At 47.7% G+C, this 908,236-nt stretch overlaps 6 protein-coding genes, 6 long non-coding RNA genes and 1 pseudogene across 55 annotated transcripts; 4 read left to right on the top strand and 9 right to left on the bottom strand.

Moving 5' to 3' along the window:
- Window positions 1-26,820: 26,820 nt before the first annotated feature.
- Window positions 26,821-78,914, bottom strand: DCP1B (decapping mRNA 1B). 2 transcript variants are annotated; one of them, XM_014854158.3, is made up of 9 exons: window positions 78,648-78,914; window positions 73,016-73,056; window positions 68,915-69,042; window positions 44,311-44,377; window positions 41,995-42,130; window positions 34,292-34,420; window positions 31,922-32,785; window positions 29,428-29,673; window positions 26,821-27,041 (listed from the first exon to the last, which is right to left on the bottom strand). In XM_014854158.3, exons 1-9 carry the CDS (start codon window positions 78,795-78,797, stop codon window positions 26,961-26,963), a joined length of 1,842 nt encoding a protein of 613 aa, XP_014709644.3. In that variant the 5' UTR covers window positions 78,798-78,914; the 3' UTR covers window positions 26,821-26,960. The 2 variants fall into 2 exon arrangements, with proteins under 2 accessions (XP_014709644.3, XP_044611663.2); XM_044755728.2 differs by lacking the exon at window positions 68,915-69,042 and having other exon boundaries at window positions 78,648-78,843.
- Window positions 47,216-730,317, top strand: CACNA1C (calcium voltage-gated channel subunit alpha1 C). 20 transcript variants are annotated; one of them, XM_070495032.1, is made up of 49 exons: window positions 47,216-47,355; window positions 184,963-185,285; window positions 189,875-189,979; window positions 495,539-495,678; window positions 502,223-502,362; window positions 529,839-529,997; window positions 536,481-536,677; window positions 547,819-547,922; window positions 555,429-555,601; window positions 587,966-588,056; window positions 595,657-595,683; window positions 603,730-603,890; window positions 604,848-605,073; window positions 617,388-617,595; window positions 618,537-618,657; window positions 620,324-620,438; window positions 621,226-621,346; window positions 621,700-621,769; window positions 630,296-630,428; window positions 633,069-633,198; window positions 634,444-634,503; window positions 634,644-634,703; window positions 639,119-639,225; window positions 642,584-642,671; window positions 643,249-643,356; window positions 644,248-644,300; window positions 644,611-644,757; window positions 646,154-646,355; window positions 647,755-647,913; window positions 648,533-648,643; window positions 668,388-668,471; window positions 669,069-669,152; window positions 682,906-682,938; window positions 686,348-686,476; window positions 688,736-688,801; window positions 690,367-690,458; window positions 698,700-698,865; window positions 699,468-699,595; window positions 700,906-701,002; window positions 702,839-702,941; window positions 708,478-708,579; window positions 711,014-711,141; window positions 711,599-711,733; window positions 713,302-713,654; window positions 716,659-716,787; window positions 718,422-718,528; window positions 718,858-718,961; window positions 720,789-721,112; window positions 722,989-730,317. In XM_070495032.1, the coding sequence occupies exons 1-49, from the start codon at window positions 47,217-47,219 to the stop codon at window positions 723,289-723,291; spliced, it is 6,645 nt and encodes a 2,214-aa protein (XP_070351133.1). In that variant the 5' UTR covers window position 47,216; the 3' UTR covers window positions 723,292-730,317. The 20 variants fall into 20 exon arrangements, with proteins under 20 accessions (XP_070351133.1, XP_070351119.1, XP_070351118.1 ...); XM_070495018.1 differs by lacking the exons at window positions 634,644-634,703; window positions 668,388-668,471 and adding an exon at window positions 585,358-585,432 and having other exon boundaries at window positions 536,493-536,677; XM_070495017.1 differs by lacking the exons at window positions 634,644-634,703; window positions 668,388-668,471 and adding an exon at window positions 585,358-585,432 and having other exon boundaries at window positions 536,490-536,677.
- LOC139041583 (small ribosomal subunit protein eS12 pseudogene) lies at window positions 201,233-226,024 on the bottom strand (annotated as a pseudogene).
- LOC139041584 (uncharacterized) lies at window positions 365,280-383,391 on the bottom strand. 4 transcript variants are annotated; one of them, XR_011497029.1, is made up of 4 exons: window positions 376,685-383,391; window positions 375,908-375,985; window positions 373,126-373,339; window positions 365,280-372,989 (listed from the first exon to the last, which is right to left on the bottom strand). It is a non-coding gene; the product is annotated as an uncharacterized lncRNA (long non-coding RNA). The 4 variants fall into 4 exon arrangements; XR_011497027.1 differs by having other exon boundaries at window positions 373,126-375,985; window positions 376,685-376,834; window positions 377,407-383,391; XR_011497026.1 differs by having other exon boundaries at window positions 373,126-375,985.
- On the bottom strand, window positions 538,531-547,395 carry LOC139041634 (uncharacterized). Of its 2 annotated transcripts, none has more exons than XR_011497143.1 (3): window positions 544,569-547,395; window positions 543,934-544,116; window positions 538,531-543,265 (listed from the first exon to the last, which is right to left on the bottom strand). It is a non-coding gene; the product is annotated as an uncharacterized lncRNA (long non-coding RNA). The 2 variants fall into 2 exon arrangements; XR_011497142.1 differs by having other exon boundaries at window positions 545,838-547,395.
- On the bottom strand, window positions 643,288-659,120 carry LOC123279829 (uncharacterized). Of its 9 annotated transcripts, none has more exons than XR_011497135.1 (8): window positions 653,511-659,120; window positions 652,752-652,899; window positions 649,347-649,547; window positions 649,102-649,258; window positions 647,866-648,720; window positions 647,481-647,581; window positions 644,874-646,363; window positions 643,288-643,423 (listed from the first exon to the last, which is right to left on the bottom strand). It is a non-coding gene; the product is annotated as an uncharacterized lncRNA (long non-coding RNA). The 9 variants fall into 9 exon arrangements; XR_011497137.1 differs by having other exon boundaries at window positions 649,418-649,547; XR_011497136.1 differs by having other exon boundaries at window positions 649,102-649,547; window positions 653,511-653,615; window positions 656,465-659,120.
- A 40,853-nt stretch (window positions 730,318-771,170) lies between the features above and the next one.
- On the top strand, window positions 771,171-794,055 carry IL17RA (interleukin 17 receptor A). Of its 3 annotated transcripts, XM_014854194.3 has the most exons (13): window positions 771,171-771,635; window positions 780,825-780,849; window positions 781,790-781,936; window positions 782,746-782,858; window positions 784,067-784,193; window positions 785,808-785,855; window positions 785,963-786,126; window positions 786,831-786,914; window positions 787,281-787,365; window positions 788,173-788,184; window positions 788,438-788,539; window positions 790,454-790,495; window positions 791,100-794,055. In XM_014854194.3, the coding sequence occupies exons 1-13, from the start codon at window positions 771,186-771,188 to the stop codon at window positions 792,596-792,598; spliced, it is 2,898 nt and encodes a 965-aa protein (XP_014709680.2). In that variant the 5' UTR covers window positions 771,171-771,185; the 3' UTR covers window positions 792,599-794,055. The 3 variants fall into 3 exon arrangements, with proteins under 3 accessions (XP_014709680.2, XP_070350333.1, XP_070350334.1); XM_070494232.1 differs by lacking the exon at window positions 788,173-788,184; XM_070494233.1 differs by lacking the exons at window positions 771,171-771,635; window positions 780,825-780,849 and adding an exon at window positions 780,858-781,105.
- Window positions 794,056-804,848: 10,793 nt separating this feature from the next.
- TMEM121B (transmembrane protein 121B) lies at window positions 804,849-810,729 on the bottom strand. The gene has a single exon (XM_044755846.2). It carries the CDS (start codon window positions 809,454-809,456, stop codon window positions 807,702-807,704), a length of 1,755 nt encoding a protein of 584 aa, XP_044611781.2. The 5' UTR covers window positions 809,457-810,729; the 3' UTR covers window positions 804,849-807,701.
- Window positions 810,730-826,046: 15,317 nt separating this feature from the next.
- Window positions 826,047-829,832, bottom strand: LOC139041512 (uncharacterized). Its single transcript, XR_011496796.1, has 3 exons — window positions 828,371-829,832; window positions 827,525-827,845; window positions 826,047-826,678 (listed from the first exon to the last, which is right to left on the bottom strand). It is a non-coding gene; the product is annotated as an uncharacterized lncRNA (long non-coding RNA).
- Window positions 829,833-831,125: 1,293 nt separating this feature from the next.
- On the bottom strand, window positions 831,126-846,709 carry HDHD5 (haloacid dehalogenase like hydrolase domain containing 5). Of its 3 annotated transcripts, none has more exons than XM_044755725.2 (8): window positions 846,132-846,708; window positions 840,420-840,623; window positions 839,187-839,299; window positions 837,543-837,636; window positions 836,153-836,186; window positions 834,264-834,438; window positions 832,160-832,348; window positions 831,126-831,986 (listed from the first exon to the last, which is right to left on the bottom strand). In XM_044755725.2, the coding sequence occupies exons 1-8, from the start codon at window positions 846,570-846,572 to the stop codon at window positions 831,653-831,655; spliced, it is 1,584 nt and encodes a 527-aa protein (XP_044611660.2). In that variant the 5' UTR covers window positions 846,573-846,708; the 3' UTR covers window positions 831,126-831,652. The 3 variants fall into 3 exon arrangements, with proteins under 3 accessions (XP_044611660.2, XP_014709647.2, XP_044611661.2); XM_014854161.3 differs by lacking the exon at window positions 846,132-846,708 and adding an exon at window positions 845,589-846,129; XM_044755726.2 differs by lacking the exon at window positions 832,160-832,348 and having other exon boundaries at window positions 846,132-846,709.
- On the top strand, window positions 846,628-860,876 carry LOC123279799 (uncharacterized). 2 transcript variants are annotated; one of them, XR_011496795.1, is made up of 4 exons: window positions 846,628-846,762; window positions 851,932-852,114; window positions 856,080-856,273; window positions 860,388-860,816. It is a non-coding gene; the product is annotated as an uncharacterized lncRNA (long non-coding RNA). The 2 variants fall into 2 exon arrangements; XR_011496794.1 differs by having other exon boundaries at window positions 846,644-846,762; window positions 851,773-852,114; window positions 860,388-860,876.
- Window positions 860,877-867,413: 6,537 nt separating this feature from the next.
- Window positions 867,414-896,219, bottom strand: ADA2 (adenosine deaminase 2). Of its 3 annotated transcripts, none has more exons than XM_044755967.2 (10): window positions 895,816-896,219; window positions 891,580-891,909; window positions 889,998-890,223; window positions 888,553-888,763; window positions 875,963-876,090; window positions 873,961-874,051; window positions 872,210-872,318; window positions 869,906-870,063; window positions 869,087-869,289; window positions 867,414-868,846 (listed from the first exon to the last, which is right to left on the bottom strand). In XM_044755967.2, the coding sequence occupies exons 1-10, from the start codon at window positions 896,069-896,071 to the stop codon at window positions 868,747-868,749; spliced, it is 1,812 nt and encodes a 603-aa protein (XP_044611902.2). In that variant the 5' UTR covers window positions 896,072-896,219; the 3' UTR covers window positions 867,414-868,746. The 3 variants fall into 3 exon arrangements, with proteins under 3 accessions (XP_044611902.2, XP_014709648.3, XP_070350226.1); XM_014854162.3 differs by lacking the exon at window positions 895,816-896,219 and adding an exon at window positions 894,270-894,383; XM_070494125.1 differs by lacking the exons at window positions 869,906-870,063; window positions 872,210-872,318 and having other exon boundaries at window positions 867,419-868,846.
- Window positions 882,667-907,979, top strand: LOC106839436 (uncharacterized). 5 transcript variants are annotated; one of them, XR_011496823.1, is made up of 7 exons: window positions 882,667-882,802; window positions 888,128-888,306; window positions 894,060-894,191; window positions 894,682-894,830; window positions 899,758-899,995; window positions 900,614-900,795; window positions 900,931-901,057. It is a non-coding gene; the product is annotated as an uncharacterized lncRNA (long non-coding RNA). The 5 variants fall into 5 exon arrangements; XR_011496822.1 differs by lacking the exons at window positions 882,667-882,802; window positions 888,128-888,306; window positions 894,060-894,191; window positions 900,614-900,795; window positions 900,931-901,057 and adding exons at window positions 894,392-894,457; window positions 904,221-904,349; window positions 904,576-904,677; window positions 907,840-907,979; XR_011496819.1 differs by lacking the exons at window positions 882,667-882,802; window positions 888,128-888,306; window positions 894,060-894,191 and adding an exon at window positions 894,378-894,457.
- Window positions 907,980-908,236: the final 257 nt, after the last annotated feature.

Here is a 908,236-nt window from a genome sequence, read left to right as displayed (position 1 = left end):
GGCTCTCTCTGTTCCAGCTTCTTCTGTCCCATCTCCCCTGGCTGGGTGATGTTTGAGTGGCTGTGGGCATTTGGAGGATCCAGCTAAGGGGAAGCTGAGGGGGGTAAGCATTTAATGTGGGCTCAGTGGGATAATTTCCACAGCTCACCGTCGCTTCCTTGCATGGACAAGTCATCTCCAGCCATCCTGGTGTGGGACTGGTTTCCGGGAACCCGCATCACCCAGTGCGAGTCGCCCGCATCAGGAGCCCAGGGGCAGCACCTGGCCTTGACCCAAGTGAGGGTCCTGCAGCGCCTTAGCTGGGAGCATGTGGGAGGGGAGGGCAAAGGAAAGTCTGGAAGACAGAGCCAGAAGCTCGTCCGCAGACCTGCCGGCAGGGTGCTGGGTTCCCACGATGGCCTGGCCCGGACGGGGCTCTCCCGTGGGGGAAGGAGTCCATGTCCAGTGTGCGGCTTAACTCGCCACGCACGGGCCTCCCTGCTGACAGGAATTATGAAAAACAGAATTCGATAAAAATTCTTGTGTTTGTGGGCCCAAAGTGGTAATAGTACCACCTGAGCACTGGGGGTGACGTCACAGTTTCCACCCCAGCCAGGGTGCTGCTCCGAGTGCCCGATGCACTGCGGCCTGACGCAACCTGCTGGTTCCAGCAAAATGGCAAGCAGAATGGCCACCTGCACAGAGAAATGCCTGGAGAGGCAAGTGTTCTAGTGGCAAACTCCCCCCCACACTCTTCAGTAAGTCAACGTTGTAGCATCAGAGGAATCTGGTTACACAATTATGTGGCTCAATACAACGTGGCAGGGATTTTTTTTTTCCTGAGGAAGATTCACCCTGAACTAACATCTGCTGCCAATCTTCCTCTTTTTGTATGTGAGCCACCATCACAGCATGGCCACTGACAGACGAGTGGTGTAAGTCCCCACCTGGGAACCGAACCCAGGCTGCTGAAGCAGAGCACGCCAAACTTAACCACGAGGCCAGCAGGGCTGGCCCGGCAGTGATTTTTAAAGGCGTCTGAATTGTTCCTGTGCCTGCGTTAATTTCAGGTAAATTTTTGAGGATTACAAATCATACCAAATTTAGAAAAAGTACTACAGAGGTGTGTGGGGCAATTAATAAATAAAAAGAATATGTAATTTTTCTAGATTTTGTGATGTGTGTGGTGTTCATCAACTTTTTAAAATTTGCAATTTGGAGTGATTTTTTTCATCCTAAATAAATTTTCACTTTTACATCTATTTTTGTATTTGTAGTTTGTATTCTTTTCCTAGTAGGGATGACCACCCCCAATGACACAAGCTCCTGAGCCCCAGACCCGCTCCTGCCATTCAGCGCCTGCTCCCGGCAGGCCTGACTCCTCCTGGGTGTTGGGCACGGGCGCCGCTCAGAAAGCTCTGTCCGTGCCCATTTTGCGCATGTCACTGACACCGTGGTGGCCGGGTCCCCCCAGCCCCGTAGACCTGCTGAGGAAGCCTTCCAAGTGCTTGGAATGACAAATACTGATGTTAGAATGGTGGGTAAAGTAATAGCCTGTCTTTTTGCAGACCTACCGAGGCACCGCACCCCACACGTGCCCTCACCAGCTGTTCTGAGAAAACACCTTTTCAACAACTCAGAATCGAGTTTGCTATGTCCGCGTCGTTGCCTGGCCAGCTCTGGCATCTGCGGACCGCGGCCCCTCTGACCGGGGTCCACCATGAAGCACTGGGGCTTGTGGAAGGAGCCGGGGGAGGAGGGCAGGGCAGAGGACTTCAGAGAAGGGATTTCTTCGCAGGAATAGAGTGAAACGTGGGAGCAGAGCCTAAAGCTAAGGAATTTTCAGTCCTTAAGAGAGACCTTGGAAACTCAGAACCTTCAGGGGCGCCCCCCTCCGCTGCAGGCCAGGGAGGCTGTCGCTCCCGCTGGGTGGGAGGGAAGCTGCGTGGTCTGTCAGGGCTTTGAGGGGAGGAGGACTCCGGCTGTCTCTGGGTCAGTCTTTCATCTCAAACGCCTGACGATTTAATCCAACCTAACCCACTTCCCTGGGGCATCTGCTTGGGGTGAGCCCCTCACCAGGCCCTGGGGGCGAGGTGCCTGGAGCTAGCATGGTGGGGAAGAGAGCAAGGTCCTGGGGCTGGCCGAGCTCTCCACCCCACACCGCCGGGCCTCTTCGGGGGCCCCGGCTCCACTCTCCCTGTAGTGCTCAGGGCTCTACAGAGAAACAGAACCAACAGGACACGTGGAGAGAGAGAAAGAGCTTTATTATACGGCATTGGCTCACACAATTAAGGAGGCTGACGCACCGGAAGCTCTGCAGTGGGCAAGCTGGAGACCCAGGAGAGTGGGTGGGGTGGTTCCAGGCCAGAGGCTGGCAGGCTTGAGACCCAGGGAAAACTGTCATGTTTCAATTTGGTGCAAAGGAAGGAAAACACCAACATCCCAGCTCAAAGGCTGTCAGGTAGGAGGAATTCTTCCTTACTCATAGCAGAGGTCAACCTGTGTTCTTTTCAGGCCCTGAACTGATTGGATGAGGCCCCCCCACATTAAGGAGGGCAGTGTACTTTACTCAAGTCTGTTGATCTAAATGTAAATCTCATCCAGAAACACCCTCACAGACACAGCCTCACAGCTCCAGCAGTGACCACTTCTCTCCTGTGACCTGAAAGGAGGTGACAACTCGGCTGCCCCTAAGCCCTGGGTGACCCTAGTGTTTTCTCTACATCCACACCTTTGAAAAGAAATTTCCTCCCATCATCCCACTGTGAGCCTCCCGCCCAGCTCCTGCTGGGCCTCTGTCCGACGACTAGCCTCCTTGCCTCTGCTCTCCCCTTCCAGTCTGTTCCTAACACGGCAACCAAGGGCTCTTTCTAGAGCGTAATCAGACCACATCACTTCTGTGCTTGGAGGCCTGCAGTGCCTGCCCATCCTACCTAGAGTAAAGGCCAAATTTCCACCACAGCCACAAGGTTCTCCGTGAGCTGGAGCTGGCTGCCTTCCAGGCCTGTCTCCTCTGCCTGCCCTTACTCATGGCCCCCCGACAGTGGCATCTTGCTATTCCTTGAGCATGGCAGGGCTGCGCCCAGCTCAGGGCCTTTGAGTTTCCAGCACGCCCCTGCCCCCCTGCCCCGGCTCTGCTTGCGCTGCTGCCCGCTGGGGGCGAGCTCTTTCTTTTCCACCAGGTCTCTGTCAGTCAGGGGCCCTGGCATGAAGAGACGGCATGCTTATATTGGGTGACTTGAAAAGAGTTTAATAAAGGGACTATTTACAGAGGTCTGGACAGAGTATATGGAGGAAGACACAGGGACACTGGGGTATCCTGCGCTGCAATGAGCAGGGACCCAATCCCTGGGCCTGACAGGACGAGGGGGAGGGAAAGTCGCTGGAACTCGGAAAGAGAGTGAGCTGCGTGGAGACAGTGGTTCTAGGGGGACAGCAGCCTCAGGATGCAGCCAGCCCGTGGTGGTCCCACTCCTGCCCCCACCCAGAGGGGGCTGCAGAGGGGGCTGCAGGAGTAAAGGCCCCAGCCCCTCTCCCCCTCCCGCTGACCCCCTGTGGGGGCTCCCGGCTGTTAGAGTGGACCGAAGGCTGAGGGAAGGAGCCTCAATGCGCTCCAGCCCAGTCCTCCTCCCAGGGCCAGGGGCGGGCAGGTAGACGGAGGAGCAGATGGAAGACATCCAGCGTAAGATCTTTACTCAAAAAGTCACCTTTTATGGTGAAAATGTTCTGCAATTAGATAGTGGTGGCGATGCACGACTTTGTGAATACACTGAAAACCAATGAATTGTACACTTTAATGTGCAGTTGTATGGCATGTGGATTTTATGGTACGTGAATTACATTTCTATTTTTCAAATGCATTTCTACGTTTGTATTTTTTAAGTCAACTTTTCAGTGAGGGAAGCCTTCCCTGGCCACAGGATCTAAATTTTACCTGCCCCTGACATTTCACATCCCTCTTCCCAGCACCTTCTTTTCCTTATTCGTTGCCATAAACACACCCTCAACAGGATTTGCCCTCTGTCTTGGGTTCATCTTCTTTCCCCTCCGCTCAAGTGTAAGCTCTGTGAGGGCAGGGCCTGTGGTCCGTTCTGGGCCCTGAAACAGCGCCCAGCACAAGGAGGTGACTATGTGTGGAATGAATACGCTGTGGAAGTGGAGTTGCTCTGATCGGAGGTGAGGTGAGGACTCAGGCCAAGTCCTACCTCTTGCTCCGTGGTGCCCCCCCCCCCCCCCAACCAGGGCCTTTGAACAGGTTCCCCAGGGCTCTGTGCTGAGTCTGGGAACTGCCACGGTGCCATGCAAAGGCATTTCTTTTCTCCTTCATTTTGCAAATGTGTCATGGGTGGCTCATTTCGTCTTCAAATGACAAGACATTACAAAGGGCACCTACAGTACTAATACACCCATGTTCACAGCAGCACTATTCACAATAACCAAAAGGTGGAAGCAACCCAATGTTCACGGAAGAATGAATGGATAAGCAAAACGTGGTATTATCCATGCAATGGAATATTATCCAGCCCCAAAAGGAAGGAGATTCTGCCACAAGCTACAACATGGATGCACCTTGAGGACGTCAAGCTAAGTGAAATAAACCAGTCACAAAAAGATAAAGCTATATGATTCCATTTCTATTAGGTACCTAGAGCAGTCAAATTCATCGAGAGAAAGTAGAAAGGCAGTTGCTGGGCCAGGGGTGGGGAACGAGGAGTTGCTGTCTAACGGGTACTGTGGAGCGTTTCAGTGTTGCAAGAGCTCTGGAGACTGGTCACAAGATAATGTGAATGTACTTAACACTGCCAAACTATACACTGGAAATGGTTAGGATGGTAGATTTCATGTTATGTGATTCTTTCTTTTTTACCAATATTAAAAAAAAAGTGGGGGGGGGTGGGTCAGCCCCGTGGCCGAGTGGTTAAGTTCGCGTGCTCTGCTTCGGCGGCCCAGGGTTTCACCGGTTCGGATCCTGGATGCGGACATGGCACCGCTCGTCAGGCCATGCTGAGGTGGCGTCCCACATGCCACAACGAGAAGGACCCACAACTAAAAAAATATATAACTGCGTACTGGGGGGGTTTGGGGAGAAAAAGCAGGAAAAAAAAAGATTGGCAACAGTTGTTAGCTCACGTGCCAATCTTTAAAATAATAATAAAAAAAAAAAGTGGGGGGGGGGAAGAGGAGGCAGCTATAGCTGCCCTGGGCATAGCCAGGAGTCTGGACCCCTGCTCTGTATCCCAGGGGCTCCTTCCCATTTTTAAAACATCCATTGCTGCAAAATACTAGTTCTGGCTGGATTCTAGAGCTTTGAAAAGGAGAATAAGTGTTCCTAATGCCTTTAATCATGGCTCAGCCAATTTTTACTCTTAACAAGGGAAGAGGAAGGGAGAAATAAGGCCATTAAGCAAAATGCTATGGTGTAATTCACACATATCTCCTCCAACCTCACACACACACCAGCCCCACTGACCACAAAGAAACACAGCTTGGACGTAGGTGACAACGTGAGCATCAGCCTGGCATCAACCTGATGCAGTCACCTGAGGGACGTCAGGCTCCAATTTGTCCCTTCTGCCAGGAGAGACGGAGGCAGAGCAAAGTCCCAGGGCAGAGGGCACTGGGCTAATTAGAGCTGGCTGCCCAGAGAGGGCCCCTTGGGGACCCGTTGGGTCTATAAACACCTTGAAGGTAGCTTGTTAGAGGAAGGGTGTGTGAGCGTGTGCTCGCGTGTGTTGTGTGTGTGTGCGCGCGTGTGTGTGTCTGGGGGGGAGGGGTACTGAGGCAGGAGGAACCTGGAAGAGGAGCTGAGGGACTTGAAGCGCTGGGCGAGGACTCGATGGTAAAGCACTTGGTGAATTTCCACCGCTCTCCGCATCCCCCCCACGTGACAGCCCCAGCAGGAGTGCGGAGAGGCCTCAAGAGCAGAGTCAAGCTTCAAGGAACAGGCTTTGAGAGGGAAGACGCGAGGAAGTGCTTGCTGAGAGGCGGCAGCCACAAGCCAGGAATTCCCTCATGTAACCACTAAGTAAGGGCTTGCAATGAGCCAGGATGGTGTACTCCCAGCTCTGACACGTCATGGTGGGCCCCAGGACCCCCATATATAAACAGGGAAATGCGGGGCCGGTCCGGTGGTGTAGTGGTCGACTTTGTGCGCAGCCCTTCGGCAGCCCAGGGTTCACCGGTTCGGATCCCGGGCACCAACCTACATACCACTCACCAAGCCATGCTGTGGTAGGCGTCCCACGTATAAAGTAGAGGAAGATGGGCACAGATGTTAGCTCAGGGCCAGTCTTCCTCAAAAATAAATAAGTAAATAAACAGGGAAATGAGAGCAATGTGGCAATGTGACCCTGCCCACGCAGAAAGCAGCCAGCACACCCACGGACTGCAGCTTCACTGCGGGGACGTGGACGGGGAGCACAAAGCTCTCTTCTCAAACTAGGTCCAAGTCTTGACCGAGTAGCATGAGGACAGGGCTCTGGAAACGGCTGGTGGTGGGGGTGGAAAGAGTGCCCACCTGGGGAGGGAGGCCTGGCGCCTTGTCTCGGTTCTGCCCTGAACTGGGCATGTCTTTGGGCAAAGGGCTCCCCTCTCTGGGCCTCAGCTTCCTCGTTGCAGGCTGCAGGGGCTTGACTAGCCCGGGTGCTGGAGTCCTCCAGAGGTGGCCCTCACCTTCAGCCCCACTGCAGATGGCCTGTGTCTGAAGAGGGTTTGCATTTGCTCAGCCCTGCTAAGGCCCACGTCTTCTCCTGAGGGCTTATACAGGTGACCGTGGCCGGGGAGAGGACTCCAGCACTGTCTGTAATTAACCTGTAATTGTCCCTTTAAATAGGATAAACGTTCTCCTTGCAATCTCACTTATACTAGTAATTTGCTTAACAAGCTCTACAGGCAATGAGAGAGCTCAGGCTCTGGTGTCTGAGGGTCTGGCTTTGAACTCTAGGCCTGTTTCTTTCATATTCTGTGGTCCCAGGCATCTCGTTTTCTTCTCTGTGAAATAGGAATGACACAACCTATCTGTGTCAGCTGCAGGTACCAGGAAACCCAGCTCTCAATGACTCAGCCGGAAGCCTGGAGCGGGCAGTTGCTGGTCTCGGTTCGGGAGCTCTGAGGTGCTCACGGAGGTCCAAGTGCTCCTCCTTTCCACCCTTTCCTCCTTAGCATGCTGCATTCATTTTCAGACTTGTCACCTCATTGTCACAGATGGCTGCTGCCATTCTAAACATCATGTCTGAGTTCAAGGTAGGGGAAAAGAGAAGGGCCTTGCCAGATGCTTCTGATCTTTCTTAGCATGAAGGCAAAAATTTTCCCCAGAACCTCACTACCCCCTCCACCAGCAAACTTATATTTCTGGCCCATCAGCCAAAAGCGGCCCACACAGTTACCATGAGCTGTAAGGTAGGCTGGAAAGATGTGAAAAGTATCGTCCCACCTGGTCTAACGAATCACGATGTCTTGCCAGGGTTGGGCATTGTTATCAAGGAAGAACAGGAGAATGGGTATTGTGTGGGCAACTTGTCTGCCTCACTCCCTGAAGTAGTAAATGAGATTCTGCAGGTAAGCCAGAATCAGGATCTGGCACTCAAAAACATTCTCTATTATTACTTGCACACAAATTCGCTTCCTATACAAGGATTGACTTACTCCCAGGACACTTCAAGGGGAGCTGGCAAGGAGTGTACCCCCTCTTCTTCAGAGGAGAAAACGAGGGTACATGAGGGCGGAGGCTGGAGGAGGACTCCGCTGCGGGGTGCGAGGCCGTGATGTCTGGGAGCATTTTCCCGGCTTTCCTTCCTAGTTGGTGCCCGGGAAGGAGCCGCACCTCCTGGGATCGGAAGACCTGGCTTCTAGTCTCCACCTGGTACTAATCACCCGCCACCCTAAGCCTTTATCCTTGATTTTGTCATCTACTTACAATAATGTATATGGTGCTTATCGGAGGGGATCATACGAGATAGTGGATGTGAGAACGTGAGGTTCCATGCAAACGCAAGACATTCAAATCCTCGTGGGAAGAAGCAAGGTGCCAACCTCAGGGAGCACAGTGGGCTTCGTGGTTGGGAGACAGTAAGTGCAAACACACACACATGCCCGCATAGCGCAAAGTCCCAATTCAAGCACATCGTATGCGGCACATACAGATGAATGGAAATTCCACACAATAAAACACACGCACATGGTCTGCCAAGATGGTCCCAGGCGATACCCAGTGTAAAAGGGCTTGTCAGAGGAGAGGGCGAAGATGATGGACAGGTGGCCCTGAGGTCAGCTTGGCGATTCCCGTCCTGTCAGGCCAACGGGCTGTGTCCAGGGCTCTCTCTCCATGTGGAGAAGTATAAGCTATGTCAGTTCCCCTTGGAAACTGCCCCGTTGTCCTCCACAGGAGACTCGCTCAGTAGGATCCCATCACTAGAAAGACTAGCCTCTGAGTCACTTCCATTGATAGTGTTTCAACCCTTTCAGGGCAGGCGGGAGGCCAGGCTGAGGAGGAGAAGGGGGGAAGCTGAGGGGCCGGGCAGCACCCCAGGGAGAGACCTCTGGGTGCCCCGGCAGGTCAGAGTGGAGGAGAAAGGAGTCCTGGGAGAGTCCCTAGAGATCAGCTGTCCTCTTCACCTTAAACATGCTCCTCTGCAGCCACGAAAGGGCAGAGCCCTGAGGAGGGGCATGTGTGGTGTCCACCGCAGGAATGTCAGGACGAGCACCTGGCCCCACAGCCAAGACTGGAGCGGAAGCCAGTCCCGCAGGCCACACCACTGCTTGTGTCTGAAAAATTCCACGAGCTTAAATTTAGAATCGGTCAGCTGTATCCTGGCAATGTGGTTCTCAAAACCTGGCCCCGCCACGAAGAATAACTGGGGCCCATGCCAGCTGGAGCAAGGTGTTGGCAGAAGGTGCTGGAACACGGGCGTGCTCAGCTGGCAGCACCGGTGCAGAGCCCCATAGGCCACGGCGGGCTGAAGGAGTGGAAGGGAAAGCAATTGGGGCGTGGAGAGGCTGGCCCTGGCAGGGAGCGGAAGGTTTTCTCGAGAGCTGGGCCACGTTCTGTGATGCGGACCTGGTCCACGCTGGAAGCTTGCTCAGAAATTGTGACTCTGAGCTTCCCAGGGACAGCATTCCGGGCCAGAAGGGCCTGTCAAGTCCCACTTGGGGCTGACATCCAGGGTCCGCATTATCCAGGACAAAATGCAGCGAGGAGACCCAGCAGGAGCTGGGTCCTCTGTGCAGGGCTTGCTTTCTTTTTTATTTTTTAAAATTTTTTTCCAGTTTTATTGAGAAATAATTGACGTACATCAATATATAAGTTTAAGGTATACAGCATGATGGTTTGACTTACCTATATTGTGAAATGATGACCACAATAGGTTTAGTTAACATCCATCATCTCATACAGAGAGAATAAAAAGAAAAGAAAAAAATGTTCTCCTTGTGATGAGAACTCTTAGGATCTACTCTCTCAACAACTTCCCTGTGTGTTGTACAGCAGTATCAGCTACAGTCATCATGCTGCACAGCACAACCCTACTGCTTACTTATCTTATAACTGGAAGTTTCTATCTTTTTTTTTTTCCTGAGGAAGATTGGCCCTAAGCTAACATCTGTTGCCAATCTTCCTCCACATTTTGTATGTGGGTTGCCACCACAGCATGGCCTGTGAGTAGTGCAGGTCCATGACTGGGATCCAAACTCATGAACCAAGGTTGCCTAAGCAGAGTGCGCCAAACCCAACCACTACACCACTGAGCCGGACCTGAAGTTTGTACCTTTTGACTACCTTCCTCCAATTCCCCCTCTCCCACAACCTCTGTTAACCACATATCTGATCTCTTTTTCTTGAGTTTTCTGGTTGGTTTGTTTTTTAGATTCCACAGATAAGTGAGATCACATAATATTTGTCTTTCCAACTTATTTCACTTAGCATAATGCCTTTAAGATCCACCTGTGTTGTCACAAATGGTAGGATTTCCTCATTTTTATGGCTGAATATTATTCCATTGTATATACATATACCACAACTTCTTTATCCATTCATCCATCAGTGGACACTTGGGTTGTTTCCCTGACTTGGCTGTTGTGAATAATCCTGCCGTGAACGTCAGGGTGCAGATATATTTCTGAGTTAGTGTTTTCATTTCCTTCAGGATAAATACCTAGAAGTGGAATTGCTGGATCACATGGTAGTTCTATTTAATGTTTTCCACACTGTTTTCCATAGTGGCTGCACCAATTTACATTCCCACCAACTGTGCAAAGGGCTCCCTTTCCTCCACATCCTCACCAGCATTTGTCATCTCTTGTCTTTTTGATGATGGTTATTCTAACAGGCATGAGGTGATATCTCCTTGTGGTTTTAACTTGAATTTCCCTAATGACTAATGATGTTGAGCATCTTTTCATGTACCTGTTGGCTATTGTACATCTTCTTTGGAAGAATATCCATTCAGATCCTCTGCCCATTTTAAATTGGATTACTTACTTTTTTGCTATTCAGTTGTATGAATTCTTTATATATTTTGGATAGTAACCCTTATCAGATATATGCAGGGCTTTCTTGAAGCAATCTGTAAGAAAAATACTGCCTTACCAACTGCACTGATGTGAGATTAAAATGAACCCCACTGACCTGAGGAAGTTCTCACCTACTTCATCCTGAGCAGGGAGAATACATGAGTAGCACAAAGCTTTGTCAATTTACTCCGGTAAAGAAACCAAATCAGGTCTCCACATTGCGTGACAAGCACCTGCCCTGGTTAGTGGACTCTCATTCCATTGACCAGCAGTCCTCCAGTGGGACAGTTCAAGTTCTTGCCTTGGTCGGGCTAAAGTTTCAATTCACAATGCACTTGAGTACACCTCAGACGACTGGGGAACAGGCTCCCGTCTCTACCTTGGGGAACAAAGTCACAGAAGGTCAAGTGGCAAATGAGAGTTGGAGTCATTGTTTTTGACTTTCAATTTCCTCAACAGAACGAAGAGCCGTGGCACCTGCCCTGCAGGTGCTGGGTGTGAGAGGATGCAGGTGACCCTGCTTCACACTGCCCAGCACACAGCAAGCACTCACTCCCTACATGCTATGGTCATCCCTGTCATTGTCCTCGTCATCCCGCCTGGGCTCCGCGACACAGGCAGCCCGTCTCACTGGGAAGACTGCAGCAGCAGACCTGGAGGAGGGGTGGGTGACATCTGCGCAGCCTTTCCTCTGCTTGCGTCAGCAACTATTCTGGAGCAGCAGAATGAGTGGCGGAGGGGAGGAAACAAAGGCATTACTGGTTCTGGTGAATCCCCAGAGCATTTTGGGAACCACAGCTAGAACTACTCTCAGCTAGAGGGTCATCCTCCTAAGCCGAAGCTGTGTCCTCATTTCCCGAGAGAGAGAGAGAGAGAGAGAGAGAGAGAGAGAGAGAGAGACGAGAAGACAATGAGAGCGAGCCAGCCAGAGGGGGAGGGAGAGAGGAGGCGGGTGAGGAGGCGGAGAGGAGGGGGGAGGGGACCAGATGAGCAAGCAGACAGTGAGGTGTTTGCTCAGGCTCGCTTAGCCGTGACACTGGCTTCTGGGTCCCTTGGGTCTCCATCCTGCTGTTTCACAGCCTTGGCTTCTCGCTTCAAGAGGCCTCCACTGTCCCCATGAGCAAGCCACACTCTATAAGCTTTCTCTGCACACCCTCCTCTGGAAGCCCCGCTTCATTCTCCCGCTCCCTAACCCTGCTCGCTCTGCTAGCCCCTCCTTGCTCCTGCTCCTGCTCTCCTCTTCTCTTGCTTCTCAATTGCTCTCCATCTCGGGCCACCGCTCAGCAAACCTTTGTCGAGCACCTCCTCTGCACCTGGCACTGTGCCGGGCCCCCGAGGGCTCACCGCCACTGAGGTGATAGTCATCTTGCTCGTAGGCTGCTGAGGAGGCAGACGCAAAAGAAAATCTCGACTCAAGAGCTGAGCATGGGGACCCAGGGCGGGAGCAGCCCTTTGCCCTTTGCCCCACATACTGTGCTCTGCGCTGTTGTGAAGACAGATTAAGTCTGACAGTAAGCCCAAGGGTCTCCCAAACACCCAGTGGTCCTCTAGGTCCTAAGAGTAGAGAGTAGACTCTGCCTAGCCACCGTCTTCAGGGAGCTGTCAGAAGAGTGTCCTAAATATGCTGAGAGTGTGGGAGTGGAGCAATCATGTAGTGCTTTTGGCTGAAAGTAACAGAAAACTCCTACTCAAGTGACTTCAATAATGACAATTTAATATCTCACATAAGAAGTCTAGATGGTTCCAGCATTGATTAATGCAGCAGCTCAATGATGTCGCCAAAGACCCAAGTTACTTTCATCTTTCTTCCCTCTCATCCTCAATATTTTGGACTGTCCTTAAGCTAGCTCCCCTCATGGTCACAGGATGGCTGCTGTTGCGGCAGGCATTACAATCAGACATAACAATACCTTGAAGGAGAAGAGGGACTAGATTTTGCCTGTGCATCTCTTATCAGTGAGGAACATTTACTCCTGAAATCACCCAGCAGACTTCCTTTTTTTTTTCAATGGTCAGGCTGCGTTCTCTGCCCACGCCTGAAGGAGTCATGGGCAATGGGATGGGGACTGCCACAACTAGCTTAAACCAATCAGGAGTCCCTTCTGGGCTGGGGCCTATGTCCCCAAAAGAATGTGGCCACAGAAAGGATACTTGAAAACTTGAGGTCTGATAGAATGGAGGAAGGAGAGAGGTGGACAGTGGTTGCATGATCAACCAGCATGGTCTTGGGTGGCTGGGGCGTGGGCAGTAGGGCCTGTCTCCAGCTAGTGGGTGTCCTCTTCACAGGTTTCAGGAATATCTGGGCATAGCAAATGATGCTCCAGCTGTAACTGACACGTGAGAGGCAGTGAAAAGTTAAAGAGCAAAGGAGCAGCAGCTGAGTCCTCTGCTCTTGCCCCAGATTCCCACGTGGCTAGCTCCGGAAGCTCCTTCAGGTCTTTCTTCAATTGTTTCCTCCTTGGGGAGACCTTCCCTGTGACCCTATCAAAAAGTGCAATCCTTTTGCAACAAAAAAGAATAAAATATCTAGGAATAAACTTAACCAAAGAGGTGAAAGACCTGTACACTGAAAACTATAAGACATTATTGAAAGAAATTGAAGACACAAAGAAATGGAAAGATATTCCATGCTCATGGGTCAGAAGAATAAACATAGTTAAAATGTCCATACTACCTAAGGCAATCTACAGATTCAATGCAATCCCAATCAGAATCTCAATGACATTCTTCGCAGAAATAGAACAAAGAATCCTAAAATTTATATGGAACAACAAAAGACCCTGAATAGCCAAAGCAATCCTGAGAAAAAAGAACAAAGCTGGAGGCATCACAATCCCTGACTTCAAAATATACTACAAAGCTATAGTAATCAAAACAGCATGGTACTGGTACAAAAACAGACACACAGATCAATGGAACAGAAGTGAAAGCCCAGAAATAAAACCAGAGCCAAGAACATAAAATGGAGAAAGGAAATTCTCTTCAATAAACGGTGTTGGGAAAACTGGACAGCCACATGCAAAAGAATGAAAGTAGACCATTATCTTGCACCACACACAAAAATTAACTCAAAATGGTTAAAGACTTGAATATAAGACCGGAAACCATAAAAGTCCTAGAAGAAAATATAGGTAGTACACTCTTTGACACTGATCTTAGCAGCATCTTTTCAAATACCATGTCTATTCAGGCAAGGGAAACAAAAGAAAAAGTTAATAAATGGGACTACATCAGACTAAAAAGCTTCTGCAAAGCAAAGGAAACCATGGACAAAACGAAAAAACAACCCAACAGCTGGGAGAAAATATTTGTAAATCATTTATCTGACAAGGGGTTGATGTCCAGAATATATAAAGAACTCATATGACTTGACAACAACAAAGCAAACCACCCAATCGAAAAATGGGCAGAGGATCTGAACAGATATTTCTCCAAAGAAGATATACTGATGGCCAATAGGCAGATGAAACGATGTTCAACATCACTAACTATTGAGGAAATGTAATCAAAACTACAATGAAATATCACCTTACACCCATCAGAATGGCTATAATTACCGAGACAAAGAACAACAAATGTTGGAGAGGATGTGGAGAAAAGGGAACCCTCATACACTGCTGGTGGGAATGCAATCTGGTACAGCCACTATGGAAAACAGTACGGAAATTTCTCAAAAAATTAAAAATAGAAATACCCTATGACCCAGCCATCCCACTACTGGGTATGTATCCAATGAACATGATATTAGCAATTCAAAGAGACCCATGTACCCCTGTGTTCACTGCAGCATTTTCACAACAGCCAAGACATAGAAGCAACCTAAGCGCCCACAGACTCATGACTGGATAAAGAAGATACAGTATATTTATACAATGGAATACTACTCAGCCATAAAAATGACAAAATCGTCCCATTTGCAACAACATGGATGGACCTCAAGGGTATTATGTTAAGCAAGGTAAGCCAGACAGAGAAAGACAAATATGGCATGATTCCACTTATATGTGGAAGATAAACAAACACATGGACAAAGAGGACAGATTAATGGTTACCAGAGGAGAAGGAGGTTAGAGGGGGTGGGTGGGTGGGGGGGGGTCTATGAGAAATGTAGGTTCCTAGGCCTCACCCCAGACCTGCTAAACCAAATCTCTGAGGTGTGAGGTCCCTGCCTCCTCAGGGGACCCCACTGTGCTGGCCGGTATTTGGGAGCCATTCCTTCCGGCTTTCCTGCATAGATACAAGCAGGTTCAGCTTTGATACAGAGATACTCAGACACAAAGGAGTGAGGTTAACACATCCTGGAGTCAGTGAAGTGTTGGCACACTGAGATTCCGGACGATCATTTGCATGTTATCACGTTTAAGAACAAAGTTTCCTGGGTTGAGCGCCTTGCCGTCCCTGCAGTGGGACCCACTGTGACACAGGAGTGAACGCACAAGGAACGGGTCAAGAACGGCGGCCGTGTGGACAAAGTGCAGGTGCACACAGCGGGGTATCATGCAGCGACGAGAAGCAGTGCATTAGACGTGCAGATGGAGACCAGGATGGAAAATAAAAATAGCACTTAGGAGGAAAAAATGAGATTTATACTACAATACCACTGACATAAATCAAAAATAGATGCCCAGGGCTAGGCAAAGATTTCTTAAAACACAAAAAGCACTAATTGTCAGAGGAAAAAGTACTAACTTAGACTTCGTTGAAATTAAGAACATGTGTAATTGTATCAAAAGACACCATTAAAAGAGTGATAGGCCAGTAACAGACTGGAAAAAGGTTTTTCTCTCCATATCCAATAAATGGCTCAGATGAGAACAGAAAAAGAAATAAGACAAATCAATATGGAAAACAAATAGCCCAATTAAAAAATGGGCATGAAACTTGGTCAGGTACTTGACAGAAGACCACATATGACTAACCAACATCCACATATACAGCATCTGTGCTCAGCACCCTTAGTTATCTGGGAAATGCAGACTAAAACCACAATGAGACTGGGGCCGGCCCAGTGGCGTAGCAGTTAAGTTCGTGTGCTCCACTTTGGTGGCCTGGGGTTGGCAGGTTCAGATCCTGGGTGCGGACCTAGCACCGCTCAACAAGCCGCATTGTGGCAGCGTCCCAAATAAAACGGAGGAAGACTGGCACAGATGTTAGCTCAGCGACAATCTTCCTCAAGCAAATAGTGGAAGAATTGGTGATGGATGTTAGCTTAGGGCCAGTCTTCCTCACACACACACACACAAAAACCCAACAATGAGACACCACCATCCCCACCAAAATGGCTAAAAACAAAAAAGCAACAATATGTCAAGTTTGCAAGAAAGGGCATGCGTTAGAACTCGCATGTTTTGCTGGAGGAAGTGTCAAATGGCACAACCTGTAGCACGTTAGAGAGGGAGAGCGCTGCCGCCCTCCGCCCCACAGTCCTCGTGGGAACATCCCTGAAACAAGGTCAGATGTTCACCAGGAGACATGCACAAACATGTTTATAGTAACTACTCAGAAGAGCCCCAAACCTGGAAACAGTCGAAGGTCCTTCTAAAGGTCCAATAATTCAAAGGTTCACACAACTGGGTATACACAGCGACAAAAAAGGGAACATAATGATGAATGAAAGAAGCCGGATAACAAAGACCGTGAAGACTAAGCTGTATAACTCCGTTTAGGTGAAATTCAAGACAGGGATCTATGACGATAGGAGTCAGAACCATGGGAGCTCTGGGGGGTTAGTTTTGACTGAGAAGGGGCGTGACAGACCTTCTGGGTGCTGGAAATGTTCTGTGTCTTCATTTGGGTGGTGGGTTAACACACATGCCCAGACACACGTATATAGTTACTTCTAATATTCACTGAGTTGCACACTTACGAGACTGCATTCTCGATCTCCACGTTATACCTCAATAAAAATGAAAATAAATTCATGCACACAAAACAAGACACGTGTTGTGAGAGCACACACAAACATAAGGGCCGTCAGACTCGACGGCACAGCTGCGGGGAGTTGCTGGGGAAGAAGGGAACGGGAGTGTGGTTTGCACATAAAAGGGAAGAAATGAGGACAATTAAAAAGAGTTCCAGTCCAAACTAATAATGAAAGTTTATATAATCTAAAGAGTACAGTTAACTCAATTTTTTTGCGAGCCCAAGGTGGAGAGAGAGACAGAGATTGAGAGAGAGAAACAGTGAAAACCAAAGAGCAGCTGCAGCAGCAGAGCGGGGGCAGGAGCAAGGCAGAAAGCACCAGGGGGAGGAACTCGACCAAACGCACAGAGAGAGCTGCAGGGCACCAGCAGGCAGCACAGCACCGCCTCTTCCTGGGCCCAGTGCCCAGAGCAGTCCACCCGGGTCTGATCCACCTCAAGAACAGAATCCAAGAAGTGACAAAAGCAAATAAGACAGAGTTCCTGACTCTGGTCACTCAGGGTTAGAGCTCCCCACACCTAGCGAGGAACCCGCAGTGAGACCAGACTACTCAGCATTCTGCACAGCCCCGCCAGGCCAGCTCGGAAGACACTCATCCACAGCTAATTTACAGCACGCTTGGCTCTCCAGGTAGAAACTCCAGCCACTGGTCAGTGGGTCACAATCTTGGTGTCTGAATAGAAGCATTCCTCATGTACGTCACTCAAGCCATCAGTGACAGACTAATTCATCTAGCAGGGACCCCTGATTCATGGAATTTCAGTAAAATAGTTGTTTTGCATTGAATTGTGTACCCCGCCCCCCAATCCATATGTTGAAGTCCTAACCCCCAGTACCTCAGAATGGGACCGTATTTGGAAATAGGGTCATTACAGAGATAATTAGCTAAGATGAGGTCATACTGGATTAGGGTGGGCCCCTAATCTAATCTGCCTGGTATCCTTATGGAAAGAGGAAATTTGGAAACAGACACATTCACAGGGAGAACACTACGTGAAGATGAAGGCAGAGACTGGCGTGATGCTTCTACATGCCAAGGAACGCCAAAGATCGCAGCAAAGCCCCGGAGGATGAGCAAGAGGCACGGAACAGATTCTTGCTCACGGCCGTCAGAGGGAGCCAACCCTGTTGACACACCTCGACCTCAGACTTCTGGCTTCCAGAACTGGGAGACAGTAAATTCCTGCTGTTCCAGCCCCAGTCTGGGGTGCTTTGTTACGGCAGCCCCAGGAGCTTGATACGGCGGTCTGCCGCGGACACTGACGCACCTTTCTTCTTGGTCCTGGCCTTCTCCTATGAACCGTTCCCACCTTAATGGGAGACAAAATAAAAGATTATTTCTCCACAGTGTGGAAGATGATTTGAGCTGAAGTGTGCAGAGCATTCACGAGTGAATCTTTGGAAGAGGAGGGGTGTGGGATGAGGGTTGTATGAGGTGAGGGAAGAGGCCCCGTCCACCTCTGTCTGACTGTGGAGCATCCAGTGGGCACTGCTGGTTGGGGTCAGTCTACAGGGGACTAGACTCAGGGATGCATGGGGTGGAGTTAGACAGGCTTGTTATGAAGGATGCCAGAAGGCTGCCGGAAATGGCCTCAGGGGTTGTGTGTGTGTATACGTGTGTGTGTGTGTTTGCAGGAGACTAAGAAATTAAAGAAAAAACAGAGAGGCACCCAGCAGGGAAAACAGGTCCTTTAAAGGATCTCCCCCAAACTCTTCCTTCTTTCCCTCCTGGGCTTGCTGTGAACCTTCCTTAATTAATGCCTGCAAAACGCTTTCAGATGCTGAAAGGAGAAGCTGCAGCTTTATAAATAAACACAGACTTGTAAAGGTTGACTAATGCCTGAGTCCCTTAGGGGAGGAGAGAGCTGTGCTGTGTTGTGGGAAGGGACAGCTGAAGTCAAAGAAGGCAGCTGCCATGGAGAAGCCAAGGTTTTGGTCCTGGTTCCACCACTGACTAGTTGCATATCCTTGGGTAGGTCAACACTCCACTCTGGGCCTGTGTTTTCATCAGTAAAATGAAAGAGTTGGATCATGATCTCACAAGATCCATTTTCATGCTCACATTTTGTAATCTGTGCTTTTGGCCAAGATCACAGAGTGGTCCCAAGCTAAGCAGCAAAAGGCAATTCAGAGAAGCAGGAGGGGGCCACATAACTGGCCAGGCCCACTCGCAGGCTGGTATGCAAGACCAGCGCTGGACTCTCTAAGAGAGGCTCAGGTATGGGACCTGCCCAGTGCCTCAGATCAGGTCAATGGCAGAGCCAAAATGGGACTGCAAAGCCTTCCCACCATAATTCCAAGCACCCCTGTCCTGGGCATGGAGGGGCCTATATCCAGGGGGCAGCGGAAACAAAGACAGTAGTGGCCATTTTACACTCATGACCTTTGACAGTGACCTCCCCTGAAGTTCCATCTTAACCAAAAAGGAAGGACCCAAAAGGAGAAAGGAAGCTGCATGTTGAGGCCGGAAGAAACCACATTTAGTTAAAACCCTTCGTTTGACAGAGGCAGCTGTGGCTAAGAGTGTTTACATAACCTGGCTTTATTACACACAACAAACTAATGACCGAGCCAGGCCCAGAACTTGGCCCCCCGACTTTACGGGTAGCTGCTTGCCTGCAGTATGATTTCTTTTAGGCTTAGTCTAAGACTGGTGCTAAATGCATGGCTGAACTGGGGTATCTCCGGTGCTGGATGTTTGCGGGGTGCATACAGTGAAATATATGGTGACCATTTGTCCCCGTTTGCCCAAGATGCTCCAAGTTTATGTCTACTGTCTGGTGTAATTATTAATAATTCAAGCTCAGAAGTATCCTAGTTTGGATGATAGATTATGTGGTCACCCTACTGATGGACAACTGGGTGGCACTAAAGAAGAAAAACTTGAATCTGCAGAATTGGTGGTCTTTAGAACTGAAAGGGCAAAATCCATCCAAAAGGGTCTGCAGGCTTCAGCTGAAGTCGTGCTGTGGAGGATGTCATTCTTGCCTGTCCCCACCGGAGCGGGGTGTGAGGAATAAAGGGAAGCCCTCCAGCATCTGTGTTAGTGGGGGTTCCCTGAAATGCCCCCAGTCAGCGCCAGTCCCCACTGGCTAACAGCCGTCTCGGGGCCTCACACATGAAGTGGTCACAGTAATACCCGGGTCACAGAGTTGCTGAGTCTGGAACTGCAGATATGAGGCATTATTTTTGTTATCAAGTCCAACCATCTCATTTTATAGATAGAGAAACTGACGTCCAGAGAGGGGGAAAAAGCCATGCAGCAGGTTAACAGCAAAGTATGAACTGGAACCCAGGCCTCCTGGCCTTGCTCTTCCCTTTGCAGGAGGCTGCCTCTACATGCCCTGGCTGCTGGCATTCACACAGGGCAGGGCGCCCTACTGGCAGCCAGGCCTGGGCAGTGGGGAGAAAAGGGGAGCAGTCCTGGCTCCCAGCCCTTCCCCTTGCCACCCCATTTCAATCCATTAAGCCAGGTGAGTATCTGCAGGCCCCAGCACAGAGTGGATGCTGCTTCCCTCAGAGAACCCGAGGGGGTGCCAGCTGAAGTGGTGGAGAGGCTCCCAGGGCTCGCTGAGGGGCCTGCCTGGAGACCCTGGCAGAGACAAGCCCCCCTGCCAAGGGAGGTGGGGACGCTTTCCGGAGAGACTCTGCTGGGAGCCACAGACTGTGTGGGGCTGTGGGGCCCTTTGTGGATACCTAGGGAAATGGTCTCCACACTCACAGAATGTCAGGATCAGACCCTGGGACCCAGAGCCCCCAATTCCTGTGGTGGGCCATGAGTGCTGTCGTCAGCTCCAGGGGAAATCTCGGGGAAGCACACGCTGCAGGCTCTCCTTCCCCAAGTCTAGGCTGGCCTGCAACACGGCCTGCTGCCTCCTGCTCCCCATCCCGTGTTCAGCTCAGGCCGATGGGAAAGAACAGCTCTGCCTCTGATGGACTGAGTGAAATGGTACAATTAAGAAGAAATGAACTTTGAATTTCAGGCTCCTCAGCCACAAAATAGGGGACATCCTGCAAGGTTTCAGTGAGGAACAAATGACATAATGTACTAAGTGCCAAGAATACTGCCTGGTACATACGAAGAACTTAATAGGTGCTATCTGCTATTATTATTACTAACTCTAGCCAGTATTTCCTCATTAACCTCATTATCATCAACCTAGTCAACCAAACTAGAAACTGGGGGTCATCCTTGACTTCTTCTTTACTATCCACAGATGATCAATAATTGTGTCTTATCAATTTCGCTTCGTAAATATTTCTTAAATCTGTCTCTTCTTTTAAAAAAAATCTCAACTCCCATTGCCTTGGATCAGGCCGCCATCCTTTCTCACCTGGACCACGGCCACAACCTCCCAACAGTGTATCCAGTTCATATCTTATCTTTCCTGGATTCCCTCCTCCACTCAGCTGCCAGTAATGGGCGAAAACTGAAGATCTGGCCACGGCCCTTCCTGCTTGAATTGTTGACGACTCTCCATTGTCTACAGAGTCTGGCCTGTGCTTTCTCCCGCCACCCTCCATCTCTTCGTTTAAGTTCCAGCAATACTGAGCGGCTTGTACTCTGCCTCCCCTCTTCCCACCTAACTATGCACACACACACACACACACACACACGATTGCTCCTTGCCTTCATATCTTATGCCACCTTTTTTTGCCTTGAACACCTGCCTGCCCCCATTTCCCCAACTCTTCACCATCCTTTACGAACCAGCTTAGGCACCCTCTTCCTGAAAGCCTTCTCTAAACCTCCTATTTGCTTTAGGCGTGCCATAATATCCCACATATATCAGTGACTGACCTTATCATGTTGTCTCCCTCCAACCTGTACTGTGAGATCTTGGGGGCAGGGACCAGGTCTTATTCACCCTTGTGTCTCCACACACAGACAGCTGAATACATCTTTACTGAGTGAATGAATGAATGGATGAATGATGCATGCACGCATGCATGAATGAAGTGGCCCCAAACTTGGCATGTGGTGAAGAGTTTGCGGAAGAGCAGCTCATTTCCAATGGACGGGAAAGACACACATACTTTCTGGATATATGAACCTGAATGAGCACATTCCTCTGATATCTCCCAGGGAAAGAAGGCTAAGAGGGAAGGAAGAGCACTGAGAAGGATGAAAATTTTCTAGGAATCCAAAGTTAGGAGTGCCTATCTTTTTAGCTGACATTACTGAGTTTGGCCTAAGGAAGACAGGGACATCTGATGGGTCATGGACATTCACACACAGGCTAGGCACTTCACCGCAGAACGGAGCCCCTTCATCCCATCAGGGTCTGTTATTTACGGATTTTCTGTCAAGCCACAGTTTCTTAGCCTCTGGGCATGCTGAGCCAACTACTATGCGCACAGAAGAGAATAAAACTGAAGGAAATCATAACCCTGGAGAAGTGCTATGGGCAGAAAATATAAAAGCATCACGAAGAATTCCAGACAGATTTACGACAGAGCCATAAATGGCACAGAGAGAGGCTGATATACACCTAAACTTTAAGGCTGAGGGGAGTGAGGAGCAAGCTCCGTCCATGGCACAGTCTGCGGGGCCGCTCTCCAACAGAAAATGCCACTGCTGAGCATGGCTGCCTCTGACTCTAAGGGACAACTGCTACATTCCTGTGAGAAGCACACAGAAAATCATGTCTTCCCCTATTCCTCTCTTGGTTGAGGAAAGAGGCAGGAGGTGGTGGAATTAAAATCCAGATCTCTTTTGACTCTAAGACCATGTTCTTTGCACTTTATCATATCGGATAAGGAGCTCACGGCAGCCTAGATGTTGGGACTGCCATCTTGGTGAGCCCTTAAATTGATTGTGTAGGCTCTCACTGTGCTGAGGAAAGACATGGTTGGCAGTACCTATCAGCCAGGTGATAGGAAGAGAGAAATCTCTCGGAGCTGGAACTTCCTTCCACTAGGCACATCTTCCACAGAAGTGCATGTGGACGGGACTTGCAGCTTCCACCACGGGCCCACTGAGCATATTGCCTTCTAGACCAGTGGCCTTGTTGCTTGGCATTGCTGAATGGGGCACTCCTTCCACGTCTCTGGAGCGTCTGCTTCAGGGCCTGCCAGCCTCTGTGGGATGCTCCACCTTGACGTTCACCTCGGTAGTTAGTGCCTTTTGTCTTGCTCCTCCGACTTTTAGGGAAATTCTTAGATTTTGGCTTACAACTCTCACCCTTTCCCTTGCCTATTTAGAACATTCTTTACTTCATTCTTGCCGAGCCCTTGGTGACCTTGTCCGAGAAACCCAGGCCGCACAGTTTGGGCTGTGCTAGCGGCTCCGCGACAGGCCTGTCTGCACCGCCCCGCCCTGAAGAACAGCACCCCGCCGTGCTCTGCTTCCAACTTCCCAGGGACCCCGACGTCTTAAGACCACAGTCTGCACAGGTAGTTCTTGTCATGTACTATTCTCAAGGCTCTAAACTGCTGGAAGGCATTACTCACAACCCAATTTGGTGAAAACCTATCTAGATACTCAGGTTGAGTTAAATATACCAGGTGTTTGTAACTGCCTCTCTCCCTCCCCTAACTGTAAGAGGGAGGGGGATGCCGAGCACTTGAAACCTGGAAATCAAACACTCAGCAAAATGCTGGGGAGACCCACCAATCTGTGCAGCCAGGCAACTTTACATGATGAAGTGTTGCTACAACCTACTGGCTGCAAATGACAAATTTAGCCTTAAAGATGGCTTGATGTTCCAAAGCCTGGGAAGCAAGCTGATTTCTTTGACGAGGGAGGAGGCACACATCTGGACAGGCCAGGCACTGTGGCAAAAAAGGCTTCTCTATGGCTGGGAGGAGTGAGCAGCCAATTTGTCAGAGTCTGGAGACATCATTCCTAATACTGCACCCTATACCTCCACCCTCCTCCAGCCTTGCAGAATAAAGAACTGTCCTTTACAGTTCAGTTCTGAGCTTATCTCCTTCCTGGCATCTGTACTGACATGTGGTTGAACCCAAGAGAAGCCTGGTGTTCAGGGGCCTGGTCTTTGATGTGACACTCCCATCCTTCATGCCCAGGGACATAACCTTAACACATGTCAACAGTTAGTTTTCTCTTTAACATCCAAGAGAACTGAAGAGAGCTAATGTTATCCAACAGTTGGAATTTCTTCAGGAGGAAAGGCACTTCTTCTCTCATCTGCACCCTTCTCATTCAAGAGGAAGAAAGCACAGTCCTGTCTGTCCAGGGACACGAGAAACACAGGCGGGCTAAGTGTCTGAGAGAAGAATGAACTTAGCAGATGCAAACAATGTATGCCTTCAGGGGTCATCTTTCAGTCTGGGATGTTTTTGCCCTGGGCCTACCTTTTGAAAAGGCTGGAAGAAGCCAGCTGTGGGTATCAGCAGGGCTGGCTACAAACACCAGGAGTCATGAAGATGCTGACAAAGGTGTCTATCGCTTTGCAATTACCACCATGCTGGGCCTTCGAAATGGGGAGAGGGAGCAATGTGCATCTTTTCAGAAGCTCAGAGACTGTAAATGCTATTAACATCACTCCCTCCTCTGTCTTTGCAGTTAAATGGGGCTTTACCCATCAATGCAGGGGTAGTAACAACAATACTATCTTGGGTTACACTGACATTCTTGTCTTAAAGAGCTCATGGCACTTCCTTTGGAAGGAAGGAGTAAGCGTTATTGTTTTCATTTTATTGATAGAGAAATAAAGGGGAGAAGAGGGTATAGCAAAGTGACCACAGATACATAAGCATCCATATCAGACTTAACACTTAGGTCACAGCCGACGGCAAATAAAGCCCACGGCCGCAGCTGCAGGCCTTACCCTGAGGGTCAGAGAACGGGGCGCAACAAATACTGCGGAGCAGGTAGGAAGGAACTCGTACTTCTAGAGCACATGGCACAGAGGAGCCATTTTACCTATGTTGCTCCTATTTTCCTCATAAGGACCCTTTGAGGTGGGTATTACATTAGTTTTACAAATGAAAAACAGCATCTCAGAGAAGTTCACTTGTCCAGGAATTGAAGTTAACTCTGTTCGACAAAAGCAATGTGTTCTTTTGGCAGAACTGACTTCCTTCATTTCTACATGGTTGAATCCACTGTATTGGATAATACTGCCTTTAGGAACAAATATCTCAGGGTTCCATTAAAAATTCAGTTAGCTTAAAACTGCTTCCTGGGAGCCAATGACACCTAGGATGGCATCCATCGTGATGGTCTCAGAATTTGGGGTGAGAATGGGAAAAAGAAAAGATAATTTATATATGAAATCTAATTTTGGGTGCCTTAGATAACCCTTTCAATCTATTTCTTGGACTCTCTGGAGACAGCTCTTTGTACAAAGAAGCTCTCATCTGCTTTGCCATAGAGAAGAAATAAGCACTCCATCACCAAGTGTCCTTTCAAAGGGTGACTTTAGTCTTTGGTCTAAATGAGTTGTGCCTGTCACTTTTAAAGTGATTCATTCCAGTAAAGGACAGAGAATTTATTATTTTTCAAAACAGATCACTGTGGTGTTGACCTAAAAAGGCCCGAGTGAAGCCTGCAGTGTAGGTCTGACCATGCTGGGCTTGGGTTCATTCCTCCACCACATCAGTACATATGCATCTTTTCACATTAGGTGCTGCAACTCATATTTCTAATTATATTTATTCAATATTGAAAAGTAAATATTTTGGAAATTAGCCATTTGCTACTGCAAATACATTAGAAATATTTAAAATAGAATTCCTGGGGCTGGCCCAGTGGCCAAGTGGTTAAGTTCTTGTGCTCCACTTCGGCAGCCCAGGGTTTCACTGCTTCGGATCCTGGGCACAGACATGGCACCACTCATCAGGCCATGCTGAGGCAGGGTCCCACAGAGAACAACCAGAGGCACTCACAACTAGAATCTACACCTATGTACTGGGGGGCTTTGAGGAGAAGAATTAAAAAAAAAAAAGATTGGCAACAGTTGCTAGCTCAGACGCTAGTCTTTAAAATGGAATTCCTTTCTCCCTAGCTAGAGAAGTAACTTTAAACATGTAATTAAGATCAGACTTTCTTTTAAAAAAAGTTGGCCATCAGTTAAGTACATAGTTGATTTTGTTCCAATTTTAGTACACGTGTTGCCGAAGTGAGCACAATCATTGATTTTGGGATAATAGATCCATGTGTATCTTTCTCCTTGCCCCATTCTCCTTATAAGAATATTGAGATATTATACATGCAATTATTAATTTCAAGTATCTTGTTAGAACATCACATGGGTTTATCACTGTGTTAGATGCTGTCGGAGATATCACAGAAACAAAAGAAATCACCCCTTCCTAAACGCAGGAGACTAACAGTGGGCGCCTCAGTCTAAGGAGGGCACGTGACAAGGACCGGGAGAGAGCTGACTCCTTTTCCACCCACCTCTCCCCTCAGAGGAGAAAGTGCACGGGGGAGGGGGCGGAGGCGGCATCTGATGAACATCGCCTGATGGAGCGCCTGCACTGAGCTCCAAGGCGCTAACCAAGTCGAGGCAGCAGAAGCTGTGAGGAAACCGACTTCCCTGTGCCTCCTTTTACAGCCTATGAAATGAGAGTAAAGGCTGTCTTCTGTGCAGTCATCTAGAGATCTTTTTACGATCCGAGAATAAAAAGGGCTATAGAAATGCAAAGCTTTATTTATTACTAATACTGAGCAGGGACTAATTCCCATGTGGACTCTTTCGGGCCCTAACAACTTGGCAAGAGCTCTAAGGCTCCTTCCAAGATGAAGCTCCTCATCTCTGTGAACATAAAAATCAATCTGCTACACAGCTTGAAGAATCCTTATCACCAGGGTCCTGAACAATCCACAAGCTATCCTTAGAGCCTAAGAAAAGGCTGTAAAGTCTTCTGTGACCTTCCTCTCAGCACGTTTGGCTAAAAATGACAAACTGTTCATTTGGAAGCAGAGGCAGGCATATTCTGCTGGTTGGGTCCAAAGGAAACAACATGAACCGGGATAAATGAAGTGTTACTGGAAATCTGGGCCATTTGTGGACTCCTGGAACAACTATCCTCTAGAAACTAGCTATAAATACCTTTAGAAATAATTTCCCTTCAAAGGCCTGGGGAAAACAAGCCAATTGTAAAGGTTTAGTTTGATAAAAGCAAAGTCCCAAGTCCACCAGGTTAGTCTGTGGGGTGACACTGCCCCCTGGTGGTGGGCCTGCACTGTGGCACAGGGAGCTCAGCAACAGGGAAATTTGCACTCTGCGTTCAAACAAAGACTGAAGCTTTTAACAGACAAGAAACCAAGTTCCCACAACAGCCCTTCCTACAGAGAGGCTAAGTCTTCTAGAAATGACCCCATACATGTAAGACAAAAGTAGTTTAAGTTTGGCATTTACTGTGTGATATGAGCAAAGGACTTTTTCTACCCACTCAATTCTTAGCACCAGGTGTAGGGAAGGATGTGATGAAAAATACAGCTTGACTGAAAAAAGTCGGAAACATTTACTTCATATTACACATACTTTTTAAAAAGGCAGAAACATTTAGGGTGACACCACTTGACAGGAAAGAACCTTGCGCTGGAGGACCTTGAAAATCAGTCTCAACATGTTTTGCTTTCACAGAGTCTTTTTCATGGCTGCTTGTGTCATGCTGAAGAGATAAGCTTCATAGATGATATTTAAGAAGTTGTCGTCGTTCTGGAAAACAAAATCAAAAGACCCAAGGGAATACGATTTGGTTGGCAGAAACAAAAGGTTGCCCTGTCTCGGAGCTGAACTAGCATTTTGATCCTAAGAGGCCCCTCTCTACCTGTCCGCTCTAACAGCTGGCGGTTTTTATTTGCATCTGTGAACGCTAAGTGGGGCTGAAGGCAAGGCAGGTTTCCGGTGGTATGTGAAGTAGCAGGTGCTCATCACCTACAGCACAGATGGGCAGCCCGGCCATGTGGAGGATGGACGAGGTCTAGTCTGAGGAGCCTGGTAGGCTGCGCGAAAGGACGCAGGGGCCCAACAGCAGGCTGGACCGGGAGGAAACGGTCCAGGTGAGCGGCTCCTGGAGGTTAGTTAGGAGACTGCTGTGGTTCTCAAATCTCCTCCAAGTCTCTTACGGTGTGCATACTTATTTGGGGCATTAGTTAAGGCTTTATTTGCAATATGCTTCACTGGTGCCTCATCAAAGCCAGTATAGTTCTCCCATTAGTCATGGAAAGTTTTTGGTCTTGGAAACGGGTAGCAGTTAGACCGGTGTCTCTGGGCTCTTTTGCCTGGCTAAGGGCTGAGGGAGAATCTTGGGTTTCATCAGTGGTTTTCTTTGTTTTTAATTCTAGAGACTTCTCCCTCCCACGCGAATCCTTTAAAGCTTTAGCAATTCACCCACATTTACACTCCCTCTTCATTCCTTCTTGGCACCCCACACACAGAGTTAGCATTATTCTCACGGAATGAAAGGAACGCTGTTATCCCTGTACTTCCTACCAAGTAGCCACAAAGTCCCTACGAATAAGACTGTGTCTTCCCGACAGGCGAAGACTAAAAGCAGGCTGCCCGCAGGACTGCTACCAGCTCCACAGAAGATGCTGTCCAAAACACGGGCGAAGCGAAACGTCCAGCAGAGCGCGGAGGAAACGGAGTGGGAATTATACAAATACCATTCCTAACCGGCAATGTACAGGGACTTCTCCAGACTTTCAGAGTCTTGGCACCTGCACAGAGATCTTTGGAACAATGTGGTTTAAATGGAATGAGCCAGAAAAAAATGAAAGTTTAAAATTCCAGTTTGGGTTTTTTCTTGATTGCTCACAGAAAGGAAGTTTACAGCTGTCCTATGTGAGTCCTCATGAAATTATCCTGAGTGACTTAGAGAGGTGAGCAATACTTCTACCCTGACGTTCTGGTTGGGACGGCCCAAGCGCCCGCTGAGGTCTTCAGCAGACTGTGCTGCTGCTTCCACTCAGACGCTGATTTCCAGCCTCCAGTCCTTTGCTTCTCTCTAAAATACACTACTCTTAGGAAATGTTTTCACTAATAGAGACCACTGTCTTTTCCAGTAGCATGGGACAGCTGCAGAAGCACCAGCCTGCTCTCTAACAGCCATCTGAAGCGTAAGCAAAGGACCACAAACATTTCCTTAAAGACTCTCTATCAGACTGAGGCGTCTGAAGGCAGTCTAGATACAAGCATTCTGCTTTCAAGGCCTGTCGTTTATTTTTTGGGTGTGCTCTGCAGGTGAACTGCTGAAAGAGCTCCCAAGGCGATCTTCACAACATCCTTGCTCCTACTGCGGCCCCCAAGCCAGTGTGGTGGGAAGGAGCGCCTGAAACCAGATGGAGCTGAGTCCTGCTCCACTAGTTACTAGTGCTGTGAAGTTGGGCCAGTCAGTTAGCGTCAGTTTCCTTGTCTCTAACAGAGGAAAAATAATAGAGTCGTTGTGTAAGGACTAAGTGCAGTCATGCGTGTAAAGCACTTAAAGACGAGCCTGGCACAGAGCTCCAGGTACGTATTAGTGGTTACTGTCATTATTATTCAGAGAGGCCAGGGAGACACATGGCTGACAAGAAGTGCCCTCCTTCCAGCCTGTCTTACTAGCAGGTTTCAGAATTATTTGTAAAATATGCCCTCGGAAGCCAGAGCTGTTACTTGCTTCCTGACCCGTTTCCTCCTCCTCCTTGTTCAACAGTCTGAACAGGCAGCTTGAACTTTCCACTAAGTGCTGCCGCTTGCTCAAGATGGCTCTTGCATCTATTTCCCACTGGGGAGCTCTTGGTGTGGGCACCCTGCAGCACCTAGAACCCTCTCGGTGGGTGTTTAATTATATGGTAAGTGCTTCCTTCTTCTCTGACAGGCCGCTGCTCGGAGGACTTAGTCAACCCTCCGAATTACAAACTTCTTGAGGAAGTGAGCCTCCCAAAGCCACAGGTAGTATTCTGAATTTCAGCCAGCTAACTGAGCACAGAAGCCATCGGGGTTTAGGAACAGTATTCTGGGGGCGTACTAAGTAGGATAACTGAGTCTTTATATCACAGTGGCAACCAATAGGTCAGCAGGATCGGTAAGGGTAAGAAGAGAGACGACGCGGCTCTCCCACCTGAACGAGGTACAGCAGTGCTTCCTGAAGTTGGAGCTTGGTGAGCGGGCTGCTGGTGATCACAGAGGGCTCTGGGCTCTGCAGAGGCAGGAGGCTGGTGGAGGCAGCAGCTGGTTCTTGTTTTCCCAGGGGCAAAAGCCCACTCTCCCTCTCCTTTGTTGGGACATAGGTGGGTTGTGTGAACACCATGGGGGACATGAGCAGAGAAGGAGCCACCGTAGCAGGGATGCGTTGAGGTGAGATGACCTGCGCACAGCAAATACAGACACAGAGGGCAGGAGTAAGTAGCAACTCAATGAAACGAACAGTATAAAGAGTCCCTTTGCTTGCAAGAGTGCATATAAACGAGTTTAAATACTAACTGCTCACAGCTCCACTGGGTGGGAAAAGCTTACAGGAGAACAGACTCCCGTTCACTTCTCTCTCTTTTCCTCTGTCGTTACTAAGCAGCTCCCGTACAGCCTGCGGTGGTGATTATTGCTGTCATCACATACAAAGCTTGGCCTCTGAGTAATACTTTACTTTCCTGGTTTACTATCATCACCTGGCACACACACTCAGGACTGCTGGCCTCTTCCTCAGGGCTAGTTGTCCACTACTCTGACCTAAAGGCCCAACAACCCACGTGAGCTGTTGTGCTAGTCGGGGGCACCCCCCCCGCCCCACTCCTGACTTCACGTGGAGGAAGCGCTGTGAGAGCAACACTCCGGGCTCACTCTGCCTCCCACTCACCCCTCACCAGGGGCAGGTGTGACTATCGGGTCCTTTCCTGATAGGCTCTGCCTGCTTGCAGAGAGCACACACTGTCTCCTTCTCCATGCTGCAGTTTTGGGGGCACCCCCCTGGGGTTGGTATTGCCCAGTACCACCAGTGACTTGTATTTCTGGGCAAGTGTGTCTACCTCAGTTGGCAAACAGACTTAAAATCAAGTTTTCCAATAGCTTTTCCAGTTATGCCAGTGACATCTGACTGGCTCCTACAGCTCTCTCTCATTTGTTTCTAACTTGGTGAGAAAAAAGAACGTTATTCATCAGCCTCCTAATGCCCCCACAGAACCCACGAGAAGAGGGGCATAAAGACCAGCAATCTAGAAGCTGCTGTAATTTTGCAATCACTCCCTCAGTATCTTTTTGGGCAGAAACTATCCTAGAGGAAGGTAGGTTGTTTGTTTCTTTTAACTGTCCCTATTTGCTATTTTGAGGGCAGATGCTCCCTGAAGGAGGATTCCCAGCACCGTTAAGAGCACAGTGTGGGCTGACAAAACGTGCACCTTCTTACTCGGCTCTCCACGCTTGCGAGCACCAAAAAGAAAAGAGAATTGTGCATGCAGAAGTTTATGTCAAACTATTAACCCAATTTTCCTAGTGTCCAATCTAAATCATCAAAGAGAAAAAAAGCAGATACAAAAAAAGGGGACATACTACATTGAAATATTACATTGAAATAACAATGCGGGTGAGTGACAAGCATTGTTTCTACAGCAGTGGTACTTAATTTGAGAGTTTAATGAATAGCAAACAAGAACACTTTGCCTCAGGGTCTCACATACACAAAGGCTTATACTACACGCCTATGATCTTTGTTTTCAAAAAAGTGAAAGATATTTGAGGAACCCTTATGAGCTACTTGCCAAAAAATGACAAAGGGACCAATGATGATATATGTGATAAGTTGGGACAGGGTCCTAATTTTCAAATGAAATTCATTTTCAATGAATTTGTACCAATCCAGATGGAAAAACGCCAGTCAGGTCTGCAGGTGTTCCTACAGGCGATGGGAGAGCGTGTGGTGCTCTCACTGCTGCACGCTCCTGATGAATAGAGGACCATCTTCCTCGAAGGACAGAATATTTCTAAAAATGACAATATTTTCCTCTCTCTGGCTACTTGTTTAAATGGCATACTTATCCCTCTCTTGATCTTTATTAAGCTAGACTGGCAATGTCAACAAGAATAGGCTGCCCCTTTAAGGAGTTATGATAAGTTTTTTCTGTTGACTTCAGGCACCCACACAATGTGGGCTCTGTAAAGGTGGGGAGTCTCTCTCTTCAGCACTAGTCACCCTCGTGTAGCACAATGCCTGGCACGCAGTAAGTGCTCAGAAACAGTCACTGAATACATGAATGCGCGATAATTTACCGTGGACTGAAATAACAAGAGAGGTCAGATGTCTGGTGTCCCAGAGCGGTTTCAGAGAGACCATAAGTTTCCGCAGTCAAAGATAAGGGTTTCTCATGTTCACGTCCATGTCTTCAGACCTTCTAACACTGTGAAGATTAGATCTACAAATAAAGTATCTCTAAAAGGAGGGAAGCTCCCAGACGGCTAAGCAAGGAGTCTCTCCCAGGCAGAAAGTTAAGGTGACAGTGAGATGCACAGACATGGCTTCTGGCACCCCGTTCTAAACAGAAATGCCCCTAGAGCACAGAAGCTGATTCTCAATCTCATGCACGATAACCAGACCCTCCCCTCGCCCACCCCTGGGAGGTATTTACCTGAAAGAGAGGAGCCTGCCTCTCTGTGTTGGATGTCTTGTCGGTCCAGGACGCCAAGGGCTTCCCTGCTCCAGAGCTCTGAGTGACCACAGGGAACTTCGCTGCCAAGGCTGGTCGGGGAGCCGCGTGCAGGTGCTGCTCCTGCTGCACAATCTGAAGCTTTCTCAGTAACTCTTGAGGGGAGATCACTCCAGAGCTGCTAGGCTGATTGTCAGGGATGGGGAGCGTTTGCGCTGGGAGTGTGGACCGTTCTTTTCCATGAGCCTGGTGTCCTAGCGTCTGAGGTGGAAGGGAGCCATTGAAATACACCAGCTGTGGCTGAGCCAGCCCCTGTGGTGGAGCTGCAGGGGTGGCAGCAGTGACAGTTCTGCTGGAGTTCGGGGCAGCTGAGCTAGCAGGTACTGGTGTCCTAGCACTGTACTTGTTCACTGCCCCTGGGGCACTCTGAAGCTTCTCTAACAGGTTCTGAGTTCTGGAAGCACTCTGTAGAGAATGAGAAGTGCCAATGCTATGGGGGGACCCCGGCTGGACAGAGCCAGTAAAAACTTCCCCAACAGAAGAGGTACTGCCATTTTTGTGGGGCCGGTTTTCAGGCAGCTCTGACAATGGATGGAGGTCGACACTCCTGACCATGAGTTTCTGAATGGCCGGACACAGCTGCTTCTCGATGGGAGGCGAGTGTCTTCTGGGTTCCTCATAGGACAGGGAGCGTACAACTCCCTGCCGAATTGGAAACTTCTCTTGCTGTGGCTGCTGCTGCTGGTGGAGGGACTGTGGGAGCCCCACAGCTTCCTGACATGTAGCTTTGTCTTGCTTTCCAAAGAGAGCTGTCAAGGACAAGTGTTGGGGTTCAGAGTCTAAGGTCTGGAAAAAATAAAAATACCTGAAAATGGGTCTACATACAACTTGGTTATATAGAAGGCTATAAAACATAACGTACCTAACCAAGAATTTCTTCTACTTACAAAGATCAATTAGAGAGGATGAAACACTTAATTATGATGAACTTTACAAAAATGAGACCTCCTTTTTAATGTCAAAAATCTTCACAGCATTCCCCACTACTGCTCCCAAGACAGCTGTTATATTTTGGTGTCTGCTGATTGACAAAATAGGCATATGATCCTTGATGGACCTGCAGTTCACAGATTGGAGGCCACTATGTCCAAACTGTATACACTAAAAGGTAAATAACCTCTTCAACAGGAAGTCTATCTCATCCTGCAAAGTACAAGGAGACACGGAGAATACACAGGAATGTGAGAAGTTCAGAATACCCAGTAGCCTTTCGAAGACTTACAGAAATTTAGGGCTGGAAAGAAATGTAAGTCATTTAGTCTAACTTGAACCTTTCAACTATATACCAGTAGCTTTAAAAAAATTGCCAAATACATGAACTCCACCTTGGCCGGGCCAGTTACAAAAGCTCTTTCCTTTCTGCTCTACAGCACCTCTTCCTCTTTCTGAGGCTTTCTCTATTGTCGGGCTAAGAAAACATGGAGCTTCATTCTAAAGCCTAAAGCTGGCTTCTGTATGAAAATAAAAAATTCCCATGGAAAGCAAACAATAAAAGCTAAAAGATAATTAGAAAAGACTTATTTTTTTAAAAATTCAATACAAGACTTTCATTAGTCAGTCTTTATGTCTTTTGGCTCCATGTTCATTTTCAAAATTGATTTAAACTAATTCCTTAAAAAAAAAACCTTTAATGAGAAATAACCATAAAAAATGGAAACAGACCCATTATGTTTACAATCAATAATGGCACTCACAGATTAGCAATTTTGTTAATGCTGTACTACTCTGAAAAATACATACTCATACAAAAACTGCTATTATATTTATATTTTAGATGCAAGCACAATGACAAATCGTTGGGTCTAAAGGGGAATTTTATACCACTCCTTAGAATAGGAATCCCCTTCTCTGTACAGAGTGCCTAGCATTGTACCTGGTACAAAGGAGGTGCTCAGAAATGTTACACTGAATTTTGTTGCCTTGGTTGTCATTCTCTCAGTGGCCTTGGGAAACCAACTATCTACCTCAGAAGAATATGGGCCTGATGGGTGATATTCCTGTCAGCTCTATGTTATTAGTTTGTCATTTTTTTAAAAATACACTATCCTCAAAGGATTCAAGTCCAGAAGAGATTAGCACAGAGTATGGTAAATGCCAAAAGAAAAAATTTTAACCCCTTTCTAGGAAAAGTAAATTATTTATAATGAAAAAATCTAATTTGACATCTCTTTCTTGGATTTACCTTAAGGTATCCTTGAAGAATACCAGGCCCTCCCTTGACTATGCTCTGGGTAGAAATTCTTTAAGAGTCCTATAGAGACACCACAAAGGAAAAGCAGAGGACGTCGTTACCTGGCTGGGCCGAGGGATGCGCTGTTGCTGGTTTTCACTGGGCTTCACTGGAATTGGTTTGATGAGATTGGGGTTGTCATAGATGGCAGATGAACTGGTTATCTTTTTTGGCTCAGAGCAGGTTTTGCACTGGAATGGAAAAAAGAACTCAATTCTGGTGTAAAAGGAGGTTTAATCTTCTTAAAAGAACATACCTTCTCGCTCTTTATTTTATCTAATTAGTAGCTATTTTTTTGATGGATTTTCATGTACCAAGAAAAATCCCTTAATTTCCTCGGATATGAGCTATACTTGAGTATAAATCGAATTCAAATTTAATTTTTCTTAGTTGCACAATTCAGTGCCTTAAAATATTACCAACAACATCAGCCTTTGACTGACAGGCTCTTAGATACTTGGATACTTGGAAGGCTAGAGATACGTGCAAGAAGGACTAGTTTAAAAATACAGAGTCTAATGCTTTTCAGTAACAAACAATGACAGAAACTACTCCTGAAATAACACGTCTAGACTGCAGCAGGGTTTTATTTCCTGATTAGCAGTTGACTTAAAACTAGAGAGATGTATCCTCAAAGCAAGGAAACCTTTTTGGTCTACAAACCAAAACCACTGATTTAAAAATTACTAACATCATCTTTACTTAATAAATGACTTCTTGCATAAACAGAATAATTCAAATCTGAGTGTTCTGAGCCACTCACTACAAATTAGAATTTCACAGAGAAAGAGACAAGAGACAAGCCTCCTCATTTCAAATACTGAATCATTATCATACATTAATCTAACCAACCATGCAATTGCTAACACAGTAGCATCCATAACAAAAAGAGCACAGCAATGATATCAGTGTCTACCTTGTTAACACTGAATAAAACTGAATAGAAAAATGCCACCTTCTGTATTATAGACTCTCTACAGCACCGTTAGTTTCAGCTGTACAGTCAAGGCCTTGGGCCAGAAAATATTTCACACTGTCTCTCACACGGAATGAGCCATAAACACAATCTGGTCCCTCAGGAACCCAAGGTTCACAACGTTTTTTACAGTGATTGGGATGTATTTTCTAATTCAAGGACATAAGGACATGGGGTCTCCTACCACTCGTATTCACGTACGTTTATAAAGTTAAAGCACAAAAGACTAATTATCTTCTGAAAGAAAACACACTCTAAGTATTAAAAGTAGACTTCTCTGGGTTACAGGATTATGGGTAATTTTTATTTTCTTTTTTATACTTTTTTGAATTTTCTCATTGAACATCAAAAGACAATAATTTCTTCAATTTCATAAATAAGTCACAGCTTTATCTAGAAAAGAACTATGAATTCTTGCCTTAAACCACAAAACACAAAATAATCTTAAAACACAGAATAGTCACTTCTGAATACTGAGAACCTAACCATGCAACCTACAGACCATTTCTGGCCCTGGCTCTTTCTTACTGAGGTTTTGCTATTTTATTGTTCACTTGCCTCTCAATTAGAAGGGAAGAAGTGAAAGGAGATGAAGCTCAAGTTAACAGCATTGCTACTTTACAGCAGATTCACAGAAAATTGTTTCTTGGGGGAGAAAACACAAAATATTGGCCCAAATAAGATTTTCAAATTATTTTATTATCTTCAGGTAAAAAGTTATATCTGGTGTCACTAGGCTTCACTTTTACCAATATCGTATACCTTCAGCTCAAAATGTTTCCTCCTCTTACTTTTTGGGATTTTCATAAATTTAAGAATTTTAGAGTTGGAAAGGATCTCAGAAGTCATTTAGTGTAATACTTATCCAGAGAAGTGAAATTCTTTTATAATATCTCCAGTATGTAATCAGTCTCTTCTTGAATACTTCCAATAATAGGAAATTCACTTCCTCACAACAAGAATTCTGAGGAAAAATTTTGTTTTCTTTCTCTTTTGTCCTCTTTCCATTTCCTCCCTCTCCTGTACCTAAGAACCATTTTATTCATGATCTCCACATTTTCTGAAATGTCTGAGGGTAGGGGGAAGGGGAGATACACAAACGTAAGGCAAATACAGGAAGGGTTTATACAACGCAATGGAAGTTTACAGTGGGACATACACATCTGGTTGATCCTGAAATCACACGGCGGACAAAGAACGTTTGAAACGGGCATTGAAAGGCTGATCATTTGTTGATGCTAAAGAAGGAAAACAGAGGGCATGGGAAAAGGCATGAAGGCACTTTCAGGAAGAAAAACTGTTCTTGGGTTTAGTAGGAGTTTCAACTATCTGTAGGGGCAGTGGGAGGAAGGCAGTGGGGTCAGAAGAAGATCTGGGGCCATGCTATGGAACGCTGATGAGTCTAAGGGTTCACAGACTAGGCAATGAGAAACCAGGGAGGAGTCAGAGCAGAGAAGTAACGTGATCATGTAGGTGCTTCGAAAGGTCACATTACGTCATGTGGCTGTCACGGCAGAAGGAATAATTCCTTATGTTATTTAACTCACAGGTGGAGCAATTAACATCATGCATATAGCATGTACTTGATTTTATAGAAAAACAATCTATACACTGATCAAACATCTGCACTTCATGTCAACACTGTAACAACCAATCTGCGGGGAAATAACGATGACAGAGCATTGTTTTGACCTCAACAAGTTAATAGTGTAGTGGGAAAAGTTGACTTAAACATAGTAAATAAGGAAGAATAAAATAAGTTCTAAATAGTAATAGACTGGTGAGTTCAGTGGAGAGAATAATTAATTTGAATGAAGAGATCTGAGAAAACTCCATGTAAAAAGTGGCATTTTAACTAGGCCTGAAAAGATATGTAGATTCTGAACAGCAAAAAAAATGAGAGGAAAAATATTCCAAGTTGTAGGAATAGTATAAAATGATGGCCCAAATTAAGCCTCCAAAACCACGTATGAATGTCTCTGAGTGTGTGTGTGTTCTGTGTTCTTTTACGAGGCAGTCAGTCAGCTGTGGGTACAGGAGGAGACACTGGGGAGGCTCAGGAAATACAGTTCACTATATTCACAGGTCCTGGAGACAGGGGCACAGCACCCTACACAGGGCCACCTGGCAAAGCCTTACGGTGGTCAGGAGGCAGAAAGCAGGAGCGAAGGGAAAATTGAGGTTAGAGTCTTTACTGGGTTTCTGCACTTTAGGATTGGCTAGTTTGAATAATTCCAGTGGGCTCTAAACTGTAGGAGTGGTCCCTAGTTGCCTGACCTGGCCCTGAGAGGGTTAAGACAGAGGAAGCTGGCCTCCTGGGGTGCATGGGACAGACAGGGGAGGGAAGGCCTGAGCTGGTTAGTTTGCATCAAAGGCACGCTCCTGGCTGGGCCCTGTGCTGTCTCTAAGAGCTGGTAAGCCAAGGGAGGGGCAGTCTCTCCCTAACCAGAAGATTTTAAGATGTCAAAATACCATAAAATATAAACAACACAACATGTGTGTGTGTGCTGAGAGGAGGCAGGGAGAAGAAAGGGAATAATTTTTGTTCAATATTTACATTTATTATTTATTGGTCACTGTTATGCTGTCTTCACAAAACCCAAGTCCTAGATTTAAGATTAATCTTTAGTGTGCCTAACATAGTACAATTAGTAAAGTATAATTGACTAGTTGCCAAGTCATTAGGATATCTTTTAATAACTGTTGAAGAAGTAAACAAAATTAAAAAACTCATACAGTCATGTATCACTCAACGATGGGGACATGTTCTGAGAAATGCTTGTTAGGTGATTACATCATTGTGCAAACATCATAGTGTGTACTGAAGGGAAACAAAATTTGCCACCCCAGAATGTGTCTCTCTCACATGAGGATTATTTTAGGCTGATTATCTTTACAAAACAAAAGACTCCGAAAGTTTTTTTGTTACCTCCCCCTTAACTGCCTAAAAGAATTCAGATTAAAAAAAACTGTTTCGGGTCCGGCCTGGTGGCGCAGCGGTTAAGTGTGCATGTTCCCCTTCTCAGCGGCCTGGGGTTCGCTGGTTCGGATCCCGGTGTGGACATGGCACCGCTTGGCAAAAGCCATGCTGTAGTAGATATCCCACGTATAAAGTGGAGGAAGATGGGCATGGATGTTAGCTCAGGGCCAGTCTTCCTCAGCAAAAAGAGGAGGATTGGAAGTAGTTAGCTCAGGACTAATCTTTCTCAAAAAAAAAAAAAAAACCTGTTTCAGGAAGCGAGCTATCACCTTGGCATCACATGAACTAGGTGGTAGGGAGAGAGGAACCTAGAAAAGCTTGTTTGTTGGGCTCCCTTCTGTGTTCTTCTGTTTCTGTGTGGCCAAACACTTGTTTTCCAAACATTTGCTCCTTTTCACTTACCTGTGAATTGCTTTCCTTCCCTTTGAAGTCCCTGACTCTCCCCATCCCCAACATCCTCTCTTGTCTTTAGCTGAGGGTGGTATTTAAGGAGAGAACTTCAGTCATTTTGGTGAGTTACTTGGTTTTCCTGGGTTTCTCCCAGGTATACATGCTATTAAATTTTTGTTTGTTTTTCTCCTATCTGTCTCATGTCAATTTAATTCTTGGACCAGCCAGAAGAACCTAGAAGGACAGAGGAAAATGTCTTCCTCTCGTACAGTACTTACACAAACCTAGATGGTATAGCCTACCACGCACCTAGGGTATATGGTACTAATCTTACGGGACCACTGTCATAACCTGTGGTCCATCATTGACCAAAATGTTGTTATACAGCACGTGACTATACAAAAACGGTTGTTAATGACAGAAACTGGGATTAAAGCATCTCTGTCCAGGCTCCATGACAGGATAATGAAACTGCGGTTTATTCATCTTCATATTCATATTCATATGCACTGATTCATTCGACAACCATTTATTTAGCACTTATGTGCCAGGAACTTTGAAGAAGACGAGGGATATAAAGATGAATAAGGGATGTTCTTTGTACTCAAGGAGCTCACAGTCAATCAAGGATGAATCAACAACAAATTTAAAGGCATACTGAAGAAACTTGGTCAATTGTCCTCTAGTACGTCTCACTTTGTTCAAGATTTTTCTGATTGCTTCCTTGTGGGGTCATTTAATTTGTTTTTCTACCTGCCCTTCTAACCTCCTCCCTTTCATTTTCTGTAAACTAGAAAGTTAGCACTTAAGACTGAGATCAGGATCAACTCTTCTGGCAAGAATTATTTCAAGGTGGTGCTATATATTTCACACTATATCGCATTAGGAGGCACACAATGTCTGGTTGTTCAACTTTTAATGATGCTGATCAGTGGGTTCAGGTGGTGGCAGCCTGATCCTTCCTTGGTCAAGTTTCCATCAACCTATCTTCATAAGATAAACATTACTGATGATCATTACCTGACTCAGTTATTTCACCAGGGTCTTTTTAAGTTCTATCTACATTTAACAGCTAGAATTCTTTGGTAGAGAAGAACTTTCCCTCATCAACCAGGATTATCTGGTTATTCTGAAATATGGTCCATACTGGCCAGGCAAGATAAACCCTTAATTCTTAATACCAATTTTCAGAGGAAGGAGTTGGTGTCCTACTACCTCCAAGGATAGCTACTAATTATTTTTTATTTTGTTTCTTATTTTCAATCTGCTTGCTCTCTCTCATCACTACAAACTCATAGGTTTTATATATTCAACATGTTTCAATCCACTGAAGTCATTCTTATTGATGTTAGAATTTGACGCTTTGGTCAGTGGTTCCTTCAAGCTGACTATTGTACCCCTTTCACATGACCCTATTTGTTTGACTTTCCTGTCCCAGACCTGTAGTCAGGAATTTCCTTAAAGAGCCCTGATACCTTCTAGGAGAGAAGAATATTTGGAAAGAATAATCTGGTGGTTATTGCTTCTGGGTTGTCACTCATTTCTAAGTCTTTTCAAGAAAAGAGTTAGGAACTACATATTTAAGAAACAAAATATGAACTAATTCTGAGAGTTCCACTTAAAATTTAACATTATACAGTTTGAACTTTACTTTTTTCTCTTACACTGAAGGTTTTGTTCTGACCACATAAATACTTATTATATCCCCTGAGAGTTGAAAAATTACAATGGCAATATTACTACTAATAATAAAACCATGGAAGAAAGTTTATAATTTCTTTGGAGTAATTTTTGTTCTTAAAATATATTACCCTAAAGGTGTTCAGCTCAAATACTGGGTTCTGAAGCCACTCTCATTTCTTTTCAAAGGAATTATGTCATAATATGATATTCAGTTATATACATTTAATTCAGCTAGTTTCTCAATTCTAGGATTTTTCTTTTCTTTTTTCTTAATGTTATTTTTTGCCCACGTTTCTAGAGAGTGTTAATCTTTTACCTCTCAATTTTCATGGAAGCACTTTATAAAGTAGGGAAATTGACCTTCTTCCTGTTATTTAGGTGTAAATATTTCTTCTCAGGTTCTCTTTTTTTTTTGAGGACGATTAGCCCTGAGCTAACATCTGCTGCCAATCCTCCTCTTTTTGCTGAGGAAGACTGGCCCTGAGCTAACACCCGTGCCCATCTTCCTCTACTTTATACGTGGGATGCCTACCACAGCATGGCTTGCCAAGCCATGCCATGTCCGCACCTGGGATACGAACCGGCAAACCCTGGGCCGCCCAGAAGCGGAACGTGCGAACTTAACCACTGCGCCACCAGGCCAGCCACTCTTCTCAGTTTTTATATCTTTTTACTTTGCTTTTTCTTTTTAAACCATGTAAAAAAATTAGTTTTTACTTTTACGTAGTTGAATTAATTGCTTTTGGGTTTTGAAGTATAGTTAGGAAGATTTCTCCTTTTCCAAATTACAAAGAAACCCATAGAAGTTTCTTCTGGTACTTGAATGGTCGTACTTTTACATTTAAATTTCTAATACATTTGGAATTTCTCCTGGTATATGGTATGAGGTACAGACCCAATTTTGTATTTTTCCAAATTTGGAAAAATCCATTCTACATCATTTATTTAAAAATCCATTCAAATAACTGATTTGAGATTTTCATCTTTATCATATCCTAAATTTCATATACCTTAGGGTCTCACTTTGGACTTTTTCATCTGTCCCATTGGGCTGTGTGGCTATCTGTGCGTCGATACCATCAACACGATCCTGTTTTAAGTATTTAGGCTTTAATGTCTTACTATCACTGGTGGGGCTTGCTCCCCTCTTCTCTCCCACCCAAGACTGCTCTTCTTTCCCAAGGTTTCCCAGCTATTCTTCCCTGTTTACTTCTCCATGTTAACCTTATAATCAACTTGTCTGGATCCAGAAAAGAAGAAAAGAAACCACTTTGTATTTGTTTAGGAATCATCTTAAATTTATAGATTAATTTAAGAAGAAGTGAGAGCTTTCAGTTTTATCTTCTAATCCAAGATTAGGATAGATACTTCCATTTGTTCAAGCCTATTTTCACACCTTTCAGGAGTGTTTAAAAGTTTTCTTCCTATAAGTTTTGCTCATTTCTTATTAACTTTATTCCAAAGAATTTTATAATAATTTGTTGCTACTGTAAATGGGATCTTCTAGTAAATCTTCTGATTGGATACCATTTGTACGTATGAAGGCTCCTGATTTCTCAGGCTATGTTTTAATCCACTTAAAAGCAAACAGTTTTCTTTAGCCCACTAAAAGCAAATAATGATTTTATTTTTCATACAATTTTGTTTGGTAGAATTAATAGCACTAAGTCTTTCCCAAAGAGTACGTTCCCACTGTGGAATTTAAGTGTGGATCATAAAGGAGGACAAAAACTCACCTTTGTGTATTCATCTTTGGCCTTGGTGAGCATTCGTAAGATATCGACTTCCTTGCCCTCTCCTGAATTGAGGATCATTGGGGAGATTCCTGCTCCAGCTCCTTGATGGGCTTTCAACTGTTCATATTGAGTTAGGCTAGAAAAATAGAGGGGGAAATCCACAAAGAAAAACCACTTCAACAGAAATGGTTTGTAAAACCATCCAATTCTCACCAGTTGTTTTTATCCTGTTATAATCATATTAGAAATAAGATTGCTTAGGAATTGAAAGAAGAAAAATGAGAGGGGAGGTCCTGAGTACACTGACTACAGATATGGTCTGGAGAAGGGCTGGGCAAATACCACCTGAAGGCCAAATCTGGCCCACCACCTGTTTTTGTAAAGAAGGTTACAAACACAGCAAGCTCATTTGTTTACGTATCGTTTATTGTTGCTTTCTCACACGAACGGCAGAGTTGAGTAGTTGTGACAGAGTCCACATGGCCTTGCAAAGCCTAAAATATTCACTATCTGGTCTTTTTCAGAAAAAGTCTGCCAACTTATTTAGAACATTTGAAATGACTCATTAATTACTGAAGAAACCCAATTTAGAGTTCTCAAACCCCAAGCAAACTGCATGGCAAATTGAGATTTCCCGCCTCGTTCCACAGTGCCTTGAAGTCAAAGCAAGGTTGACTCCAGAAACTCAAGGCCTGGAGTTCTCTGGCGGTTTAGAAACACAGTGAAGATTCCAGTCTAGAAGAGGGGGCATTAAAAACAGAGCAATAAAGAGTGTCATCTGCTTTCCTGCAAACAGGACTGAAGGGAGACCAGCTGCTCCTATACGCTGTGAGATGACACTGAGAAAAAGATTCTTCCTTTTGTGTGCTTTAACTTCAAGCTCAGATTCTTTCATAAATGCCACGAAGTTTATGGCAGAAGAGATCTGAGAATTCACTGAGAGACTGAATTCTAACTGAGGAAGGGCTCAGAGTCCACACAAATCCGGTGCTCACTGCCAGTCAGCAATCATGCCCCGCCCCAGCTGTTAAGAAATCCCTGCAGAACGCTCACGAGTTTAACACGGCCTCTTGGCTGAGCTACAGGGTATTTTTTAACCTATATGAAATCCTGCTATTATTTTCCATCGCACAGTTCACAATAACACAAAGGTTCTAGGAACTGGTTGTTATGGTGGTAAATACCAGTTTGAACACACTTAATCACCACCTGCAACTTGAGCTAGTAGCCTAAAATTAGCTATCACACACTAGATTTTCAGACATCAATCTTTATTTATAAAAAAGTGCTCCCCACATTTCATTTTTGGGGGTCACTTTTTAGTCATTTCCTTGCCCCAGGATTTAAAATAGGAAAAAGCGTTTTTTGCAGATGGAGCTGCTTTGTCAAATCTGTGTGGGCAGCAGCCATACTATGTGCTCAGCTGAGTCCAGTCACTGGCTGAGTACAGCACGGGCAGGAAACTCACCTCATTCTGAGGTTCTAAACCAGCCCCACAAACAGCAGGGAAATACCTGCCTCACAGGGAGCAGCCATGGGGCTCAAGAACTCATCAGAGAGTTGACCAACCGCTGAGGAGACAGCATGTTTATCCGCGCCCTCCTCTCAGGGCAATCAGGGAAGCCAAGAGTGGGAAAGTCACAGGAGTTTGTTTCCCAAAACGCAGAATGGGACAAATCACAAGATATCATGAGATTACAAGAAAGAGAAACTACAAGAAACAGTAACAAAAAAGAGAGAAGAGACTGTCTACTGATCACTAAACTAATATTAACTCAGCTATCTCCAAGGAGATTGAAAAGAAAGACTAAGTACTCACAGCCTTTGAGACACAGGAGGAAATTCTGTGTGCCTACGACCATGAATGGGTACGCAGTTAAAGGAAAGTGTTTAGGGTAGGAAGGAAATGAATGATCTTAGGGAATCTGGAGCAGCCTTTTAGAATGGCTCTGAAGGTTCTTTTTACTGATAGACATACTGATAACTTTTCAAAGAAAAGAAGTGCTAATTTACAAATGAGGAAGATACTAAGGAAAACTGCCCTCTGGAACAACTCTTATTACCGATATTTCATACATGCAGACAGAAAACGAGGTGAACCACTCTACATGATAAATCGTACCTACAATTTGTGAAAATGTAAAAAGTTGTTATTGGTGTCTATTTCTCATTTATAAAGCAAGAGTAATGCTTTCCCAACCTCTGCAAAGGGATTGCCGTAAGAGACACACTCTGTTACAACCGGAGTGCAGTCACACACGCAGGAGTATGAACAGAGGCACCAGGTCCTGAGAAGACTTAGCCTTCAGCACTTACTTTTTCATAAGCTCTGCAATTCTTTGGCATTCCTCCTTATCATAGAACCAAATTCCATAAATGGACACTGCAAAAAACACATCAAATTATGAGAATCTTCAGAACTACAAAATGGAAAGAAATTTCCTTACCATCTTGAAGGAAAATACATACTTGTTGAATAAATGAGGCCAATTACTGAAGGTAAAGCTTGAAAACCCAGCACTGGAATTCTTTCAGCCCAAACAGAACTCTGCAGTGTCTAATGCACACACACACATCCAATAAAGTACAGAACTCTGCAGTGTCTAATGCACACACACACATCCAATAAAGTACAGAACTCTGCAGTGTCTAATGCACACACACACATCCAATAAAGTACGTTGTCCTTAAAAACACAGCACCTGAACATAACAGGCACTTGGTAAACGCTTCTTAAACAAATAAATATAGATCGAAAACGAAGTCAGAATTTCTAAATTCCTTGCTTTGAAACGTCATTGTTTTTATACTTCACTTGTACATTTCATACATGTTTCATCTTTATTTTTAAGTATTAAGAAACCTGATGCACAAATTAGGCCTAGAAACCTCTCTACCTTCTCCTTCTCCCAGGAATATGTTAATTAAAAATTGGCTTTTTAAGCTGCAAGTTAGGATAAGGTGCAAGAAAAAATAAAATTCCATAATAAATCTCTGACTTCAAAATGTTTGTACAGAAAACTTAGAACCGCTGAAAGATTAGGTATCACTATGATTTAATCATTTAGTAATAAAAGAAAAATGTGGTATAATATACTGCTATTGATTCATTTAACAATTTTGAAATAAATTATATACTTTAGTGTGTGCCTATCTACATCATTTCTATAGCAAAGCCTAAGCGGTTCCAAAATACACTTATCAATACCTAGGTGAGGATCCAGTGGTATTAATCATGTAAGTAATGCATTAACTACATACACATTTTTAAAATCTTCATTGAAAATAGCAGCAATGTTATCACAGGGCAATGAAAACCAACAAAATATATTTTTAAAAGGAAAACTTTTTCAATTTAAAATTTCAAAACATTTAATTATATGAATATTATTTGGTCATTAAAACAGCTGTGATATTTTAACTACAATTTTTTTTCCCACTCACCTGACCAATGCCTCAGTGTAGAATTTCTGCTTCTTGTCAGTAATGATTCAGATACCAAAAAGTACAAGAAATGGCTTTTTAGTGCTATTTTAAGTAGATATCTTAAAAAGGAACCCTAAAAATCTGAACTACTAACATGGCAAAGGGTGGCAGTGGGGTTTTCAACTTTTTGTACAATGAGTATACCAGGAATCTTTATCTGACCTGCCTACACGTGAAGGGGAAAAAGTGGAAAAAACCTTCTCTCTTACTCTTGAACAGGACTACTTCATCCTCTTAGAAACACACATATTCTCCTCTACTACATTGACAATCTTTTGAAAAAAAGAACTGAAGCCTATGTGCTGTGACAGCCTTTATATCAAAAAGAAATCCTTTCATCTCAAGATCATTAAATGTGTATTGGCAACCTTCATTCGAGGTTGTTTTCGGTCCGTCAACATTAACTGCCTACTCTGACTGCCCCCCGAGATTCCTACACACTCACATGCGCCCAGCCTCATGTTCTCCTAAGTCAAAGTGGACTGGGTCACTGACGTTCGACGACTTAATAAATCCGAATACCTTTATGTGCTTTGGTGGCTTTAATCTTAGTTACAAAACTAGGAGCCTGGTCTATTTTTTAATTACAGTGAAAACTTCCTTTCCTTGGAGACTAAGTTTTCCAAAACTATCAAAGGAGAAATCTGAGGCCCAATGGCAGAGGGAAAACCAGCTGTTTGTGTCTCATCAGCAGAACATATTAGTAGAAATGTTTTGGGTGTCATTTTTTTTGATGTTACACATTTGTGGCATTTGACATAAGGAACTAGGTTTTCATAAGGATAGGATGCCAAGGAAACTGCTGATACAAATAGAAAAGCAGTCTGACAATGTCATTACTGTGAGATTACTCAAATGCAGATTGAGGGAGGGAAAATACTATGAAAACATCTTTCAGACGTCAAAGCAGAATGAAGGAAAGACTGGGTTTGTAGTGATTATTTAAAACATTGTGGAGATTTCTTTAAGGCGACCATTTATCTCTAAAGCAACATGACTTTAAGATTAAAATGGATCATTTTGAAATAGCTCTTTTCATCCCACTTAATTTTTAGTTTGCATATAAAATTTAAATAGCCAAGGGGGGAAAAACAGATTTCCCAACAGACCTGGTTACTGAAATGTAGCACCAAGATAAAATGTAGAACCAGGCCTAATCTTTTTCTCCCTAAAATAGTTTTGCAACTTGAGCTGCATTCCACCAGGAAAGGCGCCGTGCACAACATTAAAGTGCACATTCCAACTGAAGTTTTCTGCGCCTCTTAGGCCCAAGGCCTACCAACCCCTGGACAAACCTATCACTCTTCTCCACAAGAGGGGATATCAGAGCAGCTTGTGGTGATGTATAAAAACCAGAGACCATCATGCCTCAGGGAGGTGATGAGCTGACAGGCTGACAGAAACCATTCACTTCACATTTCAATCTCAGCTTTCCTGTAAAGGCATTGGGTGAGAGGCCCATCTTTACGCAGGCTGTGAGCGCAGAAGGGAAGAAAGAACAAGACAAGGCTGAAAAGAACCAAGAAAGAGGGTGTAATTTTCAGGATTCTAAGACAAAGTACTTATTGTAACCTAAATTTGCAGCGAGGTGATATGGCCACGTAAACTTGTGTAGCACTGAAACATTCCTGTGGGAATGATTTCTAGGTTTTAAAAAATTACAGGGAGAGAAGCTCACAAGCAGGATATTTACTTATTTTTAAAAATCGACCTATTAACACATCTGGAAATTCACCATGTTCCGAGCCTTTGTCCAGCACACTACGCCTGCATATCGGCCGCTTCACAGCCACCCGTCTGCCGAAACAGAGGTGAAGTTTAAGGGCACTTTGGTGCATGAAGCTCAGCTCAACTGTTTCTACATCTCTCCTGGAGGTAAGAAACCTAAAAATGGATAAAGAATAGGAAGAGCATGTTGAAATTTACTCTAAAATATTCTAGTGACACCTAGAATGTGTGGCTGCCCCACTGGAAGGATACATCTCTTTGGCAATCCTCTTTGTATTTAAGGCAGGACCTCCAACAACACAGGTGTCAAATTTTGCCTAAAACTGCACTGTCCAGGTTTATGTCATACTGTGGAAATTCTCAACTGAAAAACAGCAATGTTTGAGGCAAGAGGCAATGCAATGTTGCCCTTCCATATCTACTAAAACACCGATCTTCTACGCTCCTTTTAATTCTACAAGAAAGATTAAGGAAAGCAAAATTTCCATATTAGATTTCAGGCCTCAATATCGTAGGTATACATTGACAAGAAAGAGAGCAAGCTGCTTATATTCGATAATGATATTTTTTCTCTTTTAATTTCTTCCACAGAAAAATCTAAAACTGATCAAAATTTAAGATGCTAGTTAAGAGGTCATTAGAGGCAATATCAAACGTCCTTAAATGCACATGTATCTGGAAGCCTCTGATCCTCATTAGCATGATACACTAGCTCATTCTGGACATTCTTCGGGATCCACCTCATCCTGTTTATGTTCCTAATGAATGTGTCTATACAATCTGTTCTTTCAAGACATTTATCATTTGGTCCATATTTTACCCAAAATACCTGTCAACTCCAAATCATGAATGGTAGCTTGTATCATTAACAAGGATGCATGCTAATATTTGTGCAACTTTAAAATATAAGGTATAGTTCCATACAGTAAGCAGAAAATACATAAATACATAAGTGAAGTTTAAATAGACAGGATAAGGATATCTGATTTGGTAATGCTCTCTTTCTTTCTTTTTAAAAAAATAATTTCACTCAAAAGGATAGAGAAATATGTTTTTCTTAGTATGCAGCAAAAAAGGCATTGAAGTTTTCTCCTTTTACTAGGAAAGCTGTGAATACGTGGCAGTATAAATTATACAAATCTCTTCTCAGCCCTTAAAGATAAACCAAAATTTTAAAAACTCCTTCAAACCCCATTCCTTTCATGAAGTCTTTCTCAAATAAGTGGAAAAATAATCCAATGTAAGGACCAAGAACATCTAATCATATATTTGGTATAAACACTTGTTTTTGAGACTTTGCTCGAATGCAGTATTTCTTGATTTATTGTACCATTTATCTAGTTCAAGTTTTTATAAATTTGATCCCACTGATGATGACTCATTACTGGCATTTGGTAATAAGCATGCACACACAGCTATTACCTTTCTGAAAGATCACAAGATAGTTTAAAAATTAGAAAGTTAGAACCATGAAGTTTTAGAGCTGGAAGTCAGCTAAAAAGTGTGCAGTTTAATAACCTGTTTCACTAATGAGGAATGTACGGTCTAACAGGTTAAATGACTTAGGCAAAGTCATTTTTTTTGGTTCAATCTGTTTTCTCTAAAATATACCCCTCTCCCAGCTTTACAAATGAAATAAAGCAATCAAACAATTTTTATGTTTGACTGATTTGTAGGCTTGATTATAAGAGATGGGAATTAGTCTTTTTTAAACCAAGGTTCATGTGGACTCTCAAAAGGAAAAAAAGGAAAAATGCAGAGAAGGGAGGGAGGAATTGAGTGTGGAAGGAAAGAAAGGAGAGAAGGAAGAAAGAAAGAGGAAGGGAACAATGGAACCCGAGATGTCTCGTATTGGTCCTAGCTTATGGCAGTGAATGCTAGAGCAGCAATCACGTTGCCCATGGACTGCATCCAGAGACGGCAAACAGCCTGTGTTTTGCTACTCAATTGTTTTGCCCAGTCTGTACTTCCACCCTGTATGGAATGCTTTGCACTAAAAATGCTTTCTTCGTCATGTTCTTTAATGCCTTTAATGTTCTTTCATTTACCTTCTGCCTGAGCTTTACTGACCAAACACAGACACAATCTTTTAAAAACAAAATCTTCACTGGCCACTAAGAATCTACATAGCACTGTTATCTTTGGCCCCTGCTCTGGTTCTTTTCATACGACATAGTTTTACAGCACCTCACAAATCAGTGATCCCATGATCATGAAATATTGGAAGGTTCACGGTAGACGAGAAGCAGTTTCTATTTTACGGGTGACTAATACTCATGAATATTTTGGGGGTAACAGAAAACCTAAACGTGAAGTAAAAATAACCTTCCTTTTCTAAATGAACTCCATTAGAAAGTTAATGCTATTAATAACAACAAAAACAACCTCTCAACTAAAGCATTATACTAATTTGGATTAAATTAATATGTATCTCCAACTACATATGAGAATTTATCTCCAAAGAAAAAGACAGATTTACCTTTTAAAAAGTTCTCATTTACAACACACACATGTTATGTCATTAGACCTTCCTAATCTCCAGAGGTCATTATTCTCCCAAAATGAGGACCTTAGGGCCTTCTACTATCCTCAGTTTCGTAAAAGGTCAGATGGAATCTTCTTCATTACACAGTACTAACTTCCTAATTTTATTTATTTCTGGGGAAAATTCCTTTAATCTAAGAGATTTAACAGAGTAAATGAACATTTTTTAAAAATTACGAAGAGAAAAAGCCGTAGGTAATAATAAATATAAGACAGAACAACGTATTCTGCTTTGTTAGCCATTTAAATTTATATTTTCATTTTGTTCATAATCTTGCTGATTAATTTCAAAATATACTAGACTATAATTAACAAACAGGAGTTCCCTAAACTGTCTTCTCCCCTATCTAAGCTCCTACTTATCCCCGAAGACTCAGTCTTTCTCCTTCTTCTAGGCATATACAGTCTTGACTTTTTCTTTGCTCCTGTAGTTTTTTGTACATCCTTGAACTAAAAAAAGATAAAGCACATGTCATAATTATTTACACAATGGTTCCCTCCACTAGACTACGAGCTCCTGGAGGGTAGGCCTCTGAATTGAAATCTAAGACCTGAAGATCTTATATCATCAATACTCCTTGTAATTACTAAAATTAATAGTTATCATTATTGTGGCTTAATTAAACTTTGCAGACTAGATGTGCTAGATCCTCTGTATCGATTGATTACACCTTCTACCAGGGATTACAGCACGGGGATTCGCGTACATTGCCCCTTTTATTCTCCTGACTTCACTCAGAGTTTCTTTTGCTTCAAACATTTGGTAATCTTAGACATAAGTAATGTTGATGGAATTTTGTCACTAGGGTATGAGCTCCCTAGGATTGTATGTTTCTATCGATCCTGGACTGTGTAGGCACTAATGTACTCATGTGCGTTAGTATTACAACAACTCTACCACACGTCAGTGTTCCTAATTGACTACCTGTCAGGCACTGACAACTAAGTGCTCAAAAAATGCAATTAATCTGCAAAATCACATGCATTTCTCTTCAGAGTATCACAGTACTTTGATCTAGCAGAAAAAATAAGATAATTATATTCTAGTCATGTCTGATAATAGTAATCCGAAGCTTACATACACAGGTACCTAAAATGCTTTAAAAACACATGATTTATATGCAATGTCAATTATTCCAGCAACACACTGAAAATGCATTATCTTAAGTGAATCCCAATGTAGCAAAATAAGTCTAGTCTCATATAATTGTAGTTTATGAGAAATATATATTTAAGTTAAACATAAAACAGTACTTCTACAGGACAAAAATTTGTTCTAATGAAAAACAGACCTCCTATTTGAATCAGATTATTTAATCAAGTTTTTAATGATTATAGGAATAGGTTTGCTGAAAATACCCTAACTATACAATATATTATCACTGAAACATTTCTAAGATTTTATATAGCAGTAGTCTAGCAAAAGGAGCCTAATGCTACTTCTTGATTGAAGAAAGGCGAGGCAGAGTTTCCGTACTTTCTGCGTTTTGACCTTCATCTCTAATTACGGATACAGCAGATACCACGTTTCCCAAAGCCCTTTACGTTATAAACAGTTAAATCATGTTTTGATTCTATTAAATAAGAGCTCTCTAATACCAGTTCTTGGCTAAAACTGTTTTCTTTCTCTCAAACCCATAAGAACATGAAAAGACTATAATTTTTCCTTCTGTGTATTCAGAAGTAAATTCGCCGAACAGTTTCAAATTGATTATCTGGAACTATTTTCTAAGTGATTTTTGGACAAAAATCAAGTAATATAAAAAACAGACTCTAAAAGAATAGACACGAACACTCCATGTAGCCGCGATGAGCACTTGCTACACACAACACACCGTGATCGGCTAGAAAACTAACTGAAAGACGCTGCACTCACCAAGCATTTCAGGAAACGCTGAGGAATCCAGTTTCCCTCTGCTAAGATTTAGACTTCTACCATGCCAAACTGGGCTCTCAAAACAAAATCTAAGAGACAGCCCCTCTCCGAGCAACAAATGGAGGATAGAAATCCAAACAGCATTACCATGCACATGTCTCCTTGGTCAAGCTGAGGATCTTAAAAGCTTTTACGGTTTAGGATAAAATAAAAGTGACTTCACTTTAATTTTACTCTCACATAGCATCTGTGTATCACCATATAAGACTTTGCCACATGGGTTCTTCCTCCTCTAAGCATGCCAGATTGCAACAGTAAATAAGTTTAGAGATGCATATACATTTCCCCATGAAATTCATGTGAAGATCCCATATGCAAGGAGTCTAACTGTAGATAATAATAGAGGCTGTGTAAATTGGGTGGCCAGAGAGAAGAGGAGTACTTTTTACCCATATTGTATGTACGTTTACGTGTGTGTGTTTCAAGGAGCTATCAGGTATCACAACTCAACACAAGGAAAAACAAAAACATGAAACCCAGAGATAGCACAGGGCTCAAAAGTGAAGTTTTGCTTTACATGAGGCTTTTCAGAGCCATTTCAATTGACAGAATGCCAGTTCTTTACATAGTCTTCTTTAGAGTTCAGATCTCTTTTTTTCAGCATGAGCTGAGCACTGACAGAGAGAACAAAAAAAAAGGTAATTCTGGGTTTAAGGTCAGAGTGACAAATTTCATCACTCAGGTTGCAGGAGATGTGTAACCCTTAATCAGATATGAAAACACATTAGCTCTCCAAGCAATGATGCATAGTGAACAGATCAATTTTTTGGTTAGCATGGCAAAGGAGGCTGAGAGAGACAAAGTAAGATTCAGTGACCACATTACAGCTTTTTAATTTCAGTGGCCTCCTTTCTTTCTCACAAAGCAGCGCAGACTGAGCTGGTGGAGAGCCCCTGAAGGTTATCTAGTGCAACCGACGACTCCTCTCACACACACTAAAAAGCCTTAAGATTGTGTAGATTACCTACTCTGATCGGATAAGAAGTGTCAAATTCCTTGTCTCCCATTCTACACTGCACATAATTTGAATGAGTTTACTTTATGGATCTTATATCGCTGGGTAGATAGTGAATAGGATATTCTACTGTTATTCCTGCAAATACGAAGATTTCGCCCAGTAAGAATGTCAAGTATTTTATCCATATAATTAATTTTAAGATATTTCTTGACTCTAGAGGGCTTCAGTTCAACAAGATCCCTAAAACTGTATGCCAAATGGCATTTAGCTATGCAAATAGACGTTTTTTGAGGTGCAGAAGTACAAAGCACAGAGCCCTAGAACAATGCCTGGCACACGGTAGGCAATCAAAAAATATGTGAGGACGTGGGGAAGGGAGGCAGGCAGGAAGTTCATCAGATTCTCGAAGGGATTTGTGACCCAAAGAAGGTTAAGAAGTACTATTTGAGTTTTTCAATATACAGTAAATATCTTTGAATGGAATAATAAACTCTCAATTATCTGTGGGCTGATAACGTGGTTTTCATTTTCTTAGTTACAGAGGGTTCACTTTTAACATTTCAAATTGCTTTTGTAATAATTGCCTGAACTGATTCTGGTTAAGAAAACAGATGATAAAGTCTCAAGGTTTAGAATACGTTAAGTTGGAAGACCTTTTATTCCTTTGTGTAGCCTGTGGTCTCGGAGAGGGCTTAAAAAGCACAGACTTCTTGGCACCCTCAGCCACAGAAGGGTGAATCACACAGTTCAGCTTTTTCGCATTAGCTTGAAAGGTGGGATTTTCTATCTCTACCAGGAAGTGGAGAATAGGGGGTATTTTGGAAAGCTGGGCAACTTTGTGGCTCTTTCTCAATCACCCCAACCAGAGCATCTTCAAAGCTGGACAAAAACATCAGACATGTATCCACATATAACAACTTTAGAATTAATAGAAATGATTTGGGAATTACTTTAAGTACATTGTACATGTCTACTCCTTAACCAGATCTGTTCATTTTCTGTGTTTGTTCAGTACCACAGACTACAAACAAAACACAAGAAATGGTCTCTGCGCTCAGGGGCCTGTAATTTATTACTCACGCCACTGCTTTCTCAATAGCCTAGATAATCAATAACCAACTAATGGTAGCACAACGGCACAGCAAACATTTCACACAATGTATTCTAAGGACAGTAAGTAATGCTGCTTCCAAATTATGAGCTGTCTTTGTTTGCAAATTTGACTTTCTTACTGCTATTATTTAGTATGGGTATATAGTTACATTTCAACTGGAGCTTTGGAAGAAGTTAGAGCTCATGCCTCATAATATGGCTATTATAGGACATATTATGAGGTGTAAGCTTTGTCTTATCATGTCCTAACATGTCCTATAACAGCCATCAAGAAAAGACCTATGATTATATTTTAAAATCCTATTAATTGTTTCCTACACATTTTGTCCCAGGGAAAGACTGCAGAATAGATGCTAAGGTTTCTCTCTGCTAGAAAATTGACTTTTTAAGAAAATTGACTCTTAAGAGGGAAGTGGAAAGTTAATTTCTTCTACTCAAGAAAAAGATCACTGTACAGGTTTTCATATTCTCAGCAAAAAGAACCCTTTCTTCCCTGCCCATGTGGAGAAAGCAGATGTTTCAAGCCAGAGGAAAGGGGCACAGCATTTCTAACCACCTGGAAACTAGACACACAAATTAAACTATTTCCATCACCTCAAATTACTTAAAACTCTCAGTTGAGGTCAAGTTACATGAAAGACTTTGGTGTCATGTTGGTTTAAAGTCTTGAAGATGTTTTGCAGAATAAGGATGGTTGTGTTTCCAGGTTGAGGAAGCCAAGATACAAATCTGAGAAGAGTTAGTGTACCATTCTAGTCAACTGAGAAGAAGAATCCAGGTTAGATGAAGCAATGGTTAATAAACGCCAGGAGGCAAAAGCAAAGTAACAAATTGTACTTCAGTACTCATTTCTTTAAAGTCTTCTTTTATAAGGTAAAATTATTTCTACTTTTTAAAATTGAGAAATAATTTATATACAACAAAATGCACAGAATTTAAAGCGCTCAGTTTGATGAGTTTTGACAATAATACACTCCTAATGTAATCAACCACCCAAGACATAAAACATTTTCCAGTCAACAACTACACCACTTTCACCATCAACCCCAGCAGAGACGACAATTTCCTGACTTCTGTCACCATGTTAGTTTTGCCTGTTCTGAGACTTCACATAAACGGGATTATATGGTACATGCTCTTTTGTGGATGGCTTCTTTTGCTCAGGATGTTTTTGAGATTCCTCACGTTGTTGAATATATCAGTAGTTCATCCTTTTTATTGCTGGGTAGTATTCCATTATATGGATATACCAAATTTGTTTACCCATTTTCTTATTGAAGAATGGACAACTGGGTTATTTCCAGCTTTTTTTTTCTATTTTGCTATTATTAATAAAATTTTTAAAAAGATTTCTGTAAAGTCTTTGCACGGACATATGTTTTCATTCCTCTTAAGTAAATACCTGACAGGAACTTGCTGAATCATATGATAATTATATGCTTAAGTTTATAAGAAATTGCCAAACAATTCTCCAAAGTGGTTGCCCCATATTACCCTCCCTCCAGCAATGCTGCAGTTGCTCCACATCTTCACTTAGTAATGTCAGTTTTTAAAGATTTTAGCCATTCTAGTAAGTTACGTGCTATTCTCATGCTGGTTTTAATTTGCATATCCATCCAGTGTACAATAAACTTACAAAAAGTGTTCAACGTAATTAGCTATGGAAAAATGCAAATTAAAACCACAATGAGATATCACTTCAGAACTCCCAGAATAGCTCCAATTAAAAGGAACAATATCAAGTGTTGACAAGGATATGGAGCAACTGGAACTCTCATACATTACTGGAGAGAGAATAAACAGGGACACACCTTTACAAAACTGTTCAGCAGTATCTACTAAAGCTAAATAAACCCCTATACTATATATTAAGGGGTTGTTATAAACCTCCAAAAAATAAGTGCATATACCCTCCTAAAAAACATGAACCAGAATGTTCATGGCAAATTTATTTACAATAGTTCAAAACTAGAAATAGGGGCTGGCCCCGTGGCTGAGTGGTTAAGTTCTCGCACTCCGTGGCAGGTGGCCCAGTGTTTCGTTGGTTCGAATCCTGGGCGCGGACATGGCACTGCTCATCAAACCACGCTGAGGCAGCGTCCCACATGCCACGACTAGAAGGACCCACAATGAAGAATACACAACTATGTACCAGGGGGCTTTGGGGAGAAAAAGGAAAAGAAATAAAATCTTAAAAAAAAAAAAAAACTAGAAATAACTTAGATACCCATCAACAGGAGAACAGATTGATAGATTGCAATATACTGATGCTATAGAATATGATGCAGCAATAAAAAGGCATAAACTATTGCCACACACAATAACTCAGAAGTCTCTGATGATTAATGTTGAGCAACTCTTTATTTGCTATTTGTATATCTTCTTTTGTATAGTGTCTGTTAAATATTTTGACAATTTTTAAATTGGTTTACCTTCCTATTATTGAGTTCTAAGAGTTATTTAAAGGCATAGCTCATTTTGTTGTGCTTTGCTTTATTGTGCTTCACAGATATTGTGTTTTTTACCAGACCCTCTACTAGCAAAAAGATTTTGACTTGGTGAAGGCTCAGATAATGGTTAGCATTTTTTAGCACTAAAATATTTTTTAATTAAGCTATGTACATTGTTCTTTTAGACATAATGCTATTGCACACTTAAGACTACAGTATAGTGTAAACATAATTTTTATATGCAATGGGAAACCCAAAAATTTATATGACTCACTTTATTGCAATATCTGCTTTATGGCAGTGGTCTGGAACTGAACCCACAGTATCTCTGAGGTATGCCGATAATATTCTGGATATAAGTACTCTGTCAGATATACATAGTGTGAGTATTTTTTCCCAGTCTGTGGCTTGCCTTTTTACTTTCCAAAAGGTATCTTCAGAAGAACAGAAGTTTTTAATTTAATGAAATATTTACTTTTGATGGGGCAGAATTTATCATTATTTCTTTTACAGTAAATGCCCACAAGATTCCATTTAAACCTAGTGCTGGTAATAACTATCTGTTTTAAACCATCTCTAATAAAAAGTTATGGATTTGGTTGCTTCTACAAAAATGGAAAAAAGGATTTCTTATTTAATTCTCAGATAAAATATCTATAGCATAAGACCTACTATTAAAATCATACGGCCATGGATTAAAAAGGTTATTGGAAAACAGGGACATAACCTGTTTTCATGTATCATAATTAAAATATCAACTTTGTAGTAGTGAATAAACTTCTTAAATATCAAATCAGAGTATCTCAATAAAATAATTTGAAGGAAACATCCCATAAAATGTTTTATGGAACTTAAAGAAAGTTTTTTTTAAAAAATACAGTCACTTAGTGAGATGGTTACTCCATTTTTTTTCTTCCTTCCCAAAGCCCCAGTGCATGGTTGTATATTCTAGTTGTAGGTCCTTCTGCTTCTTCCATGTGAGCTGCCACCACAGCATGGCAACTTACAGATGGGTGGTGTGGTTCTGTGACTGGGAAGTGAACCCAGGCCGCTGAAGTGGTGAGAGCACCGAACTTAAACCACTAGGCCATCAGGGCTGGCTCTAGAAAGTTTTTTAAAGAACATTCACAGAGATGAAATTAAAATTTTCCCTCATTTTATGTCTCTTCCTAGAACTATTTAATTTCTCAAGATGAGGATGTACGGTATTCTCACAACTTGCAATTATTTCTAGGAACCTTTAGGTAAATGTTACTCTTATCTATACAAAATGAACCTTGAGGAGCAGAGCAGTTTCTCTGTAAGGTGGTGAAATTATTTAATATTTTCAGTTTTTACCCAGGAACCACACACTGTTTAAGGTTTTCTTTATTGTTTGTTGGCTAATGCCCCAAAAGAAAAAGATGACAACAAATAGTTGTAAAAATTTTGGTTAAGCTTTACTGGCTGCCTTAATAAAGAAATGTAATAAAAACAACTCAGTACTCACTGTAAATATTTAATTGTACACACTTAATGCAAGGAATTAAGTGCTGAAGGGGAGTAGAAAGATGCCTTGCCCAGAAAGTGCTTGCACTCTAATCGAGAAATTAGGACATATATTACATATACGGTAAAATACAAATACTAGGAAGTGGCCGTTGTATATTTCTAGTTCGGCATTTAGGATATTATTTTGAACATACAGTCATATGCCACATAACAACATTTCAATCAACAATGGACCACACATATAACAGTAGTCCCATAAGATTAGTACCATATAGCCTAGATGTGTAGTAGGCTATACCATCTAGGCTTGTTTAAGTGCACGCTATGATGTTTGCACAGCGATGAGATCGCCTAACGATGCACTTCTCAGAACGTATCCCCAACATTAAGTGACATATGAGTGTATGTTTGTCTTTTGTGCTAGCAGAGTAAAGAAAGAAGGGATGCGTCTTACTCATTACTGAACTCCCAAAACCTAGCATAGAATCAAAATCGGTAGGCAAGTGCTCAACAACACTCAGGAAAATGAACACGAGAGGTCTATGTTGCACCCAGAAATCACAGCTAGATAGAAGGATTACAAAAACATCAGAGAGGGATCAAGTTTTGGTTGGGTTTTGAAATATGAGTAGAATTTATCTCGTTGAGATTGGTCAAGGTGAGGGAGAGAATTCAAGAAGAAAAAAGAAGAAATATGTTTAAAAGCATAGAGACAAGAAATTAAACAGTATTCTGGGCAAGGATATAGTTGAATTTGGTTAGAACAGAAGGCAAGTGTACAAGAGTAATGGTGGACTTGGCCAGACAAGTAAACCGGGACATGCCTATAGCAAGCTTAAAACGTCAGCTTAAAACTTACTTGGTAGGCATGTAAGATTTTGAGCAGGAAAATGACTTGATCAGACTTGTGCTTTAGGAAGATAAGTCTAGCAGCGGTTTTGTCCGGAAAGGATAAGTCAGATGCAAATTGTAAGACTAATGATACATCATCCTCATTATGTGTTCCTGAGTTCAATTTGCTGGGGTTTTTTAATGATGAAATACAAATAACACAAAGTTTATCATTTTAACTATTTTTAAGAGCACAGTTGAGTGGCATTAAGTACATTCGCAATGCTGTGCAACCATCAGTGCCGTTTGTCTCCACAACTTTTTCTTCTTAAGATTTTACTTTTCCTTTTTCTCCCCAAAGCCCCCTGGTCCATAGTTGTGTCTTCTTAGTTGTGGGTCCTCCTAGTTGTGACATGTGGGACGCCGCCTCAGCATGGCTTGATGAGCGGTGCCATGTCCTCACCCAGGATCCGAACCAGCTAACCCTGGGTTGCCAAAGCGGAGTGCACAAACTTAACCACTCGGCCACAGGGCCGACCCTTCCCCAACTTTTTAATCATCCCAAACTAAAACTCTGCACAACCGTCAGCACCACCTGTCTCTAGAACTTCTACATCATCCCAAACTAAACTCTGCACCCATTAAACAGGAACTCTTTCTGACTTCCTCCTGCAAACCTCTGGCAACCACTATTCTTTCTGTCTCTACGAATTCACTATTCTAGGTTCCTCGTATAAGTGGAACCACACAGTATTTGTCTTTTTGTGTCCGCCTTATTTCACTTAGCATAATGTCTTAAAGGTTCGTCCATGTGGTGTCATGTATGAGAATTTCATTCCTTTTTAAAGTTGAACAATATTGCAATGTGTGTATATACAACACTTTGTTTATCCAGTCATCTGCCAATGAACATGTGAGTTGTTTCCACCTTTTCGCTATTGTGCGTAACGCCGCTATGAACATTACTTTGTGGTATTTTTGTTGAGGATTTTTTATATTTATATTTCTGAGGGTTTGGGTCTATAATTTTCCTGTAATGTCTGTCTTGTTTTGGTATCAGGATAACATTGCTCTCCTAAAATGATCTGGGAAGTATTCCCCCCTCTTCTATTTTCTGGAAGAGATTGAGTAGAAATGGCATTATTTCTTCCTTAAATGTTTGGTAGAATTCACCAGCGAAACTATCTGAGCTGGACTTTTCTTTGTTAGAAGGTTTTCAACTACAAATTCAATTTCTTCAATACATATGGAACTATTCAGGTTATCTAGTTCTTGAGCACATTTTGACTTGTGCTTTTCAAGGAATTAGTCCATTTCATCTGGTTATTGAATCTATGGGCATGGAGTAATTCATGGTATTTCTCTTATTACCATTTTAATGTCTATAGAGATCCCTTCTTTCATTCCTGATACTACTACTTTGTGTCCTCTCTCCCTCTTTTTTTTCCTTGATCAGTCTGGCCCAGGGTGTTTTCAGTTTTATGACTCTTTTCAAAGAACGAGGTTTTGAGGGCCAGCCTGGTGGCCCAGCGGTTAAGTTCGCACATTCTGCTTCAGTGGCCCAGGTTTCACCGGTTCAGATCCGGGTACAGACCTACGCACTGCTTGTCAAGCCATGTTGTGGCAGACGTCCCACATATAAAGTAGAGGAAGACAGGCACAGATCTTAGCTCAGGGCCAATCTTCCTCAGCAAAAAGAGGAGTGTTGGTGGCAGATGTTAGCTCAGGGCTAATCTTTCTCAAAAAGAAAAAAAAGAACCAGCTTTTGGTTTCACTGATTTTCTCTACTGTTTTTCTATTTACTATTTCACTGATTTCTGCTCTTATTTTTATTATTTCTTTCCTTCTGCTTGCTTTGGGTTTAATTTGCTCTTCTCTTTCTAATTTCTTAAGGTGGAAGCTTGAATTATTCATTTGAGACCTTTCTTCTTTTCTAATATAAGTATTTGATGCTATACATTTCCCTCTAAGACAAACTTCAGTTGCATCTGACATGTTGTATTTTCATTTCCATTCAGCTCAAATATTTTCTAATTTTCCTCTCTCTTTGACAGATGGGTTATTTAGAAGTCTATTTGTTTATAAATATTTGGGGATGTTCCAGATATCTTTGTGTTACTGATTTCTATTCAATTCCTTTGTGGTCAGAGCATACTTTGTATGATTTCGATTTCTTTAAAAATTTTAAGACAAAGTTTATCTTGGGGAATGGTCCATGAGCACTTGAGAAGAATGTGCATTCTACTCTTGTTGGATGGAGTGTTATATAAACGTCAATTATCTCAAGTTAGTTGAAGTGTTGCTCAATTCTCCTATATCCTTGCTGTTTTCTATTTGTCCTATCAATTATAGGAAGTGGAGTATTGAAGTCTCCAAGAATAACTGCAGATTTTAAAATTTCTCCTTTCAGTTCTATCACTTTTTGCTTCACATATTTTGAAGCTCTGTTGTTAGGTACATATACATTAACTATTGTTATATATTTGGGGTGAACTGATCCTTTTATCATTATAGAATGTCCCTCTTTTTCTCTGGCAATTTTCTTCGTTCTAATGTCTGCTTTGTCTGAAATTAATATAGACGCTCCAGCTTTCTTTTAATTAGTATTTGCATGGTACGTCTTTCTCTATCCTTTTACCTTTACCCTAGCTATATCATTACATTTAAAGTGGGTTTCTTGTAAACAGCATGTATTTGGGTCATGATTTTTAATCCAATCTAAAATCTCTTTTTTTTTTTTGAGGAAGATTAGCCCTGAGCTAACATCTGCTGCCAATCCTCTTCTTTCTGCTGAGGAAGACTGGCCCTGAGCTCACAACCGTGCCCACCTTCCTCTACTTTATATGTGGGACGCCTACCACAGCATGGCCTGCTAAGCAGTGCCATGTCCACACCCAGGATCTGAACCAGCGAACCCCGGGCCACCGAAGCAGAACGTGCAAACTTAACCACTGTGCCACCAGGCTGGCCCCTGAAATCTCTGTCTTTTAATTGGTATGCTTAGACCATTTACATTTAATGTAACTACTGACATAGTTGGATTTGGATCTACCATTTTATCTTTTATTTTTGTCTCCCCTCTTTTTCGCTCTGTCATTACCTCCTTTCTTTCCTTCTTTTGGGTTATTTAAAAATGTTTTAGGGGCCAGCCCCAGAGCCAAGTGGTTAAGTTCATGTGCTCCACTTCAGTGGTCCAGGGTTTCACCAGTTCAGCTCCTGGGTGCGGACATGGCACCACTCATCAGGCCATGCTGAGGCGGCATCCCATATAGCACAACCAGAAGGACCTACAACTAGAATATACAACTATGTACTGGGGGGATTTAGGGAGAAGAAAAAGAAAAAAAAGAAGAAGATTGGCAACAGATGTTAGCTCAGGTGCCAAGCTTAAAAAAAAAATTTTGGGGGGGGAGGCTGGCCTGGTGGCAGAGTGTTTGCACGCTCCAGTTTGGATCCCCGGCACGGACCAAGCACCACTCATCAAGCCACACTGTGGCGGCATCCCACACACAAGAGAGGAGGATTGGCACTGATGTTAGCTTGGTGACAATCTTCCTCAAGCAAAAGATGAAGATTGGTAATAGATGTTAGCTCAGGGCTAGTCTCCCTCACCATAAATTAATTAATTAATTAATAATTTTAGTATTCTATTTTAATTTATCCATTGGTTATATCTCTGTATTTTTCTTTTAGTGGTTGCTCAAGGAATCGTAATATACATACCTAGCTTTTCATAGTCTATTACAGTTTTTATTTTACCACTTCAAGCAAAATATAAAGACTTTATGACTATATATGTCCCTTTCCCCTCCCCTTTTCATTGTAGTTGTCACATATATCACATCTATGTACACTGAACCCCCTCCTGACAATGTTTTAACTTAGCTTTCAATAATCATTATGTATTTTAAAGAACTTGAGAGGAGGAAAACATAAGCATATTCTATTTACTCACATACTTATTCCTATTGCTCTTCCTTCATCCTGCAGTTCCAACTTTCTCTTTGGTATCATTTCCCTTCAGCCTGAACAATTTCTTTTAGCATTTATTTTAGAGCAGGTTTGCTGACAAAAAATTCTTTTAATTTTCCTTCATCTGTCTTTATTTCACTTTCATTCTTGAGGGATATTTTCACTGGAGATAGAATTCTAATTTGACTGTTCTTTTATTTCTGCACTTTAAAATGTTGCTCCCCTGTTGTCCAGACTCTATGATTTCTGAAGAGTAATCTGTACTCATTCAAAACAGTGTTCCTCTATAAGTAATGTATCATTTTCCTCTGGTTCTTTACAAGATTTTTTTTTAAACCTATTTTTTAGCAGTTTAATTGTGACGTTTATGGGCATGGTTTTCTTTGGGTTTATCCTGTTTGGGGTTCACTGAGTTTCTTGAATCCATCTATTTGTGCCTCACCAAATTTGGAAAGTTTTTTAGCCATTATTTCTTCAAATATGTTTTCTACACCACTCTTGTTCTTTTATGGGACTCCAATGACACAAATTCAGACCTTCTGATATTGTCCCATAGGTTTCTGAGACCCTGTTTGTTTGGTTTTTTAATCTTTTTCTTCTATATTCTTTGGTTTGGATAATTTCTATTGATCTCTCTTTAAGTTCACTGACTCCTCTTTCCTCTGTCATTTGCATTCGCTATTAAGACCATCCAATGAATACTGTATTGTTCCATTCGGTTCTTTTTTATACTTATTTCCCTGCTGAGAATTTCTACCTTTCCATTCATTTCAAGAAATTCTGTTTTACCTCATGGAGCATAGTAACAACAATTGTCTTAAAGCCACTGGCTTATAATTCTAACATCTAGATCATCTCAGGGTGGCCATCTGTTGATTGACTTTTCCCTTGAGAGTTGGTCAGATTTTTCTGGGTCTCTGAATGATCAGTAATTTTCGATTGTATCTTGGACATTTTGATTACGTTGCAAGACTCTAAGTCCTCCTAACACCCTCCAGAGAAAGTTGATTTTGTTTGACAAGGCAATTAATACAGTTAGGGTTATACAGGAAGTTCTGTCTTGCCTTTTGTGGGCAATGGTTCCCAAGTCAGCTCCATTTTCAAAGCTGTTTGTGCCTGCCCCATATATATACAACTTGGGTGTTAGTCTGGGACTTGGATGGAGGTTTACATTGTAGGTTAGTTCTCAAAGCCTTTGCTATGTTTCTTTAGCTCTGTTGCATGTAGAAGCACAGGGCTGAAACCAGGACTTGTGTCAGTTCACATAGAGAATTAGGGGATCTCCTTACCCAGCTCTCTCCTCTAGAATCTCCCCTACTCTCCAGGTCTCAGGGGCCCTTTTTCCCACTCCTCAGGCTGAAAAGTGAGGGTTTCTCTCAGAGTTTTAGCTTCTCACACTGTCAGGCAGTTCTTATAGCTTGAGCTGCCCATAGGATGAAGCAAAAGAAAGATAAAATATATAATAGGCTTTTCTTCAGTCTTCAGACTACAGGGGCCCTTGTTTCCCTTTCCTATGGCACTGACAGGCTGTTTCTCAGGATCTTTAGGTGCCTGTGCCACCACCATCACTGCCACAGTGGCAGTTCAGCTTTGCACTGCAACTGGCTTCAGGGTAGGGCTAGGAGAGAAAAAAAGGAGGGAAGGGAGAGATTCTCTTCATACTTGGTAGCTCACAGGAGTCCATCTCTAGTCTCCAGACTAGAAAAGGGGTTTCTCTCTTTTTTGTTGTTCTCATCCACAGTTCTGTGACTTGGCCCACTCTTGAGTTAAAGCCAACAGATAAAGAATTAAAGAATAAAATCATGACACTCATTGCCATTCTGGTTCTTCCAGTTCTTACTTCCTTCCCCAATATGCCTGTTACTGCTTACTTTCAGAATACTCAACTAGTTTTTTTTCTGTATTCTGTCCAGAACTTTTTGTTGTAACCAGTGGGAGAGATACGTTGTAGTGAACTTACTCTGTTTTGGCTAGTATTGGAAGCTTAATCTCTTTTTATTATATGGAGTTATGAAATACCAGTAACAGGTAACAAGACCCTGAATTGGAATGGATGTGGGAATGGAAAGGTGGAGAGAGTTTCAGAACCTCTACAAAACTAAGACTTAGCAACTGGCTATAAGGGCTTCAAAGTTTACTCTACTATTACCATATGCTAAAATACAATTTATAGATTCCTAGCCTACCAATGATCTGTTAAGATAAATGGGCACCGGAAGTCCTCTGCCCTGCTGCTAAGGAAGTTACACTCTCAGAATCTACACAAGTTCTACTCTTGAATTAATTTTCCTGTAGAAATCAGGCTATACATGCTAGTGTAATACTTCACATGTACATCACTACAATGTCAGTGTGCTATGCTTCAGTAGGTACACTAAAAAAGCTCTTGTGAGTTGACTTAGAAACCTAACCACCAACTAAAATATTGTTTTTGTGAATGTATTCTGATATCCAAACCCTTGTAGGTTTACGCCTTTTTTAATTCCTTTGCTATCATTTCAAGAGTTTCAGGAATGTTTTCAATCTGCCATATTTAACCAAAAGTCCACCAACCAATCTTTAAAAGGAGACTTCTAGGACATGGCCCATCTGAAAGATGAGGACTGTCTGTAATTATTTCCATTCAGTGTACCATTTTCCATTATTTATAGCCGTTTTTCCCAGATGCTACAAATATCAATAAAGGATTTAAACTGCATTTCTTTTTGAATACAAAACTACTCAACATGATAAATTCGCTTTAAAACTGAGGAGAGTTTTCTAAGACATTTTGATCCTAAATATCTTGATTTTGCCGTTTCTGATTTGCTCTAAGCTCCAGGCCTACGTCTGCAGTAAAATCAAGCAACTCAAAAGAATTTCATCCTAATCCTGTAACCATAGACAATGATATATTCAACATGTTGATCTAGCTCTGAAATCTATCTGTCACTGCTGTCTGTAATTTATCTTAAATATTATGATATCTTTGGGAAAATACACTTCTAAAATATACCTCCATACATCAAAATCTTACTTGTGAAATGAAAAACACAGCAAATGGTTACTAAAGGGGAATAATATAAAAGAAACAGTCAAATTCAGCTTTTCATTACATTCGTTTTTATTTGATATAACTGCAACACAATAGGTTCCCAACTTTAAAAAAAACAAACAAACTTGCTTTTTAAACTTTAGAGTATACACTAAAAAGATTAAGTATTTCTTAAAAGGTAAATCTTACTCAAATGCATCATACACATGTTAGCACTTTCACCGCTTGAGCGTGGGCTTTTAAAGCAGGCTTTCTCAGTTCAAATGCTGTCTCTGTCTCAAAACAGTCCTGGACCGTGGTAAATTACTTAATCCCTTTAACCTCAGTCTCCTCAGAAACAGGAATAACAGCATTTTGAAGAAAAGTTGTGAGAATAACCTATATAAAGCCTTAACATAGTGCTGGTAGACAGCAAATGTTCAATAAATGTTTGTTGGATAAATGAAATTTTCGTCCTAACTTTAACAGCCATCTTATTTACTTTTAAAGCTCATATAGGTCAAATCCTACTATAACAAACTTCAAAAACTATTAAATCCTTTATTGTAATAAAACTATATATTTTGTGTTTGGTCAAAATTCAAAGTTATTTATTAAACATCTGTTTTTATTATTATAATTAAATGAAGAGAGTTTGAGACTTTCACTTCTTTATTTTACTCTTCTAAATTCATCCAATTCAAGAGAGGGATAGTTATCTCCTTAGGTATACTAATTTTTTTAACCTACTGAATCTAAAAAAAACTCCATGAGAAAACACCACAAACATCTATCAACTCTACCTCTTGCAATGTCTAAATATGGTCTATGGCACACAGAGGCCAAAGATCTTCACTATACAGATCTTGAGGGGTACAGAGTCTTAAAAACAAGTCCTGAGTGAACCTGGGTTCATTGTCCAAAGGATGATGAGTGAATCTATATTCATTTACATACTATTTTCTTTAGAGAATATGTAAACCATATGCAATTAGGATATAAAGTATTTAAATTATTTAACAACACTTGAGAGGTACCTGTGATCCTGAAAGCACCCGGGGTAAGCCCTGCTGTGAACTTTTGATGACAGAGATTGAAAAGGCTTTTAGGGATAAACTAAAACCAAATGACTATGGCTGCAAAGGCAATCAGTACCAGATATTAAGGAGAAAAACAAAAGCAAAACAAACCCAGAAAGGTAAATAGATCCCTTCTCTTCCATTCTTTGTTGTTAAACCGATTTCATTTTTCTTTCTTATAGAAATTCATTAGAAACACTTTAATATGCATGCCAAAGGCTGCCTTCAATTTGCACTCATGTTTAATAGTGGAGAGAGCAGTACAGGTGGCGTAGAAAAAGCAATGGAACTGAAATCAGAATTTATGAGTTTCTGTCAGATCTGTCACCTCACTGAGCCTTAGTTTTCTCATCTGCAAAACGGCAGGGAAAATGTCTGCTTAAGTTGTGATTATAAACTATGGTAAAATAAATGAAAATGCCTAGAACTGTGCCATTCAGTAGAAATATAAGGTGAACCACAAATGTGAGCCACATATGTAATTTTACATTAAAAAAATAAAAAAGCAGGTGAAATTAATTTTAATAATATATTTTATTTAACTCATATTCAAAGTATTAACAGGTAGAACAAATAGAAAATTATTGAGTTTTTTTTTTACATCCCTTGTTTTGTACTAAGTCTTTGAAAAATCAGTGTGTATTTTACACTCATAGCACAGCTCAATTCAGACTAGCCACATTTCAAGCACTCAACAGCCACATGCAGCTAGCGACTGCCATATTGTAAGACAGCACAGGCCTAGAAGCAAGGTGAGGCTTCACATGTCCATTAGATCCAAATAGTATTTCCTATCACATAAACCCTGTGGGACTTAGGAAAGTTATTTTTAAAATCAACCACATTAAAGAGAGTTTGTATTTTTATATTTTTGGTATAGTACTATGTGATTTAAAATCTAATATGTACTACTGTAATAAGCACTTAAAATATTATCTATACTGATTAGACCAAGCATTTACCAAAACAAGAGCAACCAAAAGTGATTATTATAAGTCACTAACATTCATTTATTTTATATTTATTTTTGTGGTTATTTTATTAGGATTTGAATTATATATTAATTTGACATAGAATCTAATAACCTCAAAAAAGAAAAGAAAACCTGCTATTACCGTAAGCGCACAAACAATTCAAACTATAAGCTACAATTAGGTTAAATTACATCTTCCAGCAAAGAAATAGGAATAGAAAACAAAGTATTTCTCTAATTACTAAATTTTTCACTTCACAGGATCTACCATTAGTAAGTCATGTTACAGTTTTATGAGCTTTCATTTTTTTCTCATAAAAACTTAACTGTATTCTCTAAATAATAGGAATGACCACCTATCATGACAATTAATTATATGTGAATATAATTATAAGTAAATATAGCATCATTTTAATGCAATTCACTGGAGTTAAACATTAAATGTTGCTTGTATTACATTCATTATTAAGATTACACTGAATAGTATACCGTAGGCAAATTCTTGTATCTTGAGCTCAAAGAGTAGGGTAGGAAATGTATGGAAAATATTTCTTAACTGCAAGGTCTTTTCAAATGTCATCCACGAAGCACAGAACATGTGCGTGCACACACGTTTACATACTTATTACTGTGCTCTCTGTTTCTCTGTGTGGAGATGCTCCTGCAGTTTATATATTTTCCATCCCTTTTTCTCTAGGCTCCCCAATAGTCCAACACAAGTGGTCAGATAAGACACAAGAGCAAAATGGAGACAGAAATATTAGATAGGTGATTGCTACCTCATTTCAAATTTGACAAGGACCAGTTAGCCACCTAATACAACTTCAACATTACAGAGTGTTATGAAATTCTTAATGAACAAAACTCTTTGGACTTTGATTTTTCATTTGTTATGCAAAGGATGGCACTTCTGGAATACGGGCCCCTTCTGTCAAACATATTATCACGGAGACTCAGTCAGAAGTGATACACAAGGAAAGTGCCACTAGATGAATCATTAATTCTATGTTCTACAGCACCATCTATTGTCCTTCTGTGGTCTCCTGACCAAGAATTCCTCCCCCAGCCCTGCTCAGGCTTAAAATCTCTGATGGGTTCACAATGCAGAGCGGTCTAGCTGCAGAAAACAGGGTTTAAATATTTACGTCATCATATTCACATTGTTTTCATTTAAACCTTCCCAAGGAAGAAGCTATTCCCTCAACTAGGCATGCATTTCCCAAGCTAACCAGTGCTGACCCCTAAGTCACTGACACTAAACACAAACACACTGTACAACTGTACAATTTTAAATACTTGGCCAAACTAGAGAAATAAAACTACCCAATGAATTCAGAAAGACTCACATCTGGCATTTCTGTAGAGAAGGAAAGGGTCCTGGAGCTGGAAATCCAGGTCTTTTGTAATGGGTTCTGTCCTATTTTCCATGCTCAGCCTATTCATAATGGTGAACCCATGCTTTGGAGAGGCAGATCTAAAAATCACGAGGGGTGGGGAGGATATGAAAAGACAAGGCGTTCAGTACAGCACACTTCAGAAGACCTACATTCCCATGTGTCCCTCAACCTTTTTGTATGGATACATGGCTCTGTGCAAGCAGACTGTACACATATAAAGCAATGATTCTTTACTATTGGCTAATAAGACTAATTTATGTACCAATTCATATGTAACACACACACGATTATCATCACCATTCCATTGGTAAAATCAAGTCCTACTTATTTAACTACGTGAATATATGTGTATGCATGTGTGTGTGTGTGTCTATCTATCTCTTGTTTCCCTACCTAGGCTGTAAATTCCTTTAAGGCAGGGATGGTAACCACTTTTTAAAAAATTACTGAGAGATATTTTTAAAGAATCTCGATAGTTCATACAGAGTGTACATCACAATTATACAAAGAAATTCTTCACAGAAAATGTGAGTGTTGGTTTGAAATTGAAAGCTGCAAAATTTCTTACAGAAATGATGCAACTCTGGTGAATGAACTTGTGATAAGATACAGCATAATTAAAAGATTATATAATTTAATGCAAAGAGCAATTTTGTTTTCTTCAATTTAAAGCAAACAGCTTCACAGATTAACAATTATAAAAGTTTTTCTCCATAAAAATATGGCATTTAGTGACTGTTTAATTTTCATTTCATTTAATAAACCTTCAGTGCCTCCTCTCTGTCAGGAAGAAAGAACCCAAATTATACAGAGTATAAACCCTAACAACTACACATCCATTTGTCTACCCTTGGGTGACAGCGATGTAGTATTTCAACTGTGCAACTTCTGGTGACAAATGAAACACCACATGCTTACACACTGAAAATGAAACGAGCAGAGTTCATTTATTTACTTCAATCTAGGGCACCGGGGTAACAAACCCACAGAAATGTTATGAACAACAGGAAGAAAAAGTATTTATATGTTAGTTTTATTTCACCTCTAATCATCTGATGCTGACAAAGAAGTACAATACAGCTACCTTACCACTTACAGAATTTTCTTTTGAGATCTCCAATTTAAAAATTGATGGAAGGCAATCTTTGCCTAACTTATTTTACAAAGAGGTAAAGTGGTGGTAGGCAAATAACCAATACTAGAAATAATCACAATAATCATTTCAACTTAAATTCTGAGCAAGAACGAAAATTGACTTCCAAAGATCTCTGACAGAGGGTCCTCTGGAAGTGTCAAGTTCAGAAATCACCAGTGGGTGTCTCTATGAACTCTCTATTACAGAAAGGAAGACATGGGAGGAAATAAAGGAAAGAAAGAAATTTTAAAATGGGATTAGGTGCTTTTCTACAGAATCAGAACTTGATGCTTCAATTATTTCATTACCACAACAGGATCTTACCTCTCTAATAGCATGGGTACTATACCATGTCATAATTTATAAAATAGGTTCGGGGATGAACATGCCAATCGCTCTAAAGCACTATCTATAAGAGAAGTCAAAATATATTACTGGCAGCTCCATTACCTGTACCCAAAACTCCCTTTTGATTTTTATGAGTTTTCTGTCATTCTCTACTGAGGAACGACCTCAACATAGTAGAATCTGGCATCTGGCAGTGGGGGGGGGGAGGGAGCACTCTGGTTCTTGAGAAGTTAGATTTGGGGAAGAGATTAACAAGTAAGGAAGGATTTGTTTCTCAATTTAATGGTTTGTTTAATTGACAGCTCCATTAAGAACTCAGAATATATTAAGAAGTACTTGAAAATACAAACCGACATTTGGTTTGGGAACAAAAGAGAAAACACTTGTATAATCTGCCACTATTCTGTACTCAAAAAAAGAAAAACCCTACTAAAAATCCTTAAAATAAATCATTAATGCATATTAATATATCTTTTCTTTCACATCTCAAAAGAATAATACTTGTGAGAAATGAATGAGAACGCATATTGTGTGCTTAGCTCACAGTAGACTTCAATCGTTTGGTTTTCTTTCCACATTTCAGAATTCTTAAGAGCAGTCTATACTGAATAAACTCACTTGGTGGTGTGCTCTGGTGCTTTTGGAATATTTTGGAACATAATGTAAACTAACACAGCCAATGGCTCTTGGGCACTACCAACACTTTTCTGAAACAGTGAATAAACTGACCTCCTCATTACCTACTCTGACGGCCTCACTCATCCCCTCTTTTCTTTCCACTCCTACTGCTGTTTCCCCCTCCAGCTACGCACATAGACTTCCACCATTCTTGCACTGTGCCCGCAACTGGCCTCTTTGTAGTGTTTTAGTTCTGCTTGTATCTTTATGGCTGACTCTTTTCTGTATCCTTGCTGGCCTGAAAATGCAATCATCAGCCCTCATCAGTTTCCTCTCCTTCAGAGAACACTTTTTCTCTCACGGTTTCAATGAACAAATTAAGGAAGATGACCCCAACTCTCTACCTCCAGCCCTGACCCTTTCTATCCTGAGCAGCTGAGCATCTCTATTTGAATGCCCTGCTATCACTCCAAAATCATTATTTCAAAATAAAATTAAAACTTATCCTCAGACAAGATTCTTCACCTCCTATCTTTCCATTCACGAATGATTTTCTCATTCTCTCAGTCTATTTCAAAATCTTAATGTTATTTTTAAAATTTCACACTTCCCCTTATACATGCATTCTTTCAATAAATCCTTTTCATTTCAACTTCTATCATTCCAGTCCATCTTTTATCATCTCATATCTACTGCCCTGCAATCATCTTCTTAACGTCCTCCCTAACTCCAGTTTCTTCTAGAACCAATGCATCCTTATAATGCTAATACACTGACCTCCCCCATACATTTTGTCATAATTCTATTACTTCTCTGTTCATAAACCTTCAATGACTCCCTACTGCTAAGAAAATAAATTTCAAAATCCTTAGTCTAACACATTCCAAGCCAGCAAAATCTCTTCACCTTTATTGTCAACTTCTAAATAATATAAACCAATACGAGCCCTCTGCACCAGAGTCATTTTACTTACTGTCCCTTTAACACACTAGGTTCTACAGCTCTACTTATCCCACTCTTCCTACTCAGACTGCCCTTCCCTCTCCTCAATGCAGGCTGAGTTTTACCTTACTCCTGAGGCCTGCTCAAGACTCACCCATTCTGTAAAGCCTTCCACAATCACAGCAGACCATTCACTGCTTATAACCTACCAACTATCTATATTATGTTTTATCTTTAAACATGAAATGTTATGTGTAAAAAACATATACTTGTGCGTGTGTGGGGGCACGTGTGCATTTTCTGTCTCCCCAATCACACTGTGAGCCCTAGAAGGGGTTGTACGAAGCCTTTGCATTTTATCTTTGCACTCTCACTGATGGTGACAGACTTTAGCTATGACATTTTATGTAAATCTCCTTAAGCTAGTTTAGGTATTAAGACAATATAAATACTATACATCTCTGTGTGCATGTGATATTAATATCTGATAAAAATTACTAATAACATGAATTTATTAGATCTATCCTGAAATATATCCTATTATCTAGACAATTAAGGTCTCAAAGACATCTTTAGTTTTGGATCACGCTTCTTGAGAGTGAAGGGTCGGGGCAGGGGAGGTGACCAATTATACTATTTTCCAAATATTGATTAAACAATCTAATAGTCTTAATAGTGTACTTCTAGTTCCTAGCCAATGCATTATATCAAGAACTTTGCACCATTCATTTGAATTAAAGAGTAAATATTTAATACTATTTTAAAAAGAACACAAAGATTTAAGTTCATCTACATTGAAGTTTAAATTATATTCTGAAATTAGTATTCATCACACTCCACCAGGTGACATTATTCAGTAATCCCTCCCTTACATCAACGAATAACTTCAAACTAAGATTCAGTTCTTTACTTCTCTTTGAAATAAAACAACACTCAAAGAAGAGTGACACAATTGAGCTAAAATATTATTTCAAAGATTGCCAGTTATGAAAGTAAAATACTCTTACCTTGTGTAAACAAATAAGGTTCCTTCCACATCAGTCTTCTCCTAAAACATAAAAACAAAACACACAGCAAAATATGAAGTACATTCTCTTCATTACAGTAACCATTCACAGAAGTTAGAGAACATAAACTTATAGAATAGGAACTTTATCCAGTTTCAAGTACGGCCAAATCCACACAGCATGCAACATGAGGGCTTCTTCTCAGGGAAGGGAGGAAAGAGGTTCTCTGCCTGACTGGTTCTGCTATTAAGCAGCAGGAAGCAGTCATTCTCCTTTTGTCATTTACGAAATAAACCATCATTATCTCTCTTTACCAAAAACAGGAATAGCAACACACCTCTGGCTGAAACAGTAAGAAAATACATGTGCTCCATGGATTTCATTAGAAAGAAGAGATTATAGTAAGTGTGCTGCCTTTTCCTCTATCCTCCAAACTGGGGATATGGCAAGCTGCAGAAAGCACTGGCATCTGCATTTCGTTATCCTTCTCTTTATTTTCTGGGTTCATTTTCTCTTGCCATATCCTGTCACCTAGGAGAGCAGATGATCTGCCAATACCTACTTTGACTACTACATAGAACGATGCTGTACTTTTCAGACAAATTAGTCACTACTTGGTGCGGAATGTTTAGAGTCAAATTCTGAACTTTGAAATAAAGTTGGACAGAAACACAACCAAGCTTGGACTCAAAAAATCTGCCTGAGAAAAACTAGGCGAAGCGGTAAAATTAAAATGATAAACCACCATTTCAGTTCATTTGGAAAAGCTCTTTTCCACCTTTCCAAAGGCAAGAGCCCAGGCCCTGATGAAAATGTTCATCAGTATAATACATATGAAAAAAACACTTAAGTATCTATTTCTTTGATTAACTAGTAATCAGACTGTTAGAATTCAGAATTTAAAATGTACTTTCGCTACTTACATGGTTTAATTTCAGCATTCTATTTAACCTCCCCAAATTTATTAATAATATCCATTAGCAAAATCGCTCGAAAATTTACTCCATAATTTTGGTGAAAAATACACTAAGAACAAAGGTGTAATATTAAGATGGTAATTTTTAAGAGGCACACCAAAAATTGGAAGTATGATCCTGTCACATGCTCAAGTAATTGCAGCAGTTTTCTTGGTCACCTTAGTTTAGTGGGTCTCAAAGTGGGGTTCCCACACATCTGGGAACTTGTTAGAAATGTACACTCTTGGGCCTCTCCCCAGACCTAGTGAATCAGAAACTCGGGGGTGGAGGGGGCAGGCAGCAACCTCTTTTTTATTAAGACATCCAGGTGATTCTGCTATGTGAGAACTCCTGCCCTGGTTCAATAACCTATGCTCTTCCCCAGAGAACTACGTTAGGAGTCGTGGACACAAAATCCACTAAGCCCCAAATTAAATTAAACATCACCAAATACTGTTTTTTAGAAGCAAATAGCTATTAAGAGTAAATTAGTAACAAGATTTTTTAATCCTCATATTATACAATATGTAATTAGAAATAAAGAATTTATCAGTTAAGACAATTTTAGCCAGTCTTTTCTCTAATATATAACATTGCTAAGAAAGTTAGAGTTCATCCTTAAACTGGATACACTATGAAGTTTGTATAAATCAGTTCAATGTACTATGAAAAGCATCCTTATTTCTCAAATGTGGCCCATTTGCCACTGTGCTTTGAAAAATACCCTGAATCAAAGCGCAAAAACTATACAGAAACATCTTTCTTTGTAAACAAACAGCGTCAATTCCTATCTGCTGAGAAATCTGTATCGTGGGTGCACTTTAAACACTAAGAATTACTTAAACCATCACAATCTTAATCATTGAGAAAATGGCCACTACAGTACAATAAACGCTACCCAAACAGTCTAAGAATTTGTAGGCATCCCTAAAGTCTAACTGGTACAGTTGCCAAGTGTATACTAGCCCATAGAGCCTTTAAGTATAAACTTGCACAAATTAAATATTTGGTATTATCTATTACATTGATAGGAAACTGAAGCCAAGATACAGGTGATGGAACTAGGTCTTAGAACCTAAATGCACTGTCGGATCACTTGCTACAAACCCACAACACTTTCCTGTCTTCCAGTATCTGACCTTGGACTGTTTCAACTTAAAGATTCAAATCGGGATGTTTACTTCTAGCAGCACACGTAAAACTAATAGCTTTTGACTGTTTCCTTTCTTCCTTGATGAAGTAGTAACAGAAATCACCTTTTCTTTAAGGAAAAAAAAAGACTTTGCCCATTTCAGTTTTGAAAAACCCAGAATCAGAAATGCAAAAAGCATGCTTCTCCTTAGTCTCTAACTCATAACAAACAATTCTTAAAACTGAGATTTTTATATAGCATTACACACAAAAATCATGAGTTTGTTCACGGAACGGAGTTATATTTCAGCGATTCCAACATTGGACCTGGAGCGGGATTCTTGCCAGGTCATCCTGGGCTAGTTTATTACTCTACATCTCAGCTTCTCCCCTGAAGAGAGAGAACCAGCCTACACCACTCAGATCTTTTGATGACAAACATTTTTAAGTGCTCTATGACACCTGGATAAAAGGGGCTTTGGAAATGTAAATTTCGGGTCCATTACGGCTGTGTTTCAGACATAACAGACCAGAAATTTGAGCTGTTTGCTCAAATTCATGCATTTTCCTGGTCCCTCCACAGTTATCCAAGGGTAACTCAATTTTTTTTTACTTCTGGGCAAAGCCCAGGGTTAGGGGAATGGGAATTAGCTAAAACAAGATTTTATTAGGTCCTCCAAGTAAGGACTTTTCTCAGTTCTAGGGGATTTTAGCTTAAATTTTAAAAGTATAATTTAATGATTTAATGTTATCCTCTTACGAAATAGAACAAGTGCTAAAAAATTTAGCTCAAAATTAAAATAAAGTAGAATATAAAATAGTGCTAGTTTGCAAATTATTGGGACTCAGCACACAATTTGACACTTTTGAAACAACTCAAAGCAATTTATATCTCACTGATTATTCTATGTTAACATAACAAAAAAACCAGGTCGTTTATCCTTCGAAATCTCTCAGTCATGCATGTGGCATCTGAGTCGCTTATGAAGCTTTCAAGAAACATCAGATGCCTGCGCCTCATATCCAGAGATTTTTATTTTGGTGGGTCACACTTTTTAAAACTCCAAGTGATTCTGATGCACAGAAAACTACTAGCTAGGAACAACAGGACACTTGTTACTCTAAGGCAAGGTTTCTCAAGCTCAGCATCTTCAACATTTGGGGCTGGATAACTCTTTGTCATAGAGGTCTGCCCTGTGCATTGTAGGACATTCGGCATGCCCAGCCTCCACCATCCAGGTGTCAGGAACAAGCTCCCTCTCTGTGTGACAACCAAAAATTTTCTCGATACTGCCAAATGTTGCAAAATCAACTCCAGTTAAGAACCACTGCTGTAAGGACTGAGAGGTGAAACCACCACCACGGTATATTCTCTAATTGACACATAGTTACTTTGGGGGCAGTGTCTCTCCTGGTAACGGGAAACAGGTCTAGCTCTAAAATTCCTATCCCCGTCATGAGGCAATACTCCTCAATCCTTTCTTAAAGTAGCTCATTTTCTACCCCCCTTCATTCCTAACTCCTCCTGCTCTGATGCCTGAAGTCATTCTTCATCTATTTGCAGCGTAATAAGAATTCTTTACAGCCCTAATGCCTTTACATCCCACGCACCTTCTTGCAAATACTTTCTCCTCCACTCTCCAGACTGTTCTTTACACTTTTATTAGGTTTACGTTCAAAAGGCTCCTCAAAGGCCCTGAGTGATGGCATGTGGAGTTGGTGGTGACAATTTGTTTACCTCCAGCAACTGCAACTAGGTCTCTCTCTCTTTTCTGGATACCAAAGCCTTGAAGACTAGTACTTTGAAAGAATGACCGTTTAGTGCATGAATGATGCCCTGTCTGAAGGCAACAAGTCCAGGAAGCAGGAAAACATAACTCCTGTAAACAATGCATTGTGGCACTTCTGTCTTTTGATGAGGCTTTGGTGGAAGGGCTTCACTGGGTATCTAATAAACCTTGGTAACTATTTTAACATGTATCTATCACACGCTTCCTGTCAAAAGCCTATGGGAAGCAACTGTTATTCAAGAGGAATGCTCTCCTCTACATGTTAACAATTTCTCAGGATTCTCCAGACTCTAATCCTACTGTCATCAGTTTACAGAACTACACATTCCTGATCCTTATCTACTACAGAATTACCTTGACAGAATTATGACATCATGCCTTTGGCATTTTTCTATAGAGCAGTATAAGAGCCATATGTAGAATACCTTTGTATTTTTCCTAAATTGCCAGTGAAAATTGTCCACTATATTGCTCAATGTCGTTCATAAAGACTCAGGTGACAAACTCCCCTGAAAACCAGGGGGAAATAACCTCTTTCCTTATCAACAGGTATACTTCCTATTACAGAACAACGAACATTAAAGAGCCCCCTCCTTCCCTTTCTTGCTTGGCCACAGGAGAGCAGACTGGAATTCCTCACCCCTTTTCAGTAAATTTCCTCAGTTAAGAACTTAGAGCAAAACTGTTCTCTCCCCCTTTTTAGGACCTATTTCTTTATTTTTTTATTTTTGCTAAAGATTTTCAGGTGAATTTTTAATTACAAATTGCTTAAGATCTATACGGGGGATAAGCAGACCATATAATTGAATGTAGGTGTTAAAAAATATATAAATTTGTTCAATATGGATGTTTTCCTTGCTTAAATTTTGATGTTTGTGACTATTTGGGAGAATACACTAAAAAATAATCTTAAATCCATTCATTCAGGCTCAGTTCTTTATACTGTTTTGTAACTCATTAAAAAATAACGGATAAATGTTTACACAAAAGATAGATTAATATTATCTGGGGCAAAAATCACTACGAGGAAAAGAGAAAAAAATTACATCTCTCTACATTCAAGTGGGAGGGTCACAAAATCGCAAGTAGCAATTCCTGCAATAGGACTCTAGCGTCTTAATGCTCCTAGCCGATTCTAACTGTGAGGAAAATTAAATTTCATTCCACTGCTATTTATTGGCCTTCTGCTTTGAGAGGAGCACTAAAATAACTCGGCTCCCAAATGGACTCAAATATCAAACTTATTTTGGTCTCGGTGGGCTGCGGTGTAATCATCTTTCCAAAGAGCGTCAGGCTTCTTCTAAGCGTGAGACCCAGGGTTTCCTTTCCCGACGTTTGCTCTTTCTTGGTGTGTCCCTGAGCTCAAACTCCAGCTTCCCCTCTTTCGAGGGCGGCTGTCCCTCCGTCCCGTCTAGGACTGACGCTGCAGAGCAGAACTGCCGTCCTCCGGCCGCCCCGCCGAGCCCGTCAGCGCCGCGGCCCCGCTCCCCGCGTCCCGCCCCGATCGGGCCGCTCTCCCAACGCGGGGCTCTTGAATATTTAAGTCTTTCCCCAACTTCAGGCGGGTTCCCAGGTCGGCCTCCCTCTCCCCCAAACCTCGGCCCCGGGGTCCAATTCCGCAACTCGGCCTCCGTCCGCCGCCAGGCCGCCGGCGCCCTCTCCCCTGGCCGGGCTCTCCAGGCCCGAGTCGGACGACCCCCGCCCCGCCCCGCCCCGCCCGGCGCCGCCTGCGCGGCCCGTCGCATCCGCACGCACCCACTCGTTAGCCCGATGGCCGAAAGTGTACAGAGCCACCTGGCTGGCCACGTCCACGATGCGGTTGATATAGGGGTCGTGGCGCTGCAGGGCCGCTAGGCTGATGTCGCGCCCCTTCCCCACCAGGCCGCCCGCCGCCACGGCCGCCATCTTCCCTCCCTCCCCGACAGCAACACAGGGCGCTCGGCAGCCACTCTCAATTGATCGCAGAACGAGCGAGCCCCCTCGCAGCCGGAGAACAGTCGCGGGACGCCCTACTCCAGCCCTGCCCCGCCCTCTCGTCCCGCGGCGGGCGCAAGACAGTACTAATCGGTGGCCGCGCTCCCTCCAGCCGACGATCGTTGCCACTGGCAACCAAAAGCCCAGGCTTGCGGTCCGCATCCCTTTTCCCCCAGGAGCTTCTGTCTTCCCGTGTGAGCGTTTGAGCTGCACGTGCGATTGGATGTATTCTACGCCTTGGCACGTCTTTGTTTTGGAGCTCCGTGATCAAACCCGTAATAATAATTAAGCCTCAAACATTAATAACTGAAGAGAGAGAACTGTTATTTCTGTATGCACTAACGCCCAGTGGTTCTCAAAGTGTGGTGCTCGAACCCCTGGGGGTTCCTGAGACCCTTTCAGGGGGTCTGCCAGGTCAAAACCATTTTCGTGACGATGCTGAGATTTATTTGCCTCTTTCACTGTGTCGACCTTTGCACCAATAATGCAAAAACAGTGGTGGAGTAAAAGCGTAGGTGTTTCAGCATGAACCAAGGCAGGGGCCAGCGTCACTTGAGAGTATTCATGATAAAGCAGTAACAATTAATTAATTTTGTTAAAGTTCAACCCTCGGCACACTTTCAAAATTCTGTGTGAAAAAACAGAGAGCATGCGTAAAGCATGCGTGCTAAATACCTAAATGCCATATTTGTCTCCAGGAAAACCCTTCCGTGCTTGGGTTGCTAGCCGAACTAGGGTTTTTATTTTTATTTTCATGGAACACTGTTTTTACTTGAAGGAAGATGGACAAACTATAGTTATTTAGACAGCTATTTGACAGACATTTTTCCGAAAATAATGTGTACCTATTACTTCCAGGAAAACAAAGGACAATTATTGTTGCCAATGATAAATTGTGAGATTTCAGACGGGAATTAGAAGTTTAGAAAACATATATCCATCCACTGCCATGAGTTTGACAGCTTCTCAATACTTAGTCTTTTCTGATGAGATCAATTGTAATATTAATGAGTATGATTTTTAAAAAATAATTGCATAATGAAAAGTGTCAACATTTGAAAGATCTGCTTAATCAGTGACCCAATAGTTTCCAAATGACCAATTTCTGATGTTACGTAATCATGCATGGGCAAAGATTCATTCAAGGACTAATGGATTTTAACGTAGCAGAATATGAAAAGTTAAGGGACAGGGTTTCAGATAGCACATTGCAACTAACCTTTGAGAAACTACTTCTTATCAAGTTTTGATGTATTATCAAAGAAGAATATCCACAACTATCTGAAAAAACTATTAAAATATCCATCCCTTTTCCATCTACATATCTTTTGAGGCCAGAGTTTCTTCATAAAATTCAAACAAAACAAATGTAGCGATAGATTATAGTTATGAGAATCTAGTTGTCTTCTACTAAGCCAGACACTAAAAAGTGATTTGCAAAAATGTAAACTAATGCCAATTTCTCACTAAATTTTTTTGTTTTGGAAAAAATATATTTTACATAAAATATGTTATTTATATTTACATTGAATTGCTTTATGTTGTTATTTTTAAATGAATGAATATTCTTTAAAGTTATCAGTTTTAGTCTCCAGTATGGTGAATATAGATAGATAAAACTCAAATAACGGCTCTTTTAGGGAGTCCTCAAGAATCTTTCATGGTGTAAAAGGGTCTTGAAATGAAAAAGTTGAGAACCATTGACCCAAACCATTTTTTTTATTGAATATTAGGACAATTGTGCAGAAATACTTACCCACATTCATGAACTCTTACCATATTAGATATAGAAATATCATAGATATGGCACAGGTAGCCTCTCAAAGCAGTTACCTAAATAAATTGCAATAGAATCTTTGTAGTCAGTTTTAATTTTTTTTACACTGCTTGGTTAAGCTCCATTTTGGATGTTCAGTCCCATTGACACCAAGCCTGACTTCCCAGTGGGGGAGAGTACAGCAGTGGCTTTCAAATTTTTTTGACTGGGGCTGCGGCTCACTTGCAATCTGGCCCAGAAGATACATTATATATTTATATCGGATATTAACTAGAACAAAAGTTTCATGAAAACTTAATATTAATTAAGTGATATTAAGTGATATAGATAGACAGATACATATATATTTACATATGTCATTTAAAAAACACTGATTGTGACTTCTTAGTTGATTTCGTGACCATCTAACAGATTGTGACTTGCAGTTTGAAAATCATAGGACTACAGCAGCTAAGCAACCACGTAAAGCCGACTAGACAGATGCCCATGTTAGTCCACCAGCTTGTCTCCAGTATTACTGCACTCTCCTTCCTCTTGATCACATAGTACTAAAAACAAGCTTAATTTGTCATATGGGCAAGGAGAATTTTGTGATGAGCTAGTGTGAGATAATAGAAAAAAATATATATATGTATATAGGTCTCTGCCCCCGGTTCCTAGCACAAAGCTCCTAAACCCCTTTAAGTTCCTAAGTGATAAGAACAGTAGGAGCATCTCTTGTTCTAATGTTTGTCTCTGACCTGTCTCTGACACAGGGCCCCTAAAACCCTTGTAAATTCTTTAGTGATAAGAGCACTGGGAGCATCTTTTGTTCTAATGAGGCACTCTGGGTGGGCTCCTGGATGACTTCTGGATGCGAGCTGGTCACCAAAAGACCAAGCCATGATTAGAAGCTTGGCATTTTCAGTTCCATCCCCTCATCCTCCAGAGAGGGGAGAGGGGCTGGAAATGGAGTTAACAATTGATCATGCCTATGTGAGGAAGCCTGCATAAAATCCCGATAGTATGGGGTTTGGGAAGCTTCCAGGCTGGTGAACACATCCACACACCAGGAGGGTGGAGCACACCTACTCCACGAGACAGGGTCTCCTGGTGTGGGACCCTCCCAGACCTCGCTCTGTGTATCTCTTCATCTGGCTGTTCATCTGTATCCTTTACTGTATCCTTTGATAAACTAGTAAGTCTAAGTGAGTGTTTCCCCAAGTTCCATGAGCTGCTCCAGCAAATTAATCGAACCCAGGGAAGGGGTCTTTGGAACTTCTGATATACAGCCTGTTGGTGAGGAGCACAAGTGATAACCTGGGCTTGTGACCGGTGTCTGAAGTGTGTGTGTGTTGGGGGGCGGGGGCAGTCTGTGGGACTGAGCCCTTAACCTGTGGGATCTGATGCTATCTCCTGTACATAGTGTCAGAATTGAGTTGAACTGTAGGACAGCTGGTGTCACAGAGAACTGCTTGTTGTGGGGAAAAACCTCCACATATTTGGTGACCAGAAGTGTCAGAAATGAAGTGTTCTGTGTGAGTAGTAAAGGAGACACATGGGGAAGAAACTCGTAATAGGGAAGAACTGGGTTTTTCCCTACACAGGTGGAAAAACTATAGATTTTCCTTTATAACGAGTCTGGCACTCTCACTTGATTAGCTCTGCTAATTTTGATTATTCGGCATGAACCCACAGAGTCTGCTTTGCATTTGCCTTGCACGTATGATGAGACATTTCTTTCCTTTTCTCCAGCTCTGCCTTTAAGTTCTGTAATCCTTACACAAGATCATTTTCCTCTTAATTTTTCAATTTTTCCACCTTTAAGGTGTAAAGGGTAAATCCTGGCCCCCAAATTACTTTCAGCTCAATAGACAAAGCAGGCAATACAAGGGCCATTATGGTGTCTTAAATATTCATACAGCAAAAATGCCCGATAGCCTGAGTGACCTATACGACCACAATCATAAAGTATTTATTTAGTGTCCACTGAATGAAATTCGTTCATTCATTCTTCACCATTTATTGTTGTTTGTTGTGTCTGTGCTGAGATTACAGGATCACGTCATCCCAAGTCGCTGATCTCATGAATGAGTAAGATGAACATACTATTATCTTGCTTATTGGTAGATTCACACACGTGGACAACACACCATTATGATTCTTAGTAAAGAAGGATCTGTTTGTTTTCAAGAATTAATGGAGAAAAATGACCCATGTCCTGTTTCCACCTTCCTGTAACTGAACTGTTTTCTTCCAAATATCCGACACATTCCCCTCTCTATTCCTTTGCCCATTTGTCCCCCGAGCCTGGAATGACCTTTTCCCAGAAAGCTCACCTCCTGCCTCCCTCTCCAGAATCCTTCCTTCCCAGGACCTCTCGGTGCACCCTTGCTGTTTTTCTCGTCATACTTTAACTCACTTTATCTCAAATTATAGCCATTTATTTAATTATTTAGTTGGTTATATATAGTTTTCCCACTTCTAAAAAGGACAAAAAATTAGTCACTGTATTAGAAGAGAATTATTACAGAAAATCTGGGCTGAAAACAGTTATTGCAATTGACAACAAAGTTAGCTTTGAGTTTCTTGACAGATAAGCAAAAAAGGGGAAATAGTAAGTTTCATAATGGTTTATTTTTTTATATACTTGCTTTTCACCTGGTTGTCTCCTTAGGGCTTCGATGCCTTGTGCTGAGTAGAGATTTAGTAGTAAGTGCTTATTCTACTGGACTAAACCCTGAGTTAGTTGAATTTACTCACTAAATGTCTTTTTTCTGAGAGCCCTTGATTCACAGCATACTGAAATACAAGTTGAGGTAAAAGAGTATACAGTCCCAAGTCCTGATCTTTCAGAGTTTGCATCCAAAGGCAGACAGGAAAACATGGAAAGGCGGTTCTTTAACTTCCCTATTGTAGAGAGAACAAAAAAAGAAAGAAAAAGGGAAAAAACATTGAAGATGAGAAATCACGCACAAAAAAAAGGTAGACAATGTTGTAATGACTTCAGCATTGCCATTTTGTTCATCTCCTTGGTCCACAGAGTTGTTCTCTTTTTTAAATTCTGTTTTCCCCAATTTTTAAAGCTCTGTCCTTCTAGGATGAAGCCAGACTTCTGCCTACTTTCTACCTGAGCAGTCTGTGTTTGTAAAACCAGGTCATTATCACTTGTCCAAATATACTAAGTTGCAGGCTCTATATATGTAAAAGATCGTTTTAAACAGGCAGATTCTTTTTTAATCCATATAACTTCAACTTCCATCGGGTTCCACAGTGCTGGTATACTCCCATGTGTTTTCAGAAGCCTCAAATATTGGTGACTTGGGTTTCATGATTATTTTATAATTGTCATTATGAGATTAAATACGTGCTAACACTTGGTGTTATAAAGTTGTATACCACAATTTAAAACAAATTTTAGTATGATAAAAATAACGTCTGGGTCTGGGATTTTTCTAACATTGCAATGACTCAGATAAAATTCATCACCTAATCAATCAAGGTAATTGTAAGAACATAGGATGTTTAAATTTTTTGAAAATAGGGCTATAACTGAAAAATGTTTGGTTTTGTAGCCATATATGGATGTTTGTATACAAATATAAACCAACTTTTTATGGCGTAATAATCCAGAAACATAAATACACAGTTCATTAGTGGTCTTGTCTTTATTGTGTAAATAACCTCAAAATTTGCACTCAACCTGGAGCAGAATGTATTGGAATGGAGGGGAAAAAGGAGCTTCCAGGATGCCCCCTAAGAGGCTGTGACTCTAAAACGACCTAAACAGCCTCTGATGCGCTGCTCATGCTGCCTGTATGAATTGCCCTTTTTGCTAGGAATTTTGTACTAAGGGATGACAGAGTGAAAAATTAATGCCCTCTTTCTCCCAGTGGAGGAAAACAGTTTGAAGCCATGTGTTATCAGTTGTTTTCAATGCATGGTTCATTTCTTTTTTAAGCAACAGAGCACAGTGGAAAGGGCACCCTTTGGAAAGGGAAACTAGTTTAACCTTCTTTTATCTATGTGACCTTCAATGAGTGACCTCATTTGTAACTTGGTGATCATAATATTTGCCCTACCAATATCATGGGAAAAATGAGATCAAGTGAGAAAATGTACCTGAAAAAGATTTGCAATCTGTAAAATGTTCTGCAAATGGAAAAAGCTATCATTATAATTATCATCATTATTATTATTTCTAATAGAAACCCAGAAGGGATCATTCTTGTCCAGTTATCTAGCCGATGCTCAGATCGTGTCAACAAAGTTCTGCATAAGTGACAAGGAACACAGTAATTCCCAAGGCAGTTTGTTCCCAAGATTCTTATAAGATAGAGAATGCGAGCTAAAACATATGTATCAGAGACTTCACAGACAGAGGAAGAAATAATATAGGAGATATAGCTCTGTGTTCCCCAAGATTGCAAAGGGGTTAAGATTTGAAACAATCTGGGGCCAGCCCCATGGCCCAGTGGTTAAGTTCGCGCGCTCCACTTCGGTGGCCCAGGGTTTCGCTGGTTCGGATCCTGGGTGCGGACTCGGCACCGCTCGTCAGGCCATGCTGTGGCGGTGTCCCAAATGCCACAACTGGAAGGACCCACAGCTAAAAATACGCAACTGTGTACTCGGGGGCTTTGGGGAAGAGAAGGAAAAACAAAAATAAAATCTTAAAAAAATAATAAAATAAAATCTTAAGATTTGAAACAATTGTCAGAGAGACTTGTAACCAAATGAGAAGGGACAGACGTGGGAAGGAAGAGGCCTGTTAGAGAGGCCTGTTAGGGGGGCCTTGGCTAGAGCTCATAAAAAGGGTCAGGACTTCTCCAGTCTGGGCCCAGCAGCTGCCTAGACTAACCCTCAGCTAACCTGATCTGGAGAGGGCCTGGGGTCATCAGAGCTCTTTGGAATGGGAGACCATCCATACACATTCTCTTTTTTGTTTTGTTTCGTTTTGTTTTTTGAGGAAGATTAGTCCTGAACTAACATCTGCCATCAATCCTCCTCTTTTTGCTGAGGAAGCCTGGCCCTGAGCTAACATCCGTGCCCATCTTCCTCCACTTTATATGTGGGACGCACAGCATGGCTTGCCAAGCGGTGCTGTGTCCGCACCTGGGATCCGAACCGCTGAACCCCGGGCCACTGAAGGGGCACGTGTGAACTTAACCGCTGCCCCACCGGGCCGGCCCCTGCGCCTTCTCTTTTGATCTCTCTTTGCCTCTCTCTGCCAGTCCCATAAAATCTACTCATTTTACTGTCATTGTCGGGGGTCAGGTGAAAGATCAGTAGGCCTAGAGGACCCCTTCAGTTACATCTTTTCAGTTGCTTCCCAATGCCCAGAACACGCTGAGACAGGAGGAAGAGCCTTTCATGTCACGTGAAGAGGTAGTAAGCTTACAATGCAAATACCTGACTGTGTAACTAATGCTCATACCTCTTGGCCAGAGCCGTCAGCACCTGATTACTAAGAGGGAGAGCAAGATGGGGAAAGGGCAAGTTGAGACGGCAGAATACAAATCTCCCTTTTCACGAGTGCACCATGGGAGGGGCAATGCAAGTTGTGTAGACACCATAGACACCGTCTGCCTTATCTCTGAAAACACAGGCAGCTCTGCGTCCTGTAACTGAAGAAGTGGTTATCTAATGTGGCTAATTTCACAGAAAGGAGTTTGTCCCGGGGCAGAGCAGGGGTGTGGGGGGGTTGTTAGTGGCTTGTCTCTTGGAACTGTGAATCTGAGCTGCCTCTCACATTAACTGCTGTGTGCGGTCCTAGCTGGTTCATCATAGTAGCGCTTAGGTCATGGAGGGATGGCCTTATGATTATTTGATTTGAGTAGAGAGTCCGCAGTTCTAGGCAAGTCACTTCACTTCTCTGTGGAATAAAGAGGTTGAATTAGAAGGGTGCTTCCCAACTTTAAATTCTGTGGTTCTCTATTAAACCACCTCTGTTCATGTCAAATGTGGCTCACTTTACAAACAGGTAGACAAGCCCAGAAACAGTAATGAATAATCTGTTTAATGCACATTGAAATTAGGTCAAGATAGCAGCCCGTTAAGAACTTTCCAATGTTATATCAAAACTGAGCGCTGAATGCCTTGATCAGGAAAGAGAAAGGTTTTTCTTCTTTCATTTGTTGAGTTTTCTTGTTCTTGAAAGTCGCTTTGGGAGGAAGGAATGTTTATCCTTGCCATCCTTTATGTGACCTCCTACCAAGGATGATCAGCTCTCTCTGCAGATTTTTAATGCAGATAGAATGCATACTTCAAATCGTCTGTGATGATTTACATGGCAGTCCATAAGAAGCAGTGTGGAAAAAGCACCAGCGACTTCTGCGTGGAATGCATTTGAAGAATTTTCTAATTACTTCTTATTTTTACAACTTACCATGTCAGCTCTTCACTTCGTGAGTTTTTTTCCTTCCCTTTGTGATTTTTTAAAAATTTATTCTTAGTTTTTTGGTGAGGAAGATTGGCTCTCAAGTCAAGAAATAACTTATATTGAAGACCTTCTACATGCTCAGTAGGCACCCAGTTTGTGTACATTGTAAGCACACAATAGATTGGAAAGGATGACAAAGTATGAAGCCTAGTTTCTATTCTCAAGGAATTTAAAATTTAGTCGAGGAGATGATTAGCATACATGAAAAATGGTGAACAACAAAAGATAATCTATAAATAAGGGTTGAATTGTGATGTATAGGCAAGTACCAGAATCTGCAGAAAGGGAGGGAGGCTCAGTGAGTCCTCTGGTAGTTGGAGAAGGCAATGTTGAATATAATAAGTTCCAGGACACAGGGAGAGCTTCGATGCTCCCTTGAGATCCACTGTAATTGGATTTGACCTGTACTTCTCTAGCGTCATTTAAGTCACTGGTGTCTTTAGCCTAGTGCTTAGGGAACACCTCAATGATTAGAAATATTTCTGAGTAACTTTAGCTGACTGATTTTCCTGGGATTTGGGATTCCTTCAATTTCCCTAAACTAAAGAGAATTTAATCTAGTCATAGTGGTGTAATGCCTTTCTTAGGGGGGACAATATAGTGTAATGATTAAGAGCATGAGCTTTGGAGGCAGAGACCTGGGTGTAAGCCTTGGCCCCATCTCCCCAGCTGTGCAGTCTTTGGCGATTCTGTAAAGCTCTCCATCTATGAAATAAGGGCAATAATAATGCCGACCTCTTAAGATTGTTGTGAGAACTAAATAATATAATGCACGTGAAGTGCTTAGAACGGAAAGTGCCTGGAACAAAGATAGGATTCTATGAATGTTTACTCATTGACCATTGCTCTTGATAACAGCGAGATTTATATCCTGGACAAGAGAGTCACATTTACTTCCAAAACAAAAATTAGTACTTTATCATTTATAAAGGCACTTTGTATACAATAAAAAATATACTGATGCAAGTACAGAATTACTGCTCCCCATGTTTTAGTTTACTAACGGTTGTGATTCTTAATTTCTCACATTATCGCCATTGCCAGGCCCCTGATTTATTTCTGTGATGTCCTTGGGAATCTTGGGACAGGGAGCATGATGCAACAAACACAAATACAAATCTACGCTCTCATGTGCTGCAGGAGCCCCGGGTGTCCTCAGGGTCTGTTTTGACTGCCCTTGCAGGTGAGGCAGGCTGGCCGTGGGACTAGCCTTCACATTGCGGGGCAGCATCCTTGGGTTTTCATCCATTTCTGGATTGCGATTATAGAAGAAATCATGTAGAAACCAGAGCAGTTTTCCTTATCTATAATAAGGGGATAATAACATTTACTTTTGTGACTGCAGTGAGTATTGCTGAAAGAGCTCTTTGAAATACTTAAGTGTTTTGATGTAATCATAAAATATGAGGACTTGAAATCAGGGTCTCAGTGTCCGAAGAAGGCTCTGCTTCCGATGTGGATACAGCCTGCTGACAGCGTTGCATTCTGTTTTCCTTGAGGTAATTTGAAGATTAAAGGGCACGGTGTTTCCTCCATTTCCTGTCGGTGATGGCAGCCGTCTCCAGAGCTTCGCCCTGCACTGCTGTCCGGATTCTCCCAGGAGCAGCGGTCTCCCGTGGACGCAGGGCTGCTGCTCGGAAGGCCTTTAGTGTTAATACGTTTTTGAAGAACCCCAAACACTGAAGCTGTTGTTTGGTTTTGTTCACTCTTATTAAGAATTATATGGGCTTTATAAGAAAACAAGAAACTGTCAGGAAAGCAAACATCTTTATTTAACCCAAATAAGTCATGATTAGTCTAAGCTGGCAGAGCTCTGATGACAAGTAGAGCAGCTCCTGTCTCACCACTTCGCCGTGAAGTAGGCAGCAAGTATTGCTGCGTGTGTTTGTCAGATAACCCTTACGTTTAATCATTGGTTTACTCAATGAATATTTATTAAGCTCTTGTAATGGGACAGGCCCTGGGCCAGGAGCTGAGAACGCTGCAGTGAACAAGACAGGCATGCCATGCCCTCCTGGAGTTTAGAGTCTAACTGGGGAACCAGACACGTGAACGGGGAAATAGAATGAAGCGGGGGCGGTGCTGTGTGAAAAGTCAGGGATGCTGTGGGAGCACATGGCAGAGGCCCAGGAGAGGCTTCTGCTTCTTTAGATGAATTGCCAAGTATAACAAAATGAAGGCATTGTACATCTTTGTGCCCAGACAGGGTGGAATGGCCCTAAGAGTTAGAGGCTGGGCCCTGGTCATTCTTAGGCCATAAGACTTTTCTTGGGTAGTTTGATCTTTTGGCCTTAGAGAGGAGCTAGAGTCTTGTCTGAATAGTGCCATAGGCATTATCCTAAAACCACCGTGATCCTCTCTGGCCTCGGGGCACAGCAGACTAAGTAAGACCCTCCCAAGGGCAATCCCTTCCTCCTTGGAGGCCACCAGGTCTTGGCCCAGGTATTCACCTATGTGAATAGTGCGTACTTGAACTACCAGTCATCACCTGCTCAGCCCGCTGTTGTCCCCTCCTTGGGGTTTCCCTTTCAAGGAGGGCAGCCTGGATTCTCTGCGTCTCCCCACTTGTCAGCTCTGAGGCAGAGACCGTGTCGGTCTATGAAAGGGCTAGTTCACCAGTCAGTGGACATTCCTGTACTCTCTGTCCCTTCCCCCGGTGCGGCGAGATCATCCTCAAGTAGGCTAACAAGGTGGACTGAGGGGCTGTGTTTCTTCCTTCTTATTCTTCCCAGAGAGCTATACAGCTTTTATTTCCTTCACTGCATCTCACAAAGTAAGTTATTGTGTTAACTTATCACAGCCAAAATTTCTCTTTAGTGGGGGCTGAAAAATCAAAGAGAATGCCAGAGTCCACATATGGAGATTCCAGGAGACCCCTCTTTGACTAGGTCTGAGGTTAGGGGTGGATGAGGGGCAGGGATAATTCCTAGGCATTAAAGCTCGAATTATCGCCGAGGTAGGTGGTTTCAGCTCCTCTTTGTGTAGAAAAAACCGAAGATAAAGGAGTCCTTTTGTGAGGCCACATCAGCTTAGGGTAGAGAGAGCCTAGAGCAGAAGTTCTGAACCCTGGCTACACATTAGAATTGTTGGAAGGCATTGAAAAAGAAGTACCAATGACCAGGGCTCCCCCAGACTGGTTAATCAAACTCTGAGATTGGGCCCTAGTAAATCTCCTCAGAGTGATTCTAAGCACAGCCAGGACGGAGAACCACGGGACAGCCTGGTTGGCAGCCTCTGTACGAAGGCTGAGCTTCCTGGATTTGAATCTGGCTCAGCTAGTGTGGGAACTTGGGCACCTTACTTATCCTATATAAACCTCACTTTCCTTCTCTATGAAATGGGGTTACTAATGATACCTACTTTGTAGGATTGTTGTTGAGGATTAAACAAGAAAATATGAGTAAAGCACCTGAAACATATCAAACACTTAATAAGAGCACTTAACAAATTACCGATGTCATCGTTTGATAATGGCAGAACAGGACTAGACCTGGGATCTCCAGAGTTCCAGGCAATGCTCTCTCTACCATGATCATTTATCAAGGCCTACAGTGATCAATTCAGTGGAAATTGGGGTGCTCTATCCTTTAAAATGATTCCCTTTATTAAAAAAAAAGACATGTATGGTCTTGTTTCTTAAATAAGGAAGAGTATTTCTTATTTTTCTGGTGAGGAAGATTGGCCCTGAGCTAACATCTGTTGCCAATCTTCCTCATTTTTTCCCCCCAAAGCCCCAGTACGTAGTTGTATATCCTAGTTGTAGGTCATTCTAGTTTTTCTATGTGGGATGCTGCCACAGCATGATTTGATGAGCAGTGTGTAGGTCTGTGCCCAGGATCTGAACTGGTGAACCCTGGGTCGCCAAAGCGGAGTGCACGAAATTAAACACTTGGCCATGAGGCCGGCCCCAGATATTTCTTATTTTTAAATCCTCTTAATCTTCACTCTGGTTTAGGCTTCTGCTTGACATACTTCATTTATTTATTTGTTTATTCATTTGTTCTTTGAATTGACAAACATATGTTGGGTGTCTATTAGGCTCCAAGTACTATCTAGACATCAATATAACAAAAAAATTAAATGCAGATCCTGCCTTCCAGGAGCCTAAAGTTTAATGGAGGATATGTACTGAAGTGAATTATTGTACAATGGATTTATTATGAAAGTATGTTTGTAAACAAAAAAGTTCTCAGAACAGTTTTTAGTCCCCTTAGGCAATCTGGGTAGCCAAAATATGACTATAGTTTTGGTATTATCTAAGGTGCCAGATGCTGGCTTCACCCCGAGGCATTCTGATTTAACTGATATGGGATGTGACCTGGGCATCAGGATTTTTAAAAGCTCCCACATGATTTTAATGTATGTCAAAGCGTGGGAACCGCTGAAGCTTCCTGCTCATTAAGGATGTAACTCTGGAAAGATAAACTGGAGCTGGATGCTTGGGAGGCTTCCGGACCTGGCTTAGACTTTGGGATTTGGAGCTTATTCTCTAGGCAATGGGTACAATTGAAGATTTTCAAAGAGAGAAGAGACATCTGAGTTTCAGAAAGACAGTTCTGGCTGCAATGTAGAAAATGGGTAGGGCTAGAGACGGGCAATCCGTGAGGGGGAGGAGATGATGCCGCCAGCTTCGATTAGACTGAGATGGTGGGTGTCTGATGCCAGGTATCAGCCTGGGCACAAAGGGACAAGGACAGGAGTCAGCGCAACTACAATGTTTTGCTTCTGCTGGTTTTCAGCTTTGAAACCTAATGGCTGCCTTCTTGGTAAACATCTGAAGAATTCGGTTGATGCTTACTAGGTTGGTCTTTAAATGAGGGCAGCTCCTTCAAGAACTCTCAAGCCTTTATGGATTTCCAAATGATACAGAGATGAGTTATCACCCTTAAAAAATAAAAGAACACAGTTAGATTTTGTAATTACCCAGTTAATTTTGGCAAAGTAGACCATTAATCTTCCAAATAGACTTTTCAGAGGGAGTGCAGAGAAGGGATGGTCTGGCTACTTACATGGATCCAATTACCTGGATAATGGTCAAATATCCACTTAGCATTGTGATGTAGGTTTGGTTTTTTTTCTCTTATCTAATGCTTCTAGTAATCAAAACATATTTTTATTGTTGTTGGGTCTGTGGAGCTAATATGACTCTGGTGGTGAGATGATTGGATTCATTTGCCTGTGCTCCATCAAATTCAGTTGTCAGCTGAGTCCTAAGGGCAGACTCATCATTCTTGGTAAGGAGGTAGAAGGCAGCAAGAAGACCCTGGCTGGAGGCGCACGTCTTAGTGGGAAGGCAGAGCACAACAAATTAGAAAACCATTGGTTGCTTCTAAACTGACACAATGCAGTATTAATGTCTCTACCAACGTGACGTTCTGAATACTTTTCACAACACTCCAAATATAAAACCCATTCTTAGCTCAAGGCTCATGCTAAAACAAGCCACTGGCCAGAGTTTGCAGACCCCTGGTCTGAACAAGTAACAGGACCTATCACTGGCCGATGGGTAGCACTTGCTGATTTCCCTGCTGTAAATACTCTCGCTATGACTTGATTTCAAAGAGCAACATGAACATCGTGGAATGTGGAGCAGGGAAGAGATGTGCAGTGGCGCATCACTGTATGGCATTTCCAGCGCACAGATACAGGAGACATAAATGACTCTGAGAACAAAGATAATGGTAAAATAGTTAGGAAGCGATGGGTTCTTGAGTGTTTCTTCCCTTTGTTTTTAATGTAATTTATTTAATTGTAAGTTTACATAATTTAATTTTAATACTGGCTATGTTTAATGAGCAGCTCACAAAGTTTTGGAAAATTTTACAGTCTTCTCTCATAAGCTGGTACAAGCTGGCCCTGCACCACTACTAGGAGAGGGGAATTAGAGTGTTGAGAGGCAGTGGGGTAAAAGCAAAGGAGTGAGGAAGAGCCAAGTTCACAGCTGTGGACACACCCGTTCCGTCAGCTGAGATGGAGCCGAGCATCTGCTGCACAAGACGACAGCTGACGTGGCAGAGCTGATTCAGCCCCTCTGTCTTAACAAGCACGACTCAACTAACCTGGCGGGAAACTCGGTTCAGTTTCACCAATACCTGGGAGGGACAGATAACTGGCCTTAATATCCGCAAATCTGATTTTAAAACACTATACTCAAATTTAAATGTGAGCAAAACTCTCACATTTAATCTGGATACAACAAAAGATAGAGCTTTTTCCTTACAATGATGTTGGGTTTTCTTTCCTAACCTAGCTCTCTTAGAAACACGGAAATAAACCAAAACCAGCTAAAGCAGTGGTCCCAAGTCCCTAATTTAAAGAAATATGTAACCCTCCCTCCCTTAAACATTGCTAAATTTATCAATCTCCACTGAGATACGAGATTCCAGATTTCTGTGGATGCTATTGAAGGGAAAAAGTAGAAGCCAAACTGAGGTGAACCCTGAGTCATTGCTTTGATTCTAAATTGTGAGTCTCTTTTTTTTTTTTCTGCTGAGGAAGATTCACCTTGAGCTAGCATCCACTGTCAATCTTCCTCTTTTTGGATGTGAGCTGCTGCTACAGCGTGGCCACTGACAGATGAGTGGTATAGGTCTGCACCTTGGAACTGAATCTGGACCACTGAAGAGAAGCATGCCAAACTTAACCACCAGGCCACCAGGGCTGAGCATAAGCTGTGTGAGTCTTTAAGTGCCTGGAATGATGCAGAATGGAAGGTTTGGTAGGAAGGAAGGAGGAAGGGAAAAAGCAGAGGTTGAGATGCTTGAGGATGGAAAACAGAGTTCGGATGCCTCTAATGTAACAAGTTACTTTTGTGAGAGGATACTGTCAACTACAGTACTATTGGATTTTCTCACAGATTGACTAAGCTTTTAGTGCCCATTATATGTTAAATATTATTTAATATGAAATATGTACCTATATGTATTTAATATTTACTACTTACTAGTATCCTTAGGATATCAATGGTAGGTGGTTTTATGTTTCTATTTGTTTCTCATATGTTTCTGACTTTCTGTAGGGGGGGATCATTTGTTAAATTTCTTTTTGTATTTCTTTTTATTTTTTGAGGAAGATTAGCCCTGAGCTAACATCTGCTGCCAATCATCCTCTTTTTGCTGAGGAAGATTGGCCCTGAGCTAACATCCATGCCCATCCTCCTCCACCTTATACGTGGGACGCCTACCACAGCATGGCGTGCCAAGCGAGCCATGTCTGCACCCAGGATCTGAACAGGCGAAGCCCGCGCCGCCAAAGTGGAACGTGCGAACTTAACCGCTGCGCCACCGGGCTGGCCCCTCTTTTTGTGTTTCTTGCTATACAGCATTGTGCCATGAACATGGTGGGAAATCTTTAAAATAGCGTTAAAGGTATACAATTCTTTCAGAGAGCTTCTCTCTCCCTGTCTCCTTTTCTCTCTCTCCCTGTCTCTGTTTCTCTCTCTCTCTCTCTCTTTCTCTCTCTCACACACACACACACACACAAACACACACACACTTCTCTTGGAAGCTGAAGGAAAAGCAGGAACAGGCTCCCATCAGCAAACACCCTTTCATGGACGTCAATAAAAATAATTGCTAACTTTCATTGAGATAACATGCTAAGCAATTTGCATGTATTATGTCATTTAAATCTCGGAATAACTCTATGAATCGGGTACTAATACTATCCAGATTTTTCAGGTAAAATAATGAGGGTCAGGAAGATTAAATAAGTTGCCAGGGTTACTCATAGTAGGTGGGAGAGCGGTATCGGTGCCTAGGGCTGTCTGTCTCCAAACCTGAGCTCTGCGCCGTTACGTTCTGGCACCTCCCTTCCCGAGTCCTTTAATCTGGATACATCTCCTGAAGTAGTCTACATGAAGTCAACTTCAGAATGAAGGACTAAAAATAGCGGGTGCTGGGGAATGGGAGAAGGTAGACTACTTAAGGCAATAGCGGACGCAGTAGAAAAGGAGAAGAAAAACTCTAGGTGCTTTAAAGCTTCTCAAGTCTCTAAGTACGCTTGGCTAGAATGAAATGGTTGAACAGGAAAGAAGGGAAGACAGAAGGGCTGATTTGGTGGAAGTCCATGCAGGGAGTAAAATTAGATGTTGTAGTTACAGAATAGAAACACTGAATCTACAGCATCTCAGTAATGGTAGAGAACTTGAATGCCATCTGCCTAATACCTAAATTTGCTCTGCATCTTGACAAGATGGTTGTTCAGCCTCCTTGAATGCCCTTGAAGATGGAGAACTCATTAGACTGTCTCAACAGATGGTGTATTAGAAATTTTTTCCTTGTGTGAAACCCATCTTTGCCTACCAGTAACTTCTACTCAGTGGCCAGGAACTGACTTCTTGGGGCTGTACACAAGTCTTTCAGAGAATAGTTCCCAGGGTAAATATAGAAATATCCACACATTGACCGTTCTTCCCCAGTAGTAAAATTATCCGTAGATACTGAGTCCACAAATCCTCCCTAACCATTGATTATCATTTGGTACATTTCTTAATCAACTGGCATCCTACTAAGGAATAGGAATAATAATACTAGTTGATAATAGCTGATTGGGCATTTATTCTATGCCAGGAGCTTTGCATCTCCCATCACCTATCTTGTCAGGTCTATCTTCCAGCTGAGGAAGCTGAGGCTCAGAGAGCTTAAATAGTGTGCTCAGGGCCACCCAGGTTGTAGGCAGAGGAGTTGGGATTTGTGTGCAGGCAGCTTGGATCCAGAGCTAGAGTACCTAACAAATACACCATTCTACTTGGTATAAAAAGAGAATGGTATGGAAGGTAGAGTCACCCAGGGCTGGTGTCGTGGACATGCAACTCGACAGTCCCCCACTTAGAAGGGTTCCAGCTTGATTTAATACTACGCTGTGCCTGTCTTGAAATTCTTGATAAGTTTTGAACAGCAAGCCCTGCATTTTCATTTTGTGCTGAGCCCCCAAAATTATTCACTTGGTCCATTTATTCTTGGTCTACCACTGAAAGCAATCAAGCTGACAAATAAACCTCCCTCTTTTGGTGGTGTGGCGCATCTCATGTTCTGTAGTTCTGGAGGTTAATATGTTTTGGAGTAACCATAGAACTCACTCCCCATTCTGTGCTCCTCATCTCCCCACCCAGGAAAGCCCCCGAGGCCGGTGCAGTGGTCAGGGTGCCAGGGGTGGGGGTGGTTTCCTTCCTGGTGTCTTCAATGCCGTGCACAGTGGACAGGCTGAGTTCTGGCAGGGATGTTTTCACATCTTTGGTTTTTGTTACTTTCTACTCCTTTGACACCATGTTTTCTGTCAAATGAAATTTATGGGCACATTATGGTAGTTGACAGGAACAATGCGCCTCCAGGATTTCCCCTGGAGAAACTTCCACCTGCTTGGTGGGAGCTTCCTCCTTTTGGCTAACACAGGCACTCTTGGCTCTCCTTCTTACTTCCTCAGCCTGTTGTAAAGGCCAGGAATGCAGACTTCACAAGAGCAGGCAGAGGTGCAATGTGGAATGCCGCTGGATCTTTTAGTATCTGTTCCAGGAATAGTCAGCTGGTAGAGGCCATGGCGGCGCTTTGCCGATGTCTGCTTTCAGTTGTCTAAGTAAATCCGGCTTAACAAAAATGTGCCTTTCTAATTAAATGTGGCTCAGTCCATAGCTGCCAATTAAGAGAAAGGACAGATTACATATAATAACACACATCCACCCAACACTTTCTTTATAACAGCATTGCACTGTTTTTTTTTTTTTTTTTTTTGAGGAAGATTAGCCCTGAGCTAACTACTGCCAATCCTCCTCTTTTTGCTGAGGAAGACTGGCCCTGAGCTAACATCCATGCCCATCTTCCTCTACTTTATGCGTGGGATGCCTACCACAGCATGGCTTGACAAGCGGTGCCATGTCTGCACTGGGGATCCAAACTGACAACCCTAGGCCGCTGAGAAGCAGAACGTGCAAACTTAACCGCAGCGCCACCGGGCCGGGCCCCGCACTGCTTATTAATCTTCATTTAGACGGTGAATTCCTTCAAAGTGGCGGTAAGGTATCTTGGAAAGAGCATTGCACTGAGAGTTAGGAAAGCTGGGTTTCCAACTAGCTTTATCTTTCCTGAGAAGGTTGAAGTAAGCAGTTGCCAAGTCTTGCTTCGAATCTAGACCAGGAGTTTTACAAGGCTTCATATTTTGAGAAAGGACAGATTTTGAGCTTGAGTTTCCTTCTCTTGGCTCAAAGTACATAAGCTTTCAATCAATGAAGAGATCTTTTCTGAGGTCTTGTATTTACTGCACTGTGAGCACCGCGTCAGAGTGATATGTGGCCTGCCCAGGCAAACAGGAGACTCCTTATGAGAAAATTCCATAAGGGGTTGCTTTCCCAACTTTCCGCTTCGGGCCATGGAATCTTGGCTCTGACATCAGGCAGGATCCACCTGGGCCATGTGTTTGCATATGACATCCTTAGACAGGGATACAGATTCAGCTGCTACGAAGGAAACCCCAAATAACAGTGAATCCAATGGAAGCAGACATTTAATTCTCTTTCAAGCAACTGGGATCTCCCAGTGTCAGACACACAGGTCCCTTCTAGCTTGTTGCTCCTCCACCCCTAGACTGTTGCCTTCACCTGCAAGGCCCCAGATGGCTCCCTACCATGTTCACAGTCCAGGCAACAGGATGAAGGAAGGAGGGCTGAAGGTAAGCTGCACTCATCACTTTCCCTCCCAGCCCAACAAACAGACATTAGTCTATTGGAAGAGAGGAAATGTAAGCTTTATTTGGGCAGCCACGCGGGATGGGTGCCAATGGATATTGGCAGAGAACCAGCAGTCTCTGACACGTGGTTTTTATCTTGGGATTTGACTAAGATGAACAAAAGGTCTGTTGGGAGCATCTACACTCCTGACCTGTCAGGAGATCTCTGTGTACTTTAGGATATGAATTTACAAGCAGTGAATTGTGAGGACTAAAGCAGGTCATGGCACCAACCATCCATTCCTCCTCTGCGGAGTTGGTGCAAACCCTTAGCCAAGGTGGCCATGGATGTGGTCTCTGTGCTGGCCCAGGCTGGGTCTGCCCTGAACATCCAGCAGGGTTCTCGTTCGGACTGCTCTGGAATGCCAACGTCTTTCTTTACAGTGCATCTTACTAGGTCGTAGACTTCATTTGTGTCCTTGCCAAAGTGTAGTCTGTAAGCACTGATTTCTATGGAAGGCAGGCTTAGCTTCCTTCTAATATCCTCTACAAAATGCTGCAGCTTCCACTTTCTCTGACCGGATTCTCTTCATCACTTTGTGAGATTCATGTTTCAGTGACTATAGTGAAGGAAAGGGGGCCCTCTTGGTGGGAAGAGTTACTTCCTACTTAGAGTCAGAGCAGAAAAATGATCTCCAGCTGTACGGAAACATGTTGTGTGGTTCCATGTCCCATGTAACATCTGTAAGAGCTGATTCCAGGCAGTGATGTCTTAGCGGAGCTGGGGCAGGTCTGTGTGATCACCCCCAAGGCCAACATATGGTAGGCAAGTGACAGGGGGCCTTGTGGGGTACATTAGGTACTCTATAAGTGAATATGGCAGTACGCTTTTCCCATCCTAGCTCTGCACTTTCTGCCGAATGGAGGGGCAGGCATTTTCTTGTTGAGGACTAGTTTATTCCAAGCCTCCAGAAATGGTTCTAGGGCTGTTTTATTTTTAGCCACCAAACACAGCTCGAACCTTTCTGTTTTCCTTGTTTCTCTCCCATTCTGGCCTCCTGGAACACAGTTTTGTCTTCTGTGTTCTGATTCAAATCCTCTTAGCCACTGAAGACTCAAACACCTCCTCGTGGAGAAGCCCTCCCCCAAAATACCAGCCTCTGAATTTTTGTGACACTTGTTGATTCTCCCTCGTATTTTCCTTACTGGTTGAGATGAACTATTATTGATCTCTATTGTTAAGTATTTACTTCACATAGTTTTGTCTTATTTTCTCAGTTAGGTTGTAAACACCTGAATTCTTTTATTCATGCATTTCTCAGTCATTTACCACTCCTTTACCTAGTCATTCACTAGGGCCTGCTCTGTGCTGGGACTGGGCGAGGCACAGGGCATAGAAAGATGATGATTCCCTCCCGACCACCTCCCTAAGACGGCAGAGGAGGAAAGGCAGTTAGTGGAAACAATAGAACAATGATTGCTCTGCTAGCCGAGGGATGTGCAAATGCTTTGAAAGACCAGAAGAAAACTGACTGCCTGGCACTGTTGGAAAGTTCCCTGAAGGAGCTGTCCTTTTTAATGGCCTGGAAGATGGAAGAGAAGGGTGGAAACAGGTGCTGGCTGAGGGAAACAAAGGTGTGAATGTCTGTGTTCAGTGGTTGGGGGAGGTGAGAGCTGGAGGCCTAAGCATGTTCAGGCGGGAGGAAAAGAGGAAGATGAGCAAGAGATGAGGCTAAAAAGGTGAGGTGGGCAAGACGGCGAAGCACTGACAGGCTCTGCTAAAGCTCTTGGATTCTTCTGCAGTTAAGGGGAACCTGGAAAGTTCTTAAGGAGGGAGGTACATGATCACATCTGTGTTTTAGAGTGATGATGTTGCATTCAGCATGAAAACTAGATTGATTCGGGTTGGGGAGTGAGACTGGAGACAGACAGACCAGTTAGACATAAACTCCTGTAAGATGATGACACCAGCAAGATGAGGTGAGGAGAGGGCCTGAACTCTGGCAGGAGCAGTGGTTACAAGCAAATGACGGGAGCACATCTGAGAGATGCTGAGGATGACCGACTACAGGTGGAAGGAGCCGCAGATGTCGGAAGCCTGCACTGCTCTACACAAGGCCGTGTCCTGCCTCGTGTCTGACAAATGTCAGCTAATTTTTGAACACTGTGTACAAATGATGTATACTTTTGCGAACACAATTTTCTTTTTTAAAGATTTTATTTTTTTCCTTTTTCTCCCCAAAGCCCCCCGGTACATAGTTGTATATTCTTCGTTGTGGGTCCTTCTAGTTGTGGCATGTGGGACGCTGCCTCAGCGTGGTTTGATGAGCAGTGCCATGTCTGCGCCCAGGATTCGAACCAACAAAACACTGGGCCGCCTGCAGCGGAGCGTGCGAACTTAACCACTCGGCCACGGGGCCAGCCCCGCGAACATTTAATTTTTGACGTGAAGTCCTAGGAGTTAAACAATGTTGATATTATTATTTTTTAAAGTTGATTATAAACAATTTCATGTGAGAATTTACTGTGTGAGTACAAGATTTTGCCATGTTGATGATCAGCCTATTCGGTGGCCAGACCATTTTCTTAAGTTCTATTTGTGACATTTTGGGGAGTGCACGGGATACACTCTGGGAGCACACAATCAAAACGTGTTCCCTGCTATGTTTTAGAAAAACGAAAGTGCAACGTGACTCATTCACTTCAGGTTTTATGGGTTTAAAAAGAGGTGGAGAAAAGCTTTCTCATTCTTTCTTGCCATTCCACTAAGAAAGGTGCTGTGATGTTATACTAAATTCAAACTATGGGTTTCTTTGTTTGTTTACTGCCGTCAGGCCAGCAAGCCGAACAATGATGTAGGGGCGAGAAGGGGTCAAGAAAAGCAAAGTGTTTCCTGGGTGATCTCTCTTCTAGTATGAAAAAGAGGGTGGCCCCTTGGGTGGTACCTGCACCCAAATGACAGAGCCAGGGGCTTTAGGAGAGTGTCTTTGCCTTTTCGTCTGGCGGGCCAGTCACCACATCGTTGTTTTTAAGTGAATTGGTGCAGGTGCTACATTGTTTCCAAAGGAGATCCATCTTTCTTCTCTCCGTCTCTCTCCTGCCTTTTTTCCTATTTGTTAAGCTCCTTCGCTTTAATGCCTACATGCTTAACAGTCAATCTGCTGATCCCCTCAGCTCCCAGATACTGAAAATAAATTATCTTTATGTTATGGCTGCTATTAATATATTCCTGTTTGTCTTGGCCTCTGAGTTATGGGAGGCCGTCTGCCTTGAACATTGCATCATGACAGCTGCATAACCTCTTCCAAGCGCTGCAGCAAACTGGAATTTATAAGTGCCTGTGGAGGGAGAGGAGAAGAGGGGGTTGACTTGAGCTTGGACGTATAAGACAGAAGTTCCCTGCCCTGGAGACCGCTGTCAGTTGATCTTTCCAGGATGGGTATGAGAGACTCATACTCTCCCTGACATTTCTTGTCCAATTATCCATTGACCAAGCTTAATTACAGGGATCCAGTAAGATGGCAGTATCAAGTTTTATGATGAAAGAAGTGGTGCTACCTTGATTGATGTAAAACTCTAATAAATGATCCAGCTTAATAATTTTAGAACTGTTTAGAAAAAACACACAGACTCAGAATTGAACAGCTTGTCTCACAGGAGGTGTTCGTTGGGCTGGTAACTCACAGCAGTCAGTGAAGAGGGTGCTGAGTGTCTTGCCGGGCTTAGGTTTTGAACATCCTCATGTCGATTCTTGTCGTGTTGGAGGGATAACACTTGCACGTCTTACGTGAGACCCTCACCAGCTCTGCACAAAGCCATGGATCCAAACAAATACCTTCGAGCAAAATGATTGGAAGGTTCTAAGTCATCCCACAGTGTTAAAGAATGCCTAAGGATGCAGTACTTGAAATTAGGTTTTTAGGTTCTATTTGCAAAAGAACTTTATGAATATCTATTCAAGTGGTTTTCAAACTGTGTTTCACAGAGGCACAGGGTTCTAAGAAAGCGTCTCAGGAACTGCTTGGGGTATGGAGAGAGGTTCTGCACCCTCCCTCCTCCACCGTATGCCGGAACAGCTCCACACATCTATCAGTTTTATATATTGGGCTTCTAAAGTTTAATTTTGAGACTGAGTTCCACAGCTTAAATAATTGAAAAACTGTTGATGTAGTCCAACCCCTCATTTTCACAGAAGAGGATACTGAGGACCAGAGAAGTTTTATACTCTGTCCAGAGTCACAATACCAATGACCAAGATGGATCCAGAACAACAATCTCTTGTCCACCAGTCCATTGCTCCTTACTTTTCCTGGTGACTGTTGGATTCCCAGTGTAGCCAGGACCAGCCTGGGCCTATTAGCACCAACCTTAGAACTAAAACAGAACCTAAAAGAAAATGAACCCATTCTATGGAGAGGTGTAGAGTACAGAGGTTAAATATGCTGGCTCTGGACTTGACTGCCCGGACTTAGATCTCTTCTCCACCCTTACCAGCGGTATGACCTTGTGTGAGCTGCGTCACCCTCCCAGTGCTCTGCTCCCTCACCTGTAAAGTGGCTGTTATGATGAAATAGTGCATACATAAGCACTGCCAACACTGTTTGGCAAGTAGTAAATACTCAATAAACACTAGATTTTATTTAAAAGTTTGCATCGTCAGGCTTTCTGGATCCTGGCTTTCTCTGACTTTCCCTTGGTTGCATCGCAGCCTGTCAATCCTACTAGATTTGGTGCCGAGCATGATCTCGTCTGTGGGTGTGTGTCCCCTCATGTCTGTTGAAGCCATTAGCATGTGGTAGGAGGAGTGATGGGGTCACAGGCTGTTTGAACTGGAAGCTTGTCTTATCTACAGTTGACTGAGTGAGGGCGGAGGCCCCATGCTTGGAAACGACTTGCTAGTCTTATGGATTTTGCAGATGGAGGGCAGGGAAGAAGAAATACCTCACACAATCCTAGGGAGCCTGCCGTCTATGCTAAAACCACCTCTCATTCGTTGGACCAGCATGTTTACGTTGTGTTTTTAAAAATCCATTCTTTTAAAGTTGAGGCAAAATTCACTTAACATAAAATTAACCAGTTTAGAGTGCATAACTCAGTAACATCAAGTACATTCACAACATTGCGCAACCTTCACTTCTATCTCGATCCAACACGTTTTCACCACTCCCAAAGGACACCCTGTACCCACTAAGCAGTCACTCTCCGTTCCCCCACCCCCAGCCCCTGCCAACCACTCACCTGTTTTCAGTCTTTATAGATTTACCTATTCGGGATTTTTCATACAAATGGAATCATACAATATGTGTGACTGTATCTGCCTTACTTCACTTAGCATGTGTTCAAGATTCACTCCATTTTTCCCCTTTGTCTCCCAGCACTCCCTGAAGTGAGGCTGATTGGCTGTACTACAGTTTCTGTTTTACTGTTTCTCTCTGCCGTTCTGTCCAACCCTCAGTCATTGATAAGGGGCTACACTATGGTTCCATTTCTTTTTTCTTTTTTTTGAGGAAGATTAGCCCTGAGCTAACATCTGCACCAATCCTCCTGTTGTTGCTGAGGAGGACAGGCCCTGAGCTAACATCTGTGCCCATCTTCCTCTACTTTATATGTGGGACGCCTGCCACAGCGTGGCTTATCAAGCGGTGCCATGTCCGCACCTGGGATCCAAACCGGTGAACCCTGGGCTGCCGAGAAGCAGAATGTGTGAACTTAATCACTGCGCCATCAGGCTGGCCCCTGTTCCATTTCTTACTACAAACCTGTCCCTAGTTTCTCAGTACAGGAGACCAAGGGCAGAGAGGGCTCAGCTGCCGGCCATTCTCGTGGAGCCTGTCCCGTTAGGACGCTTGCTTGCCGCTTAGACGTGCTCGTGGCCCAGGTATTTGTGAACTTGGGGGCCTGGGCTGACACTGCAGCATGAAGAAGGAAGGGACTTCAAAGGCTGGACACTTTAGCCCCTGGATGGTACCCTGGTTTTGTACAGAACCCACCTGGTGGTGGAGAGGCTCTCTCTTTATCAGTGCCACCTCTGCCAGCTGGTTGTCACACACCCCCAGTCTGAACGGGCAGCTACGCTGACATGTGGGTCCACTGAGTCTTAATAACAGTATCATAACGCAGACTACTGGAGCATTGGCAGTGTCATTTCACGATGTTGAGATGTTCCATTTGTTAATGGGGTGAGTCTCTTGTCTGTAAGGATGAACATCTGAACTGTAGAGGAGCGACTGAAAAAATAACATCGCCATACTAATCAGGCCCAATAATTCCTATTTTAAGCTTGGATCTGATGCTGAGGAATCTCGGGCATCCTTCCTTGGAATCAATTACCGTCAACTTCTTCACATTTTGCATCAGTTAAAGGAAGATTGTCAACATAAAATCTTACCCAACATAGATTTTGTTTGTTTGTTTTAATTCCTTACTCTCATAAACCAAGAACTTCATAGATTATTTTGCCAAAACCATATTTTTAGAGCCAGACTTTCCAGGCTCAGTCTCTCTGTGCACTGTGGTGGGGCAGCAGCCTCCTCCCCCTGAGCCGCCTGTGTCAGCAGCCCACTTTGGCCCTTCTCCACGAGCCTCAGGTGAGCCCTGAGGTCTGCCTTTTGTCCACACGCAGGGGCCTGTATCCGGGGTCCTGAGGGGCTTGGGAAGCTGTGTCTGTCTTGTTGATGGGGTTGTTCGTGCTCATCTTTCCAGAGCCCAGGCAGGGGCCACAGTGGGCAGAGCTGCCTGGAAGGGGTCAGGCAGGTAGCCAGCGGTCTGATGGGCAGCTGACCACAAGCTAGCAGGAGGCCGTGTTCCACTGGTCTGAAGATGTAGCTCCAGGCACCATGGGCTCGAACTCAGACAAGTTGAACTCAGAGTAGCTGAGGCAGAAAGGATTGAATGTGAACTTTTGTATCGGAGGTAAGGTAGGTAGCAGCTGGAGAGCCAGTAAGAGGACCACCAGTGGGTTAGGGACACCGCGCATGCGTTTAGGTCCTAAGGCAGAGGCAAGCTTTGTCCTGACCTCTTTGGCCTTCCCTTTTGTTTCCTATGTGGGGCAAGAACCGACAGGTGTGTGTTTGCAGCTGGGAGAGAGGGCAAGTCTCCACAGGTGCAACTTGCCCCTAATTAAAGATGGACAGAGGCCTAGAGGCCTAGACCTTTTCAGAGGTTAACTAACATGAGCTGCCAACAAGAGATTTTGTTCTTTTGTAACAAAGGCACCTAGAAATCTGCTGCTTAACTGCCGGTGGCTGTCCTTGGTCCTCCCCGACAGGTGGGCCCTCTCCTCATCATCGAAATTGGAATATCCAAAGGGTCAGACACCTCTTCACTCCCCTATGGCTCCAACCTGGATTTTGTCTTTCTCATTATTACGGTCTTGCGGTGGGGAAACCCAAGAGCTTGTCCTTGCTTCCTCTTCCCTGAGCCCCCTGGTGTCCAGCTGTCTGAGCTGGCTAAATGGTGGGCCAGGCTCCTTGGTACACAGGAGGGCAACATGGTGAGTAGGGGGTTGAGCTGAGTTCTCCAGGCTAAAGCACACAGAAGACAATGCTTTCCTGTCTCCTCTCCTTCCATGTCTCACGTCTTTTGTTTGGGCAGAAGATGATTTAAGAATAAGTTTCTTATTTTCCATCCTTAGTCTCTATGTTTCAAATCAGCTTACTAGAGCAAAGCTTCTGAATGCAGAATAGAATCATTGGGGAGACTTAAAATTCCTGATGCCCAGGCTGCACTCCTAACCCATTAAGTCAGCATCTCTGGGCTGGTCCCAGGCAAACGTTGTTTGAGCTCCTCCAGCGTGCAGCCGCAGTTGGGAACCACTACCTAGTGAAACTTAACAGTAGACTAGCCAGGACGGTCTGGCAAATCCAGGGCATCGCTCTGCTTTTGCTTTCTGGAAGGAATCACCAGGAAGGCCAGCCTTCGCTCCAGGTTCAGTTCTGTATCTGAGACAGCGCAACAGGTAAGAGTTTGGCTTCTAGCCCCAGATTGACCCACTTGAAATCCTGACTCTGTCATTTCCTGCACTCAGTTTCCCCATCTACAACATGGGGCTAGTAGCCTTGTAGGGTGGTTATGAGGACCCTTTGAGTTATTGTACAAAGACGATTTCAAGGAGCAACCAGCCCTAGCAGTATCAAATAAGTATTGTCATCTGTTACAGAATGATTTGGTTTCATGAAACTTTTTTTTGGACATATACTTCAGCTCTTGGTGGTTTCTCTTTTGTCTTAGTGTCAATTTCCTCATCAAAGACAAAGAGCCCCCCTCACCCTTCTCCCTCTCCTATGTTCTGTTAGTTCCAGAGTATTTAGAAGTTCATTCCATCTCTGTGATAAGCACCAACTTTAATATCTCCTTGGATTTTCTTATACAGAAAGAAGAACTTTGGTACCATTTGGAATATAGATGGCCCAGTGGCTTTCCTTTGGTGCCTTTTTTTTTAAGTTTCCGTGAAGAGTTCTCCAAGTCCTACCCAATCCTTCCTGAGATGCCCTGAGAATGTTGGCCCCCTAAACAATGGCAGGTCCAGGAGAAAGAAGGCACTTCAGTTTAATTTTACCATAAATATATAATAGTCGTGTTTGTTTGCTATTTCTCCACCCTGGAGACAAAGGGTCGCTCTTTCTATGTGTGCATGTGTTTGGGGGGTAAGAAGGGTGTCTGCAAGCTCCCATCTGGAACTCTCCATGCTGCAAGGTCTGTGCAGGTTTGACACAGACACAAGTGTGGGCCTGCTGGAGTCCTGGGAACCGGAGACAGAGAGCATGTTCTGGGCACAACTTGGGGAAATTCCTGTGGTCCTAAACACCCATCCATCTCTGCTTGAGTTCTTTCCCAGTTTTAGGTTTTAGCTGAGTGTTTATATCATGACTCTCTTCATCCTCAGTGTCACATGAGCATCAACCTGTCACCTGCCATGTTTTGGGTATCCTCCAGCCAGGAGACTCAAATGCAGGCTTATGGATGGCACATATTGAGAATGGACTCTGTTGTTCTTGAAAAGGATTCTTTTTTTAAAAAGAAAATTGGAGTTAGCATCTTGGTTTTTCTTCTTTTACTTACTAAACCTACTAATGCATCTTTACCTGACGTCAAAGTTAGGATAGTTGATGTTTCATGATAATTGACAAGCAAGAAAACCTGTGGGAAATAGCAATGTTATGAGGCCACTGTGTTTGTGGGTGTTCAGATGTGAATTAAACCAATCCATTACACTTGTTTGGTGCTCACTGGGGCTGTAATATTTTTATTTAGAACCCATGAAAGGAGACACAGTTCGGTGGTGTTTATTAGTGACCTTGTCTTGTCCTCTGAATTATAAACAGGAGGCTCAGAACATCAGGTCTTGCAAATAGTCGTGCAGTGTTTTCTGCGTATTCTGTGTCTCTGAGATGCTGCTGCCATCTCGGGCTTGGTTTTTGAAGTAGAGAAAGTGAATGTGGCTTTTTAAATCACAAGTATTTATAGAACTAGGTTCTGATTTAACAATCACTGCAGCCCTTGTGCTGGATATAATAACACAAATCAGTAAAGAGAGTTTCTCTCCCCATAACCCGCCCACCCCCACACTCACACACGATGTTTGCTATTCGGGACCTTCTTTGTGAAAAATCAAGGGTTTGCCAATCTGATCAAAAGGGTTTTAACTGAAGTTGGGGGTGGTGGAGGAAAATGCCTAGAGAATCCTACAGCATTGACAGGAGCATTGAGTTTGGTGCAGTGACGTAGCTGAAACCATCACTGGGGGGTGTCCCGCTGGCCTAGAGCACCTCTAGAGAGGGGGTGCATGGGATCCCTAGTCCCTGACTTACAAGGAACCTGGGGAATGTGTGGGCAGCACCTCCCATATCAAGGGGAGCCCAATCTCTGTCCAGTTGGCTCCTCTGTCGGGCTCCTGACACAGGTGCTCAGAGGTCCTCAGCCTCTTCACCTGTCTAGGCTGCAAACCTATCCTGGAATGCTGAGTGAGGGCTCAGCTGTCTGACACCTTTGGAACATCGTACATTGATCCTCTTTTCCCTCCAAACCCAGACTACTTTTATACATTCAAAACACAAAAGTCTGACTTTACCTTCCTCCATGGAAAATTGAGCTTCAGCCCCATTCTCCTATGCTAAATGTCTCTGTCACTGTCCTCGTGGGGTCAGGGGAACTATCTTCAAGGCCTCAAATATGGCTCATACTATAGTCCTAAGGGAAAAGATTTTCTGGCAATCTCATGCTAAAACAGATCAGAACAACAATAACAAAATCCCAGCTCTCATCGAATCACCCCCCAAGTCAAATCTCCAGCAATCATCTTACTGCAGAGATGAGATAACATGGACAAAGTGCCCAGGAACCACAGAAGACGCAGCTTCCTATAAAGCTAATGTAACCTTAGACATTACCAACAGAAGTATAACATCCAAAACGAAGGCAGTGATGGTTTGTATTGTCCTAGTCACACCACTCTGGAAGACAGCTCCATTCTGGTAGCATGTTTTGAGAGGAACACTGATAAAGAGAGATGAGGATGGCAGAGGATGTGAAAACAGCTCATGTTTTGGCCTGGAGAAGAAAATATTCATGGAGAGGGGAGGAAGATTTTATATATATTATTTTAATATATTATCTATATTATAACATTTATTAGTAATAATGGCAATCACATTTTGAATATCTGCTATGTCTTAGACGTTAGGAACACATTAACATATTTCAGTCTTCACAACACCCGCATTGGGTGGGTATTATTTTTCTCATTATACAGATGATGAACTGAAGCTTGGAGAGGTTAAGTGACTTGCCCAAACTCACACACTTAGTAAGTGGCAAAGCTAAGATTCACATCCAAGTCCTTCTAGACCCAAAAGCCATGTTCCTTCTTCCATGTCTCCCTGATATAGGGAACATGCCAGAGAAATGAATGAGAACTACAAGGAAGACATCAGAGAAAGAACAGAGATTCAACTCAACATAATGAAGAACTTTCTCGTAGTCTGTTGTCCAGAGATGGAACAAATAACCCTAGCGAGACTCGAGTTTCTATTCCCTCAGAGGTCTTCAGGCCGAGGCTGAGGGGCTAATGTGGAGAGTACAATGGGGGTTATTTCCTATTATAAGAAGGAGTCACCAGATGACCCCTAGTGATAGTTACTGCTTTTCCATGCAAAGTAAACCCCCAAACACAAAATTCCAAAATAAAGGTCAGGGTAATATGCTGGGCCAATATCCAATTACTTTGAAATAATTCAAGGGCTAATTGTGCCATCTAGTGTCATTATAGCTCATAGGTTCTCACTCACTCATTCATTCATTCATTCAACAAGTATTTTTCTGAGTGCCTACTATGTGCCAGGCCCTGCAGATGGAGTGGTGAATAATACATGGCCCCCTTCCTCAAGGAGTCTAGAGACCAGACAGGCAGAGAAATGTGTACACGGGTGATTTTTGTTCTATGTATAAATGTAATTAAGAAAGCACAGGATGGCAAGGGATACCTAATACAGCTTTGCTAGCATGGAGAAGGGATGAAGAGGAGAAAGAGGTCTAGGCAGAGGAAAGGGCCCCGTGAAAGCCCTGGAGGCCGGAGAAGCCATGGCCCAGACCAGAAACTGCAAGCAGCCCAGTCGTGCACTGCAGGTGCGAGCGCCCCCTGCTGGTGCAGGAAGAGCTCAGTTTCCCTGCAGGTTGGGGTCTCCCCTGGGCCACCAGCATTGTGAAGCCCTCTGAGAGGATGCCTATGTCTCTTCCAAGACAACGTCTCCTGAGGCTCCAGAACTTCCAGTCAATGTCCTGAAAGGGGGCCGTTTACCCTGAAATTTTCACTAGGCCAAAGCCATTTTGAATTTTTTAAAAAAGAAATGGGGAGACCATTCTTTCTTCCACTGAGGGTTATGCTTTGTCCCTTGGAAAAAGGCAGTGTTGCTTGTGTCTCTGTGTTTCTTGGAGTCCCTTGGTTCTGCTGGCATCAGCTGCAGTCCATTAGACTCACATGGCAGGGAGCGGGTAGGGTGTTGTTACGGGGGTCTCGAGCCCAGCGGATGGGGTGGTCCTGGGAAGTGGACCTCTCTGTTTCTTCCAACTCCCTTCTTTCCCCAGAAACCCCAGCACAAACCTCTTCTGTGTAGATACCTTCCCACCTCATCCACACAGAGCACTGGAGGCCTCCCACGCTCTCAACAGCTTGGACCATCTGAATCCCACTGGGGGCACAACCCAGGTTCAACCTGGGGTCCCCATAATGCATCTACCTCCAAGAGTGATTTTAGAATGTGACAGGTGAGGGGATCATCTCATTATTTTTCTACCTTCAAGGCAGGACTGTACTTAAACTGTCTCAGACAGATGGTTAACTGTCCTATTTTAACAGATCTCCGGGGAGGATGGTTTCACAATTCCCTGTGGCTGTCTGTTCTAGTATTTAATCATCTTCAGTACCAGTGAGTTCTTCTTTATGCGCATCTAAATCTCTTTGATTGTGATTTAAGTCTCGTTCCTTGAGGGCAGATGCTGTGGATCTCCTGCTTCAGGGGAGGGGAGGATTCTGGTCCTAATTTTGTGGCCTCGGGAATCTCCTATTTTAACACCCTTCTTTGGGGTTTATTTCCTTTATTGGTAAACACAGGGCTTGAGTTAGGGATGATTCCCAAGGACTCGTCCAGCTCTCCAGGCTGTGACTTCTCAAATTAAAAGTGCTGTAGAGGTATCTTGTGCAATTCAGTGCTCCATGGAAATAATAATCCTTTGTTGCATGAAAAGCTTGTAGCTGAAATTTGAAGTGACGCCACATAGACCTGGTCCAGAAAGCCATCTTTCCCTTAGTGACGTAGAGTTTGTAGGAAGGACCGAACAGCTGAGGAGCTGTAGCCACTCAAAGGTGGACTTTTCAGAGTCACTGCAGAGTAGGCACAGGCCATGGATAGTCAGGTTTTGTGGGTGCTGTCCCAGCCTCTAGCTCCTGACTGCTAAGAAAGTGAACACCCAGAGGAGGGCAGTTATATTGCAGGCTCGAGTTTTACCCTCTCCACCCCTTCCTATCTTTAAAAAGCCAATGCCCTAAGAAAGGAAATATCTTATGCAATTATCATATAACTCTTCAGTGACCTGAGAAAGGAGCCATCATGTCGTCTATAGACCTGAGGGGTTAGTATGGGGGGATTCAGCATGCCTGAGGTCAGAGGTTTGCCAAGCACAGGGACAAAGGCTCCACAGAAGAAGCAAGAGGATGCTGAAGACAAAGTTTACTTATTTTCCTTTTTTTTAAAAAAAACATTCTTGTCTGCTATCTTTGGCACACACGTTCTGAGCACCCAGCTTGCTCCAGGCTGGCATTAGTTACCTCACTCTAGGGGAGCATTGTCAGGTGGGATTTGTCCTAGGCAGAGTTCCCCCAGCTTAGCTCGCTGAGCATCCGCCTCACCTGTACATAGGAGTGAACACGGCTTCAGCCAATGGGCGGATCACATCATGAGACAGATTAACCTACCCCTCACTTGTATGCTCTTACCTCTTCCAGCTCTTTAAAAGGAGACAAATAAAGAATTCGTTGTTGGGTAGGCACGCAAGGAATTTTGATCTTCTGCACATGTAAATGTGAGATTGTAGAATTTCTCTTGCTTTATTACTGGTATTTATTACTGCACTGGGCTTGTGTCTGCTGACAGCAATTCTTGTGTTATTATCTCAGAGTTAGCTGGGAGTTAAAGTGTTTTAAGGACCCAAGTCAGTCCTGACATTGATTGTTAAAAGTTGTAGGGTACTGGGAAGGCTACATATTGTACGATTCCAACTATATGACATTCCGGAAAAGGCAAAACTATGGAGACAATAAAAGGATCGGTGGTTGACAATGGGGAGATAAATAGGTGGAGCAGAAGGATTTTTAAGGCAGTGACAATACTCTGTGTGATACTGTTTGTTGTTAGTACCATTGAGTTGATTCTGACTTCCAGCGCCCTGTGACAGCAAAGTGGAACCCTGCCCGGCCATCCTCGCACCTTCTGACGCTCTGTCAGCCAATGCTCCATCACTATTCATAGGGTTTTCATGGACAGTTTTGTTCGGAAGTAGGTGACCAGGACCTCCTTCCTAGTCTGTCTAGTCTGGAAGCTCCACTGAAAACTGTCCACCGTGGGTGACCCTGCTGGTATTTGAAATCCTGGTGGCAGAGCTTTCAGCATCACAGCAACACACGGTCACCACAGTATGACAACTGACAGACTGACAGGTGGTGTGGGTCCCTCACGGAGAAAGGAACCTGGGCTGGGCCGTGGTGGTAAGAGTGCCACATCTAACCACTAGACCCCCAGGGATGGCTGTGTGATACTATAACGATAGATATATGTTGTTATACGTTTGCCTAAACCCATTGAATGTACAACACTGAGAATGAACTCTTAGGTAAACTATGGACTTTGGTAATTATTGTGTGTCAACATAGGTTCATCCTTGGTAAGAAATGTACCACTCTAGTGGGCGATGTTGATAATGGGGGAGTTTATACTTGCTTTTATAGGAAATCTATGGGTCTATGGGAAATCTCTGTACCTTCTACTCAATTCTATCATAAACTAAAACTGCTCTAACAAAAATTGTCTTAAAAAACACACAATAGGGAGCCATCCTGTGGCTGAGTGGTTAAGTTCGCGCACTCCACTTTGGCAGCCCAAGGTTTCGCCAGTTTGAGTCCTGGGCGCTGACAGGGCACTGCTCATCCAGCCATGCTGAGGTGGTGTCCCACATAGCACAGCCAGAGGCATTTACAACCAGAATATACAAATATGTTCTGGGGGGGCTTTGGAGAGAAGAATAAGAAGGAGAAGCAGGAGGAGGAAGAAGAAGAAAAAAGATTGGCAACAGATGTTAGCTCAGGTGCCAATCTTAAAAAAAAACAAAAGCCAAAAACACAAAATAAAACAAAGCAAAACAAAACAACAACGACAAAAGTCGTTGGGTACACCTCTGCAGGGGCGAGAAGGGGCAGAATGGGCCACCTGGATTTGAGTCTCCTGGGAACGGACAGTGCTCCCCACTTTGTGCAGCATCGGCAGGCACACTGCAGAACTACTGCTTACCTTTGTGTCAGTCGCGGAAGGATTTAAATTAGCTAAGGATTCTAATTGTGCCTCACCTGATGAATAGAGCAACATTTTGAAGATCCTTGAGCCTTCTACACAGCCCCCCCACTTCTCCAAGTCTGGAGGCCAGCAGCACCCGTCTCATCTGGGAGCTTGTAAGAGAAATGCAGGATCTCAGGCTCCACCCAGACTTATAGAGTCAGAATGTGGAGTTTAGCAAGATCCCAGGTGATTTGTGTGCACACTAAAGTGTGAGGAGCGCTGGGCTTGCCCACTGGAAAACGGGGCCAAGCAAGGTGGATTCTGAATGCACAGTCCTAGGCAAAACTGTGGAGGCGGAGGGTTTTCTTTGGGACCACCAACTCCACTTTTGTATATTCTTCTTTCTCATTCAAGCATCTTTCTCCCTCCATTCCCTTCCACTCTTATCCCCTTCCTCCCACCCCCACCCCCTGAGAAAAATCCCCAGACAGACAGATAAGAACAAAGACTGTATACTCAGTCTGGCTCAGGTCCCTTGCATACTAGAGAAAAGAGACTTGAGACAAGAATTCATATTAAATTGTTAGAGACTTAGGATCTTGAAGCGTTCTTTCTCTTGGGGATGTTGTATTCTAAAATAGGGTACTTGAATCACTGTTTAACCTAAAGCTTACTCTTCTGCTGGTGGAGATTGAGTCACTCGGCACTTTGATGGAGACTGTAGATATCTAGGGTTAGGGTGGCTTTCTTAATCACTGATATGTCTTGATGTGGGCGAACAGCTTAATCTGCCTCCATAACAGATTGGCCCTTACTGACTCCTGAACTTCTCGGCCCCAAGAGTCCTCATTATTGCTCACAGACACTAAACTCTTACTGCTGCATCTCAGATATTTCTTTCTTATCTATATTATTTCGATATACTTGGCCACTTAAGATACAAAGTCCGGTTTTAAAAATAAGCAATGGACTTTAGGAGGGTTTTTGATAAGCCAAAGAAACATTAAAAGAAGAGAATTGTTGAGATATGACTCAGGAGCTATTCCTGGACATAGCTGGACCCATGCTTCATAGGTGCTAGGGTTTTGCCAGGCAGCTTTGACATGCGATGACTGCTACTACGTCTTCAAGGATCCATTTTCTTTCCAGTTATTGTAGGAACAGAACTAGCTTGTACGGGTTTGTCCTTTTCATTGCTTGATCTGATTTTGCTCTTATTCCAGTTACTACCCAAAGACCCAAACCAACATCGCAGTAACTTCCTGACTGTCTTGGGCTCAGGTGTTCTCAGAGGTGAAATCCCTAAACATGAATTTTGTTAATAAACACTTGTAAAACACAGATGTTGGGAAAAAGAAATGGATAAATCCAGGTGTTACAGATGGGACATTCGCAAATGCAAGCATTGCAAATGTCACGTAAGAAAACACAGCTTTTATAGGCAGGAAATTGCAAAAGACAGATGCTGTGAGTGATGGTCTGTGGGGCCAAGAGTCAACCCCTTGAACATAACAGGGGCCTCTGACCAGAAAAATAAGAGCCAAAACTTCACACAGAGTCCCAGCCCCCTAGCAGAGGGTCTTTTTAGCTAGGTGGCCCACTACATAATGATAAGAGGACAAGTAAAGCAAACTACCTTTAAAATAATCTCTCTGGGTAACCTACCAAGAAGCTTTTTCAGGAACATTAGCTACCAGCTCAAGTCTAGCCTTTCATGTACACACTTTTGTAAAACGATTGAGGGAAGTAGGGCAGGTCTCCTGGTCCCAAAATAACTCCTCTACCAGCCTGCAACATGTCTGAAATTGTACCATTAGCAGTATATTCCTTTTGATTAACTCCCTGCCACCTCCGGGAGTGATAGAACAATCATTCATTCATTTATCAAATGTTTCTTAAGCACTTACTATGAGCCAAACTCTATTCTTGGGAAAGGAAATTTAAAGCTAAGTAGAACATGATTCTTGCCCTTGAGATCCTCAAAGTCTAGCCAAAGAGAGAGGAGGTAAACATACAACCAAATAAACAAATAATAATAAGCAATATAACTGGTGCCCTGATACAGATAACTACAAGGCTCTGTGGGGGACAGAGAAAGGGGAATCTCATCCGTGTGTACAGGCCTGGGGAAGCTTCAGGATACAACTCTTGAGCTGAGTCTTACAGGATGCAAAGGATGTCAGACAAATGCAAAGGACGGAGGTTGGCAACTTCAATGTGGGAGAGAAGAATAAGGGATGATTTTGGACTATAGGCCATATGGGGGAACATCTCTGTGCCTGGGAGGGGACTACAGACCTTGAGTTCCCATGGAACATCACATAGATGTTGGATGCCTATGTGCGTCCAGAGAGTGGTCTGGAGATGCGGGGGCAGGATTTATGCAAAGAGATGGAGGACGGCAGGGACCAATTTGTCTACTTGGCCACTTGATTGAAAGCACAACAGCACCAGATTTTTCTTTCAAGTCATCCCCCTTCATTCAACTTTTTGCCACCCAGGTGTTGCCTTCCTATCCAGTGGAGGCTCACCCCATGACTTCAACAATCAGAGGGTTAACCAGCAGATTTTGAGTTTGGACTGTAAACGTTATTTGTTGTTGTTGTTGTTGTTTTTTAACATTCATAATTTGGGCATTTAAGAAACTACTGAAGATGGCTTTGTATGATGGGAAATGTTTTAGCCCCGTGCTTACAAACTTCTGTAACATTGATCAGTCCCAGGAAATGGAGCTTGCTCTGCCCTCTTCAGGACAATCTATCTTGATGGGGCCTCAGCTAAACACATAGACTTGACAGCAAATAATCTAACTATTACCCCTCCAGGATTTGCTTTCAGAGTTTTAAGGGAAATTTTCAAGCAGAAAATGGTTACTTGGATAAAATTGTTGAAATTTAATTTCTTTCATGAGAAATTTGGCAGATTTTGGTTATCAAAGTCTAAGTGTAGGCTGGGTAATGCAGAGATGTTAAATACTCTTGACTTCCACTTATGAAGAATTGGTTTCAAATATCTTCTCTTTAAATAGATAATGGACTCTTATATAAGAGACAGTGACCAACTGTTCTCTTTTTCCAAAGAGGGAAAAAAGACAAAAAGAAAAGTGTTGGAATTGTGGTTAATGATCTTTGGGGTGGACCAGAAATGAATACTGGGTGCTACTACAGATTGCCAAAGATGATATAAAATTCCATCCTCCTGGTAATAAATATCCTGCTATTTCTGTACTTTTACTTACCATGTGTTTTCAAACTAATATTTTATTTTATACTCAGAATCCTCTCCTTGGGGGTTTCCCCATTTACGGTTGAGGGAACAGATACTCAAAGAACATAAGAGATTTGACTGAAGTTACAGCCAGGTAGGAATAGACACAAGCTTTGAACTCAGAGTCCAGTCTAATACCGCACCATTTTGGCTCCTAGACTGTAAATGAAAATACAACAGATTCAGATCTGTCCAATAAATCCTGACTGAAGGCCAGACTGAGGGCATTTCTTCTGAGGCTGAGAAAATTCCATCTCAAGTCATGGAAACACTAGATGCAGGTAGTGAAGTTCCAGTGTCTCTCTGTTGAGACTTTCTAGATTAAAAACATACTTACAAATTGAATGACTCTATCATGGAATGAAAGACAAATAATCTGGGGTCAAAAAGACTCCTCAGGAGTATTTGGATTGCCATGCTCCTAAGGATGCTCTCTGTACCCTTTGGGATAACGTGACCACATGACACTTTGCATTTCTTTCTCTAAGGATCTCAAGATTAAAAACCTTGCGAAGGGAGGCAAATTCTTCAAGATCATGTTGGATATAGAAGACAGAGCGAGAATGAGAAAGCAGAGATGTTCCTTTGTTTCACAAACATGTACTCGCATGCCAAGCGCCTGCTTTCAGTAGCCCACCCTTCTTTCTGAAGAGCAGCAGCCTGCATGAGTGCTCAGAGACAGGGCTGGCCCATCGACTGGGCTGCCCACTTTGGGCCTCTCAGGCCTCAGCCTATGTTGAACCAGAAGTCTCCACACCCTTTGCTTGCGTATCCCCTCAAAAGAGTTTTGAAAAAATATGTGCCTCATCATACATTTTCAAGTTGGCATCCAAAAATTTTTATGATAAGTTTAAATGGTTGTAAATGATGCAATTTCTAGTGCTTTGTAGATCTCGATAGTTTAAAACAAAATAAAACTGTTGTATCACTCTTTAAAAAGTTTCCAATGAAATATAAACACCAGAGCTATTTGAAACCTTCTATTATCCATTCGAAGTATCGAAAAGTTCTTTTTTTAAACAAAGATTTTGCATCATTTCTTTTTCTCCTTGGAAACATATTTCTGTTCCATTTCCTCCATAAAATTTTATCCTAATATATTTTTATGCTTGAAAGTCTTTCATTGATCACACTATCATACTAGTCTGCAATAAAAAGAGGCACATAAATTGAAATTAAAATTTAAAAAAGATCCTGTGACTATAAGGGTTAGTGCTACGAATTTCTTCTGGGTTGAATTATCATTACAAATATTATTAATGTACAATTGAGCAAAACAACATAACTATATTATGAGCTTTTAAAGTAATTATTAGTATAAAATTTTAATACTATATCTCTTAAAAAGATGGATGCTTGGAGGGGTGTGGTGTCTGATGAAAGGAGGCTTTCTAGACACCAGTTTTTCAAATGTCTCTTTGTCTGGACACTAGCATTTCAAATATATCCTTCTTTGGTGCCCTGGAGGTGCTCACCCCACAAGGAATTAGACATGGAAGGATGGGGGTGTGTGTGTGAAAGGCATACCTCTTTTCTATAGTGTGGGAGTAGGATGGCTGTGGAAAGTCAGAAAAGAAAGGAAAAGTGGCAGGTGGACTCCAGCCTCTGTTCCAGGTTGTCCTCCAACCAGTGTTAAGATTGAGTACATATGAAAATTGAGGATCTGGAAACCGATTCCATTAAAACCATCCATGTACCATGAGGGTTACTCATACACCGGTTTGAAGATGCCATAAACTACTCCAAACACTTTCCAAACCCACTTGGGAAATTGTTAACATATTCTTGATTCATCCACACAAGAGTAGTTTGCATAAACTATTCAATATAAATAGAGGCACAAATATACTTTTACTTTCAGTATATTTTAAGAGGGAAATGTGTTTTGGGATATTTGATCTGTAGAATCAGTTGAAACAGATACTGTCATTGATTTATCTAGAACAAATAAAAACGATTCTATGCTGCACAAATTGTAAATGCTCTCAATATAACTCCATCGCAAGATCATTATGGTTACAATCTGCCTTCTTACGAATTAGAATCATTGACTGATTTTAAGCTGATTGGAATGGAAACCAATTCAACTAATCAGAATCTGGCAAATTCCTAATCACACAGGGGCCACAGATTCAGAGTTGTTGATTTTCATCAGCCTGTTCGCCAGGATAGGCAGTGTTATACTGTTGGTGATAACTTCCAAATTCTCGAGGCTTAATACAACGAAAATTTATTTCTTGCTCCTACTACATGTCCAGAGGGGGTCAGTGGTTCTGCTTCACAAAGTCACTCAGGGATCTAGGCTGACAGATGTTTTTCCATCTTGTAGCTGCGCCATCTGGATTATGTGGCAGAAGAGAGAAACAGGAACATCATAATGGGCCTTTCATCACCTCAACCTGAAAGTGACACGTGTCACTTCTACTTAAATTTCATTAGTCAGAACTAGTCCAATAATGTGTCCAAATACAGAGTGGTTGAGAAGTGCACTCTTCTACGTGCCCAGAAGGGGAGGAAAACAGATATTCTTGGAACTAAAGTGCAGTAGATGTTGATATAGGTGTCACTTTACAAGCAGCATTAGTCAACTTGGGAAAAAATGATTACCAAGGGCTGGTGATTAATAATAAAACAGTGAGGTTATATTTATTGCAAAAAAGATTATAGAAGCAGGACTGAACATGAAAAGGGCAGGAAATTTGAATCTGATATGGAAAAAGGCAAAACCGGTAAACTTTGAGAGAATGAAACTTGTCTTGAAGTATGACATTGACCTAAGACCTCTCTAGTATGTCGAGCTAGTTCTGCAGAATCACAGGAAGAAATGAAAGTTGGAAGTGTCCTGCCACACTTGAAAACTCTGACAAGTTCTTGGTTTCACCAGGCTCCACCTGGCTGCTGAATGGAGGTTAACATAAGCTCCTTGACTTTGCTTTGTTTAAGTTGTTATCCAGACATATTATGGGGTATTGACCTCATTGTGACTGTGGTGATGTTTAGCTGTAACTTCTCCACTCCCTGGGACTTGGAAATTTGCCTTTCAACAACTTAGAAGATAGAGTGACTAAGCCAGATCTAGTATCAAGTGTAGTTACAGGGCATTTGGGTTTACTTTCTGAGAATGTAAATATTTGAATTATTCCTATCTGTGTAGCCTATATTAGAATTCTTTTAGATTGGATACAGGGATGGGACTGCTGCGGGTCGACCCAAGAGTATCTCTAGAAAAGATTTCTATAATCTACAATCAGAACAGAGGATCTCTTTAAAAAAGAGGTCTTAGGGAACAAATATCCCTTTTTGTCTATTAAGGTGCACTTGCCCCAGATGTTAGGCACAGGGTTACCTTACCTATGCCAGACTAGGAACCATAAATTTTCAAGGTTACAAGAACTCTAGTCTAACATCATTTCTGATATTGTAGGAAAGCAAGCTATAAATTAATGTTCTGGAATTCTAAGAGGGATACAAGCAAAGTGACCATTAAGGAAAGAATAATCCCGAGCACAAATATGAACTGAGCCATCATACATAGAAGACAAAGAAGAACCAGGGGTCAGAGAGAGAAGACATCACAGATTCAATGCCTGCTGAAATATCAAAGGATATTAGTAGGAGGGCTGTCAGGTGGACAGGAGAGTTGATAGCTGATTTCTGAAGACCAGAGAAAGGTGTTTACTCTCAGGACTATGTTTGGAAGATAACGGAGAACTTAGACCACATTCAAAGAAGGGTAGAAGGAGAGGAAACAACGTTCATAAAGCTGGTTAGAAGAGGAAGGTTCTGGAAGGCATACTGAGGAGAACATTTTCCAGTTTACTTTGAGAACACCTTTTCTAACTATCCATCTACTTTGGGAATTGGCCTGGAACAGTTAAGAAGGTAAAGGGGTGGGGAGGCTGGGTAGCAGAATGAGCTTTGGAGTTTAGTCAGGTCCATTCCTACCCACCTGAGTTGGTGTAGCGAAGTTAACTTCTCCAAGAGTTCAATGTATCTAATTTAAAAACTGGAGATAATGTCTAACCCATAGAGTTGTTATCTCATATGTGTGAGATTGAATACAGTCACGTGCCACTTAACAATGGGGATACATTCCAAGAAATGCAGGATAGGCGATTTCATCATTGTGCAAACATCATGAAGCGTACTTACACAAACCCAGATGGTACAGCCTACTAGACACATAGGCTATATGATACCAATCTTATTGGACCACTCTCGTACATGCGGTTCATCATCGACCAGAACATCATGATGCGGCACATGACTGTCTTGAGGGAAAGGAGCACCTTCTATAGTCCAGCAACTATGCTGGATTTATTTATCACTCATTTAAGTCTTAACATATGCCCCAAATTTCCATTTTACAGATGAAGAAACTCAGCCTCAGAGAGAGAGATTGCCAAAGTTTCAGTAACTAGTAAATGTTGGACTTGAGATTCCAATGAGAATGGGTAAAGGGATGTTAGTGTAAGTTCGGGTAGTGTGGTGGGTTGAATGGCAGCCCTTCAAAATTTATGGCCATGTCCTAATTCCCAGAACCTGTGAATGTTACCTTATTTGGAAAAATGGTCTTTGTTGATGTAATTAACTTAAGGATCTTGCGATGAAGACATTATCTTGGATTATCCAGTGAGCCCTAAATCCAATGACAAGTGTCCTTATAAGGGTGAGACAGAGGGAGATTTGGCAGCCAGGAGAAGAGGTGGCAGTGTGACCACAGAGATTGGAGTGATGTGGCCACAAGTCAAGGAATGCCAACAGCTACCAGAAGCTGGAAGACGCCAAGAATGGACTCTCCCCTAGAGCCCCAGAAGGGAGCACAACCCCACCAAGGGATTTTGGACCTGTAGCCTCCAAAACCGTGAGAGAATAAATTTATGCTGTTTTAAGCCACCCAGTTAGTGGTAATTTTTTATGGCAGCCCTAGGACTCTAGTACATGCGGGAATGGCTTCCACTCTGTGATGGCCTTTGCAAAAATGGACACAATATTGCACTAGGTCTGAGCTGGGACTGAGGGGTTCTGGGAGTCAGCAGGTCACTCAAAGGTAGCTAACTTTCTCAGAGCCCTGACAAGTAATTAAGAAAATCATTTTAATGATTTAGCTCTTCTTTAGGTATCAGCTTTTCTTTGCAAAGAGCATGGGTGATGTGGCCATGTGACCCCATTTTGCAGATGAGCACGCAGGGGTACAGGCTGCTTATGTAACTTAGCCTGGACTGTTGACTGTGGAAGGAGAGTGCCATAATTTGACCTCACACGTGGTTTATGAATTCTCCAACCAGGAGAGCCAATCCCCAGGATGAGGCTGTTCACCATCTTGCTGCTTTCTATCTTTGGCGGTTAAGTACTGCTGAAAATCACAAGGGTAGGCATGTTACCACACTGTTGTTAACCCTGCAATTTGAGGTTGCAATCGAATGAAGATTGAATTCCCCTCACACTCCAAACACTCTGGCCTCCCCTTGGGACTGAAATTGGGACTGAGCTGCCAGGAGAGTTCTCCTTAAATGCAACACTTAAAGACAACCCAGTGGGTTTGCAGGGATCTGGGCTGTACCATGGCTTCTGGACAAGTAGGTGAGGAGGAGAGATCGCAACGTGACGTAGGAAAGAACACTGCCAGCAAGGTTCTTAAATACTGACACGGGTCATGAAAGCATCAGTGTTACCGTGGATCTTTCAAAAGAGGGAGAGGGGTCACTCTGCAAACTCTCCAGCTCTGCTCTCCGAATTGTGAGTTGGGGGAATTTTCTGGAACCCTTCCTCTCCCCTGAATTTTTGTTCTATTACCTGAAATGTCTTGTGTGGTAGAGTGGACTGTGCACAGCCTCTGCATTTGCAAGACTTGGGTTCAAATCCCAATTCTATCACTTACTGACCAAGCTATCTTGGGCAACAAAGTTAGCCTCTTAGCTACTGTTTTATACCTGTAAAATGGGGCGGTAAATCTCTTTGGCAGGGCTGTGGTGAAGTCAAGGCACATAGTGACACTTGACAAACCCTTCTTATGGGAGTGAAGGATGGTAACAGCTAACATGAAATGAGCACATTCCACATGCTTCACTTGGATTACTTAATTCAATTTGCAGAACCACCCAAGGGAGGGAGGTACCACTGTTAGCTGCATTTTGTAGAAACTGGCCATTAGGAGGTAAAGTCAGGTGTCCAGGTTCCCACAGCTCATAGCAGGGAGAACCTGGTTGTATGCCTGACCTGTCTCCAAATACCAGGCTCTTAACTGCAGTTAAAGTGCCTGCCATAGTCCCTGACACTCACTAGGTGTTATTAAATGGTGGCAATTAGTATGAATTCAACAGATAAATATTGAGGGCACCTGTGTACTGGGCACTTACTATGTACTCATGGAAGCATCTAAGCAAGTCACCCTGTGAAGGTGAGAATACTGACTGACACATCCGTTAGGCTTGATCAAGGAAGAAGCACCACCATGGGTGACAGGGAGTAAGAGATTGATGGGAGGGCTAGACCTTACCCAGTTCTGGGAGCTGGTGATGAGTTGGTGGAGGGCTGTTGTCTCCGTGTCTGATGATGGGTCTGAAGTTGCTATCTATCAGCACGGCCAGAAGTCCAGAAGAAAAGCTGGATGTGATGTGGGAGAGAGTGAGGCCAAAGTGGAACCCCTAAAGACAAATGGAACTCCTAATTGCCTCCTGCCACTGCCAACCTTGACTATGAAATATAAAGCTGGGACTCTTGACCGCAGACCTGGACATACGCTTTGCCCAGAGTAGCTGGAGGAGAAGAACTGGCAGGAGCTGGAGGAGCTGGGGGCCCACCCGAACAGGGAAAGCCAGCAGATGGGTGACAACGTGCACACATTGAAGCAGCCCCCATAGCTGTGCACTGACCTTCATAGCGTGGAAGCTGCTGCTTTACTTTCACCTTCCAAATGCTCCACAAATATCTGTTTGGACAGCCCGACCCTGGAACCACACAGGGAAGGTAATTCTGGGAAATCTAGTTCCAGCTTGGTTAAGTTGACCCAATACAAAACCACTGCACTGATACTCCAATCTCTGGCCTCTGGGAAGTAATGGTCCTTTCGGGCCTGACACTGAGGTAAAGAGAGTCACCTCTTGGAAGGCACACTGAAGCAGGGCCTTCTGACTCACTTCTTCCTACTTTGGTTTGCCATAGGGTTTGCCTGCCACTTTCACCTGGTCTGAAATGTCTACCCATATGTATATATACACACGCAGAGTCAATCCTATGGGTTAGAATGAAACAGTCCCAGAAGGTCACTGCTAGAATTTACCCATTACCTCGGTGCTCCTGGCTCTCCACCATCAGCACAGAATGGCTGACACTTTAAGCAGGCACCTTGGTATGCAATGAGGAAACCTGAGCATTTGGGCTTAAGACACTGGACAGACAATTTTTGCAGGTGCTGAGTGACTGGGGGTGGGGTGGGCAGAGGGAGAGAAAGGGAAGGGACGCCTTGGGGCTCTGACGGGAGAGTTATTCCAGTGATTCATTAGAGGTGTGTTCCTGGCTAGGCCACGAGGAGAGGGCTCTTGCCCGAGGTGCAGGTGCCCAGGGAAGAGAAGAGCCTGCCTGGCAATGTGCCTTTTGAAGCCTTGGGCCAGACAGGAAAAAGAAGAAGAAAAATTTACCTGTAGTCCCACCTCCCAAAGAAAGCTATGGTCAACGTTTTAGTGTGAACCCTTGTAAGTCTTTTTCCTACCTTGAATATACACCTGTTTGTAGGAGAAAACTGGAATCATAGCATATATATTTTATAACCTGTTTTCCTTTTAGTGTAGATAGTCTTTTTCCCTGTCACTGATCTTATTCCTTAATATTGTTTACAGCTGTGTAGGATTACATCGTATGAATGTACCCTTGTTTATCTGTGAAGTGGTTAACAGCACACACTCTGAAGATAGACTCCTGGGGTTCAAATTCCAGGTCTTCCAACATTTACTAACGGTGAAAACCTGGGGTAGTGAGTTGACCCTTCTGTGCCTTAGTTTCCTTACCTGCAAAGCAGGGATAATAGTACTCCTCTTACAGAGGGTTGTTCTGAGGAGCAAATGATATATGTGGATATATATGTGGATAATCTCTCAATGTCATTATTTAACCAAAATTTTTGTTGGATATTTAGATTGTTTCCAAGTTCTTCACTCTCACAAATGCACTGTAATTAGCAAATTCAGTGGACTCTTAATTGCTTCCAAAGGAAATATTTGTGGTCACATTAAGGAATCTTTTCCAGAGTGAATCATTGCTCAGCATACATTGAGTGTCCATATATACAAAGCATTATGCTACGCACAAAGAAAAACGAACACAGTTCTCTTCCTTGAGACATTTAAAACGTAGTGGGCGGTGGAGAAAAGGCACATTCACATACAAACACAATTTGTTGTCACACGCCGTCAAGTGGGCTCCGACTGCCGGCGACCCTATGAATGAGTGATGTGCACAGTGTCCTGTCCTCAGCAGCCCCACTCAGCTCCTGTAGACTCAGGCCTGCGGCTTGCTTTATGGAGTCAAGCCATCTCATGCTGGGTCTTCCTCTTTTCCTGCTGCCTCTACTTCTCCTAGCATTATTGTCTTTTCCAAAGAATCTGCCTTCTCACGATGCGCCCAAAGCAGGGCAGCCTCAGTTTTATCATTTTATCTCCAGTGATAGGTCAGGCTTAATTTGCTCTAGGACCCACTTGTGCATCTTTCTGGCAGTCCAGGGCGTTCGTAGAGCTCTCCTCCAACACCACATTTCAGATGAATCCATGTTTTCCTGTCAGCCTTCTTCACTGTCCAGCTTTTGCACCTGTACACAGTGACTGGGAATACGAGGGTGTGGACAACCTTGGCCTTGGTCTCTAACGACACTTCCTTACACTCGATGATCCTTCATAATTCTTTCTTTGCTGCCCTTCCGAGTCTCAGTCTTCTCTTGATTTCTTGGCTGCAGTCTCCATTTGAAATGATGACTGAGCCAAGGTAAACAAAGTCTTTAACAATTTCCATGTCTTCCTCGTCTACGTTAAGCTGTGTAGTTCTTCTGTGGTCATGATCTTTGTCTTCTTGATGTTCAAATGCAGCCTTCTTTGGCTCTTTCTTCTTTCACTTTCGTCAGAAGTCATTTCAAGTCATTGCTGCTTTCTGCCAGTAAGATGGTGTCATTGCCTATTTTAGATTGTTGATATTTCTTCCACCAATTTTCACTCCTCCTTCATCTGAGACTATCCCAGTTTTTCATATGCTATGTTCTGCATACAGATTAAACAGATGGGGGATAAAATGCACCCTTGTCTGACACTTTTGCCTGTAGGAAACCATTCTGTCTCTCCATAGCCTGTCCGGACAGTGGCTTCTTGTCCGCAATACAGGTTATGTATCAGGACAGTCAAATGCTGAGACACACCCCTTCCTTTCAGGGCAGCCAAGAGCTTTTCATGATCCATGCAGTCAAAGGCTTTCCTGTCATCTATTAAACAAAGACTAACGTTCTTCTGAAATTCTTTGGAGCGCTCTAGTAGCCAAGGAATAATTGCGATCGGATCTCGTGTGCCTCTCCCTTGTTGAAATCCAGCTTGGACAAAAGGCATCTCTTGCTCCATATGAGGTCACAGCCTTTGCTGCAGCACCTCGAGCATCACTTTACTTGCACGGGAAGTCAGAGCGATGGTCCCACGGTTTTTGCACTCCTTCGTATCTCCTTTCCTGGGGGTTGGGATGTATATTGAGCGTTTCCAGTCTGTAGGCTATTGTTTCATTTTCCATATTTGTTGGCATATTCTTTTTAGGATTTTGACAGATTCAGTCTCTGTGACTTGTAACAATTCTATCGACATCCCCTCTACCCTGGTGACTTATTTCTTCCCAGTGCTTTCAGGGCAGCTTTCCCTTTACTTTCTAGAATTACGGGTTCTTCCTCACAGGAATCTTCTTCAAAGGCATCTGTCATCCTTTCTTCTCTTCTGTATAGATCTTCGTATTCTGTCTCTCCCTTCCCTTATCTTCTTCTGATCAGATAGTGTGCTTCCCTGCTGGTTGTTTGGCATTCCTAATCCAGATTTAAATTTCCCTCTGATTTCTTGAATCTTCTGGAAGAGGCCTCTTGTTCTTTGTTTTTGTTGTTTTCCTCCATCTCTTTGCACTGGCCATTACAGTGGTTTCCTTGATCTCTGCATGACAGTCGCTGGAAAACTGTGTTCAGGATTCTCACCCTGCTTTTGTCACCTTTTACTTTTGCTTCTTGCCTGTCCTTAACAATTCTTCGTGTTTCTTCCATCATACGTCTTGATTTTTTTTTCTTTTTACTTCAGGCATTGTCTTTTCACGTCTTCCTTAATAATAACTCTGGTTCCAGTCCATAGTTTTTATGGTTCTCAGTCAAATACAAGATATGTAGAAATACAACACTACGTAGATGGAGGGGCACAGAGGAAGAACTGTGGGAGAGGAGAGAACGGAGAACACCTTTAGCTGGAGAATCAAATCATGAAATGAAAGAGAAAGAAAGGCTCCTTCAGAGGCTCCCACCACCTCCGAAATCCCAGAATCAGAATTCAGGATGGTTTCCGTTTGTCATGTTGAGAATTTGTTACCTGGAAAGACAGCACCAAGGGCTGTGTTCCAAAGTTAGAAGCTGAGATATGGGTGTACATTGCAAGACCAAATATTTAGGAAATACCTTTTTCTGGAAAGGAAAGAACACATTTCACAGCTGAGAAGAGAAGTGAAAGATGAAACTAAAGAAGCATGAAGGTAATATTTACTTACTGGATTTATACAGTGCCTACCTTTAGAAAAGCCTGGGTATAAATCCAGCATGTGCCCCCCTAACACACACACGCTCTGTTCTCAGTTCTCTGTCTCTTTGCGAATTCTCTGAGGCAAAACTTGCAATCATTTTACTGTTGTTTTCAACTGTTCATTCCCCTCTCTCACCCCAGCTGACCCTCAGTCATCTGCTCCGAGAGTAGGATCACGTACGAACATGAGTTTGGAGTTAGACACTCCTGGGCTAAGTGCAGGCTCCACAGTTTACTGGCTGGGTGACCCTGGACATGTAACTTAAGTCTCTAATTCTCAGTTTCCACATCTGTAAAATGGGGATAATAATAACAACAATAACACCTACCTGATCCTTGCAATGAGGATTAAATGAGATAATGCCTGTGAAGCAGCTACACAGTACAGAGCACTCAATAGTCTCAGCTGTTATTATTAGTCCTGTACTATAGTGTGTGAAGGGCGTGCAAACCAGTTTTAATATTAGTATCAACAAATAATCAGGTACTTGGCCTATAATGTATCCTAAAGCTAAATGGAAGAGATATTTGGATTTGTGTCACTTCTAATTTTCTCTATTAGCTTGAAAATTGAGTATGAACACACCAGAATAGTAAAGAAGTCCGATTTCTCTTGTGACCAAAAATCTAAACTACTGTCCACAGTTGAATGAAGAAGACTGATAAAGCTTAAGCCCTTTCCCAGGGGCATTTTCATTTTAAACTGGGGCCCAAACCTTTAGCCAAGGGAATGAAGCTGGTGTGGTGAGGAGTCAGACAGCAACCAAGGGACAGAGGGAGGCATTTTGATACAGGAACTGTAGCACTCCTGAAACCATCTCAGGTACTCATTCATTCCTTCATTCAACAATATTTATTAAGTAACTACTGTCTGCCAGACATTGTTCCATGCACTCGGGATATACTGGTGAACAAAAGGGGCACAGATCCCTGACCTCATGGGGTTTACATTTTAGTGAAGGATACAGACAAGGAACAATACAATTAATGAATAAGTAGGCTACTGTATATAGTACGTTAGGGGTTAAATACCATGTAAAACGTACAGAGCGGGGGAGATTGGAAATGCTGGGTGCGGGGAGTCGGGCAGACTGTAGTCCTAAATATGGTGGTGAAGGGAGCCTCAGTGAGAAAGTGAGATTTGAGCAAAGGCTGGAAGGTGCCCCAGGTGGACGTCTGAGGAAAGAGTGTTCCAGGTAGTGGGGACAGCCAGAACAGAGGGCTCAAGGAGTGCGTGTGTGAGGGAGAGACAGAGAGAGAGGGAGCATTTCTGGAATGTTTGGGGAACAGCAAGGAGGTCAGTGTGGCCAGAGCAAGTGGGAGAGCGGTAGGTGAGGTCATAAGAGAAGCTGTCCGTGGCTGTTCGTGGGCATCCCTGTAGGCCACTCTAGGGACCTTGGCTGTCACTAAGTGACTCGGGAGCCTTTGGAGGGTTTGGAGCAGGAGTGCTGTGATTGACATCGTAAAGGGCTACTCTGACTACTGTATTGAGAATGCACCAAAGGAGGGGTGGGGGAGAACAGGCCAGGGAGACCAGCCTCTGCAGAAACCCAGGTGACTCAGACCTGGGGGGCAGCAGGGAGGAACTGAAAAATGGTCACATTTGGGATTTTTCTGAAGGTAGAGCCAACGGGATTTCCTGAAGGACTGGATGTGGGAGGATGAGAGAAAAGAGTGAAGAATGACTCCAGGGTTTTGGCCCCATCAACTGAGACGCGGGGGGCCAACGAGGAACACATTTTCCACAGAAAATAAGGAATTCAGTGTTTGGATATGTTAGGTTTGAGATGTCTATTAGCCACCCAAGTGGAGACTGAGGTTGCCTGTCTGGCCTGGCATTCAGGAAGACAGATTTGGGCTTGAGGTACAAATTTGATATAGGCAGTTGCTTAAAGCTGTTGAGATGGAATGAATGTGGACGCGGAGGTGAGGCGGTCTGAGGAGAAGACGGTAGAGGTTTCCAAGAGGAAGTTGAGGGCTCCCCGGCCAGGGCTCAGGAAGCCCCACTCTAGAAGAGCCTGGCCTGCAGGGGGTGTCGTGGAACTTGTTTGGGGTGCGCTGAGGGACGGAGGGAAACCTTTGCTCCTCCGGGAAGGAGAGGCGCTCAAGAGATTCCTGCCGGGGTGGCAGCAATAATTAAGAGAAGTAGGTAAGGATGTCCTAGTAGAACACGTGCTCGGCCGCCTCCAAGGAATTAGAAAACCCGGGTCTATTAATCTGTTCAGACATCTGGGCACCACAGCCTTGCCTACGAGGCTCCGCCTCTCAGGCCTTTCTCTCTCTCCCCTCCCCTCTTCCCATCCTCGCCTCTATATGTCACTTCTACAACCGCTCTGATTGTAATTCATCAAACAGAATCACCGAATCACGGCTCATTTTGCTGTTTTGTTCGGTGGCCCGATCCGCAGAGACCCTGGTGGCTGGGCAGGCTGTAGTGCCCCTCTTGGAATTCGCGCGGAGGCCTTCCCGTCGTGGTCGGCCGCGCGGGGCCGCCGAGGGGAATGAGGCGGGGGCCGCAGACGGCGGGGGGTGTCTGCGCGGCGGCCCGCCCTCCCCGCGGCTCCCCGCGCAGCCCCCCGCCGCGCCCCTCGCCGGCCGCGGCCTCGCCTCGCGCCCCTTGACGTCATGCGGGCCGAAGGGCCGGCTCGGGCGGCGCGGCCGGGGCCGCGCGGGGGCTCAACTTCGGGCTCCAGTCCGCGCCGTGCGCCCCGCGCGCCGCCGCCGCCGCCACATCTGGAAGCGTTCAGCGCGTCTGCCTCCAGCGCGCCGGCGGGGAGGGCGCGGGCGCGGCGGCGGGAGGGGGCGAGCGCGCTGCTCTCGCGCGCCCGCCCGCCCGGTGTCTCCCTCTCGCTGCCTCTGCAGAAACAGCTCCTGCCAGAACGGCGCGCGGCGCGGCGCGGCCCGGAGCGGCGGCGCCTCTGCTGCTCCGCGCCTCCCGAGTTGCTGGAGCTTCTTGACAGAAGCGGCCGAGGAGGGCCTCGGGCGGCACTGGCCAGCGGCGGCAGAGACGGTTCAGCCCCCTGCTGGCGCGGGCGGACCCCTCCCCCGGCTTGGGGTCCGTCGCGCCCCCGTCCCCTCCTCTCCTCGCTCCAGCCTCTCTCGATTGATTTTTTTCAAACGGTGTGGCCGCCAGAGGTGCGGGGCTAAATTCTTGGAAGGGGCCCGGATGTACCGAGGATGCATTACAATTCCACTCAAGGAGGCAGTAGTGGAAAGGATCAGTTTTTGGTGTTTGATGCAATAACGGGAATCAGGTAATCATCGGAAGGGAAGAGGAAATACTGCGGATCCCCGGCTTCCTTGAATTTTGCACGAAAGCCGCCGCCTCGGAGGAGGGATTAATCCAGACCCGCTTGGGGGTGTTTTGACATTTCTTCCTCTTTGTGGCTTTTTCTTCTTTTAAAACAATTTTTGGTCAATGGTCAATGAAAACACGAGGATGTACATTCCAGAGGAAAACCACCAAGGTAAGGCGGACCCCGCCGCCGCGCCGGGGCTCCAGCCCGGGTCCCGCCGGCTCCACCCCTCTCCGGCTCGCCCCGCTCGCCCCGGGCCCCGGCCGCTCCCTGCGGAGTTGCGGGGCCGCGTCCGCCAGGGGCTCCGGGCGGGGGGCGCCGAAGCCTCGCCCGAGAGGCCGGAGCCGGCGGGACCCGGGCCCGAACCGCCGGCGAGACGGAGCGGAAAATCCCCGCCCCTCCCCCTCCCGTGCCCGGCCGCTCCAGCGCATGTGTTTCCTATGAAATTCCAGGCGAGGGGGAAAAGTTCCCCGAGCGCCTGCTCCGGCCTCGCCCGCTCGCCTTCGCGGGAGAGCCCGGCGGCGCGGCCCGCGGGCCCGGGTCCCTCGCCACCCTCGAGGCGCGACTGGAGCGCGCGCGCGCACCCTGCCCTGCCGGGCGTCCCACTCGCGCCCAGGCGCCCCTTCCCCGGGCAGCGCGCTCCAGGCGCGGGTGGAGGCCGGGGGCGCAGATGGGAGTCTCGGCGCCTCTCTGCCCCCTCTCCTCTCTCTCTCCCTCTCCCTTTCGCCCCCAGCTCACCTATACCCACCCACCTCTCTACTGCCTCTGACCTCAAGTGCGCCCACGCCCCGTGTGTTCCTGTTCGCACCCACATGTGGGCTAGCACCTGAGGATGGAAGCGGTTAGAATTCGGGCGGCGTGTAGGCTTTGCTTTTTCATGTTTTAGGGAAATAATAAAAGGGTGTGCCGAGCTCACGCGGCTCCACACTATTGCCCAGTGTTTTCCCAGCATCTCCATCCTTGGCATCAAGTGTCACCAGCTCCCTCTGTGAGGGGGAAAGGCTTTCAGGTAACTCCCCACTTCCTGGAAACTTTCTCCCCCTCACGTATTAACAAGTTATTATTTTTTGGCATTGCTCAGCAATTAAGGTTATAATGGAGTCTGGAGGGATGGTCTTGCTGGAGTGTGGCAGCGGCCAGGTTCCCGTCTGTCTGTCCTCCACGGCTTTCGCTGTCTCTCTGGGTGTAGCCTCTCCCACTTTCCCAAGTCTTCCTGTTTACTCTCTTCCTTCAGTCTCTTCCTCCTGAATACCTGTGGCTGTTGGTCCTCCTGCTTCCTGGAGTACTTCAGGTGCTCCTCTGAAGACCAGCCTGGTGCGGGGGTTGTCTTCATGTCTCTTCTTTCCAGCTCCTCCTTCTTTTTGCTGTCATCTCCACCATTTGCGGACAGAACCCCTACTCTTTAAAGCCAGAGGCTGCCATCCTCAAACTGATTTTGGGGGATTGTCCAGCTTTCAGCTTGAGTAGCAGTGTGGGGATTTTGGCCTCTTTTGGTAGAAAGAATTATGTCAGGGGTCAGGGATTCCAGGGTGAGCCTAGGCTTTGGGGTCACAAGGGCAGCTTCTGTCGCTGGATGTCTCTATCCCATGACCCCATCCCTCACCTGTTTTCCTGTCCCCTTCCCAGCTGATGGAGTAGTGGATGGATTAGGAGGGAGAGAATGAGAGACACAAAGGAGAGGGTGACATTTGTGAAGAGTGGGGATGGATTTCTCCCCTCCAGGTTCTCAGCTCAGTCCAAGGAGCCTTGAAGAGGAGAGCTCAATAGTATTGTCCTTACTATCACCGATAATGGCAGCATTGTGGCAATAATTATCATTCATGCAATGATCATCTTAAATAGTTTATAAGGCCTCCTCTTAGTGCAGGATAAACCCCTTCTTAGCCCTCTTCCTTCTTTTGCACCTTTGTACCCAAGCATCTCCCCTCCCCACATGCACAGATGAAGGGAGCAGACACTAAAAGTAGGAGCACCAACCCTCGAGAGGTTTGCAAGAAAGATGGAGGGAAGGGGACTGAGTGAGCAGTGGCCTGGAGCTCTGCCTTTCCAGCAACATGCCAGTAAACACTATGGCAACCTGAATTCCAGTTTTCTCCCTTGAAGCTGCAGTGATTATATAATTCCCAGGAGCAGTTTTGCCTCCATTCCTAGATGCAGTTCTCAGGTGAAAGAGCACCAGGCTCCCTGTCTTCCCTCCATTTCCCATCCCTTCTTCCTTGGTCATAGGCATTGCCCAGGCTTTTTTGCAGGGGGGAGGAGTGGAGCAGGGTGACGGAGGTGGGGAGGGCAGACCTGGAAGAGCATGACTATTTACAAGGAAGGGGTTGTTATGGCTTAATAACTAAAGGAGCAATGAAACATAAGTGATGGTTAGAGTTTCAGGGGACAGAGAGAGAAGAGAAGCCAAATGATTACCTCAGAGCAGTGATGGTGATGAACCAAAGAGTGGAGAACCAAAACAAAGTTGCCAGTGGCTGGGCTTACATTCTTCCCTTCCTGGTGGACTTGAAGGCACTAATGCATCAGCCCTTCCTCCCCCGACTTTTCAGCAGGGAGGGAGGGTGTGTGTGTGTTGAGGGTTGGGGTGTGGGGACCGGTGGTCCGTGCCTCAGAACAGCCTGGAGGGCCACTGAACATCTGCCTCCTGACCTTGGGTTTCAGGCTGGGAGGGGCTCGTGTGAGCCTCACCTCACCTCTAGTGCCCTATCTGTTCTGGTCCCAGGCCAGCCTCCCACTTTTCTGGGCTGATTTTCCATTGCAAGCTCCAGCTAGCAAATGAGTTTCTTAATAGTCAACCGTTTAATAAATAAAACATCAGAATGTCCCTTATCTACTGGAGACAAGGCAGAGGGAAGAAACATGGGTTCTGGGAGTTGAAGGCACACTGTGCTTTTCTTGTAACTACTGAGTATTACAGCAGAATGGTAATCATCATAATAAAGTAATAATAATAACGATCACAGTTAACTCTCTTTACAAAGGGTCGAAGAACAATGTTGCTCGCACCTCGGCTTGTGCAGGTTAAAGAAAGCGTGACATTAGCTTCTCTTTCTCTGGATCCTGCATGGAGGAAACTGGAGAAAAAGGACTACTGAGGTTCAAAATATTGTTCATAGTATAGCTCAGATACTTTTGCAGTGTATCAGAATAGTACGTAATAGAATATATTATGAGAATCAATTATTTCCATAGAGCACAGGCCAGCAATATTTAAATGTGTGCTTGTATACACACACACACACACACACACTCAATAAGGAAAAGATATTTTAAATAGATTACACAAGAGCCTGATGGACTTTGGGGACCCCATGTGTTGCGGAGAGGAATGTTGGCAATGCAGTCCCCTAAGACTGTTTGGACATTTCTACCTCGTATTAAGTGGAGAATTGTTCTCTACAGGTAGATGCTACAGGTATAGTGCTTTGCAATGAAATGGTGAGCAACAGCCCCTGGAGCCATCTCTCAGAGTCCTGGTGATGACTTAGGACTCTTCAGTTTTCTCTTTAACCTAAAACTGCCTGAGGTGGGTTCTTCTGTGTATATGACCTCTACTAAAGGAGTCCAAGGGGATCTTGAGGCCCTGCTGGTGTTTGTATCCCTGCTTCCTAGTACAGGCCCCAGCGCCTCATTCCAGGGCCTTAATGACTGAATGAATGCATGCCTGCAGGAACGAATAAATGCAGATCCAGCAAGACCGCCGGTGGATGTGGCTTCTGCCTCTCCCAGTAGGTGGCGCTCCAGGGCTGAGGAGTCAGGGGAGGGGCGCAGCCTGTTTGGTGAGGACAGATGTTGGGAGAGAATTTCCTGTCTGCTCTGCCCCTTTCATCATGCCCACAGCTGCCCTGGTGCAGAGAACCACAGAGACCAGTGTGTGTCCTCATGCCACCACACGCATCAGAGGCCTCCCCGGTGTGACTGAGTCCCTCAGTGACCTTGCTACCCTTGGTAATGGAAACCCACTTTGGGTTTCTCGCACACTTGCACACTCTCACCTCAGACTTCTCTTTAGCTCCATACAGACAGCAGCTGACAGAGCCTCGAGGGAGCCTTCTGGGCGATTAGCTAAACTTGTTACAGCCACGTATTAATTTCCCCCGATTTACTCTGGATGGTTTAGTGACTGGAGGGGCCGGTGGTTCCCAAGCCCGGTAGAACAAGAGGTGACCTGAAATTTGGGATCTGTAACCCTGACTTGCAGGGTTACAGAGCTTGTCAGCTCAAAGGTGGGAAGACATTTTCCTAACTTCATTAGGGACAAAACACAAAAAATGCCTGGGTACACTTCCCAGCTGATTTCTGTTGAGTCTGGCCGGTCTGCCGGGTAATGGCAGAAAAGCCCCCAAGACCGAGGTTAGGAAGAAAGGGAGATTTGTTCTAATTTTCAGTGATGTTTTCCAACTCCTGGTGTTTTCTTTTCTGCCCCTTCCTTCACTTGGCTTTCTTAGTTGCTGTGGTGAGCTCTGCAGGGTCTGAGAAACCGTGGTCCGCGGGGTAGGAGGGGGTGAGTGAGTGGCTGACAGCACTCTTCCTTTTACAGGAACTGCTCCTGTCTGGTGTCTGGGGTCCCACCGTTTGCTATGTGGTAGCTTCACGTCAGCCAACGTCATCCCAGCTGTGCCTTGCCTGAACTCTGAAAGCAGTGCTCAGCATTCAGAATCAGGAGACAATTTTATTTTCCACTATGGACTAAAGAAAGCTGATAGATTATTTGGGAAACACCTGGAGGCTTAGTAAGACTATTAGCGGAATAATCACACTGATTTAGCCCTTTTCTAGATTCGGTCCTCGCTGTTGCCTAAGTTAGCGTTGGGCACCGTCGAGGAGAGCAGGAGACTGATGAAAAGAGGCGTGGGCAACTGTTCTGCCAGATACCAGGTGCTAAATGTTTAGCGACATGAGTGCTAAACATTCTGATAATGAAACGGCCCTCCGAACCATGCTGTCATTATTAAAATAATTTAGTAAACACCTGTTTCCGTGTACCTCAGGCGTAGGCATGGCATAAGACAAGGACAGCGGCAGGAGGCCTCTGGGACAAGGGAGCGCTTTTCAGGGGTGTCTCAGAGCTGCACGGCCCTCGCGCAAACTCACGGCGCCCAGAGCGAAACGGAGGGCGCGGCGGTGAGGGCAGCTGTTCGAGCCCAGACCTAGTGTTGCAGAGGCGCTTCCGTGCCTTCGTCCTGGAGGAGTGCTGCTTTGTGCAGGAGCATGCCTTCCTCACCAGGGCGGACTGTGCCCGGTGCCCAGGAGCCCGGGCCCCGGTAGCCTTGCTGCAATCCGGGGCGGGTAGTCCTGCAGTCTGGCCGTGGCTCCTGCGCTCGGGCCGGGGGTCCTGCGCTTGGGCTGGGGGTCCTGCAGTCTGGCCATGTCTCCTGCGGTCTGGCTAGGGGTCCTGCGCTCCAACCGGGTATCCTTCAGTCCGGCCTTGGCTCCTGCGCCTTGGCCGGGAGTCCTGCAGTTCGGCCTTGGCTCTGGCGGTCCTGCCGGGGGTCCTGCAGTCCGGCCGGCGGTTCTGCGCTCTGGCCGTGGTTCCTGCAGTCCAGCCGTGGCTCCTGCGGTCCGGCCGGGGGTTCTGCGCTGTGGCCGTGGTTCCTGCAGTCCGGCCGTGGCTCCTGCGGTCCGGCCGGGGGTTCTGCGCTCTGGCCGTGGTTCCTGCGGTCCGGCCGGGGGTTCTGCGCTGTGGCCGTGGTTCCTGCAGTCCGGCCGTGGCTCCTGCGGTCCGGCCGGGGGTTCTGCGCTCTGGCCGTGGTTCCTGCAGTCCGGCCGTGGCTCCTGCGGTCCGGCCGGGGGTTCTGCGCTGTGGCCGTGGTTCCTGCAGTCCGGCCGTGGCTCCTGCGGTCCGGCCGGGGGTTCTGCGCTCTGGCCGTGGTTCCTGCAGTCCGGCCGTGGCTCCTGCGGTCCGGCCGGGGGTTCTGCGCTCTGGCCGTGGTTCCTGCAGTCCGGCCGTGGCTCCTGCGGTCCGGCCGGGGGTTCTGCGCTCTGGCCGTGGTTCCTGCAGTCCAGCCGTGGCTCCTGCGTGGGCGCGGCCGGGAGGGCCTCCGAGACCCGGGGCTGTGACATGGCTGCAGCTCAGGGAGCCGGCGGCGGGAGACGGAGAAGACAGGGAGAGGCCCTGCTGACAGGTGTCTGGGAGGAAGTCGGGGAGCACGGTTCCCACGTGTGGAACCAAGTAAAATTTAAGTGGGGATTTACGGGACCTAAGAACAGTTTGGGCCTGGAGCATAGGAGTCAAATATAGGTTGAAAATGCCCCAGAGACCAAAAGAACTAGAGGACTAGTTAATCTGGCTTTGAACAGGCGACGAGGAAAGGGAGGTTAGCTGGCAAGAAGCCACACCCCTCAGGCGGTCCCCTCCCTGGAAGCCCACCAAACCTTCCTTTACCTAACAGGTTCACTTTAAAACAGGTTTCTTGTGCTGGACTGTGGAGGGGGCACCGGGAGGGGGTGGTTCTAGACTCAGGTTCTTTGAAGGGTTTGTCACACAGACAGAATAAAGGTAATGTCTCTTTGGGAATTCACATTCTGGGATCAGAACATTTTATGGGTAGAAGGAGCCTTAGGGACAAGCTCTGTCTCCAGTGAGAAAGGCTCCTGAAGAGTCAGTCACTCAGGCAGGAATGTGACAGAAAACGAGATCCTCAGTCTCTCTATCCTCCTGCTTTCTCTTGACCGCACTTGGTATGTGTTAAACCCTCCAGGAGAGTATCGCTTATTGTTTCTGGTTAGATTTTGCTTCATAAACCTCCCAACCTCTCCCTAGTCTTCTTTCCCCAAACCTGCATTTGTTCTGCCTTAAAATCATTCCTGGGATGTTAGATGTGGAAACAGAGTGGGGAGGAGGTGGTGGTGGTAATCTATCATTAGAAAGGTTTAAAAATAATTTCTTAGACTCCATGGTAAAAGTTCATATGTGTCCACAAGAAACTCCTACAAAATTCAGATCATTATTGTTTGTCTGCAAATGGATATGCCTCCAAGCCTTTTCTATTTGCTTTTTGCCTTTCTGCCCCAATCTAGGCTTGTTTCATCCCCTTAGGGAGAGTGGGGTGACGCGAGGCCAGGCTGTGCTGTAGGACTTTCCTCGGTGAGCTGTTGGGGCGTTCCAGTGGACTGGCAGGTCCTGCTCTTGGCCGAGGCAGGTGACACAGATTAACTGCAGAGTAGAACCAAGGGGACATTGAGGTTGCAGCTGGCCGGAGGACAGGCTGCCATGGACTCTACCTGAGTTGGGAGAACAGAGGCCCAGCTTCCTTGTCAGGGTTGGTCCCTTAGGAACCCCTACCTCTTCCCAGGAGACATTTAAATAAAGAGTGGTGGTTTAAATTCGGCACGCAGAGGGGATTCGTCTAGGAGCTGTCTCTGACATTCCCGTCCTCCTCGAAGCACTCACTGGCTGGCTTGTTTGATACTCATACAGGTCATTCCGGAGCACCTGGATGGCCTTTGAGGTTGACTTGGTTTCTAGCTTTAAGACAGAGGTATGAACCAGACTCAGGCTTAGAGACGTGGCCTTTGAGCTCCCTGGAGAAAGTCACCATTTCAGAACACAGTGTTGCAATAATTTCATGAAATATTCAAGCTGCCAATTTGCCAACAGGGGTTTCTTTTAATACACTCGGCTACACTTGGTGTTGCCCGCTTGAACCTAGCTAAAAGGTAAATAAAATAATCTTGTCTCCTGTCCTTCAGAGAACCAAGCCAAAATCTGGACAGTAAATGAATGTTCTTCTCCCTATTGCCTGTGGGCAGAAATGTTGACTTGATTACTCAATTAAGCTCTATTTACTTTGTAACCATTGTGTCATGTTCAGTCGTTTATATTGTTTTTTTCTTTCTAAAATAATCCATGTAGGGCTAAAACCTTTCAAAGATGTTAGCAAAAATAAAAAAATAAGTAAATAAAAATAAATAAAGTTACAGCTAGGAAAATGACTTGGGTCACATTCTTTGACTGGACCTCTTTCTCTGAGAGTTTTGAAGGAATCCAGTTTCCTGCTTTTCATCTGTAAAATGGAGATAATGATCCTCAGCCATGTGAATGACTTCACAGGGCAGCTCTGAGGCTCCAAGTGGGAGAATGAGTGTGAATCTCTGTGCAAATATGTTATTCTTCTCAGAGAGCAGAGCACTAGAGTTTGGAAAAGCAGCGCCATAAACAACTTTCAAAGCATTTCAAACAACTGTGTAGATGTTGTTGGATGGCTGACATTATTCAAAATTTCAAGGATGGAAATGTAAAACAGAGAAATAGAATCTGAGGTGGTCTGGCTGATTCCAGAAAAACCAAGGAAGAAGTGAAAAATGAGTCAAGATAGGCCTGGTATTTTGGTTTGCTTGACAATTTCAACCCACCTGAGGCCAGTAGGATCCCAGCACTGTGGGACCATCTGGACTGCTGTTTCTAACCAGCGGGTCAGGACCCGGAATGCAGGTTTTCCTTATGCCCAGCAGCTGTCCACCTGCCACGCTGTCATCTTCTCTCAACCATGGCACATGGCTCCCTGCCTTCAGCCTCGGGTCTAAAGCCAAACTGGCCAGAAGTCCTTGAGGGTCCGAATATCTGGAAATGGGGCCATCGAGAGCAGGAAGGACAGCACCTGGGCGAACAGACGTCTCCTCACTTTCCAGCATGAGTTCGCCGAACCTAAACAGAGCTCCGCAGGGCAGAAGGACAGACTGCCTGGAAAATAAAACTTTGCTTCAAATGTAAACCTTGGCTTTGGAAAATAAACAATTTGTTTTATATAGCAAAAGTGCTGGAGCTTTGTAGGTAAAGAGAGGGAACAGTTCCATACAGCATCTTGAGACATTTATCAAGATAGGAAAGGGCTTTAATTCACATCTTAAATGACAGATTAGCCTTTAGTTTCCCAAAACAAAAATAATCTTGCCATCACAAAGTGTGCTGGGAAACTTAAGTTTGCGCCTTGCTCCCCTGACCCACCAACCCCGGCCTCTAGTCCTGTGATCTGCAGAGCTGTCCATTTTCATTTTTATTTTAAAAAATAAACTACATTGAAGTATAACACCTGCTTTTTTGTATTTTTAGAATGAGGCAGGAGTAATAACCACCACGTATGAATGCCTCACGTGGCTCCGACTCTGTTCTTGGTGCTTCATGCACTCAATATCATTTCATCAATCCCATGAGGCGGGTGTTAATGATGTTTTTCAGATGAGGAAACTGAGGACCAAAGATCTTAAATAATGTGGCCAAGGTCACCCAGACAATATTGGAGCTGGGACTTAAACCCAGGCCTGTTAGAATTTCAAAGCATTTGTTCTCTCTATTATTTCTCCACATGGGAAAGAGGAGAAAGAGGAACCCACTCCCCACCCATCTTGGAACAGGCTTCCTTGAGCTGGCCTTGTGGAACGGTGCTTGGATTTGCTCTAGAATCTCTGGCTTCTGCTGGTCATGTATAGTGGATACACGGCTGAACACGTGTTCTTACTTGATGGCGCTATGTGGTTACTCTACATGCCTCTTCTTGGAGTTCCATTCTCTAGCTATTCATTTATTCCCGTGGTGTCTGCTTGCACCCTCCTTGCTTCTGCAGATCCCTCTGTAGGCCTTAAGGAAGACCTCGGTCAGTAAGCCTTGGCTTTGAAATGACCTCTTCGTGGCATGGCCTTGCTTCACAACCCGTTCTTGGAATGTCTTCTCTGTAATTCCCTCCTGGAAAATATACACTCTCCATTTTCAAGCAAGATTCTGATGAGTTCGGGGGACCATCCTTGTAAGCTGAGCTCCCCAGACTTCTCAGTTTATTTGTTTATTATTATTTAATAGCTTTGTTGAGAGATAATTCACATACGATAAAATTCACATTTTTTTTTTTTTTTTTTGGTGAGGAAGATCCTCCCTGAGCTAACATCTGTGCCAGTCTTCCTCTACTTTATACATGGGATGCTGCCACAGCATAGCTGACGAGTGGTGTAGGTCTGTGCCTGGGATCTGAACCCATGAACCTGGGCCACTGAAGCAGAGTGTGCCGAACTTTTAACCACCGGGCCATGGGGATGCCCCCCAAATTCACCCTTTAAAGTGTCCAATTCAGTGGCTTTTAGTGTTTTTACAGAGTTGTGCAACCATGACTACCGTCTAATTTCTGCAAATTTTTATCATCCCCAAAACAAACCCCGTCCCCAAAGGCAGTCACTCTCTATTCTGCCCCCCCTCCAGCCCACAGCAGCCATGAATTTACTTCGTCCTGTGGATCTGCGCATGTAATTGACAACAATCATAATGCTACAGGGGGCTCACTTGTGCCGTGCGCTGCCAGCAGCACTCCTCACGCACTTCAGATCTAGGAATGTCATGACAATCCATATGACAGGTGATGGAGTTAAAAGGAAGTGTGTGAGGTTAGTTAGGGATCTGGGTGTCATTTGGAGGCAAGATTAAGCACTTTCAGTTACACAAAAAAGTGGTTGTAAGACCTTTTTTCCTTTAAGTGTCTCAGTAAGGCTAAGTCTGTAAGTCACATCTACTGATATTTGAAGATGTGATTTATGACCTTTAAAAAATTTTTTGTGGTAAAATATATATAACAAAATTTCCCATTTTAACTATTTTTAAGTGTACAATCCAGTGCCATTAATTATATTCACAATGTTATACAACCATCACCACTCTGTATTTCCAAAACTTTTTCTTCACTCTAAACATGACTCTGTAGCCATTAGCAATGACTCCCCATCCCTTCCTTCCTTCCGTTCCTGGTAACATCTAGTCTACTTTCCATCTCTATGAATTTGCTTATTCTAGATATTTCATATAAGTGGAACCATACAATACTTGTCCTTTTGCGTATGGCTTATTTCACTTAGCATAATGTTTTCAATGTTTATCCGTGGTGTTGGATGTGTCAGAACTTCACTCCTTTTAATGGCTGAATAATACTCCATTGTAGGGATATGCCACATTTTGTTTATCCATTCATCAGCTGATGAACACTTGAGTTGTTTCACTTTCTGGCTATTGTGAATAGTGCTACAGTGAACATTAGTATACAAGTATAGTCTGTTTGAATCCTTGTTTTCAATTCTTTTGGGTATATACCTCGGAGTGGAATTGTTGGGTCTGAATTATGACTTTTTAGTTATAAGAGCCCATTTCCTTGTGTGGCTCCCCAAGTTTGAATCTCATGCAGATGAGAATACCACATTAGGGATTTCCATTTTGTCTGTAACGAGGGTCTAGTACTTCCTTTGTGCTCTCAGGGCCTGTAGGGGGACTTTGCCTGTAATTAGGGGTTTAACAATCCAGCAGCTGCCCTTTGATGAGGAGTGACCGATGCAGCCTCCATTCCAAAAACAACGAGGGTCTCTAGACCCGGGTCAGCATTCACCTCTGTGCCAACAGGGCTTTGTGACTTGGCAGGAACTGAGTGTTTGGCAATACAAAACTATTAGTCTGTCTGTCTGTCTCTCTGTCTGCCTGTCTGTGTAGTCCAGGAGCAGCCACACCTGTGGACAGAGGTGTCCAGTCTGGCTGTTGTGAGGACCCTGGGAGAGGATGGCTTCCCACACCTGTGGTTGGGCTGCTGCGTGTCTTCGCTGGTGGAGGGGTGGCCCAGGTGATGAGGGGTCTCTGTCTCCCAGCCTTGGAGCTGCCTCGGGGGAAAGCTGTGGCCCAGGGCTCTCACCCACTCTTCACACATCTAAAGTCCGGGCAAGGGAAGAAAAAGAAACAGTCTGGGAAAGAATCAGGAAAAGAGGAAGGAGAGGGTGAGGGGAGCAGGGGGTGAATGAGCAGGGAAGTAGCAACACTTGGTGGGCCCTGTGCTGGTGGTTGTGGCCCGATTACTGACTCTGGGAACTCCTTTCCAGTCTTGGGGTGGCTACTTTTTATTGCTAATTGTTTTACTGAAAGGTGATGAACATCACCTCACACTTTGATTGTTCTAAAATACCTTTTAAATCCTTTTCATACCTATTGTTCTTCAAAAAAAAAAAAATCCAATGAAGTAGTGGGACAAGTTTTATTATTCCTGTTGTTTCAGATAAGGTAAACTGGGCTTAGAGAATTTGAACAACTTGCCTGGTTAGAGAAGGAAAAACAACTATTCAGGTTCTTTTTTGAGTGAATATTGCATGTTAGACTTTATCTTTTGTTTATTTTTGGTGAGCTTATATAGATTATTTTATTTATTCCTTACAAGATCCCTATTACAAGACAGCTTTTTGGCGGCAGAATTGGCCAGCAGCCCCACCCCCTGACTTTTGCTCAGTGCTCCTTTTGCAGCCTGGCTGTGTCGTCTGTTAGGGCACCGTGTTCGGACTTAGGCACAGATCTTAAAGCCCTGTGTCTGCTGAGCTTCACACCCCCTTGAGCCTGTGCATCTTTTCTCCTCATACAGCTCTCTGATTGGTGGGTTCAGCTAGGGCATAAATGTGTGCAGTGAGTGTGTTTCTTTCGCAGATTAGCAGAGTTCAGCATGCTGAGACAGAAATGCAGGTCAGGCACTTTGAAGGCCGATACACTTAGTTTAATCCAACTATTAGTAAATTCCTCTCTTGTGGGCTTTGCTTTCACATCCCCTCCCTGGTCCTGCTCATAGGTGGCTCTTGGCCGCTGTCCAGAGCTGAAATGTGCCACAGGGTTTCTCCAAGGTCAAAGCCTCTGTTGCCATATCTGGCTGCCCAAGACATCCTGGGGACCGGAGCTCCACACTTGAGGGGTTACAGTGGCTCCAGAGCTCAGATTTGCTCTGCAGTGGATAGGATCTTGTGGCTCTGTTTTTCAATTATTTAAAAGGCAAAAATTTTGACCTATACCCAACTGTCTGAAAAACTAGGAGATAAGAAGACTTTTCCCAGGGTAAACTGACTGTGAAATGTCCCTGAAAACAGGGTATCTCATGACAATTGTGATGAAACCAACCCTAAATTGTTTTTTCCCTTCCCAGAATTGGGATGGTTAGTCATTCACAAAAAGTTATTGAGCATCTGCTGTCTGTATGCCAGTTTGCTCACAGGATCTCTGGATTCAAGGGGACCTTCAAGTTACAGTTCCTCCATTATCCCTTCCTTTGGGGACTGTGTAGTCTAGTAGGAGGTAAGATGCATAACCACACACACAGGCACACAGACACCCCCAACTATACTAAAAGGCAGAATATGCTTGATGTTACAAGGAGGTAAAGATGAAAGACTCACAGGTTTAAAGGATGGTGATATAGTCAGATGGAATAAATGGAGAAAGCATATATGAAGGTGGTCACATAGCTGAACCTTGAAGCGTGGACAGAAATGGGGTAGAGAGGAGGGGTGGACATTCCCAACACAAAGAATGGTATAGTCAATAATGTGTCGATAGTCATATGCATTGAACTGTAAAGAAACAGTGAGTTAGGTTTGATTAGTGCAGAGGTTATGTGGGGGAGAAGTGGCAGAGGAGGTTGAGATGGTAGGAAAGGAATAACGTGGAGAGACCCTTGTAGCAGGCTGAAGAGTTTGCATCCCATCTGTTAGGCGATGGAGGGCCATTTAAAGTGTTCGACCAGTGGAATGGTGTGATCAGAGCTGCTCTTCCAGAAGACTAGTCTGGCAGCAGGGTGGAGGATGAGGCAGAGTAGGTGGAGGCCTGTAGGTGGAGGACAGTTCTGTGGCTTTTGACATAGTCCAGGCAAGAAAGGGAAGAAGGGATTTTCTCAACAAAAGCCAGAGGGCAAGGGAGCCGTTTGCTGTTATTTAGATGGTAAGGGTAGAGGTGGATTTGGAGGGCAAAGGGAAGATATCTGGCGTACGTGCAGGATTAGAGTTCTTTTAAAGGTGGTATTTGAATGTGTGGAAATGAGTGAAATTATTAGGGAGAGAGAGGGAGATGATGAAAGGGCTGAAGACAGAGCCCTATGTTTAAGGGACAAGAAGGGGACAAAATGGAGGAGACAGAGTCAGAGTGATCAGGGAGGTGGGAGGAGAGCCTTGCTACTGTGGGGCCACGGAGGGCAAGGAGACCACTGCTGTCCGTTCCCTGGTGGATTTGATGATCTGGTATCATCAGTGCACTTTGAGAGTGGGTTCAGGGTGATTGCTGTGCAGTCAGACTGTACAATGCTGAGGCATGTGGGTGAAATGGGGGGCACACACGGACCACTCTTTCAAGAATTTTGTGAATGAAAAAAAAGAGGATGGATTTGTTGACATAGGAGATTTGGAAATGGAAGAGAGGGTGGCTATCGATGAAGCAGATCTGGGAGAAGGCAGTAGGCAGTGGGGTCAGGGGCAGGAGTGGGTTTAACCCTAGCCAAGGAGTGGAGTTCTGTCTCCAGAAATAGACATGAGGTTATTGGAGGATGAGAAAATGTACAGTGTTATGGGGTGGCTGAAAGAGGAGATATTAGGGGTCTCAGGGAGGGGAGTGCTGGGTCCTGAGAGAGATAAGGGCAGCTGGCGTAGAGTCTGAGCTTCAAGAGACAAGAGGTAACAGTCAGTGGAAAACACTGTGGGACATCCCAAAGAAATCACTGTGGGCTCCCAAGTCTCAGAGGGAACCTGGCTGAGGTCAGGAAGCATGAGTCATGGGCCAGCAGTGGTCAACAATGATCTATTCCTAGAGAAAGGTTCCCCAGAACTGGGTTTGCAAAGTGAGACAGGCACTAACTAGGTCAAGGGGGCAGAGGGCTCTAGTTCTGTAAGCGGAAAAGCGAAGTGAGGGTTGGTGTGGGAGAATCAAGGTGGTTGCCTAGGACCATCTGGGAGGCTGGCGCGAGTGGAGGTCCCAGGACACATAATTTTAGTAGGATTCAGGAGTCTGAATTCTCCAGCTTGCCTCTGTTCACATAGTTCGTTCATCAGAAGAGCTGGTTGGCTGCTTGAGCTCTGAGTGGCTGTACGAAGGGGCAAGCGGACTCTCTTTTGGGAGTATGAGAACAGGAAGAAGATGGCAAGCTTGGGTGGTGGGGATGATGGCAGTGTGGGGAGGGTAGCATAGGGTGTTGGAGTAGGATGCATGTGTGTGTGTGTGTATGTTTATGGAAGGGTAGGCACATGGAGACAAATGTTACTGGAGGCTTCACAATTTGGCCTCCGGAGAGTTTTCTGGGCACTGACACCAAAGCAGAGAGCCTGTGGTCCAGAGATCTGGTTCAAGTCATGGTTGGAAGGAAGCAGATGACTTCGGGACTGGTGTAGAGGTGGACATCAAATGTCGGGCTGTCACAGACCGTCTGGGCTATCATGGACAAGGAGCTTGCACTGCTGGCTTCAGTCATGGCTCAACAGAGAGAGGAGTGTTCTGGGGAATTCAGACTACAAGTGGCAGCCCAAGGGTGGTTACTTGGCGAATGGCATGCCCCCACATAGTTCCCACCCCTATCTCCCCACGCCGCCCATCCACGCCAGCCGAGCTTCCCAGACTATGATACTGGCTTTCTGGAGATCTGGTTAGCCTTTGTGGAGTGTTAAGCCCTGTGATTTTATATCCTCATGTCAGAATGTCAAATTCCTGAGACGTGAACTTTTTATTATTATTTTTCTTTATCACCTCTCCCTTATAACCCCACAACAAAAATGTTACACACCACTGAAAAAAGCTCAGGTTGGATCCCATTTGAACTTTGCAATGCCTAGATTTCTCTGTAATCAAGAAAAATATATCCTGAATGTTTAATGGAAGGATGTGAATTTTTGGTGCCAAGGACAATAACATGCCGTGGGAGTATGCTCTGCTGAGTGGCGCTGAGTTTGCTCTTGGTCCAGGAAGGAGTTACTGACCAGGAGGCACCCTTAGACTCTGGTCCGGTCCTTGTCACACGCACAGGGGATCTGGCTGTGAGAGGTCTGGCAGGCAGTGTCAGTGGACTGGAAGGCCTTTCCCAGAGGCAGTGGAAGGGACAGTGACTGCAAAGGCCTGGTGTCTCCGAGGTGGGAAGGCTAGCTGTCTGCACTCCACTCACGTTCTCTGCAATGACCTTCATGGTAAATTGCATACACAGTCCGCTGGCCCCAAGTCTTGCCTTTTTCTTCTTGTTCTCTGTACCCACCCCCCACCTCTTCCATTCAGATGGACTTGACCATAGGGTGAGTAACCCCAGGGAGAGGGGTGAGGCCTTGACCTGGAAGCACATTCTCTCTGCCTTTCTCAGCCAGCGAAGTAGCACCAGTTGCCTGTCTGCCTGCCCGGAAACAATGTGTTATGACAACCCTCTGGGACTGGTATGGTCAGCCCTGTGGCCACCATTTCACGCTGTCTGGCCTCATCTGGAAAGCCTACTTGCAAAGTTTGACCTTATTCTGGTGAACCTCAAAGGCAGCGCTGACTCCAACTCGATCTCTTGCTGGGTCTGGGCAGCAGAAGGCTTTGGGGTTTTCCCTTTTTGCACTCCAGTGAAATGGGCAGAACGTACTGTTTTCCTCCTGGGGCGTTGGTTGTGGAAGGAGCTCTGAGTCTGGATGGACAGGTTTCCTCTGCCTGCTGCGGTCACTCTCCATACGTACAACTGGTCCTAGGCATTTCTGTGGAGTTTGGCTTGGTTATCATAGAACGAAGGAGGAGAAAAGAAAATCCTGAAGAAGAAAATGACCCTAAGAAAAATGTTCTTGAGTTGGATGGAGCAACAGAATGCCTGGTGTCCCTGAGAGCTGGATACAGCTCTTCTTTGAGACATCACAGCTATCGCAGTGTGTAGTCCTGTTCGTGCACACTGGCCTATGGACAGGCACAGGTCGGTGCCTCCTACGTGGTTACACTTGGGTTGTTGTCTGTTTGAAAGGGAGAGGATAAAATGGTAATCAAGGCGTCTAGCCTGTGTTTTTCGGGCCCAGAAGTAAATGAAGAGAAATTCTAAGCCCAAGACTCTTAGGGAAAGGTTCCTCTAACACTTGTGGGCCAAATGCTTACAAGTTCTCTGACAGGGATGTGCACGTGGTGTGTGCATGTGTGAGAGAGAGCAGCAGCAGAGAGGACGAGAGAGCAGTGCGCCTTAGCCCGAAACCCCCGGAGACGGCCTGTCATCACAAGGTGCAGGCGTATCTGGGTACAAGCAGTCCAGGGTTTCAACGCATCTCTACCTCTGGCTTTCGTGTTTTGGTCAAATCATTGAACTCTGCTATGTCTGAGGCTTTGCATCTTCTACCTCCCCCGACCCCCAGTTAATAATCTGTTTGTTATTTTACCCCTATTTATGACTATTCCTTGAGTATTGCAAAGAGGTTATTTGGAATACAGCAGGAGAAAACTTTGTGTGCTGGCCCTTTATGTCCTACCAGCTGCATGGGGAAATGGTAGTGTAGGCTGAAATGCTTAAAGATGATTATATCTGAGCTGTTTTCTTTGAGAAAGAACGTCTTTCTTTCTTAAAGAGTGGGGCTGAAGCATGTAAAAACCCTGCTCCATGACTTCAAAAATAGTACCAGAGAAAAAGGGCTTTGGGTTTTAAAGGCAAATCCTGTGCTTCCTTGTCCTTGTGTGTGAAACTATTGCGAGGGGTCCTGACCCGGGGATGCCTTATCTTACGTGCAGCAGATGTGGCTAAGGAGCCACTCCAGTTCCCAGGGAAGTCTTTGTGAGGAGGCCTCATCCTATCTTGCATTCTTTTCCTTCCTTCTGGGTTTCTGTCCTTCAGCCTGAAGCACGTGCTTTCCAGTTCCTTCAGCAACAGCCTCTACTGGTAAACTTCTTCAGTCTTAGTTTGAAGTTGTCTTTTTTTGTGTGCTCTTGAATGACAGTTCTGTCAGGTACAGAATTCTGTGTTAGCAGTTGTCTCCTCCAGCACTTTGAAGATAGTCCCTTATCTCCTGGACTCTTGCTGCTGATGAGAAGTCTGCTGTGAGTCCAAATCACTATTCTGATTTTTAAAAAGATATTCTCTTTGTCTTTAGTTGTGCAGCTTTACAATGTTATGTTAATACATCGATTGTTTTTTTTAATCTTGCTTGAGACTTGATGAGATACTTCAATCTAAAGATTCATGTTGTTCACCAGTTCTGGAAAATTCTCAGTCATCTTCAAATACTGATTCTCTCCCAATCTATTTTTTTCTTTTGACACTATTAGTAAATGTATATTGATCTTTTTCATTTTACCCTTTCTCTTAAATGCTCTTTCATATCCTTTATTTCATTCTCTTTCTTTGCTACATTCTGGATAATTTCTTTAGCTCTATCTTCCAATTCATCCTTTTTTTCTTCACTTGTATCTAATCTGCTGTTTAACCTTTAAATGCATTTTTATTTTCAATGACTATTTTATTTCTAAAAGTTCTATTTATTTCTTTTTCAAATCTTTTGGGTTTTTTTTTATAGTGTATTTCTTACCTTTATGGTTTCTATTCCATATTTAGATTGTTAACCATTTTAAACAGACACACACACACATGATATTTGTAGTCTATTTGAAATTGTTTTATCTATTTTAGCGCTTGGGGAATGGTTATCCTGTTTCTTGAATCTGCTGACTTTCACCGATGGTGGATCATTTCTTTCTGTGGCATATAAATTTTGATTGTGAGGCCATCTTTGTGAATTTTTCTCCCATGAGGTTCTCAGCACCCTGAATTATGGAGGTGCTGCTGTCTTTTGCATCTCCCTCCAGTGGGCAACCTTAGTAGTTTCACTTCTCTAGAAACAGTTTTTAATGTTGGCTTCTCAGCTTGGAGTGCCCACAGCATAGTGGTGTGTAATTTGTTCTGAGAAAAAATTTTCCCACCCGGAATCTCAGTCAGAGACAAGTGGACACGTATATAGAGTGGACTGAGCTATACAAACAGGAGAGATTTTTATTTTTCTACCATTGCTGTGTTGGATTTCCCTCTCCTGTTCTTTCGTATCATCTTAGGCCTATCTTAGCTTTCCACTCACATTCAGTTATTAGAACAGTCTTGTTTCAATAGTTAGGACTCATGTTACGAGATTAAAAAGTCCATGGACTACTCCAGGCCTCACCTATGGCTTTCAGGTTTGTATGGAGGAAGAGAGTCATGACTTACTTGTTTTCCCTCTTTTAGTCCCGCCGCTCCTCTACTTCTGGGCTTCTTGGATTAGGGCAGAGGAGAGGGACTTTGAGGAAACAGGGCTAAAGTCTTTGTCCTTGGTGCTGCTTTTGCCTAAGATTGGCTGTCATGCTCTCTACTATGGTAGCCCTCTCAATACTGGCACTTTCTTAGGGCACCCTTGTGGGTTCTTGGAAGGTCCCCATGGGGTCCTTTATACCACTCAGTTCCCTTATGTGGGTGATGTGGTAAATCTCCCGGCCTCTCTTCTGTTGAGGCAACCCTCTCGGGTGGAATACTTTACATGGCTTGAATCCAGCCACCTTATATGTAATCAACTCAGCCCAGTAGAGGCTGCTGTATTGTTAAAAGTTGGAGTTGCAGGCTGCTTCCCATTGTTGCCCTGTCAGCACAGCTGCCCGAATTCTCCCGGAGAATTCTCCAGGCAGGAAGCAGGCACCATCCCTTGGTTTGTGTGCACCCTCCAGACTCCAAAAGACACGGACCGAGGCTTTCCCGGGAATAGTGCTCTGCTCTGGTACTCCAGGCTGGGTGTATAGGTCTTGTCACTTAATGGGCAACCGGTTAGGGGGTGAGAGGCTGGTCTCTCTTTATTGCAGGCTCTCTGGTCTCTAGAGATGCTCCCCATCGTGCCCACCTCACTTAGCTTGGGAGGAGGGTGAGGGAAGCACACTGTGCCCCAGCCCACACCTTACTGCCTCCAGGATGCCTGTATTCCTAGTCCTCTGTTCATATAGGCTGGATAGGATGGTGGACGGAGGATCCAGGGACCTGTTTGGCTCCTCTTAGTCCTGCAACAAGGTATCTATCAAGTGCCTCTGTTGTCTAAGAGACGCTTCTCACTGATTGTTCTTAGGTTTGAGGCTTCAGCTGGAATTCCAAGACAACAGGAAAAGCCCCCATCAGCGTCTAGTGACCCACATTTCCTTATCTCTTCATTGGGCTGGTGGGCAGCGGTTTTAGACCCCTTTTTACTAGGGAGCAGTTGTTCCAGTTTCTTGGCTTTATGCCAGGGCCTCACTTCCACCGCTTGGCCTTGTGCGGTACCTTAGCTCTGACTCGTAGATGCCAGAGCCGCAGCCCTGGCCCTCTAGCCAGCCCCATATCCCCCAGGGCCACCACAGCTGTAGTGCCTCTGAGCTCATTACTCAGCTCTGAGTTCTCTCTTCCCTCCTGGGGCGGAGGAGTTCCCTTTCTTTGTGGTCAGCTTATATTGCTTAACGTTTCTCTGCATCATAAGAAGAATGAATTCTCCATTTCTTAGTGGTCTAAGTTTGTCTGCCATATTGCCAGAATTGGAAATTTGCATCTATGTTTAATAGACCATTAGTAGTACTTCCACTTCCATCATAAGGATGTTGTGAGGACGAATGAGATCGTGGATGTGGACATGCTTTGAAAGTATTGACTCATTTATGAGGAAGGGATTATTATAAATATACCTTTCCCTGGCTTGTTAAATCATTCTCCCTTGAACTGGTCATTTAGTAAAACTGTATTTATAAGGGGAAACTCTCAGAAACCAATGCGACATGATGATATTTAATGGTTTACCTCCTTTAACTATCACCTCCCATTTATGGCACCTAATGATTTCCAGTCTGTCCGTTAGGACTTACTCATTTAGAGTATTTTAAACTTCCAGGATGTTAGTCCCTTATTGCTTCTTTTTAATATTGTTGGGCATAAGACCTATGTATAAGGTAAATGTTAAAATATCTATTTGGTATGTCAGGTATCTATTAGGTAAATTAGGTATATTAGGTATATGCCAGGAATATCAGGCTGGCTCATTCTGCTGTCTTCACTTAGAGAACTAAAGACAGGACAGACTATCAATCATCAATCAATCAATCAATAAACTAACGTTAACTGAGGGGTTACCGTGAGTTTGGCACTGTAATAGCCACTTGGCAGAGGGCATAAACAGGCATAACCAATTTTGACAGCCGTGTATTAAGTGTCTACTAGACACCACACAGACACAGTGCTAGATGCATTGATGAATAAAACAGATAGGCATCTGCCCTCTTCAGCGCTTACAATGGAACCACTGGCTGAATTATATTAGAATTTCTCAGTGGTGGCAACATGATACAATGATACAAACACACTTGCTTGAGAAGTGCGTGAATCCTCCAGACTCTGGAAGTCTTTCTCAGCTCTTAAAGGAGCTTCAGTGTACCGACTGATACCCTGATCCCATCAAGGACAAAGGTTTTTAAAAAAACCTAGTCCAGGAGTTGAGCAGCTTTTGGTATAAGGGGGTCAAACAGCATGCAAGGAGATTTGTTGTGGGGTTGAGTTGCTATTTCTGTTTATCTCTGGTTGTCATCTTCCCTTTCTGTGCCCTTTGCATTGCTGTGGAACTTCCTCGTGTCACCTCAGGGATCCAGAGCTCTCTACTTTTACCTCTCCTTTCCTCTGTCAAAACCTTCTTACAGAAAACAGGCTCTGATCCCCGATGGAGCCGTGCAGCACTGTCCCTGCTCACCCTGGCCATAGGGACGTGTCTTGGGTGAGCTCTACTGGAGGCAGGCTTCATCAGGAGGGTGGGAGGAGAGCGGTTCCTTCAAAGATGCGGTAAGTCCTCCTCCAGGAGGAGCGGGGCCACCTGGACCCTGCTCAGAGGGAGGCTGGATCAACTAGTTACATTTTTGTATTAATTTAAGTCATTTTATCTTCTCTCTGAAGTATTTGCAAATTCAGCCTTTTGTCTAATTGTGAAATGAAAGACTTCGTCTCTTTTCCAGGAATTCCAGGCATCAGCAAATAAGTTCAGGAGGAATTATTAAGACTAAAATCATTCTGTGGGTGATTGTACTGAGCCTGTGGTTTCAAATTAAATCAGGCAAAGGATGTACCTAAGACGACAAATAGATTTTAGGTCCTGTGCCAGTATAGGACTGGTTATGGCTGCCTCCAGTGCTGCGTGTTGAAAGGGTTCTGAACTGTTGCCTGAGCTCAGGGGAGAGAGTGCAGTGATTGATTGGTGATGTCTGCCAAAGACTTAGGATGGAGGTAGGGCATGCAACACGCCTACTATTTTGGCTATTCCTGGTAGAGATGGATAGATGCTTAGGTTGTAATTTAAACAGCAAGCTGATTCAGTCACTTCTGTCACACAAATAACCAATTCACTGAAAAGAAAATCAGTTGAGATATGTGTTTGGTATAATATTGGTAAAAAATAAAGAATATCCATGTTATAAATTCTGTTTTTCACTTTTTATTCAGCTAGGTTGGTAAATCATAGACATATTTTTAAAAGTGAATTAAATCTGAACACTTCTAATTTCTGGTCTAACTTTCCTGAAGCAGTCACTAGATAGTACTTTATGGTTTTATTATACTGGCTTTGTAAATATTTTTCAAAACATTTCACACATATTACCTCATTTTATTCTCACTTGATCCTTGTGACAGATTTGTTTCTAGAGCATAGGTGGAGAAACTGATGCCCAGAGGTGCTCTGACTTGCCAAAGGTGGTCATGAGCAGGTGAGGTGTTGGCCCTGATCTCTAGCCTTCTTCCTTTGTACCGTGAACTTTCTGTGACTCCCCTGGGCTCTTTGAGGAAATTTCCATCCTGTTGATTATTGTTGATGTACTCTCTCAGGGGCAGGAGACTGTATCTTGGTGTAGTGACTCAAAATCGTGTCTATTCTCTTTCAGCGTCAGGCTGATGAATTAGACCCCACTGCTTTGGTAAAATACTTCGGGTTTATAGGATGGAAAATTTTGTTTGGAAATGAAAATAGCCCATAGTCATTTGTACCCTGAGGTTGTCAGCTGATGCCGTCTGAGTCGCCCCTCACCATCTTCTGGCACCCACAGGACGCCTCCCTGTGGTCCACCTAGAGTGGTCTGAGCTTGGCCATATTTGGCTTTCTAGAGCTTGTTGGCTTTAGAAGTGCCTTTCAACCTGCCAACACCCAAGTGGAGACCCAGATCAAGCTGTGCATTTAAATGGCTAGGCTGTGGAGAGAGCTCAAGTGGAGACATCCAAGGGCTGTGGGGCCATTTACTTAACATAAATCAACTCTCTGAGCATGAGCGTCTTAAAGCATTCCTTCAGTTATAAACAGTTTAGTGTCATGACAGCCAACATCTTCTCACCCTCGCTTTCCTCAGCCCAGACCTCCCTTTGGATTTGTTTCTACAACCAGAGACTTTGATGATTGCAAGGGATGGTAAGGAGGCCCTTCTGGGGAATAATAAGCTGTTGTTTGCGAGCCCTTCCTCCTGGAGTGTTCGTGCTCCACGGGTGCAGGCAGACTCCCTCTGTCCTTGATCATTGCTCCAGTGGGTACTTTGCTAAGTGCATCACATATACTATCTCATTTAATCCTTACCTCCAATTTATGAGATAGGAACTGCTATTATCCTCATTTTACAGAAAGGAAAATTGAGGTTCAAAGAGCTTAAGTAATTTGCCTAAGGACACACAGCTAATAAATAATGGAGCTGGAATTTGAACCTAGGCAGCTGGTTTTCTGAGCCCTTGCTCTTAAAAATCGCTGCCATGATTATATTGTTTTTCTTTTAATTTGGATAGTTTATTGTTGGGCTTTTGAGATTTTTATTGGTAGCTTAAATAGAAGCCCATATACTGGCAGGACAAGCCTGTGGATCTGGGCAGACCTCCCCTAGCAGGAGGAGGTTTGGGTTAGGAATGTGTGTCATCATGGACACGGTGTCAGCAGGCTGGCCTCGCCCAAACCTCGAGTTGAGAACAGTGAAAGGCAGGGCCCCAGGGGCCTGGTTTGTGCTCAGGTTTCTCCTGGGAGCGAGTGTGCCGGGGCTTGTGCCTGCACCCGTGGGGTGCTAACAGGCAGGGACTCCATTCTGGTATAAACAGGGGTTGGTATATTTAGAATAATCCCTAGAGACTGGCATTTGTGTTTATCTGCATGCTCAGAGATAAAAGTCAGGGAGGTGGGTCACTAAGAAAATGCTTGGGTTGACATCCAGTTGACACAATGGCTCTTTCCCAGGGATACAAGGCAGCCTGTTACATAGGGCCTATTTTAAGGTCTTTATCAGTTTGGAATGGTCACTTTCTACACTGCAGTAAAACAAGACTAGCCTGGATCTGCCTTTCCTGACTTGAAATAACATCATCACACGGGCTTGCCTTAGATTTGGTCTTTCCCCAACACGCTTACGTGTTGTGGGACTCTGTTTTCTCCCCCAACCCACCTGCAGATGGAACCTTCTGATTCACTGTCTAATTTAGGGCAGAAACTTGCAGAGCAGTGTCAATGACAAGAGGGGCTGTTTTCACTTCTGGGTATTATGCATGCTTTCCAAGAGGGTACGATAGATAAAGGACACATCTTTATAGATAGATAATGCACACATCTATTTCAGCCCCAGCATGGCTCACGTGCCACCTGCTGCTTTTGGGGATAATTCATTTTTCCTTCTCCCCTTCCCTCCCCTCCCTCCTTCTTTCCTTCCAATATATGTTTTCCTTCATTCCATAAAACATTTTTCCAAGGGGTAGGAAAGGGCAACAGAGATTACATGTGTAGCACCATATATTTTGCAGTCATAAAATTATTTGCCTCTCTGGCTTTTCTTCAGAGTTTGATTCCTATTTATTCTAGAGTTAAATACACTGGTATTGGGACCGTTGCTGATTTCTATAACGAACTCCTGCTCTATGTAGTGGGACTTCTTAAGTGGGCCACCTGTTAGGAAGGCCCAGGAAGCCTCCTGCTCTTGGTACATGTAGTGGCTGTGCTTGAAGGACACGGGGCTCTGCACTACAGTGTTTTCCACTGAAAGGGAAATCAAGAAATGGAGTGTAGACCAACTACCCGTGAAATCCGGGAGGGGGACAGAAGTACTGGCTGGAGCAAGACAAACCGTCATGATCTGGAGCAGACTCTAAGCTGGGTTTGTGTGTGCTGGAGAACTAGCTGAAGTTTAAAGTTTGGCAATGAGACTGACTAGTGTTCACTACAACCTGAGCGTGTTGCCCACTCGAGGGATGACTTAAGATGTGTTTCTTTTATGGTCAATTGGGAAATTTAATTTAGGTACAGCTAATAGCTGTGAATGTGAGGGTATGTGTGTCTGTGTGTGTGGTAGATTGCTGAGAGTTTTGTGTATTTTGTTTAAATGCGAACATTAGCTAATCTAGGCAATGTTTCATATTGGGAATATCTTGTATATAAAAATGATATTAGGGTTCAGACTTTGCAGTTGATTGCAGCTCTCTGTTTCATCTCACCTTTTCTTCTCCAGTCTTTTTCATGAGAAAGGGGAGATACTGATGTATGGGTGGTTCAAGGTACATAATGTTCTATATTATAGCTTTTTAATTTTTATAACTTTATTTTTAAGAGGAAAGGGAGTGGTTTTGGCTAGACTAGGCTGAGTTGGGGTTTCGAAATAAAAATAGCCACAATTCACTGAATATCTAGTGTATACTAGGCCTTGCATCAGGAACTTCATGTGAATTGTGTAAAGTCTCAGAACAGTTCTGTGTTGTAGATATGTGCATGTTAACTGTACAAAAGAGAGACTAGGTTCAAAATAGCTAATGCCATGGTGGTCCATAGACGTTTGGATCTGGATACAGGGCACAGGGGGTGGGGGGGAGATGACAGTTGTGGCGTCAGGCGTGTGAGATTTGGGGGAGCTGGCATGGAGCCCCTGCATGAAGCTCAGAACCTTAAAGAGCTTCCTGTTTACAAAAGGGAGAGGAGGGAAATGCTTATTGCTCTGGATAACAGCAAGGAAGCCCACTGACTGTCCTGGGCTTTGCTGTACCACCTGTGAGAAAAGGAGACTCTATGCCTGTACCACTAACAGGTATGAAGTCTGAATTTATGCTACTTACAAATTACAGGAATTTTAGGATAAAAAGTTAACATAAAAACTACATCTCGGACATCAGTGGATGAATGGATTAAGAAAATGTGGTGTATACATACTGCTAGGGATTAAATTGTGTCTCCCGAAAACTCATGTGTTGAAGTGCTAACCCTGAAGTGATGGTGTTTAGAGAGAGGTCTTTGGGAGATAATGAGGTTTAGATGACGTCATGAGGGTGGAGCCCTTCCAATGGGATTAGTGCCCTTAGAAGAAGAGACACGGGAGAGCTTGTTCTTGTTCTCTGCCATGTGAGGATACGGTGAGAAGGTGGCTATATACCAGCCAGGAAGAGGGCCCTCACCAGAGGCCCATCAGGCTGGTACCTTGATCTTAGGCTTCTGGCCTCCAGACCTGTGAGAAAATACATTTCTGTTGTTTAAGGCACCCAGTCTATTGTAGTTTTTCATGACAGCCCAAACTGACTGAGGCACTGTAATGGAATATTATTCAGCCTTAAAAAAGAAGGATATCCTGTCATAAATTATAACATGGATGAACCTTGAGGACGTTATGCTGAGTGAAATAAACCAGACACAAAGAGACAAGTACTGCATACTTATATGTGGTATCTAAAGTAGTCAAACTCTTAGAAGCAGAAAGTAGAATGGCAGTGGCTAGGGTCTGGGGGGAGGGGAAAAGGAGAGTTGTTGTTCAGTGGGTATGGAATTTCAGTTTTGCAAGAGTTGCGAAAAGTTCTAGAGATCTGTTGCACAACAATGTGCACATAGTTAACACCACTATACCATACACTTAAAAATGGTTAAGATGGTAAATTTTATGTATGTGTTATTTACCACAATGAAAACTAGATCTAAGATAATTGATACCCATATGGCCCTTGAAAAATAAACACAAACAGCCCTGCAGCACACTTCTACAGCTCAGGGCCCCCAACAGTTTCATAAAATAAGCAGTGCTGGTTGAAGATGCACTAATGATAGAAACATCAACCTCATGACAAAATAGCCTGTCACGAGGAAGACCTAGCAGATACGATAAGCAGGAGAATTAGTGCCCCAAGAGCTGCAGTAACAGGACAATTTCAGGAGACTAGAAAATAAGTGTTTTTAAAACAATTAAAGAGACAAAAGAAGAAACAGAAAAACTAACAAAAGAATAGTACTCTATGAAAAAGGGAAGGTTTGAAGAAAGAGCCCAATAGTACTTATAGAACTGACAAATCAGTCATTGAAGTAAAGAACTTGACGAATGGGTGAAACATCAAGTTAGACACAGCAGAAGATAAAATCTGTGATTGGAAGTCAGACTTGAAGAAGTTGCCCAGAATCCAGCACTGAGAGATAAAGTATTAAATCTAAGAAAGATCAATTTAAAGAATTGGAAGATAGAAGGATAGACAGGTTCAATATATGTCTAAATGGAGTTCTGGGAGGCAATAGAGAGAATAGTGGAAAGACATTATTTTAGAAGATAATGCCAAGAACATTCCAAAATTTAAGAAAGATAATGATGTTTAGATTGTTGTAGCACAGTGAGTCTTGAGTAGGCTAATTAAAGATATGTCTACATATAGACACTCAACGTAGAAAACTGCTAGAATGTGAAAGAAAATGAGAAAATCTTAAAAGGACAGAAAAGACAGATTATCCTATCTACAAACAACAGACTTCATCAGGCGCAATAGAGGCCCTGGAGACAATGAAATAATATCTTCAAAGTGCTCGACAAATAACAAACTAAATTCTGTATAAAGCTAGATTATCATTCAAAAGTTAGGATGAAAAGACATTTTTCGTATAAACCAAGACTGAGAGCATTTACCTCTAAGATCCTTGCTGAAAGAACTACCAAGTGACACATATAATAAAGAAGCATTAATTATTTTTTTTCTTTTTGAGACGACTAAGATTTAGGGTGATTTGAAAATAAGATAGTTTTAAACACTGAACAACTGTAAGGTGGAAGGTTAGTGATAGGTGGGGTGGGTGCAAAGATCAGAATTTAATGCATTCTAAGTACTTGGAATTTTTCAGAGGAATAATGAACTATTATTTAAAATATTTTGTAATTCAAAACAAAAAAGAGAAATATCCAGACGCTGACCTTTGGACACCCATTCTTATCACTAGAATAACGACTAACGTATACTGAATTCTTATTATGTGCCAAGATCTATCATTTCTGTTGCTTCATTTAATCTCACAGCAACCATATGAAAAACATAACGTTCCCATTTTGAGAGGTGAGCAAATAGAGGGCATGTTTACTTTTGTACTCTCGTCACTCAGAACGATGTACGGAATAGTATGTGTTCAGTAAATGTGGGTGAGCCGAATGAGCTGAGGTTGAAATGCAGTCAGCTGTTTGCCCACATTACAGCATTAGAAAAGTGATAAAACCATCGTTCTAACTCTGATCTGTCTGACTTCACGGTCTGTGGTCCTCTGCGGTGCTCTGCCCCTCGTTATTTCCTTCTCTGGGTCAGTGACTTTCTGGAACAGTCAGGCATTGGCTCTGTACTTCCTGTGAATCGATGCCCCACTTATTCCCCGCTCACACATTCTTTGGTCTCCTATGTGACATGTCCCATTCAGACCTGATGCCTGGCTGTGTTTCTGCCGTGTGTCACACAGACCAGCAGAATCTCCTTGATCTTTGTTTTGATTTCACAAGCCTGGGCTAGCTGTCTCTCCCGTTTCTGTGTGGTACTCAGACAGCATCACCAGCACTGTGTTGCTAGGAAATGCAATAATGATGATAGCATTTACAGCACGTGCCCTTCCTCCCGTACACACCTGCCTTTACCATCTGTTCAGGACGCCCACTACTGCTGCTTTAGTACCTTGACCCTGCCCGATTGAGATGCTCTGCTACATTCTAGACTGTGGATCTTAGAGCTTGGATTTCTTTAACCAAGGAATTACCAGTGAGAAAAACAGAGCCTGGGGTTGCTAAGCTACAGTGGACCCTGTTCTAGTCACACACTGGAGAAAAGGTGCTGAGATGTCCTCCATTCAGGGTTCTTCATTCAGTTTCCTATATTTTTATTTTATTTTTTTTAATTTTTCCTTCTCCCCAAAGTCCCCCAGTACATAGTTGTGTATTCTAGTTGTAGGTCCCTCGAGTTGTGGCATGTGGGACGCTGCCTCACTGTGGCCTGATGAGTGATGCTATATCACACCCAGGATCCCCCGGGCTGAGGCCGCTGAAGCAGAGCACGCGAGCTTAACCACTCGGCCGCAGGGTTGGTCCCTCCTGTATTTTTAATAAAAGGGCTGTATCTTCTCAAGTCTACTTGGGAATCTCTCTTTCTCTCTCTCTCTCTCTATTTATGCCAAATTAACTGTTAAGTCTGTGAAAATATTTTGTTGTTGTTTGTTTTCTTGCCCCTTTGGCTTCTTTAGCTGTGGACTGTACTGCTTGGTTTCCTGAATCGCCAGTTTGTTTCAGGCTGACACAGTTAGTCGGGTAGTCCCACACGACCTGGCTTTCATATAGAATGGAAGGGAGCCCTGAATGTCTTTAGGTTCCCAGTACTGGCTTCTCACACACTGGCATCATCCTTTTGAAGGTTTTTTTGGGTGCATGTGAGTAGACCTGAGATCAAATCCATCTGAGGGGTTTACACTGCCAGTGTTTGCAGGCCTAGTGGACAGGTGGCGTCCTGAAGGCAAACAGAGGCTCTTGGCTTGCTGCTGATGGAAGCTGTGGGCTCCTGCAGTCTCTCTGCTTTCCCCCCAGAGGCCCTGGCTGTAGATCCCAGCAGTACCAGGGCAGCCTGTGGTGTCGAGGCCAACATCCTGTGGTTCTGTGGTTAAGACAAGCATTTCAGTATCCCCAGGCTGGCCAGAGGCTCAGGTTATACCTGTCTGAGGGAGCTAGCTTGGGACAGGTGGGAACAGCATCCACTTTGCAGTTGGAGGAGCTGGGTTCATGTTCTGACTCAACCGTCTTGGATATGGCCTTCGGAAAGCCTTCAAGCCTCAGTTTCTCCAGCTGTAAATAGGGCTGTTAATCTCCATGTTGCAAAGAGAATTGAGTGAGATAATAACATGAGAAAATGCTTTGTAAACGTTAAAACACAATACAAATATAAGGCATTGTTACTCTCAGTGCTCGGAGAATGGATTGTGGGAAGTTAATGGCCCTTGCTGACCATATTTCAGTGCCAGGAACAACGAGAGCTGTCAATAAATATTGATTAATGATGAGGTAGAGCAGCTGTTTGACTCAGTGTGGAAGCCAGGGCTTTATATATTGAATGCATGTATTCATTCAGTCATTCATTGAGCCGATATTTATTGAGTGCCTACTAAATGCCACGCGCTGGGGATACAAGTGAAAGGGACAAGTGGAATCATGACGAACGTTGTCTCTGGCCCTCACAAAGGCAGAAAAATAAGGTGTTTTTTAGAAAGTTAAGTTTATTCAGTATAAAGGATTGTCCTTTATGTTGATAATATATCTGCCCTGCTTTTTGGTGTTAAATGTCTTTTCTTTTATGAAATGATGGTGATCGTAGATGGTAGCTGATTTTTGAAAAATTTCTCATGTAGCAAATTAAAAAGAGATGTTACAGGTCCTCGAAACCCAGAGCTTAGGAGCCACTGATCCAGCCCAACCTCCCCCCCAATGCAGAAGTCTCCTTAGCATCCCTAACAGGTGGTCATCCCAGTTCTACTTTGATAATTCCAGAGAAGGGGGCCTTACTAACCTCACAAAGCAGCCATTCTGGTTTTGAATAGCCTTTATCTTTTGAAACAAGATAAAGTCAAAATCTGTCATCCTCTAACTTCTGCCCATTCATCTCCCTTCTTCTATCTGTAGCAAACAAAATGCTTTTACTCTGTATTTAGCCCTCCAGATTTTCCAAGCAAGCTACCGTGTTCCTTCTAAGCATGCTCCCAGGGGCTTGCACCACTTTCTTTACCCAGTTCTCTTATGGCTTCGTTCTTCACCCTTCACCTCTTCTGGTCACCCTCCACTTTGCTAGTGTCCCTCCTGGAGGGACACAGGCTTCAGCTGTGGCTACTTCCCTTATTCTGGGTCTGAATGCAAATTAAAGAAGTAAAGATTACATTGACCTTTTTGGCAGCTGGGCTGTACGGCTGACTCATGTTGAGTTGCAGTTTGCTAAAACCCCTAGGGTCTTTGTCCTGTAAATTGCTGATAAGCCAGGGCTCCTCCTACTTTGTGTTTAGGCAGTGATGTTCTTTCCTCTAAGTGCAGTACCTTACATTCCTGCATGTTGTATTTCATCTTTTCAGTTTGGACCATAGTTGCAGCATATTGAGGTCATTTGAATCCTGATTCAACCTTCCAACTTACTAGCTATTCCTCCCAGATTTGTGTCCACAGCACATTTGACAAATTTGTCTTTATCCGAATTTTTGGTTCAGTGTTTAAAAAGCTAGAGCCAAAGGTAGAGCCCTGGGTCACATCAGTAGAGACCTTCCAAGTTTAAATGCATCTGTGCATCAATGCACTCAACATCTGTGCATAGAATCAGTGCATCTATGAATGCCTCAATCATCAATGCATCTCTGTATCACATCAGCTAACTACAGGTCCGCCTAAATGTATTATCCATACTGGTGATGTGAATTCTGCTTCTGACTCTTCCATTTGCCTTTGTCTAGGCAATGTCAACCATGCCCATTATTGAACCCACCGTTGGTATGATTATGACTTTCAAATTTACTTTTTTAGCCCACTTATCTGTCTCAAGTTCACATTCTTTATTTTTTCCTGGACGTCTCCAGAATGTTTCGAGTGTTTCAAAATCAATTAATTGTCTCTCTTCCCTCTAAAACCTTCTTTTCCTTCTGTGATGACTATTTCAGTGATGGCACCATCAAATTGGTTAATCAGATACCTGGGAGCCATTCTCAATGTTGTTGTTTTCTTCTCACTGCACAGCTAGTGCAGTTAGCTGGTCTTAATTCTGCTTCCTTAATGTTTTATAATCCACCCCTCGGACTCTGATCTGTCTTGACTATAGGATTGTAAGAAAATTCTGACTAGATTCTTTATTCCTGGTCTTACTCCTTCTAGTTCATCCTCTGCTATGTTACCAGACAGCAAAAGCGTGAATCAGATTCTGTCATCATTCTGCTTTGAGCTCTTTGCTGGCTCCCTGTTGACTGGAAATGGTGGCTGGTCCTCATAGTCTGGGCTTTACTTGTCTGACCAGTCTCATCTCTTCCTGTGCCCCTTTCCCAGCGCTGCACTTCAGATGTGCTGTCTCTGTTGGCTCCCACGTGCAGAACGGCACGCTCACTTGTACTTTGCACATGCTCTTCCCCTACCACGAGTGCCTTTTCACCCTTCTCGTTAGCTAACTTCTACTCCTTCTTCAGAACGCAGATCAGCATCCCCTCCTTTGGGTTCCTTCCCTGGCGGCTGCAGACTGAGGTAGGAGTCCCTTCTCTGAGCTGTAGTAACACTCACGGCATGGCGTTAGAGACCTTGTCACGGGAGAGTAAAGGCCTGCCTCCCTCTCCCACCTGGCTGGGACCCTTTGGGCAGTGACTGTGCTCTTGTCGTCGTTGTGGCCACAACTGCTAGCACAGGGCCTGGCACGGGACAGGAGGCACACAGGGTTTGTTGAACAAGTGGGTGAGGGGATGGCTTGAGGAATCGTTTCCAATTTACCCTGGACTGAGTGATTATTAATTTCCCTGTTCAGCAATACTCCTTGGTTCTGTGTCTGTGGCACCTGTCTGATTTACTGGCCTTGTAATCCATTAAAAAAGTAAAAGAGGTTCTTTGACATCGATTAGGATTTTTCTCCACAGGTTGTTCCAAATCGTCTGATTTCTAATCCACTCTTTAAAGTGTTAAACTCCACTTTTGCTGCTTAGTTATGTGCTGCTTACTTATTAGTTACGTATATACTTAGTTATGTTTGTTTCTCTGAGCCTGTATTATTAAGAGAAGGCTACCAACCGTAGCAAGCAGCCCCCAAATCTCACAGGCCTGACACAGTAAAAGCTTACTTTTCAGTTACGTCACAATGCAGGTGTTCCTTGTCGAGTGGCCATACACAGGTAACTCAGTGACCCAGGTCTCTTTCGTCACAGTCCTCCCCATTCAGCTGATGTGTGAGGACAGAGAGAGGCTTGCAGACGGGAAAACAGAGCGACTGCGTGTGGGAGGTTCTCCCAGACCAGGACTGGACGTTACACTGAGCACTCTGGTCACATTGGCCGGATCTTAGTCATAAGGCCATGTCTGACTGCCAGGGAGGCTGGAAACTGTAGGCTAGCTGTGACCCAAGGAGGAAAAGGGAGCACAGATATTAGTGAGCATTCAGTTTCGGCCATTGCTCTCAGCCTTAGGTCTGACCTCGTGGGCCCCAGGCTTCCTTCCAGAGCCCTTCTTACCCAGGGCTTTTCTGTGCTCCAAGCTCTTTGATCTTCCATCTCCAAACCTGGGTTTTTGCTCCTTGCTCTTTGCCTTCCCGTTCTCTCAGACCCCCTGGTCAGTTGTTCCCTAACTCCTGTTTGCTTGCTGATTTGGCTGGACTTGACTCTCCATCTCTCCAGTTTCCTAGCAACCCTCCTTCCCTCGCTCACGTGTCTGGGACTGGACCATCTGATCCTCAGTACCTGCCTGCCATCGCCATGTGTGTCTCTTGGAGGAGAGCCGGCCTTAGTGCAAGTCCTAGCATGATAGAGGAGAATCCTTTCAATGTGTCCAGTGCTTTGAAGTCCTTCCTATGAGTGCCGGGTATGAATTGGAACTCTATTTTTAGAGACAATTAGAGAATGTAAAGTGTTGCAGTAAGAGCCATGAAATAAGTAACACGTTGGAAGATATGGCTTTGGGAAGCCAAAAGAATCAGTGCTGTGTATCTTGAAGGAGGCAAGCCTGAAGGGAAGAGCCAATCTTTCTATAGATGTAAAATGTTGGTTTAAACTTGTTTTAAAGGGATGGGGCTAGAGTAGATGTTCTTTTGTTACTCTGAAAAAGAAGAAAGTATCTCATGTTTAGTGTGGAATTTATAGGTAAGAGACGAAGGAAGAATTCATGAATTCCAGACTTTTGGGATCTGGGGATGGGCACCTGAGAGAGGTAAGCCATGTGTTTTCCTGGGAAACACCAGGAGTGGGAAGGCCTGGCTTGGTGCCTCGGAAGTGCCCTGCTGGGTGGCAGGAGATAGATGAGCAGCTCAAAATCTCCTGTTCTGTGATTCTAAACCAAAAAAAAGCTGGGTGTTCTGCCTTTGGCTCATACCTCTTTTGAGAGATGCTCCTAGTTAAAGTATTTGTCTTTGGGTAATATTTCCCAATGATTTCATAAGTGGAAGGGATATCGTCTTGTAAGTTTTCGAGAACTGTGGTACCTAAATTCCGTTACCTGTTTTATCACCCACTCACTCTGCAGGTCGCCCACTTGGGCAGATCACTTCTGCATTCTTTGAATGGTTGCTTATCTATCAAGTGGGGATGGGACGGGGTGAATTTTCAGAAGGTTGGGGTGAGAAGGAATTCATGTTTCAACATGCTGTGGGATGCCTAAGCAGAGCCCCTACACCGTCGCACTTCTATTGGGTGCATTTCTCTGCATCTTGGTTCTTTGGTTCTTGCCTTGAGACATGTGTGGTTATTTGCAAATACTATTTCTTCGAAATAGCACCTTAAACTGGCATGCGTCTCCTAGGGTGGCCTGAATGGTGCCCTCTCCTGGGTTACGGGCCTGGGAGGAGGGAGAGAAAGCCGGAAGCTAACACCAGGAACGAGGCTATGGTTAAAAGCACATGTTCGGCAGCTGGGCTGCTTGGTTTGAACTGGTGGCTTTGCACAAATAGTTAGTTCCTCTGTGCCTCAGTCTTCTCTTCTGTGAAGTGGGCATAACAGTAATGCTTACCTATGGGAATATTCAGAGGATTAAATAAATTAATATATGTAAAATTGTGAGAACAGGCTCTGGCCCATAGTTATTTCTGAGCAAGAATTTCAGAAAGGTACCTCTGTCTCTCTTTCTCCTTTGTTACTTCCTGAACAGCCCCCGCCCGTACATTTCTTTCTGCTTACAAACAAGAGAAGGACCTTTCTACAGCTCTCAGGCTGGCTCAGGTTATGTCAGGAGTGGACCGCCAATACCTGGAGGAGCTAGTTTTTCAGTTTGTAGAATTTAGTTGAAGTGGTTATATATGTAATTGCAGCATTGAGGGGATGTCAGAGGATCCAGGATCCGGGAGCTTGCACGCTGTTGACACTCTTAAATGAATCAAGGGAGATGCTAAATTGGTAGGGGAGGGCTTCCAGATCTATATTATTAGTTCTGATAGGGTCTGTGGGGCTCTAAGACTTTGCGCTTCATAGTCTAACCAAATTGAAGCTGTTCCCCAATTCCAGTGAATCATTCTGCTTTGACCTCTGATTCTGTGTTCTCAAGATATAACGTGTTTCATGCCATATAAGGAAGGCTGAGGCAGGGCTAGAGAAGTGATAGTAAGTGAGCATAAAGAGAATAACAATACTGTATTTTCTCACGGTCTGAGCCTCTTCCATAAGCCCTGATCCCTCCCTCCCTGTCTCCTTGGTGCTGGCCCTAACGCCCCTGACCCTGGGATAAGCCAGGGATGGGGGTGGGCAGTGGGCGCTAGAATAAGCACCACTTTGGAAGTGTAGGATTAATTTGCAGGAGGCTAAGTGCACAAGTTCACACTCTTTTTTTTTTTTTAAAGATTTTATTTTTTTCCTTTTTCTCCCAAAGCCCCCCGGTACATAGTTGTATATTCTTCGTTGTGGGTCCTTCTAGTTGTGGCATGTGGGACGCTGCCTCAGCGTGGTTTGATGAGCAGTGCCATGTCCGCACCCAGGATTCGAACCAACAAAACACTGGGCCACCTGCAGCGGAGTGCGCGAACTTAACCACTCGGCCATGGGGCCAGCCCCAAGTTCACACTCTTTTGAAAAATTAAATTCAGTGAATGTTCATTGAGCATGTCTTATGTGTAAAGCACCATGCTGGGGACTGTGTGAGGCCCTTGGAGTGATAAGACTTGACTCCTGTCCTCAGCGAGCTCGTGATCTCCTGGGGGATACAAAGACGTAAATAAGACAGGTATGGTGAGCGTGGGAATAAAGGCACAAGTAATGGGGACTTTCACACTTCCTGTGCTGCAGGAGTCCTTGGGGCCCCACCGGCTCATTCGGTGCATGTTATACACTCAGAGACCCTTATTTTTTTAATTTTTTTATTGTGGTAAAAAACACATAAAATTTACCATCTTAACCACTTTTAAGTGAAGATTTGAGTAGAGTTAAGCATATTCACATTGTTGTGAAATAGATCCCCAGAATTCTTTCATCTTGGAAAATGGAAACTCTACACATTAAACAACTTCCCTCTTCCCATCCTTCCAGCGCCTGGTAGCCATCATCCTATTTTGTCTCTGAATTTGATTACTTTAGATACCTCATATAGGTGGAATCATACAGTATTTGTCTTTTTGTGACTGGCCTGTTCCTCTTAGCATAATGTCCTCAAGGTTCATCCATGTTGTAGCTTGTGACAGGATTTCCTTCCTTTTTATGGATGAATAATATTCCATTGTATGTATATACCACATTCTGCTTATCCATTCATTTCGGTTGCTTTTATCTCTTGGCTGTTGTGAGTAATGCTGCTGTGAACATGGTGTACCAATATCTCTTTCAGACCCTGCTTTCGATTCTTTTGGGTGTAGACTCAGAAGTGGGACTGCTGGATCAGATGGTAGTTCTATTTTTAGTTTTTTGAGGAACCGCCATACTGTTTTTCATTATCACCAACAGAGCACAAGGGTTACAATTTCTCCACATCCTCATCAACACCTGTTATTTTCTGTTTTTTTGACCGTGGCCGTCCTAATGGATGTGAGGAGGTATCTCATTGTGGTTTTGATTTGCATTTCTCTGGTGCTTAGTGATGTTGAGCATCTTTTCACGTGCTTATTGGCCATTTGTATGTCATCTTTGGAGAGATGTCTGTTTAAACCCCTTGCCCAGTTTTTAATTGACAGCTAGAGACTTTGTTTTTATTCTGCCCATGCCCCCAGCCACCTGGCGTTGGACTGCTGCTGTGGAGCTGGCCAGGCCAAGTCTGCACCTGCAGCAGCTGAGGGCAGTGGGGACTTCTCCTGGAGAAGCCCCAGATGCACAGGTCACTCATCTCGGTTGGCCAAATAACCGAGACCCCTTAACTCTGCCCTCTTCCTGCTGCTTTCGACTTGTGATGATTTTACAGAGATGAGTCGCTGCCTGTATTAGTTTCCTATTGCTGCTGGAACAAATTATGACAAATTTAGCGGCTTAAAAAAACATACAGTTCTGAAGGTTACAGGTCTAAAATGGGTCCACAGGGCTGCATTCCTTGTGGAGGCTCTAGAGGAAGATTCTGTTTCCTTGCCTTTTCCAATTTCTAGGATCCTCCTACATTCCTTGGCTGGTGGCCCCTTCCTCCATCTGCAAAGCCAGCCTGTAGCATCTTCTCCCCTGCTCCCCTGGCTCTCTTTTATAAGGACCCTGTGATTACATCAGACCCACCTGGATAATCCAGGCAAGTCTACCCATCTCAGAAGCCTTAACTTAATCATACCTGCAAAGTTTCTTTTACCTTGTAATGTATTCGCAGGTTCCAGGGACGAGAACATGGACATCTTGGGGGGGGGGAGGTCATTATTCAGCCTGCCCCACTGGGCCTCTGCTGTGTTTTGGCAGTTTCTATAGGCCTGTTTCTCATTCTGCACCTTCCAGCTTCAGACTTTAACCTGGGTTAGTAGAGACAGCATGCAGGAATCTGGAGGCTTGGCCTTGAGCTGGCTGTGGCACTCAGGGAATGTGACTCGCTTTCTCTGAGCCTGAGTGTCCTTACCTCTGAGAAGAGATGCTTGGGCCAGGTGGTCTTGAGGGCCCTTCCGGCTCTGCCATGGCTGAGCCTGTTCCTCTTCCTCACCCAGCTCTCATTTCTCCTTCCTTTCCTCACGCTGCTTTCTCCCATCAGCTCATAGAGGGACAGAGACTTCCCTGAAGGAGGAGAAGAGGACAGGTATGTGAGACTTTGCGAAAATGGCTCCCGGCACCAGTTAATGAAAGGAGGACTGGGACTGCAGAGATGAAGGGCACAGGACAGGGCTTTCTTGCCTGCCTCCTTTCTCCAGCCCCCACATAAAGTGTCCTTGAAACAAGCAAATGAAAATGGGACATGCCCTGTAAGCCTAATTGGGTCATATATAACTTGCACAGTGATTTCATATGAATCTTCAATTGTCCTTCTTTTCCAATTCAAGCCTGATAAGGTCAAATATTTGTAGATTGCCAGCCAGATGGAAGCTGTGTCTCCCAGTGGCTCAGATGTCATGTAACCCCATCTGTGTGGTGGCTGGTCTGGGCTGTTGTATTCAAGGAGGTGAGAGAGTCTTGCCAATTCTGCATTGGCACTGAGGGGCAAGACATCATTAGGTGTTCTCTTTGGGACGGGGGGTGCAACTGTGCTCTGGAGTGGGCTGGGAGAAGCTCCCAGAGGATGGTTGGCATCCTGTGGTGACTGCGAAAGGAGGGTATAACTCCTTGTGTCTCATATCATGTTTTATCATTGCCAACTCAAGAGGAAGTGTTGCCTTGAAATAACCTTTAGTAAGCATGCATTGGTATTAATGAATCCTATTTATCCTTATAATATTATATTATTCCCATTTTACTGATAAGCAAGCTGAGGATCAAAGGAGTTAACTTAGCGAAGATCACACAGCTAAAAAGGGGTGAGTTAAGACTCAGACTGAAATCTGTCTAATTTCCAAACTCCTCTTTTTCTGCCAAGGCACTTTGTGTCTCCCAGGCTTTTCCCTTCACCTAAAACCGTTGCCTGTGGGAATGGAGTGTGGGAGCCATGGGTGACGGGGAGGGAGGAGCGTCTCAGTCACCGAAGGATTGAGCCACAGTCTGGAGAGGGTGACAGCCCAAAACCGCATGCTCCAGCAGAGGCAAGCCAAGTGCTTTAGAAAGCTAGGCTGCCTGGAGCTAACCTTTGCGCCAGTTTCGTATTGGCTGCTGTGGTTTTAGGTCCAAATTTAGTTACAAACTCTGAAAGAGCAAGATACCTGGCTGGACCAACGTTACTGGAGAGTGGGTGCGGGTGGGTGTCCGTGTGGCTGAGTGTACAGCTGTGGCCTCTCCTTCCCCAGGAGGCTGGTGGCTTGTGGAGGCAGTGAGGGTCTCTTACACATCTGTGTCTTCCTTGGCTCCTGCACCCGTGGAGCCCATGCTAGGCACACACGCAGACATCCTCGACCGCTTAGCCTGTGCTGGGCACCGTGGGAGCTCAGAGAGAAGTAAGACGGGCTCCGCACTCAGGGTTACGTCTCGGCAGGGGAGCAGCCAGGTACATCCTTAATGTACATATAAGGGAGACAACGGCAGAGGCCTGAGCAGCACAGACAGAGGTGACGGTGCTCTGTGCCTCCAGGTCACACATTGGGGACACACGCGTGTTTGTATGTGCACATCTGTACACATGTGCGTGTCTGAGTGTGTGTATGTACTCGAGGGTGACTGTGTGGTCATGTGAGGAACTTGCTTTCCTGAACCCCGTTTCCTAAGCAGGCGACAGCTGCTTTCCCTTCCCCCATCACCGCTCCCTTCACACAATTGTGTGATCACTGATGAGTTGGGCTTGGTGGGTGGGGGCTTCATAACTCCTTGGCTCAGCTAGTAAGTTGGACCAGGCATTTGCCATTCTGAGCAGGAGTCGGTAGCCCATAGTTTTATAAAGAAAACTCCCTTTCTTTCATGATGCTCAGCAAACAGTGTCTGCAGTGGCAGGCTGCCAGGGGCCCACCCAGTAATAACTCTATGTTTAGTCCATCTATGTTTTATATTGAAAGGACACTTTTCTTCACTGGAATACTGAGTGCATAGAGCAGACCAAAGCAAATGCCCTATTTGCCCCAATAACCTTCTCTACATGTGTGAAAATGAGGTAACTCTCACCTTTAGAAAGATGCTCCAGGTCACCCCAGAGATTCCACATCTAAGCTCTTATCCCTCCTTAGCTAGTTGTGATTAGCCCTGTTTCACAGATTGGGAAAACCAAACATAGGAAGGCTGACAAACTAGCCAGACGTTCAGGGGGAGCTAATGAGCAGGTACTGGTCCCAGTGGCACCCTGCTGCAAATCTTGAGTGCCTCAGAGAGGGCCAGGAAGAGCGGTGAATAAGTCAGCAGGTGTTTTAGAAGCTGGACCATGTGGGGTGCAAACGTGGCGTATCCTACTCTCAAGGGGTCATGGCCACCCCAGTCCATTAGCCACGTTTGCTGAGGCTGCGGAGCGTCACCCTATTTAAGTGGCTGTGTGTTAGGCAGGTGCTTTTCAGATTCAACTATTGATTAGCATTAAAGGAGGGAGTTCAAGTGGGGGGGCCGGGTGGCTGAGGATTCATCTGGGAAGCCTGCTTCTTTTGCCAGTGTGTTCCAAATCATAAGCTCTTCCTCTACCCCGTGCGAATTCTGGAATCAGTGAGGGCCATGTAGGTGTTTAGGACCTTAGAGGTCATTTAGTGAACTGCCTCATTTTGCAGACCCAGTGACTGAAGCACAGACAGGGAGATGCTTGTCCAGTGTCACCTGGCTCCTTAGTCAGGGAGGGTGGGGGTCTGAGACCCATGTATCCAGCCCCACTACAGCTTATCCTTGGTCTTCTTGACTCAAGAGAGGGGGAGTCAAACAGAAAGTGAGGGTGGCTGGAGCTGTCTGTACTGCAGTGGAGGTGTGGAGGGTTGTGAATTGCTGACACTGTGGGCAGGGTCTGTGTTGGGGTGCCCTTAAAGGCCTTCCTGCTGCTCAGCCCAAGGAGCCTCCTCAGCCCAGGGCCCTCCCCCTGCCTCTCCTTCTTTGCTGCAGGCCCCAGGGACCCAGCTCACTTTAACAACATCAACAATAAAAACGATACCAATTAATGACTGCTGTTCACCAAGAACATCATATAGGGCTGCGCCACGCTAAGTGCTTTAATGTTTTAGAATCCTTGAAATAGCTCAGCGGTACCTAAGTCTCAGAGATGTTAAATCACTTGTCCAGCCTCCCAGGGCCCCTTGGCCATACAGAGTATGAACTTTGGTCTCATGTGACTCCTTCTCTGTGCTCTTAACCACTAGGCTCTCCTGCTTTCTCTTCTGGCTGCCGTCATTCACTCGATTCCCTTGCAGTCTGTCTCTGACACTCGTTATTTCCAGATCCCATGCTCTGCTTTCCCGCTCTTGCCCTGCTGTTTTCAAAGAGCAGCACCACATCCAGTTTGTCTTAGAGGTTCTAACACTCCTAACTGCTGTGGGGACATAGTCAGAGGAGGGTAACATAAGCAAGGCGACAGAGTTACAGAGATTGTAGCGTTTTACAGCACTTTTACAGCCCTAGTTTCTGCTCCTTGAATTATAACTCCATTCTGAGATGAAAATGCAAGTGCCGTTGACCTCTGCCTTCTACTTTTGGGCTCTTAAAGGTGGACTTCCCCATCTCTCCCTTTTCACTCCCTTCTGGCCCAGCCTTTAGACGCACTTGAGGCTTGGGGGAGAATCTGGGCAGCGCCAGAGGTGCCCTTGGCCCAAGTTGGGAACTTAGATCTCCAAGGGTCCTCAGCCGTTCTCCTGAGTCTGCCCCACAAGGAGGACCCTCATCAGACGTTTTCTCAGTCCCCCAGGGAGAAAAAGATGTTGGAGTAGAGGGGCACCGAGGGGTCTGGTACTACTGCTCTAGAAGGTGTCAGAAAAACCCAAACAGAAAGAAAAGAAAAGGCAGCTTGGGGCTCAAGAAGGATGGGAAACAAACACATGTGGAAGGAGAGATCTGGCTGCAAGAGTCTCTGAGGAAAGAGCATGGATCTAAGAGGTCAGAGAAATTGGAGGGCTCGGGGCTAGATAAGCCAGTCCTAGCCTGGGTGTCGTTGAATGGGGGCCATGTGCTTCTCTCTGCCTTGGTTTCATCATTGGCAATGGGAATAACGTCATTTGTCTCCTCACTTAAAATTTATCAGGATACTGAGTAGAAATCGCATTCCTTCGGCAAACACTTCTTGTACCTCATGTGTGTCAGGCGCTGGGCTAGGCACCAGAGCTACAGAGATGTGCAAGTCATGGTCTGCCCTGGAGCTGCTCCAGGTATCTGAGGAGAGCCTTTGGACAAGACTGAAACTGAAAAGGCCAGGCATTGATCTAATGTTCTGATCACCCATCTCCCCCAGCCAAAGGTCTGATGCCTGATATTGAATGGAACTTGAGAAAACTGTGGACATATTTGGACGTGAGTCTGGTTTCACTCATTGTGAAGGCATGTTTGTGTATCTGCATGCGTGATTTATTTGATATTTGAGAACAACTTATGACCAGAGTTCTCTGCATCCTTCTCTGGGCCCTGAGTCACATGCTGAGGGCATGCGCAGAAGCCTGTCCAGGGCAGCACTGGTGTCCGTGTGGGCTTGTCCTGCCACATGCTCCCCTCGGCCTGGTCTGACTCACTCCTCCCAGCCTCTTCCTGAAGGACCATTTGAGTAGGGTACATTCCAGATGTCCTCACTTTCTAGCTCCTTTTCCTGAGGATGCCTCCTTCTCTTCCCAGATTTCCTTCCTCTGGGAGTGTTCTTTCAGGTGCTCTAAGTCCAACACTCATCCCTCTCTGGATTTTTTAAAAAAATTAAATTAAATTTTTTCATTTTGGTAAAATTTACATAACAAAATTTAGCATCTTAACCTTTTTGAAGTATACAATTCAGTGGCATTACATGCATCGACACTGATGTGCTACCGTCACCACCATCCATCTCTCAAGGCTTTTCCTCTTTCCAAGTGAAACCCCATACCTACTAAACAGTAGCTCCCTATCCCTCCTCCCAGCCTTGGGCAACCACCATCCTGCTGTCTGTCTCCACAGATGGGACCGCTCTAGGAACTGCGTATACGCGGAACCGTACAGTGTTTGTTTTATGAACTGGCTTCTTTCACTTAGCATAGTGTTTTCAAGGTTCATCCATGTTGTAGCATGTGTCAGAACTCCTTTCCTTTTTAAGACTGAATAATAGTCCATCGTATGTACATACCACATTTTGTTTATTCATTCGTCTGGCCATGCACACTTGTTTCCACCTTTTGACTATTGTGAATAATGCTGCTGTGAACATGGGTGACAACATCTGTTCAAGTCCCTGCTTTCAGTTCTTTTGGATACATACCCAGAAGTGGAATTACTAGATCATACGGTAATTCTCTGTTTAATTTTTTGAGGCACCACCACACTGTTTCCGACAATAGTTGCACCATTTTACATTCGCAACCAGCAACACACATGGTTCCAATTTCTCCGCATCCTTGCCAACACTTGTTATTTTCTGACCTTTTGATAATACTGTCCTAGAGGTTCTCAAGTGCTCTCTCTGGCTTTGAGGGCTTCCATGTAAATTGTGTTGAGCCCCTGCAGGTCCCAGGAAGACCCTGGGATATTAAACCAGAAAAGAGATGAGCGCTGGAGGGTCACAGTCTCTGTGTGGCCCTTCCGTGCTGAGTAACCCCTTCGGTTGAACTTGCCCTGGAGGCATTTGCAGACTGGAGGCAGCTGCTCAGGAGAGCTGAGCGCCCACTCTCTCAGGCGGCCTCTCTGGGCAGCCCAGCCAGTGAGCAGAGAGAGGGGGTGGGGCTGCACTTTGTCAGCCCGTGTCTTTGAGTCAATGGGGAGGACATCCAGGCAGCGAGGAACTGGGTAGGTTTACACTTGTTGGGGAGGGATGACCAGAGCGGTAAGATACGTGGGTCAAAGATTTCTGGGAGCTGAGTATCTGAGCTAGAAGGAACTCTCATGGTGTCTGGTTGAGCCTCCTCCTTCTAAAGAGGAGGAAATTGAGAACCAAAGAAGGAAAGTGGTTTGCCTGAGCACACAGAGCAAATGGTGATGAAGCTGCTGCTGGAATCCCGCTCTCTTCACTTCTGGCCTGCTTCTTCTCACTCCAAACTTGGGAAAGAGTCGAGATGGCTTCATATCTATTTGAAGATTAATATTTACCCAGGAACGCCGGCCTCGGGGAGACTTGCTTATTGTTTCGTTGCCTTCTACCTTCTTGTCTGCCTGCTGTCTGGCAGAGGTTTTTTGGGGATCAATGAGATAAATGGCTTTGACTTTTCTAAATGAAAGAGGCATTGTACTTCATACAAAGCGTCGTTCTTAAATGGCCCGTGAGTGTAGAGGAACAGGCTGATGTGTTTCTTTTGTCCCACCATGATGAGAATTGGAGGCATCCAGGAGGAGGACACACAGGCCGTGGACGCATGTATTTGTAGGTGTGTTGTTTTTAGTGTGCAAATATGTGCAGTGCCCCCTCCCCCCAGGGCAATCCCACTGATAACGCAGGATTTCCGAGCCTTTCACTGATCGAGGATCCTTGGAGAATGGAGCACTGTTTCCAAGGATCTCTGGAATTGTCTTTTTTCTGAATTCTCTGGTGAGATTTCCTTTTCCCAAGTTGACACTAATAATATTTGTGTGTGAGATGAGGTGGTTGCTTAACATGGAGGATGTGCTTCTGGGAAAAGGATTTTTTTAAATAAGATAGCTCTCGTGTTTTATTTCACTTCACTGAAAAGGAGGTACTCTGCTTTCGTGCCCTGAGGCTTCATATGTGGGCATCTGTGGAATGATTCTTCTTAAGTCGTACTTTGTATTTGGGTAGTACTTTCATAGACATGATGTCATTTAGACTTGACAGTTGTCCTGTGAGGAATGTATTATTATCTCTGTTCTACCGGTGAGTAAACTGAGGCCCAGAGAAGTGTACATTGCTTGGCACTTAGCAGTGTGGCTGGTGGTGTGAGTGACCGTCCCAGGTCAGGGGCCTGGGTTCCGACACTGCGAGGCTGTGCGGTTGGAGGAAAGCCGCTGTCTTCCTCTGATGTCCAGTTCTGCTCCAACTTCTTCGAAGGGCTTGTGGTTACATGAATGGCACGTCTCAGACCTGGGGCCTGAGCCCAGGTGTGCTGACTCCGAGTCCTGGTGCCTTTCCCTACGGGTGCACATGCCTGTTCATGCCTCATGGAGCCAAGTTGATAGTAAATGGAATTCTTGTTAAAAATCAAGATGACAAGGAAAAGGAAAGGATCTTGCCCATGTTTCTTGGCTCGCTTTCAAATCACCCGTTTCACTTTACCCTCACCCTAGATACCTTTGTCTGCAGAGAGCCATAGCTGAAGGCACGGGTACGAGCATCCTGTGTCCAGAGCTTCACTTCCAGGCAGCGGAGGGCTGCGCAGAAGGGTGTGCTGAGTTTCCATGGGACTTCTTAACTTTCTGCGGCTGCAGGCAGATGCTTGTCTTCTGTGGTGCTGGGGTTAAGAGGACCAGCCTCCAGGCAGGCCAGGAAGGTGGGGCCTGTGTGCACGCCCTCCCCCACCCCCACCGCCACCAATGGGTGGTCAGCAGCTGGACAAGAATCTGATACTGGTTTGGCCACAGTAATTTTGGAACTATACTTAAACAATAAAGCAAAACCATAACTTTTTTCTCTCTGATTACCAAAGAATCATTTATTGTGCTGAATTTGGAAAATATAATAGAAAAAGTAGCTGGTACTTACGAGGTTCTTGCTGTCAGCACTATTCTGAGAGCTTTACATTTATTAACAATTTGGTCATCACAACAGTGCTGTTTGATAGACACCATTATTATCTCTATTTTACAAATGAGGAATTTTGGGGACAGAGAGGTTATGTGACTCTTCCAGTCACACACAGTAACTGGCAGGGCCAGAATTAGCATCCAGGCTGCCTGATTTCCAAGTGCGTGGCCCCGTGCTAGGCTGATCTGAAATGTTACTCGCCACCTGAGATAACTATTAGTAATATTTTTATGGGTTTCCTTTTAGTCTTCCTTCTTTCAAAAAAATGTCTTTTATAAAGTTGGGGTCCTACTGTATATACTTTTTTGGACCCTGTTTCTGTAGCTTAATATTATGTTGTAAAATGTTTTTCTATATTATTTTTCAAAAATATAATTTCATGGCTTCCTACAGTTCTGTCACATGGACATGCATTGATTTGTCTAACCAGTCCTGCAGTGGAGGTCATTGAGGTGATTTCCAGTTTGGCATTGCTATGATTTACACCCTGGTGAGCCCTAGGTACGTTGCTGGAGTCTCTGATTAGTCCTGTAGGATGGCTTCTGAGAAGGGTAGTTGAGTGTTTGAGTTTTTAAAGACTCTTGTTAGGAGTGCTAAATTGCCTTCCTGGCAGGGTTTATCAGCTTGCTCCCCTCTGGCAAAGTGGAGGGGCCTGGGGCTGGGTTCTGAGGTTCAGCCTCTCCTGCCCTCGCGGGGCTGCAGAAGCTCCGGCAGTCAGACCTTCTCTCCCCAGAACAGTGCCGCTGCAGGAATGGCTCTGCCATTCCACTAAGTCAGACGCCTGGCCATGTGGCTGGGCAGTCACAGGACGAAATGGAGTTAGGGTGTGACTGCCGGTTCCCATAGGTGCCCTGCCCACCTCAGTGGGTGATGGAGGCGGGCAGGGTAAGTATTAGCCAGGCGAGCCTTCCCGTCACCCGTCCTTCCAGACGGCTGGAAGGAAGGCGGTTGGGGCCTCCGAATGTGCTAAGAACTATCCTTGCAAGATAGCACTGCCTCATGTGTTCAGTTCTGGTGATTGGGAAAGTGCGGTCACTCCCTGTCTGTTTCCTACCAAGAAAATGGGGCCAAAGCAGCCAAAGTCTCAGTATTGTGGGGCCTGAAGTGTGAGTCATTAATTTCATGAGAAAAAAAACACATCACGGGACAATTACATTTTGAGGTGTTCACTCACTCATTCATTCAGCACACTTTTATTGAGCGCACACTGCCTCCGGGCTGTTCTGGGCTCTGGGGAATGCGGCGCTGAATGAGATAGCTGGAGGCATCTGCTTCTTGGGCGTCCCTTCTGATGGGGCGTCAGGAACAAATGTTCACTTGCCATATGAAATAAACACATGTAACATGTGGCACACATACTAACCTAAAATAATTGAGTACTAGCATCTCTAAACTTCTGCCTGGAAATCTGTGAGGGCTAATAAAGCTTCTGCGGAAGAAGTTCTGTGCAGCGGATGTGTTTTGAGCACCTACTGGGTGACGACCACCGTGCTTAGGTTTCTGAGGCCACAAAGCTGGTTCCTAGTCTCAAGGAGCTTATGAATTATTGGGAGACTAGAGAAGGACCCGATATCGGGGTGTAACTCCTCCCAGCTCCTCTCCTTCCCGGCTGAAGCAAAGGAAAGGATGCGTTGGTGTTGGGGCCCTAGCAGTGTTGTGCCAGGCTCCTGTAGCCCTCTTTCCCACTTTCTGCGCCCCCTGCTTGTCCACAGACATCGGCAACCTGAAGGAGTCCCCATGTTTCTAGCTGGGTATCTGACCTCAGTCAGGGCCAGGTCTGTTTTTCACTACGAAGACTACTCTTCGGTGACAGTCAAAAAGCTGAAATGCTGGCTTTCCATAACTTGAACTGATCCTCAAGAGTAGGTCCTGTCATTTGGGTTTGCCGTGACCGGGTGGTGACAGGTGCCTTAGCTCAAATAGCAAGACGTTGCAATTTCCCTTCTCTCTCTGCTTGCACGCTCAGAAGACCCTTTGGGTGCTTGCTCTGGGGTGAGGGCTTCCGTCTCACCTGGGATGTCCTGGGCCTCTCTTAGGCACAAGTTAGTTTGGGGGAAAATGTCAGCTTCCCCATCTGCCCTTTGGGAAAATTAGTTTCTCATTCATTTGTCAAGAGTATTAGCCACTGAAAAACGACTTTTGGTTTTGTTGGGTCTTAGAATCTCTTATGCTTTGAAAACATGTCTTTTTGCATAGGGTGGTTGTTTCCTGATCTGAAAATCCACCCACCCAACAGCATCTGAATCAGTTCTCGATTGCTTTTTTTTTTAAAATTCATTCACAGATTAGAATTAAGAGCGCTGTTAGTATTCTTTCCCATTTCTCACACTTTATTCCTTATCATGCTCTTTCTGTTATGACTTCCTCTTGGTATAGACCTATGCTGTCCAATATGGTAACCACTAGCCACGTGTGGCTATTTAAATGGAAATTAATTGAAATGAAATAAAATTTAAAATGTAGTTCCTCAGTTGTACTAGCTACACTTCAAGTGCTTGATGGCCACAATGACTGGTGGCTACCGTATTGGACATCCCATAATTATAGAACATTTTCATCATTGTAGACAATCTGTTGGACAGTGAGGCTGTAGACCTTATGAATCAGTCAAGTTCAGACCTACAACAGACACTGTTGTAGCCATTTTAAGAGGAAGGATAATTAATACAGGAATTTAAGGGCTTACAAAGCAATTGGAAGGGTTGGGCCCTAGGCTGGACCTTCAGGAATGACTCCCAGAACAACACTGTAGAACTCTCCTGCTAAGAGGACTAGGACTCTGGTATAATTAGGAAGCTGGAAAGTCTGGAAGTCACTGTGCCAAGAGCTGGCTCCAGGATCACACCACCTTATCCATGTTCTGGGGATCAGGAAGCCGTTGCCAGAGGCTTGCCAGCCTGTGAAATAGATATCCTCCCCACCAGACTTAGTTTTAATTCACTTCTTGAGTTGGCCAACTCCGTAGTCACATCAGGAAGTCCAGCGACGTGGGAAATTGGAAATTGTAGTTTTTAGCTCTCTGGCCTCTGCAGGACAGTAGGGTACAGCAGACGGAGGTTGGGAGAGCTGTTGAGTTAGCCAGTACACCAGTCTGCCACATTTGCCACATGGTGCTAAGACAGACCTGATCCTTCTCTGGAGGAGCACCACTGGGTTTGAGATGGACAGGACCGCAGGTTATCTTCTAAGACCAAGAGACAGTATCTTCCCTGTTGACATTTCCTGGCTATCTTTGTAACACACTAGATGGGGAAGATTAATGGCCTCTTGCTTTCTAGTCGTTTGGTCATTAATGGGCAGAGAAAGCATGGTTTCTGTCTCAGGTTGGCTGCTATTCTCTTAAAGGGAGTGTAGGCCCCTTGTCACTACAGTGAGATGACAGACGGTAAGGGCCAAATGGGCTTCTGCAAAGATCTTGAGTGACAACTCAGCTTGAGAGAAAGCACCTCCTTTGCGCTGTAGATATTGCTAAGTGAGAGGACGGTTAGGACTTTAGGAGAAAATGCTTTTACAGCTCTCTGCTTTCTAGGTGTGAGCTGCTGCTTCTTGCTCTCCATAGATCAATCTGGGTTGTAGTTGTGGGTACAAAGGCTGGTCATTAGTAGTGGCCTCCTTTGAGTGTGGCTGAAGTGCATAACTAAGGTTAAAGAGGGAGGTCGTGCTGTCAAAGCAGGTCTGCAGCCCTGTACCTTTTTCTGCCCTCGTGGCTAAACGGGGAATCCCTTTATGGTGCCTGGGATTTGGGCATCTCTATTCAAGGATAGTATGGAGGCAAGGAGATCAGCAGCACACTGGTAATCTTGGAGCTCTGCTTATTTAGATTGGGGGACCAGGGTTGGGAGTTTTGAGAAGGAATCGTTTAAGCCCAAACCTGAAGTATGAGGAGTCACCAAGCAAAGAGCAGAGGGAATAACATTCTAAGTACGTACAAAGGTACTGTGGCAGACAAGAACTGAGCATTTCTGAGGAATGAAATGAGGCCAGTATGTCCGGAGTGCATTAGACCAGGCTGAGAGAGGAGTGAGATGAGCTCAGAGAAGTGGGCAAGCACCAGCCTATGCAGGGTTCATAAGTCATGACAAAGAGTCTGGATTTTGAAGGGCTTTAACTAGGAGGATGACAGGGCCTGATTTCTGATTTATATGTCTGAAAGGTCACTCTGGCTGCTGTGAGAGTGGATCAGGGACAGGCAAGAGAAGTGAGAGGAGTGTCAGGGGGCTACTGCCGCATTCTTGCAAGGAGTGGATGGTGGCCTGGACGAGAGGTGCTGTGGAGATGGAAATCATTGCTTCCAGCCTCTTCCCTCAGCAATTCTCCCCCACTACCACATCCAGGAAGTAAGCAGAAGAGCCTGAATAAGCCATCCTTTAGGGCATAGATGGGCTGACTCCAGCAGTTTCTGAGGTTTACCTGTTGTCTGCCTTCAGATTTATCACGACATCATCGTCATTACAGTCAATAGCAAATAGATATTGAGTATCTTCTGGCATATGGCCCTGGATCCGGTGCATGGATGGAGATGGATTAAAGAAAAAAATCGACCTTCTCATCACTGAACACTTTTCGTGTCCCCAGCACCAGGCCTCACTCACAGGGGTCCCAGGGAAGCATAAGCCACTGCCTCCTGACTGGGACTCTTCGCTTGGACCTTGCAGAGCAGAATGACATGCGGCTGACCAGTTCATGCCGGTGTCCTGCCCTTGTCCTGCTCCCTTGGAGAAGCAGCAGCTCTTGTGTGCAGGAGGAGGGAGCTGCTGCTGTCACTTGACAAATGGGAGTCATTTTCTTATGTACGAGGAAGAGATCACCGCTGTGGGCACCCACCTGTTTGTGTGTGGCCTGATGTGCTAAGCTGTTGCTCGGAGGCTTGTGCAGGGTCGAGAGCATCAGTGGAAATAGTCTAGGAAGGCAGGAGCCAGAGCACACTTAAACAGTGGCATCTTTTCAGCTGGCAACCAGGAGACAGAGCTTTGAATCAGCTTTGTAATTTGAAAATTGGTCTCTTTGTGTTGGGTAGTTATTTCGTGCTGACGAAAGCCATCGGGGACACAATGCTGCTTGCCTTCCTCCATGGCACCACTCTGGATTCAAAAATGTTGAGTCTGAGATGAAGCTTTTCCATTCCTGGGATTCTTGGATAGTTGTGGCTCCTTGTCATGGGGGACCTAGAGGTGCTCAGGTCTGCATGGGGAATCATCCCAGTGGGTGGGGGAAAATTGCTTGGAGAAGGAGAGGCTGAGCTGGGCCTTGAAGGCCAGCTCTAGTGGAGTCCAGCCCCGAAGGGCCACACCTGTCTCACCTGTGTGTGGCTCTGTGTTGACAGTGGCAGTGACCTTAGTCATGTCACAGGGCTGCAGCAACGCTCAGAGCTGCCAGGACCAAAACACTGAAGGTTGTTTTCTTGTCCTCTGGCTAGGGAGAGGTTGACATTCCATTTTTACCCATGGGCTTATTTGTGTGTGCTTTCTCCAGACGGTGTGCTCCAGAGAGGTCCTTGTGCTCTAATAAGGTCACCTGTGGTATGGGGTGGCTCAGACATCAGCCTACCAAGACGTGGCTTTCAGAACCACCTCTTGGCTCCGTGGAGCCACAGCCGCCTCCCTCTAGGAAGCCCTGGTCTTGACACCTTGGGGTCCACAGGATGCACCCCACACAGCCCTTCTGAGGCTGTGGGTCTGTTCTCATGCTGGTGCTTCCTGCCTTCTTCCCGAGTGTTTTCTGAAAACTCCTGGGTTTCTGGAGCTAGCAAGTGGTAGGAGAGAGGGGGATTAAGACAATGCTTAGGGGTGAGCACAAAGGTTAGAGTTTGAAGACGGTAAGCTGCAGGAAGGGTGAAGTGTAGAGGGCTTGTCGTGAGAGGAGAATCGGGGTCTGGAAAGGCTGACGGTGGAGACAGGGCTGCTTTTACGTTTGTGAGGGAAGAGGAGAACTTAGTCCAGGAAATAAAATAGAGTCTATTAGCCGTTGACAATGCCAAGCCAGGAGTCTAGGAAGGAAAAATTAGATACTGCAGGTCCAATGGACACAGAGTTCCAGCCTCTCTGGTGAACCCAATAAGACATGAGACGGGACTCCGTCACTCCTGGCGCAACAAACAAACAGGGACGCTTTCCACCTTCATTTGTCCCAGAGGTGCCTGAGGGTTCCTCACAGGCTGTTTCTGTGGGGGATGCCATCCTGTGCAGTGACGGTCATATTAAACACAAAGGATGTTCTCGGGGTCAGAAATGCAGCCTTTTCAAAGTCAAGGCCCCGAAGCCCAGTGGGAGGTGTGAGCTTGGCTTGTGGCCATGTTTGTGAGCACACACGTGTGCATGCATGTGGGGTGGGTGTGTGGGATGGAGGAGGCGGAGGAGAGTCCAGCAGTTAGCTGTGAGCCCTGTGCCTGCAGCGGGAATCTTCCGTTATCTCGCTTCGTGACCTTTGATGAGTCAGACGCTCCTTTGTCTTCTTGTGTGTTAAATGGAGACGCTTGTGCTGGCCAGTTATTAAAGCAGCTCGTGTGCTTCAGGTGCCTTTATTAGTCCAAATCCTCTCTTTCGGTTTGTCCCTGGGCCCCTATAAGAAAGGTAAAGGCCCAGCCTTGTTGGGATCTTCCTTGCTCTAGCTTAGGACCCCCACAGTGAGTGCAGGAAGGACAGGGGCGAGGCATGGGAGAGCAGACCTCTCAGTGGACGTCTTGGGTCCTCCAGGATCCTGACATTCTGCTTACCGTCCTTTACTCCTGGGGGGCGGCAGCTGCCTGGAGCAGCTGGGGCAGAGGAAAGGAGAAGGGTGAAGGGAATATGTGGTGAGACGGGAGTCCGTGTCATGTTGAGAACATAGCTATGAATAAAGTATAGAACAGAGGGCATTTTCCAGCCCCCAGGGAGGGGGTCTGGGGCTCTAATGCTCCAGGGACCAGATGGCAATAGTGCAGGAGGCAACTCTCAGGGGACAAGAAGGCAGTCGACCAGCTGGTACTAAAGAGGACCTGGTGTGCTCATCTTGGTATCATACAGGGGTGGTAAACATGGGGCATCTGTGATACTGTCCCCTACCCTTTGCGCCCATGGCGGACATCACTAATCTATCATGATCTCCTTTCCTGTTGTACTCAGAAAAGTCTCAGAATCCTTTAGGTACAGCATTTTGGACAGGGATGCCAATCAATTGGCGTAAGAGTGGAAACTTATTGTCTGTCACTGGTGTGATGATGGAATGGATGTAGACTTTGGAATCCAGCAGAATGACAGCCCAGCCAGGTACAAGCCTTGTGACACTGAGCAGGTGTGTTAGTTAGGTCTTTTTTGGTTGCGAGGGACAGAAACCCAATTCAAATTAGCTTAAGCTAAGTTACTTAAGTAATGAAACTCAAAAGCTCGGAGTAAGGCGAGCATCAGGCATGGCTGGATGCAGGAGCCCACTGAGGTTGTCGAGTCTGTCTCTAGGACCGACTCTTTCTGGGTGAAAATGTTCTGACTGGCTAAGCCGGGTCAGGTGCTCATCTCTGAACTGGTCCCATGGGGGACATGGCTGGTGGTGGGGGTGATAGGGTCACAGAAGCTCACACTGGGAGCAACAGTTATCTTAAAGTCAAATGTAGAAGGATCAGTCTGAGATAAGAGTTGGGGAGAGGTGGCTGGGTGCCGTGCCAGGTGTTCCTGTGGGTGCTAGTGAGCTGCAGTGAGGAGAGGAAGGGGTTCCACTGGGCCATTGTTTCTGGGAGCAGCAGCTTCCTGGAGGAACCTGTGTACACCAAGCAGAGAAGAGGGTCCTTGTTGGGGGACTCGGAACTGACAGACGTGCAACTAGGCTCTCTGCTCAGGCCACCGTCTCCTGGGTGACTGACATGGCGTCCAGATGCCAGGCTCTCTGCCCACAGTATTACCCCATTCTCTATGGCTTCTCTGATCCTGCCGCACCTGGCCAGTGGACAAGTCTCAAGGTCATGCATCTGTTCTGGAGTGTTCAGGGTTAGGCCCAGGCTGGGCTGATCACTAGGCAGATTTTGTACGACTCTAGGGTGAGGCATCTGGCCCACCAGACTGAGGAGTGCCCTCCAAGTATGTGTGGTATCTTAGGGACAGTCTTGAGGGCTGCCATTGCCTTTAAGCCAGAGCACTGCAGATACCCCTACTCTGGATTTCACTGGTTCCTACTCAGGTTTCCTTCCTGACTGAGTCCCTCTACCCCCACCCTGTCAACCCCTGCCACCACAGCTCCCTTTCCCAGGTGTCAAGTGTTATATAACAAATCACCCCGAAACAAAGTGGCTTGCGGTGAACACCTTGCTATCTCCCACGTTTCTGTGGATCAGGAATTCAGGAAGGGCTTGGCTGGGCGGTCTGGTCTCTCTCGTGAGGTTGCGGTCAGATGGTGACTGGAGCAGCTGAGAGCTGCCTGGGAAGCTTTCTCTGTGGGTGGTCTCTCCCTGTCGGCCACCTGGGCTTCCTCACCGCATGGCGGCCTCAGGGCTGTCAGGCTGCCTCATGGGGTGACTGGCTTACCCCAGAGAACAGGTGGATGCCACGTTGCCTTTTTTTGTCCTCGCCTTGGAAATCGCATGCAATCATACCTACTGTACTTTATTGGTCAAAACAGTCACCAAGAGCCAACCCCATTTCAAGAGGAGGGGGCGTAGATCCCATTTCTCATTGGGAGGGATGTCAAAGGATTTGCTGATATGATGTGAAGCCCTCACAGCCCCCTAGCCCCTCCTGTCCAGCCAACACTCAGTGCCCAGACGGGTTGAGGTCCTCAGATGTAGCCTTGCTTTGGTCCAATCCCCTTATTTTATTGTACTTAGTTTTATGTTTTGGGACTCAGGTGCAGAGATTTGAGCGAATCCTACTCTTCAATTTATTGTGCCTCTGTCCTCATTGGTTCAGGCACTGGAACTCTTACTCACTCACTCATTTGTTCATTCATTCATTTGTCTTTTTTATCGCCATATCCTACTCCCATTTTCCTCCTTACCTTCCTTAAACAACCACTCTGTTCTACTTAATGAATATCCTTTTATTTGTGTGTTATTATATAAATGTATTTAATTTACACATATTGCATTGTGTATTTAGGTTTTTCTGCATTCTGCCTTTCTCACTAGCACCGTGTTTCTAAGGTTCATACATGTTGTAATGCATACATCTCATGCCTTATTTGCCTAAAATGAGGCAATGAGACCAGAGAGGGAGAGTGACATATCCAAGGTCACACGGCTGAACTAGGCTGAGTTAGGACCAGAACAGATTTCCTGACTCTTCTCAGCATCACACACAAATGTTCCCATGTGCCACCTCCAGGCTCCTGCAACAGTTTGAAACAAGATTTTTAAGGAATTGTGAGTCTGGGCTTCAGAGCGTATCACCAGGTCTCTTGTTTTCTCCCTGGTAACTGTTGTTCTCTCCTTCTGCAGGTTCCAACTATGGGAGCCCACGCTCAGCTCATGCCAACATGAATGCCAATGCAGCTGCAGGGCTCGCCCCCGAGCACATCCCCACCCCGGGGGCAGCCCTGTCCTGGCAGGCAGCCATCGATGCGGCCCGGCAAGCCAAGCTGATGGGCAGTGCTGGCAATGCAACCATCTCCACGGTCAGCTCCACGCAGCGGAAGCGGCAGCAGTATGGGAAACCCAAGAAGCAAGGCAGCACGACCGCCACGCGCCCGCCCCGCGCCCTGCTCTGCCTGACTCTGAAGAACCCCATCCGGAGGGCGTGCATAAGCATCGTCGAATGGAAATATCCTTTGTGCTCTGGGCTGGGCAGGGTGTCCTTGGCAGCCCTGTGGCGCCAGCCCCCCACGGCCTACCAGCCAGTGGGCTGTTGTATGAGCTGAGCCTATAAGGTGGCTCTCAGATCTATTGCATCTGCATCATTGGGGTGCTGTTCAAATGTAGAATTCTGGTCCTGCTCCAGACTTGGTGAATCACAATCTCTGGGGACAGGGCCTAGGAATCGGCTTGTATGGCAAGCTCCCCAGGTGGTTTTTTTTTTTCATATAATAAGCACCATTTGAGAAAATGAGCATTAGAGGTTATGAAATACCATCTTACCTAGCTGAGTTTGCCCAGGGAGCCACTGGTGTGTTGGGTGCATAGTGGTGACATGCTGCTGCTCCATAGCCTTCTTTCCCTCCATGATGTGGTGCTGGCATAGTTTCGTGACCTCCCCTCTCTCTAGGATGAAGAGCCCAGGAGATGCATGAGGGTAGTGGTTAATGGCTCCGCTCTTGATTCAAGGCCTAGGAGCAGTGGTTCTCAATCTTGGCTGCACACTGGTGTCACCTGAAAAGTTACAGCAAAATACAGGTGCCTGAGCTCCACCCAGGCATATTTTAAAATTCTCCGGGTGATTCTAATATGCAGCTAAAGTGGTGGACACTGGCCTGGAGTTTTAAATACAGATCTGCTTTGTATGTATATAAACCAGTGAGTGGGTCCTTCAGAGAAAATGACTTTGAAGGGTCAGGCTCTCCCCATGAAATTACAGGCCCTTTAACATCATAGGGATTGTGGGTTGTGGAGATGGAAAGGACCTTAGAGATCAGTAGGTCCACCCCTGACTTTCTCCAGTGGTGACATTGAGCCCCGCCGGAGTGACTCTCCAGGGTCACACAGTCAGTGGCAGACAGGACTAGAACCCTGGTACTTGGTGCTGCATTTTTATAGTATGAGTTCATTCAGTCAGGGCTGCCGTGTCTCCCACGGTTTGGGATGGGAGTGTTAGGTTTCATTAATGAGTTTCCATGGAAAGATTTAAAAGTCTCGGTCGTGGTTGAAAGGTAAAAGAAGATGACTCGAGAGAGAAGAAAGTTTCTCTTCAGCAGGAAATGTTAGCTCTATAAATGTTTGAACCCTGCAACTCAAACTTGAAGAGAATGCGGTTCAAGCCAAGTGGCAGCCCCAGAAGAGGTCCGTCTGTCCTGAGTGGCCAGGCGTGGTTCCGCTTCCTGATGACTGGGTCAGAGGCTCAGCTTTGGGCGGCCCCAGAGGCTGCTGTCATCGCTGCTCACAGCACGATCGTGGAGTGGGAGGGGCCAAGCGGGTCAGGCTTCCCCAGAGAGGGGGACACTGAGGCCTGGAAAACCTGAAGAACTTGCCCAAATCACACAGCTGGCAACTGACAGAGCCGGGTTTCAAATCCAGGTCCGCCTAACCCCAAATCCATGACTTCCCGCCCCACGCGCCTGTGGATACTAGGGTGGACATTTAGGGGATACCCGTCAGCCCCACTGGGACACAGTGGGACCTGGGTCTGCGGCCTGGACATCTACCCTGTTGTGGCCCTGCCGCCTGTGTTCTGAGAGGTCACAGGCCACCCAAACCCCAGAGCTTGTTTCCCCGTCTCTAACAGCAATAACTGCAGTCGCCTCCTAAGGTATTAGCAAGGGCTACAAAGCCCACGTGTGTGCGAGCACCGGCACGCTCAGGCAGTGTGTCGGGGAGTGCGGTTAACTTCCAGTCCGCCTTCCCCTTCTGGGATGGGTAGCGCCCTGACAGGAGTACTGAGCACAGAATGAAGTCCTGGGTGATGTAAAAACCTGGGAAGAAAGGTAGAGAGGGTGGAGCAGTAATTTGCAGGGCAGGTGGAAGCAAGAAGAGTGGAGGAGTGCCGGCTCCCTAGTGGAAGGGCAGGACGAGCTGTCCACAGACGCCAGCCAGGCCCCAGGAGGCTGGAGTCAGGGACTTGTGAAAAGACCCTTCACTGAATCAGCAGCGTGCCCACTGTGGGCCTCCGCCGCCTCACACCCCTGCCTTAGGCAGAGGGGTGCTGCACCCACCCTTCCTGGGGGAGTGTGCCCTCCCTTGCAGGAGAGGAAGTGGACCAGCCTAGGCAGCACGAGTTGGGGTGCGTTTTCAGATTGCCTTGGAAGGGTAGCTGGGTGGGTGAGGAGATGGCGTGGTGAGCCGGCCAGTCAGTGCTCCTGGGAAGAGTGGACTCTGACAGCGTCATTAAGGAGAGAAGGCAGTTTAAATACTGCTCTGGTCTTCACAGGTGACACAGAATGCTTCCAGGGCTCACCTGGGTTCCCCTGAGCTTTGCAGCAGAGGCCTTTCCTTATCTGCCTGATTGGCTTCTTTACACATGGCCTTCCCCAGCATTAGCTGGGACTTTTAGCATAAGATGATGGATGGAGACCCTGAATAGGGGGAGGAGGCGGAACTGACAGCACAGGAAACACCCCGAGCTTAGCCGTCACCCACTTTGGAGGGAGGAGGAGCTGACGTTTGAGGCCTGGAGACATGAGGTCTGGCTCAGCTGAACTGATGTGCCCTTGCCCTGGTAGGGGGAGCACAGGAGACAGAGGGTGGGAATGAAACTGACCAGCCTCTGGGCTGAATGTCACTTTCCTGACGTTCAGGAAAAGGGCTAGGAGGGAAGAGGTGATATGGTAGGAGGCCTAAAGGAACTAACTTCCTAAAAGTGCTTTAGGGTGGCTTTAGGATAGGTCCCTACAAACTCACACTCTGGAGACAGACTTCCTCGGTTTGAATCCCATCCTACCACTGGCTGTGTGATCTTGAGCAAGTTAATGTAACCTCTCTGTGCCTCAGTTTTCCTTATTTAGAAATGGGAATAATTGTACATTCCACTCAGGGTGTTTGTGTAGAGCAGTTAGAACAGCTCCTGGCGCAGAGTCAGCTCTCAGGAAATGTTAGCCACTGTCCTTCCCCTTGCCATCATTGTCATCAGCAGCAGCATCACCATCATCATCATTTGTTCCCTGGCCAGCGCCAGGGGCGACACTGGGTGTTGGAAAAGATGAGTCAGGGGGTCTGGTCCTGGCCCTGCTGTTCGCCAGCTTGGGATCTGGGAGAGATTGTTTTATTTTCTGCATCTGTCGAGTTGGGTGGTTGGACAGGTCCACTGCATACCATCTTCTTGACATCGAGGCACATGGAAAATGACTGGGCAAATAGACCCTGAGCTATACCCATGGGGCCAAGGGGATCAATAACAGCACCTGGGTTAGAAAGCCCTGGCCTAGATAACCAGTAGGATTCCTTCTAGGCCCAGAGGTGCCCCGTTAACACCAGTGAGAGGCCATCCATGGCAGGGGAGTGAATGCTGGACTCCATGGTCGGGGAATCTGGGTTCTAGACCTGGCTGGTCAGTACCTGCTGGAGTCTTGGGCAAGTTTTTCAGGCTTTCTGGGCCTCAGAGGTTTGGACTAGATTATCTCTAAGGTCTCTTCCTGCTTCAAGACTCGTTAACTTTGTGAGTTCAGGTTTCCGTGGGAGATGAAGTTGTTCCCTTCTTCCAGGAATTGCCATCCTCTTTCTCTTCCTCCTCCTGGTAGGCTCCATGGACCAGGCTGGGAACTTGGCAGTGTTGGGAGGTGGAGGAGATGGGGCTGGAAGAGCACCACGGGGCCCTTCCTCTGGAGCTCCCTGCTTCTGGCCTCAGTTGTGGGTGCAGAGTGGGAGGGGTGTGAGCACGTGTGCTCATTCTTCTCTTGAGAGTGTGCTCTGCCCTGATGTTTTGATGAAGAAGTCTGGCATAGGTGCCTCCCTCAGTGCACTGCTGTGGGAGAGTGGGCCATGGCTTATCCCTCTAGACCTGGCACAGACCATTGGTTGGGGAAAGAGGGCCTTGAACGTGAGCCTTGCCCACTGGAGACGGGGCCTCCACAGACTGAAGAGGTTTTAGGTGTTCTGCATGGAGCTGTGCCTTAGAAGGTGGCTGCCCTACCCTGATCACACCGTACACATGCCGCCATGCTCTTGGGGGTCCAGGCCCCTGGCCCTTCCGATTCTCTGGAAGCTGTCAGAGAATAAGGGAGAAGGAAAAAACCACTCTAAACTTCAAATTAAGATATGAAAACTAAAATCTCCAAATTTCAGTGAAAAATCTTGAAGTCAAATCTCTGCCTTCTGTCCCACTGCGTCCCACCTCTCCCATCCCAAGCTTGTTTGAGTCCCTTGTGGTCAGCATGTGAGCCACGGGGACAGGGGTACCTGGGGACGTGAGTCCTGACTGGGGTGAGCCCTGCTCTTTAAAAGCAATCCCAAGCACACATGAGGGAAAATGAAGTTCAATGCAATCTAAATAAATAAAAGACGGGGAAAAAGTTTTTAGAAATCTGTGTTTACTCTGGCACGCGACTGGCCTCCACTGCTTTTGACATATTAGGAAAAATTTTGGCGGGGACCCATTAGAAGCACTTAAAAAGGCATATGTTTCTTTTCAGAATACAAGGGTCTTGGAATGTATTGTTTAAACAAAATTCTTATGAATCTTTGATTCATTTTTAAAATATATACCTATATGAATGTTTGTTTCACTTTGCTTTCTGTGGCATTAACTTCCTTAACTCCCTTCCTCAGACCATTTGAAATAATTATTTTACTGACTATTTTTGCCAATTGTGTGGCCTTAGCCATCTATATTCCCTTTCCAGAAGATGACTCCAATGCCACCAACTCCAACCTGGTAAGTCCACACTGCAGTCTCTGCGTTTCTTTCTTGGTGGAGGACTGAGCTCGGGTCCCAGGGATTCAAGCTGGGATGTGGGAGGGAAGCGCGAGGTGTGTTTACATGTGCCAGAGCACCGCCGTGTCGGATCTTCAGTGCTGTTTTGCTCTTAATTCAAATCAGCGCCTGTCTTATCACAGCCTGTTTTCAGAAAGAATATTCCAGTTAGTTGGTCGTGAGCTCTGATTGTGTGCTTGTGTTTTGAGTGGCCACGAGGCGTGCTGCAGGAGCGGCAGGGCGGTGTCTGCGGGAGTGAGCTTCCTCCTCGGATCGCTTGTGCTTATTCTCAGTGCCTTCGTGCCGTTGGCAGGGTCTGCTCAGGTGATCTGTGGTATTATTGCACGATAAATAATTTCTAGGAAGCTTTTAGGAAAGTTGCTTTGCAGCCAAGATGTATTATTTAGTTGCAAAGGTTTTATTTTCTTGGGAAAGGCGGCTTTCCATTTGGATGGTTGGGAGGCCAGCTCTGGCAATTTGAGGTTAGAATCTGTCCATGGAAAAAGTGCAGAGTGTGTTTACTTTTGGCTGAGCATGAAGTCATTACAAAGGCCTTTGCTCCGTCTGGGCATGGGAGGAAAAGAGCTCTGGAATGCACTTGGCAAAATCGGGGCACTCTGGGATGCCTCTGCTACAGGCCCGTAGGAAAATCCTGTCTCTCTCCCCCTGCCCTGCAAAGACACCGTAACTTTTCATGTGATTCCCACAAAGCACATCTTTCCCCTGTCGTCAGCACCTTCCTCTCGTTAGTGAGACTGGACTGCCTGATGAGGTGCTTTCTAAAGGAAGCAGGAGGGTTGAAAGATTCTCCTTTCCATTGGTGCTGGCTGCTGCTGCTATCATGGGTGTAATTCTTTTGCTTTTTAACCTTTGACATTTTCTTTGGCTCCTTCAGCAAATAAATCTGATGTGTGTTTTAAACTTCTCTGCCATTTTCCCATTTTTCACAGTTAGCCCCAGCTCCATGTTGAGTACGGTGTTGGGTACGAGCCAGGGTGCTGCATCTTATGGCTTGCCTTGGGGCTGCGTGTTGGGGATAGGTTCCAGAGCTGGCCAGCGAGTGCCGAGTGATGACATGGCCAGGGTTGGCCGGCAGAGCATTAGTCGCAGTCCACTCAGGCTTCTGAGGTGTGACCCTGTCTCTTAATAGGCAAGAAATCTTTACTGTGTCGAAATAAACACAAGCAAAGTGTCTCCCAAATGACCCCTGGAAAAACAGGAGCATCTCCCATTGGTTACGCTTCCTCTGTGTCCACCTCCCTCCCCGACCTGGGGCCTCCCTGAAGCCCCTGCAGCTTAACACTTAATGTGCATCTTAAGAAAAAAAAAGAATTGCGTCTTGTTCTGAAGCCCATGAAGCTTTGGGTCTGCTCTAGGACAAAGCAGTGGTGAAGTGGGGAAAGGAGTTTGCTTTATCGTAGGCCCCAGAGGTGGCCCCACAGCAGTCCCTCACCCCAGAGGGCCCAGGACCATTAGCAGGGCACCTGGGGAGCTGCTCGAGAGGGAAGCCTGGGCTGGCGGGGGTCCCTTCCGGGAGGTGGGGAGAAGTCCCACCACAGAGTGATGCAGGTGTTCTAGAACTAGATGGTGGTGATGGTTGCACAGTTGTGTAACTCGACTAAAAATCGTTGTCGTATACTTACAATGGGTGAATTTTATGGTATGTAAATTATACCTCAATAAAGCTGTTTTTTTAAAAAAGAACACCAGCATGCAAGACCATGCCTCTCAAGGCCTCCCGGAGTCAGGCTGCTGTTGCCTGTTGCTCCTCTGTTCCTTCCAGATGAAGGGTGAAGTTAGATAGGTGGAGGGAGAGAGGTGGGGGACAGCCAGTGAACTTAGTGATGTTACACTAGGAGTTTGGGGGTACAGAAGAGAGTGCGGGAGTTTGAACAGGGGCTTCTAGTTGCTAAGGCAACGCCTACCTCTGTCAAGCCACGAGTCAGGCAGAGACTTACTAAGTTAAGGGAGCATTGTCAGGTTTCCTCCATCCTAAATATGCACACACACACGTATGCATACATGCAGATATACACACACACATGAGCATACACATGTGCACACACACAGATACACAGACACACCTCCCTAATTCTAGTAGCTCTCTCTCTGAACTTTCTTGGATGGAGAGGGATATATATGTATAATTTTCTGATGTTTTTTTGAGGAAGAGTCTATATTTGCCACCTCTGCCAGTTCCTTTTTGCTCTCTCCTCAGCTCCTTGCTCTCTGTCTTCCATCCCATCTCTGGAATGTAACAGATAGAGATCTCAGCTGGCAAACTCAGGAGGGAAAGAAATGTGGCTTGTTTTTGCTTTCCTGTAACTGAACATAATGTCCTCTTGGAGACTCCCTGTGGCCTGGTGGCATAAACTTCATCTTTGTAAATGCAGGGCTCTCAGCCCCCTCCCTGGAGGTGTAGCTTAGTCCTGGGCCCTTCTCTATGGCCACTGCTGTATGAGGCTGAGGGGATAGCCACAGGTCCCCTTGGCGTTGTTGATCCACACTGTTGAAATGACCTCGTCTCTTCTGGAAGGGCCTTGGTCTTTGATCCCTGTGGGCGGTATGGTCTCTTGTTCCCCAGCGTGGGGTCTCTTCAGCTCTACATCCCTCTTGGCCACTTCTGGGGCTGTGGAAATGGGGCCATGGTGAAGATTTCAAGGGCCCCTTCTCAAGGGCAGAGCCCAGGGTCTCACTCATTTTTGTTTCCTCACTACTGCTCCCATATTCACCATCTTGGGATCTTTGTTTGGACGGCGTTGCCCAATAGACCCCTCCTGTGGTCTTCCAGACTTTCGTCAATGCCCTGACCTATGCTCTCTGAACCCAGAAGCCTCGATCTCTGCATTCCACTGTGTCATACTTTCCCTGGGCGGTGAAGGCCACTGACTTAATGTAGGGGGCACAGTGTTCGAGGGGTGTTAGAAAACTCCTAAAACAACCAACCAAGCAAAACCCACATCAGCTTGTAGATCAGGATATTATTCTACCCCATGGACATAATCAACACGAGTGTAATGATCTGGGCCCTCCTCTTCCTCCTTCTCTCTTCAGCATCTTACATTGTCAAATGCCCCTTTGCAAAACCCTTTTACCCCTTGGCTTTGGGGCATAATTGCTGTTAAGTCTCTTATCTCTCATACCATTTTCTTCCTGCTTCTGGAACTTTCTCCAGGGTGCTGTCCTAGTCCTCTTATTTTCTTTTTCTGTACTCTCCCTTGGTGAGCTCAGCTACTTCCACAATTTACCTTCCCTTTCTGTGTAAATTGTTCCTAGACTTATGTATTCAGCTCTAAGCTCTTTCCAAAGGTCTGGACCCATATTTTCTACATTAGAGAGGCCTGTGGACCAGTGCGATGACTCTTGAAACCAGCTTGATTATTACAACCACCTGGAAAGCTTAAACCATACAGATTCCATGCTTTGGTAGATCTGATCAAATTTGGTAGTTCTGGGGCATGGCCTCGGAATATGCATTTAAAAAATTCCTCACTGGGGCAGGAGCCTAATGATCAGTTGGGTTTGGGAGCTCCTGACCTCTTGGATAGAGCAAACTTTGAGTTGGGCAGACCTGGGTTCAAATCTTGGCTTTGCTGCTTGGTACGTCTGAGTCTTAATCTGAAGGTCTTTGTTCTTTCTGAACCTCAGTTCCCGGGCCTATAAGACGGAGGGGACGTTCCCTCACAGGGTTCTGGGGAAGGGTGAGGCACACGATGACCACGAAGGGCCCCTGAGGTCTTGGCACACGGTCACGTGTGCCGCGATGTTTTGCTGATGCCTCAGTCAAACAAGCCCAGACAGAACTCAGTCTCTCTCCCATCACACAGCCAGTCCCCAAAGGGAAGACAAAAGAGCCCCTGTGTGAACGCCCTTGGCCTGGGCCGTGGCGTTGCTGACCTTCCTGTCGCGAGGAGTCGTCTTGAACGCCTTCTTCCCCTCACTGTGCTCAGCTGAGCAGGCCAGGTATGGAAATTTTTTTGGCAGTAGATCACATTTATCCTCCTTTCTATTTCCAAAGTCATTTGTTCACACTTTCTGGGCCTTAGTTCTCTCCTCTGTGAATTGGGAATAGCAGTAATAAGAGGCTGTACTCCTAGGCTGCTGTGAGGATTAAATGAGACAAGGTCTGTGAGAGGGCTGTGGTCAGGGCCCAGTGTTAGGGATCTTGTTGCTGTTAGCATCCTGCCATCTCCATCATCCCAGCCCAGGCCCTTTGCCTGTTGCCTGACTATTACGGTGCCCTCTTTCCTGGTATTGCACCTCTAGTGTCTCTTTCCCTGTGCCTGGCTTATGCGTCTTCAGTCATTTGGCGAACACCCATACCAAGAGCCAGGCAGTGTGTTTGGGATACTTCAAGAGGCAGACCCCATGTCTAGCAGGGAAGATAAACATGTAAACAGATGTTTGAAAATAGTGAAAGGCCTTCCAGGGGTTAGGGTGTGAAGGAGGAAGGACTGACTCATTTTGCTTTTGGGAGAGGAATTAGGAAAGGCTTCACATGGGAGGACATATTTGAGTTGGATCTCCCAATAAGGGTTGATTTCCAAGGCAAGAGAGGCATTTCAGGCTGAGGTACACACATGTGCAAAGGCCCTGTGGTCATGCCCTTTATGACTAGGCAACAGGGTGCCGATTTCAAGTGAATGAGAATAGCCAGGTGATGAGGGGCTTCATAGCTCATGCCAGCAGTTGAACTTAACTGCAGGTGATGAGGAGACCCTGAAGATTTTCAGAGCAGGAGAGTGCTGAGTCCAGAGGTGTATTTTAGAAAGGATGCTCTTGCAGCATGAGGAAGATGGCTCAGAGGGAGGCCTCACTGTTTGTGAAGAGAAAAGGAAACTGCCCAAGTCCAGACGATAGTGACAGTAGGGGTAGAGAGGAGGGGATGGATTTAGGGGTGAATCGGACTTGTGACCAGCTGGGTACTGTGGATGAAGGAGAGAGCTGACTCCTGGGACGGTGTTGTGGGTAACTAGGTGCCATGAGCCAGGAGAAGGACTTCAGAGAAACGTCTCATTTAAGGGGGAGGGAGTGAGGGCTACACTTTGGGATTTGTTAAGTGAGGAGCCGGAGGAACATGCAGATGGAGATGTCCAACAGTCAATCGATTGGGGTCAGGAGCTCAGGGGAGAGGTCATGCTGAGGAGAGAGCCTGGGGGAGTAGGAGGGTGGGTGGGAGGGGCAGCCCGGGCCTGGCTCAGAGCCCCTGCGGCGGGATGGAGGGCGAGAGGAGCTGAGCACCAAGGCCGGGGCACGTGCCTTGCCGAGTGAGAGGAGGAGGACGAGCCAAGGAGGGGCCTGAGGAAGCTTGGCCTGAGAGGTAGGAGGGAAACTGGAGAGAGTGCAGCCAGAAGCTAAGAGAACAGGAAGTGTACAAAGATGAAAGAGGGACTGGGTGCTCGTTCACACTTGTCTTTATGACAACTCTAGGCCGCTAACAAGAGGACCCGCCCGAGTGTCGGGAGAGCCGAGCTGAGGGCTCCGTGTGGCAGGAGTGGACGTTGATTGGGTTCGTGCCCTGACTGAGGTCCTGAGATAGTAGGTGCACAACTACCATTTACTGGGCTTCGTTGACTGAAACATTCCCCTTGTCATGCCAGAACATGGTCCCCAAATTATTTAAGTACCCCTAATATGAAGGTTGAGAATTTCCCTGTTGCTTTCATAGCTTTTTTAAAAATAAAGAACTGCTATTTCAGGGTCCTGCTCTGAGAAATACAAAGGAGAGATGATGATGCACCTACAGCAGTGGTTCTCAAACCTCAGTGGCATAAGAATCATATGGAGAACTGATTAAAATGCAGACTCCCAGGTCCTGCCCCCAGAGAGTCTTGGTCTGTGGGTCTGGCCTGGGCCCGGGAGTCTGCCCTTTAGCAGGCGCCCCTGGTGGTTCCGATGCCGGGATCGTGGACTGCCCTTTGAGAAGAAGGACCTGGAGTGTTCGCCGTGGTGTGAGTGGGTCCCCTTCAGCTCCGTCTCCCCAGTCTGCTGCTGTCTACCCACAAGATCTCTTAAAGATCTAAACAGAAAGATGAGATGCAGCAACTGCTGAGAGGTCTCCCACTCTGTTGGGTTCAAGAATAATCTATTTAGCAAAGCACACTCACTTTGGCAGAGAATTAGAAAAGAGTCTTCTTTTTGGACACACTTGCAATTCACATCTGCGCTTGCTCCTGCTTGCGAATTTGTCAGCTTCCATCCACTCTCTCGCAGACCTTTCCTTTCTCCCACCTGCTTAATATAATCTCCATTTATTTTTCTAGCATTTTGCTTTCTTCTCTTTCCAAGAGATGAACAGTATTCCAGTATAGAATTTTTTTAGATCTTTCCCTCATTATTTAAATATGAGTCTGTTTGTTTTATGCTCCAACGTACACTTTTGTACCCAAATCCATCATTTTTGTTATCTTTTCCTCATGCTAGTGAAGCATAATGAAACCTGAACTCGCACGTGACGTGACATTTCTTTCTTTTTATTCACAGTCTTGTTATTGGCAGTGCTGCCTACTTTGCAGTGCATCATTTATAATATAGCAACTGTAAACCCATTCTACCAATAGCTGTTACCCAGTCGGGAAATTGTATGATGTCTGTGGAGCAAGCTCTGCCAGCTGAACAAGCTCATTGTGTGCGGAAACTCCCAGTTCTTTGCAAACCCTGAGGTCCACAAAGACTTGGCTTGAGCTGAAATATTAAGAGAGTATATTTGGCATTTGACCTTGTGCAAAGAACAGTCTTGTGTACTTTCTGGAGTAAGAGCCAGGCGTTAAGTGGAGGTAGAGAGGAGAAGGGAAGAGGCCAGAAAAGGAATGGTTTGGGGGCTCGGGGAGGAGAGAGCGCGAGGGGAGTGGGTTCATCAGGGGGACATGAGCTAGAACAGGAGGAAGGTTGGGATGTCCGATTTTCCCATTGATTGCTGTGAAATTGGGCCATAATGAGAGTGACATCATAGGCTGGTGGTGAAGATGAAATGTGTTAACGTGGGTCAAGCCTTAGAGCCGCGCCTGGCTCAGGCAAATGTGTTGTCCTTCCGAATTCACAACCAGAGGCTGAGAGCCATCCTCTCCGCCTGGCCCTGGGGGCAAGTCAGGGTCAGTGGCACTGCAGGCCAGCTTTTGCCTCAAAAAGGGGAGAGAGGAGACCAAAAAACTCTTGTTTCTGGCAACCCTGATCCAGCAAGATTGGTGTGCGTCTGTGCACGCCTCAGCCTCGTCGTCTCACTACACAGGGAGGGCAGCAGAGAGGCTCACGGCAAGAGGAGAGCCCACAGGGGAGGCCTGGGCTGCCTGCCGCTGGGGCTTCCGTCTCCGCCTGCACAGGTGTTCTGTGCCTGGCACAACCCTGTGTTCACCTCGCAGGGAGGCAGGGTGTGCCTGAGCGCTGTGAAGCTGAGCTTTCCCCCTGCCCACGCAGGGCCCAGCTGAAGACACCCGCACAGGCTCCTGCGTCCAGACCACCACGATTCTGAGAGGAGTCTGAAGCCTGCCCACCAGCCTCTGAGAGGGGCGTGCGGCCCCAAGTCAGAGGCTTCTGTTTGAGGAGTAAAGATGCCAGTTAGAGTGTCGCTGATCTTCCTGCAATGAGCTGTGGTTTCTTTTATCGTCCAGTTTGCCTGAGAGCGAGACATCTTTGTGAGGCTCTCACGCGTCAATGTGATGATCAGTACAAAGTGAGATGTGTTATTGCCATCTTGTAGGTGTCATCCTAATGCACCAGACACACACACTTTGCAGAAATACTAGGGTTGTGATGTATACTAATAGATAATCACAGGTAACAAGCAACATAGCTGCTGCATCGTGGGCTAACCCTCCCTGTGCTGTGAGGGGAGAGGGGCAGTGGCACGGGGGAGGCGGCAGTGTAGAGTCTGTCTTTAGATGAGAGAATAGCCTGACACGGTGTGGCAGGCAAGTGCCTCACTGGGTAAGATCTCCTCTCCGAGGTTCTGACTGAACTGGTCTGAATGGGACCTGGGCGGGTATGTCGCAAAAGCTATTCTGGAGCCAGAGTTGTGGGCACCGACCTAGAAATTGAGATCTGGACTGTGTGGCCTTAGGTCAGTTGCTTAACCTTTCTGTTTGTCACTCTTCTGGTGAGTGGGAGTAATAAAACCTGTTTAGTCATAATAATTACCTTTACTGAGTGACCGGCAGGTGCCCGTGCTTTGCACGCGCTATTTCTGATCCCCGTAACAGTACATTATAAGGAGTAGAGAATTTGTCCCTCTTGCTCACCACTCTGTCCCCAGTGCCTTGAGCAGTAACTGGCATGTTTCAGACTCTTGATAAATGTTTGCTGAGTGAATGAATGAACTCTGTTAGGTAGTGTCGCTTTATTTCAGATGAGGGAATAGAATCTCAGAGACACAAAGTGACTTGGTGAGCAGGCAGCAGAACCGCAATTTGAACTCAGGACGGTGTGAAACCATCACCTAGACTGTTCTCTGGAATATGTAGGGTTGCTGTGAGCGTGGAGAGAGGTAGATGGGAAATGTTTCAAAGATTAAGTATGGCAGTCTTAACAGATATTTAAAAAAATAAGCTTGGTTCTCTTGTAAAATAAATCTGGTAAATGCTGAGATAACCAAAGTTAAACCTATTACTTTATTGTAAGACTTCTCAGAGTCTTTAACTCAATCACAATAGGTGCTATTTACAAGTTTGTTCCGTGTGCAGACTCTGTCGTAAGTGTTTTATGTGTATTAAAGCATTTAAGCATCCTGTAACCCTATGAAATGGATACTGTTACTATCCCATTTTGTAGATGAGGACACTGAAGCTCAGAGTTGCAATAATTTGCCCTGAGAAACATAGCTGTGAAGGGAAGACTCTGTTGTGTAGACACAGGCAGTTATCTCCAGGTGTGTGTGTTTAACGATCATGTGACAATCCTGTGCCCAGGACTCTGTGGACCAGGCAGGGCAGGCATATCCTTTCCAGCCCTCACCGTCCCAGACGCTTGAGGAGCGGTATTCCTTGGAACACATGTGGTAAATGTGCCATAGAGATGTGACGGTTTAAAACCACACACACAGGAGAAAACTCTTGCCCTAAGGACCGAGGCCATTAGGAGAAAGGACAGAGCTGTCCTTGGACATGTTGCAAGGCCAGTGCAGCAGAGAAGGCCAGCAGAGCGCACCAGGTCGGCCGTGTGAGGACCTTGGCAAGCTCCCTGATAGAGTGGTGCCTCGTGTGGTGGTCACAAGCCCTCATGAGCCCAGGGCAGCTGTTTGACTCAGTGTCCCTCACTAAGTATTTCAGGGGAGAGGGTGCTGTCTGTGCTGTGCTTGCCAGCGGACTGGCTCGGAGGAGATGATGCTTTGAGTCTAAGTGTGGTGACACCTCTCGTTCCCTTTTTATCCCTCTGTATTCATTTTGGGGGAAGATGTTCCATATATATTCACACTCTGTGTAATGGGACCACTTTCATGCACCAAGCTCCTTTTAATTTGAGTATATTTGAAGAAAGTCTTTCCAGAATATAAAATACAAATCCCTGAATCCTCAAAAGAAAAATTCTGAACATATTTCATCCTTTTTCTGGGACGGCACAATCATTAAAAATCTCAGTTATTGAAGCTGCTCTGATAAAGTGAAGCCGTCGGGAGAGTGAAGGAAGCTCCGAGTGGTCCCGAACACTGTGATCCAGAGGGGTCTGGGCCTGGCTTCCGCACCCCGCCCTGTTGGGGTGTCTGCCTGCTCCTGGACCCACCCTTTTAACTTGCTGCTCCGCTCTCCTGTGGGCGTGGACTAGATGACCAAATCCATTATAGTTACGTGCAAGTAAGATTAAGTGGACTCTGAACGAGGAGGCTCACTTATGAATAAAGCACATTAGCTTCAGTTTATGGATTTTATAACAGTGATTTTGGCTTCTCGGAAGCCTTTTTTTCCCCTTTATTCCCGTTGTTCTCACTGATTTCTGTAGGACTGAAGTTGTTGGATTAGTGCCTTCCAGCTAGTAATAACAGCGACGTCCACACCCATGTAGCCCACACATACACTGCTGGCACTGTTCTAAGTGTGGTACAGTGTTAACGCATTTAGTCCTCTCAACGACCCCATGAGACCTCTATTATTATTATAATCATCCCATTTTAAAGATGAGGAAAAAGAGGCACAGAGAAATGAACTACCTTCCTCCAGGTGCACAGCTGTGAAGCTATGGAGCTGCGTGTCCCGCCCAGGCGTGTGGCTCCTAAGTCCATGCCCTTAACTGCTACGCTCTGTGGCCTTCCTGAGGGGTACAGGGAGGGCTGTTGCTTAGAATATGGCCCTTTAATTTTTGGGGACGCAGCTAGCGTGTTTGTGACATATGTGATGATCTCTTTACCAAGGGGCACCAAAGGAAGAGTGACAGTGAGTGCAGGGCATGCAGCTGGGCCGTGTGGAGTCCGGGAAAGGATTAGGGGCCTGGCCCGGGAGCCCTGAGTTGCTGCCGTTTGGACAATGTGGGGGGGGCGAGGAAGAGACTTATCTCCATCCACTGCTGCCTGAGCAGGGGACTTTGGTTTGAAGCCTTGTTCTCCCAAGGCCAGTGATTCGTATTAGCCGAGATCCTTGACCACACAGCCCCCAGGCTTCCTCCTAAATAGATGACAACCTCTGGCTGGGGAAGGGGACCAGATCAGCCTGACTTTGAGACAAGCTTAAACTCTGAATTAGCTTTCGTGGCTGAGTTCCTGGGAGCTCCCTGGGCCACATTTGAACTCAAGGCTCTGTTGGGAGCCAGTCAGTATGGTCTAGTGTCAGGGCCCGGAGAGTCGAATGTCGGGGACCTCCATAGCACCCAGCCCCGGCGAGAGCTGTGTCCCGTTTGTGATTAGGGCTTCGTGGGATGTGCCTGAGCCCACCAGGTTCTGACACTGCAGAGCTGCAGCCTAAACCACAGGGACGTGTGGTGGCTATGGAAGAGCGCCAAGCTGGGAGTCCTGGGTTCTGGCTCCATTTTGGCCACTGACCAGTGGCATGGCCTTGTCACTTTACTTCCCTAGACTTGAGATTTCTCAGCCATGAAATAAAGGTAATAACTTCTGCCTCACAGCATCATGCCAAGGCTCAAATGAGAGGATGTGTGAAAATGCCCTGAAAATGTAAGTGCCGTATAGACGTCGCCATGCTATCGCAATGACCATCACTACTCTTATTAGAACTAGACAGAGATAGTCTGTCTCTGATATGGTCACCCCTTTTTTTCTGGCACATTCCTCTTGGACCTTTTCCATCAGCCTCCTTTCAAGATAACTTAGAGATGCAAAAGAACTAAAAGCCAAGTTCCAAATTTAGTTCCTGACCTTTCCAAGATGGATGGTGAGTGGTGTGGCCATGACTTGCTTGCAGCTGAGAGCTCGGCCGGGCTGCCGGAGCCTGGGAAAGCCAGGCAAGGGGCCAGCTGTGGAGGCCTGGGGTGGACTGTGCCCTCGCACGGGAGCCTGTTGCTGGGTCGCTCGTTTCATGCTCTTCCCAGTTTCTCCTCGGGTCTGGTTCAGCTCTGGCACGGCCGAGCGTGGCTGTTGAGTCGTTTCTTTAGCGCTGTCCTGCAGCTTGCAAAGCCTTCCTCAATACGCGGCAGCGATGGTGCCAAAGCGCTGGGCTTCCTCTCTGTGCTGTGGGGCACACAGTCAGAAACGTGGCCTGGGAGAGGCTCTCCCTCCAGAGCCTGTGAGTCCTTAGGAACATGGTGAGACACTGAGAATAAGGAGGGTGGGCGTGTCCAGGAGAGGCCCTCACGAGCTGTCCGGGGGCTTATGCAGGTCTGACCACGAGGGCCGGGGGCCTCACGCTGGGTTAGGCCTTCCCGGGCCCGGGAGCGTGGCCCTCAGAGCGGCCCAGCTTGCAGAGGGTTCTGGGAGAGGCAGGGGTGGCTGTCACGCTCGAGGGCTGGCCGTGTTCGGTTCAGAATGCGTTGTGTTTGAATTGCGACAGTTAGACACGGTTCATGGGGACAGGCCTTGTGGAGAAAGGTGTGAGGGCCGAGACGTGGCCCCAAGCCCCACCTCTGCCAAGCTGATGAGAGAATGGGCAGGAGAATGGAGAGGCCGTTGCCACCGGCAGGCTGGGGTTATGCTCACGTTCCCAGCCCGTGAGCACTGGGAGGGGTGAGCGCAGCTGGCCTCTCCTCCCCTCGCCAGCTTCCACCTCACGGCTACACAGCAGTGTGACGGCAGGGTCTCCCGTGAGTGCGGAGGGGAGGCGTGTCTGAGCTGGGCTGCTTGAGCCCCCAGGAGCTGCAGGCCTGGGAGAGGTTCTTAGGTGGCGACCGAGGAGGAATAAAGGCAGAAGTAGATGCCAGAGGGGGAGGGCACGGGGAGTGGGTGGCCTTGGGCTGCAGACCGCTGCTGCCACCCCTTTTGGTGGGGGTTCGACTGTGAGAGGACCCCCAGGGACCTGCCCCCTTGCACAGTCCTCTCCCTTGAGGGTGGGCCTGTCCTGTGAGCATGGTGGGTTAGCACTCCTACAATTAGGTTGTGGGGTATGGCACAGTGACTTTAAGAAAGGACAAAAAGAAGGGGGAGGGCTATCTCAGCCACGGGACCCCCCACAAGGAACTGGGCTCTTGCTGGTGAAAGTTTCCAATTGCGGGGGCATGTAGGGCTGGTGCCCTTCTCTGTCACTGGTTTTGAAGATGGAAGGGCCCTTAGCCAAGATCTGAGGCCGACCCCCAGGAGCTGAAAGTGACTCCTGGCTGCCGGCCAGCAGAGAGCTGAATTCTGCTGACAACCTGAGTGACCTTGAAAGAGGCTCCAAGCCCAGGTCAGAAGGCAGCCGCCGCCCGACTATGTCCTTGGGGTGCCTGAGTGGAGGGCCTGGCTGCCCTGCTTGGCCTTCCGACCTGCAGCGCTGTGAGCTAACCAGGGGGTTTTGTTTCACACTGCTGACTCTATGGTAATTTGTCACGCCGCAGTAGAAAACCAGTCCTGCTCTCCAGTGCCCTCCGGAACCGCTGGACGCGAGCAGGTCTCTGCCCCTTTGCTTTGGGGCTTCTGCTCATGCTGTTTCCTTCTGGGTCACTGTTCCTCCACTTTGCCCGGCTTATGCAACTGGTCCTTGGGGTCTCAGCCTAGACGTGGCTTTCACTGGAAGCTTTCCACGACCCCCAGAAAGCAGCTTTATGTGTTCATTTCTCTGGCTGACCGGTGTTCCTCCTCAAACCTCAGAGGTGAAGTGTCTTCTTGTGGAAGCCTTCTCTGGTCTTCCACGTTTCCATGGCATTCTAGATATCTAAGTACTTCTAATCTCTCCTTTACTTGTGTCTGTCTCTCAACAGTATTCGTTTGGTTGGTTGTCTTAAATTACTACAAATTTAGTGGCTTAAAACCACAGAAATTTTTTTCTCTCACAATTCTGGAGGCCAGAAGTCCAAAATCCAGGTGTCGGCACAGTTGGTGCCTCTGGGCTCTGAGGGAGGGTCTGTTCGGGCCTCCCTTCCGGCTTCTGGGGCTGCTGGCAGTGCTCGGCATTTGATGGCTATTAGACACATCGCTGTACTGTCTGCCTCCACCTTCACATGGCCTTCTCTCCTGGGGTCTGTCTCTGTGTAAATTTCCCTCCTTTTGTAAGGGCACCGGTTGTTGGATTGGGGCCCACCCTAATCCACTTTAACCTCACCTTAACCCTATTTCCATTAAAGTCACGTTCACGGGTACTGGGGGCGAGGACTTGAACATACGTTTCTGGGACACACAGTTCAACCCGCAACAGTCACTAGCAGTGTGTGTGTGTGAGCAGGGATGGTGTGCATGCAGTCTCCCCACAGCACCTGGAAGGCCGCAGGAGCTCCATACCTGTGTGCTGAGTGCCTGGTTGGGCTGCCACAGGCCATGCCTCTTAGAGAATGATGTGCCTCAGTGAGGGCACAGGTACCGACAGGGCGGGCTCCTGGTGCCCCTGTTACAGCAGAGCTGCCTGGTGGACAGGTCCCTTCTACCCCGAAGGTCTGAGATCCTAGCCCAGTCCTGCAGCTCAGGACTGTCCCTCTTGCCTCCTGTGCCCGCTGGCCTCAGACACGTCATGCCCCAGAGGAAGGGAAAATGCAGTCAGAAGTGAGGCCCACCGGCAGGGCAGCTCTCCAGGTCACAGCAGGCCTAGTCCTGCTGGCTCCTCAGTCCCTCCTGGCTCTCAGGGAGTGGGGGAGGAGGCCTCCCTTGGGGCCACAGAAAGGAGCCCTGGCTTCCCCTCCAGTCACCGTGACTGGCCAGGGAAGGCCGGGGCTCGTCCCGTCTCCTCTCCCCTGGCGCTCAGGGCCGTGGGAAGCAGGCTTGGCAGAGGCCTCAGTGGTGACTTATCTTTGCCAAGGTTCAATCCAAACAGCAAGAGGAGCTTTCAGCTGACACGTGGCGACTCAGCCAGCTTGTTCCACACCCTTCGGAGTGGTGTCCCTCCCTCGGGACCTCTGGCTCCTCTTCTGCGACCGCGTGTCCTTGTCACCTTTCTGGCAGAGCATCTGCCCTGTAACTGGGGAATCTGTGTCCTGGGACAGGACAGGCCCCAGTTCACTCTGGGAACAGTCATGGAGGACGCATGATTTGTGGAACGATCCTGGAGAGCCCAGCACGAGGATCCGATCACTGCCACCGGCGATCTCTTTGGGATTGTAGACGAGGGGCTCCCAGCACCCTTGCTTTGAATTCTGTTCCTACCACAGTTCCTGAAAGAGAATGCACTCAATAAATATTTGCTGAATAAATAGCTGAGTGAATATGTGAATAAGAGAACTTGTTCAGGGACTAGGGCTTCTAGAGAGGCGTAGCGTGACTGAGTGAGCACCAGACAAGGAGTCAGGAGCCTTGCGTTCCAGACCTTTCTCTGCTCCTCACTAGCTGGGTCACCTTCAGTAAGTGTCTTTGCCTCTCTGACCTCTGTGTGTTCATTTCTCATCATCCAGGAGAGGATTATGTTCAGATAATCCTTTTATATTTTGCACGTCTGTGGCTCTTTGCCTGATCAATAGATCATTTGACTTGTTATTAGTATAGTCATTCATACATTCATTTGATAAATATTTATTTATTTATTTTGATGAGAAAGATTCACCCTAAGCTAACATCCATTGCCAATCCTTCTCTTTTTTTTGCTTGAGGAAGATTATCCCTGAGCTAACATCTGTGCCAGTCTTCCTCTATTTTGTATGTGGGATGTCTCATGCACGGCTGGTGAGTGGAGCAGGTCTGCGCCGGGGATCTGAACCCGCGGACCCGGGCCACTGAAGCAGAGTGCGTGGAACTTTAACCCCTTGGCCACAGGGCCAGGCCCAGTAAATATTTATTGAATGCCTGCTGTATCCCAGGCTGGGTGCTGGAAATACAGAATGTGCAGAAACAGACAAGGTCTCTGCCTTCATGAAGCTTATGTTCTGTAATGCCAGTCAGTAAACAACTCGGCAAGTTGGTAAACAAGATAATTCCAGAGCATTATCAATACTATGAAGAAGAAAGTAAGAGGCTAATGAGAGGAGAGTTGTGGGCAGGCAGCAGATGGGGAAGGTCTCTGTGAGGAGGCGGTACCTGAGTGGAGATGTGGTGCGAGAAGGGGCCGGCCTGCGGGAGCAAGCGGGGGCCCAGACTCAGGTGTGGCCAGAGCACACTGAGGAAGATGAGGAGGGGCGTGAGGGGTCAGAGAGGTGGGCAGGGCTGGCTCACATAGGCCGTGGTGAGGAGTTGGAGTTTTGTTCTGAGTGTGGTGTTGGCAGGTCCTGTTAGCTTGCAAAGGCCTCCACAGCAGTAGGAAGTATCCTGAGGAGCGTTAGGAGGCCAACGAGAAAGGTGAGGGCTACTGCCTTTACTTCAGCATCCTAAGAGTGATGTTTGTGTTGCCCGTGGGCCTGGGTCCATCTCACCAAGAGAAGAAAGCCCTGGGACATGTGAGTCACAGAAACATGTCAAAGGGACCTGGCAGAATGCTTCAGGGGCATGGAGGCGGGCTTCTCCGGAGGCAGTTTTCCTGACTCTTCTATACACTCTGGTCTTTGTGATCAGCCTTAGTTATCTGGCAACTTCTCTGCATCCAGATCCACAAGGGCAACCTTTCTGGCCATTCCATAAGGGCGGTATGCACACTCCCCTGGCCCGTGGGAGCTGGAGAGGTTTCAGGGCGTCTGCCCACTCAGCAGGCTGCGTCCCCGGCCTGTCTGGCCTTTGCAGCCTCTCAGAGCACAAGGAGTGTGGAGACAGCACTCTGAACGTCTGGATTTCTGTATATCTGGAATGCCCTTGGTCCCCATCCATCTGGAGGGAGGGTGAGGGCAGCCTACATTCTCCAGCTCAGCCCTTTCCTTTTATGGCAGCCCAGGGGCAGAGGTCAGTCTCCTGTAAGCCATAATAACCCAGTCCACGTGAGGATACCATGAGCTAGAAGCCTGTCCAAGTCTTTGGAGGGTAATGTTAGAGGGGTAACCACTCCTTCCCATTATTCCCTTATTTGGGGGTTACTGCCAGGTTGGCACAAGACTTGGGTATGGGGAGTGAGCACTGAGCTGGGTAGTCCCTGGTCTGGTCCTAGTACAGCCCCTACCTGGCCAGGGGCCCCTGGTGATGATACCTGGCATTTATGAGTGCTTCTAGTGCCACAGCTCCGTGCCTTGCATGCCTCACCTCATTCGGTCCACTAACAAACGTAGGAGGTGGAGCTACTGTGATTCCCTGTGCCAGAGAAGGAAACAGGCTAGAAAAGTGGGCGACTTGTCTGGGCAATGGCGCCTGGCAGTGAGAACCCAGAGTCCATGCTCTTGGACTCTCCTGTACTGCTTTGGCAAGTAGCCTCAGTGCCTGGGCCTTGGTTTCCTGATCTGTCAGATGGGGGTGGTGGATTGATCCAAAGTCTCTTCTGATGCTAATGTTATATGGATTCCTTCCATGAACCCCAACAGACTACAAACCATTGACAGCACTGAGGTCCACATTCCAAAGGTTTCCAAAGGAAACGAGGGCAAAATCAGTGCATAAAAGTTATTTTTAGGAATCAATCAAAAAGAGTGCAAATCAAAAGAATACTTGGTATTCCCTCATGCTCCCTCTCAAATTGTATATTTGGGGGGAACGTTAAAGGACTTTGTTGAAAAGACTATTCATGTGGGATTTCCTGGCCTTTGTGGTTGTGGTAGGGGTCTAGTTATGATACTTGTCCTGAGCCTTGCTCTGACTTTCCTCCCCACTCCGACCCCAACACCCAGTGAGACATACTGTTTGTGTGTTGTAAGTTGTATCTCTGGTTTACTTTAAAGTTGCTTAAAGATATTTGACTATAAATCTATAATCACCGGCATTAGCAGTGTTTGAAGAAAATAACTGTGTTAGGCTAGTCAGTTGGTTCATCCAGGCAAAGATGAACTGAGCCCTGCTGTCGCCTGTGGTCAGCACCATGCGGGCAGAAGAGTCAGAAGCCCCCTGCATGAGCCCTGAGAAAGCAGGACCAGGACGTGGGGACACTAGGAGCTGAGCTGGAGGATTCTGACTGTAAGACGATGAGCAGAAGGCCAAAAAGGGAGGCGATCCGTGTGAACTGGAGTGGCAGAAGAGGTGTTCCTGGAAGAAGCTGGGGTTGAGTGAAGCCTGGAAGTTTGTGGAGGAGTTGGCTAGACTCTTGGTAGGAGTGAAGGGATGCCGGGTAAGAAAAGTTGGAGGTACAATTCCGTGCAAAAGGTACGATTTTGACGTATAAACCTGGAGTTCTCAAAGTACAGTCTAAGAACATTCTTGGGGTGATCTGCGTTCGTTCCTCAACACTTCTTTATTCAACACCTGCTTGTGCGGAAGGCCCAGCAGTGCTTACGGCACATGTACAGTTCCTGCCTGCACGGCTCATCACTCTAGCTCAGGAAGACGAGGATTCAGCATCTAATGAAATCGCTGATTCTTGGGGGCCGGCCCCGTGGCTGACTGGTTAAGTTCGCATGCCCCCCCTTGGTGGCCTGGGATTCATGGGTTCAGGTCTTGGGCGCAGACCTACTCACCGCTCATCGAGTCATGCTGTGGCGCTGTCCCACGTGGACGAACTAGAATGGCCTACAACTAGGATATACGACTGTGCACTGCGGCTTTGGGAGAAAAAAAAGAAAAGAGGAAGATTGGCAGCAGATGTTGGCTCAGGGCCAATCTTCTTCACCAAAAAAACCCATTAAAAAAACCCCCCAAAACTCCCTAATTCTTCAGTTATGGTTGGCCTCTAAAATATTTATGTTTATATTTGGATGTGACCGTATTCATTTTAAATCAATATTTTGCTTACGCTACTGAAAAACCAAACCTGGAACTAATGATCACTTTATTGCATAGAATATATCCTAAAGGTGACATTTCTCCTAAATTATGATTAAAAAATATCATAATTATATATCATAATTAAAAATAGATATCTTACAAATATATTCACATATATCATAGTTAAAAGTATATCATAAAGGCGACTTTTCCCCTAAATTATGATTAAAAAAGTGTTTTAGGGTGGATTGTGGAATTTTTAGTCCTTCTAAGTTGATGCCTAGATCATAAAACTTGAGACTTGTAAAGAGATGGAGAAGAAGGAGGAAACAGAAATCGCTAAGGATTGCTGGCAGTAAGTAAGTACCTGTTCCAAGGTACGAGGAGAGGACTCCGGAAGGACAGAAAGCCTACCCCAGAGGGGAGCGGGCAGCTCTGCCACGTCAGAGGCAGGACGGCAGCACCCGCTGGAAGCTTGGTGAGTGTGCAGACAAGGCTCCTCCGCGTCAGAAGCATGTTTCCCCTGTCGGGGATGCTGCACCTCCATGGCTGCCTGCTGCCATTTCTTACAGATCAGGAGGGTTTGAAATTCTGGGTTGCCAAAATAATTTTTTTTTCTCCCTGTATCCAGCCATTTCTAGTAAAGCTTGTTTATTTTTGTAAAAAAATTTTTTGTTGTAGTCATTTTATCCTTTTGGAATCAGGAGAGTTTTCAGCTTGAATAATTTTTTTTTTTTCCCTTTTCTGCAATGTAGGATTCTTGGGTTTGGCCTTTGGGAGGTAAATAATACAACTCTCTGTTTACTCTGGTGGGCCTTAGCTTATCTCAGAGCTGTTTTACCTCAAACATTGGTGATTCTGTAAATTGAAATCAGCTTTTCTTAAACTTGTAGATTCCTTAGATTTGAAACCTATGTTTGGTTACATTTATAGCAACAACATACCTCTCATTGAAGGTTTATTCATTTGTTTGCTTGTTAATTTATTTTTTTATCTTTTGCTCATTCAACTACCGTTTATGGAGGGCCTGCTTTGCAGTAGGCCCTGGGCAAGAGCGTTCCCTTAGAGAAGACATTGTGGGGAAACACTGGGTGAATCTCTGTTACTGTCCATGTCAACTGTTGCTAAGTGTGGGGTTTGGTGGAAGGTATGGATTTTTCTGGCGTTTGCCTTTCTTGACTGAATTCTGATAGTCACTTCGGTGCCTGGCATTTCAAGAGTCTGGAGAGACCCTGCATCATAGAGAAAGTGCTGACCTGGGACCAGAAATGCTAACCTGGCTCTCTGCCCTTGGGCAAGTCACTTCACCTTTCTGAGCCTCAGTTTCCATCTGTTACTTAGCACTAATTACACCTACTTAACTCACAGGTTTTTTGTGAGGAGCATTATCTCATTAGAGATAATGTTTCTAAAAGCTCTTTGAAAATTGTGCAGCATTATTCAAATGGAAATATTATTTTTATTATTGAGTGCCTACCAATTCCACACAAGGAGCCGTGACGAAAGGAGAGAGGGCGTTATTGTCCCCACTCTGCTCCATCACGGCGCTGGGTATCATGGGCGTGTTTGGATTGTGGATGTGCGGCACAAGAAAAGACCAGAGCATGGTTCCTGCCCTTGAGGAGTCTAGGATCAGATTTGGGTGACAAGAACCAGCTAGAGAATCGTGTAATAGTTGAGAGAAGGGAGAGAGGGCTTGAGGATCTCTTCGTGCCTTTCTTGCTCCTAAATTCTAGTCTTGGTCAGGAAAGGCTTCACTTTGGGAAGTGGCACTTGAGCTTGGCTAGCATCAGCATCATCATCAGAGCCATCTTCTTGCTATCATCGTTAATAAAATGAATATTTATTGAGTATCAGTATGTGGCAAGGGACATACAGTTTGGTTGGGGAGTCTGAGTGCTTGCCTGAAAAAAAGATAACTAAGGGACCTAGTTCCTTACACTGGGGCCCGAATGAGGGAGGTGCCCAGTGCTGTGGGGAACCAGAGGAGAGGGCAGCTCTAGGTTTGGGGTCGTTGGGAAAGGCGACTGAGAAGTGGTGGACCCTGACCTGAAGGAAAAGCAGGATTTGGACAAAAGCAGAATCATCTGGAAAGGCATTCCATGTTTCTGCTTATTGATAGCATTTAATTTTCCATTTTCCCAATAAGCATGAACAGATTGCTTTCTACTCTCAATACCTCATTTTGTTTACCTGCCCTGTGGGAAGAGCATTTATGAAACCCAACTCAGGGAAGCTCTTCACCATTTTCTCTCTTTTTTGCAGAAGGATTTTGTAGTGATCTGCCTATGCCTTTTCAGGCCTGAGTCATTCAAGGTAAATGTCTAAGGTTAGTATGACCCGAGTAGGGCTAGGTGTCAGGGAGGAGGACAGAGGGAGCAAAGGCCGGAAGAGATGGGAGAAGGGCAGCCTGAGTTCACCCAGAAGTGGGCACATGAGAGAGAGGACAGACAGGGCCCCCTGAGAATGCTTCAACCCCTCCAATTCTCAAAGCAAATTCATTTCACTGAAGACGTATCTCTGTCCCTGGCTCTGTCTTTATCCGGATCTCTAGAGCTATAAAATTCAGGGCTTCTAGGACCAGGATGGCATCTAGGGAAATTAAAACAAACAAATCACTGAGACAGGGTGGCACCCCCCAAAATGTTGCGATTTGCCTGTTGAGTGTTTCAGAAGCTTCAAAGGAATTGAGCAATTTAGGTTAAATTTTAAGAAATGGGGCTGACCAGAGCAAAAGGAGAGTTTGAAACTGTGCTGCAGACATTGAAGGTGGAGGTACATTCTGCCCTTGGAGCCAGGCCGGTCTCCGCTCTGGACAGCGCCCTTCTGTGTGATGTGGTACAACGGAGGATTACCCACAACCGCCTTAACAACCTTGGGGAGTGGAACGCCAAATACGGGCAGAGCAGACAGTTAGCTCTATTGGTATTGGGGCTTCACCCAAATTATCTACTATGAATACTTCCTAGGGACCTCTTGCCTCTTTAGGACAAGTGTTAGATAATTTCCATTAACTCAGTTATTGGTAGGGGAGGCGGTGAGAGAGAAAAGATCAACTGTGGCTCAGAGTTACCTGGAGGAATAGAGAGCTGAAGAGAGAAGTGGAGAAGGCGTGCATCCTAGGATGCTGACATGTAGAAGGAAATCATGAAAACACTCCCACCAGATTGGAAGGAGAGGAAATGTAGATTATAAAGCAAAAGGAGACTTGTCTCTACTTTCTCAAACCTTTTTGGGGACTTCTTCTGGTAATTAAATAGGCAGCAGGTTTTCTCCTAGATGAATCATTTTGAAAAATTCATCCCTTAACACTTGGGTTTCCTGTTCTTGATCCATAGTCCTCACATTACTGCTGTTGGCGGTGTGGGGTCCCATTGGAAAGCAGTGCGCCGTCCGTTCATCTGGTGATAGGGGGACGCTGGGAATGGGGAATATATTTATGCAACTTCTAGGGCTTTTTTATTATTTGCAGGTTCACATGCATACACACACACACACACACACACACACACACCTCTGCACTTATATAAAACCTGTCAAATCTTTCAAAAAGTTTTGAAGGAATTAGCATTACAAAGTCATAAAGAAATCTCTGAGGGGACTTTAGAGTAGAGAAAGAGGAGGGGAAAAGCCTAAATATATCACTCTGCAGCAAACCAATCATCCACACAACCGCAGAAAACTCTGATAAATCTCTTGTGAGATAAACTCCCTCCTGCCTGACAGTTCTCTTTGGAAACGTTGACTCTGCATTTCATATTAAAATATTGCCTTGAAAAGACCTGCCATGGAGCTATTGATCCCACTTATGGGCAAGGAGGCATCTGGACTTGTCTTCCAGCCGCTGCTCAAAGATTCCACATGTTAACCTCTGCTGTTCGCATTTGTGTATTTAACCAAACTCTTTCATGGCCAGTCCAGGGCTCCTGATTATCAGGACTGCATTACAGTCCAAGAGTTCTGCGTCGCGTCTTCCATTTAGCTGCTGTTTACCTTTAAGCATACTAATAACGATTAGTACTATTACAATTCTAGAGCATGTATCATGTGCCAGGAACTTTAATCTTTATAACAGCTCTGTAGCTCTAGAGTTTTCAAACAAGGAAGCAGACTTAGAGACAAGGTAACCTAGCTAGGGTCACACCGCTGGGAAATGGGGGAGCTAGGATTTGAACCAAGTTCTGTGTGACTCTAAGTGCTTGTTCTTTCCTGTTTACCAAATGTTTGCAGCCATGTCTACCTCAGATGTGTTGTCGAAGGAGTCTGAGGAGAGGGGAGAGGGGTCTGGTGTCTGAGACCATAGGAGTCAGCAAGTGGAGGCTCCCTTCCTCGGAGTTGGAGGGTATGCTCTGGGACTTGTGCTCCCTCAGCCCTGTGCACTACTAGAAGCCACCGACAGGCCAGTGGGTGTCCATGGGACTCATCGCTTTGCATCCTGTTGGTCCAACCCTGACATTTTGTTTTTTGGCCTTTCCAGTGGAGACTCCAAATAGGATTTGATTTTTTCCAGGGTCATCTGGGAAATGATGTCTCAAATCTGGGAAGATGTGGTCTTGGGGGTCACCTGAGCAGCAGAAGAAATCTTGGAAGATGACATTTGGGACTTATGTGGATTTAACTCAGAAAGTAATGAGTTTGCTGGACTTGAGCGTTCACAGAGGGCATGCGAATGTCTGAGGCTGAGGAAGAAAGGGCAGCTCTGACCCATCTTGGGGTTTTGTGCTTTGTTCTCGTGACCCTTTGGAAATACTTGGATAAACACACATGTCTAGACTCATGCTAGGCCAGTGTGAAGAAGCAAGCTGGGTATGCATCCGTTCTGGGCTCAAAGCCAAATGAAAGAGAGACAGGCCTGGCAAAATATCATGGGAAGTGTCATAGTCCTTTCTTCTAGACTCACTTAAAAAACCCAGGACCCCTTTAATATTTCAGTTGTAAGAATTATCTCTATTGATGGTGTCTTGGAAAACAAGAGACTAGGAAAACCCCAGCCATAGGAAATCTAACAATAGTAGAGAGCAGGCTACTGTCTTTTCTGGTTTTCCACAGTATCTTAATTTTCCTGACTTTATTAACTGTATATCATACCAGAAAGATTCTTGGATCAGGACTGCCCTTGAGTAGAGACAGTAGCCTGCAATGCAGTGGGATAGTTTGTGTCAGCTGAGGTAAGCAGGTGGGACCTGGACTTATGAGAACCAATGCCCAGATAAGGAAGACCAACTCCTAGAAGGCATGTGTGGGTCCAGGCTGGGGCAAACCCCAAAGTAAGGCTGCTGGGGAAGATGGGAGACTGAGCCTGGGCACAGGCTGAGGGGAGTGTCAGCAAAGTCAGTGGCTTGAGAATCTGGATAGCAGACAGTGTTTAAGGAACCGGACTGGCTTCATGAATCAAAACTGGACAGTTGGCAAGAAGCAAGGATAAGGATCCAGGTTGTGACAACTGGTGTTGGGGTACCAGGCACAGAGCACATAGCAGGTCATAGAAATCAGGGATCCAGGAAGGAGAATGGGCAGCAGAGAGCCATGGCATGGTGATGGAATCTGGGCTGCAAGAGTAGCAGCCCCCAGAACCGGGCTGGCACTCTCACATCAGCCCAGGGGTTTTCCAGGTTGCTAAGAAGCTGGCACTCAGTCCAGATTTTGCTGACCTGGAGCTTGCAGGTTGAGATGAGTCAGGGTCTGGCTAGAATGTGAATGATGCAGCAAAATTGGACAGGTCTTGGCCTTGGTCCCTAGAGACATCACTGCATGGAAGAAGGCATGGTTCATTAATTGACTGACCAACAGAACTGAAGGGGAATAAGAGTCTCCTCTTTGACCCCCTAATCTCCCACCATCCACTGGGGAACAGAGCAGGGGGAAGACAAAGCAGAGGGCCTTCCAGAGTGAATGAGGAATGCCCGCCGAGGAGGAAGAAGAGCCTGTTCACGTCATGATATCCTGCCCTCTGAATTTCCATACGTGGCTCCCAGGCTACAAAGCAGCTGTGATAATAGCAATGCATTCTCTCTCCTCTAGAAAGTTAGGTGACTTTAAAATAGGTAAGGCTAATGTCATTCCTTCTGTGAATTCTGATTGAAGGGCGTTTGGTGAAAAACCTGTGTGGGCTGGCATGCAACGAATATTTATTTACACTGCTGTTTTAAAGACAATGACACAAAATCAAAATTTAACCCGCAAGTTTGAGTTTTCAGTTTCCTTCTGTTTCTCTCCTTCCTTGAGAAGGGAAGATGGGGAACTGTCTCTGTCTCTCTTGTTTTCTTGCTCTAATAGCAATCCCTGTCAAAGCACTTTGGGTATGCCTCTTGGTAGGATGACAGAGGAAAGGCAGTGATAAATGTTACATCTGGCAGGTGCCAAGGGCCTGAGGTAGCCTGTGTCTTTGTGGCTTGCATGTTTTCCTTTGTGTTGGTTGGCTCTTATGGCTGGGTTCACTGTCAGTCTGTCTTTGACAATTATGGAGAGGTGTGACTAACAGACACAGATTTCATTGAGTTCCACTGAACTCACCTGTGTTGTTCACAACAGACTCTAAAAGTAGTATGGGATTCCTGTGGGCACAACTAAACTCAACTTGGTAGGAATCAGGGTTTATGGATCACTGGAACTAACAGAAAATTTGAAGATCATGTAGTCTAATTCGCTGGCTTTGCAAGAGGAGGAAGTTGGGGATAAGTAAGGTTTTGCTCAGGTCTAAATAAAATTGAAGTCACCTGTACCGTAGTCAGTGTTCTTTGTATATGCCACTGGCTGACTGGTGGTAGCTAGAAAATGGGGTTTGGGATGGCAGGGAGGGGTGTCTGACAGAGGAGCTGTTTCTAAAGACTGAAGCCTCTGCTCATCATTCATAAGGCATTTACATAAGTTTAGAGTAGCAGAACCAAAAATAGTCTTTCCTTTCTCAGGAGCAACGCTGCATAAAAGACTCCCTGGCTTTGGGTTCTGTCCTTATCACATCTCTTTCAGTAGCCAGGCCAAGGGATCTGGCCAGGAGGCTGGGTAGATCCCAGCCAGAGAACGAATGTTTGTTGTAGAGCAAGTCGTGAAGCTGGGCGCAGAGCCAGGTTTGCAGAAATGGCTTTGTATTGATGCAGAAGGGAGATTTGTACCTTGTCTTGGCCTACATCATGATGAGAGTGCTACGGAAAAGTAGGGGTGACACCAGGCCACTCTGGGAGACATATGAAGCTTGTTTTCCTCTATCCCAAATATATAGGCCAGTGGACCCTCAGGAACCCATTCTCTTACATGAGTGGATGAGCCAAAGATTGGGCAGAGGCTCATTTCAATAGCTTATTACCTGCCAGTAGATCCTGAACCTGTGCTTCTCCAGGGACATAGTATGCCTCCGAGGGACCTGAGCCAAGAGTGATGTGGCAACCGATGGATGGCCTATGGTCAGCCCAGCTGGGCAGATTCCAAAGGCCCATGTTTCTAGTGCCTTGATTAGTCTGAGGACTTGGAACTCAATCTCTCATTGCAGATTGTGGTATTGGCCAGTTAGTTTGAGGAAACATCAGATGTGCTGTTCCCTAGTTAGCCACATCACACCTGACCACGTTAAAGTGGGGGTTGTTCATACAAAAGAGGGCACAGACTCCACTAGTGACAGAAATTACTCATTCTCACCCAATATCTATTCTTTCCACCTTTCTTAGTAACAGAATTTGCAGCTGGGCACGTGACTGCTTGAAATAAACTACAGTTCCCAGCCTCCGGTTAGTGAGGTTGTGTGACTAAGTTCTAGCTAATAGGATATCAGCAGAAGTGATGTGTGCAGCTTCCAGGTTTTGCTCTTAAAGGGAAAGGTATGCCCCCCTTTTCCCTTTCTTCTTTCTTCTTGGCATGAATGTAGTCTGGTGATGAGCCATTTTGGATCATGCCGACCAAATCACTACCCTAGGGACGGTGGAGCAGCGATACAGAAGGTGTCTGCACCGCTGACAGCTGCTAGAGGAGAGCTGTCATGCCAACCTGGACTTGCACGCAAGAGAGTTAATAAACTCTCCTGTGTAAACCCGTTATTTTGGTCTCTGTCGACTACAACTCAGTTTATAACTTAAGTTATGCCTTACTTGTTGGGAACTTTGATTCTGAGTAAAACAAAAGATTGCAGTTAGATAAGAAGGCCAAGCTTAAGCAGCATGAAAAAGGCAGGACACCAGAACAAGAACGTGGAAGCATGTCATTTCTATTCCTTCCCCCTCCTGGTTCCCATCTCACCTCTAGGACTGCTGTGCTCTGTAGGGAATATTGGTAAATCCCACTGGTACTGGGTGTCCTACAACCCTTTGTATGGGTAGTACTAGGGTTATTATCCAATTACGGATTCTCCTAGTGATTGGAAGTAGTGGCAGACAAACTGAAATTGGAAGGTAGATGAAGGCTCAAGGAGTTAGTTCTAGAAAAAACAGTTTGGGGCATCCAGCTGCCATCGTGGTTAGCATGGCGCAGACTAGCAGAATGAAGAGCTAGGAGAGATTCATTTCTGATCTGACTTTAATAATAAATTGTAGTGTCCATTGAGTCAATAGAGTAGTTGGTTCCCCTTTTGTTTCTTTCTTGTGTCTGTTCGTCCTAAAACGGCCTATCGTAATTTGCCTAAGGAGCTGGCCCTTAATCTTGAGATTAGTGAAAGATAGCATTCATTTTACAGAAACATTCTACTTACCTAACTCTTTCTCCATTTTAGGATGGAGACTCCTTTTTTTCAATTGTGGTGAAATATACATACCATAAAATTTACCATTTTAATCATTTTAAAGTGTACATGTGGCTCAGTAGCATTCAGTACATTCACATTGTTGTACAACCCTCGCCACCATCCGTTCCAGGATGTTTCCATCATCCCAAATCGAGACTTTGTAACCAACAACACTAAATCCCCAGCCCCTGCTCCCCTTAGGCCCCAGGACCACCGCTCTACTTTCTGTCTCTGAATTTGACTACTCTAGGTCCCTCACAGAAGGGGAATTGGACAGTATTTGTCCTTCTGTGACTGGAGACCACTTCTGACGAAGGTGAGGAGAGGTGGATGGATTCCTTGCTCATGGGAGGGAGCCGGGACGGTGCTCACTAGGAGTAGAAAGTGTCCAAACCGTAATTCTGCTGTTTCTTCCAGTGTAGGACGTGGCAGCCCTGGCTGAAATGTTGTCCTTCATTTCATCTTTTAATTTTCTTTACTGGGAGGTGAAGAGAATGGTGTCTGCCGTCTTCATTTGGAAGCACATAAGCGTGGATCATGAATAAGGCAGTGGGAATGTACTTGGCAAAATATTAAATATTAACTCTCCCAGAAAAGCTAAATAATCACAGAGCCCACCGAGCTCTGCCCCTGTGATAGTGCTTTCAGCCATTCTCAGACATTTCTTTCCCTTGCCCCTACTCTGCTTCCTCCCAAAGTGCTAGGCAGAAGTTCTTTTAAATTCAAGAAGAAAGTAGGACTTCTTTTTCGCTCTCAGTGACACTCCTGAGGGCTCTTCTCTGACCGGGGAAATTCAACAATGGGCCTTCCCAGAGGATTTTTTCCCTTTAGATTCCGCCTTTAAAAATCTTGGGTTCTTTTTGACTACAGGAGGCTTAGCCGTCGCCCGCAGTGACAGGCCCTGCTTAAAGGACAAACAGCCAAGAGGGTCTGCGTGCCGGTGCTGCTGAGGCTGGCGGGGCAGTGAGGGAGGGATGGCACCCTTGGAAGGCAGTGCTGACACGCGGCATTCTCTGACAGGGAGACGGAGGTGGGCGATCAGGAGACCAAATCTCCAGGTTACATAAAAACCGCACCTCAGAGGGGCAGAGCTACTTCCTTCCTGTGAACGTGGAGCCTTCCTGCTCCCTGCCCAGTTCGTGGCGGTCGGGGCTGGCTGTGCCCACGTGCTGGGCCCACTTGGCAAGGAAGGACAATGAGGTGATAGAGGAGGGGGCTTCTCACCCAGGCCAGTGTGGGCCAGGGAGGGACTCAGGATTAGGACTCAGGTTTCCCCGCTGGAGTCCCGTGTGACTTTGGAGTCTATCGTGTTTCCAGCTGCAGCTCCAACGCCTTGGGATTTGCCGAGGAGAGAATCCAGGGCTGCAGGGCGGGAAGCACCGAGGGTTCACCAGGCAGGTTTTCACGCGGGATGAACCTGAAGCCCAGAAGACCCCCTTCTCTGATGACTCCAGCCCAGCTCCTCTTTCCTTCTCCCAACTCCAAAGGCACCGAATGTCTCATCAGACAGTTGAGCACACTGCTTCATACCCTTTTCCCGCAGTGGCATGAATCTGCCTGGGCTTGCCAATGAGAAGAAGCTCCCTCAGGACAGAGGGAAGGTGCTTCACGATTGCTGTATTGATGTTGACAAAGCTCCTCGAAGTGGGGTATTCTCCTAGACTTGTTTCCTGAGGCAGCTCTGTGTTCTTGGAGGGCCTCATCCTGCCTTCCTGGGGTGTAGGGACGATCTCCCTCTGTTTAGTTAGTTCTCAGAAGATGAATGGTGGTATCTCCACTTGGTGAATCCTGTGGCACTGTGGGAAGACTCTTCTGTGCAGACATAATTCTCTTTGCTTGCTGACACACGCGCATGCATGGTCACACCCTGATGCATGGTGGGCCTTGTTTTGCATGGAGAACACCATCGTGAAGATACGTTTTCTCTGGTGGCTCTTCCCTTGGTGCAGGACTGGTGTGCCTGGAGACAACAGGAGTCAGAACGCCAGCTCTTCAGGCTCGTGGAGACCGTGGAGTGTAACACCCGCTCTCCAGAGATGATGAGCTGTGGCCTAGAGAGCTTCAAAGGCCAGTGAGCTTTGGGACTTAGACAAATAATTCTACCTCACTTGGGCTTCAATTTCCTTATCTGAAAAAAAAAAAAATAGGATTACCCTAGAAGGATCTTTAAGGATGTTTCAGAATTCTATACTAAGTGAGTTTTAATTGCCATTTTCTTACCATTCTTTGGCCTTCTTAGAACTGACTGGAGTAACTAGGTGGTTCATTAAGGAATTTCTGACTTCACTCTATTTTTCTCCTATAAAGAATTAATCAGCCGTGGAGATTCATGTCTCTTGGGGCTATGGCTGACTTAAAAGTGCTATAAGAATATATTGGATTGCTGAGAGAAGATACTGCCCACTTCTTAGAAGACATCACCACTTCAAAACTGGGGCATCTCCTCTGAAAAAATGGGCACTTAGACTAGTTTAGACCTGCCTAGAGGTGGGAGGATGAGCCAGACATCCCTGGAAAGCCATTTTGCGGGAGCTTTTTACCTGCTTTGAAAAGTCTAATAATGTTCCACACATAAGAGAGAAATATTTCTGAATCTGAGGATGTTCTCTCTTAAACTTTGAGCAAATTATTTAACTTCTTTTTCTTTACATGTCACCTCCATAGCTCCCTGATACCTCTCATTTTTATTATTGCTTTTGTAAAGTGTTTTTCATTAAAGGGTAAAGATGCAGAAAAAATCAATAGCTTAGATACAACAACAAGAATGGATCTGACAAAATAAGATTGAGTGAAAGATGCAAGACAAAAGAACACGTGCAGGAGGATTCCATTCAGATACACCTAAAGACAGGCAGAGCTAAAGTGTCTCTTAAGGTACACATGCATAGGGTGTAAGACCATAACGAAAGTCAGGAAACGCTGATAGCAAAAGTCAAGGTAGTGGTGTTGACTGGGAGGAGGGATGGGGCAGGACTGGGGGCTCATAGGGGATGGGGCTTCTGGGGGGCCTTGCAGTGCCATGTTTCTTGATCTGGATGGTAGTTACATGAGAGTTCGCTTTATAATTATTCATTAATCTGTAAAAATATGTTTTATGCACTTTTCTGAAAGTATGCTATATTTTATACAAATAGAATAAAGTGATATGGAAATCAGAAAAAAACCCCACAGTAGTTTAGAAAGTGCAGATAAATGTGGCAGATTGAATGCCCTCTTCCAAAACCACACTAACGTGGTGGTAAAGGAATTTTAAAAAATGTGTAAACCACAAAGACAAAATGAGTGGAAAAGAAGACAACAGCAAGCACATGCACAACACACAACACACACATGCACACACATATTTGAGGGCTAGGCTTTTATTTGTTCATTTTTTGTATTTGAAATGTGTTTCTTTGTGTGTGTGTGTAAGGAAGGTTGTCCCTGAGCTAACATCTATTGCCAACCTTCCTTTTTTTGCTTGAGGAAGATTGTTGCTGAGCTAACATCTGTGCCCATCTTCTTCTATTTTATGTGGGACGATGCCACAGCATGGCTTGACAAGCAGTGCTAGGTCCATGCCCAGGATCCGAACCTGTGAACCCTGGGCTGCTGAAGTGGAGCATGTGAACTTAACCACTATGCCACCGGGCCAGCCCCCGAAATGTTTTTTGATCACATGCTTGGCCTGAGATGCTTTACCATGATCCTTAACAACCACACAACTACAACCAACTGCTCTATAGGGCTTTGCTTCTCTGGTGATTTTGCAGAGGCCTACCCATTCCTTTAGTTTCTCATTATGACCGGCCTCAATTAAGTTGATTTGGTGTTCAGTGCACAGTTCCTCTACCAGGTTTTTCTATATAGATTCATCATGTTTGGATGTGAGCACACATGGATTCCATAACCTAGGTCATGATGGGTGAGGGCATTCTTCAGCACCTCTTTTAAAGCAGTGTTATTGTCCATTTCATGCCCAGAATCAATGCCTTCCTTGGCCATGGTGGTGGGTTAAGGTTGGAGCTGAGTCCTGGACTCACCAGAGAGGCCCTGCTCCATGCCACCCAGAAGCAGGGAGAGACAGCAACAGTATTTTGGAAGTTGGAAAGTAGATGGAAAAGCAGTGACTGACTTTGCACTTATGAGATAGCCGAATCCTAAGCTGCACTGGGGAAAATTGAGACAATTAAACCTGTAGCTCACAACTCCCAAAAGGTTTGAGAATTAGTGATATCAGGTGTCTTTGGAAGTGGTGGTAGAAATGGGGCTTAAAACTGGAGAATTGATTCAAAGTCTGTTTAAGAAGTAATTAGAGTCCAGATCCCCACTCCCATTCTGGCAGTCAATACTCTTCCCCACTTCCGCTGAAGGCTGGAGGGTGGTTCTCTATTGAGGGTGAAGGACAAGCTCTCTGGACTGGGGCACGGCTGGCACAACTAAGGGCAGTGCACTAAGGTGAAAACAGGGCTGAGACTTCTGAGCTGTCTCCCCCCTTGGCTCTCACAGTGCCAGCCCCTAGGCCTATAGTCTCGAGACAGGAGATTTGAACATCCTTCTGGCATCCTTCAGGCTGGCAGAGTAGAGTAGCCTAGAGAAGAAAGCCCTAAAGATACATTAGGGTCTACCCACTGGAGCAATTCAGCTGCAGCCTGCTCTAGTGCAGCCTGGCTGACAGGTGCGACTTCCCCTTTGGAGTGTCCTGTCAGTTTTTTGTTGTTTCACTCTTAAATATGATCAGTCAATAAAGAATATCTGAATATTTGAGGAAGTCTCATAAAGTGAAAATAGAAACCAAAGCAAACAAGCAAAGGATGCATATTTAAAATAATATACAAGAAGAAGAAAGCTTAAAAAACACCAACATTCTTTACTGTCTTTAGAGAGATAAGAGAAGATATTACATTGCTGAAACAGAAACTGATTTCTGTGTGAAAGGAGCATTCAAGAAACAAAAAGGAACTCTTGGAAATTAAAAATGTGGTAGCTGAGGGCTACAAATGGTTGGAAAACAAAACTGATGAATCCCCAAAAAAGTAGAGCAAAAAATAAGAGATGGAAATTAGGAGAAAAAAATATGACAATTAGATGACCATTCCGAGAAGTCCAACACCTGAACACTAGGAGTTCCAGAAAGAGAGAACTGAAGAAACCGCAGGGAGGAATCTTCAGGGAGACAATCTAATACATTTCCTAGAACTAAATGGCAGTTTCCTGATTGAAAGGGCTCATTAAGTGCACACACAAATGGATGAAATAGGCCTGTATCAAGGGTACATCACTGTGAAATTTCAGAAAAGTGGGGACAGTTGGATGATCTTACAAGTTTCTAGAGAGAAAAGAATATTACAAAGGATCAGGAATCAGCCTGTTTTGGGGTGTTTAACATGGGAGGTTAGGAGACAATGGAGCAGTGCCCTCAAAATTCTGAAGGAACATGATTTCCAGGTGAGAATTTTATATCCAGACAAACTATCACTCAAGCAACAAGATAGAACAAAGACATTTTCAGGTAGGTGAAAAGCTCAACAACAAAAACAAAAACAACCAAAACAAACCCCAAACCAAAAACAGCTTGGCTCCCATGCACCTTCTTCAGGAGGCTACTAGAAGAAGTTCTTCACCATAGGAGGGAGTGAACCAAGGGAAGCGAGGGGTTCAGGAGACAGGGACCTGACACAGGAGAGAGACACACACAGCGTGTTCTGCCTCACAGCAAAGGAGATTCTTCCCAGTCGTGGTGATGCAGACGCAGGATCCTGGACTCGATTAGGTTATGACACAGCTACGGAGGAGGACAGTGGAGAGCTTGAAGAGAGCCCAGTCCTCACTTTCCATGGTGGGAAAAAAGGTAAAATTAGTAAGAAGCTAACTAAGCATATTATTTAAAAATAGGGAATTAACTACCAAAAGAAACAGCTAAGTAGTTGAAAGTGGTTGTTGTTAGGGAGGGGGAAATGGGCAGTAAGGAAGAGAACTGTGGATTTTTTTTTTAATAATGATCCTTTTAGAACCATTTGGCTCTTTAAATTATGTGGATGGGTAACAGATAAAAATAGAAACTGGAAAAATTTAGTAGCTTATTGCTAATAGGTGGCTATCTCCTATGGAATTATTTCACATTAAAAGAAAATGAGAGTCCTGTGTTGTTCATTCATTTATCCAACAAATCTCTTTTTGATCATTTGTTTTGCTCTAGGCCTTGAGGCGATTTCTTTTCTCGGTGTTCGCCCCTCTTTTCATTGCTCCTATTTGGACCTTCCTCCTGAGACCCTAAGTTCAAGGGTCTGGTGACCACCTGTTCCGTACCCCTCTCTCCCTAGATTTCTGCTGGGGATGGCTGTGGCTCTGATGTGGTGTCAGGAAAATCTTAGTTATGCTTCTTTCGTGCTCTTGTATAGTAGGTTGTCAGGGGTGATACATTTGCTTTTTCTTCTAAGGGAAAGAAGCGTGTCCTAGCCAACCATTCTGAGAGGGCACAGTGTATGTTTTATTTGTGAGCACAGTGCCCAACACGTAGTAGGCACTCTCCGGATGAAGGACACAGTAGTCCTGACATGGGCCTGTTTCTTCTGCCTCTTGTCCTCCAGGTAGACCAATGTGCACCTGCCTGCAGCCCCAGAAGTCCCCTTAGCCCAGGCAGAGTGTGGCCACGGGGGAGGCCTGCCATAGCCTCCTGACCCCCGCTATCTGCACCTTTGCTACCTGAGATCTAATGATTTGAGATTCAGTAATTTGAATCTTGAAGGGTATTTGGAGTTTAATGAAAGTAGAAATTCCCTAAGAGGAAAAATACTGTGAACCATCATCATGGTAATTTCCAACTTGTTCTTACACTCCAGTGTCGCATAAAGGGCATAATGGTGGCCAGAGAGCTCTCTTTAATATTGCAAAACACCTAATGGAAAGTACCCATTTGTTCAAGATAAGGCTCTAAAGAGTAACTAAAATGTCGAGGCCCTTTGCTCTTAGCTGAGAGTCTCTGTCAGCTGGTGCGGTCACTCTGGTTATTCTGTGCTGATTAGATGCTCTGCTTTATGGCCGTATATCTTTGATAAACGTAGGAATGGGAGGGGGAGATAATAATTCTCAGTACAGTGTATTTGGTTGACAAAACCTTGCCAAAGGCGGTGTTGGTGGGGTGGAATATGACAGGGGTCTTTGGGAGTGAAGAGATGAGGGCACTGCGTGCTAGCTCATCGTTCCTGGGGACTTGTTGGCAGCCAGGCTGAGGGCGGGGTGGTGGTCAGGTGGCTGGTGCAGGGGGCAGTGTGAGGGTACCAAAGATCTGCTTCGTTGACCTGCTGCATCACTTTGCTGAGGGCTGGCCTGAGGTGCTGGTGTTGCTGTAAAAGGGGCCCAGCTTGTTGACTTTCCTGAAATTCAAACCCCAACACACAGCCACATGGCCACAGAGATAAATTGCTCCAATGAGGCAAGTGAATCCAGGGAGAACAGAAGCCCCAGGTCATGAAAAATGATGGCAACCACGGCCTACTTTCCTGCCTTGGTAAAGTCACAGCCCATGTGCTGGTGCAGCAGAACGGAGATGTGAATGGAGATGCTGGAGAATGCCATCTGGCAAACAAAGGGTGCAATACGGCCTCCAGCCATCCTGGCTTTTGAACCCACACCAAAGGAAGCCAAGCTGGAGACAATATATAAAAGTTTGCTAGCCCATTTATCCTTTGGTGACTCAGGGGGTGGAAATGGCTTTGGGGATTTTTGTTTTTGTTTTGTTTTGTTTTGAAGGAGTGATGTTTGGAAGCAGAGGCACTCAGGAAATACATCCTGACCTTCTGGGGTACTTAGAACTGTGACCACAGACTCTGGTACTTAGTTGTTCTCCGTTTGTTCTGACGTTTTTTAATTTTGTGTTTCCAACCAGATTGGAAGGTTGCTGACATCCGTTATTTACCAGTAAGCCTCAGTTTTCTCTTTTGTGAAATGAGGATAGTAAGGCCTATTTCGCAACTTTGCTGTGAGTGTGACGGGCTTAGGGGTTCAGTTTTGGTTTTGAATCCTGCCATTCACCCTTTTCCTCTCCCAGGGCTCTCTCAGAAAGGACCTTACTTCTAAAGAACAGTATCCAAATGAGAGAGATGACCATGTTGCTGAGGGGCTTGGCCAGCCCCTGGTAACTGCCCGTCCCATTTGAGGACTCCCTGTTTCCTCCCATTGAGTCCAGACCAACTGGCTCTGAGGAGCAGATCGTGAGCCCGTTTGTCCAGCTGGGATGAGGATGCTGCTTTTACCTCCATAGACAGACAAGCCCCGCAATTTGCTTTCCTCCTGGGGGCTTGGAGCACAAGAGAAAGTTGGAGGAAATAAACAGGAAAAATTCAGAGAGGGATATGGTCCATTCTTTCTTATGATCCACAAAACAAAAATAAAAAAAGAAGCAGGACATGCCTTTGAGGTACCATGGCCCTGCCCATTTAACATTCCTGGGTGTAGCTAATTAGCATAGCTACTCGTCCTATAGGGAGACCTACAAATGGGATGAAAAGAGGGATGGAAGTGCCCTCCATTAATAGCAGAGGAGTAAACAAGAGGACCGGAGGCGGAGAAATTGCCTTCCTAACAGGGAGAGTTAGAGATGACGAGCACAGAACCCCTAGCACACTGCCCAGCCCATAGGAGGGCTTCCCAAAGGGTAACTGTTATTATTAGTAGTGGCTTTGCAGTTCCCAGAGTGGATATCCATGCTGTAAACACAGAACTTTGCTGAGATGAAATTTCCTCGTCAGTGTGATTTTTTGACCACTTTACTGAGAAGTAACGCAAAGCAAATGGTCTTCGGAGCATCTTCATTAAAACTAGAATAATTTGCATTGCTCATTTGCCCATGCGTCTGGAAGACCCATGGATATGTCTTCTCTATAAATATGACCACTGAAATTTATGTAATGCTTTAAAATTTACAGTGAATTTCCTCACGTCATTTGAGCCTCATAACAGCCTTGTAACTCATAGGTGATATGAGTATCCTCACTTTAAAAATAAGGAAACTGATGCTGAGATAGCGCAATCACCATGTCAGGTTCATACAGTAGGTAAATGTCTGAGGCAGGACATAAGTCTTTAGACTCCACATCCATGCTCCTTTTTTTTTTTTAAGGAAGATTAGCCCTGAGCTGAGTGCTGCTGCCAATCCTCCTCTTTTTTTTGCTGAGGAAGACTGGCCCTGAGGTAACATCCATGCTCACCTTCCTCTACTTTATATGTGGGATGCCTACCACAGCATGGCTTGCCGAGTGGTGCCATGTCTGCACCTGGGATCCGAACTGGTGAACCCCCGGCTGCTGAAGCAGACCGTGCACACTTAACAGCTGTGCCACCGGGCCAGCACCTCTTATCACCTCTTGATGGGAGATATCATGTGGAGCCTTTTGTTTTCCAAGGGGGTAAGGAAAATGGCGTTCAGCTTGTGGTGAAGATTTACAGAAAAATGGGATCCAGAAATGTCTTTGAGCCTGGTCGAGGTGCCAGAAGAGTTTGGCAAATGAGTTTAACGTTGCCAAGACGGACCCTTCTCCCCCGCTCCCCCTGGATTTTGGATTGATGTTGCAATGACTCTGGCGGCTCCGTGCATTTCCCTTGGCCTCTAAGGCATTCCAGTGATGATGATGGCTTGTCAGGGTCATGGCCCTAGTACAAAGCAAGGCTGTTTGTGGTTGATCTAAAACATAACTGTAGCCACCTGCGTGTGAGGCTGGTTTCTCAGACTCTGGGGCCTGTAAGCAGCTGCAGCAAAATGTTCCTATCACTATGTGAAGCAGATATCAAAAGTAACGTCTATTTCTTTAGGTTTCCCGAGTAATTGGGAAACCAAGTTGTGTACTACCCTGCCATGTTTGACCAAGTTACTCAGTCTCCCATTCCGTCCCCTGGCCTAGAATGTCCTTCTTCCCTCTTGTTGTCTACCTAAATTCTATTTGCCTGCGAGACCCCACTTTCTCCGTGGAGTCTTCATTCCAGAATCACATGACCCTGTTGGTTGTCACCCAAGTTGGTGCTTTATTAAATATCCCCATGCACTGTTTTTTGATGGCTTCATGTGCAGTTATTCTGACTCTGCATTTTTTGGGGCCAGACACTGGGTCTGCTTTGTCTTTTCTCTATCTCACTGTGCATGGATGTGCTGGGCACAAGTGAATGCTGACAAATTCATTTGATGAAATGTAGTGGAAGGTTATAGAAAAAGTGGAGCTGTGGGAACCCAGAGATCTGGTTTTTCACCCAGGGCAGATCCTGTCACCTCCCTGGGTTTCAGTCCTTGTCTGTAAAATGAAAGAGTTGAACTGGATGATCTCTAAGGTCCATGCCAAATCTGAATTCTAGGGCTAATTATAGCTTAATCTATAAGATCTATAGCTTAATCTATTAAGAGGGATTCTCATTGTGTTGCCTGTCCATATGCACTCCCCATATCGCAAACTGTTAAGCTGTCTTTGTCTTTTCCCTGCACCTATGATTTGGCTGCATGTAACTTAAAAAAAAATTATCTTCGTGTCTCAGAGGCAGCTCACAGGGAGCATGAGGGAATGCTGAGTAGTGTTTAGAAGCAGAGACTTAGAGTCAGACAAACTGGGGTTTAAATCCTCGTTCCACCACTGCCTGGTTGTGTGATCTGGGCAAGTCACCTCATTAAACATCACTCTTCTCAGAAATATAGAGTCATTAATAACAGTTTCTCCGGGTGATGGAGGGTAGGTGAGGTGAAGCATGTGTGGTGCGTACACAGCTCGATAAAGTGGTGGCAGTGATGATTGCTGTGATTGGGAAGCAGAGGATGTGTCTTCTAAGCCTTCGGTGAGCATTTTCTGATTTGTAAACTATTGGTTGTGTTTTAAGACAATGCCTTTATCATTTTAATAAGCAGTGTAATGATTTGAGGAGAAAATCATTTCAGTTCTAAAAAGAACACTGGCAGTACTAATTATGTACATGATAGCGTTTTAATAGAGTTCCATAATTTATGGAATTGGGAGAGACTTACAAAAACAGATTAACTCTCTCAAGTCTCAGATTTCTGGTGAGTGATTCAAACAGACTACTCTTCCTTCCTGCCAGTGCAGATAAATCAAGTATAAACCTTTACTTTTTAACCAAATTGTGAAAAATGGAACAAACTCAATGATAAGAAACTGTTTTAATGAGACACTTCCTTCTTGAGGTCATTTGCTAAGGAGAGACTTTCCAAGTTGTCCCTGAACTACCAGAAGCAACAGACCCACTACTGTATTTCCTCTTTCTTTCTTTCTTTTCCTTTTTTTCTAGCCGCACTGGGTTTAAGTAACTGAAGCTTCTCAAATCTTAAAGTTGGAGTGTGGCTCAGTGATCTAAGCAATGGAGATTAAAAAAAGACTTTGAGTCTGGATCAAAATTTTCTAACTGCCTTGCTCTGAGAATCCAGGAAAGTCGCTTATAAACCTTGGATATCTCAGTCTTACCAACTGAAAAAATGGCATAATGAGCATAACCTGACTTTAGAGAGTATTAGTGAGGAAACAAAACATCAGATGATCCTTTTCGGTTTAAGTGAAAAATTGTATGTTGAGTGAATGTTACCTTTCAAGTAACTTTGGACAGAGTCCAGGGTGTGTCTGTGTGTGTGTATGAAGTTCAAGTATTTGTAAAGGTTTCCAGCACACAATGTCTTTAAGAAACAGAGAAAAGGGTTTGATCAAAATAATGTCTTTTCATCAATGGTAGGTAAGTTAGACTTAGGACTTCCAGATCTTCCATATTTTATCTTGACAATATGTTTAACTGAGTTTCAGCATTGACTCTCAGAGTCAGAAAGAATTCCACAAGATAAAGGAGAACCAGAAAGCCGAATTTTAATAAATACTCAGAGCGAAAGAAGTAATGGAAATGGCATACATTGCAGAGGGCATGTGGCTAGTGAAAAAATAGCTTTGAATAAAACAGGACAGGGTGAAACTTCGAAGTGTCTTCTACCCATTAGTCCCATTAGTGCTCTGGGGATTTCTCAGAGATTCTCTCTGGGAAACTGTGTTATATCAGCCCTCAAACCATTTTCCCAATCCCATCAGGCTCAGCAGACGCTCTATAGTGTTGGGATGATGGGCTTTTATGCCCTATTTACCCATATTCCTCCAGCTTGTCCCCCCTCCTCACCAGCCCCAGTCAGGAGCAGAGAGATGGCTCCACTCTTAGTAGTTAGTCTTTGGGATTCCCACTCACACCCCTTTGGAAGGCAAGAGAAACTCAAACAGAATAGAGAGGCACCATGTGCTCAGGTTATCTTTAGGTCAGCTGAGCAATTCTTCATATGGCTTTTAGTTTTCATTTAGGATTTTCATGGTAGGTAGACACACTGTCCCCATCCAAAAATGCCTCTTTAAATTAGAAGTGAGGTATCTAAGGAGTGTCAAAAATGAGAGGAGAAATTGCTTCTCTTTCTTTGTCTAGTATAGTGGATGATGGAGTTTGCCAGTTGGTAATCTTATAAATAACCTTCTCAACTTCTCAGTGTTGTCATATGTAAAATGGCAATAATAATAATAATAATAATAATAATAATAATAATGCCTCCCTCATAGGGTTATTAGGAGAATTAAATGGGTCGGTATTTGGTAAATGCTTAGCTCCATGCTTGCCTGGCATTATAGAAGGCACTCAATAAAAGTTAGCTAAAATTATGTTAAGTATTCTAAGGGAAAGTGTTAGTAGGCATGTTGGGAATTGATATTAAGAAGGAATAAGACCCACACTGGGAAAAGTGGGGATCAGTGAGAAGAGTAGTCAGCAGGTTTCTGTTTGTGGGAATATACAAGATGTGAGCATGTCTCTGTACTTAAGTGTCCACATCCTCCTTGCCACAGAGATAACATACATCAGACACAGTAAGAGAAAAAAGACCCATGCAGTTTCAAGGCTGTGTGAGCATGGTACAAAGGGGCTACCCATGAGTCAATAATACTCAGCTTTTACTATCACTCTCAGTTACTTTATTCATGCTTCATTCATTTAGTATGCATTTATCATTGAACCTGTGCTGCACGTTGATGTTACAGATAAAAATGATCCACCACCTACCTCAAGAAAGCTGAATGAGGAGGCAGGCAAGTAACCAGACAATAGACAATAAGCTCCTGAGTGATGAAGAGGAATGAGGTACATGGGGGAAGGCTTCCTGGAGGGGCTGACACTTGAGATTAGATGAGTAAAAGTTAGCTAGCCGGAGGAGAAGGGCGTTCCAGGAAGAAGTTGCAGCATATGCAAAGGCATATATGACAGAGCACTGTGGATGACAAGTTCTTGTCTGCTAATTCCAACATCCAAGTCATCTCAGGGTTGGTTTCCATTGATTACCTGTTCTTGTAAGTATGGGCCATATTTTCATAGAAATTTTGGATTGCATTTTGGACATCGTGAATGATATATTGTAGAGTCTGTGGATTCTATTATGTTCTTCTAAAGAGTGTTAATTTTTTATTTTATTTTAGCAGACATTTTGACTGAACTTGAACAGCAAACTCCATCCTCTCCACGGTGGGAAGAAGCTGAAATCTCTAATCAGTTCTGTTAATCTTAGCTGGGTTGCTTGGAATCTGTTCCACGCTTGTGTAGTTTAGGAGTCAGCTAGAGATTTGGATGGAGTTTATGTGCAGAATTTGGAGCTCTCTCTGAGGTTCTCTCCTTTTTTGGGATTTTTCCTCTCGTTTTCCAGCTGCCCCAAACTCTTGTCTTCTGATTCTGCAAGTTTCTATCTGGTTTGTAGCCACTCCACAGGGTGCTGATTGGGGCCTGCTCTCAAGCAGAAAGTTGCAAAACTCATAAAACTCAGTCAGTGCTCACTTCTCCCACTTTCTGCCTGCTTTGGTTGCTCTCTAGTGCACACAAATAGTTATTTTTTAATTTTTTGTTGAGTAATAGTTATGCATTGGTCCAGTGTAAGCTACTCTAAGACATTGAAAGCAAACCATCCAGAATGGATATTTCAAGAACTTCAAGCAGTTCAGTATGGTTGGAGGGGAGTGTGTATGTATGTGTGTGTGTGTACATGTGTGTGTGTGTTGCAGGGGACCAGAAGGTACACAGCTTAGAGAAAGGCAGAGGTCAGATCATCATGAGCCTTGTGTGTTAGTTACACTAAGGAATTTGAGCTTTCTCCTGAGGGCTGTAATGGAGAGCTTTAATCAGAAGAGTAAAATGATCAGAATGTCCCAGAAACATTGCTTGGCATCTGTAGGAAGGATGAACCAGAAGGGGTAGGAAGATAGTTAGGAGGCTAATGGGAAAACAGAGTTCAATTTTCTCCTCTGTAAGATGAGGGGTTGGACTAGCTGATTATTAATGTCTTCTGTAGCTCCACTATTCTGATCTTCCCGTTAATACCCTCACCTGGCCTTGCTGGAGTTGCAGGTTCCTGCAAGGCTCTGTTTTGTGGAGCACTATACACAGCCCTTTGAGGCCGTGCTTTAAACGATGATGCCATTAGGGAAAAATGGTGATGTTCTATGGTTTATGAGTAGATCAGGGAAATGGGGGTACAAAGCAACACACATGAATGCACCAAAGATGGCTAATAGCCTTTGAATCTCTCTGGCCCTCCCTCAGACCTCCTGTGTCACAACAGGTATTTGGTTATTCCATGTGAATACGCGGCTGCTATTAATCTGGCTTTGATTTTTATCAGTCCTCAAAGAGAAGGAGTTGGGCCTAGTAGGAACTCAATGATACGAACCCATTGTAGAAGGGATATCCAAATTGAGAAGGGTGGGAAGGTACTCTACTACAGTCCCATAGAGCCTCAGGAGATGCTGATGGCAGTGTGATGGCAGTGGGCATGTTGATTTCATCCTTTCCAGGTTCTGAATGAATAGGAGAGTGAGGCTTCCCTGAGCCTCACGATGCCCTGCATCTTCTAAGGCTTCCTAGAGAGCAAAGAGTGCCTTTCTGTCAGAGACTGAATGATATGCTGAAAAGCAGTATCTGTCCTTGCTGAGGAAGGTAGTCCAGAGTCCAGTATTTTACCTTCAGCATGATGCATTTTCATGCTTTGCCTCAGTTGGAGCTCAGGCCTTTTAGTGCTTAAAGCTAGCTGAGTGTACTGCCCTTGGTAAATTAATCCTACGTTCAGTTCGTGAAACATGAAGTTTTAGGAGTTAGAGAGGCAGCAACATAATTCTCGCATGCTGTTGCTTGCATGCAACTGTAAACAAGGCTTTAGTCCTAGGACTGCGAGGCCTGGTGTGGTGGTTGCTGAATTACCTTCCTGTTTTTTTGCTTTGATGAATGTTATCGTACTCAGAGTTGACTAGATCATATTGTCTTATATGGCTCTAAAATTTTTGTCTGATCTGTTCTCAGCCTGGAGTGTATGAGTACATCACTTCACATATTTACTAGGCACCTAGGCTTGGCCTGGGACATTCCAGTGATTAAGATACAGTCCTTGTCCTCAGGGAGGCCCTGGTCTAAGTACTTGTTCATGGCCCCTCTTTGGATGCTTGGCTTTCTGCTCTGCACACTGAGCTTGGAAATGTGGCATACCTTTCCATAGCGGTCCTCCGTCTTCTCTAACACTGTGGTCACTGAATTGGATTTGGTGAAAATAACAGGAAGTGGGAGAATGTGCTTGTGGCATGGGATCTTCAAGCTAGGCCACACGTGGCATTCTGCCAGCTTCTCTTTTAGTACCTCTAGTGTAAGCGGGTCAGTGCGTGAACTCTTGTGCTAGCATTTGAGGGTGCGAGGGTGCCTGTTCCAGGTTTGTCTCCCTCCTCCTTGCTTCTGTGCCTGCAATTTCTGCTGTTGATGTGATCCATAGCACCAGCACGGATTATCCCATGGGTTATCATGGGCTATCTCAAGGGTTATCAGGAGTTAAGACATTGCTTCCAGAATTCTCCTATTTCTCAAGGCCCATTGTATTGGAAGAAGTTGATTAAGGAAGTACACTGACTCATTTACGATGTTCCATCTGGGAACTGTGGACAGCAGAAATGGGGAGGGGGTTTCAGGGCCTGAGAGAGAGTGATGCAAAAGAGCATGGACTGGGAAGAAGCAGGCAGTCTCCCCTGGTGGAGCTTTGGCAGGCTCTGTGCCTGTTTTTTTCTCTCTTTTATCCCCAGCGCTTAGCCCAGTGTTTGGCACATAGTAGATGCTAAGGAAATGAAAATCCCAGGTCCAACCTTGGCTGGCACTTACATCTGTGAATCCCAGCCCTGATTTAAGCCTGGCCAGGGCTGAGTCATTAAAGGATTCTTTGCATTTTTGGATAGTGGAACTTTTGCTCAGTCTCCTTTTTTTTTTGATGTGGTTTCAGCATGACCAGGACTTTAGGAAAGTAGTGTCCTTCGCAATCTGGGGATGAGCCCTCTGCTCTGATTGACCTGCTGGCGTTTAGGTCAGACATCCATTTTTAGAGGGAAACGTCCATTTTGGAACAAGAGAGCAAGGGGAACTGGAGCATGGCTGAAGAAAGGAGAGGGCCTGAGCTGTCTGACCCTTTATGTGTGGTGGACTCACCAGGTTAACTGAAGGACTGGGTCTGGGCCCAAGGTGAAGAGTATCCACGAAGGAGGCAAGTGGCTTTAGGAAGCTTAAAATCGTTAGTCAGTTTCACTGCTATACTGAGTCACCATCTCAAAGACATTATGGTCCAACTTAAGAGTTAGGGAGCTGAGGCAGAAGATGCCTAGTTCTCTTCCCTGGGGAATGCGAAGTGTGTCTGAGAAGCCTGAGAGCTGGTGGAGAATGGAAGGGGACTCAGTTCCTTTCTGCTGCCTTACTTTTGCTTTCTCCCTCCTGTCTTCAGCAAGAAGGCATGTGAGAGCAGCAGGGCCTTCGAGCTTGTGTGTGTGTGGGCAGGGGGGTGGTGGGGGGAGGTTGAAATGGACCTGTTGGAGGCAGATGAGTGGCCCGGCAGAGAGGAATGGAGCTCGCACTGCTTACCAGGCCCCTGGAGTCTACAGAGCTCGCCAGGCCTGCAGGGGTTTTGGAGTGGGTATTTGGTGGGCATGGCTTTCCAGATGGGAGTAGGACCAGCCCCTACTGTCTGAGAGGGGTAAGTGATCCCCGTGGAGGCAGGGAGAAGGGCCGATGGTCTCTGCATCTTGAACTCTCCCATCTTTGTGATCCACGCAGCCTGCAGAATGTCCCGTGGCAGGCAGAGCCGGACTCGCACCCTGTGGCTGGGTTGCTGAGAACGTCTTTTCCCTGAGGTATCCCCAGATAGGGGAGGTGCACCAGGGTCTGGAAAGCTAATGGACAGATTCTCTGAAAGCCAGGGCAGGAGCAGCATGACCTGTCAGGGTAATAAGTTCTGTAGCTGTTTGGCCAGAGTCAGAGGTGTGTCTGACGGAACAGAAATTTCCCTGGAATGGAGCAAGTTGGCCCCCCTTAGAGACTGAGCCCTGACCTTTGTTCTCATGACTCCGCTCCACTCCACCCCAGCCAACTTGCAAATGGGAGGCTGAGAAGAGAGAGGGTGCGGTTTACCGCACAGCATCACCACCGAGGGAGGAACAGGTCAAAATTCATGCTTTCCTCCCTGTGGGGTGTAGTGATGAGCCCCCCACGTACGAGTGTGTCAGGAAGAGCCTGTAGTAGAAAAGCTCAGACAGAGGGCGCTCTGTTCAGCTTCTGCCACTTCCTGGATAAGTGACTTTCCGGACGTCACTTAAACTCTTTGAACTTTCTTTCTGCCCATCCTTCTCTCCTTTTCTTTTCTCTACAAATATTTTTTGAGTGCCTCTCAGGGGTTGTAAGTGCTAAAAATCCAATGGAAAATAGTATATACAGGGCTGACATTCTAGTAGGAGGAGAGCGATAGAAATGAAGTAAACAACTAAATAAATAAGACTAATTCAAATATTGGTAAGGGCTTTGAAGAAAATCAAGTAATGAGATGAAGACTGGGGAATGTGGCTATTTTTGAGGGAGCAGCAGGGAAATGCCTCCCTGACGCAGTGCTGTTTGGGCTGTGACGCGTGGCAGAGAGGCCCTCATCGCAGGTCTGGGAGAACACTCATTATAAACAGAGGGGACAGCGAAGGCAGTGCCCTGCGGGGGGAAGACCAGTGTGCACATGGCCACCATGCCCTAAGCGGGGACAGAGCCTGGTCTCTGAATCCCTGTGTGGAGGAATTCTTATCCAGAATTGTTTATGCTTTGGACTGTGAGCAAGAAATACACTTCTGTTGTGTTAAACCACCTAAATGTTGGTATTTGTTACGGCAGTTAGCGCCACCCTAACTAATACCACGTAAATTATCTCATCTGCCACATGGAGGACCTGATGCAAAGGTGGAACTTGAGCACGGAAAGGAAAGCCAGTCATCACCTCAGCACCAGGAGTTGTTGAAGAGTCAAAGGGATGCTCATCTCTACTCTTGCTGGAGTCCGAGCCAGGGCTCTGGCCTGTTCTAATGTCAACTCAAAAGGCAGCACCTCCTGACTCTTGTCACGTCACCAGCAGCTCTTGGTCCTCTAATTAAGCAATAATGTGCTTGCCTAATATGTACCATATAGTTGCAATGAATCAAGACCGAATTATCTTAGCTTTAAAAATTAATATTATTAATGATGGTAATAAAATCTCACATTTTTATGTTATGCTTTTCTTCTGAAGAGCCCAAAATGCAAGTATAAAAATATACGTCCAAATATCCTACCAACTGTGCCTTAGAAAGAAATGAAGACCCACAGATATGTTGGGAAAATGACTTCAGACTTTAAGATAAGGCTCAAATCTTTCCGCTATCTTTATGTCTGACCTCATAAAGACAGCTAATCTTTCCTAGCAATAAGCCAGAATAGTCTGATGGAATTAGGGAAATGGGATTATCTTAATGTCACATTAAGGACATGAAACACAAATAAGGGAGTGGAGTTAATTAGATACTATAAAATGCCAAGATTGGAGAAAACCAGAATAGACTTGCCTGATGAACCTTGTCTATGGAGAGAGGCTAGGGGCTTGGGGGGAATGAGGAAGAGGAACTGGCCAGCTTTGGCGGGTGCCTCACTGGCCTGGAAATGGCAGGTGACTACAGAGTTGATGAGGAGCAAGAGAAGGATTCATCAGGAGATATTGAGTTCTGAGTGGCAGGGATGGTTGAGGACAGGAGACTGGAATCTTATCTAAGAGAGAGGAAGGCTGAACATGAGGGAGGTCAATGGTGGACTGACAGTGTGCCCAGAGATGTCTCTTCAGAGTGACGAAAGATAAGTTCAAGAGTTTCCATGTTTGGCTCTGACCCAGATCCACTTCTTCATTGAACCCAGAGATGCTGTGGGATAACCCAGGGGAGTCAGGGTGAGTGGGCGTTTTCATCTGAGGGGAATAGTTAGGAAAGGGTTATGAGTTACAGAACTCAAAAGAGTTGCCAAGGAAACTGCAGAGACCATTACATGGTCATTTCTCCATTTCCAAGAAGGTCCATCACCATAAAAAAAAATTCGTTAACCTTTCATTCAATAGGTATCAATTAATTGCCTATTATGTGCATACCCCGGAGGAGCTTATAATTAAGGTGACCACATAATTTATCATCCAAACGAGGACACATTTGAGAAAGAACTGGGGGCACTATTAATAATTATATGAAGACAACAGGCATGCACAAAGACTGGCCCGGGCAAACTGGGACATTTGGTGACCTTACTTATGAGACTCCATTCATACTAGATGCAGTGGGATGTATGCTGTATGTGCAGTGTGTGTTCCCACCCTGTGTCCCCATCTTCTGCCAAGAGCAGGTCCTACCACCCACCTACCCCACCATCACTCTAGCCACTGACTAGGTTTGTGACCTTGGGCAAGTTTTAACTTTTCCGTGCCTCAGTTTCCTGATCAGTAAAATGGGCATAACAGTAGTACCCGCCTTGCAGGGTCGTATTGAGAATGAAATGAGTTAATATAGACTTACGCTAGGACAGTGCCTGACAAAAAGTAAGCACCATGGATGTCCTGGCTCTTGTTATGATTCGCTTTGTGACATCTGGTATCTCACCCGATCTCTCCGCACTTTAGTTTCCTCATCTGGGAAACAGGGACAATAATACCTACCTTTTATGGGCCTGGAATTCATTAAAAGTTAGCCCCCCTTCCTCCTTAGCATCAACAGCAGACATCAAAGGGTGAGTTTTAATACTTTCCACGCAAGTTCACAGATTTATTACATAATATATTTAGATGTGGTTAAAGAACATCTCACTGAAGGGACCGGGGAGTTCCCAAGGGGCAGGAAGCAGACAAGGAGAGGGATGTGTGGCCTTACATGGAAAAGGGAAGCAGGAACCCATATAAATGTATGGCCAGTCTTCTCAGCATTCTGAGGCAAGAGAGAAGACTCTCGAAGTCACGAGACTGTCTGTCCTTTGTCTCAGGATAAAAAACAGAGGGGCTTTCTGTAAACTGGGGAGGCGCAGCATGTGGGTACATCTGTAGTCAGAAAGCAGCCAGCTCTTTTGCTTCTGGTATTTGACCTGTATCTAGAGCTGCATCCGGGATAAGACAGAGCTATTCTAGGTACTTTGATTTTTTTTTACTTTATTAAGTTCACCTACAAAACAGGAAGTTACATTTTTAAAAATCGTTTTATAATGAGAAGTTTCAAACATAATCAAAGTAAAGAGACTTGTATAATGAGTTCCTATGTACCCATCTCCCAACTCCAGCTTCAACAATTATCAACACTTGCCAATTTAGTTTTTTCTATTTCTCTCAAGACTTTTTTTCCTGAGATGTTTGAAAGCAAATTTCAGTTATTATATAATTTTACCTGTAAATACTTCAGGATGCATTTCTTACAGACAAGGACCTTTAAAAAAAATATAACTAAATGTCTGTATTGCCCCAGACAACAATAACAACAAAACCCAGTAAATTCTTCATATCGTCTAATACTCAGTTCATATTTAAATTTCCCTTATTATCCTAAATTATCTTTTGACAGCTGGTTGGTTTGAATCAGGATCTTAATAAGGTCCAGACATTACATTTACTTGTATGTCTCCTAAGTCTCTTTTTATCTGCACCTGCCCCCCTCCCGTTTTGAATGTCATTTGTTTGTTGAAGAATCTGGGTCACTTGTCCTTTGGAATGTCCCACATTTTGATTTGGCTGACTACTTTCTCATGTTGCCATTTAATTTGTTTCTTTATCTTCCTTATTTTCTGTAACCTAGAAGCTGGAGTGAGGCTCCGGTTATGGGGAGCGTCAAGGGTGTTCTGGCTGGGGCTGCTCACTTCCTGTTGTAGAACATCGAAGCCCTGAAGTGTTGCTGAGACTGGGGGCCAGGCTCATGGGTTCTCAGCTGGATCCCTCTGATATAGAGGGCCCCGTCAGCCTTTCACCTCGCAATTTCACCATCCATCGTGGGTTCTGATATAGAGGGGCCTATCAGCCTTTCACCTCGCGATTTCACCATCCATTGATGACTGCTGCCCACATCCATTCTTTCATCTGGACTCGCGAAATGCCCACTTTTGGTTCCGTCATTCCTTTTACATTTAGTAGCTGGAAGTCTTCTGTAAAGAGGAACGGTCCCTCATCAGCTATTTGGTTATCCTGAAATACAGTTTGACAGAAAAAGCATGACAAAAGCTTTCCTATCATTTATCAATTTTCAGAATAATGAGTTGGTGCCCTAGCACAGGAGGATAGATCTTTAATTAATTAAACAAATGTTATTGAGTTCCTACTATATTGTTGGGCATTGTTCTACATCCTGATGGTTCAACAGCGAACAAAACAGATACAAATCGCTGCTTTCTTGGAACTTCCATTCTACTTGGGGAAGACAGACAAGAAACCAACCTGTTTATATGTTGTGTTAGCTGATGACAAGGTCTGTGGAGAAAAATAAAGCAGAACGGGGTATAGGAGTGCTGGAGGGAGTGGGAACTGGGTTTGTAATTTTAAATAGGATCAGGAAGGCTCATGAGGAGGTGACATTTCAGCAAAAACCTGAAGAAGGTTTAGAGCAATATACGTGTAGGAGAGGAGCATCCCAGGCAGAGGGTCTTGCGGGAGCATGCCTGGAGCATTTGAGGAATAGCGAAGAGGCCAGGGTGGCTGCTGTGGACTGAGGGAAAGGGAAGGTAGTAGGAGATGAGGTCAGAGAGGTGGGGCTGGGGGCAGACCAAGAAGGGCCTTGTAGATCATTTTTAGGATGTTGATTTTTCCCCTGAATGAGATGGGCAGCCATTGAAGGATTTTGACCAGATGTATGATATGATCTGACTTATGATGGAGAAGTCAGGTAAGGGCAGAAGTGAGTTTAGATCTGAAAGCAGGAAACTTCCCATCTTGTCAGATGGTGCCTGGCGAGGGGGGCTGAAGGTGCTTCATCTGTTTGAAGGGGAACTCTCTGTGTCCGACTAGTAGTTAGCCTACAGGAAATGCTTCCTTCTTAATCCATCCTTTACAGCTCCTAGGTCTGGCATTCTCCTTGGCACTGTTGAGTGCTTCATAACATAACTTCTTCCCCCAGATTCCAGACAAAATGACTACATGTCCGTCATCCCAGAGAAATGGAATTCCATCCCCTACTAAAAGTGTGATGCGTGGGGAAAATGCCATCAGTTGACTAATCTCCTTTAATGCTTGGTAATGAGTCTGTCACAACATTTTCACCATCACTAAAACATTGGTTTTGGCCAACCAGGTATACCCAGTGGAGATTTCTGATGATTCTGGAGCTAGGTCAGCATTTGTGGTGGCATAGGCCACCCATCTATCCAGAGTCACAACTTTAATCATGGCAAGGATTGACTTAACTCAGGACAATATAAGGTGCAGATCAGCTGGGGACCTTTTTCCTTTCCATCTGGACTTTCCCAGTCAGCTTGGAGCATACCTTTTCATCCATGTTGCCTTCTCAGCATCCAGAGAGCCTTTTTGTGGATGAGCATCTGTCTTTGCCTGTAACTCCTGCCTATCATAGGCTGCTTATGAATTTCTGGGTGCTTAGCAACCAGGAGAGGATACAATACAAGCAGCCTGTATGCCTGTCGAGTAGCTGTTGCCCTCTCTCATCTTCTCCTCTGGGTTTGTATATGCAATGAAAGCAGCCGGAGAGACACTCAATCTCAACTTAAACAGTGCGTTTTTAAATTTAAAAAAAAAAAAGACCCTGAATCTAGTTCAATCGGGTCTTGCTTCAAAGAAAGCTTGCAAACATCGCTTTTTATCAGGCCCTGTCATGATCTCAGGTGCTTCTCTGTAACCTTCTGAGACTCTTTCCTACAGACCTTGCCTGAAGATGAGATGCACTAGGAGAAGTGGGGGAGGTAGGAAGAGGTCAGGCATCTCCTCCACACTGCAAGGGTTTTCTCAAACTGTAGATTCTGCAAAGAAAAACGAGGACATAGTGAGTTAGGAAGCAGATTCTCCAAAGGAGGGACCTCATGACTTAGAAATGAGCTTTCTGCCTCTTATTGGAAGGAAAGTTGCTTGTTGAGGGAGGGGCAAAACATTTCAAATGGATGATAGTCCTAGGTAGCTGCCAATATCCATCAATGTAGCAGGACAGGAAATGGAGCCTTTATACCAGGAGGCTTCTTGAGGAGCCAGGGATTGGTGGGAGGGGAAGGGAATGCTACAGCATTTACTGATTGTCTGCAAGGGGTCATGCACTGTTAGCTGTTTTTCTTAAAAATAACTGTAGGAGGTATGAACCTTGCTTTTTGCACGGGATGAACCTAACTCAGAATTGATGCTGCATGTGAGATTATGTTCTACAGACAATCCAGGTCCGTGGAAGTCTTGATAAAGGATCTGAGTTGGAATCTAAGCAGTTGTCTTATGGTGTCAAAACATCCGTATCTGGGGAGCTGGATGCTAAGACCTGGAGTTTGGGCCCCTTCCAGGGTTCTCACAAAAGGCTGTGAACATCTCTCAGCTCCTGGAAAATACCCTCCTTTCCTGGCCCCTGGGCAGATCTGCAACTTCCTTCATGACCTGGTGCCTACCAGGGAGCCTTTGGAGCTGTTTGAGTACCAGATTCTTAGAAGGACCCATGGGTGTACTTTTTTTTCAGATGAATTCTGTAGGCTCCGAGAGGAAAACAAAAAGATAGAAGCAATGGGGTCTTTTCTGTGGATAGAACAACCTAATACTTGTTTAGCAGATTAAGCAGGCATTAAAAAAGTGTTTGAAGACTTGGAATCCATAATCGGAGTGTTCTCCTGCACTCATGCCCATCACAGGCGTCCTGTCCGCTGGAGCTGGGGTACAGCACAGAAGTCAGGGAGTGTGGCACTGCCAGAGGCTTACAAAGACTCCCTGGGCCTGCTGCTGGTGGGTTAGTGAACTGATGGTTTTGGCCAGATTCTTGATCAAGTGAGCTGTCTGATGAAGGGAAAAAATATAAACCTGAAGGGAAAAAATATAGCACCTGAGACCCATAGACTGTTTAAGATTAAAAGGACCTTTGAGGTCATCCCGCCCGTTGCCCCATTGAATGCTTGATGAATAGTTGACTCTGGCTCTGCATTCTGAATGTTGACCCAGGCCCATATTATTGGTATAGAATATTATTGCAGTTAGTGGAATGCTGCTAGAATATTGGCTCCAGACATAAATCCACAAATTGGAAGATATTCAGAAACAAGGACATCCAGAGGGAGCAACAGACATTAGTAAAGTTAGAAAGTAGACTCAATGAGCAAAGAATAAGTCAGTAGGTTCCAAAGGAACACTCAGTGTTTCATAATAATGATCACAAATGGGTATATGGTAGTTAAATGAAAAGTGTCCTTGTTCCACACTCATTTAATGTGAGCCTTCTTTCAGGAAGATCTCTTGCTGTCTTGCCTTTGGTCTCTTCACCCTCCAAACCATTGTGTGTACCACTGCTGGACTATCTCCTGGATTTGGCTTCTTCCATGTTCCTTTTCTGCAGTGAATGAAACTTTCTTGGTTTCTTTGTCTAACTGGAGAAAGTTAGAGCTTGTTACGCTTGGGCTTCAAGGCCCTACCTTTCTTTCTTCATCCTTTGCTATAAGCTTTTGGTTTGGTCAGGTTGGCCCACCCGCTGCCTCCTGATCAGACCTTACTGAGTCTTTGCTCTTGCTTGCTAGAATGGGGAGCGTGTCTTCTAGTTCTCTGTAACCTCCATTAATATCTATTCTAAGCTTGAGTACGTGGTAAAGGAATGGATGAATGAAGCCTCCATTCTGAGTAAACAGACATACGCATATAGGCACACACCTTACGTCTGCACACACAGAAACAGCACACACACCTGAGTATGGATGGAGAGAAAGACCCCTTCTCTCTTCCTTGGTACCTCGGCAAAGGGCGAAGGGCCCAGAGAAGTATAAACACCAACCTGAGGGTATAGCTGGCAGGGAAAACATTAGGATACAGAAGCCCCAGTTCTTGTTTCTCCGTGGAGCCAGCATCTGCTAGGAAGCCCAGAAAGCTGAGCCCTGGCAAGCCTGGCATGGAGCCCTTCTCCTCTCAGAGGAAGCGAATGTCCCGGCAGCATGAGTCAGTGGGAGAATGGAACCAGAGAGTGAGTCACTTGGGAGGGGAAGCTAAAGCATCTTCTCTGCTCAAAGATATTTTAGGTCTTGCTAGGTTTTCACATTTCTCTTGTTTAGATGTAGGTTTGGGGCATGTGACTGCAGCGGCTAGCTCTCAGATGGAAGGAGAAAGCTTCCCTGACTGACCAGAGTGCTGTGTTCTAGAACATTTCTGCTGTTAGGGAGGCAGTAAAGTGAGGAGTTAAGAGCGCTGGCTTTGGAGCCAGGCAAACTGGGTTCCAATCACAACTTCCCCAAACCAGCTGGGGACCTTGAGTGAGTCGTTTAATCTTTTAAAGCCTAGTTTTTATCATTTTCAGAATGAGGATTTTGTGTCGAAGGAGTTCACATATTCGTTTATCCTACAAGTTTTATTGAGCATGTACAGTGTGTCTGGCACAGTGCTGGGTGCAGAGTACGCAGTGGTAAACCCTGCAGACGCTGAGTCTGCCCTCTAAGAGGTCACAGTGGGGAGAGCCATGTGCACAGGGCCCGTCTCCAGGAAGTGCTCAGCCGTGATGGCGATTACAGTAATCATTACCACTTCTACCATTTCCTGTAAGCCAGCTCGTCTCTTTGCACCTCAGTTTCTTCATCTGTAAAATGTGGAGCTGAGTCAAAATTGTCTCAAAGGGGAAGTCCCTGAGCCTCTGGTCTTGGGCTGAAGGTTTTGAGCTTATGTGTGGGTTATTTAGAGAACCTCTGAATACAAATGGAGGGACAGCTGGAAGGGGCAGCACCCAGGCCTTCAGCGTGGGGACAGAATTTAGATCAACATGGTCACACCAGACCAAGTCTGATGTTTAGGTTCCCATACTCAGTTGCCCAAACGCACAATGGGGGAGAGCAGATTTGAGGGCAGTTCACGTGAGAAAAACCCAGGTGTTTTATTCTTGTGTGACTGGGACACAAGATATCATATGACACAATCCAAAGTTGCCTCGTAGGTGATAGTGAACAATGTTAGGCTAGGGAAAGAGAAATGAGACCAATAATAGCTAATAATTTGGAGTTGTAGGCCTAGAGACCCACATACATAATATCATTTAATTACAGCTTATTTATTCCCCACAGTAACCCCATGGGGTCGATGTTATTATTGCCATTTTATAGATGACAATGCTGCATCTTAAGGTAAGTAATAGATTGTGAAAGATGCTTGCCCGTGGCCCATAATAAACAGCTGTAGGACCCATGCAAGAAGATGTATTTTAGAGCGGTCATATAGAGTGGGGGTAAACTGATTGTGGGTTAGGTGTTACTGTAGAACTCAGACAGTGGGTGGATGCCGTGGGTTCAAGAAGGAGCTGTTTAGAAATAGAACCCGTCGAGAGGTCATGAGTTGTCCAGTCCTGAAAGTGTTCAAGCAGAGGCCAGAGGACTGTTAGATGGTGGAGTGGGAGTTTTGGCACTGGGGGGGAAATGGCCAGATGCCGTGTGAGTGTCTGTCTGCAAAAAAGTAATGATGGTACCTGCCTTTAACCCATGTAATCTTCTTGAATAGCATCCCCAATAAGAACAACAATAAAGCTGTGTGAGCAAATGAGATAATTTTGGTGAAGCAAAACACAAGGCTTGGTGTTGTGTGAGTGGGAACGGTGTGGTGACAGGATCCGCACACCCGTGAGTGGCGGTTCTCATGGGTCTCGTTTGCTTCTGCTTCTACTGGTCCCTTCCCGCAATGCCTTTCGCATGTCTTTCTCCTCACAGGACTTTTTTTTCTTTGCTCCTATACCACCTTAAAGTGAAATCCACTCATATTTGTAGAGGTTACCCAGTCTCTTTGCCTATTAGGAGCCAGGTGGAGGTCATTGCTATCTTATAATATTGAGGTCACAAGATCTAAAGTCGTTCTGGTGAAATGGTTTCTCTCCTGAAGCTTTTAGACAGAAGTGGACAGCTTGACTCCACGCAACCTCCCTTCCTTTGTCTAATTTATCCAGGAAGTATTTGTCCAGTGCTCACTCTGGAGCTTTGCTGAAGGTGACTAAGGTGTGTCCTTGTGTGTCCCTCAGTGTAGGGGGACAGGGCAGTAGGCAGGCAGTGATGACACAGTGGATGTGTTGGGATAAAGGTGCACATGGGGCCCTGTAGCAGCCTGGGGGAGGGGGCTTAGACAGATGTCACAGGCCAGGTTTTGCTGGTGTTGTCCTTGTAAAGAGAGGACTTTGGAATTGGGCAGGTCTTGGTTTCAGTCTTCAACCCACTACATGCCGTGTAATCATGGGCAAGTTCCTTAATCTTTTGGAGCCTCTGGTTCTCTACCTATTAAATGGGGATAGTATTACTTCCATCACACAATTTCTGTAAAAATCAAGTTAAATGAGTTAATTTGGGGAAACCACTTAGTACAGTGCCTGGCTCAGCAAGGGAGCGTTCTCTTTCCTTCCTGACCTTTGGGGGAAATGCTGAACCCAAGGCAGTGGTCCCCAAACTCCTGGTCACAGATTGGTGCCCAGCTGGGTATTGTAATCACCAGGAATGGTTTCTTCATTTGAACTTTGGGGCACTTCCTCTAGAGAGTTTATTTATTGAGTGTAAGAAGGGATCTGAGAAGTTCCCTAAGTGATTCTGAAGCATAGCTAGGTTTGGAGACCTGCTGAAAAGATATACAAAAAAGTGCATGTGTGCATTTTTCAAAAGAATGGCTTTCTGGTTTTCGTCAGATACTCAAAGTGCTTCATGATCCCACAAAAATTAGGAAGCGCTCTTGTGTACTATGTGCTAGCAGGCAGAGAAAGTGGGTCTGGAGAATAGGAGCATAGGACGTGAAATGGCCCTGCGGCTAGCACTGCTGGCTCTCCTCCACCGCCCCTCACTCCAGGAGGTTCCCAGGGAAGTAGGAACAGGTGGTTGGTCACCTGACTCTCTGGCAGGTAGGTAAGCAGTTGGGGCTGTCCTCAGTTCTGTCTCTAGAGGTTCTTAAGGCGCTTAGTTGTAACCAGCCTGAGAAGTTGACATGGAAAATGTTTTGGTCTGGTTGCTGTAAACGTAAAATCTGTTACGAATTACAGCCATCTGAGTGGAAGAGAGAGACAGAGAGATTTGGCGTGTGTGCAGGAGAGCCAGCCTCTGCAAGGTCTGAAAGCTTGTGCAATTTTCCTGGTTGTCCCAGTCCTTTTCTGTAACAAATCTCTTCTCTTGTCTCCATCCCTTCCCCCACTGCCTGTAGCTTCTGATTTCCCGGCAAGGCAAACAGGCACCAGAGCCGGGCTGTTATTCTGAAGGATTTTCAGGTGTGTGATGGTAAAAGCAGGCAGGAAGGGAATGTTGGCTGTGGTTTGGCAGCTGAGGGAACTTGTTTTTCAACATGCCTTCTGAGGTCAGGAGACTTGGACTTTTTTCTTGTTTTCTGTATTCTTGCTAAGTCTCCTGAGATGCTCCGTGAACTGTGGGAGGAACTCTCACTTCCCCTGCAATGCCCTCAAGTTTACCACTGAAGGGACAGAAGTTCACAGCTGCTTCCGGTCACTGTGGGTGACCCGATCACCTGGTAATTTGAACTAAGTTCATGTTAGTTTGTAGTCTCTGGTGTCAACTTCAGGGTACACGTTCCTCTGTTGTCTCCAGCAGAGCTGATCGCAGACCACGGCGACCTGAGAAGGTGATTGCCTGCCACGGAGCCCTACCGCCCCCCGTGAGCCTCCATCTAGAACAGGAAACAGCTGACGAGGGCCGCAGGGGTCTTTCTATCCAGCTCTCCATTTGTCCATTCATTCCTCCAACAAATAGTTCGTGCCTGTCTACCACGTGCCGGGCACAGCCGCAGGTGCTGGAAGGCTAGTGAGGACCCAGGCAAGTCCAGATGCCTTCTGGGCCTTACATTCTAGTGAGGAAGACAGCATGATGAAGCAGCCGAAGACTCTTGCTTTCTAAGCTTCTTCCTTTGGCCCAGTGGCTTCATCTTCTCACTTCCTCTACCCCAAGTGTACTCATCGCACTAGGATCTAAGTGACGGATAATAAATAATTTAGAATGCTTCCTTTCCCATGGGTATTTGCTTTTAAACTGGGGTTAAAGTCTTTATAAAGGGATATCGAGCTAACTTTTTTTGGGGGGTGGGCCCACTGGAAGGCCTGGGGTCTCCCTCTGAAGTGGCTAGTTCTGCCCTGCTGGCTGCAGACCATTCCTCGTGCCCGGTGCTAAGCCGTATGAAGGTGCAGACGTCTCCACTGCCACCTCCAGTTGTCTCTCTCGTGGGTTTCTCCCTCTCCTATTTGTTACTCTCATTTTACCCGTGGCCCCAATTCCTCTCTGTTTCAGCGTGTGGCTGGCAGGTGAGATTGGGAGACAGAGAGAGGCGAAGTCATGCGGCAGGGGGGCAGGCTGTTCGTCCTCCCATGCAGCCCGCCCCACTCTCTGCTCCCCATGCCTTCTGAAGGGCCTCGCCCAGCCCCTCGCGGCTGGCATGCGGGCCTGTCTATAGGGGCCATCTCTTGGCTAACTCCTCTGGCGCTTACCTCCTGCTCTGCTCGTGTGGCCCTGGGCAGAAACTGCTCTGCTCCTCGGTGACCTTTCCCCATGTACCATGTCTTCTTCGTCCTGTCCTTGAGACCAGCCTAGACTTCCTGCAACATCTTAGGCGTCTTCCTGGCCCTCACGTGAAGAGTGCCCAACAAGCACTTTCCCACCCAGGCTCCCAGTTGTTTGCCGGCCAGCCTGGCTCCTCTTTTGAGTGCCTTCCCCCATCCCCTACTCTGAGGAGGCAGCGGCCAGATTCACGTCAGCAGCTGCTCCCACTATGGGCTGTGGTTTTTGGTGAGCTGCTTTTCAGGCCTCTCATCGTTATGGGGAACCTGTCCAGCCCAGGACTGATTAAAAGTGGATGGTTGCTGTAAAGGTTTCTCTTCCCTACAGTGTGGCTTTGCACGGCTGAAGTGGGCCACACGCGATGGCAGGTTTCCTTCCCGGGCTCCTGGTCACTGTCTTCAGCTGTGTGGCGGGTCCTCTCAGCTCACATTGCCCAGACAGGACTGACATCAGGCTCTTGCTGTGTCAGGGCCTGGGTGACTGGGGACAGTTAGGCGCCCACTCCTGCCCTTCACCCCCTTTTGGAAAGGGGCGTCTGCTGGAAGCCACATGACTGTGTGCAGTGGGTCCTGAAGTGACAGCAGGCCATGGGGAGGATGGCCACTGGGGAGTGAGGGCTCCATTCAGTGAGAAAAGTATCTGCTGCCCAAAGAGAACTTGGACTTAATTTTTTTTTATGGAATGAAGGAGAAAAAAAAGAAACTAAGAACTCCAGAGGTCAGAATCTGAGACAGAGTGACTGAGTTGGAGACAAAAAGAGAATGAGAGAAAAAACATACACAGAGGTGCAGAAAGACAGGGAGAGGCAGGAAGACAGCAGGGTAAAAGATAGCTGGAGAGAAGGACTGAGAGAGACAGACGAAGGGGAGAACAAGAGGAAGGGAGGAGGAGCCTGCAAGAGGCAGTGGTGGCATTGCTTATCGATTTATTGATCCCTGACTTGGTTACAACCTATGCCTGGATCTAGTGCTTACAAATCTCTGAAGTATAGTTTTAATGTGGATATCCGTTTAGGGAATAGGATTTCTTGAGTGACTACTATATTTCAAGTACTGTGCTAAGTCATTTATAAATGTGACCTCCTTTAGTCCTTGTGACAGTCCTATGAGGGGGCTATCATTATCCCCATTTTGTACAAGAGTAAACAGATGCTCAGAGTAGGGCATGTAGCTACCAAGGAAAAGGACTGGGACTCTGAACTGAAGAGTGTCTGAGCCCAGAGCTTATAATTTTAAACATACATGAACCTCTTTCTTCTTTTGAGGCTGCAACATCCATTTTATCCCATCAAGTCCTCTTTCCCCCAAGCTGGCTGTGAGCACATCCCACCCTGGCTCATCCCCCACCTCTGCCATCACTCTGTGCTTTTCCTGTTGCCAGCAGAGTCAAGCACAGAGACGGCTGTAAAAGTGTGTCTTACGTTTGAGTACCTTTATGTTCCTGAGCCTTTCCCAGGCAGTCATTCGGTGAGTGGATGTTATTTTCTGCATCCTTTAGAAGGGGAAACTGAGGCTCAGTGAGATTAAATGATTGCCTAGGGTTGCACTGCACAGCTTTTATGTGGTGGAGCTAGGATGCAAATCCTCAGTGGCAGAGTTCAAACCCAGCACTCTCCAGCGCCTGGCTGGCCCTCTCTCTGAGGAGCTGTCTTCTCCATAGCAGCCACTCCATCTTGAACCAAAGGAGTGGCCAGGAAATCGGGAATCGATTTGCATTTGGGATTGAGATGGGCGTGGCAGTGAGTAGAGAGATGTTGAGGCAGTAAGGGACTGAGCTGGCACCTAGACACTTGCCCCTGGATGCTGGAGCCCCCGCCAAGGCTGAGCCACTGAGTAATGGCTTAGTTTGTTCATTCCTGGGCATGCCTGGAAAGTCTCCCTCGAACAAAGTAAAATGGTGGTTCTCCAGGCAAGTGTGAGGAGAACCATAGTCCAGAGGGCGTGTGTTAGTGACCGACAGGCCAGAGGACAGGCAACACGGAGAGAACCACGCATGGCCAAAAGGTCCGGGAGCAACGTCCACAGTGGGCTGGATGCCTGCATTGTAGTGTGGTACCCCTCGGTAAAGAGAAATAACCAAGAAGCAAAAGCAGATTTCCCTCTGGTGGCCCCTCCTGGGGCTACATTCTTTGAGACCAGAGGCTGAGGGCGCTGCTGTGCTGTCCTGATCTCAGCGGGTCTGCTGACCTCCAGAGGGACTGAGCGCCCCCCGTCTTCACAGTGGGGAGGGGGACGCTTGGGAGGCACTGGGCCCTGGTGCAGTGGCCTGTCCTTGAAACCCTGGCCCAGGCCTCAGCCAAGAGTTGCCGTCAGAGGGATGCAAACGCCCAGACAGAACAAGTGGCTGCCTAAGAGTCTTTTCATTCAGAATTCAAAGAAAAAACAGAAATCAAAAAAAGTTATCATCAACAAGATACATAGGGGCCACACGGTGTAGTAACTGCCATCTTCCCTGGGGCTGTAGGAGACCTTCTGAGGCCTGAGACCCTTGGATATCCGCTAACTCTGCCCTTCGGCTTACTGAACCTCTTCAAGTGTATCCACAAACCCACAGCAGACAGGATATTTTTGCTGTAACGAAATTAGAAAGAATGGTTGTATTTTTTATAATGTTGAGTTTTATTAAGAATAAATTATTCATTTTGGTCTTGTGTCATAAACTCATAATATTATGTTAACGTAACTCCGTGTTGAGCTGCATTTGACTGGTTGACATAATGTTAAGTTTTATAGACATTGAGTTAAATGTTCATTTTGATTTTGCAATTTCTTTTTATATTTTGGACCCAATCTATAGTTTTGTTTTTGCTTTTAATTTTTAAGTGTTTTGTAGGGCAGTGCAAAGCTCGTAGGGTGTAGACATTGAGCCTCTTGGGCCTAATGGGTGAAATCTCTTCTGTCCCGCCCCACCCCCATCCCCAGAGAGAGAAAGGGAGAGACTATCTCAGCAAAAGGATTTTCAGTTTCTAGGCTGAAATGGGTTCTCAGGTTCTCTAGTCTCCTCTTCGGTGTTGTTTCTATAGCTATAAAATGTAAGAAGTTTTCTCTGAGAAATGTGGAAAGTTTTGAATTATCCCAAACAGATGATACTAAATCAGTTACCTCAAATCCTTTGGCAGAAGAGAGGATGCAGGTTCGAAACATGATTGTATCTGATTTTCAGGAGTGGAAATTAAAGACGTGAGGAGGGCTGGTTCTTCCTGAGTCTCCGACTAGCACCTTTGTGTGGTTCTGGCATAATGTAGACACTGGATTTCTCCCCCTGCCCCCAAAAAGAGCCTGCAATGGATGTGGTGATGACAGAGGTGCCTTGCAGGCTACACGTGCAAATGGTGAGCACTGAGGGGCTGCCAGAGGAACAGAGAGAAGAAATGACGTGGGTAATAAGAGCTGAGTAGGGAGAGGAAGGCTGAGAAAGCTCCTCCAGTTCAAGGACCCGGCTCCCCGACATGCGGGAAAGGTCCAGTGCCCGGAAACTGGAAGACCGTCTGCGTGTGTGGGCAGAATGGCTTCCCACTCGAGGACTGCCGCTGGGCGCTGGCCAGCTGCCTAAGACAAGGGGGCCAGGTCAGCTCCCAAAGGGCATCTTCAGTGAGAAGGCTGGTCGTCAGCTGGGAAACTCCATCAGCGAGTTGAGTGGGAACCTGCCGGGGAGAGGGAGAGGAAGGAAGGTCCTCAACCACAGGGGTTTACCTGACACAAGAAAAACTAAAATGGTGCTCAAGAAATCGTGACAGGCCCATTAAAGTGACGTACTCATTAAGAGCTCTGGTAACTAGTGATATTTAAAGAAGAGGAAAAGAAAAACTCACAAAAAGACCCAAGGAGATTTACTCCAGAAAGAGAGATCACTGATAGGAGAGAACAAAGGAGGTCCTGAAGCAGCTGCTTTGCTGGAGGTGAGAACCGGATCTGCAAGGATGTGCCGCAGTACATCCAGAACGCGGAGAAGCCTCTTTTGGGTCAGGCCTGGTGTTTCTCCATTAAGCCGGTAGCACACTCGACCAGAACTTGCTCTTTGTTCACGGCATGGAATCCCCTTTCTACACTAAAAAATGAGCTTATGTGAAATCCTTTATATTTATTTGAAAGAGGGAGGGCTTTTTTGTGCATGATGTATTACCATAAAATGACTGTCTTACTCCTTATTGCCTAATTAGTAATATTGTACTTCTGTGTGAAATGGTGTGTTTAAACATTACCAATCGATTTAAACAAAAGATTTCAAAATACTGTAGGATGGAGCACAGTGCAAAATTCCTGCCAGGCAGCATTCTCCTGGGGTAAGCTTTTTGTCGTTAGGGTGTGCCTGCGCCGTGGGAACCCAGCAGAGGAGGGATGGCCTTCTTCACCGCGTGGTTTCCCAATCCGTGCCATGTTTTCTGAGCCTTCCATTCCCTTCAGTCCAGGGCTTTGCTGGTCCTGGAGCTGAGTTTCTTTTTGTTTTTTTAACAATTAAATTTTTTAGGGTATTGTAGACTATGTTGGGCTCAGCTGGGACCTATCATTCATTCATGTATTCATTACATACAACGAGGACATACGTAAACTCTGTGTTCTAGGTATTAAGGACATAGATTGAGTATAATACAGTTCTTTTCCTTGAGGAGGCCAGCCCAGTGGGAAAACAGATGTTTTTGTAGAAAATGAAATCTACCCTGGTAGGCAAGGAGGATGGTAGAGAGAGGAACAAATCGTCATGGCAGCCTTGAGAAAGAGTGTGTTCGTCAGTCGCCTGTCTGCTGTAACAAATAACCCCCGACTCTTGGGGGCTTAACAGGATCGAGGTTTACCCCTTCCTCCTATCACAGTCCAACTTGGATTGGCAGGATGGCAATGGGGGTTCTTTAGGGACCCAGGCTGCTTCTGTTTAGAGGCTGTGCCATCCCCTTGGGCCTGGAGATTTTCCACTGGATCTCCGGAATCTAGCTGACAGATAAGGGATAAGAAAAAGGGCATGGAGGATTGCACCCACAGTTTTAGGGCCCAGGCCCAGAAGTGGTGCTCATCATGTCCTGCAAGTTGTACTGGCTAGAATGCAATTCGAGGCCCTTCCTCCTGGCTGGGAGACTGGGAAATGCTGGCCAGCTGTGTGCTCAGGTGGAAGAGAAACAGGTTTGGTGAACATTAGTGGGGTCTCCATTACAAGGAGCAGCTACAGTAGAGGTGAGTGAGGGTGGGCAGAGTCAGGTCGGGGGAGAGCAGGGGGGTGAGGAGCATTTTGAGTAAAGGAGGTAGATAGAGCTTGGATGTGTCTTCAGATAGAACTGGATTTAAGTATTGGCCCACAACTACCAATGATATGACCTTGGGCCTGGCCCGCATGTGTCCCAGGTGTTAACTTCAGCCCTTCATCCCATGCCTTCTCTAAGATGAGGGCATTACCGGGGGACTTGCCTTCCACTGTCACCACTGGCTCCAATCTCACCAAGAATCACTGTCTCTGACTCTCCGCTTCTCTGTGCTCTGGACAAACCCTGACATGGACTTGATCCCCTTTCAGTGATTTACACACATGCACACTCCCTCCACTCTCACACAGGTTCTTGTGAATGTATCAGTCTGTACTCAAGTTTTGGGAAGACAGAGGGAGTTCGCATCACTGTAAGGTAAATAGTGAATGTTTGAAATTTCTGTGCTTAAAAACTCCCTCAGGCATTTTTGCCAACCTGGGCTTTGATGTTTTAATCTATCTCTTGCCCTCTCCACTTGTCCCCGTTTGCTGCCCCCCAAACCTCTCAAACAGGCCTCCTCATCTTTATTATGCAGAGCAGTTCAGCTGTTTCTAATCCCTACCCCTGCGCTCAGCTCGGAGCCTGCTGCTGCATGTCCACTAATGTGCCGCCCCATAGGGTGGGCCATTTAATGGGGTCTGACCCCATCTCCTTCAACAAGGGAGAAGGGGCAGTAGAGAGATTCATTTCTCCATTGCTTTGAAGGCAGAAGCAGATGAGGTCAATTTTTCTTGTAAGTCATGTTTCCTTTCTTTTATGTGTAATTTCTCTAAGGTTCATATGGGAATGTTGCCACCAAAATTGCAGAGTTATTGTGAGAGTTAAATAAGATAGTAGATGAAAGTGTGTAGCACGGTGCCTGGCATGTGGTAGGTCCTCAATTAAAAGGCAGCTCTCACCTCTCTCTCTGCCCCGCCTGCCCTCAGGGTCACAGGACTTTAGAAGGCTCCGTGCTGTGTGGTCAGTGATGCTGTGACTCGGGTAGAACGTGTGACAGGGGATGGGGAGAGATGGAGCTGGAGACAGAGTGGACCCAAATAGCTTCATGCTGTGTATGTTTCCAAGGAGCTTGGCCTTTATCCTCTGCATTCAGAAGTCAGAACAGAGCATGTCAGATACAAATGGGAGAACCGTTTTAAATAGCTGTCTATTTCAGCAGAAATGTTTTACTCAGATTCACGATATGGCTCCAGGTGGGTTTGAGTTTGCAGAGCACACCCAGGAGAGGCTGGGTCCTTGCCCTAAGATTCCGCGCCTGCAATTAGGGTGGCACACGGAGGTTTCCTCCCGGGTGTGCTGCCGCTTGTGACCCTGCCTGCAAGATCAGGTTGAAACTTGTCGCCCCAAGGAACTGGTTTACACAAGGGGCCCTGCAGGGCAGTGGCTGACAGAGCGGGAGGGTTCCGGTGTACTCCTCCTGGAGGCAGCTGGTTTGGGGAACCCCCACCTTTACTTCTCTTGAAGAGGTGGAGGAAGAGAACCCAGACAAAACGTGAGCAGGTGTCCAAATGAGGCCTGGGCCACTGGGGCTGAAATCCTTCTCTCTCCTGCCATTTCATGGTGCCCCAGCGCCTCCTCCTCTCCCCCTCCCTCCTTCCCCTCCTCTTCCTCCTCCTCTTCTCTCCCTCCTCCTCCCCACTTCCTCCTCCTTCTCCTCTTCTCTTCTTCCTCTCTTCTTTCTCCTCCTCCTCTACTCCCCTCCTCCTCCTCCTTCCATGTGACATTGTTTACTTGTGTTATAGTTTCAGGCAACTGGAATTCCTCAGTCCTCTTTCCTATGTGCTGACGGTCGTCCTGGTTCCCCGTTTCTGTCCTGGGCAGTCCTTCTCTTGGAGATCCCCTACTAGCTGCTCTCATTGACAAACTTTACCCGTCTTTGAGTCCCCTTGCCTGTTTCCTTTCCCTGCCACTTCTGCTCTGTGACAGTCTCGTTTTCTTTCCCATTGTGAATGCAGTGTTTCAGTGATTGGAGGAGTTTGGGGCCTCACCTGTTCCATGAGCCTCTTTCCCTGAGAACACCTACCTTCCCTCCAGTGGCACTTCATTTTCCCACGCAGGAGCATGTGTCCTCTAAGTCCTGACCCTGCCGTTGAACACCTGAGGGGAGGTGTCACTGGGTGTCTTGCCCTCATAGGTGCACGGTGCGCATCAGGATTTACCCTGCATCCCACAACGGAATATCTGAAAATTCCCTCACTGTAGGAAATAGGAATGCTTTCCAAACTGAGGGCCTGTGAGGACACTGGGGACACTTTATTCCCAAAAGCAAACACTGACTAGGGTGTCTTTTGGCTGTGATGGGGTCTGGTAGAAAAGTTTTGAGTTACCAAAATAGAGAATATGTTCTAATGTTGTCTTGCAGAAGAACCAAATACACTTCCCTCCGTGGAAGAAGAGACGTGTGTTTTTAAATTCACTGATGATAAGAGCAGTGATGACAGTGACAGTCATCATGCGCCAGGCACTGTGCTCTGCACACCTTTGTCATCTAATCCATATGGCAAGTCCTGAGTTGTGTTCATATCTCAAAGCATCAGGGAGGTGATCAAACCTGCCCTCACCACACGGCTGGAGAGCAGAGACCAGGGCTGGACCCCACAGGCATCGCATGCCACCTCCCTGTGGAAGCAGGGTACACAGTCCTGAAGTCTTGTTTTCCCACAGATGGGGCAGTAGGAAGGGAAGTGCCTGGGTTCGTGGTTGTGCCGCTGCTGCTGCCACTTGGGTGAGAGCTGGGCGTCAGTTTCTCCTGTGGTAAAGGTGGGATTGGATTAGGTGTGCTTAAAGCGTGCTGTACGGTTCTATGATTTGACATCTCTATTATTTCAGAGATAGGTTCCTTTGGAAGACATTGTTGTCACAAGAAAAAAAATTTCGCCCCCACTAGAAGGACCCACAACTAATAAAACATACACAACTATGTGCTGGGGGGGATTTGGGGAGAAAAAAAAAGAAAAAAATTGCCTTCTATCAAAATGTCTTCTGCTCTTGGACAAAGTGAATGAGGTTCGTGCCAGAGAGAGGAAACCATTTTTCCAGGAATCAGGGGTGGGAATGAGGGTGTGGGGACAGACGGGCTAGCATCCTAAACTGAATAGGGAAATAACTTTCAAGGAGCACAGGATTGGGCATCTCTGACCTGCACCCTGCAATTTGAGCCAGCTAGAGATAGCGAATGTCCAGCCGATAAGGGTCTTCTCTGGCCTCAAGCTCAGAATTTGTATGTCAGATCCGGGTAGGGACTCCAGGAACCATGTAGTCCACCCCTTCATTTTAAGTCAGCGTGATTGGACTTCCAACCCTTGGAAGAAAGAGACCTCCAAGGCCCTGTGGTCCAAGCTCCCAGAGGATCTCTGACAGAGAGATTTTAGATGAGAGGGGCCGCCTGGCCATGTGCCCCCAGTGTTCCCTCCCTGACGAGTGTATCTTCAAGAGCGGACCTTGGTAGAGCAGGGCTTACTGTATGTGGAGCTTATAAGGTGCTTTCAGCCTCCTTTCCCATAGCTTCTGCTTTAGAGGTTGTGAGGAACCAGGAAAACTTTCTTGAGACTTCCTTATGTGCTCACGATGGGTGGGGCAGAAATCCCTCTTCCGGGCTGGGTCGATGCAGTGTGCCTGGGACAAGGAGTCTGCAGCACTCCCCGTTTGAAAGTGCCTGCCCATCCAACCTGAACACCTGTGATTTGCCAGCTCAGCTCACTCTACAGTTAGCCACCTTCTTAGGGGGAACTAATGAATCCAGGATTCTTTGCCACTTCTCAGGTGGTAAATTATGATACGTACAGTGAAGATTTCCTAGCTTAGATGTAGTGAAAGCCTGAATGAGGTCCTGTTGGTAGGATATTTTGAGTTTTTCACATAAAATAATTTATAGATGATCCCCACTTTTGATCTGCTCTTTTATTCATTGTTAAATTGGTGTTTCAAATTTAGAAAACTATAAATAGCATTTAGACTTCGACACTGGCCTGTTTAACCTGTAACACAGCTGAAGCACTATATAGTTGCCGTGCATCATAATGGGAGATAATATTTTTGCAAGTGAGTAACAGAGAATTGCAGTCTGCAGACTCCTTCTGTCTTGAACCCCTTTTGGAAGGAAGGGTCAGCAGTTCCAGCCAGAACATAAACACATTTGCACTGAAGGGTGAAAGAAGGATGTTTCTGATTAGCCGTTACTCTGGTGAGAGGGAGCGCCCTCGAGCAGGAGCAGGGGTGCCTGGGTGCCGTGTGCAGCACAGTCCCGGAGGCGGCAGGAGAGCTGCAGGATTGAGTTCTCACGGCCATGTTCTGCTCAGCCCTTACGGTCACCTGTAAACTTTTCTTCTGGGGTACTTCAAATAGCACTCAGACCAGCTGGTCCAAAGCTGAAGGGAATACGCTAGGGCTGGGAGAGTTCTGGGCGGGACAGAATCTGTTAGCAACTTACTTTCTGGCTCAGAATAGACGGGCTGGAGCTGCCCAGCAAAACATATTCCGACCCTTTCTAGGTCAGCGGCCCAGACCCAGTGCCACATCCAGAGCCAGCTTTCCACCAGGTACAGGCTGGCTCAGAGCACCCCTCCTCCAGGAGCACCCGCTCTTCTAAGGTGGGAGCTAAGCCGTCAGAAGAGGGGGTGTGCTGCGGTCCTTCCCTGCAGCCCAGCCTGCCCACGCGGTACCCTTAGGGAATTGAATCCCACCACTCTCTTGGCCGATTTTCTCTATCAACCTTGTGAATTGAGATTCCAAACTTGAGTATTAATTTGTTCCTCCTGGGTAGATCTCTGCTCCCTCTCTATCTTCCTCCCTCCTGGCTCCCTCTCCCGCCCCCTCCCCTCCAGCTTCTCTATATCTTGCATCCACAGAAGCCGCTCACTGACCATTGAAAATGCCCAATTAAATCCTGAGTGCTGTGTAACTTAAATTCAAATTGTACCCCAGGAAATCTGACACAGTCTGTGTTTCCCATTGATTTAAAAAATTAAGACTCAGTGATATAATGTAATTCATTATTATGTAATAAAAGCCTATTATGGATTGTAATTTTTCAGTGACTAACTTAATTTTACTTATTAGTGTTCATTTAAATCTTAGCTTATTGTATGTTCAATACTACAAATACTAGAACCATTTTTCTTCAGAAATCAGCCATTTGGAATTTTTTCATCAATTTAGACAAGACTTTCCTCCCAGCTTTTCTTCCAAAAACATTCAGATAAGTGAGGTTTTCCTACATTTGCATCAATGATTGAATTGGACCAAACTGGAGGATAATTAATTTTTGGACCAGAAGCACCAAACTGAAAGGAATTTAATTAATTTCAAAATCTGACATTTGAGGACCCTTTAACAGAACCAGGGCCTTTGTCCATAACTGGCCAGTGAATCAGTGTGGAAATGAGCCCCTGTCTTGAAACGCAGCATTACGGTCATTTCCAAACCAAGCTGCAGTTTCGTTAGGAATGTGCCCCTGATTTACATTTTCTGGGTTTAATAAATTCAATTCAAATTTATTTCCTCCTAAATGAATTTTCACTACCGGAAGGCCCTTATATGGAAACGACCTTCTTTCCTATGTGCTTTGCCTGCCTCAGAGGGTGAGATGGCCTTGAAATTAGAGTGCTGGCCCTGGCGTGGAGAAGACTGTGGCGGTGCCATTCAAGGCTGCGAGTATGGCTGAGATGGGAGCGAGGACGTCCTCAGGAAGGGGGCTCCTCATGTCTGTGCCTTTATCCTTTGAGCCAAAATACCCAGGTCTGGCATTCAGGGTTTCTGAGGGCATCAGAAGGCAGCTCTGAGTCCCTGGGGAGCTGCAGGCCCAGCGTTCTCCCAGCTAGGCCCCCTGTCTGCCTCTGCCTCTCTCCAGAGAAGTGGCTTCTGAGGAGGCTGCTGAGGTGTGTGGCCAAGAGAACTCCTGGCCTCTGTTTAGCTAGAGGCCTCCCTTTGGGGGCCGTTTAGACGTGTTCCTTGGGCATAGGATGGCTCACATTTCACAGCTCGTTACAGCTCCGTGCACGGTGGGCCCTGCACGTGTGTGGGGGTGGAATCTTGGTGGTGTGCAATGTTAACGAGCTTCTCCACATCACCAAATTGTGAAGACTTTAGGGTTAAAAAACAGAAATTGAACAAAGTTTGGAGGAAAAGGTGAGTTCCTACAGTGTATTTGGTAGAAAATCTTGTCATTTTCTACCTTGTGGCTCTCTGGTTGCAGCAGGGTGAGGCAGACGGGAGTGGGAGGGGAGGGTCAGGCGGGGGTCCTGGCATGAAGGGAAAAGGGGGAGGATCCGGCTCACTGAGCGTGGCTACCCAGGGCTGCTGTGGCAGCGTCCATTTTGGCAGGGCCATCAAGAGGTGGCACGCAGAGCGACGTATTTGTGATTTGTGACTTTTAGTGTGAAGGTGAGGGATGCATTGTGATGGACTCTTAGTTGTTCTTAATCATATATTGTGGTCTATAATCCAAAGATTTTTTTCTAAACTTTTCCTGAGGCAAATATTTCAGCCTTGCAAGTTAAGTCTTGGCTGCATGAAGTCATCTCTCCTGACACTTGTGATTTTGTCCCTCTTGACCTTCAATGAGTGGCTCCAGGTTGTTCTGTCACTCAGTCGTGCCCGTCAGGTCCTGACAGACTTTGAGGTACGAATCCTCCTGATCTCTTTGTGCCCTGCCACCTTCACTGTGGCAGCTCTGTCCTCAGAGAGCTCCCCTTGAGGTCACAAGATGGCTGGAGCCATTTCAGACATCACAGGCAGAAGCAGCAACATCCAGGGTTAAGGAGGGAGCCTTTCCCTGAGTGTCTCTTAAGGGAGGAAACTTGCCCGAAGCATCCAGCAGACTCCTGCTGCGTTTCACTGCCCAGAAGTTGGTCACATGTCCCTTTAGCACAGAGAATGGGATTGTCTGGATCACTTTAGATGAGTTAGAATTTACCTCCATCACTGGGGGAGAGGTGGACCCCACAGAAATTCTGGCCCTACAGTAAGGGAGGAGGAGCAATTGCTTCTGGGTAAGTGACAATTCCAACTTTATCGTTAGTCTTCCAGGCAAGGACTTGGAGAATACTGACTATTTATATTTTTCCAATCCTTTGTCATGCACAAAAATATGTGCTTTTTTCTTTTTAAGCTATAATGATTAGAGAAATGCTAACTTGATAACCTTGGACCTCTGTTCCTCCTTGCCTGAGCTGGACCTGGGCAACGCACAGACATTGCTTTTGATAAATTGGGTTGACTTACAGGATTTCAGAATTGGAAGACCTTAAAGAATGTCCAGCTCAATCTTTTTTTTTTTTTTTTTTGGTGAGGAAGATTGTTGCTGAGCTAACGTCTGTGCCAATCTTCCTCTATTTTATATATGAGACATCCCATAGCGTGGCTTGATGAATGGTGTGCAGGTCTTTTCCTGGGGTCTGAACCTGTGAACCCCCGACCGCTGAAGCAGAGCACACGAACTTAACCACTACACCACCGGGTCTGCCCCTCAATCTTTTCATTTTCATAACAAATAGGGAAACTGAGGCTCCAACTGCTGAGGGCCCTGAAGAGCCACATCAAAGAAGTGAAAGGGACCTTGCTTCACAGGGGAAAAAGCATCCTACTGACACCATCCTTGGACCCTTAAGTTAATTTAAAATGTTTTGTGAGTAAATTCTGAGCTCTGTTGTCTTCTCCTCTGTGAGCAGCAGGTGAGATGAGGCTCATAATGAACCCTGAGAATGCTCCAGGCCCCAAGATGAAGGTGTCTGTCTGACAAAGTCCCCCATGTCTCCAATCCAAGATAGACTTCTCTTTTCCTTAAAAAGATGCTTTGTTTCTGGAAGTCTAAGTGCATGATCATAGAAACCTAGGAAGTGGCTATTTGTACTCCAAAAGTTTTCTTTTTTTCTATGCAAATGGAAGGGGGATCTTATTAAAGTTCCCTGGAGTATTTAGAAAGTGACTTGGTTTCCACACTGAGGGTTGTTTAAAGTGAAAGATGGGTAGTCTTCCCCATAAAGGGACGTACCTCTGAAGCACTCAGACCATTAGGTGAGAGAAGTGACAGGCTAGTACCACGAGGATGGTGGGGGGTTATGTCTCCTGTCCTGTCCCTCTGCCGTCCTCCTCCAGCACCATTGTATGCAGCAGCTGCAGACGTGTCTTCTTCCTCTTGTAGGAGCTCTCATGTGCATGCTATGGCATTTTGGCTGGGACCATTCTGTGTTAGGGCCTGTCTCACCCAGTGCAGGCGGTTTAAAACCCTTGGCTTCACCCTACTCAATTCCCCACCCAAGTGTGGTGACAGCCAGGAGTTCCCCCTCACTCTCACAGCCGTCTAGGGGGATCCACCGCTCCTGGTTGAGAATGTCTGTTTGATGCAGACTAATTGAGAGTTAGGATTCTGGAGCCTGACGTGGTCGTACGTCTAAGCTGTCCCTTTACTTCTTCTGTTTTTCTGGCATTTTTTGAACCTAGAGAAGGTGGACGCTTCTCTGTGTTCACCTGGCTGCTGACACACATGGCTTCTGTCAGCATATAAATGAAATGAGCGTTATTCATCTCCCCCGACTTCTCTCTCCCTCGCACCCTGGGCCTTTTGCTCATGCATCCTGGGTACATTTTCACACTAGAGAGATTGCTAAAGAGCCCGAGGGGCCAGTGCAGGGGTTGTGGCCTGGAAGATCTTCACAGCAGGTCTGCTTCTTGCCAGATTTCAGGCCCAGGCTCTGTGCTCCAGTGCACAGGCCACATGTGACGTCCGCACAGCCACCACTTCAAAGGGAGACGCAGGTTGGGAGGCTTGGCTGTTTCCTGGACATCCAGCAGTGCTTGCAAAACAGTAATTTGATGCATTATGAATGAATCAGAACCAGACGAGTTACATTTCTCTCAGAATACATATTTAGAACTTCTTAGTGCCCCCCTCCCCCAAGAACGTTCATCTCTCCCCAGGGGATGGCAGTCTGGCCCGCAGGTGTTGGAGGGTTTGTGAAGCCCGCAGGCTTTTCCAACCCACAACACGCCCGACTTCTCGTTCTTCTCTTCTTCTAGCCACTGACCTTCCTAGAAGGAGGTAACCCATTTGGGCCCTTTGGAAAGGCTGGGTGGAGCTGAGTGACAGGCTCCTGCATGTTAAGCTGAGAAAGCTGTGTGTGTGGGAGCCAGGTCCCCTCCCGGCCCTGCCTTGGAGGCTGGGCTCTCATGTGTCCCCTGTGCAGACAGGCTGGTGGGGCGGGGGTGACAGGCAGGAGGGCCTCGCTCCTAATTTGCCTTTCTCTTTCTTGTTCTTCTCTTCAGGTCTCAGTAAATGTCACTTCATCCAAAAACTCTGCCCTCAGCTCCAGCTCTCAATCCTCTTCCCTGTTGGAACCTTTGTCTTGCCCTCTCACGCTCTTGTCTCTTAGGCAACTTACAGCAGTTTGTAATTGTGCTTCAATACAGCACAATTGTAATTCAGCTGTGTGATTGTCTGTTACCCCAGTAGATTGCAAGCTGCGTGCAGTAGAGAACCTAGTCTGCTTTGCCCCATGGTACCCCCACTACTAGCCCAATGCTGGCGCATAAGAAGTAGTTGTAGGGTGAGGAAGCGGTGATGGTAGACGCCTCCTGGGTTGATGTTAGAGGTCAGAAGTAGGCAGAGGGTTTGGGATACTTGGGCTGTGTTGTGGATTAGCCTTGATTTGGGAGTTGTTTAGGGAGGCAGGAGGAGAGCTGGACAAACCTGGGGCTGCGCCCTGTAAACAGAGCCAGCCGCCTCCTGGTAGCCTGGCTGAGACCGGCTCTTTGAGCTCTTCTCCAGGAGCTCCCTGAGATGTGCAGTCCAGGCCTCGGCATGAGATCCAGGGAGGAGGCCGGTGATGACTTAGACAATGTAGCGTAGTGTTTGCAGAAGCGTAGAGTAGAGTAGTATTTTCAAAAATAAGATGGGTCTCTGAGGATTGGGAGAGTGGCTGAGGGTGGGAGCTGAGGCTGCTTCTGCCCTGGAGGAGGCACCACGAGGCAAGGAGGAGCTCTGGCTTTGTAGTTAAGCCTGCATCTGATTCTAGATTTCACCACTGACTAGTTGTGTAGCTCTTGGCCAAGCTGTTTATCCAGTCTGAGACTCAGTATTTTAACCTGTAAAATGGGGCTAGCAATAGCTCCCTCCTTGAGTTGTTGTGAATATCAGACGAGGTGAGGTGTGTATCTACCTGCCAATACCTCCCTCTCTGAAACCCAGAGAGTGAATATTAAGTGGGATGATGACCGTGCTTACTCTCTACCACAAGGCCTGCCTCCTACTGAGTGTTCAGTGAGTGCTGGTTCTTAGTTCCTTCTCTCTTGAATAGCCAACATGGTCAATTTAAGATTTCTCCTGCTCTTCAACCTAGCCTAATCTCATTTATTCAGTCAACCGACAGATAAACTAACCACTCAGTGCATAGGTACACACTGTGCATGTGTAATGGACCCATCGTTGTGTTAGGCTGGTAAAGGTTCAGAAGAAATGCAGGGTTATCCTGAAGAACGTCTCCCATGGTAACATATTCCTGGGAGAATACATCTTGGTTTTTAATACCCTTGTTTCATTGTTTTATACACAGCTCTGAAGAAAATGATTTTCAGTTGATATTTATACAGGAAAAGTTTATATTAACATGCTCCAAACTTAATATAATATTTAAAGCAAAATCTTGAGTTACATTTCAAATACAGTTGAGAGTCATTTGTAGGTGATTTGTAAACCCCTGAGTGTCAAAAAAGGAGGTGTGCTTGGGATGTTCCTGGGCTAAGAGAGGCCACGTGGTGACGCTGAAGGACTTCCCAAGGGGAGCAGTCTGGACCACATGTGTCAGAGGGTTTGCGAAGCCTGCAGGCTTTTCCAACCCACAACACACCTGAGTTCTCGTTCTTAGCTTCTTCTGGCCACCGACCTTCCCAGAAGGAGGTCACCCATTTGGGCCCTTTGGAAAGGCTGGGTGGAACCGGGTGACAGGCTGGGTTAGTGTTGCTCATGGAACGTCTGACTTTGAGGAACGGATTACTGACGTGGGCTTTTTTACACGTGGTCCCTATCTTCAAGACATGTGTAGTCTAGTTGGGGTGATAAGACAAACAACAAAAATTGAACTTTTACATAAGAAATATAACATCGCAAGATGGTATGCAGTCCAATTAGGTGTTGGGGGTGGAGTATGTTCTGTGGATTCTGTGGGGATTAGAAAAAACAAAATCGCTGTGGAGAGGGAGAGTCCAGAGGGGTTCCCTGGAAGGGACAGGCCCTGTGGGGCCTTTAAGAATGACAAAGCCTAGATAGGATACCAATCAACGTATAGGTCGTGGCTGTTTGAATTTCAGGCTTTAGAAGTTTCTTCCAATGAACATTCTTTAAATACCTATAATGCACCAGGTACCATGTTAGGTACAAAGTGATAAGGAAAGAAACATAAAACATTGTATGATGCCTGCCCCAAATCTCTTGAAGTCTAAGAGGAATGAGAAGACATATACTTTAAACAAAACAAAACAACAAAATCCCACACAAGATAATTCAAGGTGGAGAAGTTACAGTGTGCTGAAAGAGAGGGACAGCTAGGTGAAGCCCTGTGCAGAAGAGGGGAGGTTGTGTGTGTATCTGAGAGGGTGCCGTGGCTTTCCTGGATAGTTGTCTCAGCTGAGATGGTCTTAAGGCAAGATCTTGACTAGGGCTGCGCACATTATTGACAGTGGTCCTGCATACTCGTCAGAATGGATGCCCCTAGCCAGGAGAGCTGGGCACAGTTCTGGAGCCCTCTGCCCTGCCAGGCATAAACCCTCTGTTTACTGGACTCGAGGGAGAATCCAGGGGGCCTGGGTGGTGGGGGAACTCAGGGCAGTGGCTATTTACCAAGCAATACAGAAGGGTCTCAATATTTTATGATCAGTATGTACTTATCATACCCAGCAGCTGAAGTTCAGCCCAAAATAGAACCCCTGGGGTGGATAAGCCAACGAAGCCAGGGCTACAGGTTACCCACCCTCCTCACTCCATCCCGGAAAGTGTGTGTCACTTCAGAACAAATACTTCATTTTCTCTGAGGTTGTTCCACCTGCTTAACCTGAGAGTCTAACTTAGGGCCTGAGTGCCCCACGTAGAAAGAACGGAGAAACCTGTCCCGTTTTCTCACTGCTCTAAGCATTCTAGTTACTCTAACCCAAGTGGCCCTACCACCTTGGCCCCCTCCCCAGACCCCTGGTCTTCCCTTACCTCCTGTAAATAGAAGACCTGTGCCCAGTAGAGCAGAGAGCTTGAGAGCCTGGGCCGGCTCTCCTGGCTGGTGTGTCCATTCTGACGGGTGGGCAATTCTAAACATCAGCCCTGGGCCCCATGCCTTCCTGTGAGAAGCAGCCATCAAACTGTACCTCACTGAAGTCGTGGTGTGGGATGAGGTATATTATTATTAGGGTCGTTTTCATAAAAACAATCAAATGCCTTTAAAAAAATTTGTAAGCATCCACTCTATGTATCAGTACAGTTCAAAAGAAAACCAAAGGAAAACAAACACCAACAATCCTCGTGAGAAAATGAACAAACAAAACAGCAGAAGTGTGTTGGTTGTAATAAAAAGAAATTCACCGGGAGGAGTCATCATGTGCCTGAAACTTGATGGCAAGTGGTGTTGCCTCTGTGTGTGTCCGTGCATGCGAGAGAAAGAGAGACACAGGCAGACACAGGGAGAGGGTGCCATGCTGCTCCGTAGATGGGGTACTTGTCTTGAGGTTCCCCGCTGGCTTGCGCCACCATGCACACAGTGCCCTGTTAGCATTTTAGAAATACAATTTAAGGAGCGGATGTTTAAAATAGCAGTCTTGAGCTTCAGCAAACTCATCTCTGGAAACCATCCATGAAAGGATATTTGTACTTCCCAAGGGGTCTGGGGCTGCAAAAAGCAAGTCAGATTTCTCTCCAATTCAGTCAGTGGCCTCCTGAAGAGTTACTCATGCATTTCTTTAAAGCAGTAATTGCCTTGTTTCTCAAGAGCCAAGTCCCGTCTAGTCCCCCAATCAAATTTTCAACTAAAATCAAAAGGTTTAAAATCCAGTTATTTTAAGTGCCGCGTACTCAGAAACGTGTGTCTGGTTATGTGTGTCTAATCAGCTTGTAGCAGAGATGCGCCAGTCAAGCTCTACAAAGTTTAGTAACTGGTGGGGAGAGGGGACGGAGAGAGAGGAGAGAGACTGCTGTCCTCTTCTCCAGGAGAGGCTTGCCTTTTACTTTCAACCTGTTTCTAAAAATGGCAAATGCAAAGCGAGAAAACAGGTTTATCTTTTGCAGGAAGGAAGGACGGGTGGGGAGAGGAGTCCAATCTTCAGCTTGCCGTGATTTTATTTTTAGCTGACTGCTGTTGCAATAGAACATCTGGGGGGCTGGTGCAAAGCTGGGGGTCTGCCTGTGTTTCAGCAGCTTCATTAGGGATTTATCTCACAGGACCCTGATGGAAAATACGACCCTTACAAAGTTGGGAGTTGAGGATCAGGTAGGATGAAGTGGTGACATATGAAATAGTGTATCAAGTAGAGTGGTGACGATAGTGCTAACAGCAGCTTTAGGATTGATGTCATCTTTCATTGAGGGCATTCAGGTCGCTTGCCTTGTTTCCCTTTCCTATGAGGAAGCCTGGGATTGGTGGTACCACCATTCTGAAGTCTGGGAATATGATGGAGAGTTAGATGACTAAAGGTTAGAGGTGGATTTCAACCCAGTTCTCACGGGGCTGACATTGACATCTGGCGCTAGTGTGTATGATTTCAAAGTCAGAAATAAGGCAAACGTGATCAACTTTAGACTGGTGGAGTCTCAGAGAACTGGGTCTAAGTTCCTAAGTTTGGAAGCATCCTATTAATTAAAGTGTATTAGAGAAAAAAGCGTTAAGTTAATTTTTTCATTCATTCATTCATTCGCTCATTCAACATGTATTTCTTGGTTACCTGTTAGGTGCCCAGCACAGTGCTAGAGGCTTTCCTTGGGGTAGACTGAAGCCAGCTGCAGTGTCATCTCCTCCTCCCTAGGATCTCCTTTCCATTGGGATCTGCAGCTATTACTGGGTGTTTTGTGCCATAGAGAAGGAAGAAAGTATATGGATGGGTAATGAGGACAAGCTGGGATTTGATGTATCAAGATGGTTGTATGGTAAGGGGAAGAGCTGTCGCTGGGGGCACGTTTTGGCAGAAAGGAACATAAAGCTTTCAGAAGAGCCCCATTTTCCAGTCTGTGTCAGGACTGACTTTTCTGATGGTTCTGTGTTCAAGTGAAAGCTCTGCTGAAAACCCAGGGGTTCAGGAGGGCGCTGGCACACCGGTGTCCCAGCTTCAGATCTGGCTGAATTAGGAGGCCTCCCAAGGCCGTTGGGGTCAGGGCCATATATAACTTGGGATTCCGTAGTCTACAGGGTGTCCTCCCTTTCCTTACACTGGAGTGACCACGTTCCCGTCACATTGTTGGATTGGTCCAGGGTCTGCTTGGCCACAAGGACATCAGGGGTAGTGAACACATGGCCCCTCCAGTAGAAATCTGGGCTGTCTGGCTGTGGTGGTGAAGGAATGTGTCCATGAACTTTAACTTCTCTAGAGACAGTGCTAAAAGCAGATTTGATGGCTATTGTTGCTGTATTTTGTAAAAATATGAACCTCTGTGGAGTCTTGTTGAAATATAGCAGTCATGTATTTCTCTCTTATTCTCTATGACTTATTCAGTAGGACCCCACCTGCTGCTTCTCATTGTCTCAAGAGCGTAAATTAATTGCTACAGCTTTGGTCTTGCTTGGAGGTTGGGATTTGGAGGGATGATCAACAGGGCTTCCTCTGAAATCCCCAGTCCTTCTGCTCCTTCTTTCACTTGTCATTCTCTCTGTGCTACTTTTGGTTATTTGTACAAGCTTGGGGGACCAGAGGCAGGAGCTGGCATTTGGATTAATGGCTGTATAATCCAGAAGAGTGGAAGAACCAAGAAATAATTTGTGTTTTGTTCAGGGTTATATATTTTTATGGGGTGATGGTGAGAGAAATAATGACTTTAGTTTCTTAAGTATGTACTACTTGCACTGATATTAAAATTAGCTACTATGTGCATCTGCTGAGCACACATTAACCACAATAGGGAGAGAGAACTCCGGGCTGAATGTGGTGGCAAGAGAAGAAGCCAGGAATTCCACTTGTTGCTGCTGGCTTCACTCAAAGTATAGATCCAGATTATCACAACTCTCTGAATTAAACAAATTATAATTGAAAGAAATTAGGCAGGTCTACATTTGAGGAAATCTTATGATTATTTGTCAAGGAAATTATTGCCAACAAAATTCTGGATTTTAATTTATCTGATCTGCTTACAGCATGATACACCTGTATACATGAGAAATCATTTTTTGAGAATAGAGACCTGGATACGGAGTGGGGTTTAGTTCTTAGAAATGCAGAGCTTAGAATTTTAGAAGAAGAGGCATTTTCTCTAGGTCGGGTATTATTACTGTTAATATCTCTGCCGTTTACCCAGAACGTTGTGTATGTTTGAGTCAGTCGCTCGTCCTCGCTACCCTCCCTCCCTCTCTTCTTCAGTGTGTCTGCAGTGACAGCAGATGCTGAGGTTATGGGGGTGAACAGTCAGACAGGATTCCTGCCTTCGAGGACCTTAGAGTCTGGTGGGAGAGACGGACACAGGAAGATAGGAATTGGACCCTATGCTTTTTCTCCTCTGATGTCAGAACCAAGCTGGAAGACCGTGAAAATAATTGCACTGCCTGCCCTTGGAGACATGTACAGCTTGCTCAATGATTTTATTGTTAGGCTGTCTTCCTTTTTGGAATTAGTATTATGATGGCTCTTCTGGTGCTATCACTGATAAAATCACCGCGAAGCTCTCCTGCCACCTGGGCCGGGCTCCTGACTCCCACAGCCTCCTTTGGGTGGGGGCCTGGTGGAGTAGTTTCCAAGAGAAAAGTGGTCAGTTGGGAGAGGGCACTGGCCGCTTCCCATTCTTGCAGGGCCAAGGGGTTGGGCAGGTGGCTGACAGCCTACAGTGGCATGCTCCCTTCTGGAGTCGGGGCTGGCCCTTGAGGTCAGCACTTCCTCAGGGAGGGGCAAGTGCCCCTGGTCTCCGCACGGCGGCCTTCCCTGCTGCTGCTTGTCGGGTGGCCTTCTGAGCGTAGTCCTTGCCTCCCTCTATAGAGGTGCCCTGTCCACGCCACCTCGGGGAGCAGAGCCTCGCCCTCCGCGCATGGGGCCGCCGGCTCGTGCCAGGGCTGCCTGGGAGGAGGGCTGGGGTGAGGAGGAGGCGAGATTGTTGCTGTTACGCATGGACATCTAGACGGGGGAAGAAACATAACGGCTTTATTTTTAGGCTTTGCTAATTCTCACTCTTCTCCTAGTTCCCTGCTACCTGGCAACAGCTTATTGTCATGGCAACGCCAATGTTAATGAGTGAAGCTCTCAGTGTGCCTGTTCTACCCGGTGCTCTGTGACAGACGCTCTGTGTGGAGCTGTCTTTGTGGCCATCAGAGGCTGAACGCTAGACTCCCTTCTCCTCCCAAGGCCTCCCAGGCCCTGGCGGCAAAGGGAAGGAATGGAGGCAGCTGGCGAGGGATTTATAGCTTTGCTTACACATTCCGAGTTTCTTCTCTACTCACGGCTGGGCCTGCCGGCTTCACGCACTGCCCCCGTCCCCAGGCCACCCCCTTTACATTCTTCAGTGTCAGCCGCAGGCCGTTGGACAATAACCAGTTGTCTCATGTTCCGGGCACCCTGGGATTTGTGCAGGTTTTTATGGCACCTTTTCTGCAGTTGGTTGGCAAGGCTGAATCCTGAGTCCTGAAGAGAGGGGAGGTTTGCTGCTGGTCTTGGAGGGGACTGGGGCTCACCTGGGAAATGACAGCCTGCACCCCGGCCTCAGGCCGAGAAGCGGAAATTCCACAGGCCTTCTTGTCTTGCTTTCCTGACATCTGTTGCTAGAGGTTGCCATCCGTGGCCTCACAATAATATGTGGGAAAGAGCAGGCGGAGTCCGCTGCAGCCTCTTTGTGCCTCAATTTCTCCATCTCTGAGGCAGCACGACTCTGAAATCTCGATGTCCCCACCTCAGTTGGCTGAGGAGCGACGAGTCTGATGTGCTCTGGGCTCCTGCACAATGGTTCCACCATGTGGGCGCCTTCCTGGACCTCTCTGTGCCTCAGTTTCCTCACTTATAAATTAAGGATGATAATCAGATGTATGTGTCAAGTGCTTAAAGCAGTTTCTGGCATAAAATAATGGTTCAGTAAATATTAGTTTTTATTCTGTCTGGTCATTATTTAATCTTCCCACTAATCTTGTAAAATAAGTACTGCTATTATTTTCAAATTGCAAAGATGGAAGCTGAGGCATAAAGAGGTGGAGCCACCACCCTGGGCTGCCGGCGGGGGTGGGCTCAGGTGGAAGCCTTGGTGCGGGTGAGCCTGCGGGCAGGTCCCAGCCTCACAGCTGCAGAGAGCTGCTCCCTCTCCTGGGTGGCTTTGGGGCCTCGTGAATGTGCATGAGCACCGTACACTCCCTGTATAGAAGGTGCTGTGTGAGCCAGTGTTATAATCGTTATTAAGCGTCACGTCCAGGAAGGTGCGTCTTGGCTGTTCCGGCTCGTTTTGAGGATGGCACTACCAGGCCCTGTGATGGGTGATGGAGCCAGCACTCCTTGCAGCCACCTCTGCGTGGCCATGGACTGTGCTCAGGGTGGGGTCTCAGGACAGGGTCCCCAGCAACAACCTCTCCTTTGGGCTAAGAAAGCACATCACCACTTACTTACTCTCACTAGCTCGTTCAGAGTTTATAGCTCCTGTAACAGCTTTACTTTTCTTTGCCTCACAGTAGAAGTTCTTTTAAGTAAATTATTCTATTTATTTTTTAAAAGATAGCATAGTCACATGGTACAAATTCAAAACTACACAGAAGGGTGTGTGGCGAGTCTCCATGCTTCCCCTGCCCCAGCCTCCCAGTGCCTCTCCCGCCAGGAGACCTCGACATTGGGGAGCGTACACATACATATAGACTTTTTGTCACCCCTGATGGGAGCACTTATACATTCCATCCTGCATTATGGGTTTTTTTTTTCACTTTAAAAGTGTATCTGGGAGGGACCGTCTGGTGGTGTAACGGTAAGTTCTCATGCTCTGCTCTGGCGGCTGGGGGTTCGCGGGTTCGGATCCTGGGTGCGGATCTACACATCACTTATCAAGCCATTGCTATGGCAGGAGTCCCCCGTATAAAGTAGAGGAAGATGGGCACAGATGTTAGCTCAGGGCCAGTCCTCCTCAAAAAAATAAAAAAGTGTATCTGGGATACTGCTCCATATCGATACACAACCAGTAAGAGCAACCTCAATCATTTTCAACAGACAACTCAAAAGTTTTGAGTTTTTGCTCCAGGTAAATGAGGGCAAGCTTGTGAATAATTGTGATATCAGCTTAAGAAAGTCTAACTACTTATTAATAAGTTAATAGTGATAGTGACCTATTATTATTTTCACCAGCATAGTAATACCAGGATTCTTTTTAATCTCTAAGCCAGTTTTTTATCACCTGTTGTAAAGCCGAAATCCAAAGTCACAGAGCTAAAAATGTTGCTGAGCTGGGGTTTGAACGTAGGTCTGTCTGCATTCACATCCCTATGCCCCTTGAGTCACACTGTGCTCATCTCTCATGTAAACATGCTCACAAATGGATCTCAACCACAGGCATGAGCCGCAGGACTTCACTCCCTAGAGTAGCCATCATAGTGTAACTTAGTGGTGGCATCGCTCGGTAGTCTTCACTGCCCCAGGCTCTCCTTCCTCTCTTCCCTGCAGGGCCAGTGTTAGTTCAGGGGCAGACAATTCTGGTTAGCAAACATACTCTATTGATATGTGAGGTTCATTTGAACTCCATCCCTTCCATTCTATGCTTCTGTTTCTTTACCTATAAAATGTGCAGAACCGTCTCACCCCCACCTAAAAGAGCTACTAAGAACAGATGAAAATAACGTTCAGTGTCTCCTCTCTCCTCTCCCTCTGGTGGAGGAGGGGTGCCCTCTGGGTCTAGGCCTGAGCACCTTGTGGGTGGGAAGTCAGGGGAAGGTGCCATAAAAACCGGGAGGCAATTTGGTAGTACGTAATTGCTGATGCCGAGTCGGTGCGCTGTAGGATTTGCTGCAGGAGATGGAGAGACACGTCCATGTGTGGCCGCGTGTCGTGGGTTCCCTCTTCAGACAGAGGCCAGAGGCATGCTGGTCCGGTCCCCTGCCTTGGCCTTAGTCTTTTGCTGTTTGTAGATGGGCTGTTACATCGTTTGGGACTTCCGTCTTCATCATCCTTATCCCTCACACTTGCTCTGCCTTCTCTTTCCATGAGCTTCCCACTTATTAGGATAGACTCTGGTCGCCTGTTGTGGCACCGAGTGCCCTGTTACCCTGATGGCTCATGGCTTTGTGGGGCCAGCATGCCTGAGAGGGTGGCAGAAGAGTTCAGAGCTGCGCTTTCTCATCCCTGCCACCCCCAGGCAAGTCCTGTCCCCTGGGCGGAATGCCCTCTCCCTTCCTCCTAGGCCCGGCTACCTCATCCCCATCCATCTCTCCCTCCACCGGGGCCAGCCCACGCCGGCCTGCTCTCTGCAGCCCGCTCTGGCTCCTCCAGCTCCCTCTCTTTCTCTCCTCTGAACTCCGGCCGCTGGTCCTGTCTCCGGCACATCTGGCACACTGTTACATTAGCATTTCGCATGGACAGTGAGCCAGCCCCTGGGAGCAGAGCTGACCTGCCTGTTAAGTTCTGGGCATGTCCCAGGTCCTTAGATGCAGGGTCCAGGGCAGGCCTGGCAGACGGAAGGGCATATTCCCAGGTCACGAATAGGCCACTCCTTGGGAACTTGGAGCCGCTGCTGTGGCTGTGGCATGAATTGCTTCCAATGTCTTGTTTGGAGGGCTCTGCCCAGAGGCGGGAGAGCCCCCAGGTGAAGTGCAGGGCCTTGGAGCCCCAGGTCTGCTCCATGGTGGAGCCGCAGAGAGAATGTCTGTGTCCCAGGACATGTCCTGCTGCTGCCTCTGTCATGTCTACTTTTGTTGTGAAGTTTCTGACAAAGATGTTTAGGACTCATCCTGTTGGTGAAGTCACAATGCTCCCCTTTTACCGCCACCCTCTGTTGTTGAGGACTCAGTAATCAGAGAGCTCGGCAGTACAGAGGGAAAATGAGCAAATATAGAACTAGACAGAGCCATGCCAGATGTCTCCAGGACACACCAAATTAAGTACCTGGGAGTCTTCGGTGAGAGTGAGGGGGGCCAGGGTCCAGGGCATTTTAAGGTTGGAGGAACGCGAGGGACCCCCAGGTCCTCTGTCTCCTCCAGCCAGCGTTGGGACTGGCCCCTGCAGCAGCCTTCTTCTGGCCCTGGAGACAGCCTGGACCACATCTTCCGGCCCCCTTCCTACCCCTGATGCCATAAAAGGACTGGATTATAATTACCTTAAGGACTGAGTAGGCCTAGAAATACTTCCCTACCTGCTTACTCATATCAACATTCTTTCCAAGAAAGAAACATGCTCTTATTGCACAATTAGAGATAAAAGGCTTCAACTGGAGGAGGGGAGGTCCTGCTATGGAGTGAATGTTTCTCAGCTGAAATATAATCAGTCAAACAACCAGGGTAATGGATTGGTTGTCAAACTCTTTTTCGCTTTTTTTTTTTTCCTGCTTTATCTCCCCAAATCCCCCTGGCACATAGTTGTATATCTTAGTGTAGGTCCTTCTAGTTGTAGCTCTTTTCCCTTTTGATGGGACGAAAGGAGAGAAGTTATTCACAGGGCAGAGATTTTGTAAATAAAGAGAAGGGCCCCAAAAGAAGAGAGTTTAGAGCAGTGACTCTCACTCCTGCAGCATAATCTTGGGGGGGTGGGGCTTTTAAAAAATATTCAATTCCTCTGCCTCAACCCAGAGATTGGGATTTAGAGGTCTTCAGTGGGGCCTGGACATCCTTATTTTTTAAAGCCACCCCTCGGTGATTCTAATGTACAGCCAGTGTTGAAAACCACTGGTTTAACTGTGTTTAAAGACAAAGATGAAATGTGCAGACCCCAGCCTAGAATTTGCTCTGTTTTCAAGGCTGAGACCAGTAGAAGACACATCCTGATTTTAATCTACAGTGGCAAATTCTGAAAATATACTGCAGGATTTAAGAAGTTTAGGTGCTTTAAAAATAATTATTTATACAGTCATGTTCATAGCAGCATTATTCACAATAGCCAAAGTGGAAGCAACCCTGGTGACCATCGGCAGTTGAATGGATAAACAAAATGTGGTACAGTCATGAGTCAATTAATGATGGGGATACATTCTGAGAAATGCGTCATTACTCGATTTCGTCCTTATGTGGACATCTAGAGTGTCGTTACACAAACCTAGATGGTATGGCCTACTACACGCCTAGGCTGTATGGTCCTAATCTTATGGGACTGCTGTCATATATGTGGCGTATTGTTGACTGAAACCTTGTCGTGTGGCACGTGACTGTATGTGCACGCAACGGAATGGGATTCAGCCTTAAGACGGAAGGAGATTCTGACACATGCTACAACATGGAGGAAATTTGAGGATATTATACTAAGTGAAATAAGCTTAGGACAAATACTGTATGAGTCCACTTATATGAGGTACCTAGAGGAGGCAAATTCAGAGATAGGAAGTCAAATGGTGGTTTCCAGGGACTGTGGGGAGGGGGAATAGGGAATTCTTGTTTAATGGGTACAGAGTTTCTGATTTTCAAGATGAAAAGTGTTCTGGGGATGGGTGGTGATGGTTGCGTAATAATGTGAATATATGGGGCCAGCCCAGTGGCGCAGGGGTTAAGTGCGCACGTTCCGCTTCAGCGGCCCACGGTTCGCTGGTTCAGATCCCGGGTGTGGACATGGTACTGCTTGGCAAGCCATGCTGTGGCAGGCGTCCCATATATAACGTAGAGGAAGATGGGCATGAATGTTAGCTCAGGGCCAGTCTTCCTCAGCAAAAAGAGGAGGATTGGCAGCAGTTAGCTCAGGGCTAATCTTCCTTCAAAAAAAAAAAAATAGAAAATAAAAAAAAATGTGAATACTTAGTGCCTCTGAACTGTACACGTGAAAATGGTTAAGATGGTAAATTTTATGTATGTGTGTTTTACCTCAGTTTAAAACATTTAATTTCAGATTAATAAGAATCATCCAGATATTTTAATATTTTGGAAAACCAGAAATTTATAAGGAAGAAATTTAAAAATCAGCACTTATTATTTAAACATGTTCTTTTTTCTGCATGTATGTAAATGCACAAGTACACACACATACACTTTGGATATTACTTTATATATGACTTTGCGACCTGGGTTTTCATTTGGACTTGCTGTGGCTTATATTTGTTTCATAGACATGGCTCCATTTCGGGGGAGGGCAAAGGCCAATGGCATGTTTCCCTAGGTGACACAGCACAATCAGATTTGGGATCAGACACAAACTGGGTTCAAATTGAAGCTATGACATTCAGGATCTGGTGACCTTGGGCCTGATTCTGAGCTCAAGTTTCCTCATTTCAGGGTTGTTTTGGAAATTAAAGAGAAGAGATCAGGAAATGGTAGCTGTTCTTGGGGAATCACTGTAGGCCTCCACTGACACCACGTACTTCTCAGAGGCGTCTCTTTGTCTAAACTTACGGGAGAAGGCCATGGAAAAGCCCTGATCTGAGATTTAGAAGTTGCCACTGCCGTTGGGTACTATCGCCCTGGGAACACCATTGTCCTTTCCGGGTCTCAGTTGCTGTATCTATGAAGTGAGCACATTAGACTTTTGAGTCTGAACTTCCCGGTCCCACCTGCTCTGACCTCCTTTGCTTCCTGCAACCCCTCATTCCTGAGATGATGCAGAGCCCTCCGTATGGGGTCCAGTAATGCGTTTGTCCACGGTGAGATTCGCAATCTGCTTGGCTTTCCCGCGGTTTGCCAGGTTAAACTCTGAAAACATCCAGCACCCTGCAACCTGCAGCAACATACCAGAAAGGAACCACTCCCTCTGTGGAGGACAAGCTGCTCTGCGGCCAACGCACTTGCCTTTTCTAGGAAGTTAGATTTCCAGTGGTGCAGCGCCATGTTCACAAGCCGCTTGGCCTGGCTCTGCTGGGAGGAGAGGGGCATTTTTCCCTAGAGACTGTGCATGGGGCAGAGGGGCAAACTACCCCTTTATGACTCCTGAAGTGCTGGAACTGGGCCAGAGGAAGCAGATGGATCCTCAAGAGCATGGGAAGAAGTTCTGAGTCCATCCCAGAGCTGAGCACATCTTTTAGCTGCCAAGTGGAAGGTTTGTGTGTGGCAATGCTGGGAGGGAAAATCGAGTTAGGCTGGCTTGCTCCTAATAAAATGCTATATTTAATTTCACTCTGGGAAGCATTTGATGTCCAGGCTACTGCAATACGTGAAATATATTTAAGAAGATCTATTTTGTTAGAACAACAGAAAAAAATGGGAGGAAGAACCTCTTCATATTGGCTGTAGGTTGCACATAGGAACTTGATCATTTCAATTTGGTTTTTGATCACGGGGCAGCTGATAACCATGGGTTGACTAGTCAGTGTCCAGGAGCCTGGATGTCACTGTATGAGTTGTATATGTCTCAATATTTCAGTCTCTGAAATGCCTTTCGAGTAAAACAAGACACTCGCACAGGAATGGGAAGCTGTTGGGTTTAAAGTTTGTGATGTGCGTGTGTGCTTGACATGCGGGAGGAAGGGTTGGGTCTAAACCTGTCCCAAATTAGATCCAGCAAATCGTCTGAATACACGATTTAAAAGTCAGCCTGGGGAGTCTCGTTTCCAAGGTCGCTGTGCCCTTGTGGCCACCTTGAGCACGGTGGTTGCTGGACGCCTCCCCCTGTGAAGGACCTGCCCTTGGGCCTTTCGGGGCTGCAGGGGTTCGGGGAAGGAGCCCCCAGAACTGTGTTACTTTTCACTTTTCATTGTCCCTACCCCTAAGGCTTCCATGTGTTTCCATCCTGACTGTTATTTTTAGTGTGATGTCTTCTCTCCCGCCTCGTTTTGTCTGCTGTTTGGAGGGCCCGGCTGAAGCAGAGAGACTGACAAATAGGGCTGCTTCCTCAACCCAGGAATCTCGCTTCTTACCATTTACCTGGCCAACTAGAAACTAAGAGTCTTATTTCTTGTTATTGTTGTTCATTTATTTTAAAAAATACAGAGTCAAGTATTTTTGAGGGTTGTGTGAGTCTCTTGGATTGTAAATAGAGATGGCTAAATCTGTCTGGTGTCCAGCACTTCCTGAGACTTCCAGCGGGAGAGCTCCAGCCTGCTCCCCAGAGCTGGGGTGGCTGTATCCCTTCGTGATGATGCAAATTAGAGAGAGGAGCTAATCTTTTAAAGTGACTGTGAAGATTTCTCTTTGGATCACCTGGAACCCTGGAAACCTTTTCTTTCACACACGCCGTGGGCTTTGTTGTGTCTGAGCAGGATTTCAGAGGCTGTCTCAGGCCCTGGGAGAGTGAGGGAGTGCACTGTGTGGCCTGCTGACCCAGGGCCATGGGAGCCCGGGAGAGTGGCTGTCCTTGAAGAGGATTCTAACGCTGCATTAACTCCACGCATTGCCACTGATAGGCGAGCCACATGGGAAAAGCTGTCCTCGGCTAGAGAGAAGATTCTCTGCTCTTCAGAGGCCGAGGGAAGTGGTTCTCTGCCACTCGCATCTAGAACCAGCATGAGATAGTGGGAATAGTGGGGGACTGGGAAGCTGGGCACCTCGTTCTCAGACTGACTGCCGTGGGTGACCCGGGCCATTGTGCAAGAAGCAGACACTTGGAGTCTGGCAGATGTGTGTTGGAATCCAGGTGCAAGTCCTTTGTTCTGTGATCTTGGGTGAACTCCTTAGCCTGTGGGGCCCGGTCTCCTGCTCTGCGGGAGCAAGGACAGCGGTGCCTCAAAGAGTGGTTGGGAGGCTTGTACGTGGTGCGTGCCAAGTGCCAGGGCGAGCGCCAGCCCCCAAAGGCGGCTCAGGGCTACTGGCAGTTGGTCCGCGCTGGCCCCGCCTGGGGGTGAAGGAGGGCTGGCGCACCTGAGGGGCCCCTGCGTGTGCACTGCTCTCTCTGGGATCTAGACAGCAGATATATAGGTTTCCATATTTTTGTTTTTATTAATATATTAGATCTTGAAATCCTGAAAAACAACTGTAATACCCTCTCTGTATCTTGTGGAACTAGATAATTTAAACACTTCTAATATGAAAACACCTGAGATTACACTCTTTGGTGTTTTCCTTAATGTTGTCATTGCTTATGGTAAATTTTCTTTTCTTTTTGAGGAGCTTTCTAAAGGATGCAGCTTTTTGTTTTCCAGAGCAAAAGGATCTGCGTCCGAGGCCTGGTTAGATTCCGCTGGGTCTGTCTGACACAGGTGAGGCTCGGCCTGAGTGTTGGGGTCTCCAGTTCCCACCAGTCCTGACTCACCATTGTTTGTGGTGTCTCTTGTCCTTTTTCCTTGTTTCTAGAAGGCAGCAGGTGACATGTTTTACATTAGATTTAGCTCTAATATTATGCTTAGTTAGGGCGGTACTAAAATTACTCTTTCCTCTGCGTTCATTTACTCAACAAGTATTTCCTGAGAGCACACTGTGTGCCAGGCGCTCTGAAAGGCACTGGCGGTGCTGTGGTGAGCAAGAGTGTACGCTCTCTGTGCGTGTCGGGGGGAGAATGGTGAAGGGGAGACAGAAAACATAGAAGTAAGCAAATCAGCAAATAAGATCTTTGTAGTGTGGTAGGTGCTGTGAAAAGAGGATCTAAGAGAAACAAAGCAAAGTGATGGCATAGCGTGACCCTAGGGAGGGAGTTACTTTAAGTTGGTGGCCAGGGAAGACCCCTCTGTGATCTAGATGACAAGAAAGAGCTAGGCTTGCAGAGACAGAGGGGAAGAGCCTTCCGAAAGAGAACAGCAAGTACAAAGACCCTGAGGAAGGACAAGCTTGGTGTGTGTCAGAAACAGAAGGCAAAGTTGGCACACGGTGAATGATCAGGGAGGTGGCAGGCGAGGGGGTCAGAGGGGTAGGCAGGGGCTGGATCGTGACTAGTGGGGAGGGTGACAGGTGTTTTATTTTTGAAAGGTCATTCTGCCTGTGGATTAGAAAATGGGCTTGGGAGCGAGTGAGAGACCACTTGGGAGGCCAGTCGGCAGGAGAGCTGGAGGCTGGGCCCTGGTACCGGCAGTGGAGGGGAGACGAACGCGTGTGATTTGTCCCCTGGGAGGACTGGGACATGCTTTGGAGGCGGAGGTTCTAGGGCTTGCCGAGCTGCTGGGAAGTGTAAATGGTTACACTCACTTTGGAGGGTAGTTTGGGAAAATGTTCAAAATCCTTAAAAATGTTTGTTCCCTTGGTCCAAGAATTCCATAGGATTTTATCCTATGGAAATAATCAGAAATACACAAAGACTATTTACAATATTTCATTGTAGTCCTATTCATAATAGAGTCAAACTTGAAATAATTTCTCTCCCCTACTCTTCAGTCTTTAGGGGATTGGTGGAATAAGTTAGGATGCATCCATATGATGGAACACCATGTAGCCATTCAAGTGATGATGTGGAAGGATCTTTGATGGTATGGGAAGATGTTGAACTGGATAGCTAAATGGAAAAATATATTATAGAATGTTATCCATAATGTGATCCCAGTTTTATAAAACATATGAACTCTATTTACATCTCATATAGGTATAGATAGGATGTACTATATCCTGGAAGGTCTGATAGGGTGTACATCAGAGTGTTAACAACAAGCCATTTCAGGAAATGAAATTACAAATTATTTATTTTGTTCTCCGAATATTTATGATTCTTCCAAGTTTTCTGATAAACATTTTGAGAAATCAAAAGGAAAAAGGAAAAAAGTGTTATTTTTAGAACCTAGCGATAGGCGGTCTCACCGTGCCTGCATATAAAGCGGAATAGTGAATAATCAGGGAGCGAATGGCCTTTTCAGACACCTTGCTGAACATAGGGCACGTCTGTATTCAGAAAGTTTGCATTGAGAGAAGCATTGGATTTGAGTCAGAAAATTGGAGTCAAAGTCCCAGTTCTGCCATTTCCTGGCTTTGGATCTTGGACACTACATTTTACCTCTAATACACAGATCCTTGGCTTCTCCAGTTTGCACGTGGGAATGAATGATGGTAACAATGAGAATGGTAATGTGTTCATGGAGTTGTTGTGAGGATTGAATGATAGGGAGTGAGAAAGATCTTGTAGGAGGAAAAACAGTGTAAATATTAATATTCCACAGCCCAAGTCTTCACACACAGACTTGACTATAGGCACAAATATATTTTGGGGTGAAGTATTTGTGATGTACCATAGTGCGCATCTCATGCAATAAAGGGCCACACTTTGACTAAGTGTTCAGCCAGCTCACTTTTGATCCTGTGCCCTGAAACAAGCCAACAATCCGAACTTAAGGTACAATTAGCTTGTCCTGAGTGTCAGGCAGCTCTCAAATGCGGAGTGCCTTCTCATTCACTGGAAAGCTGTACATGAAATGCCTTCTCAGCAGCAGCCACACCCAGAGCCCCTTTGATATATCACTCAGCTGTTCCGTTACATAAACCTATTGGAAATGAACTTGCAAAGGAGTTGAACAGAAGGAGCTTCCAGTCAGAATAAGGATGAAGGAGAAGTGTTTAAAGGAGACATTTGTTTTTTAATGGACCCTGGGCACTGGGATCTGAAATGCCATGGTCCTTACTTATTGGAATGGACATGCAAAGAAACAATGATGAACAGCTAACAGGTGCTTGAATTTTAAGTTCTTGAATTGTTCAAGGCCAGGGACATCCTACCTGCCTCTACAAGCCTCATAGTGTACCGGATGGTGTTGTCTACGTTAGGAAGTCTTAATGGAGAGTTACCCCTCCAAAGAGAAGCTGTATAGAGAACAGGTGTAGGGCTATAGCATAAAGGTGTGAGCCCCTGTTTTCAGCTGAGAATTTCTGGGAAGAGGGAGATGAAGCAGCCAAGCCTGACCAATCTCTGAGGTTTATTTCTTTGGGGACTCCTAGCCTGACTGAGGTGTGGAAAATACAGCAGACACCAGTTACCAACAAGGATAATCACTACTGGGTTGAACTGCCATGTTGGAAAGAAAACTGGTACCCAGCACTGCCTTCTGACCCTAGAAAGCAAACCCTAACCCTGCCATTTTGAGCAAGTACCCTGGGAGCTGCCAATTAGGAGTTCCAGTCGTGCAGTTCCTTTTGACATAACATTCATTGTCCTTCCTGTAGTAGATGACCCTACTGACCCACTTGTTAAGCTGGATAAGAAGGACAATGACAACAGTAACAACTACTGTTGATGGGCATTTACTCTGCGCTGCACACTATGCAAGTGCTTGACATGCATTATCTCGTTTAATCTTTGCATTAACTCTGCGAGGTAGGTGTTGCTGTCCTCATTTCACAGAGAAGGAAACTGAGGTTAGGTAACTTGCCCAAGGTAACAAAGCTAGAAAGTTACTAACCTGGGGTTTGAACCCAGGTCTCTGACTCTAAAGTTCACGCTCTGAACTCCTCTATTATCTTGCCTCTTACTGAGTTGTTTTTCCAGCACTGGTGAAGGTTTTGAATTCAATTTTATCCCACATATATTACAAGGGCCTGCTCTGTACTAGGTGCTGATCAGGCAGAAAAATGAATCGATTGTGGTCCCATCCTTCAAGAAACTTACATATATTATTATTTTTAAGAGTTTAAAGTCTATAGCAAGAACTCAATAATTATTGAATAAACAATAATCTTTAAGTACATTCTAGGTTAGTTTACAGATATCTATGACCCCAGTCAGATTAGGATGCATCCCATAAAGATGCACATGTAAAATCCTTTGGGAGTTTAAAGAAGGGAGAGAACACCTCTGTTTGGAGAAATCAGAAAAAAAGCAAATTGAATGTAATATCTGAGATGGGCCTTAAAGAATGAGAGGGACTTTGACAGGTAGAGATGGTGAGAATTAGTTGCCAGCTGACATTGCCTTTTTGATTACAAGCTGAACCTAAGCCTGCTGGTTGATTCTTGCAACTGACCCTGTGCCCTTGGTTCATTTCTGTTTGTAATTCCACTTCTCAATGACATTCACAAGTGAGAACTCAGAAATGGAGTTTTTATTATAATAAACAGGGTTTGTCTCAAGATACCTTTATGAAAAGTATGATTTCTAATCTCCTCCTCACTATCACGTATATGAAGGGGTCACACATCTCTATCTTTATTCTAGAATTCTAACACTTCTAATTTACCTGGCTGAGCATCTAACCTTCGTTATATAAGCCTTCTCTCAGACTGAAGTCTAAAACAGAGTGCATTACCTTCCCCATTCTCCCTTCCACATGAGCTCCCAACTTCCTCGTCAGCTGTTCTGCTTGACGCCTCATAATGGTAGCAAGGATCGTCAGTTACATTGTATTTTAATATTAAGGAAAGGATGGGGTGATTGGTCTAGAGTCTTGTGTTAAAAGGTGGCTTTGGCGATCAAGGCCTTTTGTTGGCTTACTTTTGCATCTTGGGGAGTGGCATAATTTACCATCAACTTCCTGATGAAGAAAAGGCATCTTGGCTTCCTTTGTATAAGCAAACAGATTAGTGTTGGAGATAATTAAATTATGACGTACCTTGGGGCCCAAAGATGGGAGGTCTCATGTAAATACTGCTGTGCCATGGCTGTTATTGTCATGAGGGGATGATAATGTCACAAGGGGATTATATTTGCTTGCAAAGTGGTTTTCTGATGTTTGTTGAAAGAGACAATATGTATCTGAGCCAACTGTTAGGGCTATTTTTCTTCTAGCACAATTTATAAAGTGCTTTTTGTCACACCCAAGTTTTGCAGGACCAGAGAACTTGGGTGATTAAGGTCGTGGCTTTTTAGAATGAATGAATAAACAATACCACTCTAAACTGAAGAATGTGAAGATTGTCAAGCCTCCATTTCTGATTTGCTTTCTGTTCTCATGCAAGTCACTTCACCTCTCTGCTTGTTTGTTTCTCCATCTGTGAGACATTGCTCACTTTGCCAGGATATCCTCAATATAAAAAATAATATGTGGAACCCTTTCAGCTGCTGCATCATTAAAAAGCATTTATTCAGCACTTATGTAGTGTTGCACAAAGAAAATTATAAAGACTAGATCTCTGCCTTGCCTGCTAGATTATAGTATCTTCTTAAAAAGGCAGAAACTAGGCAGCTAAGGAGAGCAATAATTCAAATGTTCTCTTTGTGTTATGGGATACAAGCAACAGTAGCATAAATAATTAACAAGAACTGATACAGAAAGAAATCTGGTCATCAAGATGAAGCTCACATCAAAAATACGTAGATGGTAAGATTGGAAAGTTCTCACTTATCTGGAACAAAGTCCTACAGGAACCTTGTTTTTTGTAAATGAAATTGCCAGACATTGACCAGTGGGACTTGAGCAAGAAGGAGACCCCAGTGGAGGAAGGAGGGAAGGGAATGTCGTCTAGAGAGTTTTGTTAGGGATTCTGGTATTTACGTCACTGTCACTGTCTCTTCTTCCCCAGTGCTACTAAGCCTCAAACAATGAGGCTTAAGATCCCCGAGGAAGAAAGGCCTGTGCTTTCGAGAGTGTGCTCTAGGGTAGTAGGCAACCACCATTCCACTTCTGGACATTGTGGCCATCGCATTGTGGGTCTTCTTGAGAATGGGCTCCAAATCAAGCTGGACATGGATGAAGCCGTGGAGAGCCAGGCAGCCATACAAGAGCAATCACCAAATCATCCGTGTATGAATCATCCTGAGGACCTTTCACAAGTCAGTGTACATCTGACTTCCCCATCAGTTAAATGCTTTGAAAGGTTAGCCCCAGAGAGAAGAATGCCATTTGCTTCCCCAGTGCTGGGAGAAGGAGGTGATGATATCTGAGTTACCAAATTATTCCTTGCTTCTCCTTAGAGAAGCGAAATCCCCAAGGTATGCTGCTTACACACATACACACACATGGTTTTCTTCATAGATGGGTAGTAAATCTGTCAGGAAATTAATTAGCTATTACTTGTGCTTCTCTTCATAGTTTACAGCATCCTTTCACTGGTTTGATCTCATTTGACCAATACTAGTTCTCAAGGTAGGCAAGACTATTGTTGATGCTTGCCATTGTACACGTGAGGAAATCAAGACTCAGAGGTCACATGACAAGGCCAAGGTCACACATCAGTGTAAATCTAAGCTGAGACCAGGTCTTTGAACTCTATATTCACCCTAACACCTTCTCTTTCTCTCTGGAATATCGTCAGCATTCTAAAGCCACCTATATTTAAAAACCACCTATCAAATGACAGATTTTCCATACAAAGATTTCAAGTCCCATCTAGATATCTGGATCTCCTCTCAATAGCTCGTGTTTTAAAATTATTATTATTTATCACCATAGCACACAGTATGATAAAAACCTGACTTGCTGCTATTAATAATTACAGTGTCATTGTTTCCTCCAAGGAGACTCCAAATGGAAGCTAGCAAGCCTGGAACTTGTCCTTCACCTGCTTGGGTCTTAAGCAGCTGTTAAATACATGGAGCTTGACTCCTATCTTCGTCTAGTTCTCAAGCTCTCTCCCTGTTGTTTTTCAGCAAGAGTTTCAAGTATTCTGTTGGCATTAGGAGAGCTCTTGAAAAACGGCCTAAATTGTAGTGCAGATTCTTCTCTAATGAATGCGTTGTGTAAGCAGTAAATCTGAACAAGCTGCATCTGGATCCCTGTCGGGGTGGAAGATGCTAAACCTGCCTAAGGCTTAAAAATATACCTGTCCTGGGCCCAAGTGCATATACTGCCGTTGCTGCTGACACCGTGGCCCCCTGCATGCGGGAGGTGGTCCTGGCGAAGTGTTCGCTCCAGAACTGCAGAGTGGGCCAGCATGTTTTTCTCTGTGCCCTGGCCTCCTCTTTTTAGCTAATCACCCTCCTCTCTGAAATTCCCTTTCCCCGACTTTTCCCAGGACCTCCTTCAGCTCTGTTTCTCCCTCTCACTAAGACCAACTTTCTGGAAAAATGATTCTTGCACTTCAGTGTCAGTTTTTCCCAAGGATGTTAGCGTTTCCAACTTTTCGAGCTAGTTGGGGAATCTCTCCAGCTGAAGGGCTTTCTCAGCTAGTGGTGATATCGTCTAGTGATTTGCATCGTGGACTTTGTTGTAGTCAGACAGACCTGAGTTGGAATCCCAGCCCTGCTTTTTACTAACCTTTGGCAAGTACTTAACCTTTCTGAATCTGTAACATGAAGATAATGATACTGTCCTGTTGTAAGGGTTCTATAAGATCATGTGAGGTGCCTGGATGTGCTCAGCTTGTGGAGGGTCACTACATCTCAGCAACATTTTTCTCTTTCCCTCCTAAAGGACTCCCAAGGCGGTTTGGTCCAGCTTTCCGTTTCAGGTCTTCAGACTGTACTGACTGGGCAGGAGAAACCAAGGTCATCTTACCATCAGATGTCACCGCCACCTGATGATAAACATCGTGTCAGTTTGATTTTGGTTTGATATCCTATTTTTTTGATTCATTTGATTCTAAGACATCCATTTGCCCCCCCCAATTTTAATTCCTCTAAAACTGGGTTGCATTTTATAATAGATAGCGTGTTACAATTTAGTTGGCAGCATTTTTTCTTTCTCATTGGTAGGTAAAATCATGGATATGCCTTACAATCTGTGACTTCTTTGACTTGATGAAATACAGTAGTTATTTTTAAAGTTTAAGTTTAAGTTTGGTTGAGTTTAAGTTCTCTCAACTCGTGTCAAACATCTGGCAATGCTGGATGCAGTCTCTTCTTGACTCCTTGTTCTGGGTCACCTGTCCCGTGCCCCATGTGGCAGCTTGCCATCTGAGTAAAGAAGCAGCAGAGGAGTTTCCGGGCTCCTGGGACCCTCTGAATGGGGTAGAGACGGCACTTCGGATTGCACCCCGCGTCAGCTCAGGAGGCTGGCTGCAGCTCTGGATCTGTCTGGCCCCAGCACCTTTCCAACACCGTACAGAGGGAGCTCCCTTCTGTGTTATTGAGCTCAGGCTTTTTCCAAACACTTAGTGAGTGCTTACTGTGTATCAGGTGCTGTGTTAAGTACTTGGCATATATAAACTCTTTTCATTAAAACAGTACCTCTATAAAGTACATACTGCTCTATCTTTATCTGACAGGTGAGGAGACAGAGGCTTAGGAATTAAATCACTTGCCTGGGTCTTGCACTCAGGTCCACCCACCTCCAAAGTCGATGGTACACACTGCTCTGCCGTACTCCTCTCTCCTGGCCCGAGCTGGCTCAGTGGTCCTTGCGTCCTCCAGACTCTGCCTTAGCTGGTGGTAATGATCAATAGCAGAGGAGTTAAACGTGAGCTTGAGTTTACCCAGAATCAGTTGACATGCCACGTGCTAAAGACGTAGAGGGGTAGATTATGGATTTTGGAGGTGAGGGAGAATGGAAAGGAGGAAAACAGTCCAGATTTTGAGCCTTTCCAGGGGGATTTCAGCCCCTGTCCTCTGGCCACGCTCCTTCCGTCTTTCCACCTCTCTTGCTGGTCTGTGTGGCCCCTGGGCTGGGGCACCTGCTTGGCCTGAGCAGCACTGCACTTTGCCCAGCTGTGGTTCTTTCTCCTTCCTGAGGATGAAGCAGCAGGGTGCTTCTCCACCTTCCGCCTGGAGTCAGATGCGCCCTACCTGCCAGGGAAGGAGGTGCTTGATGATCTGTCAACTGAAGTGGAAGGGAAATTAGCATTTCCAGCAGTGAGTAATTGAGACTGACTGTACCGGGAACTGTACTCTATCTATGGGTCCTGGAAAAACAGAGACGGGAGGACACTGCCATGGCCTCCAGGGGCACCCACCAGAGGAGGAGACAGCGGTTTGTGGGCCAGTTGTCATTAATAGACAAGAGTTATAAGGGCATGAGAACCAAGAGACCTTGTGGACTGGTGGAAAGAATGTGGGATTGGCAGTTCTGAAGGGTGCATCCTGCTTTGTCTTTTCCTTGCTGCCTCACTTGTGCAAGTGCAGTTTCCCCATCTTTCTAATGTGGATAAGGATATTTTCCTTGCAGGCTCATTGAAAGGATTACTCAACACTCATGTAAAGTGCAGGGCTTCCTGCAGTTCTCCCCCGGTGCCTGGGATGTAGCTGGTGCTCAGTTAGTCATAGCTATAATATGCAGATATAGAGAGATGTGCAAACGTGTTTGTATATGTGTATATGGAGTTTAAAATTCCTCCCTTCATTCATTCAACAAATATATATTGAGAACCTGTTCTAGGTGCCAGGGATTTAGCAATAACAAAACAGCCCCAAATGCCTGCCTGTGGGGAGCTTATGTTTTAGTGGAGAGAGACAAGAAATAAATAGGTAAACACATAGCTTGTTGGATGGTGGTAAATGCCATGGAGAAAAGTGAAGCAGGGAAAGTGGGCATGGCTGTGGGTAGAGGTTTACATTCTAAATAAAATGATGAGGGAAGGCTTCCCAGGGCATGTAGGAGGGAACCAGCCAGGTGGATATCAGGAGAAAAGCATTCCAGCAGAGGGAACCGCAACTGCCAGTGTTCAGAGGTGAGGGCAGCCTGGTGTTCCCTGGGAGCAACAGGAGGCCAGCACATCTAGAGTGGCTGGAGCAAGGGGGAGCACTAGTTTAAGGTGAGGACAGAGGGCTAAGCCGATGCCAGATGGAGAAGGCCCTTGTAGACCACGGTAAGGATGTTAGCTTGGAATGAGACAGGAGCCATTGGAAATTTTGAGCTAAGGAGTGGCATGGTCTGCAATATAACAGGATGACTGTTATGACAGTGGCTGCTGTGTAGGGAAGTCACATTTGCAGGGGAGAGAATACCGTGGGGGTGTGTGTGAGTGTGAGCAGTAGTTCAGAGATCCTTGACGTAAACGGAGAATGTGTTTACTTTGGGTTAGAAGGCCCAATGAGAACGGACCGTAGAGGAGGAGGGCAGGAGAAATATGGTTCGCATTGTGGGTTTGGCCCTTCTTTGCTTTTTGTCTGAGTAGTTTCCCATCACTGTGGGCTTGGAACGCTGCAGCAGGAAGCGAGGGGCTGTTGGCCTCTCCTCCAGTCCAGGGTCGGGCCTTGAACATGTCCAGATTGTGGTTGAATGGGCTGGAGAAAGGCACATTGCACTGGTGTGTGTCAGAAACCAGAGTGCGGCGGAGCCCCGGGTGTGTGCTGAGAGCAAGGCAGGACCATCTCAGTGGCTTCACCACTGGGCATGCCGAGGAGGAGTTCTCAGCAGAGGTTACGGGTGAGAGCCTGGAAGCACAATGGCTGAGAAGCAAGAAATTACCAAGGTGTGTACGTGGATTGCCCCTATCCCCCAAGGAGAATCTGAGAATGTGGAAGCTGAGAGTATGACCTGAAGTGTCCAGAAGGCTGAGAGGACAGCAGGTGGGGTATGAGTGAGGTTACACAGCGCCCACTCCCGTAGTTGTCAGCCTCAGGAACGGGCTAGTCCAGGCACTGCGGACTTGTCCTCTTTCTCTCCTGATTGCACTTCTCTGGAGCAAAGAGGCCTTTGATTTTGGTTTTTTTTTTTTCCACTGTCAGTCACAAAGCCATAAATATATTTCCCCCAGGCAAGAAGAAAGTAACAGCAACAACTAACTCTTATGTAGTGCTTATTTTGTGCTAAGTACCTGTCTGAGTACTTGATTTGTATTAACTCCTTTAATCTTCAGAACAATCTGCAAGGTGGGTAGTATTGTTATCCTCATTTTGCAGAGGGAGAAACTGAGGTTAAGGACCTTGCCCAAAGACCCACAGTTGATATGTGCTGGGGCCGTTACTTGAACTCATACTTCTGACTCCAGAAGCCTTATTTTGTTTCCCTTTATCAATCTTGTAATTATTTCTTATTCATACATGGAATTTTGTGAGGGAGTTTTTGGAAATAATTTGTACAAATATACACAAAGGAACTGTGTGGCCACAAAGGGAAAAAGAAACTGGCTTAAGTCCCTTTTTCTTTCCCATATTTATGTGGGTACCTGCCTGGCAGCTGGCAATTTCCACTTTTTGTTTCATGTTGTAATTTATTGACATATATGTCATCCCCCTCCCTGAGGCTGGAAACTCATTGAGGTCAGACTCCGTATGGCATTCATTTCTATATTTACGGTAGCATCTAAGCCAATGCATTAAACATAGCAGGTGCTCAGTAAATATGATACACAGTCATGTGTCACTTAATGACAGGGACGCTTTCTGAGAAATGCGCTGTTAGGCGATTTTGTCATTGTGTGAACATCATAGAGTGTACTTACCCAAACCTAGATGGGAGAGCCTACTACACACCTAGGCTATAAGGTACTAATTTCATGGGACCACTGTCATATATGCAGTCCGTTGTTGACTGCAACGCCTTTATATGGTGCGTGACTATACTTTCTAAAGTTGAATTGGTGCATTTGCTAACCAGTTCTCGCTGAAGCCATTCATTTCTGAGAACAATGAAAAGGACAGCATTTAAATATGTGAATCAAAGACAGGGTTACAGTTGAATAATGCTTTTATGATTTTCAAAACACTTCTTCACAGTTTATCTCATTTTGTCCTCCTGCCAACCCTTGTCAGGGTGGTAGGGCACATATTATTTTCCCAATGCATGAGAAAACCGAGGTGATCTAGCCAAGGTCACCAACAGGGTTATTTGATTTTGTCTTTAAAATCAGAGCGGAGATCAGAACCATCATCTCCTGATTTCCTATTTTGTGAGCAATGGCAGTACACATACCTATTGGGTACAGAGCTTGAACACAGGACTATTGATACTCATTAGGCATGAACAGAAGGGTGTTTTGATTTATTAATTTCTGGTAAGTTGCAAACAAGTCTAGCACAGTGCTACTCAAGATGCAGTCCCCAACCGGTAGACCAGTTACCAGCTACTAATCCATGGCAAGATCATGAGCTTGTGACAGAATGTAAGTCAACTTCATCTAGAAACACTGCTTAGTTTACTTGACTTTTCTCTTCTTTTTTATATTTTGTTTTAAAGTAATTTTAGGCTTACATAAAAGTTGAAAAACAGTACATAGAGTCCCCATAGACCCCTCACCCCGCTTCCTCTAATATTAATCTTGCATAACCATAGTATAATATTCAAAACTAAGAAATTACCATTGGCCCAATACTTTAATTAAATTTCAGACTTCATTTTGACTTCACCAGATTTTCCACTTGCATCCTTTTTCTGGTCCAGGACCTACTCCAGGACCCCATACTGCATTTAGTCATCATCTCCTTAGTCTCCCTAGATCTGTGCTAGCCCCTCAGTCTTTCCTTGGTTTTCGTGACTTTGATACTTTTGAAGAGTACAGGTCAGTTATCTGGTAGAATGCCCCTTAATTTGGGTTTGTCTCGTGTTTCCTGATGATTAGATTGAGGTTATGCATTTTTGCATGCTGAATACATACATCCATTCTGAATATCACAGAAGTTATGTACCCTTTGCGATCTACTATATTGAGGATAGATGCTGCTGCCATGTCTTTTGACTGGTGCTGTTAATCTTCATCACTTGGTGAAGGTGGTGTCTGTTGAGTTTCTTCAGTGTTAGGCTGCTATTTCCTCATTTCTAATTAAAAAATATTCTGGGGGGTAGGCATTTTGAGAGTATGCAAATATCCTGGGGCCGGCCTGGTGGTGCAGCAGTTAAGTTTGCACATTCCGCTTTGGCAGCCCGGGGTTCACCGGTTCGGATCCTGGGGGCAGACATGGCACCGCTTGGCATGCCATGCTGTGGAAGGCATCCCACATATAAAGTAGAGGAAGATGGGCACGGATGTTAGCTCAGGGCCAGTCTTCCTCAGCAAAAGCAGGAGGATTGGCAGCAGTTAGCTCAGGGCTAATCTTCCTAAAAAAACAAAAACAAAACAAAACAAAACAAGAAAACTAAGCAAATATCCTGTTTCTTCCCAAACTTTGGCTCATAATTTTAGCATACATCGTGGATCCTGCTTGCAACAATTATTACTGTGGTGTTCGCCTTAGGATGATTTTTCTGTTGTCCTCTTTCCTTCTACATCTATTCATTGGAATTCTTCTGTTAGGAAGAGCTATCCCTTCTTCCCTGTTTCTCTTTATTCAACTATTAGTTTATATCACTCTGATGTTTATTGTATTCTGTGGGTTGTAATCCAGTATTACTGTTATTTATATTGTTACTCACATGCTCTAGCTCTGGCCATTGGGAGCTCTTTCAGGTTGGCTGCTGTCCTTCAACATGCCCTCTCCTTTCTCAAGCGTTTTCCTGCCTTTGGACCACAGGATGCTTCAGGATCATCTTGAACCTTTCCCTCCCTGGCCCTGGAATCAAACGCTTTTCCAGGGAGCCCTGGTTCCTTTTATTGGAGAATGGTATTTAAAAACCGAGACCTGGGCACTAGGTGTCTCATTGCTAGCAACTTTTTTTTTATATGTCACTCCTTCCTTGATGAAGAAAGCAGTGTGTTGATTCACATTCAAAGTGTGAATTGTTCACATTTTGAACGTGAATCACCTAGCTCCTTATCTTGTCATGGGCCAGTAATAAATTGTGACCCTGCCACTTTGAGTCTCAGTGGTCTTAACGATCTGTTCTGTCACTGTGTACCTGTGACCCATCTGGTGGGAATTTTAAATCCCACTGAATTAGAGTCATGAATGACTGTCATTCTTTGACTTATGCGTTAAGCAGATATGTGTTGAGCACACACTGTGGGCAAGCTTTGCCGTAGGTGCTGGGTTTACAGTGGTGAGAAAGTTCTGCTCCTAAGGAACTTATAATATCTTCTGCTAAACCCAGGAGACGGTACTCCTTTTTTTTGGTTGCTGCATATGATGAGAACTCATTTTAGATTCTTCAGCATTCTACAACCTTGCAAGTTCAGCTTGGGGGATTTTTGATTTTTATTTTAGATTCAGAAGTTGTTAGAATATGAAGAGGCTGATCCCGAGCACAGTATCTCTTGGTGCCGTCGAAAACCTTTGCCCATGACTTGATTCTGACACAGAGGTGGTTGCTCTTTTAGGCCTCATACAAGGACGCTGGATGCACACTTGGCTTGAAAAGATCTTTGGAATCTAACTGCTCACTCTAACCACCATGGGAAAGACCGTCTGCTGGCAGGAAGGAGAAGAAGCGGGCTCCATCTTCAGTGCTCCTCTCTCCCGTGGGGCTGGCAGATGGCACACGAGTACTCTTCCTCAAACTGCTCTCAGACCCCCAAAAGAATCCCTTCAGCAAAAGTGTGTTTTCAAAGCTTCTGTTGCTGACTTCAATCTGCTCCACCTGCACATCAAATTGGGTCTGGGTTCTGACTGAAGGAGATTAACAGTGATGTCAGTTGGACAAGCATTAGCCTCACTCCCACTACTTATATTTCCCATCTGAGTTAATACAATCTGGCATTATTCCAATGCTTCTCACTTTGGCTAGTTATTAGTATTTCCTTTAACTTTTCGAGCATAAATGGACTAAGAATCACTTTCACAGCCCAGAAAGATGTCCCCTACAAAGAGGATTCTGCTGTCAAAGAGGTTGGACAATGCAACCCTTTCAAACAAGTCAATTGTCTGGAAACATCTGTTGGTCTCCTTTACTTTTGGAAAAGATGAGAATGCTAAAAACTCATGCTAAGGCTTGTTCTCTCTTCCTGTTGGTCTTTTCTGGCACCTATTAATTATGAGTCTTTTGTGTCACTGAACAAATGTGTGTTCTCAGCATGCAAAGTATACACACAGTGGCTGACTTATTGCCTGTTCTCAGGAGGAAGGAACTGTCGAGCTGTGGTCAAGTTGATTTCCATGCACTCTGGTCGGAAATGTGAGGACAATAGGGAGCACCTGCATTTTGTCTTGAAAAGTAACATACAGTCCAGGCATCTGAGCATCCATTTGCCAGATTTGCCAAAGATGGGCAACTGGATACATGCTCCTCCGCGTATAGAGCCACTCATGTAAGGTGGCCAGTCCTCCAGCCTTGAGCCTGGTGGATGACCAGGGGCTGGATTATGGACATGAATCTTTAGGGCCTGGCTCAGTTTTTTATATTGGTGCTTTTCACAGAAATTTTCTGTGTATATTTTAATACATGAAATCCAACTTAGAGAACAGCTTTGTATGCCCCATCCTGCTTGTAATGCAGTGGTCTGCCCTTGAGAATTTTAAATGAGCTGACCTACATAGCTTAACTATTTCAATTAAAAGTAGCAGAGAGTGTAGATTGGCAAGAGGTGGAGGACAGGGAGGGGAAGATCGCTCCCAGGAGCTTTGGTTCAAGCAAAACAATAAAATTGACAAGAGATTCTGACTGGGAACCGTAACTGATAGCGGTCACGGACACTTTGACACCCTGCCATGGCTGAAGTCCTTGTGACGGTGGCTTCTTGATATCCCTTGGTGTGGACTCACAGTCTTCATGGGATTGGCAGGCTAACTCTCTTCTGGCGAAGGATTATGGCAAGAGTATTCCTTAATTTTCCACACCTCCTTCTTGCATTTTCAGATGGGCAGTGTTCTCCCCGCCTCTCCAGCCTGGTCCCCAGGGGAGGTATGGAGAGGAAATGCTGTTCATTGTACAGGGTAGCCATTCTTGCCTTCTTATTTTCCGTTTTTCCCCTAGCACTCAAAATTCTGATTCCACAGAAATTCCTAATTTAACTCAGTTGCTCTGCAATGACAAGCTAACATCTGGAGCTACCAAGTCAGGAAAGCCATTTGGCCTGGATTCAGCACAGACTTTCTCCCCTTTGCACCCAGCTTAGCAGCTGGGCACTGCACCAGTCCTGGCATTGCAGGAGGAGGATGCCAAGGGCTGGAGCAACTCAGGGCTAATTGTTTCACCCATAAAATCATGGGTTAGATATTTTTAAATTGCTGGCTTATTTTGAAGCTCTTTTTTCTGGTAGGAGATCAGGAGATCGTGCAATCACCGGAGGGACCGTCTCTCCCACGTGCTGCCTGTACAATGCTCCTATGCTTAGACCATCTCAGGGTGATGGGACTTTCCTTAGGGGGCCAGCTGAGGTGTACTCTTCCGGTTCTGTCTATGGCTCTTTGGGGGTCAGGTACAAAGCAGGGCCATGTCAGATGGGAGTGGGGAGGGGACAAAGGAATGAATGACTAACAAAGTATTGTCTCTGTCAGGCTGGATGGAGGCAGTTAAGTGCACAGGAGATGTGGAAACCACTTCTGTGTTCCATTCTTCAGTTCCAGTTCACACCCATCCTACCATTGATCTGCTCACCGTATATAGTGCTTGGCACTGCGTGACTGGCACTGTTCTGAGGGCTTTCCATAAACTGACTCATTTGGTGCTCACAGGACCTTACAAGGTAGCTATTACTATTATCCTTGTTTTACAAATGAGAACTCTGAGGCATTGAGAGGTTAATAAATTTGTTGACGAACATTTGCTTCTGGAGCTGAGGTTTGAGATCAGGCAATTTGGCCTCAGAGTCTGACCTGATATCCCAAAGTCACACTGTCAGTAGCATAGTTCCACCTGATCCCAGTCCCCAGGGTTTTCAGAGAAGGAGAATTGAGTGTCCCTCAGGACAGGGCTTCTCAAACTTGACTTTGCATATGAATCAGCTGAGGATCTTGGTAAACTGTAGATTCTGATTCAGCAGGTCTGGGGTGGGGCTTCAGATTCTTGTTTCCAACAAGCTCCCAGGTGATGTCACTGTGGCTGATCCATTATCCACACATCCAGTAGCAAAGCCTAGTGGACTGTTCTCTGTTTTTCACTGTCAGATTGTACTTAACTGGCTGTGGTAGAAACCCTTGCATTTAAATAGAGGGCTCATTCAGCAATAGAGTAGCACCAATATGAATTTAATGAGTGTTCCATTGAAAAAGAAAAGAACTGTAGTGGCAGAAAGTAATCAATGTTTGTTTAAAAACTAATTTTCCTAGGACTTTAATAGAAAGATTATGTCCTTCGTTTCTGTGTCTTCGCCAAGGGTCTTTTCTTTTGTTCTTGGACTTAACTCAGCACTTCTGGACTAGTTTCATCCTAATTTTTTTTTTTTGAGTCACCACTATATACAATTCTCCCAACCAAACCCCAGCAAGGGGGTCAGACACAAAGATTCCATCACAAAAGCAGAGTCACCATGGTAACCACATCCTTTGATTCTTGAGTGTGCCCAGCAACCTGAGCAGAGCTGATAGTTAAAGAGAACCAAGTCCTTCTCCCAAGAAATGGAGGGGAGTGGTGCCCTGCCCACACTAGGCTGCTGTATCTTCACCCCTACAGAGAGGGGCTTCCGTTTGCTCTGAAGATTCTGGACATCAGAACCTCCTCCCATCCCTGGAATCTTGAAGTGAGCCTCCAGGGTGTTTTCTGATTCTAACTGTCCGACACGATGAGAATACTGCAATGCCTTGGGATACTCTTTTTCTTCTGGTTTGAATTTTGGTGGATAACCACATCCGAGTCTTGCTGTGTTAATGTGTCAATATTTTGGTTTATCTGCTTACTGGTGGTATGGGGCATATGGCAAATCCAGTAGTGATGGGCCAGGGCAGACCATACCCACCACATGGTGGCCTCATGGGGAATTTTAATTCCAATATATATAATCAGTAAAAGTGGCTTTCTGGATCAGGTTTTTATTTTATATCTTAAGGCACAAGGCTACCTTCTATCATTTGGAACAATCTTTTCTTCTTCTCTTGCCTTTTTGCCTCTCTCCATGGCCTCCATTGCTCAGGGGATGATAGTGTGGGTTCACTTTGTCCATCTCACTTGGATGACATCGTCAGAGAAGCACTTTGTACCTCTCCATTGAGACCCATGAGATGACCTAATGTTTGATGGAGCTGAGACAAAAGAAACCAAAATGACCCGATGGAACATAGATGCTGATAGAAAGGAGCTAAGTTGCATTGGGTTGGCCATATGATTTCCTAAAGGCATCTTTCAGATATGGAAATACTTCAGAGGGTTGGATTGAGTCTCTAAGAAGATATTGAGCACTTGACTCCCAGTGGTCAATGGTTGACCTCTTTTGAGACATTTCCAACTAGGAAGGAAAGATAGGCCTTCCTGCCTCCTTGGAACCTCATTTTTAATGACGTTGCTTTAGAAGATGTGACCTGAAGAAGAACTGGGTGCAGATAATTGTTTTAATCTCACTCATTTTACTCTTCATTTTTATATCCAAGCTTCAAGAAACCAGTGTTAGTTAACAGCACTGTCTTTGCTGCTAAGCACGTCTTCAGGAAGGATCATCCTTTGATAGAACGTTAATTAACAAACTTGCTGTCAGTCTGCATTAAGACCTACACTGCTTCTCTCTGCCCTCCCAAACTTTACTCATATATTTACCCTAAGTCATTTTAAGGTCTACAAAAGTGACAGTGATTGGTTTTAATATTGAAAACCTAAAATCAATAAATGCAGTTTTGACTGCTGCTCCTGTTTGTCTGTTCTTTTATGTAAGTTTATTTAGGAACCAAACAGTACTGCTGCCTCCAAAGATTCTTTGTTCTAGTCTTTGTCATCAAAGCCGACAGAATCAGGTTTGGGAGCAAGGCTATACACATGCAAGTGGAAAACTATTATATAGGAGAAGCATTTTTTCCACATGGTAACCAATATAGATCGTAAGCATAATGTGTATATAAACCAAGAAGTATTTCCTCTGAAGGAGTAACTAGATAACTAGCTGATTTTGACACAAACTTCCCATAGAAATGGTGGTGCTGAACCAAAAATATACTTTTACCGAATATAGAGAGAACTGGAGCATGGCCAACGAGTGTATCTCCTCACCCTTGCCTTGCATCGGATTTCTGGGCTGCAGACCTGGAAGTGTCTCATAATCCTTCTTCTGGCTGTCATGGTGATGAGGGTGAAACGTTGGGAAATGGCAAGCTGCTGTAGGAATTCCACCAAAATCACTTTGAATCTTACAGAAAATTTGGAAAGGAATCAGTCAGTCTGACTCCCTTGTGAGTCAGAATCAATAGGTAACTCTGATGGGACCTTGAAAGGTCAAGTTAATGTGGCATGGGCTTGGGAGTGGATCTGTGAAGTGCCTGGGGAGAGGGAGGGACTGGCAGTGGGCGGAGATGGGAGGGGATCTGGATTGCTTTGTCCTTTGGGTGGAAGGTCACTATGTCCAAAGGGAGTCTTTGAAGAGATGTTGCCCGTTGTCCTTTACTTTGAGAAGCAGAATGTTACGGTTGTACTTGCAGGAAGTGGAGAAGAAGAGGTGGAGTTAGGCTGTGGCTGCAATGTCGGAATTGGGGATCCAGAGAGATTCTGTAACCCCTAACACTGGTTGTAGAGGTCAGGGTTTTTCATTTTGACTAGCTTAGCTCCTCAGCTTATTAAACATCTTTGATCAAATTGCTTACCCACCCTAAACATTAGTTTCCTCACCTGTAAAGTGGGGATAATGCTTCTTCCAGAATCATACGTGAAATGATATATGTGAGTCATTTAGCTAGTGTCGTGCCTGTCACATAGTAGCTCTTGAAATTTTCGAAGGTATCGTTACTACTTCTAGTTCTATTAGGATAGGCTGGCTGGGGAAGTATAACTGGGGCAAGGAGAAGGAGCTGTGGAGACAGTCGGAAGTCGACCTCAGAGTTGGTACAGGAATGGCAGTGGAACTCTTGGGGGGAAGTTGCCTACAGAGCACGCCAGTTTCGTTCCATCCACCAGGGCTCACTGGACACCGTGTGGTATATGAGTCCCCTAGATGACAGCAAGGGTAAGGACAACACCACGTCTCCCAGCCCTGAGGCTTTCCTTCCTCACATGCTTTTCTTCTCCACATGGATTTCATCCTGGACAAGGCCCTTGGTGGGAGCCACAGCTGGAGCGCTGTGGGAGGGTGTGGGCTTGGAAATAGCATCAGCATGAGCTCCGGGGAGCCTGAGGAGGGATCAGCTGCCTCAGATGCGCCACCCTTTTGCCCAGTCCCTGGGATCACGAGGCTGTCTGTTGCCAGGGTTCTCTCACCAGCCGAAGGGTTTTAGCTCCTTTTCTGGGAAGCCCAGTTTTTAACTGGTAAGAGATTTTATGCCAACAGTCAGTTTTAGTTCCCTTATCTGTTTTTGATTGTCCCTCTTGTGTCCCACCAGCCTCCCACTCTGCCCCCTACACACTCTGCCTCATTTCCAATTTTAGCGGTGTTACCAGGGCAGGTTTTCAGAAAGCCTGCTTCACTGGTTCTCGCCTGGGCTGTTTCCACAGCGGCTGTGTGCTGGGTACCAGTTACCGAGGCTCAGCAATTGTGCCCCATCTGTTCCTCTGGCTGGAGCCACCGAGCATCTGCAGGGGGTGGTGAAGGCTGAAGATGCCCAGACAAGGGGCACTGAGGACCTGGCAGCGTGATGACCAGTGCAGCAGGGGTGCCCAGTGGGAGACTCAGAGCAAAGGATCCTTGTGACCCCAGTGATGGGGAAGAAAATGGGAAATCGAAATCAAGTTAAAATTAAGATGTTTTAAAAAGTACTTTGTGAAGAATTAAACAAATGTCTTTCAAAATGCTTTATTACTCACAGGAATTGTATCAATCAACAGTGAGGGGTAAATTGCTAGATCAGTCAGAAAAGATTGTTGCTGCTGAAGGATCAATGCTAATTGAATCATTAGGGCATTATTACAAGAAACACAAGTAGCTGGGGATGGATGATAAGTCTTTGCTCCATTTGATCTGTCATCTTCAAAGGAGCACTGTCGGGTCCACTGGCGGGCCCCTCCTTTACTGGCTTTCTTGCTGGAGTTAAAGGTGAGTGGTTGCTATGCAAATTTCCCCCAATTAAAAAAAAAAGAACATAGTCCTTTTTGAAGTCGGTGATTTGAGTAATCCTGACAAGCAGGGAGGTAGAGGAAGAATTTGGGTTGCGTTTTGGAGGTCTTCTAGTAGGGTCCATCATGTGTGAGGACGTGTCTGCAGCTTCACTGAAGAAGGCAAAATCCAAAAAAACCTGCTGACTTGACTCAGAATACATGGCAGACCTGCCTCCTAGACCCCCAGCTCTGAGCCCCGGCTGGGCTGGGGGGCACAGCTCCCGAAGGGGCAGGGCATTTTGTGAGGTCTGGGAGACTAGTCTCAGTCAGGTTCCTTCTCCGTCCCCCAGAGCACCTGGTATTGACCTTTCTGCATGACAGATACTGATGGATATTGATCAAAGGAATGCCATGCTTTCTTCACCGCTGTCTGGTCCTGAGCAAATGGTCAAGTAGGCCACGTTGGCCTTGTCATTCCCTCCTCTTCTACCCCTCTTTTGGCCACTTCCTTGTTCCAACCCCCGCCCTCTGTAGCCCAGAGGCCCCCTCGGTAGCACTCACCCAGGCTGCCTATCTCAGTCAGTGGCTCCTGTTCTGAAATTCCCCTCCCAGTTACTACCCTTTGTGAGAATGCCTCGTGGGGCCCAGATTTCCACCATCTTAGTGGGTACTTTGGCCAATGTGGGATCCCTCCCAGGGATTACATTTGCATTTTAACGAGAGGTTACTGGGAAAGTATGTCGTAACCCAAATGGAATTATCGTTGAGGGGATTTCAAGTCTTTCTTCAAGAATGCCAGAGAGAGGTATCATTCACATAACCGGTCTTGGTTGTGTCCCTTCTAACAGTGTGAGGGGACAGGGTGGGGAGAGGAGAGGCATTTCCTGAACGTTCCCAGCAGCTTTATTTCTGACTTGCAAGTGGATGAAGAAGCCTCGCTACACTGTGGGTTGGGGTGCAAAGGAGCAGAGGGGAGGACAGCGTTTATTGCAGACCCAGCGTGTCGTGGTGGTGGGCTGGCTGTGTGCTCACTTAGAGATTGTGCTCATTTAACCCTCAGAAAAACTCTCTGAGGTAGATATTACTACCTCATTTTTGAGTATGAGAACACAGAAACCTAGAATTAAGCAACTAAGAATTAACCAAGGTCATGGAGAGGAGCTAGAGGTCAAATCCAAGTTCTCACAATTCCAGGCCTTTCCATTATACCACATTGTTTTTTGCCTCTTCCCTTGCCCGTGACCTGACCCCACACACACAGACACACGTACATGCACACATACGCCCGCCTGCTCTCGGCTGGCTCCCAGTGTGCCTGCTGTCGCCTGTCCTGCAAGTCACTTCCCTGCTTGTTCACCTGCAGGACCTCCTCCTCCTCCCATATCCTGCCCCCCGTCTTCTCCAAGCTTCTCTCTTCTTCAGCCCCTCCTCCGTCAGGCTGCCACCTTAGATGTTCTGGCCCTTGGCCACCTCTCTCCACTCTGTGCGTCACCCCAGTAGTCCTGGTGGCCAGACAGAGCCGGGCACATAGTAAAGATTTATGGGATGCGTTCACCTGTCATGCCTTCATGTCTTCTCCCCTCGCTCCGTCTGCTCAACTCATGTGCCCTTCCTCCACATCGCCAGCTCGCACCAACTGCCTCTTCCCTCCCTGCCCTTCTCAGCGCTGCAGGGACTCCCAGAAGCTGGTGAGCAAAGCAAGTCGGGAGCATTTGGTCAAGAGAGAGCCCGTTGTGGACAGAGATGGCGGATGTGGACTTATGGGCAGAAATTTTATGAACATTGCTCCTCTCTACAGTTCCCTTGGCCGCTCTTCAGTGGAAGAAAGCTTTTATCACACTTCTACTTTACATGGAAATCTTCAGTCATGTTTCCTCGTTTGCCCCAATAATTACTTTTTCTCTCTCCTCCACCAGTGGAACTGAAAGAATTGTCATGAAGTGCCATGAGGGGTGCTGTGTGTTTCCCCCTCTTCCAAAATGCAGAGTTCTCCTTACAGGAGATTATCTTGTTGTCAAAGTGACCCTTCCTGAAAAAGCTTAAAGGTGGGGGGAGGGGTGTGTGTGTGTGTGTGTGTGCGCACACGCATGCACCGACAAGCTAGAGAGCAAGTGAGCAGAAAAGAGCACTTGTGTGAAGGAATATATATGTGATCAATCACACGATGTGAGAAGCCTGGAAAAATAGGTCAAAGGAATGACAGGACCCGCTGCCTATGCTGTAATTCTGAAGTTCGTCCAAGGTCTTGGAAGATTAATGAGCGGGGTTTGAGTTGCTTTGTGCTTTCATGGGCTGAGCAGTGGCGGGTAGATTACTTTTAACGCTACCTTACCATCCTCTCTCCCTGTTCAACAGTCCTCTGTGGGCAACCATCAACTCTGCCAGTTGTCCTCTTTTGCTCCAAGATGATCCAGGCTCTTGGCTAATGGAGCAGAATCATTAACGGGGATTTTGTGGAAAGACGCCTCCCAGCTTGGCTGTATTCGCCATGAAAGCAGGACTTTTGTCTTGTTTTATCCCCTGTTGTATTCCCAGGGCCTGGGACACAGTGGGTGCTTAATAACATGTTGTTCAATGAATGAGTTTGCCAATTATTTCTCCTAGCTCTCAGCCACCAGCATCTCCATTTCCTCTGTGCCCCAAGGCAGTATTATGATGCCCTGTCCCCTGCTGTCATCATCATCACTCAAGACCCTCCCTCCATAATGTTGCCTCATTTCTTGATCTAAGCTTCTTCCCAGTCCTCCAGCTGTCCCTGTCCCCATCCTCACACTTCCTCCTTCCAGTCTGGCTGCTGCTTCGTGGTCTCCACACTGCCAGGCCATCTTCCCAGCCTCACTTTGCTCTGGCTGCAATCCTGCCTCCCCTCCTTCTGGGATTCTCTTTGTCCTTCAGGTCAGAGGTTGCAAACTCAAATGCCTACCAGAGCCAGACGAGAAAGGTACATAAGTGAAGCAGGCCGGGTACAGGAGAAGGGTTCACTTTCCATAGAAATATGCTCATTCCCATTGTTACGTGAAAACAAAAATGCAAGAATAATGACAAATAGCTACTGACGCTTGGCCTCCATGTTGGAGAAACAGTAGGGATGAGGGGTCCGTGACACACTGAGGAACACCTTCTCTAAAGGTGCAGCTACAGCAAATTATCACCTTGAGGGAATGTCTACCCATTGTTATAATCCCTTCTTTTTCAAGATAGGGAATCTGGATTTTATGTGAAATCTACTGCTTCTTAAATGTTGGCTCAAAAAACTTTTTTTTAAACAGCTATGCCAGCCAAGTAAAACACATCTGCAGGTTACGTTGGCCTGCTGGCCTCTGGTGTGTGACCTCTGCTTCAGAGAGTCTCCCCACATCACTGAGGCCCAACTAGATGGTTCCCTTCCCAAGTGCTCCCGGCACTTAGAGAAGCAGCATCATGCGGTGGAAAGACCACCGCTGAGGAGTCTGAAGACCTATGCTGTAGTCCTAGTTCTGCTACTGGTCTCGGTTTCCTCCATTGTAAATAGGAACAACAGTATGTGACCTGTCCAATAATATGCTATTGTACAGTTGCTTGGCTTATAATCTCAAAGTGCTTTCATGTGTATGATTTCATTTGACCCTCAAAGAACCCTGTGTGGTAGGCATGAAAAGTGTTACTATTCTTAATTTAATAGGAAAGAACTGAAGCTCAGAGGGGGTAAGTGTCTTACCCAAGATCACACAGCTTGTAAGTGATAGAGCTGGCTCCAGCCTTTGGGTCTTTTCTCTTCTTTGTGGTTTGGTGTTTTATTTTGTTTTTTAAACTTTTGGAGAGAATAAGATCCTCTACCTTGGTAAGCTTTTAAGTACTATGTGGGTACTTAGGAAGGAATAAGGAGCTTATTGCTATATGGGTTATTACTAGGAAGGCATATGCTATACATTACCGCACAGTTTAGCACTTACCTATACACCATGGTAATTGGTCTCAGAGTATTAGATGTGTGACAATCGTACCCGATCGTGAATACCCAGAGGCAGGGATGCAGTCTAGTGCAGAGACGCCTGTAGAGGTGTTTGGTAAGTGATTACTGATTTGCTGAATCAAAGGAGAGTGGTGATGCCACCTGAAAGAGGACCTTAACTCAAAACCCAAACCGGGCTGTGCCTGAGGATAGTCAGGGCCTGGTGACTGCAGTTGTAAACCCTGTGGCCATATTCTGCTCTAGGAGTCCTTGGTCAAATGTGCAGTATAGCTCGTGTGGCAGCTGCCATGAAGATGGTCACCATCCACTATCACCAAATTGGGAGATGGGAAGTACTGAAATGACATGGTGGCATTTTGGAATCAGATCTGGGTTTGACTACTTCCTGGCTGTGGGCAGTTTAACTGCTGAGCCTCAGTTTCTTCACTGCAAAATGAAGATAATGCGTACCTCATGGAGTTGTCGGGAAGGCTAGTAAATGGTATGCATTAGGACATCTGCACAGTGCCTGGCAGACTGGGCGCTAGTTGCAACACACAGCACAGTCAGAAATTTCTTGGTTCGAAAAATACTCAGAAGGGCACTGTTTGTCTGGTTTTGCCAACACTGGGCACTGAATTCCTCTCTGCAGGTGTCGGATGAGAGTCCCTCAATCCAAATATTCCTTTATAACAGTACCTGGAGGAGCCTTTTAACTTGAGATTTTTTTGAAGATAATAAAAATAGGCAGAAAATGACTAGGTTTACATAATGGAAGGAGAGCTATTTTCAGTTTACTTAAACTTAAGGCCAGCTATACACAACTGTGGATATATGGCTGAATTGTGATGAAATTCCAGTTCCTCTTTACTAAGGAACTGGTTAAAACCTCAGCCAGAGTGACTAAGAGAATGGTTTCTGAGGGCCCTGCGAGGTTTCACCCACCCTCTGGACCCATCCCTGTGGCTCTTTGCTAGGTTCCCCTCTTCACTTTCAAGCCTTCAGCCTCCTCGGTGTGTGTTGGGCATGGCTCCAAGATTCTTTCAGCTGTGACCTTCCTCAGTTACACTGTGAAAGGGCCTTGGCTACCCTATTATGCTTTGCAGAACATTAGCTGCCTGCCTTGCTCTTTCCCACTAGCCTAGGGATGGGTGTTGACTCTGGCTGCGGCTCTCCTCTCAAACAGAAGCTCTTGGGGCCCCAAGCCTGTGTTCTCCACCAGGCAGAGAGGGGTACATGCTTAGCGGGAGTCGCAGGTGAGGACAGACCTCATCCTTCCATCCTTTAGCATGGGCACAGCTGCCATGATGCTCTTGTGCAAACCAATGAATAGCTAGCTCTGGCTGGAACTGCCCCCAGGTCCCAGCAGTTCAGGATTGTCTTGTCAACTGCTTTGTGATCACTGTCATTTAGTCAGTACACACTTCCCACTCTGCTTAGGAGTTGGCAGAAGGGTATGCAGAATTCTGGCGTGTGGGCTCCTGAAGGGTAAGGCCATGGGCGACCTGTGAGTGCCTCCCTCCCTCTGAGGGCAGAGCCTCTGCTGGCTTGGGTGGGTCGGGTGGGTCGCTGGCTCTTGCTGAGCAGTTCGGAGCCTTACATTGGACTCTCCTGCAGGAATGCGTGGGGATTACTGGTTAATGCCGGTAAAGCACTTGGGCTGTAAATGTCAAGTTTAATGTTAATAAACAGGGGGATTAGCTTCATTTATGCAGAAAGAAACTCTCTTCATAACGGACATTGGGAAGAAGACTACTTTTATCAACAAAAACAAACAGAGTAAACTGTAAACCCAGATTTGTGGAGCCCAAGGCCTTTATCTCGCCTCCTCGCCCTGATGGCCCACTGGACCTCTCTCACGGACGTGAGCTCCGTCCCACAGCGGGGGCCACTGCCAGTTGTGTTTGCCTGTTTGATGTCTTTCGAAGTGAAAGTGTCTTAGGAAAGTGTGGAAAGAAGAGCAGACAAGGCAGAGATTGTATGGCCGAGAGGGGCGGCCCCTGCTGTTTATGGTATCAAATGCTGTAGGTATTGTTACTTGGAGTTTTGCATACTTTAAAGGAAGTGGTTCAATTAATGGTGTTCTACTCTTCCTATTTTGTGTACAGCGAAACTGAAGCATAAGGATTTGCTCTGAGTCCAATCCCCCTCAAAGCTTCTGAGATGAGCCCTTCTCAGCTCCGTTCCCCTGAGAGAATCCTGCAGCACGTGTGTCCTCAGCTGCCCGGCGTGCAAGTTTTTGCTGACGGGATAGGAAAGCGAAGGAGCTAACACTGACAGAATCCTTGACCAGGAGGTGCCCGGGGCTTGGCAAACCTCTCCTTGTCAGGCCTGTGTCACCACATTTCACAGACGAGGCTCAGAGGGGGTGGTCTGTGACGTGTCCGAGCTTAGGCTCTTTTCACTGTGCCTCCTAAAGGCAGCAGTTATAGTGTCTAATTCTTTTTCTTTTTAATTTTTATTTTTTGTTCTGTCTCCATAGCACCTAGTATTGATCCACAGCTCTTTCTCTGTAATTCTGAAATCCAAAAATCTCTGAAAAACAAAGTTCAGGTATTATCCACTTGGCAACAAAACTTGACCAAACTCATGTCGGGGCAAAGTGGACCTAAACTGACGTGAGGGTAATCATAGTCTTTACTTAACCTTGTTAACTGGAATAGCGCCACCATTCAAATGATTCACTGCAGAGATATGTTGGCTTGTGGGGTTGTTCACCCCGCTGTGGCGTTGTATACAACGTATGCACAAATTACCTTTCAAGAACCTGAAACATTCCAAATTCTGAAATACGCTTGGCTCCAAGAGTTTGCGATACGGGACTGTAGCCCTCTGTAAAGCTCTGCACACAGTGAGCACCGACTGCTCACTTTGTTAGCAGGAGACGTCAGCACCTGGACTTTCTTCTGCTGTGCACCTGTAGCGAGGTGGTCATAGGAGCCAGGCATCCTGTCCAGTCTTCATTAGGCACCTGATGCCTAATATGGTGGTGAGAGGAAGGCCCAGCAAAGAAAGAAGGGAAGACGGTGTCTGGTGTGGACAATGACAGTCCAGGGCAGTATGTGGTGACAGCAACAGTGAAGAGTATCCATGTCAGTGCTGCAGGAGGTGGGCCTTGGGGCTGGTTAGGGCTCTTCACCAGCAGGGGGGCCCTAAAGAAGGGGACCATAGGCAAGAGGAGAAAGCGGGGGTTGGGCATCCCCGGCAGGAGGAAGCTCGGGGGTTCAGAAGCTGGGACGAGCATGGGACATCCAGGGCCCATGAGGGAAGGAAGCCTCCGTACCATGAAACCGTGGGGAGCAGCACCAGGCAGGGAGGGCGGATTCTGGAGGCCTTGAGAGCCCGGCAGAGGAGTCTGGACCCACTTCTGTAGACAGGGAGGCCAAGGCAGAATTTGGGGCAGAGAAGTCACCGGCTGAATATAGGGCTTTGCTGAGACTTTTTGGATGATGGCTACCAGAATGAACAGTTCCTGAATCCCAGGCTGCCCTTGTCCTTGTGAGCCATGTTTCCTTTCCTGAAACATGTTTGGGTAATGACAGCTAATGCGTATATAGTACTTCCTATGGAATTGGCACTATTCTTAATGCTTTAGCTATTTAACCCAGGCAACTCTGTGACATAGATACTATCATTATCCCCATTTTCTAGATGAGGGAACTGAGGCACAGGGAAGTTAGGAAGTTAGGTCAGTTGCCTTGGGTCCCATGCGTGCTGAGTGTAGGGGTTGCAGTGAGAATCAGCCAGCATGGCTCCCATGTCTGTACTTTTCATTGCTACCCTCTGCCTTAACCTATTCTTCCACACGTCCCAGAAATGAAGTGCTTTTCTCTCATCAACACTGCATCCTGGGTCTGGAGTTACCCATTAGCTTTAATGATTTCAGTGAGCGCTCTGTTCTTCCCCTGGAAAGTGTGATGGTGGTGGAAGGGGTGGGGTAGGACAGGTGGTGACCAAGGCACCTTAGACAAGAGTCGGGGAGAGGGTGATGGCCTGAAGTTTATGAGCCAATCAATAAAAAATGTAATTTGATATCTTCAGGAGACCCGTTCTCTTGGCTGACAGCTTCATGCATAGAAGCTACATCCCTGCTGCCCCCTCTTGCATCCACTCCCAGCCAGGCTTCCCCGATGCCCTCACTCGCGGCTTCTATACTGTGTGCCTTGGAAGAACTCCTGAGAGGCAGAACTAAAATTCTTCCAAAAGTAAGAGAAACTAAGACTGGAAAGAGCGGCTACATCAGTTTCTTTCCTCCAATCCTTTGACTCAAAAAATCTGTAGCTTCCTTTGGTTCATTCTGAGTTTGTCTTTTCCAGTTTTCATCCTGATTATTCCAGAAATAAATCTGTCTTTTCTTTAAAATATGCTGGGTGGTAGGGGTGGCCTTTTGTAAACTTGCTCTCTTTACATGGCCGCGGTTATTTCATGGAAGTTGGGAGCACCCGTTCATTTCCCCGGGAGGTCACTCTTGGATTCCCTGCGCCTCGTCTGCGCAGTCAGCGCCATAGGGTCTGTTTTTCCTCTACGTCTGATCCTCTCTTGTCCTTGGAGTCCATCTTCCAGGTGGGCTTTAATTAGCTAAATTTGCATGTGCCAAAATAGGATATAACCTTTGTTGGTAAATTCCTCAGGGATTTCTGGGTTGGGAGAAATCACAACCGTGCCATATTATGATGGAGTGTCCCAGTTAACATGGCAGTGTGACTGCAGACTTCATCCTTCTGGCGGGCACTCTATCCCTGTGGCTGAGCTCCAGGTTTCCTGATCTTCCTGGTGAGCAACCAAAATGGGATCCAGATTTCCTGGTTCTTCCTCAGTTTCCTGTGGACTGTGATGGCAAGATTTTGTGAAGGGACAAAAGAAATCTTTGCTGAAACTTTTTAAGTCTTTAATCACTCCTTCTTTTTACTTCTTAAGTTTCAAATTCTTGCCGAGCCTCTTTGTCCTTCCGCCTTTGATTCTCTATCACTTCCAGTTACCCTCCTTCTTACCTGCTGCCCTTTCTCTTTGTTCCCCAAGGAGGGGGAAGACAACTTGGATTTTAAGAACAAACTGAAAAATGACACAGAGAAAAGAGAAAAAGTGCTGTGACTACTGCAGAAGGTGGACAGATGGTTGAGAACCTTTGGAGACCAGGAAAAAAACTCTTCTTTCCTCTCCCAATCTCTAAAAAAGTTAGTTCTTTCTTTCTTTTTTTTTTAAAGATTGGCACCTGGGCTAACAACTGTTGCCAATCTTTTTTTCTTTTCTGCTTTATCTCCCCAAACCCCTCCGTACACAGTTGTATCTCTTACTTGCATGTCCTTCTAGTTGTGGGATGTGGGACCCCGCCTCAACGTAGCCTGACGAGCGGTGCCATGTCCGCGCCCAGGATCCGAACCCTGGGCCGCTGCAGTGGAGCGTGCGAACTTAACCACCCGGCCATGAAGCCGGCCCCGGAAAAGTTAGTTATTACTAAAACTGAGATGGATTATTGGGTATCTTTGTCCACGTACAACTTTTTTTAAACTCAAAAGTTTAAACTCTGTGTTTGTATGTGTGCGTGTGTGTGTGCGTGTGTGTCTTTTTCTTGAGGGAAAAGTAACACCACAACTTAGGTAACCTGGGAAGGCTTAGCTCAAATTTCCCTTGTAAAGTAATTAAGAAGCAATTCCTTTATGCTCTGTTTATACTGTACATTCTCTTAATGTCATAGCCAGTTTGGTCTGTTATAACAAAATACTATAGACTGGATTGCTTAAACAGCAGACATTTACTTCTCACCATTCTGGAGGCCAAGAGCCAAGATCCAGGTGTCTTACAGATGTGGGTCCTGGTGAGGGCCATATTCCTGGCTTGTAGATAGCCTCCTTCTCGCTGTGTGCTCACATGGCCTTTCCTCGGTGTGTGTGGTACGCATACGTGGAGAGAGAGAAAGCTCTGGTGTCTCTTCTTCTTCTTCTAAGGTCACTAATCCCACCATTGAGGCTTTACCCTCATGTCCTCATCTAAACCTAATTACCTCTCAAAGCCCCACCTCCAAATACCATCATGTTGGGGATTAGGACTTCAACATGTGAGTTTGGGTGGGAGACAAACATTCAGTCCATAATACTTTCACTTCTTGGCCAATGGGCTCTTTACAAATACAACCAGTGAGCAGTGTCTCTTCCTGCTCAACTCCTGACCAGCTAAGGAGAGGAGCAGATGAGTCTGGAAGCTAGAATTGGAATGCTAGGAATCTCCATGATGTCCTTCCAAGGAACATTCCTCTACGGCTGGGCCAAGGACCTGACGGAACATCCGTTTCCATTGTGCAGGAGCTGGCCCATCCTGTGCTCCATTTTCTGGTATTTTTAGTTAGGAGTCTACAAGTGAGATGTTAAGCCCATGGTGCCATAGAAACTGACAGATGATGTGTTGCTACGTGACATCCAGGACAAGCAAGAGATGATGCTGGAGAGGGAATGACTGCAACTGGGGAACAAAAGTCAGTCCTCCTTTCTTTCTGGGGCTTAGGCTGGGATGACTACCCCCAAGTCAGTACAGAGGTGCTCACTTGTCCAAAGGCTCCGTGGGCATAAACTCTCGAAGAGAATAATGTCCAACTCCGCTTTCATGAGGAGCTTAGAGAGAAGTGAAACAAGGAGGGCGCAGATGCAGCCTCCCAGCTGTACTGCCTCACAGGGGAGAGGCGGAAGGGGCTGGCCTTGGAATCAGGCAGACCTAGGGTCAATTAGGGCTCTGATGTTTACTCACTCTAGGACCTTGAACAAGTTATGTCAACTCTCAACCTCTACAGTTTCTCCATCTATGAAACGAAGGTCACAATAGCACTGATCCCATGGGGCTGCTGTGAGGATGGTAAGTGAGAAGTGCCCGGTGTATGATAGGCCTTCTCTGTCTGGCTGTTATCCTTGTCACATTTGATTGGCATCTCGGTTTTATTTAGTGGTTGCTATACTCTATTGCTCGTGTGCTGAAGAGGCTGTCTGCAGAGAGGTAAAGAGCACAGACTCTGGAACAGACTGCCTTTGTGAATCCCAGCTCTCTCACTTACCAGCTGTACAACCTTGAGCAAGTGAACTGACATCTCTGGGCCTCACTTCTCATCTGCAAACTGAGTATAAAGTGATAGATACTTCACAGATGTATGAATGAATTAGGTAGCTGCGTGAATGTAGGTAAAGCAGGAGTTGGCAAACTGTGGCCAACAGGCTGGAACACCACCTGTTTTTGAAAATAAGGTTTTGGTGGCGTAGAGCCACACTCATTCATTTACATATTACCTGTGGCTGCTACAACAGCAGAGATGAGTAGCTGTGACAGAGACCATCTAGGCCTGCAAATCCTAAAATATTTACTACTGGCTCTTTACAGAAAAAGTTTGCTGACCACTGATTGTAAAAGGTTTACACAGTGCCTGGCGCAGAGTAAATGCTAGATCAGGGTTTGCTGCTGTTACTGCTGTTACCCGTTTACAGACCCTCACATTAGTCTTGTGAAGTAAATACACATAGGTTATGACCATTCTCTTCTTACAGGTAAAGGATCTAGGATTGGAAGAACCCAAGGGGGTGCCGGGCCTAAATCTAGTTCAGGGCTCACTCTGGTGGTGGCCCTGCCATCAGAGACGTGTGCCTTGCCTTCCCTATGGATTCCTCGAGGACGGGGCCGTGACTCTCCATCTCTGTATCTGCCCGTCTCCCCGAGGCACTGATGGTGGCTTACACAGAGCCTGGCCTTAGAGCTGCTTGCTGAATGCGTGTCCCCGTGCCCACCTGGCAAGCCCCCAGCACTGAGCTCTCCATGTAGAGACACCTCCAGCTCTGGATTGTTCACCTCCCTGGCTGCTGAAATTGAGAGGGCTTGGCTTATTACCATGGCAGAAACTCCTCTGGTTATACATGCAACATGGAATTGGGAAGGCACAGGCCAAGACCCTCTCTCCATCCCCAGACTTTTAGGCAGGCCCGTGGGTGTAGTTGATGAAGCTGAGCTCTGTGTAGCGCTTCGTGGCTCACCGAGCACCTTTATATCCATTATCTCATTTGATCCCGTCACCAGCCACTTAGGGAGGACAAGGTGGCTCATGTTGTGCCCGTTAGCTAAAGCCAAGAGACATTGAACGCCTCACCCATGGTCATGTGTTAAATCAATGGCTGAGCCAGAAATGGAGTCCTGGTCTTCCGGCTCAATATAGCTCTTCCCTCTCCCCATACCCCTACCCCAAGCTGGCCCTCCTGACTTGATCATTGTGGTGATGCCAACCCCATACCCCTCCGTCACTCATTCCATTCCCTCCATTCCATTCCATTGGACCCTCATTGTCCAATTCTTCTTTTTGGCTGTAACAGAAATTCTATGTACTTTATGAGTTTATTTTGCAATCAGTGGAGATAAAGAGAAGCTACCCAGAATAATAACTCTATTTTTCAGTCTTTGGCCTTGAAGTTGTTCTCTGTCCAACTGATCCAGACTGGCATTTGTGTCCTTGGCGGTTTGTTGGAAGAGAGACCAGCCCACCCACCATAGTGACTTCTACCATATCCTGCACTTAGAGAACTTCCAGCATAAAGCAGAAGGAGGGACAGTGTGTTCTGAGTCAGCTCAGCGCTCTGTAGAATAGTCATGTCACTTTGGAAAGCCCTGAGTTTGATGTGTGTGTGTGTGTGTGTGTGTGTGTGTGTGTGTGTGTCTGTGTGTGAATACTCCATGACCATTTCTATCTCATCAGTATCTGGGGAGTGGAAAATCACTCCTGGAATCTTCTGAAGAGCATACGGAAAAATGGAACACGTTTATAATCATCACAAGGTCATGAGGGTGAAGGGCAAAGGGAAGTTGAGTTACCGGTGGAGAATGTGGTTCATCTGACCTGTCACCTGGGACTGCTGTTCAGCGCAGGGCTGGACAGTCAATGGCTAGTCAGAGCAACATCCACCCTTCTACTACAAGGATATGAAAGGACTCAGCTGAACCACGTTGAAACCCCCTTTATAATGAAAAGCAGATGCCGTAAGTGGAGAACTCACTCTCGTGAGATTTCCAGCAGAGGTTTCCAAAGCAAGGGCATATTGAGGTAGTTCAATGAGGCCACCAGGACACAGCCAGACGTCCTGGTGTTTACCCATGTGGACCTGCCATAGCCCTTGACTTTCTCCATGACTCACCTTCCTGATTCAGTGGAATCCTTCTGCACATTGTCATTGCAGTGTAACCAAACCTAGCCTTACTCCCATGTGAATGAATACACATAACTTCCAGTGAGTAGAACAAGAAATTGCTTTATGACCAAAATACTCTTTTGGTTATAGGTCTCTCTTGGACAAGTAATCAGAAACAGCTGCCCTGCAGGTCTCCAGAGAATGGAGCCTTTCTAGGCTCCATGAAGCGAAAACACTTCAGAAATCAGAGCAGAATAAGAGCTGGAGTGAGAGGTGGGGTTTAGAATGGACTTCTGGCACCACCACTGACTGACCCTGAATCGTTTCCTTTCTCTGGCCTTCGGTTTCTGCATCTGTTAAAGGGGGCTAATGAGACTTGTTTCTTACTGCAACTCCACACTATGAAAATTTATTCTCACATCTGCAGGAGGCTTAGGCAAAGTGGCCGGCCACATAAACAGCTTGAATCCTTGAGCATGGGCCATGGAGGTTGTTTAATGAGTGAAGCCCTGTAACCTAGTCTATGTCTGTCCTTCCATTAGCATTTTTATTGTTATTTGTGAAGTATCCACTGGAGTTCAGAAGAAGCCTGAACACGCTAAATTGAGTCAGCTCAGCTTCTGTTGCAGTTAAAATGAGTGCTCTAACCCAAACTAATAATGATTTTTTTTTTTTTCCCACCAGAGATGGCTGCTAGCCTGAATATATGATCTGCTAGGAGCTCTTGTGGGGCTGCTCCCAGTGTGTAAATACTTGGTCCTCCTAAAAAAGAAAGCCCAAAAAAGGGCTGGATTATTCAGAGTGGCCTCTGTGATCTGGCCACAGTCAAGGGCCTCTTCAAATCATCAGCTCTGAAATTACACCCAAATGTTTGGGTCTCCAGGATAATCTGGAAGGAGGATGCAAGAGGGGGGGCCAAGTGCTGAGTCTGGGGGTGGGAGGGGACGGCAAAGAGGAAACCAGACAGAGAGCTGAGAGTCTGGGAAGTGAGGACGCAGGGTTGAAGGCTTCTGCCATGATTTCTGGCTTGTCCTTATGTTCAGCCTTTACTGTGTATCAAGAAGCAAGGACAATTGTGATGAGCTTTGAATGTCAAGGTTGTCTCTGCAGGTGGGAGAGGCCTGCTTTGTCCAGAGATTATTCAGATTCTCTGTAGAGCAAATGCCAGATGGTATCAAGGCGTTTGTACACGGACAGCTGTATGTTTTATATTATAGACCTGTAGAGTCAAGCCCCTTGTTTCTTCTTTCTAAGCTCACCTTCCTCACTTATTTTTTACTTCCAAGACTTTCTTGGGTCCTTCCAAGGCTTCCTGTGTCATCTGTTAGGGGATATCTCTTTGCTTGGTCCATGGATCACACTAGTTTTTACCTTCCCTATACATTCAAGCTAGCTTGGAAACTTTGGTGATCCCTGCCACCTCCCAGAGGAGTACCGCGTATTCTCTACTCCTTGTGTTACCATGGGTGGGGAGGAGGGAATTCCCACGCCACATCCCACTTCTCCCTGTCTCTTCATACCCTTGACCCCAAGGGAGGAGAAATGACTTAACTGATTGGTGAGTTTGGCTTAGCCCCTTCTAGGACTCTCTTTTGAACCTACTTGTGCTCAAGAAAGGGTTCACCAAGTTACTGGGGCTGGCGCTGGCCCTGCGGGGAAAGCCTATCATGGTCCTGCTGCTGGCTGGGTGAGTAGGTTTAATTCTGGGTGAAATATTAGGCAGCACTTTGTAACTACACATCTAAGCCACATCCTCCAATTTTGAATTTGTTCATAATAAAATTTAGTTTGATTTCAATCTGTATGCCTTCTGTGTGTTATTCTTAATTGGTTCTGAACTTGTAGGGGTAAGAAAAGACTATTATTTTTTTGGCCATCACCCAAAACCCCAGAACTCCTCCTTGATCATTGATTAATGCATATAGAAGGCTCTCTGAGCAGCTGTGGGTATAATGGAGACAAGGTAACATCAGTGGACCCTTTTCTCCCCCCAGAGTACTACTTGGAATTCATCAGAACCTAAGTCTATAGGCTCCTGCTTTTAGGAGCATCTGCTATAGAAATGTTATTATTTTCCTCTTTTTTCAGCTCTGAAATAATGATACTTTCCCGCCAGGAGGGCGTTGAGGATTAAATGAAATAACACACATTCGCACGTAGTAGTTCATCAATGAATGCCTGCCTCTCCCATCCCTTGGTTGCCTATGTCATGGCAGAGTGCGCTTGCTGTCAGAAAATTTATTCTGATGTCTAAAACATTCTTATCGCAACTGAAGGCCATTTGTTTTATGTCATTGAGAGCAGTTTATAAGCTTAATATATAATGAAAAAGCCTCATATCCTATATACCTGATTTATAGGACCGTTTGAAAGAGAAAACTTCAAAACCAATAGAGAGAAGTGAGGGATGTGTGCTGAGTGGGAGAAGAAACAGCAAGGGGATCCAGAGAAGGTAGGATGAGTCCAAAGGGCTTAGTTATTAATATCATTAAATATGCAGTGATAAGCCTTGGGGTATCCATTGGTCGACCTCATCAGGCATCCTGAGTTTGGCTGTGCCTTATTCCAAGCAAAGATTTACAAGGTCCGGAAAAAGGTGCTGGAGATATCCTATGTTAATGTATAGTTTTCTCTCCCACAACTTGGAATGCAAAATCAGCTCGTTTTCCTGGAACTTTACTGTGAGTGTCCAGCACTTGCTCACCACTGTGGAACCTCTAGACGGGTACCCACACTCCCACTGCTTGCAGGCTGATAGGAAGAGAATATCAGTACAGAAGAGAGTCTTAAAGCAGCAGAACCCTATCAGTCAGCAAGCTTCTTGAGGCTGTGGCCCGAGTCGTCTTTATCCTTGTACCCCTGATGGTCTGGAATGGCCCCTCCACGTCATTTCTTTCTTATACACGTTTCATTCCTTTTTTAGCTCTGGATGTGAACTCTGGGGCCATGTATTTTCTGGTTGTCTCTCAGTACAGGATCGGAGGTGAGGGTCTGAGACGGCCAGCTTGAAGGATTGTCTGTTCCCCCATTGCTCTTGTGTCTTTTCCATCTGTGCTGTGGTAGGTCGAGTCAGGAGTACCTCGGCTCTCACCCCGTGCTCTCGATCGTCTGGGCTCAGGGCTTCTCCCGCTGCATATCTTTTGTCCATTTGACTGTTAACGCCTACCCCAGAGGATGAGCGATAAGGGAAAATCCATCACAGCGCTCCATTTTGTTATTTGTTTATGGAGTCAGAGTTGAAGTCAGTTCCATCGACTCCTCAGAATCTCTGGAGAGGAGAGAAGATGTGTGTTGAAAAACTTCCTCAGGTGCTTCTGCTATGGCCACTGCCTGCCCTCTCACCTTGCAACCTCTGCTTTCATTTCCACCATCAAGAGAAAGATCTTGCGTTATCCCTCTCTCCTCTCTTCCTCTTGAATGGCAATTGAGGAATGGTCTCTCTGAAAGATGCTCGTTCCAAAGGTCTTCTAAATGCGGGGAGACAAAGCATAGCTTGGTATTTCTTTTCTCAAGAACATATGCTCTGATGCAAAACTGAGGAGCGGCAGCCTTGAGTTAGAGCACCGTGACTCCCATAAACCTGAAGGCGCTTTGGCTCTGGGAACGCAGAGGGTTCGGATGCCCTCCCTTTCTTCTTGACTGACCTTCTCTGTGACCTTGGGCAAGTCAGATCTCCTCTCTGTTTGCTATCTGCAAAATGCGCATAAAGACGCTTGCTACCTACTGGTTTTACTGAGAGAGCAAGTGAGACGATGGAAGGGAGCGCTCGGAGTTCTGCCACAGAAACAAACCTGGTTATTGGGAAAGCATCGTCCCCAGTGCAGGGAGTTCTGAGGATCTGTGCAGCGTTTGTGAACTATCCTGGGGTCAGTCCAGGGTGTGAAAGGTAGGCTCTTACTCCAGATCCAGCTCTATTTACCAGTGCCCTTGTCTGTCTCCAGCAGAGAGGAAGGGATGTCTCAGCTGTCAGGAGGTGGTGGGTACAGATGGTCTCTGGCAGAACGAGAGGGAAGTGCCAATCAAAGGAGGTCGGCCTCCTCAATTAGAACTTGGAGCAGATGGGTCTGAGGCAGCCAGGAGGGGCACCTTCCAGTTTACTAAGTGTGTGACAGTGAGCTGGTGGCCTTTAGAGAAGCGGAGGAGTCACCTGGTTCATTTCCTTTCTTCGAGGAAGGGCAGCATTTAGCATGAGTCTAGCAGATGAGTGTCCTCATTCAACAGATGGTTCCTAAGCTTTACTGTGAGCTGGGCAGTGTGCGAGGCCCTGTGGGTGTAATAGTGAACAAGACAGACCTGGTCCTGCCCTCACCTCATGGATGTACAATCACTCCCACCATTTCTTGCCACTTGCATACGAGTTGTGGATGGGCTGGGGGGAAGAAGGTCATAATGCAGATTCCTGGGTCCCGCCCCAGAACTACTAGATGAGAAGACTGGGGGATTGAACCGGGGAATCTACATTTTAAATAAACTTCATAGTTCATTCTTGTGCACAGTAAAGTTTGAGAACTAGTCACCTCTCCATCAAAGCAGAGAGTGATCAGTCACTTCCTTGAGCACACGAGTGTCTTAAAAATGAATTATACATACACTGGCATGGTTTTACTGAGTCTAGCCTCCCATGTCTAGGTTGCTAGAAAAGCCCATTTCCCCCCTTATTCTGGTCGTATGGAAAATAACTGCTCAAATCAAGTGAATTAAAGTGTTGATTGAGATTTATTACCTGCCTAGCTTCATGCTGTTCAGAAAAGAAATATAAAAGCTATAATCTTGGCCCCTCATGAGCTAACAGGGTTATCGGGTTGATGAACACCATTCAACCAGCTAGACATGAGGAGAAGATGGTGTAAGATTAAGGACCAACATGTGGAACAGTGGAGTTCCCAGGCATACAGAAATAAAGACATTGTAGGGGCAGGGTTGCAGCCACATCCTTTCCAGCCATCCTTTGATTCCAATCTGATGAGAAGTTAAAAACAATATCCTGGGAAAATTCAAGAGACCCAGTGTGGGGTGTAGGGGAATCTGTACTGGTTAAAAAGCTCCCCTGGTGACCCTGCTGAGTTACCGGGTTTGGGAACCAGCGCGCCATACTTTTGAACAGTGAGCAGCATTTCTCCTCCGCTTGGTTCAGTTCTCTCTTCTTGGGGCATTGAAACAGCAGTTCCTTTATCCGTTCCTCTGTTACATCAGCTGTGTAACAGCTGAACTCTGAAATCCACGTGGCTTGATACGGCAGAAGTTTATTTATCATTCATGTAAGTCCAATCAGGGGCTTGGGGTGGCTCTGCTCCTTATTTATTGAGGGACCATGTCATTTTCGACACGTGGCTTCCAAGGTCTCCCTGGGTGTTGACATCCAGCAGCCAGCCAGCCAGAGGAATGAGCAGGAGGATAATGGTGGCTCTTATGGGTCAGGCCTGGAAACGGTGACTGTCACTTTCACTAACATTCCATTGGCCAGAGGTCAGTCGTGTGGCTACACCTGTCTGCAAAGGAGGCTGGGAAATGTAGTCCCCCTGAGTACCTGGGGGAAAGGTAACTGGCTATGGTGAACAGCCAGCTGTACTCTACCATGTTCCCTGCACGGTTCCTCCCTCCACGACTCTTTAATCATTTTCGTTGATCTCTTCTCCTCCAGATTCTCAAGCAGTGAGAGTCACAACTAGTTACACCTCTCCAGTCTTTAGACTTCTTTTATACTTATCAGAACTGCAAAGGCGGCCTTGAAATGGTGTGTTCTTCACACCTGTCCCCTTCCGCCCCCTCGTTTCCCCTCTTCCTCCGCTTCATTTGGTCTCCTTCTTAGGCTAACCCATATGAAATTGCTGATGTTTGAAATATTTTTTGCCCTACAGAGATGGCATTTTCATATGGTTCGGTTGAACGTTATCCTCTCAACTCTCACCTGAGTGAGCCCCAGAACTGCCTTCAGGCAGTGCGTTCCCAGCCCACAGTAGGCAGAGATTCCTTTGAGAATCAAGCTAAAGGAGAGAGAAGAAATAGGCAGGGTTTCTTTGCACTAAAGCCTCTGACCTGATGTGTTGGGTCTGCCCTATCCCACCACAGGAGTGAGCTCAGACCTCACCTCTTCCTTGAACCTTAGTCATGACATCTTATTTCTGGTTATTCACTAAAAGCTTTCACATGCATTATCTCATTTAATTGCCTGGAGGAATCGGTTTGTTTCTGCCTCTCAATAAGATAACGAGAGTTATAAAATCATTTCCTTCGTCAGCGTAACTGCCAGGACACTTAGGCTGGCATTTGCGATTAGTCAGGAGAATTGTACTATGCTTTTAGTTGGTATATTTGTAGATTAAAAAATATATTTTACTTACTAATTTTTGACCATTCTCATTTTTGGCTCAAGGATTTTTTTTTTTTAAAGATGTGAGATTTAAAAAACTCAAGTCCTTTTCAAAAAATGATATGGGATAAAACAAATTTAATTGTATCATAACAGTCTTTTGAGGAAGACTTTATTATCTCCATCATACATATGTGGAAACTGAAGTCCATGGGGATGGAGAGGTTTTTTCCAAGCCTACGTTGCTTCTCAGCGTGGTGGCTGGCCTGGCGTGGTCCAGGCCTGCTCCGGGGCTGCTCCTGCTCCTCATGCTGCCTTTCTGGGTGGCCCATCACCGCTTTAATCTCTTCCCTCTCCATTCACATGACTTGTATTTTGTGACAGCTGAATGTTTTCTGTCTTATTTATTATTATAGATGCTTAAAATGAAGTCACTGTAGGGGCTGGCCCCGTGGCCGAGTGGTTAAGTTCGCGCGCTCCGCCGCAGGCGGCCCAGTGTTTCGTTGGTTCGAATCCTGGGCGCGGACATGGCACTGCTCATCAGACCACGCTGAAGCAGCGTCTCACATGCCACAACTAGAAGGACCCACAACGAAGAATATACAACTATGTACCGGGGGGCTTTGGGGAGAAAAAGGAAAAAAAAAAAAAATCTTAAAAAAAAAAAAATGAAGTCACTGTATATTTCTGATCAAACGCTGGTTAGTTTTGTTCCATTAAAATGCATTTTTAAGTTTTCAGAAAAGTGGGAAAGAGGCAAAAAGCCCTTTTAAAAAGGAGATTTGAGAGCTGGATTAGTAGAGTAATGTTATGATTTCAATATAAATTAACTTGTATACCCTTTTAAATTCCAAAAGTCGGTGAGAGAGATGGAATTACACTAATGAGGGAGCATGGTTGCCAGCAATGGCTTTTCCTAACTGGAGGTGTTTTACGTGGGCCTGGGGAAAATTGGATAGCTCAATATTTCCTTTACTTTCTCATTTTTTTCTTTTCCATTTGAAGGAAAAAAAAAATCAGGGGCCATAAAGATGCCAGGAAAGGGAGCTTAAAACAGTGGTCCTCAAAATGTGGTCTTGAACCAGCAACATCAAAAATCTCCTGGGAGCCTATTAAAGATGCAGATTCCCTGGCCCTGCCCAGCTCCACAGCACCAGCACCCCACCGGGCTGCGACACACAGTTTGTGTGCTAGCAAGCCAACTAGGTTTCTCTAATGCACATTAATGTTTGTGATCATCTGGCTTAAAACCACCTCTGAGATCAGCTGGAAGCCACTTCATTTGGATAGGAACTGGTAGTTAAAATATCTCTGAATGGATTAAAAATGGTAGTGAGGAAATTTAATGCCTTTGTCCTAAAAAGACAAAAAAAAACAAAAAACAAAAAAACAAACTTCAGAAGTTAATGGTTAAAAATCAGAAGTATGTTGCCTGTAAAGAAAGTATTTTTTAAGAAGCAGAATTTCTCTGAAGTGTTGGAGTGCGAGCTAAGAGCAGGACACAGTTTCTGGCATCTCTTGGTGGGAGGAGGGTGGGGGGAAGCCTGTTTTCTGTGGCCAGGAGCCTGGGAAGTGTTGGGTTAAACATCATATCGGGTCCAGGTGTTTAACTTTCTTCATATACTTTAGAGCAAGAGTTGTACCTTTTAAAAATTTTACCCTTAAAAATTAGTCAATTTGTGCTTTATAAATGTGTTTTAGTAGAAAAAGCATTAGTAACAGTGTTGCAAGTTAAATTCCTGCTTTTTTGGGTGTTCTCATGGATACTTAGAGAACTCCTCTTTCCTGGCTGGCATCCTCCACATGGCACACTAGTGCCCAGGAGGAAGGAGCAGCCTCAGAAGCATTGGTCCAGCAATCCCAACTAGCCCAGAGGAAAGCAGGAATCTTGCTCCTCCATGAGATCATTAACTCCCGCTGTGCTGGGCACATTTGCCTGATGTAGACACTTGGCTGACACAACCTGGGGGACAAAGGAGTGCAGATGGCTTAACTCCACAAAATCAAGGACCCACTTCTGCCCATCTTGGAGTCAGTGTAGCATAATGGTCAAGAGCATGGACTTGGGATCCACATAGAACTTGACCCAAGTTGTGTTTCAACCACTTGTCAGCTGTGTGGTCTTAGACCAAGCCATTGCCTCTGTCAGCCTCAACGTTGTCTTTCCTAAAATGGGGGTAAAAACAGTACATATCTTGTAGGAATATTTTGAGAATTAAATGAGTTAATGCAGTAGTTCTCAGCCCTTTTGGTCTCAGGACCGCTTTATACTTGCAACAATTATTGAGGACCCCAAAGAGTTTTTATTTATGAGGGTTATAGCTACCAATGTTTACTGTATTAGAAATTAAAAATTCGTTAAAAAAAACACCCTTACATGTTAACATAGATAACATCTGTTTAATGAAAAATAATTGTTTTCCAAAAAATAAAATAAAATTTAGTGAGAAGAGTGACATTGCTTTATAGTTAAAAAAATTTCTTTAATGTCTGGCTTAGTAGATAATGGTTGGATTATAATATCTGCTTTGTCACTCAGTATATTGCAATATCACATGTAATGTAGTCGTTTAATCTCTGGGAAACTGTTGTGAGAGCATTAAAGTGAAAAAGAGAAATAGAATTATTATGAAAATAGTTTTGAGCTCACAGACACACTGAAAGAATTGTAGGGGCTCTTCTAGGGTTCCCTGGGACACACTTTGAGAACCAATGAGTTTAAAAAATCATGACAAGAGTTTAGTATACTGCTTTCCACATAGTAAGCTCTAAATAGTAAATTATGATTATAAACACCACCATTAGCTAGGAGACGGCATCAGAAGCAGTTTCTACACATATACCAGGCAGAGCTCTAGAAGAAAATGAGGCTCAGCTTCCTGGAGGGTCCCTGCACAAGCCCCACCCCCACAGATGCCTCTGCCGCTGCTGCAGAGCAGTCCCATGACGCCTCATCTGGCCAGTGAGAGCCCTGACAGCTGGATGCGTTTCAGGCTGCAGTGCTAGGATGTGTGCACACGTACTAATATGGGCATGATGTTAAGTGGGCGTCACAAAGATGCCTTTCCTCCTAAGAGGCTAAGCATTTGCCTCTTCATCATCTTGTTTGTCTCCTCTGTGTCTCCATGGGGAGTCAGTCTGGTCCCAAGGTGAGTCTGTGCCAGGGCCAGGACTTGAACCTGGCTGGTGACTTAGAGCAGAGTCCAGGTAAGGAGGGAATAGGCAGAATGAGCAGAGGCCTCCCAGGGCACGGGGCAGTGCTGTCAGGACTCAAAGTTGCTGGAAGCAGAACTTGTCAGCTCAACCCAGTGGATGTTCAGTCGCCCTGGAGATGTGGGCCAGAGCCCATGATTTTGTCCTCCTGTCAGGAGACCTGCCCCCTGTGTGACAATCAGCTGGCACTCCCAACCACCTTTCCCTTGGCCTTTCTTTGAGTCCAAAAGCCATAATGCAAGCAGTGGGCTGAGTGCTGTAGCGAGCTGCTGTGATGGCATATAATTTGGAAACCCTTTTCACTTAGCCATCTAGTAAACACCTGGTGTGTTTTGAGTCCCCAATCTGCTTCCTCCCTTGTCTCCCACCAGAGGATGAAATGAAGGAACACTGACCAAGCAGAGTAAAGGTGCAGACTTGCAGTGGCAATGGCACAGGCTTTCTTGTGGCCAACACCTGCATCTCTGGCACCAGCCGTGGGTGTGTGCAGCCATAGGTTGAGGATAAAGGTCAGGGTGCCGAGACTAGGAATCTGAGCTGCACCAATGCCCATCATGAGAGCAGATCAGCATCTGTGGATGGCAAGCCAGAGACTGGTGATGGAGAAGGCCAGCTGGCTGGGACCAGACTGATGCTTCACAGGACTGGAGTAGGGGAAAGGATGCTTAAAATGTGGTGCAAGTTGTACAAGTCCAGAAAGTTAGTGGGGGCAGGAAAGAGTGACAGCAAGTGGAAGGTCAGAAACACATGGCAGAACTGGGAAGTGACTCTGGCCTCAGGGCTCTTTCTAAGTGTTCTCTGGGAGCCTAGAGGGTAGGAGCTACTATTCATTCAACAAATATTTACTGAGTGCTGATGATGATGTGTCACGCACTGCTGTAGAAACATCAGTTATTACATTCGTGAACAAAACAGACAAAAATCCCTCCCTTGAAGAGCTTACACTTTCATGGGAGAAAGAAAATAAAGGAAAGGAGAAAATAAAGGAAAAAATAGTAAAACGTAGTATATTGGATACAGAGAAGGAATAAATGCAGAAAAGGAGATGGGGTGCTTCAGGATGAGGTTGTCATTTTAAATAGAGGGTCAGAGAAGGTCTCATTGAGAAAATGACATTTGAACAAAGACCTGTAGGAGGTGAGGAAGTAAGCCACTAATAGTAGATATCTGGGGAAAGGGCATTCAAGAGCAGAGGGAACAGCAGGTGCAAAGACCCTGAGGTGGGAGCATGTTTGAGGAACAGGGAGGAGGCAGGTGTGGCTGGGACATGTGAGTCCTTTGAGATGAGGTCAATGAGGAATAAGGGAAGAGTGGCTAGGCCTTGTCGGTCACTGTGACGGCTACGGCTTTTACTCCTAGAGAAGTGTGACGCTAATGGAGGATTTTAAGCAAAGGGGTAACGTGATCTGATGATGTTTTTAAAGGGCATAGAAGGGGAAGGGGCCTGGGGCTGGTAGAAGCAGGAAGATCAGTCAGGGGGCTAGATCAACAGTCCAGGAGGCAGATGTTAGTAGCCTGGGCTGGGGTGATAACAGTGGAGGTGGAGGGAAGTTGCTGGATTCTTGATACATTTTAGAAGTGCAGCTGAAATGATTTGCTAATATATTGGACATTAGGTGTGGGAGAAAGAGGCATAAGGATTGACTCTAAGTTTGTTGGCCTGAGCAAGTGAAAGGCTGGAGATAGCCATTATCCAAGGTGGGCAGGGGAGGGAGGGGAGTTGTGGGGATATTCAGGCATTGGGATTCGGACCTGTGAAGTCTGAGATATCCAAGTGGAGACATCAAGGAGATGACTGGAGAGATCCAGGCTGGAGCAAGGGGAAACAGGGAAGTGACCTGAGAACTGCGAGGGAGAAAGAGAAACAACAACAGTGGATCTTGTGAAGCCAAGGCCTACCCTGGGATCACATGATAAGTGAAAGGACATCTCAGAGCCCTCGCCAAACCTTAGGTCTAAACCCAAAGAGCAGCGAGCAGTTGGGGGCATCCCCTGCTGCTTCTCCCTGATGATGGTCCCCAGTGGGCAGCAGAAGACAGTGCTGCAAGCCTTATTTCCAACAGGGCTGACTGCCAAGGAATGGGCAAGAGGACAAGGTCCTGCTTGGATCGAATGGACACACCCTGTCATGGTGTCTCCTAAGCTGGGGGCTGCCTCTCCAGGGGCTCCCTGGGCGCCTTCTGAAGAGGATCCAGGATCGGCTTTTCTCAGACCGGTCCTCTGGCACGCCTCGGCCTGTCTTCAGCTGCCTGCAGTTATCCAGGGAGATAGCATGGGCAGATCAGGAGTCCTTGATTAGACCTGCAGAATGTCAGAATTGACAGAGAGCATCCTGTCCAACCTTCTCATCTCACAGGGGCAGGATCTGAGCTCCAGAGAGATCACAAGACTCATCCAAGTTAGGAGCTTCATGACCTGGGGCGGGTCACTTAACCCTTGCAGCCACGCCAGGGAGAGAGCGTTTTCCCAAATGTCCTCGCTTAGAGATGGCTGTGTGCTCCTAGTTCCTCCTGTCCCCCTGACCCTCCTCCACATGGGCTTTTTGCTGCCACATCAGACTTTAGAGATTGGTTGACTGCTCCTGAGGTCACCCAGCCCTTTTGGCAATCCAGCCACCCCGCTGGATGGGACATGGGTTCCTTGGCAGCTAGTACTTCCTCAGGAAATATCTTTCTTCAGATTGATGGTGCCCCTTTGGGTTTGCTATTCCCCGTGTCCTCAGTGGGGCAGAGTTAGCTATGTAGCACGGTGTTCCTCTCCATCTGCCAGAGTCTATCCCCTCCTCCATCCCAGAGCTGTTTTCTCTGGCCTGCCCAATCCCACATTGGCCCCTTTTGTTCTCTGCAAATCCATCTGTCCTTCCAATTGTCTGAGCTGCCTTTTTCTTGACTACTTCTTAAGCCTCTGGATTTCTCCTTAAATATCAGCTTCTGCCTGATGAGCTGAGGTCATTCCTACCCTCAAGTGACCTAGTGAATTAAGCAACAATACCAGGGATTCCAGGACAGTGAGTTTGGAGATCAGCATCTTTGCTGGCCTGGTGGGAGGCCCTGAGCTCTTCTGGAAGTGGGCAGAGGGACTGACCTCCCCTCCACACAGGCTTTGGGAGGGAACTGCTGATCTCCATGGGCGTCTGCCTCTCTAGGTGAAGGGCTCCCCACCCTCTGCTCCCAGCCAGTGCTTGGGAACTCACAGAGCTGGAACCAGCAAACTGAGGCATTTATTCTATTCCTGTTTCATGCGAAAATCCTAGACCTGGGCCTCTCTTAACCCAAAGGTGCTTGATGCTTCATTCCAAGGCAAAGAGGGAAGATGCCCCTCAGTCTTGTCTCATGTCTTCCTCAGCTTCCACCTTGCTGGACAGTGGGACAGGTGGAATGTCAGGAAGGATCAGGGACTCCTGAATCCCTACCTCATCCTCCTCCCACACCTGGTCCCCTCTTTACAGCTATTCAACCCTTATCCATTCTGTGGTTGCTGAATGGCATCCTGTGGGGACCATCTTGCCTGCAAATACGAGGTGGGGTGGTGCTTCTCTACCATCACTTTTTCTCTGTTGGAGATTCCAGAGCTCAAGCCTATAGTGCAATGGGATGAGCCTGGAAATGAGAAGGAAGATGCCTAGGTGCTTGTATACTCTACCTGTCCCTCTCAGTGTTCACCTGACAAGTTCTTTCTCTCCCCTCAGCCTCATCCCCTATAGAAAGGCAGTGCTGAGTGTGCAAGCAATTCCTGGGGGCCCTTCTGGCTCGGACATTCTGTGGTTCACTCTCATCTTCTTGTTCCCGGTGTATTTTTAAAGGATCCTGTGTTATTTATCTCAGTACCTCTGCTCCCCTCCGCTGCACATTGCTATCCATGCAGTAATGACATCAAAACACCCACACTGTATCTCAACAATCTGATGAGATAAATGCCTCATCCTTGGGCTCTGTGGACACAGAGTAGCAATTCTCCTCTCCCGCTAGCAAAGAGCTCAGAAAACACAGGCTGCCAAGGAGGAATAGGCAGCCACGCGGATTGCCACGTGCATGTCATTAGGCAAAAGCACATTCTCTCTTCCCCAAAGCCCCTGTTTTCCACAAAGCCACCTCACTTTTTCCCTTCCTCTACCCCCAGAATAATACCTCTGAGCTTGTTGGCTTCTGAGAATGTGTTGGGAGGGCTGGCATTAGGAGCGTATGGCCTTGTTATCCGGTGTGGAGCTCCAAGTTGGATGCACCAGCAACTGGCCAGCTCTTGAAAGTAATTAAGCTGTGTATGTTGATCCTAGGTGGCGTGGTGGCCTCCAACACCTGCTCCATGCTCCTTCTGCAGTGTCCCTCCTGTGCTTGGGGCTCACCTGTTTGATGGCCTGTGGGACTTTCGAGGTTGGCGCTGCCAGGGCTGGCAACAATGTGTTTGTGCCCCTTCCCCCTTTATGGACCCAGGACCTGAGAAGGAACATTGGGGTCCCAAAGCGGCAGGAGCTGGTGTGGTCCTGTAGTGAAAATAGACCTGGCTCTGACATGCTGAGTGAATGACCTTGGGCCTCAGTTTCCCCGTAAGCAGAAAGGAGATAATAAGGAGGTCTTCCACTTCCAGGAATGCTACAAGGATCTGGTGGGGTCATGTGAAAGGACACAGGGAGCTCAGAGGGGGTTTGCACATCAAACCATGTCCCTCATGAAGGCCCTGGGACAGAGGGGTGGGCAAGGGCTCTGGAGCCAGGCAGGCCTGGGTTTGAGTTCTGGGCTTCCCTGTGTGACCTAGGGAAATGTACTTAACTATTCTGAGTTTCTCTTTACTCATCTGTAAACTGAAGAGTAAAAAAACTACATTGACTGGTTTCCGATGATAATAACTAGAGCATTTCTTATTTATTGAAGGCTTCTTCTGTGCCACAACCCTCCTTCCTTTTCTTCCTGAAACCTCCATAGAATGTAGCAGGATTTGCAGTCACATATTGCTTCATGTGGAGCTTTATTGGTTTGTGCACTGTCTCCCTGAGGAGATAGTCAGTGGTGTGAGACTGAGCTTCTGTCGGGTGTTGTCTACCCTTGGGCTCCTGGAGCCCACCTCAGCACCCGGCCCAGTGCAGGTGCTGAAGGAACGCTCATCAAGTGAAGGGAGACTCTACTTTAATCCCACAACAAACCCCTTAGCTACATAGTTATTACCCCCACTTTATTTTATTTTAGTTTTTTACTTTTAAAATTTATTTTCTTTTCTTTTGTGTCAGTGCTACTTTATTATTTTTCCAATTATTTTATTGAAATCATAAAGGTTTACAACATTGTACAGTTTCAGGTGTACATTATCATATATCAGTTTCTGTACAGATTGCATCATGCTCATCACCAACAGTCTAGTTTTTGTCCGTCCCCCTACTTATGGGGCCATTTACCCCTTTCGCCCCTCCCCAGTCCCCCTCCCCTCTGGTAACCACTAATCTGTCCTCTTCATCCATGTGTTCGTTTATCTTCCACATATGAGTGAAATCACGTGGTGTTTGTCTTTTCTCTATCTGGCTTCTCTCACTTAACATAATACCCTCAAGCTCCATCCATGTTGTTGCAAATGGGGCAATTTTGTCTTTTTTTAGTGGCTGAGTAGTATTCCATTGTATATATATGCCTCATCTTCTTTATCCATTCCTCAGTCGATGGGCACCTGGGTTGCTTCCACATCTTGGCTATCCCCATTTTATTTTATTTATTTATTTATTTTTTGCTGAAGAACATTCACCCTGAGCTAGTATCTGCTGCCAATCTTCTTCTTTTTGTGTGTGAGATGCCACCACAGCATGGCCGCTGACAGACAAATGGCGTAGGTCCGTGCTAGGGAACCAAACCTGGTCCACTGTAGGGGAGCATGCCAAACTTAACCACTAGACCACTGGGGCTGGCCCTTGGCTATCCCCACTTTAAATATGAGTAAAATGAGGCCCAGAGAGGTAAGCGGTGTGCCCGAGGTCTAAGAATTGGTGCGAGAAGCCCCGCTGTGCTGTCGTTGTTAACCCTCCTAGGAAGTTTGGGAAGAGGGTGTGGGCAGGACTGGGCAGAAAGGGAACAAGTGAACACCCACTGGATGCAGCATATCCTACCCGCAGAAATATACCATCTATCCCTCCCAACAGCAACAAAATAGGTATTATAATGCCCATTTTACAAATGAGAGACTGAGGCTTGGAGAGAGAGAGAACTGAAGGACGGCTCAGTTCTGACTTGAAAGAGTCTAAGGGAAGGAAACCAAGCTCCCCTGAATTGCTCTTTCATCCCAGAGTAGGGTGCTCCGCCCCGCCTGGCCACCTGCGCTGTGGTCCTTCCCTCTTGGAGGAGGGGGCACAGGAATGTCTGACGGCTGAGGGCAGTGAGCAGGGGCCAGGCCGGGCTGGGATTCCTTCCGTGTGGCACCTCTGGGAGGGGCATTCCCCCTCTGTGATTCTTGGGGAATCTTGGCATCTGGCTGCTCTTGCCAGCCGTCTTTCTGACCGTTCTTTTGGTCTCGGAGCACCCGCCAAGCATCTGACACTATTCAGGATCGATTGCACGTAAAATGAAGAGTGGGTATTTAAAAACAGGTTTTTCTATTTTTTGTTTTTTCTTCCCTGTCATTGTCATCTGAGAAACAGGTTTTTAGGGTCTTTGATTCTCTCCCAGAATAACAACCATATGGGGCCTCCACTTACACTAAATAGCCTGTGCTTTTTGCAAGGAACCGGTTTGTTTTCATTTGTTGTTGAACCTTGACTTGTTCAAAAAATTTTAACCAGGTGGCTTCTGAAAGAGAGAGAGATGGGGGAAGAGGATGACTCGGTCCTTCTGAAGAGAGGTTAGCTTTCAAGGGTACGGCAGCAGTGGGGCTGAGAGATGGAGAGGTGAGGTTTTGAGAAGCCGAGGGTCATTGGCAGGATCCAGGGAGAGCCATGCTCAGTGGCTGGAACAAAGAACACTTTAACCATGCGGTGTTCTGGCGTGTTTGTTGATAGACTTATCCCGGGCCTGGGCCAGCTGCTTTTGTTCCAGAGGATTTTATGGATTAACTCCCTGGGCTTTGGAAAATTGTTTCTTTTGAAGAAAGGGAAGTTTAGAGATGGCTGCAGAGGAAATGCTCCTGGGCAGGCTGGGGGGCTGTGGGGAGTGTTAGAGGGGGTGGGAGGTCACTTATGCATTGGTGGGATGGCCAGGGGCTCCCAGGGAGGGAATGATCAGACTTGTGGTGTCCACGGTCTTGTTAGGGCTCCTCCAAGGACTTCTTCCAGTAAATGCTGTGTCTGGTGGAAGGAAGAGTCTGGATGCCTGGGGCTGAGAGTACCCTGGGCATTAGGCTGGACCACAGCAAGGACTTCTCAGTGCTGAAGGTTGCTAGGCGCTGGGGTAGGTTGCCCAGGGAGACCGTGGCTAGGAATACCATCTGCCAAAGATGATTTAGTTCCGGAAGAGGCAAGGGAAAGAACGAGATGGTCCTTTCTGTCCTAGTTAATCTTGGTTCCATTTACTCAGGCTGAGCATTCTTTTCCCGAAGTAGAAGTGAAGGCAAATGGTCCTGGGCAAACTGTGTGTCTCATAAAAGAGAGGGCCCCTCCTCCTCAGCTCGCCCCACCCCTGCCCGGGGCTGTCTGCTCCCTGCCCACTGTCCTGCCCTGGCAACAGGTACCACAAACCCACGTGTTGCTGGGAGTGGGGGGATGTAATGGACGTGTGATTAAATACACTTTGTCAAAACACCGACAGTCACGATATGCCTCCACGTCTACTCGGGAGGGTGAGCAATGAGCACAATGACTTCAACATGCAAAAGGCATTCCCTGGAGGCCCGGAGGCGGTGTGAATCCAAGAGCCTGGAGGAGCACCAGGATCAGTGCTCGACTCGTAGGCTGGCGGAGAGAAGTCAACTAGGCTAACGCAGCCGAAGCCCACCCTCCACTGGTGAGAGGAGGCCCTGTGTGGTTGGAATACCGGCTCCTCTCTGTTGACGTGAGGCTCAGGAATTCTGAGCCTGGGTTTTGGATTCACAGTCACAGGCAGCCCTCTGGATGTAGACATCCGTGTCTGTGGAGGATTGTGACTGCCTACTTAGGGCAGGTTCCCATCCAGCCACTCCTGCAAGCGAGGACTTACCCTCTGAACATGAGGCCTTGTGTTTTCTCAATGCACCGCCTTCGATTCATTTCAAAGAGTGGGCATCACGTGTTCAGCTGACATTGCATGGGGAATGGTTCAACTGAAGAGATCTTGTTACTGAAGGTGTGTTTACAGAGGGCGAGGGAGCCAGCAGTAGAGGCGAGCAGTTACCACCCCAGAGTCTAGGGGCAGAAAACCATGATACTGGAGCCCAGTGGAGCTGGATCTGGGGTCAGGGCATGAACTGGAAACTGTGGTCATGCAAGGACGTGGCCACCACCAGGATGATGGTGTCAGTCAAGTGGCCCTGGGAAGAAAACGTCCTGACTTCTCTTTCCCCCTGTGCGCTAGGGTGTGGTTGGTGCTTCTCATTGGCCAAACCAGCCTTAAACCAGAGAGCGAGGGTGGGGAGAAGGCCTCAGCCTTCAGGGGCGCAGAGTAGGGATGAGGAAGGACGGGAGTGGATCCAGGGGACCAGCTGAGAGTAACAGCTTATTTGTAAGATTAGCTTAGTTTAGCCAACTCTGGAAAGTTCTTCCTGAGAAGGGGAATTTATAAAGAGGCTACCCACTTTCGCATCATTCTATCCCCAAGGCCAACATGTCTGCCTTGCAGAACATGTTGAACAAACTGTAATGGGAGTCTGGAGTGCCCACGCGCCTCCTTTCTCCATGGAGCCTTAGCTTCCTGAGGCAGGGACTGCGCCTTCTCTGGCCAGTTATTTGCAGTGACTTTCACAGCGCCCACCTGTGTACTGGCCTTACACTTCACAGGACACAGTAACTCAGTGAATCCTTGTAACACTTTGGGGCTGACAAAGTGGTGACAAGGCAGCCATCTTGCCAAGTGGCTTGAGTTCTTCAGCGAGAGAAGACGAGCAGGCCTGACTCAGTGAGACCATAAGCACTCTAAAGGTGACAGTAAGCCCTCCTTGGTGAAAGGCCACAGGGGCCATGGCAGCAGAGGGCAGGAACCAAGAGGACGAGGTGGGAGACCACTGGACTGTCCTTCTGGCTTCAGGCTGGCCATGAGTATGTCTCAGGTAGGCTTCCCGGTCCCTGAATATCTCCACTGCCCTGAGGACATGATGTCTGTATTGCCACTGTTGAGATTGTTCTTTTGGGTGAAGTCTTAGTCCCCAAGGGGAGGGTGCATGAAGTCATTAGCGTATCCAGGTGGAACAGGTGGTCACTCCCCTCCCTGGCCATGTGGAAGGCCTGGGTCCACACAGGGACTGTGTGTTCCTGGTGGGGGTGGGGGCACAGGCGAGGTGAGGATGAAAGGGGAGATGAAGGCACCAGGCACCCCCTTTGCCAAGGGGTGGTGGCCTGAGGCTTGCCCTCCAAAACAGCGGGGACTGTTTGGGATAGTGGGAGGCACTGTTCTTTCTCATGCAGCTGTCTCTTGCCCTCCGGGATCTCGCTGTTCCTCTGTGGTGTCCTGGGCAGGTGGGCTTTGTCATCCACAGCTTTTATGAGGTGGCCAGCAGCCACCGCTCAGGCCAGGCTGGAAGGGGCGGGGCAGGGTGGAGTGTGGAATCTAAGTTCATGGTTTCCAATGCCCATTTGGGTGAAATACAGATTTCCTTCCACTCTGTGTTTCTCTTTCCCTGTTCTGTCCTGAATGGAAAAAAAATTTCTGTAGATTTACATCCAAGGTGCAGCCCTGGAGCTGGTATTTTCCCTTTTGAAAATAACAGAAAACAGAGGCAGCCCTGAGCCTAGGAGAAGCACTCAGAGAGCAGCCCCCCTCTGAGGCAGTGTCGCTTATGGGTCATGAGTTCAAGGCCTGTTGTTACCACTTAGTAGAGAGACGTAAGTTATTTAACGCCTGAGTTCCTTGGTTTCCTGATCTTTAAGGGGATAATCATTGTAGGGATACTGATAAGAGCACCGAAGGATTTAAAGCGTGTAAAGTGCAGCAAAGAGTGCTTAGTGCATAATCCTTGCCACGTAAACGTTTGCTGTAGCCATCACGAGGCATACTCTTTGGAGCAGGGCATCCTCCTGGGCCCTGGGGAGATGCGCCTCTGTGAGGCCACTGAGGGGCAGATCTCCTCCAAGCATCTCTCTCATCAAGAGACCTTTGGCGAGTCTGCTTGCTTGAAGATAGGGGCTGGATTCTCTCCACAATCTGCCTTCCACCCTTACCTATTCCTTCTACAAACCCTCAGCTTCACCAGGGATCTGTTAGTGCCCCTCGCCCCCTCCAGGTTTACTTTTACTTGTGGATTTCCTTCTATGTTTTTAACACTTTCTTAAGAGCACAGAGAACGGAGCCTCTTTGTGGTGGTTATTCCCTGGGCCTGGCGTTCAGGGGACTTCACGGTGGGTTTTGTAGGGTGCATCTGCTCTGAGGTGGCTGGCTTCTTTCTTAGTTCTCTGATGCATCATTACTGTAGCGTGGACACAACTGCATCTTAGATACCTGCCCAGTGGCAGGAAAAGGGCTGAGGCTGCTGCCTCTGACTGTCTTTCCCGGAACAGAGGTGGTCCGCATGTAGCTAGTGCTGCAGTGTGTTCGTCTGCTCCGCTGAATACGTGTTCACGGGCCCAGGAGCGGACTAAAGGAGGTCCGCAGCTAAAAGAGATCAGTTTATAGGCAAATAAGACTCTGATGTGGGCCCTGAAGAAGAAATTGCTTGTATTATGTGTTGTACTTTAATTTTGTCCCTGTTAGAAGTAGAACATCTCAATGATACCTTTGCTGATTAACTATAGCTTAATTGTTAAGGGTTATTTGCCCAGATGACTTTTTGACCACCTCAAATACACATATCAGTTGCTCAAGGTGGGGACTCAGGGGCCCAGGCCCGTGACAGTAGGAGAAGAAATAGAACTGGCGGAGAAGAAACTAGGGCCCTGAAAGCTGACTCCCTTCTTTCCGCAGCCCAGGGAGCTCCTCTGGGTGCTGGGTCAGGACCAACAGGGCAGCTGGTACGCTGGTGATGGGCTGTTTTTTCAGAGCTGGGGAGAAGGCCTTGATCTTTTCTGGGAATCAGATCAAAGTGAAACCAGAAGAAGAATCTAGACTTCTCGGAGTAACTTGGCAAAGAAAGCCCAGACAGACAGAGGGGTGTTGAAAGAACTCTGCAAGATGTCCTCTGGGCTGGGAGGAAGATGCCTGTAAATACGATGGGCACCATAGGAGTGTGCTGCAGAGAAGGGAGAGTCCCACACGCTCTGGAGGGACAGGGGAGCTGGGCTGCCTCCTGAGAGCAGCGCAGCATGGCCTCCGCATGGCCGGCCTCCCGGGGAAGCTGCCTGCACCACTTTCCAGTCGTGTGACGGGAAAGTTCCTCTGCTGTCTGCCCAGTTTGCTCATCTGTCAGATGGGGATGACAGCGTACCCACCTCAGGGTGTTGTGTGAGAGCACGTGAGTTGAGGCGTGCTATATGCTTAGAATAGAACCTGGCATATACAAAGTACCCAAGAAGTTTTAATAATACTAATTCTCGTTATTATTAAAAATTGTTATTATATTAACGATTATTATTATTATTGTCATTATTCAGGGATAATTGAAGAAAGGTTCTCCCTTCTAATGCCTTATGGTGAGTCCAGAGTCTCCTTTTTACTTTGCTCCTCAGCTAGGCTTACGGGCACAGATGCTTGGACTTGTCCTATGGCCTGCAGATTTTGTAAGCATTATTTCGCAGCCCCGTGAGGGATACACAGGTGATGACCAATAAGCCCATCTCTGGCTTAGGCAGACATGGTGCTTGGTGGAGGTGCTCGGTGGAGGTGCTGGGTGGAGGTGCTCAGCGGAGCACACACCCCCACAATCCATCTGAGAGTCACCAGCAGGAACACGGCTGGGTTCTGAGTGAGCAGAAGACACTTGCTTTGATGTTTTCAGGACTCAAGTTCTTCGTGGCGGTAACCAGCACAGGCAGAAGGTGGGGACTAATGGGGCGTGGGACGTCCTGTTTGAAATGGGCCACATCCAGAAACAGGTGGGGAGCTGCACTTGTGTTAGGGATGCTTCCAGGTGCTCCTTTGAGCCAGGCCTGAAAAAGGAAATGGGCTCTCATACCTAAAGGGTTGGGTCGGGTCAGGTCAGGTCAGGGTAGAGAATAAAAGCGTGGCCAGGAGACTCTGCTTCCCTCGATACCAATGCCTGGACGTCCCTTGCATGCAGGCTCTGTCCTTAACCCTAGTGAGCACTTGGTAGGCAGCTATTGATCCACCGTGCAGTGCAAGGGACATGGGTTTTACATGGCAGCTTCTGGCAGGCAGGGCTTGCTTATCTGAGTTCTCAGCGGGAATTGTCTGGGCCCTGGTTTTAGGGAGCGACATAAGATCACACTCAGCTGCTTGATTGAGCATATGTTGCTTCCTGCGTGGCTTCCTCCCTTACAGCAGCAAGTCCTCATTCTGTCTGTCCCATTTCTAACCTGGACACCCAGCAGCCATCTCAAAAAGTGCTGAGGAGCCCAGGTATCCACCGGATGTTAACACTCCCGAGTAGTTTTAAGAAGAAAAGCCCCTGTTTGCTTCATTCCTTCAGCTGTGAAGTATCTGTTGATGCGTCTGAGCTCTGAGCGTTCCCTTTAAGTAATAAACAGGAGGCTTGCCCTGGAAAAGGGGACGTTTACCTTTCCCCCTTTGAGAGAGGTCTTGAGACACTCCCAACTGCTAGGGAGCCTCCCGCGTCCTCACCGGGTTGCAGTCCAAGGGTTCACAGAGCAGTTGGAGACTGCTCAGTTCAGACCTGAGAAGGATATCATAGTAGTCATGATGAACACGGCAACCTTAGCAGAGCACGCTGGGTGGGGGGTGTCTTACCTGCGTGATTGCTAATTCTCACAACAGCTGCATAAGGTAGGCATTCATATGTCCTATTTTCAAATGGGGAAACTGAGGCCTGTAGAGCTCAAGTGCCTTTCCCGAGGCCACCTGACTGGGAGTGGGTGGAGCTGGAATTCAACTCCGGGTCTGTCTCATTCTGAGGCTGTGCTCTTTCGGTGGCACAGTGCAAGGGTGCAGTCTGGAGCGAGAGGCGATGGGGTTTGCTTTAAAGGAGCACAGATGATGGAGGGGTGCCAGAGCTGGCTGTCACAGTGGCTCCTGGCTGGGATGGGAAGTCAGCTCTCCCAGTGCTCAAGTGTCACGTGTGGGACTAATGTCTCTGTCAGTAGACATTGGTCCCCAGGCGGCCAGCCATGCTGGCAGCACTCCCGGCCCCGGCATGCACTGCGTGATTCCTTCAGCATGCATGGGCCCCTTGACAGGGAGTGACAGCTGTGATTCAATGCCTGCACCGGTGGCAGGAGAAATGTGGGTGAAACAGGGGAAAGGACTGTAATTACCTCTTAACACGTTTCCACATTTCTCTGCTGTCAGATTGGTTTTGTTTTCTGATTTATTTTGATCTGCTTGAAAATTACCTGCTGTAGTGAATTTGGTATGTGATCGTTGTCCTGCCAGCTAGCAGTCGTCATCGGCCATGTAAGCCTGGCAAACGTGATTCTTCTCTCGTTTCCCCATTTGTGTCAGTTTCTGTGTGTGTCGATGAGTGTGTGTCTGCCCTAATGCCTCACCACGACCGTAAGAGGGGCAGTCTTGCAGGGTGTGTCTTCCCAGAAGGTTCCTGCCCCCGTGGATTGTCCAGTAAACCTACCACCTGAACTCGTTTGCCCTGGCTCTCTCCCCATCCTCCTGCCCCAGCCTTCTCTCTGTTCCTCACGCTCCCCTCACCACACAGGCACATGCCTTGCATCACACGTGCGGCTCTCCTCCAGCCCATCCCAGCTCACAGCCCCTACACTGCCCTGGTTCCTGCCCTTGACCTGCCCCCTCTGTCTGCTTTCAGTTGCCTGCATGTACTCATGGGGCTTCTATCCATGAAACCTGATGTCCCTCAGGCCGCAGCACCACCAGATCTTTGCACTACTGTCCGTGGGAAGGTGGCCAGTCTTAGTCAAACTGCCTTTTCCATCCTGGTCAGGCCAGGATGAGATGGGAGCCACCACATTGCCATGGAAGCTTACGTGGGGGAGAAGGGAGCCAGCACTGTAGAATGGCGAGATGCTCGGTGCCTTCCCGGGACGGTGTTCATCAGCAGGCCACTCAGGAGAGAGTCACTGATGAACACTCCAGAAGCAAGAGTTTTAGAGCCAGAAGGAATCTCTGAGGTCATTGAGCCCAGTGACTTCATTATTCTGAGGCCTAAAGGCAGGGCAGGGATGTGCCCGAGACACACAGCTGTTGGTAGTGGGTGTAGGTCTTGGACGGAACCTGGGTCTCTTGCATTCTGTCCCAGAGAGGCTGGCACATTTCTTGGCGGATGCTGGGCTTTGGGGGATGTGCCTTTTCCTCCTTGTGATTCCTACTTTCATCCCTGCCAGCTGGGGTAGGTCAGGGGTCAACAAACGTTTTCTAAGCTGAGAACACTTTCTTCCCACAAAACCTGGTATAGAAAAGAGAAGAGCAGGGATGTTTCAGTTCAAGTGCGTGAGGAGTAATGGGTGACCCAGAGCCCACCGTTCAGCCTCCCCTGACTCTCCACGGAGGCCCCCTAGGCATATCTCTGAATGTTTAGTGCCCCATGGAGCATAGCGAGGAAGCATTTAAGGCCCCTGTCTCCAGGGCAGGGGAATAGACAAGGATATTCACAGCTTCTGCTCGTTAGCATGAGTATGATTGTGAGAGTCATTGAGAGCAGAGAGCAAAGAACAGGTTGCCATCAGTGTAGTTTTTGGTTGAGGGGAGATTGAAGAGAGAAGGGAATGTTTGCAGCATGGGAAAGGCAGGTTCAGCTGGGGTGCTGTTGAGGGTGGAGGAGGTCAAGAAACGGGGCAGTCTGGAAGCTGGGTGCCTTAATCTTGGGGTGCAGGGACCAGAGAAGGTCTCCAACATGAGTTCTAGCCGTTCAGTGAAATAACCTGGAGTATGCAAACCCTGATAGCTCTGCCACGGTCTTGGGTCTTTTCAGCACATCACAAGGGCTGCAGAGTCACTGAGGAGAACCAGCGCATCAGCTTCCCTCTCAGAGACCATGCCCTCAGCTGATAATGAGAACTTACATCTGCACAGCACTTCACACTTCACAAGAGCCTCCCTTATTAGGGGACACTCCCAATACCACACGAGGTGGCTGTTATCATCATCCCCATTTTACAGACGTAGAAACACAGGGTCAGGGGGCCCCTAGCCATTATTTGGAAACGGCGTCATTAACCATCACTTCTAACAGTTAATTTACCAACTCATGTCCTAGAAACATTTAGTTTAACTTGTCTCTCTCTCCTTTTAGTAGACAGGCGGGCAGACAGATGCACACACCTCTCTTTCTTGCTCTGAGGGTTGGTCAGGAAAAGGACCTTGCTCCTTGCTTCTCAACAGCAGTTTCTCTATCTTTGCTCTTTACTAAAAAAACAACCCCTTTGGGAACCCCTGGCTCTGCTCGGAAGTCTAAGGAGGCTTCAGGCAGCAGCAGTGGGGCCCTACCCCTACTATGGGCTCCTATGAAGAACTCCAAGAGGATGCCCCCAACACCCTTCCTCTCAGGGATCCAGAGCATGGGCGGTACCCCAGGCAGTGAGGGAGCCTTCTCTCTTCCGTCTCTTCTACCCAGCAGAGGTGGCTGCTGTCCTGTCCGTCTCCCTCCCACACCACTCCTCACCACAAATGAGTTTGTTTTCTCTGATGCTTCTTTATTGCATGTTAACACTTAATTCCTGGACTTGATTCCATTACATCTGCACCAACAGAGAGCAGAGCAGAGGGGCCCTCAGATATTGCATTAGATGGAGAAACCACCTGTAATCTGATCACACTGAAATGGTTACGTATCGTCAACTCTCTTAGTAAGACTGAGGCTGGCCAGGCACTGATTCCTGGCATGCCTCGAGGCCACAGCAAGGAGCCACCCTCACTCTCTGCCTCAGCATGCCGGGGGAATGGATGCTAGAACTTCGTCTTTGCTGCTGGGATCATCCACACAGGGCACAGAAATGTACCTGATTTTTTTTTTTTTTTTTGCAGGGAACCAGTTGCCCTGAGCAAACATCTGTTGCCAATCTTCCTCTTTTCTTTTTCCTCCCAAAGCTCCAGTGCATGGTTGTATATCCTAGTTGTAAGTCCCTCTAGTTTTTCTATGTGAGCCGCTGCCACAGCATGGCAACTGACAGACGGGTGGTGTGGTTCTGTGACTGGGAAACGAAGCTGGGCTGCGCAAGCAGAGCGCGCCAAACTTTAACCCCTAGGCCATCAGGCTCACTGATTGTAAATTCTACAGGAACAGACCGGTGGGGGGAGTCACCAGACACCCTGGTGTTTTCTCCTGGTTCTATATCTGCCACTTATTTTTAAAGACGGTTCTGTTTACCTCAGTGTAATTTTCATACAATAAAATTCTCTTGTTTTAGGTCTACAATTCTATGAATTTTAAAAAATGGCTCTATTGAGGTATAATCCACAAACAACAAACTGCACATATTTCAAGCATGTGCCTTGAAAAGTTTTTATATATGTGTACACCCGTGAAACTGTCACCCCAATCAAGTCAGTGAGCATGTCTGTCACCCCCAAAAGTCTCCTCTTGCTAATCCGTCTAGCTCATCTTCCCCGCCCTCCTCTATTTCTTTTCTGTCATCGATTCATTTATATTGTCTCTGGTTTGCTATAAAGGGAATCTTTCATGTAGGTACTCTTTTCTGACTGACTTCTTTCATTCAGCATAATTATTTTGAGGTTCATTCGTGTCGTTGGATGTATTGATAGTTCATTGCTTTTTATTGCTGAGTGATGTTCCATTGTGTGGCTATACCACAATTTTTTCCCCTGTCGGTGGACATTTGGGTTGTTTTCAGTTAGTAGCTATTTAAGTAAAGTCCCTAGGAACGTTTGTGTACAAATGTGTGTGGGTATATGCTTTCTTTCCTCTTGGGTAAACACCTAGGAATGGAGTAGTTTTGTCATATGGTCGTGTATGTGTAACTTTTTGAGAAGTTGCCAAACTGCTTTCCAAAGTGGTTGCACCATTTTACACTTGCATCAGCACTGATGACAGTTCCAATCCCTCTACATCCTCGCCAACGCTTGGTATGTCAGTATTTTTAATTTCAGCTGTTATTATAGGTATACAGTGATATCTCATTGTATTTTCTATTTGCATTTTCCTAATGACTAATGATATTGAGCATCTTTCATATGCTTATCTGCTACCCATCTGTCTTCTTTGGTGAAGTGTCTGTTCATATCTTTTGCCCATTTTATAATTGGATTGTTTTCTCATAATTGCATTTTGAGAGTTCTTTACATATTTTGGATACTAGTTCTTTGTTAGATGTGTGCTTTGTAAATATTTTCCCTCAGTCTGTGGCTTGTCTTTTCTCTCCCATCTTTGTTGGAAGTCAGGTTCCATATATGTGTGGATCTACTTTTAATGTTTTCTCTTTATTACTGGTTTTGAGCAATTTGATTATGACGTGCCTTGGTGTGTAATTTCTTTTCATGTTTCTTGTGCTTGGAATTTGTTAAACTTATTGAATCTGTTTATATTTTTTAAATTAAATTTGGTGAAGTTTTGGCTATTATTTCTACAAATTTTTTTTCTGTCTGTCCTCCCCCATTCCTGTGAGAATTCTGATTATACGTGTATTAGGCTGCTTGAAGTTGTCACACAGCTCACTAATTTTTTTTTCATTTTATTTAATTGGTTTTGTTCTTTGTCTTTTATTTTGGATAGTTTCTATTACTATGTCTTCAAGTTTACTAATCTCTTTTTTTGGCCATGCATAATCTGATGTTAATCCTAGCCAGTGTATTTTTTATCTCAGACATTGAAGTTTTCATCTCTAGAAAGAGTATTTGGATCTTTTTAATATTTTTCATGTCTCAACTTTTTGACCATATGGAATACAATTATGATTACAATTTTAATATCCTTATCTGATAATTCTGATATTTGTGTCATTCGGGGTCAATTTAGATTGATTTTCCTCCTCATCGTGGGTTGCATTTTTTGCTTCTTTGCTTTGCATGATGTTGTAAATTTTACCTTGGATAATTTTGAATTCTTATAAATTCAATTAATTCAAGTAGTTTTATAAATATTCTTGAACTTTATTCTGGGACTCAGTTACGCTACTTGGAAACAATTTGATCCTTTTTTGCCTTGCTTTTGAGACTTGTTAGGCACAGTCATTGCAGCCTTTAGTCTGGGCAGACATACTCCCTGCTACTGAGGCAAGATTCTTGTAAGTACTCTACCCAGTGCCCTGTGAAACAAGAGGAGCAGCCGTTATCTCAGCTCTGTGTGAGGACTGGGCACTGTTCTCTTTGATCCTCTTGGACGGTCCTGTGGCATAAAAACTCTAAGGTGACCCTCAGTGATTCCTGCCTCTTCTTCTTCGTGCCTTTGTATAAGCCCCTCTCCTTGAGTATAGGTAGGTCCTGTGACTTGTTCCTAGCCAATGAAATATGACAAAGGTAATGGGATGCCATATTTGTGACCAGGTTTTGTTATATGGAAAAGGTGATGGAATGTCACTTGCATGATTGTATTGTATTATGTAAGACTCTGCTTTAGCTAACTGGAGCTAGAGCATCCTTGTGGGCTTGGTGAAGTGAGTTGTCATGTTGGAGAACCCCACGTGGCAAGGAACTGCAGGCAGCCTCTAGGACCCGAGATTGCCATACAGCCACAAGGCCATGAATTCCACCATCAATCCGAATGAGTCTGGAAATGGATTCTTCTCCAGGTAAGCCTCCAGATGGTGTTACACCCAGACCAACACCTGGATTATAGGCTTGTGGGACCGAACAGAGGACCTGACTAATCCAGGCCCATAATTTTGACCCACAGAAACCATGAGATAATAAATATGTGGGGTTTTAAGCCAGTAAGTTTGTGCTAATTTATTACCCAGTAATAAAAAACCAATACAGTTCCTTCCTCGGCTCAGGTAGTTTCCTCACACACACCTGCGTCCGTCGGGCCTCTGCTGAGTCAGGGGAGCTTCTGCAGACCTCTGGAGGGCTCTGCAGCTCCCCTTTCAGTTCCCCGTCCTGTGAAGTCTAGCCACCGTGGTCTCCTCAGACGCTCACTCCGTCTCAACTGTCTACAAGGCTTCACCTGGGGTCCCCCTGCTTATGCCCAGGCCTGAAAACTCGAGCGAGGCAGTCGGGCGGGGCCGTCAAGGGTTCCCCAGGTTTGTTCCCAGGCCTTACGGATCTCAGGGATGTCCTTTGTTGCTTAACGTCCAGGGTCTTGAAAACTGTTGTCTTAAATGTTATTTTTCCTATTTTGTTTTTGGTTGTTGCAGGCAAGAGTGTAAATCTGGTCCCTGTTATCCATCTTGGCCAGAAGCAGAACTCTCTAGTTCTATGAATTTTGTCAAATTTATGTAATCATATAACCACTATCACAATCAAGATAGAAAACTTGCCCTTCATCCCAAAAAGCATCCTCTGCCTCTTTATAGTTACTCTTTTTCCCCAGTGCCTGGCTTTTCCCAGAATATCATATCAAATGGGATCAGTTAGTATGCAGCCTTTTGAGTTTGGCTTCTTTCAACTTAGCAAAATGCTTTTGCAAGTCATCCGTGTTATGACATGTATTTGTTGTCCATTCCTTTCTATTGCTGAGTAGTATTCCATTGTAGGGATGTATCACAGTCCTTTCAATGATTTGGGAATAGTTAGTCTAAAGAGCTATCGATATTAGGGGAGAAGATCAAATTCCATGTACCAAGCCTGAGACTTTCTGCTTTCCTTGCTTCTTTCCTCTGTGCCTTTCCACTTTCTCACCCACCCTCCCACCTCCCCGCCTTCCTTCCTTTAGAAGAACCTAGGTAGATTTACCTAATAATTTGATAATGATTATTATTTCAAAAACAACCCAGAGCTTTTTATCCTGTGCTGCACAGGCTGAGACATGCCCCTCTATCTGCAAAACCAGACTACGGGTTGGAGATTCTGGAAGGAGGACATCCAAAGATGACATTTCTGGAATTTGGTGGACTTTGCATGACATCACATTTTGGAGGCAGGATTGGGATGCATCCAGTTTCTCCCCCTTCCTCCTTCTCCTTCTTTCCTATCCCCAAAGTAAGGACAGTCCTGTGAGCCAAAAGGCACCAGACAGCCTGAATGCATTCCTGGCTTGCAGACTTTTCTTCCCAACAGGAGAGCCTGAGAAGCGTGTCTGAGGGGTGAGGCTGACTGGCAGCTTTGGGGAAGCTGAGTGTCAAGTAAACACCTGGGAGAACACTCAGGTGCCCCTGCAGGCCCTGAAAGCCCTGCTTGGGCAGTGACTTTAGGAGGAGATCATCATGACCCCTTTTTCCCCACAGCCACCGCGGAGCGGGGAACAGTGGCCCGTGCAGGAACTGAGGAGGAGAAGGAACAAGTGTGCTCTGTAGCTGTGTGCACACAGTGTTGGAGCCAACTGTGCCCATGGACGGTGCTGTCAGAACAGGTGGGGCTCACCCAGCTCCTACCAGAGAGAAGCGGCTGGAGTCGAGGGCCTGCAGTCTGGCTTCAGGGGGTCTCTCTAGGAGACTGAGCTTTCTCGAGGCTTGGCCAGTTCCTTTAAGACCGTTCCTCAGGGGGCCAGCCGAGTGGTGCAGTGGTTAAGTTCACATGTTCCACTTCGGCAGCCCAGGGTTCACCAGTTTGGATCCTGGGTGCGGACATGGCAGCACTTGGCAGGCCATGCTGTGGTTGGCGTCCCACATATAAAGTAGAGGAAGATGGGCATGGATGTTAGCTCACGGCCAGTCTTCCTCAGCAAAAAGAGGAGGATTGGCGGCAGATGTTAGCTCAGGGCTAATCTTCCAAAAAAAAAGAAAAAGACCCTTCCTCATGCTCAGAGACTTAGAGTACATGTGAATTAGCAATGTTTTCAGCTTCAAGTAATAGGATACTTAAGTCTGGGGGTGGCCTCAGGATTGGTCCAGCAGCTCATGATGCCACTTAGGACCAAGGCTCTTTATCTCTTCCCACTTCTTCATTCTAAGCCTGTTCACACTCAAGCTTGTTTTCTCATTCTTGCAAGATGGTTGCTGCAACACCAGGCATCACACCCACAATCAAGGCAGGGAGAGCAAGGATGGCATGTACCAGCAACACTCCATCCCTTTTCACAGAAAACAGTGGCCTCCCCAGAAGCCCCTTTGGATAGTACTTTTTGAATTAGTATGCATAAGTATTACCTGGGGACCTTGTTAAAACACAGATTTGGATACTGTAGCTGTGGAGTGGATCCTGAAATTCTACATTTTGACTGAGTTCCCAGGGTATGTCAGTGCTTCTTGAAACTGCATGTTGAGTAGCCAGGTACTAGGCTACTTTCCCTTCATCTTTTTGCCAGAATTCAGTCAGATGGTTACAACTAGCTGCAAGAGAGGCTGACAAAGTAGCTTACCTTTGTCCGTGTTTATAGTGGAAGAGGGCCAAAGAGAAGAGAGAAGGAGAGTTTGGGTAGCAAACCATGAGCTGGGTTCTGCTGAAAATGCAAGCTGTGGAAGCTTCTGAAGCCACAAGGTTGCCTTGGGATGAGTTAGAATTTCTGCCTCCACGAGGGAAGACCACAGACCCGCTTGCACCATGTCCATACCCAGTCCATGGGGACAGCGCATCATGCCGTGGGCCGGGCAGTCCTGTGTGCTAGGCAGTGAGTGAGCTCGCGGGAGCATGGATTCCACCTACAGAACTTCATCGCTTCACACCCAGCACAGGGCCCCACACAGCAGGTACCCAATAAATATCTGTGAAACTGAAATATCACCAACACATTTCTTTATTACAGTGCTGCTCAAACTTTAATGTGTGTACAGTTTGTCTAGTTGAACAATGGGGACCTTGTTAAAGTGCAGATTCTGATTCAGTACATCCAGGATGGGGATCCAGGATGCTGCACTTCGAGTAAGCTCCCAGGTGATGCTGCTGCTGATCCTGAGCTCCAGTTTGAATAGAAAGGGTCTAGAACACACCAAGTCCAGCCCTTCCTGACTTACCAGCAGTTGCTTGTTATTTGTTCACACAGGGCAAGCAGCTGTTTGTAAGATGGTAGCAGATAGCACATACAGACCCGGGGGGACCCTAGCTGTGCTGTTTCCAAGGTAGGGGCCTGGGTGCCTGCAGAGCTCATCCTTTGCTTCCTCGGGCCCCTGCCTGCCGAAAACAAAAATGAGCAGCATACGCGCGTGAGAAGAGAGACCAGCCAAGCAGATCTTTCAACAGCTCTTAACTTGCTTGGCTCCAGCAATGGAACAGGAACACGCTGCCCCCTTCTCAGCCCTGGCCCTCCGGAAGGGCCGGGACTGTGCCGGCTGCGGGAGGGGCTGGCACCTTTCAGATGTTTGAGCCTCCCTGGCACAGAACGGGCTTCAGCCGGGAGAGGGGGCAGCTGGGGGAGGGAAGGAGAAGTACGTTTTCTTGGAATGTTTGTGCCCAGGGAAAAAGCCAAATTCTCTAGAGCAGAACTCTTCATGCTTTTTTTTTTTTTAAGTAGCGGGAACCAAGTTACTGGAATTTCTTCTGAATTAAAAGCCAAACAAAAGTTTCTTGTGGTTTCAGTTACACAAGAGGCTGCTGCCAGGATGGAATGAATGAGACGAGCTGCTGAAAGGCAAAGACAGTGAGGGGCTGGAGTGCGCGGGTGAGCAGGACAGAACTGAGGGCCCGTCACACAACAGTTCCCTTGGTGGGGGCATGCTGCCCACTTCCATGCTGTCACCTTTTAGGGAAAGAACTGACTGTATGGGTCTTTCTCCCAAGATCAAAATGAAAAAAAAAGGAGGGGGAGGGTATGTGAAAGTGATGTGTACACAGCAAGACACATCCACATGTTACTGATTATTGGGTCTTTGTAATTTACCATAATTCAGGGCCTCGCACTCCATGGGGTCATGCTTTGTTCGGTTTCCTAACTGATTGGCAGTCAGACCAGACAGCCCTCCCGCCCCTAAGCTATGAGGCTCTCGATTCAGCCTTGTTCCAGTACGAGGCTGCAGCCAATGCCTGCTGCTCCAAGGGCCGGGGATAATTAACTTCGACTGGTAATCCCCAAACTTCATTTTCTCAGTGCTTCGCGCCTCCCTGCCCCCCTTCCTGGTAGCCACAGAATGGGCCTGACCAGAGTGGTGTCTCCTTCCCTTCTCCAGCCTGCCCTCTGGTGGGAGCACTCCTCGCGTGAAAGGAGAGCCCGGGAGGACAGGTCTGCAGGGTGCTGTGTCGGCCTCCTGTGGTGCACCGCTTCTTCCCTGGGGGAGCAAGGGGCCACTAAGTGCTGACAGCAGCTCGCCTCTCAGACCTCGTTCCCTCTCTAGAATCACTCCATGTCCCTCCATTCCATCCCTACATGTTTGCCTAACAGGAATTTCCCCTTCCTTGGATGAGGTGGGATGGAAGAGCTCACGAGAGCTGACGGAACTCCTCTCTCTGAACTCTGCATTCAGTGTCATCAAATGGACAGCTTGAAATGGCCAGTGGTAGGAGTATTTACACCACGGAAATCAGCAAATGCTACAAACCAGCGCTTCCCTGCCGCTGTCCCCCGGGGAGGCTGCTTATCAAACACCAGCACACTGCTGGTTATAAGCACTTGTGTGGAGGGGGAGATGGGGGAGGGCCCAGGCGACGCAGGGAGTCACACTTCCTTCCCTGTGGCCTGTGCTGGCCACCACTGAGCAGCCCGTTGCAGCTTAGGAGCTCTGCTCTGGAACTCTTTCTGGATACCTCCTTACTCCAAAGGAGTTGATCCAGTTCTTCTATTCGAGGACCCTGCCCTGGAACAGAGCTGGAGCTACTCCAAGCTGAGTTGTAGACAAGGCTCATTTTCTATGTTCCTAGTCTCCCGTCCATCCCTTCTACCGTTCCCCATTATCTGAACCCTGTCTTTGTATCTGACATTATTTCGACTCTTTTTTTCCTCAACCTGCTGCCGGTGTGCTCTTTCAAAGAGAGACTGATGCATTCCTACCCAGGGACTCTTTTTTGGGGGAGGGGCGTGTTATTAGAGATTAAAGTTCTAATGATCGTGGAGTTCAGTGGTTTTCTGCTGGAGGTAGGGAAGGCCTTTTGAAACTGCACAGCTGTTCGGACTTTGTAGTATTTCAGTCATCACCTGTCAGGGTTGGAAGTCACCCTAGAGATCCTTTAGTCCAGCCCTCACTTTACAGGCAAGAAGGCTGAGACCCAGAGATCTTTCCCAGGGGCTGAACTCTGACAAAAATTAAGGCCTCCCAGCCCCTCAGCCTGCTTTCTCACTGGCTGTTGAGAGAGCTCCCCCCCCGCCGTGGACTCTGGATGATGCTGGCGGCGCTGGAATGGACAGACAGTTACCAGGAGCTAAGTATGCATCATTTGCATCTGGCCATTTCTGTTGTTACTTGTCCTTTTTCTTTGCAAAGAACTTTGAAACCAGACTAGCCTGTCTGACTTTCCATTTAGAGTTTATCTTAAAGCTACTGAAGTTTGAGAGACAGCTTTGGTTGTTTACATGAAAAGGGAATAGGAAACGAGAACCTTGATCTTCCCAGGATCTCACCCCTTCTTTAATAAAGGAAAGGAGGAAATGTCCTAGAGGCTGGTATTGCTAGAACAGAAATCTTTTGAGATGGAGCAAGCAGATGAAAATGTTTCTTAGGCGGCTGCCAGATTTTAATGGCCAGTGTCTACAGTATATACCCCCAAGGACCAGCTGGAGGCCCCTGTGCGGAAGGACACCATGGGTAATAGAGCCTGGTGACCCAGGGATCCGCTGCTTGGTGATGGTGTGGCTTCAGGGTTCCTCTAACTGGTTGAAAATCAGGTTCATGAGGTTCATTCAACACTCATATTGATTGAGCATGGATGATGTGCCAGGCATTGGCATGGTTGTAGTGAGGAGGATGGCACAGCCCGTACCCTGGAGAGCTCACTGGCTGGGGGGGGACAAACTGAGAAGCAAAGAAAGGTGTAACTTGGGTGTCTGCGCTCCCGGGAGCAGCTCTCTTCTGGACAGAGGAAAAGGAGTCAGGGGAATCCTTCTTACAGTTTTGTTGTTTTTCTTACTGAGTGATACTCATCAGGATAACGGAATTCTCCACTGTCCCAAAGGAATGTGTCTCAGGTGCTGACATTTGCCAGGACAATAATTGGTAGCAGCTCTCCCTGCTCCAAGCACATTGGAACTCCATGGAATTTTAAGCAGATTTTTTAATAGTTTTTGGAAGATAAAATCTGAAGTCCAGGGGTAGGGGCTTGTGTAAGAAATTTGGACTTTGTGTGCCTTGTCTGGCTAACTGATCTCAATTACCCTCATGTACTGGGGGTCCCAGGGCCCAGATGTGGGAGGTTCCCACAGGAGCCTGCCCCCAACTGGCAGAGGGTCTGTTGGCCATTTAGACTCCCTCTGGGTTCCTCACACTGCAGCCTTGCCCCGCCCCTCTAGGGTCTCCTGGTATTTTTAACCCCTTCTTTCCCTTTTTCCCAAGGAATGTTCTAGAGAGGAGGGTTTCTGGGAATGGGTGCCCTTCTCACTTGACCTCCCCAAAGGGAAGGATAGGAGCAAGTATTGAATCGCCCCTGATCATCTGATAGTGGTCCAGACACATGCTCTCATGGAACATCGCTGGATAAATGACCAATGTCCCTGAGGCAGAGCTGCTCACAGTGCAATTCTAGAGAGATGAGGGGAGGAAAGTGAAGGTGGCTCATGTGTTCAGCGGCTGTTCAGGAAGGTTGAGTCGGATGAGACCAGTGCCCTGAAGAGTGGTTTCAGCCTGCATGATCCAGAAGTGGTGTTGTCTGGTGATGCGCTGTCTCCAGTTCTGTGATTCTGAGTAAAGGAGGTCATGTGCCGTTGGGAGTGACTGTGTGCTTTTTTAATAATTCTCAGTTGGGCCACACATTAAAATCACCCGGGATTAGCAAAAACGATGCCTAGATCCTACAGTCTAATTGAGACCCTTGGTACTCCAAAATTAATGGACGTCAGAATCACCTAGAGAACGTATGCAATCACAGATTCCTGGGCCCCAGCCCAGGATTTCACTGGCTCTGGGATGGGCCTGAGACTCTGCATTTCTAACAAGCTCCCAATGACGCTGATGCTGCTGATCTGGGACCATGCTTGGAGAATCACTAGCATGAGCAATTCAGTGGCAGCTCAGGATCTCTGCTGGTGCAACCGGGGCATCAGAATTTTTTCAGACTCCCCAGGTGATTCTAAGGTATGGACATGGCTAAGGGCTATTTCAAATCATTGGTTTGTTGCATCAACTGATAAGTATTCACTGGTCAGATTGTGGGCCAGGTACCGTGTTGAAGTGCAGGGACCTTCAGGAGTTCCACTGATCACTGAACCATCAAAGGGCGCACAGCCCTGCCCGAGGACCCCGGTGGCTGTCTCTGTCCTTTTGAGAAGTGAAGTTAGACCTCCGTCTCCCCCGCCCCTTTCCCTGGAGCATGAAGCGTGGGAGCTGCTGATAGCAATGTCCTTTGCCCCAAGCCTCCTTACCCTCTTCAGCCAGCTTCTCTCTGAGTCACAGTTTCTTGCCAAACACCTGGGGATGGGCTGTTGACCTCACTCTGGAGGTGTGAGACTCTTTTGCAGATGCTGCCCCCTTGGGCAGTTCAGGAACCAATCAACCTGCTGGCCTTGGCAACCTGGAAAACACAGTCAGTTGCTCTGGAATAGGTTGATTGCACCCGAAAAGTGCCCTTCCACTTCTCCCCGTCAAGTGTGTTTGCAGTTCCATTTTCCTCTTTGAGTCGGCTCTTCCGTTACTGGTTTTGTGTTCCTTCATGGGGTCCGCATTTTCCAAGGCCTTCAGGAGTGGCTCTTTCTGCCTAGTTTGGGTACTATGCTGAGAGCTGGCCCTTGTGTCCTGTGTTTTGTGTCCTTGGCAGGTCTGCACCTTCCTGGTCTGGCCACTCACTGCCCGATGCTTGTATCTACAAGAAATAGGAGGAAGCGCATGCAGCTGAGTCCACATGCTGCAGGGGCCCGTGCCCAGGGTTCTGGCAGGATTCTGTGGTGTAGCCTTCGTCCACAGGGCTACCACTGCCAGCAGTCAACGAGTAGCACAAATATGCATGTGTGACCTGAAAATTACAATGTAAACGGTGGGGCAACACATGTATAGGAAGGCAAATTTTAATTAAAAGTCTGTTCTCCAACTCAGCCTGCCTGTAAGGATACAGAAACGCCAAGTTGGCAGGCTGCCAGTCAGGTTAAAGGGTGCCCTCATGCAAAATGGACCAAATGAAAGAACCAGGGCTTCATTGAAATCGGATGCCTTTGATTAATTATGCACCAAATATATCCCATATGGGGAAGATGTGCCCCAGGCAGCTAGCAGAGCTGGCAGGAGCCGAAGCTTCCTGAGGAACACGGGGTCTCCTCTCGTGCCGTGTGAGGGGATGCAGGCAATACAGAGGGAGGGTGTGAGTCGAGGCCTTTGTGTGGAAAAGTGGAGTATGTCAGAGAGAAGGGCACATGGCCCAACAGCCAACTGCGTATCTTCCACTGGATGTGGTGTCAAGGCACTGAGCCCAAGAGTCATCCCCAGTTTGCTGGAGTGGGCTGGAGGAGGGAACCAGCCGTCTCCAGAGGCAACCCTGTGGGACAGAGCTCACTGTTAGGATGATTTCCTATGAAATCTCCAGGGAAGGGATGGAGAAGAGCCACAGAGTTTATGAAGTGTGTGCTTGCTGCCTGGGCTCTGGTATGTTCAGGAAGTCAGATCTGTACAATGGAAATTCATTCATGCAACAAATACTTGTCAAATGCCTGCAATGTGCTTGCGTGGTGCTGGGCACCGGGGACACAGCAGTGGGTGAGACAAACACAGTCCTCCCTGAGATTCGGGACCGTTGGAGGATGGAACATGAGCAGGGCGTTGCATGATAAACATATCAGGGCCATGCATGCAATGGTCCCCATGTGCCTTGTAGTGCATTCTGGGGACACATAGATCTGAAATGACTTTTTAGGGTCCTAAGTGTTCAAACCCGGATATTCTATTTTATTTTTTACTTACCAAAAAACAACTTTTCTATTTTGCCATTTACATGCTCACACTCACTTAGCTTAAGCTCCTTTTCTAATAAGAGGAGTGGTGTAAAGTCACATAGAATTTGAGTATCTGCATTTGGAGGACCGCCTAGTCCAACCCTCCCGCTGTAAACATCAGAACACTGAAGCCAGGGACGCCAAAGGCTTGTCCAAAGTTGTGCAGCTAGTTAGCGATAAAGTTGGGTGGAAATCTGCTTTTCTGACTCCCAGCTTAGTATTCCTTTGACTTTACCTCGTTATGTCACCTTTGCAAAAGTGGAGCCAATTCAGGGCAAGTTCTTGGGCACTTATGGCCAACTGCTGTCACTCTGAAGAGTTAATGTTCTAATTGGCACAGCAGAGCTGAAGTCCGCAGGTGGGTAAGTGTGGACAGGTGGAGAATCAGCGTCCAAAGAGAGCCTTCTGGCCAGCGCCTGACTCCCTCAGCAGATCTCGTGGCAACTGGGGACTGAGGCATCAGGAAAGGGATGATGTGGGACACTGTCTTCTGGCCCCTCTGGGCTCACCAGGGCAGGTGTGCGTTTCCAGAGAGGGGTGGTGCTGATGCCCCTGGGAAGCCGTGCAGGGTGGCAGCCCCAGGAGTGAAACAGTGGAGCGGGCACCTTGGAGGATGGGTCTAAGAATGAGAGAGAAAATGCTGGTTGAAGGCAGAGAAAATGCCCTCTTTGGAGGAAAGAAATTATCTGTATCAAGAAACTTCCTTTCCCAACCATGCAGATCTGGGCAAGATGACCAGAGGCTGGGTGGGAAGACTGCAGTGGGAACATGATTCATTGTACTGTTCATGAAAAGGGATCAGAGGAGCTCCCCTCGGGCTTTATTACGGGAACATGCTCAGGGCTACTGCACCCAGGACCTGACCTGCTAGATGCAGGGCTGTTCCGCTCTGCGTCATGGGGAGAGAGAAGTCAAACCTATGCTTAGAAAAGGAGTCAAGGACTCACTCCAGAGTGAAAGGGTAGCTTTGTCTCGAGAGGGGGTACTTTCCACAGGGATCCGAGATGTGTGTGAAGAGAATGATGTTCCAGGAATGAAGTCCCGGTATTGCCAGCGCTGGCTACCAGGTATTTATGGCGTAGGGATGCCTTCCTGACTGCTCTCACATGGCGTGTCCTTGGCCTTCTCAAGTGGGTTTCCGAATCGGCCAACTGACTGCGGGAAAATGGTGGTTTACAGCATGGATTTTGGCCTTATGTAGAATGGATTGAAATCCTCAGTTCTACCAACTGCGAACCATGTGGGCAGGTGCCTTAAACTTTCTGAGCCCTAGATCCTTTGTAATGTCAGATAATAATTAAGACATCGTTGCCTTGTTGCAAAGGTTACTAGTATCTAAAGCACCTAGTAGTGTGTCTGGCTCGTAGGAGGCACTTAAATGGTAACCCTTATTAAACAAAACAATAAAAGTTCCTTCCTTTGAAGCCAAAAAAGGTTATTTGGAAATAGAGCAGTCTTTTAGTAAGGAGGCTCAAAATCCAGAAAGACCAGCCAAAACAATCAAAATGGAACCCAGATGGGTGTTTGTCCCGGGCCCTTTGCTGACCTGCCCCCCCCTCTGCCTGCCCTGGAGCCAAAGGGAGAATTTGCCTGCACCACCTGCTGGTTGTTTGTGGAAACTACAGACTCCTGGATTGGGCTCCACGGTGAGTAGGACACAGGGAGGGGGTGAGGAAAGGAAGGTAACTAGTAGTTTTACAACTGTTTTGATTATTTCAAATTGAGGTGTTTGTAAACAAGATGTTAGAGACTGGAGATTTTGTTGGGTCTTGTGTTCGGCGTAAATATAGTTTTATTAAAACGTGTTGCAGCAGCATCCTGCAGTGGAGAACGCAAGATTTAGCTGTGACAGGAGCTAGGGGCGACTTCCGAATGGCAGCATTTGGAAGTGCTTTCTCCGAGTAGCACATCCAGGCTGCTTTGGGTTTGCTGTTTGTTCCTTCCAAGAAGCAGGAAAGGAAAATGCAACCAACCCACTGAAGTCGGTCCATTTGCTTTTAACGGTACCTCTGTTTACTACGTGGGAAAAGTGATGCACATACAGGAAGAGGACCTTTTCCAGAAATCCTCAGTGAGCCAGAAGGAGATCCAAACGAGGGAGCCGGGTTGCATTTTGTTTTGAGCTTTGGTTTAGAAGCGTTTTTCCACCCAATAAGGCAAGAAAGGGCTGCTTCAGCTTCTTGCTGCTCAGTTGAGTTTAATGCGGGGCCCAGGTCTGGGGCTGCTCTGAGCCTGTCAGTAAGACCAGCAGGGGGGCATCACTAGGATTGGAAATAAGGGAAAATCAACTGACAGACATCCATTAAGCACTGCTAATGGATGCTACTAGTGCCAGGCTGTGTGCTGGTTCCTGGGGAGGCAAAGAGGCATAGGACCTGACCTTATCCTTAAGAAGATGATGGTTCAGGAAGTGAGACGAGCTTAGGCTAAATAAGTGTATGGTGGTGAAGCAAATGATGAGTCCCATAAGACAGGTCCATCGCTTTTTTGGAATACTAGAGAAGGATGCATGCATGTGTTTAGTTAGATGTGGTCGCTGACCTGTAGGATGATGATTCAATTCCACATACATTTACGGTGTCTTTCTCTGTATAGAGAGCATTGTTGCAGATGCTCTGAGATGTTTGGAGAAGGATAAGATTGGGTTCTCTTTCTCACCCTCCATGCCCTCCTACTCACATATTGTACAGCACAGTGGTCAGGAGCACTAAATCAGCCCGTGTTTGAACCCTCCAGCACTCATCAGCTTTGTGACCTTGACCAAGTTGTTGAAACTCTCTACAGCCTTACAGCCGTATGCATTCAATCAACGGACATGTATCGAGTATCTGCTGTGAGGGCACTGGGGTGTTATGATGGCCAAAGCAGACAGGCTCAAGGGATTGAGGTGGCCTGGAGGCATAAAGGATGTGCAGAAGTAGGAGAGAAGGGTGGGATGGGCAGGTAGCAGATCTAAACAAAGCCGCCTTCTCTGAGTGGCCTGGGATCTTCTCATTCTCAGCCAAATCTCTGCCCCAGATGGGCAGACTCTGGTGAAGGGCCAAGTGGGAGGGTGTTTCAGTGTCCCTTCCTGCCTTTCTTCTCCTTCCATTTCATCTGTGCTCGGCAACACCAGACCCACACTAGGGTGCTGGTGGGAACCTGTGCGCCTGGTCACAGGGGCACTGCCAAGGAGCTTTCTATAATTGCTTCCTTTCTTTTATTTTCTGGCCTGTTTCTTGGTTTGAAAAGCCCTTGGCAACTCAGGAAATTCCACTTCTCTCTGCAGCTCATTTTTACCTTCCTTGGTCTATGCCCAGGCACAAATATTTATCCTATTATTTGTTTTTTCATGGGAACTCTCGTGAACTCCAAGACCCTGCTGGGTGCATTGCAGGCTCGGGGGTGGGAGAGGGAGGAGTGATGGGGAGAAGGGAAGGAGGCATCTGGACACTCAGGTCTCGAGGAATCAGAGGTTAGCGTGTCGCTTTGACCAGTCATCTCGATTCTTCTCCATGTCTGAACGTCTGTCCCCTAACAGTGGAAGGCCAGAAGGTGCTTAAGTGACAGTCTTCATGCCTGTGAAGGCCTCTTGCAAGGAAATAGTAATACTTTTTATATCTCCTCTGAAGACCAAAAGTGAAAGAAATGAGCTCAGGCTATAGCATAGGTGAGCTGGAATGGACACGAATGCTTTCTTCCCCGTGGAGGGAAATGCCCTTCCGCTTGTTCACAATAAGCTTTTGTAAATATGAGCAATTCTCATCTGATTGTGACATGATGCCATAAGTGTGGTCCTATCTGTAGGCAGTGGGATAAACTAAATGCCTAGTTCACTTAATAAGCATTAGTATAATATTTTTCAACCCTGTGACTCAATGAATGCCTCTAAACCTAGAGTCTTCCACAATTTGATCGTTAGAATAGTTTGCTTTGGCTTAGTATTTATTTTATAGACATATATAAAATTATATATATATATATATAATTTTCCAAACCAGATTATACATTTATCATTTTTATTCATATCTCTACTAGAGCCTAGAATGGGCTTGACTGTCGTAAACAAGCAGGGTTTGATGAATGACCAATAGATTACAGCCACTTCCAAATTCTGCCAGTGCCTATACTATACTATAATTCATCCTTTTTCTTGAGGTGACAGGGAACTCTTGTAGCAACTCTAATATCAAGACCTATTTTGTACTAATATATAATTTAACCATTTATTAACTGTCTAATAATATGGACCAGCCATTGTTAGGTGACAATAATCCAAGACACACTCCTGGCCCTGAGAGGTGTTCACCATCTACCTGAGGAGATGGACATTCAAACTGATATAAAGACACAGTCTTTATATAGTTTAAAATGATATATCAATTAATAATATATTAATACAAAGTATGTATTAATACTTTAAAATGGAGGGAGTGCTTTTTGCCTCATGTAAAAGGAGAGAGTTCTGTAGAGGATATATTTGATCCAGATCTTGAAGATAAGTAGGAGTTAGTCAGAGAAATAGTTGTTGGTGGTGGGTAGAGACAGAAGAAAGAATTTTCTAGGCAAAGTGAAGAGTGTAGCCCATGGCATATGGCTGACATGGTGGAGAAACTATAACTGGGGAGCCTGGGGAGGGAGATGAAGCTGGCGATGCAGCTGGGGCCACACGTGAGCCTCCACATCCTGGGAAGGAACGGGAGCTGCTCCAGGAGGCAGTTGGAAGGGCCCTGATGAGACTTGGGGAGGCCTGTCTGGTGGGGGGGGAGTGGGTGGGAGGAGGGAGAGTGGAGAGGGAGGCTGCTCAGGAAGCAATTGTCGGGGGTCAGAGAGGTCAAGAGCGCCTGTCTTGCAGTGGTGGGAGTGGGAATCAAGATGGAAAGTGGGTCCAAAAAGAAATGGCTCTGTGGGCGGGGAGGACTCTGTATGCTGTTGGAGCACATGCTAGAGCTTGAAGAATGCCAACAGGGCCAAGAAAGGGAGAAGACGGTCAATGAGAGTGGAGCTCATGCCATCCTAGCTGGACAAGTCCAAGTAGAGCTGCTGGTTAAAGTGGCTTTGTTAGTTAATATATAATATGTCACCGCAATAGAGAGCATCTCTGGTGGGTGCTGGGACTGCAGGCGCATTGTCGGTCACAGTGACCCAGACGAGTAGTCAAGGCAACTTTGACCATCAATCAAGCAGAAAACCCAGCTATAGGTGGGCCGGACAGTCCCTGTCCACGTGTGCACTTGGCGGGCCGTGGGTCACGTCTGCCCCAGTCATGGGTCTCCACGGTCAGCTAAGCAATGACGGGGCACCAGTGCTGTGACATACTTTTCACAGGGAAGGGGTTTGTTTGACGTTTGTCTCCCATCTTCCCCTCCTTGCTGTCTCCTCTTCTACCATGTCTTCTGGGGCCTGGATGATTGCAGTAGTCCTCCAGCTGGCTCCCTGCATATAGCCTGCCACTACCCAGCCCTTCATGCATGCCTTCGCTAGTCTTCTTCCTAAACCCTCTTTTGCTCTTTAATCTCTCCTTAAAAAAGCTTCTTTGGCTCCTAGAAGCCTAGACAATAAATACCGTTAATCTGACAAGTGGCCCCTAGCAACCCCCTTGAACCTATTCCCCATTAGGAATCCGCCAATATGGCCAAGCTGATTAATTCCGTACATATTATGCATATCGTGCCCCGTCGTACCTCTGTGACCCCCATCTAAAATGCCTCTCCCTTTCTGTCTTTCAAGGTTCAGTTCAATCCAAACCCCCTTTAGTGGAGCAGCCCTCCCCTGATGTCTTGCAGCCCTCACATATACATCACACATCAGGCACATGGCAGGTGTGCCCCTGTGTCCCTATTTCTTTTCCAGGGCAGAGAATTTTCTTATATCTCCTTGTATTCCCAGTACCTAGTAGAATTCTCTAAAAACAACACTCTTCAACAAATATGTGTTGATAATGGTGATTCTAACTCAGCTGAGGGGGCCAAATAGATATTAAATGGTTTTAAGAGTGGTAAGGGTTTAAAAATAATAATATCTACCACTTTTGCATTGCAATAGGTCAGGCTCAGTGCTAGGCCCATCATCATATGATTCCACTGTCATAACCACCCGGTGGGTTGGCATTACCTCCGTTTTGCAGGTAAGTGAGCTGAGACTATGAAAGCCCAAGGTCACACAGCACATAAATGGCAGACGTGGAAGTGGAACGGTTGTCTGATTCTCAGCCCACACTCCTAACCTCTTGATGTGTGTCCCCTGTCTCTCATAGCGCAGATTGCATGGGGTTTTTCATTGTTCTGTTTTTGTGAACTCGTTGCTTCCTTATCCCTGTGAATGGGTCTTGCCCTCCTCTCTAATATGGGAGCAGCCTTGGTAAGAAGCAAGTAGAATGGCAGGGGTGTCACATGCCAGAGTGGTCAGAGAAATGAGGTTGCTCCGCAGGTGTCATGAGAATGGATGACTTGTGCCCTGTGCCTTAGAGTAAAGATGGAAAATGAAAAGGGAGTAGGGAAAGAGAGCTGTTGACAAATGATGGGTGAGCACAAATGTTTATCCATGCTAATGGAGTGGAGACGTGATAGCCACTCTGCTCTAATGGTTATGAGGAACAGCTCTTGGCTGCAGAATGAGGAGGCTCAGAGAAGCCTCACTCTAGAGACAGAGGAAACTAAAGGGCCTGGCTGCAAACAGTGGCTGAAGCATTTCTGTAATGGTCCAGCCTCACAGAACAAACGACAGGTCATAGGCAACAAAGACATTGGATATTTAGGGAAAACTTAACCCTGACGCTGGTTTGGACTCTTCACCCTCTGGACCCTCGGGAGTCCAAGCACATTTACGGCCCTGCAGTGGGACAGGGAGGAGGCAGGAGGAAGGCCCCTGGGGTCAGAAGGGCTGCAGACCCAGTTTTTCTTTCCTTTCCACTGTCAAGCCAAAGAAATATTTGGTGCTGCTTTCAGAATATCTGCAACCTGGGCCACCGCTGCCCACCACCACCTACAAGTGCTGGCAGGCTATTTGTCCCCACCCTCCTGCTGTGAGCTTTCCCACATCAAACTGCAGGGAGGGGAAGCAGGAGTATAAGGAACACAAGACAGAATAAAGTGCCCCAGCTGGTCTGTGGTCCCATAGTAGGGAAGCGTCCACCTGCACAGGTGGAAATGCCCCTCCTTGTGATTGCCCCCTGCCCCAAATCCCACCACTGTAGCTCTGCTTTGCTTCCATCATTCCAGAGCCCTCCACGGAAAGAGAAAACTGCTAACACCCTTATCAGAACCACCTAGTTCCTCACAGAGCGGATAAATCCGACACACAGAACTGACTGAGGAAATGGAGAAGGGCTTAGAGCACCACCTTTGTCTCCATCACCATTTGCTTGGGTCCTGCCTTGGGAGTGCAGCTCTCTGTGAGTTCATGGCAGAAAAGTGCTCATGATAAGAGGAAGGATGTCACATGCAGGACAGGGAAGCAAGCAACTCAATAATAAAACCCGCTCCAACTAGGTTTGCAAGCTTCCTAAGTGTTACTCCCTCAGCCTGCTCTCCGAATCTCTGTTGTCAATTACTCTCTAGAGACAGGAAGCAGAGGAGATGTGGGCGCTGCCATGTGGGGAGCTGCCTCATGACACGAGCGCTTCTAGAGGCATTGGAAGGCCGATTGTCCCATCCTCGACGTTGGCTAGGCTTTGAGAGAGGTGCTGTACACCAGGAGGACTGACAGACAGGACCTGTGGGCAGAGGCAGAGGCGTCGTCAGTGCATAGGAGCCCCGGCCTGATCACTGGCCGCTGTGCTGGTGGTTCTTTTTACTTCCTCAGGACAGTGGGTTGTAAGGAAATGGGCTGTTGCCTCGGTCTCACAGGAGGAAAGGCAAAGGGGAGAGGGCCACTAGGAGTCATCTCTGTAGAATTCAGACCCCGATGCTGGGGCTCCCCACCATCACCGAGCCTCACACGTGCTCGTGACTTTTGTGAGTGGTATTTTGACGTCAGAATCATTTGGGTTGTGTCTCTCACGTGGGCCCTCTCCTTCCACTCGGTCTGAATATATATATAATATGTGTGTGAAGATATACATGTATGGACATGTAACACGTCATAGGTGTGTGTAACAGGTGTATATCCATATGTTTTGTGTGAGTGTGTCTGCACCCCCTGTGGATACACATGTATATAGCCTGTGCATACCTGTGCCTCTTTTTTCTTTTTTTTAGATTGGCACCTGAGCTAACAACTGTGGCCAATCTTTTTTTTTTTTTACCTGCTTTATCTCCCTGAATCCCCCCTGGTACATAGTTGTATATCTTAGTCGCACGTCCTTCTAGTTGTGGCATGTGGGACGCCACCTCAACGTGACCTGATGAGCGGTGCCATGTCCGCGCCCAGGATCTGAACCAGCGAAACCCTGGGCCGCCGCAGCAGAGTGCGCGAACTTAACCAGTCGGCCACGGGGCCGGCCCCTGTGCCTCTTTTTAACACGGGGTGTACAGAGATGTGTTGCAGCACTCCAACCCTTGCCAAAAAAAAAACCAAAAACGAAAGCCCCACGCACACTTAAAGATGGAGGTGGACGAGGGCGAGGAGGAAGGAAAGGAAGGGGGCCAGCCGTCCTGCTGTTCCAGGCCCTCACCTGCTGTTCCAGGCTGTGCCTCGTCTCGCACCCGCGGGTCTGAAGGCGCAGCGTCACAGAGTTCCAGCCGAGGGCTTCGGAGCCCGGCGGCCTGGTTCCAGCCTTCCTGAGTGCTGTTGGGACTCTGGCCCAGGACCTCACCCTTTGGACGCTCAGCTGCCCGGCCGGGGAGGGGGAGGCCGCCGCCGCCCCAGGGCTGGAGCACTGAGTGCTGGAACATCCGGTGGGCTGCGCCTACCTCCCTGCGACGCCGGTGGGCTCGCTTGCTTCTCTCACAAGCAAGACCATTCGCGCCAGCCTTACGGTGCAAGTGCCCGCCGCTGACCGAGTCTGAAGTGCACGTGGAGGCTTCAGTGACTGTCTCTTCATTTCTGCCCCAGCCTTTGGAAAGCGAAAAGTAGAGTCTGGAAGCCTCTCAGCTAACTGCTGGGGGCCCTCAGCGCCACCGGTGCCACAGAGTTGGGCTCTGGCTGGATGTTGCCACTAGGTCTAGATGGGTCACTTCCCCTCATGGGCCACAGTGTGCCCATCGAGGGGCTTTCTGACGTCCCTCCCAGGCCTGGCCTTTTGTGCCCGGGAACTCCAATTGCACAAGGCAATGTGCTGAAAACTGATTTAAAGAATGACACGGGGCCAACCCTGGTCGCCTAGTGGTTGAGTTCGGCGGGCTCTGCTTCAGCAGCCTGGGTTCAGTTCCCAGGCATGACCACTCATCTGTTAGTGGTGACACTGTGACAACAGCTCACATACAAAAAGAGGAAGATTGGCAACAGATGTTAGCTCAGGGCAAATCTTCCTCAGCCAAAAAAAAAAAAAAAATGATGATGTGGATGAGCCAGCCCTGATGGCCTAGTGGTTAAAGTTCAGCACTCTCACCGCTTGGGATGCCTAGGTTCACTTCTGGGTTGTGGAACCACACCACCCATCTGTCAGTTGCCATGCTGTGGCAGCAGCTCACATGGAAGAAGTAGAAGGACCTACAACTAGGATATACGACCGTGCACTGGGGCTTTGAGGAGTGGAAAAAAGAAAAAGAGGAAGATTGGCAACAGGTGTTTGCTCAGATCCAATCTTTCCCAGCAAAAAAAAAAAAAAAGAATGACACAGATGTGGTCACCGTCTCCCAGGGACTTGACTTTCTAAGTCTGAATGTGTGTGTGTGTAATATGTTCTATTTTATTTACTCTTCCTCATGAGGCTGAGCTGAGCTAGTGAGGTATTAAAGCATTTTAGCGTTGTTAGTTTTAAAATTAGCTGGAGCCATTAAGGAGCGTCCCTGCTCACTTTGTTTATGTGAGAAAGGAGCTTTCAAAGGCCAAGGTTGAATGGCCAGAGTCTTTCATCCTAAAAAAGACAAGTGGCTGAGCTACAAGTTAGAATCACCAGGGAAGCTTGAAAAGTCCCGATGCAGGGTGCTCTGGGCTCTTCCTCCGTCTTTGCTCTCCCTGCTTTCCAGACAGCCGTGTTTTTTTAAAGTTCTCTGGGTAATTCTGACACGTAGGGCGATTGACGCCCACTGGGCTAAACTAAATACATTTTCTAGTGTATGAGGGGAGGGAAACAGTGGGGGGGGGGGCTTGCCATGCCAACCAGCTGCTTCCCATTTCCCACTCACTCAGTGACCAGTACGTGTTCCACAGAGGTCTCTCACCAACGCCTGGCTGGTTTCGTTCAGGTGCTGTGGACAGAAGGGCACAGACGAGATCATGCTTCTCAGGCCTGGGTGATCGTCAGAATCATCCAGTGATCGCTGAGAAAATACAAATTCCCAGGCCCCGCTCAGATTTGCTGAAATGAATCTTTGAGGGTAGGAATGAGGAAACATTATGATTATTACCATCATCATCATCATCATCATTATTATTATATGATTTTGATATCCTATAATTCAGATCCAGATTCAGAAACCACTGGAGGCAAAGACTCAATCCTTGTTTTCCAGGAAAGAAGATTTTACGTCTTTCCTTGTGGTAGACCCCATCTGGTGACTCTGGGGTCTACTAGATAGACTGCTTGTGAGCTGTGGGACACAGACAAGATACTCAGCCTCTCTGAGCCTCGTTTTATCATCTGTAAAATGGGAACCGTAATGGTGTCCACTTCACGAATATGTTGGGAAGATTCAATGAGTTAATGCTCGTGAAGTACTTGGCACATCATAAATATTCAATAAGTGTTAACTAGCTGCCGCCATCATCATCATCATCATCAATATCAGTGTCATCGTTTTGTAATTCAAACAGAAGCTGCAGGCTAAAAGAGAAATTTGTAAGATTTAAAGAGCATGAAGTACAAAATTCTGGCCCTGAAGCCTGTGGGGCTTTAGGGACTAAGTGGGTTTTGAACTTGTCTCGGAACCAAGAACTTCTCTGGGGCAGGTTGGAGCAAGATTCTACATGTCACACTAGAGACCTATTTGTAAAGGGCAAAAGCCATTGCTGGGAAGACAGTGAGGCCCCCGATTACCAGCAGAATGAATGAAGGAAGGAAGCGTCACCTCCTGAGTGCCTTCGTCTGCTCAGGCTTGTACTTGGTAGCATCACGTGAAAAAGGACAGTGTTCCCTTCCTTTAGGGCATTTGCAGTCTGGTCTGGGAGCACAGTCAGCACCCTTTGAAGAACAGGAGCAGGATGAGAGGATGTGTAATTAAGTGCTAAACTGTGTCATTGGGACTCTCCAGGGCTAAAGGACTCAGGGAGCCCTGCAGATGGTTACAGAAGGCCTCTGAAGAGACTGGGGAGGGGGCCTGAGTCAGGAAACGGCCTGCAAATCCAAAGACAGGAAAGGAGAGGCCTCCAGGAAGCAGCCTGGGACACGAGTGACACAGCCAAGATCAGGGATGAGGAGCAGCTGGCCCACTTGGGAGCCCTGAGCCACATGGCCCTTCCTAGTCAGGCTCAGTTCACTCTGTGGCCTCCGGACAGCTCCCAGTGCTCTGTGGGCATGCATTCCACTTCCTGTCATGAGCAGGGCCTCAGGGCTGGGTCTGCCAGGAAGCTGTGGGCACAGCCTGGCATGCCCCAAGGGCACTCTCTGGGGAGGCACTCAGCTCCAGGGCTGGGCTGACTCAGGGCAGAGGGCAGGTGGTTTCCTTCTTCTGTGCCACCATTTAGGGGACATTGTAGAACCCTTTGTTCCAGAAGGCCAATCCCATATCTTGCTTTCCTGTCTGTGGGTCTTAAAAGCTTTCCAATCTTGTAAAACTTTTTTTAAACGGTTAAATTTTATACTTTATGTTAGAAATGCTGCAGCCTTAATTCTGCTTCTGGAGAATGACAGAAGTGCTCCTTAGCATTTTCAAGGTCCAAGGAAGTCTTGCAGTAAAGAACGGGGGTCACCTCCAAACTTTCTTGACCATAGAATCCTTCCTACATAGCACCTATGACCATTCTGAGAAACTAGCATCCTAGGCTAACCTACTTTGGGAAAACTGGAATAATAAGGAGCCTTACAGATATCATCTGTCCTTTCATTTTCCAAGTGAGGTCCACGGAGGCCCTCGACGCGGATGAGATTTTCCCATGACTCCCCAGCCTGGCCATGGCAGTGGTCAGGAGCCCCAGGTCCTACTCTGGGCTTAACGTTCCTTAGTTGTTAACCAGCTGGAAATAAGAATGAGAGGAGACTGGAGATGGGCTTTGCAACTGAATGAACTATCAGTGTGGTTGGGAGGTTATTTTGAAGATATTTTAGACTTGTTTCTGGATCAGTAATTTTATAAAAGAAGTGTGATCCAACTGATTTATTATGAAAAAATTTTGTAAACTTTGGTTCACTTACAATAAGAAGCATTTGGGTTTCTGAAAAGGATACTGCTTTTGAGGCTGGATGATTTTCATGACCCACAAGTGTTTACGAACTGAAATCTGGCTGCCTCTGCTACTTGGTGTGCACGGAGAATTCCTACCCTGAGGCCTCATCTGTAGCTATTTAACCATATTCGCCATCTTTGGCCCTTAGCTGGGGGTCTCTACCACTACTGGGACATTAGGATGGAGAGGGCCTGGCACGTATCTTGGTGGGAGTGGAGAAAGATGTTAGGAGCATAAGGCAATATTGTGTGGTTGACCTCCCTCCTGCTCCTGCCCGCTAAGGCCTGGCTGCTGGCCCGAGTGCCGAGAAACAAGTGTCAGGCTCACCTTCCAGAGGAGGCAGGAGGGTAGCTGCACAGGCCCTCACCTCAGACATACTCACCATGCCCTTCCAGTGTGAGCTGCTGGAAGTCACCAATTCCTGGAATTTCCTTCCCTTACGTCTCTGCCCTCCTGGAAGCCTGAGGGTTTTTCTGCTCTTCTGGGTGGAGCTTTCCTACCTGTACCAGCGGCCTCTCCCTTCTGATGGTCCACAGGGAGCCAGGGTTGGGGGGTAGGGTTGCATGTGGATAAGAAGTGGCCACTTACCCTCTCTCACATATACGCTCTTTCTTTAGAAGAGTTAAATACATCAATAGCTTATTCACCAAAATATATCCAGACCTATTTTTAGTGCTCTGAACATGTTGACTCTTACATAAAATTCATTCAGTATATATAAACTATTCAGTAAATATTCCCTCATGAGAAGAATGGTATTTTGGTCTGTTTTGTTTCTCTGCCCTTCATGTTCTAATTTAGGACTGGGGAACATGTCGGCTCCCTCTCCGTGCTGCTTGCCTTAGGACTGAGTGCTCTGGCTGGATCGCGCTGCCTTCGTGTTGACGAGGGGCCTGTGCAGGGCCTGGGAGGCATCACAGAGCGAGTGGGGGAGGAGGGAGGGAGAGGCAGCGCTGGCTCTTCCTGCTGTGAGGAGATGATGACTGGTGCTGTGGGCTCCACTGTGCGGGGAACGCGGCTCTGGACCTCTTTCCTCCTTTGACTTGCCTGCTTCTGCAGCTCCTGCTTTAGCCAAGGGTGGAGGCGGGCATCAGGCTGTGGAAGCTTCGGGCATTAACTGGTGGGGCCACGGTTGAGTGTTGGAGCCAACCTTCTGTTGGCTCGTGAGCATGGCTTCCAGCCGTGCCAATGTCTTACAGAGTGGAGAATGGGTGAAGGGTCTGTGTGAGTTTGCTCTGGCTGCTTAACAAAGTACCACAGAGTGGGTGACTCCAACAACAGATGTTTACTTTCGCACAGTTCTGGAGGCCAGAAGTCTGAGATCAAGGTGTCGGCAGAGTTGGTGTCACTCTGAGGCCTCTCTCCTTGGCTTGTAGATGGCCGCCTTCTCGCCAAGCTTCCCAGCACCTTCCCTCTGTACATGACTGTGTCTGTACATGACTGTGTGCAAACCTCCCCTCTTGTCAGGACACCGGTCATCTTGGATTGGCGTTCATCCTCATGGCCTCACTTTAACTTAATTGCCTGTGTGAAAGCCCTGTCTTGAGAGGTGGTCACATGCTGAGGTATTGGGCATTCACACTTCAGCCTGTGAATTTGGGGGACATGTTCAGCTGTAAGAGACTCCGTCAGTGGATTTGTCTAAATGGGCAAGACTGCTATGGAAGGCTATGCAGAGGGTGACCACCTTTGCCTGAGTCCACTGAGGGTGCCCCATGGGCGGTGGTGGCCCCGAAAACCAGTGCGTTTGGGCAAATGAGCTGCTTCAGGGTAGAGACAGGTATTGGTGGGCTTTTATCCCAGTTCCCACCTGCATGCAGCAAGTGCACAAGGCCTGTGAGCCGGTGGACGGAGACCGAGACTGGAGGGAATGCTCACGGTGGCTCTGCTGCTGCCCTGGCCGGCGTGGTCCCTTCTCAGGAAGAACGCAGAGTGTGCCTGGGTGAATGGCTCAGTCTCCCTTGCCTGCTGACTGCGGGTGGGCAGGAGGCAGTGTATGTCACTGCTCCTGTCAGGGCACTGAGGGTTCAGCTGAGGACGGCTGAGAGGGTGTCTGTCAAGGGCTCTGAACTCTGGAGGAAAGTGAAGCATCAGAGGGGGCTTCTGGCGAGTTACAGATCTGTCAGCCAGAAACAGTACAGACGCAGTGTGAGTGTGTGTGTGCACGAGTGTGTGCATGTGCCTGTGTGTGCGTGTGAAGGGACGCAGGGGATCTGAGGTGGTATAAGGCCCGAGAAGAAATCGTAGCTCTTTTCCTCCTCTCTGAGTCGGGCCTCACCGAGTGCGCAGTAGCAGCAAAAGGAAGCACAGTTGATAGACTAACCCTGGGCTCTAGGAAGCTGCCTGGTGCCAGGCTTCTCTGAACACACGTAATCGCCTCCACTGTGATGCATTCTGTCCGCCTGTATTGTTGCTGTTCCACCCCACGAGCAGGGCCAGAGGAGCTCCGTAAAGCTGAAGGGTGGTGCCAGCTCGTGGGAGCGAGGCCCAGGGGAGGCCAGCCCTGCCCCCTCCTCCATGGGTGCAGAGAGCAGACTTCTTTACAGGCCGCTGAAAACCCTCAGGGGGCTCGGCGTCCAGGCCTCCTCGTGATTGGGCGCTCTTGGCACCGTGCAGGCACACGGGTTTTGCTACAATAGCCAATCGCTTTTAAATTCAAAAGATGCTCTTTGCCTCCAAACACCGAGCTAAGGTGAGGTTTGCTCAGCATCCACACCTGGGTAGAAAGAAGGGGTCTCGGGGAAAAAGAGGTGCAGGACAGGGTGAACCGAGGGGTGGGTGGAAGAGCAGCTGCACTGGGGGTTCACGTTTCTACAGAGCTTCATCTTGAACATGACATTAGACTCTCCCCTCTCTGACCACGGCTCTAAGTAGCTGGATGGCAGCTGTGCGGGTGTGTTTTCAGGACCCTCTCCGACTTGGCATCAGCACCATCCTGAGCCACTCAGAGGACCGCTGGGCAGAGACTCCTTGGCCAGGGCTGAGGGAGGCACCTGAACATCCATCTTCCCTGAGCTCCTGTCCCGCACCACACTGATGCACAGATGCACACACCGCAGGGGTAGCTCTTTACTGCATCTTGCTCTTTCTGTGACCCCCTCATCCAACCCCAGCCCTTCCTGTGTCAGGATCTGGGCCTAGGACCATGAATTTTAAAAGCCAGGAGAGACTCTGACATCACTTAATTCAGCCCCATCATTTCCTTGGGAGGTAGCCGGGGCTCAGAGGGGCTAAGAGACTTGTCCCCATCGCAAAGCAGAGTTCACGGTGAATCTCAAGTGGAGGCCAGCCCTCCTGGCTCCCATTCTGGTGCTCCTCCCCTGTACGACCACGTGTTTGTCTCCTCTTGCATGCTGTCCCCATCACCAGGCCTTTCCTTCAGCTGGGCCTGTTTGTAGAGGGTCAGAAACAACTCAGGTGGGCTCATATCCTGCCTACCACCCGAAACACAGTTTGCTAGTAAGGCTGAATTGTGATATAATGGTAATAACAGCAGACACCTTTCTGGTGCTTACTATGTGCTAGGCACCATTTTAAGTATATTACTTATGTTAACTCATTTAATTTCATTATTGACATTCTCTATTTTACAGATGAAGAAACTGAGGCACCGATAGGTTAAGGAACTTGCCAGCAGTTATGTAGCTGTAGGTGGTGGAACCAGCATTCGAACCCAGATGGTCTCGCTCTGGATCCCATGTTCTTAACCATACCTGTCTTACCTGAAAAGGAAGACCCACTGTGCCACACATCCTCTTGGGTGACAGGCTGCCCAGATGTGAAAGGGACTTTGAAAACTTCCAGAAGCTGTGGTTTGGCTGTGCAGGTTGAGGCTTCCCAGGTTCTGGTCCAGGGTGGGAAGGGTGGAATGAGCAGATGTAACACACCTCCAGCTTGTGCAGTCTGCGATCTTACACACTCTAGGGCTCAATGTAGGGCCAGCACACACGGCTTTCAAGGAGAGAGCGACACATGGCGCTGACAGCCCTAATCAGGTCCGCTGTCTGATCCTGAGATTCCGTCAGAGAGTAGGCAAACTCAAGCGGCCCTAGAGACTCCTCACAAATAGCTGGTTTGGGTCCTAGGACTTAAGGAGTCATAAAGTTAAGTCCATTGGTCGTTTGTCCCATAGAATATAATTTTTTTTTTTTATTTTAAAGATTGGCACCTGAGCTGCAACTGTTGCCAATCTTTTTTTTTTTCCCTTCTTCTCCCCCCAAAGCCCCCCGGTACATAGTTGTGTATTGTGGTTGTGGGTCCTTCTAGTTGTGGCATGGGGGACGCCGCCCCAGCATGGCCTGATGAGCGGTGCCATGTCTGCACCCAGGATCCAAACTGGCGAAACCCCAGGCCGCCAAAGTGGAGCGCGTGAACCCAACCACTCAACCATGGGGCCAGCCCCCAGAATATAAATTTAAAGGAGAAAAAAATCCCTAGAAATAATTCCTTTGCCTCTCCCCACCTCTAAATCCTCGGAATGTCAGTCTTTTCCCAAAACCCACACTCAAGTACTTCTGAAACTATACCTCTGTGTGTATCACAAACTGTCTTCCAAAGGATGTTGAATAAATTTTACTTGTAAAGAGGGTCTGTCAGTCAAAAAAGTTTGAGACATGCTGGCTTAAAAACGTGCTAAACAGGCTGATTTGCCACAGGACTTACCATGGGATCTCTAATATGCAAATACACTCTGGAGGAAGAGCTAAGACACATCCATCTCATACAAATGAAGAAGTGTCTCCCAGGCCTGCTTGCTAGGAGCGGCTCCTGCAATGGCCGCGATGAGAGACTACATGGTGTCCCTTTGCTGTCAGGGGAATGAGGCTGTCGGGGCTTCCACAGCCCCAGGGACTAGACTTGGGCAGCAGCTGGACCTCCCTTGCCAAACCACTGCTTGCTACCCAGAGCCCACTCTTAGCCGCCTGTGGGGCCCCAGCTGAGACTGTGAGACAGCTCTGCCAGCAGCTGCTCACATCTGCTTCCCTCCGTCTCTTCCTGGGGCGGAGCCTGGGGCTACATGAAGCTGCAGGTCTGGCCTGGACTTAGATCCTCTGGCCGGAGGACTCAGAGCTGTGCTCTGCACTCGAGGAGCCTGCCAGGGAGCCTCTGGGGCTGCTGCACGTGCTGCTGGCTGCTGCGCTTTCGGCTGTTTTCTGTATCTGGGTACTGGATAAGTTTCTTTGGCAGAAACAATTTCATTGCCAAAACAAAATCTGAAAGCTACCGATTAGTTTGACTCCCTTTATTTAATAGTTGAGACAAATTAAGGCTCCAAGATGCTCAGGGACCTCTGCAGGATCACACAGCCCCTTGGAGGCAGCAGAGCCAGGTCTAGAACCCAGCTTCCCCCCTCCCAGGGGTTCAGGGTCTTCCTGCTGCGTGGCTATGCTGCGGGCGCCTAGGGGCGTGGCCTTGAACTGTGGTTTTCAAAGTGCGGCACAGCCACCCAGGGCACTTTCTGAAAATTATAGAGCCGTCCATCTTGAAAGGCCAGGACCATGCAGGATGAACCCAGGGACGTCGCCTAGGAAAGATGCTTCATCTTTTGAGGCTCTGAATGGGGCGTTCTTTCCACGCTGCTGATCCTGGAGCACTGAGAGGCTTCGCCTGCTCTCTGGTGCCTCTGAATTTGCACGGCCTCTCGATGGGGCAGGAGGTGCAGATACCTCTGTCTTAGGCCCGCTCATGTAACCAACTGGTCACACCTTCTGAAAGGCCAGTGCAGCTGCCCACTGTTGCAGGGTAAGGGTCAAAAGAGAAGCTCCCAGAGCCATAGACACTGTGGCAGGTGGGCTGATTTAAAGGGAAGAGCCCTGGCTTTTTCCCCAGAGATCATGATTCCAGAGGTCTGGGGTGGAGGCTGGGAATCTGTGTGTGTACCCAGCACGCCCTCTTCCCCACCCCTTGTGGTTTTGCTGCTGTTCATTCTGGGACTACTCTTGGAGAAATGCTGACATGCGTAGTAAGGACCCCAAACTGCTTGAGTCTAGGAATCATTCAAACACCCACATGCTAGGATATGAGGCTAAAACTGCAGTCCATGATTGTCCAAGTGGGTTAGAGAAAGAATCAAGGCATTTTGGTTTTTAACGTGGGTTACATGTAACATAATGGAGTCATCTTGATGGTCTTTTAAAAAAGGATTTGCTAAGCATTGCTTTGCAGGTGGCATTGCAAGCTCTGTACATAGCACCCAGTGGTCTACATAGATGTGGACCCTGCCTTCTGGAGACTTACCATCCAGGAAGGAAGGAATGAGGAAGTGGGGCAGGACTGGCAGTGACATACCAGATAGCTAAGACAGTGCACAGGAGACAGCTGGCAACACAGACCAGCCAGGGTGCTTTAGGAATTTCTGGGGTTTCCCAGGGGTCTGTATAATATCTCTCTCCAGAGTTTCCAGGAGGGAGCAATCTGGGTATACCTTAGTACCCTCTGCAGTGAGAGACATGGAGGCCTGGGAGCCTCAGATCTACATTTGAATCTCACTGCACGCTCCCCAGAGCCACTCAGCTCACTGGAGGGCCACCACGTTTGGAGCACTTAGTAGACAAAGTCCCTTACAGCTCTGAGCTCATTTAACCCTTAACACCCCTATCAGAGAAGCTGTAGTGTTATCTCCACTTTCCACACAAGGCAACTGAGGCTCAGAGAGGCTAGATAAGTTCACCCAATCAGGGGCCTCGATGCAGGTCTGGGTGACTCCAGGGCCTACTTCTATTCCCTTCGGTTCCTGCAGCTGGAGCAATATCCTGTCCCCTGCCGCCCGGTTAGAGAGAATAGGAGAATTCTCGAAGTGTATCACCAACAAATCTAGCTTGGCTTTTGAATGAGTGGGAGGCAAAATGACATTGACAAATAATAGGATTTACATGAAGTTTTGATTTGTTTAGAGAGATACTGTAAACTCTTTAGCATTGTTGACTCATTTGGAAATTTGACTTCCAAAGGAGCAAATGCAAAGTATTTTTCATAACCCAGTCTTCCTTTCTTAGATCTGAGGAGGGAAGTGATGTGGTAGGCAACTGAAAGTGTAGAGTGGATTATATTTAGCTCTCCTAAAGGCAGGGGGATGGACTAGGTGGAATTTGCAAGGGCCTTCTCACAGGATTCTTTCATCCAGTGGGTTCCAGTTCTCAGGTGTAAGAGGTGCCAAGGACCCAGTGTTTTGGAGACAGCATGCGGCCAACCCTAATGCTCTCAAGCACAACATCTGAAAAACCCTTCTTCATGCAAATGGAGTTTTCTATGAATCTTGGGCAAGGAGTGGGAAAAGGAAGACAACCCCCAATTTTAGCAAACCCAGAGCTGGTGTCTGTAACAATAGGAAATAATTTCTAGAAATCTAATCCTGGTCATCGGTGTAACATCTTTCCCCAGGCTCTCGTCCAGGCTTCCTTTCGTGCTGATGGCAGCAAATGGTGGGGCTTTTCTCCCTCTGCTCAGAATCTGTAGGACATCAGTCTTACTCTGGTGCTAGCCTTATGTCAGCAGCTTAGGGGAAAGCCAGTGTCACCTCATCTCTCTCTTGAAGTACGTCTAACTTTCCCAAATAGCAAACTCTGTCTCTTTTAGCAAATGACTTCCAGACGCTGGAGGCAGCGGCCAGTGGAATTTTATTGCCCCCAAACTGTGGTTCTTGGCTACGTACTTCTGACTTGAAGGTAATTTGGAATGTAAACATTGCAAGACGTGTGCTGGAATTAATTAAAGCTACCCTGTATGCCGCCAGGCCTGCAAGCCTGCAATTAACTGTTTACATTAACACCAAGCTGGGCAGATCAACTGGAGTGTGCATGAACCCTTGATTACCACTTTCTCCCTTTACCTTCAGCAAAGAGTGAAATTGGACCCAAGCTGACCCATTTCCCCAGGGGTGGTCATCAGTCCCAACATAAGAAGGGGCTTCTTGAGCCATCCTCTGTACCAAAGCAAACAAGGCAGACTGTGAGTGGGGAGCATAGTTGGGCATCACATGTTCACCTGGAACCGATGACAGGCACAAACCTCTTTACTTGCCATGTCAGGCAGCAGAAGCTTCTTTAACTAGGAAGGCAGGTATGCACATAGACAGGGCTGACCACGTCCATGGTGGGCCTGCAGAGAGAGCCATGGTATCTAGTACATGACTGATAAAACTAGAAACAGCTTTTGGGAATAATTTGTTTGACTTCATGATGGCATTGAAAAGTAGGATGAAAGTTCTGGAGACAGATGGTGGTGATGATTGCTTAACAATGTGAATGCACTTGATGCTTCTTAACTGTACACTTAAAAATGGTTAAGATGGTAACTTTTATGTTTGTGTGTAGTTTACCCCTCAAATAAAAAAGCAGGATGCTCAAGCCTTAAAGGCTCTTTGGGATTATGTAAACTATGAGAGTCCCTGGAATATTCCTCACTCCCCCCAACATAATACAAGAGGGTGACATTGTGGCTGTCTGGGAACAGTCCCACACAAATGCCAGGGTGTTTCCAGGGTGTAAAAGGAAAATACCAGGAAGTCACCCCCCTGGGGCCGGTCAGTCCTTCCACTGCCCACCTTCAGAGTGTCTTCAGAGTGCTGACTCATGGCAAGGAGCATCAGGAAGAGCTAAATAAGTGGTCACCTGCATTCATCGACTGTAGCCATTGAAAGAAATTCTGGAGGTCATCTAGGTTAGCCTAACTCCTAACAGAGGAAAGGGCCTTAAAATTCTTTGTGTGGTGGTGGGTCAGCTGTGGGTGTGGGGGCACACACTAGCCATTCTGCCGTCCCAGTTCTCTAACTGTTGGAAATTCCTCCCTGTACTAAGAAAAAAAATCCCTATAACATATTCATCGACCCCCATTCTACCCTCTCATGCTACACAGAATAAAGTGCCAATTCCTCTTCCAAGAGTACTTTAAGAATTTGAAAAAGATCTTTCTGTTCCTGCCTGAACCTCCTCTGATTGTCCTCAGTTCCTTCAAGTGCTCCTCATGTGACAAGGCTTCCCGAGCCCTCACTGTCTTGGCATCTTCCTTTGGGCTCACAGTAGTTTTTCAGAGTGATGCCTGGAACTAAACACAGAGCTAATAGAGGGGTGCCAGAGTTTTATTATCTGTTCTGTTTTGACCTCCATATGTCCAACGCTGTAGCCCAATGTTCCATTTTAACCATCATATCATATTCCTGCCTTAAAAAACACTTATGGTCACCTAAGGCCTCCAGATGTGTTTTCATATGAATGTCTGTTGAGCAAGGGCTCTCCAGTCTTGAAATTAGGTAAGTGTATTTAACCTAAACCCAGAAATTTATCATAAATCTTATTAGAATTCATTCTGTTGAATCAGTCCATTTGATGTTGAGATATTGAATCCCGAGTCCCTCACCCGCTCTCCTTGCCTATCTGCGAGTGTGTCTACACCTGCGTCTGAGTTATGATTCTATAGATCATAGTTGGATAGAAATGTTGCACGGGGTTAGGCCAGGGAGCGCAGAGACCACCTTTTCAGTTTATGGTGAACGGTCACTCAAGGCTCTGTGGGTGTGGAGAGCAGCTCTGAACCACTCGGCCCCTCATCCAGCTCGTTTCTCCACCCTCTCCCCAAGGATTGATGGAGCCTCTGCTCCACGACTGGTTACAGCAGAAGCTCGCTGTCAGGCAGGGCAAGCTGCAAGGAGGCGTGGGACTTGGCACGTGGTGGGCGTCCAGTACATTCTGTGGGGTCAGTTAATCAGAGCAGATACGGGCCATCCCCAAACCACATTGTAGGTGATAATTCAGACCTTGCTTCCTCCCCACCCAAAAATACTTTCTTCAAAAGCGCTCACAAAGTGAAGTGAGGGTTTTGCGTTTAATTTCTCCTGGCGCCTACTGGTAGGATACCAATCAGCAGACACTAGCTCAGAGGTCTCTGGAAGGAGAAGTAACCCAAGATTAAGGGCCTAGAAAATCCCCAAGGGAAAAAGATCATCTCTGTAATCAGCGAGGATAAACTAAAGGACAGTTTGAGACAACATTTGGTTTCCTTGGTTCACATAGAACATTGATTCAGAGATTTGGGGAGTGGGTTTTCCTGACCTAAAAGACGTGGAAGCCTGGCTCTCCGAGGTGAACACGTGCTCGCTGGCTCCCTGCCTCAGGGAACGGGTCTGTCAGGTGAGAGGTAGGAGGACCCAGGAGGGCCCTTCAGGGGAAGCGCGTTAGCAGGTGGGTGGAGACTGAAGCAGACAGGGCCAAGAAAGCCAGGCTTTCAGCTGAAAAAGCTTTTATTGTTCTTTATTTATGGACACTTTTTCAATTACGGAGTCTCCCTTGAGATCATCTATTGCCTCCCTGTCTGAGCAGGAAATAATTACCATCAAAGCAACTCCATCACAGCCCACCCGTTAGGGAGGCCGAGGAGGAGGTCAGCAGTCTTGCGTGGCTCTAGGGCACAGGGCCACTCGGGATGGGGGATGCGTCTGTGCTGGAGGGCTCAGCCCTTGCTGTGCTTCCCTCCCCCTTCTTGGTCTCTGTTGGGCTGGCCACAATGTTTTCACACTGTTAGGAACCCTGCCCTCTGGGGAGGTGGGGATCCTGCTCCTCTCATCCTCCCGCGAGCAGCGTGCTCATGTATTCAGATGCCCAGGAACATGATCCCACAGGGCTCCCTCAGGATCAAATTTTTCTCTTACTGAGGCTTTTTTTTTGGAGAATTGAAAATTCCCCATGTCCAGGATCTGATATTTTTAAATAAATACTTTAAATATAAATGTAACATGCATATGAGAAAATGCAGAAACTGTAGGTGTCCAGTAGAGCATGATGGATTTTCACTGAGTGAACACCACTGTGTGGCCAGCGCCCAGATCAAGAAAAAGAACACTGTTTACACCCGTGTCCCTTTCTAGTCACTACATTGCCTCCCCTGCAACCACCATCCTGACCTCTGACTATGTGTCTCAGCTTTGCCTTTTTGTACTTTATATAAATGGAATCATACAGTAGGTGTTTGGGGTCGAGCTTTTCTTCAGTCACAACTGTGTTGTGAGATTCATCCGTGCTGCTGTCTGTGTTGCTGTGCGTTCACATCCACTGGTGTGTAGTCTTCCATCGTGTGACTAAGCCACAGCACACAGCGTTTCCATCCGCTCTGCTGTCGATGGATACTTCTCCGGTTGTTTGAAGTAGGACGCGCGTGCGTGGGCTTCAGTGAAGGTAGGTCCTGGGACTGGAGTTAGAGTCCTCGGGTCTGCAGTGCTCAGCTTTGTTTTGCCAGCTTCACCAAGCGGTTGGAGCACTGTGAACTGTTTTCAGCGTAGAATGACGTGAGAACCGTTCTCCACGCCCCCCACCCCCAAGCACCATTCTGCTTTTATAAAAGGAAACACAGAGGTGTGGCTTGTCCAAAGTCAGAAGGGTTGGATCTTTTGACCCCCACCCCCTTGATACGCTTTCCATTAGCCTGTGCAGGACTCTTCCTTTTGATGGAAATGAGGGAAAAGGGTGCATCCTCCTTATCTCCCTCAAACATTCCTCCGACGCATTGTTTTGCATTGATAGTTTTTCATAGAGTGCATTATTGGAACTCCAGATGTTTAAACTCGGATGAGGGGCCAGCCTGGTAGCGCAGCAGTTAGGTGTGCATGTTCCGCTTCAGTGGCCTCGGGTTCTCCGGTTCGGATCCCAGGTGCGGACATGGCACCGCCTGACATGCCATGCTGTGGTAGGGGTCCCACATATAAAGTAGAGGAAGATGGGCACGGATGTTAGCTCAGGGCCAGTCTTCCTCAGCAAAAAGAGGAGGATTGGCAGCAGATGTTAGCTCAGGGCTAATCTTCCTCAAAAAAACAAAAACAAAATAAAACGCAGATGAGCACCACAGGAGTGGTCATCTTTTCTTTACTTATCGGAGGATTTGGACAAGCATTAATCCCTGCCCCAACCTTGGCGGATGTCATCTGCGACTGTCCGCTTTCCTTTTGTGCCAATAATCTGGGAATGAGAGAAAAATGAGTGTTTGCTTAAGACTGAATTTATGACCACATGGGAGCAGCCTCCATCAGCTAGACTGATGAGTGCCTGGGTGAGCATGCCACATATTTGCAGCTTTTTCCTTCCAGCTACCCACCTTTCTCAATCAGGAGGCTGCACTGTCCAGGTGTCTGACTTACGACGGGAAGAATGGGCTCTCGCGGCCCCTTATGCTGCTGGCAGTTTTCATCAGAGGAAGAGATGAAGGCTGAGCTTCACGGTGCCCGTGCCTAGCGCAGAGCTGCAGGTGTGCTGCTTCCTCCAGCCTCCTCCCAGGAAAGTTTGGGGGAGGGGTTCAAAGAGAGAAAACTCTATTGAGCAAAGATTACGTTCTGGGCATTATTTTAGGCATGCGGATTCAGTTGACTGAGCAGATAAGTGAATGCCTGATTACTTTTAAAACACAATTAAAAGAGCTTCTGCTCGCTTCCGCAGAACAGAAATCTGTGATTTTACTTACGTCTAGCAGTAAGAGTGCTCTAAGAATACATGGTTTTGGGGGCAAAGTCTCTTAATGTTCCCTAAGCTGGGGACCTGTTCTCATCAGGCAGAAGACCACGTCAACAGGAAGGTCAGTGTTACAGGTCTCTGTGTAGAAGACTCTCCTGGCCTCTCTGGAGCCAGCTCTGAAGGTGAGAATAATCACAAGCTGTTGTCAGAGGACAGGGCCTTTGTAGACAGAGAGCAGGTGAGTGGGGGCTCTGTGCCGTGACCCAAGAGGCCACAAGTTCCACTGACAGAACCATGTCTGGGCCTGTTCAACTTCCACTAACTTGGAGCAGGCCCCCAAAGCTGGACACATCCAGGGAGACAGCAGGTCAGAGCAGTTAAGAGCATGGGCTCTGGTGCCAAATCCCCACTTTGCTATCTCTTAGTTGTGCGACCTTGAGAAAGTGCCTGTGTTCCTCTGAGACCTGTTTCTTCATCTGGAAAATGGGGATAATGATACCTACCTCATTGGGTTGTTATGAGGACTAAATCAGTCAGTGTATGTAATGTGGGACCATGGGGTAAACAGTCAAAAGTGTCAGCTATTATTATTGTTGTTGTTGTTGGAGAAAATATTTGTCAAGCACCAACCATAGGATGCACCTTTTGGGTATCTGTTTTCCGCATAAGCTGTGATGGTGCTGACACATAGTGCTCAGCTAGGACTGGCTGTTGTCAAGAGTTTGCCTTAGCTGGTGAGGAAAGCTGTTGGTTGTTCTGTGTAAAGTGCTGGGCAGGCATGGGCTCAGCACGGCTAGAGTAGCATCTATATGGTCACTGAGTTCCAGATCCCTGGAGATCCCAGTGGCCAAAAAGAGATACCCCCAACTACTTGTTGAGGAACCACCATTGATTGACTCATTGGTTCATTAATAGCAAGTGACCAAGTATCTAAGTCAGGGCCACGCTGGACCTACATGACTTGCGTGTGTGCGTTCCGTGAAGAGAACCAGTTTGCCAGTGGAGAGAAATGCAACACCTAAAAAGATGTCCCGTGACACAGGGAAGAAAGTGGACACCACCAACTGAGTGTCGGTGTGATTTTGTGTATTAAATGAGATTATACGCAAGCACTCAGCATAGTACCTGAAACAGGAAAGGAAGTCATTACCTCACACCCCCCAGGATCGCTACTATCAAAACAAAACAAACAAACAGAAAACAAGTGTTGGCGAGGACGTGGAGAAATGGAATCCTGGTGCACTGTTGGTGGGAATGTGAAATGGTGCAGCCACTGTGGAAAACAGTATGGGAGTTCCTCAGAAATGCAAAACAGAACTACCACGTGATCTAGCAATTCCACTTCTGGATATGTATTGAAAAGAATTGAAAGCAGGGTCTCCAAGAGATATTGGTTCACCCATGTTCATAGAGCCACTATTCACCAGTAGCCAAAATGTGGAAACAACCCAAGTATCCACTGATGGATGAATGGATAAATCAAATGAGGTATATACATCCACAGGAATACCATTCAGCCTTAGAAAGGAAGGAAATTCTGACACAAGCTACAACATGGGTGAACCTTGAGGACATTATGCTAAATGAAATAAGCCAGTCACAAAAAGTCACATACTGTATGATTCCACTTATATAAGGTGTCTGGGTTGGTCAGAGTCATAGAGACAGAAAGTAAATGATGGTTAGGACGGCCTGGGGGAGGGAGGGGCATTTGTTGTTTAATGGAGACAGTTTCTATTTCACAAGATGAAAAGAATTCTGGAGGTTGGTTGCACAGCAATGTGAATATACTTATATATGTAGTTATACTTCTGCTAATGAACTGTGCACTTAAAATGGTTAAGATGGTAAATTTGATGCTTGTGTATTTTAGCACTGTTTTAAAAAATTTTAAAAAAACGCATAAAAGAAACTCAATAAATAGATACTGTGTCTGAATCCAGCTAGAGAGAAGAAATGTCTTGGAGGGAATGATCTCTGTGGTCCAGGGCAGTCGGGAGGGTCTTGCTGGTGACTAGATTTGGGGACAGACAGGGGAGAGGCAGGTTCCGGAGGGGATGGCTGCTCCTCCTCTGGTCCCTTTGCTGCCTCCATCTAGGTGGAGAGGAGATTTCAGGGGAGCGAGAAGAAGCACGTGATGGATCTTTGTTTCATGATCAAACTGAAACCAGCTGTGGGAGAAGAGGTAACACACAGCTGAAACGCCTTCTAAGGAGTACATAACTGACAGCACATTTTAATCAGCGGGAGGGGCCGGGGGCCTGAGGAACCGTGCCATCCTGCAGTGCTGTGGAGGCGGGAGGTAGACAGCAATGGGTGCGGGGTCCCAAGATACATTCAAAGGTTGGCTGGGGGTTGGGAGGGTGCTGGGCAAGAAGGCCTTCATTACAATCGGCCAGTGGTCGGTTGTTCTAGCCTCACTGACCTACCTGATTCAGATTCACGAGGTGTTTAAAGAATTAGCTGAAGGGCTCTCACTTGAGTCTTTCTCCTTCTGGAGCTGGAACCTGCACAATCAGAAGACGTTTGGTTAGAACTATGCGGTGTAATTACAGACCTGACAAGTGACTGCAAGTCAGAGGAGACATCTCACTCTGCAGGCACTTAAACAATGATTGTCAGCAAGGTGACAGTGGGGAATTCTCCAAATGTGTCAGCGGGCCCTGTCGAGCCACGGCCCATCACCAAATCCTCAGGCAAAATCACTTTCAATGGCCAGTGACTTCCTTCCTGGATGAAGATCAAGGGCAGACAGATCCAATGAATTTGGCATAAGTCGGTCTTTATTCTCAGACTTGCCACACAGGCCAAAGAGAGTCATCAGCCAGCCGTCCTTGCACCAGCCAGCCGGCATTCTTCAAGTGCTTCTCTGTGGCAGCCACTGTGCTGGGCGCTGGGCCACCCAGGCTATAAGTACATGGCTCCTCCCCTCAAGGGGCCCATCGTCTAGAGAATTAGAGTTCTGAGGGTCCCAGAACGGAGGAGTCTAGGTGGCTGCTCGGACACAGGGGGGGACACGTGGCTTGGATGAGTTTGCAGATCTCATGTGGCAGGTGGGCACTCATGCAGCAGCACCTAGAACAGAGCCTGGCAGGAATAAGGGCCAAAAGGAAGAGAGATGGAAAGAAGGAGTCAGGGAAGGAGGGAGGGGTGGGGAGGAGAGAGGGAGGGAGGGAGAGAGGAGGACTTAGTCCCCTGAGTCCTACTCTGGAACGAGGACGGAGGAAGCCAGCGCGAGCTCCTTTTCTGACAGCGGTGCTGTCTCTCGAGGACTACTCCTCCACCTCCAGAGGGGTGCTCCTAAGTCTCCAACACCAGCTGGGTCCTGAGAATGTTAGGTCCACAGGCTCCCCTCCCTGAGAAAAGAGGTGGTGATCAACAGCTCTGTAACCTGTCCTGGCAGGGGCCACCGTGATCACGAAAGCCCCATGGACCGCTGTCTGCACCCCACCCACCCCCCCGCCCCGCACAGCAACCTGTGTGATGCGCAGCTGCCAGGAACCTTGCAGGAATGGGTCGCTTCCCCACACGGCGGTCCAGGGAGCAGATGGGCTGTCGGTGGTGCCCCTGTCCTGACACCCCTTGCTCCCTGGGGGCGTGGCTCTGCTCACATCCCCGAGTCTCAACCTGGCCCTGTACTCCTCTCCACTGTCAGATGCTCTTTAGACATTTCTTTTACTCGTTGGTTTGCTCTTGCTATGGATTTTAATGGGATCTGACGTGTCTTCAAATGTTGGGGGTTCACAGGGGATGCGCGGGACTGGGGAGAGTAGAGCATCCCCCGAGAAGGGAGGTGGCAGGAGGGCTTGGTGGGAAGGGGCCAGACCCTGAGAAGAGCCAGCGAGGCACCTCTCACATGGGAGGGCCCGGCCAGACGTTTCAATTCCTTCTGCTTGAGTCATCTGAACATCTCAGGGAAAATACATACCGCTTCCCAGGCTGAGGCGGCCCCGGAGCTCTTCTGGTCTCGACCCAGCTCTCCATTCCTCTACAGCGCCAGTGCCCTGGGGCTTTGCCGTGGGACGGCCTTGTACCTCTGCCATCACTGTGCCCTTTCCCTCCTCGGACAGCCAGCCCCTCACCGCTGCCCCTCGGGGGTTCTACTTCTAACTGGCCCAGTGCCCAGGCCACGTGGTATGTCCTGTGCCTGAGGACAAGCCACATTGTTACTACCGCTGGGCCCCTGGCTCCAAACTGAGCAGAAGAGTTGGATTTCCAGTGGCTAGGCAGAGCCTGCACTCAAATCCTTGACCCCAGGTCTTGTGGGATCCGCCTTCCTCATCCCTGCCTCTCAGGAAGCCGGAGCAGCCTGTGGCTCTGTCCTCTGTGCCTGTCTGTTGGCCTTGCTTTCATTTATTTCCCATGCATTTGTTGAATATATGTTTTTTAGTAAAAAAGAAAAACACCCCAAATACCAACATGCCCTTATTCCATTGTGCGCTGCGTATGCACTCTCAGTTCTAGAAACGTACACAAAGCGTTACGTAGCAACTACTGCAATTAATGTGGTCAGTCACCCTTGGGCCCCCACTCCTCCGTCACCAGGCCTGCGGCATTGATGGATACTGTGAGGGGCGCAAGGGAGGGAGAAAGGGGACCTGCTTCCCCTGGGCTTTCTTCCTTCCTCGAGGGGGATGCACCTCTCTCTTTCTGGGTTCCCAACTCCTCCCTCTGAGGCTGCCTTTCTCTGTGACCCACCTTTAGGACATACTCCCCTGCAGAGAAGCACTATGTTAAATAAGCAGCTCTCTGAGGTTTGCAGCCTAGGTCAGGCATGTAGGCCGAAGCAGCCAGGGCCAGGCGCAGAAGACCTTGGCCTGTCTGCAGCCCCCAAGCCCTCCCCAGCCCTGCCCCCCCCCCACACACACTAATGGCTTAGGGACAGTTATGGGTCCTGGGTGACAGCGACCTGCTAGATCCCAGCAGCCCTGGGATCAGAGGAGGGGTTTCAGTGGCCGTGTCTGTGGAGCAGCAGCTGTGTAAGGCTAAGGCTGGCAGAGGCTGCAGCCCACACTCACGCATTTACAGTGGCCGCATTACTGAAAATTAAAGGGGTGTGAGGCACAGCCTCGTCCTCCAGCCAACAGAGGCCTGTCCACTTGGGCTCAGCTCAGGCTGCCAGTGTCATCGCAGCCAGCACCAGCTGCCCGCTGGAGCCTCGTTGGCTCTTCACATGTCACAGCTTTGCCGAGGGACCTCCTTCTGGCTTCCAGGGGTGTGGTGGGAAGAAGGAGTGGTGCCTGTTCTGACCTCGGCCCCTTCTTTGTCTCCTGCGTATGACAGGACGGATTCCCCCTCTGTCCCCTGGTTTAAGGCAGTATAGCCATGGCATCCCATTACCAGCAAGTTACATTAACCTTTGGTTCTTCGTCTGCAAAATGGAGACTTCTGTTCATTTCACAGGATGGATGGGACACTGCTTCCCCTGTGTTGATGTTAATTAATTAGCTAATTAATTCTGATAATTTAATAAATACTGAGCACACCTGCTTGGTGTCAGGCATGAACTACTTAAGGTCTGGGGATAAAGCATGAATAAGACAGCTCACTTTTAGTGGTCCTTGTGAGTGTGGGGGGTGGTAGAGAGAACAGACGAGTAAACAAGTAAATACAACTAAGATAGTAATCTGTGCTATGAAGAAAGTACAATAACGTGGGGTGGGAACTGATGGCTCTCTGAGAAGGTGACATTTGAACCAAGACTTGAATGAGGATAAAGAACCAGCCTTGTCACCATCTGGAGGGGCATTCTAGGCAGAGGAAACAGCTAATGCAAAGGCCCTCAGGCAGGACTGAGCAAAATCTCAATATGTTGGGATAATAGCTGGTTCTTGCTTCAAAGGAATAGTGCAGATACATGTGCGTTAACTCCTGGGGCCACCTGGGTGTGTACGTCCCGAGAATCCTCCACTGTGAGTGATGGGCTGCCTTCCTGGTGGCGTCCCAGATTGGCCAGGGCTATCAGCAGTAAATGCAGCTGCCGAGGCTCATTATCCTGTTCAGTAGCCTAAACTCACTTGTTTATAGGGTATCGTTGAGAAACGGATTTAATCTGTACTTCTGGTTACTGAGTTGCCCTACACGTGTGCGCGCCTGCTCTGGGGAGGAACGAGGAGTGCAGGAGAACCTGGGAAGGTCCCTCTTGCTCATGAGAGGAAGCCCTGGGTGAGTCACAGCTGGTTCTGGAGGCAGCCCGGATTAAGGTGTCTATTTTTAATTAAAATAGTAACGTTTTCCTTAATGCAGGAGCTAGAGGACTGACCAAGGGCCAAGTGGGGCAGCACAGCAACTCCAGGGACTATGTGTTCCTGCCACCATGAGGTGCGCCATGGCCCTGGCGGCCCGAGTGCCCATGTGCGTCTGGGGCTGTGCCGTCTTGAATCACCTCCACCTGCACCATCTCATTGGCGTTCAGACCAAGCCTGTGAGGAGGCAAGACAGGCTCCTCATCTCCATTTGTAGATGAGAAAAGTGAGATCAGAGACCTCAGCTGACTCTCCAGGGTGGAGACAGGACTGCGTTCAGACATGCCTCCCCCTGCTCCCTTCTTTCCTTCTGTTCATCCGAAGTCCTTTCTGGAGCACCTGGTACCATGCATTGTTGCAGAGTGGTTAGGAGAGGGGTTGGCGCCCGCTCGCTTGCCTGGGCTCCAGCCTCAGCTCTGTCATCCAGCCGTTTGCTTATGGTGAGGACTGGAGGAGCTGACACGGGTAACGTGCTTAGGGCAGTGCTGGTCCACAGCAGGTGCTGCGTCTGTGTCAGCTGCCGTCTCCCTGTGTGCCAGGCAGCCTCGACCTGCACCCTGCTGTCCTCCACAAGTCTGATGGTCCTGATGCCCCCCACTTTGGTCCAGCCCTGGTTTCTTGAGTCTTTTTGGATTCTCTCCACTTATCTACCTCTTCTCTGTGACTGTCCCTAAGTCCTCTGCTTTTCTCCATCTTCCTCCCACCTCCCTTCCCTCTTTCTCTCCTCTTCTCTGCACACATGCAAAAGACAGCCAGACATTTACAGCTGCAGCTCTTTTTCTGGCAGAACTTGCTCGTTTTTTTCAATCTGGTAAATCACATCTCTAAGTAAATTTGAAGTTTAGAAGTTGTTCTTTAAGCTCACAATCCAGAAAATTTAAAAAAACATCCAAGCAGCCTTCTCTGGCACCCAAGTTGTTGGGCTCTGCTCTCCCAGGAGAGAATTAAACCGGGGCCAGGCAGCTTTGTGCTCACCTCCTGCAGCTCCGTCTTGGTGAAGGCAGGGGGAGAAGGAGTCGAGGCTTCACTTTGTGGAGCAGGAAAGTAATGACAGAATCGGGTGGGGCGCGATTGGGTGCGTGGGTGGGCTGGAGAGTGGAGGCGTCCAGAACAGATTAGACTGAAACTACCTGGAGAAGGCTCGTAGGCTGGCCCTGCCCGGCCACCCCCACCCCGAGGCTTGCCCTACCTGTTCCCTACGTGCTGAATCTTCTGCCCCGAACCTGCTCCAACCCTTCTAAGACCAGACTCTTGGCTAAGTGATAACCAGCTCACCTCACAAGTTATTTTCCAGCAGCTCCTTGTGCCTCCCTTTCCTCGGTTGTATCTTAGCAACAGGCTCTGGGAAAGTGCATTAACTCAAGGGTGACGCTAACAGAGGTCATGGAAGAGGTCGTGGCAATCAGTGCAGGGAGTCAGCTTCTGGCAAGTTTCTGGAGGCATCTTCAGACCATCTCTGGGGGCTGGGGGGATGGGACGAGGACCTTCTGTCTTTATTTGGGACCAGAACCTCCCTATTTCCAGCAGACCCTAGATGGATGAGAGGTTGGGGTGGGGTAGTGACATGAAGAAAGGGTCTCCTCCTAGCGAATGACATCCGAGACCTTCCCACCCCGCCCCAGCGCAGCAGCCTTCCCACTTCTCTGGTGATTCTGGGTGTACATTCCGTCTGGACCTTCCGTTTGGGAACAAGCCAGCTGGCTCTATATATAACCCAGATGTCCAGAGAATTGTCAGTTTTTCCCTTCAAGTCTAAAAATATGAGTGCAGGTCCCAGCTCTGATGTGCCTCCCTCTAGCCTCAGTTTCCCTCAGAAGAACAGATGATGGGCTGACATTCCAGGACCTCCATGGGCCTCTCGTGGACGTAAAAACACCTCACAGGGCACAGGACACCTGGAGGAGCTGGACGAGTATGCATTTCTTTATTCATTTGGCTTTTGGGAGGTTTTTTCATTTTTTATGTTCTCATTTCTCTGGGCCAAAAAGGGACTGGCTGCGACCTTACTGCCCAGCATTGCTGCCCAGTGGCCCCTGAGCTTGTGCTCAGATGACCTGCTGGATTTGCCCCAAACAATTTCATCTGTGCACGAAGAGGACAAGCCTGCCCCCGTCCTGCCACTCAGCACGAGCTCCTGCCTGCCCATGAGGAAGGCTCCCTTCGCCGTACCTGTTGGAGAAGGAGCGTGGCCAGGGTCCTGATGCTCTCAGCTGCTTTTCTGCTCTGCTCTTCTGCGTGAGGCAGGAAATAGGGCAGACTTACTGTTGTACTCCAAAGGTCACTAAAAATATGAAAGGGAAATAAGCAGGCCTCCAGAAATCACCTCCTTGACGGGCCTGCGTGGCAGGTGATGGGGGAGGTGGTGCGCTGGGCCTGGGGAGCTGCACGGGGCTGCGTGGTCTGCCTCTCTATCTTGCTCGCCGTCCCATGAACCCAGCGAGCAGGCACTGCCTGGGCTCCTGCTCCTCATCATCAGTTGTCTCATCTTCGCCACAACCCTGTGAGGAGGGAGCCATCATCTCCATTTTCACGGATGAGCACAGTGAGGTCTCAGAGGTTCTGGGACTGACCCAGGGTCCGGGACTGACCCCAGGCCTGCTGCCACAGCACTCCCTGGGCACGGACTCTTCCCCAAGGTGTCTGCTCTCTGAGAGCCCTCTGCAGGCTGAGGGTGGATGGCATGTGCCCTGCTCCAGCTCCTTTCTCCCTCCTCTGTGCCACCTGGCATCCAGAGGCACCCACCCTCTCTGCAGAGCCCTTCCCAAGCACCCTCTGCCACCACCAACACTATCACAACCTCTGTCCACTTCCAGCTCGGTCTAGTCTCCAGAACCGTTCCCTCTGAGCTCCTCTCACACTGGAACATTGTCCACTAGACTCCCTGAAACAGTCGGAATATTTGGTCCTGAATGTAGATTAGTTCACTAGCGGGGCACCACTTTAGGCAACATTTGTTTTAACAGAGGACTTTTGGAGACAGTCCCTAACAAGTAACTGTCTAATGGCTGAATTTTTTTTTCTTCTTTGGCCCATGGCTTATGGTTTATTGGAAGAATTATAGGCTCTGGAGTCAGACAGATTTCAAATCCTGACCCTCACTTACTTGTTGTGTGTCTTTGGATGCATTACGCAGACTCTCTGGGCTCCCACTGTGTCATTTGTGACACAGGGATTCAGTGAAGTTAGGCACACAAAGCACGTGGCCTGGAGCCTGGCACCCAAAGGGACCCTCAGGAAATGTTAGTTTCGCTTGTGTCCCTCTTGAGGGCAAGCAAAGTTTTTCCTGCTTTCCTTCACATCATAATAGCTGCCAGTTCCACTTACTGTCAGCCCGGTCCTGGCCATGTGGACGGGGGTGGAGAGGCGGGGGCGTTGCCCTCAAGCTTTTACTGGGGGACACTCAGGCCAGCAGCTCTATGGATGACAGGGGGTTTCCCTAGGCCAGGGAGGAGGGGGGGGACTGCGGTAGGATCTCCTCAGACAGCGAAGACGAGGATGCTGGTGAGGACGAGGACGCCGGCCCCACTGCCTCTGCTGCAGGTTTCCCCAGGGGTCCTTCTCCCCCATTCACAGCAGCTAGCCAGCCTGCTGCACCCTCTGCTGGTCACCGTGGGGGAAGGACACTGAGGGATGCATAGAGGCTCTGGGTCAGCCTGTCAGGCCCCACCCATGATTCAGGGGGAATTTTTTCATTCTTCATTGTTAATTTTTTCATTCTTCATTGTTAATTTTTTCAGAATGGATTTCAAGACAAAGAGTAAAAGAGGCAGGGAGAGAAGGATGGGTAACGAAGGAGGAGAGGGAGACGAGAAGTGGGGCTTAGTTGGGAGGTCAAGGCGGTCCTGGGTGCCAGCTGGCCTTCCTTCAGAGGGAGCCCTGGTCTCATGTTCACTCAATACCACCTGGGAATCTTGTGAAAACTGCAACTTTTTAAAAAATGTAATGCATATTCTAGAATTTTAATCTGATTAAAGAAGTCTGAACTGGGCCCTGGAACTGCGTTTTGACAAGTTCTAGCAATTCTGGGGCAGAGGTTTGGGGACCAGCCTTTGAGAAGCACTGAACTGTCAGCCAGCCTCTAAGGCGCGGGATTGTCAGGGCACCGCAGGCCCCTTTCCCTGGGAAAGGCGGGTTCTTGGTTTCCTTGCAGGCTGCCTGGGCGCCAGCTCCTGAGAGGGGCTGCCGCATGGCCTGAGGCCACAGGGACTGCTGACACCAGTTCCTCAGGCACACCTGCCTCTAGTGATCCTCGTGCTTGTCTCTAATACCCCTGCAGCTCTCAGCACTGGTCTTGGCCTTCAGGGCCAGTGCATCTTCCATCCGCTTCTCAAGGCCTGTTAACGTTGATCAGCCCACCGGACTGACTGCCGGAAACACAGCTTCGTGTGACACTTCACTGTTCTCTGCTCATTTTGTGTCTCTCAGCATGGCTCCCGGCTGGAAGTTACCTGAGAGATGATCTAGTCTAATCGTCCTTAAGCAGGAGTGTGCATCAACAACTTTTCAGGAAGCTGTCTAAAAATATAGAAGGCCAAGCTCCAGGAGGCTCATGATTTGGTGAACATTCTCTCTATAGTACTTGGCAGATATATTAGTTACCCTCTAATATCCCTTCTTGGTCTTCCTCCATCCTTTGTCCCTTTATCCATCCTCTGCCAGGAATGTAGATGTGATAGCTGGAGCTCTAGCTACCATGTTGGACCATGAATAGGAGGTAAACACCCTGGAGATGATTGAATGGTGAGCTGGAAGCATCTGGTGTCTATAAATTGTATAGAGTGACTGTTTACCTCCGGATTTTTACATAAGAGAGAAGAAATAAAATTCTATTTTGTTTAATTCACAAAAAAGGAAGCCCAGACCTCCCCTTCAAGATTCAAATCCTGGATGTTGGATGCCTGTTCCTCTTGCTTTTTCAGAAACTTTATAAATTCTTTCCAGCAGTAACAGCTGTGCCTATACTGCCTTTGAAAATCTCGGAAAGTGAAACACACTATCAGGTGTATGTAATGAACCAGCAAATACTGAGTTGATTGAGCAATTGACTGGTTAGGTTGCCTCTCCTGTTTCTGCAGAAAGAAGATGGTCACTGGGGGAGTCCGGAGTTCTGAGATTTAGTTCTGTCAGTAACTAGCTCTGTGGCCTTGGAGCTAATTGTGGGCTATTATAGACAGACAGTTTTTGACCAGACAACCTCCACACTTCATCCACTTCTAACATGCCCTGAGGATGACCTTAGTCCTGCAAGCTATTGTGCAAAGGAGCTTAGAATGGCTGAACCTGATTGGTTAAGCTCACCTGTGACACTGCTGGTTGGAGCATGACTAGGAAAGAGAATTGGGGGACAATGCAATAGTTTAATTGGAGGAAAGATAGTGACCTTGGAGGACTGCCTTGTCTACGGCAAGATGAAAGTTCAGTTGCCTCGTTATACATACTCATAAAGGATAACAGTCAGAAGACAAAGAAAACCATCAGCTTGACTAGACTCGGTGGAGTGAAAGCACTGGGAAGCAGGGCAGTGCCTGCAAACTGGCGCCTTGGCGGAAATCCCTCAGATGGTTCCCTTCCCCCACCTTCTTCCCTCACCTGGAGACTGTCACCCTGAGTATCTAATTCAAAAGCTGAGATCACGTAGTTACCCCTTAGGAGAACACGTCTTCCAGATGCCCTAGATAGGGGACCAGTTCTTTGCGGAGGAGAATTTTGATGGCACCTCAGCCAAAGGAGCAATCTCATTGGCTCCATCAGTGAGGCAGGGCTGCTTGCTCCTTTTTCCTCCGCGCACGGAGAGTAGAGAGCGTGCTGGGTGTGATGTCCGTTGCACCTCAAGTGGTCCCTGAGCTTTGAAGGTTCATACAAGCAGCCTGGATTTCTCAAGATGATCTTCTCAGTTCTTGCTTCTTGCTACCTGGGCATCAGAATGTCCCTGTGGATGTTTAGCTTCCCTTCTTGGGCAGCGTCTGCCCAATGGGGCTTTGTGCCTGGGCCTATCAGACATTCTCAGGATGTTATCATACCAGTAAAGTCACCATGATTCTAGCATTTTTATCCCTTTTTAAAATTCGTCCAAAGTTGTCACTTCGTTCTGTCCCAAGAATGGGTACTGAAATCAGCTGAAGGTGGGATGGATGGGGTAGTCAAACCACGCTCCAAACGCAGCCTGGATTGTCAGGTGTCTGCCCTTGTTCATTCGCCCTGGGAAAGGATTAGGAACCCAGGTGAACGTTGGCAGATTAGCAGCCTTCGAAGCAGTGTGAGCAGCAGCAGCCTGGAAAGCGTGGATGGGCACATAGCCTGGACACACAGGTTTGGTGGGAGTTGGGAACTGAGTGAATGAACACCACTTGGTCTGTTCTCAGTCAGGTGTTTGCCATCTTGGTGCAATTAGACAATGGCGACCAGATGGGGGCTTTTACTGTGTCAGCCCAGTTAGAAAGTCATTTTTAGTTATCATTAATGCATTGTCCTTTTTGTGCCATTCATCAACTGCAACCCGCGCTTTGACAGCCTAAGTAGGCAAGGCCGCCCGGTGCAGCCTCCGCAGGATGCAGCAGGGCAGCGCAGCATCTCTCTGTGACCCAGTCTGTGTACGAGCCAGGTGAAATCAAGTCCTGTGTGTTATCACCTCTGTTCTATGTTTACCTCTCAGGGTGATCTGTTCAGGAGAAAAACGGGGTGGGTATTAATGGAGTTTGCTGTGAGCGCCTCCAGGCTGTGTGACAGAGAACTAAGGACAGCGCCTGGTAGTGGAGTCGGCACATCCAGGCCCCCTGGCCCCTTGGGTCAGCCCTGGCCACAGGGAATGTGCAAACACTGCACAGAGGTTCCACTCCGCTCATGCCTGTGCTTCAGCCTTGACCTGTTGTCTCTACCGGAATCATGTCCTTTTCCTGGGCATAATTCTGGGATGGTTTTGCTTTGTGGAATAATACTATCAACATTTTCTACTGTTTCATTATTATAATTTTTCAAACGCATGGAACTCCATAGTATATTAGCCAAATTGCTCTACCTTGCTAGTATAATGGCTCTTCGCCACACTTAAGCCCGGTATGGAAGCTTGCTCATAAGGAAGGGCTCACTCCATCTGCACTGGTGGTGTCCCTGCCGGTGCCCAGCCACCAGTCGAGGCAGTGAGCCACCAGTGTGCCCACCCTCATTGATAGACACAGTGCCTTCTGGCCTGGCATCAAGTTAGTGGTCCTATTCTGCACGTGCCACTTAATCCACTCTGACTTGTCACCTTAGACTCTTTATTCTACGAAGTAAAATCTGTTTTTAGCATTTTGACAAAAGGAAAACATTTTTGTTCACCAGCTATGGATGCTGCGTGGTTGTGTGAAAATGGGGTCGTGGTGAGACGTTTTAAGTGTGGGAAAGACGTAGTCCACACGCACGTTGTGAAGTTTACTTTGGAGAACAGAATTGGAGAGGGGCAAGACCTAATACAAAAAAAGTCCCAGTTCAGTGGCTTTGACATTACTTTCGTGGTCTTTGTAGTGAGTAAAAACTCCACTAAAAGTCCTATGGGAAAGTGCCGGGTCGCAGAATGGCATCGCCTTCTCAGTAAGGCATGGCTGCTGGGTTTTGCTCCATACGGATTAGAAGTCTGTTGCTGGGGCAGGTGAGCCCCAGATGGAAATACAGTAACTTTTGCAGTTAGGGGCCGTGCTGTTTGAGGAAATACATATCTTTAAGCGCTGGCAGCCCATCTCATGTGGTGAGTTGCTGTCTCTTTCAAAGGTTCAGAGGAGCCAAGAGATGCTAGGTGAGCAGCAGGGTGGTGTGCAGAGGGTGGGGCAGGTGGTTTGAATTGCACTCTCCCCTCTCCCTCCCCCACCCTTCTCCCTCTCTCATGGTAGAATCTGCATCACTTCAAAGCCCAGGTGATGGGAGCCAGCTACCCAGGAGGCAGGAGATGCAGAAAGGACCTGGCTTCCTTGTGGGAGAGGCGCCAGTGTGGGAAGACTGGATGTGTGACCTGGGGAAAGTCATTGCACGTTTCTGGCCCTCTGCTTCCCTTATCTGAGAAATAAAGGGGCTAACATAAAAAAGAACAAAACAGTTATAAAAATAATGAATAACATTTATTGAGCTCTTTCATGAGCTAAGTACTGTTTTAAGTACTTTAAGTGTTTTGACTCATTTAATCCTCATAATAACCTATGAGGTGGGTATGATTATTGTCTCCATTTTAGCGGTGGACCTGGGTTCGAATCCAGCAGCCCGGCTTGAGTGCAGACACCAAGTGCTTAACCAGCATGGTCTTTTTCCAAGATTCTAACTTATATGAGATTAGGAGAGAAAAACAGTTTACCCTGCAACCTTCATAAAGACCATTTGGCCAGATGGAGATACAAAGAAGCAATTTCTAAAAACAGCAATGATAAATCAGTGATGAAGGGGGGGCTTATATAGCAAATGGTGCTGGGACAATTGCTTAGCTACTTGGAAAAAACATCAAAACAGTTTAGATCCTCATCTCATACAGTTTGCCGCAATATATTCCAAGTTGATTAAATATTTAATGGAAAAAGAAGAAGGAAATAGAAGTATCAACTCTCTGACTGGGAGAGAACTTCAATGGCTCAAAACAATGGAAGGAATTACAAAAGTTGATAATAGTTCTAACTTCAAAAAAGTAGAAATCTCTACATCAGAAATAAAAAGTCAAAGAAGTTGAGAAAGTACTTACCATGAATGTAATATTTTGCCTAATATCTGTATTTAAGTATACATCTAAAGCAATAAGAAATCAAAGACTCTGATAGATAAATGGGCAAAGGAGCCACACAATGCCCTAATAAACATTTGGAAAACTGTTAGACTTAATAATTAAAAAATTCAAATTTATAAAGAAATGCCATATTAATATCATTATATATGTGTATACATATTAAATATACATATATAGTATGTGATTTTATACACACACACACATATATTTCCTAGTTCTATAGCTGCTGAAAGGACTTCGAAGTGACACTCTGGTAGCAATGAGCAAACCTAGCATCCAGATCTTGGTCTCTAAATATTATCCTCCACTAAAAAGAATCAAAGGCAACGTGGGCACTGGAGAAGCCTGTGAGATCCGGGGCCAGAGAGCAGTGCTCACAGAATGACAAGGGTGTGTCAAAGGGATAGGAGCCAATTCAAAGGGACCACCACTGGCTAAATCTGAGATAACTGGAGCTTCAAAATACATGACATTAACAGATTAAATAAAATAATCCATGCCTCTATACTGATATAAGTAAATAAATGGGGGAGAATGAGGACACTTTTTCCTGGCAACAAAATGCTAACTAACAAACATGGAAGGAATGAAGGTGTTAGAAAGTCACCACTTAGCTGTCCATCGCATTGCTTCAAACAAGCATCATGTAGGCTAAAACTAGTAGGTGAACCTTTAATGAAGAACAGGATATTTGCATAGTCTCAAAGTATCTCCCCATAAATTACTTATTAGTTAAATAGTAACCTTACAGTGGAGAAACCTGGACACCGCCTTAACCTTAAGGGATCAAGGTTAAGCTCACCACTAATGGGACCAGCCAACATCATGTGCCCCCTGATATGATACGCTGAGATGGATACCACGTCACTTCTGTGTATTCAGGCCCAAAATACATAACCTTATCTAATTATGAGGAAATATCAGACAAACCCAAATTGAAGGACAGTCTACAAATATCCTGACTTGTCCTTTTCAAAAAATGTCACGGCCATGAAAGACAAAGAAAGATTGAGAGAATTGTTCCATATTAAAGCGGACTAAAGAAAGATGAGAACTAAATGTAACGCGTGATCTTGGATTGAATCCTGGACTAGACTTTTTTTTTTTTTTGCTATAAAATACATTGGGTGAAATTTAAGTTCTTCACATTAGATACGGTTTTATCAATGTAAATTTTCTGATTTTGCTAGTCATAGTATGTGAGAATGACTTTGCTCTCATGGAATTACATGTTGAAGTCTTTAGATATAAAGGGCCTTACTTTGTTACTTAGTCTCAGAGGACTCAGAAAAAAATTATATATGTTTTTATGTATGTGTGTATATGTTACATATGTGTAACTCTGTATCTAGTGAGAGAGGATGATAAAGTGAATATGGCAAAACATTAACGATTGGGTTGTCTCCACGAAGCACCTTATATTATTCTTTCCATTTTTCTATAAGTTTGAAATGACTTCAAAATAAAAAATAAACAATAACAAGTAACCATATAACCATATTTTGGCTTTAGAACTGACAAGGGGAAGGGATGAGAGGAGCAGGATGTGAGGGCGAAGCAGAAACCCCTGAGGTCTGTTGGCAGGAACGGCTTTGCCCAGCTTTTCTGGAATGCAACTTGGCAATTTGTATTGAGAACTTTAAAAATATTCATAACTTTTAATGCCAGTTTTACTCAAAGAAAATATACAGATATGCAAAGATTTATGCATAAATATCTTATTGCAGCATTACTTTCAAAAGTAAAAAGTTAGAGAGCGCTTAAATCTTCAACAGTGGAGACTGGTCTGACCCTGCTGTGGAGTCTCATGTGCCCAGTAAATGATGTCTTGGAAGAGTTTTCAACAGGATGGCCAGATGCTTATTTATAATGTCCTGTGAAATATCAGAATACAATGCACAGAATACAATTACATTCAAAATACGCATTAAAAATCTGAATGAAAATAAGCCGAAATCTTAAGAGTATACCCCTCCTGTAGCATTTTCCCTTATTTTATACTACTTTTCAATAAAGTCACATTTTTTATTGTGAGCAAATTTTCTAAAGTCAGGAAACAGCAGCAGCAACACACAACGGAGTGCCGAGAGCCTGGGCCTTTCCATGCCCACGTGCAGGAGGCCCAGCGTGTGCAGGGCCCTCCCCTGGCAGCAGTGAGGCAGCCCCAGGGCACTTGCCCCAGTCCCAGTTCTTGAGGACGGGAAGGGACGGGAGGAAGACTGAGAGAAAAGAGGATGGGTTGCTGATGTCAGAGTGACAGTGTGGAGGGTGGCCCTCCTATGGGTCATGGTGGACACTACAGAATTTCACTTAATCTCCCAGTGGATAAGGAAACTGAATCATGGAGAGAGTAAGTGATTACCCAAGGTCAACACTTAGTAAGAGGTGAGGCTGGAGTTGAGAGTGAGGTCCAGCGACTCCAAAACCTCGGCCGGCTCCTGCCTCCATCTCTGCCTGCGCGGGGCCAGGCCAGTGGTGGGTGAACTCAGCCTGCTGGTCCTTGCGTTCCCATCCTGACTAGTCAGCTTGTTTGCTTCCTCCTGTCCGCCTTGGTTTCCTCAAGCTTATTATTATAAACAAGCATCCTTCTCTTTCTTCTTTTTCCCCCGGAATTCTCGTCCCACAGTGGCCTGAGGGAAAGGCACAATGTTTGCTTAAGAGTTGGAAGCATTAACATATCACCCAGTCCACTTCCAAAGGTGGGTCACTAAGCCTGGGAGGAGCAAGGCCCGTGTTGGGATGCGCCACCCCGCGCCCACCCTCGCCTCCGAAGGCATAACTGCGGGCCCCCGCAGGAGAGCTGGGCTCTGGCCTCCAGAAGACCTTCTAACAGTAAGAGTGAAGAAACAGGATGGGTTACACAGAGACGCCATTCACTCTCTCCCAGAGGCCTGGGGAGAAAACGCCTCGCACCCGCCTGGCTGTCTTTGTGGTCAGCGTGCTATCGCACGTGGCCCCTCGCGAGCTGCTTCCAAGAACGTCCTGAGAAAGACGGCAGGAATGTCACCCTTAGAGGAGGAGACTGCAGCTCAGAGAGGTTCACTTGCCTCTGGTCATCGGTGATTAGGTCAGTCTTCTGACTTCCAGACCCTTCTTCCTTTAGCCCTTGGGGCTCCTTGTCACCCCACCCCAGGGCAGAGAGATGAGCGAGATCATTTCCGGTGCTGTTTCCCACCCTGGCAGCTTCGTTCCCCTCAGACAGTGGGCTCTCCTGCGTATAAACTTCTCCTTCAGGTTATCCCCCGCCAGTGAAAAATGTTCAACGCAAGGCAGAAAGCCGTGGAAGCCCCAGGTGGCCCGTGTGAATGCAACCCACTCCCCAGGAGACGGCCCTGAAACGAAGCCCCCCTCTGTGCGCCTGCGCAGGCATCCATCCTCGCTCTGCCGGCTGACCCCGCCGGCTGGAGGGGGACTGGGGGACTGGGGGGCTGGGAGGCGGGGCGAGGGGAAGGAGCCGGGGCTCCGAAGGACGGACGGGCGTGGTTGCTTAGGTTAGTTCAGCCTCCCCCAGGCAGACTGGGCACAGTTCTTAAAAGAGAGGAATTGTGCTGTCATGAGACAAAAGTGGGCTTTGAAGTCTGACGAGCCAGCGTGCAAATGCTGACTTCCCCTCTTAGTCGTGTGACTTCCAGCATATTCTTTAACCTCATTGAGTCTTAGTTTCCTCAGCTGTAAAATAAAGATAATAAACGATGTGATTGCAGGGATTAATGAGATGGCAAATACCAAAGGCAGGCCACAATCAACCTGCGACCATTTTATTTTACTCCTAAATTAAGTGGAAGTGTCATATTTTAGGGTTTAGGGGTTTCCATTGTGTGTTCGAGAAAGACAAGCCTGTAATTCAGTTCTAAAATGTCCTAAGCTGCATTTCCAGGGCCTCTCACTTCTTTCTTGAAGCTGCCCCCCACAGATCCATAAGCAAGCCTCAAAGAAGGTGGCTTCCAGGAGTCCCCTTGCAGGGCTCTACACGTGCTTCCGAGCTGGTGGTGGCCACTCACGGGCCCTGCCGGATCTGGAGGTGATCTAGAGGTTGACAGTCACAGGATTTCCCCACCATGGGCCAGAGTGTGACTGTGACCACCCATCATCTCCCGCACTCACCCAGGAGCCTCCTCTTGCTGCTGGAGTTTCAGTCTGGGTTCCACAAGTGGTCCCGATGATGTATGCCGGATAACCCAGTGTGCTATGCCCACAGGCCTGCAGCCTCCACCTACTGGAAGTCATTGGGAATTAAAGACACTAGTGAAAACAACAGCTACAATTTATGTCAGGAGCTGTTTCCTTCCTCTTGGCAGACAGTCTCCAGAGGTGACTTGCTTTAGGTCACCTATACTGTGTTGAGCATCTTACCTAAAAAATGACCTGAAATGTGGAAAGACGTGCAGGCATAGAAGAGGGAAAGGCACTTTTCCGTGGTTAGCAGCCTATTAGACAGAGCGAGGTGCCCACACGTGGGCTCCCTCCTGTCCCTCGAAAGCAGGCCTGCTCTGTTCTCTTCTTCCAAATGCTTCTCCACGTGCATGTGTGCACAAGGGGGTCCTGGCTTAGAGGCCCAGCGCTGCCACTTGCCTGCTGGGTGGCCTGCTCCCTCTGAGCGTTTGTTTCTCCAGCATCAGAGTCTCGTCTGTAGAGCAGGAGTGATAGCATCTGCTGGACCTCATTCCAGGCTGTTGTGGGGTCGCATGAGTCAAACGAAAGCCCGTGGAGTAGAGATTCAGAACGAAGTAAGTTGCCACAACTTTTGCCAAAAAGAATACATGACAGTGGTGTAAATGTCTTTCCCCCACAAAACTAAGGCTGAATAAAAACAAGGCTGGTCCTGAGGCCATTCAAGTACAAATAGTTTGTAAGTAGTGGAAAAAGCTATCAGACTTTAACATAGGGAGGCCTCAGAAGCCTTGAAAGGAAGTATAAAGCCAGTCCAAAAAACCCCCTAAGCATCCTCTTTGTTTCTCAGTGACAATTTCCCAAACTATTTTAAGCCACGTTGATTCTCAAGGGAGAAACCGCCACCAAAGCATGGATGGAGAACATCATCTCCCTGCCGCTGCTGTGAAAACACCCCTGTGCTAATTTAAAGATCTAGAACATTCTAATAAAAACACCCAGAATGTTAGGCATAATTATTCCAGCTCTGCCCATCTGTCTTTCTGTCTGTTGTATCTGTCCACCTAGCCTGCTGGTTTTCAAAGGCTCCGAGGTGGCTTTATTAAATGTAAGACTATATGAAAGAGGACAATTATAGCCCCTGCTGGATTGTTATGTTACAGATAGGGCAGCAGGTTTTAAAGAGCCATGTTCGTCTCTGTCCTATTTTGGGGCCCAGGTACGTGGCTCCTATTTTTAGCAGCTCTATGGTATTGTGAATCTGAGATTTCAACAGCCAGTGAGTCAGAAGGTCTGGCTGCCCAGAGATACATGACTCAGAGGGGCAAGAATAGTCTGTTCATCAGGAGATGCAGGTTTAAAGGGGAGCTTTTGTGCTGAGTGAAAACGTAAATGAAAATATTATGTTTAAGTAGAAACCTGTTACCTTTCTGGAGGGTTCTTTCCCCTCATCCCTGAAAGTTCTCATCCCACACCCAGGAAGGAGCCAGTGCCAACTCATTAGCCGCTTCCTCCTCTTTAGGAACCCTCCACGTCCTGGAGAAGAGGTTTCTGGGTCACATCAGCCTTCAGCGTTAACACAACAGCCTCCTCAGAGGCGGAAATGGTGGAAGAAGGAAGCGGATGGGTGCAGGTCTTGGGGCAGGTGAAGGTCACAGGAGGAGATTTTTCTCTTTCATGAGTAAGAAACTAGAAGAAAAAGCTGGCTTCCTCGGAAAGACTGGAAACACCAGACTGGTATTTTCTTGATTAGAGATTGGATCAGAAATGCCATAGACTTTATTTATCCATTCTCCATCCATCCATCCATCCTTCCATCCTTCCATGCTTCCATCCTTCCATCCTTCCATCCTTCCATCCTTCCATGCTTCTTCGCAGCCAGCCAGCCATCCTTCCATCCAAGCATCCAATGATACAAGCATCCAATATATAATTGAAAGCTACTATGTACTCAGCCCTTTGCTCGATCCTAGGGGGATGATACAGACTGGTGGAAGATAGCCTTGGAAGGGATCTTGTAGCAAGATTGTCTAAGGTTTTGTGATTCCAGGTCATCAGGAACTTTGGCACTTCAAATGCTCTCTACATGTAGAGGCTCTGCTCCTGCAGAGGTAGATGCGCACCTGGGGTAAATCGCCAGATAAACGAACCCAGAGAAAGCCAGGGTCATTGGTTTTGGCCATGTGAGAGCTCTCTCCCCAGACCCAGACCCCTTTAGGAGCCAAGCACTGCAGGGTGTAGGCCCTCTTTGGGTGTGGGCCTGAAGGTCCCAGTGATCAGAAGCCTCCAGCCCCACCTGGGTGAAGATGCTTATCATGGAAGCTGGAATAGTTGTGTTTTTAGTTGCTATTTAGATTTTCCAGTGTTCCATGAAAGCTCCTGAATCTCTTCCCTAAATAACAAAGTCCTGTTTGGTATTTGGTGAAATGTTTGGAGCGCAGTATTCAACTGAGCAGAACTAAGCTGCTGACAAAATACTGTCTCAGCCATTTAATAATAATAGCTAACATTTATATAGCACTCTACAGTTTACCAAAGCTGTTCAAAGCAGCTCTGTGAGACCCATCTGAGGGCAGGGTTATCATGTGCATTTCACCCATGGAAAATGGGCTGCCCAGAGGAGCTGGTAAGGCCAGATGCGGGACTTGTGAGTCCTGAGCCAGAATCTTGGGCTTTTTCTGCCCCCTCTGAAAACTTCAGTGACCACTCCTTCTCCTGTTACCCCGGTTTGGTCTCTGCCTCAGGTTTCAGTGCCCTGCGATATGATGCCACAAGCCACCACCAGTTAAATCTTCCCCAAACTCTCCTTAATTGTGTCCTTTTTCTGCTTCAGCACCTAGACGAACTCTCCCAGGATTAAGTCCAAGCTCTCGGTACTCGAATCCCCTGTGCCTGGTCCTGTCTCACTGTCCCGCCTGCCCCTCCCTACCACCAACTTGCATTCTCTGTAGCCAGGCTGACTTTCCTCCACCACTGGAGCACGCCAAGGTCAACTTTACGTCCCAGTGTCGGGCACATGTAAGGTGGGAGAGGGGAAACTTTCGTCTTTTTAATATTTTAGTCTCTTTGGTGTCCAGCAAGGGGCTAGTTAATGAGCACCACACCTCTTCTGAATCAGTAAGTCAGAGAATCTGCATGAAATGGGCATTTGTGTGGGGATAGCAGCATCACCACAGAGTCAAGAGCAATATGATGCTCCAGGATAGGCACCTTGTGGGCAAGGGACTGCCTGAAATAGATGCCAAGGGGCAAAAGGAATGTTTGTTCAAGACCTGTACTGTCAGCAGGACTGGGTATGTTGCTCCGGATGTCTTGGAGTCAAAAGTGGCCTGCAAGCCAGAGATGCCCCCATTTCACCAGTGGAAGTTGGTGTGCCTGGTGCCACAGCCACCCTCCAGTCAGTTGCAGGGACCACAGATGGCTCATTTGGCTGTTGTCAGGGCAGAAGCCGTTCTTTTACTCCCCAGTGACTGGGTGAGGCCTGAAGGGGTGGGGTTTTGGTTGGGAAGGGGAGTTTGAAGTAACTTAGGAGCAGAGAGGGACTTGGAGAGAGGGTCTCCGTGGGTGATCCAGTGTTTGGGAAGCCTGAGAATATCAGATGCCATGGAGAGGGTGCCCTTGAAAGCGGAATAGTCTTAGGCTCAAGGAAATGGGAGAACTCCCCTCCTCTGTGTCCCTTCTCCCACCGAGTCTATTCCCATCCCCCCACACACTCCCAAGTGGAGCTATTATATGGATCACTCTAAACTGGATGACTAACACTATTATTTTATAGGAAACATGCATCCCCCCCCCACTTTTTTCAGATTTCAGTAATAGCCTTTGTTTTAATTTAAAGAATAATTTTAAAATTATAATTACACAAGTAATACATAATCATTATAGAAATTAAAAGACAGATCTAAAAAGTAAACAAAATCCATTCAAAATCTCAGACCCCAGGGGCACTACTGTCTCTTATATGTATATCCTTCCAGCTTTAATCATAAAAATGCAGCAGTACATAATTTAAAAAAAGATAACCATAGTAGATTCTTTTGTGTAGAGGATATTCATGGTAATTATATATGGCATTAAATATGAAGCTACAGTATCATTTTAATATTTACCTAATATTGAATTACATGAAGGTACTGTAATGTATTTAATCAAGTCTGTTTGGAGAGCATTGGGGTTGTTTTCACTGTTGTCAACAGCACTGTGAAGAATAACTTTATTATTCTATGTAGGCCTTTACAAGGAGCTATTCACATGTATATAATAACTCTTCTATATACATATCTTTTTGCATTTTTTTTCCTGATGATGAATTCTAATAGAGGGATTTATGGTGAAAGGTTATGCCTCCTGCCAAAAGACCCTTAAGAAAGCTTGTCTGAATCCAGATTCTCCACAGCAGAGTGTGAGGGTTCCTGGGTCCTCATGCCCAGACCCGTGGGCTGCAGATCGTCTCTACTAATCTGAAAGGAAAAGGGGAATAATGTGGAGTAGCCTGGAAAACATTGTCTGAACCTACCCTCGTGCTTTTACAATACAACCCAAGAGCCACCTGTAAAACCTCTAACAAAATATGGCCAGACCCCAGCCAGGGGCCGCCTTATTTCTACGATAGTTAAGACAAAATTCTGGTGCAACAAAGGGATTTGGATAGTTCCCAGAAATGTAGTGCGATGGGATTGATTTGATCCATATCTGAAATTTCCTTGAAAAAAAGAGACCATAATAAATGTTCAACAGTCTAATTTATGCCGTGGGGCCTTTGTTTCCCAACCTGCTTTGGACTTAGAATGAAATGCCAGCATAGGCACCTCAAGACCTGTCAGGAGTGGCAAATGTGAAGCAGGGTGCCCTGGCCTGGCCTAGCCTGGCTGTGCGCCATACCTATAACCTGGATGGGCCCTCCCGTCCTCCCCTGCGGAGGTTGGGAGCAGCAAGGAAGGAGCTTGGGCACTGGTCCGACAGTCCTGAGTCCCTCATCCACAAGCTAGGCGTGTGACTCTGGGCAAGTGACCTGCAAAACCAAAGTTTTGGAATTGTTGTGAGGATTAAATCACGTGTTCAGAGCTTGGCACACAACAGTCATTTTTCTTTTGCCCTTTTGCTTTATCTTCTGTTCAAATGAGGGATTAAATTATCTGATCTCTCAGAGCCCCTTTAGATCTTATTTCCTTAGGGTTTCAAGTCAGCACAAGTGAGATCCTGCCTTTTGAAGCAGAAATTTTGGAGCAGCAGTAGAATCCTAGCTCAGGGAGGTGACGCTTTTGCTGGCCTTGCATTTGCATAGGTAGCCAGGAGCCTTAGCAGGCACACGAGGCATTCTCCTGCACAGCCCTGCTTTACTATCATCCTGTCCCTGTGCTTCTATAGCAGATGTTTGTGCTTATCTTCTTGCCTTCATGGGTTTGGTCATCCAGTTTAGAAAATGAATTTCCTGAGGACAAGCCCATGCCTGTCATCTCCTTTGACAAGCCACCTGCCCACTGCCTCATCTCATGTGCACCTGCATGATGGACCACGTTCAGGCACAAAACTGGTTGATAGGGAGTTTGACTGGCAGGGAATTTATTTCAATGGGCAGCATTACTGGTCCTGGCTGTGATGTCCTATTCACTGCAGCTTAATACCGGTCTATTTCAGCCATCTGCACAACCCCCAGATCCCCATTGAGCTCGTAGCGCCATGTAACTCTCACAGGTGTCCTTCCAGGGTGAATCTTGTGCTGTTCAGGCAGATCTCCACCTGCCCTGATGGGTTAGAGCAATGAGAGTGATGAGGGGGCCCAGCCATTTATTAGGAAAATAAAAAACAGACTATTTCCAAATATTAGAGAAGTAGGATGACTCATTAAATAGTAACCACTTAAGTCTTATCTTTAGCAATGTCGTCCCTTTGGCCCCCCCAGCAGTCTAATCTGGCGGATTACAGTATGCATGTAATGGCTGGGGGATGTTTATTTCTTTCTCTGTCAATGTGTCTCTTTGTGATAAGCATCTTATATTTTTTTAGCGTTTTTCGTATGCATTATTTTATTTTGTCCTTACATCAGGTAGATAGGATCATCTCCAATTGTTGATTAAAGAGAAAATAACATAAACCCTGAAGCGTTTAAGAGTTAAGCAATGTGCCACAGACCACATGGATAGAAAGGGGAACAGTGGCCTTCGGGTTCTAAGCCTGGAGCTCTTTCCAGGCGGCGTCCTGCCTCCCTTTAGCAACTCCTTACCTTCTCCCCAGTGTGCCGGTCGGTAACCTGCCCCAAACCTTGTGAAAATTAGGTGTAAAATGACGGGGTGAAGGTTTAAGAGGCTCTCCTTCGAAGAGACTGCAATTTAGCACACGGGCTCTGTGACCTGACCTCTCTGTATTGGCTTCCACAGACCTTTTCCTTCTTTTTCTCTGATATATAAGCAAAGAAGATGGGTAGCAGAGTTGCCAGATTTAGCAAAAACAAAGCAAACAAAGGACAAACAAAACGTAAGATGCCCACTTAGAGTTTCAGTTAAACAGCAATTATTTCAGTATATATATTTCTCATGTAATATTTGGAACATGTGAAAAAAGAACTACTTTTTGCTTATCTTAAATTCATGCCTAGCTAGGAGTCCAGTATTTTATCAGCCTACAGCAGAGCTCTGCTGCGTGAGGGTCCGGGGACAGCAAAGACAGAAGTACCTGGGGTGATAGTGGGGCTGGGAAAATGAACGGGGAGTTGCAGACTCTATAGTGTTAATTAGATAAAGCTGCCTGGAAAAGATGGATCTGAGCTGTGTTTACACGGCAGTAGGGAAATGGTTTGGCAGCTAGCTGGAGAAGGAGCTATTCACATGAAAAAGAACAGCAAACTGGGAAAGGATGAGGCTCAGAGACATACGCACAAACCAAACAAGGGTCAGTTTACTTTGACTAAAAGTAAATTACTTTTTGACTATAACAGTGTTTCGTCCCCTGCTAATGTAATGATCAGTCTGGTTCCTGTCCTGGAAATAGAGAAAACGGTGCCACCTTTCCGGCACACTCAAGTCAATCTGACAGTGATTGTTTGAAAATCTTTGGTTCCCGCAGGCAGTAAATTTAAGGAGCAACCTGCCTTGAAAATGGAATTAGGTTGCTAAAGACATCTTCTAGGAAGTTGAGAATTTCTTGAAATCTAGGATATCGCTTTTTCCCAATAATGTCTTGAGATCTCACAGGTCCTGTTTTTAAGGCTGATTGTTACCCGCTATTAAGGCATTTGCCTGTGAAGATCCAGGTAGAGGAAGTTTACCGGTTAAGTTGAAAATTGCCAGCCTGTTAAATGGATGCTGTGCAAAGGCATGACACACTTACTGAGCGCCGCCTCTGCGTGTGCGGGTGTTTCACACGTGGCGTTTTCACGCCTTTGTGAAGGGGGTTCTGGGGAGCTCAGCCTTTGTCTTAGTCTCTCCCCTCTCTCCTTTCTTTGTAGGGTGGTTTACATTAAAGATTCAAAGACCAAGCAACTCCCTTTTTAAATTTATATTTGACTAATTTTTCTTGAAGGTTTATCCTACACCAGGGGAGCATGAAGACGCACAGTCCGAACCTCCTCCCTCAGCAGGGGGTTGAGTGCCGACTCTGCGCCCAGCCCCACGCTGGGGCTTTTACCTCTCTTTGTTCCTACGGCACCCCACTCCCACCGGGAACGTGGACGCCGAGCTGAGGGCCGCAGGGATTTGCCCCATGCCCCACAGCTAATGAGCAGCAGAGTTGAGGTTCAAACTCGTGTCTTCTGACTCTAACGTCATACCTTCTACCTGCCTCACCATCAGTTAAGACAGTGATTACAAACCAGGAGAGGGTGCATGGTGTGCAGTGGTGGTGGGACCACATGGATCAAACTCCTATTTCTTTAAGAAATATTTACTTTGACGAGCTTATGCTGTGGCCCCAAGAGACTAGGCTTGGGGTTTTCCTAGCTTCACAGAAGTGTGGACATTGATTCCAGCTTTTCCCAAATATCTGGAAAGGAAGCTGGGCGTCACGCAAGGTCAAGCACTATGGCTGTGAGCCCCTGGTCTCCAGTTTGAACAACCTGGAGAGGACTCACATGCTGAGAATCAGGAGAAAGCTGAGCAGGTGCCCTCCTCGCCAGTGGAGTGCGGGAAGAGCTGAGGCCCACTGGGTGGCTCGGTCCCCCTGAGAGCGCCATGAGGGGCGTTGCAGGTACTTGCAGAGCAGTAGAAGCAGAGGGGAAGTTTGCAAGAGGCTGTGGAGCAGGGGTGGCGTGCAAGATATGGGCCATGCTAGGCACAGTATCACCTCACACAGATGCTGCCCTCTCTGCTCCCTCTGTCTGCATGCCTGGTGTTAACTCCTTAGTAGCTGCATCATGGGAAGGTCCTGGGGCCCCAAGGAAGGGCTGGGGTAGGGGATTTGGGGGGTCTTAGGGCAGTGGCTATTAACCAACCAGTTCTGAAGTATTTTAATGGTTTAAATACTTAGCTAAATCCTAAGTACTTTATTACATGAATTAACTTAGGTAACCTTCACAAACAACTCTAGGAGTTAGAGTCTGTTAGCATTGCCATTTCACAGATGCTGAAACTGAGACACAGAGCCATTAAGTAACTTCCCTAAGATCCCACAGCTGGAAAGTAGTGGAGGTGGACTTGAACTCCTCTGCTTAATTTTGAAGACTCTGCTCGTGTGACTTTTGTGTCCTTATGCAGGTTGCCTGCTACTGTCCGTGGTTTCTGCTCTAGCTGGCCACCAGCAACCGTCCATTTCAGAACAGTGACATGGAGGTGACTGGACAGGTTGGGTCTTGTGTGCTCTCTCTCTGGGGTCCTAAAAAGGAATTAGGTATGATATTTAGGAACTTCCTAGAGTTCCCCTTTCTTCTCCTTTCTTCCCGGCCAAATTCAAAGGTCCAGGACGTGGAGAAAGGAAGGGAGAAACTAGCCCACACCCTCAGGGCCCTGCCCAGCACAGGAGCCCACTAACCGCCTCTGACACCAGCTAAGCGTGTGAAGGAACTGGGGCCACATGGCAGCGATCAGGTTCAAAGGAGTATTGACGGTGCACAGCCTGCCTCTGTTTTCCCTCCAAACCACTGAAGGCCTCAGGAGTCTCGGGGAGCCACCCTCTGGAAACCCCCCCAGATCTGGCTCCCTGTAGAGTGATGGCCATGGCTTGGCTGTCTGTGGGTGGGGCTGTGCGTGTGTGTGTGCACGCGTTGGTGTGTGCACGACAGTGCACCCACATCCAGATGTACTCCACCCCCTCCCCATGCCTGGGACAAGCGCACATTTCATAGGTCTTAGAGGAAATGTTTTCATCGTCCCAGTGCTTTAAGGCTTGCTATTTTTAAAATTTGAGGGCCCAGGAAGAGATGTTATCATTGTGTGGGGATGGCTGTTGCTCAGCCCACTACTTCCCCAGTTTCTCTGAATGCCCCACTCATGTCCCAGAACCTGCTACAGGGCGTGCCCTGGCACAGTCAGGGACCTTTGAGGCCTTGAGAGTGACTCCTTTCATCTTCCAACACAACAAGGTGCAGGTTTTGCTGGGTCTCAGCAGGGGGTAATGGGAAGGCCTTACAAAGTAACATTTAGAAATAAATAAGCCATGCTGTGACAGCATCCCGCATACAAAATAGAGGAGGATTGGCAACAGATGTTAGCTCAGGGCCAATCTTCCTCACCAAAAAAAAAAAAAGCTTATTTCTGGTAAACCTTGATTTCGTATCCACTTCATGATGAGAATATATGTGTATATAAACAAGTACACACAAAGCAGTGTGTATGTGATAGTCATCTCAGTTTCTCCTTCACTCAAAGGCTCTCTTAGGGCCGGCCCATGATTTGAATAATCTCCCCTCAAGATTTTTGCCCATGCCACCCCTCTTCTCAGAATGCTAGTCCCCTGTGTTGCCTTCTTCCTCTGGCCAGTGCCACAGGCCTGTAGGACTCGGGTCATCTGACCCCCTTCCAGGGAGCAGGTCCCCCTTGGGTGGTAACACGCCCTTGTTAGCCTGTCTCCCACTCTGGTCTAATTCTTCACTCCCTAAGGTCTTCCAGGGCAGAGACCATGCCTTACTCCTAGTTCTCTCTCCAAGGGTCTGTGCGCCGCCACATGTGCAAATGAGTGAACACACGCCCCCTCGTCCCCTCTCCGCAGACTCTGCACTTCCCCCCTTTCATCAGTGAGGATGAACTGCACGAGATCTGCCAGCACCCCTGGTTGGTCATCTTCCAGATCATTTCTTTTTCCCTTCCACTCTGGCCAACATCTGGGGGCTGTGTGCTAGGCACACACACAGGACGTTTCATCCTGAAGACAACTCTGTGAGGCATCAACCAGCAGCATAAGCTTAGACATTCTGGAGGTGATGGGGGACAGGGAAGGGGGCCAGGCACCCTTGTGAGTCCAGTAAAAGCTTCAGGAGAGGTCCTGCGTGCAGCCAGCTGGGAGCCACCCATGCTAGCAGGCTCTGGGCCTGACGCCTGTGTGCTGGTGGTGCAGGGGTTCCTCTGGCCTGGTCAGCAGGAGTGCCCTTCCAAGGAGCAAAGAATCTCAGAGGACAGGAACCCAGGAGCCGTCAGGACCAACCTCACAACTCCTGCCTTCAGGGATCCTGACCCCTGTGCCCCACCCAGGCACGTTCTCTCTGCCTGAGCCATGCCTGAGCTGCACACACTGAGCTAGATGTGCTCAGTGATGTCTCTGATCAGCTTCTACCAGAGGTCAAGCTCCCTCAGCCCCTTCCCACCTTGGAGCAGGTCTCAGACCCAGGTCCCACCGTCCTCCCTCCCTGCCTGCTTCAGGGGCTGTGTGTATGGAGGGGTGCACATCTCAGGCCTCATACAAGATCCAGAGGAGCGGTCTGGGACACCCAGAGGAGGGTCGGGGAGTGAGAGGGTGTTGCCTTGGGGTGTTCTCTCGGGGCCATTGGAAACAGCCCTTGGAGTGTGCTGAGAGAGCCAGTGCCCGCAGGGACTCCTGTGAGGTCTCTGGGAGAGAAGCTTGTCCTAGAAACAGCAGTGAGGTGACTCTGCAGCCTGCCTGCTCTCAACTGTGAACCAGGCCCCCTCACCGCCCGGCAGTGCAAGTGGGAGGGGGGACGGGCTGGCTGCCAGGCTGGCTGCCAGCAGAGGGACAGATGCGCCCTAGGTGGAGAGGGGCCGGGCCAGCCCCAACTTCCTGGGCCTGCTGGCCAGGTGGAATGCAGGTCTGCAGACCCACCTCCTTCCTCGGGACGAGGGCGGGCAATCCCAACCCTGGCAATAAGGAGCTAGACTTTTCGGACTCAGCGTGCAAGGGACTTCCAGTGGTTTCCTGTCCACAGCTGAGTCACACAGCTTCTCAGCAACTTAGTCAGACAGCCCAAACATGGAGGGGATGGGCATATTTAAGAGCCCCCTTTCCTGTTGGCGTTTGTGGTGTCTTCTCACTGAGCCACAACACCTGGTGAGCGGCTGCAAATAGTCTCCCGAGGGAACGGGGCTCACACGCCGGTGGGCACGGATTTCAGGCAAGGCGTCGCTCAAGAAGAGGCGCTATGTTAAGGCCTGGTTATGTTTAGAAGTCATCTCGAGAATGCTTGGCATGCTGAATATAAACTCGTGCTTCCGTCTGCCTGCCATACTTTAAGATTTCTCCCAGAGGGACCCAGAACGCCGGGCGCCCTGGAGGAGGAGCTGGGGATGTCTCTGGGGAAAGCTTCCTTTCTCAGGAACTGGGGGACCCTGAGAAAGGAATTCCTGAGCTTGCTCCTCACCTGGGCTTCCCAGATGTAAGATGGGGATGTGGATGGATGTGACCCAGGAATGTCAGCATTCAGATTCCAGCAGGAAAAGGCCTGCTTTGAAGTCTCCTCGATCCCTCGATGCCTCTCAGAGATGGGTGTCAACTGTGAGGATGGTGCTGTGGGCTCAGCTGGCCCAGAACAGAGAAGAGGAGGGCTGTGCCCTGATCCACATTGAATTGAAGGGGGTGGCCTCAGAAAGGACTGCGGGGTATCTTATCCAGTCCTCTCATTTGATAGATGGGGAAACTGAGGCCCAAAGACAGGATGGTGACCTGCTCCAGGTCACACAGACTTCCAGCAGCTGACCAAGGCTCTATGCCGCAGGATTGGCTTGCTCTCAGATTGTAAAAACATCGCTAGGGTGGAAAATGAAAACGCCCTTAGGATTGAGCTGTCACCAGAATGAAGCTCTGTAGTCCTGTGTGAGCTGAAACTTGGTTTGGGAAGTGGCTCTTAGCAGCTTTAGGATAAGGAAGCAATTTGGGCTGGATTTTAACCATCTATGAAATTTCAGTAGAATATCAGGGAGAGTCTCCAGGACTGTCTCAATTGGATTTATGTTTTTTAAAAGTAAAGGAGAAAAATGGAAGGGCTCATGTGGGAGCAGTGTTTCATAGGCACATGCCTGACTCTGCCAGGCAGGGGCGTCTTTAGTGGGGCACAACACGCCACGGAGGAAGAGCCCCTCGCCCCTGCCGCCTTCCTCCTCACGGAGCTTTCAGCCGCGGGCTTGGCGTGGTCGTGGACAGGAGACGTGGCCTGAGACTGGGAGGGAGGGCCTGTGGGCGGGCGGAGAGCTCTGCACCCACACTCACTGGTCTGCCCTGAAAGCCCAGCTCTGCCTTCAGTCGTTCATAGAGACTTGAGCTATTTCGGTTCCTGAGCCTCTGCCTCCTCCACAGAATGGGGACAGGATTGTGTGTGCACGATGCCTGGCACATAGTGTCCTCTGCAAAGGGTTCTGCATACAGTAGGCGCTCAAGAAACACTGCTGTCTAGGAAATTTGCCATTTGCTTAGTCTTGGGAAGGGGAGAAGAGTAATTTTCCGTGAATGAGGGTGTGTAGATAGAGTGGTTGCAGAGAAGATCCGAGAAAGAAATGGAGCTGGCCCCACCGTTCACAAAAGGTTTCAGAGTTTTTTGGGGTCTCTGGCTATGACGTTCATCTCATGTGATTCAGGAATCATGTCTGCAAAACTCTAGTGAGTGTCTAGGGAAACTCTAGTGACCCTTTCCTTCTAGTAACATCCTTTTTTGGCTTGTGAGGAATTCCTTCTTGCTGCCTATGCCTTCTCTCACTGTTCAGTGAGACCACAGACCCTACCTCACCTCTATCAGTTGAGACCCGTGGCTGAGAGAAGTCCCTGACTGGATCTTCCCCAGGGTAGTTGTGATAATATTAATACTAATTGACACTGACTAAGTGGTCATCACAGGCCAGCCACTGTGTTGGACACTTTACTTCACAGCAACCTTAGGAGGTAGGACACTGTTATTGTCCCATTTTACAGTGAGGAAGTTAAGGCATTGAGTTGCTCAGTCACATGAATAGTCAGTGGCAGTGCTGGGGTTTGAACCCAAGTAATCTGGCTCTAGAGTCTGTGCCCCAACCACTATGCAATACTGCCTTTCAAGTAGTAGACAAAGAAATCAAGGGGAGAGAATGGGGCTGAATAGCCCACGATGATAGGAAACAGAAGAGGAAGTGCCCTGGGCCGGGTGGCCAGTTATTTCAGAGGAGTGACTAGCCCAAAGGACTTCTTGAATGGCTGGACACCCCCTAAAATGGGCAACACACACTCCCCACAGGCTCGGCTCTTGCTAGCCTGAATTTTCCTCCAACCCTCCTCCACTGAACAGTGGCTAAGCTCTGCCCGCTTCACCAGGCACTGCCCCCCAACACCAGCCCAATCATCCTCTCCCCGCCCCATTGTTGTTGTCACACGCCGTCGAGTGGGCTCCGACTGCCAGTGACCCTATGAATGAGTGATGTGCACAGTGTCCTGTCCTCAGCAGCCCCACTCAGCTCCTGTAGACTCAGGCCTGCGGCTTGCTTTATGGAGTCAAGCCATCTCATGCTGGGTCTTCCTCTTTTCCTGCTGCCTCTACTTCTCCCAGCATTATTGTCTTTTCCAAAGAATCTGCCTTCTCACGATGCGCCCAAAGCAGGGCAGCCTCAGTTTTACCATTTTTGCCTCCAGCGATAGTCGAGGCTTAAATTTGCTCTGAGACCCACTTGTTCATCTTTCTGGCAGTCCAGGGTGTCTGTGGAGCTCTCCACCAACACCACATTTCAAATGGAAACATTGTTTTCCTGTCAGCCTTCTTCACTGTCCAGCTTTCTCACCCATACACAGTGACTGGGAATACGAGGGTGTGGACAACCTTGGCCTTGGTCTCTAATGACCCTTCCTTTCCCTCGGTGATCTTTCCTAATTCTTCCATTGCTGCGCTTCCGAGTCTCAGTGTTGATTTCTTGGCTGCGGTCTCCATTTAAACTGATGACTGAACCAAGATGAACGGTTTCCACATCTTCCTTGTCTACGTTAAAGTTACGTGGTCCTTCTGTAGTCATGATTTTTGTCTTCTTGATGTTCAAATGCAGTTCTGACCCATAGCCCAGCCCCACAGCCTTCTAATTATTGGACACCAGACTCTCCTGAGTTTGAGAAGACTCTGGAGGTCACCCGTTCATTCTCCCTCAGAACTCAGGAGGCCCTCTGCACTCTTCTTGGCAGGACTGTGGAACCGGCCAAGGACGACAGAGGCTCCTTCAAACACCTGTCCAATTGTTAGAATGCTCTTGTTCATGAACTCAAGCAAAGGCTGCCTCTTAGTGGCTCCAACTGCTAGCCCCAGCCAGGCCCTCTGCTCTGCTCCCTCGGGGCCTTTCTGAAGGCAGTTGCTGAAGGACCTATTTCAGATACTCTAATTCAAGCTTTCTCAATCTTGGCCCTGCTGACATCTGGGGACAGATAACTCTTTGTTGTCAGGAGTTGCTCTGTGCATTGTAGGATGTTTAGCATCCCAGGCCTCCATCCATTAGATGCCAGTAGCAGCCCCTTCAACTCAGTTGTGACAACCAATAATGTCTCCAGAAACTGCCAAATGCCCCGGGGGTAAGGAGGACAAAACTGCCCTGGGTGAGAGTCACTGCTCTCATTGCACCTTGCCAGCTGCTCAGGGGCTCCCACCAGCCCCTATTGTCCATTGGCTAAAGAGAAACGCCTTCCTCCACCTTGCCTCTCAAGAGTTGTGTCCTGGGGCCAGAGTGAACAGCCAGCAGTCCTCCGGGCGGCTTCCTGGCCCTGAGGCGGCCTGGTTCCCTCAGCTGCCCTGTCAGGAGTTGGAGTGATGGGTGAGCCGCTCACCCCCTGGGCCTTGTTCCTTTCCTCCTCAAGGGTGGCAGTGCAGCCTAATGAGTGGCGACTTTTGCAAGAGTTGAGTGAGTGAGTTTGAGAGCGAGGCCAGTCGTGGAGGGACTGGTTGCTTCTAAGGCTTTCTTTCCCGTTTATCCTTTTTCAAGAACTTTTCTGCAGCAGCCATCTCATGTGGTTCAGTGTCTTCCATGCTGCAGAATGGAAAATGTCATGAGCATTTCCGCCTGGGCTTGGTTTCCAGAGAAGGCATTTTTTGCTGAAGGATCTGCAGTTCGACAGTCCCTGGGAGTGTCTCTCTCCCCCACCCCATCCCCTGATGCTCACCCTCCACCTTCCACACACCCTGGGCCTCAGGGTTATCCAACAGGGAAACCGGGGCAAGAAAGAGACAGGCCCCATCTCCAGAAAGGCCAGAGCGGAGAAGCAGGATTCCTGCCTCATCAGGTGTCCTGTGCACCCAGCGCAGGAGGCCTGAGCAACAGGCCCTGTTCAGTGTGGCCCGACTCAGGAATGTGTTGGCTGAAATGCCTGGCTTCCACCCCAAACATAACACAATCGCCCATGTCCCCAGGGTCACAAAGTTCCCTTACTGTGCTTCCAGTTTGCTCGGTGAGAAGATGGGCAGAGGGGCATCATCAGGTTGGACGCTCACCTGGTGTGCCAGAGCCTGCACTGTGAGCCTTGGGCAAGAGCCCTGCTGGAGATCGCCACCCCATGTGGCTCTGTCATCGTCTCCCAGTTCCCTGCTCACTAATGAGGTCTCCTAGGCCGCCTGAGGTTGTCAGAAGGCCTGTGTGGTGAGACCTCAATTGACAGGCCCTCCGGGAATACAGTTCCTCTGTAATTAAATTCTTATGTTAAAAAAAAAAGTCTTCATCAATCATACAAAACAAGCTGCCTGCATTTGATGTGTGTGGGTTGTGGGAAGATTCGGGAAGAAGTGGAAGGGGGCGGGCCTTCACAGAGGTGCTGCGGACCTCCCTGTCTCCTGCGGGTTTCCCCGCCTTGGCCAGTGAGAGCCTCGTGCCCCATCCTGGACGGGGTGCTTGCTGCCCACAAGGTCCAGTGAATGAGCACGAGGTTATTTGCTGGGAGAGATGGGTCCCCTGCACGAGGCGTGTCTGGGAAAGGGCTGGCCCGGTCCTAGTGCTGACCTGACCCTCGGCTGGCCGGGCTCTGAACAGGCGGCTTGCGAGCCAGAGCGACGTTGCCACGGGGGTCCCCGCAAGGCCACGCCGTTGCCCCCGTGACGCGCGCACACGCGGGGAGGAGGGGCGTGGCTGCGCAGGGCAGCTGGAGGCCTACTGTGTGCGGCGGTGCGCTGGGGCGCGGACGCGGTGGGGTCTGCGGGTGGGGCCGGTGAGCGGGTGGGCCAGATCGTCCCGAGGGGTGTCGTCGTAGGGAAGGGGCCTCAGCCGAGCGCTGGGCAACCGGGGCGACCTCCGGAGGGACGGGTGGGCTGCGAGGCCCGATTCAGCCTGGCGAGCGGCCCCTGGTTTGGGGAAGTCTGACGCCCGCGGGCCTTGTGACAGGGCGGGCCCGTGTCTCCGTGGCTCTGCCCTGGCCTCCCAGCTGTCCCTGCTGGAGGGCTTCTCCACGGTAGCCTTCCATCACCCTCCCGGGCCGCGGTCCTGCCGTGCTCAGCACCGGGCCTCCGGAGCGCCCGTGGAGAGCTCTCTGCCCAGCTCTCAGGAGCCCAGGGGCTCCCGAGTAGGACTCATTATGGGAGGAGGTGGAGAGGGAAGGGACCGCGAGGGTCTGCTTCAAGCAAGGCAGCCTCCAAAGGGTCCGGTGCAGGAGGCAGTGGCACAGGCTGCCCTTGGATGTGCCGAGCGCTCCCTGGTGGTGCTGAAGGTCAGGGAGCGCATTCTGTTCTGGAGGGCTTCCTGGAGGAAGCAGAGCATGAACCGAGCCTCAACTGTGGACAGGAATTGATGGAGAGGAGGCTCAGAGCTGGGAGATGAGTTACAGGCGTGGGGCTGGGGATGAACAAGGCCTGTCTTGGGGATTATGATTAGATACGCCTGGCTGAAGCAGAGCTGTGTGGAAAGAAGCAGGGGGCAAGGCCAGCATGGTGGGGGAACCACAACCGCCTGGCTCCTGAGTGCCTGATTATGGCGTCTCAATGTTGCACTGTAGGCAGTGGGGTCTTTTTGAGTGTGGTGGAAAAGGTGATAGAAAATGATGCTAGTCGTGTTTTTGCATGATTAATCTGGCACCTGTGTTCACAGGGATTAGAGGAAAGAGAATCTGGAGACAGATACCCTTTCAGGCAACCTTTGCAATGGTCCAGGAGCCCAGTGAAGATGATGCAATTGAGGGTTTGCTTCCAAAATGCAGCTGGGGAGGGAGTAGGGGGTTGTTGGGAAGGAATGGATGGAATCTCTTTTCCAGAAACTCCTAAACCAGTGGAAGCCCCACCTTCCACATCTGCTGTGCACAGTTAAGCTGCCAGACCTGTCCGTCCCCCGGGGTCCTCCCTCAGGTCTGCAGCGCCCCCCTCAAATCACTGCCCCCTTTGCCTGAGCCTGTCACAGGAGTCCGTGCAAAGCAGGAAATGGAGGGCAGAAGACCAAGCAAATGGCTTTGTGTTTCCTCCAGTGTCTCTGGGTTGTTCTCCAGCCACCTGCTTAGAGTTTTGATAAGCTAGATGTTTCTTTAGAAGAGCAAGCAAACCAGCCAGCCAGGGACACTGCATAGTGCAGTCATTACTCAAACACTGGTAGGACCGGAGGTCGTTTTTAAAAAGGACAGAGTCAGCAGCTGATCTGAATCTCCTTTTTGAGAACCAGAGACCAAGAGGGGGAAAATGTCTCCTTGACTGTGTTTGGGGTCGTAAGAAGTGTGTGTCCTGGTCCATGGGGATGCTCCACTATTGGTACAGTGGCCTGTGGTGTGGAAGGGACCAGAGATGGGATCCATTCCTTCTTCCCACCTGGCTGGCAGAACCAAGGCACTCCTGCTTGCAGGGTGGATTATAATTCAGTTTTTCTGAGCACAGCAAGAGAATGCCGAATTGCAGCCTTTCCTGAGACCACTTGTGATCCTCTCTAGTCACAAGGTTGGCCTTGACTCATGGTTCATTAGGACTTCCCTGGTCCTCTCCATCTTTCAGCTTCAACCCAAATACTCATTTCAGAGCTGGAGGGTTCTCTCCTGCTTTAGCGTCTGTTATGGTGAGGAACTCCAGGTAACCCACGTCTGCACCGTAGGCAGGCTAAGGAGCCAGAAGGAAATGAAGCCCACACTGGGTGCTATGGAGGGGGACGAGGGGGAGAGCTGGCCGAGGAGCTGTAACACTTTGTAAAGTTGGATATTAAACCTGTAGCAGCAAAACCAGCTTTGTTCCCTGCCCCCCCGCCATATTTACGGTACTTACCTTCTGTTGGGTGTGCCATCCACATGAACTACTGAATTGGAAAGGAATTTTTAAACATTGTCAGGCCAAACCTGCTTTAGCTGTCGTTTAAGACCCAGAGTGGGGTCAGCTTTGGATCCGTCCTCCTCCAGAGAGGGAAAGGCAGGCTGGACCCAGCCGATTGCGCCAGCATTGCCACATCGGTTGTTAAAACACTGAAAAACTTCAGCTGCCCTGAGCCCCCCAAAGGCCCTGTGCCCCTCTAGGACCCTCCCAGCCCCCCACATTCCAGCAGCTCACAGTTAATGCTGGAGCAGGACTCTGCTCCCGCCCGCTCCCAGGGCCCACTCCCAGCAGTGGGGCCGCACTGGCTGCTAACGTTTGAGCAGCTCTCTGTAGCCTGTGGGTTACGCCAAGTCCCTTGACGCTGGGTCTTAGCATTTCCTGCTGCTTTATTTTTCCCTTATTAAGATAGAAATTGTACTTGTCAAAACCCCACTCACTCTCTTAGGCCAAGCCCAAAGGTCACTTTGTCTCTGAAGTCTGTCCTGGTGAGAATGGGTCAGTACCTCTTTGCCCACATCGACACTGGTTTATACTTCTGTTACGGACCTGGTGCTATCTAACCTCACCTTACAGCAGTGGTGCATGGCCCGGGCGATTTTGCCTCCAGCAGACATTTGGCAATGTCTGGAGACATTTTGGTTGCCACAGCTAGAGGCAGGTCCTCCTGCCATCCAGTGGGTATGAGGCCAGGGATGTTGATGAACATCCTACAATGCACAGGACGGCCCCCACAACAAAGAAGGATCCGGCTCAACACGTCAACTGAGCCAAGGTCCAGAAACCCTGTATCAGAGAGACCTACGTGTCTCCAGGTCTGTCCAGCTCCTGTCTGTGAGTTCCTTGAGGGCAGGACACTGCGATTTGTCCTCCTTGCCCCCACCCCCCAGGAACCACGGTGATCCTTTGCATTTAGTTGGACACTCAATCAATGCACTGAATTGAATTCGTTTAGTTAAATTGAATCAAATTGCATTGAACCTCAGCTCTCCCACTCACAGGCACGTATGCCGGGCACGCTGTGCCTTAGCTTAAGCTGTCTTTTGCTTCAAAAGCAGAAAGTGAAGACGGCACCGCCCATGCCCACTTGGTGGCCTAGACCAGGCCCCCGAGAAGGTGGATGCAGGGGCTTGGGGACAAAGGTGAGCATTGTAAGGCCTGTGAACTGAGTGAGTAGTTTGAGCTCCTGATTCATTGTGCATCTCAGGGTCACCAGGAGTAGCTCTCTGCCCTTCTAGTCACCCCGAAGACGGGACTGAGCAGGCTGCCACAGGGATCTGGGCAGTTGTAGGCAGAGCGAAAGTGCAGGGCCATCCGAAACGTGGGCCAAGGGGCATGTGGTGCACAGCGGGCAGCAGTCTTGCCTTGGAGCCTACCACACGAGGGAAATGTTTCTTCCCTCTACACCAGGACTACAAAGTCTGCCCTTGACCTGTGGGCTTAGTCCCTCAGTTGTAAATGGGAATAATAAATTCTCACCTGCTCAGAGGCAGGGCTGGACTGGTTATCTCGTGGGCCTCCCTGCAACAGGCTAAGTGTTCTATGTGTATTACTTCATTTACCCCTCTGTTCCACAGAGGAGGCCACAGAAGCACAGAGATGGCGTTCCTTTCCCAGGGTTACATAGCTAGAAGGCGGTAGAGCCCGGTTCCAAACCCAGAGGCCACCCCTTGCCCACTCTGGAACACTGCCTTTTCCTTTCCTTCCATCTCTCCGCTCGCTGCGTCTACCCATCCTTGCACCCTCTTTGTGGGTCTTGAAAGCATGAGGCCGCTTTGCCTGGTGTTGTGAGCCGTCCTTGGAGTACACCCAGTGATCTCTGGGCTTTCACTCGCTGACTAGAAGCAAAACTGGACAGGATTAAACCTGGAGCTTTCCTTCGCTTCAAGGTTAGGTCTTCTGTTCCATCCAGAATAGCCTGCTGCCCCCAGCTGTTTCTCATGGTTTCAAGTGGATCTAAAGTAACAAGGGAACTATCTTGCCCGGTGGCAGCTGGTATTTCTGTGTCCTGAAGAAAGTGGATACTCGAGAGTGGAGCTACCCAGAAACGAGGGGCAGCACGCTGGCCGGCCAGGAGGCAAAGGAAGCTCCGCGTCGTTTCCCGGCCTCTCAAGGGTGTATCTGATTTGGGCGCATTTGGTTTGGTTCGTCTCATATCCAGAGAGGTTCTTCTTTTCTCCCTAAGTGACATCTCTCTTGAGCACACAATTCCCTCTTTTCAAGGTGAGTAATCCCGTCTCTGGCTGTTCATAATTATTAATTAGTGAACAGAGAGGCGACCAAACGAAATTAGCTATTGGGCCAGTTTGGGATGGAACCAAAGGGAGGGGAAAGGCCTCAGTTTGCTTTTTCTCCTAAAAAAAGGAGACACTTCAAAACGTACCACACTTTCCAAGGGTCATTTATGATAGTCCCTCTGAAATGTCTGTCCCCAGCATCTTCGCTCTCTGTGAGGAAAGATTACAGGTGGCTCTCTGGTCAGCAGTGGGGGTCCCACAGGGTTCTCCAGAGAGCACGCCGGCTTCGTCATTGACTGGGAGAGCACGAGCCACCGTTCTCTGGGGGGCGGAGGGATGGTGCCCCTCAACCCCATCTGCTTGTCCATGCAGGCCCAGGACAAGTAGCCCCCTCCCCTCTGTCTCTCTTTCTTTCTGTCTTTCTCGTCTTCACTATACCCAGAGCAGAGAGACAGACATTGATATTCAACTGAGCTTTCTTGCCATATAATTACGTCTTCTCTTTTAAGGCTCGTTACAACCCTCTCCATTGATTGGACCCAGAGACTGAGGCTAAGATCTGCAGACTTCCTCAGGGCCACACCTAGTGAGGAGCAGTATCAGGCACTGACTGCGCTCTCCACATTCAGTGCCCATGGTCTTAGGGGCTTATAACTAATAAATGCCTACTTTGCCAGGAAGACCAAAATAGCACATGAGAAAGGCTTTGAAAGGAGAGAAGTGCTAAATGAGGAGACACCGAGCGCTCGGCTTTCTGGAAGCCTGCCGTCCAGGTTAACCACAGAGCGGTGGGCGGGCTGTGGGAGAGAGAGCCAAACACACGCACCTGCTCGCTGCTCTGAGCCCACCTCCCAGGAGGGACTTAGAACCTGATGCCACCTCCTGGCTTCCTCAGCAATGCGCCACAGGCAGTCACCCTCCTCCCTGGTGGTGTGGTAATTGCTCTCCCAGGCTGCGGAGGCAAATTCCTTCCCTGTTGCCTGCCTCTTCTGCTGCCCTGCCTTCCCTCTGCTCTCCTCTCCCTTTCTTTCTGCTCTTTGGAGACGACAGGTCTGCCTCACCCACTGAACTCTGTCCCTCTGTGCATTCTACGCTCTGTCTGGCTTCCCTTCCTCCTCCTGCCTCTGCCTGGTTGATTTTCCTATCGGACCCTTGAGGACGTGTTGCATCCTTTTTTCCCCCTCTTCTTCTCCAAAGTGAATTTGTGCTTATGATGAACAGATGTCATTGTCACAGAGTTACTGATGACCCACCCCACCTCTCACACCCTTCCCTCCGCTCTCCCACATTCCGTTCTGTTTTCTGCCACTGGCTCTGCTGCTGAACCCCAGCCTGCCCTGAGTTTCGTCACTCGGATCGACTAGAAAGCTAAGCAGCCCCTCCCGGCTTTCCGCCGGCCGTCAAGTGGTCCTTCGGCCCCACCTCGCTTCTTTAGGCACCCAGAAAACTTTCGGGTGGGTTGCCGTGGAGACAATGGAGTCTTCCTGTGGCCCCTTCTTCCACTCGCTTATGCAACCTGCCCTCTTTCCGGATTGCTGTGATGTGCAGGGAGGTTTCTTAAATTAATCCTGTCAAAATAGCCTTCGAATTCTTTTGGAGCAGGGATTTTTTTTTTTTTTTATCTCACAAGACACAAACTGTTCAAGGGAAGAACTGGGAACAAAGACAACTTGGGAGGAATGGAGGGAGCTTGGAGAGCATTTAGAGGAAAGCGTGGAAATGATTGATGGGCTGGAAAATGGGACCCCAGATGCGAGGTGAGAGGAAGGGGGATTATTTAACTGGGAAGACGAGGCTGACAGGTGACCTCGTAACAGGCTGCAAGTTTGCGAGGGTTGGGATGTGGAGGCTGGCGATCAGCTGGCTCCTCCTCACCACCGGAGAAGGAAAGATGCTACAGTGGGAGATAGGGAGCGTGAAGCCGCGGGAGGAACTTCTTCCACAGCGTGTGGCCGATACAGCGAGGGGCGGGGCATGGGATCTTCCGCCAGGCCGTCTCCTTAATGGGATGGGCCCTGCAATGTCGAGGGACCTCGTCCACCGATCTCCTAGCGCAGACGCTCCCAATCGCTTATCCTCAGATTAGTGCCTCCATGGCAGCATAGGTATCTGCTGGGCACGTGTTAAAAATACAGTTTCCTGGGCCCCACGCAGAGCTCTTGGTTCCGAACTTCTGGGAGGGAAGTCCAGGAGTCCGTTTTTACAAATTCCCCCGGAGGAGTCATATGCTTAGGTCGCTGAGAACCAAGGGCTGGCATGTGGAGAAAGAGCAAAAACCTCCCCAGATTTTTCTGTTGTCCCATTCAGTGTCCAGGAAGCTCTTTCGCCATCCACGAGCCTTCCCAGGGCCCAGGCCACAGCTGCCTGCGTTCTCCATCCGGTGTGCATACTGCCTTCCTTGCGCTGGGCCCCGTGATCGGCGCTGCCCACGGCCCTGAGGCCCTGGGCCTCTCCTCGGGCGTGGGCTCCACGGTGCGGGGAAAGACGCCCGCCCACGTCCTTGCTCTTGTTGCACTGGCAGCCTCTGAAGTCTTAGGTGGCAGCTGTGTGGAGGTTTCCAGTACGGAGAAGTCCCTCAGAGCTCACGCCGCCCCGCAGGGAAAGAGCCCGGGGGCGTCAGAGGGCGGCGCCTCTCCTGCTCCTGCGCAGGTCTTTCCGCTGCTCCTGGCGGCAGCTCCTTTCTCTCGACGTGGGGGAGGCTGAGCCAGATCAGCTCCACAGTCCTTCCAGCTCTTCCTGTCTGTCTCTGCTGGCCGTTTGAAGAATTGCAATGCTTGAAGATCTTGAAGAGTATACAATCTTAGATTCAGGGCAGGATTTCCTAGTGGAATGTTTTAGGCTCAGTGATTTTCTTCTGTTTGTGTCGTTTGTCTTGGGAAAGCTGGGATCGCAAGGAAGAATGCACTCACACGCGCCTCTCCTGTTAACTCAGCCCATGGGCGAGGCTGCTGCTCACCACGGCGTGGACGGACGCTCCTTTCACTTGGTGGCAGCATGCCAAACTACAGACGCGGTTCTTTGTCCTTGAACACCTTTTGTATGTTATAAGTGTGGAGTCTGTAATCAGAGAGCCCCGTTCATGGGGAGAATGGCCATGCTGGGGAGGGACCATTATTTCAAGGCCTTACTTGCTTTATCCCTGCTGAGTTCCAAACTGCAGTGGTATTTTTAAAAAAAGGAGCAGCTCCAATGGAGAGTCTTAACTTTGCTTCTGAGGTGTGGGAAACAAACCACACCCTGGTATTTAAAAAAACGTAAACTTACGTATAAGAAAAGTTGCTAGTTGTCTACCCCAGCATCTGACCTAGGCTTCCTCTTTAGTAACTTAACCCTGATTTTCAGCTTGGCACATTACTACCTAGACTAAAAAGACTAGATTTTCCAGTCTCCTGTGAGACTTGGTGACAATTTCTGGCCAATGAGAGATATAAACTAAGTACTGTATGCTATAATTTAATAGCCTGAAAGCTGGGGGTGGGGGGGAATGAGCCCTTTTTTTCCCTTCCTTCCCCCTTCCTGCTTCCTGGAATGCAGTTGTAATGGCTGGAGTTTTAGCAGCCACATTAGACCATAAGATGGAAGCCAAGCATTGAGAATGGCAAAGCAGAAAGATGAGAGCCTGAGTCTCAGTGACCATGAACCGCCATCTCAGACATCTCCCTTTAAACAGCTTTATTTGAGAGAAAAAGCCACTATCACTTTTTGTTTCATTTATGCAGCTGAGCCAAATTCAAATTGTTACATATGGGTTTCAGGTGAACCAGCTTAGACAGTACGCTTGAAGCTCAAAGACAAAGGATGTCCTTGGCAGCGGATGCCACAGGTGAACTGTTCTGAGCGGCAGACTTCTGATGTAACGCAGCAAGGAAAGGACAGACTGTGAAGTCAGGCTAGGTGTGACATGCGCCTCTGCCTCTGATAACCATGACCTTGACCAGGTTATACTCTTGAGTCTCAATTTGTAAATTAGGATAATAATCTCTACCTCACAGGCTATTCATAAGTATTAGGTGGCATATTCATAAGATGTCTTACGTACGTAAAAGTGGTGGCCGTGTGTGTCCACCTGGCCCCAGGTGTCCCACTGTGCTCTGGAGCTATACAGATGAATACAGGACCCCTGCTCCCACACGCAGGCTGCTGGGGGGCATCTTAGCGTCATGGCTGGGGGCCAAGCATTAAGCGTGTGTGTGTGTCTCCCTGGGCCATGATGCAGACTCGGGAGATCTTCCTGTGTGCACCAGAGATTGAAGGGTGCTGTCTCAGGGCGGGGCTCTTGGCCTTTGCTCCCTGGGGCCTGCTGCTTGGGGTGTCCTCCTCTCTCCTTTACTCCTCTGAATCCTACCTGTTTTTAGGTAGGATAGATGAAAGGCCCATTGACGTCCTTTCTCTTCCTTGATGGCATCCAAGCTATTCCAGTCATTCCTTGACATTTTACTGAGTTTATTTCAAAACCACACAGTTCAGGGCTTAACTTCTTCTCCTGCTGGGGTGTATGCGTGTCCATCCTCTCCAGCTGAACTATATCTTCTTGAAGGCAGAGAGCTGGTCTTAGAATTCTTTCTATGTGGAATATATAGTAAGGGCTCAGTGTTGTTAGTGACAAAGCAGTTTTCCAGGTGAAGAATTCTTTTTCTGTGAGAACTGTGATCGGGCCTGTGGTCCTTTTCTGTCTGCTGTGGCTGCCGATGGCGGAATGAGGCAGAAAGGGAAAGAGTGAGCAGGAGTGAGCAGGGCGAGGCACAGGCATCGGCTGGCCAGGACTCTGGGCCCAGCACAGGGCAGTGTGGCCAGGCGGACATGGAGAGCCTGCCTCCCTCCTCCCCAGGTGTGAACTGAATGACAAGAGACAGTTTCTCACCTAAGCAAACCTCCACGTTAAAGAAATTCCCTCATCAAAGCCCTCCCAGTGGCTGTAACGGGCTGCCAGCCATCCCGGGGTGAGGACTGTCTCCTCCCAGGAGCGAGTTCTTGCAATCCCACAGACTCAGTCTCAGCTCTCAGAGGGACCACAGCCTCACCCAGGAGCCACCCCTGACTCTCCTCGCCCTATCACGCGCTCCCCTTGGCTGACTCATAGCACTGTCTGTCCTCAGGAGTTAGCTGTGAGGATCAGGAGACAAGCCTCCTTGGAGGGCTTCCAGTTTTCCTAGAAATCCACCTCAGCTGATCCAATAATACACTGGGAATATCTTGGAAAACACTAGAATGATCCTTTTTTCCTTCTGTATCATTTCTATAGTCCTATTTTTATAAAGCCCACATTATTTTGACCTGGATCAACTAATACCATAGTCCAAATAACTTACCACCCTGTACTAACCTAACCAGTTAGAGCTGCCAGAGGCCATGCGGGCCTCCGCTCTGTCTCCCTTCGCAGGGGGTTCCCTCCCAGTCTGCTCGGGCGCTCGGTGGAGGAGCAGTTACAAGGGCCCCGTGTATGCTCGTCACCGGAGTCTTCTCCCCACCCTCCCCATCTTCCTGTTTTCCAGCCTTGTCTGTCTGTCTGCCTTCTGGAGGCGATCTGTGTGTGAGAACAGACATGATGTGCATGTGGGAGGTTGGGGAAGATAACCTGGGAGTTCTCTTTCAGCCTGAGTCCTCCTCTTGCTGAGCATCTTGGTGACAGTGAAGGTTGTGAGGGCTGGATAAAGAAGGCAGAGCATGTCAACTGCCAGTGAAGTCCCGTGGAGAGGGGGAAGGCGAGGGAGGTTCAAATAGCAGTCGGGCCCGCCTTAGCAGCAGCTGCAGGTGTGGTACCAAACTCAGCAGCAGGCCCAGAAGCCAGGAGGCCGGTGCCATCACCCGCTCCATGTCTGGCCGCCACCACAACGCCACGCTTTGGGAGCTGGGTTACAGAGAGCACGATGAGTCCTTGGCCTCTCCGAGGGCAGCCCTAATGTCAGTCAGCTGGCCCAGCCCCGCCACCGCTGGTGTGAGTCCTTGGACCTCGATGAGAGGGGAGATCAGAGTGAAGGCTGATGCCCCTTTTTAGCTCTTTTTCTTCCATAATTGGTGTGGTATTGAAGGTCTCTGGGTGAATGTGTATAAGAATAAAAGAAGATTAACTAGAAATGTTAGCGCAAAAGGGGAAATGCAATTTTTACAGACATCTCTGATAGTTTGTGACTCAAGACTGGGCAGTGACAATCAAGGGACACGCCTCGTTCTCAAGGTGCCACTCCAGTGGAAGAGGCTGGGAGTGACCTCACGTCAGTGAGGCCTGCACTGTTATATAAACCCCTAATCCTGAGTGTGCCAGCCGAGTGCAGACTTAGCAAGGATCAGAAGAGGAGAGGACTGAAGTTATGTGGTGGAAATGTACCACAGACTGCTGTAGAAACAAAGATATGGGTAATGGTTTCTTAGGACAGTTCGTGAAAGAGGGGCAAAGGCACAGTAGTCTGTCTTCTGCTAGAAGCCTCATCGGGCCCAAAGCAGCACCTCGAGCTCTGCTCCGCCACGGAGGCCTGGGAGATCCTGCTGGGAGGAGGAAAGGGAGCCGCCGCAGAGACAGCGTGCTGGGCTCAGCTCTGAGCAGAGAAGAAGAGCTGGTCGGAGTGAGGACAGCATGGAGGAGAGTGGCCAGACATTCTAGGGTCCCTGCTCAGAAAAAGAGAGACTATTAGAACAAAACAGCCCGCAGACAGTGGGAAAGGATGTTTCAGAAAGCACAGAGAAGAGAATGGTCTTGTGAACTGTGCAAGTCTCTGAAAGGGAAGGCAGCTCAAGAAGCGTAGAAAGCGCAGACACGGCTCCGGCCACGAGCCAGGCCACAAGGAGTGTGAGGACGACCTGCAGGCGGGAAACAGTACGAGTAAGGTTACAGAGGCACTGAGCAAATGCATGTACAGTATCTACCTGTCCTAATGGCTTAAAGTCTGTCTCAACCAATTTTATCTTAAATGGTGAAGGGCCTCCTGATATTTTCTTAGAGCTTCTGACAGTGATCTATGGAGTGCCTATGGGGGCCAGAGAAAGCAAACATTTTGATTTTCTAAAGTCCAGAGGCGCAGAAGAGGAAGCGTGGTGGTGCTCCCTGGCAGACTCTTAGAATGGATTCCCTAAACATGCCATGTGTGTGCTCTAGAAAGAAATCAGTAATTTCAGGAGCACATCAAATTAACTGGATTTTCTTTTGTTCTGTGGTTACTAGGCTTAGATCAAAAGAATACTTAAGATAGTGTTGATTTCAGTAAGGCATTTAGAAACATGTATCATGGGTTTTTTTGGTGAAAAATAGGTTTGTAATTAATTGGCCAACTCTGATCAAAGAATATGGATTAACAGACTGATGTCAGTCTGGAAAGGGTCTCCAGTTCAATGCCATGGGGCTCTGGCCTGGTCAACGTGTCTGCCGTTGAAAAGGCAAAAAGGAAACATCGAATTTGTTGAAGACACGAAGTTGGGAGAGATGACTAATACCATGAGTAGAAAAAAAATATTTACAAGATCTATACTGGCTTCTTACTTAACGTGGCAGGAGACCAAACATGCTTGATATGCTTCCTAAGAACTTCCACATAAAATACCATAAATATGCAACAAGTTTAAAGCTGACAGTCACATTATAAACTATGGAGCAGTAAGGGGCACACGTCAAAGCATGAGCGGAATTCTCACCAGTGTGAATGATGGGTTGAGAGGCACCTTCCTGGCCCGCATTCCACGCATCTACCTGCTGACAGCCCCCAAAGAACTGGATTGTTAAATAAGATGTAATTCAGATAGAAAGATATTATGAAGACACATTAAGATAGTGAAGGGCTCAGAAAGTAAACCATTCACGTCTTCCTCCTGAGACTGATCAGTTAATTCTTAATGTTCCAGGGACTGAAATGAATGGCAATCAAGGACTCTGGGATAGAATAAAATGGACCAATGGTGAACTTGAAACCAATCAGATGGAGCCAGGGCATAATAATTAAGAGCCCAGGCCCTGGATCAGAGAGACCAGCAAATGAATCCCAGCCTGGCCACTTACTCACTGTGGGACCACGGGGGCTTGTGTGACATTTCTGAACCTCACGGAAAGGGGGTTTCTGTAGGGGAAGTGCTTGATGCAGCTCCTGGCACATAGCAAGTGCCCGGGAAGTTACAGCTCTTATCAGTCCTATTTATATCCAATAATAAAAATAACTGTGTTAACTGTGGTATAAAATAGAAATTGGAATTAATTTATAAAAACACTATTTTGAGAAATAATTGTATGATGAGAAACCAAATCTATAAAACAAGATTAAATTCATAACAAGGAAATAATGCTGGAAGAAAGCAGGTATTACATATATTTAAAATATATTAAATATATTTGTCTTAATGAAGGGAACCATGAGTTATAGGTTTGTTTTGGACTTCTTAAATTATAGAAGCTTCTGCTGACTATGTATATAATAAATATAAAGGTTAAAAATCAGGTTTTCTACTTTCAAAAACACCAAGGGCTAAAATAAGTTATAGTCTATGAAACAAAAAATGAGAAAATAAATGTATACAAAAATATCTAGAAGCATGAAACAAAATGGCAAAAGTACGATCAAATATATCAACTATGGTAAAATATGTAAGTGGGTTAAATTCTCTTATTATTAAAAGTCTAATACTGTCAGGTTTAGGTTAAAAAATAAAACCCAACCATTTCTATACAAGGGACACTAAAAATAAAGTGATGCAGAAAGACTAAATGTAAAATTAATTAATGATTTAGGAAATGGTATGAGAGTAGATTTGATAAGTATATCAAGGATCTAGTGCTATAAAGTAAAGAGTGAAGTGACCTCTGGAAAGTTTAGAAATAAAAAAGGAAAAATAAGATTAATAAGGAAACATAACGTATACAAAAGAGATTTTAAGGTTAAGAGAATGAATGGTAGTCATAGTTTTATGCTAAGAAATTTGAAAATCTCAATTTCAACTTTCTGGAAAAATATAAATTTCACCTTTAGATAATTTATTCCAAAACACAGAAAAAGATTAAAGTTAAAAATTCATTCAGTAAAAGTAGCATTACCCTGACCAGGATGTCACACACACATGCAAAAACTTACAGCAATCTCACATATGTACACAGATGGAGAAAAATTGAATCCAATGGATTCACAATTGAGTAAGCTGTACCCAATGAGCTCAAGGAGTATTTGACATTGGGAAATGTATTAATATAATATATCACATCAGTAAATCAACTAAAAAAATAATGCAGCAGGCAATCAAATCCAGTATCCATTTTAAATAAAATTCTTAGTATAATACTAGAAATGGAATGATACCTAATGTGATAAAGATTATCTGATCAAAACCAACAGCAAACTTTAAGTGATGAAGCCCTGGCGGCCTTTCCTTTAAATCAAGAAAAAGGAGTGCATGCGCACTAGAACTGCTGCTGGTTAGCATTGTAAAATGTCTAAAGGATGCAGCCAAGCAGAAAGTGCAAAGGAGGAGACAAAAAGGTCACTGTTTGCAAACAATATGATTATAGGCCTAGAAAATCTAGCTAAAAATGGTTAGGATTAATAAAAGCCCTCAAAAAAGTGATCGGATAGGACATAAAACTTTAACAAATCAGTGGCTTTTCTGTGTATCAAAAATGAAATACATGAGACCATATGATAAAATTAAATTTACATGAAAGTCATAGAACAGCGTGAATAAATGGAAACATGGAAAGAATGAACATTATGAAGATGCCAAATTTTTCCAAGTTAATTTATAACTTTCGATCAACAGCCCAGAGTGTTTTTTGGGGGAGAGGGAACTTAGTGGCAAGAAGGCGAGTACTTGACAAAAATAATTCTAGAGTTTGTCTGAGGGAATAAACAGTCAGAATTTACCAAGGACACGCACATCAAGAATGCTGGTGAGGAGAAGACGCCGTCTGTGTGAGAAAGCCTGTGGCTGTGGGTGAACAGAGCGGTGCGGGTCAAGGAATCCACAGGCGGGGCAGTGATGCAAAACAGCTAGGAAACAAATTCTAGTGATGACATTTGCTGGTGTATAGAGTGAAATTTTTGAAAAGAAATGTGTCCCAAATAACCCAGTGTGCAACAGTACCATTTTGAAAGTGGAAGGCCAGAGCCCTAAAGTAACGTTCCCACTCAAAGGCGGAAGGAAATTCGCATCATCCCGTTGCATCTCTAATGTAGCATATACTGTATACTAGAAAATAAAACCTGTTTTTCCTTAAAAAATCTGTTTAAAAATAACCTCTAATTCATGTTCGGTAAAAAGAACTTTAGGGACCTGGCCCGTGGCCGAGTGGTTAAGTTCACATGTTCTGCTGTGGTGGCCCGGGGTTTTGCTGGTTCGGATCCTGGGCGCAGACATGGCACCGCTCATCAGGCCACGTTGAGGCGGCATCCCACATGCCACAACTAGAAGGACCTGCAACTAAGATATACAACTATGTATGGGGGCGGATTGGGGAGATAAAGCATAAAAGAAAAAAAAAAGAAGATTGGCAACCATTGTTAGCTCAGGTGCCAATCTTTAAGAAAAAAAAAAGAACTTTAAAATGTTTCTCAAGAAAATGAAATTAGCGTGCAACTTACTTAGGTGCAAATATGGCCCTTGAGAACTCATAATAAGATAAAGGAAGCAATGAAGTCCAGTGGAAGATGGGGAGGTAAAGGGCCTGGATTCCTAGGTATTTGGAAACAAAATCACTATGTATCTACCTTATACATTTAGCCAAAACAAATTACAGATGGATTAAAGAGTTATGTGTAAGATGATAAACCATAACAATTGGGGAAAATGAACATTTAACTGCTCTCAGAATTAGGAATTTTTAAACATAAAAGTCATAGAAGAAAATACAAAGGGAAAGATTAAGAGATTCAACTCATAAAAATATGAAACTTTTTATACACAGAAAAATTACAGAAAACTTTAGAAGGCAAACAAACTGGGAAAATATTTTTTAAAATGCCAGATGCAGGGTCAATATTTCTGTTGAATAAGATCTTAGAGAAGTATTCACACCCTCATGAGAAAATCGGGCAAAGAACATCAACATATTTATTCACAAAAGGTAAACTACACATTGGTCAATGCATATATTTTTTTAAGTCAGCTTCACTAGTAAAAGAGAAATGCAAACTAAAACAAGATGCCATTTTTCACTTATTAAATTGACAAAGATTTATTTAAAAAATGATATATTAGCAAAAGCTTTGGTGAAATGGGCTCTCACATACTATGGTAGAAATAGAAAAATTCATAACCTTTCTGGAAACAATTTAGTAATATATCAAGGTCTTTGAAATGTTCCTACCCTTTTACCAATAATTTTCCTTCTGGGAATCTAGGCTAAGAAAATAATTAGGCAAAGATTTATATTTATGTACAATGATGTTCATTGCAGCATTACATATAACATAGCAAAGCAGAGCAAATAAAAGAAACACTTTGGAGATAAAATAATAAATTAACATCAAAGGAGAATGTATAAATAAATCATGTTATAATTCATGTGATGAGATAAAAATTATGTTTTGGAAGCTTACAAGTCAAAATGCTCATTTTTCATTGATAGTAGAATATAAAACATACGGACAGCATAATAACAAAGTTTAAAAGTAAATATGCATAATATCGCATTTTCTGTACAACATAAAAATAAATTCAATAGTCTATGAATACAAGTTCTGGATGGAAACTAATGAGATAAATTTATTATTAGAAATGTAAAGTTTTGCCCTCAGGCTCAAAAAGTAGAAATGTGAAGAGGACTGACTTAACTGTTGCATCTTTGAGAAACACCAGGAGGCTGTCGTTGCCCACGGGCTGGGGCATGAGATTGTACCCAGAGCAGTCCTGGGTTGCCTCGATGGTGGTCTGCGGTGCCCAGGTAGGGAGGCGGCTGTCTCTTGTGCTTCGTACAGGTCAGAGCACATCTTGGCCATTGCTCTCCGTGTTTCCAGGGGCTCAAGGAGATTCCTCATCTCATCTTGGTCACAGCCAGTGAGGGAGGCCAGGGGAGCCACCGGAAACCCTGTTAGGTAAGGACCTGTAGCAGGATCTAGGGACCTGTCACCTGGCGAGGAGAATATTTAGGGGCAATATAATAGCCGCTTTCAGTTACATGAAGGGCTGTCACAAGAAAAATGAGGCTAATTCTGAGAGTATTACTTTAATGTCTTCATCAGATTAAGGTGTGGTTTGGAGGGTCGGTTTCTGTTTCTGCCCTTTTCAAGACCAGTCCACCCGTCAGTATGCCATGCCTCTACTCCTGTCCAGCAGGCCTGACAAGCTGTGGGGAGAAAGCCCGCCAGCCAGGGAGACCCACGCCATGGGTCGTGTTGTGGTGGCAGCTCTGAGCAGGCCTCAAAGAGCCTGCCTTTTCTGCAGGAAGCTTCACTCCAGAGGCTCGTCAGCAGCGCTAACAACTTGGCAGGGGAACGGCCGCAACAGAGGCCAGCAAGTCCAGTTTAAGACCCTCCTGACTCGTCCTCCAAAGAAATGACGTGTAGTCAGCCAGTCTATGTTTTAAGTGGGGAGCTGGCCCGTGGCTCTGGGGCACAGTCACCACTGGACTTGTGGAAGCCTACGTGGCACGTTAACCTAGATCGTTCCTGACAGGACAGAATCCCACTGGTTTTTAAAGACCTTCAAGGAAGGAGAGTCCATGATTTCCTCAACCATTCGAGTGTCTTACAGTTTTCCTGGTGGAAAACATTCACACATTTTTCTACTTACATTGCTTACGTATCACCATTCATTCATTCAGCAGATGTTTACTGAGCTTCTACGTGCCAGGCTCTGTTCTAGCCCCTGAAATACAGCTTTGAACAGTACAAATAAGTTTCTCCTCTCCTGACACCTACATTCTGATGGGGGAGATAGACAGTAAACAAAGAAAGGAAAATATCAGAGATGTGAAAAGGGCTGTTATGGACTTAAACTAGTATGATGTGCTAGGGAGTAACGGGCGACTGCAAGTTGAGTGGTTGACATTGAGACCTGATTGCAAACAGGAACCCACATAGGACAAGCTGGAGGCAGAGGGGACAGGCGGCAGTGCAGGCCAGTGTTGAGGAGCGGGCCACAGTGGGGGCAAGCGGGGGGCGAGGCGGGGGGAGTGGAACCAAGGGCCATATTGGTAGGCTTTGTTGGCCGTGGGAAGAGATTGCGTTTTTTTTTTTATTGAATTATAATTGACATAAACATTGTATTAGTCTCAGGTGTACAACATGATTCAATATTTGTATGTATCGCAAAATGATCACCACAAAAAGTCTTGTTAACATCCCTCAGCATGCATAGTTAGAAAATTGTTTTTCTTGTGATGAAACCTTTTAAGATCTACTCTTAACAACTTTCCTATATGCAATACAGTACTATTAACTATAGTCATCATGCTGTACATTACATTCCCAGGACTTATTTATTACTCGAAAATTGTACCTTCTGATTCCCTTGACCCATTTCATTTACCTCCTAACCCCACCTCTGGCAGCTACCAATCTGTTCTCTGTATCTATGAGCTTGGTTTTTCTTTTTTTGATTCCACATGTAAGTGAGATCATATAGTATTTATCTTTCTATGTCTGACTTATTTCACTTAGCGTAATGCTCTCAAGTTCCATCCATATTATCACAAATGGCAAGATCTCATTCTTTTTCATGGCTGAATAATATTCCATTGTATATATATACATATATATATGTGTGTGTATATATATGTACACACACACACCACATTTTCTTTATCCATGCATCTATTGATGGGCACTTATGTTGTTTCCATATCTTGGCTATTGTAAATAACACTGCAATGAATATGGGGTGCATATATCTTTTCAAATAAGTGTTTTTATTTTCTTCAGATAAATACCTAGAAGTAGGGTAGCTGGATTGTAAGGTAGTTTTATTTTTACTTTTTTGAGAACCTTCCGTACTGTTTTCTATAGTGGCTATACCAGTTTACATTCCCACTGACACTGCATAAGGGTTCCCTTTTCTCCACATCCTCACCAACATTTATTATTTCTTGTCTTTTTGATAAAAACCGAGGTGTACAGTGATATCTCATTGTGGTTTTGATTTGCATTTCCCCGATGATTAGTGACATTGAGCATCTTTTCACATACCTGTTGGCCATCTGTATGTCTTCTTTGGAGAAATGTCTATCCTCTGCCCATTTTTTTAATCGAATTGATTGGTTTCTTGCTACTGAGTTGTATGAGCTCCTTATGTACTTTGGATGTTAACCCCTTCTCAGATACATGGTTCGCAAATATCTTCTCCTTCTCAGTAGGCTGCTTTTTCATTGTGTTGACGTTTCTTTTGCTGAGCAGAAGCCTTTTGGTTTGACATAGTCCCACTTGTTTATTTTGGCTTTTGTTGCCTTTGGTTTTAGTGTCAAATCCAAAAAAATCATCAATGATGCCAAGACTGATGTCAAGGAGCTTACAGCTTACATTTTCTTCTAGGAGTTTTTTGGTTTCAGATCTTGTGTTCAAGCCTTCAATCCATGTTGAGTTAATCTTTGTGTGGTGAGAGAGTGGGTTTTCAATGATAGATATGGAGCCACGGACAGGATTTGAGCAGGGGAGCAACAGAATCAGATTTACATTTTCAAAATCACTGCAGCTGCCGCTTAACACTCTGGGAGTCTGTTTTCCTTTGCTTTTCCATTGGTGGTGATGAAGAAAAGCCATTTGCCACCCTTCAAAGGCTTGAAGATGATTTATAAGTCACACCCACCCTTTTATTTCAGGCTCAACAATTCAGTCCCATCTTTCCTCTGTTATGCGTGGTGAACTTTGTTAGGCCAGCCTTCAAAGGACGTTCCAAATTCCTTTGTCACTGAATTCTGGAGCCAACAGGGGCCTTGGAGACTACCAGATCCGATCTGTATTTTACAGTGAGGAACCTCAGTCACCAGAGGGGTGAAGTGACCTGGCCAACATCACAGAGCTGGTTAGGGCTGAGCCTCTGGTCACATAGCCCTTCTCACGTGCATTTTACTCATCAGCATGCGTTTTTATTTTCTCCTCCTTTTCTGGTTGGTCTTGTCTGTCTTTCTCCGGGTCCTGCTGTTCCTCCCTGGTGTGCTAGAATTTTCTAGCATTGAAATGTTGATTGCAATAGGTGGGAGAATCAGCCATCATTTTGGGTTATACTGAGGTTTTACTGTGGTGGTAATCGTCGTTTTTACTCTTTTCTGCTTTCATTTTATTTGTTGCTCCTGGTGGAGCCTTCCTAAATTCCACGCCTCCCTAAGCCCTGCTTCTTTTCCTGTGACTGGGAACTGGGTGTTACTGTTGGTTCAGTGACAGCTCTGTGTGACAGCCTGATGTGCTGGGGAGTCAGCCAGAACCTGGCCTCCCAGGCCACCACCCCTCCGCCTCTCACTGCAGTGCGTGACAGCCCACACCATGCTGCCCTGCCGGGGGCAGGCTGGAGGGTGGGAATTCAGCTGGAGGTGGTTTCACTTCTGGGCTCTGACAGAACGGTCAGGGCTCCCCTCCAGCTTCCACTCACTTATAGGCTCCCGCCTCCATGGTTTGCCCGCTCTCCTCCTCTGTCCACTCCAGAGCAGGAGGATACTAATCGTAGGTAATCACCGCGGCTTTAGGAATGACACATTAGCATTAGTGGCGAACCATCTCCCATCAGCATTAGCCCTGCTGCATCCAACGAGCATCCTCACGAAAGCAGACAGCAAGGTTGAAGTCATTCCCTCAGCCTCCAATCATACACCCTGTAGGGGCTGGACTTGGAGTGCTGGGGGTTCCACATTGGGATCTGTGGCAGGAGAGCCTCAGAGGTTGACAGTGTTGTCTGGGAATCAGGCAATAACAATAATAAAGTGCTTTCAAGGACAATGTCTGCTTTAGACTTTACAAAAACTTTTGGAGATATAGTTATTATCCCACTTTTCAGATGGAAAAACTGAAACTGAGGGAGGATCAGTGATTAATCCAAAGCCACCAGCTAAGGGAAAGTCAGAGCTGGAGCTCAAACCCAGGTCCCAGGCTCACTGTCACATCTGCCCTGCTCTCCGGGCTGCAGGTGTGCAGGTGTGAGGACGAAGCACAGCTGAGCCGTGTAGAAGGAGGGACAGTGTCTTCCCCGTGCCACCTCAGCAGGCGGGGTCAGATAGAGATGTGCTGGCCAAAGGCCCGGCTCAGCTTGGGGAATTCCAAAAGCAAATGGCGCCCCATGTCATGGCTCGGCGGGGTACGCCTGGCTTGGGGTCTGGCCCCACCTGCAGCCCCTGTGGGAACTTAAGCAAGGCATCTGCCGTAAGCAGACCGAGTCTTAGCTTGCTCCCTACAAAGGGAAAGAGCTGGACTAGGAGTCCTTAAGGTCATGTGCACTGATATTCTGTGATTTAAAAAACCCTTCGCTGATGATCAGATTTTTCCTTTTTGAGGTGTTCCTATCTTCCCGTTTATAGTCAATGGTGAATTGTCGCCTGTGGGTTTTCTAGGCCCCAGGTGTCTCTCTGCTCCATATGGATGCTTATTACTATTATTATTGTTGTTGCTATTAAATTGAGTCCTTGCCTTAGTATTTTTTCGATATATTAAGCTAGGGACAGTGGCTTTCTGACAGTGGGGACCTGGTCCCTGCGGGGCCTTTGGCCCTCCTGATACTCCTCGAGCTCGTTGGTAACTCACCAGCTACTGCACTTCCAAGTGGGAGAAGCTGGCCCAGGCCGTGTGGACTGAGAGGTATCCTCTCTTCTAGGGATGAACTCAGTAGGACCTCCTCATGTGGGAGGATTGGAAACGATTAAACCAACCGAGAAACTGTCAGAGAAGAACCAAACCACCAAGCAAGCAAAGGAGGAAGGGTGGGAAGTGGCCCAAGCAGGGCCGCATGCAGCTCTCCCTGGCCCGGTGCCTGCTCAGCACCCGACACCAGCAGGCGATCCACAGATAAGGGTGAATTGTGATGGCTCAGGGAGGAGGAGCGGCTGAGCTCCAGGCCAGAGTTCCCTGGACGTCTCAGCCTTGGGGAAGTGGTACTCTTACCATTAGAAAGCTTCCTGCCCCCGGAGGACACTGGATAAGAAGTCCAGGTTGGAGTCCCAGCTCTGGACCTGCTGTGTGACTTTGGGCAAGTCATTGAACTCTGAGCCTTGGTTTGTGAGCACAAGCACCCCTTCTTCTCAGACTTGTTGCAAAGTCCTTACAAAATGCACCTGAGCTTGGGGAGGGGAGGGGAAGAGAGCAGGGGTAAGGTCTTCCCACCTTCATATCCCCATCACACAGCACAGTGCTGGCTCTTAGCAGGTTCTCAACAGAAAATGGATGGATGCATTGATGGGGGCCCAGGTGGACAAATAAATGAATCAGGAATGTTCTGGGAGCTGTGGAAGATATACTTCCCTTCCTTCAAAAGGGCTGTCCTGCCCTTCTATAAAGGCCAGGGGCAATGCCCTGTTGTCTCTTTCTGCCCAGAGGCACACTCTCCCTTGGGGAGGTGTGTGGAGGGCTAGACCCACCCAGAAACACCCAGGCATGAAGCTTTAGCTGGGAATTGGCTGTCCTGGGCCATGTGATCCTCCCTTCATTGCTGGAAGAGTGTGTTCCAGGCGCACCTTTCTGCACAGCAACCCCCAGCCCCCAGCCTGCTCAACAGAGGGGGTGGAAGGCAGCGGCACCCGAGAGTGCAGAGCGCCAGAGCCAGCACCGAGCATGCTCTGCTCTCTGCCTGCCTGGCTGGAGATGGATGACAGTAATCACAGAGCCCATAATCTGGCCTTTTCTGCCAGGCCCACCTGCTGCTGCTGTTGTCATGTTCTGCGCTCTGCTGCCATCCTCCGCAGCGGTGGAGCCTGCATCTTGGCAGCCCCGGGGTAATAATTAGGGGTGGGACAGCTCCCCAGCTGGTGTGATATTTGAGGAGGGGCCTGGGGAAGAAGGGATGGCTGGGACCCAGCCAACAAAAGGAGAAATTAAATGGGCTGTCCTGGGAACCCACGGTTAGCATTTAAACTCCAGCAGGAGCCTTGGGCTTCACCCGAGAAGCACGGCTTTGCTGAGGCTTCGGTGCCCACCGCGCCTGCCCCCCACCCGCCCCCTACTTCTATTTGCGAGCACCGTTGATTCTGGCGAGGTTGCGAGGACTCTGGACAGAGTCCCTGAGGTCTGATGCTCGCAGACCCAAGGCTTGGGGAGCCAGGCCTGGGGCTTTCAAGGCGTCCCATGCAGTGCGAGGACAAACACTGTGACAGAAAACAAATGAGCCTGGCTCTACCACCCACTCACAGCCCCCGCTGCGGCCCAGCCCTCGAGGAGCTCAGCGCTAGCACGGCAGTGCCAAGTGCCCTCTGCCCACACTCCGCAGGCCATCAACGTGAGTGGTAGGCCCCAAATTCAGAGGGAATTAGGGTTTTCTTTCATTTACTATCAGGATTGTTCAAACTGCCCTTTTGGTTGTGGAGAGACAGCCGGGAAATACTAAAACAATTGCCCCCTCACCTCCTTCACCACAACACACGCTACGCTCTTTCTCTCGAGTAGTCCGCACCACACGCTGAAGATGCAGCGTGACCCTCCACAAACTTGCCACGCTGGCCCAGGTTCACACAGTTACTGTGGAGCAGAAAGGAGGCAAACCCGGCGTGCCGACTCCTGGCCCTCTTTCTGTGTCTCTATGCTGACCTCCAGGACGCGGCCCAAGGCCTCCCTCGAGAGTACTGCAGAATTTCACCTGCTCCCCCATGTGGGAAAATCCAGTGAAAGAAGGTACTCCTGAGGCCTCCAAATGGGCTTCTGAGCTCAGGAGCTGAGGCCTTGGACTCACCAGGGAATCTGGTGGTCTGGGGCAGAGAGGAGGTGGGCCCGGTGAGTGTTGTCCTCGCAGAGATGGGCGGGAACTTCCAGTCAGCCAGGAGCTTGTCAAAATCACTTGTCCTTTTTTGGGCCTTAGTTTCTTCCAGCAATGATGAGGACGATAGAAATAGGACAATTAATGGTCACAAGTGGCTTAACAACTTGGGAATGAATGAAGGGTCTTGAGAATGGATTCCAGAGGTTGAAACGGCCTCTGAAACACAAGCTGGGAAAATAGAAACCAGCTTGAAGGAGGGGCCTGGGTGTCCCAAGGGAAGGGTTTGAATGCACTGTGCCCAGGTGGACAGACCGATTCAGAGGCCTCCATGGCCTCTCCAACATGTGGTCTTTTAAAGTCATTTTTCCATCAGAACATCCCAGGGCTGGACCCTGCCTCCCAGAAATCTACCATCTCCACTCCCTGGGACCCCTCAAGGCGTCAAACCTCAGCACATCTGCGCTGACCACTGTGTCCGGGGCCACACTGAGGCGGGCATGGGAGCCTGTGCCCTGCACGGGCAGTGAGGGGCCGTCCTCCATGGAGGATTTAGAACAATATTAAAACTGACAAGCCGTTGGTCTGCTTTTTACTGCCATCCTGCCCTGGTTATGTTAAGTAAGGTCAACGATAAAATGCTCCTCCCCTGGGCAGGGTGCTCCCTCACGCCACCACCACCAGCAGGCGACAGAATCTACATTCCCCTGTCAGTTGTTTGGTTGGTGGTTCTTGGGTTTTGTTTGGTTGGTTGGTGTCATTTTTAGCCAAAAGGACGCCACAATCAGTTTCATTTGTCTGCCTGGTCCATCCCACGTTTACTACACAAATTTAGTTTTTTTGTGGTTGTATTTAGGCAGCTACCTTGAGAACGGTAAGCGCCAGGAGGGGAGGAGAACACGCAAGGAAAATACTGTTTTCCTCTTTTTGTTACTTATAAATGTCACAGAAATATTTCTATTTATTTTGAGTTTTTGCAAAGTGCTTTTTTTAACTGAGGCCCAAATCCAGGGCCTCTCTTGGCAGTGTCCCTTTAAGCAGAACTGAGGGAGGGACCGCATGGCAGGGCCGCGTGGAGCTGCGGAGGTGCTGCTACTGTACAATTTTCTGGGTCCTGACTGATAAATTATCATGCGTCTTCCGTGTGCGCTGACATGCAATACAATTTGTCCATGTAGCAGTGATGATAGGCTGTCCTGGGCTAATAAGCAAGAACCCTTTATTTAGCTCCTTCAGCCTTCTAGAGAAATCTTAAGTAACTGTTCGCATCCCTTTATCGGTTTTCTCTTCCACATTTCAGCATAAGTGGAAAAAGCTTTTAACCTTGAGAATTTCACTCACAGGGGGCTGGGGGTGAGGAAGAAGACTCTTGTTAAAAGTGTAAAGGAAGTGGGAGGATCTTGACACCCAGGCTAGGTGGCTTTTTCTTGGCCTGCCTCAGAGGAGAGTGAGATTGTCTGGGTCCTAGAGATCGTCCCATCCACCCTTCATCTTACCAGTAAGGAAAGCAGACCCTGAGAGGTAAATGACCTGCCCAAGGTCCCATGGCAGAGCTATGGCAGATCCATCTGGAGGTGAGGCTGAGCCTGCTCCCCGCCAGGGTGGCCTCCGCTGTGCTACCATGCTTGCCTTGGGCTTTGGGCCCCTGCTACCCTCCCCGCCAAGTGATGCTTAAGTTGATTTAAGCAAATGTTCAATACTCTGTCCAAATGTTTGGGCGTCCCTTGCACACTTTTCTATGTCAGAGTGACTGGTAGACTGTGTACTCGTGGAGACAGATGTATAAATGGCCCTGTGTCACACCTGTGTGGTCTAAGCCTACCTGGTGCAAAACAGGCTTTGGTACTTGTGCGTCACTGTTTGGACTTGGTTCTGCAAGCCAAAGCCTGAGGCTGCCTGTTTCTTAAAGGGACGATGCTTGCAGTTTGGGGAACTGAAAAGCAGTAGCTGGACAATCGTCTCATAATCAAATATAGTTTCTAAAAGATGGGGCCAACAGGGAGAGGGCATGCAAGCATTTAATCTGTGCATTCTGATAGTAACAGTGATGATGGGCATTCACTAGTTGTTCTCTGTCTGGTGATACTCAACTGAGTTTTTCACTCCTCTTGGAGCCTTCAACTAACCTTTTCTAATAAACTGGGCCCCTAAATAGGTTGGTTAGATTCCAGATGTTTCCCCATCTCCCCTTCATCTCTGGAATACAAACACACAAGCCATTTGGGGCCGCTTCCAACATGTCCCCCTGTTCCGATGAGGCACCTGGAGCGTCCGTGTCTGCAGCCATGTCATTCTAGCTGTGACCAAGTGCCTCGGGGAGAGTGGGGGTCTCCATGATGAGGAACTCTTCCACACAACAGCCCTGCCTGCTACTCTTCAGCCCAAGGAAAGACACTACCCCATTTCTGCACAAGAAAAGCCCTTGTTGCAGAGGGATTTGTCCAAGTGGGTATCACAAAGGTTTGTTCTGAGCTGAAAGCTGGCACAAAAGGGCTCTGCCAGGGAACAACACTAGAATTAAAAACATAATAATACTAATTAACTTTCCCATGCCCATGCTCTCTGCATTTATTATTTGTATAGAGATAAAGCCTTAAACAACAGGGCTGGCCTCTTTGGGAGCCCCGCTTTGGGGGGAGGAAGGCAATGTCCTCATTACAGCAAGTGAGGCGGATGGGGGTCTGTGACTGTCTCTCATCCCCCAAGGACGACCTAGAGAAGGTGCAGCCTCCTTCAGAGCCAGGCCTGTGTCCCAGGGTGTGCCCTTTCTCCGGCAGATTGTGGGGAGGGGGCAGGGCTGAGGCACGTGAAAGACGAGAAGCAATTTCCAGTGACTTGACTGCCTGCCTTCCTGGGCCGACTGCGAACCATGCAGCCCGGCCCTCAGCCTGGCTGCCTGTGGCTGTGGGAAGGTCCCTCGCTTCTCCTACCTCAGTTTTGTCATCTATGAATGGGGAAATGTGGGGGTTAGGTCAAAAACTGTTAACCCGGACAGGCTTCAAAGAGTCCTTGAAGTTCGTGAAACGACGCAGAATGTGAATGTGCTTCTGGGCGTTTTTCAGGGATTAAAAGTCCATTGCTTGCCTCTGATTCTCAAAGAGGTCTCTAACCCAGAGGTTAAGGACCACTGAATAAGATGTTCCCAAGGGACCCCTCTTGCGCTTCCAGTTGGTGATTTTAGAGCTGCCAGGCCTAATGCGTGGGGGTTGTAGAGGCAGACAATGGATGCTTGGTTTGAAATGCCCTATAAACTAACTGCTTTAAAACAATTGGCCTAGTGGCCTCCCAGTGGGGTGGCTCTGGGATCCCCACTTCATCAACAACAGCTCTGGGAAGCTGGCTCTCTCCCCAGGTTATCCTCCATGTAAGACCCCCAGGACCTTATATCAGTTCTGGCCTAACCCCAAAGACCATTCCTACCGTTGGACAGCTTACTGGTTCCCTTGTGTTACAGAGCTAAGCCCCACTCCCCAAGCCTGCTGCCTCTATCTAACTCCCTCTCCATTTCTAGAGTCCGCGTCCTGTGGCTTCCATTCAGATCAATTGATCTGCAGAGCAATCAATAGCATGTCTCATTTGAAGTCTTACTGATAAATGAGTAAGAACGAGTTTGGGAATGCTTAAGAAAATCTCCCAGAGTACTTGGAGGTATCCTGGGAGAAAAATAGAAACGGCTTTGTTGGAGAATTGCAGATTCTGGGAGATACCGCCCAAGGACTGCCCAAGCGTCAGAGGGCCCTCTTTTATGTAACTTTGCCTCCAGCCACATGCAAACAGGTCCTCTTCTCTTGTTTTCCCAAACACCGCCCCTTTCTCTAATCACATTATTTACCTGGGGTTCAAGGGTCTGTAGAGAGAATTCCAGGGGAAGTTGGATGGGAAATAATTGGATCGTTATTTTCATAGACTTCTTCCTGAAATGTATCGTGTTGTTCCTTTATGAGTACAGGCAACAAACTAGTGGTCCTCTAGATTTTGTTACTTAATACATTAACGAAGTACATACATTTTTATATTGCAATTTGTCTTTTAAATATTTTTGATATCTGTATTTCAACATAATTGCTTTTCTTTGCAATACTCTATTTCCATTTAGAAATGTTAGTTTGAGAAGGGACCCACAGGCATCACCAGAACTGCCAGGGGTGCCCAGAGCCCCAGAAAGGCCACACACCCTGCTGCACGCCCACGTGCGCTCTCAGGCCTGTGCCGCTTGTGTCTGGTTCATGTCGTGGGTGGAACTCTGAGCTTACGTGAGTGTCGGGGTGGGAGAGGCAGTGTGTGGAGGCTGGAGACGCAGGAGCCAGCCTCGTGTGTGCTGCGAGTTGGAACCAACCACACACCCTACAAGGAAAGTTCCAAACTTGGCTAACCCCAGACTGAGTTTGCCCTGGGCACTCTTTTACATCCTTGTTAAATAAGAAAATAACCCAGGAGTGTTGCAAAAGAACTTGCATTAGTGTGGACCTGACGCACTTAGAAGAGAACTCATCATGCATCTGGAGATCAGTCTGTTGACTTAGTCCCCTTTCAGCTGTTCCCAGGGGAGGGAGGGAGGAGCCTTTGGTATTAATCTTCTGGATCAGAGCTAGGAAGCCGCTGAGCTCTGAGCTAATCAAGGCTTGCCCTTGCCCCAAGGCCTCCAGCAGATGTGGGGGGACAGTATACCTAGTGGTTAGATCATGAACTCTGGAGTCAGCTAGAACTAGCTTCCAATTTTGGGTTCAAGTCCCAGCACTGTCGCTACCTACCTCTGTGACCTAGACATGTTGTTTAATCTCTTTGTGCCTCAGCTTTTCCACCATAAGATGGGTTCTGTGCAGTTTGGGCAGCCTGGCTTGTCATGAGCACTAAACAAGTGTGCTATCACCATGGCTGCAGGAAGACAGCCCCACCGCGTCTGGAAGCCTCGAGGAAAGAGGGGTGGATGGGCAGCCTGGAGACTGAAGAGGGGAGGCTTGTGGCAACATTCAGTCTGGGGGCCTGGGGCTGTCCTTTTCTCCGATCCTACTGACGTGTGCATCATCATGGCTCATGGGTAATGAGGCTGCAATGTGGCTGCAGCTCTCTTGGTGGAAGAAATGTGCCCTTTCTACTCAGTTTCTAAGTAATGGTGTCTTCATATCCGGTTGAGGGAGGGGTCGGCTGCAACTCTGGCATAAACTGTGCATTTATAAATAGACGGTATACGTTCCCAGACAGAGAGGAGGGGTCAGTGAGACACAGAATAAGTTGGGAATCGTCACTGCCTCATTGTAAGGATGTTGTTAATAGCAATAATCACTGTCATAAGAAAGGAGTTTGTATCAGAGCCAGGGTCCGGAAAAGAGCCTTTTTCCCATGCCTTCCTGGGGAGAGCTAGACACTCAAACCACGTCAGAACAGAAGGAACCAAAAATACAGCGAAATGCCCTTTGCTCCACTGGCCTTCACAGAGAAACCAGAACAAGAGGGCCCGCTGCAGAATGGGCCTGGGGGCACAAGAAGAGAGGGAGCCCAGGCCTGAATTTATCTGTTGGTTTGAACTTCTGCCTTTAATCACTGTTGAGGGCTGTTAATGAGCAGGCAATCTAATTGACTAGCATTTCACCTCTGCTTCCCTTTCTGCCAAAGGTGCTAAAGAGCAGGCAGACCACAGGGCCTTCGTGCAAGGTCCTCAGGAAGTCATTCGATTGGCATGCCTCCCTGCAGGACCTCAGCTGAACCCCAGCAAACTGATAAGGATCACTCTGATTTTTAAAGCCCTCCAGATGAGCTAATTCTCCTGCCTCTTTTGGTCACACGCCACACAAGTTAGCAGCGCCACCACCAGGAACACCTCCCTCCACCCAGCCCAAGTCCTCGTGCCTGCCACCCATCTGCCTGCTCTGTTGATAGGGAATTGCTGCTCGGGGTCTTCCGTCAGAGTTCTTCATACGCTCGAATATGCTCATTCAATCTTACTTCTACTGTCTTTTCTCCGGGCTGCACAATTGTGCATCCTTCACCCTGTCTGTGCAAGTTGTTCTTTGTGACCCTAACCACCTTGGTACGTTGTGTTAATCTCTCTCCCAGTTCTCCTCCTCCTGTTCTCTTGGTGGATCCCAGAACTAGACATGGACTCTATTAAAGGTTTTAGCAGAGCTGGGTGCAGTTAGAGGAAGTCTCCCAGCGCTGGCCACTCCCTTTTTTCTAACAAAAGCAGGATGGTTATCCTCTCCAATAAAACAGCTCTTTGTCAGCCTCAGTCCCCATTTCTTCTGTGTGTGCATGCTGTATTTTTCTTGGTAGACAGTCCTGCCCTTTTCCTTATCTGAGCAGCAAGAGTGGTGGGGAAGGGAAGGGAAGGAAAAGTAAGCAGCAGGGCCGATCTGAACCTGGGTTAGCGGCCTCTTGAAGACTTAATCCTCACCCTGGCATCTTCCAGTGCCAATGAGGGGCGCTGCAGGAGACAGATACACTCTGGAGCAGAAGCGTTTCAGAGGCCTGCAGAGAAATTCCCTTGCAATCTGAACAAAGCCCACTCCTCATCTTAGCAAATACTTTTTACTTCACGGTCCTCTGGAACTTACTGCCAGAGCAGTTGTTCAAAGGGCATGTCTGTGTCCCATTGGACTTTATAGTCCCTGCTTGATGCCATCTGGAGAGGGGTCAGGGAATGGTCAGCTTCCAGCATGGGAGCCAGACGACTGGAGAAAGAGAATAAGATGAAGAAAGAGACAAGCCAGAGCTCATTCCTTGGGGCTGAAGACTTACAAAGATGCAATCTGGATTCCCAGAGCACATGAGTCTTCATACCCATAACAGGTTGTAATTTGAGTCATAGAGGAAGTTAAGAGAGTGAAAACACAAGCAAATGCCAGTGCGATAGAATCATAGTCTCCAGGCTGGAAAGGGATCTTTCCTTCGGAGGGATCTGCTCACGCTCCCTCATCCTGGGGGTGGGAAAGCCATCCTCTTCAGGCTCACACGGCTAGTTACTGCGGGACAAGGACCAGAACTGTTAGCCCTGAGTCTTCTGTCCTTCTGCCTCCCTCTCTCAGCAAATGAACCTCATTGCTGATTTCAGGTACTAAAAAAAAAAAGGATAGCAGAAAACAACTTCCACCACTTTCTCGGTAGCCACAAACAGGTAAATTTCTTCCCATGCCCACCCTTACCTTGTCCACCCGAGGCCCACTAGGACATACGGCTGGCTTCTGTGGTCTCCCTCATACTGTCGCTCCCTCTCCACCCTCCCTCTGTAGCCTTAGTTAAATCTGCGCCATCTTTTGCCTAGAAAATTGCAACAAACTCTTGTCCAGTCTCCCTGCCTCCCTGCAGTCTTAGTCCAGCTGCCACTCAGTAGCTAGAGTTACCTGTCTAAAAGTCCTAATAAAATCAGTTTTCTGTTTAAATGTATTAAAATCCTTCAATGGCCCCACTTTCCCCATAGGATAACTGTCAAACTCCTTAACATGGCTCACAGACTAGTGGTTGGCACCCCTTGGTACACGTTAGAATCCCTCGGAGATGGTTTAAAACTCACCACTGCCCCAGCGTGGCTCCTAGGGACTCCTAGGACACAGAATCGGTGTGGGTGGGCCAGTGGCATGCTGTAGCTGGAGCCTCTCCGACTGGCTCAGGCGAGCCAATCATTAAATTGTCAGGAATTATGCAGTTGGGTTGTTAAACATAGCCATTATTAAAAACTAAATTTATAAATATACAATTAAATAAATTATATTAAAAGCAAAGTTCACAAATGCTCAAAATTCATCACTTCCTAATGATTTACCACGTTTTCTTACTAACTGTGCTCTTGAGGTTCTTTGTATCGATTGTGTCTGTGTGGTGGAAGCATCACATAACAGTGTGCCACTGTGCCTCCCTTCCAACTCTGCACTCAGTGACGTCTCACTGGTAGCTTGGAATTGGCCATGATGGGAGTGTCCACACCACGAACACTGAAAAATGCTACAAATCAGGCCCCTAACTCGGTCACTGAATATTTATCTCATTGAGTGGGGCTCAGGGATTGACACAATTTTTTAAAGACTCCCCCAGTTGATTCCACTGAACAGCCAGAGTTGAGAGCCCCCAGCCAGGATCTGGCTCCTCACTGCCTCTCTAGCCTCATCTCTTGGAAAACTTCTCCCCTACCCCAAGCTTCCTTCAGTCCAGCCTCACAGAACCATCTGCAGTGGCCAAGGATGTCCTGTTATTGCTTCTTTCTGTGTTTTACTCCTCTACACACTGTTCTCCTAACTGGAACGCACATTGCTTCCTTGTCTGCATGGCAGGCACCTGTCCATTTGTCAGACCTCAGCTCAGCATCTTGTCCTGTAAGAAGCCCTCCCCAGTGCCCCGCTCCCCTAAGCCCACCTTCTGCCTCTGTGACCTGTACCTATTCCCATCATGGCGTGTATAGGATTTTATGGCACTGTCTGATTACATTTCTCTCTGCTCCTCCACCATTAGACAGTGAGCACCTTGAGGACAGGTGCTTACTAGTACCTGGCATGAGGCAGCCTAAAGTAGTAGATGCTCGGTGCACGTCGAGTGGATAAATGAGTGAGTGAAACCAGGTCTCCTGACCCCCAGTGTGGTGCTCCACCCACCCCACCATACCACCTGACCCAGCCTCCCTAAATTTCAGAAGAGTTGATTGCTTCCGAGCCTGTAACTGGATTATGTTCTGTGCCTGCTGCTGGTGCACACAGTATGAAGATGGTTCCCACATTTCTTTTAATTATAAGACTTTTATTTTATTGAGTTCCGTTTTCTCAGGTTTGGAATTCTCTCCATGCATTGTTCATTCAATAATACCAACATTATTCTAGGCCTTGGGATGCAGCGAGGGGCTTGCCCTCACCAAAAGTTCAGTTGTAGGTGACTCAGCTGAGGAAACAAGCAGCTACTATCAAGTGTGACAAATGCTATGGCATGGAAGCACCTGGCCCCAGGCTCACCTCCTAGTCTTTGGGGTTTCATGAAGGCTTCCCAGAGTAGGTAAAGTCTGGGTCTGATGCCTGAGGCAAAGAGGAAGGTGGAAAGGTGTTCCATGAAACTGGAATATCCTGTGTGAGGGCTCCAGGACCAGAGAGAGCTCAGTGGGTTTAAAGAACTGAAAGAAGTTGGCTTATAGCACGTAAGGGAGTGAGTAGTAGCAGCTGAGGCTTGCAAACCAGTCAGGGGCCAGGACAGGAGGGGTCTTGGAAGCCCTGGATTCTGGATTCTATCCTAGAAATGGTGGGAAACCACTGAAAGCATAAAGCAAGGGAGCCCCACTATCAGATCTGTATTTACGAGAAATCACTCACAGTAGTGGTCCAGGAGACACAAAACAGGACAGGAGACCATGCCTAAGGTAGGGAAGAGGCTGTTGGGATGGGTAGAAGAGAATGGACTCAAGAAGCAGAATCTTGGAGGATGATGACCAGATTTGGTGAAGTTGAGTGAGGTCTGAGGGATCTGGTTAGAGAGGTTGGGAGAGCTGCTCAATTCTTGGGTTCATCTTTGGGTTTGTGGAGTTGGCGGTATCTATGACTTAGCCAAGTGCAGTAATCTTAGAGGTGGTTAGACTTTCAGATCTGAAACTTGGAGGAGAGGTAGGGGAGAGGAACATGGACTGAGGGTCATCCGTTTGTAGATGGTAACTGAAACCACAGAAGCCAAGGCCACTCCTTGTCCGGGGAGAGTGGATAGTGTAGAGGAGATTAGGACTTCATAGGACATCAGCATGTAAGAAATGGCCGGAGTAAGAAGAGCTGGTGAATGAGGTGAGACCAAGTGGCCAGAGAGGATAGAGAAGAGCAGCGTGGCGTTGTGGAAGCCAAGGAAGGCATGTTTGGAGGAGTGAGTGGTCAACAGAGTCCCATGTCCCACATTCTTGCTGATAGGAGAAGCCAAGTAAGATATGGACTGAGGCATGACCATTGGATTCGGAACATGATGCTCACTGGTAAGCTTGGCAAGAGTGTGGGCAGAGTGATGAGTGGAGGCCAGGACACACTGCATTGAGTAGGTGGGAGGTGAGATGATGGGGACAAACTCCTTTGGGACATTTGCCTAGGAAAGAGAGGAGTGAGAGGCAGTATAGGGAGGGGAATTTTGTGGAATTAAGGAAGGTTTTCTGGTTTTGTTGTTTGTTTTTAAGTAGGCGAGGCAACCTGGCTAAATTTAGAGTGAAAAGGAAGATTGTGAGCCTGTTCTCTCAATGAAAGAGAATGGACCTTTTAATATGATCAATGCCTTATGTCATTCTGAACCCCTGTGTCTACCTCACAGACATTTAGAATTGTCAAAGACACTCCTTGCTTAGCCTCATTTCATTGATAACTGCTTCTGCAGATTCTCCATTGCCTTCTAATTGTCCACACTTGGGCCTTCATTTTTCTTTTCCTTGACAGATTTTTCAAATAGGCCTTCTGTCACCAGCCTTTTGGGGACATCATTAATTCCATGTGTTCGTGCTCTGTTCTTGCTCCTGCTCGGCTCTGGCTCACTCTTTCTGGGCAATTTCCAGCTGGTTAGAATGTATGCATGTACTTCCTGCCTCTCTTATTTCTCATTCATCAGAGTTTACAGAAAACTGCTTAAGATGCCTCCTATTCCCAGGGTGAGGAAATTAAAGTGGCTGAATCTTTAAGGCAGCATCTCTCAAAACTGCTTGTAGAAATCACAGAATCCTAGAACCTTCTTGTTGGAGTAGAAGTGGAGCAGCCAGCTAACCCATCCCCTTGCTTCCAGGCAGTTCAATTTCTAAACTCTCTCTAAATGGATCTTCTTTAAGATTTCTAAATAAGAGATCACAACCCAGGCCTTACGATTAGGGTGACCATATAATTTAGCATTCATACAGGGGTACTTGCAAGAATGAAAGGGATCCCTAACCAAATGAGACATCAGGACAACTGAGGTAAATTGGGACAGTCCTGGGCTAGCCAGGACATTTTTTGGCAAATGTTTAACATTAGGAGATAGTCCCTGAGCATTTACTATAGGACAGACACTGTTCTAGATATTGGAACCAAAGACGAATAAGGTACAATCCTTGCCTTAAAATATTGTTGGGGAAGAGACACAAATACAATTTGCCATAATTCAGTTTGATGAGTTTTTATTTCTGTTTTGGTAAGGAATAGCTTTATGAACAAAGTGGTTTGGGAACACAACAAAAGAAGTGATTAGATTGGAGGAGTTCAAGAATCAGAGGAGGTGACGCGAGAACAAGGCTTTGAAGAACGATCAGGATTACTCTGGGAGTAGGGTTTGTAGAGAGAGGGGGAAATGTGAAGACATGAAGAGAGAGTGTGACCAGAGCAGGAAATAAAGGTGAGAAATGGGTTGGGGCCCCACTAAGGAGCTTTCACCTCTTGGAGGCATCGTTAATTCCATGTGTTTGTGATCTCTTGCACAAGTGCAGGCCTGTGGCATGCTCAAGTTTAGTAGACACATCTGATGAAGGTGTGGCCAGAGTAGGGAATGATTGGGGGTGGGGACGCCAGCTCGAAGACTATCCGCACAGGGTTGGGGATGGGGTGGCCCTGAACTAAGGCAGTCAAGGAGAAAACAGAGGAGGATAATTTGGCAGTAGAGATGTTGGGACTTAGTGCCTGACATGCAAGGTGAGGAACATGAAAGTGCCATGATCTGAGGAGTCTGCTTTGGAGGACCAAGAAGATGGGCTTCCATCCCCCGAGATGCGGAGTCCTGAAGGGGCTGGGTCTGACCCTGCTGAATGCATCTGCGCATATGTTCAGGGGCTTGTGGTACAGCCACTTGGAGACACCCATTACATCTCTGGGTCTGGGGCCAAGGGGACAGCTCATGCTGGAGATATTGATTCCTCCGGGGATTGATTGAAGACATCATGGTAGATGAGATTAGTCAGGGAACAGGTGTGGAACTGAGAGGACTTGGGAACCCAGGGTTGATCTTTGGGAGGCGTGTAACCGCAAAGGAAGGGGAAGTATGCAAGGATGTTCAGAAGGAACCCTTAGCAATCTCTCTTAGGGAGAGAACCTAGAGGAGGACCAGCAAGGAAGCCAGGAGAGAAGGACTCTCAATGACACCTGTGGTGACCAAGGAGAGGCCACTGGGTCTCAGAACTAGGTGGTCATTTGGGTATCTTTAAAAGAGCAGTTTTAATAAAGCGATTGGGCAGGAGCCATGGCTGGAGTGGGGTGGGAGAAGGAGAGAGGAACAGCCAAGTGTGGCCTTTTCCGTTAACATTTGGAATTGAGGCAAAGGAAAAAGTTCACAGTTTGAGGGTGAGTTAGGGCTTAACGAAAAGTATTTCTGTTCAGGTTAGTGGAGTCTTAAGGAAGTCCCTTTTTACAGTGAATCCTTCAAGAATGCCCACTCTGGGCTCTTTAGTATAATAAAGACCTGACTCTGCCCTGGAGACCTGTGGTGTCTGACACAGCAGCCACTGGGCAAACATAGCTCTTTATGTTTAAATTAGATAAAATGAGGGGGCCGGCTTCGTGGCCGAGTGGTTAAGTTTGCGCGCTCCGCTGCAGTGGCCCAGGGTTCGGATCCTGGGCACGGACATGGCACCACTCGTCAGGCCACGTTGAGGTGGCGTCCCACATCCCACAGCTAGAAGGACATGCAACTAAGATATACAACTGTGTACAGGGGTGGGGGTTGGGGAGATAAAGCAGAAAAAAAAAAGATTGGCAACAGTTGATAGCCCAGGTGCCAATCCTTAAAAAAAAAAAAGGAAGATTGGCAACAGTTGTTAGCCCATGTGCCAATCTTTAAAAAAAAAATAAAATAAAATAAATTAGATAAAATGAAACACACAGATCTTGAGTCCTACTAGCCACATAGCCAGTGCTCAGGAGCCCCCTGGCCGCCGTAGTGGACAGCACAGATAGAGGGCATTTCCATCGCCACGGAGGTCCTGGACAGTGTGGCTAAAGACTTCCCCACATTTGGTTATCTCCCAGGCCTGCTGTTTAGACTTTAGCGTGCTATCACTATTAACTGGTTTCCAAACCCAATTCTAAAAGGAAGAAAGCCAGATGAGATTTTTATCAGATATGCTGAAGAATTCTTATAATTTTAAAATCAACATTTCCCCCAGACATCAACCTATAATAAATTGTTCCATTATGTTAAACAAAAGAGAGAGGGAGAGAAATGTGAATGAGTGGGTTATTTTTGACAAACCATCTATTTACAGTCTTTTCATAGTTACCATCAAACTATTTCCATTTGATAATTAGCCTTTGTGCATCCACAGTAACTTAATTTTTCCGATTTTTTTAAAGTTATGTGCTCACTAGAAATAGTTGGCAAGAGCAGCCTCTTCTTTCAGGGAGCTCCAGGAGCCCCGCTAGCTTTCCTCCTGTCTGGGTACCTTCGAGCAGACCTTGTCAGCTGGTGGGCAGAGAAAGCATCCAGTTTGCTGGCTCCTTGGATGTATCTGTCGGGGTGGTGGAACTCTGAGGAAGCATTGTGTCTGGGCACAGGCCCAGAGCATACTTCTCACTTCTCCCTAAGCTACTTTCCCCTTCATCCTGCAGCGGGAATTTGTCTTCGGGTGATTTTACGTCTCTAAGATGCTTGTGTCTAAAAAGGTCTTTCCAGTGTTGTCTGTGGGGTGGCTTGAACACTAGAGAAGTGTCGCAGGTGCCCAGGTGGGAGGCTGAGGGTTGTACCTGAGGAGTCACTCAGTGACCTTTACCTAGGAGAGGCGAGCACATCAACTGGAGGTTCTCAGGGTTGGTTCCCCCCACATGGACGTGTCGATGGGCACATTCATTAGAAATGTGGCAACTAGAGAGCTTTTCTTTATGTGCATCTGGCCTTCACTAGTTTGCTTAACCTCCTAGGGCAATCCTAACATCTAATAAGAACCCTGCATCATTGGTGGACCAGTGACTAGTGTTAACCCTCTAAAGTTAGTATAAACAGCAAAGTACTGGCCGCACTTCAAGTCCCCACACACATGCCCCTGAGCCAAACCTCATCCTGGGAGCCACTCCTGGAGTCAACAGCCTTATAGCCTGAAGTGAAGGCTGCAACTTCATCTTCTACAGAAATCCCGGCTCACTAGGAGAGGCAAGGCCCCCAGCCAGAGCGTGCATCACAATAGCGGCTGCCTAACAGCAGTGGAACACGCAGCCTGGGCTGAGCAGGCCTCCTCAAGTGCTAACTCGCTGAGCAGAGGGGGCCAAGCAGTGTGAGCGACCTCCATCTCTAGACCTGGACAATGGGCTCATCCCCAGCTGGCCTGGGCCTCCGACACCTGCTCAGCCAGGGAAGGCCATGGCATCCAGTGCTGGGGCCAGAATACAGGCTTCCAACTGCTGGAATCCTTCTCATTTTCTAGCTCTATCATCAGCTAGCTGCGTGGCCTTGGGCAAGTGGAGAGAGATTCGCAGCCTGACAGCACAAATCTCACCTCCACCACCTGCTAGCAGTATGGCTTGGGGCAAACCACTGAACCTCTCTAAGCCTCCGTTTCTAGTCTGTGAAAGATGGTAGGAATACTTACTTTGCAGGCTAGTAGTGGAGATGAAATGATGTATAGCAAATGTCTAAAATAGATGTTCAGTAAATGTTAGTTTCCCTTCTTCTCTTAGGTTTAAATCCTTGTTGGATCTAAAATTCCATCATTGCAACAATCCTTCAAGCTAGGGTCTAATCTCTGAATTAAACTGAAAAGGGAGACTGGGAAAGAAGCTGCCCAGTTTGCTCAAGGACCCAGGGTGAGCCGAGCATGGGCCAGGCCTGTGCGATGAGCGCTGTCCTCTTCCTGCTCCTGCTGTGGCCTCTCTCTGCTGTGAACACCAGGGCTTTCCCCGTCTCAGGGCAAACCTGGACACAACTGTGGTAAATGCATGCTTCAGAATTGCAGGGCTTGAAACAGCGTGTGACTAATAAAAGAAGAATTTTTTCATTCTTTGATGCTTGATTTTCAAGGGAAAGGGTAGAATAAATCTGCACCCCTCTGCTAAGTACACATTTAAATATTAAACCTTTCACTTAATTGTAAGATAAGCAGATACCCGGCTGCCTGGAGAAAATGGCTGTCTTCTCTCCTTGGTGGGGGTGGTGTCATCTCACTTACTGTGTGTGTAAACATGCAGAGTTTTCAATACTGGCAAACCCTGGGTGGCGTTCTGGAAGGCCTCTCCCCTGGGCCCACCGAGACAGTCTTCAGAGGTGCAGTGGGGAAGGGCTGGGCTGAGCAGAGGCCTACAGGAGTGGAGGGATGGGGAATGGGCCCTTACAGGAATGGTCTTCTTACACAGGGCTGTCAGGATCAGGACCTGAGCCCACCCCAGAGAAAACCCATCAAGTAGTGCCAGCCCCGTCCGTCCCGGGTTAGAAGTTTGAATGGTCTGTTTTCCCGTCAACTTGTCTAATTTCATAGGTTTGTATTTTGTATTTGTTTTCTTCTTTCTTAGTTTCCTAGTAAAATTTTCATATGAAAATTACCAGCTGTATTTTAGCTGAATAAAGGGAAAAGGGTTTCTTCTATGACTCGTAAGACAGAGGGAACCAGTGCGCCCCTACCGGCCCGAGGTGGGAGTTACAGGGAAAGTGCGCCCAGCGCACCTCCGAGTTCCGTGAGGAGCAGTTTCTGCTGGGACTGTCCCGCGGACAGCAGAGTTTCCAGGCTGGAGCTGTGTCTTTCTTCCTGTCTGAGGTTTCCCAAATGCACACTACAAGGCAGGACCTCTGTGCGCATCAGTAGCCCTGTGATTTGGGAAAAATAGGCAGTGGACAGGGACCTGACTTTCTCTTTTGCGTTTGTATCAGCTCAGATCTGAGCCACATGAGCAGTTACTCATATCATATCTGCCTTTTATTGAGAGGTTAGAATGTTCTAGACACTGACATACATTATCTTATTTAATCCTTGTAGGCCAGGATCAAGTATTAGGGTGCCCGGTTTTCAAATGGAGAAACTGAGGCTCAGAGAGATTCATTTGTCAAGATCACATAGGTTCTAGACACTGGATGGCTCACGGGAGCCTGGGCGCCCAGCCCGAGGTTTCCTCTCCCCACGCTGAACTTGAGCAGCATGGCCTTGACCAGCTGAAGGGGTTCGGCTGACGTGGGAAGTGCGGGTGAATGGCATGTTTTCTACAGTCCGGGCCACTGAGTCCAAACCCTGGTTGAAGATGTAGAGCTTCTAGAAAATAAGATCCTTCTTAGGGTGCTGAGTTACTCCCTGAGGTTCTGCCTGGGCCAAGTTGTGTATGTTTCAGTGACATGCATCTGCTCTCCAAGCCTTCTGAGATGGGGGACAACAGAAAGAGGTGGAGAGAGGGAGCCCACTGGGAGAGCTAGAGATAGCTGCATCTTGATTCCTGCGTGTATCACTAGCAGGGCTGTTCCTGCTCCCTTTCCAGGGTTGAGGACATAAAAGTGTATCCAGGAAGAGGGGTATTTTTTTCCTCTTTCTCTGTTTGGGAGGCAGAAAGGCAATCCAGCTGAGCCAGTGGCTTGGGGCAGGCCTGATGGGGTCTGTGGCCTGGGGAATTTGCTGAGCTGTGATTCAGCTGAGCAGCAGCTTGGCTGCCCAGGCCTGTGGTCCTCCAAGACACCAGCCAAGGATCCCGAAACCTCAGGCCCCTGTGAACATGGTGAGGAGTTGTCACCAGGAGTTGCCCTGTCACCACCTATTAAGTTTCCAGGGGACCCAGCAGCCCCCAGCCTGTGGCCACACAGCAGCCTCCTCCTGGCCAACAGCTCTGGCACGAAGCTAGGCCTCTCCAACTATTCAGTGTGTCATTAGTAGTTTTCCAAAGGCCTGGGTCCAAGCTTGGCTGGGCCATGCCATTTGGAAGTACATGAACACTTAATAAAACCAAACTATTGAAGGATCCCAAACCCAGGAATCTGGTCACTTGGAAGTCCAGGCTGGAGGCCCAGAGAAGGCTGCCACACTTCTCAGCTCCTTCCTCGTCTGGGTACTTCTGGGCCATACATCTGTCTCTCTTGAGTTATCTAGCCTGTTAGTGGTTCTGAACTATTTGGAGTTTGCTAACCTCTTTTCGTATGTGATGAAAGCTTTGGAATCTCTCCCCAGAAAAGTGTACCTATGCACATGCATACTACATATTGCTTAGAATTGCCCGAGGTTCACAAGCCACCCTCCAACGATGGATCCTGTTGAGAAGCCCTGTGCTAAACAACAGTTGTTCCAGCCTTAGACGTGGGGGACTGTGGAGCGTTATCTCACCAAGAGGAAGAGTTAACAGATTTTTGGTTTTTGTTTTTGAAATGCCAGAAGTCCTTGAGTTGCAGAGTAGGACCCAAACCATGATAATCACTGCAGACTTCACAGGCAGGAGTTCATTCAGGAGAGTGACAGGTCCATCCAGGCACAGAGTCTCTCTGGGGCAATTATTCAGAGCCCCCAGGGGCTTTAGGGGTCTAGAGACTAGTCAAGTACAGGGCAGCATGGGACATTTAAGCTTCTGCTAATGGCAGGGTGCTAAGGGAAACACAGAAACTTTGAAGGGAGCACACCCGCATTCGGGTGCTGACTGCTGTTGACTGTGTGGCCCTGGGCAAGTCCAGAGCCTATGGCCCTGTAAATGATAGTGAAGCTTGTGGTGGCAGGGGAATTAGGTGTGCAAAGTGTCTGGCACACAGTAGGGGCTCTGTAAACTGAACGGGGCTGATGGTTGAGATAGTGGAGTAGCAAGACTCGAGAAGACTGAGACACACCCCATTACAGCTAAGTGGTGTTAGTGTGTACACAGGGCGTCCTGTTGGTTCCTCAAGCCAGGAACCCTTTGAGAAATCTTATGTGCTTCCCTCCTTCCTCACCCTCCACCCAGGCCCCAACCTGCGCCCATCAGGGCTTCTGATTTGGGGGAGGCGAGGACAGCGAGGAGGAAGCGTAGGTAGGTGCTGGGCAGCTGACTGTGTCAGGTGGCATGATTTGTGCCCCAGATGAGCTGCAGCAGTGCCCTTGGGGGACAGGAGGGGCTCTGAAGTGTGAGCGCCCCCAGGGCTGGTCCAAGAGACCTCCTGCCCCAGACCTGGGCCTGCCATTCCTGGATCTCCACCACCGGTTCAAGGACAGGCTTGGGTCGGGATAAACTCAGGCCAGGCTGGAGAGACACTTAGGAGAAAGAGGCTGTTTGGATTCTTCCCAAGGGTGGGGAGGGCTTCTTACTTCTGTGCTCTCAAGATTAATGCGCTCTTTGAGTCATTATTTGCATCTTCTGAGTTCTGTTGCCCTCAGGCAAACCCCAGTAGCGGAGCCTACTTAGCACTCTGGGGGCCCTCTCCGCCCATCTGCCCTCCCCAGGAGAATCCCTAACTGAGTCTCCTGGCCAGGAAACTGTATCAAGCTTTACTTTATGAAGTTTGTGTTATAAAAGTAACAGGTATTTATTCATCTTTACATAAAAAGTTATCACATCGAATAAGCTTTTCTAAACCACATGCCCATGTTTGGGTAGATGCCCCTGAAAGAATGTGTCACTCCCCTTTGAGCATCCTGAGGTGCTTGGCTCTAAACAGCCTGCCTGGGAGGAAAGGTGTGGCTGGGCCTCAGGGGAGTGAGTGTGGGGACCTGACTGTGTTTGGTTGTGGGGAGACAGCCTTTCATTTCTGTCCCACCTTGTCCCCTGGCCCCAGGTGATGTCCCAGGTGAGCAGGAATGGCCCATGGCTGTCTGTGTGAGTGCCGTCGCCGCTTCTGCCAGCCTCCTCCGACCATCAGATACTCACAAATATTTTGGCATGTTGTCTGACCGTTACTGATGTTTTCTAAACAGATAGTCTTGGCCTTGGTGGAAGAAAAGGACAGTGAGGTTGGGTGAGGCTGAATCGGGGCAGAGCTCCTGTCTGAGAGTCGGGAGACCTGCCACTTAGGAGCCAGAGGGCTTCTGGGAGCCACGTCTCCTGACCTGCAAGTTGGGTGGCTTGAGTCCTCCCACCTTCCATGGAGTTGTTATGGGTTGAGCTTCTGTCTAGGGAAACACTGAAATGGGCCGCTCCAGAGTTCCGCATCTGAAGAGAGTTTCCTACGTTGCTTAAAGCTGCAGAAAGACCTGCAGATGGCAGGGTCCGCAGAGACAGCTGGTGGCGTCTGCAGCTGCGCCATGTGGTCCCGGTCAGCGGGCTCCACGGCCAGCAGAGACCCAGCAGGTCAGGAAATGGGAGCAGCAACAAGGCTAGACATGTTCTCATGTGGAGACTTAAGAACAGAGAGGCTTCTTCAAATGTGGTGGTCCCAAAGGCAGGGAAGGGGAAGGAGCTCCCCGAGGTAGGCTGGACAGCTCTGGCGCCTATGAGTCAGTGATTGTGGCCGATCATCCTCTGCCCAGCTCATGGGATCCTGTTTCTTAAAACACGACTTTGATCATGCACCATCCCTTTAAGAAACCTTCACTGGCTCCCATGGCCCAAGGAGCAAGTCGGGGCTCCTGAGCGCAGAATCCAAGGCCCCTCCGAGCACTGGCCCACTCACCTAGCTCTTCCCCACACGCAGCACCTTGCAGCCATTCAAAATACCGTCATTTCCCGAACTCTCCCCCAAGCTCGTGGCACATTCTGTTTGCTTTGCCTAGAATGCCCTTCACATTGTCCTTGAAGGAGCAACTCAGATGTCACTTCATCAATGAAGCCTTTCCTGACCCCCCTTCCCTCCGCAGATAGGTCTGTCTGTCATCATGAACTCACAGATCAGTGCTCTTCCCCCTGTGTCCTGGCTCCCCTTGACAGACAGTGCCTCAGCAGGTCCACGTCTGGTCCACCATTCTTCACGAGCACGGCGCCTGGCTCACAGGAAGTGCTGGGGAAATGCAGACTGACCGGCTGACTCTGGCCTAGTACCCCTTACCATGATCTCATGCTCTGGGCTGATTCTATGACTCACTTCTGTCCCCAAATCTCCACTCCTCTGAGGCCAAATGGCCATTTCTTCCATGACCTCGTAGGAGCCTTCAGTGTCTGAGTGAGTGGGTGGGGCAGACCCATAGCCCGAGGCCCTGGACACTGCACGAGTGGCCTGGCTTGTCAAGGTGGGCCCAGCAACACACATCTTGGAGGCTGAGCAGTGCGTAAGGTACGGGGATGTGTAAGTGAAGGATCCAGAGAGCTGGAAGGAGCCTGGGGCTACTGTCTCGGGCCGAAGGGGAGAAGAGGCCCCTAACCCACGCTGTGAACAGCTTCTTCCTGCCCCTGCCTCCCGCGGCCCCGTCATCACCGCGGGCTCGCCTCTATCCTGGTAAACAGTTACCTGGCATTAATTTCTAATTGCCAGCTCCGTGTCCCATTCAGCCCTGCTGACATCCTCAGGAAGAGTGAGAGGACAGCTGGTTGGAACCAGCTCCCCAGGAGGACCCCAGCTGTCCCCTGAGAGCCGCACACTCAGAACCCAGCAGCCGCACTAGGCGCAGGCTGTTTATGTCTCAGCACAGCTTCTCTCCGTGCGAAGCCGTAATGGTTAGACCTGGACCCGTAGAGTGGGGAGAACTTGCACAGTGGGCCTGAGCAGACGGGGGAAGCAGTGGGAAGATTTGTTTTGTTTTATAGGGAGCCAAAGAGGAGAGTGATTTAGCTCTGGGATCTGTCAAAGAGCAGAACAGGAAAATAAGGGAAACAGACTAGGGACAGGATGCTCGCGTGAAAATGTCTGGGGGAAGCGGGAGGACCGAGGTGTGTTGAGCCAGTTTTGTCACACTAAGCAGGATTGTTATTAGTCATATTGAACGCATTATGCCAGCACCCAGAGGGAGGAGAGTTCTGTCCCCGTTGAAGCTGATCAGATTGGGAATTAATCATGGAGTTGGCAGCAGGCCCTGACAGATATGCCTGGAGCAGAGTGATGGGCATCAGGGCCTGTGGCCACAGGTTGGGGGCGCCTTGGGCTTCAAGGGACAAGTCCCTTGAAGACAGAAGCCCAGTTTCTGGGCTCAGAGACTGCCTAGGGAAGCACGATCCCTCAGCCTGGAGCCCCAGTGGGTTCACAGCACGCATCCAACAGTACACCAGCTGTGTGAGCTTGAGCAAGCCGCTTGCCCTCTCTGACCTGCAAGGATCTTTTCCTGAAGAGGAAACGGCAGTGCAGAGGGGGTGGAAATTCCTCCCAGCGTGGTTGAGAAGACAGGGGATGAGTGGTGTGCTCTGTGGAAAGAAGCCAGTAGGAGGCCCCACAAGTCCTTAAAGAGTGCTGGGGGTGGGGGCTCCTGCAGGGGTTCTTATGAGAGCCTCTGACCCGAGCTCCTCAGAGTGCCTTCCTGACCCAGGGCCAGAGTGGACAGAGCCCTCGTCATCAGGTGATTCATTCCTTTCTGTCTTAAAAGTAGCAGGGCCTCCTAGAACCTTCCATTTGGCCCCAGAAGCAATCTATTATGAACTGACATCTCAGAGTTGGCAACTCAGAAGTGGAGAGAAGTGTCCCAGGAGAGGTATGAGGTTGCCCCAGCCCCAGCCGGCTCCAGCAGCTCCTCCTGAGACCCTGCCACTGCAGGTTTTCCAGGATCCACTCTGAACTTCCCTGCTCTTCTTGTCACCAGGGCACAGCTTCTCGAGCATCTTAATTCAACCAGGACAGTTGGGGGCAGCATGGAGGGCCCAAGTGGGCAAACGCCCTGGGGTCTGGGGGGCCAGTGTTCTTCAGGCTCCGAAACACCACAGCAATGACCCTGAGATACCAGCTTGAGTACCCTGGGCCACAGACCACAGAAAAACGGAGCTTTTTGCACAGTTTGAGCCCTGCCCTCTCCCAACACGGCTTACTCTCCTTTTGTCATAGAGCTCCTCGCAGTGGCCTCAGATCATTAGTAACTCAGAATAGGCTCATTGTTCAGAGTCTGAGCCCTGGCTTTCCTGTCTCTTGGCTTTTTGGAAACGTTAATGCAAAAGCATCTGCCTTGAAGCGTCAAGGGTTTGATCCCCCTTGCAGAGCATTTAGGAGATGTAGACAATGCGTCTTACAGCAGCAGTGGCCCGTTTTCTAAAGTTTCTCTTCCTAGAGGTGAAAGCAAAGGGGCGGGTTCCTGATGCTGCACCGTCAAGCATGGGGTCAGGGCCTGGCATTTGCACCATCTGATTTACTCCTCATGACAACGCTGTGCGGTGGGCCATGTGCAACCCATTTCACAGAAGGCAGCACTGAGGCTTGGTGATGTTAAATAACTTGCCCATACAATGGATCGCTGGTAGACCGGGATTCAAACGCAACCTCGTTCAACTCTAGGAACCAGGTCATGCCTGTGCTTCCCCTTGCCTTCACCCAAAGGCTGGCCTAGAAGGCGTCAGCCATGAGGACTGACGCACTGAGGGGCAGACTTCAGGTGGCGTCAGGAGCCAGTGCTGGTGTGGGCCATCCTGACACCGTCACCACCAGGTCATCGTCAGTGTTAAAAACGTGCAATTTGGAGTCAGAGGGACCTGGGTTCCAGGGCCTGCCCGACCGTCCACTTGCTATTTGTGTGACCTTGGCCTCCCCGAGCCTCAGTGTCCCCCTCTTGACATGTTAACCCTCAGAGGGCTGCTCCAAATATTGCACAGAACAATGCAAATCAAGCGCTCAGGACGGCGTCTTCTCTGCCCAGCCAGATTACTTCAGGTCCCCATTACATGGCCCACCTACTCTCTGCCCTCACTTGAAGCGCCCTTCCCTCCTGTCTGCCGCCCTGCAAGCTACCTAAGACCCAGCGCCCGTCTGGCCCCTCGCTGCCTCGTCCTCAGCCAGACACCTGCTGGCATGGTGACTCTTTGATGGCTGACTGTTAGCTGCGACTCTCATCGCTGCTGCTTCCCTCTGCTCCTGAACCCCGCCCTCTGCTTTAGCCTGCGCCCTCGCTCCTGCCCTGCGCCCCGTGTGCCCCTCCCTCCTCTGAGCCTTTTCTCCCAGGTTTCCTGCCTCCCCACTGTCCCCCTCCTGCCCCTGCTGCCTCCCTCCCTGCCTGCCCTTCCTTCCTTAAGTCTCTCCCAGCGACTTCCCCAGGACCTTCTCAGAATAACTGGGGTGCTCCTGGTGACACCTCAGGGTTTGGTGCAGGACGAGGTTCTTCTCTTACCACTGCATGCATGCTTTTGACCTTTCAGCCCTTTTGGATCTGCTGGGCCCCTGGGTGGGGTTAGGGTGTGGGACCGTGTACCCCCGCCTCCACCAGCAGGCCCGGTGCCAGGCTGAGCTCGCAGCAACTCTCGGGAGCACTGAGTCTGGATGGTGAGTAAGGGTGCTCACAGTTCAGTTTTAAGGCATGTTATGTGGGTGTGGGTGATCCACCTTTTGGCTTTTTCCTTGCTTTTTAGAAGCTTCATGATCAAGTTTGGAAAAGTAGTTAAACTGCTTTTGAAGGAAGGGCTACAGTTTGCCTTTTTATTTCTCTTGCTCCATCATCATCCAGCCATGCATCCCAGAACATTTATTTGGCACTTATGTACACATTGTCCTCTAGTAGGCACTGAATCAAGTGAGACTCACGAACCTGTTGACTAGCCTCAAATTTTAGACCCCAAACCAGACCCAGCAATGAGGACTTAAGCTGCATCTTGAAAGATGAGTGACATAAAATTTCTTATACTCGTAGTCCATAGCACTTTGTGCAACAGACACATTTTCATGTTTGTGAGCTCATCTGATCATCATAACCAGCCTATGAGGTCAGTAAGTAGGACAGGTCTCCCCTTTGAACATATGGAGAAACTGAGGCATGGAGTGTAAGGAAATAAAGCTGGCAGACAGGAGGCGACCCAGAGCCCCTGCCCTGATCACTGGCTGTGGGGAGCATCCGTGCTGGGAAAGGACAAGCTGCAGCCAGACCAGCCGGGTACGAATCCCAGCTCCTCCACTCGTTTGGCTGTGTTTCTTTGGCAAGTTACTTAACCTCACTGTGCCTCGGTTTTCTTGTCTTTAAAATGGGTATAATAGTACTTATGGGATCATTATGAGGATTAAGTGAGTTAATATCCACAAAGCAAGTATTAACTTATTTTGTGTCTGGCATGTGGTAAGCATTGAATGTTTGCTCAATAAAAATACTAACCTAGATGCACACATGGGGTTCTTGATACAATGCCCTCTCCTCTTGTGTACCTCTGAACATCTCCATAGTAAAAAGGAGGGAATGGAGTATCACCTGGTCTTCTGTTAATTAAAGAAGGCTCCAGACACAGAATGAGCCTCGTGAGGGTGGGGCCCCATGGTTTGAAACCCTGGCCTGGAACGTCATGGATGTCTTCTGTGCATGCATGCTGCGTGTCCGTGCCTCTGGCAGAGATCAAGACCGCGAGCTGCCTTACAGTGTCTCCATACTAAGAGGGCAGTGTTAATTGCAAGTGCTGGAACACCCTGCTTGAGACAAGCTTGATTTCCCGCTTGGCTCTATGACTTCACCAAAGCTGGGCACGTAGCCAAGCGGCACCTGCACTTTCTGCCTGTTGACCTTATTGGCTGGCAGTGCTCCAGGCCTGTGTGCTAAGCCTCTCCTCTTGTTCCTGGCGCTTTAAGGATAATGGTGAAGAGAGGGGAGAGTGCTGTGTGCAACACGGATGGCTAGGAGCCTCAGCAGAAGAGCGCAGTTTAAAAAGGCAATGCCACGTGCTTCTAGGGGCCAGAGCCAGGCCCCATGTGGAGCTTGGAGGACAGGAGCCAACCAGCTGGAAGAGGATGGTGGGAAGTTCCATCGTAGGCAGTATGGATGTGGAAAATAAAGGGCTTAGTTTCCCACCCCTCACTCTGCCACGTAATGCTGTGGGACCTTAAGCAAGGCACTTAACCTCTCTGAGTCTCAGTGGTCCTATCTGGGAAATGGGGATATTAATACTGGCTTTGACTACTTCACATATGAAATCAATTGATAAATCCCACTGCACTGAGGTCATTATAAACTAAAGATGATCAGTGGTATGCCAGCAATGACTTTCCATCACCAACCAGCCTGTGGGTCCCAGTGTCAGTGGGAGTCTCAGGGGGCTGCTCTCAGGGGACAGGAAGGTTCCGCTGCACCACGACTGTCACCAGAACATTGCTGCCTTCAAGGGTTCTTCTTTGGGTCATGATTTAAGTCATTATCAATGATTATACCTTGTAAGTTCATTCGATGTTTTTTCCCATTCATTTGACCCCCTCTAGGAGTAAGTTGTTTTGTTTGTTTTGTTTTGTCAGAGGGGCGGCAGTTGAAAGGGACAGCTGGATCAGGAGGGCCTTGGAGTTAGGGGAATTAGAAGGCCCTAGGGGGCAGGGGAGAGGGGCTCAGATATCTAGGTGGCAGCACAGGGACACGGAGCTGGATGGAGGACCACTGATAAGGGACAAACTACAGCCTCCCCAGTTTCCTAGAGGTCAGCCTGTGTTTATGCCCTTAATCCCTCTGACCAGGGTCTCATCCCCCCATTAAACTGAAGCAGATACAGCTCCAGGTCAAAGATATATCCTGTGTTATTGAGCCTGTGGTCTTGCCCCGCCTCGAGGGAGCGGGTGGGCTGCAGAGTGCAGGTGCTGGAGGCAGGAGGGAGCGTGGTGTTCTGAGGACCTGGAGGAGGTGGGTGTGGAGGAGTTGGTGAAGAAAGGGCAGGCACCGGCGTTACATCTCGGACAACTCTGCAAGGTTGAGCTGCTCCAAGGCTGCTTTGCCTTTCTCTTCCTTCCTTGTTTTCCATTAATTAATTTAAACTTTTTTGCTTAAATGACAGCTTTCATCACCCCTGGCAGCTGCTGAGAGACAAGATGATTTCTAGATGCATTGACGTTATATGATTAGGACAAGTACAGTAAATAACAGATGAGAAGGTGACGCTCAGCAACCTCAAGGCCCTCCCATCTCCAAGGGAGTCCCAGGCAGATGTTGCCGCCGCCACTCGGGGCTGCATGAGGTGCGGGATGCCTTTCCCCAGTGCAGGACAGTGAAGGTGATGGCGTGTACAAGACCACGTTGTCCTGTGAACCGCAGCCCTGCCCCGAGGCCCCAGAGGCTTTCTCGGAGCGGCCCATTTCTGCCTGGGGAAACGCCTACTTCTGCCTCTGGAAAGCTGCCTTAGGAGTCCTGCAGGCAGAACTTCCTTGCTGGTTACTGGGGCACACCCGTGGGATCAGTCCAGCCAGGCAGGGCCTAGGCACAGGGTCCCCCGGGCAGATCACTTCTGGCTGACCATGAGCACGTCATCATCTCTCTCTGGATTCCATGAGAATATTATCGTTTTCTCTGTGACCCTCACTGTGGAAGAGCTTGAAAATCAATGCTAGCCCACTCCAGTGCCTCTAGCAAGGATAGTAATTAAACCACCCCAGGGAATGTAGGCGTCTGTCCTCAGCTCAATAGGAGCACCCCTACCCAAGTCACAGAGTTATGAGGTATGTGGGGGTTGTGTGCCCTGTGTATTTATAATTAGTATTTACTAGGAAGATTAAATCAGGACACTCAGCCATATAGAATCCAGAACAATCAGATGTTGAGTTCGAAGGTGAGATCCTATTTCACCTCAGAGGTCCAGCTTGCTCTGCATGCCTCCCCCAATGTGGACTCTTCTCACATGGGTGGGAGGGAAGAGCCAAGCGTCCAACCTGATGTGTGAGGTACCCTGGCTTCCAGAAGACTTAAGTGGACAAATGCACATTAAGATAAATGATGTGTCTCGTCAGCTTCTGGGGGATTGCTTCTAATGTGGGAAGAAACGAAACAATTGAAATTCCCATTGAACGATTACACAGCTTGTGTAATCTTTTGTTTTTTTTGTGACTGTTCTTTGTGAAGGGCCAAGCATGTAAGACAGAGAGAGCCCAGAAAAAGACAAGCTTTGGGATTATAAGGAGGGATCCATGTCATACTTCTTCCTAGTTTCCCCTCAATTGCCTAGCCTAGCACAGTGCTTAGGACACAATACGTGTTCCCATCAAAACATTGCTAAACTTCACGAGGGAACTTATTTTGTTGGGGGAAGGAGGTGCCTCCTGCCTCAGTTTCCCAACCTGACAACCAAGGCTTGCTGGTTTGGATTCCTGGGAAGAAGACTAAGCTGCTCCCTGAGGGAAAACGGGAAAACTTGAGGGAGGGGACATGGATATGTTCTACATTGATCCAAGTCACTTTATTTTTTTTTAATTTTGAATTTTTAAAAACTTACAGAGTCATAGGATTTTTCAAAGATAGTACAGAGAAGCCTGCTTTGCCCCACTGGTTAAATCCTACATAACTATGGTACAATATCAAAACCAGGCACGGCCAGTGGTACACCGTGTGCAGTAGCTCTGTAAGTACCACCACCATCAGCTCACAGGACTTCCGTCACCACCGAGATCTTCCCAGTGCTGCCCTTTACTGCCACCCGTGCCACCTTCCTCCCCGCCATCCCTAACACCTGGCAGCCACGAATTTGTAACCATGGTCCATCTCTATAATTTTGTTATTTTAAGAATGTTACATAAATGACTTCTCACCTTTTTGGGGATTACTTAAATGTTTTTTTAGAACTCCATTGTTATTTCTCTCTAGTGTTTTGAGTGTATCTCTTTTAGTGGTTGCTCTCAGTATTACATTATATATACACAATTTTCAGTCTACTGGTATTCCATTTTACCAGTTCAAATGAAGTGTAGATACTTTATCTACTCTTACCCTCCCTGTTTATAATATAATTGCCTTAGATATTTCCTCCACATACATGAGAAACACGTGAGTGTTATAACTTTTGCTTTAACCATCAAACATAATTTAGAAAACTCAAAAGGAGAGAGGAAGTCTTTTGTACTTACCCATACTTTTGCTCTCTGTTCTTTCTTTCTTCCTGATGATTTAATATTTCTTTCTTTTTTAAAAATCATTTCCTCTCTGCTTAGAGAACCTCCTTTAGCCATTCTAAAGGTAGGTCTGCTGGTGACACATTCTCTTAGTTTTCCTTCATCTTTGAAAATGCATTTTTTCCCCTTCATTCATGAAGGATATTTCCACTGGATACAGAATTTGGGTTGATCGTTTTTTTCATTTCGCACATGAAAAATGTTATACCCCTTCCTTCTGACGTCCATTGTTTCTGATAGGAAATCTGCTGTCATTAGAATTGTTTTCCCCTTCTGGGTAATGTGTCACTCATTTCTCTCTACTTTCAAGATTTTTTCTTTGACTTTAGTTTTCAGGGGTTTGACTATGATATGTCTTGTTGTGGATTTCTTTGGATTTATCCTGTTTAATATTCATTTACCTTCTTGAATCTGTAGGTTTATATCTTTTGCCAAATTTGGCAAATTTCAGCCATTATTTCTTTGAATAAATATTATTTATTTTACTTCTTTTTCAGCCCCACCCTCTTTCTCTTCTCCTTCTGGGACTCCAATGACATGAATCTTAGATCTTTGGTATAGTCCTGCAGGTCTCTGAGATTGTTCACTTTTTTCAGACTATTTTCTGTCTGTTGTTCACCTTGGGTAACTTCTATTGTTCTGTCTTCAAATTCACTGATTCTTTCTCTGTTGTCTCCATTCTGCTATTGAGCCTGTCCACTGAGGTTTTTTTTAAGTTCATTTGTTGTATTTTTCAGTTCTAAAATTTCCATTTAGTTCTTCTTTGTATCTTCTATTTCTTTGCTGAGATTTTCTGTTTCTTTCCTGAGACTTTCTATTTTTTAATTGTTTCAAGTATGTTTGTAATTGCTCATTGAAGCATTTAATAGTTGCTGCTTTAAAATCCTCATCAGATAATTCTAACATTGGGTCATCTCAGTGTGGGTATATGTTGGTTGTCTTTTCTCATTCAAGTTGACATTTTCCTGGTTCTTGGTATGATGAGTGGTTTTGGTTGAAACCTGGACATTCTGGGTATTACGTTATGAGACTCTGGATATTATTTAAAACTGTCTGTTACAGCTGGTTTCCTTTGATACTGACCCAGCAGGGAAGAGGAATGCTACTCATTACCTCCAGGTAGGGGTGGAAGTGCAGGTTCCTCCCTGGGCCTCCACTGACACTCACTAGGGCAGGGTCTCCTCATTACTGCTGGTGGTGGTCCAGGCTCCCCTCTAGAACTCTGCTCATACCACCCTGACTGGGGCATCTTAGTAGGGAGAGGCCTCCTTATGACTGGGCAGTGTGAAAGTCCTGACTCTCTAGTCAGCCTCCTCTGACACCACCTCAGAAGGGAGAAGGAGGTGTGCCTTATTGCTGCCAAGTCAGAGTGGATTTCAGTTTTCCCACGTGGCCTCTGCTGGCACCATGGGGGTGCTTGGGAACCCCATTATGACCCAGTGGGGAAGAATGTCCTGGCTTCCCACTCAGCCTTGCCTGACACCAGCCCAGTAGGGATTTTTGGGTGCCTCATTACAGCCTGGCAAGGGTGGAAGTCTAGGCTCCCCACTCAGTCTTTGCTGGGGGAGGTGGGGGTGGAGCAATAATTTTTCCTGTGGTGTTTGGCTGGAGTAGAATGATTATTCTCTAAAGTTTTCTGCCTTGACTTAAAAATGGATAAAGAATTTAAATAGATATTTCTCCAAAGAAGATATACAAATGGCCAATTAGCACATGAAAAAATGCTCATCATCACTGGTCATTAGGGAAATGCAAGTCAAAACCACAATAAGATACCACTTTACACCCATTAGAATGAGTATTATCAAAAGAACAGAAAATAACAAGTGTTGGCAAGGATGTGCAGGAATTGGCACCCCTGTGCACTGTTGGTGGACTGTAAAATGATGCACCTGCTATGCTCTGTTCATACCATGAAGAGGACGACAGTGCCTCAGAAAGATTGGACATAGAATTACCACGTGCCCCAGCAATTCCACTTCCGAGTGTATACCCAAAAGAACTGAAAGCACAGACTCCAGATGTTTGTATACCCATGTTCACAGCAGCAATGTTCACAGTAGCCAAAAGGGAGAAACAACCGTGTCTAACAATGGATGAATGGGTAAACAAAATGTGGTCTATACATACAATGGAATAGTATTCAGCCTTAAAAAGGAACGAAATTCTGACACGTGCTACAACATGGATGAACCTTGAAAACCGAAGTAAAATAAGCCAGACACAAAAGGACAAATATTGTATGATTCCACTTACAGGAGGTACCTAGAGGAGTCAATTCGTAGAGACAGAGAGTACACTAGTGGTTACTGGGGCTGGGGGAGGGTGTGTGGGGAGTTCATGTTTAATGGATAGAGTGTCAGCTTGGGATGACGAAAGGTTCGTGAGATGCCTGGTGGCGATGGTTGCACATAACATGAAGAATACGAAATTTAAAAGGGTAAATTTTACGTTATGTATATACTACAATTTGGAAAAAGTTTCTGTCTTGCAAGGCTGCCACTTTCCCGGGCCTTTGGCTAAAGAGAGCAAACTTCAACTGGGTGTTTGTTTGTTTATACCAATTGGCATTTCCGGGATTCCCAGAAACCCAGGGCACTCATCCCTGTGTTGTTTCTCAGCTCCTGAGGTTCCTAGCCAGTCTGACTTCTTCTCTCCATCTTTTTATGTTTCTTTTATACATCGTGTCTGTGCATTTTAGTTGAACTTTGTGGGGAGGAATAGAGAAAAGTACGTCTGCTCCATCTTTCCAAAAGCAGAAGTCTCCAAGCCACTTTATTTCATGGAAAGAGTTCTGTCAATGTTTCTTTTCTTTTTGCTAGCTAGTTGTCTCATTCATTTCAATTTAGTATAAAAAACTACGGCTGAAGAAATCTTTCATTTTCATAGACTAGGGCTCCTCCTTCTGAAATCTTATGTTAATATTTCTAAACATTTCCAGAGCAGGAGCATAACAGATAAGTGGCGTGTTGTCATTCATAATAACATTTCATTCCCCAACACCTCTTTGGCCGCATGTTTCAGTCATGCCAATGCCAGGTCTGTTTGACTAGTGCCCATTCACAATCATAAAATTCATTTATTCTACTTGTGCAGACAGGACACTTCTCTTCTTGTCCTAATTGTTAGTTTCTTCAACTCATGCCTGCCATCCACTTCACTCTTTTGTTAGCATATGTGGTCAAATATGCTTATGTTGGATTTGTCCTTTTGTTCTCATTGTAACTGCTAGTTTTTAAAACACTCCTTGGATGAAACATCCTGGTGTGGTGGTGAACGCAATGGGCTTTGAATTAGGATATCTGGGTTCTAGTCCTGATTTTGCCACTAACCAGCTGATCAGTTCATTCCCCTGAGCTTCAGAGTCCTCATCATTAACATGAGGGAAGAAGTAAATCGGCCCCATGGACTCTTCTTGTTGGAACCAGCTTTATGCGCAGGCTGCTCACCCCTAATAAAGTCAAAGGCATTCTCAGACAACGGGGTGGGAAACAAAGGTGTCATCACAGGCCTGGGCTTCTTGAAGCTTATCTGCTGATGGGTGGGAAGCAGCAGTGGATGGACAGTATGTGTAGAATTTCCATCAAGACTTCTATTTGGGGTTTGTCACCATAAGTTTTTATTCTGACAATTGCACTTGGAACAATACTCAAATTATTAAAAGAGATTTTGTCCCCTCTTCCCCTTGAAGTTAGGTGCCTTAATCACAGGTCTTCTTTCTCTTCTGTCTCTTCCTCTCCATCTCCCTTCAACCCCCTTCCATGCTGTCCTTCCTGGAGCTGAAGTGCTCACCTTAGCAAAGTCAGTCACCTGAGCTCCCTCAACACCTCCCATGGCTCTTGTACCAAATACAAGAAAGAAGAGCTGACCCAGGGCCTGCTGTCCACCAGCGGAGGCAGAAGCAACCCCGCTGTGATGCACAGAGTCCTTGTCAGGGCAGGGAAGAGGAAGAAACAAGGCAAGGAAGAAAACGGGGCAGGAGGGGAAGGAAGGGCATGCTGGAGAACGAAGAGAACGGGGAGATGGATGAGCAGGATGGCTCAGGGAGACAGGAATGCAAACAGAGGAGACTTCTCTATGGGAGTGGGATGAATCATCCTCACCTGTCAGCCGCCGGGCTACAGCAAGCTGGCAGTGTCTTGCCCTCACAGTTTCCAGGTTGTTTGTAGCTGCCAGCCTCGGATGGTGGGATTATGCATCCTGCTTCTGTGAACGTCAGGCAGAGGGACAGGGTCATTTCTCCAGGGCAGCGTGGCTTGGCCAGTCACAATGCCCATGCTGATTGCAGAATCTACGTTAACTTAGCTCCTGGCAGAGCACCATTTTAGCGGCCCCATCACCCATTTTCTGGAAACAAGACCCTGGCTTCTCATTGTCCACAGCATGAAAGGGCATAAAGAACCAGCCCCCACTCCCAACCCAAATCACTGAGGCACCTTGCTTTAAGAGATTTTCAAGAAATGGACCCCTGCAAGGAACTTGGTGCATGATATAGTTATTTCCAAGGGACCATGATTTCCATGGATGACTGTGCAAAAGAAGCCAAAACAAACATTTAAAGTAAATGAGAAAAAAACATAGAGTAAAAGGCATCTGGCTCCTGTATGAGTGTGTGTGTGTGCACGTGCGTACTCTCAGCACACATATGTTTTCCAGGAGATGGCGCTAGCTATGAGGATGGCCCCCCGTCCTCTCTTTCTCCTTGCTGCCTTCTACTGCAACGTGGATTTTTCTCTCATCTTTCTCCCTACACTCCCTCGCAGGACAAGAGCCCCCGCGCCTTCCATGTGCCTGCCAGGCTCTGTCACTCTCCAGAGAGGCCGGTTCTAGCCCATCCCACCATCAGGATGCCCTCGAACCTCCCCTGGTGGACGTGTTCGATGTTTCCAACTTTCCCCAGCAGAGCCCACCTCCTCTCAACCTCCTCAACTCAACGGAGGGGGTTTCCACCACCCAAGAGGAGTGAAGAAGGAAAGAGCAGACTTCCCGCCCCAGGACCCCCCTCCCCAAAACTGTTAGCAAGATGGCAGGCCCAGTCTGAGAAAATTAGTAGAGACCTAAGAACCCAGTGCAGCCTACAGGAAAGTACTGACACCTCCTGTGTGTGGGTCTGCGACTCAGCCCCTGACCGGGGCCCCAAGGGGCGTTTGGGTGTTGGGATGTTTGGCCCACCCCCACCCACGTCAGCCTCCGCAGTTACTGACGAATCCAAGCACACACCTACTCCAGCAGACAGCCTGGGTGGTACCCCGCAAAGCCTGCACCAGTCGTGGCCTTGAGCAGGAGAGGGGCAGGGACCAGGAGGCAGAGGACTGGCTCTCGTCCCGTTCTGTGGCTAACTTCCGGAGTCTCCTCGGGCAGGCCACAAACCTCCCGGGAACCTTTTTCTTCATTTGGAGTGACAGTCACCCGCATTCATTGAGCACTCATCAGACTCGATTTTTTATCCGTTCAGGTAGTGATAAATAGATAACAACAAGAAGGGAGCACTCACTGACCAATCAGAACAAATTAACAGACTAAACAACCTGTGGACTTACGCTGGGGTGTCCCAGATGAAAGTCAATGTGGGGTCTCATTTAAACCCCACAACCACGAAACATAACATCATCATTGTCTTATCATGATTATTATCCCCATTTTACAAATTACGAAACGGAGGCTCAGAGAGATTAAGTACCTTGCCCAAGGTCACACAGCTAGAAGAGATACCAGGGAAGGTCAGAGTGTGGTAAAGATGCCCTGTGGAAAGGTTCGCCATCTTCTCTGGTCTACAGCTGCAAAACCACAATGCTGTCCTGGACAGGAGACTGGGCGTGACACAGCCACCCTCACCCCCCGTCCTCATCAGGTCGGGATGTCTGTCTCAGGACACGGTCAGAGCCCAGATTTGTTCAGCTCACCCCTTCCTATGGTTCCCCCACAAGGCAGCTCAGCAGCTGGGCAGGCTTCATGTGCAAGAAGAGCTCTGGGCCAGGCGGGATGTCTGAACCAGCCAGAGCAGCCAGGGCCCGGTTAACTTCCCAGCACCATCTCTGCCCCGCCCCAGCGGACCCAGTCCAAAGGAACACTGGGGGTCCTGCCAGATCAGCCTTGGGGGCCTAAACCAGAAGAAAGAGAAGGTGCTGGCTGCTGACTGAGTGCTGAGGTGCTCTCACACCGCTCTCCATCAGAGCCTGGCATCCTGGGGACAGGCACACCGCATCTGCTGGCGTCTGTCCTTGGATGCTTACGTGACATTTCTTACCTATAGGATCCCCTGGTGTACCCTGGACTCCAGGGGACGTGTCTTGGTGACAGGGTTCTCCCAGCCTGGTTCTTGGCCTCAGTGTTGGAGAGAAGGGCCCAGAGGAGAAGCCCTGAGTGAAGGTGATGTGTGCTCAGTGGCAAGTGCTTGGGCAGCGAAGCCTGCAGAGATGGCTCCCCACCTGGCTCAGGAGCTGTTACAGCGGCTCAGGGACACTGTGGTGGCAGCGAGTTTTATGATGAGGGGCTGCATTAAGGACCTTTCAGGCCTTCCCTCTATCTTTTGAGATCTTGGGAACAAGGGCAATGGCCAGAAGACCTGGCTGCTTAAACCAGGCCCCCATGATGTAAGAGGCAGGGAGAGACCAGGGGCGTGGTTGTGCGACAAGCCCACTGACTGGGCCCCAGGAGGCTTTGACTGTCTGCATTTTGCTTCATGGCTTGAAAGAAAGAGCACTGAGCTGCACGGAAGGAGACGTGAGCTCTGGTCCCGTCTCCTCCATTAATTCAATTTAATTCCACTGTCTCCAGTCCAGGACAAGTGCTCAAGAGATCATCTCTCTTTTGTTGATTTATTTTTTTTGGTGAGGAAGATTATCCCTGAGCTAACATCTGTGCCCGTCTTCCTCTGTTTTGTGTGTGGGATGCCTCCACAGCATGGCTTGATGAGTGGTGCGTAGGTCCGTGCTTAGGATCTGAACCCACAAATCCCGGGCCACCAAAGCGGAGTGCGCCAGACTTAACCACTACGCCCCTGGGCCGGCCCTCATCTCACTTTTCTTGAACCAGGGAATAAATAAATATCTTGATCAATATGTAAATAAATAGATATTTAACAGATGCCTGTAAACGGATTTAACACATTTTCAAACTATTGAAGTCAGAAAGAGGGGCTATGCTGGAGGGAAAGACAGTGTCTAAAGCTCGCTTTCTCTGATTTGTTGAATGCGTACCAACATACCTATTCCAGATAACAAGGCTGCAGAGCGGTAAGACGAGGCATCGCTAAGAAAAGTCTTTCAAAAACATGTCGTTCTGTCCAAATCTAGCAAATAAAATATAGGTGCAATTTATAATACAAGCTAAGAGGCTGGGAGGAAGAGACAGTCATAAAGTCAGTCAGCTGTTGAGCCACCCAGTGGTCTTTTGGTGAATGAATGAATGAAGAAATGAAAGCAATTTGATATACTGTAAATGACTCTCCCACTCTTCTTCCCTCCTCCTGCCCTCCTGCCCCCTTGCTCTTTGCTGCTTAAATTGCCATATGAATTTATTGCTCCTGCCAAATGAAGTCAGCTGAGATGGAAATGTTAATTTATTGGACCAGACATGTGTCAACACGGCTCTGATAAAATGCCCTACGTGCCACTCCAAAGCCCGCTGTCTCAAAACCACTTACTGTAGCTCTGCAAAGCTGCTGTGTTCGAGGTTTCACGGCTGCTTCTGGCTAGATCTGGCCCCCATCCCACCATCTCTCGCAAGGCCCACTGCCCCTTCACCAACCTCATACGAGCCACACCGGTCCCCGAAGCCACCCTGTCCTCCTCCACCTCTGTGACTTTGCTCACAATGTTCCTTCCACCGAAAAGGCTCTCATTGCTACTTAGACCATGAGGACCCTACCCATCCTTTAAAGGCCAGCTCAAATGCCAGCCCCCACGCAGCCTTCCCTCCCGTGAGCTGGAGATGCGCCCTCTTTCCTCCTTCCTAGGCACTTCCCACATTGCCTTGTTCTGTCATTATTTGAATATACGATTTTCCTCTCCTTCTAGGCTGTAAACTCCGCATTAGCTGACACTATCTGATGAGTGTTTAAGTCACCCCCACACACCCCCACACTCCACACAGTGCCTTGCATAGGGAGATGCAACGTGGTGTGGTGCAAAGAGAATGGGATTCAGAGTAAGGCAGGTGCACGTTCAAATCCTGGCTCCATCCTTTGCCAGCTGTGGGATCTTGGACAAGTTGCTTAACTTCTCTGAGCTTCAGTTTCCTTATCTGAAAGATGGGGCTAACACTCTCTCCCACTGGTGAGAATTAATTGATTTGCTGTGTCCACACATAAGAGTCACTCAAGTTGCTTCCTTCTTTTTATTCTCTTCACCTCACTGGGCTCCATCATTTTCAATATTTCTTTTAAAAGGACTAACACCTATGTAACACGACCCTCCAGTTCCTTTGTGATTCCGCACTTGGGGATGGGAGCTTACTGAGACCATCAAAGGATTAAGTCGTATGTGAGTTATGGGAAGACACCAGCTTCTGAATTACACGTGCCGAGCAGGAAGCATGGGTGTAGATGATGGAAGGGAAGGGAGGGACCTCAGAGGTCTCCTCTAAGGAGGGTAGACTTAACCCAGTTCAGCTGGTGTCCTCGTACCTCGATCAGGGTTCCCACCCACCTGTCTCAGAGGAAAGCCAGTGTCCTTCAAGATGTTAATAGCTGTTCTGAGATACCAGAAAACAAAGGGGTTCTGTGGTCCAGCGAGTGTCAGGTCTGGAGCCGGACTCAAGACTGAGGGTGAAATGCCCTCTGTGCCTTGTTAGGGGAAGGGACCCCGAGCCTCCTGGGTAGAATCCATCCTCGGCGTACACCCTGTCATGTGGAAATGGCCTGGCTCCCCATCTGGACCCATCTGCAGGCTTCTGCTCCTCACGGCAGGGGCCCTGCCGTCCCACCTGTGGTGCCTGTGCCCAGCAGGGCCTGGACGTGGTAGGCTTAGTGAACATTCGTTGGAGTGACTGAAGCTTGGCTCCCATGAGGCCTGGGCATGTGATGGACTGCAGTCTGTTTCACACTGGCCAGATACATGGAGTCCATTTCCACAGACTCTGGAGTTGTGAGTCTAGGCGTCAGAGAGGGCAGGAGTGGTCGGAGTACCAGGAGGCGGGCGTTTGCCCTGGAGTAGAGGCTGCTGTTCACTGACCTTACTCTTCCTAAGTTCCCATGGTCGGTCAAAGCAGAGGCTGGACACACAGCCAGGTCTCCTGGTTCCACATCCAGTGTTTGTCTCATTCCTTATGCTACTGGGCTTCCCATGAAAGACACTCTTTCAACATTAGTGATTGCATCTCCCCGTTCTGAAAACTCTTATTCCACACATGGCATGAGCATGTTTGTAACTGCCTAAATATGGGGTTTGGTCATTTGTATAAAATGTTGAGAATCGGGCTTCAGGCAAGGATGTGACATTGGCCCAATGGTGACATCAGGTTCAGCTCATGCCTTTCCGCTGCAAAAGGCCTTTTCCCGAAAATGGAGCCCTCCGTGACCCGAGGCTCCATGTACTGGACGCTGTGATGCGTGTTGTGTCGGCTGGTCCTATGCAGAGGTTTCCTGGGATGAGCAGCTTCAAAACACTGTGACCCACTTGCTGTCACTTGCCTCAAGGCCCCTACGTGGCGGGGCTCCAGATACCTATGACTGGCCAGTGGGTCTCTGCTCTGGCTGACTTTACAGTCCTGTGGGGCACTTTGAAAATGCTCATCATGCCTGGGGCCCCTCCCGGTCCCAATTAACTTCATCTCTGGGGATGGGGGCTGGCACTTTTTTTGAGGTTCTCCAAGAGGCAAGTACTGATGGCCTCTGCCCAGCCTTTCAGAACCAGAAGCCCCAGATTTGTGTCCCCTCTGTCTTCTGGTGGCGTGTGACTTGGCTGCGAGGGGGTCAGGCAGAAGGGAGAGCTAATGATGCTGTTAATCAGAGACACTAATCCGTGCTAATATATCATCCCTCCCAGGTAGCAGAACGTTCTGATTCCGTTAAAAATGACATCTCCTTGAAAAGGCCCTTGAGAAGTGAGTGATGTGAACGCCAAGAATTTTAGGAAACTGGCTGGAGAGTTATTTTGGGCAGGAGACTTTCGCTGTGCCCCAGTTCCCCTGTAAGCGTCCCCTCTGCAGCCTGTGGCAAAGATGGGCGCAGGGACGGCCGGGGAGGCCTTCCGGGCGGACTTCCTTCCAGCCGCGGGCTCCCCGGCACCCCGGGCCCCGCGCAGGCGCCGGCCTTGCGGGTGGGCTCCGTCGGGAACGCTAACCCGGCGCCCTTCCTGCGCGCGGTGGGCTGGCCTAGAGTGGAGGAAACCATGTCTCCTGAGTGGTTATTCCCGTAAGTGTGGAGTGAGGCGCTGCTCCTCCCCTGACTCTGGGTCCCTGCTGTAACCTAAGTGGGTCACCCTGCTTGGCCCCCAGACAGAGGTCCGTACTAAGGTGAGGCGTTTCTCAGACCCCTGGTGAGCTGCGGACGGGCTCCCCCTCCCCCGCAGAGGCCTGACGCCCCTTCCCTGCGGTCGGCCCGGATGTGTAGGGTCTTTCAGAGGGACGGGACGGCACAGTGTGGGGGCACGGAGAGGGGCTCTGGGATGAACTTTGCAGTCAGGCGCAGCGACTCACGTCCAGTCCTTGCGGGAGCAGGCGGGCGTAGCGGGAGAGCCGCCCGAGGCGCGGGCCGCAGGGCCGTCCACGCGCGGGGCGGGCGGAGGCCGGGACCAGGGCGACGGGAGAGGGGACCGCGCGGCGGGAGGAGAAGACGGGCTCCTGCGTGGTGGCCCAGTGACCCGCCCGCAGACAGGAGCAGCCCAGGAGGGGCGCAGGGTCTCTCCTCCAGCCGGTGGGACGAGCAGGCCGCCTGATGCACCAGGCCGCTCCCGGGAGGCCCGCAAGTGGGCTTCTGCACCCGCGCTGGCCGGCTAAGCCGGGTGAACGCGGGTCGCCCCGCCCCCCCCACTGCAGGGAGACTCCGAGACCACCTACCTGAGGGACTCATCACCTACCGGGGGCCCCGGGCCTCTCATGGTCTGTCGGAGCTGAGGGCCCTATGGAAACGCGCCTGTGAACACTGCACCGAACACTGCGTGATTGCACGCGGCCTGTGGGTGCGGGCCTTCCTCCTGCAGGTTAGAACCCGAGGCCCAAGGAGACAACGCCCTCCGCCCCTGGCCGCCCACCATCCAGGTATCACTTAGCACATCTAACTAATATTTTAGGGCACAAACGGGCCACACAGCCTAGAATTTTTCAAAGCAGTCCAAGTGTCACATCCTTTGGCTCCATAAATAAATTCAGATACGTTGGTCCATGTGTCCTGATTTGGGGGTTCAGAGAATGGTCCCTCCAGACAGGGCTGTAAACCTCTCCTGCAGGGCACACAGTGAGCCTTAGTTAATAGCGGTTCTGATGTTAAGGATGAGAATAGAATTCTCAGGGGTGCACATTACATCTCCTCTTAAGAGATTTTTACTCTGAATCCCAACTTCAGCCAGAGTAGAGAGAGGGCAGCTGGTGTTGCAGCTGAGCTGGGACATCAGAGATGTGTCATAGTGGGTGCCGGGGCACAGAGACTGCCTGTGCAATGGCTTCTCCTGCCGTCTCTGTCTCCCACTTGCCTGGTCTGCAGAGAACTTAGCCTTGCCCTCGGCACTGCCAAGCTTTTCCTCATGGGGTTGCTTTGGCCGTAGCCCTGTCTCTGTATGCCAGGATGACGCAGCTGGACGTGGTAACCAATGTCAAGCAAAATGGTGTGTGAGTGACCATTTTTGGGGGGAGGGGGCGGCAGTTAAGAGAGAGAATGAGTGCCAAACAGGACATGGAACCCCTCCCACTAATTATACCCCCTTCTGTTCCCCCTCCCCTGCTTTTCTGCCCTCCACCCTGGGAAATTGCTTTCCTTCCAGCTGCCACTGTTAATTCGTGTGAGAGACTGTCCAGGGAGATGCTACGAGGCTCTCATCCCGGCTGTAATGATGGAGGCGGTGGGAGGGCTCGCACGGTTGATTGAGGCCACCTTCATTAGACAGAGCTGCATCTGGCAGCTGGTTCTCTCCTCTGGAGCCATCGTTAGTTGTCTCGGTCTTGAAGCAGGTGTGTGTTGGGCCAAAGTGAGCAGAGTGTTACTGTTGGGACCCGAATTGCCCAGTCCCTGCAAGTGTATCCTGTAAAAGAGGAACAAAAATGATTTTTCATTTGCTCACAGTGTCTCTTTAAGCAAGGTTTCTGGAACATCCTGGTGAACTTTGAAACACTGGAGTGTGGGTTAGAGATGGGCCGACACAACCTGTTCAACGTTGCACCTCTGCCTGGGATACTAGACAGAGCCAGGTCGTGGGTAGAAATCAGAGCGAGACTCACATCCTGGCTCCACCCAGTCGCTTGACCTCTCTGAGCCCAGTTTCCTTATCTGGGCAAAATACACCCACTTCTTAGGGTCGTTGTGAGAATTAATGAGGTTTTGTGTGTGAAGCTCTTTCTGTAGTTCTGGATCTGGGTAGGTGCTGGTGGGGACCCTGAAACCTTAGACCCTTCCTCTCACTGAATTGTGGGGAACACACTCTATTTCAGCCAGATTCTGTGAATTAAATGTAAAATGGCTTAATTTTCATAAGTGTAAACTGAATCTGGTGACTGACAGAGCTGGAGTGCCAAGAAGACAATTTTGTTTGCCTTTAAATAAAATTCTCAGATTTTTCTCATACACCCAACCCAAAGGGTGAGAAATTTAAAGCTTAGCAAATCCTTTACAGAGAATGTATAAATACTTATAAAACATGCGATTGTAATATTTTCTGTATTAACTGGCTTTGTAACCATTTTTATGGGATAATCTGCTCAACCTAATAATTTGATAACTTTTGAAAACTTTGCTTCATAAGTGAGAAAACATAAGGCAAAGAATAAATACTTATTTGATGTTATAAAGCAAATTAGAGGCCTCACCTGGTTAGAACCTTCCTGATTAAATCTCTTAGCCACAGTTCCTTTTTTGAAGGACAAATGGGGTTCACCATAGGAAACAAAGTTATGTGAGAGGAACTTTCAAGGTTTGGGAAGGAAGAAGTCCGTGCCACCCAACTGGAGCAGTCCAGTGGTTGAATTCTCTCTTGTTACAAAGTAAGTTTTTTCTCTCCACCGAGCTCCATAACTTCCTTTCCTCTCTCCTGGCTGATCTTTAATATAATTTCGTTCTCTACCCCCTGTTACAGCCATGGTGAGACACAGTGAACTTGGCAATGAATGAAAAACCTTTCTTTGTTTCTCTACTTGGGCAAATCCTTCAATAATTAGACTTTAATTTTTCAATTTTGCCATCTAGAAAGAAAATGCCCATAAATCTCCCCAAACAGAGATCAAATGTAGCCTCTTTAATTACCAACAAATAAACAGAGATTCTTCATCTGTCAGATGCCCAAGCATATTCATAATTGGCGAGTTAAACTATCAGAGAAATGATTATTCAGGGTAAAGAGGAGAAAGAGAAGAGAAGGAGGAAGCAATGGGAGCGCTAGCAGACGCACGTTGCTTTTGGCGGGAAGGCAATGTGCTGTTACAGGCCAGTGGAAGGGAGAGAGGGTCACGCGAGAGTGGAAGACAACCCAGTGGTGGTGGTGTCACTCTACAGACAAGTCTGTGAACCAAAGGCGGGCCTTCATCCTTTCTTACCAAAAGAAGATCTTTTCTTCCCCTCCACACGCCCCACCACCATCCTGTAGGAAGATGCTCCCCTTCTAGTCCATTGCATAGCAGTTTTACTCTACAAGGAGTTAGGGGCATCTTGGAGGTGTTGGGAGACTCATTGAGGTATAAAAAAGGTGACCATAGATTCTAATTTACCTGAGATAATCCCAGTTTACACTTGTGTCCCTATAGAATTATTGATAGTGCCCTCTTTCACTCTCAAAAATGCCCTTGTTTGAATGATAACTTATATGGTCACCCTGTGTATCATGCAGGGAGGGTAAAAGAGTGTCATCTTGTAAGTCAACAATGATAGGTTGATAGTAATTGCCTGGAGTACTGTGTTGAGAAGGATGCTGGGGCCATGTTGTGGCTCAGCAAGTAAAGCCTTGGTGATAGCAAAGCAGTGTCTGCCAGCGGGGCAAGTAAGGGGAGAGGCAGCCCTCCCTGCTGTGAGGGGATGAACACTGGATGGACAGAGATCAGGAGGCCTGAGTTTATGCCCAACTCTGCTCCTAGTTTCCTATGTCATCCCAGGTCACTTCTATCCAAGGTTGGAACCAGGTTACTTGCAAGGTCTCTTTCAAGTTCGTGAATCAGTCTAATCTTGTGTCCAGTGGGAAATTGTGCTAGATGACATCTGAGCTCCCTCCCTACCCTAAAATGATGTGATCCTATGATAGTTTCAAGAGAAGGTTCTCTCTGCCTTGGCGAGGAAGCTACACTTTGGGACTGATGCCACTAGTATTTCCATTGCGCACTTTACAGTTTACAGAGCACTTTTATGTATGTAACCACAATTCCAGGACACAGGCTTTATTTTCGTCGTCCTTGTTTTATAGGTGAAAATATTAAAGCTAAGGATGGGTAAGTAATGGCGCTCTGCACTCAGACTGCCTGAGTGCAGACACTTGCCGTCACACCCACACTCCGTGTGGTCTGGGCAAGTTGACTTCATCTTTCAGTGTCTCAGTTTCCTTGTCCCTAGGGGAGGGATAGTACACTTACATCGTGATGTTGTGTGAGGATCAAAGGAAATAGTTCATGCGAGACGCTTGGGGCAGTGGGTGGGATTTCGAGCACACACAGTAAAAGTTGTTGGTGGAAGTGGTAGGTGGTTGAGGTAGTAGTAATCATAGTAGCAGTGGTGGTAACCAGCTAGTAAGTGGCATGACTGGGACTATTCCCAGGTACTGTGGCCCCAGGGCCTGTAGATGACCCCAGACTTCATTGTCCCTTGTCTACCTTAAGATTTATAGCCACAAGTCAGAAGCTGCAAGCATACTAATAATAGCAAGGAAGGCAATGTTTAAGGAGACAGTTTACCTGTTAGTACTGAGAGAGTGTTAGCTGAGGAGCTAAAACTCCTCCTTCCTTCATCTCAGATCGTTCCAGCAAAGGAAGCGAGCAGCGTGGTGAGCATTGCTCTTGAGGCCGTCGTTGTCTTGTGGGCTCCCAGTGGTCAGTGAGTGCACCAAGCTTGCCAACTAGCGCTTGCCCACGCACTCTCTCTCTCTCTCTCTCTGCTCCCCACCCCCCACCCCCCCACCAGGCAAGGCTACATAAGATGTCAGTGTTTCTTTAGTAACCCTGCTCATTATGTGGCTCCACATTGGTCAGGAAATTTTCCCTCAATCCATACCTAGCAAGATCTGGTCTTTCATTAATGGCATCTTCAGTATCATAAGCTGATGCTCACAGCTCTGTGTTTTTCCATTTCCAGTGGGTTAGCACACAGTTTAAGCAGTTTGCAAGAAATATCTCAATTAGCTGAACTCCTGTATGACTCAGTGAGAACTGAATGTGCACAGCTGCCCATCCCTCAGGTGGAGAAGAGAAAAACTGAGAGGGATAAAGAAGGGAACAGAAGGATTAGGTGGGAAAAAGAAAAAGGAACTAGAGAGGCAGAGGGAAGAGGAGAGGTAAAGGAGAGACAGGGACAAGAGCCTAGAAGCAGAGAGAGCAAAGCAGAGCTAGAGGCCTGCGCCTGAGGACAGGAAAGGGGGACGGGGCTATTTTCACCCAGCATGAGACGGATTCGCGGCATCTTTCTTGGCTGTTTGGCAACTTGGCTAATAATAAGTCAACAGAATGAAGTCTTAGGGACAGGGACATGGAAAGGAATGTGACACTTTGCAGAAAGCTCAGGCTTGGAGCTATGCTCACGTGGAGGTGGGGGGTGAAATCCTGTGCTTTGCTGAGACCCCAGCCCACCTGGAAGCCAAAGCCACAGTCCTGGGAGAATTGTGTGTTCTCGTGATTGGAAAATCTCACTTTTTATAGCAGCCTCTTTGTAAAAGGAGAAAGGGACTCCCTGCTTGGATGGAGTCTTCCTGATACCCCTGCGAGAAAAGTATTCCAAGGAAAGAGTGTGGGGTGAGCAGGGTGCAGCCGCACAGCCTGTGCAGCATGGAATTTCACTTCTCCAGGAGGCCGAGGACCTCCAGGGCCCCTCTGCCTGCCTCCCCCCTCCCACCGCATTGTGGAGCATCAGGGTCTGGCTGCGGCCCACCTTCTGGGGGAGGGGGAGAGGATGATGAAGGAACCTTCCTTGGGAGTCACAGCTGGCAGAGGCCCTGGGCATGGAGGCTGCCCGAGGGCCAAGAAGGTGGGGAGGGTGCTCACACCAGGAAAAGGCCGGGTCCCTTGCCAGTGGTGTCCCAGGATGGATGAGGAGGAGCTGCGGGCACAGGTGTGCTGAGATGGGAGCATAATGTAGTGGAAAGAGCGCCGCATGTGGAATGTTTGGCTATGATTCTGGTCCCAGGTCTGCTGCCTCTAACTAGTCATGAGACTCTGGACAAGTCATTCCCTCTATCTTACCCTCATTTTCCTAATCTGTGAAATGGGGGATCTGAGTAGATGCTCCCTAAGACCCTCTCCAGCAGTAATGTTTGATCGTTTTTAGTGGTGCGGGAGCCCTGGCATTAAAGCCCTACAGGCCTGCCTGCTGAGGGTCCCCCACGCCTCCCCTGCAGGCCAGCGGTAGCTCCTCTGTGCCAGAGGATGCAGGGCCCCTAGACTCAGCTGGGCAGTCCGCTCCGTGGGAGGGAAGGAGGAGCATCCAGGGTCAGGGAGGAAGACAGCATACAGCAACCGAGGGGCTAAAGCGGGCTGCTGGCCATCCACCTCCACAAAGAGGGACGGGCTCCGAATCCATGTCGGTGGGGTGCAGTAGAAGCTGGAAGCAGCCAAAACAGAGAACTGGGGGAATATAGTGCGCCTCTCCCTGCTGTCAGAATGTTATGAGCTCGTTGAACATGATATTGGAGACAAAACTGAATGATGTATGAGATGTTTCAAACTTATTGTTAAGCAAAAATAAAGGAGGTTATAAAATAACGTGAACAGTATGATGACAATTTTGGAAAGAAAAATACACACAAAGGGGAAATAGGACATTGTTCATTTTTATTTTCCTTTTTTCACTTCAGAGTTTCCTTAAATCTCTAACATGAACTTTGTTATCTTTGCTGTTAGAAAATAAAGTCATCGAGATTATAACAAAGGACGGGACTCAGCTGAGGGAACTGCGTGGGGCTCAGAATATGAGCTCAGAGCAGGCGGGTCTGACGGCAGGGAGAGGGGATAGCAAGACGCAGTTGCTGACTTCATGACCGGCGGGTGTGAGAAAGGAAGCAGAGGATTAAACTGGACGCAGGAAACCTTGGCCTGCACCCTTGCCGTTTGGCCTTGAGCAGCCAGTCTTCAGAGCTCTTGCTTTTTCAATGCACTTACCTCATTTCCAGCCTGTGCTTAACGTTCTCTTCATTTGCAGTGTTAAGCTTTTTATCTATTTTTCCCTCAAAGCTTTGTAGTTCACTTTAAAGACCTTAGTGAAGGCTGAAAGGCACCGGAAGCCCAGAGCATCCAATGCCAGTGCCTGGGACAAACGTAAGGTCGCAGGAATGAGACGGGAAAGTTTCCAGACAGTTCCAGAAAGTCCCAAGAGACTTCGGAAGTCAAGTAATAATTCAGCAGGAGGGGTTTTACTTGCTTTGCTTTGGGTCTGCCTTTCTGACTTTCCATGGCGTGAGTGTAGGGGGAACAGATGACCACTCCCCGTGTTCTAGAAAGCATTTGTGATGGGACTGAAAAATGAGCTCAGATCCCATGGAAAAACATGAGAATCTAGGGTACAGCACAGAGCGGGGTGGAAGGCACATTGCTGAGAACTGACCCAGCACAGTTATTTTCAGATACTCATTACATTTCCAAGTCTCATCAATCAATGAGCAATAAATATCCCTATCCTGTGCAAGATATTAGGCTGAGTCTGAATATAAGACAAGCCTTTGTCCGTGAAGGACTGGCAATTGAATTGAGAAGGCAATGTGTAGTAAACCCACCCACGTCAAGTTAGCATTATCAGAAATAAGTGACAACAGTATGCAAGACGTGCCACAAGGTGATCAGCATGTGAGTAAGGGCCAGCGGAGTCGCAGAGTCGCACAGGGAGTGGTCCCGTTCTGAGGGGTATTTAAAGAAGAGGCAATTGACCTGAATCTTTAAGAATGGGTACAATCCGAGGAGAAAGGAAGCAGATATTTCAGGCCTGGGGGGAATAACTTAGGCGGATTCATAGCAGTAGGAGGGCCCGAGTTGTGTTCAAAGGCAGTGGAGGTGTAGAGGCCCCTGTGAACTGTGGCTGGAAGGCAGTGCTTCAGTTAGCTTGTGTTGCGTGACAAGCACCTCGATGCTTAGTGGCTCGCAGCAGCAGCCATTTATCCAGCTCACGTTTCTGCAGGTTAGTGATTGGAATTGGGCCCAGTTGGGTGGTTCTTCGGGGCCTGGCAGGGCTCAGCTGATCTTAATTAGGCTTGCTCAGTGTCTGCATTCAGCTGGGGGCGCTAGAGCTGGCCTGTTCCTAATGGCCTTGGCCAGCATGGCTGGTTGGCCAGGTGCCTCCTTCCACGTGGTCCCTCACTCTCTCGCAGGCTGTCCTGGGCTCATTCCTGTGGTGGGAGACAGGCTCCCAGGGTGAGAGGAGAAGCTGCGAGGCCTCAGCTTACATGTTGCACAGTGTCACTTCCACAGGAGTCTGTTGGTGGAAGCGAGTGACAGAGTCAGCAGAGATTCGAGAGGTGGGCAGATAGACTGGTTCTTGGTGGGAAGAGCTGTAAGATATTGTGGCCATTCTTGCCATCTTCCACAGATTGGTTGGCTGGAGCCAAATCCCCGAGGGCCAGAGCACAGACGCCCTGGTAGGAAGGGCAGAGCGAGTGTGCAGCAAGCTCAAGAGCAAGAAGGGCCTCAGCGGCCCACATGCCGTGGGGCTTGCCAACCATTCTTTATCCCAGGATTGTTCCTCCTTCCTTTTATGGAACAGAGTGGATAATAAATGGTCATTGTTTTGTGTGTGCGTGTGTGAGGAAGATTTGCCCTGAGCTAACATCTATGCCAGTCTGTCTCTACTTTGTATGTGGGACGCCTCCAGTATGGCTGATGAATGGAGTAGGTCCATACCCAGGATCTGATCCTGTGAACCTGGCCTGCCAAAGTGGAGAGCACAGAACTTTAACCACTTGACCACGGGGCCAGCCCCTCATTGTTATTTTTAATATTTCTACTTGGCAGAATAAAAAGTTGGCAGCCCTGTATCTATCACTAACATTTCTTTTGCAATTTTACCTATCCATGAAATCTTTTTTTTTCCCTTGGAATGGCAGTATATTTTTTTTTGGTGAGGAAGATTGGCCCCAAGCTAATATCTGTTGCCAATCTTCCTCTCTCTTTTTTCCCCCTCCCCAAAGCCCTAGTACATAGTTGTATATCCTAGTTGTAACTCCTTCTAGTTCTTCTATGTGGGACGCTACCACAGCATGGCTTGATGAGTGGTGTGTGGGTCCACACCCAGGGTCCGAACCAGCAAACCACAGGCTGCTGAAGCAGAGCGCGAACTTAACCACTAGGCCACGAGGCGGCCCCCTATCCATGAAATCTTGACAAGAGCCTGGGATCATTGGAGAGATGATTAAGATGAAGAATTCACAGAAGGGAAAGATGGCTCTCTGCTGACCCGCACAACCAAGGAAGGCTCCCCGGTGGAGGCGGGTCTCAACTGGGCCTAGAATGGCTAGCATTTTGCGAGGCAGGTTTTTAAAAGCAAATAATGTCCTCTTTGGAATGTTTCTATCAGTGACTCCTTATCAGGTCGAACACTCAGCCCTTCCCTTTAGAGCTTCAGGCCAAGAAGCGCTCGGTGAGGACAGGCTGCCTGTATTACTTGTTGAAATTGAAGAGCTGCTCTAGTCCCACCTGGCAAGTGCTCTCTGAGATTTACTCGTGCCTTATTGGTTCAACACTGCCTGCAGAATAGAGCCAAGTTCCTTCTACTGACATTCGAAGCCATCCCTGACCAGGCCCCGTCCTGCTTGTCCAGCCTCTGCCCCTCCCTCCCCCACGAAGCCCTGCTTTAGCTGGGATCATGCTGCGACTGCTGGAACGGGCTGTCCCCGACCTTGGACCCTCCCAGGCCGTCCAGCTGTCTGTTCCATCCTTCCCCAGTGCTCAGTTCAAAGGCTGCCTTCTCCAGGAAGCTGGCAGATTCAGCCGGCTGTGGCCTTGGCTGTCTTGTGTCACTCACTTGGTGTTTCATTCTCTGTTGTTCGGGTATTAATCCTACCAACCTAGACTGCCCCCTCCCTGAGGGGGAAGATCTTGTCTTCCCAGTCTCCATGTGCCCCACAATGTGCAGCGCCTGGAAGACACTCAGTGGAGGTTTAAGGGCCACAGCTGGTAGCTGGTGAGATAGGCCTGGGGTAGGTAGATTGGTAGGACGATGGAGCTGGTTCAGAGAGGAGCTTTGCTCTCCTTGATAGGGACCAACACAGCAGGAGCCCCCAGACTGTGGGGCCAAACATGTACATTTGTGCTGTCCACGTCTGTGTGCTCTGACACCTCTGGTCCCACTGACCTTGCAGCCCAATGGGATGCCCCCTGAGCAGGTGGACATTTCATTGACAGCACAGCTGAAGAAGCAGAGCTCGCTGAAGGCAGAGATGCCTTCTGCTTGCACTGGGTGGTCCCTTCTCAGGGGGAGGCAGCAGCTGACAGGGCTGAAGTTTATCCTGTGTCCGTGCCTTATCACCCCGATTCCGTGTGACGAGAGGATGTGGGGTGCGTCACAGGCAGTGGCTGCTCTAACGAAGTAGCACAAACAGGGTGGCTGTGGCTTAATGCAACAGGAATTCATTCACAGAGTTCAGGAGGCCAGAAGTCCAAAGTCAAGGTGCCGTCAGGGCCGCTCTCTCCGGGAGCGTCTGTTCCACATCTCTTTTAGTCTGGCGCTGCCGTTCCTCTGTGTGATTCCTTGGCCGGTAGATGCATCTCTTGACTCTGCCTCTGTCATCGCGTGGCCTTCTGTGTGTGTCTCCGTTGTCTCTTCTCGCAAGGACACCAGCATATTGGATTAGGGGCCCACGTGACTCCAACGCGACCTCATCGTAACTAATTGCATCTGCAGCACCCCTGTTTCCAAATAAGGTCACATTCTGGGGTTCTGAGAAGGACATGAATTTGAGGGTAGGGGACACACATCAACCCAGTACAGGCCTGGCTTCTAACCGAGTGAATTCTGGGAGCCAGTATTTACTCCGTAGGTACCGCCCAGGATGATTTAGGGGAAAGCACTTGCTTTGGAGTCAGAAAACTTGGGTTTAAGCCCTCTCCACCGTATACCAGCCGAGTGACCTTTGGTTTCTTCATCTGTTACATGGGGGCAACAGCAGCCTCTCCTCCCTCCTGAGGTTAAGGCTAAGAAAATCCAATAGCACACACGAAGGCACTGTGTCACCTGCGGGCAGCGTGCACATGTGCTGATACTGGGTTTCCTGTTGTCCAGGAGGTGGCTTTGTGTGTCAAGTTCAGAAATTTGCGAGAAGTGCTGGGAGCTGTTTGATAGATATCAGTTCCTCCACTCGCCTCGCAGGAACGTCATAGGGTTCCTGCACCAGGAGCCCGGCTGAGCCCATCGTAGGTAACGGAGAAAGGTGGTTTCCACAGGCCTGTGTGTCCAGGCCACCTGGTGAGGGGGAAGTGTGCGGAGTGTGAGGGGAGGTCATGCATCACAAGCCCGGGATTTCAGCACTGGTCCTCCCTCCCTAGACCTGCTGTGTTGTGTTTCATCCCATGAGTGAGCAGGACAGGTCTTCTTATTTCTGACTGAAATCCAGAGATGCTAGGTGTGTTACCTGAGCACTTGCAAATGGTTCACGGCATCGTGGCCCAGACGCCTTGAGTCACAGTCCAGGATCGTCTCCCACCAGCTCCCAGGACCATTTGCAGGAATCCATAGGCCTGGTCCCCCTCACACTTGCCTTGGGTTTGCTTCCCCGGCCTGGAACGCCTCCCCCACCCACTCATTCCCTCCCCAGCCCAGAGGGGTCGCCTGTGACTCTTGGAGCCTATGAGACCCAATGCCAGCACATAGTAGGTGGTCAGGAAACAACACTTCCTTTCCCTTTCCCCCCTTTAAATGCATGCTGCCCTACTCTCTGTCCTTCAGTTGCCATCCACTGTGCGCGCCTTCCTGGGTGTGGTGGTGATCTGCATGTGCAGGCCTCATTCCCCCAGTACAGAACGTTTCTCCTGGGTATCCCCACAGCCCTTCCACAGAGCCGGGCACAGGCTGACGCATAGAGCAGGCCAACCGCCCTGCTCGCACTCAGCTCCCTTTGCTCCTGAGCCTCAGGCCCTGGAGACACGCCCGGTGCTCCCTCTCCGTCACCCCAGCGCCGTGCCTGGCCTCAGCTGTCTCTGCAGAGGCCACCCATCATGCCTCTGTGGGCAGCTTCAGGCAAAGCCACTGCCTCTCCTCACCCCTGCACCTCCCGTCAGGCGCGGCAGGCCCAGGGTGTTCCCCACAGAGCACCTCTGCTCCCAGGAGGCAGGGGTCTGTCTGAGAATCCTGTAGCTGAAAGGAGCCCCGGGGGCCATTGAGGCCTGCAGTCCCCAACCTAGGTGCTCTTCAGGGGCTGTGGGGCCTGTTAGCAATCTCAGGTCCCAGGCCCTCCCCAGAATATTCTGACTCAGCAGCTCTGGGATGGGGGCCCAGGCGTACATTTCTAGTAGCCATCAGAGAACCAAAGTTTGGGATCCGTTGGTGCAGGCCATCCTCTTCATTTTGCGGGTGAGGGAAATCAGGTTTGCAGAGGCTGTGTGGCCTACTAAGGCCACCCAACTTGATAGCCACAAAACTAAGATTAGAACCCAGGGTTTCTGACTCACGGGCTGGTGCTCTTACTGCCGCAGCTCATCGTTGCCCTCGCTGTGTTTCTAGAGGAAGAATAAACAGTAAGAGGCAGTATGGATCCCAGGGATCCCCAGGGTTGTGAGATACTCTCTGTAAGGTACTATGCCCCTAAATCCTGGGGACGACACACTCATATGAAAAACACACTCTATCCTGTCACTCAAGACCTGCTTTAACTTAAACCCTACCTGTCTGTCTGGCTTTGTCTCCCACAATGCAAACTCTCTAGCAGAAATGGCCTGCTCCTCTGTCTCTGTGGGAACTTGTATTTCCCCTATGGAAAGTACCTCACTGCACCCAGGCTCACCCCACAGTCTCCCCTAACCCTCAGTCCTGACCTCAGCCCCCTGGCAATCCAGCTTTTCTCCAAATTCTTAAACCGCTCACTACCTGCAGCGCTCATTTGACAAGTAGCACACGTGACCCTGTGTTGTACTCCTCTCATCAGGCACAGCCTCCCGACCCGCTGCCTGGCTGCACCTCTGGAGGGCGGGGCGGCATCTTACACCCTTTGTAATCACAGTCGCCCCTCAAGGTGGGCTGCTCACCACATGGCCTCCATGGTGACACGGCTGCGTGCTCTGGTGGGTGCTCCTTGGGGCAACAGAGGGAAAAGGGTGCTGAGAAGGCCGTCCTTAACTGGGCCCCCTGGAGTCCCACACCGAGTGCGGGCTGACAGGCACCTGCTGACCCACAGGGCTGGCTGGGAAGCAGATGAGAGGAACAAGCGGTGAAAGCACGCTGTAAACCATGAAGTGTGGGCATGCGAGAGAGGCTGAGGCTGGGAGCCGACCTCCATGGCCTCCAGGTGTCCTTCCAGCTCCACACTGGAGGGTTCTGTGAGCCTCCAGGTCCAGCCTTGTACAAGGCACTGTGGGGGCCAGAGGGAAACGTGGCATAGTTCCTTCCCTAGGAGCACTCACACTCCTGATGGGGGAAGAGGCATCTAGGACACTTGCCACAATCTGAGAATGTATAAAACGTGCCCTAATGCCATATAGAAAAATCCCAAATGAGCAGCACAGACAGGCTGGCCATAAGGCTATAGGGCCCACAGAGAGGCGTGACTGAGAGCCCTGGAAAAGTGAAAGCAACCCTCTACTGGGAGGGGAATCCAGCTTGTCCTGGAGGAAGTAAGGACATGCCAGGCAAGGCGGCCACAGAGGCTGAATGGCACTAGGTAGGCCGGGAGGTGGCTCTTGACTTGAGGGGTAGGTGTTGGGAGAAGACGAGGCACAGAGGTGGGAAGGGAAAGATTCAAGCAGAGAAGTGGAGGCCTGGTGAGCTGGGAATAGGGAATCCTATAAGTTCCTGAGGGGGAGGTAGCATGAGGAAAATGAGATTCTGGAAAATTTCTTGCTCAGAAATGCTTTCATCCTCTGAGGGTAAGAAAAAAACCCACCCTAGGGAAAGAAGTGCCAGGTTTGCGTCCATGTCCTCCATCTCCAAGCCTCTGATACTGGGATATGGGAGAGGCTCCTCCCTGCTTCCCTACCCAGCCTCTTGCAGGGCTGTAGAGCGACTGCCGCGTGCAGCTGCAGCCTTTGTCTCGACAGCCCTGTTGCTGTAACAAGAGGCTAAGCACAGTTACACGGCTGCCCTCAGATGGGGCTTTGGGCTGATCTCTCTAGATCTGGTCTGAGACGGTAATCTGAAATAAGCATCTCACACACAGGCTGAGAGCTAAACTGGGAGACAGAGGAGCATTTGTCTTACAGTGTTTACTATAAGTTCCTGCCATTCCTGGCTGGGCGAGACCAAGCTTGGCTTTAATGTGCCCAGATGGCTGAGAAGGGGGGAAGCACTGAGCAGCAGTGGGCTAGGGAGGCGAGGAGGAAGAAGGAGTGGCATGTAGAGGGAGAAAATAGAGCTATTGATAAGGGTGCTTTCTGATGTGAGCGTTGGAAAACTCACCTCGAAATGGTTTCTACAGTAAGGAAATTTTCTTTCACGTAAAAGAAGCCCTGGGACCGGCCCCGTGGCTGAGTGGTTAAGTCCGTGCACTCCACTTCTGCGGCCCAGGGTTTCGCCGGTTGGGATCCTGGGCACCAACATGGCACAGCTCATCAGGCCATGCATCCCACATGCCACAACTAGAAGGACCCACAACTAAGATATACAACTGTCTACTGGGGGGATTTGGGGAGAAAAAGGAGAAAAGGGAAAAGAAAATATTAGCTAACAGTTGTTAGCTCTGGTGCCAATCTTTAAAAGAAAAAGAAGCCCCAAATTAGGATGGCACCAAAGTTGGTTAAGTTAATTCATTGGTTCAACAGCTGTACCCAGGAGCTCAGTTCTTTCCACCTTTCCTCTCTGCCACCCTCAGCATGTTACTCTTGTCCTCACCCAGTTGTTCTCATGGTCCTCAGATGGCTACCACAGTTCCAGGCTTCAGATACACACATGAGCATGTCCAGCTGAAGAAGAGACTGTAGTTCCTTCAGGCTTGTATGCTTCTCTGTTTTAATCAATGAGGAATCTTTTCCAGGGGCATCCCAGAAAATTTCCCTTCATGCCACACTGGCCAGGGTTGGGTCACATGACCCTTTTGAAGCCAATGGCTGGAGGAGAGGAATGGGCTAACCCATTCCTCCAGGAGTTGGGTTAGACTAGTGTTTGGTTTACCACACTAGTGCCACAGTGCTCCTCACAGGTGGTGACCAGGTTTGATTAGGAGTGAGAGGGGAGTGCGGGGGTCGTCCTGCAGCCACGTGTTTCCACATTGTCAGTGGGAATGCAGAGTGCCCCGGGTCAGGTGGGCTCTGTGTGTCAAGCACTTGCTTAACACTGCTGGATTTCAACGAAAATCAGACATTCGGTGTAGCTCCAACAAAGCCTGTGCACTTCCTATTCTGACAGAAGTGCCAGGTATAGGGACTCTGGGGTCGTTGAGAGGTGAGCTGGTGGGGTCCACCTATCTCTGTAGCCACAAACAGTGGAAAAAAATATTAAACTTATTAGAGGTCGGCTCTATTGGATCCTAGCTGCAGGGCTTTGCAGAAGATTACCTAACCTCTTTGTCAGCTTCCTCATATATATAACAGAGATAATATTTTTTATTCATTATGCAGAGTTACTGTTAAGATTAGAACTAAAGCGTCCAGGCTCAGACTCAGTTGTTAATGGCAGCTGAGGTGGAGGAGGCAGTGGAGGTGATGGTGGTGGAGGTGATTGTGGTGGTAGTAACAGTGGTGGTGGTGGTAGTAGTGGTGGAGGAGGTGGTGGACGTGATGGTGGTGGGGGAGGTGATGGTGGTGGTGGTGGTGATGGTGATGATGGAGGTAGTGGTGATGTTTGTGATGATGATAATGATATAGTGGTGGTGATGGTGATGGTGGTGATGTGAGGAAGAAAAGAAAGTGGGAGTAAGAGAATAGTACCTACCCCTCCTGCTTCACAGAGTGGTCACGAGACTCAACATAAAAATGTACAGGAAAGTGCTTTGTAAACTATAAAGTACAAGCTCAATGAGTTATCACTGTGGTGATAATCACATGGTTAGCATCGTCCTTCACTCTCATCCACCATGGCTGAAATGTTACTTCAAGAGGCAAAAGATTGGTCAGTCCCAGAGAGGCACAGGGAAAATGCTCGCAGCTACAGAGCTGGGGGTTTCCTAAGCCAGAATGGAACCTATTGCTGTAGATCTAAGGGCTGAGGGGGGAGGTGAAGCAAGAACATTTAGAACACGTGGAACTCAACAAACAGGATGCAGAGTTTTGTTTTCAAATTGCTTTGACGATAGAAAGTAGATGTGAAGCCTCAAGTCTGCGGTTTTTGTTGAAGTCAAAAGGACAGTGAGTTGTGCCTCCTGCTTAGAGGCCAGAGAGCGGATGTGGCCAGGGTAGGCGAGGAGTCTGGGAGAGGCAGCAGGGCTGGTGCTGCTCACCGCTCCAGCTCCCAGCAGGGACGCTGCGGGAACAGGCAGAGCGGGGACCTCTGAGGAGGACACGCAAAGCCATCTGGGGCAGAGATGTGAGTGGAACACCTGCTGTGACAGGAGCTGGGGCTACAGCTACCAGCTGAGGGACAACTCTGTGTGATTTCTAATTCTCAAAATCACCTGAGTCGGCATAGCTCTTCCCGCTTTCCTGGTGAAGGAACCAAGTTTGGGAAGATTGTGTAGCGTGTTGTAGGAAAACAATTTGATCCCAGGTGTGTCTGACCCCAGAGCCCTGTTTCCTCAATCACTTTGCCTTTTGTGTAAAGACACCTCTTAACCAAAGGTGACAAAGACACTTGCTTCTGCCCTGCAGGTGCTCTGTCCCTGGATGGGAGAAGCACACAGAAAACACACACATTGTAATAAGTCCTATAATTGTCGTCTGAAGAAAGAATGCCTCAACTGGGAGGAGGCGCTAACTCATTCTACCACTTTTGGAGCCAGGGAGGCAGGAGACAGTTGAGGAATCCAGACAGGAATGACAAGGGAGCTGTCCTGGAGTCTGAGAGTGAGTTTGCCAGAAAGAGGAAGGGGCAGGGATGGGCAGGGCAGGAAGAAGAGAGTTGCACGAAACAGCCTGTCTGGTTTGAGTGTGGTGAGCTGTTGGTATGGTTGGAGCACAGGGTGGTGGTGGCCGAGGATGAGGCCAGAGGGACAGTTGGGGTCGGATTGTGATAGACCTTGGAGCCAGGCTGAGGAGGCAGGATTCCATTTTAAGGCAGAGGGAAGCCATTGAAGGTTTTTATAGTAAAATAACTTAGATGTCAATGAAATCAGTTAGGAAGCCGCTTTAATATCCAAACAAGCAATGATGGGGGCCTGGTTGGGGATGGGCTGTGGGGATGGGGCAGAAAAGAGAGGGTCTGTTTCCCTGGGCCAGGTATTGGTCTAACTCCTCAAAAGAAGGTGGGCGTTTACTAGAGAGTTTTGAGGCCACTGCTACACCCTCCATTCACTTGGGAAATTACATACTAGCCCACAGGTCATTAAGCAAATGCCCCGTTGTCCCCAGGAATAATTCAGCCCTGACTGGTAATATCTGTCTCCCTCTCCACTCCATTACCCCCAAGGAAGATGTAATATCCGTGAACTCCTTGGAGAGGAAGGGGCTGTGGCCATTCTGTGACAGCCAGAGCTGCCCAGTGTCAGGACAGGTAGCCTTATAAGGAAATGACAGCCCTGAGATGGAGGAGGTCAAGTGGAGGGAGCAGGAGGCTGGCCTGTGTGACATTTGGGCTTCCTTTCAACTCCAAGAGGGTGATGCAGGCAGCATGTGACAGAAGTTGATTGTTTCCTCTGTACTATTCACATGCGGGACACCATGCAATCAAACAGGCCAGTCTCTACCCTAGGGGGTGAACAGTTGAGAAACACAGCCCAGGAAGGGGCCCCAGGGATGGAGAGAGACCCTGTCTCGCGGTCAGGGGCCATGAAGGGCCCAGGAGGAGCAGGCAGGCAGTACCCAGACATCTGGGGCAGCCTACTTGGCGCTCCTCGGATCTGAGGCCAGTGCCAACAGGCTGGGGCAGCTGAGGCAGGCAGGCCTCAGGAGAAGACCTGAATGCAAGCAATTAAGGCGTGGCTAAGTCACTTCGACTTAGCCTCATGGACAAGCATAGAGAAACAGCCCAGTTAGAGGAGAGTTTTTGGTATTTTTTTAAACTGAGCTACTGTAAAACCAATGAAACTAGTATATTTGTCAACTCACTCAGCCTCAATTGCTACTTGCCCTCGATAAACAGGTGCATGTTCTTTCCAAGCTGCTTTACTCTTAGGCTACTACATGGTTTGTCCTGTCCCTTCCTCCTTTAGCAGAAGTCCTGAGTCTCAAGGCCAGACCATCTGGACCACCAGGCACCTTCTAAAGAAGCCTTCTATATAAGGCCCTTGGGAAGGACCTGTCCTCAAAAAGTTGTGCAGCAGAAGCAATTGTCTTCAGTGGCCTCCACCTCCCTACCCAGCTGCCCCCTCCTTCACAATCCAGGTGCCCCAGGCATCTGTCCAGGCTCCCACCACGAAAGGCTGTGCTGTCAACTGTCTGATGAATTAGTCCCTGTTAAGGTGGCAGCTGATACAGGTTTAAACATGACCTCAGGCAATTTAGATGGAGACCCTTAAACATTAGAAAACTATTAAGATCCAAAGGAATGCTTCTTTTGTTTTCATTATGGTAAAATTTATGTAACATAAAATTTTCCATTCCAACCATTTTTCAGTGCACAATTCAGTGGCATTGATTACACTTACGATGTTGTGCAACCGTCACCACTATCTATTTCTAAAGTTTTATCATTCCCCAAGATAGTTCCTCCCTCCCTACAGCCCCTGGTAACCTCTAATCTACTTTCTGTCTCTATGAATTTGCCTATTCTAGATATTTCATATAAATGGAATCATATAATTTTTGTCCTTTTGTGACTGGCTTCTTTCACTTGGTGTAACGTGTTCAAGGTTCATCCATGTTGTAGCACGTGTCAGAACGTCATTCCTTTTTATGGCTAATATTTCACCATGTGTTTATACACCACACTTTGTTTATCCGTTCAGCCATCGATGGCAGAAAGGCTTCTTAATGGCTGGATTTCAGCCACCAGTAGAGACTCCAGGAGGGAGGAGGATTTGGGGATCCCTGCTGCCCACCCATCCAGCCACATCCTGTAGGTGGCCCTTTACTGCCCAGTGTCCCCTGTGAGCGCAATAATCCAGGGTTTCAGTCAGTCCACAGACAGAGACAGCTGTGCTGTAGCAGAAGGAGCACCAAGCCAGCCATTAGGTGACCCAGGTGCTCATCACATGGGGTAGACGTGTGGCCTTGGACAGCTCCCCTTACTTCTGCATAATGAGGAGCTTGGAATGTGTGTCCTTATTGAAAATCTTTCTGACTTCTTACAATTTACAAGTCCATCAGTGTCCTAAGAGGGCAAGGAGGTAAGTGGCGGAGAGCAGAGCAGACCCCTAGGAAATGTTTGTGACCTACTGAATGAATAAACAAGAGAAGAACTGGAGAGTGAAGAACTCAGATATTCCAGTCTCTTTGTCTCCCTTCTTTAGGGATAGGCCAGAGTCTGTGTTTAGAGGTCAGGTTGAATGGCACTCAAGTTATGAAACAATCGAATGCGAGATGCTGCTTGAAGCATTGTTATTGTGTTTATTGTCTTTGCTCCTTATACTGAGGTGGAATTGTATGACTGGGCCTCTTGGCAATTCTGTTTGGTGTAGAATTCTTGGCAGCTTCAATAAATACACTTGCATACATTTAAATGGGTCCATAGGCTCTCTTGGTAGGAATTCTCACACCCTGGTCTGTTACATGGCAGATGTAAGCTGTACAGTGCTCGACACACATGGTGGGCATCGCCCAGCTGTTCCATGCTTGTGTATATGTGCAGAAACGTGCATACATGAATAGGCATGGCAGGCTCTCGCGTTTGTCCTTGTCCTAGGAGCTCTACCCTGGCATGGCTTCTACTCACAAGGCGTCGGTGTTTTCCTAAAGCACAAATATTAATAATCTCTTTTATGAAGGATTTTTTCTTATAAAGTCTGTTTGTATTGATGATGATCCTCAGAAAAACAAGGAGAGGAACTCTTTGTTCCTTTCCACCTCTTGGAATCTGACTGTGCCTTAGGCAGACCTGCACACAGACCAGGGCTCGGTGTCCACACTTGCCACAGAATTCTGGAGAGACTTTGGAAGCCATCCACATCTTTGGAAGTGGTGTTCAAAGTTCCAGGGAAAACTAAAAAGAAGCAGTGATTCATCTTCTCAAATAAAGTCTCATGTGGAACCCAGCATATGAAGCCTTCCAGGCTGGTCAGGAGAACGTGCTGCTTTCTTTTGTGTGTATGTTCTCTATCCACACCCCATCATATTGGCTCCGTGGACTCTATGCAACTGTGTTAGGACCCTGGGACAACTTAGCATGTGGGTTAAAATGGCGCTGCTCTGGTTCACAGGGGTGAGGGGGAAAGCCCCACTTTCCCAGCCTCCCCTAACCGATAACTGCTTCCAAAGCAGTGCTGTGGAAACCCGGAGCTCTCTGCAGCGCTGCATATATTTTCTAAATACTTAACTAGTTCTTGTGCGGATGAGGAAATAGACCCAGAGAAGCAAAGTGACTTGCCCAAGGACATGCAGAGTCAGTTGGTAGCAGAATCAAGATGATTACCATCAAAGATCATTGAGTTTCTGTCCTCTAGAAACTTATAATGTAGTTGAAAGGCAGGATATGTGTACATGAAAACATGAATGAAGCTACGATTGCCTGTGCTCATCAGTGTCTCATAAGCTTCACAAGTGTTTAGAAGACATCATGATTCCTGGGAGCGGAGGCTGTCTCTCCTGAATTCTTCTACATATTTCAGACGTGGCTGTGCCATGGGCCCCCAGTTGCCAGTGGTAGCCCTAAGAAATGAGCAGGAAGAGAGGGAAGAAAGGGAGAAGATAGAAATGGAGAGGAGGCAATAATAGGAAAAATAGCATGTGTTCACAGGACCAAGGCACCGAGACATCAGCGTGGCAAGACAATAGTCTTTGACAAACTTTGCTCTTCTCCTCTCCATTCATAGTTGCCCTTAGATGTTTCTATGGCAATACAACACAGGTTTTGAAAGGATCAGCCAAATTGTTTCACTTATGTAAGTTTTTTCGTTTGTTTTTTGGCTTAGGAGGTTTTTCTGGAATTAATTCTGTAAGGCCATTCATGTCCCTAAGGTCAGAGTGAGTGCAATGCTTTTTGCACAGCTGTCAGCACACTCGCGCAAACGCGCGCACACACACACACACACACACACACACGCTGCACAGATGACTGTGATCCAGACTGGGCAACAGTCACAGGCCACTTCTCTGGATTCTCGTCCAGACCCTTTTTACTGACTCCCTGGTCCCTTTCCAATTCTATCTCAGATCCTTAAACAATTTCGCATGAGTCTGACCCAGTTGTGTCTTTGGGAATAAGCAGGCACCAGTTCACCTGGTGCCCAGGGAGGTAAAATGAGATGAACGGACCTTTGGACTGAGGGTCAGGAAATCTGATTTCCTGTGTTTGCCTGTCCCTCCCTGCCTCGGTATCTATCAGTATCAAGTGGAGGTTAATTAGATAACTTCTAAGGCTCCTATCTCTCAGATTCCATGGCTCTAAGCAGGATCCTGTAACTTCTGCCTAGGAGATAAATTCCCATAATGTGAAAGCGCTTTCTTGGGGATGAGGTTGTCCCTTACAGAGTTGGATTCTAGCCTCAGTTTTTCTTTCTTTGGTCTGCACTCTCTCCAGGCCAACTCATTCAGCCCTCCCCTGCCAGCTGACCTCCCCGCTGAGCCCCACCTTACCAATACCTCCATGTCCCTTTCTGTCCCTTAAATTCAGCAAGTCCAGAAGGGATGTCTCTCCCCTCATCCTCTTCCTCAAGTTCCCTACCGTAGTGAGAGACATCACTATCCAGAGGCACCCAAATTAGAAACCTCAGGGAGGCAGGCAGTGCAACTCTCTCACTGCCTCTTCCCCCAACCCCTGCGTGCAACCAGAAACCAAACTGCATCCCTTATCTCTCTCAAATCCACCTCCTTCTCACCAATCCCACTGTCTCTACCTTGGTTCAAGCCTCCATGGCCTCTGCATGGGTCACTCCCCCATTTACTCCAGCCCCATCACCACCATCATTCCCCATGCCAGTGCCAGGCTGCAGTGCACATCTGACCTAGTCATCCACCGTCTCCTCAGAGTGGAATCCAAGCATCCAGGCATGGCCACATAGCCCCTGGTCATCTTGCTTCTACCCTCCTCTCCAGCCCCGTTCCCTCACAGCCTTCACTCCAGCCACATCAAATCTTTATGTTTCCTAAAGCTCTGCATGCTTCCCATCTGCTTGGTTCTCCCTCCACCCGGAATACCTGACTCCTGACCCCCACCTGTCTTCACCTGGACAACTCTTCATCCTTCAAGCTTCATGTCAGAGATCCTTACCTTTGGGAAGTCCATCCATAGCAAACTGTGCTTGCCTCCCGAACACCCCATACCCATTGTACTGGAATCATCTGTCCATTTATTTCCCCTTGTACCAAGAGATCCTTGAGGTCAGTTTCTGAGTCCTTTTTCTCATACCTCCAGCACACAGCATCTAAACATGTTGGTGAATTTTTGAGTGAATGACTCACTGTCATGTCAGATGGGTCCTTCTGGGTCTTTGTGTGTTATGTACCAGGATGTGAGACAAATGTCACATTGTGTAGATTAAGGAATAGGCTTTATTGGGAAAATGTAAAAGGATTCAGAGGTCAACCAGAGAAGTCACAGATGCCCCCAGTGTGCCATCTCACAAAGAGGTGTGTCAGGTTCACAGTGCTGCTGGGTCTGCAGTGCAGCGGAGGGACCTGGGACTCCTCCTCACTCATGGCTTTCTCTTTTTATAGGAAATCAAGTAAAGGAAAGCAGCTTTGTAGAAGAGGGAATAAACACACAGCTTGGTGCCAGGCAGTCTGTGTTGGGAATGCCAGTTGTTTACAGAAGTTGTCTGGGAATGCCCGCTTCCCAGCACGTAAGACCCTTGGAGCCTTTGGGATGTTGCTGTTCTCTCTGCCTTGGGGAGGAGATACTCTGAGCTTGGGTGCTAGCACTCCCAGAAAGCTCATCGTCTGCACAACCCAGAGGGAGCTCCAGGGCCACTTTCCAATAATTCAACTGGTTGTACCACACCGGTAATGAATGACTGGATGGATAGATGGATGGGTGGATGAATGGACAGACAGATAAAAGCAATTAGCACAATGAAAGCACCTGACATCTAGTAGGCCCCAACTTGTGTTTGTTTCTCTTTCCTCGTCTTCCCTTCTCGTCCTAGCTCTAATTTTGTGAATTTCCACTGAGGTTTCTAGGGGTACAGAGGACCCTGTCATTTGGTGCTAAACATGAAAGCTCTGAACCATCATGGGGATGGGGGCTGAGTGGCTGTTTGATAACCCCCCTCCCACCTTCCACAGGCTTCCTTAGGTTGCATTGGGCCCCTCAGTAACATGCTTTCTCTTTCAACACTGTCCCGATGTACATTTTAACCCAACATCACCTAATTTTAAAAGACCAGAGGTTCCCACACACTGTGATATCTTCCTGGGTCACAGCCCCCACCAGGCAGCCACATCCCCAGACCAACACTCTCATGCTATAATGGGCAGGAAGTCACAGACAAGCCTGCCTCTGAGATGCTGATTAAATCCCACCTCTCCGTTCCCTACCCGAGTTCCTGCCTCATCTGAGCCTTCAGCAGCACGTGAGCAGGGTTCTTAAACTTCACAAGGCCTCTGAAACGCCTGGAAATGGCCTGTAATGCACACTTCCAGGCTCCGTAGCCAGGAGATCTACTTCAGTAGGTCTGGGTGAGGCCCAGAATTCTCCATTCTTAACTTTGCATCCTCAAACTGCTTTGCCCAGAGCTGGACACAGTGAGGCCAGCACTCACTAAATGTCTAGGGGAACAGGAAGGAATGAATGGGAGCACAGGCACGCGTTTGGGCAGAGCTATGCCTGCAGAGCTATCCAGCAGACTCCTGACGCCCCAGTCCCGGAGCACCCTCACAGCAGGCAGGCCAGAAGAGGTGTGCCTTCCAGGGCAATGCCCCCTCTCCACAATGGGGGTGGGATCTGGACCTCTTCAGTGAGCGCCCCCTGACCCAGCGGAGGACAGGAAAATCAGTGTGGGGTTCTGAGCTAAGTGCCCCCGGAGGCCTTGGACAGACCTGCCCTGCTTGGAGGACCTGCGGCTGAATGCCACGTGGGCTGGTTTTGTGGCTCCAGCGAGAGACAGGCTGAGGCTGAGGCTCCTGCAGAGACAAGCAGCAGAGCATGAAGGCATCCAGGCGGCCTGCAGCTGGTGGGAGCCGTTCGGGCTCTGCACTGGGGATGCGGTTGTAGGAAACAGCAATTAGCGGGGAGGGAAGCTGGTGAATCAGCACCGAGTTGGCTCGCTCTAGTTGAGCCAACGAGCTCGTCCTGTTGGCATGGGCTCCGGGGCACAGGAGCTGTATCCTCACAGCCTCCAGAGGGAAGATTCCCTCCCACCCCTGAGAAAGAGCCGGCCTTTTCATTCACTGCCCCGCCCCCAGTGCCCGCCTTTGTGCGGAAATGCTGATTTTCCCCGCTGACCTGGTCTGCTCTTTGGACAGAGTTTTATTTTCTCAAGAAGGAGCAAGATTTCAAATTTCGGAGTCTGTCTCTGTGAGCAGGTTGCCTCTGTTTCAGCTGCCGTTACGAGACTCAGTGTCGCGACCTCTTTGCAGCTGTGTTTTCGCTCTGTAGTTGTGGAGCACTCAGCTGGTACGCTCCCCAAGGCCCCGTCTGTTATCTTCGGGGTTTGTCACCTCAAGATTGTGGCATGTTTTTCCTCCAGTTCTGTCTCACCCTTTCTCAGCACCCTTCTCTTCCCTCCTGGCTTTGTTTCCCTTTAGATCAAGACATTATGAGTTCTCTCCTGAGAAGGTTCAATGAAATGTTCACTTATTAACTAAGTAAGATGTCTTCAAAAAATGAAAGTTTTCCACCACTCTGATATTTGCATTTTAACAGGGGACATTTGAAGACTAAGAAAAAGCGTTAATGCCTAGTGCATTGGAGCTCCAATGGTGGAACGGACTGTGGAGGTGGGAGTTCGGTTTGGGCCTCCCACAAAGTGTCCCCTAGATCCTCCCACGGAGGAGGCAGCGTTCCCTCCACTGTGAGATCTGCCGGTTCAGAACTTTCCAGATCCCTGATCTAACGGCTATATTTTCCTCTCTCTTCTGTTTTTGTTTTCTAGGAACGAGTGGAATATCTCTTTCTCATAATTTTTACTGTGGAAGCATTTTTAAAAGTAATAGCCTATGGACTTCTCTTTCACCCCAACGCTTACCTCCGCAATGGTTGGAATTTACTAGACTTTATAATTGTGGTTGTAGGGTAAGTATAACTACCTTTCTCTATTCCCTCACTTACCCCTACCTTCAACCAAGACACACCTCTTTTTCGTTCTGTATTTATCTCTCTTTTTTATTTGGTCACAGTGGCACTGGGCTTCAGCAAAATGAGAAGATCTATGAAAAATCACCTTGAATTCAGACTTTCTCCAAGGAGAGAGGAGCTGTTAACTAGGCGCAGCCCCTCACCACTGCTCGCACATGCGCGCCTGTGCTCACATGCTGGCACACACACCGTTGAATCTGGGTGCCTTTAATGGAGCCCAGGGTCCTCTCTGCAGCTGAGGAGACTCCTCTGCTGGAGCTCTTTTATTCCATCTCCAAACACATCTGGCCCAACAGCTCTGCTGACGATCCCCTGCTGGATCAGTGAGCAGGTTTGCTTCAGCTTGCCTGCGAGCCTGCGGCCCATGGGCGTGGAGGTGGGGCTGGCAAACAAGGGCTGTGGACGCTCCTCCTCACCTCACAGTGGCCACCGTCACTGTGGGCCTTGTTCTGTGGCCCCGAGAAACCAAGCTGCTCAAAGAAAGAAAACAGGAAACTCTGAGGGGCCAAGGTGATGGGTGACCAAACGGGGCCAAACACACCTTCCCCCAACACCCCACTCCACTGTCGTGCAAGATGAGGCAAAGTCGGTATATGCTATAAAAAAAAAATTTTTTTAAAGCAATGTAAGGAATCTTAAATAAAATTCAGAAGTGAGGATCTCCTTATCAGGGAAGTAGTAACTTCACAAAAAGATTCTCTGTGGACTATTTGTGTGTAAACAGGCGTGTGCTGCGTGGAATGTAATTTATAAGACGCAGTTGATGAAGTCCCAACGACTCATCTGTTCTGTAGCGGGAGGGTACCTTCACAGCAGAGTCTACTTCTAGAACAAGCTGACTGCTTTGAGCTGATCCCGTTACTCTGAGCCCAGAGAGTGGCTAAGTGGCGGCCACCTTGCGTTTTCACTCCCTTGGAGTCCCGGCAGGCTTCAGTGTCAAGGTCAATATGTCATTAGGCTCTTATCCCAGGAAGCTGTTTTGGGTGAGTCCTCCTGTGCCGTCCCAGTGAAGGTGCGGGCCCTGGTAGACTTCTCTGGCACTCGCTGCTCATTATCTCACGGGAGTGTCTGGTTGTTCCTGCGGGAAATGACACAGGAGCAAATCAAGAGCATTTAGAAGTTATTTCCTTGTCTCTGGCCATCTGGATGGCTTATTAGGGTTGTTTGGAACTATTTTAGGACTTTTTCTTTGCTGTCTTCTTTTGCCTAGCCAGTGAATGACACACTTTGGCCACATGAACATCAGGGATATTTGGGTGACGTGAGGAGCACTAAAGTTTTTAGAGTATTTCCATGTATACATCTGGCTCCAGAGGACTTAGGGTGAGGATGCAGCCAAATGAGAGATTTTTCTGCTTCTGTTCATGCCAGGATAAACAAACAGGGACTGAACAAGTGCCCTGAATTGAGTCAGTAAAACCACAGCAGAAGTCTTCAGGGTGGGTTGTTCCAAATGCCCTGAAATCCTTTTGAAATTCAGCCTCTTTCTTAAGGCCCAAGTCTCCTGGAAGCCTTTCACACATGCATAGAGAAGAGCCCCAGGAAGGAGAGCGATGCTTCCAGGACCGACAGGGATGAGCTTGCGTTGCAGGAGCTGCTGCTGTTTAGGCAGAGAAGCTAATCTTCTTCTCATGTTTGTGGGGTGATCTGGAATTGACGTTATATAATGCTCAGCCCATTCATGGCCTTAACTGCAGCATGGGTGGTGGAAACAAGCAGCAGGGCAGACCTCACACTGGAGCCCTGGGAGCGAGGGAGCAGCGCCTTGCCATACAGCTGCACACTTGGCCAACTTTCTTGTCTCCAGCTTGTTTGGGCTTTGCTTCATCTCTTGGACTGCTGCTCCTCCCCACAACCACAGAGGCAGACTTTCCATGGGGTGAGCCCAGAGTCTAGTCACACCTCGCTGGGGTCTGGACCGTGAGGCTGTTGAAGAGCGGGAGGCATCCAGATTTGGCACTCTTAGAAAAGATGCCTCTGGTTGACTGTTTAAGCCACAGAGGTTGTGATGCTAGCACTTGCTCAGCTTGTGGTTCACCATGACTCTTTGGGCTTTTTTCCCCATTGATCTCACACTTGGCCATATTTGCCACCTAGTTTCTCTTCTCCAACAGTATTGGTCCTGCAGGCTCTCCATCTAGTCTAAATCTCAGCCCATCCTTCTCACTCAGAAAATGACACATACAGCCTGCACAGAGGGTGCAGCCCACCGCGCCTCCTGGGCCACGCCTCCTTTCCCTGCCCCTTGGCAGCATTACTGCCTGCCCTTTGCTTTCCTTTGTCCGCTAGGAAATAACTGCTCTACTCGGCCCCTCCTCTGCTTCTAGTGAGGGAAGCTCTCTTCTAGCCTCCTACAAATTGGAGGGGAGTCTGCCTCCGCTGGGGAAGGGGGCCTGCCTACCTGCTGCCTCAGTGTCAGGCTGAGCGCCGCTCCACCATCTCTGCATTGCCATTCTGGCAACAAGAGGCATTTACGTCCCCCCACAAACCTGTCACATTTCCTTCCTAAAGTGGAGGAGTCTCCTTGGTACAAAGAGGAGGTGGGACTGCTCAATGAATGTGGAGGGAACTTCAGAGGCCTGTGTGAGCCATCTCCCCACACCCAAACCCAGGAACCTGGGAATCCTCAGTAGACCCACCTGCTCCAGACATTCTACTCCAGCCACAAGGGCTTTGGCTATATGCCTATCTCCCTCCCAATATGGCAGCCCTGCCCTGCTGACTCGCTGGGCCCTTTGGAGCCTCATTGTCCTCTTTTAAAAAGCTCTAATATCTGGCTAAGGAACTGCCAGACACATCTCCTGGAGAAGTCCTCCCCACCCCCTGAGCGTCCACATCTGAACCCAGCCCTTAGGGACAGGTAGGCACAAAGCAGTGGTTTCACCTTTACGATGTCTAAGCGAAGAGAAACACACCAGCCCCTACAAGTCAAGAACACCTCATAGACCCATTCTGAATTTCCTACCCCTTCAAAATTAAAAGCGACACTTAATAGAGTCTACGTTGAGTTGGGGCAGGGGTTAAAAGAGGAGAATGTTGTCCAATGTCTGTTCCCTTCACTGAGTGGTGTTTTATGAACATCTTGTACTCCAATGAGCATATTGCTTTCTTCCAGGAAATACTAGGAACCAAATCTGGTTTGCATTTGGAATGTTGTTCCACAAACTTGCAAACTGGTCTTCATTTCCTAAGGTTTCAGTGATCTAGATTTCAGTGGAAAGAACATTTCTCTGCGGAGAAAAGAGCCCGCTCTCCCCATCCTGGCAACCTCTGCCTGGGAGTCAAGGTGTCGCCAACTAACACATGAAACTGTCACACTGCCACACTGAGGTGAAAGAACCCCAGAGCTGAGGGAGTCTGTAGATGTGGTCTGGCCAGGTTATCAAACTTCTTTTAGCTGCAGAACCCATTGTTCCAACAAAGCCATGCTCAGTGCGTGAAGCACTCTGTTCCATCTAGGGTAAAGGAGCCAGAACCCCAGTCACTCATCTCTGGCCTCACTGACCAAGAAGTCCTGAGGGGTCCCATGGAGCACAGTTTGAAAATCGTTAATCTAGACCAACCCCCTCATTGCTGGGCCCTGCCTGGATCTGGGCGTCTGCAAAGCAAAGCCCCCAGCTGCAGCCTCCCTGTTTCCAGATCCAGTTCCCTGGGGCATGAGTGATTTAAGAGCTCGAGCCTGTTCCTCAAGAACAAAGTTGCACTGGTACCGAGTTCAGGTCTGACATGGGGACCCTGGTCTGATGCCTGGGCTTCCTCCTTGACCCCAGGCCACGACGCAGCACACATTCTGCTGATGGTGAATCAGCAGAGTCTTCTCTGGCTACAAAGGACAGAAATTGCCCCTGCATGCCCTTTCCCTGTTTTTGTTGGTTAGCACAAAAATCCCAAGATTCTAGACTCCCATTCCCATATGATCTCTACAGCCTCTGATCCCTTTGCCCTCACCACCCCACTCCTAAAACCTTTCCACAGTGCCCTCTGTTCCCCACAGTCCATTCAGGGGTCAACAAACATTTTCTGTAAAAGGCCAGATACTGATTTTCAGCTTTGCCAGCCATGTAGTCTTTGTCCCAACTACTCAACTCTGTAGTGAGAAAACAGCACTATGTAAACAATGGGTGTTGCTAAATTCCAATAAAACTTTATTTACAGAACAAGTGGCCCAAGTGCTGCCCTAAATCCCCAGCTTCGTTTCTGGTCACTCCCTTCACGTTCTGGCTCTCACCTGAGGGTCCTGCTTCCACTGCAGTCCCTCGAGAGATGGCTACCTCTCTCCCAAATGCCTTGTTGCATGGCCTAGAAGTCAGGAGAAAGGCCCTGCCTTCCTTTTATTCCTTCTTTTGCACCACTGCCCCTCCTCCCTAAAAACCTCCAATTCTAATGTTTGTGTCATTGGACCCTTCTACCCCCTACTTCTCCTTATTGCAGTCCTCTGAAGACATCTGAGTCACTCCTCACTCCTGGAGGACATGAGCTCTTGGCTCGCTCCCACTCTCTCCAACACTCACAGCTCCTGCCATCACCCTCCAGTAGCTTCTTGGTTCCTTGATACCTTTTTACCCAGGGATCCTGACTCCGTCCTATCTCAGCTGCCCACTCCCATGGCTATAGCCAGTGTCCCTGCCATAATTAATAACTACCCCACCCCCCATAGTCTCAAAGCAAACATCCCACTCTGAACAATGCCGCCCTCTTTCCAGCTGACTCCCTCTAGCACTCAACTCCAACCGCCCATTCATCCTGCCACATTCTCTGTGTTCCTCCTCTCATCATGTCCACTGCTCCTTCCAACCAGCCTAGATTGATGCCCCATCACTATCATCTCTCACTTGCATTTACACTCAACTTTCTTATTACTCTCTTCATTTACCTTGCTCACTTGGAAAAAGATCGACCCTGATCAATCCAACTAGATGGAGATCTATTTGGTACCTGAAGCTGTGCCATTGAAAGGGGTAGAGAGGTACACAAGGCTGAGCTGAGGGGTCTTCCTTTATAGTCATGACACCAGCCTCAAACAGGCCCTTGATGACACGTGGCAATCCTATGTGTCCCTGCTTCATTCACTCTGCCACTTTTGTCGGTGACTCTTTCATACCTTTGCCTCGCCCTTTAAACTTCCAATGTCCCCTCCCCTTTCACGTTTTCAGTGGATGAGCTTGTTGCCTGTTCCCCTGAGAAAACAGATGCAATCAGAAGAGAGCTCTCACACGTTCCCACAGCCACTTCTATACCTGCCATGTGCCTTCCTACCGGAACCATCCTTGTGCCTACCTGCGGCCAGCGCCCCTCGAAGGGCCTTAGCTCCCCTTCCTGCCCACTGGAGACGTTAATCCTCCCAGTAGCTGTTCCCTCCCACTCCACATCCTCAAACTGTCTCTGTTAGATGACTCCCATCACATTTAAAATGCTGCCATATCTCCCATTTAAAAACAAACAAAACTCTCATGATTCCACACCCTCTTCTGGCAACCACCTTTCTTCTACCACCTCTTACAGCAAAATTCCTCAGAAGAGCTGTCTGTGCTGCAGCCACCCAGCCACATGTGGCTATTCACTAGCAATGTGACTGGTCTGAGATGAGATACGCTATACGTGTAAATACCCAGCAGATTTGAAAGATCTAGTACAAAACAGAAAGTGACAAATATCTCATTAAAAATTCCTTATATTTATTACAGTTGAAATGACAGTATTTTGGTTATGTTGGGTTAAATAAAATATATCATCGCAGTTAAGGTTACCTATTTCTTTTTTACTTTTCTAAGGTGGCTGCTAGAAAATTTAAATTACATGTTTGGCTCATAGTTGTGGCTTGCATTATATTTCGATTGTGCAGAACTGTCTCGAACTTCTCCTCCTATCCTCTGTTGAACCCATACCTATTAGGCTTTGTCTCCATCACTCCACCAAAACAGATGTTTTCAAGGTCTCAATAGTCTTCATTGCTAAGACAGGTGGTCAGTTTCCCATCCTGTATCTGCAGCACAAAGTAGGTTCCTCTGGGATCATTTATTTGTGCCCAGGTACAAATCAGAGAGGAAGGAGGTGGGTGGGGAGGAGAGAAAATGTGATTCTTGGCCATGTGAGGGCGAGAGCTAGGATACCATGGAGGGCAGAGGGCACCGCAAAGCCACGGGGCACTGGCAGCAAGCGTCACCTGCTTCACACTTCTGTCCAGGGCTGCCCAACTCACAAAGCCAGATGTGTTCCTGCAAAGCGTTGTGACAGCAGAGGGCCTGCCTGTCACCTGGTTCAGACCTCTCTGGGCAGTGGGTACACCCTTGCATGGTGATACCCACGCGAAGGGGATGTCACCTTACGATGGTCACAGACCCTCCCTCACGGTCACAGACACCTCAGCCCTGTTCTTGGGCTGGAGATGCCTGCAAACTCTGCTGCCCCAGCTCCCTTCAGAGAATTCAGAGCCAGCCGAGCAGAGAAAACATCCTGACGGCTCCTCTCCTCTCTCTTCCAGGCTTTTCAGTGCAATTTTAGAACAAGCCACCAAAGCCGAAGGGGCCAACGCTCTGGGCGGGAAGGGGGCTGGATTCGACGTGAAGGCGCTGCGGGCCTTCCGCGTGCTGCGCCCCTTGCGGCTGGTGTCCGGAGTCCCAAGTAAGTAGAGCCGTCCTCCCTGTGTACAGTGCTGTCCTCCCACCGCCCTCTGCTGCCCTTCGCTGAATTGCCAAGAGCACTTTGCAGAGGAGCCTGATTTCACATACATGGAGGGTTTTTTCTTAAATGAAGTCCTTTGCTTCTAAGAACTCAACTCCAATGTGAATCCATTAAAACACTGTGGGCCCCGCTCCCGTAAACACCTGGAAAAAATCATAGCAGTTGCACAGCCAGAGGAGGATGGCCTGCACAGAGAAAGCAATCCCATGGCTGTCTGAGCAGTCCCTCGGGCCCTGGGCTGGGAGTTTAACACACTTATAGCAGGAGAGCCAGTTGAGCAGAGACAGCTCACCCCCAGGGTCGCAGGGTGTTTCAGCCAGTGGGATTGTCTCTACTTTCTGTATTTTTCCAAAGAACAATCAGAAAAGCTTCAGAGGATGTACAAAAAGTTCTTTTTCCATTTCTCCCAGCCCTCTCCTCCTTTCATGTCAAATGGGGCAGTTCCGGCCTCAGAAGCCCTATTTATGGGCACGCTGCCTGTCATTGGGAGAACTGGTTTTGCCTGAGGGTTGCAGGGTGTTCAACTCTCTGAATCAGGCAGAAGGGCATTGGAGAGGTAATGTCTATCGAGATATCAGTCCTGGGGACAGCGCCTCTTCCACCCCTCCTCCAGAAGCCTGTCCCATCGTGGGTGAGCCCCAGTGCAGAACACAGCAGCTTTGGGCACCCAGCATCAGCTCCAGCAAACCCCGGCGCGAGCTGCTCCTGGGGGCTAAGGCAGCTTTCGGAGGGCTTCTCCTTCCAGTCCTCCTTGTTCAAGTGGTGATATCCAGCATAATTCTGGACTTGTGTGCTGAGATTTTTCACTCTCAAGTCATTGCTCCTTCAGAGAGCTCTATGACTGGGCTGAAACCAGAGTAGCTTGGACATGGGGGCAGGGGACAGCAAAACAAAGAGGTCCTCTGAATACCCAGCCTTTGACACCAGTACCAAGCACATATTACAATGCTTGGTGATATCTCTTAGAGTCATAAAAGCATAGAAGTGTGAGTGACCTTCTATTAGCCTGCTCAATGCCTTTCGTACATTCACAGAATGGTGGGGTGCTCTTCCCAAAGGAACTTAATTAATCAGCAGCAGAGCAGTGCTAGAACCAGGTCTCCTGACTTACAGACCCTCTCTTTCCTACCATGCCACACACCCTCTTGTAAGGAAGTAAGTGGTATACAGCTCGTGTGTTAGACTTTCACATAAATGTCTTGTCTCTTCCATCACAGTATAAAGCCCCTTGATGCCGAGAACTATGCCTTAGATTGTCTCTGATTCCTGCACAAAGCCTAGAGACCTCTCCACACAGTAGGGTAATTTACTGGATAAATGAAGATAAGAGTTGGGCTGTTCTCTGTGCAGTGGGGCCCCCTGGGCAAAGCTCGTGTTCTGTCTTAAGCTCAGAAGTGAACAGAGAGCAAAGACACACAAACACGTTTAAACAGATCCTCTCTATTTGGCCTTGACCAATTTTGGGCACGTAGGAGTAGAAGAAGTGCATATAATGGCCAAGGCCCAATTCCCCTTTTGTGAAGCCTAAATTATTTGAGTTTCTTGGTAAATTAGCCATAATTCAATAGACCAAAATCAAGGAATGAGAAGGCAGGCTGAGAGTGACTTTAAACATGTCTTTAAGGAGCTTACTATGATGTGTCATGAAACGAACTACAATTTGATTCCAAACTTCAGCCAACAAAGCTACAATGGGCATAATGAATCTTACCCCGTTATGGGGGCCCACAGTTTCAGAGCACTGTGCCGGGTATGACGACGTACCATAAAGAATGAATATGCTCCTTTCACCTGAGGAATTTGACAGTCTAATAAAAGAGTGTGTCAGTCAGCTTTTGCTACAGGAACAAATAATCCCAAACCTCAGTGACTTAAAACCAGAAACGTTTATGCCTGGCTCATGTTACCTGAGGATGTTGGCCAGCTGCAGCTCTTCTGGGCTCAGCTGGGCTCTGGGCTGGTTCTGTGTGTCACCTTCTTCCAGAGCCCAAGTTGAAGAAGCATCCAGTATGTAGGCCAGGTTGTTCTCATGGCAGAGGGCAGATGCTCACAAAGAGGGCACAGAGCTAAACCACACAAGCATATTTTAGACTTTTGCTCAAATATGGCTTCTATCATAACTGCTTACATTCCAGTGGCCAAAGCAAGTCACATGCCATCTTTGTCCCAAAGATAATGGGACAAAGAAGTATACTGTACCTCCAGAGAAGCGTGGGTGGGGATAATTGTACAAACAGTGCAATCGATCACAGAGAGATTAAGGAGATTGTTATTAATAGAAATAGCTACCATCATTACTCTGATACAGAGATTCTTAATTAGAGACACATATGGTTGAGAATCACTCATGCTTCAGTGCATGAAAAGGGAGACTGGATCAGATGGAGTAGCTAGAGTTCCATTGTAGAAGAAACTTCCTAAAGGTGTCTTGTCTGCACCCGCATTTAAATACTGGTGGAGCTGCACTGTGGTGGTCGGGAAGAGGTGACACACCTTGGGATTCTCTCCTCAAGAAGGTGAAGACCTGATATAGCACCTTGAATAGAAGGCCCTGATGTTACTTTCCACGCAGCTCAGGAGGATATCTTGTCATTAAAGATGATGGCACTGAGATGGTTTTGCTATTGTGGGCAGCCCTGCAGGTAGCTTCATGCTCCTGCGTAGGGCTAACAACTCTGCCTTGTTTCCTGTGGGTCACCGATGGAAAGAGAGTAGCCCTTTGGGGAACTTAAAGAAAGGGCTAATCCAGCCTTTCTGTCTTTCTCACTGGAATAGTGTCTGTGACTTTTTCGATAGTAAAGTGTGTAGACAGGTGGGCAAGTGCCTGTACCAGTTTGGCTGATGTAGTCCAGGAGAGCATCGGCAATATCTCCTCCAACTGCAGATCTAGACAAATGCCTGCTGCCTCCGGTTTTCCTAGCTTTTGGCTGCCTCCTTTTATATTTCAGCAAAACTCCTCAAAAGAGTTGCCTCTATTTGTTACCTCCAATTCTTGCCTTCTCATTTTTCTCTTGAATCTATTCCAGTCAGAGTTTTTCCCCTATTGCACTAAACTTCTCTTGTTAAGACCACCAATGATTTCCACGTTACTGAATCCATTGGTCATTTCTCTCCGGTGCCATTTGACTTGCTCTGTCACAGCACTGGATACAGCTGGTCACCCCCTGTCTTTGAACCAGATTAGCATCACTTGGCTCCTGGGACACGGTTCTTTCTTAGTTCTGTCCTTACTTCACTTGTTTTCCATCGTCAGAATCCTTTGCTGATTTCCCCCTCATCTTCTTATCCTCTTAACATCGGAGAGCTCCACCCTCAATCCTTGGACCTCCCCTCTATCTACACTCAGTCCTTGGTTATCGTGTCCGTCTTGTGGCATTAAATATCAACTATATATCTTCTAATAACTACAAACTGGATGTCACCAGCTCAGACTGCTCCTCTAAGCTGCAGACTTGTATACCTTCTTACATCAGATATCTAGTAAGCATCTCGAGCTTACCACATCCGTAACAGAACTCCCAATCTTCCCAGAGTCTTTCCCATCTTGGTAAACATCAGCCTCATCCTTCCAGTTACTCAGGCCAAAACCTTTGACCTATTTCTTTCTCTCACCCTTTGTGTCCAGTCCATCAGAAAATCCTATCAGCCATACCTTCAAAATATATCAAGAATCACACTGCTTCTTACCACGTCCACCTCCACTCCAGGGCCAGCCACTGTCACCTCTGACCTGGATTATCACAGTATCCTGACAAGATTCTCCACTTTCACCCTTGCCCTTTGTCACAGCCTCGTCTTAACACAGCAGCCAAAATGGTCCTCTTAAAATACGTGTCACTGCTGTGCTTAGAACCCTCCTAGGCTTCCCAAACTCACCATGTGAGACCCAGAGTCCCACAGGACCCTCTGTGACCCCCCGCTCCTCTCTGGCCTTATCTCCTAGCACCTTCCCTTCTCTCCTCCTCTCCAGCCTCAGTGACCTCCTTGCTGGGCCTCCAACAGTGCAAACCCCCTCCCACGGGAGCACTTCACCCCTGCTGCCCCTCCTGTCTGAGATGCCCTTTCCTCAGCGATCCACACACTGGCCTGCTCTCCTCCTTCAGTCTCCACGGAAATGTCATCTCACCAGAGAGGCCTCTCTCCCCACCCATCTCAGCCATCCTCATGTTTCCTGTGCCCATTCCCTGCTTCATTTTTCGCACATCACTTTTCGCCATCTGTCATCCTATATGTTTGCTTGTTTATTTATTTATTACCCTTGCCTTGCAAGAATATAACTTCCATGAGGACAACAATTTTTGATTGTTTTGTTCACTGCTATGTCCTCGCCATCTATGATACCAGATAAATCTTTGTAGAATGAGTGGCCGTTGTCACACAGCCCCTCATGGCTCAGTGGCAGTGCTGTACACAGCAGGCACTAAGAACTAGCCAGCTCACTACAACGATGCTCATGCTAGACTTTCCATTTCTTTACGCCCTCTTTAGCATTTCCAAGGATTTTACTTCTTCTATCTTTTTTTTTTTTTTTTTTTGCTGAGGAAGATTAGCCCTGACCTAACATCTGTTGCCAATCCTCTTGTCTTTTTTTACTTGAGGAAGATTAGCCCTGAGGTAACATCTGTGCCAATCTTCCTCCATTTTACATGTGGGATGCCTCCACAGCATGGCTGATGAGTGGTGTGGGTTCTCTGCCCAGGATCCAACCCCCAAACCCAGGCCGCCGAAGTGGAGTGTGGTGCCAACCCCTATTTCTTCTGTCTTATTTGATCTTAATGGCAATCATGTGACATGTAGCATACACACAGGTGATATGTAGATAAGCTGTTATTTCTTGTAACAAATAGCCTAATTGAGTAGTTTGTGGGATCTGTAACTCTGAACCCAAAAAGTTGCCATTATGTTTTACATGTCTGTGTGTGCATTAAACGCCATTGAAATCTCGAGATCACAGGTTGTGGAGGGAGAGAGATGAGTGAGAGGGTACAAGTCTGTGAGTCATTCATTAATTTGTGCAGCGAAACCTCCTGAGTGCCTACTTTGTGTAAGATCTTGCTAGTCATCACAGCAGACACAGAAGTGAGTCAGAGGCCGCATGTCTTCCAGAGAACCCGAAGTGTAGAACAAATGTTCATAGAAACGATGGCATAGAACAAAAATTGGAGAGTGCCAAAAAAAGCCACAAAGCTTGAGTAAGATGTGATGAGTTCTGTGGCAAGGACACTTTTGGGACACCATATTTTTGGGAGTGGAGATAGAGGATCTGGGAAGGCTTCTTGGGGGAGGTGCCATTTGGGATGGATCTGGAAGGATAAGCAAGGAGGGGCACTCTAGGAAACTGTGGAAAGGAAGGAGGATGACGTGGCCTAGGGTTACACACAGGACGCAGTAAGCTTGGGGTGATTTCATTGTGGACGTAAAAATCCGATGACTCTTTCAGTGAAGTTCTGTGTCACTGAAGGATCTGTCCATTTTGCTTCTTCAAGACTCTTCCACAGTGAAGGAGATCTGCCTCGCTGCTTGCGGGGCTCCGCTCTCCAACAGCAGAAGTGCTGGAAGCAGCACGTCGTGCCAAAAATAAGCCATATGGACGTGAACATGGACAGTAAACGTGGAAGGCTGCGGTTGAATATTTGCCACGCCTATGAAAGGAGTGCATGTGTTTGTGGCGCTCCAACAGGGGGTCATGTCCTCCTTTCCATATACCCCTGTGTGCCCTCCTGGAGAAGAACTCTCAGGAGTGGATTGAAAAGGGAGCAGACAGATGGAATGAGGAAGCGTCTTTTAGATTTGTGTGGTCTTTGACAAACGCTCACAGCAGCCCAGCCTTGACCTGACGATGAAGGAGATTGAACGGTCACCTCCAGGCAGGACCAGCACCAGCCTTGGGAAGCACCATCCATTCACTGCGAACATTTATTGAGCACTTTCTGTGAGCCAAGCAGTAAGCAAGGCATTAGGGACACAGAGATAAGTAGGATACTGTCCCCATCTGGCAAGATGCTTGAATGCCTTAAAGACTTTTCATGGGATACGTTTTTCCTATGATATGAATTTTTATAAGATTAGCTCTTTCTCAGTTTAAAGTGTTATTTCTGGAAACCCACAGAGTAGAAAATAGCCTGTTATTAATTGAGAAATGAGAAGGAGCAGTGAGGACCATGTGTGGAGGGGAGCCAAACTCTTTCTTCCTCTTTCTCCTTGCTCAGATTAGAGCTGTTTCCCAAAAAATAATCAGCATTAATCAGTGAACAAATACCTGTTGAGTGGGTACCATATAGAAGACGCCAGGGAGACTTAAGGCGCAGTGGTTTTGAGCAAGAGCTCTTGAATCAGACTGTCTAGCTTCTGCCACTGACGTACTCGGTGACCTAGGGAAGTTACTAAGCCTCTCTGTGCCTTAGTTTCCTCATCTGTAAAATGGGAGTAATAATAGAACAAATTCACATGTTGTTAGAAAAACTAACTGAGTGAATGCATGCGAAGCACTTTAACAGTGCCTTGCTTATAGTAAGTATTCAGTTAAATGGTAGCTGTCACATTACGTTAGGCATGTAAAATAGAAATATATGACAAGATCACTATCAAGACAAAACGTATACTTTAAAAGATAAAGAATATTCAAAAGTTAACTAGCAACCCGAGACCAAAAATCTACCAGAGAGGCATGTGTCTGATTATTTGACTTGCATCATACAGATCATGAAATGGATTCACAGGGTGAGTTCCCAGGGAGTGTGGCAGTCCGGAACAGTTTTGTGAAGGAGGCAGTATTTGAGATGAGCCTTGAGGTTTGTGTAGAAGAGATAGGGATGGAGATGAAAGGACACTGGGGGTGAAAACCTCATTTGTTTGGGTCACCAATGCAGGCCAGCCAAGCATGGACCAATGCACTAGAGAGCAGGAAGCAGTGAGGACCAGGCGAGAAAAGTCCTCAGGGAGAAGACGGTGGTGGGTCCTGGATGCCACACCCATAAGGCAGTTTTCTAAACAGCATCTGCTCTTTCTTCTCCATGAGAAATGTTCAAAAGACCGCACTGCAGAGAGACAGCTAAATGTCTGGGAAGTCTCCTAAAGAGTTCAGAACGGATGGTGGATCTTGAATCCCAGGGCTATTCATTAACCCACCCTGGACATGGCCAGCTGAGGGCAGAGCTGGGGTCAGAACCAGGCCAGAGCAGCCCCTGCTCTCCCGCCCTGCACGGCCTCCCTTCCGGAGGCCAAGTCAGGGCATCCTGCTCTCTTTGAGGACTCTGCCAGAAACCCTACACTCCCAGACACCCAACACTCTTTTTTTTTTTTTTTAAATCATTATTGATGGAGGGGATTCTTGACTTTAAATTTCCTGCTTCAAAAGTTATAGACTCCCCCTAGTGCCCAAGTGCCCAGGTGAACCATACGTGTCCTGAGATGGGGTTTCCCCCCAGAATAGGTTCTCCCTTCCTGGGGACTAGTAACTGTGAAACTGGCCACAATGGTTAGCAAACACTATGGCTAATCAGACCCACTGAGGGCACATTAGAGCTGCTAAAACAACTGTTCTGAGTGTTTTCACCTTGGATGGTTCAAAAGCAGCCCTGCCACCCTGCATGAAATCTGCTCTTTGGGAAGTTGGGCCACAGTGCATTTGCACTCACCATTCCTGCTCCCAGGACAGTGCTCCGTGGCCCAGGGGAATGCCCGCACTGTCCTAGACAGAAGGAGGGCTTGGGCACCAGAGATCGTCCCGGCACACAGCTCGTTACCCTCACTTGTAGCTAAGGACATCTCACCATTCCAGCCCTGGGGGTCTAGTGGTTAAGATTCGGCACTCTCACCACCGCGGCCCAGCCCGGCTTCCTTTCCTGGTCAGGGAACCAAACCACCTGTCTGTGGGTTGTCATACTGTGGTGGCTGCGTGTTGCTGTGATGCTGAAAGCTATGCCACCAGGATTTCAAATACCAGCAGGGTCACCCATGGTGGAAAGGTTTCAGAGGAGCTTCCAGACTAATGCAGACTCGAAAGAAGGACCCCGCCACACACTTCCCAAAAAATGGCCATGATAACACTATGAATAACAGCAGAGCATTGTCTCAATCACCAGAAGGTGAGAGGACGGCACCAAAAGACCGGGCAGGGTTCTGCTGTCCACAGGGTCACTAGGAGTCAGACTCAGTGGCACTAACAACACCGTCATTCCCCATTTGAGGAAAGTATGTCTAGAGCTGATAATTGCAATCAAGTAACTCAGCCCCTGAAACTTACAGATTTTGGAAACTGAGTCCCAGAGAAGACCCCTGAGTCAGAGCAGAGACTCAAATCTGCATTGCTGCCCTCCCCACCTGCACCCCGCCCTTTCTCCGACCTGGTGTGGGTGGTGCAGTAGTGCACAAGCCTGAAGTGGGCAGGGGATGGCAACTCCACCCCGACCTTCACCCAGAACTGGCCCCGTGACCCTGGGAAGGACAGTTCTGCCTCTAGTCCTCTGTCCCACCTATAACTTGAAGGGCCTGGACTGGCTGCCCGCTGCGTCTCCTTCCTCCCTCACTGTCTCATCCTCTCTGCGCCAGCCCATCGCCCCTGCCTTCTACCAGCCTCCTTGCCTCTCTACCCTCTACCCCTTCTCCCCGTTCATTTCCTTGGACTTGGCCCCTTCTTCCTCTCACTTTCTGTTTTGCTTCTTCTGCCTTTTCATCCCTTTTGTCCTAAAGGAGTCTTAAATGTCATAGGACCTTAAACCAAAACGAGGGGACACTTACAAGGCTGCTACTTACAAGACTGGGCCATGTGCCCAGGATAACCCATAAGTGCATCCCTCTCTGTACTTCTCTTGGGGCCAGAGGCTGCCCAGTCCACCGCCCTCCCCATTCAGAAATCCTCTAGACCCCCTTACCTACCAGTCCTTTCACTGAAACAGGAAGTCAGAAAACACTGTTCCCTCCATTCATCTCATGGTGCCTTTCCTGAATCCGAATGTCTGAGTGGGAAAGGACTTCAGATATCTGGTCCAACCAAGTTTCCATTCTACAGATAGCACACTGCAACAAGACCAGTTAAATGGCTTTCTCAAGGTCACGCAGCTAGCCGGCGGCAGGCAGCCAGGACTCTTGATTCCTACACCATCTGTAAGGAGACTCATGGCAGTCATGAGGGGACCCTCTGGTTTTGTATAGTCTTGGAACCCACAGAGCTCCCTCGCACACGTCAGTTCACAGCCATCCCAAGAGGGAGCAAGACTGAGGGGTGTCGGTGCTCCCTCCACCCTCCCGCCCCAGGCAGAGCAGGCTTGCATTCGCTGGCCGAGCAGACCCTTTGGAGGTCAGCTGTAAACAGCGTGGCCTCTTAACATCCCAGACAGATTGGCTGGTGCTCTTTGCTGTGAGGAGTCTGCAGTCAGCTTCCTGGTGTTGGCATGCCTTGCCTCTCAGAAACAGGACAGAATTTAGAATAGGGTCCCACCCACCCTGCCCCAGCCCCCCCATACCTTTCATGGGTGCAGCGGCTTGGAATTGATGCTTGCCCTCTCCCACATTGCCCGGCGCGACTCCTGATGGTCCACTGCCCTCCCTCTCCCCTCCAATTCATCAGCTCTTGTCCCTGTGCCTTCCAGGTGCCTCTGAAGGGGCCCTGGACTAGGAGGTCAGGGACGCAGGTACCATCCTAGCTCTGCCGCTGGCTTCTCTGTTCCCTGCTTTCTGCTTTGCCTCAGTTTCTCTACCTACAAGGTGAGACCAATGATGGCTACTACATGGAAGGGATGACAATTTTCCTGTAAAGCCCATGAACATCTACCAACAAAGACTCTTTTAAATCCACCTCTTGGAGAGAGACTCTGTGGACACCATGAGCCACAGCGTCAGGTGATAAGGAGAGAAAGTCGACCCAAATCCAGCAAAGCAGGGTAATTTAAACAACGCACGCATTCGAAAGTGCCAGTCCCTGCTGCCACGGAGTTTTACTGAAAGCTTGTTGACTATCAATAACAGTATGTGACTAAACTGGGAAATCTCTGTTAGTCGGTGTTCTACATATAGCAGCTTAAAAAATAATAATGACAAAGAATGTGTCCAATCATACCACAACTTCTCGTGTTTACTAAAGTGCACAGACATTCCCCCAGTGACGAAAGTGTCCTCTTTCGATTTGAGAACAAACTGTGGGTGGTGCTAAACGTTAGGGTCACCACCAACTCAGAGCAATACTCGGCATCCGTGCGAGGCTGTCAGACTCCAGCAGCTGCCTAATCGGCCCAGTGGTCCGGGACGGCAGGGACATTATCCCTAATTGATAGAGAGGCAAACACAGTCCCAAGTGCTCCTCTCAGAGTAGCGAGCAGAGCCGGGGCCAGACTGCCTTCCACGCGGGCAAGAGTCCCTGCAGGGTCGGGTCCCTGCCGTTTGGAGGCGAGCACAGCTGTCGCAGCAGGGTGCCCTGCTGGCTTTTGAGATTGAGGACAGCTGATAGTTCAGGGGTTGGTTTGGTTACGTTGTCATGGTTCGTGAACCCCTTTGGCCACAGGGGCTGATGAGAAATGATGTCATTGCCACCTGAGGGACTTGTGATGAAGGAGGCGGCACTCTGGGCCTGCGGGTGAGGAGCCCAGGGATCTAAGTCTGGCCGGTGACAGGACCTTATCATTTAACCTCTGACCCTCAGTTTCCTCATCTGGGAAATGTAAGGGTTAAACTATATTAGCCCTAAAATTGGTCTGATCAGTATCATTCTGTGCTTCAATGATCGAGAACAGCAATGACCTGAGAATTTCTTTTTTAATCACTAATTCTAGACCAACAAGGATGTGACCTTTGGCAAATCCCTTCACTCTTTCAGCTCCCAATACAGTAGCAATCAGTCCAGAAGATATCATAGAGTAAGTCAACAATATTTATTCGCGCTGATCACGTGCCCAGGACCGTGGCAGGTGGTGTAACTCGAAACAAGAGAGGGGTCTTAAACTCAAGAAAGCCCAGGATTGATTTTCTTTGTGCTTGCCCTTTCGTGGAGATCCCCAAACGTGAAATAACAGCCAGCAGCAAGGTGACTGGAACCTAATTTAAAATAATGGCAATAATAAAGGCTTACAAGTGACCCATACTTTGTAAATGCTGGAGAGAAAAATGAAGGGAGAGGAAATGAAGATCCAGTGAGGTCAGTGTCCCATGAAGTGATCAATTTGCAGAACATGAGCCCTGTCACTCTTGGTTCTTTCCCTCTCACTGACTCATGACAATTAGTGGTTGAGGACACAGACAGTGGAGTCCCACTACCTGGGTTTAAATTCCCAGAGCCACTTATTAGCTATGTGCCTCGGTTTCCTGATCTATAAATTGGGGGTTCCGATTGCACTTACCCCTCGGAGTTGTTGTGGGGACTAAAAAAAGTAAGTGCTTCTAAAGCATTTAGAATTGTGCTCAACACATGAGAAGCATCCTGCAGATATTAGCTCTTAGTATTCCTGTGGTTCCTACTCCCTGTCTTCCTACCTCAGGCTCCAAGTTGGTCTGATGAAAGTGGAACTTCTACACTTAATTTTTAAAAATCAACTTTATTGGAGTATAATTTCTATTCAATAAAATTCACACATTTTAAGTGTACGTCACAAACATAATAGGCTTGCAGTAAAATTGTATCATGTCATTTACCCGACCCCCTGTCCTGTGTGATTGCCACACATCTTTTACTTCTGCTTACTTACGCGTATATTATAAACACTACCCAAAGTGTTAATAATTTTTGCTTTAAACAGTCAGTAGTCTTTTAAGTAAATTATGAGAAAAAATTAAAACATAGTCTTTTATATTTACCCACTTATTTACCATTTCAGGTATTTACCATTTCAGGTACCTTTCTGTAGATCCAAGTTTCCTCATGGTGTCATTTCCACTCATCCTGAAGGACATCCCCTAGCATTTCTGTAACCCAGATCCACTGCTGATGAATTATCTCATCTTTTATTTATCTTAAAATGTCTTCATCCCATCCTCTTTTGAAGAATGTTTTTGCTGGGTATAGAATTCTTGATACACAGGGTTTTTTAATCTTTCAGAACTTTAAGGTGTTGTTCCATTTTCTCCTGGCCTCCATTGTCTCTGATGAGAAGTCACTGATGTTCTTATCATGGTTCCCCTGTGTACAAAGTTTCTTTCCCCTTTTTTGGCTGCTTACTGGGTTGTCTATCTTTGTTTTCAGCAGTTGACTATGATGTGTCTTGTTGTGGTTTTCATTATATTTGTCCTGGTTGGGGTTTGCTGAGCTTCTCAGATTCATTCATAAATTGGTTTTCATCGAGTTTGGGAAGTTTTATTGCCTTTATTTCTTCAAATATTTTTTCTGCCCTGATCTCCTCTTCTCTTTCTGGGACTCTAGTTGCACTTGCATTTGGCGGCTTTGTGTTACCTCATTGGTTCCTGGCCCTTTGTTCAGTTTTCTGCAGTCTTTTTTTCCTCTGTGTCCCACAGATTGAATAATTCTTATCAATTGTTCTTTGAGGTAACTCACTTTTTCCTGGGCTGTCTCCATCTTTATTAAGCCTATTCAATGAATCTTTCATTCTAGTTACTTTTTAGCTATAGAATCTCCATTTGGTTTCTTTTTACAGTTTCCATTTATCTGTGAAATTCCGTTTCCTCTTTAAGACCATATACTCCTTTAATTCTTTTAATATATTTTCTTTAATTCTTTAAACGTTCTTTAAGCTGTTTTAAAATCCTGTCTGCTAAATCCAACATCTGACTAATCTCGTTTTCAGTTCCCTATTGACTATTTTTTCTTGACTATGTGTCAGCTTTTTCCCATTTCTTTATAGATCCAGTGATTTTTTTGTAAACGCCAGAATCATGAATCATATGTTGTAGAAACCTGGATTCTATCATCTTTCTAAGAGTGTTGATTCCTCAGCAGGCAGTTCAGTTACTGGCTGAGAAGCGGGAACTTGTGTGGGCTCGGTTTTTGCTTCTTGGTGCAGAGCAATTGAAAGCCCAAACCCCTCAACCTCCAAACTCCATTTCCCCTTCAAATCTGGTCAAAGCTTGGTTTTGGGCTTTGTCAGGATGGGTCTAGCATAGGCCTTACTCCAGGGTAAGGTCTTTACTCCTAAGGTGTATCCTTTCCAGTGTCTCAGTCAGTTGCCCAGGGTATTAATGAGATGGTAACTAAATCTCTCCACTGGGGCAGAGCCAGACCCCAACCTACTGACACTGCTCTTTCCCCAGCACTGCTTAACCTACAGGATCTCTTTTGTGCTTTTGATCCTGTAGCAGCTGCTATCTGACAGGCCTCAGAGGTTTCACCCTACACACATATAAGTCAGCCCTAAGCCATGGACACACAAAGGACCCCTACACTAACTCCAGGGGCCCCTTATCTACCTAGCTGCCTCCTCTCTGATGTCCCACCCCAGCCACTACAGCCGCCCAGATTCTCATCTGACCTCTGCCTCTCGGATCAGTAGGATGGCAGTGGTCTGTCAGTTTGGGCTCTAGCTCTTTGTGCTGCTGTGAGGACATTGTTCCTAGTTAGAGAACAGGCGCATAATCACCCCGTGACTTTCCATTCTCTTAGGGATTGCAACCCTGTGCTGCTTTATGTCCTCTTTATGAAAACATTAGCCTCTTATGTTTTTGTCCAGATTTTTAATGTGTGGTGAAAGCGCTCGTATGGTACCAGTTCCTCCAAAGTAGCTGGAAATGGAAGTGTGCTTGAAATCAATGACTGATGTGTTAGCAGATGTGAGGTATTCCCCAAATGTTAAATGAGTTATAGATGATATTATTCCTTATACATCATATAATATAATGCTGTCTTATATTGTATGTTACATATTAATTTATTTGTCACACATTTATTGAGAACTTATCATGTATAAGGTGTAGTAGTAGTTGGAAGAAGGAAAAGTACTAGAATTTAAGATATTTGGAAAATAACAATCCAGCAAATTGTAGAGCCACAGTGGGCTTTCTCATCCAATATTCTCATTTAAAAGATGTTGAAACCTAGACCCAAAAAGGTGACATGACTGCCAAGGTCACACAGCTATTAGTGGCAGAAGAAGAAACGGTCTGGCATTTTTTCCAGTAAGTCCAAAATCTCTTGAAAAAAATAAGCATAATGTATGGAGATTTTTCCCTCTATAGAAAAGTTTGATCAGTGCCAAATTCCCTATTGATGATTTAGTTATTTGAGCCCGAGTAAGGACATAAGTAAGGCTGGAATCCTGAGAAGACTTTGAGTTGCACAGAGATGTTAATTTATGGTATACGGAGTCACCATAGTTGGCAGCAATAAGCAAACGAGGTTCTTTGTTAAACTCCTTCTCAAGAACAGCCAGGGAAGAGAAACCTGTGAGTTGCCTAGGTATGATGGTATTTGATGGAAAAATAGTGAGAAAGAATCAGGCCTAGCCTCGTAGCTCATCTGACCTGACAGCTCTCTGGTGAGTGTATCTCTTTTGCCACCAGGACCATGGAGACATTTTTCAGTTTTTCTAAAAGCTGCACCCTTTGTACATTTCTGAAATAAGGAGTGAGAATCAGCAGTGACTGTACCCAAACCACCACTCCCTCCTGTTTAATCGTATTATCAGGTGTGTCATTGTGCATTCAGCCCGTCCCCAGGAACTCCACTCTAAGACGCTCTGTCCAGGGTCTGGCACAAGAGAATGTGGCAGAGATTTTCCAACCCTTTAGAATATATCCATGTATTCAAAGATAGTTACCTGGTTCTAGGGGTGGAAGCAGTAGGAAAAACTATAATGAGGGGACTTCCCTAGGTAGTTTCATCCTTAAGAGGTACAAGCTGGGGGGTTGGCCTGGGGGCGTAGTAGTTAAGTTCATGTGCTCCGCTTCAGTGGCACAAGGTTTGCAGGTTCATATCCCGGGTATGGACCTACCTACAGCTCATCAAGCCATGCTGTGGTGGCATCCCACATCCAAAGTATAGGAAAATTGGCACAGATGTTAGCTCAGTGACAATCTTCCTCAAGCAAAAATAGGGGGAAGGATTGGCAACAGATGTTAGCTTAGGGCCAATCTTCCTCAAAAAGAAAAAAAAGTAAATGAGTATAAGTTGCTTTTGCTTTCTGAAATGGCAGATGAGGTAATTTGGATCAACTGCCCTGCTGAGGGCAATTAGAAATGCTGAACAAAATATTCTAAATCTTCTCTTTTCTGAAACTTGGAAAAGATCCATAATAAAAACAAATATGAATCTTATCTGGAGAAAGATAACATCATCAAAGTTCTCAAATTATTTTGAAAAACACTTTAGCAAAAATAAGGACTAACCCACAATACAAAATAGCAATAGAAATAGACCTACAGGGGATACAGAGATTGGAATTATCAGATAGAGACTTGAAAAATCACTGCATTTACTATATTCAAAGATATCAAAGACAAGATCGATAATTTTCCAGAGAACAAGGAGATATGGAAAAGAACCAAATATAAATTTTAGAAATGAAGAATACAATAGCGAATATGAAAAGTGCAATCAATGGATTTAAAAGAAGATTTGGCATAGCTGAAAATGAAATTACTGTAGAGAGGTCAGGGAAGAATGCTGAGAATCAAGCGCAGAGAATCAGACTGGGAAGTTCAGAAAAGAATGTAAAAGATTGTGGAATAATGAATTTTATGAAATGATTTCTTCTCTATTTATTGATAGACTCATGCTTTTTATTAATGTGGTGAATTCTGTTTTAACTTGTTATTGAAGTATAATCTAGTGGCTCTCTTGAGGTAGGCGGGCGCATAGGTGGGGCTTCTGTGGATCTGATGTCCTAGTTCTCAGCCTAAGTGACAGGTACACAGCTGTTTGTTTTGTGATAAATTATGCACTATAACATCTTTCTTTTTTGCACTTTTCTGTATGTATATCTCACAAATCTTTATCAAAAATATTTTTAAAAGAAGGAAAAGTGCAGGCCTAAGCATCTACATGATCAGCAGGTGCCAAAGGAGGTCTGCATCCTCTTCTGGCCGTAGCTGAAAGGTAACCTTTGTCACCAACAGGGAAGCGGCATTCAGGGATCCAGTCACTTCCAATAGATTAGAGTGGTCAGGAGAGACACTCGGTTGAGAAGGGTTGTGAAGCCCCATCTGGGATGAGAGGGAAGGAGGCCCTTCAACACGATCAACAGGAACTTCTGCCGTGGCAAAGGGTCAGGGAGTAGTGTAGTCATGTGCCAGTTTTGCCTGAATAGTGGCTAAGATTGCAGGTTTTAAAGTAAAGTTAGCTTGCCTTTTAACTCCAGCTCCAGCATTTATCAGGTCTGTAATCTTGGGCAGGTTATCTGTCTTACCTAAGCCTCAGCTCATTTATCTTTATTAAGATAGTTGGAGAATTCAATGAAATGACATATGTAAAGCGTTTCACACAGGGCCCAGCCCATGCTGAGTCCTCAAGAAATGGTAGCTGATACTATCATTGTTGTTGCTCGCTTAGGATCATCTTATCTCCATTTGGCCATATTTATTTTCTTCCAATATCAGGATTTCTTTTATATTTTTTCTCTGAGCTTCTCTTTATAACTTAGGTTGCTGATACAAAAAAAATTTAATTCAACATGAAGGTTGATATTTTAATTACTCTTAAAGTTTTTAATTTATTAGGCAAGAGTGTTCACCATCCCTTCCCTGAGACAACCACCTTCCTTTAATGTTCATCAGACCACTAGTGGGATGCAGATAGTTATTAATATGGAAAGGTTCAATTGAAAATAAATGAAAGCCTCTAATTAGTAAGGACAATTTAATAAGAACACAAGAAAAATAATAAAACTTGACGCTGTAGGAAAGCTATCCAGGCAAGAGTTCTTCCTCCCTTAATATGAAAACTCTTCTCCAGGAAGAAATGCATCAAGCACCCTTGACCCTCAAAGTGACAAACTTACTCCTTAACCCAAGAGAGAACTACATGCCTTCCTTGTTCTAGACCTATTTTCTTTTGAAAGCCATTAAGCCTGTGAGACCATTAAAAGTGTCCTTTGTTCCATTAGCCAAATGAAGGCACAAAACATGATCTGTGGGATTCATCACACCTCCAATTTCTAGCCAGTCCAAACTGGTTCATGTAGATCGGAAGTAAGCCGATAGTCACTATCCGATGATGATGATAAGGATGATCATGATGATAAAGATGCTGGTGATGATAAAGATGATTATAGTCACAACCACATGCTGATGGGAATATTCATTTCTAGACTCTAGTCAGGTATGACTTTGGAAGATGAGAACCCAGAGTAGACTAGTGAGTCAGAGTCAGAAGACATTTATCTGATCACCCTCTGTAGGAGGGGACTTCTTGGCTCATAAAACTCAGAACCCTACAAATAGGGTAACTCTCCTGGTTTAATGGAGTGGTGATGGTGGCACATAGAAAGCCAAAGATACTTTGCCAACTACCCAAGTGTTCTGTCTGTCCCACATTGTTACATTTGTCCCAACTACATCTACTCTCCAACCTTCTCCATTCTGCTCGCTGGCCTGGGGACCATATGGACTACATCAAAAGGCCGCCTTGCCCTCCGGCTTCCAGTTGGTTTCAATCAATGGGGAGCAGAGCAGGAGCTCAACAGGAGGGATGAGTCGGAGGTTAGGGTCTTATGTCCCCACATCATTCGCTGCAGGTCATCTTGGGCTGGCATAACCACAGCTCTCCTCAAGATGGCCCTCTCCACAGACTACTCTCCTTCCCACTCTGGGTAACACCTATTTCTTGCTGGAACCTACTATTCTGACATTTGTAACCTGGTTTCATTCTTTCTGCAAATAAATTTTGAGTACCTACTATGTGCAGATCATGTAGAGGGGGATTTGGAGCCTACCCTCTATTGTGGAACCACTGCAGGTTTCTGAGCAGGGCAATTTTAGGATGAGTACATGGGGCAGTGGTGCAGAATGAGTTGGGCTGGGAGGGAACTGGAGTCAGGAAGCCCAGCCTACCAATCCAGGCAGGAGATAGCAAGGACAGCACTGGCTGCAGTGGGAAAAGTAGCTGTGATGGATGCTATGGATGAAAGTTTGTCTGCATTTGGTGAAGAAGTAAGCAAGAGTGACTGCTAAGTTTTGAGCCTTGTGGGGACTGGTTTTAGGAGGAAGGCTATGAGTTCAGGTTTAGATTTCTTCAGTGTAAGGAGATAGTAGGACAACCCCGTAGAAATATCTAGTAGGCTCATGGAGACACATGACTTGAACTCAAAAGAGAGGGCAAAGAAAATGTAACTGTAAATTTGGACTCATCTAATGGTTGTGACCACTGAAGCTTTAGGAGGGAGTGAAGTGAATGATTTTCCTGAGAAACAGAGTTTAGAGAGAGCCACACAAAGGGTAGGAGACTAACTGAATAAAAGGGCAGAAAGAAGCTTCACTCACTGATTCAGCTCACTGTCCATTCCTCTGGGAACTGTTTTCTTATTCTCCCAGGTTAAGGTAGTAGCCCCTCCTTTATGTTTCCATAAGTCTTTGGGCATAATCCTTAGGAACATTGTCACCTGCTTCTGCAGTTAGCTGTGTCCATGTCTGCCTCTCCATCTAGCTGAAAGCTCCTCATGGCCAGGGACTGCATCTTGTTTGTCTTTGTAATGTTCCCCGGACTAAAAGAGGTCCAGAAGGGAAGGAGGGAAGCAAAGAATTAACTATGGAATTGGCAGAACTAAAATCCTCATGGAGATAAGGAGAGAAGAGAGTTTCAAAATGAAGGGAGTAATAGATGGTGCCAAACAGGTCAACGAAAATGATGGCCACAGCCAAGGCATGGATTGGCCAGTCAGAGGCCATAAGTAACCTTTAAGGATGCCAGCTTGGTAAGAGTGGTGATGATACAGGCCCCAGAGCCAAGAGGGAAAAATCAATGTCGAGCTGCTCCTACCTAATGTGGCAGCATTGGGTCGCAGTTGTCAGTCGCTCCCGTGACTGTTGGAGAGCGTTTCCCACCAACGGAAGGAGAGACACTAGTGTGTCTCACATGCTCCCCGGCGGGTCAGTGCAGGTATGTGTCTCCCTGTCTCACCCTCTGCAGTGTTCACATGTTTAGAAAAAAATGAAAGTAAAAGTTTTGGTAAATGGCCCTGTAGGCCCGTCATGCCCATTAGAGTGTGGCTTTTTCTGCTTCCAACATTGACTTCACATGCTTTACCAATGATGCAAATTACCTGACAAGAGCGATGTGACAAAGATCACCTCACTCCACTGAAAATCCAGTGACTGCTTAAGAGCGTCTCAGACTTGGCAAGGCTGGACAAGACTGCCGCAGCTTCCCAGGACGCCCAGCATGCTCTACGGCCTTGCTTCCCAAGGTGTGGTCAGTGGAGCAGCAGCTTTGGTATCACCTGGGGGCTGGTCAGAAATGCAGAACTCAGGCCCCACCCTAGATGGCCTGAATCAGAATCTGCATTTAGCAAGATCCCAGGTAACCCATGTGCACATTCACTGCTTTAGGGTTTCACCAAGAGCCTGACTATGCTTACAGTAATAGTGGCATTTACTATGGGGAAGACTTTGTTCTGAGCACTTGATATGAATTAAATTATTTAATCCTCAGAGCCACTACATGAGGTAGGTATTATCGCCATCCTCACTTTAAGATGAGGTCAAATAGCTTGTCCAAGGTCACAGGGCTGAGAAGTGGTGGAGCCAGGATTCAACCTAGTCATTTGGCCCCAGGAGTCCCTGCACATTACCACTGCACCACACTGCCCTTCCTCCCCACCTCCCATGGCACCCTGCAATCGGCAGGGTACCTCGTAGGTGCTCAGTAGTTTCACAAGCGGCGTAGGCATAGCTGTCTGTGGTGGCCTGGAGAAAAGCAACCTTGGCCCTTGGAGGAAGAGCTCTCTACCATCTAGGTATACCAGTTTCTCTCCACTAGGGAAGGGGGAGCTCCTCTGAGAGCATGTCTGCCAGGGCAAACTTAAAGGAAGTCGCTGAAGAAGGAAAGCATCATTCTAGATGTCCTTCCCAGGAGGGGTTGGTGTTCTGTCTACACTTCCTCAAAGTCTGTGTCCAAGGTCCAAGGTGAGTGAGGTCCAGGGCAGTATGGACCTTAATGGACATGGTAAGGTTAATGCTCTTTACTTGAGCACCTGTTTTAATGAGAATATATTCCTTTCAGCTGGCAGCTAATTCTGACGTGAGGCTGATGAGGAATCTTAGAATTGGCTTACCATGTAGTGACTCTAGCATTCACTTGAATTTGGTTAAAAGTTAGTAGGAAAATATAGAAGGCATAATGCACTTTAGTAGGGCCAGCTTCTCAGTTAATCATCGTTCAGCTAATCAGACCTCTGGATTAAGCAGTATGTTTTTCTGCCCACCATTCTTCTAGAAGAGGACAGCTAGCTTAAATCAAGGAGCTGTTTCTAAACTCCCAGGTGTGCCCTAGAGGGAGGACAGTCCTGACTCCTCCCCCCATCCTGGACATGTGATATGTTGTCTTAATGACGGCCCTAACACATTGCATGGTCCTGAGTCAGCAACAAAGCCACTGGTAACTCCACTGTAAAGCACTGACTGCATCAGGAATGGGATCTGCCCCATCTTAGAAGAATTTTTTCTGGGTTTGAGGTTGGCCAGACATCTCTTTCCATCTAGGCTTCTGTGTTGGTGGCATCTTATGCGATGCCACAACTCTCCCTTCAGTTGGATGGAGTCAGCTGAGAGCTTGGTGGTGAACATGGCCCCCAAAAGAGCCAGCAGAGAAGTAGTGGACTCTTGGCCCAATTTCCTGCCCTCCTCTGCTCCCCCTGTGGTGTGGGATGGGGATTATTTCCTCCATTTTACAAATGAAGTTGTCAGAAGAGCCTTTCTCATGTGCTCCCTGAATTGTTTCTCTGAAAGCAGAAGTGACTTCTGCTTCCTCACACTTCAAACAGAAGCAGTCAACTGGTTTCTCAAATCTCCTTCCAGTAATTTCTTTTAAGAGGCAGAACAAAGCCAAGGGAAAAGCTTGAGGCTGACAGATGGGAGACCCATGGGTCTCTCCTCAGCCATCCGGGCAACGTTCCTCACCTGGAACTTACAGACCCCTCTGCCTGGACTCATCTACCTGCTCGCTCACCTGGCCAGGTCCTCTTCATCTTCATCGCTCAGCCTTCAGCTGAAGCATCACTTCCTGAGGAAGCCTTCTTCCACCCTCTATGCTAAAGGAGGACCCTCATGATACCCTGTTCTGTTCCTTTAAAGCTCTTAATAGAGTTTGTAATTATATATCGATTGTGTGATTATTTGATTAATGCTTGGCTTCCATTACAAGCTCTAGGAGGGCAAGGCCTCTGGGCTTCTTATTCACCACCGTATCCCCATCCCTAGCACAGCAGATGGCCCATGGAACATAGCTCGATGAATGCCCTTGGAATAAGTGAAAACTAAGGCATTGAGTTAGGTGATCCCAAGCCCTCTTCCTGCTCTGACAGACTTTGAGGCCCTCTGTGAGAAACCTGCATCCACCACCAGCACGTTAAACCCAAGCTTCCCTTCCAGTTCAGAGATTCTCAGCATTGCCTCCTTGTGGATTCTGTGATCAGGCCTCTTTGATCATTTTTATTGCTTTCCAAATGGTAGGCTGGAACCATGGAGTCTGAACACTGTAGCTGGGAACATGAAATGTATGCTCCTAGCCAGCAACAAAAAAGCTGTAAGTCAATATGGAATCGGAACAATGAAATCAAACTAACATTAGCAAAGATCTGCAATTTAGGGGTCTTCAATTATTTCTCTATTTCTCCCTCCTATTTTACACCAGAATGACTTAAAAGCTGAATTCAAAAGAGGGGAGGATAGCAGTGAAGTTTACATGAGTAGAACAGAGCCTTTCAGCCTGGCTCTGGATCAGACGGCACTTCTGCACATTACCTTTCAGCCTCAGTAAGTTTTCATTTTCCTTTTTCTCAGGCTCTTGCTCATAAAGTCATTTTCACACTCCTTGCTGACATTACCCCTGAGGCCCTGAGCAGAGCAATTCATCACCAAAGCAGGGCTCGCTGAGATGCTCTTTTATAAAACACAAGAGTGTGTGATGTGGCCTTAGCTGCGCGTCCATCATGGTGGACCATCCGTCATGGGTGAGGAAGCACCAACTGTAGTCAACCTGGGAATTTTCAGCCTATTCTCAACACTATCTTAAAGAAAGATGCCGGGTTTTTCTCTCCATAATTGACGGCTTCTTTTGATATTTTTGGGGAAAACAGGATGACTTATATACTCAGATCCTCTAAGTCTTTTCTAACCTGGAATTTTCAAGTTGAGCCCCAAAAGGAATGCAGGCATTTGTCCATGGCCTTTCAGAAACGTAAAAGAGAGAAAAGGAAGATCCCCATATGCCGGCTACCCTCAATCTCCATCCGTTTCCTACTCCCATCATCTAATGATGCTACTTCCAAAGCGCCATCTCCCTGAAAGTTCTGGCAGCCAGGCACCTTGGGAGTTTTTCTGCCCACCAAGAGGAGGGTCACCTGACATGAACTGCGAATTAGCAGAGACTGGATTTCTAGGCTATATGTTTAATCCCTGTGTGGAACCCTGTTTTCCAAATTTTCCAGTATGGTTCTCGTATCAAATATTCTATCCTTTTGTCCCCATAAGTACAAGTGCGTTTTGTCAGATCTTATATCCTGGTTTAGGGCTAGGGAAATAGACTCATCATGCGCGTGGGCCTGTGATGATCTTGTGTTCACAGTGTGTTTTACAGCAGTTGTTCACCAGGCTTCTCTGGGGCCCATTTGCTCCCACCAACATGATCAGCCAGACTGAAGAAGGCACTAGCAATTGCTTATAAGCAACAAGCATGGCCTATCTGAGGAGAACACTTGGGTGGAGAAATGTTGCTGAGTTTCCCCAATTAGAACTTGAGCTGGAGAAGCTGTTTCTGGGACAGCTGTGAGCCAATTATAAGATGCTGTTGAGCATCTAGGCCTTGAGAGCCACATTCTGTATGACGGACTGGACAAAAGCAATCCTGGCCACTTTCTTTCACACCCCAGCTTGGCTTCTGCTGTCCCAGGCTAGCTGTGAGGAAAGCAGGCAGAAACTAGAAGCCTTTCCTGCACTGGCCTTGGAAACACCTTGGCTCTCCTGGAAGCCGGCACTAGGCTCCCCACCTGCCCTGCAGCTGTTGTAAGCATGTGTTACTGCTTTATAGACACAGATCAGGGAGGCTGAGAGCCACTGTCTACGGGGCACGGGGAGGCATTTAGCATCATGGTGAAGCCTGCAGGCTCTGGAGCCAGGCCACCTTGCACTGAACCCCATGCTGCCAGTCGCCAGCTGTGTAACTATGGGCAGGCTGTTTAACCTCTCTCGGACTCTCTTTTCTCGTCTGTAAAATATGGTTAGTAATAGTACCTACTTCATAGGGTCACTGCCATGAGGAAATGGAATAATCCAAGTAGAGTGTTCAGAGCTGCACCTGACACATGGTAAGTTTCAGAACATGGTAATGAGGGTCTGGGGGCCTTGGTGTGCCAGGGCAATGCTTCACCCAATGGCTGGATCCCCACCAAGGCACCTCTTGCAAGAGCTTCTTCAGGCAATGCTTGAAGATCTCTGAGCATGGGAACCTGTTCTCTCTTAAAGCACCCCCCACCCTTCCACGTGGGTCTGTTTCTTGGACAGTTTTTATTCGTGTTGCACCCAAGTCTTTCCTGGATACTTTCTAGTTGATCCTGGCTTCATCCCCATGGTTATACAGAATATATCGAACTCCTCTTTCTTACAATAGCAGTTTAAATCATGTGAAACTCATTGCCAGCTGGCTGCACCTTTCCCATCCGCAGTCTTATCTTTCCTTGACAATACACCTTCAGTTTCTTCTGAAGCTCATCGAATGGCATGGTTTCCAGCTCCCTCGTCGTGGTGGTTTCTGTCTTATGAAGGCAGCCTGTGCTTACGAATGTGCTTTCGCTCCGTGTGCGGTGAGTCGCTGCCGTGTGCTGAGGTACACACGTGAGAGGAGTGGGAGACTCCAGGAGTCCCCAGGGTTAGGCAGGGAATGGCATCCTAGTCAGGGGGCAGCATGTGCTGAGACAGGGAGGCACAAGCCAGAGCAGTTCTGGCAGCCTGTGGACTGCTGGCATGTAAGGTGTCGCCTGGAGTCAGATGCGGTCAATGGTGGACAGAAGCAAGCAGTCTTACCTACAGGTGACGGGGTCGCTGGGGGACTTCCCTCAGGGAAGCGACATGTTCCCATTTGCACTTTGGTGAGAGCATTCTAACTGCAGCATGAAGATTGAGCAAAACTGAATGTGGGGAGACCATTAACTGAATGACAAACATGAGGGGACAGAGGAGAGGAAAATGAGTCATGGACCAAAATGTCCAAAATATATACCAAAAGGCTAACAACAGTGGTTATCCTGAGTGGTGGAATGATGGATGATTTCTTTCTTCTTTTTGCTCCTTGTTTTCTAATTTCTCTATAACAAGTGTTTTCCATGTTCTCTATAACTAGTATGTACTATTTATATAGTAAAAATAATTTATACTTCTCTGAAATACTTCAAAATCAAACTGGCAGGACTTGGTGACTGGTTGGCGTCAGAGAATCAGTTTTTTGGTCTTGATGCTCAGGTCCATGGTGCGGACTACCCGAGAGAAGGATGGGAACAGAGCCTTATTTAGGAATTCTGATGTCGTCCCCACGGCTGAGATGAAGCCCACAGGCTACTGTGACTGCCTTTGGCCTCCCCGCGGCCCACCCAGCCTTCTCAGCCGGAGCCCGCAGGCCCCTGAAACTCACGCATCTGTTTGCATGCTCGCCTCTGGGCCAGACACAGGGCAGCAAGGCCGCCAGAGCTCCCGAAAGAGCAGCGTTTACTCAGACTGTGAGCGTCGTCACGCCTCCAAGAAACACTGAGCGCTGCCACGCCGAGCACCAGGCAAGGCCTCAGCGATAAAATGGTGAAAAGAACAGACGGTCCCTCTCTTCACAAAACTCAGCCCAATGTGAGAGACAGATACACATGTTCAAAAACCACGTAATGAACATGTAATTCCAAACTGAGACTCATGCTCAAAGGAAAGGAAATGATTCCAAGAAGCCATATAAGAAAGGAAACTTCTCTGGTCTAGGAGTTTGGGGAGGGATCCGCAAGAGAGACGCTTGGGCTGAGAGCCCAAGGATAAGAGAAGTAGTGGGGAATTATGGAAGCGTTCCAGGCCCAGGGAATAGCATGCATGGTGGCCCTGTGGTGAGAGGAGTATGGCATATTTGAGTCTAAAAGAAAAGCTGTTTGACCAGGAGTCCAGAGAGTGAGGGCACGGGCTGGCAGCGGGCGGAGAGGCGGCCGAGGCTGGACCCTCCCTGGGCTTGTAGGGCAGAGCAGGGGCTTGGGCTTCATCCTGAGAGCAAACGCTCTGGCTGTGGCACGGAGGAGAGTTTCCCATCCTGGCTCTGCCGCCATTTTCTTGCCGTCTGAGGCCATGTCCCTGAAGGCCTGATACTGAAGCCCCTGGTGGCCTGGGTCCCTGAATGTGGGGGTCCCCCTCCCCCTTCTGTGAGTAGCGCTTAGAGGCTCTCCCCCCAGCAGAGGCCTCGGAAAATTGCTTTGCAGCTCAGTTTTTCAACTTTCTCTGTGCCTTCGCATACTTTATCGCTAATGTGTATACAACTTACTAATTAATGGAATCATTTGGATCTGAAAACATCTTGTTCTAATAGGAGGCTGCAAAGTACTCTCATTAATTCACAGGTAGAACTATTCTAGCTTTTCTCTCTTTTTTTTTTTCCTTTCCCCATCTTGGCTTAATAGCTGGGAAGAATTCTTCTAATTAGCCTTGAGAAAACCACTCCACCAGATCACAGCACCGGTGACTGCCTTGGGGTCTGGGGAGAGGGTGGGCCAGCCATTGTTCACCCAGTGCAGAGGGTAGTGGGTGAAAACAAGAGAAACTCGCAATACACAGAGAAGTGGGAAGATGTCTGCGGCTGGGCGGGCAAGTCAGAGACACTAAAGGTGGCCTGTGTGGTGTGACTCGGGGGGTGGGGGTATCCTATCTTGTGTGTCAAAGGTGGCCTGCGAGAAGATTCTCTGTACGACTGGCCTAGACTTAAGGAAGGAAGACCTGCCCTTTCCCCTGCTTTTCTCCGAGGATGTAAAGACACTGTGTTTGTTGTTGACGAAAGCTTTCGTGGGACTGGGGGTAATCTGGGGGTGACTTGCTGGTAACACCTCTCTGCCATTTGCAAATGAAAACCTGCAACATCCCCTTACATGAGTAGCATTCTTGAGGTGTTATTTATGGTTGAGCTTATAAGTAAAGGGGTCCTTCTCGCCATAAGACAACCCTACAAGCCTACAGACCTTAGGGGTGCACTGACAAGACCCATTGCTAAATAGGATTTTTCATTTACTCTTTTTTTTTTCCTGAAGAAGTCCAGGTACTTTAAAAAAAAATTTCATTGTGGTCATATATACCAACAAAATTGACCATTTAACCATTTTTAAATGTACAGTTCAGTGGCACTAAGTACATTCAGATTGTGCAAGCATCACCACTATCCATCTCTAGAATTTTTTCATCTTCCCAAACTAAAATTCCATACCCATTAAACATGAATTCCCTTCAATGGGATTTTTGAATGGAAGGCTATAATATTCTTCAGATTTGGGCCCTGAGGTGAAATGGCCTGGTCAGATGTCTGTAGGAAGAGAGGTCCACTCACATAATCCAGAAAAGGTGCCGATGTATCCTGGAGGTGTGAGTCAGTTTCAGCAAAGGAAGTCCCACTGTCCCAGATACCTAACAACCAAGGTGATCCATGTTTATAGCAGATGGGTCAACCATAAGGCTCGAGTAACCCCACCTTGAGCAATAATTAAGTCCTAGCAGGGCCGTCTCTAGTCAAAGTGAGTACTGAGACACTGCTCTAGGATAAACAGATGCGAGGTTGTGTCTAAAATGGGATATTAGAAAATTGGATAGTTCTGGATGAAACAACGTGTTCTTCCCCCTTGGAAGTACAGCATCTGCCAGTCCTTTTGTTTGGATGTGCCTCCAAGAGAGATTTGGAGTCAAGCCAACCTGAATTTATAGCCTCACTCTGTCACTCACTGTCTGTTGACCTTGAGCCTCAGTTTCCTCATCTAAAAAATGAGGCTTGAGGGACCAGCACAGTGGCGTAGTGGTTAAGTTTGTATGCTCTGCTTTGGTGGCCTGGGGTTTGCAGTTTCAGATCCCAGGCACGGACCCACACACCACTCATCAAGCCATGCTGTGGTGGTGACCCACATACAAAGTAGGGGAGGATTGGTGCAGATGTTAGCTCAGCGACAATCCTCCTCAAGCAAAAAAAGAAAAGAAATGGGGCTTGAGAAACATCACTTGTAGAGTTGCTAAGAAGATTGCATGAAATCGTGTCAGTATGGCATCCAAGATAGCACCTGGTCAATTAGTGGAAGCTGGTGTTCTCACTGTGCTTACTGTCTATGATTTTGTCACTGTAGGTCTCCAGGTGGTTCTGAATTCCATTATCAAGGCCATGGTCCCCCTGCTGCACATTGCTCTGCTAGTGCTGTTTGTCATCATCATCTATGCTATCATCGGTCTGGAGCTCTTCATGGGAAAGATGCACAAGACCTGCTACAACCAGGAGGGCATTGCAGGTAAGGGAGGACGCTGAGTGGCCGGCTCGCAAGAGCCTCCACGCTCTCCTTGCTGCTTTCCATTCGGCTGGTGTGCTGCCGCCGCATGACCAGCAGTGCTGGGGAGGCCCCTTCCACTCCAGCACCCGTGTCCTCATACCATGATTGAGCGAGAGGCAGAGATTGGTATTCTGTTTCTCTTGGTTCTAATTTTTGTTTTTACTAAAATAGATCTCAGTTAAAACAGCTAAATGCAAGCCTCGTCCAGCACTACTAAACCCTGTTTAAATGAGGTGTGCAATTCGAGAAACATCACTTCACCAACCTCGAATATTTTAAAAGTCAGAACTAAGCTGGTGACTGTGTGTCTGTCTGCTGCATCCGTCCTTCAGTGTGGCTTGTCATCAGAAGCCCTTTCAGAAAAGGCTCAGCCCTCAGCCTTTGGGCTCTCCCGTCACAACCCTGGGTTCTTGTCACCCTTTGAGGCCATCTTGGCTCTTCTGTTCTTGATATTTTCTGTGTCTCTATCTGTAGGCAGGACCTCAGGGCCCCCATCCCAGGGTGGGGGAGGGCATGGGCATGGAGTCATCCCCCTCCAGCAGCAAAACTTCTCTTCCTCCAGATTTAAGTCGACCTCATGACTTTAGCTGTCCCTTCCTTTCCAAGACTTCTCTCTCCAAATTCCTTCCCTGAATCAGTGTATTTAACAAGCAATACTGGCTCATTAAGCACCACCCTGAGTAGGACTAGAGTGTTGGCTTGTGGGATGTGCTACAAACTACTGTCTTAAGCTACTCAAATCTCAGCTTGACCGTTAAAAAAACATTTAAACAGAAATTGACAAGGCTTTTAAACAAATATATAAAATAGTTTAACACAAAAACTTGTTGAAAAAATACCGCCCCCCCAAATGGGTTAGCAATGTTAAATTTACGTGGATTTTTTTTTTCAAACAACATCTTTCATCTTAGTTTTTGGCATCTTGGTGGAGAAAGGGGAGCATCTGGCTGATGCATTAAAGGGCGCTTCATTTCTCTCCATCGCTATCTACTGCTTCGCATTCCCATTCAGCCCAGGCATTAAATTAAATTGACCCCTCTTGCTTTACAGGGTGAGGAGGGAAAGCATCTGTACAACAAGGAGTGAAATGGATTATTTATGTTCAGAAACCAGAATAGATTACCTGGTCTGTATGATCTGTTTTGACTGGATGGATTGACTGGGTATTTGCAAGGTTTTAGGTCACTGCCACATGGCCACAGTCAAAAACAAACTATAAACCTATAGTCACAGACTCACACTATTGTTTTTTACTTTTTTGATAGAGACTCTGTTTAAGAGGAGACTGTTTTTTCACTCTAGAGAGAATTTCCAAATTACTTGGGTCATAATTATATAAAATAACTTATCGTGTTAAAAAATATAGAAGTTCTTTAAAATTGAAGCCAAAAGGTCTTGCCGTTAGCTAAAATTCTGAGATTCCCAGCCTTGCTTAAAGAAATACCAAATAATGCAATGAATAATATTTTCCCCTTTAATTCAAATCCTCCCTTTTGTTCAGTTCAATTTACAGCTAGCCCCGAACCGATAAATTTATGTTAATTATGTGGTTTTGTTAGAACTCGTTCTAAGACCTGTTGAAGAGCTGCTGGACTGTTGTGTTGCAATGATCAATGACCCATTTGACCCAAATTCCTCAGGCAGTCACAGGGATGTTGAGTGTCAAAGACCCCATCAAGTCAGCAGTGGGCAATCGTGCGGCTCCCGCCAGCGGCATACCAGATGAGGGAGAATGAAATGGTAAAATGCCACCATACAGCCAAAGATACAACCTTGCCCAGCAACCAAATGTCTGTACACCACTGGGCTAAAGAGAACTGCTCCCAAAACTGCGCATGATTTCTATCATCCTATGGGGAAACAGCAGAAGTGTGTTTTCAACTGGTGGCAGGATCTTCGAAGGGCCTGTGCCAGCAAGCAGCCCTGAACGTTGGTTGGAACTCACTGGGCTTTGTTGTCAGGCCTCCAGTGGCCTCAAATGGCAAGAAAATGGTGGGCATGATAAACAAGGAGACAGAGGATGGGAAGTTCTCCTCTGTGCTGCAGCTGGATGCTCCAGTGAAAAGGCCACCTGAGGCCTGTGAGAGTTTAGTGGCCTCCTTGCTCTTAACAAAAGGACCAGAACTGGCCTCACCAATTGGAGTGGCCAATTTAGAACTATATTTTTGTCCATCTACGATGGTAAATAGGACCAGGAACAGTACCTGAGACATCGCCTGCTTCCTACCAGAAGACACATCGGATTATTTATGTGGAGGGTTTTACCATACCCCCCAAGTTCAGAAGAGAAGCTGGCTCCCATCATGGACACGACCATCAGCCTGGAGAACCAGGCTGTGAGAGGACAGACACCAAGAGAAGTGTTCCAGAGAGAGGAGCACTGCCAGCTTCCCCGGGAAGGTGACCGCACCGTCTGTGTGGAGCCGACTCCCTGCTGGGAAGAGGGGCCGAGGACACTTGGCTACAGAAGCCTTTCCTCTCAACACTCGGCAATCGGGAGCTCACTTATCTCCTCCTTCCTGAACCTGCTATCTGATGACAATCCCGGGACCCACTCCATTGCTCCCAACAGAACACAATACTGCTGTCATCAGAGCCTCTTCCACCCACACAGTGGTGACACTGATGAGGAGGAAAAGTGTCCAGGACTCTGGACATCCTCAGTGCAGCCACAGAGTAAAAGGTCAAAAATCTGCAGTCTTTGAAACTAATCCCCACAGGTTTTGGAGAATTGTGCCACCTTTGGAATGGGTGATTTTTTTTTTTAATTTCAGACTTTGGATTGAATTACCATGTTTTCCTGTAAGTTTAGATTATACAAAAGTGCCTGTGAGCCCTTGTTATAATTTTTTAGTGGAATTTACATCAAATTCCTCTTTTAACACTTTGAGATTATTTCTCAGAGTGTGCATTTTATGTGCTTATAGATTTTAGAATGCAATGGATTTTGAGCCACATTTCCTATAAAATCCATAAAGAGAGCTCTGAGGCTGGCCAGGTGAACCATTCCTCTGCCTCTGGGCTGCCCTTCCAGTCCCCGGAGGGGCCTTCTCAGAAAAGGCACGGTTCCCCAGCCCCTGCGGCATCTGCAAGGCGCCTTCCTCTTTCCTGTGCAGGTCGTCACCATATGCCAGTACCTTTTGTTTCTGGTCGTCCCATCTGTTTGATGGCGCTCTGAGCCAGGTCACTCTGAATCGCTCTCCCAAGCACAATAATTACCCCTGAGTCTGGCAAAGAATTGGTTGGCTAAAACCTAGAAATGAAATCACTTTCAGTCTATTCACTCCTTGAAGTTGGATCCTAAGAAGGGAATTGATTTTGTCTTTGGTGATTTCTCCTTGGAGCCCCTAACTGGCACTCCCCAGAGATATTATGTTCTTGTTGGTATTAACTGCATTTCTAAAATCTCTCCTCATCTTTGCCTCTGTTATTTTACTGCAAACTTAATTTGGACTTTTCAGAATGACTCTACCTCTCTTCACTTCTGTCTTGTTTCTCTCTCCCACCTCATGTTCCCACTTCCCTCCCTGGGACTTCGTGACTCTGCAGAAGAAAACCAACACATTTTCATGTGCAAGCTCGTTTCCCTCACTCTCGCGTGCATGTCGCCAGGACCTGCTGACTTGTGTGTGTTCACATGTTTCAAGTGTTCCCTCTAGTGCTTTTTATAGATGCCTATTTTTACCAGATCATCATTGCTTCTTAATTGTTCTCAAATCCTTTTTGTTGTTGTTCAAGACAGATTTAAAACAGCAGAGCGGCACTTGAGCCATTAGATGAGCTTCCTGAATCCCGTCCCTTCCTCTTTTATTCATGAGATTGCATTCCCTTGATGCGTTTTCTTTTCAGCATATGTATTTGTAAGACCCCAAAATGTGTTTTCTTCCTTAAGGACACTCAGAAGTCACTTTGGCAGCCTTTACCTTTTCCGTCAGGATTGGGAATGTAGGGAAAGCTGTCGGATAAGCAGCCACAGTGCCAGAAAAACAGCGTCCTTATTGCACTAAAAAGGAAAGCAGCAGAGAACGAATGCACGTTTCCCCTTTATGTTTTCACCTTCTCTTTTTGTCCCGTCTTCCATATCATTCTGGCACTTTTATCACAGTGACTGAGCACATTACTCCAGAAAGCAGTCACTAGAATGGGCAACAACCCAACAGAATTTACGATCTGTTTGGCTCTTGCTTTTCCAGTCTATCAACTCTCAATTTTTTAGGCGCTTGTTATCCACTTTTTTATGTATTCTTGAGGTTTGAGATTCACTTTTTAGTTTCCCTTCTTTTATAGCCTCCCATTGTTCAAACTCACATCCAAATCTCCAAAGATTTCAAAATTTCAGAAGTCACAAAAACTTGTGGCTAGAGTTCAACTGTATGAATGGATCCCTCCTGGACCCAGACCCTGAGTGGTACAACACTGTTGTCCCCTAACACGGTTCAGGGGCCAGTGATCACCTCAGTCGTCACCCGAGGACTCGCATAGCCTGAAGCACCAAGCCAAGAAGAAGCGGGAGGCAACACCATTCACAGTAGCCCAAACCTGGAAACACTCCAGATGTCCATCAGCTGGTGAAGGTTATCAACATGCAATGAAATGTACTGCTCGGGAATAAAATGGAACAGACTGTACTGATATGTGCAGCAGCACAGGTGAACCTCAAAAACGTCATACCAGATGAAAGAAGAGGGACACAAAAAGCCACGTATTATATGATGCCATTTATATGGAATTTGTAGGAAGGAGAAGCTACAGGGATGGAAAGCAGATCATGTTGCTAGAGCTGGGGATAGGAATGGGACTGATGCAAACAGGCTTACGGGAATTTGTGGGCGATGGAAGTGTTTCAATGTGGATTGTGGCGATGACTGCACAACTATGTAAATTTACTAAGAATAATTGAGCTGTACATTTACATGATGGATTGGAGAGCATGTAAATCATATTTCAATAAAGCTGTTAAAAAGAGAGAGAGAGAAAAGGAAAAAAAGCCAAGAAGACAGAATCCAGCATATATTTTCAACCATACTGCTCAACTCCATTCTCCTAAGAATTCTCTCTTAGTTAAGGATTAATATTTCTCTTTCTGTCTTCCTCTTGGGAGTGAACAGTTTGAAGCCACAAACTGAGAGCAGCCAACCAACCAATAGGCTTCAACACAGAGGTACTAGACACTTGTGGTGGTTTTGGTGCATGTGAAACAAGGAAAGATCCGGGGTGACCTGTTGTCTCCAAATGAAGAGCTGCAAGCAAGTCTTCCTCTGGGGGCATATTTTCACTGTTGTTAGAGGCAGTCATTTGTTAGAACTGGAGTCTAGTCTATTTATTACTGTTACTTTCTACAAGCATGAGACACTGTCCTTAATTTCACAAACTTCTGAGAATTCCACACTTTTATCTTCCACAGCTGGGGCCAAGACCGTCTCAGTATTTTACCATAATGGAAAGTCTTACATCAGCCAACTCTTACTTCAGTTTACCACTGATTTCTACACCAAAAATATAAATCACATCTTAACTCATTAATTGTCTGGTAGCTATTCCTGGCATGTGGAATTAGCCCAGGCATTGTCTGTGGCCACAGTAGATATGTTATACTGTTTCCTGAAAAAGCCCTGTCCATACCCAGGGAGTCCGCTCCCTGTCACCCACTGCTAGTCTGTCCTGATTAGAGGGCAGAAGATGATTCTTATCTTCCGAAAGATATTAGTGCTGGAGAGCAAAGGGCAGTGCCACCAGGTTCCACATGGCATGCCTAAAATATAGCCAGTAGTGTTTGTACTGAGGGGTTGTATGAAGAGTGTGTAGTTGATACTTTTCTGCTACAGTCAGAATTTTTGTCCTTCGTCCAAATAAGGCTTCCACCATAAAGTGACTTGCATCCCTGGTAATATGTAGTAAATCTATATAAAGCCAGAGAGTATTACTGGAGGGGATCTGTTGGCTAACTATATGAAAGAATCTTTCCAATCAGTATTGCCCTCACTCTAAACTTTGGTATTCCAAAGAAAGTGTCTATAGATACTTTACCACCAAAAGAAGAAGATGCAGACTTCCTATCATTTTCCAGAATGTTTGCCACTCAAAGTGGTTACATCATCATTATTTTCTGGTTTGTCATTTAACTATGATGCTGACATGTTACAGCACTAGCCCTACTGTCTTTGAAATCAATTACTGAGGTTAAAATACAGTCTTGCAATTAGTTGAAAATACTGACCTTCTAAATCGATGGCAGCCTAAAATGAATACCTAGTATCTTATGTTGTTTAATTCATATCTGGGGAAACTGATGAAAACTGGGTCTGCATTGTCATTGCTATGGCTGTTTTGCCTGTACCATCAGCCTCATCCTACCACTTTTCTCTCTAACTTCTCTCTTCTTCTTTCTCTGCCCATCCCTCTCCCTCCTCACTGCCTCCTTCTCTTTTTCCCTGGCCATTTGAGATGTTCCAGCAGAAGATGATCCTTCTCCTTGCGCTTTGGAGACAGGCCACGGGCGGCAGTGCCAGAATGGCACTGTGTGCAAGCCCGGGTGGGACGGGCCCAAGCATGGCATCACCAACTTTGACAATTTTGCCTTCGCCATGTTGACAGTGTTCCAGTGCATCACCATGGAGGGCTGGACAGACGTGCTGTACTGGGTACGTAACTTGAGATGGGCAGAGGCAGGGAGTCCAGAAGGCTGCGAACCTTTGCTCGACATCTCCCTTTTCCATCTTCCCCGTGATTTTGTGGTCCCGTACACACCTTAATAGAATGGTTGTGAGTGTCTGATTTATTCCAGGTCTTGCCTGAGAAACAAAGCATGAAATGTTCACCCTAATGGGTCTCCCTTTCTACCCACCAACCTAAGAGAAATGTCGTCTTTCAGCTTGTCCTACCGTTGTGAGAAATACTAGCACACCACAGATGCTCTGTGAATGAGCTGGCCAAACCTGACACAAGATTCTATTCGACCCCTCTTCCCAGCATAGGGTTCCTTCTGTTCGTGTCCTTGTCTTGCCTCTGTCCCCAAAAGAGAGCTAGAGGGCACAGTTATTAACTTTTAGGGTTAAAGAGAAAAGTCAGGCCTGGTCTACTAAAACCCCCCCCATTTTTATTGAATTTTGTAGCATTATGGCATGCTATTACATTTTTATTTCTCATGTTAATCTTACCTCATCATATTTTGAACAGTCCATCAGACAAATACATTACCATCATTTTCACTGCTGACAGAACACTCTGCTGGTTATGTGATGTGTATTTAGAAATACCTCCTCTCAACTGTCAACCACTTGACAGTAAATCTTCTTTTACTTTAAAGGTGCCCCTTCTGTTATCCAGCAGCCAACGCTATTTTGCCAATCTTTGAGCCATTGAAGTGCCAGATTTTTATACAGCCTATCCCATAGGCAAAGACATACACCATATTTGAGCTGTCTCCATTTTGGCAGAGTCGAGTCCATTATTTGTAAAAACTCTAGGAAATATGATTCTTTATAGTATCTCCTACTTCAGCATCAGAGATGACTTGCCAGAATCCAGTGTTGTTCTCCAGCATTTGGGCGAAAAACGCTTGTTGCCAGTAGTGAAAATACCATCTCACCCAGAGTTTTGCAGATAGTCAAATTTGTTTGGCCATCCTGAAAACAATCTAAGAGCCTGCTTAGGGAATAGTGTCTACACACTAAAGCAGGGAAGAGTGAGAGGGAAGTGAATGCCTTCCCACCGAGCAGAGCTGCCAGATAGGAACTAACACCAAAAGAGGTGTTGACTTCTTCCTGAATCAGAAGAGTTTTGTAACAGCACAGAGATGTGATACAGGGTATTATAGCTTCTAAGTTTTTTTGGCTTGTTTTTTTTGTTCTTCTTGTTAAGGAAGATTGGCCCTGAGCTAACATCTGTGCCAATCTTCCTCTATTTGTATATGGGTTGCCGCCACAGCATGTCAGATGAGTGGTGTAGGTCCACACCTGGGATCTGAACCTCCAAACCCAGGCTGCCAAGGTGGAGTGTGCAGAACTTAACCACTACACCACGGGGCTGGTCCCATGTATCTTCTAAGTTTTTTATAAGCACCATGTCCTACTGATTCAAAGACCCCCTTTTCCTGGTTTTTCCCTTAGAGTCAACATACTGAAACCCAGTGTTGCTATGACATTTATACCTCTTTGCAAATGACTGCTTGAAACTTGCCTGAATTGAACTTATTATACTCAGACAAATTTATTTCGTTTAACAAAGCTGATCAAATTCCCAAGTGGCCCTAACTGGTCCATCTGCCTTGGATGGATCCCTCTGACTAACCAAGGACAGAAACATCCTGCAGCAAAGGGGCAGTTTCTGCCTATGGGCCATAAAACACGTGCCTCTGTCCAACTGCTTTGGAGCCTGATCTCATGAGCTTCAAACCCATGCCTTAAGTTGCCATGGAAATGCCTTCCGTGGCAGCAAATTGAGCACAGGGTGGCAGTGGGTGGGTGGGTATGGGGGTGGGGGGAATTGGTATAATTTACCTTGCTGAGGGCCCTGATGTATATTTGTGATCTTCCTTCATCATTCCCTCCCTCTCCACCACCACAAGTCATTGATAACCCACCAGCCAGATGTGACCCAAAGAAATACTGCCACAATGACAGCCGGAGTGGGGAATGAGAAGAAGCACACAACTGCAACTACCAATTTTCGGCAGCTGTGTTGTGCTTTCTCCCCTGGCGTGTGTGTGATAGAGCTCGGGCTGGGAATGGAAAAGTAAGTGTCAGAGGTGAAGGAACAGTCCAGGCTCGTGGGACCTGCCTCTCTCTGACTTTCCCAGCACCTTTCTGAAATGGCCATGTTGTGTGTGTGTGTGTGTGTGCATGCACTCACACACACACACACACACACACCCTTAAGGCTGAAACAGAGCCTCCTACTTGGGTATCCATGATGGTATTCATGATGCAAGCACCTCCCAGCCCAATGCTCCTGCTTCCAAACAATTTCTCTAATTGCTTTGACCGTTCTGTGGCCATGCTTTCTATGGCCATTCTTCCTATGGCCATTCTTCCTTTCTTCGTTCTTCCTCCCTCTCCCTCTTTTTTCTTCCCCCTTCAGCATTCTTCCTCCTTGCCTCTAGGCCTCTATCTCTAAACCCACAGACTCTCAAATCTCAATGTGTATTAGCATAAAACATGAAGCTTTCTAACTATGAAGATGCCCAGACTTTCCTCCAAGTCATTGAATTATAAGTTCCAAAGTTAGGCCCCAGTATCTGCATTTTAAAAAAGCTCCCCAGGAGATTATGATGTCCAAACTGGAGTTTGAAAACACCTAGAAGTCTAACCTAATGAATCGCCATGGTACTGCTTGAATGCCACTGGATTTGAACCAGTCTAGGAGAGAGTGTCCATGGAAATTAAGGAAGTGGGATCTTCCACTCAGAAGAATGGGTTTCCCTTCAAGTCCAAGGGGCAAGTCTAATGGACATGGGAAGGAACGACCAAGATATTCAAGTATAGCAATGAATGGAAACCCAAGAGCTGGGTTCATTCTGAACTACCAAATAGCTAGTTAGATGTTCCTGGGGAGAGAATCAATCATTAAAGTGCTAAAGAAATACTTGATTCAATCACTAGATATCACCTGGATAGAAGGGACTAGGGAGGTCCCCAGTAACAAATGGTAGACACCTGCCTCCTACCGTGGATGATATCAAGTCTATTTCTCTTTTTCCCTGACATCCATTATTTCATCCTATTATTGTTATTTTGTAGAGTTAGTGGGCTAAAAGACAAGTCAAACTTGGTCAAGTAATACTTGAACATTTCCTCAGCCATTAAAGCCATTGGCCATACATTGGGTTGAGACCTCAACTAGCTGAACAATTTGCTTTTGTCCAATGCCCTGTTCAAGTCTGCAGATGACAAGGTAAGGGGTGAAGACACTGGGGATTTGGAAACTAAGCCAGAACTCAAGTTTGAGGTGTGGTTTCCTTGGGAAATGGCTTCTTAAGCCATGTCTCTCCATTTACTATCAGAATGTCCATGCCTCTTAAAAAACAGGGAGAAGTGATCAACTAAAAAGTGTTGGCTTCCTTTAGAAGCAGTGAAGCACCAAGAGAGGAAAGAACCAATGTTGTGTGTCATTACCATTGGTTTCTATTTCTCCTTTCAGGTTTTTTTTTAACCAAACATCTCTAGCCTGCTGCCTATAATTTAAGACTACTTGTCTCGTATGGCTGTGGCATGTGCCTTCTTGAAGATATAAGAGACTGCTAAATCAAGATGATCTGTAGGATTCTTAGGCATGGTTTGAGAACTAGCATCAGTTTGAAACTCTGAGCGTTATCCCTTTCACATTGTAGCCAGATCACAACATCAATCAATTAACTATCTGTTCAGTGCTGACTTTATGCCCAGCACTTGAGATAGCCCCATGCTCATGGGAAGCAGAACGACATGGCACAGAACCACAGTTTGAACACCCAGAGAAGGCTGCATGTGAGAATGGTGGGAACGGGAGGCAGCAGTTGGAGTAGGCACCATGCAAAAATACATGTTTCAAGCTCTGTAGGAATCTAGATGCCTGGATAGTTCTTCATCAGAGGGTTCTGTTGACCTCTGCTCACCCAGTGCCCTTCTGACCGAGGGCCCCCGAGAATGCTGCCTCCTATGCGGCACAGTAAAATCACTCTGGTCTCTGCTGTCCTGGACTCACACCTCTTCCCACCCTACCACCAACATATTGGGGTCTCCTTCCTGACACCACCCATTGCCCCGCAGTTAGTTTCTCCATGATCAGTTCTTCTACTGATTTAAAAAAATAGAAACTCAGCTTAAAAATAAGATTAAAAAGAACACTTAATGAGAAATCACATAAAAAAGATTTTCAGAATTACAAATAGTGTATCCTGCAGTATCTGGATTAGTTTTGGTTCAGCAGAAGACTTTGGGAACAAAAGTCTAATGTTTAACCTTTTATAAGTCAGTTGTCAGCAACATACTCTGTCTTGTCACCCTACTTACATGTCTGGACATGCTGGGAAGATATTTCTACTAAACTTGTACACACACACACACACACGCGCGCGCGCACCCACCCACACAAGATAGTCCTTCATTGCTGGTCGTGGTGCTGCTGAAATAGTGCTTGATTGTGACAAAGATCTTTTGCATCCAAGCAGGTTGAATTAAGGTTTTGCCCTATTTTTCCCCACTCCATCTTTTCTTCAAAAAGCTGACTCTTTTCACTACAGAATATACCAAATGAGTCTCTGAAAGCATCAAGAAAGCAGAAATGGTGGAGCTGAATTCTACTGATGACCTAGTAGTCATTCTAGGTGAAGAGCTGAGAAAAATCCTCAAGTGACCCAGAAGCCACCTCCTGGGCTGTTTCACAGGCATCAGTGCAGAGGAAGTGGGAGGTCCTCTGCAGGACCATGTGGTTCTTAACTTTTAATCTGCCTCAGTTAGAGTGTTAGCCACCTTGTGTCTGTGCTGCTTTAAACAGAGAACCTGTTATCTAAACAGTAAACTAGTGGTTTATAAACATATTAAGAATAGCATCTCTCAAAGCTATTATTCGTTTACTTATTAGGTATTATTCATTTCTCTGATATTAGATGAGTTCTTATTATTCCATAATTCAGCTTAACAAACATTTATTTGGCGGTTACCATGTTCCCAGGACTGAGTAGGGCCTGGGGTGGGGGATGGAGAGCAGGTGGCCTGCCCTCAAGGAGTCTAGGAGCTAACTGAAGAGAGAGGGGACACGCAGAAACACGACTCAGCATCAGGGCAGGGCTCAGTGAGAGGAGGAGAGCTCCACACGCACAGAGCACCGCAGGAGGAGCTGGGGCTCCACTGGCCTTGAGGAGCAAGAGAGAAGGCGCCCCCCGCCCCCACCCTGGGGAAAGCAAGCTTTCTAACAGTTTGGGATTGGAGAGAACTGTGTTTTAGATTCTCTCAGCAGACCCAAGAAATAGCTTGGCTGCCCCAAAGTGTTGTCGTCCAAGGCGTCTGAAAGGCCACCTGCCCGTGGTGGACCCCATGCCCGGTGGCTGCTCAGGACAAACAAGTGTGTCTTCCTTTGGCTGTGAGCCCGCTGTCCCCTACACAGGTGTTCATAGTGGGGCCACCACTCCACTCTCCACAGCTCCTAACCTCCCCCAGGACGCCAGTGCATGATCCCGTCTGAGTTCAGGGATTTTTTAAAAACAGATGAAGGAGTTAATTTTATTGACTTGCCTTCGTGTTAGGAGCCTGTTAGTGTCTTCCCCGACACAGACCTTTACTTGTGCCCTGAGGCACTCCCATGCACAACTAAGCAGGCGCAGGGGTGGAGAGCAGTCAGGTGAAACCTGCTCTCTGACTTGCTGCTCCCTCTGTGACCTATGGGTGGACCACCCCATGTCCCAGCAAGCAAGGTGACAAAGGTCTTGAGCAATCACAGATTTATCGAGCCATTGCCCTGGGCACTGGCATTCATGGCAGCGGCGAACCCTGTCCTCTGATAACACTGTGTAAAGTGCTGTGACTTTCCTGGGTTTATGCCTCCTGCCTCGCTTGGCGTTCCGGACAGCCTCTCTTGGCATCTGTTGAAACCGTATAGTCTTTTTAGATCCACAGTGCCTATGCTACAAACCTTCCAGGAGGAAGTGCCACAGCTTGAAAAGTTGCGGAAATCAGCTAGGATCGAGAGTAGCCTTGAGGGAATAGGGGCCAGGGGGTGCTGTTGCTCCTATTTCTCCTTTTTGGGGAAAAATGTATGTTGGATTTGGAGAGTTAAGGTTGGGGCTCCCCTCAAGGAATTAGACATCAGTTTCAGAAGGGTCTTCTGTATTTTTCATTCAATATTCCCTTTGCTCTGTCCACAGATTCCAGGAATAGGAAGGTATGTGTTTCTGCAAAGACTGGGGTCATCAGGTTAGTTCCAGGGCCTAGAGGCCCGATGGCTGCAGATGGTGGACATCAAGATGCCTCTCTATGTGCCTTCCTTAGGAAAGTCACAAAGCTTCCTTTATTATAGGCCTAAGAAACATCTAGCTTGAATAGTTTGAGAAGACTTATCCTTTTTTCACCTCTAAATAAGGGAGTCAGCAATCTGGGTCATTTTTTTAAAATATGACTTTATTTATTCTTTCTCTTCTTAATAGCTCCATTCCAGCTGATTTAAGACATCAATCTCGTCACTCCAGGCACTGTCCTACTTCAGAGCCACCCAGCATTGTATGCTCTCTACCCAGTCTGCCCCCAAAAGTAGGTGGCCTAGAATAAAGAGGAGAAAGTGAGAAAGAAAACAAAAGGGGTGCTTGCCTCTCAGGCCACAGCCAGACAGACCAGAAAATCCCCCTCTGGGGGCTGCTGAGCCTTGCTCACCCAGGGAGCGATGGGGCTCTTAGGACCCCACTGGAAGCTCGTTAATCTCATATGCCCTCCTACTTCCTACCCCCCCCACCACCTGCTATTCCCCACATTGAACCTCTGAAAGAGCTAGCCCACCGCCAAGGAAGCGAGCAAAGCAGAAACATAGGAAAACAAGGGAGAGGGGAGAGACCATGAGTCTCCTGGACACGGCTCTGGCTATTCATGAGATGTCTATGGGTCAGGAGGTTATCAATGGGTCATGGGGGTTACCATGAGGATATCTATGGGATAGCTATAGGTCATGAGGTCTATAGCTCCATTCATTTGAGGTCCTTAATGATGCTGGAAGTCACTCACCTTGGTGTGGCACAGAGGAAAGGACACCCAAACAAGGGCCCAAGGAAATCTTGGAGGCTCATGGGGTTATTGACTCATCAGAGATGTGTGGCCTGGAGGACTATGTTTTTTGTGAGGTTAAATGTTCATAAAATTTAGGGGGTATGAGGAACTAGTCAGGAGAGATTTCAGGGAGGTTGGTTAAGTATCACCTAGCCCTCCCTCCCACTCACCATCTGCCAGACTGCAGAGGCAGTTCCGTGAGGGTGAACTGTGGCAAGCATGCCACCGCCTCCTGGAGCTGTCCTGAGGGAGAGGAGATCTGTGACCCAGGGTGGAGCAGGGACCTCGCTCAGCGCAGACCGCAGCTGCCGCTCTTGATCCACTCGCCACACTTGGGAAAGCGCTTTCCTGGGCTAGCACAGAATGAGCAGGCCGGTCATGACACGGGGTCAGTGCACGGTGAGGCTGCATGCAGAGTGCTCCGTGTGCCCTTTCTCTGCTGAGCGTCCCTAGTTTTCATGTGCTCTTCCTGCCCTGCCCACTGCCCCAAAAGGGTGAGGAGGCACTAATTTAGGGGAGAGGGGGGGACTTCATTGGCAGAATTTAACCTGAGAAGAAAAGCTAGAAGGACACTCAAAGGCTTCACGTGACCCAGGCTTCCATAGGAGCCTCCCCATGTGTGTCTTCTCCCATCTCAGGGCTGTGTTCAACCCTGTTGCTTTCGCTGTAGCACAGAACACAAAGTCTTACACATAGTAGGCACTCAGTAAATACTTGTTGAACAAACGTGGACTCTAACATGACTGCTGCTGAGAATAGCAAAGGGTTATATCACAGTTCCTGTAATAAAATGTGGCATACAGACCCTGGTATCCTTGGCCGTTGTCACCGTCATGACGCAGCCCGTGGCTGGCCAGCGGGCTGTGGCTCCCGCACCTTCCTCTCCCTGACCTCGTCTCCCCAGTCCTCCCTGATTGTCCTGTGCGGTTTGGTGTTCTCCCAGTGGTGAAAACGTTGACCGGACTTCCGGCCGCGGCCTGGTTCAGACCATCACCGTCTGGTTAGAGGAGGCTCCTGGCGCCCCATGATGGGGCAGGGTCTGACACTCACGGTCCTCTGTGCCCTGCCTCCCCTAACAGCTGCTGTTTGCTGGATATTTTAGTACTCAGCCGCTGGGAAAATCCTCCGTCCCAGGGCCAGGATGGCTTTACAGCTGCAGGCTCTATTTTTAAAAATTGCCAAGTTCCTAGGAAACCCCCATTCCTGTCACAGGGTCGCACGGCCTCTGGCCTCCTCCCAGCCCCTGCACTCCTGTTGCCTCAGTGGTCCCACGATGCCGTGTTCACCTAGTCCTGCCTGCACCTCTCCAGCATCCTATGGCCACCCTTCCCTTTGTGCTTCTGAAACCCACATGTTTACTCCTACCGCTGTGTCTGCAACCTGGTATTACAGTCACCTTTTACTTACCTGTCCCCACATATCAAGTTCATTTATTCACTCAACAAACATTTACTGAGTACTGCCCATGTACAAGGCACTGTTCCAGGCACTCGTGACATGCCAGTGAACAAAACAGACCAAAATACCTGTCCTCGTGGAGCTTACAGACAAACGACACATAAGAAATGAGTAAATTCTGCAGAGAGTGACGCGCACTGTCAGAAACAGGGCAGGTCTGCAGGAGCGCTCGATGAGTGCGCGTTGAGTTGAGTTTAATCATGACACAGTTAAGTGGACGTATGCTGGGGACTCTTCTCTTCCTCACGGACTCAGTTCAAACTAACAACCCCCAGGCCCTTGACGTGGTTTTTGTAGTCTGCACCACGACTACATTTCGTAAATTCCTCTACCAAGGTCTGGTAACCCCAGATAACTATCAAAAGATTTGGGAAGGAATATTGGGCTGTCGCACTTCAAACTAGGCAGACAGGGCAGGTCTCTCAGTGCCTCTCAGGCTTTTTTATTCACCGCACACAGAGAGCGTAATAATTGTCCAGCATCCGTAGGTACGTGGCTAAGGTTTCTCAGAGCCTGAGAAGCCCCGAGGGCCAAGGGCGGCACTATCTCAGCAGCCCTGTAACTCATTTGTGACACCTGGCAATAGCCAGCCAACTTTAGCATGCTTCAGACTCACCTGGGTGATTAATACGCAGAGTTATGAGGCTCACTGAGTTCTTGGAGAGGGGCCCAGGAATCTGCTTTGTTAACAGTTTCCCACATGATTCTGATGCTGGTGGTCCTGGGACCACACCTTGAGGAGCACTGCTGTGCAAAATAGCAGAGGCGTGTGCCGAATCGCAGTACTTGTCGTGTTGTTCTATTTGAAGTTGGGAGCATGGAGACAATAACGTGAATCGGTGGTTCTCAAACTTGAGCATGCTTCAGACCCACCTGTGAAACATGGGTTGTTGGGCCCACCCCTGGGGTTTCAGGGTGGGGCCCGTATGTGAGCATTTCTAAACAAGTTCCCAGACGATGCCGACGCTGCCGATCCACGGGACCGCTCTGAGAACCACTGATGCGCGTCATTCGGGCAGCCTGTGTACTTAGGACTTTGGATTCCTGTGAGCTAATTTCATAAGGACAGAGTTGGGGTTTATTTTAGGAAGATAAGACTAAAGCCTATCTAGTCTGGTCAGAAAGCATAGGAAGAAATACACGAGAACTAAATCACAATAGAGTTCCTGTGTGATACTTCCCATCGTCTTCACAGACACCCTGTAGCCAGCACTGTGCTGGAAAATGTTTAATAGCCGGCTCTTAGCGGCAAAAGGTAGAGGGAGGACTTTTTGCCAATTTCTGTACACCATGGCCAATTTCAAGCTACCATGATGAAGTCACTGAACATAGAGTTGGGAAGAGATGCACAGTGGCTCTCCAAAGCCCATAGGAGCCAGCTCCAGCACATATAAAGTTCATTGATTCACTCAGCAAACAGGTACTGAGTACTTAGCATGTGCAAGACACTGCCTGCAGCTACTCTAAGGGCTTGCACCCCTTCTCAGAGTGTCTCCGTCATCCAGTCAGTCACAGGCCCCAGTTTCCAGGCTGAGGATTGGGTACAGCCAGGCTGTGGTTGCAGGTGCAGGAATTATTCTCTGAACACATAAACCAAAACACCTGCCTTTCCTGGCCTGTGGCCTGCAGTGCGTGTGGAGCACTGGAGTTTTGCCTCCAAAGTCTGGGCGCGGCTCAGGTCCAGGTGGCAAGCCCCTTAGGAAGGTCTCCTTCCCCACACATCTGAGAAAGGTCCGGACCTCTGGCTCTATCAGTAAGAGGTGAGGAACTTCCGCCAGCAAGGTCAGGGTGCCTCAGGCGCAATGGAAGATTTATGGCCACGTAATACCGAGCTGAGCTAAAACCATCCCACGCTGAAGATAAATGAGGTGATCCACCTTCTTAGAAAAGTAAATAGAAAACATTGAGGAAACTTTTCTGTTCCAGCAAATAAAACAGCACAGAAAGCCAAACAAGGTTCCTCTTGAGGAGAGCCTACTAAGGTCCCTTCCAGTTCAAGGTCACGGGGACATATTTTGAGTATAGATGATCCCAAAAGTAACGGTGGATCCTCGTCCACACAGACGAAACCAAGTTCAGCCCCATTCGTCTCCTCCAGATTCTGTTCACACCCCTCTCTACCTGCCTCCTCACTTTAACTCGATTCTGCTTTCTCTCTTTCCTAACTTTCCTTCATCTTTCCAGATGCAGGACGCTATGGGCTATGAGTTACCCTGGGTGTATTTTGTCAGTCTGGTCATCTTTGGATCCTTTTTCGTTCTAAATCTGGTTCTCGGTGTGTTGAGCGGGTAAGCTGACCGTTTCTATGTCCTCTTTACAATGCAGCCGAGCAAGGTCCCAGGTTCCACTGTATCCAACACCAGGATCCTCAGGGACAGGACCCTAACAGGCCCAGGAAAATCAGAAAAAAAAAAAAAAAGGCTTTCTTCAACCACAAACTCTGACCCATTGGCTGGGCAGGCTGTTTGGCCTCCAATTTGCACCCAGAGGGTCCGGGTCCCAGCGCGGCTGGAGTCGGTGTCTGGGAGCCGGTGCGGGGCGCTTGGCCGTGCTCGGCTGCTGGGTGTGCGGCACTAATTATCATTCCGTTCTTCCAGGTCAATGATGCCGTAGGAAGGGACTGGCCCTGGATCTATTTTGTTACACTAATCATCATAGGGTCATTTTTTGTACTTAACTTGGTTCTCGGTGTTCTTAGCGGGTAAGCAGGACCAAGGAAAAGGTCTTGATTTTTCCATTTATTTTATTTACTCTCTCTGCTCTTCCTGGCTTTATTCTTTTTCTGGCTCCAATGAACCTGGCCACGTGGATAAGAGGCCACCTCGGGAGCCTTGAAGTGAAGGTCCTTGGCCTGGCTGGGCAGAGGGTCAAATGGACGAGAATGAATCCATTGGTTTGGGGTTCACCAAGAGATGCCTAGGCCCACCTGTCTCCTGCCAGCCAGCTCATCCAACCCCTCCTGCCCAGGCGGGTGCCTGTCCTTGTACTTGAGGAGTGCGTGGCGAGACCCTTGAGAGGGAAGGGCTTGGCAGCAGGATTAGCAGGAAGATTCACAGACCGTGCGCTTTCAACTTACAAAGTGGCCTTGCGGACAGTGCTTGTCTGGCCTCTCAAGCCGGTCGCAGTTTGTGGCAGGCGGACTGAAGATTTCAGGTTCGGCCTTCGCTCAGTGTTGAATGGCTCAGGGTAATGTGAGTTTGATTTAAAATATATGTCAACAAGTACAGACTAAAAATATACTTCCCTTTGGTTCTAATTCCCGGACTGAGCAGTCCATGTCTGCTGTTCCCTTTATGAATGGAAAAGGCACTTAGCTGTTTAAACCACAGATTATTTGAGAATAGAGGAGATGGAAGATACTTTCCTTTCAATTTATCTACTTAGCTATAAATATAAAGCCTGCCTATTTGGGGCCTTTGCGCAGATGAGGTGAAAAGTGGTAGAGGGAGCATGTGGCAGGGGCACTGAGTAGCCCTGAGAATGGCCACCTTCACACCATGGAGCCTCACTGGCTATTTCCTCGGCCCACTTTCCTTTTCAAGTCTACACCAGCCATGCCAAGGCCTACACCTAAATGCTCCTGGTGACCTGCTCGTGGGTGACACACTCTGCTACCTTTGTTCCATGGGGGAGGGGGTAATCTGTTTCTGCTCTGCTCGAGACAGGTCAGCTGCTTTGAATAGCCTTTCCCAGATCTCCAGGGGTATTAATGCTGGGGGGAAGTCACGCATAAGGAGAAAGACTGAGCTTCATTTTCATTCACCACATAAACTGGGAAGAGCTACCCCACCTCCCGGCGTAGCCTGATCAATGCAGGAGCCGTAGCTTTAGTCTTCAGAACCGGGTGAAAAGAAGACTTGCTTCCGTCCTCGCCCTTTCCCATGGTGGGTGGCCTATTAGAGACCTTAACAGCATCATGCCTTTTGCCAGGGTAAGGCCACACAGAAAACTAGTGTCTTCCATCACGGGTAAAAATGATAAGCAGGACCACGTAAGCCTCTGATTAGCTGCCTGGAGGGTGGAGGGGTTTTCGTTTTTGTGTTCCAACACAAGAAAATGCCCCTGTGTTTATATGTGAATCATGAAGGAAAGCATTGAAAAAATCAACCTCATCACCCCCACTCGAGACATAGATTTGGATGTCCCGGCTCTGCACTTTCTAGATGCATAATGTTGGGCAACTTCACCTTTTTAAACTTTAGTTGCCCATCTGAAAAATGAAGGTAATAGTACCGACTCACAGTTGTTGTGATGGTAGAATGAGACCCCTTATGTAAAATGCTTAGCACGTGGCAAGTGCTGAATAACGGTGCTGCCATTACAGCGATCATTATTGGTGCCTATCACAGCTGGAATTATTGAACTGAACTGTCAAATGTTAGAACTGCTCCAACCCTTTCCTTTTAAAGATGAGGAAAGAGAGCCTAGAGGTATTAAGTGACTCATACAATGTCACTTTACTGGTAATATCAGAACCAGGACCAGAACTCAGGCACAGCCTGTCTCCCATCTTCCCAGCACTGCCCATTGGACATACGTTGAATGAGCTTGAACCAGCACAAGCCAGAGCTCTGAACCTTTAAAAGATGTGTTTCCACTTTCTTCTCCCAGAGGTTAGGAACAAACCTCAGCAAGTGAAAGTCCCCCCAGGAATCTGAAGTGGGGAGTGAGGACTAGACCGTGAAGGCCCCTCCTCAAGCAGAGTAACTGCCCACAGTCATTTGCGCCACCGGAAAAGTTATCTTCCTGGTGGTATCAACGCAAAGAAGTCAAGTGACAGCAGCCGCTGTTGTGAGAGAAAAGTTGTTCTGAAGACCATGACTTGGCCTGACTCAGTCCCAAGGAGAGAGGGCGTGTAAAACACCCAGCTCGAAGCCTGGCATGTGGTAATACTCAACACGTGAGTCAGCTCTGAACAGGAACACTAAGGCTTTCAGAGCCCTGGACCTGGGAGCCCTCTGGTCCATAGGTTGGTCTCCTCTGGAGACTTTCCCGGGCACCTGCTCCCTGACACATTCCCAGAGCGGCAGTCTGCTCCTTGCAGCTCTAGAATTGCTGACAGAACGTCTCGCAAGGTTCCTGGACCTCTGGGCACACCCTCTGCCTGGACACAGAAGTGTCTGTGGGTGAGCATCTCCCCTTCCTGGTTTAAGGAGGCCTCTCATAATCTGTCAAGAAGGCTGGCCACTCTGAATGGGCTGCCCTGGGTCCATTCAGTGACAAAACCTGAAATCAGGCTCCTATTGGCTGACCACATGGTCGCAACGGTTTCAGTTTCAAGTCAGCATCTTAATTAATCAGGATAACAATATAATAGTTACCACAAGAATGCAGCAAGATGTTATTCATCAGGCATACTTTTGATTAAGCCAGCTTTCCAGAAGCATTCGGAAGTCTCAGAGCTCCATGAAATTCTGCCACAATGATGCATTCAGAGTAACCAGCATTCTCTATGTCAGGCTCTGTGCTCTGAACTTTAGGTAGATTCACTCATCTAATGCCCACAACAACCCAGAAGCCAGGTGCTATTCACATCTCCATTTTATAGAGAAGAAAACTGAGGCTGAGATGAGGAAACTAAACTTGTAATAGGTGAAAGATGGAGGATCCAGGATTAAACCCAAGTACCGTAAGTCCTTGGCCTCTGTTCCTCACCTCCACGTGGCACTGTCCCCAAACCCGTTTGACTGGTTGATCCCGTGTCCTTAGATTACAGTCAAGGAGTGGGGAGGTATTTTAGAAGCTGCAGTGAGGACGGGCAAGAGGAGCAGGCAGGCAGCAGAAGTGAAGCATGGGCAGGTGCTGGAAACAGCCAGGGGGTACAGGAGTCCCGGAGGGAAGCTGCAGAGCCACCACCCGGAAGGCTGAGTAGGGCAGCTTGTTTAGCTGGCAACCCTGCAAGTCTTAATAGTCCTTGAGAGAAAGCAGAGCCCCCAACTCAGGAACACTGCAGGCATGGAGCACTCTGGGACTTGGGGGCGTGAAAACCTGCGTCCGTCACTTAAGGATCATATTGTTTTACAGTGCAAAACAGGAACTCTTCCTCATAAGTGATACCCTTCAGTCACCAAGAAAAGGTGAATTGTGCTTGGAGTGTTCTGCTCATGAAGGTAGGGAAGAGGACACTTTAAAGCTTCCATTAAAGAGGTGGAGATTCAGAGATTTTGGTCATCAGAGGATCCTTTGGGTGTCCTTTATCTGCAATATTCACATATCTAGAACACCTTTTTCCTGCAAGGCCAGATGGAGTCTGAGTAAAGAATATGTACCTCGTGGATTTTTTCAAAGTGCTTCCACATTCATCCTCTGCTGATCCTCACAGGCCACAGGACTGGTGTTACTACAGATAAGAATCAGATTATATTTGCTTCCCGCTCCAGAAATCTTGGTCTCCAGCCTTTTAGAATTAAAACAACAGTGACGATGAGATTCTCGAAATTGCACCTGAAGCAGTAATCAGGTGAAAGTCCTTAGACTCTGGACTCCAGTTACTTTTTGTTTTTAAGTGATTACAAACAGAGGGCTTCAGATATGTGCCTTCAGTTGACAAAGAGGCCCAGGGTATCTTAGATGGGTAGGCAACCAGTTCTTTTTCCTACTGGGAGATGGGCATATCTCTGTCCGCAAAAAAGCAGAGAGCCCGGTGGCTAGCATTCTACAATCCTTAAACATCATTGGACCATGGCACTACAGTTAAGACACAACATCCAGGTCCAGAAGGAAGCAAGAGAAATGCCAGCACGTACTTGCTGGTGGGTGGGAGCAGAAGAGATGGCAACATATGCAGTTGACTCTCATTATCCTGGGTAGTGATGTCCTGTGAAGTCACCGGGAACGCTGAGTGGGCGAATACTGAACCCTTCTCTTAGGGGAAACACAGGGTTAGGTTCCTGGGGGCCTGTGGTCAGTTTTGTCAAGCGATCAGTCCTTAACCTTGCGTCATGTGTGTTTCTGTTTAAAGACACCTTATTTAATACATCTTGTTGATTCGTTAACACTGACCTCACAGCCAGCAGCGCAACAACTTGTGCCTGAAGGAAGCTTATCTAACACATGGACTTTTTCCGTAAGGCACATCCCGGCCTTCTTCACTTAAGAACATTAGACAGCGCTTCAGCACTATGCTGGGGGGCCAGGCTAAACAGAAAAATCACCAAGAAAAAGCACAATAATGTGAAAAACATGGCACTAAATAGACCGTGAAAAGAACACTTGTTTATTGTGTGAGAGCTAAAACCAGAAGGCGGAGCACGGCCCTGTTTGACCTCAGCTGGGAATGTGACTCCAGCTCTTTGCCCTCTGCAGATGTCTGAGGATGACTGCACGAGCACGCGAGTGTTGAGGTGGGGGTACAGATAAAGGCAAGTGAGCAGGCAAATGTGCAAATACGGAACCAGTGAGTAATGAGGGTCAACTATATTGGTTACTAGAGGGCCTGGAGCCCTGGCCGTCTGGGTTGATCGGATTTTCCACGTGCACCTCCCTTTGCTTTACATTACTGAGCACTGGCCCCCTGGCTCTCCACTGCACCCTTCATCTTTCATGTTGGCCGTTGCTGGCGAGAGAAGTGCTCCTTGCCTTATGACAAATCCCATGGCAGTGACTGATTGTCTAGCCAGCTCCGGTCCCTGGTCCCAGCACAGCCCCCTGTCAGGCTGGGGCCTCGTGTCTTGATTAGCTCAGTCCCCAGAGTAGGTGCGTGGCTGGCCTCCAGGCAAGGAGATAACGTGAGCCAGGCACTGCCACCAGCAAATCCCTTACGGTGTGGGGTCCGGCAAGGAATACCTCAATTCACCCTCCATCCAGCCACACGCCTGGTTATGCCCCACACTCCGTGGGAGCCAAGGGCAGCCAGCAGGACTTCAGATCTGACCCTGGCACTTCTCCATCCCCTTCATACCCTCAACACGCTTCATTTTCCTTTTGGTTTCCTGGAGCTCTTGGGGTATGGATAGTGAGCTTTCATTCTGTGGGGCAGATGCTGTAACACAGGACAGGGTCAATTGTCCCTACTCCAGTTTGACTCCCAACCCTATTCTCCTGACTCCAGAAGAAGGATGAGTAGTTGTTTTATAACTAGAACTTGAACCTTCTGCAAAATATTCCAACAGAGCTAAGGTGAACCCTCAACTCTTTAGTCACCTTACGACCCTGAACCCACTCCACAGGAAAGGAATAAAGAATGCAAATGCATGTGGGCAGAAACAGACTCAAGAGAGGGGACCTTGACGTGCACTTTCTGGAGTTGATTTGCGTGGGGAGGGAGCCGTTATATGAAGTGACTGTCTCCAGAGAGCAAGGCTACAGCCCCAGGGAGGTGTGACCGCGTATAGAGGTTTAGGGGCCGAGGGGCTGGCATCTTTCTATGCCTATCCCCAATAGCGAAAGGAGGAAGGGAGCAAAGCCAAGTGAGGCTTCCATCTTCATTGTTCACTGTCAATCTGGGCCCTTTTCTCTGGCGTTAAACTCCCTCGGAAGGAAATGAAGGACCGACCAGTTGGCAGGAAGCCCAAGAAAGAGCAAGTTCAATCCAATTAGAATTGGATTCGATCAAATTTAAAAAGATAATTCCACCCAAACCAGAGCATCATTAAGGCAGTAGTTGAGGAGAACTCGTTAGCTTGAGAGCCCCGACATCTGCCAATTAAAAATTTCCCTAGGCCACTCCCAGCCCCAACCCCATTTCGCCATAAAAATGACAAGTGCTAGAATCTGTGCTCTCCTAGGCAGCAGAGGCAAAATGCCAATCCTAGACAGTGGGTGTGGAGATAGAGCCCCTGCAGGACTGAGTGGGTTCAGGAGCTGAGGCTTTGTCCACCTTTGGCTTGTGCGTGTGTCCTACCCTCCAAGGTGCCTTTTCTGTAGAGTGTTTGGCTTGTACAAGAAATCCCTCCAGGTGGTTTCTGCAGCTTCCTGCCCCGGTGAGCTAGGCCTTTCCTGGTCGGAGAAGGCGTTCATGTCTCTAAGAATTAACCGAGATGCCCAGTGCTTGGAACACACACACCACCAGGGCCCCATTTCCCACAAGCGGAAAATCAAAACAGAAATGCGCCTATGTACCTGTTTTGGAAGAAAAGATGTAGACTTGCTTTGAAAGTTGAGCACTAGCCCTCTTGATTGTCACCTTCTGCTGCCAGGCCCCTCCTTGCTCAGAAATTAAATTTGAAGTCAGAGAGAAAATAAGGACAGAATCAGAAAATAGGAAAGAAATTAACGATTCCGTCGGAAGTTTTTCAATAGGCCCTTCTACCAGCAAATCCCAATCCAATTCCAATTTCTACTCATTATTACTTTAAACTGAATGCATCATTTAACTTTTGTATCATCTTGATTTTATGTATTTTTCCATTCCGATTAGATTTCTTTTTTAACCGAAAGGGCAGCTCCCAGGACATTTTCTTGTGTTTGGAATCCTCATTTGTCTCCATGTGGGAAAGAACTTTCTCTAGATTAGAAATCCTTCCAGGCATGCTAAGAGTGGCAGAACAAACTCTAGTAATGAGAGCAGAGAATGAGGAGAGTAAATCTCCTGGGTCTTAAATCAGTGGTGTACTGGTAAATACTTAACAATTGGCTCTTTGGGGAAAAAAAAGCCCTGGTTTGTAACATTTGCCCATTTCCCTGGTGTAAATATTTCCACCATGGCCGATTTCCAGCCAGCAAGGAGACATCACTGAAGCCAGAGTTGGGAGGAAATGTGCACAATTGTCTCCCAGGAGCCAGTGTGGATGAGTGGGCTTCAGCACCACCACTGGTCCTGACATCTTTTCTGACCCAGAGACTCTTGTGAGGTTTTCAGCTGCCACCCAGTACTAGGAGGAGTGAAAATGCATGTTCCATAACTGTTGTGGAGGTTCTTTGGGTTACTGTTTGGAAGGAGTTTCCAGTCATTGAAGAATAGTTGTTAATAAAGGCAAAGCCTGAGATCATGACCCAGAACAAAGGGAAATGGATCTCATCCATCCCCTTATACTCTGGTGGCCTGTGTCAAGAATGTCCCCTTCAGTGGGTCTTTCCATTCATGTGAAAGTAAAGACAAAACCTGGGATGACTGGAGATAGCTGTCTATGGAAAGTAGTGGCATGTGGGCCAGCTTCCTAGTGTGAAGCCATTAACACTTTTGTTTCCTCTTATCTCCATCCTTCCTGCCTGACCCGCTGCCTCCCGTGTGCTCCCCTGCCCCGCCCGCTCTGCTCTCTCTCACCAGAGAGTTTTCCAAAGAGAGAGAGAAGGCCAAGGCTCGGGGAGATTTCCAAAAGCTGCGAGAGAAGCAACAGCTGGAAGAGGACCTCAAAGGCTACCTGGACTGGATCACTCAGGCAGAAGACATCGACCCTGAGAATGAGGACGAAGGCATGGATGAGGAGAAACCCCGAAACAGTGAGCAGCCATCCTCTGTCTTGGGCGGGGTTCTGGGAGACAGCCTTTCCTTACAGCTTATCTTCCTGGAGCAGCGTTTGTCCCATTGTTTGCAATCATTTGCTACTCATAGAAGTTAGTCACAGCTGTGAAATAATTGCTGTTGATCTCTAAAGCCTCACATTCCTTTTAGAATCTTTGATCTTAAAAGACAGTTGAGATTTTGCTGAGGCGGACTCTTTATATTTAAATCAGGCATCCTCCTCCGCTCCCCCTCTTTGGTCAGGGGGCCAGGCTTCCTGCTCCTAGCTTGTTCGAAAGGAGCGGTTTCCACCAAGCAGCAGGATTCTTGCCTCCTTCACAGTATACTTCAAGCACCATTGGCTTTCTCATAGGGAAAGGAGCCAAAAGTTTCTCTTAAGGAGGTTAGATTCAAAGATCTGGGGAAGTGCAAAATGGGAGGGTTGGGGAAGCCCAGAGGAATTTGAGGGAATACAATTAGGTGATAGAAGTTGAGCCAAATATCTTCCTCTGGGGCTTCATGTGGCAGATTGTCGGATAGGCTATTGCTGGGATGGAAATGAGAGTGATAGATGGTATCGACTCACAAGTGTAGGAAAGACGATGAATCATGGAAATTCAGGCTCTCATCAGATAAGCCCAGTGGTTCTCCACAGTGTGGTCCCTGGACCAGCAGGACTGGCATCACCTGGGAACTTGCTAGAAATGCAAACTCTTGGGTTCCACTTCAGATCTGCTGACTCAGAAACTCTGGGGTGAAGCCCAGAAATCTGTGTTTTCACAAGGCCCCAGGGATTGTGATGCACAGCCAGCTTCTGCTACTCTCTGCATCTCATGTGACTTCCGTCTCTGGCTCTGACCACACTGTCTCTTCTTCTTTCTGTGTGCAATCTTTCTCTTACAGTTCACGTATTTGAGTAGGTGTGTTTCTGTCCTCTCAAGCAGCCCCACTTAAAAACATGTTCCTAAACATTGAGTACCTAGGATGGTCAAGGAACCAAACAGGTTAAATAGCCAAGCAAGACATTTGCTGTATGGAGTTGGGCAGGTGAGGGCAGGAAGCCAGAAACCTTCCCTAAGCGCAAAGGGAGATGAGCAAGACCCACTGAGGCTTGCGGAGCGCAACCGAGGGAAAGCAGGGTGTCCATTATTGATCAAATGCTTCTCTCCTGAAGGGGGCCTGACCCAGAGAAAATCACAGTCCTTCCATTAGTTTTAAAATCCTGGGAGTGTAGGCGTGCGTGTACATGTGTATCCTAACACATGTATGTAAATATAGTAAGTCTAATCTCTTGGCCTTGTGAGTAGGCATTAATTATGTCCATTGCGTTCAGACTCCCTGATTGATTTCTGTGTGTTTTCACTCATTAGTCTGAGTTCTAACTGGGGATCTAGGAGAAGAAACAGGCGGAGGAGGGAGGGAAGAAGACAGCCAAAGATGTTAACAGAGAACAAATCTCTGCTCCCTCATTTCAGAGACGGATTTAATGCATCTGTCAACTGCTCCCTTTCTGATAATTCTGCTCAAGGTGCACATACAAAATTAAAACACAGAAACAACACGGGACTGGTAACAACATAATTGAATAACCTAAGCGGGCCTTCGTGTTCTACTAAGTCGTTTGCAAGTTGGAAGACGAGGCCTTTGATGGATCACAACAGTGAGCAATGGTGCCATTGAGGGTCTTTCTGGAAATGTGCCTGGCGGCTTCTGTTATTCTGTTGGTGGAAGTGTGGAGTAGTTGATGTCTATGGCACTGAGTGGCATGGTAAATAAATAAGTCGGCCTCGGAGCCGCAGAGAAGCCTACCTCTGAAACACAGGAGTTGGCATCGTGGCTCCTCTCTCCGTCCTAAGCTGGAGCGAGCCCCTAGCTCCTGATTAATGGTGAGGTGCATGTTTCTTAGTGGGTGTTATGAAAAGCGTACAGGAGCCACTGCTTTCTTACTGATCAGTTGTCATCCACAGAGACATGCAGTTATTCTGTTCTCTGCCTAAAGCAAGAGCTTCCAAGGAGAAGTATGCTGCTTCCCTGTCTTGCTCGTTAAATTAATAAATACCAAGGAGTTCCCAGCATGGAGTATTCTTTGCTGCTAGAGCAGAAAACACTGACAAGGCCTGTCTACCCACATTTCTGGCTGAGCTTTGAGAAGAGCCCAGCGACCAGCCTACCCCAATGGACAGAGCCTCTGTCGAGATCTGCCCGAATATGGGCGAAACCAGACCCTGGAAGCTGGTGTTCCTCTCACCTTGTACCTTTCCTGAGGGCTGCAGGAGCCTTTTGGATCTGCTTGTTGTCCTCAGCCAGCCTTGTCCCGGGAGGATAGAGTGGGAGCCTCGCTCCTACAGTTGTGGAAATGGTGGTGGAATAGTTCCAGTGGAGTGGGGCAAGGGAAGGAGTATCTGAAAAAGTGAGATATCAAGAGGAAAACAGACACGTGCAATGAAACGAACATGGGAGACTTGGGAACAGAGCCAGGAAATGAGTCCAAAGGACTGTGTCTGTTGGGGAAGTCCAGTTCAATGCAGAGTTGATGTGATTAAATTATTAAGCAATTGAGAACCTAATAGATTTGCAGAAAAGGCAAGCCTATGGCTTGGAAACTATATTATTTTATTTTATTTATTTATTTATTTTTTTTGGTGTGGAAGATTGTCACTGAGCTAACATCTGTGCCAATCTCCCTCTGTTTTGTATATGGGATGCCCCACAGCATGGCTTGGTGAGCAGGGTATAGTTCCACGTCTGGGATCCAAACCTGCGACCCCCAGGCCGCCAAAGCAAAGAGCAAAAACCCAACCGCTACACCACCAGGCTGGCCCCGGAAACTATATTCTTGTCTTCAGAACTTCATAGTTTGCCCTTTGAAAGAAATGCAAAGGGAGAAATGCTGCTATAAATTATGCATGTTTAAATTAAACTAGTATCTTAGGCTTTGAAACTGCTAAAAGATTACAATATAGTGTATCTGCCAGTTTTTTTCAGCTCAAAAACTAAGTAGTCTTTTAAGAAAAAGGTATTATCACCCTTCATCGATGGCTCTGGCAACTTCTCCTACCTGGGCAGAATGCCTGTCCGCACTTACTGTGTCAGGCATTGATGAGGTAGAGGGGGCCCAGTGCAGGGACCGTTCAATGACACGTCATTGCATAGTAGCTGAGCGTAAGTGCGGGCAGCCCAATTATTCATTTTTCTAGGAAAAGCTGCAAAAACCACTGAGGAAATAGAAAGAGCAGGTGTTGGGATGACGACAGAGAGGAAGGGCATAGTTGGGAGGCATTTCTCTGAGTAACTAGAGGAAATGGTATGGCCAGTGAGTTATATACAAAAATATGTTCCAGTTCCTTCCTTCTTCCATCCATCCACCAATTAGAGGTCTGCTGTGTTCCAGGCACTGTGTTAGTCACTGTGGAGGTGGCAATGAACCGAGGAGTCAAAGATCCCTGCCTCATGGGACTTATATCCCAGTCGGGAGACAGACAATAAATTAATAGTCTGTTGGAGAGTGACAAGTACCATGGAGAAAGATGGGACAGCAAGAGGGGGACAGAAGTGCTGAGACGTGGTAATTTTAGGTGAGGTGACCAGGAAATATCTCACTGAGAAGGCAGCATTGGAATGAAGACTTGAAGGCAGTAAGGAAAGGAACCATGTGGATATTTGGGAAAAGAGCATTCCGGAGCGGCTAATGGAAAGACCTCGAGGCAGGAGCATGGCTGATGTACTCGAGGAACAGAGAGGAAGCCAGTGCCGGTGGAGAGGCGTGCATGCGGGGCAGAGACGTAGGAGATGAGGTCCAGGTACCCAGGAAGTCGATCCTGAAAATTGCGGTGAGGGCAGGGCTTTTACGAGGGGTGAGCCAAGGAGCCACTGGAGGTTTTGAGCTGAGAAGTGACGTGAAGGACACACATTTATTAGGAGAACCTGGTTGCTGTGTGCAGAATGGAATGAAGGTGAGCAAGGGGCAAGCAGGCGACCATGTCGGAGGAGACTGCCTCAAGAGATGGTGGTGCCTCGTCCTGGTAACAGTGAGGCGACAGGCTGCAGAATGATGCCACTCGCTGACATGTCAGACAGGGGATGCGAGAGAGAGAGAAGTCAGGGAGATTCCAAGGTGATCGTCCTGAACAACGGCCAGAGTGGAAGCATCATGCAGTGGCATAGGGAAGACTGCGAGGAGTAGGTTTCGGGGCAGGAGTGTCAGGAAAACACCTTGGACCTTTCAGTTTGAAATGCAGGCTCAACTCCAGGTGGAGATGGTGAGTAGGTGATTGGGAGTGACCTGAGTGCAGGGGAGGCATGTGACAGAATTATGATTTGAGGGGTCAACAACATGCAGAAGGTGTTTAACCCCATTTGCAGGGATGAGGCCACTGAGGGACTAGTGTAGACAGAAATGAGATGAGGTCTGAGAGCCTGTGTCCCACCAACGTTTAGAGACTGGGGTGATGAGGAAAAACCAGCAAAGGAGACCTGGAAAGAAAGCCAGAGACACAGGAGGGAAGCAACGGGCGGCCGGGCAGTGCTGCTCAAAGGGCAAGCAAAGTGAGTTCTGAAACCTCTTGGCTACACTTGTCAGCGTGGGGCCACTGGTGCCTTGACGAGAGCTGTTTGGTGAAATGGTGAGGGCCAAAGCTTGAGGGCAAACCAGAGCCTTATTTCACGAGTCTCTTCAGTCCGGATACTTCCCAGACTGGCATCAAGCGTTGCTCTGCAGGCCTCCTGTTCTGTTGACATGGTCTCGCCCCCAGCCATTGGAAACGGGAAAGGAGGAGAGTCACATAATGCTGCCTGCCCATGGCCCCCAGGAGGCAGTGTCTGAAGCCGAGCCCTTCACAGATCCCCTCTACAGCCATCTGAGTACTAGGCATTGCCTCTGCGCTTGGTTACAGCCAGCCTTGGAAAAAAGGAGAACATGACACTCAAGAGCCAGTTCAAGGCCAAAAAGAAGAGAGGCATGCTGTGCCACCCCAAGCGTGGGCAGCGCTTGGCTCTTGGACTCCGAGCCCCTCTCCTCTTGGATGAAGACTAGAGTCGTGTTGAGGCCTCTCTCCTCGCTCCGAGCAACAGTGAGCATCCCTTTTGAAGGCACCAGTTACGAAACTGTCACTTCTGCAGAGGGTCCATTGTCATCATAGAGACGTGCTGCTCCAAGGAACAGGGTCCATTTTCTGGCTCCCGTGTCAAAGCCAGGCATTAGAGGGAGAAGCCATAAAGAAAGAGATAAAGATGAGAATTTCTTCTTTCTTTCCTCCTCAAGATCAAAGATGCGTTTATTAAAGGTCTGTCCATATGGGAGTCTCTGTCATGTCATTAAGACAATTTAAATGCTGTCCCAGCCGTCTAAAGCTTGCTGTCTAAGACAGACGTTTGTGTGGATGAGCATATAAGAGACAGACAGACGGTGGAACCAAAACATTGAGTTTCCACATAGATAGCAGGATTAAATATTTACACGAATGGTATTCAGCTATGTGACTCAGGAGCCACTTTTGCAATCATCATTAACCAGCAGGGCCGCATGCCTGCTGCACGCCCTGCAGAGTCTAGGAGGGTGGTGCATCGCTGGAATCCGGAAATGTGAGCGCTTACAGGAGCTGCAGGTTGCCCACAAAAGGGCCCCATGTGGCTTGAGAGCAGTAATCTGAACATCACTGATTTACATTCTATACATGTCAAGGGCGTGTGCATCATTTAAGCTTCCTTTTTTTTTTTTTTAAACAATTTAATCGGTACAATCAGTTTTTACCTTGAACTTAGCTCATGATCACGGGTTGCCACACATCTGGATTTCTGTCGTCGAATCCCACCAAGCATCTGGCTCAGATGGCATGAAAAGAAACACTAACAATTATTTTTCCTTGGCTCCTTTTTTACTATGATAGCTTTTTTAAGCTATCATGTGTTACTGGGCCATCCTGTCTCTATGCTACTTGGTGAGAGCAGACACCTCTGTGAAGACCCCAGATTTCCCTCCTGTCCCTCCACTTTCAGCTTGTCCTGATCAGAGCCCTGAAACTTCAATGCTGGAAAATTGCCGTAGAAATCAGGTGAGGAATCTGGTGCCTGAGATGGGGAACATCCCCCCTGGGCTGATTATTAGAGAAGTCAGGACTCAAACCCAGGACCCTGAATCTGCATATGGGACTCTCTGCCACACCACGTGCTCCTCAAAGAAGCCTTCTCAGATGCCCCCAGGCAGCGCTCTCTTCTGTGTCCCCATGGCACTGGGGCATGTCCCCTCTCCGCATGTCTGCTACCCGACCCTGTGAGGGTCAGCCAGCTGCCTTTAATTCTCCCTGGGGTCCCTCCTTCTGACACAGCCCAGGGCTGGGGAGTGTTATCACACGTGTGAGTCCAGTGCCTACAAAAGTTGGTGAGTTCATGTCCTGAGCGAGTTTGGGCAGAGAGTCTTCCCCCTTGCCCTGAGGTGACAGAACAGGGAGGCTTGGACCGTCACTGGACTGGAGTAGCTTCCTCATTCTGTCAGTTCAGAAGTGACTTCCTTGTAGCATCATCAATGACTTCCTCTCCAAGTGCTTCCTATACACATCCACTCTCCAATAGCTCTCAGTCATTCTCCACTCTTGCAAAGTAACCTTTGAAAATAGCGAATGGGTGTGGAACCCCTGTGGGCAGGGACAGTGGCGAGTGTAGGAGAATTGCAGTGCGGTGGGAAGGTTTTGGAGCTCGCGAGAACTGCAGTGAGGCTACTCTGCCGATTCTTCTGGCTCTGGTGGTAATTAATGCTCCCGGGCCGGGTCCCGCAGACCTGGTACTGTGTGCAGTACCTTACCAGGGGGATCAGGTCGTAACAAGACCCAGGCCGGGGTACTTCCATGTGTAGCACATCTGCCTTGGGAGCACAATCTGGCTGCTATGCTGCCTGGCCCCATAAGTTTGTAGATGCCATTGTCTCAGCCTGGGGAGCAGTGGGAGGGCTACCTGAGGGGCCGTGTTGAGTGTGTAGTGAGAAGGAGGTGTACCAACCCAATCTCAGTGAGCTGTCATTCATTTCCTACAGGAAAACCAGCTATGGGTAAAGCTTGCTAACTCGGGGCTGTCAGGAGGTCATGACAGTCTTATTGAGTGGGCTGTATGCTTCTGGAGGAAAGGAGAGGTAGCATTCTGACAGGAGACCTTCTGCCTGCCCACGACAAGCGTTAGGTCAGCACAGAGGTGCCTGGCTGATCTGTCGAGTCTTAATAAAGGCCCTGTTCTTGTTCAGGAAGTACCTACGCCCTCTCCCCACGCCCCACCCACTCAGTGAGACTTCCCGTTCCCAGTGCCCTCTCAACACACAAGGAAGCTGTGCTGCGGCCTGTAGAGCCAGGGCTGCGTCGTGATGAGGCGATGATGTGTGAAGCAGCAGAGGCCAGCTGGTGCAGACGTCAGCTCACACACGGCTGTGTCCTTGGGGGGTGTTCCAGCCCAAAAAAATTACCCCTAACAAACTCTGGAATAGGAATGGTTATGTTTATGGTGAAGAATGTGGTCAGCACCAGCTGAGAGAGGCACCCGAGGAGGGGTTCTCACACCTTCTTAGATATCTGCCTTTGTCTTGGTTTAATTTTTCTGCCCAACATCTGTGGGAGAATGGAGCCAGCAAAGAGGGAGGCCAGGTAGCAGCAGGGATCCAAGCCAGGCACGGTGCTAGGCACCCTGCAGCTTCTGCAAGACACAGGATCACCACAGGGCCATGAGGCCACTCCTGTGGTGTGAAGGGGACGAGTGAGCAGCTGTGTTCTGGAAATCACTCGCCAACCAACCGCCCAGCAGACGTTGGTTTGGGCTGGTCTCCTGTCTGGAAAGCAGAGGATGCCCTTCTCCAGGCATTGGAGATAAAGTGGGCCTTACAAGCTCTACCCCCACCAAGGACTCCCAGCCTTGCCTGGTACTTCAAGAGCTAGCAGCCTCCTCGTCTCTTGCCAGACTAGCAGCCACCTGCCTGGCCTGCCTCCCAGCCCCATTCCGCACATCCTGCACAACGTAGCCCACTTTGTATTTCTAGAGTTGACATGTCAATCCCTTGCTCAAAACCTTTGCGTGTCTCTCCATAGCTACAACATCTTCTCTCTGTTTCCCTGGCATCTCTGATCTCTCCCAGCCTATAGCTTGAACCCTATCACTCATTACTTCCCTCCAGCAAAACCAAACTACTCTTCTTTTCCAAACAGGCTTGCTACTTTCCTGTTTCTGGACCTCTGTCCATCCCTCCCACCTCTGCCTGGAACACCCTTTCCCTCCTCACTTCACCTGCTCCTAGCCAGCCCAGTAGGAAGAGCACATCTTCATGAAGGCCTCTCAGGCCCTCGCTCTCAGAGCAGGCACTGTCGGAGCGCTCTTGACCTTCTGCCCACCTCCACAGTGGGAGGGGCCCAGCCCTCTCGTTAGGTGGAAAGCCCTCGGGAGGCAGAGACCACACGTCACTAACTCTTATTCACTCTCCCGCTCAGGTCCAGGACAGTGATTCATATTAATAGGCTTCCCCTCCAAAAAATACTGAACTGAGTTGAATCCTCTTTGGATCAAGAGAATTAAGATTTTATATCTCTACATTCCTACCTAGTTGGCCAACTACCCTTTGTCTAGTCTTAGCCATACTCACAGTAGGCCCTCGGAGAGTGTCTCGTCATTGACACATTGTGAGTAGGAAGGATTAGACAAGTTTAGAAAATGAGTCTAGAGGAACTAGAAGGAGTTAGAATTATAGATCCATTAAAAGAGAAAGCTGGATGGTGAGTGGAGCAAGGGGCAAGATCTTCCTCACTCTCACCTTCTCCCCTCGAGGGGGGTCATTATTCCGTGGCTTGTGTGGAGTTGCTTTTTGGGTTCTGAGGCTGGACAGTTGACACATACCAGCTGATGAGCTGGATGCATATCCGCCCTCTATGGGCTCTCCTGGGGCTCGATGGCAGAGGCAGGACAGGAACAGGGGCATGAGAGGGGACATGTCTTTTCCTTGAGCAAGGGGGCCAAGACATAGATTATCTTATTCAGTCCTCCCCGAGATTGTCTCATGTGGTACTAATATCCCCATTCTATAGATGGGAAAACTCAGGCTCAGCGAAGTTAATCTGTTCATGTCATACCACTTGTGTGTTGTCCCTAACCTCAGGCAGGTAGGGTTTGAGTCCAGTTTTGCTCACTCTGTACCATACTCTTCTCTACCACAATCCCTCCCCTCCGTAATGTTGTGACTGTCCTCTTCTTCCAACCAAAAGGAAACTAGGAGTGGGCCCCTGCAACTCCCCTCAGCCAGAGTATCCTCTTCATCTCCTTTGTTACAGCACTTATCACTCTCAGTCTAATACAACAGGATGTAAGGAGAAGAGAGGGGAGGGGAGGAGGCGGCGGGAAAAACTGATCTTAAATGTTAACATACAGGGGCATGAGTTTGATAAAAACGAGAGAGAGAGAAAAGGTGAGCTTCATGATCATAAGAACTATGTTTGAAGCATGAAGGGAAGTTACGGCATTATCTTGCTCAAGCGGAAAAAGACAACTGAGATCAAAGCCATCCATTTGGATGGTGTAAGAGATGGTCTTTCTTGGAAGGAGACATAGCAATTATATGACCTATGAGAGTTTCTTTCAGTTCAGGGCTCCTTTCGAACCTGGTTAGAGGAGGGCATGGGTCAACCTGAGTGCTCCAGGAACGGGGTCTTGTAGCTCCCCGACCGTCCACCCTCCTGCCTGGGCGTGTACACTGCGGGGAGCATCATAGGATCTGTGTTTGATGATGCAGGATTGTGCGGTGCCACAGCATTGTCACCTCTGAGCCATCCCAGGAACCTCGGCATTATGGGGACTTGGAAAGGAGATCTCTAGCCAGGGGCAGCCTCACCATGAGGGGTTCATATGTGGTATCTTTGGAGAGGTCCTGTCACCTACCTGAAGCCATCAAACCCTTTGATAAATGGATCTGCCTCTGCCCACTCAGACTCACCCAGGGTGGGCATCCAGTAAAGTGCTGATCTGATTTTAATTTGCTGCCTTACAAACAGAATGACACCCCTGGGAGCTGAAAGTAGCTCAGCAGAGGGATTGAAGGAGAGATGAATTATCCTCAAGTTCCCTTTCCTCTATTTCTTCCAATAACCAGTGCTCAGCCCCCAAACAGAGCCACCCACAATGGTGTTGCCCTTGGCTCCCACCACCACCCCTCCCTTCCTTCCACATAAATACTGGGGGATAAAACCGCATGTCACATCAAGAGCTATTATCTGTCAGAAGGCTGTTAGTGGAGGAGAGAGTGACAGCTCCTACCTCTATCGCTGCTTGCTCAAGTGGAAAATTATCATCTGGTAATGGAGGGAGATTAGCCACGTACTGTATTTCCATCATTGGGCCGCATGGCGTGGGAGACCAGTGGAAAGAGCACAGAAGCTGGAATCACTGGCCTCAGAGTAGTGGGAAGTTTGGGGGAGACCTCCCTGAGTCACACACATGCCAGACTGTCCTGCTCACTTGAGAGAGACATTTGTGCATTCATTCAACACATATTTAAGAACCAACTGAGTGCTCAGAATACCAGGATAAGTAAACACAGTCTGTGTCCTAAGGGGACTTACAGCCTAGTTAAGGAGACAGATGCACAAATAAATAGGTTATAGCTATGAATGGAAGGTATAAAGAAGGTACTGGAGAAATACAGAGGAGAGAGAATAGAGTTTGGAAGAGGGTGGAAGGGGCTACCTACCCAGAGCGTGATTCTCGAGGGGGCCATACAGTCAGGATGGGCTAATTGTTGGAATAAGCAACCCCCAAATCAAGTCTCAGCACTTGATGCAGTGCGGGCTATTCCCTGCCCCGCAGTTCAGTGCGGGTGTGCTGTTGGTAGGAGGGGAACGTCACCTCCATGCAGTTTTCAGGGAGCAGTCTCCTTCCCTCTAGTGGCTGTACTACCCTCTGGGCCTCTGAGGTCTCCGTGGATCTGCTGCACGTGGCCAGGAGAAGAGGAAGGGAGAGAGTGTGGAGGGGCATGCAGGAGGTTGGGAAGGCTAGGCCTGGGAGTATGTGCCTTGCTCCCATCCACTTTCCATTGGCCAGAACACAGTTGTCAGCTCCACCTAGATTCCAAGGGGCCTGAAAACACAATCTAGCTAAGTGCCCGGGGGCAGGACAGCTGGGGTGGGGTGGACACATAGCAGTGTCTCTGCTGCCCACAGATTGGTAGCAGTTCACACGGTCAAAGGATGAGAAAGGACATCGTAGGCTGATGGAGCTGCATATGTAAAGTGTAGAAGGAAATAATGGAAAAAGGAGGAGGGAAAGGAAGGAGGAGGAGGAGGAGGAAGAGGGAGAGGGAAGACTTTAGGGTGTGCATGGGAGAACCCAAGGCTCAGACCAGAAGGGAGCTGAGACCTGGTCCAAAAGGGCCTCAGACGTAGACTTTATCCTATGGATAAGGAAGAGCCACTGAAGAGATCTAAGCAGAGATCCAAGGTCACTGTCAAAGGCCGCCGTGCCCTGACAGTGGACAGCAGGCTGGAGGGAGGGAGAGTAGTCACTTCAGAGGCTAATCTGGCCCGAAATGAGAGGGACAGGAGGGGAGCGGATTGAAAAGGGGCCTTCCAAGGAAGGCCTGCCTCCACTGGGCCAGAGGCTGGGGCTGGCAGACCCCAAAACACCCCCCGAGCCTTCAAGGTAAATAGCTTGTGCTTTGGCAGACCTTGGGTGGCGGAGGGGTTGCAGCAGTGACACCCCCGCGCCCAGGCCCAGGCCTCCTGGGAACCATCCGTCCTGTGTGCCTGACAGTGCGAGCCCTGTTGTGCCCTGTGCGCCTTGCTGTTCAAAGGCCTGTTTTCCACTGTGACTGTACACACACCAGCAGGCAGCCCCTTACCCTACAAGGTACCACGTGCAAATTCCCAAGTGACTCTCCCTCATTTAATCCCCGCCCTGATGATTAAGTGGCTTATGAAAAAAAAAGTTGAATAACAGCCCCAAACATAGATCTTTGATGTCTGTATCCTTTAGGATTACTTCATCAAATGGAAATGCACATGCCTCTGCTGACAGCGACAGTGTTTCCAGAAGAGATTTATTCTCCCCTATAACAGGAAAGATCCCATCCTCTCGAGTAACTGTAGTACCTGCTGGGAGTCCTGGACCCCGAGTCACTGGGATCACTGTGTGTGCGAGCCTCATGGTTGGAGGGGCAGCACCAAAGCCTGGTCAGGAACAACAAAGGATTGCCTGAAGGGAGTTGCTCAATAGAAGGGTGGTCCCATGGGGAGTTGGATAGAATTCTCAAAAACAGAAGGCAAAATGTCCACGTTGGGCTGAGCTGAAGGCAGGGAGAAGAGAGAAAGCTGGAGCGGGGAGAGCTGGCACATTCAAGTGTTATTCCTGTCTTAGTCCAGGCTGCTATGACAAATCACCGTGGGCTGTGTGGCTTAAACAACACACATTCATTTCCCACAGCTCTGGAGGTGGGAAGTCTGAGATCAAGGTACCAGTATGGTCAGGTTCTTGGTGAGGGCCCTCCTCCTGGACTACAGAAAGCTATCTTCTTGCTATGGCCTCACGCAGTGGACAGAGTGCTGGCCATCTCTCTGGCCTCTTCTTATAAGGCACTAATCCCATTCATATGGGTTCTACCCTTGGGACCTAATGACCCCCCAAATGCCCCACCTCCAAATACTATCATATTGGGATTAGGATAGTCACACATGAATTTGGGGGCAACACAGACATTCAGTCCACTGCAGTGTTCTTTCTATATCCCTGTGTCGGCCTCAGATTCCTTCTTTAGCCAAGTGGGAGCTCCATCGCAATCAGAAAACCACAGAATCCTAAAATCTTGGAGAACAGAGGGGTTCCAGGTCACTGAGTCTGTCTCCCGGCCTCTGCAGAGCCGCTCGTCCTTAGGTCATGCCTTGCCCAGCTGTAAGTGCTGTGGGGCTGAGAGAAGCGTCTGGGCTGTTTTCACAGGGCCCCAGGTCCCATAAGCGTGGTTTGTCTTCTGAAGACAGAAGGCAGATCCACCCGCCCCCTGTGCTCACAGATGCACCTCCTCTTAGAGATACATGCAGGTCTCAACACTGTCTCCGGAGAAATCACAGAATGTGCTCAAAGTAACGTAACAGGAGTGGGCAAGGGCCTCTGGGAACAGAACAAGCCACTTTGTTCATTTCCAAATACATGACTTCAAGCCTAAACTTGGCCTTCACAGTAAGCCGTAAACTTTCCTCCACCTGCTCCCAGTTTGATCCACCAGCAGGACCCACACACGGGTGACGGTCAGCACCACTCCTCCTCAAAGGAGAGGATGAGCAAGAGAAATGTGTTTGCACTTAAGACCCTGTTCTCAAAATATGGTCCAGGACTAACTGGTCTCCTTGAAGATCATCAAGGAAGACCAGAGTAAAACAGTAGAAGGTCCTATTCCAGATGATATCTCCAGATAGCGTCGGAGGAAAAAAGAAAGTTACAGTCGTTTACCCAGATACATGAAAATATACACTCTTTGCAATTTTAGACTCAATTCATGTTGGTTCATCAGACTGACCAAAATTACCCCCAGCAAAGATCAGCTGGGGTGATTCGCTAGACAGAGCTTTGAGGAAAGAAGCTTAAGGGTCTATCCTTTTCAAAAATATGTATTTGAATTTTGATAAGGTTCTTCAGTGTTGGGTATTTGTTTTTGTTTTTGTTTTTTTTCAAAAAAGTAAAGATATTCAGAAATTATTTAAACATCTGGACAGAGGAGCCTCTGATACTCCCTAAGTCATGTTCTAAAAGTTATTTGCCAAGTGTAAAGCGGGTTTGACTACCGTGCCCTAAGTGTTATTTGGAGGGCTTCAGAGAGCGCCTCGTATGCGGGAACACAAGCATTCCAAGATTAGCGGTCAAGAGAAAATAAAAACACAGGCCAGAAGCTGTTAAAGAATTCTGACAAGCACCTGGAACTTGCCTCTGCCTTTGCTTGGGACTGACGTATGTGCTGACCAGGTGAAAAGCCTCAATTATATGCTTGACAGGCTGGCTTTAGGGGAAAAGCCTTTGCCTTCCCAATTCCAAGCTTCAAATCAGCCTGTCCAACCATTATATCTCATTTCAGTGACCCACGAGATATGATAATGGTATCCAATATCAGGCCAGCCATTATGTTAATAAAAATTCTCTGAAAATAATAACACACACGCACACTCACACACACCATGCACAAAGGTAAGAAGAAATCGAGGTCACCTTTTGTCAGGAATGTTCAGAATTAGAGTCTCAGTCTATTTATTCCTATTGGCTTCGGTCAGCTGGGTCCAGCTCCATCCAGAAGCTTGGCATGATATTTGCGATGGCCAGCAGAGGCGAGACAAAGATGCTGGCAGGGAGAGTGTCTGCTTGCATGGCAAGTGATGGGAGAGGTAGGGGTCCTAGCCCTCGGCCCACAGCTCGCTCTGCTGTCCTCCCATGACTGGCAGTTGTGGTGGTCAGCTGCTGATGATCAGGCAGAGCGCCTAGGTTTTCATCAAGAAGATCCCAAGCTTCAGCAAAAATTGTAGAGCTCCTTCTTGAGCCTCTTATAAAATCATTTACATTAATTATAATTTCCATAATCACTTAATTCTATTAATTCTTTTAACCCATTAAGTCATACCTGTTGATTAGATGAGTTGAGAGTACAACAATATGAGATGAATGACCCTCTCTTTCTCTCCTAACAGAACGCCAGAGTTTTGGGTCTGGATGATCAGTGTATTGGGAGAGGAACTAAGAGGAGCCTGAGAAAAGCATGCCCCCTGATGTCCAGGCCTGGCTCAACAGCCAGTTAGCAGTTTATCTCTCTCATTTCCCTCATTTGTGACATTTGGGGTCTGATCGGACAGCTGCAAAGACCCCTTCCAGCTCCGTGCTCTGTTTCTATGGTTCTAAGTTGGTGTATGTTCACTTTAGCAGTACGAGTCTGGACCAAACCTGGATCGTTCCAGTCTATCAGGCCCCAGAGAGATTCAGTTGATTCCAGAATCATGCAGTCCCCAGACTCCTGGAATTTGCACTGAGTCCCTGCAGGATCCCTGAGCCCTGGAAGCAAGCTGGTTCTTCCAGAGCCCTTCCTGGAACCTGTGTGCACTCTGTCCCCCCTGCCTACAAAGCCCGGCTCCACCACCTGTTTTAGGAACTGCCCTCACTCCAAAACCCACCTGAGGCATCCCCTCCCTTTCTAACTTCCCTACCCTCACCACCTGCCTCCTCTCCTCAGGCCCTCCTTTGTGTTCCCAGGAGACCTAGTCCATGCCTGCAGAATAGTGCTTATTGTACATGATCTGTTGTATCGGTTTATCCATCTTATACCATCTGCTGGGTTGTGCACCTCATAAGGGTGGGAATTTTTGTACTTCCAGCACCAGCACAGAGCCTGGCAAATAGGCAGTCAGTGAATATTTTTTGGAAAAGGAGTGGGAAATTAAGGGAGAAGTGGGGTCTTGTACTAGAGGTCTTTGGAATTCTGCCGTTAGGAACAGATGACTTGGGCTGGCCTCGTCACTATGTCAGATCTACAACCTGATGGGGCCAGATCCGGTCCAGCAGAGGACATGTAATGAATCAGACACACAAGCTGATTTTTCATCTTCCATTTCTTGTCTATCAACAGTTCTTTCCAACTTCTGGGAGGAGACAGGACTATTCCACAGCATCTTTCTTTGTGTACTCACCTCTTCTCTCCTTTCTTCTTCAAATATATCCAGAGAAGCGTCGGAAATATCCTTATTTTATTTCTGTCTCAACGAGGCCAGCTAGCCAGCTAAACATGGCAGTCGGGAAATGGTTAAGAGAATACCAAGAATAAATTCCTAGCTGCCTCTTTAGAACCGGAAAGCTGAACACGTTTAAGACTTGAAAAGGTCAACTCTCTTCCAGGCGGCAGAGGTTTGATTTCATCCATTATGTGGTCTTTGGCCTAATGCTTACTTCATTCACTGGCTGCGATCGAGATTTATGGAGTAAATGTTATCACAAGCTGAGACTTGATGAGGTCTCAACTGTATCTCCTGGATGTAGTGGAAAGTAACATTTTGGCAATAAACGGAGAACAACATCTAATTTGTAAATTCCTCTTTCCGTTGCTAAGTTTAATCAGATCAGTGAAACTGAAGGGAATTGTTGATGACCAGAAATTATTTTCCATGCCTTAATCTGGCCAGGAAACATTACTCCTAATGGAAATGGCATGTTGCTCTGGCAATGGTAGCGGATGACATTTGTCATTAGACTAACCCAATTGTTGCATATTAAAAAATATGTTTAGACCAAAATCTATTTAAAACCAAACTGGCACCGAGGCCCCATATCACCCTGTTACTAGTGTCACTGGTTCATAGAAGCAAAAACATTATTTCCAAATAAGCTGCAAGAGTCTGTAACAGTGGCCATCCTAAGAGGCCATGTGATTTCATGTTGACTCCAGTGAAACATCCAGAGTAAAACTAGATGGACCAGCATGGGGCCCAGTTGTGGTCACAAATAACCTTTTCTGATGTGGCAGAGCGCAAGTGAAGGGAGCAGAACACAATCTCTGGCAGGTCCTTGGTTTAGTTTAGGGTTAAAAAAAAAGGGGGGGGATTAAAGAGGCACAAAAGGAGGTTAATGTGGCTATCTTTTGTCCAGCTGTGCTTAAATATTTTTTCATGATTAATCATCGTCAAAGATTTTTACAAGTTGTCTTCTCACAAGCTTTTAAGGATTTCCAGGGCAGAGACCAAGTCATGGGTAAGTTACTGTTGGCACACAGTAGGAACTTTATGAATATTTCTTGATGAAAATGACAGCAATGATAAAGACATCTGGGAAGTTGATGGCCCTGAAGGGAACATGGTTGGCTGCAGCCATCCTTGGGGACTGGCCCTGAGAACACGTATATCATTACCAATAAGTGGTCCAGATGACCTTTTAGATGCGAAGCTGGTGATCCTCAGGGTCTTCTCTTTGGCCTGCATTCTGCTTTTTCATTCCTCACTTAGTATATACAGTGTCCAGGCATTCTACGCAATGACAGCTACCACGTATTAAGCACCTCCTCCAATTTATATGATCTTTAATCCTCACTCAATCCTCCAAGATTGGTATTATTATCTCCATTTTTTTTAGCTGAGAAAGATGAGGTTCAGATAATTTGCCCAAGCCCAGAGAGCCAATAGGAAGCTTAGCCAGGACTCACACCCAGGTCTGTGTGACTCTAGAAATCACGTCTTTCTCTTTTGTCAGGTAGGAAAGAGGTGAGCACAAAGAATAAGGCAGCCCCCCCGAAATGCCTGGGAAAGGGAAGGGAAGAGGAGGGGAAGGAAGAGCTGGGAAGGGAGTCGGGAGAGCTGATCTAGTGTCAGCCCTAATACCAGCTGGCTCTGTGACCTCTCTGGGCCTCAGTTTCCTTCTCTGTCAAAGTAATACCCAAATAATCTCTAGTTTTCTATAAATCCTTGAGCATTCTCATCTCTTGGAGCCCCTCTGGCTCTGTCTTTATCTTTGAGTCCTGTATTCCAGAACTGAGGATGGCTGGGCCAGGGAGAGAATGTCCTCATTTTGCAGACACTGGCTCTCCCCATCTTGGCTGGGCAGCAGGTGGCTCCAAGAGAGAAAGTGTCCTCTGCGTAAGAACTTTGGACAGCTCTCTCCAGCATCCGGCAGCTGACCTCCCCAAGGCCCATACTCTTCTGCTCTTTCCCCAGAGCCAACATCCTGATAACCTTGAGAGCATCCAACAGGACAATCTCGGCGCCGAAAGGTGTCCCGGAGGCTCTTTCCTGCTTCCCTCATGTCCCCATCTATGCGTGAAACTCCTCTACAGCATCTCCAGTAGTCTTCCCCCATTTTCTTGAACACTGTGGAAGGGACTCACTGGGTCTCAAGAAACCCCTTCCATTTTTGTGCGACTCCAGTGGTTAGAAAATTCTTTCTCCCCCTGAGCTGACACCTGCTGCTGTTTAACTTCCACACACTGGTGTGAGGTGTCATGGGTGCAACAGCATCCTCGCAATGACGCTGTTAACTGACCTCACCTGGGTGATTACTCACTCTAATTGCTTCTCTGTCTCTGCTCCCCTCCTGCCTTGCATTTCCATGAGGGGTGTGCTTTTTTTGAGACCATTGCCCACCTCTTCTCCTCAGTCCTCCCAGTAACCTAGGAGGGAAGCACGGAGCTGTGAAAACAAAGTGCCCTTCCCAAATGCTGACTCAGTGCCGGGGAGACCCTGGAACTCAGGACGCCTGACTCTGGCATATACAGTTTCCACAAAACCTCTCTGCTGGCTTCTCTCCTTCTCATACCCACAGCCCACCACTGCACCAGTGCTGACCTCTGTGCTTGGTCCCTCCCATCTGCCAGGAGGCGCACTCTCCCACAGTATTACCGGAATAAAAAAAAGGCCACTGTCTCCTTTCTGCTTTCCCTACATCAGGCAAATAACCTATCTTCACATCTTTTTAGCTAAGCATCAGATACGGATTTCTCCTGCAATGCAAGAAGCAAAAGCAATAGAGTGACTTGAATCTGCCCAAGGTCCCCATGCCCCACTGTACAGGCCCACCAACACCTGCTCACCATTCACTCCACATGACCAGCAATCCCCTTCCTTACCCGGAAAGTCTGTTCCATACCCCACCCACCACGACCGTGACTCCATCGGAAAATTAGACCCTCTGTGTCCCTCCTTCCTTCTGGGTTTCCTGGGCCACTGAGCCCATGTTCTGTGAGCATGAATCCTCACAGAATCCAGGAATTAGAAGGGGAGTGGGAACCGAGAGGTAGCACCAGACCCCGGGCAGTAAGGCCCAGGTGAACCCACGGTTGGGCCCCCCATTTAAAGTTGCTTTCTGGAGTATTAGCATTCCCACTTCCTGCCAGCCCCTCCAGGCCTTTTGCTTGTTGGAGACAGTGGTCCCTGTCCTCTAGGTTTCAAAAACGATTTCTCACGGCTGGCCTGGTGGCGTAGTGGTTAAGTCCGCACGCTCTGCTTCAGTGGCCTAGGGTTCACTGGTTCAGATCCTGGGCACAGACGTACACACTGCTCATCAAGCCATGCTGTGGTGGCATCCCACATACAAAATAGAGGAAGGCTGGCACAGATGTTTGAACTAATATCTGTGCCAGTCCTTTTTGCTTCCTCAAGCAAAAAGAGGAACATTAGCAACAGATGTTAGCTCAGGGCCAATCTTCCTCACCAAAAAAGAAGAAGAAGAAAGGAAAAAAAAAACCATTTTTCTCCTCTAAAGGAAGAACGGTCAGCCTCTCCAGCAAGCCCAACTCTCCTGAGAAATTAGGGAAGAGTTCTAAGATTAGGGAAAGAGGGAGGAGGGATGAAGGGTGAATTATACCTTTGATTCAGATTCAGTCTTGAGAGGAAGAATCTGGAGGGAGAGGCTGCTCAGTAGAATAGTAAAAGTGACATTGTCCAGCATTGACATCTATCTGTTGTCTTGCACATTTGGTTTGGGGTCTGTTTTTTCTTCTCTGTGCCTGGCTCAGAATCACCCCAGCTGCTGTGGGCATGAGCAAACCGCTGCCCACCAGGGGCCACGTCTTTGCCCTTCCCTGAAATAGCACAGGAGGGAGGAAGGAGCCTTGAGTGGGGGGCTGACTGTGCGCATTCCAGCCCTGCTCTGACGGAACAGAGAAGGAATGAAACAGTGCTGACCGTGGCCCCATCCCAGAGATGCTCACTCCACCCCCTCTCTGATGGGGAAGAAGAAGCAGCAGAAGAAAGCTGAAGGGGCGTGCGCTCCAGAGCCCGGTGTTTGTGCACCACTCTGTGCCTCCAGCAGAAGTTCCCAGCCCTGCAGCGCTTCCCAGCTGGTTTCCCAGGGCAGCCAGCTTGGTGCCACCGAAGGTGCCATGCTCTCAAAAGCTTCGGGGAAAGGAAAGAACAGGAGAGTAAAGCAGAAGAGGGCAGGTGGAGTCGCGAGGTGGGCCAGGCGAGCCTCGCCTGCATTTGTGACCGAGAGTCAGAGGTGCTAGCGGGGAGCAGGAAGCAATGGGGGAGACCTGCCTCTGCGGGCTCTGCTCGCTGCAGCCTCTCTCCTCACCTGCGAACTGCCGCCCCGCGGCTGCGGGTTAGAGGGGGCGACTGCATGGGTGCTGCACCCTCTGCTAACGAGCAGAAAAGACCGGTGCGCACGAGAGCCCTGAACCACACGGAGCCACGGGACGAAGCACGCGTGGGCCTGCGCAGTGCCACGAGGCTACACGAGAGCACTGGGGCTTGCAGGGAGGGGGTCTCCGCATGTGGACAAGCCCACCCAGCAGCTCTACCCCCGGCTGCTGCCGCTCTTCGAAGGTGGTCCTGAGGTTTGAGCGTCTGCCCTGAAAGGGCCTGACTGCCCCAGGGGAGGGGAGCACTGCCTCCCGGGGCGGCCGGGAGCCATGGGCCTAGAAGCATGTGAAGAGATCCTGCTGCAGGGCCTCTCAGTGGAAGATGTGGGCGATTCAGGTAGCAAGATAGACCAAGGACCATCCTCACCAAGGCGAGGAGGAGAAAGACAACAGCCAGCACCCAGCAGGCAGAGTTGGAAGATCAGTGAAAGGAAGGGACTCGCTGCAGAAGGGGCCAAGCTGACTGATGGCCTGGCAGCTGCCCGTAAACTCACTCATGAAAAATGGGGCTGAGGAGGCACCGTGGGCTTGGAGCTAAAGGGACTCACCTCACGTAGACACCACTGACGGAGGCAGCCTAGAAATTTAAGGCAGCAGTTTCCTTGCCTGCTGGAAGGGAAGGCCTAGCTGAGACCCTTCCGCAGAAGTACAGCTCCTTGCTCGTGACGGCCCTCCTCTGTGGGCATCTGTGTCCTTCAGGGTCGTGCTGGGCCTCCTTGCAGGAAATCTCACCTGGGCCAAAATTATCTTGAGCAGCAGAAAGCAGCAAAGGGGAGACAGAGCCCAAGAGAAAATGAGAAAATGAGAGTGCATCGTGAGCTCCATGTGGCTGTTGTAAACAGCAAAGAACAGGGCACAAAGTACAAAACTCATCCACAGGGGAGCTTTTGAGTCCCAGACAAAGGAGGGAGCCCTGGCCTGTGCTCAGCTATAATGACCAAGGGTGGGCTTTCAGCCTCTCCATGATGTGAGTAAACGATGAGTGAGAAAAGGAGGCAGCACTGAGTGGTGGAAAGAGGACTGGACCTCTGCCACTAACTAGCTGTGTGACCCTGGGCATGTCACTAACCCTCTCTGGACCTTAACATTCTCACCTATAAAATGAAGGGCTGGCTTACCCCTTCTAGTCCAGCGTTGCAGGTATGATTCAGACCTCCATTTTGCAGTGGGGAGCTAAGCCACAGAGAAGTGGAGTAACACGTCTGTGGTCACACAGGGTTCAAGCTCGGGCCACGTGACTGCAGAGCCCAGGCTCCTAACCATGCCACTCTGCTTCCTGTCCCCCTTCTTTGCCCAGAAGAGTTGCAGGGAGGCCCTGGGCGAGATTAAAAGTGAGCAGATTCTCCCCAAGACCTCCACCTGCACTTTCTGTCCTTCTCCTCCTGCTGGTGCCCTGAACACATCCTCAGACTCTCCTGTCCTCTCTCGTGGTTAGGAATTCACCCGATCTGCACAATGGCTAACAGAGAGACTTAGCATAATACCTCCCCGGGCTCCAGTGCTGGACCGTATTAGCTGCTTGCTTTGAATAAGCAGCTTAATTCTCTAAGCCTCAATTTCCTGATCTGTAAAATGGGGAAATATAATGGGGACATATAATCCTTCATAGGGTTTCTTTTGAGGCTTGAATCAGTTAATATACATAAAGTACATGGAGGGATAGCCAGCGTATAGGGAAGGAAGAAAAAAGCAAGCTGTTATTAAGATAGAATGGCTGATATTATTCTTATGCATCCGAAGGGTGTTTGCACTCCAAGGGGACAAGGCCTCAATGTGAAGGAATGACATCACTGCACTGGGTTGGAGAGGGATTGGGGGCACAGTCATTCCGTGTCCCTTTCATATGATACCGCACGGGGGACCACCTACTGCTGAGCCTGGCCTTGGGAACTAGAATAGTGTTCTCTCTCCAACCTAGAAGTCGTCTTGTACCTAAAAGAACTGGCTTCCAGAGGAGTCCTAATCCACATCTAGAAACCCCTGTCTCGTCCCTAGTGGTTGTGCTGAGCTGTTTTCCCTCGGGGGTGACCCCTCCTGTGTGATCGGATGTCCCACGCTGCCCTGGCAGCCCTAGTGCAGGTAGGCAGGTGTGAGAAAGGGTGGGGACCTGTGTCAAAGCTCAGACGTTTGTGTGAGGCAGCTGAGCGTCCTTCTCTGCCTCCCCCTGCCACTGCCCACCGCCCCCGACGCCCCTGATAACTGAGGCGGCCGACTCAGTGGCGCCGTGATCGTGGAGAGAAATTTTCTGCTTGGCAGCGCTGGGCATTTATGAGCTGCTGTGAGCACAGCGACCCTGGTTTTCTTCTCTGGATTATGGTTGCAGACCAAGGGCAGGCATTTCTGCCTCCTCCCAGTTTATAGCAGTAATAATAATGATTATGATGGCACATCGTGCTTATATTGTGCCTTTTTAATAAGGCCACTTTGTTTGGCTTCTTAATATTTAATCCTGTTTTATATTTACTTTCTGATGGCTTAAAATCAGCCAGGTTTTAATAGCTTATGTGGAGAAAGCCACGCTGGGCCTGGGCCGACAGGAAGTTGAGAAGGCCCTGCAGCCTGCTGGCGCTTGTCTCCGTGACCTTGCCACCCAGGCAGCCTGCCATAGCTGGGTCCCCTTCTGCTTCCTGTCTCACCATCTCTGTCCTCTTTTTTTCTACTTTTCTCCTTTTCTATTCCCTCTCTTTCTTTCTCTTAGAAGAGACCTGTAATTCATCATCTAGATTAGTTTGTTCATGTGAGAGATGAAGACAATGAGGCCCAAGTCCTCATGTGACTTGTCAAGGCTTTGGAGCTAGTTAGTAGCAAGGCCAAGGCAAGGACCATCTTTGGCATTTCCTAGACTCACAGTACTGGGGAGGTTCCTACGACTCTGAGTCGGGTGAAGACGTTCTATAAAGAGTTCCTGCACCCATCAGCTTGCGACTCCATGTGGCCATGTGCTTGATCTATTAAACTATAGAAAAATAGTAAGGAATAAGTTTGCAAGTTATGTTTTTTCTGCAAGAGAAAATTAAATTAGATGGAATGCAACATAGTTCCTCCCCAGAGAGTCTCCTGGGGTAGTGACCATAACCAGAATGGTCAACTCTGTTCTGCTCTGGGACTAATGCAATCCTGCTGAAACACCCTACTTTACTAGTTCTTGTCCATAATTAATCCTGCAGATACGTATTTGAGCAAAGTTATTCTGGAGGTTGCCTGATGTAGCCAGGAAGTGCTGGACTCAAGGCCAGTCATTCTCTGCCATTTACTAGCTCTCACCTGCGACAACTAACTTCAGCTTTGGGGCTATTGTTTCACCTGACGATGGGAGAATACTTCCCACTTGCGTGCACGGGGTGGGGGGGGGGATGGGGGGGGTGGGTGTTGGTCAGGGTCCCAACAGAAAACAGAGACTCATAAACTGGGTGATCCAAGGAGAGGTTAATGAAGATGCAGGGGGAGTTTAAGGAGGTCAACAAGGGATAGATAGTGCGGTACCTGGGGTGGCACTCATGGGAGCTGTTACCGCTACAAGCCTGAAGCGACGAGGTGAGGAAGCAGTTTTCAGGAGTCAGAGAGGGTGGTTATGAGGAGAGGGTCATTGATCAGACTTGTGCGTTCAGCACCAAGACGCAGCCAGTCTGCACCAACCCTGTGTGCAGGCGCCAGGAGAGTGAATACTCCAGCCTCCCTCTCCTCAGGCCACAGGGACTTCCTGCTGGCGCTTCCTATTGGCCAACCCAGTGGGAAGCCCGAGCATAGGAGAGCTTGTTGGTGTAGTTTCCAAAGGTCAGCCTCCTGGAGTGCAGGGCGTGGCGGGGAGGGACGGAGGGGCATCTGCAGGGCAGACCCTCCAGATGTCCGGCATTCAGGAATATCCTTAAAGCTCCATGAAGGTACAAAGTGTTGTTATTATAGTTCCTTATCTAATACCACTAGGATCTGAAAGGGAGTCCAGAGAATTCTAACATAATATCTCTGGCCTTGAGAAAGTTATAATTTAGTTAGGGAGATAAACCTAATACTTATATAGCAAACTATAAGCAAAACATTAAAATTAGTTGATAATATTAGCAAATACTCATAGCACTTACCATTTTACAAAGTTATTTTATAAATATTATTTCACTTGATCTTTACCACAAACTCTTGAAATAAAAATAGTATCACTATTTTCTTTTTACACATGAGGAAACCGGGGCTCAGAAAGGTTAAAAAACTTACCCAGAGTTACACAGCTATGAGACGGTGGAACTGAAACTTGAATTCAGGTTTTTATTGAAAATTCTCCCAGATTCCAGGGTTCTAGGAGTTTGGAAGAGGGGACTCAGTGGCAGTGGGTGGTCCCAGAAGCCTCCACGAACTAGAACTGGGCTTCCGGGGAAGAATGAGATTGGAATAGTTCAGGGGTCAGCACACGTTTCTTCTAAAGGGCCAGGCAGCAAATATTTTAGGTATTGCGGGCCACTGAGAACCTCGACTGCTGCTGTTCAACTCCCCTGGTGCAGGGGGAAGGCAGCCACAGATAATATGCACACAAATGGCATGGCTGGGCTCCGGTGGAACTTTATGTACGAAAACAGGTGACAGTCTGGATCTGGCCCAAGGTTGTAGTTTGCTGACCCCTGGAAAACGTACAGGGAGGTGGACAGGCACTCCAGGGAGCAGGTAGAATATATGACATCATAAATACAAAGGCCGGAGGTTGGAGTAATGGTGGCCCATTCAGGGGACAATGAGGAAGGCAGCCCAACTTGGGCAGAGAGTTTCTGTGGGAAGGAACAGGAAATAGGATGAGTAGGTAGTGTCTTAGTCAACTAGGGCTGCTGGTGAAGTACTGCAGACCGGGCGACTTAAGGTACAGAAATGGTTTTCTCCCAGTTCTCGAGGCTGGATGTTTGAGATCAAGGTGTCGACAGGGTTGGTTCCTTCTGAGAGCCATGAGGGAAGGGTCTGCTCCAGGTCTTTTTCTTTGGCTTGTAGATGGCCGTCTTCGTGTCATCTTCCCTCTGTGCGTGTCTGTGTCCAAGTGTCTTCTTCTGATAAGGACACCCATCCTGTTGGATTAGAGCCCACCCTCGTGACCTCATTGTAATCTAGTCACCTCTTTAAAGACTCTGTTTCCCAACAGCCACACCCTGAGGGACGGGGGTAGGACTTCAGCACCCGGGGTCCTGAGGGGCACGTGTAACAGACAGGATGGAGCCAGATCACAGGAGTTTAGATCCCAGACCAGAGATGATGAGATAGGAAGTCAGGAATCCTTCTGCCTGTCAGCCATAACTCTGATTAGTACTTTCAGAAAATGAACACTAATTATACCACTCATATGCAAAAAACGTAATGAAATGGGCACCTGGCCAAGTAAATGACAAAGTAATTCTTCATTTCCATCCAAGAGGACATGGCAGCCTGGGCAATTGGATCCTGGCAGTCTGGCTGACCCAGGATTCAGCCCATTGGCTCCATATGGCACTCTGCAGGACGGGGGAAGTTCAGGTGGGATGAGAAATGCCTTCAGCTCCTTCAGCTTCTGACACCCCAGCTACTGCCTGCATGTCTGGCCCTGAGGTACCAACCCTCTTCCAACAAGAGGAGATAAAAGATTGACAGCACTTGAAGAGTTCTCTGCCCTTGGGTAGTGAGGCTACCAGCTAAGCTCCAGAATGAAGCCTGGGCATTTTCTCAGCAAGTCTCACAAGAGGCCAGCCATTCCTGCTGCTGATGGTCATGACAGGACATCACAGAGCCCCGTCCCCACAACAACGTCAAAGCTGTTTTGGGTGACCAAAGCTTTCAGAACTAGGCAAATTTCTGCCTCTCTCCCCAAGTTCGTTCTTCGCTCCCTCACATGGAGCTTTGCTCTAATGCCACTCAGTCAATCATGCTGCATAGAAAGGCTGAGGCAGAGGCCTCAGGAGCAAGGCCAGGTGTTCTATGTGAGGTGGTTCTCTGCATCTCTCCACGCAGCCTCAGGGTTGGGAAAGGAGGGAGGGAGGGAAGGAAAAGGGAGTGAAGAAAGGAATGCCTATGAAGATTTCGCTTACTGTTTTCTTTGTGGATTTACTGATAAATAACCTTAGTGATTTCTTTTTTCTTTATCAAAACCAAAGTAGCTCTTACTCTCCAACCTTTGCCAGAGCCCCTTCTAGAGTCATTTTTTTATTCATGTGGATGAGTTCGGCCATCTTTGGGCACACATATTGCATAAATGTTTGTGTCATGATGGCTAATTGAGATCTAATTTCTCTTCTCGGAAACCATGAGTGTTACCCAACTGGAACATCCTGGAGCAGATTCACCATGTGGAGATTTGTTTTAAGCAATGTAAGGAACTGCCCGGAGCCAGTCGTTGGTTGTAAAGTGAGGATCGTGTGCCGGGAGTCTTCCCTGTCTCTGTTGACCACAGCTGCGGGAAGGCTGACCAGCTGAGCTGTGCAGCCATGCTTTCAAAGCACTGCCTGTTGTTTAATGGGGGATCCCCAAATTTTAGTGAATAAACCCTTAGAGGGTTTGCAAACCCAAATATCCCAGGGCATACTAGTCTTCACAACAGCCAGATCTAGTGCTCCTCCTCCAGCATGGTTCATGTAATTGCCAGTTTCAGGAGATTATCCCATGGTGGAAGTGGCTTATCATAATCCCCCCAGTATCTGAACAACTGCTCCCCAAGCAGATCAGGGGAGGCATCGGTTGCTGTGAGACAATAACCGTGCATCTCCCTTCAGACATGGAAATTGTCCTACTAAGCGCCATTCATGCAAGTTGCCACCAAGAATAGCTGTTTTGGGGAGAGAAGACATTAATTCAAGGAGGTAATCAGTTGTTGGCAAGACAGAGCCTATACAACTCATGGTAGCCGTTGGTGATAACACCGAAAGTGTGATTATGTTATCCCCACCTGCAATGGCAGCTGTTAATTACTCTTTCAGGAAAATCTCCTTTTCTTTTGGAATCTTCTCAGCAGAATCCAAGGGGCAGGACAGCCCAAAGACCCATATTTGATTCACAGTACCTGGTAACAGTGAAGTTAGAAAGTCAGAAAACTAGCTTCCTCTCTAGCTTTCTTCATAAATCCATTCAGTGAAGTGTGTTTCATGCCACAGAGCCTGTGTTCTCATGGCATCTTCTGTAGGTGAGCAGACTGCTCTCAGGGCTTCCAGGAGGAGGTTGCCTTTAGAGAAGAGGTGACCTTGAGCATCTGGGTTCCTTGCCATCTTTCTGCCTTAGCTTCCAACCAATTCATCATCTAAGTGGCCAGAGAAGGAGTCAGGCTCTCCATCTCACCCACAGAATCAGTATCCAGCATTTATAATTCTCAACTTTCAACAATCTGGGCATCCAGTTTCTAAGAAGGAATCCATGTCTGTCTCTCTAGGGCAGCAAGTCCTATAAAGAATCAGCTACGGTCCTACTGTCTAATCCCTTAGTAATAGGAATGCAAACTGCATCCCACCCATCTGATTCCCTCAGGTGCTTAAGGGACAAGTGATCACAAATTAATAGGCACTAGTATCTTACTATACTGCTCCTTCCAGGTGAGATATTTTCATTTCAGCAACAAATCTTTAGATATTTGACTTGACCCAAAATAGCAGATCTAGTGGAGACTGCTGCCCACCATCAAGAGAGATGATTTAGATGCTCTTCAAATCACTCTCCACACAGGTGGCTGCCAACTTTGCCCACATGAAAGACGAGCCCTGGCCAAAGTCAGTTATACATTCAACAGCCATGTTTTTATGGAGCTCTTTCTATTGTTTTTAAAGTTATCATACAGCCATTTCTGAAATTGAACAAGATGGGACAATATTGATACCAATGCCAAAAGCTGGATAATGCGTCTGTATACAAGGTTCCGGTGTCCGGGGCCTTCCGTCGCTGGCCAGGGCTCTCATCCCCCCAGGCGACCACATGACTAGACCGAAACTTGGTGACCGGCAGCCTCATGTCTGCCCTTTACATCTCCGGACAAAGACCACTCACTATGACAGGCTCATATTAGTGACTGTCATTCTAAACGGAGACAGACCTTTGTCTAGAAGAGAAATTTGAACCATTCCAGCTCCTAACTTTCAGGGCTATTTCATATAGGACTTTTGAGAAGTGAAAAAAATGATACTGGGAGTGACGTTTCTGTCTATTCCAAGCCCTGTATTTTAAAGATGTGTGTTTGGGGACACAGCCCTTCACAAAGGTTAAAAATACAGCTGGCCCTTTTCTACTGTGAACTAGTCTCCAGAGCTCTCACTGACAAGAAGCACTCAGGGCTGTTCATTAGAGGCGATCTGAGTTCCAGGAGAAGAGAGGGAAGTAAAGAAGCACCTAAAATTCGGGGTGACCTTCCCTTCATGCCCCTTCCTGGAGCTGAAGGGGCCGCCTCCCCGTTCCTCGTCAGGCACATGCTTCCCTTCGTGAGTGGGAACAGATTTCCCACCTCATTAACAAATTGGAACTATGCCTGACTCACCACCCGTCCCCAGCACCCTCCATAGGGGCCTGGCAGGGGCGTAGTTAATGCTAGTTCTACGAGATGAAGTGGGAAAAGTCCATTTCTCAGGAATTAGCTAAAGCATTTGACGTCCAGAACTTGAAGTTCATTGCAGAATACAGAGGTCCCCTCTTCCATTCGCAGTAACAATTGTCTTTACACTTGCCAGCACCCTCCTCTCCAACTGTAGCTCAGACCCAAGGGATGCTTACAGAATTCTTCTCCCTTTTATACAAACCTCCTCAAAAGACCACTTGTTGACAGGGGCAAGCCCAGTGGCACAGCGGTTAGGTGCGCACGTTCCGCTTCGGCAGCCCAGGGTTCACCAGTTCCGATCGAGGGTGTGGACACGGCACCGCTTGGCACGCTATGCTGTGGTAGGCATCCCATGTATAAAGTGGAGGAAGATGGGCACGGATGTTAGCTCAGGGCCAGTCTTCCTCAGCAAAAAAGAGGAGGATTGGCAGTAGTTAGCTCAGGGCTAATCTTCCTCAAAAAAAAAAAAAAAAGACCACCCATTGACAAGCATTTGAGCAACTTCTTTCCCTGTTTAAACTGATGAAAAGCAGATGCATAGATGTTTGGGACGTGATCAGGCCTGAGGCACCAGGTGGAACTTTATTAAATGGAATTGAATGATTGGACAAAGGGGCAAGGAGGTCAATGGATTGTTTTCTACCTGCAAGTAAGTTGTGAGGGAGCCCTTGAATCCACTTCAGATGGGGGAGACGTCAACTCACCTGGGCACTGAGTGGGTGGAGGGGGACACCAATGCTGTGGTTTGACTTTAGCAGATGCCCCATTTGAGCCTGTAAAATCGGTGCCTCCTCAAGGAGACAGCAGGGGTGAGTGTGGCCCCCCAGGAAGTCCTCTCCTCAAAGTCACTAACCAGTCTACGAGTGTAGACTGGAGCCTCTACTGGAGTAATTTCTTCTCCCCAGGGTCCATTATTTGTTTTGTGTTGTTAATTTGTGTGACTTGGGGTTTTTGTTCTATTTTGTTATGTTTTCTTATATGTTTTGGAATATTGCTTTTTATAATTTTTTGAGTTTATTTTTGGAGATGAAAATGGCTGTTCCACGTGAAAGCTGAGTTCCTTGTTTCTTTCTTTTGCCCATGGCTGACTGCATGCTCTCTTTTGATGTCTTGTTCCTGGTTCTTGACACTGACCATCTTGTCTGTGAAAGGAGGCGCTCCAGTGGGCTTGCTTGACCAGAAGAAAGGGAAGTTTGCTTGGTTTAGTCACTCCACAGAAACCCATGGTAATGTTCCCCTGTGCTCTGTGTGTGTAAGTGTGTGCTGGTACGTACCGCACTGCACGGGAGGGTATTTTTCTTGATGGCTTGTGATGCTGTGTGTGTGTGTGTATATGTGTTTGTATGTATGTGTAGTTTTTGTGAGGGGATGGCAATCTGTCCCACTCAAAGCCACTGTCTTGTCGTCTCTTCATATGTATAAAGTCAGCGGATGTGACACTCAGAATCAGCTATTCCTTGATAGAAGCTTTCCTTTGCATAGTGCCAGTCGAGATTTTCACTGTAAATGCCAGCTTGGCATGGTATAGGCAGTGCCTTTATTTAGAAGATTACATGTTTCCTTCTAATGCCCAGGCCTGCCCACTCCTACTTTGGTTGTCCTTCCAAGCCTAGCGCCACTGCCATCACACCACTCCACTAGCACATAAGGGGCTCTCTGGGAGCAAAGTGTCGCAAAGTCAGATGGCTTTTTATACACAGCTGAACTCTTTAAACAATGTTGCCTGAAGAGTTAAAGGCATGTTAGGCCAGAGATGGCTGGAGACAGATGGATTGAAAGACCAAAGGCATTTTAGTGTTGTGACTTCTTCCTTAGTATGGATGGCACAAGGAACCCTGGCAAACTCTGAAGGTTTCGTCTTCCCAACTCCCAGTGCCAAAACCATCCCTAAAGTCTGGTCTCTCCCACCAGCTCCCTCAGACCGCAGGCTGTAGAACTTTTGTAAGTGCTGTGAAACTCAGCACTACCATGTGGCCATTTGCCACCCTCCTGTGATGCTACCAGGGCCTGATTTAGCTTTAAGAACCTCCTCTTGTCCTAGGGTGTAGACTAGGGAGTTGGTCAACATGGGGGCAATCAAAATGAGCATGGTGCAGGGGGTCACGACACCTGTGCTTCGGGTGAAGTCCTACCCCAAACACACTGCAGGACCCTGGGCATCCTTCCCTCCCCCAGGCCTCGCTTTCCTGTCCTGTGAAGTGAAGGGACCGAGTTAGAGCTGGAGGATATCTAAAGTCCCATCCAGCGCCAACTTCTTTGAAATAACATCTGCATTTCTTTTTACCCAACTTTATTGAAAATAAATCCCAAGGTAGAGCGGTCTCTCGTACACAACAAACAGATGGCAGGTCATGGGGCTTTCTGTGTGTGTCTTCCATATTCTTGAGGTGAGTGTCTTCTCACCTGCCCATGTTGTCTTCATCCAAAAGAAAACAATGTGGGAAAAATCCACATCCAGCACGAATATCCGTGTAACCAGTAGGTCTTCTCCTGGGCTGTGGCAGCCCCGTGGGGACGTGTCACCTGGTGCTACATCACCTGATGCTACATCCTCACTAATTGCAGATTCTATGGCTGCTGAGGACTAGTGATTGTCTCACCAGATGAGGAGTTCTGTCCTGTCAGGAGAGCTGAACCAGGACCAATGATGTGATGGCTGCTCTAAGGAACAGGAGTTGGCAAAAATAAGGAACTCATTTTGTGTTGTATTAGAAGGTTAATGGAAGGTGAAAAAGAAGAATTCTCTTGAGTTAAACTTTTATTTGGAATAAACAGTTATAATAAAAGAAGTGGCTTTTTCTAAGCCATCAAACTGGGTTCCAAGCTTAAAAAACTACTACTGCTCTGGAAATTCAGCCCACTGCTGCCTCAGGAAGAGCCTAGAGATTGACTGGACAGATTGGCTCCCGTGGAATTAGATGGTCTATACTCCAGGTCAACCTGCTGAGCTGGGAATGTCAAGGTTGCTGACAGGGGAGAGTAACCCGGCAGTCTATCTTCTAGCCGCATGTAAACTTGATTTGCCGGGTTCCGCAGTTATGTTCCTCATGCCTGATGTCTGCAGTGCTGGTTTGAATCTTAGTACATGATTCTGGTAATGGCTGTTCACTTCAGGCTCTCTATTCCAGGTAGAGTGCTAGACGTAGTTGACTCAGTACCCAGCATGCACCACAGGACAAGGGGCGTTCCTCCAAGTCCATCTAGTAGTTCATGCTGGTGGCAAAAATGCCCTCTCTACAAACAAGCTAGACCCTAAGTTTGGGGGTGGAGCCCTTTAGAATTGGTGGGTAGAAAGAAATAAGGTAAATCAAATATTTTCATGAAAGCTCCTCTTTTTATGGCAAGTAATGGATGCAAATGGAAAACCTTATACAGCTTCTCCAAAGGCGTAGAGTTGAGGGTAGAGAAAGGATTCAATGGGCAGTGTTTTCAGGATGTCTCCTATAAGGTAAAGGATCTTATCACCAGATTTCCTCCCACATTCCCACTAGTTTAGAGTGTCCATGGCAGCAAAACTCAGACTAGACACACAGCAGGCCTGTCAATAAAGGAAACCCCCGCCGCTGGCCAGGGCAGCGCCAGGGCTCAGCCTGCGGCAGCAGTGCCCATCCCCTGGCCAACAGGTGCTGTTCAGGCCCTCTTCCTCCCCAGCAGCCCTCCGTCTTGACTCGGGATTGGGTGTGTTGCAAACTAATGCTCTTCTCTCCTCTTTCCTCCGCGCCCTCAATGCCTTGCTCTGCATCGCTTTGACTCTTACAGTGAGCATGCCCACAAGTGAGACTGAGTCTGTCAACACGGAAAACGTGGCTGGAGGTGACATCGAGGGAGAAAACTGCGGAGCCAGGCTGGCGTGAGTAGGCACGGCTGGGGCTTTTCCGGGTCGTGGGCAGGGAAGCTGTGTCCTGAAGTCACAATGGGTTGGCTCCTCGCCGGGAGGGGTAGAGATTCGAGTGCAGCAAGAAACAGAAACCTCAGGCAGTGCCCTGTGTGGGGAGAGGAGGGCCCAGGTTGAGGGGGGCCCTGGGCAGGTCATGTCTTCAGTTCAGCCCTTCTTTGAGGCTCTCACTCCTGGATTTTGAGGCCCTTCCCACCACATCTGAGAAGTACAGAGCATGTTCTGTGCAGGGTTGGGGGGGCCCTGAAGCCTGTTGCTTCCCAGCCCCCTCACCCCCTTTCATAAGACACAGCTGTGTTAGGGTCCCTGGGTCCTGCTAGCCACCTTTCCATTCTGATAAATGTGACCTAGAAGAAAAGCCAACACGTAAGAAAATACACTGGGAGGTGATAAACATGTTGGTCCTTATCTGTAACACTAAGTTATCCATCTAGTGAAGGGAAACAGGTGCCTGGAACGCAAACTTGAGTTAATAAAAACCTCACCTGTGCGTAGCCTAGAAGGCAGCTGCCTCCTCCCACGTAAGCCCCAGCCTAGATGTTCACATCCTCCTTTCCCTGGCTCAGACCCCAGTCCAGGGCTTCACTGAGCTCACGTGGCCCAGGACTGGGCAGGTGTGAGGAGGGCCAGTTCACACGTGGATTATCACAGTCACCCATTAGTTCCATCTTAAAAATGGAAACCAGCGGTCCCTGGGAAATGTGTCCCCCATCCCCCAAAAAAAAACATGAAGCGAAAAAATGGTTTAACTGCTGAAAATAAGCAAACCGCTGGTCTCAGAAAGCAAAGTCCAAAGATTAAAGTTGTGTTCTGTCAAGGAGTGACATTGACCTTGAGCATGAGGCCTCCTGGGCCATGCTGGTCCCACACTGGGAAGTGGAGCCTGCTTCTCCTCTTTCCTGGTAGGTGTAAGACCTGTAAACTCTGCCCTGTCACTGACAGGCACTGCAGACAGAAGGCCCCAGATGGGACCAGTCCCAAAGACAATGAGTTTCTAAATCACTCCAGCAGTGGAACAGCATCTCATCTCACCCTTTCCCTCTGAAATGACTCAGTGGTCTGGGCAAACCCAACCCTGTTTAAAAGGTTAGCTATAGGAACGCCTAAACATAAGCCACGCCAGCCTCGAGGGTGGCCTCCGAGCCAAAGGAGAAGGGAAACGAGGCTTAGGAACAGACCAGCTCTTGCATCTTCTCTTTCCAAGGTACACGGGCCTTCAGTATCAGTCACTCTGACAGTGGCGCCGGGGAGTCTGCACTGCAGATTTCTCAGTATTGTTGGGAAGCAATTATTGTCAAAATGTTGTTAAAATATGGTGCTAATTACATTTTTAAGCAGCCGTCCAAGCCTTTTCCCTCCTCTCTTCTTTTGGAACCATACAAAACAAGCACTTGAGTTTCTGGAAGTGGGCCCCAGACAGCCACACTAGGGAAAGGCAGATAGCAAGCCTTCAAAGCCTGTCAGGTCTAGGCCTTTCTGTTGTCTTGACACCAAGGAGGGTTAGGGGGCAGATGCTTGAAGACCCTGCAACTCTGGCTTTGGGGCATGGCCCAAATTGCAGACCAGGAGGGACCAGGGAGCTGGCACTAGGAGGTCACTTGAGAGTACATTTCAGGAGAGTGTGGAGGCTCTGCTGGAAGAGCATGACTGTCCCCCATAGAGGAGGCTGGCATCTCTAGCATATCTGTCATTTCCTTGAGGATATGCTCTACAGGCTTGAGAGCTCTGTAGAAATGGTCCCTGTTATCCCCAGGAATAGCCACATTTATGCATCTCCTCTGTGTGTGTAGAATACCTAGTGACAGTGGCAGAATTCTAATATGTACCTAATCAATGATGGTCTTCTCCAACCCACTCCCTTCCCCACCCCTGCCTCAGGCAATGATGGGATAAGAATGCCAGCGTTCCTGGTGGGAGACACAGCATGAAGACAAGCTAGAGGCTGAGACTGAGTGTGATGGTGAGGAGACCGTGAGAGGCTAGTTTTTAAAGCTGAGTTAAAAGTGGTGTGTAGTGAGGGTTTCTATGAAGGTTTCTATATAGTGAGAAGGCCTGGATGAAGATGGTTCCTGGAGGTGGTGGAGGCAGAGAGAAAGGAACTGCAATATATTTTGGTGGGGAGGGGGCAGCTGGGGAGAAAAGGTGATGAAGAGGAAGGAGCCATCAAGGTCTGAAGACAGCAAATGATAAGGATGCTGAAGTAAAATTTGAAGCCAGGGCCCAACCAGGCGGACTTGCAGACATCACACCAGCCATAGGGTGTGGAGGTCCAAAGCTCAGCTCTGAACAGGGATGTAGCCACACTTTTGAGGCTATGGATGTAAAAACTATTAATGAGGTTATAAAACCAGGGCAGTTCATAGAGGATTAGAGGCAGAAGACCAAGGACTGAGCATTGGGAAACTGACACACAGAAGAATAAGACCAAGTAAATGAACCAGATGAAGTGGTTTTAGAGCAGACAGCAGTACTTTCCTGGAAGCCTCGGTAGAAAGAATTTCAGGACAGAGCTGTTTATCTGTGCATTCATTCAACAGGATGCCCAGCTTGGTGCTAGGCAATGAGGATACATAGCAATCAAGCAAATGGACACCATCTCGTTGGAGCTCACAATCCAGTGTGAAAGTGACATTAGACAAGTAAATAAGTCATTATAAATTGGGATAAGTGTTAAGAAGTAACTGTCATGTAGGGTTAATAACAGGGGGAGGGACCTGGTATAGACCGGCAGGTTAGGAAAAACTCCTTTGAAGAATTAAAATTTAAGCTGAGAACTGAAGAGTGAACATACATTATTGAGGTGAAGAGTAAGGAAAAATGTTCCAAGTGTGTTTCAAGGCCCTTGGGTGGAAGAACTGAGAGAAGGCCAGTGCAGCCAGTGCATGCAGGGCAGGAATGAGGGGAGAGTCCGGGAGACAAGGCTGGAGATGGGGCAGGGCCTGGTAGATCCTAATGATCTTCGTCTTTTCCACAAGACCATGAGAAGTGATTGAACGTGAGAAGTCACAGGAATGTGGAGCTGGTTGTTTTGGTTAGCACTGCATTCTTGAAGGATCACTTTGATGTTAGGAGAAGAATGGGTAGGAGCGAGGCCAGTAGGAAACAGGCACACGGTGAAAGGATCTCAACAGCAGTTCCCAAGGTGCAAGATGATGGTGGCTCCGGCTGGAGTCACACATGGAGATGGAAAAAGCAGATGAATTATTTGTGTGTTCTAGAGCCATACTCTGCAGAATTTGACTATGAGAATTGGAGTCTCGGTGAAGGAGAGGGGGTGGACATGAGCCAGCGTAGGGCACTCGTTCCAGAAGTGAGGCCATGGAAGGGAGAGAGGAAATCAGGGTAGGAGAAAGAATAGACAGCAATGGCAAGTGAGGCCTTGTTAAAGGCCTTTCAAGTAAAGACTAGAATAATCTTTAAGGCAGAAAAGAAGCCAGTGAAAAGGGAGAGGCTGAAAGTGCTGGAGTGGAGATGAGTGCTTATAGGAAGACATGGCTTACAAAGAGGAGAAGGGCGACTTCAAAGACACAGTTGGAGAGACTGGATTTACATAGAAGCACTCCCTGTACCTCTGGGACTAACGGTAAGATGGAAAAGAGACCTGGCATCAGGAGTCCTGGGGTCTAGTCCCAGTGAGCCACCAACTAGCCATGTGACCTCAACCAAAACACCTCCACTCTTGAGTCTGAGTCTTGTCCTCTGGCAAACGAAGGGGTCGGCCTTTTGGTTGGTTCAGCGTGCAAAGGCCTGGGGGTCCTGGGAGCTGCAGGGACTACAGAAGGGGACCGCTTTCACCTCTATTACATGTTGGGCTTCCAGGTTAGATTTCATGTGGATAAAGAATTCTATAACTTGATAAATTGCAAACCATAGATCCAGGTGGTATCTAAGAGTTCCTTCCAGTTCTCAAAGGCTACAGTTTATAAAGAATATAGAATCAGAAAGAGGCTCTGATGAAGAGGGTCAATGATAGGAGTCATACAAAATATCTATCATGTCATCACAGAAAGTGAGAGTTTGGTGTTCTAGGCACCTTGAGGACAGTACAGAAGATTCGAACTAGTGAGTCACCGAGAAGTCACTAGGAATGCTGAGCAGTGCCGAAGCCATGGGGGAGACTGACATCGTAAATGTGGAGTCAGCCTCAAAGAACAATTTGACATATTTTTTGCAGCCTCTGTAGCCTGGAAGCACTAAAAGCATGCAGTGGTGTGAACCAGGGTGGGTGTTTAGCCGAGCAGGCACAGCAGAAGGCCCAGGCGGTGTGGGAGTCTACATTGTGTTGAAGGCAACATTGAAGTGACTGTGGGGCCATTGCTAGGTACCAGAGGCCAAATCTGACATTAGCCTGAGAGCCCTGGAAGGGTGTGAGTGATTGGGAAGGGCCAGTGAGGGCAAAAGTTGGTTCAGTGAAAGGGCAGGAGGGCTAATGGAGAAGGAGACTCTGACCAGAGATACAGAGCAACTGAGTTCAGCATCCAGCAGTTGGAGCAATGCTCTGTGACAAGGCCCAGGGTGTGACCCTTCTAGTAATGACAGCTGAGGGGGGTGTTGCAGTTGTGGATTCAAGGTTAAGTCAGATGTATATCAACCTGGATGATGACTGCAGTGCCATCTGACTCATGTGAAAGGCAAATTGGGACGATTCAGGGAAATATTATTTCACACAGCAGGCAGTAAACATATGGTGCTCATTACTCTAAGAAGGAGAGAAAGGCTGAAAATATAAATAGCTCCCAAGAAGTTCAAATATTTGTCAAATAATAACAAATGCAAATTGCGTAACTAAGCAAAATACAAGGAGTTTTAGGGTTGTCTTTAATTTTGAACCTTAATATCAACAAAGAAAATTGTGGTTTCCTGGAAGGTTTATCTTGGGCACCTGGGCAGAGAAAGCATCTTGGGTTGAATGAATTTCAGATCCAGCCCAGTGGAATTTTACCTCACTAGAATATTGCTGATGGAAAAAGCCAAAAAGGCTTCTGAGCAGGCTGTGCATGCCCCATTGGGGTTTGGAGAAGCTGAAGGTCTCTGCTGTTCCAAGGCCTCACTGGGATCTGAGGTGGTTTAACCAGTAGGCGGAAGCCTTTGCCACATGTCAGACAGCCTAGGGTGTGGAATGGGGCCGTGCTACACGGCACCCACTTGCTCCCCAGCTCACGGACTCACACAGAGGGATGGACTAGCTTTCCAAACCTTAGCTGGTGGTTACCTCCCAGGAGGTAAAAGGCAGCCGAGCAGCGGGGTCCCTCTGTTTTCAGGAAGTGGGGTTCTGCAGCTGCCTCCCACCTGTACAAGGAAGTATGGAGAAGTCAAGGAGCTGGGGCTTTACAAGGGTTTCTTCCTCCAGCTCTGCAAGGGCTAGGATTTTCCTTTTCCTCCAGACACATGCCACTTGAGCAGCACTCTCCCCCTTCTTAAGTAGGGGTGCTTAAGTAATATGGTGCTTAAAAGGGGATGAATGTTTCAGAGCCAGCAAGCCTAAAATTATGCTCACAATCCCCTGAGAACAGCAACAACAACAACAAAAATCAGTCTTCAAGGGAGGTGCCCATGGTTACACATCAGGACTTGTACGTAAGTGGGAAAGAAAGTCCTGCTCCATTTCCTCCTCTTCACAGTGTGCCCGAATGCCAAGGAAGGACCCGTAGCCAATGACCATGCTGGAACTCGGACCTCGTTTTAAACGGTCACCCTCAGCCCTGATCCTCCCCTGTGCCCACATCCCAGAGTCATTTCCTTAGGAGATAGGAACACTGAGATTTTGGTTTCCCCATTAGGAGTTTTTAAGAACCCACTTTTGCTTATAACTCACTTGGACTGAGAGAGAGACTTCAAGAGACCTTACAGGGAAGGGCATGTGGTCTGTATTGAAGGGAGAGAATCATTGGGGCATTTCTGAGAGAAAGCCTGGGGCCAGGCCCAGCCCTGTAGACAGAGTCACAAGACTAAAGGCCGTGGTCATCTGCTTGGGCTTGTGAACAGCGAGGAGTGTCAGTTGCCCAAAAGCAAGCCTGGGGAAGACCCTGACAGCCCCAAACTCAGCGTGGCCCTGCTGGAGAAGAGAGCGCCCGGATTCCCCAGCACCCAATTAGCGGCTGGAAACATTTGTTTCCCCCATTAAACTGTGACGCTAAATAAAAACGCTGCCCTTGGCTCCCGGTCCCCCTCCCACACGCTTTGTTAGCGTGTGATTAAACCCTCCAGCCCTAGGAGGCAGTCTTTGGGGGTGGGAAAAGGTTATTAGCTAACCATTCAGAGCAGTAAAGGCACTTGGCTCAGAATCTCAGTGCCCCAGAGATATAATTATCTCATGCACGATGGCTTTGCCACCTGTCACATCTTCTGGTTTAATTTTTTTTAATAAAAAATAACAAGAGGAGTTGTTTTCTTGCTGTACAACAGAGCTCACTGTGTACTGAGCTGGGACAACACAGGGTTGCAGCCGTCGTGTCCCAAACTGCCCGCCCCTGTGTACTCTCTGCATCTCTCTTTGTCTCTCTACCACTGTCTCCATCCCTTTCTTCATCTCTAACTTGCATTCTGCATCCTACCGCACAGCCATCTGAGCACAGTCTCTCCTCCTGCATCTCCCTGGTATCCACTGCCTTAACACCATTTCTGACATGTTGCCTTCTGTTTTTTGTCTCAAGTGCTTGCCTTCCCTCTCTCTCTCTCTCTCACTCTCTCTCTCTGTGTCTCTCTCTCACTCTCTCTGTCTCTGTGTGTGTGTGTGTCTCTCTCTCTCTCTTCCTCCCTTCTTCCCTTCCTCCTCCCCCAGCCTGCCTCTATCCAGCCTCCCCTGGACTCTCCTGTATGAACAGGTATTCTCAGGACCTCCTTGAAGTTTCCACCCTTCACTGGACCCCTCCTCCCTGATACAATAATCCTTTGAGTCAGCTACCAGCCCGCCTGCCCTGTGCTTCTGCCCAGAAGTCCCCCAGGTCTTCAGGGTTGCACATGACTGTCAGCATCCTGGGTTTCAGACCCCATGGCTATTTCTTTAGGCCCAGTTTGCAGCCCTCAGGCCAGGACTGTAGTGGCCTCTCAGTTTCCAGCTCGCTCCTTTCTCTTATCTTCACTTTATACCCCAGCATTGGCCAGGCTCCTGCTTGGACAGCAGTGACATCTACACCAATGTGTTCCTGCCTGTGGTTTCCAGCTGGTGAGATCCTTGTGCCTTGTGCCTGGCTCTTTTCAAGGTGCAGCATTCCTCACACGCTGCCCAGCCCTACCTCATGGAACCTGCTGGGCAGACACTGGCCATCTGAGAATGGCCCTCTCCCTCTCCAGGGAGCATTAGCGCCACTTAGAAGATACTGGGTTTGTAGATTCGTCAGCTGGCCCAGCCCTCAGTCCCCACATTCAAACACAAGAACACGCCAGGAGATGCTCACAGACAGGGTTTCCTCTCCAAAGTTCTTCATCCCACACATCCGTCCAGTGCCCATCTAAAGTCTCCTGGGCAACACCGGACTTCTCTGCATTGTTGAACACGTTTGAAGTAGAAGAAAATGTGTGTGTCATTTGGTAATGTCTCCTTTTTCTCTTTCAGCCACCGGATCTCCAAGTCTAAGTTCAGGTGCGTGAGCTGCATGCTGCTCTTGTTTCCTGCTCTAACCTGGGTAGCCCAAGGTCATACCTCCAGATGGGGTGGTAAAGTGAGAGGTGTTCTTCTAAGGGGGTAACTGCGCTCTTTTGTATGGCTATCAAGAAGAGGCTTGTGGATCAGATCAGGCAGGTACTTCAGGGTTGATATTTGTTGATCTTTGACCGTCAGTCTTTGTGGCAGCACCATCCCTAGGAGGTCGTGAGACCGAATATCTCCCTCTCCCGTGTAAGATGGAGTCCAGTCTAAAAAGATGTAATGTGGACACTTACTGCTATTCATAACTATTTCAGGTTTATGGAACACGATGAGATAGGAACTTTAAGGATTATGGAAAGCATGTAGGATTGTGACACTGCTCTGCTTCAGAACCTTCCACAGGACCCATGGTCTTCAGCCCCCATCTGCCTTTCCAGCCACACTTCCCGCACTCCCCAAGCATGCCCTTTGTTCCAACCACATGGAACTTCTTGTGGTTACCAGAAAGTTCCCAGGGCCTTTCTTCATGGAGCCCTTCTTCTACCTGAATCACCATGTCCCCATGTCTTCATCTAGAGAACTCGGACTTTTGTTAAGAACCTCCAACATTACCACATCTATGACACCTTCTGCAAACTCCCCAGGGGAAGTACTCACTCCCTCCATTCCCATGGTGCTTTGCTCGTACCTCTGTCACAGCACCTACCCGACTTCACTCCATTTATTGGCTCACAGGCCTGTTTCCCCCAACAGGCTGTGCGTGCCTCAGAGGTATTATTTCCAGAGAGTCTAGCTAAGTGCCTGTCCAGTGGCAGGCTGTCCATACACGTGTGCTGAGTGGATGAATGGATGGATATGTGGAGTGGGGATGTGAATGTACTCCCACAAAGCTTGTACATGCCCAAAGATATTGGTTGTTTGTGTTTCATAACTGATCTAGTGTTGTTTCCCTGGCCTCACCTACTGCGTAGCAGGAGCATAAATAACACTAAATTTCAGTCCAGTTGCGTAAATGCAGCCCAGTGCTGTATTTGAAATAATCCCTTAAGGTGAAATATTCCGACTCTCATATTTCCTTTTCCCTAGCTCCTCTCCAAGATGGAGTCTGCATGCATAGGGGTAGGCGACTTCAGGATCCCAGGAAGTAAACAGGGCTTGGTCAGGACTGGTGCTGGCGTCCTCCTGAGTCCTCTGCTTATCCCTGCTGTGTGGTGGCTAGTCTGGGCTGCTCTCTGAACTGGTACCTGCTGAGGTGCAGCAGCTCCATCTCCATCCGTTCCACCACTGGAATCCATGGGCCCCCATATTTACATCCGATCTTGAAATCTCCACCTCTGTCCTCTGATCCCCAAGCTCCACTGGTCCCCTGACTTTAGCATCCTCGCACCTCATCTGAGTGCACAGACGCTTCCAGACCCCTCACACTCCATGAACAAGCTTTGGGAAACCGGGAGCACTATGGCAGGCTCACCCACCTGCCTGCCTCCCACCACTCTCTCTTCACCAGCCTGGATGGAGCTCTAAGCCAAAGGCTGACATTCTCCAGGGACCTTCAGACCCCCTCTGCTACACCCAGTAGAGGCTGCCCACTAGCCCCACTGTCCCTGGGCCTCCCCATGACTGTCTGGGGGTTTCTAAAGCAACCTTCTCTAACCTCTTGAGGCTTGGGCCCAAGGTTGAGAATTAAATAACTCTGCTGTCTGACTTTCTCCTCTGCTTCTGACACCTTCTTTCTCTCATATTCCACTGGGACTGGAAAATTCAGGCTTTTCTCCCCTTCCTCTTTCTCTTAAGCCATGACCACCTGCACATAAAAATCTAGGGAGAAGTCTACCAGGCCTAGCTCTGCTTACATGAACAAGAGCTCTAGAAATAGAGTCCTCTCTCTCTCTCAGTAATGCTTAGCTCTTACTGCTTTATCGCCTGCATCTGGAGGAGTGGCTGGTACATAACAGGGATGGAATAAATATTTGCTGAGTAAATGAATGAATGAATGATCTTGGCTCAGTAAGACAGTAGGCTTCATACTCTCTCAAACAAAATATCTAATTTGACAGCCAAAGCTGAGAAATCATTTTGTACTTCTGACATTTCCAAAGCCCCTACACAATAAGAGTAAGGGATATAAAAATACATTTTAAAATGTTTCCAAAATATCATTCTCATTACATGCAAATGAGTGAATCGTAAATGAAGGAATGAATGAATGAACAGTCTGGAGGATGGAAGAGAAAGTGCATATTTGTGTGGACTCTGCTGAGTGAGAGATACCCAGGGGACATTGGGAACATTTTCTTATCCAGTGTTCTATGGTGTATTCTGTGCTTTTGAAAAAGAGGAAAGAACAGTGGTCCCCTGACTCTGGACTCTGCTCAGGTTTGAGGCATGGCTCACCCTGCTGTGTTCTTAACCTCCTTATACCAGCCGTTTGACCTCTGCGGCGGCTATTCAAGATACAACAGAAACACAGAGAGGACTCTATATTCCCAAAAGACTTCTTACCTGTAGGCTGGCACTATCATTAAACCCATTGTCAGATGAGCATACCAAGGCTGAGAGACCCAGGGCCACATGGCTCATATACGGCTGAGTCAGAACCCACACCCAGGCCCCAAGCCACTAACCACCATGCCATTCTGGTGATAGGTTCCGCCCAGGAGCACTACCCCTGTCTCTGCTGAGCTGTTGTATCATGGGCATTGCCGAGAAGCGGGGAGGGCGGCAGGAGCTCTACCACAGTCCTGTTGATTAGAAAGTAACACAAGCCACATGTGCACTTTCTAAAATTTTCTAGTAGCCACATTAAAAAGTAAAAAGAAACAGGTGAAATTAATCTTAATATAATTTGTTTAACCCAGTATATCTAAAACATCATTTCAACATGTAATACTATAAAAATTATTGATGGAATATTTTACATTCGTTTTTTTGTACTAAGTCTTTGAAATCCAGTGTGTATTTTCTACTTACCACACACCTCAGTTTGGACTGGCCATATTTCAGGTGCTCAATAGCCGCATGTGGCTAGTGGCTACCACACCAGAGAGTGTGGCCCTAAAGAGTCTGAGCAGATGTCAAGTGGCGGCCATCCCATCCAGATTCTAGAGCCCACTGATGGTGTCTGTTCAGGGAATATCAAAGCCTGGCAATGGATTCAAAATGCCATCAATTATCAGACTAGACCTGGAGTAGTTCCTGTCTGCTGCTAAGGTTTCCACTACATGTGTAAGAAAAATGTGCCCTCGCGCTTTCTGTCTGTCTGATTGGGCAGCCAAGACTGAATGGGAGCATAGCAGAGACCTGGAAATATGGGGAGAAATGCAGAGAGAATTTTTGTAACTCAGAAATAACTTTGTAAACAGTGAAGAGCCTGTCTTACTCCAAAAAAGAATCTGATATTTGAATATTAAAAAAATCAAAGTATTCCTGATTCCTTTCTCAGTTTAATAATGACATGAATGAATTTGAGCTTAAAACTGGCCTATTATATTTCCGAGACTGAATGGTTTATTTAAAAGAAATATTAGGACAGAACTTTTAGGGAAAATTCGGCAAATTAATGGACTTATGACTTTAGGGCAATATTAAGGTATTCTCCTGGTAAACCAAGTCTCCACTTTGAGAAATTAGTTACAATAAAGAATTCTGCAACATTTGGGGCTCACTGTTCAGAGCAGGTTTTAAACAGTTACAGAACAAGTGATTCCAAAAGTCTTGTGCAATTTGAAGGGATTAATCAGATAACCTGTTGGAGTTTTCCTCTCTCGACTTTGCAGAGTTCTGGAGTGAACCCCACGGGCTTCTACTATTTGGGAGGACTGTCTTGCCCCATCGTCAGTGAAAAGTGCCTCTAATGTTCCCTGTGCTTCTGCCATCCCATAAGCAACAAGGATGTGTCCAAATTTGCCCCAGTCTCTCATAGTCCATTTTTAAGTTACTTATGTATAAAAGAATTAAATTTAATGATTTTGGGGGTTGCTTGTTCTCAATTCTGTTAAAGCAAAGATAGGAACTTACTTTGGCCACTAGATAGAGCCTGAAGTAGCCACCATTTTGATGTTGTCTACTGTTCTAGATGCCTGTCAAAAATTATGTGTCAAGCAAACTCTTTTAGGAGCCCATCCTCTCCTCACCCCCACCCTCATCCCCGGGTGACAAGAGGTCCAGGGCTCTCAAAACTTGTCTTCAACAAGGAGTTAGTAAATCTGCATAGAATTTGTCTCCACTGCTCTGCCAACCTGTCCGTGAGGTGTTCTTGCCACGTGAAATGGACTGCACTAATATTGTGGGTCTGTAACAAAGGGGAGGGCAGTCCCTTCCCCTCCAGGATCTTAGGATCTCATTGGAGAGGCAAGAACCATACAATAAAAGATAACTGACAATACAAGGCACTGGGAAGTCACTTCCTCTGGGGAGACTTTGCCGGCTTGGACGCTTGGCTGGGACGCCCTTTGATGTGCTCTGGGGGCACTTCCAGTAAGCCTGCCCTGGCGCTGAGCACCCTCTTTGCTTGCTTAGGGGTCTGTATCACCCACGTGAGTTTTATGCAAAGACTGTGTTTATCATAATAACTGTTGAATATCTAGTACCTAGCCCATGGAAGGTATTTAATAAATATTTTTGAATGTGTAACTAAAATGAGTAATGCAGACAAGTGTGACAGGAGTTCTGAGTCTGGGAAGACTAGAAAAGTTCACCATGGAGAAGCTGGGACTTGAAGTGACCCCTAAGTGATGAGCAGGACATAGAAGGGGGAGGTCCTGGTAGCTGAGGGGACAGTCCATATAGGTGGAAAGGCAAGAGCAGGGTCCAGTATTGGGAAGAGGTGAGGTGGATCTGAGGGTGAGTGCGCAGAAATTTCCCGTGGGAATGCAACGATAGAGAAGTTTGAAGAAGTATGTGAGACACATTCCTCTCCATCCTTCTCTCCTATGTCTACATGTGGGAAGTTCTATTCCTAGAGTAAAGGACTTTTCCAGTTAGTGTGAAGGGAACATAAATAGCAGGCAAATTGCTCCTCCCTATTTTATCATTTAATTTCTATATCCTCCATACATATATAAACACACAAATAAATTTACACATTCTAATAAACCATTACATTTATTATACAGTAGGAAGCGTTGCCAGGAAACCAGTTGTCAAGCGAAGCTATATTTTGAAGAGTGGGAAGTGTATAACTATCTTTAAATACTTTCTCTGGATAGTAATTACCCCAACCCCCACCCAGCCCAAGTCCGAGGGGCTCTCCTGAATGGCTGTGCACAGGAACAGCGCCGTTTACGGGTGCACCCGGTCTATGGGTCCAAGTGGAGCAGCTCCAGAGCCATGGGCCAGGCCTGACGGTGTAGCACCGCGCACCCACCTCCCCCAAACTTGGGGAAAGAGGAGCTTAATCAAGTTCTGAGTATTCAGCTGATTGCCGGTCGGTTCCTACATGCCGTGAAAGAAGGCAGAGTCGCTTCCTTTGGACTCTGAGTAAGTTATCAGTGATTTCTGTAACATGAGAGTGTGTCTATGTAAACATATTTCTTGGAACTACAATGCAAGCTATTTAAGATCGGATATGAGTTCTTCCTGAAAGTTCATTTTTCAGGAAAAAAATTGTCTTCCAATTTCTCTGCAATATTAATAACCACAGTAACAGGCAAAAAGCAGTCCTGTCCCAGCAAGATAAGGCTCCTCAGCACAAGGTCGCCTCTCACCAGGACCCCTGGGACCCCTGTCCCATTCCTTTGCCCCTCTCTTCGCCCTCCCCCGTCCTCCCTCTTACCCAGGGCGGTATGTCTGGAGGAGGGAAGCCTCCCTGAGTGTCTGTGGGAACTGGGGTCTTTTGACCCAAGCAGCTCTTCTCGTGTAGTGAAGGTCCCCCAAGCAGCAGTTGTGTCCCCTGCAAAGGCCTGGCGCTCACTGGAGGTGGCCTTCAAGCCCCGTAGTGATGTAGGGGTCGGATCAGAACATGACTCCATTAATCTTTCTTCCCTCTTCGTTCTGCAGGCCCAAAACGAAGGGAAAAATAGCCTGCTTAGATGACCCCACTTGTCTAACCTCAGAACAGATTTTAGCAAAGGCTTGGTAACAGGATTTTCCGCAGACAGGAGGTAGAAAATGACAGAACAGAAATTGAGATGAAGCCAAGCTATCTCTAAAGGCAGTTGGGCGTGGGTGGAGGGTCCACAACAGCGGAGGTCTGTGTCCCTGGGAACCAAGAACGCAGCAGAGTGCACACGCGCACGGACTGTCGCTCTCGCGTTCGGCTTTGCTTCTCCTCTGCCCTCTTTATTACCCAAACAGGCTCTGTCTGCAGCTGCCAACTGGGCTTCTCAACATACGTGACCTGCAGGCACCTCTAACCATTTCCCGAGCTGAGCACCCCACCTTTCTCCTCCTGACGACCTCTGCTTCCGGAGCACTCCTCCTGGTCTGCACCTGCGTTGGTTAGGACCCCATTCGTCCACATCGCTCCAGCTAGAAATCTTGGCCATCCCTTCCATACCTTTCTCTCCTACTCTACACATCTAGTCAGGCTCAAAGGCCCCCCAAATTGGTGTCAACTCAGTCTCCTCTTTTCCATTAATAAAGCCACTGCCTTTGTCATCTCCCACCCAGATGGCTGAAAGAGCATTCCTCATGCTACCCCTGATCCAGAAGTTGGCAGAGTGGTTGTTTTCGTTGATTGTTTGGTTTTCTAAAGCCAAATGCCATCATGTCATTCTTCCTATCAAAGTCCTCAGCATGGCCCTCTGCAGCTCCCTCCCGAGCACCTCTCCAGCACCCTTTTCTTCTCTCCTCTGCATGGTGTGGATATTTATTCAATGTTTGGTCACCAGAGTTACCAAATACAGCTATATATTGCCTCTGCATCACGAGGATGAATGCTATAAGCTATGAGGGGCCAAGCTGTAAACCGCCCCCCCCACACACACAGCGTTACAGAATGGGAGTATTTCCTTGAGATCGTCTAGCCTAAAGGTTCCCAACCATGGTTCACATTAGAACCACCTGGGAACTTTAAAAAATACCGATGGTAGATTTGGTATTTAAAAAATACCCAGCCCCCAGAGAACAAGATTTAATTGCTTTGGGGTTGGGGCCTGGGTACTGGTGAGGTTTTTTGGTTGTTATTTTTAAGCTTCCCCAGGTAATTCTGTGTACAGCCAAGTTTGAGCATTACAAACAAAAGTCCCTAACCAAGAGACCATGGGAACATCATATGGACCGTGGCCGAGCTGCAAGGGGGCCACGTGCTGCATGAACTTCTCTGGAGAGGGTGTGGATGTGTGGATGTGCTGACTTTTCTGAACAGAGGGTCTAAACATTTGTCAGATTCTCGAAAGATTCTATAAGCCCGTGAAAGCAAAGAACCTCTCATCCAGATTCACCCCTTACACTGTGCACATGAGGCAGCAGGGAGTAAGGAGTGAGACACTGGGCTGGGGAGAAATCCCAAGCTGGCTCTGCGGGTGTGTGATGTTGGTCAAGGTCAACCTCCACGGCCCTTAGTTTTCTCCTCAAAATCAGGATCGCGCCTGCTTTTCAGAGTTACCAAAAGAATTCGAGAGAAGGCAGGAGCAGTGCCTGCCATGGCAGTGGCACGCGGGAGTCTCATCAGTAACCATTACTGGTAACCACAGCTACTGATCCGGCTCTTAGTGCTCTCAGTACCACTCCTAATAAGTCCATTATTACAAAATAAAAATTCTACCCACTTTTTGAGCACCTTCAGCTTCATGCCAGATGCATTATATGGTATTTTATCAATCCCACAACAACCCTGTGAGGTCGGCCCTATGCCCATTTCATGCATGAGAGAACCAAAGGTTAGAAAGGAGCAGGGACAAACCCGAGGCCCCGTGGCTAAGTGGTAGAGCCTGGTTAACGTGATGGAAAGCTTGTCTCCCTGCCGCCAGCTTGCACTGCTCTAGTGTGAGGCCAAGTCAGTTCAGGGTGAAGAAAGCCACGGCGCTGCCTTTTGGACTGGGAAAAATCTGAATCTCACAGCCACTGCCCTCCCCATCCTCTCTCCTTGCCCCTTTCCAGCCGCTACTGGCGCCGGTGGAATCGGTTCTGCAGAAGAAAGTGTCGTGCAGCAGTCAAGTCTAACATTTTCTACTGGCTGGTGATTTTCCTGGTGTTCCTCAACACGCTCACCATCGCCTCCGAGCATTACAACCAGCCCCACTGGCTCACGGAAGTCCAAGGTGAGAGGCGGCCCCTGGCGCTAGTCTTGTTTACTCTTGCGAGCTCAGCCCTCGGTCCCAGGGAGGGAAGAGCCACGGGCAGAAAGTTGATGGGAAAGCAGCCAGCGGCCTTGGCTCTTGGTAGGCAACATGCTGGGGACACCAAGGGCCTGACCGCTTGCAAACCCCACAGTAAGATGCATCATCTCGCTATAAACAGACGTGGCTCACCTGCACAGCCCAGACTGCCTGCCCCAACAGGCACTGTTGGGTCCAGGTGACAAGGACACGTGCTGCAGCTTGTTTGGCTATCTCAGACCCTTGGCTGCCAGCTTCCCAGAGTGGGTTGCCAGGACCTCAGGCCTTACCCCGCCTCCAGGCAGGCTTGCAGAGCACGTGAGCATGAGGTAAGCAAAGAGGCCAGGAAGAGGACCACAGTGTCCTGAGTCAAGGAGCTGTCCCTGATGGCGTCCCCACATCCTAGGAGCGGATCTCACCAGCCAGCATCCCAGGGCCCTCCAGGGGAGTCAGGCAGACACAGGGCTGCATTCCAGAACCCTGGGCAGCCGTCACTCTCCGGTGTAGAGGGCAGGATCCAACGGCCTGACTCCCTCTTTTGCCTGATGATTTGGGCAGATTACTCACCTCTCTCAACCTCACTTCTCATCTCTGAAAATGGGCGTGATAACAATAGTGCCAGCTCTCAGAGCTGCTGCGAGGAGTGAAGGAGATAATGCGCTCAGAGCCCTTGGTGCACAGTAGACTCGGTAAATGTTCATGTGGTGATAACTAGATACCCCTTTCCACCGATTTGGCCCTAACAGTCCTCTTTAGGTGGCAGTGGATAGGAGAGGCGTCCTGGCTGGGAAGGGACCGTTTGGGGTTTTTTCCAGTGGTGATAATTACCGTGTTTTCTTCCTCCTCCTCCCTCTCCTCACACCCCTGTTTGGACGCCTCCCCCGCTCCTGGACCTGCCAGATACGGCCAACAAGGCACTGCTGGCCCTGTTCACCACGGAGATGCTGCTGAAGATGTACAGCCTGGGCCTGCAAGCCTACTTTGTGTCCCTCTTCAACCGCTTCGACTGCTTCATCGTGTGCGGGGGCATCCTGGAGACCATCCTGGTGGAGACCAAGATCATGTCTCCACTGGGCATCTCTGTGCTGAGATGTGTCCGGCTACTGAGGATATTTAAAATCACAAGGTATTTGGGTCCTCATTTCCCCTCAGACATGGGACTCAGGGAGAAGTTCTTCTGGAAGGCAGGGGCGGCAGGAAGGCCTGGGTGGGAGAGTAGCCGCTATTTTCTTGAAGGGTCTGTCCTCTGCTCGGATATGACGACGGGAGTTTTTATTCATTTAGTTGGTCTATCGTTTAGAAATTCCTTTGGCTGCTCATTCCAGAGACTCAACTCAGTGGTGTAAGCAAATCAGAGGTCGGTTGAGTCACGTAAAAGACATCCAGAGGTGGGCAGCCGTGTGGCTTCCAGAAGGTCTCAGGGACCCAGTCCCCTTCTGTCCTGTGCTTTGCCAGCCTTAGGCCTACCTTCCACCCCCAAGGTCCCAAGGTGGCTTCTGGAGATTGAGTCATCATGTTTGAATCGAGGCAGGGAGAAGAGAAAGGGCCAGGGCCAGAGGGGCGCCTGTCCCAGCTGAGTCAGCCACCTCCAGAGCTCTCCCAGAAATCTCACCAAGGCTCTGTTCTCATGGCCACCCCAGCTGTTAGAGAGACTGAGAAAGTGACCTTTTAACTGGGAGTGTGCTGCCCCAAATGCAGTCAAGATCCCTGGTTCCTTCCTTCTTCCTTATGAAGACAGAGGATGGATATTGTGACACAGATGGCTTTCATCGCTCCTTCCACATGTTCACCCCCTCTCCCATCTGTCTGTCCGTCTGCCCACCCAAATCTTGCAGTCTTCCTAACTCTCTAGGTCAAGCAGTGATTGTCATGTAGAGGACAGGCAGGGGTAGGGAACAGGGAGAGGGCAGCATGCTCTAGGACAATGATTTCCAGCTGTGTTGTGACCCATTTTGGGTGTTAAAATCAGTTTATTGCATCACAACCACCATTTTTAAACAGATTTATTGAGATATAATTCACATGCTATTTAATTCACCTTTTTAAACTGTGTAATTCAGTTTTTTATGTATTAGAGTTCTGCAACCATCAGCACAACCTAGTTTTAGAACGTGTTCATTACCTCAAAAAGAAACCACATACCCACTCCTCTTGCCCCCCACCTTCCCTCCCAGTAGAAACCACTGATTTCCTTTTATCTCTATGTATTTGCTTATTCTGGACGATTCATATAAGTTAAGTCATACAGTACGTGATGTTTTGTGACTGGCATCTTTCACTTGGCAGAGTGGTTTCAAGTTTTTCCACGTTGTAGCATCTGTCAGTACTTCACTCCTTTTGGTGGCTGAATAATATTCCACTGTGCATGCATGTGTGTGTGTGTGTGTGTGTGTATCACATTCTGTTTGTTCATTCATCACTTGGTGGACATTCGGTTTCTTTCCACCTTTTGGCTGCTATGAGTAATGCTGCTATGAAGCATTTGTGTTCAAGTTTTTGTATGGATGTGTGTTTTCATTTCTCTTGGATACTTATTTAGGAGGAGAATTTCTAGGTCATTTGATAACTCTGTATTTAAGATTTTGAGAAACTTTCAAACTGTTTTCCAAAGAGATTGGGCCATTTTACATTCCCATCAGTGATGTATAAGGGTTCCAGTTTCTCCACACTCTCATTTTTAGTGAAAGAATGAAATAGAATAAGAAAACATCAGAGGGCCTCACATGAATGTGAGCATTGCTTCATAAAAATATTTTAGATATATGTCTGAGTTGCAGTATAATGCCTATTTCTCACTATGGGTTGTGGTAGAAGGACGTATCAGAAACCCCTGGAGGGGAGGGGGTTCAAGTTGTGTCCCCCCTAGAGATACAAGTCTCCTCTCCTTAAGAATCTCTGCTTTGGGACCCTGATTGATAAGAGGAGCCCTGAAACCATCAGCTGGATTGTGTTGGAAGAAAAGAGGGTGGGGGTTGGTGTGTTCCCTTCAAGGACCAGCGTTGACCACACCCTGCTCAGAGTGCTCTGAACCTGACCGAGCGAGTCTCAGGGGCCTGCATTGCACCCCGGGTATCACGGTTCTTTTCGCAGTTCTCTCGGCAGCCATGCCACACACAGTCACTGTGGTGTCATCAAGGGTCAAGTGGGAAAAAGCATTTAAAGGGTTCAGTTCAGTGCCAGGCACAGGAGACACTCAACAACAAGAGCATTTATTATTAATCTAATTATAATTGTCACTATTAAGAGAAGGAAGAAGGAGAAAAAAGCTAATGGTGATGATCGACACATACACACTCTCTTACTTTGTTTATCCGCCATGTATATGCTACATGTCAACCTCTGAGAGAGACGGAAAAAGGTGTATGGCATGAACTGAACCCAGGAGAAATTTACAGTCTGTCCAGGGACCTGGCGCTTGTACATATGAAGCAATTGCAAGAAAAGCTAGGACAGAATAAAATGAGCTGGAAAATAGGTGGGGGGACACCTGCTATGGAAAATTAGGAACAGAAGAGCATTCCTGGAAAGGTTTAATGTCAGATGACAGGCTCAAAGTATACACAGAATTTAAATCCACACGTTTAACACTCCTGAGCGACAACCCCTTTGCCCCCTCAAAAAAGAGCTCTTCCTGAATATCTTGGCATTACAGAAAATCCATAGTTTAAAATAAAAGTAGTAGAAATATAATAACAATCATCGTTTACCTGCGTCAGTGCTGGCTCTTTGCCAGATACTGTGATCCGAATGCTGGCATGCATTCACTCCGTTCATCCTCTTGATTACCTACAAGAGACAATGAGGAGAGGGCACTATGATCATTATTTCCATTTTGCAGATGAGAAAACTGTGGCTTAGAGAGTTAGGTCACTTGCCCAAGGTCACAGGAACTGCTCACGAGTGAAGCCGGGATTAAGAGGCCAGTCTGTCTGTCTGTCTGACTGCAGGTTCTGTGCTCCTAGCCATGACCACCAACTGCAGAGTTGACTGAAAGTTGTGGTCTGTGTCCCTGAGACGAGACTTAAAGAATTTTTACATACTGATTCTTGGTTTTAGATAAATTGCTGATTCTACTTGCTCCTCTTGGGGTCTAGTAAAAGCTATTTTTAGTTTGGAGTTCCTAGTACCTCTTAAATAATTCTCAAAAGTCCATACTTTAGGAGTTTTCTTTTTGTTTTTGTTTTTGTTTTTAATTCTCATAGAAAAGAATTCTTGCTTCTAGATGTCATAGCGTCTTGAAGAGGTTTAACGTCATTCTGTTTTTAATAAACAATTTATCTATTTCTAATCTGAAACGATTCCCGAGAAACCATTTTTTTTCAATCTGTGTTTATCAGAGAGCTTCCCATAGTCCGTCCATGAGAAAGATTAGTGGTATTTTCAGATCTCTGTAACGTCTATAAACAGAATAATTTCATTATCTAATTGGAAGTTACTTTGGGCGAAAGCTGTCGTCTTCCTGTTTTCCAGTCTCCAAACCCTCTGGGGGCTTTTGGAAAACAACAAAGGGACAGGCTGTGCAGGGAATCCCATGCTCCGTCTGAACTTTGTCTCCGATACAACCCAGTGACCAAGAAAATGACTAAAATATGGGCTGGGAGTGGACATCATGGTCCCTTGAGATGGGTCATCTGTTTATGGCTCTGCCATCAAACACGTATATTTCGCCCTCTGCTTTTAAAATCTCTTGGAGAATACTTTGTGACGTCACGATACTGGTTTTTGCAGTGTATTCTGAGCCAGTCATTGTGATTCGCACTTAGCTGAGCCGATTAAGAGAGCTGTTAAGGACGCCCACCTTTAGAGATTTTGACCAGCAACTCCTGGAGAGTTCCATGCTGGTGGTTTAATGACTTCACTTTGAGAAATATTGGCCTAATTTCTGCTACAGTCCTTTGTCCACTTTCTTGTCTCAAAATATGAATTTTCATGTATAATTGGAAACCTTGATTCTTGCATTTCCACTCTCTTCTCTATACTGTAGCCCCTAACCATGTTAAGATTCTACTCCTCATGGTTCTTGACTGAGAAAACGCATAATGATAAACAGCAACTATGAATTCAGCAAAGTTTTTAAATTAATTTGAATTTTATTAATTCCTACACACCGGTATACATTTGGAGAGTGGTAATGTAAATTCAAGACAGGCTATTTATTTAGAGCACTATAATGCTTGGTGTATATTTGGATTCATGGATCCCTTCCTGTAGTTCTGAGCTGTCCTTGCCTCACCCAGGGCCTATGGTCTAAGAGTGGGGAATACTGATCTAGACCAGGGGTTCTCAACCATGATGTCATGACGCATCAGTATGTTTAGAGCAGCTGAACAATGTGTATGTAGCAGATAATTTGCTATTACTAAGAGCTAAAATCCCAAAATTTGTGAATAATTTCCCTTTTAAAAAAATAAATACAAATAAATTCAATATTGTTTTTGTAACACCCCCACCCTTGGTCACTCGCATTCCCAAATGCTTTTATGAATAGGCAAGAATGGAGTGGACTTACCATTCATCCTGCTGCCTAAAGGGGGCAGAAGTCTTTGGTATGTGATGACTATGAATATGGTATATAATGAAAATGAATTATTAATGTGCTTACTTTTTTTGTGTTTTGTAAAAATCTGAGAATGCCTTAGCGAGTATACTGTATATATGACTATCATCCATCCTGTGGGTCTCATAGGAAAAAAAAAAATACTAGGACACTGCATTAGATGTGAGTCAATTAATTACGGAGTATCCATAGTGCTGTGAGTGGGAAAGAATAGGAAAGACAAGAGTCCCTTCTCAGTGAGAACAGAGAGGCATGCACGGCCAAAATCTTTGTCGTCTTTGGTTAAATTACCCGTAACAGCGGGCTTTCCAGCCACGTGATGGATGGGGTTCTTTCTCCTGCTTTGAGGCTTTATGGGGCTATAAATGTTGCTGAGTTTCAATGTCTAGTTTGTCTACTCTTTGTCAGCCCAGTCTGGCGGGTCATTCTATGGGGAGGAAGAAGAGCTTCAGTTACTTTAAATCTGGGTATGATTCCAATTTACTAACTGCATCTCACTTTTTATACAGTTTGTTGTCAAGTGCACCAAAATCCCCGTGGCCCTTGCTGTTTTCTCTCTTAACCCTTAAATCCCTTCTCCTGCTCTTCCTCCCCGCAGCTCCTTCCCAGGCGCTGAAATGTGAGATCGGGCTGACCCGGCACGGATAGACTTACCGTGACCGCATGTGGGGCTCCAGAGAGCCCCAAGGTGAGGGCCTTTAGCAGATCCTCCAGGCCCGAGATGGCCCCATTTCCCTGTCAGAGTCTGAGCGTCAGATCCATCCCCACACTGCACCCACCCTCCCACCACCTTCCAGCCCCACTCTCCTGAGAGCCCCATGGAGGCTCTGAGCTCATTAAGGACCATTATTAGCGGGGTATATTTGGCATCTGCCTGGTTCCCAGGCCAGAGTCTACGGAGAAGGCAGCTCAGACTCAAGAGCTTGCACACTGGCTGTCAGCACGAAGGGTGGTTATTCTCTGGGATGATAACTGACTAGTACCACCTCCTGGGGGTTAAGAAAACACAGGTGAGTGTGACTGAAATGTGCTCCCTCCCTGACCCTGACCTGTCGAGTACAGGGGCCAGCTGGGTGGCTCCGTGGTCCAGAAGCTCATGGGAGCGTGCTCTTAAAGCAATCCCACCGTCAACAGACCACCTTGCCAGCTTGACCAGGTATGTTCCCTCATGCAAGTTACGTTCTGAGTATGACCAAGGCCTCTGATGCAAACAGGGAAGACAGACCTTTGAATTTGTTCTCCAAGGCAAGGTTTTACTCTAAAGTGAAACACATAAGATGTGCTTCAGATGCCGGCCCTGATGTCAGTTCCCCTACATTAAACCCAGCCTATGTGGGGTTAAAGCAAAGCGCTCATCCCCTTTCCCTGCTTACTCCTGGGCTTCTTGGCACCACCACCCATCACAGAAGCAGACAACCAAGGATATCCACCTGCAGATTCCCTTATCTCACCATCTTCCTCTCTGAAAGCAGCCTCACAAGGGCAAATGCAGGCTGGTGGGAAAGCTCCAACCAGCAAGGGCACAAGCTCCCTTCCCTACAACCGGCCACATTCCTTGCGACCTTTAAAACCCCTGGCCTCACATCTTTTGGGAAGACGAGATGAATTTTAGGGCTCACTCTGGTCTCTGGGCTAGTATCACCTGAATTAAAAACCCTTTCCTTGCCATAAGCCTGGCATTCCAGTTTTCTTTGGCCCCTCCTGTGTGGCAGGTAGGGAACCTGTGGATGTGGTCAGTAACACTTCCAGCCCCCAGAATGGAGGGGCAGGGATAGGTATCACCAGAAACTAAACCAGTAGATTTGGCCTCAGGCCCCAGGCTGTCCCAGACCCTGATCACAATAGTATAGAATTCTGTTTGGCTCATCCTGTCCCAGCATACAACCAGTTCAACCTCCTGTCGTCCCTGCAGGCTCTACTGTGTCTTAGGGGACCAGGGCCCAACTTTACTGAAGCGCTGGTCCTTGGACACCCACCCTGTATATCCCCCGTGGCCGGAGCAGGGAGAGGCAAGGGCAGGCTGAGCTTATGGGTTATCTTCCAGTCCTCCCCACCACTCCCACCCTTGGGAATGGGCGTAGAAGCCCCACCCACACAGATTCCCCACAGGAAATCTGCTTTATAAACACTCTGCCAACAATACATCACTGCCACCAGCACCAGGGGGAGGTTTTCCATCCCTCAGGACAGGAACAGTTGGGACAGGTGTGCATTTAGCTATGACCCTCACTGGAACAGAGGGGAGGAGGGTGGAGCATGTACAAAGCACCCAAATGCTATTGACACTGTTATTTTGAAGGTCTTTTATTTATAGCAAGCTCCATGCTCTGCTCTATACCTGGAATGTAAAGGACGCGGCCCTGAGCTGTTTGAAGCAAAGGTCCGCAAGATGAAAGCTCCAGTTCAGGCAAGGCTCGGGCTGCTTCCTACCGTCGAACAGAAGGGAGAATTGCACAGGGCCCAAACCAGCGAAGACAGAGCAGGGAGAATGATGGCCATACCAGTGCCCTGAATAGATGGTGGTCACCTAACCCAGGGAGGGTCACGAAAGTGGAGTGTGGTCAACATGTGAGAGAATTTAGGTAACAAAGAAACTGATCTGGTGGAAACACGATCTCTAGTGTAGAGAGAAAACAGTGGGCTGCGTTGGATAGGCCACGACCCCCTTTGGAGAGAATGATTCAGAGCCACAGAAGTGGGAAGAAAGTTGATCCCGAGGATGACTGGGGCAGGTGCGGTGTCTGAGTTTGGGAGAGGCAAGTCTCTAGAGCTGGGCTTGTGCTTCGGGGGCTGTGAATGGCGAATGCTGGCTGTAGACGCCTGTGTGTGTGGGCACGTGGGTGCACTGTTCTGAACGGAGGATGCTCTGTTTTCCTCAGTTTCTCGACGAGGTCCAAGACGCTCAGTACTTTGTTCTGCTGCTGCTTGCTCCAAAGCTCTTACTTTCTCGGTGTGTGAGTGTGTGTTTCATAGTTTTAATCAATTAGGGTAAAAGCCTCAGTTGACTGCAAATACACCATTAACCCTCTGGTTTACCACCAGCTAATCTTTCTAAAAAGGAGAATGATTCGGGGATATGAGGTGTCATCTGATCTTCAGGCCATAGAGATAATAGCCATCAAGAATCAGATTGACATTAAGGAGAGAGTTTGAGGATCTGCAAGGCTGCCAGCCATTTCATTTAAATGGTATTTCACGTCACCCTACCCCGATGCTGCCACCTGGCACCTACAAATCTCATTGATTCAGTGATAATGAGGCCCCCACCCTGTACCCCGTTATCGGCCAAGACAGGCCAGGCTCCAGTCCAGCTCTTCTCCTCTGAGCCCTGTTAGTGTCCTTTGGCACAGCATCTCTGCGGCAGTCCCTTTGTCTCAGTCTTTTAGAGAACACGTAGAACATCTCCAGCCATGTGCACATTAGGGATGCACAGCCTTCTGTTCAGCAAGCTGGATACCCTCATAATGCCAGGCCGCAGGCACCAGCTCTGCTCTTTTAATCCTGCTCCAGAGGAACAAAAGTTCAGGTGGCAGCCAGCCACGGGGCAGACCTCCACTTGCCCCTGTTGAATGGGAAGCAACAGGAGCGAACAGCGTAGACAACCATTTGTTGATTTGTTGTAACTGTGTCTTCACTGTGGGGCTGGTCCTCAGTGCAGGATCTTTTCAGCTGGGTGTTTCTTATGAGGAGGGTGGGCTGGGGTCGGTGTGCCTGGCTGTGGTCATCTCTTAAACAAAGGCTGGCTCATGCCTTCACAGCATTGACTTTGAGCCTCCAGGATGGGTGTTCTTCCACAAGGCAGACGTGTTCACAGAGCTCTTCTGGCAATCCTACCCCAAGGGTCTTAAGCCGTAGCAACCCAGTTTTCTTTAGAGCGGATTGATACAGAATGTTTTTTTCTTTTTTTCTGTTGAAGTATAATTGACATACTGTATTAGTTTCAGGTAGACAACATAATGATTTGATATTTGTATATATTGCAAAATGATCACCACAATAAATCTAGTTAACGTCCGTCACCTTACATAGTTACAAAATTTTGTCTTGTAATGAGGACTTTTAAGATTTACTCTTTTAGCGACTTTCAAATACTCAGTACAGTAGTATTAACTATAGTCACCATGCTGTACATTACATCTCCAGGACTTATTTCTCTTATAACTGGAAGCTTATACCTTTTGACCTACTTTACCCAGCCCCTGCTCCCCACCTCTGGCAACTGCCAATCTGTTCTCTTTATGTGTAATTGTTTAACATGTGTTCTGACAATGGAACGGTCAGGAATCCCAGAAACTCTACCTGTAAATTTAAGGAAGCTATAGGGAAAAAAAATGATATGGGGGGAGGTACAAACAGCCACTCCTCACTGTTGGACAAAGTATATTTGACTCAAGTGTCAGTATGAGAGGTCTCCCCGCTCTCCACCCCTGCTCCTCCACGCACACCCAGACACTCTCTGTGACCCCATGTCCCCTTGCCTTTCCCTCCAGTAAGCACTAATGTGTCACATTTACAGTAAGATTCATTCATTCAACAAAATCTTTACTCGTCACCTCCTTTGGGCTAGGCACTGTTCTAAGCACTGAGGATGGATGAGCAGATGAATTCCTGGCTCTCGTGGACTTTTCATTCTGGTGGCAGGTGGTGATGAATATGTAAAAAAGTAGGACTAGAGGGTAGAGTGGTGGTCAGGCAGGACCACTCTGGTGAGGGGACATTTGAGCAGAGTTCTGGGGGAGAGCTCTGCTGAGAGCAGAAACAGCAGGGACCAGGGCCAGAGTACGTGTGCTTAGAGGATGAAGGGACGGTGAGGAGGCTGGTGGCCTGGAGCAACCGAGAAGGAGCAAAGCGGAAGGAGAGGAGGTTGCTGAGGCAGTGGGCCGATTCCTCAGGGCAGACCCTTAGGCATTAGCATCCCAAGAGGGAGGCAGGGTGAGGCTTGGTCTGACACATTGTGATGGGCCTCCCTCGGCTGTGGTGTGGCCAATACTTCCCAGGGTGGCGCATTTGGGAGCTTTTCCCCTGAGATGTGTGTGGTGTGGAGAACAGCTGTAGGAAGCAGGGGTGGAGGAGGGGACAGCCTGTTAGGAGGCAGAAATCAGATGACATGCGGTGGCTCGGGCTAGGTGACAAAGTAGGGAGAAGTGGTCAAATCGGGCTTTGCTTTGAAAATGGAGCTGCAGGATTTACTGATGTGGGGTGTGAGAGAGAGATGTGAAGGATGACTCCAAGGCTTTAGGCTTGAGCCAGAAACTGCTGTGTCATTTTCTAGGATGGGAAAGATGATAGGGTGGGGCATTAGGAGTTCTGTCATACCCAAATCCCATGTTGTGAACCATCCTTGCTGACTAGGAGAAGTGCAGACTCTCCTGGGATGCCCCTCAGGGGTAGGGGGCAGAGGGACATGGGCAGGCATGACAAAAGACTTCTGCCTTTTAACCCAGGGCTCTGCCCTGCGTCCAGCCCCTCTTGCCCATTAGTGCTCTTACACCGACTCCACTCCGACCCCTCTAGATTGCTCACTGTTTGCCATCTACCCAGTGTTTCCAGGAGGGTTCTCCTCCACTGGCTGACTCAATTTGTTTCTCTACAGAGCCTCCACTTCTCCAGAACCCCAGGCACTCTGAGGGCTTCCTCCCACATCCTCTTCCCTCTCTGCCTCTGGTCTGCTCCACTCTGCCCGACATCATCCCCATTCATGGTGACTTTCTCCCTCCAGTCTGGGCTTCCTTGTCCAGCTCCCCGTAGAGTCCCCATGGCTGTCACACATCTCTGAACCTCGGTTGTAAGCCTGATTTGAGTTATTTCCCTCGTTTCCATGTGCCTCATGAAAATTAAGGCTCCAACCTTCTACGGCTATTAAGACTTTTCCGGGATATTCCATGACAGTTGAACACACAGAGGTCTCTAGGGGGTTCTGTGAGCTAACCTACATGCAGACGCTCTCCCCTCTGAAACAGCTGGAAATTCTTGTTGTAAATATGCTCTAAAGTTACTGGTTCCTAAAACCAGCTCCCTGACATGTGTTGGAGTGGACGCCTGAGAGTCGCGCAAGCCCCAGCAACAGCAATTGTGACTCCGTGATTCCAGGAGAGGCCTTGGAATCCGTGTTTAGAAAATGATCACACTCCTCGGCAGTTTCGTCTCCAGGCAGGTTTGGGAAGACTGCTTTAAATGTAGGGGGCGAGGGTGTTCTGGCCCCAGAGAGGTTATCTTAATTCTTGGTTTAGGCAGAGCAATTACTACCACCTGCAGCCTGCTGGGACGCCTTGCAGTCCCTCACACATACTGGGTTGGACAAAGTTTATTTGTGGACGGAGATGGAGAGGATGGAAGAAGAAACCTCTGGTCTCTGCCCTCAAGAACTCAGAGCCTGTTTGGATGAGCTAAGACTGTCACAAACGAGAAACACTTAAGGGCTTTTATAGAACAGATACAAATAAATGTATATTAATATGCTGCAAACAGGGAGTGTGGCTAGCAGGCAAAATAGAGATGGAGAAAGGCTGAATTTGTGAAGGAGAAAGGCACATTAGAGACTCCAGGCTGGGAAGAAGTTCATGTTTACATCCAAACTGTTGGCCCATCTGCTTCTGCACTTGACGTGGAAGCGTTCTCTGGAGAGAGGTGCTCTGGAGAGAAGGCTGGGGCGCAGCTGAGAAGCAAGATGAGGGGTGCTTCGCATGTCACTGTCTTAAGCAACAAAAACAGTTCACTGTGTATATTGGTAATAAGCTGGAGACATCTTAAGTGGAGGAAACCAAGACCATGACCTGAGGGCCGACAGGCCAGAGGCGGAGCTGTAGGGAAATGAGATTGCTCTGTTCTTGCACTTGCTCCAGGCGGAGGCTGGGTCCCTTTTGCTGCAGAGCATTTTTTGTCCTGATCTGACCCTTTCACAGGTACCCAAACTGCCTCCAGCAGCCGTTATAGTACGACCCCATCCCCCCACCCCACCCTCACGCTTTCCAAGAGAAGGGGATTTTCCTCAGGCTACAATGAAGGCCCTCTGTGTTCATGGTGCAGAGAGGGTCTGTGATTGTAAGAGTGGGGCCTCCTCTCTGCTCAGGCGGAGCCCCCGCCCCAGCACAGACCTGTTCCTGTGGGTGGGGTACGTTTGCTGTAATCCAAGATTTCCCACACTTGCCTGTTTATGAGAATCCTCTGAGATGCTTGTTAAAAATACAGATTTCTGAGTCCCAAACTACAGCTTTTTAATCAGAATCTCCAGAAGAGAGGCTTTTTAGAAAGCCAGTTCTTAGGACAGGGTAAATTTGGGAAACTTCACTAAGCTATGCCCCTCTCTTACCCATGGGCGACCTAACCCATGTTTCTGCTAGACAGCTGCTGCCTGGGCTGGGCTGAGGGCCACATTACAGGGGGAAAAAATGTGTTTTTCTGTCTAAAGGCCAATTGTGATAACAATAGTGACTGACCTTTACCTACTGTGTGCCGGCCCGGGACTGGGGCTTTTGTTTTTCTGGATTATCTCATGTAATCTTCTTGACAACCTAATGAAGTATGTGCTACTGCTGTCTCTGTCCTTCCAGATATGGAGGCAGAAGGAAGGGAAGTTAAGTGACTTGCCCACAGGCACACGCAGCTGGCAGCTGGCAGAGCTGGGTGGGAACACAGGCTTCTGATCCCTGAGCTCCATCTCTTCTCCGGGACATATTACTGATCCCAGGACCTTGAATTAACCAGGCTCCACACCCTAAATGTGAGCTTAGCAGCCCAGTTCACACCACCACCACTACCCCAAAGAAAGGGCAGAAGAGGAGGGAGTTGTAATTTATCTTAAAATCTCTAGTGGGAGTGTGAATGAGGAATGATGTGAAGGAAAGCACAGGAAAAGGATGCTAATTCCTCATGTTGGTCCTCAGGTACTGGAACTCCTTAAGCAACCTGGTGGCATCCTTGCTGAATTCTGTGCGCTCCATCGCCTCCCTGCTGCTACTCCTCTTCCTCTTCATCATCATCTTCTCCCTCCTGGGGATGCAGCTCTTTGGAGGAAAGTTCAACTTTGATGAGATGCAGACCCGGAGGAGCACATTTGATAACTTTCCCCAGTCCCTCCTTACCGTGTTTCAGGTATGGACTCTTCTCTGCTGGGATTATGACCAGGTGGGTGGGTGAGTGGTGAGGGAGGTGGGAGAAGGAAGGAGACTTGGAAAGGTAGAAGGAGCTTCACCTTGTGTTGGGCACCCAAAGCCAGCCTAGATCAGCCATGGAGGCTCCATGCCCAGCAGAGTCTTGGTTCTTTCAGTAGTTTCCCTGACCCCTAGACCCCCGTGGAATTCCACTGTTGATGGACCATTGAAAGAAGATCTAATCAAGCAGTTTAAAAACTCTTTCTTAGCCGTGGAACCCTTTATTCAAATAAATTCTACATAAAAGCCCAAACTATAAACCAAGAAAAACAGCCTGCTCTTGTTGGGGGAGGGGAAGGTGATGGAGCTGTCTTTCCTACCCACCTTTCCTGCCCCTAGAAAAAAATACAACTACCCCTTAAATTTGTGACTTCATAGATATTTTGGCTTAGGACAAAGCCAAAGTAGCACTTGTTTAGGTTTAAAAGTAGATTGATTTATTTTAAAAAATGAATAATATATGGATGTTGCCAAAATCTTAATGGCGATACCCACATGACTAATGTTTGGGGAAAACAGATAGCACATTGCTCTCCCAATGAACACATTCACATTGGTGAAGGGGTGTTTATGCCCTAACCTGAGGTGCCATCTCGTGTACTGTATGTGGGTCGTAGGAGAGATTTTGACCAGGGAGCCCTTTCAGTTGCCCCTCAAGTAATATTATTCTAGTGGCCACGCACTTTGTCTAAGGACAGAGTCAGACTTGTCCGGGTCAATAGCTCAGAGCCCCTGGGAGGAGAACTGGGAGCCAGGAGGAGGGAAAGAGGTGGAAATAGATCTTAGTCGTTTTCGTTAACATAGTGGGGCAGGGCAGGGGAGTTTTGGGGTTTGCTGTTGGTCTAACGCTGTGTCCCTTATTGGTGGGAATGTGTCATTCAGATCCTGACCGGGGAGGACTGGAATTCGGTGATGTATGATGGGATCATGGCTTATGGCGGCCCCTCTTTTCCAGGGATGTTAGTCTGTATTTACTTCATCATCCTCTTCATCTGTGGAAACTGTATCCTTTGCTCCTGCCTCCCCACCCTTAATGCCCCCGCCCTCAGTCTGCAGCATGATGCCAAATAGGTGTGCCCAGCAGATCCTGACTCGAGGCTGAAAACTGTGCTTGCCCGTCCACAGGGCCCCAGGCAAGCAGGGGAAAGGCGTGCTCTGGGGAGAAGACAGTCCCCAGCCCAGAACTGCCTTAGCTGGCGGGTCTTGCGGGGAGCCTGGAGCTTTGGCATAGATGAGGATGTAAGTTCATCTTCCTGAACCAGTTCAGGCTACAGTGTTGCCCAGCTCCAGGAGAAGTGTTCTCACTGTAGTCTGGGTGCATGATGCCCCCTGGCTGTGTGCACGTGCAGCCACTCACATGGACTCTGATGTGAACGCTTCTGGAGTTGGGCACCTTAGCTGCCCTGGGATGTTGCATCTGCTGGAGGTAGGATGCTCAGTTAAGGAGGACTGAGCCATCATCCTTGAAATGGCCTTCGTCTCCTCTTCCTGCTTTCTGGTCAGTGTCCCCTTCCTCTGAAGCCACTCTCCAGGACTTTAGTCACAGGCAGAGCTGGCTGGGCTTCACCAAGCAGACCTGACAGATCCTTCCTGATCCAGGCCACGGGCAGGTTTCCAGAGTCTCCAGCCACAGGTGTTCTTCTCTCCCTCTGGTCACAGCCCCATGAGGGCTGTGTGCAGAGGTGGGTTGTTAAGTGGAAGCAGCTCTGGCCCAGACTCGGGTTTAAATCGCAGCTTAATGTAATGCGCAAAAGCTGGGCGTTGATGCCAACAGACAGGCTTTACGTTCTACCAGCTGGGTGACCTCGGGCAAGCTGAAGCATCTCTACCTCAGTGTCTATAAAATGAGGTGATAAAACGATAGTACCTGCTACTTACCAGGTCATCGTGAGGTTTAGTGGGATAATGTGTGCAAAGCCCCTGCCACGCGGGGGCATGAGAGCGAGGCATCCAGTAGCACCCTTGCACAAGCCTTCACCTCACTGGGTTGTGGTTCCCTATGTGTGAAACAGGTGACTGTCTGGGTGTCTGGGTGGAGGTCAGACTTAACAGATGTTAAGAGCCCTTTCAGCTCTACTTTCTTTGATTCTGCAGTTCTCTGACCCAGGGTGTCCATTCAAGGTTGAGGGTGGGGGAGAGAAGAAAAGGGCAAATGACTGCTTCAGTTAGGAGTCCCCAAGCTTTGGCAGCTCCAGCTGGACCTTCCGAGGGTCTTTGTATGCTCAGGCTCACTTTAAGAGTTGGCAAAGACATGAGGCCGCCTCCTGAGGGCCCAGTCATAATGAACCGCTCTTGAGAGCGTTCTGCATTCTGCTAGAGACAGTGCTGTTTATAATGTCACTTACAGCCAGTCCTCACAGTGGGGACACCATAAAGCAGCCCAGCAATTAAAGAGCAAGGCAGGGCTCACTGCCGCTCTCCCTCCCTGCTCCAGCCTACAAGCTGGCCTGCTCTCAACCCCTTAGAAAACTCCAGGTAGCTAGTAGGGTGATGGGGAAGGAAAAGCAGGCAGGAGGGACACCAATGGGTTTGGACCTCCTGAAGGGAGTCACCATGAGCTCTCACTGTGGGGAACTCTACCCCTGCATGTCCTGCACCCTCCCTGCTCCCTGTGCCCACCAAAAACCCCAAGGCCAAGGGTCATTTTCTTTAAGAATGGACACAAACAGATATCCTACTGAATGTGTTCTTGGCCATTGCTGTGGACAACTTGGCTGATGCTGAGAGCCTCACATCTGCCCAAAAGGAAGAGGAAGAAGAGAAGGAGAGAAAGAAGCTGGCCAGGTAACCCTCTGAGCTTACCCAGGACCAGGGGCCCAGGGGCCCGGTTCTGGAATGCCATTCCCTTTGGTGGTAAAGTGAGCCTTGGAGGCTGGCCTCTGTTGGCCATTCCTCCCAGAAGGACACTGGGTTTGGGGCTTCTTATAGTAAGTTGGGTCTCTCTCCTAATTCCAAGGCATTGCTCTAAAGTGGAGACCATCATGAATTACAGTCTCTGTGAAGGTGTTGTATTTCTCTACCTCTTTTGAGAAGAGAGGTCATGAAGGGTGCTGGTGGGAGTAAAGGATGGGGAGAGAAAAAAGGCAGCCACTCAGAGAAGAAATACAATTCTAGTTGAAAGACTGATTCTTCCTCACTGTTTTGTGACTCATCTACAGTGTTAGGAAGGCAAGATAGGACCCTACATTGTCTTCCATCATTGTCTAGATTGGACTGTCATAGGCCACCCATCTGCTGGGTACTGAGCAGAGTTTTCCAGGACCCAATCCTGAATGAGATCCAGAACCTTTCTCTGCTTTAGACAAGGACTGGAGCAGCAGAGAAGCTGGAAGAAGCCAACTGAGTGCCAGACAGAGCAAGATGAGGCCAGGTGCCTTGATCCTGGGCCCAGCCCAATAGCGTTAGTGACTGAGCTCCCCATGCCATGTGCCCTGGGTGGAGGAAGATGGACATAGGCCTAGGGAATCTGCTCCCACTGGCCCCCAACAGACCACAGAGTAGTTTTCTTTTTCACTGTTCCCTGTCACTCCAATAAACATCTCTCTATTTTTTTCTTCTGCTGACCGGCCAGGACTGCCAGCCCAGAGAAGAAACAAGAAGTGGTGGAGAAGCCAGCAGTAGAGGAGGCCAAGGAGGAGAAAATTGAGCTGAAATCTATTACAGCTGATGGAGAGTCCCCACCCACAACCAAGGTGAGTGGCCATCTCCTTCCAAGACCTGGGAGGGCCATTGCTGAGGGAAAGAGGTTACAGTACAGTCTTCCCAGGCCAGACGCTCATGGACAGGAAGAAGGAAGGAAAGAGACTTGGTGGGATAAAGCCAGTGAGGGTGGAGCAAGAGAACCAGGAATGTGAAGACAAGGCAGATTGGTTGAATCCCAGCCTTCTGCTGATGTCTTAAGAATATGCACAAAGTAACAAGGATATATTTTTGAGTCAACAGCTCAGCCACTGACTATAATGCAATTTCAAGGCTGCTCCAAGCCTCTCAAACTGTGGGACGTATCTAACGGGATTCTTTCTCCTTCTCCCCCTTGGCTGCCTAGATCAACATGGATGACCTCCAGCCCAATGAAAATGAGGATAAGAGTCCCTACTCCAACCCAGAAACTGCAGGTACCAGTCCTACTGCCTAAACCTGAGGTTGGGAGGCTGGGGTGGAGATCCATATTCTGAAGCCACATGGAAGTGGCGGTATATTCAAGACCAAGGGCTGCAGTTTCCCTCTGCAAGTCCCTTGCGCTGCCGAATGTCTCCTGCCTCTGTGTTTGCACTGCCAGTCCTCATCCAGGGAAACTCAGCTCCTTGTTTCCTCATAATAATAATAGGAGATTACATAAGTCATATTTGAGCAGTGTTTTTGTGCCTTTTGGAAGCTGGATTCTATATGCATTTAAGGTTTTATTGTATCCTGTGTTGTAAAATCATTATTAGCTTACAAAATTTATTACTACAACGTATGTTGCAGCATTATGCTCACTTAATAATAAAAGTAAATCCCAAATCTGTCTTGCCCTCACTCAGGAGGCAGTGCTGAGTACAAGGACAGCTGCCACCACAGATGTCCCACCTGTTGTTTTGTGAGATGCTTTTGGGTCTCTCCTTATAAAAAGAGCTCATACCGACTGCCTTCTCATCTTCTATCTGATACGTAAATTGGCAGGCAGTCTCCTCTGAGGGAGTTTTAATGCCAGAGGTCGTTCAGCCTTTCTCCAGGATTCGCTTCCCCGCTTTGCAAAACCCCACATCCTGGACGAGCCCCGGCTTGCCTTCCTCTTACCTGAAATTGCAGATATCACCACCCGCCTCAAGCTCGAAGTCAATTACGCACGACAAGGGACTGTTATCTTACTGACATTTCCTTCTCTGTGGAGGTTGGGCTATATGAGGGTTGTTACCCACATTAGGTGCCCGAAAACCTTCTGCATTTATGAGCAAAGCTAGGTTTTCCTTTTTGCTTTCCCTCTGCTGGTTCTCTGCGGGAAGTCTGCAAGGACAGCAGTGGCCCCCTCCCCTTGTCCTTGGGAAGAGGCTCCCTGTGGCCGCTCCAGCTCCCTCACCTCCCCGTGTAGGAAGCAGGCTTGGCATCCTGGGGTGTGGACAGAAAGAGGAGCAGGAAGAGCCTTTCCGGGGGCTGGGCACTAAGCCTTTTGAAGTCATAAACCCTTCTGCTGTGAACGTTATAGAATTTCAAAGACATACTAGAAATATTGACCAAATGCCATGGGATGATCTTATCTTCATCCTGAATAAACAAATAAACTTTAAAAATGACATTTTTGAGATAACTGGGGAAAACTGAATATGGACTGGGAACTAAAGGATTTTAAGTAGTTTTTGTTAATCTTGTTAGTAAAATAATATTATTATAGTTCTATTTTTTAAATATTGAAGTGTTTATGGCTGGAGTCTAAAATGTTCAGAAGTTGCGTTAAAATGCCCCAACAACAAAAAATGGAGGCAGGGAAGGTAAATCAAGCAAGATGGGCAAACCGTCAAAGGTTGTTGAAGCTGGGTATGGAGGTTCGCCATATGAGTCTCTCTTCTCGTGTTTATATTTTTAAAGCTTAAAAAGAAAGAGAGTAGGGGCTGGCCCCGTGGCCGAGTGGTTAAGTTCGCGCGCTCCGCTGCAGGCGGCCCAGTGTTTGGTTGGTTCGAATCCTGGGCGCGGACATGGCACTGCTCATCAAACCACGCTGAGGCAGCATCCCACATGCCACAACTAGAAGGACCCACAACGAAGAATATACAACTATGTACCGGGGGGCTTTGGGGAGAAAAAGGAAAAAAATAAAATCTTTAAAAAAAAATAAATAAATAAAAAAATAAAAAAAAAAAAAAAGAAAGAGAGTATTAAAACAAACCCCTCTGGCCCTGAGCAGAGCCTGTCCATCTGGCCTGCGTCTCCAGGAAGCAGCCTCCCGGCACGCAGCACGCAACACACAGCAGGCAGCACGCAGCAGGCAGCACACAGCACGCAGCAGGCAGCACACAGTATGCAGCAGGCAGCAGGCAGCACGCAGCAGGCAGCATGCAACATGAAGCAGGCAGCATGCAGCAGGCAGCACGCAGTACGCAGCACACAGCACACAGCATGCAGCAGGCAGCGGGGCGAGCACCGGCTTAGGGGGTCTGTTCTTCCATCACCTAGCTGCACTCAGGCCCTCTGTCCCTGTTCCTGCTACAAAGCAGTGAGGTAGACACACCCATGACAATAAGCTCAAGTTTCATTATTCTAAATACACTCGTGGCCTTTCTCTTCTTTGTTGCTCTAATAAAATCAAAGAGAAGCAGATCAAAGGGAAAAAGGACTAATGAGGATATTGTCACCACATCGGCCATCATAGAAATGTTTCTCTGTTGACACGGCTTTGAGAATTCTTGGAATCGTTTTGCTTTTAAACTGAAAAACTATTCTCCCACACTCTGCTGATTCCGCAGGATTCCTTAGATTTTTCCCCCATCACGTGGCCACCCTTCTTTAACCTCCTGCAGATGTGTGCCTTCACTCTCTTGGTCCCAAGAATCTCCTGCCTTGGGTCCATAGACACCTGAGGCTGTCCTGCCTCAGCCCACCACCACCACTCAGGCCTTTAAAGCCAGTTCCTAGGGCTCCCATTTGTTCACTATCCCTGGTTTCCATTTTCTCACCCAAGGCCGGTATGTTCTTAAAGCTGGTGGCTCTGGACATCCCTCTCCTCCAAGGCTGCGTGAGCCTCTGCTTCCTAGCTCCTCCCTTCCCTGCCACTGCACGTTACCTCCTGGACCCTTTAGGACCAGGTGCAGCAGAAGACCCCAAAGACTCCTCCAAGGTTACTTGGCCTACTGTCTCTGTTATTGTCAATCTCTCGTCCCCACTTGCTTCTCTTCTGAACTATGAAAGGCGAAGCCTGATCCACCATTGTTCTCGCAAACACAGCCCTTCTGCTTTCTCTCCTCTGGGCAGCTGGCCCCTGCGGGCTCACTTCACGCAGATGCCCCCTGGGAGGCAGCAGAAGTGAGCATTCCTCCTGCCACACTTCCAGCCGGACTTCCAGCATAACAGGGCTGGTGCCTGAGCGCACACTCCCCAGCTCCCTCCTGCTCAGTCTCACTTCCTGCTCTCTCCTCGGCCTTCACCCTTCTCTCCAGGCTGCTGTGTTTGCTTTTCCAGGCTGCACACAAAGCTGTATGTCGGACGGCCGAGTGGGAGCTGAGCTCCAGCCTACACTGTGCCAGCCAGGGCCTCTGCCTTCATGGGAACACCGAGGAGGGGCCTGGTTCTAATTCATACAAAGTGGCCGTACAGGCTGGCGGTGGCCCGTAGTCCTTCCCTCTCTGTTTAATCTCGAAAACTTGCCAGTTGGTTTTAGCCTCCAAGCTTAGTATCCACCAAATTCTAGAAACATCTACTCACCCAATTAGGAGAGCATTGTGCCTAGATTGTGGTTTTATTTAATCGATTAGTTTATTTGAGTGAACATGCAGATGTTCTTAAGAGTCGCTAAGGACTTAAAATTAATAAGCACACGTGAGAAAGAAATGTGGGCGACACCAGAGAATGCATAGCACGGTACCAAATGCTGTGGAGACTCGAGCTGCAGCAAGGGGCTCGAGGAGAAGTAGAGCAGTGAGGGCGGGGTGGGTGGGGCGGCTGCGTGGACAAGGGTGGTCTTGCCTGGTTTGGAGCTCAGGGAGTTGGAGAGAGAAGCATTTATTTCAGGACCATACTGTTGTCATAGACACAGAGCTGGAAGAAATCATGGCGACATTCATTCACTTAGTACCTACTTAGGAAGCACCTGCTGTGTGCCAGGCACTGTGGCAGGCACCAGGGACACACCTGCGGGCAAGACAGAGAAGGCCACGGCTCCCAGAGCCTGCATTTCAGTGGTGAGACAGACCACGAGCAAGAAAGCAAACCAACCAAGAAGGTGATGTCAGGCAGCACTACGCGGCAGGAAAATCAGACTACCAAAGGCTGCGTTAGACCTGCTGGGTGGGGCAGGCCTGCTTTGGCTGTGTGGCAGTGCAGCCCTCTGAGGAGGCAACATCTGGGCTGAAACCTGAATAAGCCAAAGGAATTAGACATGGAAATCAGAAGGAAGAGCTTTCTAGGTGCAGAGACTAGCAAAGCAGAATCTCTTGCAGAACGCACTTGTCTGCCAAGGAGTCCAAAGAGGCCAGCGTGCTTGGAGCAGAGAGGGAAGGGGAGAGGGCTAGGGCCTCAGATGGGGGCTAGGTGGAGGCAGGTGGAGCAGGGCCTCAAAGGCCCTGCGAGAAGTTCGAGTCTGCTCTGATGCAGTGGAGAAACACCTCAGGCAGAGGAAGACATGATCCGACGTCCAAGATATCTGTTTTTTTTTTTTTGGAGACCTGATTAAATATACTTTTTTATTGTTGGTTTTTTTTGGTGAGGAAGATTGGCCCTGAGCTAACATCCATTGCCAATCTTCCTCTTTTTTTTTTTCTCCCCAAAGCCCCAGTACATAGTTGTATATTCTAGCTGTAGGTCCTTCTAGTTCTTCTATGTGGGACACCACCTCAGCATGGCCTGATGAGCAGTGTGTAGGTCCTCACCCAAGATCCGAACCAGTGAACCCTGGGCCGAACCCTGGGCCGCCGAAGTAGAGTGCATGAACTTAACCACTCAGCCACGGGGCCAGCCCCCAACATACCTTTTAAAAGACTCACTCAGGCTGCCATATGAGAAACGGATATGAAACAGCAGATAGTCAAGAATAGGACCGGGGACAGTGGGGACACTAGCACAGGAGTCCAGGGAAGAGATGATGGCAGCTTAGGCCAGGGTGAGGGTGCTGAGCTACAGAGAAATGGCGGGACTCGGGGTGCAGTTTGCAGGTGGAGCCAACTGGACTTATTAATGGCTTAGGAGTTGAGGAGAAAGAACGAGGAATGAATGGTGACTCGGAGGTTTTCAGTTGAGCCAGCAAAGAGAGGCCAGCCCTGAGGGTCTAGCAGTTGGGATTCCACACTCTCATCACCACAGCCCAGATTTGTTTCCTGATCCGGAACCCACACCACCCGTCAGTCTGTTTGTTGTCACACTCTGGTGGCTGCATGTTGCGGTGATGCTGAGAGCTCTGCCACCAGGATTTCGAATACGAGCAGGGTCACCCATGGTGGGCAGGTTTCAGTGGAGCTTCCAGAATAAGACAGACTGGGAAGAAGGAGCTGGCCACCCACTTCTGAGAAAATTGGCCGTGAAAACCCTGTGAACAGCAGTGGAGCATTGTCTGATATACTATCGGAAGGTGAGAGGAGGGCTCAGAAAGACTGAGCAGGTTCCACCCTGCTGCACACAGGGGCGCTGGGAGTCGGAATCAACTCGATGGCACTAAGGACAAAGCCAGGAGAAGGTGCCTGCCGCAGGGAGCACCCTCTCAGCCTTCTCTCCCGGGCTCTCCCACACAGCTCCAGGCTGGCTCTTTGGCCCTTACCACCCTTGCATTACCTGCATTACCTTTACCTGCTGGAAGAATCTGGGGCCACACCACAAACTGTAAGCTCCTTCAGGGCAAGAACCACGGCTTTGTGTTCAGTGTGCTGTAGGCAGTAGATGTTAAAAATAGTGTTTTTATTTTAATCAGCCATGAACAAAATCACAGAGGTGAAAATGTGTGTCAAATGGGGAGGGCCAGGGTCACCGAGGCCCAGGGCTGGGGCATGAGCTCTGCGGTGGTTTTACTTCAGAGGGCAGGAACCCGCCTCTGGGAAGCAGCGTCAGCTGCAGGGTGCCCAGTACCTTCCTTATCACGCTTTCCAGACCTCCAAGGAGGAGATGAGGAAAGAAAGTTCCCCAAGGGAGTCTAGTGGCATTTGGGAGCAGGGGTCCAGGTGGCTCAACTGCCAACCCCAAACTTTCCCTGACTTTTCCTAATCTGTCAGCCTCTCTTCTTATACATAAGACATACAGAACATCTCCTGCTGTCACATTTCTGTCCTTGGACAAACTTGGGTTTGTCTTTCAGAAATAGTTTCCTCTGAAATTCAACGATGTGGGTCTGCACAGTCAGCCACCTCGCTTCTCCCCAGGAATGGAAATGGATGTAGACCTCATCCGCAGTGAGGCAGGCCGCTGCCCACGACACAACAAAAGGCTTCACTGGGAACTCAGAAAAGCACAAAGCTAGTAAATATATGATTAGAATGCATAACATACATAGAAAACATAAGTGATTAGAATAAGTGTTAAATTACCTGTTATCAGATTATCATGAATAAGAAAATGTCGGGTCGTTTACAGCAAAACGGAAGAATACAAACACGTGGGCAGGAGTTTAAGCTCTTTCCCAGTTACATTTCGCTTGTAAATATCATGATTTAGGCCAACTCTGGTTTTGCTTTTTTCTTTGATGGAAAACTTTACCTTTGTTTTACATCCCAAGGTTTGGTTAAAAAGCTTTCACCCTTGGCCTGTACACAGTTTTTCATCTTGTGCCTCTCTTCTGCCGAAAATATCTACTGCCTGCGGGGCAGCTCTAATGACTCTAGGGAAAGAATCTGAGCTGTACCTGTGTTCTGCGCGTCCTCCAAAAAAAGCTTGGGTCCCTAAAGCCTCTTGCTTGGTAAAGAACCACTTTCTGTGCCAGGCATTTTTTTCTCTGTACCACCTGGCTTCAATCTTAACCAGAAGAGAGAACACGCAGAGGCATGGCTGGTCCTAAGATGGACTTCCTGCAGCTATCTTTCCAACCAGCTTAAGTCTCACCTGACCTTCTTCTTTCGCAAAATCTCCTTCCTTAGAAAGCTAATGTTGGTGTGGTAGTTTAGTCTCTATCAAGAAATAAGGGCTACTCTGTGCAGGACATGGTTTCTCTCTCCAGGGTTTTCAGCACATAAGGAGAAGGAACAGATACATTTAACCCAGGCATCCAAGGTATTGGATATCGGCACATCCAAGGAGTGCCAAGTTAACGCAGGAGGCCAAAGGTGCTGCTGGAATTCACAGGAAAGTCCTTCCCTAGAGCCCAGGAACTCAGGAACGCCAGGTGAATGGTGCTACCTGAAGGGGAGTCCATACAGCTCTGCAGACAGAGAGATGAAGGGCAGGCCACACAGAGAGAGCGTGAGGAAAGGAGAAAGCACAGAGGCAGTGTGTTCATGTCCTGGGGCTGCCGTAACAAATTGCCACGAACTTGGTGCCTCGAAACAACAGGAGTTTATTCTCTCACAGTTCTGGTGCCTGGAGTCTGGAGTCAAGGTGTCAGCAGGGCCGTCTGCCCTCTGCAGGCTCTAGAGAGAAGCCCTGCTTGCCTCTGTCCAGCTACTGGTGGCAGCCGGCAGTCCTTGGCACTTCTTGGCTTGCAGCTGCATTGCTCCAGTCCCTGCCTCTGTCCTCACATGGCCTTCTTCCCTGTGTGTGTCTCCGTGTCTCTCCTTATAAGGACAACAGTCCTTGGGTTTAGGGCCCACCCTAGTCCAGTATGACTTCATCATAACTAATTACATCTGCGAAGACCCTACCTACTTCCAAAATCAAGCCACATTCTGAGGTTCTGAGTGGGCGTGAATTTCAAGGGGATGATATTCAACCCACTACACCGAGTGTTCAGAAAATACTTTGATGTGAGTGGGAAGTTTGTCAGGGAATAACAGCAGGCAGAGTTCAGACTGAGAAAGATGCTAAGCACTAATTTATAGGCTAAGAATCGCTCCCATGGGTAGAGAAAGCAATAACAACCCCTGAGATTTATGTAACACTTGCCCTGTGCCAGGCACCGTTCTGAGGTATGTATGTACTATTATCCCATCTTACAGATGGAGAAACTAAGGCACAGAGAGACAAAATAAAACACCCATGACCAGAAAGAGGCAGAGCCAGGATTTGCATCAAAGCACTGGCTGGAGAGTCCATGCCCCTCACTCCCATTCCCCTTCTAAACATTTTTAAATACATTTGACCAGAACAGGACATGCAGTGGTTCCTTTCCATGGGCAATGATCTTGTAAGCAAAGAAATAAGCCGTTTGCCTTTGGTCCAATTGAACGTGGCCACTGGCCAGGAGAAGCAAGGAGCCCCTTTAATTGGTGTCAGTGTCTAGACCTTTGAATGAAGGGCCTGTTGTGGTCAGCATTATTGCCCTATTATCTCTACAGCACTTGATTTTTCTGAATTTTCATGAATGGGGAAAGTCTTAATTTTAAACTGCTGGAACCTTCATGGATCGGGTTGTTTGCAAGGGATCCCACAAGTCAACTAAGCCATGCCCCTTCCCTTCCTGTAACTTAGACGCACAAGTACACCTGGCAGTGCCCTAGTCTTACCTGGTTACCATTTCTAGTGCCTTACAACTAGGATGACCACCCTTCCCAATTTGCACGGGACTGACGGATTTCTTGGGATGTGGGAATTTCAGTTCAGAAAATGACTGGACAGTCCTGGGCAAACCAGGACATGTTGGTCACCATACATACAACCCCCCTTATCATGCGCCACCAGGAGGTTCTTTCCCTAACAAAGGTGAGCTCCAGCAGTGTCCACAGAGCCGGGTGTCTGTCTTGGATGGTATCCTGCATTTTCAGAGGTACAAATAATGTCTTGATTCCTGTCAGTGGGAAGGTATCTAGAAGTAGGCAGCACAATGGTAAAAATAAGTGCAAGTAGTGGAGTTATTTAGAATGGTGCTATTTTTCTTATAGGAGAAGAAGATGAGGAGGAGCCTGAGATGCCTGTTGGCCCCCGCCCCCGCCCACTCTCTGAGCTGCACCTTAAGGAGAAGGCAGTGCCCATGCCCGAAGCCAGTGCATTTTTCATCTTCAGCCCCAACAACAGGTGTGTGAGAATGGTGGGGAAAGGGGAACTCTGCTCTCTGCATGAGACAAGCCCAGCAAGTGCCGGCATCCTCCAACTTCTGGATGGAGGCTTGAACTCCCCCACTTACCACAGCTTGTTTAAACAGGTACTATTTAAGTAAAGGAGTCTGGATTCCAAATCAGAAGACCTGTGTTTTTCTCTCCATTGTTTGAAACGTGTAAACCCTATTTCTATCCTTTTGATAATGACTCTTGGTAATTTACTAAGTCTATTTAACTTAAAGTCTGAAGTTAAACAAGAACGTGGAGCTCCTCCTGTGCAACAGAAGCAGCTTAGACTGTTTTAATTCCTCTCAGCCCCTCCTGCCTTAGATGTGATTATTGATTACTCCTTTAACCCAACAAGGGAGACAGTATTTCACCATCATTATTATTATTATTTTATATATGTATATATGTAAAGTTCCTTTAGTTCCTTTATGGTAAATTCACTTGGCCTCTGTTTATCTGTAATTGTTTTCATTTCTTGTTCTTGAAAGATGGTTTTGCTGTGTACACAATTTTAGATTGACATGTTTTGCCCCTCAGCATGTTAAATGTATAATTCCACTGTCAAGTCAGCAGTCACACCAACTCTCTTTCTTTTGTAGGCAATCTGCCCCTTATCTCTAGTTGCTTTTAACATCTTCTATTGCCTTTGGTGCTGTGCATATTAACAACCATGTATCTGGACATGGATTTCTTTCCGTTTATCCTGATTAGAATACGATATGCTTCCTAAGTCTATGGATTTATATTTCTCTTCAGTTCTTGAACAACACTAAAGACTAGAATAGAATTTCTAATTCTTGAAAAGTTGCAGCCATAATCTCTTTAAATATTGTCTCTCCTTCATTCTCTCTATTCTTTTCCTCTGGCATTCCAGTTAGGCATATGTTAGACCTTCTGGTTCCGTCCTCCCTATCTCTTAATGTGTTATGCACATCTTTCATCTCCTTGTCTCTCTTTGGTATTCTGGGTAATTTCTTCAGATATATCTTCCAATTTCTTAACTCTCTCTTTGGCTTTATCTATGTTACTGTTTAAACCAGTTTTTATATCAACTGTTACATTTTTTCATTTCAGACAGTTCCATTTGTTGCTTGATTTTTCCAGATCCATCTGTCTATATCTAATGGTTTCCTATGATTCTGTCATCTTTGTGATCAAGTCCTTTATTTCTTTAAATATTTCAAATATGGTTGTTTCATATTCTATATGTGATCTTTCCAAGTCTTTGAGAGGTCTAAGTCACTTCTTTTTGTTTTAAAGATTGACATGGCCTGATGAATGGTGTCATGTCCATGCGCAGGATCTGAACTGATGAAACCCTGGGCTGCTGAAGCGGAGTGTGTGAATTTAACCACTCAGCCATGGGACTGGCCCTGTCTAAATCACTTCTTTGTTGTTTCTTCTGATTTCCCGTCTTAGCAGCTCATTTTCTTATGTGTTTAATGATCTTTGGCTGACTTCAATACTTCATCTTAATTGATGAGATTCCTGTGGACTTAAATTAGGAGTGGGAAGCTTTCTTCTAGATGCCCCTGGAGGGTGTTGGCTCAGCCTAGAGTCCCAGGCTCCTCTGCCCCACCTCAAGACTGGCTTGAAATACAGTTTCCTGACAGCAGTGCTGATACAGGCATATGTCCTCAGGCACCTCTGCCTTTCCTGGCTCCCTATCACACAAACCCAGCTCAGAGGGATTGTCTGTCTGTTTGAAAGGGATGATCGCTGCAGACCTCTGCTGACTCTCATGAAACCAGAATTGTTTCAAAGAGTCAGTCTGCCCAGGATTTGGTGCTTCTGCAGCCATTGGGTCTCCTGGAGCACCCGGTCAGCTGCTGCCAGGAGCAGAGGCCCACGGACCTGGACTCAAGCCCTCACTCCCTCATGCTACAGGCTGTGTTTCTGGGCAAACCTCTCCTGCCTGGGTTTCAGTGTTTTTATCTATAAAATGAGGATGATAATAACACCCACACCTCCCTTCCTAAGCTGTTGTCAAGATGAGATGTATATAAGACACCTTTGGCATTCAAGGATCCAGCATTTGTGGTACTATCAACGAGTGTCCAGAGTGCCACATGTGTAGTTCTTTGTATCGGGCTGAGGGGTAGAATTGAATTGCACGCCTTGAAGCTATTACGGGAGCAAATCAGCTGGCCAGAGTATATTCTTAGCCAGTATCTCAGTATCCACATCTCTGGGTGGATCTGTTGTTCCTTATACGTAAAAATGTGAAGTAGATCTTATAAAGTGATTTTTTTTAATGATGGGGAAAAGTCCCCCAACAAAACCGGTTAATGTCACAGCAGTATTTGAAAATTTAGAGATTCCAAAAGGTCTCAGATGTAACCCTCCAAAATGTCTAAAGTTTACCATCTGTGAAAGTGCTTGAGAATACAAAGTTCTGTACAGATACGCATCGTGGTGGGGGGGGGAGGCAGGGGCTGTGGTTGTCACTCCCCAACAGCAGTCAGACTTCAGGCTGCAGTGCCCACACCCCGAACCAGCGAGCTCCTGCTGCAAGCTAAGGGAAGGGGTTGAGGCTCCTGAGACCCAGGGAGCCGCTTCCCTCAGCTTGACCACATGCTTCCCTCCTTCTCTCCCCCTCCCCACGCAGATTCCGCCTCCAGTGCCACCGCATCGTCAATGACACGATCTTCACCAACCTGATCCTCTTCTTCATTCTGCTCAGCAGCATTTCCCTGGCTGCTGAGGACCCCGTCCAGCACACCTCCTTCAGGAACCACGTACGTATTCCCTTTGTCCTCTGCATCCCTTCTTCCCGGGACTAGGACTGGGCCCACAGCTTCTGTTGTGACCTCATTGTTTGATCAAGAGCCCAGTTCCAAATCTCATAGTCAAAGGCATAATAAACATTTCTTTAAAAGCTTACAGCTTTGGTAGAAACCCGTCTTAGGACCATAAGCAAGTAAGAGCACGTGGACCCAGTGCCTCAGGCTGGCCTGACTGGCAGAGGTCAGGACTTTCATTGTTCCGTGGATGTTCCTCAGGAAGCTCTGGTTCCCTGTAAACTTAGTAAAGAGTAGCCATTGACCTCCTGCCTTGTTCCCAGGATGCTCTGACCAGTCCTAATCATTAGGAAGAGAGGGGAAGCACTGGCAAATAGGTGTCAGTGATCAGGCTGACCTTATATAAAAGAGAGCCTCAGTGACCTTTTGTAGAGTAGAAAACTAAATTTGGAGACCCACTCAAGGCTCTGGTGAACAACATTAAAGGCTAGAATAAGAATTTCTGCATCTTGAAGTCTCAAACCTTTGTTAAATCCCAACCCGGTGGGCACGAAGAGAAGAGCCCAGCAATCTAAAGCCATAGCCATGCCGAGCCCCTCGCTGGTCTGCAGCCTGCTTGATGCAGAGCTTTCTTACTGAGCGAGGTCTTAGGCCCAGCTTTGACCCACCACCTGAGCTATAATAAAGCATGAAACCCGGTAGCCTGCCCCCAGCCTGGGGGGCCTCACCTGGAGCGTGCGCCTTCCCATTGCCTCAAAGGCCACAGCGCCAGTACAGATTTCCACCAACATGAGAAGCTAGCTGAGTCACACCAACGTGAGTTAAGCATTTTGCATATTTCTGCAAAAAAATAGCAAACCCCACTCTCTGTCCTTTTGACAAGCATCCCAGTGTCTGATGTGGGTTTCTTAGTAAAGTGGATTTGTGAGAAAAGTGTCCAACCAGACACGGCCCAGACCCAGGACCAGTTGAGGCCTGCCTGCCAAGCTCCCTCACTCTCTGGGGACCTCATCCAGAGCCACTAAGCTGCCTGAGGCCAGCCCACCGCAGGATCCCATGCTGTGTATGTGCCCCTCAGCTCCTGACTCGATTCCGTCTGTCTCCACGTGGAAGGGCTCACGGGACGCGTGTCCTGGTTTTGAAGTGTGACTCCTTTTCTGGTGAACATTGCTGACCTCTCCCCCCTTCCTGTTGTCGTCCCTTCTCCACCCCATCCCCACCCTGTTTCTTTTTGTTTTGCAGATTCTGTTTTATTTTGATATTGTTTTTACTACCATTTTCACCATTGAAATTGCTCTGAAGGTAAACCACATCCCCTCTGCTCCTCTTCCTGTCCTGCTCGTACGGGCACTGGCTCTCTGCTGTCTGTCGCTAACACACGTGCTCCTGTTGGTGTCTGGTTCACTCACAGAGCCACTAATCCGATTGTGCTTATTTTTCAGATCCTAGGCAATGCAGACTATGTCTTCACTAGTATCTTTACATTAGAAATTATCCTTAAGGTAATGCAACCTGAGCAATGACTCTCGCTTTCTTTCTCTCTTTCTGCTCTGTATGCCTGTCTCTTTTCTCTCGTTTCTTTCACTTTCTTTTTCATTCTCAAGCCTGAAATTGCAAGAATTAGTGCCCCTCACTTTCTTCTGTGTGCTTGCTCAGGCTCGGGCCAGAAGAACCCACCGCCACCCAGTGCCTCCTCTTGGCCTGGGAAAGGCATACGGCTGACAGGGTTGTCACCGGCTCGGGCACTGCCCTGTCAGCAGTGCCCCACACATGCCCACACACACCCACACACACACCTACACACACACCCCCCCACACACACACCCATCTCCTGGTAATCGGTAACTGATCCCTGCTTAGAGCCCTTCCCTCCTCCTGCCCAGAGGAAATGCCACACGAACTCCCCAAGTGGAAGAGCCCACAGGGCATGGAAGAATCCCTTTGGCCGCCCCCTCGATGCCCGTTATCTCCACCTTCCTCAGCACTTGCAGCAGATATCAGGGCTGAGCTGGAGCTGGGGCGGTGTGATGGGAATCATGGGCCTAAGGCAAGAAATGGGCCAGTCTCCCCACTGGGGCTTTTGACAGACACCCCCAGATGACTTCTGAGCCCTCAGGTACCTGCCCGGAAGCCCGCTCCAGTGTCCCTTGCCCTGGGCCTGGAGGAGGGAGAGTTTGACTGGAGAGCTCGGCCCAGGGCTCTGACAACAGAGTGCTAGAAGGGGCGGGAGCCCCTGCCCCGAGCCCAGCTAGAGAGCACCGGCCCGGCCCGGCCGCTGTGGGTGCTGGTGGCCATCATGGAGCGGTCACCCTGCAGCTGTTGAGCCCACCTCGGAAGGCACTGGAAAGAGAGAGTTTTTCTGTTTTATATTAATATATTACCTACACATATTTTATTATTTCTAAGTTTTTCCAGTATACCACTGGGCCCTAGCCCAGTGCCTCCCTAGCCGGTTCATCAAGACTCGGGTGCGAGTTCCGAGGCCTGGGGAAGTGCGTCTCAGCGCTTGTCCTCAGAGCAAGGGGATGGACTGTGCCCTCACCCCACGCAGCAGAGCCATGGGCTCAGAACTCATGCTTTGGCTGCGTGTCTTTTTCCTGGAGACCCACCTGGGACCCCTCCTCCCTGGAGGCCCAGGCTCCCTTTCCCCGCTTCATGTGGCTGATGCGAGTGCCAGTGTCCGCACCTGACCACGTGCCGCGCCGGCCCGCAGACCTTCCTTTCCTGATGGGACCTCCCAAGTCATGACCCATCCCCTTAATGGACGTGACAGTTCTGTCACATCCAGACGCAATTTGAGTGGGGCAGTTCGGGTGCCTCGCTGTTTGGTGTGTCCTGAGAGGCTCACTCGTCCCGACCCTGGCTTCTGTCCCTGCTTCCAGCTAACCGAGAGCCTCCTCAGGTTTCTCTTCTACTCAGAGAGAGTGGGTCTGACCAGGCCCCGATTCCTGGGCGTGGGGAGAGGCAGCCAAGCTTTATCTGGCTGTATAAGATGCCCTCTGTAAATCCCCTTTCCATGGTGACCTGGTTTTTCCTGAACTTCAGACTCAGGGAGGCACACAAACACCCAAAATTCTGTCCTGGGACAAGAAAAGCTCTCAGGCCCAATTCCCAGTACCCCTCCACAGAGCGTCCCTTGTGGATTTCAATGGTGCTATTTTCCCTTCAAGGTTGCCATACAAGCAGAAATGAAAGGTCTCTGCAAGCATTGTCATGGCAAGACCCTTCCCTCCCTCCCGCCCCCTCCTTCTGATCTCTTTGATGCTTAGTGTGCTTCTAAATATAAACCCCAGCCCGGAACACTCCCCTCAGCTCCTGCCCGCTGGGTCCCTCTGCCCTGCCTGAAGGCCCAGCATCCTGCCATGCCACAGAAAGTGATGGTCCAGTCGTCCAAGGGACATTTCCTAGCGGGAACAGTTGAAAGACCTGGGGATGTTTGGCCTTAAAAACAAAAGGCTTATAGGACCACAACAGTTGGCCTGAATACTGCAAAGGACTGTCTCCTACAGGAGGGAGAAGGTGGAGCCAGGACCAACGAGTAGAAATGACAGAAGATACAACACTTTTAATAACTAGAAGAGCTGCCCAGAGAGGCGGTAGTTGTCCGTGGCTGGACAGAGGACATCCCTGCCCATCCAGCTCAGAGTCAGTGATCTTGTGTCACACTCCTTTTCTCTCCTCAGGCTGAAAATACCCGCACAGTAGGCTTTTCCTGGGCAATGACTTAGAACTTTAGGAAGCAGGAACTGGGTGGGTGGCAATCAGCAAACAGGGTAAAGGAAGGACATGTGCACTAGGTACCTGAACCTGGCCTTGTCTTAGCCCCAAATGCCACAGGTAACTTACAAATGAATGCTCCATTTTTCCAGCGTCCACTTGCCCTTTCTCCGATAGCCGCTCTTCTTCTGGCCCTGCCTGGCGCGTGCCCCTGCACACACACACACACACACACAGACTCACTCACACACACACGCACTTTCTGGAGTGCTGGTCTTATTCCAGGTGCCCTGACAAAACTGGAGCCCAAAGTCAAAGAACAAAAGTCGGCCCTCTGAGCCCAAGCGGTCCACCTATTTGAGAAATGCTTGTCCCCGAGTGTGGACAGCTCGTGGAGCTCAGTAGTGTCCTCACAACATCCAAGCCAGGAGCGAGGTGAGATCAGACCCGGCACCTTCTCTAAGGCTGAAAGTGAAGTGGCTCAGGGAGGCACTCGGCCTTCTGCAGGCACGGAGCCTCTGGGGTTAGCACAAGCTGCCCAGGACCAGTCTCTGGGGTCCCGGATCTCCGCTGAGAGATGGGGCAGCAGTGAACTCCAGATGGCAGGCCTCGGCAGAGATCTCCAGCGATAGTCCCCTGCAGCCTTTTATATAATGTAGCCACTTCCAGAAACTGCTGCAGGACACAGGTGCCTGCGTCCCCTGTGACCCCCTGAGGCAAGAGATAAATGGAAAGAATTAGGCTGCAAGAGCTATTTTTGCCAATTTCCCCTGTGTTGGTTTTTGAATTGCTCTGCAGACATGCGCCCTGGAGATGCTCTGATTCCAAAGAGAGACACTGGACCCCAGATGACCAGACTCTCCGTCTCTCAGCCTTCAGCTCCTAATTTCTCCCTTTGGCTGATGCTTCGTGGCCCATGGCCTTTCATAGCCCTTAACCTGGAAATCCACTGGCCCTGAATTCAAGCCAACAAAATTGGAAAGGCTGTTTGTTGAGCACCCGCAGTGGCTTTATATCAAGCTCTGAGGGAGGCCTGTCACAGTCCTTGTCATCCTCTGTGCTCCCCTTTTCTTTTACAAAGGGCTTCTGTGTAGATTTTCTACAGGTGCCTCACAAAAGCAGGGAAGAGTACACCCACTTTATAGATGAGGAAACGGAACTTCCCTCACACGGGAAGAATCTGAAATCCAAATTCAAGCTCTCTGGCACCAAGTTCAGTTCAATGACATCTAACATTTATATAGGGCTCACTGTCTGCAGGCTCGTGTTCTCCACGTAAGAACTCAACTGATGCTTACAGCCCTATAGATATTCTCATTGCCCCCATCTTTCAGATGAGGAAACCGAGACGCAGAGAAGTAACTTGCTGCAGGCAGACAAATAAAATACGGTAGGGTTGGGATTCGAACTCAGGAGGCCTGGCTCCAGAGCCTATGCTTGTAATCCTTGTACCATGCTGCCCCTGTGAACACACAGCTCTGGCCCTTAAAGAACATACAGTCTAAAAGCAAGACAGTAGAATTGAGCTTAGAATATTTGGCACAGATCATAAGCACTATCTGAGGCTGGGAAGTGGAGGGATCCTAATTGCCAGTTATTGGTAGAACTTCTCTCCTGGCATTAAAGTGACTGTCCCAGTTTGCCTGAGACTAGGGGGCTGCCCCAGGACACTGGGCTTTCAGAACTCAACCAAGAATGTCCTGGGAAAACCAGGACGGTTGCTGACCCTCCTGGACACACCCCAACGGATGCCTCAGCTGGCCCTGAGGGCAGATAGAACTTGGAGAGGAGGTTGGGAAGTTTGCATACAAGGGAAGCCCTGGGCAGCCTCAGCACAGGGCCCCTCAGGCTGGAGCCACCTGCGATGAGGAACAGTGGAAATGAGAGGGGGATGGCTGGCCAGTGTGAAAGGGCTTCAAACAAGGATTGAAGAGTGGGACGTGGTCGGGTAGGTCTAAGGAGCCACTTATTCATCTGGAGCTGGGGGAATTCTTTGGTGGCTGTAGAAACAGTTGCAGAACGCTTTTCTTGAAACTATCTCCTTCTGCAGTCCTGCCTGCCCCTCATTCCTCTGTCACCCCACTGCCCTTCAACTGGGCCCTGCCCAAGTGATGCTGTGGGAGTAAACGGTGGTATAAGGGAGTCTCTGGAGCTTGGACAGGAACCACTCATGCTGGTGTTTCTCTGTGCCTCCCTACAGATGACTGCTTACGGGGCTTTCCTGCACAAGGGCTCTTTTTGCCGGAACTACTTCAACATCTTGGACCTGCTGGTGGTCAGCGTATCCCTCATCTCCTTTGGCATCCAGTGAGTAGGGCTCCCTCAGCCCAAGATGGGGGCATGCAACTAGGAATGGGTGTCAGAAAGGACAACCAAGAAACCAAGACTCTGGAGGGCCTTCCTGCACAGCCAGCAGTGTGACTGTGATGGGAATGGGGTGGGGCTTCTGACTTGTACCGCATGGTGGCTTTCATTTCTTGTGTTCATGTCCTCAATGGTGTGAGCCTTGGGGTACGTTGATCCCGCAAGAAGATGTTAACTATCTGGATCTTGCCGTGACAGGCAGGGCTGGACCCAGATATAAGGAGAGGGGCTTTCCTCCCTCCTCCGCCGAGTGCCCAGTGTACTTGGCTACCCTCAAATCCAATGGCCTATCATTGCCATGGCCCACCCTGATCTGCCCCGTCCGTCCTCCCTCCCTTTCTCTCACCTCTCTCCCGAGTCAAAGCAGCTGATGAGAGAGAGAGCTGGTGAGCAAGAGAGAGGAATTACTGACTCTCAATCTTGGCTGCACAGTGGAGTCACCTGAGCAGCTTTAAAGAAGACATTGCCTGGATCCCTCCCCCACAGTGTTTTATTTAGTTGGTCTGAGGTACAGCCTGGGCTTTAGGAGTTTTAAAAGCTCTCCAAGTGACTCTACTGTACAACCAAGGCTGCGAACTTGCTCAGGTTTAAGAGGATCTGGTTATGAGTTTCTCCCAAGTTCCATCAGCTGATAATATTAACCCTGCACTTTAACTTTCAAAAGCACTTTCACATACACATTCTTCTAAGGCCCTCATGAAAAACCTCAGAGGTAGGCAGGGCACGCACAGTTACCATCATTTTATAGATAGGAAAACTGACGTTCAGGACATGAGACTTCCCAAGATCACACCAATGGCAGAGAAGAGGGTTCTGGGTCTCCCTTCCCAAGAGTGTTTTTGTGATCAGCTAGAAGGAGTAGAGATGGGGGCATTAGGATGTGATCATCAATTATATTACCCAAAACTGTCCTCCTGGGAGTCTAAAGGTCTAGATTTTAATCCCGGCACTACCACTCAATCCTGTTTAACCTTGAACCAGGAATTCTCCCCTTTGGTCTGTGCTCTCCCAACCTTTAAAGCCCTTCCATAGTGATTCGATGCAAATGGACTCCCTCCCTGAGATACTGGGATAGATAGGAATGTCCTCTGAATCCTTTGGAATACAAAAGGCATGAACCAGAGAAATCCAATTTTCTACCAGCTCCCTCTTGAGTATATTGTTGATGTAAATAATCCGTAACCAATCTGTAAATGAAATTGGGGTGAGTTTATTCTGAGCCAGGTCTGAGGACTAGCCTAGCCCAGGGCTTTCCTTCCCCAAGGAAGGAAGGGCACCAAGAAGTGGGGTGTACAGAGTGGTTATATACCCTCAAAGAACACGTGTCACATATGACTGAAATGTCCCTTTTACAAGGGTCACGAGACTGCCCTGTTGGCACAGTGATTGATGGACTCAGCAGGTAGTAGGTCTGCTGTCTTGGTGGACGCAGCAGGGTGACAGATCTGCTGTCTCAGTCTGAGTGGTCATGGGTGAGCACAGCAATCAATTCCTAGTCTAGGGAGAGATGCTTATCCTTAAGGAAGTGCCAACATGGGGGAAGTTGCATCTTTATCTTAAGGCCATTGGTTTTTGCCTTTGGGACACAGCAAATGCTTAAAACAGATGTACAATGCATGCTCAACGGCCATGTCAGACCCTTTTGGAAAAACAAGGTCAGGCCCAATTAGGCTTACACCCAATGGCTTCCATACTCCAGTATATCCTATTGCTTGCCATTTGTTTGTCAGTATCATCCTGACAATGTGAAGAATGAAATCAGCACTTGCTGACGTGTCATACATGTTTTAGGTCCTGAGGTGGGTATAACGCTCGCCAAAAGCTTGAGTGGACGTCCCAATCAGATGGTTAGCATGTGAGGGTTGGGATGCCCTTAGTTGCTCACCAGCCTGGCGTGGTGATAAGCCCCACCTGGGTTGATGGATAACTCCAGAAATCACACAGGCTTCTTGCCGAGGGGCCTGTGGGGGGACCTGCGCCCTGGTATCTTCTTTCCACCAGGGAACAGCAGTGGCCTGAGGCTCCCGGGAGTTCTGGCAAGGCCCTGGCATGCCAAATGTGTGGAACCTGTTGTATAGTATCTATTCCTTCAAGTGCTGCCATGTGCTACGCCAGAGTGGGTTTTACATATGAGTGTATTGGGCAGTTCCCCAGGACATGCATTTGGGGATGAGCAGCAAAATATCTCCTCACCATGCGCACCACCTGCAGCCACAGGCCTGAAGTTCCACCGTTTGTATGGTATTTCTTCAGGTTCAATGATGTCTTCATCGGGCATAATAATAAAAACTGCCATTTACAGACAATCCTCAACTTACGATGGTTTGACTTATGACTTTTCGGCTTTACTATGGTACAAAAGCAATATACGTTCAGTAGAAACCGTAGTTCGAATTTTGAATGTCGTTCTCTTCCTGGGCTAGCGATATGCAGTGCGATCCTCTCTCCTGATGCTGGGCAGCAGCAGCTGCAGCTTCCGGTCAGCCCCACAATCACGAGGGTAGACAACTGATATACTTGCAACCATTCTGCACCCAGACAACCATTCTGTTTTTCACTTTCAGTACAGTGTTCAATCAATTACATGAGATATTCAACAATTTATTATAAAATAGGCTTTGTGTTAGATGATTTTGCCCAGCTGTTGACTAATGTATGTGTTCTCAGCACGCTTAGGGTAGGCGAGGCTAAGCCATGATGTTCGGTAGGTTAGGTGTATTAAATGCATTTTTGACTCATGATATTTTCAACTTACAGTGGGTTTATAGGGACAAAACCCCATCATAAGTCGAGGAAGATCTGTACTCAGTTCGTAACATGTGCCGAGCACACTGCTAGATGATTCACGTACGTTTTCTCATTTAATCCTTGCAAGAACCTTATGAGGTGATTACTGTCCCACTTTACAGATGAAGAAATTAGGGCTCAGAAAAGTTAGGAAATTCACCCTCGGTGACTTGGCTGGTAAGTGCAGAGCTGAGGTCTGAATTCAGGTTTGCCTCATCTAAACCTCTTCTCTTTGACACTATAAACACCCGCCTTGAGCAGCACATTATATTGCTAATGACTCATGGTGAATTGCTTTTCATATTATTTACTCAATAACAGAAAAGTCCTAGGGTCACAGGCGAGTTCCAGGCTCTTTTGGGGTGGGAGATGGGAGTAGAGAATGGTCCCAGCATGAGAAAGTCTGCCAAACAGACTTTACGTTTTCTCAAGTTTACCTGAGATTAGCCTGTCAGGACACCTCCTCACCACAAGCAGGAGAAGCTTACTCCCCTACCCTGTTTCTCTCTCTCAGGTCCAGTGCAATCAACGTTGTGAAGATCTTGCGAGTTCTCCGAGTCCTCAGGCCTCTGAGGGCCATCAACAGGGCCAAGGGGCTAAAGGTGAGCTCGGTGGGTGTAGGTAGAGAGCCATCTACCCAGCAGACATCAACTGGTCTGTGAGTTGGTGAAAGCTAAGTGAGGTGAGGGATGGGCTAGAGGGAGAAGCTGCGGTCAGGCCAAGTGGCTGCTGTCTGGAAGCCTGGACTCTCCTGCCTACACCTCCGGTCCCACTTCAAGTCCTGGTTCCATAAACAGAACAATGACAGAGGCAGCCATTCAAAATCTCAACTCCAAAGCAAAATTTTTGCAAAAGGAAGACCTGCACAGAAACCCAGTGCCCCCACATGGTGATGAGGTGCCTATATTCCTACCCCTATAAAATGGGACCCTCCAGCCAATCCCTCACCTCACTTAGCGAGGCTTTTATCCCTGTAGTCACCTGAGTCCAATGGAGGACTTTGAGTTCTGCTGGGTTCCATCACGATGTGACCCTGGGAAGGTGTTTTGCCTCTTTGAGTCTAATTTCCCCCACTTGTGGTAAAGGGACTACCCATGCTGCCTCCTCAGAGAGGACCGGTTAAAGGAAGGCACGTGCTGAAACCATGTCTCCTTGCCCTGCCTTCTCTTCCCACTGCAGCACGTGGTTCAGTGTGTGTTCGTAGCCATCCGGACCATCGGGAACATCGTGATTGTCACCACACTGCTTCAGTTCATGTTCGCCTGCATTGGGGTCCAGCTCTTCAAGGTTAGTCTTGGCGCTGATTTGTGGTCCTGCTTCCTTCTTCTCCTATCAGAATTCCCAGGAAAGGGAGCTGGCAGATACAACAGGAGGAGGACAGTGGCCTGGGTCAGACTTGGGATGAATGTAACCTCCAATCACAGGCCTCTTCTGAGCTTCCCAAACCAGAAGAGGGAAGAGCCTAGAAGGAGGCATTGCTCCACCAGGCCAAAGACCCCTCACTCTCTCAGCGCCACTTGCCCTTCAGGTCCCTGCCTTTCCTTCTGGCAAGAAAGGGAGAAGGGCTCATGCTCTGACACCTCAGTATCAGTCGCCTGCTTAAAATACACAGTGGTTCCCCATTATCAACAGCATTGTCACCCTTCTCTGCCCAGCTCTCAGAACCCTGCCTCTGTCCAGGTTCTCTCTCACTGCTTCCTGGCAAGGCCCCTCAGCTATAGGGAGGCCAGCCTCCTCCTTGGTTTCTGCTCTTTTCTGCCTTAATCCTTTGATTCCTACTATTCTCCCATCTGAAGCATTCCTCCCCCTGCCTTGTCCCCCCGCCGTATAAACTTCCACTGATTTCCTCCATCTAAGCCCAGTTTCATGTCCACCTTCCTCGCGAGACCTTCCTAAGGAGTCCAGCTCGCGTGGATTGGAGTTCCCTTTCCTTTGAATCCCAGTGGTGCTTGCGGCACTGAGCATCTTCATTCGCTGACTGCTTTGTGTAAGTGAGTTATGTCGTCCTCATCTGGATTCTGTTCTCCTCACACTTTGTTGCCCCAAGTCCCTACACAGTGCTAGGCCACAGTGATGATCACTAATCATTTTTGATTGCTTCATGATCAATAAGGATTCATGATAAAATGATTCATGACTAATGAGCATCTCCAGTCACTTTGTTCTTCTACCTTCCAGGGAAAGCTCTACACCTGTTCAGATAGTTCCAAACAGACCGAGGCAGAATGCAAGTGAGTACAGGCTGGAGGCAGCCAGAGCCCAGGCTGGATAACTCTGGGCGTGAGAGGAGGGTCATCCCATTCTTCCTCAGACAGAGTGGCAGCTGGACTTTTACCCCTGGGTAGTCTGGTCCCATTGCCATGACATGTAACATTCTCTATTCCTGAAGGTTCTGCCCACTGAAGTTCTTCCCAATGGCTAGAACTGTGGGGTTTAAGCCTAGCTGGTCCCATCCCACCCAACATGCCAGGAGTCATTGGTGGGTCAGGTGTGAAAGGAGATGGGGGACCCCAAGATTAACTCCTTCTCCTCCCTTCTCAGGGGTAACTACATCACATACAAGGACGGGGAAGTTGACCACCCCATCATCCAGCCCCGCAGCTGGGAGAACAGCAAGTTTGACTTCGACAATGTTCTGGCGGCCATGATGGCCCTCTTCACGGTCTCCACCTTTGAGGGGTGGCCAGAGTGAGTATGCGTGTCAAGGCCTATCTGCCCTGATAGTAGAGGCCAAGACAGTGGCCCCTCACACACTCCCCAAGTTTTGTTACTACCCCACGCTCCTTCCCAGAGGTCATACTTACCTGTGTCCTCCCCAGGCAATGAGGATGTGTTTCTAGAACAATCTGTAGGCCATGGTTCCTGCTGAAACATAGACTCTTCTTTTTCTAGAAGATGTCAACATTTCAGAAACTCCAACCAAAAATGAGCTTCTTTTAGCTCCGCTTCCCCACCTCAGAGTGAGCCACGATGACAGGGCCTCTGGGAGTGGGGTGCGGGGAGAGTTTCTGCAGGTGTGGGCCCTTGGCTCACCACAGAATTCAAGATTCCCACTCCCAGTGTATACTCACTGTGAGTAAAGATGGCGGAGATGTCTCTGTTTCACCAGACTCTGCCCTACTCTCCTTAGAGAAGGCTTTGTCTATATTTACAATGGAAAGTAAGAAAGGGATGGAAGCCCGGATCCACATTCCTCTGCAGAGGTAATGCCTAGACCAGCCTGGTCGGCCTCACACCGCGTCACCTCTACCAGGCAGCTGATCCATCAGGTGCTCCATGTATCTTCATACAGACATCCGCTTCCCTCACCCCCAGTATGTATCCCAGTGAAATTATCATCTAAAAGTCAGAAAATTCTAAATATTTCCAAGCCAACAATAGCACATGAATCTTAGATGAGAGTCACCAGTATTATATGGTAAAACATAGAAGATACCTGCAGAATAACTAAGTGCCGTGCAAGGTAGTAAAGGAGAGGGGCTAATCCCTGTCCGTGAAGAGAAACAAGCTTCCTGGGCACGTGTCCCAGGCCCGTCAATGGCGTATGCGTGGAAACCAGCTGAGTATCAATCCAAACCATTGCCGATGATCGAATAAGCCTGGGTCATTTTTTATCTAGTATTTTTATCTAAATGAATATTTACTCTCAGACAGGTTTATTTTACGTTCACTGTAACACCCTCTGAGTCTATGCTAGTTTGCAAAGCTCTTTCAATATTTACCAACATTCCCAGTATTTGAAGTCAATGTCCATGACTCATGTTACATTAAAATAGTTCTTGACAGTTTCAAAACACCTTCATATACATTATATCAACTATCCTGCCAGGTAGGAAAGTCTGGAATTATTATCTCCATTTTATAGATGAAGAATGTGAGGCTCAAAGACGTTAAGTGATTTGCTCAAGGTCAGATGGCCAGTAAGTGGCAGAGCTGGGACATGAACCCAGATCTTCTGACTCCTAGCCTAGCGCTGTTTCCGGCACCCCTGATCCCAGGGCTCTCTAGCAGCAGTGGTGCCATCATTCCTCAGAGGTGACGCTGCTTCTCCAGTTCCCTCTGTGGCGCCTGTCTCCTCCTCCAGGCTGCTGTACCGCTCCATCGACTCCCACACGGAAGACAAGGGCCCCATCTACAACTACCGCGTGGAGATCTCCATCTTTTTCATCATCTACATCATCATCATTGCCTTCTTCATGATGAACATCTTCGTGGGTTTCGTCATCGTCACCTTCCAGGAGCAGGGGGAGCAGGAATACAAGAACTGTGAGCTGGACAAGAACCAGGTAGCTTCCTAAGAAGAAGAGGAACAGGGCGGTGAGGGGGAGCAGGGTCACATGAGGAGTGGCAGCAGCCTGTGGCCCACCCAGAAGAGAGGCTATAGTCAGGCGAGAGACCCAGGCGGATACTGAAATCACCTGTCCTCTCCACAAGCAGAATAGGGCTCTCAGTCTTCTGGAAGGGCCCAGGCCAAAGAAATGCAAATCCTGCAAACCCAGATCTGGCAAATACATTCAGCCAACAAATATTTGTTAAGCTTCTACCTAAGGAAACCTTGTGATAGACCCTGTGGGAAAAAGACCTCATACCCTATCTAGAAGTTAACAAGTTGGAAAGTGCCTGTGTGGCTTGGCACAATTGATAAGGAGGAGAGAAACTAGAACCACGAGGGAGGCAGAGCTGTGGGGATGGGGAAGAGAAACTCACTATTGAATGATTTTTTAAGTAAAATACAGAGGCCTGTGCATGAGGTAGGGCAGGAAAGAGGTTTAAGTGGGAGTGACACAGTAATTCCCAGTACTGTGGTGTGTTCTATTAGCCTGTGAAAAAGAGCTGGCAGCTCCATTCGTGAGGAGTGATGTCAACATCTTGGGTTTAGACTCATCGTTTTGGCTGCTGTATGGACTTTGATTGGAAGTAACATAGGAAAAGAAGGAGGCCAACTGGAAAGTGTAGATGAGAGATGATTAGACCCTGATCTACTATCAGTTAATGGTATTAGAGATGGGGAGAATAGGAGGAGATCAAATGGGTCAGGCTCAGAGCCTGGACAGGAGGTGGAAGGTAAGAGAAGAGGCTGCAGTGACCCTCAGTTCCTGACCTGGGAATCTGGGCACAGTGCAGAGAATGGCCTGGATCTGTGCTGGACTCTCAAGAATCAAGTTAACCCAAGATCTCACCCCTACCCGTGAACTCTGCCTTTTGATCTTGTGGACACTGCTAAATAAGGAAGACTGATTTAGGACAGGAAAGAAAAATTGAGGAGAGAAGTGCCCCAAGGAGAGTCTGTGGCATAGGAAACAATCAATGAGAAGACCAGCTATCAGTCAGTCAGTAAGGACTTATCAAATGCCACCTAAGTGTCAGCAGTCGACTAGGCATCAGTGAACTGGAAAGAATGCAATACCAACCCCTTGACTAAACCTTGATAAGGAGATTGATGAGAGGAGATGCTCTCCTTGATTAAGGGAGTGATAGGAAGTCACAAAAATGTCCAAATAACATCTCAAACCTGTAAATGAGTTAGAGCAGTAGATTATTTCTCTGACTCTCAGAGAACCCTACCCCAGGGTGTGTAGTTTCATCTACATCCACCCTCCTCTGCCATCCCCCCACCATTATCCAGACTACTAACCCTACTCTCCCCCCATTCCTGCCCCACCCCTCCCACTGCCTCCCTCCCAGCGACAGTGTGTGGAATACGCCCTCAAGGCCCGGCCCCTGCGGAGGTACATCCCCAAGAACCAGCACCAGTACAAAGTGTGGTACGTGGTCAACTCCACCTACTTTGAGTACCTGATGTTCGTCCTCATCCTGCTCAACACCATCTGCTTGGCCATGCAGGTCAGTCCAAGGGGGGCCCTGGGCCCACGATGCCTGCATGGTAGAGAATGCTATGGGAGGATATGAAGTATGAAAGAGCTGCATGATCATGTCCAGTATGTCACCTGCATGTTGGCCAAGGGAGGCAGAAAGAGCAGAACTGTCTTCCTCTCCCAGTTGGAGAAAGACAAGTGTCCCTTCTCAAGGAGGAGCTCCTCTCTGGGACCTTATGAAAGGATCCGTAGGACCCCGGTTTGATAAAATGGAGAGAGTGAAAGAAATGGAGAACAAAAGGTGAGCTTGAAGTGTTGCTTGTTGTCAGTAAGGCGTGGGGTGTGGAGGTTGATTCTGCATCCCCTGTCTTCAGGAAGGTCACCTTGTGCGAGAGCTCTCTTGAGTGCCAGGAATCTCCATGAAGTTGTCATAGCCAATCAAAGTGGGAACACAGAGCTCTGCTGGCCTGTGTTTGCAGAGATGGCAGAGACGGGCAGAACTTGTAGGATTTTCTGATCCATCTGACTGGCCATGGAGATGTGGATGGCCTTCCAGGGCTTGGCTCAAGGAAGATCTCTGTTGAGAGGAAGGTGGGGCTGGTGTGGGGCTGTCCCTGCCTCGTTTTCACAGTCCTCCCTCCCTTCAGCACTACGGTCAGAGCTGCCTCTTCAAAATCGCCATGAACATCCTCAACATGCTCTTCACGGGCCTCTTCACGGTGGAGATGATCCTGAAGCTCATTGCCTTCAAACCCAAGGTAAGCCTCTGAAGAAAAGGCTCCTGGTCTACAGGTGCCAGAGGGATGGAGAAGAAGGGGAGGTGGGAGTGCCAGTGCTGAAAGAAGGAGAGCAAGGGCCAAAAGTAATCGGTGGAGGACCATATCTTCTCCGATGATAAATGCTCCAACTCCTAAGCCTACCAAGAGTTGAGCTAGGCCAACTCCTTGAAATAGAATCTCAGCTCATGGTCTAGACCATGGCTGGGATATACAGGAAACAGACTCCTCCCTGAGCTGAGCCTCTCCTTCTAGGGGAGGCAGATCATGGTCCTTCTTCTCCCATTTCCCACCCTGTCTCTGGCCCCATCCTCAAGTACATAATCTGGAAGAAACTATGCCCACAAACTGGCAAACCAAACCTCCTCAGGCACAGCCCTCCAGGTCCACTCAGGCCTCTTTGCCATTCTCCTCCCATTTCACCGGCCACACAGACCAACCTCATTGTAAAAAGCTCAGCCAAGGCTGCATTTGCTCGGGGCTCAGTGTCGCAGCCTATGGGACCTCCTGTTCCTGCCTCAATTGCTCCATTGCACTTCCAGTACAGGAAGGGCAGTTACAGCCAAATATCTGTGCTTTGCTACTTGTAGACACTTTCTAGAAAAAAAAAAAGGAGAAAAGATTAGAACCACTGGGTGAATGAGGCAGGGTAGGGAAGGTCGGATTGCCTGTTGCCTTGGATTACCTGTGCCCTCCCTAGCCGGCCCCACCACCACTGTCCTGGGTAATGGAGGAATAAACTGGTTTGGGCAGCACCTTCCAACTCTCGCCCCTCAAGACAGGTCAGGGTCACAAGCATCCACTGGCCTGGGATTCACACCATGGACAGCTGCTTCTGAGGGAGAGTACAACAGCAACTCAGCGGCTCCCCTGGCTGCTGCAACACCTTTTGGAGAGCAATGAGAGGAAAAAGTTGGTTCTAAGTATACAGATACAGACTTGAGAAAACCTCTCCAGCTTTCCCAGCCTTCTCTTCCTCTCCTTTGCTAGTTTTTCCAGATGCAACACAGATCAACAGGAGGCAAAAAGAAAGAATTCTTGACCATATATTCGATTTTTATTCAAATTTTTACTTGTCCCAGGATTAATCGGGGCAGGAGGAGTGCTCTTTGGCTGTTGCATCCATGTTCATTGACAAGATATTCATCCTCTTCCTTGAATTAATATTCAGCTAACATTTCTTGATAACCTACCATGTACTTCACATGCCTCATTGCATGTAATCCTCAAAGCACCCTGCAAGACAGATCAGCATCCTCATCTTACGAAAGAGGCAAGTGAAGCTCAGAGCAATTATGTGTAGTATTAATTACACCATTATGAAATGGCAGAACTGGGAATAGAATGTAGCACCTCTGACTTTTTAGTTGATATATTTTGCACCACACCACACTGTTAGCATGCACCTTTCCACGTCAAGTGTTCTGCTGGGTACTTTTCAGAAGGAGGCAAACAACCTTTGAGGGACTTCGAAGATAAGGCAGCCAGTGTTCTTACAATGCTGATTCTTCTTTTCACTCAAAGAACACCTAGGAATCGTGGCTGATTTTCAGTGAATGACTCCTAATGCATGTCATGGTGACAATAATAGTAATACATCCTCCAGGGCAGCAAATATACTCTTTTTCACTTTCCTTTCCAAACCCAATCCGGTTTAGGGACATAAATTCTGTCCTGGCCTAGAGAAGACCACTGAGTGTCCCTGGCCACCCTCTATAGGGCCCATGGTACCTCTGCCCACCTATGGTCCTATGCCCAGCCATGTGGCCCAGAAGTACTGACAGGTTCACAGCCCATGGCAACATGACCAGCTGAGGCTGGGAATGCAGAAGCCTTGCTGAGTGGAGCTTCAGTCTCAGATGACAGCCTCTAGTAGAGAAACCGGCATCGTTTTCAACTAGTTTCATGAGACACGGTCGGAATATTTCAAAGCCGTGAGTCATTCCACAAATGACTCAGAAGTGTTTTGGTGCTGTCTGAAGCGGGCTGCAGAACCCTGCAGTGGGCCTCCTGAATCAAGCCTCCGGAGCTCAGAGACGCACTGGGCAAACCTGCCCTGAAGGAAAGTGGAATCGGCACCTGAAAGACACTCGACGAAATCCTGCACATCACAGAACAAGCCAACTCCCTAGGAAGTCACCAGTTTTGGGGTCTAAACCAGAGAGTTCCTCCTACTTTCCTCCATCCCTGATTTTCTATTGTGAGAAGATGGGGTAAAATAAGAGAGACTTTTTCCAAAGCAGTAAGACAGCCAATCCTGGGGCTGTTTGCCTTTCACACATGCCACAGTCAATCTGTGATGTAAAGAGAAAAGAAAATGGATCTTTTCTCTGAATACCTGTAAAGGGCCTTCTGGCAATAGAGGGGTAAGGTCACTGGACCTGGCTGGCCAAAGAAGGCTGACAAGTTGGGAGGAGCAGGAGGAGAACAAGGTTCCCTGGGCTCTAATCAAACTATGTTCTTCATTAAGAAATAGACTCCAGGGGGCCGGCCCATGGCCAAGTGGTTAAGTTCACGCGCTCCGCTTAGATGGCCCAGGGTTTCACTGGTTTGGATCCTGGGCGTGGACCGAGCACCGCTCATCAGGTCATGCTGAGGCAGCGTCCCACATGCCACAACTAGAAGGACTCACAACTGAAAATATATACAACTATGGGCTTTGGGGAGAAGAAGGAAGAAAAAAAAAGATTGGCAACAGATGTTAGCTCAGGTGCCAATCTTTAAAAAAAGAAAAAAGAAAGAAATAGACTCCAGGAAAAGCATCCCCAAAAATTTTGGACAGAAAAACCAAACTCTTTGAAGCTCTGGTGGAAACACATAGGTGGATCTGGCCCAAGAACCAGTGGCTTCTAATAGTGATGGGAAATACAGAAGAGCTTCCATATCTCACCATCGACTGGGATTTTGTTCTGCACCTTTTATTTCCCTGGCGCAGTTGTTCATATATGATATGTATGAATTTGCACTTGTAAGCATTAGCTGTAAAAGGACGGTTAGGCAGCAAGAATGTATAAGATTGATATTAGGCACAGCAGGGAGAAGTAATCTGAAGTTGTCACTGCTCGGCTTTTCTTCTCTAACTGTTTTGTTTCTGTGATTGGTTGGGTGGTCGTTCCGTTGGCCAGTCTGTACTCTTGCTTCATTCTTTCATTGTCTTCACTGCGACTGATGTTCCCAACTTCTTCATGTCTCTCTGTCCTCCTTACCACTCCATCGAAAGTAAATTTACTCAAGCCAACTGCCCCACTCCTTAAATTCACACTCTTTTCCAAATACACAAAAACTGTGGGTGAATAGAAACCAGTTTAGAGAAATTCAGTCCCTGTACAACCTCAGGGATTAGGGTGATGTCTGAAAAGAGTGGGAGGGATGATAGCAATATTGACTGGAACACCTAATAGCAAGCCACAGGGAATTCCTTCCCAGAGCGGGAGAACAGCCTTGCACCTGCAGGACCAAGCTGGTCAGCTGAAAAAGCTTTGGTTAGAATGGTCTGAAGGTAACTAAATAGCTGGAGTGCCCTCCTATCATGAGCTGAAATTTATCAGAAAAGACAGAAAAAAAATTTAAGATACACTTTATGAGAAGCACTGAAAAATATGCAGTGTTTAGGAATAAATTTAACAAAACATGTCTAAAATCTCTAAAGAGAAAACTGTAAATAGAGAGGAATTAAAGAAAACTTAGTAAATGGAGTGATATATCATGTTCATGAATTGGAAAACTCAATCTTATAAAGATGTCATTTCTCTTCACACTGACCCATAGATTCAGTACAATCCCAATTAAAACTCCAGACTGAACTTCACCCAAGGTGAGAATGGCAGGAGAAAAGGGAGCCACCCACAAGTCCTTTATGGCCAGGACGATGCTCCGGGTGTTCCCGGGGCTTCAGCCCCTTTGGGCAGCTCTGAGATCACTGTGGAGGGAGAGGCAGAAGCCCGGCTCCAGCAGTGCTAGTCACGCTGGCAGCTACAGGTGTTAGTACCAGAAGGGGTGATGATTGACTTAGTTGCCTGGGATTTGCTGTGACAATGACTCAGCTAGGGGGATGGGGGAGGAAGCAGGGACTGCTGCTTCTGAGACTTACCTTGTTCCGTTGGCTGCTGCCCACTCAGGGAGCAGCCAGTTCTCACTGCCTCTTCGTATCCCCCACAGGGAGGACGCTGGTGGGGACTGGCCCTGGCAGCTCTCTGGGATCAAAACCTTGGCTTCCCTTCTCAGCTTTCTCTCTCAGCCTGAGAATAGTCCAGAGAGGTGAATGGAACCACAGTGAGGGCTCAGCAGCCTTCCTGCCCCAGCTTCTGGAATAAGAGCACTTGAGGCCTGGGCTCCCTTTCAGGTTGCAGGACAAAGTAGGGCACAAAGGCATTTCAAACCTAAGGGATGAAGTGAGGCCTCTAGACCAGCACTATCGAATAGAACTTTCTACAGTCATGAAAATGTTGCATAGGTACTGTCTGTCAAATAGCCACTAGCCTCCTGTGCCTTTTGAGCACCTGAAATGTGGCTAGTGCAGCTGAGGAACTGATGTTTTAATTTATGTATTTAAATTAACTTAAATTTGTATAGCCACATGTGGCTGGCCGCTGCTACACCGAGGAACCCAGCTCTAGACGCTGCTTCTTTCCCATGACATTCCCAGTTCTGCCATGCCCTGTCTGTCTGTCTTGGCTTCTTCAGCCCAGCTGCTCTGGCTTCATGAAGCCAAATGACTTCTCTCATCTGCCCCACTCTTTCTCCAGCTCATAATTTTCTACTAGAAATGGGCTCCTAATAGTGGAAGCCCTCTTGACAGGGTTGGACAGTCTCTTGCCCTGGGATCCCCCAGTGTGGATTTTCTCCTGACTTGGTCAGATCTCCCAGCCATCCCTGGATTTCCCAGTCCTCGTCAGCTCCAAGTGCTGAGGCTCTTTCCCTGAGGATCCTTGCCCGCTCAGTTCTTGAACTGATCCTAAGGAAGGCAGACAGTGCACTGGCAGGTGTGGTCTGGAATTAGTCTTGCTGCTGTAGGCTGAGTATAGGGTGTGTCTCTGCTGAGCCCTGGGGCACCCTGTGGCTCTTTTTCCCAGTCCAATTGGTCTTTTGACTAGGTTTCCTGATTAGTATCTTAGTGCCCTAGTGAAACTGAAATCTGAGCGCCCTAACCACTACCTGGTTCTTACCCTGACCCTCCCCGGGAGGCAGAACCCTGTCCTTGCACATCTCAGTTGCTGGCCAGAGACTTGCTGCCTGATAGCTTTGACTCCACTTCCAAAGTGGGTGCCAGCCTTCCAGCCACATTATTTCTCAACCCAGCTCCACCTGGCATCCTCGCCCTGCCCACTGGCCTCTACTGTAGGCTCCTGTGTGCCTGGCAGCAAGCCATCTAAACTATCTGGGGCTGTAACTCCTTGCCCCCAGACACAGAGGATGTGGCCAACATTTTCATAGTGTCAGCTAACAGTGGGGCAGTAATTCAGCTGACAGCATATTTTCTCTGCTTTGGGGCTTTTTTGAAGCCCCTGTTATCTTTCAGGAAAGAGGACATGTAGCCTTGGCTGCTTCTCAGAGAGCAGAGAGGCAGAAAGAGGGGGAGGTTGGCAATCATGGCCGATGCTGACAAAAAAGCTGGTTCCTCCTTTTCTCAGACTGTTGTCCTGAGGAGTCCATAGATGGCCCCTTAGCAGCTCCCTTGGCTGGAGCAAGAGATGAGTCATAACAGGAAGGGAGCCTGGTTAACAAGATGCCACTAGGATCAGAGCTGCTCAGGATCATGGCGGTCAAATGCGGTCTCTTCTTGGAGCCATTCCCCACAGCACAGCCCTGGGCACAGCCCTGCTCAGGTCTCACCCACATGAGCAGCACCTGAGCTGTGAGAGGGAAGAGCCAGGAGGCTCTCGAATGTGAACTGCATGGTGGGGTCTTGAACCTGGGCGTCTGCTTTGTGTCTGAAAGTCTCTGAGCCTGGGAGAGTGTTGCTGGCCTTGGACCTCCCACGCACAAAGGCAGCCTCCCTCTTGTTACTAACTGCCTGCATGGTGCAGCAGATCCCAGGCTTCCAAAGGCCCCAGAGCGATCTTTTCTCTGCATACTCTGTTGTTCTTAGGAATGTTTTATTTCTCTTGGGAAGGACTGTCGGCCCTGACGTGGGTGGGTACAGGTCCTGTCAAGGTGAGGAGCATTTGAGATAGCCTGAGGGTATGGTGAAGACGGAACTAACTTCTTTCCATTGGGCTTGTGGCAAAAGGGAGACATGAGGGCCTGGGTGGGGCTCTAACTTCACACATGGACAGGCAGCAGGAAGGCTGGAATGGGGAGGCAGGTGCCCAGGGAGCACTCAAGGAGAACACTTGCTTCAGCAAAGAAACTCTGCAGCCCAAATCCTCAGTCTACTCTCTCAGCTTTATCCGTGTCTAGAACCTTCTTTCCTTAGAGATGCAGCATCTGGTTTTTCTTTGGCAAACAACTTTCCTCACATGACCTGAAGACATTATGGTCCACATCCTCCAGCCAGCTGGGGGTCCTCCAGGGGCACCCGTGCCCTGGAGAGGTACAAAGGGGGCTTCTGAGTCTGAAGGACCACACTGTTCAGGCATGGACCCACTGGTTTAGGCACTTCCACATCCTCCGTGAGCAAGCTGCTCCCAGGAAAGGGACCCACTCCCGACATTCACCAGGCAGGTGGAGAGGCTGGGAGAGCACCTCAGCAGGTGACTGAAGCCCAAGTCAAGCAGCAGATTTACTTGTCTGGCCCAGGGAGGAGTAACCATTTTTACTGGCTGTGTGCCTGGCCGACTTTCCTACTCAGAACGGGCGTCATCGTATTTGGATTACGGTTTTCATTAACTTTCAAAATCAGATATTTTGTCCCCCTTTGTCCCCTAAGGAAGTCCAGTGAGGGGTGTGCCAAAAGATAGGTTCCGAAATATTGCCAATTCTGACAGAAACAGAGGCACAGGAGAAAGGGATGCATGACCCCGGTTAGAGAAGCTGCTGATCAGCATGAGAGGTCTGGAGACCCCACAGCAGCCCTGAGGGAGCCTGGGCAGACGGAGTGAGGAGAATGGCAGGGCCAGAATTCCTCTAAATGCACCAGTAACTGCAACCGAGGAGCCAGGGCGCCCCGCAGGCAGGACGCCATCAGGCCTGGGCTCCCTCCACGGGCAGCAGAGGCTCCCGCTTCCACACGCTGTCCTGTGAGCTCTTGAGAGAAATGTCAGGACTCTTGCTTTAGAGCCCAGTAAAGGACCAGGATAAGGAGGGAGGAAGTGAGATGATCAGCAGGAAAGGTTGCACACCGAGGCATTTCCTCTTCTTGAAAGCTGAGAGTCTTCTAGAAACTTGGTTTGTTTTTACGAGATAATTACATTGCCAGCTAAAATCTTTCTCTCCAACTTTCTCTCTGGCTCTAACTGCACCACTAGTCAATAACTTCCCCTTCTAACAATTTTATGGTAACCATGCATTTCTGCATGATGCAATCATGTTTACAAGGCTTTATTTTTCACAAAGCAAATTTCACTTCATTTCTTTGCTTAATCATCCCAGATCCCACCAAGAGAGAAAATTCTGGTAGATTAAGAACCAGGAAGCCTGGCTCTCACCTCCCATCCCCTTGAAGGAGTTGGGGTGGGCAGGTAAGGTGTAGAGTTCCTGCCTGAGCTGTCCCTCCCTGTCTCAGTTTCTCCGTGGAGCAGAAAGACTGGCCTAGCAGACTGTGGTGAGACTGAGTGAGATTATGTCTGTCTTAGTCCGTTCAGGCTGCTGCAACAAATACCACAGAGTGGGTAGCTTATAGACAACAAAATATTCATTTCTTACCGTGCTGGAACTGGAAGCCTCAGATCAAAGTGCCAGCAGAGTCGGTTTCTCTGGAGAGGGTCCTCTTCCCGGTTCACAGCTGGCACCTTCTCACTGTGCCCTCACATTGTGGAAGGGGCGAGGGGTTCTGTGGGGTCTCTCTTATAAGAGTGCTATCCCATTCTTGAAGGCTCCACCCTCATGACCTAATCATCCCGCAAAGGCCCACCTCCCAACGCCATCCCCTTGGGCGTAAGGACTCCAATATGTGAATCTGAGGGGACACAAACGTTCAGACTGTAGGGATGTCTGAACGGTTACTCAGGCTTCTGGGGAAGGTGCCATCCAGCAAGACCCCTCAGCCTGGGGACTCTGCACCCACCCTAACTCAGAACCATAGGATCTTCAGCTTCTGCCCTTCTTGTCCATTTCCATTTTAAATTGGTCCTTTTGCAGTTCTGGCATTCTGTCATCTCTCATCCTGAGCTCGTTTATTCTATCCTTTCAGCCAGATTTCTGCCTAACACCATAGTGTAATTTCCAGGATCATCTTAACACATCCTTGAAGGTGGATTATGTAAGACACAGCAGAGACCATGCTCCTGACATCTAAAATCATCACTCGCTTTTCCTGTGGCTAATGCAAGCCATTGCTGGGCTTTACAAGATTTGAGCTCTGTTTTTACCTTTTTCTCTCCTTTTTGTCTCAAGGCCTTCTCATTCTTCAGGTTATTTGTTTCAAGAACCCTTTGCCTGTGTGCTGTTTGGCTAGTGTTTTGCTGCAGGCTAAAGTTCACCAACAACTCAATAAATATCGCATTGAGCACCTGACGTACCGGGCAGTGTGTGCTTGGGACCAGGGAGACAACAGTGACTACAAGTAGGCTGATGAGCACAGCATTGTCCCGTTTGCCTTTTTCAGAGCAGAATTCCCTGATTTGGGCCTACCTTGGGTCTTGTAGAGCGGCCAGTTCATCATCTCATTCATTACCAGAAAACCTGACGGTCAACCTGGTATTCCTATTCCTACTTAAAAAGAAGCAATGAATAAAGACGTTATACCATTTTGTATTAATTCCTACACTTTAAATTAGGTAACATCCAGAAGCAAGGAGGGCAGGACACTTAACACTTGCAATGGGAAGATTTGCAAGTTCTGGAGACAAAAATTAGATTGCTAAATTCCTTGAAGGCCAGAACTATTTCCTGTACATTTTTGTGTCCTATGAGAGGCATTTAGTGAAAGTTTAATGCATGCATGCATGAATGAATGAGAACTAGAACTGGAAAACAAGGAAAAGAGACTCTGGCTGTTAATGTCAGAAAACACCGTTAAGACCATTGATCTTCCATCAGTGTAGAAATCTCTAAACACTCTGCTTTCTGCTGTAAGAGACTCCCTATTTCAAGAGGCAGCTTTGGTGGGAACCCTCCTTTATACTGAACTGAAGGTGCCCCTCTGTAACTGCCACTCATGAGCACTATGTTTTCCATCTTTTCTTTCAATAAATAGTTACTGAGCACCTCAGTGATGATGTTGAGACATGGTACCATCTTTCCAGGGCTCACAGTGTGTGCGGGAGATGCTAATAAACAAAAAGTTTACAGAATAGGGCAGGGGCTGTGCTGGAGGAGAGGCCACCCCAGGGAGAGCAGTGGGGGAAGAGGCACCCATTTTTAGATAAGGTGGTCAGGCAAGTGCCTGTCAAACCGACCTGGAGGTTGAACAGGAGCCAGAAGAAGAGCATTTCATGCAGAGGGAAAAGCAAAGGCCCCGAGGCAGGGGCAAGTACAGCTTGTTCTGGGAACTGACAGCAGTGAGTGGCGGAGGTGGGCTGGGCCAGAGCACGCAGGTCCTTTGGGATCTGTAAGGTCTGACTGCCCTCAGAACCCACAGGGAGCAGGGGCCTTACCCAGGGAATTACATACTCTGATTTATGTTTGTGAACCAGCATGCTGACTGCTTAGTGAAGAACGGAGTGGCGTGGGGCCAGAAGGGTGCAGTGAGGAGCCTGTTCCTGGAAACACAGGTGACAGCAGTAGAAATGGAGAGAGGTCGCAGAGCCGTGACGTAGTGTGATGGCGAGGTCGCTGTGAGGGTGAGGATGAAGAGTAGGGCTGGCTCCAAACAGTCTTTGAGCAGGACTCTTACTGTCTTTGTATCCTTCCAGATGCTAACCCAGTAGCACTTTGTACCTATCAGGTGCTTGTAAATGTCCCCTGAATGAGAGCACACTGAAGCTGGCCTCCTGTTTCATTCCTCACAAAAATGATTCCAGCCCCTGGCTTACAGCTCTAACATCCTATGAAGAAACCCCCTTCAGTTCTCCAGCCACCCACCCCCAAGCCTCCCGTCTAAGAGTTTGCTGGGGAGGAAAGCAGAGATGGAAACTAAGGGAGTGGCCAGGAACGCCTACAGAGCTGCCATCCGGGGTGGCGCTGAGAGGCCCTAACGTGGTCCCCTAAATTCAGGAAATCCTGCCTAAAACATAATTAGACAGGTTTCTTCAGTGCGAGACTCGAGCCTTTGATGTATGCTGTGCTCTGAGATCGCCCCAGGTCAGAGCTGAGCGAAAGCTCTGAGCCCAGACCCTTGCAGCCTTACTGGAGGACCAGATCTTTGTTTTGGGTTTGTTTGTTTTGTTTCGCTGTTTTTTTGTCTCACAGAACTAATGTTCCACAGAACACAGTTTTGGAAATCTGCAGGGGCCTCACGACGACTCATGAGACAAAACTGACCTCGAGGATTGCGTGGGTGGGGCCAACGAGGCGAGGGGCAGTTCTGCCCGAAGAAGCATCCTGTCAGAGCATCTCGGGAATGTTTATCTGAGGAACAGTCTGGGGAGCCTTCAGTAGAACCTGAGGCTCGAGGTTGTCCTCAGTCGCTGGTTGATGGCCAAAGTTCAGAGTAGATAAAACTACCATTAGAAATATGAACGTCTCTTGGATCGAATGACTTTCTATTTCCTCACCACCTGGAAAATTCAACCCCAAGAGCAAGCAAGAATATTTCTTTTTTAAAAGTTGTACGGAAACTTAGACATTCTTTTTGTTTTGGTCTAGTTAATATCCATCACCATACAGTTACAGAATGTTTTTCTTCTGAGAGAAGTTATAAGATCTAAACTCTTAGCAACTTTCAACTATGCAATACAGTATTATTAACCGTAGTCACCATGCTGTACATTATATCCCCAAGACTTACTTATAACTGGAAGTTCGTACCTGTTGACCCCCTTCACCCATTGCACCACCCCCACCCCCGTCTCTGGCAACCGCCAATCTGTTCTCTGTGTCTATGAGCTCGGGCTTTTTTATTGTTGTTGTTGTTTAGGTTCCACATATAAGTGAGATCATATGGTATCTGTCCTTCTCTGACTTATTTGTTAGCCCAATGCCCTAAAGGTCCATCCATGCTGTCACAAGTGGCAAGATTTCCTTCTTTTTATGGCTGAATAATATTCCACTGCACACATATATATGTATATACACACGCCACCTTTTTCCATTCTTTATCCAATCATCCATTGATGGACATTTAGGTTGTTTCCATTTCTTGGCCATTGTAAATAACGTCACAATGAATGTGGACATTCTTTTAAGCTAGTTGCCTTCAATCCTTTTAGAACCAAAGCTCCCTTTTTGTAACAAATGCTTTGGAATACCTCCTTAATTTTTCTTAAATAAAATTCATAGGAAACAAATATTTATGTATAGAAAATTCCTATCTATACATGTAATGTAAAAGAAATACATATAATTCCTAAATTATAGTATAATGGGACAAGTCTGTCTTTAGTAGAAGAATTCATTCCACACAAAAAGTAGAGGTTAATGAAATAGCAGAAGTACAAGACCTAAGAATACAAACTCAAGATCAGTTATAACTGCCAAGCCTTTTTACATGTGGCACCTTACATCAGTGTCTGTCGGAGGTCACATAGGACACCCACAGTTCACCTGCAGAGCTGTCCCACGCAGAGCAGAACATTTGGCACCCTGGGCCCCACCGCTCAAAGCTAAATCCTACATCCCCGGAATCACAGCGGAGCCCCTGCAGAGCCCCAAACGCCCCCTAGAGGGCAGTGCACTCCCCCCTCGAGAACCGCGGCCTTAAACTCGGGTAGGGCTTCCTTCAGCCTCGGGTTTAATTTTACTTGGTATTCAAACTATTAAGAAGCCAGTGTCTCCCACCATCAGCGGAACCCCCTCGACCCAGAAAGTCACCACTTATGTATGTCAAGTTCAAGGGAGTAAAGAGAGGAGAAGGAGGGAGGCAGCCCGCAGATGGCTGACCGCTCGGCCCCGCCCCGGCCGCCGGCTTCAGCGCTGAGGCAAGAGGCAGGTGCTGCGCGCGTAGCCCCTGCCTGATTCGTAGCCGCCTGATTGGTGAGTTGGCATTACCCTGATTATTATTTATTTGCGGAATGCCCACAGGGTACCTGATGCGGAACAGCGCCCGCAGACAGGCACAAACGGGCGCTGTGAGGGAGAGGCCTCCCCACCGCGGCTCTCCTACTCAGGGATTTGCTACTGTTGCAACATTGTGACAGGTTTCTTTCCTGCCTGGCACTCGAGAGCTTACAAGTCACTATGAATGATAAAAAATAATTACATGACTTGCATAAAGCCTTCGTGTGGGCAAGGTAGTATTAGCTATTATATTTAATATTTAATGTGGAAAACTATTCACGCTGTGTAAAGAAGCCTGGTAGGAAAGTACACTGGTTCCCCTCTCCATCCCTGCCACTGGGAAAGAAACTGGGACACGCCCCCGAGGCTGGGAGGGGCACGCGGGATCCCCAAACCTGCAGGGCTGCGGCGTTAGCCCCCACCCGCCAGACCTGGGGCAGCGCCAGCTCTCCCAGCCGCTGCTGTAGGGGAGGGGCCCTTCTATGGTGCAGGAAGGCGGCCAGCAGGGCCAAGGCTCAAACCACAGCAGCCGGAGGGACGATCACGACAGCCAGGAGGCCCTGAACACGTCCTGTGTGAATTCAGATAACCTCCGAGACCGCCTGAGGGCGTGGGCGGTGATTATTCCTGCGTGACAGAGGGAAGCCGGGCTGCGGTGGCACCTGCCCAGCTCGAGGCTCAGCTCTGCAAGCGAGGGCAGTCGCGCATCCCATGCACGTTCTGTTTACTGAAGTGGGCGCAGGGGATTGGCTCCAACCATCCCAGCTGGGTCATACCTGCCCCTTTGCTATGGAGGGGTCAGCCCATTAGGTCCTGAAGGGCGTGGGGACCATAGGATGAGACTGCCAGGTTGCAGGCAAGCAGACCAAGGAGGGCTGCCACTGCCAGAGCTCATTCTCAGAAGGGAGGGGTGGGACTGTTCCTCCTTGTTCACCCACTCCCAGCGCTGCCTGTTCTCTGCTTCCCTCTCCCCCAAAGTGTGCTGGTGATGTTCATTTGAACTTCAAGCTGCCAACATTCGTTGCAGTGCGCCTGCCCAGCCTAGCCCTGCTGCGGGAATCCATCCAGTCAACACCCTAGTCTGGAGGAGCCCTTGGCAGAAATCAGCTCGCTTCCAGCATTAGTGGCATGAAGCAGCTATCGGGATCCTGCAGGCTACTCAAGTGCAAACTGAGGCAGAGAGAGAACGTCCTGTGGTCCTCAGAAGGAGCTTAGCTGATAACCCTGTTGCCATCTGCTCCCCGTGGGGAAGGCAAGCATCAGGTGTGCTTCAGTTTGCACACCCACGCCTTGCACAGTTCCAGGCACCTAGCAAGTGCTCCTTCTGTGTTGGTGAGACAGATAAATGAATGAGGATCTTTGAAAGTTTCCTGGGGAAGAAAAAGCTTAATTCCAAAGAAAAAATCAGAGTAAAAGGTGTCCTGTTCCAAGTGTGCGTTTCTCTAACAATTGTGAGAAGAGCCCCCATGACAACCACCCACTGGGGGCCTCCTCTCACCAGGGGCAAGGACAGCCCGTATCCCTGGCCCCCTGCCTGCTCCTGCCCTTTGTCCACCCCCCTCAAACCGCCCCCCCCCCCACCCTCGCCGGGCTGTCCATGCAGAGTGAGCCTCCAGGCACCTCTGAATGAACACATCTCAGGGTGGGAGCTGACATAGGAAGGCAGAGATCCTCATGGCCTCCCAGGCTGCCAGGGAGCCGGGAGCAGCTGTGTGCTCTGTTAGATGCCACTGATTTCTATGATTATTGTTATGTCTAAATGGCATCCTAATGTAATACAATTTATATTATCTCTGCTTGGTGTCAGTTACCATTGTGTTCCGCGATGGTCCATGGGGTTGACTCTTCACAGACTCACACTGAGACATCGCCGCTGCTGCCGCACTGCCAGCTGCTTTCAGCTCCTCCCTGGTTCATTCAGCTCTCCCCCATCTCTCAGGTCCACAAACTGAGACCCGGGAAAGATGTGTTTCCAACAACTGGGCACTGTTTCCCCACCACCACCGACCCTCTGCACGGCTGCCTGCTTCTTGGCCTGGCTCCCAAATGCTGCTCACTCAAGCAGGGGCTCCTGCTCTCTTTCAGGGACCGCATTCCTTGGGTTAAGGACAAGCCATCTTTTGCCCCTTCCCTCCCATTTTAGGCCCTGCCTCCACGAGGTGGCCTTGACCCCTTCCTCTGGCTTCCGTGGGCTCTGCTGCTCTCCCAAGTTGCAGACACTTCTGAGGCCCTGGGCCTGACTCTGGGAGCTTTCCATCCTGCTTCACTTCCTCTCATACTCTCTCTCTCTCTCCTCTCCCCTTCTCCCCACTTTCCACCGTGTGTGTGGGTTTTCCTCTCCTCCTGCCCCTCTCCTCTCCTGCCATCTACCTTAAGTGACCTTTCCTGTTAATACCCTTCTCACCATTTTCTTCTCACGTCATTTCTGTAATCCCTTCGTTTCCCAGCCGTCTCCATCTCTGGGCGGTTGAGTCTTCCGTCCTCTCATACACTCTTCCTTCCCTTGCCATCATCTGTCCCTTCCCACTCTGTCTCAGTTCCTGCAGGCCCATTCTAGTCTCAGCTCAGGTCTCCCACATCAGCACTCTCTGGAGCTCCATGTGTCCCTGGGAGGAAACGGTCTCAGGGTACAGACCCCTGGGAAGACTGCACTGCCAGAGTCAGCTTCCCCACCAGGGGTCCTGTTTCCTGACCACCTCCTCTGTGTTCCTTTGCTTCTCTTTGCTGCACCCATCGGAGATGGATGATGAAGTTGGGCAGGAAGGAATAGAGAAGAGGACAAATACAAGTAATGCTGGCAAAGTGACTTTTGCCGCCTGAGAAGAGACAGCACAATCGCAGGTGTGCAGATTTTCTTGTGGCTCCTGACCGCCAACCTGTTTGAAAGCTTGTGTTGCCTCTGAGATGATCCCAAGGGAGACCTCTGCTCTGGGCAGGGAAGGAGCTGAGAACCTAGAATTCAAGGGCAAAGGCGTGTGCCTGACCCCTCTGCAGGAGGCGTGCTCTCTGGGGTCAGAGACAGCAAACAGGCCCGCTGGGCAGCCCACTGCTCTCTTCCCAGCTCTCTAGCCACAAGAGGAGGGACCTGGGCCTTCCCTAGGAGCAACAGTGGTTTCTGAGAAGGTGGCAGTTAGCTGTCTACATGAACTTGAGTCTAACAAAATTTAGCCATCACAACTTGCATACTGTCACCAATCTCAAAATGGTACCAGCCAGATTTCATTCAAGAGTCTCAGGATGGTCACACTACCCACTGGTGACTCAAGAGGGGCAGAAAAGGCCTTAGAGACTGACTAAAGGAGAGCTCAAGATTCCAGAACCTTTGGCTTCTTCTCTCTTCCTCCACACACCTGGTCTCTGCCTTCCCCTCTGTTCAATCCCGCCCCCAAAATTGAGTCTGTGAATCCTATTTAACTAGGAGAGAGGCCAATCAACTCTCATTAACCGTGGCGGTAGCCGGTACTTCTTAGAGCGCACTCCAGCCCAGGCACAGGTCTAAGTGCTCTACTCGTGTTGTCGCATCTAATCCTCATCAGAACCCTGTGGTTATTCCATTTTAAAGGTGGGGAAACTGAGGCAAGGAGAGGTTATTTGCTCAAGGTTACCCAGCTCGTAAGTGCCCGAGGATATGAACCCAGACACCCTACCTCTGATGCCCTTAACCCATACACTGCCTCTTTCAACTTAGAATAGCTCCAATGAGGGAGTGAATCAGGGCACAGATAATCCAAAAGAGAGGAGAATCCAAAATCTGTGCCTGGGAAATGCATCATATGGTGCTTTTGCAGCACTTCTTCCTTCCTAATAGCAATTCGCTGAAGCTAATAGCAATTTGGTCTGTGTTTCCTCTGCCTGTGCCAGCCAGTGAGCGGAGGGCCGACAGCACTCGGGAGAGTGGGTTATTCTGGGGCAGCCGCAGATCGCAGGAGCAGTTGTTCATCAGCTTGGATGGATGCACAAGAGGCCTTCTCCAGAATGGCTAGAGGAAGGGCCCTTCTTCTGAACTCATTCCTAGCAGCTGGGAATTTGAAAGGGGACATCCACTGAATCTGTGTGGTTTAGGCATGGCAAGGGAGAGGCTTCCAGCCCTAAAAACATCATCCCTCCTGGATGATCAGCCCCGCTTGGCTCTGAGGAGTTGGACATGAAGAGGTTTGGTTCGCCACGCAGGGAGAGCCGGGAAAGTTCTTCCCCTACCCCTGACTTCTACCCTCGAGTCTGGGACCCCGTCACGAGGGAAAGGAGGAGTGTCAGGTATAACCTGGCTCCAGGCCAAACTGATTTCATAAGAGAAAAAGTCTATGATTTTTTTCGTACCCTTCTTCCTCCATTAGCCCCCAAACCCTCATTGCCTCTAGTTAACACTAAGCTGTCACACTCCAGAGAGTGTAGGGAAAACATATGCCTCCCAGTCCCCTCCCACTTAGGGATGCGGCCAAGTGTCTCCCTTGGACAACCTGCTGACCTACATGGGGGGTGTCAGCCTTGTTCTTGGGAATCAGCATGGAACGGGTGGGAGGAAGGGACTGTTGGAAGGGTGGGAGGAGGAGGCCGACAAAGGGAATGGAGACCTGAAAGCTGGATCTGAAACCATCGTCACGGTTGGGCTTGGAGAATTGACCGGCTCTTGGGACAGAGAGGTGGGAAGGTGGGTGGACGGGTCAGGGTGAAAAGCTGCCTCGTAAAGGGATCCTGTCACCTCCCCCAAGACATGCTCCCTCACCCCTGCATTCCGGGTGTGTGGGAATTTCCACTGCGCTGGGTCACAGGCTGGTTGGCTTCTACAGCCAGTGGGCCCTGGCACTGGGCCCAGCCAGTAGCTTGCCACAGGACAGAGAAGCCAATCAAAGCCTCCAGGAGCACAACCTGGTGAGGACAAGGATGGGCACGAGGCTTTAATGTCTGCAGAGCCCAGCCAGCCCAATGGGAGCCGGCCATGGCAGATTGGGAGAGGGCCGTGGTCAGGGAGGGGTTGATTGTTTTGTGTTTTCCTTGCATCTGCACATACACAGAGAAACCCAGGAGAAGGGGTGAGAAGTGATGCACAGCCAAGAGGTGGACAGGGTCCCTTGAGGGCTGGCCCTCCCCCGGGCTCGCCTGCGTTTAACTCTGTGTTTATCCTTGCCTTCGCCCTGCTCTCTACCTTTTTCCTTTCCCTCTTCTCCCTCAGAGGATTGCAGACCGAGGCCAACTTACCCATTTTGTTTCAGGTCTGATGGGTGAAAAGACTCCAACTCCTCCTGCTTCCTTGAGCACGGAGCCTTCTGCCTTCCTCTCTCTCCTCCTCCCCCCGAACCCAAATAATGTTTCGTTACCTCGTTTCCTAGGCTAATGCTGAACATTCCTGGACTCTACTCTGGTCCCTGTTTCTCTCCTTTCTCTTCCTTGACTCCCTTTCCCTTCCCTTCTGAAATAGCTCTACCCACAAGATGGGATTCCTGTCTACAGATATTCCCCCCACTATTTTCCAAAACCTAATTTTAAAATAGACACATAGTCATAGTTCATTTAGGGTCTTCATTCTGCCTCCCCGCCCCCAGTCAGCCTTCTCAGTTTGCCCTGTGAATGGTATCTGAGAACCTGGGAGGCAACTGCTTCTTTCCTGCTCGTAGCGTGTGACTTAAATTCGAGAGGGAAGTCTCTCTCTGCCTCAGAGGCTCTGGTATATTCAGAAAAACACTCTGGGAAGCCAACAAGACAGCCATGATTTCAAGCTGACCCTCACCTAACCCACACCCTGGCCAGCCTCTGCTTCCCCAGGCTGGCTGTCAAAGTCTCCGAGTTGCCTTTCTGTTTTCTTTTGGCAGAAATGCCTGGGAACTGAGAGGCCCCTTTCCCTGTGACCTGACCTCCCACACTAAGAATAACAGCCCTAGGACAGCATGTCTTGTGACCCTCTGAAAGAGGGCATGGCTGGGAAGTGGGAAGTTAAGGGAGCTGGATAGAGCCAGGAGAAAATGGAAGAACACGGACTCTTGGCTCTTGAGAGTAAAAAATAAAAAGGGAGACTTGGCAGCCTTTCAGCAAGCTGGGGAGAGAGATCTGGGAAGCTCTCAGAGGACCCCTGATGCTTTCATACTCACTCCCCAACCTCTAGAATTCCATCTCCTGGATGCTCCAACTGGTGGCTCAGAGAACAGGAAAATGCTGGTCCTGCTGAGGAAATGTGGTCCAGCCCTGTCTTGTCTCCTTTGCAGAACATTTCTTGAAAAATTAAATGAGCAAATGTCCTTTTTAAAAGAAGATAAATCTCTTCAGTACTTGGAGAATATGACTGTCCCCTCCTTGGGTTTCCTGAACCGTGAGCATGTCTCGCATGTGCCACAGAGCGTTGCTCTCCAGACGCCCACACCTCTGAGAGAGGCACATGGTCCATTCACTCTTTGTAAAGGGTCCACCCACCCAGGACTCCTGGAATCCTCTAGGACATCTGGAACAGCCTATCCCTTAGTTCACAGTTGTCCAAGCACCTCAAAAAAGTTTTTCAAAAACATTCATCTCTTCCCTTCTCCAAATATGGTGGAAAGCAAATAAAATCCATGTGTGCAAGATAAAGTGGTGAAGTGGGGACACGGGTCTTCCCCTTCTGTGCCAGAATCTCTCCTCCATGACACGACTGCCTACATTCCATTCCTAGGAAGTCTGTGTCCCGATACCCTCTACCCAGACTGCCCCTGTCAGTCCAGTTCTCAGGAAAGGCTTTGAGAACTCCATTTGCTCTGGGTGGCATTTGCATTTCAGCAGGACCAGAATGATGATGTTGGGGAAGAAGCCTGGCAGAGGTGCTTAGGAGACACCTCTGAAAGCACTGTTTAGGGCCATATCCTATATTTCCAAACTATGCAACTGCCCTCGACTCTGTCTCCTTTCAGTTAGTAAAGCCTTTGTCAGGACAGAGCTAGCTGCCCCTGAAACACCAAGGCATGGCCAGTGCTGGAACAAGGGTGACCCTGATTCTGTCTGCATAGAGTCCAGCTGATTATAGACACTTTTTAATGATGTGGTCCCCTTGTTGTCCCTGAGCTTTACGTGAGTCATTACTGAGCCCAGATGACCTGGCCATCCTTCTGGACCACAATACTGTAGTTTTCTGGGCCTTTTAAATTCTCAGATCACCCATTGGACCACAGCCCATTCACCTCTAAGGGGTCATACATCTGTGTTCCCACTCTCCCTCCAGACAGGCCCTTCTGATGGAAAAGAACTGGGGGCATAGGAGGTGGTGAACATGGACATTCCTCCCACCTTCTGTGGTGGGAAGTGGAAAGCGCCTCTGTGCAGGAGGGTGGACAGGTGGGATGGATCTGGAGGAAGGGGCCTATGTGACCACAAGAAGGCGGGCCAGGAGGGTTGGCTAGCCAGCTCCCTTCCATCCCCTTCCCTCCTGGGCTCCTGGCCACCGTGAGCACGCTCGGAACTCCAGCAGCAACACTGAGGTGCCTGGACGGTGATTCTGATGGTGATGTTGCTCTGTTCTTGTCTGTCTAATATTCCTTTTTAATCCCGTCCTGCCTGCCCCTCCCTTGTGTAGGGTTACTTTAGTGATCCCTGGAATGTTTTTGACTTCCTCATCGTTATTGGCAGCATAATTGACGTCATTCTCAGTGAAACTAATGTGAGTATGACTCTGCCCTCCCCAGGAAACCTCCTGCCTTCCTCCTCTGCCTCCTCTGTTCCCTCTCTCTCTCACTCTCTCTTCACCTCCTTTTATTTATTTTTTTTAATTTCCTGTTTTTACCCGCCTCCAGTCATGCTTTTTATTGAACCTGCCGTCGTCCTGTGGGGGAAAAAAAGTGGGAGCTTCTCCTCCTTTTTTTCCACTTGTCCCAGCTCGGCCCCACTGTGCTGGGCCCAGGAGCTGGGAGCTGAGCCGAGAGAGCAGCGGTGGGTGCTGCTGCTCCCCGCCCAGGGCGGCCACAGCCCATCGTGACCTTTGAACTAACCCAGCTTTTGTCAGGCCTCTCCACCCCGAGAAACCCAGGTTCCCCAGGTGTGAGCCGCCACAACTGTAGAGTGGTAAGAGAGTATTTAATATGCCCACGTAACCTCTTTCTTTTCTCATTTTTTTCTCTTCTCTCCTTTCTTTCATGCTGTGTTTTTTGTTTTGTTTTTTTTTTCATTTTTCCTCTTCTTTTTTGTTTTGTTTTTCTCCTTTGTTGTTGGTTTTTTTCTCTTCTCTCTCTCTCTTCCTCGGCTTCTCTGCCCCATGCAGCACTATTTCTGTGATGCATGGAATACATTTGACGCCTTGATTGTTGTGGGTAGCATTGTTGATATAGCAATCACCGAGGTAAACGTAAGTACATGGCGTCTGTCCCTAACTGTCCGTGCCTGCTCTAACGCTCCCGTGTCTCTGCCCGGTTTGGTTTTTTCCTTCATTATATTTTCTCCTCCCCACCTTCTCATTTTCATTTAGTTTTCTAAATTTGTTTAAATTGGTTTAAAGGATTTTTTTCTTGTTGCTTTATTTTGAAAAATTTTTTCTTCTTTTTTTTATTTTTAACTTTTGGAACGAGTTAGGCCCCCCCTTTCCTTTTAAGTTTTGATTGCTGCATCGTTTTCTCTCTCCCCTTACAATCAGCCTGGCATGACTCACACTGTGTAGGAGGACACAGCTCTAGGATCGTGGAGGGAGAAGACAGGGATATGTACAGCCTCTGGGCTGCTGCTGGGGCCAGGACCCAACCGCATCTGACCCCACCCCCCAGGCCACTGCCTCTCCCCTCCGGCCTTTCCACTCCCACGGCATCTTGGGCAGAGCTCTCTCAATGCGGAACACCGTGGCTGGACTCGGGCTCGGCCTGCCGTGTCAGCCCGAGGCCCAGCCCGTTGTGCTCACGTTGGGAGGGCTCCATCACCCTGCCGCATCACACCCGTGCAGGCAGCCGGGCCCCCAGGCTTGTTTGGGAGAGAACAGGAGGGCCGTCTTGTTTGTCATTTTCGGACACCTGCCTGCCCCCTCTCGTCTGGAGTGGCCAAGGAGCCGGGCGGCTGTGAACCACCGAGAGCGCCCCCGGGGCCTCTCCCCGCTACCTGTGGAAGCCCCGTGGGAGCACCCCGAGAGCCACTCCTGCACCTGCCTGGATCTCTCCCACTCCTCGCCCCTCACAGCCCTGCGCCTGGCTCCCTGGCCTCAGACAGAACCCCAGGCCTGCGCTCCCAGGCCCACTGCCTTCTCCCGAGAGCTGCCTCCTCCTACACAGTTGCTCCCGGCCCTGCACATGTCTTCTGTTACCTGGCATGTTTAAACCTTCTCTCTTTATCTATAGGCAAGCCATCTTGCGGTTAGTCTTTAACATGTGTGGTTTAATTTTTTGTCATTATTTTTCCGTAATTAAGAGACTTGGTAATGTTTGCACAAACGTTTGATGCACTGAACCGTTGAACAGCACAGAGCAGACGCTATAGTTTTGATCTAAGATGTTTGAAACTACCCTACCGACCGCCTCCCTGGTGTGTCCTTACCCTGCTCGTCTCCACTCCATATTTGCTCCCAATCAGTTGAACTGACATGTTACTTGACCTGCCTGATGGTTAGAAGCCCCTGTCTGCTCCCGTTCCAGCAGATGGACGTTGGAAGGAGGCTGTTACGCTTCCATACACCCACCTCCTGTCAACTCTTGCTCCCTCCCTGCTCACCCTATAGCTCCAGATTTGACTGCCCCTCTGTCTCCGAGATCCCCCTGGGTTGTCTTTGTCTCACTGTGTGTGTGTGTGTGTGTGTGTGTGTGTGTGTGTGTGTGTGTGTGTATACACTCTTCCTTGACTTCTTCCAGTAAATCATCAGATCATAAAAAAAAATCAATCTTCCTACTCATGCTCTGCACCTCTCTCCCCTCAGCACCCCCCACCCCCGCTCCTGGGAACACTGCCAGTTTGGCAGGTTGGACTTGCCCCAGGTGTATCTCAGGTGCTGTTCCAGGCCGTGAGCGGCGCACACACCTCTGAAGGCCAGAGCCGCTTGCTTAGAGCTCACGGCTGCGGTACTCTGAAGCCCTCAGTCCAGCAGTCAGGAGAGAAACAGGGAAGAGGGAGCAGCGGTGGGCCCTGCCTCCAGAGGGTTCCATCTGCAGACAGCAGTGCGGATCTGCATGAAAGTCTATGCCGAGGGACACAGAGCCCGATGGCAGGAAAACACAGAAAGGTAACAGCAAGCTGCCCCCCAGATGCAGAGAGGCCCCGTTGCAGCTCATGGGGTCCTTTGAGGTTCTCACTGTTGGCAAGGCCCACATCCTCACTCAACTTGCCATTTTCTCCCAAGACAAAGCAAAGGACATTTTCTAGGGCATGAAATTTCTACCCTGAGAAAGTAGCTGTGTTAGGGGTAAAGAGGGAGGGCACAGGACAAGAAAGGAACAGGAAATCAGCGTGCAGACCCTTACATTTTGTGCAATGGTTTTCTCTTTACAATTCACCTTTTGCATTTATCTACCCTGAGAATTTGATAGGCAAGAATTCATCCTGAATTTGCTAATGTTAAAGATGATGGTGGAGAGGTTAAGTGCCTTTTCCTGCCACACAGCTGGAATCTAGGCCTCCCAGGCCAGATTCCTCTGTCTCTTTAAACCATGTTGCCCTTTGACAAACATCGACATTTCACATGTCCCCCTGCTGGGTACTCCCACCAGCTGGCATTTGTTCAGCCCTTACGTTCTATCATTTATATTTTAAATAACCATAGGGGTTATTTTCATTTTATAAACAAAAAATTATTTATCAGCCCACTCTTAGAGTTCTGATGCCCCTCCAGCTCTGCCCAGCCTCCCTTCATCCCACATGGAGAAGCTCTTCACTCCTCCAGATTGAGGAGCTTGTTAAAAATCGAACTGAAGGGTTGTCTGAAGATTAAACGGGGACAGTGTGTGTGATGGAGAGCAAGAAGAGGAGTCCAGAGACCCCACACTTATTTCTGGACTACCTTCTCCCTCTCCCACACAAGTATTGGCTTCTGAACAAAAAGAACCAAGAGAACATCACCCAGATCAGGACAGCGTTGCGGGGGCAGAGGGGAGGCTGCACAGGAAGTCGGCACTGGCGGGTTGTCAAGTCCTGCTGCTGCTACTTCCTGAACAAGTGTTGCCAGAATGCCCTCGGACTTAGTTTCCCCATCTGTCACAGGAATGGGGGGGGTTGCTGCAGTGTGTCCTGGAGGTCAAGTAAGAGCATCTATATTAAAAGTGTGTGTAAATGGTAAAGGACTGCTGAATGGGAGAGACTGGCACCCAAGCCAGTGACATTCTTTCCTAGTTATCCTGCAGGATAACTAGGAGGGCCTTAGTGTCTAGCAAATATGTCTAATTATAATTCACTACCTACAGACACTGGGAGGGCTCTGGGTTCCCAGATATGATTAGACTGCTGGAGATGGCTGACAGGCAGAGTCAACACTGCCTGTTCACCACTGCCCATGACAAAGCCTTGACAGGCCTGTGCCACAAGCACAGTTCTCACAGAGCCCCACACTCAGATGGCAGCCAATATTGGGGATGACAAATGACACAAGCAACAATGCTTAGTCTCAGAAGTCGGTCCCTCCACCCAGACGGTTCTACCTTCAGGCCATTGGCAGCTCCTGGGTCTGGACACTCCCTCGTGCAAGGAAGTTCATGGCTCCAGGATGGTTTCCCTGGTGCCGCTCCAGGCCTTCCCCGTGCTGTCTAGTCTTACTGTCATCACAAGACCCCAGTCCCAGATACGTGTTCTATTTGGCAGGAACCCATGCTGTTAGCCTGATAGGAATCCATGAGGCTTTTCACCTGTAGCTCATCATCTTTTACTCTTAGTTTTTTTTTTGCTTGAGGAAGATTAGCCCTGAGCTAACATCTGTGCCAATCTTCCTCCACTTTATATGTGGGTCGCTGCCACAGCATGGCCAACAGTGGTGTAAGTCTGCACCTGGGATCTGAACCTGCGAACCTGACTCTTTTAAACCTACAGAAATCAACTCTCATTCCCTCACCAAATGCCATATTCATCCTAACTGCCCCCCAAATAGTCACACATTTAAAGTCGTCTCCCTTTAAATGCCTTCTCTTTCCTCCTTGCCTTTACTACCTGCGGTGCCCTTCCTCTCAGGAAATGGCTTTCCCCCACTGCCAAGCACCATCATTCATCACTCACTGTGGACAGAGTTGTGCCCTTTGTGTGTCGACACTATCTTAGGCGCCTGGGATACATCAGTGGAGAGAACAAAAGCTCCTTCCTCATGAGCTGGCATTCTAGGGTCGGGGGATAATCAGACAACGAGCAATGCACTGAGTACAGAAAATAAGGAAATCCTACAGTATGTGAAGAGATGATAAGTGCTATGGAAAAAATAGTGCCGAGTAAGTGAGGTCAGAGGCGCTGGGGAGCAGTGGGGCAGGCACCGTTCCCATGAGGCGGCTCTGCTGAGGAGGTGAGCTCTGAGCAAAGCAAGGGCGTGGAGGTGGTGAGGAGCTATCCGTGCGGATAGCTGGGAGAGGACTTTTGGGGCAGGAGGAGCAGCCACTATGGCTGGTGCCAACTGAGCAGGGACGGGGGAAGGGAGGCGATCAGAGAGGGGACCAGATTTTGGCTTCTACGCTAAGCGAGAAGGGGAGACGCTGGTGCCTTTGAGAAGAGGTGTCCCATGATCTGACTCACATTTCCAAAGGAGCACTCTGCTGTCTCTAGGAGTCAAGGGCGGAAGTCACAACACCGCTTAGAAGGTGAAGGCAGTAACCCAGGTGGGAGGTGATGGGAGCTTGCAACAAAGCGGTAGCAATACAAGTGGTGAAAAATGGTCAGATTCTCAATCTGTTTTGAAAATAGAATGACAGTGTCTCCTGACAGACTGGTTGTGGGTGTGGGAGAAAGAGGAATCCAGGATGGCTGCAAGGTTCAGGCCTGAGCAATGGGAAGTTGGAGGTGACCTCAACTGGGAAGGATGGGAGGTAGAGCGTGTTCGCATGAGGAAGACAGGAGCTCAGTCAGGGAGTGTCTGCTGACTTTCTGGTGGCGATGTCAGGTAGACACACAGTCTGAGGTCTGGGCATGGAGTCATCAGCTCACAGATGGTGTTCACAACCATCTGTGACAGTGACACAGTGGTGAAGAACAGTGGTGAAGAACGGCACGGGAGGGAGAAGAGACAGGAGAGACAAGGGCTGAGCCAGGGCCTCCAGCGTGAGGAGGGCGGGGCCCTTCCTGCTCAGAGCTGCTCTGTGGTTTCACGACTGCGCCCTCTGGGAGAGGCCTCTGAACAGCGGGCTGATGTAACTAGAGGGAGCTGGCCACTGCCCACCTTGTGCAGTTATGCTGAGTTCCGCTTCAGTGTCCGGCACCAGGCCGCTGCCCGCCTCCCCCCGACGTGCTGCCGTGTTCCCAGTCTGGGGCTGCCCCACTGCGTGCACCCTGTGAAGACGGAGTGCAACATCACGTCCTTCTAAGGAAGCCGCTGGTCTTCCTTTATTTCTTGGGTCTGAAACTGTGTTTTCCAGAGGGAAAGCCCGGAGACAAAGCTCCTATGATTGTTAATGGAAGGTCCCGGAGCGTCAAAAACTGCTCCCTAACATCTCAAATTGGGATCAGCTTGGGTGCCTGGGCCAACAGCCTCTCCCCACACTCTTTCTCCTTCTGTATGTAAAGTCTCTTGCACACTAGAAAGTGCTGAGAGGCCTGGATTCTTGCATTGTGGATACGGAGAAACATTCCCAAACTGTGAATTGAGAAGCCTGGGCTCTGTTTCTGGCTCGGGTACTGTTAAGCCCTGTGACTTAGTGTGCTTAACGCTGTTCTCCCGGCCTCAGCCTCGTTGAATGCATAGGGGGTGGGAGTGGGTAGAGATGGTCTCAGGGGGCCCTGGGCCTCTGGCACCCCCTGATCCTGGGTTGGGCATTTCTGGTGGTTTGAGGCAGTTTCCTTTCCCCACACCGCCTCGCCAGGCATGAGATGCGGCCCGAGATTCTAGGGTGGCATTCCTTTCACGAGGCCTCCCAGGCCGTGTGGGGATCCACTCCCTTGGCTTTGAGGTGGCTCTTGTGGAAGCTCTGCAGAGGGAAGGCCCTGAGCACCTTCAGGGAGAGCAGCGGGACACAGAGTGTGAGGGAAGAACAGTGGCCTGGAGAGCTGCTGCGGAGGCCTCCTTAGGAGCTGACGTGCTCGTCCCGAGAGTGACCAGAGCAGGAAAAGGCAGTTCCTTAACCATGGTGCTGGCTGGGATCTAGCCGATGAGAAGCAAGGTGGAGCGGGAGGAGGAAGAGGGAAATGAGAGGGGTCTTTGATGAGCATGTGCCAGGCATCGTGCAAGGACATCACACACGTGGTCAGATTACCTACTCAGAGCGCTATTCTCTGCAGGGGGAAACCAAGGCTTACACAGGATGAACAGTTTGCCCAAGGTCACACAGCTAATGGGTGGCAAGACTGGGATTCAACTCCATCTCCGTGGGAGAATTGACTCTTGCATTTCCCCAGAGCCCGTTGGCTGAATCCCTGGTCCAGGCTGGTGTGAGTGTGGCATCACCGAGGGGCCACTACCGCTCACAGGTCCTTATTCTGTACACTGCCAGCAATGTGAAAGGGGGCAGAGCAGCTTAACCTAGCTTCTCTGGGCCTGTGGGTGCTGCCAATGCTGGACCAAGGAGCCCAGGCTGCCCTGGGAATACGCAGACAGACAGCAGTCTGCACACCCCAATCCATGGGCCTGATTAATGGGTTTGGGAGGAAAGGGCAAAGGAAGCATAAAGCAGCCCCACTACCCTTGTCCCCTTGACATCCACAGCCTGAGAAGAGATGGGAGGAGGGGAGGACAGTCACAAGTCGGGACATAGGGCTCAGCTGCAGGCAGTGCCCAGAGAGGCTCACGTCAGGGCCTCTGGGTGCTAGCCCCATACCTCCCTCACCCTGGCTCCTGAAGCCATGGCACCTTTCCACCGCAGACCCACAGGCACAACTTCTAAATGATTACCCCCGACTGGTTCCCTATAAAAATAATAAAGCAAGTTTGGCTCCTGCTCTGGCTTCGGGGCTGGAATGACAGGGAAAGGCAGTCATCCTGAGTCATAGAGAGAGTGCTTGCTGCACATCCACCCCCTCAGGGTTGACTCAGAGCTCAGCCTGCACGCTGCAGCCCTCACTCCATCCTTCAACCCACAGCACTGAGGTGGGGTCGCAGGCCTGACTCTCTTGGTCTGCCTTTCCCTAGCCCCAACATAGCAGAGAAGGGGCCAGAACAGCACGAGAAAGGCAGGTTTAGTGCCTCCCCAAGAGCTGTGAGGAGGGGAAAAGGGGAAAGATGAGGGTAGAAAGTAGATTCGTCCAAGAATGTTCGAGTGGTCGCACTCTGAAGACCATCCCGTCCACACCCGTCTCCATTTCTTCCACAAGCGTACACTGAGCGTCTGCTGTGTCACAGCGCCTGGGGTTTGTACCAGTTTACAGATGAAGACACAGATGGCCAGAGGCAGGAAACATCTTGCTGTTTCTCACAGCTTTTTGATAGCAAGACCAGCCCAAAACCTGGCCTCTGACTCTCAATCCCTTGTGTTTAGTGTAGGGGCTCAAACACCGGTGTTGCCAGGCATTGTCTAGACGACAGTGGTCAGTGTGACCTGGGCTGGCTCTAAGGTAGATAGAATAAGTCAAGGCGGGGGTCTCAGGCCAGGCTGGTGGGGCAGAGCTGACCCTGGCCTCTCCCCACCCCTCCCTTTCGCTCTGCTGGACCCTGCTCCTTGCTCACGGAGCTCCCTTCTAGTCTCTCCTCTTTCAGCACCACCCCCGTCCCCCAACAAAGCTGCTGCGACCAAGGTGTCTTGTCTCCGATACACTGATTCATACTAAGGTGATGTGACTCGAATAAGCTATCCTTCCAAAAAGCAATCTTACCTTTAAGGAGAAGAAGGTCACACTCACCCTAAAGCTTGGCTATCTAGAGCGTCTAAGGTAGACTCCCCCATGACAGCTGGGCGAGGGAGCTGTTCCCCACCCTCTGCCCTCTAGTGTTCTGCAAAGACTGTTTTCTCCTCTGTTTGGAAATAGAGTTGGCCCTTGAGAGATTTAGCAGAACCACACTCATTGCTAGCAGTGAGCCAGCGCGTGTGGCCATGAGCAGTGCAGTGGAAATGGAGCAGCCGTCTCAAAAGCCCCCAGGCCTCTGGAGGGCAGGAGCTGCTGTGTGGGCAGTGGACCCAGGAGCACTGTAAGGCCAGACGTGGTAGGAGGACAGGGAGACAGGCCTGCTAAAGCAGGTTTTCCCAAAGCTGTGGCCTTGAGCAGCATCCCGCAGGCTTGCCCTGAAAGGTCCAGGGGAACCTATTTTTTTGTGGACATCCTTATTTGGGTTCTTAATTCAGCTATGTTAGGTCATCTGCGTGTTCTGACACAGTTATACCCGTCAAGTCTCCTCTCGCCCTGCCTTCTGACCAAGCCCCCTGCACTCTGTTTTCCTCTGATTGCCTTTCCTTTCCTTCCCTATTCTCATCTTTTCTATATGCATACAATGCTCTCCTTTCCCCTAAAATAGAGGCGTAGAAGGAAGCTGTCACAACACAACCCTTGCTTGGCCAGACAGCCACCTGTGCCTAGCCAGTGTCTGTGACTGTAGCCCTCACAGACTGAGCAAGCTACTGGTGGTATATTTGCCAGACACCCTTCTAAAGCAAAGGGACCTAGAAGATTCCATGAGCTAGTAGAGAAGGTGAGAGAACTGGACCTCAGGCAGGCTCAAAAATGCCCACAGTTGCCCCGAAAAGCCCTGCCACTTCTGTTACACCCATCAGCTCTTCATATTTAGTGCCCCCTCCCTGAGAATCATCTGTTTTTGTTTATTTCCTTTTCGAGTCTCTGCCTGTCTCTCTCATTCTGTTTCTCTCCCTTCTCTGTCCTTCCGAGCTTGCTTGCGCGTGCTCTCTCCCTCCCTCTAGCATGTGGAATTCTTTGATGTAGTTAGCACTGCTGACAAGCTGATTTCACTCGCTGACTCTCCTCAGGTTTCTTTGTGTGTTTGTTTGAATGATTGGGTACTGGCCGTCCTTCCCGTGGGAAGGCAGCTTTGTAACTGGTTTGTTAGCATGGGTTCCTGGCAGGTGGCAGCACTTGGGAGTCATCAGGCTTCAGGTGAACAACGCAGGGACCCCTGAGGCTGCAGCTGCTTCCAGCCACCTGAGCTGGTCACTGTGCAGCTGATAATACAGGCTGGTCCAGCCAGTCTCCTTCTGCATTTAGCACACAAAGACAGGAAGCGCAAGGATCGACCAGGAACCAGCAGCCCCCTTGCCCTGTACCTCTCCACCAGTCCCCCTGGGGCCAAGGGGAAGTTCTGAAGGGGCATTTCAATTGGGTGCCTGTAGCCACAAAGATTCAAGAAGGGCTCTTCTCCTTCTAGCTAGAATTTCACCTCGGAGAAACAGGTGCCAGCTGGGGGTTTCCAACATGGTGGACCTGGGGGACGGGAGGGCCACTCTTCCTGCTCTCCGCCTTCTCATCTCTGGCTTTATCTTCACGTTCCCTCCCTTTTCTGTCCAGCGTTTTTGCCTCCTTCATAAATCCCCCTTAGCATTCCTCCTCCACAGATCTGTTTCTGTCTATCCATTCATACCAAACCAAAAGGGAAATTCTGCTTAAGAACTGCTTTCAACTATCCATATTTCATTCATTTGCCCTTAAATCTGAGAACCATTGACATCTATCTTCAGCTTCTGTATATCCCAGTTGACTCGTGCTTATTTAAACTTTATATCTTCCTTAGCAAGGACGCTCTTCATTCAATTTAGAAGGCTTACAGTTTAAAACACATTTTACTTTGGCCTCCTTAAGATTCCTCTGCCTGCTGCCACCTCTGGTGGCTCTAAGATTCAGCATCTCCAGACTCCACCACATCTATAGGTTCACTTTTGGTTCCTGGGATGTGCCTTTCTCCTGGTTGAAAGAGGAGATAAGAGGATAATGAGGACACCCGGCCCCTCCCCACCCTCACTTAACCTACATGGCTGCCCCCTGGCCATGAAGCTGGAGTCAAATGTCTCTGGAAGCCCCTGACTCCTGCCATTCTCAGTTTTCTTTCTGTGTACCAGCCTCATAACTGACCTCCCAGCCTAGATTAAATGGGGTTTCACCAACAAAGCCCCAATCCCCCAGTCTTCCACCAGACCGCGACACTCTCTCAACTGAACTAGCCATCCTGTCCTGCACATCAAACTGAGATGAGATTAGAGATGATGGAAGCAGAGAAGCGGAGCTTGGGTTGGCAGGGGTGGGGGAAGTGTCAGCTGGACCAGGACCTACAGGTGGTTTGGAATGGAATTTATATCAGATCCACTCCCTAAGTTCTGGATGAGAGATTAAAAAAAAAAAAGCAAGAGTTCTGTAGCAGGGTAGCTAGTGAAAGACTCACGTACTCCCATGACATTGCTTTTTACTCCTATCTCAGAGGAATGTGGAATTTCAGTGACCTTGATATTATAGCTGTTGTCTCAATGGCAGCTGTTGGAATTGGGCAGCCCTTTCTGTATGGTGTGTTCACAACTCAACCAAGAGCCAGCCTTCTCTGGAGGATGTCAGAAGGTAGTCTGCACCTTTCAAAGTCAACGTGTTCAGGAGGTGCAGCAGTGGCTTATGATCTTTTCAAAATGCTCTCTAACCACCTGATCTCAAGAGAATATTCTGGAAGACAACTTGTTTGGGTATTGCAGCCTAGAAATCTACTGCCTAGCCCCTAAATCCCTAGTAACCCTCACACCCTGGCTATGCTGAAGAAAAAAAAGAAGAGGAAGAAGAAAAGGAAAGTCCCTTTTTCATATGGTCAAGAGCTATTTTTCAACAACCTTTTAGTTCTCCAGAGAGACTAAATAATGTTAACAACTGGAGAACACATCCCTCTCATTCCTACCTCCATCCTCTTGGGAAAATCCCCTGTACATAGGAGAACCCTCTCTCTGCAGCGTCTCATCTTCCCTGAGTTCATCCCTCAGCATCCTAAAGGTGGTCTAGAGATCATAGCTCTGTGAAAAGGAATAGTGAGTATATTCCAGAAACAAAGACTTTGTCTGCTAAGGAATACTTCTAATGTGATTCTGAACTTAATTCAGAAGAGAGTTTTCCAGAGACTATCTCTTATTAACTGCCCAGTGCCACTCCTATCATTGTTTCCAGAGGTACCAAACCCAGGTAATCTGCATAAGTACATTGAAGCAAGGTCATTCTTCCTGTGTGCCCTTAGCCTGTTGGCTGGAACCACTAGCCAGGACTCTTTCTGAAAATGCTCCACCTCTGCCTCAGATATGGAGTGATTACCTGATTCCGTTAATACCAGTTGCACAAATTAATTGCTCCAATATCTTTAAACCCTTGAAAATTACCAGATCTTTAGAAAACAAAGGTGAAAGAATTAGCTGCTCAAAAATTTACTCCATGCCTACCACAGTGGAGACAGCACCATATTACAACTCAGCCAGAAGGCTCAGGGAGGTCATGGCTCTGCTGGCTCCCTGTGGAAGGGAGTGGAGTGCAGGTGGGGTCTCCAGGCTCGCAGGGTGTAAGTCTTCAGAGAGTCCTACCACCCCTTCTTCCCTAGGAAGACCACGGATAGAGGAATTATGAGCTAACTCAGGGAACTGGGAGCGAATCAAGGAAAGTGTCAGAGATGGATGGCACAAGTGTTTCAGACTACCAACTAATTCTGGATTTAGCTCAAAAAAGTGGAATTGATGCTAGGTAGTTTCTCAAGGCACTGTACTAGATAGTCAAAGGAAGTGGCAAACACCACAAATATGTCTCTGGACTAACAGTGCAATGCCCAACCCAGGTAGTCCAGTCTCCCCTTCTAGCTCACCAGGGGCTTCCACTTGCAGCTGGGCAAGTGTACCAAGGACCAGAATGACTACACGGGGTCGGCTAGGAAGAGTCTTTTGGGAGCTGGCAGTGTATCAGTAGGCTGTGGGGTCTCTGAAGGAGATGACTGTGTCTTAGGCTTCTTCCTCTTGTTCCCACACAGAAATCACTCTGTAATTGCTTTCTGATTTTATTGTGAATGGTTAGCTATTTTTGAGACCATAGATCTTACTAACATAGCTGCTCACAGAAGAACAGGCTTGTGTCAGCGATTGACAGACAACACTGTTCCAGCAAGTTAGAAGTGCCCTCTGAACAGCATGGCTTAAGGCCCAAGAAAAAATTAATCTGTGCATCTCCAGATTCTCCCAGAGTGCAACTCTTTGGAGAGCTACCATCACCTGGGCTGGGAAACCCAACAGAGGAATCCCCAAGAGCCCATCCTGCATCTCATCGCTGCCCTCAGAGCACGCCTAACCTCCTCTCGTCTCCCATTATAGAGACGTATATAGGATTGTTAGAATAATAAGATATGACCCAGGGGATCAGAACAGACCCAAAGCTCAATCTTGAAGTAAAATATGATTTAAATAGATGAGGTTCTTAAATGGGAACTATGAAAGACTAAAAAGCAACAAGAGAAAAGACAGTTAAGACTTTTTAAAAATCCCAAATGAAAAATACTGAATGTTTAAGAAGTAAAATAAATAGTTTAATTTTTTGAAAGTTTAGGGTTAACTCAGCTGGGCCAGGTGGCCCAGGAGGCTTCTCTAAGTCGTCCCCACTCTGGTCCTGTTCAGACGGGACTGACCCAAAGGCCTTTGGGCGTTTGCCCAGGGCGGCTTCGGTGATTTGCAGGGTGGATCCAAAAGGGAAGCAACAGCCTGAGCAGAAGCCCTGGAAACACAGCAGTCCTTCCCCATTAACACAGGAACACGAGCACTTGACCAGCCTGAAACTTCTTCCGTGTGCGTGTGCATGTGCGTGTGTGTGTCTGTTTCTGTGTTCTAGCTCAGCCTGCCAGCCAAATTCTAGTGACCCCACACCCTCCAGGCATGTGGATTGACCTGGCAGCTGGCATTCCTCATGAAGTAGAAACAGATCTAAATGTGTAAATGACTGATGAGGCGTCCCTTTCCTTCTCTTCCCTTGCCTCACCCTATATCTCCACCATTCCCAGAAAGGACATCATACCAATTTCCTATGGAAAAAGAAGGAATTTGCTGAGAAATCTGTTACCAACGAAGCTTTCTCAGTCTTCAAGCAAATGTCTAGTTATGCACATTTCCATCCTTCACAACTCCCGTTACACGTTTTCTTTGTTTGTACCTTAAAAACAGAAACACAAGAGCAACCATCTGAAAGTAGAGGGTAAAAGCAAAGTCATGACCTTCTAGAAAGAGTTATCAGCTCCGATGGTCAAGGTCGGTCTGGCTGAGCTCTGTGAGCTGGGGCCCAAGGAGTAGGGACAGCTTCCCAGATATAGGCTCCAGGAACAGGGAGAGAGTTGCTGTGGGGTACCCACCTGCAGCCACTTTCCTCAGCTCCTATCCCAAAACGAGCTCAGGAGTCAGACCCACGAGAACAGCTTCTTGGGGTGGTAATGATACACCCAAATTTTGAAATTTAAAAAATAGGTCCACACTCGTTCTTTCATGCCAGTGGCCAAGGTTCTTCACACCTGTCAACTGGAAGCTCGGCAGGACCGCCTCCCGCCGGAGCCTACGTTGTGGAGGACTGGCCCCTGCTATGGAGGGGTTGAGGGCTACCTCTTTAGGTTCTCCTCAGTGGTAACTAAAACTCAGTCTTCCCCTAAACCTGAGGGGCCCCAGAGCGCCTTGGCTTAAATATGTGAGGGCAAGGACAGGCAAGGCCCTTCTCCTCCAGCTGGCAATGCCTGGGCAAAGCTAGAGTGCAAGCCCTCAAAGGTTATCTTAGGACACATGGCTAATTCAGAAACAAGTAAACGATTTCCATCCACCCCATTTATAATGGGTATGAATGACTTAATTCGTGGCCAGAGATGGTCCCAGGTAGGAGAATGCCGTATGGGTCCTCGCTAGATGTGAGACCCAGCTCTGCAGAGCCCCCATTCCTGGTCATGTCCCAGAACCTGCCAGACCTACACTTTGTATTTCTTTCACTTGTTTCATTTGCCCTCTCCTGCCGCTGTGTTGCTCCTGTGTTAGCCGAGACCTAGAATACCGGGCGTCTTCGTTGGAGACTCATTACAGCTTATCTCTATCTGCCTTTCTTTAAAGCCAGCTGAACATACCCAATGCTCTCCCTTTATGGTAAGACGGACCCTGCAGACCACGCTCTCAGCTTCTGTGACCTCCTCTAACTTCCCCCACTCTTACCCACCCCGACCCCCAGAGTGTCCCGGAACCCAGCCTAGCTCCCGCTGCATGTAGCCACCGTGTCTGTCATGCGCCTGCCTGCCTGGTCTCGTGTGAGCTGTGAATGCTGTTTGTGTAATGGTGTTCCTTCCCCTCCTTGTGCTTTCCTTTGGGTGATAATTCACTGTGATCTTGACTGTCTAATGAGCCACTGGGAGAGAACTGGACCCAAGGGCCATTTCCTGTTAAACATCCTGAGCACTACATTGGCTAAAGTCTCCAACTTTAATCTGACGTGGGAAATTCGCATAGGGCACCTATGAGGGCCGTGGTAAGGGCCTCCAGGGAAAGGAGAGAGAGATGGTCCTGCCAGGAGATGGAAGGGCAGGCGCTGGCTCCCACTAATCATCAGGTGTCTGTAGCTGCTGGCCTCCCTTGTGCTCCGCGTTCACGGCCACAGGAAAAGGTTTACTGGGGTTTCTTACTGAGAGTGTGGTTGAATTTCCAGTCAGGCCAGCAGTGTTACCAGTGAAGTTTTCTAAATTCTTCAAGTTCATTAAAATAAGGCTATACCTCATTTTTCTGCAAGCAGAAAAACAAACTTCATTGTTTGATTGGACCACTCCTGGCACAGGAGTCTATGATTCACTTTGGCTAACGTGATAGATATGCCACTTGGTGTGACCTTGAAGTCTCCTTGGAACAGCATCCTCCAAAGGCTACCATCACGCATTTCAAACTGGGCCAGGTGTGAGTTTTTGAAAGGATCGGTGAGTGGGTTGATTCCCTGAGCCCCTCAAGTCCACAGACTGGAAGCAAGATTGGGTCAGGTGGTGTTTCCCAATGCCACCCATCCCAGGCTGGCTGGAACGTCACCCAGGGAGAGGCTGGATATTCCACCCCACTTGGCAGAGACGGCCCTTGGGATCTGCTTCTTCATTGTATTGTCATTTGGTTTATAAGAGGAATTGTTGTGTCCAAATGGATATGTGTTTATTCTCCTTCTAGAACATTAGGAAATGGCAGCAACTGGGGAGGGTTCTGAACCCAGAATAGAATTCAAACTGCAAGCTTGATTTTTACTGTTTTGAACTCATCAGATCCAGATGCCCCTGTGGCACCAACTTCTCAAACTCTTGTCTCCCTCAGCTGAAGTTCCCCGCTTAAGCTTGTTCTTTCTTCTTTTTTCTCCTTTCCTGAACATGGTGGAACTGACAGCTGAGGGATAAATCCCTTCGCCTCCTCTGCATACTCCTCTGGGGGAACACAACCTCCTTTTAATTCTATTTCAAGTAGATACACAGGTGATAGAAATGCAGAGATTAAGGGCATCAAAGACTTCAGAATACTCGGCAGGGTAGGGCCCAGGGGCACTGCGCTCCCTCCCCCTAGCTGCCGCAGCAGCCCCCAGAGCGGGCCCCCAACACCCACAAGTCTGCCCTGCCTGAGGGGAGCGGAGCCCTTCGAGGATCTGAGGCAGCTCTGGTTTGGAAATAGAAGAAATGCTGTGACTCTTCCCCTGTCGGGAGAGTCTGAAAACCAGGAGAGACCCTCCAGGCTTGGTTTCTGCACAGCCCTCCCAGGGTGGAGCGAGGAAGTGCAGACGTGTAAAAGCTTCCTCTGAATTTTCCTGCCTCCCTGTTGGGTCTCCCGTTCTAAACAGGAGTGAGATGAGTGGCCTCTGGGGCCACCCACCACATCAGTGACAGTCAGCAGGCCACAGGGTTAGAACGGAGGGCCTCTGGGAGCCCTCAAGGCCTTTAGTGCTGGTGGGATTTTCAGGGGTGCAACAAGACATGGGTATTGTCAGGGAGGATCTGACATGGAAATGATTAAAAATAAAGCAAGAGGCCAGGTGACGTCAGCATCAAGGGGAAAGAGATGTCCCCTTTGTCTCTCCCTCTAAGTGACAACCAAAGGGACACCCACTGACCACCAGAGGATTCCCTGCACAGAATAAAGCAAGAGGAGAAATGAATTGAGAAGTGGGGAGAGCCAACACAGGAGCCCAGCACAGCCCAGGGACTCCTCCTCCCTTGAGGGAAGCGCGTGCTGGAACAGGAACAGGAAGTAACAGGAACAGGAGCAGTAACAGGAAGCCCAAAGGTCCGTTCTCTCCTGGTGCCGACAGGGCTGGGTGAGCTGCACTAGCTCTAGGAACAGGCAAGTGGCTCATGGGGGTGACCGCCCCCAGCTCTTTGGCCAGTGGGGGCAGAAGGAGGGACAAGGCGGGGGTCAGTCCATGCTGTTCTCAGGTCTGGAGGCAAGTGACAGTGCAGCCTGTCCTGCCCCCTGAGCCCTGGCCAGGCACGTGCCCAAGCCCCAGGCCCCTCCAGGTCCCACAGGCTGAGGTGAGCCCCCAGCCAGCGGCCCCAGCCCCATCTTCAACACCATCTCCCCACCCCAGCTTGCCTTGGCCTCCACCCACCTGTCTTCACCTTCACCTTGCCCTTGCCCTCCAGGTCTTCCCTGAGGAGGTGATCTGCCCAGAGCAGCACCCCTTGGTCCTCTCCTACTGGGGCGCGACTTCTCTAGGGCTCACTCCTAGTGCCTGCCTCCCCGACCTTCCCCTGCCTGTGCCCCCACCCAGGGTCTCCTGCAGCGTCAGGTCTCCTAGACACCCCAGGGCAGAGGGGAATAGAAGGGGCACAGCTTCAGAGCCTGCAAACCAGGCACTCTGCCAGCACTAAACAACACCATTCCCATCCTCCCACAGCCACGTTGGGCAGGGGCTGTGGGAAGCAGAAGGAAGTGACACAACACAAGTGCTGGCGTCTTGAGCAGCCAGGGCACAAGACCCCTTCAGTGGGCAGCCCACTGCAACCCCGCAAGCTCTCAGCCCGCCCCTCCCACCAGTACCCCAGTGCAGTCATCCCCGCAGCTGGGGTGAAGGCCACGACCCACCCAGCCACCTCACAGAGAGCCAGATCCTTCAGGATGCAGGACCCTCAGCCAAGCCAGACGGCAGTGAGGCTGGGGCCACACCTCAGGGTGCGCCCAGGGCGGCTGGCTCACCGCCTGGATTTCAAAGCATATGGAAGTTCCTTATGAAATCTTCTCCACCCAGGGGCTTAACAACTAGGAATGAAGGGGAAGGGGGGAAAGTAGAAAAATAGGCCCAAGGGCTCACGGTCCTGGGCACAGCTTGGTTCTGCAGAGGCCTCAGGGCTGGGTTGTCTTCCTGGAAAAGGTGGGCAGCTGGCCCCCCGCCGCGTCCCAGGAGAGAGAATCTGGTGCAGCTAGCCCACCCTGGCCTGCCTCCACTCCACCCAAGGGCTGTGTCGCTCAGAGCAGGGCCCGCCCCATCCTCAACCCCTCCCTGTCGCTGTGTTAACCGCCACCTCCTGTTGCCGATGGCTTCCAGAACGCAGAGGAGAACTCGCGCATCTCCATCACCTTCTTCCGCCTCTTCCGGGTCATGCGCCTGGTGAAGCTGCTGAGCCGAGGGGAGGGCATCCGGACGCTGCTCTGGACCTTCATCAAGTCCTTCCAGGTAGCCACCTCTACCCTCAGCACAGCCTCCTCTTCCCCCAGGAGGCAGGGCTCCACCCCAGCTTCCACCTGGGCTCCCTGAGCAGGAGGTGACCCAGCACAGGAGTGGACGCCGTCTCGGAGCGAGCCAGGCAGTTACTCCGCTGCGCACTGGCTGTGCCGCCCAGACTTCCCTCTCTGCGCCTTGCCTTCCTCATGTCTGAAATGAGGCCTCGAAAGCATGCTCCTGGAGCCCCGGTTTCCCCAGAGTCAGGGGAGGGAAGGCTGGGCGCCAAGGGGGAGGCTGCAGTGGTTCTGCTTTCTTCTCTTATTTGTGTATTTTTCCACAAGAATGCTGCATGAAGGGATTTTGTGGTAGAACAAATGTGAAAAACACGGGCCTGGGCGATCTGATAAGCTCTATGGCCCCTCTCAATACTGGAGTCTTTAGAATCTTGCTGTCACCTTCCCCCAGCAGGCATTTCAGTAATGTCCACTGTCCGTATCTGTTTATGGACTTAGCCAAGCTCTCCAGGATCCTGGTCTCCCTCCACTGAAGGAGGGGCAGCCCATCCTATGAGGACAGGGCTGCCCAACTACAGGATTAATTCTCTTTCTCAGCCCTCGTTTTCCATCTGTAAAAGCAGGTTAATGTTGCCCGTGGCCCCCTCTGAGGCGTGTTATATAGGTTTGAGGTGAAAGGGCAGCGAAGCGCAGTCAGGGCCCCTGAGTTCCTTGAAGATGAGTGGCGTGGGGACCCCGTGTGCTTCCGTGCTTCCCCGGCCTGACGCTGAAGGCAGCGTCGTGTCCCCCCCCCCCGCCCCACCCCGGGAAGGCAGGGCTCCCAGGACAGGGAGCCTCGCCAGCACTCAAGAATTCCTTCCACATCCCCTGCCCTAGTCAGCTCGGGCCCAGGGATGGGGTACAGCGTGGCCCTGATCCCAATGTGCCCGTGAGTGAAGTTGCAGCCAGAGGAAGGGTGCTCTGCTGTCAGGAGCCCGTCTTGCTTTAGAGTCCCACCCCAAAGGCACAACACCCCTCCAGGGAGCCTCCTGCCCTGGGACTCATTCCCCGAGCCGCTTGACTGAGCCAGCAAGCAAGGGCCCCAGCTGACTGCACTCCTCATGGTTGGTCCTCCTTCTGTCAGGCCCACGCTGACTCCCCACTTAATGATGCACGGCAGCCCCCTCCCTACCACCTCCACTCCCCCACACCCCCCCCCCACCCCCGCCCCCGTGCCCTGCTCAGTCCCTGGGAATCAGGATTCTCGGGGGAGTGGGACTTGAGGCTGACCCTGTCGCTGGGTGCACCCCTGGGGTCCCACAGCGATGATTGACTATACAAACCCCCAACATGCTCACCTGGTCCCCAACATTTCCCTGGGCTGGGAAGAGGCGACAGACCTGGGAGACTGTGGGGAGCAGGACTTGAATGAGGAGCAGGAGCTCCGACCAAGCAGGAAGAGCATCCTTGTGGTCTCGCAGCGCCACCTGGCGGTCTGCAGGCCCCTGGCACCACACTTTGCAGCCGCGAACGTGTGGCTCTCCTGCATTGAGCCCCATGAGGCCTCTCCCCGGAGAAGCTGGAAAATTAAGTTGTCTGCGCTGCTGGGCAGATAACATATTGAGTGAATAAGATGTATGGGACCAACTATGTGCAGGCATTGCGCTGAGCGTTTTGTAAGCCTTACATCATTTGAACGCCACAAAATCCCTGAGAGGTATTGTTTTTCAGATGAAGAAACTGAGGATCAGAGAGGTTAGGTAATATGCCCAACCCCCATAGCTAGAAAGTGGCAGAAATAGGATTTGAGCCCACGATCTTTCTTAGTTTTCCCTTGGTGAATGTTTTTATTACAACTAGTGGAACGTAAAGCTGCGGGGGGAAGGGCTTGACCTACCTCCACCCCACGCCTCCCAGGACTCCTTGGTGTGTACCCTCCATGCTTTTTCCCTGCTCACCACGCTGTGTGTTCAGTCCGAGGGCATTTTGCCCATTCTTGATTGTTTCTGCTGAAGACCCGTGGCGCTGTACCCCTTGCTCTGCAGCCTGCCTTTTGCAGAACACCGCACTGCTTCTCAGGTGATGGAACCGAAGTAGAGCGAGCCGTCAGCGCCATGGCCCAGGCCCTCTGCCAGGCGCCCAGAACTTCTGCGTGGCTCTTGGAAATGCCCCAAGGCAGGCAGCAGCTGCTGGCTGCAGAGCCCACGCCCCCTGGGAGGGGATCCACCAGCCCGTCCCTCTGTCGTCCTCACCACCCCTCCTGTGTGCTTCCTCCCAGGCGCTGCCCTACGTGGCGCTTCTGATAGTGATGCTGTTCTTCATCTACGCCGTGATCGGGATGCAGGTAGGAGGGCGCTTGCTCCCTGCCTCCTGCTGCCTCCTCCCAGTTCCCAGCCCCACGATCCCTGATGCCCCCCTCCCTCTCACCTGCCTCTTGTTCCTGACTGTCCCTCTCGCTCCTCTTCTGCCTTCTGAAACTAAAGAGATCACAGGAATTGGAATTTCCGCCCAATGGTATCCAGCAGGTATAGGGTGAATGGCCAGGTGCCAGGTGCAGGACACACAGCTTGGACAGCTGCTCCCCTGGTGCCCCAGGCCTGGTCTGCTCTCAGTAGGGAAGACCCTCCCAAACTACGCAGTGGGCCTAGGAGAGATGGCCCCTTCTCAGAGGACAGCAGGGAGGTGCGTCAGACAGCATCCTGCCCTTTGTCCCGGTCTGATAGGCCTGAGAACTATCCCTCAACCCAGCGTCATCCAGGAGAAGCTGATGACTGAGAGGGAGGGCGGGAGGCAGGCGGGAGGCAGGCAGGCAGGCTCTCCCCGTCAAGCAAGCAGCAGTTTCTGGGGTCCTCCCCTCACAGGTGCCCACTGCACCATCTCCTGCCCCAAACCCAGAGTTCTCCAGCCTCCCTCGGGTTTCCAGCAGAACACCCTGGCCCGTCACTCCACACCCGTGGAGAGCTTTTCTTCAGCAGCTCCTTAAGGAACAGTCCCATGTTTGCTCGTTGCAGAGAGACGCCAGGGCTCATGGGCCAAAAGCTTTTGAGATGAAAGAGCTACCTACCTTGCTACCTGACCAAGGGTGGCAGTTTCTAAGACAAGCACAGCTTTGAAAGGCCAGAAAAAATAAAAGGAGACCCCTGATTTCAAGGATGAGTTAAGACCGCCCAAGCCCCAGACCGCTTGTTCCATGTCACTCCCAGTCCAAGAACTTCCCACCAAACAGTGCTGGGGCGGACGGAGCTGGCGTGGCAGAGAGCAGGCGGAGGATGCGTGCTAGCACCTGATGGTGACTAGTTCATGATGCAGTGCTGTACACAAGAAAGCTGCTGACGGGAGATCTTAAGCATTCTCCCCACACACACAAACAGTTAACTATGTTACTATGTGGGTGATGGATGGGTTAATTATCTTGGTCTCGGTAATGATTCTACAACGTATATGTACATCAAATCATTACCAGGTCATACACTTTAAATATATACAATTATATTGGTTAATTATTCCTCAATAAAGTTTTTTTTTAAAGAGAAAAAGAAAAATATTCTCAAGAATCTGCAGCCAAAAAAATAAAACAGCAGGCCAATGAGCTGCCCATCCCCGCACAGAAGCAGGTCCTGTTCTGGGCATCCACCCGCCCTCAGCCCTGTTCTGCCAAGCCACGGGGACCTCTCCTGATGGCGCATGGGCACCTCTCTCACTGGCCAGGGTGGGGGACTGAGATCAGGGCTGGACAGGCACCTGCACCCATTAAGCCCAGCCAGGCCGCGTCAGGGACTCTGTTCAGCTTATTGGCCAGCCTGTCCCAGTGGTCAGCTGTGGCCCCTGAAGAGACCATTGAATGCTGGGTGGGAAGTAGGACCCTCTCTGTCCAGGGCCCACTGAATCCATCTCCTCGCCCCTTGCTAGGTGTTTGGAAAGATTGCCCTGAATGACACCACAGAGATCAACCGCAACAACAACTTCCAGACCTTCCCCCAGGCTGTGCTGCTCCTCTTCAGGTGGGTCTCTGGGACATGCCTGCATGTCGAAGGAGAGGGCTCTCTCCAGGGTGCTGAGGGGAGAGAGCTGGGGCTGGATCCCCCTCCCCTGCCTGGGGAGCCGTCATGTCATTGTTGTTTATCACTTTCCATCGAGCAGCCCACTAGACACTGGCACACCTGCTGCTGAGGCCACTGAGGGATCGAAAGTCAAATTCTGAAAGCACTCTGGTTTGGAAGCTCAACAGGCTCAAATCCAAGCCTGTGACACACTGGCTCTGTGATCTTGAGCAAGACATCGCACGTCTCTGAGCCTCGGTTTCCTCACAGACAAGTATAGTGCCAGTGTCGGCGTCACCTGCTGTGTTGGGTGCTTATGTCCACGTGCACTTCGTGTCTTCCTCATCTGAGCCAGCCATGAGCCTGCACCCCTGCCTTGGGCAGAGTAGAGAGGGGATGTTTCTCACGCCTGCCCCTGAGGGCTTCTCCTTCTCTTCTGGCTCCTGATGACCCTGTGGTGCTTCTCCCCTTCCTGCTCGTCACAGCCTGGAATGCTGACATGTGAAATAAAAGTGAGGGGCCAGCCCAGTGGCGCAGCGGTTAAGTGTGCACGTTCCGTTTCGGTGGCCAGGGCTTTACTGGTTCAGGCGTGGACATGGCACCGCTGGCAAGCCATGCTGTGGCAGGCATCCCTCATATAAACTAGAGGAAGATGGGCATGGATGTTAGCTCAGGGCCAGTCTTCCTCAGCAAAAAGAGGAGGATTGGCGGCAGATGTTAGCTCAGGGCTAATCTTCCTCAAAAAAAAAAAAAATTCCAGGTGAAAGGCATTAAACAACACAAAAAGGGATGTTTGAAACTGATGTATACATGACCCTGACAATATAGTTTGGAAATATGTTAATCAGACACTGATAGAACCATAAGGAGAAAATGAAAACACACGCACACACACAGAGGGAGACTCTGATACAGCATGTAGAAAATGACAGATCAAATAGAACAAAATAGAAGAAAAAGAGCATCTAAATAAGTCAATTAACAAACTTAATCTAATAAATTTATACCCAATAAATGGCAAAAAAAACCACATTGTTTTTAAGCACCGAGAAACATTCACAAAAATTAGCCAAGACTTAAAACAGAAAGTAAAACTTCTCTGACTTCAATACAGCAGAGTTAGAAATGAACCATAAAATTAGTAGCCCCTCCAAAATCTATTCACTTAAATTTTTTGAGTCAGTATTCTAAATAACTCACAGCTGAAGCTATAAACTACTTTGTAGAGAAAGTGAGAGCACACCTTAAATTTATGAAATGCACCAATCAATATGAAAGAAAAATTCAGAACCTAAAATTAACTTTTCTTTTCTTTTTCTTTTCTTTTCTTTTCTTTTTCCTTTTCTTGCGGAGGAAGATTAACCCTGGGCTAACTTCTGTTGCCAATCTCCTCCACTTTATATGTGGATCGCTGCCACAGCATGGCTGATGAGTGGTGTAGTTCCATACCTAGGATCTGAACCCACAAACCCAGGCAGCTGAAGCAGAGCACACTGAACTTAACCACTATGCCATGGGGCCAGCCCCTAAAATTAACTTATTTTTTAAAATTTACAATAAATAAACTGATAGATGGAAAAAAAGAATAGCAGAATAACTACAAAGTATGAAGGATTGCATTTATTAAAATAAAAACAGAAATTAATAAAATATCAAACAAAAATATTTTTTATCAATAAACCCTAAAACTGATTCTTTGAAAAGACCAGTAAACAAACAAACTTTCATCAAATCCAAATTTTAAAAAAGACACAATAAAATCAGGAATAAGAAAAGCAACCTAATTAAAGATGTGGAAGTGGTTTTTAGAATGATAAGAGAATATTATGAACAAATTTATGTCAATATATCTGAAAATCTGGATGAAGTGGATGCTTTTATATAGGAAAATATAAATCTCAAAAATTGTCTTAAGAAGAATTTGTTTTTAATGAGCCACAATAGAAATTTAAAAGGTAAAATTTTAGTCCTCAAAAAGGCCCAAGATCTAATATTTTTATGTGTGATGTATGCCAAAATATCAAGGAATAGATTATTCCTATGTTAAATTATCTTTCCAGTAATAGAAAACGATAGAAAACCTCCCCAGTCATTCCATAAGACAAACATAAGGCTAATATCAATAAGAACACAAAAAAAATCAAGTATAAATATGAAAATGTATAGACATAACTGTCATTGTTTGCAAACAACAGGCTAATCTGAGTGGAAAATCGAAGCAAATCAACTCAAAATCCTTTGTAACAATTAATAGGATCAGTTAATATAACAATTAATAGTAAGGTGGAAGATTAACAAAGAAAAACACTCTCTTTCCTGTGCTGATCATTCATCTGTCTGGTCCGCCTGCTGTAACAAACACTGGGTGGCTGAACAACAGACATGCCTTTCTCACGATTCTGGAGACTGGAAATCCAAGACCAGGCTCCTAGCCGGTTTGTTTCCTGATGAGAGCCCTCTTGCTAGCCTACAGACAGCCGCCGTCTTGCTGCATTCTCACATGGTGGAGAGAGAGAGCTCTAGTCTCTCTTCCTGTTTTCGCAAAGACATGAATCTCATCCTGGGGTCCCCAGCCTCATGGACTGACCTAGACCTAATTACCACCCAAGGCCCACCTGCAAACACTACCTCACTGAGGGCTGGGGCTTCAACATATGAATTCTGGGGGGCACAGAAATTCAGTTCATAGCAATAATAACTAATTAGTAACTATAATAGACAAGATCATATGCTATTACTTTTTCTAGTCAACATTATACTGCAAGTTTTATCCAGTGCAATAAGATAAGAAAAATAATTCAAAGGAAAAGAAGAAACAAAATTAAACACCAAAAAAAATTGATTGCCAGACTCAAAAATAAAAAACAAACAACCATAAATTTAATTAAGGAGGCGAAAGACCTGTACACTGAAAACTATAAAACAATATTGAAAGAAATTGAAGAAGACACAAAGAAATGGAAAGATATTCCATGCTCATGGGTTGGAAGAATTAACACAGTTAAAATGTCCATACTACCTAAAGCAATCTACAGATTTAATGCAATCCTTATCAAAGTTCCAATGACATTTTTCACAGAAATACAACAAAGAATCCTAAAATTTATATGGAGCAAAAAAAGACCCCAAATAGCCAAAGCAATCCAGAGAAAAAAGAACAAAGCTGGAGGCATCACACTCCCTAATCTCAAAGTATAGTACGAAGCTACAGTAACCAAAACAGCACAGTACTGGCGGGAAAACACACATGCAGATAAATGGGACAGAATTGAGAGCCCATAAATAAACCCACACATCTATGGAGAGCTAATCTTTGACAAAGGGGCCAAGAACATGTAATGGAAAAAAGAAAGTCTCTTCAATAAATGGTGCTGGGAAAACTGGACAGCCACATGCAAAAGAATGAAAGTAGATCATTATCTTACACCATACACAAAAATTAACTCAAAGTGGATTAAAGACTTTTATGTAAGACCTGAAACCATAAAACTCCTAGAAGAAAACATAGGCAGTACACTCTTTGACATTGGTCTTAGCAGCAATGCTTTTTTTTTTTTAATGCTTTTTGAATATGTCTCCTCAGGCAAGAGAAAGAAAAGAAAAAATAAGCAAATGAGACTACATCAGACTAAAAAGCTTCTGCATGGCAAAAGATACTATCAACAAAACTCAAAGACAACCTATTGGTTGGGAGAAGATATTTGCAAATCATTTATCCAATAAGGGGTTAATATCCAAAATAAAGAACTCATAAAACTCAACAAAAAAAGCAAACAACCCGATTAAAAAATGGACAGAGGGTCTGAGCCAGCATTTTTCCAAAGAAGATATGCAGATGGCCAACAGGCACATGAAAAAATGTTCAACATCACTAATTATTAAGGAAACGCAAATCAAAACCACAGTGAGCCATCACCTCATGCCCATCTGGGTGGCTGTTACTAAGAAATCAGGAGGGGCCGGCCCTGTGGCTGAGTGGTTAAGTCTGTGCAGTCTGCTTTGGCAGCCTGGGGTTCGCAGGTTTGGATCCTGGGCACAGACCTACACACTGCTCATCAAGCCATGCTGTGGTGCCATCCCACATAGAAGAACTAGAATGACCTACAACTAAAATACACAATCATGTACTGGGGCTTTTGGGAGAGGAAAAAAAAAAAAGAAGATGATTGGCAACAGATGTTAGCTCAGGGCCAATCTTCCTCACAAAAAAAAAAAAAGAAATAACAAGTTTGGAGAGGATGTGGAGAAAAGGGAACCCTCATACACTGCTGGTGGGAATGCAAACTGGTGCAGCCACTGTGGGAAACAGTATGGAGTTTCCTCGGAAAATTAAGAATAGATCTACCATATGATACAGCTATTCCACTGCTGGGTATCCATCCAAAGAACATGAAAATACTAATTTGAAATGATATATGCACCCCTGTGTCCACTGCAGCATTACTCACAATAGCCAAGACTTGGAAACAACCTAGGTGCCCATCAATGGATGAATGGATAAAGAAGATGTAGTATATTTACACAATGGAATACTACCCAGCCATAGAAAAGATGAAATCTTGTCTTTTGTGACAACATGGACGGACCTTGAGGGTATTATGCTAAGTGGAATGTCAGATGGAGAAAGTCAAATACCATATGACTTCACTCATATGTGGAAGATAAAAAACAACAAGAAACAAACAGACACAGAGAATAGATCAGTGGTTACCAGAGGGGAAGGGAAGTGGGGGAGGACAAGAGGGCCAAAGGGGCACATCTATATGGTGACAGATGGCAGCTAGGCTTTTGATGGGGAACACGATGTAGTCTATACAGATGTCAAAATATGATGATGTACACCTGAAATTTATATAGTGTTGTAAGCCAATGTTACCTCAATAAAAAAATAAATTTAAAAAAATCCAATTCAAAAATTGGCAAAGGACTTGAATAGACATTTCTCCAAAGAAGCTATATCAATGGCCAATAAGCACATGAAAAGATGCTCCATACCACTAATCATTAGGGAAATGTGAATCAAAACTACAAAGAAATACCACCTCACACCCATTAGGATGGCTAGTATCAAAAAAACGGAAAACAGCAAGTGTTGACAAAGGTGTGGAGAAATTGGAACCCTTGTGCTCTGTTGGTGGGAATATAAAATGGTACGGCTGCGGTGGACAACAGCATGGCAGTTCCTCAAAAAATTAAAAGTAGAATTACCATATGATCCAGCAATTCCACTTCTAAGCACATACTCAGAATATTTGAAAGCAGGGTCTCAAAGATGTATTTGCACACCCATCTTCATAGTAGCATTATTCACAATAGCCAAAATGTGGATGCAACCAAAGTGCCCAACAACACATGAATGGATAAGCAAAATGTGGGCTACACGTGCAATGGAATATTATTCAGCCTTAAAAAGGAAGGAAATTCTGCAATATGCTACAACATGGATGAACCTTGAGGACGTTATGCTAAGTGAAATAAGCCAGACACAAAAAGACAAAAACTGTATGATCCTACTTATATGAGGTACTTGGAGTAATCAAAATCATAGTGGTGGTTGCCAGGGTCTGGGAGGAGGGGGAATGGAGAGTTATTGTGTAGGCATAGCGTTTCAGTTTTCCAAGATGAAAAGAGTCATGGGGATGGGTGGTGGTGATGGCTGCACAACGGTTCGAATGTATTTAATAACTCTGAACTGTACACTTCAAAATGGTTCAGATGGTAAATTTTATGTTATGTGTATTTTACCACAGTAGAAAAAAAAGAAAAGAAATAAAACATCTTTACAACAGTTAATTGCTTATAGATATTGTACAAGAGAGACTACAGAAGTAATAAGAGAGTTCAGCAAATCTTCTATATATAAAGTCAATCGCATTCCCTCTACATCGGTAGCAAATAGAAAACATAACGTTTAAAATGTCCCATTTATAATAGAAACATTTTGTTTGTTTGTTTTAAATAAGATACCTAGAAATAATTTTCTGTTTTTTAAGATTGGGACCTGAGCTAACAACTGTTGCCAGTCTCTTTTCTTTCTTCTTCTTCTTCCCAAAGCCCCCCAGTACATAGTTGTGTATTCTCGTTGTGAGTGCCTCTGGTTGTGCTATGTGGGACGCCGCCTGAGCATGGCCTCATGAGCAGTGCCATGTGCACACCCAGGATCCGAACCAGCGAAACCCCAGGCCGCAGAAGCGGAGCGCGTGAACTCAACCACTCAGCCATGGGGCCGGCCCCGAACCTAGAAATAATTTAACAAAAGACATATACGAGGAAATTATAAAATTTTATTAAAATACATTAAATAAGGCCTAAATAAATGGAGAGCTGTGCCATCTTAATGGCTGGGAGCTTAACATCACAAAAATATCAAATTCCCCAAGTTAATCTATGTTTTAATGCAATTCCAATGAGACTCTCAATGGGTTTGTTTATGGAACTTGACAAGCTGATTCCACTGTGTCTGTGGAATAGAAAAGGAAAATGAATAGCCAAGACAGTTTTGAAGGACAACAAGCTGGAGGGGCTCACTCTCTACGAGGGAGCAAGACTTACTAGAAAGCTAGAGTGGTTAAGACAATATGGTACATTCATACCAAGATGGATAAACAAACCCGTGGAATAGGATGAAAAGGCTAGCACAAGACCCCTACCTCTGTGGAACTTATGTCAGAAGAGAGAGTTCAAATCACTAGGCAAATATGGACTATTCAATAAATTTCTTAAGAAAGTTGGTTATCTACACAGAAAAAGATAAACCGTGTTTCTGCCTCACATTGAGTACAGATGTAAATTCCAGAATAAGGTGTTATTATGAAAAACAAAATTTTATAACTTTTAGAACATGTAGGAGAATATTTTTATAACCTAGAATAGAGAATTTTTAAACAAGATACAAAAAGAAAACACAGAGGAAAAAATATAAATTTGACCACATTGAAATTTAAAACTTAGATTCGTCAAAATATACTATACGTAAAGCTACAGACCACACACAGACTGAAGCAGGTGCTTGCAGTGTGTAGACTGGCAAAGGGCTAATGTGAAGAGCGTATAAAGAACCCTACAAATGAATGGAAAACGAACAACCCATCAGACAAACAGGCAAAAATGTGAACACGCAGTTCAACAGAAGATGAGATCAAAATTCTCAACCCGTTAATCATTTTAAAACCATATTGAAACAGCAGTGAAATATCATTTCACACCCGTCATATGAGCAACACTTTTAAAAATTTACTAATACGGAGGGTTGACAAGTCTGAACTCAGAACCAGAGTAGAAAAGTGGTTGCCAGGGCCTGGGAGGTGGGGGAATTAGGAAGAAGTTGGTGAAGGATAGAGACTTTCAGTTATAAGATGAATGAAGTCTAAAGATCTAATGTATAACATCGTGACTATGGGGATTAACACTGTATCATATAATTGAAATTTACTAACAGAGTAGAACTTAAATGTTTTCATCAAAAAAAAAGAAAAGATAAATAAGTGAAGTGATGGATGTGTTAACTAGGTGCGAGGAATCCTTTCACAACGTGTGTTTATATCAAATCAGCACGATGTACACTTCAAGTATCTTACAATTCAATTTGTCAATTCTACCTCAATAAAGCTGAAGGAAAGAGAGACGACAAATCTGTAGAGTCAGGGCGTTTCCCTGCACTGATGACAGGGGTATAAATTGGACAGACCCTTGGAGAACAAGCAATACGTAGTAAAAGTGAAGGTACAGCTACCGTCAACTTGTGGCTCCGCTTCTAAGCAGATAACCAAGACGTGGACCTGCGTGCTGATTGCAACGTTCTTTGTAATAGTGAAAAAGAGAAAAGGAAAACCTTACAGGACAGTGGCTTTTTAAGTGGTACATTCATAGAGTATACTGCTGTACAGCAGTTAAGATGAATGAACTAGACCTAAAATATATCCAAATGGCTAAATGTTAAAAACTTCACGTGGATTGCAAAACGAGTGAGTTTGCAGAAAGGGTACAGTTACCATTTATGTAAAGTTTTAGAATTTTAGAACATTCAAAACAGTGCTGTATGTTTTTGTATTTAATGAACATATCAGAGCCTTCAGGGAATGATAAACAGCAAATTCCATTTAATAGTTCCTCTGGGAAGGAGGAAGGGGCAAGGGGTGGGAGAAGGATCCAGAGCCGCGAGATGGGCTGCATGGGTGTTGGGCTCTCACCTCTCTCCCCTAGGTGTGCCACAGGGGAGGCATGGCAGGACATCATGCTGGCCTGCATGCCAGGGAAGAAGTGTGCCCCGGAGTCGGAGCCCAGCAACAGCACGGAAGGGGAAACGCCCTGTGGCAGCAGCTTCGCCGTCTTCTACTTCATCAGCTTCTACATGCTCTGTGCCTTCCTGGTAAGCTGAGGTGGGACTAAACAGCCACAGGTAATGAGTGTGAGTGCAGACAGCCCGAGCCCTCCATCTCTGCAGCTCAGGGTCGGGGCAGCCCCATTAGAGGTTACCTGAAAAGACTGACTCAGTAGAAGTGTCCAACCACACTGAGATAAGGGCAGACGGCTCTGGGCCAGAGTGAGCTCAGCCAGCATCTTTCTTGTCCGTTCTTGGCACCTATGGTGGCACCGTCCCAGAGGACAGAGGGGATGTGTGTGTGGAGGCCAAGAGGCAACTTCTGCTCCTCTGGTGCTTTGATGAGGAGTGAGGGAAAGGTGGTGGACTAGCTTGCCATCTGTCCTCGGCAGCCCTACCCAGCAGCTTGGTCTGTGGGAAGCTGTGCAGCCCACCTGTGGGGTGCATCCCACATGACTCTGACGGGAGCAGTGTCAAGTTCATATCCAAGAGACCCAAGTCCCAGGGGCTGGTGTTTTAAATGGTGACATATGGCTGGTCTTTAGAAATGTTGGCTTCTGCCATGTATGTACCAGCTGGCAAAGTGGATTCAAGTGGCCGTGTGTAGGAAGGTCCTCTTAGACAGACTCATCACACTCTGTCCTCTGCAGATCATCAACCTCTTTGTCGCTGTCATCATGGACAACTTTGACTACCTGACAAGGGACTGGTCCATCCTTGGTCCCCACCATCTGGATGAATTTAAAAGAATCTGGGCAGAGTATGACCCTGAAGCCAAGTAAGTTCCCAGAGGGAAGTCCTGATTGCAAAGCTGAGAGAGGGGATTGCAAGATCACACGTGTAGAAGAGCTCCTGAGGGGTTAGCATCGGGAGGATGGATGGGAAACACTGAACTGCACCAGACCCCAGGGTCAAGGATCAAGGGCCAGCAATAGGAGGCCAGGCACCTTTGGCTAAGTCAAGAACATAGCTGCTGTTTGCAGTTGAATAGGATAGGAGATCCTAGTGTTGGAAGGATGAGTAAGTGCTTGAGTTAGCACGTGGAGGCCAGGCAGATCTCGACTCTATTCCTGCCTCAGGTCCGAGGACACCCTCATCTACTGAGCACGTGTGGTTGACACTCAGCAAATACCACTTGGTCAGATGGTTAGTTGACTAAAACAGCAGGTACACATTGAGAATTTTACTCATTACTAAAATCCCTTCCACCTTGAACATAGCACTGATGGAAATTTCTCATTAAAATTTAAACATAAAATCTAAAAAATAAATTGTAACTGTGTAGTGATGAATATTAACTGGACTGTGGTGATCATTTCACAATATATACATCTATCAAATCATTATGAAGTACACCTGAAACTAATACAATATTATAGGTCAATTATATCTCAATTTTTTTTTAAAGACCCTTGAAACTCAATTCTGGGACTTTTGTTCAACTCCTGAGGATATTGAGCTTTCTCTTCCTCCTGCCTGAGTGTCATAGGGATGTGAGCCTAAGAATGTCAGGGGTCTGCCTGAGAACACGCAGAGCCGGGGAGGAGCTGCCGGGGCAGAGAAGCCGCCGAGAGACGCAGCCAGCGGGCGGGGGCGTGTGAGATCGGAATCGAGCTGCTTCCTGGGGCACACGTTCCAGTTTTTGCTTAAGTCATTTGGATTGGGGGTTCTCCACTTCACCCAAAAGAACACTGACTTATTTAGGGATTGTTGTCAAGATGATGGATAAGCCTGATTTTTCCCACAGTGTGGTTCTTGTGCGTGGATACACATAAACAGGAAGTGCTAATAGCAATGGGTTTCTTTTCATACGTATAAGAAAGATACGAATCTAACAAACTCTCCATTATTTTGTGCATACCACTGCTTAGGAGTGAAACCAAATTTTTTAAAATTCTAAACGTGCGTATATTGGGTTTGGAGTTTTACCCTGAAGTCCTGCAACTCTGCACCGAGTTTGACCATTAGGGCTACGGCTATGAGGAGTTCCTCCTGCAGGTGGCCCCGCCGCTCAGGCACACGAGCTGGGCTGTTGGCCGAGACCATGGCCCTCTCACTGATAGTTCTCTTCTCTCCTTCCTCTTCCAGGGGTCGGATCAAACACCTAGATGTGGTCACGCTGCTCCGGCGGATTCAGCCCCCACTGGGTTTTGGGAAGCTGTGCCCTCACCGCGTGGCTTGCAAAGTAAGAGATGACCTGGATTCATGGGAGAAAGAGAATTATGGGCAGCAAGAAGCCCATTTGTCTTGTGACCTTGGTCAGGACATTGATCCATTAAGGGAATAAAGACAATATTTTCTGTGCCTAAAGAAACGAGCCTGGGCCAGATTATATTTTTAGGTTCCTTCTAGCAATAAGTTCTCAGACTCTATAAAGAACAACAGAGTGAAGCCCTCCTGGCCCAGAAGCCCATGCCCAGTCCTAAATAAAGGACCTTCTTCAGAGAAGGATCTGCTGCCGCATCGGGCCACATCACCCAGGGGTCCTGGAAGACTTCCCCGCCTAGGATGGATGGATGAAGGGTTCTTTCCCTGGGATCAGAAGTCCATTTGAGATCCAGGCCTTGGCTTCAGGGACCTGTGAAGCCCTAAGATTGTACACAAAATCTCTGCAACACTCACACAGTGTGCTAGGGGGAGGATCCATATTTTCATCAGATTTCTAAGTGAGTCCATGACCCAAAAAAGATTGAGACAAGCATCCTAGGTTCTGTTAGGCAAAGCTCTTGCTCGTGCGGCCCTTGCCTGAGCTGGAGAGTGAGCGTCCCTGAAGCTGTGTGCCCAGTGCCTCTCTTGCCCCCCGGTAACCCCCACCCAGTAGCCCAGCGGTCGCTGAAGAGTCTTGTCTCCACTCTCTCCCCTCTTCTTTCAACTTCTGTTCTCGCCATTCTGTACTCTCTGTTGGAATACCGATGAGCGGAAAAAGGGCTGGGAGGAAGTGAGGTCAGAGCACTGTACAGAGGAAGAAACACAGAAAAATTCAGCTCTGTGGATAATACACTCATGGAAAATGGAGAATTGAAGGAATTTAGAGCCTTCTACTTGTGCTCTGTTTTTCTCAGTCTTCTCTCATTTGCACCTCCACTTCATTCCAGAAAAGAGTTTAGAAGCTTTCCGAGAGTATAAAAGAGACTAGGTTACATCTCAGGTGAAAGCAGAGTAGGAGACAGGAGCAGGAGCAAGTTCGGCCTGTACGCCGCCTCCCGCGGGCCTGGACAGGCTGCGGACTGGGCAGGAAGCTTCCCAGTGGCCACGGGCAGTTCACACTGTCCATGAGATTCAGGAAGATCCAGTCGTTCAGGAAAATTACAGCCCTCTTGGCACTACGATTGACAGGAAGATGCTGTGTGATCTAACCGGTCACATCCTTGCCCACGTCCAGGAGCAGACGCCAGGCTGAGTTTCACGGCAGTGGACCCTGCTGTGTGCTGAGGGCCCTGCACCCGAGCACAGAGCGAGGGCAGCGAGTCTGGGTGGTGGGAAAGGAGGGAGGGGGCAGTACGATCCTGTCCAGCATCAGCAAGCCTCCGATCCAGCTTGATGGAGAGGTGTGTTTTCAATATACAGAAAAGATGGTGCACTGCCTCTCCTGCAAGCACACCTCCCTTGCCGGCTCTCTTGCCGGGCACTAGTTAGTGCTGGCTGGTGGGGGCTCCCAGCCACTGCCCAGCATGTAGCTGTTCTTGTTGCCAGTAGAGAGCACACCCACTTGCCTGAGCAGACATTGAGCGGGGAAGGGGGTTGGGCTGCTTAACTTCCTTTTGTGGAAGCAAGGGTCTAATGAGGACAATTTCCATCCCTTCCTCAAAGTGGAGGGGCGAGAGTACTTACAGCAGAGCCAAGATTTTCCCCAGAACAGGTTCTGAATACATTTTAGTGACCCATGCTTACGCGCCCACCCACTCCCGACACACACACCCAGTTTTCGCGCTCCCTCAGCGTTCTCCGGCCATGGCGGTTCTGTTGGTCCATGGAGAACCATTTTCTGTAATCACCAGCTCTGCCTCCTCTTCCCCTCCAGCGCCTGGTCTCCATGAACATGCCTCTGAATAGCGATGGGACGGTCATGTTCAATGCCACCCTGTTTGCCCTGGTCCGGACAGCCCTCAGGATCAAAACAGAAGGTAAGAGTCCCCCACAGGCCACTGGGAGGGCCGCTGGGAAGATGTAGCCGACCAATCAAAGGACTCAGCGGCCTGCAGAGTGCTCCCCGGACCTGCCCATCCCACGCAGCAGCAGAGCCACGTGGGCCAGCAATTACCTTCGTCTGGGGAAGTTAGAGGCCTGGCCTGGTCATGTTTTCTTTGCTTCTTGAATGGCCTCCTTGCCTCTAGCTTATTTATTTTGAACTCAAGCTTTCCATCAAACCATAGAAATTATTCTAGGTGATATTTTGAAGTCATAGTTCAAAAAGCAGAAGAAGATGCATATTACCTGGAGCAGGACCAAGCCCCATCAACAGGGAATTTTACTGGCTACAAGTGGGCCTCTCAAGTGCCCAGCTCTTTTTAAGTGAAAAGGACTTGTGTCAGGAAGGGGTCACAGTGGCAAATGGTGACTGTGGCTGTGATCACCACATACCATTGTGCAGCTGACTGCTGGGAGTTAAGACCTCACCTGTGCTGTGCTAGTCAGCCACACTCCCTCAGGCCGGGTCCACCTGAAAGGACGCCTTCTTCTGGTTCACATAACGGTGCCCTGTTAGCAGCAGCCTTGGCTGAAACAATCTGCTGTCCGCATTGTTGATGATTATTTCTGAACCACTCTGTGGAAAAGGCTGTATAAAATGTCCCTAAGAAGACACCGTCACTCTCCAAGAGCTCCCGGCCCACCGCAGTGTCTCGCAGAGCGTGGTCAGGAGGCCGCTTGCCTTGGAATCTGCTGAGAGAACTGGTTTAAAATGTTGGGTCCCTATCACCAGCCCAGATTTGCTGAATCCGAATCTCTGAGAGTGGGGCTCAGGAATCTGTATTTGGAACCAACTACACAGACGATTCACATGTAAACTAAAGTCTGACCCTGCCGGTGCAGCATTTAGAACTGGCACAAGTGGGCCAGCAGTGTGCTTTCTTTTCTCCTTCTCCTGTCTCCATCTTAGAGTCTCAGGCTGCTGGTGACAGCACTCTCCTCGGTGTGATGGAAGGAGCACTGGGCAGGGAGATGGGAGATGGATTCTGATGACGTGCACGATAAGTCATGTATTCTCTGTCTACGTCGTTTCTTCATGTGTCAAATAAGAAGGGTAATCACATAAAGGGAAGTTAGTTCAGCGAATAACCCAGAGCATGCCTTCTCTTGGCTAAATCCTTCCAGAAAATAATAGAAACATCTGAAACAAAGGAAAACAAGAACCAGTCCAGCAAGATACATGTCTAAATAATGAACTAATCTTAAAAAAAATTCAGTAGTTCAAGTTCTGCTGCTAAACTAAAAAGAAACAAAGGCTAAGGAATGTTCTCTCAGAAGCCAGTGCGGTAACTCAATCTGAAATAGTGTGAGTGGGCTATTTCTGACACTGAAAGAATTAAATGCACACTGAACATACACACATTAGGAGAAAAATGGGAAGGAAATTTGTCAATATGTTGATAGTGACTCTCACTCAGGGTAGAATCGGCAGTGATTTCTACCTTCTTCCTCTGCTTTTGTTACTTTCCAAATTTTCTACAATGACGATTATCGCAGTTCCGTCTGGGGCAAGATCTTCTTTTCTCAGGAGAGAAGATGGAGTGAGTACTAGAAGGAATACACAGCAACACTTAAAGCAGGCCGTGAATTGAGGGTATAAACTTTCACCGGCACACTGAAGCCAGGACTCAGTGCCGTTGGAGATGCGCCGTCAGAGCAAACTGAGTCCCAGGGAAAGAACTCCGACAGCTCAAGAGAGCAACACCAGCCGAGCTGAGCCCAGAGTCCCACACCCACAGCTGAGCCAGAGGAGACGAGGGGAGCAGCCAGCCCCACCAGAGCTGCAGTCGGTCAAGAATTAAAGAAAGCTTTCAACTCAAAGACGTTTATCTGCTGTGCTGCCTTGTCCCAGAGTTCACAATACTGTATTGCACACTTCAACTCCTGGTAAGGGGGTAGATCTCATGTTAAATGTTCTTGCCACAAAAAAATAAAAAGTTTAAAAACGGACTATCTTCCAAACAGCTGCGTTGCCAACTCCGAGGCAAACCTGCATCAGAGACAAGCCCCCCACAAACCTGTGGGGCTCTGAAGTCTGGGAGACAAAGGCAGGTTCTTAGAAGAGAGATCGAACCTGAAGTGAGTTCGCTCACCCATTGCACAGCAAGCCAATCTCTGACACCAGGTGTGGTGGAAGAAAGTAGGAATTTTATTATTGCACAGTGCTGGGCAAGGAGAGAGGGCAGCTAACACTGAAATCCCAAACTCCTCGAAAAGCTGAAAGGAGGGGTTTTTATTTGGGGTTTTAGGTAGGGGAGGGAGAGCATATGGCCTTGCTGGTCGGAGCTTTCCCACCAGCCTGTCTTTGGCCTTGAGACACTTGCAGAGAGGAGGGAGCCTGTGACCTTGCTGGTCAGCAGCTTTCCCACCAGCCTGTATCTCTTTGTGGGGAGGAGATAAGGAATCCAGGTGGTTGTCCTTGGTGGTGTCTGTCTCCAAGGAGGATAGTGGATTCTGGAGCCAGGAAGCCAGGGAGCAAACTGGGAATGAGTGCTTGGGTTTCAACCCCATATATGCTGGGTTTAATGTGGGGGAACTGATATCAGGGCCGGTATCAGAAGCAACTAGGAAGAAATGTGAGAAAGCATCTACATCTGTGAGGATAAGTCTTACGTCAGTCCTTATCCTTCAGACTTTCGAGAGTGGGAGGAATTGGAGAGAAACTATGCCTACCTCAGAGGACCAGGCCTCTCGTCCCAAGTCCAGTCTCAAGCCAGAGAAACCTTTGAAATAGAGAAGGAAGAGGTTTTAATACACTCGAATGATATGCCACAACTGTTGGTGGAGTTCCACACTTACATCAATCATTGCGGGAAGATTCAAGCTCGAAAACCTGTGAAAGATCCTTTTGGAAGATGCATTCATTGCCTAGATCTGCCCTAACAAATGATCACGAGCTTGGGGACTAGCAACAGCAGGCAGGTGCTCTCTCATAGTTCAGGAGGCAGGGGTCTGAGTCGAGGTGTCGGCAGGCTGGGTCCTTATGGAGGTTCTGAGGGAGGGTCTGCTCCAGCCTCTCTCCAGCCATGCTCGGCACTCACGGCCGTGTAGCTGTGTCACTCCGGTCTCTGCCTCCATCTCACACTGACTTCGTCCCCAGGTGTCTCTGTGTGTCCTCTCCTCTTCCTGTAAGAACACCAGTCATGTTGGATTTATGGCCTGCCCTAATTCAGTGTGACTTCATCATAACTAATCAATCGCCAAAGAGCCTATGTCCAACTCAGGCCACATGCAAAAGCTCTGGGGACATGACTGGGGGACACTCGTCAACCCACTACAGACAATAAGTGTATCTGAGCATTAAAGTAATTAGGACTCTTCTGCTGCATGTGTCTGAAACCACTGACCACCTTAACCAGGAAGGGAATTGATTGCCTCCACAACTGGAGCGCCCAGGAGTTGTCCTCTGGCTTCACGTCCTGTTTGGATCCAGTGTTCGAACAGGGGAGTCAGGGGCCCGTCACTCTCTCTGCATTGCCACCTCTGCATGCTCCTGTTGGGCTTCCTTCCCGGAGCCTCTCCCACGTGGCCACAGGGCGGATGTCGTCTCAGGCAGTCTGAGGCCAGGGCACTGGACCCTGTTCTGTCCTGCCTCCCCTGTGTAACAGCAGTAAGCATCCTCACTGTTGGTCTCCTACTGCTGCGTAATCAATTACCACAAACTTTTTGGCTTAAAACAGGGCCCGGTTATTAGATCACAGTTCTAAAAACAGGTCAGGAGTCCAGCCACGGCCTAGCTGGGTTCTTTGCTCAGGGTCTCACAAGGCCAAATGAGGATACTGATCAGGATGGCTCTTCTTCCCAAGACTCTGGGGAAGAACCCCCTTCCCACCTCATCCAGGTTGTTGGCAGAATTCATCTTCTGCAGTGGTAGGACCAGCTCTCAGCTGGGGACCACTCAGCCCCTAGAGCTGTCTCTTTCAGTTCAGTTCACAACATGTTGTGTGCTTCTGCCAGGACAGTGGCACCATCTCTCCACTCCTCCCCCTACTCACAGATGGAGAGAACTCTCTATCTTTTGACCCCCTTCACACATTGTTTTTTTGTCTTTCTGTCCTCCTTCCTTTCTTCTTTCCTTCCTTCCTTCCTTCCGTCTTTCCTTTTTTTTCTTTCAAGATTGGCCCTGAGCTAATCTGTGCCAATCTCCCTCCATTTTGCATGCAGGACACTGCCACAGTGTGGCTTGATGAGCAGTGTGTAGGTCCATGCCTGGGATCTGAACCCATGAACCCCAGGCTGCCACAGGGGAGCACGTGAACTTACCCACTACGCCACTGGGCCAGCCCCTATTTGTTTTGGCTTTTGTTTTATTTTTTATTTTTTTATTGAGATATAATTGAAATATAACATTCTATTAGTTTCAGGTGTCCAACATAATCTGTATATAGTATTAAATGATCACCATAATAAGCCTAGTTAACATCCATCACACACAGTTAACAATTTTTTTCTTGTGATGAGAACTTTTAAGATGTACTCTCTTAGCAACTTTCAAATATAAAACACAGTATTATTAACTATAGTCACCATGCTGTGCCTTACATTGCATGGCTTATTTACTGTGTAACTGGAAGCTTGTGCCTGAGAACTCTCTACTTTCAAAGAACTCATGTGGTTAGGTCAGGCCCATCCAGATGATCGCCCCATCTCGAGATCATGTGTGCCATATGATAAGACCTAATCCAGGAGTAAAAACCATCGTTATCTACAGTCCCAGGGATCATGCAGGGTGTGTGTATATTGGTGGTGGGGGAAGAAGGTTTGGAGGGATCCAGCATCCTGCCTACCACACCCTCTCCCACAGCTGCACATCTCAGCTTTCCTTTTTCATAGCTATCAGGCCAGTATCTTGGAGGCTGCATGAGACGGGCATCTAATTAAGCCTGTTTTACCAGTGGAGAAAGTGGACCCAGAGAAGCTCCAAAACCACAGAACCCAGCATCTTCTGATTTCTGCTTCCACTGTGAGATTTTGTCACCTCCTCCCCACAGGAGACTCAGCAAAGGGCTTTGAGACAGAGGTCCCCCTGCGTGTGGATGCTCTGCATGAGTTCGCAGCGGGACACTGCTCTTCCTTCCAAGCACCCACGTTTCCCCAGTCCCCCACGGAGGCCGTGAGAAATGCCACCCACTGGAGCAGCCCTGTGCTCTCCTGGCGGGTGGCTGTCAAGCACAGTCTTGTCAGCTCCAAGGGTCACCCACCAGGAAAAGCAGTGTGTGGGGTGAAGGGACACCTGGGCAGCAGGCAGGGAAGAAGGGGAGAGGAATGGCATTGGACAGGGAAAGGAAAAGGGAGAGCAATATAAAGAGAAAAGGGATGAAGGTGGACAATGGGGAGAAAGAAAGTGAAACGGGCAGGTTGGGGCAAAGTGCCACCAGCAGTGGCTTCCCACTTTATGCAGAGGGACCCACCCCACAGGAGGACCCTCCAAGGGGCTACGATCATTTCAGCCTTGCATCTCCCTCCCCTCAGGGAACCTGGAACAAGCCAATGAGGAGTTGCGGGCCATAATCAAGAAGATCTGGAAGCGGACCAGCATGAAGCTGCTGGACCAAGTGGTGCCCCCTGCAGGTGGTAAGCGCGGCCTGCTCTCAGATCCCTCCGCATTTGCCCCACCCCCTACACGGTTTCTCGGCTCCTCCTCTCCTCCAGTCCTCCAGCTGTGGCACCATTAGAAGGGTGGACACGTCCCTGAGACCTGTACCCTTGAGTCCACCAGCCGTGCAGGAGACCTGGCTTCCCCACACCCTGCCTGTGGGCTCGGAGGCCCTCTGGGTGAAAAGCGACGAGGGTGCGATGCCCTCCCAAACTCACAGAGGCTCTCGGGCTGGGAGTCTGGTCCACTCTTGCGTTTCACAGATGGGGCCAGGCAAGCCCCCTTGATGCTTAGAGGCTTGGCAGAACTTCCAAGGAAACTCTGCAAAGTCTGGGTTTCCCCATAAACCTGATTGCTCCAGGAATAATGGGACCCTGAGATCCCCTCTTGGTGGAAATTCTTTTTGTTCTTTCCAGGGCGGTGTTTCTTGTCCCTATCAAGTCCAGAGCCCCTTTTTATAACAAGTAGTTTCTAACGCCCCTACTACTATCCTGAATAAAAATTATAAATAGACCCTCCCTACACATATAATTTCCAAAATATTAAGAAAATGCTTCCACTCTGATATAAAATATATTAAAATCAAATGTTTTTGAATATATATAAATGTTGAGGCACGACTATGCCAGATGTTATAATTAACTGATGAAATGCTTGCATGCACCCACTTAAGATGAATAAGTTTGTATTTAAAGGAAGTAAGGTAATATTGAATATCGCTGACATTTGGTATTTGTCATTTGGAAGTAAAGGCTAAGTATATTTATGCACATGTGCACGTGCAGTGTACACACACATACAGTTCGGTGCATGCGCTTCCTTAGAATAAATGCAGAATGCTGCAGGCAACTGAGATACAGTGGGTGACTCAGATACACAAGGGGCATTGCCATCAGGGATACGGTTTTCCAAAATGTGAACCCCTCTTGGTCAAGTTGAAACAAAGCAAAGTACAGTCCTCCGTCGATTTACACAGCAGTTGTATTCCTGGTAAATTCCGGTTATGGTAAAACCATACAAAAAATGTTTGTGTTCGGATGTAAAGTGAAGTTAGGTTCTTAGCTCAAATAATTATAATCAAGTTGTTCCCCGACATGGACGTCTAGCATAATGCTTGGTGCCATGCAACAAAGCTATTATCTGCTGTGCAAAACACTTCTCTGCTTTAAGGACACATCTAGAACCAGTTAATGCCACTAGCACCCCCAGTGACTGTGACAACTGAAAAAGCCCCATGCACTCCCAAAACACTCCTTAAAGGGTGACTCCACCCCTGTGGAGAAGCACTTCGCCAGGGCGGGCAGGACAGGGGCTGAGTGAAGGGTCGCCTGGACAGCCGAGCACCACCTGATGTTTTACAGGCATTAGTTTATTTAATCCTTACAACATCTCTATGAAGTTCGCTCAAGGAATTTGCTCTTAGAAGCTAAATAGCTGACCCAAGGCTGCGTGGAGAGGACACAGCAGATTCAGGGTTCACGCCCAGGTCTGAGGGACGCCGGGACTCCTGGCCCTTCCCCCGCAGCTCTTCTTCCCTGACTGCCCCAGATAGGGGGCTCAGACCTTTCCCTCCCACATGGGAATGAGGCTCTCGCCAGGTGGAAGACCATCACTGCTGTGGAGCTGGCCATTCTTAGGGGACAACTAGGAGCAGGCAAACCATCACTGGCCCTAGATCTAACCCAGCCGGCTGTCTCCCAGGCCTATTGCCCTGCCCTTCACAAAGAACAGGGAGATGGAGCAAAGAGGCTACTGGTAGGGCATGAAATTTCCCCTCAGAGACTCCCTGGCTTCTCCACCACCTGGTTCATTCCCAAGACAGAGTCTGAGTATGTCATGTGTAACTTGGGTGCCCAGCCCTGGAAGGACTCAGCCAAGCCACATGGTAAGATAACCCAATCTGTCTGGTTGAAAGAAAAACCCAAACTTAGACAGGGGGAAGGCACTCCTTCCATGAACCCCTCCCATCAGCCTTTCAGCAGAACTGTTTGCGTTTAGGGGACTGGTCAATGTGTGATGGGCATCTGAAGCTTTGGCATCAAATAAGCACTAGTTAGAAATTTCAGTTCAGTGAAAAAAAAGCAAGGAGGGAAATAATTTTGACAATACGCCACTTTTCTGTTAAAATGAAGAAGGGATAAGAATATGTTTGCTTATTTGCTTAAAGCATTTGTGTGAAGAATCTCTGGAAAAATACTCAAGAAACTAATAAAAAGATTATGTATTAGGAGGTGGTATCTAGGCAGATAGGGCAGTGGGAGAGAGATTTTTCACTGTATATCTTATCTCTTTGAACTATGTGAATGTACTATCTCCTCAAAAAAATTAAATTTAAAAAATTTAAGAAAGTTTGGATGCTGAAAAGATTACAGAAGCGAGCTGAGTTCCCTGTCCTCTCTTCGCATGTCTCAGATGACGAGGTCACGGTTGGCAAGTTTTACGCTACTTTCCTGATCCAAGAGTACTTCCGCAAGTTCAAGAAGCGCAAAGAGCAGGGCCTTGTGGGCAAGCCCTCCCAGAGGAACGCCCTGTCCCTGCAGGTGAGAGGCCAGGGGCCAGGGCCCCACCCCGGGGAAGCCTCCTCACCTTCCACCTCGGGCCAGGGCCCAGGCTCTCACCTGCAGCCTGGAGGCCAGGTCCCTTCAGAGAGCTCCAAGGTGGATGCTGAGGGGGGTGACACGTTCCTTTCCCGCCTGCCATGCTCCCCACACACTGCCTTCCACAATCCTGCCTGCTGCACGTGGCCCCCCCGGCGCCCCCCAACTCTCTGGAACTCTGTCCAAGTGTCCATGACAGCCTGCTCATGCGCCTTCATCCTTCCTGGGTGCATGAATGGATTCTTCCACTCTGGGGCAGACACGAGAGGTCTCAAAGCACATCCCCTGGTTAGCACACGCAGACATAGCCTGGGAGGCTCGCCTACCATGCGGAGGAGCAGAGGGGCAGGTGACTGGGGGGAGGAGTGCCAGGGCCCTCATATGTCCCTCTGGGTTCCAGGCTGGCCTGCGTACCCTGCACGACATCGGGCCCGAGATCCGACGGGCCATCTCTGGAGATCTGACAGCCGAGGAGGAGCTGGACAAGGCCATGAAGGAGGCCGTGTGTGCGGCCTCCGAGGACGACATCTTCAGGGTGGGTAGATGCACAGTCGCACTCATGTCCCTTTGTAAAGTTCAGTGTGAGGCCAGAGGGTGAGCTGGTGTCTGCCAGAAGATCCAGGGAGACAGCCCTGAGCTCTATGGCAGATTCCAAGCTCATCCCGCTCGGCTGTTTCCTATCCCACTGTCTTTTCCAAGCCTGACTCCACCTGAGGCCAGGGCTCCCAGATATGGCAGCTCCCAGAGCTTCGCTGGCTCTCAGGGAAGGAGGGGAGGAGCCGCTTTCCTAAGGGAAACGTTTCCTAAGAAAAACTGCTACATTAGAAGTTGCAAAGTGGTGGCCCCTGGGCCACGTCCAATCTGCAGACCTGTTTTGTTTGCCAACATTTGAAAATCTGGCACCTTCAAATAAAAATCTAGACTTCTGGCTTCTCTTAAAAAAAAATCAGATGATCTGGCAATATTGTGCTTGGGTCCTCATATGGCAGCACAAGGCTGAAACCAAGAGTCGATTGTCCTTTGGGGATAGAGCGTGTGTTCTCAGGTCACTAAAGTCCCCTCCGGCCTCTGTCTCTGCTCCTGGACACGGAAGCTGACCAGGAGCTGCAATAGGAAAACTAAACAGGACCGTGCAGGAAAAACAGAACTCTTATGTCCAGCTCTCTTCACTCATTTGTGGTACCCTGAAGGTATTTGGCTAAAAATCCTTCTATAGCAAGGGAGAAGCTACCAACCATACTTGCACCAAGGCCCTGTCCCTCCCAGCCCCCATGCCCGGTCCCCGGGCTGTCGAACACGGTGAGGTAAGATGAGCCCGTCCCGCCTGTGGCTGTCTTCTCATCACCATCCTCATTCTCATCACTATGAAATGTTCATCACTGAATGGCCTCGGGGATGCATCACCACGTTAACACCACCCCAGTGAGACCCCAGAAACCTGTCAGCAAAGCCTAGCGACCTTCTGATGTCAAGGATTAGACCAACCCTTACAAATAGCTACTTGCCCACTTGCCCAGGACAAGGAAAGAATGCTGAGAAAAAACATTCGTTCCTGATTTGAAATCTCCTGGAGAAAGGAAGCCATAAAATGATTGATGTAGTAAATTCTTCCTTATTTTCAAAACCATTTGGCCAACACAATTTCTAGCTCAGTGAGCCAGTGGATTTCCATTTTTAAAAATCTGGTTAGAAACTTGTGGTCTCTTTCCCCATCCCTTGGCCCTCACAGTGCCTGCCTCAGAGCTGCCAGGCCAAGCTGCTGGCTGCAGTTACGGATTGCCGTCCTAGACTTGTCCTTGAGACTCAACCCCAGTCTTCAGGGGGGTCATTAGAAATTTCCAGGCAGCAGCCTCCCTGCCTGACTCCACAGGAGTCCTCTCCCCACCGTTCCCCCAGCCGTCTTAGAGGGGAGTGTCGGGGTCCCTCCTTCTTGAGCTGCCAGGCCATGTGGGTGAAGAATTCCTGGCTGGCCATGTGCTGCCTGGCGTGGCCACACTCGGCAGGGCAGACACCTTCCGTGCCCGCACTTCTCTGAGCTGGCTGTCTGGGGAGAGGTGGCTGAGGGGCCTTCTCCTCCACCCACCCCTCCCATCTTGCCTGCAGAGGGCTGGTGGCCTGTTCGGTAACCACGTCAGCTACTACCAAAGCGACGGCCGGAGCGCCTACCCCCAGACCTTCACCACCCAGCGCCCACTGCACATCAACAAGGCGGGTAACAGCCAAGGCGACACTGAGTCGCCATCCCACGAGAAACTGGTGGACTCCACTTTCACCCCCAGCAGCTACTCGTCCACTGGCTCCAACGCCAACATCAACAATGCCAACAACACTGCCCTGGGCCGCTTCCCCCGCCCCACCGGCTACCCCAGCGCGGTCAGCACCGTGGAGGGCCATGGGCTCCCCCTGTCTCCTGCCATCCGGGTGCAGGAGGCAGCGTGGAAGCTCAGCTCTAAGAGGTAAGCAGGAGGGTGGGGCACCTAGGGTGCACGGGGGCCTCCCGCACTCCAGCCCAGAGGGGAACGGGGGGAGGAGAGCTTGGCCCCGAGGCCTGCCACTCAGCCCTCAAGCTGGGGTGAGGTTGCTGCCCCAGACTGCAGAGAGACAGCTAGGCAAACGCTGCCACCCAAGTCCTACCCTTGATGAAACGTGGCAGCTGCGCTCAGGGGAAGGCCCAGTGGCCCCACTGGCCGCCGGGTTCGGAGGCGCACACCTCTGGACAGAGCCTCCTCTGCTCTCAGCCTCCTTGAGCAGAGGAGCCCTGGCTGCTGCCCCCGTGATGTTTGCATCCTAGCTACACAATAGTTCCCTGGCCTTTCCCAAGTCTCTGCTGAAGCCTGGCCTTCGGCCCAACTGGGATGGGAATAGAGACCCCGCCTCTTGCTTAGACCCTTCTCACCCCTCCATGGAGAGGCATTTTGGTGGCAGGAGGCCCTTGGCTGTAGCACTTGCCCATTCTGCCCCAGTGTAGCATCAGTCCTGGTAGTCTTGACTGCACCTCCCACCTGCGGACTCGCTCTTTTCCCCCATCCTCTGCTCCTTGGTGCTCCAGGATGCACTGCTGTGATGTGTTGGGATGGTAGGTGCCTCCTCCCGTGCTCCAGGCCTGGGCCTGGAGGGTCTTCTCCCCGTTTGTGTCAGCAGCTCCAGGGTTCCCGAGGTGGGATGGGAGACGACACGCCTCCGCATCTTGCCATACCACCCTTAGTGAGGCTGCTCTTCCAGAGCAGGACAGCCACCTACAGCAGGACGGCAGACCCCAGCATGCCAGGTTCTTGGGCAGATCTTCTTTCCTGCCCTCTAGTTCAGAAAATAATCAAGAAGTACAAATGTCTTTCTAAATCCCCAGACAAGTGTCCTGAAACTGCTTTCATCCAAGGAGCCAGCAGCCCTGCCCTGGTTCCCTTCAGAACATCCATTATCAAGTGGCCACATGTAAGCCCACACAACCTGGGAATTTAATGGTATCTGATGATAGGCAAGTCAAAGTGGCCATCCATCTACCTTACTCTCTGGAAGACTGGCCGGTTAAACCCCCAAAAGCAGTGTTGGGTGAGTCCTTCAACTCAGGCGACATATATTGCTGCCCTCTATGCGCAAGGCAGTGTGCTTAGCCCTGGTTTTGTATGCTGATCAAAGAGGCTGGCTTTGCATAGGAGAATATCAGAGTTTAAGTGGCCGGCCCGCTGGATGTGGAGGCTGGTGGTCTTGGTGGCCCACTCCCTTTTCCGCAGCCCTCCTCCCCTTTTGCAGCCTTCAGGGGCTCAGTCCTAGTACCATTTTCTCCCCCGCTCGCCTTAGCAAAACCTCTTCTTAAGGAAGGTTTATTGTGTCCATCAGTGGCTTCTCAGTGTCAACTAATACCTCCCTCAAAAAGTGTTTTCATATTAAACTTTGTTCTGTGTTAAATAAAGGGAGAGTGATTTTTAGAGAGGAAATAGGGAAAGCCATCAGGGGATTTTCTTCCTCTCCCCACAGACACATCTATCAATGACATGTGACACACGCAAAGCACCTAGCACCATGCCTAGCTCATAGTCAGTGCTCAGCAAACGCTGGCCCCCTCCCTTCCCTCACAGTTGGTGGAAAACCACACTCAGGGCACCAGGCTTCAGCTTGGTGAAGAGGAACCACTTAACCAAAGTTCTGGCTCTGGGGCCTTGTCCTTTGTGTCATAGCTCAAGGCTAACTGCCGTGGCTCCAGCAGTGGCTTTGTCTTTGCTGGGGACATGCCAGCACATCTTGCACACAGCAGCCCCCAAGAAGTGGTGTTGCCTGCCTGCCGCCATTCTCCATCTCCAGCTCATCCCATGTGCCAAAGCTCCTTCCGCACTCCTGTCCTCCCACTCCCTCCAGAACCTTCGACATCTCATCTGTCCTTCCGACTGTGGGGTGGGCAGCCATTTGGTGGGGCCTTACCCAGAGAATTACCCTTGCCCTTCCAGAGGGGCTCACAGGCCAGGCTCAAAGCTGGGGCCCGATTCAGCACTCAGCTCTGAAAGGATAAACTGGGATATTTCTCTGATGCCCTCTTGGGTCTGAGGATAAAGTGGGCCCCAACATTCAGGATCTATAGGAAGAAATATTGAGGGAGGCACCAAGCTAGGTGCAAACAGGAAAAGGGAGAACATCTAGACCAGAGCTAAAGAAGACATGACCAAATGAGCAGAAGACCCTGGCCTGGAGGGAAAGCAATATAATCCAAGGCACATCCTGGTGTGAGAGGGTCTCAGGCTCAGCAGGGGCTCAGACTCAGCAGGGACTCAGGCTCAGGAGGGACTCGGGCTCAGGAGGGACTCAGGCTTAGGAGGGACTCAGGCTCAGCAGGGGCTCGGGCTCAGCAGGGGCTCAGGTTCATGCCCCTCTGCTCGGAAGAATAAACCATCTATGTGAGGATTTTCTGTGCCTTCATTCCAGGGAGCTGATCTCAAACTCCAAGGCATGTCAGGATATGACACCAGTAACTTCTCAGCTCTGCCCCACAAATGCCAAAGGCCTATCTGTCTATAGTAGAGAGAAGGGACAGCCCTCTCACTGGCCCACCCTGCCCTATATATTCAGCCCAGGACCCTTCTTTAAAAGCTGACCCTTCCCACCTTTCAAAGCATTGTCTCATCTTTTCCTTTGTTTGTTACTCACAGCAAGCTCTGAGGCAGGCAGGGCATGTGTCACTCTGATTCTGTTGGTGAAGATACTGAGACATGGGGGCTAGGTGACCTAAGCCAGAGGGTAACTGAATTGGGGTCAGAGCTCCGATCTCCTTGGATCCTAACCCGGAGGTCCTTCTCCCACGTAGAATCCTAACCCTAATCCTAATGCTTGTGTGGTTCTGTGGCTGCATCAGCATTGCGGAGGAAGAAGCCACAGCAGTTGTGTGTGCGTGCGTGTGCTGCCTTTCTTGCTGAGGGCAGGGGAGGAGGGCTGGCAGTTTCTGATTATTTTTCTCCGTCTTGGACACTTTAGGTGCCCCTCCCGGGAGAGCCAGATAGCCATGGTGTGTCAGGAGGAGGTCTCTCACGAGGAGACCTATGACGTGAAGATGAGCGAAGACCCCCAGCGCGGCAGCGAGCCGAGCCTCATCTCCACGGAGAGGTGAGCCTGCTGCCTCCGCCCCTGGAGGGGGCACGTCCCTGGAGGCCTCCTCTGGGCCTGACTCGGGGAGGGACGAGGCCACACATCAGAGCATGTCACCTCATTATGGAGATGAAGCCCCCGACCCACACACACATCGCCTTCCTCACGATACAGTGCTTTCAGGAAAATTTCTAAACATTCTTTCTTAAACTTTTTGACTACAGCCAACCACCATAGAGATATTTTATGGTGAGACCCGGTACACACCTGCATGTGTTGGCAAGTGAACAAAGGTTTATGGGACCACTTACCACGAAGCCCCCCAGCAGAGGGCGCTGTGGGCAAACTGCTGAGATTTTGTCAGGGCTGGAATTTTTTAAGAGAAGGGTTTCTTAACTGCTTTGGATAAGAAGAAAATATAATAGGGAGGGCTTACCAAGTTGAAAATGAGAGGAAAGTCTTGGCGGTTTTCGTTCAAAAGCTTTTATGACATCTACAAATGCTTGAAGGCAGTATGCCGGGGGCAGAGAAGGCAGCGCCGTCTCCGCTGGAAGTGTGTGGACTCACACCAGGGGCAGTCATTGCCTCATCTGTAACATGAAGGGTTAGAATGCAGCCTGGCTTCTTGGGCTGCGGGCTGCTCCCACTAGGACTGTAGAACCAACTTATTGGATTGCAACCGACATTTTTTAATGAAGTAGAGCAGACTAAAGTAGAACAGAGGCTATCAGAGTACAATGCATGCAATAAAGGTAGGCGTGGTTCATGGAGTTTATCCAATGGGTATGTCTGTGCGTCCTGGAACTATGTAATATACTTTTTCTTGTGAGTCCGCATCAAAAAGGCCTAAAGGGGCCAGCCGGTGGCACAGCAGTTAAGTTCGCACACTCGACTTTAGCAGTCCAGGGTTCGCTGGTTCGGATCCCAGGCACAGACCTACGCACTGCTTATCAAACCACACTGTGGCAGGCGTCCCACATATAAAATAGGGGAAGATGGGCACGGATGGTAGCTCAGGGCCAATCTTCCTCAGTAAAAAGAGGAGGATTGGCAGCTGATGTTAGCTCAAGGCCAATCTTCCTCAAAAAAAAAAAGTGATAGAAGCCATTGACCAGATTGCCCTGAGATCCGTCCAGCTCTGCTGTTCACTACCTGGAGGACCGAGTGTTTGTTGTAGGCAGCTGCTTACATGCTCTTGATGAAGAGGGGCACAGGCAGGGAGAAATTAGCTGCGGGGGGGGGGGGGGGGGGGAGGGGGGGGAATGTTTGGGCTAAACTTGCAAGTAGTTGTGATAAACAGCATCAGCATATGTAAACAGAGGAGCCCAGGCCATTCCCGGAAAGAACTTTGTGGGCCTAGAATTTTTTCCAACGTTCTCAACGACCTCAATCCAAGAGAGGCTCCATGGCCTCAGATCAGAAATGCAGGGCTCGCGGGAGACAGGCTGTGTGAGACACTGCATGCCAGAGAGCAGGCCCAGCTCCCTGGGGCGGCAGCTGCCTGCTGCCCCTCCCCAAACCTTTGGGAAAGCACAAAGTGGGGGCTCCCTTCACCAAGGAGAAAAGCAAACTGCCTTCTGGGCTGGCAGCTGTCCCTCTGGGGTGGCAATTCTCAGCCTCTAGGAACAAGCCCCAAGAGTTCTCTGTTCCAGGCTCTCTTATCAGGATGATGAGCATCGACAGCTGACACCCCCCGAGGAGGACAAGAGGGACATCCGGCAATCTCCAAAGAGAGGTTTCCTCCGCTCCGCCTCCCTAGGTAAACACTCAGCCTGCTCTCCAGATGTGGCCGGCCAGCGCTCTCTCTGAGATCGATGGTCAGGCACTCAGGGAGGGCTGAGAAGTTCCTACAGCTGGGCGGTGGGCTGGGCTGATTTCCAAAACAACGGAACAGAATTCCAAGGGCAGGGGTCGTGGGATGGGACTTGGACATATACTACATGATATGTCTCAGAGAAAGGCGGAGGGGAAAGAGGAGGTGTGTCCGGGGCCACTAACACTGCCCCTTGCCCCCTCCCTGGGTACGACCGTCACAGACCTGCACCCACCCTTCCTGTGCTGAGCCCGGTTCTTTGACTGGCTTTGCAGGTCGTAGGGCCTCCTTCCACTTGGAATGTCTGAAGCGACAGAAGAGTCAAGGGGGAGACGTCTCTCAGAAGACAGTCCTGCCCTTGCATCTGGTTCACCATCAGGTAGCCCAAACTCTTGGTCAGGCCACTGCCCTCCACTAGCAGGCTAGACAACCCCATGATTATGGGCAAATCCCCAAGATACCAGTCAGTCTTCCTGTCGCAGACCCTGCCACATCCCTACCCTGGTCCTAGCCACCCCCAGGCGAGGGGGCTTTTCCTATACAGGTGAGAACCTTGAGAAGGGCTGTCACTTCCCGGGGGGAGCAGGGTGCGGGGAGGAGGACGGTAGACACCTAGGAAATACTGGTGAGCAGGAGCTCCTCACAGGTCCCGAAGGATCAGCGGCTGTGGGATCCCACCTGAGCTTCCTTCTCACAGGGGCGCAGATGCTGCCTCCCCAGACGCTGGCTTATACTACAGGGCACTCAGGCAGGTGTGGTCGTACCTAGAGTTGCAAGACACCTGGAGATTTAGCTGCACAAAAATCTATACCCTGAAATATAGAAATGGTCAAAGACTCTGCCAGCAACAGGGTCAGGAGCAGAGAATGACATCCAGGGAGAGCCCATAGTTGGAATGTCTCTTGGCACGGCTGACTCCAGCTGAGCTAGTGAAATCCGAGACGCCAGTATCAAATGGACTCTTAGGATCTCACAACTCATGGAAACCTCAGTTATCTAAGGTCAATCTCTTACCTCCAGGCAGATTAAGGTCTAAACTAGAGTTTATCTCTTTAATTGTATTCTCCGTACACCGGGCCTGCGCTTTAAATGATTTTTTTATACCCAAAGGCATTCCCCTGCCAATCAAAGCTTATAATCTGCATAAGATGGCCAGTGTGGCTCGGCTAAGTTGGTATTATTTCAGCTCAGAGGAATACACTGTTTTGCTGAGCCTGTGTGGCACTGCCTACATACATATGATTTCCTCTGGGCTTTCTGGAATTGAGCACAGCCTTACACTTCCCTCAGATCTCCAGGGACCCGGGCTGGGGACCATCAAGAGCAGTGGGCAGGGGCGGCTGGCAGGCTGAGGGGACACTGTGTGTGCTATTCTAAAAGATCTCCAGAAGCTGATCTCACCCATCTGTTCTCATCATGCTGAAAGGCAAGGACTCCTGTCTGTTTGCAGTCTCCCCTTTATGCCTTTCCAGACCCTCCAACCGCAGCCATGACGCCCCCTTCACTCTGCCCCTTGGGCTGGGCTTTCCCACCACACAGTGTGGTTCTCCCAGGATGCATCACATCAGAGCAGGTCACTGTGGCATCTAGGATGAGGCCGTGACCTGCCCTCAGGACCCTCAAGCACAGTGGGGGACAGATAGCTTCCTCACAACACAGTGTAAGGTTGGAACAATAGCTGAGACAAGCTGAGCTGGAGATTAGTGGGACGTTATTAACGGCCCAATTGACTGTAAAACTTAGACAGTCAGCCCTGTTTTGTCAAGCTCTGTGGCACTCAGCGTCCTTCCTGACAGGCCTTCTTTCCCTTGAGCCTCACTCAGCCCCAGGCGGAGGGACACGGGCCTGCTGCTCTGCTTTTCCAGGTGATGCAGGCGCCATTCTCTCTCCTCTACTAATGAGATACCAAAAGTGAGAGAAGCCACAGCTCACAGGTGGTGGGCCAGCACTGAAGAGCCGGTGATCTCAGTGCCACTCCTGATTCTCAGCTTTCTGACTTTAGAGTAGAAAGAGATCACTTCAGACTGAGATGATCACAAAATATATTTTAGGATAGATGAAACTCAGGGTAGGAGTCTGGCAGGTGAAAATATGGCGGGGTGAGTTCCAGGCTGGGGGACCCAGCTGGAAACAACAGCTGCCAGGAGGCAGACGCCTGCCTCTCTGGCCTGAGCACTCCTAGTGACTCGTGCTTGTGTGTCTGCAGGCATTGGCAGTGGCAGGCCTGAGCCCCCTCCTCCAGAGAAGCCGTGCCCCCACCACCTGCCCCCAGCCCTGGGCCACGCCCAGCAGCCAAGGCTGGCCCCCGAGGCCCATCCCCACCCTGCGGCTGGAGGGGGCCGAGTCCAGCGAGAAACTCAACAGCAGCTTCCCGTCCATCCACTGCGGCTCCTGGTCTGGGGAGCCCACGGCCTGTGGTGGGGGCAGCAGCGCCCTCCGGAGAGCCCGGCCTGTGTCCCTCACAGTGCCCAGCCGGGCCGGGGCCCCGGGCAGGCAGCTCCACGGCAGTGCCAGCAGTCTGGTGGAAGCGGTGAGTCAGAGCTGCACGGCGGACAGGGCAAGGAAAGGCCGCGGGCAGCACGGGGACTTTGCATGGACAGCTGAGACGGGAGGACCCAATTCTTTCCCGAGTAGATTGGATGTCGGTCTCTTGGGCAGAAAGGCCCTCACTCTCGGGGCCTGCAGAAGGAGGGTGTGGCCTGCGGGAAATTATGACCACACAAGACCGCTCTTGGCTTCTGTTGGGCCTGACGCAGAGGGAAAGAGAAACTACTGAGCAACATGTCCCTGCTACAGGCCAGCGAGGCCCGGAGGGCTGTGGGGCTCCCGTGTACAAGCCCCAGGTCTGCTGCGACTGTTCCAGTGCAAGTGTGAGCTTGGGCTGCATTCGAGCCTGTGGAGAGTCAGTGTCTGTGCTCCGGGAGCCTGGGGCTCATTGGAATAACCTAGGGAGCTGCAGCAACCTAGGACCAATTAAATGGATATTTTTGAAAGCCCTTTGGTCATTCTAATGCACAGCCAGGGTTGAGAACCACTGGTCTAGAACAGGCGTGCTTTCAGTCCCACCATACTCTGCCCTGGTCAGAGCCTCTAGTGCAATCCTGGCACCACATTTTAGCAGATCTTTGACAAATTGGAACAAGCCCAGAGAAGGACAGTCAGGTTGGCAAGGTCCCTAGAAGCCATTTCCTATGAGAACAGTTCAAGGGAATTAGGGAAGAAACCCTGGAGAAGAGATGATTTAAGAGGCCATGATAGACATCTCAACCCTGGGAGGGCTTCATGGCCAGGTCTTGAGTACTGGACCAGAGTGACTAGATCAACCTGCCGGGCAGGGGAGATGTCACCTTCCCTGTGACAGAGGCTTCCACATGAGGCGGGCTTTCCTATAAAGGAGTGAGCCCCCACACTGGACACATGCTAGCTAGCAGAGACGAGACCCGTCCAGTCATCAGACTGTCGTGTGAGGTGGGGAGTTAGACCAGATGACTTCTAAGGTCCCTTCCAACTCTAAAAGCCTGTGATGCTTTGCCAGGCCCTGTTGTCCCTTCCTCAGGTCACAAAGCTCCATTGTGGACACTGCTCTGGGTGCAGGCTAAGGCCGAGGAGCAGCCTCTCTGCTCTCGTGCGCTCTCATTGTGACGAGGAGAGACACACAGTAGACAAACATCATGTAACCCATCAGGAAGGGGTGGGAGCCGTGAAGACAGATTAAGCAGGATAAGGAGATCCAGAGTAGTGAGGTGGGGGAGCAGGACAACACAACTGGGAGAAAAGTCTCCCATTCTTCACTCTGTTGCTTCCCAGCCCCTTGGCTCAGTAGCTGACCCCTCTTCCCCCTGGGAAGGAGGGAGAGGTTCGGGATCACCTGCTGGCCTGCCAAGCAGCCGCAGAGGCAGGCTCATGCCTGGTGCCTTGCACTCCAGGATCCTCACGCCCAGGAAGGCAGGTGGCGGGCAGTGGGCACCGGTTAACGCTTCACCACAGGAGAAGGAAGCTTTCTTGGAAAGAATGCTATGGGAGCATCTAGGGGTGCCGGGGAAGAGAGAAGATAGGGCAGGCTGGGTTCTGCCCAGGCGGCAGCCCCGCAGCCCCCCGGCCCCTCTGTGAGCCAGCTTGTCGTGTATTTGATAACAGTCTTACAGTACCCCAGCCCAAACGTCTCTCCTCTGACCCACACACCCCTAATTCCTTCGGGAGGTGCCCCATCTCCACTCTTGTGCTCTGGGCACCCCTCCCGACACACACACACACACACACACACACACACACACACACACGCACGCCCGCGCGCACACAAACTTCCTGAAGTCACCAGCCCGAAGCCCCTTGCTCTGGCCCTGAAGGGCAGAGTAGAGCTCCAGGAATAATGTTCCTCTTTGGTTCTTCTTCGTGCCCCCCTTCAGGTCTTGATTTCAGAAGGACTGGGGCAGTTTGCTCAAGATCCCAAGTTTATCGAGGTCACAACCCAGGAGCTGGCTGACGCCTGCGACATGACGATAGAGGAGATGGAGAACGCTGCCGACAATATCCTCAGCGGGGGCACCCAGCAGAGCGCCAACGGCACCCTCTTCCCTTTTGTTAACTGCAGGGACCCAGGGCAGGACCGAGCAGGGGGCGAGGAGAACGAGACCTGCGCGCCAGCCCTGGAGCGTGGGAAGAGCGAGGGGGAGCCCCAGGACAGCAGAGCCTGCGGCGGCAGCCTGTAGGAGCCGGGGCTGGGGAGATGCTGGGTTTTTTATTTGTTTCAATGTTCCTAATGGGTTCGTTTCAGAAGTGCCTCACTGTTCTCGTGACCTGGAGTTAACCGGAACAGCGTCTTCATTCATTTCGTTGGGACAAGACGCAGAGTTGAGTGGTACCGAGAGTCGGCTTTTCAGGGGGGAAGAAAAGCAGCAACCCCAGTGTGTGTCCACAGAGGCAGAGTGGTGAGGAGGAGAAGGTGGAAGAATCAGGGAGGGAGAGCAAGAGAGGAGACGCCTGCCCTCCCGTGATATTTCAGGCCCTGCACGAGGAGCCAACTGTCGCCTCCGGGCATGAAAGAGAACCTCAGCTTCCTGCGGTAGCCCTCACCAAAAGGACCCTATGTCAAACGGGTGTCTTTCAACTTTGCTTGTAAAAAAAATCATTTTGCACATATTCTGTATGAGCCTCACTGTCTCCATAGAGCCAGGGCCCTGCGGATTTGCAGAAGGAAGCGGGCGTGACTTCGGCGAGGACCCAGCCCCAACCCAGAGAGGGAGGAGGAAGCAGCGAGAGGCGCGGGAGCCGGGGAGCCGGGGAGCCGGGGAGGCGGGCCGGAGGGCGGGGCGCCGCGGGCGGGCGGAGCTCCTGCTGAGCGCTCTTTCGTTTCGTGGTTTGACATTTTTCTTGACAGCATGTTGCAGTTTTTGGGTTTTGGTTGTTTTTTTAATTATTATTTTGTTTTCCCAGGGGGAGGGGAGGAAGAAGAGCGTTTACAAAGTTTTGTAGCCACCCACCTTGCTGTTTTCACTTTTGCAAATGTAAATCGGGTTTGGTTTTATTGTATTATTTAAACGGTTGTGGGATCCTTTTCTACGGAGGGTTCAGTGGAACCGCTGTAGGAGAGTTTTAGCAGCCATTGTGTATGCCCAATAATTTGTTATAATTTCCGTAGATAGTAACAAAAATTTTGGGGGGTTTGATTTTATAATTTAAAGATAATCAGCAATGCACTTGATATGGTCTTGCACATATGGGTGATTGAGTTGGGTTCTTCTTAATGCTGGGTGTGTTAGTGGGTGCCAGCAAGGGGAAGCATGCACGAGAGAGTCTGTGTGTGTGTTCCGTGTGTGTGTGTGGTGGGTCGTCTGTGTGTCATATGTGTGTACGTGCACGCACGCGTGAGCGTGAGTCCAGCTCCCCCTTCCGATTTGACTGTGGGGAGATCTGAATCTGGGGCCATGCGAAAGCAAAAACAAACCGCTGTCTCTGCTTCTGAAACGGGAATCAGTAACTCTTTGCATTTTCTGTCCCACAAGATATGCAAAAACAATGCAATAATATTCATTTTAAAAATACAGTTGTGAGTTGTGTTGGCATTAAAACTGTATTTAAAAAAACCACACAGAAATTTAAGGGAAAACTCAAGAAGACATTTTGCTTCGACATATTCCGTGTAATGTTTTGTTGCATTGATAATGTTTCTGTTGAAGAAACCGTTATACTTGAATTCAGGTCAGTTTCAGTATTTTACAAATATTTTTTTAAAACTGAATTGCAGTTGTGCCAAGCGAATATAATGAATTGAATTAAGTTTGTTTTGAATTCACTTCTTGTATATTTTGCTGCATGTAAGTAAACCATTTTGTATTTCGAGTGTGACAAGCTATACCGTTGAACTCTTAAGTGCTTTTCTATATGTGGCTGGGGGAAAGGGAAGGATTTTTCTTTTGCTTTGCACAATGCGCAGAGGGATCACCAGTGTAGATCCTGGCTCTCCCACCCACAAACAGGTTTGGACACTTCTGTTTTGCATATCTTGTGTTCACTTCCATTTCCCTCAGCTTTTCTAAAACTATATGATAGGTATATTTGTACTGCATCTTGCTTTGAGAGGCCAGGACGTATCTTATTCCAGTCTTCACTTTATCCACTATTTGCTCTAGTTCTCTGATTTGGGATTTCTCTAGAAATCACCGTGAGGGGCCATGAGGCATTTGGGGGCGGAGGCACGACTGACTTCTGCCTTCACTCCCGCAGTGCACACCTGGCCTGGCGGTTTCCTTGGGAGAGCTCGCAGGGACTGAGGGGTGGGATTAGAGTCGGGCTGGTGGGAGGGGAAGGGAGTCTTCACTCTGGCAGCTGCTATACCCAGACGCTGACAGCAGGGACCAGAGAAAGGCAACTGGGTAAAGTCCTTGTCTATCCAAAAGGCAAGTCTGTCTTGCTCACTTCTCCATCTTCTCCTCACTCTGGTCCAGGATCTCCTCCAGACCTGCCGTAGTGTGTGTGGTCTCTGTGCAGGGGGCCAGGGCAGTGAGGAACATCAAGAGTCACAGTGAGAGTGGGACCAGTGACTGTGGGCGCGTCTCTTAGGCCTGCTTGCATCTACGTAGAACATCGCCCTATTGGTGCCGTTTCCTTTAGGGAGATTTCAACAATGATGGTTGAAAGGGACTGATCTGGGGAAAACAGAACCCAACCATTCATCTAGAATTTACCCAATGAAACTCTTCCAGTCCCAGTGTTCTCTCAGCCCTTCTTGGCCCTTACATGATCAACCTAGAAATTATAATCAAGGAAAGTCCATTCCTCAGTGAAGATGAGTTTTATTTTCCTGGACCGATTCATGAAAAAGTAGAGAAATGTGCCCGACACCCACAGGTTAATTGCAGTCTAGAGACAGGAGAGTTTTTTCCTGTTTCTCCAAGCCCAGCTTATCCGAACTTTCTCGGGTCCTTTTCGGTGCCATCAAGGTCTTCCAGAAATTCAGTTTAGGTGTCATTCTTTGTCCACTTTCCCCAAATGTCTGCCTCTGTGCTGCTGAGATGTTCGTTATGCTGGAGAGGGGAGCCCTTTTGGATCAATGTCTGGTTCTTGCTGCACATGTGGCCCCTAGGTAGAAATTTGGAATCTTAATTGACCACACACTCACACACACACGCAACCTCTTCATGCCACCTTCTGTTTTCCTTTTGGACTTTTCACCTGCATCACCAAATCTCACTGGCAAGTGGCATGGGCTCAGAGTGGGCTCAGGCCACCTACGCCCAGGACCCTGCCTAAGCATAGTCCCCTTACCCTTCACCACTATCACCCACAGGCTCCCTTCTCCTTTACAGCCAACTCTCAGGAAGATCAGCTAGGCCGCCTCCTCGCACCCTCCAAGAAGCGTGTCAGAAATGACAAGGGCACCTTGCCCTACGCTGCTGTGAAGGAAAGGAGTTTCAGGCGGGAGTCCCCTGTCTAGGGCAATGGGTCTTTCTGAGCCTGAGCTCATGACCGACTAGTATAGGATTAACATGTGATACCTGTCATCACGACAGACTGATAACAATTAATCAGGAAACGGATGAACCTCATCCACAGTGGACGGAGTGATGTTTACTCTCCCCCAAAAATAGAACTTTCCCCATGACCTTCTAAAGCATAGTCAGCAAATCTTCTGAAAACCCTTGAGTGGCAGGAGAAAAACAACCAGCGTCTGAGGACCAAAAGGACCGGAAGGAGTTGAAGTTCTGGGGTTTCATTTGTCCTCTGCCAGGCCCAGCCTCTTTTATTTCCACACCTTGGTCTTTTAATCACTATTCATATGCATGGCTACAGTAAGCAGAAAGATTCCCAGCTGTCTCCTTTCTGCCTGTTCCTAGAAGGTTCTTTTTGGTCTTGAGGTCAAAAGAGGAGGCTTCTTTCCTAGATTTGGCTCGATTCCTGAATTTTTCTCTGCTTTGCTTCAGAAGCTGTTAGGTATGGTCCCTCCCTCATCTTCTAAGTCTGACAGCTGTCCCGCTGACTAGAAAGTCCAAGGACAAAAGACTCTGTCTTTTATCCCCCTCAGTGGCCCTGCTTCCAAATTTCAGGGGCCTGTCTGGAGTGGAGCTGCCCACACTTTCTGACAGCCATCCTCTCTGCAGAACTTCTGATCATTCAGCAACCACAGAGAAGCATGCCTTTCAATGCCAGAGTAATATCTTTCTGAAAAACCAGAGCACCCTGAAAATGAGGAATCTGGTCATCAAAAGGATGATGGTTGTTTTACAGAGGCCAGCTGATACATGCACATCACTCCTGAAGGCCAAGAAATGTAACAAGAACTTGGATTGGGCACAGAGAAGAGCCCTGGGAGTCAGGGCTGTTAGCCTTGTCAGACTGTAGTCTTAAGTGTTGCTAAGGAGCATGATGGCATCTCCATCTCCAGAGATCTGGAAAAATTGAAATGTCACTGTCTAAGAGTTAGAAAGAGTTTAGCAAAGAGGCCAAGAAAAGAGCAATGTGTTTTAAAAGGACCCTTTCCGCCCTGGGTTAGTCAGAAAACTGCTGATGGAGCCCCAGCCGGTTCTGTTTGTTAAAGACGTGGCTCTGGTCTGGGAAAGTGGCAGCACAGAGAGACTGGAAGAGAAATGGGGCCACAAAAGGGCATGTCTTGACTCCCCGTGTGTCTTTTCCTGTTTTATGGAAAGAAGTGTCCAGTTGAGCCACCCACAATGGCCAGTACAGTGGAGAGGCTGATGCCTCAAGGATCTACTTTGGAAGAAGAGAAAAATAGAATTTTCACCTGACATTGTTTTCCCAGCCAGATCAACCGAGGCTGGCATCTGAGGACCCAGAGTGGGGAGACAAGGGAAGAAGCGTCCTCCAACTGCCAGGGCTAGAGCCTCCCTCCCCTTCCCCGAGCAGATGCTCTCTTCCGGCTTCCAGCCCTGGGGCCCAGTTTTCCCTCCTCCCTCCAGCCTAGTGAGAGGGACAGAGAACTGAAAGGATCCCGTGTGCAGATTCTTACACAGTTTCTTTGTGAAGCCATTTCTGGTTTCAACGTTATATATTTGTTTTTATTTCAAAGCAATGAAGCATTGTTCTATGGAGCCAGATACCAATATAAGAGGTAAACGCGTTCTGCCAGACTTCTACATTGTTGGGGAGACACTTGAACACCACACGGCACACACACCACACACCCTCACTCACATACACACTCTTGAACACACATCCTTAAGGGACAAGTGTGGGTTTGGGGCCGAGCTCCAGATGGATGCTTTTGTCCCAGCCCTAGCAGGCTGAGCACCATACAGAGAGAGGTGGAGACAGAACCAGAGTCACTTCCTTGGGTGGAAGGAGTGCCGTCTGGACCTATTATTACTGTAAACTAAATATTAATTTTCTACATTGAGAAAATACTCCTCCTAAAATCAAGACTTTTCTTCACATGATTTTAAGAGGCTTGCCCCACAGCGGTGCAGGGGCAAGGACCCTTAGGCTTCCTGGCATTTTTAAAAGGCCTTCCAGTTGGTCTCTGATAGGGAATTCCAGATTGCAGCAGAATACAGCGAGCTGAGTGGAACAAACGGATTCAGCACTGAGAGTAGAGTCCGAGTGAGGACCTGTGACATTCTTAAGTTCCTACTAAGTGAAGGATGGCAAGACAAAGGCTAGATAGTTAAACAGAAGCTTGAAGTGCTGCATCCCCAGAGTCAGATGCCCTCCCCTCAGGTCAGATCCTGGCCTTCTCACAGGTGGCCTCCCCTCCTCAATTCTCAGAGGCTAAATAATCTGACTTGTAGAAGCCTCCTAAAAAGGCGGTGTGACACTTTACCAGGAATCAGGCATTCACTACAAAGTTGCTGTCCAAAAATCACTCGTGTGCCTCATACATAAGAAAATATTTCGCCAAGGTCGTGATCAGACAAATCTCTTGGTGGAAGAGGTTGTAAGTATTGAGGGAGGGTGATGTCTACGTGAGGAAATACAGAAATGGACAGGATGGTTCCTATCCACAGTTTGGGCCTGGAAAGTCCTCATTCGGGTGTTCTCAGGGCCGTCAAGTCTTCAAGCAGGGGTGAGGAAGCAGGGCGCAGGCGGCTGCCTCAGTGTGACTCGCTGCCACAGGGGCCTGAGGGCAGCAGATCTCAGACCCCCGTGTGGAGTCTCTCCTGAGCCTGCAGCCAGGAGGAGAGAGAAGGGAAAGGAAGGCTGCTTTCTGTGGAGTCACAGGAGGAAGGAAAGAGGACAGGTCACTGGGCCCTGCACAAAGCCCCTTCCCTCTACAGCTTCCCGCCATGGAGAAACTATGCTGACGCTTACAAGGGAAAAATACACCTTGGGAATCTTGGGCAGATGGTCTGTACACAATCCTGTGCAAAAGGCTCTTTTAGAAGGCAACTCCGTGACCCAAATGCTATGGGCACCTGTCTGCTTGCATGCATCCCGCCATCCCCGTGTCACACTGCTGTCCGTTCCCCCAGACTTGGGATCCATCTCTTGACTTCCCAAGCAGATTCGGCACCACCCCACAGCTGCAGCGTGCCCTGCCCAGAGCGTATGTTGTTCTCCCAGGGTTTCACGGGAATAAAGTCTAGCACAGAAATAGGCTGTGGGTATTAAAGCATAAGCAGGTTTTGACAGGTCTGTAATGATCATCGTTGAGAACAACCTGTGGAAAAACACACAAGTTCACTGAGAAATAGGATGGCAGGTCCTCAGTGGGTGAAGTGCTGGAATGTCCGTTACTCTCATAATTTTCCTGTTTTAGTTTAATACAGGAAAGAGCTACGAAGCAAACTTTCCCTCTGTGCAAGAGGCTCCAGATTCAGCCCCTCCATCTCTCCTCTCCTCGCGCCCCCTGCTCAGGCCCACCTTCACTCCCCCACACCAGTCTGCCCCCTGCTTGTCCTCAGAGAGATGCAGAGCGGTGGACAGGCCTCCCCTTCACTCCACTGCCTGCCACCGCCCCCCCCCCCACACCTGCACACAACACACCTGCGCCTCCAGGCGCCTCGACGTCACAGTCTTACTGTTGTAAATATCGCTGTACAGTTTGTACTCATCCGCTAATCCCGTTATCAAAGGCCTCGCCTGCTGCGCCTTCTCGTCCTTGAGAAAGACCAGGGAATCTAGAAGGGACAGCCTTTCAAGAAGAGCTTCAGGGTCATCTCTGTGTGAGACGCTGTGTATATTCCTGTAAGATTGCATTTTTATCTAAGGAATGATGTTATTTAAAAAACAAACAAAAAAAAAACCAAAAAACAAGACTTGCAAATAAATTTCTTAACAATGTCTACACTGGTTTAATCGGATCTTCCCTTTTCCATATCCCCTCTCTTCTCCTGTTTCCTAAATGTCACAAAATATACTTCACTCTCCAATTATCATCTCAGGTCCTCCGAAGGGGAGGAAGGCTGGGAAAAACATGGAAATCTGAATCTAATGATAATCTCTAACCTTGTTTCAGCAATTAATCTCATTATCCACCTCTTCCTTCCAACGAAAAGGTGAACAGAAACATGGCCAGAGGTCGACAAGGACACCCAAGAGGAGGAATTAAATGGATAATCCGCAAAACAGACAGCTGCCCCCAAATGTCTGGAAAGGCACAAAACTGGTTTTGAATGAATGAAGGAACGGAGGAAGGTGGAGGGGGATCTGAGATGATAGATATTGAAGTGCTTTGAAGACTATAAAAATGCCAGGTAGTTTTTGGGTTTTCGGGGGTTTTTGGTTATTAAACTGACTTAGACAAAGCTCCCAGAATAATTCCCTGCGTGAAAATAATTTGTCCCAGAAATCCATGTGTCTTAGTTAAATATGGTTATAACCTCTCCCCCTATTCCAGGAATTACGGCACATCAGCCGCCCTCCCTACTCCCCCACTTAGAGCCTCCTTCCGCCCTGCCCCACCACCCAGACCCTGGGCTCTGGAGTCCAGGTTTATACGAGAAGGAAAGAGCCGTGGAAGGGCTGCAGAGAGTAGCAGAGCTCGACCTCCTCTGAAGCTGCTGCCTGCCCAGCTCCCAGGGCAGGTGAAGGGTCTCCACCAGGACCTGCCCACAAGACTGCAACCCTCCCGCAGAGCACTGTCAGTTGCCAGATGTTATTTGAAAACCAGTAATTATTAAAGTGTCAAAGTTTGCAAATGATGCTTTTTTTTTTTGAGGAAGATTAGCCCTGAGCTAACTACTGCCAATCCTCCTCTTTTTGCTGAGGAAGGCTGGCCCTGAGCTAGCATCCATGCCCATCCTCCTCTACTTTATACATGGGACGCCTGCCACAGCATGGCTTTTGCCAAGTGGTGCCGTGTCCACACCCGGAATCCGAACCGGCAGACCCTGGGCCGCCGAGAGGAACATGCGAACTTAACTGCTGCAATACAGGGCCGGCCCCATGCAAATAATACTTTTGATCAGCTAGAACAGATTTAAGATTTACCTTGCTGTCTCGCATTTTGGTACGTGTTCTTTGTTTTTTTTTTTTTTTTAAAGATTGGCTCCTGAGCTAGTATCTGTTGCCATTCTTTTTTTTCTTTTTCTTCTCCCCAAAGTTCCCCAGTACATGGTTGTATATTCTAGTTGTGAGTGCCTCTGGTTGTGCTATGTGGGATGCTGCCTCAGCAAGGCCTGATGAGCGGTGCCATGTCCACGCCCAGGATCCGAACTGGTGAAACCCTGGGCTGCCGAAGTGGAGCGCGAGAACTTAACCACTCAGCCACGGGGCTGGCCCCTGGTATGCTTTATTGAATGGGAGTAAAAGGAGTGGAGGTTTCACCCACGGCAGGAATTATACCGTGAGAGCCTGTCACCAAAGTGAGTCATCCCCCGTGAGTGTAGGGCCTCCCTTCTGCTTTATAATTCGTTGTCAACTGTTTAGGTCTGGCCTAGCCTTCAATCCCTCTTCCTGCACCAAATCTGCTTCTGCCTGTTTCTTCCTTTCTCTCCACAAGGCAGATGTTGTTGATCTGTTGTCAATTATTCCTGTAATTGATCTGATTGGTCAGAGTATTAGGCATTAACTAGACCACCGTTACTAATGGGCTGGATTACTGCATGGTAAAAAGTCAGTAGACATACATAACACTCTCTCTTCTACTTTATTTTTCCCACCTCCATATAGTAAGCAGACTAGGCATTCTTCCTATATATCGCTATCTCTTTCCTTCTCTCTCTCCCCATTTCCATATGGCTTGCCAGGTAAGTGGGCTCAGCAGTCTCCCAATCTCTCGCCCTTCACAGGCACATTGGATTGATTTATCAGCCCAAGAATTTAGGCCATGGAAAGTGGGGAAGAAACTGAGCTGACAATAAGCAAAAGTGATGGGCCCCAATCCAGCCTTCACAAAGCATTACATTGTACATTATCAGACATTATTCCAGCTAATAATAAAATAGCACTTATATTTCTAATTGGCTACAATTCCGTGTGTATAATTTTCTGGGGAATCTCACAGGGAGGAGAGACAGGGCAGGACTTGGTTCTCTCGAGCAGCTTAAATAACAGCAAACTCCCATGTAACCCCGTCAGATAGGTTGACAATTTAGCCCAAGTGTTTCAATGATGCCCCATTGACAGTTCATGTGACATGATTTTGGAATCAGAAAATATAGTTAATACGTTTGTATGCAGTTCCCTGTGTGGCACAATTCCTGACTCCCAGTAAAGCTTCTCCTCTCACAGTGGCACATGCAATTCCAGTTAGTGCCTTAACTTTAGGAATTTTATTCTCAAAGTGTGGTTTCGGAAACGCTCGTCAGAATTACTTGAGATGCTTGATTAAAAGACAAATTCTTGGAAGTTGGAGCCCATCAATATGCATTTTAGCAAGCTCTCCAAGTGGTTCTTATCTTGACCCAATGTTGGGAACCACTGGTATCAGACTTTGATTTTTATTAAAATGCAAAGTCCCTGGGAGAGGAAATTCTTTAAACTTCTTCCGTTCCACTACATTCCAGTGGGAACCGAAGGTCTGAGAGTATAAATTAAACATTTGAGAGCAGGCTTTGACAGGAAATGGGGGCAATCAGGAGAGAGAGTGGAGAGGGGTGGGAAAGTATAACAAAGGGTGCAAAAGGGTAATGGTTTAGGTAGAAACACCAAAGGCATCATGAGCAAACTTCTCCTATTGCACCTGCCTAGAAATTTGACTTGGCTAGGGAAGCAACGAAGTCAGCTAAGGCCGGTGATCTGGCCTCTGTTCCAAGGTCCAGTGAGAAACAAAAGATGGCTTGACCTTCTGCACATGGCTGCCATCTTAAACATCTTATTAGAAAACTGGAAAGACTTCTGCAAACTCTTTTGAGGTATGGTGGTCATCAAAGCCAGGCTACTGTCAATGGAATGCCAACACTGAACAGCAGGAATTAGACTAATGGGCTGGGACCTGAGAGTACAAAGGAAGAGAAGACTCTTAGTTGTTGGAGGGAGAGAGTCCTGAGGAATTACCTGTACTTCAGGCATTCTCCAAACATAGCAATGAGATGGCAGTCATCCCTAGAAATTCTACCTAATAATCTTGAGATGTTAGGTTTGTTTTCAGGAAAGGAGAGGATTCAAGATATGTTAGACTAGAGTGATCATACAATATGTTGTCTAAAACCAGGACTTTTGAGAATAAAGAGTGCCTGGCCCCTTAGTTGTGCCAGTCCAACTAAGATGTTTGATCATCTGAGTTAGAACCGAGGAGAGGGGATGTAGCTTAGAAAAGATGGAGTGTGGATTGCCTGGCCCTTGGTAGACAGAGCCTCTGTTACCTCCACTCTTGCCCCTAACGTCAAGCATCCACAGACTGACCTTTTTAAATAAATCAGATCACATCACATCCCTGCTCTCAACTATCTGCTCCTTTCCTATCACACTTGGATTAAAATCCAAAGCCTTGAGATCAGTGAAGATGGCAGCATACACAGACTCTGAACTCACCTCCTCCCACAAATACAACCAGGTTGCAACTGTTCTTGGAACAATTACCCCTCAGAGAGAACTAAAAACTGGATAAAAAGAACCCCCACAACAAGGGACAGCCCCGACTGAGGGTGAAGAAGCAGAAATTCCTTTTCTGGAGAGAAAAAAAGCCACCTTCACAAGCCACAGCACTCTAGAGCTAGGAGCAATCCTAAGGTACACAGCCTTTCCTGGAGGAGTGGGGTACCTGAGCAGGGGGCGAGTTACTGCTATAAGCATCCTTTGGACTCAGCTCAACTGAGATGAATCTCATAATATCTGGCTTCGCTGGTTATTAACTGTAATAAGGAATATCCCCAGAAAAGCTATTGGACACAAGTGGGGAAAAGCTGGCTCTTAAAGGGCCCAGGCACAAATTCACCCATTTCAGAAAGCAACATAAAATCACCAGAAAAAAAGGTAGACACTCCTTTGGTGAAAAGAGACTCACCTGGTAGGCTGTGGGTGCATCTCAGTGAGAGATGAGTCCTCTCTGGGGACTGAGACATTTGCAGTAGCCATTGTTGTGACCTAGTAAAGGCATTCTGACACAGATGCTGGCAGACACCATTGGAGTTCTTCCCCTGGTCTATTAGCCCAGGGGTCTGCCACACCCACTAGAGCACCAATTTAATCCAGCTCAGCCAGGGCAGGCAGGCAGCCCACCTCAGGGACTGGCCCTAGCCAACAGCAAGCCCTCAGGCTAGGTGCCTGGATCCTCTACAAGCAGGTGAGTGGGTCCACCTCTGCAGAACAGGGCCTGCATGAGGAGTGGCTGGAATGTGTGGGGCATTGATGTAGTGTGGGGGGGCCTCTGCAGTGGGGTAACTGGGTATGCTCCAGGGGTTGAGATGTGTGTGTGGGCCAGGACTGTGTTGACAGTGTGTGTGGACCTTTGGGCCATGGGGCTTATCAGAGGCAGAAGACCTGTGCTTCTCAAACAGCCACGTAGGGATTGGCTCCACCTTCCAAAGCCTGAAACAATTAGGTGATCCTGTGCCTGGGGTCAGCCCCATTCAGCTGCAATCCTAAGGGAGCTGAAAAACGCCTTGCAGGCCTGAGGGCTTCAGCAATTTTCAGCCCCTGAGCCTAGCAACCAGCCACACTGAGGGCCTACTCACTTAACAGAAAAACTGCAACAGGAATGTGCTATTAGTCCTTGTAGCCAACTCTGCTGGGGCTCCCCAAACATGATAAACTGACTGAAGGGTCCATAGCAGCCACACACAGCTGAGCATTACAACCAGCCAGCCTGGAGGACAGCCTAGACTCCTTGGGCATCTGCAGCAAGAACAACACTGCCGCCACAACAGAAGGACACACATAGCCCACAGAGGGGTCATTCCTGGAACACTTGGAACTGGTGAGGAGAGGGAAGAACACTGCTGGGCCTCAAAAGGCATTTCTTACATAAGGCCACTTCTCCAAGATTGGGAGACACAGCTGACCCACCTAACACATAGATATAAGCACAGAGAAAGAGGCAAAATGAGGAGGCAAAGGAATACATTCTGAGCAAGGGAACAGGGAAAAACCCCAGAAGAAGAACTAAATGAAAGAGAAATAAACCATCTATCGGACAAAGAGTTCAAACATAAACTCATAAGGATGCTCACTTATCTTGGGAGCAGAATGGATGAACACAACGAGAACGTCAACAAACAATTGGAAAATATAAAAAAAGAACCAATCAGAGATGAGGAATACAATACTGGAAATGAAAAGTTCACTAGAGGGACTCAATAGCAGAGTATATGATACAGAAAAATAGATCAGTGAACTGGACTAAAGTCTAGAGGAAATCACCCGGGCTGAACAGATAAAGAAAAAAGAATTTAAAACAATGAGAACAGTCTAAGGGAACTCTGGGACAACATCAAGCACACCCACATCTGTTTATAGATATCCCAGACAGAGAAGAGAGAGGCAAAGGGACAGAGAATCTATTTGAAGAAATAATAGCTGAAAATTTTCCTAACCTAAGGAAGGAAACAGACACCCAGGTACAAGACGCACAGAGAGCCCCAAACAAGATAAACCCAAAGAGACCCACACCAAGATACATTATAATTAAAATGTCCAAAATTAAAGATAAAGAGAGAATCCTAAAAGCTGCAAGAGAAAAGCAACAAGTGACGTACAAAGGAAATCCCATAAAGCTATCAGCTGACTTCTCAGCAGAAACCTTACTGGCTAGAAGGGAGTGACATGATATATTTAAAGAGCTGAAAGGGAAAAATCTACAGCCAAGAATACTCTACTTGGCAAGGTTATCATTCAGAATGGAAGGAGAGAGAAAGAGTTTCCCAGACAAGCAAAAATTAAAGGAGTTTATCACCAAGGAACCAGTTCTACAAGAAATGCTAATGGGACTTATTTAAGTGGGAAAGAGAAGACCACAAACAGGAATAAGAAAATTATCAAAAAGAAAAAAAGGCAATAAAATCACTGGCAAAGGCAAAAATACATTAAAGGTAGCAGCTCAACCACCTATGAAGATAACGTGAAGGTCAAAAGACAAAAGTACTAAAATTACCTATTTCAATGATAAGAGGGCAAAGGACACACACACACAAAGTGAGAGGTTAGATATGACATCAAAAACATAAAATGTGGGAGGAGGGGAGTAAAAGAGCAGAGCTTTCAGAAAGAGGACAAACTAAAGAGACCATCATCTCAATATGGATTACTATATATGTAGATTACTATATATGAACCTCATGTAACCACAAACCAGAAACCTATAATAAATATACAAATAATTAAGAGAAAGGAACCCAAACATAATACTAAAGAAAGACGTCAAACCACAAGGGAAGACAGAAAGAGAAGAAAGGAACAGAGAAGAAGTACTAAAACACCCAGAAAAAAAGTAACAACATGGCAGTAAATACGTATTTATCAATAGCTTTAAATGTCAATGGGCTAAATGCTCCAATCAAAAGGCATAAGGTGATCAGTTGGATAAAAAAACAAGACACATATATATACTCCATACAAGAGACACCCTTCAGACCTAAAGATGCTCACAAACTAAAAGTGAAAGGATGGAAAAAGATACTCCACACAAATGGCAAAGAAAAGAAACCTGGGTCAGCAATACTTGTATCAGACAAAACAGACTTTAAAACAAAAACTATAACAAAAGACAAGGGCACTACATAATGATAAAGGGAACAGTCCAACAAGAGAATATAACACTTGTAAATACCTATGCACCCAACATAGCAGCACCTATATACATAAAGCAACTATTAACAGACATAAAATGAGAAATAGACAGAAACACAATAATAGTAGGGACTTTAACACTCCACTTACACCAATGGATAGATCATCCAAACAGATCAATAAGGAAACATTGGCCTTAAATGACACATTAGAGCAGATGGGCTTAGTGGGTATATTTAGAACATTTCATCCAAAAACTGCAGAATACACATTCTTTTTAAACACACATGGAACATTCTCCATGATTGATCACATATTAGGCCACAAAACAAGTCTCAATAAATTTAAGGTTGAAATAATACCAAGCATCTTTTCTGACCACCAAGGTATGAAACTAGAAATCAACTACAGGAAGAAAATCAGAAAAGCCACAGATAGGTGGAGATTAAACAAAATGCTACTGAACAATGATTGAGTCAATGAAGAAACCAAAAGAGAAATAAAAAAATACCTGGAGACAAATGAAAATGAAAATGCAACATGCCAAAATCTATGGGATACAGGAAAAATGGTTCTAAGAAGGAAGTTGATAGCAATTCAGGCCTACTTCAACAAAGAAGAAAAATTCCAAATAAACAATCTAACAGTGCACCTAAAGAACTGGAAAAAGAAGAACAAACAAACCCCAAACTCAGTAGAAGGAAGGAAATAACAAAAGCAGAAATAAATGAAATAGAGACTTAAAAAAAATAGAAAAAATCAATGGAACCAAGAGCTAGTTCTTTGAAAAGATAAACAAAACTGACAAACCTTTAGCTAGACTCACCAAGAATAAAAGAGAGAGGGCTTAAATAAATAAAATCAGAAATGAAAGAGGATAAATTACAATGGGCACCTCAGAAATACAAAAGATTATAAGAGAATACTATGAAAAGCTATACACAAACGAACTGGATAATCTAGAAGAAATGGATAAACTCTTAAAATCATACAACCTTCCAAAACTGAGTCAAGAAGAAATAGAGAATCTGAATAGACCAATCATCATTAAGGAGATGGAAACAGTAATCAAAAATCTCCCAAAAAATAAAAGTCCAGGGCCAGACGGCTTCCCTGGTGAATTCCACTAAACATTCAAAGAAGACTTAATACCTATCCTTTTCAAACTCTTCCAAAAAATTGAAGAGGAGAGGAAGCTTCCTAGCTCATTCTACAAAGCCAACACTACCCTGATACCAAAACCAGATAAGGACAACACAAACATTGAAAATTAAAGGCCAATATCACCAAGGAACATCGATGCAAAAATCCTCAACAAAATACTAGCAAATCGAATACAACAATACATTAAAAAGATCACACACCATGGTCAAGTGGGATTTATTCCAGGGATGGTTCCACATCCACAAATCAATCAACGTGATACACCACATTAACAAAATGAAGAATAAAAATCACATGATCACCTCAATAGATGCAGAGAAAGCATTCGACAAGATACAGCATCCATTTATGATAAAAACTCTGAATAAAATGGGTATAGAAGGAAAGTACTTCAACATAATAAAGGCTGTATATGACAAACCCACAGCTAATATCATTCTCAATGGAGAAAAACTGAAAGCTATCCTTCTAAGAACAGGAACCAGACAATGATGCCCACTTTCGCTGCTCTTATTTAACATAATATTGGAAGTCTCAGCCAGAGCAATGAGGCAAGAAAAAGAAATAAAAGCAATCCAAATTGGAAAGGAATAAGTGAAACTGTCACTATTTGCAGATGACATGATTTTACATATAGAAAATAGAAAACCCTAAAGAATCCACTAGAAAACTTTTAGAAATAATAAATGAATACAGTCAAGTTGCAGGATACAAAATCAACATACAAAAATCAGTTGCATTTCTATACACTAACAATGAAGCAGCAGAAAGAGAAATTAAGATATAATCCCATTTACAATTGCAACAAAAAGAATAAACATTGTTGAAAGAAACTGAAGACAACACAAAGAAATGGAAAGATCTTCCATGCTCATGGATGGGGAGAAGTAACATAGTTAAAATGTCCATACTTCCTAAAGCAATCTATAGATTCAACGCAATCCCCATCAAAGTTCCAACAACATTTTTCACAGAAATAGAACAAAGAATCCTAAAGTTTATATGGAAGAACAAAAGACCCTGAATAGACAAAAGAATCCTGAGAAAAATGAAAAATCTAGAGGTATCACAGTCCCTAATTTCAAAATATACTACAAAGCTAGTGTAATCAAAACAGCATGGTACTGGTACAAGAACAGACACACAAATCAATGGAACAGAATCAAGAGCCCCCAAATAAACCCACACATCTACGGACAGCTAATTTTCAACAAGGGAGCCAAGAACATACAATGGAGAAAGGAAAGTCTCTTCCATAAATGGTGTTGGGAAAACTGGACAGTCACATGCCCAAGAATCAAAGTAGACCATTATCTTACACCGTGCACAAAAATAACTCAAAGTGGACTAAAGGCTTGAATGCAAGATCTGAAACCATTAAACTTCTAGAAGAAAACATAGGCAGTATGCTCTTCAACATCGGTCTTAGCAACATATTTTCAAATACGATGTCTCATCGGGCAAGGGAACAATAGAAAAAATAAACAAATGGGACTACATCAAACTAAAAAGCTTCTGCACAGCAAAGGAAACAATCAACAAAATGAAAAGACAACCTAACAATAAGGAGAAGATATTTCCAAATCATTTATCCAATAAGGGGTTAATATCCAAAATATACAAAGAACTCATACATCTCAACAACAAAAATTTAACAACCCAATTTAAAAATGGGCAAAAGATCTGAACAGACATTTCTCCAAAGAAGATATACAGATGGCCAACAGGCACATGAAAAGATGTTCAACATCATTAACTATCAGGGAAATGCAAATCAAAACTACACTAAGAGATCACCTTACACCCATTAGAATGGCAAAAATAACCAGAACGAAATAACAAATGTTGGAGAGGTTGTGGAGAAAAATTAACCCTCATACACTGCTGGTGGGAATGCAAACTGGTGCAGCCACTACAGAAAACAGTATGGAGATTCCTCAAAACATTAAGAATAGCTCTACCATATGATCCAGCTATTCCACTGCTGGGTATTTATCCAAAGAAAATGAAAATGCAAATGCATAAAGATACATGCATCCCTATGTTCATTGCAGAATTATTCACAATAGTCAAGACAACCCAGGTGCCCATCAAGGGATGAACGGGTAAAGAAGATGTGGTATTTTTATACAACAGAATACTACTCAGCCATAAGAAACGATGAAATCCGGCCTTTTGGGACAACATGGTTGGACCTTGATGGTATTATGCAAAGTGAAATAAGTCAGAGGGAGAAAGTCAAATACTGTATGATCTCACTCATAAGTGGAAGATAAAAACAACAACAAACAAACACATAGAAACAGATTGGATTGGTGGTTACCAAAAGGGAAGGGAGGAGGGAGGTGGGCGAAATGGGTGATTAGGTGTACGTGTGTGGTGATGGGTGGTAACTAGTCTTTGGGTGGTGAACATGACGTAATCTACACAGAATTTGAAACATATTACAATGTACACCTGAAATGTATATAATGTTATAAATCAATGTTATGGCAATAAAATAAATAAATTAGGGGAAGAAAAAGAAAGGCAAAAAGAAAACAGACAAAAGAGAGGAAAGTTGGCATATGTGTTAGCTCAGGGCAAATCTTCCTCAAGCAAAAAAAGGAAGATTGGCAACAGATGTTAGCTCAGGGCCAATCTTCCTCAGCAAATAAATAAACACATAAAAACTCAATTCCAGAAATATTTTCTGGCTCAGGATCTATACCATTTTCATTTGATTGAAAGCAAATTACTTTTTTTCACTTAAAAAAAAAATCCAAAGTCTTTACCGTGATCTATTAAGCCTTAAATGATCTGACCTCGTCTACCTCTCTGTTTCTCAGACCTCATTTTCCACCATTGTCTCTGTCCCACTCAGTCACTTTCAGCTACACTGGCCTTCCTGTTGTCTGTTAAACACACAAAATTTATTTACCCCTTTCCCAGTTATCAATTCATTGCCTCTCAGCACTAAATCCACACTTCTTTACCCTGCTGTGTGATACTAGAGCTTAACCCTTTATTATTTTATTTACTTGTTTGTTTTCTGAGGAAGGCTGGCCCTGAGCTAACATCCATGCCCATCTTCCTATACTTTATATCTGGGACACCTGCCACAACACAGTAGGTCTGCACCTGGGATCCAAACCGGTGAACCCCAGGCCGCCAAAGTGGAACATGCGAACTTAACCACTGCGCCACTGGGCTAGCCCCAGCTTGACCCTTTAAACATTTCTCCTTTGCCAGCTGGCTCAGTGTCAACAAAGAGGCTTTGTCAATAGAGAGCACTGAAGGGACGCTGCGAGGCCACTGCAGAATCAAGAGTTTCTTCTGAATTTTAGTGTGCTGTTTTAGGCACACTAGCCAGTGGAGTGGTATGTAAGGGCCTGGTATTGCTCATCTCAGCAGCCTTTGCAGACCAGCTCCGGCCTGCTATGGCCCTCCAGCAAGTCTCTCCGCCACCCAGCAGGCCAGGTGAATGAGGCAGCTCTGGCCACGCCCTCCAGCCAGTTTGCTTAGCACCGGCAGGCAGTGTGCTCCTACGGCAGGCATGCCTCTCCAAGAAGAGATGAGTCTGCCTTGAGGTGAATGGTGGGGAGAGCTCTTCCAGGTTCTTAATCCCTTCCTGAGTCACTCTCCCTCAGCTCTTGAGGTAGGAGCTGCTTTTTGCACTTGCCACTTCTGGTTTGATAGCTAACCACCTTTTATAAGTTACAATTCTTTGTATTAAATTTTTCTGGTTCAATTTGCCGGTGTGGTTTCTGTCTCCTGAGTGGACCTTAATAGAATTGGGACTGGGGGTGGCCTGAAGAGACAAACTCTCAAAGATGGGATCTGAGAATGGGTTGGGTCATGTGTTTGGGTTTGAGGGCAGTGGTGAGTTCCTTGAAGCTGGAAAATCAGCTGCTAGTTATCGATGACATACAATGACATTGCAGTTCATTAAATTATCACCTGTGGCTGACTGGGATGAAGTGCTAATTAAAGCAAACGCCTTGGGGGCCCAAGTGGCTGCTGCACTGGATTGTTATGGCGGTAGCAGTGACAACAAGGACTGTGGTGTGGAATTGATTTTCCCCGAGTGCACGGCAGCACTTACAGAAAGAAAAAGATAAGCTCAGGATCACAGTCTGGGGATCAGAGAGCTTCCATGCTCATCCGAATATAATCTCTTATTTCTTATAACCACAGGGCCAGTATTGCTAAATATCAAACACAGGACTTAACTGTGCAAGTGGCTGAAATACAATAGCAGTTGAATTCGCAGATTTTACAAGTTTTACGTAAAAGTTAGGAGGTTGACTGAGAAGTAATGAGACTCTGAAACCTGGAATGGGGAAGTCTGGTAGGATTCAAATGAATTGAGAATCTCAAATCTCCAAGTCACTGTGACCATCCTTTGACAATACAAGTAGGTCAGACGAGCCTTCCTTTGCTGGAAAACCCTGTGACAACTTCACCCCGGGGCAGATGCCTTGAAAGGGATGCTGATTCTCCTCACGACCCACTAGGTCTACAACTTGGGTCAAATCTCAGTATATTTCAGGAACTCGATACACAGTATGACCCAGGAGGAAATGGCTTATACACTAAAAGAATTGCAAGACTTTTCTAATATATGTTGGCAGAAACCTGGGGAATGTGTGTAGGAGTGGATTCTAAGCGACTTAGACCAAGGAGAGAGGAATATAGCACCATATCAGACAAATTAATTTATACGTGTGCACTTACTAGAGATCTCAGATTTCATATTTTAAATTGTACAGCTAGATGTGGCTCTAACATATTATTTGGCTGACTGACACTTGAACCCAACAGTGTTATCTACTTAATGAGAGTGAGATGCCATAGCTTCCGTGGTCTGATGTGGAGGAAGGAATCCAAAGGCTTAGGAAGATAGGAACGTTGATGTGGATTTATCATGTGTAACATGCATACCCATCCCCAACCACATCCCCTGAGAAGGCTCAGAAGACCCTCCCTTCACTAAGATTTTGAGAAACAAATTAGTGAAGGAGTACGTGCATCCTTTAAAAGCTCTATGGTTGCTCTCATTTATAGACTAGATATGACCATGGGAGGTGCTACTCTGATTTCAGTGAGGCTGATGAAATCCTGGAGTAACAGAGGCCAAGAGGCAGCACGTAACTGCCCAAGACAAAGTGGACACATTTACCATAAGAGCCAGCAGGAACAAAGGTCATCAGAATGCTTTGGCCCACAGGGATCTCAAGTGGTGATTAACTGATCACATACTAACGAAATAAACAGTCAGCCTACTAAAATATTGCTGGGTCTTTAGCAGGAATCAACACTATGACCCATGGCCAAATCCAGCCCTCCACCTATTTTTGTAAATGAAGTTTTATTGGAACGCAGCCACACCCATTCATCTGCATGTCGTCTGTGGCTGCGTTCCTGCCACAACAGGAGAGCTGAGTAGTTGTGGCAGAGACTGTTTGGTCTGCAAAGCCTAAAATATTTGCTTTCTGGCCCTTTTCAGAAAAAGTTTGCCATCTCTGATCTATAGAACTGAAAAACTTCTAGATCTGTTGGTTCAAGATCTGGTTTGAGTCACTGCAATGCAAAGTCATGGCCTCTCACCCAGTTTCCAGTCCTAAGCCAATCCACAGATCCAGAGTCCCTTGGTTGAAGGAGGGGGACTCTGCAGCACTGCCCCAAGTATAGCAAGTCCTCTCTAAGACTTCCCTGAACCGATCTGTAGTGATTTACTGGAGTGACTGGGCCCTGGAGAAAAGGAAAGACCCAGACTACTACGGGATCACTAGACATGGGCTCTGAAGTGATGCTAATTCCTAAGGACCCAGAACACCACTGTGTGCCACCAGTCAGAGTGGGGGCTCATGGTGCTCGGGTGATACATACCTCACAGAACTGTTTCTGATCAAGGAACTAATTTTACAGCAAAGGAAGTGTAGCAATAGGCTCATGCCCGTGGAGTCTTACCACAATATCCCATCACCCCAAAACAGCTGGCTGAATTGAAAGGTGCAATGGCTTACTGAAAATTCAGTTACAGTATCAAGTGTGAGACAACACCCTGAAAGGGTGGGGTCTGTCTGACAGGCTGCACTATACGCTTTGACTCAGAGACCATTGTATGGTGCTGTCTCCCAGAGAGTCAGAACAAATGTATCTGGGAATCAAAGGGTGGAAGTGAGAGCAGCTGCTATGACTACTACACCTGAAAAAACAGCAGCAGTGTTGTTCGTTTCCCATCCAGCAACTGTGAGCTCTTCTGGTTTGGAGGTCTCAGTTCCCAATGGGGGAATGCTTCTATCAAAGACACAACAATGATTCCAATGATTTGGAAGATGAGACTGCCACTTGGCCATTTTAGGCTCCTTATGCCACTGAACCAACAGGCACAAAAGAGTTACTCTACTGGATGGAGTGATTAATCACAATTGCCATAACGGTGACTCATCCTCTCCCCAGTGGGATTCATCCAGATTTATTCAGTCCTCACTGGAGACTTGAGTGAGGCAGCAAGACGGGGGCCACTCCTAGGAGCTTGGGGAATCTGCCTGCAAGTCCAGCTGAAACTTCTTCTGTGGAGAAGAATTATCTTCTCTGCATTTACAATTAACATTGGGGAGCCAGAGCGGAGGCAGTCAATCTCCTCAGAATCTTTAAATCTCTTGTTCTAAGACTATGAAAACTCTTCCTGATTTGAAAATACTGGAAGAATGAAGTAGCAAGCTCAATGCCCCAGGCTTCTGATGAGGACCAAATTAGACAGCACGTGTGAGAGAACTCTGAAATATTATCAAGTGCGTACCACCCACCCCACAGTTAGACAATGTTATCCTGGCTGTAGAGAGAGAAAACAAGAACAATAAATGTTTATTATATGAAAGGAAAGCAAAGAGGGTTAGCAGGAGGAAGCCCTGCCCCAGACACTAACTTCCCAGTGCAAGGGAGGAAGACTCTAAGTAAGAACTTCCAAACGTCAGTCAAGCCAAAACTTCACACTTGAAAGCCCCTTTAACAGGTAGTGATGAATGCTGTATATGAAGAAACCCAAGCAGAAGAGGATGATCATGAAGGACAAGGTGGTGAGGGTATAGAGGGCCGTTCGTTTCTCCATGCTGCCCTGATGAGGCAGATAAAGGGTGCAGGGCAGGCCTCGGGGCTGCAGTGAATGACGGTGTGGCTCACCATTGGCAGTGGTTGGTACATGAGAAGGAATAAAAGCACACCCTGGGCGCCGACCTGCAGCAGGAAGTAAAGGAGGTAGAAAAGGGAAAGCATCTTCTCCTGGGGGAGGTTCAGATGGACTTTGGAGAGCGGTCTTGCTCCTGGATTCCCACCATGGAGCCCTCCTCCGCCTCACCTGCTACCGACTCCTCTGACTTGAACTTGATCTGCTTATGCCGAATCTGAGCCATGAAGAATTCCATGAGGAAGAAGAGGGATAGGAAGATAAAGAAAAAGAAGTACCAAATTCCCACTACAGGACTGCTAAACCTTCTTTCAAAACACTCAGTCAAACAAGCATAGGTGATGTTGCCATGGCACTGGAAATGTTCATGGATGGAGGACCAGGGCATGCGGACCATGTACAACACCATTCCATACATGGCGATGAAGCCAAACCACAGATGTCACCCGACGTAGCAGCCAGACTTGTCACCGGCCACAGAGTGCAACACAGGGATCAGTCCAGCCACCGCTGCTGCAGCCATCTCCTCAGACTCTCAGGGGACAATGGAATCCGAGACTAAGAGAATGCTCACTGATGGCACCTCAGGAAAGAAAGGAAAGGAAAGAGAAGGACGCAGGGTCAGAATGGGAGAGCGGGTGCCAAGAACGCTAAGCACATCCGAGAAGACTGCTCGAGTGTGGATCTGCACCAGCAGTCAGTATCCTATCTTTACACACAAGCAGTATCTGCACTCCCATGACGCGGTTATTCCTCTCTCCACGTTTCAGCCATGATAAAGGCCGTCCACCTCTGGACACGCTCAGCCACATTATAATTACACATGTCCGTCTCATCTCTCCTGCTGCATTATAAGCTTCTGGAGATCAGGAATGAGACTTTATTCACCTTTACAATGCCCTCATCATCCAGCATAGACCATTACATATAATAAGGACCTATTCAGACTAGATAAACGAATGAAGGAAGGAACAAATACGTAAATTGAACAATTCTGGTTGTGTCTGGCTGTTCTAGAAGCCCTACGGCAATCTCTATACTTTGTATCTTTGCCAGGAAATTCCCTAAGACGATAGAGAAAAGGAGTGGAACATCCCCTTTTCTTTCTTACACATGACTTTATTTCATCCATAACTCTTCAGATGGTATCTATCACCACACTTTATTTATAATAATAATGAAAATATTGACCACTTATGACTGGCTAAATACGGCAAGCCCTGTGCTAGTAGTTTAGATACATTACCTTTACAGAAGGATAAAACATTTTAAATATTTGTTTTTGCTTAATTTGGGTAATTGTCAGTGTTTGTCCTCTCTTACATACGTTCTTATAAATGATAGGGACCAATCATTTAACTTGAGGTTTATAATATTTAATAAATGCTTTGGGTTGTTTTATTACAGTAAGATATACATAACACAAAATTTACCATTTTGACCATTTTAACTGTCCAGTTCTGTGGCATTAAGTACATTCATATTGCTGTGCAACCATCACCACCATCCAGCTCCAAAACTATTTCATCTTCCCAAACTGAAATTCTGTACCCATTAAACAAACAATAACTGCCCATCTTCCCCCCTCTTTCCAGCCCCTACCATTCTACTTTCTGTCTCTACAAATTTGACTACTCTGGGAACCTCCTCCAAGAGGAATCATACCATATTTGTCCTTTCGTGTCTGGCTTATTTCACCTAGCATAATGTCTTTAAGTTTCATCTACGTTGTAGCATGTGCCAAAATTTCCTTCTTTTCTGGCTGAATAATACTCCACTGTGTGTACGTGCCGTCCCACACTGTGTTTCTCCATTCATTTATCAATGGACATTCGTGTTGTTTCCACCTTTCAGCTACCGTGAATAAAGCTGCTATGAGCATGAGTGTACAAATATGTTTGAGTCCCTGTGATCACTTCTTGTGAGTAGACGACCAGAAGTAGGACTGCTGGATCATGTGGTAATTCTGCGTTTGATTTTTTTGAGGAATCTCCACACTGTTTTCCACAGTGCCTTTGCCATTTTATATTCCCACCAGCAATGCACAAGCGTTCCCATTTCTCCATATCCTTGCCAGCACTTGTTATTTCTTGGGTTTACAAAAAAAAAAAACGCTTTGGATTTTATTGAAAAATAGTCACAGCTAGCACTTGAAAGTCTCTTTAAAAGATCAGCAATATTTCTAAATTACCCCCAAGTATCAGGTCACATTTGAACAGTCCAAACATAGCAATCACGGGAGGCAGCCTCCAGAGTGAACTGGTGGATGCAGGACTGCACGGTCGGCCTGCATGGAGGGTGGACCAGCAAAGAGCTGAAGGCATAGATGGGAACATGGGGCAACAATGCAGACATCGAGCGCCCACTATGCGCCAGGCACTCTGCTATCAACCAACAGTTATGCCTTCATTGTCTCATTTATTCCTTAGAACAACTTTGAGATGGGTATAAATATTCCCAATTTTCTATCGAGATAGGAACGATAAAAGAACTGAGAACAGACAAGAAAACTGGGATTTAGAATGCTTAAGTGACTGCCCCACAATCACGCAGCCGAGTAAACGGAGGCACCAGGATGAGAACCAGAACTGTCTTTAACTTGGCAGCCTGAATTTTGGACTTTGCCTGCTTCACAAGTTCGTGGCCCGAGTTGACAGGGAAGAAAGGGGAGAGCCACGGTGGGTCCCCACTCTCACCTGCCAACTCTCGTGAAAAATTAAATCGTTGGTGTCCTGGCCCACAGCTCTTTGCTTTTCTTCCTTCAACAATTTGAGCTTTGTGGCTCAAATTAAAGAGCACATCTCCAACAACATGAGTCAAACGGTGACTCAAAGCCTGCCTTCTCACGCAGCAGCCCGGCTTCTCCGGAACGGATCCTGTGTGGACGCCCATGTCCCGGCTTCTGTCGCCGCAGCTCTGAAGCGCCACCTGTTGTCTCCTCTCCCGCTGAGGCCTCCTGTTCCAACTGACGCCTCTCCTTCCTCACCAACTGCTCCACTCTTTAGACCCTCTCTCCCAGCTAGCTGCCCATTGGCTACAGCACCTGCCTATCTTCATGGTCTGTCCAATCATCACTCTCAGAAAAGCAGATGTCGGAGCACCTTCCAATCAAGTCTCCTATCTTTAGAAGGGAGAGTTTTAATGGGGTCAGGCGCTTGCTTTGAAGATTGAGCCTAGGCCCTGCTGAAATTTCTATCCGAATCTATCCTTTTCCTTTTCTCCGTTCCTGGATTCAGATACCCCAATAGTCTGAAGCTAGAACGGCTGATTAGCCTAGATTAGCTGATTCGAAAAGGATTATCTGGTACCTTTCCCGTCCTTTTCAAACCTCCACTCCCCTCCCACGCTTTCATCGCATTTAAACTGGGAAAAAAAAAAAAAAACCAGAAATCGTCAGCCAGTAAACTCCCTCATTTTCCGCGTGAGTCCCAGATGCCATCCCGAGGCCTTCCCTGGGAGCAGGGACCCTGTCCCATTAGTCAGCCCCTCTCCCCTGAATCCTCAGTTTCTGCCGCTTTACGGAATTCTTCCCATCAGCATCCTGTTGCCCCTACCTGCCTTCAACACACTCTCTCTGCTCTTCCTCATAGCCAAGCTCCATGAAAGCGATGACCGTCTACCCACACTGTCTACCCCTCCTCACTGCTGCTGCGTCACCCCCTCCTATGTGGGCAAGTCAGAATCTCCATCTCCAGCAGAAGAATGATGTGCTTGCTTTAAATCAAGCAACAGGAACTCACTGTTTTCCTTTTGGCTTGCCTGAAATCTCAGAGCTACATGTCCAATTATAGTAATTTTATTAGACCAGGTTCATGGTATATTTATTTTCCTTTCCTGATATTTTTTGTTTTAATTTTATGGTTTGATACCATAGGTCATATTGTAAGCTACTATAAATTCTTTGGAGCTAAAATTTCTAAATAGACAAGAAAAGAAACACCTGGATCAATTTGTGTTCAATTCAAAGAGCAATTTCAAAGGAATGATGACATAAATTAAGGTCAAAATATGAAAAAAAAAGTAGTATGCAGTCATTTAGCTGTAAATCCTCAGTGCTTGGCCTACAGTAGATCTCAATAAATGCTTGTTGAATGTGTGAGTGACAAACCCAATGCTAAGAGAGGAAAACACTGCGAAGTTTTACACGCTTGATAAACACAACATTGCTTCCCTATGTGTGGCCCCATCAACCACTAGAGAAGTGGATAGAAAAGTGAAAACAGTGACACATTGGAATGGCAGAGTCGTAGGTGGATTTCTTTCTCTTTCATTTATTTTAATATTTTCACAATGAATAAAAATTAGAGTGGGGATGTGGTACATACTCTCTGATACAATTACACATCCTAGTGTTTCATTTGGCAGAAGGTATGGTTTGGGTTACCTATTGCTGGAAATCAAACCACTTCAACTCTTCGTGACTTCAAACAGCAGTGACTGATTCATTTCTAAGGATTCTGTGCGTCAGAAGTCTGGGCAGGGCCTGGTTGGCTGGTCCTTCTGTTCCAGCTGGGGTCAGCAGGGGCGTCTCAGGAAGTTGCGATCAGATGGCAGCTGGGCTGAGATGGAAGGTCCAAGAAGGCTTCACTCACATGTCAGGTGTTCAGCTCCCCAACATAGCCTCTCACTGCTTATGCCACCTCATTCCTCGTACCTTATCTCCAGCTTCTTGACTGCATGGCAGCTGGCTCCCCCAGAGAGAAACTGCACTGCTTGTCAGAGGCTAGCCTAGGAAGGCACACAATGTCACTCTGCCATCTTGGACTCACTCGAGGGGAGGGGAATAGACCCCACCTCCCGATGAGAGGAGAAGCAGGGTTTTGTTGCAGAAATCATGTGAGATGGAAGATACAGTTGTGGTTGTCTTTGGAAAACAGTCTGCCGTTGGGTGTTTAAATGATGTTTCATTCCAAAAGTTATAAAGAAGCCCCTTTTAACGTACTCCTACTTAGCACGCAGCCTGGTGGAATAGACTCTAAGGATAGTGGAACGTAAAACCCTGAGCGTTTATTTTAATCATCTCAATTGAAATGAACAAAGAAATGAGCAGCAGCAGGGGTCTCGAGCAGGTGCAAGGGTAACCTGAGGCACATCCAGAGGCGATGAGCCTGGCTACGGTGGCATCCTTGATGAGGACCAGCTGACTTCATCTGCCCATTATGGGCTCCTGAATCCATGGTTCCCAAGGTTCCCACTGGTGCCCAACTGACCCATTTCTCTCTCTCTCTCTCTCTCTCTCTCTCTCCAGCATTACTTGGAGGTTTTATTTTTTTCATTTGGAATTTTTTTATTGTGATAATATATATACAACATAAAATTTACCTTTTTAACCATTTTTCAGTGGCGTTATGTACATTCATGTTGCTGTACAACCATCACTACCATCATCTCCAGAACTTTTTCATCTTCCCAAACTGAAACTCTATACCCATTAAACACTCACTCTCCATTCCATCTCCCCTCAGTCCCTGGCAAGCACAACTCTACTTTCTGTCTCTGTAAATTTGAGCACTCTAGAAACCCCATACAAGTGGAATCATACAGCAATTGTCCTTTTGTGACTGGCTTCTTTCACTTAGCATAGTGTCCTCAATGTTCATCCTGTTGTAGCATGTGTCAGAATCTCCTTTTTTAAGGTTGAATCATATCCTGTTGTATGTATATACCACATTTTGTTTATCCATTCATCCATCAGTGGACACTTGGGTCACTTCCACCTTTTGGCTGTTGTGAATAATGATGCCATGAACGTGGGTCTATATATATTAAAAATGGTTTTTAGGGGCCAGCCCAGTGGCGTACTGGTTAAGTTCACAGGCTCTGCTTTGGTGGCTCGGGGTTTGCAGATTCAGATCTCAGGCATGGACCTACACATCATTTATCAAGGCATGCTGTAGTGGCATCCCATACATAAAATGGAGGAGGATTGGCACAGATGTTAGCTCAGGGCCAATCTTCCTTACACACCCCCCCACACACACACCACACACACACACACAAACCCTAAAATCCTTAAAAAAAAAAAAAAAAAAAAAGCTTTTTAAAGGATAATTAGTTAAGTCAACTAACATTTGTTGAGCATCTACCATGAGCCAGATGCTGTGCCAGGTGCCAGGGCCACAACAGTAAATAAGACCCAAGACGCCGGTAGCAGCCTCCCAGAGCTCACAGCCTGAAGGGGAGACAGAGAGGCCAGAGGCGATTTCAGCATGGGGAGATGACTGTTAGGACAGGGACAATGGGTGCCCTGTGACCACATGGGCTGAGTACCCAGCCTAATCTCCAGATGAAGACTTTCCGGGTTGTGTCACTTGGAACCTGAGATCTGAAAAATGAGTCTAGTACAAGAGTGTGGGGCAGAAAAAAGTGGGCAGAGCAGCCTGGGCGGTAATCCAGAGGTGTCTGGGTCAGAAAATGTAAAAAGTGGGGTTGGCAGGCAACGAGGCTGGAGAGAGGAGCAAGAGCCAGAATGTACAATGAGGCCCTTGGGAGCCTGTTATAATGTTTGAGTTTGTCCTAAAAATAAATCATTGAAACGTTTCAAGTAGAGAGGTGACGCGATCGATTTTACATTTCACACAATCAACCTGTCTGTGGCGTGAGAGTGGATTGAACCGAATGGAGGCAAAAGGACAGAGAGGAAGCTACTGTTAATATCCAAGCTGTAAAGGGTGGAGGCCTGAACTCATGGGAAGTGGGGAATGTATACAAGGGACATCTAGTGGCTGACTGAATGTAGGAAGTGAGGGAAAAGGTGGCATCCAGGAAAAAGAACCATGGGTAGTTATTAAACAGGTAGCTTAAGCATAAAGAGAGGTGCAGTAAAATATCGAAAATACAGAGTAGGGGTGTGGTACTGACGTTTAGTTCTTCTACCGAGGGTCTGGGGGTTTATCCCTGTCTTGGTCTGTTCAGATCCTCCTTTTCCATCAGTCAGACTCGTTGTAGCCTGCTCGACCTCTTCCATGACCCACATCAAAAGAGCTACCATTTTCACAGCATGACCTATGTCCTGCAACTCTCAACAGTCTGTTATGGACGAAATTGTGTTCCCCCCAAATTTATATGTTGAAACCCTAACCCCTAATGTGACTGTATTTGGAGATGTGGCCCATAAGGAGGTAAGAAAAGCTAAATGAGGTCATAAGGGTGGGGTCTTCATCTGAGAGGGCTGGTGTCCTTGTAAGAAGAGGAAGAGATGCCAGAGATCTCTCTCTCTGCACACTCACAGAGATGAGGCCACGTGAGGACAGCAAGAAGGCAGCTATCTACAAGCCAGGCAGAGGGGCCTCACCAGAAACCAACCCTCCTGCCACCTCGGTCTTGGACTTCTGGCTTCCAAAACTGTGAGAAAATAAATGTGTGTCCTAAACCAAGGCCACCAGGTGGTGTTTTGGTGAACCATCTGTGGTTTTTGCTGTGGCAGCCCTAGCAAACCAACACACAGTCTTAAGAGGTAGGTATCGTCATCCCAATTTATAGATGAAGAAACTGAGGCTCAGAAAGTTTGACTTGACTGAGATCCCACAGATAGTAAGCACTCATCCTCTGCACTCCAGTGCAGGCTTCCTTATATCAAGCCTTTGTTTATGCAGAGAACTGTCTGGACTTACCCTGGAAGAAGCAAGTATTTACCAACCCTATTTCTGCGACCCCAGCTGCTGCTCTTCCTCTAGTCTGCTGTGCAGACCCACGGAATGATGGAGGTTCAGGGCCCGCTCTGAAAAACTACCCCAGCCAGCCTTCCCATTCTCAGAGCTGCAGAGATCTGCTGCCCTGCCCCGTCCTCCTGCCACAGCGGGGGGTTCCAGGGGCTGTAAACTGCTCAGCAGGGGCAGAGCTCCTTCCTGGCCGTTTCTGAGCTCATGAGACTCCCGCACTTCGCTGCCTTCTGCGCCTGCAGCGCTACTCGCCGGTAAGGAGGAGCGTCTTCGGATTTAAGTGTCGCTAGTCTTCTCTGTGTGAGCTATCGGAGCTTCTTATAGCCTGTTTAAAGTAGCTGGACAGGGGCCCATGGAAGCAATTTCTGAAGTTGTAGTTTCAACCAGATGAAACTGCTTTTTTATAGGTCAAAAGTGATCAAATATCAACAATGTCACAAAGGCAGCTGGCCCTCACCCCTCTCCTATCCATTTGGGAGCTTCTGGACGCCCAGGACTCATGCCGCCCTCCGATTGCTCGGGTACGTAACTTGTTCCTACCACCCACACCAGGGGTGTGCCAGCTCTGGACAGAGACAGAGCCTGGGAGAGAAGTCCACAAAGGAAAAGAGATGAAATGGTCAGGGGGGTGCAAGGAGGGCCACAGAGACCAGGCAAGGGGAGAATTTCAGAGGCTCTGACCTGGAGGATTCCTCCCTCCCTGAGGCTGTTCTGACCACTGCATTTCTGGAGTGCCTCCCTCAGGAAGGCACTGGGAGCCACAATGACCTCACCACCCCTATCCCTGGCCTCGTGAATGACGTTTGCACACCTGTGTGCTGGTTTGACAATAAAATGAAGCCAAAACAACCATGTCACCATTCTTGTCAAAGCTGGCCCAGCCTTTGTGGCTGGTAGATTGCATTTGGCAAATGTTGGCAGAATTTTGTCTGAAAGACTTTGCAGTTCAAGACAAGAACAAGGGAAGTTCAAGGTGAGCAAAAGCCTCTCACCCCCTGTTACGGAGATGGTCTGATAAGGCCCTCGGCTGTGGGCCCGTGGGGGTGTCCCACTGTGGTCTGGACTAGACCCACAGGTGTAGATGAGCTGAAGTTTAAGGGACAGGGAGGGGCCATGGTTTGAGTCAGCCTTTCCTGGATGGCTGCTGGCTGACTTGGAGCAGGCTGCTGGGGGCAGGGCTCTCAACAGGGGTACTCTCCGCATTTGGGGTGGAGCTTTCCATGAATGGGGCAGTTGGTTAGCCTCCCTGGCCTGGAAGAACTAAATGCCAGTAGGCATCAGGACTGCCCCCAAGTCCAGGGCTGGGAGCTGAAGGCAGTTCCCAGTGCTAATGAACTCTGAACTGAAAAGAGATGTTTCCATAGAACGGCCGGCCCCTCTCAATGCAGTCTTTAGCTGGACTCCACCTTCCTAGCTGTGACTCATCTGGTGTTGACAACCACAGGAGGAGGGAGAGGTGGCCGGAAAGGAGTTTGAGAAGAGAAATGCAGGGACTGTGGAGTCTCCAGCCCAGCTCCAGGCAGGGGACCGTCCAGAAGAGAAACCGATGACAAATAGGAGGAAACACAATCAGTGGGTCAAACCCAACACCTGAGGCCAAGGTCACAAGCTGTTGTTTAGGAGAAAGAGAAAGAAGGAGGGAAGAGGTCCATGGGCAACCCTAGGGCCCAGCAAAGACCTCAAAAGCACAAGAACCCGTGCTCCAGGGGCAAGTCCCTAACCTTGGGACCCCCAGGAGATAGGAAGCCCACATCCAGGTACTGAGAAAGTGGGCTGAGAGTGGGGAAGCAATGTTGGCGCTCTGGGCACGAGAACTCAGGGGTTCCAGGTGACCTCCATCATCTCAAGAACTGGTCTCTGATGAGAGCAGGTGTTTCAGAGGACGTCTCCTCACTCCCTTACTCTGGAGGCCAGCACATACATGGGCCTGAGCAAAGTGAGGGGTGGCTGCCATGGAAGCAGACTGATCAGACAGCAGCAGAGGTGGATGGTGGGAAGTTGGGGGAGGTGGTACCAGGCTGCAGTGTCAGGTGGAGGCCCATCCTGTGTGTGGTGAGGCAGACACCCTGGAAACCGTCACATTGCCCCACCCATAAGAAGTGGTTAACACTCCTCAGACCACCTCGCCAAAGATACAAAGGAGCGGGGGGTTTAACACCAGTTCACGTGAGGTCATTATTTTGTTCTCTATGGCATCCCCAGGGCCTAGAGGAGCTAAATAAATAAATAAATAATAAGTAATAATCCCCTTTGGCCAAGAAAGGTATTTAAGATGATGTATTTCACAGTGCCCTAGCTTGAATTAAACAAAATCATGCCACACATTGAGCCAGAAGTAAACCAGGTCACCAAGAGGCAGGAGTGTGTACTCCGATGAATAGAGGACCCTGCCAGCAGCCAGAAGGAAGTCATAAACCGACTATCTACAAAAATTCCAGGGTTATCACAATGGGGATGACAGAGTGCTGAGAGGCCTGAAGACCCAGGGTTGGATCCTCAAGGGGAATTCCTTGTCTTGTAGGAGCTGTGGCGAAACCAAGGAGCTAACCAATACCCCAAGTTTAAGAGCAAGTTGGTGCTCACCTAAGAAGGACACCCCCTTGAGCCCCTGAAATGCTCAGGTGGATCATCTCACCTGGAGGACTTGTGGATTATAAGGAACTAGGACATTGCTGACCTGTCACAATGCTGCTCTGGGCATGAGATCATGATCCACTATCAAAAGATGAGCAGTGACAGTGCCAGAATGCGTCTCGGATGTTGTTTATCCCTCACAATGCACCCACAAGGCCAGGACCCAAATAGGTCTCCATCTGACCAGTAGATAATGTACAGGGCTCATAGTTATATAGCAGGTAAGAGCAACAACATAGCAAAACCACATGATATGTATACAATTGATATAGCATAACCAGGAGACCATTTTCATGTCATGGCATCATTATGCTCTTTGAGTGGATACTACTGCTGCAACTGTGGGGGTCCTTGCCAACGACCAAGGGTTGGCATGTGGGAAAACCACAACTATTGCTCTGACGAAGGAACTCACGTCACCATCCTTGATGTGCCGCACTGGCCCTCCCTCAGGATATAGCTGGACATTCTCCCCATCACACCATGTACAGGAGGCAGCAGAAGCAAATAAAAGATGGAACAGACTTGCAGAGAAGCAAATGTGCACGACCGTCTGCAACCTAAGCCAGAGGACATGCTTTCTACCAAAGCAGGAGAAGCGCACAAGAGCCATCAGCAGGAAAAGGGGCATGTCCTCAATTTGACCTCTGTGGCAGCTCAAAATGAAGGGCTGGACGTGGGGGTGGATGTGGACATTACTCCATTAAGTGCTTTTTTTCATTTCACCAGCAGTGGCTATGGGACCTGTGAAGCTGAGGCTCAGCTCCCTGTCTGAGGGAATGGCGGACTCTGGACAGACTATAAGCATCCCATAACCTCAAAGTCACCTTTCCTCTAGGGTGGTTCGGGCAAATCTTCTCGAACTCCAGCAGCACAAGGGAAGGACGGTGGGAGGAGATAGGTGCAGACTGTCAGGAGGAGGTGGGAGTATTGTTTCCTAACCAGCCCCAAAGCCCCAACCTATGGAACCTATGGCGTTCTGAGAGCACAGCCTGCGGCAGACACGGCCATCCTGCCCTTTTTCCATAGGACTAGAACAGCTGGGCACATAGCTGCCCTGAATAAGACCACATTTCCCAGCCTCTCCTGCAGCCAGAAACTTTCTGGTCAAGGGGATGTGAGCAGAAGTGAGGTGAGCACCTTCCAGGTTGTACACTCAAATGGGAAGGCTCTCCCTCCATTCTGCCTTCCCCTCTTCCTGCTGGCTGAAATTCCATCACCAGATGCAGACCAGGACATTCCCCCAGGAACAGGGGAATAAAAAGATAGAAGGAGCCTAGCCCACTGAGGGCTTCATGAAGCAGAGCCTCCATACCAATTTGAACTTTCATGTGCAAAAAAATACAATGTTTAAGTCAACATTCTTCTGGATGTCTTTTGTGTGTGTGTGAGGAAGACTGGCCCTGAGCTAACATCTGTACCAATCTTCCTCTATTTTATGTGGGACGCCGCCATAGTGTGGCCTGATGAGCGGTGTGTAGGTCTGCACCCGGGATCCGGGCCTGCGAACCAGGACCACCAAAGGGGAGAGCGCGAACCTAACCACTACACAACTGGCCTCTTCTGGATGTCTTTCGCCCCCAGCCAAATTAATACCAGACCCAAGAACAGGCAACTGGGCAGAGTCAGGTAATTTCAAAGAGCTGAGAGAACACAGACTGAGTGGCTGAGAAAGGTCGAGGACAATATGACTTACAATCTAACGATAAAATTGCTCCCAGGGGAGTGGACCCTTAGCCGCCGCTCTGGAATCCTCCCCGAGAACCAAAAGCCAGCGAGGGGGGAGAGGGACCACGCGGGGCGCCTGGGCCTGCGTTGCTCCTGCCGAGGATCTTGCTGCAACGGCGTCCCAACTGGGCGCCGACCCCCATAGGGAGCTGGAAAGCCTGAGAGCACGACTTGGTGAGCCCCACTCCACTCCAAGAACTGCGAGGGCACAGAAAAATCATGCTAAGGGACACAGCGAGGAAGCCATCTGGCGAACATGAAGGCAGACCAAATAGCCATCACCTGGAAATGGAGACTGTCGAAGTAAGACGGATCCACGCAGTCCCGCCTTCCTGAGAGCTGAAGGACGAGCTGCGCCCGGTCGGGAATGCAGACTGGCTTGGCCACCACAGCCCTGACTGAAGGTTCTGGGTTCCTGGTATCTTTCAGCCTAAAGACAGTATAAAAAGCTCGAGGCCTATGCCTCTGGGTACCCCTGGCCTAGAAGATTCTTCACTCTGTGTGGACTGCGGAGAATGATGAACTTCAGGTACGCCTCCACGAGCAGCAAGGATGCACCAGGTAGCCAGATCTAATCACACTGACTAACCTTGGTCTCACATATGCCCTTTCCACATCTTGTTTGCCAGTTCCGTACCAAAACATAGAAAAAAAGAGAAGGAAGGAAGGATGGAAGGAAGGGAGGGAGGAAGGAAGAAAACCTCAGCGGGACCTCGCGTGCTGGTGCCTGTGCTGCGTGCGCACCACCAGGGGGCGCACTCACCTAGAGTCCATGCTTGATGGCATTTCCCGGGATCGTGCACCGCGTAGGTCCTGGCCTCAGGGGAGTCCAGCGGTGACGATCACAGGCCCGAACCCCCGTCAGTAGAGATGGTCTGCCTGGCTCACTGCTGGTGAGAGTCCGCGTGCCCTGCCTTGAATTGGGGCTGAGCAGAGAAGGAAGGGAGCCAAAGGGGCTGTGAGACTGGAAGGAAACAAGCAGGGCTCCAGGGCCTGAGGGGGGGCCAGGTCTAGGGCTGCTGAGGGTGTGGGGGAGCAGGGAGAACCTTGCCATCTTCCTCAAAACTGATCTTCAGACTTAATTCTCGTGCGCTCGAAACCGCTGCTCTGTGACCCTGGGTAAAACACCTCGTCTCTCCAGACGCGTTGGCTCTTCTAGAACATGCCCACCTCTCAGGCGGTTGTGAGGAGTAAACGAGATAACCTGGGGGAAGCCTGCCAGGGCTGGCATTGGGTCGGCGCTCAGGAAACACGGGTTTCCTCACGCCCCCTCACCTGGGCCTCGGATGTCTGGAGCTTGTCTGAAAAGCTGTCCTGTACGAACCCAGAGCTACAGCCCGAGGGGCTGGAAGAGATGAGCCGGTGGGGCAGAGAGTTTCAGAACACAGGTATCTGGAAGGGGGAGGAGAGGGTGGTGGCCTCCCGGAGCTGCAGTCAGCATTGCCCAGAGTCACTGGCCACTCCTTCCAGCCATCACCCTAGCGCTGGCTTTCCTAAGATTTTTGAGACCTCATACATTAGTCGGCCCTGTGGGAGCTCCACTTCCCCAACACCTGCTTTCCCCTTGGGATCTGACTTCTGTCCCCACCACCCTACTGGGGCTGTGCTTTCATAGGTCACATGGAGCCCCTTAAATCCTCGATCCTGTGGCCTTTCTGAGACTGGTGCCCCACGCAGGGCTGGGCTCAGAGAGCTCAATCTCAGTGAGAGCAAAAGATCTGTCTTCTCTGGCAGTCACCACTTTACCCAGGTGACCACACTTACCCTGATAATAGTGGGGTGGAATGTGGTGGGGTGGCTACACAACCCTGTGACTGGGACTCCTAAACAACACAGAACTGGACCCTTAAAATGGGTGAATTGTATGGTATGTGAATGTATCTCAATAAAGCTGTTAAAATATAAGTAAAATAAATACTAGTGGGAGCAGCCTGATCTGATGGCCTCCTGATGTGATGCCATAGGACGTATGCAGCATCACCTGAGAGGCACTCTTGCCAAAAATGTCAAACTTGAATCAAACCTTTAGACCTCAGTTTACAGGCAGTGTAGGGAATAGAAAAAAAATAATGCTAAGAGACACTGCCAGGAAACTGTCAGTCAAATAGAAAATGTGGGATATTCAATGTCATTTTAAAAACAAAAAAGATGAGGGAACTGTTCTCGACTTAAAGAGACATAAAAACCCCATACAATACGTGAAACTTAAATGAACCCTGGTTTAAGAGAACTAACATTTAGGGACACAATTGGGGAAATTTGAACATGAACTGAATATTAGGGGTTATGGTTAATTTTCTTAGGTGTAGTAAAGGCACCATATTTATGTAGTAAGCTGTTCTTACCCTTAGGAGATGCTTGCTCAAATATTTTTGGGTCAAGTACCACGATGTTTACAACTTTCACGTGTTCCTGAAACACACTCACACTCACAGACATAGGAAGAGCAGACATGACAGCGTGTTAACTATTGAGGTAGTCAGAATAAGGGTTTACTTGTCATTTCAACTTTTCTTCATGTTTGGAATTTTGTGATAGAACAATTTAAAGAGTGAGTTCCTTTGTTTCTTCCTTCCCATGCTCACTGCCACCACCCTAAATAGCCATCCCCTGTCATCGAGGTGATGTAACCGAGACCCAGGCCTCTCCGGGGCACTCTGCCTGGTCTCGTGGAACAGCAAGTCCTCCAAGCCTGCATTAGGGGCCCCAGCAGCCTGGACACACCATTGTTAAAGTACGTACCACCTGCTGGTTGTCTGTTCGTTGTCCTTCCCACTTCTCAGTGAGCTCCTGGCATGGGGAGACCATACCCCTTCATCTGTGGGTCCCCACAGCACAGGCCTGGCACATGTAAGAGATCCATAAAGCCCAAATAAATGAAAGATTGGCTGAAGGAGTGAATGACTGGGCGAATGGATGGACAAAAAAGCAGACAAAGGACTGAACAGGTCTTCTAGCACTCAGGCCCCACGGCTCCAGGGCACCTTACGCTGCACTGCCAGCCCGGCTGAGGGGCAGAGCACTGCTCAGCACAGCCCAGGGGCTTCTCACTCTCCTACGGTAACTCCTATGCCACCCTGTCACATTTGACTACACACTTGCATTCCCTAGAAAAACTCTATGCCTTTCCTTTCAATATTTCCTTTGCCTAAAGCGCCCTTCTCTCCTGTCCACTCTCTCCTTTCTCAGGGCCCTTCTCAAAAGCCATTTCATCAACAAACCTCGCAGATACCACACAGATGGGACCTTTCCTCATCCCCCACGCCCCAAACCACTTTGATTGTGAAATGGTATATTTTTTTAAGTTTTATCTTAGCAGCTAACAGCAGAATTCTGGAAAAGGCATTTAACATCTATATTTTAGGAAAATATGTTAATAAGCTTGGTTACTTCGGTTTGCTAGGCATTTCAAACTATAGCCATCAAAATAACATACTTACTTTCTCAAGCTCATCAAACTCCTAAAAAGACAGACCTACGTTTCTTTCCAACAAAACCATCCTAAGCATTTAAATTCTTTTCCTAGACCTTAAGTTGTAATTTAAAGATTCCACAAATCAAATTATCTTAAAAATCTGAGCATTGATTACAAAAGCAATCAGATTCTTAAACACATTTCAAATTATCCAAATCTATCATTCAACTTCTTAGATATATCAAAATAAATCACAAGACTAATATCAAATCCTCTTAAATGTTTCAAGTTAATCACAAGTGTAATATGCTAGATTCTCTGCCATGAGATTCTCCTAAATATTTCAAATGCCTTAAGAAATAATACCTACAAATTTCCATGATGATTTCAAAATTTATTTCTAAACCTAACACGAAGTAGTAATATGGATTCGATGTACTATTTCTCCTCTCTATGCTTATTTCTACAGCTTCAGAGCAGAGTCCCTATACTTGCCACACCAAGGAGATGAGAATTGCCACCTCGATTCGGTTGGGGCTACTCAGTCCGAAATTTGGGGCTGAGATGGGTTACAGAGTCCGGTGATAGTCGGAGATTCTGAATGACGACAGAGCAGCTGGGTCTACTTCCAGGGCCGTCCTCCCCGAGCCCCATAAAAACAAGGGGAGGATTTTCTTAGAGTTTTACAGTGATGGAATATTGTAAGTCCATGCCTTTTCCTTGCAAATCAGTGCTTCATGGTTTAATGGTAACCTCTAAAACAACGTTGAAGTTTTCCCATTTTATTACGGAAAATTTCAAACATAAATAAAAGTTGAAAAATTGTACCATGAGCACCCATATACCCACCATCTGGATTCTACAATTAACATTTTATGATATTTGCTTTGTCACATATCTATCCTTTTATCCATTCCTCTATCCATCCATCAATCCACCTTATTTTTTTTATGCATTTCAAAGTTGCAGACATCAATACACTTAGCACTTCAGCATGCTTAGCATTGACTAGAGTTCGATATTTGTTCATAGTGTTTTTAGATAAAATTTACAAACAATTAAATACACAAATTTTGATTGTGCCATTAGATGAGTTTTGACCATCATATATACCCATGTAACCTAAACTTTTATAAAATAGAAAACATTACTATCACTCTAAAAAGTTCCCTCGTGTCTACGGTTACCAGATTTAGAAGGAAAAATAATAGAATGCCCAGTTAAATTTGAATTTCAGGGGCTGGCCCCATGGCTGAGTGGTTAAGTTCGTGTGCTCCGCTGCAGGCGGCCCAGTGTTTCGTTGGTTCGAATCCTGGGCGCGGACATGGCACTGCTCATCAAACCACACTGAGGCAGGTCCCACGTGCCACAACTAGAAGGACCCACAACACAGAATATACAACTATGTACCGGGGGGCTTTGGGGAGAAAAAGGAAAAAAATAAAATCTTTAAAAAAAAAATTTGAATTTCAAGTAAAGAACAGATAATTTCTTAGCACAACTATTGCATGAGAAATACTTGCCCTAAAAAATTATTGTTTGTCTGAAATTCAAATTTAACTGGGCATCCTGTATTTTGTCTGGCCGTTGTAGTCATACTCCTTCCCACTCAGTCCTTGAAATGTTTTGTCTATTTTTAAAAATTGAGTTGTTTGCCTTCTTATTATTGAGTTAAGGAGTTCTTTAAACATTCTGAATATCAGTTCTTTGTCAGGTACATTTCAATAGACACCTCACAAGCTAATAGATATGACTAGCTAATAAGCACATGAAAAGGTGCTTAACATTATTATGCAATAAGGAAATGCAAATTAAAACCACAATGAACAATATTTTTTCCCTGTGTCTTGTCTTCTCATTTTCTTAATGGTGCGTTTGGTTAACAGAAGTTTTTAATTTTTACGAAGTTTAATTTATCATTTATCCTTTTATGGTTTTTACTTTCTATGTCCTAAGAAACCTTCATCTATGCCCAAGTTGCAAAGATATTCTCCTATATTTTCTTCTAGAGGCTTTAAAGTTTTAGCTTTTATGTTTAGATCTATGATTCATCTTGAATTACTTTTTCTGTATGGTGTGAGGTAGGCATAGAGGTTCACTTTTCTGTCGGGATCCAGTTGTTCCAGTACTGTTTGTTAAAAAGACTGTCTTTTTCCTGTTGGATTGCTTTGGCACCTTGTCAAAAACCAAGTGTGCATGTGTGCCTCTGTTCCTGGGATCTCTATTTATTCCGTTGGCTTACTTGCTGGTCCTTATGCCGGCCCTCTCCAGTACAGTTCTGATTACTGTAGCTTTACAGAAAGTATTGAAGCCAAGTCATATAAGTTCCCCAACTTCATTCTTTTCCAAGACTGCTTTGGATAGTCTGCTTTGAATTTCCATATACATTTTATAGTCTTGGCAATTCCTATGAAAAAGCCTTGTGGGATTTTGATTGAGAAATATTCTGCAAATTTTTTTTTTTTTTTGGTTTTTTTGAAGATGAGGGGGGTTTTTTTGTAAGGAACTTTTTTTTGTTTTTGCTCGGAAAGATTCATTCTGAGCTAACATCTGTTGCCAACCGTCCTCTCTCTTTTTTTTCCTACCCAAAACCCCCGTGCCTAGTTGTATATTCTAAGTGTAAGTCCTTCTGGTTCTTATATGTGAGCCACTACCACAGCATGGCTACTGACAGATGGGTGGTGTGGTTCTGTGCCCAGGAACTGAACCCAGGCCACCGAAGTGGAGTGTGCTGAACTTTAACCACTAGACCATCAGGACTGGATCAAATGTTTCTACATTTTACTTCCTTCTCAATGACCACCATTAGAGCCATGTTATTGACAAGCACTTTCACATAGTTCTATTGCCCACACCACATCTTTCTCTCTCTCTCATAAACAGGAATCACTTCTGAGCCTCTGATCCTTTTGCTCATCTTGCTCAATTTCTCCCGACATTATTTCTGTTCCATCATCTACATCCTTTCCCTCTCTTCCTTCAAATCTCAATGTTCCCTTTTTAAAAAATATACTTTCAATAATTACTCCTGGATGTAGTGATTCCCTTCTCTGACTTCATGTAAGAGGAAGAACCCATCTAAGAGTTCAGAACTTCTACCCCATTTACCAAGCTTACCGCCTGGCTCCCTCTCCACCCTTGGCTCTGCCACAGACTAGCTGTGTGACCTCAGGCAAGTGGTTTACTCCATCGGAGCCTAGTTTACTTCTCATTAAGTGAAAAGATTAGACTAAATCAGTGTTGTGGTTTTGTTGTGGCGGTTTGGTATGGTTTTGTTGATACCAAAATTCCTTCAAGAATCTGATGAAATTTATGAATTCTCTTCCCAGGGAAAATGACATTCACACATAAATATTTTGCAAATTATGTCCAAATGTTCACAGACTTCCTAGAGCCTATCCATGAACTTCAGCTTAACGATACCTGGACTGGGCCCCTTCCTTTTTGTTCCAATAGCTCTCTCTGGCTCTGATTTTAATTCCTCTTAGAAATAGAAACAGAACAGCAGCAATTTCCATCCCTTCTGAGAACATCCCTCCAAGAAGAATGGTGCTGACACCCTCAGCCACGTTCCGACGATCAGGATTCTGGAAAGTGCCTGTGCTAAGAAGACAAGCAGTTGAGGCAAGAAAGCTCTATGTATCTATTTATTTGCCTCCCAGAGAATAATCATTTCTAGAATGTGATGGAATTCTCCCCTTAGGTAATATTTCTCCACCTTCCAGTCTGTTCCGTAAAATGTGACTGATATGTTTAGCAACTTGCAACTCCCACTTCTGTTGAATTTAGTTGGGAATGTTGTATTGAATTTAGATAGATATGTTGTCAGTAAAATAATTTAAGAATCTCTTTATATCACAACAGCAATTAGGGATTGGGTTAAGTGGGAATTATATTGGAACATGATTGTGAATTCTTTACCTTTTTAAAGTATAACTTTTCTAGCTCTATCACTAAAACTGATCTACGGCAAAATCACCCATTTCAGACTCATGGGACAACTTGATATGCACCCCTAGATCCCTGAACGGGGTTTCTAATACACCACTAAAACCAAAGCTGGGTGAAAATTAGCTAATTCCATACCTTGTTGCCTAAAATGTCTTATTCGCAGAAAGCAAAATCCTTTCAGACCATCTGGGATGGCACCAAGAAGACAAGAGCCAGCCTAAAGGATCTTTCACTAGCCAAAACATTACAATTTGAACAATAAAAAGGAAATAATCATTATATGTCATTGGCACACATCTGAGAAAAATCATGAGCCTACGAGGGTATTCCAGAAGGGAGAAAAACATAACATGCACTAGAAGAAAATTTCAACTCATGAAAAGGATGATTATGTAGGATATATTAAAGATGATCATGTTATTCTCTGTTATCCACCTTAGTATTAATATTAAGTGTATTGCATTGCATTTCTTTTTTGAGGAGGATTAGCCCTGAGCTAACATCTGCTGCCAATCCTCCTCTTTTTGCTGAGGAAGACTGGCCCCGAGCTAACATCCGTGCCCATCTTCCTCTACTTGATATGTGGGATGCCTGCCACAGCATGGCTTAAAAAGCGGTATGTAGGTCCACACCCGGGATCTGAACTGGCGAACCCTGGGCCACCGAAGCGGAACATGCCAGCTTAACCACTGCACCACTGGACCAGCCCCTGCATTGCATTTTTTATCATGTCAAGAAATTATTAAATACATTTATTTGTTTAAAAAGATCAAAATTTATGATTAGAAGGGTAATTGGCCCATTGACCATGGGGGAGATATCTACAAATGACTTTCAAATGAGAACTGATAAAAGAGAGAAAGTAAAATATTAGAAGAGTGTGGCTTCCAATCAAGCAGTGAAGTAGTTACAATCTGCATAAAGGGTTCATTACCTCATCAACTGAAATCAGGAAGCAAAAGCTGTGAAAGAGATTCCGTTATTAAATGGATGGATGGGCCAGGTTTCAAGTAAAATACTTTGGCCTGAAAAGGTCCATTACAATAAGAAGGATTTTAGTCTGTGTATCAGTTTGCTTTTGCTCCATAAAAAAACACCCCAAACTTAGTGGCTTAAGTTTTCACTTATTTCTCTCCATTCTGTGGGTCAACTGATCAGCTCTGCTGGTCTGGTCTGGTTCCGGCTAATGCTGAATGGTCAGGCTGAATGGTCAGTGTCAGGTGGTTGGGTCTAGGTGGCCTCAGTTGGGATGGCTTGCCCCACCTGGTGCCTCATCCTCCAGTAGGTTAGTCTCAGCTTCCTCACGTGGGGGTTTAAGGATTCCAAAGACAGTAAGAGAGAGCAAGCCCCAGTGTGTCACATTTGCTATTGTCCTGCTGGCCCAAGCAACTCCAATGACCAAGCTCAGTGAGTGTGAGAGAGGATTACTCAAGGAGGCGTGGACAAAACAGGGACCCTGTCTGCGGTAACCAACTACAGCTTGTTAACAGTTTAGTTTATTAGACTTCTATGTGTGGCTTAAATGCTTAGAAATATTTTGCTTGTTAGATTTACCTGATCAGCATTTGAAATGTTTGAGAGAAGCAGACACATAAAATTCGTGATGTGGTTTGAACTGTCTAAGAAAATTTAATTAATCAAGTTTCGAGTGGTGGTAAATGTTTAAAGTCAATTTAATCTTAAATTTATGAGGTAACTGCACATGAATCAAAGAACAAGTAAAAGTGATTACTCTTATTTTATATAAATATTGCTAGATTAATAAGTGGACTAGCCAGATTTATAAGTTGAATTTAAAAGCTTGAGAAAAATCAGAATTTAAATTGTACAGCTTAATGTAAGTGAATAGTAATTCAAACCAATTATTGTAAATAATTTTTCCATACATAGAAAGTCTCTCTAACTTTAGTAAACCTCAGTTGATACATTTATTCAATTGTTTGTTCAAAACATATTTATTGCTCATCTGCTGTGAGACGGGTGCTATTCTAGGCATTAGGAATATAGTGGAAAATGACTCCTGGTCCTGTCCTTCATTGAGAGTAAATACGAGTGGAGGATGCAGGGGCAGGAGGGTAGTGTCAAACAAGCCAACACATGACTTCAGATAATGGAGAGACAAATACCAGTCAATCAGAGACAGTTTCTTTACCTCCTGACTCTAACCCCATCTTCCTCATGGCAAAGGACCCTTTGTCCCCTCTCCCACTGTCCAGGAATAGAAGCAGTGGCCTTTCCCTTTTTCACAGCCAAAGACACCACCAAGTTCTCCAACTCCTACCAGACTCCAATTCCTGATACCAGCCTACCGATCCTCTCATAACCAAAGAATCCACAAATGTTTATTAAGCATCTACTATATCACAGGGTGAGGCTCTGTCAGGGCAGAGAAGGGAAGAGGAAAGTAAGAATTCAGAGAATGTGCAGTAAACCAAGCAGCCCAATGGTAATGAGCACTCAGCAAGTGATACTGGCCCTGATATCAGTTCCCCTACATTAAGCCCGGCATATATGGGGTTAAACTCAAAAGGCACCCATCCCCTTTCCCTGCTTCTTTAAGTTACAGTCATATGTAAATATCAGTTTCTTTAACTTTTCTATCCCTGAGCTTCAGGCAAATAGAAGTTACACATTGTTCAAGCCCAGGTGGCCTCATGCTGGGCTCACACTGAAGTTGTGGCTGATTATGGGTCTCTGAAGTTTACTACAGGGAAACTGAGGTCTGGAGGATATCAAGAAGCTGAAGCTTCCCAGATCCCAGCTCCTGGGCTTCCTGGCACAGGAATCCACCACCCATCACAGAAGCAGACAACCTGCGGATTCCCTTATCTCACCATCTCCCTCCCTAAAAGCAGCCTCACAAGGCCAAACACAGGCTGGTGGGAAGGCGACAACCAGCAAGGCCACAGGCTCCTCTCCCTTACCCAAAACACCAAATAAAAACCCCTATCATTTTCCCTTTGAGGAGGTGGATCTGAGTTTTAGCTCCCGTCTCCTCTTCTGTCTGCCTTTCAATAATAAAAGCCCCTTTCCTTGCCATAAGCCTGGCATTCCAGTTTTTTATTTTTGGCCCCTCTTGTGTGCTGCGTAAAAGAACCTGTGTTTGTGTATGGTGACACAAGTATTTCCTCTACACCTCCCACCCAGCTAAGCACTGAAGGGTGAGAGGCCATAGTGGTGAGGAAGCCAGGATCCTTGCCACCAGGGAGGACAGTCTTGTAGGGAAAGGAAGACCCTACTTCATTCAATTAAAGACACCCCTTTCTTTACATTTTACAATCTTCAAAATTGGACTTTATCTTACAATGGTGATGCTTTTGAGTGGATGAAACACAGTTAACTATAGCACAAAGCAGCATCACGCCTGAGAGCTGTGTAAAGCCTACAGCAATTAGAACAGTGGTCTGAAGTCAGGCTGCACATTAGAATCACCTTGGAAACTTTAAAAAAAATACTTAGGGGCTGGTCCTGTGGCCGAGTGGTTAAGTTCACGCGCTCCGCTGCAGGCGGCCCAGTGTTTCGTCAGTTCGAATCCTGGGCGCGGACATGGCACTGCTCATCAAACCACGCTGAGGAGGCATCCCACGTGCCACAACTAGAAGGACCCACAACTAAGAATATGCAACTATGTACCGGGGCGGGGGGGGGGGGGGCGGCTGCTTTGGGGAGAAAAAGGAAAAAAATAAAATCTTCAAAAAAAAAATACTTATACCCAGACCCCACCCCAGACCAACTGAATGAGTTTGAAGAGGGTGGGGCTAGGCACGGGTATTTTTCAAAGCACCCCATGTGATTCTACTGTGTAGCCAGGGTTAAGGACCGGGCTGGCAGTTTCACATCCATTCCCCTGAGGTTAATGAAGCCTCCCCAGGGGCACACCTGCCTGAATACTTGAGGGCAGGAGTCAGCAAACAGAGCCTCTGGCCCAAATCTGGCCTGCTGCCTGCTTTTTTACCACCCAGGAGCTAAGATAGTTTTTACATTTTTAAATGGTTGGGAGAAAATATCAAAAGAAGAATATTTTGGGACATGTGAAAATTATACGAAATTCAAATGTAAGTATCCATAAATAAAGTTTTATTGGAACATAGCCATACCTCTTGGTTTACGTATTGTCTATGGCAGCTTTTGTGCTACAAGGGCAGAATTAAACAGTTGGGACAGAGGCCATACATCTGGCAAAGCCTAAAATATTTATGATCTAACCCTTTATAGAAAAAGTTGGGTGATCCCAGCTTGAAGGGAATGGATTTCCAGAATCTCAACATCCCTGCGTCCTCTTCCAAGAACTTACCTGCCTGGGAAGACGTCAGCTGTGAAGGCTTAGGCGCTGTGGGGATCTTCTCCCACCTCTGGTTTACCTTCGCCCTCTCACCAGCCCTGGGGTGTAAAAGCCCCGAGGCACTAAGCAGAGAAATAACCCCAAATACTGGTGTCTAATAGGGTTCTGAGGACTTTTTTTTTCAAGTCAGGTGGGTTCCGGATATTGCCTTCCAAAGACTGTGGAGGACTCAATCAAGTTTTCAGCTGCCAAATCGTTAAAAATATTTGGTGATAGATGGCTATGCGATTTTTGGCATCTAACTCAGAAAGCATTCAAAGAATTAAGTAACATGGCTATGCCAAAACTAGTGTCATAATTATTATGTAAACAAGGTTTTTTGAGGTTTACAACTAAAATATTTTAAATGCTGAATGTGGTCTCTTTCTATGAACAAGCAGTATTTGTCCACAGGAACATGACCACTAGGAGGAAATAAAGGTTCATCTCAGAAGAAGTGAATTTCAAATAACAGTTTGTTTATTATTTATCAAAACTTGTCTCCTATTTACATTTGGGTCAATTATGTGCTGATAATTGTACTTATAAATGAGACCCTCACCATCTTGCTGCCCGCTCGCTCCTCCCCACTTGGGCCCTCCACAGGGCAGCTCACAGCAGCCCAGAGAGAGACGGAGCCAGCAGACCGCGGTCTTTTTGTAGCCTAATCTTCTAAGGGAAGCCCCATCATTTTTGTCTTATTCTATTGTATTCTACTGACGGAAACAAGCGACTAGGCCTGGCCCGCACTCAAGCGGTGGGAGATACACCAGGACATGAATACCAGGAGGTGGGAGCACCAGAAGCCATCTTGGAAGCTGCCTGCTGCAAATGTCAAATTTTTCTTTTTTTTTTTAAAGATTGGCACCTAAGCTAACTGTTGCCAATCTTTTTTTTCCCTGCTTTTTCTCCCCAAATCTCCCAGTATGTAGTTGTATATTTTAGTTGTGGGTCCTTCTAGTTGTGGCATGTGGGACGCTGCCTGAGGGTGGCCTGACAGGGTGCCATGTCTACGCCCAGGATCTGAACCCACGAAACCCGGGCCGCTGAAGCGGAGCCCACGAACTTAACCACTCGGCCACTGGCCGGCCCCTACAAATGTCAAATTTTAATAACAGTTATATCCTCTACACTGTTTAAACTTAGGATGACGAGTTTTAGATGTCATCTTAAAAATGTGTAAGAAATGCAGTTTTCCAAAATTCTTCTAGAAATAAACAAGTAAAGACATTTGAAGCCCGGGAGCGTCAGGCCTAATTTAGCTGGGTCGTGTCAGGCAGCGGGGCCTAACCAGAGGGTCACCAGGGGCCCGGCGGCTGCGGCGCTCTGACAGTCCGAAAACCCACGGCCCCAGTGCGGGCGGGCGGAATACTGAGTGCGCCTGGCTCCGTGGGCGTCAGAGGCCGGGCAGGGGCCTTAGACTCGATAGGGAGGGAAAGGCAGACGATGGTGGGTTTCGGACGAAGGGAGGAAGAGGATAAGAAGTGCTGTTCTCAAAGGCAGGTGTGTCGGGAGCGTGTAGGACGAACCAGAGGCCGAGGCTCGGAACCGCGATCCGCAGCAGGGACCCAGGGGAGCAAAGGCACCGGCCTTGGGGTGGTCCCCGCAGTCGAGAGAGGAGAGGATGCAGTCAGCACACGTTCTAGAAGATGAGTCCTCAGAACCGGAGGCTAACCAGTTAGCGGATGACGGTCCTTCAGCAGACGTGGAGCAAGAGCCTTGGGAAACACGGCGGTCTGGGGCGCTGTGGGGACACAAAATGGTGAGACCAGGGGCCGCCCCCCAGGAATTCAGTCTCCCAGAGTTGGCGCCAGATGTGTGGGAAATGATTGCTCGCGCTCCCTCCCCCAACCCGACGAAGCCAGGCGTCGGGAGCAGGAGCTGCCGGCCTGCGCAGGAGAAAGGAGAGCCGGGACGGCAGAGAGGCCTCGGGGAGAGAGGGGTGGGAAGAAGGGACGGGGCGAAGACAGCGGACTTCGTTGAGTCTCGAGTCGGGCCTGATGTCACATGACCGAGAAGGGAAAGGAGAGAGGCAAAGGACCAACGCCGAGTTTTCCGGCTCGACCGGCAGAGCGAGGCCGGGCTGCGCGCGGGGAGGGGCGCGCACCTGCGGCGGGGCGGCTGGGCGGTGCAGCCCTCGGCCCGCCCCCTCGGCCGGCCCGCCCTGGCCGGCTGGAAGCCGGAAGCGGGCGGAGCAGGGCCGACGCGGGACGTCGCGGCCCAAGGAAGCCCCCGGGCGCTCCCTGGCTGCGCCCGCGCCCCGGGCCGCGAGTCCCCCCGACGGTGCTGGGGCCATGGGGGCTCCGCGCCGCGGGCCGCCCGTCTTCCCGGGGCCCCCGCCGGGGCTGCTGCCCCTGCTCCTGCTCCTGCTCCTACTCCTGAGCGGGCTGGCCCCGGGTCGCGCCTCCCCGCGGCTCCTGGAGCACCCGGCGCCCGTCTGCTCCCAGCAGGTGAGACCCGGACGCGTCCCGGAGGCGCGGGCGCCGCGAGGATGCTGCGGTGGCGGGGGGCGGAGAGGGCCGGCGGCTGGGGACCTGGTGCCCCGGGCTGGGCGGGCAGGAAGTCTGCGCTGGGGGTCCGAGGCCTGGGCACAAAGACCTGGGAGGACCGTCGCAGCGGTGGGAGTTGCGGTATGGACCTGGGCGGAGAGGGAGTTTGTGGGGGTAAAAGATCGCGCTGCGCGTGTTGCACAATCTGAAGTGGCCTCCTGGGCGGGAGGCGGGAGTGACACCTCCGCCGTCGCCCCAGTTTGGGGAAGGAGACCGAGGCACGGGGCCCGGCCAGAGAGGTGGGGCAGGACTGCTTGGAAGGGGAGGTGGAAAGGGGCCATCGGAGGAGCCAGGCAGGACGCGACCGGCTTCCACGCCGCGCGGCGCACAGATCCCCGGCTGTGGCCCGGCGCGAGCCCGGGAGGCCGACTCGGGCCGCGGAAGCTGCCCCTTCAAAGGAGCCCGCGAGCGCACGGCAGCCGGCCAGAGGGCGCTGTGCGGAAGGTGGGGGCCCGACGGGGCTCAGCCCTGCTCCCCAGGGAGGGACCCCGCGGTTGAGGGCCACGCCACGAGCCGGGCGGCCTGCGGGGCCAGGAGCCTGAGCGGTGAGACGCGGCCTGTAGCCGTCCTGGGACAGTTGCGCGGAGGGCGGCCGGCAGACTCGGGGCAGCTCGGTGACACCTCCCCAGAGGGGCGAAGCCCTGGGATGGGGCAGATGGTTAAGCTACCCCTCCAGCTACCCCCTCCCCCCATCCACCGCCACTCGCATCTGGGATAACAGCCGCTTTGTATCTGTCAAGTCGTACCCCGCGCCGTGCCCACAGGAAGTGACACACCCACATGTCGGGTAGTGCCCTTGTTGTGGAGGACCATCTTAAGGAAAAAAAAAAGAGAAACAGCAGAACACTGTATCCGCCTCCACAGCCTCTCCGCTCTAAGCTGTCCTCTCTTTCCTCCGCTTTCTCTCTGGTTTCTTCAGTCCCCTCTCCTCCACCGCCACTGACCCTAAGGAGTAATGCTCAGATCTGAGTCAGAGGATGTGAAACAACCAGAGATATTTCTCCTTATCTAATTTTATGGACTGTTTACCAAAAGAGGGTGGAGGGTGAGTGACTGTTTAGCAGAATTTTTTTTTATGTGAATGACATTGGGAAATGACTGTGACTCCCACTTTTGGGAAAAGCAGGGACATATGCCCAGCAGACCCTTCCTGCAGACTTACCGTGGAAGTATTCTCCCATGGATGATTCAGTGTTCGTTTTTTGACTGCCAGTGGCCCGGGGCCTGCAAAATACAAGGTTCTGTTGCTAGGAACTGAAGCTGTAAAGAAACGCATCCAGGACCCCAGTGTCCAGGGACTTAAATCATCCGGGAGGGAAAAAGGCTGGAAGGTAGGTCACTATGGTGCAAGGCAGTCTGTGGCAAGTGCTTTTCGTACACCCAGTGTGTGTACAGAATTCCAGGGAAGAGAAAAACTACTTCTAGCTGGGGTGTTCCTCACGGCAGAGAAGACATTTGGGCAGCCCCAAAGGATGGAGCATTCCAACTGGTGGAAAGGGGCTGAGCCAAGGCCCTTGGGTGGGCAGGATAAGGTGTGTGGCTGGAGTGGAGGTCTCTGTGGCAGGAAAGTGAGAAAAGCTAGAAAAGGAGGTAGGGACTCCATCGTGGCGTGCATGAGAGGTGGGCTAAACAGGTTTGCCTTTGATTGTTCAGTGGAAAGCTGAAAGTCAGGAGCAGGAGCGGGGCACGGGAGGATTCCAGAGCGGGCTGGGGAGAGCTGCTGTTGGGCAGATGTGTCTGCCCTCTCCTTGCTCTTCCTTCCTCCCACTTGCCTTTGCATACACCTGGCTCGCAGGCAGACAACTCATAACAACTTCCCTGCTTCATTGACTAGTTCTTTTAAAAAGAAAGAAACCACGCCCTTCAGATTTCTTTCCCCCTTCTGATGTTTTAGTAGATGCAACACGATGTGGAGTGGGAAGAAAAGCTACAAACTTGGCCTCTGAGGACCTGGAATGGCCTCCTGACTTTACCCTTACAATCTCTGCAGTGTTGGGCAGTTCAGGCTGCTCGTGCCTGGGTTTCCTCATTTCCACAATGAAAGGGCCAGGTGAGCCATTTCAAGGTGGGCCTGTGCCACTTTCCAGAGTATAAATGTCTGTCCAAAGCCCAGCTGGCTGGGGCTCCCAGTGACTCCCTCCTAGGACAGAGACAAGCCTTGCACAGGCCTGTGCTCTGCCTAGCCCAGTGTTGTAAGCACAGATGTGGGGCCTTGATGAATATTTGTGGAATGAAAGAACGAAGGAATGAATGAATGGATGGATGAAGAATGATTAGCTTTGCTTGAAAAGCAGTGATAAACCAAGACCAGGCGTAGCACTGTTTCCGGCTGCCCGGATTTAGCACCTCAAAACCCACATGACTCTGAGTTCCCCACAGAAATGGATCTGGAGAAACCACAGGTCACTGCATCTCCCTGGGCAGCCTTATGGTCGGCCCTTCCCCTGCTGGGCTTTCTCACTGGGCCCCGTGGCTGCAGCCCAGAGGAAACACAGCCCCTTGGAGCTGGTCAGTGAGTGTTAACACACAGTTTTATGGACAGGATGTGTGTTGTGTTACAGATTCTTTTTGTTTTCCTGAGCACTTGTGTTTTTGGCTTGTAGAGCAGCTGTTTGGTTTCATGCCTATCTTCTGGTTGCCGGAAGCTCTCAGCTGTGCCACCTTCCAGAGTATACGAAGTTGTGTTATGTGGACATTCTCGTATGCTGTGGGTGTGCAGGCCGTCAGGGTTGGGGTCACTGCTGGTAGAGGAGTGAGCAAAGTTGACAGGCTCCTTGGCCACCATTCCTGACTTCTCGCTCTGGCTGCTCACTGCCAGCCTTCTGTCTGGAGACTGTGTGACATCAGATGAAGCATGCGGTGAGGTGGTGCAGGGGTGAGGACTCCGGGCTGAGAGTCAGAAGACCCCAGCTCTGGGTCACGCTTCCCCTGTCACCCACCCTGCAGCTCTGAGTTAGTCACTCCACCGCCCCGAGTCAGTGTTCTTGTCTGTATAAGGAGGTGGTCCTCACCTCAGAGGGTTATGGAGAGAGCAGATAACATGCTAGCTGTGCGCAGGGGCCGGACCGGGGACACTGTGGTGTCGGAGGGCGTGAGGGCGCTAACGACCACCTGCAGCTTTGCGCTGGGCTCTGTGTGGGGCTTGGCGTGTGACTTCAGTCAGTGCTCACCACAGCCTGCCAGGCTGCTGTGATTAACCTGGCTTAGAGAGGCGGGGTGATGACCCATGGCCACACAGCTAGTGAGAGATGGGCTGAGGGTCCGTGCAGGGCTGTGTCTGTGACTTCAGAGCCCGCTCTTCCTTACCAGGCACTTGGTAACGTTCTGTTAATGCACAGAGTTGCATGTGGTCTTTTATTTCTTCCTTTTAATCTCCACCACTGTGGACAGAGAATATTAGTCTCCCTTTTTATTTAGGGAAGCCGTAAGCAGTGATTGAGAGGGTGGGTTCAGAGCAAAACTGCATGGGTTCGTGTCAGCTCTGTGGGACCTCAGGCCACTCAGCTGACCTCCCCATGCCTCAGTTTCTCATCAGTAAAAATGGGATAATAGTACTTACCTCATAGGACTGTTGTAAAGATTAAATGGGATATTAAAGTGTTAAAGATCGGGTGATGCCCAGCACAAAAGAAGAGCTCAGTAAATATTAGCTGCTGCTGTCGTCGTCTTCATCATCACGAACATTCTTCCTCTTGGACTTCTGCAGGAGGCCTAACAAAATGCCACTCACAGGCAGGCAGTTCATAAAGAATATTCTGATCCTGCTATTTTTTTAAAAAGGGCATTTGAAGCAAAGAAATTGGGGATGATTTGTTGGAGGGGAATAAAACACGATCCAAAAAAGACCCTGCATGCATTTTTTACGTTGTTAAAAACGTTACTTTAAAGTAAATTCTATCTGGGAATTAAGTCATAAGGAAAACATGTCCGCTATTCCTCCCCCTAAACAAGTTAATATTTTCATTTGTTCATCTCACTTTTCAATCCTTTCATTTGTTTGGAGTAACATCATAGATAAAATTCTATCTTGTAATTAATCCTTATCAAGGTAATATATGGTGATCCTTTAAAAACGGTACTAAGACGTTTAAAAGAAAGACAGCAGAGCCCTGTCCCACCCTCACCACTCCCTAGCCTCTTCCCCCGACGTTACTTGTGTTTCTTGTAGGTATTTCTTCTGGCGTTTGCCTCCATGTTTCTAAATGGACTGCTCTTGTCATTCTTGATTTGTCGATTTTAGATGCTACCTGTTAGAATAGATGCAAATTTAAGTTGCCTACGCTCCCCTGCTCCCACTGCTTCTCCTCCCAGTCTCCCTGTTGTAGTCGTAGCACGGTGTTAGTTAAATCAGTGCTCAGTGTTTATATTGTAACAAGTAGGTAATCCTCACTGCGGAGGCAAGTGTGTGTATTTTGATTATATTTCTTTTCTGGTATAATTTCTTTTCCCCCCTGGAGATGATAATTACTTTAATTCTTCACTTCCATCGTTTTCCGTGTAACTAGTCTTAGTGTTTTCTATCAGGTTTGTCGTATGCTTTTTCGTCCAACATCAGATATTCCACCAGTTTCAGAAAACTCCCTCCTGGGGCCTGTGTTCTCCAGCTGCAGCCTGACTGACTGCTCTCTGGGCCTGTGGCACGGCTGTCACACGAGATGCCCTGTCATGACTGTAGTTCCCGTGTCCTGGGTCCTGTGTCTTCCTTCTCAGAGATGAGCTCCCCCATTTCGCTGGAACATATCCTCCTGCAATGTCCTAAGAGAAGGTATAGGGCTATGAGATAGATATATAGATATAGATATAGATATGTTACAGGTCTGAATATGTCTTTATTCTACCCTCGCACTTTTTTAACAGTTTGGTTAGGTATAAAAGTCTTAGGCTAAAGATGATTGTCCCTCAAAGTTTTGTTGCCTTCCCGCAAACAGTACAGACACTGAGAAAGCTGATGCCATGCTGACTGCACTCTCTTTGTGTGGCACCCGCTGTTTCCCCCTGGAAACATGTAGGATCTTCTTGTTATTTCTGGTGTTCCAAAAGTGTCATGCCATTGCGCCTTGGTCCAGATCTCTTTTTCATCTGTTGTGCACGCCATTCAGTGGACCTTTATTGTTTGGAATTATGTGTCCTTCAGTTTGGGAATCTTTTAATTTTTTCCTCTCGATTTTCTGTGTAAGCTGCTTCTGGAAATCCAGTAAATCATACCTTGTATTTCCTGAATTGATTCTCTAAATACTGATGTATTTTCTCTCCTTTGTCTGTTTGTATTTTTTCTGCTTTCAGAGAAATTTCTGGAATTTTATAGCCCAACACTTACATGAAATTTTTTGTTTTCGCACTTCATTTTTTTCTCTGCTTATTTTTCCAGTGTCCTGTCCTTGTCATATGGCTGCAGTGACCTCTCTTATCTCTTTGAAACAATAATAATTATATTTGTTTTAATTTTACTCTGTTCACAGCATTGTCTTATTTCCTCCAAAAGCATCTTTTTAAAAAAATTGTTTGTTTTGATCTATTTTTCATAGAGGAAACCCTTCTCAAATATCTCGTACTTTTTGGCTATTTTAGAATATTTTAAGAATGAAATCCTAAAAAGCTGATTGAGTGAAATTCTGTGTAGATGGGGCTCATTGATCATTGGACGTCACTGTAGGGGTCAGGCGAGTGTGGCTTGTCTGTCGGGGGCTCTCAAATGTCGACCCCTGGAGGCCTTCTCTCTGGGCCTGGCTGCCAGCGTGCTGAGGTCAGGGCAGGGCACGCGGGGCTGAGGTTCCCAGCATTCCATGTGTCGACCTTCGCTTGACTCACTGCCCGCTTCAGGCGCGTGCTCTGAACTACCTGCCGAGCACCTGCTCCCTCTAAGACCTGCTTCTGAGAGGGTTGCGATGAGCCTTTGGCTTCTTTCCTGCCTGTCTTCCCTCTGCAGCGTTGAGACTGAAGTTCCTCCACTCGGCCTGAGCCTGCTCCTTCCATTTTGTCTTTTAAAAATTTGTTCTCATCTCTTTTCCACTGATGTTTCCTCTTTGTCCTTGAGAATTTATAAAAATTTTCCCTTTCCTATAACTTTCATATGGTTTAGGGAGGGGGAGAAGAATATATGTGTACACGGTCAACACGACATGATCTCTAATGGAATTTTTTATTCTATATCCACTTAATTGCATATTTTTCTGTTTTCTTTAAATCTTTTCCCCTTATCTTCCCTCTCTCCATCTCCTCTGCTTCCATCCTTTAGCCCCAGTAACCAGTGTATTAACAGCCTGATATATGTCTGTCCACATGTTTTTATATGCTCATACAATCATATTTAAGCGTATATATATATAGAGAGAGAGAGAGAGAGGAGGGTTTTTTCATCACTTATTTCCATAGAAAATTGGATTATATGATAAAAAGTTCTTTGCAACTTATTTTTCTCACTCATGAACACATCCTGGGTGTCACTCTAGGCCAACAGATATCTATATAACTAATTCTTTTTAATATTTACAGAATATTCCATAGTAGATGGCAATCTGTTCAACCATTTCTGTTTTGATAGCCATTGAGATTTAAACATTATTCAGCCGTTCCTGCTTCAATATCACAGAAAAAGAGGGACAGTTACCCATTTTTAAAGCTAGCATAAACTTAATTCTAAAACTTGATAAACTGTATACAAAAAGAGGAAACTATGGACCAGCGTCACTTTTGAATATAAATACAAACAATTCTATATAAAATATTAGCGAATTTAATCTAGCAGAATATGCTAGCATAATGCACCATAACCAAGTAGGATTTATGGCAAGAGTGCAGAGTTGGTCCGTTATCAGCAAATCTACCAACGTAATTCATTACATCAATAAATTAAAGGAGAAAATCTACAAAGTTATGTAAATAAATGCTAGAGAGGTATTTGATAAGAGTCAGAAGCTGTTGTAATAAAAACTATAAGCAAAATAGTAATAGACAAAATTTATGTACAATGATGACTATCAAAAACCAAAACCAAAAACAGTGCTATGGTGGCATAGCAAGCTATTCCATCAATCACAGGCATTAGAAGAGGACACCCTCCAGCGTCTTTGTTAATCAACTGACCGTGTTTTCAAACCCTCCCAGCTTCCTCTCAGTCTACTGAAGACAAGAGCCTTTCATCATGCGCATCGTCTTGCAGTGGCTTCTGAGTAGCTGCCAGTGGATAATAGAGAGTTACCCAAAATGAGTGTCTGTTTTCCTTTCTAGAAGAGCTCCCCATCTCAAGGTGAAAAAACCAGTTTCTTGTCCTCTGTGCCCTGGTCCTAGGAGTTTCAGGTGGGAGAAGAAATGAGAGCGTTCAGGGAGTGATAATCTCACCATTCAGGAAAGAGAGATGCTCGTTAGAGTGAGCAGAGGCAGCTAGATGGATTTCGTTGTTGAACAAGTGAGGAGGGCCCAGAGGGCTGTGATGGCCCTAGCTGAGAATTAATCACCAGGAGCTGGATAGGATACAGAAAATCTGGACCCTGAGGGCTTATGAACTGGTGTCCCACAAAGGGAGGATACGGACCAATGGCACGCTTCGACTCGGTCCTGAGCGTGCTCCAGGGTACTATCCCTACATCCACTTTGTGAATGACCCCTGGTGCCATAGTGTTTTGTCCTTCCCGTCATGAACCCTGCCCCTCTGCTCCCTCTTGAGAGGAAGACAGGTGCTGACCCCAGTACCCTATTCACAGGCATATACCACATCTCTCTGCGTCCTTAACATTGTGTTTCCTGTCTGCTTCAACATCTGACTTTCTGCCCCACGTGACGTGTTTGGTCCATTTGCCAGTTAAGATAGGTGGAAACACCTGAGCCTGAGTTCTTTCCTTGCTCCACTGCCAAATGGGAATGTGTGGAGGTCACCCGTTACAATACTAGCTTCTGTTTATTGAGTACTTGCCATATGCCAAGCTCTAAAGAAGGGGAGCCAGTAGTTAAAGAGCCGCCATTGTGTGCTAGACACTGGACAAATATTGTCTCATTTAGCAGGCAGTGCGATGGTTCTCTGGGCACTGCAGCCAACGAAATTCCTCATAATGATTCTTTTAGGGCTCCTGGTGAGCTGCCTGCTGAACAGTGCAGTAGCCGTGTATTATTTTATTTAATTGTGTAAAATATGAATACATTCCCACTGTTTGAAATCTTTTGCAATACAGATACGTTAGAAGTGAAAAGTGCAAGGCTCCCTCACCCACACTACTGTGGCCAACAGCCCATCTCCTGCCCCATGATCTTTATTTATATTTGTGTCATTTAATTCTCAACAACGCTATCAAGTTGGTATTATGGTTATTCTGATTTTACAGTTAAAGAAATGGAGGCTTGGCGATGTTAGATAAAGTCACTTAGCTGGTAAGTGGTGGTGAAGCGACACCTCCGGGGGTAGGTGTGTGTGTCCAGAGCGGAGTCAGCTAGCCAAACTGAAGCTCAGTGATGCCATTTCCCTCCTGTTTGTAATTGGGGCTTCTACATTCGGCCCTCGGGGTCTCCTCTGCGTTAGAGAGTCAATACAAATTGCCAGACTGGGAGGCAGTATAGTGTAATATTGGTACTTGAGTTCCTTCATTTATAAAACGGAGCCAAGGGCACTTTATCCTAAGTGTGCTATGAGGATGAGTGAGATGATATCTATGTCACCCAGAACAGTCTGGCACACCTTCCCTGGGGGAGTTTGTCGGGACTCAGTGGATTTCCATAGCTGATCCTGTCACAGGACCTGTAGTTTTTGTCCCCCTCCTGCAGCGCTGTTACCCAAACCGAAGGCTGGAAGCCTCAGGAGAGGCGGAGGCCTGTTCAGCCAGATGCCCTGAGAGAACCCTCTTCATGGCTTTTCAAATCGGGAAGTTCCCAGCTCACAACAGTTACTCCAAAAGTGTCAGTTCCATTTTGCCATCCACTGTGCCTGCCTCTCCTGCTCTGTGAGGAGAATGTTGTCTCCCACTCCCAAGAGAGCCCCCCGAATGTGAGAAGGGAGAGCTGTGTGCATTTCATTCTCGAGAATGAGCCGGGGAAAGCGTCTGGAGCCTGGCTTGTGAATTAAAGTTCTTTCACACTGTAATTACCTCCTCCTTGTTTCCACAGGGGCTGAACTGCACAGTCAAGAATAGTAAGTCGTCTGGTTTGTTCCACTTGTTGTTGCTTTGTCAATCAAGTGCTCACCTCGTGCTCATCTCTGACGGACGCGCTGCCACTCGCTTCTGGTGTAGGCCGAGGGTTACAGCCTGCAGCAGGAAGGATCCTTGCGAATCTAGGGTGCATGCACCTGGGCTTCCCCTCATGCGTGTTCGTCATGCAGAAGTCAGGAAGTGAGAGGCGGCACTGTCACCAGGACTATGAGTGCCCTCCGGGAGCTGCTCCAGCGGGTCTGCACTGTCACTGGGGGGCTGTGAGCGCCCTCCGGGAGCTGCTCCAGTGGGTCTGCACGGTCACTGGGGGGCTGTGAGCGCCCTCCGGGAGCTGCTCCAGCGGGTCTGCACTGTCACTGGGGGGCTGTGAGCGCCCTCCGGGAGCTGCTCCAGTGGGTCTGCACGGTCACTGGGGGGCTGTGAGCGCCCTCCGGGAGCTGCTCCAGCGGGCCTGTGATACAGGTAGATTTGCCAGAGCTCAGCACTGGAAAGCGAGAGCCGTCTGTGGTGTTGATTTTGGTTTGTGTTTTAATGCAAGAAGGAGGCACATATTTCAAGTGTCTGTGCTCCTTAGGGACCCCTGGCATATACAAATAAAGCAACACTGTTACCTCGCCATCTCTCCTGTGCCCCCATTTCCCACCACTGCTTCATCTCACAACCAAGTCGTGTGCTTTGTCCTCTCTCTTCAAATGCCCTGTAGACTTCTGAGCTTTGCAGTGACCCCAGACAAGCATTAGAAAAGAGGAGGCTGGGTGGGGAAGCTGAGAACCCACCAAGGGTCCCAGGCTCCTGACTGTTCAAAATCCAGCTCTCTGGACCCACTGCTGGGGCATCTTGTCTGTGTGCTTCTCTCTTGCAGTTTCTTCAGTTTTTTGCAGAGCATGCAAGTCTCTGATTTCTGCTTTTCCTGGCTACCAGGCACCTGCCTGGATGACAGCTGGCTCCACCCTCCACACCTGACCCCCTCCTCCCCAAAAGACGTCCAGATCCAGCTGCACTTTGCCCACACCCAGCAAGGAGACCTGCTCCCTGTGATTCACATCGAATGGACACTGCAGACAGATGGTGAGTGGGCATGTCAGCCGGGCCCTGGGGGAGCCTGCCCACCTCCAGGTGAATCTGCAAACTAGCCCTGGCCCTCCCATCAGACTCAGAATTGGGCTCCTAGTCCCGCACTCAGACATGAGGGCCCAAATTTAGTGCTGAAAGGACCCATCATTTCATGCAGTGCATACTTTTTCAGTGTTTTAGGCATTAACGCATGATGATATCTTCTCATCCCACCATCCTTCATGAAAGGCCTTCCTTTGGCCTAAAATCTCTATCACCCTGGGGGAAAAAAGTCAAGTGGTTAATTCTCTGACTTCAGTACTAAACATTTGCTGGAAAAATGGTAACACATTTGCCAGCCTGCTTTTCCCCTTAGTTTAGGGGCTGGAACTTCTTAAAACATTTCCCAAAGCTTTTCAAGGGTAGACACTTGTATTACAGGATTAGAAAGATTGGGGTTAAGAAGAGCCAGCCCCAGAGGTGTGAACAGGGCCAGAGGAGTTCTCTGTAAACTGGCTGCTGCCCCCTCAAGGACGGCAATGCCCGTGTTTGACGTGCCACGTTGCTGAGGCCTTGGCCACAGATTTGCAAAGCGTTTGCCTCTAGCCCAGTGTAAAATATCTCTTGTCCTTCTCCAGCTGGGAAGTGTCTGCAAGGCTGTAGGCTGCTCAGGCCCAAGAGTGAGCTAGAAGAAACGGGAAGTGGAGGGTTGAGTAAGATGGGCAGATTTTCTCTTAACAGTGAGCAAGCATAACAGACAGGGAAGTGGCACACCCAGCGGTGTGTGGTCTGCATCTGTCTCCTCCCCTCCCTCTGACCTTCAGCGAGCATCCTGTACCTGGAAGGTGCAGAGTTATCTGTCCTGCAGCTGAGCACCAATGAACGTTTGTGTGTCACGTTTGAGTTTCTGTCCAGACTGAAGCACCATCACAAGCGGGTAAGGCCGGCTCCGGAGCGGGTCACGTCCATCTGCGGACAGTGAGGAGCAGAGCATGTTTTGAAAACTTCCCAGACCTGCCTCCCCCTGCTTTTTCTTCCAACCGTACCTACCTGTTCATTGTGAAGGAAGTTGAAAGGGAAGACAGCTTGCACACCGCCCTCCACCTTTATTCATAACCGAGATCAATCTGGGGCCCGCCTCCAGCAAGGAAGACATTGTCCAGACCAGAGGACTGCGGGGGGTGGGGGCGTTGCAGGAGGTCGGCAGCCGTTTGGGCTCATCCTGCTGCTCACAGCCAGGTGGTAAAATGTTGATTCTCCCTTAGTTTGTTTAAAGCAGTGGTTCTCAATCTACGGCCCCAGGACCAGCAGCACCAGCATCCCCTGGGAACTTGTTAGAAATGCGGGTTCTGGGCCCCACCCTACACTTCCTGAATCAGAAGCTCTGAGGGTGCTTAACAACCCCCCAGGTGATTCTGATGCAAGCTCAAGTTTGAAAACTGCTAGTTTAAATCTGCAAAACGTGGCTATTTGCATACTTCCCACCAACACAGCAGCCAAGACAGAGCCCCTCTCCCATGCTTCATTGGGACCAGACCTGCCGGCTGGGTGGATGGTGAGGACTAGTGGCCTAAATCTACTGAGAAGCAAAGTCAGTATCTGTAATCTGCAACAAGCAGAAAATCTCTGCACAGATTCTGTCTCTGCAGCAAAGGCTCTGTGGGCGCAGGGTGAGTGAGACTGTTTATAGTCCTCCCTCCCACTTTTGTGCTCTAGGACATTCTCACGAGATGCCTGGCTTTCCCATTTAAGAAGGAAGTCATTTAGCAAATAGTTTTTAGCTGCGGCTGGCGTGCCAGCTCCCCCAACAGCCCCAGTCCTCTGGCCCGGCTCCCTCACACCCCCTCCTGGGGTGTGAGAGGGCTGGTGGGGAGGAGGCCTCTGTTGCCTTTACCCAGATTCTCTTGCATATGACACTGCTGTCCACTGAGGAGGCCAGGCCTAGGTTTTTAAAATAGGCAGGAAGGACCAGAGGAAACAAAAACAGAGTTACAGATGCCTCTGATTTTGCATCTTGTTGTGATGATTGTTTTCTTCCTGTTTTTGAGTGATCTTTTGGGGGCGAGTGGGGTGGGGTTTTTGGGCAAGGCGGGTGAGAGGTGTGTGTGTGACCTGTCCAACCTCTGCCTCCTCCCTTCTCTTCAGTGGCGTTTTATCTTCGCTCACTTTGTGGTAGAGCCTGGCCAGGAGTACGAGGTGACCGTCCACCACCTGCCCAAGCCTTTCCCTCACGGGGACCCAAACCACCAGTCCAGGAACTTCCTCGTGCCTGGTAAGAGCGCCCTCCCAGGCCATTGCCTGACCACTCGGCTCTGCAGAAGAAACCAGCAGGTGGCTCGTCTGCCCCTCTGCTTGGCTGGACGGTGGCTGCCGTTGTGTGCGTGTGGCGTATCCACAGAACGAACCCATGCCAGGGGTGGGAGCTCTTCGGGGCACGGCTGCAGCCTCTGCTGCCTGAAGGCAGAGCCGGTTCCCTGTTGGCACAAACGGTGGGTATTGGGCTAAGACCCCAGGCGTTCTCTGGCAGCTGGAGTCCCTCCCTCCGTCTAGAGGAGCACGCTTCCTGCCCAGAAAGTACCGGGAAGACAAGCCACGCTCGGAAGAGTTGTAACCCTGCTCCCAACCGAGTTCCAGCTCTCATCACCTTGTCCTTCGCTTTTTATCCGTCACCCTGCCTGCATGTGTCTAACGCCGTCCCACGTATGACGCCGTCTCCCCTCCCCTCTAATCCGTCCTGCCTGTGAGCACTGCCAGCATCACCCTCTAAACACTTTTTATGTGTGTGCACCTTCTGTTCTCCGTCCTCCCCGGAATCTCGGCCATAGCCTGCAGTAGTTCTCATCGCTCAAAGTCAGCTGCATCTGGACCCCCAGCCTGTTCATGCGGTCTCCAGAACCCCACAAATCACTTTGCATATGGTGATCACAGAGTGCTTGTTGAGGATGGTGATGGCCTTCTTCATCCCTGGAGCAGCCCCACCCCCACACACACACACTATCTGCTTACCCTGCTTTATTTTTCTTCATGTTACTCATCACTCCTGGCATTTTACTGTCATGATATAATTATGACAGCATGTTATGCTGTTTGCTTGTTTTTGTTGGTCTCTTCGACTGGAATGTGATCTCCGGCGTGGGGACTGTGTCTTATTCACCACCGGATTGCCAGTGCCTCAAACAGTGCCTGGCATGTAGTGGGTACTACATAAGTATTTGTTGAGTGAGCGAATCTCTCAGTCCCCTCCCCTGTTCCTAAAGTGGACTGACTCAGTGCCTGTCATTCCTCTGCGACTCATACCTGTCACATGTCTTCTTAAACCAAAGCGAAAATGTTAGAGTCAGGGAAGTTGGGGGAGGGGATCAAGAAGATAACTGGAGCAAAAGTCCTTAAGGTGGTGCCTGGACCAGCAACATCATCCAGTTACCTGGGAGCGTGTTGAAAGTGCAGCTTCTCAGGACCTACCCCAACCTGCTGAATCAGAAACTACTGATGATGATACACACAAAAGTTTGAGAAATGTTGCCATGGAGAAACAAAGTGCTTCTCCCCGTGTGAAAAGGCAGAGGCAGCCCTGGAGAGGAAGCTGCGGTGGGGAGAGAAGGAACTGGAGTGGACCGAGGCCCTCGGCCACCCAAAGCAAGCTCAGGAGGAATACACTTGAATCTGGAATGTTCCCTGAGAGAGGAGAGATGAGACAAGCAGTCAGCCCTCAGTTCTCTGGGACCCCTGGCCAGTAGCAGTGGGCCAGTCCTAGAGCTTGCTTTGAAGGGGCCATCTTTGAACAGGCTCCCCAGAAGGGAAAAAGCAGTTATCCCTTGTGTCAGGAGTCTGGAAGCCAAGTTTCTAAGGCAGACACTTAACGGTTTCACTTTTTTCTGGGCCGCAGACTGCATGGACCCCAGGATGAGGATAACCACGCCGTGTGTGAGCTCAGGTGACTGCGCTGGGCGGGCTGGGCGGGAGTGCTCTCCCTGGTTGCAGGCACACCACATGCGTGCAAGCCCTCTCCTCACTTGCACCCTCCCTCTGTGCCCTGGGCAGGCAGCCTGTGGGATCCCAACATCACTGTGGAGACCCTGGAGGCCCACCGGCTACGGGTGGACTTCACCCTGTGGAATGAATCTGCCCGTTACCAGATCCTGCTGAGCAGCTTTCCACACATGGAGAACCAGAGCTGCTTCGATGACGTACAGAATATACTCAAGGTGACTCTCTGCCACCTTCTTACCCCTCTAGCAGCTCAGAACCACCTCTCCACACCTCCAGTCTCCCTGACTGTCCTGCCAGAAGTGCGGTTCGAGGAGCTCAGCACTCAGTACTGTGCTCGGTCAGTACTGACCCCGGGCTGCTGCTCTTCTCCTTTCCTGTGCTGTGAGCTGATGCCTAGTGGGTCCTCTTGCTCCTACAGCTGATCCTACATCTGACGGGCTGGAGTTGGTCTCTGCCTACGCCCTACCCAGGCCTTCTTGTTCTCCCCACCCCACATTCTCCCCTATTCTCTGTTTTGCTTTGTTTATTCCACTTATTCCAAAAATCATTTGAAGATTTGAAAAATGTGGAAATTAAGACAAAGGGGAAGTATAGGTGGAGAAATAAGATGAAGCCAGGGTGCAGTTAGTGCAGAAAATGTGTGCTGTGCTGCCGGACGTGAGCACAGAGTTGTCTCCGTGATCCTGGCAGCCAAAGCAGAGAGGGGACTGCTGGTCACCAGATGTGTTCATGAGTTAACAACAAAGCCGTGCCCCAGGGACGTGTAGCTTCTCCCGGAACCGAAACCCGAGGAGCAGTTGTCCCTGTGGCCCTCCCGAGGGTGAGCGGGACAGCAGTGGGCAGCGTTCTCTCAGCTTCCTTGGCGGACGCGGCAGGTTCTCATTCAGCCAGTCGTCCGCATCCACCCCTCTCTCCTCAGCACACACCAGAGGCTTCCCACCAGCGGGCCAACATCACGCTCACCCTATCCGACTTTAATTGGTGCTGCCGCCACCACGTGCAGGTGGGTGAATGTGGTATGGACAGGTGTGGGAGGGCACGGGTGGCCATTTCTGCTAGATGGGCAAGGAGAGGAGGAGGGCAGCTCGTGGACCGGTGCTCTCTCCGAGGACCCAGCCCGCTGCTGTCTGGTATTCCCTGCCTGACGAGGCATCAGCTGCCTTCGCCAGCCGTGCCCTCCCAGCCCCATCTGGCAGGGGTGCTTTGACCCCCTCTTGCTGATGGGCGATCTGGAGATTCTGCAGTAGCCAACTCAGGTCTCTGACTCTCAAATAGCCTGTGCTGGCGAGAAAGCCTCGGTGTGGGCTGGGGGCCTGCGTCTCCTCCGCGTCTCAGAGTCCTGCTCTCTCCGCTCTTCCTGCCCTCACAGATCCAGCCCTTCTTCAGCAGCTGTCTGAACGACTGCCTCAGACACACTGTGACCGTACCCTGCCCGGAAATTCCAGATACTCCAGGTAGGAAGCCTATGGCTGTCCTGGGACATAGTTGGGGGTGAGAATGGATAACAGTCAACAGCTTGAGCTGAACCCTGCCCTGGTCCTAAGGGTGGGTGCAGAGTGTAATTTAACTTGGAGTTATTCAGGCCTGCAGTGTGGGGCTTTAGAGAGACACTCTACTGGGTTGGACTCTTGACTGCCTTTCACTAGCTGTGTAGCCCCGGACAAAGTACTTAACCTTTCTGATCCTCAAATTCCATGAGTGGGAAAATGAGGGTTGTTATCATCATAGAGTTGCAGTTTTGCACCACTTAGCCAAGCGCTGTAGCATGTCGTCGATTTCCAGTCCTCACAAACTGTGAGTCATAGTACTGTGAAGGGAGACTCTCTCCCCCAGGTTCATAGATGAGGAGACTGAGGCAGAGAGATGTTACATAACTTGTCCCAGATCACACACCAAGGAAGTGGCAGAGGCCTGGTTTCTGGCCTGAGCCCATGAGAGTCGGCAGCCCCTCCCTCCCCCTGTACTGCCTCCCACTTCTGGTTCAGAAGGACTTCTGCAGCCCGACATGTGGCCGCAGCCAAGTGCCAATCAGTGACAGAGATTGCACTGGCCTGGATGAGAGCCCTGGCCTCCCAGATGAGAGTGGGCGTCCCTTATTAGACCAACTTGTTTCACGGCAATGGTTTCATTATGTTGAACTCGTACCTAAAGTGCTCGGGGTAGGGTCAGGGTCATCTGCAGGCCCCCAGTGATGTCAGTGACGATTTTTGTGATTACTGCTAATGATTAAGAATACTGTTTTGCCTTTGTTCTCATTGCAGACTCGATTGCAGGTAAGTCCAGCTCGCCTTCCCATAGTGCTGCAGGAGTCCTCAGGGGCCACATGGGAAATCCCTGACCATGCCTTGTACGGAGCCGGGCAGACAAGGCTGGGCCAAGAGGCAGCCCAGGGGTGGGTGAGACGGTCAGCATGCCGTGATGTGGGCCAGAGAGGACAGCCCAGGGCCAGCCATGGGCCCCGGGACCTCAGTGTTGGCAGAGCAGGCCTCCCCTGCCATGTCACTCGTGCTGTTCTGCTTGCCACAGACTATATGCCGCTGTGGGTGTACGGGTTCATCACGGGCCTCGTCGTCCTGCTAGTGGCTTCCGTCATCCTGCTGGTCGTCTGCATGGCCTGGAGGCTGCCTGGTAAGTGCAGGGGCTGTGGGAGCCAGTCCTGGGGCTTTCCCCTCTGTTCCTCTTTCTCCCCATGTCCCCTCTTCCCCCTCCATTCTCTGCGAGACTGTGCTCAGAGGGGACCCTTCAATTCCAGCCCTTCAACCTCAACCTAAGTACAGACATTGCGCCTCTTAGGCCTCGCCTTGGTTGTCAAGAACTCAGAGCCTACAGTCAGGCTGACCTGGGCCCAAATACCAGCTCCACCACTTACTATCTGGGCAAATTACTTAATTCTCTGAGCCCCAGGTTCCTCTTCTGTAAAATGGAAATTATAGTGATACCCACGTCGTAAAATGGTTGTAAGGATTAAGTGAAATAGTGCCTCTGAATTTTGCACATGATACGTGCTCAGTATATATTGGCCACAATTGTATCTATTGCTACTAAAATTAGTCTTATTAAAATCAACAGGCTGGAAGCAGCTGGGGAGTCCCTGCATCAGAAGTGACTAGCCAGGCAGGTGGAGCAGCCTGAGCGGCGCCCTCCTGCAGCCCCTAGGCTTGTGCATGTGAGGCGAGCAGAGCAGCCAGGGGCAGCACGATGTGCTAGAGGAGGCTCGGGTAGACCCAGAACCCACGGGGGTGGACCCAGCTCTGCCTCATGGGTTTGCAGGCTTAGGAAGTTGCTTCCCAAACCTTGGACTTGGTTTTCTGCTCTGTAAGGCGGGATAAGAGCACCTCCCTATCAGGGCTGTGGTGAAGATCAAATGGTAGTGCTGACGAAGGTGCTTGCTGGTGGATGTTAATAATGTCGCTGCCCTCTCTCCCTGCAGCCCTCTCTGGCCAGGTCCTAAGCAGGAGAGAACATGGGTCCTCGGCTTAGGGGCCGGCCTCCCCTGCCCCTCCACGACCCTAGGCTGTTTCCTCAGTGACCTGGACTGTCGTTTCCACACTCACAGGCTTGTCAGGATCAGCTATTCTCCATTATTAATTATTGTACATGGAAAGAACCACACGCCAGCCACGCAAAGATCTAGTGGGAGGGCCCTTCCTCAGGGGACTACTCACATCTCTACAGGGCTTGAGAAACCATCGAGTCCTCTGGAGGTGTCTGGGGGCTTTTTGTTTCGTTTCTGCTGCTGCACTTCTGGCCTTTCCCCGAAGCACCCCACGCTGCAGGGTGAAGGCAAGGACAGGAGAGACACCTCGCTCGTGGTTTGACTGTCTTTTGACAGTTCTGGGAAGAGGCCGAGGGGGTGGGGATTGAGATTGGGGTTCCAGTGTCATCCTCGGCCATCTGTGGGTTCCGTTCCCCCTGTCCATGTCCCCAAGGACTTGACTCATGCACCAGTTTCCTTCGTTGCATCTCTGAGGGGAGCCGTTCGTTTCCCTTCCTCACCTCCCTAAAAATACCAGGAGGAAATGTTGTCAACAGGCCTGGTGGGGGCTGCTTCTAGAGATGTCTTGTAAGATTTTGCCTCCTGAAGTGGGGAGTCTGCTTGGGGGTGGCCAATCTGTGGGGATGGAGGGCACAGAACTGTGGTGAGGCACTGGCATGGACCCCCAGTCAGCATCCCGGGGCCCCCAGTGGGTGGGTGTGTGGAATCCTTGCCCCCAGCTGACTGAGCACGTCCAATGTGCTGGGCACTCCACATGAAATCCCCTAACACACCCATTTCACAGAGGAGGAGACTGAGCTTCAGAGGAATGAGTAACCTTCCCAGCTCACAGCTCACAGTGGCTGACCCGGGATCCGCACCGGAGCGACTCCATGGTGCATCTCCCTGCAAAGGCCCAGAGGTGTCTGGGAGCCACTGCCTCGGGCGCCCTCCCTGTCGTGGGCCCTGGGTCAGGACTGGAGCAGTGCTCCCGTCAGATGCCCCTGTGAGCTGGGCCCTATTTCTCTTCCAAAAGAGCCACTCTGATATATTTCTTTTCTTTCTAGGGTCTCATCATGAAAAATACGGTAATGACACCAAAAACACAGGTGACTATTTGTGGTTGGATGGGCTGGGTTGGGGTGTGTTTTAAAGCTGTGGTGGAGATTCTCTTGAGATGCTTGGGGGGCAGCCTTCTGCAGTGCGACCCTGAGTCCCTTCAGGGGACCCAGCCTCCAGAGGACCCAGCCTCCAGAGGACCCGCCTCCAGCACCCCAGACAGAGGGGACTTCAAATGGCAAGGCTGGGCTAACATTTTTTTAATCACTTAGGAAGGGAAGGGAGGCGTACCGTATTTTGTGAAAAGAAGTCCTCCCTGTAACAGATATTTCTATTCCATAGGCAGGCCTTTGTGCCTTTTTTCCTTTTTTAATTAAAATAATTAGAGTAAAGGCCAGAGGCCAGTTAAGAAGATGAGAGAGAGAGATTCTTTTTCCAGAAGGCACCAGACTGTTTTTTTAGCAAAACAGATGAAACAGCAATATTCGGCTTCTTCCAAGGCCCCAGTGCATTTCTTGGGCAAGAGAGCCAAGCTCCACCTGGCCAGGTCACTCCCAAGTCGGCCGGGTGGGGGGTGCTCCCTCGGCCTTGGTGTGAGGATCCATGTAGGCACACACCTAAACCTGCGGGCTTGGCTCCCCTTGTTTCCCTCAGAAGTCCTGCCTGCTGCCGGCCTGACTCCCCCACCCCTGAAGCCCAGGAAGGTCTGGATTGTCTACTCCGCCGACCACCCCCTCTATGTGGATGTGGTCCTAAAGTTTGCCCAGTTCCTGCTCACCGTCTGCGGCACTGAAGTGGCCCTCGACCTGCTGGAGGAACAGGTTATCTCAGAGGTGGGCGTCATGACCTGGGTGGGCCGCCAGAAGCAGGAAATGGTGGAGAGCAACTCCAAGATCATCATCCTGTGCTCCCGAGGCACCCAGGCCAAGTGGCAAGCCATCCTGGGCTGGGAGGAACCCGCCATCCAGCTTCGGTGTGACCACTGGAAGCCCGCCGGGGACCTTTTCACGGCGGCCATGAACATGATCCTACCAGACTTTAAGAAGCCAGCCTGCTTTGGCACCTACATCGTCTGCTACTTCAGTGACATCAGTGGTGAGAGTGACATCCCTGACCTCTTCAACATCACCCCCAGGTACCCACTCATGGACAAGTTTGAGGAGGTATACTTCCGGATCCAGGACCTGGAGATGTTTGAACCTGGCCGGATGCACCGTGTTGGGGTGCTCGCAGGTGAAAATTACCTGCAGAACCCCAGCGGCTGGCAGCTCAGGGAAGCTGTGGAGAGGTTCCGGGAGTGGCAGGCTCAGTGGCCTGACTGGTTTGAGCGTGAGAACCTTTGCCTGGCAGATGACCAGGACCTCCCATCCCTGGACGAAGAGGTGTTTGAAGAGCCGCTGCTGCCACCGAGAGGAGGGATAATCAAGCAAAAGCCTCTGGTGCGGGAGCCTGCCTCTGAGGGCTGCCTGGTGCTAGATCTGCTTGTCGGTGAGGAAGGAAGAGGAATGTCAAGGCTGGAACCTCAGCTTCAGCCCCAGGGGGAGCTGGCAGCCCAGACCCTGCAAACTACAGTGGTCCCTGTGAAGATTCCTCCAGCTCAGGCAGTGGAACCCGTCCCTGGAGCTGTGGAGGGCCACGCAGCCAGCCGGTTCGCCGTGGTGGAGGGTCAGGAGGCCTGCCCACTGCTGGAGGGCTGTGGCCCCCAGCGGAACAGTGTCCTCCTCCTCTCTGACTCAGAGGACCTGCCTCTCTACAGCACCCCGCCGGCGTCACCTGACCACCTCCCAGAGGACGTGAGGGAGCAGCTTGAAGACTTGATGTTCTCACTCTTCCAGCAGAGTCTGAGCTGCCAGGCCCAGGAGCGGTGGAGGAGGCCAGCCGTGGCCCTGCAAGGCCCACACACACCCTGCGAGGAGGGCCAGCGGCAGTCCGTGCAGTCAGACCAGGGCTATATCTCCAGGAGCTCCCCGCAGCCGCCCGACGGACTTACAGAGATGGAGGGCGACGGAGAGCAGGACCTGGGAAAGTCGGCTGAGCCACTCTCTCCTGAGGACCTGGAGAGCCTGAGAAGCCTTCAGCAACAGCTTTTCTTCCAGGAGCTTCGGAAGAACTCTGGCTGGGACAGCGTGGAGCCAGAGACGCCGGCCTTGTAGGGGCCTCCCAGACCCAGAGCACTGAGAGAAGGGTGTGTGTGTGTTCGTGGGTACACACGTGTGTCTGTAGATGTATATACGTTCGTGTGTGAGCTGTGTACCTTTAAAATGTAGACATCTTGATTCTGATCCCAGGGTATCCCCCTTAACTTTTCTTTCTCTGACCATCTGGTCATCTTCTGTCCCCACAAGAATCCACAGCCCATTCCCAGGAGCTGATGACACAGTGTCCCTAAGTCCCCATCATTCATTCATTCATTCAGCTTTATTTTGCACCTACTACATGCCAGGCATCTGAGATGGAAAGATAAATTACACCGGGCACAGCCCTGGCCACCAAGGAGCTTAATATTTAGTGAGAGCAGCAGATTAGACAGAGGATGGTCATGCAAGATGTAAGGGCTGAATGGAAGCCCACCCAGGGCTCTGAAAACACCCCAAAGGGGCCCCTGGCCCAGGGAGAAATTCCTGGAGGAGGTCATGTAGGAGCTGAAGAAGAAGCTGGTTTGCTGGGCCAAGACCTTGTAGTGGGGCAGGCAGCAGTCCCAGGAGAGGGAGGAGCAGCCTGTGGCGAGGGCTGGGAGCGGAGTGGGGAGCTGCAGCTGAGCCTGGAGCGGAAGGAGGGAGGCGGTGAGAGGTGGCGGGAGGAGCCAGAGCCCAGCTGGGAAGGCCTTGTGGCCAGGCTGGGAGGCGGGCCGTCAGCCCAAAGGCCTGGGACTCCTTTAATAGGATGAGCTGTGGCCCTGCAGAGCAGAAGGCTGAGGGCCACACGTACCAGAAGCCACCTTGGATCATTTTTGGAAAGAGACAAGATAGAAATGTGTGATGTGAAACCTAACAGCCTTCAGCAGGGAGAAAACTCAAATCCTGAGCTCACGTTTTGGCAGTCAGTCAATGGGAGAGCTCCAGCAAAGCGTTCTTCAGGGGCTGCCTGGCTGAGTCCCTGGGCTCTGGAAGCACAGGAACTGGGAGCCCTCAGCTCCACACTGTGGTCCGATGCAGGGTGAGTTGAGTGTGGGATATGGAGGGCCCACAGCAGGGTGGGGAGGTGGGGCGGGGTGGGAGTGGGAGGGCAGTGAGGACCTGGCGGGCGCACTGACGGGAGAGGAGAGTGTGTCACTCTGCACTTAGAGGTCTGTGGTTCAAAGACATTTGAGGAGAGATGGTAAGGCCCAGTGTTGGAAGGAGTTGTCCCTGAAGTACCTCCTTGGGAGAGACTGAAGTCTTCTGTCTATCTGGGCGTCCCAAAGAGCGCGCTGGGATGCCGTCTTCCCTTGGAATTGAATGTCCTCCATTGTCTATACCTGAGTCCTTAACTATAGCTCCAAGTTTCAACAAGCAGGAGAGGATTCTGAAATGTGATGGGAAACCACCTGTCAGGGGTGTACATGTGTGAACGCATACACACATACATATATGTGAAAGATTATCAATAAAAGAATGAATGAATTTGTTAACTCTGGTAAGATTTCCTGGTGGTTATTTTGAGTCATATGTTACTATAGGTCAAGAAGTTCCTAGCTCTAGAGTTCTTTCTCGTATTGAAGTTTTTCCTAATTGCAGCAGAGCTGTCAAGGCCTAGGTCCCAGACAGGGTGTGGCTATAAACTGGAGGTCTGTGTCCCCCACAAATTCTTATGTTGACATTTAATCCCCAGTGTGACAGTATTGAAGGTGGAGCCTCTGGGAGATGATGAGGTCCTGACGGCGGAGCCTCACGAATGGGATTAGTGCCCTTGGGAAGGAGGTTTCCTCCGCCCTTCCACCAGGTGAGGACAAGTGAAAATGGTCGTCTGTGAAGCAGGAAGCAGGTTCTTCCCAGACGCTGAACCTGCCAGCGCCTTGGCCGTGACTTCCCGGCCCCCAGCACTGGGAGAGATAGATTTCTGTTGTTTATGAGCTACGCAGTCTGTGGCGCTGTTATAGCAGCCTGAAGGGACTAAGACAGGAAAGGAAGTGAGCGCTTCCAGCCGCCAGCCTCTGGGGCTCCGTCTCTCCAGTAATGCTAGAGGCAGCGTCATTGGGTCTGGACGCCCACCCAGCTTTCTCCGGCATGGCCCCAGCTTCCAATGAGCGCTTGTTGGGTGTTTAGGGGTTGGAATACCATGGCGGACCTTCCCTCGCTGGAGCCAGGGTTCCACGTGGCAGCAGAATGTCCCCCCAGGTGAGGTCCTGGGGCCCAGAAGCACACTTCCATTCGGATTGCATTCCTCACAAACCTTGAATTCTAGCTTCGCTGGCCTTTGAGGCCAAATGTCCTCAATTGGCATTGTCCACTATGTCCCCTTTATCTTCAGGGCTGCTGCTTTTTTTATAACAGTTTTATTGAGATGAATCACATACCATACAATTCACAATTGACCCCGTGCAGTTCATTGGCTTCCAGGAGTTCAGAATTCAGCAACCATAGGCATAAGCAATTGGAGAACATTTTTCTTTTTTTTTTTAATTGAGTTAATGATAGGTTACAATGTTGTGAAATTTCAGTTGTACATTATCATTTGTCAGTTGTGTTGTAGGTTCACCCCTTCACACTTTGTGCCCACCCCCGACCCCACCTTTCCTCTGGTAGCCACTAATCTGTTCTCTTTGTCTACATTTTTAAATTCCTCATATGAGTGGAGTCATACAGAGATCGTTCTTCTCTATCTGGCTTATTTCACTTAACATAATTCCCTCAAGGTCCATCCATGTGGTTGCAAATAGGACGATTTTGTTCTGTTTTACGGCTGAGTAGTATTCCATTGTATATATATATATATCACATCTTCTTTATCCAATCATCTGTTGATGGGCACTTAGGTTGCTTCCATGTCTTGGCTATTGTGAATAATGCTGCAATGAACATAGGGGTGCGTGGGACTTTTGGAATTGCTGATTTCAGGTTCTTTGGTTAGATACCCAGTAGTGGAATAGCTGGATCGTATGGTATCTCTATTTTTAATTTTTTGAGGAATCTCCATACTGTTTTCCATAGTGGCTGCACCAGTTTGCATTCCCACCAGCAGTGTATGTGGGTTCCTTCTCCACAACCTCTGCAACATTTGTTACTATTTATTTTAGTTATTTTTGTCATTCTAATCGGTGTAAGGTGATATCTTAGTGTAGTTTTGATTTGCATTTCCCTGATGATCACTGATGATGAACATCTTTTCATGTGCCTATTGGCCATCCGTATATCTTCTTTGGAGAAACGTCTGTTCATGTCTCCTGCCCATTTTTTGATCAGGTTGTTTGATTTTTTGTTGTTGAGTTGTGTGAGTTCTTTATACATTATGGATATTAAGCCTTTGTCAGATGTATGACTTGCAAATATTTTTTCCCAGTTAATGGATTGTTTTTTTGTTTCAATCCTGTTTTCCCTTGCCTTGAAGATGCTCTTTAGTCTGATAAAGTCCCATTTGTTTATTCTTTCTATTGTTTCTCTTGTCTGAGAAGACATGGTGTCCGAAAAGATCCTTTTAATACTAATGTCAAAGAGTGTACTGCCTACATTTTCTTCTAGAAACCTTATGGTTTCAGGTCTCAGCTTTAGGTCTTTGATCCATTTTGAGTTTCTTTTGGTGAATGGTGAAACAGAATGCTCAATTTTCGTTCTTTTACATGTGGCTTTCCAGTTTTCCCAGCACCATTTGTTGAAAAGACTTTCTTTTCTCCATTGTATGCCCTCAGCTCCTTTGTCGAAGATTAGCTGTCCATAGATGTGTGGTTTTATTTATGGGCTTTCAATTCTGTTCCATTAATCTGTGCACCTGTTTTTGTACCAGTACTATGCTGTTTTGATTACTGTAGCTTTGCAGTATGTTTTGAAGTCAGGGATTGTGCTGCCTCCAGCTGTGTTCTTTTTTCTCAGGATTGCTTTAGCAATTCGGGGTCCTTTCTTGCCCCATATGAATTTTAGGATTCTTTTTTTTTTTAAAGATTTTATTTTTTTCCTTTTTCTCCCCAAAGCTCCTGCTAAATAGCTGTATATTCTTAGTTGTGGGTCCTTCCAGTTGTGGCATGTGGGATGCTGCCTCAGCGTGGTCTGATGAGCAGTGCCATGTCCGCGCCCAGGATTCGAACTGATGAAACACTGGGCCGCCTGCAGCGGAGCGTGCGAACTTAACCACTCGGCCACGGGGCCAGCCCCGAATTTTAGGATTCTTTGTTCTATTTCTGTAAAGAATGTCATTGGGATTCTGATTGGGATGGCGTTGAATCTGTAGATTGCTTTAGGTAGAATGGACCTTTTAACTATGTTTATTCTTCCAATCCATGTACATGGAATGTCTTTCCATCTCTTTATGTCGTCATCCATTTCTTTCAGAAAAGCCTTGTCATTTTCATTGTATCATTCTTTCACTTCCTTAGTTAAATTCACCCCGAGGTATTTTATTCTTTTTGTTGTGATTGTGAATGGTATTGTGTTCTTGAGTTCTTTTTCTGTTAGTTCGTTATTAGAGTATAGAAATGCTACTGATTTATGTAAATTGATTTTATACCCTGCAACTTTGCTGTAGTTGTTGATTACTTCTAAAAGCTTTCCAATGGATTCTTTGGGGTTTTCTAATATAAGATCATGTCACCTGCAAACAGCGACAGTTTCACTTCTTCCCTCTCTATTTGGATTCCTTTTATTCCTTTTTCTTGCCTAATTGCTCTGGCCAAAACCTCCAGTGCTATGTTAAATAAGAGTGGTGATAGAGGGCATCCGTGTCTCATTCCTGTTTTCAGGGGGATGGCGCTCAGTTTTTGCCCATTGAGTATGATGTTGGCTGTGGGTTTGTCGTATATGGCCTTTATTATGTTGAGATAGTTTCCCTTCTATCCCCATTGCGTTGAGATTTTTATCATAAATGGCTGTTGGATCTTGTCAGATGCTTTCTCTGCATCTACTGAGATGATCATGTGGTTTTTACTCCTGTTTGTTGATGTGGTGTATCACGTTGATTGATTTGCGGATGTTGAACCATCCCTGTGTCCCTGGTATGAATCCCACCTGATCATGATGTAGGATCCTTTTGATGAATTGCTGGATTCGGGTTGCCAAAATTTTGTTGAGAATTTTTGCATCTATTTTCATCAGTGATATTGGCCTGTAGTTCTTCCTTTTTTGTGCTGTCCTTGTCAGGCTTTAGTATCAGCATGATGTTGGCCTTGTAGAATGTGTTAGGAAGTGTTCCATCCTCCCTAATTTTTTGGAATAGCTTGAAAAGGATAGGTATTAAATCCTCTCTGAAAGTTTGGTAGAATTCCCCAGGAAAGCCATCTGGTCCTGGGGTTTTATTCTTTGGGATGCTTTTGATTGCTGTTTCAATCTCTTTCCTTGTGATTGGTCTGTTCAAATTGTCTGCTTCTTCTTGACTAAGCTTTGGGAGATTGTAGGAGTCCAAGAATTTATCCATTTCCTCTAGGTTATCCATTTTGTTGGCATATAGTTTTTCATAGTATTCTCTTATAAATCTGTTGTATTTCTGCAGAGTCTGTTATTTCTCCTCTTCCATTTCTGACTTTGTTTATTTGAGCTTTCTCCCTTTCTCTTTGTAAGTCTGGCTAGGGGTTTGTCAATTTTATTTATCTTCTCAAAGAACCAGCTCTTTGTTTCATTGATCCTTTCTGCTGCCTTTTTTGTTTCAATAGCATTTATTTCTGCTCTGATTTTTATTATTTCTCTCCTTCTGCTGACTTTGGGCTTTGTTTGTTCTTCTTTCTCTAATTCAGTTAGGTGTAGTTTAAGATTGCTTGTTTGGGATTTTTCTTGTTTGTTAAGATGTACCTGTATTGCGATGAATTTTCCTCTTAATACAGCTTTTGCTGTATCCCATATGAGTTGGTACGGCATGTTATCATTTTCATTTGTCTCCAGGTATTTTTTGATTTCTTCTTTAATTTCTTCAATGATCTATTGCTTATTCAATAGCATATTGTTTAGTGTCCACATTCTTGTGCCTTTCTCAGCTTTTTTCTTGTAATTAATTTCTAGCTTTATAGCATTATGATTGGAGAAGATGCTTGTTATTATTTCAATTTTCTTAAATTTGTAGAGGCTTGCCTTGTTTCCCAACATATGGTCTATCCTTGAGAATGTTCCATGCACACTTGAGAAGAATGTGTATTCTGCTGTTTTTGGATGGAGTGTTCTATATATATCTATTAAGTCCAACTGTTTTAGCTTTTCGTTTAGCTCCACTCTTTCTTTGTTGATTTTCTGTCTGGATGATCTGTCCATTGATGTGAGTGGGGTGTTGAGGTCCCCTACTGTTATTGTGTTATTTTTGATATCTTCTTTTAGATTTGTTAATAGTTGCCTTATGAACTTTGGTGCCTCTCTGTTGGGTGCATAGATATTTATAAGCGTTATTTCTTCTTAATGAAGTGTCCCTTTGATCATTATATATTGGCCCTCTATGTCTCTCTTTACCTGCCTTACCTTGAAGTCTGTTTTGTCTGATATAAGTATTGCGACACCTCCTTTCTTTTGTTTGCTATTAGCTTGGAGTATTGTCTTCCACCCCTTCACCCTGAGTCTGTGTTTGTCCTTGGGGCTGAGGTGTGTTTCCTGGAGGCAACAAATTGTTGGATCTTGTTCTTTAATCCATTTTGCCACTCTGTCTTTTTTTCAGAGAGTTCAATCCGTTTACATTGAGGGTGAGTATTGATGCATGAGGGCTTAATGCTGTCGTTCTGTTGCTCATTTTTCGGTTTTCCTGTGTTTCCTTTCTTTCTCGTCCTGTGTGTTTTAGTCTACACGTTGACTTCTGCAATTTCTTATGCTGGGTTTCTTAGATTTTTCCTTCTTTATGTTTTGTGTCTCTGTTCTGTTTTTTAGTTTAGTGGCTACCCTGAAGTTTGTCTTCAGAATCTCGTGTATAACATAGTCCATTTTCTGGTGGTCTCTTACTTACTTAGCCTAAACTGATTCAGTCCCTTTCCTCCTCCCCTCCTAAATTATTATTTTCATCTCCTATTCCAACTTGCGTTGTGAGTTTGTGGTTAGAGTGATAGGATTGTTTTTGCTTTGGTGATTTACTTCCCTTTATCCTAATGCTATAGTTGAATATTTTCTATCCTATTCCGATTCTATCTGTCTCCCTACTCTGTGTTTTGTGACCCCTTTCTCCCTTTTTTCTTATTTCAGGTATGAGAGCCTTCTTGAGGATTTCCTGTAGTGGAGGTCTTGTGGCTACGAAGTCCCTTAGCTTTTGTTTGTCTGGAAAAGATTTAATTTCTCCCTCATATCTGAAGGATATTTTTGCTGGATAGAGTATTCTTGGCTGAAGATTTTTATCCTTTAAAATTTTGAATATGGCATTCCAATCTCTCCTAGCTTGTAAGGTTTCTGTAGAGAAATCCACTGAAAGTCTGATAGGGGTTCCTTTGTAGGTTATTTTCTTCTGCCTTGCTGCCCTGAGTATTCTTTCTTTGTCATTCATTTTTGCCATTTTTACTACTATGTGCCTTGCAGTAGGTCTTTTTACATTGACAAATCTAGGAGATCTGAAAGCTTCCTCCACACACATTTCTCTCTCAATCCCTAGATTTGGGAAGTTCTCTTCTATTATTTCATTGAGCACACTTTCTGCTCCATTTTCTTTTTCCACACCCTCAGGACTTCCAATTATTCTTAAGTTTCATTTTCTCATTGAGTCAGCTATTTCTCGGAGATTTTCTTCAGTTATTTTAATCCTTAGTTTTCTTTCTTCCTCTGTCTGGAGCCATTCGGCCTGTCTATCTTCGATTATGCTAATTTTCTCTTCTATGATGTCTACATGGGCATTCAGGGAATCCATATTCTGTTTTATCTGATCCATTGTATTTTTCATCTCTAGTATTTCTGATTGATTCTTTATAGTTTCAATCTCTTTTGTGAAGTAACTCCAGAACTCATTGAGTTGTTTCTCCATATTTCCCTTTACCTCATTGAGTATTTTGATGATAGCAATTTTGACCTCATCTTCACTTAGTTTACTTATTTCCAAGTCCTCAGGACATTCTTCTGTGTTTTTATTGTTTTCCTTCTGGTCTGGGGCTTTTATAAATTGCTAGGTCGTAGAGGAGTGGTTTTTGCACATGATGCTATTATTGGTTGCAGTTACAGCCTGTCGCCACTAGATGGGGGTTGAGAGCCGCATTCTGAGCCCTGCGCCTTCAGCCAAGATGGCGGAGCGCAGCAGAGGTTAGAGGAGGAGGGGCACTTTCTCTCGGGCACAGACCTGGATTGCGATCTGCACTCGCTCTCTGGTTTCCCGGGGCCCTGGCTTGATGTGGTCCCCCCACGCAAAAGCTTTCCCCCGTTGGAGGGTTTCCACTGCTGTGGGAGTCCTGGATGGTCCCAGGATGTACTGCCCCTCCCCCATTCCTCCCCCCCCCCCCCCCCACAGGATCCCAGCCTCTAGGGGAGGGAGCAAAGTTCTCTCTTACACCGTTCCAGCTCTTCCAAGGGCAGCTCCAGCCTCTCCGCCCTCTGTCGCCTGGCTGCTGTGGGTTGCCAACGATTTATTAGGATTTTTTTTTTGGTTGGAAAGCAGTTGCTCTTTTTGGTTGTAATTTGGAGGGGAGAGAGTCCCGGTTGAGCTCATGCTGCCATGTTGCTGACATCACTCATCTGGAGAACATTTTTCTTACCCAAAAAAGAAACCCAGCACCCCTTAATCATTACTCCCAGCCTCCTCACCTCCCTGTCCCTAGGCGACCACCAGTCTGCTTTCCTTCTATGGATTTGTCTGTTGTGGACACGTCATATATAAATGGAACCATAAAGTTCTCCAGGACTGACCCTTTTTTTAATGTCATTCCCTTGTTCCTCCCACATTCCCCCCCTACTCCTTCCCTGGAACTCCCAATGTCACGCTGGTCTTAGCTCCACATAAGTACTAGAAATTCCGTCTGGTCAGCCAAATGCCAAGAGCTTCAGGAGTGTGTAAATAAAGCCATGCCTCTCTTTGTGTGTTACTCTGAACCATGGCCAATAGAATCCGGCTTCCCCCAGAAGAGCCCCTCCGAGAACAGATGTCCTCTGAGCTGTGACCTTCCCACCTCTTGGGCCCTTCTCCTAAGTAGGGTGCAGCAGAGGTGGCTCGAGGTGGGCAGAAGGACCCGCAGTCAGCATGTGACCAGAACCTGCAGTGGAGCAGCTGCCCATGACTAGTGTCCAGCACAGTCCTGCGTGCTCCCACATGTGCGCCTTTGCCCCCTGCATGGCTTCCGTGGCTTTCTCCTGCCTGCTGTCTTGGTCCTAGTGAGGAGAGAAAGGAGCAATGAGGAGATCTGGACATTGCTTGATACAGTGCTGCTGACAACTTTGCTTCTAAACCAGTTTCTCTTTCCTACTGAGGAAGGTCCTCAGAGGCGTTTAGGTTTTGAATGGGTTTTATTCACTCCCTTGAACACCCGCTCAGCAGTCTGAGCTGGGGGTCTCTGAATGCCAGGCTGTGGTGGATGTTACTTATTTCCTGCTTACCTCTGACATTTAACAGGCCCAAAGACAAGTGGCACTTGCAGTGCAGGGGGTGCTTTCAACCCTGTGGCCTTTAGCCTCTGCGCTCGGGGTTCTCCCATCCCAAATAGAGAGGGGAGTGCCAGGCCCTGTTCTGCTCCAGACTGGGCAAGAAAGGACGCAGGCACACTTGCACTCGGAGTGAGACACAGAGCTGGCACTCCAGCCCCGGCCTGGGTCTCAGGCCAAGTGTGCTGGAGAGGGAGGTTCCTTGAAAAGAGGCTGGAAACTGTTACCACAGAGCTGGAACCCTGCCTCTGCTGCTTCTCAGTCAAGCAACTTAAGTTGTCTTCCTTAGGTCTCAGGTTGCCCATCTCTAAAATGTGTGCAGCAGGAGTTCCTACCTCAGAGGGGCCTTGCGAGGAGTGGGTGAGACAGACGTGGGAGCCCTCGGGGAGTGTCCTGCACCCAAAAGCACTCACTGTGGGGCAGCCGTCATTCAGTCCAGGTGTCACCACACTGCCACACTGCTGCCTTTGCCAGGAGTCCAGAGGCTTCCTTAGGTCTCTTTGCCTCTTAAGGAGGAGAAGCTTTCCGCCCTGGTTCTGGATCAGAGCAGCTTACATGCCTGGGGCACTGTTCATCTAGCCTCAGTTCCTATTGCTGTCACTTTCTTCCTCAAGTGTTTGCTTTCTCAGATTATAAAAGTAATGTGTGACCCAGCGCTTGGCATATATTGGAGCTCAACAAGTGTGTGGGCTGAGCGAATATGCTCATTGTGGGAAAATGGAAACATTAGAGATGCTATAGATTATACGTTGTGGAAGAACATAAAACAAAGCAACTGCCCCCCCAACCCATGCCTGTAGGCTGTGAAGTTGGGGCGCCACATTGCTTTTTGCCAGGATGGGCTCTCACCAGATGTCTGCTTCCCACCCACGGCCTCCCACATCACTCCTAAATGGCTTCCAGGTGCATCACCTTTCTTTCAGTCTCTCCTTGGCTCTCCATGCCCTGCTGCCTCTCCCATATCTTGGCACTGGGTCCGCACTCTCGTCCTGTCCATTTAGGTTGGTTAAGGCAAGTGGGGCACCCTGTTGAGCCAGCCTTGCCTGTAAGAGGAACATGCAGTCCCGTCTCTCGTGATTTGAAGGATGCCAAGAAGTCTTGTCCAACATGCCTTCCCCCACGCTGGTGCCTATATTGCCTTCCTGGGAGGAGGAGCCCCTTAGGTTCTTAACACCTTAGTATGAATTAGTGTGCTGGATCCTTCCTTTCTGATTAGAGAGGAAGAAGATGCAAGTGGCCTGAGGAGAGGGAGCAGAAAGCAGAGGGGGAGGCATGACTGGCTGGCCCCTACTTTTTACCTGCACCCTGACTTTCGCTCCATGCTTCGTCCATCAGACTCACCCAGAACATGAAATTCAGCCCCTGCTTTTTAGCCAGAGCCGTGCAGCATTGACAAAGGGCAAGTTGAACCCACTTAACAGCTAAAGTCTGAAGGCTGCCTGGGGCGGTGTGGATTTTGGAGGCAGCCAGACCTGGGTTGAAATCTGGATTCCCTTCCTGACTGCAGGGTGGCATTCAGCAAGCCACTCCATCTTTCAGGACCTCAGGCAATGGAGATAAACCTACCTTGGAGGTGGCTGTGAGGATGAAATGAGCAAACATGCACCAAGGGCCTGATACAGCCAAGCACAGGACATATTTCTGTGTCCTTCCCTTGGGCCAGAACTGCACGGTCACACTCAACCCTGTGGTGGGGCCCGAGGGTGGCCCGCCTTGCCCTTTCACAAAGGGATGTCTCCCGCTGTCCTTCACCCGCTGTTCCCAAAGTGCCTTCGCACGCGCACCGCCTGACCCAGATCACTGAGAGCTCACTGGCGTCACTGTGAGAAATGCATAAATATTTATAGCATGTTTAGTGAAATTAATCATCTTATTTTGCAGCTAGATTTATGAAGAATTGAAGACATGGTCTGACGCTGTTCTGTAATTATTTTATGTGTAAATTTTGTCCCGTTGTGATTATAAACATCTTGAGGAAAAGGACCCTTTTTGCATATGTCACTCATTTAATTCTCACCTCACCTTGTGAGGTAGGTAGCATGGCTCCTGTCTTATAAGTAATGAATATGTTCCAGGAGCTTGGGTGAGTGCCCAAAGCCACAGCTAGGAGGAAGCAGAGCATGCTCTCCCCAGGCTCTGATTTTGTCCCTCTCGCCCTACGGGGTCAAAGCACTGTGTGACCCTCGCAATGGCCAGAACCATTGTTGGGCAACAACTCAGAGTGGCTTGAATAGTGTGGGCTGTTTGTGCTAAAAATATATATATACAATAATTTTGTTTGTGTGCCGACTCAATATTCTGTTTTAGACTTCACAGTCCTCTTTGTGTTTTAAAAAAAAAGAACCAAAAAACCGAAAACCATGGCCTTGTTCTCTCATTCATATGTAAGAATTCAGGCTTCTGACTGGAGCGAGAGTAACATAAGAGGGCAGAGTAGGATTCAAAAAGCAGTTTCTCAGTCTCTCCCTCTTTGGTAAGTTATTCTTAGAAAGAAATGGGAGTGAAAGCCTTGGGTGGCTGAGGAAAGTATGCTCAGGCTAGGCACCCATCTGCGTCAGCTCTGCCTGCAGAGAGCCTGCGCGGACACCCACGGGCCGAGGCCACTGCCACACTGCATCCTGAGGAGGATGCTGGCTGCCTAGAAAGGAGACAGCCAAGGTGTACCCATACTGTTAACACACACCTATAAAATGATGACGAATGGCACAGCGACATTTAAGAATTTAGTACGGAAACCAGGAGAGGAAAGATCTTAAAACAAACCACACAGGAAGCTTGTCACAAGTCTCAAGTCTTTTATTTTCAGAACAGAGTCTGGTTTTATTTTTAAAAAGAGAAGGGGCGGGGGGAAACGTGATAAATGCCAGTGAGGTGCCACTTCCCCTCCTCCAGGTTCTAACTGTCAGCCCACTCTCTCCCGCAGAAGCACATGGAATCAGAACCAGGGCGTTTGATCCTAACGGTCTTTAGCGAAGGCCTAGTCCAACCCCTTTCCAGAACAGGTAAGGAGCCAGAGGCTCAGATCGAGGACACGTCTTGCTTGCACACATGTCAGGGGCAGGCAGTCTGGATGCTGAGCCCAGGGTTCTTTTCTGTGAATGGTGCTGCGGGCATGAGCCTCAGGAAACAGTGTATGTGCAGGTATTAGACCCACAGGGACATCTCCAGATTGACCCCTGCACTACAGGTGCCCCTAAAAAGCAAGGAAAGTGAAGCTTTAGGGGACGTTTCTTGTGAACAGGCCAAAGGAAGTAAGTAAAAGGACTCAAGAAAAACACACCAGAAGGAAGGGACTGACTCCCTGAGCACAAATTACTGGCACCAAATGTTTGAAAGAGGATGTCCAGGGGTGATTTGAGGGCCAGAAGACAGGGCCTGAACAGGCCTGGCCTCCGCCAGAATTGGCCTGGTGGCCATCAGTCTCTCAACTTACCTAGGGAAGTGGCAGCTCACTAGAACCTATCACAGCCTCCCAGCAGAAACCCAACAGTACTCAGAGCTTTCACAGTCACTCAGCAGGGAGACCGCCATCCTAACAGTAGCGAGGACATGGACGGGGGCCAGCCACGTGCTGGCCATGGCTCAGACATAAAGTCCTTCACAGTCACTGAGATTAGGTAGCAGAGAAACAGCAAAGCTGGAGAGAGGGTGTGGGAACAGAGGGAGCAGCTAGTGGGACCCACCCAAGGCCTGGGCCCCGGAACTTTGAGCACATGGAGTTCAAAGGGAGAGAAGAGGAGTCAGGAGAGAGAAGGAGAGAAGGCAGAAAAAACCCAGTTAGCTGTGAAATCCAACCGGCTAATTACTGGACCTCGGAGGATGAGGGGCTGAGAGCACAAATTGTGCTTTGAGTGTGAACATTTTCCCCCCATTGTTCCCCACTCTGAGAGTAGTGGGAGGCTCCAGAGAACTCTGGTCAAGCCATCAGCCCCTCTTATGTCTCTGTCTACATGGACAACTTCTGTCAACAAGCCCCCAGAGAACCTGGGAGAGAGGGGCCCCAAGCGGGACCCGCGGCCCAGAAAGCAAGCGTAATGTGTCACTCAAAGCTAGTGAGCAACAGTGCCCATGACATCTGGGCCTTTGTCCAAGCTTATTACACCACACACAACTGCCCGAGCATGGGAAGAGAGAAGGGAAACAAAACTTCTTACAATTCCCCTCCCACCCCGGCAGCCTATGGCAGGGTGAAGAAAAGGCTTTCCTGCTGCCAGCTGTCTTCCTGCACTCTTCCCTCCCCTAAAAATAATTATCCTGCCTTAAATATTCCAAAAGTGATGTCCCACATCAAGACTGTAAGTGGGCAATGCCTGGATGTCCCTTGTCATCAACCTCAACAAGAGGAATACCAGGGAGGAAGGCTGGGGGAGGGGAGTTAGCCACCCTAATCCATGCAGCCTGCCTTTCCCTAGAGAGTCTCTTAACCAGGGCAGAGGAGAAAGGTCACCACCACCCCTTCTGATTTACACCAAGCTTCCTAGAGGAGGGACAGATGGGCAATTGGGTTTCCTACTCCCTTGGGCCCACAGGAGGCCCACCTTCACATCTATCCAGGAACCCCACCAAAGCTGTTGTTCTGAGCCAAGATCTGACCCAGCCAGCAACAAACTTCAGGAAGGATGAGAGATCCAGGTGCAGAGGAAGGGACAAAGGGAGGGCACGCCAATGGCTAATACTCCACAGACCCTGTAATAACACTGGCACCAAGCCCCAGCTGCATCTAGCAGCCATGTTGAATGCAATTTCTGAGTATTTTGTCTTTATTTTTGCAAGCGGCATCAGTGCATGATGCAACAAAAGTTGAAAGCACAGAGGTAGAAATGCTCACTCACCCAAAAAAGGGTGCAGTTTGGTCCCTAGAGTACGAACCCTCTCCTTCCCATAAGCTGAGAAGAGAGGAGTGGGATTGAGGAAGATTCTAGGTGAGCTTCTCCCTTGCAGGAGAGCAACTGGGCAGCTCCCAGAAGCCCAGCTCCTTCTGGGAATTCATGGCCACAAATTCAGGTAGGAACAAGGAGGGTGGTGGTCTGTGCGGTGGGCAGGGCACCCCCAGATCTCCTACTGATTGCAACGGGCCACAGGGTGGACACAGAAAACAACAACAACACACACACGTAGACTTTGCATCCACCACCTGGAAGGAATCCAATAGACACATCAGGGTAACCGAGCATTCTGGGTCAGTTTCAAAGTGTTGGGCCAACGACCACTCACCAGAGCCTAAAAGCTGGTACTTCCAAGCAAGGGGGAGGGCCCAAGGCCCCTGACCGCCTGCCTGGGCACCCCCTTCCCTCCATTGTCACCTACAATGGATAGGAATTTGCGTGGAGGCGGGAAACACAAGAAGCAGAGGTACCCAGCCCTTTGGAGGCGAGTGAGAGTAGGGCATGGAAAAGGGATATGACGGGACGTGGACTTTCCTCCCTCACCATTAGCTACTTGGTCTCCCTCCAAGCAGTCTTGACTCAAGGGGTGCAGAAGGACACACTGGTCCTTAGCCCTATTAACAGTTACCTCTTCCAAACACAGCCTGATCAAATCTGGGTGAGAGAAAGGTCAGAGGACAAGGGAGCTGGGGTCTCTCAACCCCAAATCAAGCCCCCTTCCCTTATCTCCCTCAATTCTGGGAGGCCACAGCCAGGGTGTTGACATAGCCATGGGCACCCCCCTCGTTCTCCGAGATGCAGTGGCCGAGCTGGGAGCCTCCCTGAGGTGGCCGCGGTGGCGGTGGGGCAGAGGGCGGACCGCCGTAGCCCCCTCTGGCCCGACTGGGGGAGGCCCGACTCCCCCGGTCCCAACAGCCCTCCAGGGCCTCCAGGCCGCGGCAGCCAAGGAAGAAGAGGTTCTTGAGCATGAAGATGGAGAGGGGCTGCTGGTAGCTCACCACCAGGAGGCAGCGCAGCGCCAGCAAGGGCACGTCTACTAGGCAGCCACCCAGCAGGCGCAGAAGGCGGCTGCAGCTACCTGGACCCGAGGCCTGGCCCCAGGACGAAGCTGCCGCGGCGGCGTTGAGCTCGTAGAGCCAGAGCACCGGCGAGGCGAGGGTGAGAAAGTACACAGCGATGAGCAGGTAGCGCAGGTGCGCGGGTAGTGGCACGCGGCCCTCCAGCATCAGCTCCACCAGGGTGAAGCTGTCGAGCAGGTCCAGACACGTGCCCAGGAAGCAGCCGGCGGCGCGGTGCTGCTGGGGCTTCAGGAGCAGAGGTCCCGCCGAGCCAGGCGGGGCGCCCGCCTCGCTGATGGCCCGCACCAGGCTGTAGAGCAGGGGCACGGATAGCGCCATGGTGAGACGGAAACCCATGGTGCCGAAGGGCGCGCGCAGCTCGATGAGGTCCAGAATGGACGTGCCCAGGATGAGCACCACCTTGGGCGTGAAGGCGATGGAGTAGATGAGCCAGGCCAGGTAAGCAAAGGCGAACTCGCCCGCCGCCCCAGCAGTCCCCGGGCCGCCCCCCGGGCCGCCCGCGCCCCCGCGGCCGCCGCGTGCCTTGGCCCCGGCCGCAGCCCCGGCGGAGGCTGTCGATGGGGCGGGCAGGTGCAGCGTGGGCGCGGCGTGGTGGTGGTGCTGGTGGTGGTTGTGCGCGGCACTCGCCGCGCCGCCCCGACGGCCCCGGCTGTTCTTGGCGAAGAAGATGGCCCAGCCCACCACCACCACCAGGTCGGTGGCGATCCAGGAGCACCAGTACAGGTCGGTGACGGCGATGAGGTACAGGTCCAGCAGACCGCCCTGCGCCAGCAGCAGCACCACGGACAGCGCCTGGTAGCCCCAGCGGCACCCCGGGCTGGGGGCGCAGCCGCGGCGCCGACCCCTGCGGCCCGGGCGGGCTGGGCGGCCACAGCAGCAGCAACACGAACAGCAGGAGGTGCCGCTGCCGGTCCCGGGGCCGCCCGCGCCCCCAGCCGAGCGGCCCCCGGAGCCCCCGACGGCCCCGACCGCAGCGCCCCCGCCCAAGTCCGCGGCTGTCATGCTGCAGGAGGAGGTGGGCGTGGAGCTGGAGGAGGAGGTGGCGACCGAGGAGGAGAAAGCGGCGGGCGCTGGGTTGGCGGCTGGGGCGCCCCCCTGAGCCGGGGGCCCCTGGAGCCCGGAGGCGGCAGCCGGCACCAGCGGCTTGCTGATGCTGATGCTCTCGTCGTCGTCCTCTCGCTCCGCGCCGGTGCTGCTGCTGGGGGAGCCGCCGCCGCCCCCGCCGCGTCTGCCGCCGCCTCCCCCCCGGCTGGTGCTGGTGCTGGTGCTGCTGTCGCCCGAACCTCTCCGGCCGCGGGAGGACGCCCCCCGGAGGAAAAGGGGCTGCAGCCGGGCGGCGGCGGGGGGCTGGGGGAAGGAGCCGGACGAGGTCGAGACCGAGCGGGGGTTGCCGAGCGCTGGGTGCATTGTCCTCCAAGGGGCTCCGGGGGGCTACCCAGCTGCTCCCTCCCGGCCAACTGCAGGCTGGCGAGGCGGCCGAGGGGAGCCGGGCCAGCCGCCGCCGCCTCCCCGGCAGCTGGAACTCCTACCCGAGTCGGGCAGCAGCGAGATCCGGACTGGAGCCACCGGACTGGGCGAGCTAAGCCCCGGGTGGCTGCGAGCGGGCTAGGTGAGAGGCTGAACCCACCGCGATGACGGCTGGCGCGGAGGGGGCGGGGAGCGAGCCCGGGCGGAGAGGAAAGAGAGGCTGGCGGCGGGGAAACCAGGACTGGATTCAAGGGGGAGAGGAGGAGAGACCAGAGAAGGAGAAAGCCCGGCTCGCTGGATCAGCAGGAAGAAAAAGGATGGGTGATGCTGAGGCAGGAGAGTTGGGGTGGGGAGTCCTGTGGGCCTGGAGGATGAAAGGGGAGAAGGAGATAGTGGTCAGAAGCCGGTGGGCAGCGGGGTGGGGGTTGGGGGCGGCGGCGCCGGCTGGACCTAAACAGAGCACGGGATTCCTAGAGAAGCCGCTCCGAGGTCCCGCTGGCTGAACGCGGAGCGTTAGTGACTGGGTGGCCTTGGTCTCAGTGTAGACCTGCATGCGAGCACCAGGCTCAGGGACAGGTTCAGGCCTCTGCTCCTGGTCAGCACAGCTTCTTCCGCAGGCAGCTGGGCAGCTCTGGCCTCTACACTCTGTCCAGTGCCCTTTCGCCTGGGCCATCCTGCCTCTCCTCAAGGCATTTAAAAACCAGTTGGAGGAGTCAGGCCATACTGATAAAAGGACCAGGAACAGCAGCCCCAGACATGTGTTTCCACATTTTCATGGCCCTCACCGGGTTCAGTGAGCCACCCTCTGGGAGGTCCCAATTTCCAGTGAAGTCCATCTTGTTTGATCTCTGAATGTAACTGTTTGGGAAGAAGACAGGTGAAAGAACCATTTATGTGGCACCAGCCAAGTGGGGCTCTGGTATTCTCCAAGACATTTTTTAAGCGGGAACTGGAAATTCTAGAAAGATGTATATAGCAGAGAAGAAAATAAAATTACATTTAGAGGTAGGGGCACCTTGGTAAAAACAAAGGCTCAGGGGGCTGGCCCGGTTGCCAAGTGGTTAGGTTCCCATGCTCCGCTTGGGCGGCCCAGGGTTTTGCCAGTTCGGATCCTCCGCACAGACATGGCACCGCTCATTAGGCCATGCTGAGGCGGCGTCCCACATGGCACAACTGGAAGGATCTACAACTAGAATATACAACTATGTACTGGGGGCCTTTGGGGAGAAGAAGAAGAAGAAGAAAGAAAGAAGATTGGCAAGAGATGTTAGCTCAAGTGCCAACCTTTAAAAAAAAAAAAAAAAAGGCTCAGAGAGGGTAATGGTGAATGTTACAACCGGCAGCGGGCCGGAAGGCACGGCGCCCTGCATCTACATCAGAACTCACTCTGACTCGCCCCATGGACTTAGTCCGTGACTGGGCCCGGATATCACCTAGCAACTCAGGAAGGCAGCAGCTGGAGTTACTCCTTTAGAGGGCTGGCGAGAAAGATGAGGGAGCAGTCGAGGACTGTGTATAATGCAGACATCCCAGCGCACCCCAGTGAGGCGGGATGCTGCCAGACCCTTCCTCTTTCTTCGCATCCTTCAGGCTGCAAGTTCCCTGCCGTGACTTCACTCTGTTAAAGCTGCTCTCCCTGGGGCTCCCCTTCCTAGGCGACAGCACGCCGCACCGGGCAGGGGGCAGGGACCACAGCGCGTGGCTGCCCAGGCCTTGCCCCTACACCCACCTCTTGAGTAAGAATCAGGTTGAGCTAAACCTGCCTTCTCCAATCTCTGGGAGGTCAATCTGCCTAATCCGTGGTAGATGTGGGATTTGGAACTCACAGCCTGCGCTATTTTCACCTGCCCCTGGCACACCACCTTTGAGAAGTTCTCTGTCAATCGTCATGCAAGGCAGAGCAGGTGTGGTGGTGAGAGCTTGAGCTCTGGGGTCGGTGGCCTCAGCTCTGCCACTTCGTTTGTGTGATCTTGGACTGGCTCTTTCACCTCTTGAGCCTCAGATTATCCAACAAGTCCTCTTTAATGGGCTGTTGTATTAAGAGAGGTCGTGGGTTCAAAGAGTTTAGCCCAGTGCGTGGAAGTTAAAGGCAGCTGGTGTCATGCTCACGATCCCGCTGAGCTCACATCTTAACTTCCCTGAGAACACTTGCTCATAGCCCAGGCCGCTACTGACTGTTTTCTGGGATGGATTCCTTCCTCAGGGCACCTTCCGAGTTCTGCTCCCCACCAGCTCTGCACTTCGGGAAGTGCAGGGAGCAAAGCCGCTCCTGTTAGGAGAGATGGTTCTTGGAGCTGAGCCGGCCTTCACAGGCTCCACGGTGTGAGAGACCCGGCTATGCCAGCTGGTGCCAAGGCCACCCGCGCGGGGCGCAGACGCAGCCTGCACTCACGAGTGAGCGTCACAGCAGGTCTGGCAGATGTCAGGGCTGAGCCATTCCAGGTTGAAAAACGGATTGGGGAGCTGCCAACTGCTAATAGGAGTGATTATAGCCAATCTCCCAGCTCTCCCCCAGGGAAAACACCAGCCAACAGCTAACCTGAAAGCTGGCCCAAAACTTCTGCTGAAGTTAATGAAGCAGTAGAAGCAGAAGCAACCGATGAAGGCAAAGAACTGGGCTCCTGAGAGAACACTGAGGAACCGCGCCCACTCCCCAGCCCCAGGCTGCACTACCCCGGCCCACTGGCACACTCTCCTCCTGCTCTCACCTGTCAGGCCTCCTCCCACAGGTGCCCCTATGAGGACAGGCTTCCTCCCTGGTAACTGGGATTGTAACAGCCCTTTGAGGCTACCCTTTGTATTTCCGGGAAATGTGCTGTCAACTGGTCAGATTGACGTTTCTGTATAAGATCCTTTAGCCCAATTTCTTTCAGGTCTGAGACCCTGAATCAAAAGACTCAGATAATAAAGATGAGAAATCAGGGTGCACAATGGAATAAGTCGGTGGTCTGAGTATTGGAGGGATCTCCTCTTTGCACTGGTTTTTTTCTAATCTCCTGTGTACACACACACACACAGCCTTTGTTTCAGCCTAGAAAGGGCTTGACAAAGATGCGACAAGAATGAGAAGAAGGAAGGCAAAAAGACTTTCTCATAGATGAGTACAAATATCCCACAAGGATCTAGAAAAGGGAAGACAGTCACTGAGCACTCAAGAGCACCTAGGGTCTATGCTAGATATCTTACATACAATGCCTGGAAACTGAGAGACAGAGAGGTACAGCAACTTACTCCAAGTCACACAGCTAATTAAGGGCAGAGTTAGGGTAGATCTAGGCTTCCGACTCTCAGCCCAGGGCTCTCACCTGCCTGCCACTCTCCCTCTCACAAGCCTAGGATGGCAGCAGCTCATAGGCATCCTGGTAGACGAGGATAAACTAAGCAGATTTCAATCCAAAGAATATTTCCCTATGCACCTATTAAATGCTGGGCTCTGGATAAGACTCACCTGGGGACCTAATATTCTTGTCCTCCTGGAACAGAAAGGCTAATGTCTCATTGCCTTCCTGGAGCAGAGCAGATGGACTTGGAGGAAGGGAGAGATGTCCCTGGACAGCTCAGAAGCAAAGGAAAGTTCAGGGAGGCAGGGCCAGCCCTACCTAGTACTGGACCATTGGCCCCATTCTTTACTGATCCATTCTCTGTTTCCTATTACTGGCCTCTTTCACCTGCACAGCAAGAATAAAGACCGGGTCTAAAGGGAACTCTCAGGAGGCAGGGGGTGGGGGCGGGTTGTTGTGGAGCCTCACAGGTGCCCCCTATGAAAAGACACAAGCAGGGCCCTCTGGTCCTCAGTCACACAGTCCCCATACTGACTCTCAGAAAATGAAAGGGAAGCTGGTGGGAGCTGTGACTGAGCAGGGTGGGCCTGTGAAGCTTCGGCTTATTAGGAACTCGAAGCCTCAGAACTACGTGAGAGCTCTCGGGAGACAGACACTCCATGTCCCCCGCCTCAGAGGCCCCTGATGCCTGGAGCCAGGCTGTGCCCTGAGCTGCTCTGTGGATGTCTCCTGGTGATGCTGCTACCCTCCCGGATAAAGGAGAAGTCCCAGCATCAGTGCCTCCATGTGTCAGTCCCTGCGCTAGGTGTGGGCTTCCTGAAAAGCAGCAAGTCCTTTCCTAGGAGTCCAGACTGGGAGGGAGACAGACACGTAAACAGTAAAGCACAATAAAGTGCTATGAAGCTTATGACCAAATTCTATACATGGTCCAGAAGAGGTACAAATTAGAGGCAGTGAAGCCTTCAGAGAAGAGGCGACGTGAGTGCTGTTGAGAAAGATAAGCCGACGTTGGTTAGCAGAAAGGAGGTGGAGTCGAGTCAGGAGAACATGCCAGGGTAGAAGGAGCAAGATGAACAAAGGACCTAAGGTATGAAATAGCGTTTAAGGAATTATAAATATTTAGCAGTGCTTAAATATGAAGTACAAGGAGAAGATGCAATGAAAGATAAGGCTGAGGAAATAGGCAGGGGCTAAGTTACAGAGGACCTCATGTGCCAGGCTGAGCTTGGGCTGCATTCTGAGAGAACAGGGAACTCTCGAAAGCAGAAATATTACATGAATAGATTTGCATTTTAGAAAAATCGCTTTGTAGTAGAGCTATGGATTGGAGAGGAAAGAAAACAGAAGCAGACACTATGTTCCACTTCTGGCAATATTGTGAACAAATAATATACAACCTCCCTAGCATACAAGAAACACTAGATAAAATTTAACATCCTTTTAAATGCACAGTAAAGAGAGTAAGATAAATTCCTGGGGCCATAAATGAAGAGGAGACTGAAAACCAAAATGATGAGTGGAGCAAAGGACGCTGTGAGGCCCTTCAGATGAGGCAGACTGGTCTCAGTGAGGAATGCTGTTTAATACGGTGGGAACTATCCACCAGCAGCTATCTAAATTTAATATTATTTGAAATAAATTAAAATTTAAAATCCAGGTCCTGAGTCTCACTAACTACATTTCAAGTGTTCAAAAGCCCCGTGTGACTCGTGGCTGCTGTATGGGACAGCAGACGGAGGACAAGTCCGTCACCGTGGCGAGTTCTACTCGACAGCACTGATGGGGACTTGGACTTAACAGCCAAACAGATACAGGAGACCTGGCATTCACCCCAAAGGGGGCAAGAAGACAGAGCTGAGCTCCTACCTAAAATCAGGACCCTCAATGAAAGGGTGGACTAGCCACCCAAACAGGGAGACCACATGGAAATGAATGAACAGTGGCCTAGGCCTGAAGGGAAATAAAAAGCTCTCCTGGGATTTCATAACCATGGGCCTATTCCATTTGGGATTTGAAAACCTCATGCTGAGAAATCAACATAAAAATTACTTGTAGGCTGGTAAAAACTATGGGATGCCTAGCAAAAGCAAATATAAAACAGTTCTGGAGGGATGCAACTTCAACCCAGACCTTATAGGATTCCCATAGATAAAACACCAGTAAAAGGGAGCTCACAATCCCAAATTACAAAACACACAAGGAAATAACCCATCATGAATGAAAGCCCGCAGACAAAACAGACAGCAATGTTAAACCTCCCAAGAATTTTAGATGATAAAGGCTATATCAATAGGTTTACAATGATTAAGAACATAAAAAAGAACAAAATATTATGAAAAAGAATAACAGAAAAAGAAAAGAATAAGGCAGAGAGAAGTACATCCAAGAGTGGCAGTGTGTGGATTTCTGTGAATTTTCTCCCCTGTGAAACAACCATAATTGATGGATATTATAAAAAACAACCATTTAAAATTTCTGAAAGTTGTCTTAGGGCATCCAGCAAATGAAAAAGCATGTATTCAAGAATATCTACCAAATCTCAGTAAGAACGGTGAGAGTCTGGCATTTAAGCCACAACCTGCTCCCTCCCTTCCCCCAACTCAGTGTGACAGAAACTGTACTCCAGGTGAGTGTGGCCAAGAAGAAGGAGCTCCCTCTCCCCCATCTCTCAGTCTAGGATAATAGTTTCTCCCCAGGAGGGGCTGGTCACTGGCATTTCTAGTCTCCACCTCACCCCCAGCTTTGTGTGCAGAAACATTATTCCAAGAAAGCACAGCTAAGAGGTCTGAAGCTCCCTCCTTCCACCTAGTCCCCATTTGTAGAGTGGAAGATCTAATCCAGGCATTGCAGGCCAAAAATACTGGGCCAACCCACCGTGTCCCAGCTCACTTGTGGGATAGAGGTTCCATGCAGGGAGACACAAGCTGAGGAGACAAGGGGCTACTGCCCCCTCCTTCCATCCCCTTCCAACTCATAGAAAAAGTGTATCACACCAAGAAAAAGTGTACCCAGTCCCAGAGCAGGGGCACAGAGCTTCTGCCCTGGATGTAGAAACAGAGAGCTCTGTGGCTCAACCTAAGGAGACTGACTTTATTTAGAACAGTGTGGAGAAGTTTAAGCCTAAGGACACTGTTGAAAACAATGGAGATCTTGTGGTGAGTAATTTAGAGGAAGCTGGGAGTTCCATGATTGAACAAGTGAAACAAGAAACCAACTAGAACTAGCAGAGAGAACCAGAGAAAGGGACAACTAAAAAGAACTGACCTGGGGTCAGAGCAAGGCTTAAAGACTGGTCTTAAGAACTACCCCTGCAAACTTTACTGAATCAGATGTGGAGCAATTTATGCCCCAGGACATTGTCAAAAATAACAGAGCAATCAGCTGGCAATTAGTGTAGGTTAACAGCTGAGTGTGATACCAATACAGGCAGACCAGCCAGAAGCTTAACAAGGAGATCAGGGGAAAAAAAGACAGTCAATGAGAACCCAGCTAAAACTGCAGCCATCCCAGGGGTGAAGGGCGACTGTGGGCACATCCAAGGCTACACTCTCTGAGAAGTGACATCAGAGGTATCATACTACAGGAAAAATAGACTTCACTGAATTTGTCCGGCCATAGCACTACACAACAACAAAAAGCAAACACCAGTAATGAAAAGTCCTGGGGTGGGGGTGAGGGGTCATGATTGGTTTCCAGAGTTGTGACAATATATTATCTTAAATATCCAGTTTTCAACAAAAAATTATAAGACATGTAAAGAAATAGGAAAGTGTGACCCATACACAGGGAAAGAAAGCCAGACAATAGAAACTGCCTTTGAGGGGCCCAGATGTTAGATTTAGCAAAGTCTTCAAAGCAGCTATTATAAATATGTTCAAAGAACTAAAGGAAACCATGCTTAAAGACTTAAAGGAAACTATGATGACAATGTCTCATCAAATAGAAAATATCTATAAAGAGAGAGAAATTATAATAATAATAATAAACCAATGGAAATTCTGGAGTTGAAAAGTACAATAACTAAAACAAAAAATTCCTTAGAGAGACAAAACAGTACATTTAAGCTGGCAAAAGAAAGAATCTGCAAACTTAAAGATACAATGACACAGATTAAACATTCAGAAGAACAGCGAGAAAAAAGACTGAGGAATAAAACGGAACCTCAGAGAGGTATGGGACACCACTCATCACATCAACATACACATGATGGGGGTACCTGAAGGAGAGGAGAGAAAGAAAGGAGCAGAAAAAAATATTCAAAGAAATAATGTCTGAAAACTTCCCATATTTGCTGAAAAACATTAATAATCTACACATCCCAGAAGCTCAACAAACTCCAAGTAGGATAGAGGTAGAGATCTACATCCAGACACATCATAGTCAAAACGTTGAAAGGTAATGACAAAGAGAAAATCTTGAAAACAGCAAGAGAAAAGCTATATCACATACAAGGAATTCCAATAAGACTAACGGTTAACTTTTCGTCAGAAGGAGTGGAGGCCAGACAGCATATTCAATGACATATTCCAAGTGCTGAAAGAAAAAGTGAGACAAGGTTCTTATACCCAGCAAAACTGTCTTTTAAAAATGAAGATGAAATAAAGACATTTCTGATAAACAAAATCTGAGAAACCTGTTGTTAGCACACCTGTCTTATAAAAAATACTATACTGAAGAAAATTCTTCAGGTTGAAAGGAATAATTCAAATCCACACACAGAGAAAAGCCAAAGAGTGTCAGTAAAGGCCATTATGTAGATAATTATAAATGACAATGTAATTGCATATTTCTTCTCTTTTATCCTAACTTATTTCAAAAGCAATTGCATCTTCATTACTGAAAGAAATCCATAATGCCATAAAGAGACAGAAAGACATTCCATGCACATTGATGAGAAGAATGAACACAGTTAAAATGTCCATACTTCCTAAAGCAATCCACAGATTCAGTGCAATCCCAATCAGAATCCCAATGACATTCTTCATGGAAATAGAACAGAGAATCTTAAAATTCATATGGGGCAACAAAAGACCCTGAATAGCCAAAGCAATCCTGAGAAAAAAGAACAAAGCTGGAGGCATCACAATCCCTGACTTCAAAACATACTACAAAGCTATAGTAATCAAAACTGCATGGTACTGGTACAAAAAGACACACAGATCAATGGGACAGAATTGAAAGCCCAGAAATAAAACCACACATCTATGGACAGCTAATCTTCGACAAAGGAGCCATGAACACACAATAGAGAAGGGAAAGCGTCTTCAATAAATGGTGCTGGGAAAATTGGACAGCCACATGCAAAAGAATGAAAGTAGACCATTATCTTTTGCCATACACAAAAATTAACTCAGAATGCAAAGAAGCAGAGGGCCTACAATGGAGAAAAGAAAGTCTCTTCAACAAATGGTGCTGGGAAAACTGGACAGCCACATGCAAAAGATTGAAAATCGACCATTCTTTTTCACCACACACCAAAATAAACTCAAAATGGATCAAAGACCTAAAGATTAGGCCTGAGACAATAAGTCTTTTGGAAGAGAATATAGGCAGTACACTCTTTGACATCAGTTTCAAAAGAATCTTTTCGGACACTGTAACTCCTCAGTTGAGGGAAACAATAGAAAGAATAAACAAATGGGACTTCATCAGACTAAAGAGCTTCTTCAAGGCAAGGGAAAACAGAATTGAAACAAAAAAACAGCTCACTAATTGGGAAAAAATATTTACAAGCCACTTATCCGACAAAGGGTTAATCTCCATAATATACAAAGAACTCACACTGCTTAACAACAAAAAAACAAACAACCCGATCAAAAAATGGGCAGAGGACATGAACAGACATTTCTCAAAAGAAGATATGAATATGGCCAATAGACACATGAAAAGATGTTCATCATCACTAATCATCAGGGAAATGCAAATCAAAACTACACTAAGATATCACCTTACCCCCGTTAGATTGGCAAAAACATCCAAAACCAAGAACGACAAATGTTGGAGAGGTTGTGGAGAAAGAGGAACCCTCATACACTGTTGGTGGGAATGCAAACTGGTACAGCCACTATGGAAAACAGTATGGAGATTTCTCAAAAAGTTAAAAATAGAAATACCCTATGACCCAGCCATCCCATTACTGGGTATCTATCCTAAGAACCTGATATCAGATATCTCAAGAGTCCGTTGCACCCCTATGTTCATCGCAGCATTATTTACAATAGCCAAGACGTGGAACCAGCCTACATGCCCAGAAACTGATGATTGGATAAAGAAGATGTGGTATATATACACAATGGAATACTACTCAGCCATAAAAAAAGACGAAATTGGCCCATTCACAACAACGTGGATGGACCTCGAGGGTATTATGTTAAGCGAAATAAGTCAGTCAGAGAAAGACGAACTCTATATGACTCCACTCATAGGTGGAAATTAGCATATTGAGAAGGAGATCTGATCGGTGGTTACCAGGGAAAAGGGGGGGTGGGGGGAGGGTACGGAGGGGGAAGTGGTGTACCCACAACATGACTAACAAAAATGTACAACTGAAATTTCACAAGCTTGTAATCCATTATAACATTAATAAAAAAAAAAAATTAACTCAGAATGGATTAAAGACTTGAAGGTAAGACCTGAAACCATAAAACTTCTAGAAGAAAATATAGGCAGTGCGCTCTTTGACATCAGTCTTTTTATGTGTGTATGTGAGGAATATTGGCCTTGAGCTAACATCTGTGCCAATCTTCCTTTATTTTTTATGTAGGATGCTACCACAATGTAGCATGACAAATGGTGCTAGGTCCGCGCCAGGATCCAAACCTGCGAACCTCGGGCCACCAAAGTAGAGCACTGTGAACTTAACCACTACACCACTGGGCCAGCTCTGACATCAGTCTTAAAAGGATCTTTTCGAATACCATGTCTACTTGGACAAGGGAAACAAAAGAAAAAATAAACAAGTGGGACTTTATCAGACTAAAGAGCTTCTGCAAGGCAAAGGAAACCAGGATCAAAACAAAAAGACAATCCATCAGTTGGGAGAAAATATTTGCAAATCATATATCTGACAAGGGGTTAATCTCCATAATATACAAAGAACTCACAAAATTAAACAACAAAAAAACAAACAGCCAGATCAAAAAGTGGGCAGAGGATATGAACAGACATTTTTCCAAAGAAGATATACAGATGGCCAGTAGGCAAATAAAAAGATGCTCAGCATCACTAATCATCAGGGAAATGCAAATCAAAACTACACTTAGATATCATTTTACACCCATTAGAATGGCTATAATCACCAAGACACAAAACAACAAATGTTGGGGAGGTTGTGGAGAAAAGGGAACCCTTATACATTGCTGGTGGGAATGCAAACTGGTGCATTTCCACTATGGAAAACAGTATGGAGATTTCTCAAAAAATTAAAAACAGAAATACCATATGACCCAGCTATCCCACTACTGGGTATTTATCCAAACAATTTGAAAGCAACACTACAAAGAGACTTACGCACCTCTATGCTCATTGCAGCATTATTCACAGTAGCCAAGACATGGAAGCAACCCAAGTGCCCATCGACTGATGATTGGATAAAGAAGATGTAGTATATATATATATATATATATATATATATATATATATATACACAATGGAATACTACTCAGCCATGAAAAAGATGAAATCATCCCATTCACAACAACATGGATGGACCTTGAGGGTATTATATTAAGTGAAATAAGCCAGACAGAGAAAGACAAACACGGTATGATTTCACTCATTTGTAGAAGACAAAACACACAAAGATAACAGTTTAGTGGTTACCAGAGAGAAGGGGTTTAGGGGGTGGGCACAAGTGGTGAAGGGGCACATTTATATTGTGACTGACAAATAATGTACAATTGAAATTTCACAATGTTATAAACTATTATGACCTCAATTTTTAAAAAAAGCAATCATGTCTTTTCATCAAATGGTACTGAAACAACTAGACATCCACATGCAAAGAAATGAATCTAGACACAGACCTTACACCCCTCACAAAAATTAGGGTGGATCACAGACCTAAATGTAAAACACAAAACCATAAAATTCCTAGAAGATAACATGGGAGAAAATCTAGATGACCTTGGATTTGGTAATGACTTTTTAGATACAACACCAAAGGCATGATCCATGAAAGGAAGAATTGATAAGCTAGACTTCATTAAAATTAAAAATTTCTGCTCTGTAAAAGACACTGTCAAGAGGATGAAAAGACAAGCCATGGACTGGGAGGAAAATATTTGCAAAAGACATATCTGATAAATGACTGTTATCCAAAATATACATGGGACCCTTAAACTCAACAATAAGAAAACAAACAAGCTGATTGAGAAACGGGCCATATGAAATAAGCTTATGAAAAGAAAGATGCTCAACATCATATGTCATCAGGGAAATGCAAATTCCAAACAGTGAGATACCACTACATGCCTATTAGAATGGCCAATATCCAGAACACTGACGACATCAAATGCTGGTGAGGATGTGGAGCAACAGGAACTCTCATTCACTGCTGGTGGGGATGCAAAATGGTACAGCCACTTTGGAAGACAGTTTGGCATTTTTACAGAACTAAACATACCCTTACCATATCATCCAGCAATTGCATTCCTTGGTATTTACCCAAAGGAGTTGAAAACTTATGTCCACACAAAAACCTGTATGTGATGTTTATAGCAGCTTTATTCCTAATTGCCAAAACTTGGAAACAACCAAGATGTCCTTCAATGTGTGAATAGATAAATAACCTGTGGTACATACAGACAATGGAATATTACTCAATGCTAAAAAGAAATGAGCAATCAAGCCATGAAAAGACATGAAGGAACCTTAAATGCATATTACTAAGTGAAAGAAGCCAATCTGAAAAACCTACATACTGTATGATTCCAAGTACATGACATTCTGGAAATGGCAAAATTATGGAGACAGTAAAAATGTCAGTGGTTGCCAGAAGTTAGGAGGGAGAGAGGGATGAATAAGTGGAACACAGGATTTTTAAGGCAGTGAAAACACTCTGTATGATCCTATAATGGATACGTGTCATTGTAAGTTTGTCCAAGCCCATATAATGTACGACACCAAAAGTAAACCCGTATGTAAACTAGGGACTTCGGGGGATAATGATGTGTCATTCTAAGTTCCTTGGTTGTAACAAATGTACCACTCTGGAGGGAAATATTGATAACTGGGGAGGCTGTGCCTATGTGGAGGCAGGGGTGTATATGGGAAATCTCTGTATCTTTCTCTCAATATTGCTGTGAACCTAAAACTGCTCTTAAAAAATTGTCTGAAAAAATTGCTTAAAACCATATGATTATAATTGTATTGTTGGGCCTTTAACATACACAAATGTAATATATTTGACAATAACAGCACAAAGGAGGTGGGTGGAGCAAAGCTGTATTAAAGCAAAGATCTGTCATAAGATGGTAATTTGAATCCTCAAAAATTAAAAGAACCAGAAATGGTAAATAAGAAGTTTAGTATGACAAACTGTATAAATATATACTTTCTCTCCCTTCTACTCTCAGCTTCTTCAAAAGACATAAAATTATATAAAGTAATAATTATAACAATGTATTGTTTGGTGTGTAACATACCTAGAAATTAAGATGTATAATAATAGCACAAAAAAGGGAATAGAAATATACAGAAGTATAGTTTCTATATCTCACTGGAATTAAATTGATATAAATTTGAAGCAGATTCTCATAAGCTAAGATGTATGTTGCAAGCCCTAGAGCAACCACTAAGAAAAAACTTAAAAATAGTTTAAAAATCATTAAAGAAATTAAATGTTATACTAGAAAAAGTTGATACAAAAAAGGAAAATTTTTTTAAAAGACCTTCAGATTTCAAATATATAGTCATTGAAAAAAATTTAATAGTTTAAGCAAAACGTAGACACAATTCAAGAGTTAGTAAATTTAATAATATATCTGAAGAAATTCTCTAGAATGCAACACAGAGAGCTAGAGATTGGAACATATAAAAGAGAGATCCAAAGACATAGTGGATGAATTGGGAAGATCCAAATATCCCTAATAGAAATTCCAGAAGTAGAAACCAGAAAGAATGGGGGAAAGGCAATAAAGAAATTTTGGCTAAGAATTTTCCAAAATTGATGAGAGAACTTCTCCAATTCATGATTAGGAATTGCAATGAATCCTAAACAGGATGAATAGAAATAAACATGCTCCTAGATGCTTTGATGTGAAACTATAGGATGTCTAAACAAGGAAAAGATCTTAAGAGAAACCAGACAGTAAAAACAAACTACTTGCAAAGAGCAATAGTTATGGGGTCAGCTGGCTGGCTCAGCAGTTAAGTGCCCACATTCCACTTCGGCGGCCCAGGGTTCACTGGTTCGGATCCCAGGTGCGGACATGGCACCCCTTGGCACGCCATGCTGTGGTAGGCATCCCACATAGAAAGTAGAGGAAGATGGGCACGGATGTTAGCTCAGGGCCAGTCTTCCTCAGCAAAAAGAGAAGGATTGGCAGCAGTTAGCTCAGGGCTAATCTTCCTCAAAAACAAAAACAAAAACAGTTACATATATATATTTTTTTAATTGCAGTAACATTGGATTATAACATTATATAGCTTTCAGATGTACCTTGTAATATATTTCAAATTCTGTGTGGATTACATAATGTTCACCACTCAAAAACTAATTATAGTCCATCCACTCATGTGTGAGCCTAATCACCCCTTTTGCTCTAACCCCTCTTCCCCTGTGGTAACCACCAGTCCAATCTCCATTGCTATGTGCTTGTCGTTGTTTTTATCTTCTACTTATGAGTGAGATCAAACAGTATTTGACTTTCTCCCTCTGACTAATTCGACTCAGCATAATACCCTCAAGGACCATCCATGTTGTCACAAATGGCCGGATTTCATCATTTCTTATGGCTGAGTAGTAGTCTATCATGTATAAATACCACATCTTCTTTATCCATTCATCCCTTGATGGGCACCTAGGTTGCTTCCATGTCTTGGCTATTGTGTATAATGCTGCAATGAACATAGGGGTGCAAGTATCTTTATGCCTTTGTGTTTTCAAGTTCTTTGGATAAATACCCAGCAGTGGGATAGCTGGATCTATCCTTAATTTTCTGAGGATACTCCATACTGCTTTCCATAGTGGCTGCACGAGTTTGCACTCCCACCAGCAGTGTACGAGGGTTCCCTTCTCTCCACATCCTCTCCAACATTTGTTGTTTCCTGTCTTGTTAATTATAGCCATTCTGACCAGAGTGAGGTGATACCTCATTGTAGTTTTGATTTGCATTTCCCTGATAGCTAATGATGTTGAGCATCTTTTCATATGCCTGTTGGCCATCCATATATCTTCTTTGGAGAAATCTCTGTTCAGATCTTTTGCCCATTTTTTTAATTGGGTTGTTGGTTTTTTGGTTGTTGAGATCTATGAGTTCTTTGTATATTTTGGATATTAACCCCTTATCTGGTATATGTTTTGCACATATCTTTTCCCAGTTGTTAGGTTGTCTTTTCGTTTAGAACAACAGTTGTACTGACAGCAGACTTCTCATCAGAAATAATAGAAGCCAGAATGCAATGGATAGTTAAAAAGAAAAAAGCTAAATATATCTGTAATCACAATAAATGTCCTATTAAATAACAGAGATTATCAGATTAGATTTTTTAAAAATTTCCAGCTATATGCTTTTACAAAAAATATCCCTAAAATATAAAGACATTGAAAGTAAAAGGCTTAAAAATATATATGTATGTACACATATATATTTTTAACGTATTTATAAAAATAAACCAGGAAAATATTAACTAAACTTAAGCTGGCATGGCTATATTAACATTAGAAAAAAATAAACTTCATGCCCAAGAAAATTATGAGGGATAAAGAATTTCACCGTATAATGATAAAAGAGAGAGAAGAGTATAGTAGTTAAGGACACACACTCTAGAACCAGACTACCTGGGTTCAAATCCTGACTCCACCACTTAGAAGCTGGGTCACCTTGGGCAAGTTACTTAACTCTCTGTCCTCAATTTTCTCATCTGTAAAATGGGGACAGTAGTTCCCAATTCATAGAGTTGTTATGAGGGATAAATGAATTAATATATCAAGAACACTTAGAAAATGCTTGGCACAAGGTGCTATATAGCTATTTGCGCTATAAAAGCACCAAGTTCCAGAAAGACACCATAGTTCTGAACTTCTACATACACAATAACATAGCTTCAAAATACATAAAGCAAAATGGATAATATTATAATTAGACATTGGCAAATACCTAATTAGAGTGGGAGGTACAAACACATCTCAGTAATTGATAGACCAAACAGATAAAACAATGGTAAATATACATACAAGTTTAACGACATCATTAACAAGCTTGATTTAATGGCCAAATATAAAACTCTCTACCCCTGAAAATTAGATACTACACATAGTTCACAAATGCATGTTCAATATTTATAAAACCTAACCATGTACAGATCATATTCCTTGACCTCAAAGCAATTAGATTAGAACACAGGAACAGAAAGACAACCAACCACTCCCCATATATTTGGAAATTTTAAAACATACTTCCAAATAACTTATGCAAAAAGTGGAAAATATTTAGAACTAAATGATCACAAAAACACTGCTTGTCAAAAGGAACGGGACACAGCCAAAGCAAAACTTAGGGGCAAATTTATAGCCTTAAGTGTTTGTGTTCAAAAGGAGAAAGACAAAAAATTAATAAGCTAAGCATCCAAATTAATAAGTTGGAGAAAGAACAACAGAGTAAATGCAATGAAAACATACAGAAGGAAAAATTAAAGAACAGAAATAGTAAAAACTGATACTTAAATACACAAATATCTGGCATGATTTATTAAGAAAAAAAGGAAGAAAGCATAAATAAGCAATACAGGAATGAAAAAAGTGATCTAACTACAGAAACAGAGATTTTTAATGATAAGAATTTATGAACAATGTTACACCAATGTATTTGAAAACTTCGAGAAAAATGGAAAATTCTCTAGAAAAATATGACTTTCCCAAACTGCCAGAAGTAGAAAAATCTAAATATACATTTAATTATTAAAGAAATTTAATCAGTAATTAAAAGTCTCCCCCACAAAATTTACCAGGTCCAGATGGTTTTGTGTGTTCCACAAATATTGAAGGAAGTGATAATCCCACTTTAAACAAACTGTCCCAAAAAACAGGAAAAGATGAAATGGGTCACCATTTATTTTATGAGGCTAATACAATTGATATCAAAACCAGACAGTCACAGACAAATGTTGGCCAATCTCATTTATGAACACACACAAAGAGCTCCGAAACAAAACATAGCTAGAAGAGCCAACCAAAGGCAGCGTGACCACATGGGCATCATCACAGGGATGACAGGCAGAGCCAAAGACAAAGAACATCTATCAGTGTAATTCACCACATTAACAGGTTAAAGGAGAAAAACATTTATGATAACTCCATACATATAGAGAAACAAGTTTCAACATTTATTCATGAATTGAAACAAAAACTAAACAAAACAGAATTTCTTTATCCTAGTAAACAGTGATATGGCGACAGAGACAGGCTAGATGCCGACAGATCCCATCTCCTTTTCCCAAACACAGAGAAAGACCACGTTTCCCAGCCTCTTGGGAGGTGCATTGGAACCCTGCGCCTGGCCAGTGGATATGGACAGAAGTGACGTACACCAGTCTCAGGTCTGGCCATAAATCCTTTCACAGTCACGCATTCTCTCTCCATCTTCCACAAAGACCTTAGAAACCACGTGTTGGAGATGACAGCATCGCAAAATGGACAGTGTCTGGATCCCTGAGTCCCACCTGGAGGGGAAAGGCCATGAAGCCACTTAGCCCACATCAGACTATGAAACAAACAAGAAACAAATACTTATTTTGTTAAGCCACATTTTCATATATTGCATATCTGCGTGTCTGAGTGCTATCTTGTCCCACTGGTTTGTATCCCTCCCTCTGCCAATGGAACACTGTCTTAATTACTGTAACTTCATAAAAATGTTTGCAATCTGATAGGGCCGAGTCCAGGGTAAAGACAGTGATGACCTCTTCCAGGACAAAAACAGTTTCTCGTGTCTTAGCCCGGGGCTTAGTATGTGCTCAACAGTCTTTTGATGAGTGAATAAACGAAGCCAAAAGAGGAAGTTAGAAAGACCAAGGGGAAAAGCAGACAAGGAGGGACATGCCCTCCCTTCACCAGAGAGAGGTCCCGGGAGTGCCAAGGCTGCTCTGGCAGAGTGTAAGCCAGAAGGCTCAAGTCAGAGTGGGAGGAGGGGGGGAGGAAGTTTCAAGCTAAACCCCTCCTCTCTGCCTCGCAAAAAAGAGAAAATGACAGAAGGCTGTGGGAACCAAGAGCTGGAGGAGCCTGGAAGCAAAAGCTGAAGCTCTGTCAGCTTCCCAGCAGTTCACACCCTGAGACAATCCTCCCACCTCCAACCCCCAAAGCTGCCAAGAGCCCCAGGCAGAGAAGCAGGCGTCCCAGCACAGCCGGCCTCAGCAGCACCACACAGCACTGGGGAAGTGACAGAGTGATTGGGGGAAAAATAACTATTATAGCTGAGATATTTTAAAATCCGCCCTCCAGGCAGCATCCGGTTGCCACAGCAACCCTAGCTCCGCTGGGGGTCCTGATTGCCGGCTTGCTCACCGCACCTGCCTTGGGAGCCCGAGGTGTCCTCAGGAGGCCAGAAGCTGCTGCCACCAAGGGGCACACTGAGGAAGTGCCCCTGTGTCTGACGCCAAGGTGCTTCTATGTGCTCACTGTGAACACCTGATGGCATCGTTTTGTTCAAGGTTAATAATTTCATTATAAATATGTGCTCACTTCCTGTTCAAATTGACTCACAAAGTCTTTTTCGTTTTGTATTCACTTGGCTCCAACAAACACAAAAAGGAAACATCTTCATTCAGTTTGGCGTTGAGCAAACGAAGCAGTTGGTTTTGAGTTTTGGTTCCACGGTTTAGACAAAGCCCCTAAGGAACAAGATTGGCATTGGAACTGAGAGGCTGGCCCTGCTCTCCAACATAGATTTGCATAAGTAATGTTGCTGTACACATGCTCTCTGGACCCAGTCTAGAATAGCTTGCAGTATCTTTAGGAAACCCAAACAAGTAAGAAAAGGAGAGAGGAGCCACAGAGCCAGAACGACTGCTAGTCAAAGGCACAGAGGCAAACAGACACAACTGCTGTCATTCTCTCTCTTCAAACTGGAGCTAAGTATTCTCGACTCTGGCAGCGTTCCTCCCCATGTAGCCACGTTTTCCAACTCACTTCTGCTCTCACTTGGCATTCCATTTGGTAAGCTCGACCCATCTGGCCCAAGGAGAGCCCACCTTGCCTGTATCTACAACAGTAGCTGCTCTGGGACATAAAGCAATGCGTGGAGGAAGGACAGTGGCGGGCTGGGGTCGGGAAGGTCTTTGGTGCATGTCTTGGGGAGAACACTGGGCTCGGAGTTAGGAGTCCCAACTCTAGGCCCAGCCCCTCCATTTACTAACCGACTTTGGACACATCATCACTGAGGTGAACCCCACGAGGCAGGTGTTGTCGCCAATGACGTCACTGCTGTGGCACCTAGAATGGCACACGGCCCCAGCAGTCTTCAAGTGTTTCTGAAATGAAAGCACGGATGAATGGTCTCTGCCTGGGCGCCTTCATTTATAAAAGTGAGAGAGAGGAATTGCCTCTCTCCATTAGGGGCTTCGTGAGGCTCTAACAAGCATGGACAAAGGATGTCTGCTTTAAAATGCTTTGGTCAGGCTGGGTTTGAAAAGGTTAACTGATATGCAAATACGAGCTAGCCAGACTGTTACCTGACCAGCAGTTCAGACGACTGACAAGGGGCTCCGCTGGCTAGGGCTTCATCTGTTCCCTCAGAGCACTGGAGGAAGTCCTCGTAGCTCCCGCCTTCTGGGGCCCAGGAGCTGGAGTTGTACTGCTAGTTGCCCACCTCACATCCATCCCACTAGCCTCCCCTACAAACAGACCCTGATTTTGTCTGAGCAACAGTGTGCCCTGTCCCTGCCTCCGCGCAGCTACTGGTGACCCTGTGGCCCAAATGTAGTCCACAAGAGAGGACTGGAAGTCCTGAGGTGGAACTTCCGGAAAGTCCTTTACAGGGAGTCCAGCTCTACTGGCTTTGTCTTTGCCCTTTCCTCCTTCCTCTTGGGAATGTGGCTGCAAGGCCTGGAAGGGTACAGTGCCAGCCTGCACCTGGACAGACACACACGCTAAGACGGTGGCGGGCAAGGGCCTGCACCCCGGGTGACACCCTGGAGCTTGTTCCACAGCCCAAATGCCCACCTCTGAACTTCTTACTTAGAAAAATGACCACCTACTTGTTCAGCCACTGTACTCAGATTTCTGTGGCAAACAGCTGAACAAAATCCTAAATTAAACAGTACTGCACTTAAAATAGCTCATTTCTGAAATACACATTCCCAATGCCAATTTTACAGACGAGAAAACGGAAGCTTGGAGAAGTGAAGGAAATTGCCCAAGGCCACATAGCTGGTGAGCAACAGAGCTGGGCTTCGATTCCATGTCAGTCTGACTCCAAGACCCTTCGTCTTCTCACTTTTGCCATACTCCCCAAGGGAGAAGAAAGGAAGGAAAGCCGTGTTTGTCTCTAAGGACCCTACAGGAGGTCTTTCAGGGTCTGAAACCCTGCCAAGTGCCAGGCATGTAGGTGTGGGGATAAAGAATGAGTCAATATGGACAATGTTCATGCAGCTCATATTTTAGTAGAAGACATAGATTAAGGACGTAAATATAGGTCATGAGGTGATAAGGACTATGGAAAACATTCAGCAGCATAAGAGGGCTAGAAACTGCTATTTTTTTTAGGAAGTTGAGGGATTCTCTTTGAAGTGACATATGCACCAGACCTTTAAGAAGTGATCAGAAAACAAAAAAGGGATAGAGCAAGTCATGTGGATATCAGAAGGCAGAGGGAATGCAAGTTCAGGGGCCCCGAGGAGGAGCGGACAGTGGCCCAGCAAGACAGCCAGCACGGCTAGTGTGTGGTGACTGAAGGGGAAGGGGTAGGTCAGGCCCGAGAAGCCGTGGTGGAACAGGATGCAGAGGCATTTGTGCGGTGGTCAGGAACTCTGGCTTTGACTCTGAGTGAGACAAGAAGTCAGAGGAGGGTTTTCAATCAGAATAGATCAAATGTACGATCTGACTTCTGGGCCCCCGAGTGGAGAGTATCAGGGAGGGAGAGAGGGAAGAGAGGAGGCAGGGAGGCCAGAGATTAGGTTTCTGCAAGAATCCAGGCGAGAGATGCCAGCAGACTGGACCAGCGTGGTGTTGAAGGCTGGAGAGTGCCCTTAGTCTGGTATATTCTGAAGGCAAAGCTGACAGGATCTGCTGGTGGACTGGACTGGACGTGGGAAATGAGAGAGAGAGAGAGAGAGAGAAGACAAGGATGAAGCCAAGCCTTCAGCCTAAACAAGAAAAAAGGAGTGCTACTGTCTCAAGTGGGGAGGATTAGAAGACCCAGATTACTCGGGGTGCTGGAGGGGGACCGGCTGCGTCCTGCACGCGGTTAAGCTCTGATGCATGTGGAATGAGCACAGCTCCTCATCCTCCTTCACGAAACTCGTTCAGTCAGCTTCCAGGACACCAGCTCTCAATTCCCATCCCGTGTCACTGGCCGCTGTTTCTCAATTTCCTATGTTCCCTCCCCTCTCAATGACTACCAGGCATCCAAACAGAGGTGTCAAGAGGTGGGTCAGATAGAGCCAAAGTAAAGAGTGTTTTAAGAAGGGAAGGAGTAATCAGCTTGTGTCAAATGCAAACAACTGCTGGAGTCAGATGAGGACGAGAACTGACTAGGGGATTTGGCAAGCGTGAGGTCCTAGGTGACACAGACCATGGAAAGATGGAACTGGATTACTCCTAGAGGAGGAATAAAAGAAACACATACTTTCCAGAATCACTGTAGGAAAGCTCCTTCCTTTACAACAAACCATAAACCAGATCCTTTTTCTTTTCCACATCAGGAAAGACGCTAAGGATATGCCAAAGCCTGGCATGCACTCACTCCCAGACAGCCTGGGGCTTCACAGCCCGGCCTGGGGGGTGGGGGTTGTGGGAGAACAGCAGCAGGAGAGCGGACATCAGCACCTTACGGGAGGAAAATGCCACCAACTTCTCTGCCTCAAGGTCGCCCACACACTCACCCACTGTCGTTCCCCCACAGGGCTTTCTAGTACATTCCATACAGAGCTTCAGAAGAGACAGCATAAGGAATATTTATTATGATTATTTTAATTTAAAAAAATAAGTCCCAAAGTCTGTAGGCAATAAGCTAAAATGCAATAAAAAGTAGTATGTGAGTGTTAGTTACACACCTTGCTGGCACGCAGTGGTTGCTTCAATGCAGACAAAAGCCCTGCAGAAATTTCCACATTATTCCACACCACCTCCCCTTTTTTCAGAAGTCCCTTCTGAAATGATGAGGGAACTGAGGCACAGAGGTAAAGGGACTGGCCTGAGGTCAGAGTGCTAGGAGAGGCAGACAGGAATGAGGCCCAGAAAATCCTGAAGTTCTATCCAAAATGCTACCCAGGGTACAATTCTGTGGCAACTGCCCAGCAGAAAAAAAGCCACTGTCTTCTTGCGAGAGACCAATAACATCACACTGTGGGCCAGCAGGAAGAGTGTCACGGTAAGCAGGCCCTGACTCGATGCCCAGTGATCTGGGCTAGAGCGAGCCAACAGGACCCCTAGGGCTGCAGGCTCCCTCCCGCCCCTTTGCCCCCACTGCCCAGCCCTCGCTACAAAGCCCAGCCCTCCTTGTGGAAAACCAGCTGCACAGCCTCGTCCACGTCGTGCACAATGTGGGACGCCTCCATGAGCTCCTGACTGAAGCGGAAGTCCCGGTGCCCGTGGAAGGGAGGCTCTTCTCCCCCCTGCGCAGGCTCTGTGGACACCGGGACCTTGGGACTGTACACGCCAGTGCACACCAGGATGGAGGTACAGCTCTGGGTGGCTGAGGGACGCTGCTTCCACAGGCCACCGGCCCCCAGCTCCTGTGCCCCATCATGCTTCACCATCTGCAGGTACTGGTGGAACAGGTTGGCACCGTAGACATCAGACATAGGGTTATCACTGGCAGGGGCAGCCACACCGGAAAAAGAAAGAGGAGAAAACCCGAGTTCAGTGTTGCAAGGCAAAGCAGCAGAAGACAGTTGTGGGGAGAGAGGTGTGCACTAGGCGTGGGGACACAGGGAGGTGAGTGGGTGGGGAGGAAGGGAAGGATGAGGAGATGGAGCAGAGCTCACCCTACAGCATAGAGGTTCTGGATGGGCGCGACCCAGCCCCGCCTCTCCGTCTGCTGCCTGATCAGGTCCTCTGCGTACTGGTAAGTGAGGATGCTGGGTTTGCCCATCAGGCCCTCATATCTCAGCTCTTTGCCCGTCACTTTCTGGTAAATGGTTTCCAGGCACAGCAGAAAGGTGCCGTGGCCAAACCTGCCAGAGAAAAGAGCCCAGCAACTCAGCCCTCTCCTCCCAGGCTCCTCCTGGCCACCTGCCATTCTCTAAGCAGTACCCTACACACCAACCTGTGACTCCAGGGCCCTGATGGGGAGAGGTCAAAGTGAAATTACTTCTAGTAAGAAGTAATTATATTTATTACCTATGTTTACGACCCGCTTTTATCTAATAACATGCTCACGCACTGGAGATGACATCTCACATTTAACTCTCAGAAACACCCTATGAGAGAGCTATCACTGTCCTCATTCTACAAGTGAGGACCTTGAGGCAGAGAGAGATGAAGGACCTTGCCCAACGTGGCAGAGCTAGGATTACAACCAGGCAGTCAGACTCCAGAAACCAAAGTTTAAATTCTGCTTTAGATTTGTGGCAGACTACTGGCTGCCATTCTCTTTTTCCTTAGAGCAAATTTGCAGCAGCGAATATTGCCACTGGGTGTGAAAAGTACATTCCCATGCTTCCATTGCAGCTAGGAGTGCAGCCATGTGACTAAGCTATAGCCAGAGAGTCAATGGATCCAGAAGTGCTGGGCTAAACTTCCAGGAAGTACCCTTAAAATTGGAAAGGGGTGCTCATCTCCACCTCCCCTACTTCTTCCTGCTGTCTGGAATGCTGACATGATGGCTGGAGTTTGGGCAGCCACGTTGGATTATGTAGTGAAGGGCTAAGGACTGCACAGCAGGAAGACAGAATGTGCCTGTGTCCCTGACAAGCAGCCTTCCACACAAGCCTGGACTGCCTACCCCAGACCTTTTTTGACATGAATAAGAAATAAACTTCTGTCTTGTATAAGACATCTTTGTTACGGGTTTTCATCTCTTGCTGCTAAACCAAATCCTAACTGATACTGTACAATATATTAAAGTTATATTTCAGCGTCACTTACACATACATATAACAAATTCTATTTCCAATTTTTAAATTTTTGACTGAAAAATTAATCTTAAGTCTGGTTTATAAATAGAAATGTGCCCCTTGCTATTCAGTTCACAGCTTGTATAACCAAACCCCTCACCTGGCGTCAGCACACCCTAACTCTAGGAAGAATACTTCAAAGAAAATCCCTAACCTTGAGCTGCAGAAATACACTTTAAAAGTAACACGAGAGAACGCCTTAATCCCCTTCTCTCTGGGGCTGTTGAGTCATGCGACTTTAGGCAGAACGGGGCCCTGCTGCCCTCTGCTGAAGGATCACTCGCACAGCTACTGGGAGTCAGCGGCAGCGAGAGAAACTCTTAGACTTTGGCCTTGCAGATAAGAGCAGCCACACAGTCCACAGCAGCTGTCAGCTGTCCTTTCAGGAAGGCTCTTTGCGGGCCTGAAAAGGGCTGCCTGTGCTGTGCTCGGCTTCAGAAAAGGACAGGACAGATGCCATCTGCACAGCCGAGCAGGGTGTGTGGGCCTGTGGGAAAGTCACGTAGGCACTGGTTCTCACTCCTGGTCTCCACAACCTCAGAATAACTCTTGCTTCCCTTTCCCCCTCATCTTATGTGCCAGAGACACACGGAAGTGAAAGAACCAGGCCCCAGGGAGGAGGGGCAGCGGAACAATCTGCACGGGCACGCCTTGGCAACCGCCCAGCCTTTGGGTTCCGCTGGTCAACACCAGAATGTTCTGTTAAGACTCTGGAGGGCAAGGGTCGTGTGTTCAAGATCATCTCAACATAGCTTCAGTGCTCAGTAAGCTGTAGTTTTTGTTTAATCATTAAAATGTGAGGTGATCCTTGAAACCCCTCCCAGAAGGCCAGATTTCTGTGCAACTGCAGGGCCCCAGGTAGGTGTCTGACCACCCAGAGCATCAGAATGACAGGGGAAGCATCAGCAGGGGAGCCTAGGCAGCAGCTGGAAGTGGGCCACCAGGGTCAAGACCAGGGACTCTGTGTCCTCACCTGGGCATCTTGGCTTCAGCCATCCAAAGGAGATCCATGTTGCTGGCCAGGACAGGGAGATGAGGATAGGGGGCCGTCGCCAAACCAGTCCCTGGGTTCCCATTGCTGAGAAGGACATCCATGATCAGCTGCAGGCTTGTCTCCCAGCGGACTGGCTCCCCAAGGAGGAGCACACCTTTAAAGAGCAAAGGCATGGCGGTGAGGGTTGCAGGGCACTCAGCCTACCCTCCATGGCAGGTGGCTAGCGGAAGGCCCTCAGGAGGCCAGCCGAGGCCAGTGGGTGCCACCCAACCACCAACTCTTCCCTGTGGTGCCCTCACCATAGCCATGACAGGGGACCCTGAATCAGCCTTGAAAGAGCCCCTCTCCCACTGACCCGTGGGGAACGAAGCCCAGGGCTCAGGAAGGAGGTTCCTGAGGGCGCCCATCTCCAGTGTCCACCGGTGCTTCCCAAAGGAGGTTAAGAAAAGGCAGCAGCAGTCTCAGGCCCGCTTTATCCTGCCAAAGGATGCTCTCCCCACCACCTCACCCTGCAGGGACTGGGCAAAGGGCCCACCTCCCTCAGCCGCTTCTCTCTGAGCCCCAGGCCAGTAAACCTAACGGCGAGGAGAGGGGGATCTGGACTGACAGAGACCTGAGCTCCAAGCCTGACTCTGCCAACTGTCCTCTATGACTGTGGGCAAGGTATGTACCTCTGCTAAGCCTCAGCAGCCTGGACTAGAGAACACCACCTACTGCTATTACGAGGACAAAAGGGAGATATAATAAATAAAGCACTTAACGATGCTGGACCCAGCACTCAAAAACGGAAGCTGCTGCTATCAACTACAAGACCAGTGAACTGAGCCAGCGCAGTGGCCCCGGGGAGCAGTGCCGCCCCTAGGGAGGTGGTCTAGAGACCAGAGGATGGGTTTTCACTGTCACGATGACTAACACTTAGTGGGTGAGGGTTGGGGGGGCACGGGATGCAAGATGCTCAGGACAGTCCTGCACAATCACAAACTTTCCCCCCTCCTATGAAGGCGAGTGTGCAATCTGACACTCACACAGGTGAGCACCCTGTTGAGAACTACTTGAACCTACATTCTCATTCCATTCGACGTGTAAACACAGAGGACTGGGGATACGGTCTTAACAAACACTGATTTTTCCAAAAACGTAACTATAAGTTAGGAGAAGACTGTACTTTATTTTTTCAAAACTTTGTTAAGTTTTGATGTTCCTATTTTGGAAAGTCATTTCACCAATGACAATGCTGCCTCAAATTTCTGAGTCACCAATAAAACACATTTCTATCACACCTATAAACACACTCACATCAGTCTGCACTTGCAGCCCTAACACTCAGGGTGACTCTGTCTATGGTCATTTTAGCAGTTCCTTATGTCTGATTGGATTATTATTACATATTGAAAAACACACTCCTTTACTAAAAATGTTTCCTTTCATTTTTTTCCTATTTCAATTCAGGCTTCATACCGAACTGATTAATTTTTAATATATGTGTATAGGAAAGATATTATCTATGAATCTCATTTTGCGGTGGTAAAGGGGACATTACAACATTTTTGTTATATAAGGGGAGAACTGGGATTAAGAGGGTTGAGAAACACTGGACTACATTACCTCTAGGTACCTTTCCCCTCTAAGGTTTAAGCTTATGATTTCTCTGGAATAATCAGGCAATTGATACAGTGTAGGAAGGATTAATAATGAATGTCTCAGAGGTAGTGAGTGGCAAATCCTAGACCAGAACCCAGGTGAGCAGATGTCCAATGCCCCCAAGTCACTCCGCCCATCTGCAGGCAACTACCATACTAGAAAAGCCTGGAGGGCCTAGGGGAGAGAGAACACCCAGACCCACACCCACACAGGAGAGGAGCCATTACCTTCAATGGCGGGGAAATCGCTCGGCGGAAGGGGCTGCCAGGAGACAAAGAGCAGGCCGTCAGTGCAACGGTCCCTTCCTACCAGTGGACAACCACACACCACTTTCCGGGGAGGGGGGCAGGAGGAAAAACACATTCCAGACAGAACAAAGATCACCCCCCGCTCTAGCCCAAGCTGAGGAGAAGCCAGAGACGACCGAGGAAGGTTCATGAAGAAAGGTGAAGAGAGAACGACCAGGCTGGTCACAGAACAGGCTGAGGGAGACCACATATAAAGGTCAGCCAAGAGGAAGGGCTAGTCAGCTGTCCTCCTCTGGTGAGGAGAGGAGATGAGATACAGGCCAAGCAAGAGTCTAGAACCAGGGAGCTAAAGATGAAGGGGTGTCTATGGAGAAAAAAGGAGGCCATCAGGGCGTGATGCATCATTTCTCTTGATGTCAGATTAGGAGGCAGGAGCCTTCACTTAACCACCTCTTGGGGTCTGTTCCTTCCCCAGGTTATTACTGTCCTGGCTCTGCACTAGCCAGCCATGTGTCCTGGGGTAAGTCACTTTCCCTGTGTGGGGCTCAGTCTCTGAGCCGTTCTGAGATCTGTTCCAACTCTGACATCCTGGTTCTCCACATAATCTGCATGGTTCTAAGAGAAAGCTCTCAACGGTGATGAAGGGCGCTATTCACGTGGAATGTTCTGGAGGAAGGAGGACTAGCGCTGTATAAACAAACAACAGTAAGCCTGTCTATTTATAACCGCATTTCATCACATTTTCCCAGTGGCCTGATTTAAAATATAGGCTGTGTGATATATAGAGTTCACACGAGGAGAAAGATGGCCAAGGGCCAGTGAGAGCCGGGCAGGCACGCTCCAGAGGATCACTGAGAGGGCCCATGACTACCAACCAGAAGAGACAGGAAATCCAACCAGTGATTCAGAGAGGAGCTGAACCCAGAAGGCACACGGGCAGACACTCAGAACCGCCAGTCGCTTCTAGGCATGCTGTTTCTCACAAGGACAACTCTCTGTAGCATGCGTCAGGATAAGGTGCAGCAGTGAGTAACTTAAGGTTAATGATTCGCCCAAGCAACACTGGGAAAGCCAGCTGTGAAAATATAAAACTATTCATTGGAGATGCTAGGGCTCTGAGAGGAGTTCTCAGCTAATCACACACAATGCAAAAAGGAGAGGCCTCAGGAGCCTGCTGCTCCTCTGGGCCATTCTTGTACATCTGGGGAATGAAACCCTTGGCCAGATGGGCCTCTCCAAGGAGGCCGCTCTGCAAACACACAGACGAGATGCACTCTAAGCGGGGGTGGTCGTCAGGCCAGCGAGAGGAGCCCCTGCAGGAACAGGACAGAGCTGAGTACTGAGACCCCTGGGACATGCTTCTTAGTACCGTGGTCTTTGGCCGCCGCTGGAGATCAACCATGTCAAGCACAGGGAAGGCGGCCCGCAGCTCGTCCACAGTAACCACATTCTCGAAGCCCAGTCTAGAGCAAGATCAGGGAAGCAAAACTCGACAGTTCTGGAGGAAGATGCCTTTAAAGTGGGGGGAACCAACCTAGTCCTGATCAAAGCAGTCCACCCAATCCCCAGACAGAGCCCAGCAAGGCGGACACCGATCCTGAAGGTGCTGGCAGGTGGGCTGTGACAGCACAGGCAGAGCGGGATGCGCACCCCCAGGGCCCAGGGACCACGCCAGGCACTCCCAGGGAACAAGGACATACAAGACCCTGTGTCCTCACAGAGCTCGCCACACGCCCAGAGCCCATGAAAGCAGCGCTCTGTGAACAGGGCTGCCGCTGCCTGCTGAGGAGTTCAAGAGAGAGACTCCTCGGGGGGCTGCGCAGGTGGGCAAATGGTCAGAGAGAAGTTACACTTGAGCTAAATCTTGAAGGATGAACCAGATTCAGCCAGGAAGGGGAGAACCTGGTGAGGGGCAAGCCAGCTCCAGCCCTCTTTCTCCCAGACCTGCCTCCATTTTCCTGTCCTCTACTGACACTTGCAATCCTAACTTGACATGGTTTCAGATTACTCTCAAAATGAATCCCCCAACAACGCTGCTTCCATCAGATCACCCCAGTCAGCAGTAAAACCTGCACTGACTCCGGCTGCCTCATAAGCAAGTTCACCTACTTCTCGCGTTTACTTCCCATTTCCTACCCTAGGCACCACCTTCCCTAATCTCTCATTCCCCACCCGTCCCATTCCAGCCTCTGGCTTCAGGGTTCCTCACCATCCTTCCTCTTTCCAGCCTCCCTGGCTACTTCCCCTGCGTGGGGAACTTTAACTCTCTGGTGCATGGCCACCCCCTCCACGAAGTCACAGGTAATCCTACTCCTGAAATAGGCTCCCTCCCCCGACACCTGTGACTCTTGGAGCCTATGCTCTCTTCCTAGTCTTCCATCCTATGCTGTCTTAAATACTCCTCTGTTTATGGGGTGTGATTCCTGCGTCCCCAGGTATGAACCCCTTGATAAAGTCACAATCCTGCTGTGCTTTTCCTGGCCTCCTTCCCCCTTTAGAGCACGCAGCACAGTGCTGGTAACACAGGAAGTGCTAGCACAGGTTTGTGGAATGAGCAAATGAATAAGCTGCTTGAGAACAGGGACCAAGTCTCCTGCTTTCTGAGTGTGCAAAACACAGAAGGATGAGTTCACTGCAGATACTTAACACTGGCTGATAAGTTGACTGAGCACCCCAAGGAACAGCACTAGCGCAGCAGTGCCCAAACCTGATTACAGAATCGCCTAGCATTCTTTTCTTAAATACAGATTGCTGACTTTTATCCCAGACCTAGTGAATGCAGACTCCCCAGGGGTAAGGCCCAGCATTCTATATTTTAAGCTCTGCGGGAGGTTCTGTTGCAGTGGCATGTGGCCTGGCTTTTGGAGACCACCAGGCCCAGGACTGGCCATACCAGGGAGCCCTCCTCCCTCCCTCAGAGCCCACCACCTATCCCCTGAGCCCTGGCAGCCTGCGCCCGCCACGCCTCACTAGTCCTCCCTCGGCAGCCAGGGTGAGAAGCACCAGAGGATACGCTCGCGCATTCTCCACCAGCGGGCCCTGCCCGGACACCAGCATCCGCCTCCTGTGGTACTGTGAGAAGAGCTTCATGGGGCTGTGGGAGAGAATAACCTGGTCTGGCTCCACCTGCAGGGACAGCAAAGAGACAGAGGAGAGCAGACGACACAATTGTAGAGGGAAAGTCATGGGGAGATGGGTGGCAGGCTCTTTCACCTAGGAGGGGGGAAAACCTACCAGAAAAAGAAGAGAGAAAAGCCTTTTATGGCACCCAGGACTTCTAGAAACTATCCAAACAGGTGTGAGAAGCATCTAATTTGGTTCTTGCCACACAAAACAAGAAAGCAGGAAACGCCAGGGGCCATGGGTTCTGACTGCTCCCCAGTGCTGTCCTGCTCAGCTCACTAGCACCCTCTGTGTGCCTCAGTCCCCTAACTGGAAACCACAGGGTTTGTGTGCATTCTGCGTCTGTCATAGAAACCTGCCTTTGACTTTGACTTTGTCTTTTCAGTTCTACTTAAAGACTTAGCTTTTTGACATTTATTCTAACTCCAACAATGCAGCCTTTACTCAGAATGTTTTGGAACTCTTTCTGGAGAGCAGAGAAGGAAACCAGCTTTATTCCTTCACTCGCTGTGGTCATCCCCCAAGCAGTGTCACCAGCCAATCAGCTACTTTATTTACTGTTTGGTTCCAAAGGACTGTTTCCAAAAACTAAATCCATCTTTCACAAAGAACATGTAACGCTGGGACACGGCCTGGAGCTGCAGGCGGGGGAAGAAGGGCTGCTTTTGGGGGAAGCGCTCCTTCAGATGTGCACGTTTTATTTCTGAGAAACAAGGGCTGTTACGTCAGAGTCCCACCTGTCACATGGAGACTAAGGCGAATGTGACCCTTCCTTTCCAGAGGCTGACAACCCACAAGACAACCCTGATGCCCAGAAGAAAAGAAATGGGCACAAAGACAGGAGACTCAAGCTGACAAACACATGAGCAGGATTTCTGGGCTCAATGTGTATTTATAGATTAAAAAAATGGCCCTACTGTTGCGGCTCTGCTCATGAGGCTGGGCTTGAACTCCAAAGCATTTTCCCGGCAGTGCTGGAAGATTTGTACTGACCCAACTGGCCACGCCCTCGGGTTTCTCAACACTGTGCCCCAGCCCAGGGAAGGAGCCTTGGTCAGAACTGGAGGGGGGGTCCCCGGGGAACCAGGTCCCTGGGCTTCCAGGTCTCTGGCGGCCTCCTGACCTTGAACCCCAGCAGGGCTGACAGCTCCTGGGCTTTGCCGTGTTGTAAGATGTTTCCAGCATTTGTGACAAAGACCACAGGCACCCGCAGCTGCCCCTGGGAGTCCAGCAGCCTGCGGAACGCTTCCAGAGCAGCGGGGATCACTCTGTGGCCCCGCACCAGCACTCCATCGATGTCCAACAGGAACCCAAAGGTGGGCGGGCTCTGCACAGGGGAGAAGAGAAGCAGCACTGCCCAGGGCCAGAGGCAGAGGGAGGATGGAGAAGACCCTCACAAAGAGGGCTCCACACCATCCTCAGGTCGGCTGGCGCCCTGGAAAAGCTGCGTCAGAGCAAACAGAAAATGAGGACATGGGGTTTCTGATAAGACAAGTCCAACTATAACAGAGAATTATTCTTTTTTCATGTATTTTTAAGCATATAACTATTTTGCTAAAATTATTTTTGCTTAATTAATATAAAGGAATTTTTTAACTGGAAAACAGAGAAGTTCAATAACAAAATCCCAGCACTTTAACACAACCAATTAATATTTTCCTTTCATCTCTCCTTTTTTTATTCTTATGTTTGTCATGTGGCTACTGTACGTTATGTGCAAGTTTGCATCTTGTTCTTTCTGCTTGACACAGAAGCATTTTTATCTGTTACAATAGCCTTCATAACTACCATTTCTTTCTTTCTTTATTTTTAAAGATTGGCCCTGAGCTAACGTCTGTTGCCAATCTTCTTTTTTTTTCCCCTTCTTCTTCTCCCCAAATCCCCCTAGTACATAGTTGTATATTTTACTTGTGGGTCCTTCTAGTTGTGGCATGTGGGACGCCGCCCCAGCCTGGCCTGATGAGCAGTGCCATGTCTGAGCCCAGGATCCAAACCGGCAAAACCCCGGGCTGCCAAAGCAGAGTACACGAACTTAACCAGTCGGCCACGGGGCCAGCCTTGCCTTCATAATCATCTTTTAAAATTTTGTTTTATTATAACCACATACACAGAGTTTTTAAAAAAACTCAACTGCTACAGATGATATAAAATTTTTTTTAAAGTTTCTTGCTTCCTTCTTCCACCTAGTGCTATTCCCTCTCTTGTATATTTTCCAGAAACTTCTTACGGATATACAGTATATGAATTTCTTATCTTTTAACTAACACGATGGCATTATGTTGTTCTTTCTTTTCCATCTTACTTTTTTTTAGCTGGTATCTCTTGGTTATCTTTCCATATCAACACACACATCTCTACCTCCTAAACTTCATTTCTGGTTAACTAATATTCTGAGTGAATAACCCACTAACATTCTATTTCCCCTATTTTGGACAGTTAGGTTTCTCCACATTTTTGCTACTACAAATAATGCTATAAGGAATCTCTTCATGCTTCCTGATTTTTCCATATTAGGGATTTTTCCATATTAGGGATTTTTCCTTAAGCCGGTACTTAAAAGTGGGAGAAAGAAATCAAGAGTGCAAACATTTTAACAACGTAACACCTACTGACAAATTGTTTTCCAAAAACATGTACCAACTTATGTAGCTACTGGTAATACACTCTACCCTTGCCAATATTGATTTTCACATATATCAAAGAGTTTATTAATTACCAAAAGTCTTATTAATTTAAAAGTTTAAAAAACGTTATCTCGGGGCTGGCCTGGTGGCGCAGCGCTTAAGCAGCTTATTCCGCTTCAGCAACCCAGGGTTTGCCGGTTTGGATCCCAGGTGCAGACATGGCACCGCTTGTCAAGCCATGCTGTGGCAGGCGTCCCACATACAAAGTAGAGGAAGATGGGCACAGATGTTAGCTCAAGGCCAGCCTTCCTCAGCAAAAAGAGGAGGATTGGTGGCAGATGTTAGCTCAGGGCTAAATCTTCCTCAAAAAAAAACAAACAAAGGTATCTCATCTTGATCTGCATTTCCTGGATTTATAAAGTTGAACACTGCCCTCTTTTAAAAAATTCAACCCAGGGGCCAGCCCCGTGGCCAAGTGGTTAAGTTTGTGCGTTCCGCTTTGGCAGCCCAGGGTTCACTGGTTCAGATCCTGGGTGCAGACACGGCACGGCTCATCAGGCCATGCTGAGGCGGCGTCCCGCATAGCAGAGCCAGAAGGACCCACAACTAGAATATACCACTATGAACTGGGGGGCTTTGGGGAGAAGAAGAAAAAGAAAAGAAAAAGAGAGGAAGATTGGCAAGAGATGTTAGCTCACGGCCAATCTGCCTCACACACACACACAAATAATAATAATAATAATTTGACCCATTTCTTATTTTATAAACTGTTAGCATATAAGATGTTTTTCAATTGTCAAAAAAATCCAACCTAACCTGTTTATAATTTTTCTTTTGCTGGTGCCAAGTAGGTCAAGCCATCCTGACCCCACACACCTGCTCTATGCACAGGCTCCTTCTATGAGAAGCACCCAAAACACAGACGAACCACACTCCAGAGTCTCACTGCTTAGTTGAGAAGAAAGAACAAGCAACAGGTCTAGAAAATACTTAAACCCGCTAAAACTGCAGCATTTTCACAAGTGTAAAATCAATTTTAAGCACTTAACTTCTGAGTAAACGAACAGAAGTAAACAGGGGTAGTTTCTTAGAAGAGAATTTTGAGCTAGGCAATGAAAGAGTTAAATATATGCATTCACGTAACAAATACCCCTTGAGAGCGCCAGCAGCAGCAGACCACCCAAGCAGGCAGAGGGGGCCTCTGCCTACAGTTCAGTGGGGAAGACAGTCCAACAAGCAGCCACAGGGCAGTCTACGCTGAGTGCTACATCAAGAAATGAGGTTCCCCTCTGAGAAGCTGCATCAGGGGTACCTAAGCCGTGGCAGGTGAGAGGATTGGCCATCACAGGTCTCCCAGGTCAGTTTAAGGACTTTCAAAGAGGAAAGTGGCACCATCAGACCCGCGCGGTAGAAAACTCTTGGCTGCAGAGTGAAGAATGGATTGAGTGGACTGAAGAAAGTCAAGTTGAAGGGATCAGATGGGACCAACTGCAATCCAAGACAGAGATGACAGTGGCTTTAACTAGGTAGTGGCAACAGGAATGGAGAAAAGGGGGAAAATCATACATAGGAGGCAGAACAGCCAGGACCTGGAAACAGTCAGATGTGGGGACTGAAGGAGGGAGCGACCACAGGGACTCCCATGGGTGTTTTAGCTTGGGAACATGGGAGGGGGGATGCTGGTATCACTCACAGACTCGAGAAACTCTGGAAGAGCAGCAGCTATGAGATCAAGGAGGGCAGAAGATATGTCCCACCTTGGACCTGCAGACAGACAAGTGGCCATACCAGCACTGGACAGAAGGTCCTGGAGATGAAAATCTGGAAGGTCAGCTCTCAGACAACAGCTGAAACTTGGGAGGGGAGAGCAGAGGAGAGCCTGAGAAGCACACGCAGACTGTGAGCCGAAGTGAGGCTCCTAGAGAACAGGGAGAACATCGCCCTTTAAGGACGGGCCATGTCAGAGCCAGCAGGAAGAGCGAGGAGTAGCAGTCAGGGAGAGGAGGAAAAGGAAGAGCATGTGGGGTCAAGGAAGCCGAGAGGGATGAGCTTCTGCAACCAGTGAAACAGGGAATGGAGTGACTGCAAAGTCACGATCCATCTCCCCTCCTTTAACAGGGAGGACCACCCAGGAGGCGGTCTCCCAGCTCCTGCACAGCCGCCCAGCCTCAGACAACAGCTTCAGTGCCGAGCTGGAGGTGGGAAAGGACACTGGAAAAAGAGCAGGAAAGCAACTCCAATCAGCAAGACAGCACTTCTGACCACCAGCACACAGAGCTGCCAGGGAGAAACTGGTCAAGTCCACATGCCCTGCAGGAAATGCCTAAACAGTGTCTGGATCTCTTGGCTCCAAAGGCAGATTCTGTTGCACCCCGAGCTAGACATGTAACAAAGGTACATTTATTTAATCTTCATACCAGTGCTCTGGGGACGACTGTCCCTATCTCCAACTGACATTACCTACAAAAGGGACCTGTTTATACATGGTGTGCAGTACATATTCACCAGATAACTGACTGATGAATGAGAAACCAAATTCAGAGAGAACGAGTCAAAGGTGACCCCGTTCACAAATGCTGGATTCAGAATTCAGCCTCCAACTGCACTCACAGCAAAGTAAGCTCTTCAGCAGCCCACACGGCAGCACCTCGGAGCCAGGAGGGGATCCAGGAGGTACCAGGTCGGCCCTCAGCTCTCGCCAGCCCAAGCCATGAGTGCTCGTTCTCCTCTGTACTCAATGTGCTCTCGCACCCGACGGCCCTCAAAGATCCCCGGAACCCCTCCCTGTTCCTCAACAAATCCCACTAGAACAGGAGGCCTCACTTGGGGCCCACAGATAGACTCAGGGGGCCATAACTCCCTTAAAACTCTATGTGCATCTGTCCTGGGGAAAGGAACCACAGTTCTTTCCAGATTTTGTCTTACTCTTCTCAAAGAGAATCACTGCGGGGTCTAAAGGGGAGACCGGCTGTGATCCACCTTTTAACCCCCAATGTGATACAATGCTCAAACCCTGGGCAGTGCTCACTGAAGGCTGATGAATGCTGAACCACCAAAGGATGAAGGGTTAGGGGGAAATAAGACAGCCCTTCCCCTCAGGCACCTCCTGACCACCCTACTCCCCGCCAAGGGGCAGGCGGGGCCTCTGGAAGGCAGGTCCCTGGGGTAAGGACTGTGCCATTGCAGCACATGGTCTGCCCTCCTTCTTGTACTGTATGGACACAGGGCATTCGGTTCTGAAAGTTCAAATGCAAAATGCATTTACCTATAATTTTCAGACAATCACGGACAATTTTAAAAGGACTGGATTTTAACTGATATTAAGGAATTATTAATGTTGTCAGGTATGATAATGGATTGTGATTATGTTCAAAATGTCCTTATTTTTTCAGAGGTACACACAGAATTTAGGGTTGAATTGAAATGCTGTGAAAGCGTTTTACAAATGTAAAATATTATCATTATTACATACAGAAATTGTGAATTTAGAAGACAAAATGAGCCTCTTTTTAAAAAAACTGACCAGGGGGAAGGGAGGGTATGGCTCTGACTACCTGACAAAGTCCTGGCACAGTCGTCTAGCAGCTGCTTGACCTTAAAACAAAAAGCACTTCAAAACTCGACTCCAAGCCTCAGCGTCCTTCCTAAGACGCCGAGGCCTCTCCTACCTCCCAAGCCGCTGAGAAAATGAGACACCCAGCGCAACCTGGCGCAACCTGGCGCCCCGCGCAGCCCGTCCTCGCGGCCAGCGCGCCCGCCGACGGCGGGGCGCTCCCAGGGCAGCCCGGGGGTCCGTCGCGAGTCCTCAGACCTCGTGAAGCTGCACTGTAGTTGAAAATCATCACCAAAGGCTCTCATCGAGGAAATCAAAGAGGCAGCGCAGGGATGACACCCTGACCGGGAAACGGGAGCACGGCCGCCGCCGGGGGACTCTGGGGACGCGGAGCGGCAGGAAACGCCCGGCGCGCGGTTTGGGATTCTGTTCGGGTCTCGCTGGAGAGCCTTTCCTCCCAGCGCGCAGGCGCGGCAGGCCGCCGGGCCCGGGGAGGTGGGCGCGCCGCGGACGGCCGCGGCCGAGGCGAGAGCGAAGGGTTCCTGGGGTCAAGGCCGTTTCGCCCGAGGCTGGGGATGCTGGCGCTGCGGGGCCGCGAGCACCGTCCCGCGGCGCCCGGCCCACCCCAGCCCGCTCCGCCGGAACCCGGCGTCCTCACCTGCGCCGGGCCCGCAGCGTAGCCCCTCCCGGACCAGCGGCCCCGAAGCCCCAACGCCGCGCGCGCCGCCCACCGCCAGAGCCCGAAGCCGCCGAGCGCAGCCATCCGGCCCCGCCGCGCGCACGTGCACACGGCCGGCCCGCGCGGCCCCGCCGCCGCGCCCATCCGCCGCCGGGGGCGCGCGCCGGGCTCGCCCGAGACGTCTTGGGAGTTGTAGTCCCGCGTGTGTATCTCGAGGCCGGGCCAGGGCTGCGCGCGGTGGGGGCCGGCGAAGGGAAGAGGCTCGAGGTCTCGCCGCCTTCTACACAGAGCCCCGGGGTCAGCGGGCCGGTGTGTACGGTTGCACGGCCCGTGTACCTGCTGACTTCCTGAAACGTACGCTTCAGGCCCAAGTCCCAGCTGCGTCAACCCTCGATGACTTTCAGGGAGAAGAGAAACCATGAGGAGGGAACTAAGCGGTGTTTGCAAGGAGCGGGTGGAGGAGCAAACCTTTCTGCTGATGTTGGAATCCACTGAGCCGCAGTCAAGGAATGCTCATCGGGTGCCAGTTATTCATTCTCGTATTCTTTCAGGGAATATTCGCTATAGTTCTTCCTGCCGGGTTCTGTGCTAAGACCTGGGGAGACTATACGTAAGTAGACCCCGTAAACTCACACCTGGGGGTGGGGAGGGTTGAGACAGGACTATAATACAAGGTCCTGAGATAATAACTGTCCTGAGAGAGGGTCGGATAACTAAGCAAACACCTACTGAGCACAGCCGTGTGTCCCCGCCATTTGAAGTGTGAGGACGCTCCCTTCCATACCCTTTGACCCGTCCCTAGATATAGTTTTACTAAGAACCGGTGAGCCTGCGGTGTATTTAGCACCAGGAGGAGGAAGAGAGGTGGGGGACAGGGATAGACAGGGACTCTGCTAACTCAGAGATTAGCAATACACTTTGGTCCTCAGCTTTGGAGGCCAAAATCTTTTTTTTTTTTTAAGATCTCCTCTCTTAGCAACTTCAAATATGCAGTACAGTATTATGACCTATAGTCGCCATGCTGTATATTGTTTTCCCATGACATTTATTTTATAACTGGAAGTTTGTACCTTTTGACTCCCTTCACCCATTCCCCCAACCCTCTGGCAACCACCAGTCTGTTCTCTCACTCTATCTATGAGCTTGGTTTTTTATTTGTTTGTTTTGTTTTGTTTTTTCTTTCTCTGTCTGACATTTCATTTAGCTTAATGCTCTCAAGGTCCATCCATGTTGCTTCAAATGGCACGATTTCACTGTTTTTTATGGCTGAACAATATTCCATTGGATATTTATGCACATTTTCTTTATCCATTCATCCATCAATGACACTTAGGTTGTTTCCATATTGGCTATTATAAATGATGCTGCAGTGAACATGGAGGTGCATGTATCTTTTTGAGTTAGTCTTTTTGTTTTCTTCAAATAAATACCCAGAAGTGGTATTGCTCTATCATATGGTTAGTTCTATTTTTAACTTTTTGAGGACCTTCCGTACTGTTTTCCATAGTGGCTGCACCAGTTTACATTCCCACCGACACTACACAAGGGTTCCCTTTTCTCCACATCCTCACCAACACTTATTTCTTGTCTTTTTGATAATAGCCAAGGTGTGAGATGATATCTCACTGTGGGTTTGATTTGCATTTCCCTGATGATTAGTGATGTTGAACATCTTTTCATGCACCTGTTGGCCATTTGCATGTCTTCTTTGGGAAAATGTCTATTCAGATCTTCTGCTCCTTTTTTTTTTCATAATGATTGGCACCTGAGCTAACATCTGTTGCCAATCTTCTTTTTTTCCTATTCTTCTTCTCCCCAAAACCCCCCAGTACATAGCCGTATATTTCAGTGGTAGGTTCTTGTTGCGCTCTGTGGGACGCCACCTCAGGGTGGCTTGATGAGCGGTGCCGTGTCCACACCCAGGATCCAAACCAGCAAAACCCTGGGCGACCAAAGCGGAACACACGAACTTAACCGCTCAGCCATGGGACCGGCCCCCTCAGCCCATTTTTTAATCAGATTCTTTGTTTTGTTGCTGTTGAGTTGTATGAGTTCTTATATGTTTTTTATATTAGCCCCTTATCAGATAAATGACTTGCACATGTTTTCTCCCATTCAGTAGGTTGCCTTTTCGGTTTTTTTTTGATGGTTTCCTTTGCTGTGCAGAAGCTTTTTAGTATGATGTAGTCCCACCTGTTTATTTTTGCTTCTGTTGTCTTTGCTTTTTGTGTCAACTCCAAAAACTCATCACCAAGACAGATGTCAAGGAGCTTACCACCTATGTTTTCTTCTAGGAGTTCTTTGGTTTCAGGTCTTCCATTCAAGTCTTTCATCCATTTTGAGTTAATTTTTGTGAATGGCATATAGTAGTGGTCCAGTTTCATTCTTTTGCATGTAGCTGTCCAGTTTCCCAACATCATTTATTCCCTTCCCCATTGTATGTTCTTGTCTTCTTTGTCATAAATTAATTGACCATATATATGTGGGTTTATTTCTAGGTTCTCTATTCCTTTCCATTGTTCTGTGTGTCTGTTACTCTGTCAGTACCATACTGTTTTGATTGCTATAGCTTTGTAATATAGTTTGAAATCAGGGAGTGTGACGCCTCCAGCTTTGTTCTTCTTTCTCAACATTACTTTGGCTATTTGGAGTCTTTTGTGCTTCCATACAAATTTTAGGATTGTTTGTTCTATTTCTGTGAAAAATGCCCTTAGAATTTTGACAGAGTTTGCATCGAATCTGTCGATTGCTTTGGGTAATATGGACATTTTAACAATATTAATTCTTCCAATCCATTAGCACAGAATATCTTTCCATTTATTTCCATCTTCAGTTTCTTTCATCAATATCTTATGGTTTTCAGTGTATAGATCTTTCACCTCCTGAGTTAAATTTATTCCTATTTTATTCTTTTCAATGCTATTATAAATGCGATTATTTTCTTAATTTCTCTTTCTGATAATTCACCATTAGTATATAGAAATGCAACTGATGTTTGTAAATTGATTTTGTCTCCTGGAAGGTTACTGAATTTCCTTATTAGTTCTAACAGTTTTTGGGTGAAGTCTTTAAGGTTTTCTGTAAATAATATGTCATCTGCAAATAGAGACAGTTTCACTTCTTCCTTTCCAATTTGGATGCCTTCTATTTCTTTTTTGCCTAATTGCTCTGGCTAGGACTTCCAATACTGTGTTGAATAAAAGAGGCAAGAATGGACATCCTTGTCTTGTTTCTGATCTTATAGAAAAAGCTTTAAGCTATTCACCATTGAGTATGATGTCAACTGTGGGCCTGTCATGTATGGGTTTTATTATCTTGAGGTACCTGCCCTCTATACCCACTTTGTTGAGAGTTTTTATCATAAATTGATGTTGAATTTTGTCAAATGTTTTTCCTATGTCTGTTGAAATGATCATATGATTTTTATCCTTCATTTTGTTAATGTGGCCTATCACATTGATTGATTTGTGGCTACCGAGCCATCTTTGCATCCCTGGAATAAATCTCACTTGATCATGGCATATCATCTCTGTAATGTGCTATTGAATTTGGGTTGCTCATATTTTGTTGAGGATTTTTACGTCTATGTTCATCAGGGATATGGGCCTGGAACTTTCTTTTCTTGTGGGGTCTTTGTCTGGTTTTGGTATCAGGGTAATGTTGGACTCGTAAAATGAGTTTGGAAGTGTTTCCACCTCTTCTGTTTTTTGCAAGAGTTTGAGAAAGACTGGTATTAACTTTTTGAATGTTCGATAAAATTCACCAGTGAAGCCATCTGGTCCTGAGCTTTTGCTTCTTGGGAGTTTTTGATTACTGATTCAATCTCCTTAGTAGTAATTGGTCTTTTCAGATTTTCTATTTCTTCATGATTCAGTCTTGGAAGGTTGCATGTTTCTAGAAATTCATCCATTTCCTATAGGTTGTCCAATTTCTTGGCATATAATTGTTCATGTTAGTCTCTTATAATCCTCTGTATTTCTGTAATATCAGTTGTAACATCTCTTCTTTCCCTTCTGATTTTATTTATTTGGGTCCTCTCTCTTTTTTTCTTTGTGAGTCTAACTAAAGTTTCATCAATTTTGTTTATCTTTTCAAAGAAACAGCTCTTGGTTTCATTGATATTTTCTATTGTCTTTTTAGTCTCTATCTCATTTATTCTATAACATAGTCTGTATTCACTTTTTTATGCTCTAATATTTGTTATTTCCTTCCTTCTACTAACTTTGGGTTTCATTTGTTCTTATTTTTCTAGTTCCTTGAGGTGTAAAGTTAGGTTATTTATTTGAGATTTTCCTTATTTCTTAAGGTAGGCATTTACTGCTATGAACTTCCCTCTTAGAACTGCTTTTGCTGCATCCCATGAGTTTTAGTATGTTGTATTTTCATTTTCATTTGTCTCAAGGTACTTTTTTACTTATCTTTTCATTTCTTCATTGACCTATTGGTTGTTAAGTAGCATGTTGTTTAATCTCCACATATTTGTGAATTTTCAAGCTCTCTTCTTGTAATTGATTTCTAGTTTCATACCATTGTGATCAGAAAAGATGCTTGGTAAGATTTCAATCTTCCTGAATTTGTTAAGACTTGTTACAAAAATTGTTTGTTAAGAAACAGACAGCAATGCAATAATAGCTGGGGACTTTAATATGCCACTTACATCAATGAATAGATCATCCAGACAGAAAATCAATAAGGAAACATTGGCCTTAAATGACGCATTAGACCAAATGGATTTAACAGATATATACAGAACATTCCATACAAAAGCAACAGAATACACATTCGTCTCAAGTGAACATGGAGCATTCTCCAGGATAGATCATATGTTAAGCCACAAAACAAGTCTTAACAAATTTAAGAAGATTGAAATCATATCAAGATCTTAATTATGTCAGTTCACCCATGGTTAAGCAGGATCTGGAAGACTGACCCACATTAGCCAAACCTACAATAAAACAACACATAAATTCTGCCAGAGGACATAGCTTTCCAGATTGGGATGTTCTTAATTTCTTCCTGCTTTCAAACTAGCTAGAAACTGCTTTAGTAATTAGAAGGTTTCTTGGTGTCATATTTTTTTTTTTTTAAAGATTTTATTTTTTCCTTTTTCTCCCCAAAGCCCCCCGGTACATAGTTGTGTATTCTTCGTTGTGGGTCCTTCTAGTTGTGGCATGTGGGACGCTGCCTCAGCGTGGTTTGATGAGCAGTGCCATGTCCGCGCCCAGGATTCGAACTAATGAAACACTGGGCCGCCTGCAGCGGAGTGCGCGAACTTAACCACTCGGCCACGGGGCCAGCCCCATTGGTGTCATATGTTTTAAAATATATCCACTTGGAGACAGCCCCATGGCCAAGTGGTTAAGTTTGTGAGCTCCACTTCAGCAGCCTGAGGTTCACTGGTTTGGATCCCATACTCGGACCTATGCATTGCTCATCAGGCCATGGTGAGGCAGCATCCCACATAGAACAACTAGAATGACCTACAACTAAGATATACAACTATGTACTGGGGCTTTGGGGAGAAAAAAAAGAGGAAGATTGACAACAGATATTATCTGAGGGCCAATCTTCCTCACAGAAAAAAAATCCACAATTTATTTGACAATCTTCTTCTCAAAAGGTGGTGTCTAATTCCACTCCTTTTGAATGTGGGCTGGAATTAATAACTCACTTTTAATAAATAAAGTGGAGCAGAAGTGACAGTATGGGATTGCCAAGGCCAGGTCATAAAAGATACTGTGGCTTCCACATTGCCCTTGTTTGGATCACTCATTCTAAGGAAGTCAAATGCTGTGTCATAAAGACACTCAAGCAACTCTCTGGAGAGGCCCGTGGATGAGAACCTGAAGCCTCCTGCCAACAGTGAAGTGAGACAACCATCCTAGAGGCAGATCCTTCAGCCCTGGCAGACACCTTGGCCAAAACCTCTTGAATGACCCCAAGATGGAACTTCCTGGCTAAGGTACTCCTTAATTCCTAACCATTACAACTGGGAGATGAAAAGTGTTTGTTGTTTTAAGCTACTAGGTTTTGGTAATTTGGTAACAACAATTGATTACTAGTAAACTTGGTGATCAAAATTGTACTGTAATCACTACTATTCGTCTCGAGGGGTTCTCAGGGGTGTTCCCGCTCTGGGTCCTCCTGGGACCCTTGAGCTTTGCTGAAAGGACCCGCCTCTCCAGAAAAGGGGCAGAAGTCTCTCCATCTCACCTTTTCCCTCTGTGTACAGCACTGACGGAGGAGCCTGAGAAGGGGAGCTTCTGGAACAGTCCATACAAGGACTCTAATGGACAAGGCCTTGTGGGAGATTGGGGTTGGAGGGGAAATAGGTAGTTGTTCAAAGGGGTCCACTTGCAAGCTCCAAGTTTCTTTCAAATCTATGCTCCATTCTACTACATTGAATATCCCTATTTGTTTTATTATAACATTGTGTCATTACCCCCCTCCCCACAAATTAAAATTGGCATTCTGAAGCAGCTACCTTTTATCCTAAGGCCCCCTTACTCCTGGCACACAGCTATAAAGCCCTGAGGGTATGTGTGACTTAGTCTGAAAAGCATGATTTTGGTCTAGTTGCCCTTCATGTCAGTTACAGCTGAGTCTTTTCCACATAAAAAGGCATTTAAGGATATTGGGGGGAAATTGACATTTTATGCTTCACACCAGAAGGAAGCAGACAAAAGGAAAAATCAGAGTTCATGAGTTCCTTGTAGAAGAATGGGTGGGATGCTGCGGCTGGAAGAAAGAGAGTGGAGAACGGGTAACAGACAGCAGAGACTGGTGGACCCGGCTGGTGTCAGTAAAGGGACTGCAGGAGAGTTCCTCTCTCTCTCTCTCTCTCTCTCTCTCACACACACACACACACACACAAACACACAACTTTCCCTGGTCCCACCCACTCATCCTTGCTGAGGGACAATCCTGAGAAGAGGTGGCGCTCCTCTCTGTCAAGCAGAAACGCTTCCTCCCCTCTCCTCCTGTGTCCCAGAGAAAGGGACTTCTATTATTAACCCTCCTGGCCTCTCTCCCCCTGGGGCAGAGGACGGGTGGCGTACCTGATGAGTGAGCTTGTAAGAAAGTACTGAGCATATGTGCCTCAGTCCTCTCTCCCCTTTGGGAGCTAGCCCGCCAAGGGGACCTGGCTGTTTGTTCTGTCCCTGTAGTGAGGAGGGCTGGGTTTTACCCCTGTGCCAATGATGGGGGATGAGAGTAATTCAAGGGTAGCAAGCCCATTTTGTCTCCCAAATAAACCACATTCTCCGAGAAGCTTTTAACAGAAATAAATCTGACATCTCTTCCATCTATCCTCAGTCTGTTTTTCGACGGGGTTCGATTTGAGCGGGAAAGCGAGCACCGTTGTTTATTGCCTTACCCTTAGAGCCCCGACAGCAGGCTTCCCCACCAGCCCCAGACTAGTGCCCACACCATGCCTTCCCGTACCCCATCACTTAGTGGAGGAATTGGCCACAACCTGGTGTGAGATTCCGGGCAGGGCCAGCTCCGGGCCCTCAAGGCCCTCTGGTGGCAAGGAATCACTTCTGTCACCCATGATTAGGACTGACTTAAGACAGGCCGAACAGCGACTCCGGAAGTTGGACTGATTCACTCCGCTGTGTGAGCGACTGGCCCTCACTTCCACCCTGACAGCATGACTTGCAAGTCGGTAGGAGGGAGGGGCTCCAGGCACCAGACGGCAATGACAGGGGCTGAGCACAGGCCAGAGACGGGCCTGAGGCTGGGGCCGACTTCAGTACCCCACAGAGCCTCCTGCACGCAGCCGCTCCTGTGTTCTCCAGCCCACCTGTCTCCCCTGCTGGGAAAAAGTCAGGCAGGGCAAGCAGTCATGTTAATCCTGGGCTAAGGGTGACAGGACCCTTCGTATGGCTGTGCCCCGGGTCTGGAACAGGAGGTGACAAACTACTTCCAAGGTCATGCCTGAGCTTCCCTGGGGCCAGTGCTGCAACTGGAGTGGGGGTGGAAGTCCTGGTCAGCGAGCTGGGATGGTGACCTAGTCTCAGACCTACTATGTCACCCGTTTGTAGCCAGGTAACAGTTACAGGAACACTTTAAACCTCCTGGCTAAAGCACTGTGTCATCGGTCCCATACCCCAGACCTTCGCCCTCCCTTCCCCCACTGTGGAGAGGGTGTAGGGTGACTTTCCGACATCTTGACCCATCTAGAGTACAAACTGAAGAACCCAGGGAGCCACTTGGCCTAGCTGACAGGTCTCCACACAGCCCCATGCCCCTGCTCAGGTGCTTCTGTCTCCCCCCACCTGCCAGTGTTTCCCGCCTTAGCCACATCCTCTTGTTCCCTTCCTGTGTCCATCCTGTCCCCCACCCCCTCACCACCTGCTCCAGGGAACTCCAGCCCGAGAGAGGCTGGGCGGCCCGAGGCGTGGGAGGGTCTGGCTGTCCAAGCATGAGCTGGGTCACGCTCCACGTCCAGGCAGCAAGGAGGGAGCGCCTCGACTCGGGACTTGAGTGCGGCTCAGCCTGTGTGCCCAGCCTGGTTCCCTTGGCCAGGCCTGCACCTCTGTCCAATGTGTCCATACTGAACACAGCTTGATTTCTGAGGGGCAGTGAAAAGGACAGGAGAGGAGTGAGCAAAAGAAAAGGGAGTCGAGGGGAGGAGAGGAGAGAAAGGAAGAGGCAAGACACGGCTTATCAAGGGAACTTTCAAAGCCCAACAGAGACGTGACAGGAGGGAGGACAGCAGAGTTCTGCGCATCTGGGGAGCAGTGACATCCAGCGAGCCCTGGGCTGCGCTCCTCGCCAGGCCCAGGGGTCCAGCCTCCCTGCTCAAAGCCTGGTCGTCCTTCCCCTGGACTCCCTGCTACCTGCCTCCCGGGCAATTTAAGCTCCCCAGCCCTTCCCCAGACCCGGTCCCCAGGCTGCAGCATACTTCTCGGTCAGGGCGGTGCCATATCCTGCAAATATGGCTCCCCACCCATTCCCTCTCCCGCAGCGCCCTGAGGGGACATGGGGAGCACTTACCACTGTGGCTCAGCCCTCACGCCCTCCTGCCTCTGGTCCCCAGGGAGCCTCTGAGCAGAACCAGTGGGCCCATCTGTGAGCTCCATCCTGGCTGACCAGCCCACAGGTGCAGGCCCCAGGGGAGGGGAGGGCGTTAAGGGGCCGCGGCAGGGGGCGGCACCTGGAAGTCTCACTGTCCTCTGAAGCCCAGCCCCGTGGTGGGCTGACAGATGGGGGTGCCGGCCCTACCCAGGCCTGGCGGGGCTGATCCCCTCTGGCTGCTGCCCTGCGGTTCCAGCCTGGGTGCCATAGGCCGTTGCTGGCTGCTCTCACTGGTATGCAGATGGGGAGGAGCATCACCTAAGAAAGAGTCCTGATGAAAGAATCAGATTAAATCTTATCAACACTCTAGGTCCGACCACCAATTTACAGGAAATACAGGGGCCAGGGGAACATGGTGAAGAATAAGTGAGCTCCAGACTGGGAATCCTCTGCAGGACAAGCAACCTGGTTTCTCCACCAAACAAATCTTAAAAAAGAAAAGAAAAGAAAAAGAGAGCAGTGACAGACAGCTCCAGAGGTGTGGCTGAAATGGCACTCAGTTATCATTGTTAGAAGTCAGAACATGACCTACCTGTAGGACCTGGACAGCAATAGTGAGCCTCAGGATGGAGAATTCACAGGTGGAAGTCAGGGGTTACAGTACCACAGGAGTGGAAAGAGAGAGCCATGTGCACATCCACCCTGGCCCTCCCCCTGCCTCAGTCCCTGTTGCTACTTTCTTGGGAGCTCTGGGGGATGGTCTGAAGGGTAGAGCCAGGATTCTGCAACCTGTCACCACTGACATTTTTTTCATGCTTTTTTTGGCAGGGGAGGGGTGAGGAAGATCGGCCCTGAGCTAACATCTGTTGCCAATCATCCTCTTTTTAATTTTTTTTCTCCCCAAAGCTCCAGTACATAGTTGTATATCCCAGTTGTAAGTCATCCTAGTTCTTCTATGTGGGATGCTGCCTCAGCGTGGCCTGATGAGCAGTGAGCTCCGAGCCCAGGATCCAAACTGGTGAACCCTGGCCGCCAAAGCGGAGCACATAAACTTAGCTACTTGGCCACAGGCCGGCCCCAACTACTGACATTTTGAGCAGGTAAGTCTCGGTTGTAGACGGCTATTCTGAGCATTGTGGGATGTCTAGTAGCATTTCTGGCAATAACACCCCCTCCTCCAGCTGGAACAACCAAAAATGTTTCCAGACATGGCCAAATGTCCCCGGGGGCACATCACCGCTGTTGAGAACCGCTGAGGTAGACATTCTTCTCACTTCCTGGGGGAGACAGAAAGGGTGACAGGAGCCCCAGAATTCCCGCTTCCCGGACGTGGCCTTCACAGGTCAGGAGGGGCCCTGAGCAGAAGCTGAGCTCCTCGCACTCTCCTCAGGCTCCCGCTCCAGCCTCGCCCTTCCCAGCGTGGAGACGCTTCTATTCTCTCGAGAACCGTATCTTATTGACAGTTGATATCACCCTGATTTGTGTGTGAGGGAAATCTGTTAAATTCTGTATAACCTGGGAGCAGGGACACCTTCCTAACTATGAGTCAAAATTCAGAAGCAATTAAAACAAAAAGGATTGATACGTTACATAACATTACATAATAATTACATAACATTAAAAATCTTTTGTGTGGCAAACAAAACAAAACACTTAACTGCAAAGTCAAAGGACAAATGAAAACTGGGAAAAATCATTTCACTTTATGTCACAGCTGAAGATCTAACATTCCTAAGATACAATACTGAAAAGCAAGAGGAACAAGACCAAAAGCCAAACCCTACAGAAAGATGGGCAAATATAGACAGGCAAGTCACAGCAGAAGACGTAAAAATGACTTTCAAACCTATGAAAAGATGTTCACTTCATCCATCCACAGAGAAACACAATTGCCTATTGTGCTGAGCTCCCATTTCTCATTTATCAGATTGTCAAAAATCAGGAAGCTTGGCAACACACCCTGTGGGCAACACCAGGTGGAAACAGGTGTTCCTATCCACTGTGGGGCTCTGCAAACTTGGGCGGGAGGTCTGTCAATATCTAACAAAACTACATGTGCGTTTATTCCTGGACCCACCAATGCCACTTCTGAGACTACCCCAAAGATAAACTGGCAGAAATACCAGTTCATTTATTCACAAGGTTATTTATTGTGATGTTACTTCTAATTTTTTTTAAAAACTAGAGGGCCAGCCCTGGTGACCTAGGGGTTAAATTTGGCGTCCTCCGCCTTGGTGGCCCAGGTTCAGTTCCTGGGTGCAGACCCACAGCACTTTTCTATCAGTGGCCATGCTGTGACAACAGCTCACACACAAAAGGAGGAAGATTGGCAACAAACGTTAGCTCAGGGTGAATCTTCCTCTGCAGAAAAATAGAAACAACTTCAATATTCACTATAGGCAATTGGTTGAATATGCCATAGGACACGCCCACCGTGGAACACTGCAGGCAAAACAAGGAAGGAGTGAGGTGTCTGTGCAGCTTATGGACTGACCTCAAGTATATATTGTGAAGTTAAAAACAATGAAAGTCAAGGTGCTGTATAGTATACATGACATGCTACCCTTTGTGGAAGAATCGGGGACACACAAATACGTATTATATGCGTGTACAGTCATGCGTCACTGAACAGCAGGGACGCATTCTGAGAAATGCCCCATCGGGCAATTCCGTGGTTGTTCGAATGTCATAGCGCGCACTTACACAAGCCTAGATGGCACAGCCTCCCGCACACCTAGGCTGCATGGTCCTGGTCTTACGGGACCACCATTGTATGTGTGGACCGTCATCGACCGAAACATAGTTACATGGTGCATGACTGTAATTATATTTTCAAATATATATGGCTTATGGTTCCTTTGGAAAGATAATTAACTCAAAAAGTTAGTATGTCTCCAGTCCAGCCACTGAGAGTAACACCATGCAAAGAGCATGCCCAGGCCTACTCTTCACGCCTGAAGACTCTGGTCTTTTACCTGCTGGCCTTTGAGCTCTGCCAGTCCTTTCTCTTTCAGGTCTATGGCAGCCTCTGTGAGGCCGAGGAAACCTGGGCCTTGGGCAGATAGGCTGCACCCTCGGTCCTCTGCCTGTGCCTGCCAGAGGCTCTCTGCCTCGAATGACGAGGCGCTGGTCTTCCCTCTGCTGAGGTGGGACCCATCTGAGACACAGAAGCAGTTGGCCCGTTCAACCTGACATCGCTGACTCAGGTGCAGGTCTCCTGAAGCAGCATCTTCCTTAGCACAGCCGTGTGCTCATTCCCATCCCTCTCTGCTCACTGACTGCCTATCCAAACCTGGAGTTCACTCTGCTGAAAGCAGCCCGAAGGAGCCAGCAGAGGCCAATCTTCTTGATTCTTCTTTCCTTTTCACGGAACACTACAGCCTTGAATGAGGCATGGTCTGCCTTCCAGGGCAAAGCGGACAACAGGCTGAGTCGATATTTGCTGAGTCGCCCCTCCAGGTTTCCAGCCGGCGATAACTGACTTCTCTGCTCCCACAAAGCCAGAGCCCCGCACGCTAGGTTCCTCCACTTCCTGGGACTGGAGTCGGTGTCAGTTAGGATTAGGGTTAGCTGTGAGAAACATAAAATCCAAAGGAACGATAGCTTCAACAAGAGAAAACTTTCTCTGTTGTGTACATAAAATCTGGAGGTAGTCAGTCCAAGGCTGGCACGGGGATCCATAGTGCCAGGAATCCAGGCTCCTTTCATCTGTTTTCTTCAACACGTCCCTTCCACACATAGTTTCAACCTCATGGTTTAAGATGACTACCTGAGCTCCAACCATCATATCCACATTCCAGCTACCAAGAAAGCAGAAGGGAGAGAAAAGGGTCAGTCCCTTTTCCCGGAATTTATACACACACTTTTACTCACATACCATTGACCAGAACTTAGTCACGTGTCTGCACACAGCTGCAAAGAAGGCTGGAAGCTGTAGTCTTCATTCCAGGCAATGGTGTGCCCAACTAAAAATCAGGGCTTGGGGCCAGCCCAGTGGTGCAGTGGTTAAGTTTGCATGTTCCACCTCGGTGGCTCAGGGTTGGCCAGTTTGGATCCTGGGTCCGGACATGTCACCGCTTGCCAAGCCATGCTGTGGCGGGCGTACTACATATAAAGGAGAGGAAGATGGGCATGGATGTTAGCCCAGGGCCAGTCTTCCTCAGCAAAAAGAGGAGGATTGGCAGCAGATGTTAGCTCAGGGCTAATCTTCCTGAAAATAGTAAATTTAAAAAAATAAAAAAAATTTAAAAAAGGTTTTTTTAATAAATAAAAATCAGGGCTCTATTTCTAAGGCTAAAGGGGTGACCAATACCAGGGGACAATAGCAGTCTCTGCCATATTATTCCTGAAGCAGAGCACAAGAGAAGGAGCAGGCCTCTTGTCTCAGACACCAGGCTGCGTGGTCTCCCAGCTTGTCCTCACCAGAAGCTTCCTCTTCCAAGATTCACTCAGGGTTGGATTTTTATTCAAAAGGATGACGCCCCCCCCAAGCCCCCCAGCTCCTATTGCCTTGCCACAGACCGGGGCTTCTCCCCACAGTGTCAACGCTTCCCTGAGAGCAGAGAACGGAATGTCGGCACCAGGCAGGTCCCTAAGGAAACAGCCACCCGGGTGCCTCCAGGAATAAAAAGGAGGCCTTCCAGCTAAGAGGCCGCGAGGGCTGGCCTGATAAGGTCCCTGCGTATGCATACACCTGAGGCACGAGTGGTGGCAGAGCAAGAGGGAGGCTCAGGCCTCAGGGCCAGCACTCTTTTCTCTCTCCACACTGACCTCCCCACATACCAGCCACAGGACCCCTTCCCTCCAGTCAGCAGGGTGGGATCAACCTGGAGCAGTCCACAGCCCTGCCAACCGTCCTCCAGGGGGACAGCTTGCGCTCTCCTTCACGCATCTGTTCTGCTGCCTGTGGCCTGTGGCGTGTTGCCCAGGGGCAAAGCAGGGCAGGGCTTTTCTGAAAGAGGTCTGGGGCCCTAGGTACAGCTCCTGGCATCAGGACATGGCTGGGCCAGCTAGGAAGGAGGCGGTCAGGGGAGGCCGTGGCCAGAGCTCCCAGACCAAGGCACCAACGCCTCGGCCCTCCACCCCCTTCAGAGCAGACGGTGCTGCAGGACTTTCTTATCTACTACAGAAGATTAAGTCTGAGAGAGAAGAAAACCAGTTCCTTATTTTTTACTTCAAAATGTTGTTCATATGTTTTCTTCTTTCCATTTTTAGTTCTAACCTGCCTGGACCAGGCCTTTGGCCTATGAAGCAAGACCGCTGCTGATGACAGAGGATTGTTTAGCACTTGTCTGGGCTTGCCTGAGCTGAGCTGTGGAGGAATCAGGGAGAGACTTGTCTACAAACCCAGGAGAGGGCCACAGTGCTCCTGTCATCTGCCCCTTATTCATCCATTGACTGTTAGGTTCTTATTATGGTCTAACGATGTTTATGATAACAGATATCTGAAGACAATGCAGGTGCCAAACTAGAGGAGCCTCATTGGTTAAACCATAGCACCTTCCCACAACAAAACACTATGAGTTAGAAATAGGAAGTCCTCTCGAGGCAGAAATGGAAAGATCCCCAGGCATATTCTCAAGTAAAAAGAGCAAAGCTCAGAACGGTTGTGGGTAATGTGCTGCCTTTTATATAAGAGAGGGGAAAACAGAGTATTTGTATTGGCATCTGTTTATTTTGCATAAACTAATAAACATGGTGGGGAAAAAATGGGTGGCATGGGAGAGAGGATGGGGGCAAGTAAGGGTGGAATTAAGACTTCCCAACGTGTCCCTTTTCGTGTTTTCTTATTTTTTTTTTTTTTTTTAAGATTTTATTTTTTCCTTTTTCTCCCCAAAGCCCCCCGGTACATAGTTGTGTATTCTTCATTGTGGGTTCCTCTAGTTGTGTCATGTGGGACGCTGCCTCAGCGTGGTCTGACGAGCAGTGCCATGTCCGCGCCCAGGATTCGAACCGACGAAACACTGGTCCGCCTGCAGCAGAGCGCACGAACTTAACCACTCGGCCATGGGGCCAGCCCCTCGTGTTTTCTTATTTTTGAAATATGATTCTACACCTGTTCAAAATTTTTATTTTAAATATCACAAATGTAAAAATTGTCATAGTCCCACTCCCCCGTCCTGTACCGCAAGCCCTAAATTCGGACGGCGTGCGGGCGTGGGCATTTCTGTTTCCCGCGACACTTTTTGACGTTTACAGTAAATTTGCCACCACAAGCATGTTTAAATCAGAAATTTTTATTAGTAAGCGCCGCTCCCAGCAGTGACGGGAGGCGACAGCAGAGGACGCGGGAAGCAAGCGGAGAGCGAAAAGGGCGTCCGCGCGGTCCCGCGAGCAGCCGCCAGGGGCCAGGCGCGCGCCGCCCTCTGCCCGCGGGGACGCCCTCTGCCCGCGGGGACGCCCGGCCTCTGCCCGCGGAGACGCCCTCTGCCCGCGGGGACGCCCTCTGCCCGCGGGGACGCCTGGCCTCTGCCCGCGGAGACGCACGGCCTCTGCCCGCGGGGACGCACGGCCTCTGCCCGCCGGGACGCCCTCTGCCCGCGGGGACGCCCTCTGCCCGCGGGGACGCCCGCCCTCTGCCCGCGGGGACGCCCGGCCTCTGCCCGCGGGGACGCCCGCCCTCTGCCCGCGGGGACGCCCGGCCTCTGCCCGCGGGGACGCCCGCCCTCTGCCCGCGGGGACGCCCGGCCTCTGCCCGCGGAGACGCCCGGCCTCTGCCCGCGGGGATGGACGGCCTCTGCCCGGGAGACAGCCCCTCTCTGCCCACGCGCTGTCGGGCCGCGCTCCAAGAGCCCGCTCCTCCTGGGGACAGGAAGCGGAGGCCGTGTCCGGACTGGGGCAGGGCCAGAGGAGGGCCAGGGTCCCTGGAGGGAACTCGCTGCTCCAGGTCGGGCAAGGATTGTCCGTGGGTGGGTCAGGGGCTGAGGCTGCCCCAACCGCACCCTCGGAGCCAGAGAACCAAACTAGGCCCACCAGGAGTTCGTGGGGAACCCCTGAGAGGCAATTCAGACAAGGAGAGGAGAGAGCCCGCGCTTTAGGGTGAGCGCAGAGCTAAGACTGGAGAAACCTGCTGTCACCTACTGTGTGACCTTGGAAGTTATTTACCCTCTCTGGGCCTTAACCAAGTTCTCTGAAATACAAGGAGGTTAGATAAGATGATATTTAGGCTTCTCCCAGCTCTGATATTCTGTGAATCTAGAAATTCCAGTCTTCCCACCCTCCCCAACTGCAGAGAGGTCTGGCTGGACCTGGACAAACCTTGTCCCCCTGACTGTGGTCTCTGGACAGTCCACAGGCAAAAGCCCTTTGGAAGGTTGGGTCCGGGCCGTGCTGCAGGTGGAGGAGGAAGAGGCTGTCGGCTCAGAAGCCTGGGCAGAATGAACCCACACCTCTGCCCTGGCCTCACACTGGGTCAGCCTGGGCGTTTCTCAGGGCCCAGCCAATTGAAGCTGCTGCCTGCCCCAGCCATGCTCGCAACACCCCAGCAGCTCTTCTAGGCCCGGGGTTTTATTCACACCCTTCCCAGGACAGAGGAGAAAGGACAAGGAAGGTTACATTATTTTTAGGATGACTGCTATTTAAAGTAACATACATATATTATGTATGTGACAATAATACGTGTTTATAATCTAGCATGCTAACTTAATTTGGGCCTATAGATACGTTTATCTATATCCAATCCTCAAGTGGTCAGTTTTTGTGAGGGGCAAGGATCACATCATCATTCAGATTCCTGGCCTTGGGAAAAGAACGTTTGGGGATTCTGGACTTTGCTGGCTGAGGTGGGCTACAGAAACCTACTCTGGTGCACTTCGAAACAAACAGGCACTTCTTCCTGAGGAAGTGGCGGGCAGCTCCCCCAGAAGGTGGGACACGGTTTAGCCTTTCAGGGTCCCCTCCAGGCTGAGGACCTTATAATGTTCATCTCGTGTTAGTCGGTCTTCTGAAGCCAATGTACCTCCCCCTCGTTGTCCTCATTCCAGATGAAGAACTGACTCAGACTTTGTGGGCTTCTGAGGCTTACACATATTTGAAGGGTGCCCTTGAAGAAAGACCGTTTAAACTCACTGATACACAATTTCTCTTAGAAGAGGCCCACGCGTGTGCAAGCCCTGAAACGGAAGCTTCGGTGACGCCTGTAAACCTGTCCCCAGTCTAGGGGCCACTTCACACTCTAAAAACTCCGTGGCTTTCTCCTCTTCTTCCAAATCTTTTCCTCTTCCCTCTCCTTCCCTTTTCTTAATTGGTTCCCCTCCCTTCGTTTGAGGCATCTGGGACCAGTGGGACCTGTGGGGCCAGCTCAAGAGGCGGCAGTAGGAGAGGAAGATGGACTGCGCACAAGAGGAATGAGCAAAGATAACAATGCGCTGAGGACAGCGGGATCCAGGTTTCTCACTTGCGGGGAACAGAGTTATAGAGGTGGGAAGAGCAGAGGCTGGAAAAAACGCTAGGGTGTGGAATGGAATTGGAGGTATGGGCGCAAACTCATGGTTTTTTAATATACATAGATAAATTTGAAAGTAGACTTAATGTATATAAATATATATGTGTAAAATGATAGATTTAATGTATGTGGAAAATAGATATAAATTTACATGTATAAATACATATTTCTATTTTTAAATATATAAATGTATTTATGTGTGTGGGTATATATATATATAAATCATATTTATGTGTGTGTGTACACACACACACACACACACCAGTAGCAATGGGGACATCTAATGCCCAGATTAAGGCTTCTAAGTATTATTCTCTACTTAAAAGAACCAGAGTTCTCTGGAGAAATGGTTGATCTCCAGCATGAGATAGAGAAAACATAAAATAAACTTAGAACATTTTATTGTGTCAGAAAGTAAGGAAGTGCTGAAAAAATTATAGAGATTTATCGAAGAGTCACGGGAGCCAGCATGACAGGGCTCCCATGGCCAAATCTGGAAGGTGTGACATCAAAATACATAATGATAGTAATAGATTATAGTCCATCGAATAGAGTCAGAATCCGTGAGCCATACTGATAAATAAATAAACAAATGAGAGGAAGCTCTTCCTTACAGCAGAATGGCAACTAATAAATATGGAAGAAATGGTGGCACTAGAAAGTCACCATTTGGTGATTGTATTTTCCAAAATATTTTTTAACAATATTTCTAATCGTACATGCCCTTCTTACAATGTGACTTTGACAGACTTCCATCAGAAGGTAGGGTCTCTGTTCCCTCCTCTTGAAACCAGGAGAGTTTAGACTAGAGAGATATGACCTATAGAGTATGGCAGAAGTGACACATGTGACTTCCAAGGTTATATCAGAAAAAACAATAGAGCTTCTGCTCTATTCCCTGAAGACTTACTCTCAAGCCTTTGGCTGCCCTGAAGTGCAGACTCCCAGACTGGCGCCCGCGGAGGAGGCCGCGTGACTGAGCTCTGAGACTGTGTAGAGACAGGTGAAGCCTGGCCAGCTCCCAGCAGCCCCAGCTCCACCACCACTGTGACTGCAACCCCATGAGAGACCCCACCCAGAACTGCCCAGCTGGCCCTTCCCAAATCCCTGGCCCACAGAAACTGTGAGAGAGAGATAAATAACAAAACTAAATAATTTATTATTTTCTAAGCCACTCAGTTTTGGGATAATTTGTTACACAGCACAGATAACTGGAAGAGCAACCATCATAGTAACAGCAGATTCAGACAATGACCCTAATGGAGGCAAAAACAAATGGGTAAAGCTTTCCTGAGGAATAAGATTTTTACATAGAGTTATGGTGTCTCCCCACTAAATATTTATTAGTCACAAAGGGAAAAACTTTACAGTAGCAAGTCCTGGTAGACACCACCTTAACAAAGTGACCAAAGTTAACGGCATCGTAATGGGACAAACAAGTTGCCTGCGTTGCTGTGCTGGGACATGTTTAACAACTGCTGGGGGCAGGGCAGTGATTCCTAACATTTGCTGATTTCTGCGGTGTGAAAACTCCCACAGTGACGAATTTCAGACTGCCACTGGTTTAGCAACAGACTGAAATTTCAATGACTGGCTGTTGTTTGCTGGTGCAGACCACGGCCGGCAGGCCCTGGCCCTCGTGCCCCTGATGCGACGCACTGGGAAGGATAAGACACCACTTCTGAGGCATTCCTCTCACAAGTGCATGACTGGAATCTCCTCACAAGGAAACGTTAGACAATCCCGAAATGAGGGACACTTTGCAAAATGACTGGCTTGTACTCTTCAAAAATGTCAAGGTCACAAAAGACAAGGAAAGACTGAGGAACTGTTCCAGACTGAAAGAGACAAGAGAGAGTTGATAACCAAATGTAACACGTGATCCTGGACTGGGTTCTGGGCCAGAAAAAAACTGCTTGGAAGGGCCAGGGCCAGATGGTAGTATCCTGTCAGTGTTCACTTCCTGATTTTGATGGTTAGGGTGGTTACATATGAGAACGGCACCGTCTTCAGGAAATGTACACTGGAGTATTTAGAAGTAACGGGCATAGTGTCTGCAACTTAAGTCTCAACTGGTTAGAAAAAATAGGATATACAGATATAGACATCAAGAGAGATCTGGATCTGGATATGGATAGAGAATGATACAGCAAATGTAGAATGTTCACATTGGGGAACCTGGGCAAAGAGTATCTCAGAGTTCTTTGTAGTATTCTTGCAAGTTTTCTGAAGGTTTCACGTCATTTCAAGATAATAAGAAAGATGTTCCATGGTTTTCCCTGAAGTTGAAGCCCAACTTCTAACCAGCTGGGAAAAAGGATGATTCACATCTCCAACAACAATCCCTTGTTTTGAATTTCTAGAAGCCGTCCTGCCCTTCCAGGGTGCTGTGCCAACGGAAGCAAAATTTCAAGACCCGAGAACAGGCAGCTGGCTGGGGCGTCCACCACAGGCCAGACAGTGGGGACATGCTGTGCAAAGATCCTGGCATGTCAGGGACTCTCCAGGCCCCTGGCCTTTAGGTTTTTCCAGCCCAGACAATTCATCTGACAAAGAAGGAAAAAGGATTTAACCTCACTCTAAGAAATAAATTAAAAAATATAGACTGCATGAATTCAAATTACAAAAAGACATCTTGTTAACAGAAGGCTTTGCTGCAGATTTTCTTTAAATAACTAGCAAGTCCCCAGATGCAGCCTGATTTGTATACTGAAATTCAATTAAGACACATTTTTTCCAAAAGACCTTTCTGTCAGGGCACCCTCTGGGACGTCCTGCAGGAGGAATGAGTGAAATCAGCTTCATCTACTCTACCCCCGGCAGAAATATTACTCAGGTCTGAGGGGGCTACAACCTGTTTCCCAGATCTTCATAACTCAGATTCTGGTTCTGTTGGTGTTCCTAGTTCTCTGCTAGGATTCAGCCTATTGAACCAGCCCTGAAGGCAAGACTGTAGCTGGTTTGTTTTGCCAAATCAGAGATTACACTGAGGCCAGGCCAGAGACCTTACACTCCTGGGAGACCCCAGTAACCATGGCAACTTGCTACTGAAGCCCATTCTACTAAGTTCCATTTTCACCATTTGTTAAATGTAAGTCAGGGGTCAGCCCCGTGGCTGAGTGCTTAAGTTCGTGCGCTCTATTTCAGCGGCCCAGGGTTTTGCCAGTTCAGATCCCTGGCGCAGACATGGCACGGCTCGTCAAGCCACGCTGAGGCAGCGTCTCACATAGCAGAGCCAGAAGCACCTAAAACTAGAATATACAACTATGTACTCAGGGGCTTTGGGGAGAAGAAGGAAAAAAAAAACAGAAAGAAAAGAAAACAAGATTGGCAACAGATATTAGCTCAGGTGCCAATCTTTAAAAAAAAAAGTAAGTCAGCTGATCTACTGGAGTTGGTTAAGGCAATGAATCAAAGACCCTTAGAAGTAGACAGGATCTTAGAGGTCATTTTGTTCCATCTGGGAATCAGCCTGTGGTTGAGGCCTCGTAGTCAGCAAGGCTTTTCCCAGTACCATGAACCAAACAGTGATAAACTACAAATGGAGAGCGGGTTGGCTGCTGCCTGAGAGCTCAGATGCAGGTGATGGATGGTGGAGGAGAAGACATCTGAATCCACCCAGGACTTTTGAGGAATTCTTTGATTCTCCTTCACACCCTGTAGTCAAGTGAGGACAAGGCCTTTCTTCTCCCAAAGACCAGGCCAGGAGCCAGAATCTGATCCCACGAGGTCTTGTGTTTGGGGAGACTCTGCTCTGCTCTCTCCTGCCTCAGTTACCAGCTCAATACATACAGGTTGTATCTATTCATTCAACACATCTTTTATTGAGTACTGACTAGGTGCAGGGCATGGAGCTAGGCTCTGGGTTCACCATGTACATAAATCATTCGTGCCTGCCCATAGGGAGCTTACAGTCTGGTGGGAGAGAGACTACAAACACAGAGATAAATATGTAATTACGAATTGTGATAAGAGTCATGAAGGAAAATAAGTGCCGTGAGACAGAATAATAGGTTAGGGTTCTGGGAAAACTTCCTGAGACAATGACAGGAAACCTGAAACCTGAAGGGTGCGCACAAGGACATTCCATGGAGAGAGAATGAGAAAGACCCTGATGTAGTATAGAGCTTAGCACAGCTGAGGAACAAAGGGCCAGTATGGCCAGAGTCTGGTGCACTAGGGGCGACTGGGGTGGGATGATGCTGAAAGGGGTCCAGATTAAACAGGATGCTATATGCCCTGTTGAGACATTTGAGTTTTTCTAAGTGCACTGAGTTGTAAGCAATGGAGTAACCTGATTTAATTTAATTCTTAGAAAGCCATTGTTCCATGAAAAATGAATTTGAGAAGGCAAAAATGAGGAGATCAATTAGGAGGCTATTGTCAAAAGTCAGGCAAGAGGTGATAGTGGCTTCAACTCAGCCAATAGCAGTAGAGGTGGAGAGGGGTGGATAGAATCAAGAGAGATTCTGATGGAGGAACCAGGGGAGAGAGGAGTATCAGGAATTTCACTGAAAATTTCTCCTTTGAGCAACTGTGTGGAATGGATGGAAGTGCCATTTACCAAGATGGGAAAGACCAGGACAAGGTTGAAAGGGAAGAGACTGAGAATTCACAAGTGCACAAGGGAGGTTTCTGAGATTCCTGTGAGCCATCCAAGTGAATAAATAAATGTAGGCATCATCAGTAAATAAGTAGCATTTAAAAGCAAAGGAATGAATGAGACTAGGAAAAGAGTAGATAGTGAGAAGAGAAGAGAAAAGTAGAAGAGAGAAACAAAGAGACAAGAACCAAGAGAGGCAGGACTGAGCACTGAGGAAATTCAACACAGAGATCAGATGGAGAAGGAGCATCTGGAAAAGGGACTTTGGAAGCAATGCCCAGAAAGGAGAAAATGAAGAGAGTTGATGTCACTGCGGCTGAGAGGAGAGTATTTCAAAAAGATGAGTTCGGTCAACTGATTTCTGAGAGCTCAAGCAATATGGAGTCCACTGACGACCTTCACAAGGTCACTTTTGATAAAGAAATGGAGGTGGAGACTACACTGGAGTGGATTCAAGAATGATTGAAAGAAAACGAAGAGGGCTTGTGGAGGGAAGGAGAAGAATTGGGTGATGAATGGCTGCCTTCTCAGTTTGGCCTCCTGGCCAGGTCAGCTACAAACTTATTCCAACTCTCCTCCCAGGTTTTCATGGCCACCTTTTTCTCCATATCCAACAGGGCGCTGTACCTGCAGGAAAAGAAGCACCCAGGTCAGCCCCAGGGAAGGGGTGTGGGACGGGACAGGCAGTATGAGGGGATCTCAGATGTTTGAGGAGCACATTTCTCCTCAGTCCAGGAGCAAGAACAAAACAGAGGCGAGGTGGAGAAAACCCACAGAAACCTTCCAGGCTTCTGCCCCAAACCTCTGGGAGGTGTAAACACAAGTTGTAGGATGGAAGAGGGAGTGGGAAGTGCACAGGAGACTCACTTGATAGAGTTCATGGCCAGCTGTTTGAGTGTCCTCAGGTCAGCCACCATCCCCCCAATGCCCATGAAGGCCTCATAGAAATCATAGGACAAGCCTTTGGCTCCAAACAAAGCTGGGTCATCAGAGCTGATCACCATGGGGTACCCGGTGGCCATCAGAACAGCTGCAGGGTGGTTTCTCAAGTCAGATACCAGTTTCAGAACCTGCCCAATAGGAGGCAAAGGAGAAAAACAAATTTTGATCCATAAAAAGAGTCGTCACAAGGGAGGTGAGACCCTAGAGCATAATCAGCTCCTTTTAATCCCCATCACTATTCTGAACATTGGGATGACTTCTGGGCAAAGTCCTGACACGAAGAATAGAGCCAGTCCTCATGCTCTGCTTTTCTCCGGGTTTCATCACCACCACAAACCTTTGGTCTCTCTTGGTCCTGCGCAGAGCAGCTCTCCTCAACACAGCAACAGGAAGGTGCACAGAGAACCCGAGCAACTGTGGAAGCAGCAGGATCCTACGCCCACTCCTCCCCCCAACCCCCTCCCCACTTCCCTGGCCTTCCCCAATGTCCCTTTAGGTTTGTCTACAGCTTTGCCTAAAATTCCACCTCACCAAGGACCCTCTCTGCTGCCTCATTTTGAGGAATGGTTTGGGCAAAGGGCCATTCCTAAATACTTCTACTAATGGAGGGAGAGAGTGGAGGAATACAGAAAACAAGTGAGTTAAGGAGAGGGAAATTATACCGGGAAAAAGTTTGGGAATCAGAGCAGAGGTTGAGGTTGGGGCAAAAGATCATACTGGACTGGTCCCATGGATCATGCATACCTGGTTGGAGATGGGACACACCTCGATGGGGATGTCCTTCTTCCAGGAGTCAGCCCAGACTGCTGGGTGTTTACTCAAAGCAAATCCATGGCCAATCCTGGTAGAGTTCAGTATTAGGGCATCCAGAAGGTTTCTGTCTACGGAAGTACCCTGCCAGTCTGGGGGTACAGGGGTCATCTTAAATAGGATGGATCTGACCCACAGATCATCCTCAGATAAAGGCTTCAGACCCCCCAAGCAAGAAAAGGGAGAGAAGCGCACATTAACACAAATACACGCACACACACATTTTCCTTATAACAATACTAAAGAGAGGTATGGTGTGCCTTTATTGTGTGCAGGTACGTATGTATGTGTGTAACAGATGAGGACGTTGAAACTTACAAAGGCTTCATAAATTGAAGGAGGATACTCGGCTAGTAAGTAGCAAAACTGGCTTTCAAACCTCGGTCTATCTGACCCCACAGTCCATATTCTTTCCATTTTTTGTTTGTTTCCAGAGCTATTTTCTGGGAATTTTATATTTATGATCTTTACAACAGTGTGTGCAGACTCTGTCAATATAATTATTTGTATGTACTTACTTTAATTTATACTTTAACAGTACTCGTAGGACAATATCAATGGCAAGATGATGATGGCCAGCATGAACAAAGTGGTGGCAGATGCTGTTGCTGGTCCTCAGCAGCCATCCCTGCTGTGCCTTCCTGGCAGGCGGGCCCTCTTTACAGGGTGAAAATGACAGGTCCTGACTCTCTCAGCTTCCCAAGCAGCTAGCACAGCCCTAAGGCTGGCCTGGGAGGTTATTGGTGGGGCTCTCCTGAGGCTTCTGCCCTAATAGAAGGAGATGTCCTGAGGAGACATCTTGTCTTCTACTTTACTGGATACGGTCACACCTGAATGTGACTTCACTATCCCACAACCAAGTAGGGTGAAATCCCAGATACGATGAGGACAGTACAGGTTGCTTATCATGTGAGATAATAGACAATCTTACTGTAAAACCCATTTGATGTGCGCATTCCATTCCTGGCAGCCCAAAGCATCCTAACCAAGCCACATGGAAAATATGAAAATTCCACTTCTCTGTCAGGAATCAAACCCAAGCAATTCCCACTGCTGGTGAGGGCACGTGCTTCAGGTGGATTTCAAAGACTGGCTCTTCTTCTTCTTCTTCTTCTTTAATAAGGACATTACTCATTGGTATTAAATACCCAAGTCCTGGCAAAATCCTCTCCTACAACCATATATTTTGGAATTTGGGTCAGTCCCGTGTTACACTGTTTCATACTGTTGAAGTGGTTTCACACAGGTAGGCACGGTTTTCCCAACTGGACCGCAAGCTCTTCAGGGCTGACAACCCCCTTCCCCATCCCCCATAAACAGTTCTTCAAATCTCCTAGAACAGCTTTGATCTAAATTGGATCTAAATGACTCAAAATGTCAGGAAAAAGAGATTCATGCACAGGGACCCTTCCTCTGAGAGATGGTGTGATAAACCAAGGTTTGAGCCTGGTTGTGAAACTCAAGTTCCCACCGCGTTCTCCTCATCTCCTCGGTGTTCTGAGAGACGCCGGGGGCAGGCGGCAGCAAGCTTTCCTCCCAGTCAAAGCCCCCAAATCTTCATTTCGATCTGAGATTGCAGCCATGATCTGATACTCCTTTTGCTTAGGGTTTATGCATTTAAGGACTGGAATACGGGAGGGGCTGTGAAGTGACTAGTGAGCCCGTGGACTGAGCTTTGGGGAACTAAGATGTGGCTGGGCTAGGACATTTCGGGAACAAGAGCAGCCAGCCTGCCTGGGCAGGACAGGGGCTCCTCTTCAGCACTGCTGCGTGTGGACAGAGCCTCCTAGATGCCAGGGCAGCCCGCGTCTAGTCCCACTTCTGCCACTGAACAGTGTGTGACTTGGGACAGGTGAGTTCACCTCACCTCACCGTTCATCACAAAGTGCTCAGATTCAGACCCTGCCACTGACCAGCCCTTTATCCTTGGACCAGTTACACTGTGTGGAGCCTTGGGCTCTTCATTTATAAAATGGGGATAAAAACAACTTCTTAGCAGGACTGGAGTGAGAATTAGAAATAACATATGTGAAGTGCCTGATACTATTACTGTCAGCGTGGTCCCTTCTCCTGGGGCTGCTGTTGAGATGAAAAGGGAGGACATACATGAAATGAAGAAGGGCCATAAATGACTCTAGACCCCCTCCACTGCCAAAGGCCCCGTCGACACTCATGAGCAATGGCGAGGAGCCTCCCGCCCATCACCTCCTCAGTCCTGATTGTCTCTGCATGGCTCACCTGTCTCTCCAGCATGGAAAAAGTAAGGCAGTTTCACCGCATGTGAGGCTGGAAGCATCAAAGCTTCCTTGTAGTCGTACAAGGAGTGGCCGGTGTCCTCACGCCCTACCTGCAGGACAGAGAGGAGAGGCATGGAGCCATCTGCTTGATCCATGCCTCACTTTTCCCTGCAGCCTGGGAGCAGCCTCCCTGGAACCCTCCAGTACTGCTTGAGGTCTTGCTCACACAGCCTTTTCAGAATGACCAGCAGCAGAACCGGGAAAGAAAAGAGTGCGTTTTGCCCGGAAATAATGCCCCCTTAGGCAGAGGCTATGCCTCGTGTCCTTCCAGCCCTTTCCATCTTGTCTTCCCGGACCACCGTCCAAGCCCCTGTGCTTCAGCCCTGAGCTCCTCAGGGGCAAGAGAGTGTCAGAGCCACACAGAGACTGAAAGCGAGCAAGAGAGTGAGAGGCTGAGAGCGGGAGAGACAGGAAGAGAGTGAGAGAGACAGAGAGCTAGAGCCCTGGACCAGGAGTCAGGAGGAGTTCAGACGCAGCTTGGCCACTTGTCACCTGTGGGTCTCTGGGCGTGTCAGTTTCCTAGCAGAGTCCGTCTGCGACTCAGTTCCTCAGCTGTAACTGACATGAAGGGTAACTACACCAAAATCATGCTTTTCAGACTAAGCCACACATACCCTCAGGGCTTTATAGCTGTGTGCCAGGAGTAAGGGGGCCTTAGGATAAAAGGTAGCTCCTTCAGAATGCCAATTTTAATTTGTGGGGAGGGGGGTAATGGCACAATTTTATAATAAAACAAATGGGGATATTCAATGTAGTAGAATGGAGCATAGATTTGAAAGAAACTTGGAGCTTGCAAGTGGACCCCTTTGAACAACTACCTATCTCCCCTCCAACCCCAATCTCCCACAAGGCCTTGTCCATTAGAGTCCTTGTATGGACTGTTCCAGAAGCTCCCCTTGTCAGGCTCCTTCGTCAGTGCTGCACACAGAGGGAAAAGGTGAGATGGAGAGACTTCTGCCCCTTTTCTGGAGAGGTGGGTCCTTTGAGCAAAGCTCAAGGGTCCCAGGAGGACGCCTTGGGTCCAAACAAAATGATTACTTGAGAGACAGTCGTCTGGGCTCCGGCTGGTCTGAAAGCAGGAGCTTAAGCACAGTGTGGGGTAAAATGTACAGATTCTATGAGAAGGAGTCAGGAGTGCCTTTCAGCCAGTTAGTCCAAATTAATTTAGCTTCCTTAATGAGGTTAATGAGTTGTCACCTGGGAAGTGTGGCCTGGCTGTTAGGATCTGGCTACAGCTTTGATGTGGGGGTGTGAGGGGTATGGATGTGCAGCTTCAAAAACAGCTGGGGAAGCGATGGCAGGTGGGGGGAGGGACAGCATTCACAGCCGTGACAGTTTGCCAGGGCGAGCCCCATCTCTGCTTCCAGACACGACCCCATGTGCCGTGGCTGGAAGGGCCAGATGGAGGGGAGCAGTGTGGGCAGAAGGCAGGGGAATGGGGAACAAGCCTATCACTATTGTCCAAACTCCCTGAATGCCTTCCTTATTCTGGAACTTCCCCTTTTAGCCATCCAGCCATTTCTGTCATCCCCTCGCAGGCCCCTAGAGAGGGTCAGTGCTGAACTCTGACCAGGCCGGTGGGTGGCAGCCTGAGCCTCTGCAGAGGGCTTCAGTGGGTGCTGCCTGGCCCTTCACCAAGAGCTGCTGCTGGGCCCGTCCTCGGACAGCCTTGCTGTGGGCAGAGTCCCTTACCAGATCAAATCCTGCCACCATCCTGGGGAACAGGGCTCGAAGCACCATGGCTGTTTGGACGGACTCCATGATGAGGGACACATCTTTGGATCTGCAAGAGAGACAGCGTGGCTCAGCACTGACAGAGCTGTGCACCCCAGAGGGCTCCCTCAGTGCCTATGGCTACTCTGGTCCAAGGTCCACAGCAACCATCTCACAAACCCGCATCGCCCCGTCCCCACAGGGCTGTTCTGATCCCTTTAAGTGGCTACATCTGAGAGCTATTTTGCCACATCCCTCTCTGTCAAGGACTCTGGCTGGCTCCAGAGGGACCCACATTCTCTGAAAAGAGGTGAGGCAAAGGGGCCCATGGGACAAGCTTTATCTATCTACATTTGGATGAAGCAAAGTGGCCTTGTCCAAAACTTGTCCTGCATCCCTGAGAGGGTGGGGCCTGGAAGTCGGTGCAGTACAGAGGCCAGCTCTCCGTTCACTGGACACCTGTGAAATGCCACAGGCCACCCAAGTCCCTGTCAAGTCAGCTGGACCTGGCAACTACTTGTCCTCTTCCTCTGATTAAATCAGCAGGACCCTGGGCACTCCAGAAATCATATAACCAAGCTGTCTGACCTCCCTCTGTACCCTCTCTCTTCAAGTCCAGGACAGGGACGAGGCAAGCAGCATAACAACAAAACACCAAAAGAAAAGGCCTGGCACAACCTGCGATAGGACGAAGGCCCCTGCCAGCAGCTGGCTCACTCGTTCCAATCCTCAGTTCTGTGACCTAAAGTTTGTCCTGCCTCCTCTTCCCCACACTTGCCCATTCCCTCTCCCGCAGCGCCCTGAGAGGACACGGGGAACACTTACCACTTCGGCTCAGCCCTCACGCCCTCCTGCCTCTGGTCCCCAGAGAACCTCTAAGCAGAACCAGTGGGCCCATCTGTGAGCTCCATCCTGGCTGACCAGCCCACAGGTGCAGGCCCCAGAGGAGGAGAGGGCGTTCAGGGGCCGCGGCAGGGGGCGGCGCCTGGAAGTCTCACTGTCCTCTGGAGCCCAGCCCCATGGTGGGCTGACAAATGGGGGTGCCGGCCCTGTCCCTGCCCAAGCCTGACGGGGCTGATCCCCTCTGGCTGCTGCCCTGCGGCTCCAGCCTGGGTGCCACAGGCCATTGCTGGCTGCTCCTTGACAAGAGAGGAGAGCTCTTCCTTTGGTAAAATCAGAAGGAAAATTAAGCTATGAGGCTTTCTGCACTTGCTTGGGGAAGGAGTGGGTCCTCCACACCACCATGCTGCTGTGGGGTCCCCACACACAGACACTGAGACAGCTGTCACTCAGGGCCCATCACCAACCAAGACGTTGCACACAGCCACACACAGCGAGCACATGGCTGAGAGGAGACAGAGCCCCAGTGGCAAACTGAAACAAAGAAAAGGGCCAATTATCCAAACATTTAGGCAAAAACATTATAGCCATAACTGAGTCACCAGGCCAATGTGGGGTCACAGCCTAGAATTATCTGGAAAATTGCCACAGTTCTTCATTTCAGTCCGGCTGTGAAGACTCAAACTAGAAGTGATTTCAGATACTGATTTTTTTTTGGAGGAACATTAGCCCTGAGCTAACATCCACCACCAATCCTCCTCTTTTTGCTGCGGAAGATGGGCCCTAAGCTAACATGCGTGCCCACCTTCCTCTACTTTATATGTTAGACACCTGCCACAGCATGGCTTGATAAGCGGAGCGTAGATCCCCGCTGGGGATCCGAACCTGTGAACCCGGGGCCACCAAAGCGGAGTGCACGAACTTAACCGCTGCGCCACAGAGCCGGTCCCTCAGATACTGAGTTTTGCACTCACACGCAAGTGCACACAGTGAGCCCTGGCTCTTTGACATCAAGGGATCTCTGACCTCTGGCTCCCAGCCTCCCTTCTCACCCCTTTCTCCCCTCTCCCTTCCCGGCCTGATAGCTCTGCCCACATCCCCTTCTGCCAACTCTTGCAGTTTCAGCCACGTTCTCTCTCACCTGTGATCCGAATAAATGATTTTGATTCCAATAAACCCAGGATGCTTTTTCGCAAACATATAAGCCACTTCTTTGTAAGTCTTCACTGACCACTCTCGGTTATGGACCATCCCGTTCAGTTCATACACCTGGGAGGGAAGCACCGTCCCGACTGAACATCAGAGGGGACCAAAGCAAATTTCATTCGCAATAACCAATGGTCTCTAAAACTAGGCTGGGCTTTGCAGTCTCCTTGTTCAATGCCCTCGATGGTCTCTGACACTTATCGGAAGTCCTGGCCCCGTCTGGGGGAAAGCTCTCAGATGCAATGAGACTGGACGCTCTGCCTGCCCTGTTCCTTGCTGGTCCTCCACCTAGAGGCCTGGCACAGGCGGGTGCTCCATCAGTACTCATATAATGAACGAAGGACAGGTCAGCTAGGGAGAGGACAGGAGCCAGAGAGTGGTCCAAGGAACTGCTTCTTCTCCCCACTCTCCCAGCCCGTGCGAAGCATCCCTGAGGTGGCCACAGCCACCAGGGACACCAAGAGTGACATGGTTGAGGCAGAGGGAGAAGGGCCAGGAGTGGGCAGTAGGTAAGACACAGGAGGAAGGGGCAGTGGAGAAGAGGACACTTGCGGGGGGGGTGGTGGTGGTAGAGGAGTCTCCTCTGAAATGCCCACCTAGCAGGTCGAGCCCCACCAGGCCTGCTGGGAGAGGCACTAGACTGGGGCTGGAGGGGGGCTGGGCGCCTCCCCTGCAACTCCCTCTGCCCTCCCCTGTCACGGGGTGGGTTCTTACTCCTGCACACAGTGGTGTGTTCATTGGCAGTTGAAGGTCAGGAGAAGATGTGGGAGTTTTTGCAGAGACTGTAGGCGAGGGAGGATGGGGAGACACCGGGGTTCAAGTCACTTCTACAGCATGAATGGAGGACCTGTGGTGTGTAAGGAACTGTGCCGGGCATTGGAAGGGAGGAAGACATGCTAACGAGCAGGATGCCTGCCGTCAAGGAGTTTTTGGAGGACAGACTCTCCCGTCTTTATAAACAAAGCAGGAAGAATAAGTGCTAAACAGAGGTATAGGGATCAGGGATCGTAGAGGAAGAAGGGGCTGCCCGTCACTGAGTAGCCTCAGAGTGGCTCTCCCTGAGGAAGGCTGGGCCTGGAGAGGTGACTGGACTTGATAAGCAGGGACGGGGGCAGCCACTGTGTAGGTAGGTGGCCCCATCCCAGGTGGCCTCGGTGCTACAAGGTTGCTAGTCCTGGACTAGGGGACAGTGGCTCTGCCCAGAGCCAGGGCTGAGAGGGTTCAGGGAGCAGAGGCAGAGGGAGGCAGGAGGGAGCCAAGAGCGGCCTCTTTATCCTGAAGGGAAAGTGCCTTCTCCTCACTGGAGTCAGCTCTTGGCTCCCGATCCCCTGGCCTCACAGGAGCTGGGTGCTCAGGGGGCCTCTCCTCGTGCCCCCCGTCACTCGCCCCAGACCACTCTCCCAGCCCAGGGACCTCCCCGCCTGCTGGTGGCAGCTCTGCGGCACTGCCCTTGGTCCCTGGGCGCCCTGCTGCAGGCCGCCTGGCCCCAGGGCACCAGATCTCAGGGTACCGCCCTGATCGCTGGCCTCAGAGCGACCGTGTGCAGCCTCACCAAACGGTCCACTGCCAGGACTCCCAGAGAGGAGACCCTTAGGTACTGTTCCCTCAGTATCTAGGATCGCCCGTATCACTATCGTCTACTGCAGGCATTGGAACATGCCACCCTGGAAATATGCCACTTTACGGAAGGACTGTTTCAAACCGAAGGCAGTTAGGGAGCAGCGAACACAGACGTAGCTCTTTGCCCTGCTCCTACCTGCCTGGCAGCAGGACGCACCTCTCTGCCTGTGAAAGTGTCCCCTTCCAGCCCCCACACCAGGCGGAGGGCCACCCTTACCACAGGGGACAGCCAGCCGCTGAGTGGGGTCTGCAGACAGCCTTACCAAAAGAGCCCCACATTCACCTTCCCACATTGAGGGCCCCAGAAGCTCATACCTCTTTTCCTTTGTCTTGTCACTTCTCCACAGTTTATCACCATTTGCTAAAATAGTACATAAGCACCTGGTCTATCTACTTCTTTGGGTCTTCAATTTTCTATGAAGGCCTCCATGCATGTAAAAATTAAATATTCACATCAAAGAGAACTTGTATTCCTTTTCTCCTGTTAATGTGGCTTTTGTCAGTTTAATTTGCAGGTCCCAAGAATAGAATCTGGGAGAGTAAAAGAAAAGTTACCTTTCTCCTCTCCTACTTTACCAAGGACTTTTTAACAGAGCTTTTCCTGTCACTGATCAAGGCCTCAGCAGACTTCCAGGCACTCTGTTAGAATCTTCAAATCTTTGATGCTGAAAGAACCTATATGCTATACCCCAGCGGTTCCCAAAGTGTGCTCAGGGACCCCGTGGATCCCCTAGGCTTTTTCAGGCTATCTACAAAGTCAAAACTCTCTTCATAAAAATTTTAAGATGTTACTTGTCTTTTTACTGTCATTCTCTCACACGTGTACAGAATTTTCCAGAAGCTGCATCATGTGTGACAATATTGCTCTGACAAATAAGGGATCATATGCTTGTGTAGTCTTGTTTTGAAAATTTCTCAGTTTTAATTTCTAATACAGGCTATATTATACGGGATTTAGTAGCTATAATCCACATAAACAAAAGCTGTTTGGGATCCTCCAAGTTTTTTGAGTGTAAAAGTTTGAGAACCATTGTGTTAATCCAACGCAGAATTTTTATTTGAAGTGGTCTTGGCGTTCCCCAGCTGATCTGCAGAAGGGAAGAACAGAATTCTGCTCCATGCCTTGATGTCTCTGTCAGGACTCAGTCACCTGCCCAGACACCCTAACTGGATTGTAAACCCCTGAGTGTAGGGTCCATGTGGTTTTGATCTTCCCATCTGCTTCCTACGGCACCAGAGGAGGAGCTCCATCCATGAGCATTAACTTAAGAAGAGGGCTGTCCACCCGAAGTTTTAAAAGGCCTATGCCCCAGCCTGCATGGATGTATAGACGGTGCTGGAGGGGTGGCCAGTGGAGCAGTGCTAGTAGAACAGAAGGGAGACAGAAGAAAAACCTTTCAAAAAAATCAACAAACGACAATTCTGCCTAAAAGAAGATCTCCAGCAGATTAATCAAGTCTGCAGAGATAGGCAAATGATGCGGAGGGGTGGGGGACGCGGGGGGCCTGATGGGGGCTTGCAGATGGCAGCGGTTCCAACTCATCAATTCTATCATTCCAGTGCTCATCGCTGAAGAGCTGGGGCCCCTGCCTTCCAGGGTTCTAGTCCCGCTGCTGGTTCCCGTCACATGAGGAGCCATAAAGACCAAGTCTAGAGATGCTGAAGCCGCATTCAGAGCATTTCCTAGATTCCTGGTACCCCAGTAAATTGCCACCAAGGCTGCCCATGCCCTGTGCTTCTGCACCCCTGTCCTTGGGCAAAGAAACTGCAGGCTTCAGTGCTGGAAGCACCTAGGACAGAACCTGAATGCTCAAAAGAACCCCCACTTCAAGGAGTGGAAGGTCCCTTCCAGAGGGGAGACCTGCCACTCCTCACAGCCTCACAGCTAGTGTGGGTAGCACACCGCCATGAAGCCGGGTGTGCAGGAAAGGTCTCAGCTGGTTTGGAGGTTCGGGTCAGCCTTCCGGCTTCAGGCTCCCTGTGCCAAATGTCATACCTCCTAGGGTTGTTGCAAGGATCAAATGAGTTAATATTTGTAAAGCACTTAGAAATGATAACCATTAATAATAATATTACCAATCTATCATCAGATGTAGAAAAATAACTCAAACTCTGCAGTTGCCCTAGGAAAATGAGTTAATATCAAGAATTTAACAATCTGTAAGTACAAGTAGCTGGTGTCAATCACTCATCCAAGACTAAGTGATACAAAAGCTGCTATATCCTTGTAATAGCCCCTCTTGAATTAAAAATATATTGGGCTCCATTTGGATTATCTCAACTTTTAACTACAGTCATGTGCCACATAAGGACGTTTCAGTGAACGAGGGACCATGTATGTGACAGTGGCCCCATTCAGCGTGGCTGTGTGGTAGGCTCTGCCGTCTCGGTGTGTGTGAGTGCTCTGCGGTGTTCACTGAACAACAAAATCACCCAGAGACACATATCTCACAACATGTCTCCATTGTCAAATGACTCTTGACTGTCTAGTTTAATTGAGGACTATAAATTTGTGGGCAAATTATTCAAACCACATGCTACTTTCACAAGCCAATATAAGATTACAAAGTTTTATTGTCTACAGGTATCATGGAATGAAAGAATTCTGAAGCTGGAAGGGATCAAAGGGAACTTTGGGAGCAGAGCTGCTCAAGGTCACACAATTAGTTTGTATCAGACCAGAAATGAGGACTCAGAATTTCTCACTCCCGAAGCCACTGGCTTTCACTGCTCGAGCGGTTTCCCTCACAGGCATTGGCTGAGCTTCTGCTGGGTGCCAGGGGTAGGCCGAGAGCGTCACAGCAGAATCTCATTTCATTCTCAAAATCGCACTATTAGGTGGGTCTCATTTTAGAGATGAGGATTTTGAGGGTTAAAAAAGTTAAGAAACTCAGTCCTACTCCAGTTGGAGTGGGGGCTGGAAGTCTGCTCAGTTTCAGAATCTTGCTAACCCTGAGGTCCCGTCAGCAGAGATCCCTGCCCTCACCTTCATACTACCGTGTCAGGGGTCGCAGAGCCTCAGCCCTGAATGCATATTAGAATCACCCAGGGAGGGCAACATGCTGGCTCCCACCCCAGACTAATTAAATCAGAATTTCTGGGGTGGAACCTGTTAGGTTTTTTTTTACTTCCCCAGGTGATTCTCATGTATAGTGTACAGCTAGGGTTAAGGTCTACCATTTTTGTCGATTTGACAAACAGCATAATTACAGCGTAGGACATTAAGTGCTATTGCCAGTACTCTCATAGAGAAACACCAATGATATGAAACGGTGGTCACTTCAGCAAAAAGCCAGGTGGTATTTGTAATGAAGGGTCTGCTAAGAATCCAGGAAAATCCTTGCGGGGTGGGGGGTGGATAGGGGGGCACTAATCCTGCATGCTACCCAAGTGACAGCATCCAGGAACATGTCTGGAAATGACCATGGTGGGCTCTCTTTGCCGCTGACGGTCTCTCTCCTAAGACCCCCATGAGTAAGCGCCAGCAGGGCGCCCTCCTGTTGCCAACCCTCCAGGGGCCTGTAAGAGCTGCCCTCTGAGGACTGGCCGGGACCCAGTCTGGGCCTCAGATGCTGGCCGTGGGGGAAGGGACTGGAGCCCAGGAGATAAGACCCGCCTAGCAACTGTTGCTAAAGGCAAGCAGCCTTTGTTATCAGCATTAGGAAGACAATAGGAGGCTGAGCCGCGGGGAGAGGCCATCAACATCCTCCCAGGCCCGGAATTAGCCCCACCAGCAAGAAGGGGGAGTCCTGCGGCTCAGCAAAAGAATTCCAGTGCAGACGGTTTTTAGTTGTTAATGTGTTGATGGCTCCCTGCTCTGGCTAATGGGGGGCATTAAGGCACAGACCCTCTGCTGCCAGAGGCCTTTGTTCCCGGGTCAGCCCAGAACAAATGGTCAAATCCCATCCCCCTCAGCTTCTACCAGAATCCCGAGTCCCGAATCCCGGCAGCCGGCAGCTCTAGGAAGGCTGGCTAGGGGGTGGTGGGGGGTTGGCGGAGTGGGGAGAGAAGAGCTGGGCAGGCCCCCGGGGTAAATACCCTGGCGCCCAAGTGTCCGCCCTCGGCACGGTAAGGAGATAACACCAACACAGAAAAGGGGACGGATGGAGCTGGAAACCACTTCTCCAGCCTTTCTCTTTCCCTCCAGTCCAAGTCGCACCAACTTCCCCCAGATACTTCTCCACCGGCCTCAAGATGGAAGCACAGCCCTCGAATCAACCTGGACCCGCACCCTCTCTCCGCGATGTCTCCCCGCCCCCTAAGGAGCCGCAGGCTCTACCACGCTTGAGGGCCCTCCGGCTCCCGGCGCTGAAGAAGCTGCCAGGACTTGCCCCACGGGAAGCAACGCCCTAGAGGGGGCCAGCCCCATTCGGGGTGAGGCGTCAGCTCGCCAATCCGAGGGGCTCTCGTTTGCCGGGCAGGACTAGCATCGCAGCCGGATGCCCCCTGAGGGAGCTCCTTTGGAGAGGACCGTGGCTGCCACAACGCTCAGAAAGCCCAGCACCCCGGCCTCTATCCTGTCCCTCCTTACCACCAACGTGACCTGGCTCAAGCTCTTTGACCTTTCCAAGCCTCAGTTTCCACATCTGTAAAATGCAGGGTTGTTGCGAGACTCAAACAAGACAATGTTTAGTGCTTTGTCAAGGTGAAGAAGGCCTTTCCCCGGCGCGGTCTGGATCCCAGCATCTGCATCCGAGCGGGGGCGGCGGCTAGTTAACTTCGCAGCTTCCTGGGCCTACCCAAGAGCGCGGAATCAGTCCTGGAGGCGGGGTCGAACAAGCCTCCAAACTATTCCTAGGTACACCCAAGTCTGAGGACCACCATCAAGACGCATGCCTGTCACTATCGGGGCCTCTTGAGGACACCAGGCAACGTAAGACCCGGTGCCGCCTGAAATATCCCACAGCTAGCCATAAGCAGCAAAGGCGGCACACGCGGGGCCCAGAGGGCGCCACCGGGACGCGGACGGCGCGGGGACGAGGCGGGCTGGGCCGGGCGAGGTGGGGGGGCGCTTCCAGGGGCGGAGCCCGCGCGCGGGGAGAGCGGGGTTTTCGGGGCCAAAGCGCAGGAGCGAACTGTCCTGGAAAGCGCTGTTTCTTCCCGCCAGGCCGGGCCCAGCGCCGGCTCATCTCAGACATTCTCCTCTTACAGGCAGGTGGGTCGGACCCTCTCTTTCCTTTTCAAAGCATCGTTTCTGCGTAGGTCTTATCCGTGGCTCACAGAACTGGTGAGAGCTCTCCCGAGGGGCACAGGCAAGCCCGCTCTCGTTTCCCGAGAACCCAGAGCTAGACGTGCAGGTCGCTCTCAGTGTTAGACCTCAAACAGCGGGGCCTGGTGGGGAGATGACGTCACCTGAGGGCTGACGTCACAGCCGGGCCTGAGCTCACCTGAGAGAGGGGTCAGCGCATCTAAGGAGAGGGGCGGGTCAGCCCAGGACGCACAGAAAGGGGAGAGCTGAAACTGAGCAACCCTCATCTCTGATGACGGTAAGGCGCACCGCCCCCAGCTGGCGTGACTGGTTCTTGGGGCGCGTGTGGCCTTCGTTAGAGAGTCCTTGAACCCTTTTCAGTCAAACCGGGCTGGTAACCTCAGTTTAGGAATCCCAAACAGAATTAAACATTTTTTAGAATATAAAAACATCAGAGTCCCTGCACATTGCACTGTGTCCAGACACGTTTTATGGGTGGGTATGGACTCGTGTGAAAACACTGTCTTAATAGTCGATTCATTCTAGTATCCCCCCCCACGCTCCCCCCTCCCCCCCCCTCCCCCCCCGCCCCGTAAAGAGTGATAGCTTTCATCAGATTTTCCAAAAGTTAGGAACACTATTCTGTGCTCCCTTAGACTCTCAGAGCTCAGTGACAGGGCTTATTAGGGTTCTGGCTCACCAACACCCTTCTGGCTATAATTTCGCTTCAAGAGAGGTTAAGATTTGCCTTAAAGGAGAGAATTTCCTGATCAGGAAGCATAAGTATCTAGTCTGATTGATAGCTTTTTCTGAAAACAGCACTCTGACTTTCTTGTTTATACATCTATCTCTTAGGAAATTTGGTCAATGTGTGTCAGTCCTCTGGAGCCGTATCACTTCTGGGTGTACAAACAATAAAATTTCTGAGCCCATAAAGGCCATGGAATATGCTGACAACCAAAAGAATGCCACCCTGTGGGCCCTGCCACGAACTTGGAGGCCAGTCACCAAGGCATTGGTATACTTAATAAATATTTCAATGAATAAGGAGACTAGTATGGACAAAATGTAGAGAACTCTACCCAAAGGTTGCTTAAAACCTATAATTAGCTCAACTTTTTGTGAGCCCACCAAATAGAACATTCAGAAATCCAGCACTCCTACAATACCCCAACCCTGCTCCCCAAAGAAAAGTGCTCAGGGGGCTAGCCAGTGGCATAGGGGTTAAGTTCACACACTCCGCTTCAGCCCCCAGGGTTCACTGGTTCAGATCCTGGGTACAGACCTACACACTTCTCATCAAGCCATGCTGTAGTAGCATCCCACCGACAAAAAATAGAGGAAGATTGGCACAGATGTTAGCTCAGCGCCAATCTTCCTCACCAAAAAAAAAAAAAAAAAGGTCCTCAGGAAAGTTCTCTTCAGTAGATTCACCAAAAGAATCATCTAGTAGCGTTTGATCATCCAGGGCTGCTCTCCTCAACAGATGCCCCCACCCCCAGAGTGCTTGAAGGCTGGGCTTCCGCAGTTCGTCTGTAAATCTGGGGTGGCTCCATCTCATAGCACCTGAAATCCTGACGTCTCTTGCTTCTGGCCCAAATGCAAAACCCTAAAGTCAGTGATTGGGTGCTATTTTTGAATAGTGCTGCTTCTTTTGGGCTCTCCCTCCCCGTTTCCATTTCACTCTCTTCAACCTCTCTCCCTTAAATCGAACAACAGAGCCATCTCTAACATCTTCTTGGAGTGCTGTGAGGGCCCCATTTTCTCAGCTTACTCAGGAGAGGCCCCTGCTCCTGCACCCTGACTCCTCCACCATCCTGAGCCATTGCGGCCTGGTCTTCCTGGGCGTGCTGGATCCCAAGGACACGCACTCCCCCAGCTCTTGCAACTCGGTGGCCTTGCCTTGGTGCTTATCACCCAGCCTGCTCCGCTCAGATAAATTAAGCTCAGATTTACCAGTTTCTCCCTGCCTCCCGTCTCTCCAGGTTGCTTCCTCCCTTAGCAGCCCCTACAAGTTCCCAAGACTTGACCTCAGCTGGCCTCTGTCCAGCTGCCCTCTCTCTAGCTCCCTGCGCCCCCCAGCTGAGAGCCCCCTGCCTCGGCACTGCCCCCACGTCTTCACCTTGGTTCTCGCACATGGTTCATCCTGCTAACTGGGGCTCCATCATAACATTTTCTGTCCCTGTGGGTGGGGGTACAGAAGGGCATCACACTCCGGCTGGGGTGAATGCAGACCCCATCTCCATCCTAGGCTGGCCCTTGGATCTCTAGGGGATCACTTCGTCTGTCTGGGATCAGCACCCTGTCCATCTCTGAGGTGGTTCTCTCAAACCCCCCGCCACCTCTCGTGGCCCTGGGTCCGGTGGACGTTCCTGCCTTGCCTGTGATAGAAATACAGGGAGGAGGCAGGACCTCCTTCCTCAGCTCCCCACTCTCGTCCCGCCAGCATCTCTAGCTGTCCCTCGCCTGCCTTTCCTCCAGTCTTTGAGAGCGGTCTCTGGTTCAAGGACAGCCTCACTCCGGGTGCTGGAGTGGCCTCTCCTTTTGTCCCAAGGGTGCAGCATGCCTTCTCTCACTTTCTTCTCCCCTGTTTGTAACCTCTCCAGACTCCTTCCTTATGTGTGCAAAGTCAGCCCTGCCCTGAAAACAGGCCCCCTGGGCCCTGTGCTCCCTCTCTGCCTGCCTCCCTCTCTCTTTCTCTCAAGTCACAGGTGCCCAACCTGGCTCCAGTGTATCACCTGCATTTCCTTTTTCTCCTCCTGGAAATTAGGCTTCTCTTCTCAGCATGCCATGCCGTAGAAACTGCTCAAAGGCGACCTCCTAATTTCCAAATCTGATGGGCTCTTTTCAATCCACGTTTTCCTTGGCCTCACCCTGCCACGTGGCTCCCTCTCTTCAAATCTCCTTCTCCTTGGCCCCTGGGACAGCTGTGTCCTAGCTCTCTACCTGCCCCATGCCTGCTCCTTCTCAGTCCACTTCATGAACTTTTCATCCTGTTTCTGTTCACAGGGCTGCCCTCCCGGCCTGCTAATCTTCTCATCCTACAGCTTCCACGGGAGATTCATCCACTCTCAGAGTTTTAATGATCACCTTTCTGCAGATAAATGTCAAACATATGTTTCTAGGCTAGAACTCTCTTCTGCGCTCCTATGAAAGATGACAAGAGTGTAGTCCTATTAAAACGGAGCCAGAGCAGCTGTTTCAGAGGACTTGCCTTGCACGTCTTGTTTTCTTTATCTTCCAAACTGGACCAAGCTGCCAACATTCCAAGAAGTCAGTAAGGACAAGAATGTCCCGTTTATAAGGACTGGTGAAATTGGACTTTGCTGAGGACTGAATCGCTAACCAATCAATGAAGTGCAAGCCTAGCCTTTTGCCTGATGATCAAACCTCAGGCCAAACTGTGAAATACAAACCTAGCCTGACCTCATCCAGCACCAATGGACTCTTCTTTCAAACAACTCACTTCATCCTCCATTTTTCCCATAAAAACCCTAAGCTCCTATCCTGTAATCAGGACACTGGTTTCTACCTGAATCTCTGCTTCCCGAATTCTTTGATCCCAAAATAAACAGCTCACTGCCTCTCATTTTGGCTCTTTATTTTTAGGTCAACACTCCAAACTTATGTATCCGACCACTTCTGGGACATCTTCCTATGTGGATTGTCTCAGAGGTACCTCCAACTTGACCAGTTCAAAACCAAAATTATCATTTCTCCCTCCCCATCCTGCTCCTCCTCTTACATTCCCTATCTTCATAAATGTCACCACTGTCTGTCAAGCCAAATGCCACATGCCAGCAAGTCATAGTAGAATCCTCACCCCCATGTAGTCAGTTGCCAAGACTTGTAGGTTCTTCCCCCTGCACGTTGCTTGCATCCATCACTCCTCATTACTTCTGTCTTCATTCCAGTCCTCCCATCTTGAGCCTCCCTGTCTCTTCCATGGCCTCCAGCCTCCAGTCCCCCCTTTTAACGAGAGGAGCCCCTGACCCTCCAATCTGCTCTCTGCAGCGCTGCCAGAGTGACCTTCCTAAACTGCGAATGTGCTCACACCCCCTTGAGGGAAACTGCCCGGTGGCTCCTTTCACCTCCGGAGTGCAGCCTTTGATAGGGAGCCAGAGCTTCTCCCCGTCAGCCCTGTCTCCCTCCCTAGTCTTATTTTCAGTGAGCACCCCTAGAGTCTTAGGACCCAGTCATGATGAGCTCCTTGATCTAGGCCCACAAAGGCCCCACACAGGCCTCTATAGAACCTTTATCTTTGTTCGTGCTGCTTCACAGACAGATAGGACTTCTCCAGCCTTTGCCCTTCAACTCAGCAACCCATCCTCGTCTTCCAGGACTTGCTAGAGCTTTCTCCGTCCTCTACAATGCTGTTCCGTCTCCCTCCTACCCATCAGGCAGCACTAACCAATTCCTTCTGTGTATTCTCTCTACACCCTATCAACGGTTCTTTAGCATTACAAGAGTGTCTGTTATATTTACTTGTTTACCCACGAGTCTTCCAGGGAGAAACTTGTCCTTTTTAAGGGCGTGGTTTCTGTCCTCTATGCCTTTGTACACCCAGCAACTAGCACAGTGCTGACACAGAGGAGGAGCTTGCAGATGTTTGATGAATCAATGAAAGGAGAAAGGGAAGAAAAAGAAAAGAGAGATGGAGAGAGGGAGGAAGGAAAAAAGGTAGGAAGAAAGAAAGAGAAAGAAGATTGAGCAATAACGTTGGGGTGGTGAATACACTCCAGATGTGAGAGGCTCTCATTTCATGCCGAAGAGCTGAACTTTATTCCACTGACACTTGGGAATCACACACACAAAAACTGCATTTCAGAGAGATTAAAGAAAAGCTTGGGTATAGAATGATTTGAAGAGAAATCAGGGAGGAAGCTTCTGCAGTGGAACAAAGAGGAAACAAAGAGAGTCTGCAGTAGGCAGAGGGGAGGAAGGCAGAGGGGAAAACATTGTGGAAGGGGCCGTCAGGACCTGGGCCCAGAGCAGAAACTGGCAGAGAGCGAGGGGGCCCCAGCCTGGGAGGAAGGGAAGTGGAGGTCACCAGGCCCTCACCTTCCTTGCAGACACCTCAGTCAGCACTGCCAGCCCAGGGGTAGCTGTGTCCTGAGCTCTGCTAGAAGACACTATCGTGGCAGATGGGCAGATGGGAAACCTGGGAGTGAGCTGTCCACCTGCTCTTCTGTCGCGGCAGCATTGCCCATAGAAGACCGTGTTAAAGTGCAGTGGTGCTCCACAGAAAGGGCCCACAGGAACTGACCAGTCCCCACCGTTACTTGCAACTAGATCCATTTCCAGACTCAGCAGCTGTCCCTGTACCAAGAGCATCACCACCCTGAGGGGTCGGGGAAGCTAAATTGTGACATGAAAGGAGCCGGCTCAAGAAAGGTCGAGGCACGAGGCCCAGCTCAGAGTCCACGGCCAGGGAACCCTGCGCACCCAGGAGGCTACACATCTGGGAGAAGGTGAGAGATGGGCATCGCGAGAGAAGGAGGGACAGGGTGGTGAGGGGCACGTTGACTGTTGTGCTGGGACCAGCCCAGTCCACTTCTGGGATCCTTGCTCATGGTGGCCCTGGAAAGGCACATGTCCCCTTGGGGCTGAAGCCGGCATTCAGTCCTGGACCAGTACTAGGGTAGAGAGCCTGTGAAGACCTACAGGGTGAGATCTGAAAGTCAAGCCAGAGCAGAGGACAGGAGAGACAGACTCACCGGGAATAGCATGGCTCTGAGCTCCAGATAGAGCACGCTGTCCTGGTAGAACTCCTCCAGGGCCTGGAAGACATAGTCTCTGAACACTGGGGCATAGTAGACAAGGCCGGAGATGGTGAAGAAGATGGCTTCAAACTTGGCCCAGACTGCATTTTTGTCTGCATAAGTCGCCTCGGGGTTCTCGGTCATCAGAGTGAAGTTCTTCAGCAGGCTGTCCGGGACACAAAGGGGGCAAGCTGAGGAGGCATGTGCAGGCCTTCGCCTCCAGGCACCTGAGATTCCTGCCCTCCTCACTTCTCCCATCCGGGAAAAACCAGGATGCACAGAGTGAGCAGTGATGAGAGCCAAGGGAAGCATCCTGGGCTCTGCCGGGGGCCTCTGTCCCAGGCCTGCTTTCACTCCCCAGGAGGCAACTCAGGCAGGATGTTCCCGCCACTGGGCTCTCCTGTCCCTCCTCGTGCTTAGCCCATCTGATCCCTTCATACTTACAGCCTAGACTAGGTTCTCTTTGGGGGGTGTTATGCACTGAATTGTGTCTCCCCCAAATTCATATGTTGAAATTCCAAGTCCCCCATGTGACTGTATTTGGAGATAGGGCCTTGAAGGAGGCAATTAAGTTAAAATGAGATCATAAGAGTGGGGCCCTACTCAGATAGGTGTGGCGTCAGAGACACCAGGAGTGCACCCACAGGACACAGCAAGAAGGCGGTCATCTGCAAACAAAGGAGAGAGGCCTCAGGAGAAACCAACCCTGCCAACACCTTGGTCTTGGACTTCTGGCTTCCAGACCAGTGAGAAGCTAAATTTATATTGTTTAAGCGACCAGCCTGTGTTGGTCTGTCCAAGCATCCCAGTAAACTGACGCAGGGGGAATGATGGAACAGCTCTGGACTTGCACTGCATGACCCAGCTTACATCCCCGCCTAGCCGTTCACCAGCTGTGTGGCCTTGGGGAACTTCCTTAACCATGTAAAGCCTCATGTTTCTCATTCGTAAGGGAAATAACCGCGTGAAAGCACTCTGTAGATGGTTCTGTGATTAAAATAATTATTACTATATACAAGTTTGTTAGCAAGTGGCTCCATCACGTTTTCAAGCCGTTTTATCCACAAGCTGGACTGGCATTGCTCCAGGAAGCGGGAACTCCCTTCTTCCTGGTCTTGTTGAGCACCTAGACAAAGCTCATTTGATGCAGCCACGGTGTTGCTCTTAACACTTTTTGCAGATCAAATCAGATTTTAAATGTACAGGAACTTGCTGTGAACAGAAAAGGTGTTGAATGCCTCTGTGAAGCCAAGTGTCCTGTAAAGTTAAAAAGAAAAAGCCACCTGACTCTTTTTTTAGGCCAGATTTTTATATATGGGTCTGTACCAAGGAAGACACACCCGCACACCACGTACCACCTCTGACAGGTGCGTGACACATTCCTTCTGAACTACACTCACCTGTTGTCAAACTCAGTGACGTTCTGCAGCCCCCTGCGATACTTCTCCAGCAAAATCCACTCCGAACATTCTGCTGGCCTAGGGGTCGGGGGAGTTGGGTAAGCAAATTTGAACTGCAGGGCCCCCTTCGGAGTGAAACAGAAATGGCAGTGGGGCCTGTAGGTGACATTTTTCACCAGCCAGTCCATGCTTAGGATGCTGAAGTCGTGGACGTGTAAGGCAGCCCCTGGAAAGGGAAGAAGAGGTGGTGAGGCGGAGGATCCCTGATTCCAGGGCTCCGTGCGGACAGCACACACGAACAAGTGGGAAGCACAAGGATTTCTTTCTGGCAGAACCTCCCAGCACTCAGCATACTGTACCTGTCACACTTGAGTTCAAAGGCCTGGGTCTGCCTTTGTCCCCTCAGGATGGCCACTGCCTTCTTTGCTCTGGTCTAGGAATAGGTCTTTGGCTTCCTCCCTCACTAGTCCAAAGCCATGGGTGTTCTCAGTCAAGAGAGCAGCACGGTAGGGCAGGGCAGCAGCAGGCTTGGCATCAGAAGATTGGTGTTCAAGTTGGGGCACCGTCAGCTTCTGGCTCTCAGTTGAGAGCCCAGGCCTTTGAATGCGGCCCTGCCCCCCAACACTCCATGATGGGACGTAATACAAATGAGCCTCGGCCCCCGCCCTCACTCTAGTCCTGTTTGCACAGTTGTCCTCGATCCTCTCATCTGGCTCCCCAATGGCTCACCCATTGCCTTTCCATTCCCTGCTTCCCACCAGTATCTAGGCTGCTTCTGGCCTGCAGGTTTTGCCATTTGAGGCGCCATGTTTATCCTTCAGGCCTGACAACAGTTTTGACTGCAGCGCTCCTGAAGACACATGTGCAATGTCCCTCTGCTCCTCCTGCTCCATCTGGCACCTGGCCTGGACACTGGCCCCTTAGCAGGTGTCCCAGCTGTGTGAGCTGTGCTGTGTCACCCTCTCTAACTCTTACATTCTCCATCAAGTGGGGATGCTACTTTATCAACCTTGCAGTTTTTATTTCTTTATTCTCTATTTATAACATTAAAATAAAAGAGGTATAGAAAAGTCCTTGTAAGCTGCAAACTGCTATTTATGTGTCCAGGATTATAATTATTGTACTATTCATAGCAATGTATTTTGACTGTCGAAATATACTAGTAGAACTGAGTTCATCCAGAATGCTATTTCATACTGTCTCCTATTTGGTAACAGACCTCTGGAGAAAGGGTAGAAGAAAGGGGTGCGAGGAAAGATAAGAAGGGAGTGGCAAGGTTCTGTGGGCCCTGGATGCTATCTTTTGGGTGGACACTTTTCCAGCTTTGTCAGGGAAGACCAGTGATATCCAGGGTCCCTTCCCTACTCTCTCTCTGAGGCTGAGTCCCCTCAGAAGCAGGGTTTTGGGTTTTCAGGGAGAACAAGCAGCCCCCTTGGAACACCCGCATCCTGGTGTGCCAGCAAGAACAGAGGCTCAGAGTAGCGGAGTGGAGCTCTCTCTGCTCCGTTTAGAACAATAATAGCTCCAAGTTTATTTTCGCCCACCTTCCCAGGACCCAAAACCATCCTCTCCAAACATCTACCTTTTGGCATCTTCTTCAGGATATGAAACACCTCACTTTTCTCAATGAGATTCTTGGCCTGGAAAAAGTGCATGCTGGGTGGGAACTTCTGGGTCTTCATAGCCTGCGCCATCTCAGCCTTCTTGAGGGCCATGAGCCTCGCGTTGGCCAGCTCCTCCTGTTTGCCCAGCACCAGCCGCCCCCCCAACCGCATCATCTTCTCTCTCATCAACAGCTGGTTTCGTGCTTCATCTTTGGATGCGGCTGAGCAGAAAAAAGCCATCACCACTGCCAACAGCAGGGCGAGCCGGGCTGGCCGCCCAGGTGGGCCACCCGCCGACATTGGGATGCCTACAAGAGGAAATGCACAGAGAGAGACTCAGTAGGGCTTAAAAGGGGTGTGAGTCAGTGAAAATCTACAGACGGAAGTGTGGAACTCTGATCTTCCTTCTCTTTCCCTGTTCTCAGGGCACCAGGAGGCAGGGTATGGGAGGGTTCTTCGCTAGGCCCCGGAGAAAAGACCTCCAGGAACAGACAAAGAGAGGTTTCTCAAAGAAAAGTCTCCACGAGGTCTCCGTATACTGGAGCTCAGTGGTCAGCAAGCCCTGCTCACACACACAGGAAGACACTGCAAACAGATTTGTAGGGTTTCACTTTTAAACATAACTAGAGCGCAAAGGAGCACAAGGCATGTGAAGAAAGCCTCCAACATAATAGCAAAACTAACAAGTAGCACACAGAGAGGAGCCACAGGTAAACAAAGACAGTGCAGGAAATAAAAGAAAAATTCAAAAGAGCTATAATTAATATCCTTACAGAGATAAAAAAGATATTCTGTCCATAAAACAGGAACTGGAGGTTATAAAAATAAACAGAATGAGACAGAGCTTTTAAAAGCTAAAAATATGAAAGCTGAAATTTTAAAAATTTACTAGCAATATTAGAAAATGGAATTGGAGAAAATCTTTTAGAAAGTAGGACAAAATAGGACAGAAGAAAATGAGATGATTATTGATTCAGGAAATCCAACATCCAAATAACAGATATCTCAGAAGGAAGGAGAAAAAATGGAAAGGAAAAAAGAAATAAATACTACAAGAAATTGTCCCGGAACTGAAGCCCTGCGTCTCTGGATTGAGAAGACGTTGCAGACTTAGAACAGAACGATCAGTGACGGTCATGTGTCACTTAACGACAGGGACGCGTTCTGAGAAATGGGTCATTAGGCCATTCTGTTGTGTGAACGTCATAGCGTGCACTTACACAAACCTAGATGGTATAGCCTGCTACACCCCGAGGCTACATAGTACTGAGCTCATCGGACCACCATTGTATATGCAGGCTGCGGTGCATAACTGTACTCAACAGTGACACCAAGAGCCATCATCTTGATATTTCAGAATATGAGCATTAAAAAGATTCTAAAAGCTTCCAGAGAGCAGCTGGTCCAGGTTGGCCATGAGCAGGCGTTTAAGGGAGGAATGAAGGACACGTCCATCGCGTCTCCCCCTGCCAGGGCTGTGCGTGGTACTTCCCCGGGGTTATCAATTTGAATTACATTTAAGAATTGCTCCTGCATACTTGAAAGGCTGATACATTATACTGGAAAGATCAAGACCTAATTTACAAAATTAGGAGGCCTCAGGAACCTCCCGAATCAGGTGTCTTTGTGAGACTGTGGGCCAATCACCCAGCTGTCTGTGGTCTCTGTTTCCTCACCTACAAAAAGAGGTGAATTGGACTCGAGCCTTGGCTCTCATGGTGTGACGCGTGAGTCATCAGTGACACGAGATATCACTGTTTAGGTTGAATAAAAACATTTAAAATCAAGTTATTTGAAGAAAAATATTAAGTAAATAGAGGTTCACGGATATGACAAAAATGGAAAGTTGGGTAATGATTGAAATACACTATATCCAAGATTCTTTCCAGGGCTAGCATTAAATTATTCTATAGTATATCAGACTCCAAGAGGGCATGTTAAGAAGGAACTAGATCATTCTTTACTCTAGTGTCACAGTTTTGGTAGGGGCTGTGCACCCCGAGTCAGAGAGACGGACCTTTGGAGAATCCCTTCGACTCCATGAAGTCCTCAAACCCTCCTCAGAATACAGTGTCTGCCTGCAGCCAAGAGCTCTGGGGCAAGGGGACCATGACATCACGTCATCATCCCAGCTACGCCACACTGAACCCTCCCCCAGCCCCTTGTCCCATTCTCCCTGGTGACATATAACAGAGGCCTCCAAGTTCCAAAATCTCCAACTCCGTCCTCTCCAAGAACCCCAAAAGTGTCCGCGTGGCCCAGCACCTGGGACTTCTCCCGGCCGCCAGACGACAGTTCATCTGATGTACTGGTCAGAACCAGCCTGGGCACATATAGGGAAAATAATCCCTGTCACCACGTACTGCTCTATTTACTTCATCTTCTCTCTCTCCATGAAATGTTCTTTCACTTTTGAAAGAGGGTGCATTAAAACTCTATAAAAATCATTTGCTTCCAGACTAAGAACAAGGAACAGAGCATGTGCAGCTGGGACTCTGGGTCAACGTCCCGGGGCCCACAGCCGTTCCTAAAGCCTGTTGTGGAGATGGCCCCTGCTCTTCCTCCCACCCGAAGTCACCCACCGCCTAAGGTAGGGGCGGAGAAGGCTGCCTCCAGGCCCTCTCAGCCCAGTCTCCACCCAGACCCCCACCCCGGGGACCCCAGGTACCTCAGAGGAGTTCCAGATCTGTAGACTGTTTGCTTAGTCCCCCAAACAGCTGGCTCAGAAGCACAAGCCAAGCTGTCCGTCCTGTGCACTTCCTGTCAGGGCAGGTTTCACTTCCTTCCGGCCTCGCGGTTGCACAGGCCTCCAGAGCAAGGCCGGCAAAGAGGCTCGAGTGTGCGGCTTACACGCATGTGTGTATTTGTGCGTTTATGTGTTTGTGGGGGATTTATATGCGTGTTTAGATGGGTTTACGTGCATTTACATGGAAGGTATGAATACGTTTGTTGTGTTTCTGTGTTGGGGTCATGTGTATGTTTGTGTGGGTGTTTATATGTTTGTGTGAGTTTATGTGTGGGGGGGTTATGCTTATCTGAGGGGAGGGTAGTATGTATTTATGCACAATGTGTCTTTGTAGGATCCAGAACATAGTTTCGGACAAGTACTGCAAGGAGGCATTCTAAAATCTGCTCATGAACTTTGGCAAGTGTACCCCTCCTCAAAATGTGATTGTGAATTGTGGGGCAACCCACTGGACAGAGGGTGAAAAAGGAGATACCATACCAGGTCAGTGTTTTAAGGGGAAGAATCAAGGATGTGGGGGCAGGACATTAGAGAGGGAAGAGGGGTGTGAGACTGGACTGGAGTTTGGGGAGGATGGGCAAGAAGACAAGGCTAACGGCTCCAGGAGGGAGAGCCGAGTGGGCCCAGCAGTGGTGCCCGGAGGGTGAGGCAGGCCCAGCTTCACACCCTGCCTGGCCATTCAGCTGTGTAGCCTCGGCCATGCTATTTAAACTCTCTATATTTCAGTTTCCCGATCTGAAAGTGGAGATAATGAAAGCACCTACTACGTAAGGTCCGTTGTGAGAATTCAATGAAGAAGGCATGCAAAGTCCCTGGGGTATGGGAAGTTCTCAGTTTCAGCCATTGCTATTATTGGAAGTGACTCCTGTGGTACGTCGGGCCAACCTAATTAGCACATGTGAGCTGCACCAGTGACTTCTAGTTGCACCCCAGGTCTACCTACTTGTCCTTTTCCTTCCCAATCCCCCTCTCAAAGCCTTCGGCCCCCAAATATACCCCCGCCCCCAGGAACTTCCACTTCCGCAGCTCCTAAATGGCTGGGACCTCTGGGCCCTTTGTCATCTTCTCCAAAAAAGTACAAAGGTTATCCATTTATAAACAAGAAGAAATCCAAAAGTGAAAATATAAAGGAATTAGGAATTTCCTCATCAATTGTTCAAGAGTAATTGTTTAAAAGTCAGAGGAATCAGAAGGAAAGTGGTAGTAAAGAAAAACAAAATTGATTAAAGCAGAAGGTAGGAAGGGCCAGTCACCAACTTCGAACACAGTCATCTGAAGATGTTTTAAATACCACATCAGAGCTAAAGATAAAGGTTTTCTTTACAAAAGCTTTGGTTAAAAGTAGAAGCTACTTGTCACCTCACAGAAGGCGGGCTCTAACGACTCCAGCGTGACCCGGCCAGGGAGTGCAGCAAAGTTGCCAGGCCTGCAGCCGTGAGGCTGGACTTATTCATCAGGCAGAACCTACCTTGGCTGGGGGAGTGGAGGACCCCAGACTGCGAGGACCCCAGACTGCGCGGCAGAAAGAGGGGAAATGGCTGGGCGCAGGTCCCTGGACACAGGATTCGAAACCATGAAGGCAAGCAGGGTCGGACCCAGGAGGCCGACCAGCAGGCTCTGCAAAGCTCCTGGGGCAGGCAGCTGTCCAGAGCCAAGGTCTTGGCCTTTCGTTGCCAGAACCACCTCCAGGAGGCCGTCAGCCTCTGGGGTGTGGCTCCAAGCATTGTCTAGCAGAAAAAGCATGGCGTCTGATGACAGCAAGCAACAGTGTAAAACGGTGAGAACATTCTGGAAGAATATTCTGCTGAGTGCGGAGACCGTAAAATGTAGAAGAGGGCTCGCTCTCCTTTTTACACTTTATTGAAGACAACCGTCAGAAGCAGAACTGGATGTGTGTTCAAGTCTGAAAATCTACAGGGCAGAAAAAGAGAACCACAGCATCTTTTAGTGACTACAAACTAAACCTATATGGAATGAAGCTTGAAAGCAGGGGTGGGTAATGACCCCCAAAATTGGAGACAGGAGAGGTTTCAAAGTTAAACCTATGGCTATGCAAATATTTGAGAGGTATTTTCATTAAAACATCTTTTTTTCCCACCAATACCATGAATTATCTGCTATTGCTATATATAACCTACAGCAGAGTACAGGAGAGTCACCTAGGGTTGAAGGTTTAAGGCGCCGGGTATACCGTTTTCATGGGTGATAAATAAGGTTCTCTGATCCCCAGAGCTAAGAGAATGGAAATAATAGTAGCTAAAGCTAATTGAGAACTGGATATATTTACTCATTTAATCCTTGCAGTGATCTTATAAGGTAGGGACTATTCCCACACCCTTGACAGGTGAGTCCACTGAAGAGCCCGGAGATTAAGTGACAAGCCTAAGGTCACACAGCTGGTCAGGAGTAAAGTCTGGACTTGTCCCTAGGCAGGTTCCCCCACCTCCTTCCCTGGTAGCAAGGAAACGGAAGGTCGTCCAGGCGTCGGGGAGCCCGCCGGGAGCAGCTGCCCCAGCACAGGGAGCAGATCCCTGGAGGAGAGCCCAGCAGGGAAAGCGGCCCAGGAACAGACACCAGCTGGCAGAAAAGGGAGTTTCCCAGATCCTGGGAGCTTGTGCTTTTAATAAGCAAACTGTTTTAGGAAATGTAAACGTTAGCGGTGTGATTGTGAAAAAATTCTTAACATTTCTGAGCTTGAATGCTTTTATATGCAATAAGGGGAAAGTAACATGTGCCTCCTACTCAGTTTTTTACCAAATAAGTTTCACATGCAAAATAATACATGTGAAAATATTCTTAAAACTATATAGTAACTACATAACTATACAGTGTAAGTAATATTGCTTGTACACGTCTTTCTAAAGTGTGTTTTTCTGGCTTCTTGGAGTGTGCTGAGCATGACTTGACCTTTATGGATGAGTGGGGGTCATTGTGAGCCTTTGTGAGACTCTGGGCCTGGAACTGCTGAAGCTCCGTCCCTGGGGGTGCCGTGCTGCTAGGTTTGAGCGCCGTTTACCCTGCTCTAGGTGGCTCTGCTTGGATAGACTTTCTGTATGATTTCTCTGTCCCTTCCTGTGCAGTTCACTTGCCACTTCTGGCGGGTCTTTCCTCGGGCGAGCCTCCTGTCTAATGGGCTCCTTCTTGTTGTCTGTGGACTGAGGAACCAGACCACCGAGCCTGCAAGCAGTGTGGGTGGGGGCAGAGCTTCTCCAGCCATCCTCTGAGGTGGGGCACAGCAGAGGCGCGTAACTGACTTCAGTTAGAGAGGGCAGCTGGAACGCATGAGTTTACCTCAGTTCCTCTCCAAAACCCGCCAAAATGACAGTGGAGAGAGGTGGGTTTTTTAAAGCATACATCCACAAGATGAAGAAAACAGGAACGGAGACAATAGCAGAATATTTTTGGAAGCCGGAAGATAGATGAACAAGCTCTAACAATTTAGAAGTCTGAAAAAAGCGGAATCGTAAACCAGCAGTGAGGAAGGCCAAGAACCCACCTGGATGCCTCTGAAGGCAGGGCTGAAGGTGGGTCCAAGGGAGGAGGAGTGGAAAGCTATTTTAGGAAACACCTGGAAAAAAGGCCGAGCAAGCCAGACCATTAAAAACAAAAACAAAAAATCTAGAGCCACAGACATCCCCCGTCTCTCTTCAGCAGAGCACCCAGGCTGGGCTTTGGAGGGCAGACCCGCGTCCCAGTGAAACTCTCAGCTCCCCCTGTCTGTCAGGCTGAGGCTGCCGGTACAACGAGCCAGGAGCCCAGTGGAGAAGCAACGGTGTCACACGCAGATGGGGCTCCTGCAGCGGCGCTGCAGTCTCCGCCAGCCGTGAGGGGTCACTGCCAGGCTCTGAGGCAGGCCCTGGAAGAGGAGACTGAGCGACGCAACCATCCATCACTCTGGAGTTTTTGTTCGATGTCTAGCTTCTCCATTAGATTGCAACACATTAAATATTTGTTCAAAAATTGTTAGCATTTAGTTAGCATTTACTGTGTACCAGACACTACACTCAAAGGCTTTACCAGCCTTGTCTCGGGTGGTCCTCAGACAACTCTGTGAGGTGGCTAATCTGCCCATTTTACAGACGCAGAAGTACAGCCCAGATCCGGTCAAATATCGGATGCCAGGCAGACAGACTCCAAGGGCCTTGCTCCCCACCACTCTGTTTTATTGCCTCCCATGTGGTCTTTTTCATTTATTTATTTATTTTTTCCAGCTTTATTGAGATGTAATTGACAAATAAGATGTGTAAGTTCAGGGTGTACAATGCAATGACTTGATATATGTCTATATTATCCAATGATGACGATGATAAGGTTATCACTTCCCATAGTGTGTGTGTGTGTGTGTGTGTGTGTGTGGTGAGAACCCGAGATCTACTCTCGGCAACTGTCAAGTACACACCACAGAGGTGCTCGCTCAAGCTGCCATGCTGTGCATTCCGTCCCCAGGCCTGCCTCACCGCCCTCCATGGGCAGGCAGGCAAGGATGAATGCGAGGATGGAGGAAAAGGAAACTCTTGAGTGTTTGTTGCAGGTAGTAGACACGTGGGTCTTCTCACCCTGCTGTAATAGGGAAGAGGTAGGTGAGACCAGAGTGTCTTGCAAAGGGTGGCCAGTCAGCACAGCCATTCACCTGTAGGCCTCTTTGTGCGCCATCTACTGAAAAATTGTTGTAATAAATAGATGAGTCTATATCAGTGATGGAAACGGTGGTCTCTAGAATTGTGCAGTGCTCGACTTGCACAATTGCACATGGCAGCCTTGGCGGCAATGAGAAATGCTAATGGCATATTGATAGTGCTGGGCTGAATTAGTCTTTATCCATCTTCAGTGAAACACTGAAGTATCCCTCGGGATCAAGTCTTGAGTCTCCTTGTCTCTCATCCTTCTGTTTCCAGTCTCCAACATACTCTTTGCAAGCACCACATTTGCCTTTACACTCTCCATAATTTTTTTGTTCCATTCTTATTTTTTCTTTTCCTAATTTTTTGGGGGGTAGCACAGGGACTTTTTCTTTATCACACCTGTCACAGTCTGTGAGCCTATATTTTGGTCCTTCCCTCTGGCTAGTTGAGGGATCCATTATCAATCATGCCAATGTCCATGTCTTGCCACCTTCAAAGTGGGTTCTGAATCCAGACATGGCTTGGCCTCCACTGAGATTGTGCACACTTGGCCAGCACTTCTCTACCGCAGACACAGGAACAAGCCAGGCTCATGCTGGCCTCCAGGCCTTTGCATGTGCACACTGAGCCTGGAAAAGCGTGTCCTTCCCCCTTCACCTAGCCAACTCCTACTTTCCAATCTCAGCTTGGACTTCTTTTAGTCTCAGAAGTCTTGACTCCCTCCCCCAGGACAAAAACCAGGTCAGCACCCTATTTTAGCACTTAACATACTATACTGAAATGTTCAGGTACCTGTGTGTCTCCAAGGAGGATGTGCCTTCTCCGACGGCAGAGACGGTCTTGTTCGCCAAGCACTGTGCCTGGCACGTTGTAACTACTCCACCAGTATGAGCTCAGTGGATGAATAAACGAGTGAAAGAAGTCACATAGTTTCCCTTACCTCTTCCGGCTTCAGTTCCTGTCACCAAGGGAGCGTGGGAACAGGGGACTCAACGCTGTCCATTGCCGGGTCTTTGTCACTCAGAGGTAAGTAGGTCTGTCGCTGAAGGGCATTGCCTTCTCCCTGTTCTGCATCTCTCTACCTCCTCTTTGGTCCCACAGGCTCCATCCCGGGCCTCCCACGCTCAGACTATCGAGGAGGGTCAAGCGAGGAGCACGAGCAGGAGAGCGAAGACTTAGAGAGAGGTGGAGAGAGGGGGGAGGTGCTGGAGAGAGCGAGGTTGAGAGGAGGAAGGGCTGGGGAGCAGAGGGCCGGGCTGAGCTCTGCGTCTCCTCTGCTCTGCCCTTTACCTACTGATGCCTTCCAGCTCTGTGGAGGACCTGTTGTTGTCCCTGTTGTATAAGATGTGGAAACTGAGGCTCCGAGGGTTCAATAACCAAACCATGTAGCCAGTTCTGGAGCTACCAAGAGGTGGGACCAGGTGAAAATGGCAGCCATAGCAGCTATCCGCTGAGCGTCCACCGTGGGCTCGGCGCTCGGCCAGAATCCTTCCATGTAATCCACATGGTAGCCTTAGGAGTTAAGCTTCAGCCCATTTGACAGATGAGGAACCTGAAGTTCAGAGAAGTTAATAAACTCCATCCAGGTCCCAGAGTAAGTGGCTGTGTTGGGCCCAGTGCACTAAACCTGTCCTTTGTTTGAAGCCTCCTGGGGAGAGAAAACTGAGGCATGAGAAACCAAGAGAGCACACGGAGGATCGTTGAGAGGGAGGAGGGCCTCCGGAGCACGGCCCACGGGGACCTTGATCTCCTTCCCCAAGAGGAGCCCAGAGGCGGAGTGCGGGTGTCCCATCCCTCCTGGAAGTGCCCCCCTCGTTTTCCACAGGGTGAGCAGGTAGACGATGCCATCACAGCCTCCTCACTGGACACTTTTCACCCCCTCCCCCGGGTTGCCCAGAGCCACGATTAGCCCCAGGCCACTTGCTTTCCAAAGGACCCTCTGACCAACCCTTCATCCACAGAGACTGGAGGAAGCCCCTGGAATGCTGGTCCCAGCCTGCAAGCCTCACTCCTTACAGTCACCTGGGAGACTGACAAGCCGCAAGACTCGGAGCCCCACCCCTGATCCATTAAATCAGAGTCCCTGGCCTTGGGCCTGGCGTACTAGTATTTTCTACAGCTTCCCTGGTGATTCTGTGCAGCCAGGGCTGAAACCCACTGCAACTGAAGAGAAAGGTGTGCGTGAAAAAGTTAAATAGCAATAGATGGCATTATCTACACACGTAATAAGACCCAAATTCCTCGGGAGCCGGGGAAGGGCCTTGGCGACTGCATCATAAGGAGGCAAGCTCTGCCGTGACCTGAACAGCTTTCCGAGGAAGGAGGAAGGAGCCCTCAGATGAGGCACAGGGTCTGTGGCAGCTGACCGGACAGGGCGGGCACAGGCAAGCCAAGCAGAGGTCCCAGGATCGACGTTTGTTCCGGAGTGTATTTAAACGTTGCCTGATGGTGTAGAACTGTTGAGAAGAGAGAAGTAGGGTGAGAACAGGAGAAGCCCTCCCTCTCCTCTGCCCTCGGGCATCCATCCTCCTCCCCCAAACGCATTCAGATTTCCTCTGCCTGCCTCCAGACCCAGTTCCAGGCCCACCTCCAGGCCCAGCTCCATGCCCACCTCCAGGCCCAGCTCCAGACCCAGCTCCATGCCCACCTCCAGGCCCAGCTCCAGACCCAGCTCCGTGCCCACCTCCAGGCCCAGCTCCAGACCCAGCTCCATGCCCACCTCCAGACCAAGCTCCATGCCCAGCTCCAGACCCACCTCCATGCCCACCTCCAGACCCAGCTCCATGCGCAGCTCTAGACCCAACTCCATGCCCATCTCCAGACCTAATTCCATGCCCACCTCCAGACCCACTTTCATTCCCACCTCCAGACCCACCTCCATGCCCAGCTCCAGACCCACCTCCATGCCCACCTCCAGGCCCAGCTCCAGACCCACCTCCATGCCCACCTCCAGACCCACTTTCACGCCCACCTCCAGACCCAGCTCCAAGCCCAGCTCCAGACCCACCTCCATGCCCACCTCCAGACCCAGCTCCAAGCCCAGCTCCAGACCCAACTCCATGCCCACCTCCAGACCCACCTTCATGCCCACCTCCAGACCCACCTCCATACCCACCTCCGTACCCACCTCCAGACACCTGTGCTTCCACCACGAACACAGGGACCTTCCCACACTGCTCCCAATGAGGAAGCACATGGTGGGGTACAGGGCCTGGATCCTCTGCTCCCAGAGCACGAAGCGAGGGCGGCCCAACGGCCACAGCTCCCCCTAAGCAGAAGCATCTGACAGGAACCAGCTATGTGGGCTGAGCCTCTGTCTCCTGGGGCCCACACCTTATCCTCCTCCCCTCTCCAAACACTGGTGGAAATGTGCAACCAGCTCTGTTTTACAGAGAGAAATTGAGGTCCACAGGAGGAAAACAATCTGTGGACAGTGGTACACTTGGAAGTTCCGAGCTGAGACCGTTCTAGTGGGAGATGTGAGCAGAGAGGGGAACAGGGCCGTCCCTGCCTTCAAAACCAGCCCCACACAGAGCTTAGAATATCTGCTCCCCCCTTCCCAAGACCCATCAAAGACCCCCGAATGTTTCCCCTGCCTCTCAGTCAGCCTGGCGACCCAGTGGGCTCAACTCCAGAGCTTGGGGGCCGTGCGGCCTGTGTGCATTGCCCCCACTACCCCCACCACCTCCACCACCCCCAACTAACCAAGGACATCAATTAGCACCTGGAATTGTCAGACCAACCTCCTAGGTGACACTTCTTTATCCTCAACGCAAACGGAGAGATTTGAGGTGACTCCACCCCCAAACATAGAACCTGCAAGGTCTGTGTTAAAATATAAATGCAGGGGTCTTAACTACTTTAAAAGTTGTAATACAAGAAACGGATTGTCCGGATCCAAAAGGATTATCTTTTATATGCAAATGAAAATCATGCATCTTTAAGTACAGTTATTGTCAGGGTGATGAGCGACCCAGGCTAGGGGGAAGGGGCCAACTGGGTGGGCTCCAGTGCATTATAAAAAAAACTCCAGGGGCCGGGTTGGTCGCGTGGTTGAGTTCGCCCGCTCCAATTAGGTAGCCCTGGGTTCGCAGGTTCAGATCCAGGGCGTGGACATACATACCGCACATCAAGCCACGCTGGGGCGGCAGCCCACGTACTAGAGGAAGATTGGCACAGATGTTAGCTCAGAGCCAATCTTCCTCACTTAAAAAAAAAAATCTCCAGAGCAGAGAAGAAAAAGACTGAAAGGTGTCGCAAGAACCCGGGAGACATAATAAAATGATCTACGGGGAAGCTGGAGTGTAGAAAGAGGACCAACTCCTGGGCTCAGTAACTAAGGGTGACAAGGAAGACACTTACTTCCACCAGAAAACTAAAGGGTCATCTGGAACAAAAATAGGACAAAAAGGGACTGTCTGAGAAACGGAAAGCAGGAAATTCCAGCAAACAGGCAGTACTGTGCCTGAGCACCTCGGCTTCCTCCCCTCCAGCAGTTCTCCTGCTCAAATCCTTCCTCTTCTTTCCAAGAATGTGCTGACCTGTGGATTTCCTGACAGCGGGGACTCTGTGTGGAATCTCATTTTAATATGCCCAGTGCCTGATATCGATTAAGTGCTCATTGCAGGAGGAATGATGCTCTTTGCCTCTGCTGTCCTTCTACTCCTTCATCCATCCTCCCTATGTTTATTGAGATCTCCTGTATGCCAGCCAACGTAATGGGTGTGGTCTCTGCTCTCATGAAGTTTGCAGTCTGTAGGGAGAGACAGAATGTGAATAAATGAACAATTAATTATATGCCTGAAAATAATTGCATTTAAGGCATAGAAGGATAAGAACAGCATAGGAGGGAGATCCAACCCACAGCAGGGGAGTACAGGACAATTCCCACAGGAAATTACATTTAAAATGAGATCTGAAAGATGGATAGAAGTTAGCCAAAGGGAGAAGCAGCATTCCAGGCTAAGGGAAGAACATGTGCAAAGGTCCCGAGGTAGAAAGTTTAAGGGATTAAAAGAAGGATGGAGGTGGGGTAGCAGCAAAGGAAAGTAAGAGTATTCTGTGATGCTGAGAGGTAACAGTGCGTATTAACTTCCTTCTAGAAGCGCTGCCCCATCCGACACACTGAGAGAAGACAAGCAAACCCATTCCACTGAATTGAAAATGGATTTGCAGTCTTCTCCCTGCTGGTCTTTTCTGATCTCCACAGTTTCCAGGCCGTGTCTTTGTTTCTCCGTCTGCTTTTTTCCAGCCCTGAACCCGAATCAGGAAGCAGCCCTCCTCCCCTGTGGCCTGGGCTGTCTGATACCAAACAAGCGGTGACTTGCACCGGGAAGTCACGGGCAGTGGAAACGGAGTTTTTTCGAGGGACTCATTGCTGGTGAGTCACCAGGAGAGTTTGAAGAAACGAGCAGAGCAGGCCACCTGGTGAGCTCAGTAGGAGATGCTCTCACGCTGAAGCTGAAGCCAGAGGAACGGCAGAGCCGGCAGGCAGGGCGGGCCGGCTGAGGCTCCAGACAGAGGCTCAGGGCACCTGAGCACCCAGCCCCTCTGAGCGGAGTTTCTTAGTTCAGGGGAAGAAGAATAATCTTACGAATCTTTTCCAGAAAAATGAAGAAAACTCAGCGAAAGTATGAAAGAAGGAAGGACTAGCCAGGAAGCCAGAGACCTCCAAAATGGCCGAAGGTCAGAGGAATTAGCCCTCTCGGGTAAGAGCATGAACACCACCCTGAAGGTCAGAGGGAATACCGATTGAGGACCTGAAGTCAAATTTCCTCCTAGGCGGAGTGGGCTGGAGTGGGCCGGGGACAGGGTGGCCGCTTACACTTCCTGGTGGCACAGCCTCAGGGGTGCCATTCACATTGTCTCGAGGTTGATGGCACCCCTGGAGGTGTGCCGTAGGCCAGCTGGCGGCCGTGCGGGGTCAGAGGCCTGCGGTCAAGCGGAGAATGCTTTGAGAGGAGCTGAGCCTATCTCCAGGTCCAGCAGTGACTCAGATTCACAAATTCAAGGCAAAGCTTCCGTTTTCTAGGCTACCAAAGTGCCTTCAGACAAGCTGGGCACCTGTAAGAGACTGTCCCTAAGCCAACCTGTCACAAGCCTTAGAGACGTTAGAACTAAAAAGAAAATCAGTGGTCACACGCAAGAACTGATGTTTGTGTGAAGTTAGTCCCTGACAGCTATTGATTATGTGGCAGAATATTGGAAAGAGACCAACAGTCCATCAATAGGAGACAGGTTAAGTAAATTATGGTACCTGTTTTTGGAGTACTATGCTTTGTAAAGATAGATGAAGAAGTGCTTTCTCTATGGACCATAAGAAAAATGTCTCCAAGCTGCATTTAAATTAAAAAAAAAACGCTGGATGCAAAGGTGTGTACCGTATGCCACCTTCAATATAAGAAAGGGAGAAGAAAGAATAATATATATTCATGACTGTGTTTACAAAAAGCAACTCTGGAAGAATACAAAGAAACCGATGACAGTAGCTAGCTGGTAGGACGGGTGAGGAGTCGGGGGAAAGGACACGGAGTGGGAGAAGACTTTTTTCTGTAAACATTTTTATGTTATTCTGATTTTTTCCCACATAGTACTTCTTTATGGTAGGTAGGACAGCTCCCTAAAGATGTCCACGTCCTAACCCTTGGACCGTGCAGCTACACTGCACCATACATCAAAGGGGACCTTGCAGATGTCACTGAGGTCACAGACCTTTAAACGGGGAGACTGTCCTGGATTGTCTGGGTGGGCCCCACGGGCCGCGAGCAGAGAGCTTTCTCTAGCTGGAGTCAGCGAGATTCAGCAGAAGAAGGCAGAGCGATCTGAGCTTTGAGAGAGTCTCAGGCTGCTGTTGCTGGAGGGGCCTCAGGGGAAGCCCGGGGAGGAAAGCAGGACCGCAGAGCCTATCTCCAGCTGATGGCAGCAAGGAAGCAGGGACCTCAGTCCTGCAACCTCAGGAACAGACTGCAGCCAACAACGTGAGTGGGTTTAGAGGCAGACCCTGTCCAGAGCCTCTGGTGGGGAACACGGCCCTGCCAGCACTTTGACTTTGGCCCTTCCGAGACGTTGGGCAGAGGCCTTGGCGGAGCCTACCCAGTCTTCTGACCTGTGGAAATTGTGAGAAAATTAATTTGTGCTCTTTTAGGTTGCTGTGTTTGTGGTAATTTGTTACATCAGCAACAGAAAACTAATATACTGTTCAATCTTTTAAAAAGTAATTTTTTAAACTGGTGCTCAGAAAATGTCAACTTCTTTGCAATTTTTGTTCCTTGAATGAAATTTAGAGCATGAGTCAAGAAGAGGCCTATGAAAACGTAGGCCCAGTTCCATCTACATGTTAGGACAAACTAGGGCCAAACATCCACTTTTGGTTCTATTTTGTCAACTCCAGTCCAGGACCCCAACCCAGGCTTTCCTCACACACTTGAGAGGGTGTTCATGGAAGCTGGAAAATCAATGCTTAGTCACACACGCTCAGAGATATCGTATCCAGTATTCTAGCCCGGTGCTTCTCAAAGTGCGGGCCCTGGGCCAGCATCATCAGCATCACCTTCACACTAGTTAGCAATACAAGGCCTCAGACCCTTCCCAGACACACTGACCGGAAACTCTGGAGGTGGCGCCCAGGAGCCATGTTTAAGAAGTGCCCCTGACGGTCTGCTGCTGCTCAAGCTTGAGACCCCCGTGTGTCCTGGCCTGCATAATACCATCCTTCTTTAAGTGGCAAGGGCGAGTGACAGAGCTGGTAGAGGGAGAGCAGAGAGGCATTTCAGAACGGGGAGGACCCCAGATTTGTCCTAGCAGACCTCCAAGTGGCTGATAAGTTTCAGCGGCTTAAGGTAACAGCAGAAACTGTGCAGGGTCGCATAAGCTCCAACAGCGACAGTGTACCCTGCTAGGTTAGGCACACTCGGCGGGTGTGAAGGCACGGGGCAGGCTGCCCTTTCACAGTGGGTCAGCTGTCACGCCACACGGCAGACCCAGCCTGATGACACACCGTGGGACCACACTGGGAGGGGTGCGTACTGCAGGGTAGCAGTCCATGCCATCCTCAGAAGTGCGGCTCTATGTCAGTAAACGTCTGCCTAGGAAACACTACTCCAGATCACAAAAATGGCACGCCCAAGCAAATCTCAGAGCGCCTGCAATTGTTAACTGCCAAATGTTTTTAAAAACCTGAAAGGACTTTGTGTGCTTAGTTCAGATCTTATGTGGTTGGGCAAAGTGTGACACACAGTTGACCTCGGGAAATAGGACCTCAGGTGAGAAAACAGCTTTCCTAGTGCTTGTAAGAGAAAAAAGGAAGTGTCCTACAGGCACCCGAGAGAGGACTCTGGGGGTTAAACCACAGGAGAGCTGCCTCTCCACTGCCCCTGGGGCCCAGGCCTCTCACTGGATCTCCTAAACAAACACACAGCTGTCACATGGCCTGACCAGGCCTCCACTCATCGGCTGCCTTTTGGTCTTGCGTGCATTCGTGTCTCGCCTGTCTGTCCCCAGGAATTCATCTCCACACACCCGCCCTTAGATGCAGCTTCTCAGCCGGTGCTAGGAGCTTGGCCTCTGCCTGCCCCTACTCCCACCCTGGCCCACCTGATGGTAGTAACAGCTTGAACTAGACAGCCCGTGGATGGACTGCCTGGTGCCGTCCACCTGTGCAAAGAGAACCGAGCCCGGGGAGAACGTGCTCAGGAGTCGTCTCAACCACAGTGCAGCTGGTGCAGTGCACTTCCTTACACCGTAAGGTGACAGATTTCACCTGGGTGCTTGTAGCAATGTGGGGCAGAGCACGCGACAGTGAGGATGGGCTTGGAGAGGTCAGAATCAGAGGAAGAATCTTGATGGAGACAGAGACCCTTTTTTGTTTGTAGGGAGCATCAGAAGGAGTAAAGCCATGACACAGCTGGACTGCAGGACTCCTTTGGGAATTCCCACACATGTGGACACGTGACGAGGGGGATTTCCAGAAAGCTTGGGCACTTCGCCTGTGCTAGAAGATACTTCCCCCTGGGGGTCTCTACTTCTCTATCCGTCTGAGGTCAGCAGGGCTGCCACAACAAAACACCTCAGACTGGGCAGTTTAAACAATAGCAATTTGTTTTCTCACCGTTCTGGAATCTAAAAGTCCAAGATCAAAGTGTCAGCCTGTCTGGTTTCTTTGGAGACCTCTCTCTTTGGCTGAGATGGCTGCCTCTTCCCTGTGTCCTCACGTGGTGTTTCCTCTGTGCCCTGCTCTTTATGTGTCCAAATTTCCTCTTCTTATAAAGA

The sequence above is a fragment of the Equus asinus genome, chromosome 22 (assembly GCF_041296235.1).
Source record: "Equus asinus isolate D_3611 breed Donkey chromosome 22, EquAss-T2T_v2, whole genome shotgun sequence".
In the NCBI taxonomy this organism is placed as follows: Eukaryota; Metazoa; Chordata; class Mammalia; order Perissodactyla; family Equidae; genus Equus; species Equus asinus.
Note: the sequence above shows the minus strand (reverse complement) of the source record. Positions and strands in the feature narration are given on the sequence as shown.

Bases quoted from the DNA above. Each gene is read 5' to 3' on its own strand.
- CACNA1C (XM_070495032.1), top strand. From the start codon at position 47,217: ATGTTCCGAGCCTTTGTCCAGCACACTACGCCTGCATATCGGCCGCTT. The intron at 185,286-189,874 runs TATCCTTTGTGC...CCCTTCCTCAGA, and splicing joins TAAGCATCGTCGAATGGAAA to CCATTTGAAATAATTATTTT. The intron at 648,644-668,387 runs GTAAGCCTCTGA...TCCCTTGTGTAG, and splicing joins TCATTGCCTTCAAACCCAAG to GGTTACTTTAGTGATCCCTG.
- DCP1B (XM_014854158.3), bottom strand. From the start codon at position 78,797: ATGGCGGCCGTGGCGGCGGGCGGCCTGGTGGGGAAGGGGCGCGACATC. The intron at 34,421-41,994 runs GTGAGTTTTTGT...TTTCCATTCCAG, and splicing joins CCAAAGATGAATACACAAAG to TGCAAAACCTGCTCTGAGCC. The intron at 29,674-31,921 runs GTAAATACCTCC...TGCTGTGCGCAG, and splicing joins GGCAGGCTCCTCTCTTTCAG to GTCATCTCACCTCAACGCAT.
- IL17RA (XM_014854194.3), top strand. From the start codon at position 771,186: ATGTCACATGACCGAGAAGGGAAAGGAGAGAGGCAAAGGACCAACGCC. The intron at 771,636-780,824 runs GTGAGACCCGGA...TTGTTTCCACAG, and splicing joins CGCCCGTCTGCTCCCAGCAG to GGGCTGAACTGCACAGTCAA. The intron at 781,937-782,745 runs GTGAGTGGGCAT...TCTGACCTTCAG, and splicing joins ATGGACACTGCAGACAGATG to CGAGCATCCTGTACCTGGAA.
- TMEM121B (XM_044755846.2), bottom strand. From the start codon at position 809,456: ATGCACCCAGCGCTCGGCAACCCCCGCTCGGTCTCGACCTCGTCCGGC.
- HDHD5 (XM_044755725.2), bottom strand. From the start codon at position 846,572: ATGGTTTCTCTTCTCCCTGAAAGTCATCGAGGGTTGACGCAGCTGGGA. The intron at 837,637-839,186 runs GTATCCTCTGGT...ATCTTGCTCTAG, and splicing joins CTGGTGGAGAATGCGCGAGC to ACTGGGCTTCGAGAATGTGG. The intron at 832,349-834,263 runs GTGAGGACACAG...TTTCTCTGGCAG, and splicing joins GCTGAAGCCAAGATGCCCAG to GTTTGGCCACGGCACCTTTC.
- ADA2 (XM_044755967.2), bottom strand. From the start codon at position 896,071: ATGCTTGGAGCCACACCCCAGAGGCTGACGGCCTCCTGGAGGTGGTTC. The intron at 891,910-895,815 runs GTAGGTTCTGCC...TTCCTCTTGTAG, and splicing joins CCTCCACTCCCCCAGCCAAG to GCATCCCAATGTCGGCGGGT. The intron at 868,847-869,086 runs GTGAGTCTCCTG...CTTTTCCTGCAG, and splicing joins CTGGCCATGAACTCTATCAA to GTACAGCGCCCTGTTGGATA.